General features: G+C 41.9%; 24 protein-coding genes, 3 long non-coding RNA genes and 1 pseudogene across 69 annotated transcripts; 17 read left to right on the top strand and 11 right to left on the bottom strand.

Annotated features, from left to right (window-relative positions):
* The first annotated feature begins 1,992 nt into the window (after positions 1–1,992).
* MDN1 (midasin AAA ATPase 1) lies at positions 1,993–96,188 on the top strand. The gene is made up of 102 exons (XM_081857568.1): positions 1,993–2,216; positions 5,771–5,997; positions 6,983–7,207; positions 7,844–7,951; positions 8,067–8,259; positions 8,961–9,173; positions 9,726–9,857; positions 10,820–10,923; positions 11,639–11,753; positions 12,575–12,765; positions 13,049–13,130; positions 13,624–13,719; positions 14,780–14,892; positions 15,180–15,328; positions 15,422–15,482; positions 16,046–16,251; positions 17,506–17,609; positions 18,279–18,423; positions 19,522–19,618; positions 21,003–21,116; positions 22,794–22,941; positions 23,093–23,203; positions 24,184–24,335; positions 25,605–25,783; positions 25,911–26,119; positions 26,667–26,813; positions 27,162–27,303; positions 27,425–27,559; positions 27,671–27,809; positions 27,915–28,053; positions 28,187–28,314; positions 28,539–28,674; positions 29,759–29,888; positions 31,488–31,721; positions 32,014–32,211; positions 34,214–34,422; positions 34,989–35,111; positions 36,149–36,346; positions 36,517–36,624; positions 37,274–37,462; positions 38,276–38,365; positions 38,475–38,735; positions 40,306–40,576; positions 41,356–41,515; positions 42,165–42,281; positions 43,323–43,525; positions 43,778–43,923; positions 44,183–44,385; positions 45,343–45,563; positions 46,372–46,485; positions 47,113–47,242; positions 48,781–48,890; positions 49,036–49,169; positions 50,022–50,182; positions 50,625–50,745; positions 51,667–51,877; positions 52,148–52,370; positions 52,787–52,913; positions 53,690–53,857; positions 55,236–55,450; positions 55,725–56,112; positions 56,876–56,985; positions 57,465–58,164; positions 59,019–59,180; positions 60,118–60,391; positions 61,738–61,973; positions 62,296–62,391; positions 62,652–62,746; positions 63,321–63,445; positions 64,424–64,561; positions 65,359–65,468; positions 65,657–65,730; positions 66,297–66,492; positions 67,615–67,771; positions 67,905–68,051; positions 68,723–68,849; positions 69,706–69,811; positions 71,642–71,757; positions 72,063–72,518; positions 74,558–74,787; positions 75,818–75,958; positions 76,675–76,847; positions 77,017–77,178; positions 77,520–77,657; positions 78,370–78,511; positions 79,573–79,745; positions 80,792–80,932; positions 82,178–82,316; positions 83,320–83,615; positions 83,891–84,052; positions 85,042–85,143; positions 85,580–85,781; positions 88,370–88,543; positions 89,005–89,159; positions 90,445–90,525; positions 90,969–91,084; positions 92,292–92,466; positions 93,014–93,087; positions 93,178–93,292; positions 93,703–93,766; positions 94,309–94,451; positions 95,274–96,188. Exons 1-102 carry the CDS (start codon positions 2,118–2,120, stop codon positions 95,460–95,462), a joined length of 16,614 nt encoding a protein of 5,537 aa, XP_081713694.1. The 5' UTR covers positions 1,993–2,117; the 3' UTR covers positions 95,463–96,188.
* A 2,328-nt stretch (positions 96,189–98,516) lies between these two features.
* Positions 98,517–112,292, top strand: LYRM2 (LYR motif containing 2). Of its 2 annotated transcripts, none has more exons than XM_081857564.1 (4): positions 98,517–98,804; positions 100,580–100,720; positions 102,754–102,954; positions 112,050–112,292. In XM_081857564.1, the coding sequence occupies exons 1-3, from the start codon at positions 98,760–98,762 to the stop codon at positions 102,832–102,834; spliced, it is 267 nt and encodes an 88-aa protein (XP_081713690.1). In that variant the 5' UTR covers positions 98,517–98,759; the 3' UTR covers positions 102,835–102,954; positions 112,050–112,292. The 2 variants fall into 2 exon arrangements, with proteins under 2 accessions (XP_081713690.1, XP_081713689.1); XM_081857563.1 differs by lacking the exon at positions 98,517–98,804 and adding an exon at positions 99,378–99,457.
* Positions 105,198–174,035, bottom strand: ANKRD6 (ankyrin repeat domain 6). 12 transcript variants are annotated; one of them, XM_081856956.1, is made up of 17 exons: positions 173,691–174,035; positions 138,716–138,980; positions 128,901–129,023; positions 126,699–126,950; positions 123,691–123,789; positions 120,106–120,204; positions 118,552–118,650; positions 116,842–116,940; positions 115,488–115,586; positions 115,253–115,330; positions 114,789–114,893; positions 114,344–114,481; positions 112,921–113,097; positions 111,961–112,113; positions 110,773–110,886; positions 109,329–109,656; positions 105,198–106,229 (listed from the first exon to the last, which is right to left on the bottom strand). In XM_081856956.1, exons 2-17 carry the CDS (start codon positions 138,833–138,835, stop codon positions 105,655–105,657), a joined length of 2,658 nt encoding a protein of 885 aa, XP_081713082.1. In that variant the 5' UTR covers positions 138,836–138,980; positions 173,691–174,035; the 3' UTR covers positions 105,198–105,654. The 12 variants fall into 12 exon arrangements, with proteins under 12 accessions (XP_081713082.1, XP_081713089.1, XP_081713092.1 ...); XM_081856963.1 differs by having other exon boundaries at positions 128,901–128,999; positions 173,691–174,030; XM_081856966.1 differs by having other exon boundaries at positions 126,699–126,876; positions 128,901–128,999; positions 173,691–174,017.
* Positions 174,036–176,011: 1,976 nt separating this feature from the next.
* On the top strand, positions 176,012–189,120 carry RRAGD (Ras related GTP binding D). The gene is made up of 7 exons (XM_081857280.1): positions 176,012–176,505; positions 182,605–182,900; positions 183,710–183,909; positions 185,325–185,439; positions 185,979–186,121; positions 187,132–187,280; positions 188,352–189,120. The coding sequence occupies exons 1-7, from the start codon at positions 176,310–176,312 to the stop codon at positions 188,501–188,503; spliced, it is 1,251 nt and encodes a 416-aa protein (XP_081713406.1). The 5' UTR covers positions 176,012–176,309; the 3' UTR covers positions 188,504–189,120.
* A 2,006-nt stretch (positions 189,121–191,126) lies between these two features.
* Positions 191,127–204,955, top strand: UBE2J1 (ubiquitin conjugating enzyme E2 J1). Its single transcript, XM_081857756.1, has 8 exons — positions 191,127–191,407; positions 198,360–198,433; positions 198,680–198,811; positions 200,340–200,424; positions 200,939–201,044; positions 201,604–201,733; positions 202,171–202,305; positions 203,905–204,955. The coding sequence occupies exons 1-8, from the start codon at positions 191,377–191,379 to the stop codon at positions 204,166–204,168; spliced, it is 957 nt and encodes a 318-aa protein (XP_081713882.1). The 5' UTR covers positions 191,127–191,376; the 3' UTR covers positions 204,169–204,955.
* Positions 204,956–207,284: 2,329 nt separating this feature from the next.
* Positions 207,285–232,104, top strand: LOC309338999 (gamma-aminobutyric acid receptor subunit rho-2). 3 transcript variants are annotated; one of them, XM_081856592.1, is made up of 10 exons: positions 207,285–209,071; positions 214,071–214,177; positions 220,889–220,956; positions 221,356–221,579; positions 222,210–222,292; positions 224,183–224,323; positions 225,633–225,785; positions 226,637–226,833; positions 226,940–227,077; positions 228,659–232,104. In XM_081856592.1, the coding sequence occupies exons 1-10, from the start codon at positions 208,881–208,883 to the stop codon at positions 228,965–228,967; spliced, it is 1,611 nt and encodes a 536-aa protein (XP_081712718.1). In that variant the 5' UTR covers positions 207,285–208,880; the 3' UTR covers positions 228,968–232,104. The 3 variants fall into 3 exon arrangements, with proteins under 3 accessions (XP_081712718.1, XP_081712719.1, XP_081712720.1); XM_081856593.1 differs by lacking the exon at positions 226,940–227,077; XM_081856594.1 differs by lacking the exons at positions 207,285–209,071; positions 220,889–220,956 and having other exon boundaries at positions 214,115–214,177.
* An 18,773-nt stretch (positions 232,105–250,877) lies between these two features.
* Positions 250,878–280,970, top strand: GABRR1 (gamma-aminobutyric acid type A receptor subunit rho1). 10 transcript variants are annotated; one of them, XM_081857208.1, is made up of 10 exons: positions 250,878–251,095; positions 266,428–266,481; positions 268,582–268,688; positions 272,582–272,649; positions 273,478–273,701; positions 274,898–274,980; positions 275,944–276,084; positions 276,707–276,859; positions 278,657–278,853; positions 280,143–280,970. In XM_081857208.1, exons 1-10 carry the CDS (start codon positions 250,974–250,976, stop codon positions 280,431–280,433), a joined length of 1,440 nt encoding a protein of 479 aa, XP_081713334.1. In that variant the 5' UTR covers positions 250,878–250,973; the 3' UTR covers positions 280,434–280,970. The 10 variants fall into 10 exon arrangements, with proteins under 10 accessions (XP_081713334.1, XP_081713341.1, XP_081713340.1 ...); XM_081857215.1 differs by lacking the exons at positions 250,878–251,095; positions 266,428–266,481 and adding an exon at positions 267,655–267,671; XM_081857214.1 differs by lacking the exons at positions 250,878–251,095; positions 266,428–266,481 and adding an exon at positions 267,731–267,829.
* Positions 280,971–283,855: 2,885 nt separating this feature from the next.
* PM20D2 (peptidase M20 domain containing 2) lies at positions 283,856–900,962 on the bottom strand. The gene is made up of 8 exons (XM_081857239.1): positions 900,947–900,962; positions 305,065–305,828; positions 304,595–304,743; positions 298,539–298,681; positions 294,120–294,274; positions 292,639–292,771; positions 290,885–290,992; positions 283,856–289,624 (listed from the first exon to the last, which is right to left on the bottom strand). The coding sequence occupies exons 2-8, from the start codon at positions 305,581–305,583 to the stop codon at positions 289,419–289,421; spliced, it is 1,413 nt and encodes a 470-aa protein (XP_081713365.1). The 5' UTR covers positions 305,584–305,828; positions 900,947–900,962; the 3' UTR covers positions 283,856–289,418.
* SRSF12 (serine and arginine rich splicing factor 12) lies at positions 311,276–321,665 on the top strand. Of its 2 annotated transcripts, none has more exons than XM_081857437.1 (5): positions 311,276–312,572; positions 316,141–316,245; positions 317,950–318,053; positions 318,248–318,389; positions 319,155–321,665. In XM_081857437.1, the coding sequence occupies exons 1-5, from the start codon at positions 312,508–312,510 to the stop codon at positions 319,507–319,509; spliced, it is 771 nt and encodes a 256-aa protein (XP_081713563.1). In that variant the 5' UTR covers positions 311,276–312,507; the 3' UTR covers positions 319,510–321,665. The 2 variants fall into 2 exon arrangements, with proteins under 2 accessions (XP_081713563.1, XP_081713564.1); XM_081857438.1 differs by having other exon boundaries at positions 312,035–312,572; positions 319,215–321,665.
* Positions 329,128–332,080, bottom strand: PNRC1 (proline rich nuclear receptor coactivator 1). The gene is made up of 2 exons (XM_081857604.1): positions 331,465–332,080; positions 329,128–330,167 (listed from the first exon to the last, which is right to left on the bottom strand). Exons 1-2 carry the CDS (start codon positions 331,888–331,890, stop codon positions 329,733–329,735), a joined length of 861 nt encoding a protein of 286 aa, XP_081713730.1. The 5' UTR covers positions 331,891–332,080; the 3' UTR covers positions 329,128–329,732.
* LOC309339528 (BLOC-1-related complex subunit 6 pseudogene) lies at positions 332,493–333,836 on the top strand (annotated as a pseudogene). Its single transcript has one exon. The product of its transcript is annotated as a BLOC-1-related complex subunit 6 pseudogene (transcript).
* Positions 343,733–466,536, top strand: RNGTT (RNA guanylyltransferase and 5'-phosphatase). Of its 3 annotated transcripts, none has more exons than XM_081857136.1 (16): positions 343,733–343,813; positions 347,390–347,499; positions 348,404–348,507; positions 348,587–348,675; positions 353,870–353,945; positions 358,511–358,763; positions 363,438–363,547; positions 364,267–364,368; positions 379,581–379,716; positions 382,821–382,892; positions 393,956–394,120; positions 413,662–413,730; positions 438,841–438,941; positions 449,839–449,905; positions 459,636–459,759; positions 462,307–466,536. In XM_081857136.1, exons 2-16 carry the CDS (start codon positions 347,413–347,415, stop codon positions 462,462–462,464), a joined length of 1,713 nt encoding a protein of 570 aa, XP_081713262.1. In that variant the 5' UTR covers positions 343,733–343,813; positions 347,390–347,412; the 3' UTR covers positions 462,465–466,536. The 3 variants fall into 3 exon arrangements, with proteins under 3 accessions (XP_081713262.1, XP_081713263.1, XP_081713261.1); XM_081857137.1 differs by lacking the exon at positions 343,733–343,813 and adding an exon at positions 346,411–346,625; XM_081857135.1 differs by lacking the exons at positions 343,733–343,813; positions 413,662–413,730 and adding an exon at positions 346,429–346,625.
* On the top strand, positions 660,034–687,177 carry CNR1 (cannabinoid receptor 1). 2 transcript variants are annotated; one of them, XM_081857230.1, is made up of 2 exons: positions 660,034–661,028; positions 681,562–687,177. In XM_081857230.1, the coding sequence occupies exon 2, from the start codon at positions 681,621–681,623 to the stop codon at positions 683,040–683,042; it is 1,422 nt and encodes a 473-aa protein (XP_081713356.1). In that variant the 5' UTR covers positions 660,034–661,028; positions 681,562–681,620; the 3' UTR covers positions 683,043–687,177. The 2 variants fall into 2 exon arrangements, with proteins under 2 accessions (XP_081713356.1, XP_081713357.1); XM_081857231.1 differs by lacking the exon at positions 660,034–661,028 and adding an exon at positions 676,746–676,888.
* On the bottom strand, positions 717,385–737,963 carry SPACA1 (sperm acrosome associated 1). Its single transcript, XM_081857399.1, has 7 exons — positions 737,597–737,963; positions 734,787–734,843; positions 729,815–729,916; positions 729,417–729,523; positions 726,958–727,093; positions 720,270–720,390; positions 717,385–717,894 (listed from the first exon to the last, which is right to left on the bottom strand). Exons 1-7 carry the CDS (start codon positions 737,748–737,750, stop codon positions 717,660–717,662), a joined length of 912 nt encoding a protein of 303 aa, XP_081713525.1. The 5' UTR covers positions 737,751–737,963; the 3' UTR covers positions 717,385–717,659.
* On the top strand, positions 736,339–740,480 carry LOC309339389. The gene is made up of 2 exons (XR_014155284.1): positions 736,339–737,412; positions 739,352–740,480. It is a non-coding gene; the product is annotated as an uncharacterized lncRNA (long non-coding RNA).
* On the top strand, positions 861,148–867,789 carry LOC309339456. The gene is made up of 4 exons (XR_014155371.1): positions 861,148–861,248; positions 863,261–863,423; positions 866,828–867,101; positions 867,627–867,789. It is a non-coding gene; the product is annotated as an uncharacterized lncRNA (long non-coding RNA).
* On the top strand, positions 882,089–897,085 carry AKIRIN2 (akirin 2). The gene is made up of 5 exons (XM_081857490.1): positions 882,089–882,794; positions 894,158–894,298; positions 895,023–895,172; positions 896,066–896,137; positions 896,406–897,085. The coding sequence occupies exons 1-5, from the start codon at positions 882,587–882,589 to the stop codon at positions 896,414–896,416; spliced, it is 582 nt and encodes a 193-aa protein (XP_081713616.1). The 5' UTR covers positions 882,089–882,586; the 3' UTR covers positions 896,417–897,085.
* Positions 889,702–933,609, bottom strand: ORC3 (origin recognition complex subunit 3). Of its 6 annotated transcripts, XR_014155149.1 has the most exons (22): positions 932,903–933,263; positions 932,055–932,106; positions 929,997–930,094; positions 928,351–928,495; positions 924,935–925,039; positions 922,843–922,994; positions 922,088–922,224; positions 920,104–920,263; positions 919,797–919,910; positions 918,748–918,881; positions 916,692–916,755; positions 913,522–913,638; positions 911,752–911,831; positions 910,336–910,469; positions 907,616–907,698; positions 906,252–906,349; positions 904,899–905,040; positions 902,260–902,376; positions 900,671–900,744; positions 899,089–899,608; positions 894,738–894,851; positions 889,702–889,776 (listed from the first exon to the last, which is right to left on the bottom strand). XR_014155149.1 is itself a non-coding variant. In XM_081857014.1 (20 exons), exons 1-20 carry the CDS (start codon positions 933,485–933,487, stop codon positions 899,503–899,505), a joined length of 2,136 nt encoding a protein of 711 aa, XP_081713140.1. In that variant the 5' UTR covers positions 933,488–933,609; the 3' UTR covers positions 899,256–899,502. The 6 variants fall into 6 exon arrangements, 5 of the variants coding, with proteins under 5 accessions (XP_081713140.1, XP_081713143.1, XP_081713139.1 ...); XM_081857014.1 differs by lacking the exons at positions 889,702–889,776; positions 894,738–894,851; positions 932,903–933,263 and adding an exon at positions 933,464–933,609 and having other exon boundaries at positions 899,256–899,608; XM_081857017.1 differs by lacking the exons at positions 889,702–889,776; positions 894,738–894,851; positions 932,903–933,263 and adding an exon at positions 933,464–933,609 and having other exon boundaries at positions 899,256–899,608; positions 907,616–907,695.
* Positions 933,610–933,699: 90 nt separating this feature from the next.
* Positions 933,700–957,629, top strand: RARS2 (arginyl-tRNA synthetase 2, mitochondrial). Its single transcript, XM_081857582.1, has 20 exons — positions 933,700–933,864; positions 934,152–934,225; positions 934,825–934,930; positions 937,250–937,333; positions 940,041–940,138; positions 941,186–941,241; positions 942,442–942,525; positions 943,441–943,517; positions 944,203–944,361; positions 944,583–944,689; positions 945,893–945,979; positions 946,631–946,691; positions 947,219–947,295; positions 949,269–949,393; positions 949,810–949,877; positions 949,965–950,074; positions 950,380–950,478; positions 952,483–952,557; positions 955,234–955,297; positions 957,531–957,629. The coding sequence occupies exons 1-20, from the start codon at positions 933,826–933,828 to the stop codon at positions 957,615–957,617; spliced, it is 1,737 nt and encodes a 578-aa protein (XP_081713708.1). The 5' UTR covers positions 933,700–933,825; the 3' UTR covers positions 957,618–957,629.
* A 1,719-nt stretch (positions 957,630–959,348) lies between these two features.
* SLC35A1 (solute carrier family 35 member A1) lies at positions 959,349–974,206 on the bottom strand. 2 transcript variants are annotated; one of them, XM_081857373.1, is made up of 8 exons: positions 974,063–974,206; positions 968,729–968,906; positions 965,411–965,570; positions 963,765–963,917; positions 962,915–962,981; positions 961,451–961,627; positions 960,078–960,212; positions 959,349–959,791 (listed from the first exon to the last, which is right to left on the bottom strand). In XM_081857373.1, exons 1-8 carry the CDS (start codon positions 974,076–974,078, stop codon positions 959,661–959,663), a joined length of 1,017 nt encoding a protein of 338 aa, XP_081713499.1. In that variant the 5' UTR covers positions 974,079–974,206; the 3' UTR covers positions 959,349–959,660. The 2 variants fall into 2 exon arrangements, with proteins under 2 accessions (XP_081713499.1, XP_081713500.1); XM_081857374.1 differs by lacking the exon at positions 974,063–974,206 and adding an exon at positions 973,495–973,616.
* Positions 974,207–975,031: 825 nt separating this feature from the next.
* CFAP206 (cilia and flagella associated protein 206) lies at positions 975,032–990,867 on the bottom strand. 2 transcript variants are annotated; one of them, XM_081857087.1, is made up of 13 exons: positions 990,736–990,867; positions 989,301–989,409; positions 987,132–987,215; positions 985,781–985,871; positions 985,009–985,197; positions 983,340–983,498; positions 982,241–982,449; positions 980,938–981,057; positions 979,836–980,034; positions 977,871–978,011; positions 976,903–977,096; positions 975,893–976,036; positions 975,032–975,306 (listed from the first exon to the last, which is right to left on the bottom strand). In XM_081857087.1, the coding sequence occupies exons 2-13, from the start codon at positions 989,406–989,408 to the stop codon at positions 975,076–975,078; spliced, it is 1,869 nt and encodes a 622-aa protein (XP_081713213.1). In that variant the 5' UTR covers position 989,409; positions 990,736–990,867; the 3' UTR covers positions 975,032–975,075. The 2 variants fall into 2 exon arrangements, with proteins under 2 accessions (XP_081713213.1, XP_081713214.1); XM_081857088.1 differs by lacking the exon at positions 990,736–990,867 and adding an exon at positions 990,501–990,624.
* LOC309339364 lies at positions 990,725–993,475 on the top strand. 2 transcript variants are annotated; one of them, XR_014155241.1, is made up of 3 exons: positions 990,725–990,866; positions 993,116–993,239; positions 993,337–993,475. It is a non-coding gene; the product is annotated as an uncharacterized lncRNA (long non-coding RNA). The 2 variants fall into 2 exon arrangements; XR_014155242.1 differs by lacking the exon at positions 990,725–990,866 and adding an exon at positions 990,901–990,976.
* Positions 993,076–999,510, bottom strand: LOC309339253 (uncharacterized protein C6orf163 homolog). Its single transcript, XM_081857401.1, has 4 exons — positions 998,871–999,510; positions 995,673–995,780; positions 994,473–994,675; positions 993,076–993,613 (listed from the first exon to the last, which is right to left on the bottom strand). The coding sequence occupies exons 1-4, from the start codon at positions 999,039–999,041 to the stop codon at positions 993,193–993,195; spliced, it is 903 nt and encodes a 300-aa protein (XP_081713527.1). The 5' UTR covers positions 999,042–999,510; the 3' UTR covers positions 993,076–993,192.
* Positions 998,826–1,007,285, bottom strand: SMIM8 (small integral membrane protein 8). Of its 4 annotated transcripts, XM_081857561.1 has the most exons (5): positions 1,007,270–1,007,285; positions 1,005,528–1,005,690; positions 1,003,793–1,003,934; positions 1,002,302–1,002,490; positions 998,826–998,965 (listed from the first exon to the last, which is right to left on the bottom strand). In XM_081857561.1, the coding sequence occupies exons 3-4, from the start codon at positions 1,003,925–1,003,927 to the stop codon at positions 1,002,332–1,002,334; spliced, it is 294 nt and encodes a 97-aa protein (XP_081713687.1). In that variant the 5' UTR covers positions 1,003,928–1,003,934; positions 1,005,528–1,005,690; positions 1,007,270–1,007,285; the 3' UTR covers positions 998,826–998,965; positions 1,002,302–1,002,331. The 4 variants fall into 4 exon arrangements, with proteins under 4 accessions (XP_081713687.1, XP_081713685.1, XP_081713688.1 ...); XM_081857559.1 differs by lacking the exons at positions 1,005,528–1,005,690; positions 1,007,270–1,007,285 and adding an exon at positions 1,005,093–1,005,235; XM_081857562.1 differs by lacking the exons at positions 1,005,528–1,005,690; positions 1,007,270–1,007,285 and adding an exon at positions 1,005,093–1,005,218 and having other exon boundaries at positions 1,003,793–1,003,931.
* Positions 1,007,286–1,009,869: 2,584 nt separating this feature from the next.
* Positions 1,009,870–1,019,488, top strand: GJB7 (gap junction protein beta 7). The gene is made up of 2 exons (XM_081857434.1): positions 1,009,870–1,010,014; positions 1,016,671–1,019,488. Exon 2 carries the CDS (start codon positions 1,016,699–1,016,701, stop codon positions 1,017,491–1,017,493), a length of 795 nt encoding a protein of 264 aa, XP_081713560.1. The 5' UTR covers positions 1,009,870–1,010,014; positions 1,016,671–1,016,698; the 3' UTR covers positions 1,017,494–1,019,488.
* A 4,837-nt stretch (positions 1,019,489–1,024,325) lies between these two features.
* Positions 1,024,326–1,059,840, bottom strand: ZNF292 (zinc finger protein 292). 2 transcript variants are annotated; one of them, XM_081856647.1, is made up of 9 exons: positions 1,059,543–1,059,637; positions 1,056,951–1,057,066; positions 1,054,649–1,054,803; positions 1,053,747–1,053,825; positions 1,051,633–1,051,768; positions 1,037,020–1,037,222; positions 1,035,300–1,035,436; positions 1,033,937–1,034,078; positions 1,024,326–1,032,391 (listed from the first exon to the last, which is right to left on the bottom strand). In XM_081856647.1, exons 5-9 carry the CDS (start codon positions 1,051,766–1,051,768, stop codon positions 1,025,246–1,025,248), a joined length of 7,764 nt encoding a protein of 2,587 aa, XP_081712773.1. In that variant the 5' UTR covers positions 1,053,747–1,053,825; positions 1,054,649–1,054,803; positions 1,056,951–1,057,066; positions 1,059,543–1,059,637; the 3' UTR covers positions 1,024,326–1,025,245. The 2 variants fall into 2 exon arrangements, with proteins under 2 accessions (XP_081712773.1, XP_081712772.1); XM_081856646.1 differs by lacking the exon at positions 1,056,951–1,057,066 and having other exon boundaries at positions 1,059,543–1,059,840.
* A 4,072-nt stretch (positions 1,059,841–1,063,912) lies between these two features.
* On the top strand, positions 1,063,913–1,072,501 carry CGA (glycoprotein hormones, alpha polypeptide). 2 transcript variants are annotated; one of them, XM_081856414.1, is made up of 6 exons: positions 1,063,913–1,064,132; positions 1,065,660–1,065,697; positions 1,066,206–1,066,268; positions 1,068,901–1,069,007; positions 1,070,874–1,071,064; positions 1,071,875–1,072,501. In XM_081856414.1, exons 1-6 carry the CDS (start codon positions 1,064,103–1,064,105, stop codon positions 1,071,956–1,071,958), a joined length of 513 nt encoding a protein of 170 aa, XP_081712540.1. In that variant the 5' UTR covers positions 1,063,913–1,064,102; the 3' UTR covers positions 1,071,959–1,072,501. The 2 variants fall into 2 exon arrangements, with proteins under 2 accessions (XP_081712540.1, XP_081712541.1); XM_081856415.1 differs by lacking the exon at positions 1,066,206–1,066,268 and having other exon boundaries at positions 1,063,921–1,064,132.
* A 14,607-nt stretch (positions 1,072,502–1,087,108) lies between these two features.
* On the bottom strand, positions 1,087,109–1,111,206 carry HTR1E (5-hydroxytryptamine receptor 1E). Of its 2 annotated transcripts, none has more exons than XM_081856498.1 (2): positions 1,110,493–1,111,206; positions 1,087,109–1,090,439 (listed from the first exon to the last, which is right to left on the bottom strand). In XM_081856498.1, the coding sequence occupies exon 2, from the start codon at positions 1,090,263–1,090,265 to the stop codon at positions 1,089,171–1,089,173; it is 1,095 nt and encodes a 364-aa protein (XP_081712624.1). In that variant the 5' UTR covers positions 1,090,266–1,090,439; positions 1,110,493–1,111,206; the 3' UTR covers positions 1,087,109–1,089,170. The 2 variants fall into 2 exon arrangements, with proteins under 2 accessions (XP_081712624.1, XP_081712625.1); XM_081856499.1 differs by lacking the exon at positions 1,110,493–1,111,206 and adding an exon at positions 1,109,759–1,109,864.
* Positions 1,111,207–1,111,928: the final 722 nt, after the last annotated feature.

Below are 1,111,928 nucleotides of genomic sequence, written 5' to 3'. Positions count from 1 at the left end.
CAAATAAACATGCATAGGGTTATGGAGAAGCTCATGCCCGGTGCTTTTTATGCGGGTACTCAAGGGTACGAAGTACCAACACCTTTCCTCACAAATGTTAAAAGTGTGGCACTTATTGTAACAACTTCATGGTGAGTACCAACACCTTTCCCCCTTTTTTAAAAAAACCCCAAAAGTAAGCCCTGTTGAATTCAGTGGAACTTAAATGTAAAGGAGTAAGGCCCACTGGGTACAATGGAGCTTCTGAGGAAATAATGATAATAATAATAATAATAATAATAATAATAATAATAATAATAATAATAATAATAATAATAAATTATTTATATCCTGCCCTTCCCAGCCGAAGCCGGGCTCAGAGCTGCTAACAACAATAAAAGTAACAAAGCATTCTAAAATCAAATCATTCTAAAATCAATGCAAGGTCGCACTATTAAGTCTTCAAGGTGCTGCTGTTGGTGTAAGTAATAGACCTCAAATGAGCAATGGTTCAGCATTTTTAAAAAATGTATCTAGCAATCCATCTTTCATCTCCTAGATAAAAGGCAAGGGGAGAGGATGACTAAAGTTGGCTGCTGGATAATTTTTTGTGGTTTTGGAAACACAGCAAATGAGATAAGACCTTTGCAACTGGATTTTATGTATGCTTTCTCAGCAGAAAGCCCTGGAGTTCAATGTGACATACTGTCACGTACTGTATAGCTGCTATAGCACATACAGTTAATTACATCTTATACCAACTAGTGATTAAAAAGATTGACTGTAAATTTTCAGATCTCCTTTGACCTAAAAAGTTAACTCTGTCATTTGTTGGCTTTGTTCCAGCTATCCCGTATAGTTTTTAAGGTTCATTACAACAGTACTTTTGATAACAGCAACTTTGTCTTTTGGCACACAAACGTGTTCGCATGCAACAAAGTGCTTTTGGCCACTTCCATTTAAGGTGCTCTGTGCAATCTAACCCTTTGTATATTTATTTGGGACTTAGTCTGAATAAATTCCAATCAGCTTTATCCCTGGTAAGTGTGTTTAAGATGGCAGCTGTGCAGTCCAGTCCTGTGCAGGTTTAGGTATGTCAGGGATTGTTGCCTAGAAATCAATGGACTTGTAAGCTTAATTTCCCTTAAGACTAGCTGGGCTGTTGATGTTTTGTCCCCCAAACACAGGCCCTGCTGTTCAGTACAGTATAGTGCTAGAGGGCCACAACCCTGAGTATTTTCATGCTGTTTTCAAACTATTCCCGCCACCCTTCAAAACCTATTTCTCTCCTTGCTCTAACAGAAACTGATGTAGCTCCATCAACTGGGGAAAGGTTTTGTTGCTGTTGTTGTTTATCAGCACACTTTTGCTTGTTTTAGTTACAGGTAGCTGTGTTGGTCTGCCTAGTCGAAACAAAACAAAATAAATAAAACAAAACAAAACAATTCCTTCCAGTAGCACCTTAGAGACTAACTAAGTTAGTTATTGGTATGAGGTTTCGTCTTAGTTGGTCTCTAAGGTGCTACGGTCACCACTGGACCTAATGGTCAGGGGTCCCTTTACCTTTACTTTTTAAGGTGCTACTGGAAGGATTTATTTTATTTGTATTTTATTTTTGTTTTGTTTGATTGTTTGTTCGGAAGTAAGTCCCAATGGGGTGTTCCCTATGCTTTAAAGCCCAAACGCCCTGCAGCCACGGCGTTTCTGTTTTTATCTAACACAAACCCGGCTTTTGAGGGACTTGGCGCAAAAACCCCGCGCAACTTCAGCCAACAGCGAAGGAAAGGAAGGAAATCCTATTTATCCCCGCGCGCAACGCTCGAAACTATGCAGAGAGTTGCTACGAAGGAAAGTCGCCGTGCATGCTGGGATGAGTAGTTTTTGTGCTTGTGTGTCTCTGCAAGAGGCGGGTGAAAAAGCAAAGGCCTAGACCATCCCTCCTCCGCCTTGGTTTGTCGCTGGGAGATGACGCGGCGTATACACGGGGAAAACGAAAGTCGCTCTCCTTCCCCACGTGTCGCGCAGCAGCAGCGGGTGGCGGAGGGCGCTAGCTGGTTGCCTTCGCGCGCGAGCGCACGCCCACCGCCCGTTACCTCGGTCCCGGGGCGAAGGGGAGCTGCTCCGGGAAGGCCGAGGCGATGGAGCACCTGCGTCTCAGCCTGGCGGCTCCGCTGCAGATGGTCGCGCAGAGGAACGAGAGGAGCAGCGGCGAGCTCAGCAGGTTCCTCGCCAAACAGGTGGGAGAGCAACAATAGCGGCGGCGGCGGCGGCGCCCTCTTCGCCCTCCGCAGTCGTGGGGGGAGGGCAGTGATGGACATCGAGCTGGGGGAGGGGGCAGCCAGGCAGCCTTTGCCTGGGGCTGGCCGTCTATCTTCGCTGGCTCGACCCCCCCCCTCCGCGCGCCGTTTCTTCAAAGTGCCTTGTGGGCGGAGGGGGTGGTCTGGCTGGAGAAGGAGAGGGAGCAGAGCTGGGTCTTGCCTTCTTTGTTTTCTCATGGTGGCGGGAGGTGGGGAGGAAAGGAGGCGAGAGTCCCCTCCATGAGCCTCCCAGCGCTTTAAAAGCCCCAAGCAGAGTGGAGATGGTTTAAATTTGTAAAGAGAACCTCTGGATCACCGAGGAGCTTCGTCTGTTTGTATTTCCTGTTGTTTTTTATTTTTGTTTTTAAGAATATACTTTGGCACAATCCTATCTGTTTACTTAAAGTGTTTGGTTTTTTTCCCAGCTGCAAGGAAATGCTGCCTTGTTCAAATGTATATGGAAGATTTCTCACTTCGTTGCTGTAAAGTTGATACTTCTCTGCTTACAAATTTGCAATACTATACACACACGCCTCCACCATTGAGTCTGGGTAGTTGAAAAATACTGTTAGCCCCTCCTGTAAATAAATTCTTATACCACTTAAAGGAGTGTGTGTGCAGGGCCGAAACTAGGCTTTCTGTCACCAGGGCAAAGACCCAGTTTGGCACAAACCCCCTCAATACATTTGTTCATAAAGGTCATGACAAGTAGTTTGAAAGAGGCTGGAGAAGAGTTAGTTTCTCCAAATAGTAAAATTTTCTGTGTGTGTGTATCTGGCTTTCATTCAACCTCAAAAGAGTAATAGATCATTTGAGAAAATCTGAGAAGTATTATGACTGTATGATCAAAGGGAAGAGATACTGACCCACACACCCCTTTGACTACAGCCCTGGTGTGTGTTTGTTTATGTATGTACTTCTAGTCCCTTTCAGTAAACTGCTAATCATGGAGAAATAAATTATTTTGGTAGTCTGCACAAACAAAAAGATTTAGGACTGATTCAGTCTGTTGCAAACGTTGTAAGCGGAAAGCACATTAGTATGTGGCGAAACATGAAAGTCTTGTGTAGGTCCCCATGTGCTCAGATCACATATATGGTATACAATATTTGCATATCAAAATGAATGCATGTATTGTATGGTTATGGAGCCTGAGACTGCTGGTGATTTTCACTATTTACTCCATCCTCAACAAAGTGCTTTTTGTGTATTAAAAGAGAGACTAATGTTAGAAGGCCTGTGGATTACAAAGCTCTGTAAAGATGAGGGGTCATAATTCAATTTTAGTACAGCATTTTTGTTTCTCTTCGTACTAGCATTAACTCTTTAGTAAATTTGCTGTTGCTTAATTTGGAGCTTAATTTGGCTTGCTTTAAAATTAAATTAAATGCACTATTAATATAAAAATTAAATGCATTATTAATAAAAGTTAAACGCACTATTAATATAAGGGGGAGCTAATTTAACTAATATCTTGTTTGCAAGAAGAATAGTCACTTCTATTCTCAATTTGAAACTATATCTATCCACATTCTGCAAATAATTTTTTTTCAATGCTTTGCTGTACAATACTGAAATCTTTAAAAGTTTCTTTGATAATCCTTCAATCTTCCTGCCACACCAGCGTGAGTCACCACACCCTTGAGAGAACCACTGTGCTAGAATTTAGGTGGAAATCTAAGTTTAGGTAATTTTTAATTGACAAAATAGTAATATGCTAACAGCAGTAACAAAACAGAGGTTGTGCTTGCAGCAAAAATTAGTTTAATTAGAAATATTCCCAACCGCTAAAATACTGTTCTTCCCCCCTAATCATACATTCAGATGGGGCAAGATTTCAAGCTTTGTAGCAAATTGGTTACAGCAACAACGAATTATTTTTACAGCTTGCTTAATCCATCTCTCATTGTTTTACTATAGAGCTTGAGCAAACATTTGGGCAAAGGTTATCTGCTCTCTTTGGACCACAGAGTGCTGTTCTTGTTTACAAGGGCCCCCTTGTTTTATGTAGCACTTTTTCTGAGTAGCTACATTCCCATCACTGTGATCCAAATGTAGTTTGCAGTGTTGTTTCAGGAAAATATATCTCATTGGGTACAAAACCTTCCATCAGATTTGTACCATAGTGTTTAAAGAGAACTGATTCATGTGCCCATTGAAAAGTAGTTCATTAGAAATGATTTTACAAGGTTGGAATTTGTTTTGGGGGTTTTTTTGTCAAAAGATTCAAAGATTTTCAAGGAATGAAAGCAAAAGTTATCTCCATCTTTCCTAATTCTGTTATGTTACTCTTGGTAGGGCTATAAATTTCTTCCCTAACTACTGTCCTTAGGACTCTTTACATTAAGCTGTCATCGATCTTTAGGCACTCATTTTGTACAATACTTTGACTGGGGTGGGAAACCCATAACCCTCCAGATGTTGAGTCCCATTAGCTTCCGCCAGCATGGCCAGTGCTCAGGGATGATGGGAATTGGAGTCCACCTGGATCCCCATCCATGTTCTAAGGGTCTCTGTGTTGAATTTTTAAGAGCCCAGAGAGGCCCACTATATTTATAAGCCAAATTCCTATATTTGTAATCTTGAGTTAAAAAAATGAGGAGAGGGTTGTATTCCTTATACTTGGTTTATTGGAGTCAGAAGGTTGTTAGAGACATGCGATACTCTAGTTCACTGCCCCCTCCCCAATTACAAGGCAAATGGTGTTTGTAATTGTTCATGTGTATGACACAGTCTGATACCACCCTATAGTAAAGTCACATTGTGTTTTCTTTCTTTTTTAATTCATTTAGAAATGTAGCCTGTCTTGTCATGGTAATTCAAGGTGGGTTAGAAAAATACTTTAAACAAGGAACAAGGAAGGGTGGAATTGGCAGTTTGCTTTCCTTAAATGAGCTGTAAATTAACTTTGTGTACATTTTTGTTGTTGTTTTTTTGTGTGATAGCATGCCTGGCAGTAACCATCAATTTAAAGGTCTGCAAGAAAAGTAACCTTAAGTTTTTAAGAGCTTATAAGAAGCAACTCATCAAATATGGCTGCCAGTCTCTCGTTTTAGTAAGGCTTGTATGGCAGTTCCAAGTCTCTGATAGTAGAATGAATAAAGGGGGAACAGGAGAAATGTTTATGTTACACTAAGTGTAAAGTACCTTTCCCTCCCATTCTTGCTTTCCACATTCTTCTTCAGCTCTTCCTCCTAGCTTTATCCTATTTCTATGGAGGTTTGAAAAATCTTTTTCATCCCTTTTTGTTGTACTTCTAAGGCAGTTTTCTTCAACCTTGGATTCCCAGATACTGTTGGACTTCAACACCCATCATCCACAGCCAGCTTAGGCAATAATCAGGAATGATGGGAGTTGTAGTCCAACAATATCTGGGAATCCAAGGTTGAAGAATGTTGCTCTAAAGTCTCTTCTATACACACCTTGACTTGTACTGCAGTAGAATGCTGGGGGGGGGGGAGATCACTCTTTACTGAGCATCTCTTTGTTTTCAGATCTGGAGTCAGCAGGACCGTCAGTGCATCCTCAGTGCCTTAGCACAGTTACTGTTGGATAAAGAATGCACACTCCTCATTGGCCGTCAGTTTCGTCCAATCTTGCTTGATTTGATGGAAAGAAATGCAGAAATAATTAAATCCAGTGGCCAGATCAACCATGATCTTCATGAGAGACTCTGTGTGGCAATGAGCAAACTTATTGGTGATCATCCAGATGTGATGCCGTAAGTCAGTAGATGTCTGGGATTAAGTTTTGCTTTCATGGGAAATTGATTGGTGGACAAGCTGAGGGTTGGTGCACATGTTAGCCAAGCATGGTAGCCAGTTCAGGTTGGATTTACATTCATACAGTCATGAGTAGTGAGCCCAATTTCCACAATCCATATCCCTTTTTGAGGTGTGCTGCAGGAATTTGCAATTGTGCATACCTTTTGTATCACATGTCAAGGGTATCTGCTTGGCTAATTGTTTTAAACCAAGGCCTTGTATTCTATTACATGCTCAATTCAGCAATTACTGAATTGCAACTAAAGCTGCTGTTAGGTGCACATTTACGTGGAAGCGAGCCATACCTTTGACTAAAAATGCATAGGATTGGACAATAAGGGTGATGAAACCCAAGCTTCAGTTTAGGAAAACAAAGATCGAATGGCAGTTAGACCTGCATCTTCTTTAACATAAAGGGTGTGGGTGTGGGTGTATTTGCTTCGGTGAGAGAGTTTTAAGTGAAAGTTGCTCTTGACAGATGCCCATATTAGATTAGAAGTAAAACTTTTATCCAAGGAGTTTTGAGTAACATGCATACTGTTCCTATCTTGCTACTAGTGAGATCAGAGCTCGGTCTACATCAAGTGTCTTCAGGCTATTGTTTGAGTGTCAAGTCCAGAATACTACTTCCAACCAGCTGTCCCTACACAGAGCTGGCAGCCTGACCTTAATCTCTGATAAACTAAGGAAGTGAAAAAAGTGGTGATGAATTTCAATTTCCCCATTATTTTTATTTTTATTCAAACACAATTTGCTGAAAAGAAGACCATAACTTTTCTTAGGACCTTTTGGGGGGGGGGATTTCTTTCCAAGTTCAGAAAAGGATAGCAGTCTAATTTGTGTCAGGACTTTAATAGGTAAGCATCTGCTTCATCAGATGAGCCGAATCCTCGCTGTTCTAGCTACATTTACATTTGCTTTCAACATCTTCATTTCATGTAGATTTGCTTTGAGATACTTTAAGGATACTTCACCAGTGTTCCAAAGACTGTTTCTGGAGAGCTCAGATACAAATATGGTTCGATATGGGCGACGACGAATGAAGTTAAGGGATCTCATGGAGGCAGCCTACAAATTCCTCCAAAAAGAGCAGGCTGTATTCAGAGAGTTATGGGACTGGAGTGTGTGTGTCCCTTTACTGAGGAGTCATGATACTTTAGTTCGATGGTAAGTTTAATTTTCGTTTAATTTTATATGTCACTTTCAGTGTGTTGTAGTGGGGACTATTTTATTTCTGTCTTACTAATACCTCATGGGGAAAGTAAGGTACAGCAATAAGGACAGAGAATGACTTGGCCACATTTGAGTTGGATTTGAAACCTACAGTATGGTTATTGGACTACATTAGACCTCTTATTGACAAGAAGAGCAGTTTCTGGCAAGAGGTTGAGGCTAAAATTGCCAGAGTCAAATATGAAGAAAGATTGATTTGGTCATATTGGGTGTATTTTCTTAGAACCTACTACTACTCCTTAATTTTCAGGCCCAGGGGCTGACATTAACCCCACACTAAATTGTGAGACCTACATCCAAGTTCTTTGTTTTTTGTCCTGTTCCATCACTCTTCTCTTACAAATGCAATAACCATAAAGCAGAATGAAAATGGTGGTAGTGCCATTGGTGTGGCCCACTTTAAGTTGGCACATAGACCTGTGCATCAGTGGCCAAATCATTTATTGAAGACCATTGATCAAACAGAGACCATTTGAAGGGACAGGATAGCCTTTTGTTGTTTTTCTCTGAAAGGAACCTAGTTCTATAGACTTAAGATGTAACAGTACTTGAACTACCTTTGCTTCTTAGGTATACTGCCAGTTGTCTCGCACTAGTTACGTGCATGAATGATGAGCATCGGTTATCCTTCCTGAAGAAGATATTTAATCCAGAAGAGTTAATACATTTCAGACTTAAGTAAGTTTCCCCCCAAGATGTCTTTGTGTGTGTGTGTTTTCAGTTAATATTTTACATGGTAGATTTGTCTCCCATTTGTTCAAAACATTGAAAGATGCACATTTTTGACTGATAGGCTACTGGAGGAATCACGGATGCAGAATGTTGAGTGTGCCCTTGTCCTGGCCAATCCAGACGCAACCTTTTGGAACAAAGAAGAGGAGTTGCGGTACACTCAGGGAGAACTTGTATCTGCTGACCTCTCTGCAAAGGTTGTAGCAGTATGTGGTGTTCTGCTCCCTAGACAACAGTTTGGACCAGGAGAAAATGTAAGTAAAGGATGATACGTAAGTTAAATTCTTTGGTGCTGATCCTGATCTACCTTTTGCCTACCCCAGCTCTAGGAGATTTCCCTCTGAAAAGAGAGGAATCCTGGGCCTTTGTTTCCCTCAAAATTTCTTCGTAGTGCTACTTTGATGCATTTAAGCATTGATTAAAATCCTGTCCTTCGGTTTTAAGGCAAAAACAAACATGTTTTGTGTAAAAGTTTCTGCAAAATAGTATCCTTCCCTTTATAGATGGAATACACTTTAAGAGCAAGCGCCTTTGAAATCTCCAGTCCCATTCCTGATCCATGCCACTGTGTGTGTGTTTTTCTCTCCCTTTTTGATATCCACAGGCTTGGATGTTAAGTAACATAGAAATCATGGCCTCATTTATCTGTATGAAGTATGCCAGGGGAAGGGGATAAGACAGTTTTTTCTATACGGCTCTCTTTGTTACCAAACAGTCTGCTTCAGAAGGATTCTGAGTGTTGGTAAAAATCACCTTGTACCTTTCTGACCAGTGAGAATATCTGCTAGATCCTTAGGCAGAGATATCACTGTGATCTGACAATAGTGTTTAATACTTGGAGCAAAATACCTTACTTTCTGTCACTCCAAATTTGTAACTTGTATTTCATGTTTCTCCATAATACTTGCACCCAATATTATCAAGTTGAAAGCATTGTCTTCTCTTCTCTCAGCAGGAGACCATCCTGAACCAATTTGTGTTGGTGAAATCTTCCTGCACAAATCTTCAAAATCTTGCTATGGCTGTAGCTTCACAAAATGCAGTGTTACTTGAAGGACCAGTAGGTTGTGGCAAAACGTATCTTGTTGAATATTTGGCAGCCGTTACGGGAAGGATAAAACCACCTCACATTCTGAAAGTCCAGCTAGGAGATCAGACTGATAGTAAGGTAATGGAAAATGCATTTTAGTTTTCACTTGCAGTTGTTATTACAAAGTTAATTGCCTTGCAGAAACTGGCTGCGTTCAGATGTAACGATAAGCCAAAAACCATGTCTTACTATGGAATTAGCAGTGTGCACACTTCAGAAATCCCTCCTGCTGCATTCCTCCCCTAGTAAAACATGAGCAAGACTATAGATTACTGGGATGCCTAAAGCAGCCACTATTGGGGCTTTGCTTTAGGTCATGGGTTGTTTGGTGAGGGATATCTCAGTGGCTCGAACACCACAGTAATCCAAACTCATGATTTTTGCTCCTGCTCATACTATGAGAGGGCACAGCAAGAATGATTTGGCAGTGCTTGTTCCCACTGAGCTTATCGTAGCTGCTTAAGCTATATCTGGCAATATTTATATTTGGTAGCATACCTAGTATGGAAGAAAGCAAATAGAAATAGATACAAACCTCAGAAACCTTATTGTTCGGTAAATATTTGAAGACACTTTGTAAAGTTATATGTACATTATTTAAAAATCTTGCTTGCTTTTTCTTCTTTGTAGACCTTACTGGGCATGTATCGTTGTACAGATGTACCAGGGGAGTTTGTGTGGCAACCTGGGACCCTGACCCAAGCAGTCAGCAAAGGGCACTGGATACTCTTGGAGGATATTGATTATGCTCCTCTGGATGTGGTATGTAGCTCTGCTTTCTAGAGGAAGTCCATAAATACCTTGGGTGAGGCACAGGTATCTTTTTTGGAAGTCATGTATTTTGTAACCAAAGCAAAGGAAACTTAAGGGCACTGGATAAAAGAAAGCAAAAGTTCTCCCCCAAAAGTTATCATGGTTCTCAATTCCCAGTATATTTTCTTCTTCGTGGGCAGTGATTTTGGGGACACTTGTTACAAACTACTGAATGGACCCTGCCTGTATCTGCTATTCACTGGTTCTCTTATACACCCACCTCCCACAATCTAGAACTGGAATGTATATGTAAAAGGCTGCTTATTGGGAATGAGATTTCTAACATTTCTTGTAACATATTTGGTCACCAGCAGAGGTGAAACACATTGTTTCATGCACTGTCTGCTGTTAAGTCTTTTTGGTTGTTGTCATTGATATAAGGTGGGGCATCAAGATAGCCTCATGCATGAGAACATGGCATTACAGTGGTGCCTCGCAAGACGAAATTAATCTGTTCCGCGAGTCTCTTCGTCTTGCGATTTTTTCGTCTTGCGAAGCACGGCTATTGGCGGCTTAGTGGATTAGCGCTATTAGCGGCTATTAGCGGCTTAGAAAAAGGGGGGGAAGGGAAAGAACTCGCAAGACATTTCGTCTTGCGAAGCAAGCCCATAGGGAAATTCGTCTTGCGAAGCACCTCAAAAGACGGAAAACTCTTTCGTCTAGCGAGTTTTTCGTCTTGCGAGGCATTTGTCTTGCAGGGCACCACTGTGCAATGAAGCTTCCTTAGATTTTTTATTTTTTTTTCTACTGCTATAGCACCACATTCTATGTATGCCCTGCCCCAAAGCAATTTTGGGAAGGCTTCAATGAGTTAAGGTGAGAAAGTCCTGTTCTATGAGTGGGATTCTTCTTGTGGTGCTCTACATTCTGGTCATTGAAATTGTATTCTGTGGTTTTTTTCTATTCCTTAGATTTCTGTATTGATTCCTCTTCTGGAAAACGGAGAACTGTTGATTCCTGGGCGAAGTGACTGTATAAAAGTAGCTCCTGGGTTCCATCTTTTTGCAACGAGAAGGTAGACTGTGTAGCTTTGTTAACACAAGGAAAACTCTTAGCACACGAATCCTTTTGGCAGTGACTAGACAATAGTCATAAATATAGGAATGGGGGGGGGGAATCCAGTTTTTAAATTGTGTGCATATATAAAGGTGACATGATTTTTGAATTATAAGTATGTGGGCACTCCTTTGCTATTTCTTTTGCAATTTTCCATACTAAGAAATAGAAACTTATCTCCTGGAAAATGATAGCTAGGAGTGTGAGATTATTTTGAAACATAATACAACTCTTTCCCCTGGAATATAAGTGAAAACTAAGCTTGATAAGAGGAATTACCAAGCAGCCATAGGGAAGCCATCATCACTTGGCCTTAATCTGTAATATGCAGATAATATTGTCCTGTCTTTACGCTTATTGACATTATACATGTATGAAGTGCTTTGCACGTAGAACGTGCTTGTTGTTGTTTTGCTTAGCCTGCGGGATACAGCTGCCCTATAAGCAATTACTTAGCATTTCATTATTTAAAGACTGTAAAGTGGAAGAATGACAATTAGACAATTGTAGATGGTGAATTCATGTTTCTTGTATTGATGATGTTGGGACTTTGATTCCCTTATCTGGTTGTAGATCTGCAGTGAAGGAGCCTTACAGAACTCTTGAACTTACTCTGTTCTGCAGTATAATACTTCTAATGCTTCAATTAACTTGTTCTTTGATTTTTAATCTAGACTCTTCAGTTATGGTGGTGGTTGGTACAAACAGCAAAACAGCCATGCTGCTCTTCTAGATAAATACTGGACAAAAATTAAGCTGAATAATATGCCTAAAGTTGAACTCAGAGAGGTAAATGGTATCAGAAAGAGAACTCTTACTTTGTGAACTGATGTCAAAGAGTTTTCATTTAAAAACAAGTGAAAGTAGTCCTAATTTTTGTAGAAGAGGTTGAAACTGTGTCCATTGCCTTTTCCCCACATGGCTGTGAGGAGATGTTTAGAAGCATCTGTGTTTGGTTAACCATAGTTTCTTGTGTTGTCCGAGCCAAAAAACTGTGAGGGAGTTAGTCTCATTTACATCTCACCAAACCATAGTTTAGCATGATGTCCAAACACAATCCTTGACATGAAAGAAGTTTGTATCCATTCCATAATGGAATGCTTGTTGCTTTGTGCTTCTGCAAGAGAAACAGATTGACGTTGCTGGATTGACTTAACCCGACTGTCCAGCTATAACTTCATATGAAATCATCTTAAATTGTTATTGCCATTTCCTCAGCGTAGTATAGCCTGCAGGTTTCCCATATGCATCTTGTTGGCCACAGTGAGAACGAAAAACCTGGACTAGATGGGCCATTTGCCCAGTCCACCGGGTTCATCTTACTGACTGACATTTCTATCTAGCAAATAAAGCCTAAGATAATTTAAGAGCATTACTGTATTTTACAGTGTAATTGTCATGCAAAGAAATTTTCCTTTAAGAGAATTTCAAAGTAAAATTTGATGGTAGGCACTACCCCATGGGACCAGTCCAGGCAATTGTGCAGACTGTAAATGTATCAAATCTCTGGATTTTAAGACCATTGTCTGTCTAGACAAAACTCAGTGAGTTATATAATCCTTGGAATACTGTGAAATATTTACTTTAGCTAATGTTATTTTGTTTTTCAGGTTCTTCAGAGGAGGTATCCTAAACTTGCTGTCGTAATTGATCGCTTGTTAGAGATTTATGTTGAGCTTACTGGTGATAAACATCTATTACAAAGCCATATCGCAGACGATGAGAACATAATGGAAGACGCATCACACTTAACCGAAAACAAAAAAAGCCTGAGCTTAGAAGGCAGAGAGTTATCTCTGAGGTATTTTAATATGCAATTAAGCTGATGGATATTTGAGTTTGGGGGAGGCAAATTATCTTTGGACTACTGCTCTCTAGTGTGTTGGAGGCCATTTGCTCTGGTCTTAATTGAAATTCCTAGTGAGAAGGCATTAATTGAATGAAAATGTGGTGAGTTGGCGCTTAAAAAAAATAGCCATGCAATTAATGAAGCGAGACTAGCACTTTTAGCAGTGTGCAGCTGAGGAAAATTAAATGAAGGACTACTGTTGAGCTGCTTCACATCACTTATTTTCTTGTGTTAGGGACTTGCTGAATTGGTGCAACAGGATCGCTTACAACTTTGATAGTTCTTCTTCCTCTACTGCACTGAATATTTTTCATGAGGTACGTGTCAAACTGTTCCTTGTTTTTTAGAGTGATGTTGACCTATTCCTTAAAATGTAAAAACCAGGTTGCATTTGGAATATGAACAAGGGTCTGGTTCTGGTGTTGGAAATTTTCCTTGAGGGTCGATCTAACTAGACCTGCTGCTTCACAATGGGGGATTCACAGGAATGGTTGCATAAATCACACTAGGAAGAGGCAGCTGTCGTTGGGGACATGCCAGGTCCCACAGCTGTTACACCAGGAATTCCATTATGAAGAGAGCTGAAATGTCTGAATTGGCTCGTCCTCTTGTTTTCCTCATGGAGACATAACTAGCGATACATTGCATGAAGCTCAGTTGTATATTTTGACTACAGTGAACTCAAGTATGGAAGAAAAGTAGAACCTCTGATTAAATATTAAATTAGCTTGAATTCTCTCTCTCTCTGTCTCTCTCTGTCTCTGTCTCTCCCTCTCTCCCTCTCTCCCTCCTGCCACTCTACTTTGACAGGCGTTGGATTGTTTCACAGCTATGCTGTCCAAGCAAGGAAGTAGACTGAAGATGGCAGAAATCATTGGAAGCCAACTGAACATTTCCAAGCATAAGGTAGACATAAGGAAGAGTTCGCACACATACTGCATTGTGTAATAAATACCCCTTTTGTCAAGGAGGCAAAAAATAGTTTCATGTCTCCTTCACTGCCAAGAAATAATTAAATGATCTAACTGGATAGTGTCCACTCTTGTTTTTCTTCTGAAAGAAGAGAGCCACATGTAACATGGCTGAAATTGGGTTTAGGGATCATGCACACATGCACATCGCCACTGGTGCAAGATTCCATTGCCTGATTTGAGGCACCCAACCCTTTGGAGGGGAAAAGTGGCTGCAGGGGGGAGCAGCAGCAGGAGTAGGAGGAGTGAAAGAGAAAGTTTGGTTGCATGAGCTGACTTCTGTTCATGTAACAACTGAATACAGCCCAAAGGCCTTGTTCTCACATCACCATAGTTAATAGTTCACTGTAACCATGGTGATCTTGGTCATTCGAATCCTGTCCACTCACACTTGGAGGAAGCAAGTGTTACATTCAAATGAGGGATCATAGTTTGTTTTGTTCCCGGCAAATTACTGTAGCTAAGGTTGTTCTTGATTTGCTGATCATGGTTTGAAGCAAAGCAAATCATGGCCTCTGGTTTGGACATAATGCTAAGCAGGGACTGTGGTCTGTCTGCTCCCTGCTATCATGGGGGGGGGGGGACATACAACCCAGAAAGGCACATTCACAATAAACTATTTACTATGCCTTACTGTGATGTGCAAACTGGACTTGTGTCTTAACTTTCAGTTGTACAGTGGTACTTCGGGTTACATACACTTCAGGTTACAGACTCCGCTAACCCAGAAATAGTACCTCGGGTTAAGAACTTTGCTTCAGGATGAGAACAGAAATCGTACTCAGGCGGCGCGGCAGCAGCAGGAGGCCCCATTAGCTAAAGTGGTGCTTCAGGATAAGAACAGTTTCAGGTTAAGAACACACCTCCGGAACGAATTAAGTACTTAACCCGAGGTACCACTGTATTGCACAACTGCATATGGCAAAGGACTACATCATGTGTTTCTTTTTAGTAAGCTGAGTTCAGTATGTATGCTCTTTATTTATTTACTCTAGACTGAATACTACTGTCAACTTTACAAACCAGAAATTGCAATAAGGGAGCAAGAGGTCTCTGTGGGAAGAGTCCAGCTCTTACGGAAGCAAATTCATGCGCTTCTTGTGCAAAGGTATTGATGCGTTTGTTTGTTTGTTTGTTTATATTTTAAAATTACTAAGCCACCCTTCAACCAGATGGCTTACAGGTTGATGTACAATAGTGCACTTTTAAAATGTGCTTGTAACTTTAAAATTCCGTGCCAGCATTTTTAATGTCTCATTGAGGTGTTTTTTTGAAACCTGGTAATAGAGAGAGATTATATTTGTAGAATTAGTGAATCAAATGCACTTGGAGATGCTTAGCACATAGCATTAGAGTATTGCTAACAGAAGATTTTACCCTTTCATGTATTGGCAGAAAAAAGCAGACCTTTGCTCCCACACGTCCATCATCCGTATTAATTGAGCAGCTGGCTGTGTGTGTCGACAAAGGAGAGCCTGTGTTGTTGGTGGGTGAAACGGGGACAGGCAAAACATCTACTGTTCAATACCTGGCCCACATTACAGGTAAAATGTAGTATAATGCGGGGACTTTGACCAGGATTCTAGAAAAGGTTTGAGAAATGCTTCAGTGTCTTTTCTGTGTTTTATTTCTTCAAGGGCACCGTTTGAGGGTTATCAACATGAATCAGCAGAGTGATACTGCAGATCTCCTAGGGGGGTGAGTGTCTAATAATTCTGCAAATTGCTGTTGGCAACTGCATCAACAAATCATTTTTTTCCACTCGTGACTTCAGATCTTGTATTTAGTAGAAGTGTGCATGGACCCCATTCATAAGAGTTACTGCATTCAAAAATAGAGAACCATATGGCAAAAAGAAAAGTACATAGAGCAACATGAAATGGGGTGTGGGATTCCATGGATGGGGTAATGACAAGTACAAGGAAGTAGAACAAGGAAAAGGGAATGTTCGGTCTTGGGGCAGGGAGAGATGTTGGAATGAGCAGTGCCATGTAGCTGTGGGATGAAATTTTTGACATTTTGTATACCTGGAAAAAAAGGGTAAGTTCTCTTATATGTTTCAGCCGGTCTCTAATTTTCAACATGTTCAAGTCATCTGTTTAGTAATGGTGTGCAGGGGCCACCAGATTCACCTTTTATCTGTTATCAGATCCGCTGAGGCTAGTTTGATTTTCACCTTGTCCGATTGTACTGAGCCTGATCTTGCCACATGTCGCTGCCGGAGTTTTTAGTTAACACATTACTGTTTGTCCAATTTACAGCTATAAGCCGGTGGATAACAAACTGATTTGGTTGCCCTTGCGAGAGTCTTTTGAGGAGCTTTTTGCACAGACGTTTTCCAGGAAACAAAACCAGACTTTCTTGGGGCACATCCAGACATGTTACAGACAGAAGCGCTGGCATGATCTTCTCAAGCTGATGCAGCATGTACACAAATCTGCCATTAATAAGGAAGCTAAAGAAAATGGTAAGACTTCCAAGTTCTTAAAATGGGTCTCTGTTTGAGGACGGGCAGGGTAGAAATCAAATAAATAAAACAAGAGGAACTTGCATTCTTAAAGTTGGGTGGACTGTGCTTCAGTGTGCATTTGGCAAGGGAGATACAGTGTACCTCGGGTTACAAACACTTTGGGTTACAGACTCCGCTAACCCGCAAGTAGTACTTCGGGTTGAGAACTTTACCTCAGGATGAGAACAGAAATCGCGTGGCGGCGGGAGCCCCATTAGCTAAAGTGGTACCTCAGGTTAAGAACGGTTTCAGGTTAAGAACGGATCTCTGGAACGAATTAAGTTCATAACCAGAGGTACCACTGTACTAGGTGTGATTTTTCCCTAGAATTCAAATATGGAGAGATCAACAGTGGAGGGGAAAAAGCAATTTTTCTGCAGTATAAAATAGCATTTTCTGATACATGATCCAATATCATTCCTGAAGCTTAGTGGGTGTGGATCTGATCAGTGACTTGGGTGGGAGATGCTTGGGAGTCACAGTTAAGCTTTCCTGAACTATTTAATGAACAGTCAGATAAAAGGACAGAAATAATTTAACATTCTCACACATCATCTTTGACTGAAGAGGTGAAGGTCTTGTTAAAGTTGTACAAACTTTATCCCAGCCTAATAATAATAATAATATAAGCTTGACTGCATTTTAAAGGGGAAGGTGAAAGGGGGGAAGGTTATTGTTTTGTTTGTTACTATGTTTCGTATTTTTGTGTTTTCATATTGTAAACTATCCTGTGGTCCTCAGTTGACAGGCAGTACAGAAATTTAATAAATAAATAAAGATAAAAATAAAATACTGCTCTGAAGTGGAAAGAGATACAGTTTAAGTAACTAGCCTTCTAAGGCTGAATCCAGATGTGTTCAATAAAAATAACAGATTTGTAAGCATTCCTTTGTTTAAACAGAGGAGGTGATTGCATATGCATTACAAATGACCGGAGCATTACTTGACCTCAAATATTACTCAGTCCAATGAATTCCAACTCATTCAGTTCATTCATTTTAATGTCCCTGTTCTACTAGTAGGATTTAAATTGCATAAAATCACTGGTCTAAAGGTAATTGTTGGAATAACTGGACTATTCTCTTCAGAGCGGCTTATGTTATATTCAGAGTTATTTTGCACTATGACAAATTCTATTACGTGGTTTCATGAACTTGAATGTTTTCATCTTATCCTACGTTTACTATAGCTTGCCTTTTTTGTTGTTGTTAGGCTCACCATTGAAGGAAAAGTGGGAAGAACTTGGTATCCGCTTAGATCATGCAAAACAACAGATGAAGATGACAGAAAATGCGCTAGTTTTTGCATTTGTAGAGGTAGTCCTTTTGTGCATAAGAGCATATTTGTCCATAAGATGCATATTAAAGTTACTTTATTAAAATAAAGTTCCAGCTGCAGTTTGTTAAAGGTGCTGGGAATTATAGATCTGTGAGGGGTAAATTGCAGTTCCCAGGATTCTTTGGAAGAAGCAGTGTGCATTCAAATGTGTGATGTGGATCACACACACACACACACACACACACACACACACAGTTTCTGGTTTTTTGCCTGTGGAGGCGGTCATTTGATTTCAGGCTAGCCAGGTTTCACTTAATGTCCTTGTGTTTACTCCCCTTAGTCTTGGCTGAAAATGAAGGTGAAATAGATTTCATCTGCAAGATAGGAAGAATGAGTCCTCATTGAGGAAAAAGGTTAATGCTGCAAAGGGTTTGGTGCTAGGTCAAAAAAGTAGGTACAACTAGAAACACCTTGGAGGGGTTTGCAGATATTTAACTGTTATAGGGCAGAAGCGGTTAATTAAATGAGGAGTTTCCACTCCACCAACTTGCTTAAAAACAATGTAAAAGATGGAATTCTGCTTATACCACTCTGGAATTATCTGGTCCCTCTAACTATAAATGCAGTTTTCAAAACATAGTCCAACTAGAGGGCAGCTCCAGATGCCTATCAAATGCTAATTTTGAGTCTTTTTGTCTTTTTTTAAGGGCACCTTGGCACAAGCAGTGAAAAAAGGAGAATGGATTCTGCTAGATGAGATCAATTTGGCAGCAGCAGAAACTTTAGAGTGTCTGAGTGGTTTACTTGAAGGATTATCTGGTTCACTGATACTGCTGGATAGAGGAGACACAGGTATTGTTTTTGTTTTTTGTTGCAGCAAGTTTTCCTGTTCTGCAGTGGTGTATTTTTTCAGTTCCTTTTTTTAAAAAAAAATGAGAGTTTGAAATTAATGGTTTCAAGTCATCTAAGTTCATTGACCCATAGCTGAGCATATAAAGATGTGACAGACCCAGAATCAAATTATTAGTAATGTAAATGAAATAAACTCAAGAAATTTGAGTATATAATCCACAATATAATCACCATTATGAGGAATTGACAAAAAAAGCTTATATTATTCATAAAGGAGGTGCTGAAGTCTAAATATCCAAGCCCTTTATTTCTGATGCTCATAGAGCCTAAATAATTTCTCTGCACTATATCTTGTAAACTTTTTCACACCTATGTCACCCTCTGCACAGTCACATAAACCCCGTGGGTCAACGTTGACCACTTTAGGAAGCCCTGTAAACTGATAGCTGAAAAACTCACATCTGAATACAGTGGTACCTCGGGTTACATACGCTTCAGGTTACAGACTCCACTAACCCAGAAATAGTACCTCAGGTTAAGAACTTTGCTTCAGGATGAGAACAGAAATCGTGCTCCGGCGGCACGGCAGCGGCAGGAGGCCCCATTAGCTTAAGTGGTGCTTCAGGTTAAGAGCAGCTTCAGGTTAAGTACGGACCTCTGGAATGAATTAAGTACTTAACCTGAGGTACCACTGTAATACTATCTTTTCACTCTTTTGATTCCCGATAACTTAAGAGATTAGCATGTGGGAGTTTTCTCCTGAAGAAGAAAATTGCAATTCCTTGCCCATGCTGTCCCTTAGCTTGAAGAACAGCAAGTTCCAGAGGACTATGAAAAAAGACCCTTTTGTTTGCTAAGATAGAAGATGCAGTTTTCATCTTTGCTTTTAAGGATAGCTTTCTCTGAAGTTTGAGAGTAGGTTTTCACCAGCTAGGACAACCAATTGGCTGTGTATGAGTTTTTCTGTTTGCTTCTTGAACTTCTGTGTTTAATTTTCCTTAAATGGCTGTTTCATGCTTTCTTGTTTGTATGCTTCATTTGTTTTTATGGGGCCAAACAGCGCTGTAATTTGTTGGTTGTGCATTTTCTTCCTTGTAGAGCCCCTGGTACGTCATTCAAATTTTCGTTTGTTTGCCTGCATGAACCCAGCTACTGATGTTGGCAAAAGAAACCTCCCTCCAGGAATACGGAACAGGTAGATACAGAACGTACATTTTTACAAAACCATTTTAAAGCTGAGAACAACTTGTAGCTCTTGAGGTGTTTGCAGTAGCCTAGAATGCTGTACTTCTTTTGGTCTGTGTTGCATACATCTCTGATTGGCATGCAGTAGCTTAGGGATATGAGGGACCTGTGGCCAGCCAGTTTGTATTAAGACTCTTAACTCCCCATCCTCATCCCTGCTATAGCTGAAGCATGCTGGTGAGCTGCTATGTTGCAAAATACCTTTTGCTGCCAATCTCAGGAATAATAGACGTTGCACACTCTCTTTGAGAGCTGCAGTTGTCTTCAAGTGTCCTTTATGTCATCAGGTTCAGAGTTGGATACTAGAATTATATAGTGGTCTCATGGGAAAGATAAAAGGAGAATGATCTACATTGCTCTGTTGGCCATCTTCTGATTGTCAGCATTACATGTTAGCTACAAAAACAGCTGGATAAAAGGCTGGTTGGGTATATGAGTGGATTTTATGCTCACTTTGATCTTTCATAGCCCATGCAGTCCAAATTAGCTAGGCAAGCAAGAGCTGATGGTAGCTTGTCAAGTGTTCATTAAGCACTAAATTCCACAATTGCACTTTCATTTCCCCACTGAATTGCTCAACAGGTTTTGACTTACGGACAGTGTGACATCAGTGACAAATGCATGGTGTTATCACTGCCCCTGCAGAGCTCAAAATAATTCAGCAGCAATATCATAGTAAACCCAGTATCCTAGGTTTGAGTGTATAGCAGATGAAAGGATTCCAAAATTTACCTATGATAAAAAGTCTATGTTTTTCCAGAAACAACTAATGCTCAGATAAGCCAATAGAAGTGCAATTTAAATATTTTTGCATGTTTTAATTTATTTTTAATGGTATGTTTTAACTTTTGGGGTTGTATTCAGTGTAGCGTTAAGTGGTCCTTTGTGTGAGAAGAATGACTTCTGCTTGCATGGCAGGATATCTCTCCCCCCTTCCTCTGTGTGCCCCCTAATCTGTTCTGGGGTTTCCCCAACCTTCTAGAAAGGTTTGGGGATGGCGGGGGCAGTGCTCCAAGACCAAAGGCAGATTTCCTAGGCTTGCTACCTGACTCCTTTTTAATTACAGCTCTTGGGGGTTGAACCTGGGACTTTCTGCATGCTGAATTATGTGATTTCTAAGTAATCTGCAAGCTTTCACCAAATGGCACTCTATTAAACATAAAGGGACCCCTGACCATTAGATCCAGTCGTACTCTATTGGTACTCTATTACTAGTCTTCAATTCAGTACATTTGTAATTGGTTGTGATGTCGACAGGCTGGGGTCCGTGATCAAATATCAGACTTTGGTATCTATAAGCAGACAGGTTTTTACAATGTAATGTCGTCTTGTAGGTTCACTGAACTTTACGTAGAAGAGTTACAAAATGAAGGAGACTTGCAGATTCTTATCATGGATTATCTCAAAGGGCTGAATGTGAGCAAGAGCGTAGTGCAAGGGATCGTAAAGTAAGTTTTTGATGAACAGAAAGTATTGTATAAATTGTAAGATCTGATAAGAGAGTCTTTGGGAAAGTTTTGTTGCATTTAACTTGTAGCAGTGCTTTTTCTGAGGGGGATGGGAGATGCACTGGTACGCATACCCCTAAACATTTTGTGAATCTAAGTTTGGCCTCATTAAGGCACAGTATTTCAATATGAGTAGGAAAATGAGAGTACCCCTAAACAATCTTTAAGGAAAAAAGCACTGACTTGTAGTGTGGTATTTCTAAAACAGGGGTAGTTAACCTGTGGTCCTTAGAAGTTGCTGCACTGCATCTCCTATCATCCCTGAGCTTTGGATACTCAGGCTGACGGTGATGGGAATTAAGAGTTGAGATTGCGTTTTTCTGCCTTTTGAACTTCCTCTATGAGTTGCCATTTCTTTGGGCTCATTGCAGTTCAGAACGTCAAATAATTTATTTAAATTATGCACCAGATTCCAGATGTGCATCCCAGTTGCTTTCCATGTTTTTACTAAATGAGTGTGAGCTGTACGCCCTCAGTGTCATTGTCTTAGCCAATATCACTGTCAGTCAAGATATATGGGTTTCCCCCTGCTTTTCTAAGCCCCAATATTTGAATAAATTTTAATCAGAAGCCTTGAGTATTTCAATTTTATTCTACATTAGCGTAACATGGATGCCCTCTTCTCTCTGACAGTGGTTCAAAAGTTCATTGTAACTCTTAACTCCTGAAATTTCTGAGGAATTTTCATGTTTGAAGACTTTAATTTCTTTAGAAAACTATTTATTATTGGATAATGTATTGCACCACTTTATTTTTCTATAGCTGGGGTGAGATTAATATGAAGGGGAAAGCATTTATCTTTAACCACTGTTTTCAATATTTTGGATATCTTAAATACCTAAATAAAATTATCAGTAATTTTAATGTTATATTTTATAAAATGCTTAGTTTTCTTTACGAGTTTTGTTAAATAGATACATCTGAATATTTAGGGACTATCTCATAGAGGGCCTCACTCTATATATACTGCAACACACGAGTCCAATTTATTTGAGTGGTGTGAGATTCCAGGGGTCCCATACATGATAAATGCAGGATCTGTGTTTCCTTTTGGAAAAATGGGGCACAGTGGAGCCTGTGTTGTTTTTATGATATATGGTTTATTTACGCATATATACAACATGAAGCCTAAAAGGAGGAGAATCCAAGCATTACACCCATACAGATGGTCCCTTGCTCTTTCATAGCTGTGCTCCACTTCTAGGCAAGAGAGCATTTTGGCTTAGCACAGACATTTAGAATTGAGCTTATTTTTTATGGCAGTTTCCTCTAACCTAGTGCATTCCAGGTTGTTTTTACACTGCATCTCCCATCATGTCTGTTGCCCAAGCTGATTGGGATTCATGGGAGTTGTAGTCTTTCACCAGATGTTCTGGAAGACTGATAACGTGATATATAGACTGAGCCTTACCTGGGTTGGTTAGCAACAATATGGAGTGAAATCTCTTTTGCACCCTTATTCAATCCTGAAGGAGACAATATTTATTCAGGAAAAGGAACTCCGCAGCACATTGAGGTATCAAGCCCCTAGATAAATTAACTCCTGTTAATATGGTAGAAAAATGAGTGTAATACATGAAAAATATGCTTCATATATATAACCCTTCGCTTCTGCAGCTTTTATTTGTCTGTGAGAAAGGAGTGTGAAACAAAACTGGTAGATGGGACAGGCCACAGACCTCATTACAGCCTTCGTACTCTCTGCAGAGCTTTGAGATTTGCATCATCCAACCCATACTGCAGCATACAGCGCTCTCTTTATGAGGTGACTATCTTTGTTCTCTGTTCTTAAACTTGCTTCTCTCTTCCCTTTTGTCTTTAGACAAAAAGAGAGAGAAATTCTCTGGCGTTAGCAATTAAAATCTCTTTGAAACTAGCTACTTTTAAAAACCCCAAATCTGTTTTCTTCTCAATAGGGCTTTTGCTTGGGTTTTCTCACCCAGCTTGACAGAAGTTCTTACCCTGTTGTTCAAAGGCTAATATGTCAGCATATTCTGTCTGGAAACGTGAAAAGCATCCTCAAGCAGGCAAGTAATTTCTTACTATTTGTGTGTGTGTGTGTGTGTGTGTGTGTGTGTGTGTGTGTGTGTCTGAATGGAATTGTTCTCAGATTGAGTTCTCCCCTCCTCCTCAGAATTTGTTTGGAGTATGACATAAAATACATAAAACGGAACAAAACTCAATTTGAATTCTGAGTTTAATTTTACCCACCCTGGATTAAATCAAGGGTTTCCCATTTTCACCTGGAATGTTTGCTGAATGGACTGACATCGATCAAAGCCTCCCACTTGGAGGAAGGTGAAAGACAATTGTTACTGATCTCATCTGCGCACACCCTAGCAGTACCTTTCACACTGTTTTCGAAAGCCCCCGAACCATCTGGACGGGTCTGCAGGAGAAAGTGGAAATTGACAAAATGCTCCCTCCCTACCCCCACCCCCCCAATCCCCATAGGAGCATCCTATAATGAAATTCCACTTACTGTACAGGAATGCTGAATCCATGTAAGGTTTGGAAATACATTGGCTTAGATCTAGAGTTCATTCCTGCTGATGGAAAGGTGAGAAGGTGACTTTTTCCAGTTCCCCTTCCTTCTGCATTTGGAAATATTGTTCAGTTTGTTGGGGCCATTTCTATAATAGTGTGAAAGGTGATTTGGGGGGTGCAAGATGGAGGGAAAATAATAATAATAAAAACCTTTCATCCACTTCTGCCAGTGAGATGCTGCCTGCTGGATCAGAAACCTTCCATGAATGGAAGGAGTCCTTCTGTTCTCAGAGGGAGTCTAATGCATTGTTTTAATATATCCCTCCTCCCAGGTGTAGACTCTGTGCTTGCTTGGTGTATTATATCATAACCACAGCATGATAATCTTCTGCATCTCACATATGAAGGAAATACCACGTGTATTCTGGGGTTCTAAGAATGTGTTGCTTAGCTAAACAAAGATATGCGGAGATAGCAGTTCATAACATAAGCTGGTTTTGTTTCTGTAATGTTGTTCTAGTCATTACCAGAACCTAAAGGAGGGAGAATGATTAAGGTAGAGGGATACTGGATTTCAATTGGTGACATGGAACCCACCGTGGACGAGACTTATGTGCTCACAGCTTCAGTTAAACTTAACCTCAGAGACATCGTCAGAGTTGTATCAGCTGGGTATGTTGGACCTCGGCTGTACCTTTTTCTTTCCTTTGGAAATAGTTTAATTTCGATTGGTGAGAATAAAATAATCACTTGCTATTTGTTCATGAGAGCATACTTCCTTGAATTATGGTACAGTGCATTTTTTAATTTAAGAATGTTCTTATTTTATAGGTACTGCAAAAAGCCAAATATTAACTGAAAACAGCATTGCAAATATATAAGCAATTGACAAATGTCTCTAACTGTTGTAGAAAAGCACAAAAATATTTTCTACATCAGTAATAACAGTGGGGGTGACGACTTAAAACTTTCTGTTCTTGATTGTTTGTAATTGGAATAATTTCTGGAGCATTGTTATGATTCTGGAATAAATTATGCCATACGTGTTCTTCAGTCTTTTTGAAATTATGGAATTCCGCTTTTGGAGATCCCATGATGTGAATTCTTTACGTGGCCAAATTTTGACGTATATGGGCCTAAAAATCATGACTTGAAATTCACTGAGTTGGGGCTGCTTACTTTCCACCTTGTTTTTGAATTCTTGCTAACAGGCAGCAAACAAGATGACAGCCTACATTTCTATGTATATATTAGCAATGTGAGGAATGTAAGCAGTTGTTTGTTTTGTTTTTAAGAAAACAGAATTTTGAAGTGTTTAAGACTCTTAACATGTATGTACAATACACAAAAGTGTCTCTTTGCTCCATGGGAGCGAACGACTACAATAAATATGTAGTTCAAGTTTCAGACATTTGCTGGAGGAGGTGTATAACATGACAATTAAGAAGCACAAATACTGTTGTCAGTTGTCCCTAGCTTTGACTTGTTTATTCTGAACTTCAGCGAACTTTTCTTTTTTTATCACACAACATAACAGGAAGCCCAAGTCTCATTTCTGGAAGTGCTCTTAATCAATATATGTTGTAAGAAGACCTTGAAGCCAATCAGGTACAGTGGTACCTCAGTTTACAAACTTAATCTGTTCCCAAACTCCATTCTTAAACTGAAACCGTTCTTAAACCAAGGCATGCTTTCTCTACTGAGGCCTCCCGCCGCCAGTGCCCTTCCACCATCCAGCTTCCATTCTTAGACTGAGGTAAAGTTCACAAACCGGGACACTACTTCCAGTTTTGTGGAGTTCGTAAACCAAATAGTTCGTAAGCAGGGCTGTTCTTAAACGGAGGTACCACTGTAGCTTCTTACAATGATAATAATAGTAATAGTAATAATTCACCACCATAGAACAAAACATCTAACTTGGCTGTTTTCTAATTCTTTAAGGACCTACCCAGTGTTGATTCAAGGAGACACATCCATTGGTAAAACCAGTTTAATACGCTGGGTGGCTGCTGCAACTGGGAACCATTGTGTTAGGATTAACAATCATGAACATACTGACATCCAAGAGTACATTGGTTGTTATACTTCAGATCCATCTGGGAAGCTGATATTTAAGGAAGGTAGGACTTTGATTATTACCTCAATCACTCAGTGTTTCTTTGCCAGCTGGTTCTCCCACTTGCTCAAACAGATGCTTGCCTGGCTGGGCAACTCATTTATTTCTTTTTTCCCGTAAATGCTTCATAGGTGTCCTCATTGATGCTATGCGAAAGGGCTACTGGATAATCCTGGATGAACTCAACCTGGCACCCACTGATGTTTTGGAGGCCCTGAACAGATTATTGGATGACAACAGAGAGCTGTTCATAACAGAAACCCAAGAAACAGTCAAAGCTCACCCAAGATTCATGCTCTTTGCTACACAGAATCCTCCAGGGCTCTATGGAGGCAGGAAGGTACATACATAGTTTCCTCAGATGAAGCTGGCTTTCTTTTGATATGCTATTCACACGTACACTCCACCATTTCTTCAAGGACCTTATGGTGGCATATGTGATTTCTCTCTTTCACCTTAGTCCTGTGCAGTAGGTTAGGTTGAGTAGTAGTTTGAGTGAAAGACTGGCCTAGAATCACCAAGTGAGCTTTATAACTAAGTGGTGAGTTGAACCTGAGTCTTCACCACTCCTAGTCAAACGCTCTAGTCTTTGAAGCATATCCAGAACCAATAGTGAAATCAGTCTCCAAGTTGCCAATCCAAAATGGTACCAGCCAAACACAAGAGAGAGGTGTCAACAGAGTTGGAAGAACCCCACTGTTTGCAGATGTGCACAGAAATCTTCAAGGGGGGGATTAAGAGGACAAACCCTTTGAGTATGAACATGTTCAGTGGCCATGAAATACTAGCTGACTGTTTGAGGGTGGGAAACGTGTTAAGTTTTCAGTGTGTGTGAATTTCTCAGTAGATTAACACTTGACAGGTGGTTTTTGTGTGTGTGTCTTAAGGTATTGTCCAGAGCTTTCAGGAACAGATTTGTGGAGCTGCATTTTGATGAGCTACCAAGTACAGAGCTAGAAACCATCCTGCACAAAAGATGCCACCTTCCACCTTCGTACTGCAGTAAACTTGTCAAAGTCATGCTGGAGTTGCAGGTATGGACAGTAATCTTTTTTCTCTTAATGAGAAAAGAATAGAGAAGTCACTTGAGCCCTAGTTGTAGTTTCGTGTCTTATACTCAAGGCGCACACATTTATTGGCTCTGGGGTTTTTTTTTGGGGGGGGGTTATTGTTGAGCTACATAGCAACCTACCAGAATTTGGCTCAGGGGACTGATGGTCATTACTGAAATATTGGTGAAATTTGGACAAATAAATGCTACGAAGACAACTTGGAGAGTTGGTGGTAAGGAGGGGAGGCATTGCAAGAGTAGTGGAAAATGCAGTTGTGGGTACAGAAAATTGTGTTGGATCATGAATGCTTTTATGTCATTTTAAATCTAGTCTTATCGCAGAGGTTCCTCAGTGTTTGCTGGCAAGCATGGCTTCATTACCCTTCGGGATCTCTTTCGTTGGGCTGAAAGGTACCGATTAGCAGAACAGATGGAGAAGGAGTATGACTGGCTTCAGCATTTAGCAAATGACGGTGAGTCTCCACTCATTTCTTTTCAACTTACACAGCCAGTGTGTCCAGTTCGGTAGCCGCATTTCAACCGTTTTTCAAAAGCGGTGAACATCCTGATAAATTGTTGTCTTTCTGTTACTAGGATTTATGCTTCTGGCAGGAAGGGTCAGGAAACAAGAAGAAGTTGACGTTATCCAAACAGTCATGGAAAAACACTTTAAGAGAAAGCTGCATCCCCAGCGCCTCTTCTCAGAAGAAAGCGTAAAGAAGCAAATGGGTAAATTTGAAAAACGATAACAATAATAAAAGAAGATTTAATGTTTGGCTGAAGCTAATTAATTTGTTTTTGTTTATTTCCTTCCCCAACCCTATTACCACTTTGAACCAGCTAAAGCATCTAGGTGGACATCTATAATGGGCGATGAATTCAGTCACATTGTGTGGACTCAAGGGATGACAAGGCTTGCCATTTTGGCAGGCCGAGCATTAGAGTTTGGTGAACCTATACTTCTGGTTGGAGACACAGGGTAAACCAGTCTTCAATATATTCATTATTAGTTTTATTTATTTTTTGCGTAGAGCAACAGACAAGTAGCTGGCGCTTAACTGACTGCAAGCTTTTTGTTATGCAGGTGTGGCAAAACTACTATTTGTCAGATATTTGCAGCATTGGCTGGTCGGAAATTACATTCTGTGAACTGTCACTTGCACATGGAGACCTCTGACTTCCTGGGTGGACTGCGGCCCATCAGGCAGAGATCAAAGGATGAGGTAAGTTGGCATTATGGTGCCTGATATAATTGAGAGCTTGAAAAATCCACCAAGTGCGTGTCTGTAAATGTATGTATGTATGTATGTATGTACACACACACTTGATCAGACTTTCCCTTTTTCTTTCAAACAGGAGTTTGATGGTTCTAGGCTGTTTGAATGGCATGATGGAGCCCTTGTCTTAGCAATGAGAGAGGATGGCTTTTTTCTCATGGATGAGATTTCATTGGCGGATGATTCTGTTCTAGAAAGACTAAATAGGTATGCACTTGAAAACTGGACATTTTTTAGTCTGCTGCCTTGGCGTGTCATTCACAAATGCAAATTGGATAAATCTTAACTTTTCCCTGGCTTCTTCTGATTCTTGCTGCTCTTCTAAACAACAAGAGTTGCAAAGCTTCTGTAGATTAGGCAAGTCTCTAGTGTTTTGTATGGGTGTTTGAAATTTAACGAGAACAAATATTGAGAACGTGGTTTTATTTCAGCGTCCTTGAAACTGAAAAGACGCTAGTGTTGGCTGAAAAAGCCAGTGAGGACAATGAAGTAGAACTGCTGACTGCAGGAAAGAAGTTTCGCATTTTAGCCACAATGAATCCTGGCGGCGACTTTGGGAAGAAAGAGGTAATGTAAGAAAATGCCGTTCTGTGCTGGCTGCCACTTTCAATTACCTGTAGTTTTAGGAATGAAAAAAATGCCTATGCCGACTTGGCCTTAGGGTTTTTCTAGAAGCTTGTAAGGCATTGCAACCAGTCCCACACCCTACCTTTTTCCCAGACCCCAGGCTCTTTGATAGTTACATTTCCCTTGGGAGCCCCATGCCCTTATCTGTAAGAAAGACCACACACATTCACACTCCCAGTTCTTTTATTTATGACCTAATTACCACAGGGAGGAAGAGACAGGATAGCTCTTACTACCAGGCCTTTCAAGTCAAGTAGGAGTAAAGAGTACTAAAATAATATTAAACGGTTAGGAAAAGCTGTTTCAGTATAAATTCATATCTCATTTGTTTCACCACATAGTGATCCTTTGCAGGGGTGCAAATTCATATCTCATTTGTTTCACCACATAGTGATCCTCTGCAATCTTTTTGCAGACTGAAAAAAGATTCCCTGCCCCGACCTAGCTCCACATGGAGCTCTGACAGCTAATTTGATTGTTTGATGATTGTTTGATTGTTAGAACTGAGTAAATGTGTTATTTCCTAGATAGATAGAATTAATCGGAAAAATGTGGAAATGGTTGAAATTAATAAAATTAGTGATGATGAAGAAAATGCAGCATAAAGAAGTGTGGGTTGGTTTGGGATCCTGTAGTAGATCATATTATAAGACTATTAGGAATTTCAGGGGCAGGAATTAATGTCATTTTCCTCTGAGAATGTCATAAAATATCAAGACTGTTAAGCTGCAAGTATGTTTGTATGAGTAAATCGTTTTTCTAAGGATAAATTAGGTCAAATAAAACATTCATTAAAAAAAATGAAAACTCATTTTTATGCGGTTTTGTTCTTTGACACACACTATTCTAACTTATTGTGCTTTTTGATACTCTCTTACACATTATTTATAGCAATATGTTTTCCCTCGTTTTATAATTCTTCTGTTTTCTCTTTTTATCCCAGTAACCCTCTTTGAGGATTCTTAAATTTTCCTCTGAGCAGTTCCCTTCATAATAACTGCACTTAATATTTTCTTGCCCATAGCTGTCGCCTGCCTTGCGTAATAGATTTACAGAAATATGGTGTCCGCAAAGTAACAACCGTATGGATTTAATGCAAATTGTAAACCATAATCTTCATCCAGGACTCTGCTTTGCCAAACAGAATGACAAAGGTAAATATCAGAGGTATTTGTTCACCAACTCCATCACCTACTTATTCTCTCTGGGTGTCCCTCTGCTTATATCAGTAATGGGAGACCTTTTCAGCACGAGGGTCACATTCCAGTGTTGGCCAGATTAAGAAGCACCTCTCCCCTCTTCTTTAAAGCTTTCTCTTCTTACTCTAGTGAGTTTTAGGGCTGCCATGCTCTGCTGGTTTAATCACATTCAGGCAGGATTTTCCATCCTTTGTAGGCCAGGAAGAGAATAGAAAAAAGAAAGAACAGAAAAGATGTTAACAGTCAAAAGAGACTTTTATGAAACTGCTAAAGCAGTTTCAAAACCAGTGAAGTGGTTTTGTTGCTGAAAAACGTCTGCAATCACTTCTGAGTACCTTTCTCCCTAGTAACCAGCCTGCACTCCTCCGTTTCTGTGTCCCAGTGGGGTTTCCTTCTAAAAGACCTTCTGTTCTTGCAAGTCAGCTTCTCTCAGATTCTAAAAGCTAAGAAGTTAGTTCAGGCGGTTCTGAAATAGTCTCACTCTCTTAAACGCTGCCCATAGGTTTTCCTCTAAGCTGAATAATATTCCTGTGGAGAAGTCCCATGGGACTCCTCCTACAAATGGCACAGACTGAAGGTACCACTTACCTGTTGTTCAGACGCGACTAGCAGATAACAGAAATTGCAAACATGTGTGATCTTGTGACACTGCAATTTTTCACTTGAGATTTAGTCCAATGCATGTTTATCTGGCAGTATGACAAATTGAATATAGCTTACCTTTGAGTATGTTTCAGATGCTGTATGTTCCAAATTCTATACTTGATAAACCTAGATTGTGGAATTGAAATATATTTGCATAATACTGGGGTCATTTTAAGTGCGAAATCAGTTTCCTTTTGCTTAAATTTTATCATTGCCTGGACAGTGATTTAAGGAAGAACAGTTCGAGCTCTTAGTACGTTGAAAGGGATAAAAAAAAGTTTGGAATTCAGTGACTAGATTCTGTGGTATAGGCAGAGGTTGCTATGCATATTGTCACCAGAGACCTCATTTGAACACAGCTGTAAGTTGCTGTCGGAAAAAGCTCTTGCAAATTGAACATCTAAGGATTGTTCTAGTCCAAATATATGTGCATGTTATACAGGTCTGACCTAGGTTCTTTATTATCCAAGGTTTTAAATGAAGGATGAAAAAATAAGTAGTGCTGATGAAACATACTCTCTTATTTTTTCTATCCTTGGCTATATTCTCTGCATTAAGATGAATGTTTGTCCTCTTAGGCTTAAAGTAATGGTCTGGGCCAAAGTTCAGTCACTGTGGACAAAGAGACCAATGAAGTTGCAGGATCAAAGCATGTTTTGAATTTTGCATCTGCTGATTTACTTGTGGACGGGTTTTTTTTTTTTTTTTTTTAAGCATTCAACCCTTTCTACTTTTGCAAATATTTATGTAAAAACATTTAAGCACTTCTATTCAGTTATCTTGCAAAAATTATGTACAGAGGCCTCTGCATCCCTTGTGGGTCATTGTGAATTACTGCAAAACATAATCTGTTTCAGGTCTGTGTCTTATGTATTTTTTCTCTTCTCTCCATCTAATCACCTTTCCCAGGGGCAGATATTGCAGGGCTCATGATGGATTTCATAGAGTGGCTGACCAATCAAGAATTTGGACACCACTGTATCCTCAGCATCCGGGATGTTTTGTCGTGGGTCAGCTTCATGAATGCTATGGTGCAAGACAAACTATCCAGTTCTTCAGAGGAGCACCAGCTTTTTAGCGTCTGTCCAGTGACAACATTTGTCCATGCTGCATGTCTGGTGTACATAGATGGAATAGGTTCAGGTATGTCTTCAGTTTCTTTGCTTTATCTCTGAATAGTTCAGATCGTTTATTGGGGAGGGGGTCCCTCAACCCCTGGATGAGAACTACGCAAGGGTTTAAAGCAAGTTTGTCATTTTGGAACAAAAATAGTAAACAGTCTCAAGACGCATGCAAGCGACGTATAGTGTTTGTGCTACAGAGTGTGCATTACAACCTGTCTACAGATTTTGGCCATATCTTACTGTTAACTATATGTTCATTTCCACCATTGACATATAACTATGATCTCTTCTTCCCTCTACCCCCTATGTAGGCACCATGTCCTGTTCGGCTGGCTCAGCTGCTTTGGCTCGTGAAAAATGCCTGGAATATTTGTGTGGGAAAATTTCCCAAGTAGTGCAACTCACTGAGGTTCAGAAGAATGAGCTGAAAATATATGACCTGAAGAGGGAAAGGGAAATGGTTTGGATGGAGAACCACATAGGAATCCACCCATTTTTCATACCAACAGGCAAGGAACTCTTTTGGTGGTATTGCTGCCGCTGCTGTACAATTTGAATGGTGATGTGCCGCTTACGATGACTTAAGAGCAGAATGCGTGAGAGATGACAAACATGCATGTTACAGTCCTTCCAAGACCCTTCCATTTCTATTTTTTTTTTTTTTTTAAATAATTTTTATTGGGTTTTTACATTTTATAACAACAGACACACACACAAAGACAAAGACAAACAAACACACAAATACAATTACATACCCTAAGTTTCTTTACCCACTTTCATTGACTTCCCCCCACCCCCTCCTCTTACATCCCAATTCCAAAGTTAATTCAGCAAGTTCTTACCTAACCTCTTAAAGATATTCACATTGCTTTTGAAAATTAAAATCTTTTGTTTATCTGTATTCAACTATCCAATTCTCTTATAATCATTAATTTCTTTTTTTTTTAAGGTCGATCTAACTTCCCCTTCACAAATTTTCCCTTTATTATATTAATTATAGGTCACATTGTCCAAGTAAAACAAAACATAACATTTTATAATTCTATTCTCTCCCCCCCCTGCCCCGGTTTCTGTCCCTTCCTAGACAAATGTCCAGAAAACAAACAAAAAATATTTCTAGCCCGGATTCCTCACGTCCGAGGCGTCTGATTCTCTGTCAGTCCCTCTCTGCCAGCTATATTGGTAGTCCTCTTTGATGGTCCTAAGACCCCGAAGGAGTTCAGTCAGAGTCAGATCATATTTTCTTTCATTCAGAATGTTGAAGAGTGTTTGCTGCGAAAGACCATCTAGTTTTCCATACTCAAGAGAAAAGTCCCAATCATATTGCTTTGTTCTTTCTAGTTTTAATATTCCGAGTACTCCAGGGGCTTCTCTCTTCTTCTTTCTCATCTTTCGCAGGTCTGTAATCCAAAGGTCTTCTTGCTCATACTCTGACGCTGCAGATTTCTGGTTGATATTTTCCACTTGTAGTGTCTGAACTCCTTCTTTTTTCTCTGTCAATTCCAAAGGCATCTCTTCCTGCTCAGCTGCAGAATTTTTATCGTACATCTCCTTTGTGCATTCAGCAGAGTTGTTTGTTTCAGGATTCAAGGTCATAAAAACTTTACTCAGAGCCATACTCTGCTCCTGCAGGATTCCCACGAGAAAAAACATTTTTTCTATCTCCGCCAGTAATTTTCCCTCTGCAGCCATTGTAATGTCACTAATTCCCCCTAGGGGGCTTTCAGTTATTTAGTAGTCCTTTTCCAATAATCTGTTACTTTGTTATTATCAATACTTTGTTTCCAATCGCCTCAGTCCAAATGTATCAACTTTAATTCCAAGAGTTATTAAATAGCAAAATTCTTTACTTTGTCCGCCCGTTTGACAGCTTCTTTGACAGCTGTCAAACTCCTTTCACTTCTTCCTCCGGGACCCAAATAGGACACTCCCGGGTTTTTTGGGGGGGATACACACAAAGTTCCAAATTCCCTTTCTCTCCAGCACAAAAATCTTGTTCTATCAAATTTGTGAGAAACTTTTAAATCCTCAAAACAGTATTCATTCCGCCTTAATTCTCCGTTCCTTGCTTTGAAACGCAAGACCCTTCCATTTCTAATTGAGTGCTTGAATGCTCTTTTCTCAGATGAAGGCACTTAGCTTAGACTTCGCTCTGGCATGCTAGCTTTCCATATGCATGGAGTTTTTAAGAGCTTTAATGGTGGAGCATTCAAATATTTTACTCCACAATCTGTTAAGTATCATAATTCTGTGTATTTCAGATGTTAAGACAGCAGTGCCGTTGCTTAATATAGCTAAGCCTGCACCACCCATTAAAAAGAGGGGAGATTAGGGGAGATTGCAAAAATACAAAAAACAAAACTTTGGAGGAAAATCCCTCTGCATCAAGATGAATGTTGATCTGGTACCATTATTCTCTCTGATGAGCTAAAACTTTCACTGGAGCAAAAAATGTTGATCATCTTACCCTGTAATCTAATTAATTTTTTATTTGCTTTCTCTGTGCTGCAGGCCCTGTTTACCAGAAGAACAATGTCTCAGACTACGCTCTAAATGCAGGAACCACAGCAATGAATGCACAGCGGTTGTTAAGGGCCTTGCAACTTAACAAGCCCATTCTCCTGGAAGGCTCTCCAGGTGTTGGGAAAACCAGCCTAGTAGCAGCCTTGGCAAAGGCTTCTGGAAATTGCCTTGTTAGAATCAATCTTTCTGAACAAACGGTAGGTAGGGATTACTGTGGTCTCCACTGAAATACCTGTACTTGTGAATGTGAGAGTCTATACTTGCAAGTTAACAGGTGTTAAGTTTTCACAAATCTTGAGAATACTCCTAATTGATTGGGGAGGGGGAAGATGCTTAGAAATGGGTAAGTTTAATAAGGGGTGTATTGTTGATTAATTCTAAGAGGAAGCATTATATTCCTTTTCCTGTCTAGTAAAGGGACACATTCTGCTAGAATTGTGATCCATCTATTGGTGTGAATGATCAAAACAAACTGCCTAAAATACAGATGCAAAGAACCTTGATCAAAGTTTGCTGCTTGAATATTGGTTAAAATCTTAATGGTTTAGAATTATCTTTCTTTATTTTTAAAATTACTCTTGGGTTTCATTTTTGTTCATAGAATGCACTTACTGGCTGATGCAACAGATGCATAGAACAAAATATTTATAACTCTTGGTATAAATACTACTGGATTATTACTACAAGCCTAGGAGAGCTTTTTCTAAATTGCAATTGTTTCACATGCATTTGGAAACCTTGACTTTTCTTCCTTCTGATCCAGGACGTCACAGATTTGTTTGGCACAGACTTACCTGTTGAAGGGGGCAAAGGAGGGGAATTTGCCTGGCGTGATGGACCTTTGCTTGCAGCATTGAAAGCTGGACACTGGATTGTGTTAGATGAGGTGAGTTCAGCTTAATGTAGCACAGAAAAAGGATTCTCGTTCCTTTTTTGGAAAATGAGGTCTCTAGCTGTCTCAGTTTGATGTTTGGGGACTTTAAAAGGATCTTATCCAAACATGGTAAAGTTAACAGTGCATTGTCCTTACGTGGAGAAAGTATCCTGGAACAGTCTGCTGCTCCCATTTATTCAAGAGGCTGCTCAGATTTTATCTTCAGTTTTCCAGTGGGAGAACACACACTTGCTTTTTCTGGGGTGGCAGTTACAGAAGGCGATTTTGTGGACAAACAGCTTGAGTTCTGTGTCATGGATGTGCTGCAGTTTACAGAAGATTAAAACCACTACTTACCTTTTAAGTGCCGTCTTAGGGCTGAATTAGCTTGAAATCAACACTTTCTTCATAGAATCCATAGGAAGTGGCTTTATAATATTGGTCCATCCAGCTCAGGGTTTCAAACAGTGCCACTTGAAGATGCTAGCCATTGATTCTTGGGACCTTTTTTTGCACACAAGGCATCTACTCTACCCCTGAGCAATGGCATTTATCTGGGTGGATTCCGACAGCCTCATTGACTTCACAGTTGTATTTACCTTTAGGCTATGCCAGGCGTGTCCAACAGGTAGATCATGATCTACTGGTAGATCCTGGTAGATCTCAGGCCCCTCAGTGATCTCCTCCTCCCCCTCCCCCCAAAGAAGCTCAACAGCCTTGGCCTCCTAAAAAGCTCAACAACTCTGGTCCATCCAACAACAATGGGTAGATCATTGCCAGTTTTTTTATAGTGTGAGTAGATCACAGTCTTTGGGAGTTGGACGTACCTGGGCTATGCTGTTGCTCTTTTGAGTTGTGCAAAAGGAGCTTGAAGCCAAAAGAGTAGCTAAATAACCAGGGCATTTGTGTTAATCTGAAGTTAACTTTTCCTGAGCTAACTACAGTACTTTTGCTTATTTGCTATAGATTTAAAGGTGTTTTGTGGGCAAAAGTGTGTGTTGTGAAGAAGAGGGGCAGTGTAAATTTTCCTGTTGGTTTCTCTCAAATAGCTGAACTTGGCTTCTCAGTCAGTACTAGAAGGCCTGAATGCTTGTTTTGACCATCGGGCAGAGATTTACATTCCTGAGTTGGGAATGAGCTTCCATGTGCAACACAAGAAAACAAAGATCTTTGGATGCCAGAATCCCTACAGGCAAGGAGGTGGCAGAAAGGGGTTGCCCAAATCTTTTCTGAACAGATTCACACAGGCAAGTCCATAATGTCATTTAAAACTATTTGTCTTGTCCTCCTTGCAGTTCCTTTCTAAATGGAATCATTTTTATTTCATTTGCAAGCGCACTGTGCATTTTTCTGTGTCTACATAAAAATAATACTTGAGTCTCACCTCCCACCCCATTTAATTATATTGATGATGTAGGTTTTCGTGGACCCTCTCTCATCCGCAGACATGGAGTACATTGGAAATACCCTGTTTCCTGCTATTGACAAAAAGATTATTGCAAAAATGGTTGAATTTAACAACATGGTAAGTATAATTCCTGAAACTCCTCTTGATGATGTGAATGGTGTTCTTAAGGAGAGGAACTTCAGGGTTCTGGTGACTGTCCCCACAAGTCCAAACCAATGACTGCTGCAACTATGTAAAAAGCTGGTCACAGTTTTCATCCGAACATGTATTGAGACAAACTTCATTTGTAGTCATTTTCAACTCTGGAGTTGCAGTGGCATGTAAACTAGCTGGGCTCCACAGATAACAGCCACTGCAGACTGGGTTTGTATTTCATTTTTTGTTGCCTAATATGTCAGACAGAACTTCCCTTTTTTTCTTCCTATGGCATGTTCCGTTTGTGTGGCTGAGGCTTACTAAGTCTGAGTTCACATAAAAGTTTCTTTGAGGCTTTCCCCCTAGCAAGTAGGCATAGAATCATACATGTGTGTCCAAGGTAAGACAACTGCATGTTGTATGTGTTTAGGTTTCCCCAGTTATTCTGGAACAAGAGCATTCCATAAAGATTTTGAATGGACAGTAAAGAGTGGTGGTAGCTTAGAAGAGCAGTAAATTAAGTTGAATGCTTGGCACGATGAATGCTTTCTTGTGCAATGGCGTTTTAATAATCTACCATGAGCTGAAACATGTCTGAGTTTTTAATCTTTTGAACTGGTACGTTATTCAGATTGATCAAGAAGTTATGATTGAGAAGAAGTGGGGGCATAAAGGTGGACCTTGGGAGTTTAATCTGCGTGACCTTTTCCGATGGTGTCAGCTGATGCTTGTTGACCAGTCGCCTGGCAGTTACGATCCAGGCCAACACATGTTCTTGATATACGGGGAAAGAATGAGAACAAATACAGACAAGGAGAAGGTAAGGAACATGAAAAATATGCTTAATCCTATTAGTCTTTTCTGTTTTACAAGTATGGATATGTTAAACCATTCTTGGATCTTAAACACAAATTTTACTGAATTTTTTTGGGTACCTTTTCCCACATTATTTGAAACATTGAATGACTTCTATTTAAGATTATCTACTTTCCTCCAAGGCCTTGAATTAGCATTTCAGTTAAGCAGGTGCAGGATTTGAAGGGACCTCATGTAGTTTTATCACCATTCATGTGCTAAGGATGTGTTAGAGATAGATTAAACTCCTGGTACATTGGGTAAGAGGGCTTACAGCAAGTGTGTGGAAAGGGAACCTACCTAAGTGTAATTTCATTGCGATTAGGGAGCTTGATCAGACAAAATGATCCCACAGCTTTCTTGCTGTGTCCTGTGCCAGCAACTCTCAGATACCACAATCAGCCTTTAGTGGATTTGCAGAATGCTGTTCTCGTTTTGCTTATGATTAGTGCTCAGAAAAATGGCGTGAAAAATAAATGTGGTTTTGAGGGGCAATTGAAAACTCACTGGCCCCGCATGTAAGCAGTCTAGTTTTGCATTCCAGCTTCTCTCAAGGTGAGGCTTAGTTCAGGTTGCAGCTGAGCATTACAAGGTGGGCAGATCTGTATCCTGAAGCAGGTGACTTCAGACTTCAACAAACAACCCATTTGGAGTTTCCCCGGTTTCTTTTGAAATCGTTCATTTGAGAGTTGCTGCAGAATTAGAATATAAGGATTTCAGCATTTGTTATAAATGTGATCTTTCATCTGTTTTTTGTTTGTTTGTTTGTTTGTTTTAGGTAGTGTGTCTATTCAGGGACATTTTTGGTCAGGATGCTGAACCCTATATGGGTTCCAGACAGTTCCACATCACTCCTTATGACGTCCAGGTGAGAGAGAACAAAAGTTGCTGCTACTTGGGCATCTTCTTGAATTTCTGCTCCACACTATACATGCACACTAATGCACTTGCTTCTTTTGTTTTTAATTCTACTGAAGGTTGGTTTCTCAATCCTCTCCCGCGCAAACTATGCTCCTCCTCCTGTAAGAAACTTATCCCTGCTTCACCATTCACTCCAGCCCTTGGAGTCCATCATGAAATGTGTGCATATGAGTTGGATGGTGATATTGGTAGGCCCTGCGGCTGCTGGCAAGACCAGCCTCATTCAGCTTCTAGCATATCTGACAGGTCATCAGTTGAAGATCATGGCGATGAACAGTTCTATGGATACAACCGAGCTGTTAGGTGGATTTGAGCAAGTAAGTGTGCATTTTTTTAAATTTGGGAATAAGGACAAGTCAAGTGCATACAAGATACCACTTAACTTAAATTTGAGGAGTATATGAATGGGCAAAGTTTTAATGTCTTAACTGAAAGCAAGAAAGAAACAGCATGCATACTTATGGTATGACAAGGTTAAGATCAATAAGGCCTTTAAGAACCATATTGTCAGGAAAGCAGTGTTTAATGTCTGGACAAAATACAAAGACTTATTGGAAAATAAAACTCCAAGGTGGCTTTCACCTCTGGAAGCTAAGGCCCGAAAAAGACCCAATATGGAGGCCAAATGGCCAAAATATTGGGAAATATTAGAAAAAGATGGAGACAATTGGAAATTGCAGAGTTTGGAGAAAATGAAGGACAAAGTGTGAGACTGGTTACATTATGCTCAGATTAAAGAAGTTTTTAAAAATGACAAAAAGTTAGGGTTCCAGGTGGAGAAATCGAAGTTAGAAACAGAATTGTTAGAACCAAAGACTAAGATACTATCTAGAATGTATAACTTGCTGTTAAAATGAAACACACAAGACGAAATGGTTAAATCGGCAATGATAAAGTGGGCACAGGACATTGGGCATAACATTATGTTCGAGGACTGGGAAAGGTTATGGACCACTGGGCTGAACTTCACTGCATGTAATGCTTTGAAGGAAAATGTAATGAAAATGATATATAGATGGTACATGACCCCAGTTAAACTTGCCAAAATATACCATTCGTCTGATAATAAATGTTGGAAATGTAAAGAAAATGAAGGAACATTCTTTCACCTCTGGTGGACATGCCCTAAGGTGAAGGCCTTCTGGGAAATGATATATAATGAGCTGAAAAAGGTATTTAAGTATACCTTCACTAAGAAACCAGAGGCCTTCCTTTTGGGTATTGTCGGCCAGAAGGTGCTAAAGAAGGACCGAACATTTTTTATGTATGCAACAACGGCAGCAAGGATACTCATCGCAAAAAACTGGAAAACTCAAGATCTACCCACACTGGAAGAGTGGCAGATGCAGCTGATGGACTATATGCAACTGGCCGAGATGACTGGCAGAATCCGAGACCTGGGAGAAGAGAGGATTGAGGAAGACTGGAAGAAATTTAAGATGTATTTACAAAAACATTGTAATTTGGTTGAATGTTAAGAAGGATGCTAGATTATAAAAAATTGGCCACCACTAAATTAGATTTTGAATTTGATGATAAGTGAGATTAAAGAAAACATAAATTTTATGGAGAATTGCTAGATTATACTTAAATGAGTGGATATAAGATCATAAACAAGTTGATAATTTGCTTGGAAAAACCGTTTAACGATGTAAATGGGAGCGGGAGACGCGAGGGAGTCCAAAGAAGTGATGAAACTACGTTGTGATAGAAGTAAGATTGTTTATTATTGGTGCATTTGTATTTAAAAACTCTAATAAATATTTATTAAAAAAAAAAAATGAAAGCAAGAAAGAAACACCTCTAAGTGGTTTCCAAAACCGTGCTGAAGGAACCCAGTGGGAAGTGGTGGTTCAAGCAGTGACCAATGTAATAAATGTCCTATAGGTTGACATCATTAGGCCTTGGAAGAGCTTGCTGGAGAAGGTGGAGAACGTTGTAAGCACACTTCTAAGGGACAGCCTTCTCCTCACTGCTATCTGTCCAGAAGATGCTGAAATTGTGCTGCGTGCCTGGAGCAGTTTCGTTCTAAATTTCAAGCCAAAGTCCCTTGGGGAAGGGAATCAAAACATAACCATTGAACTGGTGAACAAATTGGAGGGCGTCCTTGCACTGGTCCAGCGGCTGAACAACAAGATCAGCTCCTACTCAAAGCCAGGTATGCACAGAAGCAGTAGGAAGTGATAGCGTTTTTCCCTTTTAAAATGTCATCAACTCAGCATGTGCAAATTCCAGTTGCTGCATGCCACCAGGGAAGGCAAAAACCACAAAGCATTTTAAAGACTGCTCTGATGTTACAAGGAAGACATTTTCATGGTGAGAGATGGTGTGTCTTTATGGAGTAGTTGTCAACTGAGATAAATGTGTACAAATGTGGCCAGAGTAAAAGTATGAGTATTTGTGATGCCACATGGTCTAGACATGTGTGCAACCACCTCTCTATTCTCCTGCACCCACTGGCATTCAGCCGAAGTGTGCAGGAACTTTACATGTACAGTGATGAATGCACATAGAGCACTTGTGAGCAAGCCACCCAGGTCCATATTTATTAAAGCTACATAATCTGCAGAAGCACAAAGCATAATTATTTGCTTCCTTAAAGATTTTTCCAGCCTCCATCACAGTTATGGTTGCTCCGCTCCCCCACACCAGTTAGCAGTAGTTTATTATGTTTATCATTCTGTGAATATTAAAGACATTCTCCCTTTTTAATGAAAACCTGGTTGATCTACATGCATTAGTTTAGACATCACATCTTGTCGAAGCTAATGCAAAGATCTTATGATTACAACTGAACAAAGAAAGAGGGAGCGTTTGTCTAAGTTGGCGAAGGATACTAGACTAAATGTAGTTGTGAAAAGCACTCTGTGTGAATCTTGAGTACTGGCTTATTGGTTCATTGAATCGTATTCTAAGTATCTCTCCCCCCGATTTTAGAGTTTTCAAGACTTGTAGAAGAATTTCGGCACTTCAAGCTGCAGGTTATTCAGTATATGAGCAGCAGCAACCACGGCACATTTGAATGGGTTGATGGGATGTTGGTTCAGGCTTTACAGTCTGGAGAATGGCTCTTGATGGACAATGTTAACTTCTGCAGGTAAGCGCAACCGTGTTGTTAGAAAGAAATTATCATAAATATAGAAAACCACATTGGATAAACGTCATTGAATCTCTGTTACAAATCATGTACCAGATCAAAGAGAGAAATTCAAGGAGTAGATCATCATTTACTGTTTCAAAGGAAACTGGATTATACAGTTATCTCCCATCTACTCAAGGAGGTCCTTTGCTCCAGCAGACACTTCCGTGAACAGAAGGGGGAAGTCATAAGGCAATTTTTGCTTATTTCTCCCTTCTCTCTGTAGCCTGCTGTGACCCCCCCCCCCAAAAAAAAGAATTCCTGCTCCAGAGGGTTAGGGAACACTTTGGAAAAGGAGGAGGCAATGCAGAAGAAAGGGGGAAGTTTGCAAAAAATTGCACAAATTGCTTTCCCCTCCCTTCCAGTCACAGAAGCATCCACTGGGGCAAAGAGTCTTTGTTGAGCAGAGGGGACAGAACTAGACACCATCCCATGACATTTCTGCATTACTTCCGTATATCTGATGCTATAAAACTGATCAGATTGAGCAGGGCGGGGGGAGGGGGGAGGAATACTCCTTCCATTATGAAGCCAAATGAATGCTTGCAGTTGTTATTAAATCAGTGAGCCACCTTTAGTGCTTAATTGTTCCTTTACTTGTGTGTAGTCCTTCTGTGCTGGACCGCTTGAATGCTCTGCTTGAACCTGGAGGAGTCCTCACCATGAGTGAAAGAGGAGTGATCGATGGTGTAACCCCCACTATCACACCGCATCCAAATTTCAGGTGCGCTGACATTCTTTGTGCTTATTGGAGTGTGTTGTTGGATTATGCTTTGAGAGTTGCAGTAGGCATTGGGGTGGGAACACCGTCTCTTTAAGGTATCACTACTGCAGCCTTGAAAATAAGTGTAGGTTTGATCATCGCTCAGCTGGGTCAACAAAGTAATGTATTGCTTGATAGTTTTCTCTTAGCACCCCCCCCTTTTTTTTCAACATGGTCATTTTTCTTCCTTTGCTGGGCAGCAAAGCTGTGTGATGCACGAATGCTAGTCTCTCCACCTTCTCTGAACTGCATGTGTATATGCAGGCACGCACGCACACATACGTTTTCATTCTCTGCTTAATTATTGCCTTTAGATTGTTACTGGATTCTTGTGTTTTTTAAAAAATCATTTCCTCCTTTTCTGTATAAAGCCTAGAGAGCATTTGCTATTTGGGTGTCCAGCAAGTTTAATAAAGCAGGTTGGGGAGGTTGGTTGGTTAGAGTGCGGTGTTGATAATGCCAAGGTTGCAGGCTTTATAGGGACAGTATAGGGACAGTTGCATATTCCTTCACTGCAGGGGGCTGGAATCAATGATCCTCAGGGTCCTTTCCAACTCTACAAATTCTTTGATTCTAAGTAGGATAAGGAGAGGAGGAAGCCATGAAAGTAGCAGCCACAACATGCCTCTGTGTTCACCTAGCCAAGACAGTAGAACAGTGTGGTTAGTTCCCTTTTCTGCCAAGGCAGAGTTCCCTGGTGGTGGAGAGGAGGCAGTTCAGGGGTGCAATAAGCATTTTTTTAAAAAAACTTTGTGCATAGGGAAGAGCCAGACAAACCAAGTACCCCTCTAATAGAAACTCAGCTTAGAAATGTACTGTTGGTATTGCTCTTATCAAGGTGATAACCTTGATCGCTAAACATTGCAGGCAAGTGCCTAATTGCAATGCTGTAGTGTGACCTCTTCCTCGCTCACTCCATCCCAGGAGCAGCAGTGTAAGATTACATACTGGATGGGTAACTTAAATAACCATACTCTCTTATGTGTATTGAAACTTAAAAAGGCTTTTCCTTTCGATGGATCCATCACATGGTGAAATATCCCGAGCCATGCGGAATCGTGGAATTGAGATCTACGTTCCTGGAGAGAGTGATTCATTGGATCTTCACGATGTGAAGCTGCTGCTTCATGGAATAGGCTTGTTTGGAAGCAGCATATGTGATGAGCTCATGGCTGTGCATACAGAAGCTAAGGAAAGCATAGCAGGTGAGATCAGCATGCATAATAAACTTGGCAAGCGCTAAAGAGAATAACTTCTATTTAGTGATTGTGTTAGAGACCATCTGAGAGAGAGAATGAATTGGGAAATTTTGATTATGATTTCAGATTTATAATACGGAAGTTAGCTCAGGTAGGTGGTTTGAAAAAGGGGGAAAGCAAAAAAAAGGGGGGGGGCTAAATTCCTAGGCATTCTACAAAGGTGCTTGGTGGGTTGTAATGTTAATTTTTCCTTCTCAGGTTCCTCTTACACTCTATCTGCTTTGATTAATGCTGCAACGCTGATCGTGCAGCAGTTGCGCCGAGGATTCGGTTTAGCAAAGAGCTTCTATAAAGCGTGTTGGGACATCTACGTCAGTTCACAACAGTCAGGAGACAATCAAAAGGTAAGTCTTCCTCCGTTGGAAATGTGCTCATCAAGTGTTTGTGCTAGAGAGTCAACTTTTGCAAAATCAGTGAGAGACAGTTCAAAGTCTGAGCAATCAAGAATTAGAGACCATGTATATATCTATCTTTTCAAACTAACTGCTACATTATAATTGTTTTCCATGCCTTGAGAAAAATGTTACAGAAAGAAGACTACTGTTGTTGTTTTTCCCAGTTGAAGAACTTAATCGCAACCCTTTGTCTCTCCTGATATACTAGCATATGCTGGACTTGATAATGAAGCACGTTTCAGTCTTGGATTCAGAGGAAACGAGGGGTGCTTCCCTCCTTGCCTTAGGATTGTGGCCAGATTCTGCATCCAGTGCTTTGTTTGCAGCTGAAGACTCTCTGCTTTCAATGGTTCATCACGATGGCCAGATCCTGGCTTACTGCCTGAACAGGCTGAATCTGAGAAACAGCAGGTGAGCACAAGGTGTTGCTATCCCTCTGGAAATATAAGAGTGAACTGTTCCAGGTTAATTGGTGAGCAGCCTTTTGCCTGCCCCTCTATGTAAATAAGTGAGCAACGTTAGCAGTTACATCTGCACTGGGCTACCATAGTTAAGGCCGTTTTCCTGCCTCCACTCTCTTTGTTTACAAGGTAGCAAGCAGCTCTCATTCCCTATACCTGCGAAGCTTAAGCTGCTTTCAAATGTGGGGTTTATTGTGTTGCTATTTTGGTTATAATGCTAGCCCTGCTCTACCGGTTTCTAACATTCCTTTCACACTGCATTACCTGTTGCGTTATGGAACCGTGGCTTTTTGATGGATATACCACCATGTCATGCTAAAAGTCATTCTCACCAGTGGGCGTGACGTGACGGGTGTCATTGGGCATTTCACCCCCCTCTATATGCATACATGCTTCAGTTCCCCCATTGTTCACCCATGAAAATGTTGGGGGGAGGGGAACTGTATGATGGACTACCTACTCTCCTAGATTTCATCACATGAAAACGGCAGGGAAATTACAGCTCAAAACTACTGAGATATTCCAGGTTAATGGGGTGGTGCACAGTTGCTGTTGTTTTTCTGGAAGCAGTTAACATGGAAATGAGCATTGAACTTCCATTAGGTCCCACAGATTTCCAGATATGTCTTACATCATGTGAAAGATCACATAAAATGTGGGTGTCACCACATTTTTTAATAGTGCATGTTGGGAAAATGGAATACTGTAAAGCGTCAATTCTGGACGTGGCAATAGTTTGAAAGCATGGTTTCAGTGTCCAGCTGGGATTTTACTCAGGGTTAAGGCAGCACACCATGGTTACATCTAACATGTTTAGAGGTTAAATCTCCTCTAGGCCTTTGGAAATTGTATAGATGGTTTGTTCTTTGCATAGGTATGATCTTCTTACAATGACCTCTCGTTTCAGGATGCTGCCTCTCACTATACATGACTTTGAGAAAATCCTGCACTCTCCTAATCCAGATTGCCTCAAATTTGGTGCAGTGGAAGCTAGTGCCTCTTGGGCAGACGGCATGGAGGTCCTTTCTGCAGCCGTTAAGTTATTCATAGAGAAAGCAACGAATCAAGACTGGACGTTGAGAGTTGGGTGGCTTAATCAGTTAAAAAAGAATTTGCCACAAGTGCCTGGTAAGTGCTGACTCTTGCTGCTTAAGCAAGACTAATCTGAATTTTTGTGGTGGTGGAAGAGAATCATGCAGCACGATCCTAAGCTTGAGTTTTGTAAGTAAATGTAGAGAGATGGAGGAAGTCAAAAGCACAGCGTCACCAGAATAGTGTGTGCAGTGAGTGAGTGAAAGGAAATAGTGTCTCATGGCCAAAAAAAATTAAAAATTGATTAGACTCTCAACCCCAAAACTGGAATTTCTTGGCAGCTTCTTCTTGGCCTCTGATAATAATAACCATACCCATCTGGCTGGGTTTCCCTAGCTCACAACTGATTTCATATGTTGATACCAATTCAGCTTTATCTTGATTAATTGACTGCATTCTCCGCAGGGGTTGGCTTTCTTCTCACAGCTGCCCCATGAATACCCCACTCATTCAGGTTGCTGGACTTTCAGCGCGTCACCTGATGTGTAAGGAGCTGCAGCTAATAGGAAGTAGCCCCCCCCTCCCATATATGCACAGGAGTTCTTGGTCCTTATGCATGGGGTGGAAGGGGCTTTGGGATTGGATCGCAGCGGAATCCTTTGGCAGTCCATGTGTTTTGATTCGTGGGACCCAGCATGTTTAATTGAAATTACACTGTTCTGTTTCGCTTCACTCGTTTTATAATTGTAATGGCTCTGTCTGTTTTCATCATTGTGCAGTATACTGCTGCAACCTGCCCTGACGATGAAGGGCGAGTAAGAATGAGTAAGAATTCTTACCAGCCTAGAAATAAAAATAATAAGCTTAGAAAGGCATGAATTCACAGGTCGTCTTGTTTCTACAGATTCAGTTTATACTCAGCTGGAAGCCGGTGCAGCATCCCTGAATAATTTTTACTTCAGTCCCCTCTCAGGTGCGATCAGTAATGTAATAAAGTTGCTGCAACCAAATATGACCGGTAAGATGTCTTATTTCTCTCTTGGCTGCGAGTGTGTATTCTCTTCCTGCGTTTTTGATGCAGTGAAGATTGATTTGTGATATTGATGAGGTTATGGGGAGTGAAACGTAGCTTGCAACAGAACTGAGTGGGCTGTGTTTTGTTTTTTAAAAAAACACACCTTTCATTGGGCTTAGAAAATGCTACTCCGCATAAAATAAGGTGCAATAAATTGCATATTGGAACCTACCGCAGGTTTGTTCCCATTTAAACAATCTCATCTCCTTTACGCAGTGAACATGTGTTAGGTGTCTTGCATCCTGTTCATGCTGATGCATATTGCTCGCTTTGTTTCTTGGATTGAGGGAGTTGGAAAATGTTTATACAGTGGTACCTCAGGTTAAGTACTTAATTCATTCCAGAGGTCTGTTCTTAACCTGAAACTGTTCTTAACCTGAAGCACCACTTTAGCTAATGGGGCCTCCTGTTGCTGCCGCGCCACCAGAGCAGAATTTCTGTTCTCATCCTGAAGCAAAGTTCTTAACCTGAAGCACTAGCAGAGTCTGTAACCTGAAGCATATGTAACCTGAGGTACCACTGTAATGAAAACAAATGTGAGTTTTCCTTGTTGTTCATCTATCCAAACAGACGAGCATGTGATTCCTATGGATCCCAGATGGAACATGCAGTGTTTGGATATCATTAGCAATTCAGTGGATTTTGAAGCAGAAGAACACTCAGATCAGCTGCTTATCCTGCTGAAATCACTCTCAAATCGGTGAGTTCATCACACGTGTGCTATATCCGGGATGGGGAAACCCTGTGACCCTTCAGATGTTTTTGGTCTCCCAACTCTCCCCATATGCTTCAGCCATCATGGCCAATGGCCAGGCATGATGGGTGTCGTAGTTCCAGCAACATGTGGAGGACCAATTGGTATCCACCTTCGTTCTGTTATTTTGATTAGAAAAGTAACCGTATTTTTCACCCTATAGGACGCACCGGCCCATAGGACGCACCTAGTTTTCAGGGGGGGAAATCAAGGAAAAAAATATGATTCCCCCCTCCCCCCGCAGCTCTGGGAGCAGCGGACAGGCTGCACACAGCATGTGCACTACTCCAAGACCTTCTTCCTGCTTTTGCGGGAGGTGGCGTAATTCCCCCACCTCCTGCAAAAACCCACAGGAGCCGCACGCGACTCCTGCGGGCTTTTCGACCAGGAGGGAGAAGGGACTGAAACGGCCAGTCAGTTCCTTCTCCCTCCTTGGGGAAAAGCCCCCAAGAGCGGCACACTCTTTAAAGGCTGCGCGGCTCCTACGGGCTTTTCTACGAGGTGGGGGAATTCCCCCACCTCCTAGAAAAGCCAGCAGAAGCTACACAGCCGCTTTAAAGAGCGCCCGGCTTTTGCCTGCTTTTGCGGGAGGTGGGGGAATTCCCCCAACTCCCGCAAAAGCCCACAGGAGGGAGAAGGGACGGACTCTGCCAGTCCGTCCCTTCTCCCTCCTTGGGGAAAAGCCTGCTTTCCCCACCGCCAGCCTCCAAGCCGGGTTGGAGAGTAGCAGGAAGGCTTCGCGCGCCTTCCCACTGCCCCCCATCCTCTGGGGCTGGCCATGGGGGAAGCGCTGCTTTCCCCACCGCCAGCCTCCAAGCCGGGTTGGAGAGTAGCAGGAAGGCTTCGCGCGCCTTCCCACTGCCCCCCATCCTCTGGGGCTGGCGATGGGGGAAGCGCTGCTTTCCCCCACCACCAGCCTCAAAGAGCAGACTCTCCTGGCTTCAGCAGAAGCAACGCGAAGCCTCCGGAGCGCAGGCTTCAGAGGCTTCGCGTTGCTATCGCTGAAGCCAAGGAGCCTGCACTCGCCCCATAAGACGCACACACATTTCCCCTTCATTTTTGGAGGGGGAAAAGTGCGTCTTATAGGGCGAAAAATACGGTAGTTTGTCATTTCCACGTTCTATAATAATGTCTTTCCCTTTTTAAGTTGGTTGATAGTCTATAATTGTCACAGATTACCCCTGCTTAAACTGCTAAAAACAACAACCAACCAACCAACCAACCAACCAACCAATCAATCAATCCCTGGCTCTGTTTTCTTTTGAAAGGCAAATTGTATGTCAGGCCTGGTCGTTGTCCTCTTCAGATCACCACACAAACGCTTCTTGTTCTTTTATAACTTTTTATTGTGTATTAACAAAACAATCTTATAAATGGTTCTTAGCTATTATTCCTCAGAGTCACTTATTTCAGATACCATCTGAGCTCTGCTTCTCAGATATCTTAAATGATAACCGTGTGGGTTTGTTGTGTTGTGATTACAGGGCAATACTGTTTCTGGACCGTGAAAAAAAGAGCTACGTTGAAAGGAGCTTGATTAATACCAAAAAGCCAAGAACTAGTGCTTTGAGGATGTCACTGGAGTTCCATAAAGGTATCTATTGTGTTTCCATTTAAAAATTACTTAAATGAATCATTGATGTTGTTTTTGTAGCACAGTGCTTGGATACAGTTCTGCATTTTCTTTTGGTTTAATTTTCTGCATTATCTTTTGGTTTAATTTTATTCTTGAAATGAAGATCCCGGCAGCCACAGCTCACTGCCACATGCTATTGTGGTGAACCTCGCAGGCTTTTTTGAACTTTGGGATGCCTTCGTGCTGAACTGGGTGAAGTCTACTCAAGGGTCTGTGTCTGATGAAAAAATGTATGAAGTAAGTAGACCATACAAACATCTAGGGTCACCCATTACTTGGACTTTAGGAGCTGTCCACTTACTTTCCCTGTGTTACGGTCTCTGATTTTTTTGTCATACCATTTTGTTTGAAAGTGGAAACCTGGAAAGAGGACATGAAATCCACCTGTCTTTTCCAGTTGCTTGGAGGATCGGGCAAAGTGGTCAGTCACATTCAAGAGATTCCTCTGACTTAGGAATAAGAGCTCGTCTAAAACTGATAAAGGTTTTGCCTAGTTTGAACTGTAGGGAAATAGTGTGCCCCTGTAAAGATACGTACATGCCAGAACGAAGCCAAGGATCCATGAATGATTGCAGAAATGGAAAGCTAATCATCTTCATGCCAAAGGATAAGCTAAACTGCAAGAACTTGAGTGCTACTTCCCATGCTCCAGCTTTCTGTTTTTCTGATCTACTGTAATTTAGGATGTTAGATCAGAGAAATCTGTTTCCAGAAAGCTGTTGTTTTCTGGAGCACAGCCTGGATGGGTCATGGAAGCTGCCTTAAGAGATACTCTGAGCAATGACCACAGGGAGTCTACTTCAGGCTCATAGCTCAGTGGGTGAAGTGCAAGAGGTTACCCTCCTGAGACACCAAAGGTTGGAAGGTGCAATTTTTGCCTAGCAGCTTGTGTTATCCTAGACTTGCACCTTTTCCGTCTCAGACGTAAAGTCTCAGGAATGAAGGTGTCTTTCTGCTCAAACAAGGCCCTTTTGGATTTAAGACGTGTGTCAATTCCTAATGATAAAAGAACAGTGTTCTCCACCTGAAAAAGTATTACTGTGTGCATCATGGGATGGAAGACTCATTTTTTTTCTGGCTTGCCTCTAGATACTGCACTGCTTATTGTGGCGTGACAGGTTTTGGACGATATCGGACATGGTTGCTGTGGATTCCTCTGGCTTGGCACTCCTGTCTCTTCACTGGCACTGGGTTGTGAAACATTTAATCAGCAGGACAACTAAGTTGCTGAGCACATACGAGCAGCAGAAGTATGTTGTCTTTAGCTTGTACACCAATGCATTAAATCTGAAGGCAGCCTTCTATAGGGAAGCTTTTTAAGGTTTAAGGTTTTATTATGTTGCCTCTATATCCTGGGATTAGCAGGTATAAAGTCCCTGCACAGAGGTATTCTTAGTGTTCCCTGTAGGTAATCATATCAAGATGGCTATGTACCATCTATAATTCAGTTTTATTAGCAAACCTGAGGTTAAACTAACCCCTTTCCAGCCCTAGGAGGAGTGTGGGGTGTGTTTGCGTGACACACTGCAGCCGACACACTAATGTGTCGTGACACACTGTTTGCAAAGCTCCGGACTGGGGGAATGAGGTTCCATAGGTTGCTGTATATCCAGGCTGCATGCATGGTTTGATGACCAATCTTACCTTTTCTCAGTTTTCTGTATAAACAATTATTCCTTCTCTTATTTTAAGGCTGCCCAAGGATATTCAGTCTGCCTCACAACAAATCCAGGCTTGCCTAGCCAATCCTGCTGGTGTTTCTGCTAGTGTTAAGAAGCTGCAGAAGTTTTGGGGAAGACCTCTTCCATTCAAGGTGCAATGTATTTATATGTAACTGAGTACTGTTGACTTCTATGGAGGTTTCTCTTTGGTACTACATTTTAGAAAAACTGTTGTATTACACTGCTACCCTACCCATCTAGAGTTATTTAAGGAACTCGTGTCTCAGAGTTACAGAACTACTTATGGATATTTAAGAAGATGATCAAGTGAGTGTATGGATTTAGAAATATAAATACTCTCCTTTCAATAAAAGTTAGACCAGACTTACTAAACACCCTACAGCGAGAGCCATAGTTAAGTGCCATCATCATCCTCATCATAATTTATTATTTGTAGCCTGCCCATCTGGTTGGGTTTCCCCAGAATGCATGCCTTGTGCACAGACGTTCTCAAGATCAATCTTCAGATTCCTGCCAGAAAACCCAGAGAGCTTACTGCCATTCAGTGCACACAGTAGATGGACCAATCAGCTGACTTGTTTTCTGTGTTCCTAGATAGCAGTTCCTAGTACAGGATATCGCTTTTGAATATACTTGCACAGCTATACAAATGCTCAGGCAGCAGATTTTTTAGTAGCATGCTTGTGTAGAAGCTGTGAGACCAATGGGGCCTGGCTTAGGAAATGAAGCAAACTGTTGAGCCTGCCTGTCCTGTCCTGCAGCACTGCTTCTACTAACTGGAGGCAAAAGTACCCACTCTCTTAGACAGAGTACTGCATACATACCAAAGTGTGCACCCTTAGTGTGGGGCATTCTCATGCTTTGGACTTTGGCACAATTGGCTAAACGGTTGACTGCTGCTTGCATGCATATAAATTATATGCACCCCTTCAGTCTTTACAGAAGAGGTCAGCATAAGTGGTCTTATCATGTGTTTTAGTAAAACAAAACAAAATAGTGTTCAATCTATTGATTTGGGAGTTGCCATTTTTATTTTTATTCAACTTATTCAGGATGTAGGAGTAGTGGATGTGTCTGTTCAGTTGTGGAAAATTTCCAAAGCACTTAATGTCCAGGAGCTGAGGCCCACTATTGGAGATGGCGAATGGCAGAAGGAGGTCTGTATTCTGAAAATGGCCGCCACAGAGTGGAAAATCAAGACTGCATTGCTCCAGGCTCAAGGCCTAGTTCTCAGAGCCAATAATTTGAAGGATGTCATTTCAGGTAAATGATTTATTTGTGGTCAGGTGAAGCGAAGAACACCTCATAATTTTTGTACTACAGGTTGCTTCAAGTATATATTTTCATGTTCATATAGTAAGCTTCCGTGTTTCCTGCAAATGAACATAAAAATTCAGATAAAATTCATTTTTCCAGGTTTGTATTTTCCCCCCTGTTATATTTTGTGCTGATAAGTGAGTTTGTTTTTGCCTTAAATCTTATTTTGGTACAAGATTTTAGTTGCAGGCTATTTCTATTATTTATTTCTTTCAGATGAGTTATGGGCTCTGGTGAATCTCCAGCAGTCAAAGCTGAGGGAAGGAGGTGTCCTGCTTGAGCCTCTCAAAGAAAAGCCTGCTGAAGGCAAACAGGTGGATTCTAGTTTGATAACTCAGCTCTGCAATAAGGTGCAACTGTGGCCTGCAATGGAGTATCTAGCTGTGCTTTGGCAGTACAAGCTAACCACCGATTGTATAGCCGAGGCTTCCTTGCAAAGGTGAGGACAAGTTTTCTGTGATGGAGCAAAAGGTTACTGGGATTCATGTAAGGTCGATTTTCCAGCCTTTGCCTTCCTTAAGCTTTTGTAGTCTTTTTATCTTGTGGTTTGCCATGGCTCTGTCAGGTAGCAAATTCATGAACGCACACTCTGAGCTAGAATGTCTCAAGATGTTTTTAAACCTCAGTTCTGCTGACAGAAATGGAAGTAACTTTAAATGGGGGAGAATTTCAGAATTTATGTCTCAAAAGGATTATGAGACATTCTGAACATTTCTGATAGGACCAGGATGATTTTGAATGTGGGAATTTCCTTTAATTTCTAATTGACATGTCGCGTCTTCCCCCTTTCATTATTTTTGTACCTTGGTGTGTATACAAACTATCAATCAGTAGCCACGCCTTTTCATTTCTCAGGAATGGTAGCAGTCAACAATCAAGCCTATGTTCAGAAATAAGACAATTTATTGCTTTCTGCCTTAAGTTTACACCATCTACCTCACAACAGCTTCGAGGCCTTTATTACTTGTTAGACTCTCAAAAGGTAAGAACAAGTGTTAAGTTCAGAAAACTCCCCTTCCCTTTTCATTTTTCTTTTCTTTATTCACATGGCACTGTATTCTCCAATCCAGGACAGAGACCCGCAACATACAAAACAAGGGAAAATGTAATATGATATCAAAGGGGGCTGTATTATAGTGCTCTCCACATTCTCATTATCAGTGTCAAACACCTGGGTACTTTTTATCTCTATTATTATTATCATCAGGGACGTGGGTGGCGCTGTGGGTTAAACCACAGAGCCTAGGACTTGCCGATCAGAAGGTCGGCAGTTCGAATCCCGGCCATGGTATGAGCTCCCGTTGCTCGGTCCCTGCTCCTGGCAACCTAGCAGTTCAAAAGCACGTCAAAGTGCAAGTAGATAAATAGGTACTGCTGCAGCGGGAAGGTAAACGGTGTTTCCGTGCACTGCTCTGGTTCGCCAGAAGCGGCTTAGTCATGCTGGCCACATGACCCAGAAGCTGTACGCTGGCTCCCTTGGCCAATAAAGCGAGATGAGCACCACAACCCCAGAGTCGGCCATGACTGGACCTAATGGTTAGGGGTCCTTTTACCTTTATTATTATCACCATTATTTTCTTTTTTGTCATTCATATTTTGAGTAATTTATGTAAAGAATTAAAAAATCAAATCAACATAAATTTAACTGTTGGTCCCTGAAACGTAAAACTTGTGCACACATCATTAGAATGCTAAAAAAGAGGAGGCAAACATTGAGAGCCTCTTTAATTCTTCTGTACTTTCGTCCTGCGCTTTTAGGTCTCTGCAGAAGAAATTTCTCTCATGTGGTCAGAACTGGTGAATGCTGCTTTAGTAGCGTTTTGGAGCAGTGTCGTTACTACAAATCCAGAGCGCTGGTTGACCTGGCAGCCACTGTCTGTGGAAGAGAAGAAGATGCCCAAATCTCTCATGGACTGTTCTGCTCAGGTTTGTGTGAGGAAACTTGCATTTTTCAAAGGGTTATGGTGAGACACTATTGTCAGGGCAGGAACTTACTATATGATAAACTATTTTATGGAATAGTGTAGGACCTTCAACAAAACAATGCACTGCCAAGTGCTCTTGTTCACAATTCCAGCCAGCCATGCTTTCTTTTAGGTTGCTCCATTCCATCACCTCATTTAAATTTTTCCTCTCCTAATTGTGAGTCCTCTCTGCCCACTGAGCATGCTCAGTCTTCACTCAGTTTTCCCTGTTACAATTTTTTCTGGAGATTTTTTTTGGGGTGGGGTGGGGTGGAGTGTACTTCTGCAGGTATCGAGTTTCCTGCAAAGTTTCTAATAGTTCCTTCTTGTGAATGAATGGTGCCATTTTGATGTTATATAGAGAATGGGTTCACTATTCATTCAGAGGATTGAAAGTATTCACTCCCATTGCTTGGAGTGTGAATTAGGTACTAGAACTGATCCCAAGGAAGGCTCTGCTATTTATAGCTTATGCAGGTTTAAAATACAGCATTAATATAAAATAAAGTGTTAATGCTCCTAAAGTGCTTTTGAGCTGCCTGTTAAGCAGGAGATGTTTATGACAAGCTGCAATCTGAATAATTCTTCCATACAACTGATGCTAAATTCAGAGGAGCTTGGATTTGCTTTTTAAACAAAGCTTGAAAAGGAGCCTGAGAACTTGAACAAAAAACTAAACCCATTTTTGATGCCCTGTCCAAAAATCCAGCTGGACATTTCATATTTGAACGACTTGTGCAAAATTAGCAAAGTTCCTGTCAGTATGTTCACTTTTGTTTGCATTTTTCTGTAGTGGTCAATGAAAGTCATTGATTGGAGGCAGTGCAGGAGATAAAGGAACACAGTTGAGATGAGTCTAGATTCACCCCTCCCTATCAAATATTTTGATTATCAGAATGCCGGGGGTGGGGTGACAGGTTTTTCTCCCACTGTAGAGGAGAGGTAGACAAATAGCACAAACCCTGCATTAGAAGATGGGGAAGCGTCTTTTAAATAAACTTAATTAGGAAATATATTTAGCAAAATTACAGATTTTGGAATTATCTTTTATTGCTGAAGGTAGAGATTAGTTTAGTGCTTATGCACGATATTTTAAATACAGGTGGGATGTTGGTTTGGAAATCCTGTTTTGCATCCACCTAACCTGGTGCACTACTTAAATTTCAGCGACTTTCAGTGGGTTCCAATGTTTCAATGATGATGATGTTGTTTTTTGGTAACATGTTCCCCAAAATGTTCTGACACTTCCAAGTCTGTGACCTGCCCATTTAAAAAATAAAATAAAATGTGGAAACCTTTATCAATGCTATAAACATATGTTTTGATCTTTATTAATTTAGGGTGTGGGTATTTTGAGTCGAGCAGTTTTCTCCAAGTGCCTCTCTGAAATTCTAACTAGCAGCAGCAAGTGGAGCCAGTGGGATGTGACCGGTCTCCCTGTCCTGTCCGCCTCCAACGTCACACTGGGAGAGCGGCTGGAGAGAGCACAGCAGCTTCAGGAAGTCAGCACAGCTCTGTGGACCAACTTGCCCTTTTCTTCCATGGCTGAATTTAGGTACTATATTAAGAAACAAAGCCGGAGGGGGGGTCAGGAGAGATAGATGCTTTGTACCCTTAGTTAACAGCTGGTCTTAAAAGAGAAGCACACCTGAGGATGGGGTGGATGGTTGGCTGGACTCCCCGCCCTACTGTAGAGATAGCTCTCTTGTCTCTATGTTGGCAGCAGAGGCCTAGGGGATACCTATCCAGTAGCCTGATTAGGCTCTAGGGACTTTCCAGTTGCAGATCTCTTCTTCATCCTTATTTGGAACATCTCTTTCTTCTTTCAGGTTTACAGATTCCAAGTTCCAAGGTGTCATGTTGCATAGGCAACTCCTAGTTCTTAAAGGCCTGGTTCCGGCAGAACAGCAGGAGGAATATCTCCGGAACTGCAATAAGGTTTCCTCCAAAAGCCCAGCGGCATTTCAGTACATTTGCAAAGTGCTCAGGGATGCTGCTGCCCGGGAAATATTGCCTGAGCAGATCGTCTGCATCTGGCTGACTTGCTTGCAGCAGTTCTTTGGGCATGAAGGAGGACTGCAGAACTTGCCCGAAACGGCTCGGCGAGGCAGTCTCTGGGTCAACCTAGGTCTCCTGCAGATCCAGCTGTGGCTTCCACAGACCCAGTATGATCCAGCGGTAAAAAGAGAATACAAGCTCAAGTACGCAGAGGAAGAGGTGAGGGCTTGGGTTCCCTTGCCTTGTGGCTAATGGGATTTTTAGGCTTACATCGACATTTCAAATCTTCAGATGACTGCTAAACTATACCAAGCCACATGAACAAATGTAGTAAGATTGCATTGGAAATTTGCTGTCGTATGAGACAAAACAACCCAATAACATGGTGCATAACTACAAGTACTAGGGCGGGTGCAAGATCTTACTCATTTTTCAAAACAGAAAATGAGTCTCTGCATAGTCATGTAAAACCCTACAAGATGAATAAAGATATACACAGATATGCAAATTGAGCACAGGTGAGGAATCTGTGCCCTTCTGTGTATTGCTAGAGATCAGCTCCCTAGACAATGATGGTCACTAGTCATGGGTATTCAGAGGTAACTGGGGTGGTGGTGTATCTAACAAAATCATCCCATTTGTGCAAGGACTTCCCTTCCCTCTCCCTATACCCCTTCCCAATCTGCTCCAGAGAGTTTGGGGAATACCAAAAACAGGTTTGGGTGTGTGGGGAGGGGGCCAAATTCATTTATCCTTGCCCAAACACGACAACTTCATTGGAGACAGCCCACTGTTTCTAGACTTTGAGGTTCCATTTACCTTTCATGGCTTAAGACCCTTGCTGTAGACTTGCAACATACAGAAGGATCTGTAAATTCTCAGTACACAAGAATAGCTCCTCCTCCACTCAGTTGGAGTGGTGGCAGAGTTTTATCTTGAATAAAACTTGCGTGATTTTTTGTTTTTTGTCTGACGCCTTCAGCTGCACCATCTAGAATGTGAATGGAAGACGCACAATCTGTCAACTCAGTTACGCACAGGGAAAGATCTGGAAGATGAAGCCATCAGCCATCACAGTCACCCTCACATTAGGTAACTACAAGATTCCCTGTGGCTTTGGAATGTTGTAATGTTTGCCTCCTGTTCCCAAATTTGAAAAGGTAATTGTAAATGGTCACAGTAGTCCAGTGGGCTGTGGGTTCTCAGAGCCTTGGGTAGTTGCACTTAACTACAGGATTCTTGTTTTCGTGACTCTCAGTTTGCTGTTTGCATGATGAATGATTTGAGGCAGGGGTGGGTGGATTGCAAGAACAGGTGTGTGGCTCTTGCCATTTGGTCCCCATCCATCTGGACACAATTTAAAAAGCTTGCTTTTGTCCAGTGTACCTAGACCTATACAGAGTTGCCTGAGTTCCTCGTGGCAAAGAAAAGTGAAGCTATATAAATAGTCAGGGTGGCACTTAATTTCATCATGGCAGCAAAATAATTTGTTCTGCTCTTGAAGGTGGCTTTCATCTAACAGTTGTTGGATGACCCTGATCTTTGACCTTTTGCAACTTATCCTCTCTCAGGATGTTACGCCAAAGAATCCAGAAGCTGAAGGACCAGATTGCCAGCCTCAGCCAAAAGCAAGCCTATAGACCACAGGCTCCTTCGTATGAGTCATTGTACAAGGAAGTTCATCAGTACGTCAGCAGCATTGCCCAGACTTCAAAAGTCCAGGATCTCGTGACCCGCCTGCTGCAGTTACTCCATTTGGATAAGTCTCAGTCTCTCCAGATGGTGCAAAACGTCCTCAGTGAAGAGGCAGCCTGGCAGCAGTCGCACCATCAGTTCAGGAAACGGCTGGCAGAGGACTATGCCGCCTTCCCTGATGCAGTCGTCCCACTGCAAGCTGCCATTTTGCAGATGCAGCATGGCCTAAGGCTTGTGGCTTCTGAAGTCCATAGGACGATGTTCAGCAGTTTTGTCTGCCCAGCCAAGCTTGGCACTCTGGTTGCCTCTCTGCTGTCGTTTCCTTCCGTCAGCGCCACTTTCCCCTGTTACCTTTCCCACGCAGATGCCTTGTGCTCTGTGAACGCTCTGGACGTCCTTCATGGCCTTAAGAGGCTGTCTCTGAAATACTCCTCTGAGGATGCTGATGGGGAGCAGAGGGTATGCCTCACCCAGGAGCAGCTGCTGGTGAATGCTTTGTTGTTTCTCCATTGCCACGTGCTGTCCAAGGGAGAACTGGACCACAAATCTCTGCAGCTATTTAGGCATTTGTGCCAGGTATGGTGGTGCTATTTAAGCAGCTACGTTTTTTGAGCCTCTACCTTCATTCTCTCCTTATTGCTCCGGCCAGGGGGGGACATCTTTGGAAACTTAACTTAAAATGTTACGTAGACGCATTTGGCAAATGAAAGCAGGCCACTTTAGGAACTGTTGCTCTGTTTATTTATTTTTTATTTGCTTTGGCCCAGAAATACCTCCCACAAGTAGAAATATGCTTCTGCTTGTGCAAGGCAGCTCCAAAGTTCTCCTGGTTTCCCTGTCCTCCTGCAACCCTGGTTCCTCACAGTGCCATTCCAGAAGTTCCTTTGATCCTCACAAGCAGCTATTCTGAGAGCCATAGGGAGGGAAAGAGCCAAGAAAAAACCCCATTGTGTGGGTGGAGTTTTGCTTTGTTTATCTCTGATAAAATACAGCAGGTTGGATCTCAGTTGTTTATAGAATGCTTTTCTGGTTGCACAAAGTGTTTCAAAACTGATAAAACAAAAAAATCAAGAAAACCCGGTAATAAGACAAAATGGCTGCAGAAACTTCTGCCAAAAACCATCTGTGAAAAATAAATCTTGACACCCTTGGGAGAGAGAAAGGTGACTGGCCTAATGCTCACTGGAAAGAGGGGTCACAGCTTTAGAGCGGCCAGTATAAAAGCAAGCCTACAGGCTGCAGCTCTGGGCTTTTTTTCTTGCCACAAAAATGGAGCAGAAAACAACGCCTGCTTGACTAGGCTTCAACATATAAGCGGCCTCACGCCACCATATGTTTACTGCGTGACACATGTGGGATTTATATGCACAAGTCTCTTATGGATTTCTCAAGATGAGCGGGCTTTTGTTTTTTTGCATTCTATTTCTTAGGTAATTATAAATGAATGGGATGAACAAGAGCGCCAGGCCCAGGAAGAGGAGGAACAGAAGAACAGTCTTTACAGATACAGAACCAAGAGCCACGGGAGTGGCCTCAGTGAAGAGGAGGAGGAAGAGAGAGAGTTCAGGAGGAAATTCCCTCTGCATGAGAAGGTAAACAACTTCTGCTTTAATCAGAAATTACGTACAGAACTTTATTCTGTTTGTGTTTGTGCAGCAGTTTACATATTCAGAAAGAAATACTGAAGTATCAATAGTGTGGCAGCTGGGAGCTGGATGAAATGGGATAGGGGCAGAACCTAAAAATGTTTTTAATTTCACTGGAAGTCAGTATGTCCAATAGCCTAACTGCCAGAATCCTAAGTTCACATTTCCGCTTTGTGTTCAGTGAGCCATTGTGACATTATTTGTTCTTGTTGGGAGAATACACAGTGTGAAGACTGAAAAAGCTCTCTGCACATCTGGGGAAAGTGTTTATAGAGCTTTGAATGGTAAATGGGGGGGGGCTGTGTTACGAAACACTTTCAGTTTTGGTTGTAGTGCTGTTGCTTGTGTTTTCTTTTTTTGAAAACAGTAAAAATATTAGTGTAGGAGTCAGGATAATAGAACAAAGAGGCTTGGAAAAAGGAATAAAATATATTATGTTGCAAATAATTATAAAATAAACAATTATTGTACAAGCATTTTTTTTACTAACACCATAAAGAAGGTTCCCAATAGAATACAGAGCAGATAATAGAGCTGCAGTGCTATGGCAAAACGTACAGTATAGCTCCTCTATTGCCACAGAGAGGTGGCCACTTTTTTGCTTCCTACCTGGATGTGTGTGGAGCCCAGTTGTGCTCCTGCAACTTCTCAAATGCCCACTGAAGCAGGATCTTTAGTAAAGCCTGGCTCGCTAGACGACCTGTGGGTGCATAAAACTGGTTCCCCATGTTCTGAAGAGCTGCATAGTAAGCAGTCATGTGGTTCTTACCAGCCTGCCTTGTTCCATGCAAGCATGTCTTTTGAAATTGGTGAGCTTTGCTTCTGATCTTAAAATACAGTGCTGCAAGTTGTCACTAAAGACACCTTTCAATACGATTTGCAGGATTTTGAAGATATTACAGCAGAGGCGAGCCTTGAGGGGAAAATGGAAATGAATGACGGTTTAGAAAAGGAAGCAGTTTGTGAAAAAGCCCTTCTTTCTCATCACTCAATGAAAACAGTCATGACGATTCATCAGCAGCTGTGCCTTTACTTTGCTCGGTCCTTGTGGTATCAGCAAAGCCTGTCCTCCCATCAGGCGAAGCATCATTTGAATACATTCCTTTCCTGTTACCAGACTGGTGCTTCGCTGGTAGCTCACTTCTATCCTTTGATCGGTAAGGATTTTTCGTTTGTGCTTTCAAGTATGCTGTGCTTCAGTGGCCAGAGAAATCCCATCCTTTTGAGGGAGCCATAGAATCCCCCCTCCAATATGTTGCACAAGTGTGTGTGGCACCTTCCTATCTCTTACATAAGCTAAAGTGCTCCCTGCAGCATACCCATCTGAACATGGCAGCGCGAGGCCATTAATAATGGGCAAGCTGTTTTCTTGTTAAGGAACCCCAGATAAGCTTCCATGGAACCATCATTCAAAGACCGCAGCTGTGATTTAAAAATCCTGTGTGTCTACTGCTAATGGTTGTTGAAGTATGTACAGTTGTACCTTGGTTTTCGAAAAGCCTAGTTCTTGAACGTTTTGGCTCCTGAACAATCGAAACCCAGAAGTGAGTGTTCCGGTTTTCAAACGTTCTTTCGGAAGCTGAACTTCCAACAGGGCTTCTGGGGCTTCCGATTGGAAAAAGCCGTGCCTTAGTTTTCAAATGTTTTGGAAGTCGAACGGACTTCTGGAACAGATTCCATTTGACTTCCGAGGTACGACTGTATCTCTAAAAAATAAGTAGACAGAATAAACTGAAATGTTTAGCCTTGGTTACATCTGAGGAGCTATGTTCTCTAAAACAGTCCCATTGCAGTTGCACCTACCACTTCACGACTTCTTTGTTGTTTGTATTCAGAAAACCGTTTTCCCTCTCACGATTGATATACTTAGCTTGAGCCTTAAAAAGCCAACATGGCTTAAATGAGTGGTCTCTCATTTCCCTGCTTAAATAATGAGCATAATTCAGTTTGGGTTAGCATTAGTTGTATGTGTTGAATACTACTGAAAGCAATTGGGCAGGGTAGATTTTATTGCGATGGGTAAATGGAATCTCCAACTTTCAAATGTGTTTCCACCGAGGGAAAGTAGCGTGTTTGGTTCTGCTTGTTATTCAAGAATCTAAATGACATTAAAAACATAGTAATAAAGCAAAACAAAGCCTTGTATAATTGAACTTGGACAGCCTCTAGGGTGTGGGTGGTCATTTATTGAAACTGTCCCTGTGATCTTGTTGATTTGCTATGCAGAGGGTATTGGTAGAAAGGAATTCTAGGTTATTCTTCCTAGAATTAAACATTCTGGTCTTAAGTGCCTCAGAAGTAGATACTCACAGAGGCTTTTGGAGTGAGCTTTCACTATATATAGTGATGGGCTGTGCAAAACAATTGCTCTAAGACACAAGACATTTGTCTCTGAGCTTATCCTTTACTGTTTTAATCAATGTGCTGTTTAAAAAGATACAGAAAGCTTTATTGCCTTAATGACTTCGTCTCTCTTCTTGCCGCCTGTACGGCCAAATCATAGGTTCTGAAATGAACGATAATCTCCATGGCAGCCAACTTCTAGCGAGCACGATACTGCACAATACACTTTTTGAACAGGGGGATTCAGAACTAGTCCTGCAAAACGAAGGGCCATATGACTTTTATCACCATCCTAATATTCAGCAAGTGCAACAGTGTCAACATGTTCTTGAAAACTTCACAAAAGAGGTGAAAGCACTATTGCAGGAATGGCCAGACCACCCTGCGCTTGTCCAGGTAAGAGTCTAGACTTTCAGGAACTGAAGCAATAGCTTAAATAACCAGAGTTCAATTTATATTTGCTTTGACCTAGGATTCCTTACATGTAAAGGCTTTGTATGGATAACACCTTCCACAGAGACAAGCATACTGCTAATCCCCTAAATTTGTTAGTATGTTCAGCTATATGTGACAGATGAACGTTTTATCTGCTATTAGCAGAAGAGATGAGATCTTGCAATGCAATATGAAGTTAAAAGTTCTGTTCCTTTGTGTTGTTGATTAGTATTAAGCTTTAGAAAGCAGCTGCCAGAAGCACTGATTGTCTTTCATTTTGCAGCTTTTGGTTGTACTGGACAGAATCCGTAGTTTTCCACTCTCCAGTCCCCTTTCGAAGTTCCTGAATGGCTTGGAAATTCTGCTGGCCAAGTCCCAGGTAAGAAAATAGGGGGCAAGTGGTTGTTTGTATGTAGCCAAAAAAGGTGAGAAGAAATTAACAAACTTCTGTAATACACCTGATTTTTAGTAGTATAGGAAACACCAAATTTACTAATAAAGGAAACTTATTTGTTGAATGACGGTGATTGCATTTTTAAATTTAAAGGTGTAGATAATGGGCAAGCAAATCAACTTTTTTATCAATGTTGAAATGTATAATTTCAGTTTTTGTCTGAAAGGCATCTTTTCCTTTTCTAGGATTGGGAGGAGAATGCTAGTCGAGCTGTCTCTCTTAGGAAACATCTGGATTTGGTCACTCAGCTGATCATCCAGTGGCGTAAACTTGAACTGAAGTACGTACTGTCAGTTCCCTTTGTGCTGAGTATTTTCAAGTGTAAATGACCGGGGGGGGGGCAGATCAGGGGTTTGCTCACAGCATCTGGAGCAAGCTCAGAAAGTTGAAGGGATTTTTGTCAGGGGTTCCCAACAGAGAGAGAGAGATGTGGAGTTTCATTCCTCTACACAGCTTCCTACTCCGTTCCAGCATGTCTTCTATTTCCTACCTTCTAGATCCCTGTGGCGTTTGTGGTTTTTTTTGTGTTTTTGTATTTTTCTTCAATCCTTAGCCAAAGAAGAATCCCTGTTCTTTCAAATATAGATAACCTAGCAGCTTATGCAAAATAAATGTCCTACATACACTTCTTTAAAAATATGATTATTTGCTAATGAAGATGTTTTTAAGTATTCATATTTCAGAACTGATGTTAGTGCAAAAATGACAGCCTTACCTGTACTGTAAAAATAGTTGTCGTAAAAATTGGGCTGCTTTCTAAGAAACCATTGATCTAAAAGCAAGCATGGGTGGGTGGTGATAGGGCTCTGAGATTCAATGTTCATTAATAGGTCTTTCTTTTTCTACATTGTTAGCTGTTGGTCTGTTAGTCTGGACAACACAAGGAAACATCACACAGAAAAGTCAATGAAACACTGGTTTTCAATCTATCAGATGATTGAGAAATATAGGCAAGAACAGACACAGAAGAAAACTGAAGGTAACTATTGATAAAAGAGTGGTAAAAGAAATGCATGCTGTTAATAGAAGTGCATACACTCAAGGATACACATTTTCATAAACTGAGAAAAATACAAATGGTATATGATCTATATCAGCATTCACAATTCTCTTTTACATGCCCAATAGCCAAGTTTAAAGCTTCTTTCAATATGTAGCATACTGGAGAAATCAAGTATTCTTCCATCTTGATTCTCAAGCCACTTAACAGGCAAAACTTGTAACTGCCTATATTATTAAATGGTTGAGCAATCCAACTGTGTATTGCTGTTCACAAGAACTGTGAAAAACCACATTAGCCCACAACACTGCTGACTTCAGAAACCATGGCTCTGTAAACAGGGCACACAAATCTTGGCTTGTTTTAAACCAGATTGACATCCCAAGTGGGCAACTCTAGTTGAAAACAACCCAGTATAGACTAAGCACCTGTTATCAGTGCCAAAAACCCATCTTTTATGAAGTATGCAAGATCACATCACGTACGCCTTTATTGTCTGTCTGGTGGACTCTATACAACCTTTTCCCTCTATATGAAGTGAACTGTTAGTAAAGATATTATAGAATTAGATGAGTAATTTGATGTGTTTATGGTGTTGTCTTTTCTCCTCTTATTGAACTGGTTCCCGTTAACCACTGTTAAGGCAGGAGAGGGAAGTTTCCTGCAGAGACGGGAGGGCTTGGAGAAGGGAGCAATTCTTCCTGCATCTGGATTACAGTTCTTTAACTGTAGGTAAAAGGCAGCCTGCATTGCATTGTGCACTAAGGCTTATTTTTAGGGAGGCAGAGCCTGCCCTCTGTCTGTGTCAGTGTTAGTTCCTTCTGAAAGGGCCATAATGGATGTTGTTTGCTGCCACATCTTCATTGCATTTAATGTCAAAAATGAATTTACATGCCATCTTTCCCTTACCCTCCCACCCCTTTCTTCCTTACAATCCCAACTTCATGAAACGGATAGATGTGAATTTAAAAGCACTGCTCGGCACACTGCAGGCTTTCATAGAAGGGTCAACATTGGGGGAGTTTGACACACGGCTTCAGATGCTGCTGGAATTCCACTGCCATGTCTTGCTGATGCCACAGGTGGAAGGAAATGGTAGGTGGTTGCTGTGAAATGGGCCCAAGCCAGACACCAGACTTGTGGGGTGTACTTTAGCTCCACCAGGTAGCGCTGGGTGGTGAACGCATGCACAGACAGAATTAACGATAGCAGAGTGGCTCTGAGCATGTGCTCAGCTTTCCTTGATCTCAGCTGCCTACTTTGGGAGCAGGAGAGCTTGCTTTTGTTGCTGTTGCAGTTTGCCAAGGGTTTCTGTCTCCAGCCAGTCTACTGTGGATCAGATCTGCCTTCTGCCTACCTTTGAGCTTATGTTTCTTTTCTTTATTGCACACAGTTGATTTATCATTCCTAACATTTAATAGAACTCAGCTTTCCAGTTATTATTACTTTACATTGAAAGTTTTCTCCAAAAGATACTGGCAAAATTGCAGTATGGTGTATTCAACCCAGTTCTCCCCTGTAGTTTGCAAAGTAGACAAAGTAGATTATTCTATGCAAAGCACTGAAGGGAAGATTAAAACTTTTCCCACACCTCTTTGCTTGTCTTCCCCTTGCAAAATTGCCTGAAGGAATCTCTTGATTGGAAGGGGCGTTGAACAGATTTTCATTATTAATTTTCTACCCTGACCTTCCTCCTAAAGGAACCCAGGGAAGTAAACAACAAGGCAGCAATACAGTAGAATTAAAAAAATAAACAACCTCTTTAAACTTTTACAAATTTAATAAAAGAGAGATGCTGTTTCAGTCAGAACTACTATGTCCTTTAAGATCCCTAAATCCTGAGGTGTGGATGAAGATGCATTTTTGTATGAAACCCGTTCTCTCTTTTTCAGACATGCTGTGCAATGTATTATGGAATCTCTACAATTATTATAAGCAGTTTTCAGAATGTGTCCAAGCCAGGCTGACTGAACTTCGGCATCCGATAGAAAAAGAATTGAAGGTGAGAATAAGATTTCTTGGTGTAATAGTATTCTCTGGTTGTTGGACGTAAAGCTAGTTCAAATAAATAGCTAGGTCCTGCCTTGCTTTTTAAGTACATCTCTTCAAACTAGAAGCACATGTCCTCTCAGCAATTCTTCATTCTGTTTAAAATAAACATCATAGTTCATTGAATTGAATATTTTTCAGGAATTTGTAAAAATCTCTAAGTGGAATGATGTCAGCTTTTGGGCTATAAAACAGTCTGTGGAGAAGACACATAGGTAAGTACGAAATTTTGATGAGATTTTGGGCATCAGGATGATTATATCAGTTATCGGCCCAGAGGCAGGGGGCTTGAAACATGTCCTCTGGGGACTGCTCTCCTCTTTCCTCTCCTCTTACTTTTTTCCTTAAACCCCTCTGAGAATGGTTAAGGGGAGGGTAAATGCAAATAAGTCAATAGTGGGAGAACGAAATTATACACCTGAGTCATTGTCCCAAGATTCTGTTCACTATGAGATTGCAGAGCCGCCAGTCATTGACAGTATAAATCTTAGCTACCAGTATAGTGTTAAATTTTGCTTGGGTTAAAGTATCTGTCTTACTGTCCTGCATGTGTCTAACATGCAATATTGGTATCCGGATCCTCTTCTTTTGGCACTCCCATAGCATAGTGGTGACTGAGGATATACTGCTTTGCCATAACTGCATTGGATACCTTAATATGCATACACTCAAAGTGGATTTTTAACTTTTTAAGTCCCCTTTAACCATGTTGCCGTGGAGCTTGAGCGCTCACCCAAATTGATGGTCCTTGTTTTCATCCCTGTCTTTTCCTGGGTTTTAGGACGCTCTTCAAGTTTATGAAGAAATTTGAAGCTGCTCTCAATGAACCCTGCCGTTCTGCCTTGGTGGAAACAGCAAAAGAAGAGCAACTTGCTTCTTTGCAGGAAGCAGAGACATTGGGCAACCAAGAAACTAAAATTCAGAGCCTGAACAACATATTAAGAAAAAAACTGACTGCTAGGTCCCATTCTGCTCAGGTATCTGGAGTTCTCATTTGCGTTCAGATAGAATGGTAGGCATTCTTAACCTGAGTGCTGGATTCCCTTGCTGCATATTGGAACACTCTTAGTTGTAACCGTGATATGACAAAATGTTTGAAATGATAACAGTGAAACAGGAACATAAACTTTGTTCTCAGTGCCATCCTAGTGTTTCATTGAGAGGTGACCAAGTGTGTGTTTTTCCCTGATGGACACAGGAGCCAATCCCAGAGGGGTTACATCACACCCTAATAGGCTAGACAGGAAAACTCTTTTGCAAATCGGTAGGCTGTATCCTCCCCTAACTTTTTCAAGTTTATTTTGCTTATTGAGACTAGCGGAAGCCCTTTCTCCTCCATCCTGTGCTTTGAACTTTCCCCCTACCTTCGAACTCGCACTTCTTTTTTCTCCCTCTCTTCAGGGCAGCCCAAGATTACAAAATAGAGGCAGCCTTCTTACAGAGGGTCCTGCCAACTGCTTTCTTCTCTGGTCATTGGGTACTTTCTGAGAAGGATCTTTTTCTGATGAGTGAGAGGACTACGCCCTGCATGCATTCTTAGGCTGCTGATGGCTGCGTTTCCTCTCTCTGCCTTATTCATCTGTCTGTTATCTGGTATAACTGGAAAGGTGACAAAAGTCCTGGTTGCTATTTTTTTACTTATCAGTTAGGACTCCAAGGCTTCCAGGGACATCCTTTCAAGCTTCTCTGTGAAACTGAAACTGGAGAAGCTCCTGGAAAGGGGTGTGGTTGCATTCAAGTTTGCAATAGAATTTTCCTGTCTAGGCTAGTAGGATGCGACATAACCCTCTGTGGCTGACTTCTGTCATCTCACAGTAAGTACCCAGTGACCCAGTAATATGGTTGTTATTATAGGCCAAGACCACAGGTTTGTTATTATAGGCCAAGACCACAGGCACAGGCATTTCCTTCGTCAGTAGTGACCAGCCAGACGCCTTGGGAAGCTGACCAAAGGGCCCAATGGCTACCCTCCATTAGGTTTGAAGCCCCATTCTTCACTCTCTAGGCTAGTTGGTACTGATAGGGCCCGTAAGTCTTACCAGAAGCACAAGGATTTCAATCACCTGGACTTTTGCCTGTTGTGAACGTTTCCCCCGCAGGCTGCTCATTTAGAGGATATCCAGGGAGACATTTTTCACCCAGAGTCCCTTCAGGGCCGCTTACCCAAACTTACGAAGCGGATGGAGAAGATATGTACATCTCTAGTGAAGAACAACTCGTTCTTAGATCTGGTGGAGAGCCTTGACAATTTCACAGGTAAAACTTTTATTACAGCGTAACATTCAACAGGAAGGTAATTGGTTTTTCTTAAGAATTGCTGGGTTTGAGTGGACGTGCTGAAATTAATAGATTGTAAGATTGCTTTCTGCTGCGCTCCTCCTTTTTACAGGTGACGTAATTTCCTCTTCCCATGAGCTGCAGCATATGTCTTTAAATCCAGCTGCAGACAAGGAAAAGCAGAAGTCTGAGGCCAAACATTTACTCGTGCAGAAGCAGAGGGCCCTAACAGAGCTCTTTAAAAACCTTGCTAATACAGGTAAGAGGAGCTGGAACTACTACTCTTTGGAGACAACGAACAAAATATAAGTAGTAGTCACTCCCACTCCTCAAATTAGCAAAGTGCCATGTGTTTGGCACTGCCCATGATTTATCTCCATAGGCACATGTATAGTGTACCAAATGATAATAGCTGGGAGGTAGGTAATACAATTGGGTTAGAATGAATACTAATTGGAAATGTGGAATGAATTTTTACTGCACTCCTCTTGACACACACATTCTCTAATGCACAGCTTTGTAGCCGTGCACACAGAAAGGATAAGGTCCAGAACCTTTTCATTATTTATTTATTGCATTTATATCCTACCTTTCTATCCCAAGGAGCTCAAGGTGGCATACATAGTCCCCCACCCCCACCCTGGTGCCTGGCCCAAGGTCCCCTGGTGAGCTTTGTGGCCCAGTGGGAATTGAATCCTGGTCTCCACACTAGCTCTGAAAGCAATTCTTGCTGGTTAGTTATAGCCGCTTGTTTTCTCTGCTCCTTTCAACCACTAAAGCTAAATTCTCAGAATCATCTGTATCAGCCATCATCACTTAGGTGTTGGAGAGGAAAAGGCATGACTGAATGGACTCACTAAAAAAAAAAATCCATGTTGTTTATTTCAAAAAGAAAAATTAAAGTTAAATGTATTTTAAATATCTTCCCAGGGTTGTCATATCGCAAAGGTCTTGCTTGGTCTCGTTCAAAAACTTCCCAGGACCTGCTTTTCCTTCACCCATTGAATTTAAGCAGTGCATTAGCCTTGGTTAACTGCACACAGAAGCTGGACGCAACGTATGTATTTTCTGTTTCCGCAGCTACAGTTTTGACCTCCAAAAGTATCTAATTGGGGTTTTTCAATCCAGTATTACCGTTACCTCGTCTGTTTATTGGTATGCCACTTCCACAGAAATTGTGCCCGAAGTAGCTCACAACATAACAGATACACAATATTTGTTATGCACCTGTTAGAAACCTTTATAAATAATCAAAATTATTAAGGACGAAAAAATCAATGCACATAACATTGCACAACAACGATGCAAATAAATTAGGTTATCCTAAAAACCTAAAGAAATAGAAAAGTAACTGTTGTGTGGGAGACTTGAACCATTTAGCCCTGTTAAGAGTTGTGGCTTCCCTCCTGTTAGTAGTGGGAGAAAAGTCGCCATTTGTGCCAGTGGCTGCTTTCTTCCCCTTGCAAACAGCAGACATAGAAGGGATCCCGATTCTGATCAGGACCATGGGGTGGAGGACAAATACATCCCTCCATCTTTGAGCCCTCCCTCCCACCAGCTGCAAAGGAAAATCAGCTCTGCAAAGGTGACAAATGGTGAATCTAGTTTGGCCCTTGGTTCATTCGGTTTTCATTTTAAGGAGCGACTTGCAAATTGTGTAACGTGATATTTTCTGGAACCAGCAGAGCAAAAACATCCAGATATTGCCTTAAGTAAAAACGCATTACAGCGTCGGGAGTATCAGTTACCAAACTGATACCTTAAGCAGGCAATGTAAAGCCGGTTAAGACTGCCTAAAAGCATGGGTAAGCCGAACTGATGCACGTTTTGTGTTTGTGTGGTCATAGAAAGGCTTTGAAATTGCTTATTTATTTATTTTTGTCTCGCATGAACAAAAGTCTTACGCTTTCCAGGTTGCTCTCTGAGATCTCTTCGTCCTGGGATGGTTGCCAGAAATACTTCTATCAGTCTCTCGCACGCCACTGTGGGCTTCAGACAGCATTATTGGCACCTTCAAAGGTAAACAGTAGCTTCAGTACTAGAGATTTCTTTCAAATCTTCTCCTTTTAAAAGCTTTGAATAGGCAAAACAAAATAAAAAAATTCCTTCCAGTAGCACCTTAAAGACCAACTGAGTTAGTTCTAGGTATGAGCTTTCGTGTGCATGCACACTTCTTCAGATACACTTCTTCAGATGTCACCTCCACTTTCTCCAAGGTATACAGTGGTACCTCATTTTTTGAACGTAATCCGCTCCGGAAGACTTCTGGAACGTCTTACCGTTACCTCGTCTGTTTATTGGTATGCCACTTCCACAGAAATTGTGCCCGAAGTAGCTCACAACTACAGATACACAGATGTGTGTATCTGAAGATACACATAACAGATGTGTGTATCTGAAGAAGTGTGCATGCACACGAAAGCTCATACCTAGAACTAACTCAGTTGGTCTTTAAGGTGCTACTGGAAGGAATTTTTTTATTTTGTTTTGACCATGGCAGACCAACACGGCTACCTATCTGTATTTGAATAGGCAAGACAGGATCATTCATCATCTAAGCATTTGGCTTTTTATTCCGAATCAACATAGTTTTTTTCTCAGCCCTGTTTATACCTGCCTACATTGTAGTTGTTGAGCAGATAAATAGAGGTAAACTACCAGTAAATCTACCTAGACTTGTCACTTATGTATCATATTTCTTTTCAAATGTACCCAGTTGCAAACCTTGACATATTCAGAAATCCTTGGCAAGTCACTAAATTGTAGGATTGAGTCAGGTTCACTTTCCAATTTCATATACAGTGATACCTTGGTTTTCGAATGTCTCTGTTGATGAACATTTCGGTTTTCGAACGTCGTAAACGTGGAAGTAAATGCTTTGGTTTTCAAACACGTCTTGGAAGTCGAATATGCCACGCGGCTTCCGCTGAGTGCAAGATCCTGAGACCTCACTGTTGGCAATGAGTTTTCAGTTTTTGAACGTTCCAGAAGTCTTCCGGAGCGGATTACGTTCAAAAAATGAGGTACCACTGTATACCTTGGAGAAAGTGGAGGTGACATTGATGTAAAATAAAAATGGTAGCATATAAAATAGCTAATCAGAGGACAAGCATTTCACCTACCTAGGCATTTACTGACAGCTCTAGTCCTCATAGCATAAAAAGGACACATCCTACTAACACATGAATTGCTGCTGCTGTTATCGTTATCTATTAAATTTGTATACTGCCCTTCACAGGGTGGTTCACAACATAAAAATACGTTGCTTGAGAGTACAACATAAACACCAGTTATGAGTAAAATGCCTAGGTGCTTAGTAGCATCTTCACCTGGCTACTTCAAGTGGCACCTAAAGGTTGATAGGGATGGTGCTGGACATATCTCTCTGGGGAGACCATTCCACAGCTGGAATGTTGTGGGGATCTTGCTTTCCTCCTTGATTTAGCACATTCAGTCCTGATCATCCACAGCTCTTAAAACTGTCATTAAAGTTGCTACGATAGGAAATTGTTTTCAAAGCGAGTTTGTGCTATTTTAATCTTTTTATGCATAGGCTTTCAAATCTGGTTTTCTGGGTATGTTACTTGCCTGAAAATTGTCCAAAGGCTGTAATCCAGTGCACATTTACCTGGGCATAAGCACCTTTGAATATAGTGGAAGTTAGTTTTGAGTGAACAAGCATAACGTTAGAGTGGGCTGCACAGTAGTTTGTGCTCATTCCATGCATCTTTCATTGTCAAGGCGTAGGCAGAGTTCCATGCATTTGCCTAGTAGCAGTGGGGCGGGGGGGGCACATTATTATGGCAATCATTACACAGGAGTGAAAAGTGCTACCTTGTTACACTGCAGGAAATTGGACTGGGCACCGTTGAGCGATGCAAAGGATTCACAGCACACCTTATGAAGATGCTTGTCAAGCAGAGGAGCTCCCTCACCGCCTTGACTGAGCAGTGGATTATCCTGAGGTATTTGGACTTTGGTTTTCTGCGTACTTCTTTAGCTCATTTGAGAAAGGAAAGCATTCTGACTCAAAAAAACAGAGAGGCAGACTGTATACTTCAATAATAGTGCAAAACGTAAACCCACAGTACATTTCTACGCACATTCTCTATCCTCTGTTCATACAAGGAAGAGGCATTGCCAGATAAATAAATAAACTTTCCGTAAAAGCTGCAGCGTTTGGAAATTGCCCTGATCCACTATATACTGACTGAGGTGTACCGATAGTATTATTATAAGCAGATCTCTTAACCTTGTAAATTTCCTACAGGAATCTTCTGAGCTGCGTGCAGGAGATTGATGCCCGGTTAAACCCTGCTTGTGAATATGAAGTGGCGTTTCCTCCTCAAGACGGTGTTCAACAGTGGACCGATAGACTGCAATACCTTTCAATGCAGTGTGTGGTGGTCCTGGAGCAGCTGTCCTGGTTTATGGAGTGCTGTCCTAAAGGCCAGTCCTTGAATGCTTCCAGGGCAGAGACTGAAGCAACTGAACTGAATTCCCCTTGTGTTCTGAAGTCCATGCCTGGTTTTAACCCTCCAGAGCTACAATATTCCACTCCCATAGCTGCAGATCAGCTGCCCGCTGGATGCAAGATGCGAAAGCATGACCCGTTGTTTCAGAAGCTAATTTCAGACGTGAAAGAGATGCTGCTGGAGGTTAAGGCAGTAAAATCGGATGTGGACAGAATCAGACAACTGTCTTGTGAGACACTCTTCCATTCCTGGTAAGTAAAGTACTACGGGGAGAAAACAGTTTCACTCCTGCAGCCTTCATGCACCCTAATCTGTAAGACTGTGACTTTATTGACTGCATTGTTCAAAATGGGGCCTGCAGTCAGCCCCCATTATATCCCAAATAAATGATTGGCGCTGCTGAAGTTGGTGGCCCAGCCATGGAGGCACGAAACAGTCCTCTACACTGCCGAATATCAAGACACATGCTGTATCTAAGCTTAAGTGCCTTGGGGGAGAGTTATGCCTGCACTTTTGGAGGAAGTGCACAGAGGAAGCTTAGCACTCCTTGACTGGGTGATACGCCCCTTACATTTCAGAGGACATAATCAAAAGCATTAACTGTGCTTCAGCATTACATATGAACTAGGCCACTGTGAGTTGAGAAATTCTAGTAAATTGCAGAGACGTGTGTGTCTATAAACTGGTATTCCTAAACAAATAATAAACTTCATTGGACTAAATAATTCTTGGAAACCCAGACAACTGTTAGGCCAGTTAGGGACTCTTCTCACCTACCATCTTAATGCTTATGTCTTATTTCTGTATTTGTTCCAGTGGTTATCCTATTATTATCATCATCATCATCATCATCATCATCATCATTATTAGAATTTATATGCCCAGAGGTTTCAGGGTGGTTCACAGAATAAAATCAAAATATAAAACCACAAAATACATTATCAAAATAAAAGCAACAATCCAATAACCTCCTTTTCTTTTACATTTGTATTTTAATATAATTTGAATTAACTGAAATGCTCAATAAGTAACACTTATAATAATACAATAATAATAATTTATTATTTATACCCTGCCTATCTGGCTGGGTTTCCCCAGACACTCTGGGCAGCTTCCAACAAAAGATTAAAAATACATTAAAACATCAGTCATTAAAAACTTCCCTAAACAAGGCTGCCTTCAGATGTCTTCTAAAAGTCCGGTAGTTGTTTTTCTCTTTGACATCAGGTGGGAGGGCGTTCCACAGGGTGGGTGCCACTACCGAGAAGGCCCTCTGCCTGGTTCCCTGTAACTTCGCTTCTCGCAGTGAGGAAACTGCCAGAAGGCCCTCGGTGCTGGACCTCGGTGTCCAGTCAGAACGATGGGGGTGGAGACGTTCTCTCAGGTATACTGGACCGAGGCCGTTTAGGGCTTTAAAGATCAGCACCAACACTTTGAATTGTGCTCGGAAACATACTGGGAGCCAATGTAGGTCTTTCAAGACAAGTGTTATGTGGTCTCGGCAGCCTTTCCCAGTCACCAGTCTGGCTGCCGCATTCTGGATTAGTTGTAATTTCCAGGTCACCTTCAAAGGTAACCCCACATAGAGCACATTGCAGTAGTCCAAGCGAGAGATAACTAGAGCATGCACCACTCTGATGAGACAGTGGGCAGATAGGGTCTCAGCCTACGTACCAGACAGAGCTGGTAAACAGCTGCCCTGGACACTGAATTGACCTGTGCCTCCATGGACAGCCGTGAGTCCAAAATGACTCCCAGCTGCACACCTGGTCCTTCAGGGGCACAGTTACCCCATTCAGGACCAGGGAGTCTTCCACACCTGCCCGCCTCCTTTCCCCAAAAACAGTACTTCTGTCTTGTCAGGATTCAACCTCAATCTGTTAGCCGCCATCCATCCTCCAACTTGCGTAAGACTTGTACAGAATCAAAAAAGAACAAATCTGCAACTTCCAGTAAAGTGTGTGGTTTAAACAGTGTAGTGCCTCTTTGTATCATAGAACATGTTTTAAGGGTGGAGGTACAGGCTAAAGAAACTGAAGGAAATCTGCAGGACTACCTTATGCAAGCTGAATTTCCTTTTCCATTCATGTAAGACAATTTCCAAACCTTCTGGTAAAACCATGTTATGTTTTTAGTATCACAATTGAATCTTAGCTTGTTTTTCTGATTACCAGTAAGTCCAATAGAAGCGATGTTTTGTGTTAACCCCAAACCCACTCTTTCTCAAAAGCAAATGTGCAGGCTAAAACGTGGCTCGTTAAAGTGAGCTGTGATTGCTTTTGTCTTACAGGAAAAGCTTTGAAGTATGCTCTTCAGGAATAGAATGTTTGCTGAAGGTTTCAACCCAGCTGCAAGATATAGAGTCTTTCTTTGTCCTACCTGAGATGGAAGCCAATCAAGTTTCAACACGGATGGCATTAATCAGAAGTCTTGTGTACATCCAAGGAGAAATTAATAGAAGTGTGGATGACTTTGCAATTTGGAAGACACAGCTCTTCAGTTCAATTTCACACTGTAATGGTAAAGACATGTTCCTTTTAATCTTTCAACCAATAAAGCAGTTGATTTAAGTATTATTCTGTTATCTCCTTTGGATATTTGCATCTGTGACTAAGGGCAGTAAAATTAGATCATGATTTTATTAGGATCCTAAGCATGCTTACTGAGAACCAAGTCTTGCAGAGTTCAAAGAGGCAGTCCTATGTAACTGTACGGAGAGTATTGAAGCATTCAAAATAATGTTCAACGTTTTGTTTAATGTAGCATGTCAAAATCCTAGCAGCTGTACTTTGGTGGGAGTTGGCGTTTTGTTTATTTCTTGCAAGTTGTTGTTGGATACTTCCTGGGACCTCTGTTCCTAGTATCTGATGCTACAAAGCTTGTTTTCTCATTAAAAGTTGGACATTTGTTTTCATGCCGCTGCATGTCTTTAGCCGAGTCTTGTTAATGCATTATGAAATGAACTGGAATAAGTATAGCAGTGGCAACATTGCAAGGGGATTAAGGATTCATTGATTTGACCTGACTTGACTTGAGGAAAATCCTAGCAGCAGCACTGCCTGAAAATTCAGTCTCATTTCTGAGCCCTGATTGGGCCAAGGGCTGGTGAGAGGCTAAGAGGCAATATTATTCGCACTATCTTCCATTTGCAAGACAGATGTCAGACTTTAGTTCTGTGAGATAACTGAGGCAAAGCATATATACCTCTTGGAGTAATGGAGTATGTCAAATTTTAAATTAGGTGGCGAACTGGGAATTCTCCAGGTTTTAACATTGGGGAGACTCTAGTTTTATGAAGCCCAACCATCATGCCAAAGTCTTAATAGTTATCCTTATTTCAGGTTTTTAAGCACTATGCCTTTCTTTTTAAAGTTTAATTTGTTATTGTGGCTTAGAACTGCAAGTTGTTTGTGTCGTATAATTTATTTATTTCATAAAATTTATTATGCACCACTTGATTGCAAAAACAAAACAAAACCCTCAATCAAAGTGGTTGCTGCTTTCGAAATCAGATGTCTTCCCCACTAACATTTCTCCTGTATTTCCAAAGGGAACCAAAAGTCAGATGATGGATTTGTAGAACTCTACTCAGAACAAGTAGAGCTTGCAATCCAAGCTATCCTGGGTGCAATTCAGTGTTTGGTAGAAAGGAAAAAGGTAAAAGAAGACAACACCTCCCAGAAGGAGGATGGTGAGTCTTAACTTTTGTCCTTTTCTCTGAAGCACTCTTTATACTTTCAGAAATATTCTGTGTGTGTGTGTGTGTGTGTGTGTGTGTAACTGAACACAACATATATCCTGGCAAATTAGGTCTTTGTTTCAGGGTCAGAGGTGGATGTTCTAAATATGATTGCCACAGTGAAATTGTGAAATTTGGACTTGCTATAGCCGTCTCCTCCTGAATGCACACACACCCAAGAGACTTGTGGAATTCTAGCCGCTACACCACACTGGAGGGTAGAGAGAACTGGCAATAGTGCCAAGGCCCCTTGTCAGTGAAGGGCAATCAGTACAGTTCTCTTGGGCATCTGGTTCCTCCTGGATCTTGCAACACACCATGGTGCTCTAGGGCAGGAGTGGGGAACCTTAGGCATGGGGATCAAATGTGTACCTCCAGGCCTCTCTGTTTAGCCCACAACACAACCCCTTCCCAGCCACACACCCCCTCCCCAGGCCCTCACTAGCCCTGCTTCATACTTTCCTTGAATTTTTTTGCCTGGCTTGAATATGTCCTTGAACTCTGATACGGCCTTTTTCTTGCCTGGATGAAAGACGGAAGTGTGTGTAGAAACTAGCCTACTGTACAAAGGCAACATTTTCATTGGGTAAAAATGTTTACCCAAACCTTTTCTGATTAAGGATGAATTGAGTCTTCAGTCTTTTCCCTTTTCCCTTTTCTTACTCAAGGGGAAGAATCCTTGGTTGACAGGCTAAAGGCAGGGCATTTAACTAAACTCTTGGATGAAGACATCTGTGCAGATGTGAATTCTCTGCATGTGCAGAAAATCATTTCGGTTATTTCAGAACTCCTGGAGCGACTAAAATCCTATGGCGAGGATTACACCGAATACAAGTGCAAGGTAAAATCCAGCTGGAGGAGGCTTTGAATGTGAATTTCTAGACTTTCTGTAAAAGGCAGAATAGCAGAGAGAAATTGTAAGGTCACTTAGAAACTTCTTGTTTTGTCTTGGTGGGGGCAGGGAAGCCCCTACATTTTTAATGAACATTGGTTTTATTTTGTGTCTACAGCTTTTCAATCAATCCTGCCACTTACTGGTGCGTCTAATGCCAATACTTTACAAATATTCCAATATCATCCTCTTCTACCTCACTGTTACCTTGGCTACACATAGGAGCACTGGGAAATTGCTCTGTGTTCTAGCTAACATATTTACAGAACTGGCCCGGAAGGTAAGAAATTCTAGTTTACCCTCTCAGTGGATTGGGGAAAGGGGATAGAATTCTGAGATATCTGGAGTTGTGAATAAAGCTTGTTTAAAGAAAGCCACAGCAAAAGCAAGATGTTTGCCAGTGTGTTGAATGAACTCTTTATCTTTGGCTTCATAGTACTTTATTTGTGTGCATGTAGATAGATAGATAGATAGATAGATAGATAGATAGATAGATAGATAGATAGATAGATAGATACAAGTCTGTGTATAATCTGTCCTTTGGAAGCTTAATTGTTTTGATGAGTGCTAAAATCTGTCTAAAATGTTAAAACTTACTACTACTACTGCTATTATTATTAGGGGTTTTGTTTACCAAAAGAGCTAATGGAAGATGCTGGAGGAGAAGGAGGAACAGAATTCCATGATTACGAAGGAGGTGGCATTGGAGAAGGGGAAGGCAAAAAGGATGTGAGTGACAAGATAGAAAGCGAAGAGCAGGTACGTGCCAAGTGGGATTTGAGGCAGAGGCTCCAGAGTAGCCATGATTCAAGCCTTGATTGTAGTGTATCTGTTCATAAATAAGTTAAAGCACATTCTTAACTATAGTAAGCCAATGTAAATTTCACCAGTGCAAGTAACCCCATTCCACACCCTGTTTTGGAGTGGCTGGGAGGGGCTACTGTTGGCTGTGTTGGCAGGCAATTATGGGCTTGAGTTTTGAGGATTAGGCCCTAGGTCACATGATCTAGCTGAACAGACTTTGGAATAGCTATAAGTCTCTCCTTGTCCTTTCCCGCCACTCCCCTGGAATGCCCCTTTTCAGGACTTAGGCTGGTTTAAGATTGTCTGGCTGAGTAGGGGGTGAGGGAATTGCACTGACATCGTTACAGTTTAGTTGAAAGTCAGCCAAGAAAGCCCCAAGTTCCTCTGAATTCAGAATTTCTCATCCCAACAGACCTTGGGGGTTGGACTCTGCTGTTACTTTCATATAGTTTAATAGGTTTCATAGTAACTTTCATTCCCGCCCCCCAAGCCATCTGCTTCTTACTCCTAAAGAAGAAAAATGCCTTGTATTCTTAAAGCAGTTCTATCCTGCTGGGGTTGAGCAGTTAGATTTTATTCAGTAATAAAACTGCATTGCTGAGATAATGGTGGGGATGAAGCTAATGATTCATTAAAAGCTGGAATAATCTTTGGTTAAATATCCCAGGTAGAAGATACTTACCAGAAGGGTCAAGAAAAGGAGGATGAAGACCCAGAATCCAAACCAGGTATTGAAGGAGAGGACAATGCAATTGAAATGTCAGATGATTTCGAAGGAAAAACCTATGACGGGGAGCAAGAAAACCAAGGTATGTGCCTTGTACTGTGACAATTGTAGATTTGCCTGTCCTGTTATATGCCAGTACAGGTGGGAACGCTAAACATTTTCTTTGTGGGCTTTTTGTGCAAACATTGGCATGCAATGGAAGTACTTGCACAGAATTAACATTAAGTGTGATTCCAGCAGCTTGAGGTCCTTCTGTGGCAAAATCTGGCAGAGTTCAGTATTTGTGAAAATGGTAATGCTGCTGCTCTCTTATTAAATTAATCCTTGTGTGGTTAGGAGCTCTTCCTGATTAATGACTGTAATTGGAGCGGGAAGCATCTATAACTTATAAATTAGGAAAACCCTTAATTGTAACATTTCTAAATGCCGCAGAAGTCCAGCTATATCATGTCTGTGTGTAGCGTGTTATTCTAAGTGGGATAGAACAATTGGGTGAGCAATGGGGGAATCTTACCAAAAAGTTTTCATGACATTACTGTTAATTTCAAACTGTGACAGACCCTTGGAGAAATCTGAATAAGAATATACGAGAATATACATTCTGTTCACATGTTCATAATTCTCATTTCTGATAAACTCGCCAAATGTGTTGAAACAATTTCAAGAGAGACACTTCTTGTGATATAGTACAGTAAGCCCTCAACTTACTCAGGGGTTACATTCTGGGGAATGCATCTAAAACCAAAATCACAAATAGTCAAAACACATTGGGTTCAATGGCAGGTGGGATTGTCAGAGTCTCTTTTCCTGGATACCCACCCCCTTTCTGCCCACTTTTTACTTAAAAATAATAATAATTGCCAGGTGAACGAAGCTGAATGTGAGCAAGTTAAATGCACATAAGTTGCAGGCTTACTGTACTCATGTAGGTGTCCTCTGTTTGATGCAGAGCAGCTGAATGGTTTTAGGCTGTCACCCTAGTCTAGTCCCTGCCAGCAGAACGTGTGCATTGCTACCCTGTGATGTCACTATACTTGTGGGATTCATCTTGAAAGTTTGTGAAAGGCCGTGTGTCCTCTATGCACTGAGTTCTGGTACCTTATAAAGAGGATGATGCAAAACCAGCCGTGTTGCCTTATACAGAAGAAGACGACAAATCTGACGAAGAGTTAGACAAACAGATGGGAAATCTCGGAGAGGCTGAAGCTGACAAATTGGATGAGAGGCTTTGGGGAGATGACAACGATGATGAGGAAGATGATGAGAGTGATAATGAGGATGATAATATAACAGAAACGGGACCAGGAATGGATGAGGTAAAAACGTAAATAAAAATGTGGTCCAAGGTGGAAGTATTGTACAACTTTTTAATTGCATGGTACAGTATATGAAATACAATACAGAGATTAGTGTCTCAATTTTTTGTGAGACTCCCTTTTAAGAATTGGATTATTGAGAAGCCTGGCTTGGATTTCATAAAATCAGTAAGAGGTAAGCTAGCCTGCTGTCTACCTTTTTTTGAAGATGCCTCTCTCCATATGGAACTTGCCACCCACAAAGAGTGGCTGAGGAGGCAGTGCTTCAAAATCGTCCACTCCTCAAGGTGTAAATATCAACAGAGGCTACCAAATCCAGAGCCTTTTATGTTACATCCCTAGTTTTAGGCATCTGCTTTCCTATGAAAGGAAATAGCGACCTTAGGGGTTGCTGTTTTTTAATCGGATATCCATCCATAGAGTGACAAGGAGCAGATAAAACGCCTACTTAATCTTCATAATACACAATTCCTGTAAAACAACTGTTGTCTAATATATTTTGGGATCCAAAATGTGCAACCATGTTTCCTCAAGTAGACTGGTAGCTAGGATGTTGCCCTTTAGATGTCATTGAACTCTGAACTCCCATCAGCCTCAACCAACGTAGCCAATGGTCAGGAATGATGGAAGTTGCAGCCCAGCTATATCTGGAGGGCCCCACGTTGACTATCCTTGACTTAGAAAAAACGCACAAGGTTATACACGCATAACATTATGCAGGTAGTTTAAACAACTGCGTGCACCTGCCTGAGAACCCTGCTCTGGTTAAGCTTCTAGGCAAATGTACACAGTCATATGTCTATCATCCACCCTTTGCACATTTGCTGTGGGCAATGCCCTGGGCTTACACACACAAAAAGCTGTTAGTGTGCCGCTGCCTTTAATGTAATAAGTAGAGTGTTTTGATAAAGTAGCCATTTGTCTCAAAACGTCTTGAATGTTCCCTGTGGCTTGACTGTAACAGAGCCAACAGAACTGTATATACACCAATGTTAGCAGGATGTACAATGAAATGGTTCCATGGCTATTTTCCTTGAACAACTTAGGGCGATTCAGAACTTGTGGCAAAAGATGACAACATGGATGTTGATAACAAAAATGATAAGAAATCTCCCAAAGACGAAGAAGAAGAGAATCAACCAGATGGTGGTGAAACCAAAGAGAAAGTCCATGAGCAAATAGATGAGGTAATGAGAGCAAGTTTGCTGCAGAAAGCTACATTTATATAACTACCATTTATTTCAACTGACCTTGAGCAACATGTGTTTCCAAAGTATTTTTATAACACCTGCTCCTTCTTAAATGGTTCATGGTCCCATTGTCTTTGTGGTTTTTGTGTATTTTGGGGCCCTCTCCTTTGTGTTTGTGCATCAACATACTGATGGCACTTCATTCCAAAGCTCCTAATGACCACACTCAGCCACTTCATATGGATGTTAAAACAGAGCAGGGAACAAGGTGGTGCCATGTGGGACCAAACAGCATAGCTGCCAGGGGGCCAGCAAGCAATTATCCGATACTATTCTCTGGAACTACTAACTGCAGGTAGAAGTGGACATTGTTTTAACTACCACTCCAGTCCTCCCTGACCGTTGGCCTTTCTGGTTGATGGGAGTTTTCTTTCTAAGGTAAATATTGCTGTAGATATGGAGGACAGCTTTCATTCTTTTAAAGCCCTAAATGGCCTTAGCCCAGTATACCTGATTGAGTGTCTCCACCCCCATTGTTCAACCCAGACACTGAGGTCTGGTGCCGAGGGCCTTCTGGCGGTTCCCTCACTCCCAAGAAGCGAAGGTACAGGGAACCAGGCAGAGGGCCTTCTCAGTAGTGGCGCCCGCCCTGCAGAACACCCTCCCATCAGATGTAAAAAAACAACTACTATCTGATATTTAGAAGACATCTGAAGGCAACCCTGTTTAGGGAAGTTTTTAATGACTGATGTTTTAATGTATTTTTAATCTTTTGTTGGAAGCCGCTCAGAGTGGCTGGGGAAACCCAGCCAGATGGGCAGGGTATAAATAATAAATTATTATTAATTAATTAATTAATTAATTAATTAACTGGTGCGTATTTAAGGTCCCCAACCCTAATCTGTGGGTTGCCACCTGATTGGATTTATTTTGATCCTGATCTGATTTTAGGATGTATTTTAATTCATTGCCTGATTTGATGTTAATGTGTTATACATTTGATGTTAGCCACTCTGAGCCCTGTTTTGGTTGGGGAGGGCGGGGTATAAAGAAATAAATAAATATTATTCTAGGAAACTAGGCCTCTTTAATGAAGTTTGGCATCCTTTCTGTTGGGGGTTCATCTAAAGATAACTTCAAGAGTTACTTTACTACGGCTCTCAACAGGTTCCCCCCCTGCCCTCCCCCCCAACTTCCTGCCTCCATTCCTTGTATGATGTGTCACTTCTTTCTGTTTAACAGCGTGAATATGATGAGAACGAGGTAGACCCTTATCATGGAAATCAAGAGAAACAGCCTGAAGCTGAGGCATTGGATCTTCCTCAGGACCTGAACCTAGAGGACGGAGAGAAAGATGATGAGGACAAGGAAGAAGAAGAAGGTATGGCTCACAAGGTGTTCCTTTATCAGCAGATATAAAGAAAAGAAAATACTACGTAGTTGTGGTGCCTCTTGAGTGTCTAGCTATAATTGGGGACTGGGTGGAGGTACAGCGCCTTAATCTGATTCAGACAAGGGTCGTCCCTGTTGTTCGGGGAAAATAAGGATTGATGTCATAATTTTGATCATTTGTGCTTATAACCATTGGAAGTTTGTGAATTAATTGCTGCATCTGATTGTGTTTGCATTGAGGAAGGAATTCAGCCAGTTCCATGTGGTAGGGAGGCTGTTGCCTTTTCCACACAGGTTTGGAGTAGGCTATGATTGTCTTCGAAACTTAGGAAGAATCTTACCAGTTTTGTCCCACCTTCTGAGGTGCCTGGGCCATTTATATCAGTGTTGGTTTCCATAGCTCTCTAGTCTCAAGTATCTGTCATCTTCTGATCCTCTCCTATTCCAATCAGGGGCACACAGTTTGAAAGAGAGATTCTTATATTGTTTAGTGGCCCCTAGGTCAATCTCACGCCTGTATTTGCAGGACTAAAACACTGTACAGTGTGGTAAGATGCACATCAGGGCATAGACCAAGGAGCAGTGGGCTAATTCTGGTTTCATGGGGCATATCTGCCATTTGCCTGTGTGTTTGTATGAATTCTTCATATTTTAGGGTGTTCAGTACCACAAATGTTGATATGTGTATATAACAAATCTTTCACCTATTTCAAATAAGTAGTGTATTGTTTGCATGATTGATACCATATAGAGAGTTGGGCATTGGAAATACATAATATCAGCACTTCCATTACTGCAGTACGTTGACATATTGACAATCTATGCTTGTACCAAGGGAAAGGTTCAAGTTAAATGTACCTTACCTTTTCTTTTTTAAGGATTATCTAGGAATCTTAGTAAATCTTCATCTCTGTTCCTACCTGCCCAGTCGGTAGGAGAAAAAACTGAATTCTGCCTGCCTTCTGAAAGGTGTGTCTTTTGTGTTGCTTTAGGAGAAAATCCTTTTGAGATTGAGGAGAAGACGATGGATGTAGACGAAAAAGAAATTAAGGATTCTGAAGAGACGGGAGAGGATGGTCAGGATCCTGCGCAAGCTGAGAAAGAGTCCTCTGAAGATAAAGGTGAAGGAGAAGATAAAATGGAGGAAGAAGAAACAAAGGATGAGGAAAGCGCAGGGCATCCTGAGGCAAATATGGAGGAAGAAGCAGAGGAGCCAACAGAAGACCTGAGTGAATCTCCTGAGAAAGAGGGAGAAAAGGGCATCCCTGACCAAGGCCTTAATCCTCAGGTTTCGCTTATTCTTTTATTAATAAAAAATAGTAAATGGCCTCCTTGCGTTCCCCTGCAAGGAGGCATGTGAAAAACACATCTTAGTCTCAGCACCTTAGTGTATGTAGAGATAGTATACAGTTTTAAGGCTAAAATTCCAGTAAATGGTAGTAGTAGCGCTGTGGTTTTCTTGGACAGCAAATAGATCTCCTGTAGTACAAAACCATTTCTGGCCCTCCCTCCCATCACACCTGACGAATGCTCATACTGATGTCTTCATCTGAATTGCTTTAGGAAGAGGAGGCTATCGATAACCCTGACAAGGACGAGGAGCTGCCTGATGCTGTTGAGAGAATGGAACATGAAAATTACGGGCAGGCAGGAGAGGAGAACCTGCAGAGCGACACAGCCGTGGAGCTGGCCGGAACTGCTTCTGAAAAGGACCAGGCGAAAGAGGTGAAGCGGGGGAAATCCCACAGTACCTTTTGTATTATGTGGAACATACTTTGCGGCGGGGGGGGGGACTTCTAAAGCACTTAACTTTTAGGGTTGTCTCGCTGCTGCTGATTTTTCCTCTCTGGGTAAATACAATGCTTTGGGGCACACAACTGTCTTCCTGCTCTCTCCCCACCACCAATAAATCTCAGTAGCTGGACTGCTTAAGCCAGAAGCTAATTCTGTATGCTTAAATGGACGTAAGAGATGCTCATATATATGACTGTAACACAGAGAGCCAGCAGCCCCTGTTTTCTGCTGCTTGATTCCCTCAGTTGTTAATCGTGTGCACAAATCGCAGATCCCACTGGGGCAGTCTCATACTAAAGGAGAACAATATATGTGATGGCCGTATGCAAGGAGCAGTCTGTGACCCTAAGTGCAAGCAGAGAGGCAGCATTTGTTGATTCACCCTTCCTTTTGCATCTGCCACGCTACCTTCCCAGGCTCTGGTGTGCAAGAGGTGTCCAAGAGTGCATTGACTCTTCCTGCCACTCAGGCCAGAGTCCTTTGACTAAACTTCATATAGTACACCTATCTCCAGTGGTTCCTCACCCAGGAACAGAGCTACTACCCCCATATCAACTCCCACACTGTTCTGGAAGGTCCCCTGAATCTACAGCACTAATATTGGGGTGCTGGGAACTGCAAGGCATGTGCATTGGGGAGAAGGAAATGGGCAGAAATAGCCTCTCCTCCCTTCTGTTACCTGCTGCTGTCCCCAAGAATTTTTTCCAACCCTGTGGTCGAAGCATATTGATCGTGTTTCACTAACTAGCCTTGGGGTTTTCTGCCGTGTCAGAATTTACACCCAGGCTGCTTCTTAGAAGCTCAGTCGGGTATGCTTCTGTGTTTTGAAGACACTGCATTATTCTCAAATGAGTGTGGAACTGTGTGTTCTACGTTTTAGCAGAAGACTTAACTTTGGTGGTTTGTCTGTCTTTCTTCAGGAACATGGAACTGGAGCTGCTGATGCAGATCAGTCAGAAGGACACGAATCTGAGTTAATGGCACGACTGGCCAGTCAGAAACAGAGCAGGAAAAATACACAGGTCTTTTATTCTTTCATAGATTAAAGAAATTATAAGCTAGCTTTTTTATATGACCTTTTCTGCACCTCCTGGACTAATGCCTGGATCAGAAATTACTCAGCAGCTGTAGTACATCCCAAATGCTCTTAATACATCTTTGGAGAGAGTACATTTAGAAATTCATATTTAAATGCAAATTTTCCCACATTTTTTTAAAAGATGTTTATATTTCCCCCAGTATCAGAGGCTGCTAATGCACTCATGTTTTGCTTGTGGGTTTTAAACAGGCACCTGGCTGTCTGCTGTGAAAACAAAATGCTTACCTAGATAGGATTTTAGTTTGATACTGCAGGTTTGTTCTAGTGGGCAGTGTGATAAGTTACCGAGCTTCTGAGTCTTGACTTTGGTTTTTCCGAACCTCATTGAAATTTCATTGCTGTACTTGCCCATTTTTCAGAGTTTTAAGAGAAAGCCTGGCCAAGCCAACAATGAGCGCTCAACGGGGGATCACAGTCAACAAGTGCACAAGCGGCTGAAAACTGTTGAATCCAGCAGCGAAGCAGAACAGGAGCACGTTCAGCCAGAACGAAACATGGGAGAAGCTGATGCGTTTGAGCACATTAAGCAAGGCAGCGAAGCCTACGATGCACAGACCTATGGTATGCCAGCATTCGCACAGTGATGTCAGAGGGGCAGACAATTTTAAATCCTTTGTACCACTAAACCTCTGCTTACAGGAAAATGAGCACGCATTCTTTATTGAAATAAAAGCAATGAAACATGTTAGATTTGGTTTGCATAACTTAATGCTGGGAAAAATATTTAGATAAGGAATTTTTCAAGGAACTTGCGTTTGCTTCTCTCTTATAGTTTGCTTTGCGTGGCTTCATTTTTAAACTTAATAGGCAGCCATGTTTTATTTCTCCACATTAAATCAGTTGAAGCTTTAAAAACAAACCCCTAAGAAGGTATTTTATAGCGTTCTAGCCTAGGCTGCAGTCCATTATCTCATGGTGACAACACACTTGGGGGTGGGACTATTGCCCAAAGGTTTATTGTACAGTGGTAGGTAGCCTGGTTTAAGATAGCAGCTAAAGTGCTTTAAGTATCTCCTGCAACTGAAGTACCGTACTTTTCTCTCTATAACACGCAGATGTTTTCTCCTAAAAAGTAAGGGGAAATGTCGGTGCATGTTATTGAGCGAATGTGTGGTCCCTGGAGCCGACCCTCCCGAGCGCAGGGGCAAAAATCAGGGAAGAGGGAGCTCCTTGAGAGAGGAAGCTGTTGCTTTCCTGCATTCTGCCTCAGGGTCTTACTGCCCACCCGCTTCTGTTTCGGTTGCTGTTTGCTCAAACGGAACAAAGAGCAGGCAAATCCCCTCCCCCCCAGGCAAGCAGAGGGGAAAGGAAAGGATCGGTCAGTCCTTCCTTCTAATTCCTCTCCGTGCTTATGCAGGTGGGAGAGAGAGGGGGGGGGGGCTGGCTTGGGTGGCTGGGTGGGGGAAAACTTTTGCTTTCCTTGCCTCCCTCCCTTTAAACCCCTCTCCTGCATTCTTAGCCAGCTGCTTCTCTGCACACCCCTCTCGTGCTCCTTGTCCCTTCTGTGTTTTTCCTTCCCTCCCCACTTGAAACGTGGTTACAAAGCATGGATCCTCAGGATCTTTGCATTGGGCCACACCAAATTCACCGTCACATCACATTACATGTCCATGGCTACAGCCTGCACCCAAAAAATCACGCAACCACTGTTGCCTGGGGCTGCAGTGGTGCAAAAACATGGTTACAAAGCATGGATCCACATGGATCCTCAGGATCTTTGCATTGGGTCACCCCAAATTCATCATCAGATCACATAGCATGTCCATGGCTACAGCCTGCACCAAAGAAATCATGCACCCACTGTTGCTGGGGCTGCAGTGCTGCAAAAACGTGGTTACAAAGCATGGATCCACATGGATCCTCGGGATCTTTGCATTGGGTCACCCCAAATTCACCATCACATCACATTACATGTCCATGGCTACAGCCTGCACCCAAAAAATCACGCACCCACTGTTGCCTGGGGCTGCAGTGGTGCAAAAACATGGTTACAAAGCATGGATCCACATGGATCCTCAGGATCTTTGCATTGGGTCACCCCAAATTCACCATCAGATCACATAGCATGTCCATGGCTACAGCCTGCACCAAAAAAATCACGCACCCACTGTTGCCCAGGGATGCAGTGCTGTAAAAACGTGGTTACAAAGGATGGATCCACATGGATCCTCAGGATTTTTGCATTGGGTCACCCCAAATTCACCATCAGATCACATGTCTGTGGCCACAGCATGAGGCACAAAAATGATACATCCACTGTTTCTTCAGAATTTTTTTCCCTTGTTTTCCTCCTCTAAAAACAATGAGCGTGTTATGGTCAGGTGCGTGTTATAGAGCGAAAAATACGGTATCTCTTGCAATTAAATCCCAGCTAAATGCTACTGTGGTGAATCCTACTTGCAGTTTCTAAAACAAAGTATTTTCATGGTTTCTCTCAAATCCACCTGTTTCTTGAAGGATGTGTGCTTAGATTTTATGATTTGTAATGAAACCTCTTTCTGTCTGTCAGTGAGGTGTGTAACTTGCATTTTTCGAGACTGGAGCTAATCAGTTTGTCCTCAGTATGATGAAGTCCGAATCTATTGTACCTGTACATACCATGAGTGTTCTAGCACACATCAAGTGCAGATGTGTGGTAAAATCCACTTTTAACACTGAAAAGGGCAACCAAAGTTCAACACGTTAAGGAAGTATAACCCAGGAGATTGTGGTTCCCATAAATTATTCATTCATCTCATCTCATTCACCTAGGTCCTAGGTCATAGCAAGGTGGTAGGAGGCAGAGCTATGAATGGGGAAATCCTCAGTTTGCCTTTGCTATGACCTCACTAAGAGGCTTTAGGCACAATTCTCTCTCCCCCATCCCTCCCTTCTCCCCCTTAGCAATATGGGAATTGTGACATTGACCCTACCTGGAGGTTTTAAAGAGTGTAAGATAATGCAGGTGAAGTACTTTGAACCTTCCCAAACGCTATGTAAATTGCAATATTTATTTCACACTCTGAAATGTTGTTTCCCCCACCCCCCTTTCAAGTGCTTCAGGTGTCAAGTTAAAACTTTATAGATATTGATGACTGTTAGTTTGGTGATAGGGGAGAGCAGCACAGAGTTGCAAGATTTTGGTTTGATTTTGGCTATGTTTCCACCAGATGTAGCTAGTGAAGAACAACAGAAAACAACCATGCCTGTCACTGAAGACAATGAAGAACCAGTTTCTGAAGATGTAGCTATGGAAACAGAAGCTCAGAAAGATGAGGATCTTAGAACGGTAGAGGTGGAGAAACTGAATCCAGAATTAAAGGCACCTAGTGCTGCTAAATCTGGTAAATTGCCAGCTCATTATCTTTAAAAGAATTCTATTCTTCGGGAATAATTTCTTCGTTTCAATTGAAAACAGTCCTGTAGTGCCTTTGGGGCATACTATTTGCTCCCTGGCTCTGACTCATCCACCCTGCCCCTACTGCTCACATGTTACGGGGAGCCAGAGTCTCCTACAAGGAGCCTGCTGTGCCATACATGATTTTAATCCTGTTACCATGCATGGGGAGTTTATGCATCTGCGGCAGGCTCTCCACTTCAGATGTTACTCCCAGGAGTGGCAGAGCCAGCAAGAGCAGCCTCTGTCTTCCCCTCACACCACTGTAACCAAGTGAAGGGCCAGTACCTGAAAAGAGTTACTATTATGTATTGAATTTATATACCGCCCTATACCCGGAGATTAGTAGTATGATTGCTAATGGCCCTGAAAATGTGTGAAGCAAGCATGTCATTTATTCAACGATAGGACCCGAAGAAGTCGAATTGGACGGTCAAGCCCTCAATTCTGAAGAAGACGAAGAGCGTGGAACAGAAAAATCGCCACCAGAAGTAAAGCCGGACAGAGACAAAAACTCTACCATACATACTGCCCATCAGTTCTTGAGGGATACCTCCATCCAGGTAAACTACCAATTGTGCTATTAAATAAATAGGATGTGTTGCTTGATGTGAATCTCTCCAGGATACAGTGCTATTGTAATTTTAGTTTATCACCAAATTAGTTTCTTGCTCTGAATCAATATTTAGGTTCCACTGAGGAACTACCTCCATATACATATGGTAGAGACTGGGATAGGGAGATCACATGACTGTGAGATACTAGAGAAGGGAAGGTATACATCTGATCTACATTACTTAAGCAGATTTCCCCCTACATCAAAGTAGATGGCTTTTTTTAAATGACAAGTTGAATCTCGGATCTTGTGGCCTCAAAATGCATGTGTAAGTGAGCTGCCTGTAGGTGGGACTGTCTATAATTGAGTCAACACTCTCAGCTTTGACAACACGGATTACTTATTTGGAGGGCTGGAAATCCTTGAGTTTGGGGGCACCATTCTCTCTGCAGAGATTCAGCTCTGGTAGCTTTGCATGCGCACAATCTGATCCAACTCAGTATATTCATGCAGCAACTTGCATCTGCATGGAGATTTCCCTCAATGGATGGGGGAAATTTAGAAAATACCAGTCATGGAGATATTTGCAGCTGGATGTTTTCCTCCAGACCCCTAGCATACAAGGAGATATATCAGATTTGGGCTTGGTCATGGGGTTCAGAGATGAGATTAGTACAGCAATATGCTGTATGCACATAAATTTTCCCCAGGAGTAGAAAAGTAAATTTAGAATTTCTCCTTAATTGTTGCTATCCAGTGGTCCAGAACACTAAAAGGTCTCCTAAAAAAATAAGGGATGTGTTGTTGTTGTTTTTTTAAAAAAGTTTGCTTTTGGAGGTAGGTATGTATGTATGTCGGGACACGGGTGGTGCTGTGGGTTAAACCACAGAGCCTAGGACTTGCTGATCAGAAGGTCGGCGGTTCGAATCCCCGCAACGGGGTGAGCTCCTGTTGCTCGGTCCCTGCTCCTGCCAACCTAGCTGTTCGAAAGCACGTCAAAGGTAGATAAATAGGTACTGCTCCAACGGGAAGGTAAACGGCATTTCCATGCACTGCTCTGGTTCGCCAGAAGCGGCTTAGTCATGCTGGCCACATGACCCGGAAGTTGTACGCCAGCTCCCTCGGCCAATAAAGTGAGATGAGCGCCACAACCCCAGTCGGTCACGACTGGACCTAATGGTCAGGGGTCTCTTTACCTTACATGTATGTATGTATGTATGTATGTGGCAAGTATGTCATTCTAAAATACCTGTCCATATTGTTTGATTCAAATTTCAATTTGTTTTTTTAAGTGCATTGTTAAGGATCCTGAAGAGCTAAGACGAGAACTAGAGAAGCAACTGGAAATTTGGCAGAGTGGAAACGCTGCTGAGGTTAGTGAAATGTTCAGCCAAGCAATATACATTTGCATAATTCTTTTGGAAAGCTTTTTATTGAATATAAATGGAATATTAACACATTATTTCCAAAGCCATGTTAAATGTTGGGTTCTGGTACAGCTTAATCATTACAGAGCAAGGAGCAGAATTGTAGATACTGATAATCTGCTGCAATACATGGACGGCAATTATACACATAAAGACGCTTAGCAGTTGATCAATTTATACCACAGAATGCTAAGACAAAGCTATACTCGAAAGTTCTAGCAAGAATTATTTAAAAAAGCATTGCTATAAAAGTATTTGCAACTGATATATCCTGAATTATTTACGTTTTGTACTTGGGAAAGAGATCTATGTATAAAAAGGTTAATGCTCTGGGCTTTCAACTTTACTAATAAAAATTCTGTGGGTTTTTTTTTATCTTAATGTTGCAGGAAAAGGCAGCAGCAGAGATGTGGCAGAGATACCTTCTCCTCACTGCACCACTTTCACAGCAGCTCTGTGAGCAGCTGAGACTCATACTGGAGCCAACTCAGGCAGCCAAACTGAAGTAAGTTGGGTCACTGTAAAAATAAAAGCAGAGCCCCCTATATACATCGCGATTTGGCACCCAAGCCGTCTTTCCAGCTACAACTGCTTTAGCATATTGTTACTATAGGATGTATCATTCACTTCCCACTGGAGTCAATGGCAAGAAATCAAAGTGATTCTAGACTGTTGCATTATGTGTGCTGTATAAATGTGTTTGTTAAGTCATTCATTTTACAAAGTACTTTGAAAGTTAAAGCGCTGTAGGTTTTCATTTGACACAGGCCACTATTTCCAGAGGTGTAGCCATATTCGTCTGTTGCAAAAACAAGACCGTTGTATCACTTTAAAAACTTAACACATTTATTATAGTAAAAGCTTTTTGTGGACAAAAGTCCACTTCATCAGAGGTACATGTGTGTAGTTTGCATGTATGCATGAAGAAAAGTATGTAGTAGGTATGGGGACCCAGTGTTCAAATGTCGTTGGACTACAACTCCCATTATGTCTGACCATTGGCCATGCTGCCTGAGGCTGATGGGAGTTGTAGTCCAACCATGTCTGGCAGGCTACCATCCCTCATTGATATGGTTTGACCTGGACATTTCTCCGGATCAAACTGTATCATGAACAAAAGAGCTCCTTTCATTCACAGGGATGGCTGGTTTCCAGTGTTGGAGGAAAGAGGAAAGGAGCATATTTTTGCCAATTTCTCCTGCATCTGCCCATGCTGCTTCTCCTGCTGCTCTGGGGCGTCATTCAACCTCCTAGAGCAGCTTTGGAGAGGGTGGAGGAGGAAAATCACCTCCCTGCCTTCCAACACAAGTGGATTTCCATGCAGGTTTAGTAGCAAGTTCCAGATTAAAGATTCCGGAGAAGCTTATTTCCCCCCCTGAAAGGAAACATGTCCAGCCCTTGTAGGCATTGCCTGCTGAAATCTCAGAGGGGAAATTTGGTGCCTTTGACCCACCCATGTGAAACCGAAATAAATTATGCAAAATAAGAAGCAATATGCAAATAGGCCTGGCTCCTCTAAATATCAGGACAGTTACATAGGTGTGCAAGTAATGAATCTTGATGCCCAAAAAAGCTGTCTTATTTTTGGCTATTCATTATCTACCAGTTCATGTAAAATACTTTCTCTGAAATGAATATCCCGCCAAGTTGTTTTTTCCTCCCCCAGCAACTGTGTTACTGTTAATATTGTGCCTTTTCTTCTTAACTACCAGAGGTGATTATCGAACAGGAAAAAGGCTGAACATGCGCAAAGTAATTCCATATGTTGCAAGCCAGTTCCGAAAAGATAAAATTTGGTTACGGAGGACCAAGCCCAGCAAAAGGCAGTATCAGATCTGCTTGGCCCTTGATGACTCTGCCAGTATGGTAGACAACCATTCTAAGCAGGTAAAACAGAAATTGTGAAGAAGCCAACTTAAAAGTCTTATATGAATGAATTCAGCATTCATCTTTCACGCATCAGACTTGCAGTTAACTATACAGGAGGCATTTCCCCACCTCATTGCTGTTCTTCTTCCTTCTCTTTCGTCAGCATGGCTGCTACTGTTTGCTTCCCTCTGTCTGCCACCATGGGGTTAACACCAGATGCTCATTCAACAAGCTCAGGGATAGCGACAGGGATATAGGGGGGTAATCATATGGCTGTGATGGATGAGCATGCATTTCTTTCCCTGCAGCAGGGGGTTTAGCAATGGGGAAAGTTTCACCTAGGGGGGAAAGTTACAAGCAAGTGCAGATTGCATTGCAGGGGTATATCATTCCATTTTCTAATTCCTTTGCTTCTCTGATAGTATCACATATCACAGTGCATTTTCGGTCCATAACAAATGCATGAAGCAGTTTTAGAATTTTGCAGTTCGTTAACTTCTGTGGTGAATTCTATGCACTTCGCGTAGATATACAACAGACTCAAACTTTTATTTGTTTTCTATAGCTTGCTTATGAATCCCTGGCAGTGATTGGAAATGCTTTGTCTCTCTTAGAAGTGGGACAAATTGCTGTGTGCAGGTAAGGCTATTTTAAAGCCAGAGTTGTCGTCATAGAAATCTTTTTACTCCTGCTCACTGCACTGTTTTAAAACGTTTCATTTTATTTCAGTTTTGGAGAGACTGTTCAGCTGCTACACCCATTCCACGAACAATTCAGTGACCAGTCGGGAACGAGAATACTCCAGCTGTGCAAATTTGAACAAAAGAAAACTAAAATAGCTCAGGTATCTCTCATCTTGGATGAGTGGGGCTGCCTTTTTTTCTTTAAAAGTTCCTAATGTTGTATTTAAATAACTATTGTGCCAGGCTAAGGGTGTTCTTAGGTTAGTTCTTTTACTTTCCTGTCCAGTTTGTCCTTAGAATGTTACAAGAAGAAAATGGTCTTGTCTCTGCACTAGCCTGGTATATTGCTTGTAACAAAAAAGAATGGTGCAGTCTTGTGTTTACTGCAGCCTCTTCAAAACAGCCAAGGAAATAATGTGGCTGCTGTAATAATTTTAAGTCTATTTTGAGTTCACAACCTTAGGCTGCAGTTCTCAACTTGCATTCCCATTCATTTCTGTAGAACAATTGTCTTAGAAAAGAAATTGTTAGCTCACAGCTGATGCACATATATTCTCTCGCTTATCTACAGTTCCTAGAATCCTCAACAAATATGTTTGCTGCAGCACAGCAGTTCTCTCAAAGCATTAATCCAGGTGAGTTCCCCCCTCCTTTTTTGTATACAAACAAGTTAGGCATGGTAGTCGAAATAGTTCTTCATTGGATTTATCAGGAGCGTGGCTCCCTTGGCAGAATGCTGAATACACAAACGGCAATTGTTAGTAAATAAGGCTGAAATCCTAGCCCAACGTATGTGGGGAGTAAGCTCCATTATTGGGTAGGACTTGCTTGTGACAATACATGATTGGGCTAGCTTTGTGAGCTCTTCTCAGATTAATATTTTAATTATTGTTTCTTCTTTGTTGGTACTACTACTGGACAGTGGGGATATTTCTTCCTGCTGCTTTTAAAACATTCATAAGCATTGATTGTCTTACTTTAAATTTCGTGTCCCAATTTTGGGAAGCAAAGCTTTCACATCCCATTCAGGGATGTATTTTATATATAAAACTATGTTCTTGGGGCTGGCTTTCATGTCCGCTTGTATGTTAAAGTAATAGAAAATGTTAGTAAGACTGAATATGTACCCTTTTTCTAGTTTTGTTTGCTAAAACTGAAAACATGCCTTTCTCAATAGAAACTGCTCAGCTACTCCTAATAGTGTCAGATGGAAGAGGTCTTTTTCTCGAAGGCAAAGAACGTGTCACAGCAGCTGTTCAGTCTGTTCAGAATGCAAATATCTTCGTCATTTTTGTAGTGTTGGACAACCCTAATTCACGGGTGAGTAAATGAACCATCAGATAATTGTACCACTTTTAACTGGATGGAAAAATCACCTTGGTTGGGTTTAAAATAGGTCCAAACTTTATTAAACTTTATTAAACTGGTCAAGCTTCCTGCCAACCATAGATTTGGGAGCTGAGGTTTCATACTATTAGGAAAAATCTACTTTCATCTGCACTTATTTCTGGTTCTTGCCTTCAACATTCGTTTTGCTAATAAGAAAATTTGCCTAATGTTTACAAACTTCCAGAGTTAATTGCTGACTACCTTTCCTGCAAAATAGTTTTTTTGATACTTAAATCCAGCTTCTTCTGCCTCTCACCTTGGTGAGGAAAGCGACAAGTCCCTTTCCATTGGAGGTCCAGCTCAGGTTATTCTCAGCCTGACTTTGCAGGTTCTAGATCAAGGAACAAAGTTCTGCGAGCATCTTTGTCTTGACATTCCCTGCCACAATACTGGCATTTAGTATTCCTACTGTGCTAAGTTTATTTCCAATCACAGGCAGCAATTTGTGCATGGAGACTATGCTATAAAAAAACCACATGGAGTAGTAAAAAAAGGTATAAGTAGTGTATGGTGACAGCCCTGAAATCAGCACTAATATTCTCTCCCTTGGTGACATCCTGCTTTAGTCTTCAGTAACTATTGTTAGGATTGTCTGCAAAGACTACAATCCACTCATTTGAAAACAGAATGAATCGACTCTTTCAGGAGATTGGTGAGAGATGAGGTCTGAGGGAGGCAACTTTTTTCATTGATCCCAGCTGCATAATGCTACTTGTGTAGTCCTGTATCTGATATTGTCATTTTAATTCACAGGATTCCATCTTGGACATTAAAGTACCTGTGTTCAAAGGCCCTGGGGAATTGCCAGAAATCAGGTCATACATGGAGGAATTTCCCTTTCCTTTCTACATCATTCTGAGAGATGTGAATGCCCTCCCAGAGACCCTCAGTGACGCACTGAGGCAGTGGTTTGAACTGGTGACTGGTTCAGACAACGTGTAGAATTTGGCATGTCATGGGAACATATAGTTGGCAGTTAATGGCAAAGGTCATCAGCAAATTTGAGTTGCTGTTCAGACGGGCCAGAAATTACACACTAACATAACATGCATTTTCCCCCTTAACAGTGCAGGAGACTATGCAAACCGTGATGAACTAAAATACTGTTCACTTTCTTGCCTATATCTGAAAGCAGTGGAAAACCATCTCCTGTATTTTTTACTCTTTGTATAATTTATTCTTACTTCTGTATCACTAAGAAATAAGTGGCTCCCAAGACTATTTTCTATAGTAGTAAGAAACTAGTTTCCTTCTGAGAGGAAGTTGCAACTAGAATGATTAACCATAATTAAAGAATACTTGTCTGTTTTGGGTCACATGTGTGAGTGGGACCCTGTGTTTGGAGGAAGGGTTGAATTTTACACAACCAAAAAAAACCACAACAACCACAAATCCTACTTGAATACTTGAAACTGTCGCTGAACAGTTGCTGGTTTTATGATAATGCTGGAAGAGTAGTTTTTTTAGAGAAAGACTCCGTGTTATCATTTTACACTGTGAACTTTGCCCTCTGTTCAAGGGAAATAGTGATAAACACATTTTAGTATCCTGAAAGCATGCCCAAGGCTCTTTCTGTCGTCTCCTATTCCCTGCCCCCCCCACCTTTTTTCATTGCAAAAGCTATGCATCAGTCATGATTACTAATAAACAATGTTTTGCTGTTTGTAATTGTGGTGTCCATTATTTGTTGGAATATTAAGATTCTATATTAAGAATCTTGGGAACTTAATAGAATTGGTCTTGAGTGGGCCTGACCTTCCTGCGCTGCTGTGACCTCAGGTCTGCTTCCTCCCCACCACTTCCAGGAAAAGCACTCATCACATGATGTGTGCTTTGCTTGCACATCCCATAAAAGAAACATGTTCACCATCAGATGCAGATTTCTCCAGCTTCTTTCCAGAATGGACAAAGATGGGTCCATTGATCGATCACAAGGCCTCTTGGAATTTGCCCTTCTCTCTCTACAGAAGATAAAGAAGGAATTCAGTACCAGGGAAACAATAATAGAAGACCTAAAAAGAAAAAAGCCAACCATTGTTGATATGCATTTGTCAAAGAGCTCCATGCATTTGTCTCCAGCTCCAGGGAAACGAAGCTGGACAAGAGCTTGGGCTGATGACGTTATCCTGAAAGACGCACTTAAGGCCTTCTTGGAGAAAATAATTTTGAAAGCTACATGGATGACCCGGAGCCCTTTGTTTTGCTCTGTTCAGAGGGCAAATCCAAGCCTGATTTCTATGTTTTGACAGTTAATTTTGTCACCATAGTTTTCTCTGTAAACAACTGTCACATTGAGGGGTGACTTAAGTTATCCCCTTTGGATAACCACACAGAATATTTAATGTTTAAGGACGAGTCTTCAGGCACATTCACTTAGAATTTAAGCATTACAGGGAAAAAATACATGAGATTAATAGCATAAGAAGCTTGATAAAATGCTGGCATTGCAAGCCAAATATTGATTGTTGATGCAGAACTGAGAAACCCTAATTAGATAATAGAATCAGCAGTGCTAAAATTGGGCAGCAAGGGAAAGTTCATATGAAACGTCCAAAGTGAAAGGAGTGAAAGATGCTCAAATGATGTGATATTTATGCCCAATTTTTCCTTTGGATTAGTCCCTCCCCCTCAACCTTCCTCGATTTATCAAAGAAAAACAAAGTTGTAGGAAAGGAGTTGATAAATCATGCCCCAAATTCATACTTAGCAACTTCTGCATTAATTTTGATTAAATAATTTACTATCAGCAAATACAAATAACTGCTATTTTTTTTAAATAAAAGTTTTGAATAGAAGTTACATAGCACTATTATCAAAACCTAAATGATGCAAAAATGTGTATCAGTGTTAAAAATAGAATCTGCTTGTGAATACAGCTTGGTAAATTAATCTATAAAGGCAGATTAATTCAGGCCAATTAAAGTCTTTTTCAGCAGGATATTAAGCATATTGTTACAAGATAGGGGATGGGGAAGAGTGATGTGCCATTCTGATATGCAGGTTTGGGCTTTCTCCAAAGGATGTTACAAAAATAGGAAGATGCCTTTTATTCCTACTTTAACAAGTTCAGTTGTGTTGCAATAGGGTAAAGAAAATCTCTGTACTGTTAAAGCTGTTTAACTTCTGATGGAAGCAGTCTTTCACTGATTAAAAAGGGCCACTAGTGATGTCACCAGAGTTAGAACTTCAAGCTTGCTCTCAGGCACAGGCCTATGTCACCTTAACTGCAATACTTCGCCTTGGACCTTATGCACTTACATGTGTACCTCTGAGCCTGTAGAAAGTACTTTTTTGTTGTGTTGTAATATACTGATATACTGTACAGTTAGTTGCATGAGGGTTAACTTGAGCTCACGTTGGGGCTTAGCAGGCTCCCAGTAGCTTCTGCTCCCCCCCCCTCCTTTTTCTCTCCGGTGTTTCTGTGTTCTCTTCCTGGAGCAAGAGGAAGAGTCGTCATGTGGCTTTGGCTCCCAGCTCAGCTGATCCTGCAGGTGAACTGAATCTCTCCAAAAGGCAGATTTGAAAAGCCTGCACCTTTGCTATACATACACGATGCTTATTTGTAAGGAATCACAGTTCTTTCCTTTCTTGGGTCGTTTGTTTCACTGCCAGCTGACGGAGGGCTTGTTTCGTTGCAGCTTCTGGAAACTGTGAGTAAATATTCCACTTATATGCAAAGTGATTTGCAAATAAATCACTTATTTGAGTATTTTCGTGGGGAACGTTTGTTGAAAGGTGGATGAAGGCAGATGTAAATCTAACCAGGTTAAAAAAGGTGCTTGGAGCAATCGCCGTTGTGCTTGACGCTGCCATGAAAGAGTAAAACTCTTTCAAAGCCCTCTCTCCGGCCCTTTACGTGGGCTCCGCTTAGCTCTGGCCGGAAGGGCTGCTTCGTCGGCGAGACTGCAGGAGTCCGTTCCGGCCTTCTGTTTTCAGAGGAGGAGCCGCGCTCGGCCCCCCCTGCGCCGTCCTGTCCCAATATCTGCAAAGTGCACGCGCTTCTCCCTTGCAACCCTGCGCGAAGGGCGGCCTGCTGAGCCGCTCGCCCCGCAGAAGCGGTTTTTCTTTCCCTCCTCGAGGAGCTGCCCGGCGCCGCAGCCTCGTTCTGCCCAAGAGCCTGGAGAGGGAGACGCCGGGCGGGGAAGGGGGAGCCTCCGCTTCCCTTTCCTCTGACGCGCCTCGGCAGAGCGCAGAGAAGGAACCACCCCGAAGCGAAGCGCGCGCGCGCGCACCTCAGTCATGGCGTCGTCCCGGCTGCCCCCGACGGCGCTCACTCTGAAGCAGGTAGAGAGGGAAGGGAAGGCAGGTGCCCACCAGCGAGGCGACTCTTCGCCCTTTCCTCGGCGAGGCAGAGAGCAGGGGCTAGGCTTGGCGACCGGGCATTGGAGGAGACTGCAGGGTCGGGGGACAGCAGCAGCAGCAGCAGGCAATACTGTACTGTAATGGCTTTGTTACCTTTAGGTCAGGGGCGTAGCCATTACGGTTGATTATTTCTATTACTAATTCCATTTCTATACCGCTTAATTTAAAAATTTAAAGTTGCGAACAAGAAACGGAAGCTATAGCAGCAACTTAGGGAATAACCAGTTTTTTTAAAAAACAACAACAAGCAATTGCATATGACAATACTACAACTTTACTGCTAATACTGCACATAAACCGGGATTGGTTCCTTCTCCGCCCCACGCCTCTCACCCAGGGCCCAAATAAACTCACAGCTCTTCCACAAAAATTCCGGGACGCACATGGAGCGGTGAGGGAGGAAGGGGACACCCGCCTAGCCAGCCAGATCAGCCGAATCAACCCTGGCCATCAATGGGGTGACAGATGTCGCAGCCAGATCGCCCTCAGGGGCAGGTGGGAGCAGCTTCCTCAGGATGTCCGTTTTAGCAGTCAGGCAGCGCTCTCCACACCCTGTTCCAGGTACAGCAGGGTTGGTAAGTTGCCCAGGGGGTCCCAAAGGTGGGAAAAGGACATCTCACCACCCCACTGTTCCTTCACCAGCCTCTGTCCTCTTTTCCTCCAGCTGCTTTCACCATAGCATTTGCATGCTGAGGAAAAGCTTTGCCAGCTGATTTTCTGCAGGAAAAGGAAAGTTGGTGTAAATAGTATAGTTTGTATATGGCATGCTTATATATAGTTTGTATATGGCATGCTTAATATTTTAAATTCAGGTAGGTAGACGTGTTGGTCTGATGCAGTCGAAATAATAATAATAAAAATGTCCAGTAGCACCTTATAGACCATCTAAGTTTGTTCTGGTATAAGCTTTCGTGTGCATGCACACTTCTTCAGATACCTGCACACAAAAGCTTATTAATTTTTTTTAATTAATATTTGAAGTGAGACAATTTATAAATGAATGGGCAACAGAGGATGTATGGTAACTGGTAGTTTGGAAAACATTGCGTTTTACATGTGAACGCATTAATGTATTAACATATCTTCTGTCTTTTTTCATTTAAAGATTTATTTGTTTTGAATTACAGAAAAGAACTATTTTTCTTTCATAGTGTAGTAAGTGGTGATTTGTGTCGCACATGGGCCTCTTCATTGTATTGTTTGAATCTTATTCTTATGATCCTGTCAAATATTTTAAAACTCAAGGTTACCTTTATTCTACTTTTGGAGTGATTTTATAGATGACTGTAAATGGACCAACATGGGAGGGCAGGTAGTTAGAATAACTGATTTATAGACTGTGGTTTGCAGCAGAAAGCAGATGGACCCCGTTGTGGAGTTACTACATCCATAGGTTATATACATAGGTTCAGACTCCAGTTAAAAAGGATCTCTCTACTTGAGATCTGGAGAGCATCTGACATTCAGAACAGATGAAGGGTGGAACATGTCACCCTCCAGATGTTTTTGGACTCTGCCAACAACCCCAGCTAGCATGTCACAGGTTGACATCCCTGGAATAGACAACGAATACAAAAGTTTTATCAGTCACCTGACTTGGTTTAAGACACCTTTCCATGAGGATGTGAGCACATGATCAACACTAGATTGGGCAAACACTAAAAGGGTCATCCTTTATTTTTCTTGATACCTTGCAGTTCTTGAGAAGGCAGCAGGTCCTTCAGTTGTATAGAAAAATTCTGAAGGCTGTTCGTCAGGTGCCTAATGAAGCTGATCGCCATTACCTCAGGGACTGGGCAAGGGAAGACTTCAAAAGAAACAAAGGTGCTACAGACGAGGTGAGAAATACTTCTGGTTCTGCTGACTTGGTACACTGCAGTTGAAGGCTGAACCTGTATTCCTGGCTCATGAAGAGGTCTTCTCCGAGACTTCCAAACAGCCTGTTCAGAACACCTCATAATGACTGGGAATAATTATCACTGTGTTTCACCTGCACGAGGTGCCACGGTAGACTGGACAAATTTGGAATATTTGATTAAATGACTCAAGAATGGGCATTTCCAAGGCTGACTTACGTAAAACCCCAAACTGGTCATTGTGGTAAACCCTCTGAAGTATAATACTTAAATGAATCCATCCCATGTGCTATATCCTTCCCTTACTAAAGGATAATCGTGGCTCAGAGTAGATTGGGAGGGGAGTAGTTGAGCCACATTGGACCAGGTAGAACAGGGGTCAGCAACCTTCAGCCGTGGGCCGGTCCACCGTCCCTCAGACCATGTGGTGGGCTGGACTATATTTTTTGGGAGGGGGAATGAACAAATTCCTATGCCCCACAAATAACCCAGAGATACATTTTAAATAAAAGGACACATTCTACTCATGTAAAAACACGCTGATTCCCGGACTGTCCGAAGTCCAGATTTAGAAGGCGATTGGGCTGCATCCGGCCCCTGAGCCTTAGGTTGCCTACTCCTGAGGTAGAATGTTGATAGCACCAAAGGCATTTGTTAGGTCAGCACTTCATCTGCAGACAGATGTCACCAAGTTTAATATTCTTGTGTTTCACTCTTAAATACTGCTTCAGTATACTGCAGGCTTTCTCAACCTTGGGTCCCCATATGTTCTTGAACTACAGCTCCCATAATTCCTGTCCACTGACCATGCTGGCTAGGTATGATGGGAGTTGTAGTAACAACATCTAGGGACCCAGAGTTGAGAAAGGCTGGTACAGTGGTACCTCTGGATGCAAACGGGATCCATTCCAGAGCCCCGTTTGCATCCTGAAGTGAATGCAACCCGTGTCTGCATGTGCGCGGGTTGTGGTTCGCCACTTCTGCGCATGCGCGTGACATCATTTTGACCGTCTGCGCATGCACGAGCGGTGAAACCTGGAAGTAACGTGTTCCATTACTTCTGGGTCGCCGTGGAGCGCAACCTGAAAATGCTCAACCCGAAGCTACTTCAACCCAAGGTATGACTGTATAGTGGATAGGTGGTTTTTAACAGCTCTGATACTTTTCTGTGGCCTTGAACTTTTTTATGTATGTATGTATGTATGTATGTATGTATGTATGTATATATGTATGAATGTATGAGCTCCAGCGGCACAGTCTCATGACTGAATCCAATAATGATGTTAGGTGGTTAACAGGGTGTCCCTGCCCACCTGTCATTGTTGCCTGTTGAGGTCAGGTTCCCCATCCCTGTCATAGAGATTCATTTGCCACACACGCTGCCAGTATTCTGGCATCTTTTCAAGATGTGCCTGTTTATCCTAGGCCCTGCAGAACAGTGACTGTTTTCATTAACACAGTATGCCTCACCTGCTATAGTTGTCAGATTCTCTTAATGCTGTATTACTGTTCATTTGCAGTTAGTGTGTGTGGTACTCAGCCCTGAGCTCCTCTCAGAGGAAGGGTGGTGTAAAATATAATAAGAATTAACTGCAATCATAGAACACTTAGGAAATGACCAAGAAACTTTATCTTGCATTCCCATTTCAAAAAGTTTATGCTAGTGCAGCTGTTGGTTCTTTGCTTCCTAAACATATCTAGAAAACAATAAACACAAGTTGTTGTTTTTGAGCCCATTTTAGCATGGTAGATCTTCAGGAGAGGAGCCATAACATGCAGTATTGTTTGTTATGTGAAAGATCTTTCTGGTATGTAACATAAGCAGAGGCTTTTCTAAGTGCCCTCTAGGAGTAGCCCTAATATGTAGAGCAGCCTTTGGGGTGAGATCATTAGTTGCGAATTTTATGGATGTAAATATAGACTGATAAAACATTTGTTGAAATAGAACAGATTCAGTGTATGAATGCATATTGCCTTTGCATGTGCCTACTAAGTATATAATTTCTGCTTTGCAGGATACAATTAGGATGATGATCACTCAGGGCAACCTACAGCTTGAAGAGCTTGAGAGAACACTAAAGCTGGCAAAATCATAGTCTGATCATTCACTGATGGTGGAACACAATATGTGTTTTTTCAGTGTGTCTCCCTCAAAAGACTGCCATGGAAGGACCTCTCACACAGCCAAACTGATTTCTGTGCAGACTCCCTTATTGGTAAGTAGACTTAAACAAAGCAGCTAGCACTGCTATAGGTGAGAGTGTTGAGATTTTTTTTAAGGTTCAGGTGTGATGGGAAGCAGCTCATAAGAGGTTGAAACACAGGGAGATTTCTAGTTCTGAACTAGGTCTGTAATAATATGGGAGGTGTGCGCTATCTTAAGTAGTTGTTCTTAAGGTGCTGCTCTTGACACTTCTGAGGGCAGTTAACACTTCTGAAGTGCATAAAAACCCCCAGAGAGTGACCCATACACATCTAAACCTGCCTGAAAACAATGGGATACTCAAAATGAACAGAATGCAGGAAACCTTTAGTAAATTTTTGATGAGACATTCTGTGTGTTTCCAGAGATGGAGGATAGTCAGTTATGCTTCTTGTTTCCAGCAGGCTTAGTGCAACCTAATATGTTTTTCCCTGCTCTGGATAATTGGGCTTGAAACAATGGATTCAAGTTATAAGAATGGAGATTACAACTAAACATCAGGAGGAACTTTCTGACAGTAAGAGCAGTTCAACAGTGGAACAGACTCCCATGGGAGCTTGTAGACTCTCCTTCCTTGGAGGTTTTCAAGCAGAGGTTGGATGGCTTTAGATGAGATTCTTCCATTGTAGGGGATTGGTTGGACCAGATGACCAATGGGGAATCCCTTCTAACTCTATAATTCTGTAACGGGTAGATATTCAGTTACATTGTCTGCTACGTCCTTCCATTCCATTTTAAGACTGGTGAGATAACAGGTTCTATGTCTTCAACATCAGCCAACTTTTTTCCGCCACTGCTCAGTTCTAACCTGACAAAGAGTTTTGGAGAACTCAAAAACCTGCAGACTTACTTTGTGATAGTGCACTATTAGCTTGTTTGGCCTACCTTAAATATGGATTTTGGTGTTAAAAATTGCTTTTTTAGCTATATCACACAGCCCAACACCACCACCTCCAAATTATAACCTAGGCACATTTAATAAGCTTATAGATTTATGGATTATCGGATTTAAATTCATTGTAGGATTTAAATTATACCCCACTTTGGGCAGCATAGATTTAGACCATAGAAGCACATGAATGTAAAAAATGTAGAGTTATTTGGATTGAGATTTTGTGTATAAAGATCTTTATGTACTTTTTGTATACAACCATCTCTCTTTAAGGACTTCATTCAAAATGTTTATACTCTTACATGAGAGATAAGATCTGTGCCTGGAGAACTATTTCTAAATCACAACAGATTTGGCCTCAATTCAGCATTAGTTGTGCAATAATAGGGCTAGCAAAGCACAATCACGGGCACATCCAGAGGCATACAATGTTAATATATTGCATCTTCACTAAGATGTGCAAAACATATATGCAAGTCTGTTTACATACACTAGATTTCTTTAGCTGCACTGTGCTGTTGAACTCTAAAAAGCAATAGCTGTTTTTGCCTAAGTGTCATGCCAATGTTAATTTTAAAGTTTACCACCCACCCCCCGGGTGAAAAAAACACCTCTTGACACATATCACAGCACTCAATATATATTTAAAAATAAAGTAAGGCTGAATAACAGTATAATTTGAAGACTTGAGACTACACAATCCATCAAGGGCCAATGGTGCATATAGAAACTTTAAGGCAAGTTTTAAAACTTTTTGTTAAAGATGAAATTCATGTGGGGCAAGTGCAGTGAAGACAGATTCTAATTTAGGAAATGCGGCCCATTTCTGTACTTGCAAGGACCATTCTATTCTCCAAATAACAGTTAGTGGGCCAGAAGAACATGTTGCTACTATCTAGCAGTGTCTTTTTTCCTTTGAGTGAAACAAGGTACCATACCTTGGTTAGAAGTTGGCTGGGGCATCAGGACCCAGCTAAAAAGGCCATATTTAGCTCACAGACCACCAGCTGACCATCACTATACAAGGACAAGGCGTTAACTTTTAGGAATTTACTGTCACTCAAAGGAACTCAATATCTAGCTATATATAATGTTATTGCTGGCTGCAAGTATGCCAATTAGCTTTTTGGTTGGAAGGGCTAAAACTTCAGCACCTCCATCCCAAAAGCTGATCAGTAAAACGGTATGACAAATGTACACATAGGCAGCACAAAGTGTTAGATAGGACTTGAAAATCACTCGCATGACCTGTTAGCACACAGTTCCCCGTACAAGCTACTCTATCTGTATTGGGGTAGGGGAACCCATAGGATTCATAAAATGGCAATGCAGTTCTATGAAGGAGGAAGAGGTAGCCTTGCTAATTTGGGGCGCTTAATTCTTTTATTTTCAAAAAGATACATGAGCACATATGGTAGAGCAAGAGAATGCTTCGCTTCAAAAACATGTCTTAAATACGTATAAAATAAAACTTTACAAGATTCATAAAAATGGCACAGGCATACTGGAGAGCTGTATCATCAGCACTGAAAAGCCACGCAACTAGGTTCTGTATTATACTATCACCACTGGCACACTGTATGGGGATAAAAGAAACATTTTTAACAGGGGAAGGAAAATTCAATGCAGTTTCTGTACAAAACAAGTGCTACTTGGAGGGCAGCAATCTGCATTCCTTGTGAGCAATGCACGAGCAAAAATCCTTATAATCTGGAAAGGCCACAAATCCCCAAGAAGTGTAAAATTCCAATAAAACTAACTTAATTGCTGTTTGTAAAAGTTACCAGTTCCTTTGCAACACTTCACGAGAGCAGGCAAATGCTAATATTCCTTCTGCACTTTAGTCCTTAGCTTATAGAGTTCCTCTTCTAAACTTTTTATATGTTCTTTGAGGAGTGCTTTATCTTCCTGGGCTCTCTGGTCAGCTTGGCTCCGAGCTTCTTCAATCTTCCTTTCATACCACTTCTCCATCTGGCTGGATACAGCCTCAAAAAAGTACTGTGTGATTTCCAGAGCTTGAGAAGTGCCTGCAAGTTGAGGGCTGACCTCTTTTCCTCCAGAGACAGCAGGTGGTGGCAGTGGCGGCTGTTGCTCTGCAGAATGGGTGCCTGCATGTTGCTGAGGCCTGTGCTTCAGCTGGCCACTTCTGCCAGACCTCTTTGTTTGAGTTCCTTTATCTATAAAGCAGCCTCCTCTCTCCACCTCAGTCTTTGTAAATTCGGTAGGGCTCTTGGAAACAGTTTGTACCTTTGCGTGTCTCAATTTGGAGCCTGAGTATTCAGATGGTGGCAGTTCTTGTTTCAATCTGCTGAAACTTGCTTTGTCTTTGGGCCTTACAACTTGAGGAGAAACTGCAGCGGGAGTTGGGCCAGGACCAACTAACTGTTGCTCTATTCCTGTAACTAAGGAAATATGAACAGTTATGAGTTGTTGTTTTTTTTTAAAAAAATGTTTTTATTAAAGGTTTTCTTGGGTTACAAAAGTACATTCAGTGTTTCTGCTTTCCGTTCATAGAATTATTTCTTCAGATCAGTTATACACTTATGTTACAGACAGTATAAGGTTAGGAGGGGGTAGTAAACTTTCATTCTTTTACATAGTGTGTGTGTAAGGTTTTTGTGCCAGTGTCACGTGGGTAGGTTCTCTTACTGTTCATTTACTAGTTTTCATTGGCAGTGAGGGAGATTGGGGACTCCAGGGCATGGTTGGTTGCCTTCAGTTGACTGCAATGAGTTTTGTTTGCATGTGTGAGGTGGAGGGGTTGTTGGGTCAAGTTATACATATAAGTTCATATGCTGTCGGTGGGTTCTTGTTGGGCTGCGTGTGTAATAAAGGGGAGCCACAACCGGGTGAAACCATCCTTTTTTATTTGTGCCCATGCTAGCTTCAGTTTGTTTAGTATCAGTGGTCCATGTTCACTCCTGGCTGTTGAGAGTAGGTGGGTTATAGTGTGAGCATTATTGTCTTGGAAAATATTAAATAAGGCCAGTTCTGGGGTGGCTTCTAATGCTTAGTTATTTTGCATATTTCTTGTAGGACTGATGTCCAAAAGGGTTGGGTTTTGGGGCATTCCCACCACATGTGGAGGTGCAGACTCTCCAGCATTTTGGTGAGGTTCCTGGGTGTATCATTGCCAGCTACCATCTGTAGATAGGTTTCAAGGTGAGTTCCCTTCTTTTGGCTGAGATGGATTAAACTATGATCTAAACATTCCTTTAATCCATCAGGCGGGGTTTATTTTGTAACCTATGTTGTGCTCCCTTTTGATTGAGATGAGGGGGTTTCTGAGATTCTAGTATTTTGTATCTTGTGGAAACCATGGCATGTCCCTCTGCTGTCAGGAGGTGGTTTTCAAAGTTGGTCCAAGGCCTAGTGGCTGCTGCTTTTACTGCTAGATTGTTTAAGGTGGTGTATTTTCAGGATATTTGGGCCTCTCCTAGTTTAGTATTGTGGTGATTTTCCTTAGTTTTGAAGGAATGGGTATGCTATGGCGGGGGTGTTTTCGATTGGGTACGCACGGCAATAGTCACATTGTTTCGTCTTATCTTCTAAGACATATGGGATTATGTGGTACACTTGGTTGGTGGTGATTGATCTATGTTGGAAATTCCCCATCCCCCTGAGGAGGGGAGGTGTAGTAGTTGGAGATTTTTCTGCCTGTCTGAAGGCGGCTGGAGCACAGGCAGCTGTGCACCCCTCAGCGGTACAGTTTAAAGAAGCTGCCTGACTGCATGGTCCCTCTGTGTTATGAGGGCCAGAGCATGATGGTGGTTTTTACCCAGTGGTACCTCACAAGTGAAACCACAGCCACTCTTGAGTCCCTCTGCCGCTAGCGTACTATGAATACTATGATTGTTTCAAAGGACTACCCCCTGTACTGAAGGTGTTGAAGAATGCCCAACTGTGTGCTAAATTACTTTAACTCTCTCTGCCCAGCCTTAGCTGTAGATGATTGGCTATGTCGGTGAAACATCATGTTCTGCTGATGTCATGGGATGTTTTAACAACAAGCTGCATTGGCCATCCAATATAGCTTGCTCCTCTCTCTGCCGTATGGAGGGCAGATTGTGATGGTGGCTTCACCCAGTGGTATATTTTGGGTGAAACAGACACCACACCCGAGACCAGTGGCCCAATGTTGAAAGTGGCACTGGTAACAGAGGGTCTTGGGTGTGGTGTCTGTTTCACCCAAAATATACCACTGGGTGAAGCCACCATCACAATCTGCCCTCCATATAGTTCCTGGGTGATGTATCAATACAGCACCCAGACCTACCATATTTTTCACTCTATACGACGCACCCGACCATAGGATGCACCTTGTTTTAGAGGGGGAGAACAAGAAAAAAAATTCTGCCTAGCGCCCCTTCAGCGAAGCGGCAGGAGGCACTGCACAGAGGGGGAGAATTTTTTTTCTTGTTCTCCCCCTCTAAAACAAGGTGCCGTTCAAGGTGCGTTCAGTCACCTACCTTGGAAGCCTGGAGAGAGAGAGGGGTTCCTTTTGACCTGCTCTATCGGGCTGGCAGGGGGAAGCCCACCGCCAGCCCCAAAGAGCAAGTTGGGGAGCAGCGGAAAGGCATGCAGCCTTTCGCTGCTCCCCGAGCTTCTCGGCGCTGCCAGGGAAGCCCGGGTTCCCCCCCCCCAGCCCTCTCCAGCCAGGAGAGGCTGCGCAGGGCTAAAGAAGCCATAGCCGTGGGCAGCCTCTCCCTGCCGGAGGGGCTGCGTGCGGCTATGGCTTCTTTAGCCCCATGCAGCCTCTCCCGGCTGGAGAGGTTGTGCGCGGCTGAAGAGGAAGCCAAGACAGCAAGCTGGATCCATCCCGCTCGTTGTCTTGGCTTTTGCCAAAGTGCGTGCAGCCCCTCCCGTAGGGAAAGGGTGAGCTATGGCTTCTTTAGCGCTGGGCAACCTCTCCGGCGGGGAGAGGCTGTGCGCGGCTATGGCAATACCCCCACCTCCTGCAAAAGCCCACAGGAGCTGCGCACCCTTTAAGGAGCGTGCGGCTCCTGCGGGCTTTTCTACAAGGAGGGAGAAGCAACTGACTAGCCATGTCAGTCCCTTCTCCCTCCTGGGGAAAAGCCCGCAAGAGCCATGCGGAGCTTGTGTGCGGCTTTTGGGGGCTTCTCCTGCCTGCCTCCCCCCTGCATTCGCTCCATAAGACGCACCCACATTTCCCCTTACTTTTTAGGAAGGGAAAAGTTTGTCTTACGGAGCGAAAAATGCCATATTTACAGCAGGAGTGATGAACCTCTGACCCACTATTAAGGGGGTGCACACATGACTAATCTCTCAACCACTTTCCAGTATTCATTGTCTCAACCAGAGACAAGGAATACCAGCCATCACTAAATTGGGACAAGCACTAATCCAAAATGTGTCTGATCAGTGTGGAAGAGGATCTGATGGCATTGGAGGGGGGTGCTCCCTAATATTACAGATTCTTTGCCACAATACTCTAGCATAGCTTTCCCCTCCAGAAACTACTAACAAAAAGATACCTGGAGTGTTGGCTTCTTGAACAACAAAATACTGCTTCCCAAAGCTCTGCTCTGTTGTGGGCACTCTACATCTTCCAGTATCTTCCAGGACACTATTCTGAAGGGCAGTGTGAGAATGTTGCTGCGAACCATCCGACTGCAGTGGGGTTTGGCTAGCTTTACAGTCCTTCGTGCAAGGGAGGTTCTCTGTATCCAAAGTCTCAGCGAGTGACTCACATGTAGACAGAGTTGATTTTGGCCTTGAAGATCTGGAGTCTCCAGAAAGCTTCAGCTCCAGGTTCTGAATTTTTAGCATGCACCAAGCTTTCAGTTCCCCCACCAACGATATCTGTATGGGAAAAACCCATGTACAAATCAGAGGCCATCAAATGACAGTATTAGTTTTAGCAGCTAAATGCATGCTAGATTAAAGAGAACTTAGTGTCCTATATAGTAAGGAAGTTTACAAATCTAGCTTTGGGATAATGAATGTTTTCTTTGAAAGACCCTAGCAATAATGGATCCGATCTGCACTCTTGCACACTGAAATGGAACATTTGCATTGGTGTATTGGCCTGGAACACTGTAATTATACCATGATTTGTAGCACTGTGATAGGACCACAGTATATGCAATAGCCATTATTAATTGCTAGTGCAGTATGTCTGGAGATACAGTCTTGCTTATTCTACCAAAATGGGGGAGTAGGACATTGCTTGTAAGATTATTATTGCTGCATTAGAGCCATAAAAATGTCAGAACAAATATAAGATTCTTGAGGATAGCAAGCAGGAGCATTCTTTTTAATCATTTTATATTTCATCCTTCTGCTTGGCTAAAAAATATATTGACCTATATTGAAGTTTTTAACCTTCCAGATCAGATCTAATAATGTAACCAACCACTGGTGCGGACAAACGTCAGCTCCCTTGGCCAGTAAAGCGAGGTGAGCGTCACAGCCCCAGAGACATTTGCGACTGGACTTAACAGTCAGGTGTCCTTTACCTTTACTGCACCCCCATGTTCATCAATGCACAGGGTTGTTGACTTTTTTTCTTATTATGTAAGGAAATAGAAGTTTTAAGAGACATTTCTGAAAGCATTTTCCTGCTGGGTTTCTAAAACTGGAAGTTCAAATGTTAGCTACCTAAAAGGCAGTCAAATTATGACACCACAAAAATCAAATGAGAAGCAGATATTTCCTCAGAATATGGGTTCGTTTAAGCATCTTGCAAAAAACAAGCTGCCGTCAAGAAACATATTTAAATGGCTTATTTCCAACCACCCAAGTAAGCTATCTATGACTGCTCAAAATGAAAATGTATCTCACTATAACCAGATAATTTTCTTTTTAAAATTGCTTGTCATTCTTTAAGATAAGCACTCTTTCTGTGTATCTTAAATGGAAAGTTTCAGATTCCTCATTGTCTTATATGCTCCACGGGATACTTATTTTCTAATCTACCTGGCGTTTCTCCCCTTCATGCCTTTCCAACTCGGCATGCTCCTGAAGACGATGAAGGCACTCTGTTCTTTCTGCTGACAGCCTCTCTGCCATCAATTTGTCTAAAACACGGAGCTGTGATAAAAGAGGAAAGCACAGCAGAAATGTCAACAATGCATAGGCTGACTTATTAAACCTCATTATTTTACTACTGGTAATTTAACTTACCAAGGGCAAAAATTGCATCTAAAAAGGACAGCAGAAAAGGCATTTGTGAAACATTGTGAATAAAAGTATTCCTTTCAGTGTTTTTAAAAACACTGCAGGTTTGCAGGTATGACCTAAGGAGTGACACAATAAACAAATGATCAAGGTGATACCTTGATGATGATAATAATAAGAGATACTGCAGTGATCAAGGCAGATTTCTGGTAATTCTAAACCCTGCTTGCTTCCCAAGGCTTTTCAGACCTTCTTGCTCAATGCAGGAATGTCTGGCAAGGAAAGTAGTGCCACTATGTCCTGCATTGCAGCCCCTCCAGAAATACAATTAACTAATGTCTGGCTAGGCCAGGTCTGGCTACTCCATGGGGCAACAGCCACATAGAAAAGATTGTCACGTTATGAGTTTCAAGCAGCCTCCACCTGAAGATTGTAACAAGTAGACCAGAAGTGGAGAACTGTTTTCTGGCTGGCAGGCCAGATCCTTGTGTCTCCCCACCCCTAGGAGGGCCAAATCTGACAGATGGGCAAACCCCTGAAGACCTAGTGACAGTCAGTGCTCTTTTGTAAACAGCCCCTCGCTATTCTTTAAAACCTCATTTTCAAAGAGCAGCGTGGAGCTGTTTGCAAAAGGGCTTTCAATCAGCTCACCCTGCTTTTTGAAGTCTGCATCACCTGGTGTGGTTCTGATGTAAGGTGATTGCCAGGTGGGGAAGAGAAACATGGGACAGGGTTGCACCCTCTGCTCACCAACAGGATAAGCTGCAGGTTCTGCTACTCCAGTGTGTTCTCCCAGGGAATGGGACCCTGCCTATATCAGTTGACCCAGTGACATCAGCTGGTGAACAGGTGGGTAAGATTTGGGGGAAATGGCTTCATGGGCCAAGAGTATAGTCTATGCCTGACACAGACCAACCCACACCCTATAGGCTTTAATCAGGCTCCTGGTGTTTGAAGAAATACTTTGTCCATGGAATGTTTCCTTACCTGATGCTGAGTTTTGTTTTCCATTTGACCTAGTTTGCTGTTCATCTTATCCTGCGCTGTAACAAGCTCCGCTTTTATTTCTTCCACAGCGGCTGCCAGCTGGTTCTCTACTTTATCTATCAGTGGCTCACAACGACATCCGTTTATTGGTGCCTGCAAGAAGCAAAACAACTGTGACAACACATCCCCTGTATCTTAATAACAACTATGATTGGCTCAAAGGACAGCAAAGCAACCACAACAAACAGTACTGCTTGGAGCCTCCAGGGAGAAAACAAATATACAGGTTATACAGTAGGAAATGAAAATAAAATAAATTTGCCTGGACGTTTTTTCTCAAGAGTTCATCCTTCGCATTTAGAGTATACAGAGCGCCTTTATTCGTTTAGGGAGAAAAATGGCAAGATATTAGCTGTTTAAGAAAAGCACAACTACAGCCAATAGTTTAAACAAATAGCTCGCTTGACCTGCTGCTGTAAAAATGAGTCTACGGTAGAACCACAGCATTTCCCATTGACTGCAGCTTAGAAGTTACCAGGTATGCTCAGATCTCTGTGATGCTCTATTAAAGCTGTGCTAACACAGCTTCTGTAGCCCCTCCAGCTTCTTGTTAAACAAAAACCTAAAACCAGGAAGTATCTTTCATTGGAAATGTAAGTTTGTTCGCTTGTAATCTTTCTAAAAGAGTTGGTGAACCTTTTTCAGGTCAAGGACTGTGCTTCCTCAGGGGAAACGTAGGGGCTTATGTACCAGAGGCAAAAACAGGCAGAGCAATCGATGTGACTCTATACACACAAACCCCTCCATCCTTCATTCAGGCAGAAAGAGGCTTCCGGGCTGGGGTAGCCCACAAAGGCACAAGACAGAAAGTTAATATATTTAACTTTTAAATCCTTTTCTGTCCCCTACCCTCTGAAGAGTGTACATGCCTGTTAATCCAATTACAAAGTGCATAGTTACCTGCATGATTTTCCCATCCTTTCCACGGTAAAGTGTATACAACTGGTAGGCTCTGAATTCATGGGGAGGTGGAGGAGATGCGCAGCGGTGCTTGCTCTTGCGTTTTGGCAAATTCTGCTGTGGGTTAGGAGGCACTTGCTGATCAGCTGGTGATGTGGGTTCAGAGAGTGCCAAAACCTGATTTGTTTTTAAAAATACAGCATTTTTTTTTAAAAAAACTATTTATTCCAGCACATTCATTCTCCATGAGTGCAAATGTAGCACTCATGATAACTTATCTATTGGCATACAAAAAGCCCCATTTTCCCCATATTCCATAACAAGGTCTAATTAAACTTTGCTGAGGACACATATGAAACATTCCACATTCTTCAGGATCAGACTGTTTCACACAATATCCATTTTAAGGTGATACCCAAATTCAAAGCTAACTGTGTTCTTCAAACAACCCAATAAAATTGTCAAAATAACGTGTCAAATGTTATCTCTCCTGTTACATTTGCTACCACTGCCCAATTGAAGTGATGAAATGCATTGGCACAAATGTGGCTGCCATATGGACTTGTTTTCCTTCATTCAAATCAATATTCCTGTTTGCTGCTCATCAAGCTCTGCAAACTGTTTTGGAAAATGTGTTGAACCACAACATGCTATGAACTTGTGCTTCTATTAAATGCACTCAGCACCCACTATCTGCCTAGATTTCAACACATACTAAAGAATAATTGGCCCCAAGAATACCTTTCTGTGAATAAAAGGGCTTCTTCCATTTGCTAAAAGGCCTCTGATCCAGTGGAGGGCCCCACTACAGGAAGGCAATTTCCACCCCTTTCCCCTTCCAATGCCACTTTTAATAACTTCCAGAAGGTCCCCTGACCTTCCAGAGCAGGTCAGCAGGAGGAACACTGGAGAAGGAATCAGTAAAGGTTGCCTCCACCTCTTTCTTCTGTGGAGCATCCTTTGAGCAGCAGTCTGCTCATGTGAAGTCTGGACCCAAACCACCTCCCCATGGTCAAGAGCAGGAGCAGCTAATCCTTTTAAGGCTGTGTGCTGCAATCACCCATGGTCAACCTGGGAGGGGGGGCACATGTCAGAGTGTTTATATGGCTCTTCAGGTCTCTCACTTGGCATGAGGGATTCACAGAAGCTGGTGATGATATTAGCAGCAACTACTACTACTATTACACTTTTTTTAAGCAAATGGGGACACAGAAATTTGTGGGGCCCATTGTTCCCCTCCGGCTGAAGGTCAGCTACCCCATGGCCCTTTTCTCTTTGAAACTATAGAAAGCTTGATGATGTCTCTGCCAGAGGGCACCAAAAGTAGGCATGTTTTAGAAAGCCTGCCCATGAATGGAAGGAGATGAGAGAAACCGCCTGGATTAAGAGTGCCTTCCCTCTGTCATTCTGCATCTGCCGGTACCTTTTCTCTTGGTTTCTTCTTTTTATTCTTCCTTGCTCTGAGCTCTGATAAAGGCAACTGTGCTTCCTCTTTCATGTCACCTCTCCCCTGAAGGGCCTGGTCACTGCTGTGAGTGTCATCAGCGGCTGAGGCACTGCCCTGTTTCAAAATAAAAGCACACACAGGCAAGGGGGCTAGAGATCCTGATCTTTGCTCTCTGATAAGTTCTCACATTCAGTCCTGAACACAACAGTTCTCCAAATGCCAAACAGAGCAGCAGCAGCAACCGAAGAGGGATCAGCTAGGTTGTAACGCAGGTACTAATTATTTTCCTCCAGGTGCTTACAGCACAGCAACGCAAAAGATGAAACACTCATGGCAGATGAAAAAAATACTTTCAAAGGGTTGGGGACTCAAGCACTCAGACCACATTCCTTGCCTTCAGTACACAGAAAGCTGGCTGTACCTTGCTTTGCACCACTTCATCTCTTGGTACAGACTGAGCACGCCTTTCCTCTTTCAGTCTGTCCCTCTTCTTCCTCAGGCTCCTTCCACGATTAAAGCGCAAGATCTGCATGTAGCAACATTTCAAGTTAATACCATCGTGACCCAGTCATCCTGGTCCAATTACAGAAAGGGATGCTTTAAAATATCTGCCTGGTTCCTAGAATGTAGCAGCAGCAAAGTAAATTCTGCAATGGGCGAGAATGTAGCATTTGAACCAAATGCACCAACAACTACAGCACAGCGTACAATACATTAGACACAACACACCCCACTTGCTTATGCATGCGAGAATGAGTATCATCAAGTCTTCTCTTTGTCAACAAAACACATCCACTTCACTAGTGTGCGAGACATTTATTCCAGAGCAGTTTTGTAGAATGATGCTTCCGTGTCGATCATTAATGAACTGTATTCATAATGTACCTGTGGGGCTTTAGTGAGTAGAAGAGCAACCTCAGGGTTGTCATGTTCTCTGGCAACTTCTAGCGGGGTCTGACCAGCCTGCAAGAGAAAAGGATAACATGATTCTCTCCAAATGACATTTTAGAAATTAAAAGAACCAGACACTCCTTTCATCAATGCTGTCCTGTCATCCAACACTCAGGAAAAAATGACAAGAAACAATAAGAATAAGGACTTCAGTGACTTCAGTGCTTACATTGTTAACGGCTGTACCATCAGCTCCTGCTTCCAACAACAGTTTGACCACCTTCTTATGATTCAGAGCAGCAGCTACATGAAGTGCCGTGTCGCCAGCCTAGAGGTTAAGAAAGCAGAATGAAACTTGAACATGCCCCCACCTTGAGGTCCGGACAAACAGCACCATTTTGTGGCACCCAAAAGGAGGGTGCACATTTTGTATTACCATATTGTTGAGTCATTCTAGCAGACTGGTTGGTTGAATACCCCACCTTTCTGCCAGTGCAGGACCCAAGGCAGCTCACAGCATAAATTAGAACAGAAACAACTAAAAATGCATAATAGGATTTTTTTAAAAAAATTTAAAGAAATAGCCCTATTAAAAACAGCAGTGAAAATATGTAAAACCATTTAAAAGCACCCACACCCACAAATGTATTCCCCAGTATATTGGCTTTGAGACTTGTCACACATTAGCAATTCAGTGTAACTAGATATTGTAAAGGATCCTATGGAAGCCACAGCCAACACTTGTCATCACGCTTGTTCCACAGCATCTTAAATTCCTTTGGACAATCCAGTTAACAGTGCAACTAAGGTTGCATCTTGGACCCAAATTCCAGAGCCCTGCAGACCAGAAGGTCCCAAAGGAGAGTGGCAGATGATGAAGGCAAGTGCAAACAGAACGAGCATCAATGTACCTCCAAGGTTCATGATACGTCACCACAGCTTCCTTTCTTTCTTATTTCTAATAATATTTTTATCACGAGGCAGCTGACTAGGCATATACATGGTTACATGTGTTCATTTTATTATTTTTACTTTTGAAGTATATTTTTCTACAATGTTCTGAAGTAGATGTATTTAACAACAAGACAGTAGAAGCAAACTTCATTTTAGTCTTATAGCCATGATGGTGTTGTGACTTAAATCAGTGGTTCCCAAATACCCCACCCACCCACCCACCCACCGACCACTTGAAAATTGCTGAATGATCTTCCTGCTGGTTGCAGTATTTGCAATGAGCTATGCGAGATGCCATGGAATGAGTCTTGGCAGAAGCAGGAGCATAGACTCAATGTTTCATTTACAGATATATATATATTTAAAGAGTACAGATAAGAAATGTAAATGCAACAACATGCTCTGATGTGACAAACTAAGGACACACCATTTCTTTAAGGCAATTCTTGATGCCAAAATAATACCTATGATATAGCAGCACTTTAATTATAAGGGGAATAATTTCAAAAGCTTTCTCCATAGTTCAGAGCACAACAGCCACCTCTTTTGTTCGAAATACCGGAATCAGATTATACTTTAAAAGCCTTATAGAAAATGGAGCGTAGTGGCAATGAAGTTCATGCACTGACCTGGTTTTTTTCACGGACAGAACAGAAAGCACTGAGGAGCACCCTAATGATGGGCAAATGATTATATCGAGCTGCGACATGCAAACAGGTGTCTCCTGCCTAAAAATAAGGGAGGCAAATCACAGTAAGGAAGCTAACAGGATGCCTTAACACATTAAAGCTGTGGTTCTGTGGAGTAAGCTTGACTAGACACAGTGAGGAAATATGCATCTGGGTAAACATGCAGGGGCAAGTGCTGTACACTGGAAATCTGGTTAACCACATGGAGCAGTTGTGCTTCTTTTCCTCCAATATCCATGGTCCATTTAGTTGGTAACTAAGATATTATGGTTCAATAGCAATAGCCAGGTTATAGTTTGCAAATGTGAGGCCATCTTTTTTCGGTCAAGGGCCACATTCTCTCAGGGGCAAACTCTTGGGGGCCTCATGCAAGTTGTAGGTGCAGCCAGAATGACAGGTAGGAGCAGAGAGAAAACTGCTCTGGATCAGAGGTGTAGTGAGGTCAGGTGGTACCTGGTACAGAAAATTTCTTGTCACCCCTCCGATTGGTGTTTTTTTTGCTTGCAAAAATGGTTGTACGTTTTTCATTTTCTTTTTTTACAAAGGAATGTGGGTTCTGAGGCTCTGATAACAAGTAGGAGACTATGAACAGATACTTCAGTGTGGATTGTGTTTTGGCTTGTGCTATTTTATTTATATTTATTGTTTGTTTATTTAATAAAATTTATTTTTAAAAACCTGCAAAGTGGTTTACCCAAACAAAAAACAAAAAAAAACACAGCAGTAAAATCAAGAAAAATTAACAATCCTACTTTAAAACATACAAAAGCTAAAATATTGAGATTATAATTACTTCAACTTACTATGCATCTAGGTATGCTTGCCTAAAGAAGAATGCTTTTAGCAGGTGCTCAAAAAGAGTCTAGCAAAGCACGTGCTTTGTTTAAATTTCAGCCTTCACTGATATGCATGAAATTTCATATGTAGCTATATAATCCCTAGTGTAGTAAGGTAAAACCTTTGGAGCAGGCATTTTTTTAAAAAAAGTTTTTATGAAGCACCCTAGTAGGGCAGTAATTGTTCCTTGATAATTTGTCACACACACCCTCCATGATGGCACCTGGGGCGCCCCCCCCCCCTTCCTACGCCCCTGCTCTGGATTAACTAATCTGAAATAAAGACTACCCTGTGTCAATTTTCACCTTGGTGACCCAGCCTAATGTGGGTCTAGTCAGAAATAAGCTCCACTGGGTTTGATGGGGTTATACATATGCAGATGATGTTTTTTTAAGGTACAACACAATTGCTATCTTGAAAAACAAACAACAGTAATTCTTTCAGACTCCAGTATGCTCTATGCACTTGACTGAAAAATGGAGGAACAAAACACCGGAAGAAACTGAAGGCAGAGAGGAATGGTGCAGCTTCACGAGGCATCATTAATATGAGGTTGGGGTGCAAGCTGCCCTGCTGCCCTTATAAAATGTTTTTCTGCCTTTATTAGGTTGACTGCAAATTTGCTCCTCTCCTGTTAAAATGTACAGGTTTTTAAACCTTCAGAAAACTCATTCAAAACCATTCAACTGATAATTAATTTGGAATGGGACCGGCCACAATACTCATATCCAAGCATGGTCACATTATTTTTTTCCACTCAAAGACTGCATTTTCCACTCAAAAACTGCAAATATAGATTTTGGTAACACTCACATTATTTTTTATATCAGCCCGTGAGCCTCCAAGCAGCAGGACCCGAACGCTTTCAGAATGACTGTTTTGGCAGGCCAGGTGTAGTGGTGTGTTACCTGCCTTAGGAAAGAGATGGGGAGGAAACACAATAGTCACCTTTAGAAAAGAACAAGAAACTATCTCACACCATTTCTTATAATCCTGTTAGATTATAACTTTGTTATAAATTTTGGTAGTTTGCCCTTTGGCATTAAAAAGTGCCAAAATCAGATGTTAAAACAACATTAATTCTCTTTTTTACCTGTTTGATAATATCTTTTGCTATAAATAAACTTAAATTTCCTGAATTCAAACCAAGGGTGCTCTTGTTCATTTAAAATTTCTCTGATTTCTTTTTCTTGGCCATTATAATAGAACTCCCTAATCCTGTATAATTCCAGTTTATTGGCTACTTTTTTAAAAACAACAACAACTGGGTTCTGTTCTTGTTATAGAAAAGTGGAGCATACATGGGGGAGGGGAAGTAAATGGGAACTAGATAGGAATCACTTTGTTTCCATCTAGATTTGAAAAGTGTGATTGTAATTTTTAAGAAGGGACTTTGTGCCCATTCTAAGTCCTTAAGATGTGTCTTAAGGAAAATGGCTGCCACTACCAGGATTTTGTCTTTACACTAACCCACACTTTAACATTTTTTTTAGTAATGTCATAATTTGTCTTAAGTGATTTGCTTCATCATTAGGGAAACCCTATGACCCTTCACCTTTTGCCTTGTTTGATTTGTGATCACATACACAAAACAAACACCTTCTAGCAACTTTTTCCAAGAGTGTTCTGAAAGATTCACCAACCCAGAAGAACAGCATGAAAGCTGGCACAATTAGCAAAAGTCATCTCCCTGCTTTCTGCTGGTTGGAGTTTCCACTGAGTGGGATTATGCAAAACGAAACACTCTTGCTGATTTAGAAAAAGACAGGATCCAACCTTTGGCTGTCCCCCACCCCACCCCCCAGTCCTCTCTGCATAACGTTCCTCAAAACATAATATAGAAGAGAGGAGGAAGAACACCTGAGTCTCTCTCAAAAGTTTGCAACAAGAGCTTATCCTAGTGTCTGAAAGTCTCATGGAAGACAAGCTGTTTCCCCTCAGTTTTGCCATTCATGTGTCTGGCTTTCTTGTTTCTGATAAATGGGGGTTTTTTAATTGACATTTTCTTGTTTGTTCAATTCATTTTCACACGCTTCTGTACTGATTAGGGTGCTAAAAGGACTTTGATAGTTCTTCAGCCATAATTAATGCAACATTCACTCCCAACAGAGTGGTGTGTGTGCATTTGTGTGTGCACGTGTGTCAACTGCCAGAATACAAGTTTTCTCTCAAAGAGAATAATCAAGGCATAGTCCATCTTAAATGAAATGGAAGAGTGTTGCCAAGAAAATGCATTGCCACTTATCCAGAAATGCCTCCGCTGGAAACTACTGACGAGGAAAAACTCCCATTTAAAAATTAGTTATTCTTTTCTTTTCCTTTTTTCAAAGAGCAGCACTTGAATGCTCCTTTCTGCAAGCATCTCACCTTGTTTCTGGCAAGAACGTTTGCCCCTGCTTTAACAAGCAGTTTGGCAGACTGGCTGAATCCATGCCAAGAGGCTTCATGGAGAGCTGTGTTCCCATCCTGAAGGCAGAAGAAAAGCAGCAGTTTAGAGCAGTGTTTCCCAACTGGTGTTCCGCGGCACACTAGTGTGCCGCAAGACGTTGCCTGGTGTGCCGTGGGAGGGAGGCGGGCGAGAGCGCAAGGCTTGGGGCGGCAGCTGGCAGCGCGGAGCACGGGGCGCCCTTCGGAGGGCTCCGCATGCTTCGGGCAACAGGCTGCCGCCCCAAGCCTTGCGCGCCCGGCGGGAGCTCCTGCCGGGCGCGCAAGCCTTGCAGACACTCACCCGAAGCACGGGGAGCCCTCCGGAGGGCTCCCTGTGCTTCGGGCAACAGGCTGCCGCCCCAAGCCTTGCGCGCCTGGCGGGAGCTCCTGCCGGGCGCGCAAGGCTTGCAGACACTCGCCCGAAGCACGGGGAGCCCTCCGGAGGGCTCCCTGTGCTTCGGGCAACAGGCTGCCGCCCCAAGCCTTGCGCGCCCAGCGGGAGCTCCGCGCGGGGCAGACATCTGCAGCTTAGGGAGCCCTGCAGGACTTCCCCGCAGGGCTTTCCAAGCTGCGGATAGCAGCCTGCTGCCCCCCACGAGGGGTGCTCTTAAGCAGAGCGCCCCTTGGGCGGGGCAGACATCTGCAGCTTGGGGAGCCCTGCAGGACTTCCCCGCAGGGCTTTCCAAGCTGCGGATAGCAGCCTGCTGCCCCCCACGAGGGGTGCTCTTAAGCAGAGCGCCCCTTGGGCGGGGCAGACATCTGCAGCTTGGGGAGCCCTGCAGGACTTCCCCGCAGGGCTTTCCAAGCTGCGGATAGCAGCCTGCTGCCCCGCACGAGGGGTGCTCTTAAGCAGAGCGCTCCTTGGGCGGGGCAGACATCTGCAGCTTGGGGAGCCCTGCCGGACTTCCCCGCAGGGCTCTCCGAGCTGCAGATAGCAGCCTGCTGCCCTGCACGAGGGGCGCTCTTAAGCAGAGCGCCCCTCGCGCGGGGCAGACATTCACAGCTTGGAGAGCCCTGCAGGACTTCCCCGCAGGGCTCTCCAAGCTGCGGATAGCAGCCTGCTGCCCCGGACCTGTCCTGAAGGCTTGCAGCGGGAGGAGGGCTTTCCTCCCCACCGCCAACATTCAGAATGCTGTTCTGAATGTTGGCGGTGGGGAGGAAAAACCCTCCTCCCACCGCAAGCCCCGGGAAGAGAGGAGAAGCTGTGCGCCTTCTCTTCTGTTCCCGGACCTCCCACCGCAAGCCTTCAGGACAGGTCCCAGAACAGAGGGACTTTATATATGTCAATATAGGCACAGAGTTAATTTTTTAAACATTTTCTAATGGTGGTGTGCCTCGAGATTTTTTTCATGAAACAAGTGTGCCTTTGCCCAAAAAAGGTTGGGAAACATTGGTTTAGAGTACTTGTGTCCATATAGAGAAAATACTGCATATATCCGGAGGTGCTATTTATAATTCTATTTGGATGCCATGTTAATGACAGAAGAATTACTATACGCAGACCATGGGAATTCGCATACTCACTGCCACTCCCCCCCCCTTTTTTCAAGAAGTGAAACCCTCCTGGTCTCAGTCTTTGTTAACCCAGGACCAACATTTAACTTACATGAGGCTAACCAGGGTTGGAAGTACACTAGAAACCATAGTAAAGGTAAAGGTAAAGGTAAAGGGACCCCTGAACATTAGGTCCAGTCGTGACCGACTCTGGGGTTGTGGCACTCATCTCGCTTTATTGGCCAAGGAAGCCGGCGTACAGTCTCCGGGTCATGTGGCCAGCATGACTAAGCTGCTTCTGGTGAACCAGAGCAGTGCACAGAAACGCCGTTTACCTTCCTGCCGGAGTGGTATCTATTTATCTACTTGCACTTGACGTGCTTTCGAACTGCTAAGTTGGCAGGAGCAGGGACCAAGCAACGGGAGCTCACCCCGTCACAGGGATTCGAACCGCCGACCTTCTGATCGGCAAGTCCTAGGCTCTGTGGTTTAACCCAAAGTGCCCCTGCTAGGTGCAATCCTTGGTTAGCATTTACTATGATAAACATCCCCAATGCAGCCTTTAACCATGGTTAAGCTAAGCAGAAAAAAGATGTGTAAAGCAGGGGGCCTAGGGCTAAGGTTCATCCCTAGCAGTTACATCTAAGAACTTAAGAACAGAGGAAGAGCTTGCTGGATCAAGCCAATGGTCCATCTCGTCCAGCACCTTGTTCTCACAGCGGCAAAACAGTTGCGTGTGAGAAACCAGGAAGCAGGATTTGAGCACAAGAGCACTCTCCCCTCCTGTGGTTTCCGGCAAAGGTAGCAGCCCTGGGTGGGTTTCCTCAAAACAATGTGGTAATCAGCTCAGAGCATCCTACTACTTGAAGGGAAATAATCCAGTTGGACACTGCAGACACCCACCATACATGTAAAGCACACCCAATGCAAATTTAAAGCACTTGGCTGGTGCTTCCCCCTCACAGAGCTGTGGTTCCTAATGTGATAGGAATTTGGGGGTCTAGATATATGGTAATGTTCATAACTGCATGTACATAGATCAAGCACAGGTAGACTGACCTGAAGCCATTTTTTGATTCCTAAACTGAGCAAATGTTTCTCTGCATGGTCAAAGTGGAAAAACCTCCCCATTGTCTTTTCCTTCACAAATCCTGTCTTAATGTCTGTGTTTGAATAAGGGTTATTATCATTACAAAAGAATGGCCAGGCTACCAAGGAAATCCAATCAAGTAACCTGCCAGACAGGAGATAAACAAGGACAAGAGAAAAACAACATTTAAATTTCTGTGATGTAGGTGGGATGTATCTGAGGGGTGGTCTTAGGTTACACCCCTTCTGTGATGTATGCATAATGTTTCTGGGGGTGGTCTTGATCTACAGGATGGGAATTTCAAAAGTCTTTATAAGCCCTTGCACAGCATTTTTGTGGGTCCTCTTCCTCTCCTGCGTGTGAGGGGAGCACCCTGTTGCAACAGATCAATAAAGATCAAGCTTACTAGCTGCTTTGCTTCTCAATATTCTCTGGTTGGCCTCTGTTATTTTCTCCTACCAATAGGGAACCTATGTAAGGACTCTATATGGGCTCTTAGATACCCCATAAGGGAAAAGGGCATATTTTTATTTGCAACACTAACAAACTACAGTTCCCAGTATTCTTTAGGGGAAGACATATGCTTTGAGTTTATGTGGATCTGTAGCCCACTGCCACTTGAATACAACAAAAAAGGAAACATTAGTAACTAGTACAAAGATTAAGGAAGTTTGTGTAAGTATTGTATTTCCAGTGATGCTGCTGTGCATGTATGTTGCCATGTGCTGTGTCGTTTTGTATATAGCTATGATTGATATTTACTTATAAAAAATGAAGTTTACCAATACAGACGTGTATTTCCAAGACCTTGTAGTTGTGTTGTGTTATTCTGCATTATATTTATTTCCTCTACAGCAAATGACACAAACAAGTTGGAGAGAGCTTCCTCCAGAGACGACAACCTAACACAGAAAGAGAATAAACACAAAACTGGCAATAACCTTGTCTTGTCTGTCCAAAGCGCAGCCTTCGTGGATGAGAGCTGCTATTACATCTGTGTTCCCCACAACGGTAGCTCGATGCAAAGCTGTCTGGTCACCCTGCAAAGAGCACCCATTATTTACTAACACACATTTTATTTCAAATCTACATCAACATACATGCATATCAATTAGCCGCATCAAAACATCCCATCCCCATAAGCAGCAACATACACAGTGCTACTGAAATACTGTATGAGTTTAAGAGCAAGCCACACTCTGGTTTCCAAATTGTGCAACATTATACTGGTCTAGCTATTAGCAGATAACCTAAGCAATTAGGTCACTTCACGTGTTATACTTTTCCTACACAGAAAGAATTCCCATTTAGAAAAAGAAGAACAACATGAAACTTGAGTGTAGGCTGTTGTCACATGTGAAGTTTTGAAGCATGAAAACTAATGCGCTGGCAACTGTATGTGGTGAACCACAGAGGTTATCATGCTCCGCCCACCCCCCATCGTTTTCCTTGTAGAAGCATTACATGTCGTAACCATTAACTGCTGGTAGCTTACAATTCTGAAAGTCATACCCCACTCCAACACACACTGTTTACAAATCATGGGCCTCACCATATGTCTTCCCTAGCAAACTTCTACCTAGCACTATGTATCACCAGATCAGCAGATTAACTGACTCAGAGTCACTCAAGTAGCTCTGAGTGTTCCTCAATCATCTAGTTTTTTCAGATGGAACAAAATCAGGCAAAGTTCAGCAAACTGACAGGCAATTTGACTGACGTTTGCAATATCCATTGATATCTAGATAGCCCAATGAAGTATACAGTTACAAAGGCCGCATGTTTGACTGGTCAACCAACTATTTGGATGTGTGGTGGGGGTTTTTTTAAGCCTTATGCAGCCAGTGGGGCTGTGTTGCTCTCCTGGCTTACCAACACCATGTGCCACGGCTGGTTACTGAGAGGAGAAAGGGAGAGGCAGCAGGGAGCTTGGCACAGTGAAGGTGCAACATCACAGCTCCCCACACTGCACCCACAACATGGCAGTTTCCCCACTGCCTTGCCCTCCCTCTTGGTAACCAGCAGCATCACACACCTGCTGGCCACTACTGGGGCTTATATTTAATGAAGAGGAAGAAACAGGCCATGATCCTTGGCTGAGTGTTACATCAGAACTAGGGGTGATGGTTTGTTTCATTTGCAACAAACCATAAAATCTGTCACTAATATTTGCCCTTGGGATTCCTAACTGGTTTGCTGAAGCGAAACAAACCACATCCCATGGATCAGACATTAACACTAAACCAGGGCTGTTGGTTGTTTCACCCCACCATTAGTAGGGAGATGAGCAGGACAGGAAAAGCTTTTCATGGTACACCATTAGGGTTACTGTGACGTGCAAACTGGGTCAACGCATGTTCAAACCGCATCCACTTTTCCTAGAAGCTATGTCTGTTTTCAGTCTAAATAAAGAAGTTGGAATGTAAGTTGAGTGGCTCCACGCAATGCCTGGCCTGCAGCAAAGTGGTTATGTGACAGTTTGCAATTTGACCCATTGTGAAGCTATTGGGGAAAGTACAGAAAATATCTTCAGATAGCAGCAGGAGACCATTTTATTTGTACAAACATTTCAAGGAACACAGAGTTCTCTTAGTGGCATGTTCAGATACTATTTTCTTTCAAATACTATTTTCTTACTATTTCAAATGTTACTCAAATGTTCAAAAAAAAATAATAGAGGCCAAATTATAAAAGATCATAAAATCAAGCTACATTTTTCACTGGGATGGGACTGAAATGAGCTACTATGATTCCCGGCAGCTCAAACCCAAAGCCTTCTAAATGGCACTGCTCAAGAGCCAGCTGTTGCAGATAGAATGGATTAGGCTGATGATTGTTTTTGTTTCATAACAAAAGACCCACTTGCTCACCCGCTTGATAGATTTTTATTGTAACAATTATTTTAATTAGATCAGAGTGACAGCAACAAGAAAAACTAATGTAGTTCATTAAAGGACTTATTAAACATACTGGCATTTGAGGAAGACAACATATGCTCTGGGAACCATTTCCCTCCAATTAAAAGAAATCTGAAGTCACAAACAGAAAGATGTATTTCCAGTGCAATAACAAAGAGTAATTGAAAGACAACCAACGTCAAGGTGGAAAAATGTTTTATAAATAGTGTCCAGGCCAGTTTGCTTTGGCTATCAAAGTCATGTGTTCTGTTGCACATAAATCAGCTACATCTGTATATATCCACACAGGATAGCACATAAGAATGACTAGGAGTGAAGTGGGTATTTTCACTCAACACAAAAGAGTGCGACAGTGTTCTCAAAATATCATGGGAAATAATTAGAGCTCCTTTCCTCCCCTAGTCCCGACTACATCATGTGCTATGGAGGATGAAGGTGGACAAATGAAGAGGAAATTGTGCAGTGTTAATTGCTGTATGCACCACCAAAATATAAATGTCCAACTAGCCAAAACTAGCCAATAAGAGCCACCTTTGAGGCACAGTATACCCGTCTACCCTCCATTATTTTCATGCAGAAACTATTTCTTAAGTGCAAGGTCATTCATAGCTGGCCAGTGACTTTTATGAGTCCAGAACTGTACAACAGATCAGGAATAGGGAATGCATTGAACAAGGGGTTGCTGGACCACAACTTCCATCATCCATGATCACCGGCCAGGCTAGCTGGGGGTCGATGGAAGATGCGAGCTCAATAACACCTGAAGAGCCACAAGATCTCCACCTCTGCTTTAGATTTTGGCAATGCCAACAATTCCCAGGAAGCATTTCCTTTAAATATGGTAACCACAAAACAATTAGTGGGACTCTTGTGTGAAAAGGACACAGGTAGGTAACCTTTTGGCAAAGCATATTTTTTAAAAAGCCAGACATGCAACCATGCACTTTTAAAGTAGCTCTGACATGCCAGATGGCCAATCCAAATGGTACATGCAACTGTGTCGCAGAGAAGCTGAAGTTAACGGTTCTAACCTCCTTCTCTCTTTGCAATCTTCTAGGATCTTTTCTAGCCTTTCTCCTCTGTTTTTTCTTATCTTTTTCTTCCTTGACTTCTTTAACCAGGGCCACTTTTCCCTTGACTATTTCTGAGGTATGTGCTGTATGAACACTCATTGACCAATCAGAGATGGCATCAGGATTCCAATAAGGGCTTGCAGGATTAGCAGGGAGAAGGAAAGAGTTACTTCTTGGGGTTTCATACTCTACAGAGCTGGTCTCCACAGGCTGAAATTCATAATAATCCCATTCAAGGCCACTGGAGGTCATTCTTCAACTAATGATAAGGTCTTTTACAATATGTTAACGATCAACATCTGTAGAACATGAAGTCAGCATTTTAAATCCTCCACAACATTTTTAAGAGTTTCTTTATGTTATGCAACATTTGGCAGATGGAAAATTAATTGGGCAATTATGTATTTACTACATAGGATATAAAAACAATATAGTTATTGACTTTCACAGTTCACTGGAAAAAAACAGGATAAAGGACAGTCTTTTGAAAGTTGAGAATATTTGCAATCCAGGAGGCTGCAGAACTATGTTTCCAAGTCCACATTTGCAAGTTCTTTCTGGTGTACAACAACCACTGTTGTCTAGTAGCTGGAGTGTTGCTACCAGGACTGAGGAAACCCAGCTTCAAATCCTCAGTCAGCCATGAAGCTTAATGAGTGATCTTGGGCCAATTACTGCTTCACAGGATTGTTGTGATAATAAACTTGGGGAGGGAAAATCTTGTACACCACCTTGAACTCCTTGAAGGAAAGGTGGAATATAAATGCATTCAATCAATAAAAGAGGTACAAATATCTCAGGTGGGATGTAAATGGATAAAAAAAAATCCACAGTGACCTTGAGTGAAATCCAACAAGAGCCATACCCAGAGCAGATCCACTCAAAAACTCAATGAACTTAAGTCAAGCTCTGAATACAACCTAGTTGGATACAACAATTGGATTTCATCTATGCTATCTACTAGCTGGAGGAAAGCTACAGGAAGAGAGAATATGATTACTTCATCAAATGAATATACCCGCTCTGTATAACTTGTACATAATGTGACTTTCAATAATAAAATCACTTTCACCCCAGCTAGTAAAAGGTTTTTTGAGCACAACATTCATGCTGCACAGATTTTATGAGAGTCAAATTTTGCCAAAAATATGAAAATAAAGGCTTCTTTCAACGTTTGTTTTTTAATGTTAAGGCTGATCACAATATATTAGTTCAATGAATGGCAAAGAACCATCCACTAGGAGTACAAAAATAGAGTGATTTCCATGCCATAAAGCATTTTGGTTCTGCTCAGAAATGCCCTGAGCATTATAAATGCAAGCATTCTTCCCATGGGTTTCACACCTCTGAATGGCATGAATGATGTGATGGTGGGTGGTGGTGAGTTTCCAGCTCTAAGAAAAGTGGAACCAAAAAGAACAGCAGTGAAAAAGATTAGTGAGGTTCAGGGGTGGGAATTTAGCTCCCTCAAAGCACTAATTTCACATGGAATGTTTGCAGGTGTGAACATTCAGCACAGCTTAGCTCTGAGCTTCCTGGAGGAAGGAAAGGCCTGTGAAATCTAAAAACACTTGGTGTCTGTCCAACACCATATTGAAAAACCTTTTACTTCTCTAAAAGGCAACATCCACTCTTTATTTATGCTTAAAATTTGAAAGGTATCTGGCAAAACGATCCTTGCAGATTTTGAAAATATGCCCCAAGGCACCCATCTACAGGACCACTGTCTTTGACCACCCCAGTTACATGCTGTCCTATAAAGCTTTAAAATTAGGGTCCTTCCAGATAGGGGTTTATTGTGGAATTAATGCTTCTCCTGCATGCAGGGTTCTGTTGTTGTTTGTAGTATCCATACAACTTTGTCAGCATCAAAATGCCAACCTCCCCACAAAATAATAATAATAATAATAATAATAATAATAATAATAATTCAGATGTACACTTTCTGTGTAAAATCCAACGTAGAGGAAAAGCCTGTTTCCTATGAACCATTTGCAATATTAAGCTGCCATCTGGAAGTACCCTTAGTAAACAAAGCAAACATCTGTTTTGAAACAGAATCAGTCTCTAAAAGGAGACAACTTGTTGCAGTGTTCTTTGGACTGCTAACCCAGAGACAGAAGGGCTTTCGCTGGTGTAAGAACGGTTAGAACTACTCACATCATCCTGAAGATCCACATCACAGCCTGCTTTGAGCAAAATCTGGGCAACGCGGAGATGACCCTTATAAGCCGCAAGATGGAGAGGTGTCCTCCCATGCTGTAAAGCAGAAGGTAGCAATTGCTGAAAAAAAATCAAAGCCAGCTGCTGGTACACAGCATGTTAGCAACCTTATACCAGAGACATTCCTAGTAAATGAATATTGCAACACTACCAACTATATGTACTTACAAATGTATGGCCTCTCTTCATAGTCATGAACCTGCACTTCTCTCTAGGAGTATCAGATGCTCCTAATTTCCATTGTTTCACCCACACTTTCATTTCCCACTAGAATTCCATTTTAGGCCAGCAAACCAACTCACTCTAGAAGCAAGCAACCATAAATGCTGGCATATATGGAAGAAACCAACCAATATTAAGAAGAAGAAGAAGAAGCAGCGTTTGGATTTGATATCCCGCTTTATCACTACCCAAAGGAGTCTCAAAGCAGCTAACAACCTCCTTTCCCTTCCTCCCCCACAACAAACACTCTGTGAGGTGAGTGGGGCTGAGAGACTTCAGAGAAGTGTGACTAGCCCAAGGTCACCCAGCAGCTGCATGTGGAGGAGCGGGGACACAAACCCGGTTCACCAGATTACGAGACTACCGCTCTTAACCACTACACTACACTGGCACATTAAGCAATGTGAAGTCCATTTATTTCAATGGAAGGGATTTAAGCAGGTGCTTAACTGTACAACAGAAAGCAAAAGAACTTGAAGTGCAATCTGAAGCATGTCTACTCTGAAGTAAATTCCACAGAGTTCAATGGGACTTACACCCAGATAAACTGCAACTTTTAAAATTGATTAATTTTGCCCATATTATTTTATTGACTTTATCATTATCCTTTGGAGTGAGCACAGAAATCATTCATAGTGAACAGAAAGCTCTGTGAACATTGAAATGACATAAAATCATCAATTTCATACAGTGGAACCTCTGTTTTCAAACGAAATCTGTTCTAGAGGTCCATTTGACTTCCAAAACGCTCGAAAACTGAGAATCAAAGGGTTGTCAGCAAGTTCAATGGAAAGAAATGAAAAATGCACATTGGAAGCCATTTGACTTCCGAGGCGCATTCAAAAATGGAAGCATTCACTTCCGTGTTTTTGGCATTCGGCTTCCGAAGTCTTCGGCAGCCAAGACATTTGGAAACTGAGGTTTGACTGTAAGAATATAGGATGAGTCCTGCTGGATCAGGCCAAAGATCCATCCAGTCCAGCATTCTGTTCTCACAGTGGCCAGCCAAATATATATAGAAACCAGAAGCCCACCCCCACCCCTGTGTTATCTGTTGTTTTCAGAAAAGAATGTGTGTAGAAACAGAAAGTGCAGCTATCAAGATACACACTTTTTATTTAAATAAAACAAATAGCCCACCAAGCAATCATAAAAGCATAAACAAAAGGCAGGAAGACCTTTTAAAAAAAAAACTATCAACAGAACTAAATTAAGCCAGGAAAGGCTGGGAAAATAAAAAAGGTCTGCATTGCACCAAAAATGGAACAAAACAGGCATGAGATGGACCTCTCTGTGGAAACAATTCCATAATTGGGGCACCACATGACGAACAATTTGGGATCATGAACTAATTGCAAAGTTAGATGTTTCTTGTAATTAGGGATATACTAATCAGCAGACTAGCTAGTGGAACTAACCAAACGGAACTAAACATCCACAGAAGTGACAATCAAATAATATCGCCTGAACTCCAATTAAGTTTCACTGAATTACTGCTCAAAGTCCGAAAAATTATACTTTTTTGGGGGGATAGGGGATATGTCCCTCTATCAACAAGGAGATAGCATTACACCAGAAAAAGAGAAAAAGCTAATTAAAACCACTGGTCTGCCCATCAGTGCCTCCTTTTCTGCCTCCACCACTTTGGGTTGCCAGTTCTGCATTGCCAAAAAAGAAAACACCACACCAAAAAAGAGAGGACATATCTTTGCATAAATGGTGCATATGCTTGCATATATATGCACGTAGATGAACACTTCGAAAGAATCACTAGAAAGATAATAAATGTCACCATAGTGGGGAAGAAGCTAGCCAGGGGGGATCTGTGTATCTCCTTAATCTGCTGCCTAGTTGCAACTTTAACCCTGCTCTCTCTTCTTATAGTTCCTTAACTTGAAACCACACTTGGGTGGATTACTCTTTAAGAGAGAGTGGTCCTCTGTAGGACACATGGCCACCGTAACACAACCACCTTGGACAACAGAATTCCAACCAGCTCAACAGCATATACATCAGCCCCACAGCAAAGTTACACAGATCCCATAGGAAGATACATGGCATGGAGCTACATCATGGGCTGGGACTTTTGACAGCATCGTGATGTTGCCACCATCACCACTGATGATTGACACCTTGCATGAATATTATGGGGGCATAACATCATGTTGGCAGGTGTTGGCGGAGTTGCCAAGAATACTTGTGGGAGTGGCTGTGTACTATGTTATCTCTTGCCTCTACAAGCACTGTTTTGCTTTTTACTTTGCTGCTGGGAGTGCATAGGATTGTTACATTACATAATACCATATTGGTATAAAGATTGCCAGCATAGTGAGATCATAATTGTGGTCAGCCCACAGCAGGGTTTTGTTCTTGTTCTCTGCTTGTCTGTTTTTTACTGTCCGTGGCTGATCTAACTGCAGCTTTGAGATATATTTAAGGGGGGGGGGGAGCAAAACAAATCAGTCCTAAGGTTTGATTGCCATTCTAGAGATAATCATATGAAGACGCACCTATGAGCAAAACAGATGTCCAGAATCCTCAACTCTGTCAGAAGACGGTGAATGGAACCAATGCTTGGAATTAACAAATCACCACAATCTATTTATCCATCCACTCTTCCCCTATCAGACAGTAATGGAAGGAGTCCTGGAATTAAAGAGTAACAAGATGCTCTTGAAAAATGCAAGTGTGTCATTTAGTCAAAAGAATGCCTTGTCCAATGGGAGTCTTCTTCCTCCAGGACTCTGTTTCAGATGACTTGGTCTTGTAAGGATACCAAGGTGGGTCTTTTTAATGGCAACCTCTCTTACCTAGCTAAACATTTCTTTTGGAAGGCATTTGATCAAGTCTGTAACAGAATGCCATTTTAATCCCACTGTATCTTCTATATTTGGACTATTTCATTTAATTACATGGCCTACATGACTCCTGCCCTATAAAACAGAACATTCTTCCAATATGCTTTCAAATAGCTTTATTCCTGTGCATTTTGGTTTCTTTTTATTATAACTCACACTGATTTACTTGGTGTCTGCAGCACAACTCATCCCACCCCTCATTTCAAAAAGTCTCAGGCAATGTGAGAATCTATTAAGTTCTTAAATTCCACAAACAGAAAGCTGTAGCTTTGATAGCCACATATACAAGTCTGATCTGATTCAAACAGGACCTTTTCAAAGGCTGTCATATAAAGTCAACAGCTGGTTGAAACCTTAGGAGTACATTTCCTTTTATTCTTCCCTGGAGAATATCATCCAGAACTTGACACTACTTTCAGCTGACTACGTAGTAAGATGGTTCAAAGAATCTCTTGACAATTTCACCCCCCCCCCGAACCTGAATTGATAAATGATTCAGAGATGCAAAACATAGATGATAAATATGAATTTAAACAAGTTTAGCCCTGTAGTCAGTGTTGGCAGTGTTTCACCCTATTAGGGCAAAAAAAGAGGGACACTGTAATGGTTCTAGGGGTTGCTCGTGCGTAAGCTGGTGCCTATCTCCCCGGCTGGGTGCAAACACCTGGCTGGGTTGCCAAAGTGAACCTTTTCTGTCCGGACAGCCACTCACCCGTGGCTGACTCAATCGCTGGCAGAATCCGTCAGTGGGCGTTTCTTAAACTTCTTCCAGCAAAGAAGCTCTTTGATGCCTAGTCTCCTCCTACTCTCTCTGCGCGAAAGCCTTCTGCGCAAGGAGGGCGTAGGCAATGGAGGACCCCTACTCTCCCCGCTGGTCCCAGGCAAGGAGTCATGGGACCGCCTTGCCACTTCCCTCATCTGCCCCCCTTCTCCACTGGTGCTACGCTGATTCTCTTCCCCAGAAGACGGGCTGCTTCTCCCAATCCCTGGACGCTCTCTGGAATCCCTCTGGCTTTTGCTCTCTCCCTCCGGCACTGATGGCAGTTCCCTGACAGACACATTTGCTGACTTCTACTTTTAACTATGGATTGTTATGACGACTCTCATTTTACATACCCATGAAAAAGAGAACATGTCCTGGAAAAAGAGGACATGTGGCAACCCTTCCTTCATATGGTGTGGGTCCACAAACAGTGGATGCAGCAGGGTTTTCTATGACCATATGAACTTGACATGCCAGAGTACATCATAGTCAGTAATAGTAATTCCCCAATAGTGCTTCCACACTTGATTGTGGGAGGCATATGTTACCAGAGCTGGCACAGCGCTAACATTTGGCAACAAGTCAGCACATGGCAAGTGAACATGGTTTATACTTCGAAGCTTACTTCCAACCCAACTAACAAAACTCTGTTTTGCTGGATTCTGATGTGGCATCACAGATATGCCTGTCTGACATGGAATTTTCACAAGCACAATCTGAAAATTGAAAATGTTAGGGCTCGATCCTGCTTTCCACTTGTCCCACAGCTTTCCCCTGGGAAATCCCACTCTTTACCACTGAATCAGAGCAAATGTCAATTGCATTTTCCACTTTGCTCCAATTCAGTGGCAAAGAGAGAGTTTCCCCAGGGGAAAGCAGCAGGACAAGCAGAAAATCGCTCAGACCCATGGGTTCTAAGCACAGGACAAGCAGGAAGTGTGGATGAGCCCTTAGGATTTTTAGGGAAGAAAGACCTGTGACAGAAGGTACTTTTCAAAAAAATGTTTTTTAAAAAAACCCTTCCAAATGGATAGCGGAAATGTGAATTCTGAAGTTTGCAGGGTGGCTGGGTGTGAAGTGGCAATCTGTAATAAGGAGGTGGGGCTGTTGGAGAAAAGGAAGTAAAAAACATGGTGTTGTCTGCCTGTAGGGCCTAGAAAGAGATTTATACTCTGCCACTAGCCAAGGGACCAGATAGAGAGGTCTTATCTAGGTGACAGAAACACTTTAAGAAAAAGAAAATTGTTTATAGCAGGCAGATGGAACGAAAGTGGTGGACTTAACAGGTAGAAACAAAAGAAAGACAAAAGAATAATCTACATAACTGGAATAATTGGATTTACTTCCTTGAAAGGTCTAAGGCCAAGCAAGTTCATACATATTCTAGGAATGCTGTATGATTTTGGTTTTGCTTACTTGGTGTTGTGTCTTATGAGACTGAAGATCCTTTGCCTCCGGGTAAATTTCCACATATTGGGATGGTAATTTTTCAATAAGGTGGAAACCCCCCCCCATACATTTTTACACAGTTGATTTGATATATGCAACAACACCCCTTCTGCATGTCCTTTTTAAACTTCTTTTCCATGGCATTTACTTCTCCTCTACGCCCCTGCCAAAGCACACACTTCCAATCGCCAGCCAACACTTTGCCGAAACATGCATATCACTTAACACATTTGTGGAAAACATTTCCTCCTTGTGTCTTAAAGAACATGGTGGGGGTGCTTGGTGGCCCATTAAGGATGCATTACAGAGAGCTTCTGAGATACAGAGGTCAGTTCGGTGTTTCTCTTTCAGTTCAGTTATTTCTACCTCTGCCTCTATAAACATGTCCTATTCCTTCAAGACATGGAGCATCTCCACCCAAACAATTGCCCCTAAACATTGGCACGGAAACAACCTATGCGATGAGGTAGCAGCGTGTATCAACCAGTGCTGAAGAAATAAGGAATGTTTTCTAATACAGTACATCACAGCTTTCCAAACTTTTCATGTTGGTGACCCACTTTTTAGACATGCATCATTTCATGACACAGGAATTCAGTTTTGCTAGCAAACTGGAGGTTAAACTAACCCCTTTCCAGCCCCGGGAGGAGTGCAGGGAGCCTTTGCCCGACACACAGTTTGGAAAGCTCTGCAGCACATGCTGAGCCCATCTCTGTGTTACAGTAATACAGTGGTACCTCGGGTTAAGTACCGTATTTTTCGCTCTATAAGACGCACCAGACCACAAGACGCACCTAGTTTTTGGAGGAGGAAAACAAGAAAAAAAATATTCTGAATCTCAGAAGCCAGAGCAGCAAGGGGGATCGCTGTGCAGTGAAAGCAGCAATCCCTCTTGCTTTTCTGGCTTCTGGGATAGCTGTGCAGCCTGCATTCGCTCCATAAGACGCACACACATTTCCCCTTACTTTTTAGGAGGGAAAAAGTGAGTCTTATAGAGCAAAAAATACGGTACTTAATTCGTTCCGGAGGTCCGTACTTAACCTGAAACTGTTCTTAACCTGAAGCACCACTTTAGCTAATGCCGCGCTGCCGGAGCACGATTTCTGTTCTCATCCTGAAGCAAAGTTCTTAACCTGAAGCACTATTTCTGGGTTAGCAGAGTCTGTAACCTGAAGCGTATATAACCTGAAGCGTATGTAACCCAAGGTACCACTGTACATGGAATAGCCACCACGAGAAGGCTAGTAAGCAGACACTATATGACCACTGCAATGTGTAGACTGGCCCTAATTCAGGAATAGTTCCAACAACGACAGTGTTAAGAGCATGTTTAGGTATATGTCTGAACTTGCAGGCATTTTTTAAAAAAATTGTTACTGGACTTTGTATACTTGAGTTGTCTTTTTATTAAACAGAACTTGTCCAGATATATTGGCCTTCAGTCAAGAAAAAGGAAAACAGGAACCTCTTTCAATTCCAGCAAGCTGAGACAACTATATTATTAGACCGTGAAAGACCACGTTAATTCATGTGTTGCTGCTTCAAGTAAACAAGAATTCAAAAACACTGTTTTCTTCCTTTCTGTTTAAAGAGTTCTGTGTGTACTAGCCTGAATTCAGAATGATTTGAATACCTCCATAACTGTTCCAGTGTTTCCTCAGGCGTTTATTTTCATTATCTTTAGCCAGTGTGCTTTTTTTAAAACAAGAAGATAAGGAGTTTATTCTAAAATCTGTTCAAATATTGGAAGTCATATGCCCTCATGAACATTCACCCTCTACGGATGGTCAGAAATAATGTGTGAGGGCTCAAAGTGAAGAGGGGGACAGAGGTGCATTTGATGACTCCACCCTCAGAGTCCCTCCCATGTACCCACTCTTCCCCTCTACCTTTCTGCACTGAGCTACCAGTGGCACAAAAAATTGGCACTTTCAGGCACTGCAATACATTGTAAACCTATTCATTGCTTCAGATGGGAGACATTTCTTTTACAGGATTTATCTTACCCATTAAGATTGGACCCTGTCATTTCTGAACTCTGAGCTGTCTCCAGCCCTTAAAATTAGTGTGGGTTGAAAATGAACATTAGCAGCCTGTCAGTGAAATAATCTCAAAACATTTTTTTCACCTGCAAGCTTCCAAGATAACATGTCAGACGATGCTTCCAATGTTCTGGAAGAATAGGGTGAAAGGAGCCGCCTTGGAACTGAAGAAGGAAATACTACTGGGGAAGCAAGCTTAGGCTTACTGCAAAGGGCCTGAGCTCCTACCCAAATGAATGAATATAAAAGAGTGGTTCAGTTAGGGAAAGACATTAGAACTGAACCGAGCTACACTTGTGCCTAGCACAGATTTTTAGGGCTTGCACACAGCGCTTTATATTTATCCTAACCCGATTCCACTGAAAGAGATTCTTCCACACCGCATTGATATTCTCCCTGTTTAGAAGTGCAGAACTATTGCAGGAGTGGGACCTCACATTCCAATACTAAGGTAATGTATATTCCTGCTATAAGCAAGTGCAGCTGCATCTACAGTAGAATATGTGTCTGTAATTTTCCTTTGGGCATTCCTATAAAGATAGGTGAAACCCTGTCCCAAATGGGAATTGGGAGAATGGCTGCACTACACCTATGTAGCTACCAAATTTATAGCTCAAAGCTTTCTAAAATTATGTCACCTCTGAAGCAAGTCTAAAATTTAAGGCATAACTCACTCAAAGTTAAGAATTACAATATCCCATCTATTTCAATGGGAAAACTAAATGCATGCTTCAGTCTCACCCATGAGGTTCTTTCTGCATGCTCATGACATTTTTTCTGTTCAATTTGTCTTGTGCCCGCAAGAACCATCACAATCAACTCTCACCGGGAATTGCACAAAACTCCAACCATTCTAGGAGTGCAGAGGCCTCCTCCAAGATTTGACAAGTGCACTTGTCTTCCTTGCTATTTATGTGGAACTGGCAGGTGCACGGTCCATTCTTCTAAGGACTCACTGCCCAGCTACTTATATTTGATAGGCTAGTAGTTCCAGATGAATAGCCCTCTATTCCACCAGAATGATGCTCAGCTGTTTGGGGCACCTTCAAGTCACAGACTGGTGAACAGACTGTCAGCAACCTGGGGGGTCCATCCCCACAACCTTTTCCAGGGTTCAGGAATACACACTGTCTATAGGGTGGTAGCACAGACTGAAATCCAGTAATTCCTGGAGAAGTACATTCCTCCCTAGGAGAGCAACTGGAATCTTAGCTCCATGTTAGGACTAGAAGACATATTGAAGTTCTTGGTGCTTCCCAGGTGAAACAAATCTCCATCCTACCTATGTGTTAGGAAAGTGAGGTGAGGGGTGAGAGAGGTGAGGCCAGTTGCCAAGAAGCCTGGAATGTTGTGCAAATTGGCTGCCCCATATACATTTTTAGTATATGGGAGGCACCTGAGAAAGGCCACCTCCACCTCCTGGTCACCACCACCCCCTTCAAGTATCTCTGGTGCCATCCTTGACCCAAATGACCACTCTCTGGGGGAAGAGTCCTTGTGGCCACACCTACCATTAAAGACCTGCAACTTTCATTCCACTCATGTTGAACAGCAGCATGCGTTTAAACCGCTGGCCTCTGGAAGAATGGAATAAAAGCAACACAGGAGAAGCACCCTATTCCCAACTTCTTGGCTCCAGGCTAGGACAACATAAAATACAAAGACTCCTACCCTCCTTCCATGTGAAGAAATGTATATTTTTGTCATTTTACCATTTGTAAACATATATGGTTGGAAAACACTTTTGTTTCGAACAAGATTTTGGTGAAATTTGGAAGCTGGATTCAAAAATGCTAGATCAAAGTTTTCAAACCCTGTATATCACCCACCCCTTCCAAACCTTAATTCTGAAAAATCAGTAGGATTACACAGTATACTAGAAGCATTTACTATGTTCCCAGCCATTAGGGGATGAAAATTTTACTCATAGTCCTCTTCCCTAAAATATATTATTTACAGCTGGAGTAACATTCCCCAAGACAAACAGGATGCTCTCCTCCCTTTTAAAGCAGAGGTGGTGCTGTTTTTTCCAGGCAGCCCAAGATAACTTCATTTTGATTTCCCTCCCCCTAAAACCAATAATTTTGCAACTGCAAAATGCAATGTGCACTTTTGAGGAAAATATAGAAGTGGATTCACTGTTCAACTCTGCACATTTATGATGCTCTAGGCTTCTTTCCCTTGGAGAAGGAAGAACAGCAGAAAAAGAAGGAAAATTATTTCACATCTAAATGGTGTCTCATTTAAATGCAACTGGCCCAAGTTGGGGTGGGGGTGGGGAAATCAAATACTTTTGTCCGCACCACTTCCTCGAACAATTAGATTTTCAAAGCCAAAAGAACATTTATCAGAAAGAATGAATGGTTTGGGAGTGAGGTTAGTTCTCCATGAATTTGTAAGGAGTTTTTCTCTTGTTACCTTGGTAACGGCTACCTTGGCACCCTTGTTGATAAGCTGCACAACATTATCCAGTTGCCCTTTGTATGCAGCTATGAGAAGGCGTTCTGAAAGCACGGCGACCACATCCTGCTGGCTCATGAATTAGGAGAGAAAGGATTTCAGGACAAGCTGTGGGCAAGCTCCTCCAGCCCAAAACAAAAGCTTCACATCAGTCCAACTGCAGTGCACAGAGGGACCCCAGTTTGGTGGAAGATTGGATCCGTTGCTATGCCATCTTCTGCATCTGTGTAAAGGGGGAGGGAGAGGGGAAGAGACACAAAACATACTCTCAATCACATCATGGAAAACAAAACAGCAGCAATTACTCCTTTAAAAATTATTTGAAAAGCAGCAGGAGGAGTGGCAAACAATACCTGGAAGACTGAAAAAGCTAGAATGGTTGGATTCCTACATGCAACACAGAGGATTGGAGAAAGATATACTTTCGGAACATCCTTCTGCCGTCCATTTGTTTAACAGGAATATCAGTAGTTACAGTGCGTAAATGGCACTATATTTCTAACTCCACACCGCAGCGAATGCATGAAACCTGAGGGGAGAGGATGCGCTGCTCGGTAACCATCCTGCCTTCTCTTGTCGCTCCAGGATGTTCATTTGTAAGCCTGCTTTCCCTCCACAGCCTTTCCATTAATGGACAGCAACACGGCACCTCCTCCCTTACTGGTGTACTCACTTTCACAGAGTACAACCTCCGGCGTGTGTAGGTATCAATCCATTATCTATGTCTAAATGTCTTCCAGCAGGAGTCTCGTGATTGTTAAGAATATCGTAAAACTGACTCGCTCGTGATCTCAATCAGCACTGCACTCTCAGGATCTGTTGCCAGAGATTATTCTTTGGGAACGGCACCCAAAGAGCAAAAGTATCCCCAATAATATGCAGGTTTTATGGCTATTTTGCTGTGATAATAACAATACTTTAATTATTTACACCCCACCCATCTGGCTGGGTTTCCCCAGCCACTCTGGGCGGCTTAACAACATCTCCAAAAACATAATAAAAACATCATTCCTTAAAAACTTCCCTAAATAGGGCTGCCTTCAGATGTCTTCTAAAAGTCAGATAGTTGAATAATTCTATCACTTATACCCTGTCCATCTGGTTGGGTTTCCCCAGCCACTCTAAAAACATAACAACATATCTAAAAACATGTGAGAGGGAGGTGGTTGGTTGTTGTTTTTTGTCCTAAATTTATTTACAGATATACCGGTAACTATGTTTTAATTATCAGGGCAGATAAAATAATGAAGAGATTGGTACACTTTTCTTTTCTGTCCACACAACACTTGACAAAATGGGTTGCTCATTTTGCCATGGGAAACACAAAGAAGCTTTATGAAAGAAATGCCACAGCTCAGGGGTAGAGCATCTGCTTTTCGTGCAGAAGGTCCTGGGTTCAAATCCCTGGCATCTGTCTCCTGCCTGAACCCTGGAGAACTGCTGCCAGTAAATGCAGACAAAACTCAGCTAAAAGAAACAACGGTCTGATTCAGTTTAAGGCAGTGTCAGGGACTGATAGGGCTCTGAAGAGTGTGTGGCAGAGGCGGCGGACCAGGAGAGGGGACCATTGGTACTTAAATATCATAAATATCCCTTGGAACAAGTGAGGCGGGACATTTATATACTATAATATGTCTTGTAAACATATATAATTAAACCTTCATCGCACATTTAACACATGAAAAACTCTCTAGCAACACTCCCCAAGACTTGTAGAGAGGTAGAAGCTAATTAATTAACAGAATTATCTCAGTATTCCCACTTTACTACTGTAATGGCTAATGTCTCAAAGCCTGATTTTATACTCTTCGGCAACTCACCCCAGATTATTGTACTAATAATTTTCATTGAGGCATCACTAGAATCTTTTTCATTCCATACAGTGATTTAGAGGTCCTGTCTTCTCTTTTGCTGACTGGATCCTTTACCATCCTTTCAATCTTGCTTATTGTGGATTATACTAACTCGGCAGAACAGCATCTCTTTAAAAACTGTTTGAGGTCTCTCAGTATTTGGATGGCTGTCCACCACAGCCATTGCAACAGCAAATGATGTAATGAGGGGAGGGGGACCTTGTCTTACTTGCATCTAGCCTTTCTGTTATGACAAAACAGCAGACTTGCCTCTATCTCTCTCAAGTAAGATGAATTCTGCTACCTGCTACCCCCCCCAAAAAAAGGAAACTAAAAGGAAAAGAGGAAGAGAGAGACTATGCCAGGAAACAGCAAGGAAAAAGTTGATCCTGTATGGTCTCAGGCTCCATCCACACTACAGCACATTTAAAGCACATTTAAAGCACATCCATCCCAAGAACTGTTGATCATGAAGGGCGCTAGGAATTGCAGCTCTGTAAGGGCTAAGGGACGCGGGTGGCGCTGTGGGTAAAACCTCAGCGCCTAGGACTTGCCGATCGCATGGTCGGCGGTTCGAATCCCCGCGGCGGGGTGAGCTCCCATCGTTCGGTCCCAGCTCCTGCCCACCTAGCAGTTCGAAAGCACCCTTAAGTGCAAGTAGATAAATAGGTACCGCTTTATAGCGGGAAGGTAAACGGCATTTCCGTGTGCTGCGCTGGTGCAGGCTCGCCAGAGCAGCTTCGTCACACTGGCCACGTGACCCGGAAGTGTCTCCGGACAGCGCTGGCTCCCGGCCTCTTAAGTGAGATGGATGCACAACCCTAGAGTCAGACACGACTGGCCTGTACGGGCAGGGGTACCTTTACCTTTAAGGGCTAAACTAGTTCCCAGGATTTGGGGTGGGGTGGGAGGTGTCCTCAGCTTCTTGTCTAACCTATAGCTTGGTAAGAAACAAACTTTAATCTTTCAAATAAATACAAATAAGTGTATGGATCACAAAAGGATAAACCACTCACTCTTGAACCGGAAGTCTTTACCCTTTTCCTATGTCTGAGTTTCCAAATCATCTAGCTAGAAGTCATTGCTTTAGCAGGGAGGCCATCATAATGCCTCTCAAGAGTCATGCTGAAACCTCTGGTTAACATCCGTTGATGCTAATTTAGTCTCAAATGGGAACAGGTGCTTAGTGCTGCAGTAAAGCAATAATAAAGCTTTGCTGCCAATTGGTTTCCAGCCCCAATTCAAAGTGCTGATTTGGCCTATAAAGCCTTATGTGGCTCAGGACTACAATACCTATAGGACCGCCTCTTCCAGCATGAACCAGCCAGAACCCTGCAATCATCTTATTTGTGTGCCCCTTCCATGAGAGGTCTGGAAGGTGGCAACACAAGAACAGGTCTTTTCTGTGGTGGCTCCCTATTTGTGGAATGCTCTCCCCAGGGAGGCTCGCCTGACACCTTCCTTCCTTCTCTTCAGGCACCAGGCAAAAGCATTCCTCTTCAACCAGGCCTTCAGCTTTCAGCTGTTAATTCCATCTACAGCCTTTCATCATTACCATTATCATTGTATGTTGCCTTAAAACCAGGCTCAAGGGGGCTTACAACATGAAAATATTTACATAATTACAAAAGTAGTCTTAAACAATAAATAGAACACATCAAAAAAGATCACAATCAAATTGAAGTTTCAGCATTAATCATAAGATCCAAAAATAATGTAACACAAAATTAATATCAGTAACAGCAACAACAAAAACCCCAACAACCTCCCCCCTATAAACAATAGTATTATTATAGTACGTATTTTCTGTTTTGTGTTGTAAATCACCCTGTGGTCTCTTGCTAAAGCGTGGTATTATTATTATTATTATTATTATTATTATTATTATTATTATTTCCATACTCCCACCTTTATCAATATGAAATGACATGAGAAGATCTTAACACCATGTGTGTGTTCAAATTCCAAGTTCCTTAATGCACAAATGCTCTTGAAATAACAAGCTAAAATCTGTGGCAAAAAAAGAAAGAAAGCCCATCTTCACCCCACCCTGCAGAAAAGAGAATCTGCCAGCTAGGAGGACACAGATTTAGCAATGAAAATCACTCTTCCTAATGCTGCTTATGAGAAGATATGAGAGAAAGCAAAAGGGATAGTTTGACTGACAAAAAGAATTAGTATTTCAGACCCACAGCAATGAGGCAATGATGTAATCAGCTTCCAGATAATGGAATCCAAGAATATCCCTCAATGACTCATTCACTGCTGCATCGACAGTTAACAGGAGGGAAAAAGGCATCTCAAAGCAACAAGGATGGGTGGCTTTGAGATAAGGTTAGAAATGTCCAGGTTTTAGTCCTTTTCAACACTGAATGTATACCATGAGACAGTTCCAAGTTGAACTTTATTTAAGGAGAGATTGTATGTGCCGACTAGACTGAATACACATGGGAATTGGGGAAATCATGGATGAAGCTCTGCTGCATTGAGGAATCATAAACGCCCCTTCTAAAACAAAACAAGCTACAAAAATGTATGGAGATGGATAGTTAAACCTTGTGCACCCACACTTATGTCATGTTGTTATTCTGCATGCTGGCCAAACTGGACCAAGCTACATGTGATGCAAAGAAATCTGCAACAAGATCTCACAATGTATTTTTCTTTGTCTTCCAGAATGCACTAGGGGCAAGGCTCCGGGGAATGAAAGGTTAAACTCTTTCCCACAGTTTATATTAGCTGCCGAGAGTGGGCAGAGCAATGGTACCCAATACCCACATTGCAGCTGTCTCCCCCCCCCCCGAATAATAGCAATTCATTAAGTTTAAAGTCATGAAATTGGTGTGATGGGGAAAGTCAACTAAAACCTCCCATCCCAGAAAAAGACTGGCCCCAATCCAATTTGGAGGACCATGTAGCTGCTTTTGATTATTAAAAAAAGACTCTGGGAGATCACGCCACAGATCTCCCGGCCATGACACTTCTTTTCAGCTCTCGCTTGCCCTTGTACTGTGCTTTCTCCCTGCTGCCACTGCCCATACAAAAAAGTGACCCCATACTAGGCAATTTTCATTTTGCATGTTGCTTTTTCTTTTCAGTAAGATTCCCCCTGTGTTTCCCTGATTTTGAATTTATATTTAAAAGTAGACAGAAATGATACTTGTGAAATTGACAGCCTAAGGACAAAATCAACTCACTCTTAGTTTATTTAGCCTCTCTTGCTGCTTCCGACCTGTTTGTACGTTCTGTAGAAAGCATGAATGCCAGGCTCGTGTTCCCAGCCAATGTCTAATCTTGCCATCATATCTGGAGCCAACCATGTTCTTTACTTAAGACTCGACATAAGTTCAGCATAGGCTGACGTTGGGTAAATATCTGAACAAGGCGGGAAAACATGTTGGGGTACATAAGCTTGGCTGAGTTACAAGAGCCTTTATAGGATTGGAGGAACGAACTAGGAATGCCAAATATTGGTTGGCAATATTCACACTTCATGAACGTTAACCATGAAAATGTGCCAGTGTGGGAAAGAGGAAAGCAGTTTTGGTTAACTATGATGTGCAATATCAGTTGCAGAAATGGAAGAAATGTTGAATCTTCACTTTATGTTATGTTTAAATATGTTGAGTCCGCTCTACCATGTTAAAGATGGAGTAGATTAATCATGGGATTCTGTTCCTTCACAATTCCTGGACTGCTGCAGGGAGAACCGGGCAGGATGAACCTAATAAAGAAGGGGCTAGGTTGGAGGTCTTTCAGGACCAAGGTGATGTGTGCCTCTTATATCAAGGTCAGCCTCTGGCTTGAGGGTCAAATACAGCCATCTAGCCAGTTCCTGGGCCCCAAGCCACACCCCACAATGCCCATGTCCCATACTCTTCCTGGCTGCTTTTATCTGGCTGGAATCTGTCCTCGGACTTTTTCTTTGCCTGAACAGAGGGTGAGCAGTTGTGGGTGTGTGCAGAAACTCCCGACTTTTACATGGCTAGAATGTACAAAAGAATGAAATCCATTGCTCTGCACACTTTTGCCTCTGGTTCCACTCAGTTTTTGCCTTAGACCCTACCCACCACTTGTGTGCACCCCACCTACCTCTGAAGGTTGCCCATGAGGAAATGGAATCCTCCAGCTGAAAAAATGTCCCCCACACCTATTTTACAGTAAACAGTACTTGGTCACATCTGATAAATGCCACTTCACTCACGAAAATTATGCAAGGTCAATATATACAAAAACTGAGAACATTAAGGACATGGTCTTAGTTGTGCTTTTAATGAATTTTGCTCTTAACGTTATGCGAAAATCAATCATTAAGGTCTAAGGCAAGCAGTGCTGCCAAGAAAATCATAAATACATTTTATAACTTTCTATTTGTGGCCTAATTTTTCAATTTCCCAGCCAGCCTGGAAAGGGTTGCATTTGAAACAGGACACTCTGTTTCTAACAGAACGTCATGACGCGCTATACAAGATCAGCTGACCAGTGGAGTAATTGAATTCTGCTTCTTTAAAAATAGAAACACAACACACTCAAATAGTTCATTTAATCTCCAGCAGTTGTTAAATAATTCATTATTTTCGAAACAGATTTTTAAAAAGCACATCTTTATTATACACAAAGGAAAACTACACTTTATAGACTAGGATCCAAAGGATCACACATGTCAAAGACAGAAGCAGGAACAGAGGGTGGGGATCTCAACTTTTTTCAGACCAAGGGACGTGACACCACCTGCTACAGCATCTGCATAACTGATGGACTTTCCTTGCTAGGGTGACCCAAAGGAAAAGAGGACATGGGCTCTGTTCCTTCCAGCAGCACATAAGAGAATGAATTCCAGCAGGGTTAGAAAAAGGAACAGGAGAGCAGTGTCTCTCTAGTAATCAATTTGCATTCCTGGGCAGAACTCTTAGAAACATAATGCCATGATTCATTTATGGAAAAGGAAATTTCAAAGTATGGTTTTGCATCTGTTTGCTTTCCCAACACAAGTCAACAGTCTTTCTGCTAATGGCACTTCTTCTTTTGCATGAGAATGATTCTCCTTTTTATCCTGTAGCTGGCTCACAGTTCAGGGAGGGTTGTAGCTGCCACAAAACACAGACTACTTGTTCGCACAACAACCCAACAACCCAAATTATGACTTGCTAGGACCATACAAACGTGTGGGTTTCCCACAGAGGAGCTTCTAGGTCTTTTTACTCTCATGCCTTGTTTTATATTTGCTCCTTTGTCCAAAAGGAAAGGACTCAAATACACTGGTATCTCTGGTTGCGAACGGGATCCGTTCCAGAGGCCCATTCGCAACATGAGCAGAACACAAACCACGTCTGTGCGTGCACGGGTCACAATTCGCCACTTCTGCGCATGCGCATGATGTCATTTTGCACGCCTGCACATGTGTGAGCGGCGAAAGCCAGAAGTAACCCTTTCCCGTACTTCCGGTTCACCATGGGACGCAACCTGAAAACGCTCAACCTGAAGCAAACATAACATGAGGTATGACTGTAATGCTGAAGGAGATAGTGCTTATTCCAGTCACATTTTCAGCATGTTTTCCTTTCTGCCTCTTTTCTCTCGCTCCTCCCTTCTCCTCAACTCCTCCTCAACTTATTAAACACCAAATCATAATCAATAATTTTAAGGGGTTTTTTCTACAATCTAGCAGTAAATAGATTTTATGAAATAAATAATTAACAGACTACAATGCCATGCTAAGGTGTGGATTAGGATACCATCCAAACTGGGCTCGTGCTTTCTCTTCTCTAACCATGAGCTATAGCTATGGTTTGTTCTTCACTGTAGCTCATAAATTAGCCAAGAGAGAGCTTAGCCATGGGCCAGTGTTTTGATTACACGCTAAGCCAAACCTTGGCTTAGTTCAAGGGTGTTGCAGCAGCCCAAAGGACCAGAGAGAAAGCAAGCTCCTTTCAGGGAGCCTGCACATTTGCATGGTACCAATAATAGTTTGGCTTACCATGTTGAATGGATAAAGTCAGTGTCTTTCTTGTGGGGTTAATTCCAGGTTGGTTGTTTTTTTTCCTGGGAAGGCTGCAGTTGACCCCTTTCAGCCCAGGTAGCCCATAAAAGATGAAGTCATAAATTCCCTAAATATGACAACTTTGTCAGTCAGTAACCTGCTCTTTATTGTTTAGAACAGGCTTCCTCAGCCCTCCAGATGTTTTGAGACTACAATTCCCATCATCCCTGACCACTGGTCCTGCTAGCTAGGGATCATGGGAGTTCATGTAGGCCAAAAACAGCTGGAGGTCCAAGGTTGAGGAAGCCTGGTTTAGATGCTTGGCTTCCAACAAGCCTTATAGACACCCACTTCCTACATCAACCAGATTAAGAAATCCCTCTGCCTTTTTCCCACACCCTTACAGCACATTACCTTTCGTCTCAATATATTAGTTAACAATCAGGGCAAGGATGAAAAGTGCCTGCACAATATAACTTCTATTTTCATGGCAGCTGAAGCAAAGCCATATTCCTGAATCACCCTCAGTTTCTGGTGGATGGAGTTCTGAATTTCTAGTTTCATATTCACATTTTGAATGGATGGCTGCTCATGAATAGGATTTTAGGGCAGACACAGACAAGATAGGGCCTAACAACCCCCCTGAAAGCCCAGGGTTCCCTGACAGTTTATTTTTTGTTCTGACCCTTCCAGTCTTTCTGTGTTCTCGTTTCTTAATATATGCATCCCTGCTTATTAGGGTGATTTCCCCGCTTCTACGCAAATGAGGAAACGAACTTAAGCAGGTGCTTGACACCAGTCAGACATTGGCACTGGATCCCTGCCAACCCTACTGGCAGACTACTTAGCATAAGAGGGGGGTGCACAGATTGTTTTTTTTCCCCAGGGAAAGAAAGGGTCAATACAAGCTGAAGAAACTTGTCTTTGTCAACTCAAGCAAGTTCACCGTTTCTGCCTTTGCTGTGGAGATCTGTAATTCATGCCTTTTGCCAATAACAATGTGCACCATTGACATGGCCTGCAGGCCTACTAGGCTTTTAAAATACAATGATATCTGATATGTACCCATCCTCACACAATATTTTTTTTCCTGAAGACCTTTGCACCACACTGCGTAATCTCCACTGCAAAGTTTTAAGTGGCATTAATGTATAAACAGTACCTAGATTAGTAATTGCGCAAATACAATTAACAAATGGTAACTACAGAAAGCAAATGTGCATTCATGATGCTGTGGTCTCTCTTCCAAAAATACAACATGGAAGGGTTGTTTTTTTAAGACAGAGATAGCATTTTAATTGCAATCACACAATGGTTTGAACAAATTATGAATCAATTCCGTTGGCTTACTAAATGCACCCAGTTAGCACTGTTTCCCAGCTTTCTTAAAATATATAGAACAGCAACTTACTGGCATGTATCCTGGTCCATAGTAAAGACTGCCCACTTTTGAAATAGTTTATTTGAATATTATGCACTTCTAACAGTGGAAGTCTACATGTTAACTCAAGACTGTATAAAATCAGGCTGACTCCAAGGTATATACATATACAATTGCAGTCTAAAATTATTGAAATTGATTGTATGTTTGTGTATTTAAATCGTATTCTGTTTTCAATTTGCACATTACAGACAAAAGGTAAACCAGCTTCTGTTTACTCAGTAAATTTTAGTGCAACAAGGCTAGAATTCAACCCAACTTAGAAATAATGAAATTTGATTTGTGACCATGCATCATACATACATTTAAAAAGACATGAGTCCTGTGTTGGTTAATGCTACTTTTAAGGATGGTTGTTGTTGTTGTTTAGTCGTTTAGTCGTGTCCGACTCTTCGTGACCCCATGGACCAGAGCACGCCAGGCACTCCTGTCTTCCACTGCCTCCCGCAGTTTGGTCAGACTCATGTTTGTAGCTTCGAAGACACTATCCAACCATCTTGTCCTCTGTCGTCCCCTTCTCCTTGTGCCCTCCATCTTTCCCAACATCAGGGTCTTTTCCAGGGAGTCTTCTCTTCTCATGAGGTGGCCAAAGTATTGGAGCCTCAGCTTCACGATCTGTCCTTCCAGTGAGGAGGAGGAACCGGCAAGCCACTCCAGTATCCCTGCCCTCCAGTATCCCTGGAGGAGGAACCGGCAAGCCACTCCAGTATCCCTGCCAAGAAAACTCCATGGACAAAGACAACTTTTAAGGATAGCCCCCCAAATTATCTAAATGTCAGAGAAATACAAAAATATAATACCTGCACCTGGGTTTTGATATCATCATGCACTGTTATGTATGGCAATACTGTTTAGGTGTGTTTGTGCAGTACGTGCTATTTTGGAATATTGTTTGTTTCTTATAATAAAAGGTTTTTTGTCTGTTAAAAAAAAAACAGACAAGGTGTTGGTATATTTGTACCTTTACTGGACAACTAATAAGCAGTTGGAAGAGGCAAGCACTGTGAAACCTCCATTATTTAACCATAATTTCACAGTTGCAAAGCTAAGCAGGATCTGGTATGGTTTCAAATTGGATGTCCGACCGCATGTTGAGATTCCTGCATTGCAGTGGGGTGGGCCTGATGAACCTCGGGGTCCCTTCCAACTTTACAATTCTATGAGTCTATGAGATACACCTAAGCTTGTTAATTGATTGCATAAGGATCTTTACTTGCATGAAATATGGATTTGGGATGAACAAGTTCAAGACTACCATGTGTTTAAAGTTAAATGTTTTATCACACACTGTACAGTTATTAACTTCCTGAAGTGTTTTAAGTATGAATGAGAAAAACAGACACATGAAAAAGAAGGGGAAAAGAGAGAAGAATAAAGGCATGAAACCCATGGCATTTGGCTAGGAGGACCTTAGCTATTCAAATAAGTCCCTTTTGATATAAGCTCCTTTTGAAGATTTAAGGGAAATGTTCAAACAAACTCTGGTAGTTCAAAGATAAGGAGATATTGAGTGGTTTCTGTACTCTGCTTTATTAGGGTCAGAATTTTCTTCTCATGTGCAAAATTAAAGCTTAGGTGCTTATGAGGTTAGGACATTAAGAATCTTTAAATAAATGCATAAAGTTTCCAATAAAAGAAAAAAAGTTAATCCCACAAAGAACAATTAAGCCTCAAATCTGCCTGATATATAAACAGAGCATTCTGCTTTAGCTGTCCATGCCATAGGAGGTATTTGATCTTTTTTTTATAACAGAAGGAAATAACCATCTTTGAATGGTTATCTAGGGCATGGATTATCATCATCCTAATCACAATAATAATTTATAAAACCAAGCCTTATGAGGAGATGGGTATGTTTAGCCTGGAAAAGGGGAGACTGAGAGGAGATATGATGGCCGTCTTCAAATATCTGAAGGGCTGTCACATGGAGGGAGCATGCTTGTTTTCTCCTGCTCTGGAGGGTAGAACTTGAACCAATGGCTTCAAGTTACAAGAAAGCAGTTTCCCACTAAACATCAGGAAGATCTTTCTGACCTTAAGGGCTGTTCAGCATCGGAATGGCCTCCCTCAGGAGGTTGTGGAGTCTCCTTCATTGGTGGTTTTTAAGCAGAGGTCAGATGCATTGCAGATTCCTGCATTGCAAGGGTTTGGACAAGCCTACAATTCTTTGATTCTAACATTTACTAAGCACTGTACACAGATTAAAAACAAGGCAGTCCCTGTTCGTAGGCTTACTACCTAAAAGACACTGCAAAACCATTAAAAAAAGAGATAGGAAGGTGATAAGAAACTAGGTCTATGGGCAGCTACAAGTTCTGAAACATTTTACAGCAGTTATTATATGAAGACAAACTTGGATGTAAACCGTTTTGGGAGGAGAGGAGCAAAATGAGAGTTGGTCCCTCAGCCCTGCTGTCAAATCTCTCTTCAGTGCTCACTCACAGTGGGCAAAAACTACCACATCCTGCCAATGTGCCTCAAAGTTTTCATGGGGCGTATAAAACAAAGATTGTTAATGGTGATCCCAACACAGCCCGAAAGAAATAAGAGTCTTCCCTTTTTTCCTAACCTTTATTCAAAAACTTCTTCTTAGGGTTGCTGGATGCACCGGATGTTTTGAATAAAAAGTTTGAGAGCAGGAAGTGTCTCTCTCCTGCCACCTGCAAAAAAAGGTGGTGGGAGAAACTGAGCAGGAGGATTTGCCGGAAAAAGAATAGAGTGCATCAGCAAACCTTGCATACATTCAATAACAACAGTCCTGTATTAACATCTGCTGCAAAAATTAAAGTGGCAAAGACAACCAGATGCCAAGTACAAATGAATACATATGCTCACAGCCAAGCAAATAGGATTTATCATGCGAGAGACACTGACCAAATGTCAGTGAGCCCTTTGTGCAAAACTTAACAGGTCAGGTTGTGGAAGGAAATAAACGGCCCACTGGCAAAGCAGTTAAAGATAGTGTTAAAAATGGAAAGCACTGTCAGCGCAAGGAGAGACGGGTGGTGGCAATCCTACACACAGACTTCTTAAATCTACTGAATGGGATCAACACATAGCTGCCAACGTTTCCCTTTTTTTAAAGGGAAATTCCCTTATTCCGAATAGGATTCCTCGTAAGAAAAGGGAAAAGTTGACAGCTATGGATCAACAGCTTCAAAAGATTCAGGACTGCAGCCAAACTCTAATTATGCAGTCGCAATTGTTGTTGGCCTTGCTAAAGGTTTCCTTTGGTTTTATCAATAAATGCAGTTTCTATCTCACATTTGGTTAAACCCTCAGACAACAAATAAATCATGGCAGAAGCTGGGTAAGATACCCCTGAACTGCATCTTAATCTCTCTCAATTTCTTACAGTTCCAGTTCTGTTGGGACATATTCACACCATGTGTTTAAAGTGCTCTTGTGCCACTTTAACTGCCATGGATGAATCTGGGAACAATAGTGTGTTGAAGGGTGTTGAGAATTCGAAATCTGTGAGGTCAGCACCCTTAACACACTTTATTTCCCAGGATTCTTTGGCGGGAGCAGTGATTGTTGAAGTGGTATAAAAATATTCTGAATGTATGATGCGGATGTTAATCTCAAAATTCCAAAACAGTTTGTTTTAGGACCAATTCTAACTTTATTTCACCTGCATAGTATCCAGAGAATTCTCTAGAATGCAGGGGAGAGATTCCATACCGCTTGATTCATCACCTCCAGGAATAGCCATCACTGGCAAGAAAACTGTCCATGTGATCAGAAGCACTCAGCATTAAGGTAAGATAAGTGGGCTGATACAGGAACATTGTAGATAGGAATGTAAGAAAAGCCTTGCTAGAACAAAGCAGAGCCAAAGTCAATCTAGTGCAGAGATGGTGAAACTGTGGCCCTCCAGGTGTTACTGGATTGCAGCTCTCATAATCCCTGACTATTGGTCATGCTGGCTGGGGCTGACAGGAGTCTAATAACATCTGGAAGGCCACGGCTTCCTATTCCTGATGTAATCCAATCTTCTCCTTCTGACAATGACCAGCCAGGTGCTTCTGGGAAGCTTCCAAGTAGGGCACGAAAGCAGCAGCTCTCCTACGTGTGTGTCTCCAGCATCACTTTTTAAATGTATAGCGCCTCTTAACATAGAGCAGGGGTAGGCAACCTAAGGCCCAGGGGCCGGATGTGGCCCAATCGCCTTCTCAATCTGGCCCACAGACAGTCCGGGAATCAGCGTGTTTTTACATGAGTAGAATATGTCCTTTTATTTGTCCTTTCAGGGCTCTACCATCGCCATCGATCCCCGGCATTGAATGTGTTGGCCTAGTGTGGGGCTCCGAGGTGAGCTTGGCTGTCTGGCTGGTGTACCGGCCACCCAGCGCACCAGCAGCCACCCTGTCAGGCCTGCTGGAGGCGGTGGCCGGCTGGGCCTTGGAGTTCCCTAACCTATTGGTATTGGGGGACTTCAACATCCATGCTGATGCCACTCCCTCCTTGCAGGCTCTGGACCTGGTGTCTTCCATGGCGACACTAGGGCTCTCCCAGTTTGTTTCGGGCCCCACACATCAAGCAGGCCACACGCTGGATCTGATCTTTGGCATCGGTATAGATGTGATCATGTTTCCTTCGATGAAGGTGCCATGGTCTGATCACTATGCCCTGAAAGCCAGGATTGACGTTCCACCCCCACCCTGCTTGGGTGGCGAGCCAATTTGGGCTCGCCCGCAAAGGCTGATGGACCCTGATAGATTCCGTCAAGCCTTGCGGGACCTTTCTCCCCCTGGCGACTCATTGACTGAGCTTGTTGAGGCCTGGAATACCCAGCTCCTGGCAGCCATCAATGAGATCGCACCTAAGCGCCCTCTGCGACCCCGCAGAAACCGGGCTCCCTGGTTTACCGAGGAGCTCCGGAAAATGAAGCGGGACCTCAGACGGCTAGAGCGAGTATGGCGGGGTGCCCGTGACGGAGCCTCAAGAACATCTTATAGGGTTTTTATGAAAACCTATGAGATGGCAGTGAAGGCCGCTAAGAAGTCTTACTTCTCGGCCTCCATTGCATCCGCTAGCTCTCGCCCGGCGCAATTATTTAGTATAATTCGGCCTTTAACGTCCCTCGAAGGACAGCCAAATTTAAATAACAATTTGACACACAGCTGTGAGGCATTTGCGAGCTTTTTTGCGGAGAAGGTCTTGTTGCTCCGCCATGACCTCCCTGCCAATTTGGATACAATAAAGGAACTGGAGGCCCCTCGACTGTCCTCGGGTCCAGTATTGGACCACTTTGACCGGATATCCCCAGCCGATGTGGACAGACTCCTCCGAGCTGGAAAGCCCACCACATGTCCTCTCGACCCGTGCCCGTCCTGGCTGATTAGAGCGTGTCCAGACGAGGTGCGGGCCCCCCTGGGGGATATCATCAATCTGTCCCTTGGCACCGGGACATTCCCAGGGGAACTGAAGGAGGCAGTGGTGCGCCCGCTCTTAAAGAAAACATCATTAGATCCCTTAGATCTATCCAATTACCGCCCGGTTTCGAATCTTCCATTCCTGGGTAAGGTGATTGAGAGAGCGGTTGCTGAACAGCTTGGTAGGTTTCTGGATGAAACATCGGCTCTGGATCCATTCCAGTCCGGCTTCCGCGCTGGTCATGGGACTGAGACGGCTCTGGTCGCCCTAACAGATGACCTCCGCAGGCAGCTGGATCGAGGCGGGTCGGGGCTGCTGATTCTTCTAGACCTGTCAGCAGCCTTCGACATGGTCGATCACGAACTCCTGGACCACCGCCTTGCCGACGTGGGGATCCAGGGCACAGTCCTTCAATGGCTGCGCTCGTTTCTCTCCGGTCGGGGACAGAGGGTGGCGCTTGGGGGGGAATTGTCATCCCGCCACTCCTTGGTGTGTGGCGTGCCCCAGGGTGCAATACTCTCCCCAATGCTTTTTAACATCTTTATGCGCCCCCTCGCCCAGCTTGTCCGGAGTTTTGGGCTGGGCTGCCATCAGTATGCTGATGACACCCAACTCTATCTGTTGATGGACGGCCACCCGGACTCTGCCCCAGACACACTGATCAGATGCTTGGAGGCTGTGGCTGGATGGTTACGTGGGAGCCGGCTGAAGTTAAATCCTTCGAAGACAGAGGTCCTCTGGCTGGGACGGGACGACAGGGGGCTGAGGGGGCAACTCCCATCTCTTGCGGGGGTGCAATTAGTGCCAGCACCGTCCGTTAAGAGTTTGGGTGTAATCTTCGATACCTCCCTCTCTATGGAGGCGCAGATTGCAGCTATAACAAAGGCGGCATTCTTTCATCTCCGCCAAGCTAAGCAGTTGGCTCCTTACCTCTCACGCCCCGACCTAGCCACTGTGATCCACGCGACGGTCACCTCCAGACTGGATTATTGTAACTCGCTCTACGTGGGGCTGCCCTTGAGACTGACCCAGAAACTCCAGCGGGTGCAAAATGCTGCAGCGAGACTCCTTACGGGGTCTTCGCTTAGAGATCACATTCATCCGGTGCTATACCAGCTGCACTGGCTCCCGGTGGAGTACAGGATCAGGTTTAAGGTGCTGGTTTTAACCTTCAAAGCCCTATACGGCCTAGGGCCCTCGTACCTACGGGACCGCCTCTCCTGGTATGCCCCACAGAGGAACTTACGATCTTCAAATAAAAACATCTTGAAGGTCCCAAGCCACAGAGAGGTTAGGCTGGCCTCAACTAGAGCCAGGGCTTTTTCGGCTGCGGCTCCAACCTGGTGGAACGCTCTCTCACAAGAGACAAGGGCCCTGTAGGACTTGACATCTTTCCGCAGGGCCTGCAAGACAGAGCTGTTCCACCTGGCCTTTGGTCAGGGCGCAGCCTGACTCCCTCCTCTGGCAATCTTTACAAAACTTTAGTTTATGGTTGCCATCAATTTTGATTTTAATTCATTTTAATCCATTTTTATAATGTTTTATAATGTTGTACTGTTTTAGTGTTGTTAGCCGCCCTGAGCCCGGCTTCGGCTGGGGAGGGCGGGATATAAATAAAATTTATTATTATTATTATTATTATTTAAAATGCATCTCTGGGTTATTTGTGGGGCATAGGAATTCGTTCATTTCCCCCCAAAAAATATAGTCTGGCCCACCACATGATCTGAGGGACGGTGGACCAGCCCACGGCTGAAAAAGGTTGCTGACCCCTGACAAAGAGGTTCCATTTACTTACAGATACTATCATATATCAATATTCTATTTCTAGTCCCTATTTTTTAATTTTTTTTTTACCCCAAGCAAACTATTACCCGGGGGAAACAAAGACCATACTTAACATCTACTGGCAGACTTAAATTAATCTATGTAATAGGCAATCTGGACAGCTTAACGCTGCAGACCAGTGAAGAAAACAACATCTTGTATCAGCTTGTACATTAAGTTAACAACAGTAAACAACAACAGCATGGTATCTCCTGAGTCCTGAATCTATGGAGCTATGAAATGACATGATGGACAACAGTCACAAATTACTTGTGTAGTATAATTATTGAGCAATCCCATATATATATAAACAGAGCTGCAGTTTGCTTGAGAGAAAACAGTTGGTGGAGTCCTGTTCACGTTTCACTTTTCAAATGGTTAATGATCAGACTATAAATGAAATGTTTTTTAATCCCCAGGAGAAACAATTACCCCTCCTTCCTTCCTTAAAAAAAGTCAAAAGTATATTATAAATTAATCCTTAGCCATCTGGCTTCCTTGAACAATTATATATAGATGAAGAAAGGCCTTAACCTATTTCCAATATCCATATAAGCACTGAATATGGCAGAATGTAGTCATTTCTCTATCCACATTATTAAATCATATTTGGTGATTTTGCTTATATCCAAAGCAGTCACCAGTTAAAGATGCAGAAAGGGACATATTTCAGAAGTCCAAGAAGGGATTTTCAAAATGGCTCAAAGATGCTGATCCAGTGAGAACTCTCTTGTGAGAAAGATGTTATGACTGAGTGGAGCAGTCTTCCCCAACGTGGTACCCACCAAATGTTTAAGACTAGTGCTCCCATCATCTCAGAGCACAGACCATGCTGGCTGGGGCTGATGGGATTTGTAGTCCAAAACAACTGAAGGGCACCTGTTGGGGGAAGACTAGCTTTGATTAGCCTGGGAGGAGGCAGAAGTGACGGAGGTGATGACTGAACTGGAGCCTGTACAGGAGGGTGCAGTCTTGTTGCCTAGAATCGGGTTCCACCTTCACAGATGGAAGAAGACCCACCCACCCTGATGGAACATGTGTTTGCAATCCTGCCATTCCCACAAAATAAGCGAGTTTTGCGACTGAACAAGCCATATCTCGTCTTTAAAAGCTTGGTGGGTGGCTTGTGGAAAGTTGTGGGACATCTTTTGTCACTTCCTTCCAGTTGTGAACTTCCTTTCCCTGCTCTCGAACCATGACTCCGGAGTTCTGTGCCTGCTGCTGAGCCTGTATTGTCACTTGTCTGAATAAATATCTCTTTCTTACTTACAAGTAAGAATCACCGATTGCATGCTTTGAGGTGGCCAGAAGGAAAACCACTTGGCACACGCACACACACAGCCCTCTTTATTAGTACTTCACATGCTTACAAGGCCAAATCCTGTTGCTGAAAGCACATCCTGGGGATGAGCCACGGCACAAATTAAGCTCTGGCTGTATGAACAAAGGCATGGGGAAAGTTAGTTCAGGGTGCCATGGAACTGCTGGAAATAATTAATTTGGAGCCACACTCTTTCCTTCCCGGTTGATTAATCAGAAATGAATACTACATCCTGACTGGGTCCAAAGCATGAGCACATCCTGGAGTGCGCCATGGATATTGTAAATTGTGCTAGAGGCTCTGGAAACAATTAGGAATTCAAGTGAGAGAGCACACGGACATCCGCATCTCTAGGGAAAAGCTGCTGACCAAGCAATTAAATAATTCTAGCAGGCTAATTACCTGAACTAAATTTAGTCACTCTTTTGTACACGAAGTTGTAATCATTTAAAATGTGGCAGAAGACATGGCTCTCTGCTCTTTCCAAAGTGTATTGGAAGATTCTGATGGCCCAGTGTAGGCTGAGTCCAAATAAAGCCAACCTAATTTGTTTTACAAGCATTAATGGACATTGGGATCATCATCCCCATATATGGTATCTGTGGGAACATGAAAAAGGCCCACTTCTATAATCATGTTTAACTATCAAGAAGACTATATTGTACATACAAGTCTATTACATTAAAGGAAGGATCCTTGCCTAACAGTTCACAGCAGCTTACAGATCACAGGCTATGAATACCTACATAATATCATGGGGAGGAAGAGCTCTGAAAGATGAACTATGTGAAAGGTGTCAGAATTCAATACATACTGAGGGACAAACTACAACTGCAGCCATATTTGTTTTCCTCAGTTTTGAGAGAAGCGCCTGTGGTGACAGACGATAGAGAGGATGCTTCAGTTCCCCTTACCCACAAATCATCTTTAGTGAAAAAATTAAGACTGCCCCTACCAAGTCTTATGTTATATGTCAACAAGGGCATGCACATGAACGAGGATGGTTGCCCTCACCATTCCAGTTTGGTCCTAAATATAGAAGAATGGCAAAGCACATTTCTAAAGCATATCTATTAAATGAAGGTTCATTCTTACCATCTTCAGATGGTAAAAGGTAAAGGTAAAGGACCCCTGGACAGTTAAGTCCAGTCAAAAGTGAGTATGGGGTGCAGCACTCATCTTGCTTGTCAGGCTGAGGGAGCCGGCGTTTGTTCAGAGACAGCTTTCCGGGTCATGTGGCCAGAATGACTAAACCGCTACTGACACACTGCTAGGTTGGCAGAAGCTGGAACAGAGCTGGAACAGAGCTCACCAGACAAAAATGATCCAAGTGGTGGTGGTGGATTTCCAGAAGCAGAATACTGCCCAAGAGGTAGACGTGGCTGATATGTACACCTCCTTATCATTATCATACTGCCAAAGAGACAGGCCACTGTTCTACAGTATTGCTTATCTAGGGTTGCCAGTTCTTCACCTGCAAATAGTTGTCTCAGTCAAGTTCTAGTCAGGCACAATTTTAAACATATTAGAAATGTGGATCTTCGAATGCTTCTCAGAATGTAGATCCCATTCAAAGCAACACACTGCAAGTTGGCTTAGATGCACTTCTGAATCCATATATGTTAATTTAAAACGTGTGATCTCAACCTTCCTCCAAGGAACTCAGACTTCATAACAACCACATTGGATGGCTTAAATGGATTGACAGTGACTGGTCAAAGGTCTTTCAGTGAGCTTCACAGCTCTGCAGGTGTTTGAATCCAGGTGTCCTTAGTGAAAATCTGATCATATCAAAATCCAGTAATATAGGTACATTCGCCCATTTATGTTACTTCCTTAGCTGGGTACGGGTGATTGTCTAACTACATAAGCTCAAAGACACTGTAACCACTGCAACTCCTGTCCTCCTATTTTACTGTTCTCTTGATACCCGTCCTCTCCTACCTGCAGTATATAGCAAACTAGTTTTGCCTGATAGCAGTCAGGGAAGAAGAATGAGTGAAGAAAGCAATGGAACAATAGCTTCACCCTCAGTAAGTGCCTTTTCACTTTTAAAACCGCAAGCACCATCTCCAGGCTAAGATGGCCCTGCAATCCTACCCATGTTTCTGACATGACGTTTTATCATCCTGACAGTAAACCAGTTTGTGCAGAGACTGATCAGTTATGTCTGTCTATCACAACATAATTGGAGTGAAATTAAAATAAAAGTTGAGAAATAATGGAACTCTTGTCTTAATATTCATTTACCAGGGCTAAGGTTTTTTAAAAACAACAACTAGGCAAGTCAATGAAACAACCCATTAAAGAGATTAAATAAAACTATATGCATTTCAACTTGCATGCCCCAACCCCTGAAGCTTCCACTCCATTTATACAGTCCTCTTTCATAGGAAAATAAACTGCGTCAAATTGCAGCCAACGGTATTTAATCTCCCAGTATTAGTGTTTTCAATCAATCACAATAAACACTTAAAAGAACTCTCAAAAGAAAACCACTGGAATTAATTGTGTGGAGAAGCCCCGGGCCCCACAGTTCCCTCCGAAAAAAACACACAAACACAAGTATATTGAGTTAATGGGATGAATTAGACCACAACTTTATTGGTTACAGATGTGAGTAGTTTGGCTTAGGCAATTGGGTGAAGCAAGACTACAGTGGTACCTCGCAAGACGAATGCCTCGTAAGACGAAAAACTCGCAAGACGAAAGAGTTTTTCGTTTTTTGAGTTGCTTCGCAAGGCGAATTTCCCTATGGGCTTGCTTCACAAGACGAAAATGTCTTGCAAGTTTGTTTCCTTTGTCTTGCAAGTTTGTTTCCTTTTTCTTAAAACCGTGCATTCAGGGGGTGCAGTTGCGACTTGACTTCGAGGAGCAACTCATAGCACGCGGTGTGGTAGCCTTTTTTGAGGTTTTTGAAGACTTTGGTGATTTTTGAAGCTTTTCCAAAGTCCGTGCTTTGCAAGACGAAAAGAATCACAAGACAAAAAAAACTCGCAGAACGAATTAATTTCATCTTGCGAGGTACCACTGTATATCCTGACTCCTACCCGTCCGCAGGAAGTCTCATAAGGGTCAACCACCAGAAGGGGGAGCCCTATGATATACACCAATTAAGAGCTCCCCTAGGGTCACCGATGGGGTCCTGGCATGGCCCTAGCCCACGCCCAGGCTTCGGTCAGGAACCACACCCCCGGATCCCTTTAATGGGATACCGTTAATGAGGAGGGGCAGGCAGAGGCTACAACCTCCCCTCCCATAATAAAGCTTACCCAATGCCTAACCTTACAAAGTTGTGGCGATTGCTACTAGGTAGGTGCAAACCAAATGGCTGGTGCCAATTTGCTAAGTGGAAAAATTCCTACCCGGCCCCAACAACCAGGCGACCGACAATAGTCATAGCAAGGCCATAATCAATCAACGCAAGAAGAGAGGGTGGGTAGGCAGGGAGATCCAATGAAAGGAGGCAAAGGAGACTGTTCTCCAGCTGCGCCGCTATTTAAACGTATGTAGCCACGCCCCATGGCTAACCCAATTGGTCAGCCGGGGGGGCGTGACGCGACTGGGCATCCCAGTGATGCAGGACTGCGTCACTCCCCCACTGCCGGGTCACTGCAAGACCCGGATACCGTCTGTAAAGTAGCCCCCCCCCCAAAGAGGGGGAGCTGACATCTAGTAAAATGGGGAAGATAATCTGAATATCGAGGACATTTATTTTTTTGAAAATACAAACATGAATGTTTTCCTGTTGAAAGCACAGGAAATGCATACATATGCCACACATAATTCCTTTCTCATATGCTCAGAACACATGCAAAGATAAAGAACTGGGAGCAGAATTCAGCTTCCTGAAAAACTTGGGTTTCATGAAAAAATAAAGCATGTTTTTAGCTATTAAGGTTGCCCTGCTATAGTTATTATAAATGTTAAATTATGAATATGTATGGATTATTTAACTGGAGAAATTGCAGAAATTCAGAGGGGGGAGCAGGGCTGGCTTTGGTACCCATCATCCCAGCTGCTGAGGCTTCACAGAAGAGACCACCGTTTGCACTCCCAAACCTTCCTTGTCTGTCTTCCAGGTTTATTACAGGGAAAACCCCGACATTTAAAAGCACGTGTAACATCACTCGCAGCAGATGCTACCATGCATGTGCTTTGCCATTCAGAAACTGTACCTTTGTACCAGGTTTAAAAAGCAGAACGTGAACCGCCTCTAAGGTACTTCCAGGCAATTGGTACCTACCTGTTAACAGAAGCATAACATGTGAATAAGCCTTGAGCCATTACAAATGGGCTATAAGAATCCTGCAAGGTATCTTGCATTGTTTATTTTTTTACCCAGTTCACCTCCTCAATTAGCAGATCCCCTGGCTCAGTTTCCAGACTGAGCTCAGTATTTATCTTCTTGATTTTTAATCTTCTGCGGATTTGCTCCAGGCTGTCTCATTTAAAAAATGCCTCTTTGCTCAGATACTCCTTCCCTTTCAGTCTATCACAGACTAGCCTTCTTTCTCTCTACTGCCTTGACCATCTGGAGCACTCTGTCTGCAGTCTTCTGCCTCATTAACTTTCCACCGTGTTTCAAAGCTCAGAGGAAAGTATCTTTTCACATTTTAACTATTATTATCTCTGTTACAGTATTCAATTAAATCAAAATGATTAGCTTGAAAGTTGTCTCTTTTTGAATGCTTCCTCAAGGCAGCAAAACCGGAAAAATAAGCATTTTAGGTTTCCTTACTGCTTCTTATAATATTGGTACAAAATAAGTGACAAAGTTGGTTCACTTTGGATTCTTATTTCAATTTTGTTTGAGGGGAGCAAAGTGATTCTTAGAATCTCAGCCTTAGTTCTAAGGAACTGAAGATAGATTTTTCATTAACCAGAAAATGGTATAATAAAACATTTTTATATACACAACATATTAGTTCTTGTATCATTAAAAAATAGACTTTACTGAAGTCTGACCTTGTACTCCCATATTTTAACTAATCTGCTTTTCATAGGCATTAGTTTAAATCCACAGGTTGCATACATGTTTAAAAACCCGCTTCTCAATATATTAGTACAGTATGTGTGTTTTGCACATAATAAATCTGTTACATTTCAATTAGTCTCTTCCTTGCTTTCTCAACACCCTAAGGGTAACTGCTGGCCCTCCACATTCTGCCAATAAGGAAGCCAGAAGCATATAAGTTTTCACACATGGCTTCAAAATTTAAGATATTTTTCTTAAAACATTTTAACTGCTTATCAATATGCCTCAATAAATATCATAGGTTTTAAAAAACCATTTCAACTTGCTTGGCCCCTACAGAAATGTATCTACTTTCACATTCTCTAGTCAGCTTTGCAAACCTTGTAAAAAGCAAATATTATAAATAATTATATGCTAGGATAATAACGATAGTCAACTTTTTTAAAAGATGAGTTGGTATTATAAAACAAATTTGCAGTCACCTAATGTAATTGCTGAAACACAAAGTAACACCTTCTGCTAAACCACAATAACTTAATGGGTTTTAATTTAAACCAAAGCAGCAACAGAGACAAGACTAGGATCTTTTGTTAGTTTACCAACACTGTGTAAGTCTACACAGGCTCTCCCACTGGAAAAGATAATAGGGCCCATTGTTTAAAGAGGAAAGAACCTTCAATTACCCCTCAAGGCTTTTAACAGCTCTTCCTGGAGCTTAGATAGCAAAATATTCCAAATATTTAAATGCAAACGTTGTATTGCTTTCTGGCTGCCTGTGCCTAGAACTGTACCGAATATTTATTACAAACACATAAATAAAAAAAAGCCTCCTAACTCACGTGAGACATGTTGCCACGCTCTGGGAAACAGTGGATCCTCTCAGCCATGTGTTTGCAAAACATATTTAGGCGTTGAAGACCAAGCAACAAACAGACACCCAACACAGGGACAGCTGGGATAAACAGCAGTGTGCCTACCACTGGCAATAATAGGGCAGGCCAATTTACATGTCAATAGAGGACTCCCCAGAGGCCCATCAGGTTCTAAAGAATTAGGGTCCAGTGGGGAAAGCCTTTGGTCCTGGAATTAGTGTGCTGCTTAGACAGTTGTTCACAGCCCCCTCCTCTATTGTATTGCAGACCAGATGCTATTATTCCCCAGGATTACTCTATCTCTGGTTATGACGAGGAATATACAAAAAGATATACAACTGCTCTTTAAAGAGCCACATCATAATTATTCTTTTGATACTCTGCAACTTAAATCTGCAATATTTCCAAGAGCAGGACTTTGAATCTTTCAGTGAACCTTTTCTGTTCCCCAGCACACACTAACACATTCCCAAAAAAAGCATTTGGATTACAAACTCTTGAATTTTACATTCTAATGGTAGCAGGGCACAGTCTCAGGTGGAAAGAGAATGTGGGTGTGTAGCAAGAGGAAACAGCCCAAAGACCCTTTTGGTGGGTCTAGGGGTGAAACTGTCTATTCTGTAAAAAAACAGGTGGGGTATTTGCAACCCTTCAGGTGTTTTTGGACTACAATTCCCATTATCTTAGTCCCTTGTTCATGCCAGCTAGGATGGATGGGAGCTGGAGTCCAGCAACACCTGAAGAACCGCAGGTTCACAACCCCTGACCTAAAAGATAAGGTAAAGGTAAAGGGACCCCTGACCATTAGGTCCAGTCGTGACTGACTCTGGGGTTGCGGCGCTCATCTCGCTTTATTGGCCGAGGGAGCCAGCGTACAGCTTCTGGGTCATGTGGCCAGCATGACTAAGCTGCTTCTGGCGAACCAGAGCAGCGCACGGAAACGGCGTTTACCTTCCCGCTGGAGCAGTACCTATTTATCTACTTGCAATTTGACATGCTTTCGAACTGCTAGGTTGGCAGGAGCTGGGACCGAGCAATGGGAGCTCACCCCGTCACGGGGATTCGAACCGCTGACCTTCTGATCGGCAAGTCCTAGGCTCTGTGGTTTAACCCACAGCGCCACCCGCGTCCCTGACCTAAAAGATACCGCTGTTTAAAAAGGTGGCAGTGCTGAAAAATTGGCCTTAATGCATGAATATCTTGCAACTGCCCTATTCGAGAGTTAGAAATATGGGGTGGAAATTCAACGTACTCTTAAGTGGGGTATGCACGAGTGGAATGAGATTTGCTTGCACAACAGGACTTCCTCCCCAGCCCCCTGGGTGGGATTAGAAAGAAACGAAACATCAGGGCAAAGGATCCTATCACCAGCAGGAGCAAATATAGAGAATTAATGGACCCAGGACTGAATGTACACTTGGCAATGATGTCTAAATCAGTGTTTCCCAACCTTGTGCCTCCAGCTGTTTTTGAACTACAACTCACATCATCCCTGACTAGCAAGACCAGTGGCAAGGGATGATGGGAATTGTAGTCCAAAAACAGCTGGAGGCACAAGATTGGGAAACACTGGTCTAAATAACACTTGCATTAGAAGTTTTAGATAACAGCACTCAGAGAGGTGGGGGAGCGTGTCACAAACATTCCAAAATCCAGTGCAGAGATGGATAGGAAATGTGTGGACATAAATGGGGAAAAGCCTGCACCAATATGCAACAGACTGACCCCCAAATTGTGGCAAGCTATTCTGGAGCAGCTGAATAAGGAAGTTACCAGCTCACAACTTTGGTTGCATCATGAGAAGTGTGATTGTAAGGTGGTTGTGCCAACTACTCACTGTATATTATGGTACGAGCATTTCTATAAATGCTTTTTTTAAAATAAAGCCAATAAAGAATACTCTTATTTCACATCCAGAGAACCCTCTTCTCATGGTTAACCTACTAACTTTCATTTCACTGAAGTTAACACAGTTGTTAACACTTGGGAAGTGATTGAGTGCTTTAGATTACAAGCTACCGTATGTTGTGGAAAATTGTTTGTTTGTTATACATTGAGATTTACTGTTACAAAGAACAAATGAGGCTTGTCTTATCAGTGCAATAAGATTGGGATTAGACTAAATGGGGTTTTGGGGTCCCCTCAAATTCTATGGTTTTATAGCCCTAAAATGGGATCTGCAAAAAAGGGTGATTACTAAAACGGTCAGATCAGTTTCTTTGTTAAGCAGACCTGGCAAGATCTGCTAAGGATCCTGTTTGTAACATATGCTGGAGTAATGTTCCAGAAATGGGACAGCTAGAGATCCTTCTAGAAGGGAACGTGTTTCCCTCCCCTTTAACGGGCTGGAGGTGATGTAATAAGGTAGGTTTGTGTGGTTTTGTTTAGACAGCCATTTAAATTTTGGGGGGTGGGGGTGGGTCTAGAATTTTGAGCCATAAGGAAAACACATCTCCAAGATACACATCACAGATCTTCAATAGTGGGGGTTTCAAATAAAACTTGTTTTAAATGTGGATTCTGTAGGCGAGTTGGATTTGGTGGAAAAGCTATCTTGCAAATCTTAGAAACAAGAGCTATCACTAATGAATTCAGAATGATTAAAATACAGTGGTACCTCGGGTTAAGTACTTAATTCATTCAGGAGGTCTGTTCTTAACCTGAAACTGTTCTTAACCTGAAGCACCACTTTAGCTAATGGGGCCTCCCACTGCCGCCGCGCCACCGGAGCACTATTTCTGTTCTCATCCTGAAGCAAAGTTCTTAACCCGAGGTACTATTTCTGGGTTAGCAGAGTCTGTAACCTGAAGCATATGTAACCTGAAGCGTATGTAACCCGAGGTACCACTGTATATAGTTTGTTATGAGTAATGTTTTCCATGAGATGAAAATAATAAAAGACCCCAAAATGGATAGCAATCTCAATATGTGGCAGTAGAGGATAATATGTCAGCACAAATAGAAAGCAATGGGAAAAGTGCTGAATTGCATCACAAGGTTTGTTTAGCCAGCCAAATTTCAGCACTTTGCAGCCCACTGATTTGAGAGTTATGAGTGTACTCAAGTCGTTCTCACTGAAACCAATGGAGCCTGCATGACTTTGGCTAGAATGCCCATGCCCTTTGCATGCTGACCTCATTGCAAGATTGCTCTTAACAACTTCATAATTTATTATACTGGTCAACCCATGGGCTGCATGACCCTTTAAACTAAAGCAAGGAAAATATATTTGCAAGCTTGCTTAATTGACAGATTAAGGGCTCCCTTCCATACTACTGCAGTAGACAAACAAAACTGCTTCAAAACAAATAAATCTCTATGAAGCTTTTGGCATAAATTAGCATTTATTGTTATAAACTTTGGTTGCCCACTGTACTTCCTCTTTCCCTTGCACATGTTTTTCTACGTTAACTATGTGCTGTATGCAAAACAGGCTGTAAAGAATATAAACAATATCTTTGTTGGAATCATATAATTAATACTATCAACGCTTTTTCGCGCCAAAGATCCTTATTTGGGTCATTACTTGAAGCATAATCAGGGCTGAAAGATACAACTCCCAGACTTCAGTCCATGTTGTAAACTTGGGGGATTATTGGGTTGTTCTTGTTTTTATTTTCATTATGTACTTCACGTTTTTATTTTGTGATTTTATGTTGTGAACTACCCTGAGATGTGGATATAGGGTGATATACCGTACAAATGTAAACAACAACAGCAACAAATGGAAGGCCATAAGACCACTACAACCAAAAAGCCTAAAATGCAGCTGGGCATGCTGTGACTACTCATGCAAAGGGTGATCTGAAAACACACACCTTATCGCTTATTATACAGTACTTTATTTTATATAGCTGGTTTTAAATTTATATTGGACTTTTCAATTATAAGCAAAATTTTCTTAAACAAATATTGATAAAACAAGCATATATTATAAATGCAAATATCAAATTGAACAGCAAAATAAAATAAACACCACACAGTGACACATTAAAGCAGGAAAAGCTAAGTTCCCCTTATGCAAGTTTTCATTAGATAAAAATCAAGTGATTGTTCAGTAATGATTAGCACCTAAAAGTTCCTAACCCTGACCCTTAACACACAGCAAAGAAGGCACCATGTGGACCTCTTTGGGGAGTGTATTCCCTTTTCCCTGAGTGACTGCCTCAACTCTGATGGTGGTGAGACATTAAGATTGCAATCCTATCCCACTGTACTCAATGGGAATAACTTCTAAGTAGACATGTGCACTATAAGGCTTACAATTACCCATTGAAAACACATATTTCCACTCCACCCCCCAAATCTTAATCTCTGACAGAAATTTAGACTCGCATCCACTCAGTCTCATCTTAGCTTCTCATTTCTCATTCTTATCCCCTTCACCCCGCAAGGTTGTTTTTTTCAGGGCAGGAACATTTTTTCCTCTTCTGTAAACAACATTGTTTCGTGCCTATTTGAACTGTGCGAACAGTAATCACTAATTCAGCAACGTCTCAGTAACTAGCTTTAAACCTCTCCCACTTTGCTCTCCACCAAAAGATAGCTAGCGCTTGGGGGCAGATTCAAAGAGGTCATAAAGGGTCACAAGAATACTATTAACATCCACTTACACCCTGTGTCAGAAGAAGGCAGCAAAAGGGCTCAGGAATGAAGATTTAGTATCTTGGTGAAAAGATCTGGTTTTACAAGATCCTTCACAGATAATGTCCTTCATTCCAAGGCACTGTTGGCATTTTGTTCTTTGTTCCTCTGCCTCCCCTCTCCCCACACAAACACACTATTTGTATCAGGCTTCTGGAAGTAGGGGTTGTTGTTTTTTTGGTTTGCAAAAGCCAGAGGAATTATAAACCTGGTCTTACTTTATCAGAAATTAAGAATGCTCTTATGTAGAGAGAACCCACAAATCAGAAGCATGGGCATGGGCAAACTGCTTTCATTCAAGTTGAGAAAGAATGGCATAAACTTGTAAGGATAAGCTAGGAAAGGGGACACAAAGTTGTAGGGAATATGCAAAACTGGAGACAGGCATTAGGGCACTTGTTTCTGTATCAGACCATTGCTCAGTCCCTGCTCCTGCCAACCCAGCAGTTTGAAAGCACGTCAAGTGCAAGTAGATAAATAGGTACCACTCTGGCGGGAAGGTAAACGGCGTTTCTGTGCACTGCTCTGGTTCGCCAGAAGTGGCTTAGTCATGTGGCCACATGACCCGGAAGCTGTACGCCGGCTCCCTCGGCCAATAAAGCAAGATGAGCGGCGCAACCCCAGAGTCGTCAGCGACTGTATCAGTATGAGAAGACCTCAAAATTAGCAAGACCAAAGAGGAGGGGAAGTCCCTCATTTTTAGATCAGCATACATAGGGTGGGGTTCTGCAACAGGCTTAAATGGTTAAAATTTACAAGCAGAAGACAGCAGTATTATGCTCCAATACTACTTGTTTCACTTTCCTTGGAACATTCACAAAATTGTGCTCTACAACTCAAAGTAGGTTTCAGAAGAGGACAGTTGCCAGAAGCAAAGATTTAGAATGTAAAAGCACATTATTTTACATGAAAGAGGAAATATGTTTACTATTTACATGCTGCAAGAGTAGGTCCATTCCTTAATTTAAAATTTCTGTGTCTTTTTGATGGTGAGTAAATTTTACTCTTCTCTTAAAACAAACATAGTTTATTCCCCCAATACTAGAACTTTTTTGTGATCACAATTATTAGAATACTTTCACAGGAAATATTCTGTACACTCAAAAAGGTCAGTTTAAAGAGAGCAGGAGGGAGGTTGTGTAGTTATTTCCGGAAACAGTTCAAACGCATGAACGATGATTGGTCTTGCTGACAGAAAAGGTTTTGAAGAATTACGTCCGCTACAAGCCTTGTGTAACACAGCTAACACAGTTAATTCCTATTGTGCCCTTCAAACAAATTCACTGAAGCTTAACCTGTCTTAACAGTAGTTTCGCTCTGCACACTCACTATTCATCATTCTTAAAATCCTCTAGATGCCAGGTATTAAAGGAAGCCCTGCAATATACCTAAATAATAATGTTGTCATTACTTATAATGCATTTTTGCCACTGACAATTTTAGCAGAAAGGAAATCAACAAACTACAAGAGTTCAAGCTTCCCTGTGACGTAACTACCTTGTAATTCAGTCATTAAATGACGACACACAAAACTTCATTCTAGAAAGTTATCAAAGTACTGTACAGTACAACATAACACACTGAACTGACAGTAACTGCAAATTTATGCTTGTTTTCAGAATCCTCTAATGGAAGCATACAAAAAAAATGTTCTATAAAGTTTAAAATACAGAAAAAGCACTGCAAACAGTGTTTGAAACTCCCATCATTCTAGATGCATTTTGCAACAGGGAATTTCATTAGGGCAAGCAGTTTCTGAGCTCTGGGCGTAGTACTGCACCTAAGATTTCAGATTAAACTGCAGAGTGGAAGGAAAGGAGGACCTTGTTCTGCCTTTCCACTTCCAGCTACGCTCTGAAGACTGGAGAAGAGACCTTCTTAAGAATATTAGGGGGTTGGGTACGAGAAGGACTAGACCATGTGAAAAATGAATACAATATTTTAGCTGCAGTTCATTCATTTTCAGCTTTGTATTCATTATACAAAAGTGCGCCTAGACATTCTGTTGTTGTGCCCATAACCTATGTTTAAGGTGACAATTAGCTCCTAGCTTTCATACCTCAGTTTCTAACACTGACTGTAAAGTGGGGAAGAGAACAGTATCAACTCTCTTCACCAGGCCTGCAACACTTTAATACAGTAAAACCTTTGTTTTGTATCTTACATACCTAAGGCAAAACCTAAGGTCAGATGGCATTCTGAGCTTTAATTTTGAGGATTGAGGATCAAGCATCTATATGATATATTTTATTGCAGGAAGCATGATAACTCAGGGACAAACAGAATTTAGGAAACAAACATGGGCATTGCTTGTCATGAGCATTACATTACTACCAACCAACCTACCTACTTCAGAGAATAGCATATTCTTCCCCATACATTAAATTCAATCCTTGCATACTTAGTTTATGCAAATAACAATGAAATGTGCAGAAATGTTGAGTGTAAAAATATCTTGCATCCTTCAGTTTATTTCATCTTGTTTTAAAACTAGATCCCTTTACACCACCAGTTGCTTATCATCATCATCATCAACAACAACAACACATACAAAGAGTCTCTCCTTTACAATGAAGCAGAATGACCATGTGACAATTTTGAAAGAGAAGAATGCTTTATTTTCAATGCCCTATTAGCACAAATGAAGAAATGGGCAATGGAGTGTGGGATTATATCAACTGAAGGAAGAATAATTAGATTACAGTCTGCTATTTTGAAAAGAAACAAATGCTGACTTTCTAAGTGATTTTTCACAGGCATTTTTTTTAAAAAAAAATATTGGCCTGAGAAATATCTAAGACTACCAATCATGGAGGCTGTGTGCAGATGTATCCTTTTGCCTACGGATGCCTCTGGGCACATCAAACCTTCCAATGTGTCTTGCTATTGATGGACTTGGGATAGAAATAACTATGCAGAAACTATAATACATGCCAAAAACTCAAGAATTTAATTATGCTCTTCTGCTATCTACATGGGACAAGTTGGTGTCAGTCTCAATGCAGAGTGAGGGTGGGGGATTTGACACAAATTTGGCACTCCATAGGAACACATCTAGAGATGTATGCAAATCAGCCTACAGATGTTAGGTAAAATTCAACTGAGTATACATATACACAGAATGTATTAATTCTAAGGTGGCATGATTCCTGCTCTCATCAGGTGAGGGAGGCATGAGAAATTATTAATTACCGGTATTATGCTGTGCATAATAGCAGTTTGCTACTTCCTTTTGACTGTCACAAATTTTTTTAAAACTAAAAACAATAGATGCATTGAACAGATATTTTGATAGATCATCATTAACTCAAGCATTAAAAGAGAGTAAGAAACATTTTAAAGAATTAAACAGATAACAACTAAGAAACAGATTCTTGCACCAAGATTTGCGTTCCTTTTCAAGTCGCAACTCATCCTAGGTTTAAATTTTGCCTCAAGGGGATGCCAATAATACAAGAGACACAATACTAGTAATCTAATATGGATGTTTTTGGTACAAAAACAGAGGCCTGAAATGTAAGTTAGTGCCACACATTCTCCTCTTCTTTTTTGCAATCCACCCCTGCTATATGTTTCACTGCATATGAAAGTAACTAGAGTGTTCAGTCCCTCCCTAGTACTGAATTATGGCATGACTTCTGTGCACCTAAGTAATAAATCTACAAATGGTATATCTTGTACAAGCATATAATCACATTAGCTAGGACACCGTTTTTCTATCACTCTTTATGTACTGTTTCGAGCTGAGTGCTTCAAGAATATGCTATTGTTTTTTATAGATTTAGATTTTCTACATCTACCTGAATATTCATCAAGCTTTGTACTTTGTGTTACTTTAATACTCAACACAAAGCTTAAAAGTTCTAAAGTGCCTGAAGCAAATTGCAACATCTCTTCAATAAGAAGATGACAGGCACCGTTTTGGAATGCATAGATAACTGCATTTTAGAGATAGGAGGATCGTGCCCTCTTGACTAGGCTGCTACATGCTTTAAGGCAGGCAGTGGAGAAGATCAGGACTTTTTGAATTTGCAAGTAATGGTCACCAACCATACATAAACATGGAGAAAACTTGCATTGAAAGTTAAGTTGCACAAAGAGAGCCATCACTGCCAAAGCAGAGGCTGATTCAACACACATTTGTTAAAGTTTATGGGAATACGTTCAGTGTGGCTGTGAAAATATTCTGCCAATATTGAACAGGGGGATGGGGGGGATGATTGTTAAAACATCTGGTGTATGAAATGAATATATGCAGAGCTGTTGTGGCACAGCAGCAAGACAGGGACTGGCCATGCTAACTATTGTGCTTAGTTGTCATTTCCAATTCATAAAAGAAAGGAAGCTTTATTCTTTATACAGCTATGGAAACAGATAATATCTGGTCATATTTTAATACACTGTATTTGCAAGGTGTTATACTTTGCAAATGGAATACTGAAATGCACACAAATCAGCATTAACTATTCAAACAGTAACTTTCTGCCAAAGCTTCCACTTCCTTATAGGAACTCTCCCACCCAACAGTTAATTTTATTTTCTCGTAACTATCTTCGGCCAACACAGTCAATAACTGAAATTACACAATTACCCAAGTGTGTTATATATGTATAAAAACACCATAAAATATAGGTAACAGCTTACTATATTTAACAACCACTATAGCTTATTTTGAAGGGACGTGGGTGGCGCTGTGGGTTAAACCACAGAGCATAGGGCTTGCTGATCAGAAGGTCGGCGGTTCGAATTCCCGCGACGGGGTGAGCTCCCATTGCGCGGTCCCCATTTCTGCCAACCTAGCAGTTCGAAAGCACAAAGTGCAAGTGGATAAATAGGTACTGCTCCGGCGTTTCCATGCGCTGCTCTGGTTCGCCAGAAGCTGGTTAGTCATGCTGGCCACATGACCCGGAAGCTGTACGCCGGCTCCCTCGGCCAGTAAAGCGAGATGAGCGCCGCAACCCAGAGTCACCCGCAACTGGACCTAATGGTCAGGGGTCCCTTTACCTTTACATAGCTTGTTTTAAAATACTTTAATCCCATTTTTCTGCATATGTAAAAGCATAAAAATAGCATTTTAATTCAGTGTTTGCAATAAATTTGCAAAGTGTGTTGTAAAAGACCCAAATTATAATAATAAACTTGCTCAATGCAAGTTTTTGTTTAACAGATTCTGTCTTCATTCTTACTTGTCTCTAATGAGAACTGGTTGTGACAAGTCTACCTATAATTGGAATGAATGCAGGTTTTTTAAAAAGTATTTAAAATAAAAGAGAGAGACTGTTGGTGAATAGCATATGGTTAATTCCACAATTAAGAAACCTTCATAAACTTCCTAAAATGCAGGAGATTATTCAAAAGCAGCTTCCCAGTGCATTTATACATGGGGGCAGGAGGGAAACCACATGTGAGGCAGTCAACACCTGACAACTTACATTTGGGATACACATCATAATACCCTCCACTGAAGCACCTATCATTTAGAGAAAGTATGTAACATGAGATGTGTTTTCTTCTTAAATAAATCAAGGTGACGGGATTCTGGAAATGAGAGGTGTTGACAGCAGGGCTTACCATGAGGCAAGTAGGGGTAGCAGACTTGGAGTGCCATTAATTAGTGAGAGACAAGAGAGAGGTGACTATTGCGTGGGCAGAATCCACCAGGAAAAGTCCCTTCACAAATCGCACTGAAATGACCATGAGCTGAATATCTTGCACATGCACAGCTCCCATTTATTTCAATGAGGCTTGCAGGAGAATTACTCCTACGGTGGCCATTTAGATTTTCCACATCAAATTTGGAGCATACCTGGCTGGATTGGACTCTCAGCTCAGCCTGGAAGGCATGAAGTCTAACCTACAAGTCAAGGAATGAGGAAGCCGGGCTCAGAAGCCAAATGCAGCCTCTCTTCCTGGGCTGCGTCCCCTCAGCCACAACCCTCACTAGCCTTTGCTTTGGGTTCTCAAGTGCTTTTGTCTGGCTAGAATGAGTCCTTGGGCTGTAATTAAATTAATCTTGGTTGGATGGCGAAATGAAGAAGAGAGAGAGTAGAACCTGTAACTTTTGCATGTGTTTAACTACAGTGCAAAGGTAAGAGACACATTTATTGACCCACTCCCGTTTGCTTCTGCCTCCCCCCCCCCCCCGCTGTAAATTGAGTCTCCTAATCTCAGGTGTGACCTGGGCCAGCTGTTGCTGCTTCTCTGATTGGTAAGGAGAAGGCGGCGGCACTCTGGCTCTGCTTAGACTCCCGTCTTGCTTTTTTCTTTGTTTGTTTTTTTCTCGCCTTCCTACATAAGCCAGGGTGTGCATTGGCATATCCAGGCAGTGTTATGGTTTAACGCTGGCTCAGACCTGAGCCCTGGAAGGTTCTGAGATTAGGAGGAGGGGCGAGAGAGGAAGCGGCAACACTTGCAGCGGCCAAACAATCACAGAAACCGGAGCTGGGGGTGGGGAGAAATAGAGAAACAGAGGAGCTCCTTACAGATAGCTCTTGTATTCATAGATTTCCCCCTCCTTCTGCTTGTTTACAAAATGTAGACACGGTGCAAGAGAAGGAGACTTGGCTGCAGAACCCTCTCTTGCATGCAGGGATAACCCTCCCTTCGCCTCTCAATATATGTATATTTTAAATACCTACCTTTTCTCTTCTCTCCCAGGGCGCCCTGCTACGCACATCCCAGCTCGGCGGACGAACAAACCCTGCAAAACGATGGGCTTGTAGGAAGCGGGGAGGTGGGGGAATCTCTGCCGCTCCAGCTGCCCCTCGTAGGAGCGCTAGGCTCGGTCCTCCCTTGCTCCACCCTCGTGAAAAGGGTTTGCAAAGTTACTACGAAATCCTGCTCCAATGCACGCCGCAGGTAACTTTGCTCTCCGGCGTGGGGCGGGGGAGGCTTCTGCGTTCACCATCCGCTCCGCCATTGCCATCTAGCGGCCGCACCTGGAAACAGCCCAAAGTGAAAAAGATCTGCTGCTCAGAGAGCGGAGTCAAGAGGTCGAGATGGGCGTTGGTGAGCGACATCTAGCGGCCACGGTCAGGAACAACACGGTCCGGAATTCGTCTGACCCTCTTTGACTCGCATGTCCTAATTTTTTTCATCACAATATATGTCCCATGGAACACCGTGAGACTTGCTTCTCAGTAAAATAAAAAATAAAAAATAAAAAAATCACGCTTAGGATCTGGCGGTTGACTTTCTGTGTAGGAAAACAGATGTGGCAAAAGGAGCAGCACAAATTTAAGAAAAAAAGAAATCACTCAGTGATTGACTTGAATATGCAAAAAATGCTTCCACAGGTCAAACACCACTCTCCCCACCACCACTTCTGCTTCCATCGGAACACACAGCCAGTGTTCCACTCACCCCAAAACTGGGTGAAAGTAAAGGCATCCTGCAAGGTGTTGTGGCTCATCTTCTCCACCCCAGGAGGCATTCCAGTGAGAGGGTGCATTCTGGTGGTGGCGGAAGTGGTGGGGTGGGCAGGACACCGCCTCTTGTTCATCCGCCACCTGAGGCAAGTGCTTCACCCCACTGCATCAGTGGGCTGGTTCTGCCCTCCGGTGTATGTCTGGGTCAAAAAAGCAGGCCTTGCCTATACAGTGGTACCTCGGGTTACATACGCTTCAGGTAACTCCGCTAACCCAGAAATAGTGCTTCAGGTTAAGAACTTTGCTTCAGCATGAGAACAGAAATCGTGCAGCAGCAGGAGGCCCCATTAGCTAAAGTGGTGCTTCAGGTTAAGAACAGTTTCAGGTTAAGTACAGACCTCCGGAACGAATTAAGTACTTAACCCGAGGTACCACTGTATTTGTTTTCAAGCGCCTGAGCTCAGTAACAGAACATATAAAGCAATATTTTTAAAGTGATGAACCATCTGGTCATGAGGATAATGGATTTCTCCTATCGCTTACAAATCATGAGTCAACAAGCACGTTCAGAAGCAACAGATTGCTTACTGGCCACAGGATTGTGCAGCCATAACTGTATAATGTAAACCAGTCACTCCGAAGCATCTTACCTGACTAAACCTGTCTGCAAATTTTCAAGGGTGCACTTTTCATCTTTACTGTCCCTGTCTTGCCAGCTTATTCAATGCCACTGCTTGAACTTGTGGATTAATACTGAGAAGACAGCACTTTTCAAAAGACAATTTGCAGTGTGGTTCCCTGAAGGTTTCCTCAGGTAAAATCTTGCTGCCTTCTGTGAGACTGACAGTGCAATCCTCTGTATGTCTACTCAGAAATAAGCCTCACCGAGTTCAATGGGGCTTACTCCCAGGTAGAAGGGTGTGGGTATTCACATGTCTTTTAAAAGAGGCCCCGTGGAACATTTGTACTCTGTATCCACAGGGCCGCTTTTAAAGGACTCACCCTGTATAATTGCAGCCTGCCTCCCTGGTAAGCATGCTTAGGACTGCAGTTGTGTGTTAAAAAGGGGATTTTGGCTCTCAAATCTGACCAGAATACTTCACCTTCAGATATGCTAGTAAGCTAATGGGGACATAAGTACTCTGTACATGCTCAGATACCAAATGCAAGAGGAGACAGCGACACCCATACATTTAATAGCTGTTCAGAAAAAAAGGACTTTTGGGAGATCCTGTCATGTCACTGTGTTACAGAAAGAAAAAGGTATACCTGTCAAAACCCCCAACTCTGCACTACTCTCGAGTCTAGTCACCACCGCAGCCTTCCCACTACATACAAAGTGCACAAACACCTAATTTTGGGGCGAGGCGGGACGGCGTGTTTTGAAACATTGTTTGAAACCCCGCGGCTTTCCTTTCGCAAATTCAACGCTGGCCCCTCCCTCCGTGTGGCATGAGAATCCTTAATATATCTATCTATATCTATTTAAAAAGTGTGTGTGTGTGTGTGCGCGCGCGCGCGTTCATTGGTAGGGCCCCTCCCTCGAGCGGCTCGTTTCTCGTTTCTCGGCGTCTACTATTATGTTACTCCGTGTGTGTGAGTGAGTGAGTGAGTGTGTGTGTGAGTGTGTCAGGTGACTTGGGTCACGCAGTTTCTCTCCTCGGGGAGGGACGGCAGGGCCTCGGCTGACTTTCCTTTGACAACTGCGGCGGCGGCGGCGAGGAAGAAATACAAGGGAAGGGAGCAGCTTAGGTCAGCGTCCCAGGCGAGAGGCAGCCTCGAGGGGCGCGGGGGGTCTCGTGGCGGCGGCGGGGCGAGCGTGCAGCTCGCTGGGGGTCCGGCCGGGGTCTGCCTTCGGAGAAGGGGCAAGAAGCCCGGGGAGGGAGCAGGATGAGCCAGGTGCCGGGGAAGCCGAAGGAGCAGGAAGAGGACGAGGGAGAAGAGGAGGAGGAGGAAGATGAAGAGGAGGAGGAGGAAGAAGAAGACGACGACGACGAAGAAGACGAGATCGTGGGGCTTGCAGATTACGGGGACGGGAGTGGCTCGTTTTCGGACGGCGACCCGGAGAACGGCGGGGACGGGGCGTGTAAGTAGCTCGGCTGCCCCGAAGGGAAAGGGCGGCCTCGTGACTGCCAGGCCCATTGTTTTGGGGCGGAGTGAGCGGCGGAGAGAGAGGGGGGGGGGAGCCACCGGGCTGCGCGCAGGCTGCGTTCCGCGCACCCGGGAGAGCTGGGGAGAGTTGCGGGGCTGGGAGAGGGGAGGGAGGAAACGGGCGTGGGTCACGGGGGAGCCCACTTTGGATAAAATAATGTTGTGAGTGACACAGGTAAGCTCCGCCCCACGTAATCGATCACAAGACGCGGGTGCACAGACACACACCCTTTGAATGGCAATTCCTATGGACTTTGGGGAACCTCAGCCCCTAGGAGCGGGAGGGGGGAGCAACAAACTGCACCCATAATGTTTGCCCTGCATGCCATGGGCATAACCAAAGAGGGGGGCAGCTGCCCTCTCTATCAAGTATGCCCTCAACAATGTCCTCACCCCCCCCTACAAAAATATTGGCTATGGCCATGCTACACCCCCCTTTCTTTCTTTCTTTCTTTCTGCCTGCAGAAGCAGCAGCAGCAACCTGAGTGACCCAAGGCATTTTGTTACCCAAGGCAATGAGGGCTAAGGTGGTGTCCCAGTTCCGACTGGGCTGGCAGATATACTGAAAGGGACTCTGCCTGCCACCACACCTGAGGGCTGCAGGAGGGCTTAGGGGACACATCAGGCGGCTTGATACGCAGAGGCCTTCTAGAATTGTAGCGCTGGGCGGGACCACATGGATCATCTAGTCCAACCCCCTGCAATGCTGGAATATGTTGCCCAATGTGGGGCTCAACCCCATGACACTGAGACCCCATGACACTGAGACTCGTGCTCTACTGACAGAGCTATTCCAGCTTCCATTACCTTGACGTCTTGACTCATCCTCCTCCCCAGTATCTGCTGCCTCACTCTGCCTAATACTGGGACCGGCCCACACCTAACCTGTTGAACTGGGTTGGGGTTTTCCCTTTGCTTTGTTTTTTGGCGAGACAGAACCAAAGTCTCGTCATGCTGCCCAAGTGAATGCTGAGTGATCCTGGATTCTTGCAGATTGCAAAGGGTCTCATACAGGCTACGTCCGTACAGCAGAATGGGGGAATTGGTGCAGACGGTGATAGTGGTTGGAGGACAGAGCTTTGTGTGCCAAGAAGCTTGTATGTTAGCCTGCTGCCCCTGGATGTGGTAGAGGATGGAAGTGGAATTCAGTTGCCAAAGTCCAGTCAACATCTGTGCTTGTCCTTTGCCTTGGGTAGCAAAATGTCCTGGACTGGCCCCGCTTATAGAAGCCTTTCATTCTCTTTGGTGTACAAGTACAACAGGTTTCAAGACACTGGCAATACAGGTGGGAATAAGGTTGTGGGGATGTGGAAGACTTCTGGGGTGGGAAAGGCTGTGCTTTGAATTGGGTAGAGTATGGAGTGAGGGCCTTGAAGGAGAGATATTAGAACATGGGGCTACAAGTACAGTGGTACCTCGGGTTACAGATGCTTCAGGTTACAGATGCTTCAGGTTACAGACTCCACTAACCCAGAAATAGTACCTCAGGTTAAGAACTTTGCTTCAGGATGAGAACAGAAATCGCTTGGCAGTGGCGCGGCAGCAGCGGGAGACCCCATTAGCTAAAGTGGTACCTCAGGTTAAGAACCGTTTCAGGTTAAGAACGGACCTCCAGAACTAATTAAGTTCTTAACCCGAGGTACCACTCTAAACATAAACGTTCAGAGGTACTTGATGTCTCAGGGCTAACATTTGGAATAGGGTAAGAGTTTTGGGGCAGAGGAGGGAATTTGGGGGGTGGTATCAGGTTTGGGACGTGGGTGGCACAGTGGTCTAAACCACTGAGCCTTGGGTTTGCTGACCAAAGGGCAGTGGTTTGAATCCCTGCGACAGGGTGAGCTCCCGTTGTTTGGTCCTAGCTCCTGCTAACCTAGCAGTTCAAAAGCACACCCAAAAGTGCAAGTAGATTAGTAGTACCGCTCCGGCAGGAAGGTAAACGGCGTTTCCGTGCGCTGCTCTGGTGTCAGTGTTCCATTGCGCCAGAAGCGGCTTAGTCATGCTGGCCACATGACCCAGGAAAACTGTTTGCGGAGCAGACAAATGCCGGCTCCCTCGGCCTGTAAAGTGAGATGAGCGCCGCAACCCCAGAGTCGTTTGCAACTGGACTTAACTGTCAGGGGTCCCTTTACCTTTTATCAGGTTTGGGAGTTGGAGACATTAGTTTAGGAATGGGGTTAGAATTTGGAGCATGAATGGGTGGTGCTAGGAATGATATGGGTTGGAAGAGAAGCAAGCCTTCCTGGAGTTTGACTATAGAGATTTGGAACACACGACTAGACTGAAAGAGAGGTGTGATTATGGCATTAGTCACTGAGATGGGGTGTGCTGGAGCTTACAGTAATTTCAGTGGAGAAATGAAACGGACAGCGAGAGATGTATTTTATCTTTAGGATGGCACCTGACAATGAGAAATCTGTTGGGAGGATTAGATTTGGGAGGGGATAGATTTCTCGTGCTTTTTATAGAAATATTTTTGTATATCACTTCAGAAAGTTTGGAGCACTTTACATTCATTATCTTGGTAAGCGTTGGGTGAGACTTGCTAAAGCCATCTTGTAGTTAGAGAGATTTGAGCTACATATACACATGAATCCTGGCAGGTGTAGTTTACCCCCTCACAGAGCTACAGTTCTCGGCAACATTAACAAATTAAAGTTCCCAGGATTCTTGGGGTGGTGGTGGATGTGTTTAAATGTATGTTGTGTATGCAGCCCCAAACTAGGAGTCTCCTGGCTTACAGCACAAACACTTAAAACACTAATGGTGCTCCAGCTTTATGCATGGTTCTTTTTTGCTGCATAAATATAAAGGTGCACCATATTTAATGTGAGCCAGGGTCTAGTTTAGGGGGGGTGCGTTACTCCCCCATCCCATCTAGTTTATGTTTTCAATATTATGGTGTAGGTCCCATCCAGAAAATTGTAAGTAGCCATTGAGGGCCTCAACATATGCAGCTTTTACCTTGCTACTGAATGCCCTCCTCTAGCTTATGCATACCTGAGATCAGGATGAAAGGGGATTTCGGGTCCAAAGGTACAACCTGAAGTGCCGCATGACACCTAGCATTGTTTTTCCAAAGGAAATTAAGTATGAGATGGGATGTAAGAAAGAGGAATAAGTAGCTGATTGGCTAGAGTCAGATCTAACTTTGTATTTTATTGTTTATTACATTTATAGACTGCCCCGTTGGCCAAGTCCTCTTTACAGCTTGAAAAAACCAATCAAATAGAAAAATACGATTGTTTAAATAATACAATCTAGCATATGTAACGCAGAAGCCAGCACCAAAAATACAGAAAAGCAGACCAATATAAAAATATCATTAAAACTTTCTTTGTAGATAGTTTTATGGATCTAGACTTTGTGTCCAAATAATAAGTGAGCATTTGGGGAGAGGAGGCACTTAGAGTACTGTCTGTTGTGGCTGTCTTGTTGTGGGGAAGAACAGGAAAAGAAGAACAGGGAGAAAACAGAGGGGGGAGGGGAGGAGGTGTCCAGGCATGTGACAGACAGTGGAATATGGTAGGTAGAGAGCATTGGGAGAGCATGGAAATAAAAACATAAGTGGCTGTGCAGCTGATTGTATGAGTTGCTTCAGAAGTGAATTGTAGATGGTATAAAGCTGGGAGGAAACTTATGTAGACGAGGAATGGGATGAAACGTCAATGAGAAACTAAAGGAAAGAAAAACTAAGTTCATTGAGTTGGGGGAGGGGAAATAAGCTGGAGACGGGAGGTTGGGTTCAGCCTGTGTTTTAAGAGCAGAGGGAGAAAACTATCCTAATAAATGTGTCAAACTCTTGAAACAGTATCTGGAGAGAGGGATAAGCTTTAATAAAGTACTTCCTATTGGTATTTGTGGTACAGATATCCAGTGTCTCTTACAAATTGCACGTGTTTTACTGATGCGAACTTGGAGATCTGAGGAAATAAGGAAGGCAGACTTCAGGCCCATAAAAGGCAACAGCTGTAGAGGGCTCAGTGTTTAGAGCTCCTTTGCAGCTGTGAATGTCAGTTCCCTTATTACCAGGCTCTGCTCCAGGGTCTGCCTGCATATTTTTGATGACATTGTGTGCACTGGTGTGATTTTATAGAAAGGGTATTTTTATAGGCATGTTTAAAAGGAGAAACCCTTTTTTTCCTGCTAATGGGTTAACCATGGTTACCTACATTTTTGTGTTAAAAAGAATAGGCTGTTCTGCCACCTGTTGCTTTGTGCATAACACAAACTGTTTTCCTTTTTGGCTACATTTTCTTCTGTTTTACAGAGCTGGGAAAAGATTGCTGGGAAAATTGCTTCAGACTCTAGGATTTCTTGAGGGAAGCGTTAGATTTATGTTTCAAAGTGTCCTTTTGACATTAATCCATAGAAAGCATTGTTGGTATTTTGTGCAAAGGAGTTTATACTTCTATAGAGTCTGTATAGTTCTCTCTCTCTCTCTCTCTCTCTCTCACACACACACACACACACACACACACACACACTTGACAATCTGTGGATTTATAAGCAAAACAGCTTTTCCAGTGACACTACTTTAAGGAGCACTTGTTCTAGTAAGAGTGCTTTTTTTTCCTTCAAAGAAAAGGGAATGTGACAAATATTACTTGCAGTGTAGCGGCCTCTGAAATAGGTGTTCTTCTCCAAAATGAATATTCTTCTCCATCAGAGGTCTTCTCCCATGATTCAGTGAGCATATGTGCCATCTCATGTTTCACAGCTCCCTTTCAGAACTGATCTGGATGTACAGAAATAGCACATGGTACTGTTCTTTCTGGGTTATACTCCTACAGACTGCAGGTGGTAGAAAGGTTTGAATATTTGAATGCTGCACCATATAAGGCAGGGATAAGGGAAGCTGTGGCCAGGGCTGGCCCAGGACATTTTAGCACCTAAAATGAACCACAAAATTGTGCCCCTCCCCACCAGGGAAGAAGTAGGGAGTGAAGACCTACATCAGGAACAAGGCAGAGAATTAAGATCTACATTGCTGTGGCTCTCCTGATGTTGAATCCCAACACCAACATCTTAAACAAAAGATTACATTTACTAGAAGGCCATGGTAACTAAAGAAAAAAATTAAAAGATTTTTACTTAATTATTGAAAAAATACAGTGGTAAGGGATTTCTTACTACTGTATCTTGTCTTGCATTCCAATACATTAATACAACCTTATTAATTTTCAAAAAGATTTAAATTAAGTACTGCATATTTGAATCATAACACTCATGTTAGTTTACTTGAGAAAGCTATGCTGCTCCATTTTACATATTTGTTTGGGTATTTGGGAGCTCTTACAGTATATAGCATTAATTATTCCAGATGTCACATACAGCAATGCATATTTTTCTTTGGTCACTGTCCATTTCAATATACCTGAAATACTTTTATTTACTTATTTTGAATATTTTTGTACCAGCCGTCCTCGAAACCCCCAATACAGGTGTCTTTCTGAGTTAACTAAGAAAGTGTGAGAGGGTATAATAGAGAAAACAAAAAAGCTGCAACTTGTATTCTTGGAAGAAAAGGCTGCATTTAATATTTTTTACTTCCTTTCACTATCATACTAACCACCCACCCAGAACAAAAATAGTCAAAAACAATAAGTCTCAATGCTTTCACGTTTTCCCTCACCAGTCAGTCAACTAAAGTTTTAATAGATAGATTGATTATTAAGTAATAAAACTAGTAATCCTGTGATTGTAACAGCTTACAATATGCAATACTAATTCTGAGGGTCTTCTGCATTTTTCACCATCAGTAGCTTACGTTATTCTTTAAGGGAGGTGAGTTGTCTTTTGAACCAGCAGGTGTTGCTGGGAAAATATCTGGTGGGTAGGGTGAAGGGGAAATGCAGAGGTTAATTAGTCATTAGATCAGTCAACTAAAGCTTGATCTCTTTGGCATTGGAAAGGAAGGAATCCTAAAACGGTAGGATTGGGGAGTAAAATCAGTTGAAATTGTGTTAGAATTTGGTTGCAAATAAACACCTGTTTTTATTGTTGTTTTTGCAAATAATGTTTTCTTTTTATTCAGTTCTAGATTTCAATGAACCCTTTAGTACTGAAGTCAAGCCAAGAATTCTGCTAATGGGACTGAGAAGAAGTGGAAAGTCTTCGATTCAGAAAGTTGTGTTTCATAAAATGTCACCGAATGAAACCCTTTTCTTGGAGAGCACTAATAAGATTTGCAGGGAGGATGTTTCCAACAGCTCCTTTGTTAACTTTCAGATATGGGACTTTCCTGGGCAAATTGACTTTTTTGACCCTACCTTTGACTATGAGATGATTTTCCGAGGCACGGGAGCACTGATATTTGTTATTGATTCTCAGGTAAGGAAAGGATTTGGGTTATGATCTTAGCTTAGACCAAATACCCTAAATTTGCACACACAAACATCACCCAACAGTAGAATGGATGGTAAAAAGTAGAGATGTGAAGAGCCATAAAAATACCTTTCTCACACACCCCATTCCCAATTTTTCTGATATTTCTCTTTGGGCCTTCACATCTCCAATAAGAATAGCAACACACAGTGTGATTGACTCTCTCGTTAGTACAGGCAAGATCCAGAGAATGACAAGCAGGATTTCCCTTCTGAGGCAGAGTTTTCCTCTGTCCCCCTTCACACTATAGCCCCTTGCTCACACACTTCAAAAGCTGATTCTGAGGGACCCTGTGGAGTAGTGTGATATGTATTATAGGGGCCTACATCCAAGTGATTTGGCAAAAACCAGATCTTCCTCGCCCACACAAGCATAAGTGGAAGAGCAGCTCTATCGATCCTGCCCTGAGTTCTCATTGTTATAGTGTAAATATTGTTATTTTAGCTTTCCTTGTTATGTACATGTAGACTTCATCATGACATTAGACCTAGTATGCTTTTTGCACCTCTATGTATTATCTGAAACACTAATACATGTAGTAGAATTGAAATTTTTATAAGAGTTAACTCATACTAAAACAATGCTTGAGATTTATGAATGAAGCATGCGAAGTGCTTTCACGTTGTGATTTTTGTTTATGAAGATGTAAAAAAAACCCAACCTTTAAAAACTTGAGAAGTAAAGATTAAACACTTTAATTCCTAATTGGATTTACAAAAGCAAAGCATTTATCCAGTTTATTTTTTGGTTTGTAGGATGACTATATGGAAGCTTTGGCAAGATTGCATCTCACTGTGACAAGAGCATATAAAGTGAATCCAGACATAAACTTTGAAATATTTATCCACAAAGTAGATGGTTTGTCTGATGATCACAAGATTGAAACACAGAGAGACATTCATCAGAGGGCAAATGATGACCTTGCAGATGCTGGGCTGGAAAAAATCCACTTGAGGTGAGGAGAGCAAAACAATTGATAAAGCCTGGACAGGGGAGAATTAAAAAAAGCAATATGCCTCACATATTGAACAAGCACATGTGCCACCTTTTTGTAAAATCTTAAGGGAAAAGGGGTGACACAGCAGTGGCATGGCCAACTGAGAGTTGCAGTGGTCAAATAATTAGAAATCAAGAGCTTTTTAGGCTGGAGTTCAGCATTATGCCAAAAATTGACTAATGTTCAGTTTTAAAATGAATACTCAATAATTGACATGGGAAAATAATATATTTGGCTGTATGTACTACCTGAATCCTGAAAACTGTTATCAGCATAGTCAAACTATATTCCTTGATGCTTAGGGCCCAAATACAGCCCTCCAGAATTCCCTGTCTGGCCCTAGAGTCTCTTCTCTAGGCCACACCCCACAATGACCCTGCTCTGCATTTTTGGCTACAGTGTCCCTTCTTCCTTGCCTGGATGGAAGGCAGAGTGGGGTGTATAGAAACCAGCCTATGGCGGAAACATAATGCTTACACTTGCCTCAGGGCCCTCCCACCATTAGCATGTGGCCCCTGACAGGTTTCCAAAAAGAGAACCCAGCCCTCATGCTGAATAAGATTCCCCACCCTGGCTTAAGAGATAAACTTGTTGAGGATATAATTTACCGTTTACTCAAGTAATACACAAGATGGCATAGTCGTTAAATAGTAGGCAGATGGCACTTTAACCCTATTTCTTGTAAGAGCATCCCTTTAGAAGATTCCACAAACAGGGAGGAATGAGAGCCCTGTTATGGCTAACCTCACAAGGATACCAGCTTCAGTTATCACATTTTACAATTCGCCAAGTGGAGGCCTGTGCTTTCGCCAGGGTTGGCGGAGGGGTGGGGTGTGCAATTTGAACATGACTTCAGCATGTAGCAAATGGTAAAAATAGGCAAAACAAAACAAATTCCTTCCAGTAGCACCTTAAAGACCAACTAAGTCAGTTCTTGGTATGAGCTTTCATGTGCATGCACACTTCTTCAGGTAAAAATAGGCACACTCATCAGAACTGCTAGATTATGCTTGGGTGAGGAGCAAATGGAAATACAGGTGTGGTGATAAGAGACTGTTCACTGAAACATCATGTGTCAGATCACCCATCAAAAGAAGTTTCCTTATGAGTTTTTACACCAGGAGTGCATGCAGATGTATAATGGATTATTTTTACTTGCTGAATTTTCCACAGTAAGGGGAAATCCCAATTAAATAAAGTCTGAGCTGGCATTTTGATGATGGCAGGGGGTGGGGCAGGGGAACTTGCATGCATGGGCAGCCCTAATTCCACAAACTCCTGTCTGGAAGCGCTATAACGCCTCATTTCTGTCTACAAACTTTCCAGAGCTGCTCATTTCAGAGAGATACACTGATGTCTGTTTCCTTTTCCAGCTTTTATTTAACAAGCATATACGACCATTCAATATTTGAAGCGTTTAGCAAAGTGGTACAGAAATTGATCCCCCAGCTCCCAACACTGGAGAACTTGCTTAACATCTTTATCTCGGTAAATAGTTGTTGTTCTTTTGCATATGTATTTCCTGAGCCTTTTCTATATTTTCTTGCAAAACACTTTTTGTTCGTTTTTAATTTCATTTTTGTGTTATGTGTTGTTGTAGCATACTTGGTATATGAGAATAAATGCCAATAAAAACTGTTCAGTGAAGTGGAATTACTTTGCAAACACTCGCTTGCTTGTAAACAACAATTCATTTCAAACTTTTGCTAGAATGTAACTTAGGTCTCTATGATTATTGTTACAAGCTCATATATTTATCAGAACTGTATCCACTGTTCTGATGCACTGTTCAGCATAGCTTGGTGTTAGGATTGCAGCTCAAACACCAAGTTATACTTTCAGTGGGACACAGCAATGTGAATTCTGTTGCTCTGTGCCCAAGAATTACACTAAGACTATTTTTATAATACCATATTTCACCAGCTTTTCTTTTCTCATGCACACTTTATTGTCTCATGCACATAATCTTTATTGTCTAAAGACTTGGTTCCTTCAATGAAATCTATATTCTCCCTGTTTCCTTGTAGAATTCTGGAATTGAGAAAGCCTTTCTCTTTGATGTAGTCAGTAAAATTTATATTGCAACAGACAGTACCCCAGTGGACATGCAGACTTATGAGCTCAGCTGTGATATGATAGATGTTGTCATCGACATCTCCTGCATTTATGGGTGAGTAAAGAAACAACAACAAAAAGTACTCTTACGCCATCCTTTGTGCTTGTATGTCTTGGGCAACCTATAAGGCCTAAAGTCACATAACAATTAAAATGCAAATGGAGTAGTAATAAGATTAGAAGGTTTTTCTTTCATATGCAGTAATGATCTTCTAGCTTGCTGTTATTTCAGGATAGAAAAAACCTTTAATTGCAAAAGCACACACTGTGTGTGTGAGAGAGAAAGGTCATCAGAGTTGTGTGTGTGTAGATAAAAGTGATTTTGAAACTCTAAAGCTTTTACAACTGATAGAGCAGAATAGGCTGGGGTGCAGAAAAGATTAAGTGAATTCGCCTTAGTCTTGTTTAATCTACAGCACTTTTTAACTAGAAACCAAGGGTCTTCCAACAGGAGCCAGTTAGCTGATGTAACTGGGGGGTACTTGTGTATACAAAATATTATAGTTCAGAGATTCTAGTAACAGCTCCTAAAATGCACCACAAGTTCTACACAAAGGCCTGGTCACTAGAAGGGCAGCATTGTAATTTTCATGTAAATAAAATCAGTGATAATTCCACTGAGGCTGAGACATAAGCGACTTTATCCCTGGCAAGCCATCAAATGCATGGCAGGATATATTTTTTTTAACTGCAAATTTTTAAACAGCCTAGGATTGAAAACGGAGCTGAAATAAGATCTTTACACACTAGATCAGGGAATATCAACATAGCACCCAAAGGTGCATGTGAACCCAAAGGGTCTTCTTCCTCTGCTGAATTAAGACTTGAAAGAAGCATTTGGTGGAATGGGCTGTGGTGTGTGCTTGATTAGGGGAGAGGGTCTGCCCACAAGAGTTTCTCCAGCTTGTAAATGTTACCACGGGCCTAAAAAGGTTGGCAATATCTGCCTCAAACATATTTTGCTTTAAATTAGACTTGAAAGCAGCAATAAAAACGTATTCATTCAAGCAGATAAAATCACAGCATTTATCTTCTCCCCAACATCACCTGTGTCTTGCTGTTCAGGCTCAAAGCAGATGGAGCAGGAACTCCTTACGACAAAGAATCAACAGCAATAATAAAATTGAACAACACAACAGTCCTTTATTTAAAGGAAGTGACAAAGTTTCTGGCGCTAGTTTGCTTTGTCAGAGAAGAAAGCTTTGAAAGAAAAGGTATTGAACTTCATTTTGAAAGTTTAAAAATCCTTCAGAATCTTGTTCCCAATTAATAATTAAATATTTGTCTTGGTGAGTCCGTATGTACAAGCTGTGACAAAACTATAGTAAAGAATGCAGAGGGTATGGAGGTATTACAGCTGATCATTGGGCTTGCTACAGCCTCTGTTAAAGTTGCTGGAGCCATGTATTCATGTTGTTAGATTATATATCTGGTCATTTCAGTTCAGAGTGGCATAATGTTCTTCTTTGTCCCTCATTATTCTTACATATCTGTGAGAGGTTAAGAGTTGAGACTGTAACTAGACTAAAGTCACAAAGGGAGCTTTAAAGGTGGAGAGGGTATTTGAACCTGTGTATCCTAGTCCAACACTAGAGGGTTTCTGGAAATGGAACTTTTCTCCTCCCTAACGCTTGATCAGGAACGACACTTTCTCATTATATTCACCTCTCATTCTACTCCTATATTTTCCTACCATCCTCTAAATACACAAGTACACACAAGAGTTTCCACTTAAGCAGCAGTAACTTCCTTGCCTTTTGTTTTTGTAAACTTATTGCATCATACTTACTCTCCAAATGCTGTGGGGAATGTATGCATAGAATAACTTAGTCTTCATGACTTCAGTCTCCATAGAGAGGTATTTCAACTTAAAATATATTTCATAAAACTTGGCTGGTCTTCATTATTTTGTGGCTTCAGTATCACATGACTTCTGAATCCCTGGAAAAACAAAGGGCTAACACAGCAGATTTAAACCACTTAAAATTTGTACCCTCTTCACTTAGGGAAGTGAGAGAGCTTTATTAGCATTAATTTTGAGTGAGGTTACTGGCTTAGTGCTTAAATTCAAACATTGCAATGGTGCATTATAAAATAATGTGTAGTTCTTGGTAAATTGTACATAAATTTCTGTAGTTGCTTACAGCTTTTCTTACATTGTTGCGTTTAAGAGAGAAATCTGATTTTAGCCCTTTACTTTTAGTACATACCACAGAAAAGAGTTTACTTAATTGTGTTGTTGCCATGGCAGTTTGAGTATGGAACATTTCTGTTCTTTTCTTTAGGACTAATAGACTACAACTTCCACTGTTTCCGTAAGGCCATACATGAAGTATTTGAAGTGAGAATGAAAGCGGTGAAAGCTCGGAAGAATCAAAACCAAATTCAGAAGACCAAGAGGGCTACTCCTAATGGCACCCCTAGAATGCCAGTGTAGCTGAACTGTGTGAACCACTGTCAACTTGTAAAACCTCTTATTTCTTGTAATGGTTTCATCAGGTTCATAGCTGGAAGATGAAAGGGACTGCTGTACTGGTGGCATGGATTTTACCACACTAGCCTCCTGCCAAAACACTGTTTATCTTATCCAGTTGTTCATTTTAAGAAGTATCTGTAACAGAACTTTTCTGCACTTTTGTCATGTTTCTTGATGGAAATGAACTTTTGATAAACCCGTTTGTGTTTTATTTAAAATGACACTTTTTACGTGTGAACTTGGGTAGGATATGTACCGTTAGTTTCTCTATATGCTGCAAACAAATGAGTAAAACAATCAAGAAAAAAATGGTAAGATACCTTTTTACAAATTTGCGGGAGTTTAATATTCATGCCAGTTATATATATATAACTTGTAAATTGAAGTTTTATTTTGAAATACAGTAGCAATAAAAATATTTCCTGGGAATCCTTTATTGGTACATGAAAAGTTTTGTAAAAATAGGCTATGCGCTAAATATCTCCCAAATGTCTCCATAATCCTGGCAAACCCATTTTGTTCTTATAATGATGATTACCTCTACAACTTTCTATAAAGAGACCTATTTTGTAACAGTTGCATGTTGTGTTTGGGTTTGTTTTTTTAAATACACTTGCAGCAACAGGAGAAATTCTATGCAGTTACGGTGGAAACAAGCAGGGACCAGCAATCACAGGGTGCAGAAGAGGAAGGAGACTGTTCATCTTCTAACCACACCCATTACCAGGAGAGCAATCCCCAATCACCATGGAACTCTCCGCAGTGAAAGGACTGTATTTGCTGCTGTCATTCCTTAAGACTACAGTCATACCTCAGGTTGCGAATGCTGCAGGTTGCCCATTTTCGGGTTATGGACCACGCTGAACCCGGAAGTACCGGAACGGGTTACTTCCAGGTTTCGGCGCATGCGCAGTAGCACTAAATCGCACTTTGTGCATGCACAGAAGCGCTGAATCGTGTCACGTGCATGTGCAGACGCGGTGCTGCGGGTTGCGAACGTGCCTCCCGCATGGATCACTTCCGCAACCTGAGGTATGACTGTATTTAGGTACAGGATATTAAGGGTGGGACATAGTGGTTTGATTTGGCAATAGGGCTCTGCCTGCTAGCCCCACAGAGCTATCTAGTGGAAGGACCCAGTTGCTGAGAGAGAACCCTGGGGAGGAAGGGGTGCATGTTGGAAGTGATCAACATAGTTCTCAAGTAATGGAAATACAGCATATGGTTTCTCAAACCATTCATGCTAATCTTTTGACTAGCAAGTATATGTTGGTAACAGGAACAATGTATGAGAGTCCACATATTTCTGCTTCCATAAGATGCCAATTCTAAGAGATGACTAAAGTGGCTCACAGGTTGCATATGAATGAATACAAGTTTCAAAAAGCATCTGAAGCTATATTTACATTTCTAAAGAAGATGGTACATGAGGCAGTATAGTCACTCCCTCTTTCTACCTCTACCCAAAATACAATTATTTGGATTTGTTTAATAAAACTTACCCTGCCCAAGTTACTGTATGAAAGGCATTACATAAAACACTGCTTGTCTTTCCTTCCCTCTCACGTGTCCCCACAATGGGCATTTAAGTTCATATTGCTTAAGCACAGCTTGTTGCCTCTGTTTAGGCAGAACTGCCAACTAATTTTTTTGCCATCTGTTCTTAGGAAGCTCGAGATTAAGCTTAATGGATCCACACAATTCCTCCTTTTGGAGTGAAGGTTCTGTTCATCTGAAAGAGTACTTCTTGAGCATGAATGCCACTATGTTTTGTGCAAATATAACTAGCATCAGCTAATTATAGATTGGCTTCACAACCACTTCTTAGGCCTACAAATGTGAAAAAAGCATTACCTCTGCTCTCTCGCATCCCATTGCTCTATAGTCTACTGGTAAATAAGAAGGTGTGTTCTCACAATGAAGTATTAATGACAGTCTAGGTAGTGGGAGTAGCAGTGATTATGACCCATCTTCTGGATTAAATTACATTAATTTGGTTTTGAATTTAGCAAAACAACTTTTGCAGTGCAATCCTATGATCTCATCGAGGTAAGCGGGATTGCAGCTTTTTAAATGCCTTGTCTTAGAAACAGGAAGATGCACAAAGAGTGCTTTCCATTTCAAGTCGCAAGGGGTGGCAGGCAGGATTGGGAGAAGAAAATTTATAAGGATTTTTAATATATATATATATAGAGAGAGAGCGCATATCATCACCCTATCTGATTTCATGTCTCGGGAGCCAACATACTTTGGACCGAACTTGTTCAGAGTTGGCTTGGTTCTGTGCGTGCGGGGTGTGGGTGTGTCTGTCTTCTCCTCTCCCCAATATACTACAGTACTAATGGGTGTAGAGAAGATCCTAACCCTCTTAGCGAGTGCGGGTAGCTGGGCTTGTGGCAATTACTCCGGATTAGTTTACTCCGGATCAGTAAATGGAAGGGTGATGGTCTTTGCAGTGCGGGTCAACTAAGGGGAGGTGCCGGAGACCAGAACGAAGCGGCAGGGGCAAGCCGGGAGTGGCATCCTGAGGGCCGCCTGCTGCCGCTGCCCCCTTTGGGAAAGCGAAGGAAAGGGGAGGCGGCTCCGTCCTCCTCCGAGTCGCCGCCGCCACGTCAGGGGGAGTTTCCCGGCAGCCTGCGAAGAAACGAAGGGCGGGCGGCTGCCTCCTCCTCCGCCTCCGCCTCCGCCTCCCGCCCCTTCCACGGTCTCGCCTCGCCGCCGGCGTTGCTGTTCTCCGCCCGGCCGAAGGAACAAGCCTTACGTGGCCCCGGCGGAGAAGGAGGGCGGGAGAGGGAAGAGGCATCACGGGCGCCGCCGCCGCCGCCGCCGCCGCCATGGAGACTCGCTACAACCTCAAAAGCCCCGGTGAGTTGTGGGGAAGGAGCGGTGGGAGAATTGCCAGGGGCTGCTGCTGCTTCTTCTTCTTCTTTAAGGGAAGGGGCCCCCAGACGGTCCTTTCGTGGCCTTCCCTGGGAGATGGCACTGCGGGGATCCAGCATCACGCGAGCCCCTGGTTCGGATGCTCGGCTAGGCCAAGGCCCCCGGCTCTCTCCCCGGCCTCCTCCGTCCGCTGCCGCAAAGTGCCTGGCAGGAGGAGTGGAGGGCGGGGGGAGTCATTTTGCTTTATGGTATTATTATGGTTATGGCCCCTCAGTGGGTGCTGCTCTTGCGCTTCTTGGGCGATGCTTCAGCCCAAGGGAGACGTTTCTCTCGCCTCCTTCAGTTTCGATTCCCCAAGAGGGTGACGGCTTGGAAAACAGAGGTTATTCGTGTCACTGGGGTGGAGGGAGGGTTGTTATTGTTGTTTTGTCTTTCATTTGCTCAGGGTTGCGGGGGGGGGCATTCCTGCCCCAGTCCAGAGCTCCCCCCCCCCCACAGCTCATCTCTTGTGGCTCCATAAGAATCCTCTGCGTCTATTTTGGATCAAGCATATTTCCGGTTCTTCTGGCACACGTGTACCTAACACTCCATATAAGCTTGCAGTGTGTGTGTGTTTTCTTGCCTGAAGGATGCTTGTTCTTAAATTATTTTTTTAAAAAAATCGGGGGATGGGGCAGGAAAAAACTCCACACCATCACACTGTCAGTTCACATGACCAAATTGGTATGCAAGTTGAGTTGCTCTGTTTGTCTTATGGGACATATACAGGAAGCTGTCTTCTACTTAGTCAGAACATTGGTCCCATATAGCTCAGCAGTATCTACACTGACTGGCAGCTGCTCTGCCAGATTTCAAATAGGGGCCTCTCCCATCCCTACCTAGGGATCTTAGGGATTGAACCAGGAACCTTCTCTGTGCAAAGGAGATGCTAGTCTGTTTAGTTACAGGTGAAAGATGTTTAACTCTAGCTGCATACACAACACATTTATAGCACATTCTCTCCCTGCCCCCCCAAATCCTAGGAACTGTAGTTCATTAAGGTTGCTAAGAATGACAGCTCTCTGAGGTGTGTACACAGCCTCAGTTCACATGTAATTTTGCCAGTGCAGTATCATGAAAAGCTGTTTGAGCAGAGACATGGTAAATGAACACCTGAAGAAACAATCACAAGATCACTTAAGTATGTGGCAACCGCTATAGTCACAATTGATGTTGATAATGTGGAATTTGGTCAGACTCCAGCAGTGGTTGCCAGCCTTTTTGAGCCTGTGGACACATTTGCAGACTTGAGAAACTGTTATGAGCATCACACATGCACCACAACCATACAGAAACATGTGAACTCATACTCTCCCCACCCCACCCCACCCCCGACAGCAATTAGGCTTGAAAAAATGTTTTAACTCCCACTTCCTCTAAGTCTAATGGGGGGGGAGCAATCTTCCTGGAGAGTGCAGCTGGCAAGGCAAGAGTTAATTGTCCCTCCCCAGCTTCAAGATCATGCCCAGTCAAGTCATGACTAGACTTGAAAAAGGCATTCTGTTGACTATAATAGAATATATATTTCAAGTGAAATTGCAACAGGGATGGGGATTTAGCATGGGGGTCCATACTTGTGGAGGGTTTATTCTTCTTTCCCCAATTATAAAGGCCCCCCAATAAGAAAAATTTGGTGGGGGAACCTGGACCTTGTAGGCACTGGCAAAGGCTTCTGCAGGTGCACCCATGAGTTCAATGATGGTGACTCATGCTCTAGTGTATTACATAATGGATACATTGTGAATACTGAAGCTCCACACAATGGACACAACTAATTGCAACCTGGAAAGTAGCCATTTTGAAACTTTATTTATGTACTTCTAGTACAAGATGTAGTACATTTTGATTTGCTAAATATTACCTGGCCAACATGGAAGTGGGAAGATTTTGAGTAGAAAACCATCCAAAGGGAAAGAGAGATGAACCTCCTATATCCAGCCACTTGTTTGTCTTTCCCTTAGATTGCAGCCTTTATGACTGTATTTTGTTATAGAAAAAAACTGCAAGGCAAACACATGTGGTGACCAATCATCACATGCAGTTTGGCTAGTGGGCCTTTTGAGCTTGTGGTAGCTGAGGCTTTGGTTAGTATGAGTTGTCTTTGGCTTCCCTGCCATAGGCTCATACTCCCATACATAGGCTCATAGGAAAAGCTGCTGCTCAGCATGTGCTGAGCTCAGATCTGATTAGCTTTTGTACTCAATCCCCACTGTGATTTTTAAGACTGTTTGTGCCTGCATGGAAATAGCTGATATAGACTGAGTTTAGCAGCTGCCAGATTTCACATGAACCTTTGAGCCAAGGTGGTGGTAGGTTCTTTCTAGTCTGACTGAAAGAAAAGATTATATGCTGCTACCATAGGCCTAGAATATTGTTCAAATGAACCCTCTGTTTGGATATCCTTTATGCACTCGCTGCCTTCAGTGTATCCAGTACTTTATGAAGTGTATGTTGCAAGGAAGTCTGCAGTCACACAGTTCTCAAAAGTTCTCAGAACACCCACAATTTGTGGTAGCATGGAGGACCAAAAAGCTTACTTAAATCATGATGCTTCCTGGGTGACAAATGAATGCATTTGAGACATACCTGAAAATGTAATGGCATTTTGTATCTGAAATGGGTTTTTAATGTTTAGTATACCAGAGGTAGGGAACCCTGACTGACTTAAGGTCATTGCTTTCAGTGGGTCTACTCTGAATAAGACGTGATTGGATGCAACATTCTGGTGTCTGGAAGACAGTGGGTGTTGCTAGAAACAAGAGTGGGCAAAGCAAGGGATGTGATTCTTAACTTTGTACAGTAGGCTGCATTCCATTCCCAAAACAGTCAGAAATTTCTACTCATGCAACTCTCCTCATCCTTCATCCAGGCATGAGGCAGTATCACAGCTCACAGACACATTCCAGCCATGTGAAAGCTCTCAAGGAGAGTGCAGAGCAGTGGTGACTGTGGGCTGGGGAAAGTCCTGAGAACTGGACAGAGAGGCCTGGTGGGTCACATTCAGCCTCTTGCCAGAAATATTGGAAGTACCTAAGAACATTTTTTTTTTAAAAAACGAACTCTTCTGCAATACAGCTTTCACAGTCAGTGCTCATTCCTCTGCATGGTTCTCTGCATTTAATATACCCTACACAGTTACCAAGGAATATGGTAAGTCCTGCACTGAAGGCAGCCCTGTTTAGGAAAGCTTTTAATGTTTAACAGACTATTGTATTTTAATATTTTGTTGGAAGCTGCCCAGAGTGGCTGGGAAACCCAGCCAGATGGGCGGGGTATAAATAATTTTATTATTATTATTATTATTATTATTATTATTATTATTATTATTATTAAACACAGTTAATTCTGAGTAATTGCACAGAGGATTCCTTTGTGACTAGCTCCAGAGTAGACACTATACAGAGTAGAATGCAAAGTTGCATTCTTGTCCTTCACAGTTCAGATGTGATTAGGCACATCACTTTTCATACATATAGATTACTGTCTAAAGGATAGCTCAGTGCAAATATCTTCCTTGCCCCCGGGAATTACGGTAATTGGAATTGTTCTCTTCCCCTGTATACTCAACTCAGTCAAGGTAGGACAGAAGAATGAAAGAATGGAACATTTCAAGGGAGATGTAAGAATAGAGACAAAGAGTAGACATACTTTTTTTAAAGCTGAATATAAATTTCATGCCTGCAAGTCATAAGAGTATTAGTCAAAGTCACTATTGAAGAAATGTATTTCAGGGTTATTTTGCAGATTTATAGAAATGTGTATACTATACTTTGTTTCAGGCTTGAGATGGTGATAAAGGAAGATATTGCAGACTTAATTAGATTAGAACTATATTAGGTTACACTGAAGCCTGCTGGGACAAAGAAGCAATAAATTATGGCAGCCACTTTGGAAATACAAAACTGCACTTAAATCTTGACTCACTAATCCCTTCAGACTCAGAAATGAGAAGCAAAGAAAAACATGTGTCCTTGTGTTTAATAAATAAAATAATAAGAAATTTGTCTCTGTTTATACATATACACTGCATTAAACAGTCTGATAGGTAAATGGCCCAATGCTTGCTTAAGATTTTTTTTTCTCCACAAGAATGATAAAAGTATTATTTACTGCTGTCAGAGCTGCCTCTAGGTCCCAGCTCACAGAGGACCAACGCTCGGTTGATGTAATGTACAAAAGTCTTTATTGAAGTTTAGTTTCCATTTCAAACCCCAGAGCGTGCAGCCCTACGTCTTGGCCCTAGACCGGCGAAGTCCCCTCTGAGTCACTACCCCTTCCGCACCAGTTTAAGATCCTAGCCCGGCTCCACCTCCTGCGCTGTTCCTTCCTCCTCTGGGTCCTTCTGCCCCCTGGGGTTTCCTCCCTCCTGGACTCTTCTGACGCTGACCCCCCTGAGTCTTGCCCTTCCTTCCGGCGGGCTTTAGGACCTGGCTCCCTATCCGGGCTACCTGCTGTGCCGCTTGCCTGTACATTTGAACTTGGCGCGCGCGCCCAGCCGGTGACTTTCCTCTCGACCGTTTCCCCGCTCTCCGATGGAGGCATGGCCAGTCCTGACTCATCTCCTCCCTCTGGTGGTGGGAAAACAGGTCCCGATGCCTGGGACTCCTCCCCCCCACTACGCTCTGGTGGGGACGCTGGTCCTGATTTCCAACTGCTGCTCAGGGAGTCCCCGCTGGCCCCTTCCTTCTGGGGTTTCCCCCTTGGCACCCCCCTTGCCCTGGCCATCGGCGCTCCTCTCTGTGAATCTTCCGATTCGCTGGAGAGACTCGTGGAATCTCTCTGACCACTGTCACTGCCTACACCCCCCTCGGATTCCTCCTCCTCACTCTCCATTTGCTCCTTCTCCTGTGTCTCTGCTCCTGAACCCCTGACATCTGCGTATTTTTAAAATCACAATACTGTTTTGGCATTGCGGGCATGTCATCTGCTATAGGGGTCTAAAGGTAAAGGGACCCCTGACAGTTAAGTCCAGTTGCAAACGACACTGGGGTTGCGGCGCTCATCTTGCTTTACAGGCCAAGGGAGCCGGCGTTTGTCCGCTCCGCAGACAGCTTTTTCCGGGTCATGTGGCCAGCATTACTAAGCCGCTTCTGGCGCAACAGAACACCAGCACCAGAGCAGCGCACGGAAACACCCTTTACCTTCCCACTGGAGCCGTACCTATTAATCTACTTGCACTTTTTGGCGTGCTTTTGAACTGCTAAGTTAGCAGGAGCTGGGACCGAGCCATGGGAGCTCACCCCATTGCGGGTATTCAAACCGCCGATCTTTTGATCGGCAAGCCCAAGGCTCAGTGGTTGAGACTACAGCGCCACCAGCGTCTAGGGATCTAGGGTGGAGCTAAAACTGCAATCCATCCTGATAGGGTCTTTCTAATCAAATGCTCGCCAATGGTTGGAGATAAAAGTACTCCAGTGAAATATAATAATGACCACTATCGAAATTTGTTTTCAAAGGATTGTGCCTGAGTCTTTATATTTGTTTAATGTATAATTTTAGGTGGCCTGTTAAAATTTCATATTTTGTAATCTATAAAATGAAGGTGGGAGTGTTTTTAATCCAGTAGGTGGCAGCCTCCTCTTTGAGGTGAAGTGATGTTCTGATGTTAGCAGTCCAACTTACATAAATAGTGAAAAGCAAAACGGTTCATCAGTATTGCTCAGAAGCTCTTGTCCTTGCCTTGCTCATTTGCCCTTGCAAAGCCTGCTTCTTCCCTTGCCATTTCAAAAATTATTATATTAGAAATGTTATTATATACACTTATTTTAGTAGTAACTGAGTCTGGTGAATTGCATACTAAATCAGTGGCACATGTCTACATGAATATGTGTTTGAAACAGAGGCATTAAATTAGAATCAAGATAAATCTGATGGATAATTATGGTTAAGATCCATGCAACTTAGTTTGGTGTTCTACGCTTACATCAGATTTTTTTTCAGGCCTCTTATTGCAGCCTCTCATTCCCACCCCTCTCTGTGAAAAGCTGCTGCTGAAGGTCAGCCGTTTGGCATAACATTTGAACTCAGACTAAAGGAGATATCAACAATCCCTTTATGCATAGATCCTCTTTAAGCACATGGCTTTTTAGATCCCGGACAATTGCTTTGTTTTCTGTCACTTTGTACTGGCTATGTAACCTACTTTGATTTTACAAATGTACTTTGAAGCACCTTTCTCCTTAAAAAATAAATAAATCTTCCTTTGAGATACATACAAATATATTTACTGAAATAACAAACCTTCACATTTCTTCAGTTTTTCTCCTTTTTCAGATGGGTGACTGGGCTTCAAAGCACCTATTCTGTCTTACTGCCTTTCAATTGATATATTCTATAATTTCTTGCTAGATTAAAACTTCATGTCTTGTTTTGCTGTTCCCTTTTCCACCCCAGCCACCCCAAATCTGCTGAGGCAGTATCCTCCACACCTTGGGAGAAAGAAGCAGTCCGTTCGTGCCTCCCCCCGCCCCCTGGTCCCGAGGCAGCGGAGGCAGTTTCTGCTGCTGCCTGGAGACAGGCAAGGGGGACTGGTGAGGCTCAGCTGGGGGGCAGGAGTGCTTCTTTGAGCTATCTCACCCCCCAGCTGAGCAAGCCCCATGTCCCACCAGCGTGCTCAAGCCAGATAGACATGGGGCTTGTTGAAGCAGAGGGAAGAACAAAGTGTATTGTGTCTTGGTGATGCAGCTTGTTTCTCCCTCTGCAACAGTATGAGGGCAGACCATGATGTTGGTTTCACTAAGCGGTATATCGCTGCTGAAAGCACCACCTCTCCTGAGTTCCTCTGCCCCTAATACCGGTCCTGAGCAATATATAGATATATCGCCTAGGCCTATTGGTTATAAGTTTTTGCTACTGAAATCACTTACTGTGGTTTTTTTTTCTTTTTCTTTTCTTTCAGCTGTAAAACGTTTAATGAAAGAAGCTGCAGAACTGAAGGATCCAACAGACCATTATCATGCACAGCCTTTAGAGGTTAGCATGTGGCCATTCTGATAAATAAATTCACAACAGCAATGCTTACCTTGACCAGTCTCTCTTTCATTGTATTTGCAGTTATTGTGAAAAGCACATTGAGGTGGTTTGACTATAACACTAAGCCCAAACCATGGCTTAGCATGAATATGTGAGGGCTCCCAGATCATGGCCTCTGTTCTCCCCCATCATGTCCTCCTGTTGCTATTATATTCAATGTATTTCTGTATATTTGGTTGCTTGTAGGACAATCTTTTTGAGTGGCATTTCACTGTCAGAGGTCCTCCAGATTCAGATTTTGATGGTGGAGTTTATCATGGAAGAATAGTACTACCACCAGAGTATCCTATGAAACCACCAAGTATTATTCTCTTAACGGTAAGATTGTTTCTCAGCCATTCATAACAGCATAAGCACTTGGTTAGATCTACATCAGAAATTTGGTCTCCTTAAACAATATTTTTAAAAAGGTGTAAGCAAATATAGACCCCTGGTTTTTTGGCCTTTCTCTTTGTATCTAATTAGGCTAACTGGAACTTCACTTCTAGACTTTATGCAGGGAGTAGTAGAAAGGTTCCAAGAAAAATGAGTTGTGTTCTGTTCTGAACTCTGCGAGGCATTTTGTTCAGGGTGTTTTGAGAAATGGAATGTTTTAAGTGATTTGGAGAAGGCTTGGCAACAGTAGAATATGCTCAGAACCACTCAGGATTTTTCTCATTTGTTTTGAGACTTTTAATAGTTACATTAAAAAAAATAATTATGTCCACTAGTCTTCAAAACATCACTACTGTTTTTTGTTCAGTTTACTGTATAACTTAACAAAATTACTAGTTATGAATTTTCCACTATTCCTAATATTTGAAGCTGTTTTTCATTGCATGCACCATACATCAAAACAAGAAAAATGAAGGGGAGATGTGGGGTGGATGTGTGCCTAATTGTGTTTAGTTGCTATGATTAATAACTGTAGGCTAGGACTGGATTACCTTGATATTTTGGTCAATAAATTAATCTGGAGGAGCATTTTGATGTGATTTAGAGCAGCCTATGTGACTGCAGTCCTGTTGCTTTTGCGGATTGTTCAGACAGAGACACAACATGGACTGAAGATGGGATCTTGAGAGAATCTGCTGTATTCAAAGAACAGCAAGCTGTATCAGGGCCTGTTTTGGTTATCTATCTATCTATCTATCTCCCTATCTCCCGCCTATCTGGCTGGGTTTCCCCAGCTACTCTGGGTAGCTTACAACATATATAAAAACACAACAAAAATCAAACGTTAAAAAACAAAATTTCCTATACAAGCAACAAACAAACTAATAAATCAATAGAAAACAACAAGAACCACCAGTTTACAGTTATGCCCAAATTAAGATAACCACCAACTCCAACTAAACATTTAACATAACACCAACCTAACAAAAACAAAACAGAGGAACGAAAATTAGAACCATTAAAAACATTTTTGCCAGTTGCTGCAAACCAAGAGTTGTTCCAGCAATGTCCCAGTGGCCTCCCGGGAGCCTCTTTTAGCTGTTCAGGGTGAGTCTGGGCTCTGTCCCCTATGCCAGGTGGAAATGGGCCTTGCAGCAGGGAGCGGTCTTCCTTCCAGAACTCATGTTTGTGCCAGTTCCTTTTTTAGAGGTGGTTTAGGTAAACCTTTGACTGTAGTTTCATCAGTCTTTGAGAATACTCTGTTCTTTGAGCACGTCTAAAACAATTCTGCTATAGCTGAGACTTCAAGTTTCTTTTCAGTAACATTCAATTACAGAATGTTGACTGTACAATTGTACGGTATTCCAAAGATACTGTACTCTCTTCAAGCTAATTGACTCTTGACTTATGAAAATGGTTTGATTTACATAGTATTTTTTTTTTATCTTTCTTTCTTATGTACCCATTTAAGGCTAATGGCAGGTTTGAAGTGGGAAAGAAAATTTGCTTAAGCATCTCAGGACATCATCCTGAAACATGGCAACCATCATGGAGCAGTAAGTATCAGCTATTGTTGGCAGCAAAGGGCCTCAATACACAAGTACAGTGTTACCTCGGTTTTAGAACAGTCCTGTTCACGAACGATTTGGTTTACAAGCTCCACAAAACCAGAAGTAGTGTCCTGGTTTGTGAACTTTTACCTTGGTCTAAGAACAGAATCTGTATGGTGGAAGATAGCAGTGGGAGGCCTCATTAGGGAAAGCACGCCTCGGTTTAAGAACGGTTCCGGTTTAAGAACGGACTTCTGGAACGGATTAAGTTCGTAAACTGAGGTACCACTGTAAGATTGCTGTGCTACATTCAACAGCAGATCTTTCCTTTTAAATGTTATGTGACATTCCTGCTTCTCTTCAGGCATGTGTTAGACATTGGGGGCAGGATTTAATATATTTTGCATTACCTTGGGCTTATTTTTTTTAAATTGCCTGTTATAAATTTGTATGTTAAGTAGTTTTCTCCCCCTCCCCTATTTAGTACTTAACCTGCACCCCTCTTCTTTTTTGATCACAGTAAGAACTGCATTGCTTGCTATTATTGGATTTATGCCAACGAAAGGGGAGGGAGCCATAGGGTCTCTAGACTATACCCCTGAGGAAAGAAGAGCACTTGCTAAGAAGTAAGGGTTTGTTTTTGTTTTTTGTGACAATTTTTTTTTATGTTGAATCTTATTTCTGAATCTTATTCCTATGTTCCTCTTCAGCTGGCTAGGTAAATCATATTATTTGCTCAGTGTATAATGCTCAGTATGTTACATTGCATTCATAAGCATATTTACTCAGAAGTTTGTCCCACTTTGCTCAGGATGGTCACCTTCATTTATTTTGTGCACTCTGTTCTTAGCTTAGAGGACAATCCTATGAATGCTTACACTGAACATCTGGATTTGCCTCTGAATAAACATGCAAAGGATCAGGTGTCAGCTATTCTTATTTTTGCATGTTCTTTATTAAATAAATACTTAAGAGCAAAACATTTAGTCACTTTTGTTTACTTACCATAAATATGTTATTGTCAAGAATGCACCGTGGAGCTAATAGATGGCAAAATTTAATAGCAATTATGCTGGTAGATCTATGGTAGACGTTATAATTTCATACATGTGTAGATTCATTAAGAATGCTGGATATTTTGATCACTGTTGGTGGTTCAATTAAATTAGTGTATAAACTTTCCAGGTCTCAGGATTTCTATTGTGAAGGATGTGGATCACTTATGAAGGAAGCCCTCTTGCCATTAACATCTGGAAGTGCTTCAAGCCAAGCTGACAAAGAGGCTAAGGAACTTGCCAGGCAAATTAGTTTCAAGGTTGTTTAACTATTTGCTGTCTCCCCCCCCCCCCCAGTTAATTTGAATAGGACCATACCTAGAGTAGGTTGGTTGGTGCAGCTAGCCAGGTCACAGTTCACTTGGAAAGAATGGAGGCAGCAGTAGTTGATTGATTATGTGGTGGGTTGGCCATACTGCTATATTTATGGCTTCACGGTTTCTTCGGTGGGTTTCAGAATTATTGGTTGTACTGTGCTTTGGCAACCAAATGATGTAAGCATCGCAGCTGAGGTCCAGAATTTCAGGCATAAATTGAGAAGACACTTGCCCTGGAAATAACATTGCACACAATGTGTGTGCACTTGTTTAATAACAATTGAATAAATAATGCTAGAGAAGAGAGAAGATGCATTATATAACATGCCTGATTAGAGTTTTTAACTGATGTACCATTTGTGCTGTTTTGTCCTTTTAAGGCTGAAGTTAACTCATCTAGGAAATCTGTTGCTGAACCTGCAGACTTATCGGGATTTAACCACTTGCCCAGTTCACCTGAACACCAACAAGAAAGTACAACTCCAGCATTCCAGGACACCACCCCCAATGAAGTGGTAGGTGTTTCATAAATCTGAGAAAAACAAATGAAGGCAAAGACTTGGAAAATCCAAATAATATTGGTAGGATGTCACTTTAGAGCATTTTTAAAAGCTTATTAGCATTCCAGTAAAACTACTATTGCTGAAGTCCTGTCACCTTCTTTTACTCATCTGTTGCCTTTTGTCACTGCAGCTCTGCAGATTTACCTGAGAGTAAGTTCCTTTAAATTCAATGAAGTTTATATCTTGATAGACATAAGTAGGTTTTTACTGTGTATGGCTTTTCAGAGCTGTTGGCCCATAGAAAATCCTTTTCATCAGTTATTTTAGTTCTGACCTTGCTTACTATATTATTTTAACTTTTCTGTCAAAATCCAATTTAAACATCTTCGTAAGCTAAGGAGATATATATATATATAGAGAGAGAGAGAATATCCTGCCTTTTCGAATCTAAATGGTCCTTGTACAGAAGGTAATTTATTTGCAGCAGTGATATGGACTTGCCCCAGAGCCACACTTGTTTTATCCCTAAGCCTGAGAGACTTATATAAACCAAAGCAAATAGAGGCCCTGCTCTTTAGTGATTTGCAGCTTTTATTCTATTAAATATGCTTATCATGTTCCTTTTTGTTTATAATCTCTCAAGTAAATTTGACTACATAAAGGGCAGTATTAATTCTGACCATTTTAAATAATTGTTTGCTTAATTATGACATATTAATATAGCCAAGAAGAGTGCTTATATAACCCATCCACTTTGGAAGTAACTGAGGCCTGGTATTGTGACAGGGCAGCTGCTTCTATGACTGCTGTGGATGCAATCTAAATTCACGGACAAATTGTAGACAAATCCCAGTTAAGCTTGTGTGTGTGGTGTGTGTGTGTTTTAAAGGTTGATGGAGCTGCAGATTGGTTTTTAAAAATCCTGTCAAATCGCGTCAGACCATCTGTTGCTTGGTGATGAGTATTTTCCAGCTATTTAGAAATACAGGCATGCTAATATTATGCAGATTTCCCCATCAATTTTCCTTCTGTCAGATTCTTACAGAGTTTGTGATTTGATTCCTGCAAGTTTCATAGTTATTGAGTGTATGGTTTGTCTTCTTAAGCATATCCATTTCACTCACCAGTGATATTAATTGTATTTTGTGCTGAGAAGGGGGGAAAGTCAATAATAGTTTGATTAACCTCATTTTAGATGACTTTGTTTTCATCTAGCAGCTCACTAGTTTTATTCCATTTGTTGGGTCATCAGAATGAGTGACACACATAAAACAAACTTCCACACTTCACACTATGTCATGGTTCAGCACAGGGATGATCATGTTGGACTCCAACTCCCATCAGCCAGCATGTTCAGTGGTCAAGAGATTATGGGTACAACAGGCTAGCCACTCTTGGTTTAGCACGACATTCCAGTTCATGCACAACCCTGAACCAGTGTGATGTAGTGGGTAGAGGGTTGATCTAGGAACTGGCTGATCAGAGTTCAAATCCCCTTTCACCCATGAAGCTCACTGGGCAGCCTCAGTGAAGTTGCCAAGCTGCATTTTGTTTCCATTCCATGTTCCATTCCATTCTGTTCTATTAAAGCCAGAATCTTTATTTTTTTAGTCTGAAAATCAGACCAACTCAGCCAGCTCAAGTCAAGAACAACATAACCAGCCTGCATCAAATAATACTTCTATGAGCCCTCGCCAGCGGCGTGCACAGCAGAGAAGGGTGCCAACTTCAACCAACTTCAATCAGGTTCAGCAGCCAAGGGTCAACACAAACCACATGGGCTCAAATGCGCTGATTCTCCTCCTTGTTTTAGCACTGGCAGCTCTTATATTTAGGCGTATATATCTAGCCAATGAGTATATATTTGAATTATGAGTTTTGGTCATTTAAAAAAAACTGTGACTTGAATTCTTTATTAAAATGTTCTGTGTTGGATATGTCATGAGGATTGTTTACATGAAATTACTTTTTGTATTTACTCACTTTACGTCTGAATTTAATGTATCATGAGGTACATTAATATCTGCAAGAAAAGCACACCTTGATATTGGTGTGAACATGGACTATTAATGATTAATACAAACTGAGCATATAACCTGAGAGGTGATGTACAGGATATATATCTGCATTAGCAGGATATTTAAGGAGTGAGAGGGCTGAATGCATCACTTGTGAGCTTTGGTGGGTAATTTTAACTGATAGACACATAAAATTGTGGTTTAATGCTATGTGGCAACATAAATAATTATTTTCAAGTGTGTCTATAAAAAATTGCCTGAGAAAGAACTTCTTAAATTGAAGAGCAGGTATACTTGCATAGTAAATATTACAAAACTGAGCAGGGAGGGGAAGTTGTTGATATTTTGTAAGTACATTTATTTCCTACACAACAAATTTTTTTTGGGGGGGGAATCCCTTAAATTGTAGGGTTTTTATCCTCTGTGAAAAAGAGGGGCCAGAACGTTGTTTGCTTTTCTTTTTAGTTTTAATTTTCCAGAAATTAGGATAATCTTTTGTGAGGTTTGAATGTCATTTTCTAATATTCAATTGTGTATATTTTGCTTTTTTAAATTTGAAGATCCTGGAAATAGTTATAAATATGTAATATTTACCCAGAGCTTATTGACTGTGACTTATTCCAGAAATATATATAATGCATTGAGATGATTGTTTCATGGGCCCATCATTTAATGAAAAACTCATTAAAGCATTTTCAAAACCCATAAGCAAAAACAAGATATTTTAATCTAACATCATCTATGAAATCTACCTAGTGCCAAAAAAGACCCCTGAAATAGAGTGAAGACTCAGTATGAGTGGAAGCTCCTTTGTCCAATGGGCTTTCCCAACCACTCCAACTCACCAAAAGCCACTCCTTTTGTAAGAAATCCATTTCAGCTGATTTGAGACACCTTCACACACACACCCATACCATGCTGCTCTGGAAGATCTTTGACCTCCAGCAGTGACTGTTCAGGATGCAAAGGTGTTGCAGAAGGTAGGCAAGGGCAAGAAAATCCCCTTTCCAGGGTATTTCTCTGTATCTTGCCTAGTGTAATTTGCATTTAAAAGTATCATTCTGGGCAGACTCCTGCCTGAGAAAATAAATCTTTAAATGTTTTTCCCCTTGACACAATATGCAACAATTTGTTGCAGGTCCTCACTTGTCTAAACTAATAGTAATAATAATAATAATAATAATAATAATAATAATAATAATAATTTATTATTTATACCCCGCCCATCTGGCTGGGCCTCCCCAGCCACTCTGGGCGGCTTCCAAAAGAATATTAAAATACTATGATACATCAAACATTAAAAGCATCCCTAAACAGGGCTGCCTTCAGATGTCTTCTAAAAGTCTGGTAGTTGTTGTTCTCTTTGACATCTGGTGGGAGGGCGTTCCACAGGGAGGGCGCCACTACCGAGAAGGCCCTCTGCCTGGTTCCCTGTAACTTGACTTCTCGCAGTGAGGGAACCGCCAGAAGGCCCTCGGTGCTGGACCTCAGTGTCCGGGTAGAACGATGGGGGTGGAGACGCTCCTTCAGGTATACTGGACCGAGGCCGTTTAGGGCTTTAAAGGTCAGCACCAACACTTTGAATTGTGCTCGGAAACGTACTGGGAGCCAATGTAGGTCTTTCAAGACCGGTGTTATATGGTCTCGGCGGCCGCTCCCTGTCACCAGTCTGGCTGCTGCGTTCTGGATTAGTTGTAGTTTCCGGGTCACCTTCAAAGGTAGCCCCACGTAGAGTGCATTGCAGTAGTCCAAGCGGGAGATAACCAGAGCATGCACCACTCTGGCGAGGCAGTCCACAGGCAGATAGGGTCTCAGCCTGCGTACCAGATGGAGCTGGTACACAGCTGCCCTGAACACGGATTTAACCTGTGCCTCCATGGACAGCTGTGAGTCCAAAATGACTCCCAGGCTGCACACCTGGTCCTTCAGGGGCACAGGTACCCCATTCAGGACCAGGGAGTCCTCCACACCTGCCCGCCTCCTGTCCCCCAGAAACAGTACTTCTGTCTTGTCAGGATTCAATCTCAATCTGTTAGCCGCCATCCATCCTCCAACCGCCTCCAGACACTCACACAGGACCGTCACCGCCTTCACTGGTTCTGATTTGAAAGAGAGGTAGAGCTGGGTATCATCCGCATACTGATGAACACCCAGCCCAAACCCCCTGCTGATCTCTCCCAGCGGCTGCATGTAGATGTTGAAAAGCATGGGGGAGAGGACAGAACCCTGAGGCACCCCACAAGTGAGAGCCCAGGGGTCTGAAAACTCATCCCCCCCCACCACTTTCTGAACACGGCCCAGGAGGAAGGAGCGGAACCACTGTATGACAGTGCCCCCAGCTCCCAGCCCCTCAAGACGGTCCAGAAGGATGTTATGGTCGATGGTATCAAACGCCGCTGAGAGATCCAGCAGAACTAGGAAACAGCTCTCACCTTTGTCCCTAGCCCGCCGGAGATCATCAACCAGTGCGACCAAGGCAGTTTCAGTCCCATGATGAGGCCTGAATCCCGACTGGAAGGGATCCAAATGGTCCGCTTCTTCCAGGCGTGCCTGGAGTTGTTTAGCAACCACTCGCTCAATCACCTTGCCCAAGAATGGAAGATTTGAGACTGGGCGATAGTTGGCCATCGTGGCCGCATCTAAAGATGGTTTTTTAAGAAGTGGTTTGATAACCGCCTCTTTCAGCTGGTCTGGGAAGGCTCCCTCACGGAGGGAAGCATTCACCACCCCACGAAGCCCATCACCCAGTCCTTCCCGGCTAGCTTTTATAAGCCAGGATGGGCAAGGATCAAGGAGACAGGTGGTTGGTTTCACTCGTCCAAGCAGCCTGTCCACATCCTCGGTGGTAACAGATTGGAATTGATCCCATGCAATTTGACTAGACAGGACTCTAGCACTCTCCCGCCCCAGCCCTGCTCCCACGGTGGCGTCTACCTCTTCCCGAATCTGAGCGACTTTATCTGCAAAAAACTCAGTTCTCCGAGCGCTGCTCCTTGTGTAGCCAGAGGAACGAAGCAGCAGCCTCAGAGTTTGCAGAAGTACAATATACTTTAGTAGGGAAAGCCATAGGAGTGGAATTCTTCCAAAAACAGACCAATTAAATTTATTAAAATTAAAGATGCTCGTAAAAATGGACATAGGATGCTGGCTGACTGCTGTAGGAAAGGGGGAATGGAAAACGAGGGGAGGGGGAATAGAATGGACTGGCTTAAAACATGAACACGAGCACACTGTACTGCAATATTTGGTTGTGGAGTTCCACTTGTAGTGCTATATACATGCTATAGAATATGCGGCTTTAAAAAATTGCCCTTAGAACAATCAAGATCAAGTCTGGTCCCTGTAATATAACACATAAACTTGGCCTGAGATATGGAGATGCCACATCAAAGTAGAAGCTACACAACTATTAATATTCAAATCTCACGAAGCCAAATTATTTTCTTCCTTGAAATGCAAGTGGCACTGCCTGGCTATGCAGTGATTCAAAACAACTCTGACTAAATAACATTTTATTTTGAAAACAAGGGATTGTTAAAGTTGGCATTTAACTTCTCATTTTAATCTTTGAGGTCCTGAGAACTGTTGTAGTAGCTAGGAGTTTGACTCCAGAAATCTGCATTTCAGAAGCTATCTCACTGTACAGCCTTAGGGAAGCCACCACACTCTCCCAGCCTCAGTCACCCATGTGCAATATGTTAATAAAAACTGGTCTACCTTATGGAGTTGCCCCAAGGATGACAGAGATAGTGAGTGTATAGAAAGTGTTTGAAAATTAAAGCTCAAAATATACTGCATAAGCATTACCTGCATTCATTATGACATTTCAGGATCAGAAACCAACTGTGAGTGCTCTAAAGACAAACAATTTAAGCCATTTCACTTATTTTGTTAACAATCTGGCATTTTCCTCCTGTTAAAGAAAATGGCACTTGATTTGTTACTTATCAGTTTAAGGTATAGTGCTTTTCAAGCAGACCTCACACAGCAGTTTACAAAAGATTATTTACGAGCATTGATTAAAAATATAAAACTGAAAGACTGTGATTTTAAAAAGCAGAGTGAACAGACTCTGTTTGCATGCTGGCAGCTCTTTTAGATGGCTAACTTAACTACAAGATCACAAACTCTACAGTAGAGTAACACTAGGCTATGTTTGCTGCATCATGAACATACAAGCACCTGCCTCTCATTGAAGAATGCTCTCTGTAAGGCATACAGTCTATCCAGCCTCCCTAATAAAAAAACAGAGAGAGATGGTTTTGCACAGTCTGGCAGAGGATTGTGCAATTCCGAGATTAGTGGCTAGAACAAAACTGGCAGATGGAGTTGCATTCTTTTTATCCAATGGCTTTCTGCAGAAGCACTCGTTTAGGACCCAGTGGAAATGTTGCCAGATAGGACTAACTTCTTCATGAGTAATGGCCAATCCCTGAGCAGCAAGGAAAGGAAGAGCTCTGAGTAGGAAGCCCTGGAAAGCAGGTTTAAAATATTAAAGCAGAAAAGCAGTTTTCTTTCTAACAATGATCACACTGATAAATGTGAGATTCTGGAGATGCAGCTGATTCAATGTTTAAACCAGCGTGTACTTACACGGCAGGCGGTTACAGAACTGAAGGACAGTGGAGCAGTGATTCCCACGGAATGCCTTACAATTTTGCAAAACTAATTTTGCTGATCTTTTGTTTGTTCTTCCTTGTGGAGAGCAGAAAGCACAGGAAAAGGAGATGGACAGGACAAGTAGAGCTGCCGCAAATAAGGTAAGGAGTAGCTAAAATAACTGATCACTTCCTCAGTTTTTACTATATATTTTCACCAGGAAAATGCTCAATACGTGTAGTTCTGCTGTATATTGCATGGTGTGCCTGAAAAGTACATGCACTATAACTGCTGGTGTGTGAGAGAGGTAAAACTCTAGTTCCCCGAATAATACTAAATTGCATTACTGCTTTGAGAGCTATTATAATGATTCTTTTCCCAAGAATTTTAAAAGATAATGTGATTATGGAATAGATTCTCAGACATGAACATTAAATATTGAAATTGCATCAACTGCTCTGTTACTTCAAAACAACCTGTAGGGATGCTTTTTATCTTGACCAAAGCCTATTGTAGATCTGAAGGTATAAAATATAAGACATAAAATATACTTCTCTAAATATCTTGCCTGTATCAGTTTCAGGATGTGCTCCCTGAAATCATGCATGTCTACTCAGAGAGAAGAACTCTTAGTTCAGTGGTTCTTATTACTAAATAGATGTGCAGAGGATTACAGCTTTTCTGTTTTATTTGTTTGGTGTTGGGCTTGTTGTTTTGTTGGTTAAACATCTATTTTTCTTTATGTATAAATGCCTAATACTCATATTTATAAATTCTACCTTTTGTTGTTGCAAATTATTTGGTGAGCCTCACTTTTTTTTTAGTACTGTAAGCATGTACCAAACAGCTAAAAGGTCTTAGTAAAGTTTTATCAGATTTAATATCATAGAGCATGGTGAATGGTTTATATGAGAAAAAGATAATCTCCCTCAAACTGCTAAGCAACCCCAAGTATATATTATCCATTTTTATACTGAGTTATGTCATCCAGTGAACCGCATCTTACAGGACCATTTGCCTGGTTAAGACCTTATAAACAAAGTTGGGTTAATCCGTCTTATTAAATGGAAACACTGTGACCTTCATCTTTTTATTAGTTGTGTTTTCTTCAGCCTGACACTGTGAACTTAGAGCATGTTGCTCTCAAGCTTTGCACATGAAGTGATTACTAACTTCGTCCCACTGGGTAAGAGATTCACAATGGATGAGCTGATTTATTTTATTGGACTGCCATTGTTGGTGGAAGATTACATTCTCTCCAGCAAAACTAGTTCCCCTCATGTTACTGGCCTCATTCTCTTGCCTTCCTGTGACATTTACAGTCCAAATATTTACTGTGCAAGTAATTGGGAATGTTGTTGATTACAAAGACTGATCAATTCTTTGCTGTTTAGGAAAGAATTTAAGACAGCATTTATACCCTGTTTTTCAAAGGGGAAAAAAGCCTTCACAAAGCAGCTTGTTAATAATTCAGATTTGAAATGTTACAACATGGTGCAATCCTCCAAGCAGGGTCCATTGTTTTTAGATGGACTTACACAGAGGTCCCATCAACCTCTGCTTAACTCAATGGTGCACTGCTTGCTTGACTTTCACCCTTTATATTAAAAGCTGCAGGACCATACTTATCCATACAGGTCCCCAGGAAGGGCCTACAGATGCATAAATGGGCACGGGATTCTTGTTCATAGTTTTGCACAATTTAAGGTTCCTAAGAGCTGACTCCTCAGTACATTTTTCTTTTTATGGAGGAATACCTTTTGGTGTGAAACAACATCTACCCTTTGCAGAATTTTAAAAATGAGAATAAACAGCTTTAACATACCATTTATATGTGGGATTGTGCATATTGTTTAATATCATTCATTCAACTATCAGAAACGAAATAACATGGTCAGGGATGAGAGTTCTAGTCCCATCAGCACCTGGAGCACCACAGCTTCTCCAGCCCTGCTGCAAATAATGTATAATAATAATAATAATAATAATAATAATAATAATAATAATATATTTGTACCCTGGCTATCTGACTGGGTTGCCCCAGCCACTCTGGGTGTCTTCCAACAAAACATAATTAAAAAATCAAATGTTAAAAACTTCCATATACAGGACTGCATTCAGATGTCTTCTAAAAGTTGTATAGTCATTTATCTCCCTGACATCTGATGGGAGGGCATTCCACAAGCGGGCGCCACTACTGAGAAGGCTCTCTGCCTGGTTCCATCTCACTTCACTTCTTGCAGTGAGGGAACCACCAGAAGGCCCTTGGAGCTGGACCTCAGTGTCCAGGCTGAATGATGGGGGTGGAGGGGCTCCTTTGACTGTATAGCACTGAGGCCATTTATAACTTTAAAGATCAGCACCAACACTTTGAATTGTGCTCAAAAATGTACTGGGAGCCAGCAAAGATAGGTGGTTAACTCTCACTTCAAACACTGGCAATTGGACATCAGCATCCTCCACCACAATTTAGGACAGCAGAGACTGGCTTAGGAGGTGCAGGGCAGGTCATGTGGCACATGTAGCTCTGTCCAACATCTCAGCGTCACTGACTGTCAGCAACTGCTACCTGAGGTGGCTGCCACACACTGCCCAGCAGTAAGGCCAGCTCTTTTCTGGATTTTTGACCTACTCTCTGGGCAGAAGCATCCAAGAGAGACCAAGGTTTCCTCAAAGACCCCTTCTTCCACATGAAGGGAGATCCTGCCATAGAAGGAAGAAGCCAATTTGGAGACCTGGTTGTGGCTTTGTAAATGGCACTGGGAATGCCCCAGATGGCAGACGCTGATTAATTGGAACTCTATTTTTAATCTGCTATCAAGCTGTTAATCGATTAATGCTTTCTGCTTCAACAAAAAATGGCATTATTTCATATGGCAGTGGGCTTCATAAAATCTTCCTTTCTCTATCCTTCCAACATTTCTCAGATTAAAAGTATTGTACTTGTTTTATACTGTTTTAGCAATTAGTAGCTTTAAAAAATACATTGTTGTTTTTTAACCCATGACCACTTTTGCTTTAACATTTAGAAGGCACAATTTCATTTAACATTTAGAAAGCACTAGGAAAACATTTTTTCAGTGTACTAAACAAATACAACTCCTAATCATTATAATTGTTCACAATTTCAAACATAAGCTTGCTTACTAGTGAAGACCTACTAAATAAGTACAGTTAAGGTGCACACTGTGGAAGAAGAAACATAATGTTGGAGCATTCAGATTAATGCTAGCTGTGCCCTTTTACTGCCTCAAACAACAAGCATATGGGAGGAATTGGATGGTCATATTGAGTGGGTGGGTTGTAGCCAAGGGATTAGAGGTGGGGGCTTTTAAATGAAGACGTTGCTTCTTCCTCCAAGACCTCCATCATCTCTCTGTATTCAGTTAAGATTGTTGTCACTTTGCATGTTATATAGATGGCAGGAATCACTCCTTTCCTGCTATAGTGATTCTCTTCAACTGATCCAGAAAGCCCTCTCCAACTTCTGTGATCATAACCTCACTCTCCAATCTTGTTCATTCTTTGCACTGGCTCCCTATTAGTCTTTAACATCAGGTTCAAAAATGTCTCCTCTTCTTCAGGCCTTCTCACCCCTTGCCTATATGCAGAATACACATTATATCCAGCATTTTGACCACATCAGCAAGGCCGAGAGGGGGGGTCTTGTCATCTGGGCATCCCAGGACCTCCATACAAACTGTCCAAGCTTGCACACCCTGGGGAGGCCACTTTGGTGCTGCAAACACAGCACTTTTACTTCACCTCCGGAAGCACACTCCATTGCCTCTTGCGTCTCAAGACAGACGGGTGCCAATAACAACCTCAGATGCTCTACTCATATATAAAGACAACACTATAGTAGTCATGAGTGTGCTAAGCTCTGCACCACAGTCTCAAATCACTCTCCACAAGTTGGAGGGCAAGCATGGAATGTCCTCCATGCACAACTGAGAATTCTGGAAGAATAGGGCTCTAAATTGTTCTGGGAGCTTCCATGAATGCCTGAGGCTCCCTGCTTCAGAAGTTTGCGATCTGGTTAATGGGAGCCAACAAAGGGAGCTTAGTGTGCTAATCCATGATTTCCCCACTGGCATGTTGCTTTGCACATTGAATAGAACCCCTGACAGTGTTTGTGACAAGGACATACAGCCCAAAATGGCATCTCCCAGGGCAACCACTCCCCACTCCCCACTGTAATGTTTGGCGGTAGTACACTACTAATGAAGACTGGGGCCACCATTTTGTGAGTCTCCACACTCCTGCTTCCTGTTCTTAGATGGGCATGGGGTATGATGTGGCGGAGACCTTCACCTATTGAGTTGGAGGATGTGTTACTTAACTCACAAATATGGCTTCCCCACAAAGGCTTACAGTGTACTAGCCTCATTCCATATTATGAATACTTCAAAATGTTAGAAATCAATCACTACTCAGAGGCTATTTAGGGCTGCACAAGTTTGGACCAAACTCAATGAACTCCCATCAGTCTCAGCTAGCATTGAAATTTATCTGTTTCTGACTGTAGCAGTAGTATGTACAACTTTGCAGATCTCACTGCTAGAGCAAAGGGTTCTTGGGTCTTAATTTATTCTAATCCCCCCTCTTAAATCAGTAGTGATTAGAAAACTAGACATTTTCCTCTTACCTAACTGACCCCTGTATACCTTTAGCCGGACTATAATTAAATTTCCACATATGTATGTTATATTCACTTTTATATCAAGAGGTTGCTCTGCTATCTTTTTGCTACTATGCTAGTTAACTATAAGGTCATTTCCAATCAACCTGTTTACTGAGGATTCAACCTGAATAGTTTGCACAAAAGTTGCAGGGAGGTTATGTGGCACTGAGTCAAGCAATGATTGTTCCACACTTTCTAGAGCATTTCCCAAACACTTTCTTTGCCACAAAAAGTCTGTTGTTTTTTAAGTGGACATTTTGTGCAAGAACACCAAATTCACTTTTATTGTTCAAACTAAATTTGCTGGCATGCTCTTGAATCCCACCCGCAAAATAGTGACAGTCTGAAAGTACTTCAACTTCCATTGTAATATCCAAGTTATATAGAATTTCAGTACTATGATGATGATGATGATGATGAAGATGATGATGTTGGATGACTAGGAGTGACAGTTGGTTCTTTGCTTTCCATTTTAGTCACATATATAAGAAGAACCACGACATGACCAAAACTCGGACAGGAAAAAGTGAACAGCTCCTGAGGGTAGATGACCATGATTTCACCATGAGACCAGCCTTTGGAGGTAACTGGAGGGGTGTTGCAAATTCGTCCCCACAAAAAATGGTGGGAACGGCATTGTGGGGACTCACTGAGTTCAAGTCTCCAGGATTGACGATTGATCCTCTTTGCACAAGTAGTTATTATTATTATTATTATTAGTAGTAGTAGTAGTAGTAGTATATCCTGCCCATCTGGGTGGCTTCCAGTACATACAAAAACATAATAAAATGTCAGACCTATAAATGTGGTGAAGAAGCACATGTTCCATAGATTTTGCTGAAAATATTCACTGACCTTTTCTAAGCTGCACAATTTATACCTGTAACCCAGAAAGCATGTTAGTGGCAGATGCAATACGTAAGCACCAAGCTGAATTTAACTGTAGGCATGCACACAAATCTGGGCACAACTTTGACTGGAGCTATGGAATTACCATCTAATTTGTGTCAGCAGCTCAATGTGCTTACCTAAGTGATTGGGTCACAGCTCCTAGCATGTACTCCTTGGGTCTCATCACTACTGTTGTTTAATGTGTAGCTTCCTGTACCTCAATTAATTCTCCATTGTCCATATGATGCACTCCTCTAAATCACTGCCTTGCCATACTTTCCCCTCCCTCAATCTGGATTTTGTTATACCAGGGATACTCTGAAAAGGAGACGGTATGAGAAAATTCGGACGAAGGGGGAGGAAAGTGGTGGGAAGGCATTGATTTTGTGGAGAATATCACATGGACAATGGAAAATGAATGGATGCTGTTTTATTGCTATGGCCGATGGCTGATGCAAATAAAGATTCGTTCATGGAGGTACAGGAAGCTTAGTGTCCACATTAAACAGCAGTATAGATGGGCCTTTGTCTCAGTTTGGCATGTCCACCGCATCCCACCATACAGGATATATAGATCCCATATGAATATATATCTAAAATCTTCTCTGTTCACCTCATGCATCTGACTTCTCCTTTCCTTGCATGTGGCAGAGCCTTTTCCTGTCCTAATATGAGAGCACATTTGATTTGACCCTTTCAGAGTTATCTCAGTGCCAATGACCTTGTCAGAGCTAGCAGATGTTCAGGTATTATTTACTACAAATATTAATATCTAAAGATTATGTAAATGTTTCATTTGGGCTCCCTTCCTCAAACTCTCACTGTAAGCATTTCATCTAGGACATCTCTCTTTTTTATAGGGAGTCCATGAATAAGCAGCTTTAGCTGATACTTAAAACAGCTGTATCTTTTCCGTCGAAGAACAGCCTAATACGGTTCCTGTGATACGGTTTATTCCCCACCCAGTGTAGTACCAGCCAGTTCCTACTGGGTGACATTTAATTGGCACATATGAGCTAAAAGCAGGTTCTGCTATCTTTTGGGTGCCTGTCGGCATGTTTGCAAAATGAAGAAAATGTCGTGGGCATGACACACAGACCACAGCCATTAAGCACACTGTGGCTTGATGCATTGGCTACAACATAATGTTTATTTCAAGCATCAATTTGGCAGCAGGGAGAGGCAGGGGAGATGATCCTGTGGGCACCAGAGATGGGCTCTGTGGATAAGAATGGGGCTGTACTCCCTCTGAAGGAGTGAGTTACGTAGCTTTGGGGTACTTCTGGAGCCTTTGCTGTCGCTTGAGGCTCAGGTGGCCTCAGTGGTGCAAAGTGCCTTCCATCACCTTTGGCTGGTGGCTCAGCTGTGCCCTTATCTGGACAGAAATAGCCTAACTTGTGTATATTCGGGTAGCTTCTATGTTAGATTAATGCTGCATGTGCCTTCCTTTCCTGTTCCTGCTTTTGCAGGTTTGGGGGCACATTGTCAAAAGAAGTGCGTACACTAATTCTGCACTGTTTAGACACTGTAACTGTGCTCCCTTTTGATCTGTTTGGTCACTGATTCAGTGAAGGAGTGAGCACAACCAAATTTAGCATGTCCTTTCCTTGAAATGAAATCTATAAAACATTCCAAATCAAAGTGGACGGAAGGCACCTTGTACTTGATCACTGGTATAATTAAAACTGCTTATTTTTCATGCAAGGTCAAGTCTGGGCTTCAGCCTCCCAGATTATTAATCTCTTGCCTCTTAAAGGAGATCTAAAATCCAATCACAATTTGAAAATAAAAATATAGCAAATGTTGCTCACGGAACGACAGGATTAGCCACCACAGCCTGGAGCCTAGCGGGCAGGTGCAGCAGCATAAGCTTCTCTGCTGAGCCCTGCCAGCAGAACTTAATCCTAACCTACAGAACCTTCCAGTCATCCATGGTGAATCGCTGACGTAATGTTGTTGTGTACACAAATGTAAAAGCTGGAGTGACGTCAACCCTGCTAGGTTCATTCAGATGTAGGATTGCAGTATATGAAAGGGGGCAAGGGGGAGGGGAGAGAAGCAAGTTCTTCAAAGCACCATGACAGCCCCCACCTCCCTACAAGATCTTGGCTCCCAAGAGGCTCCTCTGCAGTGATGCAGCTAAGGCTAGACCTTGCAGCTGAAGCCCAGCCCAGCACCCGCTTCCCTAAATAACCACCCCAGGGTCGCAGATGATGTAGGTAGCAGCCAAACATCCCACATCAACACCTGGGCTGCTGTGGGTCATGCCAGGGCTCACCACAGCTGGCACTTGTTGCCAGACATGCCAGACATATATATCGTTTAATAGTTAGAGGTGGCTGGCCGGCATTGTACGTGCTCATTCTATTATTCAAAATCTGTAAACACCTAAATCTGTAAACACATCCCATTTTGCCGCTTGAGGGGAAATGAGAAGTGCAGAAGTGTATTTAGGGGGACGTCACTGGTTTGGTTGCACTGGGCACAGAGCTAGGGTTGCCACGTTGAGCTTTTTTTTAGGGAGACCCGAAAGTTATTGACTTGTCTAAGATCCAGGTCAAAGCACCGCCTTTCGGAAATTCCTCCCAGACATTCTGCCTTTGAAATACCACTAATGTCCAGGAAAATCCAGACGTATGGCAGAGCCTCGGGGGCACCAAATTTTGGCACCACACAGGGTGCCGCCGGGGAAGTTCTGCCCCTGTAATTGGAAGTTTCATATGCTTTATGAAGTCCAACTGAGAGCTGTTATATACATTTCCATATTTTACTTTGATTAAATCAGATGCTTAGAAACACAAGTATAAGGATAAACATATCCAAGATAAGCCAAAATTCCTGAGGCTGCCTCCAAACTGTTAATATTTTGTGAGAGGGATTCAAGTGCATACTGAGAAATGTAGGATTGCACAGTTAAAGCACTCTGTTACTGTAGCACAACAAATTTAGCTATATATACAAGAAATTGACTTCTTTTCCTCTAAGAAAGTAACAGAGTAATGCAATGAAAAGTGTGGAACGAACGAGTGATTAATAGAAAATCTTGTAAATGTCCCACAAGCAAATCAGGATGAATGCTCATTGCCGTATCACTTCCCTGCAATCAAATCAAAAGGAATCTACCCTCCCTGTAAGCTTTGTGCAAGCAAATCAGGAAGAGTGCTCAATAAATACAGTAGGTCACTTGAAGGAGTCCTGAACAGGCTCAAGCAAGCAACAAAATTCCACACATTAAAAAGTAGACGAAAGTCTGAACTGATGGAAGCAGGGAGCAAAGTTATCAGTGAGAAGGTCTCTCACACAACCCCTACTGAAATAGATGGAAGTTGCAGTTACCCTGTGGAGTTGTCCCCTCTAGGGAATTCAGCTTGCGAGGGAAAGATGCTCCCCATCCCTGCTTTATATTTACTATGACAGAGAAACCAAGCAAGCTAAGACTGGGGGCCATAGGCAAAATAAGCTTCCCAATCACCAGGCAGCTCCTACTGCCACCCCCAGCTGCTCATTTGATAGGGACTTGTGTAAGAGACATTCCTCATGCATTGCATCCTAGAATCTCTAACAGATACTTTCAGGGTTTTCCATTTCTGTTCCCTTCCCCACCCTTTATTTCCTGTACATCAGAGTTTTATTTTGTTTCCCCTTCTATAGTGTTAGTTGGTGACGAATTTAACTAATCATCTGGAGCAGCATTCCCCCCCCCCCGACCTCCCCCTTCTACCACTGTGTAGTTTAGTTGGAAGCAGAGACAGGATTAAAAACCTAGCAGCTCTCTAATGACCGCAAGGATTAGCGAGATCAGAAATCTCTTGACATCTTCCTGTGACTCATCACCAGATGCTTAATTCAACAGTATGGTCTGCAGCACGGACAACCTTCTAAACCCACCCAGGCAGGGCTTGAGGCTGTTGGATTTATGTTGTTTTTGATTCTATAAAAAGTGCTCACCACGGCTGTAGTTTTTTTAATGATTCCTGCTACTTTATACTACTACTCAGCAGGATACTCTTTTAAAAAAAACATTTCTACTATGCTTGAACATAAACGCTATGTGATTTGTGTGTGATGTCAGGATGTAGACCAGGGGTCAGCAACCTTTTTCAGCAGGGGGCCAGTCCACTGTCCCTCAGACCTTGTGAGGGGCCGGACTATATTTTGGAAAAAAATATGAACAAATTCCTATGCCCCATAAATAACCCAGAGATGCATTTTAAATAAAAGGACGCATTCTACTCATGTAAAAACATGCTGATTCCTGGACCATCTGTGGACCGGATTGAGAAGGCGATTGAGCCATATCGAGCCCCCGGGCCTTAGGTTGCCTACCTCTGATGTAGACTTTACAAAAGTCAAATGTGTATGGCAATTTAAAGCACTGTGCTAACAACTCTTCTTCTAGGAATATTATTAGCAGTTTCTACAATTAGCTGACACTTGGAAACAGTCAGATATGTAATTATATCCAAAACAAAAGCAGGAAAAAATAAATAAATGGGAGTCCTGCAATTCCATTGTTGTAGTATATCCAATTTTGAGCTAGACTCTATGCAGCTATAGAAAGCTTAATATATTCAGTTACATAGTATATTTTGGAAATTTTTGTGAGATCATATTAATAGGTATATTTAAGGACTCTAGTTTTTTTAAAACGTATACTCCAGGTAGTGTGGTTGCTGAACTTGAGCCAGACATCCTGGAGAGTGAAGTCAAATGGGCCTTAGAAAGCACTGCTAATAACAAGGCCAGTGGAAGTGATGATATTCCAGCTGAACTATTTAAAATTTTAAAAGATGATGCTGTTAAAGTGCTACACTCAATATGCCAGCAAATCTGGAAAACTCAGCAGTGGCCAGAGGATTGGAGAAGATCAGTCTACATCCCAATCCCAAAGAAGGGCAGTGCCAAAGAATGCTCCAACTACCACACAATTGCACTCATTTCACACGCTAGCAAGGTTATGCTTAAAATTCTACAAGGCAGGCTTAAGCAGTATGTGGACCGAGAACTCCCAGAAGTGCAAGCTGGATTTAGAAGGGGCAGAGGAACCAGAGACCAAATTGCAAACATGCGCTGGATTATGGAGAAAGCTAGAGAGTTCCAGAAAGACATCTACTTCTGCTTCATTGACTATGCAAAAGCCTTTGACTGTGTCAACCACAGCAAACTATGGCAAGTTCTTACAAGAAACGGGAGTGCCTGATCACCTCATCTGTCTCCTGAGAAATCTCTATGTGGGACAAGAAGCTACAGTTAGAACTGGATATGGAACAACTGATTGGTTCAAAATTGGGAAAGGAGTACGGCAAGGCTGTATATTGTCTCCCTGCTTATTTAACTTATATGCAGAATTCATCATGCGAAAGTCTGGGCTGGATGAATCCCAAGCCGGAATTAAGATCGCCGGAAGAAATATCAACAACCTCAGATATGCAGATGACACAACCTTGATGGCAGAAAGTGAGGAGGAATTAAAGAACCTTTTAATGAGGGTGAAAGAGGAGAGCGCAAAATATGGTCTGAAGCTCAACATCAAAAAAACGAAGATCATGGCCCCTGGGCCCATCACCTCCTGGCAAATAGAAAGGGAAGAAATGGAGGCAGTGAGAGATTTTACTTTCTTGGGCTCCACGATCACTGCAGATGGTGACAGCAGTCACGAAATTAAAAGACGTCTGCTGCTTGTGAGAAAGGCGATGGCAAACCTAGACAGCATCTTAAAAAGCAGAGACATCATCTTGCCAACAAAGGTCCGTATAGTAAAAGCCATGGCTTTCCCAGTAGTGATGTATGGAAGTGAGAGCTGGACCATAAAGAAGGCTGATCGCCGAAGAATTGATGCTTTTGAATTATGGTGCTGGAGGAGACTCTTGAGAGTCCCATGGACTGCAAGAAGATCAAACGTATCCATTCTTAAGGAAATCAGCCCTAAGTGCTCACTGGAAGGACAGATCCTGAAGCTGAGGCTCCAATCCTTTGGCCACCTCATGAGAAAAGAAGACTCCCTGGAAAAGACCCTGATGTTGGGAAAGATGGAGGGCACAAGGAGAAGGGGACGACAGAGGACAAGATGGTTGGACACTGTTCTCGAAGCTACAAACATGAGTCTGACCAAACTGTGGGAGGCAGTGGAAGACAGGAGTGCCTGGCGTGCTCTGGTCCATGGGGTCACGAAGAGTCGGACACGACTAAACGACTAAACAACAACAACAAGTTTTTTAAAGGATGTTTATGAAATGCTGAAGATAGATATTAATAGTTAAGGTATTAATAAGGTATTTATATGGTGTGGTACTGTATGGTTTCGTATGGCATATTTAATGACAATTTTATGTAAATATTTGTATAAGAATAGGTTTTTTTTATAATAGGTAGTTTCTAATAGTTCAATTTCACTCTATCACAGGCCCTGCTATTCCTGTCGGGGTGGACGTGCAGGTTGAAAGTTTGGACAGTATTTCTGAGGTCGATATGGTATGTAATTTTCAATTAAGGTTTGATTACCTGTGCCTAGTCAGGGAAAAAAAAAACATATTTTGCTTCCAGGTAAAGGTAAGGTGTCCCACTCTTTACTTATTTCTTACAACTAATATCGTTATGAGATTACCATGGATAGAGATATCATTATAGGTTTGACTTTAAACAAAGAAGCAGCTACGTGTGTTATGTGTTCATAAACAGGTAAACAAGTGAGGAGGACAAGAAAGGCATTTCAGTCTTCTGGCATGCTGCTAAAGACAAACAGTGATTCCGTACCTCAGCAGTGGATACATCATTTGGACTTTCTCCTCATCCATTCTACTCATTTTTTCACATGTGTGGAGCATAAACCACAAGACACATTATCTCCCCCTTTTCTTCCTCACGTTGCAGGACTTTACGATGACACTGTACCTGAGGCATTACTGGAAGGATGAGCGCCTCTCCTTTCCCAGTCATACTAACAAAAGCATGACTTTCGATGGGAGGCTGGTGAAGAAGATCTGGGTGCCAGATGTCTTCTTCGTTCACTCAAAGAGATCCTTCATTCATGACACAACCACTGACAACATCATGCTGCGGGTGTTCCCGGATGGCCATGTGCTCTATAGTATGAGGTGAAAAGCGCACCAATTAGCTCAATGTGAACAGCACTGTATTGTTTGCCCAGAAATATCTTGGAATAGCTCTACAATGTAATAACAATATTTGATGGTTAATATCTGACGGGCGTTTTAACTAACACACTCAGGAGCCCTTGTTCCTCTGTATAGGTAAAGGTAAAGGGGACCCCTGACCATTAGGTCCAGTCATGACTTACTCTGGGGTTGTGCACTCATCTTGCTCTATAGGCCGAGGGAGCCAGTGTTTGTCCGCGGACAGCTTCCGGGTCATGTGGCCAGCATGACTAAGCCGCTTCTGGCGAACCAGAGCAGCACAGCACACGGAAACGCTGTTTACCTTCCTCTGTATAACATGTGGCAAAACAGGAATTAATATAATACCTGAAAGAAGGAGAAAAACCTAGTGCATGTGGCCTCCACAGTGATCCTGGTTATCTCAACTCCACTAATTAATCTGCAATTACACTGTAATTTTATTAATCTACCAGTTGAATCAATTACAACTTGAAGCCTGCCCAAGTATGGAGATTGGGGAAGGTACTATCTTCCTATATTTTCCCTGCACCTGTGACTCAGTCATATTCCCTACCTAGCAAAACTGACTTTTCTTTTTGGAATTTCTAGGATCACAGTTACAGCCATGTGCAACATGGACTTCAGCCGATTTCCGCTAGATTCGCAGACTTGTACTCTGGAGCTCGAAAGCTGTATGTGGCATTCATGTTTCTATCTGCAATGTTTTCCTAGATGTCTACACAATTCCTTATGGATTTGTTTGAAGTGTGCATGTTAAAGTGAACATAGGATCCATAGGATCTGCCGATGACTGTGTACCACAAGTCAATAAATGTAGTCATATAAGAGCTGATCAAGCATAGAATCCAGCATATCAGAGACTGGATATATGTCTAGGTAAATGTCTATGTCACTGTAACCAAGGGGCAACCAATGGAACATCCTGCAGACCGTGGAGTCTAGGAGGTGGAAAAGGCATGTTTCAATTATGCAGATGTTAATGCTGAGCATCCCTGACTCTGGAAGAGGCTTAATTGCTCTGTGAACCATAAAATTTACATTTGTGTGTCCTCTGGCTGAAAAACGGTTCACCACTCATGGTATATACAGCAAGACCCTATTTAGTATTACCGTTTAGCCATACCATGTTCCAACAATTTTGTGTATATGTACACTACAAATGATACTGTTTCTATAACAGTGCAATTCTCATGGCTGCTGTGCAAAGAATCCTGGGAACTGTCATCTGGTGAGAGTGCTGAGAATTAACAATTTTTATGTATGTATGCATGCATGTGTGCATGTCTCACCCATCTGGAACAAAAGTAACACTCGGGGTAGTGTGCAATGTTTAAAATTACAGTTTCGGTTTTTTAAAAAAGGTATAAAAGATCCCAAGCACACCACACTTATAGCTTTGTTATTCTCAAAGTCCTTGAAGGAGAGGGACAGAAGCTTAAGGTTACAATCCTATGTATGGCTACTTGGAAGTAGGAATAGGGAGAAATTCGGTTTAGTTTGCATTTGAAGGAGAACCTATCTCATCATCACTGAAACACAGCCATCCTTTGAGATTCACACTTCTCTAAATTTTGCAAAGCATTCTCTAGCCGGGAAATCTGTACAAAGATGCATATATGAGTGTATATATGAGTGAAAATAACATACCAAAATGCCTTCCAAAAATGCTTATATAAGGAATATATAAAGAAATTGCATACAAAACTGTGTATATTGTGAGAAATTAATAGTAAACTCTTAATGATGTGTATAACTTAAAACTATGATAATGAGAATGACCGCTCCCCACTTAAAACGGGGGGCGCCTTTTGCGTGGACGCGTGCAGCCCTGGATCTGGAGTGGCCCCATCAGCATAGGCTTTGCCTTCCCTCAGGTGGGATACCTGGAGGTCCCCGCCTACCCCAGTGAGTTGTCCAATCCCACCTGGGGGAAGCGTTGCCAGGGAAACCAGGCCAGTCATATAATGTGTATAACTTAAAACTATGTGTATAACTTAAAACAGATGTGTATAACTTAAAACTTAATGAGAAACAGAGAGAAGCCAAAATTGACAGATTCACCCAATCCTACTTGGGAATAACCCCAACTGAAAAGAGTGAATTTACTTCTGGGTAAATGTGCATAGGATTATGCAGATTTGAGTGTGAATCCCACTGAGTTTACAGGATTTACTTCTGAATAAATGCATGTAGGATTGCTGCATAAACCTTTTTTAAGTTTGAGAGTAGAGGTATACTAATCAAGCATGTATGTGTAATAATACTTTCTCCTCCTCTGTCCAATGTTTGCCTGTTTTCTTAAGAACCCCAGTTTAGTTATGTGAGATTATTATTGTTTATATACCACGCTTCATCTGAAGATCTCAGGGTGGTTCACAAGATAAAAATACAGGAGATTAGTATCAGTACCAGCCAGCACCCAGGTCCATTATATATTTAAAAAACAACAGATTATTTTATTGCCCTCTCACATTAAGCCATTGATTCATCTGACTATTTCACTATTTTGCTGTTGACCTATAAATGTAATATTATTTTTGTCCCATAACTACCCTCCACAGATGCTTACACAGATGAAGATCTGATGCTGTACTGGAAAAATGGGAATGAATCTCTAAAAACAGATGAGAAAATCTCCTTGTCTCAGTTCTTGATACAAAAATTTCATACAACCTCCAGACTCGCTTTCTATAGTAGCACTGGTATCAGGTTTTCTTTCTAATCCTCTTCTAAATGCCTGCCACACTTATAACTCAGCCTCACAAGTTTGCCTGGTGAAATGCCAATAAAATTTCACTAGTCCCTTTTCTGTCTTTTGTTCATCACCATCACCATCACCATCACCATCATCCTGCCTTTCTTTGAAGGGCAAGATTCAAAGCTTTGCCCATCCCCATTTTATCTGCGCAATAATATTATGAGGTAGGTTAGGCTGAGAGATAGTGACTGGCCAAAGGTCATCCAGTGAGCATCATGGCTGAGTAGAGATTTCAACTTGGAACTCTCCAACCCTTGTCCAATACTCTAAAAACTATACCACAAACACTGTCTGTTCTCTGTGAGTATTTAAAAACCATTGAGCATAATACTAAGGATCAAACTCTGCATGTTGATGGATCTAGTCTGGCCTTAATAAGCACCTTTGAAACTTTCTCATGCTATTTCCATGCATACGTGGATGCAATCAAAGCATGAGCAAGCCATTTTAAAATCATCCGCACGTTCTATATAATGTAGGCTTCAATGTGGAAATGCAAAAAAGGTGTGAAAATTCTGGAGATCAGTGGATGGTACTAAATTTACCAAAAGCTGAGCGATCGTCTAAGATAATACATAATTTCCACAAGCACAAAGGCACTCTGTGTATATGTTAATGATCCCCAACCTGCTGTTAAGGAACAAAAGTGTCGTTTTATATGGTAGTTTAATACTAACAGTATTAAGTACCTCACTGTGTAAATCCTTTGGCAAAGTCACTCTCAGTCTCACTCCACATTTGTAAAATGAGAATAGAAACTTGTTCCGAAGTCAAAATGAATTCTTTAAATTTAATCACACAGAGAAAGTGTGTGATTATATACAGTGGTACCTCAGGTTACATATGCTTCAGGTTGCAGACTCCGCTAACCCAGAAATAGTGCTTCAGGTTAAGAACTTTGTTTCAGGATGAGAACAGAAATCACGCTCCGGCGGCGTGGCGGCAGCAGGAGGCCCCATTAGCTAAAGTGGTGCTTCAGGTTAAGAACAGTTTCAGGTTAAGTACAGACCTCCAGAACAAATTAAGTACTTAACCTGAGGTACCATTGTAATAGTATATAATATTAATATTTCTTCCTTGTCTCTTTTTCTGTTCTTCTATTTTTGTACTTTCAGAACCATCCTTTATCCCCGCCCTCCCTTTGCTGGACTTTTATCTCTGTATTACATACTATGTCTCACCTGATTATTGCTCATACCGCCATAAGGAGACCTACCACACATTTTTAATAGCTGCCATTTTCTCCCTAACAGGTTGGTACAATCGCTTGTACATTAACTTCACGTTACGTCGCCACATCTTTTTCTTTTTGCTGCAAACATATTTTCCAGCCACACTCATGGTCATGCTATCTTGGGTGTCATTCTGGATTGATCGCAGGGCTGTGCCGGCTAGAGTATCGTTAGGTGAGTGATTCTCAACTTTTATAAAGGACGGCAGAGCTGGATACAAGGGAAGGAAAACTACAGAGTCCCTATGAGCTATATCCAACCAAGTTACACTCAGAGTAGACTCATTGGAGTTAATGGACCTAAGTTGCGTGAGAGGCAGAGTCTAATTACTGCAGGGCCAGGGAAACTGTCACCCCCCATTTGTTGTTGGGCTTTAATTCTCAGCAGCTTCAACTATCATGACCTGTGGTCACTAAGGATTGTTTGTTTATTGCATTTACAGTATATTTCACCTTTTCCTCCAAGTAGCTCTTCAAGGTGGTGTACATGGCTCTCCCCACACCTCATTTAATCCCCACCAAGGTTAGGCAATGACTGGCCCAAAGTCACTCAGGAGATTCGAAACCTGGCTTCCCAGGCTGTAGTTCAACACACTAACCATTATACCACACTGGCTTTTGATGGGATGGGAGTTGCAGTCCAGTAACTTTTGGAGGTCAAAAGGTTTCTCATTCTTGAATTACTGTATTCTCCAAACTAAAATGGGGAGAGACTAAGACCCAATGATTAACACTGAAACTAAGCTCAGCTTCATAATAGATGCTTGTTGACAGTAATTTAATTCTAAAATAGTGCAGGGTGTCCAGTGTTCCTTCCTGCAAGTTCTTCCACTGAACACAGTGTGCCTGGTGTCTGTCTGTGATTGCTTAGTGGTGAGGATGTCAGCACACCCTCAAGCAGATTCTGTTTATTATCACTTCACATGTACCACACTGAGCAATAGTTTTTTGGAAAACAGGTTCTGTGGCTATGAGACCTGGCTGAAATTAAACCCAATTCTTAACACTTGTGTGGGGCCTTTTCAGGGATCACGACGGTGCTGACCATGTCTACCATCATCACGGGCGTCAATGCCTCCATGCCTCGAGTTTCCTACATCAAGGCTGTGGACATTTACCTCTGGGTCAGTTTTGTGTTCGTCTTCCTTTCGGTGATAGAGTACGCAGCTGTGAACTACCTGACCACTGTGCAAGAGCGAAAGCAGAGGAAGCTGCGAGAAAAGGTGAGAAGCACTTCCTGCACACCTGACTAATATATTAGGGGCTAGTGAATGCGAATGAGGAAAACTGACCCTTGTGTGTCTGTGTGTGTGAACAATTTTTGTCTAGAGCATGCAAGCTGACTCCGAATCCCTGACACCACAAAAGCAGGAGTTGGTGATAGTAGGAACAACAGAGGGAAGGAAACTAAGATCAGAACTGGGGAAGTCTGCAACCTGGGACTTTGGCAAAGACAATATAGGGAGGGTAAGAAGGGGGAAATTCAGTATGGCATTTCCCTGTGTTTGCTGCATTGTTTTTAGGTACTCCTGATGAATCATGACGAAGCCCTGACCAGTCAGGTGCGCATTTCAAAACTGGATTCAGCCAATATAATAGTAGGAGCTAAACGCTTGCAATACAAAATATAGACGGGCCTCTTGCGTTACACAGAAGTTGTGGCTTCTGTGAACTCTGTAGCTTTGCTTTTATACTTTCATTGTGTCTTCTGAATTGCACCCTGCCCTGAGACTCCTGCTACTGAAGAGAGCTCATAAATGACCTTAATTAATTATAATTTTATAATTAATTATTAATTAAGGGGCCGGAACAGATGCATGAATGACATATGCATCCCATTTGCACTTTCCATGTCAAGTGCAAAGGGGTAGCTCATGCATCTTTCCCACAATTAAACAAGCAAACCAGAATCTGATCAGGTGGATCTGCAGCTGAACCACACGATGTTCACCTAGGGCCCCAGTCAGCTGGCTTGAAATACCATTTAATGCCGATGGGGATACACATCCTCATCTGAAGCTGATCAGTTGTAGTGTTTGCCACTTGTGTTAATAGAGTTGGGTCCAGGCTGCTGTGCTTTTATGGCGCAACGGAGCTCACCCCATTGTGCTGATTCAAACCACCAATCTTCCGATCGGCAAGTCCAAGAGGCTCAGTGGTTTAGACCACAGCACCACCTGCGTCCCTCTTGATGATGAGGATGAGATGCTTCTGTCAACCTAGCAGTTTGAAAGCACACCAGTGCAAGTATATAAATAGGTACTGATGCGGTGGGAAGGTAAACAAGGTTTCGTGCACTCTGCCTTCCGTCACAGTGTTCTGTTGCGCCAGAAGTGGTTTAGTCATGCTGGCCACATGACCCAGAAAGCTGTCTGTGGACAAACACTGGCTCCCTTGGCCTCAAGTGAGATGAGCGCTGCACCCCATAGTCACCTTTGACTGGACTTAACCATCCAGGGGTCCTTTACCTTTACCTTGCTTTTATGGTGACTCATATATTGTTGTTAATTGTAGAAAAAGGAAAAGTATAATTTGTGTGATCACCATTCTGAGTTCTACAGTCATTTATGTAAGTCAGTGTTACTGTATAAAAAAAAGGTTGTCTTTATCCTCAGCTATTTTTCAATCAAATTTTGAGCTGCAGACTTCCAGAAAATAAGAAAAATATGGTAGTTAAAGTATTGGTATTGCACCTTTACTGCAATACAATTGGTATTGCACCTTTACTGCAAGGAAATGTAAGTCCAAATGGATGCAAAATTTCAGAATTAAAACTTATTGTTATCTTATGTCACACAAATAATATTTTCCACCCTGAATTCACCTTTGCTTAACCCATACAGGGTTTCATGAGCAGATGGATAGTACACCTGTATGGGTTTAGTGTGTCTTGATAATAACTTTGGGAAACTGCAGAAAAAGAGAATACGATTTTCAGTTGCAACATTAATGCATTTTCTGTATAAAATCAAGGTGTAATTTTTGTCCCCTGTTCTGTTTTTGCAATGCCTGAGTTTTCATCTGCCTTTTATTGTTCTCTTTTCTCAGTTCCCATGCACATGTGGAATACCTTCTACAAAAACTATGATGCTGGATGGTATTTACAGTGAATCGGATACCAATAGCCTAGAAGGGTACCCAAGAGGCCAGATGGTGGCTGAGGAGGATAAGCAAGACAAGATGGTGGTCCATTTGGCCCTGAATAATGAGTCTAACTCCTCAAGGAAGAAAGGGCTGAAGGGACATGTTAGCCTCCGTATCATGCAAAACACACACGCCATTGACAAATACTCCAGAGTAATATTTCCAGGCACCTATATATTTTTTAATTTAATATACTGGTCTGTCTTTTGCTGAATATGCTAAGGCAGTGATTTTCCCAGGAGATACTTTAAAGACTATTGTGATTTTTGAGGCTTTTTGGCCTCTGAGAGATAAAGCAATCCCGTCCTGTTGCACCTTTGGAATGTGTGTTGGAAAGGAGGCACTGCAACACACAATGCTATTTGGAGACCGTTCACCTGTGCCAGTTAATTTAGGCTTCCCATTCCTTTGTTACTTTTTGATAGTCTTGACTTTCATACTTGAAAACATCCACCTGTTGGCTTTGGATCTCAGTCACTGCATGTGTCTTTTACAAGTGGATGCTGGCAAAAGGATGGCCGGATCTACACTTTTAAAAGGGATCTGGAGTAGATTTGGAGTTTGCTATGAAATGTTGAAATCAAGGGAAACTGCTACACCCTTATGGGGAATGTGGTGGTTTTTATTATAAGGGGTAGCAAGCTGACACCTGTAGGGTTTGTTTTGCAACTACTATGGACAAACCACCCAAGCTAATCTGCCTGATAAGAAAAAGGGGCTTCATATGGTGACTGAAACCGTCTTGAAAACAGCAGGTTTTCTTAGGATGCTGTTTAAGAAGGCTGCTTTTACAAGTGAGGTTGCACATGATAGCTGGGTATCCCAGTGTATTTCCACAAGCACTTTTTATCTTTCTTCCCTCCTCACAAACTCCTGTATGTTGCAGGAGGAAAGTTACAACCCCCCCCCCCAATCTTTATAATGTTCCCTGTACATGGGAACAAATTCAGTCAGGGGTTATAGATCTTCTAGGCATTCAGTGGACTAAATGTTATTGTCTTTTTGGGGTGAACATAAAGGATTATTTCTTGCAACGTAAGGATCAGGTTTAGGCATGGCCCACAAAGCTCTACATTTTGGTACTCTGGTTTTTTCTTATTTATTTGAATTAGAGATAAATAACACTGGAAATATGAACCTGAAGCTCATCCTGAATGCAAAAACAGCAAAGAGTGGTGCCTTAAAGGTGAACAGGGTTGTTGTGACATGACATTTTGTGGGCTCATTTTTGTCAGATGTAGGAAATGCTATCTTCAGTTATGTAATACGCACACATAGGAACACATACAGAGAAAAAAAAAGTTCATAGACAATAATTCTGGGCTTTTCTTAAAGGAGGAAATATATAATGAAGACTCCCATGTAAATATTAAGAGGGGGATATCAAAAGCTGGGAACCATGCAGGAAATGGAGCAGAGAAGTATCAGATACATAGGCTAATTTATCTTCATTACTTTGCAATATATAGGTACCCCACTCCAGAGATCCTTGTTTGAAGTAGTAAGAAAGGACAAAAGGGAACCCTGGAATTAATCTCCACATCCCTCAACAGATATTAGAAGCTTGTCAGAACTGACAACATTAACCAACCAGTTGTGTATGTGTGCTGGTCCTGATTTCTCCCCATGCTGCAATATTTTGCACATGTGCAGGATTGTACAAAGAAGGGCAATTCACAAACAGAAGCTCATTTCTATATGTAATTCATTCAGTTAAGTGGGTATAGGGTTGTAGCTGCACCACATTGTGCCTTAGTTTCCCCATCTGTAAAATAGGGGGTGATGAACTAGCCTACCTCACAGGAGTGTCTTGAAAGCTTGACTAAGAATGATTTCTAAGACATTTCAGATTCTTTTTTAAGGCCCAGTGTAAATGTAGGGTGTTATTTTTATAATGAATATACAGGACCATAGCTGTCAATCCTATTCGGAATAAGGGAATTTCCCTTAAAAAAGGGGAAACGTTGACAGCTATGATCCAGGCTCAGTTTGCATATCACAGTAAGCCATAATTAAAGGTTTGTGGTGAACATAGCAATCTGGGCTGTCTTGCTCCATTCCCTGCTAATGCATAGAGGATGCAAACCTAAATCCCTGGCATAACATAATGTCTGAACCAGGGATGGTGGTTTATTCTTGACCAGCCAAGTACAAAACCTGGCTTATCATCATGATTTGTTTAGAGCAGCAGTGGCCTTCAAAGTGGTTTGGTGCTGCTTACCTGGCTTCCCAACGTGGAGGTTACTGCATGGAGGGTCAAGACAGCTGACAGTTTGGTGCAGTGCAAGTTCTGCATCAGGACTAATCTGATTCTCACTGACCTCCCTGCTGCTTCTCCCATCTCCTTTTCAGTTACCATCAACAATCTCTGTGTTGGTAAGCCATCCTATTCTGCCCTGCTGACTGCAGTGGTTTTGAGTGAAACAAATAATGATCCCTGGTTTTTATGTAGTGCTAAGCCAGAGATCATGGTTTGTTTCTCCCCAGCACTATGGGAGAGAAGAGCAGGTGTAATTGATTCATGCACAGTAAACCATGGTTCTGGTTTACTGTGAAGTGCAGATGTGGTCAGTGTAACTTAACTAAGCAGCCTGCTGCTAATTAGTACGTTAATGCGAAGTATAAAGAACTACCAGGAAAACTGGTTTCCTATACATCAGGTATGTACAAAGTCTGTTTTGGGGGACCTAATCAGCCCACCAGTCAGGTTAATCTGGCCCCTGTGGTCAACAACTTTGGTCAGCCCTTATGGCCCTTCACTTCATCAAATCTGGCCCTCTTTGAAAAAAGTTTGGACACCACTGCTATACATGAATCATTCGGAATTTTCAGGAATAATGGGGCTAAGCTAGCCATGGTTCACCACAAGCAACACCAGTGGATTTGCACCAGGGATAAATGTTTTCCGTGATAACTGTAATAAAATAGTGTGCATACAGGTTAATTTAACTTGCTGTGTAAATAATTATATTGGCTACAGACTGCTATTTATTTTTACAAGCTCTCTTGCTTAACCTATCTAGTGGCAGGAGAGAGTTATTCAGATGCTACATTCTGTTTTGTCTACATGATCTCTCATTTAAATGCTATGTAATGATCTTTGTTCTGAAGAGCTTAGCCTTAGGTAACTTAATATGCACATGTGCATGTATAGAATATAAAACTAAGTGTTTCTAGCAGATGGAGTTATGTGTCCTGGACATGGGTACGGGTCTGGGATTGTCAGTTACTGAAATGACAGTCTTGAGCAGAAGCATAGTATTGTTTGACAGCTCTGAGACTGTATTTGCTGTCTCTGATTCAAAATTTTAGCTCAATAGTGGATACCAATAAAGAACAAGACCTCTTAATTTCCATGCATTTGTGGTCATTCAGCCAACTTTTCATCAACCCAGGCAGCTTCTAGACAGGAGGTTCCAGTCACTGATCTTGCATTGCAAATTACAAGTGAAGTTGCAGCAGACTTTCCACATTCATGAGAGTATTGCACTTTTCCAATCTGTTCAACTCACTCTGTTCTGTTCACAACAGTGGCCATGGCATAGTTGCTCTGGGTGGGGCCATTTGCAGCTCCTCACACATTGTTGTGAGTGCCATTTTATTACCTCATCTTTAAAATTTACCTTTCATAATCACTGAAACGCTTTTCCAGATAAACGTATTAGGGTTGCCATATTTCAAAAAGTAAAAACACCCCCCAAAACATTTTGGCAATAATGAATATTGATTAATATAACAAAAACTGGACCATAAATTTAATCACGGATGTGTGCTGTGAGATGTGATAGGTTCACTTTCCAAATATGTCACTACCCATGTCAAAACACTGTCCTAAAAGAGCACAAAAGGCATCCATGCCTCTGAAATTTATCATACTTTTCTGTTCTAAAAACCAGAAGACTTTCTGTGTTCAAAGAAAAGATGCAAGAACCATAGAGAACATACAGGACTGGATGATTTTTCTTGTGGTTGCCACATATAAACCTAGAAAACGTAGCATCACAATTCAACACCCTCAGCCTCAAAGAGGCATGAGAGACTTGAGTTCAAATCTTTCCTCAGTCAAAGATTCACCTTGACTGAGAGAGTTCACTCTCTTTCTGGTCAGTAAAATAAGGGTAAAATATGAGGATGGGGAAATGTCATTTGTGTCTTCATGAACTTATCCTGCAAAAAGAAGCACACTATTGCATTGTTGATCAAATTGAGCGGTTCCATTTATTATTCTGCAGTGTCTCTGAAACAGAAGTGTCTGGTCCAGGAAAACGGCAGGCACAGCAGTCCTACTGAACAGCTTGTGACATCTCCTGCTAATCTGCTTGCACTTTGCACTCATATGCCCGTCTCATGTGACTCAGCTATAAGCTGACAATCACAAGGGCAGAGCTGCGACCCTGCTGAGGCCACATTACTATCCACGAAAGTAAGTCAAAGATGACTTTGCTCCTGCTCTGAGCACAACAGACCCCGCCATACCACTGAGAGTCATAGCAGCCTTAAGCTGCCTGTTTCCTTTGGAAGAGTCTTTCTCTTTTTTTGAGAAAGATAGATATAACCAACGATAAAGAGCCTACAGAAATACTATTAAGGCATGTGAAAAGCAGCATAAGGTTGGACATTATCACTGAATTTGTTGTTTCAAAACAGGTTTGTGGGGGAAAATGGGTATTTTTGTAAGGTTTCGGAATTTATTATAACACTGTGCAGGAGCGAAAGCAGAGGAAGCTGCGAGAAAAGGTGAGAAGCACTTCCTGCACACCTGACTAATATATTAGGAGCTAGTGAATGCGAATGAGGAAAACTGACCCTTGTGTGTCTGTGTGTGTGAACAATTTTTGTCTAGAGCATGCAAGCTGACTCCGAATCCCTGACACCACAACAGCAGGAGTTGGTGATAGTAGGAATTAAGAATGGTTTCAGGTTAAGAATGGACCTCCAGAATGAATTAAGTTTGTAGTCAGAAGTACCACTGTATAAAATGTAGCTAAAGACCCTGATCCACACTCCTCTGAAAATATCCAGCTCTTGATAGCTCTTTTCCATTCAAAACACTCAAGAAATGTCCAGCTATTTCCTGCCTGTTGGAGAAGAGGTCACCCTGACCATTCTGGGCCGTTAGCCAATAGTCTGCTTAACAAAAGGCATGACCAGGCAAGCATTCATTGCAATGCAATGAAAGACAGAATAAAACACTGTTTTGCAGCATAACCTTTAAAAGTTATGCTTGTTACTTTTTATTTTAAAGAAATCACTTTTCGATACAATAAACAGCTTGGTTTTGATCTACACATGCAAAAAAATGAGATAGTAGAATCCTGAGGTGGTAGAGTAGACTGTAATACTTCAGACTACTGGTCGGGTGCGTGACTTTTTATAAAAAAAATTACTAATCTATGTGCAAGTTAAAACTCCCTGCTGTTGCTAGTTTTCTAATTTCAGATTTATTTACTGTTTTAAAAAAAACCAACCTTACAGGGGCACTGAAAAATGTGGCACCCACATACCCTACACACAGTCAGAAATGATAAAGTGCATTCTATCATGTATGGACACTTTCTTTCCATTGCCTCCTCTTCTACTGCATGTGTAGACCAGGCCATTGTGGGCTTATGTTAATGAGACTGGGGAATGGCATAATTCTTGTGTACACAGAAACTCATCTAAACTGAAGTTGAAACATTTCTAGGATCCATCCACAAAAGCCATTTAGTGTGGAACTGTCACACTTTGTTCACTCAACTTTTTCTTATACGTGATGTCATAATCAATCAATCAATATTTATTGTGGTCCAAAGACCCACAAACAATTTCAAAACTAGATACAGTTAAAACAACCAGACAGACAGATGGAAGAAACCAAGGCAGTCATTTTTTTTAATCTAGGGCATAATGATCTTTGTTTCTTATAACCTCTGAAAGAAACTTTGCCAAGGCCAGTGTAATATCATTTGACCAGTCTTCCAAAAGATATTTAATATTGGAGGCTTCGGATTTTCCCAGCAAATTTGCCAGTAAGGGTTTGATCAGTTGATGTCATAATCTGCATGTTGCTCTCCTGTATTTTCTCTGCTGTTCTTCTGTCTTTTCCCAGAGCACTGAGCATTCTATTTTTGTCTGTATGGTAATACAGTGGTACCTCAGTTTAAGAACAGCCCTGTTTACAAACTATTCAGTTTACGAACTCTGCAAAACCAGAAGTAGTGTCCCAGTTTGCAAATTTTACCTCGGTCTAAGAACGGAAGCCAAACAGTGGACGGGCACTGGCAGCAGGAGGCCTCATTAGGGAAAGCGCACCTTGGTTTAAGAACGGTTTCGGTTTAAGAATGGACTTCCAGAATGAATTAAGTTCATAAACTGAGGCACCACTGTAGGTCATCACAGATGCAGATGCTTTTTGGTATGTAGACAGTGAGATAGGAAAAGAAAGCAGGCCTAGATAGCAACATCAACTTATTTCCAGATAGTTAGCAAAATGCACTCATAAAATGGTACATTTGTGGGCATCCATAATGGATAGCTGATTTTAAAATATGTAGGTATGTGTGTTTCTACTTTTCATATCTAGCTCAATAGATAAATTAAGTATGTCCTGTTGCCTTGTTAAGGGAAGGCAATAAACTGTCATCACCAACTGACAGTTGGTTAGTACAGATTAATTCCTAATGAAGACAAAAACTCTTTATGTAATGTAATGCTTTTGGCTGTGGATCAAGGGTTGCAATCATTCACCACTGCAAACCTTTAAATCCAGCTTTGTTCCACGGGGGTGGGGGGAGCCCCCTAAAATATCTTCCCATATCTAAAGTTAGTCTTCAACCAAGAAGAGTGGGAGATTCAAATTTGACCTGTAAATAAATAGGCTACATTTTGCCAGAGAACCGATGCTATTTTATACTCAGAAATATTTGGAGTAATCAAGTGAGGTAGACAATGGTGCAATTAGGTTACTTCAGACTCTGCACTTAATAGTCTTGTGGGGTCTTTAAATGGTGATGTGTTATCACTTCACTTCAAAATGTTGTAATGTAACCTGGCTACATTTCGGGACCCTCCTGCTTATTCTGCTAAGAATCATAGAATTGTGGACTTGGAAGGTATCCCAAGGGTCATCGAGTCCAACCCCCTGCAATGCCGGAATCTCAACTATATCATACATGACAGATGGCCATTCAAATATCAAAAGAAGGCACATCTACCCCCTCTCATGGGAGTCTGTTCCACTGTCAAACACCTCTTACTGTCAGAAAGCTTTTCCTGATATTTAGTGAGAATCTCATTTCTTGTAACTTGAATTCATTGGTTCGGGTCTTAGCCTCGGGGGGGGGGGGGAGTTCACTCTATCTTCCATGTGACAGTCCTTTAGATATTTGAAGATGGCTATCCTATCTCCTCTCAGTCTAAACATACCCAATTCCCTCAACTGTTCCTCATAAGGCTTGGTTCCCAGACCCTTTATCATGTTGGTTGCCTTCATCTGCACACCTCCCAACTCTTCACAGAGAAAAATGCCAATTCTTTTAACTAGTTCACCAATAACACCAGAGAGCAAACAAATATCCACCCCAAAAAATGCTGAAACTCGACAGGAGAGAACCAAATTACTTACTAAAAGACACTGCATTTCCCCATATACATTTGCATTAAGTGATGCCTGTGGAATGGCAGGTTTGCACTAAGTGAAAACTGATGAACAGGTTTCCTTGTAAACTAGTCTCCTTGTAAAATAATAGTCCTAGCTGGCCGGGCTAAGTTCCAACATCAGCATCTTAAAGGGTGAACAATGTTGCCAAAGTGACAACTAAGTAACAGTTCTTCCCAGGAAGGGCTAGGAATTTCCACACCAACTTACCGGACTAAGAGGACATCATCTTATAAGTTAGAAGAACAATAGCCATAGTCTGTGTGTGAGTTGGGTGATGCGGGGAGCTCAAAAGACACAGAGACGGCTGCCCTGCCCTGTGCTGAATTCAAAACCACTGCTAAGATTCCCTTAAGAACCTAATGGGGAAACAAGACCTGCTGGGGTTGTGAGGCCTTCCACTGCCTATGCTCAGGTTGTATATATGTGTAAATAAACCATATATCCTAAAGATATCACAGTCTCAACTGACCTTCTTTCCAAATAAACTGACCTCTGGGTAAACATTGGAACCTCTAGAGTTTGTAGCCACTCAGAGACTGGGATGTGTGCAACACCATTCTCTCCAGGCTTGGACACAGAGGGTTGTAATACATAGTAATACAGGGAACCAGGCAGAGGGCCTTCTCGGTAGTGGCACCCGCCCTGTGGAACGCCCTCCCACCAAATGTCAAAGAGAACAACAACTACCAGACTTTTAGAAGACATCTGAAGGCAGCCCTGTTTAGGAAAGCTTTTAATGTTTGATGCATTACTTTATTTTAATATTTTGTTAGAGGCTGCCCAGAGTGGCTGGGGAAGCTGAGCCAGATGGGCGGGGTATAAATAATAAATTATTATTATTATTATTATTATTATTATTATTATTATTATTATTATTATTAAAGTGGAGAACAGCAAAAACCAGGTGTCTTAAGTAAGAAGTAGTATTTCTGATGGCACAAAACCATTATTGGGCATGAGCATTGTTTATTGGACCATTTAATAATATGAACTGTTCTCAAATCATGAGCAGCGTGTCAGCCTGACAAATGATCAAGAGTGTGAAGATAAGCACTGGCAATCACTTCCTATGGCACAAGATGAGAACTGTTGCAAATTCTTAAGGTGTCACTGAGGAAAAGAAACTGAAATACACACACACAAAGGAAATGAAACAAAATGAATAAAAGGGCATATAGGATGTGCTGGAGGGGTTGCACCCCATTTGCATGCATTTACAATTAGAAACTATAGGAGCTTCAGATCAGCGGAAGAAAGAGGAGTAGAGCTTATCCCTTGCATTTTTAGAGCAAGGACAAAGGCCAGAAAACACATGTGGCACAGAACTGATAGTGGCTAATCACCTAACAGTTAAGAACCGGACATTAGCACAAACTCTGAACACCAAACGTGATGCATTTTAAAATGTGGGGAGTACACTGGAAAAATCAGATAAGAGCAGCCCAGTTTATATCAAAATCAAATACAAAAGCATTGTGCTTTACCACTGAGGGAAGAGGGCATGTACTTGCTTTTATTGACATTAGCAGCAAGGATACTAGTTGCAAAGCAAAATGTATTTACTTTGAAAACCTTGTATTGGAACAATAAACACTAGGGCAGTGAATGTACCCCCTGATTTGGTTTCGGGCCTTATTTGGCACCTCAGATTAGGCCCAGGATGGCAAAGCCCAGGCCTGATTTGGGCCATAAACTGAACCAGGCTCCTATATCACACAGGAAAGAATAATAAAGAACAATATTTGTAATTTTTTAAAAAGTTGCCAAGTTTGAAAGGATCTTAATTTCTGCTATGGGCAAAATAGCCTGGCCAGCAGCAACATGAAACTGTGTGGCACACTTTAAAATAGACTGTATGAAGGCAACCTATAATGTACAAGCCCGCTGGTCTTAGGAAATGTGTTTGTGTGTGGAGGGAATATAAGTCTTGGAACAGCAGTGTCTGTTTGAAGGAGCAGCAGGAACTCAATGATAAGAGCAGCCTTCAGAATATGTAAGCAAAGCAGAGCAACCTTCAGAATATGTAAACAAAGCAGCATTCCCAGGCACATCCCCACTATGCAAATGCAAGGAGTACAAGGCACGGCCACCATTTTTCTGTTAAGCCTGCGGCAATCTCTGTCCAAGGCTATCTCACTATGTCTACAAAAATGGGAAAGGAGAACTGGATCAAATCCAAAACACAATTCACATTGCAATTATAAGAAACAGAATGACCTAATTCTCTGTGTTGCAGCAAATTAATTTGTAACAAGGGAGAATGACCTAGCCCATGGAGGCAGGGCAGGGGTGCTTCCATGGTTCAGCATAAGGCCTCCACACAAGTTACAACTGTCCTGATTTATCAAGCACGACCCTAATTTTTCACGCTTGACCCTGGTAAATCGCCATTTGTATTTTTGCCTTTTGGGGAAGGCTTGCTGACATTTTTGTTAGTGTTAATTGCTAGTGATGGCATTCTTCAAGACTACGCTCCCTCACCAAAATCTCAGAATGAGACAACAAGAATCTCTGGTGTAAAAGCATGTCTGAATGTGTTTCAAATGTGCATACATGAAAATTCATGAACATAAATGATAAAGCTTGACATTTCTCTCTCTCTCTCTCTCTCTCTCTCTCTCTCTCTCTCTCACACACACACACACACACACACACTGCAGCTGCTGTGGTATGTTTGATAATATGTGGTATATTTGACAATCAAATGTGGGTCAAATATATTTAGCCTGAAGAACAAACACCCACAAGGCTTTTAAGTCAGCATCAGACAAGTTACTGCAGAGAAAATTAATAGAGCATATAGAAGGAGGCCCTGTCAATGCCCTCTATCCCATCTATCATCTATCATGCCTACTTGTTCTCCCCAGTAAACAGCCTCTATCTTTCTTATGGCCACAATCCTCTCTCTCTCTTTTTGACAAGGAAATATGAGGCATAAAGAAAGGAAAACTGTTTGTGCAAATATAATGTGTTAGATCTTCTAGACTAAGAGAGCAATCCTATGGACCAGAAGCTGGCATAAAACAAGCTGCTGCAATTTAAGCTGGCACAAAGTTATACCAGATCCAAACTCTGTTTAACTGTGGCAAACCATTAAAATAGCATTTTATGTTGGGTTGCCAGGTTACATGACCAAACTGCCAGAGTTTAGGATCCTCCTCTTTGGTTCTGCTCCAGCCATGTCCCCAGAGCACCCACTTTGGGGGATTTACATCGGCCTTGGCTCAGCAAGACCTGGTTGAATCAGGATGAGTAAGTTATGGAAGTGTATCTTTGACTGAGCAGGGGTTGGGGACTTAAAACTAGTTGAGCCTGACTGAATTAGGGATCTAGTGTATCCCATGCATCTCATCCCAGGAGACTTTGCCATAGAATTCCCCTCTGTGAAGGAATCCTATGGCACTTATAACTGCTGTATAGGGATGGAGGGATTTGGTTCAGCTCATATTTAAAGGTGAATTCACTCTTTCTAAAATAATATGTGCACCAAAACATAGCCATCCCTCAAAATCTGCAAATGTGCATAAAAAAATCCATGTGTTAGTGAAGACAGCGTGCCAAAATGCATTATATATGGGGAAACTGCTTTGCAAAGATGTGTGTATGTTAAGGGAAGTTGCACTAAAATGCTGATGCATTTTGATGAGGGTTATTTAAAAAATAATGTGGAAATGTTGAAAACCAAATTTAAGATTAGAAAAATGAGAAACAGATAAAAACTGAAATGGACAAATCCACTCATTCTAGAAATGTATAGGATTGTGTCATTAATAAAACTTAGGTCCCATTGAAATCAAAGGGACTTTGGGGATGGCTTAAATTTCAGTGTGTGCAATGGTAATTAGGAGCAGCCAGCTAAGTTTGAATCTAGCCCAAAGTCTCTAAAAATAATTATTAATCTGCTTTATGCTTTCCCTCCCCTCCCTCAAGTTTAATTCATTTTTGCATGCCACTGTCACAGCACAGGAATATTTTAAAATAATTTGGGGGATAGAATTTGCAGTTTTACATTTGCTCCACCAGGGGGGAATAAATACACACATATTTTTTCACCAGACTAAGAACAGCCCGCTTCTGTTGGATATGCATTTAATATCTTCTAGCAAGGCTCAAGAGTTCGTTTCTTCTCCCACCTTTCATAACCCTGCATAGTTGGGGGGGGGGGGGAAGTAAGCGACTCAAAAGATTTCCCCTCCCCCAGTCTGAATTTTTAAAACTAAAATCCGATATGGCCTCTGGGAGGGCATCTCCGGGGGCATAGGACAGACCAAATCTGCCTCTCCACAGCTGGAGCTATAGGTTTTAGGCGTTTAGTTCTAAACCACTGGAGACTATTGATTACTTTCAATAGTTATTGTCACAGTACAGCATCATTTTATAGGTTCATCCTTTCCATAAACAGTTGCTTGCCAACATTTTCAGCTACTGATGAAATAGAACACAGTCTAAGCAGTGTTTCCTCTTTGATCTTCTCTTTAATTCCTGCCTTGTATATGGCCTCTGCAGTTAGAATTCTGCCCTGCTCATCACTACAGAAGCAATTGCCTTGGGCTGCCCCAGGGTCATCCTAGTTCATCTCCAAGATGGAATTAACAACTTGTGTTGGGGATTCCATGGAGCATGAAATGAACAATTCCCCCTAGCAAAGGCTGCAATGCAAGGCACACCACTGGTCTGAAAGATGGCCAGCTGCTCAGGTCTGCTGCTTCTTCAGGCAGCTTTGCCTGAAGGCCATGTTTCTTCTATTCCCAGGGTTTATTGCCAGTTTATTAGAATTTCCTCAGAGAGGTCAGGTTATGTTAAAACCACTGCCTTCGTGGGCTGTTGGCTATCCCAGCAACCTACTTTTCCCCTCTTCTTATTTCCTGATTATTCTGACGCAGACACAGACACACACACAGAAACACACACAGAGCACATTTTCCATAAGAAAATTAAGCTATCATTCCGAATTATCTCTGCTAGCAAAATCTGATCATTGTACAGTGAACCCAAGCAGGTTCACAGATCCTCAGCCTGACCTTCTTTGGCAGGAGAAAATAAGAACAGATGAAATCATGCAGAATATGAATGCTGCCTTTCCTATAGCACGAATCACCTCCCATGTTACAGTTGTGCAACAGCAATCCCTTTCTTATCGACATCTGGCAGTTGCATTCGCCTTTCTGATCTTTCTATTTTTAATATCGTCTCTCTCTCCCTCCACCTCCTCTCCCTCCGAAGATTAAAAAATCTCTCAGACATTGCTGAGTTGTCCACCTTCTGCTGAATCATCAGTTCAGGAAAGCACTGCTCTGCCTCACGCATAGTAGGAGACCATGTCTACTCTGCAAGCAATATGGAGGATAATGGTGAATCTTTACAGACTAAACTTAGAAGTCAAGGATCAAGCAGAAAGATTCTTCAACCTGCTTGAAAACAAGCTTGATCAGAAGACTTTCATAGGGGTTGGAAAAGGCTCCTTTCCCAGATGCTAAAGGAGACCTCCCTCCCAGTGCTTGTGGCAGATTTTCATTGGGACCATGGCATGAAAGGGTTAAACTCTCCCTCCTCAGCTTCTCAGGTCCAGGAAGCTGCCTCCTACATCCCTCAACTGCTATTTACCCGGTACATTAAAAAAACAAAACCACATGCATGCTAATTCAATCAGTGCCATACTTAATTTTAAAAGAAGGTTACTCCAAGCAATAAGTAGTCCATGCTTTATGGGTGCATTCAGACATGGGGAATATTGCGTTAGAGCTTCTGCCTCATTTTCTAATATTCCCAGTACCTGTATAGAACGGTGGCTTTTTGACCAATATGTCAGCATGTCATGCTAAATTTCATTCACAAGGCAACCAACATCATTGAGGCAACATTACTCTCCCGAGCTTTCTGGTTCTGCTCCCCCATGAAAACAGCTGGAAAGAATTGTATGCCAGTATACCTCCCCAAATTCCGTCAATTTACTATTTACTACTTCACCTGGTTTTCCAGGTGAAGGGGGCTGCAAAAGCATTTTTCTGGAATCAAATAACATGGAAATAAGTGCTAAACATGCATTATATTCCATTAGTTCTCTGGAGGTGGTTTTTATGTTACCTTTATGTGGAAGATCAAATATAATGCGAAAATTAACAGTCAGTGAAATGTCAGGGATATGTGACCATTTGGAGGCTGCTCAGAAAGCAAATTCTCCAGTGTGCAGCCATGCCACTACAAACCTTGGACCTCACTCAGGCTGTGCACACACTTTTGTTTACTCTGTGTCCAGTGCACTCCCACTGTTGGTATGGAAAGCAGTGTACACACATTATCTGCAACAATCCATCTCTCTCCTATCATTTCTTATGAAATACTGTGTTTTGAAATTGTTTCCCCTGCAAACCAGCTTTGATCCAAAAAGAACAACCTTGCTGTGTAATGTGTACACAACCATAGTTGCTTGTCACTGAAATTCACCTTTCTTTTGCGTTCATCAGTCTCCAGTGTAGCTGTGGCTCTTACTTCTCCAACTAGACAAATTCCTTCCAGTAGCACCTTAAAGACCAACTAAGTCAGTTCTTGGTATGAACTTTCGTGTGCATGCACACTTCTTCAGATACACACTTCTCCAACTAGAGACAGACAGTGCTTTTTTTCATGAACTCCAGGTGCCATTTGTATAGGATACTGACTCAATACTGTCTTCAGTTATGGCAGAGGTTCACTTTATGCATTTTAATTAATTAATTTAAAAACAGTCCATTTTCCACCATGTATGTCTCAAAGTGGCTTACAACAGTAAAACATACAACACACAACATTCAAAGTTCAAGAATTTAAAATTGCAACAAAGAAAAGAGAATGAGAGAGGGGGGAAACACACCTGAGAAGCATATACCAAGATTGCAATTGCCACTCACTTCTTCCTTCACCTGGGACATGTGTAGGGAGAAAAAGGCTGGATAACCTAATCAAGGGGAGAGTTTTCAAATGCACATCAAGTAGCCACACCCACCTCTGTGGATGGCAGGATCTAGAACCAATCTAGATTAACAGAAACATGTTGAGGATGAGCAGGAATTATGTAGCCTACATTCTCTGTACACTTGCTTATGGTTTCAAGCCTTCTCTCAGAAACTGGCTAACCCCTGTTATATTATTTAAAGTAATCAAATATTCTAATTCAGCAGCAGAAGAGTCAGACAGGGAATGCTGAAAATAGTGAAGCGAAGCTGAAAGGTAATTTTGGCTGTGAGTGAATATTTATACAGTGTCTAAGGTGAGGTGATGCAGAAACTCCCACATCCCCTGGCAGCTTCCTAGTAGGGCTGGGAATGTTCCCTCTCTGAAACCCTAGAGGACCCTGGAATGCAGAATGATGCAACTAGACTAGTGATGGGTACAGACTACCATCAACACATGACACTGGTGTTTAAAGACCAGCACTGGTTTCCCATCTGCTCCCAGGCCAAGTTCAAGGTTCATATACTACTGTACATAGATTTGACTAACTTAGTCCCAGGACACCGTAAGTACCACCCTACCCAGTAAACTGCAAGTCGGTCAGTGAGATCGTTAGGGGGAGGCCTATTGGTGGCTCCCTATGGGCCAGAAGGACAATGCAAGCCAACAAGGAGTCATGCTTTGGGTGTTGTGGGCCAGACTCTATGGAACTCCCTTCCACAAGAAGTTAGGCAGGCACTGTCCCTGTTGAGTGTCAGGTGCCTGGTCAAAGTGTATCCTATATAAATTCCTATCACAATATAAAGAGGGTTAAGTACAGTAGCTTGTTTTACCTGAGTTTTTTTAAAATCAGTTTTTAGTAAAGATTTTGTTGTGTTACAAAACAAACAAATAAACAAGGAAAAGTACATATAGTGTCTCCACTTTCAATTCATAGAGTCTTACAGTTTGTTTACAATGTTTACAATGTCATAGACATTGTTCGACTGGGGGAAAAGTGAGGGAGGGGGAGAGAGAGAGATGGAGAGGATATAATGATATTTTGTTCTATTGCATAGTGTTTAATTACCCTGTCCACTTTCCACACAGAAACAGTACTGTCAGTATTCAGTGACTATGACTAACTCTTTAACTTTGCAGTAAAGGGCGTACCCACACTTAACTTTCCTCTGCTCTTTCCAAGCATATCCTGCGATTTAAAGTTCTGTGTCCTTCTCTTTTTGCTCTGGAGCTTTCCCTGTGAAAATTTGCACTTTAATGACAATCTGCAGAAAACTTGAATTAGTGTTTACTCCAACTCAGCTTTAGATTGGACACAGAACATTTAAGCGTGGACCTCTGCATGGAAAGAGCAGACAAAAGGCAAGTGTGGATAAGCCCAAATTTATTAAAAGTACCATATTGTATCAGTGGCCTGTTGTCATATCCCTTAATCTTAAATTTACCATTCTCCCACGTGAATGATCAGAGGAAGCACTTTCTGAGGCTGAAGCTGAGAACTTAGACTCATGAAGGAAAATTTATTCAGAGAAGACTCAAAACCGGGGTGGGGGACTTCCAAACGCTCAGATTTGACAGCACTCTTGATGCCAGCCTTGGGTGTCACATATAATACCTTGAACACATCTCCCAACACAGCAAGGACTCGTATTAGCCAGTACAGTTACCGTACATTCACTTGCCAGGCTCATTCAGAGAGTAATTCCTGGACTCTATTGCCCAAGTGGAGAGTTCCCAGCACAGTCTGATAGAAGACAGAAACTGAAGAACTGGCAGATGGCATGAAAAGGAAAGCTGCTGGTGAGAAAGAGCAGCCTGGAGCTGAGAGATTTAGAAAGGGAGTGAGAATGAGAGAGCTGGTAAGAGACAGAAGAAATGTACCATGATAGAGACAGCATCTTAAGGGGGAGATGGTGCATTCTGGAAGGGGTGGTCCTTATTGGAGGGAGAGGGGAGAAAATGAATGAAACAGGGCTGAAGAGAAAAGGGAGTTTGGGTACTGAGGTGCAGAACAGGGTCTGTGGGAGTTGAGAGACAAAAGTGAAATTGAGAGGGAAAGAAGGAAGGGAGGGGAGTGTGAGGGAGGAACATAAGGGAGAAAACAGAGGGCCTGCTGTTGTTTGTGAGGGTGCAAATAAACCCAACTAAATATTTGTGAGGGTGCAGAAGGTTACAGTGACAAAAGCAAGATAGGCAACAGCTGCAGTGCAAGGGCAATGTTGTCAGTGTTTTGTGTGGAGATGTAAATGAAGTATCTTGGTTTGAATTCTGTTGTTCTTTTAAACAGAGCAGATCTGAGCAACATCCGGCCGCATTAGCTCATGTTGGCATGTGGCCAATTTTCAGGAGCAGCATTTGAGATTTCTGCTTCTTGACTGCATTCTGCCTTGCTTATTCCCCTTTCTTTATACAGTATACAATCCATTTAGGGATTTACACAGGCTTAGATGCACATGAACTATATTCTGCCTGTGTTTTTATTTTTGCTCTGGTTTCAGGAGACCTGGGGTCATGAGTGTTGTGGCATTTTATTTTCTCCTATAATAACTGCTAGGAGAATTATAAGAGAAGATAAACTGCTCCAACCACTCATATATTGAGAGATACCCCTGGTTTCACTCTATTTTAATGTAGCCTCTGACTATCTCCATTTACCACTGGAAAGCCCCTCAGACAGCCAACAATGGTTTTGAATCTGCTTGCAGCTGTGCAGATATCATTATGGCATCCCTCACCCAATAACGGGGGTGGGGGGCGGCGTTAAATGAAGGTCAGGATACAGATGTCAGCAGTAAAAAAACAAAGAAACCAAAACCATGACCACACAAATCTGGTAAAACTGTATCAGACAGGCTGGGGATGTGGAAGGTTTTTCCATGTGGGACAACAAATGAATCAGTTCTGTTATAGCATCCCTCATTTCAAGCGCTTTGATTGTTCCTGACCTTGTAAGCTTTTGTCCCTATAATATTATTCTGTCCGGGGCTGGGAGCTAAGGTTGAGTACAGAACGAGACAATACCACAGCATTTTCAAAAAGATAGCTTGCTTCATATTCTTATCCTAGGTTAAGACTCTCAACCATTTTCTTTCTACAAAAATGCCATCTGCTGGTTGTTTTACTGAATTTATTTATTTTTAGGGCTATAAAATATGTATCGTTTTTCACCTGAGCATCCCATGGCATTTAACTCAAGATGTGGAGCCAATAATGCCGTTTTTCTCCTTCAGCAACTTAGATTAATTAGAACCAGGTAGCTGAAGTGATGCGAAATATAACAGGAAAGAGTTTTATAACTGTACTACTGTATCAAACTAACTAACTAACTAACTAACTAACTAACTAACTAACTAACTGTACTACTGTACAGTATTATTACAGGGATATATGCAAGTCCTAGCACAGTGGTGGGGAATCTGTGGCCCTCTGGAGGTTGTTGGACTCCAACTCCCATCCACCCCAGCTAGCATGGCCAGTGCATCAGGGATGATGCAAACAGGTGTCCAAAAGCAACCTGTGAAGAGTAAGAGATTCCCCATCCCTGATGCAGGTAATAAGGCACAAATAGAATGAATATAGAGACTGCTGATTCCAATTAAATTTTCCTGGAGCATAGAAATGGAAGAATAGTAATTTATGTAAAATGTGGACTATTTCAACAGTGACATGTTAAAATATATTGTCCATTTCAGGGAAAGGAGATAGAGCCTTATGAGGGGCTTTTTCCCCCAGGAGCTACCCAGCTTGGGGACTTAGTACTGTGGGGCTGAAATAGATGTTCAGGTAGTAGAAGCATTTTCATTGTGAAATTCATAATAATCTGGTTGCGATTCTTATGGTATAAGAAGTACTTGACATTGGATTTCCTTCCTCTTCTATTATGGCTTGTATGTATGGAAGTTCCTGCTTTTATGTATAAAATAAAGGCAGGAGGGAAGAGGAATATTCCTTTGCAAGCACACATCAGCCATACATGCCTTTAAGAGATTCAATGTATTGTAATTCCCTCGTAGGAGGGCTTACTACCAGGCTTCTCTCTCACTTGCAGCTTGTTCAGAAGGCTGCAGCATATTGGGTTGGTGATCTGAACCTGTGATGATTTTCCATTCCTCCATTCCAACACAACAGCAGAAAGCCAGCCTGGACATTTGACTGCTCTAAGTGAGATATTAAAAATAATACTATCACTCTCATTTCCTGGCATAAAATCCTGAAGCTGAGAATACTCCCTCCACATCCATATGACCTGGTCCTCTGGCTTCTCCACACTTTTCAGTAAATCCAGGCCCCAATGGGGTTCAACTGCACATCTGCCAATGCCCACAGAGTACTTCTCTCTCTTCCTGCCTGCATGAGGTCTGTCTCAAGACCTTAATTACTTCTTTTATAACTAAACTGCTCTTCAAATTACTAACATGTGGGGGCAGAGCAACATAGTACATGTCTAAAGAAGCTGAGGGAATTAATAATCTATGCAAGAAAGAAAACAAGGGAGTGACTCATAGAATTGTCGAGTTGGAAGGGACCATGAGGGTCATTTAGTCCAATGCCCTACAATACAGGAATCTTTTTGGCCAACGTGGGGATCGAGCCCACAACCCTGAGTCTCATGCTCTGCTGAGTGAGCCAGATTGTCATGAGAACATAAGAAGAGCCCTGCTGGATCAGACCATAGGCCCATCTAGTTCAGCATCCCATTGGTCAACAAGATGCCTATGGGAAGCCTGCAAACAGGACCTGAGCACAACAGCACTCTCTCCATCTGTAATTCACAGAGATGGGTATTCAGAGGTATACTGCCTCCAACAGTGGCGTGTTTGCACACAAGCCTGCAATTCTCACAGGCAAACCTGACACTCGGCATGAAACCTGGAAGCACTCCAGGAGTTCATGTGAGAATTGCAGGCTACACACTTTATAACATGAGATAGAACAATGTCATCATAACTAGCAGTCTTTCCCTTCGTGAATTTGTATAAATCCCTTTAAAAACCATTCAAGTCCCATTATTTCTTTTTGGAGCAAATTCGATTGTTTAACTATATACTTTGTGAAAAAGTGTTTTCTTTTATCTGTACTGAATCTCCCATTCAGCTTCACCATATGTCCATAAGTTTTAGTATTATGTCAAGAGTGGGAGAAAATCTCTCTTTCTCTTTACCCACATCATGTATAATCTTATTGATTTCGATCATGGTTTTTTATTTCATTTATGAATCACTTTCCATGAGCCATTTGAAACATCATATGCACATATATACACACACAAGGCTCCAGTTAAGGTTGAATACTTGAGCATCCCCAGGGCTGTGGACCTGCTCCTTACAGGGAAGTGCAAGCCCACCCAGGGCAGGACATTTCCCCACTTCCTGGACTTGGGACCCATTACACCTCTGTCTTTTCAGGATTCAGCTTCAATTTATTGTCCCACATCCAGTCCATCAGTGCCTCTGGGTACCAATCTATCACCTCAATTGCCTCTCCTGGTCCAGATGGAACAGAGATAGAGTTGGGTGTCATCTGCATATTGGTGCAACAATCATCAGATGCAGCAGCAGTACCTGGAAATTCACTTTCACCAATTGAGACTATGGTACCAAAGCCAAGGTGAAAGACTGGCAGTGATATCAGTAATCAGATTGTTGTGTTCATTCAGAAACCACCATGAAAATGGATGACTGATCCACTGAACTGTTGCACAAATACCTAGATTTTATTTAAAAAAATAATATCAGAAATAAATAGATGAAACATTGTCTGCCTCTTGGGTAACTGTCACCTGTTATCTGATGGTAGGGCTAAACACTCCATATCTTATTATATTGTGTCGAGGTGCAATGCAATTGTTCTTCTTAATGACCTGTGGGGAACCAGTTCGGTTTGAGTGTTGGACTAGGATCTGGAAGACCAGGGTTCAAATCCCCACTCAACTATGAAGCTCATTAGGTAACCTTGGGCCAGTCACTGCCTCTCAGCTGAACCTACCTTCCAGGTTGTTGTGGGGATTAAATGAAGAAGGAATAACCATGTATGCCACCTTGGGTTCCTTGGAGAAAAGGGTAGGATATAAATGCAAGCAACAACAACAAAAGGGGGAAAAAGGTGTGTAATGAAGTCAAATTACATTGCTGCATAGTTGTTTGTATTTGTAATACCATGCAAAATGTGGTGTTTGGGGCTCACTTTCTCTGATAACACAACGTGTCAGCCTTTGCAATACTAATATGATAATGTTGGTCCTGTCTTTCCAAAATCTGGCACCTTGAAGGCAAGCTGCTACAGACCTGGGCCCTTCAACTGTGACAGTCTGGAGTTGCTGCAAACATCCTTTCCACCATGGCAAATGCAACCAGTAAGGTTTGGGATGCTGATCTCCCCTCCACTGCGTATTCCATCTCCGGGGTTTGGAATTTTCTGTGACTTATTGGGAAAGGAACAACGGGTTCAGCTATCTTGGGGTTAGCATCAGAGGTCAGCATTATTGGGCATGGGCCACGGTTCACACCCCAGAAGGAGGCCCACTCCCAACCCCTGGATCCCACTGGCTCTGCTGATGCTCCTCCTTACTGTTATTGTCTGTTCACTTGTCCCCTTTAACAAAGTGAGCAGCAGCAGGAACAAGGAAATGCAGCAGCACCATCTTCTTTCCATGTCTGTTACCTCTGGACAGTGCATGGACTGGGCTCAAACGGAGAGGGGCAAGTGAATGGGCAGCACTGACAGCAGGGAGGGAATCCCCACCCAAATAGTGCTGAGTTTTCTAAATCCTTTGTTAGCATCCATACCCTTTTCATGAACTGCCAAATACTGGCAACAATACTACCCGAGCCTGTGAAAACTCTTTATCACTTTCTTTTCCTATTAGATTTCCTACTTTGTTGAGATGAGAATAATAAGCCACGATTAGCTTATAAATATCCAGCTCTGGAGATGATTTGAAATTCACTCTGTGCAGACCTTTTATCACCTTATAATTGGATGCTTCCTATATCCAGGCACCCTGGCACACAGTCAGCAATAAAGCATAAGCCACAAGCCCTGCACGTTCCTTGAAGCACATCAATAATGGCATCTCCATACACAACAAGGACGGAGTGCTACCAGATCAAAATAGTATATTTCACGCATACAGTAAAGCAGCAAAAATGAAGTGATGGTATATGATGCACCTCAGAATGGCTGCTAGTTAAAATCAGTGCTGGTACACAAAGACATCTCAACAGGTGCTCCTGTTACCCTCCCTTCTGTTTAAACTGCTATGCTAGACAGCCTCTGAACAGCCGGACAATCCTGGCTTTCCAAGAGGGGAATGACAAATATCATTTTCTAAAATACCTGAAATGCTTCACTTTAAACCAATTTGTACAATAGCCTGTTTCAAGTGAAAAAGAATAATTGTTCTGTGCAGATCCATGAATTCTACACTGTTTGAAAATCCCTGCCATCTGACGTAGAGGGATTTATAGGTTTAGTGGAAATTGCTTTCCCCACTGTCCAGATTAAATACTGTGGGATGATTTTTCGTATGAGTAAACATCCTTTCAATAATGAACAGACTGATAATGTCTTAAAAAGAGAAAAAGGATCTTCATTTTGGTTTTCTTCTTCTTTTGTGGACTATTTCCGGACATAAGACCAGAGGATATCATGTTGACTGTTCATAAAATGCAGTTTAGCATTTTCTTGCTGTTTTGGGCATGGGTTTTGTCCACAGAATGCAGAGCTCACTGGCAAGGGAAAGAAATTCATGAAGTGTACAAGAAAGGCAGGTGAGTTGAATTGTCAATCTGCAGGGCGAGAGATGATGCAGTATTTCAGATGAACAAAACGGCCGTAATGGGTCAAACTAGCTGCCTCACATTTGTACAAGAGATCTTCTGTTCTTTGCTTTTAATGCTTTGTGTTGCTCCCTTTTCATTTAGTGTTGTGCATTTTTACAACTCAACATACCAGATGAACAAATGAAAATTCAATTTACTATGGCTTTCTAGCTTTCGGGAAGAGAAGCAGGAGGAGTTTAACTGGCATTTATTAAACAATATTTTAATCAATGTGTTGATGTTACTGAAGGACTGTGACTAGATATAGATATAGATATTTTACAAGAAATTTACAGACAGATTCTAATGTTTTTCAGTTTCAAATTTTGAATACATACCCAACACATAAAGAGGTATGTTGTTTAAAACTGCCATGATAATCTTCTTTGAGTGTCATGCATTCAACTTTCTATGTATATGCCCATTATAATTATTAATATTTACTTATATTGTATTAGTGTTTTGAAGCGGAAATAAGTCAAATCAGATGGCAAACTGTTGTGGAAAAATAGGAGAAGTTATAAAATTCCCTCTAGATTCCTGATCTGCTTATTTCTACAATGAGGATGTGTTATTTTTCTTGGGCTGATATAATAAGGAGAAAACATACAATTGTTGGAGATCAGAAGGGATACTGATGGTCCATATATTTTTATCTGTTCAGTATTTCTAATATTAACTGCCAGTTGCCCATTTTACTGTGGGCGAGCAGGTTAAGTGCTTGTGCAGATTAGATCAGAGACTGTGACATTGTAGTTTTCATTACAAAAACTGTTATCTAAGACATATGCTAAGTAAGATAGCCATAAGTCTCTTAATTTTAAAAACCAGTTTTACATATTATTTCAGCATAAGCTGTGAAAATGATTATAATTAATAGAGTTGAGCGTGTTTTTGGTGGGGAGAATCTAACATTTTTAAAGCAATATAACTCCACTGATTTAGGAAGGCCAAGCGGTTCAGTTTCAAAACTATTACTACAGTATCAATATTTATGTTAATAATTTATATCCTAAGATAAGTTAATTTAAGGAAGTTTGTGAAAGGAAAGTCCCCTCTACACCCCATGGAAAGCCTCTCCAGAAGGCCAGGAGGGCACAACCTGAACAGTGTGGGGTGGGCTCGGGGGTTTTGGGGTAGAGGGAATTGACCTATATGAAGAACTCTGCCTGATGTCAGGGTCAATAGCCCCCTCCTGTAGCAACCTCTTGAACATGTGATCACACAAGAAGAGCCTGCTGTTTCAGGCCAATGGCCCATCTAGTCCAGCATCCTGTTGTCACAATGGCCAACCAGATGCCTGTGGGAAACTGGCAAGCAAGGTCTGAGCAGGAGAGCAGTCTCACGCCCTGCGGCTTCTAGCAACTGGTATTCAGAAGCAGTAACACCTCTGGCTTTGGGGGCAGGCCATAGCCATCATCTCGCAGTGGAAGGACCCCTGACACTCCGAAGAGGCCTACACAGGGGAATAACTATTCTTCTATTAACTCCCATAAATTATATTCGGATCCAAGCCTATGAAATGCTTTCAGGGCTGGTATCTAAATAGGTAAAGGAGATACCATTCACAGCTGAATGATTAAATTGATAAATTGCCACAGATACTAAAGAAAAGTGACCTTTGCTAATATTTACTGCCAAATAGATTAATGTAAGCGAGTGGAGCAAAACCTTCAGAAACGTGTGTGGCAAAGACACTTAGGGTGCAGTTCTAATGCTGCTTACCTGGAAGTAGCCTCATTGAATTCAACAGGACTTACTTCTGGGTAGGCAGGTTTAATATTGCACTGTCAGGCAGTGATCTATGATGTGAAAAGGGTGTGTGTTATAATTTAGTGGTTATTTGCTTAATATTTGCTTTTCAAACACATACACCACCACCATCTGGCCTAGGACAGGCCTTCAAGGACATAAATCACTGTCCTTATGTTCTCCTCTGAAATGTTGGAACATATATTGATGCTTAAATTGCCTGATCCGGTTCATGCTTTCCAATAATCATACTTTTGTGTATGCTGCAGCTGACATCGATCTCAATCACGCTAATTTCCATTTCAAATTGTTTTCCATGGCATGTGGGAGCACAGAAAAGAAATGGAAAGCTACAGAAGTCTGTGAAAGAAAGCAGTAATTGTTGGCCCAACAGCCAATTGGCAAGACATAAAGGACTCATCAGGTGCCCTGTGTTTATTCCAGGAGTTCTGAAAGATTCTATTAACTGGTTGCATATTGGAATGACATGCACCTGATATAGTCTGGGCAGAGAAACTAGACACAGGAGGGGACAGCTTGTACTTTCTCCCGTGCTCTGCAGGAGACTGGGCAAACTGGACCTAAGAGCACATCAAAAATTACAGATAGGTTGTCTAGTAACAGTCCAGAGCAAGAAAACAAATAAGAAAAACAGAGAGATGAGAATCTTATATATTCCACAGAATAAAGTACTGGTTGAAACAATTCTAGCAGACTTGTTTCACACCCACACCTACACCTCATGTATGGGACTTGCTAAATATGCCTGGCCCATCAAAAGAAAATTAGGAAGCTTAGATTTGTAAATCATCAACCAAATATGTACATCGTAATATGATGCATGAAGACTAAGGGTAGATCAGGATTTGGCTTCCAACAGGGAGGCTGTTTTTACTGATAAAAAGCATTCCTTCATGAAATGGGAATGTTCTGTTGGAGTGGGGGGGGGGCAGGATACTGGCTGATACTGTGGTGCTGATACTGATACCTGATGTACTGAAATCAGGACATTGCTTTTGGGAAGTTCTCGCAGACCCTGGAAAAGGGATTGGGAAAGGGTGGAGACAGGGTACCTACTTTCCATTTCCTAATATAATAAAGCTACTTTTATTTTCTTAGGGCAGGGATGGGAAACCTGTGGCCCTCCAAGTGTTATTGCGCGTAAGCCTGTCCCGCCCTTCCCCTTTTCTGGTGCCAAACACTGTGCGCACATGCACAATTGTAGATACATTGAACGTGCACAAAATGGGAGCTGCCTGTACAATACTTCCTAATTTTGCTTTTGGTTTCCTTTCAATATTGAGTTTGAAACAAATTATACTGACAACAATGTATCATGACTGTGGCCTTGCCTTTTTCTTTCCTGATAGTGACATTTTAAAAAACATCACCACCGAACACAGTTTTGCCCTGAAAGATTTTTATTTTGCAGCTGTTTTCAACTTTGTCTCTGGTTTCTAGAAAAACCATGAGTTCCATGGATGGCCCCACCATAAGGATGCTTTTCTTCAGTTAATTCTAATTTGATGTACTTAAATTGTCCCATTCTAGCTAGTGTTCCCATGAGAAGACGCCAAAACTATTCAACTATTATTTACAGCTTTTGCCAACCTGGTACCCTCCAGATGTTTCAGCCCATTCCAGCAAAATATATATATATATATACATGGAAAATCCAGCATAGAGATAACAACTAAAACCAATATAAAGCCATCAGTGGGATAAGGTTGGCCTTTAAGTAGGGGTAGGGAAGCACCTCAGCAACAGGCTGTCTCTGACTTATGGCTATTTGTTTCAACATCTGAAACAAGTGTATGCCTACAAGCGTAAATGAGTAGGAAGCTCACCATGCAGTAAGGAAACATGCAAAGGCAAGGTTCCTGAGTGCGCAGAGGTGCCTGCCATCATCATCTAGATGGCCAGCACCAACGTGGACACTGATTTTGAGGGGGGATGAATCAGGAGGGTCAGAAGAGGCAGTAGCACAACCCACAGGTGCTAGACCAAGTCCAGTAAGCAGAGACCTTCAGAATCAGACATGCTTGGACTGGAGACCCCTGAGCTAGGACCACCAGTCACTGCAGCTTCCAAGCTGGACCCCATCATGAAGCCAGAATCATTGCCTTTAAGGGCCTCAAATGCCACTGAGAACGTTCACCACAAAAGGTAGTGTGCTCAATTAAAAAGAATGGAGAGATGGCAGTGTATCAGACTCCAGGACAGAGGGCTGAACCTGTAGGAGTCCTGGGAAGGGTAGTCAGGGCCAATAGAACAGCTCAGTTCCTACACAGCACATGTTGGAGTTGTCTTATCTCAGGGTCCTGTCCAGGGTCCTGAAATATATATATCTCTGGTCACCATTACTTCCTGATTACTATTATTGACCTTTTGAATTACACTGCCTTTGCTTGTCAGTCTCTTGCTCTTGCTACTTGCTCAGGATTACTGCTAGATCTGCTTCTTCCAGACTCCACTGTGGGCTCAGTCTTGAAACTGATCCTTCTGCCTGTGCTCCTATGGGAATCTAATCTGCCCTGTCCCAATTTTGTTGGAGTTTGTATGTTCCCAGCACTGAGAAATAAGGCAATACATATTTCTAGGACCTTAAATATCTTATTTTCCTTGTGTGCGCACTGCCTTCTCAGAAGCACTTCCCCCAAGTTCAATGGGACTTACTCCCAGGTATAGGATTTTTTTGGCCTTGGATAACGTTGGTACGAATGGTACAGATGTGGTGAAATAACTAAACAATGTTACTACAAAGGCTAATGACCCTTGGCTTAAGTAAAATTCCCTCCTCATTTAAATAGCAGTGTTGTCTCTCAAGTAGGTTCAGTATCATAATCCATGCCTGGCTGATGGAAAAGTGACATCAGAAGACAGGTTGTGTTGGGGCACAAAGTGGTTCAGCACCCTCTGCCCAAACACCTCTTCTGCTCTGTAAATTGTGTCCCACACACCACTGTCTGTCTCAGGAGGGGGGAACCTCTACCCTTCCAGTTCTTGTTGGACTCCAATACCCACCAACCCCAGCCATCACAACCAATGAGAGATCACTTTTTTCCCTGATCCTTAGTTCCTCCAGATGACATGTTTATTGAGCTTGCATAGCCTGATCTGCTTGCACAAAGCTTACATGGAAGTTATACCATGTACAGTCTTTATCGAGCATTTGTTCTGATTTGTGGGGAGGCTATATGCCAATGAGCATTCGTTCTGATTTGCTTGCCACTATGGTTATATGGCTCCCTGTTGATCAGTCTTCTATCCCACACTTTGCATTTCCTTGTCACTTGCTTAACTGCAAAAAGTCCTTTAAATAAAGGTGGATTTGATGTGTCAGAACACGCTGATCCACTTTATTTGCTCAAATCTAACCTTGTGGTATACAGTTGAATTCCTCCTTTTTGCAATTTGAATTGCAAAAAGTACTGATGGTCCGGAGGCAACCCAGTTATTTTTCTAATAGAGCTTCCTGAATTTCCAAACAGGAGCAGAGTCTCCTTTTGACTGAGTTTTCTTCTTTTACTGCACCCACAAGTGGACATCTTATATAAATGACTGGGTGAGGCAGAACAGTTAATGGGTGACAACTAAGGTGTAACTGGAACGGAGGCTGTTTTGCAGTGATCATGAAAATTTTCCACCATTGTAACTTCCTGCGTACAATCTTGGCTCAAGCTAGGATAGGGATAAGGATGGGGATTTGCCTTAAAGAAGGGCTAGAGGGGTTCTGAAATGAATTCTTTTACATGCACAGGCTGGAAAGCCTGCCAAAGGGGAGGAAGGTGAAGTGGAGGGGGGGACTCCCACTGCCACAGAGCAGCCCCACTTAGTTCCTGTGCTGCCACTAGAATCACTGTGACCCAGATTTAATCTATTTCTACCTCTCTTGTTTTATCGTCTTCCTTTTTTCTGCTCTGCATTTTCCTACTGCATCATTTCTAACAGCAGTCACACCTACTAATCTTCCCTGTCCTTAGCTCTTTGCTCTACTGCTGATAGTTATTATTTCCCTTATGAGTTGGTTCTCATAGAATTATCCCAAAGCAATTCAACAGTAAAAATATGTAAAAAACAGTAAAAAAGAATTTCAAGTCTAACACAGATACAGACTGGGATTTTTATTTTTTATTTTAAATTATCTTCACTTAAAAGTATTGTTGGGAAAGGAAGGTCTTCAACAGGTGCCAAGAAGATAATAGAAAAATACACTACGAAAGACTGGAGAAGTGATACCCATTTCCTTTTACTTTTTGTAGGTTGAGTTTATTATTAACTCCTTCTTCCCCTTGTGATTTTTTCTCTGTGATGGCACTTGGTAAACTACTTGTTCCTCCAGCCCAGAAATGAAAACCTGCAGCCTTCAACACATTATTGTTGGACTTGAACTCCCACCAGCCCCACTCAGAATGGCAAATGGTTAGGAATGATGGAAGCTGCAGCCCATTAACAACTGAAGGGCACAGCTTTGCCATCCTTGCTCTAGCCTATGTACCACATTTTCTACTTGGTGACAATCCTGCTGAGATACAACAAGCTACCACCACCCACTTCCTGCACTTTCTGTAAACAAGTGGAGACATTTTTGTTCCAACAGGCTTTCACAGCTGGACAAGTGGGTCTTTACCATGAGTGTCCTCTTGTTAGGGTTTCAGTCTTTTTCTAAATGTACCTGTTGTTTTGTGTTTTTAACTATCATCTATGTAAACTGCCCTGAGAAATCAAAGATGCTGATGATAATTTATTCTTTCTACCACTTGCACAACCTAAGCATCTTTCCACTGTCACCATCTTCCCGCTTCTTGAATTCACCCTAATGCATCTCTCCATCTCTACTGAGAGGACCTGTCCATCTGTCTTTCCTCCCGCCCACATTCATTCTCTCTCTCTCTCTCTCTCTCTCTCTCTCTCATTGGATTTATTTATCAACTTTTATCAGAACTGGGATGGGTGGGGGAGGAAAGTTTTATGTCATTCAGAAAGATAGTTGTCAATATTGTGTTGCTTCCAGAGATTATGAAAAAATAAAATCGATAAGATTATATGATTTGGCTTACTTTTTGCCTTCCTCTGCTGTACATCTTGCATTGCTTGACTGAGCTATTTGAAGTTATTCGCTCATCAAGCACCTTTTGCAACACCCTTTCATTGTGGTGTGCAAAACTGAAAGTTAGGCTCACAGGATAGGATCCAGAAGAAAGAAGCTTGGCAGCAGTACTGGAGTCACTGTAAAGAACTTGCAAGAGATTGTGCAGTTCCTTGTGCAAAATTGAAGCACACCTCAGAATTTCAGTTCCCTTTTCATGTGCAGCTATCCTTTGCTAATTCAGAAAAGGCCTCAAGAGCAACCCTAATATTATTTCTGATTAACAGTGGGAAAATTATTCAATAACTTCTTTTAAGGTAGTGATTTAATTAAAGTAAAATAATACCTTCACGTTCTATTTGTACCATAGTTACACTTTTGGAAGACTGAAAAAATATGTTCTCCCTGATAGGGAAGTGCTGATTGCACCAGGATTTAAGAACGATTGTTTCTTAAAAGTGCTTGTAACTTCCACTTTATTAAGTAACTATCACTTGTAACACAGAATCCTGGAGTTGTGGACATTTCTTTTCCTTCTCATCACCTCTTTAGACCTTTTCAGTCCTAGTATTGCCAGTGCTTAAAACCAAAAATTCTCAAAGTCGAATGCGCCCTGAGGCCAGGGTTTATGTTACAGGGGGACAGGCCTTATGTTGGGAGGAGGGCACAACTAAGCTGTCCGCAATGCGACTGGTCAGTTATTTAAGTATTTTTATTTACTTTATTTTATTTACTTGGCTATGCCCATGCCCAGCATTGGGCAGAACGCAGATGAAATTTGGGGAGAGGGAATCCAACAGTTTTTGGTGGGTTGGGTTTTGGGGAGGATAACCTAATGTGGAAGTGTTTTTCCCCCACATGTATGAACAAAGCCCAGCAGTAAAGCTGTCTATTCACTTGTAAAAAAAACCCAACAAAAAAAAACACCTGATCCCCTTTACCTTTCCTGCAACTGGACCATGAACAAAAACCTAAGTTTTTCTCTGATTGGTTAAAATACCTACGATTGAGGGTGCTTCCAGATCATAGCTGTCAACTTACAGATAAGGGACCAGCAGCCTTGAAAATAAGGGACCAGCAGCCAAAATAAGGGACCTGCAGCCTCACCTGTTCCAGGCACTCCAGTCTTCCTGTCCTCCTGCAGTCTGGTCAAACTCATGCTGGGTAGCTTCGAGAACACTGTCCAACCAACTTTGTAACCAGAGTTTCAACTGAATAGAATCTGAATCACATGCACCACAAGGCCTATGCAGCCTCAACTTAAGATGGCTCCCCGGCCTGCCTTTGCACTGCAAAGTTTGCAGCAGCACATGCAACAAAATGGCATCCAGCATTCAAAAAAACCCTCTGCTTGCATTAACTAGCCACACAAAGGCATGCAAGCTCCACCCCCCAGTCGTTCTTAGACTTCTTATTGGGTGAGCAACACAGCCAAGCAACACAGTTGGAGCCTCCCTCCTCCCTAGCCAGCAGGGAGGGAGAGAGAGGAGCCGCTTCCTTTGAAATTTAAGGGACATCATTTAAGGGACATTTAAGGGACATCCATCAATAAGGGACAGCAGCGGGACATGGCGCTGGAATAAGGGACTGTCCCTTCAAATAAGGGACACTTGACAGCTATGTTTCAGATGGGTGTTTATTGTGGGGTAGGCACACCTTGCACATGCATTTTTCTTTTACAGCATCTACATGACGTTTCTGGCATCAAAATGGCATCCCATATCTCTCCCCCCCAACCCTTGTCAGATTTGCCCATTCCAGGAAAACCCCAAAACTGTAAAAAGAAAGAAAGAAAGAAAGAAAGAAAGAAAGAAAGAAAGAAAGAAAGAAAGAAAGGTTACCAACTAGCAGTTTCAAATAGCAGAACTATCCTTTTACAATAGTAACCTTGCCCCATCTAGAAGTCCCCTCAGGTTCCCCATGTTGGAACATGCAATATGATGCCACTTGTTTCAATATTGCAATGGTCCTGTTTCATAAGTAATGTATTGAGCAACAGCTCAACATAGTGGTGTTCTGCCAAGTGCATGGGCGCAGACTGTTGTTTCATAATGGCTCTAGAGAACAAACCAAAGGCTGGGCACAGCAACTGACCCCTCAGTCCTTGGTGGGATAGCTGGACATGCAAATACGGTACATTGTACCAATCTGGTTTGCCTTTTGCTTCTGGCATGTCAACCTTTTCCATGTCATCTGCAATAGCTCAAGATTAATGGATAGATCTGGCCTTACTTCTCCCAGACACCAGGTCTAATGCTCCCGCACATCTTACCAGATAGACCTGGCCTCGCAGCCATTGGGCACAAGTACTGCATCACTACAACTTAAGTTGATCCCTAGACTTGAGGTGCTAAACTAGTATCCTATTTACTTCTATTTACTTTCTTTGGTTGCTTCCAGGCAACTTGTTCATTAAGCATTCATCTTGATTACTTTGCACAAAGTTTGCAGGGAGGTTATACACATCAACATTCATTCTGGAATGAATTCATTCAGCATTCATTCTGATTAATTTGCAAAGACGCTATTATATGATGTCACATCAATGAATTGTTATCCTACAGTCTCCAGTGCACCCTCCTGTCACTTTCCTTACAAAAAGAGAGAGTCCAATTTCTTAATTGTGCAACCTGATTTTACTGTTATGTGAGGAGAAATCAAGAACAGTTAAGAAATGCTTCTTTCAGTACATCCCTTCTCTAGGCTCCACTAATCCTTCATGAGTTCACATAGTCAGTCTTTGTTTAAATAAGTCACAATCTACCCTCTTGTCAGATGAGCAAAATACAAGATTCAAACCCCATAATAACTAAAAAGCTAGCTCACAACATTATGTCATACTTTATGCCTGAACTGTGCATATAAACACAAGTAGCCCCTGCCCCCAATGTTCCTGTCTGCTCCCCCACCCCTGACCTTCCCATATTGAACAGGGGTCCTAACCAAACAGAGATGTCAAAGCATGTTCACGTGAACACGTATGAAAAATACCCTTCATACCTTTACACGCAACATGCATGGGGGAAGCATGTTGGGGACAGGGCTAGTATGTGCACCCCCCTGCCATGCCCCATACTTGTGTTTGCATTCCCCTTTCAGGCATAACAGAGCAAGGCTTACTATGTCTAAGAAACTCAGGAAGGGTTTTTATGCTACTGCTTTCTGCAGAGCACACGATTGTGCCTCCTGAAGAACGAGTATGAAAGCTATACTAGATAGGACATGGGAGTTTCATGGCTGGAACTCCTGACCACCTGTTTCTTTGGACAAATCAAACAAACTTTGTGGGTATTTGGATCAGGGCTAGAGCTCACAGCAAACCTCCTAACGCTTTGGTCATATCCATGCCATTCATGGCTTCCTCTCAAAGGATCCTGGGAACTGTAGTTTGTTACAGGTGCTGGGAACTGTAGCCTTGTTAGGGGTAAACTACAGTTCTCAAGATAATTGGGAGAAGCATTATGTTTTAAATGTGCTTTCAATGTGTGGTGTAGATGTGACCCCACACCCAGACTCTGATCCAGATTTCCCTTTCTGGCAATAATTTATATTAGTGGCTGAGTGGAAAACAGACAAAAATTTAATTTGCTAGTCAGGATGAGTGAGGAGTGGGAATAGACTCAGATATGAGATGGGAGCACTAACCCTCCAACACCACTCAGACATGGCAGGTGCAGAGCTATTATAATAGCAGGGATACTGGGATGTGCAGGGGAGGGGAGGGGAAGCCCGTGAAAGGTAGTTTTTAAGGCACCTGGCAGGCCAAAATCTGACTGCAGAATTGCATTCAGCTTGGTCACAGGTTCTACAGGCACCATTGGCAGGTGTTAAGATGCTGCTAAGCCCCTCTTTGACACTTTTTCTAAAGCTAATTACCTGCCCAACCTCCTGCACACTGGGGCTGGGGCAGGGGAAGGAATTTTAAACAGGATCATAGCTTCGTAGGAACTGGTTACAACTCCCCTCTCTGTGCACTGCAGCCCAAATTAAAACTAGGAACTTCTTCACATTGTAACAAATTCCCTGAGTGAACTAACAATCCAATCCTATTCCCAGGGAACTCTTGTAGCTCTGTGAAGGTCTCCTATCAACTCTCAACACCCTTAACAAACTACACACTCCAGGATTCTTTGGGGGAAGCAGTGACTACCGTATTTAATGTGGCATGATACTGCTTTAAATAGATAGGGCAGATGTGACATCGAGGCGCAGGATTTCTGTGTGCAATGACAATTTTATTTTAATTTGTTTATCTGGAGAAGTGTTAAGTATGTGAGCCTCCATCTCCAATGTGAAGTGAAACATCTTGCACACAGACTTCTAACTACTGAGGCATTGTCTTCGTGTTTTTGTTTTCTCCTTCAGTTTTGTTCCTGGGAATTGTCTGATTGCATTTTATCGTCTAAGAAATGTAGAATGGGCAAAGAATTCAGTTTCTTTCTAGTGCAGAGAATAGCAGGGAGAGCTAAATGAAGGAAAAATGTATGAGGAAGCAGTTTAGAATTCCATTTTAACATGACTGCACTGGTTCCTTCCCCTCACATTGTAAACAACCAGGTAGTAAAATTATTAATTCCTCTACAAATGTAAGAACAGAGTATTTAGATACTATGACAGCTCACTAGGTGCATAGCTTTGCTTGTCTGTTCTGAGTTGCTACATTTGCACTCAGGGTTTTGTTCCAGGGGTTCTGTTGATTGAGCATTTATCCTGATTTTCCCCCACAACTTTTCAGAGAGGTTAGATGTTGCCTGTGTATTAAGCATTCATTCCGATTTGTTTGCATGAAGCAAATGTTCTACCACATTTTCCAGCACATTTTCCTGTCACTTTCCTTATTGCAAAAAATATCTGCTGAGGGGCAGGTTGTGTTTGTTGCACAAGAGTGCAACCTGAATTTGCCGATCTGTGATTGAATCCCACCCAATAATGGTATCAATATGGACAATCCAGGATCAGTTCCAGGTTTGAGAACCCTTAGGAAAGTGCTTTCTATGAAACCCCTCCTACATTAAATTATTATTACATGGGTCCCCCACCTCTTCCAGCCACAGCTGACCTGCTGGTGGCAATAGCAGTCAACTATGAGTCATGGTTTTAAATGTCCCACAATGCCCGAGAGCAACCAATGTAGCATTTGCTCCTGGGCATTGTCGGAAATTTTAAAAAACAGCTTGTTGTTACATGCTGTAAAGGACATTTTTTGCTGCCAGTGGGCTGTCCAAGTGGGTATCCTGTCCAAGGGTATCAGAAGTCAAGAGGCAATGCTTGTTTTGGTTTATCTTACTGCTGCATTTGGAAGGTTTTCAGTTCCCCTGCAGCTTAGTTCACTTGCTTGAGTCATCTATATTTGTTCTACTGACCTCCCTTCACCTCCAAGGTATCGGTTGGCACATTACACTTTGAACCTTTTTGCTTTTTTTTATGGTACACTATTAATCTGGATTAGATGGGTTGAACAGTTACAGATGTTTGGCAATGAAGAGCCAGGTTCAGTAAAGGAATTGGCATTGCATGATGCTTGGCTTTCAGAGCCTTACAATCCTATAGGCCAGTGGTAGCCCTCCAGCTGTTTTTGGGACTACAATTCCCATCATCCTTGACCACTGGTCCTGTTAGCTAGGGATGATGGGAGTTGTAGTCCAAAAACAGCTGAAGGGCCAAGTTTGGCCACCAGTATAGGCTATAGGCTCTACAGCATAGAAAGATGTGTGCAGACTAACTATGTGTGTATCTGTGAATTTTTTATTATTAAGAGATTTCTATATTGCCCTCCACCAAAAATAGACATGGGGTGGTTTACAAAAATGAGATGATATAAAAGCATGTCACAGAACTTAAAGCAGAAATAATAAAATAATTCTCATAAGTTGCAGAAATAGCATGTTGTAAGCATGTTTCAGTATGTGTTTCTTGATGAGGGATAATAATGCTTCGTTAGTTTTGCATAACAAAGTGACTTTAACATTTTAAAAATCTTCTTTTGTGATTATTATAACATTCTGCACAGTTAATTCTAAGGGGGGGGGTATGTTAAAAGTTCATGCCCCAACACTTGTCTGCTTTCTGAGTCTATTTTGCTAGCCAAATTTCACGCATTAGCTCATCAAATTCCCTAAGAAAAGAATATAGACTAGCCTTCGCCTGCTTTTAGTTGCTTTCTGTTATTACCAAAAGCTATTTTGATAATGAATTTCCTTTGTTAGTGTGTTTTTTTAGTGTGTATGTGCGCTTACATAAGACAATGCAAAGTGCACCTGAATTGGCAGAGACAAGAGGAGAGATTAGCAAATGAGTCTGCTAACATGATGCATCATTTTTCATTCATTAAGCCTGGATTTTACATGTTTAAAAGCTTACTTTGCTTGCTTTGCCCCCCACAAGTGTGCTAATTTAGAAGATCCTCTTTTAGAAGGGGCCCAACCTGAAAGAAGTCGGCAACTGTCAGAGTACATCAAATGACCTGAAGTGTCTCTCTAGGTCATTTCCCCAGAATGCACTGTGCATCTTTGACTCCAGGAAGTCCCTTGACTTCACTAGATTTTGATGGCAGCACCTGGCTCGACAGAGTCTACTTCAGCCACTGTGTCACAAATAGGTTGGTTCAGTATTGTCAGGGTAATGTACTGGACGGGATGTTGCACCACTCTGGGTACGCCACTTTCAACAACACTGAGTGTGTATGCACACATGGCCATAAAGTGCATTTACTGTCTTCTGCAGACACATTTTTTTGGTCAGTGCACCCACACCGTCATCTTCATATTGTTGGTACATTGTTCTTTTGGTGTTTTGAAAGTGCCTTTCAGTGGAACATTTTGCATTGTCTTGCATTTTGTGACACATTCTGAAATGCATTTGGCTTGTGTGGAAACAGAGAACACCTCCTATTGGGCAGGGTCTTATGACATTATTAGTCTGCACCTGAACCATGGAGATTAACCTGAGAAAAACCTGAGCCATTTGGTGTTCTAGTCTACCTGGAAGATAATCAAATTGTTTTAAAATGTGGCTTAAAATGTCTGAAGAATTATTTTGAGCACTGCTGTTGTTGTTGCTACTAAAGTGTTAATATCAGTTCACTCACAATGTTATTGTCTCATGTTCTGCAGAGCTCAAATTATGGGGAGAAAGGCAGGGAGCTCTTAACAAGACCCTCTATTTAAGACCCTTGTTAAAACCCATCCATTTTAGCAAGAAAAAAATGCTCCTGTAGCCTTCTAAAAACAGTGACTGGGGTGGAGGGAATTAGAAAACGATAGCTTCACCTGTCTCCCATCCCTGCAGGATTCAAACACGGAGTAAAGGCTATGAGAACTTGACTCTATACAGCAGATGTTTATCCTTTGTTCCATGAGCATTAACCAGGGATTGTGTATAATTTTACAACCTCCTGCCTCTGATACTTTACTTTCCCCTCTTCTGCAGGCCAATCATCTAAGTTTCACACTGCAAGTTAAAAACTTTTTTTTGGAGTGAGATTCCCCCTCAAAAACGATTAAATAGAACATACCCCAATGTTAGTAGCTTATGCTGGAGGTGTCAATCTATCAAATTTTCCATATTCTCTGGTCATCTTCATAGAGCAGATCATATTGGCACCAAATATTAATGGAAATAAGCAAAACTGTGGAATACAAACTGCATCAAGATCCTCTAATGCAGTAATATTGTTTGGATACATCAAGGAAGTCGCATTACAGGAAGATGAATAAATTATCCTTCACCTTCTTATGTCACCCTGACTTTAAAGCACATGACTTTCCCCCCAAAAGTCCTGGGAACTGTAGTTCCCATCTCACAGGAGTACAATTCCCAGAATCGGTGTGGATCATCCCTAGATGTCAAGCATGTGGAGTGGGGCAAGAATAAGATCCTCCAGAAAAAGAAAATTGGCTAACCAAGTTCTGAGATATGGTTCAAATGCACAAACTTACAAATATAATAAGGATTAGGGAAGGCTGACAGCAAGATGATTCATTGAAATGTGAGGCATGTTTATATCATACTGTATTGGAATGTAAGGATGCAGGAGGCAACAAATGCATATAGTTTATCGAAGCAGACATAGATTTAAATATATTTGAGGTCTAGTTGCACATTAAATATGGCTGGCTAAAATAATCTCTTTTTAGAACTATGATTATTTTATAAATTAAAATAAAACCTTATATTGAAAAATGTTGAATGTCTTTGTACAGTATCCAATATTTATATAACATTTCTGTATGGACAAATTAATTTAATAATGGATTTTTGTATTTAGTGCTTATGATAATAAAATTTATATTCATAAAATGGAAAAAAGGAAAAGTTAATCTCTAGTGTCAATATAGTGTGTCAAGGATGAAATATGTGATTTGCCCTAGGAAGATATCAACGTAACTTTCTAGAAGATTGTGAACATACGCAACCTATCATTTTTTGTTTTTGTTCATAGTCGGCCTCAAAGACAGAGAAGAGAAACACATGGAGAATCACACAAGCAAGGCAGGTATGCTACTAAAAATTGAACAGGCCAACGTCCTTTCCTATGCCTTCTCTCCTTTGTAACCACCCCTACCCTCAGCAGAAGTCAGTACTGATAAAGTTTTCAGATCACACCCATGCCAGTGTAACTAGTAGAATAACACAGCAGAGCTTCAAGATCTTGGTTCTTTTCCATTGTCAGCTATTTCAGACTTGACAGTGAGGAAAACTCTTTGCCACAAAGTTCAGCGTGAAGTGTTTTAGAGCCTCAAGTCACAAGACAATTATTCACACTATATACATGAAGTTAGAAGATGCTGGTGCATCATAAACTATGCACTACTAATAACTAAGTATAATAACCTGGGCTTAGGAGGTTGTAGTAAACATGGCACAAGAGACTCAAAAAGGGGCGAGATCCACACAAAGCTGCTGGATGCTGCTAGCTATACATCAGCCAACACACATACACACAGGGGAGGCAAGGAGAGAGAGACTTCTCCTTTGGGCAAGAAGTCATGCCAGAAGCCTGTTGCTTTGAGCTGTTTTCAGGAGGCAAGACTGTTGTCTGGGACCAATAGCTGTAGCTCAGTGGTAGAGCACCTGCTTTGCACACAGGAAGTTCCTAGCATCTTCAGAAAGGGCTGGCATGGAGCTCTGTCTGAAATTGGAGAGCTGCTGCCACTTAGAAGATATTAAGTTAGGTGGACCAGTTATCTGATTCAGTACAAAGCAGCTTCCTATACAAAATTAAATCCAGGTGCATGAAAGCCAATGGAAGATGCTAGCTCTTCCTCCCATTCTGCTGGGTGATACTGGCAATGGTGAAAACAAGCAGCCGGCCAGCAGCGCTCTTGGTCTCAAGTCTATTTCCAATGGTTACAGTGGATCAAAAGTATTTAGGCTTGAGTACCACTACCAAGTCACTGTCAACGTATCAAGTAACCAGCGTGTTGCAAACTTGAAATCGAAGCAGTGGGCCTGAGCAGCAAATTACCTCAGCCCTGCTTTCGAAATAAACCAGGCACACATCCAGCTCAGACCGCCTAGACTGTGCAACCAAATTTGCTTCCCAAGCAGAACTAGCACAACTTTAAACTCACCCAGCTAAATGCAGCCTGCACATCAGCCCTGTATGAGGCCTGTCGCATGCATGGCAGTTTCCTGATTTGACAAGCCCATTCAGACAGGAAGAACTGCTTTGCCACATCGCCAGTGAGCTTCCCTACAGTGCTGATGGACTACATTTGGCTTGTGTGTGTGTGTGTGGAGGTGGGCCTAAGCTGAGGTGACTGTTCTGAAGTAATTGCTTCTGTGTTTTCGCCCTCCACTCTTTAAGGCTCTCTTTGCCTTTCCTAAGATATCTGGAGCAGGTATGGAAGCCTTTTCTCTGCAAACCTGCTTCCAGCCTGGCTGGGCTCCCAACTTGCCATATTTGCTCTTGGGCTGCAGCCAGTTGGCTTTGCAGCATTGTTTCTTTAATGCCTGTCACAAAACTATCTTAGACTTGCTTACAATTCACTTCTCAGTGCTTCCTGGCCCTGCCCCTGTTCCTGTTTACTTAGCAATTACGGTAAAGATACATTAGACAGCGTGCTATACGCTGCACAATGTTGTGTTTGTTCAGTAGGGACTGAATAATCTGAAACGTGCTTTAGCACTCCTATCACACTAGCTGTCTAAAAATACACCAGATCATATGGGGTTATTTTTCAAAGGTTTTGCATAGCTCCCCTACTAGTCCGTGATTGTTGGTGGGTCCAGTTACTTGAGCAGAGCTGGAGGAGATGAAGTCAGTGGCATGTCAAATATCATTTCATCTCCTCATGCCTTTCAGTCTGTAATCTTATATGCTCTTTTCTGAGAGGAGGTTCCATTGAACACTGTGGAACTTACTTCTGAGAAAACAGACATAGGATTGAACTGCCAATGAACTCGGCGAGGTTATCCACCACTCTAGGAAATATTGGGACTGGACTATTTTTTAGGCATTTAACCAATACAATTACTTGATTTGTGTCTCCACACACCAGATTGGTGTTCTGTGAGCCCCCTGGAGAACCCACATTAAGGAATAGTGCAGTAGTACAGTTGTGTAATTGTGCTTTTCTCTTTCTCCACATAGTCCAATATTGAAACGAAGTCCTGATATCACCAAATCACCACTTACAAAGTCAGAGCAACTTCTGAGAATAGATGACCATGACTTCAGCATGCGGCCAGGTTTTGGAGGTATGACATGTAAACTTCTGTTGATATTCTTTTTTCCTCTCTGTGTTTTCTTAAAAACACCTCTTAGTGATTTTTTTTAATTAAAAGAAGTCTATAGGAATACTCAATATCTACAGGCAAAGGTATTCCCTTGCTTTCACCCTGAAGTTTAGCTTTCATGCACTCCCCTCAGGAGTGGCACGTCCTACTTTGCCGCCTGAGGCAAAACAGGAAGGTGTCATTCCGCATCACCAGAGCCTCCCTTACCTGGGTCATGTGGCAGCGTCCATGTGGCAGCAGCAGTGATGGTGGGTTCTGGCAAGATCACACGGAGTGCACGGGATCTTGTGAGATCTCCCTGGAAGCCAGTGCCCCTGCCTCTTCTCTGCCAGCGGTGGAGAAAGCAGGATGGGCAGGCCGCCTCTTGGCATTCTGCCACCTGAGGTGCTGCCTCAGCCAACCTCATGAGTAGGCCGGCCCTGACTACCCTCACAGAGTCACTGTGCATTTAGTTAACACCAGGGCAGGCAGAAATATAATAAGTGCAGCTTCCTCTCTTGCTGCATCCTGACGCTGAGAAGAGCTGTGTATGTTGAATTCCTGCCTGCCTGCCATTAAGCTGTTAAAGCAGGGTTGGAGAACCTGTGGCTGTCCATATGTTGTCAGGTTACAGTTCCCATCACTCCCTGCTTCACTGAACATACTAGTTGGGGATGAAGGGAATTGGAGTCCAATAGCACCTGGAGTACCACAGGCTCCTCCCCCTTGTGTTAAGGATGAAACCAGATGGTCGCAGAGGCTGGGGGGGGGGGGCAGGGCGGAAATGTGACAAGCAGCTGATGTGGCTTGTGTGCTTGAGTGAAGTGGTTATATTTTGATAAAACTCAAGTAATATATTTTTTTAAGAGAGCGAATCAGTGCCCTCCTGCGCTAATCCCAGATGTGGGAGGAAAAGGGTATTTTGAGGGCAACAGGGAAGAGTATTTTCTGTGGCGCTTTTTCTTATTTCCGAATTGAAGGGCTCAGCTCTGGTTTTTAAAACGGGTTCAGACGCCTGACTGAAATTAAGCCACAAATATGTCTGTGACCTTATTTAGCTCAGTAAATGCTCCTGTTGTGCTAAAGTGACTTCAGTTTGGCTCTATCATATTCCTCATATAAGAACATAAGAACTGCCCTTTGCTTGAGGGTTATTACGAATGGTGGTTTAAATGTGACGTTTATTTGGCTTTGCTGGCTAGTTCGTGTCTCTTAACTGATGGGCAGCTGCCTTTTTGAAAAGCTTAGGAACAATGAGCTTTTGTTTGTTTCTGCAGCGTATCTCTTGCAAGCTTATTGGCCTATCTGAATTGCCAGAGAATATTTTTTTAAGTACAATGTTATGTGCAGATAAGTACAATTCCCTCATAAACTTAAATTATAAATGAGTCTTAGGACCCCTCCAGACTGGTATTTTATTGTGGATGTATTCTGTGGCACATGTTGGATTAAATCCATTTTCTTTGTGCTTTCTTTCCCCAATGCTATTATATTATTGCTGTCTGAAAGAGCACCAGTGCAGCAGAAACAGGACAACCCCCTACCCCACAATAACATTTGTTACACGAACACCAGGAAGTTGCAGGATAAGCATTTATTTGAAATGAAGACCAGAAACGTGACTGGCAAAATACACTTTGACTGGAGGAGTGTTTGATGAATAGAGCAGAGTATACTGAGTATACAAAAACAGAATCCTGAGAATACAAAAAAATAGGCATGCCTGTTCTAAAAATGGACATGCCTTCTATTAAAAATAAATTTCATGGCATTAAGCTGAACCTTACTGCCTGGTTGGGTCATATTTCTCTGCAGATGGCAGTGAAATCCCAAGGCTTTATTTCACAGCAACTGTGTGTGTACGTGCACATTCGTTTATTTTAGAGGTGAGGAACCTCAGGCCTTGGGGCCAAATGCAGCCCTGTAAGCCTTACCTATCTGGCCTTTGGGAGTTGCCTGACGCCCCACTCCCTCCTCAGGCCCCACCTCTCACCAGCCCTGCTTCATACCCTTCTCGAGTGTTTTTGCCTGGCCGGAATGTGCCTTTGAAGACTGATAATGCCTCTTTGCTGCCTGGATGGAGAACTCAGAGGGGCCTGTGGGTGTTTGCAGAAACTAGCCTACTGTAGAAGAGTAAAATTTACATTTCTTGCTCCACCCACTTTTGTCTCCAGCCCTGCCTGCTCACCACCACCATGTGGCCCCTTGAATGTTGCCCAGAAGGGAATAAAACCATCAAATTGAAAATGGTTCCCCAGCCCTAATATATATAATATGTCATCAACTAATGCACCATTTTGCTGACCTAGCATTTTCACTACAGAAAGAATATTTTAGATTGCTCCAGGTTAATGTTTTACTTCCAGCATTGTGGTTGCGTGCTATACAAAATCCAAGCTTTTAGGACAGAGGATTAGGAAAACATGCTTTCTTATGCCCCACCAGATTAAAGAATGTTGTAATTTATCTACCCTTTCCTGGCTGACAGATGGTCATTCAAATCCAAACTACCGGTACTATTTTACCCCTTGATGAGGGAAGCTTATTGTTACTACATGCGCAATATGCACAATACAAGTTCAATTAGTTGTAAAAGGTTGAGGGTTTTTTGTTGGGGTTTTTTTGTCCAGCAGTGCTCATGAGCAACCTTTATGCTTTTAGCAAATCTCATGTTCTGTAATTGCATTATTAACTCGTGTAGGAGGATTTGTGTATGCATTTTACTAAGATAATCTTTGCTGAAATAGAAATTCTAATATTTATCTCCTAAGTATAAAAAGTGGAAAGTGGTACACCTATTTAGCTGAGTTCAAACAAGTGTGTCTGCAACATCATGACTGTACGAAGTGTCAAATGTCTCAAACCATGTTTTCGTATTCTCCTTGCTTCTCCTTGAACATGGAACTTATTGATGGAGGCAGACAGGTGGTTATAGCACTTGGGGAAGGGCTGTAGCTCAATGGTAGAGCATCTGCTTAGGATGCAAAAGGTTCCATGTGCAATCTCAGCCATCTCCAGGTAGAGCTGGGAGATATTATTTTTTGTCTAACATCCTGGAGAGCCACAGCTATGTTGAAAATACTGAGCTAGATGGACCATTGGTCTGACTTGGTATAAGGCAGCTTCCTATGTTCCTAATTGAGAGCTAAGTAATGAACCTGCACGTGTGAATCGGCCATAAGTGTTTTGCGTATATATCAATATCATTATCATTTTTGATGTCCTGGCTTTTTAGATATTGGTCTGCCCATAGGGACCCCCAGTGCTTCTTACTTTGTGAGTAGGGGTGGCACATTCAATCTTCATCCTCTCTTGCTGGAGGAGTAAACGATAAGCCTCCTGTGTTTGCTTTCACTGCGAGAATCAGGCTCCCCCACCTCTGTAATTAGTTAAGGAAAAACACAATGCATAGTTTATCTGCTCCATATTAAACTAGCCTTTGCCAACCTGGTATTCTTCCGATGTTTTTGACTATGTATCCCATCAGCCCCAGCCAGCATTGCAGTGTAGTCTAAAGCATCTGAAGGCCTCCTGTCTTTGAAGGCCTCTAGTTTACATGGGAACCAGCCCAGAGGTGCAAATGGCCTGTGATCTCACCTAGCAACTGTGTGCTTCTCTTTAATGTTAATGTTTCGTTGTTAGAAGGTTCAGCTCACCCCTAAGTTACTTCTTGGCAGCTAATGACAAATAACCCAGGTATGATTTGGAGTCCTTTACTGTGTAGTAACTGCCTGTGTCCTTAGACATGGCAGCCAGCAAACTATTTTGCATGCTTGCCTTCTTTGTGAGAGCCCTACTGCAAACTACTTCTTCATATGTGCTCTTTTAAAAACATATAAACAATTCTGATGCATTGCATGCTGTGTTTCTTATAGGCCCTGCCATTCCTGTTGGAGTAGATGTACAAGTTGAAAGCTTGGACAGTATTTCAGAGGTTGACATGGTAAGTGTCATGCCCATGCTTGGATGGTTGTTCTTTCTGAACAAGAGGTTTTATGGAATGGGCTGCTCTGAAAAACAGACATCACGTCAGGAGTGGGAAAAGAGATTACTGAGTGGAAAACACTTAGGCTGCATGTGCACCACACATTTTAACCACATTGTTTTCTCCAAAGAATCCTGGTAACAGACCTACAATTCCCAGCACTCTTAACAAACTATAGTTCCCAGGATTCTTGGGGGAGGGAGCACGATGACTATTGGATTGGTTTAAGAATGCTTTAAATGTATGGTTTGGGTATGACCTAAGACATGGATTTGTACATTAGTTTCAAATCCAGTCCAATATTCCAATGGCAAAAATGTATTTATTACAGCACATCTTTAACTACAGAATGGGGCAGCCGAACACTTGTAGGATGTCTTTGCCATTCTACCTGAATCTTACAATTGCAGTGTAAAACTTATTTTCTTTATTACATTGGACTAAGAAATATTTGTGGATTAAAAAATAGTAATGTGAATTAATCCTGCCAACCTAGCAGTTTGAAAGCATGTCAAAGTGCAAGTAGATAAATAGGTACTTCTCCGGCGGGAAGGCAAATGGCATTTCCGTGCGCTGCTCTGGTTCGCCAGAAGCGGCTTAGTCATGCTGGCCACATGACCTGGAAAAACTGTCTGCGGACAAACGTCAGCTCCCTCGGTCAGTAAAGCAAGATGAGCGCTGCAACCCCAGAGTCATTTGCGACTGGACTTCCCTGTCAGGGGTCCTTTCCCTTTACCTTTTAATGTGAATTAATTTTTCCTTGTCTCAATTTCTGGCTTATGCTAGGACTTCACCATGACACTTTACCTTAGACATTACTGGAAAGATGAAAGGCTATCGTTTCCAAGTACCAACAACCAAAGCATGACCTTTGATGGCAGACTAGTGAAAAAGATCTGGGTGCCGGATATGTTCTTTGTGCATTCCAAACGATCCTTTATCCATGACACCACCACAGATAACGTCATGCTCCGGGTCCAGCCAGATGGGAAGGTGCTTTACAGCTTGAGGTAAGGTGAAATCCACAAAAATGCTTGGTTGAGCTTCTGCAAGCATGCTGACTTCATTTCTTATACAGCTGTGTGCATGAATTCTCAGTGGGTGTAACCCAGATCAAGACGTATCACAAGTTTGTGCCACTAACATTATCCAAGTTCAGAATAACAGATGACTTTGTGTATGTGGAGTCATCTGGTGGACGGAGCCATTGTCAGCTTCAGATTTAGAGGGGCCCTTGAGAACGATGCTCTCAGGGGACCCTCTCCTTTGCCACGGCCATCACTGCCCATTCCCTTGGGTCTCCTTTTGGGCCCACTCTTCACACCGCCCAGAATGAGATGCTGCTGTTCCTTCTCTTTTGCATTTGTCACTGCTTGCAGATTTAGCAATAGCAACAGCAAGGAGGAGAAGCAGGGCAAGGGTGCTCCAGAGCTCAGCAGTGGACCTTATGCTGGAATGTCAGGGGTTAGATTCACTCGAGATAAGTAAGCATAATATTTGTTATCAGTCAATTTCACAACTTTTAACAAAAGTCAAGAATGGCAAAGGTCTCCTGACAGTGTTGTCTGGGTGTTGTCCTGCTTTGGGGATTCACATGTGCCAAGTTTGTTTTGTGTAAGACAACCCTTTTTTGCTCCTAAGTCAGCAGGATACCTCCCACCACAAATCTGGTTCACTTCTTTTCAGTGCAAGCCAGACCTGTTAATTAAGGAAATAAGACCCCATGAGTCAACACAGCCTACCTTGTGCATGTTGAATGAGACGTACTTCCACTGAATCACTGGGACATCTAGGCAGAAGCGCCAGCTTCTCCAAATGATTGAAGGGGCCCGAAGCAACATCTTGATGTCACACACATCATACAATGTCCTGACGTCGTGCATAGGGCCCTCTGAATATTGAGGGGGCCCCACCCTCTCAAAAAAGAGATAGGGGTCCCCACAGTGCCTTGGTCCCCAGGAGCCGGTGCCCCTGCTCCTAGGTATGTGTGCAGAGGACTATAGCCTTAGGGAGTGAGCCTAGTTGAATGCAAAGGAATTACTTCTCCATATATAAAGAATTGTACGGACTTGAAACATGTGAAAGTGTTACGAACTAGGCATGCATCTAACGTGCATTATTCCTGCTTTGTGTTTTCTTTTTAAAATATGTGGCTTTTTAATCATGTAAAAGGAAGACATTTTAAATATGCTTATTCTGTTTCTAGGGTTACTGTAACAGCTATGTGTAACATGGATTTTAGTCGCTTTCCCCTTGACACACAAACGTGTTCACTGGAAATTGAAAGCTGTAAGTAAACGGGATCTCTGAAGAAGGCCGAATGCTGATGCCTCACATTTTGTTTCAAAATAGGGGTTGTGTGCTTTTATTCTGAAAGGGTGTTCCTGTGCTTTCCATAGCTGTGTGCTGGAAGAATTATGCAACCTCAGCATGAGTGCTGTGCGCACATAATTGGTACTGCTGCCCTAAAAAGAGTGAGCACAGCTCACAATGAATTGTCCAACAATTCTTTTTTCTTTTGCTTACAAAGATATAGGAACAAACACCCTGCTTCTTCTCTGTGACTACTTTAATTTCAGTAAAGCCCTCTTGCAAAAAGAGACCGAGTACAAACTCCCTCCTCTATTGCCCCTGCTAGTCATGGCCCTTGCAGGTCTGTGACTAGATTGGATGACGAGGGCCTAAAATAGACTAGATTGGATGATGAGGGCCTAAAATAATAATTATATTGGTTGGGTTTTTTTTTAAAAAAATGTTGCTTATACTCCAGCAAACAATCTACAGACAGTACAGTGTCCCTTGTTTTCTTATCTCTTGTTGTGGCTAATTACTGGGTTCGTACAGCATTGTGCAAAAAAAGTAGTAAGTAAAATTATTAATGTAAAAATTTGTAAATTAGCAGCTGCCCACCTTTTGCTTTCACTTGATTAAAAAAGAAGTGGATGATATTTTCAGAGGTGAAACTGGGAACTGCGGAGAAGCAGAGGCAATACATGTCCTCCACCCCCCAACATTGATGTTAAAGAGTCTGCTCTCAGGTCCTTTCCTTATTCTCATATATGTCAACAGCAGCTATTCACTTAAATGAGAGAAAAGTAAATAAGAGCTCATATTAAATAGAAAATAAAATCCTGTCACTGGACTATATGGTGTATATCTGTTGACAGTAAGATAGCATTCAGTACGCGACTTAGGCCACAGTGCCAACTGGCTTCATTACAATAAATGAGTTAATATTTCCTCCCTCTCTAGATGCTTACACTGAAGATGATCTCATGCTGTACTGGAAGAATGGCAACGACTCCCTGAAAACAGATGAGAGGATATCGCTATCCCAGTTCCTCATACAAGAGTTTCACACTACCACCAAACTTGCCTTTTATAGCAGCACAGGTGAGTGAATTTTGACAATAAGGCCTGGACAAGGCTCAATTATTGTCGATTTTTATGGAAATAGGTTTGATCGCTACTTGGAGAAACTGTCTTTGGACTTGCCAGAGAGGCTGTGGCATCATGTCACACGTTGTCTTCCCTGCAAAGGGCTCGGCAGCCAATGCCAGATTGTGCTGCTGAACCCCAAATTTGGGTTTGTGCACAATGCTGTAACCCAGTATCTTTGGTACGGGGTTAATTCAAAGAGCTTATTATTAACAGGGTGATAATCTCATCCTGTAGCAACTGCTTTTCGAAAAGGCTGTTTAGAAAGGAGTTGCTGTACAGTAAAAGCTTCAAAGTACTATTGCTACCAAGTGATGATTACCACTACCATGCAAACAACATGGTAGTCATCTTTGGGGACTGCTGTTTTGAAGTCTCTGTTATTGAGGAGTACATCTAAGGTGTACAAAACGTTTGGATAGTTGTAGTTATACGAGGTCAGCACCCTTCATAAACTACAGTTCCCAGGATTTTTGGGGGAAATGCAATGACTGTTAAAGTGGTACAAGATCACTTTAAATGTACGGTGTGGATGTGTGCTTTTGTGATTGACTTCTACCTTCTTTGTCTCCTGTAGGCTGGTACAACCGCCTCTACATCAACTTCACTTTACGCCGGCATATCTTCTTCTTCTTACTCCAGACCTATTTCCCTGCCACTCTGATGGTCATGCTGTCCTGGGTGTCCTTTTGGATAGACCGCAGAGCTGTGCCTGCAAGAGTTCCCTTAGGTAAACAAACCAAATCTCGCTGTGTCTGACCTGCTCTTTTTATAGCAATGCCAATCCAGGAGGGTCTCTCTGAACAGCAGGTGACATTGCAATGTCTGAGACTGTTTCTCACTCCCTTCTCCTATTTGTTGGGGGAGTATTAGCTGGCCATGGGGGTCTATGGCAGGTGGAGGCCTGGATGCATCCACATTCATGGATGGCACTGTAGAAGTAGGCTAAGAATTGCTTATTTATTAGTCACTTTTCTGAGCTAAATGCTCAGAAAGCAATGTAAAATAGAGAAATAATATCAGTAATATTTGCAGAGTATGAAGCATTGAGTGGAAAATTATATTTTAACATTTCAGTGGCTCCATCAGTAGGCATAGCTGTGATTATCTTCTCTGATTATTATTTATTAAATTTGCATTTGGATCTCCTAGTTCTCTCTTCCCTTCCCAATTCATTGCTTCTGATGTTACAGTTGTATTCTCTAGCCTACACAGAGTCCAATGAATTCATGCCCATTAGGAAATAGGCAGGGGTTTATGGTGTAGTATCTTGAGAGAGTTTGAGTAGTGTATATTTGCAGCACTGCATGTGACATCATAGACTCCAAAGGAGACGGTATTAGCTCCTGGACCTTTTGCTCTTTCTCTCACAAAGCAGGATTCTGTCAAAGCCCAAGCAGGGAAATCTTTTTTTGCTGATGTAAATGATGAGAGAAAAGTCTTCACTCAAAGGGATAGGATATAAAGTGGTCACTGCACTCACACTTTCAGCAGTGATTAAACTGCATATGCAAAGCTATTTGGTTCTGACCAATATTAATTGATTGGTAATGAATACAGGGTTGTGGCCCCTGGCTAAGGGGTAATTATGCACTACTGTGACTTCAGATTGTCACATTTTGTGGTCATCTGCCTATTTACCTTCTTGTTGTGCATCACCGCTATTTCAATCCATAACTTAAATATGTAGGAATGTCCTGTCCTTTAGATAATTATTTATACTTTTCAAATGGAATGCAGAAGTGGCACAGAATGTAATCATAGCTTAGATTTAAAACATGTGAAACAAACTGGAAAGTCAGATTTATCCATCCTTCCTTGTGAGACTGAATAGTTTACAGCACAATCTGCAGAGAACTGATTCTAAGTTAAATGAGGCCTCTAGGTAATTGTGCTTTGGATTCCTGGTCTGCACTGCAATCCAGAAGTAAACCTCAGCGCTTTCTGTTATGTACTGAAGTTCTCACCATGGGCCAGCAGGGGGATATTCTAGATAGTTTTCACTCAGGTCCACATATGCAAATAAGGGATTGAAAGTGACATTCAGTGATTGGATAGTTACAGAAAGTGGTTACTGTTGCCTTGTAGTGGAGCTCTATATAAGCAGACTGGCTGAACCATTCAGCTCAGTTCTGTTCTGGCTTGTGAATAAACAAGAGCTGTTTGAAGAATCGTTGTGTCATCTGATATGTTCCCCCACAACTTAACATTTTCAGTGCAGTTTACTCCCTAGTGAATATGTTTAGGACTGCAGCCTTGGTCTAAATCTGTGTCCAAGGGCTGTACCATCAGCCCACAGGTCATCCATGCATCAGCTCATGCAATCCAGCACAGAATTTGCACCAGGCCACAACCAGAGAAAGGTGACAGCATGGAAGATGATAGCACACCATTCAAAGAAGGTAGAGCAGCCCACCTCAAGCTAGCATTTCATTTCTTAATGAAACACTTGGCCCTCTGTTTAGGGTAAACAAAGCCAACTTGTCACCAAAATGACATCTCCAAACGGATTATTGTATGTCTCCAGGGATCACGACGGTGCTGACCATGTCTACCATCATCACGGGCGTCAATGCCTCCATGCCTCGGGTTTCCTACATCAAAGCTGTGGACATTTACCTCTGGGTCAGTTTTGTGTTCGTCTTCCTTTCGGTGTTAGAGTACGCAGCAGTAAACTACTTGACTACAGTGCAAGAGCGAAAGGAACGGAAGCTGCGAGACAAGGTAAATGTAACTTCATTTGGTGCTGTGCAGATAAAATGGCTGTGTACGGTGCTTTCCCCCCCCCCCTAGAAAAATAGGTGCTGGTACTCACCATGAAGTTATTACAGTAAGTGCCACACTTTTTAACAACAAAAAAAGAGGTGTCTGTACTGCGTACCCTTGAGTACCCCCTGGAAAACCAGCACTGGCTGTGTAGATTCTAAAGATGAATCAGACAGACAGACAGACACACACAATGGGGGTCTAACAGTAAAACTGTGTTCTACCCAAGGGTATGTTCAAACCATTTATTTATTTTTTTACTTGGGTTGGATCTACACATGCAACGAGATGCCCAAATATTAACTTTTTTTAAAAAGGTAAAAATGGTGCAGCTCACTATGCCACCTCTGAATGTTTCCATGTTAAGAGCAGCCTGCTAGATCAGGTTAATAGCCAGCATCCTGTTATCACAGTGGCCGAGATGCCTGTGGAAAGCCCCAAAACCGAACCTGACTGCAACAGCACTCTCCCCACTAGTGATTACCAGCAGCTGGCATTCAGAGGCATGTTGCCTCTGACAGTGGAGGTGAAACATAGCCATTGTGGCTGGTAGCTGTTTATAGAATTTGTCTAATCTTCTTTTAAACTCATTCAATTTGGTGGGCTCCCACTAGTTTTCAATTCATTTCCTAGTATGGAAATCACATTTTTCCCAGCTGTCTTGGCACAGCGATGAACACTGCACTCACTATAGGAAGGATGGTCTGGAAAAACCATTAGTTTCTTCACATGAATTTTAATGCTCATGCTATACAGCCTACACAAGCACACTATCTCATATTGGATAGAATGAGCCTCAATGTGGCTTGGTTCCATGGTGCCCTCTATTAACAGAAAAGCACTTGCAAAAGTGGGGAGGTGCCCCAATTTCCACCCTTTCCTCAGCTGCATTAGAGTATAGGGCGGTATATTAATTCTAATAAATAATAATAATAATAATAATAATAATAATAATAATAATAATAGAGGGTCCCATTCTGCAAGCATGTATCTGCTCACCATTTGGAAGACCCAACTCAAAATCTAGTATGGTGTATTTTCACAAATTTACCTTTATATCAGCTATCCTGGCTACTAATAATGCAGGAAATCATAGCCAGATAAGAGAAACTGTGGTTAGATGAGATGAGTCCTCACCTATGGATTTGTGACAGAAGCAACAGCTTAAGGCTGCATTATTGCTCCACTCCAATATGTCAACTGCCAGTTTTCCCCGAGTACAACTATCTTCCTTCTTTCCTCTACAGCTTCCTTGCACTTGTACACTACCTCAGTCAAGGCAACTGATGGGGATGGATGGCAGCTATAGTGACGGGGAGGTGAATGAACTGGGACAGTATGTGTCTGAAAATGGAGATAAACAAGACCGAATGATGGTTCAGCTGGCACTTGGCTCAGAAAGGAATTCAAGCAGGAGGAAAAACCAGAGATACAGCAGCATGAGGATTGATACACATGCCATTGACAAGTATTCCAGAATAATATTTCCAGGTGCATACATTTTATTTAACCTGATATACTGGTCCATTTTTTCATAGTTATTTCTTTAGCCAGTTTCCATGTGGGTGGGACATGTGTTAACTGTATGAAATTAATGTCCATCAAGAAAATGTGACAATAGAGACTGTTCGATACTCCTGTTACATGAAATTCACACAATGCACTCTCCGATTTATTATACTGAGACCTAAGTGGAAATCTCTGCTGAACTGTCAGTTTCATCAGGCCTCAAAATGGCCATCATGGTCAATCAAAACAATAAAAAGTGGGGAGAGGGAAGAATGAAAATTTGCAAAGTGACAAATGCTTTTATTTCAAAAGATAATACGTGATAGGCATTTTTAAAGTACAGAATATTGTAACAGTGTCGCTATGATGGGAAGAGGAATTTTAGAGCACATCTGCGTTCCAATTACAGAAACGATGGACCATGTTAATATTTTTGTTTCAGTTTGTAAATATATACAATATTGTAAAATTATCTATTTAAGTGTAAATTGCAAATCTAAACAGTGTACTGTACACTTTTACCATCAAGACTCCTCTCAAGTAAAAACATCTACTTTTTTGGCTTACAGGCATGTGTGTGTGTTATTGCTAATCAGTCACTTGTTGATGTCACCCTCTAAGGAAAGTCAGGGACCTACAAGGTTCTTACACCTTTTTCCTTATCAGGATGCCCAATGTTGGTTATATTAGGAATAACATTGATTAAACTCACTCACTTACTGAACATTTACCCAAACTGAATATCCTGGGTGAGACCCAATGTTAATCAGATTAGATGCAGTGAAATCAATGGATTAACTAAATTAAAGCTGTTGGTTTCAATGGGTCTACTCAGAGTATGACTGCCATTGGATATCATGTCCTACAAGAGGTTCCACAGGAATTTTCACAGAGCTACCAAGGATGTTGCCTGTGCCTCTCTCATATTGAGGCATATTGACATGGAAAACAGTTTCTAAAGCAGGAATGCAATTTAAACTATTGTGTTTATAAAGTAACATTTGATCATACTCTAATTATTAAGCAATCGAAATTAGTCTGCAAGAGAGATCATATGCAGCATCATAGCTTAACAAGCAGGATCACAAAGGTCTTTTTAAAATTTTCATGGCCTATGGAATTCTTCCAGTTTAAGTATACAGTCTAACAGATTTTAGTTCAGAAATGTTAGAAAACTTTATTGTGTCTCCAAGAAAGGATTATCTAGGCACCTTTATGCAATTTTTATAAAAACTATGTTAAGAGAACACAGTACAGTGTTTCTGCACATCTCAGGTGCTCAAGAGGTTCACTGTTATAAACAAACCGAGTTGTGTGTTCAAGACTGAAAATGATTTTAATACATTACAAGCTCTTGGTGGTTTTTGCTGGAATGAACATCTCACTATAAAAGCACAAGGCAAGATTGAAAATGGTTGGTGACACATCTCAAGTGGTCAATACATTGCAGAACTCAGGACTGAGCAGGTAAGATTTTCAATTTGACCTTTAAACTTCATCTGTCAAAATGGCAAAGGCAGACAAGCTTGAAGGCATCACTACACAAGAAGAAAGCTTAACTTCTTCAAGCTCACTAGGCAACTAAGAAGCACCAGAATTTCTCTGTGACATTTAAAGGTCGAAAAAGAAGCATGCATTTATTAGTTTAGCAACATACCCAGAAAGCTTCACTGAGCTAAATTAATGGAAACACATAATTGCTATCATCATCACCATCATCGCATACCTCATTGCCCTTGGAAAATGAATGCATCAGTCACAGAAGTAGCCCAAGCAGAGGGGTGGCAGTGGTGGTTGCAGCAACAGCAGTGGGACCAGGGGCATCTCTGCTGCCGCCTCAGCTCCTTCAGGCATGCCACTATCCTCTGCGGTTGGCTCACTTTGCCGAGGGTGGAACGGGGAGGGTGCATGAAGCAAACTTTGCCAGCGACCCTTTAGCCTAACTTCTAGCTCGCACACACTCAACTTTGAACCCTGTCTTTTGTCTTTCTAACTACCCATTTGTTATCTGGCACAGAGCCACTTCCTTTGTTACTTTGATGGCCCATACTTAGAAGGCCATAACATCATCAGGAAGGTTGAATCCGTGCTGGATCCAGGAATTAGAAGGGTTTCAGGCAAGCTGTCTCCCTACCTGGTTTGTGGGTCACCCGATTCTGGTGCACGTCAAATAAATGCGCTCCCACCTCCCTCGATCTTTCAGATTCAGGTGGGTGGCTAGGGCAGCTCAGAAGGGCCCTCGCACAAACGTCTGTGTGTGCAACGGTAGAGGCCTAGCTGGAAAGTTTAAAGTCTACTCCTGCAGCTACACAAAGGATGGATTGAAGAAATATGAATTGACCCTGCCCCGTAGCTTGACCAATTGCGGCTGGGCTAGGTGCATAGATCTAAAAAAAAGTGTAGACTCGCACATGCTGGCCACCTTCCATTTTAACCTGAAATGTTTGTTTTGCACTTCTCAGAAGTGGGTAAAGGCAAGAAGCAGGCAGGGACATGCCAGCACACAATGGCACCCACCTGAGAGGTGCCAGAACTGCCCTCTTGCGCATTCTGGCTACAAAAAACAACAACAACAAAACAACAACAACAACAACAACACAGAGTATGTTGAGCTGCTCAGTTGAAAAATTCGTACTGTAGGCCTTAGAGGATTTAGTGAAGGATGATCAGCCAAGTAGGGGTGTGTTGCTGCATTTCTAGAGATTTATACTCCGTTATTTGGCAGTTTCCAGCCTGTTTCAAAATGGAGCATACCGTTTATGCTTTTAGATTATTTTAAACTTTCACCCAGAGAAGTTAAATGACAAATAAATGAATGAAATAGCCTTAATGTAAGGCATAATGTGCTTCCTCAACAGAGATTTAGAAAGCTCTGGAAGTCCTCTTTTTGCAAGTTTCTGTAAACCGCTGGGAGCCTTATTACTATCTGATGTGACATCTAAATCATCACGTGGTGCTACTTCGTAGATAGACATTTACTGTTAGTTTTGTTGACAATCTCTATTCTGATGGTCTGTTTTATGAGTTCCCTTGTAAGCAGCCTCTAGCAATTATTAAGAGGGGGTAAATATTCAACATTTAAAAAAGATACAGCTGCATAAATCTTCTTGCCTTTATGGGTTATTCAGCTGACAGCAGGTAACCTTTGACAATGTGGAATGCTGCTGAGTATTTAATAAATTATTGCAAATTCGTTTCTTTGGCAAGCTGCCCTGCCTGATTAAATGATGCTCTCAAACCAACATCACAGGCATAATCCCCAAAGAGTGTTATTTTATCTTACTTTTTCCGTTTTGTCCCTTAAAGTTCCTATAGTTTTGCATTCTCTGGGACTCAATTTCTCAGCTTCAGCCAAACTATCACAATGAGCAGTCTTCGTTAACTTTAACCAGGCTCTTCCTATGTTTAAGTAGCGTATTTGTTTATTAGGATATACCTGAGAAACACAATATAATGTGCAAGTCAATTTTATTCTTACAATCCAGAATGTACTTACACACAGCATACCAAGAAAGCTGAATGTACAAAACCAAGTGATAGCATCAACAGTGGCTCACTAGAAAATCATAAAACACGTTTAGCAAAAGTACTTTTATAGCAATAGTTTATAGTGTAGCTCAAGTTTTTATTCAAACAAAACATTCTGTGTACAGATGGCACAGGAAGCTGCTTCAGCCCCTGAATGTATCTTTTCCTCAAATACCTGAATTCACTGCAAAACATGACACTTGCAAAGATAACCCTTAGAAGGTATAAAAAAAGGAAAAAAAGGAAAACCACAAACTCTTGAGATATACTTGTGCATGTTTGCTGTTACATTTGTTCAAGTAAATTCACCATCCCAGCTACATATACATTTTTACCAACCTGCTGTTGCAGGCTCTTCATTCTTCAAAACTGAATATATAGATTCAACAGCATACAAGATTTGGTGCAGCAGCAATAGCCAAGACACTAAAAAGCAAATATGCCTTTACAACAGCTTTGTAGCCTAAAAGTAATGTTGACTAAAATGTTTGTCTGGTGTCCTTGTCCTACTTAAGATCCAAGAATAACTGTTGTCTACTGTAAAGTTGCATTCTATTTAAGGAAGCAGTGAAAAAGTTGCCTTTTCTTGTTAATTCAGGTTACAGCAAAAGTGCAAAACTCTAGGATTTAGCAGTGCATTGTGTAAGAGGCCACAGATGGCACTAGTGATGAAGCGCACACTATCTAGTTTGGTGCATTAGACGAAAAGCCACCTCTTAGTAAGGGGGAGCCGTATACGTCCTGTGGAATACACAAAAATGGCACTCACGCTTCAGACTTTACTTATGGCTTACTTGGCAAAAAGTCTGTCCAACCTGGCATACAGAATCACTGCATAACTGCTGAATCAGAACTGTAAAGAAAGCCTCAGCGTTATTAACAGAAATAAACAATGGCCTACTAACAAAACTAACGTTACTGGACAAGGCGTTCTGAAATTATAAACCAATGGGACTTACTGCCTTAGCAACTCACCCGCACACAAAAGAAATCAAACACCAACCCGTCTGATCTTACAAAGAAAAGACATAAAGTTCAACCACCTCAGATACAGTCTCTAACCCACAATTTCAACATGCCACATGGTCACATGGAAATCGTATATCCCTACAGGTGCTCCATGCAGCAATGATCCGTGCCAGAGGCCTATGCAAAGCACTTCCTCTCTGATCATTGGTTGCTGGCATGGCATGGCATGCTAATGCTGCGCATGGATAGCCTCACATTCAAGAAGACCCTTTTAATATGAGAGTGCGGCTGCATAAATGGTTCCAGGTAGCCTTATGTTTATCGTATTATTTTTATCATTTTCCAAATTATTACAAATCAAACAAAATTACTATAATTTAATACAATTGCATAAATCCTCTCCTTCCCCTGCCTGAACTTCCTTGCAGCCCCCGGAGGGCTATGAAGAATAACCGTCAATGATCATGGGACTGGCCGGAAACCCAGGTAGCCTTATGCTTAGACTAGATCTTTTCCTGACACTTGAGCTTTAAAGCAACTGCTGCGCAATCCATGTGGCTTACAGCTTGATTGTTTTTTCTCACTGGATTGTGCTTTGTAAACGGAAAAAAGGTAAATTGTACTCTCCCAGGACAGTAGCAAGATTCCAGCTGTTTGATCTGTCAAATAACATTTATGCATATATTTTAAAAAAAAAACAAAATTAAAACTGTGATATTAAAAACCATGTAAGAAACACAGGAATTCACAATAAATCAATTTCCCTCTTTTCTTTCATGTTCAGATAAGGAATACAGTATGGTTGGGATGGCTTCTACCACTAAGTCTCAGCCAAAATCTCCGTGCAAAGTAGGCCTCTGCTAAGGAATCAAGTTTGGAATAGTAAGCAAAATATTGAAATAATGCCCATGACACTGTTCAGCGGTTGCCACCTAAGCAAGTTTTCATTACAGAACACTCAGAGCAACAATCCAAGACCAATGGGTCCATAACAACATTAACCATGCTGTCTTGCAACCTTTGGGTTAGTTCCAGTCTGTTCATGTCAAGTGGCACACCTGGATCCAACCCTTTTGAGTTTGCAATTTTAGCAAGTTATGAAGCTATAACAGGAGTCTTTGCCAGGTTTTTAAAAGACTATCAGAAATATGCAGCATTCTCCAAGAAAATAGAAGCCAGTCAATGTATCTTGCTCGCATCCTGCTTAGGCAGCAACTTGCAGAGCTATATGGTTGGAGCAGAAATAACCCTGAGCTCAATAAAATATCGAGTTCACCTTTGGTACTAATGTTTTCAGAAGCAAAGCTTACACAGTTGAATGAGGAGACATAACAAGACCCTTAAGAGACACTGATCCTTTCAGTGCAAGTACTGATCAGCTCCAAATCCCACTGAGGACAACTTGCCCTTGCTTACTAGAGGGAAAAACAACCTTCCAGAGCCTTTCCCCCTCTTCTGAAAAGGTGAAGAGTTATTGCAAAAACTGTGTTTAATTGGATGAAAGAAGTTGGAATACTAAATACAGCATGGTAAGATTAATATTTTCTTTTGAAGTTGACCCAACTGTTAACAGGATCAAAGTATTGAAGCATAAGTTTGATACAGTTATGCATACTGAAATTTGCTATGCCTACTAACTTAGGCATGATTCAGCTGTGTATGATTTCTGTTCCCTGGCAAGTTAGGACAGTGCAACATTTGGGGAAACAGCTGTACGTTGGTACGTTCTCTTCTTACAGCACTGGTGGTGGTGGGAAAAAATAAGTGCTGTGGTTAATTTCCTAACACGGTCTTCCAGTGCTTGCTAATGGAGGTTAATTTGCTGCAAAACATTCCAACATTCAAATGTGCAGCTCAAAATGTTGTCTTCAGAACAGTTTCTACAGGTGATGTACAAAATATACATCTCTGTTTCTCCCTAGATAGATTTGTGCATTTGAGCATGTGTGCGCTTCAGTCAGAAATGCATATACCTTAAGTTCTGCTAAACTTGCTACAATTCTTTCTGTTTATGAATAAAAATAATGTAATATATTCATTTAAACCAGTAGAGCTTTTGTAACCGACTCAGCAAAATGTGAATAGCCTTTTTTTACTGGACCAACTTACAGGTAAAAATTGAGAAGAAAGGCAAGACAAAAAAATAAATAATAACATAATAATGGAAGTATTTGACCCTCAAAGAGAATATTGTTTAGGCAAACAAGCGGGCATAAAGACAGCATTTATATTGTTCTAGAATATAAAATTCTGTGCAGAGTTTGCTCCCTACAACACTTACAAAGGAAATTTCACATTATGCTTAAGAGGACAGGAAATTAGTGTTTTCTTTCAGCATAAGATATGTTTATCTACTATTAGTTTAAGTAACAGGCAGTGGTGCGTTATGATACCACTAATGCAGCTTAGGCAGTGGTGTGTCACATAATTATGGCTACAATCCTGCAGCATTTTCCTGGGAGTAAACCCCATTGAACTGAATGGGAGTCACTTCTGCATAGACATGCAAAGGATTGTACTTCAAGTCAATTTTGGTGTGTAGATTAATATATGCCAAATACAAAGACAAGCTTGATTAGAAGACAGCTGATCTTATCATAGGCAAAGAATAATCTAGACAGCCTAGTTAGGAGTTTGGATTTGATATCCCGCTTTATCACTACCCAAAGGAGTCTCAAAGGGGCTAACATTCTCCTTTCCCTTCCTCCCCCACAACAAACACTCTGTGAGGTGAGTGGGGCTGAGAGACTTCAAAGAAGTGTGACTGGCCCAAGGTCACCCAGCAGCTGCATGTGGAGGAGCGGGGAAGCAAACCTGGTTCACCAGATTATGAGTATACCGCTCTTAACCACTACACCACACAAGTTAGTACTTGTGAGTTGTCTAAAATGGCTCCGAATGTCAGGTCCAGCTACTCCAGTAGGAATAGAACAAAGAACAAAGGAAAATCCCTTCCAAGAGTTCCTGCCACTTCTCTTTTGCTATACCTTGGGCAGCTGACTGATGATCTGCAGTGGAGTTGGCAGGAAATGGAGATAGGAGATTGTCCCTGCCCCAGGTATATTCTCTAAAAAAGTTTTCCTTCCTACCAGTAGAGAGAGGGGCAGAGACAACCCATACAGGATCACATTCCTCCCCTACAGGAGAAGTACCTTTTACCTGCCAAAGGCCCCCAGAATTCACATTCTCACCATCTTTTGCTTGTTCCGCAGAAGAAAAAAGCACATCTATTTTCTCTGCCTCAAAAGACAACATACAAGCCCCCAAACAGTCCACTACTGCTGACCCAACTCACAATGGCAACATTTAGCCTTTACAAATGCATTTGAGGCTCACCCAAAATACTTGGGTATCAACTTGAACATCCATAGGATTCATCACCCCTTTCCTCAACTCATCTCTGTCATCAATGTACACATCTTGGGTGCTGGGGATTAACTGGTGGCGAAACTGACAAAATTATAGACAATTCTATTTCAGAAAGGAAAATGAATTTGAAACATAAGTTCTACCAATCTGCTTTGTACAGCAGCTACATTAATGGACTGGAGCCATTCATTTTCAAAATGCAGCTATGCATAAATAAGACAGTAAAGCAGGGTTCATGTACCAGGTTTGCACAAGTATTTCTTTGATTCTGTACAGTACCCTTAAAAACAAACAAACCCCCTACCTACTGCTTTAACTTCTCCTTCAATGTGATTGCTTAATTTGTGTCAAATAGGAAGAATTTTCACAAGAAACTCAGTTTTGGGTTTCATTTTAAAAGCTATTCCTGGACACTCATTTATAAAGTTATTTTCTTCTGGTGTATCTGTATGCTGTATAATTCTATACTATGCACAAAACTACTAAAGGATACACAGTGTTTGGAAATTGTGCAGAACAAGAGGTCAGGAGACCACCTATAAACATCAAGTGATTACAAGGATAGTCCTTCTAGAAAAATTTAGATGGCCAAAAAAGGAAAGTGTGGTATGTTCAAGTGTTGAGCTACCAAAGACCGTGAGATACTGAGTGAAAAACCATTCTAATGTGAAAGTCTAGGCACATCTTGAACAACCATCACCTAACCTTTGGTATCTTCAGTTCAAATACATATAGATTTACGAAGCATATTAAGCCTGTCCTGGTGGATTGCATTTGGTTCTGCATACAATAAGCTAAACATGCAACACTTCTCACTATTCCTTGGCAAGAGAACAGCTGCTATGAAGACAACCCAACATTCCTTTCCAACCAGAGTAAATAGCATTTAAAAAGTTTTTCCAAAAGTATGCAAAGCTGCAATATTCAGCACATTTTCAATCACTGCAGAGAAATCACTCATTTTGTCTGCCAAATTAAGACTACTACATGATATCAGACAATAGCAATATTTTAAAAGTACTCTGAGGTCGCTTAGTTGCACCACTTAAAATATCAAGCATCTTTCCAGCTATTAAACATTTCCTAGAATTCCAAGGAAAAAAATTTGACGTTCTTTTGTGTTTAGATTTGTAATATGCTGTACTATTTCAACGTGATGCACATGCTGCTCCGATACCAAGACCAGACACCTTTCCATTTTCAGGGATATTCAAGTAACCTTCCTCTTTGAGTTTCACCAGTCTGAAGTCTTCTCTGACTTTTTCCAGCAGATCTGGCTTGAAAACAACATCCAAAGCAGTCATTGCCAAAGCTTTCGCTGTTCGCAAGGCATAGAACTGAGCTTCTTCTGACCCTAGGAAGAATTAAATCCACAAATGAGAACAGAAGGGATCAATAAAGAGGTGGTGGTAGGGGGCTGCATTGGGAGGGAGGGACTGGCAAAACCAATTCCCTCCTCATTCTGAACAGAAGCGCCTGCTGGATCAAAGAGAAACAACCCACCATTTTTAAAGTTAATTTAAGCTGGTCTGCTGCCTTCAGAAATGGCCACAGGAGCAGGTCTTACCAAGAGCTAGGCAGCACATTCAAGACTGAAGGGATTTACTGTATAGCTATACCATAACTATAAGGGATTTGTAAAGGCCATTTCCCCTTCCAAAACAATTCAATTTGAATTACCCTGGGAATAAAAAGATATTGTCTTCTCCTAAGTAGCTTTATGTTTTCTTTTCCTGTATTAAAATGCACACCTTTCAATTTCAGTGCATCTAGCATAAATATGTGTTTCATACAAGAAATTCAGGCTCATTGTAAGCCTGAAGTTATTGCTTCTTGTGAATATGCCCAAATGTGGACATTTCTAGTTTCTTCACTACCCTCTCATAATTTCTGCCACAAACATACTTCTCATAGTAGGAGTATCACTGGATCTTAAGATGCATATCTGCATAAGAGATTTCAACAAGTTATCCACACCTGACCACCAGGAGGTTAGGTTAGCTTATTAAAAAAACAAAAAACCCTATAAAGATTGATTTAAGTCAGCAGCACATCGAGAGACCTGTGCTTGCTCTTGCTAGTGTTAGTCAGCTAGCAAGGCATCAAGATTTCCAGTTGCTTCAGCTGCAATAAAAAAAGCCAAGACTTTTGGAATAGTGCAGCACAGACTTCAAGAGAAGTGTGAGCAAACACCCTCTGAAAATTTTAACCACTGAAGTGCTGGCTAGAACAGTTTTATTTGTCATTGCAATTTTATCTTATTATTGTACAGTATATTATATTATAACCCACTCAGGGACCATATGGTAAAGGACAACTTAGAATTTTTGCAAATAAACAAATAAATATTTATTACTGACTATTCCTAGGAACACAGTACACAAATGTCCAAGACCTAGTAAGAATAATCACAGAAACATAGGTAAGACACATTAATTCCAGTCCAGAACAATTTAATGTTCCATTCAGCTGCACTAAGCATAGGCCAGCTGGGGAAAACCTTTAACTCAATGTAATTTCCATCTTAGTGTTCTTGTATATTTTTTGGTGGGGGGGCCAGGAGGAATACATGTATACACACACACACACACACACACACACAAAACTCACTAACCTGCAGCTGTTGTGTATTGCTCAGTATGGTTTAGTGCATCAGACCCAATATAAAAATAAGGATGAATCCCAGGAACCACAAAGGTAACATTCCCAAAATCAGTAGAACCTAGGAAAAGGTAGTTTTAAATGTATCAGATCAGGCTACCAAAAGGAATATATGTAAGTACTGCTCAGCTATGCATGCTCTGCAGCAATATAATAATTCAGATCTCAAACTAAGAAAGCAGCTTACAATTGGAACAGTGCAACTAGGCACATTTGTTCATCTTGCATTATTATACTGTTCCAAATGTCAGGATCACAAAGTTATTTATTTATTGACTGCAAAACTGTAGAATTGGACAAAGACAGTGATATGGAGGTAACCAAAGGCACTGGAAACGAAGTGAAATGAAAAAAATCTGTGCAGCTCCTGTCCCACGGCATGAGAAAGTATGACAGAGAAAAGAGCACGTAACACAGACAAAGGCAACAGGTTGTGGGGTTTTTTTAGGTGTAAAATAAATATTTTGGGATTAGCAATGAAAGTTGATAAATGATAAGATGCAGAATCAGGCCAATTTCACAATTTTTCAAGTACATTAGGTATCTCCCAAACATAAATGTTTCACTTTGCCAAGTTGAAATAAACAGAATGCAGAAATGATTCCAACAGCAGAATGGAGGTTTTGGTTGAGAGAATTTAGTTTTCTTAAATAACAGTTCAACAATTCCTCACATAAATGGAAAAAGGCATCACTCTTAAAGGGGGGGGGGGGAGACAGTTCTGGAGAAAAAGTGATATACATAAGTAGCATGCACATAAACTGGGTTTTTCCTTTCTACAGTATCAAGATCAAGCAGTCCTGAAATAATACCGTAGATTCCGACGTATAAGGCGACTTTTGAACCCTGGAAAATCTTCTCCAAAGTCGGGGGTCGCCTTATACGCCAGGTATGGGTGGCGCGGAGCAGAGCCCGCCCCCCGCTGCGGTGGCTCCGAAACACCTGCAGTGGGCAGCGGGCTCAGCTACGCGCTGGGAGAAAGCTGTCCGGCGCGGAGCCCGCCCCCCGCTGCTGCTTTGGAAGCAGCAGCAGCGGGCGGCAGGCTCAGCTCCACAGTGGGCGGCTTTCTCCCGGCGTGGAGCTGAGCCTGCCCCCTGTTGCTGCCCAACGTATTAGGCAACTGGGCTTATAAAACAAATCCCCAAATTGCAGCTGCCAATTTGGGGGGGTCGTCTAATACGCCCAGTCGCCTAATCCGCCGGAATCTACGGTAGTTTAACTTAGAGACTACCAATCATATCCCTTGCATGTTGATGGACAGTAGGGTATCCACTGCCCTTGAACTCTACATCCTAAGTTGGTTTATGATGAAGAACAGATACCATGGAATGGCAAAACCACGGCAGCACTGTTTACTGCCCATTTAACTCAACCTGTCCTTACTTCATGGATCAAGTTGAACAAAATGCTAAGAGTATTACAAGAAAATAAGTATATGATAAAGTATGTGATTGAAGTTTCAGAACAGCCCCATTACATTTTCCCTTACCAAATTCAAATCCCCTTCAAATTTGTTTCTGCATTCACCTAGCAATACACATTCTGATACTCTAAAATATAAAAACTGATCACCCTTCCCAATTTTGGGGAAATTCTTAAAAGATGTATAAATGTATTTTCCAGGCTGACAAACAAACCAGAAATGGATAGAAAAGGAGTAAAAGCCAACCTGATAAATGTTTTATTGGATGTTTTATTATTTATTACCTGACAACCCAGTCAAGTTATCTTCTGGGATGAACTCCATGCCAAGTTTCTTCCCGTTATCAATGTAAGCTTTTTCCAGGCTCTTGTTAGGAAGCACGTTGTAGTAATCATTTGCACCACCTTTTAATTCCATCTAGAGAAGAAAAATATTCATTTGCTTTGACACAAAAATGCCAGATGAAGTCTAAACCAAAGGGCCTCCAACTCAATCCTATTTGTCTTACTCAGAGGTCAGTCCCACTGAACTCAAAGGGGCTTACTCTCAAAAATGCATAGGACTTAGTGTTTGGCTGAAATCTGAAACATACTTACCTGAGAACAAGCTGCAATTCACAGTGTGGCTGACTTCAAAGTAAACATGCAAAGGATTACACTTTTAGGAACTAATTAGCTTTCTTCGGCATTTCACATCGTATTTATACGAAGCATGAATGTGGCATTATCTCCTAGAACAAGCAAGCAATTTTCTGCTTCCTGCCCTTAGACAACTGCAAGCTTTTTGCAAAACAGGATAAATTAGAAGTGTGGAATGTCAGCTTCCAAAGATGCCAAATGGAAAAAAACACACAGCCAAGATTGTGTAAATTCTTGGAAGGGAGTTCCAACTGAATATGGAAGTGAGCTCTGGTTGGGAATCACTTTGAAGTAGAAGCTTTAGAAGCAGGGTTAATCCCCTTAGGCTCCTCACTACTTTTATGATTTAAAGAAAATACCAAAGAAGGAAAAGTACTTAGAAACTGTTCAGTGAGAAAGGAAGCTTTTTTAAAAAAAAGAAAAAGAAAAGAAAAACAGCCCAATGCTGAGTCCTTGTGTATTTAAAAGCATGTGAAAGGTCGCTCTTACTCGGGTATGTTTGCACTTTTGAGAACCAAGACTTGACAAAGTTGAGGCAATACCCTCAGTTAAGTCCAAAATATCAGCTATGCTGAGATGTTAGTTCAACGGGATCAGGGTTTTAGTTCAGAGATGGATAAACCTTTTCAGCCTGAGGGTTGAGGCCAATCCTCTGAGGGCCATATGCCAGTTGTGGTCATAGCCAAGCACACCCTGCTCTCACCACACACAGACCGCCACTTACACACACACACACACACACACACACACACACACACACACACACATATATGGAAACACATTCATTCCCATTACAGCGCTGAGCTGAAACTTTCTCTCCAAGCACTGCAATGAGAGAAAGACAGAGGTGACTGGACTATTTCAAACATCTTGACAGGCCTAATCACCCCAATCTAGCACCCCAATCCACAACTATAGGGGGAAACTGTCAGAGGGTAGGCTGACATGTAGATGTTATGCTTCTTTCAACTAAAATCACTCAATAGGTCCTAGGTGGTTTGGCCAAGAAGTCATCCAGAGAGTGGCTGGGGCAACAGTCAGACAGGTGGGGAACAAATAATAATATTATCATTATTAGTCAGCTCACATTGTCACTTAAAAGCAAAATAAATCTTTATGAACCTTACTTCACACCCTGTGGCCAGGGCTGCAGATTTAAAGCAGTTCTCTGCTTTTTCTGTCAGGATGGAGAGTTCTTTTAATGAAGGAGCACGCAAGTAAAATTCTAATTCAGCATAAGAAGGGATGATATTAGGTTTCACACCTCCATTCTTTATTATACCTAAAAGAAGGAAGAACTGTGTTACTGAAATCAGAACTTTGAATAGTATGTTTCTGAGGCTTCTGGCTAAAACAGGAAAGCCAAACTAATTTCTGCACCTGAGCCAACTCTCCAGCAGATGTGGGAACAAAAACAGATTTTCTTGCTTTCTTTTAGGAAAAAAAACCTTGTTTCTTGAAATTTTATTTGATTTCAATAAAAAACCCACAAAGATTTGCATTCACATTCTTCTCAGTTATTCATCTGTTGTCTTTCAGGATGAAATAAAATTGGATGGCATTGGAACAAGGGGGATTAAGGGAGCAGTAACACAGAGGCTGAATATATTTACTAGACCAGAAGTCAAGGCGTAAAAACATCCCTTTCATATTCTAACCTCTGGGGAAAAGACTAAAGTGTAAATTAAAGCTGAACAATTTAACATGTTTTTGTGGCATAATTCAACTTTGCTTAACCAAGTTAGGCATCAGTTTTGAACAGTACTCCTCCTAACATCTTTTTTCTGCCTCCCCCCCCCCCCGAAGTGCATGGTGGAAGAATACTAAAGTAGTGGGTTACACAACACCAGCTGCCCATGAGCTGACCAAGAGAAAGGGATAAGAAATGAAAATATTTCAAACTCTTAAACAGTATCCATTTTAAGGAGCATTTTTTGTGCGAGCATTTGAAATAGGTAAGGAGGACAAAATTCCAGAACACCATCTTTTCCACCCTAGATAATATAAACAGTGTCACCCTTTGTCTGCCCATATATGCACTTTCCTTCTTCAAATTTTGTTACAAAGAGACTAGAGTGCTATCAAGGTGCAGCGTCATCAAATGGTAGAAACAGGTTTTAGAAGGTTCTGTGTCAAAAGCAAGTGTGTCGTTTGTTTGCTTCCTGTTGGCCCAGATCTAATGCACAATAGGTAATAGCTGACATTCATCATACTCAATAGACCCATTGAAATCCATTGATTTCAATCATTCTACTCCAAGTATGATAATTATCACTTAACAGCTCAAGTAAAGTTCCAGTTGAAACCACTTTGAATAAAGCAACTCTTGATCTGTTATATATGCATGTATGAAATTTTGCCCAGGCAAATGAATCTACTGTCAATTGGGAATTTCAAACAAGAATAAAGGGGTATGATACATTTCCATCTTAAAAGTCTTGCATGAATAGAATCTTGTTTGACTGAGTTATGAATGACTCCAGCAAGAACAGGCTCTTTGTTTTAAGATAGTTTGAATTGCTACAATATTGTTATAACTCGGTGGTGCCCAGACCTAATGTGCTTGCAATCTATGGCAATTTTTAGGCAGTAAATTATTTTTAGGTTTCTTCAATATACCTGGAATAGTTGCTTACCTGAATAGTTCTTTAGTTGTCTTGGGCTATTCAAATCACTTGCTAGAATCCATCTGCTACACTACAGTAACTGAACATTGGCAGCAAAACTGAAAGCTGCATCTAATATTTATAAACCATCTAAATTTTATTAGGCCATGTACATAAAACTGGCAAGCTTCCCTGCTCCAAGAATCACTTTTACATTATGCAACAGTTGTATGAAGCAAATCAAAGTGAGTGTACAGAAATAGAAAGGTTTAACTTTAAGCAAAAACTGTCTGGCTCACAGGTGAGAGGCAATACTCAAGAGAGCTCCTGAGAATGCCATCCATGTGTAGCAAAACTAGTTGTTGTCTTTGCTTCCGCTAAGATTCAACAAAGTTCCTACAAGCACAGGTTATCCCAAAATGTATTACTCTAAGTATTATTCTAAAGAGCAAGCCCATGCTTGCACCATGCTGTGGCATCAATATGCACACTTTGACAAAGCTTCAATATGTACAAGACTTTTGAGATGCTATCTCTATATATGGTTGATAAACAGGCTATAGAAAAATGAAGTGGTAACCTGCTGGTATAATCCCATTCTCACATATTTCTGCACAAACTAGCTGGGAAGATGCAGACAGGGCAGTGCAGTGTTTTTCTGATACGGGTTGTATAATCCAATTTGGCCTCAATAAGGTACCAATGCTCACAAGAGCAAGAAGGCCCGTCATACAAAAATGTGTAAGATTTAAACCATGCACATGCTAAGAGTATTTTAATGGAAAATTATCACTTGAAAAGCAGTAAATCACTTGCAGTGCTGCCTGGGCCACAAATGCTTTCAATAATTTAATGGTTTTGTGCAAAGAAAACTAATTACTATTAGCTTTCATGACCACATAAAAAACTAAATGTTGACCAGCAAGGTAACCTTGCCTATGGGGGGGGGGGAAGAGTTTAAAAGAAGTAGAGCTACTCCAACCAGTTTAACCAGCAAGTACGTGCTATGAAGGGCACATCAGAAAAAAACAAAAACAAATCGGGAATGCAGGAAGACATACCATTCCTTTCTTATCATCACTAACAAATGAACTTTGCCTCACTCTTTTCAATTTGCTATTCTTATTTGATAGCTCTAGTACAGATAAACATTAACAAGGGCAGAAATTTGATGGGAGGAAACAAAGACGAGAAAAAGTAACAAGTCAGAAAGACCATGTTACCTTAAATTGAAAGTATTATGGATGACAAGTTGCTCAAAACCTTTTACATTTTAGTTTATATGGGGTGAGGGGGAATCTTCCACTGAGAATATTTTTTTATGCAATATTCAGAAGTACTACAACAGTGACCCATAATTCTATCTGGAAGGTATTAACACCATTGCTTTGGAAATCAAACAGCAAGATAAATCATATGGGTTCTTCTGGATGAGAGCTTATCCAATAGGGTGGAGAGGTATCCAATGGGGAACTCCTGAGAGAAGCTGATCAAAGCTGATTGTTGGGGCTATGCTTTGAAGGCCTGATAATCAGCTGACAGTCAGGGTTTCAAAGTGTCAGCCCAACACACATCAGCAGTGCCTCCAATCTCCTCTGTGACCCAGGTGCAACTTTACTTGCCTCACACCTGACCTCATGGGTAGGACCAGAGGTGTAGGATAGGTAGCTGTGGATTGGTCAAAACTGCCTGATGGGCCTATTGGGCTTTTAGAACAATAGTTACTTTACCATGCAGATGGAAACCAAACCTTTTCACTATTAACTAACTTCAGTCAAGTTAATGAATTGCAAGTGTTTATGGCTAATTTGATCCCTTTGGTTAGCTGTCTAGATTAGTTGCGACATATTTTTAAACGATGTTGTATAAACTAGAAATCCTTCTACTGTTAGACCCATTTTTTTATGGTCAGGTATAGACAAACAGTAGACTACATGCTAAAACTCAAGTGTGGACCATAGCACTTCAGCCTTGCAGCTTACAAAACTGTGCCTCATCCTCACAATAATCCCTATATATAGTTAACTAGCACTTAATAGAAAAGCTAAACTGGAACGCTATTTGAGCATTCAATTATATAACCATCACCTCTTCCAGGACTCCACTAATAAATGTATCAGTTGCATGAACTGCAGAGCTTGGGTTAGAGACACTTATGAGTATGTAACTCGTATGCTTTACACATCTGGATGACACAAGCTTAGCACAGCATGCATTCTAACCTCTGACTAAGGGTGAGGAGCAGATCCTATAAGCATCCCCAAAGCATAAAAGAGATGGAAGGAGAAATAGAGAGCTGCACCAACTGCCAGGGTATGATAACCCCCATTTGGGGGAAAACAAATGTGTGAAGACTCGCTGTTACAATACACATTATTGCAGGTGTCTGCCATCATAATACTCAACACCAATCACCATCTGATGAACGTTCATTAACCTTGGCTAATTAAACCATACATGGAGCCTGACTGCTCTCACCACCCCTGGTATGAGCAGATAAAATCAGCTTAGAACAACATCCAAACTTGGGTTCATGGTTTGTTCTCCCTAACAAGCGAGAATTTGCCAACAACAAACTAAGTAAACATATCTTGTTAGGGTGAAACAAATCACAATCCAAACTTCAGACATCTTGCTATATGGGTTCAATTACCTATGGGCTGCATACACCAGGATGCAGCTCACACAATATGGTTTCTTAAGCAAACAACCCTGACATATTGTTTTGGGAAAACATGACCAAAGTCTATTAAGTGAACATATCCATACCAAAGTTGTATAGCTCTTAAAGAACTTTCAACTTTACCAACAGATTGAACATTTATCAGAAAACTAAACACGTGAACAGCCATTTTCATTTTAATGTTAACATGCCAGATACATTATAAAACAGTGCCTGAAGTATTACTTGCTGGACATAAGATTTAATGAACATCTCACCATGAACTCTCCATGTTGGTTTCATTTGCTGTCTTAAAACTGACAGATTGTTGTATGCAAGAACAGCAGCATCTAATGCATTTACTCCTTCCCAAGGGTAAGCAGCAGCATGAGAAGCTTTTCCATAGTATTTCACAGTCACACTAGGAAATAAAAGCCATCACTGGTTTTTAAACACTTTTTGAAAGGAAAAATATCCCTTTGGATTCATTCAACGAACTTAAGTTCTAATGAGATAAAGGTCTATGCTATAATATAGGGGTTTGGTTTTTTTTTTAACCTCAATCCTCTATAAAGATAATTGCTGGAAAAACAGACCCAACATGTTTTGAGAGTAGGAGGTATTCAATACAGAGCTTTGATACTCAAAGCTGATCTTTGTCATCACAAAACCAAGTCTGACATTTATATGGACCACGTGCACTGAAATAGGTACATACAAGACAGGAACTAACTTCTGTGGAAATAAAGAATATTAGTATATTAGACAGAAATAAATTGTGTCTGGTAGAGAAATATCTTATCAACTAAGAAAACAGACATTTTCAAAAGGCGTGAAGCAAATAAAAAACTACAATCAACTGGTGTGAGATTTCCTGACAACTCAGTTCACCACCTCCCCTCAATTACAATACCCAACACAATTGTCCTCATCCAGAGATCCTTTCCAAATAGAGAACAATTCAAGCATCTCATGAGAAGGAAGTACACATAAATGTTTATTTATACATGGTTCATCCACTGAATGGGGGGAACCATTCTCAACGGAGGAGCTCCATGCATTCTGAGCTGCCTTAGCCAGAACCATTTGGTTTGTCAGGATGATAGAATTTACAGAACACAACAGATGCTTTACTATTAGCAATAATATTGAATAACTGCTGCAGTGTTTTCTACCTTTTTTAAAAAAACCCACTGCATTTTCTAAATTTAAAAAGATCAGATGATGGCCAGCTCTGCCACTGAACTGAATTATACAGATTGCAGTATCCCTGACAAATTTAAAAACCTTGCCTTGTTTATTTTCATGAAAAAGAACTGTGTTCAAACCAACATAATCCTAAATTATAATTTAATCACAACTAAGTAAGACCTGAATTTTGAAAAGCAATGTTAAAAAATTAGCATGAAAAATTTAGAGTTCAAGGAACTAGCACCGTTATAACGTTGGCCTATAAAACCTGCTGGGATCAAAAGATTAGTAAATGTCCTCTTGTAGTTATTTATTTATGTATGTATTTACTACATTTATATCCCACCTGTACTCCAATGAACTCAAAGGGATGTAGGTGTTTCTCTCTCTGCAGACGACCCTAACAACAACCCCAAGTGATCGGTTATGCTGAGTTGGTGAGCTTCACAGCCAAGTGAAGATTTGGCACTCTAACCACAATACCACACTGGTTATCTATCATATTCTGGCATATATCATATTCTTCCTAAGATCTTAAGAGATCTATAAAGATATGAAACCAGCTGCAACAAATTGCAACTACTCAAGAGTCTAAATATGTACATCTGATGACTTTATTCTGACCTTGGGAAACTTGAGTTACACTTAGGTAAGATGACTACCTGAGGCTTAGTAATAAAAATCATTAATTAGAAACAGGTATTGAGCACACTATGAACTGTGAGCAAATAATCCCAAACGTCCCGCGTTACACGGGATCCTTGCATAGGCTTTTTGCTTACATGGCTTCATTTTCAAAGCGTGATTTATCATCTAGGGTGTGTGAGTTATTCTGTTGCAAACCTATTCTTCTTTGGCTGCAGCGAAGTTTGGAGACTGTGCAGACTTTGTTAAAAAATACACTGATATGTGTTTAATAAAACTTGACAGAAATTATAACGAAAAGGTTAGGACAAACACAAAAGCCAAAGGTAAAGACAGCAGTTTGCAATGTCCTGTGTGAAGACAAACTTGACACATTTCCCAACCAAAAACTATGAAGAATTCAGCAAACAGTTTTCCAGAGTGCAGAATATTTGTTGCTGAGGTTTTCCTAGAATCAAGTGTTATAAAAACATTGTTAAATAAATGTGGATATGCTGTGTATCAGCACTATCCACTTCCAACATGACCCAAACATAACCCCAGCAATACATGCTAGGTGCAACATATAAAGCTATATCCGAAGACAGCCCAGCCTTTCAGGGTCATGCCAGGCTATGGAGTTCAGTAGCATAAGTTATATAAAGTAGGATAGAGAAGCAGCATAAATGCTATAGATAAGAGAAACAAGAGAATCATACTTCTGTCCCAACTGAATCATAGGGAATACTGCTGTTAAGCTCAGAATGCCAGTGCTCTTCCATCCTTATGCATATATAGTTAAAAGGTCTATACTATCAGTCTACTGAGAGCTACTGGAAATGTTGATTCAACACTGCTGTTGAACATAGAAATGCTAATCATGAAATCCTACAGCTCCTCTCACCGAGGTATGATGTACTGGCAAAAATTGGTAGCAGAGTTTGCTTGTTTTCCTCTTCTCTCCCTATGCCTCCTCTTTTCCCTTCTGTGATGTGAGTGATACCCAACTAAGCCATACTTAGACCAGACCCATTAAAACGGGCTAAAATCCATTGCTGTCAGTGGGTCTACAGCATATTATGACTATCACTGAATATCACTGTCTTTCAGACTGCATGCCTGTGAGCAGGTCATCTTGCTACTGATCTTATGTCATCTGCTCTGGAAGCCTTTTCAACAGAAAACTGGGTAAAAATACTTAAGGTAGCCTGGCCCAAGAACTAGGATAGAATCCATCAATTATTTGTCAAAGGCCTTTCTCTGTGTGTCCTGAAGTTAGGTGAGTGACTAGTGGGAGAAGTGCCTTTTCAGTGCTGGAACTCTCCTCTTAGATATGTTCAACTGTTCCTTCATCATTACAATTTGGGCAAATCTGTTCTGTCTGCTTGGAATGCTAATGGCATTTGGTGGCCTGTTATGATACACACCACCCTTTTAATTGGATCACTGCTTTAAGTGTTATTTTCTGACTCAATTTTAGTTGCTGCTACGTTTTAAAAATTGTGTTAGCCAGTTTGAGATGGATGCGAAAGGTGGGGTATAAATTCCTAAAATGAGTAGCATTCAAAAACTTGCTTTGTACAGTTCTCTCTTGGAAATCTCAAATGAGCTCTGAACTTCTAAGCAATAATTCAGTACTGTACTGTAAGTTCAATACTGCCCCATGTATCAAAAATAACATATCCCTATTACTACAATGGCAATTTTGAGAAGTAAATGTGTAGAACTTTCCTACTAGTTGTTTTGGTATGTGCAGGGATATGGAAGCTAAGAATACAAAAAGCATCTGAAAGTATACACTTTCAACAGAGCTCTGTTTCCAGTTGGTCTTCATATACTGATGTCCACCACCTCCCTTCCCGCTAATCCTGCTATTACTGTGCAGGAGTAGAGGATCAAGCACCAGGTGTACTGCATCCAGGGAGGGGGGAAAAGATTATGTTCTGCAAATGGAGACAATTCAAAGGGCTGTGTTTTTACTTGATGAATCACCTGCAGAAGAAGACGTGAAAACATTAGAATTAGTACTGATCTAAAGTAATCTGTTACATGAGACCACAATTAATTATAAAGCTCATAGCTTCTGGCATTAGATTTTGTGCCCATTCTGTTCAATATGAAGAACAAAGGAAGATTAAGTCAAGACAAAACTGAAAAAATTGTACTAAATTTCTATGAAGGGATAACATCCCTACCACACATATTGGGGGCCGAGGGGGGAAGGAATCTCATCTTAGTCTCTATAAAGATGTTGTGTGGTTTTCAAAAGAAGTGAGGAAGTGTTCTTCCACCTCTAGTCACAAGAAATCATCTGTGTTGGTCAGCTCGCTTCAAAAATGGAAAGCCATCTCTAACAATGATGAGGAAAGGCACTTGAAGCTTGTAATATTTACTAGTGATCCAATGAGAGCTAGGTGGTGAAATGAAGCCACACCTTTTATTTATTTAAAGCATTTTTATCCTGCTCTTCAGTCACAAAAGGTGCCCTGAGTGGCTTAAGATGAGCCTTTCTATTTAAAAAAACAAAAAAACAAATTGGGGTGAAAATCACGACTTTTGCAAAGGATTTTTTTTTTTTTACAAATATACCTTGTTTGTCATTGCAATATCTGCAGCACACCACTGCTTTCCTGATACGGAAGGCTACTGAGATGTCAACATAGCCATCATACCCTGGGTGTGAACTTCACTATGGCAGAAAGGCAGTCAAAAAACATAATACCAAGAGGAATGGGGCACTCTGCATTTCTGGGTTGGTGTGTTAACTGCCAGAAACTTTTAAAAGCACAATGCACAGTAACACCTCTGGTTACGAACCGTCCTCCTTGCGAACACTTCGGGTTACAAGTTCTGCTATCCTGGAAGTAGGTCTCCTGGTTGCAAACTTTGCCCCGGGATGTGAGCAGAAATCGCGCTCCAGAGGCGCGCAGGAGGCCCCATTAGTGAAAGCGCGCCTCAGGTTAAGAACAGTTTCGAGTTGAGAGCGGACCTCCAGAAAGAATTAAGTTCGTAAGCAGAGGCACCACTGTATTCAATTCTATATACAATCTTAATTGTATACAGCCGAACATCAGTTCTACTTGTTCTTAATATGCCTATGTGTGGTCATCTTTGCAGAAATGTGAAAGGAAATATAAAAGTTTTTAACACTCCACTGTACAGCTTTGAGTCACAAGACATTTAGGTCTACATTGCAGGCAAACACCAGATCTAATTTCTGGAGATGTTCGGTAATGAGATCAGCTGAAACAAACTCCTTTAATAATCACATGAAGAAATATTGTATAACCAGAATTGCTTCCAACTAAACAGAATGACTTCAAAAACACCCAGCACCAACTCTAGTCCCAATAATGGTTCTGTTCAAATATATTAACAAATGTGTATAAAGAGTAAAACAAATTGTGGGTAGAAGGGTGTTTGTTAAACTGCAGCATCTCCTATTCCAATAAAGTTGGCAGTTTCATAAACGCTATCACACATCAGGAAATGAAATTTATACCTTGAGCTAAATTAAAAAATCATTGTTAGGGTTACCTAGCTACTGGTCCAACTGATTTAAAAACAAAACAAAACAGAAGCTCATTAGGCAACTTGAATAAGATGATGTTGAATAAAGATATGTTTCAAATACGTAAAAGTCCCTGAAAATGAAGCCCTGCTCTAATTCACTACAAAGTGACATAAGTGACATAATTTTGCATGCAATACTTTACTCAGAATGTGCATATAATTGTAAATATATAGAATAAGGTCAATAACTGAAGATCTTAGGACCAACTCTAGATGGAGGCTCTATCTGCCCCTTCCTCTCAACAACCAGGGGAGTAAAAAACATGTAGAGAGTAGCAGTTCTGGAACTAAAACTTGCTGGCAGATCACTGGGTAGGATATCGCTTAAGGAGGATGGGAAGTAACTCAGTGGCACAGCATCTGCTTTGCATTCAGGAAATCGAAGGTTCAATCCCCTGCATCTCCAGGTAGTGCAAGGCGAGCTTGATAGACCAATGGACCTGTGTTCTGTGCATGGACTCCATCACCCATACTGAAGGACTGGTTACTGGGAGCAGGTTGGCTTTGGAGGTCCTCATATCTTCCTCACACATCACCCCAACTTTCCCCAGTGCACAGCTAAGAGGAAAACTGGGTGAGCTTCTTCTGGACAGCATAGTGAGAAAGAACAGGACCTTTGGCACAAGAGGCCTTGGCAGCTGTTTCATAATGCCACCCAGCCTTCCTTTCTTACTGGGGCCCTTTAGGATAATGAATTAACGGTTATGGTATAAAAACTCAAACCTCACGTAATACAAGTTAATTGAAGTAGAAACTTGTTTCGCTTGACAGCTCCACACAAGCACCACGTGCTCATTAGCGGTTTATTAGAAACAGCAGCAGAACGTTACATAAATTGTTCCAAGTGCCCTTTGGAAAGCCAAACGAGTAACTCAAAAGTGGATCAAAAGTGAAAGGCTTGTTACAATGGCCAAGTAAACAATGCCTCCCATTCCAGTTTACTCACTCATGTTCTGCTACGTCGGGCAAATATGCTGCATCTTCTTGGGATGGATGGGCCATGAAAACAACATCCAGACCATCGAAAGCCCCGGCTTTGATCAAGTCGATTTTGCCTCCTCCGTCTTCTTCGGCAGGGGTGCCCAACACGGTGACCTGAAGGTGACATGTGGGTCAGGAAGAGCAGCAAAATACCAAAGCATCCCGGGGGGCGCGGGTCGTGGCACTCTCTTTACGGGAGGGTCTTTCTTTATTTACCCATAGGTTTACAAGTTGCATATACACCTCCAGAGATCTTTCTAGGGCACTTTGCGAAAACAAGACGCAAAGAATGGGCATGGTGAGAACTACAGCAGCGTCCCAGCGCCCCCCCCCCAAAAAAAGGAAAGAAAAAAGAGGGGGCTCAGAAAGGTTGTGGGTTGAAGGCAGGAGATGCGGGGCGCAGCTTCTCTCCCTCTCCCCCCACCCACCCTGCACCTTGACGGCGGGGACGTGGCGGGACGGTCCGTCGGCGGCTCCGCTCGGGCGGAGGCTCTCCAGGGCGCCCTTCAGGCCCAGCGCGGCGGCGGCGCCCACTTCGGCGATGAGGTTGTGGCCGCAGGCGTGGCCGATGCCCGGCAGGGCGTCGTACTCGCACAAGAAGCCCAGACGGAGGGGCGCCTTCTGCCCGTCCTCGGCGGCGGCGGCGGCGGCGGTAGGAGCAGCCCCCGCGGCGTCTCTCTCGACGCCCCACTGCCAGTCCGCCCGCAAGGCCGTCTCCAGCTTGTAGCTGCGCTGCACCAGCCAAGCGCCGGCCGGCGAGGACCCCGCGAAGAAGCGGGCGAGGGCGTCGTGCGCCTGGCGCTCCTCGTAAGCCAGCTCCGGCCGGCTCCAGATCTCGCGGCTCAGCTCGGCCAGCCGCTCCGACGACGCCTCGATGCACTCGGCCGCCCGGCGCTTCAGCTCCTCCAGGCGCGCCGCCAAAGCGGGCGCCTCGGACGCCTCGTTCGGCCTCATCGGAAAGGAGCTCGTTCTAAGGGAGAATAAACGGGAACAACAACGGCGCGCGGCAGCGTCAGAAGGAAAAGAGCCGCCACCAGCTTCGCAACCGCGACAGCCACCGGCAAATGTCTGAAACCCGCGCCGCCCGATGGGCTTATATAGCCTCGGTTAGCAGCCCTGGCCGGGACTTTCTTCCGCAGAGCTTGCTGGGAAAAGTAGTCGCTTTTCTTTAACACTCCGCGAATAGTTCTAAAAAACAGCTCCCGCCGCTGCGTGCTGCTTAAGCTACCAAAGTGTTGTTGCTCAGGTGTATATATAGGGTTTAACCTGAGCCGAGGATCAACACCGAAACCTAATGCTACCTCTTTTCCTAGAAGTAACTCGATACAGGGCATTGTTCAACCACCAGGGACAGAGGTTAAAAAAAGGTTATTTCTGGACTAGGCTATTGGGTCAATATTATGTTTACTGTTGTGGTACCCGAATGAAGATAGATAAGAGACAAATAGAGTGGTTTGTGAAAATTTATGTATAGCTGTGTTTATACGCAATTTTCACATCTCTCGTATTCAGGTACCACAACATTAAACATAACACAAACACAGAAAAGAATCAACATTGAAAGATACTAGTGAGAATCTGTATTGTTTCAGGACTTTGAAGAAACGCTGGCAAGTGTATACTTAAGTCTGATCAGGTTTGTCTTCCAGGAGTCAAGTGTATTTTTATCAAGAGTATTGCATCAAATAAACATCTGTATGTTTATGCTGGTGGGTGTATGAAGTTCTGCAACTTTCCATTGGTCTACCAGAACCACCATCTGTTAGGGTCATAAGGGCCGGGAGATCAAGTTTAATGCAGCCCTCACAAGTCTCATTAAGTATTTAGCTGTGCATGGCTTAATCTGTTCATAGCAAAAAGCTTTTGGTGTGTCTGTTTAAAATAGAAGTGCCTGCTTCTGTCCCCAAGGATGTCTTGAGCCTGCTGAAGTCAAATGAAGAGTGGCAGAAATACAATTGATTGCTGATTGAAACCAACCAGTAGTTTAGATCACATGTAAATACCTGCAAGAGTTTTATACCAAGAATTTGACTGATTGTGTCAAATTAATATTCATATCCCCCTCACCTCCCAGTTCTTCCTAGCCTACTTTTGTCACATGTTCCCTTGTTGAGACCACCATCCTATTCATCCTATTGTCTTTACAGTCCGTATGAGCTGTGGTCCCCTAGTTTCTCACTGTTTCCATTACTTCCTGCCTACTTAACCTCACAAGTTTTGACAGTTTATGAACATTCCCTATCATCAGAGAAGTTTGGTTAATAGCCAACTACAGAAGCTATCCCAGACCAAACCACTGTTATCCCAGAAGTGTCATCTATCTTCGCCCCCCCCCAGCATGTTTTGCATCTAATTTGAAAGACTATTAACATACTGGCACATTCATGCAGAAGTTGAATTTCCTAGAAGGGTTTGATGGGTTGCAGAATTCAGGTTTTTAAGGCCTAAAATGATCCTCCAGAGCTTCTGCAATGTTAGAAAGGCAGTGGCAGCCAGAGGGGACATCGGTCCTCTGCCAGCACAGACCTACTTGGACATCAGAACAGATATACCTTCAATATAAAAAGAGATAGGGCAAGCAAGCAAAGGGGACAATGGCCGAGGAAGTATCGCTGGGGCAGCGGGAGCAGAGTGTAGGATGTTTTGACATGGCAACAAATATTTTTTAACTGCTAATGTTGTATCATATTTATAAACATCTTATTTAGCAGAGCTCTTCTGGCAGTAAATCACCTACTAAGTCTAAACTGTTTCCACCTGGAATCAGTCAAGTTCTTACAGGCTTAATATATATTGCCATTCATCATTCAAACAAATGAAATCAATCATTTCTAAATCCCCATTCTAGCAGGATACTTCTTTATTGCTCAGTTTATTGCAGCATGTGTTTATGACAGTGAATTTTAATGGGCTGATTGACTCACTTTAAGAAATATATACCGTATTTGCTAAAATGCGCCTATCCTGGCAATAATGGTAAGTAATAATTCTAAACATGCTTGGATTGCAGCTGTACATGAAGTTCAGCTTTCTTTTGGCTTAAATACCAATAATATAAAACATCCTCCAAACCACAAATTAATATACAGGCTCTAATTGACATCACAGACTATAAATAAGAGATTATGCTAAGATACATTTAGTATCTCAGCAGTTTCCTGCTGTATCTTCTGATAGCTGGCTTACTATTTTTAACAACTGCAACACGTGTATCACATTATTTTAATAAGAGAGAGTGCTGGAATATTTGTTCTGTTTGAAATGTTGATAAATTTAAGTGCATTAGAGAAATAATTATAATGGGTCTCAAATCCAAGTAAACGTGATAAAAACTGAGCTGTTTGCTTCAGAGGTTGAACAGTGACTATACATTAATCAAAATTTATGGTATAAAAGCCGTATGAAAAGGAGAGAAAGGATTAAGTTAAGCACGGCATTGTTTACCCTGAATTTTGTGCACTAACAGCTGAATAACCTGCCTAGTTAGGATTAATGGAAAGATGAAAAGAACAGCAGAATACAGGGATGCATGCAAGTTTCAGTAATGATAAAAAAAATTATATATATATTTAATTAAGGCGGAGCCAAGACATATAAAATAATTTAAAAGAAAACAAACATTTAGCATACCTAAATTGCATCTATTAATTATTAAAATTATTCCCCTCCTTTCATTCAAGGAGCTCAACATGTCATACACAGTTCTCCCCCCTAACTCCATTTTACTTCACCACAACCCTGTGAGGTTGAGAGAGCAGAATGACTGGCAAAAGGTCACCCTGTGAGGTTCTGAAGGAATAAGGCTACAGTTCATGGCTGAGCAATGATTTGAGCCTGGATCTCCCCAGTCCTCTCCTAACATTCTAACCACTATGCAAATTTATGTTATAAATACAATTTTTATGATAATTATTAAAGCAGTAAAACCTCACTCACTAAAGCTGCAATCATATCCACATTTACTTGAGAATAAGTTCTACTAAACACAGTGGGACTGACTTCTGAATAAACATACGTGGGAGTGGGCTGGGTGTCCCTATCCCATGTCTCAACAAGAAAAACCAGGTCCTCCCTATGATTATATACAACTAGAATAGACATGAAAACGTGCTTCCCCTCCATTATTCAGTGAGGTCAACACTGAAGGATATGTTGATGTGCAGTTCAGTGTCTCTCTGGCTTCTTCCTCCCATTGCCAAATTTGATGAAAATTATATTTAAATCTGGCTTCTCCTTCCTGTTTGTATTCAAAGCTAGCAGGCATTTAAGCCTTTCTTCCCTTCTCTGGGGCTACTTAATGTGCCTAAGGGAAGGCAGAAGAGAACCCCAGGCCAGGAAGTCTGTAATAATTGGCTCCTAAAGGAACCATCAGTGGGCAAAATGCTGAGGGCACTGTTGGAGCAGGCCCTCCTTTCCTTTGTTGTTGTTTAGTTATGTCCAACTCTTCATGACCCCATGGACCAGAGCATGCCAGGCACTCCTGTCTGCCACTCCTTTCCTTGTTGTTGTTGTTTAGTCGTTTAGTCGTGTCCGACTCTTCGTGACCCCATGGGCTAGAGCAGTGTTTCCCAACCGGTGTTCCGCGGCACACTAGTGTGCCGCGAGACGTTGCCTGGTGTGCCGTGGGAGGGCACACTCATTGAAATTAGAATTAGACTTTTGCCCCCCGCCCGCCTTCAGAAGAGGTCCAGGACCTCTTTGCTCCCCCCTGCCTGCCTTCCCGGGAGAGCGGAGAAACGCAGCGTGTTTCTCCGCTGTCCCAGACAGCTTTTGAAGGCAGGCAGAGGGGAGCAAAGACTTTCGCCCCCCCGCCCGCCTTCAGAAGAGGTCCAGGGCCTCTTCTGAAGGCGGGCGGGGGGCAAAGGTCTTTGCTCCCCCGTGCCTGCCTTCCCGGGAGAGCAGAAAGTCTTTGCTCCCCCCCTTCAAAAGCCGTCTGGGACAGAGGAGAAACGTGCTGCGTTTCTACGCTCTCCCGGGAAGGCAGGCAGGGGGAGCAAAGACTTTTGCCCCCCGCCAGCCTTCAGAAGAGGTCCTGGACCTCTTCTGAAGGCGGGCGGGGGGCGAAAGTCTTTGCTCCCCCCGCCTGCCTTCAAAAGCCGTCCAGGACAGCGGAGAAACACGCTGCTTTTCTCCGCTCTCCCGGGAAGGCAGGCAGGGGGGGAGCAAGGACTTTTACCCCCCGCCCGCCTTCAGAAGAGGTCCTGGACCTCTTCTGAATGCGGGCGGGGGGCGAAAGTCTTTGCTCCCCTCTGCCTGCCTTCAAAAGCTGTCCGGGACAGCGGAGAAACACGCTGCTTTTCTCCGCTCTCCCGGGAAGGCAGGCAGGGGGGAGCAAAGACTTTCACCCCCCGCCAGCCTTCAGAAGAGGTCCTGGATCTCTTCTGAAGGCGGGCGGGGGAACAAAAGTCTTTGCTCCCCCCGCCTGCCTTCAAAAGCCGTCCAGGATAGCGGGAAGCGCTTCCCTGCTATCCCGGACTGCTTTTAAAATGCTGGCGGTGGGGAGCAAAGCCTTTCGGCCCCCGCCGGCCTTCCTGGACCTCTTCTGAAGGCCGGAGGGGGGGGAAGGCTTTGCTCCCCACCGCCAGCATTTAAAAGAGGTCCCTGGAGATTTCCCTATAGGCTTTCTTCTTGCGAAGCAAGCCCATAGGGAAATTCATCTTGCGAAGTGCCTCAAAAAACGGAAAACCCTTTCGTCTTGCGGGTTTTCAGTCTTGCGAGGCATTCGTCTTGTGGGGCACTACTGTATATATAGTCAATATAGGCACAGAGTTAATTTTTTAAACATTTTCTAATGGTGGTGTGCCTCGAGATTTTTTTCATGAAACAAGTGTGCCTTTGCCCAAAAAAGGTTGGGAAACACTGGGCTAGAGCACGCCAGGCACTCCTTCCTTCCACTCCTTTCCTTGTTGTTGTTGTTGTTTGGTTGTGTCCGACTCTTCGTGACCCCATGGACCAGAGCACGCCAGGCACTCCTGTCTGCCACTCCTTTCCTTGTTGTTGTTGTTTAGTCGTTTGGTCGTGTTCGACTCTTCATGACCCCATGGACCAGAGCACGCCAGGCACTCCTGTCTGCCACTCCTTTCCTTGTTGTTGTTGTTTAGTCGTTTAGTCGTGTCCGACTCTTCGTGACCCCATGGACCAGAGCACACCAGGCACTCCTGTCTGCCACTCCTTTCCTTGTTGTTTAGTCGTTTAGTTATGTCCAACTCTTCATGACCCCATGGACCAGAGCACGGCAGGCACTCCTGTCTGCCACTCCTTTCCTTGTTGTTGTTTAGTCATTTAGTTGTGTCCGACTCTTCGTGACCCCATGGACCAGAGCACGCCAGGCACTCCTTTCCTAGAGCTACCTAAAGACTTGTATGCCCTGAGGGAAGGCAGAAACCCAGACCAGACAGCTGATGCTATCAGCTCCTGAAGGGACTAGTTGGCCTGATAGTATTCTATATTTTATACCCTTTTTTGAAGGTTAAGGTTGGAAGTCACCTTGAGTGCCTTGGCAGAATGTGGTATAAAAATGCAACGGATAAATAAATTTCCATTAAGCCTTGTGGTTTTCCTGCTGGCAATAATAATAATAAACAGGCTAAAGCAGTTGAGGCCAACAATACACAGTTGGCATGATGTTTGTATGTGCTTTAAATCAGGTCCTTCCACAATCTGGGCCATCTCTACCATGGCCCTGGGACCTTAGGGTGAAGGGGTGGGCAATAAATAAATAAGACTATGAATCAGAGTGAAGTGGCCACCTTGGGTTTATGAGGGGTGTCATTAAAGGGCAAGCAGGCTATTTCTACAACTTCTACTGCTGCCACTTCATCATTGGCTAACCCGCTCCATCCTATTTATGAGATATGAATTAATGGAAGCTATTATGGCGAATATAATGTTCTATATCTCAGATAGCCCCAAATGATGGAAAGGTATTAAAGATGGCTTGGCATTAATATTACAATGCAGTGGCATTTAAGAACGTAAGAATAGTCCTGCCTGTGGGAAGCCTTGCAAGCCGGACCTAAGCGCCACAGCACCCCCCCCCCCACAGTTTCCAGCAATTCAGAAGCATATGTCTTTCTTAACACTTGTGTTATTGACAGTTTCCCATGCCTCTGCTCTGATACATGGTTCAAAACCAGAAGCAAAGCCATAACTTATCTCCCATGCATTACTGATGCTCCTGATGCTCCCATCTTGGCACCTGAGCCGCATCTCGATTCCCCTACAAAGCCCTAGCTTGAGTGTGGACATAAATAAAGCTGAGGCAGAGACCCTTCAGCTCCTGAGCCCATTTCTCCAAACGATAGAATTATTGCACTAGCTCCTTCTGTGGGTTATTGAAATGTGAGACCTGTCACTTCTCTCAGCTCAGCTGCCTTTCCTGGAAGCGTAAGCGCGTCGATTGTGTGCAGTTCTACATTTCCAGGCAGCGGAACTGGAGCGCCTCAGCAGCCCTCGCCTTTCTCCAAAAGGAAAAAAAAAAGCGAGAAAGGAGGAGCGGTCCATGATCCCGCAACCTGACACCCCTTGAAAGCAGGGAGTGGACTTGGGGCCTGCTGAAGGCGGCAAACTTTCCCGCGGCGGCGGCGGCGGCGCCCTTCCCTCGGCGAGCCCAGCGAGCGGCCTCCGCCGTGGTCCCTGGTCGAGCAGCCCGCGGGGAGAGCGCTCGCTGCTTCTGCTGCTGCTGCTTCTTCCTCCCCTCCTCCATTGTTCCCGCCCCTTCTGGTCTCCGCCGGCTGCCGCCGTTGCAGCTCCTACCTCCGGCCCCTTCCCCTTCCGCCGCCTCCATCTCAGGCTCTCCGGCGGCTGAGCGCGGAGAGCGCCTCGCCCTGCCCAGCCCCCGTCTCGGTGGGGAGGAGAGTCCCCGGGCCCCCCGGCGCCATGTCCCGGTACACGCGGCCTCCCAACACCTCGCTCTTCGTCAGGAACGTGGCCGACGCCACCAGGTAAGCGGCGGCGGCGGCGAGGGAGGCGGCCTGCGCGCACCGAGGGGCGGGCGACGGGGACCTGCCCGGGGCGGAGGCCTCCTGCGAGGATGCTGGGCCTCTGCGGGGGCGGGGGGGGAGAGAGAACAAGGCCTTTCCGCTTCCCCTTTTGGGGGGAAACGTGGGTTTTTGTGTGTAAAATGGCTGAGGCCCAGCGGAGAAACCGGCAGATAAGGGGCTGGGTGTGGGTCCCTGGAAGATAGAAGGGGCGCTTTCTTCTCCGGGGGGCGGGGGGGGGGCTGGTGTGCGGCGAAGATGTGCACAGCGTGGCTCTATGGGCCAAGTAAAACGCCCCCTGCTACATTTTCCTATCGACTTTTTTCTTTTTTAAAATTAAAATTGTTTCCATTGTTATCCGCCGTCGGTCCCACTTGCCAGAAAGGCGGGGTATAAACGGAAGCAGGCCCCGGGTTGTTTTTTGAAACGTTAGTCACCCTCCTTGTTATGGAAGAAAATGAAAATTGATCTCGTTCCCAGAGGGCAACCTGTCCTGGGAAAACCAGTGCAATGATATTTATAGCAGTATCTCTCCCTCTCTCTCCCCCCCCCCTCCGCCCACCGCTTGGGTACAGGGTGTAGCTTTCTGGCTAATCTGTGGGCGTGGAGGAGGAGGAGGAATTGGTTCCTAGGCATTTGCTAGGAGATGACATGGACCTCCATACACACTGCCCAGGGTTGTGCCCCAGAGAGGTCACTTGGGTGCTGCTAACGCAGCACTTTGATTTCACCCCCAGAAGGGCACTCCATTGTTAGACAGAAAGGTGCCAACAAGCGATGTGGTCCTACAGGCACCCTGTGGGTTATAGTTACGTGGCTTGAAAGTTTGCCACAGACTATGTTCCACCTAGGCCAGTACAGTGGACGCTCGGATCCTGAACGTGATCCGTGCGGGATGCAGGTTCTCAACCCACAGTGGCGCGTCTGCGTAACTTGCAATTCGGTGCTTATACGCAATTTAGGGCTCCTGCGCATGCGTGACCCCTGAAACCTGGAAGTAACCCATTCCGGTACTTCTGGGTTTTGGCGGGTCCGTAACCCAAAAAAGCGCAACCTGAAGCGTCTGTAACCCGAGGTATGACTGTACTGTCTATTCTATCTGTCAGGGACCACAGTAGTATGAGACCTTTGCTACCACTGTTGCCTGAGATATGTTCAGCTAGACATTTAGCCCAGAACTTTTGCATCATAAGCGTTACCCATTTATCCAGGTCTTTGTCATCTTTTGTTATATTAGTAATTATGTAAATTTATTCATGTTGGAAGCCACCTTAAGAATGGGTTTTTTAACTATGGAAAGGTGGCATACAAATAAAATGATCATAGATCATAGAAAGATAGTTGTAAGGGAGCCTGAGGATCCTCTAGTGTCTAGTCCAAGCCCCTGCAATGTAGGAATATGCAGCTGTCCCATACAGCAGTGGTTCCCACTTAGCTAATTACTCAGGACACCCTATTTTTCAAAAGCCAAGCCACAGACCCCCTACTTTTGAAAATTTTGATAACTCTATGGTAGTTACCTCTGCAAAACAATTTTTTGAATAAAATGTGGGGTGGCCCCAAATAAGCAAAGGATTTTAGGTATACTAAAAAACAAACAGATCATAATTTTTTTGTTATTACAATGCAAAAATAACAAAATTAATTGAGGGGGAGGCAAGGGATGGGGCCACGAACCCCCTGGGTGCCTTCTCCAGACCTCTAATTGGGAACCACTGCCATACAGGGATCAAACCTGAAACCTTGGCATTAACAGCACCATGCTCTAACCAACTGAACTGTATGTATGTATCCTGTCTAGCTATTTTTATCTGAGTACTTAAAAGCATGTTTTCAGTCAATTCTTCCCTGTCACTTTGCAACCCCAGTAATGAAATTAAATGGAACGCCACATAAGGTGACAAGATGTGAATGAAGCAGGGCAGTGAATTTTGATAGTTGCAGCTAGCTATTAAAGTTATGGAGCCCTCTCCTCCATTGCATTTGCTTGCCTTCTACATTTTTTTGTTTTGTCTTGGACAGGCTTCAGTAGTTTTGTGGGTTTTAAAAAAAATATTTGCTAAAAAGTCTTCCCATTTTCAGCTATGAGATTATTCCTCTCTTCAGTAGGGAGCACTTTGTAGGGAAAGTTTATTCAGATAGCAGAATACAGCTAGGACTGCAGCATTTAAACCATTAATTAGTTAGATGAATCACTTTCATAAGTCTTTAATTGAATAAAAGTGCCCCAATTAACTGGGCAGCAATATTAAAACATGACATTATCTTTAATATATGTACTTATAAATAGAAATGGCAAGCAGCATATTAAAAAGGTATTCCTCCTTTTTTCTCACATTAGGAATGCCTCTTCTAATATCAGACCAGCATCACACAGCAATGCATTATCTAAAAACCAAAAAAGCAGCACTATTGTTTCCCTCATATGCAAAATTGATATCTGTCTGCTAGCAAAAAATCTTTACCCTGTTCTCCAAGCATAGTAGGGTTTCTTTTGTTCCTTTGTAGGGCGTGGAAGACTCTTTCCTGCATGAGAACCCAATATGCAAATAATTGCAAATAATTATCCTTTCCCCCTATGATTGAAAGACCAGCCAATGAATAAGGCATATAATTAAAAAGCTAGGTATTATATTGTACAATCTGATGTTATCCATTCTAACAAGTGCCCAATAATTACTGACTTGTGTGGAGTCTTTTGATATGTATGGAGTGACACCCCTACTTCCCAGTTATTCATTTCACAGAAAGGAGCAAATTTGTGCATGCTTTTCTCTGTGGGTTTGTGTAATCCTCACCACATCTAGTGGCAATGAATTCAGCATAATATTATTCATTGTGTAAAGTTATTTCTTTTGTTTCTCCTGATACTTCTGCCTATGTGAGGATGTTTGTCTTATGTGAGGGAAAATATATCTGAATTCATCTTCTCCATTCTGTGTGCTCTTTCATGATTTCCCCCCCCCCCCATGTCTGAATCTTTAGTATATTTGTTTTAAGCTGAAAACTCATTTTCTGGTGCCCCAGTCCCATGCTGAAAAAATAGTGGCATTATATTCAATCAAGTTGTTGACCTGTTTATCTCAGTACAGTGTGCTTCAGTACAGTGTGCTTCAACTGGTGTTTGATCTCCTGAGCGATATTGTAGTCTGACAAAAAAAGCAGGGGTTCCAGAAAGAGAATTGTGCCTTTGGAGAATTTTCAGTTGCAGGATTGTTGGCATTCATTTTTGTGTCTGCCCCATTTCTGCAAATCACTATTAGAGTAATCACAATGCGAATGATCCAATACCAGGAAAAATACATTTAGGTGAACTCTAAACATACTAATAAGTTCCTAGCTCGTTTTAGTTTCAATAATTATATATGTTCAAAATTTATGGCTATGATTCCCAATACTGATAGAATTATTGAAAGTGTGTCTTTAATAGTCTTAATACACAAGATGAGTCTGCTGCAGCTAGGTATTGCTAAAGCAGGTACAATGATAAAGAAACACTCATTCTTTTTGCCTTATTTCTAAAACACTTCAGGCCTGAGGATTTGCGTCGTGAATTTGGTCGGTATGGCCCTGTAGTAGACGTATACATTCCGCTTGACTTCTACACAAGACGCCCAAGAGGATTTGCTTATATACAATATCCTTTATGTCACTGTATTTTTTATTGAGGTGCATTGTTGTTATTGCGTCCTAACTTAATGTATTTATTTCTTTGTCTCAGAAAATGTAAAGCAGTCCACAGTGGCTGGCAAGCACCCCAAAGTTTGAATGAACCTGGTTAGATAGAGTCCAAGCAGGCAAGCCAAAAGACACCTTAAAGTTCAAGCTTCAAGGAATAAAGAGGGAGGGTGGAAAAAGATAAAAAGAAAACTGGAAGAGGGGAAGTCCTTTTTCAAGGAAAAGACAAAGCCACAACACCAAGTTAAGGCTTCGGCTTTCCGACATTTGCTCAAGTTCCAAAGTCAAAGCCAAGTCTGATTTGGTTGGTTCTCCGGCCCTTGTCAAGTCCATCTAGCAAGCCCTAAAGAGTAAAGGTCAAGATCAAGTGACGTGGAGGTAACTGCCAAAGTTTCCTTTTGTATCTTATCGCTCAAGCTCTTACGTTGCAGTCAAGAATTTGTTTGTTTATAACTGTTTTAGTTTAAAATATTGCTTCCTTAAATTGGTACAAGAGAACTGTATGCAAATATTTGTTCGCTTTTCCATGAGTCATTTTCCTAACAGAATAGATTTCATTGGAATACTGAAACATATCAGTAATTTAGATGATCTGGTGACATATTTTTGTGGCATTTACAGCTATTTGTTTTAAATATTGGGAGTAAAGGAGGAGGAAAAACAAGTCAGCTGTTTATAGATATGAACAATGTCTGCAGTAAATCAGAACAGAAGTAATGAACTGAGGCTGCTTACCTGAGAGTAAGCCACATTGACTTCAGTAGGACTTCCTCAGTAGATATGGTTAGGAGTATACATCTAGATAATACTATTTTCCACATCTAGGTAATATTTCCTATTAATGTGTCACGTTTAAGGGCCTTCAAATAAGGTGCACACCTTAAATATTCTTGCTTTAGTTTAGTTATGCATTAAAGATGTAGGGACTCCAAAATACACAGCGAGTCCCTTCCTACCATTCATTCCTTTGCCATTCAGTTCTGTAGAGAAACAACTCTGTGTGCCCACAGACATGACATTGAAATGGAGGGGAAACCACTGTGTGTGGGAATTTCATGTGCATTTCAGTGTACACATGAGTTTCTGAATAAGGGCACCTATACTTTAAAGGCATTTATTATTACCTTGTTTCTGCATGTCATTGAGCTGCCTCATACTTTTTGTGGCAATCCAGGTATACTGACTGGTACTTGCTGTGACACACATACAAAGTGTGAAAGAAAGATGCACATCTTGCAGAATTTTGTGGGCCTTGACACTTACTGGGTTCCCTTGAGAAAGATGGGGCTTGCAAAACAAAGCGGGGATGACAACATGACTAGGGCAGTGGGCCCTGACAGATGCCTGAGCTTGCCATTCTCTGGAGTCAACACTGTTTTGAAATATGCATTGTACCCTGGACGGGGAGTTGTGGCCAATCCTAGTTTCCCAGCGTGCTTGTGGTTGTGTGTCCTCCTTCCATACATATATGTATATACAACCAAACACACTGCTGGAGTTCTGCTGTATTTGAGTGGCAATATAAAGTATGAAGCAGCTCTCAGCTTAAGTGGCATATCAAAATAACTCTTGCTTTTTAAAGTATCTGGAGTAATTTGGTCTATGTTACATGATACAATTTTTTGCTTTGTGCATGTTTAAAGCGTCCTTAACAGACAGTCATGTTTGAAGATGTTCGTGATGCAGAAGATGCTCTTTATAACCTCAATAGAAAGTGGGTATGTGGCCGGCAAATTGAAATACAGTTTGCACAAGGTGATCGCAAAAGTAAGTGAACACCACCTTGTCACTTACTTATTCTGCAAAGCATTTCTTTAAGATAGTTGCCTTTCGTATCTCTTAAGATTGAAAAATAAAACAGGCACAAGCTTATAAACTCTAGTTTTTTAAATTGCATGCATGCTCAGTATGTAAGAAGCTGCAGTTTTCTTGCGATCTTCCAGTTCTGCTTTAAATTCTAGCACCAGGTCAGATGAAATCGAAGGAGCGCCGCCAGTGTTCTCCAATGGACTATAGAAGGTCAAGAAGCCGTAGCCGAAGGAGGACACGTAGCAGAAGTTCTTCATGGGGCTGGAGCAGGAGACATTCTGATAGTTTTAAAGAGTAAGTCTGAGGATCATGAGACAAAAATTCAATTGCATACTAATGATTGTGTGTATTATGTTCCAGGAGAATATTTGTGAACAACAGTGATGGTAACCAGTGAGGATAAGGTAAACTTGAGCTGGTCCTGCAAAGGTTCAGTCATCCTGGCTCCTTTGTAAATAATTTGAACACTAATACTGTACAGGTAATACTGTACTTGTTTATCTGGTAATAAATCCCATTGAATGCAGTGGGGCTTACAGCTGAGTAGAAATGCATAGAATTGTGCTGTGTGGCTGGCTATTCTCAGGCAGGCAGGCAGGCAGTAAGGTAGTATAGCTTCAAAATTCTGGCACTGCATTTGAAATGTTGGATTAAAATGTAAGTATTAAAATCATCTTGCTGACTGACTCCTAGTGAGCTCATTCTTGTTGCACCAGGTTTGAAAAAATAAAGTTTTGAGACAAAGTAGATTTTGTCTGAGATAGTAACAATGCATAGATAATTTTTAATAGCTTGTTATTCCAGTCTGAAAGAATAGAATAGAATAGAATAGAATAGAATAGAATAGAATAGAATAGAAGCATAAACCATGGGAATCCTCAAAACTACTCTTTAAATTTTCCTTTTAAAGTTTTGGGGTACTTTTGGCATACAATACCGTTACAAAAACAAACAAACAGTACCTCAAACAAATTAAGCAAACTGTTTGGGTTACAATGTTCCTTAAAAAGTAGGGGAAGATCAAATATCGCTTCTAATGGAGCTTTGGATGATTTTCAGGTCAAGGCGTAGACGACATTCTTACAGCCAATCTAAGTCTCGCTCAAAATCTCTTCCAAGGCATTCCAGCTCGCCCAGACGATCCATCACCCCGCAGAGAAATTCTAGTTCTAGGGGAAGGTCACGATCCAAGTCACCCCACAGAAGTTCCAAATACGTTGAAAAGTCACCATCCAGTTCCCATCGAAGACGTTCCGGTTCGAGAACAAAGTCACGATCACATCCAAAACGTTCCGGCTCAGCTACCAGATCCCTGTCGAAATCCCCTCGGAAACATACTAATTCCAGTTCTCGCTCACACTCTAGGAGCTTCTATCAGAGAAACAGCAACCAGTCAGTATCTGAAGAAGATTAATGCCTCTATTTCTTTAACACCGTTTTTTATGAGCACAAAATAAGGAGAACAGAAATTGTCCAAAGCTTATATGATATGTAAGGTAACTGATAAAAGAGAGGTCTTGCTATGTGCCCTTTCAGTCCCTGCTTCAGTGTGCAGAACTCCTTTTAAGAATTTATTTTTTATTTTTAAAGAAACATTTACCTAGTCTAGATTCTATTTCCCTGTACTTGGAACCCAATAGTAGGCGATCCTGTGCCCAAGTTAAGCTCCCTGCATCCATGCAAGCTGTCGTTAGTCCTGGCAGTGATGTAACTTCAGCTGCTGAAAGACCAATCAGCTTTCCTTATCAGAATTGTAATTGCCCTTTGCTCCATGTTCTTTCAGTTGGCAGAACCTAATGTCAGTTTAACATTGTGCTGGATAGAAGCTGTATGAGAGGTTTCCTCCTGTTTAATGTGGGGATAGAGGCAGAGCCATTCAGCCATGCCCTCCTTGGCTCTCGCATAGTGCTTTTGTAGATATTGTAGTGCAAGCAAGGCTTGTTCTGCATATCTACACCTGGAAAAGGGCAGAGCTGCTCAACAAGTAGCCTTTTGCTATTCGTTTTAACGTGACATGAATTAGATGCAGCTACAGGTTGTTTTACTTCATTTTGCTGTTTTCTTTGGCATTATTTTTCTGCCTGCTTTATTGTCATACCAAGAATAACCAGTTCAAATCTGAGTCTGCTGTTCTTGTATGTTCTTTGGGTAATTAGGGTCTTTTGTTGAGGGTGGGGGTGCTGAGGGAGGCATTATAATGTGTGTGTTGAGTTTGAAATGCCATTTCAAATTCAGGTGGTCTAATTGTTTCAGATTAGAGAAGTACATTAGCAGGCTAGTATGGGAAATTTTGTATAACATAGGGTAGTTGGAATCTCACATCCTTCCGAGTATATGTTTTTTCAAAAATAATTTATATTTAAAAGCCTAGCAATTTATTTCCATTTGGGGCTCCATGTTGAAAGAGAAGTGCTAACTGATCTTAATTAACTTCTATCGAAATCCCAATCTATAGATCTCCAAGCACATTCAAGCTTTTGGAACTCAATTTTCTTGCCAAATAGATGATAGGCAAGAGGGGGAAGGAGTCCCCAGATAGCCTTTCCTTTCCTTCACTAACGTACAGGCTGTGCATGCAGATTTGGCAGTGTGTTGGGATGGGATGCATTTCAGTCTGGTCTGAATACGCAGCAGAATGAGGTATAAGTAAAGGGCTGGATTAGATTGTACTGCTTCATATGGGCAATACCACTTTTGAACGCTCTCCCTGCTTTTTTAATTCCCAAAGGCAATGAAAATAGAAAGTCATATCAGGCAAATAGTTTGGCTACAATCTACTCCCTGTTGTACTTACCTTCTATTGGTAGGGAGTGTTTAACATAAGGGAACATTCAAAATGTGATTTATCTACAAACCAGAATTAGTACAGTTCACTCTATGAAAACATTCTGCTGTATGTGTAAGATACAGCCTTTGATCCTGTACAGTGGTCTCTCAGCATTTGCAAAGTGGATAATTATCACATTGTCAGTCACTGGATTGTGACCAATGTTTAGTAGAAAGCAGTCTAATAATACGTAATGGAAATTTAAAAAGTGATAATTGGTTATATAAAGTCATTTTGTAATACTGTAATATAAGTTGTTAAGCACATGCTTTTCATGTGTAGTCAAAACATTTTTGTGAAACCCTTAAAACAGTAATATTTGTAGTGTAAGAATCTTGCTACATTATATATTTTCAAACTGTCATTGTATTATGAGATTAATGTAGAAGACACCTTCTTCAAACATTTTAAAGTTCTGAGCCCCTGAAACTATTGAACTATTGAGTATAAAATAATTATTGGCTTGTCTAACCCAAGTAACAGAAGGTATTCTGAAAATATTTTGTATTTTATAATATCTTACATTTGCATTGTGTAGTAATGTTTGGGAACCTATAATTTGTGTTTAAGTGTATAGTACTAGCTGTGATGTCTGTTACATGGTACAAACATTGTATTAAGTAACTGTGGTGGCAGTAAAACCACATTTCACTTCATGAGCAATTATACAATTTTGTGTTGGAAATAGCATTATTGTTATTTCATAACTTAAGATATTATTTTCAATAAAACACATGAAGTTCCTTGTCATTCCCTTTTTCAAACAAATAAAAACATACACACACACACACTTCATAAGTACTGTGCACACCAGCATAGCAGAGTGTTTCGCATAGGGGAATAGTGACTTGCCCAAAGCAACACAGTTTATCTAGGATTGGGTTCTTAGTTTTGTTCCACACTGCAGGAACCTGCTTCCACACTGCTGTTCCTCACAGTGCCAGGTTGGATGTGAAGTTCAGAACCATACAGGAGGGCTCATCTGGCAATAATGCCCCCTGCGACATTAGCACAATGTTTGAGGGTTGAGGCTATTGTGGGAAAGAGTTGCAGCATGGACTTCTCCTCCTGTATGATCCCAGGCATGTCACACCACTGAGAAGACATGAGATCCCAGTTTTATTGTAGATCTGCACATAGGGAATAAGAGAGTAAGATGCTGGGCTACTGTTGCAGTTCAGACTGTAGAGTGGATTTATTTATTTGCTTTCCCCCATTTTTTGTAAAAATGCACACATTCATCCTTGCATGCAGTGGTCAGAACACACAGAAGAAAGATTAAGTGTAGCTTTCTCTGTTTTCAGTTTACTACATATGTAGATCTTTTATTGTTCAGAGCATTAAAAAAAAGAATTGCAAGAAACAAGAGGGAAATAGCAACATAGTCTGGGAAATGCTAAGATTTGGGTGGGAGACAAAGGGAGGACGCCTCAAAAAACCACACAGTGAGGACTGAGCACAGTTAGTGACCATAGAATGTGTGAGAGGTGTTGGATCAATCCATCAACCTCTGATGGGTGATTTAGAAGGATTGGGTCCAGCATCAGTTTTGCTGTGTGTGTATCTATACTTGGCCGTTACATCTCAACGCAGCTCCTTCCTTGGAAGCATCTTCAGGTTTGAAGGTACACACGGTAGGCAATAAGTGCTCATTGACGTCATAAAGATTCAGTCAAGTGCAGAGGTTTACTTGACAGACAAAAGCATACTGGTAGCAAATATATACAGACGTTTACCACTGTTGTGGTCAAGGCATGCTTAGAGTTCAACAAGAGTCCAAGACTCACTGCTCTCACCACAAGTCGCGAGCAAGAGACTGAACAAGTTAAAAGAAGTTTCACAGAACCATTGTTATCAGTTCCTCCTGTGCGTGTCCTTACATAGACAAAACAATCTCAGCCTTCTGCTGCTGCTTGAAACTTCTGTTTCTGGAACAAATTATTCTCTCACACACAGAATATCCAACAAGGGGAAGAATGGAAAACTAGGAGAGAAGGGATGGAAGGAAGAGTACATTGCTAACTGGCAAGAACCTGAACAGGAGTACTCTACCCAGCAACCTTCTGTTGCAGGTACAGCTTGTTCTGTAAAGCTTGTAGATAAGTTATTAATGAGCAAAAACTAGTTTTTGTAGAAAGTTTCTAGTCTTGGTAGAAAGTTAAGCTCACAAGTATACAGTAGCAAAATGGTAAGTTCAGCGTTAAGAACTTTTTGAAAGAGATTGAACAGCAAATATCTGTTCAATCGAAATTACCTCCCCAGGGTGTATATAATCATCTTAATGCCATTACAGTGGTACCTCAGAAGTCGAACGGAATCTGTTCCAGAAGTCCATTCAACTTCCAAAACGTTCGGAAACCAAGGTACAGATTCCAATTGGCTGCAGGAAGCTCCTGCAGCCAATCAGAAACTGCGGAAACCCTGTCAGTTGTTCGGGTTCCAAAGAGTGTTCGCACACTGGAACACTCACTTCCGGGTTTGCGGCATTTTTGGGAGCCAAAATGGACAAGTACCAAGGCATTCAGGATCCAAGGTACGACTATATACAGTGGTGCCCCGCAAGACGAACGCCTCGCAAGACGGAAAACCCGCTAGACGAAAGGGTTTTCCGTTTTGGAGGCGCTTCGCAAAACGAATCTCCCTATAGGCTTGCTTCGCAAGACGAAAATGTCTTGCGAGTTCCTGCGGGGTTCCCCCCCCCTTTTCCTAAGCCCTAAGCCACTTATCTGCTGATCCGCTGATAAGCCGCTTATCGGCTGATCCGCTAAAAGCCTCTAAACCGCTAATAGCGCTAATCCGCTAAGCTGTCAATGGGCTTGCTTCGCAAGATGAAAAAACCGCTATACGAAGAGCCTCACGGAACGGATTAATTTCGTCTTGCGAGGCACCACTGTACATCCATTACATGCTGACATTTGGAATATTATGAAATTCTGGCTTTCCTACCTCACTCAAAAGAATCATCCTAAACCTGGAAAAGAAATAAAGCAAGACATGTAAATGTCTATAACTTACTGAATTAGATAACAGAAGATGTATTACAAATAAACAAGTCAAGCTTCCTTAAGCTAGGGTGCCCACTGGACAATCTAGTTCAGTCCGTATGTCACCAAGTTTCCAAAGTCCTGGAGGAAGTCTTCCTAGGTCTGTTCCCCAAGATTCTTCAGCCTAGAGATGGAACCTGGAAGCTTTTGCATGCAAAATACTTTTTCTACCACTGAGCCATGAACACTATGCCCCTACTGATGGCTACTAGCTCAGAAAGCTTTAAAGAGAGAAATTAATGGAGGATTGTGCTATCGATACCTATGGCAGCTGAACAGAATCTTGCACGTATTCCTCTGAGAAGATACCTGTTGCTTTCATACCTTTTTGTGAATTTCAAGGGACAGCTGTGTGTTGCTTTTGGAAAAGGGTGGTCCCTTGTAGAAGTCTCGTGCTGCATCTCATCTCTTGATGGGAGGTGTGCCCATAAGTGCCCTCTGCCATCCCTTCCCATTACGTACCACAAGGGCTGCCCACTGAAATACCTCAGCTAGTTTTACGAGCCTATGGATGGCTTATAAACTCTCTCAAATGACTTGTGTTGTACAAGAAGAAAATGGAAATGTTCTGAATGTTCTTAATGAGATGGATGGCTAGTAATCCCAACACCTCTCAGATCTTATGTTGTATGGCAGAAAATGGAAATTTTTGATAGTTCTGAATGTTCTTCATAAGATGTTTTGCCCATTGGATCTTACATGCTACTTATTTTCATAGCTTTCAGTGCTAGCATAAATGACTTCATACCTTTCTTGTTTTTGTATCCAGTTTGAACTGTAAGTACCATTCTTTTTCTCAATTTTTTTCTCTTATGCTGGCCACCTTCAGGTGTTTTTTCTTCCCCATTTACCAATTCTGCATAGAAGATACCAGGAAAATGGTCCGGTATTTACCAACAGCTCGTAAGTGAACTTTCTGTCCAGCATTTTTATTTACATTAATCTCTGGGACTTTGAATAAGAGCAATACATTTTTTAAATAAAAAATATGGGATATATGTTTTTCAAACAAAAATAATTTACCATCATGGTTTTTCAGTTCAGATATATGTCAAAGCTGCTTATAAAATCTGTTGAGAGCTAATGTAGCTTTGCATTGAACAGTCCAACAAGGATAAGAAAAGTGCCAGGCAAAGCATCTTCCACTTCCACTTTAATTTCCTGGGAATGGCTCTGAGCCATGCGCTGGCCCAATCTATATATACAGTATATAGACACCCTCCTCCAAAGGGATTCTGGCATCAGATCCAGGGGGCACTCTGGTCTATCATTTACTTCTCTATGGACTGGATCCAGAGACACACTTGTGGAAGAAATTATTGCACTGATGCCATTCCATTAACAGTTGTGAATGAGCTAGTGGAAGACTGACTTTCTACAGGAGATTGTGCAAGACTGTGTGTAAATGAAAGAATATTCTAGATTTCAGTTCCCTTGCATAAGGATCTTCAGCTAAGTCAGAAAGAAATCCTGCTTGCAGAAGTCAGGACGCCTCTGGATCTAGTTTTCTATGCCAGTCCTAAAATCCTAATTACAATGGTTCTGGTATATGTTTGTGTTAAGGGACGCGGGTGCACTGTGGTCTAAACCACAGAGCCTAGGGCTTGCTAATCAAAAGGTCAGCAGTTCGAATCCCCGCGATGGGGTGAGCTCCCGTTGTTCTGTCCCAGCTCCTGCCAACCTAGTAGTTTGAAAGCACGTCAAAGTGCAAGTAGATAAATAGGTACTGCTCCCGTGGGAAGGTAAACGGTGTTTCCGTGCACTGCTCTGGTTCACCAGAAGCGGCTTAGTTATACTGGCCACATGACCCAGAAAAACTGTCTGTGGACAAACGCCGGCTCCCTCAGCCAGTAAAGTGAGATGAGCACCGCAACCCCAGAGTCATTCGTGACTGGCCTTAACTGTCAGGGATCCTTTACCTTTTTTTTTAGGATTAAGATACACTGAACAAAATAGAATTTACCCCTGTAAAAACATGCATAATATGCAGCAAACTTTTATCTTACCTTTTCTTTGGTGAACAAAACACACTTTTGAGTAAACATGGTATATACCCTGTTAAGACAAAGAAGAGACAATTTTTAACCTTAAAAAAATTACAACCTAAAAATTATGTACTGGAGCATATGGTACAGTGTCTGCTCTTTTAACTTGTCATGCCCTATGCGATTAATTCAAGCAAGTCAAATCACTTCGCAGAAGCATGGATTGAAATTGATTGTTACGGTATGCAGTTTAACTGGGACATAGAACAGAATGCTAATCTTATCCTTTGCAGTTGTTCTTGTTTAAAGATTGTTCTGAGACTTGGAATTTTGCCTGCATAATTGTTTTGAATAAAGCTGAATTTAAAAGAGATTGTTGCTGATCCCTATTTATTAAAGCTAAGAGATGTCTGCCGAAACAAAGTCTTTTGATCTGAAGCTTATTGTAGTACAATATAGCTGGCAAAGGCAACAAAAATCCACTAGAGGGTGCTCCAAACTTTTTGTACATCTCAGCAGGAGACTTACTGTGAACATGTCTCCCTCTTATTTACATTCCTTTTTGTTTTGAAGACACGCTAGGAACAGCAAGCAAGCAGAGAAGGGCATACAGTTAGAAATGCAATAGAATATTTGCTGTATGCCAACTGGAAAAAGAATAATGTGGAGATGGGATACAGTAGACAAGAAGCCTAGGAGGCAATAAGCTGCTCCTGAAATGGCAGCAACTACTCTTGGAGATCTTTCTTCCCGTGCAAATTCAGCTCTATAAAATGATTTGTCTCCACACTGCTGCAGGCTGCTGCCTTTGACACTGGAATGTCTGGATTCAACATCTTTTGTTGTTTTTACAAAGAATTCAAAAGTCGTCAGCCAGCAGCATTCCAGTGCGCTTTTTTTAGAACGTTTCTGGGAATGCATGTTTAGTGTGCGTGTTTTTCTTATGTATCCACAGTACTAGCCCAATGTAGATTGACAAGAACTACTGTTGTTTTGTTTTTTTAAGCACGGGGTGTGGGGGGGTTAGGCAAGAAGGAACCTACTAAATAAGGAACAATTGAAGGCTGAAGTAAAACATATTTTGTAAAGAAACATGAGCTCTCGCCTAAGGGATAGGCATTGTTAGGTTTTTAATGTGGGGAATGAAGCTATATATTTAAGTGCCTTGTGGGACTACCATTGTGGAAAAGCAGTGCCTCAGTAGTGCTAAGGGACTGTAACATGGAAGCACCCAATGTTTAGTAGAAGGGGCTGTGGTAAACTGTAATTCTTCTTTGGTACGAAGATCAGTGGGGAAAACCCCACCATTAGAGAGCTCTGGAATCTGGTTGGAGACTCTGAAGATAATCCAGCCTAAAAGCCAGGAGATTGGGGATTTGTACTTTGAGAAGACAACCATCTGACCATAAAAAGCACTGTCCCTACAACATTCCCAATTAGAACTGTATCTGAACTTGATGAAAAACATTGTCTGGAGTATGTGCAACATGCGTTCGTCATGTGTTTTTCATAAGCCCTTAGATGTCATAGAAGAGACAGGCCAAAAGAACCAGCCTCTTGGTGTGTACATTAACATTCCCCAGAACAGCAGATTTTTGCAACCTTCAAGATTTGTCTTGAGCAGACAGCTGGTTGTGTAGTATGGTATTAATGTTGAGTTCCTTTTCAGTACTGGATACTACTTTGAACAACTTAAGATACTGGAAGATGTGTGAGCTGTTTTTCTCTGAACAGGCGTTTTACTGTGATTTCACTTGTTTCCTTAGCTTAGGCATTCCTTGGAACTATAATTAACTAATATAACACAGTATCAAGGAAATGTAAATACTATCTTGGTCTCCAATACAAATGTACAGGGCTGTATCATATGGTGATATGATCTCAGCTTTATCTCAGCTGATAAAGGCTTCCATCAGCAGAGCGAGGAAAGCAATTTTTGGTGTATTCCCCTTCTGCAACCATCTTATATCCCAGAGGGCTGGGAGACTTCCAGAGATTTAAGGTAGAAAGTAGGCTTTGGCAGGGAGTGGGAATCGCTGAAAATTGCTTCTCTTCCCATTCTGCTGATGGAAGCCTTATCATTGCCTGAGTAACACAGTTGGATGCAACCTGTAATACTTATGAGAAAGTAAATATAATTGATGGGCACTGTCCAGTGTTACTCATATTCAGATTAGTCCCATTGAAATTAACGTACTTGCCAATTGATTTAAATAGGTCCACACTGAGCATGGCTAAATTGGATATTACCCAACTTTAATACAAAAACCCCCCGACTGCTGTATCCACAGGTAAAAACACAGTTCTCACCTGAAGACCTGGAAGACAGTGATTTTACAGATGAACCAAGGTACAAACTAAATAAATACAAGGTGGCACTGTTTCTAGTGTTAATATATTATAGCTCTGCTCTTACTGTGAAGGGAAACTTTGCACTGCGATACATTATTGCTGAAGGTCAGAATGCCACAGGGTAAAGTGAAGTATGCTTTGCTATGATTGAAATATGCCACAAAAGCTTTATTTGGGGCATTTAATAAATTAAATGAATCAACTTTTGAAAATATTCTAATTGTCTTTTGTACAAGGACCAAAGATGGCTTAATTTCAAATGTTTCCTTTCTGGTGATAGTATTTCATCTGGAATAGGGCTTATGTCATACCCCCCAAAATGGGCTAATCCTGAGTCACAATAAGTAATGCCCCATTCTTTGCACATATTTAACAAAAGCCACTGTTCTACCTCCATTCTTGGGTACTGCAGTCCACTTACTACTGAAATCAGTGGGCAGATTTGTTTGCTTCAGGGTTGCGAGTAGCATTTTGTGTTTTGCTTCTTTATAGTTTTTTAATGTACTTGTATACACCTAGCAATATGGAATCTCAGCAATGAATACTTCATAGTAGTCTGCAGACGACTTCTTAAAACGGTTATGAAATTTTAGAGTTGCCTGCTTATGTTTCCTATATTTTCCAAGGCAAATGCAAGTATCACTGGGAAGGATTGTGGAGAACTTTGTGTTGGTGCTTAAGTAATTGCAAGACCAGGGTGTAAGGAAGATCTTAAGCTAGAATAATAAAAAAGTATGTCCTACCACTGACAAAGCACAGCAACATTTAGTACGTGCTGCAGCATTACTGTTTAGACAGAGCAACTCAAAAGAATGACAACCAAGTAAGGGGAGGCCAAATTGTTTTATTTAAGTTCTTTTTTTAAAATAGCCAATTATTTCTGGCAGTTTGCTCTGCTATTCTCTATCAAGAGAATCAACAGAGCTAAGTTTCTGGGCTAATTAATCTAATCAAAAATTTATATTTCCAATGAGAAATTGAACTCCATATACTGTTTCAAGCTCATGATTTTATGAGCGCTTCTTATCCAATGAAGCATTGTGCCAAATTGTAAAACTTTTCAGTAGTGCATTAGCAATGTTTTCACATTTCCATCTGAACATTGAGATGAGTTCTTCTTCTTTCAGAATCTCAGCACCTTGTGCAAACCTTGTCAGGTCTTTCCATGTGTCAAGCACACATTAGAAGGTGTCCGTTATTATATACAAAAACCACTTACCACGTGGGCAGTGTAAAATTCATCCTTTCATAACAAAACTAAAATGTACTTCAAAATATGAATATACACATTACATGATATACACTATTTACACAACCATAAAAAATAGAGTAAAAGTTTGCGAATTTAAGATTTGACAGTCTTTCGCACTTCATGTTGCAACAAGGCAGGTTTCAAATTCCTGGTATGCTCTCTGTAAATACCCATAAGCTACGCTTGAACTTTTAAGAGAGTTTTTAGATGGACTGCCATCATCTTCCTGTTTTGGTCAGAATATTCAACAGGGCTTCCCACCCAATGACTGGGAGGCTTTGGAAGGACACTGGGTGAAGGAGGGTCACTAAACTTTGCCCCAGCATAGTTTTCTTTTTGGTTAGCTTCAGTCAGAAAAACAGGTTTCTTTGATTTCACATTTTCTGCATTTTTCAGAGGCTTTTTCTCCTGCTTTTTAATGAGTTCAGGTGACACGGATTGTTGCCAAAAGTTATTTTCACTTTTTTTTGAAGGTGGAATCTTGTTTAGTGGTATATTACATTTGTTCCTTGGTCTGTTAATCTTTGATTGGTCACAAAGGTGTATACTGTGAATAGGTTGAGTGTAAGGAATGGTAACCTTCTCGGACTTTCCCATCCTGTTTCTGAACAACTGCAAAGATAAAAGATAATTTCATAAATATATTTAACTACATTCAACAGTTAGTTGTCCTTCACATTCACTCTTTATTTTGTTAAATGATTCTGTGATGTCGAAATACCAGATGTAGAAACATGCAGATGTAACGAACATGCAATTCTTCCAGATGCCCCGTTTACTTAGCATTCATTCTTATCTGTTTGCTGAGAAATTATGATGAGCACTGTTCTGAAATCATATTGACTTGCTTGTGCAGTGGTTGTATATCTTCCCATTAATCATGTACACTTTTCAGTGCATTTCCCTACTGCTATATCGCAAACACAAAAATCAGCTTGTGGATGTGTTGCACCAATGTGACAGATCCAATTAACCAGTTTAATTGTGCAAACCTAAATTTCTGGTATGTGCTCGAATCCCTTCCACAAACTATGGATAATCTGGAGGCAATCTAACTAGGGAGTGATTCCAATTGAAGGCACCAGGAGTTAAGTATGCACAGGATTGTACTATTTTCTATGGGGCTGTATAATTAAAATTTCAGTAAACAACAGACAAAATACAGTAAACAACAGACAATCAGCAGCATTTTTTTTTAAAAAAAGATTTTTGAGCTCCGTTAATATGGAGCAATGCTGCTTAAATTCAAAGGGATTTGGGGGAGTTTGCTCCCAAAAAAGTAACTCTTTGATCCCATAACTATACTTCAAAGTTCTCCCACAAAATGAAAAACTATCCCGATTAGGTAAGTTCTATAAATCTAAAGAAGACGGGAAGATATTTTTTTTTAAACCCTCTCAATCTTGGTTATGCAGGAAGAACTACCAGTCAACTTGACGTCAACACTGGCTCCTCGCCCAGTACGGCTACGCACACAGCGTAAGCCTTCCACGCGAACGCGGCTCCTGCTCCTCCCCCAACCCCGTTCACTGAGAATGCAAACCCCGCCCCAGCCCCTTCCCCTTCGTCCATTGGGCACGGCGGCGGCGTCACGTCTCTCTCCCCCTCCCCCGTCAATAGCCACGGACAACGGGCTAAATCGGGCTGTTGCTGGGGCGCAGCCGCCAATCCGATTGGTGGATTCCTTCAACCTATCAGCCCCGGAGGAATCTCACTTCGCTAAAGACACTCCCACTAAAGACAACAGACGTAACGGAAACTTCCTCACTCCCCCGCCCCCAACCGTCAAGCGCAAACTGCGCAGGCGCGTCCCTCTCGAGCAGAGAGAAGCGGCTGGCTTCTTTTTTTCGCCTACCAGCAGTAGCCCCCATCGCCCCGCCCCCCACCAGCCGCGCTAAATATTATTTACCTCTTTCCTGAGGGGTTTACTTATACTGACGGGGGCTGTTCTCGGCGAAGGTGCCGGCGGTTCTGCGCTCGGAACCGTTTCTAGCCCTGGCTCTGAGGAGGGGACAGGGACTTCGTAGGGGTTACACGTCCCCTGCGCGGTGTTCCTTCGCGTCAAGCCGGCACGATGTTGCTGGTAGTGCTGGTAGCGGCTCTGCAGGAGGCCGGAGGGAGCGGACCGTATCTTGGCTCTTCGCCGCCGCACTCTCTTCAGCGCCTGCCGCGCGCTGCCTCCTGGTCCCACCGGGCAGCAGTTGGGCTGCTGGCTTTCCCCGCCGCAGTCTGCCCGCATGAGGCGCTGGAACAGGGATGCAGGGAACCGCCGGGGGTCCTCGGTGCCGGCCGAGATCCGGGCTAGAAACGGTGGAGGCGCCGTAGTAGTCACCATGGTCGAAAGGAGTAGGATTTCGCGCAGCAGCGCGGAGGTGGTTAAAAAAAAAAAAAGTTGAGTTGGTGGGCAAGGGGAAAAAAGAGAAGGGGCGCAAGGGGTGCGAGGGCGGAGCGTCCGCTCGGGATTTTAAGTAGCTGCGCTGGTTAGGCGATCAGCTCCGCTGCTAGGAGAACATGGCGGGGGAGTGAAGAGAAGTCGCCACAACGCCCCACTGTTGTTACTCGAAAAGGCCACACCCCCTTCCCGCCGCCTGCCTATCAGAACGGAAAGCTTGTCTGGGAGCCCGCCTTTCCGTCGCCGTCGCCCAATCAGCCCCGAGCATGTCCTGTGAGGGCCTCTCTACTTTCCCCAATGAAGACGGACACAAATACTGTGCAGGAGGTCACGCCCCCTTTCTAGAACGAGCCGTTGCTTCCTCGGCTTCTCGCTTAGCGATGAGCGAAATGAGGAGAGGGTGCTTCACCTCCCCACTGCCAGCCCTCTTAGGAGCGCAGACCACCTACCCTTCATTGGCGAGTAAGCCCCATTGAAGTCAGTAGGATTCACTTCTGAGTAAACAAGCGCAGGGTTGCGCTGTGAGGCGGAAGCCGCCAATCAAGCGCGACAAAGCGCGTGAGCCACGCCTCCCCCGCCTGCGCCCCGGCTAATCCGAAGCGCGTATGGAGGCCAAGGCCCGCCTCCTTTCTGAGAGAGGGGGCGGTTGATACCTCCGGCAGTTCCGAGTAGCGCGCCGGGCAATGGCTGAGGCGGCGGCGGCGGCGGCGGGAGTTTCCCCGCGGGGCGGCGGCGCGGGTAGCCTGTCGGAAGAGCCGCCGAGCGGCCTGGAGCGCGAGGGCCCGGTGCGCTGGGACGGGCGCCTCACGCACTTCGTGGCCCGCGCCTTCGAGCAGCAGATGCGGCGCCGCGCCCCGCCGGGCTCCGGCTGCCTCATCCCCGCCGTGGACCCCGCGGCGCTGCAGGACCTGGCGGCTCTGGCCGTGCAGGCGGCGGCGCAGGTGGACGAGCTGCTGCGCAGCGTGCACGGCGCCCTGCAGGCCCTGACGGCGCTCAGCGTGGGCTGCATCCAGACATACCGCGACGGCGTGGAGAGCCTGGGCGAGGCGGTGGACACCAGCATCCGCTCCATGTACACCCTGATGGCGCGCTGCGAGGAGCTGGACAAGGCCATGCAGCCGGTGCCCGCCTTGGCCCGGCGCATCCGGGACATGAAGGGGGCGCTGGAGAAACTCGAGGGGCTCTGCAAATAGGCCTCGCCGGGCTCGCTTGGTGCCCGGCGCTGAAACGAAGTAAGCTGGTTTCCGGACAGCAGCTCTCTCCTCGGCGCTGGTGGCTTCCCCGTCCAAACCCGCTCCTCTGTTGATCTCAGGACAATTGCATCGCTTTCTCTTAACCAAGCTTTTGTTCGAAACTGTGCAAAATCAGTTGTGCCACGTAATAAATACTTTCTTCTCCTCTTGCAACAAACTGACACAAATCGCCTTTCCAATACATGCTTATGTGGCTTTGTTGAACAGATTTTCTTAGTGTCCCTTATAAAAAAGCCATAGAATGGACTCTTACCGATTGATCCTCTATATAATTACTCAGAAGTAAGTCCTTCCTAAGTAAGGGATTCCTAAGCTTTCTGCCTGAGACTGCAATCCTGAAGATGCTTACTGGGTAGAAAGTCCCATTTTGAATTTTCCAAATAAAACATGCGAAACTCTTTGTCTGCTGTATCTGAAATTTTATGACTGCAATTGCTTATGCGGATACAGTTAAATTAAATGGAATGTAGTCGTAGTTCTGGAAGGACAAGGTGGCTAATACATTCACTGGCTGAGAGACATTGTTGTGCTGCATAAGACACAGACCTTTATTACAACAAATATTCACTATCTTGCACTTAACTTGAGCATAATTCACAAACTTGTGCTTCTATTTAATAAAATACTCAAAGTAGATTATTAGCAGTATTGGTTTTTATAACAAACTAGAGATTAACATTCAGCTTCTAACTTGAGGTGGCAATTCCCAGCCACTTACTCTGGCAGACATTAAGCCCACAACTTGTGTACCTTTAACTTGTGTGCATTCAGGTTTAAGCATGTGGCAAAACTTAAAAAAATTAAAAGGGTGCAGGGCTCTGGGAAAATGACATTGTCAGTCTCACCCACTATTGACTGTGTGATTTTGGTGTTGGGGACGATCCCTGGAATGTAACCCCTGTGTAAGTTGTAGGCCTGCTGTAATTTTAACTGTATCAGAGTTTTTTTGGCTCAAGTTTTAATTCTGAGCCAACCAAGCTATGTTTCTTAGATCTAAAGCTACTGAGGGAAATACGGTAATGTGAAACCAAGAGCTAGTGTGCTGCAGTGAACTTGGAATTCCCAGGCTCCAACCTGGCCTCGCCCATAAAAAATGATTTGGCAAGGCCACATTCCCAGGGCAAGGAATGAGGGCACATGATGCAGGAAATGTGCTGAAGATAAGCAAGTCTGGATCTGCTCAGAGCTTAGTTTATATATACAGTACTACTTAGAGTTCCATGGAAGAAGAGTAGGATGTAAACGTCATAAAATGTCCCTGACCATACTTGTAATTACCCTGACGCAGTGTCATTATAAGGCAACTTCAAATATTCACAAGTAATGGCACCGGTTAATGAACCCTAGCAGTGGTTTCCCCTGATTAGCATCTGCCCTCTAGTAGGGGTATTTCCCAAGCCTTCTATCTGATAGGCTTTTCAATGGGAATGTCAATGGTAGAAACTGGGACCTTACATACAAGGCGTATGCTCTTACAGAGCTTTGGCCTCTCGCCACATCAAGCACATTTGAAGCCATACACTCAGAATTTCCTATTCTGGATCATATTTTTAAAACAACATCATAATGCTCTAGTAACTGAAACCTGTAAATTCTGACTTCTGTAGCACAACCTTACCAACTGTATTGCCAACTATAGAAAGTGATATGGTTTTTATGGACATATACCTATTCACTTTTATGACACGAGCTATAATGTAAACTCATTAAAGCAAGAAACAATGACTTACTATTGCCTGCAAAACAATACCAATGGAGCAAATAACAATTCTGTGTTGCTCATCACTGACACTTGTTAAAGCTCCCTGGTGCTACTCACAAATAGGTAAGATTTGGGCTGCACTGTTGGTATCATTAATCCCACTCTGTTGGGTTTGGGTTTTCAAAAGGCTTGAAATAATACATGTTACAATGGAATGCAACTACAAGAATAAATACTATTTGGTTTTAATCACAACTGGAGTTGCTGAAATTAAAATAACTTGAATGCAACATAGACTGATGCAGTAGTTCTGCCTATAATACTAAAAAGACCTATTTAATATTAGAATGATTTTGTATAACTTTGCAATTCTGAAGAGTTAAATATCAAAGTCCTTGTCAGTTGGTATAATAAGATGCACAGTAACATTTTCTTTCAGCACCAGTACTAGGGGGGAAATGTTTGAAATTCCAGGTTGAAGTTATGCAGAGGAAAATGTTTCATATTTGAAAGTGCTAGCATTAGATTTCTAGTGCATATAAGCAAAAATGACATGAATCTTTTTTCCAGCCCTGAGAGGAGTACTGTAGTAACAATGATAATAATATAATACAATACAACACTTTGGACTGCAATCCTAGAAGCTGGAAATATGCAATCTTTATCCTCCATTGAGACCTATTCATTTCATTGTATATTCAGACCAGGTTCACAACACGAGGCAGTAGTTAATAATACTGATGTCCTCCTGTGATGAGGGATTCATTTTTATACTATAGCATATTTATAGTTTTATTTATTTAATTTGTATACCACCCTTCATCTGAAGAACACAGGGTGGATAGTGTATTTTAGGGAAAGGCTTTTAATTTTAGGACAAGTTGCTTTTTCTCAGTTAATTCTCACAGCAAATAATTAAGTGGATTTTAAAACAAATTTAAAGTGTCATATGTGTGAGAGAGTATTTACCCTTAAGGCCTTTTCAGGAGTGTTTAATTAAGTCAACAACTTGGTAGCAATTACTCTAATCCAGTAGATTAAAAAGTATGCGTTTTCTTGGTTTATTTGCATCTCTTTGCTGCCAGTCAGTGAGTTATGAACTCAAGGCCCTCTTGTACTTAGATTTATGAATATTATTCTCACTGGTTTAAGGTATATTAAAGACTGGGTTGTATCCAGTGCCCCTGTGAGAATATCCTCTCATTTCCCTGCATACCTCCAAATCTGCTCAAGATCCCCAAACCAGAGTATATTTTGGAAGTAATCGGGGAGAGTGAAGGGCAAATTCCATTATTTGAGCAGAAGGATGTAATTGGGTACAATCTATTGCCTCTAGTACATACCTTTTTAAAAATTATCCTGATAAAATTATGATAATGAAGTATGTAATACTGTAAAGGTGAGGAAACTCTCAGTGACTTTTGAGGCAACGATTTGTGTATCCATATCAGCTCTCAGCTTATTTTCATTTCAGATATAGCAGAAATATACATCCTTTTTTCCTGTACCTGCAGGGTTTTTGTTGTTGTTTTTGCTTTCTGATTTTGAAAAAAATAACTTCCTTTTGAAACTTTCTCAGTTGAAAGGAGAAGGTCATATTGTATGACTCCAAGATCACTTTGTTTTGTTTAGTAATAATGGATTGCACCCTAATCCTTTCTTTCTTTCTTTTCTTGGAGCTCTCCAAGGTGCTCCAGAAGCCCCTTCAGTATGCCCCCCCCAAGACATTTACATCCCAGTTGCATTTCTTGCCTCATTTCTCTTTGACATATTGATTTCAGAATTATACTGCTTTGGGTTAGTAGACAGAATGCTGGACTTCAACTAGACTTTGGTTCAAATTCCCCCACCTCACTCTTACTACAAAATTTGCTGGGTGATGATTCTGTAGTCACTCTTTCACATGGTGATTATAAGGAAAAAAGAAGGTAAGCCTGTGTGTACTTGGAGTTCCACAGAGGAAAAACAGAATTCAAGTGTTTATTCCTTGTTTAGATTACTTCATTGGCTTTTCATAGTGTTGTTTTTGTTTTTGTTTTTTGCTACTATAAAATATCTTAATCTCTCTGATTTTACATTACAGTATTTCCTTAAAACGGTTCCAGTAATTATCTCATTCACAGTGTCTCCCTTGTCCTTCCCCTCCTTGTTGCTGTTTGCATGGAATACCTTTGATGCTAGAATTGTCTATTTCTCTGAACCTTTAAGTTGGGGAACAGATTTTACAAGCTGAAGTCTTTGATATATACAGCTGTAATTTTGCCAAGTGCTAAATATGACCGCATCCTTTAACAGAATATATTTTTCCCTGTTACATGAAGTAATAAGAGACTCTGATGCAATTTAAATATTTGACAATTAGAAACATGTTGCAACCCTAAATTACATATGTTGAGCACTTTGAAAGTATACCGATAAGGGGGTTGTCTGCTATAAATTAAAGGCTGTTAGAAGAAAATTAAGCAGCTGCTGCCTAGGCTTGCTCTTGAGGATTATATGCAAGAACACTAAATGACAGCCTCAGGTGATATGGAGAAAGGGGTGATGTAATTGGTATGAAATACACATGACATCCTAGGGGAAACCCCACCCCCTGCCCCGCAAAGCTGCCTGGTTAAAGCTACTTCTATTATTCTGTGCTGATAATTTGGCTCTTGTTTTTTTCCAAGTAACAGCAAAGGAAGGAAGGATTAGGTTGATAGTACAAAGTTGATTCTTCTAAGTATATATGAATGCGGAAAAACAGAGTTTGTATATCAGCAAAGATGGAGATTCGTTTTAGATGGCATGGTGGGTTAAAAAAAAGAATTACCGGGTATTCAACCATAGCCTGTTTATTTTTCGCAGCATCCCCTGGTGCAATCTGAAACCGACAAGACTGCCTTATTAATAGTGCCTCATTTAAATGTCTGCTGTCTCTTTCCCTCATTTCATCTTAAGGCTGCAGGCCTCATTCATGGCTGCAGCAACAGCCAATGTTTTTTTCCTTGCTCTGTTTTGTTTACTATCCACCCAGCCTGAAGGTGGATGGAGAATGGAAAGCCTGCATGCTATTTTGTAGCATTTTGTTTGGTTTAACAAGGCTGGTTTTGGAATTGTATTTATAAGTGTTTGTTTGAAATCAGAGATTAGCAAAATGAGAGATTCTGGAGCAGAAAAACACTTTTTGCTTTGGAAGCTTTCAAACAATATTGTCAACTTGCTTGTTATTACCACTGTTGCAGGAATTCTAAGGTCTCATATATATTGTATAAATCATATGTTCATAGGAAGGAAATGGGAAAACCCTCCCCATTGTCTCTTTGTTCACATATTCTGTCTTAAGGGCGTATCTGCGTATGAATAGTGTGAGCCTGTGACCTGGATTCAGGAACTAAATGTTTACCATCACAAAAGAATGGCTAGGATGCCCAGGTAAAAGCAATCAGTGACCATTATCAGGTCAGACAGGTTTTCTGCTGTTGACTGCCCCTTCAGTGATGTATGTATGATTTTTTGGGGGGTGTGGTCTTGAGCTGCAGGGGAGGCAATTTTCAAATTTCTTTTTTTTTTTAAGAATAATTTTTTATTAACCGACCAATCACATCAAATCAAACGAAATTACATAAATTCCAAATTACACAGCCAAATTTTAAATTTTTGTTGGGGGTACCCATATTTCAAGTTCCGAAGGGGATCCAATCAACTTCTTGCTTCTTGCTGCTGTTTTAATAATTTTCAAATTTCTATATAAGAGCTTGCACACATTTCTTCTAGGTTCCTCTCCTCCCTCCCTGTGTGGGGTGAGCAGGGGACCCTGTTGCAACAGTTTAATAAAGATCATGCTTACTAGCTGCTTAGCTTCTCAATATTCTCTGGTTGGCCTCTGTTATTTTCTCCTACCAATAGAAAACCTACTTAAGGACTCTATATGGGCTCTTAGATACCTCATAAGGGAAAGGGAGCAGTATTTTTCTTCTAACACCACATTGTGATACAGATATTCCCTCCCTAGAGGAAAGTATGGACATTATTTTATTATCTTCGGGATCTGCTTCTTGAAGCTCAAAGACAGAAATAAAACAATTTAGGATTTCTTTTTTTAAATAATACCAAGCTGAAATCTTAACTGTAGCTAATTTAGATTTTTATGGGAGGTTGCCTTAGTAAATTGCATTTCATTGGAAAAGTATTTCTGTGTAGATATGTATCAGAACCTTAAACTGAGCAAGATGGGACAGAATATCCATTCAAGTATGCTCAAGGGGTGGGTTTTCCTCTTTGTGTTCAGACAGAAGTGAAACTGCAAAGCTTGTGGATTATTGCTGGCATTTACGTATTACTGGGAAAAGTCCCGATTGCAACATTCATGCGTCATTCGAAGAGAGAAGCTCTATTGGCCTCACAGAATATATGCGATAGAGCAGCAGAAAATGGATTATCCGGAAACCAGCTTTGCTGGGGGGGTACATCCTGCTGTTTTTAGGTTTTTTTTCCCATTAGAAAATATGCAGCAGGAAGCGGGGGGGGGGGGGGGGAGGGAAAAGGAAATATTTGACCCAGTTTCAGTTTTGAATGGAAGCAACATCATGCAAACACTCCAGGAGCCTTAATTTGCTTCTGCTTTGGAAATTCCTGATTTGGGAATGAGTGAGACAGTGGCACATAGTTAGGATATTTAACTATTCAGTGTACATTTATGAGATAGCTTATTTTGAGTCCTAAGATTAGACAAAATTAAGCAGTATGGAAAGGCATGTTGTAAGCTTGCTCCCTTCTCATGGGCAATTTTCCTCACATACTCCTCCAGCCAGAAACTATTTACTTCCTTATTCTTTTATGCAATATTGTAGCAGAGAGTTTTTCTTTCGTTTTCTTGTAATGTTTGTATGTTATGCTATCAAAAGCAGTGTAATCCCATTAGTACTTCTACATGGCTTGTGACAAATAGGGAAAAAGCAAGGGAAATAAACAATACAGTAAGCCAACAATTTACACAGGGATTACATCCTGGGGTTCGCACCTAAAGCCAAAATTGTGTATAACCAAAACACATCAGATGCAATGGCGGGTGGAATTGCCAAAGTCTTTTTTTCCTCGACTCCCATCCCCTTTTATATATTTTTAAACCAAGTGTGTAAAGCTGAATGTGTGCAAGTTAAACGTGCGTAAAGCTGCAGGCTTAATGTACATTGAAAGAAAATTTCATCTTAATTACAGAATACTGAAGCAGACATCTTGAATGTTTTTCTCACCTTGAGACAATTGGGACCACAATTCAGTTCCAATAGTCTGTACAGTCCTCAAACTAGTAAGGTGATACATGATAGACTGGGGAAGCTCCATTTGTCCACTTAAATTGTTCATCAGCACACTTCCCTCTCACTTTCTTGAGCTGGGCCCAGGGATTTAGAGAGGAGTTGGGGATTTTCACTTGATCCTTTCTTGCCAGAGTGTATACTCCTCCACAAATTTCTCCTTTTAGTGTGGCGCCTGTAGTCTTGTTCTCACAGCTGCCTCTTAATTTTCCTAACCTTGCCTCGAAGCGTTTATTCCTGTCTTCTGTTTGCACAGTGGAAAAACTGATGAAGACACCTGCCCCTTTATTTTGTATGTCTCAAAAGCACTTGGTATAAATGGCATCCACTCAAGATTTCTTAAAGAACTGAAATGTGAAATTGCTGATCTTCTGACAAAAATATGTAACTTATCCCTAAAATCTGCTTTTGTGCCTGAGAACTGGAAAGCGGATAATGTAACATCTGTAAGGAAAGGGATCTGGAGCAGGATCTGGGAAATTACAGGCAGGTTAGCTTCTGTTTTGAGAAAACTGAAGGAAAGAATTTTTAAAGATAACATGATCAAGCATGGTTCTTTAAGAACAAAGCCAGAAGAACCAGCATGGTTTCTGTAACAGTAAGTCTGATAACCCTTTAGAGATATTTAAGAGTATCAATAAGTACATAAATAGGGTGGTGCGGTAATCACAGTGTACTTGGACTTCCAAAAAACTTTTCATACAGTCATATTACCAAACACTTCTGAGTAAGTTTAGTGGTCATGGATAAGGGGACAGGTCATCTTACAGATCAGTTACTGATTAAAGAACAGGAAACAGAGAGTAAGGCTAAATTGACAGTTCTCACAATGGAGAGATGAAAGAAGTAGTTTTTCCCAAATATCTGTACTGGGACTTGTAGTTTTTAACATGTTCTTAAATGATGTAGAGTTAGGATGAGAAGTGAGGTGGCGAATTTGCTAATGACACTGAATTGTTCAGAGTGATTAAAACAAGGTTACAACATTTGGGTGCTTTTTAGTCTAGAAAAATTGTGAGGGACAGGGGCATTGACAAATATAGAAGATTGTGTATGGTGAGGAGAAAGTGGATTGGTCCTTTCTCATAGTATTAGAACCTGGGGCCATCTAATAAAACTGAACTTCGGAAGATGCAGAACAGATAAAAGAAGTGCTTCTTCAAGCAGCAGATTATTAAAGCCGAATGTGCATAAGTTAAATTCTCATAAGTTGTGAGTTGCCCGTGCTTTCTAAGCAATTTCTGCAAAGTAAGAGTGGTGAGGATACCTTGTGTATATCCCCTGTTATTAGACAGCAACAGCATCTGTCTGTATGTCTGCATGTGTGTGATCTCCATTATCAGGACCAGCAGGACATAGCGGACTTTCCATGGTAAGCATAAGGTTGTGGGGGTGGGATGATGGTTTCTCTAATTTTGTTGTCTGCCATGCTTCTCCACTAGTCTGAAAAGCTTGGTGACTCCTGGGTTAGATAAATTTATGGAGGACAAGGCTATTGGTAGCTACTAGTCATGGTGGTGGTGTAAGAACTATCTCCAATATTATAGACATCTGAATATAAGTTTATCTGGGATACAAGGGAGCAGAATACAGTTCTGCTCATGTCCTGCTTGTGAGCTTCCCATAGGCCTCTAGTTGGCCAGTGTGAAAACAGAATTCTGGACAAGAGGGGCCTCTGTCAGATCCAGGAGAACTGTTCTCACGGTAAAGGGAAGTGGCAGGCATTGTCCTCGATTGTTTACAGGCACGCTGAGTCCACTGCAGACCCATAATGAAGTCACAATTGGTTTAGTTCTAATTCAGTCTCTGTGGATCCCTTAAAAGTGAAGAAACCAAGCTGATTCCCTTATTATCTCTTATTGCAGGGCCGCTAATATTGGTGTTCCAACTCTTCTAATTGCCTCTCTTCTGTACAGTCTTACCTTGGGTTAAAAACGCTGCGAGTTGTGCATTTTCGGGTTGCGGACTGTGCCAAACCCAGAAGTACTCATACTCACACATGCACTCACACATGCACAGAAGCGCAAAATGACACCATGTGCATGTGCAGACGCGATGCTTCAGGCTACAAACACTGCGGGTTGTGAATATGCCTCCTGCACGGATCTTGTTCGCAACCAGAGGTATGACTATTTCCCCCAGTTCCACACTAATCAGGCTCTCCAGAGACAGGAGAACTACTACTTTGCATATAACCTTTTCGCCTTCCTGTTTCTTTTACTTTCTGCTCAGCAAATCTGGGTCTTTGAAGACTTTGTCTCATGGTTCCTTATTAGGCAATTTGCTACTTTTAGTCTCGCTTCTCTATCACCGCAATAACAATTAAGTAAATGGTCCAGGCAAGGCGTGGGTGAGCTTGCCTGTGGAATATTAAACCCATCCTTTTCTGTGTTTTTCTGCAGCTGCTATTGAATTATTTTAGATTTGCATACTGTCACCTTTAAGCATTTATTTATGAATAATTATTATAACTGCAGCTAAGTTGTGTTCATTACTGGCACTGGGACGTGGGTGGCGCTGTGGTCTAAATGACCGAGCCTCTTGGGCTTGCTGATCAGAAGGCTGGCAGTTTGAATCCCCATGACGGGGTGCACTCCTGTTGCTCTGTCCCAGCTCCTGCCAACCTAGCAGTTTGAAAGCATGCCTGTGCAAGTAGATAAATAGGTATCGCTGCGGCGGGAAGGTAAACAGTGTTTCCATGCGCTCTGGCTTCCATCACGGTGTTCCATTGCACCAGAAGCAGCTTAGTCATGCTGGACACATGACCTGGAAGGCTGTCTGTTGACAAACAACGGCTTCCTCGGCCTGTGAGATGAGTGCCGCAATCCCATAGTCGCGTTTGACTGGACTTAACCATCCAGGGGTCCTTTACCTTATTACTCTCTGGCGCAAGGAAGCTAAGATTGGTCTGCATCAAACCCCTAAATTAAGCAAAGTTATCAAAGTCATTGAAATTCTGTCTGTCTTTCTAGTTTCCATTTCCATTTCCAGTAAAGATCCCAAGAACAGTATTGCTAATTCCTCAAAATTAGACTTTTGGACCAAACACTTGTAGGACGTGCATACATGTGTGCAGTGGTTCACTAGCAAATCTGGTAATAACATACTCCATTGCTCTAAAACCAGATCTCTGCCTACCCTACCATTAGTCACAATGTATTGTCTCAGGGAATGGGATTGGGAGGCATAGTGCAATGAGCAATGAGCTCCTCCTGTCCTGCTAGAATGACTGTACCATGACAGCTGTCCGAGCCCTCAGGCTCACACTGCTGGGCTGTGAAACATGTATTTCAAACAAAACAGAAATCAAGAAGTGCAAGATGCTTGACAGGCACTCCATAACTGTCAAGAATCCAGAGAGATTGAACAGCAACTGTGGCACCATACGAAGCAGCAGCCAACCATAGATTATAAAGGCCTCTCACAATTATAACCCGGCCAAGTCTTTGCCACAGGCTTGGCAAAGCTTTGGAAGACTTGGGGTGGCTTCTTTGAGGAACCTGAGGTAAATAGCTGTTGCTAGGAGGGTGAAACATCAGCATCTGGCAGCAAAATAGCTTGGGCCAGTCCTGAATGTATTCCTAAGTAATGGAGACATGTGGATTGAAATATAGGTAGGGGTGTGTGCGTGTATATGTATATGTATGTGTCACATTGTGCTGCCCTCCCTCAGTATTCGTACGTGAGGCCTTCTTTATTCCCACATAGCAGTCACATTTACTTTGGGCTGGCAGCTAATGCAGCTGAGCACATTATGTTCAAAACAGAACCACTGGGATCATAGGCCTCAGCCGTGATTTCTAGAATAGACATGGGCATGCTTTACACTTAGTTCCTTGGACAGCTGAACTGTGTTTAGGGAAGCAATGGTTGGGCCCGTTGCCAATGCCAACTGTTTCAAGGTCAGGCAGCTATCTTCTAGTGTCAACAAGGTCTGGAAAGTAGGTCACATTCCTGAAAGCAATAGTTCCGTTGTTTACCTTCTTGAAGGCTGAGTTTTAGAGTCAACATAAATAGTACAAACACAATGTTTGCTCTTTCAATAACCTCCTCTAGAGCATTTTATTTGTATAGCTTAATATTAATAGTTAAAGTCCTTTAAAAATTATTATTAAACCCCCACAGAATGCTAATAATTATTTTAACTTTTCCTGTTGCTTTATAAGTCTGATCTTCAGGGAATTTTCCCTTAAAACCAGTTCAAATCATGTTTCTTCTTCTTACATTATGGAGATACAGTTGTCCCCCTCATTACTGTACTGACTTTTTGTTGCTATCTAAAGACATTTCTTTACAAAGGCATTTGGTGTTGGAGGCTGAAACCTGATACAGCATTTTGAAATCTGCTGATGAATCATTTGACAATTGTTTCTTTCCTTCCTGTTTTTAATATATTACGTGTTTATGGATTGTGCTTTATTCATACACCAATGAGATGAAGCTTTGCAATTAATGTTGTGTGAGTATGTGAAATCTTTGCGCCACCTACTGACTGAAGGCTGCATTTAAATCAAACATTAAGGATCAGGGTATTTTTGTTTTGTTTTGTGTGCACGTAGACTTGACTCCAAAACAATGTGAACCCTGATCCAGCTAATGAACTATATTGGCAGTAGTTAAAATTAAAGACACACTTATTGTTTTAAATTCCTATCCTGCCCTTCCTCCCAAAGGAGTCCAGGGTAGCAAACATAAAAAGTTAAAACTAAACAGTTATGAAGACACAGGAGACACCCACTTTGGCCCCCGCCCCTGAGATTATGCTTAATTTTTAGTGGTTCCATGATTTTATATAAAGCTTCCTTATGATTGGAGGATGATGGCTAATTTGAAGTTGAAGTATCAGTGTGGAATAAGGACGTTGTGTCTGAATTTCCGTGGGGTTGTATTTGTTTTTTTATGTATTCATAATGGATAATTGGTAGTTTTTTCAAAGTGGTATCAGTTTTAGCCCATGTGCCTTACAATGCCTGTTCTCTCCCACAATATAACATTGAGTTTGGGTGGCTGCCATTCAGCTGGTGGAAGCCACCCCCCCCCCGCTGCACTTAGGACTAACCCACATAGGAGTGGCATCACAGTGTCACCATCCTGACCATGGTGTGGTCACTGTTTACCTGAATGGTGCATAAGGCTGCATAAGCACATGGGTGAGAGTGCTGGATGGGCTCTACAGGTGCATCCCTGACCTCACCACCACCTTGTCTCGCCACTGCACCGCCCAGGCAAGTGGCAGTAAATGCCAGTGCTTGGAAGATGGCTTTGAGGCGCTGCCCCAGCACCTGCTCCTGAGCAGATTCCACCGACAGCACTTTGCTAAGCACATAAATGCAATTTGTCTCAAATTGTCTGAAAACGAGGATGTGTCTTAGAAAAAGGGGACACATAGTAACCCTGTTTTTATTTTTTTTTAGCCTGGCCGTTTCTTGGTCTTCAGAAGGGGGTTCCCCAATGCTTTTGATGGCTCAAAAGTAATTTGAGTCTCTTGCAAAAGCCTAGACTGTTTCTCTGCCCTCCAGGCTTGCTAAAACAGTAAAAGTGAAAGCTGCACACAGGAGACAACGGAAAAGTCTACGATTTACTTTCAAACTCAGGTCTTCTTTGTGGGATTTATTTATTATTTTTTAAAACGCAACTTACATCTTAAACGTGTCCTGTTAACACAATTGCATTGCCACAAGAAGCAGTCTAATATTGGACAGGGCGCCCATTTTTGGTGCGAGGAGCGAGACGATGTTAAGACGCATCGCCTTCCAGCAAAGCTGGACGGGATCCAGTAGTTGCGTGCAAATTTAACTTAGTCTATTAAAATAACATATGGCGCAACGGGACCTCCCTTTTTCCGCCGCCTCCCCAGTCCTCTCTGCGGGGTTAGGGTGAGCTACGTTAAATCCCACTCTATATGTATTTTACGGTACAGTACAGTACAGTATAAACTTTATTAAATTAAAACCCCTTGCTTGCAGAAACCATATTTTACTTGAAAACCCACCGCAATACAGCGAGTTAATAATGACTCCCCGCTCCTTCAAGCCCGAGGTATTCCTCTGCATGTTTCGTACTTCTATGGGAAGAAGGGCGGCGTCTCCGCTTTGACAACCGCGCTGCCACAGAGAGGACGGGACACCCCCTCCTTTCTTCCTAGAGTGGCCAGAGCAAGCCGCAAGCTCGATGGATCCCGGAAGCGGAACCGGCCGCTCTCGGCCGCGGTGCATTGTGGTCTGGCGGCTTCCGTGCGAAGTGGCTGGGGCTGCTGCTGCCGCCGCCGCCGCTGCTACTGGCGCGGGAGGGGGAGCTGTCAGGGAGTCCTGCCTCCCGGAGAAGCGAGGCGGCTGCGTGAGTCTTCCGGCCTCGGGGCCGCCATGTCTTTCAACAAGATCCCGCCGCGGTGGCTGAGCTGCCCGAGGCGCGGGCAGCCCGTGGCAGGTGAGCGGAGATCGGGGTGGCCGGTGAGGTGACGGCAGGGCGGGACAGGCGTCGCTTTCGCGCGCAGCAGCCGTGCCTCTCCCGGCCTCTGGACACTTGCGCCTGTCCTCCCGGTGCGATCGGTGGGTTGCAGGCGGGTAGAGGAGGACTTGTGCCCCGCTTGGTGCCTTGTTATCCTTGCCATGAGAGACTCGGCCTTCGCGGAGACAGGTCCTCGGGTTTATTCACGCTCCTCCAGTCCAAAGAGATAATTGTCACAGTCTCTCCTGGACAGACGCAGGTGCGCAGGTTACATGGGCTCCCCGTCCAGACACAGATCAGGTTCACGCAGCTTCCCCGTTTACCAGTGGCGTAGCGTGGTTTGTCAGCACCCGGGGCAAGGCAAGTAATTTGTGCCCCCTAACCCGTGGATTTTAGCAGGGGGCAGAGAGCTGCGAGTGCGAGCGCGCCCCCCACCCAGATGTTGCGCCCGGTGCGGCCAGCCCCCCTGCACCCCCCACGCTACGCCACTGCCATTTACGTAGGACTTGGGAGTCCCACAGGTGTATGAAAGCATTTACTCATCGTTCTGGATATGGCGGTGCTGCCAGGGTTTCAATTTGGTTTGTTTTGGTTAGTTTTAAACCGAAACGAAATCTTGCAACCTCCGCTACAGTTCTCATGAAAGCATTTTAACAAAGATTCAGGCCAACGGTCGCACATGTTTATATGACTCCATAGGTGTGCTGTAAGACGTAAGATTTTTTTATTTTGTTGCCACACAGGGAAGTTTTTGCCCCTGAAGACAATGTTGGGACCAAAATATGATGATCAAGTTGCTGAAGAGTATCGTTTCCACCCCAGTATGTTATCAAACTACTTGAAAAGTCTTAAGGTAAAGAATAAAACCAAAGAAGTGTTTCCTTCACTGCATAAACATTTGATTCCCCCTTCCCTTTGATAAGTATAATAATAGAAGATTGTACATAATGGCTGTTTGGGACAGTGGTACATAATGGCTATTTGGGGACAGTGGTAGTGGGAAATCACAATTGCGGAGGGAAGATGTACAGATAGAAATAAGCCACCTTCTCTACAGAATCACTATCCTTTTGCACTGGTGAAACATTATACATTAACTGTATAAACTCTGTAAGCATATGTGCAACAGCACATCAGAGGAAAAGTGCCCAGCGTGCTTCCATAGCATATGTTGTTGTTGTTTAGTTGTTTAGTCGTGTCCGACTTTTCGTGACCCTGTGGACCAGAGCACGCCAGGCAAATATGTAGCCTCAAATTCACATTTAGATTTGGCTATGCAATTCTTTCTTGGTACTCTCCTTTTTATTATTATTCTTGCCTGGTAGCCTGGGGCTATAAATCCACTTTACTACTGTCTACACTCAAAGTGGATGTCTACATTTTTTAACCAAAAGAATTGCTAGTTTGAGAGGAGTGAGGCAAGGTATGTTAGATGTGCAGAGGATATGCATGCTGAAGATAACAAACAGAAGGTAAATAAACTAACTTTTGAGGCAAAAGTAAAAAAAATAACAATATGCGCACAAACTTAGGAGACTGTTTTTGGGATGAGCCTCTCTATCACACAATATGCTGTGGTGGTGGAGACTGCTAAAAGCACTTTTATCAGCAGCAGCATTAAGGAGTTGGAGAAGGGTTGAGACAGTGTGGAGTGGTTGATAATGATAAGTTCTTTTTTGGCGGGGGGTGGGGCGGGGGGGGCAGTTAGTCCTGGGAAGAACTGTGTGTGCCTTAAACACTGGTTTTATTATTTCCAGGTTAAGATGGGTCTGCTGATAGACTTGACAAACACCACTAGGTTCTATGACAGGAGTGATATAGAGAAGGATGGGATCACATATATAAAACTTCAGTGTAAAGGGTAAGTTGATTGAATTCACGAGTATTTGCTTTTACACAAGAGGAGTGTTTCTATAACTTTGACTGTTTTGTTTTGCCAGGCATGGTGAATGCCCCACAGCTGATAACACAGAAACATTCATTCGTATATGTGAACATTTTAGTAATAAGAACCCAACAGAACTTATAGGTACGTGTTTAATATTTCTGTTTTTGCCATTCTTCTGCCTTGTTTATCTCTCTTTTCACACAACACTCTTCCAATCCTTTCCCCACCATATACCAGTTTTATTAGGGAGTGAGTATTTCCCATGGTAGTAGCGTGGTCAGTAGTACTTATGGGGCGGGCGAGTTATTTAGTACACCTATGTTATGTTCCAGGTAAAAGACCCACCTTCCTTTAAAGGCAGTAAATTAATTTGGCCAGCATCACACAACTGGGACAGAATAAAATAGGTGTTAGTCAACTATGTTTTACTCAGAGTAAACCTATTGAAATTAATGGGCCTAACAATCATGCTCATTAATTTCAGTGGGTCTGCTCTGAGTAAAACTTGGGTGAATCCCACACTTTGAGAAAAATATAGTTGTTATTACTGGTAATATATGTACAGGCCTGAATGTCTAGTTGGGTATATCTAGTTTTGAAGTTTACCTAATTAATTTCTACAGTGTAGTATTAGCCCTCTTGGCTACATTACTTGGTAGTCTCTATAAAGCATAGGCATTGTATAAAGCAGTGGTTCCAAACTTGTGGTTGTCTGCAGAACCCACCCAGGGGGTTCATGGCACCATTCACATAATAAAAAACGACCATAGTGATATCAACATTTTCAAAAGTAGGGGATCTATGGCTTGGTGTTGTGACCTGCATAGCCGGAAGGCTCACAGACATTCGAATTTTGCAGAAGAACCAAGGAAGAAGCCTAAAACGCCAGAGTGATCAGTTCTAGTATTTTATTAAAGAGAAAGGAATAGACCTCCAGAACAAATTAAGCTCTTAACCTGAGGTACCACTGTACTATATCCAGGCTGGCCAATTAGTGGATATCAAAGTGAGCTGTGTATGAGCTCAGTGCTACAGCTACTAACAATCAAGGATGGGGTCACCTTGACTACCAATATGGCATAAGCAGGGCTTTCGGAGCACTCCACCTTTGGTTCAACACCAAGTCCGCAGTACTTAGCTAATTGGGAACCACTAGCATAAAGCATAGGCTCATTTTTAACCCCCACCCCAATTGCCAGTTTCAGAGGCGTGAGTAAAATTAATGAAATTCATTATTTGTTACATAGTATTCCAAGTTCTTCACAGGAAAATGTAAGTGTATACAGTCTCAGTGGGTAGGGGCACAAACTGTAGGAGGGCACATTTCAACTGAGCATTAGGAGAAACATATCGACAACAAAATCAGTTCAGCAGTGGAACCGATTTCCTAGAGGTAGGAGCTTTAAGGGGAGGCTGAACAGCCATCTGTGGCAGATGCTCTAGTTCTGGCTTTCTGTACTGAGCAGGAGGTTGGATTAGACAGCTTACAAGTGCCCATCCACTTCTTTAAGTCTTTCCACTTGAGACAGGCAGCACTGAATTGATCAGAAGTCGAAAGAGAATGTCCTTATCTGCTCTCAGTTGTGGCGTCTGTGGGTGGTAGTCTCAGACAGTGGAGGTAGAACACAACACTTGTGGCTAGTAGCCTTGTCCTTAAACACCTTTTAAAAGCATCCAAATTGGTGGCTATCACTGTTCCTTGAGGGAGTAAATTCCACTATTTAACTATGCTTTGTTTGAAGAAGTACTTTCTTTTGTCTGTACTGAAACGTTAAGCATTTGGCTTCATTGAATGTTCCTGTGTTCTTAGTCTTATGCGAGAGGGAGAACAATTTTCTCTGCCCGCTTTCCCCCCACCCCATGCATGCTTTTCTACATCTCTGCCATGTCTCCTTTTACTTGCCTTTCCTTGAACTAAAAAGCCCCACCTGATGTAATCTTTCCTCACCCCCTTGATCATTTTGGCTGCCTTTGCAGCTCCGCAATATGCTTTTTGTAGGTGAGGTGATTACAACTGTACGCAGTATTCCAAGTGTGGTTGTACCATAGATTTGTATAATGTCATTATGATATTAGCACCAAGGACCTTTGTGTTAAGGCACTCTAGAACTGCTGATTGTCAGATAAATTGGTACTGAACAAGTGGACAGATAATCTGACCTGGTACAAGGCAGCCTTCTTGTGTTTAAATGATTAGTGGTTTCTTAATGATCTAAAATAGGGAGATGGCATGTGTGTAGCCTCTGTGGCATGGTTCTGTTTTAAACACAGAACTGGGGTATAGTGTGTGTACATTTTCCTCTGTTAGAAGGAGAAGTTTGCTACCCAAATGCCTGTTCATGGTAGTTGTTACTCTCCCCAGATGAGCAGACAAGTGATACATTGCATAGTTCTATTATAGAAATTAGGTTGGGGTTGATAGGAACATCATTTCTTGGAGGAAGAAAAGCAGTTTTCTTAGAAGCTTTCTGTTTGTTCAAAATGGTGTGTTTGTTTGTTTTATTGGTGTATGTGTTTCTGTTAGTTATTGGTGTAGGTTTCTGTTAGTATATAACAAAACCAAACCCACAAAAAACAAATTCAGAAATATACAAGCATGTTTTTAAAATTACCCATAGAGCAAAGTACTTTATTGGGCTCATATCTATTATGTGTTCATGTTGGAATATTGCACTGTTATTTCTGCAGCACACAGTGGCTAAAACTGCACATTCAGTTATAGTGCAGAAAGGCCTTGCTACTGGATAAGCAATTTGCAGTGAAACTGGGTATTGTTACCTGGTTCTAAAACAGTTCATAACAGCTACTTGTTTTAAATGTAATTTTCAGTGATGGGCTGTAAACTTTTGATGTTAGGATACAGGGAACATATAGTGCTTCACATTGTTTATTTTATGCTGCATAAATCAATACATATTTTTGAGATGGTTCGCAAGGCTGACATTAAGTTACATCTTGCCTTAATATTTTTACTTATTTTTCTTGAATATTAGCATATTAAAAACTTCACATCTGGTAGGTTTTCTGCAAACATTGCTAAGGGAAAATAGGTGATACTTCTGCAGGTAGAGTCAAGTATAATTGAGAAGTGTTGGAGAATTTTAAATATAATCATCACACTATTCCATTTGTTTTATGCATTAGACCTTATTTTATTATACCCCGCCTTTTCCCCTGATGGACCAAAGCACCAACGATGAAATAATTAAGTCTCTAAAAATGTTTTCAGCAGATGACCAAAAATCATTATAGGTGCCTGTCTAATTTAAAAAGGAACATTGTTAAAAAGTACTTGCTGAAACCATCTAGTTCTTTCCTTCTGAGGTGAATTAATTAAACTAGTTGAGTTTTTGCTTGCCTTTATAGAGAGACTTGGTGGAAGTGGGGGAAACGGAAGAGCTGGATTAATGTATTTACATTAAAGGAAATACAATTGGATAAGTAAATGTCAGACCATACGGGCCCTGAGTAATATGAAGCAAAAAACGGAAATAAGCCAGCAAATCTTTCACTTCTCAAATACTGAGAATTAAGTAGGAACTGTAAAGGACATAACTATTTGCTTTAATTGGTTATTGTCTTGAATAACAAAACCGATACAAACAAAGACATCTAAATCTGACACTTGTATTTTAATTTAGACTCAAGATTAAAAAAACCGAGCTGGTTATAATCAATAACTTTGTAGTTTTAATATATTTTTAAATTGGCCACTAGATGGAGATATTGCCACAGGAATAATATTCTTAAGCGGTTTTGTATTAAAAAAAACCATACTGCAGATATAATAACTTAAGTAATAAATCTAATACTTCAGGAATTTTCTTGTAGCTGATTGCTGATCGTTGACCTTTGTTTTAATAACAAAGTGCAATGTGGTCTTAAAATGCAAGCTATTGTTGAAGGTTCCCTAAAACACAGGGAGAGCCCTGTTGGATCAGACCAAGGACTCCTCTCATACAGCATCTCATACCTATGTATGAGATGTGCCTATGAGAAGCCTTCAAATGGGACATGAAGCCTTTCTCCCAGTCACTGGTATTCAGAGGCGTGTTGTCTCTGAACCACGAGGTTCTGTTTAACTTCTCATAGATAGTATCTTTTGACCCCATCTGTACTCTATGAATTTTCCTGATGCCCACTTAATGCCATCTAAGCCGGTGACTGACATTACATCTTGTGAATCCCATAAGATAATCATGTGTTGACTGAATATATTATTTCTTTGCCTGCCCTGATATTCTAGTCAGTAACACTAAGCGAAGAATCTTTGTCTATTTGTTTGATAGCAAGTAAAGAGTTGTGATCTCCCTTCCCCTCCCCACACCGCCAGGTTTTGGATTGCTTAAATTCTTTATAGTCCTTTCTTTGGTTCCTACAAATATTTGTGTCAGAGAAATGGAATACTTGCACCTGTTAATCAGTACAGTAATTGATATTAAGCTGCTTCCGTGCAGGCTACTGATATGGATGAGTATTAGTAATGAGATTTTATCAGAATTCATGTTATAAGAATGGGAATCTTTTGATGGAGGTAATTCAAAGGAAGACAAAAAAACTGACATTCTGTAATATGCAAAAGCAGTCTTCCTTTTAGCTCAGGCACATTTATTTGCCTAATATTTTGAAACAGAAGAATAATGTTGGATTCTGGAAAAACTGTGGTTAGAAATACTGCTTAAAATGTGTTCAGTTACACATCATAGCACTACTGTGGGTGCTTGTGCTCTTTGTGGAACAGGGAGGAGAATGGCAAAGGACAAAGAAAGATGTAGCTGGATATAGCTGCTGTGGCCAGGGTAATTTGAGGAAGTTTGAGTAAAACAGTTTGGAAGACCTAATGGGTTGGGATTGGACACTGTGACCTTGGCAAGTGCCTTGTACCAAATGAGAGCAGAGTTCAAAGTGTTCTCTCTCACTTTTCCTGAAAAATGAAAGATCGACATCTTTGGTGGGAAGGAAAGAAAAGCATCTTCAGAATAATGTAGGGCCTGGTGCTTGCATCAAGGAAGCTCAAAGCCATCCTTCTTGGGAGAACTGCATTCAGGAGTAATAGGTTGCACTTCTGCCTTCAGCCCCTGGCTGAAAGTAGAACGTAAAGAAATGAAATGCTTGTTTACTCATGGAAGCATTTATAGCCTACCTAATCTAGCTTCCGCTCTGATTTCTTCCAGCACAGAGTTGCTGTTCCAGATATGTGGCAGGGGGGGAGAAATGTAGCAGTCAACTGACCCCACCCTGAAGGGAGAACCTGTTTGAGGGCTGACTGTGTCAGAAAAGAAATATTGTTGCTTTAAAATAGTCTCTGTAACTGCAATTAATTTTTGTTTTTTAGGTGTTCATTGTACACATGGTTTCAATCGTACTGGTTTTCTTATCTGTGCCTTTCTGGTTGAGAAGTTGGACTGGAGGTAACTTTATACTTTTTTAAAATTTAAAAATGGATTGTCTGTAAACATTGCATTGTTTTATGGGTGGGCTGGTTGCTGTAATTTGTAGCTTAATCTATTATAGCACCCTTATCTTTTTAGTATACAAGTTTCAGGAATGTTGATGATAATATTAGATGATGTTTTCCAATATCTCTTTCATTAATGTGGCAAATGTGGAATAGTAGTTGATAGATTGTAGTATTGCCAGGGAGGAGTTAGTTGACTGCAACTTAAGAAGAAGGAAGTTTTTAATGTTTGAAGTTTTATTCTGGTTTAGTGTTCTGTTGGGAGCCGCCCAGAGTGTCTGGGGAAACCCAGCCAGATGGGCATGGTATAAATAATAAAATTATTATTATTATTACTACTACTACTACTACCACCACCCTATCCACCCTCCCCCTGCCTCTGCCTCCAGGAAAATGTATCTTGAAATTAGGAGCTGATATGATTACAAAGTCCCCGCTGATAATAACTTGGATGTTACAAGTTTTCTAAGTAAGTGTGAGATTTTGGCCCTTTTATGTCATAAAGCAATACCAGCAGATGCGAGAGTGCTGCTACTGGCATTCAGTAGGCACCTAGCAAGACTTCTGGAGAAATCCTCGTGAGCTGAGTGTGTGTAACTTTAACAACCAGTTTGATCTGGTGTGGTTACATGATAATGATACATGGCAACCTACAACTTATGTGCATTTCAATCTAGTATTATGACTTCTGAGGCCATTTTGCATCATAACAAGAAACATATTTTCCTTTTTTTATTTAATTGTTTAAGAATTATATTGATACCCCCCTTTTTCTGCAATGAAATGCTCAAATCAAGGTGGATAGTTTTCAGAGCTGCTCCACTGTGTTCCCTTCCAATAATGCAGGCAGCTGGGTTTTATGCATCTCTGGTTGCTGCTCCTTTTGTGTTCCTCCTTGGCCCTCTTTCCAGTTGGATCAAAACACATACAAACAAGTTTTTTCTCGCCCACAAAGGTGTAGTTCTAGCAGAAAGAAGAACTGTCTGGTGTCTACTGACAAACTGCCAGCCATATTAATTAAATTGGAAACAAACAATTCATTCTCTATCTCTTCCCCTTGCCTGAAGGTGGGAAACTGATACAATTGCCCCTTGAGGCAAGCTACAGGCAGTGTCAGGATTGCATCCAACACTTCTTTTTTGCTCATGCAGCAGACTGGGGGTTGGGGACCCTTTGGAGCAAATTTAGGGGGCACATGGGGAGAAGAGAGGAAGGAATAGTGCCACTGTGTGTGTGTGTGTGTGTGTGCAGAATGCTGCTCACATGGTATTGGATACAACCCTTAGTTTTTAAACGTTTTGATCCTGTAAACACCATTGCATCCTTTAGCTCCTCTTTGAATTGTGATCTTTCATATACACATCTTGTTGAATTGGGTTGTATCTTCTTTTAAGATACTCTGTTCTATGGGCTTCTATGGGCTTAAAGTTACCTAGTCTGCTGTTGATTTGCTTTGATGAAAAGTTTCAGTGGATTTTATGTATACCATGTTTCTAGTTTTAATTTTCTAGCTTTATCTTTTAGCCCTTGGGTATGTTTGTTTTGCAGCTGTGAAAAGATTCTTCTGTTTATCAGAAAATTGTTTTTCTGTGGCTGTCCTCATAAGTTGTCCTAGTATTATTTGTGCACTGACAGGTTTTTAAGGTGTCACATTAATAATAGTGCCTTTAAACCAGAAACATAAAAAAGCTTAACAATACCAGGTCTTTTGCACTTGGCAACAACATCCAGTCCTCCCCCCCCCTAAAAACATGCATACAAATAGCTTTATTTTAACACAGGAGCTTTTAGCCCAAGGTCTTGCGGAAAAGAGAGGTCTTTCACTAGAATATTAAGAGCAGGAATAATTTCATTCGTCCAAAATCACGTAAATGTTCTCATGCATTTAATTGCTAAAAAGCATGTATGTATCCTTTCCAAGCTTTTACAGGATACTTTACAGTTTACAAAGTCTCTGAATAGGGCATAAGTTTGACAAAGAATGTTGGTGTTTACAAACTTCGCCAACAAATCCAGTGACAGCAAACTTCATACACCATCTGACTGTGCAATTGTTATTCCTAAATCAATTTGGCAAGTCTACATACCACAATGTGTCACTTATTGAATGATTAGCGATAATGTATGTTACAGACTTTGCATTTTTGTATCTATCCTTGGAACTGCGTGTTGGGAAATTCATGGATAAAAGAAAATACATTTCTTTATTCAGTGCATAGTTAAAACTGTGGAACTCTCTGCCACAGGAGGCAGTGATAGCCCCAAAGTGGGATGGCTTTAAAAAAGGATTAGACAAATTCATGGAGGAGAGGGCTATTAAAGGCTACTAGCCATGATGGCTGTGGTCTCCCTCCACTGTTGGAGGCAGCAATGCTTCTGAATACCAGTTGCTGGAAACACAGGAGTGGGCACAAATCCTGCTTGCTGGTTTCCCATAGGCATCTGATCGGCCATTATGATAACAGAATGCTGGATTAGAGGGGCCATTGGCCTGATCCAGCAGGCTCCTCTTCTTCCTCTCTGTTACTTCATGAATCCTGAAGGTGGTTGTGACCCACTTCTTTTTGCCCACTGTCCTTTTTCATTATTGACTTTGTTGTCAAATGGCTTGCTCTGAAGTTGAAAAGGATGATGTTTGTCTTGACCCTTGCTGTGGGATTTTGTGTGTTGAAAGCATCTTCAAGCACATACTCTTTTTAGATGTAATAGATGCATGCAGTGGTGCTGTACCTTAAATAGCTAACAAGACAAATAAAATGGAAGCATTTAAATCAGGAGGTCTGATTATTTAAAATGGCTGTTTAAAATGAATTGGAATAAATAGATATGTTTACTCAGATATAAATATATATAGAAATGTAAGTAATATAATTATAACCAGTTAATTACTGTTTTGTGAACTGCCTAGGTATTTTTTCTTGAAATGAAATGTGGTATATACTTTTAATCACAATACTGTATTAAATGTACTTCGAGAAACAATAACCAGAAAAATAGTTTAGCTTTTCTAAATAGTAAAGGTGAGCCATATATTTCTGGAATAAGTGCTGACAAAAACCCAAACAGCATTATTCCACCAGCAAGTTGATATTATCAGCAGCACATTGAGTTGTATTCCCAACTAAGTTATACTCTTTGAAATCTCTAGACATAAGTCAATACTAACTTAAATCCATTCATTTTATTGGGTCTACTCATTGTGTCTTTGCTGAATACAACTCATTATGGACGCACATTATCCCAGGAATATACTTTTGTGTGTTGTGTGTGTTTGAGGAAAGGTCTTAGCACATCATGTTAGATAGCTTTCCTCTGGCAAATAGTTAACTAGTAATTACACTTGTTCATCTTGCCAAAGGCAAACCATTGTGGGCTAATGCAGCAGATTTAAAATACAGTTTACTAAAAACGGGGAGCAGGGAGAGACTATTAGGAGAATTTCCTTAATGTGACAATTATATAGAGTGGATTCATTACCATTAGAAAAGTCCCCTTTGCTGCATTGTTCTTTAAAGCTAGCAGACATTATTTACTGGTGGAAAAATGTGTTCCTTGTAGAATAGTCCATCCACATCATCCCTTTAGCATATGAAGTAGAAAAGCTGTAGATACATAGTGACTTCTGAAATGAGTTTTAGAGCTAGTTTATGGAAAGCTTGTCCAGATGGAGAACTCTCCAGTTAAACAGTGGGAGTCTACTCTCCTTTAGCAATCAGACTCTCCTTTAGCAATCAGCTTGATCTCCCTCAAGGCAGTTTTACTCCATGAAAGTACCAGGCTGTTTCTTAATACATGATAGGGCTGCCAAATGCCTATTATTTGTCATTTCCTGCATTTGCAGGGGGAAAGTGCAGTATTGAGGAAGACAGGGTATTTCGCCTAAGATGCAGACGTTGAAAGTAGCTAGTATCCACTGTTCCTCTTGCCAGTTTTTTGCTCTCTTGGTGTATCAGTAAGATACTAAAATATGCACTTTTGCCAGGTACTGTTCTATGGGGAATGTCCTCTGAATTGCCTTGATCTTCACTGAATATATGTCTGTGGACTCTCATAGTCTCAGTAAGGTATTGCCAGGACCCCAGGGTTTGGCCACAAGAACTCCTGTTCAGCATTACAATAACTTGTATGCCCTGTGGACCATAGAGTGTTCTGAGTTACAGTCCTGTAGGCTGAGGCTTGTCATAGGTTTGGAGACTTTATGAATCTACCCTGCAGAAATGGGTGGGCAGCACTGAGCCTTGCTATGGCATTTCAGTCAGGCTTAGTTGGGAAGATTCCTTGCATTCTTTCTTCATTTTGCAGCAGGGCTGTCATTTTGTCATCATAAGGAATGCACTCCTGTGTTTGAGGCTCTTTCTGGATACTTAATTATATGCTTACTCAACCTGAGCAGAATATTGATTAAATTTTATGTTGAACTATGGTGATACCTTGTTGGGGATCAGAATGATAGGGGTTGCAGAAATGAAGCATTTAACGTGCTGAAATAATTCCCTGACAATTTCTGCTTTGTTGCAGCATTGAAGCAGCTGTGGCTATTTTTGCCCAAGCCAGACCACCTGGTATTTATAAAGGTGATTATTTGAAAGAACTCTTCCGTCGATATGGCGATGGAGTGGAGGCGCCGACCCCTCCCCCTTTGCCAGAGTGGTGCTTTGATGAAGATGAAGAAGAGGATGAGGATGATAACTGCAAACCAAGAACCCCCGAATCAGAAGCTGGGTCATCAACTTCATTTTCAGGCAAAAGAAGAAAAGAACACTTAAAGCTGGTAATGTTGTCCCAAGAGACCTTAGCTGTATTTGAAGTTAGCTAAAACAAAGTTACTCTCTTGTGTTGATTAGTCTGATACACTCCCTTGGAATTGCAGAGATTTAGGAACCTGTTTTTGTGTTATTTGCTATACTAGGACAACAGAGTTGTTCCTGAAATGTAAAAAGTAGAAGACTCTGCATAGAGTGCAAACAGAATGGGCTGGGAAAATGGACAAACAAGATGTTTGCGTTGCAGACACCAATGTTTTTGATTTAGCCACACATTCTTCTTTTAGGCAACTTCTAAAATGCATGGGGGTGGGGGTGGGATGAGTTCTAATATTGACAGAAGGAAACTTAAGTACCTCTGGGCGCACGCAAGACTTTCAGATCCCAGCGTGTCAGGGGTTGGGAGGAGTGAAGGCAGCAAGTGTGATAAAATTCTGGAAAGCAGGCAAAAGGGCTTTGAAATTGTTCCTTTTCTGCTTTGGTTGGTAGTCCTGTGTTTCCATCCTACTGTTCAATGCTTTCTTTTCACTTCCTTTTCACCAACCACCAGAATTTCATTCAAAAGGCCCTGAATTCCATAATAAACCAATACAAACATTGATAGCTAGTTATATCTAGTATTCTATGCAATTTCCTTAGGGTAGTAGTAGTTGCTTAATTTTGAAATGCTCTGGAATCTAAAAACTTTGCTACAGAATGAGCACTCTATTTTTTGTGTTGGATAACTCTGGGGTGTAAGGGAAGAATAGTTCCAGTACAAGGAACCTGGATACAGAAGATGATGGAAACCCTTTTTGTTTTCTAAATTTGGGGTATAAAAGTTTAGAATTGTGTTTCTCTAGGGAGTTAGAGTCATGTAAATTCATAACTGGTAACTTAATGGCTTTTCTGTGAATAGTTTTTCTTTCAATGAGTAGAGCCGTGGGACTTTTAATTAGTGGATGGAAATTCACAACTGTGATGCTTTTCAGCTAGCCGCGAAATTGAAATTCTAAATGCTTAAATTAGTAAACAGATTGTACGTAACCTTATCTATTTTAGTTGACATGGCAAGCAGTTATGTGAACTTTTAAAAATAGATTTCTGTGACTAATGGTTTAGCTAAACACAAACTTTCTTTGCATGATGTGATTGCAGCAAATGGACTGTGTTTTGGTATTTGATTGGATAGGGTTTCACATTCTATATATTTTATCTGCTTGTTTTGCCATTCTTGGCATATTTGAAAATAATAGTGAGGTTTATAATCTTAAACATCTGACTTTTGGCCAGCTGGTGAAGCAGCAGGTGCAGATGATGTTGAGGACTGTGTGCCTCTTACCTCCCTTGCTGCTTTCCTTTTCCTGACTGCAGGGCCATCGGTTCTGAATGGCTACTAAGAGGTGGGGCTTAGCAGTGGTTCATACTCAGTGGAAAGGAGTTTTTTAACACCCAGAATTTTGAAAGTGATGCTATACTACAGATGTGTGCATTAATTTTTTTTTTAAATTACAAGTTTCTCTGGCATAGGGCAAACCTCCATAAGCATAAGTAGAATGGTTGTGGCAATGGTAGTTTCCCTCCGTTATCCCTTCTTCAGGAAAGTGTGATCTGCCGTCAACGCATTAGGCTGCATCCTCTTTTATTCAAACTAAGTTCTCACCTGTTAATTCAAAACCACAGTAGAGAAAGAGATGCAGCTCCATGACTGTCCCTCGTTTTATCACCTAGTCATTTGAAAAAAACCATAAAGCTAAATTGTGCGAATAAGCATATTAATAATTGAAGCAGAATTCAAAGATGAAGCGATTCGAGAGAGTAGAATAGTTTGGTTAATATGCATATTCATATAATTCAGTTTTACAGCTTTGGATGCACTCGCTTTGTCAAGGAGTATAGGGAAGAAGAATTCTATTGAAAGCTTTAGCTTTGCCAGTAGCTGAATAGAGGAGGAGGCAGCACTGTATCTGACTGAACTATAGGAAGGCAGAACTATGAGAAGAGCTTGTCAGGTATCCTTTAGCATTTTGGTTGCTGAGGTTGCTAAAAAGCTACCATTAGCCGAATGTAAGAGTGGGGAACCTTTTTCTTGCTAAGGGGCCGCATTCCCTCAGGTGTAATGTTTTTGGCACTGCATGCCAGTGGTGGGCAGAGCCACGGTTGGCAGTGGGCAAGGCCAGAGCCATTCATCACTGTTCATCAATGTTCATCACTCATACCCCTTGCACATACATGCCTCACCCCATCTGTTTGTCTGTTCACACACATATACCTCTCATTTGACACACACACACACACACACACACACACACACACACACACACAGAGTTTATCCTTCTGTCCATTCACAGACACTTATCCAATCCAAACACCCCCCCCCCCCCGCTTAATTGAAAGCAGGCAGGTGACTGGGAGAACAATAGAGCCATCTCTCGGAAAATGACAAACAGCCAAGAAGGCGGCGGCTGGCCAGTTGGAAATGTGCTATGGGCCGCATTTAAAATTTGCCAGGCACATTTTACACCTGGCTACTGGCCACTTAGGACCAAGTGAAGATGCCTGGGTGCCAGGATAGCACCTGATATCTCCGCTATCTGGAGGTGCATGCCTTGAGATCATTGGACCTTGCCTGTTTTCACGCACTAGCAACACATTCTGTAGAAATCTGTCAGTTATATTTTACCTGCACAATCAGAATGAATTTCAGGAACCAAAAAGTCGTATTGAAAAACATGACTTTCAAGCCGTCTGGCCCCCAAATGTCAACTGTTTTGGTGACTGTAACCCTGGGTTAAGGAGCCATTTGGCGCCTAACTTATGTATCTGAGTTTCTAAGACTGGCAATGGGTAAGGTTTGACCCAAAGTAAGAAGGAGGTTCAATAGTTCCTCACACATAGCCTAAAGATTAAGGGCTGTCTAAACAAATAAATAGTCTGATAAATTTTGAACTTCACAAGATGTACAGAGAAAATATTTCTTGGAAACATTCCAGGATGTAATACCTTGCATATCATTTCCTGTATCTAGCAGCCAGCTGCTGGGAAGCTTTTCCATTGCTTCCGTAGACTTTCAGCACTGTTGGGTTGGTCAGTTCTCAAGAGTTGTTAATACATGATAACAAAACCGTAGCAGCTTCGCTGGCTGATGTTTGAATACTGTAAGGGTAAAATAGTTGAATTCTGATTGTAAAACACACTTCTGTGTGCTAGTTGATAACAGACAAATGAGGCTTAGAATACTTTTTTCGCAGTTCAATCCCTATGAAAGCAAAAACTGAGAAGCATGTTTGTCTAATGTGAAATCTTGTGTGTTTTGAAGCTTAACTGTGCATAGCGTAGCTGAGCTTGCAGATGTAGAGATAAGAGAAGATAGTGTGGCTTTTGGAGTGTGCAAAATATGGGTATCTTTGGTTGAAAAGGTCTTTTCCTGTTCTGAACTTCCTTTGTACAAACAGCTTTATAAGATAGGCATGGCAGAATAAATAGTATACATTTGTTCAGAAAGGTCACATGAAGCATGATGTGGTTTCTGAGCAGCATCAGAAAGAAAATCAATTTTAGATATCGCCCGGGTCCTGTGCTTGCTTTCCTGGTATGGATTTATTGTGCTTTTTTTTTTTTTAGGAGATGCAGGGCAGGTGAAAGCCTTGCAGATAGGTGCTTGTGAGGTGCTCCAGCCCACTCACAATGGTACACTTGGTGATGCCCTGCTTGGATCAGGGACACCTGGGTTCATATGATCTGCACAGCCATGGAGCTCAGTGGGTGACCTTGAGTAAATTGCTGTTGGGCTACAGCGGTGGTGTTTCGTGAAAAAAACACCAAGGTGCACTCTATGTTACACCTTGAGCTGCCTTGAGGAAGGGCACAGTAAAAATCACACACACACACACACACACACACACAGGGCACTGCTTCAGGGGAACCTAGTCAGTTTGTTATCCTTGTTAAACAGAGCATAATATGAAGATATATTGATTTTGCTATTAATCAGTTGGCACATTTAAATCAATTATGCAATATCTACATCCAGAAGTTACCGTATTTTTCCGTGTATAACATACACCCAGGTATAAGACGCCCCCTATTTTTGGGGACAAAATTAACTCACCCGCCTGACACTTCCTATTGCACGCGACAAAGAAGCTACCAATTGTCTCACTGCTTGCAGACGGCAGCTGCAAATCACCCTCCATATCGCCGCAGCAGCGGCTAGTCGACAAAAACCCTTGCCGCAGCAATGAATCACCCGCACTACCGTCGCTGAAAGTCTCCTGCTCACGGCAGCAACCAATCCCTAGTCCCAACTCAACACTATCCATGTATAAGACAACCTCAATTTTAAAACATTATTTTAACGTAAAAAGCCCCTCGTCTTATACATGGAAAACCATGGTACTTGGGAATGTTTGGTAGAGATCAGAGGTTGAATCTAAGACAAACTTAGAGCAGAAGCAGACACATTGAAAACAATGGACGTGACTAGCTTTAGATTACATGATCCATGTAAAATTTAAAATTGCATCAGCAGAAATGTGGTGCTGGACAAAAAATGGCAATGTACGGTAATCTAATTTCTTAAATCTTACTTCAAATGTGAATTTGATACCGCTTAATGCTGAAATCTGGATAACCATATCATCAGATTTTCAGGCTGTTGTTTGTTGTATTCTAACTGTTTTGTTCGGTGTGTTTATTTTTAGGGTGCTGTGTTCTTGGAAGGAATATCAGTTAAGCATGTAACCCAAGTAACAACTCAACCAAAGTTAGGAGAGATACAACGCAAATGCCAGCAGTTTTGTGGATGGAAAGGGTATGGAAACACATATTTGGAAAAATAATAATAAATAGTTTGTATACTGTAAACTAGAAATAGGTATGTCTGCCATACCTCTAACAATACTAGGTTTCTTAAAAATATAAAAGTGAAATATTTCAGTAAATGGCATCTTTAGATAATTGTTACCTCCTTTTTGAAGTGCTTAATTAAAAGATGCTGATTGCAAGATATGGAAGTAGAAATCTTCATCTAAACTTTCACTGAATTGAAATGGTATCAGAAGTTGCATGGAAAAAACTACCACAGATACTAATTGGGAACCACTGTTTTAGGGTGATAGTCATACTCAGAGTAGAACCATTGAAATCAATGGACTGGTGGGTGTACACTGAGTTTGAGTTAGCTGGGTATCGCCTTTTGAGCATATACCAATTTTACTACCTGAATAATATTTTTGAATTTGCTTTGGAAACTCACAAGACCCTTTCATAAGCTGTTGTCCCAGATGGGGGAGCCCAGTATCCAATTGCTCTGAAAGATTTAATGGGTGGATATTAGCTGCAGCTAGTATACCAAAATCCTAAAGCAGTCATTTTGGCCACAAGACGGAAACATTTTGCAAGCACTTCCATCTTCCCAAAAAAGTGATTCCTGTTTGAAAGCCACTATTTCAGGAAAGCTGATTGCTAAGAAAGGCTGATTGTAGAGTGATGCTGCAAGATATTAATAAGGCTTCTTTCCCCAAACTTTAGAACTGGATTCCCCGGGGCACAACCTGTTTCTATGGATGAGCAAAATATTAAACTCTTAGAGCAGAAGCCATACAAAGTAAGCTGGAAAGCAGATGGAACTCGGTAAGTTGAAATTTCTTTATAAATTAGTGTTCCAAACACAAATTATGAATTGTTCTGACATGCCACCTTTTTGATATGCGTAATGCATGTCCTTGTGTGTGATTTTTTTTTTAATGGGGTGTGATTTTTTTTGCTGCACAGCCTTACATCTTTGTGAATTAGAAAGCATTGTTAATAATACTGCTTCTAAAACTTTATTACGATGACTTTGAGCTTGCTCATTCTGCAGGAGACCCAACCCAACTGATCTTCCCATAGTTTTAATTTATTGTTTTAACTGATTTTGCAATGCTTTGCAGTATATATATCCATCATACATATTATGTAATACCACTCATAGTACAAAAGAGTTTATAACTGATTGAACAAACGCCTACCAAATGAGAAGCAGAAAGAAATATTAGCAAACTTGTAATTAAAAAAGCTATTTTAATTTATATGATTTGGCTTTTGTTGGGATTCTTTAATGGTACTTATAGTTTATGCAAGGAGACAGTATACTGTTTGCTTAGACTTGCTTATACAGGGTGAGTCTTTTAAAAGAGGCTCCGTGGAACATGTGTACTCTGTATCCACAGGGCCTCTTTTAAAGGACTCACCCTGTACATTAAAAAGATTTGTGCATAGCTCCCCGCCCCCCAGCTCTCAGCTCTATTCTTGTGCTGACCTTGGGTGTTAACTACTTAAATCTTTACAATACTGTAATGAATTATGTGTTTCTTCTGCTCTCCTGCTGTGTTACGCTGAGGAAGACATGGTCTTCTTCAAAACTCTGTTGCCTTGTTTTTACCTGCTGCATTTGCCATATGTCCCTGTCATTTGTTATTGCCTACTCTGTATACCCAAAGTTTGCTCTTTCAGACAGTCAGCATTTGGCTGGGTTTCCTTTGACTTTGGGTACAATCTAATGTACAATTTTTCTATTAGAAAGGTTAAAAAATGTATGTACGTACGCTAGTTTATTTGAGAGTTTCTAGAGTATGAAAATACATAGACATGCAACAGCACAACAAGTGTGCTCTCTTTTTTTGCCACTCTCAAGCCACAAATAGACTTGCCGGACCACCTGGTAGTCATGTGAGCTTTCTCTGAATTTGTTCTTAGTAAATAATGATTTTTAACTAGATCTTGTTGGCTGGAGTTGTTGGTTATTGGGTGATAGTTAAGTCACCTTTGGTTACTGTGCGCTCCTACCAAGACTTTCATCCATGTTCCTAAAAACTAGAAGCTTTGCATATGCTGGGTGATGGGGGAAAACTGAGACTGCATTTTCTGACAAAGTGAATTGATTGCTGCCATGCAGACTTCCTGTTTAACACTGAATATGGTTATTGGCACACAATATTTTTGGTAGTCTTAAAGACCACATACATCATTGTGGTTTTTAAGACTACCAAAAACAAAGGACCAGTTTTTCTGGCCAGCTCATGTTAATGCCACTTACTGGCATAGTCAGAGAAGAACCAAGTACACCAGGACTTAAAGATTCTATACTTTTGTATTCACAACGACGCTAGAAAACAGTGCACACCATCCATCTCCCCATTATTCCTCATGGTAAAATGGAGAACTGGAAAGTGAAATGCAGTAGCACACATTGACATCCTGCATTATTTTTTGGCATGTAATATCTACTCATGGCTAGCTCCTGGAGTTACTATGTATTGTCTTCTCTGTTACTGGGAAAAACTTACCTGGCTTTGATGATCAGCTTTCATTTCTGCTAAACCTGTCTCAAAACACCATGCACAACTTTTCACCTTGAGCAAAGATGCTAAACTGTGGAATCCCTTCTTAATAATTCTATAGGCTGTGTGTCTGCTTTGTTTACACATTTCTAATAATAATGATGATGATGACAAAAAGCCCAGCACACCAAAGCACACACAGAATAGTACTTTGACTTACAGATCCCTACTGGGTTTGAAGATTTACAGTAGTAGTCACAAACGTTAATCTAGAAACATCGTCCTGAAATCCAAAGAAGATTAAGGGTGGTACACAAATGTTTTAAATTAATAAATAAATATTAGGGATGTGGGACTTGTGCTTTCACACATACTGGAAATCTTTGAGTTGGAGAAGGCAATTCCTTTATAACTATGAATATATTCATTCTTGCAGAATACATGCTGCACTAAACTAAAATATACAAACATGCTTTAATCACACTGTGCTTACATATTTATGTTTAATTCATCTGCGTATATCCTCTTGTTTTCTGGCACGGAGCTCAGGGGAAAAGAACTTACTCTGATACAATTTCAATGTCTGAACAATTTAGGTTTTAAAACTTTGCCTCTAAACGTTCCATGAAATGAATTGTATAATGAATTTACTGAAATAGATTTTTATTAAGCTGCTGCTGTCTCTGAAATGTTTTTATGCTAATATATTCATGAGAAAGAGATCTAAAAGGCAAACTAATTTTTTTCTATTACACAAATTATTCTTGTGGTCCTGATATGGGGTATAATATTATAGGTTAGGAGTAGCTAAGGGAAGTATGGTTTTACAAATGTACCCAATTTGGAAGGATGAGGTTATTGAAATTGAAATTGTATGAATAAGATAATTATCACAATATGGTGAGGCGGGTTCTATACTTGCTGCTGCGATTGGCTTTTGTAATGAAAAGTATAATTAGGCCAGGTGGTTAATGGTTCGCTTCAATCCCTAGATACGTATCTCATTAATAATGTTTGTAGCAGATGTTTGTTCTAATGAGTGGAGGTGAATGCTCAGGCTGGAATAGTGTGGGGAGGTAATGAGACACCCATCTTTGGGAGACTCAAACAACTACTGAGAATATTACAAAAGGGTTTGGGTTGTTTATGAAATAGATAGCAATAGTGAAAAAGGCAGTTCTAAATTTTATGATTAGAAAATTTGTTAGCCAACAAAAACTGTTAACTGTTGTTTTTTAGGCAAATGCGATAATTTTGTTTTTGAGATAACACATGTAATTTTTTGAAATGATTCTGAGAGATAGACAGATGAGTATTCTTTAGGTTGAGGGAATTGTTTTCAATAAAACATTCAACATAAACTGTTATGGGAAATGGCTATTATATCCTAATAACCAGTGCATGCTAGCTGCCATGTAAAAAACAGCATTATTCAAAAATTGTTCTGAATGTGACTAGGCAACCTCAGTCTGTCTTTCCTTACAGCCACACTTTGAAACCAATTGTTCAAATCAAATCTTTGCAACTTTTGTGTATTGATTTTGTATATAAGTGTTTAAATAGGAAATCACATTGCTTGCACAGTTTTGCCAAACACATAGAATTTTCATAGATTAGTAAACTCAGTGAATAAGGTAGTATTTGTTTCTTGGAATAAAATGAATACTGGAGCACGTTAGGTAAGAGAAGTCTTTTCTTATCCATGCTGTTGATGAAATTTGGTTTCTGTAGATTCATATTGTAACTGCATCCCTGCGGGTGCAGTGCTTCTGTGTGGCTTGGAAGGTAACTGCTTATAATACTTTAATGAAGGTGGTGATTGCAAGGTAGCACAAAGCAGATTGGTAATAGGGTATGGCAGATCAGGCAGAACTGTAGAAATACCAGGCAGTTCCTATTTCTGGCATCCCTGACAATACTGCCTGTGCATGTTAGACTGTGTGTGTGTGTGTGTGTGTGTGTGTGTGTGTGTGTTTAGTAATAAATCCCCTAAAAATCCCCTTTAAAATCTTAAGTCTCTTACAGAGAAGGAAAGATAAGGCAAACTCACATTCTTACGGACACAATACAAAACTTGGAAAGGCATGGGGAGGAAAGAGGAAAGCAAGGAGATTTAAGCAAGACTTCTTGAGATTATGCAATCCGAGTGGTATCATCTGATCTGAACCAGTGAGCTTCCCTGATTTTAAGTACACTTACAGGACTCTTTGACATAACTGGCACTAGATAGCTAACCAGTGGATGTGTTGGCTTAAGACCACACAAAGACAACTGGGGAGGCTTCTAATTTTTCCTTGCTTTCACATTAGAGTAAGCAGGTTCATTTTGGAACTAAAATGATCCTGACTTTCCTTGGCTTTGAAATAGTTTCTTATTCAGAATTTTTTGATGTATTCTACTGCCCCTATTTAGTTTTAATGGTTTTAATGTGCTGTTTACTCAGGCATACCTTCCAGGGACCCATGCCAAAAGTGGACAGGGTCAAGATTTTAATTTTCATCAAAATGAAATGATAATTAATAATGAGTATACTAAACTTGTGGTACGGAAGGTAATCTGCCCCCTCCCACCGCCAGTATTTAGATGTGACTAGTTTTATACGTTCGGAAGTTGTTTTTAAATTGCTTGAGTTGTGGCATTAGCAAGACTATGCAGCTCACCATGATTAAATGATACTTTTTAAATGTATGAATCATCATAAATCAAACCCCCTCACACTTTTAGATGGGACTGACAGTCATAAGAAATCCTACACAGCTCACCAAGATTTAATGATTATTATTATTTAAGTGACATTGGTGAAGTTGCTTAAATTTATCTCCAATTTATTAAGTTGCTTTCATGTTCTGACTAGGAACTTTGGAAGCAAGAGGTGGGCGGAGCACCGATTTTGATGGTGTCCAAACACTCCATAAAACAACTCTCATCTCCAGTGAAGGTTTCCAAGAGCAATGGAAGTTGTTGACCAGAAAAGGCAGGAAACCCAAGTGGCACAGAACCCTGATGAGTGGTTGTTTTGTGTTTCTCTTTGCTTCTGTCACTACTGAAAGCTCTCACCATCATCAGGCCTTGGAGTGCTTGACCAATGCTCAGGAAACATCGGAAACTTCCAAAGCTTGTGGATCTCCTCTGATGTTTCTTGTTATATCCAGTGCTTCCTGATCTCTTCCAGTTTGTTTGTTTATTTATTATTCTGTTTATGAATTGCTTCCCATAAAATATATTGAAACTGATTGAGCTTTCAGTGCCCTGCCTACTTTCAGGCCAACAAATATTGGACAAGCATTGGAGGAAATCAAGAAGCATCTCTGATGTATGTTTATTGCTGTTTGAAGACACATTCCTGGGCCTGTTTGAACACCCATCAAAAAAAGGCAGCGGAGGTCCCTGAGGAGGGCCAGAACTTGAGGACTGATGGGACAGTCCAAAAAGTTTCATAGGTTTGATCCAGATTCTTTGCCTCTGGCTTAAATGTTCATATCTGATGGGTTTTGGAGATCTTTGGGGGGTGGGGTGGGGAGGAACCAAGCTTTTAGATCACTTGAATAGATGTTTCAGTTGCAAAAGTTAGTTTTGTTAAAGTCTGTTCATAATTATGTAGTGCTTTTTACATTTAGTACTTAAAACAAACCAATACTTTCTTTTTCCCTGGGGGGTCTTTATTCCCATAACTGAAGGAGAAAGGAAGTTTGAAGTTTGGATTGCATTTATGCGTAGCCTTTATTATATGTGCTGCATTTCATGTAAGCTGCCCAGATGGTTACTGCTGATTCCAAGTTCATTTGAGTATCCTGCTGTGGAGTAAATGCTTAGTTATAAAGAACAAACATTTACTAAAAAATAATCATTCTTGATTTTGTCCCACATGAAGTGGTACATACTTTTTGGAATTGGATGGAATTGAATTATTACCTTTTTATGGATTGTTGTAAGAGTTCCTTGAGGCTTATGAGCAGCACTGTTAATCAGCCAGTCTGAAAATGGAATAACCAATACAATAATGTGCTGTACATGCTCATTCGATTATTTACAAAGATACAGTACATCAAAATGCTAATTATCTTGTTTGTGTTGTGAATAATAATCTTGTAGTCCTTTTGTCTTAGAGTACTCTAATTAGATCAAGATAAATGGGATTCTTGTTTGTACGCAATGTTCAAGTTGCATAAGTGTAGACGACTATTTAATTTCATATCGTAGAACATTGAGAAAGGGATACTAAGCTTAGTATTCAAGAACCATCCAACCCTTAAGTGGAAGAGAAGCCAAGTGAAAGCCATCCTCCTAGATCAGTGCTTCGCAAACTTGGGTCTCCAGCTGTTTTTGGACTACAGCTCCCATCATTCCTAAGCTAGCAAGACAAGTGCTCAGGGAAGATGGGAATTGTACTCTGAAAACAGCTGGTGACCCAAGTTTGGGAAACAATGTCCTCGACTAAAAAACATAAAAGCACCACAATGTTTATGGGTATGTTTATGGAGAGCCAGTGTGGTGTAGTGGTTAAGAGCAGTAGACTTGTAATCTGGTGAACTGGGTTCGCTTCCCCGCTCCTCCACATGCAGCTGCTTGGTGACCTTGGGCTAGTCACACTTCTGTGAAGTCTCTCAGCCTCCTTCACCTCACAAAGTGTTTGTTGTGGGGGAGGAAGGGAAAGGAGATTGTTAGCCGCTTTGATACTCCTTAGGGTAGTGATAAAGCGGGATATCAAATCCAAGCTCCTCCTCCTCCTCTTCTTCTTCTTCTTCTTCTTCTTCTTCTTCTTCTTCTTCTTCTATGTACCATAGCTTGTGATTTTGGGGGAATTAGCTCCCTTTACTACCTGGGGGCCATCAGGTACATCATCATCAAATTTATATATTGCCCTTCATCTGAAAATCACAGGGTGGTTCACAACATAAAAAAGCAAAATTAGAACACAAAATACATTTAAAAAAACCCAAAACCTGCTCCCACAAACATATTTAAAAGGACATAGTGCTTGTATTTGGGCCTGGAAACTAATTGTCATCCAGTGCAGTTGGACCAGAATCGGTGTAATATGCTCAAATTGTCTTGCCCTGGTGAGCAACCTGGTTGCCAAATTCTGCACCAAACGATCTTCAGAGGCTGCCCAAAGTATTACATATTGCATTAATCAAACCTAGAAGTTACCAGAGCGTAGATGACAGAAGTTAGGCTATCCCTGTGATGACAGAAGTTAGGCTAACCCTGTCCTGATAGGGGTGCAACTGGGCCATCATCTGAAGCTGATGGATCCTTACTAACTGAAACTCATCCAGCACAACAAGACTCGACAGTGCTCTGGACACCCATTGAGATTCATCTGCTATAACAGTGGAGTCAAGATCCCAGTGGAAGCAAGCAATTTTATCTTCCAAATGCTCTGCAAATAAGTCACAGTGAGCTACTGTCAGTTCGACTACCTCCTTCAGGCCATGATGTAAGAGGCCCCACACTATCCAGAAAAGCTCTGCTGGACAGCACAATGAGGATGCAATAGAGGCAGCAAAGTATGCCCTCTGCTGCCTTCACTGCCACTAGGTAGGCTTGATTATGAGCCTTCACAAGTGTTTGAAAGCATTTGACCAGAGTTTTCCTCCACTCACAATTGAGCTGTCTCCCAGCTTGTTTCTTTGCCATAAGATCCGAAGTATACTAGGGAGTCAAGCAGGCTCCACAAAGTGGGAGAAGGGTGCTCTGGGATGATTGTTTCAATGGCCCATGCCATTTGGACGTTCCAGAGGTCAGCTAGGTCTTCGACAGTCATATCAGCCGGAAAGCCCATTTGAAAGCCCATTGGATCCATCAACCTCTGAGGGTGAACCAGCCCTGGTGCTGCACTGACTACCCAGTTTGAGGGAGAACAGAGGGAATAGAATCCTCCCCAACCCAAAAAAGGACATTCTGTTGACAAATAGAACTTATAGTTGTAAGTAGTCATTTGCTATATTTCATTATCTTGTATTTAAAAAAAACCATGCAGTTGTTTTTTAAAACTTTTTTGGCAGTAGGTATACATCACCTGAATGTTGAGCTTTATTTTAATAGCATCAGTAGATGGCAGTAAATCATGACTGATTTTTATCCTTCCAAGATGACAGATTTATTTCCAGGGATCCTACCACCGAATGACAAATTCAGCTAACTTGACTGTTTATTAGAAACCAAAGAACTATTTTGGGCTTGCCAAAGGGCTTTGATATACCCAGGGGAATATTTGACTTTTCTTTTGTTGTGCCACTTCACAAACTGCTTTTGAAAGTCTTCATGGCAGGCATGGAGGGTTTGCTGTTTGAGGAACATGAGCCCAATGTTCTTTGTGATATGCAAAACAAGTAACACACTTTTTTGGATTCTGTCCTTTATTAAATAATTTCTCTCCCCAAAGATGAAAGAGATTGGGCTTGCCATTTCTGGGGATTTAAAAATAGCAATGCACTTGTTTTCTGTTTACATTCATCTGACTTGGAGGGCGGGTTGAAGAAGGTGTGTTCAGTGCCTGACCTAGGGCAAAGTGAAGCTACCATTTCCTAAATCCTTATGTTTACAGTAACCAGAAAGTCTTCTTCTTTGGTGATTACTTGTAGCCGAGTAAGATTGTCTTCCATAAACACGGTTTTAACAATGAGTCCGTATGTGACTGTGGAGGCCAATTCTGGATCCACACGTCCTTCCACAGTGGGGACATTGGTTTCTAGGTGGGAGTTGATCACAGTGTGGATTTGCCAAGCGTGCCTTCCTCTTAGCATGTTTCTCCCTTGCGTTCTGAGTTTGAATGTCTTCAAAGCCCATGAAACCATTGGTAAAAGCTGTTCTCTAATTGGAGCGCTCGCAGGCAAGTGTTTCCCAATTGTTGGTGTTTATGCTACATTTTTAAAGCTTTGCCTTGAGACAGTCTTTAAGCCTCTTTTGTTGACTACCAGCATTACGCTTTCCATTTTTAAGTTCAGAATAGAATAGTTGCTTTGGAAGATAATAATCAGGCATCTGCACAACATGACTAGTCCAACAAAGTTGATGTTGAAGAATCATTGCTTCAACACTGGTGATCTTTGTTCTTCCAGCACACTGGTATTAGTTCACCTGTCTTCCCAAGTGATGTGTAAAATTTTTCGGAGACACCGTTGATGGAATCTTTCGAGGAGTTGGAGATGGCGTTTAAAGTGGTCCATGTTTCACAAGCATACAGTAAGGTTGGTAGTACAATAGCTTTGTAAAGAAACAAGTTGGTTTCCCTGCGAATATGCTGGTCCTCAAACACTCTGCACTTCAATCGGGAGAAAGCCGCACTTGCGGAGCTCAGGCAATGCTGGATTTCGGCATTCATGTCGGCCCTTGTGGAAAGATAACTGCCCAGGTAGGAGAAGTAATAGAAATTTTCCAACGTTACAGCATTGAGTTGGATTTGTGGCGCTGCAGAGGGGTTATTTTGTACTTGTTGGTGCAGCACTTTGGTTGTTTGGATGTTGAGTGCTAGGCCAAGCTTTTCGTAAGCTTCTGCGAAGATATTTAGGATGGTTTGGCGGTCATCCTGTGCTTGACCTAGGGCAAATTGAAGTTACCATTTCCTAAATCCTCATGTTTACAGTAACCAGAAAGTAGAGATGCAGTAAATGGACCAGGCACATAGGATACCTGTAATGAACAGGGACGGGTGCTGGTGACATCTTTTAGGAAGTAAAACTTTACGGGAAGCTGGATGAATTTTATATATTTTAAAAATGGTTTCTAGAGTCATGTGCCTTTTGTAATTTTGTACTATTGGTGCCATTGGGGATGCCAAACTTGATTAGATTTGGGTTTGGAGTAGGGAGACATCCAGTGGTGCACAAGTGGAATGACCTTCTACTTGTGCAGTCTTCCTTCTCCTCTTCTTCCCCTCAGTTCCCTCCATGTGCTGGAAATCTGCTCTGGAAGGCTAGGGAACCTACAATTTTAAATATTAATATGGCAGTATTGTTAAAGTGTATTAAAGTTGTTTAAACACCTGGGACGCACTGAAATACTTGAGTCTCTAACTGTGTAATTGAATTCCTTCCCAAAAGTTGCTTCAGATCACAGCTGAAATCTAATTGCATTTGCGACTTAAGCTATGTGATCTCATAGACTAAATCATAGTTGCATTGTTCATTTGGCTTAAACTGCAGGAGAGACACAGGATCAATAAACCAGCAACATGATATTTTTTAAAATAAAGTATCCTGGGGAAAGTATTTCAGAGGTGAATGGCGTTCTGAGTATTTCAGCTGCTTAAGGGCCTTCAGATCATTGTCATAGAGCCAAGGCTATGTTGCTTTACCTACCAAGTTGTGGGCGGCATGTGTGGCTATGTGGCCATAACAATGACCAACATTTAACTTTGTTGGCAAGTCCTAATTTTGCTTTCCCTTCTAAGTTCCTGCTGTCTCCTCCACCTCCTCCATATTTTAAAGTACACAAAGTTTTCTAAGTGCTGTACAGAGGCGAAACAGTACAGTCCCTTCCTGCAGGCTTTATAAACTAATAGGTGCATAACCACCACCACCACCAATTTCAACAGTCGGAAGTGCAGTTACTTACATCTTAAGATGAAATCTGTAAGTAAAGGTCTCATTGTTAATATCGGATATATTTGGAGACAAGTGGCAGATGAAATTTTAACTCCTAAAGAAGCTTGTTACCTGACCTTTCAAAGTGTCTCTGTTACTCAGACGGAAGAACGTTCAATCTCAGGTATGTGCCTAGGAATAAGCAGGATGGATCATCACATAATTGCCTTGTGTTTGAAAGACGAGTGTAGAATGATGGAATACTGATCTAGCTGTGGGTATTTAGCAGAGGTATCACCAACTTTCTACATTCACATCTATCAGAAGGCGGTAAACAAGTGACAGTGCACCCACCAGTGCAGCAGTTTTACAACCACTTCCCCACACATTCCATTAGCAGCAATTTTACAACCACTTACGTGTGAACTTATAATTAGCTCTCCTATTTGTCCATCTAGCCTAGTATGGTCTAACATGACTGGAAGCAGCTCTCCAGGATGTCAAGCAGAGGTGTTTCCCATCACATCCTACTTGATCTTTCTGACAGCAGATACTGGGATTGAATTTAGGACCGTCTGCATATTAAAAAAATGTGCCATCGTGCTAGTACTGAGGCATGGTCTCTTCCATAAATGGAATTGGTATGTAAAAGAGAGAAACATATACAGGAAAAGGTTGGCAAGGAATTCCTCCACAGACATTACATTAAAAATCGCTGGACTCTTGACGGTGACATTACAGGCACCCCCCCTTACACACATCTTACTCACATGTGATCATGTTTACATGGGTTGCTCTTATCGGGGCTTCTGCAATTTCACTGTTGCATACAAGGCCCTGGAACATAACCAATGTGTTAGTAGGGTGACCCTCACTGAATGGGAATGTCCTTAGCAGTCAGTCAAGGCAGCAATGGGATTATACCCTATCAATGGCTTATAATTTAATATTTTTAGGGCAGAGCACAATGCAGAAAACACATTTAAAGCTGTAATTACAATAGTTTATAACTTATTTTTCATAGTACAGCTTATCTTGGGATCTCTCAGTATGTTGGGCTTTTCCCAAATGAGTAAGAAATTCCTCTTTCCTCTTTGAGGAGTTAGAAAAGCTGATAATACTTTGACTGGCATCAGATATAACTAATGTTTTCCTCTTGAACAGAGCATTACTGTAGTATTTGAAGATGTAGTGTGCAATGATAGGTTTCACTGAAGAAGCCAAAAAACAGAAAGAATTTATGTGTCCTGACTGTTGTACTTTCTGTCACTGGAGTTTTCTTTCAAGTGACATAGACAAATGTTTCTGTACTGTATAGACCTGTGCTATCATTGAAAGAACTACATGGGATATTGTATATTTACTGTAGTTACCATGTTTTTCCCCATTCTTGAATTCTGCTTATGCTCCTTAGTTCCCAAAATACTGGGAGCAGATTGTTGGGACTTATTTCGGGAAATGGTTTTGTGTGTTTCCTTCATAAATTCTGCTGCAGATGCAGAGTTCTCAGATTGCACCTGTCTGGACAATTTTTGGTTTCATTTGGATGTTATGTAGATCTGCTTTGTTAATAATCCAAACAAAATATGACATACACTGAACAGCATATGTAAAATTTTGCCTGCATTTGAGTGTTACAATGAAGAATAATGGCGTACACGGGAGCATAGCATAAAATGAAATAGGCGAGTGTTCATTTCATGCATAAAGTGGTTTGAATATATTTTACCCTCAGTAACAATAGTAGCTTATTTGACTTGGTTGCACAAATGGATTTGGGAATATGAATATATGCTCAATATTTTTTTCTAGAGTCAAATAAGCTTCCGGCTAGTACTTCATTACCCCTGGTAGAATCCTAATCATAAGTGCTGAACAGCCAGTAAGTTTCTTTCTTGACATGTTAGGAATGTAAAATTTAAATACTATGTGTAGCCATACACTCCCTGGGGAGAGACAGGGGAAAGAGACACATTAGCTTTGAAAATTTAAGTTTAAGAAGCACCAAATACTTGTAGTTTATTGAGCATAACTGTATGGACTCAAGGTATGAGCAGTGTAGATCCCATATAGGGTGGGTGCCATGTTTTATTGGACTGACCAGGAATTAAATATTTTTCTTAGGATTTTGAACTTTGCAAAGGTTGACTTCAAGCAATGTGAGGAATAGAGCAAAGGTTGGGCATACCCAGTGAGGTTTTAGACAAAGGGTGCATATGGCTGGTTCATTAGTTTTCTCCTGACTGCATTGGTGAGCTGGTCTTTATTGTTTCGATATTTTTACTTTTTGGTTATTTAGCAAAGGTGTGTCTAATAAGAAAACAAAGTACCTTCATCCTTAAATGAAGCTGTTAAATATTTGTGTTAACTTAGTGAATGCCATAACGGTAGGAGATGAATAAAACTGGGAGACGTCAATGCTTTTGGCTTAAGCTGTATTTAGGAAGCATACCAGGTAAAATTAGCAATTAGCTAAGAACTAAATACGACATCTAGGAAAGCAAATACGGCAGCATTTGCCAATCTGATCTCTCCAGATGTTTGGACTGCAACTTCACTACATTAGTGAAGGCTGAAATAGGAGGTGATCAAATATGTGATGGCAAAAATGACTTTGTTGTTGTTGCTGCTTAATTTGTAGTTCCACGAGAGAGCTGTGAAGGCTCCAAATTACAACAGTACAGTGGTACCTCTAGATACGCACACCTCTAGTTGCGTATCTTTCAGGATGCGAACGCGGCACACCTGGAAGTATTTTTCCAGGTTTCGCCACATGCACAGAAGCGCTAAACCGTGTCATGCGCATGTGCAGAAACGCTAAACCATACCGTGCGCATGCGTAGAAGCAGCACCTCTGGTTGCAAATTCCTCGGGATGTGGCCAGACCTCAAGAACAGATCCCGTTGGCAGCTGGAGGTAACACTGTATTTGGGGCAAATCTGAGGTTTTACTCCCTAAGGACAACCTTACTTCCTGGAGACAGAATTGGGGGTGTCTGTTGTACATATTGAGTAGGACCCCTAGTACAGGCAGTTACCGTATAGTCTGGAGGTTACGTTCCTGACCCTCGTGCATTGGCGGAGCATGCATAAACCCCTTCTGACCCCGTCCCCTCTTCACCCTGCTCCACTTTTGGGTTGCAGTGATGCATTTGTAGTGGCACCATACTTTCTTCTGCTGAGACTTGAAAGGGACCTCCTGTCAAGTGCTGTAGCACCATAAGTGGGCACATGACGTAGTTTTGACTGAGCCATCCAGAGTGGGCTCTGCTGAGGTAATTGGTACTGAGATATGTGCCCATCCTGGTGATTAGAATAATCTGTTCTAGATTGTTCAAGGAACAGGCCTGCAACAAAACTGTTGGGCAGGGATAAGGAGTTTCCAGGAGCACAGTTTCAGTAGCTTGCCTTCTCTGCTAGTAATCCAGAGAAAGTTTACCTGAGCTTCATTGTGTTACCCAGTGAGTAGAGGACATCTTCTATGCACGTAATGTCCCAGGTTCAATTCCTAATACTTTCTGTTAAAAAGATCTCAAGTAACAGGATTGAAAACACTTGGGTCTGAGACCTTGCATTGCTGCCGCCAGTCAAAGTGAACATTATTGGGATCAATGGACTGGCAAAATAAGTCAACTTTTTGTGTACTCAGCGTTATTGACCAACATAGCTGAATGGGATGATAAACTTTGCAACTTCTATTTAGACACTGGACACATAGGAGCGCTTTCCAAACAGCAGGGCAGAATTTGTATGCATCAAGAAGATTTGTTCAATATGAGGATGTGAAAAATCTTTTGATGTGTCTTGTATCTTGGAACTCTAAACAAGCTCTGTCTGCTAAACAAATGCATCAAGATCCCTGAATATTTTGCCTTTCCTGCATTTCAGCTTTTGCTATTCTATTTTGCCCATAAAAGAAGTAAAAGGAAGAGACAGTGGAAATTAAACTGATTGATTTTAAAATATTTTCTTTTTAGAAAGCTACAAGCTAGATATGGATTCACTGACATAGAGGGATCAATTGTACATCATCCAGATTTTTGGAGCCTGGTCACTAAAATAGCCATATTCATCTTTTATCTTTGTTTCCAGATGTCCTAGCTCTTTGAACCAAAATAAAAGTTTATCTTTAAAAGAACATTATAACAAAGGACTTCACTTTATGAAAGACTTGTTCTGTCATGGAAAAAATATATAAAAGCTGAATGCACATGTGGATGTGGGTTGTTAACTTCAGAATTTTACCACACGTGTTGGTATCACCCCTGTATTTTTCCTTCCTTCCATAAAATTTAAATGCCTCATTTCTGCTGATTTGTATTTTGCCCTATACTTATTTGCTTTTTAAGATTGCATTTTACAATAGTTACTAATTGCACGAGAATTATACTATTCATTCGACTCAAAGTAACTGAAATGTACACGAGTAATTGGACAAATCTGCTTTGAAATATATAGAAGATTTGTTTTTGTTTGCTGTGTTACACAAACATTTTCTTCCTTCCTAGAATGTTGTATATGAAATATGAAAAACAGCTGTATGGAATTCCAATTATTTATCTAATATGGACAGATGGAAGTTTACAGCACCTCATAGGCAGTTCAGTTAGTAGCATAAAGATTTATGATGTAGTTCTTAGTGCATATTGGCTTTCATAAAGAGATAGTGGCATCATACACTTTGAGGCCAGTTTTGCTACAGTGGTATGTGTTCTGTACAGTTGTGTCAAATGCAGGATGAGGACTTTGTTCCTTGCCGACCTAGAACAACTAATTTAAAGCCTTTGGGGGCTTTAACCAGCATGAGTTATTATTTGAATCCTGGCCTCTTTTTTCTGAAATAATGCTGCTTATATGACTTCAAGCAAACATGTCACAAGGTGCAGCTTGTCTGTAGTAATTGTACTCTTTTAGATTTAAAGGATGTGAAGTTAATAAAAACTGCTGCTGGCTTTGGGGTAAGTAGTGCTTTGATTGTCTTTAATTTTTCTTCACAGGTATATGATGTTGATTGATGGCAAGAATGAAGTGTATATGATTGACAGAGATAACTCAGTGTTTCAGGTATCAAATCTGGAGTTTCCATTTCGTAAAGATCCACGTGTACACTTAGAAAATACTCTGATGGATGGGGTAAGAGGCTCTGTCTTTCTGTACCATATGCATGCTGTTTTCATTACAGTAGTTTAAGAGAGTGTGGCAACAGTGAGGGAAGCCTAGTGTCCAATTATTTCTAGAATTTGCCCATTCTATGGTTTCAGAAGAAAATTACAGCTGGGTCTCTGTGAAGGTACCCACCAGATTGCCTGTAGTGACAGTCCATATTGTTCAAGTCACTTTGGGCTGACTTTGCAGAAGGCAGAAGCTCTCTGAGCAGCTCTGCACAAAGAAAATTATACTCCACTCTTCCGCTGAGTCCTTTGGCATTTGGAGAAGAATAAGGAGGGCAGGATCTTTTCTTTTCTTTCCAAAGCAAGACTTTGGGGGAAGCAGCACTGCAGTCTTCCTCACCACTTTTTCTTTCTCACTGCATGTGTAGAAGACATGTAGGAGGGGAGGGGTCAGTGATAGCCACACATAATAGCTTTCTGTGCTGCCATTTGTGATCCTGCTGCACACAACAGTTTCACCCCAAAAGAGAGATTTATCCAAAATGGTCACAGTGTAAATAAAATTAGCTGTGAGGAGCTAAAGGAAGACAGGTTCAAATTTGGTCCAAAAGACACTTCTCCCCCATAAACCATGCCCACCTGCCTCACAGGTAGAGTGGGAGCCATAGAGTGAGCTCCTGATTATGCAGTGGGCAAGAAAAGCACCCGATGGCTGGGAGCTCCAAAGACTGCTGGATTGGCTGTGAGAGAAAGTTCCCTGTAGGGAACTTGTTCATACAGACAATGCCTGCAAAAAGCAAGGCAAACTCAGCCGCAAGAGTATGCACTTTCCATCACTATTCTTCAAACTCTTCACTGAATGTAGAGCGTGACTTTTGTACTGGGAAAGTCCAGACTTTATTTGAAACTGGAATTTCCCTGAGCTTAAGAGGATAAAACCTACGGTACTTAGGTTTTTTTAATGTCACAAAAAAAAATTTGTGGAAAGCTTAAAATTTGTGGTAAGTGATTTCCAGTGTAGCTGTGCTCCTAGATGTACTTTCCCTTTGGAAATATTATACAGTCATACCTCATGTTATTTCCGCTTCATGTTACATTCTTTCAGGTTACGTCCTGCGGCGACCCGGAAGTACCAGAAAGGGTTACTTCCGGGTTTCGCTGCAAGCGCAGAAGCGCAAAATGACATCATGCGCAGACGCGGCAAATCGCAACCCGCGCGTGCACAGATGACCCGCTGTGGGTTGTGTTCTTTTCATGTTGTTAATGGGCCTCCAGAACGGATCCCGTTTGTAACCAGAGGTACCACTGTCATTGGCCCTGGTCCTTTGGTTCTGTTGATTTAAATCTGAGGCTGCTGTTGAGTTTAGTTAAATGAGTATCTATATACTGTTTTATATCCATAATAACCTCCATCACTTAGAGCAGTTACATATTTAGGGTGATGGAAAAATGATGAGGAATGCCTTTTCGGATTTTTAACCCAGTTTGTGCCCTTTGTGCTATAGCTGTCATTCCAGTAGATCCTGGATATATCTTCCTTCAGGTGAACTGCTCAGTCTTTCCAGGAATCATTTAAATACAATGTGAGGTGGATTTCTTTCAAAAGTCAAGTGTTTTCTTTCCATCTTGCAAGGCTAGGGAGCAAAGGGTTTAGAATGTGACGTAAAATAAAAACATAAAATTAATAGCCATGTGAATTGCAATTGAAATCTATAATTAATATTGTAGCAGTGATGTGAAAGACTTAACAGCACCCTTGGACTTGGTGTCCTTTCTTCTCATGGTGGTTTTTACTCTTTTAATATTGGCCTGCGCAATGATTTTTGACTGTATTAAATGTAAAACAAATGTCTTCAAAGTAAATTTGGTACAAAACACACTTTATTAGAGATGCTGTCTTCACTTTACAACGAAAGCTATTACTTGTTGTGAACATTACACCAGATAATCAAACTCCTCACAGCAACTCTAGCATCCATTGTGAGTATACTCATTTTTAGTTTCCATGGCAACACAACTGTATAACAGAAACACCCAAAGATGCATTTCTGGTCTCAAATGTTGCCCCAGAGCTCAATAATGCTCCTGGTGTTGTGCTTGCTTATTGATTTCATGTTAGTGTGAAAGCTGCAAGGAGAAAAGTACTACTCAGACTTGAATGCTGAGGGAGAAGAATATGAATTTCCAGCAACAGCTTTCCTTCAAGATGGCAATGTCCTGTTACAATCTTTGCAAGCTCTCAGCCAGAGCTATCTCTCTTTCTGCCACAAGCTCTCCTTGAAGGGCTAGCCCACACCAATATCTCAAAGAAAGGACATCAGAATTTCAGAACAAAGACCAGAAGTGATGTTGCTAATATCCCTTAAGTTGTATAGTGAAGACCCTAGCACTAGAACTCAATGCTGAAAAAAGAGAGTTTATGCACTGCTACACCCCAGTACATGCCCTACAAGAGATTTACCATTTTTCTAGGGTGGTTTTGTTGATGACCAAACAGTGTCTACCGTCAGATTTTTTTTTAAAAAAAGCAAAAGTTCCATTTCTTCATTCACAGAAAATATTTCTGCAACTTGGAACATGTCATCTACTAATTTCTGGAACAATATGGAGCAGCCCTGAAGTGTATTCAGACTTTGATTGGATGCACACATCTCCTCTTTGAACGATCAGTCTCAAACCCTAAACATCTGTTTTGTTTGCATGAGTTTGTTATCTATATGCTAATAGGAATATTCTGGATTTCATAGTAGTAAGAGCTTTATGATTACGTTGGCTCTGCAAACAAAAGCGAACCATATAAAACCAGCAGTCTGGTGTTCATATTATTGTAAGAGCCTGATCGTGTCATGCATTATCCAGGTTTTGCTGATGTACTGCCATTCATACAGCATGCATTTAATTTACCTGTCTGTCCTGCTCAGCTCCAACCATCACCACACATCAGCTGCCACATGGCTTTTGGCTTTTATGCAGTGTCAACCCCACTCCCAGCAAGAAAATTTCATGAAAAATGAATCCATGCTGGAAAACTGAGGGAGGGATCCTAATGGTAAAGCAAAACTTGTTAAAGTACTGTTTGCAAGTTTTGCAAAAATATTAAGATGTTATTTTGCTTCTTTTTTTCAGGAAATGATTATTGACAAGGTAAACGGCCAGGTTGTTCCTCGGTACTTGATATATGACATAATTAAATTCAGTGTAAGTATATCATGCTTTGAAACATTTAGTTAGGGTAAAGAAGAGCCAGTTCTAATAACCATTTGTATAAATGTATAAACTACTTCTTTAAACCAAATAAAAATCCTCTATATGGTGAAGAACAGTAGTATTTTTAGACAGCAATGAATACTTAAAGTCAATTACTATCACACCTGTCAAGCGAAACCGAAATGTGTAATGGGCAGCTGTATTGTTCAGCATGGAGACTATGCTGAATACATTTGTGGATTTTTCGTGTGTGACTTGGTAAGAGTGTGCTCCCTGGAGTCTTCTTCACTTAGTTTTTCTGAGCTTTTCTTACAGGATTCTCGGGGGGGGGGATCTTTTAGTAACATCTCCCCTTCTCAGGGAGCAGAAAGGAGAACTACAATGAAGGTTTGCAGCAGCAGTGGCAACCACTGGAATACACCCCCCCTTCCCATTTCATAGAAGTAGTCTAGGAGGATACCATGATCAATGGTGTTGAGAACCCCAGAGAGACAGAAATAGGAATAAAGTCATACTCCCTTTGATCTCTGTAAATCTCATTCGCCAGGGTGACCAAGGTCAACTCAGCCAAGACAGCTACCCCACTACAACTCTCTGCACCACCTTACTCGATAAGGATATATTTGTGACTGTTTGGAAGCTTTTCCAGTCCAAGGGTCCAAGGTTTTATTTTGCAGTGGCACTACCCCCTCATACATTGCACATTCTGGATCCAACCAGTCAAACCCCTTTTGCTAGATTTAATAAGCCAGGGAGGGACAGGAGTCAAGAGGACTTGTGGTTGGGCATTAGGCAGCAACATCTTGTCCTCATCAGCTGACTGCATCAGTTGAAACACAACACATCATTGGCTATGGCATTGGATGCTTCATCTGGAATTGCAATAACTGCAGAGTCAGGGTTACTCCGAAGCTGAGGAACCTAATCCTCAAAGCATGAATCCAGTTAATCACAGCAGATCCTCAAATACTCCAGATGTCCTTCCCCCACAGTGGGAATTAATTAACATCTAGAAATAACTCCATCGGCTTGATCCTAGAGGATGCAATGCAAGCTGTGAAATGAGCTTTCTCTGCATTCCACACTGTCACATGGTAGGGTATCTTATGTGCCCCATGGTTAATTAACCACAGTTTGTTCTTGGGAACAAGAATTACTAGGTTTGAAACCAACAGGATCTGAAACCAACTTCATATGAAACAGTTGTGTTTGTTTGCCGGTGGATTTGATATTGCTTCTGCAAAAGGATTTCCTTTCCCCCTCCTCTTCCATGTACCCCCCAAATATGCTCCAGACAGTTGGGGAACCATCAAGCAGATTTGGAGTTGGGTGGAAGGCTGCATGGGGGAAGGAGAGGAAGGAGAAGTCGCTTATCTCTGTTATTTTAAGATGTTTACAATGGTTTTTAACACTGTGTATTAAATTTTAATGGTTGTAACCTGCCCTGGGACCTTTGGGTGAAGGGTAGGTTGAAACAAACAAAAACCAACCAACCAATCAAAACAAAACAATAAATGTGGGGAGCCAAACTCCAATGACTCAGGTTTTCAGTTCCTGTTTTTACCTCCATAGCTGTAACTATGGGTTTCCAGTTTGGATGCAAAGAGAAGTGATGGTGCATTAAATTGGGAAACATTTAACTGGGGTCTGCCAAGAAGGCAGGAGGGAAGACGTGATTCAAAAATGGAGTGTGTAGGCACAAGCATTTGTGTGCATATCATAGCTTAAGAAACTGAACTGGACCCAATGTATTGCCCTGCATTCTGTTCCTCTGATTTAGTTAACATGACTGTTCTGGGTCAACAAATTAATTTTTAAATTAATGAGTTGTTTATTTCTTTACTGAAAGGCAGTTTCTTTAGCAGCACACATACATCAAACAAAGTAGACTATTCTAAAAGTTTGTGTGCTTATTTTAGGAGGAAAGGAACACCTATGCTGATAGGGTAGATTTCAGCCACCAGGAACTATATTAACCCTGGTTGAGATTAGTAATGCTTGAAAGTCAAAATACTTTAGGTTGCTTAGAATATAGTGGGAATCTGAAAAGGGAATTTACTAAGCAGCATTGTGCTTCCAGTTCAAGGACAGTTCCAGACAATGTGTTATCAGCAGGAGCAGAAGTAAGGCTTTATCTTCAAAAGGCCATTAACAGTAGCCAAGCTGTAAAGATGAAAAAAGCTAACAAACTGTCTTTATGCTAATTATAGAAGCCTAATTACAAAAATAGTTCAGCTGGAATGTTTGACTTGGCAAGAAGAAGCATAGTTTTTTCAGAGTTATTAGATACTGAACAATGAAAATCAATGGGACGCGATGACTTGTTGCAGGGGGAAAGTGCTAGTTGTTGCTTATTTATTTATTTTTTCAAATTCTGCTCCACCAAATGTTTGAAAGAGGCCCAATGGGTCATTACGAAAATGGTATAAAAACAGATTGCCACTCCCAATTTAGACCCAAATACAAAATCAGAATATAAACATTAACACTAATTTGTGCTGCATTGAATTATGTGCAGTCAATAGTAAGAGAAATGTATCGCTTCCAGATCCTTATAAAAGTAGAGTTTATAACAGTTGCTTTAAAAGTTTTGTTTTATTTATACATTATATATTCATGCCATTTTAATAAATAGTCTTTCAAACTGGCTCATACAAAAAAGCACACAATATCCTGTTTCGTGCACAAACTAAACCTTAATTTAGTACTATATGCACAAGCAGTGATGAGTCTTATGTGCATGAACCTTGTATCCAATTGTGGGCATGAGGAAGAAGTCGGAAGAATCTGCTTCTGTTTTTAATCTAATTTATATACCTTAATGTCTAAAACTTGGGAAAAATCTGGTTTGTATAATTTGTTCAAACAAGCCATAATTGTTGATTTAGAAATCGGAGAAACCCTGGAGAGAGCCGCTGCCCATCAGTGTAGAGATAAGGCAGCTTTCCTGTGTTCCTAGTTATGTGTGAAATGGACCATTGCTGCTGATGGGAACTGTACGTAAATGAAAATAAGACACCGGACAATGTTTACTAATGAAGCAATGAGACATTGTGTGGAAGGGAAAACTCACAAGGGACTTTGCAAAGCCAGAACGAAGAGGTAAAGTTTTAATAGGCAGTAGTTTCCAATTCTGGTCAGTTACTGCTGTGCTGTACTTGAGGTGTTCCATAGGTCTTTAATCTTGTAGTTGATGATGGGCTAGAATGTCTCTGAGAGGGAAGGGGGAAGTAAACTCACTAGAGATGCTCCCTTTGACGTCCCCCAATGGGGTCAAGCTAATCTTCCGCTTGCCACAAATAGTGTTCTTGGGAGGTAAGAGCTACACCTTCCCAGTGGCCCTCGGTTCCCTGGCTGTTGACAGAAGCCAGCGTGACCTTCTGTTTGCTACTGCACGGATAATGCAATTAAAAGTTTTAAATATCCTTCTGTGGGAGAGTCTTTCCTATCAGTGTGTTATTTTGTTATAGGTAAATAATGGAAGGAACATGTAAAAGCTTAGGAGAGGAAAAAAGAACAGCAACTTCTATTACTACTTTGTGTGAGTTTGTAAATGCATCAAGAGAGAAAGTAAAGTTCAGTGGTCAGATTGATCACATATATTTTTCTCAGACAACTTCTGGTCAAATGCAAATTGGATGGGCTACATATTAAATAATGGGAAGAAATGTAATTCCTTGTGCTTTACAAGAGGTCAGACAAGTTAATCTGGTATATTCTGGCTTTTAAAATCAAAGTCTGACTTGATAATGTAATCCATATGTGGGGAATTAATTTACCAAGTTCCCATCCATAATTATTTCTACAATAAGCTTTTTAAAATATTGCTTAAGTCTCAAAAAGACCTTCAGAATCTGAAATCCAAGCACCTAGATAGAAATGTGGTTTAAAAAAGGAATATTGTGTGAAATAGAATTAAGGATTGACTTCATAATTGAGTTAAACATTGATGGAATTGATAAGTAGTTTAGGCCATAATAAGAGTCCTGTTGTACCTTAGAGACATTCTGACCCACTCAAAACTTATCTTTTACTTTGAATCCTTCCTTTTAAAATATCCAGCAGTTTCGCTTCCACTATGTGGGATTTTTTTTCAGGGCGTATACAGGGTCAGGTTCTAGCATTAATGTGTCCAGAATGACACTTTTTCACTTGCTGCCTTACCGATAGTAAATGAAAACTTGCTTCAGGTGAATAGCCTGCTCAGGTGCTTCTCCTCCTCAGTGGTGTTTTTGTGGACATATCAGCTTTTCTCGTATTGTACATGGTGTGCAGGGTTGAGGGAGCAAGTGCAGGGGCTACTTATCTGCTGGGTTGAATTAGTAGATAAGAAAACACTCGATAATCAAAACATCACTGGAATCATTGTAATTTCAAATAAAATTACAGCCTTCCTTAGTAAATTGCCTCTGTAACTTGAGGCAGCTTTTTATGAGCAAATAACTTCCCGGCCTTATGATTCATCCACACATTTGGTAGAAGGTATTTGCAGCTGAGGGACAACGCAATTGAATGCACTTCCACATCAGAAACTGGTGGTAAGCTAGCACTTAAGGACAAAAAGTTCTTTTTTTAAACAACAACATTTTTTATTAAAACATTTTGATTGTTTTAACAGGGAATACTATACCGTCAAAATAAGACAGATAAACCTCAAAACAATTAAATAAAGGAAACCCAAGCAAACAGGCTTCAATGGCCAGCTGCTCCTCCTCTCTCGTTCTCAGGGGGAGCCAGCTACCGAAACTGCTCTGTGCTTGGCCTCCTCCACCTCCTCAACATTGAGGGGGCCCTGTCCCCTCCCAACAATTATTGGGGGGCAAAGACACCTGATACCTTTTTGGATGCATCAGACTAGTTGCAGGCTCCTTGTATTCCAAGTGATAGAACACTGAGTCCAAGCTAGTGGGAAGGAACATTATAACCTGCCCAGGCTTTCAGTGGAGCACCGGAGTCATGAGAACATTAAATAGTCTGCATTAATTTATACAGAGTAAAAGGATGCGATGTTGGGTAGATGCTGTCAGTTATTACCAAATCACAGTGAGCACATGGCTGTTACAGAATGAACTGCATGCATTCTGCTTTTATTCCTTTGTGAATATTGACATTGTTCTGTGGAAATCTCTGCTGCCCTGAATGGCTTAATTGGCAGAAAATGTTTTGGTTTTTTTTAAAAAAATGTTCTTGGCGTTGGTTAAATTGTCCCCAGATTCCCATTATACATATATGTCATTCATCTACTATTGTCTGTCTTCAAACTGCACTCTGCTTGTGGGAATAATAAATTAAAGATCTTTGACTGAAAGAGTTTTTCCAAGCACTTTGTGAGTAGGCAAGCTAAAATGATTGTTTTATGCCTTCCTTTGGAACGGGGCAGGAGAGGGAGCAACTGAGCCAGACACCTGCTTTCCCTATCTCCCCGAGGAGGGAAAAGCAGTATATAAAAATACCAGTTAAAAGGGTAGCTTGAGATCACCTGAGTTTTTATAGAGAGGAACAGAGCCTTTTACTTGCTCTTCCAAATTTCCTTGTGGGAGATGCTTGTGTTGCCAATATGATCCTAGCTTGCAGTGATTGGAATCAATATGGTAAATACACCAAAGCTCAGCTGATATTAGAATGCATAGACTCCTCACAAGAATCTACACACTGTGGAGGCAATTTGCATTTGTAATGGAACAGTAATAAAATTTAAGACTAGCAAACACACACTCCAGGTTGTTAGCAAGGACTCGAGCCTTTCCTATTTGTTGCTTGCATGTATTATAAAGAGAAAGCAACAATCTATAAGGCATTCTGTTCTGAAGTCCAAAGCACTTGGGAAGTGGCCTCCCTATAACTTTGTCATATGAGTACTCCATGGCAGATGACACTGTGCTATCCAGGTTCTCGATGTTTTTTAAGAGGTTGCGATATCCATTGTGCAGTACATAGAATCTTCCACTTCAAAGACGTAGGGTTATAATGCAATTTTGTTTCTCATTTCCCTGAAAGTTGCTATTTAATGTAGCAAGTTGACTAAGAGCAAATAGTTATTTTGCTGTATCATGCATTATTTATGAAGTGACTGTGGCTTTGTGTCAAGTTTAAAGATGCTCTTAATAGGATTCTAATAATTTTTAAAGTAGGTTAAATTGAGCTTAAATGGGAAATGGGTTTTAGCTTTGTAGTCATGTGCATAATTTCTATTTGGATTGAGTACTTGGTTTTGTATTTTTAAAATCTTTTAAAATTTGTGTTTAAAGAAACATTTTATTTCTTTACAATGTTTATGAATTTCACAAATTAGTCTTTATAGGAATTAATCAGATGTAGTCTATAATATTAGAGGCTTTATGTATTGATTTTAAATCGATTCATTTTATAAGGTTTGTCCTCTTACTGGTTCTCTAATTTGGTCAGCTTGCAGACTTCGTGTACATCGACTTTCCTTTTTATATTAGTTTTTGAAATATATCCTTTTAAAATGGAAAAAAACTATAATTCATGATAATTATTTGTTCTCTCCTTACATACTAAATAGATTTTCCATTGCAACTTTTTTTGTTAAACTAGCTTTTAAAAATATAAAAGCTACTCAATGGTTTTGAGCATTTTTTTTTAAAAAAAGGATACTTGAAATATTAAAAATATGTGTTTTTGAGATTTAGTAGAGAATTACCTCCTAAGGTCTTTGAATGCTTAAGGACTTTTTGGGATTCCGTAATAGTGATTTTAAGGGATGTGGGTGGCGCTGTGGGTTAAACCACAGAGCCTAGGACTTGCCGATCAGAAGGTTGGCAGTTTGAATCCCAGCGACAGGGTGAGCTCCTGTTGCCCAGTCCCTGCTCCTGCCAACCTAGCAGTTTGAAAGCACATCAAAGTTCAAGTAGATAAATAGGTACCACTCTGGCGGGAAGGTAAACGGCGTTTCCGTGTGCTGCTCTGGTTCGCCAGAAGTGGCTTAGTCATGCTGGCCACATTACCTGGAAGCTGTATGCCGGCTCCCTCAGCCAATAAAGCAAGATGAGTGCCACAACCCCAGAGTCAGCCATGACTGGACCTAATGGTCAGGGGTCCCTTTACCTTTAATAGTAATTTTACAGAAGTGTCATAAAGCCTCAAGTCCAACTTCTGGTAAGACTGAAGGGCAGCATTCAGTCTTAACAACAACCTCAGAGAAAACTGCCCTTGTTGCTAGTCTGGCAGCAGCATTCTGCAATCAGCAGCTATCTTAAGCAAGCCTTTGCTCTGGCATTGTAGAACCTTGGTCATCTGTTGGTTATGCTGGACTGTGAGCTAGACACCATTTAAGAGAAAAGATGGATAATTCCAAAGGCGTTATCATGCTACTTCCATTCCAAGACATTATATTTCATCTTCTTTAAGGATGTTTAGATTTATTATGACACTTGAAAATGCAGATGTTAGCCATGCATGCTTTGAATTATCATTAGTAATGCTGCCAAAAGCTGATATTTTAGCCTGTTGTGTTACAGTTTGGTTTCAGAATAATAAAACTTGTTAAGAAAGTTGTGGCATATGCTCTGCTTAAGCTAAGTAAATTAAGGCAAGGACATGCCTTATGTGCCTAACTTGTGTGGGTGTATACTCTGCCTAGTAAATTACTCACGTTATTCAAGGTGTAACACTTGAGGGGCAAAAAGTGACTCTGTTTAGGAAGCAGCTTGCCCATTTTAAAATTTCTCATTGCAAACACAGTAACATATTTAGCTGTGTATGAACAATCCAATGCAGTGTAATGGGTCTTCTTGCAAACATGGAAGCTTCATACTAGCTGAAAGTGCTTCCACGCAAGGTGATGCACCTGATTTTGGCATATCCCCAGGGTGGGAAACCTTCCTTAGATGGAGAGCTGGATCCACAATTGGCCCACCTTCTGCGGGCCATTTTTGATAGGTGGGTTAGGCCATTCACCTGACAAATCATATGGTTGATTGAAATGTCAAGCAAGGAGCCAGCACAGACTTATCTCTGATCGTAGATCTGTGGAACCAGGAGGCAGAGGCTTACATCTGAGCTAAGTGTTTTACAATCTTTTACCATCCAAGAGTAATCAGCCTCTCATATTGTTCCAGGGGCTCCTCAACCCTCAGAAGCTCTCTATGTGTGGGGAGAAACACGGACTGCAGTCGGTTGGAGGGATTAGTGAAAATCATGTGCAGTACCTTATATTCTATTAGTATAAAGCCACCATTAGACACAATATGTAGCTTTTGGGTTGAATGACTGATATCACGTGTTGAAAGAGTGGTGTGTTTGGTTATGTTGCAAGGAGGGATGAGGAGAATACTAAGGGTGAATTTTTGAAAAAGGTCCACTGATCTTTCTGCATTTACTCTCCTACTGCTACCAGCAAAGCTTTGACATTTTCTGCCCATGTGATTAGGTGTTGTTGCATGATACTATGTGGATTATGTAGACAGTATCAGTAGTGTGGTATGGGAGCAACAGTGGAGAAGGTAACAGCTGTGCTGTTCCAGGAAGTCTGTAAAGAAGGTATTATTACTTTACTTACAAGTTGGTTTTGTCACTTAATCCTTTGTGTGAATATACGTGTACACACTCCTTTCTCCAGCAGCTATACTATATCTCAAATATGAATGTGTTAACTCTATTCCTTCCCATTCCACACAGTGCAAAATTTTGATATGTGAAGTAGACTTTTGCAATCTGGCAAATATACAAGGGGTCAAGAGTGGTTTTTGATGCTACCATGCCTAAAGGTGCCTCTTTAGCACAAAATTGCTGGGGAAGGAAGGACTAGAAGCGAGTATGAGACATTCTAAATTTTTGTGTCAATTCAATTTCGAATAAATAAACTTTATCTTTTGAAAACCACCATACTAGCAACACATAAATATGTGTGATGGATTGAAAAATTCAGTACCTTCAAAATACATAAAGTTCTAGGGACCAAATATAGCACTTGCTTTTTCTATATAGTTATAGCACATATCCTTGTATCTTAATTCCTGTTAAATCTTATTTCAAAAAGCTAGGAAAACGTTAAACCAAACCTATTCCAGGCAAGGTAGCAATCCCAGTACTATGATTGCTGCAACAATACCTTGAATGAAAAGTGCTAGAAAGGTGATGAATGTTTTTCAGGAAGTTGCGAATGTTATTACTGTTTGAAATGTCAACACCCTTTCAATGAAAATGCTGAGTATGTAGAATTTAGATTGCTTTCACCTGAATCACAAAAATGTCTCAACATGAAAAATTGTGAAATTGCTTTTCATACTTGGATATTAACAGGACTTACAAAAGAGACAGGGATTCTAGATCTGAAATACTTAGATGGTACTTGAACATAATACGAAACACTTTGGGGTACCCTGTTCCAAGCAGATTCACTCCCATAAATGAGGCAATCAAAGAGACTGGCAATTGTCTGCCTTAAAGAGCTGATATCACTGTCTTAGGCTCAAGAAGGGGCTGAGAGAATCATGACATTTCTTTCAGTGAAGCTTCAGAAGGAGCTGTAAGCAGTGACAGTAGTCAGCAAAGAGTGGGGGGCGTCTATGGTAAGGCTGCAGGGAGCTCAGCCAGGGTGAAGACTGCATGAGAAGCTCCATAGAAACTCCTTGTGTTTCCAGGAGGCAGGTGACATCCAGGAAATCCTCAATACTCAAATCCGCTGGGAGGAATGGCTCAGGATAATTGGCAGGTCAGCTGAAGCAGTTACAGTGGAACTGTCATTTAGAGGAATAGAACCCTGGTTAATACAAACACTTAACGTATTTTAGTAACCTTTTGAAAATGCACATTTTTCTTCTTATAGTTATTTTATAATGAAGTATAACTGTTGGTTAACTGCTATTGAGTCTGACCTGCCTTGTGTCATGTCTAACTCTCACAGCTGTTTGTGTGTAAAAACAAGGTGTTGTCATTAGCAGGTCATTTAGATATATGGTGGCCGTGGGCAAAAAGGTTTAAAACATACCTGGTAGGTATAGGTAGAAGTGTGTGAGTGGGAATAAACCGGATCCCTTTTACACATTTAGAGAATCAACAGTGTGAGTAGAAACTGCTTTCTCCATGGTAGCCATTGTGCTTTTTCTACCTCTGTCTCTCGAGACTGCTGGCCAACCATAAGAACCATCTAAGGCCCACAGAAATGGAGGGAAGGAATGAACACTGCTTTTATCAGTACAACTGCACCTGTTCTGATTTAGAAGTGTGTGGTGGAGTTGGCTTAATTTCTTCAGTCTGTTGTAGCCACCCAGCCATGCTGCCCACCCACCTGTGTGTCATACTCTTGCAGTTTCTAAATTCCTGGGAGAGTGAAAGCCTTGTCAGCTATTGCTGTCACACACAGCATTGATAGGGATCAGAATCAGCCAAAAACAAAAAGACTTAAAGAAGAAAAAGGGAGGTAACTGGTGGAGTGGGTGGGTGTAAACCTGTGTAGGAGGAAAAGATATAAAGGTAGGTAATATTGTATAAAAATCTGCAGTGGCGCAAAGAGGAGAGTGCTATGGGATGGAGAGAGAGAGAGAGAGAAATGAGTAATATGGAATGCATAGGGTGGATCAAACTAACTCATTCTGTCAGCACAAGGATTTCCTCTCATGCAATGGAACCCCTTGCCCTGTACCCTCCCCAAGTCTCAGGTAGGTTGGGAGGACCCCCAGAACAGATTCAAGGGGGCATGGGAGGGGGAGAGGGGGGAAAGGTCTCTTGCGTAAGTGGAAATTCTTGCACTGATGGAACAAGTTAGTTGGATATTGCTCATAGATACCTGTGGAGGGATAGCAGAAAGATGGGAGTCTAGTGAGTCCTGTAGATGAGGAAGCAGAGAAAGAGGGGATAACCAAGAGATGGTGCTGTATGGTACAGAAATAAAATAAGATTGTAAAGTCACTCTGCTGATTTGAGTAAAAGGGTTGTGGCATGGCATACCTCCCTTTTATTTCTTTGCTTATCATTTTATTACTTAAATACTGTTTAGTTGTAGATAATTGTTGGGTGATATTTTAGTGCATGCCACTTAGATTTTTATAAACGTGCAAACATTTAACAAATTGTGTTTTTTCTTTTGGCAGGCACAACCAGTTGGAGAGTGTGATTTTAACATTCGTCTGGCATGTATTGAAAAAGAGATTATATTCCCACGACATGAAAAAATGAAGACTGGACAAATCGACAAAGCACAAGAACCTTTTAGTGTTCGTAACAAACCATTTTTTGACATCCACGTTTCAAAAAAGGTAAACATGTTTTTGATTATTTAACTCTATGCCCTTTGAGTAGTCATTCTCTTTGCATATGGTTTTTAATCTCTTTCAAGATATCCTTGCATTTTAAAATATACCTTCAAACATAAGTTCTTTTTGTTTTATATCTTTTATTTTATTTTATTTTATTTTATTTTATTTTATTTTATTTTATTTTATTTTATTTTATTTTATTTTATTTTATTGATACAGTAGAATGTGCATTTTAGGGGAGGTTTTAAAAAAATTACTTAGAGAAAGGTGATGAACAAGAAAAAGGGTTGTCTCTGTGTGGTGCAGGTACTATCGTTGCTTTATTGGGAAGTCTAGAGCCATCTATATGTGTGTTTGAAATAAGAATCATTCATAGGAGGAGAATATATTGTCTTCTTCATTCTAGTTAATTATTGGAGTGAATTTTTCATTAAAACATTTTGTGGTTTGTTTCTTCTGCTGGCCTTGGGTGTTTGAATGGAGCAGCCTGCTACGTTTTTCTGCTGTAGACAAAATACTGCCCCTCTCTGATCGGGGCCTCCTCCCTGTCCCCGATGTTGTGCCTGTGTTGCTGCCTGCCTTGCTACCGCAGCTGCACCTGCACTCCCACCATGATGCAATAACAGCGACAGGGGTACAATATTAGAAGTGAGGGCGAGGGTGCTGTGTTAAGGTCAGATCTCCAGCCTACGGCAAATTGCTTCACCTCGCCTCATTGAAGCGTCAGCCTTGGTGTTGAAACTATGTAGAATATTATTCTACTTGAAATTATTAGCTGCATGGGAATTCTGTACTGCTTTGGGGGCATGTTGGTGTCAGGATTTCCCTTAAAACAAGTGACAATCCTTAATGGCAGTGATTCTGGAGAGGCCTTAGAAGTAGACCACTCTTAACTGCATTCCCTCCCCTTCTGCTTGACTGCCAAAGTAACTGAGAGACAGAGATGGGATCTGAAGGTAATTATGTCACAGTCTGTTAAGTCTCTGAATGAAAAACCGCTTGGGAATCTAGTGTATGGTACTTTAAGTTCTCTGAAGTATTAGAGGGATATAAAAATAAATAATAAGATTTTGTGATTACCTATTCTTTTTGAAAATCAGTCTCTCATAATTGTCTATTGCTTCCCCCTCATCTTTTAATATAGGTTTAATGTCTCGATATAGCATCTATAACCACACACTGTATGAAAACAAAATTTATTTTAAAAATTAGCAGAACAATTCTGTAATCTTTCTCTGCCACTTCAAGAAAAGTCACTTCAAAAATTTTTAAATTGCTCCCCCCCGCCCCCCCGTTTGCCATGAGTTTGGGGAAGCAAAACATGACTGGTTAGGTAGGAATGTCCTTCACCCGATCGGTTCCTGGCAAACTGAAGAGAAGCATTTGGCCTACCAGCTTTTCCTTGATATTACGGAATATGCTACTAGAAAAACAGAGAAAGAGGGAAAGGGAGTTCTTCAGTAGGAACTGCATGCTTGTAATGTGAAACTGGATTTCAAACTGAAGGTTTAAGATGAATGTGGACTGGCCGCTCTCCTTGCATTTAAAGGAGAGACAACTCTCTCTTCCTATTCCTAAAAAGTCCTATTGCTGTGGATTCTATACTCCATAGATTCTCATCCACTGAAAGGGAGGAATAACTAGAAGGGTATTTATTGAATGCAGGTGCTAGTTTTAGCCCTAGTGCTGCTCTGTGTCAGGGATGTACTTTTGAGATATTGATAAATAGGAGGCCTCAAGTGTGTCAAGAATTTGTAAAATATTTTGAAATAGCATCAGTACACTGAAGGCAGGATGTAAATAGCATGTAGCATATATTGTTTGCCAAGTAGTCTTTCGTTGTAGAGGCAGATGAGACTCATGTTGGCTTTTGACAGAACAACAGATAGTGGCTGTGAGATTCCTACCCTTTCCTCTTCTATATCCAATTCATATGGTCATGATTATTTTCCCCTTTTCTAACCAGATGGTCTGCGACTCCCAGGTAGCAAAGAATGGTAGCAATATCACATTCCTGCAGAGAATGGGCTCTGGCTATATGTTTGAAGGTGATTTAGAGGACTGCTTCTCCCTCCCTCCCTCCCTCCCTCCCTCCCTCCCTCCCTTTCTCTCTGGCTTTCAGTGAATGTGAGAGATACATTCTCACTAAAATTTCCCCAATTCTAAAGCTAGAAGTAAAGAGAGGCAGTGATATTTTGGGGAATGGTTAGCTCTGGACTCTGTCCAGACATATGGAGATTTCTCCAAAGCTAAAAATGAGCATAATTTATCCTATGGGGAATGTCCTTATATATGTTTACCTGGTAGAGAATCTGGTGCTTTGGCAGAGTCTACTACATTATTTTACAGTGCAAGCATCCTGTTTTGCAGGGACTTGAGGTTTGCAGAGAAGTAGTCACGGTTCAGCTGAGTTTCTTCTGGGCAGGTGAAGTCAGTCAGTGTGAATTTCAGGGCTGGGGAACCTTTGGCCATGGGCTAAACCTGGTCTGCAACGCATCCTCATCTAGCATATGAAGCCTTATTGGGAAAGGCACATGCATGCGCCCTACCCCTGTTGTCATAGATCTGTGGGGTGGATCAGGGCAGTTCTTCAAAGGAATAATTGGGAGCTTAAAGCGGGCTTCCGATTGTTCCTTTGCTGGAGCAAGAAATGCGCAGCCTGGGAGTCATTTTGGACTCACAGCTGTCCATAGTGGTGCAGGTTAATTCTGTGTCCAGGGCGGCTGTCTACCAGCTCCATCTGGTACGCAGGCTGAGACCCTACCTGCCTGCGGACTGTCTTGCCAGAGTGGTGCATGCTCTAGTTATCTCCCGCTTGGACTACTGCAATGTGCTCTACGTGGGGCTACCTTTGAAGGTGACCCAGAAACTGCAATTAATCCAGAATGCGGCAGCTAGACTGGTGACTGGGAGTGGCTGCCAGGACCACATAACACCGGTCCTGAGAGATCTGCATTGGCTCCCAGTACGTTTCCGAGCACAATTCAAAGTGTTGGTGCTGACCTTTAAAACCCTAAACGGCCTCAGTCCAGTATACCTGTAGGAGCGTCTCCACACCCATCATTCAGCCCGGACACTGAGATCCAGCACCGAGGGCCTTCTGGCAGTTCCCTCATTGCGAGAAGTGAGATTACAGGGACCCAGACAGACGGCCTTCTCGGTAGTGGCGCCTGCCCTGTGAAACGCCCTCCCTTCAGATGTGAAGGAAATAAGCAGCTATCTTCTCTTTAAAATACTTCTGAAGGCAGCTCTGTTTAGGGAAGTTTTTAATATTTAATGCTGTATTGTTTTTAACACTTGATTGGAAGCCGCCCAGAGTGGCTGGGGAAACTCAGCCAGATGGGCGGGGTATAAATAAATTATTATTATTATTATTATTATTATTATTATTATTATTATTATTATCATCATCACCACCACCACCACCACCACCACCACCACCACCATCATCATCAACAACAACTGCTAACCAGCTGATGGGTTGTAGGAACATGCCTTGCTCAAGGAGGAGGGAATGTTTTCATTAAGTGGAAACTGCTTCTCAGTTCAGCACTACTCTTTGAAGCCACCTCATGCTACTTCTTTCAACCTCTGAAAGAGGAAGTTGAAAAGATAAGTGAGAAGCAGTTTGCAAAGCATAGGTCTGGCAATGCATTTTGAACTGTTGTTCCCAAGCTTGGGAACCTTATGCAAGGGATTTTGATAGGTGGGTGGGAGAACATACCTGTCAATCGTGTGTCATCAGAATGACATAATGTTATTGGCTGGTGGGTTGCCCATCTCACCTGTTGAAGTTGGCCTGTGGGCAGGATCAGATAGAGACCTGGCCATTGGAGCAAAAAAGGTCCCTCCACCCCTGGCTCCGCAGTAAGGGAAAGTCATGGAAGGTCCAGACCTGTTAAGTCATTCAGGTAAAATCAAGGGATAAAACAGAATTCTGGACAGCTCCAGTGAGCCCTGTTGCAAAGATAACAGGGAACTGAAACCACCATGGAAGGGAAAACCTGCTTCCCAATAGGGTATACTCTCTTGAAAGAGATGGCTGTGTTTCTTAAAGGGCCTTGCCTGATTCTGTATCCTTTGGCTCTTGAATGGATCTAAGATATGGACTTCTGGGGACCTATCCTTTGAGTTCAAAGTTGATGGAGGGAACAGATGGAGATAGTAAAGGCTGTCCAGGTATAGTAGACTGAACCACCATCTTATCTAAGTCTTCCTCAGAGCACTGTGAGACTCCAGGGTCAGGGGCCATGGCAATCAACTTTTGCATTTAGAAAGTACCATTCAAGTGGATGATTTTTGTTTTTGTTTTTAAAGGAGAAGCAAGAGTGATTTTCTCACCCTGGGAACTCTTGGAAATTGAAGGTGTGCAGTGTAAATCAAATCAATCAATTAAAGGGCAAGCCAAAGTCTTGGTAGATTGTGGCCTGCCATTTGTAATGGTTGCTTAAATTGTGCTTTCATTAGCATTTCCTCTTGGGTCCTGAGCTGCTTGTGAGAAGCAGATAATAAGAATTCACCAGTTAGGCCTGCTTGAGAACCTGTTAATCAGAAGTGACAGACACATGTGGGGCTGCTTCTGGTTTTACACTGTGTCCAAGTAGAAACCATAGAGAAAACTATGCTTTGCCAGGGGAGGGGAGTAAAGTGTATGTTTTGGCTATTTCTGGCTGGAAAATGAGTTAAGTTTAGCGGATAATTTCATTTATGAAACTTTTTCCTTCCTAGTTTTCCATTGAAAAAGCAATGCCCAAGATAATAACCAAATCATAAAACATAAGGAGCAACAAAGCTGAGAAGCAGCATGTCGGCTCTGCTTTGTAAATTAAGTTGCATATTAGGGGGACAAGGGAGGACCTAGTGCTGAAAAACAGACTTGTATGAAGAATATGTTTGATGCTATTACTGACTTTAATGAGTTCAAAGGAGATGAATAGCTTGTCTACTGTAGGCAAAACCAATAAGTGGTTAAAACAGTGTTTGCCAGTGATTGTAGTAATCTGTGTTTGATTTGCCATACATTTCAGCACATCAAGTTAAGCCAGTGATGAACATAATTTAATTAGATTTGTAGCTGACCATTTCAGATAGCATTTACTGCATGGGAGGGTACTGACTTCCTTCCTCACAGACACAACCTCCCCATTCACCACACAAATACCCACCCACCTTTCCTACTTGGCCTGTCTCCCATCACTCTGTGCTGAAATGCTGAGATCCAGTTGTATCCCTTTTCTCAGCCAAGCTGATTAGTGCATGGAACAGCTGAAGAATGCTCCAATCTGAGCTCTCTTCAACGCTAATCACCTGGGCAGTGAGAGTCTGCGGACCACACCAAAGTTGGTTGAGGGCTGTGTGATTTCTAATGTACAAATACCAACAATAATTTTCAAAAAAATAGAACAAGCTTGTCCATACAATTAGTCAACCAATTTCTCCTCCAAAATCCAATTTGTTCTTTTATATTTTTACAACTGTTTAAATGGACAGTGACATTATTATTAATCAAATTTGTATACTTCCCTTCATCTGAAGATTTCAGGGTGGTTCACAACATAAAAATACAAAAGAGAACACAAAATACATAATAAAACAAAAACAAACCAAAGGGCAGTGACATTAATTTTAGTTTCTGAAGGACATTAGTTTTGTATTTTGGGGTGATATGCTAATGCACCGAAAGTCTAGATATCCAGCAACCATTTCACTGCTGTCAACAGGCTTTCAGTTTTTAAGGTCAGAATAAATGCCTTTCTGGAATAAATATTTTTATTTATCTGTAGTTTTGAATTTAACTGAATCAAGGGTCAGCTACATGTGCCCATTTATGTGGCCTGCCATCCATTAGACTGGCATATTCCCAAGATTGTCTTTTTAATGACCTTTTTAAAATATGGAAATAGTCGGGTAAAGAAAATATGTAGGAGGCACTGTAATACAGATATGCCGTGCCACTGGGTTGGATGTGCTGGGCCTCAACAAACAGCAGAAAATTTGGAGGCTTTTCGCTATTTTTACTGATTCAGAAGGCCTCTGAATCAGATCCCCCGAACCTCAGGAGCTGCTTTTCAGGTTGTAGAGAAGGCTGCCAATTTTACATTTAACTCTGAGGTATAATAATAGTAGTAATAGTAGTAGTAGTAATAACAAAAAAATTATAATAGTAATAATAGTAATAATACATTTATTTATTCCCCGCCCAGCTGACTGGGTTTCCCCAGCCACTCTGGGCAGCTCCCAACAGAATATTAAAAACATAATACAGCATCAAACATTAAAATCTTCCCTAAACAGGGATGCATTCAGATGTTTTTTAAAAGATAGTTGTTTATTTCCTTGACATCTGATGGGAGGACATTCCCAAGAAAGCCCTCTGCCTGGTTCCCTGTAACCTCACTTCTCGTAGTGAGGGAACCACCAGAAGGCCCTTGGCGCTTGGACCTTAGTGTTGGAATAGAATATACAAATGATTCTATCTTATTCATCCTTCACATCATGTATTTCAATCTTGATACTGTCTGTTGTCTTCAACATGAAGTTCCAGATTCAATGTATCAATTTAGAACAGGTATCTTATTAACAAGCAAGCACCCATACTTGTACATCCATCAACTGAACAATCTGACTGACAGGCTTGTTCTTCAGATTCTGTTCATCTCAAAGATAAAACAACATACATCATCATGGGGCATGTGTGCAAAGTGGGCTGTAAAATAGGAAAGAGGAGGAGACATGGAAATGGCAGGTAGTCTGTGTCAAGTGAGACTTGAAAAAAGGAGTAGGGAAGGGGGTGTGTGGTAACAATGGGATGTGTGCAGGTAAATATGGATACTATGGACTGTGGAATAGAAGAGAGAGGTGGCTTCAGAAATAGAGTTGGGAAGGTGGAAAATGGAGCTTAGCCATTCATTGCAGGGGAAGGGAAAGTTCCTAGGAGGTTAAGCTGAGGGAGTGGTGGGGGCTGGCGAGTGGAGCAAGCTGGGGGTCAAGCTCTAGTTACTGTATTTTGGGGATGTGACATGTTGTTGGTAAACTGGTGAACTGATGGGGATGTAGACTATGTGGATGTACTGTAATGTCCACTGTTAACCTAAAAAGCAACACAGAAAGCTTTTGGAATGATTTGTTTCTGTCCTCATTTACGTTTTCCATTGCAGTAGTATACTTTTTAAATTTAAATGTCTTTTCTGTTGACACTTGTAAGTTCATGTATAAAACATAACATACTATTATGTCCTCAACTAAAATGTCACTCGGCAAAGCTCATCAACCCCGGCGTACGATTCTGCTCTACCATTCCAACTGGTAAATGCCTGAGTGAGCAGAAGAGCTTTGCAGCATGCCACAAAGGTCATCAGACAAGGAATAAATCTTCACATTTATGGAAGCATGAACTCTTGCTGCATTTGAATGCTGCATGTACTTTTAACTGAAATAATCAGATATTCTTCCATTCTTACTTTTTTAGTCTTTTGTTTTTCCTCCCTGCTAAGTAACAGTGGTGAATATTGTTTACATCTACCTCAAGATGTCAATATGGAAATTGCTTCTCAGTGGCCATTAGACTTTCAAATACACTTGAAGTGTAACCCTGTTCTTATAATGGACTATATTAGATCATATTATCAATCTGGGCTCTTTTTGTAGTCGGTCATATCAGTGACTATAGTAACAAATGATTTTCTTCCATTAAATACATTCAAATGAGACCCCAGAAAAAGTTAAAAGTATGGAGTGTTATTGATCATTGTTCCAACTAGTCATGCTCCCCTTTTAAATGATACTCCCATTTCTCCTCCTCCTGATTTCCTGCCCCCGCTGCAACAGTAAGTATTCCATAGACACTGAGCATACTCAGAACTTACTGGGTTGTCTTTCAGTTCCCCTCTTGGGTTCCCGCCTATGAAGGTTTATTGTACTGCTGCAAACCTTGGAGATCCCCAAGCTTGCTGATGCCTCCCTCTTGCATGTAGATGGTGCCATTTGGTATACATAAGGACCATCACTCACCTTTGAGCATTGGAAAGGACAAGGGACAAGTGAATATCTACAACAAAATGTTGCAGTGTAGAATGCTTCTTCTCAACATTCAAGTCATTCCATTCAACTTCCCCAACAGTCAGTTGGGTTTGTGCTCAGTTCTCATTGGGTTTTAGAGTGTGGAAGGACATACTTGATGCCCCATTCAGTTACTTTAAATTCATGGATTTCTCCATAGATTTCTGTGGGCTGCTCTGCAATCTTGAGGGTTTCCTCAAGGATACCTCTCCCTTGTGGCCTGGAGCCATTTGGGGAACTGCAGTCAGAGAATTGAATCCCAAGTATAGATTATGATTATAAGAACAACAGCGTAAAGGTAAAGGTAAAGGGACCCCTGACCATTAGGTTCAGTCGTGGCCGACTCTGGGGTTGCGGCGCTCATCTCGCTTTATTGGCCGAGGGAGCCGGCGTACAGCTTCCGGGTCATGTGGCCAGCATGACTAAGCCGCTTCTGGCGAACCAGAGCAGTGCATGGAAATGCCGTTTACCTTCCCGCCAGAGCGGTACTTATTTATCTACTTGCACTTTTGACGTGCTTTTGAACTTCTAAGTTGGCAGAAGAAGGGACCGAGCAATGGGAGCTCACCCCATCACGGGGATTCGAACCGCCAACCTTCTGATCGGCTCTGTGGTTTAACCCATAGCATAACTGTAATTCTAATAGGCATTTTAATCTTGCTTAATCAGGGTACATTGTACCAACAGTCTTTTGCCTTTCCACCAAAATGATACTTGATCACCAGCCATAAAGTGTAAACATCTTGAATTTCCCCCCTCGGCTTAAAGGAATGCTGCTTCATATCATGTTTTTGTTTAATGAGTATAAGTTTCTTGGGGAAAGGCCATCGCTCAGTAGTAGCAATCCACAGCATCTTTATGTAGGGTTGGGAGAGACTCCTGCCTGAAATCCTAGAGAGCCACTTCCAATCAGTGTAGACAATACTGAAATCCTAGAGAGGTACTTGCAATCAGTGTAGACAATACTGAAATCCTAGAGAGCCACTTCTAATCAGTGTAGACAATACTGAGCTAGCTGGACCAATGTTCTAGCTCAGTATGAGTCAGCTTGCTTACTATTTATTATTACAACTTCAGATTACTGTGCTGTTACTATATGCTTACTATGTACTCCCTTTAAGAGGATTTATAAAGTGTTCATCAGTGAATGGGTTCCCATGAGTGAATTTGCTTTAAAGAAACCATTTAACTCATAGGGAAGTCAGCAAAATATTTTCTTTTCTTTAAATAAAGAAAAACTACATTATGTTATGTGTCTGTCGTCAACAAGTTCTCATAGACCCAGGATGGGGAGAGCTGGAATTGATCTGAAATTCAGTTCTGCCTAGCCTGTATTTTTAAAAATTAGAAGAGGAGGGAGGGAGGTGTTTGTGACATGTTAGAACTCAAAGAGGGGAGAATGAGCTGTCCTTCCAGAATGAAAGGAAAAGAGTTGGATTGAATTCCTACTTGTGTTTTTCCTGATAACAGTGACCAGAGAGGCCAGTCAAGTGACATAGATCAAGGGAGAAGGGAGGAATGTTTTCCACTCCTGCCACCCAAAAGTTTCTTTCTTTCAAAATCAAATATTTCTTCATACAGTGGCCGAAAGATTATGCAAGTTTGGGCATGTCACAACTGGTTTTTTTATAAGAACAAAAGGGCTGTGGAAAGCACCCACTTACTCATTTTGGATCGAATAATTAGTCCATTTCATTCTGAGGATTATATTTGTCCTTAATATATGAAATAAATTCAGGGGGCACTTGAGATATGAGATCATTTTATGAACAAAGGGGGAACGTGTGCTTAACAATAATAAAGTAATTTAATAATATGTAATTATTTATTGCTTCTGATATTACTACTGGAATAATTTAAGCTACAATGTAATTAATTTCTTCAAATGAAAACTTTGCATAAAGCTCACCTATGTGATTCTCATAGAAAAGCAATTTGCCATTTGCCTTTCAGTTTATCCAAAATATTACATACCTCTCTGGTGGTCAGGAGTTGCTTTAACAATGGGTGACTGGGGTGGGGTGAGAAAGACAGGTGCTTCTTTTTGACTATGGTAACTAATTTGTGAAGCTTTCTCTAAAAGTCTAAAATATTAATACTTGAAAATTGATACATTTATGGATAAAGTAATCCTAAGAAATGCCAGCGGTAGCCACTATTGCTAAGTTGAGTTGCATGCAAACATTGGGGGTCACAAATATCATTTAAATTGCATTAAATTGCAAAAGTTTTAGACTTGTCAGGGCCAAATCTTCAAAAACCCTGCCTCATCACATCTTCTCTAACACTTCCATTTTTTGCACCCCAAGTCCCTCATTAGATGACATTCCTGTACCCTCCCATTCTTACTCCCCTAGTCGTACACTTCTCTTGTACATTTTCCAGGGTGTAATCTTATCTAGCTAGAAAACCTGGGCTTCCTGGACACGTATGCATAATATAAGCATTTTAGTAGCCCTGAAAGGGGGAGAAAACTTGTTGCTTGGCTACTTCCATTATATGAAATGAAGCTCAATCTTTATTTAATTACTTCAAGAGTTTATATTCAACTTAACAATGAAGTTTCCAAGCAGTGTACAGTAAGATTAAAAAATGCATGCTGGATAAAACAAATAAGGAAAACAAAAACAATGCCCATGGAAATAGAAAGGTCTTTGTCAAGCATCTGATCTCAGTTGGGAGGGAGTTCTTTAGATTCTGTCTTTGTAGGTAAATGCTTGCTTGAAACCTTGAAATTTTGAGAAAGCTTAAGAGTTGCCAAGCACAGATGGCGTATGGCCTTGCTCTTTCATGATCTTTCAGTGTTGTTTTGCCATGGGTCCAGATGGTTGAATCCAGAGGATAGGGTGGGGAGGTAAACCACACTTTTGCTATTGGGTGCTGCAGGGCACCATTTTGTCTCCAATGCTACTTAATATCTGTATGAGGCATTGGGAGCTGTCATTAGATGATTTGGCTCTCCTCAGTTCTGGTATTCAAAATCAGTTTACTGGGCTCAGAATTCTTTAATTATTATGATATTGCTAGGTTTAGCAAAATAATACAAAGTGAATCCTGCAAGCTTAAAACATGCCTACCCTGGATGTAGGTTACTGTTCTTATATATTGTAAGCGAGATAACTGAAAACTAGTTCACAAGTGCACCTTTATGACATGATTTGGTAACTTGCATATGTGAGTGAACTTTCACATAGCAAGGCATGGCAGATGGAACTTAATATATCCTTACTTGATATTTTCCGTAGGAATCTGTTCACATATTCAGCTGTCAAATCATGTGATGTTCATACATGTGTGAGCCATCGTTGACGTGCATGAGTAGACTTAAGGTTCACATTTCTTTGTATACATTTTTATAGCAATATTAAGCCACTATTATGGGACACGGGTGGCGCTGTGGGTTAAACCACAGAGCCTAGGACTTGCTGATCAGAAGGTCGGCGGTTCGAACCCCTGTGACAGAGTGAGCTCCCATTGCTTGGTCCCTGCTCCTGCCAACCTGGCAGTTCCAAAGCACATCAAAGTGCAAGTAGATAAATAGGTACTGCTCTGGCGGGAAGGTAAACAGTGTTTCCGTGCGCTGCTCTGGTTTGCCAGAAGTGGCTAAGAGATGCTGGCTACATGACCCGGAAGCTGTACTCTGGCTCCCTTGGCCTGTAAAGCTAGATGAGCGCCGCAACCCCAGAGTCGGTCACAACTGGACATAATGGTCAGGGGTCCCTTTACTCTTTACCATCATGACAGAGGGGAAATGTCAATAATACTCTTTCTCAAGGATAATACTGGCTTAAAGGTAAAGGGTACCAAGTACCTAATATGAAAAACTGTAAAGACTTATTAAGACTTTCTAGTATAGGCACATGATGGCTTGTCTCCTTGTGCACCCTACAGGGGTATGATCCCATGGAGGATTACTGTAGATCACAGTGAGCAAAAGAGTAGTGCAGAAAGTTAAATAATGACATTTAAGTCAACCTATGCAACTTTTTTCAAATTCCACAATACAGTATAGCAATGATGTGTTGTTTCTAAGAATATTTTGTGTTTAAAACATGACAGCTGGTCCTAGCACGAGACAAATTGAAGTGTAAACTCTGTCTCTAAGAGTAAACCATAAAACAGCATGGTACTTTCTTCAAACCCTGAGGCAAGTATACATTCTGAAACTGTACACCTCCTGTTTTTTTCCTGCTTTGTTTAATGTTTGCACAGTTGTCATTTTCTGAAGTCTTTGTTGTCTTTAGATAGTACCATATTTAATAATGTTCTGTCCTCTAGCTCTTAACAGTGTAGGGAGAGGTTTTAAATGATGAAATTCCAGTCTCATACATTTTGAATTAACTGTAATTAATATAAGTTGGAAGGCTACTTTGGGGGACTCCAATCCATCAGTGTAAAGTGAAAAATGCAGCATATAGGGAATAGAAGTAAAATTACATGAGAAGAGATGTGGAGAAATGTGTGTATTTGCTGGATGCTTCCAAGCTCCATATTTAGGTGGAGAAACAATTGACACCATCTGGTGATATATATTTTTTGCCAAAACTGTGACCCCTTTTCTTTGTTTGATTTTCAGTTTTGTTTTCATTTTCCATGCCTTCAGGAAGGACTGAATCACCTCACCTATCAGCCCTCTGTTTCCTGCCAGAATTGGCATTATTATTCTCCCTGCCCTTCTTCCAGCTCCATCTGTTCCTTCTTGTTTTTTGCCCTATTTGTCATCTTCTCCTGTTTTCTCTCTTCTCTCTGCCTTCCCTTTTTCAATATTTCTGCTTTTCTTACTCCTTTATTTTGTCCAGTTGCTCTCAAGAAAACTAGAAGATATGCACCTAGGATTAAAATCAATACTGTTCTGCTATGCTTTTAAGTCTTTCCATTGCTCTATCCTTTAATGCATTCTTTCACTACCCTTTCCTTTTGCATAGTTCCTGCTTCATCGAAAATAATGTTTTGATTTCAAGTTTCTGTTGAAAAAATGGATTGGATCATTGATTGGATCATGATTAACATCACCAACAGCAATCTTTCCAAGCCTAAATAAACTACGCTAGAGCAGGGATGTTTCCAAGTTGGCAAGCCACACATGGTTGTCTTGTATCGCAGTGAACTGCCCCCACTTCTGTTGTTTCTTCCTAGTTGTCTTCTAATGGCTGCTCTCTCCCCCCCACCCCCATTTACTCTTCTGTTTCCTGTCCTAACAGCTGTCCACACTCCTGGTCCATTCTTCCTTTGAACAGTGCACACTATGCATCTTCCATCCTCTGCTGCTTCCCCCGGCAGCCTGGCCAACTGTCCTCTGGCCTTTCTGTCTTCTGCCGCAGTGGATAGGGTTGCTGTGACCTAGATTTCTTTCTCTTTCTAAGTTCCATTGATGCTAACCTAGGCAGGAAATAGATTCTTATATTTTTATTTAAGGTTCATTAATGAGTAATATAAGCAAAACCGACACACATCGTAGTTACCTGATAAAAGGAAAGGGAAGCAGGGTTGTCTTTAGGATAATGTAGTAATAATAATAATGATTTTTATTTATACCCCGCCCTCCCCGGCCAGAGCTGGGCTCACGGCGGCTAACACCAGTAAAGTTACAGTAAAAACATAATATGGCAAAAAAAAAACCAAAAAAAAAAAAAACCCAACCAATTTAAAATAAAGGTTAAAATACAATTTAAAATGCAGCCTCATTTTAAAAGTAGCCTATAGAACAAAACCATAAGGGGAGGGAATGCTAAGCATGCCCAGGCAAGTATATGTCTTCACCAACCCAATATTGTCAAGCCAACATACTTTTTATTCTTTTATGTATTGAGTCAAATTATCAGTTATTATGCAAAGTAACTAATTATCTGCTTGGTATCAAATAAGGATTTAGTTATCTCTCTTGTGTAATAAACTTGGAACATGGACTTCCCTCTATATCCAGACTTCTGGCCTTTAATTTAAAGTGTTTTGGGTATCTGTGGCCTCTTTTAATGGGCTGGAATCTGTAAGACCTGTATTTTATCTGAATAGACTTTTTAAAGGCTTTTATTGGTCATATTTCTTTTACTTGGTTACTAAGTACCTGAGTCTGTTAGACAGGAATACCCAGAAGAAGCTCCTGGACCACTAGAGCCTGCAGGGCCAGATTCTGGACCCCATGGGTGCATGAGGAACCAGATGCCTCCCATTACAGTTCACTAGTCCAGCAGCATAGCGGAGCATACCATGAGGGAGGCTGTGGAACAAAGGAGGGCTGCTAGAGGATTGTCCCTTGAAGGTGCTGAAGTTCTCCACAAGGGCATGGAGCCTGAAGGAAGTAGTCTAGAAACAGAAACTTAAAAGGCACCAGTCTGCACGCAATCTTCATTGGAGCAAGTTGCTAACTTGGGAGCTATCTGTGGTCCTGAAATTTCTGATCAGCTTACATTGTCAGCAGCCTTGTCTCCTCCTTAGTATCCAGCAATGGACCAAAACATGACAACTACGGCAATCAGGAATATTTGGTGATTAGCACATCTAATTGCCAAACTCTGCCACTTTGCATTTTGCACATTTTCTTTGGAGAGAAAATGTATCCACTGACCATGGTACTTGTATGGCTCCACAGCATGCCAATGCCATGGGGCTGACTTAGATCAATGCTTCTCACCTCCAGCCTCTAAAAGCGTTTCCTCTGCTAAAGATATACAGTGGTACCTTGGGTTAAGTACTTAATTCGTTCCGGAGGTCCGTACTTAACCTGAAACTGTTCTTAACCTGAAGACCACTTTAGCTAATCGGGCCTCCTGCTTCTGCCGCGCCGCCGGAGCACGATTTCTGTTCTCATCCTGAAGCAAAGTTCTTAGCCTGAAGCACTATTTCTGGGTTAGCAGAGTCTGTAACCTGAAGCGTATGTAACCAGAAGCATATGTAACCCGAGGTACCACTGTATTGATGACTTCTTTATCATCTGTGCATATGGACAGGAGATATTTGAGAAGTTCCACCAGGATTTTGATAAGTTTCACCCCACCACCGCCAGCTAGACCAGAAGTCTCAGACTTCAGGGCAGAATGCAACCCTCTAGGCATCTCTGTCTGGCTTCTCCCCATACCACATCCCTCACGGTCCCTGCTTTGCACTCTCCTCGAGTGCTTTTGCCTGGCTAAAATGTGCCCTTGAACTTTGATAATGTTTCTTGTTTCCTTGGATGGAGGAAGAGAGGACTATGCAAGTAAATTAGCATTTCTTGCTCACCTTTGCTTCTGGCCTTGCCCCCCACTGGCCTGCCACCCCTGGAAGGTTGCCTAGAAGCTCAGGCTGAAAAGGTTTCCCAATCTCTGAACTATTTCATTTAGTGGACATTATTGTGCAACTACATAATGGACAGACAAGCACCACCTGAAAATGGAAACCTTGCTGAGCACTATACATGCCTACATGCTTCCAGCTGCTACCCAGCGCATATCACAAAAGCCATTGTTTGCACCCAGTCCTTACAACGGCATTTGTATTTCCTCAGAGACATTGGACAGAAACGCAAACTTGAGAATTCACATCATGTATTCCTCAGACTACAATACTCAACTAAAGAAGTGAAAAAGCAGATCAACAAAGCTGGACTTGTACCCAGGAATAGTACAGGATAGGCGATGAACAGACCTGCTATTATTATTATTATTATTATTATTATTATTATTATTATTATTATTGCATTCTTACTCCAAACCAGCATGTTTACCACCTCCAGACTGCCAAGATGCACCTTTTTCTTGTTGCTTTTAAACAGTATATGAAATTGGTGGGTTATTTTCAAAACTTGCTTTGAATTTTGGCATTACTGGTAGAGTCATAATGGCACAAAGAAACCAGGCTATACGAACCACACCGCAAGTATTTGGCAGCTTACCAGTTTTGTCCCTACTGCAGCAGAGGAGTCTCCCATGTCTCACTCCTAACTTATCCTGCCAGCTACTGATGCAAGCAACAACCAAACATGAGTAAACCCACAGGAGAATTCCTCCAGCAATACAGTAAGGTCTGTAAGGCCCAGCATAAACTGGGACATCTTTGCTGGTTCCAGCCAAGCCATAATTTAACCACAGTTTGTCTGGGTCCGGATGTCATGAAAAGGTGCATTTAATATGAAGCAGAAGTGAAGTTTCTAGCCTCTTCCTTGCAGCTGTGCTAGAGTAGGAGTGAAGAGTGCAAGAGCCTGAGGTTCACTGTTGTTTGTCCTTGTAATGTGAATGGGCAAAAGCAGCCATTATCTGATTCTGATTGATACGTTTGGAATACACAGTAATGAAATTCCGAAAAAGATTTTCTTTGAAATGGTGCTTTATGCCCTAAGTATCTCACTTCCTTTTGAAGTGTTCTCTAACATCTTACAGCAAAATCATCTCAAAACATGTTTGGTTTTCTTATTTGAGTAGCACTTGAAACCATCTTGGGGAAATTAATGGAAGAATTTTACCTTTTAAAAGAATAACACACCAAGGCACTGAATTATTGCTCTGAATTTAATAATGTGATTGCGCACTCAGTTTAAACTTTAATATATTCTTACTACATGCATGGGGGATAATTTCTTGAAGGCGTTAAATATAACAAGGTACCCATATTCTTAATCCCTTTTGCTCTCAGGTTTAATGTAACATGTGACTTCTGTTGCCTGGATTTCAACTGATGTGCCATTTAAAAAATAGGTGATAAAAAGGTGTCCATTCTCTTTAGGCTGCAATTGTTTAGGCTACAATTCTGTATATACCCAACTGAGAGGACACCCTATTGTAAAATTGGTGAGACTTCCTCATGAGTAGATAAATTTAGGATTGCTCTGTTAGATAATTATTTTGAAAGTTTCTGAAGAACAGTTGAGCAGTTGATAACTCCCCCCTTTATAAGATCAAGGACGAGAAAGAACCTTTTTTGAGATGTAAATATAGAGGCTGCAGGGTCCATCTGGGAGGGGTGCATTTGGGCAGATACCATTTTGCCTCAGGGCACTGGCTAAAGAGACCTTGGGGAATGCTCCTAGATTTGCAGTTTCATCATTCTGGAAATCCAGGTCTACAGTTTAGGATTATTTGTTGATTATGAAAACCAGATCTGTATATTGAACACTGCTCTGATACAATGTTTTATAATTGCTTGGAACATGCTGAGTGTGATTCATATATAGTTAGTAATAATAATAATAATAATAACATAGGCTTGTAAGATCAGGCATGTTTCATTTCTCATGATTGTTATATGAAATCATATACAATTTATGTGAAAGAAGATGCAGTAGTAGGAATAGCCTTTAAAGCAAGCTAACATATGTCAGACATGCTTTCTAATGCTGTCAAATGTTATTAGTTTAAGTGTCCTGGACAACTTTGAAAGCATACATTAGTGACTAGCAGTAAGTCTGAGTTACCGGTGTTCTGACTTATTTCTACATGTAACAGATGGTGCTCGCTGTGAAAGACTGACAAGCTGTGGGATAGCAAAGCATTACTAATAAACCCCGTCATATGTTAAACTTGACCTGACATTAATCAGGTTTGGAATGCTTCTAATGAATCATGGATAGTAATTAGTGAGCTGATGCTATTAGTGAGCAGCAGTTTCATACTGTTTTCCTTTTTTTCAGGAAAAAACCACACAATTATGTTGCAATTTATAGTTATTGATAATAACATTGTGCTATCTTTAGAGTTTTGTACAGTGAACTTTCCTTCTCTCCAACAGCCAGCCTGACCTAGTATGTTGAAAAAACTGGCCAGATACAGTAATTACATTGCAAATTGGGGCTGTGGACCAGCAAGTCACTAGTTGAAATTTTACCTCTCTGGGGGCAGCGTGGGGTAGGGGCTTCAGTTTTGTCATCGAAATAGGAGTACTATCTCTCTTTTCCCCCTCTCAATAAAAAAGACAAAAAGTAGCGGAGAACGCAGCAGTTTTTCACTCTTGATTTGTTACAAAGGCTGGAAATGCTGCAGTTGCTTCGTTCTATGTCTGTCTTAACTGGAGAAATACAACAGGGTTTTCTTTTTTAAAATTGCTTCTGTTCTTTGTTTATTTTGTTTGAAGTTAAGATTTTTATCCTGCTTTTAAGGTATGAAAAACTCTTACTTGTACTTGGTTGTGCTTGGTGTCTTCATCTACCTGTATTCCAGCCGTTGTATCTCTGCTGCTCAGAACTCACTGGTAAATTAAGGAACTGAATATGAGAGAGAGAGACAACACGCATAAGGAAAATGGTGTCTAATGCTCAGGCCATCTCTGAATACCAAAGAGTTACCTGTAACAAAATTGGAAACTTGGCTGGGATAGCTGAAGTTGGTCCACCTGACATCATGGTGATGTCAGGAGATGTACATTTCAGAATTCAGATAGGTGGAGACAGAGTGTATATTTAAGCCCTGCTCATTTGAGCTCAGTAGTTCAAACTGACATATTCCTTAGTGTGAATTATATTTCATTCAGCAAGTATTTGTAGTATATGTATGCTTTAAATCAGCAAGCTACTGAATCAATTATGCTTTGTGTGGCCATTTTAGTATTTTTTCAAAATCTTTGAGGAAAGTAAGTTAGTTTTTAGTGTATTTTTTAAGCATTGCCATGGGTGTTCACCTTTCATCTTTTGCAGAATAAGATCAGTAGTCTATGGTGTTTTTTTTTTAAAAAATGGAAATATTCTTCAGTTCACATGAGGGCTAGGTTTTAAGAGTTCTGTTCATCCCACAGATTGCTGCAAAGTAATTTTTGTCTCCAGGGACTTGTTTTGAGGACATCATATAAAACCGCTAATAACAAAATTTTCACCTCAACATATTTCTATCTCCAAATATTTGTGGGTTTCATAATAAAATCTTCACAAATAAAAGCTTCCAAGTTCCACAAGCTAACAGGAATAAAAAAATATGTGGTGTTGGGAAGGATATTCAAAAGCAAGATGACTTATAGAAAGGAGAACACATTGGCCACATTAGTGCGCTATGAGTGGCATGGCTGGGAGAAGTTATTAATAGTAAATCATTGTTTACTATTATGTCTGGACACATCAATCATTCACGTGAAATCAGGGGGAAATAATGCAACCCATATAGGGACAGTTAATATGTAAAATGGTTCCTATGCATTCTCCTTGGAATCATGCAGGACTATTGGCGGCTGCCTCTCATGGAGGTGAGGTCAGGGCACTTGGTTGCAAGGCTTGTTCAATGTCTAATAAGATGTACTTTATCTATGGAGGATTGTTGAGTCTGAATTGGCCGTATGTCTTCTTGCAGTGCAATCGTCAGCGTGCAAACTTTAGAAAAAAAGGAATTAGTTCATGGCTTTCATTGTTCTGCTTATCTTCTAAACTTACCTGCTTGTTTATTTAATGAGAAGCGAGTAGTAGATGCTGGAAACCAGTGTTTTCCAGTAAATGCTTTATTTCATTGATGTAGATGTCTATGTCTTAGTTTTTGGCATGGCTACTATTCTTGTTATTGTAAAACCAAATAACTCTTTGATGTTTTTTACAGCTTCTTGAGGGAAATTTTGCTAGAGAAGTCAGTCATGAAGTGGACGGACTAATTTTTCAGCCTGTAGGAGTAAGTTGCCATGATTTTGACTTTTTAAATCACTGTATAATGGTTTCGATATGGGGTGGGGTGTTTCATCAACTTGTGCTGTTGAGAATTTCATCATTCACTGCCAGAAAAATATTTAAGCAAATATTTATTTATTTGACCCTAAAATCCATTCTTTTTGGCTTTCTGAAGAATCCGTTGGCTTAGATATGCAGTATCCTGTGTTTATCTTGAAACCTTCACAAAAATTTATCAAATTATTAGTTTTCCGCAAGCACTTCTTAATACAAAGACCATGAATATTTGAGCACATTGCTTGTACTTTTCTATCTTTATCAATATTTGATTGAATGTGTTTGAGTAAATTATCTTAAAGGATAAAATAAAAGCTGGCACTGAATGAAAATGTACAAATCTTGCTTACTATTTTATTTCTGAATTGTGGAAATTCTCCTGCAAAAAGACATTCTTGTTAATGGGATAAAGAATGGCATACGTATTGACTTGGCAGTTAAATATACAGAAAAGCAACAGAAAGGATAATTATATGGAACAAATATGAAAAGGAAGCAGTAGTAATACTACTTTCCTTTCCCAACAAAATTGTTGGGTCTCTGGACTGTAATAAAGATTGTTGTTGTTGATATTACTTTCCTTTCCTCAAATTGTGGTGACTTTGAATAGGCTAAATACAGGACATGTTTATCACCCATAAACCTGTGTAGAACATGAATAAAAAAATTGACATTTATGTCATTAGCTTTGGTGTTAAACCCCAGTTTCCATACAAGTTAATAGTACGTAGTTTCTTTCTTTTATCTCATGGACTTTGCTGCAAAGAACATTTGTAAGAGAAAAATGTTGATTCTCTATTGTAGTAGACACTGTACAGTAGATAGTAGCATGGAGCTGCCCTTCTGCTTCATTTTTTAAATGTGTTAGCTATAGCTAGAATAATAATAGAGAGTATTTTAACTATATGACACCTTGAGTTAGCCTAGTCTGGATTTATGATAACTGTACAGCCTTTTGTAGTGTTGGAGCACCGTTGGCATTCAGTCTGACCTCTGTAGCCCAAAAATAGAAGCCAGATATCTCAATTATTTTCCATAAGTTTTAACACCTAGTGAACCCATATTAGGTCACTGTGTTTATATAACCAATGAAAAATTAGTCTTTTTGAAACCCCCCATCCCACATATATATTTCAAGATGCTGCATCTGTCTTTGATTTTCAGTGACAGTTTTGAAACATCTTGTCCATCTTTTTATATCAATATGTATTAGTGATTGCAAATGCTAATCATGTGATGTTTAAAACTTTAGAAGACACAAGGCTTTTAGTGTATCTTTTTCATCCTATTTCTGGATATTCTTGTGGGTATAAATGTTGTTTTTCAAGTGTACAAATCTTTAAAACTTTGGAAATCCACCATAGAAAATTGAGTAGTTTTGTGATGTTGTATTATTCTCTGGTCTATATACTTTCCCATGTACAAAGTCCATCTAAACACAAGAGCCCACATTGCCAACATGATCTTGTGAACTATAGATGACCACTGTGGCCAAAGTCTCAGACCTTTTGAGCCACAGATGCCAACCATCAAAAGTTTGAGAGCCACAAGATGTGCACCACCTTTACACAGTAGTTAAACATTAATTCATTTTTAGATTGATATACAATATTATCAGCTGATTTCAGTTTGGCCAGCTACTCTAATGAATGCAGAAAATCAGGTTTGTTGACTGCTTAATTTTAACATGGTTATATTATTTCTCCTTAACTGTGATCCAGGAAGGTATTCAGATAAAACTTTTTGTTTGTTATTTGATCATAGTAGGACTTCAAGTTGCTTCCTTTATTCTGATGATACATTTTGCAGGGCTATGCCTCCTTTAACATTGAATACAATATCTTCCATTCTGGCTTAAATTTTTATTTTCTTCCTCATACTTGCTTTTTTTCTTTTAACATCTTGATAATATTATACTTAAAGCTACTTTACGTATATAAATGGCATTTCCTAAGACTCTTGCATGAATAGAAGAGAGGATTAGATGCCACTGCAAACTCCATCATCAAATTAGAAAATGTTACTGCAGGGTGGTGAGGTGGGTCCAGCTCATTTCCTGCAAAAATAGTTACACAAGATCCTTTTTGAATGCTACAAATAAAGATTAAGGGTTTTTAAAAAAACTTGGAAGGAGGGAGACAAGCGCCTCCTTTATGCCATGGGTGGAAGGGAAAGTTCTAGGGTAGGTGCAGATTAATTCTCTCCTGTATGTTTTAATGCCCTTTGAAAAGCCCTTGTAGAGAGCAGAGTAATAATCCCCCTTTCTAAGTGTGGCATGCAGATCATGGGTGGTGGATGAATTGGGGAAGGCCCCATAAACTGGGCCTCACTCCTGCACGGTGACCATGAGCAACACTGATCTACTGCTTACCGCTTTCCAGGCCTTGATAGACTCCTCCTTTTTCCTCTTTCCTGGGCTTGTTTTCGTTTCTTCCCTTTCTATGGTGTTCATACTACCCCAGCAGTCTTTAGCAGCCAGTGATGTTCTGCTCCTTTCCACATCTTTAGACAGCTGCTTCTCTCCCCCACCCCATGCTGCTTCAGCATTCTCGTCCCTCTCCGCTGTATAGTATTCCCCCCCCCACACTGCCTGCCTCTTAAATTACCTTTTCTGTCTGCTGAATTCCTGAGACTTCCCCTGTAGCCCCAGTGGCACCTGCAGCCCAAGTGGTTGCAGAGGGCAGGGGATGCCTTGTGTGCCAGGGAGGATGCCAGGAACTCCAAAACCCACAGACAACCTTGTTGGCTCAAGAGCTACAGTTAGATTGGTCAAAGAACCACATGTGACCCCTGAACTACATCCCAGTACTGTTATACAGTGGTACCTTGGTTACAAACTCCTCTAACCCGGAAGTAGTTACCTCGGGTTGTGAACTTTGCCCCAGGATGAGAACGGGAATCGTGCGGCAGCGACTGCGGGAGGCCCCATTAGTGAAAGCATGCCTCAGGTTAAGAACGGTTTCGGGTTAAGAACGGACCTCTGGAACGAATTAAGTTTGTAACCAGAGGTACCACTGTATAGCCTTATCAGAGTACAGATATGTTTCTGATAGCATTTAAAATATGCCAAGTGCCTTGATTATAGCAGAGGGAAGTGCTTAAAGCTATCCTGCCTGCAATGTGCACATAGTTGACATTAATATGCACTGTGGGGACAGAAAATGAGATGTTACTTCCTTTCTATTTCTTCTTCTATTTTCTTTTTCAGACCCTTTCCTTTTATTCTGCTCATCTCTTTTCTCTGCTCTGCCACTTGTTTGGAGAGAGTAGACATTTAAAATGCCTATGTCTGCAATGAGAATGCAAACTTATTTATAAATCTACAATCTTTCTTATAGGGAAAATTGTACCAATTTAGTGTTAGTTTTTACTATTGGAGCATTTTTGAATCTAAGCAGTACTGCAGATTTATAAATTCACATTCACATGCCCCTTTTGCAAGTGTTATCCTTTTTTTGTTCAAACCGATACTTCAGAAATCTTTGCTTCTTTTTAAATGGTACTGGTCAGAGAAACTCAAAATGCTTACTCTTAAGGAAAATTATTTAAGCTAGCTGCTTTGGAAATTACAGCCTTCTGTGGGATGTCTTTTTGGGCTTTTGAGGCCACTTGATATTTAAGTAAGCAGTCTCTGCAAAATTGATTTACCTACTGCATAGAAGCATTATTGACTTCCTCTGAAAAGGGAAGACAGCTTATTTTCATTTATAAAGCTTTCCTAAAGTGATTTCTGACTCCATATAGAGAAAGATGAATTAGAAATGTGCATTCTGTAACAAAAGTTTTTTTCGTTGTTGTTGTTAATCGGGAACGAGTTTCAAAATACATTTTTTGACCTTTGGTTATTTTAGGATTTCAGTATCTAGGATTTCTTTTAAATACATTAAAAGCCCAAACTTTAAAATGGTGCATTTTCCTAATTTTTCTTTTTAACCAACATCTCATTAAATTAAACTAGCTGTATTATCCAGAAATAAGTGAGTAAATTTCAATATGCCTTCAAATTCTTTGTACTTTTGAGTAGAAAATCTTTCACAGCACTTTTAAATACATTTAAAGGAGTAAAAGAATAAAGTTAGCTTTAAGCCACAAATATTTTATAATACTCTTTAACAGTCTCAGCTAGCTGGAATCCATAATGACCTATTAGTTATTTACATCATACCAAATGAAGCAGGGCAAATTCATCAGTGTGCCGCATTGTAAAAGTGCACTTCAGATTGTACCGGTTAATAATCTATTATATGGCTCCAAAAGGTTATGTTTTGTGCTACACCACAGAAGCAATTTCCCCTAAACCACCTCCTAGGGTATAATTGGTGCTCTATGTTTCTTAGTTCTTTATGATTTTTAAGAAAACTATTATGTGAGCTGGCAAGAGATGTTTCAATAATGTTAATTAGAAACTGTGCATGCAAAGCTAAGATTTGGCTTTACTTACCATTATTAGAAGTAGATGTCCTTGCATTATTATTATTTAATATTGATATCACTGTAATACCCACTGCCTGCAATCAGTGTCAATTGATTAATGTCCTATGCAGATATGTATGACCCCTTTATATGAAGAGCTGTTTAAAGAAAAAATGAAGACAGGCAAACACAATATAAATGGGACAATTTTTATTATTGGTTGGGAGTAAGGCACCTTTTACATTGCACTGGGATATTATAAATGTTCCCAATACACATACAAATGTGCTACCAGTCAATCTTATACTCAGTTCCTGTGGAGCAGGGACTCCCCTAGAATCTAGGGTCTCACAGTGGTTTTTCTATCAAACCTAAATTGAAGTCCTGCCAATAACTCTTTTCTAAAAAATGTATTTTAAACATAAAGAGAAAACATTCAAGCTTATATTTCTCACCATATACTGAATATTAGCACCCATGGTGCATATTTGTACCATAACTTGAGACATTTTAGACATACAACTTTGGTAGATATTTTCTGCTTTTATAATAAGGTTCTCAGTGGTACTGTAAACTTGAACATCATTAGCATTTTTAACATTGTTCAGGAAGCAGCACGTCTACAGATGGCATTAGTTTCCCAGAAACATGCTATTTTATGTTTTATTGCTGCCACTGATAATACCTTTTGAGTTTTCTATGCTATAGTGCTTCTAGTGATAGGAACATCCCACAATAAAGGAAAGAGGTCAAGTGGAATTGGGTTGCTGGGGGGTTTATCAGAGAATTATAGAATTGTAGAATTGGAAGAGACCCAAGGGTCATCTAGTCCAACCCCCCTGCAATGCAAGAATCTCAACTAAAGCACACATGACAGATGATCATCCAGCCTCTGCTTAAAAACCTCCAAGGAAGGAGAGTCCATCACCTTTCAAGGAAGCAAGTTCCACTGTCAAACAGCTCTTACTGTTAGAAAGATCCTCCTGATGTTTAGTTGGAATCTCCTTTCTTGTAAATTCAAGCCATCGGTTTGAGTCCTACCCTCCAGAGCAGGATCTGAACAGATGTGATTATATTGTAGGACTTGGCTGTAGACAATGGTTTTGTCTTTCTGGGTGGAAGCTAGAAGAAGCAGGCAAACATGGGGTCAGTGGGTTTCCTATATAAGTTGGTTCATACTTGTCTATTCTGTAGCAGCACAGTAATTTGCAGAAAATGATCCTTGTGTGTGGACTGGTTAAGGCTTTGATTGATGGTGGGTTTCTAAAATGTGCAGGAAGCCTCTACAAGTGCAGGAAGAACCCCACTTGAGAAGATTGTCCTGCAACTTGTGGGCATTATGCATAGAATGGAAGCAGGGGGCACAGCTAGCTTGCTTATTCCCACAGCTCCCCGTCATGTGTTTACCAGACATGGTTAGAGTACACCTAAAGAGTGGCTTACATGTGTGTGCATGAGCACCTAGTTACAGACCAGAATCGATACAGTGCAGTTTCGTTGATTTGTCATGTTAAGCACAAGAGACTTGGCTTTTTAAAACCTGCCATCAGTTCAGAACTAAAATATTCATAGACATTTCAGAACATGTTTGGGCAGACTGATCAGGTTGTGAATATTCTGCAAATGAAAGGGAGCTAAACTTGTTATAAATTATTTATAGTAAATCATTAGCTGAGCTCTAATCTTCGTATTGAGCTAGTTCATCTATATGGATTTCTTGTGCAAGCTGCCTTGAGGTTTTATTAATGTTATTATTATTATTATTATCGAAGAAGGAAGGAGAATAAACATATTGAACAAATGTTCTCTGTAGTTTCAAAAGCCCTGAAAGGTAAGAGTTTATTAAGTTGTGGATGACAACATGCAAGTCTCTAGCAAGTCATCATCCCTGTGATATTTATAACTTTGGAACAATCGCTTGCTAGATCCATGTGTATAAAGAAATTGAAATGATGTCCCGCGGCAACTCCAAGTTTCAAAATGTGAATTCTGTCACATGTAGACATTATGTAAACTAAAAATAAAGATTAGGTTTTTTTTAACCTGGAAAGAAGTTGTGGTTACAAAATAATAATAATTTTGCAGAACACTGGCTTTTTTGGTCATGGTAGCAAGGACATGAATGCTGGAGATCTCTCCCCCCCCCCCCCCGCCACCTCAAGCCAACCTCTGAAAATGAAAATGCTGTTGAATCATCTCTCTGATTTTTTAGATTTTAGCAAGCTTTGTTCATATACTTTCAAGCATACATTTAAAAGCTATGGCAGCTAAAAACTGGCTTTAAAACAGTGGGGTAGGGTTTGGGGCTGAGAGTCCCAGGAGTGAATTTTGTGCCCATTGCCATATTCCATACCCCTCTATAGTATTGTACCACAGAGAGAGCCCTGAACTTCGCTTGTGTAAGAGGTGGTATACTTTATGAGTCGAGCTGAAACATGTACCGTAGCTTTGATACTTTAAGGACCAAGGATAAATAACTTTTGTCAACACCTTGTTTTCTTCACGCTTGTCTTTTATAACAGCTCATCAGCTTCCTCTTGTGTATATTCAGCTTCAGACTGAAACTTGCATATTTGAAATTTAATGGATTAAATTTGTACAGTTGTCAGGCACATTGAATATTGTGAGTAGTTTGAAGAATAAAAAAAACATGTTATGCTCTGGGACAAGGTCACAGTATGTTCGATGTTGTTGTGGCTAGGTGCTGTTCCAGGGATGATGTTACCATGGAGAGAGCTTTCGTTTCCATGACATTTGCTTGCAAATGTTGATAGGCCTTCAACCTGCAAAGGGTTTTGTCCTCTGACATGCATAGTGGGTGGTGGAATATTTCTTCTCAAACCTTTTTGTGTGTTTTGCGCTGCAAAATTAATACAGTGGAATATTACAGAATACTTCTGACACCCAGGCATTGTACTTTTGTTTTTCCTTTAAAATTAAATTGTACTTTTTGCTTCTTCAGTATTAACTTAAGAAAACAACAACAGGTAGCTAGACATGCAACTGAAATCTTTGCTTTATTGCAAAGTTGTGAGTTAGAGAAAAGAAAGCCTTTAAACTGAGTTGCCAGACAATGTTTTGTGAAGTAATCAATAAATTGATGTAAAAGACTATAAAATCTTAATTTTCTCTGCCTTTTTTTAAAACGACACCTTGAGGTGAAGTAGTTAGGTACATTTATATGGGTGCCACTTTATATGGTAACAGTTTTCCTAGAAAGGTAATCATGACAAATGTGATAGGAATCTGCCGGCAGCTCTTGTAATTCTTATATGTAGAAATTATTCTAATTGCTGTCATAAGTGCATCCTCTATATTGTAAATAATGCTTCCATATTGGTTATTGATGCTGGCACGTAAAGATTTTCTTTCCTCCTTCCTATTAACAGTTTTCTTTCCTCTCTAGAAACAAAAAAGTCACAAACTTACAATTATGTTGCTTCTTTTCAGCATTTCTGTATTGTAGAAGGAATAGAGAAGAAAAGGACAAGATAATAACATTTCAGATTAGGGATCAGCAACATTAAATTACTGGTTGTTTTTTTAAAAAATGTGAATGCAATAATATTACCCCTTTTTGCTTCACCACTACCCTTAGGATTAATTTAATTTAATTTCAGCCATCCCACAGTGTTCATTATCCTTTATTAGGTTATTTGGTCCAATTATTTGAAATGTTCAGTGAGTCCTACAGTTTGTCCCATAATGACTTTTCTGAAGGTCCTGATGGTAAGCTTTTCGCTAAAACACAGTATTGTCCTAGAGAGATCATGAAAACTCTTACATCCAAATTTTGCTTGTGAACATCCAAAATATAAGCATCACAAACCAGACATTGTCCTGACCCTGTACACTTGTAGAACTATAGTGGCGTGACTGGTAAACAGCTCTAGTAGCTGCTGCTTTCCAATCCCTTCATTTCTTCCAAACCTGTTGATGTTCATGAAGATCCACAATCAGTTTTTTGACATGAACATGTAGCAATTATTGTAGCTCTTCAGGTAGGTTTCCATAACTTCTCCTTTGCATTATATCAAAATAATTCAGTTTGAATACCTATTAGAGTTTTGTTTGGCCAGACATTTTAATAACCCAGAAAAAAATTAGATTAATTGGTGGAAATATAACCATTATGTTTTTATATATGCTGGAAGCTGTCCAGAGTGGCTGGGGTACAAATAATAAATTATTACTACTATTAACCTAGATTCAGGTGTAGCAAAAGAAAAGTAAGACTTTTTAACTAAACCAATTTCTTCTGTGTATGAAAACAGATAACAAAGGGGGGGGGTGTTCCTATCTTATACAGGCATGCAGATCATTTTCAAATATCTGTTTTGCTCACAGTTTGCTCACAGTGATTGTTAGCAGGATTTCTGTCAAGTGGTCATTTGAGCATTAACAAAAATGTAAACTTTTACTGCCATGAGTCACACTGGAGATGCCTTTTTTCTTGATTTGGAATTACTTCTCAGCCCCTTATGTTTAAAAGCTTCCAGCTGCATTTTAAGTTTTATGTAAGTGTACATTATTAGAACGTCAGTACAGAGGTTGTCCTGGGAAAAGGTAATTACATTTTACAGATCTTGTTAGCATAATTATCCCATATTGCACACTCACTGGAGTCTGACAGGGTTGCTCAGAGCAAGGGGAAGGCAAAAGGAAATTAAACTTGAAAATCATTTGGTATACATCAAAGAGAGAGGGCAGAATAATTTGGAATACAGACAATAGCCAACATTTTAATTCACAGAATAGGCCCATTTTGACCCAGCCATCCACCTTACACAGCAGTTTTAATTCAACTTCACTCACAGCAATTGATCTTTTTATAGCATGGCAGGTGCTGATTATTCTGCTACTTGGTAAAAGTTACATTTAAAGCATCCCTCAGAGGAACACACATTAAAAGGAAAGAAACAGAAGAAAAGCATCCATAGAATGTCTTAGAGAGGTTCTTAAACTGTGGTCTGTGAACTCCATTCAGGTGGTCCATGAAAAGGTTATAGAACACTTTGATCACAGAAGCAGGCACGTCTGGTGCTCTAGAAAGGCAAGACTATGGTTGTGAAATATAGTATGATCTCATCTTACATTTAACTTGCACAATTTCAACCATACAAGGTTGAAAGCAGGCTGGTTAAAATTGCACAAGTTAAATCCAAACAATGAGGAGAGCTCAAAAGCCCTTTTTGCACCAGGTATGATTGGGATACACCTTGCTTGCAGGGCAAGGCCTGCTCAGTATGCCAGCTCTGGGCATACAAATCAGCCTTAGGATTCCAGAGCTGATGTGCCGAGAGAGCCTTGCCTAGCAAGCAAAGCAGGAGCTTAAAATCTCTTTTTTGCTTCAGGTCCACTTGGGTTACCCAAGGCAAGAAAGAGCTTTTAACCCAGGCATAGGCAAACTTGGCCCTCCAGATGTTTTGGGACTACAACTCCCACGATCCCTAGCTAACAGGACCAGTGGTCAGGGATGATGGGAATTGTAGTCCCCAAACATCTGGAGGGCCACGTTTGCCTATGCCTGTTTTAACCTCTCTGTCTTGCTTGGAGTACTAGGACTTCTCTCTCCCTTTTACTCTCTAGCCGCAGGGTGGCTCCAAGGGTTAGTTTATACAGTCATACCTCAGGTTGAAGTAGCTTCGGGTTAAGCATTTTCGGGTTGCGCGTTACTTCCGGGTTTCGCCGCTCATGCATGCGCAGACACTCAAAATGACATCACGTGCATGCGCGGAAGTGACGAATCGCGACATGCGCACGCTGGTTGCGTTGGCTTCAGGATGCGGACGGGGCTCCGGAACGGATCCCATTCGCATCCAGAGGTACCACTGTACATGATTTTCATATCTGAAACCTACACATGATAAATGATTTCACTGCATTAGTAAGGCATGTGCTTTGATTCCTAAAACAAAAATCATTAAGTGATCTACGAAGACCCCCAGCCATTCTCAAATGATCCGTGGTGTGTGGGAAGAGGGAAGGTTGAGAACTGCTTTGTTAGATTTTTGTTGTCATAGAGGTAGACCTTGAGATGGAATCATGAAACAGCTGGTTTGAGCTTCAGTTCTCTTTGTCAGATGCCGCTGGACAATTTAATCTGGTATGCTGAATATAAAGCTATATTTGAGGCCTTTGCTCAGTCAGATATTCTGCCCTCAGCTGCTCCATATCTTATTTCTTAAACAATTCTACCAATTCTCGTTTTTTTGGTCCTTGCCCCCAAAGCTTCCTTCTGTGTATTACGTCCTCCATTCCCTTTTTTTTAAAAAAACAACCCTTTACTGCAAAGCCGTTGGCCGCTAACTTTGTGTCCCACATCCCCTCACTGAAATGAAACTTAATTACATTGAATTGCATTTCCTCTCATCCTTCCCTTATTACCCTTCCCCTCACACCTTTTTCTGTCTTCACTTTAAAATTTAGACTGCAAACCCATAAATAGCAGTGACCTTTTTTGTTGTTGCTTGTATTACCCTAAAAGTGTATGAATGTCACTAAATGAAGATGAGCTTTTTTTGATCTTAGGCTCCAAGCACTGAACTATAGTAGATAGATCCCCCCGGTTTATAGAGAAATCTTGCTGCCGTATCTTCCTGAATGTAATGATTTAACAGTGTAAGTGGGATGTTACATGTGTTCCCCTCTATATTAACTCTTTGCCTGTTGTAGACCAATTTATTCCTGTGGAATTAACCAAGGTTAAATTTACCCTTTGCAATTTTAATCTAGAACTCAGCATATGAATTTAATGTAATTAAAACTCATCATTGCATAATTATACACCAGAATATGCTTTTTGAAAGGATGGTTTTGTTTCCGCTGTGAGATTATCTGAATTTAAGTTGTACAGTGCTTTAAGAATATGAAGCTATCAGGGGACAAGGTCCTCTGGTGATTAAAACAGCTTGTCCCTTGTTTTCTGCAAATCTAACCGTAATTTGGGCTCTTCATAAGAGAGAAGCACACAGTGCTCAATTATTATTGTTTACGTAGGTCTTGTTTTTATTAATATTTTTATAATATATAAATAAGGTAGTCCAGTAATCAGTCTGATGCTTTTGTACTCAAATTAGGAATGGACTGCAGTGACTAAAAGACAATCTCCTTATTACTTGAGTAAAAGTAATTAAAGGTGGGGAGCCTTTTATTCTTTACCTGAAGGTGATGCCTTGCCATTTTTGTCTGTGGCATCACTCTGCCAGTACTATACAGTGTTAGACTACTGACTAACTAAAGAAGATTGGCACAAGGATGACATACATTGAGGAGGAAAGCCAGATGATTCAAATGAGTATTTTGGAGGACCTGCAACCAATCCATCACTTATTCTCCTTTCCATAAATTGTTGTTCAAAGTGGAGGTGCAGAAGGAATGGTAGATATAATAACACCTCCTGTGATTTGGGTGAGAATAGTGCAACCAAAAGGACAAAGTATACAGATTTAATAGCTTGCCCTTTTCTGAACCAGGGACACGTGCTGGAAATACAGTGGTTTCTAATTGGTGGGCTGTGGCTCTGATCTCTGCATCAAAGCCATTGTCAGTTGAGTCGTTTTTTGTATTTTGTATGCTTTCAGATCACTTGAGATGGTCCTAGAGCGGTTTTGTGTTTAATGGGGCTGGAATGACTAATTTGTATTTCACGACTGTACTCAGATGCTGCTATTGAAACACATACATGGTTAGAGTTTTAATACAGTAAAGAAGTAAAATATCAGTCAAATGATACTGGCTTGAAAAAGTCACCTTTAAGGCAAACTAACGCACAGAGCCATTTTCTTAAGGCTTTCTTAATGCTGAAGGTGGTGAACTTGAAAATACTTATTACTCATTTTTACAATGAGATAAAGTGGCAGCATTCATAGCTGTAGCTGTGCAACCGAGCACACAGGCAGCCGTGCAGGATAGTCTACAGAGCCCTGCATATGTGTGCAGGCTGATATTTCAGAAAGATGAAGACTATGTCGATGACTGAACTTGCACTCTGTGGTGGCAGTAGATCATGCAGCCATTTTCCACTAGTGGTTTTAGCTACTAGGGTTCAGCGTGTTATGTACTTTAACCAACTCTATAACCCAAACATAACTTCTTAACTTTATCTCCCCACCTCATCTTTGGGGATTAACTAATGCAATTAATGACCAAATGAGGAAGCATTGCACAGGATTGTTGGATCTTAACCTTATTCATAACTCAGGGAAAGAGTGCTTGGCAAACTGGAAAATCAAATTAGAATGGAGTTTAATTACTCCGTTTTTAATGATACTAACACATTTACCCTACCTGCTGGTTATTTCATTTGTCTCAAAGCAGCAGGACTATCATACTAGCCATTGGAATTAAGGTGGCACTCATCTTGTTTTATAGCCTTTCTCTTACTGAACAGTTTCTTCCGGTTCCTACTGCCATTTGTCTTAATGATCATATGGGATAGAGGACCACTTGCTAAACCATGAAGCTTAAGAAAATGAACACTGATAATTTTTGTAGCTGCTTTAAGTCTGAAGGTTTTCAGCTGTGAATTCTCCTTTATATATATATATAATTTTATTTGATTAATTGAAATAAACAAAAGAAACATTCTTCATCATCCATTAATACAAAAATATAAAACAAATCAACCAAAAGAAAGAATTTTTTTTATCTAACATAATAGAATAAAGAATATCTTCTTACTTTACATACAGTTTCCCATCCACTCCATATTTCACATATTCATTACTAACTTATTGCCAAAACCTGTCAGATTGTTATCAAAGCCAAAAGTATAAATAAATATTTAATTATCTGTGGTCTCGATTCTTACTACCAACTAGTACAGGTGTTATTGGAATGCTACAACAGAGTTTAGACTGCGACAATTAAACAAAAAACAAAAAAACCCCTCTCCTATCATATCAAATAAATAATGGGATTAATTATAATATTTAAATGAAGGTAGCTATGGAGAAAAATTTGTCATGTTTTTGTCATGCTCAGTGGAATATCAAGAAAAGCTATTAGTAGGCTTTTGAAATGAGATGTTTAATGAGGCCTGAGCTCTGAGTTTAAATTATGGCACGTAAGAAGCAGACATTTAACCGCTGTAATTACAAATATAATGTACAATAAAAATGTGTTGATCACATGCTTTTTGCCTGAAGACTAAGGAACAATTGAAATATCTCAAAGTATTGACAAGTCTAGTATATACGTGAATAGTGCACTCAGTTCTCTGTGTGTCACTTCTTACGTAGCCGGTCAGCGCCATCAACACAGAGGAGGCTGATATCAGCAGGTTGGGGAGGGGACCTCTAGGCTTTGCAGAAGTACAGAAGATATTTAGACACATAACCTTGAAGGTAGTGCTGGGGAGCCCAAAAAAGCATATGGAGGACTAGGTGGGCTCAAGGGGGCATGGAATGCTGACTGACCATTACAGGCACTGTAATGGAGTGGTTGGAAGTCTGAACAGAAGCACTGTAGACGACAATATTTCGTTGCAAGTCCAAGCTGTAATAGCTACTGTAATTTTCTAAATATTATTTGCCTGCCATTGTTGTTTGGAGTCCCTGCAAACCCAATAAAACCTTTTACATAAAGGTGCATAATCCTCTCTAACTGATGAAATTCAATCATGCTTTGTGCAATTACTGGAACAATAGACATTATTTTAAAATCAGATGTGTTCATTTTTCTCTGTCTGACATTCTAAACGGTACAGACTCGATCTACCATGAGGATTACAATGCATAAGTCTCTAGACCAGGCATTGCCAAACTTGGCTCTCCAGCTGTTTTTGAACTACAGTTCCAATCATCCCTGACCAGTGGTCCTGTTAGCTAGGGATGATGGAAGTTGTAGTCCAAAAACAGCTGGAGGGCCGAGTTTTGCCATGCCTGCTCTAGACCCACTAGCTTCCCTATATGCCACAAGCAGAAGCATTTTTTCACAGAGAGAAACATTAAAATATATCACTTCACTCTCTGTGACACATAGTAAACTTCCTAAAAGATCCCAGTAAATAATGCGTACCTCCTTCCTTTATATGACGAAGAGAGATGCAAAATGCACATTCATATATTTGTGATCCCTTTCATTAAGAACTACAAAACTAAATTGAAATTTTTTAGACCTTGTATCTCCGAAATGTATATATATAAAATTGTGTGCACCCTAATCTCTGAGCAGTGTAAGAGATTTCAGGGGGTGCCACTACATACATAATTTTTCATTTTCTTACACTGAAGATCACTTCAGATCCTTGTATCTTCATGCTATATGATTTTATTTATACACATATAAAGGCTTAGCATAGGATGGAAGGTCTTTGGCTTTAACATTCTAACAGATCTCACTCCCCATTAATTTTATAGGACCCCACCCCCAAGCCCATAGCTTTGGATTCAGTTCAGAAAGCATGTCAAGCCTCTACTGTCTCTTCCCTGCCCAGTTCAGAATTTCTTGCTGCTTTGTACAGCTTCAACACTCTGAATGATATAACCTCCAGCCAGGGAAAGGCCTCCCTCCCTCAACCCACTTTCTTGAAAGAGCTCCAGCTCTTTAGTTTCTATGGTCACACAAGTGCAGTTCTTTAGCTATGCAAAAAGATACTTAACAGACATGACTAGAGCCATTAACTTAACAACAGTCTTTTTTCCCTAAAAAATGTTTAGGAGTACTCTCATTTTCCTACTCATATTGAAATACTGCCCCTCAGTGAGGCCAAACTTAGATTCACAAAATGTTTAGAGGTATGCGTACCCCTGCGTACCCCCAGAAAAGAAAGCACTGCTTAACAAAGAGACTGTTTCAACAGCTTTAGCATTATCTTTTTCTACAGAATCCCATCTCACAGATATAATCACAGGCTTGCGGAGAGATCCCCCAAATGGCCTCCAGATTAACCTCCCTAACCTGTAATGTGCTGGTGTGTCTGTGAGGCCAGAGAAGTGTGCATGCACATGGAAGCTTATACCAGAACAAACTTAGTTGCTCTATAAGGTGCTACTAGACATTTATTATTATTATTATTTTATTTCGACTGCGTCAGACCAACATGGCTACCTACCAGAAGCCAGAGGGAAAGGTATGGGAGGGCAATAGAAATTATTGAATTGACCGTTTCATTTTAAGATATGCATGTTGTTCTTGCAGTTATAGTCTAAATGAATGTTTTAAAAAGGTAAAGATAAAGGACCCCTGAAAGTTAAGTCCAGTCGCAGAGGACTCTGGGGTTGCGGTACTCATCTCGCTTTACAGGCCGAGGGAACCGGTGTTTGTCTGCAGACATTTTTTCCAGGTCATGTGGCCAGTCTGACTAAGCCGCTTCTGGTGAACCAGAGCAGCACACAGAAACACCGTTTACCTTCCTGCCAGAGTGGTACCTATTAATCTACTTGCACTTTTGGGCATGCTTTTGAACTGATAGGTTGGCAGGAGCTGGGACCGAGCAACAGGAGCTCAAACCATCACGGGGATTTGAACCGCCGACCTCCAAGGTCATCAGAGCTGAAAGATAATTTACAGGGCAATCCTGTGCAATTTGGAAGCAAGTCTTACTGGGTTCAATAGGACTTATTACTACATAAGTGTGTGGAAGATGGCAGTCCCTTGCAAAGTAACATTACCCTGCACCACCATTTAACTATGTTTCTTGCAATCAAAACAATCAAGGAAGGGAAATAAACCATAGTCTCCTATGCTAAATTTGCAGGTTGTAATGATCCAAGTGCATAAGTGTAGGGACTTACTTCACCCTGTGTTTAGAAGCATGGAGTTAGGGAATGGATGGAATGCATAGCAGTAGACAGCACTATTGTTAAATTGTGAGAATTTATTTCATTTGTGGTATCTGCAGCTGAATGCCTAAGTACATTTAATGCAGATGGAGATAATACTGGGGATCTTCACCCTCCAGAAGCTGTTTGCCAAAGGGACTTGACCAAGTGAGACTAATGAATGGAAGGTTTGGCTTTTGTCTTTCTGGAAGGTTGGGCAAATTAGGTAATCATGGTAATGGCTCAGCCTTTGAGAGGAAGTAATTTATCTTGTGTGTGATTTCCCTCTCTCCTCTCATGGACAGTTAAGGGTAAGGACAATGGCAATCCAAGGCAGATTGCTACTGATTAAGACTAGCTGTCATAAGTGTAGGTGTATGGGCAAATTTTTGTTTAGATAATAAAGCAGAGAAAATGCTTGTCCAAAACATTTTTTCAGCCTAAATGATTTGATTAATCTCCTGGATTTCCAAATCCCAGGAGTGCTATTCTAGTTGTGGAATTCTTCTTCCAATCTAAAAAAATATTTCCAGAGGTATAAAGCTTTAATATGCTTTATCTTAGATGGAGATATATGGAAACGCATTGCAGAAGTCAGCAGGGTTCTAACATCATTGGAGGTAAGTGGTTACCACCAAATCAATACCTCTTTGGGCCTTTATTTGGAAGAAGAAAAGGAAAGTGTGGGGCCCATATTTGGCTGGTTTCTTTTGCCCAGACTTCTAGAACCCAAGCTAAAGCTAGTTTCAAGGCTGGCCTTGATTGCTGGTGCAATGGAGAGTTCTCAGTTGGAAAAAACACCTTTTAACATGTTGTTTTTCCGTCATAACTCTGTTTATGTAATAAAATTTTGGCTATTTTAGGATAAGTTCCAGGGAAGCTGGAGATAAGGAAAAGTAAACACGCAATTTTCTTTAGAAGCCATGGGTCAAGGGAATGATCCACAAAGGATCTAAAATTTTGGGGCAAAAAGCTTATATTAAGGTAAAACTAAAGCAGAAGATCTCTAGGGAAGGATCCCCACCAATCTCATAGTGGTTGAAGGCCCCTGGCACTGGACCTTTTGGCAGCAGACATTGTTTGTGCTCTCTTGTTAAAGCCTGTGGTCATTCAGGAGCTGTCAATGTCGCGATCTCCAGGTGTGGTTGGGTGACAGCGCCCATCACCCCCTGTCCGAATGGTTATTGGTCAGGGATTATGGGCACAGTAGTCCAAGAACCTCTGGAGGACACTATCCTGGCTGACCCTGCTATAGCATACTGTAGGGTTTCCAACACAATTTTACCTTCACCAGGGATACTTTTATATCAGTAAAATTCACATTGATGTGTAGTGTGTGAGATTTTTTTTTTTTTTTTTTTAAGCAGGACATTGATATCATAGACATGGATAAGCCATAAAAGAACCTGCAGGTAGCTATGAGACTGACATGAAGTTATGTCTGGCAGTGCAGTTGCTAGCATAGGAAAAGCATATAGGAGGATTGGGGAACTGAAATTGCATGGATGGCTTTTTAACAGTAAATTTTAGGTATGGAGGGAATGCGTGATTCTGCCCCCTAGCAAATAGCAGTCTCAGGGTCCCAGATTGGGATAAGTAGAGGGGCTTTAACCTTTGCCTTATTGTGGTCCCAATCTAAAAACCGCTACCCACCTACTAATTACCTTAGGGGAAAGTGCCCATTCCTCCATTCTGACAATTTGCATGAATGGCCATTTAAAAATAATTTAAAACAACGTGAAAATAAACTTTGATGCTTGAGATGAAGTCACTTTAATAACTTGATCGCACAGCTTGATTGTTTGAACGTGTTTTGTGATATTTTAGGGACAATAGTTACACAACCACGATTTTAACTGTTGCTAATTTGCTGCGTTTCATTAACAGAAGCTCAGCTTTTCTTTGTCTCCATTCCTCCCAGGGCATTCGGCTTTTCACACACGTTTGTCAGCCGTTTTACTCATCCACAAATACAAGACCCTCCTTGCTTTGTTAATGTCTCATTCACTCACACTCTGCCTACATCACTTTGCTGCCATTCAGCCTCTCCCCTGAGCTCCCTTCAATTCCCCCCACCAACACTCCCAATTATCTCTCTCTGCAACCCACACAGCATCCCCCACACCATCTTCTCCCAGTTTTTTGCTCCGGTTTCTCCATACCCCCCGCCCCCAGAATCCAACCTCAGGTGCAATTCTCTACCAGCCCCTCATAACTTCTCTTCGTCCCATAGATTTTGCCCCCCATCCCGGTTTTTAAAAGAGCGAGTGAGCAGTCCTCTATTCTACTCCCACAGGCACCCTTCCCCCCAACCATCCCTTTTTTCCTGTGCTCCCCCCAGTCCACTTCCCAAAGGTTGCCACCTTTTCCTTGGCGCCTACTCTGCACCCTTTTAACAGCACAAAATCCAGCAGGGTGCCATTCTCCCTATTCCTTCGATTGCTGGATTTCTGCTTACACCTCTTGCCAAGGGGAAGGGAAAGAAGGAGTGGCAACCCTGAACTTGCCTTGGATCCTTCACCCCCCAACCCCTCAGTAGACACACAGCTCTCTTCTCCAGATCACCTGCTTTAAAGTCTCTGTTCCTCTCCACGCCAACCTGCTCTGCCTCATATTTTGGTGTCAACCCACCTGCAAAAACCCCTCACGTCCAAGCTTGTAAAAAGGCAAGCAAGACCCATCACCACCATTGCCTGTGCGCTGCTCTTTAGGGTGAGCAAGTCTCTCACTTCCTGGCTCCTCCAGACGTCCCCCCCCCCTTAAAGTGATTGAAGGCTCTTTCTTTCTTTCTTTCTTTCTTTCTTTCTTTCTTTCTTTCTTTCTTTCTTTCTTTCTTTCTTCTCTCTCTCTCTCTCTCTCTCTTTCTTTCCCTCCCCTCTCTCTCGGGCACTGCGCCCTCTTCCCGACCCTGCCGCACTTCCTCAGCGAGGAGAACCACAGAATTGTAGTCAGACGGGACCCCCCAAAGGTCCTTTAGTCCAACCCCCCTGCGATGCAGCAATCTCCACTGAAGCATCCACGGTAGAAGTCCCCTCTTGGCCTCTCCCACGTCCCGCCACACGTCCATCCACCGGCCGCTCCATGGCTCCTCCCGCAGGGCCAGAAATGCTCCAAGGGCGCAGCCATCCCTCTCCTACCCTTTTCCCACCCGCCCCATAGTAAGCAAACCAGGGCTGGGTCGCGCACTGCCCCCAGGGTCGGTCCTCCTGCAACCCCTTTCCCACCCACCCGCATTTCAATTCCCTCCGAGCCGCAGCAGGACTCTGGAGCTGCTGGTCGAGGAGCTCGGCACAAGCGGATGGAAGTCCCGGGGAGCAGCTCCGTCGCTTCCACTCTCCTCTCTCCTACTGCTGGAGCGGAGCCGCGGCCCCGGAGCCCCAGGCGCTCATTGGTCCGAAGAGGCCCCCATGGGCGGAGACTGGCGAGCCGGTATTAAAAATCACATGGGCAGCACTCAAAAGAGAGGCAGTAGCGAGAAAAAAAAGTGAGAAGAAAAGGTGAAGGCTGGCGGCCGGCGGCGGCTACACGGGCCACATGACGAGGTCTGGCGGGCCAGATTCGGCCCACGGGCCTTGTGTTCGACACCTGTGTTCTATAATGTCTCTTATCACTCAGGTATCAGCTTTGGATGGTTTTGTTTGTTTTAAAAGCAAATGGGCCTGTTAAATTAGTGGTTTTCAAACTTTGCTTTGAGGAATCCTGGGGGTTCTTGGAAACTTATTAAGAGCTCCTTAGCAGAAAGCTCAAGAAAGTGGAAGACAGTTTATCCACAAAGAAGCAACAAGTGAATTTCACTGGGCAACAATTTTTTACTTTTTGAATGTTGTCTAGATTTCTACAACTGATTTAGGGTATTTTTGCACTGCCGAATCAGGAAATGGCATTCGTTTCTCTCCATCAGGTCAGGTTTTTGTGCTATGTTGATTTGAAAAAAATCAGATCTTGTGACAAAATCAATTACATTTTTGTGGCATTATCAGCTGATTTTTGTCAACATATATCATCCTAAATATGTTTTTAAGAGAAAAAAATGTTTTTCCAAGAACATATATTGATTACCTGATAGAAACATTGATTACTGTAAACTGAATGGTGGGCATTGATAAAGGTAAGTACACGTAAATTGCATGTTGCTTCACCATTTTTCAAACTTCAGGGCTTGAACTTCCGTTTCTTGGAACTCCTGGAATGCTCAGCGGCAGGGAGGTCTCTCTTCAGAGTCCAACAGTAGTCAGCCATCATGACTGCGTCCCAGCGACCCTGAAACCTGGTCTCCATCTCTTTCATGTCCTGATGGAATCTCTCCCCCTGCTCGTCACTCATTGAACCCAGGTTCTCAGAAAACCAGTCCATATGTGAAAATAGGTAGTGCATCTTGACACTCATGTTGCAGCCCAGGTTTCTGAAAGCAGTCAGCATGTTGTTGACAAGTTCTGCGTAGTTTCTGGCCTTATTGTTGCCAAGAAAGTTCTTCACTACCAGAACAAACACCTTCCACGCTTCCAGTTCCACTTAATCACCCATAATCACCCAGAACTATCGGACCTGAAAACTTCTTGTCATTAAAATAATCATTTCCAATCAAAACAATTATTCGCCATGGCATTTTACACCCACCAACTTCTTCTAAAATGCTCCACACAAGCCTACATGTGAACAAAAACGTAAAAAAAACGACATGTGGCCATAGCTCAAAAACTTGACCTGATTGAGCAAAACCAATGTGATTTTTGGATTCAGCGCATCAGATTAGTCCTAAATCATCTGAAAAAACGCAGACAACAAATTTGTTGTTGACCAATGTTTTCATTCAGGAATGGTGATAGCATATCCTGGTAGCCTTACCCAGAGTTCTGTATAAGCTCCTATAAAATGCCCCAGATTTCTTCCACTGAGATAGCATGCCTCCAATATAAGAACTTTCACTTTCTCCCAGTCAAGTTGAACACTTCTTTTTTTTATCTGAAATTCTGCATGGACTATATAAGTTGAATAATTTTTAAGGTTAGAAATCTCAGGCATACAAGTTAACTAATGTAATGTTACAGTAATAATGTTCAAGCAACAGTTTTAATTACTTGATGTCATGTTGCATGTAAAATCTCCTAACAGCTGTTTAAATAGGACTCAGAGGAATATGGTAGTTCAGGTGGCAAAAATGCAGACTTAACTACTGCATGTAAATGAGTTTGGGTAGGCTTTTGCCAGAAAATTCGGTAGTGCCTGTTAGGATACATTCTTAATAATGACTTTAAACATTGTGACTTGCAATATTTGTTGTTGTTGCTGTTTAATCGTGTCCGACTCTTCGTGACTCCATGGTTCCTCCCACAGTTTGGTCAAATTCAAGTTGGTAGCTTCGAGAATACTGTCCAACCATCTCGTCCTCTGTCGTCCTGTTCTCCTTGTGCCCTTAATCTTTACCAACATCAGGGTCTTTTCCAGGGAGTCTTCTCTTCTCATGAGGTGGCCAAAGGATTGGAGCCTCAGCTTCACGATCTGTCCTTCCAGTGAGCACTCAGGGCTGATTTCCTTAAGAATGGATCCGTTTGATCTTCTTGCAGTCCGTGGGACTCTCAAGAGTCTCCTCCAGCACCATAATTCAAAAGCATCAATTCTTCGGCGATCAGCCTTCTTTATGGTCCAGCTCTCACTTCCATACATCACTACTGGGAAAACCGTAGCTTTAAATATATGGACATTTGTTGGTGGCAATATTTAGTAGATGGAAATAAAGGACTATGCTCAAACAAGTTAAATTCAGGAAGAAGAATGTCTGTTGGAGTCCAGAGAAGAACATCACAATGTGTTGGCTGTTAGTTTGCTGGAGGAACAAATGACCACATCTGATACATATTTTGGAAAGTTGGTTGTCTCTCTGTCTCTTCTCTATGCATTTGGACACCTAGTAAGATATCACAACCAAATTTACATGGTGGTTCTGAGATCAAGGAGCAGGTTTTGTCTATGTTTGGTTATGTATAGCACCATTTTGAATCAAGATGATGAACAGAACCTTTCACAACAACACTGACTTCAAAACTGCACTATGTTTTTTGTTTCCTAGAATTCCCAAACAACACCAGGCACTTTTTTTTAGTTGGCTAGAGAGACCAGTAGGAAGGAAATGACATTCCCTCTGCTTTTCTATAAAGTCATACATTGGATCGTACTAGGTTGTAGCTAGTGGTGACCCTCCACTAACATAAGGTACTATGATTCAAGAGAGACTTATGTCAGTTAGATAGGGAGGGAAGTGACTGTTGTAGATCCAGCAGACCCCTGCACCACCTTCTATGCTGTTCCAAAGGAACCCTCAACTCTGGTGAAGACTGGGGTGCATGGAATTGCCAGCGTAGCCTCATTGTCTGTCCTGCTGATTGAAGCTTCCACTGCATTGAAGAGCCTTCCATCCATGGAAGGACATAATTGGATATAACGCATGTTAGTAAACTCTGCATAATTGTTGAACATCTTGGCTGGAGGTGGGGCATGTTGATGTACTGAGGGCTATAAAGAATTAGGGGTGTGAGCATGTTCCATGCATAGCATACTATATTAACCTGTTAATTGATATTTTTTTAATGCAAAAGTGGTGGTGAGGTTCATAGGCTTTTACCCAATGCAAGAAAAACCTGTGACTATTTCAGCCGCTCACCAAGAACATGCCCAGAATGACAGCTGCAGTCAAATCTCTATAAACGTGCTCTGCCAAATACTGCTTCAAGATTCTACCTACAGATTTCCATATTTTGTATGGAGAGGAAGTATAAGTAGCAGCTTGCATAACATTTACTTTGAGAACCATGCAGACCTTGAGATTGCAGCCAATGGGATTTGCTTATGAAAACTCTGGTTCACTTCCTTAGTTTCTTCTGTTGCGTGGGAGAAATGAGTCTGAATATGATGAGAGAGGTAGATAAGTTTCTTTATCTGTTTCCCACTTCTATAATCATGCAAGCCTATATCATGATTTCCCCTCTCCCAATCCCAGCCATCTTTTTTCTAAATAATTTTTTTGTTCTAAGGTAGACATTCATTTGAGTTCCTTGTTTTTCATACCTTTTCCAGATACTCTTTTTTAGATGGGGAATAAAACGTGATACATAAAAAGTAAAGAAACTGAGTAACTGAAACCACTTCATTAATCTTCTTCACATAACTAGCTCACAGTTAAACTAGGAAGCTCACTTCTATAAGATGACATAATGACCACCAAGTTGGATGGCTTTAAAATGGTTTTAGACAAATTTATTATTGTTATTATTATTTATTGAATATATATACCACCCTATACCCACTGGTCTCAGGGCAGTTCACAGAACAAAATCAAAATATAAAACCACAAAAGACATAATCAAAATATAAACAACCTAATAACCCCCCCTAAAACCCCCACATTTTAAAGGGGCATAGGGTGTCAATCAAATCAACCAAAGACCTAGTTACAAAGGAACATTTTTGCCTGGTGCCTAAAGGTATATAATGAAGGTGCCAGGTGAACTTCCCTGGGGAGAGCATTCCACAGACAGGGAGCCACTGCAGAGAAGGCCCATTCATGTGTTGCCACCCTCTAGACCTCTAAGAGAAGGCACACAAAGAAGGGCCTCATAAGATGGTCTGAAGGTCCAGGTAGGTTCATATGGAAAGAGGCGGTCCTAGAAGTATTGCAATCCTGAGCTATTTAAACACTTTGAATTGGTTTGAATTTATGGAGAATGGCTATCAGTGGCTGCTAGTCATGATAGCTGTGGACAACTCCAGAACTGGAGGCAATATGTCACTGAATACCAGTTGCTGGGGAGCACAAATGAGGAAGAGTATTGTTGTGCATATTTCCTGCTTTCAGGCTTCCCATATGCATATAGATTGCCACTAGGAGAACAGGATGCTGGGCTAGGTAGTCCTTTTGTCTGCTTTAGCAGGGCTCTTTTTGTGTTCACATGTGGCTCCTCCAAGAGTATTCTGTTCCATTAACCTACATTTTGGTGTGTTTGGTTATAGGTGTATTCATGATCCCATGCAGGAAGGTGGTGGTTGTTGTCAAAACTGCTGTGGGTGTTGCTGAGGAAGCTGTTGCTAGAGCCAGAGCTGTTGAAACACTGACTTGTGGCTTCCTGCAATAATTCACATTGTGTCCTATGAAATTGTAATTGAGTTTTAACTTTATGCATACACTGCTTAGTATTCCAGTCACTTTCATGACTCCTCCCTGAAACGGCAAAAATGCTTGCAAAATGATTCTCCCCACCCAATTTCAGCTTGCCTTATGACATGAATGTTTTTTTCTAGACTTGGTTGAATTTCAAACTTCCATCCCTATTTTGACACATTTATGCAAAAGTTTGAAATAATCACAATGTTATGAAAGCTGATTCTTATCTTTAGAAGATATAATTTGTGTGTTTTATTATCCTGTTACCTTTCTGAATTGCATATTGTGTTACATTTATAACAAACCAGCTTTAGGCTAAAGGTACAAACATCCATCGTTAGCCATACCAGGTTTGCTTAGTAACTTAATGGGTTTGGCAAGGCGAGGGCAACTCAGCCATTTCATTAATTCATTTAGTACATCTGACCGTTTGGACCACATGACAACTGTGTGCACTGATCCCCAAATATCCCCCTTAGCAGATTAAGAAGAATCATAGGGGCAACATATATTTTACAGAAGAGGCTTGTAAAATCCCATATAGCATGGTGCCATCTTCTAGTAGGTCTGATTACTTCCTGCTTCATGTTAAAGCACCAGTCATGAATTTTCGGATGTTACAGTACAGACACGGCCATTCTGAAATATCTGACAAGCTATCAAATGCTGGCTTAAAAACAAAACAACGTTCCTTTAATTTTTATTCTTTTTTTTTTTTTTAAAGAAATACAAGCCGGGACGATGTGATGACATTTTGAAATGGAAGCCACCCAGTCTGAATTCGGTGGATTTTCGTCTAAAAATAACAAGAGTTGGTGGAGAAGGGTATGTAAGCTCTTCCCATTCATCTTATTTTTAGCCTCATTTTTATATATAAGTGGACTGTCTATTAGGTGTGTTGCAGGCAAGTGGGCTGCGGATGAGGAAGCTGGGTGAGACAAGAGTTATTTCAAGATTCCTCTTTAGCAATTCTTCAGCAAGTTTGTAGGTTCCTAATAATTTCTAGCCTTGTGGAAGCATATGCATTCCAAGCAGCAATGCAATTTTATGTGTTGCTGTAGCAGTCCCTCACCCCATCCCCAAGTTTTCTCTTACAAAGCTTTCCCTTGTGCCAGGTTAACAGACCCAAATTTAGAAAGCCACTTTTGAGACTTCCGGGTTGGTGCCTCCAGCAATGGCTGAATTCCTCTGATCGGGAGGAATTTGCTTCATGGAAATTAGGGTCTGGCTGCCACGGCGAAGGCGGGGACCCACCAAAAATCACAGGTGGGAGAAGCCTGTGAATGTGGGATTCGGCTGGCACCTTTTGCGCCTCCCCTACTCGCGGGGAAACCCGATTTCGGGGATCCGGAGCGACATGGGATGAGTGACGCGGTGCTTCGAATTGACTGCTTCTTTCACGGAGTGAAGCCGCATAGCTGTTGTCGGAGAGCGCTGACTTTTTCCTGTGGACAATTTGATCTTAAAACAACTACCTGTGAGTAGAACGGAAAATTGGATTTTTAAACGTCTTAATTTGGCACCGAAACGGGGAGGTTTAAAACAGGAAGTCCGCCTTCCCCTTTTGTAAATAGACTGAAGCAAAGAGGCTGCAAGCTAAAGTCTTGGAAAGTCTTCTGTAAAGGATTAAACCTCCATCGGTTAAAATCATTAAACCCCCCCTTGGAAGCAGGAGAAGAGGGGGGAAATTTTGGATCGTGTAAGCCTGCAGGAGAGAGAGCGAAGAAAGATAAATTACCACTGCTTCGAACCTGGAAAAGGGCTGCTAGTAAGACTGACGTTTTGGGAAAGTTCATTGACTGTGAATAAACGTATGTGGACAGATAGCTAAATAAGAGAAATATATTGTTTCCATTGTTTCCTTCTGCGTTTAAAAAGGAGTAAAAGTAACCGAAAATTGAAACTAATTTTGTTGCTTGAACTGTGTTTAAAAGGATTGATACAAATAGAAATTGTTTCCCTCTAGAGGGAGCCTTTGAAACTGTTACAGGAGTGGAGCTGGGGGGATTACCAGCTGCAGAGATAAAAAACTGTGAGAACCAGGGATTGACCTTGGATTGGTAAGAATGTCGACAGAAGAAGCCTTGGTGATTACATTATGCAAGATAAGTGCCTCATTGGAACAGCTTCATAAGAAGACGGATGTGATGACTATCAAAATTGACAATTTGGGACAAAAAGTGACTGATTTGGGACAAAAAGTGAACATCTATACAGAAACTATTCAGGAATTGTTTCAGGAATCTACTTTGACATGGCAAATTGTTGAGAAGGCAAGGGAGAAAGTTGTTGTTGAACCTAAAGTAATACAAGTGGAGAGAGTCCCAGTCTTACAGAGGCAATTTGATGAATATAAGTTGTTGCCTTCTATGACTGAATTTAGAGAAAGTCAGATTTTGAGGATTGGAACCCTGCTTGGATTTGAGAAGGAAAGTTGGATAGAGTCCCTCATGCAGGGATGTACTGACCTTTGGGATTTGGACTTGGGCCAGGAGGAGATTGGAGTTGTGGGGACTTTCAGTCTTGGAGGGATTTTGAAACACGTCCTGAAACATCTTTTGGACTTTAGTGCTAACTACGGAGATTTGGCTGACCTGTCAAGAAAGAATAAAAATATTGCTAGGTTGGAGCCTCCCCGAGATCTACTCCTCAGCATCAAAGGAAGGAAATTAAGAACAAGATCAACAGAAGACAAAGTAAAGTGCATGTATAAATATGAAGAAGATCTGCAGAAGGGACTTGGAAAAGAGTTAAGAGCCTCGGACAGAAGATCACCAGGTTGATGGACCATATGGAATAGACGGAAAGGACTGGCAGAATCCGAGACCAGGGAGAAGAGACGGTGGAAGAAGATTGGAAAAAGTTTAAAGTTTATTTATAGAAATATTGTAAAATTAATGAGTGTTAGAAAAATGTTGGAATGAAATTATATGGCTTTAGTAGAAATGTTATAAGGAGTTAAGTATAAATAAGTATTATGGTATTAATGGAAGATAAGGTTAAAATAAGTTAAGTTAATTATATGACAGAAAATAGAGAAAGAGGGAAAGGAATTGCTGAAATAATTAATAGAAGTGGAATATAAAAAGGGAGGTGAGAGGAAGTTGATGAAACGAGGGAATAAAAGATAGGGCATTGAAACGGTATGATGTATGTTTTTTAATTTTTTTATGTTTAGTTTAATGTGTTAATGTTGTGTTGTGCATTGTATATTGTATTGTATTGTATTTCTTTTGCCTTTTCTCTCTTTTTTCTTTTCTTCTTCTTTTCTTCTTTTTTTTGTAAGATTTAAAAGTAATAAATATTATTTAAAAAAAAATAGAAAGCCACTTTTGAGTAGCTGCATCATCAATGCCAACTAATACAGCAAGGCTCACAAAGGGAAAGTTACCACAGCTCTTACACTGGAAAAAAACACTTCCTATCTGGAGGATAAAGGTAAAGGGACCCCTGACCATTAGGTCCGGTCGTGACCGACCCTGGGGTTGTGGGGCTCATCTCGCTTTATTGGCCGAGGGAGCCGGCGTACAGCTTCCGGGTCATGTGGCCAGCATGACTTAAGCCGCTTCTGGCGAACCAGAGCAGCGCACAGAAACTCCGTTTACCTTCCCGCCGGAGCGGTGCCTATTTATCTACTTGCACTTTGACGTGCTTTCAAACTGCTAGGTTGGCAGGAGCAGGAACCAAACAACAGGAGCTCACCGCCTCGCGGGGATTCGAACCACCGACCTTCTGATAGGCAAGTCCTAGGCTCTGTGGTTTAACCCACAGCGCCACCCGTGTCCCTCATCTGGAGGATGATGTTGTTTAGTCATTTAGTCGTGTCCGACTCTTTGTGACCCCATGGACCAGAGCACGCCAGGCACTCCTGTCTTCCACTGCCTCCCGCAGTTTGGTCAAACTCATGTTTGTAGCTTCGAGAACACTGTCCAACCATCTCGTCCTCTGCCGTCCCTTTCTTCTTGTGCCCTCAATCTTTCCCAACATCAGAGTCTTTTCTAGGGAGTCTTCTCTTCTCATGAGGTGGCCAAAGTCTTGGAGCCTCAGCTTCAGGATCTGTCCTTCCAGTGAGCACTCAGGGCTGATTTCCTTAAGAATGGATAAGTTTGATCTTCTTGCAGTCCATGGGACTCTCAAGAGTCTCCTCCAGCAGCATAATTCAAAAGCATCAATTCTTCGGCGATCAGCCTTCTTTATGGTCCAGCTCTCACTTCCATACATCACTACCGGGAAAACCATGGCTTTTACTATACGGACCTTTGTTGGCAAGGTGATGTCTCTGCTTTTTAAGATGCTGTCTAGGTTTGCCATCGCCTTTCTCCCAAGGAGCAGGCGTCTTTTAATTTCGTGGCTGCTGTCACCATCTGCAGTGATCATGGAGCCCAAAAAAGTAAAATCTCTCACTGCCTCCATTTCTTCCCCTTCTATTTGCCAGGAGGTGATGGGCCCAGTGGCCATGATCTTTGTTTTTTTGATGTTGAGCTTCAGACCATATTTTGCGCTCTCCCCTTTCACCCTCATTACAAGGTTCTTTAATTCCTCCTCACTTTCTGTCATCAAGGTTGTGTCATCTGCTTATCTGAGGTTGTTGATATTTCTTCCGGTGATCTTAATTCCGGCTTGGGATTCATCCAGCCCAGCCTTTCGCATGATGAATTCTGAATATAAGTTAAATAAGCAGAGAGACAATATACAGCCTTGCCGTACTCCTTTCCCAATTTTGAACCAATCAGTTGTTCCATATCCAGTTCTAACTGTAGCTTCTTGTCCCACATAGAGATTTCTCAGGAGACAGATGAGGTGATCAGGCACTCCCATTTCTTTAAGAACTTGCCATAGTTTGCTGTGGTTGACACAGTCAAAGGCTTTTGCATAGTCAATGAAGCAGAAGTAGATGTCTTTCTGGAACTCTCTAGCTTTCTCCATAGCCTTTGCTCTGCTTCGTTTTGAACTCCAAGGCCAAACTTGCCAGTTGTTCCTTTTATCTCTTGACTCCCTACTTTAGCATTCCAATCCCCTATAATGAGAAGAACATCCTTCTTTAGTGTCATTTCTATAAGGTGTTGTAAGTCTTCATAGAATTGGTCAATTTCAGTTTCCTCAGCACCAGTGGTTGGTGCATAAACTTGGATTACTGTGATGTTAAAAGGTCTGCCTTGGATTCGTATCGAGATCATTCTATCATTTTTGAGATTGCATCACAGTACAGCTATCGCCACTCTTTTGTTGACTATGAGGGCCACTCCATTTCTTTTACGAGATTCTTGCCCACGGTAGTAGATGTGATGGTCATCCGAACTGAATTCGCTCATTCCCGTCCATTTTAGTTCACTGATGCCCAGGATGTCAATATTTATTCTTGCCATCTCATTTTTGACCACATCCAACTTACCAAGGTTCATGGTTCTTACATTCCAGGTTCCTTATGCAATATTTTTCTTTATAGCATTGGACTTTCCTTTCGCTTCCAGGCATATCCGCAACTGAGTGTCATTTCGGCTATGGCCCAGCCGCTTCATCAGTTCTGAATCCACTTGTACTTGTCCTCCGCTCTTCCTCAGTAGCATGTTGGACGCTTTCTGACCTGAAGGGCTCATCTTCCAGTGTCATAACTTTTATATGCCTGTTGTCTTTGTCCATGGAGTTTTCTTGGCAGGGATACTGGAGTGGCTTGCCGGTTCCTGCTCCAGGTGGATCACATTTGGTCAAAACTCTCCACTATGACCTGTCCATCTTGGATGGCCCTGCACGGCATAGCTCATAGCTTCTCTGAGTTATTCAAGCCCCTTCGCCACGGCAAGGCAGTGATCCATGAAGGGGCATCTGGAGGATAGAGACAGTTTAAAGAGGAGGTAGAGCAAACATGGAAGCTTGCAGAGAAAAGGGGAAAGTCACAAACTTTGCCCTGCCCACTTTTGTCGTGCCACAAGGTCAGCCACAAGGGAGTGTGACCCCCAGGTTGAAAAAGAAGAAGAAGGGCTCATCCTCACTTCTTCTTCAGGATGAGGGTAGAAAGGCAATCATGGAATAGTGATTTATTTATTTAGTCCTGATATTGCATTAGGCTCTGTGGATTTCTTTTCAAGCCCTGCCAGTGGCTTTAAGTTGGACTTCCCAAGGCACAAGGAAGGATTGAGAAAGGATGGCTAGATGCACTCGGCTTCAATGGATGGGCACAAAGAAGCATTTTCTGTAGGATAATTATAAGCATAATTATAGAAAGGTGCTTTGAAAGTGTGAGTGGAGGGGCTCATCATTTTAACATTTGATATGCTAAAGAGCAGCAAAGAATCTGCTCATTCTGTTCTAGAGCTATGCAAAAAATGCTCTTGTTTAATAACCTTTTTGGGGAGGTTGTGTATAGGGATCACAGATTCTTAAGTTTACTAAAATTGCAATATCCCGAGTAGCTTTTAAAATTAGAAAAGTTATATTCTGGTCTGCCAAAATCAGGTATGTACCTTGACGTGATGAAAAGGCAGAGTTATGTGGTAGATATTTCATTCAAATTAGGGAAAGGAAGAAAGAAACTGTCAGTTTCTTTAAAATAATGGCAGTGGTAGGAATAAGCTAGCTTAATAACTGCAGGTTTGTCATAGAAGGATACAAATGATCTTGCATAGTGGTTCTAATGAGTGTGAAAAATCATATGCTTGTCTTTGTTAGAGCTAAACTACATATGTGTATGTAATATAGGAACTGGAATAAATTCACTTTTTAATGTGAATGTTTAACATTGTAACCAGCTAGTTTTAATTATTTGAAATAATTTTCTTTTACAAAACTTATCAAACAGTAATTGTTGATAAATAATCGTTTATTGCTGCAGAATTTCTGCTTCTGTTCAAGCACTGTAAACCTTTATATTTTGCAAAATATTACAGAATTCTCAGGAACCAGTTTTGCCACAACAAAGGCATATAGTTCTGTGCCTACACATAGTGTTTGGAACTCAACCCCAGGATCTGGCATCTTAGGCTCCAACTGTGGACTTCTCACTCAAAGGAGAAAAGCAACTTCTTCCTTGCAAGTGATGATCTTTGAGTGGTCATTCCATGCAGTCTAACATCCTGTAGGAACTGAGCAGAAAGGTTCATGTCGTCTATCTCTTGAGGCATGTATAAAAGGAGAACTCTCTCCTTCAAGAGAAGGGCAGAAGTACTACCTCATAGATGACTACTGAACTTGCATCAGTAAACAACCTGTTAGCATTTTTGTTCACTACTGCAGTGTATAATCAAGCAGAAGAGACAGTGAAGAATGCAACCAAATCAGTCTTGAGTACGTGAAATTTCCAGACATACGGGGCAATTGGTGGATAGTTTGGGGAGAATGATTCCCCGCCCCCCCCCCCCCAGTATGGAAGATATGCTTCACCTTCTTAGATGTAGATGCCAACCATTTAAGTATCTTTAACATTTTTAAAAGTGCATTTCCTTTTGTTCTAGCTCAGATGGGGAAAAGGTTTATTTTATACTTAGCAATTTAGGATTTTAACACCTGATGCCAAATTGGGCTTATAAAAACACATTTTTCTTTCTTATCTTATAGTTTTAAACAAGTTCCTACAAAGTATCAGATTTAGTTATAGCCTGTACATTTCTGAAAGTGCATGTTTTTAGTGACTAGCCACTCAATAACGCTTTTTTTCTTTTTCATTGTCCTTTTAAAGAAAACAGCTTTTTGTTAATGTAGGGGTGTGGGCTGTGCCATGGATTTAAATGGGTTTCTATCTGTATTGCTTATGCTATAATTTAATGATTCAGTGATAGATAGATTATAGATAAAATAGGATAAAAATGTACATTTTCACAATGGATTAGGGTATGACTTTTTACTATCTGTGTATTTAAATGCTTATTTTCTAAATGCATTATTTCGTTAATTGAGCTGAGTTTCCATTTCCCTAAGTTTTTGTTTTTGTTTTGGCATGCCAACATTATTAACACACAGGCCACAAATTACTGCTTTTATAGCATCCCAGAGCAGAGCAAATGACCTGATTGGACCAGCATTTAGCTGGAAAGGAGAATTAATGCCATCTTGGAGTCTTTCTGCAATGAGGAATGTAAATTGTTTTGCTCCAGTGGTGTGAAACAAATTGGAATGCACAATACTGTGAATACCCTAAAGGCTGATTACTTATGATACTCACTGATAATATTGAGAAGGGAATCTTAATTGGCCAAGTGAAATATGAATTATTATCTCATTGACCAGTTTTTAAGCAAACAATAAAGATGGAAAATGTTTATTATCATCCAGTGTGAGTTAGATCTTTGGGGTGATGTCTGAGGTAGACAAGGCAATTTCTTTGTAGTACAGTTTGATCATGAATAATTTAAATTAAGTAGAAATCCTCAATCAAGTGCAATGAGGTCATTATGGTACCAAACTGAAGAATCAGTTATCAGGCACCATCTGATAGGTGCATTTTATTTGTTTACATGTGTTTGGAGAAATTATTTTGCATGCATCTCACAGTGTAATTCTGTATGTATCTACTTGGAAATAGATCCATTGAGTTTGGTGGGCCTTTCTTCCTGGTTAGTGAATGTAGGATTTCAGTTTTAATTGTTCTCTTTTGTTCCTTATCTAATTGAAAGCATAATGGTTAAGCATAGTAAACTTAGAAGTATATTTGTTGTAATGCTAATATAGCAGTTTCTTCCATATTTTTCCAACTGGATTGAAAGAGATAGGTTTCCTAGATGCTTTAAGCACCCCTAAATTCAAAGTGATCATCCTTGTCATTGCATGTGGAACAATATGAGTTTTATAAAAAGCTGCTTAGTCCAAGATTTGAAAACTCAAGTAAGCCTTATTAAGACAGGAAATGGGAAGGGGGTGTCACAATCCTATACCATTCTCCCATCCCACCACCAGCATCAGTGCCTATTTCAGGCAGGATTTGCTCACTTCGCAAGTTCTTGTGCGATTTTGGCAAGATTTTGCCCAGCAAGGTTTTGCCCAGCAGCAGCCTCACACAGCCCAATGGGGTTTTCCTCATCAATTGGGAGTAGATTTGGGGAGAGGGGCCACGGGGAGATGAGAGGGAGGGGAAGTTTGTTTGCACAAGTGGAAGGCCTTGCATGAGTGGCATGACAACCCTAATATAAATACTCTATTTGCTTTAATAGGATTTTCACCTCCACTAGCTTCTCAAATTTTGTGTTTCTTTTTCTCAATCCCTGCCCTGGAATACCATCCTCTTACCTAAGAATGTGTTCCAAAATGACACATATTACATCATAACACTTTCTGTAAATTTGGAGCAGGACTAGCTAGTGGAGAAAGCGGACCAGAGTTTGGATAACAAAAATAGCACGCTTCCAATAGGGACAGCAATAGCAAGTTAAAACAAGGCCTTCAAAACAAACGATTCACATGGCAATTGTTACCTGCGCTGAGTGTGCTGCCAAGTGGATATATACAAGACTGGCGTTTGGTAAGGTAGCATTTGAAGAAGTTGTGCAGAGGATTATGTTGCAACCATACTTTACTTACACAAAAGGCAGAGCTACAGATAGCAAAACTTCTTATTTCAATACTGCAGCCAAAGCCTACAGCTTTTTTGGACTGCATATGCACAAACACATTTATCTTGATACATTTGCACTGAGGAGGGGAAAAGATCTGGATTAGAATAATATAAACTATGATGACGTATCTATTAGGATGAATAAAGTATTGAGTCATGGGAGACAGGAGAAAGGGACGATATTAGAATATACTTCTAAAATATACAAGGATACGGAAATGCTGTTTTTCAAAAGCATTTTTTATTATCTCATTCATAAACTAGAGAGGAGGCAAAGGAATTGAAATGTGTCAGTCCAAAGTCACTTTTAAATACTGTGGAAATCCCATGAATAGTTTCCATATCCCCAATCCCCAACTGGATAAAAACAACTTTACAAAGAGATGAAATGGAGAGAGAGAATTGAGAGTTCACTGGGGGGCGAGGGGAATTTAACAGCAGTGGCGATTAGACTGCGCAATCATATCCCAAAGGAATAAGAGAAGATCAATTATTTGAATAATTTATAAATAGACGGAACAAAATGCTCAACACACGATAGGAAATCTGTCAATTGCAGGTAAGGACATGCTACAGGATTATCTAGGCATCCTTTTTCACATATTTCACAAACTGTAATAAAAATGAAACAATAACTTTGACCAAAAGCTTAACCAACTGGCATATATTTATAGAAAATGTTCAAATGACTGCAAATGGCAATACTAAACCATTTTAAAAAGTGCTGCAGAAAACATCTGGGCAATGTCCACCCTAATTATGACACATACTCATTTGCTTCCTGTTAACAACCTGCGACTCCCCAGGGGCGCATCTAAATAAATAACAATGAACACCTGTCCTATGTTTATCAATAATAAACAATGATATTGCAATTTCCCTTAAACTTGAACTGTTAAAAACCTCAAGTGTTCATGCTCATCTCCTGTGAACATTGCCCTAAACTGAAGAGGCAACCATTGTAACTGAGAAGTAAACCTTGTGTTTACTTTTCATAAAAAAAACTATTTAATATTATGCTTTGCATTGCTGAATAAAGCACTCATACAAAACATGCTCAGCAAAAGTGCGCCCTTTCAGGAAAATACTGCCCTCTGCAGAAGTCCATCAAAGCTTAAGTTATCTTGAAATGTTGATCATTAGAACATTGACTGCTGACTTGTTGCACTTTACAGTACTCAATTTGTGAAGTAATTTGAAATAATAGATCTTTAAATGGCACTTAAATGATGCCTGGTGCTTGTTTTGCCCAAAAAATGCAACTTCTTACATTAGGAAAGTTTAGAATATTTTCCCAAACAGTCTTTCTTACTGTTTGGGAAAATATTCTAAACTGTCCTAATGACTGTATTACTATGAGAGTGACTAAACAAATAAAGCATCCAAAGTTTTAGAGATGACTTATTGCTAAAATGGTACTTCTGCAATCTACAGAGGCAAGCTTATTCTAACTAGACAAAAAAAAAAATGTCGATATGGACTTTTTATGGTTTTTTGCTTTGGCAAAGACATTTCTGTTTGTAGCTAGAAACTGGATAAAGAATTAATGCTTTCAGGCTGAGTAGCTAATATTGATTGGGTTGTAATAAACCTATAATTCTGTATCTATGTCAGTGTTAGCATTGTAATTGTACTGCATGTTTACAGATACGGGTGAGAAACTCAAATGTTACTAATGATGCAGATAAAGTTATACAATTTCAGACATTTGCTGCACTGGTCTATAGTATTAATTTTTAGATGACTTGTGAGACTTCATGAGGCAGGAATATTCACCAAAATAAGAGAGAACATCCTGTGTATTCTGAATCTGCATATGGGCTGATGACAGTGGACAACACCTGCCTTGTGTAACAGGACTACTCCTCCTCCCCTGTGGTCCCTCAGTTGTATTCCAGAACAGTTTGGGAGGGGAGAAGGGGGGAAATATATTCATTTTTCCAGTGTGTTGATTTTGTGTGTGTGTGTGTGTGTGTGTGTGTGTGTGCATGCGTCATTATTTTGAGGTTCTTGTTGTTAAGACATTTTATTGATTTACTGTTGCATTACTTGCTTTCAGCAACAGGAGTACTGTATTATTAAGAAATCAGCTTTTCTTACTTGTATTTAGTCATTTCTACTGCTCTTAGCAAGGCATGTAACACTGAACAGACATTTCTTAAAATGCATTTTCTTTTCTAGGCTTCTTCCGCAGAATGTTGGACTGCTTTATGTTGGAAGTTTAGACACTCCTTTTGCACAAATTAAGGTAAGAGAACCGAACTGTCTCTCTGTGTGTGTTGGTAAAACTCTTTCAGTGCAATTCTTTTTCCTTTGTTAACATATTCTGAAGCAGTGAACACTCTATTGTTGCTTTAGCTGCAATAATATTTACTACTAATTTTTTGTTTCTGTTTCACTTCCTCTTGTGATTGCTTAGTTGTATCTCTAATCAAGTTGAAAAAAAATATTTGCCAAACTTTCTCAGCCATGGAATATATTAGCAATGTAACATTTGTAAAACATTTTAGGATGTATATATTCTTCAGTACTTCAGAAGGTGGATGTTTTCAAACATTCATGAGCTTTATTGCTTTCTTGGAATGTTGCAGTTCTTGCTGATTTGTAGAGCTGCAAACTTGCATTTGGGGGCTGATACAGGTTTCTATGGGAGGCATTTTAGTTTATGCTTCAGTCTCAAAATGCTATATAAAAAGTCACCTTCAAATATAATATCATGTACTACATATCCTATATAAAATCCATTTGGTCCATTGTAGTGACCAAGTTTACAGATGACACCAAATCATTTAGGCTGGTTTTTTAAAAAGCAAAAATTTGTGTCTGCAGGGAGATATTGTGGTGTTCCAAATCAATTTCTCCAAACTGGGTGACTAGGCAACAAAATAGCAAATGCAGTTCCATGCTAGTGCAAAGTGAAGCATATTGCGACAAAAAATCCTAACTCCACATATATATTAGTCTGTGCACATAACTCTAAACCATGGTTAACATTAAACATAATTTAAGCTGAGATCTCTGGTAGATGATTGTTTAAACCTTGGTTTATTAGGTCACCAAATAGTTAAAAGCACCCAGGTGCATGTATTAGCATGTAAATTAAGGACTTAAAAATACACACCCATAATAATAATATTATTATCATCGTCAAAATCATTAAAATTTCTATACCACCCTTCATCTGAGGATCACAGGATGGTTTACAGTATAAAAATACAAAACATAATAACAAACAAAAAAATACCCCCAGTTTAAAAGGCTATAGATTATTTAGTTAGCCATTTAGCCAAGTTTAATGATGTTCAATCTTATGCCGCTTTCAGTTGTTGTAATGCCGTTAGCATTTGTAAATGGATGCCTTCATTTACATTACTGTACCTTATTTGTTAGAACCTATGATTTAAATAAAAAAAGTTTTTTTTTAAAAAAAGAATCACATATGTTGCCCCACCCACCTTGGGCTTCTGTCCCCACCCTTCAGAGGCAATCTCTATTTTCTAGCACCCATCTCCCCAAAATATATCTGCGCATATTTTGTCCATTTGTTTGCCTCTTGAGGAAAATATTGGGAAGTCTATTAGAATTAAATCTGCGCAGTAAGATGCACTCAATTGTTTTTCTTCCCGTCTCCAATAACTACCGTGTAGCTAAAGTCCATGGGTGTGCAGGGAGGGATGGAGAACAGGTGGCCCCACAGACCCTGTCGGAATCCAACTCCCATCAACCCCAGCCAGCGTGGCCAATGGTCGGGGATGATGGGAGCTGCAGTCCAGCAACACCTGGAGGGCTACAAGTTTCCCACCCTGCTGTGAAGCATTTGCTGCTTCAAGCTGCTAGTTCTCAGGTGCAGGCAGTGCATTTGTGTTTCTGGCCATGGAGCCACAGAGTCTTTTCTGCAGGAAACAGGTTAGCCGAAATTTGGAGTTTATGGTGTCCAACATCTTTGTGGCTGCTCTGGTGCAATATGTGGCAGAAGCTTTCCCTCACCACCCAAGGCAGTGTTGTTTCTTCTCTTCCTTGTTTTATCCCATTGCCCCATTGCCTGTGTGGAGCTATGTAGGTGGCTAGCTTGCTAGTAAACCCGAAGGGCTTCTTATGGTGAGTCTCCTTGTGCTGAATGAGGCTTGAGCTGCTGTGGAACAGTGCCCTGCAGTCTTTGCACCCATAGGGGAAAGCTCAGCGCCCTCCCTGTGCCTGAATGACTACTGGCACTCGAAACACTCATATAGCTCCTGCCTGTGTGGATCCTCTGATGTATGAGCAGCTTTGCTTTTCATATTCTAGTTTGAAGAGCATAATATGGGAAAACGTTCTCAGAATGATGGGGGGGGGGGGAAATGCCATGGCTTCATGAGCAAGCCAAAGGCAAAAATGGCAAAACATTTTAAAATACAAGAGTGAAATGGAAATTCAGCTCATAAAATATAATTTGCATCTTGGCTGAATGAAATATATACCTTCAGATGGTATCATTTTGAAATAATAAGCCTGCAGTTGTTCCTGATCTGTTTCCTAGTAACGTTTATGTGACTAGGTATTTAATAAAGTACATATTTCTCAGTTGCCAACATTGGCTATTGGAAATATACCATAATTAGCCTTTTGAGATCGCATTTGTTCTTTTAGTGTGCTGCAACCCAGATGAGAGAATATAAAGGAAACTGAAAATATGTGATTAAATCTTCCTCTTTTTATTGAACAATGTTCCTATATAGGGAATATTGTGCTATGGGGAAAGCAGAGCTCCTATCGCACAAATCTGGGGCTTTGTTAGGCATAGAAGTCGACCCATGCATATTATTACACGCAATTATCATAAAATTATGGACTAGAAATTGAAGAGTCATGCTGTTGCATTTTAGACAGCATATTTGTAATAAGCTGTAATAAAGTAAACATTTTGAATGGATATAAGAATAGGCCTTACTTGCAATCACAAATGTGTGCTCAATTGAAATGCTTTTGAAGCTCAATTTAACAAAGCAAACACATTTTCTGGCAGTATTAGCATAATTGTTCCCAGTGTTAAATTCTCATTTGAATTTTTAAAAACTTGGATAAAGCTAGCTGTTTAGAAGCTAGGCAGAGTGGAAAAGTACTATTTCAGATACCTAGCATTTCACTGTTTTATGGTATGTTAGTAAGTTAAGAATAAGTGCCAAACTACTCGTGTTAATTATTCCCTGCTTCAGCCTATGATTCAGATCATTTGCTGATGTGTGATGATTGACTTTTTAAAAGATATGTAGTTATTCTACAAACTTTACAAAGGGAATTCACTTATTCTACAGTGCAAACATCAAGCATACTCATAAGGAAACGGAAACCTGTCCATCTTCCTTGACAAATTCTGAATATAATGCATGAGTTGGACATGTTCATTGGTAATGTGTTCATGTGTACCCTTAAAAAATTATTAATGAAGTTGCCTTTAGGCTAAGACCTCAGTAAATCACAAAGACGGATGATAGTGAGTAGAAGCAGCAATTTAGCTGACTAAAATGATCTTTAAAAAAAGGTAAAGGTACCCCTGCCCGTACGCACCAGTCTTGACAGACTCTAGGGTTGTGCGCTCATCTCACTCTATATAGGCCGGGAGCCAGCGCTGTCTGCAGACACCTCCGGGTCACATGGCCAGCGTGACGAGGCTGCTCTGGCGAGCCAGAGCCGCACACAGAAACGCCGTTTACCTTCCCGCTAGTAAGCGGTCCCTATTTATCTACTTGCACCCGGGGGTGCTTTCGAACTGCTAGGTTGGCAGGCACTGGGACTGAGCAACGGGAGCGCACCCCGTCGCGGGGACCGCCGACCATGTGTATAAGAGTAAAGGGCAGATGTTTTGCAGGTGAAGAGATTCATTGGTGAATATTATTATTTATTGAATTTATATACCACCCTATACCCGGTAGATTGCAGACATATATAGTAGTTTACCTGTTCCTGTGTTAGTGGGAGAGATTTAATTTCTTTTTTAAATATGTCTTTGAACTATAATTTAATAGAAAGTTGTGTAGTAGAAATCCACACCAATACTTCTGCTTATTCCTTCTGTTTGTGGATGATTTTTTCTTGAAAAGGATAGAAATCCATCCTGTTTACTACTGGGTTGATACATTAAAGCTGCAATCCTAAAGCCACAATCTTGATTTCCTATTTCAAATTTTCCTAATTAAATTATATATATTTTAAAATTACAAGTGCTCATGGTTGGTTAGAAGAGAGCATAACCATGAGTACTGGTCGGGAAACCAGGCTAAGCTAAACCATGGCCTAACCATGGTAGAATTATTTCACTTTTATAATATTAATTTTTGTTCCCCTAAACTGAAATATATTGCTTAAGCTAGTTTAGATCCCTTTTTGTATAAAAGGTATGGTAAGAGATGCATTGCTCTTGTAAGAAATAGTGACGACTGTTAACTAGGTGAAGAAAACTGCTAAACTTTGGGTGAATTGCAGCCATTCTAATAATAGCACATACATATTTATTGTTACATTTACATTTCCTCTATGGAGCACAATGTGGAATACAGCATCTCCCCCTCCCTATCTTATCCTCATGAAAACATTATGAGGTAGATAAGGTTGAGAAACAGTAATTGGAGCAAGGTCACCCGGTGAGCCCTATGGTTGAGTGGAGATAGGAACCCTGGTCTCCCAGGCCATAGTCCAACACTCTAACCACTATACCACACTGGCTCTGGTTCTTCACAGAACCTGAGGTAATTTTTACTAAAATTGATGGTAGTTTTGCTTATGTACTCCTTGCTTCAAAGAAAATCCTCATCTTAATTTTTGTAGCCATGTAGTCTTATGGTCAGTATTGAACAATTGTAATTTTTAGGCCAGGGACAATTTGAAGAACAATTTTAGGATATTTTAGGACAACAATCTAATTGATTGTCATTAGCTATTACCATAAGCCTGTTAGGCAGCTAAAGAGTTGTATGTCTGTTTAGTTATTCCTGCCAAGTATGTGTTTCATTAGTTACTAGGAGTTCTGACATTATTGAGATTATTGTTGAGTGAACCTACTCCTCCTCGACATTGTGTGAGGTACTTTTCAGTGGAGAGCATGTCAATTCAGTGCTACTAAGGAGGATTTGTGAGGCGAATTCTTCCAGTTGTAGTATGGTAACACTATCCCAGAAATGCAGGTTTGCTAGCCTTACCAGTTCTGGCTCCATTAGATGTGTATCACCACTGCAGGACCAGTAGTAGCTCATACAGTGATCGTTCTGCTCTCACTGAATAGATAACTGCAGGATGAAGTACTGTATTTTTCGCCCTATAGGACACACTTTCCCCCCTCCAAAAATGAAGGGGAAATGTGTGTTCGCCCTATGGGGCGAATGCAGGCTTTCGCTGAAGCCTGGAGAGTGAGAGGGGTCGGTGCACACTGACCCCTCTAGCTCTCCAGGCTTCAGGAAGCTATCCGCAAGCCTGCGGAGCCCGGCGGGAACTCCGGTGGGCTCCGAAGGCTTGCAGATAGCTGCCTGCAACCCGAAGCCCGGAGAGCGCGGCACTGTGCACCCCGGACTTAGGGCAGCTATCCGCAAGCCTGCCGGATAGCTGCCCTAAGCCCGGGGTGTGCAGTGGGCTACAGCGCCGCGCTCCCCGGGCTTCGGATAGCAGCAAGCTCCGGGAGCGATGGCGAGGTTGAGCGCAACCTTGCCTTCGCTCCCGGACCCCCAGCACCGAGGCTAAAAACGAAGCCAAGACAGCTAGCGGGATCCATCCCACTCGCTGTCATGGCTTCTTTGCTCTTTGGGGCTCGGGGGGAAATATATTTTTTTCTTTATCCCCCCCCCCAAAAAAATAAGTGCACCCTATGGGCCAGTGCACCCTATAGGGCGAAAAATACGGTAAATGGAAATCTAATTCTTTGAAAATAAATTCACAGAATTGCTCAGATTTCTTCTGCAGCTGAAAGAGCCCTTAGCAAAATGGAAGACCGAATCTGCTTCATGTTTTTTTTGGAGGAAATATAGCAGTGTAGTAGCACACAATTTGAATGTGTCCTGCTATACAGGTAGTTTTTAATCACTAGAACTTAGACATGTGGGAATGGTCCAATTGTCCTCCCTGTGCAAAAGGGCAGGTTGAAGTTGTTCTGAACATGTACAAATGACCATGCATCACTTTGTCTTCCCACTAGGTTTATCATGCAGTAGTCGCTTCAATCCTATACCTGCTTACTAGGTACTAGGAAGCCAGTTGAATTCAACTGAGACTTTCTTTAGACTGGCATGTATAGAATTATACTGTTAACCTATTATTATCACCTTGCTTGCTTTTACTGCTTGCAAAATAAGTGAGTGATATGGTAGATAGCAGTCACTTAAAATGATACAGGGTATATATAATTAGCCCAGTGTTTATTCTTGCCCTCCCCATCCCTCCTTCCATGTTCAGAGTAATTATGGGAACTTTTTATTGTTTTAAACTGATCAGCAGTTTCTGTTGGGAAAATGGATTTAGGCCATTGCACTGGCAGATGTTAGCATTTTCTGGAAAGATTTGTCTTCCAGATTGCTAATGAATGACCAAGCGAGTTAGTACATAAGATAGTTAATACTGCTTAATTGTCACAGTCAAATAGAGCAACCACATAATTTTCTGCTATTCTCATCCTGTGAACACTGCAAGAATGATCAACAACGAAGCCTTACAGAGAGTTTTAGTTTGTGAAAGTCTTTGGCTGCTGCAGAATATCTTCCCTCACTCCCTTCTTTCTCCATCAAGCAGGTGGTTCACTAACAACCTTTTCCTGCTCCAACAGGAAAAAAATGTATATAAATACCAAATTTATTTGGCAGCCACTGCCAGTTAATATTCATTTCCAAGTCATTACACAGCCTCAAGTTTCTTCCTGTGTTTAAACATATTCACTGTGGATTAGAAAAGGATGTTGTATTTTCCTGAGTGTGACTTTTATGCTAGCTGAGTCCATGGTTGTGAAACATCTGTTTGAAAAATGCTTTCCTCACACATAGAGGAATGTGTAATGTTCTGTACAAAGGAGGATTACTGAGAAGGAAAGATAGACACACCAGGGAGTTAATCAAGCAAGCAAGATGAGAATGATTCTACAAAACTGGGTTTGTAGTAACTTCATGGCTGTGTAAAAGCCAAACGCTTCTCATGGTATCACCCCTCCTAGAAAAATAAAGTTCCACAGTTTCCTTTTTCAGAAATCAATTTAGCCATCCTAATACCTGCTGAGTAAATTACTGTTTTGGTTTTGGTTCTTTGGGGTGGAGGAAGAACTAAGGCCAGCAGAACTAAGGGAAGAAAAACATTTTATACCAGACTCTCAATTGTGCATCATGTACAATTTTGGTCAGAAATGAAGTCGATAATAAGCTATACCCTATAAAAAATGATGTGGAAGTTTGTAACACACTTTCAGAACAAAATAATGCTCACATTATTCAGCGGAAAAATCCTCTGTTTACTTGTGTGTTGATAGCTAATATAGATAAAAACGATTGCTAGTGAAATTGAAATATTCATTGTTGTTTGTTGGTGAGGAAAAATACTTCTGAAATCAGTCTAGACTCTTCCTTTTTCAAACTGCAGCACAGCAAATATTTCATCAAGCGGCGATGGACCCAATCATAACAAAGTTCTTGTTAAGAAAAATGAAATGTTCTCAACAAGTGGAGTTGCCATAGTTACTCAGAAATTTTGCAGTGGCTAATAACATGCATAGAGTATGGTGCCCAAAACAAAAAGGAAGTTAGTGAGCTTAAGCGGTTCTCTGAATCATTTAATAGTAAAATATTTTTTTGGAATATATCTGTCTCTGGTTGGCAAGTAATGAATGATTATTATTTTTTAAGCCTGTGGAGTACTCCAGACATATGATATGTAAAGACACCAGGGGAATTTTCACAGCAGAAAGAAAGTAGGGGGGGGAATGGTAGAATGGTACAAGGTAGGAAGTATAATGCATTGAGGCTTTGAAACCAGGGGCATGCTGACACTGCTAGGGTTCAGTGCCAGGTTGATCCACTTATCTCATTGCTAGTCTGCAGTATTTATAGCTTAAAACAGTTAGTGTTGTATCCAACACTGAAGTTCAGTTCACACCACAGAGTTCCATGTGTGCAACAGAACTTCCCCTTCCCCTCCCGCTCCTGCTGCCTGAAGCCCCCCATGTGCCTTCATTATAACCCCTTAGAGTTATTGTTGGCACAATTCATGACCACTGCAACTACAACTTTAAAACTTTGGAGCCAATCAAACAGTGATTAGAATGCAAAACCACAACCATCACATAGCAAGGATGGAAGCAGAAAAAGGTCCACATACATACTCAAGTAGCCACCCAGCAGAGCTCTTTTGAGTGGTTTAAAAGTTGGTACTACCTGCCCCAGTCAGTGGGGCACTGGAACCAGCCTACTGTGATAAGTTCACTAGGCATCGAGGGCAAAATTGTTCAACATCCTAGTGATATTGATGTCAGGAGCTCGTCCTACACTCGTGTAGGGCCTGGTAGAGACATATGCCCAACTGGCATGTTCTCTCCCTCTTGGTCATTTGTTTGGGAGCTTCAAAAGCTTTCTTCAGCCCGAACACCACAGCGACCGATGCCAACAGACATCGGCACACTCAGGGATCCACAGAGTTTGTGCAGTTCGCGTAATAGAACTCTATCTCAGCATTTGGCTAATCTACGTTTATTTACGTACGATACACTCGGAGCATTCTGACTTAGCTCCTTCCTCTTTCTCATCAGATAGCAAAGAGAAAGAACAAAGGACAATAGTCCCACTTCAAGGAACGCAGTAACATAAACATCCTGTCTCCGTCACTTCCCACTCTGTAGAGTCAAAACATACACTGTCATGTGATAGACAACAATCCCATGACTGCAATCACAGAGCAGGAATCTTAACAGTTGATGCCTAGTGAACTTATCACAGTATACTGAGTTTGGCATGAAATCAGCCCTGACCACCCTGGCAAATGAACTCCTTTGAGGGAGAGATGGGGGAGTGCAACCCTGCTGTTGCTGGATATCTCAGTGGCTTTTGATACCATGGACCATGGCATCCTCCTGGACTGTCTTCATGGGTTTGGAAGTTGGAGGTACTCTTTTATGGTGGCTCCACTCCTACCTGCATGACTGTTACCAGAGAATAGCATTGGGAAGGCTGCATGTCTACATCTTGGCAGTGTAAGCTGCAGGGTACCACAGGGCACAATTCTGTCCCCAGTGCTATTTAACATCCATATAAAGCTGTTGGAAGCAACCATCAGGGCACATGGCATCAGCATGCTGATGATGCTGAGCTCTACTTTTCTATTAAATCTACTCAGGAGATGATCTCTCATATGCCCTACTGTCTCATCTTCTGGCACAACAACAGAAATTTGGGGATTTGGGTGGCAAATAATGGTCAGTCTCTTCCCTGTGCTCTGAATGTTCCTGAGACTTTTGGAGGGCCTGTGGTTGATGCAGAGATACATGTGCCCACTCAGGAATCCAGGACTTTTCCATTTTCTCGGGGCAGAGCTCACTTTGCAGCAGATGAACTCTTATATGCCCCTCTCACATAATCTGGTGCAGTTCTTAACGATTTCAACAGCATTGCAGGGGGGTGGAATAGATGGTCGATGGGGGCCCTTCCAACTTTGCAATTCTATGAGATGTGGTGGGGAGTTGATGTCCAGTCTTTTCCTTGTTATCTGGATAGTACTACTGTTTCTACCCTTATGTGTATTTGTTAGCAGGAACCAAAAATATCTACTTCCTGGTCTTGTCTAAAACTCCTTCATCTTTTGCTGGCAGTGGGACAGGGCAATGTTCATAGTATGTTGTACAAGTTGGAAAAAAGTTTCATAACTATGTGAAATGTGCATTGGTAGTTTTGAGTATCCTCACTTAAGAAAGAAATGTTTGACTTCCCCCATCTTTGACAAATGTAAAACTTTTATTTATTTATTTATTTATTTATTTAATAAAACAGGTAACAAAAGACTTGAAACAATATGACAATAAGATTATAGAATGCAAGTTTGAAAACAATAGCTGGGTCTTCATGAGACAACGGATAGACAAAAGCTTTCCAAATGCCTACAACACTGCAATGGGTGAGTGCAATATTTGGTCCAATATCTCAGCATTTTATGTCTGCCCTGCTTCAGTAAGGACATCTTTTCAAGGACTTTATACTCAGCTCAGTTGCTTTAATAGCATCAATGTTTTAATGACACTGGTTAAAATTTGGGTCACAACTTGAGTCTGAATTGTGACTGCTTTAAAATAACAATTTTTGTCTAGCGTGGACTGACAAAGTATATTCACAATGTTGTGTTGTGTTCCATTGATACACAGAGAAAAGGTAGCTTGGCACATGAATGTACTATATAAGCTGAACTTCTGGAACAAAAAATCCTTGATAATTTCAGTTCTATTCAAAATGGCGCAATCATTGTTCACCAGATGGAAGAAGACTAAATTAGGAGGAGAAATTGTAATTTTCAGATCCCAAAATAGTATGCAAACAATAGGGAATAAAACAAATGAAGGCTGCAGGGGTGGGGGGAGTGTGTCCTTTATGAGACTGTGACATACTCTAATTCTCCTTCAGATAATAAAAGGACATTATGAAAAGTGCAAGGCAGCAGCTTTCATTCACAAGGCAAATATAAGAATTTTAAAATTAATGCAAGTTTGTGTGATATAGGTATTTTAACTATTATTCTTTGTGTCAGACAAACTACTAGACACAAATTTATTAACTCCTCAGTAATGGATTTCAGCTCTGCACATTTCAGATACTGTTGAAACTACTGAGAAATTCCTGTGGGGTAGCCATGTTAGTCTGTTGTAGCCAAAACAGCAAGTATCTTCTGGCATCAAAAAAGGCTATCAATTCCATTGTGCCATAAGCCTTTGCAGGCTAGAGCCCACTGATATTTACTCACATATACAGTGTCACATATACAGTGATACCTCTAGTTTTGGACTCGATCCGTTCTGGGGTGCTGTTTGCACCCCAAAAAGTCCGTAATCAGAGCGCCGTTTCTGAGCATGCGTGCAGCGCGATAGAGCGCTTCTGCACATGTGCAAAGCACATAGAACACTTCTGCACATGCACACGCAGCGAAACCCGGAAGTATACACTTCCAGATTTGCCGTGTTCGCAAGCTGAAAAGACGTAACATGAACCTAATGCAACACGAGGTATGACTGTATTGCTATGCCAATTTCACACCTGAAGAGATGCCATTTCTTTAATGAGAAGGATACTTCCAATTAATTAATTCTGACCTAAAATTTTGATTCAGGTCACTGATTTGGGAGTTCTTATGACCCCTACTCTCGAGGCAATTTCAGGAGGCACAAGGGGGAAAGCCTTGTTGCGCAAGCAGAAGCCCTTGTTTGTTAGGTGAATGTTATCCTTTGTGTTTACATTTTCATAAAGCAGATACAGAGTTCAACTGTAAGTCCTCATCTCGCCTTTTTGTGGTTTACCATAGCAAATCATACTGCAGGGCCAGGAAACTAGAATGATGGGCAGATAATACCTGACTGACGATAGGGAGGTGTGGAGCAGAGTGGAAGATCCTCTCCCACGCCTGAGGCCCTGCCACCCAGGGTAGAAGTGTGTGTGTGGGGGGTAGGCTTTTGTGCCTTTTTTGCTGTTATTGCTCCAGGCAGAGGTGGATCAGCAGATTGAAAAGCCTCCAAAGCACCAAAATGTTTTCTACTGGTGATTGATTGTGGCAGAACCACTGGTGGTAGTTTGCTGGCTGCCATGTTGGAACCAGTGGGGCTCCTCTCTACCAGTGTCACCTGACAGAACAACATGGTGGGGGAGCAAAATGAGGGCTCAGGGAGGGCATTGCCCACCGCTACTAGAATGAAGAATTTGGTCTTCCTCAGGAGACCAGCATTGCATTATTTGCCCACTTCTCAAAGTTCTGTTTTTTTTGCCAGCCTGGAATTTGAATTACAGATACTGTGATATATGTAGTAATCAGTCTTATGGATCATATCCAACAAAGTTGTCCTGTTCATGCAAGGACTTCACTTTATGCAGTGGAACGTCTGCGTCCTCCCTTCCTTTGTGCAGCCTCCAGAGCAGATTTGGGGGACTCATGGGCTGGAGTTATGTTGTGTAAGTGGGATGACTTCATTGGATACAACCCTGTGTAATTAAGGGAGTGTGATTTACTCCATAATACGACAACTTTGTGACATTTCTGTTCATCATGAAATATTTGGATCAACATTGCTTTTAGGGTACTTCCATACTGTACATGTAATCTTTATAACTTACTACAGAGGTCATCTGCAAAACAAGCCAGCTTCAAAATATGGGTTATAAAGCTGGCCTGTTTCTTTTAAACGATAGTTCCTGATTTGTGCATAATGACCAGAATCAGACAACTGGAAACCAGATTTTGGTTTGTACAATCTCTTGGCTGAGAGGGGAGCAGGAGTGCTACTCCTGGACTCCCTGAGGCTTGTTTAAATCACATGATATCCTGGCTTAGTATTATGTGTGGACCGTGCCAATGGCTTGCTGCTTAGGAGGGATGCCCTAAATTGACTAGCTATATTCAACTTAGGAAAAGTTGACTTTATCACATAGTTATTTGACTGTGTTTCTCTCCCCGCACCCCCGACAGCTGTGTGTAATAGCATACGACATCCAGTGACAAAGGAAATCCTTTTCGACTTCATTGAAAAATGTACAGCAGCAGCTCCAGGACAGAACCGCAAGCATCACCTGGATCCTGACACTGAACTCATGCCACCGCCACCTCCTAAAAGACCACGGCCGTGATTTAAAGACTGAGAGAATACCGTGTTGTTTACAGTTCTACAAAACAATGTGTGTGGGACATTTGCAAAAAGTTATTGTAAACATCCTGTAAATACTTATGTGCATTTTTTTTGGAATGCCATATCATGGACTCAGATTTGTTTTGTACTTGACAAGTTGAATATTGCTTTGTGGAAACTGAGAACAGATTTAATCCAAAGGGTTAGATGAAAAAAAAAAGTGTAGAATCAATGGAAAGCCACCTTGTTTGATAGGTACCTTTCAAATCTAACGTTTTATACTAGTAAACTGGAACTGTGAAGCCATGACAAAGCGGCCCTTTTCTTTTTCCAAGTGGTGTTGCAAAGAGTGTGATGTTACCTCTAACCAGTTAAGAATTGTTGCTTTGTTTTATTTAGCATAGTTCTCTTATGTTTCTTAGGCTCATGTTTAAAGACAAACGGCAGCAAATGTTCATGCAGTGTACTCTTTAAAATAAAAGTTTATCAGGTTTCATTAAAAAAAAAATTAGGAAAAATTTTTTTATATTAAAGAAGTAACCCAAGTTGTGTAAATCCTTTTGGATAGGTATTGGGTTTTGTTTTTTGTTTAGTCTGAAGAACCACATTCATCTGTTAATGCTCTTTTTAATATCACATTTTAGGTTTTATGCTTTGGTAGGCACAATCAATCCTCAGTATGAAAAAGCAAAGCTTAATTTCTGTACAGCAGCTGTAAATGGATTATGTCAAAAGATGTTCATCATGTTGATGTGTACTCTAACCATGTTAATGACACTGCAATAATTCTGTGGAGAAAATGTTGGGGGAAATTCCAGGAGATACTTGAGATGAATAGAAGTGAAGTGTGGTTTCCCTTCCAGGGAAATGGCCTCTTAGAAACTTTAATAGAAAAGGGTAAAGTTTTGTTGCTGAAAGTAGCATTAGGAACCCCCACACCTCCTATTTTTAAAGCAAGAGCCATGTTAGGTACCAAACTAGAGCAGCCTTCTTCCCTAGCCTAGTGGCCTTCAGTGGTTTTGACTTCAGTCCCCCCCCCAGCCCCCAGCTAGTCTCACATATATGGGGGGCACTAGGCTGGCAAATGCTGGTTATGAGCATTCTCATCCAGTGATTGTAGTTTAAAAATATGAATTAAACAGTTTTCCTGGTTTTTGCTGATGTATAGCAAATTTATTAGTTATTCCATCACTATAGAGAAGCCACATTATTTAGACCTTGAGCAATTATTACATGTTTAAGATCTAGGAACAAATGTAATAGCATTTCACAAGCTGACTGTAAAATAAGCCATTTAGCATTTTGATTGTTTATACTTATTGATATGTATAAGTCACTTAGGCATTCAGCTAGCTACTGATCTGCGAAAACTTTATTTGTTATGTATTGATAACCAAATGGTGTTTATATTAGGAAATATTTAAAAGTTTTAATATTTCCCTCCCCTGTTTTTATACATGAAAATGCATTTTATGCTTTGTTCAGTAGCCATTTTGAAACCTGTCTATTAAAATGTTACATTTATCTTTCTGGGCACTGAACAGATAAAATAAGTTTATTCTTCTTGAGAAGTTGAAATTTGACCAAAAATTATTTTACTTACATATATTCCTGTTCACCTATAGAAGATAGCTGCCACTTAAGCAGTAGTTTCCCATCAGCCTTATAAATAGATGTGAAAAGCTATGCAATCACTTTGCACTCATGGATAAAATGTAAGTTTCTAAATGGATAAAATTGTTTTGCCCTAGATTTAAAGCTCTGTCGTGCAGGTACAGCATAACATGATTTCTAGTGCCATTTGGACACTTATGGTAATAGCAACCTTTCAGCTATGTTGCAAATAATACGTGTAAATTTTAAATATCTATTACTAATATTTATCCTGTCTTTCAGTATTCTAGCATGCTGTAACAGCTGGTTATGACTTAAATGCTTCTAGATCCATAGCTTCGTGCCAGTATTTATTATTTTCATAAATTATGCCCATTGCTTGTGTCCTCATTCACATTATTAATGGTTATATTGAATTAATGAGATTTCCATTTCACTTGTACAAATGCATTTTGCCTTTTAAATTTGCTCTCACCCTTGCATTTGTGGGTTGGGGGAGCTGAATAGATGCTTTACATTTTCTTTCCAAAGGCTGAAAGCCTTGACTTAGCTATGAAAGAACAAGAGGCTTCCATGAGAAACAGATGAAAGAATAATCCTAAATACAATTTCAGTTGGACCAGCTTGCCTTAATCAGTGCAAGGCCTCCATTTGTCTGAGACTGAAGTCAGCAGCAGCAGAAAAAGTTGACTGGACCACATAAAAGGAAGCTTGAGTGGGCTGGTTTTTTAAAAATAAAGTAATGCAGAACATTTGCATTCAATGACATTCCAGGAAAATGTCATTACCTTCTGCTGCAAAATATATTTTAAATATTTGAGGGAAGTCAGTTATCTAAAATAATGGTAGTTCAGTTTAAGGGGGGAAATAGATCTTATTTACAAATGGCGGCACTTTTTTTTGTTAAGCTTCATGGCTGGGTGGGGTCAAGAAGGGGGTGTCAGAGCCCAAGGCATTTATACTATGTTCCATCTTAAGGCAGAGCTTTCTCTGAAATGAAGTTATTACTTAATTTATTCCAATCATTTTCAAGCCTGCTGATTTGTGTACATGTACAACATAATCTAGAAAAACTGAACAGCAAGCAGTAAGATGAAATAATTCAATTCTCTGCAAGAATAATGGTAGAAATAATGGCTGCTTAAATGGATAAAATGAACCAAGCAAATCTGTAGCCACAGACTATATTCCAAAAAGGAATTTGCATTGGCAGAGCTCATTTTCAGATACGATTGCAGAAAAGAGGCTGAAGAGAGCTGACAGATCCCAGCTGATAAAATTCCCTCCTGCTAGACAAAAATGAGGAATAAATTAAGTTGCCTGATTAAAGGAAAAGATAAAAAAAACCAGGCCCATTTTTAGTGATGACCAGTCATCAGTGTCATGTATAGAGGTTGGCAGGATGGCAATGAAACTTTTCAGTTAGCTTTCCTGTGACTACTGGAGAGAGAAATGGTAGTTATATTGAGAAATCCTACGAAGGATAGGAAGAGCCAGATGCATCTGTAAAGGCTCTTGGAAAGGGAAGAAAGCTGGGAAGAAACTCAAAGGCAGAGTCACTTCGTTAGGGTTTTCACCTCATTTGTGCTCCAGGAGATTTTGTAATGAGAGTAGCCACCTTGTCTATACATTTTTTATACTGGTTCAACTCCTACGCTGAAAAGCAAGCCTGGCATGTGACTCCATTGTGAGTGCTGTACCCAGTCAAATCTGCATGTTTGAATCAGCCATGAGCCAACCATACTGAAGTGGGAGCAATTTCACTCAGAACAGACAACTAAATAAGCTGAAAATAAGCTATAGTTCCCAAAGAGGCTTCTGGATTTATTTGCCTGTTTCACAACCAAGCAGTGGTGTCCGGTAAGATGTTGACTTGGTAGGGCTGCAATTTTTATCCTTTCTGTTTTCGTCACAAGAGCATTTATTTAGGAAAGTGTGCCATTACCAGGGCTTTTTTGAACCAGAAATTGCCAGAACTGAGTTCTGGCAATTCTCAGGTAGGCACCATTGCCATTATAAGAGAACAATGGAGGTGTTCATTGTGAGTTCCAGCACCTCTTTTTCTGGAAAAATAGCACAGGCCATTACACATGCACAGAGTACCACTGTCTCCTCTAAAACACCATCAACATCACTAAAAAAAACCAAATATTAAATTCTTCTCTGCATATCTAAGGACAGGAAAGAGTTTCCATGTAAGAGGGCTCAGTCATGATTTTCAGATAAGATTGACTCCATACCTCTTATTTAGAAATTATGGTAAGTCGTACCAAATGATGTGTACGTTTTGGAATTCATTTATTGTTTATATATCCGTTACTAAAAAGCTAAACACAAAAATGTTTAAAATGTGTTTCCAGTTTCATGCAGTTTTCCTCACCCCCTCCCAAATCAGTCCGGCTTTTCATTATCCAAAATATTTCCCCCCTAAATTAAAAAGATTATGCAGTCCCAAACAACAGACCAAAAACGATTGTGTCATTTGAGCCAGGGCACATCAGAGCACAGCAGAACATATTCGCAATGCATGGCTCAGTCCTGAAAATGTGAAGTGCTAATGTGTGCTTATGTGCAGACTTCATCACATCAGACTAATCACAATCAACCTCTATTATGTCTGATATTTGGGAGAATATCTTCCAGGTTTGGAAAAGGATGTGTAGTCATATCCAGACAGGCACAGAGCTGAAGCACTTTGTTTTAGAGCAAGGTAGGGTTGTCATACGCCTGGACATGTCCTCTTTTTCAAAGGTAAAATCACCCAGGTGGATTTTTTATATTTTGCAAAACGTCTGGGTTTTTATTTTTATTTTTAGTACTATTTGTACCAGGGTCGTTCTAGGATTCACTGGTGAGGCCTTGTGTGGCCTTCCGGGGCTCACTTAGACCTTGAGTTGTTTCCGGTGGCCGCCAGGCCTCACACAGTCTTCCTGGGGTTGCTCTAGGCTTTGTGTTGCATCTGGCGGCCGCCAGCCTGGTGCGACCTTCCTGGGACCATTTAGCCTTACATCTTCTGGAGATACACCGTCTTGTGAGCAGGAGGCTGAAGACAGCAAAGGTAAGAGAGGGGAGGGAAGGAGAGAGCAAGGAAGGGGTTAGCAGCAGGGAGGGGGCAACCCATGGAGATGCGAGATGGGGGGGAGGTGCTCTGAATTTTTCTCACAAAATGTTGGGAGGGTATGTCATTTTCATTTTTAGTTACCATTATTAAATATTTCAATACACCTGCACATGCACTATTACTACTATTTTTCTTCCTCCCCCCCCCTCCTGCCCCACCTACAAATGTGTGTCCTCTTTTTTGCTCTTTGGAATAAGGCAAACCTAGGTAGAAATAATTGTGTAACAGCATTTTTCTCCATTCCTATGCATTCAATATAAATTTCCTGCTACGGGAGGGGCTTGTTGGAAGCAGATCCACACACCTTTTCTGGAAATATTATGGACTCAGATCTACCTTACCTGCTCTATTCCACCCAACAGCTACAGCAGCTTTTAATAAGTGAACAGAGTGGTACCTCAGGTTACATACGCTTTAGGTTACAGACTCCGGTAACCCAGAAATATTACCTCAGGTTAAGAACTTTGCTTCAGGATGAGAACAGAAGAACAGTTTCAGGTTAAGAACAGACCTCCAGAACAAATTAAGTTCTTAACCTGAGGTACCACTGTATAGGGAAATTGCTAATACAGAGTTTTTTGCAACACATACACAGGCCATCTCTGTCTCTCAATTGCTGTTTGCTTAAAACTCAGTCACTGGGCTTTAAAAGTGTGGACTGTGCCTGGAAAGCGTGGAAGAAACTATGGATAGGACTTGGGCTACCTGATCAGTCACCTGGTTTTTCTTGCTATAGTTGTACTTTTTGGCTTAGGAGTGGTAGATAGAGCTGAATGGCCAGAGGACAATAAGATGGACAAAAATGCCTCTTTAAGTTCATGGAAGTATACAATGGGGGGGGGGGCAGGAGAGGTGGTGCGACTGTGAGATTTGAGGAGAATATTTCATTTTCAGTAGGGGGTGGCATTCCCCAGTAATTCCATTAAACCAGCCTCCACTGCATATGAGGTAGATGAAGTGCCATTTATGAAGGCAAGGCTTCAAACCCCTCCCCCCAGCCGGAACTTTCCGGAACACAGTTCTGGCACCTCTCAGGTGGGCACCATTTCCATTCTAAGAGAAACAAGGGAGGTGTTCATGGTGAGTTCCTGCACCTCTTTTTCTAGAAAAATAGCACTTCTGGAGGCAGGTATGAAAATTAACATTTCCCCAAATGGAACATGACATAAGGAGATCAACTCAGAACAATAATACACAGAAATGGGATTTAGGATGGCATCCTGGGTATCTATAACAGGAGTTCTTTTTTTTTTTTTTTTTTTTTGTCCTACTGGGCAGCGTTATTTTAACTCAACTTTAGTTGTAGGCAATGGCTGTGAAAAACTGGCTTGTGTTAAAAAGAAGCAAGGGACCCATGGACAAGAGAATAGTGAATGAAACTAATAGCTCTGATTAGATGACACCACCACCCATTTGGGTGGCAAAGTGAATCCTAGAGAGGGAGAATTATATCCACTGAAAATATGTCAAGTGCTGTAGAAAAGGGAATCTTAAAAATATGGGATACAGAATTTTTCTATATGAATGTGGGATATAGATTTCCCCCCAAATATATAAATATTATATAAACACACAGAGAAAAATAAACCTACATTAAAATTATGAGAAACACAGTTCATTTTGGGATATTGTATTTGAAGTTGGTAATATATTCTGAGTGTGTAGATGGTAAAATTAAAAAGACAGAATTGCCAGAAATGTTGAAGGCTCAAAAATAAAAACGGGCTTGTTCTAAAATGTCTATAGTTACAAAAGAAATTCATATTTATAGAAACTATTCAAGAATTAGCATATTTAGATTATTTAATTTATCCCAGACACATTTTTCAGGTGTGCCTACGTGAGGGGAGGCTAAATGCTATGAGATCTGCTTTTTAAATGTGGCAGATCTATTAAAAATGACAATTGTAGCATGGAGGGAAGTTCTGTGTTTCTAATTGCATGTTCAGTTACAGGTAATGTGAAGAGAGCATTATCCATATGTTGTCTTCAGGAAAATTCAAGATATCTCTAGATACCTATTTATTTTATCTATCCTGTATGCCTATTCAAGTGGATAACCCTATGGCAATTTCAATTATGTTAGACAGTCTTAACACAATCTCTCTCTCTCTCTCTCTCTCTCTGTGTGTGTGTGTGTGTGTGTGTGTGTGTGTAAGTAGAAAATGTTAAATTATGTTTCAGCATAGAAAGCAAAAGCATGAAATGAAGAGATGTCTAGATAACTGTTGAGGACTACTAAAAGATTGGAATATCTGTGGGCTATATGAGCGGAATTTTGAAGTATTGGGTCTCTGAAGTCAAGTATCTTTTGGAAAATGATAGCCTAGGGAAATAGCATTGCTTCAGATTCATATGCTTTCATTCCCAATGAGATTTGGAAACAACATCTTTCTTTGTCTCTACTGTGCGCTGCAAACCTAGGAACTATAGCAGTAGTTTTGTATATAGATCTTTAGATTTTCCTTAATCAAAATGGCTGCTGGGTTCTTTAGGGTATGCTAATATTAAATTCCACATAGTCCCTGGGATAGATCATATACACATGATGGATAAGCTGCATTTGCTACCTTGTTACCTCATGCTACTGGGTGCTTCCAGATGGGTACCATATTTTTCACTCCATAAGACGCACCTGATCATAAGATGCACCTAGTTATTAGAGGAGGAAAACAAGAAAAAAATATATTCTGAATCACAGTCTCCTCAGGAGGAGAGCAATCCCCGCAGAGGCTTGGGAGGGAAGCTGCGCGCCCGCCAGCCATATGAGGCTTTCCTTCTCCCCACTTTTTTCTCCTCCTCCAGCACAGGCCCCTTTTCCAGCCGCCTCCTCTCCATTCCATTCTCCCAAACTCATCAGGCGACGTCTGCATTTTCTCCCCTTCGCTGCTGCCTCTCCTTTGCCCTCTACCATGACTCTCCACTCGCGGCAACCTACCTCCCTTCGCCCCGCTTCTTGGTCCCCCTCCTCTCCGGCCTCTTCCTCCCCTCTCTCGGCAGCTGCCTCTTCTCGCCATCCTCCAGCCAACATCCCCGGAGCCATCAGGGGAAAGGGGAGGCCGTAGGCAAAGCCTCTCTCAAAGAGAGCAGCTCGGGAGCGTGAGGCAACATCACACAGCCTGCCCACCACTCCCAAACCTTCCCGGGGCTTCAGGGAAAGGTGATGCTGTCGCCAAACTGGGAGGGTGGGGCAATGGCGCGTGTCACACTCGGGTGATTCGGCTCCAGGGACCACACATTCTCTCCATAAGACACACAGACATTTCCCCTTACTTTTATTCTGGGATCGCTACTCCTCTCAAACATGGAAGTTTTTTTGCAGCAGCCACACAACACCGTTGGCCTAAAAATGCCACCCTAAATTTCCTCCTGTTTAATCTCAATTTACCTTTCTGGAGATAATCCAATACATTCTGTTTAAAAAAACTAAAGCATGTTGCCAATGACCTATTTGTAATATCCCCCATTCCTTACTTTACAGTTCCCATTTCAGATTTGTGCCCCCATAATTGCTTTTTATAAATGAGCCGTAACCATTCACAAATATGACTCAGAAATGTGCCTAAAGTTGCCTATACTTTATGTAAATAGATGGATATATCTTACTGGTAAAGCAAAAGTCTGGTTTCAAAAAATGACATTGGTAAAACTGCCCTATTCCTATGTTATGTACAGAAAGTGTGTAATCCATAGGCATTAACTAATATGCGCTGGTTGTTTTTTAAAAAGTTTTTAAGGATTTATTGGGCAGAGTATACTTAACAATTTGAGTCTTTTTCAATTTGGGGAAATGGATTAGCTTAAATGTACTCACATTTGTATATTGAATCCCAACAACATGTTTGGATTCAACTCCTTCTTACATTCCTGTAGCTCCGTCTAGATTAGTAGCACAGTAAGGTTTTGAGTAAGGTCCAAGTAAAGTAAGCCAATAACTGGACAAGCCTATACATGTTTACTCAGAAGGAAGCCAAACTTAAGTTGAATGGGGCTTACTCCAAGGAAATTGTCCATAGGATTATGGAGTTTTCCCCTCATTCTTCTTGGATGTTCTTCCTACTGTTTCAACTAGTCCCATCTTTCAGGTAACTTTGTGAATGCTCATCAGGTACTGTGATCATAGGATAATTTGAAAAGGGAGTTAATGGGAAGAATACAGAATCTGTCTTTTTCTTATGCCTTGGTTGTCACCCTAGGTTGCTAACTGACCTGTTAAATGCCTGTATGTCAAGCAGCACACAAGAAGAAACATTTCTGGCATCTGAATTCAGGGGGAGGAGGGCAAGGTGCATAGTTCCAAAGCCATTAAGCTCCACAGCCATGTAAAAAAAAAAGAATAATGACTCAGGACTCTTCATTCTGGCTTTACCTGAGCTTTGTATAGAGAGATGCCTGTCTTTTATTTAATAAACTGTTGTACTTTCATGACACAGAGGCTGCCTGCAAATATCCAAATGTAGTAATGATATTCATAGCTGACTGTTAGATAAGATCAGCCATCACATGGACTTAAAATACCTTCTCTTTAATTTCGTACAAGATGCAAAGTTCAATGTTAAGAATATCCTTTAACGATTTGCCCTTTTGACAGCTTCCTGTACCCTTGAATGTCTTGATTTTTTCTATGCTGCCTTTGATTTCTTTCTTGGAGAATTGCATTTACTGGGCAAAGCCTAGCTCATGGGTAAGGAACCAGTGTAACCCTCCAGAGTCCAGATGTTGTTGGACTCCCATCATCCCTGAACATTGACCAGGCTGGTTTATGAATATATCTTTCTGATGGGAGCTGAAGACCAAAACATAGAGAGGGCTACACTTTCCCCATCCCTGGTCTAGGTGATTGGACATTTGTTCAACAACAGTATGCACTACAAGGTTTAAACATAGTTTCTTGACAAATCTGCCTTCTGCAGTGGCAATATTTATATTTATTTTTGGCAGTGTTCTTTGTGATGTATCTACTACAGATTTATATGCCAGTAGATTGTAAAGAAGCTACCTTGGGAAAGGTGACAGGGAAAGGAATGGAGACAGCAGTGGGTGTTCCCACAGATGCGTGGAGATCCCCACCCTCCGTTGAGGTGGGATGTGACTAGTCCTAAGATCCCCAGTGAGAAAAAGATGCTCTGTACAACTACATCTATGGAACCACCTGCCACAACTACCCTGCTGTCTTCCCCAAGGTAACTTTTTTTGTCTAGGGGGTAGTAGTAGGAGGAGGCAGTAGCAGATGCTCAAGGGGCTCAAAAACCCAACATAACTATCCCATTTTGGAATAGGGAGGTAATCACTCCTCCCTATTTCCAGTCTCAACCTATGGAGTGAAATTATACTGAGTTTTCTAGTCACAGAGTCTAGTGGTTAAGTTTGACTATTGTGCATAATTAAAACCTCAACCCCTATCTTTCCTAATGATGAGTATATTCATAATAGCCCTCACTAAAATGATCTGCCACTGTGATAAAATGCAATTTACTGTGAGACAGTGGGATGCTTCTATCATTGGCAGTGATGCGCATGAAGATTCAACTGTTTAGAGCAGGTGGGAGAGCAGGTGGCACTGCCTCCCACACCGGATGTGCCTGCCTGCTGTCCACACATTAGATGTGATGGAATAGGAGCTATAGTGCAATGGAAGTTGGGTCTGCACTGACCCTAAATCACTGTTACCTCCAACATGTGACACCATCTTTCTCTCCCACCACACCTTTGCAGCCTTGCGTGAACAAGTTATAACCATCTCACAATGCCCTACTGGGCTAATTTGATCATATTCTGAAGAGTCAATATTTTTAGTTTCTGTTTAATTCCAACATGGGTGAGTTGCTTCACATCATTTGGCATTGTATTAATGTTAATGCCTTGCTCAGCATTCATTTTAAACGATTGCGCAGTAGAAATTTGCCATCTTCACAGCAAGCGGAAGCTTTCTGCTCCTTTAATTACCCGTGCATGATTCCTCATGCTACGCGTTGGACAAGTGTGTCAGCTGCTGTGAAGGATAGGTGCTTAATCAATTATGGATTACAGAACTTCACAAGAAGACTTAATCGCAAGGGACTTGGCATTGCTTTGAAATGCTCTAACCAGCTTTTGTTTTAACCAAGTAAATTTTCCAGATTTTCAATTTGCCCTCTTAGAAATATTAAGCGATTGGGGGATGGGGAAAGCTTCAGTTGTATAGATTCCATGTGTCTGTTTCAGTGTACAGACAAATCTGGCACATAGGTCCACTCTTCTGCAACTGACAGCCATCCACCTCCAATGTAGTGGTGAAGCAGCAGCATTCCATATCATGCTATCTCCATATGGTCTAAATAATGCATCTGCTAATGGTGTGGCCTTTAGCTGCAATTTCCTGACATTTTGGAGTGTCTGTGAACATCGAAAGCCCTTAACACAGCATGCAAAGCAGAAAGCTTTTTTATTATTATTAATTGAACCATCGCTGTACTACTGGGGAAAGGGCTTCAGAGGCAGCACTCAGATTATGGAATGCCCTACCAGAGAGGCAGATTTTTGTGTGTTCTTTTTGGTACCAGATGAATACCTTTTTATTTATGCAGGCTTTTAAATGGTGAACTTTTTGAATCCATCCAATTTAGGTCCACTGTATAATTTTCATTGTGCTGTTTTACCCCCTGCTGATGTTTGGTGTGTTTTTTTTTAAATGCCAAGTGTTTAAGCTATAATTTGTTTACTTCTTTTATTGTTCCATTTTTTATTTATTGTATGCTTTATTACCGGTATTTCCAGAGAACACTGTTTGGGAACAGCACATAAATGGCTGTTAATACAAAAATAAACAGTATTTGATTTATGGGCCCTAATGTGGAGATCCTAATGTACAGCATCATCGTAATTTACACATTGTTGCTTACAGGGATTTCTTGCCTGCTAATTAATTAAGTGATTGATGCTGGCAATTCAGATGGCAGCTGATGCAGAGGAGATGGGCCTACCTGGGTTAAACGTCTCCCATGCCCAACCAGATTATCAGAGCTCCTTGGTGCACCTCCGGCCCAAAGGCTATGCACATGCATTGCCTTATGCTACATCACCCGACTTTCTGCTATTCTTCAGGGAGTACGAATCCCAAAAGAGCAATCTAGCTCCTATTTCTGCATGTGGATTGTCTTTGCCTTGTTGGTCCTCTGGTCTTCAAATTTGTGAATCTAATAAATTTTCACTCACAAGAAAATAAATACATGACAATAAAATAGCCATTAAATAAGATAAATGTGGTGGGGGGGGGGAGCGGAGGGGAGGGGAGGAGGCCATTCACACAGAAGACAATTGAGGAATTGAGTCTTTTTATTTTTTTTAAGTCAACTTACACTTTGCTTTCTGCTCCACAGAAAATGTATTCCTTAAAAAAAGATTTAATGCGTTGCTGGCGCAGAGAAATCAATTCTTTCAAATCAATGGTAATTTTGTAGGCAGTTAGTACTTATTCACATGAATGAGTGTGCCTCTGCTGGTGTTCTGCAAAAATAATCAGTGGCAGAACAATATTAAACTTTGGAGCTTAATTTGCAAGTACGTAAAATAGCATCTATTGATGCTCATGCCTCTTTTATGTCTTTATTGAAATGTATGATCTCTCCCTTTTCTACAAGTGCAGGACAATGGACAGCACTCAGATGTATCTCTCTCTCTCTCTGTAGGTAATGAACCCCCTTCATTCTTTGCCTGGGGGTGCTGCCTGGGAGGTTTAGGGTGTGCAAGGTGCAGTAATAATTAGTAGGGTGTAAATTCTTTGGAAAATCATACAGTTGACCCAATAAACTAGTACCATACCATTGCTTAAAACATTGGAATAATTTTGAAATGCAACAAGCCCCATAAGTATGCAGCACAACATGTGTTAAGTCAAAGCTGGTGACTGAAAGAAGCTTAGGGCAGTGCTACCACCACCATCACAGTTTTTAAATGTTCTTGCTCCTTTTGGTATCATTGCCTTTCCTTTCAGCCAAGACTATGCAAACTTGGTACATCATGAAAAGAAAAGGAGAAATGTATTTTGATCCAGTATGATGTCCACCATCAAAGGAAGTGGTGGGCCAAGCAAGATGTAGCCCAGTAGGCCTGCGGTTGTGTAACAGAGGAAGATAAAAGAAGGCGAGGAACTTGGACAGGGACCAAAATATTGGTTCAGGACCATGTTGCCTGAGAAGCAATTGGCAGAGCTTTATAATCTAAGTCCAGATGAAAGCCCCACCTCACCCCGGAGTGCTGCATCTGCCTTGTTAAAGGGCTGGTACTTGTTCCTGCAGCTGGTGGCTTCTTTTAGGCAGTGGTCTGCACAAGAAAAGTGAGCGAGAGAGATGTGCCGATACCAAAAGAGGGAGGGCAGAGGAAGATAAAGCCCATCTGAGACTGGCCAGGGGCAGCTAATCTCAGTGTAGTTTCCCCTACACTGGGCACCAAGCCAAGGGGGTGCAAAATGTTGAACACCACCACACCTATATTTATACAAGTACCTACTGAGAGATTCATTTAAAAAGCAATTTTTGTCCTTGCTTAGGACAACACCAAAGTCCACCCCTGCCAGGGGCTGGGTCCCCACCCTCACATGTTGGGGGAAAGACTGCTGTCATAGTCAAGGGTGATTGAAGTTCTATAATTTATTTACTTAGATCCATGGAGGAAGTCATTTAGTACAATACATTATTTGGATGGGTTCTCAGAACTTTGAGACTTGGTCTCCATGGCATAGTGGCAGTTTGAAAAGACTTTAAAAAAGAAAAAGAAAAAGAAAAAATTGATTTGATTCAAGGGAGATTTCAGTGGCGATCCTGGTATGTGCTTTCATAAGTGTAATTTCCCCCCCATTGCTGCTGGTTTCTTATCTGTCAGAAGCACACACATCTTCATTCCAAATTGGGCAGAAAGTGGCTAAAATATTCATTTGCAAAGGCCTCCAACTGTAAGCAGGCTAGCATTGTAGCATGGCTGATATGAATAAATGTTTGCCAATAACATTATTAATTTTCTAAACTTGCTGAAAATGAAAGAGAATACCAGACTAAGCTCAATGTGATTAAATTTAGCTGCTTTGATGTTTCTTAAACAAATCTTTGGCAGAAGGTTATATTCCAGCCTTGCCTGTGTGTCCTGTATAATTTAATATCTTGACAGCCTCAATGGCTGCAAATTTCAGTGATATCTAGTTGGCCTTATATTTTTGCTCTCTTGGTTCTTTAGGAAAAAGAAAACCCCAAAGCAATAATCCCTCTTTCACTGTACTCTGAGCTGCTAGTTATCCATGGCTCCTAAGTCTCCTTTTCTGCCACCCATTTCTATTCATGTTCATATTCTCTTCTTTTGACACACTTGAAAAGCTCTTAATTCAGATGTTGATTCTTCCATCAGACTTTCCCTTGCAAAATATTTTCATTTGCCATTGATTTAGCCTGTATTCGTAAGTTGCTGTTTGCAGATGAGACCATCAAGCCAGTCTCTGGGTGTTGCTTGTGTTTGCATAGAGAGATAGCAACAGCATCTGAGACCATGGAGCAAACTGAGTTCTTGGTAGGGCAGATTTCTTACAGCTCTTTTGATCAGAAAGAAGGAGTCCAAAAATATTGTAGGGTGAAGATCAAAAGGGAATATTCTTTTCATGCTTTAAGCTGTACAGCATCCTGCAGGCATTTCTCCTGCACAAGCCCCATTGCAATGCATGGAAACTGCTCAAGCTGTGTTTTTGTACAGTTCCCATTCATGTCAGTGGGGCTTGGAGCAGAAAGAGATTATTTCCTTCTAAGGGAGGCACTTTAGGGTTGCCATATTTTGAAGAGCAAAAAAGAGGACACGTTTGCTGGCTTCTACTTTTAACTATGGATCACTATGACAACTCTACCCATTGAAAAGAAGGATGTGTCCTGGAAAAAGAGGACGTATGGCAATCCTAACAGTTTGGGGAATCTGTGGCCCCCCCAGATGCTGGGCTCCAACTCCTATCATATCTGACCATTGGACATGCCAGCTGGGGCTGATGGGAGTTTGAGTCCAACGACATGGGGAGGTCCCCAGAACAGCCCCATTCCTGCCCTAAAGCTTGTAGTGCTTTCTTTTATTGGACCCGATGCAGAAAATTCTGACTCAAGCCACAATGCTCCTCGAGAAGATGGGAGATGTTGCCAGGTCAACTTTATCTTAAGAGAGGGCTTAAAGAAAGAAGCTGCTTAATGAAACCCATAAACTGTGTTTTTTAAAGGGTACACAGTACCGGCACTTCTTTTTTGTTGTTAAAAAGTATGGCACTTACTGTAACAACCTCAGGGTGAGTACTGGCGCTTATTTTTCTAGGAAAAATGCACTGCCCATGAGGCTTATTTTTTGACACTCCCCAGCAGGACTGGTGAACAATGTGCTTGGGGCAGAAGGAGCTCTAGCAAAGGGTGTGTGAGCTAGCGCCGCCTCTTTCCTACCTTCATAATGATGGACAACTTGTATATTGGCAAGTGACGGCTAAAGAGCAGACCTTTTCAGGCTATGGAACAGCCTCGCCAGAAAGCCTTAGCAAGCACTGTCTCTCTGGTCTTTTCAGTGCCAGGAGAAAATGTATTTGTTCGCTCATATATTTTTAATTTTGTTTCAAATCTGGACTGTGAACTGTGTATGACTGGACTGTGAACCTTGCCTCTGCTGCAAGGGAAGATGTTAGCTGTTTCTTTCTGACTTTTAATAATTCTAAAAATAACTTACTTTCTGATTTTAATAATTCTATATTATATTTTTAGTATTATCGTAGTAAGCTGACCAGGGAATCATGATTGATGGGTGGCAATATAAAATGAATGAGTGCTGATAATTGATATGAAATGATTATTTGAATTGATAGGAGAATATTATGGGGATGGTGCTGGTCATGTATATTTTCTATTGCAGCTGTCATGGAGTACACGGCTTAGAAATTTAAGAAATATACTCAGCCCCTGTCCTGCACTTGTGCCTCTTTACCTATGAGGGACAACAGGATGGACAGAGAGGAACTCCTTATTGAATTGGCACTTGGGCTCCTGTTCTTTCATTCAAAACCATGCCTGAAAAGTGGCATCTGTGTTAGAGCTCATTCACACTTCTGACACTCATCATAACAACTTGTCCTTTTATATATATATATACAGAGATCACTGTAGTACCTGGACTGAATATATATGAGAAAGTTGAAAGAAAGGAAGACTCCTTTCTTTGTTACATTTTTGCATTTTCATGCTCCAAAGGCTGATGACATTAGCATTTCACTTGCTGTGCACCGGCAAGACCTTAACCGCCTGACTTGCATCATATTTTCTTTTTACATAGAAATGTTATACTTGGGGTAGAGGGGTGCTGCTGCTATATATGTAGAATGGCTGCCCTATAGAATACATGTTCAGGGTGGAAGGGAAGGCGGGGTATTCTGAAGGCAGCCCTGTATTGGGAAGTTTCTAAAATATCTGACATTTTATTATGTTTTTATATGTACTGTAAGCTGCCCAGAGTGGCTGGGGAAACCCAGCCAGATGGGTGGGGTATAATAATAATAATAATAATAATAATAATAATAATAATAATAATAGGAAAGTACATACAACCAACATTTCCCCTATGAAGAAAGGCTTTGGGACTTTTTAGTCTTATAGTTTAGAGAAAAGGTGACTAAGATAGGACATGATAGAGGTGTATAAAATTAGGCATGGTAAGGAGAAAGAAGGCAGAGAGAATATTTTCTCCCTCTCTCATAATACTATTACTCCAATGAAGCTGAATCTTTGGGAGATTCAGTTCAGACAAAAGAAACTACCTATTCACACAGTGCAAAGTTAAGTGGACTATATCTCCTATCTTCTTTGATCATTGATCATGCTGGCTAGGGCTAATGGAAGTTGGAGACCATCAAGCTCTGGAAGGCACCAATTGACTTCTCCTCCACTATATATTTCTTAAATCTCTCCATAGTTCATAAAAATGAAGCCTTGTGATGGTAATGTGGTGTTCCATGGGTGTTTCAGGGCATTTGCCAAATTCTGAAGCCCCTCAGATACAGGATTGGACCCTATTTTTTTATATATAAAGATATGCCTCTGAAAACCAAAGACATTCTTGCTCTGTGCCTGAGTGCCTATGTGGTTTAGTGGTTAGTATTGGACTAAGACCTGGGAGACCAGGGTTCAAATTCCCACTCAGCTGTAAAGCTCACTGGATGACCTGGGGCAGTCATTGCCTCTAAGCCTAACCTACATCATAGGGTTCATGTAGGAATTAAATGAGGAGGAGAACAGTGTATGCCACCTTCAGCTGCTTGGAGAAAAATGGTGGGATAGAAATTCAATAAATAGTAATAATAAATATCCATTGTGGATTTTAAAAAAAAGAAAGGGAAAAAATGAGTCCCAATCCTTTGTGGCATTAATAGTGGGCAAATTGTTCTACAAAACTCGTGAGTTGCTCTTGCGCCCCTTTTCTCTTAAATTATTCTTGAGTAGATAAAAATGATGTGAATAATTACCTTCCGAACGTCTAGCTATTGTGCTGTAAGAGGGAATGTTAGATATATGGCTCATAAACTGAGCAGAGCAACTTAATAAAAGAGTTTGATTTATTAATTTTTCTAAGCTGTACAACATCTGACATTGTGGTTTCCTGTGATAACAGGCGGTTTTGATGGATGTGAAATCCTTTTTTTCCTTGGCTCGGTGTGGTCTCTAATTAAATGATACACTAGGGCTCAATAGGCTCAGATGCCTTTTTAGCTCTTCCAGATTTTTTATTTTAATAGATCCAGAACCTCTGGGGGGAAAAAAGTTTGATATTGTGTCTATGTGCTGTAATGGATCTTTGGCTGATTCATGTCTGCTAATGCCAGGGTAAAGAGGTTCCATTGTTCGGCCCATTTTTACCATGATTTGGTTCTTGAAAGCATCTTTTTTTGAGAGGGAGAGAGCCATTAGCTCAAAACTGTCCTTTCTCAAATAGCACATTTTGCAAGCAATTCTCTCAGCTGTTCACTCCAAAAAGGCTTTGTTCTTCCAACCAGACTTTTTGTGTGTGTATGGGTGTGTGTGTGTGTGTGTGTGTGTGTTAGAGAGAGAGAGAGAGAGAGAGAGAGAGGCAGAGAGAGAGTGAGTGTGGGCAGGGGGAGAGAATGATTTAAAAGTAATCACCGGATCAAAACACACCTAAATGCAGATAGCCCCAGGTATGGTGCTGCCAATTGGATCAGGGCTTGTGTGAAAAGCCACTAGAGCAGCAGAGCCTTCAGAACTGGCAGCCAGCTGGAGTTAATATGGAGGCAGAACATCTGATATAAACTGCAGCGCTTTTGTATGGAAGAATGTTTTGTCCATCAGCTTCACAGAGAAACGCTTGCTTACCCCTCTTGGAGAGGGAATAAAAGCTCTAGGGTGGGGTGGGGTGGAGAGGAAGAAAGGGTGAGGGAAGGGATCGCAGGTGGATTAAGGTCCACTGAAAAATTAGCCAGGTAAGTATGTCTGTGTCCTCATCGGCACTATTCAATTAAAGCACGATTACATTCATAGCTTCCCTCAAAGTATCTGGTGTCAAGGGCTCCGAGAGTTGCTAGGAGACCCCTATTTCACACATAGAGCTGCAATTCCCAGAGTTCCCTGGAAAGAGGGCCTGAGTGTTAGTTATGCGAGGGGAATGCGGTGTGTGTGTCTCCTAACATCTACAGCTCCCAGGATTCTTTGTGGGGGCCAAGACAGTTAAAGTGCTAGGACCGTGCTTTAAATGCATGGTGCAGGTGTGCTTGGTGTGTTTCCCTGCCTGCTTTCAATAATGTGTTCACTTGCTTTGTTTATTTGGAAGGCTTTGACGCAGCCTGAAGTTGAATGGCTCCTCCATGAGCTGTTGCTGAGAGAATGCAGCCCTTATAGCACTCGGTGACAGCTGGATCACTTAGCACTTTAATCAGAATCCAAGTGGTTGCCGTAACGACTATTTGACCTTCTGTATCATAAAAACAAAACAAAAACCCACTTGGGGTTTTATTCTTTTCTTCATTGGTGCATTATTATATAAGTCCACCTTGGAAGTCAGGACAATTCAGGCCCTTCTTCATATTCTCTCTCTCGCCCCCCACCCCCGCCTGGTGTTGTTCTTCTGGCATCCACATTTTGGTGTGCGCAGCTCATCAGCGATATCTGATCTTGCAGTAGGGAACGCTCAGTCGCAAAAGTATGTGCTCAGTCTGAAATTAAAGCTCAATTTAGTTTAATTGTCCTTGATTTTATCAAGTGCATCAAACGACTCATTCCATATGCAAAAATAAATGCAGAGGAAAAACAACTAAAAATGCCTCCATCTTAAGAATAAACTGCACTATCAAGTGTCACCATCAGCCCTGTGTTATTTTCGTTGCTGCTCTCAAATCCAGTCATATGGCAGCTGTTGTTGTTGTTTTTTCTGTTGGGGGTGGGGGGGAGGACTGTCTTCAATTCACAACCATTCAACAAGGAAAAGATCAATCGTAAGAAATCCTCATACTGGCCTCAGGTGACCTGTGAATAGGGATAGACAAGTCTGTCAAATTCAGTTTCTCTCAGTGTCTGGTTTTGCCAGTCTCAGGCCCTCTGCATTTCCACATCAGTATTCATTTAAAAAATAAATACCTAAATACAGAGCTCCTCATGAAAATTCACCGGCATTTAGAGTGAATGTCTCCTACTATACACATTCTACATATGTATTTTTATGCATACTTCAAGCTAGCATCTGCGTTTTTGTAAACATTGCTTTGCTTTTGAGCTGGATGACCAATGGCCTGGCTCAGTGCAAGGAAGCTGCCTATGTTCCAGAGAGAAGCAGCTCCCCAAAATCCCAAATGTTCCCCATTTGCTCCCATTCAAGTTCTGAATGCCCTCTGAAATTTGTTAAATTGCCACCAGGGTGGAGCATATTGCCCCAGTTGAGAATCATTGGTCTAGGTAGACAATGCTGACCTAGACAAACCAATGGTCTGGCTTTGCATAAGGCAACTCCCTGTGTTACTACTAGCAATTTCCACAGTGAGACAATTGGTTACCTAGACCTGCCAGTTACACAGACATAAAAAGAACTCACTGAAATAGCAGAGGTAGTGAGAATAGCAGGTTGTAGGATTTCAGCCAAAATTCACCATACTCTTAACAAATTTGTTCCCCGACACCAAAGACCCATCTTGTATGACTTGTGAGCAGCCTTCCTTCACAGGTTTCTTGCGGTATAAACTTTATTGTCATTTTTCCTTGTTTGCTTTTTGACTGGCAGGTTGCCTTATTGCACAATGGCCCCCAACCTGCTTGTTTCCCATCGGATGGTAACTGAGGCCTTCCGGCAAAGGGTCGCCTGCTTTTGTTCGCACGAGTAGCAAATTAAATTTTCCCCTCCTGCCATGTAGCACAGAGCTGAATGCCAGTCCAACGAGTCATCAAACTTCACCTACTGTCAAGTATGCCACCAAAACTTGTTGATGGCAGAAGCTGAGCTAGAGTCTGTCAGAGCAGAAGCGCAGTTGAGAAACGACTTCCTTTCCTTTTCGTTTTCAAAACCCCTGTCCATACATAGAGATTTCCACAAAGCATGAAACCACTGCTAAACTGTTTTTGTCTCTTGGTCGAGCAGAATAATTTAGCCCACTTTTTATCACACCTGCATCCCTTGAAATGTGCCATGTGAGCCCTCCCTCCCTCTCTGCTGCTCAGTGGCTCGGGAGATTGAGAGCTTCCCCGTTCTTTGGACTATCAAATACACTTGATTTGCCCGAGAGCATCTTGGCAAGGAAGTCAAACAAAGGCGGTCATGCTGAAAATGAAGTCTCTGAAACAGTGAATATGGATTAATTTAATGTTGCGGCCACTGTTGCTCACCCTGTTGAAATCTTGGACCCTACGCCGCCCAGGAAGGCATGGGAGGGAAAACTTTGTGCAGCTACTCCCTTCATAACATTGCACTGAGAAACAAAACACTCTGCTTTTCTGCTTCATCTAGCTCTGTAACTGATTCTGAATGATGGCCGGAGCATATTTTGGGTAGGGCAGGAGCATATTCTGTATACAGTGGTACCTCGGGTTACATACGCTTCAGGTTACAGACTCCGCTAACCCAGAAATATTACCTTGGGTTAAGAACTTTGCTTCAGGATAATCATGCAGCAGCAGCGCAGCGGCAGCAGGAGGCCCCATTAGCCAAAGTGGTGCTTCAGGTTAAGAACAGTTTCAGGTTAAGAACGGACCTCCGGAACGAATTAAGTACTTAACCCAAGGTACCACTGTATAAGCAGATGCAGGGCTTTATTCACCGCACAGATCTATGCTCACGGTCTCATCTTGGGCATGGTCCACAGGCACATGACACCAGCTGGCCTGCTGAAGCTAAGCAGGTCTGGGTCTGGCCGAATGCATGGATGGGAGACCATGTGGGAACGTCCTGTATGCCATCTTCCATAAGAGAAGAAAGGGGGGGTATAAAGGTACCAAAATAAACAGATAATGTGGTTTATAAAAGTATGGCTGGCTTAACTGTTATGTTCAGTATACTCCAGACAAGGGGTTCTGATCTAGTGCAATTATACAATTGTGTTTCTGTTTCACTGGTTTCCCAACTAATAGGTTGTAAAAGACTGTGGAGTGGTGGAAGCCTCTTTTGTGTGTTGTTGAATTCTCATCCATGGCTGCTTGAAGGAAATAATGGATGGGGAATGTCGGGCCTGAGGCAGAAAGATTTGTGTATGTGTATGTGTATGTGTTGTGTTGCATTGCATTGTGTTGCATTGCATGTGTGCGTATGTGTGCAAGATCTTCCTAGTACAGAATTTTGGAACTGAACTTGCTGCTTATGATAGCTTTCTTAAATCTCTCCATAGCTCCTTTTTAACTCCGTTTCCAGCTGATTATGGAAAGGCAGTGCCTCAGCAGTGCTAAAATGCTCTGGTGTGGATGAAAACCAAGCTAGTCCTCCCTACATGACTATAGGAACCTGAGACTATAGGTAAGACAGGATGGGGTATATAGGTTTGATAAGGCAAGACCCTGAGCTGTACTTCAGCACTGAGTTCCTCCCATTACTTTAATCCAGCATTGGAGTAACTATTATTTCCTTTCCTTCTGGGAAGGATACCATAATACTGGATAGACCCATCTGTATCTCAAGTTGCTGTTAAAGCTCTAAATATTGTTTTGTGTCCCACTTGATGTGGTTTATTCATGCAACCACAGCCGTGGCAAATGTGTCCATGGTCTTGATAGGGCCAGTCCTCTTGCACTAGGTCTTTCCATCTCTCTCTTTCCCACTCTCTCAGTAGTCTTCATCATACATGTTCTGAACCCTCTAGATGGTTGCGCTGCTTTACAGAAAACAAAATGCCTTCCCAGAGCCAATGCCACTCTTTTCTGAGGCCTGTGGAAGAGCAATGAAGCTCTTGTCTGTCAGCCTCAGATATGAATTTAAATTAAATCTCATTGAGCTGGGCTCTCCCTTTTGATTTATTGGCAGATGCCTCTTGGTGTTGAAGCCTTGTTAAATTTTGAGCAAACGCTTCACTGACCAGCTGTTCCTATTAAGCCAAAAGTGGGCTGTAGCACAGGGTCAATTTCTCTTCACGTTTGACGATTCCGGCGTGTCATCTTGCGTGGCAATTTTGCAGTTAGGGCATTATATGCCGAGCACCCTGGGAGTGGGCTGGTTAATATGAATAAAGTATAAGCCTCCAGTCCCTTTCCACTTCTTGTGTTTTTGTATGCTACAAATCAACACAAGCTCTAATAAGCTTCCTGTTGAGAGATGAAGCAGCATCATTTTCTAATTTAAGCATTTCAGTGACTTATTAAATGCTGTTGACTATGAACCAGTCAGTGATTATTCCGATGAGTGCAAAAAGAAAAAGAAAAAGAAAACTTTTTTAAAAGTGCTGCTGTGTTGCATGTGTTGGTTAAGAAATCAAGATTTGTTTTTGTATCTTCAAGTCTCAGAGCACCGAGGCTGGTATTTAACATTCAGAAGAGGGTGTTTTAGCAAACAAGAGGCTGCTTCAGGCACGGAGTAATGATTCTGGGGCTCATTATACCAGAGGCAGGGCACTGGATGTTTCTCGACTCCCTTCCTCCAGTGCCTCAAGCTCAGCACAGTGACCTCGCAGGCATACAGTTCAAATGCATCTCTCTGTCAGGTGAAGCATGCAGATCAGCTGTTGTTCTTTTCACGCCAAGTCAGAGGGAGAAAGTAAACAACTGGCTATGGACACACCTCAGGGACTCCCGTGGCACCTGAAACATTAATGCATGAGGTGCTTCTATGGTGAAGAACCTATTTCAGGTGTAACCAATATGGTGCCTTCCAGATATTCATTAGGCCGCAGCTCCCATCATTCCTGACCATGAACCACGCTGCTGTAGGGTTGATGGGAGTTGGAGTTCAATGTCTTCTGCAAAGCATCACCACATTGACTATGCCTTCTCTGTTTAATTCAGTGCTGGGTGTTTTTGCTACATTGGGCTAAAGTGGCTGCTCTTAGGGACAGAAGAACCACCCTTTTGGGTCAGACCCAAGGTCCATCTAGTCCAGCATACCATATCCCACAGTGGTCAACTGGATGTCTATGAGAGGCATGCAAGTGGAGCATGAGTGCAACAGCACACCACTCTTCTGCAATTGTTCCCCTGCCGCTGGCATTCACCTGCTAAGTGGCAACTTATAGTTTCGGAACCACTTCTGCCCAATGTAAATGCAACAGGCAGCACTTTTTTAAAAAATGATGTTACACATCACAGGCAGCCAATAAGTGCCACTGCTGCCACGAAAGAGGACACACACCCCCAAGAGAGGGAGAGAGGTGGTAAGGCAGCAATGCAAACATTTGCCCACTGTGGCAAAATCTGTAGCTCCTGCATTGAGCCATTACTGTAATGTGTGTATCAAATGCCACAGGCAATGCTTTTCATGTCACCTGACAAGTATGGCATTATGAAAGATCCATTTCAAGTCACCAAGGAACTGAGCATGTGCAAAGGTCTTAGAGTGCTGACACTATATGGGATGAAGCTCATTGAAAGAAGATTGTGTGTGTGTGTGTGTGTGTGTGGAGGAAGGTGTGGGCTCAGGCATAGACCTTATCTCCAATATAGAAGCATGTCCTTAAAAAAAAACAGCAGAAAATCCAGACACCAATAAATTATTTAATATTTATAGGCAAAAGATTTAAGAGTGTGAGCTGAAAGCTTAATGCGTGGTGGTGAAGACATCACACTTTATTCCCAGCCCTGTCACTTCCACTTAGGCTTTCCCTGTTCCCAACATAGACCTTGTCGAACTGAGCTCATCAGCATCTTTTTAATTCCATAAGAGTTGCAAATTGGCTTTAAAAACCCCAAAGATCTGATCTTGCAGTTTCCTTTTCTTCCCTTTCAGCTTCAGATGATCTGAAGGCCTTCATCTAGCCAAACAGCTATGATATTAAAAAGGCTTAAGAAATTCAGGTTATTCTAATCTTCCCCTCTCTACTGCCCCCCACCCAAGAATGAGTCGTCCAATGCTCTTAGGGATTTGCCCTCAATATTTGAACTTGGAATTCTAGGTCAGATTCTCCACACAGAGTGAGAGGGAGGGAGAGAGGGAGGGAGGGAAGATATGAAAGAAATGTCAGTTTCCTGCTTCTAAGTTGTCTTGAGCCTTTTCAGACCCAGGACCCACTTTTAACCAAAACATGCAATAAGGGACCCATTTCTCAATCTCTTACCATATATCTGCATGGTGGTAGTGACCCACCTTGGATCAGGCCACAATCCACGAGTGGGTCCTGGCCCGCCGCCATTTGAAGGCCAGTGGTCTGAAGCATGCTTTTGAAATGTGGGAGATATCTTTACTCATCTGCATTCCACAGAATTCACTGCTGATGACAAGAGGCGAGTAGTTATTATCTGAAGAGGCCGATTTGCCTGCAAGCAAAGAAAAGGGATTTGTGGGTCAAGGTTGTTGAGAATTCTTGTTTGGGTTTATTTCAGTGTATAGCAAGATTGTATCCGATGAAGGGGGCTGTAGGCTTTATGTTATATCCTAGGCTTTATGCTATAATAAATCATAGAATCATAGAATCATAGAATCATAGAATCATAGAATCATAGAGTTGGAAGAGACCACAAGGGCCATCGAGTCCAACCCCCTGCCAAGCAGGAAACACCATCAGAGCACTCCTGACGTATGGTTGTCAAGCCTCTGCTTAAAGACCTCCAAAGAAGGAGACTCCACCACACTCCTTGGCAGCAAATTCCACTGTCGAACAGCTCTTACTGTCAGGAAGTTCTTCCTAATGTTTAGGTGGAATCTTTTTTCTTGTAGTTTGGAACCATTGCTCCGTGTCCGCTTCTCTGGAGCAGCAGAAAACAACCTTTCTCCCTCCTCTATGTGACATCCTTTTATATATTTGAACATGGCTATCATATCACCCCTTAACCTCCTCTTCTCCAGGCTAAACATGCCCAGCTCCCTTAGCTGTTCCTCATAAGGCATCGTTTCCAGGCCTTTGACCATTTTGATTGCCCTCCTCTGGACACGTTCCAGTTTGTCAGTGTCCTTCTTGAACTGTGGTGCCCAGAACTGGACACAGTACTCCAGGTGAGGTCTGACCAGAGCAGAATACAGTGGCACTATTACTTCCCTTGATCTAGATGCAATACTCCTATTGATGCAGCCCAGAATTGCATTGGCTTTTTTAGCTGCCGCGTCACACTGTTGGCTCATGTCAAGTTTGTGGTCAACCAAGACTCCTAGATCCTTTTCACATGTACTGCTCTCAAGCCAGGTGTCACCCATCTTGTATTTGTGCCTCTCATTTTTTTTGCCCAAGTGCAATACTTTACATTTCTCCCTATTAAAATTCATCTTGTTTGTTTTGGCCCAGTTCTCTAATCTGTCAAGGTCATTTTGAAGTGTGATCCTGTCCTCTGGGGTGTTAGCCACCCCTCCCAGTTTGGTGTCATCTGCAAATTTGATCAGGATGCCCTTGAGTCCATCATCCAAGTCGTTGATAAAGATGTTGAATAAGACGGGGCCCAAGACAGAACCCTGTGGCACCCCACTAGTCACTCTTCTCCAGGATGAAGAGGAACCATTGATGAGCACCCTTTGGGTTCGGTCAGTCAGCCAGTTACAAATCCACTGAGTGGTAGCATAGTCAAGACCGCATTTTACCAGCTTCTTTACAAGAATATCATGGGGCACCTTGTCAAATGCCTTGCTGAAATCAAGGTAGGCTACATCCACTGCGTTCCCTTCATCTACCAGGCTTGTAATTCTGTCAAAAAACGAAATCAGGTTAGTCTGACATGACTTATTTTTCAGAAATCCATGCTGACTATTGGTGATCACAGCATTCCTTTCTAGGTGCTCACAGACTGTTTGCTTAATGATCTGCTCCAGAATCTTCCCTGGTATTGATGTCAGACTGACTGGGTGGTAATTATTTGGGTCCTCTCTTTCCCCCTTTTTGAAAATAGGGACAACATTTGCCCTCCTCCAGTCTGCCGGGACTTCGCCTGTTCTCCAGGAATTCTCGAAGATGACTGCCAGTGGTTCTGAGATCACATCTGCCAGTTCTTTTAATACTCTTGGATGCAGTTCATCTGGCCCTGGAGACTTGAATACATCTAAACTAGCCAAGTATTCTTGTACTATCTCCTTAGTTATTCTGGGCTGTGTTTCCTCTGCTGAATCATTTGCTCCAAATTCTTCAGGTCGGGCATTGTTTTCTTTATCGGAGAAGATTGAGGCAAAGAAGGCATTGAGGAGTTCAGCCCTTTCTGTGTCCCCTGTTTGCATTTCACCATCTTCTCCTCTGAGTGATCCCACTGTTTCTTTGTTCTTCCTTTTGCTACGAACATACCCATAAAAGCCTTTTTGGTTGCTTTTAACCTCTCTAGCAAGCCTGAGTTCATTCTGTGCTTTAGCTTTTATGTCCATTCCTACAGATGCCGCAAGACTCTTTGTTGTTGTTTTTCCTCATGGTCGGGGCTGGACTTTTCCCATGTGATCCTGCTGGTCCCACAGGGTCTCTGCAGTCCTATGTTGTGTCAGAGGAGCATAGGATGGGACCACATGGAAGCTACAAATGTTCAATCCTGAATGTCAGAATCAACCATTAATCCAGCAGGCAAATACAAAGTAGTATGGCAAGAGGTGCGGAGCCTCAGGCCTTTCTCTCTAGCCCCTACGTTACACCATCTCCTCAGGACATACCCTCCAGGTGCCCTTCTCTATGTGCTCCTTGTGAGATATTTTGCCTGGCTGGAATGGTCCTTGACTTCTGAGAATGCTTGGTGGATGGAGAGGTCTTTTTGCTTGGCTGGAATGTAGCACATTCCACAACCATTGCTCCTCCGCCCCTGCCCACTACAGACACGTGGCCTGCAGAGTTTCTCACCCTTGTAGTGGGAACTCTTCTTCCACCATCATCGCCAGCAATCAGGTAAGGAGGGAAATACCAGCAGATCCTGGGTTCACATTAAGGCCTCTACTCCAACAAGATACCATAATGGAAACCAAGCCTTATGAGAAAAGGTTGTAGGAGCTGGGTATGTTAAGGCTAGGAAAGAGGAGACTGAGAGGAGATATGGTGGCCATCTTCAAATATCTGAAGGGCTGTCACATGGAAGATGGAGCAAACTTGTTTTCTCCTGCTCTGGAGAGTAGGACTTGAACCAATGGCTTCAAGTTATAAGAAATGAGATTCTGACTAAACACCAGGAAGAACTTTTTGACAGTAAGAGCTATTCGACAGTGGAATGGTCTCCCTTGGGAAGTTGTGGGCTCTTCTTCCTTGGAGGTTTTTAAGCAGAGGTTGGATGGCCATCTGTGGTGGATGTTTTAGTTGAGATTCCTGCATTGCAGGACTAGAAGACCCTTGGGGTCCTTTCCAACCCTACAATTCTATGATTCTGTGATTCTGTTATTCCAATGCAAATTAACTCTGGCCTCAGTGCATTTTAATTATCTTTTGCACTCAAAACAAGGTTGCTTAAAGACTGGGGGAAAGGAGGGCAAATTATTTAACCTCTTTCAACCATGCTAAATTTATCAGATCAAATTCTTAGCAGCAGATTCCAGGGGTGGCAACAGCTCCCTGCCTGCCTCCATATCTGCGCATTGCTGAAATTGCTGTAGCATATATATATAACGAGGTGTTTGAGAAGCTGCCAGTAGATGGTTTTAATCCTCTTGTAAAACCTATGCAAAAGCACTGGCAGAAAGCACAGAATCTGGAGCAGGGCTGGACCCAGACAATTTGCTCCCTGAGGTGGCAAAGCAGCAAATGATCTTGTGCCTCTATCAAAGCCAAGATGCTTCGTTCAGAAGGCTGGCCAAGTTCTTTTGGCACCTGAGGCAGAAAAAAAATCCCACAAACACCTCTCCCCTTCCCTGGCATTTAAAATACAGCAATAATGAAATGCCTAACAATTAGCTCCTGCTCACGACACCCCAAAACAGTGAAGGAGATTAAACCTACCTATGTCTAATTTCTCTGAAGGTGAATTTAATTTAATTATAACACCTGACTGCAGGTAGTCCTTCAGCTACCACACAGTTCTAAGTTTGCTGGGGTGAGCCAGCTTATTCAGCCAAGACCAGAAGACAACAGAAATAGATTATCTAAAGAGTTTATTAGAAATAGAATGCTTAAACGTTAGAGTCAACAGAGCAAAGCTGACACATATTTGCAGCCAGTAAAGTAGTAAAACAATGAGTCAGCAAGACAACCCTAGGTATGTATGAAAATAAACTCATAGCAGGTAGCTGTGAAAGTGAAGACAAGGCTTGGGTTCTGCTCCTGGTCCTCTTCTCTCCCCAGTCCTAGACTTTGACCTAGGCTGGATCTAGACATGTCAAAGAAGCGATTCAGTTAAACGTGTTGTAAACTCATACAGGGAGATCCGGTAGGGAAAGAAGGGACTCCACAGCGCCATCTGGTGTCATAGTGTTATATTGCATATACAATGCTTTTTCTTTACCAATCTACCTGAGTCCCAATGGCATTAAACTCCATTGTCTCCCCTCCTTGGGGGAGAAACCTATTGTTTAATTTTTGCAGAGGTCCTTAGAACTGTTTCGCACTGCTCCCTTCCTGATGCATTAATTCATCTCCTGTTTCCCCCCTCCAGTAGGTACAACTGACCACAATTTCTTATGCACACCCCTGTGTGCTAACATTCCTCCTTGCCTGGCACTTTGTTTCCCATTTGTGCTGGCTATCTCTGCTCTTTCTTCTGTTTTCCTGAAAGTTGCATCCAAATGTGCTAGAAGGTACTTGCAGCTAGAATTAATGCCAGCTATTAATGCCTTTATTTTAGCTTTGGGCAGGGCTTTTTTTAGCCGGAACTCACCGGAACTCAGTTCCTGCACCTCTCATTGCCATTACAGTGGTACCTCAGGTTAAGTACTTAATTCGTTCTGGAGGTCCGTAGATAACCTGAAACTGTTCTTAACCTGAAGCACCACTTTAGCTAATGGGACCTCCTGAACCTGAAGCGTATGTAACCTGAGGTACCACTGTATAAGAGAACAATGGAGGTGTTCATGGTGAGTTCTGTCTCACTCTACCTAATGCTAGGGCCAGTCCTGATCAACCTTGCTCATAAGATGAGCAATTTATACATTGCTGCCTATCAAATATTTGGAAGGCAGAGGTGAGCATGGGTGATTCAAGTGCAGAGCTGTTAGTTTGACCCCAGCCTGACCCCTGTGGGATCAAAGCTTTTTACTTACGCACATCTACCACCCACTTCTGTGGTTCACTCTTGAGGATGAATATAAATTACAGTGTTACTGCTGCTTTTCCCCATGTCTTGAACTTCCCCTGGCATCAACCTCAGGAGACCAGATATATGAAATGGATCTAATCTGTGATGGGCAGTTCGATGTGTGGGTGTGTCAGGAAAGCCCTGCTTAATATGCTGTTTGTAAGCTGAAATGGCTTGGCTGGGCAATGTATTGCACATGGAAGTCACCAGAGTTTCTTCTTTTTCATGCTTCTTAGCAGGCTATATTTCAGTAGCTCAGCCAGAAGACTACATAGGGAGGTGGTTCTAAGGTGCTAAATGCAATTATAAATTTGGGATATCAAAACACAGAAGTTTTTGATCACATGTTAATGATCTCCTTGATGAAACGCTTTTCATCATGCAATTTTCATCTCAAGGAAGTGTGTGTGTGTGGGGGGGGGTTGTTTTGCACTATTAGTTGACCTCTAGAAAGGTTTGGAAAAGCGGGGAGGGAATTAGCACTGCCAACAGAGGATGTAGCTCAGTCCACCAACAGCTACGCACATGCAGAAGCCAGAAACTATTTGTGCCAAACAGTGTGGTGTTTGTAGGTGAAGGAACCCTAGGGACCAACCTGCTGCAGCCTAGGTTTCCTACCTCCAGGGATGTAGGATCAGGATCCCATTCCACGGGGGCTGCTGGCAAGGATTTTGATAGAAAACAGAGGATGTTAGATGCAGCTACAGAGAATGACTTTGAAAATGGCTCAGAGCCTTCTATAAAAGCAGCTCTGAAGGAAGGGAGGGGAGATAAAAGTAGACAGGGAAGCAAGTCTTATGGTGATGTTAAAAGGACCTGCTTCTTTCCCATTGCCACCCTCTTCCTTATATAAATGGTCCTAGTCACAGAAAATGCTTGGCTCAATGGCTTTTATAAGGCATTAGGTGTTACAGCACACTCTAAATACACCAGTCCATTGGTAAGCTCTCCTGCAAAGAGCAAGTGCACTCCATGCTTTACTTGTTCAGTCAAGGAATTTTCTTTCCTGGCAGCTCTGACGAAACATTTTTTTTTCTGGGGCAGGAAAGCCCTCTTGCAATTCCTTCCATGACCATCCCACATTCCTAGGCAAGCAAACCAGTGTGGTATAGTGGTTAAGAGCGGTAGTCTCGTAATCTGGTAAACTGGGTTCGTGACTCCGCTCCTCCACATGCAGCTGCTGGGTAACCTTGGGCCAGTCACACTTCTCTGAAGTCTCTCAGCCTCACTCACCTCACAGAGTGTTTGTTGTGGGGGAGGAAGGGAAAGGAGAATGTTAGCCGCTTTGAGACTCCTTAGTGTAGTGATAAAGAGGGATATCAAATCCAAACTCCCCTCCTCCTCCTCCTCCTCCTCCTCCTCCTCCTCCTCCTTCGGGTCTGCTTCCCTGTGAGGTCTGCCTCCTTGTCCACACTTGCTCCATTCAGGGACTTGGGGTGACTTTCTTCATCTGATTTGTTTTGTGTCCTAGCCAAATCTAGTCCACAGCCCTACTGAGTACCTGCAGAGGGTGCCCTAATGGAAATGTTATCCAAATGTATCAAGTGCACAAGGCTTCAGTAGACCAAGGAAAGAGCTGTCAAGCAGTCAGAACTTTGCAGGCCTACTGGGATTTCCCCCCCTTCCTCGTCCGTTTTCAGAATAGGAGGAGCCAGGGAAAAAATTGTTTGCTCACTGTTTCAGTTGTTTTCCTGTTCTCAATAAAACATGACTTTCTCTCTCTGTGTTAAAAAAATGATACTCTTCTGACTGTGCTTGGGGGTATTTTCCTTGTTTTCTTTAAACACATTTTTTTCTGGTTGGTGAAAAGGCACTCTGCACATGCTCATTGGCAGCCTGTGACTCCAGAAGGATGGAAACAAGCAGGCAGAAATCCTTCAGATCAACTTGCCTGGGGCCTAATTAAAGGAGCTAAAGGTGTATCTATGTGTGTGTATCATTAACCCTGTGCCCAGGTGTAGGTGTCATAGCATATGTTTAGTGGAATGCTTGGCAAAAGGAAGAGGAAAAAAGCTTTGCAAAGCAGCAGCCCAGGAAGCCACCTCTGAGCATTGCTAAGCTGCCAGCCTGCCTTGCTCATTCGATAAAATACACTAACATCTGCCTGCTTGTTGTGAGGCAAGGACACAGCAGTGATCTTCGCCAGCATACTCACCTCCAATGGTCTTCCAATGTAATTACCCTTCAAGGCTTACTAAAACAACAGTAGCCACAGGATGTTATTTACAAATGCGTCACTGTCATAAATCTGCTGCTCTGGACTCGACACATTGGATGCTTCCCCCAGACCCTGTCAGCTACCCACCCATATGGAAAATCCAGAAGCTCATCAGGCACACATGTTTTGTTCTGTGAGTGCAGAGCTGCATGAAAGGCTGTGAATGAATATAAATGAATATACTAAATGTGAGTAACACATTTGGGGAGTGGGGGGGGGGAGTGAAGAGGGATAATAGCCGAGCCTAAGAGCTAATTTGAAAGAAGAGTCACAAATGCACACCATGTTGAAATGACTCCCCTGCCAGAGAGAAAGGGGGAGTAGGAAGCTGCAAGAGGAATTTGGTTTTAAAAATATTTCCACCCATTTAAACGTTGCTTTTTGAGCGTTCTGATGGGTGCTAAGTCGTCCCCCCCAGTGATATAGTTGAGTTTATCACAGCCTCATGGCCCATTGATCTTTGCCATTCAAGAGGCATAGCCTAAATATCTTCAAAGGAAGGTATAAAATAGGCTGAGTCTTTGGAAGGCAGAGATTTTTTTTTTAAAAGGCTTCAGGCTAAAAAATATATTAAAGGAAGCACGGACAAAGTCAAATAGAGGTTTAATTTTGTTTCTCTATCAGACCCTGCCTCCCCCACCCCACCCCACCCCATGCCATTTCACACTGTGAGTGTGAAAGAAAAAGGATTTCTCTGAACTTTGAGTCCTTACATGGAGAGGTGAGTCTAATTAAACTCTCAGGCTGTGCCTGTATTGGTGGAGAGGCAGGAATCCAGCCATAAAGGTCACCCATGGGTCTGGTTTTTTTATTCTTTTGACATTCTGTAGAATTTTTTAAAATATAGTTTATGCACTTTTGCTTAGATTTATCTATTTGATAATTTAGTTCTGTACAAACATTAGCACTGGATCCTTATACTGACCTCATTCCTGTCTCCAAAATAACCAGTAGATTAAAAAGTAGTAGCCATTGTTGTCTCACGCTGCTTTCAAAAGATGCTTGGCTCCACTTCTCATGACCCTCCCGGACCAAGGAGGAGTTTCTTGTTCTGATGGTGAGCTGCTGCTAAGGTGAATGAAATCACTTATATATGGGGCAACAGTTTGCAATGCTTTGGGACACTTGAAGGGGCATGCTAAAACCTAATGCACACCGTCACTCGTCCTGCAATGACCTTTGCTAGTGGCTGAGAACCAGTGTGGAGGAACCAGAAAGACCCAGGTTCAAATTCCCACTTAACCATAAATCTGGCTTCGGCTGGGGAGGGCGGGATATAAATAAAATTTATTATTATTATTATTATTATTATTATTATTATTATTATTATTATTTTGGCTTCTCTCAAGTTTCTCACTTTTCCAATCTTAAACTCAGAACTTCTATATCAGAAAGTGATTTTTTTAAAACCCTCATGAAGTTTCATTAGCACTTTGAAGCAAATTTCTTCCAAGGTACATGTTTGTATACCATTTTGCCTAATACGCATTTTTACAAAGCACTCTGCCCTAAAATAATGCATATGTTATTTTCATGCAAATATGCATTTTTATGCACACATTTTACCAAAGGCACTTGCATATTTGTACACATGACTTTGCCGAAGAGCTCCACCACCAAATTCAGAGAAGTGCAAATTCTGAAGGATGGCTGTGTTTTGGTTCACCTGTTGTTTCAGAAAGTGCAAATTAGGCAGGTTTGCCTTTAAATGCAAACTGAAGTGACTTTCTCTGCCATCCCTGACCATGAGGCTCACTGTATGACCTTGGGCTAGTCCCTCTTCCTGAGCCCAACAATCTAATGTCTATCTTAGGGCTGTTGTAAGGTAAATAGTAAGCAGAGGGGAAGGATCTGTGTCTGCTGCCTGGTGGAAGGTAAGGTTACAAAAACGAATAAATAGTACTGGCTTGCTCTCAGCACAAACGAGTAATTCCCATAATACCACTGGGGTGGAGCGTGGGGAAAGCGCTTCATCTCAGGCACTGAATATGGTGAAATTTCCTCTGCTCCTTGTTTGAAGGCACAGGAGCTCTTTTCCTTCATCCGAATACTCTTTAGGTGAGATGGAGAAGCATGGCTGGAGACTATCTAGGAAGAACAACCACCCCCCTTGGAGGCAGTGGATGCTGTTGCCTGAAGACAGAATTAGTTCATCAGACAGTCTGACATCAATACCAGGGAAGATTCTGGAGCAGATCATTAAGCAAACAGTCTGTGAGCACCTAGAAAGGAATGCTGTGATCACCAATAGTCAGCATGGATTTCTGAAAAATAAGTCATGTCAGACTAACCTGATTTCGTTTTTTGACAGAATTACAAGCCTGGTAGATGAAGGGAACGCAGTGGATGTAGCCTACCTTGATTTCAGCAAGGCATTTGACAAGGTGCCCCATGATATTCTTGTAAAGAAGCTGGTAAAATGCGGTCTTGACTATGCTTTTTTATTATTATTTTTTATTAAATTTTGACATAAATATATTTCACAAACGTACAAAAGACAAAATGAAAAAGAAAAAACAGAAAAAGAGAAAAAAAAGAAAAGAAAAAGAGAAAAAAAGAGAAAAACACAAAATACAGGAGGTTAAGGGGTGATATGATAGCCATGTTCAAATATATAAAAGGATGTCACATAGAGGAGGGAGAAAGGTTGTTTTCTGCTGCTCCAGAGAAGCGGACACGGAGCAATGGTTCCAAACTACAAGAAAAAAGATTCCACCTAAACATTAGGAAGAACTTCCTGACAGTAAGAGCTGTTCGACAGTGGAATTTGCTGCCAAGGAGTGTGGTGGAGTCTCCTTCTTTGGAGGTCTTTAAGCAGAGGCTTGACAACCATATGTCAGGAGTGCTCTGATGGTGTTTCCTGCTTGGCAGGGGGTTGGACTCAATGGCCCTTGTGGTCTCTTCCAACTCTATGATTCTATGATTCTATTCTATGACACACACACACACACACACACACACACACACACAAAACTCAAGGGGCTCACAGCATTAACACCACTGAAGGTCTTGTATCAAACAGAAATCAAACCTGGCTCTCACCCTTTGGCTTCTGCCAGCAGCCTACTTCTTTCTCGCTGCCAGCTGGGGTTGTCCGGTCTACTTTTGACAGTAAATGAAGTGCATAGGGGAAGGGACCAAAACAACTCTCTCTACTCCCCACCACCACCTAAAGCTCTACTGCTTTAATTTTTTTCCCTCCTCAGCCTGGCTCCTCTCTCAAAAATGAGCTAAGTAGGGACTCTTTAAGCAGTAGAGGGTGGCTAATTTCATTCCCATCCCTCTGCACTCTGTTTTAGGGATAAAAGTAGACACCCACCTCTGTTTTATAGCCAACCAGTGAGCATGTGTTTAGCAAGCAGCTACAAGTCTATTTTGGCCCTTGGAGGATCCTGCCAAAATGACCCTTCCTAAAAAGGAAGACTACTAAAAAGGTAGATATATATTGCAGACAAAGTTTGGTGCCCCTGCCAGGGTGAGCTACCTTTTCTGCATCACTCCAGAGTGGTTTTGATAGGTTCATTCGTTGTATCTGTCCTTTCTTTTCAGAAAACTGTCTTTCTTATAAGGGGGATTATTGGGTTATGAAGAAAGCAAGAAACAGCAGCAAATATACTTATAAAAAAGAAAGTGTGTGGAGATGATCTAGGGAAAGATGGCTGGTTTCCTAGAATGAAGGGATAGAGGTGGCAGAGAACTACTTTTGCCACTCAACAACACATCCAGGGACCAGTTCCCTGCTTCTGCCACCCCCACTAGATGCCTGTAGAGCCTAAACACAGATAATAGGATAATAGATAGCCAGATAATTCCCAGGCCTATGCAATTCAGTGGAAACATTATGTCCAAACTGAATGAATTATGTATTGCATTTCCCCACTCAGAACTGAGATGGCCCAAGGGCAGCATGACCTGGATTTGCTCTTCTTAGGGGGAGAAAACAATGAAGACTAGTTGCATTTTTGTGTAAAGAAAATTATTGACAACTGTATAGATGCTGCTACAAGGAGAAGGAGCAGCTCTGCTCCCCTGCAACCACCTCCCCCTGAAAGAAAGCTATCCTGCACCCAAAATGACTTCACAACTCCCAGCAATCTCTCTCTCTCTCTCTCTCTCTCTCTCTCTCTCTCTCTCTCTCACAAACACACACACACACACACACACACACACACACAACCACTCTCATACACTCTAGTCCTCTGGCTAACTCATTCACGCACAGGAATAAATTGTCCACCTATCTCCCAAACTATAATAGAAGCACCAACCTAACCTTCATGGACCATTAACAAGTAATCTCCCTAACAAAGGAAGGTTGGCCAGAGGTTATCACTCAGTTGCCTTCTTACTGGTTCCGTTCTTTACCACAGTTGGTTGCTCTTTTGGCTAGATTGCTGTGAGTACATAGTAGTTAACAGAACTCTCATCCCTAATGTCTGACCTGGGAAGAATGGTGGTCGAATGAGGGTCTTGTAGCACAGAATGAGTCTGATGCAATAATGGTCAATTAGCCTGAACAGGTGCTAGAGAGGGTGGCTGTAGTCTATATGGCCAGCAAGCAAGCGTACTTTGATTTGTGCTGACACGGCACAGCAATTACAGGAGAACCTGCTGCTCCTCCATCTGTTGTGTCCTGTCCTTTCTTGTGTCCTCAGGCAGCTTCTGGACACAGCCACACAGGTCTCCCCCTTCTGTTTGCATATGCATTTAGCTTTTGGTTCTGTGAATACATATATGCATGTCCCACTGCAGGAAAGTGTGCTTTGAAGAGGCGATTGGGCAATATTTTATTTCATGCCATTAAGAACATAGGAAATTGCCTTATACCAGATAAGACCATTGCCTTGTCTACCCTGACTGGCAGCGACTCCAGCGTTATCAGTGCGCATACTCTGGATGTAAGTACTCGGACAAAGGAGAGAAGGAAGGTATGTGGTGCAAAATATATGCAGAGAAAGACCACAATAGGAATGAAGTGAGAGCCTGGCCAACCAACAATTGTGTTGCAGCATTGACAATGGATCTGGGTGATGGTGGAGGAAAGGTCTAGGGTTCTCGCCAAGCAATTTGCTGGAAAGTCTCTTTTGATGTTGTACAGGGTGCTGCTGAAATTTGAGACCCCAAGGTCTGCCGCTTCTCCAGTGGCCAAAGTGACCCTTGCAGTAGGGAGCCAAGATGGAGGAGAACAGCATGTCCCGTGGAGAAACAATGGCTCAGTTGTAAGTGGGTGCAGTCCGTGCATCCTGCCTGAGCTGTCTGGAGTGGAATATGGTGGTCCACTTGCCAACAGAGTTGTACTCCCTGCTTTGCTAGGTCTCCTGGGCCTCCAAGGAGGGCAAGAAAGCACAAGTGGTACATAGACCAACACTGAAGGGCAGATGCCACAAAGCTTAGCTGGAGGCGTGATGCCTGAAGTCAGGTTGGAAAAAGGAAATATGCTGGGTGGAGTTAAGCACTCTCTCTCTCCATGGGGAACCTGTAGCCATCTAGGTGTTGTGAGACTACAACTCCACTCGTCTCTAACCATTTGACCTTGCTGGCTAGAGCTGATGGGAGTTGAAGTCCAGCAACATCTGGAGGGCTATGGGTTGCCCCATCTCTGCCCTGGATTCTGAAGCCAGTTCTGAAGCTCAGAAGGCTTGTTTCCTCACCAGGGGCTGTGTATCCCTCATTCCCTTTGGATACAGAGATTTGGTGTCTGAGTGCACTCAAAACAGGCATCCACACATGTAAGCTGAGTATCAGAAGAGAAGCTGGGTTGTACCCCTTGGGCCTTGTACTGATTAGCAGGTGCCTCTAAATAGCGCAGCTCCCCAGCTTTTGTAGTTTGCATGCTCTCTTCAGGATGAAGTACGAAGTCTGCTTATTCTGAACAGTTCACTAGGTGATGAATGTAACAGAAAAAATGGTTTCTCACAAAGGTACAGTGGTACCTTGGGTTAAGAACTTAATTCGTTCTGGAGGTCTGTTCTTAACCTGAAACTGTTCTTAACCTGAAGCACCACTTTAGCTAATGGGGCCTCCCACTGCCGCCATGCCGCCAGAGCACGGTTTCTGTTCTCAACCTGAAGCAAAGTTCTTAACCCGAGGTAATATTTCTGGGTTAGTGGAGTCTGTAACCTGACGCGTATGTAACCCGAGGTAACACTGTATAGAAATTTTTTGGTAGGTGTGCTGTAGATAATTAATAAAATGATGCTTTTTTTTAAAAAAAAATCAAGCTTTGAAGACATCAGCAACAGAATGAACAGGTTAATGTGGAGCTCACAGAAATAATAGAACTGTAGAATTGGAAGGGACCCTGAGGGTCATCTAGTCCAGCCCCCTTCAGTGTGGGAATGCACTGCCATCTCTGGATGGGCTCAAACCACCAACCTTCTGGTTAACAGCCAGACACACTGTGTGTGTTTTTTGCTGCGAATGATCTGTTTTGGCAAGTGAATATGAATGTGTTTTCAGTATTTTTGCTTTCATTCTTTATTATAAGGAAGAAACATATTTTCTCTTGGGGTGGACATTAGGAACAAAGCAAGGCTGTTCTTATTACAATGTCCTTTATCAATTCTGCTAAAGCAATTGTGCTGGAACTGGGAAATGCATTTGCACATCGGCAAACACTGTGCTTTGGAGGTCTTTTCATGCTAAGAAGAAAAGAGGGGCTTTTAGAGACAGTGGAAATGTAATATCCAATCTCCGTAATGGTTTCCTAATGTTTGCAAAATGAGAAGGCTGTGTCATCTGAACACTTTAATATAAATAATGAGAAATTGTTCTACATTCTCTGAAATAATCATGGCTGCTGAAGAACATTTGATGTGCATTTGCTGTGTACCGAGAGATTTACATGCAATAATAGATACCTAAAGATTGCATTTTACATTCAATAAGTCCTGAATTCTTGCTACATTTACAGTACATTTCCTTTTCTTCCTAATTTAAGCTACTGTGCATAAACAAAACATCACTTGTGTACCACCACAGACTGAGAATATTATTTTCATCAACATAGAAACATATATGGTCTAATCCAATGAAATAGATCAATACACAGAAACAGCTTTCACATGTACCACTAATGCAGTTGTACTTTGGAAAGCACATCTGCACCATCTAAGCCTCATTGAACTGTTTGGTTGTATCCTTGGATGATGATGGGTGATGCACATTTTCCTCTAGGTTGTGTTGTTTGCATGAACCTGCTTGTATGTGACTACAGCATCCACAAAGTGTTACCCAGTTGAGGATAGTTTCGTTTGTATCATCTGTACCCAGAAGTTGCCAGAGAGAGCAATTCTTCACTAATTTTTAGCAGGTGACTATGAGCTTGACTGCACTGCAAAGCAGAGTCCAGATTCTGAGCAACTATTTGAAAGTCCTTTGCATACATTCAAGAGGCACAGTGGTAGGGTGGTTAAGGAGGGCTTCTCTCCTCTTCCGTAATCTTCTTATTTTGAAAATGTAAGCTTGTATATATTCCACAAACAACACAAAAGCTTTTTTAAAATAAGCATGTTAGAGGTGGGTATGGGGCATATAGGATGTGCTATATCGTATATCTCTCTATATTGCTGAAACTTCAAAGTTGTTGCTGTCCTGCCTTGAGTGTAAGGAACAGAGTGAGTCATGAACTGGCAACATTATGATAATTACACAGATGATTGGACTTGGATGCTCTTTGCAATGTTTTTAGACAGGTAAATAAATAAATAAATAAATAAATAAATAAATAAATGGAACATGTTTAGACAAGAACTTTGTTCAGCCATATGGTCTAACACCCGTGGACATCCAGTGCATCATGCAAGTTGAAATTTAACAACGCTAGTAATTAGACATCTAAATTTAGACAATACATTTGCACGTGTCAGTAATTATTCTTTGTTATCGGCCATGCAGTTTGCTACGTTTCCCACAGAACAACTTGATTTCCTGTTCAAACACTTCTGAAATTTAAAATGCAATTTCCCTCTACCACATTATCTGCACACCATCAATTAGAATAGATGATGTAAATGCAGCCAAGTCTTCCCATGAAGAGCTTAAGATCTGTCGTGCTAGATCAAACCAAAGCCTACGAGCCCTTCTCTTGCTGTTGTTTCCCAGCAACTAGAATTCAGAGGTAGCAGATAGTCATCATCATGACTAGTAGCCATTGAGGGCTTCATCCTCCATCAATTTGTCTAATACCTAAAGCCATCTAAATTGATGCTCCTGCCACATTTTGCAATAGCAAATTCTGTGCTTTAATTATGCACTGAGTGATGAAGTACCTCCTTTTGTCTGTCCTGAATTTGCCACCATTTGGCTTCATTGGGTGATTGTGGATCCCAGTTTTAAGAGAGAGGAAGAAAAATGCCTGGTTCCATTTAGCCTGAAGTGAAGTCCATTCCTTTAGCTCAGTTTATCCCAACACATGCCTGTGTGCATAACAAATTCCTTCTGCCAACAACTTCTCATCCATGTGCCATCAACTTCCTACCCAGCCAACTAAATTTTGCTTCTAGGACTGCGTGACTACATTCCCCCCCCGCCATCATTGGTGCCTTCCCAGTGCTATCTACTCACATGTTTAGATGGTGTGTGACATCTACTAACTCTGAGCTAGACAGACATATTACCATGTGGTCTACACACCCATCAGAAGGCCGTCTCTCTGGGCTTCTAACGATTTTATAACTGATTACTTTGATCTCCTTATCCTAACAGACATATCCTTGGCATAAGATGGCGTAAGTTTATCCCCCAAGGAATAGATCCTCTTTGTGGGATAATTTCCTTCTTTTTTGGAATGACACCCCCTTATCCAAGACCCTCCTTGTTGGTAACAGCAGAAAATCTGTCATGCTGAGAATGGCACGTCAGTATTTGAAACTGGAAAGGATTCTTCCACAAACCTCTCCGCCTTCCTCAGTTTCTCCAGGTGAATTACCTTGGTCTCAAGGGAATGATCTTGTTCCCTGAGAACCGGGAGTTAATCGCACCTAGCACACACCCATGATTTCTATCCATCAGAGACCTAGCTGTACATGTGACACTCTGTACAATGCTTTGGGTAGCCCTGATGCCCCTGCAGGCTTTCTAACTTCATGACTGTTGAAAATCTTGGACAACTGGGATGAGTAAGATCAAAACCCAAGTATGATTAACTGCCCTGGCCTCCTTGCCCTATTGATACATTCACACAGATGTTTAACTCACCTGCCAGCTGTTTATCTTGATGCTTTGTCACTGAGATGGAGGTGCTTCATAAGCTAGAGATCCCCTTGTGCTCATTCCCATCATTCTTGCCTAACCTATTCATGCCACTCCAGCCGTGTCAAAAAGTGCCTTTAATGGTTAATTTAGAAGCACTGGGGATTTGCCTCCCCAAAGCACTACCCTGTACTAGCGTGAGGAGGATGGATTCTGATAATAACACTTCATGGAACCTCATTTATAATCTTTCTTGCTTGGGTGATTGAATATTCCATATTATTAATATAATATTTCCTGTTGCCATTATGAGGCAAAGGATATTGGCAGCTTACTAATGATATTTTCCAGCCTTGAGCAACTTGAATATAATTCCAGACAAGATGGAAGGTCTGTTGATGGGGGAGACTTTTTAAAATATGGGTTTAGACTGAAGTATAGCCTGTTCTAGATGGGGAATATAGGTTTGGAGTGATCCTGGATCCACTGCTCCTAATCTAGAAGCTCAGGGGGCATAGGGGACTAGGAGTGTTGTTTACCAGCTTTGGCTGGTGCACCAGTTGTGACTATTTCTGGCCAAGTTGAAACTTGTTTTAATCATTTGTACCACAGTAATCTCTAGGACAGATCACACTCTATCTGGGGCTGCCCTTAAAAAGCATCCAGATATTTCAGTTATCATGAAGTAACATTTGATACCCCTTTTAATGTGTTGTGGGAGGGGGAATTATTGATTTGGTTTTGTTCTTATTTTTCTTATGTATCATTTTTATATATATATATTGCAAATTGCCCTGAGATCTATGGATGGAGGTTAAACAAACAAACAAATTTATTTTATCCTGCCTGATTTACACTGCCCTCCTCAATGTTTCCAGATTCTGTTTAATGACTGGTCCTGTGCATTATAGGTTTCTTTGCCATGCATGGGAATGTCCAAGAATTTGAGGCAGGACCCAAAACATGGATCAAAGAAAGAAGAGAGAGCTTTTGAGCATGAGCAAACTCACAAATGTGTAAGCACAGACCAGATACCACCAGCGTCCTGAACTGGCAAGACAGCAGGGAGAGCAGGGAGGAGGAAGAAGATCCTGGCGAGGGGTGCAGCTGTGACTGGGACCCACTGGGGCAAGCCTGAGATGGGAAAGGAGAGGTTGGGGTTGTGGAAGTACACACAGGATGACAGAGGGATGGGGGTCAGTGTGCAGAAGGGCAGGACCCCTCATCAGAGCCAGAGAGGCCCCCATCTCCACAAACAAGACAAGCTCCAAGGTGCAAGGAGCAGCAGGTGGTACACTCTACAGGCAAGGGCGCACAGCCTAGGTGGGGCTCGTTAGCTCTGGCAGGAAGTGTGTGATTCCTCAGGCTCAGAACAGGTGAGGGTCACCTGCCTCGTCAAGCCCAGATGCTGCAATCAACATGCAAGGTACAAAAGGGAAGCAGAGCTGAGGTGCTGTGTCTGCTCAACTGCCCATGTTGATGGACCTCGGCTTGGATGCCCTAGAACCTTTATGGGACTGTGCTTTGGGTTTGACTCGGGACTGTGTTTACTAACCATTGGACATTGGACTTTGCTTATGTGGAGTGATCCCTGGACTGGGTTTCCTGACTGTTGAACGTTGAATCTGGCATACTGTATATGCCTGTAGGACTTGCTGCCAGATAGGCTGGAGGTGCAGGACAACCAGCCTCAAGTAAGCTTGAAGCCTCTATTGAGCAGGTAAGCCATATGTTTAATAAGTTTGTATGAGTTTCAATTCCTCTTAGTCTTTTCTGTTGTAGTTTTAACTTTCTGTATGTTTCAAATTCTGGTTGTACTCCCCAACCCCTCCCATGATAACTGGATTGTTTTATCTTTCTTGTAAATCACTGAGGTGTTTTTTTCTCTCCTGCACTCAAGCGGTTTATAAATTTTAGGAAATAAATAAACAAAACCCTGTCCTTGACCCATTTTCTCCCTTCTGTGTTAGAGACAGGCAAAATACTTCCAAGTCCTGCTGACCAAATATTGGTTTATGCCATTTTGGGTCTCTAAAGAGTCTTTGCAAGTGCTGTTGAAAGGAAAGGGCTAAAGCCAGACTGAGAAGCAGATGAGTAACCATAGGAGATGTCAAAGCTCTCTAGTGAAGCAAAGGGCAGCCGCCACGAGACAGCAGGAAGTATCCAGGTGAAAAAGCTTGTTGTCAGGGAATCAAAGTCTGTTTCCTTCCCCCTCCAACGTACCAGCTAGGAACAAAGGACTCTGGGGGAGCGACCAGATCCAGGGTACAGGAGGACAATTAAAGGTGGTGGCGACTTCCATGGCATTAGTTGAAAAAGGGAAAATGGATAAAGTGCTTGCTTTTGTTCTTTTTAATAAGTGCTCACATTAAAGGCTGAGGTTTTAAGAATATGTGCGGAGAGGGAGCAACACACTTGCTTTTTGTTATGAAAATATGTGACTATTTTAATGTGATAAGCCTTGGAAGAACTGTACCATTGTGTTGTGTAATAACAGAAAGCACAGAAATTACTAAGAACTGAGAAAACTGCTTTACAATATGTTTTCTTCGAGGATGAAGGAAAGGCAATAATGATGCAACCTTCTGCAAAGCTGGTTGTTTTTTTTTTAATGTTCTAAATGTACAGGTTGGACAATGGGTGGGCAATCTGACAAGAGTTCCCCGCCAACCAGGCAGATAATGAATTAAGTGGTTATGGTAAAAAAAAAAAAAAAAGATGCCACAACAAGAAGTACTGATCAGAAGTGTTATTATTTTGGGTACACAGTGCTGTCTGGGTAATTGCTGTTGGTGTTTACAGTGCTTGAAATCCAATCATGTGCAAAATGTCAGCAAACACCAAAATACCACTTAAAACCACGTAAAAAAAGATTAAAAGTGTACTCTGGGTAGGTTCTTGGCATTATTCTCCCCTCCAAAGATTATAATTTATCTTAACTTGTGACTGAACCTACAGAGTAGGTGAGCTATTATGTTGTTTTCAAAAAAAAATATCATTCAATATCTCCCCCCCTACAAAAAGAGTTTTGAGTTTATTTCTCTCAAAACCAATAAAGCAAACATTACTTCACAAGCACTCCTGATGTGGGTTCCTTAACTTCCAACCCATTTGAAGAAACTGGATACTGGCCAACAGATGTTGGCAACACCATAGCAGCAGGGCACCACATATGCCCATCTTTCCTTTCCACTTCCCATTTCTGAAGGGTTCCATCGCCTGTGCTGGAATTTTAGGAATCTGAGTGGGTGAAGCAGTGTGCAGTGAAGAGACGCTGTGAAGAGGGAGTGGAGGCGGGATTGTTGCAAGTAGAAAATCTGTGGGGGAGTGTTCATCCTCCAATAGTGTTTCTTTATTAAAAAATTTTTATGAAAATGTGTCCCCAACTTCATAGCCCAGGATGATTCCCAAAGTGGCTTGCCATAAAAAGGATAAAATACTTAAAAGATAGAATAAATGGTAGTAAAACCAATAAATAAATAAGATAAAGTGTTAGCTCCAGTGAAATAGGCCTTTCTGAGAAGGATTCAGCCTTCTGTGCACAAACTGAATGAGCAGCTAAGCCTCTCTTGGCAAAGCTGGTGGTCACCCACAATACTGCAGGAGGAGGAGTTATTCAGCGGCTCTTAAGCCAGTGGTGGAAATAGTTAGGAAGAGCTACTCCTTCAGGTATAGAGCTTCAGGAATTATTAAACCTTTAGGCATGTCCCCCCCCACCCCGACACTGCAGGATAGCTTTCATGGACAATTGCGACAGTCCAACATAAGGTTATGGCATGTCTAAGCCCTTTGAATTTGGCCTCTGTTGAAATGTGACTTTGGTGTGTGTGTGTGTGTGTGTGTGTGTGTGTTGGGCTAGACATTTAAATTTAAGAAGAAGAAGAAGAGAAGAGTTTGGATTTGATATCCCACCTTTCACTCCCCTTCAGGAGTCTCAAAGCGGCTAACATTCTCCTTTCCCTTCCTCCCCCACAACAAACACTCTGTGAGGTGAGTGGGGCTGAGAGACTTCAAAGAAGTGTGACTGGCCCAAGGTCACCCAGCAGCTGCATGTGGAGGAGCGGAGACACGAACCCGGTTCCCCAGATTACGAGACTACCGCTCTTAACCACTACACCACACTGGCTCTTGTATAAAGAGCCTGCAACACGTACAGTTAGTTCAGCTGAGCACTTTTCAGGAATATGGAAAATCTCTCCCCCGCTTTTCCCTCAGTAACTTGGGATGGTTCCAAATATGCTTATGAGGCTGCTGAAAGTTTTTTTTTTTTTTAAATAAACACTTCCCTAAAAATAAGGCAAAAGCGTGTATCGAGGTCACTAAGACAAAAACAGTGCCACTACTTGTAAATATTTTCAAGTCCCTCAAAACCCAGTGGATCCTTGAAAGCTGGATGCAAACAACTCCACTGCTTTGTGAGGTGTCAAAAGTGGAAGGTGCTAGTTAGGATCTGCAATGGCTTAAATAACTTCTCTATCGTCGGTGTCTGTAGGGCAATGTAAAAAAGAAACAAAGAAAAGTAGTCTCCTTTTTGGTTAGGTAAATCAAAGAGAGAGGAAATTTTGCATCTGATTATGTCTTAGCACCACAAAGATCCCATTGACCACAAAAGACATTCGGAAAGCACAATAAGAATGTTCACATTTGTTTTACTGCCAGGTATATATGGACAGGACTTTTGTTTATTTTTTAAGAAAAAGAGGTGGTGGAACTCGCTGAGCACCCCCCTTCTCTTCTTCGCTCCCACCACCATTTTCGGCAACACTGCTGCTGACCTCCACCACCTCTGACACGCAGCCACAAGTGCAGCACCAACACGATCACCATGGCAACTTGATCGTTGCGCCGCACAGCCTCAGGCCTGGTGCCCCCCCCCCCCCGCCAGTGCACAGCCCTGACTTAAAGAGCTGCCGGAACACACCAAAGAGGTGCCAGAACTCAGTTCTGGTGAGTTCCATCTGAAGAAAAGCCCTGTGTATGAAGAAGATAAATGGTGCCAGCAATGTCAGCATGTTGTAGTCCACCTTAAGACTTGGGGAAATTCAAGTACACATATCCATTTCCTCTTATTTATTTATTGGGAACAAAAGACCAAGGATTTGAAAGGAGGCAATACAATTTGCATAATTATAAAGGAGTGTCAATCGTCCTTTGAACGAGCCCTACTGAAGCTTGGCTTAGCATAACCAGTTGATTCAGGGCCGCCAATGCCCTGAATTTCAGCCAATAGTAGTTGCCAGCTATTGTGAGGTTAACTTCGTACCACTGAAGAGTGATGATTTTTGAGGCAGTCATTTCTGAAGTTGCGTGTCAATATAATGCAAGAGCTTCTATAATTTACTATGTCTCAAAGCACACAGAATAAACAGGGCACCTAAATTAAAGGTTATATCCCACCTCCTGAGGGTATATGAGGAACAACATGGGTTTTGGTAAAAATAAACTACAGTAGAAAGGAAACAGGGCTGCATGCAACAAATATAGGGCAGAATGAAAATTAATGCCTCCTTACATCCCCACCTGTTATGCATGGACTTCAAGGAAAGTGGCTATAGGATCACAGCCTTCATTTTGCATGCGCCTGCTGAAGTGGTCCAGCAGTAGATACATCAAAGTGACCCTGCTAGGAAGCAAATTTTATAGGAACTAAAATAGTAATACCAATAGTTTTCGCTTATTACGCTATGTACAACAATTTGATATAACATTTGATTTGGAAGAAAAAAGCTTTCCTTTTCATGATGGATACATCAATGTCTTTCTTCTGCCAATGACTTCTTTGTTCTTCTGTGCTTGTGTTCTTCCTGAAGAAACCCATCAAATGGGATGTGAGGGAGAAGGGTCTCCTGTCACAAATCATTTTTATCAAAAGAACTGGAGCAGTACAGAAATTGGTTTGTATTTCTTGTTCTATCTCCATCACTGTCCAGAATTATTTTACAGTGCAATATATTCTTTCTGCTTCTCAGATTGCCAACCTGAAAAATCAAACAATATTCCAGAAGAGATGCATCCTTTTTTGTGAAGTTAAGTACTCATGCTTAGGGAATAGAGGAATAAACTACAGTTGTGAACTGCTACAGTATAGTTGTTAGATTCTAAGTTCTTCACATTTCAGATCATTTTGTGGTAATTATTATTTTTTAAAGTCCTAATGAAAATCTGCCAGTATTCCTACAAATATACCAGTTTTGTATGCAATTTTGGCCAACATGCACATTTTTTGCAAACAATTTTCCTGTAATATGATGAATTTTTGTATGTTATTTTCTTGGATGTGTGCATTTTTTAATGCCCACATTGCCTTTGTATGTGCATTTTTGTGTAAGTTACTTAGCTGAAGAACCACATTGCAAAATTTGGAGAAGTGTGACTTTCAAAGGATTGTTGTGTTTCGGTTCTCGTATTGTTTCAGAAAGGACAAAATAGGGAGATTTGCCTTTTAATGTGAATGGAACAGAACCTCATCCCTGCCCTTGGGATGTGGATGGACTACAATGTCTCCCATTCCTGACCCTTGGCTGTGCAGGCTTGGGAGTTGGAGGGCACCAGGCTCCCCACTCCTGCTTCGACATTTTCTGTAATATTTGCTGCCTAAATGATTTTAAGAGGGCCACCATGATTAATACAGGACAACCTTTTTGAGCCTCGAAAGCTTTGAGGAACGCTGCTGTAGGAGTTAAAAAAACAACAACAAGGCCATATCAGGCGATAACTGAATAGTCATAAAGGCAAAAAAGAACAGGAGTAAACCCCCAAGGGGCAGAGGAAGAATCAAAGGAGAGATTATCCTAACATCTTTCAAAAGCACACAAAAGACTGAGGAGGTGGGGGGAAGAGCCAGCTTGATTCTATTAACTAAATTTTAACACCTCTGCCCAAAGTATACCCGTGAAAAAGGAAGGATTAACACTCCCAGAACTAGATATTGCTGCACTGAGAGAACAGAAAATAACCCGAATTACTATGGCTCATGTTAAAAGTGAGAGGTTCACCAGCAAGGCAGTCAGGCTAAAAGCTCCAGACAGACAGCTGACAAATCTGCCAGGTAAAGATACCAGTCAAAGAGCTTAGGAGGTAGGTGTGCAAAAATGGTAGGTGACAGCTATCGTAACTTCTATTTCCACTGAGGTAGCATCTCGATCTCACAGAGTGAGATCAAGTTTATATGTTAAAGTTTAAAAGTTTCAGTTTCAGGCACAACAATATCTTACACTACATTCCTTTTCCTCTGCAAATTTTGTCACCAGTTCCTCTAGGTCAAGTGCTCTAATGATAACCTCAGTCTCAGGCTGATGGTTTGATTACATCAACATAACATACAATCATTGTCATTTGTTCAATATTACTAACATCAGGTGTGCTGCCCACAATAATTGGGTAGTATTTGGCTGAGTTTGGATGTGCTTTTTTCTGTTTATAGCAGTATAAACTCATTTGGACTATTTTTCCCTAGCTAGTGAACCATTGTTTCTTGATCTTTAACTCTGCACAAAAGTTCATTCATGATAGGATAGAAAAGGGCTAGATATTCTACAAACTTCAAAAATATTCAGTTGCTAGCACTGTACAACTTTTTACTTGTACCATGGAATGCCAAGTTTTGCATGCCTAGAACTCTGACCAAAGCACTCAAACCTTCCAAGACTGGTCTCCAAACTTGCCTAATTTTCTGCTGCTTTATATCATCAATTGTTTTACCTTTAGATAAGTGCAATTCAAGTCTCCTCTCGTATGGTATAGGAGAAAATCTTTTGGTTTTTTAGCCTTTGGAAAAATCATGTGATACAATCTGCTGCGGTCCATATTGTCACAAATTTTCACTGCAATAGTTAGACCAGTTAGCCAGGTCGCTGTAATTCAAATCAGGCACAATACCACCTTCTTTTGCAGACTTTGCAGTACTCTCTTTTCTTGACACCCCCTTTTTCTTCTGTTTTCCAGAAATATCTCCAATCTGTGAAACTTCTGTCTTAGAGTTTATATGATTTGTAGTGGGTGCACCACATTCAACTCCCTCAGTGCTAGTTTCAACAAGAGTATAGTCTTATTCTTGTTAGTCAATTGCTTTCTGTGTACAAAGGAATTTCAGGAAGAACCCCTCTGAGTTTGTTTGCTCCTTAGCTTTTTTAGCCTTTCGTTTGCAGTACTGAGCTCCAGATGGTTGATTTATTTTATCAGCCATAGCTCACTAGAATAATGAATACATTTTCTAAATAAGATTAAGATGTGACAGTACAATTTAAAATTAAGTGCATTCTAACTTTGTGTGTGGATACCCTCTAATCAACTCTATGGTCTATCTATTTCATATATACATAAAAAACAATTCTAATGTATAAATTACCTAAAAAATGATAAAATCTTCAAAATATAAAATAAAAGTAAAATATTATCAGAAATTTCTAAGATATAACGAAAGATAATCTGTGTAAAACTGTGCCCTTGTAAGGTTCATACTGGGCCCCTCTGCGGTCTGTGCCCTGGGTAGCTGCCTAGTTAGGCTAATGATAGCACTGGTCCTGGGTGCAGGGAACCTTTGGATTGCCAGATGTTGCTGAACTACAAGTCCCATCTCCCCTGGCCATTGGTCATACTTACTAGGAATGATGGGAGTTGCAGTTCAGCATCATCTGGAGGGGGAAAGGTTCCCCACTTCAGTTGTAGATGACAGGAAAAACCCTCTGCCAGGGGAGCCACTGCAAGTCTGAGTACACAGAACTGGGCTAGGTGGATATTTGAAAGGAGAAAGGTTCATGTCGAAGGACCGTTTCACAAGATAAACATAGTTTGTAATGGACATACCTTGAAAAGGGAGCTGCATCTAATAGTTCTTTGACCAAGTGTTTCCATGAAAGTGGCTTTCACATTGGCAATGTGTACATATTTTTAGGTGTGCACCTCAGATATTTTATGAGTACACTTAAAAGTCTAACGTGAGAAACTTGCCTTTGCAAATATGTGTGTCAGTCAGGTGCATTTTGTCAGAGGGGAATCTTTGTAAGTCAGTCCCCATTGCAGGTATGTCTCTGTGAATGCACATTCAAACCCCATTAACATCAAAACACCATCTATGCAAAATCCCAAAAGTAGTAGTAGTAATAATGATAATAATTTTATTATTTATACCCCGCCCATTTGGCTGCGTTTCCCCAGCCACTCTGGGCAGCTTACAGTACATATAAAAACATAGAAAAAGGTCAAACATTAAAAACGTCTCTTCCTCCTGCCCTGATGTCAATAGATAGGGAGTTCCAAAGTGAAGGTACTGCCACACCAAAATATCAATTTCTCCCATGCAGGACAAGTATTATGTAGCACCTGTAATAGTGCCAGTTCTACAGTTCCAAGTTGTGGTGTGGACACATATGGGGTAAGATGATCCTGCAAATAAGCTGGTCAAAACCATTAGGGGACAGAAAGCAGCACCTTGAACTTGGTTCGGTACATGCACTTAAAAAGAAAAGAGATGTGTTTTATTCTAGTTCAGGGGGAAAAAATGTCCTCCTGCTTTTGAAAGGGGCTACTCTGTTAATAACTATTCATTGGAGCCGAGTCTTTTGTATCCACAACGCCTCATCCCTGAATCCAACAAAAGAGGCTAGTCTCTAAGGCTCCTATATATGTCATTGTCAGAGGCCCTTCAGTTCATAAGTACACCGTTACCAGGAGATTAAATGAATTAAAAATTGATGAACATTCTGTGCTAGATGTCTTGCAGTCAAGGATATTTAAGCAGATAAAAGAGCGCCAGGGTAGGGGGAGGAGAAGGAGAAAGGCAGAGAGAAAAGGGTTAGTTGCTAATGTTTTTATAATGGAGAGGGTTTTCATAGAAAAGGAAGGGGGGGGGAAAGATCTGCAGGGCTCTGAGCATGTGCTTATTAGAAAAGCAAAATCAAGGGGGGAATTAGCGTGCCAGGTTCTTTGGGAAGTTCTTTGTGCTGGCCACACAGAAGGACTCCGAACAGAAATAAGGATTTTTCACAAATTGCATCGGCATTACTTGTCTCGGCAGCAGCCTGTGCTAATGGGTAAGCCTAAGTATAAGGTAAAGAAGACGACCCACTGTGGAAGTTCACCGGGGCTATTGTGAGGGTGAGGTGCCAACCGTGTAAAAGGAGACACTGATTATTGACCCACTGTGGGAAGATGGCCTGCAATGTCTTGTGAGTATGGATGCTTATAAAAGAGAGGTGTGGAGAACAAAGTGATAAAAGGCTGAAAGTTCTGCTTATAGGAAAGCTACATTCCTCAGTCACTGCATCTACTTGTGCAGATGATGGCAGAAGTAAGTTTTGAGGAGGGGTTAGGCAGGACAGGAGAAACCCACCCAGCCTTATTAGTTTTTATTTATCAATAGTGCTATCCAATACATGCCTACTCCAAAATAAGTCCTGTTGTGTGCAATGCGGCTTGCTCCCAGGTCGGTGAGGTGCAAGTGTATATAGGATTGCAGCTTAAGTATGGAAAATGGTTTAGTGGAGTGGATATGGAATGACTGGCTTGGATTTTACTTGTGCTATGGGACACGGGTGGCGCTGTGGTGTAAACCACTGAGCCTAGGGCTTGCCGATTGGAAGGTCTGCGGTTCGAATCCCCCTGAGGGGTGAGCTCCCATTGTTCGGTCCCAGCTCCTGCCAACCTAGCAGTTTGAAAGCACGTCAAAGCACAAGTAGATAAATAGATACCGCTCCAGCAGGAAGGTAAACAGCATTTCCATGCACTGCTCTGGTTTTGCGAGAAGTGGCCTAGTCATGCTGGCCACATAACCCAGAAAAACTGTCTGTGGACAAACGTCAGCTCCTTCAGCCAGTAAAGCAAGATGTGTGCCGCAACCCCAGAGTCGTTTGTGACTGGACTTAACTGTCAGGGGTCCTTTACCTTTACCTTTTTATACCTGTGCTATAAATATCTGGAAAGGGATTCTTCAAATCCAGTCTACATTAATTCCTTTTTCAAGATTTGATCCAAAGCTGACAGACTTTTTTCCTGATGTTTAATCTGACAGGGGAGCAGTGCTTTTTTTCTTGTGGTACACGCAGGTACACAGTACCGGCACCTTTTTTCAAGTAACAGCACCACCTTAAAGCAGGAGAGCAGTGACTGGCAGCTGCTAAATCATCTGTGCCTTGGAAGTGTTTCCAAGATCCCCTTTCTCTGCTTCCCATTTCCTCCCGTTTCTTAGCATTGCTGGTGACAAAAAAACCCACACTCCTCACAGCTGCCAGCCCTGGCACCTTCTCAGTTTACTCAGCCAGTCCCAGAAATTAACCCCCACCCCAGTCATTCCCCAAGTCAACCATCTCCTCTGCCCACTCGTAATTTGTTATATGGAAGGTGACTGATGGCTGGTTTCTTGGTTGGTGGGTGAGCAGGTGGGGAGCAGTGACTGGCAACTCTGCAAGCCATTGGAGGCATGATTTGCAAAGGCGGAAGGTGCCAGCAGCCAATGAGCTTTGAGAATGGAGGGGAGAGAACTGAGGGAAAGAAGTCAGGTGAGGAAGGCACTTCTAGTGCCTCATCCCACCACGCAGATGCAGTTTCCCTCCCCTCTTCCCGCCTTGCTGCCAATCTCCTTGTGCGGCCATGTCACCAATGCAGATGCTGCAGGAGTGCGTGGGGGACTTCACCTCAGCCGGCTACTAGGAGTGCTTCTTTGAGGAGGGACATGAGTGTGCCTTTGAGTGGTACAGTGAGTACCGACACCTTATTTTCGGGGGGGGGGGGGAGCACTGGATGGGAGAAAAACGATACCTCAAGAACCAGGTGATAGCAACCTGTATTTATCCACAAAGTTCATTTAAGGAGATAGGCTTTGTGTTTGGTTACACCAAACGGCCCTTTATTTAATTCTAGAGCCTAAAGATGAGGGCGTGGGGGTGTGGAATGACAGGAACAATTGTCCCTTCAGGACAACAGCTATGGGAACAATACAGCAGCAATATATCAGAGTGAAAGGAAGAGAAGGCAGGTGCACCCAGGCTTCTGAGAGAGAAAAGGCTTAGAAAGTGACGAACAGCCAGCAGGCTAAGATCAGAATAAATTAAAATTACCTCTTAAAGGCAATCCTGTACATTAAAAAAGAGAAAGAGAAATGAGCTGTCATATAGAAAAGTAGGGTGCCAAAGATGTGGGTCTGGAGGAAACGCTTTCAGCTACACTGCTAGTATACTTGAGTGTTTAAAGAACGAAATTCTCCATAGAATCCTTATGTGCTCTTACCTGAAGGATGCTTTCAAAATCTCTGTGTGTAAATTAAAAGATTTTCTCATTCCAGTGCTCCCTATTTGCCAAAAGACAGCGATCTTGGAAAGTTTGTCTCAGAGGGTTGTTTATATTTTGCAGCCTGTGCAGGGGAACTATGCTCTCCGCCCTAAATCCTGTGCTGGTCACTGTTGGCTATTTGCAGTATGGTAGCGCTGCAGAGAGCTTGCTGGGGAGACCATGCATTAAAAAGAAAGGGACTCAAAAATAACTTAAACAAGGTTTTAATTACAAAAAAACAAAAACTCCTTATACACTAAATACATTAACAACAAACCAGACCCAACCACCAACCCAACCCCCAGGGTAATGGGAGAGCTAGGTGCTGCTCCTTATATACTACATGCAAATGCTGACACACCTTAATCAATGCAACTCAGCAGCACCTGCTATGTTTCACAGCTGTAAAGCTGGGTCTCGTTATCTTGCTCTGGCCCTTGCTCTGGCCCCTTAAAGACATACACATTAGGTGGAACAATGATGAACCTTTACATTTAAAGAAACCATTCAACATTTCCCCTGCGGTTCATCATTGTGGAACAAAAACATAAAGCATACTTTGTACATGTTTTTCATGTGTAACCTTTGGAAGTGCTTTTGTAAAAATGTCCGCAATTTGATTATCACCTGGGACATATTCATTTTTAGTTTTTGTAGAAATTAACACGTCATCTACATACACACATATTTTTGTCACAGAGTTTGCCCTTTCCTTTATAAACACACAATTGTCTGCCTTTCGTTGTGAAAAACCAATATCCAGCAATTCTTTTGCTAAAGTTTGGTGCCAATTCCTTCCACTTTGGTGCAGACCATAAAGGGATTTATTTAATTTGCATACCAAACCTTCAGCAGCGTCTATGCCTTCAGGAACACGCATAAAAATTTGTTCTTTTAAATCTGCAAACAAATATGCAGTTTTTATATCTAGGTGATAAACAGAATGTCCACGTTGTGATGCATCTTTTAACAAAAGTTTAACTGTTTCATATTTTACACTTGGCGAATAACACAAATCATAATCTTCGCCTGGGATTTGTTGAAAACCCTTAGCAACTAATCTTGCTTTGTACCTTACAACTTCATTTTTGTCATTCATTTTAACTCTATAAACCCATTTTGAATCAATAAGTCTCATATCTGGGGTTTGTGGTACAAGAGACCAAGTGTTATGCTCTTTTAAAGAAGCTATCTCAGAGTTCATAGCTTTATACCAATTTGCAGCTTGGTGCTTAGGTAAATTCTGAATGTCACTGTAGCTTTTTGGCTCAAAAACCACCTTATTGGCATACACAGTATTAAAATGTTCATCTGCAAATCGTTGTGGCTTCTGCCTCTTTCTATCTGAACGTCTTAGTCTAGAAGGAGAGTCAGACTCCTCAGACTTAATGGGACTAAGTAAATTACTAGTTTCAGGTTGTAAATCATCACTGTCAGATTGAAGAGGTGCCTGTAGGCTAAGCTCACGATCAGAAAACTCAAGAGAATCTAACCTCCCCTCGGGTGCCTGTGACTTTAAATCATCAAACAAATTATCAGATTCAACAGGCTTTTTGTCTTTTTCCATTAATTCAGAAGCACCATTTCCTGCTGCTGCTGCTTCTTCCTCTTCTTCCTCAGTACTATCTATACCATCAGTATCTTGGAAAACAGCAACTCCATTCCAATTTACAGTTTGTATCATGCTTCTGGTAATATGAAATTTGCCAGTTGCTGGTATGTAAATTCTGTACGCCCCCTGCTGGTAGCCCATTAATTTACCCTGGACACTACGCTCACCCAATTTCTGCTTAGCGGGATAATGCATAATTACATCTGAACCCCAAATGCGTAGGTATTTCAGATTAGGGCGTTTTTTAAACAGCTTCTCATAGGGGGTGACATCTAAACCAGAATGATAACTGCGATTTCTAACATAACAAAATGCATTAAGCGCTTCAGCCCAAAAGTCTTTGGGCAGATTAGCATCGTGCAGATACGTTTTAACCCCTGCCTGCAGGTCACGCTGCACAACTTCAACAAGCCCATTTTGCCAGGGACTTCGGGGGCAAGATAACTCATGAGTAGTCCCCTGCGCTTCCAGGAATTTCTCAAAATCCTCAGAAACAAATTCCCCGCCCCGGTCAGAGAACAGGTTCTTAATTGGTTTGTTAAAGTGCGTTTTTACCCAGTTGCAAAAAACTTTGTACTTCTCAAATGCTTGGGACTTGTCAGCTATTGCATAAGTCCAACAGTATCTACTATACTGGTCTGTCAGGGTAAGCCAGTACTTAGAACCTCCTAATGATGGTGGGAGTGGCCCAACTAAGTCACAATGTACACGCTCAAATGGCTCAGTTACTTTCCTATCTGAGCACCTACCCTTGCGTGCAACCTTAATCTTATTCTTGCAACAGGATAAACATTGCATAAAGAATTTACATGGCTTTAAGTTGAGGCCATTAACAATATTCTTCGTCCTAATTACATCAGCAAAATTCAAGTGTCCCAGAATTCTGTGCACCTCGTGGAGACACCCGGAATGAGGCCTTGCATTCCTCAACCCCTGGCTTGACTGTGCTGCTCTGCAATTTATAGGCAATTGGGAGTAGGTGCGAAAATACAGTCTATATAAACCATCAGAGTTCCGGGCATACAATAGACGTTTGTTCCCCTCAAAAAACTCACACATTGAATTTAAGAAACGCACACTTATGCCTTGACGAGCAAAACACCTTACTGATAATAAATTGTCCACTGACGGGCAGTAAATGCAGTTCGCTATTGTTATGTTTAAAGAGTCAAGTTTAACCGTACCTCTGCCAAGTGACTGCAAGACTTGTGAATTGGCTAAATGTACATTACCAATTTCCTCTTCGAAAGAAATAAACAAGCTTCGATTGTTGCAAACGTGGTGAGAAGCTCCTGAGTCCACAATAAAAGAATTCCACTTGGCACCTTTAATTCTTTTATGATCTGCAGTCCGAGCGTGAAAAGCTCGCGGCTCGTTTCTGTCTTTACGGTGCGATGTTGGCTGCTGAGATGACACCCGTGACTGACGAGCAGAAACAGGCTTGGGAGTATTTTGCTTTCTTTTGGCTCTGCAGTCCTTTGCAAAATGTCCTTGCTTATTGCAGAACCAACAACGCTTTGCAGCTTTAAATGCAGTCGCATCACCACAAGTTTGCATATGGCGTTCCTCATTACTTCTGGAAATAGGAGTGCTTATGGCACAAGCCTCCCTTCTATCCAACTCGCCCATTAATCTTGCCGTTACCCCTTCCACAGTTAATTGTGCTGGTGGGACGGCAGATATCTGGCTAGCTACACCATCAAAGTCCTCGTTAAGGGAACAAAGAATGATAAAAACATACTGAATATCAGGTATGTCCATGTCCCTTCGAATTAATTCGCCGCGTATTGCCTCCAGACGTCTCAAGTGCGCTGCCAAATCACCACCAGGCTGCAACTTCGTCTGGTACAGCTGCTTGAAAAACGTCAATGCAGACGCTGACTCTTTTCTAACATGCACTGCTGCAAGACTGTCCCACATTTCTTTGGCAGTTTTCTTATTCCTTATATAGACTACTTGCTGGTCGCTGACTGCCAAATTAATTATCGCCCTGGCTTTCGCATCTCCTTTTGACCAAGCATTAGTTACAGGGTCAGGAGGGTCTTCAGTTACATAGGTCCATACTTCCCTGGAGGTCAAAAGCGCCTCCACCCGAAAAGACCATAAACTATAGTTCTCATCTGTTAGCTGTGGGAAGACCAGAGCCTTCTCGGCTTCAGGAACCCGGTCAACCATTCTGGAAATCTTCCAGACCCACAAAAACTACACTAACAGGAGAAGGAGTTTTCAAACCTTTCTCAGAGTCCAAAAATATGCAGTCATCCACTCAGCAGCTGGGCCCAGAACCAAAGATGTTGGCTATTTGCAGTATGGTAGCGCTGCAGAGAGCTTGCTGGGGAGACCATGCATTAAAAAGAAAGGGACTCAAAAATAACTTAAACAAGGTTTTAATTACAAAAAACAAAAACTCCTTATACACTAAATACATTAACAACAAACCAGACCCAACCACCAACCCAACCCCCAGGGTAATGGGAGAGCTAGGTGCTGCTCCTTATATACTACATGCAAATGCTGACACACCTTAATCAATGCAACTCAGCAGCACCTGCTATGTTTCACAGCTGTAAAGCTGGGTCTCGTTATCTTGCTCTGGCCCTTGCTCTGGCCCCTTAAAGACATACACATTAGGTGGAACAATGATGAACCTTTACATTTAAAGAAACCATTCAACAGTCACAGCCTTGGATTCAAACAGAAATCAAGGATGACTCGCACTCTGCCTTGTGCCTGCTTCTAGCCCAATTGACACACACTCTGGCTTTTGACTTTCTCCCTACCTACCAGATGAGGAAGGGGGTCCACCTATTTGCTCTCTGGCACAAAGCAACATCCTTTGCTATACAAATGACAGTACTCAAGACCATTTATTCACCAAGAAAGTTGCCTAGCTCATTCAGCAATGGAATCCTCCATTAGATTTTAATTCAAGACCCAGTAAGTAATCAGAAGGGACTTGGGCATCATGCAAGCTAACCCCCCAAACTCACAACACTATATTAGTGAAAATAACGTTAAAATGCATTATATTGGTGAAAACCACAAAAATATGTATATTAAGAGAAATGCACACCAAAACTATGACAAATGTTAAAAGAAAATTGCAACTGATGTTGAAATGTAGTAAGCTGAATGAGAAACTGAATCAGAAATTGACCAGTTTGCCCATCCCTGTATGTGCTCTCAAAAAATAAGTCCCATTGAGTCAGTGGAGCTTAGTCTTAGGTAATGAAGTAAAGGATTGCAGACTGAGCTAAATCAGGACGTCCTCTAATTGCATTTCACTACTGTCATGAACTTACTAGGTGGCCTCTGTTTTAGCCTCGGTTCTCTCATCTGCCAAAATGGCAGATAACACCCTACCTTGCAGGGTGGTTGTCAGGATTACAACTAGATAATGCATGTGAACTGCTTTGAACAGTTGACTGTGCTATACAGCTATTAAATAATAAGGTGGCTGTCCCAAAAGGAAGTGTGTGTCCTCTGAAAATATATTAAAACCAGTGTTTATTTTGTTCAGATTGCTTTGAGCTGATTGCTTTCTTCTCTCTTCTCCATCCTTTTTTTCTAAAAAACCTTATTTTTTCTCTTCCTCCTGATCACTCTTTATGGTGTGGTTTTTTTATTATTTAAAAAATCTCCCATGTCTTCTTTACCCCTTTCTCCTTTTGTTCTGTGTCATCTGCAGGAGGGCTCCAGGTTCTTCATTCCTTCTGCTACATCTTTTGTTGAAGCTGTTAGCAATGCCACCAGGTTTCCTTTGGAATCTGTAACAATAGTTTTGGGTTTCATTTAGGTCACCTTAATAAACGACCACAGGTTTGGCCTTTTACAGGAGCAAGGTAAGGCCACAGCACATTGTTGTGCCCTTGGTCTTGTGGTGTTTCTTGTGGGAAATGAAAAGAGTTGGTAAAGCTTTCACTGTGTGAAGGCTGATCACTGCTAAAAAGCTTTTCTTCTCATCCCCCCTCTCTCTCTTCGTCCCTGAACTGTATTATCTATAATAGGACTGGCTGGAAGGTACAGTGCTCTGATCTTTTGTAGAGAAGTTATCAAGGTAATCTGTGCTGTTCCCTTTCTGAAGCCAGTTCTGTAATAAAATCAGGGGAAGGAGAAGCAGGAGAGAGTGTTCTGTGGGTGATATCACTCCTTCCTTTTTAGGGCTTTCAAGGAACCCAAAAAAGTTGAGCTCCCTTCTGAGCATAGGTGAAAGTTCACGTCTTCAGCAATTCCTTGGCTTGTAATAAATTGAGGAGGCTTCCTTCCACACCCTGAGTTCTTTTATATATATACTTTTTCTAAAATAAAGTGAATTGTTGCATCCCAAGCTGAACAAAGCTGATTGAGGCTAAGGCTCTGGGCAGGATGTCCTTGAGAAAACTGTTAACCCTCCCCCTGAACTCCAGCATAAGACTATTATTTCCAACCTGCTCTAGCTGACTTGAGACTTTCCCAGATTCTTAACTTCAGGGTGCTGCATTTGGTATCAAAATATCACTGAACAGATGTGACTTTGGGAAAACATTGTAGTGTTTTGCTTGGAAATTAGTGTAGGAGAATGGAAACTTCATGGTTACACTACCTATCCACTGTCTGTATAGAGAAAGATCAAATTATTTCAAGCATTCATAGAAAGAATTTCTGGTCAGATACTCTCTTACCATATCCTATTATTCTCTGTGTTTAAATATACCTGACAAACATATCCAATAGACGATTCTCTTGAGCATTTATTAGAGGTGTGCATCTGTATGTACCCCAAATAATGTATGCACTCCTCACATTCCTGTGTCAGATCACATTGTTAATGAGGCCTATTGAGGCAGTTCAGGGAATCCCTAATCTTAACAGTAGCTTTGTTCCTCAGGTTTCCCCCAAAATTTAAGCACATTATCTTTTCCCCTCACCTTGTGTTTTCGGGGAAACAAACCCAAGCTGACTGGGGAAATGCCCAGAGTTAAAGAGAGGAGGTGATGTAAAGAAGTGATCTTTCTTTTGATGGACAGGTCTATGCTTTAATGAGTTGCCTTTAGCATTGGTAGGGCAGAAGGCAAGGAGGCCAACAGTAGGTGGCGCCAGAGCCAATAATAGACAGAGCCAACTAATTCTGTCTCTGTCTCCATCTTCGTCTGCTGACTTCTACAATGGCAACACTGAGTCTGAGGAGGAGGAGGAAGCTTACAGGTATTGTCACCCCTTGCACTGATTGTGAGTAAGGCTTTGGCAGGTGGGGGGCTTGGTGGGACAGCGCCTCCCTTGCCCTAATGGACCAGCCTCCACTTTCCTGAGTAATTATTTTATGCATTAGGAGGACAGGGTGGAAATTCTAGTATGATAAATAAATATATCCATTGCATGCTTGCCTGGAAAAACAACAACATTTTTTTTAATCTTTATTCCTTCGTTTGTTTCTAAGCCTAGAAAGTTCTCATTATTCTTTGCTGACAGCTGTGCTAAAATATGCTCAACTTGTAGGTGATCTTAGGTGACAGCATTCATCTTCACAGAGCAATGTGTTCCTCACATTGCCGTTATAGATTTGCACTTGAGTGTTCTGTTGGAGTTGTTTTGACCACTGTATTAAATGGATACAAAATTCAGATTGGCCTTTTTCTTTCTCGTGACTGACCTGCTATTGTTATATGAAGCTATGATACTGGACAAATTTCTCAAAAGTTACTACAGCCAACCTTATTTTATTACTTATAGCTATTGATTTCTGGAGATTGGATTTCTTATATTGACATTAAGTTCACAATTTTTTACTTCTGGCAGTATTGACTAGCTCTTAATTTGCAGATGTTTGTTAACACTGCATGGTAGGCAGGCAGTTGCATAGCATTGTAGGCAGGCAGTTGCATAGCACAGCATAGTTAGTTTGTTTGTTTATCCTTGACTAGCATGCATAGGTTCTCTGTGTCAATGCATACCTTGAATCTGAAATCCAAGACCTTGGGTAGTTGTGGTGGGATGACTTTTGAATGCACCATCTTTTCTCTGTGGCTGATGAAGGTGACTTCAGGAACTGTGTGAGGCTGCAGCCACTGATAACCTTAAGCCCAGTGATTTGTATGCACAAGTATCCTCACACTATAATCTGTTTCAGCCTACTGGCTTTGTGCTTCCTCTCCCTTGATCCGTGTATGAGTAACTCACGATGAGAAGTTATCCAGCTTCCCAAATGGTGCTACTTTCCTGTTTGTCATCAGCATTTTGCTCACCACTTGCTGTTTTTTCGCTGGTTGGATTATCTGGCTGTGACCTTGAACTCACTTGCTTTTCTTGTACGTTTCCTGGTTCCTGATAACCAACTATGACTTACTGTTCTGTCCCAGGCAGCAGATGCAGGGCAGGGGTCATTCCCAAGTGATGGGTGTGTGCGCACTGGACACAGATTCAAGGGATGGAAGGTCAGGCACCTCCAGTCCCTATTCATGATTCGGAGGTCAAGTTCAAGCAGGGCAAGGCTGAATGAGCTGTGCGGGTCCAATTAGGAAGGTCACGTTCCAGTGAGGTCTGTCAAACAAAGCAGAGAGCGGATCACAGAAGTGAAGTCGACGGAGAGGCAAACAAGCAAAGCAGGTAGCACTCTGGACAGCTCCCAGTGAAGTTTAGACTAGACATCCAATAAACCAGGTTTGAATACAGTGGTGCCCTGCAAGACGAACGCCTCGCAAGACGGAAAACCCGCTAGACGAAAGGGTTTTCCGTTTTGGAGGCACTTCGCAAAACGAATTTCCCTATGGGCTTGCTTCGCAAGATGAAAATGTCTTGCGAGTTCCTGCGAGGTTTTTCCCCTCCCCCCCTTTTCCTAAATCCTAAGCCGCTTATCAGCTGATCCGCTGATAAGCCGCTTATCAGCTGATCCGCTAAAAGCCGCTAAACCGCTAATAGCGCTAATCCGCTAAGCTGTCAATGGGCTTGCTTCGCAAGACGAAAAAACCGCTATACGAAGAGCCTCACGGAACGGATTAATTTCGTCTTGCGAGGCACCACTGTACTGCCCCAACAACCAGTTGGAACCTTAAGTAGGACTGCAGCTTTCTCTGGGCAGCTAAGCACATCCCTGATGAGTGGAGTATCTTCTCTTAATGGGGCTCAGCCATTTACTCAAGTGGCATGAGGAGCAGGTTTCTGCTGAGGCCTCAGGGTCTGACGAAGGCAGTGCAACCTCTTCAGGTCAAAGAGGCGTTATAGGCTCCTCTGGTTCTAGAAATGCCAAGGACATCAAAGGCTGGTTCTGAGACCCAACTCTCCTCCTGGTCCAAGATGTCCTCTGAATCCGTGGCCTCCTCCCTTGAGGATAAGTCCTGGGTCACGATGGCACTTTCCAAGTCTGTTTCTGTCCATTCCTACCTACTGCTTCTTGCTCTATGATTCATCAGAACTTTTTGACTTGCAGACACTGCTTTCCAAGGGGACCCAAATCTAAGATCTCTGCATGACTGAGCCCCTCTCTACCCCCTGATTCAGTACAATGAAGCGCTTGAAGGCATTAGGTTAGAAGTAATATATTTTGTTGGGATGCGGGTGGCGCTGTGGGTTAAATCACTGAGCCTAGGGCTTGTTGATCAGAAGGTCAATGGTTTGAATCCCCGTGATGGGGTGAGCTCCCGTTGCTCTCTCCCAGCTCCTGCCAACCTAGCAGTTCAAAAGCACTTCCCGGCGGGAAGGTAAATGGTGTTTCCGTGCACTGCTCTAGTTTGCCAGACGTGGCTTAGTCATGCTGGCCACATGACCTGGAAGCTGTACGCCGGCTCCCTCGGCCAGTAAAGCGAGATGTGCGCAGCAACCCCAGAGTCAGTCACGACTGGACCTATCAGTCAGGGGTCCCTTTACCTTTACGTAATATATTTTGTTATTTTTAAACTGTGCTCTTACAAGTTTGTGCTCAGCAGATTTTAGCACAGTAAGTTCTCAGCCTATGTGGGGGTAATGTTCCAGGAACTGTGCCTAAAGCCAAAATTGGTGCACACAACTCTGGCTTCCAACAGAGTGGAAGAGCCAGGAGACTTAGGAAGAGCTGTGTGAAGTTGTGGTGGCTGTCACTGCTGCCTCATCACAATCTTGCATCTGCTACTTTGGACGGCTGTACAGTCTGTCAAGTGGTATGGAGAGCCTTGAAAGAGAGATAAGAGTGGTTAGGATTAGAATTAATGGATTAGATTAGAGAGTATGATGAAGATAAAGCAAAGATTTAGGGAGTTGAATCAACTACTTAGGTCAATTCTTTATTGTGTCCACATTTTATCATCTGTCTCTACATGAGCGGCCATGGAACTATAATTAAGAGGGAGGTGAAGCAAGGAATTCTATTTTAGGGCCTGCTTGGGCCATAGCCTTTAACAAATGTCTGTGAAAGCAAATGACTCAGAAAGAAGGAACTCACAACTTAATGGATTTTCCTCTGGGGACACACACACACACACACACACACACACACACACACACAGCACAGATGCCACTCTCTAGCTGGGCTTGAAAGGGAAGTCCTGGTGTTTGAAGATGTTCAGCAGATTAAGGGATTAAACAGAAAAGGCCCCATTGCAGCATTTTCCTATTCCAGCTGGTGCTCTGTTGCTGTAGAAAGTTATCTTGCTGGAGAAAGAGAGATGGTATAGAAGGTAATGATTTGAGCCCTTTAATGTTAATAAATTCTGCAAAAACATTTTTCTACTGCAGGGAAACTACATTATGGTAATATCCATTGCTACCTTTACATTAAGAGGAAGAATGTGCTATTACTAGGGAGCAGGAAGGCACCAGAAAACCACATAAAGCTGGGCAAAGAAGCCATTTGTTCATGTGAGGCAACATTCTTTCCAACTATAAATTAGCTGGATTTTTAAATATTGAAACTGAAGGTTGGACATGATACAATTATGAGTGGGGTGAAGGACAATGTAGGTATGGGTAGATTATATGGGAGGACTTTAAATGTACCTTTTATTTTAAGGCACATTTGCTTTAAACCTTCCTATTTAAGATATTTTTAACATAAATATATGCATACGGCACCACATAGAATGTGCTACTTTCATTCAAAACAAGATGCACCTAAAGCATGCATCACCGTGCCCAGATTTAACATTTCCAGGAATGAGTAGAGTTGGCGCACTTGTCTCAGCTGAGCGAAAGTTGTCTTGGCCTCATCTGCAAACTGGGCATTCAGACTCAGGCCTGAATCAAAGAGTGCATCAAAACTGCAAACTTGGGTCTTCAGAGTTGGTCAACCCTATTTAGCACAGGAGTGGAACTGAACTTCGAAAGCCAGAGGATGTAGTTTTTGTTGAGACCACGGGATCATGCCTGAAGGGTCCCCAAATGCTGCAGTGCGAATAAAATTGCCTGCCTGCCTGCTATTGTATTTTTTAAAAAAATTGGCATACTGTCTAATGATCATTTAGCATCATGCCCCGTTACCAATGCTACTCCTGCTCAGTTCAGAAATAACAGGGTAGCTGAGGTTCTGTATGGAAAATTGGATGTGTTCAGCTGACTCTCCAATAGTGGATTTGGCCTTATTTCCCTTTGGAAGCAAGGGGAATGTGTTTATTTTCTGGCCACTGAGTTGCTTTTCGTAAATGGAATTGCACTTATAAGCTTGGGAATAGTCTATTGGTTTGTGTTTCATTTTCACATTCCCTCCCTCCCTCTAACTTTCTCTTTTACAGTGGTGCCCCGCAAGACGAATGCCTTGCAAGACGAAAAACCCGCTAGACGAAAGGGTTTTCCGTTTTTTGAGGCGCTTCGCAAGACGAATTTCCCTATGGGCTTGCTTCGCAAGAAGAAAGCCCATAGGGAAATCTCTGGGGACCTCTTTTAAATGCTGGCGGTGGGGAGCAAAGCCTTCCCCCCCCTCCGGCCTTCAGAAGAGGTCCAGGAAGGCCGGCGGGGGCCGAAAGGCTTTGCTCCCCACCGCCAGCATTTTAAAAGCGGTCCGGGATAGCAGGGAAGCGCTTCCCGCTATCCCGGACAGCTTTTGAAGGCAGGCGGCGGGGGGGAGCAAAGACTTTCGCCCCCCCACCGGCCTTCAGAAGAGGTCCTGGACCTCTTCTGAAGGCCGGCGGGGGGCGAAAGTCTTTGCTCCCCCCTGCCTGCCTTCCCGGGAGAGCGGAGAAATGCAGCGCTTTCTCCGCTTTCCCGGACGGCTTTTGAAGGCAGGCGGTGGTTCAGGCGGTCCAGGACCTCTTCTGAAGGCCGGCGGGGGGCGAAAGTCTTTGCTCCCCCCCCGCCTGCCTTCCCGGGGGCTTTAAAATTGCCCCGGGACAGCGGAGAAGTCCGCTGTCCGGGGCAACCTTAAAATGCTGGTGGGCGGCAGCGCTGCCGCCCGCCAGCATTTTAAAAAACCCCGGGACAGCGGAGAAGTCCTCTGCTGTCCTGGGGTTTTTTTAAATGCTGGGGGTGGGAAGAAAAGCCCTTGGCCCCCCCAGCCTTCAGAAGAGGTCTGGGGACAGACTGTCCCTGGACCTGGACTGAAGGTGGTTTCATTAGGAACGCATTGATTGATTTTCAATGCATTCCTATGGGAAACCGTGCTTCGCAAGACGAAAAACTCGCAAGACGAAAAAACTTGCGGAACGAGTTAATTTCGTCTTGCGAGGCACCACTGTATTCCTCTTCAGTCTTTCACTAATGGTTAGAGAAAGTATTCTAAGCTATAAAGTTGATTTTGTTTTTCTGATTAGGAAGAATTAACTCATTCTTCCCTATATGTTAAAGACTCTGAGGGACATAGTAATAAAAGTAAAATTACTTTATGTGTTTGTAAGAGTTTGACAGAACAAAAAATTGGTGGGGTGGGGTGTCTGATTTTTTCTCACTTACTTAACTTACAAAATGGACTATTTCAAACTCCAGCTAAATCACTTGCCTTTCTGAATGTAAAATCAACCCAATAATGTGGTGTAATGGACAAAAGGAAATAAATGCACAATCCACACTCTCCATTCTTTATAAATGTAAACAGAAGATGTTTTGAAAGTGCCATTCAGAAGGTAGCTCTATAGAAAGCTAAAAGCCCTTTAATTGTACTAACAGATACTGTATGAGCAAAGACCATTAGTTTATCCCCTGCTAGCACAGCAGACACTCAGCCTGGTCCAGTAATCTGTTCTGATCATAAATGCTGTGATGTGTGCCTGAAACTCATCTGCATAGAAATGCTTACCCATTCATTTCCATAGAGGGAACTGACTTTTTTGGTACACCCTCCTCTGCAGCACAGCTTTGCTCTCCCCACTAAAATGAATGAGGACCTCTTTAGTCCAGGGGCTTCCTTTGCATAGCTGATGAACCATTGTTCGTTGGTGGCTTTGTATCCCACCCTTTCCCTTGAAGAAGATCAAAGGGCTGTACATAGTTCTTCCTCTCCTCATTTAACTCCCTGCAACAACCCTGTGAAGTAGGTTAGGCTGGGAGGCAGCCCAAGGTCACCCAGTGAGCTTCATGGCCAAGCGGGGATTTGAACCCTGGTCTCCCAGACCTATTCTGACACTCTAACCACTACAATGCACCGGCTCTCTCACCAGACATGCCACACTTATTTATCATGGTTTCCTACCCAGTGTTTATCTTTAGGAGCTAATATAATCTCCGTACGGTATTCCTGAATGCAACTGTAGCACAGACTATTTTATTTAACAAAATTTATAAACTGCTGGATGTAGTAAAAGCTCTAAATGGTTTTACAAGCTATGGCAGATTGTCCATTGAAAATACACATTTGTCTTGGTATTCTCCCCCCCCCCCAGCACACAACAATACATCTGTTTGTTTAGATAAGTTCTTAGTTTAGCACTGAGACTTTGAGCATGTCTGCCACGTATTGTTATTTCATTCCAGTGCAACTTCCTTTCACTCAGGCCATGTTGACTCCTTCCATGCTCCTAAATAAGCCACATGCTAAGGATCCAAATGCTGCACATTATGTGCACTTCTTGTAGAACAGGATGGTTTTTGTTAATTAATTAATTGTAAAAATATTTATATACTGCTAAATCATAAAAATATATGCAACATCATCATCATTACAGCTAATCCTCTCCCTACATTTTTTAATCAAGGTGGGTGTTTCTTTGGTTCAAGGGTGCCTGAGAACTGTCAGATTTTCTTCTGTGAAATGGGTATTTTGTTGGTCCCACAACAGTTCCTTAATTTTTCAAATGTGTACATAAGTCGAAAAAAGGTGGGGAACCCCTGATAAAGCACTTTCGAAGTGCGTCCCATTTTCCAATTGATATTTAATTATTTCATTGCTATCTCATTTCCAGCATGGAAAAGTAGTTTAATGCTATTTCCATTTTATAACAAGCATGCTTGTTCAAGGTCACTATGCAAATGCAGGGCTGAAATAAAATTATAAATTGATTGGGTGCGTCATTCAGTATATTGCTTATCCAGAGTCTGTACCAAATGGGGTGTGGCTGGATTGTGGAAAGTCTGTTTGACATATATGCAACACCATCGTTTGCCAGTCACCTTTGTTTTGGGAATACCTCAAAACTTGGCAGCATGGGCAGGGGATGATAATTTAACACTTATTCCATGCTAGACTGAGATAGACAACAGCAGGAGAACTGATGCCTTTTCAGCATTTGTATTCACAGTTGAGATAAAGTTCATTGCTTCATTAAAGGTGCTTGTTTCAAGTTGCTCTCCATCAATCTTCATCGGCGACAGCCTGCGTGGGTGCAGCCTGCTGTATATGTCAGTTTCTTGTGCAGCTACAGGTTCCTGACCTGAAAATATCAGCTGGACCTGGAACAACTGCAGTGTGCAATCTCTGACAAGCGTTTTTGGCCTGCCTGCCTGCGGTGCGACTGTCTCATCACACCCTTTGCAGACAAACATTTTGTCATCCCACAGTTTGTGGACAGCTTCACTAAAGGGGGACTCAGGAATGCGAAAGAGAAAGCAGCAACTCATTTCCCAGGAGGTCCAAAAATGTGTCTGTTTAAGGACAAAGAATGACACGTAAGAATGAGGTGTCAGTCTAGCACTGTGATGGTACCAGCAATCACACATTCCTGCAATGCGGTGTTTAATGGTTTTCAGTTCATCAAATGTTCAACTGCTGTGTCTGATGGGAGTTGTAGTCCAAAACATCTGGCTGGTGATGGCTGCTCCAATCTGGCCAACTACTCAGAGCTGACTCTGATACCCACCCACTCTGCAAAGCTTGCTGTCTTCTCCTTCTTCATGAGGAAAGTAAGGGACAGGCTAGGAGTGACTAGTAAGCTGAATTCAAGATTTAGACCTCTAGTCCATGTTTTATGGACTGCTGTATTCTGCTTCATGCAGATTGATTAAACTAGAGGCAATCTTTAGATGAAACTGGTTTTATTCAATGTACATTGCCACTCCGGTCTACTCCTAATTCAGCTGGTTAGGTCTGTCTAGAACTGGTTTCATGAGGTGACATAGTTGCCCTTAAGGCTTCCTTCGTGTGCAGTGTCATGGCATTTTTATTCATAAAATCTCTCTGAGGAGGTTGGATTGGATGTGCAGGAGAGAAACAAATACTAATATGGGAGGGGAAAGAGGGGATCTTAGATCAGACTGCTAAACTTGGATTTATATTTATTCTGATGTTTATTTTGTTTTCTCTTGGACCATCATACTCCCTAGGATTAGAATAGTTGGGGCTTCAGATAAACTGGTTTGAGCCATGGTTGCTAATGTTATAGATTGGATGCCTGGAAAGCGGGAGCACCATCTAGCACTGCCCAACTTGACTAATTCTATTTTGTTATTAAAGGGCTGCTGTAGCTTTAAAAAGCCTTTCCTGGTTTGAAAAGACAGTTCTGCTTATGCAATCTTTGTGTGTGCTAGCGCTAGCTGAAAGCCTTGCCCTTTTGTAATTTGTTCTGTTGGATATTTCCCCCCCTCCTTGCATTTATATATATATTTTGTCATTTATAAAGGTTGTCAGGGGCCCATGATGACTGTTGTGTGAAGTGTATGCTAAACATCAACACCCCTTTTCTACTGGAAAAAGAAGCACCATGAGGTTGCACTGTGGTATCACATCTTAGGCTGCTATTCTGAGAGCTTCAGGCAAATGCTATTGTGAGCTGTGCCTCTGGGAAGCTCAAAAGGGAAGTCAATTGCCCCCTCCTGTTGTGGCTCCCCAGCAACTGTCACTCCAAAGGATGGTGCCTCTAAACCTGAAGGATACCTCTCATTGCCTGAGAGCCAGAGTGGTACAGTGGTTAGAGCATCGGAGTAAAATCTGGGAGACCAGGGTTCAAATCCCCATGCAACCATGAAGCTCACTGGGTGACCTTGGGCCAGTCCCTTACCTCTCAGCCTAACCTACCTCACAGGGTTGTAGTGGGGATTAAATAAGAAGCAGAGAGAACCATGTTTGGCACCTTGAGCTCCTTGGAGAAAAAGGAGGGATATAGAGGCAATAAACAAAATAAATAATAAATAATACCATTTCATAGGACTGGGTTGTTTGAAGTAAGATAATGGAATTATCTTGCCCCCAGATCTTTGGGGCAGGTTGGAACAGAACCCTAAAAAAACAAAGACCAAATAAACATTAATAACAACAGTGCTCCAAGAAGTCAGACAGATCTGTTTGTTGAATGATAAGAGGAGATTCCTGCCAAGCATCTCCAGATCGGAAACAACACATGCCAAATGTTGCTAGCAAGGTGGCTGTGCTGGTCATGAACCAGGAAATCAGAATACGGGCTCTGCTGACAAAACAACAACAACCCCAGAACAAAACAAAACAAAACCCTGACCCTTTGCAGCCTTATATGGAACCTGTGTGTTTAACTGTAGGATCTGTTTAATATTCAGTAGTGGTAGTTAGTGGTTCCTAGAGCAAGGGAGTTAATACGAAGGCATAAGCATTTTACTTCTGCACCCAGATGCAGTTGTGCATACTAATATCTGCTCTGTGCATTCAGCTACGAAAGAAATGAGTTGGCAAGCTTAGCCGGCTTGTAAGTGTAGGGACTACACGGTAGGAAAAGTTATTAATGCTGTTCAAAACATCGCTGTGTGCACTGTAATATGTGTTTCCCGCTTTACAGAGCAACAGAGGAACAGGAAGCCTCAGAGAAATGGTTGCTCAGTGAAAGATGAGGACTTTTTTTGATGACAAACACTGATTTAATTTTGCTTGTGTACTCTGCACTGGCAAATGAGATTCCTTTGACAAGAGATGGCAAAAATATCTAGCTACCTTATTTATCATGGTTTTCTACCCAGTGTTTTTCCAGATTTTGGGGGCTTTGCCCATTTGCTTGCCCCCCCTTTGGTGCACAATATGCACTGCAGCCCAGAAGGGAGAGGTCAGGTCAATGAGAAGCTGCTGCTACCAATGGCTACTAGCCACAATGGCTGTGTCAGAGATGGTATGCTTCTGAATGCCTATTGCTGGGAATCACAAGTGCAGTCAGATCCTGCATGTGACTTCCCGTTGGCATCTGATTGGCTACCATAATGCTGGATTAGATGAGTCATTGGCTAGCAGGCTCTTCTTACGTTCTCCTTCTTCTTGCACTTGTTATGGCTCACCCCCTTGTAGAGAAGGAGACAGGGCAGCAACGAGGAGGAGGAGGGGGAGTAGCAACAGGGTCAGGAGGCTCTGAGGATCAGAAGTGGGATCTCTGTGGGCAGGGCTGCCCCTTTCATTAGGCAGTCGCCTCAGGTGGCAAATGCTAGAGGGTGGAGAGCAATGGCAGAAAGTTGGAGGACCAAGCTGTTCATGCCATGTGACCTTACCTGGCAGCCTCTAAGCTAGCCTTCTGCCCTCTTGAAAGGTGGGGGACATTGCCTCACAACCCACTTGAAGTATATTTCAACACCAGTCTGCTGTCAGTCAGCTTCAAACACACCTGTGTCTCTGTGTGCTGTCATTTTGTCTTTTGTCTCAGGCAACAAAATGTCCTGGTCTGGCCCTGCCTGTTGGAGTGGTAGGCCTTGGCAGGTGCCTGCTAAAGCTAACCTTTGATGCGACTGCCGGTTCTCATTCACAGCTACTGGGCTCTTCCAGCTATTTGTCACGTGCTTTGAAATGGTCTGAGTTGAACATCTTCATTCCACGTAATTCATGCAGTGATAGAAATAGCAGGTACCTTGTCCTGTGTAAGCATTGTTATGCCTTCACTGTGTGAAAACAACAATGAGCCTGTGACTTATTAAGAAACAAAAATTTAAGAAACAGCAAATGAAGTTGGCTGGCTGCAACATCAGGCAGGGTGAGGTGGGCTGCTTCGGGCAGCATGTTTTGGGGTATCGTTAAAGGACTGCAAATGGCCAACTCTTTAGATGAGGAGGAGGAGGAGGAGGAGGAGGAGGAGGAGGATTACTCTTCATTTCACTATATAGGAAGTCTTCCTCTTCAGCTATGTACAATTGGAGCACGGCTGACTGTGCATATAACCTGTCCTATGCATCCATAATGCTGATTATGGAGATGGGGAAGCTGTGTTTTGCCCTTCTCACTCAGCATTGTCTACACTGAGTTGCAGCAACTCTCCAAGATTTCAGAGAGGGAGTCTACCAGACCTGGAGATGCTGAGGAGTGAACCAGAGATTTTCTCCATGCAAAACATGTGCTCTGTCACTGAGCCATGGCTCTGACTAATGCTCTTGCAAAACTCAATCAGCTAGAAAATGAAATGTGGAGACTTCTTCTGTTTCCCAAATCAAGTTTTATTTTTCACTCTGTGTTATGTTCAGTACAACACAGGAAAATAAAGGGATAATTCCAAATGGAATATCTGCCAGCTGAGTGGCCGCATGTTTTACAAGAAACCCACTAAGCTGGCACAATACCAGTTGCACCACTGGTGGGGCACCCTATCAAATCATACCTTCTCATAATCACCTCTTGTACATCTAGCTTCAGGGATGGACCTTAGCATTGCTCAGCTGGTAGAGCATGAGCCTCTTAATCTCAGGGTCGTGGGTTTGAGTCCCATACTGGGCAAAAGATTCAGGCATTGCAGGGGGGTTGGATCAAATGACCCTTGTGGTCCCTCCCAACTTTGCAGTTCTATGATTCTATTATTCTACTGCTTGTTACTGTCCATTTTACGCTCCGGCTTATGCTCTGGCTTAAACCACAGATACAAGACCACACACCTCATTCTGTGGAGACCCATCCCTGTGTGGTTGTTAACTTGCTAACTCTGGGCAAGTAGGGCCAGCCCTAACATTAGGCAGACATTTCAGGTGGTAGATGCTGGGGACAGGCAGAGCGTATGCCACACATTCTGCCACGTGCCCCTTATACTAGTCTGCTGCCCTCAGATGTGATGGAGGAAGCAAGTACTGATGTAAGAATTAGCTGCCAGTCCAGTTACCTTTCATAGAATGAATTGGGGGCTGGGAGTAGGGGTAAGATGCTACCTCAGGCAGCAAAATGCCCAGTGCTGATGTGCTTTCAAGTTGTTAGCTCCCTTCTGGTGTAAGTATAGGATGGCTCTCCACAAATCTGGGTAAACAAATCAATAGTAATCAAAAAAAGTTTGATTTATTTTTTGACGTTGTAATTTACAAACATGAAATGGGCTGTTTTAATACTTACAGGCAACAGGGTATGACTAGCACAAAATCCTTACGTTTAGGAACGTGTGGTGATTACATCAACATGCGTCTAGGTTTATACGCCAGGAGTTTTCCCCTCCCCCCTCCCTTGAAGCACCAAGGTATTTCTTGCGAAGGAAAACCATTTTTTAAAAGACCTAATGAGCAGAAGGGGCTGACCTGTTTTGAGTTGAGGGCTGCATTGGCAACCCTCCAGGAGACGCATGACAAAGTAAGGGTGGTCAAAGTGTAAAAGTGGGCATGACCAATTGTTTGTTTAAAGGGTACATTTTGGGGAGGAGAATCCATAAAAATCACAGTATGACAGCAGAGGCTTGCAGGAGTGGTCAGTAAAACAATATTGTGATTTTTAAAATAAACCTTTTTTTAAATGCCACATTCGGGGAATCCTGGACCCTGTGAAAACACTGAGGGGATGGGTACGGCCCATGGGCTATGGGTTAGCAACCCGTGCTGGAGATATGGTTTGGACAATAGCTGGTGCGATAGTAAGATCTGACTAATTGGATTCTATAACAGCCTACCTATATGTTTCATTAATAGTGTTGTGTGCATGTGTGGGCAAATCCTGTTATGACTTTGGGTATCTTGATTAGCATGAATGAGCCTGTTGCTATGGTTTTATCAGACAAACTAATAGATGCACTCAGAGAATTAATAAAAGAATATTAGTATTCCTTGATGAATGAAAATCTCTCTGCTTTGCCATTGGTATGTGACATCTATCACAGAATTGGTGAGGGACAGACAGCTTGAGTACTTTGAATTGGCATGCGGCCAGAGAAAAGTAAGAGAATGTTTATTAGCTAGAGTTGGCTTAAACTGAAATAGACTTGCATACAGTTTGTCTTTGGTGGCCTGCTGCAGCCCTTAATGTTTAGCACTCATGCTGTGCACTTCAGGAGTCTGCTCCAAAGCAATCTACTTGTACATTTGTAAATAAATATTACAATGACTCCATAGCTCAATTCATTAGAGCGTGGTGCTCATCGTGCCAAGGTTGCAGGTTTGAACCCTGTATGGGACAGCTGCCTATTCCTGCATTGCAGGGGGTTGGACTAGATGCTCCTTATCATCCCTTCCAACGCTACAATTCTATGATTTCCCAGTGCTCTCTGATAAAAAACAGAGACAAGCAACTATTAAATACTGCAGCACTGTCCCTTGACAACTCACTTGGCCAATCACGTTCTCCTAGCCTAACGAAAGAGAGAAAGATAATCAGCCCTTAATTCCACTCTGTTGGTGAGAGAGAAGGTGGAAACAACCACCACTTTAGGATTGGAGCCTAAGATACAATGATACACACGCACAAAAATATACAACACAGCATTAAAAATTCCAGCAGCATGGAAAACGCCATTAAATTCTCAAGGAACACCTATAATATTTTAAAACAATGTTAAACATTTCTTCTTCTTCATTTAAAGGTTTTTCTAAAAATAAAAAATAGCTAGATCTAGCTCCTTCCTAATCTTCTGTGGGTCCTTTGTGCTGTGTGCTAGCTAGCAGTTGAAACAATTAACAGCAACAACAAAATCCTCTCAATTTTTTTTGGTCTGTCTGTTAAAGGAATGCGACATAATTGATGTTGACGTGCTTCCCTGTAGCCTGTAGCCAATATATTTACTCAGCTAATTCAGTAGAACTGTATAACATACCCTCTCTTTCACGGGCTATTAAATTCAGTTTACCTGGCAGAATGCCAGAATATATCACAAAGGTATCGAATCTGAGCCCTGCATTCACTTCTCTAGTGCCCCTAGGCACATCTATTAGTCCTACTAATAAGCAGGACTAAGCCAGTCAGTTCGTAGAAATGAACTCTAAAAGGTCTGCTGCAGATTGATCTGAAATAAGCCCTCTTGCAGAAATATCCCAACTGATTCCAATAATGGCTGGACACCACATCTTATGGATGGAACACAACCTGAAAATCCCAGACACAAGCTCTTTGATCTGTAGTGGGAAAGCTTGGGTAGATATATCAATATGCTTGCATTCATTAGGAATGTAAAACAAGCACTGAAAAGTTTAAAGATATTTAATACTTTCACACTTTTTGGAACTTTCTCGGTCAGTGGAGGGATGGAGGAGAGGAGGGATGGAGGAGATGGAGGAGAGATTTGATTTAGTATGCATTTGAATTTAAAGCTATCAAATTCACGTTTTCTGAAACAACACAGTGAGCCAACACAGCCGTCCTGCAAATTTTGCACTCAACCAAGTTTTGCAGAGCAGTTCTCCCAACAGACAATGTTTACAAAAATGGCTGTATTGGGGAGAAGTATACATAAGTGAAGATGTCAGTGAAAATGGCATGCAGATATGCATTATATTAGGAGAAATTGATTGCTAACATGCATACGTTAGTCAAAACTGCATGCAAAAATGTTTATTGGGAGAAATGCACACTGAAATGCTGATGAATTTTCATGAGGATTTTTTGTTAACTTCACAAATTGCTGCAAAAAGTTTTGATTCATAAACCCTATGTGTGATCTCAGCTTATTTTAAAAACACTCATACCTAGAGTTTTAATCATCATGCTACCTAAGGAGGCTTCAGAGACACCCCAGGGAACTTTGGAGTCTATCTGATAAGGGGCAGCAGCCTGGTAAAAATTACTGTATTTTTCACTCTATATGACGCACCAGACCACAAGATGCACCTAGTTTTTGGAGGAGGAAAACAAGAAAAAAAATATTCTGAATCTCAGAAGCCAGAACAGCAAGAGGGATCACTGTGCAGTAAAAGCAGCGATCCCTCTTACTGTTCTGGCTTCTGGGATAGCTGCACAGCCTGCATTCGCTCCATAAGACGCACAAACATTTCCCCTTACTTTTTAGGAGGGAAAAAGTGAGTCTTATAGAGCAAAAAATATGGTAATCTCTTATCTGGTGGTGAGTATTTTAAACAGGAAAAAGAAGGGTGCAAGAGAGGGTACACTCTGTTGTGGCCAGATCGCCCTTCCTTAGTAGGCCTGGGATGCCGGGTGGCTGGGATGTGGCTGTCAAAACTCTATGGCCCCTCCCCTAAACCTTTAAGTAATGACATGCATTACTGTAGTCACTCAATGTGTCGAACCAGTGAGCTGGCCAGATGTATAGATTATTTTGAGGAATAATCACATGCCTCTGAAACATTGGCATGTGTGCCCTGCTGAAGTTCCACGATCAAAACATGGCCACAGCCCAGACTTGGAAATATAATGTAAATTAAATGTGTTTGTTTTATTTTATCTCCATTCTTTTGGGATGCATACTAAATCACGCCCAAGAAAATGGATTATTTTTTTTGCACACAAGATAAACTTGTAAATATGTTCCTGTCTCCAGCACTTGTGCATTATAGATCTCGTGTCTTCAGAAAGATGGATAATCATGGCACCTTGGGAGAGAGAGTCATTCATTTTCTTCCCGTCCCTCTTGAATGCATTCACCATGAATTCTGCAAAGTGGGCGATCCTCACGGGCCAGGATGACAAAACAAAGAGTCCTCTTGTCCCCAGAATAGCTGTGGAAGTAATATTATAAGATCAGCCCTCATTAGATTAGTGATGAATCTTCCAATTACTGTGTATATTTCTGTTTCCTTTCCTTTGATTAAATAAATATTGCATGATGAGGGCTTACTAAATATAATCAAATCAAATTATGCTATATAAATCATCTGAACACACATTGATTTAAAACGTTTGCCTAGTTCCATGTTGCCTGGGAAGTATTGCTCCTTCATGGAATAACTTGGCCTGATTTCCGTTCCTTCGATTCACATATGGCAATCCGTCTTTGCCAAAATCATGGGGAATAAGACAGCAAAACCTAATGAGCTGTGCATCATAAATCTGTAACACATCTCTTGGATGAGTTCATCCCCTATGCGTACGGCATATATACTAAATTTAGAATCTCAGGCATGCTTGTTATAATCCTATTGTGCGAAGAGGAGGCTGCACACAGGTTCTTTCCCTGTGAGCCTGTCCTGACAGAATGCGCAAAGTGCATTGAAAGCTGCTGCTCCAAAGGACTCCAGGAACCTTATTTGGGGATTGAATGTTTGGAGCATATCAAATGACTTATTGACAGGAGTATTCTCATTAAATCTGTGCTGCTGCTTCCAGTGTAAGGGTTTCCAGTGGTTGTACCTCCAGGGAATCATTTCCACATCCAGTATGAAACCCTAGGATGCAAAGGATTATGGGGACATGTTCTAAGACACACCTTCAGTTCATAGAGAATGCTGGCTGAGCCTATTGGGCCTCAGTGTTTGTCCTGCTTAAACTGAGATTGAGACCTATAACACACACACACACCACCCCCAAAAAACAAAAACAAAAACTGGAGCTGAACTGAAGGTTCTCATGTGAGAACTTTTGCCTCACAATTAGGAAAGTGTGTGGGAAATTTGGGCCTCCTGAAATGGGAGGCAATTTCAGGGGGACAATTACCGTATTTTTTGCACCATAACACTCACTTTTTTCCTCCTAGAAAGTAAGGGGAAATGTCTGTGCGTGTTATGGAGCGAATGCCTACGGATGGCGGGGGGATCTGCTGCAGTCGCGAGCAGAGGATCCATGGTTCCCCTTCCTTCCCTCCTCGGTGGCTCGCTTTGAAACAGCAAAGCGGGAGAAGAGCCGCTGAGTGGGGAGGAGAGAGGGACAGAGAGCCTTTTTGCTTTAAAGGAGCAAAGTGGGAGAGGAGAGGAGCCGCTTTGACGAGTCACCCCAAATTCACCAGCAGATCACATAGCATGTCCATGGCTACAGCTTGCACCAAAAAAATCACGCACCCACTGTTGCCTGGGGCCGCAGTGGTGCAAAAATGTGGTTACAAAGCATGGATCCACATGGATCCTCAGGATTTTTGCATTGGGCTACCCCAAACTCACCATCAGATCACATGTCTGTGGCCACAGCATGAACCACAAAAATCATACATCCACTGTTTCTTTTAGAATTTTTTTTTTCTTGTTTTCCTCCTCTAAAAACTATGTGCGAGTTATGGTCGGGTGCGTGTTATAGAGCGAAAAATACGGTAAATCGGGCAAAGGCTGCTTTTCTGGCATGTTCATTTTTCTTGACAGTCTGCGAGTGACATTATATATATGTAGCTAGCTTTTCCTCCTAGGTTCTGTACATTACCCTCCCCTCCTCCTTTTACCCACCAGGTAGACTGGGTTAAGTTAATCTATGCACATCAGCAGCAGTTCTTGTCCATCGATTGCAGGTGGTTGTGCAGTGTACTAGGCCCAGAAAGTGGTGTCGACATATCTGAAAGGTAGCTTCTTATGTTTTAATTGTTGCCCAATTCTAACCACATAAATTACTTTGAGAATTTTTTGAGGCATACCAAAGTAAAAAGTTTTCCCTTTGCAAGGATGTTTTAATATCAGGAGTTCCACATTGTACCTGAGCACACAGAATGATTCTCAGCCAGGAAACTGACAGGACTGCAGTGAGACAATTTGGCGTCTATTGCAAAGTGAATGGAGCATGTCCTTAGAATCATGAAAGACATAATGTGACTTTTCACTGTTCTCATCCTGTTGGTAGAAGACACTGTGTCGGCTATTCCTATGGCTAGCAGACATTTCTGCTAAATAAGCTAAGGGTGATTCAAGGAACTCTTAGTGCTTCCATCTAACTAGTGCTCTATATAGGTCTTTGCTACAACTTTTAGGAGTTCACTTCTGCATTGTCGTCTTCTTTGTTTCCAGTTTTATGTTTGGTTTCACAGCAAAAACAAGGAAAGGATGAATAGATGATGAGCAGTGCTCTGCTGGCTCTATGATTTGTAAGTGGGTGATGGGACAGGTCCTACTATTTGCAGAGTGAGGCGGAAAACTAGAAAAACATAATGTTTTTAAATTGCCTGGAAGTGAGTGTCTGTAGGAGTTTCTGGCTCAGGTGCCAAAATTATTTGGTTGGCCTTAAATAATATACACCTTGATTGGGGTGCGTTTCATTTGCTGCTTCGCCTCAAGCAGCAAAATGTCTTGGGCAGGGCTTGGCTGGTGATATTTAACAAAGCACAGTCAAAGAAACAATAACGGAAACCAAAGGTGGTGTGGTGTGGTGTGATTAGATTTTGGGATGGAACACCCCAGGCCCAGTAACCTTTTCAGTGGGTAGCCTAGAATTGTTGTTGTGACGGTAAAATACTATCCTCAAATCCTGAGAGGAAGGGCAGAATACAAACAAAGCAAATTAATAAAAATGACTCTTATTAACTGGAGATGGAACTGTGAAGCAGCAGGTGCAAGAAAAGTTGGAATGCTAAATGTGATAGTAAGGAGGTCTTTCCCAGCATCTTACAATATGAGAAATATGACAAAAAGATGGTCAGTGTAAGCATTTGTGTGGGAGAAATTTGGTTCTCCTTCACAAATGTTAATACATTGTAAATCTGTAAGTCTTATTTGAAACCACATCTTAATATATCAATTTTGCCAAGAAGTTGGCAAACTGCTTTCACAATCTCTTAGAAAATACTTGGCCATTACTGAATAATCCCAATTTTTCTCAACCCACTCTTTGATTGCTGGTTTACTGCCAGCCATTAATTTTAAATGCATTGTTTAGCTTCTTGGTTCTTTGCCTGGAGTGGATAATCCACAGTTCTCCCCTACAGAAATATTGCTGCTTGCCACTCTCATTGTTATATAGCACATTCAGAGCCATTGTTGTGAATGTTTACCGATACCGCAGTCTTTAGAAGAGTTTCTGTAAAGGAAGAACAGAAATGGTCAAGCATCCTTTGGTCTCAAAGAAAACAGAACACACTCGACAGTAAAAAATAAAATAAAATAAATAACAGGCTCAAAGAAGACAAAATGCACTCAGCAGTAAAAATAAAATAAAAATAAAACAAATAACAGCAAAACACAATGGGGGTGCTTTTCAGATAACATAGCTAGATTTTTGGTGCTGCTGTGGCTAATGCTACTTTCGTTGCTGCTATTGCTGTTATTATCACGAAGAGAGTCACATAAGCTTTTAAGAAGTGTTCGACATACAATATCCAATCTCTTCAGAATGATAGTCATTACCTAAGATAAGATGGGGAAACAGCATTATGAGGCTAAGAGCTTTATCTCTATAGCATACTCTGTATCTTTAAGAAACATTTGAAACATATTCTTTCACTCAAAGAATTCTGGGCACTGTAGTTTACCCCTCTCAGAACTGCAATTCCCAGCAACCCTTAACAAACTACAGTGCCCAGAATTCTTTGAAGGGGGAGAGATTGTGATTCAAATGTGTTTTAAAGTTATAGTTTATAGACACAGCTTATGTTTCAGCCATTTTTATTTGAAATTGTGGCCAATATAAGGACAAAGAAAGGTACTGAATACTCACACACATATATATAAGACACTTGCTACATTCATTGCCTTGAAGACTGAAAAGTCCCAAATAGCCTGATGGCTTTTCGTCTCCTCTTGTAGCACCCTGCTTGTGGTTAACGCTTAGCTGGAATGAAATATTCAACGCAGCAATAGAGAAATTAAAATAATAATTTATTTGTCAGACAAATAAATGATAGGCACAGTGGTATATGGTTACCAAAGCTCTGCCCCTTCCAGCCCTGATGGCCAGCACTTATATTTCCTCAGCCCAGCCCCCTTGCTCCTCCTTTGGCTGCCTCTGTCCAATCAGCCTGTTTGAAATTCCTATTGGCTGTTTGCTAGAACCAATCATAAAAGATACACCCATTTCCTATTACCTTTTATGGGAGACAAAGAGCTATACAGTGGTGCCTCGCAAGACGAAAAGAATCCGTTCTGCGAGTCTCTTCGTCTAGCGGTTTTTTTGTCTTGTGAAGCAACCCTATTAGCGGCTTAGCGGCTATTAGCGGCTTAGCGGCTATTAGCGGCTTAGCGGCTATTAGCGGCTTAGCGGCTTAGAAAAAGGGGGGGAAAGCAAAAAAAAATCGCAAGACTCGCAAGACTCGCAAGACGTTTTCGTCTTGCAAAGCAAGCCCATAGAGAAATTCGTCTTGCGAAGCGCCTCGAAAACGGAAAACCCTTTCGTCTAGCGGGTTTTTCGTCTTGGAGGCATTCGTCTTGCGGGGCACCACTGTATTTCCTTCTATCCATAAATGGCAGACAAGTAGCCATATATCTTACATTTGCCTCGACAAGGCACCTTAATTACCAGATCACCTTTTGCCCCTGTTGCCCCTGCATTCCAAAACAAATGGCTAAAACAAATGGCTCATGGTATTAAATTCTATCTAAACAGAGATCTTGGGTTCACATTCTCACACACCATCAATGAAATAAGAATCTAACATTTCTTACTTTCTAAATCCTTTGCCTAATTACATTAAGCCAACAGATCTCATACATAACATAGATAGCATTTTAGAAGAAAAGGCCTTTGCAAAGTAAAAAGGAACTCAGTAAAAAACAGCTTCAAAAGAAGCCTCTTCAGTTTACACCCCCCTTTACCAGCCAGCTGCTTTTCCCATTAGCTCTTCCCAAAATTTATTGCCCTTTAACTCTCTCAGTATACCTTATACCTTAGGAAAATATGGCTAGGGTCTGATGGGAGGCACATGGTATTATTTTCTGTTAAACAATAAATCTTACTATTTACCAACTCTTAATTAGTGTTTTTGCAGCTTGATTGTATTCTGTAATATGTAGGGTCAGTGTAACCTTTGCTCCCAGCCTGTAATTTCCTTTTACAACTTTGAGAAACTTGTCTCCTGCTACTGCTATAAATCAGGGGGGCCCTTGTTCAGGAGAGCAGGAAGATAAACAACTGCCAAAGTACTTAGCCAGCTGGTTTCTGCCTGGCATGAAACATACAAACATTTGCAAATATATATTTAAGCTCATTTTAAAATACAGGCCTTGATCAGATGCCTCACTCTCTTTGCCTCAGGATCTGTCCCATTCTGAATAAAATTATGCTATAAAACAGGCATAAGCAAACTTGGCCCTCCAGATCTTTTGGGACCACAACTCCCATCATCCCTAGCTAACAGGACCAGTGGTCAGGGTTGATGGGAATTGTAGTCTCAAAACATCCGGAGGGCTGAGTTTGCCTATGCCTGCTATAAAATATTGGTAAGTAACACAGAGTTGCCTCACTAAATTAAGAACAATTGAGCAGGAAAGCTTCAATCTTTGGTCTGTGTTTAGAAAAATGAAAGTTTCTGGTTTAAATGTATGTGTTACTGTAAAGGGCAAGAGATGATGGTCTCCCTCCTGTGCTGCAGTTTAAATTCCCCGTGGACCCACCCCCTGGTAGGGCCCTGCCCAGCGCCATTGGTGTGACCAAGTGCCAGCGAGGAGGGAACCAGTCTCTGGCCCTCGGCCGGATCACCGTGGGGCCCGAGGCCTGGCCACAACATCGCCTACCGAATAAGGTAAGCAGACCTTTAAAATAAAATGAAAAGGGAACCAATTTAGGGTACTCTCTGCTGAGCAAAGTTGATTTCTGTGCATTTTCTCCTCCATCCCCCCCAGGGGTTGCCATACACAAAACCATTCCTTCCCCCATTTTTAATGTGTTGCCCTGGAAAGAGAGAGAAGACCACTGCCATGATCCTAGAACTGGAGGACTTCCATTTTTAACCCATTATTCTTTTGTGTTCTGTTCTGTAAGATAATTGCAATATTTTCCAAAGGTTGTTTTAGGGTTCCTTTGGGCAGTTCTGAGAAATGAGAGTAGGGGGACACATCATTTTTAAATTAATGTTCTTCTAGAACACAACCAATGTTTTTTCCCTACAATTATTTTTCTCTGGGAGTCTATACAAGATTGTAACAGCCCATTTGCTTCACTCGCATAGTTACCATAAAGGAATAACTGTTTATAAGAGATAACCTGGGCACTTCTGTGAAGGCATTCTGAATTATTTTTCTTATCAGCAGTGTGGGCAATTTGTCATAGTGGAGATGTGTTTGCCTGCCTTACACCTGGGTTTCTGACAGGGCTGAGTATCCCACCTACAGTGCTGCTTCATCTTACCCTGTAGGGAATCTGCTTCTGATTATTGCTTTGGCCAAGCCAAAAATGGAAGAAGGAACATTTCTGTGTCTCAACAGATTCTGCCATTCAGTGGGAGAAACTGTTTTGCACTATGACAATACAGTAAATAATCCTTGGTGTGGTAAGAAGTGAAATGGTGGATTTTCTTTTAATCCCTGTACCTGGGGATACCTTCTGAATGCAAAGCAGATGCTATACTGCAGAGCTACAACCCTTTCTTACGAATAAACTCTTTCAATAAACCTGTAGTTTGGTTCACAAAGCCTATAGAAAGACTGGCCACTTTTCCAACCGGCAACAACCACAGACCCCAGCCTGCTTCCAACTTCTCATATGTATGCAGAGCTCAGAGGGAGGGCAAGGGTAGTGGTGGCTATTTGCCCACCTCACAACATTCTAAGATGGTTTCCAGCCAAAATGCACCTCTAATGTAGCAAATGGTCAGCCTTCACTGAGGTGGCTGTACTGGGAGACTGATATGTGAAGCATGCCACACAGAAGAAGGCTTCGTCCATGTTCAGATTCAGGCCCATTAGAAAAGCCAGGGTTGCCAAAGTTCTACCTCCAATAACAAACTCCCAACATATTGAGATGAAAAACTGGGATGCACATCTTCTGGAGCTGACTCCTGCATAGGTCACGTGGCATGGGCTAGCCCGCAGCCTTGAAAAGAATGCTTTTTTCAGGGTGAGATTGTGATGCCCCAAAATGCACGTTTTGGGGTGCCTTGCTGTCACACAAAAACATGGGATGTCGCAGTCAAGATAGTTGAGGGAGATGCAATAATTACTGCAAATTTCACAACAGAAATCTGAAATCATAGCACTAATTTAAGATCGGTTTAGTACAGAGTGAAGTAGGTTTATTTGCTACAGTGCGATATGCAAAATTCGGTTTATTAACAACAACATCATGTGCCTTCCATATGCTTTACAGTGGAGTCATGACAGATCTTTCAGACTAAATCCATATGATTGATTAACCCAATTAACTTGCCATTTCATTCAAAACGTGATCCTGGTTTCTGGGCCATCTAGTGGTGGAAGACAGATTGATTTTTGGTTGCTATTCAGAACCCCATGAAAGGATGCAATAAGGAAGATAGCAAAGATGCAGCCTGCTGAGCACACAGGATTTTAAGGCAGCAGGTTATATAAATTGCACCTGAAAGATGGATAGAGTTAGGCTCTTTTTGCATCCTTCATCAGCCTGGTCTGTCTTGGTGTCTGCAGTGCAAGGGAAGAACTACATCCGTAAAAGAAAATGTGTCTACAGGTAATGAGAGCAAAATAAACATGTGCTGTATCATGTCAGTTACATGGATGTGTAGATCATACATTTTCCTTCTTAGGGATGTGTGTTGTAGTTTTCCACTATTCACTTGTTTCTCTTATAGAAAGAAGAGCTCTAATTCATACAGAAGTGTGCTCTTCTCCACAATTAATGCAACACCCTTATCATTGTATCTGAACACAGAAGTTTTCCTTCTGTTTATTAAAAACACTTTTTAATCCCCTCTTTCAATTTACAAATTCAAAATAAATAATGCACACACAATTTAGAACAGAAAACAGATTAAAAAGAATAAAATCAGCATACAGAAGCATTCTCAGGATTAAATATTTAAGAAAGGCTAAAAAAGAAAGGAAAATGTAGTCTTCTCTAATACCTAAACATAATTAAACCTGATTTCTGATAAGATGGGTATGCTGTGGCTTGTTGGTTTCTTAAATCCAGGAATGAGATGAGCAACAGGTTGAAAATCACATAGAAAAGGTCTGTAGTCCAGAGGTACTTCTGGTTTCCACCTTGTCACTGGAGACTCAAATATCTGCAGTGGCACGGAGTGTCTTTCCCAGCTGCAGTTGGTTTGCTAGCTGTGGCTGTTACTGATCAGAATTAGCATGTAACATTGGGTAGAAAAAGAGCTCAGGTTAAAGTATTCAGTGTGGGAGAGTGTGGAGCAGTTTAGAAAGAATAACTGGAACTGTGGAGAAGATGGATGACTTTGAAATGCTGCAGGACTTTGCAAGCAACTGAATTCAGGACTTGGCTTGTGAACTTTGGCACAAGGACTTTGTAAGCAAATAACCCTCTCTGGGCTCAGAGAGTGAAGACTACTAGTAATATCTGATAATAGTGTGTGTGTATAAAGTGAATGTATGTGTTAGATAACTCTGTATATAGAGTGTGTGTTTGTGTTAGATAATTCTGCTAAACAGATGTTTCCTGTGGTGAGCTTAGCTGCTTGACTGAGCTTCAGCAGAACACACCCAACATCCTGACATAGGGGAAGAGCTCTTCACTATCTGGTACCTATAGCAAACAGGAGATGAAGAGCACCGTGGAGAAGAAAAGCGACGAAGAGTATGCAATGGGGATTTTGGGGGTCTTTAAGGGGAATCTCACACTATATTTGTGATCTCATTTCTTCAGCTATGTCCAAATACTTTAAAAATTCTGCTCATGAAAGATGTTGAGCTTTTTTTTTTTTTTTTGCAGCAAAATCAATGTATCAGAAGTGAATTATGATCCACATGAACAAATAAAACAACATTGGTTTTGATGGGTTCTTTTCCCATTCAGCTGAATGCCTCTCCTTTTACTTGCACGGTGAGCCATGCTAAATGAAAGGCATCCCTTGACTTTTCCTAGGGACATTCATTACTTTGGCATGCTTTGATCGCCCCTCATTTTCTTGGTCTCCCTTTAAGTATAGCTGAGCTTGGTGTTTCCATTCTCCCTGCAGACATCAGCTTTTCTGTAACTCTAACAATTTTTGTTGCCTTCCCTTTTATGTTGTGTTCTGAGCTAAGAAGAGCAGCAGCAAGCCTGGTGTCTTCTAAGAGATTTGGATCATTAGCTGACACACCAGCTCCTCCTACTTCACCTTGGATGTTGTCATAGAAAGTTTAGAGGACAAGAAGATAATGGCAAGAGGAAACTCTTGACTCCACCCAGATACGACTAAGTCCAGTGCCACCTAGAGACAAAACAATATAATGACACTACCCCCTGCTTTATTCGAGGAGCCTCACAAGTTTATAATGTGTTGCAGAATACAGGTCCCTATGCCACATATTTTGCAAGAAATGTATTTTTTTTGAATTTCTCTTTCACAGATTTTTATTGAGATCATGTTTTATTGAAATCCTTCTGTAGTTACCATGGTTCCAACTGTGCAGGATTCAGAAAAAGAGAAAGATTAAAACTAATCAATCTACAGCAACAATAAGAGAGACAGGGACATATTTTCAGTGTTTTAAAAATATGACAGTGGTAAAATCCAACGTCCTGGTGTCTTGATACACTTCTCATTCTAATGCTGTGTTATCATCTTCCCTTCCCAGTGTCATAATTCCTTGTTTTTTTAATGCAGTTTTCTAAACCAGTCCAGAGGGACTGAATATTGAATATTCTGGACTCTGAGACAATAGGAGGGATAAGGCTTATGCATTTATGAGGAAATAAAAGGAGAAAATTGGTGGCAGGCAGATTTTTCTTCTTGAAGCAGCTGGCTTGAGCAAACATTAAAGTTCTTCCCCTAGGAGATGGTTTATTTACTGGAGGGCAGGTGAAGAGGTCAGAGTGCAGAATCCCTGCACTTTAACAGCTAGTTGTCACCATCATCTACACATTCATGAATTTCTGACATAAATGCCTGCAGCAGGGTGCAGACGTCAGGTGGTTCCCTCGCTCCCTTCCCTTTCCTGGGTAATTATTTCATAGTGTGAGCTATTAAACACCCTCATTAAAAAGATACTGTTTTACAATGAGCAATTAAAGTTAAATTTCAACCCTGTCCCACAGCCCCCCCCCGCCCCCCGTAAGAGGCTGTGGATGAGTCATTGCCGAAGTCAGCCGCTCTGACAGACGTTTGGATTATTTCTCTCTACCTATTAATACAACTTGAGATTTACTGACACTTTGGAAGGATGAGTAGGGCTGAAGGAAGCTTTAGGAAGCAACAAGAAGCAGAGGGGAGGGGAAAGTCTTTGGGACAAAAAGGGGCTGAACTTGAAAAAGGTGAGGAGGCTGGGGAGGGGATAGGTCTGAGAGTGAACAACTGAAAGGACCTTCTTTGCTCTTGGGCTGAAACTTAGAGCATGACACTGGTTCAACTCTTGCTTAATGCTGTCGCTGATTAAATCTGGAGGCCTTGCGAGCCATCAGGTCCAAGGTGGATGTGCTTAGTCAATAAGCATGCACCCTTAGGCAGTACAGTGGTACCTCGGGTTAAGTACTTAATTCGTTCCGGAGGTCTGTACTTAACCTGAAACTGTTCTTAACCTGAAGCACCACTTTAGCTAATGGGGCCTCCGGCTGCCGCCGCGCCGCCGGAGCACGATTTCTGTTCTCATCCTGAAGCAAAGTTCTTAACCCGAAGTACTATTTCTGGGTTAGTGGAGTCTGTAACCTGAAGCGTATGTAACCTGAAGTGTATGAAACCCGAGGTACCTCTGTACTATTTTTCTAGAAAAAGAGGTGCCAGAATGCTCCATGAATGCCTCCATTGTTTTTTTGTAATGGCAATGTAAATGACTGTAATAAATTAGATTATATCCTGTACTCCAGAATTTGTAAATTAGTTGCCTCCCCATGCTCTGCAGAAGGGGAGGAGTTCTTGGAGACAGGACCTGAGTCCAACCCCATTTCTGCTTCTCCATCTTTGCTTGCTCCACTGATTATACAGCTGCGTTTTCAGCTACCCTGGGAACTTCATTCTCAGATGGTGGAGACATCTGGTGGAGCCCTCTTCTCTGCCACTGCCCGAACTCTGCTCATCCTCAGTTCTGTGGTCCTCCTCCTCTAGCAGATCGTGGCATCCCTGTCCTGTCTTGTCTGGTGTTGGGTGGGGTAGGGGAGCATGAAACAAGATGTAATGATGACCACCAACTAGAATGGCTTTAAAATGGAGTTCGACAAATTCATGGAGGTTAGGGCTACCTCTAGTGTTGGAAACAGCATTGTCTCTGAATCTCAGAGCACAATTGAGGAGAGTACTGTTGGCATTCATATCCTACTTGTGGACTCAACATAGGCATCTGGCTGGCCAACAATGCATGCTGCTCTTCCACTTATATCAAGCTAACAAATCCCCAGTGGATGGTGCAGGGAGAATACTCCTTTTCAGTTCCTATAGAACTCCATTTTGTCATTTCCAATATTCAGTTTGTGGAAGAGGCCATTGAGCGAGATTATATTCTGTTTTAAGCCTGCCTGTTGGTTGATATCTTTGTATAGCACAGCTGCTCCTGCTCCTCCTCGAGACGGGACAAAACTGAGGAAGTTAATGCTAGAGGATTCATGGAAACTGATTTGCCTGTCCACCTGCTTCTCTGCTTTATGAGCCAAGGATTCTGTGGCATCCACCTTCCAGGATGTTCACGGACTTTCTCTGAATAAAAAAAATCAGTATAAACTTTGTGTTGCCATATACAAAGTCCTTTGGAGGCTAGTATCTGTGTGCTTAGCAGACGGATTTCTCCCATGTGTTCTACTGAACAGTCAAAGATGACTTGGGGCTAAGTGTCATGCTGTTATAATGGCCAGGCAAACAGGCTTGGGACACTGTGTTCTTCCTGGAAGCCCTGAGTCTCCATGGTGGAACAATTTAAGTTGATTAAATTGGCCATTAGCTGAAGAAAGTAGCTTTTACAATCTGTTAGGCCTGTTTGGCCAGAGAGGCTGAGAGAGCTAGTCTGAGTAGTAACGTAGTCTTCTGCCCAGTTTGCTCTGTGCTCAACATTTTAGGTTTTCTTGGCTGGTTTCAGAATAATTAGGAAGTGTCTTATTTTCAACTGTGGGATAGCATCGTCAATGTTGCTCCACATTGTACTTCTGTATGATCAGGGACAGGGCTGTGCTTTCTGTGCAGTAGTGATGCTTCAGGAAATCTTCATGCTGGCCAGATGTAGTGAACTTGCTCCTGCCCAAGGTATGATGTCAGTTCCCCTATATTGCTGCTGCCTGGGACTTTAATGCATCGGTGACAACATCCTACATGGCAGCTTAATTTTTTCAGTACACACTTTGACCCCTTGCATCATCTGCTAGTCCAAGCACATAGGGTGGTACCTAATACACTTTTTTTCCATTACTCCATGGATGTACACTTGTACAACAGAACTTCCCCCCTCCTCACAATGCATGCAGCCAGCACACTACCCAAAACTACTCCAGAGGGTTGGAGGAACCCCCCAAAACAGTTTGAGGGGGGCACGGGAGAGGAGAGGGGGCAGTTCCATTGCACAAACACAAATCCTTGTGCTAACTTAACAAGTTACTTAGTGCTACAGTGGATTCAACCCATAGTGTTTTAGATTATCTGGATATTTTTATTGCTTCAAAGGAAAACTCTTTCGGTCAGGACTCCAGGCTGGTGTGGGCTTGCACGTACAGTAGGTGTGGCTGTGCTGACAGCACACCATAACCGTATGTTTGCAACTTGTACATTTGTAAACAAGCGGATGAGGGGCAGAAAGAGGTTACTGGGGTTCCTTAAACCTCCTGTGTTCTGGAAACTGACTCCAAAATGGTCATCCTCTTTGACTCACTGCTTGGGGCATGAGGAGCAACTGGGCCAACCCTACAACCAAGAAAGATGATGCACCTTCCTGAAGTAGCATATGCTGTGTGATGGCAGGGAAGCACTGAAGACAGGGCTGTGTGTTCCACATGTCCTGCCCAGCAATCCCTTAAGCTCACCTGCTGCCATCGAGTGCAGTGGAAGACGCTGGTCGATCCCCAGTGTAAGACGCCTGTGCCTTTATCCTGTGCCTCAGGCAGCAAAATGTTTTTGGCCAGTCCCAAGGAGCAAAATATTCTCTACAAAGGTGGTTTGGATGGAGATATTTTCTTGATGGCCAAGGGGTGTGTGTGTGTGTGTGTGTGTGTGTGTGTGTGTGGTAATGGTCATGGTTCTGCCCACAAATGACTCCTTCTGAGTGACACCTTTGAAGCAAGGATTCTGGAAAACCACATCTTCCTTTCACTGTGTGTAACCTTTCCTTGCCTTATTATTATGAAGATTGGCAATTCTTAGGGGAGAAAATTACTCCCACTGTGCATGCAGTGAGCTTTGAAGATGCGTCTATGACTTAAGAATGTCAGGAAATCTCTCTAGGACGTGGCTGGATTGACTGCGCTGTCAGAATGACAGCCGCAGGCACAGTGGAGATGCAAGAAGACGCATATGTTTGCGCTGCCCTCATAAAGCAGGGATGCAGCTTGACAATTGGGAGGATTTTCTTTTCCAGACAAAAGAAGAATGGAAACATCAGGTGGATAATACTTTTGACAAGTATGTTAGGTCTTGAATGATGAGCTCTCTATACTTACCTGTCCTGGGTGGCACATTTTCTGACAGCTACATAGAACTTGTGTAGCTTTTAGGGAGGAATAGAATGGTATTGTGTATTGTTTATATACATTTGCCATAGATTTGTCACTTTCTATAGGATTTAAGCCATGGATAACATGTCCCCCCCCCCCCAGGAGCTCCCATGAATTTTTAAAATAACACCCAGCATCTATATGATATTTCAGAATATCGGATATGTTTCACATGCAGCATCTTTGTAATCTGTAAAGCGGCTTTGCAATGATAGCCAGTAATGTTAGCCTCACATTGGAGAAGAGGTTGGAGCTGTGACTGAGAGATAGTGGCATTTCTGATACCATCTAGTTTTTTAATAATTGAAGGGAGATTTCCTGGTTGACAGCTCTGGCTCTCAGCTGCTACACTACATTGGTGCTAGTAGGGTACAATATGTATACTCTAAGCTTAATGGGGAATGTGGGGGAAACTATAATTCTCCATTGCTTAGCTTTGCCTGTTCCTTGTACCTGCCCAACCATGTGCCCTGTGTGTGGGATACCAGCCTCATATAAACAGCATACTTAAGTCAAATTACTGCAGGAAGGGGTTAAAACCATAGAGTAAGCTGTCATGCCAGGCTTAGTATCTTGGGAGGGCCTAGGTAATCAAACCTTTGATCCCCTTCAGTCTACCCAGAAGCTCAGCATTTGAGGAGGTCTGAGAGTGTTGCTCCAAGCTCACACTGCCCTTCAGTCTACATGAGAAGCTCGTCATTTGAGGAGGTCTGAGAGTGTTGCTCCAAGCTCAGACTCTGTGGCTTTCACAAGCCACTCTTGAGTTCCTATACCAATAATTTAGGAACTTTCAGCAATGTAACTAAGCCAAGTTTTACTTTACATTTCTGAATGCTGTATGGAAAAGCACATGAACCAAACCTTTGAACAGTTTCTAAGTAAAACAAATTTGAACGTACCAAACGTGTGGTCAGGGGCAAACGAAGGCTAACCGACACCTGTGGTGGGGCAAACCGCCGGCTGTGTATGTGTTGCACCACTATGTATGATGCATGCATGGCGTCGCTATGTAGGGCACATGTGTGGCATCGCTACGTACAGTGCATACGTGTGACACCGCACATGCGTTGTATGTAGTGGTTTGTGGCTGACACTGCCCGAGCGCCATATGGACGGTGAAGGGATCCTCCACTTGCAGCTGTAGCAGTGACAGAGGGATCCAACTGCCGTCCGTATGGTGCTTGGGTGGCACCGGGGGCAAACTGCTCTGTACAGTGCATGTGCGGCATCGCTACGCACAGAGCATGCATGCGACACCATGCATTCATTATACGTAGCGGTTTGCTGCTGCTCGAACGCTGTACGGACAGTGGCGGGATCCTCTGCTCGCGGCTGCAGCCACAAACGGAGGATGCTCCACGTGCGGCTGTGGCAGCATGATGGCTGCTCGCGCCACCACGCCTGGGGGGGGGGCGGGGTGAGCACCCCACAGGTTGCCTTCTTGTCACCCCTCCAGACATGGCACCCGGGGCGCACCCCCCCCTTGCAACGCCATTGCATGTGGGAGAAGAGGGAAGTTTTGGAATTCACAAGGGTGTATTTTAAAGGTCTAACAGCCAGTATTTCCATGCTTTACTTTCCTGCATGTTTTGGTGATTCCGCTAGGGTTCTCTCACCAAAGAGTACTTGTCCTCAAATTGGATCTTGCAACAACACTCTGGACCTCTGCCCTTCCTGGCTTATTAAATCCAGCAGAGCGGGATTTGGCTTGTGGGGTCCAGAGTGTGGTTAATGCTTCAGAGACTATCTGACATCAAAAATCACAATAGAGAAGTTTGTGGATAATTTTGGAGAAATTTTGGAGAAATTTTGGAGATCGCTGGGAGTCCTGTGCAACTTTCTCAGCAGGTAGATTGGCTTTGTTCTATCTTTATGCCAGTAGAATTTCCCATTAATCCTGATCTCACAAGGCAGAAACTGCCAGCTGCAGTTGCCATTTGCTAATAACACAGAACATCCCATTATTTGCATTCGGCCTGTATATGCCCTGCTTTGCTATTTTGTACAGATCAGGAGAATGATCAATTGCATTCAAACTGCTACTGAATTATGCTAATAGTTCATTGCTCAGTAGATATGCTGAATGATAATATGCACAGCATTTTTAAGGAACATTTGAAGGCTTTTCCTTTCAATAAGCATGCTAATTTGAAGTAAGATCGTGCTGTACTTAGAACTAACTCCCATATACCCATATAGTCACAAGATTATTTAATGCATGCACTAGATAAGAAAGTGTACTATCATTTCTCATGTGAACATTGAAGATCAAGGGGCTACAAGAACATAGTGGTGCTGAGGACACTGTTCAAAGCTTAAAGAACTATTATAATTGTACATCTGTGTATCAGCCAAGGTTACATCTTATGGGGACGTATCAAGACAGCTGTTCTCTGTGCCCAAGGCAAGTCCTGTTAGCACCATCTTTGATAGCAGTGGGGTGTGGAGAACACTAACTCTGCACTGAAAAAAAGAAATATTGTAGGGGAATGTGGTCTTTCATCTGATTATTTGTAGTGGTCTGAGGCTGCAAGGCTTAATTTTAATTTAAAAAAGAATTAGCTTTTTGCCTAAATATTCAGGTGTGAGCTGCACAAGAATTGGTAGCAGATGAAAATCAAAAGTAATGGGGAAAGGCAGCTTCCTTCTCTCCCCCTCCCCCGCCTCTCCATTCTTTGAAAAGAAAAGCTTATTTCAACCACAAGCAGTTTGCTTGTAGTATAATCTATGAACCCAAGGTTCCAGATTTTACATGATACACACTCTCTCTTCCTCCTTTCTCATTCACACACACATGTATATTGCAAAACCTTGACTCTCAACCAATTTTCCCAAGCTATTTCTTTTGCATTTTGCAGGAAAATGAAATTGGCTCCTGATTCAAACCTCCTTTCCAGCATTGGGCTCAAGCTGAGCACAGCTTTAAACTGAGGATTTAGACCGAGAAGCTATATTGCATTGTGTCTGCTCAAATGGATATCCAAAATGAAAGGATTTCTACACCAGTTACGTTGTATGCCTGGGAGGACTCCATAGCTCAGAGATAATGGCTGCCAGCTCAGAGATAAGGGACTAGAAATGCAGAAAACCGAACCTGAGCTCCTCACATATAAACTGTGAGGGGAGCAAGGGTCTCCTAGTAACTCTCAGCACCAAGGTACAAGTCACAGGAATGGGGAATCCCTGAAATTGGCACCATTGCCAGAAAATGGGGCCTCACCAGTAAATTCTCATAACTGGGAAAAGGTATGTGGCAATATTAACTCTGACCTCATCTGCACCCTACATTTTAAGCAATATCATACCAATGGCTTCCCCCAAAGCATCCTGGGGACTGTCATTTGTTAAGGCTTCCCCCTCACAGAGCTACAGTTCCCAGAATTCCCTGGGAAGAGGGATTGTTTGTTAAACCACTCCGGGAATTGTAGCTCTGTGAGGGGAATAGGGGGTCTCATCTCTGCACCTTTCACAATCTAAAATTTCCAGGATTTTTGTGGGGAGCCATGATGTTTAACATGGTATAATAGTACTTTAAATGGCTTTGGTCATCTTGCAGTTGTAAGGACGGTGCCTGACCATTGTTCTAGAATCTGACAAAGAAAATATATTAGCATAATTTTGCAGTATGGAGGGCTCCTGTTTAATTTTTCATCCGGCCACCCATGCAACTCCCTTTCACTGGTAACTCCCCCCCCCCCCGTTATCCATTTCCTCCACAACAGCCAACCAGCATTCCGTGGACACTGAACACACTTAGTCCTCAGTGGGCTGTTCCCAAAATAATGTTTGTGCTTCTGCAAACTTTGAGATTCCCTTGAGCCTGCTGATAAGGCCCTCTTTTGGGTGGTGGTCCTATTTTGGGTAGATAAGCAATGACGGTCACAGCCTGAAGGTCAGAAATAGAAGGAATGATGTGGCTCTAGTATTATTTTGGGGAGTGGGGACGCACACAATTGTGCCCTAGGGTAACTAAAATTTTAGAAACCATGGTCTAAATAAGGCTAATTTGTGATTGTGCATGAAGTCATCTGTCAGTGACTGCAGCAAGCTTTAGGCAACGCTCCTGGGTGTCTCCAAATGGCTGTGACTCAGGAGCATGATTCAAGAACTGCAGCTTGGTATGCTGCCAACCACTTTTCAGCAGCAAACTGTCCACTACAAACATTAGCATGTGAGACTCTATGTGTCACTAGCAGGTATCCACAAATTCTCTTCATGCAGCATATGTTTTGATGGGGGCGGAATACAGACTATCAAACCAAAACAACACTTTGGGGTTGTTGTTTTTTAGCCTTCCCTGAATAGGAAAGAGAGGTCATGCCTGTCATTTGCAGTGTTATCCTCTGATAAAAAGTTCATGATGCCATTTCCTCACAACTCACACATTCTTACTGGCTACAGAATAAAACTGCCTTCTCCACCCACAAGCCTTATTAAACGAAGAAGCGAGGGCTTCCCATCAACTTCCAATGATACAAACGAGAGACAGCATCTTCTGAACTGTGAGAAAATGTCAGACACATCATAAGTTAACCAAATGGTGTAGCAAGTAGAAAACACACACACCACTCATTGCTGTCACAGCGTCATTAGGATATGCTAAACTGGAACAAACCTTTCTGAAAATTCCTTCCTTCCTTCCACAGCCTCCAACCTTGAGGTGAAGCCCAGTCTTGATACCACCCCTACAACTGCTCAGTAATCTGTGAAGATGGAGCAGTGGCAATGGTGGGCTTAATTCTGTGATCTGAGGCCACAGGTGACCATCTCCTCCATGATTTTCAGGCACTAGGTGGTGGCTTTAACTGGCTACCACGTAGCTTCCAGTCATTTGAATCCATCCCAGGCCTGATATCAGCACCTGGCAACTTGGTGCCCCGGGGCAGCTCTAGTGAGCGATGGTTTTCATTTCCCTGACTGCATCTGACAGCGTATGCTTCAGGGGCATTGTGGCAAATTAAGAAGGCACTTTGCCAAGAGCCAAAGGTACCTAGAATTGACCCTGTAACAAGCAGAGTAAAGGAATAGGATTAAGGAATTAGATTTGGGGGGCGTGGGGCATGGGCGTGGCTGTGTTGTTGGATGACACAATTTGTTATCTTTCTTATCTAAATGACTTTCAATACGTGTATAATCAAATTATCCAGCTTCCTGTAACACAAGTAATAACCACTCAGGAGAGGATTGTTGACTGTTTTGCCTTTATCTCATGTGACACGTGATCTTGTAGGCTACAAAACATGTTCTTTAAAACAGCTGATTAAAACACTAGGGAAATGGCTTAGTGGTCTAAACACCACATTTGTTATAATTAGGCACCCTGGAGTGTTCAATTGCTAGCAGGGGTTGATTTGGAATGTCATCCTTTCAAGGTTGACCAATTAGCAGCCTGGTCCACAATGCAGTAACACTCAAGTACGTAGTAGGATTTAATCTGAGTTTCTCTCATTGAAATCAATAGGGATAAATCACCTTAAATCCCAATATTTTCAGTTCAACAAGGCTCTGAATTCTGGGTAGTAACTTCTGAAATGCTTAATTAATGTAGGGATTTAGGGCAAGGTTTTCAAAGCAATAACAATGCTAATAAAAGTTTTTATAGATGCTATCTGTTCTACATATTTGCCCCAATTCAGTTAGGGTTATAGGTACGTAGGTGCAGACTTCTCTATGTGTGTTTTACTAGCTGGATGAGGACTCTGCATGTGGTTACTGACCCTATATAGTTCTCAGACCTCATTCAGAAAATCAGTGGGGGAGTGCAGATCAGGTGTTCAAGAGGGCAGAAAAAAGAGGATTGTGTCTTGCTGTTCCTTACGTCAAATAGCCAGTTAGTGTGATTCCCAAATGTCTGCAAAGTCATATATATAGCCCTCTCTGCTGCTTGCACGCACAGATGCATTAACACCAGAGACATCTCCATAGTACAGGAGGATAAGTGTTGGTTTCTCTGTCCTTATCCAAAATTGTCACATTTGGCTATAGTGTGAGGTTCATTTCCCTTAAAAAACCCATTCATAGAGGATATTTCAATTTAAAGAACAACTTGTGTACCGATGTCAAAGTTTGTGATATGTATATAAGGGACTATATAAAAAAAGTGTTAACAATAAAAGCAAGCCCTTCTTATTTCACCTCCCCCAACTTATTGTCAGTACTTTTGTTGATGGACTCCCAACTTCCATCATCCATGACATTAGCTGAGCTAGCAGAGACTGATGGGAGCCGAGTCCAAAAACATCTGAGGGCACCATGTTAGCCATTCCTGCTTTTGATATTACAACATATGACAGCAGAATACAGTTTACCTTGGCATAAACCCCATTGAACCCAATAGGTATCTTTTCCACAGACATGTATAGGATTGCACTTATGAATGTCCAGTCTTAGAGACAATCCTCAGGGCTTCTTCCTTCTTTGTCTGCTGTTTAGGTTTGGTACCAAGGCAAAACAGGGCTTTGGGCTTTGTGATGAATGCGCTTCTTTTATTTACCCTTCATTTTTGACCACATTCCCTCTTTACATTTACAGAATCTTTGGTGCATGCTTTAAAAATGCTTTAAAATGTAATAAGTGAAGTGGTCCTCAGAGGAATATTCTGGGGGTTTTTTGTTTCCATTCTGAAAATTGGCCCACATTAGCTTTGCAGTGTCCTGCTCATTCAAACCTCCTACCCTCTTCAGTCTCCATATTGCCTGAGGAAAATGAAAAGCATTGTTAATACCTCAGGAGGTTGCATATTGGCACTTATGTACATTCTCTTTCATATAAAGGAGGCTCTGTGCTGACCTAAGCATGGGACAAATAGGAACAGTTGCTACGCAACCAGAGACACAGTCGATGCACAATATGCTTGAGAACCCATGTTAGGTTACCTTCAGGAAAGGTCAGGGTGACTCAAGTACTTCATGCCTAAAGTTCTACCTTGCAGTGAATGCAGATTGAAACTAATCTTGGGCATCAATTTCTCATTTTCCAATCTTCAGTTCATCCAATTTCCACATATATGAGTAATTATTCTTTTTAAAAAGCAACCCTTTCTGCATAAATTCTATGACTTTTCCTGCAGTTCTCCTAATAAATGCATTTTTGTATCTTTTTTTTGAATAGACTTCATTTTTGTATGTTATTTTTACTCATATAAGCATACAGTGGTGCCCCGCAAGACGAATGCCTCGCAAGACGGAAAACCTGCTAGACGAAAGGGTTTTCCGTTTTGGAGGTGCTTTGCAAAACAAACTTCCCTATGGGCTTGCTTCGCAAGATGAAAATGTCTTGCGAGTTCCTGCGGGGTCCCCCCCCCTTTTCCTAAGCCCTAAGCCGCTTATCAGCTGATCCGCAAAAAGCCGCTAAACCGCTAATAGCGCTAATCCGCTAAACTGTCAATGGGCTTGCTTCGCAAGACAAAAAACCTGCTATACGAAGAGCCTCACGGAACGGATTAATTTTGTCTTGCGAGGCACCACTGTATTTTATGAATTCGTCAGGCTGGTGAGCTGCATTGTAGAATTCAGAGAAGTTCAAATTTAAAAGGAGAGCTATGCTTTGGTTTTCAGATAGGTTCAGCAAGTGTGACTATGGTGAACCGAACAAATCCCCCCCCCCCCGCAGCCTCTTATCATATCGCCAGAGAGAGCCGTAGCCTGAGATGCTTTCAATCTCCAGCTAACTCTCTCCATCTTTCTCTTTCAATGCCATGGACAAATGACTTTCTCAGATTCCCTTACTTCTGGCATGAGGTGGGGGGGGGGAACCTGTGGCTCTCAAGGTGTGGCTACACTATAACTCTCATCATCTCTGGCCATGAGCCATGTTAGATAGGGCTGGCGGCAATTGTAGTTCAGCGACATATGGAGGACCAATGGCTCCCTGCTTCTGCCCTACCGCATCTCACAGGGGTGGTTCATAAATTAGTGCAATTGTGTGGGAGCTGCTTTTTCATAGGTGCTATAACATTCCCGTGATATTTGGACGTTGGCATCACATGAGCAGGGTAGCTCCCATTAATTGAAACCCAGCCAGAAGTGAGAGTGACTTCCTAGTGTGAGAGGCAGCTGCATTCTGAAAACACCCTTTTTAAAAAGTGCTCTTGTTTAGAAGGGCTCTGAAAAAGAAAATTGTCAGAAAATTGTAATTTCTCAGGATACTGCAAATAAATAATATATTGTCCAAATGAAAACTAAGGCTGCAATCGTATAGGATTACAGGGCAGGGTGTGTGTGTAAATCCCATTGACTTCAGTACTATAGAGCAGATCTCTGTAGCATTAAGCCTGTAAACCTTGAAGATCATAATAATATATTTGTTTCCACATTGTTGTTGTGTTTTTATTTGATGCTTTTTTAGGATACTTGTTTGTAACTTAAACTTAGGATATGTGACTGTTTTAATAAATACACGAGAGATGATTAATAAATCCTGCCTTGATGTTTTGCTCATTGAGGACCTGTTACAGACCTTCGTAAGGCCAAGTTGGAAAATTTCTACATTTTAAAAAACTCAGTTTTGTTCACACTCCCGTGTTCCAAAGTACATCTTGCTCAGGGAGAGTTTCCAGAATCAAGGTATAAAATAAATCACAGAGAGGAAAGGAGGAACAGCCCAAAGAGCAGTTTACAAGAGAGATTAAAAGGAATAATGAAACAAGTAGGCAAAGGCAAGTTTCTTGGTTCATATTTCAGTCTGTTTTAACTGTAGTGAAAAGGGTGCCAAACACAAGGGAAGGTCTGGTTGTTGTGATGTGAGAGAAGACCATTTACCTGCAGCCACCGGCTTTAGGGGAGGGAGGACATATCCTGGCCCTTTCATGAGGCTGCACTGCATCATATCCAATCCAAGCACCCAACTCTTTGCTGCTGAAGCTAGATTTCCCTCCTCTCCCAATCAATACTCAACAAAAGGCATAGAGTGAAAGGGAATAGCAGCAGAGCAAAGATATTTAATTGCAGCTCCATGTAATCTCTTTCACAGTCGTTATCATTATTGTATATATTTCCAGCCCAATTCGTTTATCTTTTCCGGCCGCCTGTCTGTGCAGCTGCCTCCGCTTCTCTCCTTCCTGATGGCTGCAAATATCTGCTTATCGCCCTTTTTCATACTGTTTTGTCCGCCTCCGCCTTTATGTGTAACCCATTTGGTCATTTATTATATCCACCTCCTAAGTCGTGGACATTGTTGCAAGGAACTCCGCTGTGTAAGCTCCATGCTCTGGTTATTCTCTCCAGCCTCTTCTTGTCTTGCGTGATTTTATTTTTGATGAACTGACCTCACTCGGGTCCAGCTCAGCAGCCTGCTGCACTGTGGCTGGTATGGCTGCATTGTTGTACCACAAGGCAGTAAGACAGATGGGGCGGTTTCTTCCTTATGCCTTTGTGCTAATGTGTTTTTCACGCCTAGTCCTATGGTGGTGGTGAGAATCTTCCCTATTTCTTGAACAGAAGTGCATCTCTTAAGGGAATTCCACCCAAATTCCTTTTCAGGCTTTGTTTAGAATATGTATTTATTCTGAAATATTTATTCAATATTGTAAGCAGCTTTTTCAAGTGACATTTAGAGGAGTGGGAGGCAAGGCACAATAGAAAAATAGTAACATAAATGTACAGATTCCTAGGAGAGGCTGCTGTGGAAACACAAGCTGTTTGTGGTATCAATTAAAGGCAGCTGTAAAGAAGGAGGTCTTCAAGGCCTGTCTAGATGCCAGAACTGAAGGGACAAGGTCCATTCAGAGTTCCAGAATTCTGGGGCCACAACTGAGGAGGCCCTGTCTCCATAACATCAACTATCTGTCATTGTCCCTTTGCTCGTGGTTAAATCCTTTTCATTCCCCTTTCTTTGTCTGGCTATCCTCTCTGTATAGGCAGGTCCCCAAACAGCTACGCTTCACCCCATTGGACTGGGACTATAAGTAGAACCCCACTTTACAATTTGAATTTAACAAGTTTCGAACTCCGTTGAGAAATTGGCACCATATCTCTTTGTGACAGCTATTTGACAGCATTTGGAAATGGTTAAAAAATAGAAAATTTATCCTAGAGAGAAAACATGCCCTTCTCTTCATAACTCAGACATGGAATGAATGAAATAACACACTTATTATATCCTGGATGCTGAACTGAAAATGCCCTGCTTTCATGCTTCCCCTTGATTTAATATTCTAGTACAATTTAGGCCTCTGACAAATTAAATTGTTTAGAGACTTGGTTCACTGCCTAAAATATATGCACTGTTTAATGCTGTTCCTTTCTTCTGACATTTTTTTATATTAAGGGTAAGTGAGAGACAAATCAAATGCAGCAAATCCACGTGTCTAAATGCAGATCTTACCCCAACCAAGCAGAACTATTCCCAAACCTACAACTACTGCCTGCTGTCTGTTCCTGCAGGTGTTTTTCTCTTCAAATGAGCTCTGACAATAAAAGTGTGCTCAGCCTGCTGGAAAAGGTGCTTGGGGAAAGGGTCTGTTGTGAGCTAAGCCTTGGACAAGGAGACAACAGGACCCTACTCCTCACCCTCCTTTTTGGACCTGATTAGGGTAGATCCACGTTTAAACATCTGGTTGGGCTCCTCATTTATCCTCAGGATAAAAAACCCCAAAGGAAGAGACATCATTAAACAGTGCACAGATTTTAGGCAGTGAACCAAGTTTCTGAACAATTTAATTGATCCAAGGCCTAAATTGTACTAGATAATCAAATCAAGGGGAAGCGTGAACGACAGTGCATCTTCACTTCAGCACCCAGAACGTAATGACTGTGTTATTTCATTCATTCCATGTCTCGGTTTGAATTATGAAGAAAAGGGCATGTTTCCTCTCTAGGATAATTTTCCATTTTTAACCGTTTCCAAATGCTGTCAAACAGCTGTCACAAAGAGAAACGCTGCCAGTTTATTGCTGAAGCTTGAAACTTGTTAAATGCAAATGTAAAGTAGTGCTCTCCTCCTAGTCCCAATGCAATGAGGGTGTGTGGGGGAGGTATAACCGCACTGAGATCTGCCATGTTTAAATGCATGGTTCTGCCACCATCACATCTAGTTAGGCCTTAATTTAGCTCTAGAGCAGACCTTGTAAATCTGCAAGGTGTGTTGATATTATTGGTGATTCTCAGCTGGTGAGTGCCAGGGTGGTGTAGTGGTTAGCGTGTTGGACTATGACAAGCAAGGCCTGAGATTGAACCCCTAGTCAGCCAAGAAGCTCATGGAGTGACCTTAAGCCAACCACTATCTCTCAGAATAACCCAATTTACTATGCATCACCTTGAACTTCTTGGAAAACGGGTAGGATATAATGGTGTTAAATAAATGCACAGCACCCACATTTGCATGGTTTCCCCCACTGTGCTCATTTGTATTTCCTATGTTGCCATAATTTGTGGGTTTCCAGTCAGGTTTGTGGTATTGCCGGGAATATGTACATGGCTACTTGCCAGCCAAAACTCAGCTAGCTTGTTTTCTATTTTCCCCCCATGGTGAGAGTGCTGACGGAAGGCAGCTATGAGCAGCGTTGCCTGCCAATGGCATAGTATGAACCATTTGGTGGAAAAGCAAGATGGGGAACCCTGCAAAGGAGGACCAAAGACTTTAATCACTTTCTCCCTTGGGGTAGATGATTTTGAAAGGAACACTTACCAGGAGATTCTACCTAAGAGATTCTGAATGTGGGCCCTCAGACTTGTTAAAAACAAAACAAAGGTGTGCTTTGGCATAAAAGGATTGGCATTTGAGTTGCTACTCTGGCCAAAGCCAAAAACACTGCTTCAAAATCCAAAGGTGGAAGCATTCTCATTCAAGTGGCTGTTCCCTATAAAATGACCTAGTGGTGCAGCAATAAAACTGCTAGCACATTTGCAAAACTAAGCAGGCATGCTCTCAGATTGAATGAGAGACTGAGTGTTGAGATTACTGCATTGCAGGTGTTTGGACTAGATGACCCTCGGGGTCTCTTCCAACTCTACACTTCTGTGATTCTAAGATAGAATTCCCTAAAGTCAGCCTGGCTGATTTTTGTTCAGGTTTTAAAGCAACCTGGTGTTCTGAAAATCCTTGGCTATGCTTTCTGTAAAAATGAAAAGTGCTGCTTAAAAATAAATGTATTCACACAAGGGTAATTAAATACATCATTGGAATCCCACAGCATTGCTTTCGAGGCGATTTCTTTCTTCTGCACACACACATTTTGTTTGGTTTTGCTGTCCATCAGATATAGTGGGGCAGACTGACTCACCCGTGTTATAACAGCGGCACCTCTCCGCAACCTCCAGGTTTCCGGGTGTACAGACTACAAGAGGATGCTGTACCCTGCACAGATGCTAGAATGTTATGCTTGGCTGGTAGCAACATCAAACACAACACTGGGATGACTCACCCATTTTACTAATTTATAAGAGCAGCCTTCCTTGAAATCCCAGCGTAAAGTCCTGTGCTCTCTCTTTCTGAAAGCAAATACAACCTTGAAGCCAACGAAAGCTACAATGCGATATGTTGAATACAAAATAATGAACCTGCTACTTTTGTTCTTGTACAAGTTTGGGTATATTGTGTTTACAGCGGCGAGGGGATTCAGGAATCCCATAGTAAGAAGAGGGAGAGGAAAGAGAATCTCAGTTGCAAGCACAGGGAATGTCGCAAAGTGGCAAGCAGTGAGCAACAGCAGCTCAGGTAGATTTGTTTTGATCTCGCAGAAAATGATCACTAGGAATTCCTGAGATATTGAGGGAGAAGTTCTGTACCAGTTCACATACCATGTAGATTTTTTTTTTTTTTTAGGTTTGTACCTAAGTTTTCTTTTTGTAATGGGCACCTAAAGAAGCAAATGTCACAAACAGTTCTGTATCAAAGGTATTAATGTGTCAATATTTGCCACTGCCTCTTTAGTATAGCTGGGACGCGGGTGGCGCTGTGGTCTAAAACACTGAGCCTAGGGCTTGCCCATTGGAAGGTCAGTAGTTCGAATCCCCAAGACAGAGTGAGCTCCCGTTGCTCGGTCCCAGCTCCTGTCAACCTAGCAGTTCAAAAGCACATCAAAGTGCAAGTAGATAAATAGGTACTGCTCCAGCGGGAAGGTAAACAGTGTTTCCATGTGCTGCTCTGGTTTCGCCAGAAGCGGCTTAGTCATGCTGGCCACATGACCCGGAAAAACTGTCTGCGGACAAACGTTGGCTCCCTCAGCTAGTACAGTGAGATGAGCGCCACAACCCCAGAGTCGTTCGCAACTGGACTTAACTGCCAGGGGTCCTTTACCTTTACCTTTAGTATAGCAGGTGGCAAGCCTGGGTTAATGTGTGGACTACCTGCCCCCCCCCAGGTTTTAAAGACATTGAGTGACTCTCACAAATTATCATCATACAGCCATTTTCATAATGAATCTATGAACCACAGGGCCACACAGCGCTTTCACAATGTATCAGTCCACGGGAGGAGCCAATAACTCCTCAGCTGATATGATGTGCCACTCTGGGGGTTCTTGTGCTGGACGATTGAAATGACAGGTGATGGCAATGGGATCCAGACTCCTTGGTTCCTGGGTTAGCATCATGGTTGCTTCTCAGCATCTACGAGCACAAGAGCCCTGCTGGATCAGGCCAAAGACCCATCTAGTCCAGTATCCTGTACTTACAGTGGCCAACCTAGTGCCTATGGGAATCCTGTAAGCAGGCCCTGAGTGCTAGAGCACTCATCCTACCTGCGGTTCCCTGTAACTGATATGCAGAGGCATAGAGTGGAGGCAGAACATAGCCATTGTGGCTAGTAGTCATTGATACACTTACCTTCCATGAGATGGTCTAATCCCCTTTTAAAGCCATGCCTCTTGATGGTCATCTCTGCCTCTATGCACTGTTTCTTTTGCCTGCCTTGAATCTTCTGTATATGAATGCTCTGAGAAGATTTGTGCTTTGTTGCACAGTTTTTCTCCCTCTATAACATTAATCACAGCTGCGAACTCAGGGGCAGATCCTTAACTTTTATAGCCACGTAAATACATCAAACACATCAGGAAGTTAATGCAGAAGAACAGGACTAGTTAGTTTAAAGAAAAAGAGAACATAAATGCAAGGACAAACTCAGTAGATCAGAAGAAAATATATTAGGTAGAGATAAATAGTATCACGGAAAGTGTCTCTGAAACCTTTGCAGGAAATACATCTTTAGGACTTAGGACTGATTCATATACGTGGTGGTGGTAAAGCACAAGCTTTGCATGCTAGTTGCTAGAAATCATAGGACAGGAGATGGCTCTTGTGCTTGGGTGCTGCTTGTGGGTTTCCCATAGGCATCTAGTTGGCCACTGTGAGAACAGAATGCTGGAATAGATGGACCATTGGCCTGAGCCAACAAGCTCTTCTTATGATCCAGTGTAAAAGGCTCCAAGCTCAGTCTCCATCTCCAGAAAGATTCCTCCCAAAACTCTGGACAGCCACTGCCAGTCAATGTAAACAATACCAAGGTAGATGGGGGCTGATCTAAGGCACCTTTCTATTCTCCTTGTATTGCCAAGATATGCTACCTGCACAGGACCACCATACCACCAGCTCCTTCCTCTTCAGTCCCTTGGCTAAAATGCTGGCTCATGCTCTAGTCAACAACCTCATTAGCTCCTGCACCCTTCTTCTAGCTCACCTTTCCCTTATCACACCTCCATCCTTCCACTTCTATCCAAAACTCTGCTGCCTCTCACATTTCTCTGATCACAGGATGTCCTGCCTCCAAATGCTGTGCTGGCTTATGGTCTTCTACCAAGTTGAGAGCAAACTCCTTGCCTGAACCTCCTTCAAAGCTCCCCAAGGCCGTAAATGATTCCCATTATCCTTTTGTTTCCCATGAGCTTCCCTTCTCCAGCTCTGCCACACTTAGTCACGGACAAGCCTCCTGGGTCAGTCAAACTATTAATTAGTTTTAAACTAATTAGTGATTAGTTTAATCATAAAACTCTTTGGATGGTGTACGTAATTGAATTATAGATTAAAAAACCAACTATTGAAAATTGTATACATAAAGTAAGTATGTAATTAAAACAAAACACAGACAAAATCAGTAAAACTATTAAAAAACATATATAGGAAACCAAATTGTATGCGCTTAACAAGCAGGCAGATACATAAATTGCTTTTCTTTAACTTATTGCAGGGACAAGGAAGGCATCGTGCTGGAAGGGGTGCCGTTGCTCTCCTTTTGTTTTTAGGCTCCTGCTGTGGGAAAACTCCATTTTGATCTTGGTAAAGAAATAAAGAGATAAGCATCCGTTTCTCTTGTATTGCCATCACATTGAGAATTGGGCTCCCCTGCCCTTGAAATTACATTTCGGAAAAATATATTTGGCTGCCTGCTATGTATTTAAGCACACGTCTCGTTTGGCCTTCGATTGCCTATTCCGTCTTGCCTGCCCCCATACCTGGAACTCTGTTCCAGGTCATCTACAAGGTGCTTCCCCCCCCTCCCTCTCACCCCTTTTCTGACCTCTCTTTTTAACCCATTAGTCCTCATCTCCAACTGCAGCAAAGCCAATATTCACAAGTTCATTTGCTTTTATTTAAGTTACCCTTTTCTACCCTTTCCTCCTCTTCCCCCATCTCTATTTATTTATTTATTTGGACAATGTTTATGCCACTTCTTTCCAGGCAGTCTGCAAGGAATATAATACAATGGAAAGAAAAACCCACTTGAAACTATAAAATCCTAATTCAGTTAAATATGGCTGCTGGAATAATAATAACAGAAGAAGTCTCCAGTCAGCACTGGGAGCTCAATCTTATCACCTGCCATAAAACTGCCAGTATTTAATCTTCGATCCAGGGAATTCCATTTATGGGATGTTCCCACTTATGTGAGGGAGGAGACAATTTTTGCCAGTTCCCTTCCCCCTGCAGCGCCCTACATCCTCCCCCCAAATACTGCTCCAGAGGTTTGGGGAATTGCCTGGAACAATATGAGAGGTATTGTGGGGAGGAGAGTTGCAAGGAAAGGAAATTTTGGCTGATTTCCCCCTTCTTGCAGTGGCTCAAAGAGCCTTCTGTCTGTAGAAAAGCAAGTCTGGATCCAAACATTAAATGATAAGCTCTTGAAGGTAAGGACCCATGGCTTTTGGCATAAGTTATTCTAAAATGCTTTGTTCATGCACAATGCTATATAAATATTTAACATTATCATCACTGATCATAATCTATTCCCATAACCGAAGTTTTATTTGTGTGTTTGAGAATGCTTTTACCCCTGTCCTCCACTACCAAATCATGTGCGGTTCTCTTTTTTTCCACTTCTCTTGTTTTTCTCTGAACAATCCACTCAAGAAACTAATTAGTCTTGTTGTTTTGAATGCCAAGAGCCCAAGTGCTACTTCAAATCAGAGAGCGGCATTGTTTTCTGGGAATTATCAGTGCTGTTTAGTAGTTATTTTCTGCTTTTGTAAACGAACATTGGGGAAATGATCAGATAATATATTGGAAGGAAGGAAGGAAGGAAGGAAGGGTAGATGGAGAAGTCTGACAGGCAGGCAGGCAGGCAGGCAGGCAGGCAAAATAAGTAAGTAAGTAAGTAAGTAAGTAAGTAAGTGAGTGAGAGAGGAAAATCATCATCACTCAAAGAAGAAAAAGACAATGAAACAAAAAGCCTCTTATATTATCCAGAAAAGGAGTCAAAACAAAAGCTTTATCTGAATCATCCTCATTCAGAAAGTAGCTTGCAGTTCTTCCCTGCCATTTTGCACCATACTTTGATGTTCTACCTAGACCAATAGGGATAGATAGGAGATTCGGGGGGGGGGGATCCAACTAGATATCCATCTTATTTCTTTGGAAAGTGTGGCCCGTAACCTCAGGTCCATTCATACTGCTCCAGCTAGCTCCTGTCTCCCAGTTCCTTGGCCCCTGTCATGGCAGGTCAAAAGTACTGGCAAGGACTATGGGGATGCACCACTGAACAAGAAAGATTCAGTTCCATTGTCATAGCCAGGATTTTTGTTAGGGGAGACAGGCCTTTTGTTGGGTGGGAGAACCTCAGTTAGCTATGTGTTTTTATTGATTGGGGGGGGACAGCTGCCCCCCTTCCCCCCCGGCTATGCCAATGTTCAGTTTGGACCCCAGTTTGGCATTTTGGAAAATGACCTGCTTTGGTTTTAACTTGTTTTGCAGTGTTTTGGAATCAGTCCCCATTCCTCCTCAGTGCCCAGCTTCAGATGCTGCTGTCTCTGTCCCTGGCCTCCTCTGCAGCTTCTGTTAAAGGAGCTGCCAGTGGCAAAGTACTGCCAACTGCCTCCTTGTCTACAAGGAGCGAGAATGGGCTGCTCACCTCATACTAGCAGCGCTTTCAGCCTGCAGGGCAGTGGGTGGGGCAGGGGAGGCCTGCTTCTGAGGATCATTATCACTGCTCCCGCTTGCTGTGATAAAGATGTTGCATTTGAGACTGTGGGTGAATTCAAATGCCGCTGCTGCTGCCAGCACCGCTGGCATGCCACTTGCCTCGCTACAAGTGCCCCAACCTACCTCACAGGATTGTTGTAAGGGGGAAAGAGGGAAAACATCTATGAACATCTATGGAAGAACAGAAGATACCAATAAGGGTATACAGCTGATTCAGATACATTCCAAATGAACCAAAACAGGACCTCCCTCCCTCTCTCTCTTTTCTTTCTTTCTTTCTTTCTTTCTTTCTTTCTTTCTTTCTTTCTTTCTTTCTTTCTTTTTCTTTCTTTCTTTCTCTCTCTCTCTCTCTCTCTCTTGTGCCTGTGAATGCTATACAGTATTGTATTTACTGTATGTTTAGTGTAGTTGTGCTCTTCTGTTTTATCTTTTAGTCTGCCTCGAGTTATTTTTTTATGTCATAACAACAACAACAACAACAACAACATCATGTGTGACACGTGCAAAAGCGATTGTTTCTTACAGTGCTGTATGTATTGCTGTACTGTAGACAGCAACTTAACAGCAACTTACTATACCAAATCATGTATGGTCAACACACATTGGGTGCAATGGCAGGTGGGATTGCCAAAGTCTTTTTTCCTGGATGCCCACCCCCTTTCCGCTCCCTTTTATTTATTCATTTTGCCAAGCGCATAAAGCTAAACACACACAAGTTAAATGTTTGTATGTTGTGGTCCTACTGTACCGGTACTATGTCCAAGCACTCACATTTCTAAGTAGTAAAGCAAGACACTGTCTATCTTTTCATGTATTGTTATATTATACCCAACCCCCCCCCCACTTCCTTTACATTGTGTTTGATCATGAGGCATGTATGAGGGCTAGCACCTTGTCCAGGGGCACGAAAGGATTTGAGCCCAGGTTTCCTGATATTGGGGGTGTTAACATGTAACGCTCAGCAAGTATGCAGTCTGTGTATCTGTGTATTTTGTTTTTTTGCTGGTGACTGATTGTCTTCAGGTTTGTTTTCCCATGTAGCTCATCCATTCATGGAGCAGTTTTAAGGAACCTTTTGTGTGACAATTAATATGGTCTCCAGCTGGAAACGCAGCTTTGAATAGCCGATTATTTCAAAACCTCCACGCCAAAGGAGGAAGAAGAAAGTGAAGTGAAATATGTGCAGCTAGCAAAGGCATATTTATCCTTGTTTTATTTCCTTTTTATTATTATTCTGTTGCAATATCAATTCACTTTCAACTGTAGCAAGTTATCATTAGTCCTATTATAGCCTTTTCCCTCCAAATCATTCATTTCCTCTCCTTTTGCTTCAGATGTAGCCAATGCGAACAGCTGATCTCAGCTGGAACAATAAAAAGTCTACAGTTCTGTTCTCTCACAGTCAACTAGTTATTATGCTATACTTGAAAAGAAACTGGGCGTCTTTTATCGATTTTCCCCTGGTCAGAACAACATTTATTTTATTAAGAATGTTGATTTTTGGGGGGCGGGGGCGGGATGATACATTGATTGATGTTGGCTGACATTTTGACTCCATAAATCCGTATAATGATTGGCATGCGATGCTCTTCAGGGGCGTAGGCTCATCACAGACTCTACCGTCGAAATATGGCACTGGAGCTGAGAAACATCAATAAACGATGCAGTGCTGCACGCCAACATTGTAGTGAAAGCTTCTTGGCTCTATGAAGCATCTATTACCCAACTCTGCATCAATTTAGCACGTAACCATTCTGGAATATGTAGGAAAATATTCTCTGTTGTCAGTGCAAGTTTGGCGTTGTGAGCATGCCTCTTGCCAGAGCCCTGAAGAAGCTGCCAGGGCCCAAGAGGATCAACACCTGACCTAGACTCCTGGCTGTGGGTTTGCCTGGTGGTGCTAGCAGGCAATGCCCTCAGTGTACTCAGAGTGCTGGAGCTGGCGATGACTGGCCAGAAATCTAAGTCTGGAGGAGCAACAGTCCCTGGTGAGCCAGGAAGCAGGTGCCTTGGTCAAAATCCAAAGTCAGGACTCAAGGGCAAAGCAGGAGAGAGAATGGAGGAGCAAGCTGAAGGTCAGGACCAAAGGACAGCCAAAGAATACAGGAATGCAGCAGAGCTTAGGCAAAGCTCACATAGAACAGGAAAAATCTTTTATACTTCTTTCTTTCCAAGAAGATCCAATGGTCAGTCTAGGTTGACAGTCTTTCCAGGACTCTGCAGGTGATATGTTACCCCACATGGGGTAGCTGCACACACACATCACAGTAAATCCTGACAGATCCCTGAACTTGGTGGCTTTGTTGGATACACTCAGGTGCAACTTGTACCAAATGCTCCACTTAAATAGCCATCTTCAAGACAAGCAACTATCTGGTAGGGCAGAAACTGTGGATCAGAGTGGGACAGGTGAGGGTTTCAGGTAGGTGGCATGAACGAGGCTGGCACCTCCGGCCCAAGGTTTTTGCAACTTCAGGGAATCTCCTGTTAATTTCTAGATTGCATCTCGTCCTGTCTCTAGTCTCCATGTCATAAAAGGAAAATACACTGCAGAACTATACAAACTCCATTCAGTTCAGTTAGAGTCACTCCCCATGTAGGTGTGTTGAGGGTTTTAGCCTGAGTGAAGAGGCTACGGTTATTCTTTCTTCATGAAAGGAACACAAAGCTAGAGATGACAGTAATACATTAGAGTGTGTTGAATCCTGCAACTTTCAGATTCCAAAAATGAGGGATACTAAAAAGTTGTAACATGACTAGGAAATTCAAAAGGTATTTTGGCTAAATTAATATAATAATTTAGTTTTGCTTGGTAAGTAAAATGTGTGTAAAATTGCATAGAAATAATTAAAAACTGTGGCCAAGAACTTGCAGTTATATTGCATATTAATATTACTTTTATTAATTATTATTATTATTTAGCATTACCTGACATTTTCAGAAGGTAAAATTATTATTATTATTATTATTATTTTGGTTTTCCGAAAGCAGTTTATGTGCTTCTTCATCAAACACAGACTTACCAAGCGAACTGTTGTCCAACCACAAAAATAATAACAGATTTTAATTCCACACACCCAAAAACATCTTTTAAAGATCCCTCACTGAAGAAATTTTCCACCAAAATAAGTTTCACCTCCTAAAATGACCACACCCTAGTAATATAAGGTATCGTTGTGAGGAGTGTATCAGGAAGAAGGATATATATTTTTTTGCTTTGTCATAAATTAAGTAGGGCAATAATTGCTGTTGTTGATGCTTAGCTTAGTCAAGCTGTTTTTAGACTGAAGATGCATGATGTGCTGCTGAACTGCTGTGAACCAAGGAAGCAAGGACTCCACCAGCCTCTACAAATCAGCTTGCTGCTGAGATTCATGCCAGCTTGCCAGCTTTGTCTTGTTGTTTTGCCATGATCTGCTGCATTTAATGAACTGTAAATTGGCTGTGATCCATTTCCTTTTTTACTCATTCATCTTCCACTTCTGTTGTATGGTGTCCAATGCCAAATGCATCGTTTACCCTCCTTTTATAGACTATATGGTGCTAGAACTACAGTTATACTTAGTGTGTACACACCATACATCTAAAGCACATTTGAAATGCATGGCCTCCCTCAGAGAATCCTGGGGACTCAAGATTGCAGGGAATTGTAGCTCCGTGAAGGGCAAACGACAGTTGGCAGGTTTCTCTGGGGGAGACGTGTGCTTTAAATGGATGGTCTGCCCTCAGCCTACATCTGTGATGAGTTAGGGAAGGCTCTTAACTGGATTAAAACCTGAGTCCCTTTCTGATGTATCTCTTCCATCTACACAAGACCACAGTGCTGTAACAGTGCCTCAAAATCACTGGAGTTTAGACCTGTTGTCTAAATTCAATCCAGCTTAGTCACATTGAAACCAATGAGAATGTAGCCCTTTTCACTCATTATCCCCCCCAATGTGTGAGGTAAGGAGCAGGACCGTGCTTGCTAGCCCAATGCCATAGCCCATGCTGGCCCACCCACTATGGTTTGGAAGTGAAGGCCAGAAACAGGAAGTTGTTGGCATCCATCTGTCTTGAGAGACAGTGGAGTGTGCCACCAGGGGTGAAGTCAAACCACTGTGTTAGCAGCACCAAAGTTACCTCCTCGGGGCACGAGCCTGGGCAGTGCGTATGGAAGCCTTGGGCTGCCCAGATGACAAGACCGCCCCTCCCAGCCTCACTGATGTGGTCCAAAGAAAAGCAGAGCAATACATTTGGCACCAGCTTGGCTGCAGCAATTGCCGGAAGGAGGCATACAAGACACCATCCAACCATTTTAGAGACTCCACTCCAGATTTGTGTAGGGTTTACTCCTTAGCCTTTTCTTCTCCTGGAGATATCCTGCAAGGCAGCAGAGATTTAGGATCAGAGTTTTCTTCCTCCTGGATGTGCTACCGTCTCAGGTTCATGAGCCCCATCTGCCCCTCACTTCCCTCTACAGCATGTGCAGAAACCACCTTCTTGACCGTTGGTATCATATGACTTTGGTATACGTGCCTTGTAAAAACAACAAGCCATCTCCGCTTAACTATGCCATTTCCCTATTGTATTTATCTTTTTTATCACAGCTCTTTATTACATCCAGAAGACAAAGTTGTGAAAATGTTGCAGTAATGAATGTCTCTATGATGCTTAGAGGATAATGGTGTAAAGATGGTCATTCATCATAGGGAGTAACAATTTCGCTGGATGATGCATTGCCTCGATGCAGAATACTGGAAATATAAACAAGGAGTTATGTATTGTCCCAGTGCTATAATCTAATCTTATCAGGCTATAGGAGACCAAATGTACCAAGGCTCATTGGAAGAATTCAAATGAGCAAAAAGTGAACTTTAATAAAAATAATTAATTGCAAGGTTCTTGCAATAAGAAAGGTCCCTAAGCATAATTGTTGCAGTCAATCATGCTGCTTGCTTGCTCTCTTCAAGAGGTTATTGTGAGTTCAGAGATATTAAGCTGCCTATTAAATTCAGCTTTCTTGCCCACCATTTTTATATCACTGTAAAGTACTGGACTGATCATCTGACCGCCTGGAGAAATGCAGGAGGAAACCTCTGGAGATCAGTCAGATGAGGAAGGAAGAAAAAAAGAGATTGCAAATGTACAAGGGAGCAAAACAGTGGCAGGGAATATTTTCTCCATCAGGGGCCACATTTCTCTGGAGAATAATCTGTTGATTTGCATTCTAGCCCAGTCCTGTGTGTGTTTACTCAGAAATAACCCTCACTATTGCTTTATTCAGGTATGATTAAATTATATCCATGGAGGGGTTGTGGGCTTGCATAAGCCAGCTTTGCTACCTTCACACCCAATCTTCTTGCACTGCACTGGAAAGTCTGAAGGAGGGGTGTATAATTGCGGAAGGCAATTTCAACCTTCCTCGCAACTGGAGCCCGGATCATGCAGCTTTCCTGATCATGGGGAGTGATTGCAAGAACATTGCAACCCCATTTCAGACTTGGGAATGGAATAAAGTCATGAAGGGGGGAGGGCACATGGTCTCTCCCCCCCCCCAGTATAGTTTAAGAATGCTGGAATATGGCTTAGGGGAAATGGCACTAAGGGAGAAATCTTTCAGCTGCAGACATTAGTGAGAAAGCAACAAAAACTGGGCATCCGCTGAGGATGGTGGGAAGAAATGTTTACAGGTATGAGATATGTTAGCAGGTGGGCTTTTTGAACAGATGAAAACAGTGGAATCATGCAGTATCAGAGGCTGAAGAAGATGCAGCTAGTTCTTCAAACCTTCAACATATGATACCAGAGGCTTGATATGTGATTCGTGAGACTGTGGACACTGGGGTTTTAAAAAAAATCACCAACTTAACAGAGAGGAGGGAAGAGGGTGGGTGGATTGCATATTGAAAAATTAAAAAACCTTTTGCTGAGTTGGAAAAAGCTACTGCATTTTTTAAATTTTATTTATGAACTGATCTGTTAAGTGCTATAGTAATTAACAGCTGAAACATTAATGCAGAAAGAAAATATGAAATATGTGAGAAGTAAACATGTATTTCTTCCTGTATAAATTACAGCTTCCAGGATTCTTTAGGGGAAGCAATGCCTGTTTTAAGTGGCGCAATGCTGCTTTCAATGTATTCTGCAGATGGGGGCTTAGCATATAAAGCAAGGACGGGGGAGAGTTTTGTAGAACTTTTTCTTTCTTCCCTCCTAATGTCTTTTGTTACTTTTTAACACGCTGCTGCCAGTTGCAGTTAGGCAGATGGTCCTGAAATTATGCTATTCAATCACAGAAACTATCTCTGCCTGATGATGAAAATGCTGCCTATATGTTTCATGGTGTAAACACTGAAAATATTGCTTGTTTCTTTATGCAGTGGGAGGGCGCTTTAAAGGGTTAACAACGTCAGCTGAAGAGATATGAAATTGCTGTTCTGTATCGTTTACTGTTATGCAGCCTGTGTCAGGGTCTTAATCAGGGATCTCCAGTGGGGTACACACGGGTGCTCATGGGGCCCTCAGATAACAGCAGCATACTTTCACAGCCATTGAGACTGCTTTTCGGTCTCCAGTGTGATTAGGTGTGAATGTGTGCTATGGGGAAGGAGTTGCCTAAGTCTTTCCCTTTTGTTCACATTAGGTAGAAGGGAAAGGGTTAAGCACACACACATTAGGTAGAGGGGAAAGGGTGAAGCACACATACGTACACAGTTCAGTCCCACTATTTTTCTGCTGAAATTTGAAGCCACAAGGTCTACAAGAAAATGAAAATGGAGGGGGGAAATGCCAACATCTGTGTGTAGTTTGATGGGAAGAAGAAGAAGAAGAGTTTGGATTTGATATCCCGCCTTTCACTCCCCTTCAGGAGTCTCAAAGGGGCTAACATTCTCCTTTCCCTTCCTTCCCCACAACAAACACTCTGTGAGGTGAGTGGGGCTGAGAGACTTCAAAGAAGTGTGACTGGCCCAAGGTCACCCAGCAGCTGCATGTGGAGGAGCGGGGAATCAAACCCGGTTCCCCAGATTACGAGACTTCCGCTCTTAACCACTACACCACACTGGCTCTCAATGGGAGGGATGCAAAGTGCTCATAAGCAATAGGAAGTCAAAATCAGATATATGTTTGTGTATGGTCTTATGGAATGCACTTCCTGCACTATTTTTGTCTGATTGGTTGGTGCATAACAGACAGAGGAGTGTGGTGGGCGACTCACAGAGATATTTCTTTTTACCCCAGTTCTTCATGGTCCTCTTTGTTCCAGTTCTTTCCCCTCACGGCCACTCAAGGGTTTGAATGCTGCTGCTTCGGCTAGCATGACTTCATACTATATAGCAGGGGATAGCAAAATTTTTCAGCAGGGGGCCGGTCCACTCTCCCTCAGACCTTGTGGGGGGCCAGACAATATTTTGGAGGAAAACAATGAATGAATTCCTATGTCCCACAAATAACCCAGAGATGCATTTTAAACAAAAGGACACATTCTACTCATGTAAAAACACACTGATTCCTGGACCGTCTGCGGGCTGGATTTACAAGACAATTGGGCCGGATCCAGCCCCGAAGCCTTAGTTTGCCTACCCATGCTATATAGCAACTGTAAACAAAATGACTGGTTAGAGGACAACAGGGGCATTTGCACTTATTTCCAATCTAGTTAGCAGACATTTAGCCACACAGTGAGATGGTTGCCCTCTTCCCGTTACCTAATGCGTTTCAGGAAATGGAACACTAGCATTGTTACATTCTGCTGAACTTTGATTAAATTAGGAGTCTGTCTTCAAATTGAAACTAGCTTTATTTTAGATACCAGAAAACCATTTGTTGTGAATCAGTCTTGGCTTCTCTTTGACCTATTAGGTAGAAATAGTTGGAACCGTTTATATGTTGCACTCAGCCAAAACTTCCTCAGTGAACTTTGATAGAACCCTGTCAAAGAAAAGGAAAGAAATATCTAGTCTCTTGATTATTTCACTCATTCTCTGTCTTTGTTTATGCTAATTGTTCACAAACAAACAAACAAACAAACAAACAAACAAACTTGAAAGCCTTATTATGACTGTATCTACTCACTAGATCAACTTAGTTCTGTCCATTATCCTCAGGGGCAGTGCAAAGTACTTAAACGTTTATGGGTACAGAACCATGGCACACATTTGCCTTTGGGAAATTTAAGATGGTGGGTGGCTGGGGCCTTACCAGCACTGTGCTTTGCCCAGCAACCCAGTATGTATTTATTTATTTTTTTAAAGTTTTAAAAGAGAGTAATGGACAGAATATTCAAGACCAGTGCAAAGGTCCTGGGGTTCAGGCTGCCAGCCCCCCGCCCCAGTGCCCCCAATTACTCTGGTTCCAGCTCAAGGAGGTGAGGGGATCCTCTGTTCCCTCTCCACTAGATCCCTGATCCCCCACTTCCTAAATTGGTGTCATCTTTACATTTTTCATCTTCAGTACTGCAAGCCTTGCTGAAGAATGCAGAAGCTCTTGTGTTCCTGGCCCTGTCACCCGGCCACAAGGTCCCTGGATTCTTGTAAAAGGTCGGGTAAAAACACTGGGAAAGAATGAGATGAATATTTCATACTTGGGTGGCTACTGCATAAAATACTTCTTTAAAATCATATTAAGATTCCTCTGCTGCTTTTGATATCCCTGCTTCACTGTGGTTATAGAACTTGAAAGATGATAAAGTCTGCAAATAATCACTTACGGCAGAATGGAGAAAAGTCTATATAAAGTATATGGATATAAATGGGGCTTTGGATATAGACAGACACTGCAGTACAGTGATGCTGCTTAAACGACTGACCAGAATCTTGCCTGCATGGCTGAACTCTTATCTTCTTGATTTAACAAGTATTTGTCATGCATCTTACCTGCCTAGTATCTGGATGTATAGCCAGGAACTGGTGTACCTATGCATCAGTTGCCATCATAAAAACCATCAATTTCAATCATGGATAATGACATTCTAACACAAGAGTGATTATAATACTTCAATTTGCAGTACAACAAAACGTGTGCTGACAGAAACATCACGCTGGGATTTTCCTGTTGCCTTCTTACATAGACAGAGACCTTCTAGTTCAAATGCTCTCCTGCGTTACCTTTGTTTAACTTTGCTGGCGCAAAAGATCTGCATATTCATTGCCTCTGCTTCCTGTCTAAATTTGTTCATTTTATGATCAATTCTGTTATATTTGTGGTGTTTTTTTTTAAATTATTATTTTAAATAAGGCCTACTAGAAAGGTAGCAAGGAAGCAAATTACACCCATAGACTCACTATGGAATCCTATGTATGTTTACTCAGAAATATTTCCCGTTGCAATTATTATTGTGGTTGTTGTTTTTAGTTGTGGTGGTGGTGCTATTGCCAGCAGGTCCCAAAATGGTTACAACAATTTAAAATTCAATATTAAAAACAGTTAAAACAAATTAAAATAACAGAAACTGTCCTTTAAAAGCCTAAATAGCACTGTGCCTTTCCACACTGTGCAGGCTATTGTCGGAGGTGTATTTTATAGCAAACAAATCACATCAGATCTGGGGGGGGGGGGGAGGGAAATACTGAAATCCAACTATTTGACAATGCCATCATATGGGCTCCTTATCTTATTTTGTTTTTAAATGAGTGAATAAAGGATGGCAATTCTAGAGAAAAGGGATACTGTGGAAGCAACATTAAAATTCAGCACTTGAAAAAGTAATTTTAAGGAGGATTGTAAAAAGGAATGGAAAAAGACTTATAGGTGCACACAGTGCTCCACAGACCATTGGGTTCACAGGTACAAACTATTAATATTTGTAGATTCCACTTTGGAATCAGATGACATTAAAGACAGAGAATTAGCATGCTGACAAAGGTAGACTCATTTTTCTCCTTTCCCCCCTACAACCCATACATCAGAGTCAGCCAAAACTGCTTACTAATGTCTTTCTGCAAGATAAAAAAAGTTTGTTGTTATTTTTTCAGCTGATGAAACTTTGACAACCCTTTGCCATCGACTTGACTTGTGAACCATAATAGTTCTGAAAAAGTTTTTTTAAAAAAACAACTGGCAGCAACACAGGCTTCTCAGTCCCTTGGTACTTGCTTTCACATTTCAGCTGGAATATATCCCAAGCACATCAAATGAGGTTCTTTCAAGCAGTTTATTCCATGAATGCACACGGACTTTAAAACAAAAAAGTGCTCATGCTTTCATTTTAGAGTTTTAGAATACATCTAAACTGGCCCATCCTTGTGCTCCCAGAGGTCATTTGAGAGAAGACTTTTGGTGCAGCAGAGGTGGAGTGGGGTGGAACGACTGACTACTTAAGTGATGTAAATCACAAACCCTCCAACATTTCTCCGATGAAAATAGGGACATCCTAAGGAAAAGTGGGACATTCCGGGATCAAATCAGAAACTGGGACAGCTTCTCTAAATTGGGGACGCCCCTGGAAAATAGGGACACTTGGAGGGTCTGAAATCAATGTTCTGTTATTGCCAGCAGACAGGAAAGTTGAATAAATGTTAGGTGTATATCACCTGAGCCCAGTGCTTTCTTTTCTGGGGAGACACAGGGGTACCTATACCCCTAAACATTTTGTGGATCTATGTTTGGCCTCATTGAGGGGAAGCATTTCAATATGTGTAGGAAAATGAGAGAAAAAAAGCACTGCCTGAGCCCAATCCTCCAACCACAAACATTATGGGTACAGAGGAGCTAGGAGTGGAATCAGCTTTTCTCCACTGTGAATGCAATCATGCAGAGACCACTTTTTCCTTCTTTTTGTAGATAACTAAAGATAAGTAACTCACATTCTCTATAAAGAGAACTTGTTAGAATTCCAAGGCCGAAAGGGTAGAATTTGCAGAGCTACCATTCCAGGGACGGACCTCCATTCAGCTTGGTTAATTTAAAAGACAAGATCTTGGCAGTGGGTTTTTCAGACTCCTACTGCATGCTATATCTTAACGTTTCTACAGTGCTGGGTGTTTTTTTTAAGAATGCCATATAAATACTCAAACAGAATGGTCCCATCCTCTTGAGAATTACAGGCCACGTCCTCACTATTATACCACTTTAACCCATAGCTGTCAACTTACAGATTTGAAAATAAGGGACCAGCAGCCTTGAAAATAAGGACCAGCAGCCAAAATAAGGGACCTGCAGCCTCACCTGTTCCAGGCACTCCAGTCTTCCTGTCCTCCTGCAGTCTGGTCAAACTCATGCTGGTGGCTTCGAGAACACTGTCCAACCAACTTTGTAACCAGAGGTTCAACTGAATAGAATCTGAATCACATGCACCACAAGGCCTATGCAGCCTCAACTTAAGATGGCTCCCTGGCCTGGCTTTGCACTGCAAAGTTTGCAGCAGCACGTGCAACAAAATGGCGTCCAGCATTCAAAAACCTCCTCAGCTTGCATTAACTAGCCACACACAAGGCATGCAAGCTCCACCCCCCAGTCATTCTTAGACTTCTTATTGGGTAAGCAACATAGCCAAGCAACACAGTTGGAGCCTCCCTCCTCCCTAGCCAGCAGGGAGGGAGGGAGGGAGAGGAACTGCTTCCTTTGAAATTTAAGGGACATCCATCAATAAGGGACAGCAGCGGGACATGGCGCTGGAATAAGGGACTGTCCCTTCAAATAAGGGACACTTGACAGCTATGCTTTAACCATCATGGCTTCCCCCAAAGAATCCTGGGAACAGAGAACCGGCAAGACCAGAGATTTACCGAGGACTGGAATAAATTTACAGAGTATATTAAGAATATTTGTGAAGGTCAATTAACGTTTGTAGGTTTTCAAGAAGCTCTGTGATAACAATGGAAAGAAATATTGTTTTATAATAATTGTTAAGATTAATTTGGTTAAAAAAACCAAAACAATATAGATGCAAGAAATGTGAATAACTGTGAAAAAAAGGAAAATTTCCAGATAGACTGAAGGAAGTCTGAAAGTGGAAAGATTAGAATTGGATATATAATTCAAATGGAATGTTTTTTTTTTATTATTGTTAAATTTGAAGATTTTATAAATAAAAAATTTAAAAAACAAGAATCCTGGGAACTGTAGTTTATTAAAGCTGCCAAGAGTTGTTAGGGGCATCCTATTCCCTTCACAAAGGGACACAGGTGGCGCTGTGGTCTAAACCACCGAGCCTAGAGCTTGCCCATCAGAAGGTCAGCGGTTCGAATCCCCACAACAGAGTGAGCTCCTGTTGCTCGGTCCCAGCTCCTGTCAACCTAGCAGTTCAAAAGCACGTCAAAGTGCAAGTAGATAAATAGGTACCGCTCCAGCAGGAAGGTAAACAGCGTTTCTGTGCGCTGCTCTGGTTTTGCCAGAAGCGGCTTAGTCATGCTGACCACATGACCCATAAAAACTGTCTGTGGACAAATGCCGGCTCCCTCGGCCAGGAAAGTGAGATGAGCGCCGCAACCCCAGAATCATCCACGACTGGACTTAACTGTCAGGGTTCCTTTACCTTTACCTTTTTTATTCCCCTCACAAAGCTATAATGTCAAGAGTTCCCTGGGAAGGGGGGTTGACTGTTAAATGACTATGAGAATTGTAGCTCTGTGATGGGAATAGAGGTCACAGGCCCTAAATAAACTGCAGTTGCCAGGATTATTTGGGGGAAACAATGTATACTACAGATGGGGCTTAGTATATAAAGCAAAGGTGGGGGGAGAGTTTTGTAGAACTTTTTTTTAAAAAGAGCTTCTGCTTACAGGAAAATAATATTTGGACCAAGGAAGGTCAAAGTACAGATGGAATACTGCCACATTTGTGTCTTCTTCTTCTTCTTCTTCTTCTTCTTCTTCTTCTTCTTCCTCTTCCTCTTCCTCTTCCTCTTCCTCTTTCCTTATATTCATATCGACCCTTTCTTCCATTATGGAACTCAAGGTGGTGTACACATGGCTCCCAGGTGGTCAGTCACCTGGCACTGACCTGACCCAGACTTGGTTAGCTTTGGGGAAGTGGTGGCCACCTGTGTCTTCTGAGCACATCTGATAAAAATGATGTAACCCTCAGAGATTTCACATAGCAGAACATACACACATATCTACTCATCTGCCTATCTAGCTATATCTGTCAGTGGAACATAGAATACCAGGACTGTAATGTCTGTGGACCATTCCATGCAAAGTGGTGACCTGGAAATTTCTGGCACGTTCCCAGCACGGCTTTGAATTGTACAAAGTTCAAATTGCATATGAACGGGGGGGGGGGGGTTGAGGGTGGAGAGCAAGTAAGATGATAGAATTTAACAGAACTATTTATGGAATGCTAACCTCAGCTTAATTAATGTCCTCCCTCTAGGCAAGCTAGTTTTCCATCTTCTTTAAAACTATTATGGCGTTAAGCACTGGTATAAATCTTCAGGCAAAAAAAGAGAGAGAAAGATCACTTCAGTCTTCACAAGACAGCCTATTTGTCTAAATGTGCCATAGTCATGCTTTACCTTTTCATTGATCTCGTCAGTGTTGACAGAGGGCTAGTTGAAGACAGTGTTGCTTCTGAATACCAGCTGTTGAAACCACAGGTGAGTGTGGTTATTGTGCCCAGGTCCGACTTGTGGGTTTCCCACCAGCATTTAGTTGGCCACTATGAGAACAGGACATTGAACTAAATGGGCCATCAGCCTGATCCAGCAGGCTCGTCTTATGTTCATAGTCCACCCTTGGGGAAAGTGAGACATAGAATCATAGAATCATAGAATCATAGAGTTGGAAGAGACCACAAGGGCCATCGAGTCCAACCCCCTGCCAAGCGGGAAACACCATCAGAGTACTCCTGACATATGGTCGTCAAGCCTCTGCTTAAAGACCTCTAAAGAAGGAGACTCCACCACACTCCTTGGCAGCAAATTCCACTGTCGAACAGCTCTCACTGTCAGGAAGTTCTTCCTAATGTTTAGGTGGAATCTTTTTTCTTGTAGTTTGGAACCATTGCTCCGTGTCCGCTTCTCTGGAGCAGCAGAAAACAACCTTTCTGCCTCCTCTATGTGACATCCTTTTATATATTTGAACATGGCTATCATATCACCCCTTAACCTCCTCTTCTCCAGGCTAAACATGCCCAGCTCCCTTAGCTGTTCCTCATAAGGCATCGTTTCCAGGCCTTTGACCATTTTGGTTGCCCTCCTCTGGACACGTTTCAGTTTGTCAGTGTCCTTCTTGAACTGTGGTGCCCAGAACTGGACACAGTACTCCAGGTGAGGTCTGACCAGAGCAGAATACAGTGGCACTATTACTTCCCTTGATCTAGATGCTATACTCCTATTGATGCAGCCCAGAATTGCATTGGCTTTTTTAGCTGTCGCATCACACTGTTGGCTCATGTCAAGCTTGTGGTCAACCAAGACTCCTAGATCCTTTTCACATGTACTGCTCTCAAGCCAGGTGTCACCCATCTTGTATTTGTGCCTCTCATTTTTTTTTGCCCAAGTGCAATACTTTACATTTATCCCTGTTAAAATTCATCTTGTTTGTTTGGGCCCAGTTCTCACATGGTGCCTGGAAGTACCATGGCACCCCATGACACCTTTCTTGGTACCCCAACATGGTCCTCTACTTCTCCCCATTCTAAATGGGAGTGTGTTATTCATTCATTCTCATTGGGAAGCATGTTCTGGCACTTTTCCTTCCCTGTTCCCCCTGCCCCCCCCCAGGCTTGGTGAATAAGGTTGCAAACCATCTCAGGGTGATTGCTTCCCTTCTTCCTATATTCAAGAAAAAATGAGGCACTACCAGGGAAGTCAGAGGCCAACTCTATTCCAACATGATGAGCAGGGTCATGGTGAACAGAATGGAGGCAAGGAGAGGGCTGAAAAAAAGAATTTCCAGCCCTGGGTACCTGTAGTAGCTGTCAGGACCAGTATCCATTACAGATGCCCGGAGGCTTTTGTTTATGTAGTGCCTCCTTTTAGAGGCTGGTGTGTGAACCAAGCCTTGGTTGTCATTGTATATGTCAAATGATAACCAGTTTCTGACTCTGGTGCAAGTGTGCATCGTGGAAGTGGAATACATGATTTGTGGAATATTTTCTCTTCAATCACAACCTGACACGAAATTCTTTCAGTAAGGGGCATCTTGTTTGACAGGCCCATTTATAAATGGCTCTAAAGAAAACACTTTATACAAGGATGTCTTTAATGCTTCAGAGTATTTTTTTTGTTCTGAACTCATGCTTTGAAATTAATGTAAATTAAACTGTCATTATTTGATCAAACAATGTACCTGGGTCACCTGTATTTTTAAAAAGTTCTTGTAAAATACAAAAGTCCTCCCTCTTTGATAATATGCTGTCAGAGCTTTTGATGAATTACAGTGTGTAAACTAACTCCAGCTCCCAACTGTTCAAGCATTAAAATTTGCTCCCACTCCTTGTAAGCATTTAATACCACACCTTAACATTACTCAATGGAAAATTGTATCTGTGAGGCAAAAGGCAGCGTGGTTCAACTTCTCTTTGCCAGAAACAGCAATTAAATCCACATTTGCCTAGTGCAATTTCCTTCAATTTCCAGATAAACAAGGAATATTTTTTTGTTAGCAAATATGCTGTGTGCATAATGATAAAAGACATTCTTTCATATGCCATTAAATGGCATTCATAGATAGAAAGAGCCAAAAAAAGGGGAGGCATTGAAAGGAAGCAAGATGCACCCACTAGGAAAAGATTTGCCACTGTTGCATGATCACACCTGTCCTGACCTTATGGAAGCATCTTGACCAAATATGACATTTTGTGCACTTCAGTGTGTGAATCCCTTGCCAGCAAGCTACCCTGCCCAATATCACTTTTGTTCTGTGATCCAGAAAACTTCATTTTGCCACTTCACCTACCTAGGTAGGTATGCAGCTTGGTCTGGATGGGATTGCACTCCCCTCCCTCCCTGTCAGACTCACAACTTGGGAGTGTTCCTGGACCTCAGTGCTATATTACTGATGCGTGACCAGCTTAGGCTGCTGTGCCCTTTCCTGAAGAAGCAAGACATGACTGCAGCCATTCGGGCAAATGCAACTTGCAGATTAGACTACTGTAATGCTCTCCATATGAGACTGAAGTGGAAAAGTGCTTAGAAACATCAAATGGCCCTAAATGTCTAACTGGGGCTCACTGTATGGAGCATTGAAGCTCATTATTTTCTCCATGCTGGTTACAAATTTGTTTCCAGGCCCATTTCAAAGGAGCCAGTGTGGTGTCGTGGTTAGAGGGTTTGACTCAGACCTGGGAGACCAGGGTTCGGGTCCCCAGGAAGCTCAATGGGTGATCTTGGGCCAGTCCTTCAGCCTAACCTATTTCACAGGGATGTTGTGAAGATAAAATTGGCAGGAGGAGAACTATATATGCCACCTTGAGCTCCCTGGGGGAAAGGTGGAATAAAAATGTAATCAACAAAGTGGTGTTAATAACCTTTAAAGGCCTAAGTTATCTGAAGGACCACCTTGTCTCACGTGTGTCTACTTGTGTGCTCTGGACAACATCTTAGACTCTGCTTTGTGCTTTCCCCACCCTCAGAGGTGAGGCAGGTTGGCGTCCAAGGCAGGACCTTTTCAATCATGGCACCATGATTATGGAACACCCTCTTGAGGGAGGCCCATCTGGTTCAAGCCATGTTCACCTACTGGCAAGCAGTGAAAGCCTGGATATTTAAGAGGTATTTGGGGCAAATTAGCTGTTTGCATTTTTAAAAAGTTTTTGGTGATACTTTTTTTGATATGTTGTCAAAGGACTTTTTTGCAAGTTGCCTTTGGAAGCATTGGAAACTAAAAAGCTAGGTGTTAGATGTTGTATAGAAATGAACTCGGCACAAGCTCACTTGCTATAAATTGAAGAGGGGATGACATCAACCCAGCACATGTATCTGGGTAATATCCAAAGGGTCTGTGCAAGTCTGAAAAAATATATAGATCTGCTAACCTCCACCACCACCACCATGACTCTGTTCAGATATATATTCTCAAAAGAACCATCACACCCGAAGTTCTCCTTCCTTCCAAAAAAGAGACTATCCTGACTAGCACTCAAATTTTTGCTGTGCTTTTCCTTCCATAGGCAAGATAATAAAATCTTTTCTGCTGCCACATTGCATTATATACTTTTCTTTTCACTTCTGCTACTTTACAGATCTCTATAATTGGGATGCCTTGTCCAAGTTGCAGCCTCAGCATTTTTGCTCTTTGTTTAAAGCTTCTCCAGACTACCAAGTGCTAAAGGCTTTTGTTTTTCTTTCTACTTTCTCTTTGTAGACTTACTCCCCCCCTCCATTTTTTTTATTGTGAATGAAGAAAGAAAGAAAGAAGGTGGACTGGAAGGAAGGAAAATCCATAAGGAAGTTTGAGAAAGAACAGGAGGGTGGGCAGATACTTCTTGAGACGAGTGGCTCCAGAAAGGTGATAGGAACTTTAAAGAGGTGGTGGTCACTCAGTGAGAAGAAGCCAGGACACTGCCTCTTACTGGGAGAGGGAGGGGTGAGGAAGCAGGGAGATTGAAGCTGTCCAGGTATACAGCACCAGACTGAATTCACCAAGTGCACCCACACTGTCTAGGGACACAAGTCATTCTACAGAAATGCCAAATTCCCTTGCTGTGGATCAAAAACTTTCTGAATCACTGCTGTCTCATCTTTTTAAAATTCCTACTACTGCCACTTATCCTCCCCTCCAAAAAACTCCCATATTTCTTCACAATTCCTGCCACCATTTTTTCTGTTCAGTTGCTTTACACTGTAAGCCCTCTGAGCGTGAAACACATGCCACTCTGGTACTTGGTATATACACTGAGTGTGACTATATGGTGCACTGCAACAGTCTCATTCCCTGAACAGTAGTATTCTTTCCCATTTTTATGCACAATGTAGTAATAAGTAGGATCTGTATATGTCGCAAATACACATACCTAATTGGCGTTGGAATTCTGCCAAAGCTTTGCTCTCAGTAATACGTCGTGACGTGACAGAGATGTAAACATATTAAAACAAAGGAGTAGCTATCTTTCTAACCCTTGCTCTCCTGTCCAATAACTGTTAGCACTATTTCTTTTTCTTTTTCTTGCTGTGATTATCTGTCTTATGATGTCTAAACTTAACAACGCCTCCCCCTTTGTGGTGAATGCCTTTCCTTTACAGCTGTCTTTAATGTGTCAGTTACTCCTAAGGTGCCCAATGAATAATTAATCATATTTCTTTTAGCAACAAGGGTGCTTGCTGCAAATATTCCCAGAGCATCTCAAAAAGAGATGGTGTGTGTGTGTGTGTGTGTAGGGCTCTGAGCATTTAAAAGCAGAAAGTGTCAGGGTTATATCAGCTTCAGCTATGGAGAGTTTTCCTCTCCATTAGCAGGCAGGATTTCACAGACTTGCAGCCACGGTGGACCAAGTGATTTATTGAACCATCAAAATGGACATTGGGCTCAGTGGTATCCAGTTTTACTGCAGCTGTGTTCGGTAATCAAGTTTCATTACATCAAGAGCTAGGCCAGGCAGTTAACAATATGGAAATTGTTCATGAGGTAAGACGATTCACATTCCATTTTCTTCACTTGGGGACTTCAGGGCAAGAGTTAACGGAGAAGACAGGTGGGAGAACAAGCAGAAATATATTTATTGATTTTTCAGAGTAACTGTCACTCACTGAGGCAACATGTTAAGGAAACTGGATAGCTGCTGTAGTTTTTATTACAGAGACATTGATGTAAACATTTTTACAACTTAAACAAAAAAAGGAAGAATGAAAGATGGGTCTCCAATTCCATCCAGTCAAACAGCTGATAATGTGAAGAGAACAGAGAGAATAAAGGGAGGATAGCAGTGGATGCAGTGTAGGGCAATTTTGTACATGATATTTATTCATCATGTTGTTGGGGTCTTAGTTCCTCGACATTGTTTGTTTTGGTTGGGGCTGAAGAATGGCGAGGGGATTAAGCATGGGCTTAAGGTGAAGAAATGTGGGTTCTGATGAGAAATTTGGAAGAGAGACAGAAATGGCACTGAGTAGTGCTGAGTATATATTTTGACCCACATGTCTTTCTTTTTCTACTAATCAGCCTGTTTTTGTGTTACTAGGGAGCAAGCCCCACTGAAAACAGTGGGACCTACTATGAGTAAACATTGTGCTGCATGCCTTCCAGTACATCTTATGAGTCAGTTCTATAGAACAGTAGTCTCCAGCCACCATTTTTCTCTCAGGGTTCTTCCATCCTTGCTTTACTCAAACCTCTGCTGTTGTTCAAAACTGCCATTTTCTTCTAAATTTTACTCCACCCCTACTTTACTCAAACTTCTCCCATTGTTTAAAACAGCTCTCCCCCCCCCCTTTCATTGTCTTTACCTTCTTGCTGTATTCAAACTTTTCCCTCTTCCAGCTGAAAGAAATAAAGGATGTGAAGCCCTTTAGGATTCCTCAGTACAGTGGTACCTCGGGTTACAAACAGCTCAGGTTACAGACTCCACTAACCCGGAAGTAGTACCTCAGGTTAAGAACTTTACCTCAGGATGAGAACAGAAATTGCATGCCGGCGGCGCGGCAGCAGCGGGAGGCCTCATTAACTAAAGTAGTACCTCAGATTAAGAACAGTTTCAGGTTAAGAACGGACCTCCGGAATGCATTAAGTTTGTAACCAGAGGTACCACTGTACCTTCAGGCAATATATTTCGCTCATAGTGCCATGCATTGTCTTCAACACGAAGTTCCAGATTCAACGTAGTAATTTAGAGCAGGCATTTTATTAACAAGAAAACACCTACATATGTACAACATCCATCAAATGAATGTAACCTTCCCTAACGAAACAAACTGATAAGCTTTTTTTACAGTAACATATACCATCATGAAGTCTGTGCACAAAAAGAGCTGCAAAATAGGAGAAAGGAGAAGGCATGGAAATGGAGGTGATCTGTGTAGAAAGGAGAATTGAGAAAAGTAAGGAAGGGGGAGAATGAGGTGAAGGTAAAATGGGAGTGCAAAGGGGGTTGTAAAAAGGAGGGAGACATGGAAATCGGGTGATGATGAAAAGGGGGCATCAAAGGGTCTGCAGAATAGGAGGGAGTGGCTTTGTAACTGTGTGGAAGGTGAAAAGGGTGCTTAGTTGGTGCAGTCTGTGGAAGGAAGAATATGCAGGAGGTTACCATGGGGTGGTTTGTTTGCAAGGGAAGGTTGCACAGAAGGAAGGGGAGGCGAAGGTGAAAATGGGTGTGAAGTGGGACTGCAGAACAGAAGAGAGAAATGGCATTGGAACTGGGGCTGGAAAGGTGAAAAGCGAGTTGAATGGATAAAGTGGGGGGAAAGCTCTAGAGGGTTAATCTGGGGGCAGTGGTGGAGATTGGTGAGTAGAGAAAGTGGAGGTTCAGCCCCTCGCTGTTGTTGTTTTTACTTTTTAAACTACAGCCATCTCCCTCTCCTTATTTAAAGCTCGATTGTTTTTGACATTACCGGTGTCTAGCCAATCAGTTTTGCGCACAGCTTCTGTTGCTGCAAGGGGGAAACCTGGGTTTCCCCTGAGCTGTATGGGGGGAAAGATAGGTATACCTCATCAAAATATCAACGATGCCATAGCAAATTAATCATTAATATTATGCACCTTTGGACACAGCTATGATTGTTACACTATACAAAACGTCTTGCTCCATCAGTGAGAGAGAAGCTGCCAATGAAACATTTATTAAGCTGGAAAGATTGTACGGTGAGTCACCTAGGTCGAATCTATGAAAAGAAAGGCAAGGGAATTCTGCCACTGACGTGAGCAAAGGGAACAGTAGGCAGCCTCACATCATTTTCTGATACATTTTCTGATATATTTTTAATAGGTCCGGGATGTTTTTTAAATCTATCATCATTTAGACAGCTCAAGCAATTTTTATTTCAACATGTTACTCCTAGGTCAATCATGCTTCCTTGTAGGCCATTCCATTAAATAATAATAATGGCTCTTTAGATTGAACTATCATTATAAAATGTTTTATTAGTATTTGTTCTGTCACATTAAAAGCAAGCCATTTCTGATCCTCTTGGATATCTGCTTATACAAGATAAAATGATCAGCACCCAATACCTCTGCAGGAGTTATTCAGAATGACTTGTACTATTGTCCTATTTTTTTGCACAGGCAGGATCCTAAACTCTCTCACATTTGAATAAAATATTGACATGCATACCATTTGAATGGCAATGCCCATCAACTTTAGGGGGGGGTGAAGACCCCTCTGCCCCTAGGAGTTTACTCCTGTGCAGACAGATATGGGCAAAGGAGTAGGACCAAGTCCTCTCCTTTAAATTAGCTCTACCTACGTGAATAATTTTGCATGCCCAAGGGAACTTTGAGCTTGCATTTCTTGGATTGCCATCCTATACAGCATGGGTGAAGAGTCTCAGACTCTTGAGTTGAATGTAGCCCTACAGACCTCTCTGTTTCAGGTTCTTAGGACTGTCTCCAGGTCATGACTCCTCCCAGGCCAAACCCCTCATTGCCCCTGCTCCATGTCCTCAGGTAATTTTGCCTGGCTCAAATGTATTGAACTGTGATGACACATCTTCTTTCTCTGGCTGGAGAAATAGAAGTGAACATAGAAACTCTACAACATACCCTTCAACATTTCTCCAGTGAAAATGGGGCCGTCCTATTCAACAATGACAACAACAAGAAGAACTTTATTTATACCCCACCCTTCTGACTAGGTTGCCCCAGCCTCTCTGGGCAGCTTCCAACTGATATAAAAACATAACAAAACATTAAACATTAAAAAAAAACTATACAGGGCTGCCTTCAGATGTTTTCTAAAGGTTGTATCTCCTTGGCTCTGGGGTCACGTAACTCCATACCCTCCAACATTTCTCTGATGAAAATAGGAACGTCCAAAGGGAAAGCGGGATATCAAATCAGAAACTGGCATGGTTTTGTAAATCTGGGATTGTCCCTGGAAAATAGAGACACTTGGAGGGTCTGCATACAGTACAAGGGTAGGGGTGACATCCATTGCTCCACCCATTCTAAGTGGATCACCAATGTCTGAGGCTGTATGCTTTTGAAGACCAGTTGCTGGGAATTGCAGGAGAGGAGAATGCTGCTGTGCTCAGATCTTGCTTGCAGGCTTCCCCACAAGCATCTCAGGCACTTGTTATGCTCTAGTGACATGCATGGGGTTGCACTGCTGAGCAGTAACCCACTACAACTCGTTACAAAAAGCTTTTGGAATATATGCATTTGTAGTTTATAAAACTGTTTGTAACAGTGCATGGACAGCCAGAAGCGGTTGCTAGTGGAGGGTGGCATGATTCTGCCCAATCTACACACATCTCAAAGCCCCCAACAAACCAGTGTTTTGGGAAGGTTGCGTCAGGCCTCCGGAAGCCTCCATGTGATTTTGCGGGGCTCTTGCAAATTCTTGACAGAAGCCACTGCAATCACTTGTCCTCACTTCTCTGGCGGCGGGCATGGGGCAAGCCCGAGGAGGTGTCCCTTGGATTCTGCTGCCCGAGGCAGCTGCCTCATCCTGTCTCGTGTATGGGCTGGCCCTTCTAATAGCAAACAGGCTGGTAGCACTTTAATGCTTAAAATAAAGCATAAGACGGACTTAGAAATAACACAAGGCAACTGGTAATTCTTATTTAAACCATTATAGTATATTTATTTCAAAAACAATTCAAGGCAGAGCAACACAGAAAATAAAGGAATATAGATTTATGCTATCTAAATCCGTAGTCACAATTTGAGCAGTCAAAGGTCAACCTCAACATCAGAATTCAAATAGTTAAGCAAATTGGAGTTGGTTAGTAAGCTGAGGTTCATATTTTAGATTGTACTTAGCAGCTGTGTGGGAAACTTATGCGTCTTGTCCCTATTCTTTTCAATGCGTATATATAATACAGTATCTTAGGTTTCTACATAGCCCACATAAAAGTAAGTAAAGGAGGTGGTTCAGTGGGATTTCAGCATTTAGGCCCTTTGGAAATACCAGCCTTATTTCCTGTAATCTCTTCTCACAATCTATTGACTTCAGCTCTCATTTTTTCTGAAGAACTCCTCCTTTCACTTCAGCTTCTTTCATCCCTTTATCTTTCTACAGTATATACTGCAGTAAAATTGGGGCTTTAACACCTTGCATTTAAACCTCATGTTGTATCATCTTTGCAATCAGAATCGATAGAGCTATTATGGATCCTCAAGAGCGAGCCCACACATTCAGTTCAAGAAACGATACCAGAGAGGCATGATTGGCTTATCACCTCCTGGGAAATTGCCTGACAAGAAAAGAGACAGTGATCCACAATATCTGATCCATGGGAGCAGTCTCATATGCCCTCAAGGGACAACTTCAGTGATCATGTGTGAAAATACAGTCAGAAGGATTCACCATTATACTGAGGTTGTGCTCCACCTACATTGCTCCCCGCACAACCTTTTCGAAAACAAGCCCTGTCCTTTGGTGCATGTACCAGCATGTACTATTGCGACACTGAGTTGTTTTCAATCAATCTTGAAATTATAGCTTTTGACATATAAAGCCTTAAATGTCTCAGGACCACAATACCTCAAGAACCGCCTTTTCATATGAACCAGCTCAGACCATGCAATCATCATCTCAGGCCCTCCACAAGGGGTCTGGAGAGTGGCACCTCAACGTGGTGGCTCCTCTTTGGTGGAATGTTTTCCCCAGGGAGGCTCTCCTGGTGCCTTCATTACATATCTTTAGGCATCTGGCAGAAACATTCATCTGCACCCAGGCCTTAGGCTAATTAAACAATCTATGTGTGTGGCAGGGGGTATTGTTTTGTTTGTTGTTATGTTATATTTTTGTGTTTTTATACTGTAAACCACCCCGTGATCCTCAGATGAAGGTTGGCCTATAAATTTAAGGCTGTGGGAGAATCAATTTGCAGAAAGTTTCTGCCTCCTTCTATCCTCGTGAGCGATGCCTCAGAAGTGATTGTGGTTTCTCTCCATTTTCATATTATCCTCAAGGTACCTTAACCATGACTGAAAAGTATAAACATGTCATTAATGTGACAAAACACCACCCCCATCCAAGTCAAATCCCTTCCTACTCAGCAACTTTCCTCTGGTGCAGCCTGGGTAAATGGATCAGCCTTGCTGTTTATCTGAAGGTGTTCAGGCTTGCGTGGGGGCAAAGTGAGGAAGTAAATGCCAGCACTTGAGTGCCTCTGATGAAACTCCCTCCCTTCATTTCCTCTTAAGAAACACAGGGCTGACTGTTGCATAGTTTGCCTTTTCACTCCTTCATGCAGCCCCAAAGTGCATTTGCCTTTTTAATCATGCCATTTCATTAAATACTCATCTTTACTTTTATCATTCCCATGAGTGATTACCCTGAGGTATTTCTTTGCAGTCTTGCAGTCCAGCAACCATTCCCCCTATTTCTGGCTTTTACAGCCCCCTGAAACTATGTGGAACTTCTGTTTGTTACGTTTCATTTCCTTTTCGACAGTTCCTTTAATTCATCCTCATTACTGCTTGCAGCTTCTCAGTTAAATCCCCATCCCTTACAGACCCCTTGGGGGTCAGCCTAGAATTTCAACAGTTCCAAGCTTTTCAGGCTTGTTCTTCCTTCTGCTGAGACTGTTCCTTGTCCTGCCCCCTCAACCAGCCTCACTCCTCTATCACCTCTGCTTTCTTTAGCCTCGTGCAGTTCTCAGGGAGAACGAAAGACGAAATTCTGAAAAGTGGGCTTGCATAGGCTGATAGTCCATTTTCGTGACTGAATTGACCAGACACGCATATACCAGCACTTCAAATGCTATGTCAAACGATCCATCTTGCTTGTCTCCTGCAATTCCCTCCCTTGATATTGCTTTTTGCCTTGCAGGAGAAAAATCAGAGGGTACCCTGCAGGTGGGTTCCTTAAGGTGCTGCAGTCCTGAGCACTGAGCAGTATACTTGCCCTAATGGTCTGGGCTCTATGTATACAAGGAGATCATTAACTCAGATCCTCGTTGACACTTTTCTGACTCAGCATTCCACTTGGGCAGGGTGGCCACTTACAAAAAAAATAGGAAATGCATCACTCCTCAAAAAGAAGAGGATATAGATTTGCATAAAATGTACTAATTTAGTAATATAGAGAAATAGGTGAATTTAGGAATAAATGCTGTAATTTAAATAGAAGCACAAACCTCCAACCCTGGCTCTCCCTTCATATGGTTCTTAATCTTTAAACTGGATTTGGACTGTATGCCCTGCCCAAGTATGCCATATAGCCATGCCTATACTTTGGGGAGGAGAAAAGTAGTGATCAGAGAAGCATTTTCTGTATGAGAGTAAGAACACCCTCCCCAAAGAGGTCCACTTGTCACCTTCATTATTAGCATTTGGGCACTAGCCAAAGACCCATTATATTTCTTTAGGTATGATTAGTATGTACTGCTCTCATCATTGTTTATTTTGCTGTTTTGCTGTTGCTGCTGTTGTTCTGTAACTGTTATGAGTTTTAATCTATTGGTATTGGTATTCTATTGTGATTATTGTGAGCAGATACTTTGGATAAACCAAAATATGCATATTTTTTAAAAAAATAATAATAGAATCTTTTTGAGGTTTTTTTCTATTTTAACTAGCAAAAACATTAAAGCACATTTCCCTTGGAAGACAGGCTGTGATAAAGTCTTTTTTTAAATTACAGTTGATCCATCTGCTTTATTGGGGTTAAGTAAGAACCCATGGCTACCATCCTGCATACAGTTACGAGCCCATAGGTCCTACTGAAATGTTCTGAATTTATGTGCAAATTACTATGCAGAATTACAGTCCGTATGCTTAATAGGTTTCCATTGTTGCATTAGCCCAGATGATTTACTAAGAAATATGAAAATAATCTTAACTTAGATAATAGCACAATATAGCTGTAGTTTAAGTGGACATCTTGATATGGGGCTTTTGAGAGACAGACAGACAGAAAGAGCAGAATGGTTGCTTAATTACATGGTTTAATGGCTGACATCCTTCAGGAGTTCTATTGAGTCAGAGTGAAGAAAAGTATCTCTACTTATTTTTCGGCATTAAAAGAAATTCATTGAAACGTGTTTGTTATCAGCATGAATGCGTTCTGCAATAAGAGATGATTTTCTGGGTGTGCTGGGTCTGGCTTTTGCATCATATTCTAATGTCATTTAATTATTTCTTTATCTGAAAAATATGTACACTGCTCAGAACTCTATATTGTAAGATGCTAGACACTGGAAGAATAACTTTGAGAGCTATATTTTAATTATGCTACCAAATATGGATGGCAGCAGACTCTCACAGGCATGCCCCAAACCAGCCTACTAGTAGATATAGTCTGTAGCTCATGTGGCTGACAGAGTTCAGGCCCCAAGCTCAATGCCTCACATCCCCAGTTTAAAAGTTCTCATGTAGCAGTGCTCAGAAAGGACTGTGCTTTGAGAACTAGTAGAATCATAGAGTAGACTGGTTAGATGGACTGGTGGGCTGACTCACATATGGTAGTTACAACAACAACCCATTAAAAATAACTTATTGAGGTACAGATAATCATTTTTCAGAGACAACACAGGATAGTAGTTTGACTGCTGGACATAGGTATGTACTCACTCCACATCCCACACCCAGTTCTGTTTATGGTTTCTTGTTTGGGGGTTTCTTGCGGTGCTTTGAAATCCTGCAAACCTTGCTTTACCAGGGGCCAAAGCAAGATAGAAAATGTGAGTGGGTGTACCTTGGCCAATGATAACTCTACTAGACTTCTGTTCTATTTTTTAAAAACCCAAACTCAACATCAAACTTCATAGGAGCAGAATGTTTGCATTTCCCATTTCCTTGAAAATATAGTACCTTCCTTTTTTGCTCTCAACAAATAAAAAGTGAAAAGTCCATGAAAATCATAGAAATGTGTACTGAGGGTATTACACAGGAAACTGAGCCTTAACTTTACCCCTTGTTATCTGTGCACTTCTAAATAAGCATATTCTGGCAATGGACCATTGACGTGAGATTCAAGCATCCTGATACTTTAACACAGCCAATAAAAATGCCCATAGAAAGTAGAAAACAATAAGCACCTGCCCTAAATGGGTCTACTATTAGCAACACCAACAGAGAACAGAGGGCATGTTTGCATGTTTGCAGTGCAGGTTTTTCCTCATGCACATGTTTTGTATGGCATTTGGACCAATATATGCAATTTTTTTGCAAAGCAATTTCCCCTAAAATAATTCAGTTTTGCATACTATTTTCACTGTATATGCATTTTTATGGGCACTTTACTCCAGTATATGCATTTTCGTACACCTCACTTGACTGGAGAACTGCTTTGCAAAAATTCAGAAAAGTACAATTTTCAAACAATTGCTATGTTTCAGCTCCTATATTGTGCCAGAAGGTGAAAATTAGGTAGGTCCACCTTTAAATATGAATTGTGGGTTGAATTGTGGCTAAGCTAAGGGTCTGGTTTCCAGATCCAATATGCTCTGTGACTCCACCTCTAACCTCTCCTCTGGCAAGTCCATTCCTTTTTTTATGCCAGTGTTTTCTCAAATGCAGGGAGAGGGAAAAGATATTGCTTGACTTGCCTCCAAGGGGAGGCAAAAGTGCTGCCAGCAAGGGGTGCTCCATCTGGGTGTCAGCTCTATCCATTTATGGACGAACGACGGGAAGAGAGAGGCAGTCTCCGTAGAAGCAAACTCTCTTTTCATTGCTGCCATCACAAGAAAGGTAATTTGAGGGCCCTTCACGGGTGTCTGTGCCACTCTGTTGCATAACCTTGGGCATGAATGGTAAGGGGGAAGGAAATTTGCCCTCAGCTACAACTGTGCAACCTATTGATTTCACAAACAAGGAGAAAATTTGGCACAAGGACTTTGGGTATAAAACGGAGGGAGGATGAGAGTGGGAGGAAAGAAAGGAAGACATGTTCACAGAACAGCTAATAGGCAGAAGCCAAGCCTACCCTGGTTTCTGGATAATGAGTTGTCAGCAGCAGGAGTATTACTGGGTTTGAAGTGGAATTATTGAGCTGATTATGGGAAACCTCTTGTATCTACATTCTGCCAGAGTCCAAGTAACAAGCTGCAAACAAGACAAAAGTCGAGCTGAGAGAAAAGAACACTGCAAAAGACTATTATCTGCCAGGAAGAGAGACACATTGAAGAACGGGGGAGTCATTAATAGAATAATAAATCTGTGGAAAGAATGTCAAGGAATCAGGAGATTTTCACTTTTTCATAGAAGGCACTTAAAATTTTTATATGTGATGGATTCCCAAGAAAAGTATAAATGCACTCATTCGCTAGTGTAAATAACACATCTCATATGTCAGCCTTGCCAATGAGGAGGCTGTTAGGAAACTTTGAGATCTCCGCTTCTACCTTGGTGTCCACATGGAAAATTTGAAGGAGTGGAAGCTGCATCTATTGCATTGGGAGATCAGAAATAAAGAGGCATGACACTGTGTGGGGAGTAAACTAGGGTTACTGTATTAAACTATAACTTAAGAAATTATGAACTTCTACAATTGCATAGGGAAAACAAACTTTATGTGGACAATCACCCAAAATTCAATCAGGCTCCTTAGACTGCAGATTGGGCAAGCCTATCCTGCAGGGGATTTTGGAAAAGTACAAATTCTATCCCTGCTTTTAGGGCTGGGTAGTAGGAGTGCTTCTCACATTGCATCTTTTGTTAAGCACTGCTGTGCACCACTCCCATATAGAAAGGGTGTAAATAAGTACATCTTACCACCATTACCTGTATGCCACTCATGGCCTGGGTGTAGCCTGCAATTTCAGCAGTGTAGAACAGCACATTGCACATTCACATTTAAACCATAGTTTATTTTACCTAAGGTTTAAAGTTACATCTGTCTTAGTCATGCAAGTGACTGATATGGAAAATATAAAAATAGTAGGAAGCAGCCCTTGGTCTGAAGTATTCTATAGATCTTCATATCTATCCAAAGCAAAATATATACTTTGCTAGTCAAAAACTGTGATCATTGTGAGTTTGTTTTACACAGGCGTAAGCTGATGAGTTGTGTGTGCTTGTGCGTGTGCACTTCCCTTCTTTGTAGGTTTCCAATTAATTCAGATCTTCAGAAGGAGAATAATATACAGACATGATTTCTGCTGCACTTCATGCTAGGAGACAAATGGTACACATTCAGTTCATATGCTTGTCTTTGTGGCAAGAAAGTGTGATTAATCAAATCAAGCCTCAAAACACAGCTTCTAGAGGTGGCAGGGAGAGATAACTAATCTTTGCTATCACTGCTGCTGAATTGAATGAATGTCTAGTGTGGACTCTTTCACGCAAGACAGATTTCCTACATGGAAGTAGTTCCCCTTTTCCTCCTTCCTCTTTTGTTATGAAAGCGCCAGAGAAGCTGTTACAGGTCACCTCCTTCCCCCTTATCCAAGCTCTGGGCCCCATACAAGGAGCCCACGATGTAGTTCTTCCCTTATTCCATGCCGTCATTGCTCCAATCATGGGAGGGAATATCAGTAGTTGGTGGCATGGTGGGGTGGTGGGGCTCATTTGACCTGGTGCTGCCACAGCTGGGAGGTAGAGGAGGAGACAGCAGTGAGGTTGATGCAGTCCAAATGCACTAGCACAGGTATGTCCAACTTCCAAGAGACTGTGATCTACTCCCAGTATGAAAAAGCTAGCAGTAATCTACCCATTGTCATTGGAAGGAGGAGGAGCGTGTGTGGGGTGCACAGAGTTGTTGAGCTTTTTGGGGGGAGGATTGCACAGAGTTTTTTAGCTTCCCCCCATAACTTTTTGTATATGATAAGGATCTTGCGATCTACCAAATCAGCCAGGATCTACCGGTAGATCACGATCTACTGGTTGGACATCCCTGCACTAGCAAGAACCCTGGGTTGGCTCTGCTGTTGTGTCTCCAGTGTGCTGACCTCGCCACCACCTTGACCCTTGTCTGCCTCCTGGTAAGCATCAGCAATGTGACTGACCAGAGGTCAGGTGAGTGCTGCTGCTCCACCACGCCATCTGCTATTGGGAAATGTGCTCTGCCATCAACATGGTGATATCAGCAGGATCTGTACGGCAACAGCTCTCCTATGCTGCCACCATGAAATAAGGGAGCCTAGTACATTGCATTAATCCTTTGTGTACTTGTTGCATAGGATACATGCACACCTGTTTCAAAATGTGTACGTGGAACCATGAGCAGTGGTAGCTTTTCCCTGTGTGTAGATACCATGAAGTAAGTGCATGCGATGAAGTACATATAAGATTCATGCAATTTCTCCCAATTCTGATAGTAACTTACAACCGCAATTGAATATAGCAATCCCTGCCAGGCTACAACAGTGGGTAAAAATTCCAGGAATGCTTGAACTAGCCTCTTTTTTATATGTTTTCTTTGATTCCATAACCTTCCTTAATGAAGTTTTCTCTCAGTCAATACACTGATTTTTCTCTCACATCTTTTTTTTTTTTGAGGGGAGGAGTGGGTGGGGAGGACTGCAGTTCTTCTAACTCAATATCCATGTTGTGAAGCTATACAGGAATTTACTGATGGTGCATGACAGTGGGGACTTAAAGGAAATTATGCATTTCTTTGATCCACCCTCAGGCACACAAATCAAAGTCTCTCTCCCTGCACAGTGCATAGTAAAAATGAAAGTATCTACACTTTATATGGAAATGAGCTGCTTCCAGAATGTAATATAACTAAGCATATATCAAAACCAAAGACAATGAACTTGGAAACAACATTTCTTTTACTAGGACTATAAACATCTGCTTTGCTTTTATTACTTACATATTAACACGCTGGACACAATCCACCAGGATGCTTCCAAACTTGTGTGCAACTCCCATTTATTTCAGTGAGGGGTGTGTGAGCACAGGAGAACTTCCTGATGGATGGTGCCCAGTGTGTTTCCCCAAAAGGCAACATTGGACAGTATATCTTAGATGCACAAAACTGGAGTAATAGTTTGTGTTTTCTTCATCTTCATCCTCCTCCTCCTGCAACCTCTATTTCTCACTCTTTCACTTTATCCATTTTAAAGGGTAGGTTTATTTAGTTATTACATTGTTGTGCTGTCCTTTGTTCAGGGATCTCAGGATGCCAGACATTGTCATCTCACCGTCCACACACTTTATCTTCACCACAACCCATCATAATATCAAAGGTTAGACTTGGGAGACTGTGACTGACTCGAGGCCAACTAGAGTGTTTCCTTGGTCCAAGTGCAATGCTCTATCCCTCTGGTCAGTTACTGATTTTATGGGAGGACTACTTTAGCTCAATGGGACGCGGGTGGCGCTGTGGGTAAAACCTCAGTGCCTAGGACTTGCCGATTGCATGGTCGGTGGTTCGAATCCCTGCGGCGGGGTGCGCTCCTGCTGCTCGGTCCCAGCGCCTGCCAACCTAGCAGTTCAAAAGCACCCCCGGGTGCAAGTAGATAAATAGGGACCGCTTACTAGCGGGAAGGTAAACAGCGTTTCCGTGTGTGCTGCACTGGCTCGCCAGAGCAGCTTTGTCACGCTGGCCGGAAGTGTCTGCGGACAGTGCTGGCTGCCGGCCTCTAGAGTGAGATGAGCGCACAACCCTAGAGTCTGTCAAGACTGGCCCGTATGGGCAGGGGTACCTTTACCTTTTTACTTTAGCTCCCTTCAGATGTTCTCCCCTCATGAGATTATAATCATATGAAGGGGGAGTGCCACCATGTTTGCTGGTCCTCTCCCTGCCAGCCCTACATTGGTCAGGAAGAGCTGAGGTGGAGAGCCATCTAGGCTCCCTACACAGTGCAGAACGCTCCACCATCAGGGTTCTACATATGTCCATACTGTGGGATGGCTTTCAATGAGTTGGAGAGAGTATATTAATTGCAATTTATCCCACCAGGCTCCCAGGTGTGTGGGTTGAAGAAAATTTCAAAATCCCATCCTTGGCAGTAAAATTAAAATTAGGCTGCAAATTAGGTTCCTTTTGAGCAAGTCCAGCTAAGAAGTAAGCGGGCTCCCCTTTCTTACCCTGCTTCATAAAGAACTAGGCAACGACTTGTAAAGTAAGTTTAAAAATAACATTTACTTACTTTATAATCTTGCATTGGTTCACAGCAACAGTAGCAGTAAAAATTATGCAGGCAAAATAGTTATCTTTACCATATAACCAGCTTCAGGCATGAGCCTAAAGCTGGAGCAAGCAGAGGGATGTCTGCATCCAACACTGGTCAAAAGAGATGGGGAGAGAAAGGAACAGGAAATGCCATATACTCTTTCCTCTCCAGGAGAGAAGAAGAAATGACATCACACAGAGTCCTCTCTACCAATTGTATGCATATGGTCTGAGTATCTACCTATCAACAATGCAGTTCTGTGGTCTTAACCCCTTCTCATTCTTGCTTCTGAGCTGGCAGCTGAGGGGGAAACAGCTGATAATTCTCAAGGAGATGGATGGATGGATGGATGGATGGATGGATGGATGGATGGATGGATGGAGGCCCCAAGTCCCCACTGGTCTGATTTCTACTATGCTTTGTTCTAGTGGTGGGAAACCTTTTAGAACCTTTTGGGGGCTTCCTGCCAATGGTAGGTGGAACAATGGATGTAACATTTTCCCTTTGCACAGCAAGCCATATTCCAGTCACCCAAAGCCAGAGCTTTTCGCGTACACACACACACACTTTTCTCTCCCCCACTTCCCTCCAGGAAATCAAGAGGGGCTTTTACAGTTCACTCCATCTATTCTAGGTTCAAAAAGGGATTGCAAAAGGGATTGCAACAGGGTCTGTGAGAGGTATAGCCTGGAGACAGTCCTAAGAGCTAGATAGAGATGTCTGGAGGACAGCATTTGTTCCCCAGGCCTGATGTTCCTCACACCTGTTCTACACTGCACTGACTCCCTAGATTCAGGGATGAGTTGCTGTTTTTTGTAAAGAGGAGGCTCTGCTGTTCTGTGAAGTGCTGCTGATGTTTCTGTGAAACATAATTCAAGGGAAAAAACCTGGTGTTCCATCTGGCATAGCATTACATGGAAGAATACCTACTCATTTTATTTTCGTCTTGATTGGTGACAGAAAAATGGGAACTCAAAATACAGCTGTTTGACTTCTTGAATATTAAGTGTACTGGTGGTGCTAACCATATTCTGGTATTTCCTTTCTGAGCATGCTTAAGTTTGCTATTGAGAGGACAGCATTTCCAGCTTTCTTGTCTACAGACCCTTCCAGGTGACCTTTTTATTGTGCTAACAATTATATCATGGTGGCTCCTGTTTTCAACACTTTTGTAACCTGCAAAAGCTTTGATGCGGGCATACTGCTTCATTTCCAATCAGTGCATGTCCCATAACATTCTGCTGAAATCCCAGAACTTATAAAAACGCAAATGTTCCAGTTGTTGTTTTCTCCCGCTTTTGTTGCACCAGAGTGCAAGAATGCTTCTCCAGAAGACAATAATGCTATCACATTGGAGAAGCATTCCAGAACAACTAATAAAGTGGAATGAGGTGTGGACAGTCCAATTTAAAACCAGCTTTAAGGCACTGTTATTGAGTCAATGATAAGCTGCAGCATGTACCCTAAAGAAAACAGATCAGTTTGGAGGGGCACTAAATGTGTGCAAATCACAGCTCCTACATTCAGGATCTCTGCAGTGAGGAAAATTCTCCAGTTTTGATATCTTGAATTGTGCTACTTTTTCATTTGCAACTTTCATAAAGTTTGTGTGCCCCACTTTTATGATGAGATGCAAAGCTGATGCTAAGGATATGCTTAGTGTTATATCTGTAGCAGGAAGCAGGCAGAAAACAAAATGGAGAAAGTGTTTTAATTGAAAGCAAAGAATAGCAGCCTCAGGAATAATAACATTTTCCTTCCTGTACAAAATTGTGATTTGTAGAGTTTGTGGAGCCATTTCCTTGCATGCTTCTCAGCCACATGCATCTGGTCATTTCAGAAGCTGCTATATTCTGAAACGGTATCAATCACTGCATCCTTCACAAGTGCTTTAGACAAAACCATGTCTCTCTGAAAAGTCAAACCAGATCCTGGTTTCTAGGCACCCCTGGACTTAATATAGTTGCTCTGATAGGATCCTGGAGAAACTATGATAAACAAAATACTGCAATCACTGACTTCAATCTAGGAAATTGTGGAGCAGTTGTCCGAGCCCACACAAAACAATTTATCAAATGCTGTTCTAATTGTTGCTTTTTGGCTAGAGAAATGAAGATCCAGAGAAAGGATCTGCTGTAGAAGCAAAAAGATGGGTGGTCTCTGCAGCTTCACATTCCTGACACTGCTCCCTACACAGGCCTAGAGCAGGAGGTGTAAGTAGGGTGAGAATTGGAAACCAGTTCATCTCTCACCTAACAGAGGATTGAGGGGATATTGCAGCTAGTGGCAGTCTTAGGAAATGTAGAACCAGGGACAGTCTGAGCAGTAATAGTCCCCTCTTCACCACCCCCTGTCCAGTCTTATGGGACTCAAGGCTGATCAGCTTTTGGCACTTGAGGCAGAACATCCCACATGTGCCCTTCTCACTCCCTAACAGTAAAAAATGAAAATGCAACAACAATAAATTAAATAGGTAAGAATTTGCCATCACTTAATGATACCCCAAATCAGTTGCCTGGGGCAGGCGCCTCACTCTGCCTGGCCCTGCATGGGGCTTCAAAACTTCATGTTTCAAACGGACACCCTCTAATTAGAACCAAATGACATTTCTATTTTATATTATATATAAAATAAATATATATTTCTATATTATATTATATTTTTGTGAGTAGGGAAATACATGCCTTAAGTCCACTAGTCGCAGTCAGCATATTTAACTGTGTGATCCCTGGGTACCTCACCTTACAAACTAGTTAAATGGTGAGTGAGACAAATTCAGGGCAGGCCCTAGGCCACTAAAAAATGAAACAGTTTGGCAAACTACAAGGTAACTTGTCTGACTTGGACCAATCAAATGGCTATTCTATTTGTTGAGGGGCAGCATACCTGATTGCTCCCATTGTTGCAGGCAATAACTTGCTCTGTCTCGACTTCCGGGTTAGCACCATCGGCAATGGCGGAATTCCGTGAAAATCGGGTCTTGCCGCTGCGGTGAAGGCGGAGACCCTCTAAAAATCCCAGGCGGAGGAAGCCTGGGAACGTGGGATTCGGCTGACACCAGGAGCGCCCCCCTACACGCAAGGAAACCCCTTGGGGATACGAAGCAACGTGGGGTGAGTGGCGCGGTGTTTTGAATCGACCACTATTTTTACGGAGTGAAGCCGCACAGTCGTTGCCGGAGAGCGCTGACTTTTTCCTGTGGACAATTGGACTCTAAAGCAAGTACGAGTAGAACGTGAGTAGAATGGAAAATTGGGCTAAGAAACATTTTAATTTGGCACTCAAGCGGGAAGGTCCTAAACAGGAAGCCCGCCTCCCGCTTTTGTAAATAGCCTGAAGCAAAAATTGTGCAAGCTAAAGTCTGGAAAGCTGTTCATAAAGGTCTAAAATTCCTCCTGTTTTAACCATCTATACCCCTCTTGGAAGCAGGAGTAAAGAGGGGGAATTTTGATTGTTTAAGCCTGCAGGAGAGAGAGTAAAGAAAGATAAATTTCCACCGTCTCAAACTTGGGAACGGGGTGTCAGAGACAGAGATTTTTGGTGAAGTTCATTGACTGTGAAAGGAACATCTTTTGACAGATAGCTAAAGAAGAGAAACAAATTATCTCCAATGTTGCCTTTTGCATTTAAAAGAAACCAAAAACTCGAAAAATGAAAGTAACTTTCTTTTGTTGGATCTGCTTTCAAAAGATGGATACAAATAGAAATTGTCTCCTCTAGAGGGAGTTTGTTAAATTGTTGCTGGAGTCGATCTGGGGACTTTCCAGCTGTGGTGATTAGGATCCTGGGAACAGACTGTGACCTTGAACAAAATTGTGTTTGGAAGAAGTTTTGGTGCTTGCTTTCTGCAAGGCAAGCGCTTTGTTGGAGCAGATGCATGAGAAGATGGATTTGATGACTGTTGCAGTCAAAAACTTTGGACAAACAGTGAATACTTATACAGGAATCATCCAGGAGCCAACTCAAGAACCTGATTTGATAGAGCAAGTGCAAATGCAGAAGATAAGGGAGGAGGTTGCTGTTGAACCTCAAGTAATACAAATGGAGAAGCCCGAGGCCCTACAGGAGCATAAGTCGTTGTTGTTGAAGGTTGAATCTGGAGTGGGCTGGGGGGGTCTGGAATTGTGGGGGCCCTTAAGTTTGGAGGGACTCTGTAACATGCCTTTAAATATTTTCTGGACTACACTGTTGACTGTGGGGAATGGGACTGTGGGGAATGGGCCGATCTGCTGAGGAGAGATGGAGATATTTTCGAGTTGGAACATCCCCGAGACCTCCTCCTCAATGAGAAAGGAAAGAAATTAAGAAAGAGATCAACAAAAGATAAGGTAAAGTGCAAGTACAAACAAGAAGAAGATCTGCAAAAGGGACATGGAAGAGACTTAAGAGCCTCGGACACAAGATTGCCAGGTTGATGGACCAGAAGAAATGGACAATAAGGACTGACATAACCCAAGACCAGAAAAAAGAGACGCTGGATGAAGATTGGAAGAAAGTTTTTAAAGATTTACTTTGGGAATTAGTGTAAAATTAATGAGTATTAGGAAAAATGTTGGAATGAAACTATTTGGCTTTAGTAGAAATGATATAAGGAGTTATGTATAAATAAGTATTAAGTTTTAAGCTTTAAGGTATTTTATGGTAAGATAAGGTTAAAATAAATTAAGGCAAACTGAATGACAGAATATTGTGAAAGATGGAAAGGATTTGTTGAGTTAATTAATAGGTTAGATTGTTAAGACAAATTACCTAATAAAAATTGAGAAAGATGGAAAGAATTTGCTGAAACAAATAATCAAATTAGAATACAAAAAGGGAGGTGTGAGGAGGTCGATGAAACAAGTAATTGGAAGATTAAGATATGGAACATTGGATCTGTTTTTTTAAAAATCTTTTTTTATTGATATTGCTGTATTGGTTTTTTTTCTTGTTTCTCTTTTCTATGTATTGTAATGTATGTTTTGTTAAATTTTTGTTGCCTTTTCTTCTTCTTTTTTGTAATTTTTAAACCTCTAATAAATATCATTTAAAAAAATAATAATAACTTGCTCTGTCTCACAGACAGTCAAAACTCACATGAGGCAATGAGTGAAAAAGAAGTCCTGAGTATTTTATTTTCACAGCTGTGTAGAAAGGACCAGGAAGGATTTCTCCCAAATTCTCTGGCCTCGTGCCAACGCATTCCATACCATTTTATACATCAATAAAGCACATTCCACAATCCATTACATTTAAATTTCCTATCCAATTCCTATCCAATCCAAATACTGAGATTCCCTCACCCCGTTTTCCCTGATTGGTCCAAAGTTACAAACAGTGTGAGCATGTGTACTATCATCTAGAACAGAGAATGTCGTGAGCGTCATGAAGAGCGTCGTGTGATTGACCAATACCAAACAAAGGGAGCGTTGTGTGATTGGTCACCTTTACCAAATTCCTTGGGCATGCTCAGTATGCCAGGATCTCATTTTGTAATTCCACGACTAAACCATGTGTGACTTGGTTCGTTTTACAGCCCTGCCCATTTCCCATCAAAGCAAACATCACATATTCAAGCTACTTGTTGAAGTCCCTGCTCCAGGCTTATGGGGATTTTCAATTCCCAAGACTGGCAAATACATACAAACTCCACTACTCCAGTTACAAAACTTTAATAAGAGTATCTAAGGAGGAGGGCAATTGGGTCCGACAGAAATACTAAAAACAGAAAGAGCCCAGTGACTCCAAAACCAAACTACTCCTGTCCTAATTACAAAAATTAGCACAAGTAGACAGCGTGGATGGTCAGATTTCCAATGGGATTAGAAAGTCCAGCCTGGATCCCTGGGGATGAGAGAGGGCAGGGCTGCTTTTTAAAGGCTCTCTCACCTCTGTCTTTTGAGGGAGTGACTCTGACCTTTGCTGAGCAATGGGGTGGCAAAGCAAATTGTTCAGGTAGCCCTTGTCTCCCAAGAAGGCATCTTAATTTTTTGCATTTGAAGAGAACGGGGGGGGATACATTATAGCTTGACTTAGAGGAATAGTGAGACCTACAGACCAATGTCCTGTGTGACCACATTGGCATTACATCATTCTACCCCATTCTTTTTAATGCAAACAGGGGGAGCATAATCAATTATGCATCATTTGCAGACTGAAAGCAGCAACAACGGTGAGTATCAGTTCACCGCATTGATTTCCATTCTGGACACGGGGTGAATAAGTGAACATTTCCACTCCTTTTTCTCTTTTTGTTGGAATTCTCCAACATTCCTAGCTTGATCATCCACCTTGATCATCCTAGCCCTTTCTGTCATTTTTCTTACCCTGCTTTGTATGGGCTATTTGAAAGTACTTTAGGAATCTCTCTCAAGCATCTAGAAGAGAATCTATCAATATACAACACATTACTTTAGAAGACATGGGGAAACTTTGTCATTTATCACTTGTGCACAAGCCATTCAATATTGTTTTGCTGACCATGATGGGCTCTGCATTTCCACTTTGGCATGGCTGTACTGTATAACAGTCTTGCATGAAGTGATCTAATACATACGCAGTCAATCAATTCTTTCAGATCATTCTGGCAAAAAGCTACTGCGTAAACCAAACAAAAAATAATAATAATATTACTTTGGCCAGAAGTGCAAAACTATCCTTCCATAAAAAGTGACAATAATAGCAGAAAATTCTGCAGAGCAGAACTTTCAAAGTTATCGCTATGTAGCAATGTCTGTTGCTTTGTCTAAAAATGAGTGAGAATGTGTCAAACCACATCCTTCTCCTCTAAGCTCAAGTTTTACAGGCAATTAATGGACAGCAAGGCAATAGAGTTCTCTTCTTCAGCCAGCAGCTGAAGACTGCACTTCACATTTCAGTAAAGCGAATGAAAAACTCTAATTGATTTGATGGTTCCGGATAGTACCAAAAGGCTGCATTCTGCTGATATCTTTTTTAGAAAACAGAAGACAACTTTTATTTATTTATTCACTACATTTGTATCCTAAATCTGTCTATCCATTTATATAGTTTATTAAATTTATATCCTTCCTCTCAAAGGAGTCTAGGGCAGCCAGATCTGAATTCATTAAACATCTCCTTGCCTCTATATATACACATACACAAACTTCAGCACATTATCCATCTGTAGGAGATGTTTGGCCCTCAGTGACTGATTGTGCTTCAAGTGACTTCTTCTTTTTCACACAGTTTGAGTATTTTAACATCTTTTCTCTAAAAAATGATGTTTGTGTATGCAAAATAAATAGATGAACAAACAAATAAAACATGTACATAAGAATATAAACGTACTGCACATAAATGGAGCGGGCAGAATGTGGCCTTAAAAGTTACTGCATTTCATTGTAAGTTATCTGTTGTGTTGTTATAGAGATACAGAGCTATAGACAGTCTGTTCTAACTAGAAAAATCAATTCCACTCTTGCTGTTTTTAAAGACAACTTGGCAAGTGGACATATATGGTAGTAGAGAATTAAGTACTACTATGGACGAGCTTTTGAAACCCCTTTTGCACAAAATTGCTTTGTTTTACCCAATGTTTTCTGGTCGCACTACTTTGCAAAAACTAACTGTTTCATTGCAGTCAAACACACCCTTATTTATTAAACTATTATCCAGACCCATTACCAGTGTGGCTATGGCAACTTAAAACTGTTGACATGCTTAGGCTTATCTTCATCTGCTTATGCTAAGAAAAATATATGAACCCTCAGTAACCCTTCCTGTCTCTTGGGGGGACCTGCATTCAAGCTTGGGCAGAAAAAAGATTCCATGCTGGTGTTTGGTTTTGAGTGTTTTTCAACCTTGGTAGCATTTGTAAGATAGCAATGTTTTCTAGTTTGAGATGTGAACCTATTCAGCAACATAAGCATCGTGTTGTGAAATCTGATACAATCGGATGTGTGCTCTTGCTGAGGGCTTTGCTTTTCATCAAATTTCTTTCTAAAGTACCTGACATGCAACTCATTTGTTTCATAACCTCCAACAGAACTCAGTGGACATAAAATTCCAATTTTCTTACTGTGCATGGAAATTGCTGGGGCGATCTATACCATATTGATGCACCCCCTATTTTTTGGTCAACTGGTTTGCTCATTACTACAATTCCTTTCTCTGCTCTTTATAAAACAAGCACAACTGGATTCTTCTGTCAAATATTGAAAGTTTCTTATGTCCTGCATCATACCCTCACAACCTTAAGATGCAAACATAAGTCTGCAGTTCATGTTGTTACAGAGAGAAACTACTGAACATTAATTTTTAATAGCAAATTTAATGAAGAAGAAAAAAGAAGAAAGTGAAGAAGAAAAATCCAATATCAACACACTGTCAGCTTACATTAAGGAATACAGTAACCATCAGTACATGCATCTGAAGTTCATCAAATAAGTAGATATAAGTCCTCCAGATGTCCAAATAGGTTATTGCTGTTTGCATCTGTCTGTCTCAAGAGACAATGGAGTGCACCTCTGTGGGTGAAGTCAAACTGCTGGAGAATCACAGCACCTACTGTGACTGTAGAGACCAGTAATTCATATCTGCTGCCTCCCACATTGTTTTTGCTGTGTTAGCAGCACCAGAGAGACCTCTCTGGGGAGCAAGCCTGAGGTCCTGGTCTGCCCAGAAGAAAAGCCCCCCCCCCCCGCCTCACTGATGGAAAGCAGAGCATCACATCTGGCACTACCTTGGCTGCAGGAGATGCTGGAAGAAGGCGTACAAGACACCATCCAACTGTCCTGGGGACTCCAATCCAGATTTGTGTAGCCTTTTCTTTTCCTGAAGATGTTCTGCAAGGCAGTGGTTATGGCGTTTTCCTCACAATTTACTCCTGAAGCCTTTCTCACGAATGAGTATAGTCACAAGGCCGTGGAGGTTAAGGGTCAGCTTTTCTTCTCCTAGATGGACTACCTTCCCAGGTTGAGGAGTCCCATCTGCCCATCCCATCCCTCTACAGCATGTGCAGAAACCACCTTCTTGACCATTGGACCCACTATTGGTCTTGTCTGCTCAGTCCTCCAAAGCCTTTCTTCACATGCAGGGGAAGTCTCTAACTCACTGAGGCTTTGAGACCAATTGGCCAACCTCACTTGCCACATGCCGACGAACTGAACGCAGGGTGGAGACCAAAGGTGGGCAAACTATTCTAGAAACAGCATGACGTGTCCCCCTCTCCCCTAACACTCCTCACACCCCTCAGAATACGCATCCACATGAGATTGATTTTTATAGAAAATATGTTCAAATGCAGCAAGGGTGATGAGGTCCTCAAACCACTGTTAACAGATGCTGAGTGTTTATCCTTCCAGGGTCAAATAATAAGTCTTTTAGCAACCACCAGGGCTCACAAAAGCCATTTTTGTTCTTCTGGCATTAATCCCCATACTAAAGGAATGTAGTTTATTGTTACATGAACATCTGCAAATATCAAGGATTACACCAATACAAAATTGATCTAGACAACGACTTCAGACTCAAAAAATCACTAGACGTGCCTACATTGTATGCTTCAATGAGACATTTCCAGCATTACATTTCCAGCATCTATCTGTCTTAGTGTATTCCTGTAAACACATTGTGAAGTGCAGTATAGCTAAAACATAATTTTTTGCTGGATCAATTTCAATTTCAAATCTAAAGAAATGTCCCATATAGCTTCTAAAACAATTTTCATTGCATAGTACATTCTATAATTCCCTACTCCACACCTCCCTAAGTTCCCAAACATCTGCTTTACAAAGATCCAATAAGTATTTATAAACAGCAGCCATGGATCTTTCTGTAAAGATTAAATAATTCCCTCAAACAGTTTAGATGATGCCAAACCACTCAGAGCAGATGGTCGATAAATACACAGCGACAGGTGCTGTAAGTGAAGATATTGCCATTTAACACTCACTGGCAATTTATTTATTTATTACATTTGTATACCCCATTTCCTCCAAGGAGCTCAGTGTGGCATCTGTAGCTTTCCTCCTTCCCATTTTATCCTCACAACAACCCTGTGAGGTAGGTTAAACTGAGAGTGAGTAGCTGGCCCAAGGTTACCCAGTGAGCTTCAGTGCTGCTCTCCCCAGTCCTAGTCCATTATACCACACTGTTTCTCAATGATATTTAAACAGCAATGTAGGAAACAACAAATGTTTTTCACCTGAACCTCTCAGCAGATAGGTGTATAGAGCCTATAATCAATCCATTCCTTCCACAGAAAAGGCAGCCTCCTATCTTCAAATATGGATTACCCCATAAAATTAATTGTGAGCATTTGGTCAAATCGTAACTGATGAGAGACCATGTCTCTCTAAGGTGCTAAGATTATAGACCATTTATGTTCTTTCCTTTTTTTATTCACGTAGAGCCCAAAATTAACCACCCAAGGAGGGGTCCTAGCTAAATCACCTCTAAAATTACCCATGTTGGGGTATTCATAGTGGAAAATATTTGCCAGTCATTTGTGTGTGTATGTGAAAAGATATGCCTTATTATGGTATGAACTAACTGCTGAAAAATTAAATCCTCCTTCTTATACTGGCATCTGCATTCTCTTAAGTGAGAAGTGAGGTGCAGAACTATCCCAAATGAACTTTTGAAATATCTTACTAACTAAAAGGATTGAATTATACACCAGATCTTTGGACAAAGATGCCATTTATGCACTAGGACATTTGCAGCGAACACAAAAGGTTTTGTAATTCTAATCCTATTACCTTGCCAATGGAAAAACAACAACCCTGAAATTAGATTTTTGACTCCTAAGGAAACATTGCATGTTTGTTTGTTGATATTATTTCCAATATTTCTGTGCTGCGTTTCAGGGCAAACACTCCCAATGCAGCTCTGAGAAATAATACAAAAAGTAAAATACAACTAAAATAATGCATTATAATTAAACCAGAAGTCTAAAATGCCCTACAGGCCAGCATAGCTGATCAGATAGAACAAATAAAACAATTTAATACACAGTCAGCCACAGTTTCAACAATTAAAATACTAAGCTCAGTTTCTCAACTAAAAGCAGATCAAGACAGCAAGTATTCTGAGGCCCATTTAAAAGCTAACTAAAAGGGACCAAATGTATTGGTAAGGTGTTCCCATGGGCCCACCATTGAAAAGGCCCTGTTTTCTCTAGTGTCCACCAATCTAACATATATTGATGGCATCCTGTAAGCAGGGCCTCTGAAGCCTGTCGTAAGGGTCAGGCAGATATGTATGGGTGTAAGCAGCCCTTCAAATAACCTGGTTCCAAACCATTTAGATCTGCTTTGGATGTGCACCCAACATGATATTAACTTGAGCCTTCTTGAATTGGCTCCATAGGAATGGAGGGATGTGTGTGCATCTGTGTGCATGTGCGCACACCTCTGTTATCTACATATTGAGCTCAGAGTTGACATCTTATAACAACTCCTCTGTTGTAAACACATCACACTGGAAGATATATTGTGCTGCTGACTGATTGTGAGTCAGGCATTTGTGAACACTTTCTTCAGTCTGTCATCTTGCCACACTAAGACATCCAGATCTGAGTCAAACCATAAATTAAAGTGGTATAATTATCAAACCTAATTTCAGTAATCCTAGCACTCTGACATTTTGTATTCTTTGCATTAATGTGCCACCCTCCCTCCTCTTGCCAGACTCTTCCTCTCTTGCTGTTTTTATGGAGTGGTGATGATCTAATCGGCTTCTAATAGCGAGCTTTGTGCTTTCACTGATCCATTTTATTGCCTTGAAGCCAAAACAAGATCTTTAGCGTTATAACAGATTGATCTCCCACAAGAGGCTCTCAGCATCTCTGTGTAAATAATTGTACCACTCTGCAACCTGTACTTTTGATGCTTACAGCTTAGAAGAGTGAATCCAGTACTGAATTGGGCCAGACAGGTATGGAAACAGCTTTACCTTGCTGATCTTTTTATTTTTTTCTATTCCATTTCTTCTTTTATTGTTTATTCCTTTCTGGACCAAGGTAGCCTGAGCACTGCTGTCCATGACCTGGTACCCCGCAGGTTGGATTACTGCAATGTACTCCATATGGACGCAGGTGGCGCTGTGGTCTAGACCACTGAGCCTAGGGCTTGCCGATCAGAAGGTCGGCTGTTCGAATCTCCGCGACAGGGTGAGCTCCTGTTGTTCGGTCCCTGCTCCTGCCAACCTAGCAGTTCGAAAGCACGTCAAAGTGCAAGTAGATAAATAGGTACGCTCTGGCAGGAAGGTAAACGGCATGCGCACGAGCTGCTGCATCTCTGTCTCTCCCTTTTCCCCCTCAGGGGCACATTGTGAAGAGACAGGTGGCAGCAGGCAAACAGGCAGCCTCTTTCTTGCGAGACTTCTGCCGCACTGCCAGGGGAAGCCGGAGGCAGCGGCGGCAGCTGAGGAGGCGGCCTGAGGGAGGAGAAAAAGGAGGGGATGGGGAGGGACGCAGAAGGGCGGCGCTTCCGTGGCCGCGGCGCGCCGCAACCGCCTCATGCCGGGCTTGTGGATGGCATGGGAGAGTCTCTCTCCCTCCCCCCCCCTCGGGTGGGGAAGGGCCGATGGAACTCCTTGCGCCAGGACGACGGCAGCCCCGACTTGCTAATTGGCATACCCTCCAACCAGTGCAGCATCTTAATGTAGTGATTTCCCCCTCTGCATCCCTTTCATAACTCTATTTTTATAGTTCAAATTTCCATAGTTCAAATTTTTACTACAAGTTTTCTATCAATCCTACCAATGTATGTAACTCTTTACAATAGCTTTTCAACTAAATTAGAAACTTTCCCCATTCTTTATTAAAGAGGTCTTCTTCCTGGTTTCTAATTCTGCCTGTAAACTTTGCCATCTCGACGTCGTTCATCAGTTTTGTCTGCCACTCTTCTTTGGTCAGAGTTGTAGACCCTTAGGATCATCTAGTCCAACCCCCTGCAAAACACAGTCAGTGGCAGCAAAAGCAGCATGGCTCCATCAGTGCCAGATTTCTGTATAAGCAAAGCAAAATCCCTTATTTTGGCTGCTGATCCCTTATTTTCGAGGCTGCTGTTCCCTTATTTTCAAATCTGTAAGTTGACAGCTATGGAAAGGACATGAGATAAATTAAGAGGGAGGGTATCTAAAAGCATCTTTTTGGAAATGAACAGGGCATCACAGAGGGGAAAATGAAGACAAGTGACAACCTGTGATCTAAAATGTCACTCTCACAAACTGGTTTGAGCTGGAGTTACAACTCCAGTGGTCCACATTTCTACTGTGAAGTAGTTTAGGTCCTCAGTCACCGCCTTTTATATAGTGCTGGTATTACTGGGAGAAGCTGACATATGCTATGTTCATCTACAGCTTATGCTGTCCAGTTTCTAAAAAGGGTGACAACTCATATCAAAATGAACCAAGATAAGGCATTGCACGTCAGTACAGCAACAGTGTCACACTGCTGCTGCTGATTTTGTGCGGCAGTATCAGGCAGCACCTTATTCTATTCAGTTGTGCTGGTTACAGCTGTTCCCTGGTGTTTCCAAATCAGAGACAACAGGCTTGGAACTGGTTTTGCCTCTGGATCACCTGGAAAGTGCCTGGCTGTTACAGTTTTAATTTGGGATGCTTAAAAGGCCTACCAAAAAAAAAAGGCACCATAGTAAACCTCACCTTATCTGTATTTACCAGAACTTTCAGGCAAATGGCACTGAACACTAAAGCAATGATTGCATTTGCATTTGCACTGATAAATAGCTGGCAGAGTCCTAATGAGATACTAATGCTGATAGCTGTTGTTCAGATATTTTGCACTCTGCAAGCAGGATTCAATAGAAGGCAGGCAAAGAGAAACAAGTCACAGCTACAAGCAAGCTGGCTGGCAGAACAGTAATTATCTGATTAATCGATTTAAAAATACATTGACCCTGATCAAAGGTTTCATGTTATGCACAGGGAGTATCTGAGTGAGCAGCCTTTGTTAGTAGCGTTAATGGAGGGCTAACACCTCCATGCATGTTTCTATTTGCATACATTGAGCTATGCCCTCCGCTGAAGTAAATGGAGCAAGGGTCTCGGAGGTGTCAGCAAAGATTTCTGGAATGCATATTACCCATTATTATATTCTTTCTATCACACAATGAGGTTTGTCAGTTGTTTAAATGTTAACTTAAAACATTAAAGAGGCTGAGAATGAAAGTAACAAATCTAATATAAAATATATGTTGACCAGCATGTCGTGGATAGAAAATGCAATGGAAACACAAATTAATAGCACAATCACTCTATTTATCCCCAACTTTGTACAAATAACACCAGATGGGGAGCACTTATGTTTTAATTAAATTAGGTTTATTAAATATAGCTTATTAATTTTAGCTTTGATTCCCAATAGAAATAAGATATACTTTCCCCTCAGAATTATATATATATTTCTTATAGACAGGCATTTTTTTTCCAGCTGGAACTCACCAGAACTCAGTTCTGGCACCTCTCAAGTGGGCGCCATTGACATTTAAGAGAACAAGGGAGGTGTTCATGGTGAGTTCCGGCACCTCTTTCTCTGGAAAAATAATACTGCTTATAGACATACAAATATTTCAGCTATTGTTTGAGTTTGGGATCTCAAAAGTCCTGGCCAGACAGACATCATGGTGGAATTTCACCCCTTTTGCATAAAATAAAACTTGCCTTATAAGCAGGTAAGGACTATTTGGTGTATTCAGGAAATAACATAGTGCCAGTATCCTGGAAATGAACTCCTTCAACATCCAGGGCAGGTGTACCATAACTGAATTTTTATTTTTTATTTTCTTAAAAAATTGCATATTCATAAATCACTTCAGAAGAAAAAGTTAGTGAAGCTGCCTACAATAAAATAATATAAAATATAAATGAGTATGTACTCCGTAAGCTAAATGGACTGTAACCAACTAAACAGTTTTACAAGCACAGGCATTTTTGGCATGCAATGGAATTTCCTCTCCCTCTCCCCTGCCTGCGTGTGCTCCATGCACCTGCTAAATCTGTTGTGGGTTTCCGCCTAACCCTTCCAAGCAGATCTGGTTGGGGGGTGGGGCAGGGAAAGCAATTCTAGGGGAATTATAGAATTTTAGAGTTGGAAGGGAACCCCCTGCAATGCAGGTATCAAATAAATAAATACATGGTGCATCAAAGTTGTAGAATGGGCAGCAGTTGCAACAAAGAAAGCCAACAACACCGACCCACCAAGGCTGTCAAAATCTGAAGCTGTGGAAGGCCCAAAGATGGTCCTTGCTCCATTTGGTCCAGGGCTGCCCACATGGAAGGGCTGCATTCATCCCTCTTTCTCTCAACCCTGCCCAGAGATCATCCTGCCCAGCATGTATCAGAACCATGGGGGCGGGCTCTGCAGGAATTACAATGGGCAGCAAAACAATGAGCACACAAACCTGATGGAACGTGGACCCAAAGCCTTAACGCCTTTGGGAACAGCTGGCAGGTCCTGACCCAGAGGGCTGCCCTCAGCAGAAGGAGGGAGGCTGGCCAGGACACTTGCATCATGTCAGCCGAGGGTGCCTCTTGTCCCTCATGCGCATCTTGTCCTTCATTCAGTAGTTAATTTCTAAAACAAGGGGGAGAGAGCTGGGCCAGTAACGGGGTGGCTGGGGTGCATGTGTGATCCCGAGAAAGCCACAAGGGTCAGGCAAAGAGGCCTGGAGGGCTGCATTCGGACAGCAGACCAGAGGTTCCCTGACCAGGCTATAAAACCTGCAAATTTCTTTATATTTAGGTGCAAAACTCCCATGCTATAGGTGGCAAAACTCAGGTTCACCTGTAATTGAAAATAACATGATGCTTATTAGATGTCAGCCATTCTCATATGGTGTCCTATATTCAATGTCCCTGAAATTTGGCAGGCACTATGCTATGTGATGAATGGATACAAATAGGTTTATTGTTCATGACTCAGAATCATACCAATTCCTATCCATTCAATGCTTCTTTGCGGAGTGGATTAACTTTCTTAGCAGTGGCAGTAGTTTCAGAGCTGATTTCGGCATCTGCTCTTGGCTTCCACCATGTATTGTCCCAGAATGCCCCGGAGAGTGTATTATTTTCTTCTGCCCTTCCTATCTTCCCTTTTGTGTTGTGCATTCTAGATTGCAAGCCATAACTTTGAAGCACATTGAGTGCTTTGGCAGAAAGGTGATATAGAAACATAATAAGTAAGTAAGTATATAAATAATATTGACTCAGTTACCCAAGTTGCAAGGTGATCAATGCCCTCTGCTGTCTCCTTCAAATTGCTGCTACCCACTTTTATGGAAATAGTATCGTATAAGTTTAGCCAAGCCACTGATCACCCATGAGACAAATGAGCATTTCTGGATGTGACCTTTCACAGATACATTATTGATTTGCAAACTTGTCCAGAGTCCAGGAAAACAGTCGCTCTCCTAGTCTAATCATTGCCATGCCATCCCAAAAAGTTAGCAAGTAAAAATGGAAATCCCTTATATGGAGTAAGAACTGAAAGGAAAATAAATGCTGATCTCTTTGTGGACAGCTTGCTAGAAGGATTTCTTCCTGAACCAGGTACTTCTCTGCAACAGAAGTGATGGTGCAAGTCATTCCTCATGCCACCACATCTTCCGCTGCTCTGTAGCACTCCTTTCCTAGCAGGGGGGTAGGAAAGCTGTCAAAAGGTTACTCTAAATCAAAGTCAGCCAAGGGATGTACAGTGAAAGGTCAGTGTTGTGCCCGAGAGTCACAGATGTAGCAAAAGAAGCTTTGTGGGGTGGCAGAGAAATTACAATGCTGGAGGAAAGGGTGTGTGTTTGTGTGTGAAATATCCACACAGGAAGTGCCAGGAAAGGTCATATTTTCAACAGGATGTTCTTATCGGAAACCCACCATGCGCACATGAACGTAATGAGTTCATATCTACAATGAGTAAATAACAGTTTGTGTATATGAGGTGTATATGATTGCAATGATGCTTTACTCTTTGGTTTGGTTCATGCATTCATGTACTGCGTGAAACTTAATTACACTTGATTTCTGACTGCTAGAAAGCCTTGCTTCTGAATTAAGACATGATAAAAAGGTTCAGTCTGTAGTGATTAACCTGTGATAAATAATTCGCACATGTGATGGTCATCACTTGATGTTATGGTCAATGGGTTGTCAACATGCAAGCCAGCCCTTAGGGGGAACCTGTGCTATGGCCCTACAGGTTTTGCTGGACTAGAACTCCCATCATCCTTTATCATTGGCCAAACTGGCTGGTGCTGATGGGAGTTGGAATTCAACTACATCCGGAATGCACCCCTGCCTTAAGATCTCTTGTTCTCAGAAACTTAGGGAAGCAGTGTGTTTTTATCCCATCCCATGCACTCTCAGTACATTTTGAACCTGTGTCATCACATGAGTGAAGCCAACAATGTAGCTTCTTCCGTGGATGCATCACCCAGCTTGGTTGATTCTACTGTGAGAAGCAACAGATCGTTGTTTCCTCGCATGTGACCTCTCAGCTGAGAATGTTACTCAGAACAGCATTGGAAGCAACCACAGGACCATTGCTCAGTAGCAGAGCACCTGCTTTGCATGCAAAAGCTATCAGATTCAATCCCTGGCATCTCCAGGGTTGGGAAAGACTCTGTCTGAAACCTCGGAGAGCTACCGCTCTGGTCAGTGTAGACAATACTGAGCTGAATGTCTCCATGGTCAGGATAAGGCAGCTTCCTAGGTTTAATTTCTGGAGCTAGCACATAGGTTTTTGTGTGAAAATAAGTTTTTGCAAATGCATTGGGTGCGAGGGAAGGTGCATTCTTTTATTTATTTATTTTATTAAAGTGTGTAGATACCACCTTCCCTAGCTCTTCAAAGCCATTTACAATCAATAATATGAAATACAAAGAAAACAAAAATGTCAGCAGAACCTAATAATCAAATTTAGCAGCAACAGAAAGAGTTCAACCAAGAGCCATCTGGAAGAAATGTGTCTTGTAAGCCGTACAAAGTAGTTGCCCTAACCCACCAAGGCTAAATGAGAAATCAGTGCAAAGAAATGTCGAAGGTATTGCCCCCTTCCCTGACTCCTTTGGCTGACTATATTGTACGTGACCACTTTAGAAGATGCTGAAATGTCTTCAGGGACTTGTACATGAATTTTCTGCTTTTGTGGGTTCCGTTTCTGCCTTACAGAATTATTCAATGGGAGAGGTGGCACTTAGTTTAGAGGTCTCAGTTTTCAAGGAGGATATTATGCATACAAAACGTTAACTTGCATAAGACACTTACCATAACGCACAATTGATATGTATATCTATTCATCTAGTTATGCAGGGTTTTCTGCATGTGGTTACTCCTAGACATTTTTCATAGTTCAGCTTGTATGGAGAATCCAAAAGAATGCCTATGGGCTTCAAAAGCAAACCCAACCATGCCATCCTCTCCAATACAGTTCCTACTTTAAAGATGCATCAATTCCTAAGGTAACTTTCACACAAAAAGAACAAGTCTTCATTATACAGCTTTCAATTGAATGTAAAAGCTGTAATGGCCCTTGAATTTTTTGTTTTTATACATTCAAATAGTGAAAGAAAAGGAACAGTTCCTTCCTTCCTTTCTTATAATACCTTTAAGGTAAATTTGATAAATACATTTCTGAAAGAAAGTTTGTTTCGAACATGCAATTTCCACATCCTCACACTGCATCAAATTTCAGAGTTTGCCAAGCATCCTGTCCTGTTGCAGTTGGATTCAGAATGCTTCAAAGAAATCACAGCTTTTGGGGACACCAAATCATTGGCTCTGTGGGAAGGACACTCTTGATAGCTGTTGCTGGCTGGGATCCTCCTGCCTCTGTTTCCTGCTCTAGGATTGAAGACATAAATACTTAAAAATAAAATGAAGCAAACAAACAAAAAAGATAGCTAATGAAACAAAATAAATCTCCAGGCCCAGATGGATTTTATCTTTTTTTAAGGCCTGCAGGTGGGGGGAGACAGACTAGCTAGCCCCATAATTAATTTTTCTCTTTTGCTTATGAGAAAGAAAAGAGTACAGTGGTACCTCAAGTTAAGAACTTAATTCATTATGGAGGTCCGTTCTTAACCTGAAACTGTTCTTAACCTGAGGTACCACTTTAGCTAATGGGGCCTCCTGCTGCCGCCGCATGATTTCTGTTCTCATCCTGAGGTAAAGTTCTTAACCTGAGGTAGTATTTCTGGGTTAGCAGAGTCTGTAACCTGAAGCATTTGTAACCCGAAGTGTTTGTAACCTGAGGTACCACTGTATTGCAGATGTTCATTTCACAAGCACCCTGAGAAGACTGAGTCATATAGATTTGTATCATTATTAAAGATAGATTACAAATTATTAACAGCAGTTTTTGCTGTATGATTAAATTCCATCTGACTAGTTAGATTTCATAAAAGGTGACAATTAAAGAGAAAATAATTATGAAAATCATTAAACTTATCTAGGTTAATAATTCTGTTCTTATCAGTGGCTCTTCTGGTTCCACAAAACTATTCAATTGTATACAGTCCTTCATTAAGCAATTGATGTGAAATGATAAAACCCAATGGGGTACTGTTAGGAAAGAAAGGAAACGTGGCAGGTCATTAATCTGAAGACCTTTACAGTGCAGTAATATAGGGGTGTGCATATAAATAAATAAGGTCAACTAGATGCAGTGGTTCGGTGAACTTACATATGATATGCATTAGATAGTCCAAGTCATTGTTTGATATACAACTTTGTAGATGGTTGAATTCTGAACATGATTAGGTTGAAGACACAAAGCACACTATGATAGCTTGGAGGTCACTGGGATGCTGCTGAACCTGTAAGCAATCAGAAAACACAAGAAGTTGACAAAATCTACCATCTGTCATGGAAACAGGACATATAAGCAGAGAGAACATTTTTCTTTCATTTGTACAGAACCTTTTACCTTCTTGAAGAGCAACATGGACAAACAACCTCGTGTGTGTTTTTTTCCAGGATCCTTGAGATTGCAGGTAATTTATGTTAAGAATACAATAAAAAAGACAAACCATTAAGATATAATGTTTTTGTATTTGTGTAGAGTCTGTCTGATACAAAGGAGCATCAATCTCTCGGCACCCTTTGGGCCTTACTTTGATGCAGACAATAAAACAAAATACTCTGCTTTTGAGCGTAATAGCAGGAAATAAAAATTGCCTTTGGATAAAAATAGTTCCTTTTGATTGTGCATTTTGTCCTTGTGTGTTGCCTTCAGGCAACCTGTAACAATTTTGGGACCATTTAAACCCCCCTCAGGTGCTGTTATCTAGATGTTCACCTTTCTGCCAGTCAATATTTGTAATTATCTGTCTATCCATTTGCCCTGAGTCTCAGAAAAGTGAATACAGGAGCAGGCAATCACTGGCAAGACTTTTCCTTGCAAGCCCCACCTGAGTTAGGGTCTTCAGACACAGTGATGAGTTGGCATTACCAGGGCCTTTAGGAGTGATATTTTCTTCTGAACTTTTGTATTTCACTCTCATTTTTTACAAACTAAAGATACTGCTTAATAGATCTGGCTTTTTTATTCATTTAGATTTGTTTCCTGCTCTAGGCAGATTACTATAGATATCTGCAGATATAACTATAGACGATGTACATATAATCTACCTTCCCTCCCTCCCAGGAGCCACTTCATCTATCACCTGTAGGTAAAATATTAAATTGATGAACAGATGTTTGAAAGCACCCACATCATATTTTAAGTAAGCTGTGCTAGGCCTATTTATAGAACTTACATTTCACCTGTACTTTTTTAAAAAGACCATATTGTAAACTGCTTTTTGACCATCTATGGTGAAAAGCTCAATAAATATTGGAGGGGAAATATGTGTAAACTTGTTGAGCAACTGTGATGCACTAAATCTCCCTGTGGAATGTGCACTTGGTGGCAAACCTCAGTGAACTATATGCAGATCACCCCAATTTATCACCAACATAGCCATGCATAATATGGTTGGATGAGAGATGGTGACTTGCTTTCAGCCATCCAGTAGTTTTTGTGAATGAAGGACCAAAAGCATGGTTCCCTACGAGGCCAGCCCAAGACATTTTGCTGCCTGAGGTGCATCAGCAGATGCCCTTCGCCCTCCTGCCAGAGTCCGTAGTACCCAATGCCAGCCAAGTTGTTTTGTCTTCTGAGGTAGACAATCCCACACATGCCTCTTCCTCTCCATGACATTAAAAAAAACCAACAATAAATGAAACAACTTACCAAATGGCTAGCCTTTCATGACACCCAAAACCAGCTGCCCAAGTCATCTGCCTAATGGTGGGGTGGCCCTGACTCTTCTGCATCCAAAGCCAGGAGTTTCCTAAAAGCTGCTCCACAGCTCATAATGACAATTCTTTTGGGTCTCACTGTGCTGTTGGAGGCAATTACCTGGATTCAGCATCTGTTTCAGATATAGGGGCTCAGTTGTGCACTTCATGCTCTCTTACCCACCAGGGCTTTTCCATTGCTTCCCTTCCTCATGGAGGGGGCAGCCCTGCTATCATAAATAGATCTGTGGCGCTCTGTTTAGTGAAGTGAATGGGGTATATACTTGGACTTCTGTTTCAGTGTATCTGAAGAAGTGTGCATGCACACGAAAGCTCATACCTAGAACTAACTCAGTTGGTCTTTAAGGTGCTACTGGAAGGAATTTTTTTATTTTGTTTTGACCATGGCAGACCAACACGGCTACCTATCTGTAACTGGGGTATATACTTGAGATACATGGGCATTCTGTGATGCAAACCCCGGGATTCTAGATTAAGTGTTAACTGAGTCACTTGAACGTAGCTGTACTACATAAACCACTTGTAATTCTCAGTTAATTCTTCCTGACCTTAATGAAGACCCTGCTGAGTCAATAATTTTTTTAATGAGCATGGCAAAATATGGTATTATAGGTATGCTACTCAGACCAGAACTTTTGTGACTGGGTGATCCAAGAACACGTAAGGAGTACTGTCCAGTATTTTCTTTCCTTGTTAGCATCTTCTGTTCTTAGCTGGCAAATATATTTTGAGAGAGGTAGAAATCTTCTCATGCGAAATGTGTTGAAAATGGGACTCTGCCTAGCTCCTCTAATCTGCAAGCTGGTGGCTGTGGAGCTGACACAAAGAGGCAGGAGAGGGCACAGCTGCCTTGCAAAACTCTGTTATTAGCATGCCTGCATCAGCAGAATGTGCTCAGAGCGGGTCACCCAGCTGGATTTTAACACTACTGTGAGCTCTTGTTTCCGAAACTGGTATTTTTCTTCCCTTTATAAAGGAGGCGTGCAAAATAACAGAGCCAAGGAAAATGTAAATGTTTAGGGGTGGTACAGGGCGAGGAGAAATTTTAGACCAATTGGCCTTGGCACCAGCCCCGTGGGGGAAAAAAATTACTGGTGGTTTCTGTTTTCAAAAGACCTTCAGTCAGCCAAAGGCAGAACGGCCAAGACTGTTAATGGAATGGGCTAATCCAGGAAGTCCTGAGTGCTTCATATTAAGGGGCCTAATCCCTTGGTTCCCACTGAGAGCTGTTTATAGAAAGCAAGACAACGCGTTGCTATTTAAACACAGATGAATTTTATTCACATGGCCCCTTCGTTATATGTTTCCACCGACCCCCAAAGGAAACAATCAGGCCTAACTGGCATGGCCACAGTGTCGTGATATTTTGCGGCAGTACCCAGAATGCACATTGCTTCTGCTCAAGAGATTCTGCAACATGGTGTCATATTCTCAAGATCAAACGGCCACTGAAAATCATGAAGAGTGTGGGGAAAGCAGAGAGAATGACACTGATTCTTGTACTCGGGGACACCCAATAAAGCTGTCCGATGGTAGATCCAAGACAAACACAAGAGCACAGAAAGAGCCCTGCTGGGTCAGACCAAAGGCCCACCTGGTCCAGCATTCTCTTCTCCTGGTGGCCAAACCAGAGTCTTGTGAGGAGCCCACAAATAGGAAATGAGTTCTCGCTCACACTCCCCAGCAAACGCCAATGCTGACTGCAACTGGAACTCAAATATTGCAAGCATGTTATTGCAAAAGGCATGGATGAGCTCCTTGTTTTTACATATTTGTAAGGAAGACACGTCTACCTTTCATCTACTTTGATTAACTTGAAGCAGATCTTCACACAGAGCTGCTGATGGATAAGAAAGGGCCAGGATTTATCTAACCACTACATAATACTGCCTCTGTGCATGTCACAGAGGAAGGCCACCACCTACTTGTGAGTGCCCTGGGGGCATCTAGTCAGCTTTTGGGGGGGAACACTAGATATAGACTTTGGTCTGATATTGTCCTCTAAGGCAGGGCCTGTGGCTCAGCTGTGTGTTCACCTTTTTTGCATCCTCCTGCTAAGATTACTGAGTGCTTTAGGCCAGCTCTAACGCTGGGTGATGGCACATCCTTTTGAGGTATGAGCCCATGATGGAGTGCTCACATGACCCTCATGACATTGTAATATGGAGACCCAAAATATATGTTTTGCCAGAGGTAGTAATGGGAACTGACCGTCATGGTGGTACAGGGTAAGCCTTAGTGCATTTCCCTCCCTATTCACCCTCTCCATGTTCCTCATTGGTCAGATGAAAATATGTGTGTGTTTTACATTATATACTTTAAATACCTTTGCTGGAGGTATTGAAGCAGATACTGGGCAGCACTTGGACATAGAATCATAGAATCATAGAATCATAGAGTTGGAAGAGACCACAAGGGCCATCGAGTCCAACCCCCTGCCAAGCAGGAAACACCATCAGAGCACTCCTATGACATATGGTTGTCAAGCCTCTGCTTAAAGACCTCCAAAGAAGGAGACTCCACCACACTCCTTGGCAGCAAATTCCACTGTCGAACAGCTCTTACTGTCAGGAAGTTCTTCCTAATGTTTAGGTGGAATCTTCTTTCTTGTAGTTTGGATCCATTGCTCCGTGTCCGCTTCTCTGGAGCAGCAGAAAACAACCTTTCTCCCTCCTCTATGTGACATCCTTTTATATATTTGAACATGGCTATCATATCACCCCTTAACCTCCTCTTCTCCAGGCTAAACATGCCCAGCTCCCTTAGCCGTTCCTCATAAGGCATCGTTTTCAGGCCTTTGACCATTTTGGTTGCCCTCCTCTGGACACGTTTCAGTTTGTCAGTGTCCTTCTTGAACTGTGGTGCCCAGAACTGGACACAGTACTCCAGGTGAGGTCTGACCAGAGCAGAATACAGTGGAACTATTACTTCCCTTGATCTAGATGCTATACTCCTATTGATGCAGCCCAGAATTGCATTGGCTTTTTTAGCTGCCGCGTCACACTGTTGGCTCATGTCAAGTTTGTGGTCAACCAAGACTCCTAGATCCTTTTCACATGTACTGCTCTCAAGCGAGGTGTCACCCATCTTGTATTTGTGCCTCTCCTTTTTTTTGCCCAAGTGCAATACTTTACATTTCTCCCTGTTAAAATTCATCTTGTTTGTTTTGGCCCAGTTCTCTAATCTGTCAAGGTCGTTTTGAAGTGTGATCCTGTCCTCTGGGGTGTTAGCCACCCCTCCCAGTTTGGTGTCATCTGCAAATTTGATCAGGATGCCCTTGAGTCCATCATCCAAGTCGTTGATAAAGATGTTGAATAAGACGGGGCCCAAGACAGAACCCTGTGGCACCCCACTAGTCACTCTTCTCCAGGATGAAGAGGAACCATTGATGAGCACCCTTTGGGTTCGGTCAGTCAGCCAGTTACAAATCCACTGAGTGGTAGCATAGTCAAGACCGCATTTTACCAGCTTCTTTACAAGAATATCATGGGGCACCTTGTCAAATGCCTTGCTGAAATCAAGGTAGGCTACATCCACTGCGTTCCCTTCATCTACCAGGTTTGTAATTCTGTCAAAAAACGAGATCAGGTTAGTCTGACATGACTTATTTTTCAGAAATCCATGCTGACTATTGGTGATCACAGCATTCCTTTCTAGGTGCTCACAGACTGTTTGCTTAATGATCTGCTCCAGAATCTTCCCTGTCAGACTGACTCAGCGGTAATTATTTGGATCCTCTCTTTTCCCCTTTTTGAAGATAGGGACAACATTTGCTCTCCACCAGTCTGCCCTCCTCCAGTCTGCCGGGACTTCGCCTGTTCTCCAGGAATTCTCAAAGATGACTGCCAGTGGTTCTGAGATCACATCTGCCAGTTCTTTTAATACTTTTGGATGCAGTTCATCTGGCCCTGGAGACTTGAATACATCTAAACTAGCCAAGTATTCTTGTACTATCTCCTTAGTTATTCTGGGCTGTGTTTCCTCTGCTGAATCATTTGCTCCAAATTCTTCAGGTCGGGCATTGTTTTCTTTATCGGAGAAGATTGAGGCAAAGAAGGCATTGAGGAGTTCAGCCCTTTCTGTGTCCCCTGTTTGCATTTCACCATCTTCTCCTCTGAGTGACCCCACTGTTTCTTTCTTCTTCCTTTTGCTACGAACATACCCATAAAAGCCTTTTTTGTTGCTTTTAACCTCTCTAGCAAGCCTGAGTTCATTCTGTGCTTTAGCTTTTCTGACTTTGTGTCTACACGTGCTGGCTATTTGTTTGAATTCCTCTTTGGTGGTTTCCCCCCTTTTCCATTTTTTGTACACATCCTTTTTAAATCTTAACTCAGCTAAAAGTTCTTTAGATAGCCACCCTGGCTTCTTTAGGTACCTTCCATGTTTCCGTCTCATTGGTATTGCCTGAAGTTGTGCTTTCACTATCTCCCTCTTAACAAACTCCCAGCCATCATGAACTCCCTTTCCTTTTAGTATTACTGTCCATGGGATCTCACCCAGCACTTCCCTAAGTTTTATAGAGTCAGCTTTCTTAAAGTCAAGAAATTGAGTCCTAGTATGCTTGGCTGCTCCTTTCCGCTGTATAGTAAACTTCAGAAGAGCATGATCACTCGCGCCTAATGATCCTTCCACTTCTACCCCACTAACCAGGTCATCAACATTGGTTAGGACCAGATCTAAAATGCCTGTTCCTCTTGTTGCTTCTCCCACTTTCTGGACAATGAAGTTATCTGCAAGGCCAGTGAGGAATCTGTTTGACCTTATGCTCTTGGCTGAGTTTGACATCCAGCAGATATCTGGGTAATTGAAGTCCCCCATTACTACTATCTCCCTTCCTTTTGCATGCTTGGCCATCTGTTCCAGGAAGGCATCATCTATGTCCTCCGTTTGGCTTGGGGATCTATAGTAAACTCCCACAGTGAGGTCACTGTTATTCTTCTCTCCCTTAATTTTGACCCAAATGCTCTCACTTTGGCTTTGAGGTTCTAAATCTTGGATCTCTTCACAGGTATACACATCCCTGACATATAACGCCACTCCTCCTCCTTTCTTGTCTGGTCTGTTTATCTGAAATAGATTGTATCCCTCCATTATTACATTCCAATCGTGGGACTTATCCCACCAGGTTTCAGTGATGCCTATTATGTCATATTTAGTTTGCTGTACCAAGAGCTCAAGCTCATCTTGTTTATTTCCCATGCTTTGCGCATTAGTGTACAGACATTGAAGTCCATTAATCATTCCCCCGTGTCTCTTATTTAAGGATTTTTTCCTCCCACCACTAGGTCTGCGTGCTGTTTGCTCCATTTGGTCTATGACATTTGGATGATCATCTTCATCAATTGATAGACTCCTACCTTCAGGAGCACTGTCTCCCTCCCCCACATTAGTCAGTTTAAAGTCCTCCTGATGAGGTTTCTGAGATTTTTGGCAAAAACATTCCTCCCAACCGTTGTGAGGTGCAGCCCATCGCTTGCCAGAAGTCCATCTTCAAGAAACTGCAGTCCGTGATCTAAGAATCCAAACCGTTCCTGTTTACACCATTTGCGAAGCCAGCTGTTCACTTCCACTATTTTTCCCTCTCTCCCTGGGCCACGTCGTTCAACTGGGAGGACAGATGAGATGACAATTTGTGCATTTAATTGCTTCAATTTCCTGCCCAGAGTCTCGTAGTCTCTTTTGATCTTCTGGAGGCTATTGCTTGCAGTGTCATTGGTTCCCACATGAACCAAGAGGAAGGGGTATTTGTCAGTGGGTTTTATGATTCCTTGCAGTCGTTCAGTTACATCTTGGATCTTAGCTCCGGGGAGACAGCACACTTCCCGAGACATCTTGTCAGGCCCACAGATCACTGCTTCGGTTCCCCTCAGTAGGGAATCCCCTATCACCACTACTCGCCTCCTCTTAGGTCTGGTCGGGGTTCTTCCGTGAGCTGTCCGTTCCAAGGTCGCCTGCACATTCCCTGAGGACTGACTTTGCTGCTCGTCTTCATATACCTGATCGACTGTAATGAGGGAGAAATCCTCAAATGGAGTCTGCTCTTCGTCTTCCATGCTAGGGGAGAGGACCTCAAAGCGATTGTGAATTTCTAAACAATCAGAGCGAACCCTGGGCCTCCTACTTCTTTGAGTCACGTTTCTCCATATATCTGGCTCCTGTGTTGGTGAACTAGCCTCCTTCTCAGGGGAGTCCGCTGTCTCCTCCTTGGTGGAGACGGTGTGCTCTGTTGCTTCCAAGAAGAGCTCCAGCTCTCTAATTCTTTGGAGCGTAGCTACACGTTCCTCCAGTTGCTGGACTTTGTCTTCTAAGAGGGCAATCAACATGCAATTGCTGCAGGTAAAGCTGCCTGCAACCTTTGGCAAGATGGCAAACATTGCGCAGGAACCGCAGGTGACTGCAGCTGTTCCCTCACCCTCCATCTTGAGAATGTGTCGTTGGGGGTGACTACAGCGGTCCTCCATCATAAAAAGCGTGAAGACAGGACAAATAACTCCCCCCCAAAAAAACCTAGGTCTCCCCCAACAAGCGTTTGAGACTAGCTCCCCTAAAAGATGGATCAAACTGCGCGCGCTGCTGCCCTGCAAACTCTGATAAGCTCCTCCCACAGCTAATCACCTGCCTCAACAGAAACCCTGCCCCCTCTGACCTTTGCACAGGGAGAGCAGCTAATCAGCCACAAAGAAAGAAACACACACACACACACACACACACACACACGAAAACCCTTTTTGCTCCTTCTTCAGCTGCTGCCCTGCAAGCTCTGATAAGCTCCTCCCACAGCTAATCACCTGCCTCAACAGAAACCCTGCCCCCTCTGACCTTTGCACAGGGAGAGCAGCTAATCAGCCACAAAGAAACACACACACACACACACACACACACACACACGAAAACCCTTTTTGCTCCTTCTTCAGCTGCTGCCCTGCAAGCTCTGATAAGCTCCTCCCACAGCTAATCACCTGCCTCAACAGAAACCCTGCCCCCTCTGACCCTTGCACAGGGAGAGCAGCTACAGGGAGAGCAACATGGTGTGGTTGCATCCTGCACAGTAGATCCTATGTTGAGCAGAGAGTTGGACTAGATGACTTTTAAAACCCTCCCAAATTTGAAATTCTATTACTATATGAGAGAATTCTTCCTTTCCATAGTGAGGAAAATAGTGGCATGAACATCTTTTCTTGATTTTAGAAGATGGCCTTTTCCATTTAAAAATACAACCACGTAACAACTCTTCACTTAGATACAGCTCCTTCCTTGGTATGCAAGACTGATGGATGGCAGTGGGAGAATCCCCTTCAGTTCACATTAAAAAGTGAACCTACCCTTTTCAATTTGCCCTTTTCAAAACAATATGCAAATCAAAACACAACCATTACACTTCTCTAAATTTTGCAATGTGGTTCTCCAGCCGATTAATGTGTGCAAAAAGTCCATATACTAAAGTGTGCCCATAAATGCATACTTCGGGAAAACAATGTGCCAAAATTCACTTTAATAAGGGGAAATGCTTTGCAAAAATGTATCTGTTTAGGAAAATTGCATACTACATGTGCCCTAATATGCTGGTGAATTTTCATGAGGACTCTTTTTTAATATAAGAAAATCACAAACTAATGTGGAAAATTGAATTTAAGATTGAAAAAATGGGAAACTGAGAGAAACCACAGTTGACATCGTTGCTCATCCCTATGCAAGAATCATTATTTTAGTAAGCCGTAACAATTCTATCCCCCACATAGTACGATTTCCAACCTTTCAAAGTCAGGCTGCAGTCATAAGCATAGTTAATTGGAAGGAAATCCACACATACATGCCCTGTCAGCTTTTACTAGCAACATTGCTATGTTCAGTACTGAAGGTGGGGGAAGGAAAGGGTATTCAACCAGTCCAAAATGTACATTTGCTTGATAGACTTCAATTGTAGATGCAGATTTGAGACACACCAGTCACTGGTATATACATAGGGGGTGAGGACAGAACAGGTACTATAGATTAATTTTGAGTTAAGATCCTCCTGCACTCGCACTGAACTGGTCTTGCATTTAAATTCTAGCAGCTTATTTCCTCAACACATCATCCAAAGGATAGTTAATGGGTTGTTGCTTTTTTGTGACATAGAATTGATGGAACTGCATAGGCAGATGGTTTGTTTCTTTGCACTTGCTAGGACTCTGTACATGAGATAAGTATGCCAATGTTTTGCCCAGAGATCAGTCTTCTAAAGTTTTCCATGAGGGGCTGGGGAGGAAAGGAACTCAGCTGTCCCAATAATCATGAGATTAGAGTGACAATGTTCTCTTTTCAAATAGATTCTTCTTCTGGTCAATTCTTCTTCTTTTCTTTCTTGGGAATTATGGCTATTTCTCCTTTTTTAGCCCAAACTCAGTGTAAAGCAGTAGTTAAATTAACATGTGGATACATTATAGAAATCAACATCAGAAAATGAGCGCTGGTTAAGACTTTTGGCCTCTAGATAAATTAGCATGGTAGAGGCAGAGTTGAATGAAGCATAGAGCTGGTTCAGAAGGTCTAATCCAGGTGTGAACAATCTCTTCATCCTGAAAGGGCCACATGCTCTCTTTCTGGGGCCACTTGCCAGCAGCTGCACAGACAAAAGTGTTCTGGATTAACTAATCTGGAATAAAGATCGCCCTGCTTTGAGTTAGGATTAAATTCCCCATCCTATGCAGGTCTACTCAGAAGTTAGCACCGCTTGGTTTGCTGGGGCTAGTCTTAGATGCAGAGAAGGAATATGATAATGATCATTAATTTGCAACAGGCTAATACAGCTAGCTACTGTTCTGCAAAGCAAGTGACAAGTAATTCCTTTTTTTACTTTAGTGTGCGACACACGCACATGGCAGAAGCCTACCAATTTATTCTCAGACAGCTGTGGAAGGGGGGGGGGAGAGGTGATTTTCTTTTCCCTAAGCCAAAAAAGAAAGAAAGAAGTTTTTAAACCATCAATTTATTTCTGTCAAATCAAATACTGCCCCTTCCAATTGTTCTGAAACTATTGGAAGAGGGAAAATGCATTTAAAATAACTGAAAAATATGAAGCAAAGGTACTCCTGTGAAATGGGGGGGGGGGCAGACTACTTAAAATTGAGGCTGGGGGCTGCCTGTGGCCCCTGGAATGCTGATCAGCCTAATCTCTGGATTCTTTGTGGAGAATATCTATCTATCTATCATCTATCTACCTATCTAATCATCTATCTATCTATCATCTATCTATCATCATCATCTATCTATCTATCTATCTATCTATCTATCTATCTATCTATCTATCTATCATCTATCATCTATCTATCTATCTATCATCTATCTATCATCTATCATCTATCTATCTATCTATCTATCTATCTATCTATCTATCTATCTATCTATCATCTATCTACCTATCTATCTATCTACAGCTGCACTAGTTGTGTCATTTGTGCACTGAATCCATACAGCAGAAGCACACAGGCTGGAGACAAAACAGCATTTTCAAAGAGTGTTGTCTGAGAGGTACACTGCTTCCCTTGGGGTACACACATGCGCAAACACTTTTCTAATGGTCCCATTTATCCAAGGCGAATATGGAATTGAGTGTACACTTCACGAGCACCAATCTCTCCTTTAAATTGCTTCCAACTCTCTGGGGGAGGGCAGGGAACGATAATCTGCCTCATGCTCCGGAGCTTCTTCTCAGGAACTGTAAGCGACTGTCCTCTAGAAATTCCAGGAGGAAGCACTCCTGAGACTGACCAGTAACTTGCCCCTATATGGAGGTGATTACTTAAATATAAATGTAAACCAGCTTTCCATACAAAATGTACTCCCCGCAACATACACACTGTTGGAAGTTTAACCTATTCACTCTGGTTAAATGGAGCAGTTTTAGCTGACTGCCCTACAGAAATATGTCAGCTTGCCAGGCATTGTATAAACATTTGGGTTGTTAGTCCTTGGAGCAACAAGTATCTCCCCATATGTGTTAGCAGTGCACTGGCAATGAGGTCCCAAGTGAGCCACCGGAATGTTATACTCTGCAGACAATTAAGCTAATGTTTTGCTCTTTGCGGAAGTTATACACTATAGGAAATCTATGACCTAAATGCAGGGGCCAACATCCATTACATCATCTCTCTGGTTTGTTTGAGAAACTTGATTATAATGGACAATTGCTGGACCTTATTAACCTATTAATACAAGGAAGCCTCGCCCTGTTCTCTGCAGAGGATGCAGAACTTCCATTACCCTTCAGTTTTGTCTTTTTGTTCCCCCACTGGTGCTTGGTTTTAGAGGAATTGTGATTATAATGCTATAATAAGCCATGCACAACAACATAAATGCTTCCCCGAAAGAAGCTTCCCTTCAGGTTTAATTTTTATTCTCAGGGCAGTGGAGGTTCATCTGTTGGGCAAAACATGGCACAACATCTTCCTACGATTCTGAGCCCCTCAAAATCTCCAAGGCCATACATAGTCCAGTCTTCCTCCTAGCACTGACAGTCATTATTAATACATTTTTCACCGGCTGCGCAGCATCCTAGATGCTTATGCCAATCTCATTTGCTTAGCCAATCAAAATGTTTAGGTTGGCAGCCCCCCAAGTCTGCATCTGGCCCCAGTCACTGCTAGCACACAGCCCCTAGAGAAGGTTGCATGGGCTGAGGAAAGGCTCCTCACTTGTGGACTAGAGGGACAAGACTAGAAAACCAGGGAGGATGAAGTAACAGGAGAGTCTGTTGGTTGTGGAGGAGCAAACAAGACGAGGCTAAGGTGATTCAGATGAGGAACTTCAAACCCTTTGGAAGCTGTAGTCCAAGCCAGACTGGTGCTGAAGGGACACAATCCCAGCCCCTGAAAAGATTAGTGATATTAGCCAAATTATTAAGATGAGGTTCCGGGGTTTTTTTGCACTTCGCCAGCTGTCCTGAAAGAACCATTATCAACGAGTTTGTTTTTGTTTCCAGGCATAAGCACCCAGGCTATTGAAAATTAGAATATTGTGTGTTCCACAATTCCTAGTACTGTTTGTTCACTCAAGTCGCTTACGATATTCAAAGTACTGTTAGGTTTTTTGGGAAGTTAATGGGAAGGAAAATTGTTTTTCTGTCAATAGAATGAAAGCAATTGGTTTCCATCTGGGTAATACTTACTTGCAAGAGCCGTTCGCCTGTGACATTAGGAACATGGGATGCCACCTTGTGCAGAATCAGTCCATGGGACCATCTAGCTTCTCTATACTGACTGGCAACAGCTCTCCAGGGTTTCAGGCAGGACTATGAAAGGCGGCTTCCATGTTCTGCTACTGTTTTAAAATCCAAACAAATAGTTCCAATAACTCTAAGACTTTCAAATGAGCATTTGCCTGTTTCTAGGGAACACCCCTCTCCCCAGTCTTTATTGTTTTTAATAACCACTCTCATACCAAACCCTTTATCTAATTCCCATAATGTTTATTATCAAGGTGCATAAAGCTCCAGAAAACCACCAGCAATATTCTGTACTTCTCTAAATAAAATACTTGTCCTATGACTGGCTCCAAAAGCAGACTTGCAGTGCAATTCTATGCATGCCTAGCCTAAGAGGGTGGAGGTTTTGTCCTAGGCCCTGTGCTATTCGAGGTTGTTGTGGGTTTTTTTTTAATAAAAAATAAAAAATGTGGATGAGGGTATAGAGCAGGCGTGGGGAGCCTTTTCTGGTTGCAGGGCCGGATCTTTATTTCCCACCCTGCTGGGTCAAATTTGAAAGGTGGACAAGCCCATGAACTTGTCAGTCACTGGGCATCACTATGGCACCCAGCAAAGCTGTGCTTTGAAGCTCCAATTGCCAGGACTTCAAAGTGCAGCACAGGGTCTTTGAAAGCCCTTTTACAAGCAGCCTCGTGCTGCTCTTTGAAACTCTGTTTTTCAGAGGTTCAAGGAGCAGCTTTGGGAGGAAGAAGCGGTTTGTATTGAATAGAAGCTGCTTCCTCTTCATAGAATAAAGTGTGTTCCCACAACCCATCAGTCCTTGTGCAGTGGGAGCATGCAAAGGAACAATTAGGAGTTGACTTTCAATTCTCAGTTGTTCCTTTCAAGACTCGCCCTTACCTGACATCATCAAAAGCCTTCAACAAAATACCAAACTTATCTGAGTAAGTTTGACAGTCATGGAATAAGAGGAAAGGTCTTCTTGGGATCAGGAATGTGTCAAGGAACAGGAAGCAGAGAGTAGGACTAAATGGGCAGTTCTCCCAGTGGAGAGTTGTAGAATGTAGAGAGTTATTCGGATCTGTGCTTTTTAACTTGCTCCTAAATCATCTAGCGTTAGGGGTGAGCAATGAGTCAGCCAAACAAAGCAAAACAAGATTGCAAAGAGCTCTTATCTTAAAGGACCTCTCCCAACTGAGTGAACCGGTAAAAAAATAGCAAATGCAATTCAGTGTAAACAAGGGTAAAGTGATGCATGTCAGGGCATTAAAAATATTCATTTCACATATTCACTCATAGCAGCTCACCAGGAGAGAGAACTTGGGGGCATAGTGAAAAGTTTGATGATAGTGTTGACCCAGTGTGTGGCTGCTGTAAAAAAGGCAAATTCCATGCTACGGATCATTAGGAAATGAACTGAAAATAAAACTGCCAAAATAATAATGCTGCTATATGAAGCTGTGGTGTGACCACACTTGGAGTACTGTGGTTGGTTCTGGTCATCTCGCTGCAAAAAGGATATTGTAAAGTTGGAAAAAGTTCAGAAAAGTCACAATCAAGGTCTGATGAAGGGATGCAGCAACTTCCCTATAAGGAATCATTGTAGCATTTGAGGCTTTTAAGTTTGGAGAAAAAGGCAACATGATAGAAGTATATCAAATTATACACAGCATGGAGAAAGCATGGAGTAAAGGTTTTGTCCTTGTCTCATAATACTAGAATTCATGAACATGGAATGAAGCTAAATGTCGGAAGAATCAGAACAGACAAAAAACAAACACCCCCCCCCCAAAAAAACCTGACTTCTTCCCAGAGTGCATGTTAAATTCTACAGAATTCGCTCTCACAAGGAGAAGTAGAGCTTTCAAGTCATGACATCTACAGAGAAAATACAGAGCAAAACAGGCGTGTCCTCTAGAGACACTTTGTTACAATGATGGGCATGGGGGGAAATCAATGCAATTTTTACCAGATCTCTCTCCCTGCTCCCATCAGTAATCTTATTAACCATATGAATCAGAACTGTGGGTGCTTCCAGACAACCTTTCTATTGAGCATTCATCCAGATTTGAGCCCGGCCTTGGCTGGGGAGGTCGGGGTATAAATAAATTATTATTATTATTATTATTATTATTATTATTATTATTATTATTATTATTATTTGACGTTGCATCAAACCAATGTACTCCTTATCCTAAAGAACCTGGTTCTTTGGGTAGGTTGCCCAAGAGCTAGAAATCAGCTTTAACCACACAACCTGAATTTGCCATTACGTAGTTGAATCTCACCTGAAAAAAACGACAGTCCGGAAGTGTCCCATGAAGCTCTTGCGGCTGCTGCTGAATACTGATTACATTATAAAATTTATCCATCCACAAAATGGTTGGCTTATATAGCAAAATATGTTACTGAACCTACTGAACCTAGACCTCTGCTTGGAGCCTAGAGTGACTGTTCCTGCTTCATTAAACAGACTCCTTGTCTTACATACACTTTGGCATTGGTGCTTTTTGACCCCTTCTGCCTCTCTGCTTGAGGCGTTCCGGAATCTGCATGCTCATGGGGGTGCTTAACCCCCTCTCCTCCTTAAATATCCTATATTTATATGTCTCAACTGTTTTCCTGGTTGTGCAATTAATTTATCTCAAAGTCACATAATACAAAGAAGCACAAAGGTTTTTAAGCAATTTTAGGAGGCGGAGAGTGAAAAAGGCAAAACAAAGAGTTCGGTATAAAGATATGCTAATGATTTCTAAATAAAAGCTGTGAGATGATCTGAAGGGATCTGCAACAACAACAAAACTGCTTCCTCCCGGCTTCTGATAATTCCCTAGAAAACTAGGTGTGCAGAAAATAACTGGGCAGCTTCTGTTAGCTGATAGCACTACATTTTCATGGGTAAATACACAGATCTCTAAACACTATTTCATGCCTTGTACATCCTTCTGAAAACAGCCAGCTTCTCCCCTCAAATGCACAATGGCAAGCATCTTAGTATACATTAGCTGGTCAAAATTATTGGCCTGTGTGATGCTGAATGTTTGGCCCATTGTACATTTTTAAGTTCAGCATGTGGGCCTTTTATTATTGATCTGCTGAGTTATTCAGTACATCCCTTTGTTGGTGTTGCCTTTCACTAGATATTTTAAGTATTTGATTAAAATACATGGAGACCCTATGCAGAACCATATGATAAGGCCCCATTGCCTTCTGATTAATACAGAGCCGGTCGGTCTTAAACACTCAGAAACGAGCAAAGGTCCTGCCTTGCCTGCTGCCTTTAGCATGTGTGGTCATTCTGCTCTGCAGAGCACGATTGGCACATGCTCCACAGAGAGGTGCTCTCAGATAATCGCTCTCCTGCAGAGGCCATTATAACTGAAGCTCTGTTCTGCTCTATGGCATTCTTAGCATACTGATTAACCCAAATCTGTTTTCTTGTGCTCTGTCCAAGGAGTGTTAAAAGCCTTTAGTGCCATAGGCCCAGAAGATGGACACAAACCGTTGCTGTAAGAATGTGCTTGGGGTTATTTCCAGTCAAAACCTTCTGTTTCCACTGCCTTTTCTGCTTTGTAAATCATTAAGGCTGTAATTCTGTATCTGCTTACAACTCAACAGGAATTACATTTTGGTAGACATTTATAAGTTTGTGCTGTAAACATTGCAGATAGATGTTGAATTTGTTCCAATCAGTTCTCCCTCACCACCCAAATGCCTTTTCTTCTTCTTTTTAAAGTCTTATTTCTGTGAAATTAGCTAGTGTAAATAAAATATGGCCAGCATTTTTGGCATTCATGGCTAGAAAACTTCATAATTTCTTGTTATTATGTGTCCTACTCATAATAGAAACAAGAAAACTTATTCTCTTGCATCACTTTATATGTTTTTATTGCTGGCAAGTATGTTGTATTTATGCATTAGTTCCATAAAATGAGTATATTGGGCCCTTTATTCCAACCTTGACTTTGCTATACGTATCCTGGACAAAATCTTTGTTAACTTGGCCAGTTTAGATTAAGTATTTTGGCAAAAGAAACAAAACGAGAGTACATTCTGGTGCCAGCACAACCTACAAAAGTTAAAATATGTGTGGGAGGGTTTTTTTAAGGCTATCATCCTCCATGGCTGGTGGAATGTTGAAAGTGCTGGGGGTGCCGACAGTGGCAGAGCAGACCTACATTTTTTGGGGCACTGAACTGTAATGGGGGCTCCTTCACAACCAGCAACGTGATCTGAATACAGGGCTGTTCCATGACAGATCAACACACCTTTACAACATCTGTGCTACTCTCAAACTTTGATTTTTTTGTTGTATGTATTTCAGCTATCCCAATCAATCTGAGTCGGGTCAAAATGATAGGTGGGTCCATGAACTGGGTGGAATCATCTGAATTGCTGATAGTAGGGTCTATTGAGAAACTGTGATGATCTGTTTCTAAATGTACCTGTATTCAATTAACCCAAGGCTCTCTCTGAAGCCAGTGCAAGGTTACCTGCTAGTTTAATGGGGCTTTTCTCCATAAGATGTAGGTCTTTATTCCCCCTTGTTCCTGATGTACATCTTCACTCACCACCCCTTCTTCGCTGGCAGGGGAGGCCCCGCCATTTTATTGTTCGCCTCAGGTGCTGAAATGTCTTGGGCCGGCCCTGTCCATTTGGCCAGCAGAGGTATTGGCGCTACACTGAATTCCGCACTGTATGCTTATCTCCCCTCCCCGGTGTAAGAGTTTTCTAATTAACTTTTGAAAGCACTGGTCTGCTGGGCTTGAAATCAGTGTTCTACTTTCACAAGAGAGAAATACATTCCCTCAACACAATGCACACATCAGCTGAAAATGCCACTGGGTTCCCCCCTACTTGGAAATATGGAAGCTGCCTTTTTTTGCATTTAATGATATTTTTATGTTGTGAACTGCCCTGAGATCTGCAGATGAAAAGCAGCATACAAATTTAATGAACAAAATAAATTAAAAAATGCAATTCCCAGCCCTACCTGGAGCTGATGTGGATTGAATTTGGGACCTTCAGCATGCAAAGAAGATATTCTACCACTGAGCTATGGCTCTGCCCTTAACTTACCTCCACCTGCCCCCCTTCCACCTCATCCTACAATGTTTTTTATCCTTCCTTTCCTCCTGAGATCTCTACAGTGCAAGATCTGTGCGGCCATTCACCATGATACATGGTAGGGATGACAGTGTCATGTTTAGCTACACATTTGAATGCGAGGGGGCAGCTCAATCTTCCCATGTTTCTTGTAGGTTTCTTGTACGCAGCTGTGTACCGTTTCCTGCAGATGTCTACTCGTAAGCTTCAACACAGTGATGACAAGTCAAGGCAGAATGTGCAAGCAGAGACTGCAGGAGGATGTGTGTTTTGGAAATGCCAGGACACATTCAGCCCATAAAGCACAGGTGCATCCTCTTGTCTGTGTGAGTCAGTATCTTTTAAGGTAGACAGGAGGCAGAGTACATCATGCACAGAGGTTGATGTGGTAGCAGCCAGTCTTGGGTACCTCTCTTGGGGCCATGAGCCTATAAGACAGAAGGAAGACAGGCAGACTACATTTGTAGCTTCTATCAAGCTGGGCATGCCACAAAGTCTGCATCACTTGCCCTACATTTAATCAGGGCAGAGTTAAGCCAGTCTCTCCATTTCTATCTTGGGCCCATTAAGGGCTCAGTAGCTCTCCTGGCTCTAGGGAGAGGAAAAGAACAATACTGAGCTAAATTTGTGATGCAGCACTCAACCAGACACACACCCAGCACAATTTTTCACTCCGCAGCTCTGCATAGGTAGTAGCTCTTAACATGATCACAAGCCTTTTTGATGTGCGAGAGAAACATGGTATGTGGCATGGCTGTAGCACTGCAGATTTTGCCCCTTGAGCACTAGTCCAGGCAGTTTCTGCTTGTGCCAAGCAATTATAAGGATGGCTTGGCAGCATGAGCGACACCCAAGGCTGTTCAATGAACACTAAGGTCAAGCAGGGATTACCACGTTCAGTCTCAGAAGTTTCTCCACAGTTGTGCCACATTAGCTGCCCACAAACACCTAATCCAGGGATGAGGAACCTCAAGCTCTGGGGGTGAATGTGCTTTTTCCAGGAATCTTTCTGGTCTTTGTGACCACCCCCAGGCCATACCTCTTCTCTCCAGGCCACACCTAGTAAGTACCAGCCCTGCTATGTGGGCAACTGAGTGTTTCTGCCCTGCTGGAATCTGTTCTTGAACGCTGATCATGCTTCTTGGTTGCCTGGATGAGGGACAGAGAGAGTAGGGGAGGTGTAAATTAACATTTGTTGCTCCACCCACCTTTGCTTCTGTCCACCACTGGCATGTGGCCCCTGCAAGGTTGCCTAGAAGGGAATGTGGCCCTTGAGCTGTAAAAGATTCCTCACCCTTGATCTAGCCCAAGCAATGCACTTTCAGTCATGGATGAGCCAGAAGGCAAGTTGGGACCCCTGAGTGTCAATGACTTTTGAATGTGCATAACATTCCCCCCAAATTTTACCTGATAGCAGGCTTCACCAACCTGGTACTTTCCAGATGTTTTGGACCACTGCTTGGGAGAACAGACTGTGGCCCAGTGGCAAAACATCTGCTATGTATATGAAAGTTCCCAGGTTCCATTCCCAACATCTACAAGTGGGTTTGGGAGAGACCTGGAAAGCCACTGCCAGTCAGTTGATAGATCACACTATTAGACAGCTTTCTGTGTGCCTAACTCCATTCTGCTCCTTCCAGCAGAACCAGTGTACAGGGACAATGTGAGTTGTAGTCAGAAACATCTGGAAATCACCAGATTAGAGAAGACTGCCTTAGATGGTGCTATCCTAAACAAGGAGAAGGTTGAGAGCAGAAATCTTGCTTTCAAAGAGCACTGACCTACTCCTGAGAAACACAGAGAAACCTAGACTTCAAAAGTAAAAATAAAATAAAATAAAATAGTAAGTGTCTTGGTAAAGCATCTGGTCCCAGGTCCTCAGCATCTCCAGGAAGAGCTGCGAAAGACTCCTGTCTGCAACCTTGGAGAGCAGCTGCCCATCAGGAGACACAATACCGAGTTACGTAGCGCAATGGCCTGACTCACTATAAGGTAGTCCCATGTACCTACAAAAGAAAGAATGTCACCCTGTCCCTCCACATGACCAGTGACTCCAGGAGCATCGGTGCCACTGTTTTGAGAGCCTCCCCATCCAAAGTGTCACAATTTAAATTACAGTAGTGGGTTTTTATGAAAGCATTAGCGAGTGCGGTTCTTTGTATATAATCCTCACCCCCATTGTGTATTTGCATGCAGTCAAAAATGTACTGAGCCTGTAATGTAATTGTACACAGTTGAAGAGTGCTGAAGATTGACTGTGAAAGGTCATGTTTCCCCCGCCTGACATAATGGGGGTAAGAGCCTTTCCAGGGAGGAGGAGGAGGAGGAGGAGGAGGTCTATTTTCTATGCAGTTGTACAGACAAGCTGTGCTTATTAGACTAGCGCACCTTCATATAATTTGGCCTTGACAATGATTCTTCACAGAGCAACACTGGAAGACTGAACGGAATCATAACAAAAGCAGCAGCAGCAAAATATCCTGCTTTTTTCTGTACTTTCTACTCAAGGACTTCAGAGTGCTATACCATTATTGTTAATTTCATTCTTCTGTAAACCCAAAGGATTTGTTCACACATCATTTATATTTGTATTTATTTCTTTAAACAATGTTTATGCAACTTAACGATAGTAATCCAGTGGTTTACAAAGATACAAAAAAAAGTTAAAATGATAAAATTGAACTACAATTAAAATAAAAAGTCTTCTGGAGGTGCTAGAAGTTCAGTAGGGAGGGAGCCTGTCTGAATTCAACTGGAAGGAGTTCCATAAAATTGACACACACACACACACACACACACACACACACACACACACGTACTAATAGTTTATAGTATTCTGGAGGAAAACATGGCTGCCTGGCTGGCTGGCTAGGACCCTGAAGAGTAACATTTTTATTAGGAGGCAAGACTCTATTACATGTTTTGTTGCTGGTCCCACTTGTCCTACCTATATTCCTTCCTAACACACCAATAACTTTAGAGATAACTAAGAATCCTGGGGTGGAATAGCAATCACCCAGCACCTCACTCTGCAAAAGCAGACTCATGGCAGTTCCAGTAACCTTGCAGCCCACCAAGCCAAACTAAACCCACAGCCCATTAAAGAAAGGGCAAAAGAAACCTCTTTTTGCCATCTGAGGCAGGCAAAAGGAGATGGTCAAAAACCTGGCAAATCACAATAGGCAATTGGTGGCTCTACCCTTTGGTGAGCTACAGAGTAGTAAAACCGCTAGTACAAAATCAAGGGTAGGCCTCCCTTGTTCGTCATCATGCACTGCTACATCAGGGGCAAGGTGCTGTTGGACTCAGACTCCCATCTGCTCCAGTTAGCTTAGCCAGTGTGGAAGGGTGATGGCAACTGTAATCCAACAACACCTTAAAAGTCCCTCTCCCTGCACTAGGTCAATGGGATGTTACAGGGCTGCAGCAATAGCCTCCTGGCTTACTGGGAGGCAGAGAGGCAAAATGCTGGCAAGGCTGGGGCTGGGGCTGTGCGGATGCACCAGTGGAGCTTATACACTCCTGGATAGCTCAGTTGGTTAGAGGATGGTGCTGATAATTCCAAAAGTCACAAGTTCAATTCCCGTATTGGATAGCTGCATATTCCTGCATTGCAGGGGATTGGACCAGGTGGTCCACAGGATCCCTTCCAACTCTATGATTCTATGATTTGGCACTCCATCATGTGCCTTTTCAATGCTTCACTCCTCACCCTCCTTCTCCTGGTAAGTGGCAGCACAGCTGCTGCCTGGAGGCTATTGTTGTGGCTCTGCCTTACTGAGCAATACTCCCTTACTCCCTATAAGAGCCTGAGCCTGGAATGAAAGAAGCAAAGCTGGAGCCATTGTCCTCTCAATAACCTTTCCTAGGAACTAGGTTAGAGAGCAACCAGTAATTAGATTGATCCCTTGCCTCCAGCTATAGTTGTCTGATTGACTGACATACTTCTCAGTACAGTAAGCATCTCCCAACATCCTACGAAACACTGACCCAAATTTATCCCTCTGTCCTTAGTCAGCCATGACGGCCAAGAACGATTCTTGTGAGGAGCAGGTCTAAATAGAAGCAGGATTTGGTGTGAGACAGACCAAGATACACAAAGGTCTCATTTGATTTTTGAGAACTATTTTGGAGACCATTTGGCAGCAAAACTCTTCTGGGTTTTCTTTCCTCCACAAAAGAAGGCAGAAAGGAATAATCAAGCATCGAGCAATGGAATATTCTAATGGTGTTTTCAAACTATCCTCCTCAGTCAGACTTCAAATGCACTGAAATATTTTCCATGCCCATTTCTTTGCATGATTAATAGCCAAAGCCAAAATTACCTTCTCCGTTCGTCTGTATACTCTCATAAAGCAAATAAAAGATAAGCAAGGCCATCATTCTGTAAAAAGAATTCTACCAGCATCTCTTGCCTTAATGTTTCATACCTTAAAGATTGTCTGGTAACCAAGGTGACCTGTAAGGATAACCAGCAGATGTGAGATGCCTAAGAGCTGCATCATCAAAAATAGCAGAGTGCATCCAATTCAATCTTGTGGTCCTAGCAAGATGGCCACTATTGCTGTACAGTATCCATTTGTAGGAGCCAAATCATGCCCAAGATCAAAACTTGATGTTACAAGGTATATGCAGCTGCCACTGACCTGTCATCTGGTTAAAGATGATGTCTGTCATGATGTCAACATGCTCATGGTTTTTCTGCTCCTGCTGCAATCATTGGCTGGCATTTGCACACACACAAATGCACCCTAAATCTGTTTTTGGGTTCATGCATCCCTTATATTTGTTATAGCTCCTACTTGTGTCCTCTAATGTCAACATTAAAAAAAGGAACTGGAACGCTAGGTTGTAAAACAAACAGCAATAATAGTAAATAATATTGCTTATTTTGTTTTATTGATAACCTGCCTTTCCATCAAATAATTCTCTTTTTTTTAAAAAAAAAAATATTATTAGCCGTTTAGAGATTACAAAAGAAAAGAAAAAGAATTAAACAAGACAATACAATACAATACAAAAACAAAAGAAAAACACCGCACAACCCAAACCCTTAAACATTGAGTCAACCAAACAAAACAAAAACAATTAAAAACACATCCAATAATTTCAATATCATAACTTTCATTCACTTGTTTCAGTGACCTCCTCACACCTCCCTTTTTGTATTCCACTTCAATTAGCTGTTTCAGCAATTCCTTTCCATCTTCCTCTGTTTTCTGTCCTGTAATTTATCTTAACATATTCTAACCTTATTTTTTCCCTTTAATACATTTACAACCAGTCTGTACCTAATTCTTTATAACATTTCTGTTAAAGCCATATAACTTCATTCCATCATTTTTCTAACATTCATTAATTTTACAATATTTCTGTAAATAATCTTTAAACTTTTTCCAGTCTTCTTCCACCGACTCTTCTCCCTGGTCTCGGATTCTGCCAGTCATTTCCGCCAGTTCCATATAGTCCATCAACTTCATCTGCCATTCTTCCCGGGTGGGTAAATCTTGTGTCTTCCAATACTTCGCGATGAGTATTCTTGCTGCTGTTGTTGCATACATAAAGAAAGTTCTGTCCTTCTTTGGCACCAATTGGCTGACCATGCCTGGGAGAAAGGCCTCTGGTTTCTTCAGGAAGATATATTTAAATACCTTTTTCATTTCATTATAAATCATCTCCCAGAATGTCTTAATCCTTGGGCATGTCCACCAAAGATGAAAGAATGTACCTTCAATCTCATTACATTTCCAACATTTATTTTCAGGCAAATGATAGATTTTTGCAAGCTTGACTGGTGTCATGTACCACCTATAAATCATTTTCATTAAATTCTCTCTTAGGGCATTACAGGCCATAAATTTCATACCTGTGGTCCATAACTGTTCCCAGTCAGCCATCATAATATTATGTCCGACATCTTGTGCCCATTTAATCATAGCAGATTTCACCGTTTCATCCTGAGTGTTCCATTTCAACAGCAAGTTATACATTCTTGACAAATTCTTGATTTTGGGATCTAACAATTCTGTTTCCAATTTTGATTTTTCTACCTGGAAGCCAACTTTTTTATCCAAATTATATGCCTCCATTATTTGATAATAATGGAGCCAATCTCGCACTTTGTTTTTTAATTTTTCAAAGCTCTGCATCTGTCTCCATCTTGTTCCAAAATTTCCCAATATTTCGGCCATTTGGCCTCATATTGAGTTTTTTCTGTGCCTTCGCTTCCATTGGTGACAACCATCTTGGGGTTTTATTTTCTAACAAGTCCTTATATCTTATCCAAACATTAAACAGTGCTTTTCTAACAATATGATTTTATTTGCCAATTCAAATGTCTTTTGTCTCATCTGTTTAATCTTCCATTCTATTTCCTGATTCATCATTTTCATATATTGTACTTGGTATAACTTTATCTCTTTCAGGATCTCCTGTGACTTTGGTTTTGCTCTCAGTTTCTTCTCTCCTTCCTTTATTTTCTCCAGGATTTTATCTTTTTTTTCCATTTTGGGTTCTCTTCTTAATTGCATTCTGTTGTATCAAAAATCCTCTCATAACCACTTTACTTGCGTCCCAGATTACTCTTTTTTCCACTGTAGTATTCATATTTATCTCAAAATAATCGCTCAAGGTTTTTTGGGCCTTCTTGGTCACTTCTTCATTCCTAAATAAAGTATCATTCATCCTCCATCTAAAAGAACCAATTGGCGTCAATTTCAATTCCATCTTCACAGCATTATGGTCCATCAAATAATTCTCAAGGTGACTTGTAATCAGTTGTAATAATACAAAACAAAAACACCCCAAACAAGCACACAAAGTTGAATGAAATAATGTTAGAGTATTTAGATCAGAAATTGATACTACTGGGAGATTTCAATGGAGTGGTGGTACCGGATTTAGACAGATTAACAAAGAGGCGAAATACATATGAAGGTAAACTGCCGAAGGCCTTCTTTGATATGGCCAATACATTGGGAGTTATTGATATTTGGAGATTAAGGAATCCAACAGTAAGACAATTTTCATTTCACTCTGAGCCAAACCAAAGCTTCAGCAGAATAGATCAGATCTGGGTTTCTAAGATTCTAACACCGAGAGTAACTAGAATTGAAATCCTCCCAAAAACCCTGTCAGATCATAATCCACTATATATGGAATTAAAAGGAAAGGACCCCTCTACACATAGATGGAGAATGAATGAGAGTTTATTTAATGACCAGAGAGTAGTGGAAACTGCAAAAGAGGCAATAACAGATTATTTTAAATGGAATCTAAACAAAGAAACACCAATTGAAACAGTCTGGGACGCGAGCAAAGCGGTGATAAGGGGTTTCCTGATTCAAAAAAACAGCTTCCAGAAAAGAGGGAGAGAGAAGAAGAAAGAAGAGATCCTGTCCCAGCTCATGGAGAACGAAAAACAGCTTATAACAAAACCTAAAGATGAAATAATAAAACGAAATATAAAAATGTTGCAGTCTCAGTTTTCCATGGTGGTGGGACAGGAGATCGAATGGAAAATAAAAGCCATGAGGCAAAAAATTTTTGAGTCGGCCAACAAAATTGGGAGATTCCTGGCGTGGCAAATAAAAGAAAGACAAAAACAGAACACAATTTGTAAAATAAAAGATGGGGATAAAATGATTGAGGACCCGAAAGAAATTAGAAAAGTATTTCAGAGATTCTATAGAGATCTTTATAGGAAAGATAAAGAAGACAGTAAGAGAATAGAAAAGTATATCCATGACCATAAATTGCATCAAATCTCAGAAGAAGAAAAAAGAATGCTTAACCAGGAGATAACAGAACAAGAGGTCACAAAGGCAATAAAAAGAATGAAAACAGGGAAGGCCCCAGGACCGGACAGTATCTCAGCAAAGTATTATAAAACACTATCGCAATACCTGACACCGGTTCTAAGTGAAGTAATTAATAAAGTCTTAAGAGAAGGAAGGATGCCAAACACCTGGAAAGAAGCCTATATTACACTGATCCCAAAGAAAGAGGTGGATATATTAGATGTAAAAAAATTCAGACCAATTTCGTTATTGAATAACGACTATAAGCTATTTGCGGATATACTAGCGAATAGACTAAAAATGGTGTTAAATAAGGTGATACACAAGGACCAAACAGGCTTTCTGCCGGGGAGGCATCTAAGGGACAACGTAAGAAACCTGATAAATATAATTGAATACCTTGAAGTCAGAAATGAGAAACAGGCAGTATTAATGTTCATAGACGCGGAAAAAGCGTTCAATAATTTTCTTGGCATTTCATGAAAGAAAACTTAAAAGTATTAGGAATTGGTGAAATTTTTTTGAGAGGTATTGACACGATTTATTCGGACCAAAAAGCAAAGTTAATAATTAATAACAACATATCAGATAATTTTGAGATAACTAAAGGTACTAGGCAGGGATGTCCTTTGTCTTCCTTGCTATTTATTACAGTCCTAGAGGTCTTGAACAAAAGGCTAAGAGAATCATCAGAAGTTAGAGGCATTAAGGTGGGACGAAAAGAATTTAAGTTAAGAGCCTTCGCAGATGACCTAGTCTTAACGTTGGAAGAACCAAGACAAAGTGTGAAAGAGGCAATAAAAAGAATGGAAGAGTTTGGGAAGGTATCAGGGTTTAAACTCAACAAAAACAAGACGAAAATGCTAGCAAAAAATCTGAAGAAAGAAGAGATGGAAGAATTACAAGTAGACTCAGGAATCGCGATAGCTAAAAAGATAAAATATTTAGGAATTTGGATGACAACAAAAAATATAAACCTGTACAAGGACAACTATGAGGTGGTATGGAAAGAAATTAAGAAAGATATGGACACATGGAGCAGACTAAAATTGTCATTATTAGGAAGAATCTCTGTGATAAAAATGAATATATTACTTAGACTGTTTTATTTTTATTTCAAGCAATACCAGTGGTAAAAGGGATAAGACAATTTAAGGATTGGCAAAAAAAATTAGCGAAATTTGTCTGGCAGGGGAAAAGGCCAAGGATAAAAATGAAGATACTAGTAGATAAGAAAGAAAGAGGAGGTTTTGATTTACCAGACCTGACTTTATATTATGAAGCTTCGTGCTTGGTATGGTTAAAAGATTGGCTGACTTTAGAAAATACTGACCTATTAGATCTAGAGGGCCACGACAATAGATACGGCTGGCATTCGTACCTATGGTACAACAAAGTAAAGGTACATAAAGGTTTTCTAAACCATGTGATCAGGAATTCTTTATATGAAGTATGGGATTGGAATAAAAACCTCCAGGAAAGAAAGACACCGTGGTGGATATCACCAATTGAGGTGCTGACAACAACAAAAATAAACATGGAAGGGGAAAGAGTAACATATGAGGATATTACTAGGAAAACAGACCAAGGGATAAAGCTCAAACCATATGACCAAACTGAAAAGATGTTAACAGGGTGGTCGCAATACCACCAGATCAGTGACTTATTAAAGGAAGATAAAAAGAGAAATGGGTTCGAAGATAAAAAATTGAAATTCCAAATCGAGTTAATAGACTGTAAAGATAAAATTTTATCAAGAATGTATAGTTTATTACTAGAATGGTATACAAAAGACGAAGAAGTAAAGGAATCAGTGATAAAATGGGCAATTGATATTGGGCATAACATTGAATTGGATGCGTGGAAAAGATTATGGAAGGAGGGTTTGAGATTTCCAGGATGTATGGCTTTAAAGGAAAACTTGCTAAAAATGATGTATAGATGGCATTTGACGCCAGTAAAATTAGCTAAAATGTTTAGGAAAAAAGAAAGAAAATGTTGGAAATGTAAAAAGGCAGATGGTGACTATTTCCATATGTGGTGGACCTGCGATAAGGTAAAAAATTTTGGGGAATCAATTTATAATGAACTCAAAGAAACATTTAGATATACTTTCCCCAAAAGACCGGAAGCATGTCTATTAAGCTTAATAGGAACAGAAATTAAAATAGAAGATCAAAATTTGTTCATGTATGCTACAGCTGCCGCGAGGACCCTTCTGGTCCAAAGATGGAAAGTACAAGATTTACCAACTATTCAGGAGTGGCAGGCGAAGTTGACAGAATATGCAGAACTTGCCAAACTGTCAGGGAGGATCCGGGACCAGGGAGATCAAAGATCCCAAAATAATTGGAGTAAATTTATTGAATATTTAAAGAAGAATTGTAAAGAGATCAAGACACTAGCAGGATTGACATAATACCTCCAATGTATAGTAGTACTAATATGAGAATGATGTGCATGATGGAAAGAGGATAAATATACCAGTTGTGGGGGGGGAGGGGGGTCGCGACTCGGCAGAGTCAAAGGGAATGTATGGTGCTATTACAATTTGTTGGAAAAGAATATATAAGGAAAACAATAAAAATTCACTTGGAAAAAAAAAAAATAAGCACTCTCACACACAAGCCAATAGCCCTTAAGCTAATAGATGGAGCTCCCTTCTGCTTTGCAGTCTCAGGGCAATTGGTTGTTGTTTTGGTTTCAAAACAGAAAGAAAAATTTCCTGCAGCTGCTCCTTCTCTGACCAGGTCTTCCCCTTGCCAGAATATTCTTCCTGGAAGGCAGGGGGTGAACCCTTGGTCCTCTAGCAGTGTGCCCCCCCCCCCCGCCACACTTCTTAAAGGTAAGCCTTATTTCCTGTTAACTTCTGGGGCTTTTGCTTGCTAACTCCTTCACTCTGTTATTCTGTTCTCAGTCCATATTTGTTCATTGGCATACTTGATCATGTCAACAATAACATAAATAAAACTATTATAGTGAACATAATCAAGTTTATTGTTTTGCAGCCTGACAATGGATTAAGGCCATTGTGGCACATGCATTTGCCATAAACCAGGTAATTTTCATGCATGCAGCAACAATTCAAGGTGCTAGCTCAGCTAAGGTGTGCAGAAGAGAGATAGATACATATTATTTCCATCTGAGAAATTGGTATTGAGGGTTGTCTTCATGCATACAAAGAACAAGGAAAGGCAAATGTGAGGAATAACCAACAGAAACAAAACTACGGTGTGTGCATTTTTATAACAAAATAAATCTACATTAGAGTTGTTGTTTTAGTTGCAGGATACATTTTTCCCCTTTTTTGTGGTTTTGGTTGATCTATATCCATACCTTTGAATTGATAAACATGTCTTAAGTTTGCTTCAGAAAATGAAGAATTCACAGCTCCCCAAACCCATTTGGAAAATTTCTTGATACTGATGTTTATGTAGTCATGAGGCGCAGTTTAGATACATTCTGGGGGAGGGGTTTTTTTTGCTGTACAAATTTTATGAAAAGATGATCTACACGCAGCACTCTTCTCTGGTGCTCAATGATGGAGGGGAGAAACACATGTTAACAAAGGGGAAGAAAAAAACCGCTTCTCAGTCAGCTCATAATGTCCCCTGCTGTTCAATTGGGATTGTGAAGGGTATGCCTTAATGAAGGCAGGTGAGAAGGTGAAAAAAACTAATGAGGGTGTTCCCTCTGCATTGAAAGATCACTTAAGGGCTGCAGGAACTTCTTTTGTGTTAGGAGAATGCACAAATTAGGTCTAAAATCATCACACACACACCAAGGTCACAAAGGCCTGACTCTTGGTGCAGCAGAGTCCCTTTCTCTCCCTCATAACCAATTTTGCACCTTGTGTCATTTTTTTCTTGTTCCTCAAGGCTTGAATTTATGGTGATCTAGTGAAAAGGGACCTAATTGTATTGTCCATTTTTTTGGTTTGCTTAGTGCATAAGGAATGTGGGAGAGAAAGTGTTCTCTACTGCATGCTTTGTTAAAGGAGTAGCTCTGACTAGCCAGTAGCCTGTGCAATTTTTAAACTCTTGGAACAGTCCCCAGGGTGAGTCACACCAATACTCCGATTTAAGATACAACTTAAGATACCTTAAAAAGCAGTTCAATTGGCTTTGGCCACAGTGCAGAAGTTTCTGTTCTTTAAAAGGCTCGTAAAAGAACAGTGTAGGGCAGGGGTCTGCAACCTTTAAGACAAAAAGAGCCACTTGGACCCGTTTCCAAAGAAAAAAAAACTGGGAGCCGCAAAACTCGTCATTATGAAAATAACTTTTTTGTCACTTTTTTATTATTATTTCTTTGTTTGACCCCTCAGAATTACTCCTCCTCATACAAATAAACGTTAAATTAACAAGTTACCTTTTTGTGTGTGTGTGTTCTTCACTCCCCTTCAAAACAGTGACCAGCGTACATGCCCCTTACAATGTAGCGGGTGGGTGGGTGGGTGGGAAGGTGACGTCGGGAAGGTGACTAACGCACGCACCGCCCCCATGCGACGTCACAGCCAGTACAGCGCCCGCCACAGTGGGGAGTGTTGGGGCGCACAATGCGCCTCCTCCCCTTGCTAGTATCCACCCCGGAGCTGTGGCAAAGGTGTAAAAGAGCCACATGCGGCTCCGGAGCCGTGGGTTGCAGACCCCTGGTGTAGGGGCTCTCCCTACCCACCACACTCACAGATTCCAAAATAGAAAACATATAGAAAATCAGTTTTTCATGAACATTGAACACAGACTTTATACAGGCAGTGACTGCTTTGCCCTGCGGTTACGTTCCTGACCTCCATGTACGTAAGCAGGGCAGGCATAAGCCTGCCCTGCCCACTTCCCCGTCACTGCAATGTACACACACAGTTGTGCATCACTTGGACGTGCGTAAATCAGTCGCTGCCTGTACAGTGGTAGTTCAGTTTACGAACTTAATCCGTTCCGGAAGTCTGTTCTTAAACCGAAAACATTCTGAAACCAAGGCACACTTTCCCTAATGAGGCCTCCTGCCACCAGTGCCCTTCCACCATTCGGATTCCGTTCTTAGACTGAAGTAAAGTTCTCAAACCAAGACACTATTTCTGGTTTTGCGGAGTCCGTAAACTAAATCGTTCTTAAACCGGACTGTTCTTAAATCAAGGTACCACTGTACTGAATACTGTTTTCCCCTATATATATTGAAACTCATGGAACATGAAGGGAATGAAGAGCAGACAGCAGCACTGCCTCAGAGAGAAAATTTGACAACAATTTCCCCCTTAGAATCAGGCACCCTCTGAAATATTCCACACAAAAATGTTCCAAGTGGTAACCTTTTCATTGTTATAAGAACCAATACTAATTCCTCTGTCTGTCACTTGCCTTCAGATATACTTTCCCCTGTGTCAAAGAATGGGGCATTTGAGGAGAGCGGTAAAAAGAAGAGAAGAAAGGATTACCCTCGCCATCAAAACAGCAAAAGCAAAAAACAAAACAAGCCACTCGTAACTTCTAATGCCACCCATTTAAAAAGTAATAACTAAATACAATAAATACATTGACAGATGATTATTCCCAACACAATTGGATCAGCTTACCTATTAACAGTTCTGCCAAGAATAGATTAAAAAAAAAATATCAGTTAACTATACTCCATGTCTTACTCATCTTGGTTTCACTGAATGCACAACCCAAATTATCAAGAATTGCGGCTAAATTGGTGTACTGTCACTCAGGTCCAATTTAAAAGGACAAAGCAGAAAAAGAAGACAGGAGAGAGGAATATTGGGGGGACAGGATAGCTTCAGGGTATAGTTAATGATAGGAAAGAAAGGCTTTAATGCCTGCATCACTGGTTTTAATTTGTTTCAGGTCAGTAGCGGTAGGAAGTCATTAACATATGATAGCTATTCCTTTTCCTGTGAGTTTACTGTCTCAGCCTTTGTCCTAATAAACTGATATCCACATTACAAAAATCGCCAGCCTAATTGGCACCTTTGTGACAGCAACAGTACTCAAACCACTAGATATGTAGGCAATCCACCTCGGTATGTGCTGCTTTTGTACCAACCCTGCTGAAAAGAATATGAATAGCAGGTGCTTTGTGGATTTCAACCTTGAACTACATCCCTCCCCACCCACAATCTGAGGAGCATTGGGTAGTTTGGAATGGCACAAGAAATCCCTCTGAAACACTGGTTAGGTATTTATCTCAGGGTTCAGCAAATTAATGGAGCACTTTCAACAAAAATTAAACTTGTGCAAGGCAGCAAGGAGCACTTCAAAACACTTTACAAAATGCAAATGGTTCCTTATTGTCCAGCTCTTTGTGCAATTAAGTTAGGCAATTAAATTATTCATCAGGGCAACATGGGGTCACTCTTTTTTCCTTCTTCATTTTGCGGGTGTGCTTCTGGCACAATGGATGACAGTGGAGTTAGCTCTCAACAGATCTGTTTGGTAATGGCTTGTTCCAACTCTTTCTATTGCAAAACGCTGTTCAAGATAACACCCAAGAATATAGTACTGAAGCAGGAACAAGAAACAAAGAGTCCAGATTCTAAAGAGACAAAAGACTAGGAGGAAGAAAGTGTATGGTAGGATTATTTCTGATTTTCAGGCATTAAACAAAAGCAGCTCCTCCAATCCTAAGCATATTTATTCAGAAGTCCCGCTGATTCCAAGCATGCATGCTTAGGATTGTGGCAAATTCTCAGTAGACCCAACCGGTTTCTCAGAAGGGGTTCTGAGCACTGCATTGTGAGCATGGAAAACACAATGCCATCGTTCCAGTTACAGATAGGTAGCCGTGTTGGTCTGCCATAGTCAAAACAAAAAAATTCCTTCCAGTAGCACCTTAAAGACCAACTAAGTCAGTTCTTGGTATGAGCTTTCGTGTGCATGCACACTTCTTCAGATCAGATGTTCTGAAGATTCTTCAGATGTTCAGATTCTTCAGATTCTTCAGATGTTCAGATTCTTCAGATGTTCTGAAGAAGTGTGCATGCACACGAAAGCTCATACCAAGAACTGACTTAGTTGGTCTTTAAGGTGCTACTGGAAGGAATTTTTTTGTTTTGACAATGCCATCGGGCAGAGTTTGTTGAGAATATTTCTTATTGCAATCCCCAGGGAAGGTCCACAAAAGCATTACTCCGCTATGTTCATTTGAGTGGGGGCAAGTGCTGGAGAACTGCCTAATGGATTTTCTTTGGGAAGGAGCTAGAGGGGAAACCAACCTGTCATGAAAAGGTGTCTTGGAGTAAGGTGCAAGGCATTCTCGCCTACATTCCCACATGAAATCAGTACCAGGAAGAGAAGTGGTACAGGGCAAATGTACGAAGGGGAAAAGTAGACTACCTAGAACCAACACATACCTCACCGTCTCTTGCTGTCTGTTGCCATGACAGTTGCAATTGTCAGCCCAGATACTGAAGAAGCTAACTGTTCACTGTTTAATGAAGCAAAGTATTCCTAGTAATTTTCCTTCAATGGACATTAATCCTGGGGTCTAAACTCTGGCTAGATTCAGCAGAGCTTGTGTTTGCTGGCAAATGGAGCACTGAAAAACATTGTTCCATTCAGTTGACTTGGAACAATCTCTTCATGTATACGACAGCTAGTTTCTCTATATATAACTCCCCAATGGCTTCTACCACTGGATCAGTAGTAGCATGAATACTCTGGGAAGTGGAACTTTTAAGAGTATATGACATACACTTTAACTGATGGCTACAATGTGCACTCACTTGTCTTAGAAACAAAAGTTGGTAGCCTGAATAAAAATGAGTGGAATAAACCAACTGAACACTAATCCTATGGACATTTATTTGCAAACTAATCTCCTTGAGATCAAGAATGATTTGCTTCTGAGGAAGTATCCACAGGATGCTCAATACAGGTAAGGAAGGGTCTGGTGATGAGAACCACAGGGGTTGTGTCTGCACCAATGACAACTCTTACATTGCATGAGTACTGACATATAGTAACCCCCGGACTGGTGTTGAAATGAAGTGAATGAGTACTGGAATACAGTAACCCCCAGACTGGTGTTGGAACAGCACAACTATCTGCCCTCCTGCAAAAGTGCACTGTATTCAGGCATTGTGCATTTCCCCGGTTAGGTACAACCAAGCTTCCAGCCTCCTTGCTTCTTCTCTTTTCTTAGCCTAGGAAAAACACTGCTGCGGGCCTGTGTTAAGAGCCCTGCAGGGCAGCTGCAGATTCCTGAAAACAAACCAGCTACCAATGTGGAGCTTGAACTCAGTGGCCAAGTTTCAACAGTTGAGGAAGAGACAATGCAAAGCTGTCCCAGACCACAGGGTTCAATCTTTCCTACCTAAGACGGACTATTTTTTTCTCAATCAGGGGTGCCAATCGAGCAGATGATGTGGTACATGCATACCATTTGGATGGCAGTGCCTATTAACTTGATGGGTACGGTGCTCAAATGTTTTATTGGGGGAACCGAAGGGACCTTGCCTCCTAGGACTTATGCTTCCAATGTGCTAACAACAGTAATACTTTGCCTCTTTTGGAATTATCTCCTGTGACTGCGTTATGCTAAACTAATAAACAAATTCAGCTGTTAAGGGGGGAGAAACTGCTGAGATGATAGATTTCTGCATTGAAAAGCCCTTTGTTGATGTATCGTTATTTAGAAGTGTGTGTGTGGGGGGAGATAATTACCCTGCTGTTGGAATCTGTTCTACTAGTTGAGGCTAAGCCTGTTTAACAAGCAGTAAACATGGAGGAGGGTGGGCCAGCGAAGGAGAGAAGCACCCTAGAGCATTCTGTGGGCTGGTTCTGGTCTGTTGGCATTTACACAGAGCATGTTTTACCTTAGGAAGGGGGAAAGGTGGCCTTTGGTGAGGCAAGCAGAGCCTAACAGGTTTTAAATTAAATTAACAACAACAACAACAAACCCCGCAGGTGAAAACAAACTGGTCCCTTTAGGAAAAGAAACGTAAAAACCAAGGAAATCTGTTATGATTTACTGCAGTATAAAATGAAGGGTGTTTTGTTTGTTTGTTTGTCTTTTGTTTGCACATCAGCTTCACTGAATTTTCAGATATACAGCAGATACTCTTCTTGGGCACAAATGAGGTAACGCTCCTCTTTCCTCCAGGTAGCGAAGCCATTTCTAAAATAAATATGCTTCTCTCTTCATTGCACTTTTAATAATTGGATTACCGTCAGCAAGAGGCTTGGTGGGTAAGAAATACATGTAGAAAGCTAGGATCAAATAGACTTAGGAAGCATCTCAGAGTCAGTACTAGGAAGTCTCCAGCACAGTTAGTCTTCTTGATTCTGAATTGCTGTCAATCTCAAAGGTGTTAATGTATTAAAAGGGAGGGGGGAGGCAGAACAGGCAGTTTTGGTCTCTTTCTTCTTTGAGAACCTAGTTGTTTTCAGAGGGCAACTATTTCATGCAAAAGGGTACATTTCTGGCTGCTGTAGTAAGTGCCAAATTCCCCTTGACCTCAATGTTATAAATATGAATGATTAATAATAATGATTTTATAATATGAATCCTCAATTGGAATAGGAAAAACTTAGCCATCTTTCTCTTTGTTTGCCCTTCCACAAAATTTACTGCTGCTGGGGCACATTTCTTGAAATTTATCAGTGAAAAAGAAATTGCTAGATTAATGATATAGTCTAGGGTACCACTGAAAGCTGTCTATCATTATCATTATTTAATAAATTTATATACCACCCGATACCTGCAGGTCTCAGGGCGGAAGTTCCATTCAATGCAAGGTGAATCCTAACCCACATTTATATCTCTTGACACAGTGATGTGCATATTTACAGTGGTACAACAGTGGCTTCAAGCACTGCTGCCATTAAGAATGTAACAATAGTTTCACTGGATCAGGCCCATCTAGTCCAGCATCCTGTTCACAATGGGCAGGCAGATGCCTTTGGGAAGCCCACAGGCAGGACCTGAACAGAACAGCACTTTCCGCTCCTGCAGCTTCCAGCAACAGGTATTCAGAAGCATACTACAGTGGTACCTCGGGTTAAGTACTTAATTCGTTCCGGAGGTCCGTTCTTAACCTGAAACTGTTCTTAACCTGTAGCACCACTTTAGCTAATGGGGCCTCCCGCTGTCGCTGCATGATTTCTGTTCTCATCCTGAAGCAAAGTTCTTAACCCGAGGTAATATTTCTGGGTTAGCGGAGTCTGTAACCTGAAGCGTATGTAACCTGAAGCATTTGTAACCCGAGGTACCACTGTATATCCGACCATGGAAGCAGAGTAGAGCCAGTTAGTCTGAACCTCTATGAATTTGTCTAAAGCCATCCAAGTTGGTGGCTATCCCTGACTGCTGTGAGAGTGAATTCCATAGTTTAACTATGCTTTGTGTGAAGAACTGCTCTCTCTTCTTTGTCTGTCCTGGTACATTACTCATCTAGGCAGCCATGCAACTTGCCACTAGTGGTGCCTGGTAAGGTGGAAGGCAGGGAGCTGAACAGTAGGTGGTGCCAGAGCCAACGACAGGCAGTGCCAATTAATTACAGTGGTACCTCTGGTTGTGAACAGGATCTGTTCCGGAGCCCCGTTTGCAACATTAGCAGAACGCAACCCGCATCTGTGGGTCACGATTCGCCGCTTCTGCGCATGCGTGTGACGTCATTTTGAGCGTCTGCGCATGCGCGAGTGGCGAAATCCGGAAGTAACCCTTTCCAGTACTTCCGGGTCGCTGCGGGACGCAACCTGAAAAGATTTAACCTGAAGCAAACGTAACAAGAGGTATGACTGTATTGTGTTGTCCTCATCATCTCCCTACAAAGTCAAAACTGAGACTAAGGAGAAAGCTGCTCCCAGGATTGGTAGCTGTAAGAAAGAAGGCAGGTGGGGATTGGCAGAGGGCAGACTGAGGTTGTTGGGGGCAATGCCTTATTTGCCCTAATGCACTAGTCTCCACTGCTGCTACTTCCTGGTCAACCAACCCTTACTATCAGAAAAGCCTGGCACAATGTTGCACAGGATAAGCTTACCTACATCTGCCAGGAGTGGAATGCCCTTAGGAAACTGACGGAGAGGACCCGCCTCTTCCCCATCCCTGGAAGTGTTGTACACATAGAATCATATTGTAGAGTTGGAAGGGACCCTGAGGATCATCTAGTCCAACCCCCTGCAATGCAGTGATATGCAAGTGTCCCATACAGGAACTGAACCTGCAACTTTGGCATTATCAGCACCATGCTCTAACCAACTGAGCTACCCAGACTTGGAATTCCCCAATACAGCCTTGTGCCTTCATAGCAATTCCAGGCTCTCTAATGATAGGTCAGATAGATCCATGCGACCAGACCGCAAATCCAATATTTATTTAGCACTGTTTAGCATTATTACTCATTAAATCATTGTGTAATATTGCCATGATTATAGAATGGCAGGCATGAGAAAAGCACTGCAGCATTTATAATATTCCATGTATTTATTTTCTTCATTTCAAAAGCTCTGTGTTGGTTCTATTGGGTTCCCAGTGGCTACTGGTTGTCTGCGCTCGCTTCCCTTCAACAATGCAAATTACATTAAGAGCTAGTGCAGCATAATGCTAATAGTAAGAGACCTGAGCTGCAGACCTGGAAGTCTTCTTCCAAAACGTGCCTCTGACATAATATGATTTTGTTATTTCTTAAGGCCATTGGAGAAAGCAAGGTGCTGCCCAGTGTAAAACAGAATGAACCATGACAATGCCAGCGTGTTGTTTAAATAAATGGAAGGGAGGAAGGAGGAGGTAAGGAAAGACAACGGAGGAGGCTTATTTGGGAATAAGCCCTACTGAACACAGTGCGAGTTACCTCTAAGAAAACATGCATACCAATTGCATTGCATATTAAAATCTCAGCAGGCCAGGGAAAACAGAGATGTTTTAAGGCGACACTTAAAGAAGTGTGTGGACCGAATGCTGTCACTAATATGAGAAAAATGATACAGCCTTGCCAGGTTATTGGAAAGAATTATTGAAATCTGCCTGCAAATGTTTTGCACGGAGAACTCTTGAAGCACCAGATAAATACGGCCTGTCACGTGCTTCCCAGTCTATTCCCTGCATAACAGATCATACGGGACTGGAAGATGCGCCAGAGTGTGGGAGGAGGATTCAGTCTAAATGCGTTGCAGTTATAGCTGTAGTATTGATCACTGAAATGGGGGTGGAGAAGGGGCGGGGGGGGGGGGACGCTGCCGGAGACAAACATAAAACCACCACCACCTACTCTGCGCTCCTCTCGCCCCCTCGCGAAGGGCAGCCAGATCTGCGCACCTGGAGAGCGGCAAGTGCGCCCGGCGGCTTTCCTTCGCGCCTTTCCCGCGCCCCTCCTTGCTCCGGCTGCTGCAACAGCCTGCTCGTGCGCTCCCAGAAGGCGCTGGGAGAGGAAAGGAGCCGGGTCCTCTCCCGGGCAATGGTGGGGTCAAAAAACCCACCGAGCCTGATTTGTTTGTTTATGGGGTGGGTAAGAGGGCCGCGAATAACCTCGCCTCGAGGGGTGGCCGGGCAGGGCGGGAAACCGCGCTCCCTGAGGAGCCCCCCGTGCTATGCAGGGGCCGGGAGAGAAAAATAATAATCTGTAATTCCAAAGAGAAACCTGCCGAGATGATGAGGGGAGTCAAATGAGTATGAATAATGCAAAGCCCCTCACTGGATGGCTGGGGAGAGCGGCTGGCCAAAGGAGGAGAGGAGGGGGCCGGAGTCGTTGCTAGGCTGTTGCCGGTGGCTCCGAGCAGAGGTCTCGCCCTCGGCACGAGGAGCCTCAGGTCACCTTTCAAGATTGAAATAAAGCAGGTCTCTCGTGAAAGGCCTCCCTCGCAGCTTAACTTTCCTTCAACTCTCCGCCCCTCCAGCGCCCTTGGTGCCTCGAGCCGGAGGGCAGCCCGGTCCCGCGGGGCTCTCTTTCTCCCGCCTCAGCCCGCCCGCTGTGCCCCGCGCCCCACCAGCTGCGCTGGGGCGCCCCACTGCGCCGACCCCCTCCGGCGCTCACGAGCGCGGCTTCGAAGCCCCCTTGCCCCCGTCCATTCCGCCAAGCAACGCACGCAGCGGGAGCAGCAACCGGTATCTTTGCGCCGGGGCCAGCCATCGAAACGGCCTCCCGAGAGTGGGAGCGCGGGCAAAACGAGCCGCACGCTTTGCTTTCCAGGGAGAGCAGCCGAGGCACGAATGCCCTCGCCGGCCACCTCTCCCCACAGGGGACTTCTGCCCCTTAGCAGGAACAGCAGCGTGTCCCTCAGCACTCCAGAAACGGCCCCTTTCCACTGACCCCCACTCCCCCTGCGCAGTTCCCAGGAAAGAGCCCTGTTTTCTCGCCCCGCCGTCCCTCCACACGCGCGCGCACAACTCAGCGCGCCTCCCCGCCCGCCTCCTGCGTCGCACTCGCGAAGTTTGGCGCTCTTGCTTGGTCGCCCACCCCCCACGCCGTCCTTCCTTCCCTCCCTCCCTCCTTCCCTCCCTCCCTCCGCGCTAGTTACTGTTGCCGCGCTTCTGCTGCCGCTGCTGCCAGCGACAGGACAAAGGCACATTAACACGTGATGGCAACTGAGCTTCATAAATGGGACCAGGAGGGAAAGAAGGGGTGTGCGGCGAGGCAAGCTGTTGAGGAGGGGAGACGTCGGGCAACAAGCCGCAGCAGCCGAGGAGGAGGAAGAGGAGGACGGGGCTTCGGGGAGGGCGCTGGGCACAGTTCCTTTTCCTCTCAGAGCTCCAGGAGCAGCGCAGAAGAGAAGCACATGGCGAGCGGCGCGGGAGACGGAGGCCGGCGCCAGACCTGAGGGGCCGAGAGGAACGCGGAGCTGCTCCCCTCTCCTCTCCCTTTCCTCCTACCTTCGCGCCGCCTTCTCTTCCCCCACCCCACCCCTCCCCGCCCAGCCCAGCCCTCCGCTCCCCTCCCCTCAGTCAGTGCCGCCGGGCGGAAAAGCTCGCCCCGCTCGCTGCCCGCCGAGGGTCAGCCTTGGAGCAGCAGCGCGCCTCCACCGCGAAGGGAGCGCGAGGCGCGAAGACCCAGCGCGCGCTCTCCGGACCACCCCCGCCGCGCCGCCTCCCCTCAGCCGAGGGAGCTGCGAGAGACGGGGCCATGTGAACGTGGGGAAAGGTAAGGACGTGGGGGGGGGGGCAGCTGCTCTTTGGGCAAGGAGACCCGGGCGGGCAATGGCTACAGGTCAGGCCGGGGGAGCGGGGGGCGCCGCGTTGCTGCCCGCTTCGCCGCGCGCGCAGGGCTGGACGGAGAACCCCGCCTGGAACTCAGACCCGCCCGCCCAGGATAGTTGCGCGTGGAGTCGCGCGGTGCTCGGAATTTCAGGGGCGAGCTCCTGGAAAGGCGAGGACCTCGCTGGACTCGCCTCAAGGTGCCGGTTTCAAGGTGTTCCTCTGGTAAACGCAAGCCCTTGAGAGTTCAGGACTCAGAGCAAAATCTCCACTGATTCCTCTGTCCGGACTGCACCTTTGGATCCCGGTCATCAGCGGACGAATCGGTGGAAGTTGCTGCCAAGTAGCATTCTCCGAAATGCCAATTAATGCGTGATCTGTTTCCCCAGGGGATGGATTTTGGGAAAGCTTTACTTTAGGAAGATCAAGTAGTTTACCGTATGTGTCACAGATGGGTAGCTCAGTGTGTGTGTGTGTGTGTGTGTGTCAGAGAGAGAGAGAGAGAGAGAGTGAGCGCGAGAGAGCGCATATGTTTATATACCTATATCCCACTCAACCGCTTTCTAATTATTATTTGTACAGTATCTGTATTGTTGTAACTATGATTCTTTTGAGAGCCGCCTACAGCAATTCAGGTATAGTACCAGATGCATGAATGCTCTGCACTCTCAAACTGGGCAATTTTCCTACATAGGATCAGTGTAGGCATCTGTTTAAAAAATGGTCTGAAACGGAAAATCATAACAATTCATTGGGGCTTGTATGAAATCCACAGCACCTGATGAACCAGGAAAGTTTTTATTTATGTATTTGCGGCCCCAGAATATAAATGTCCACTCTAATGCCCTTTGTTAGGGAAAGAAAATAACCAGTCTGGAATTACAGTATACAGGAGCATAAAAAGGCAGAAGGTGACCTCAATTAACAGTCATTGAATGAATTAGTGCTTTAAAGGAGAGTCATTTGTGGACACTGAATCTGAGATCTCAGCCTAGACTTTGTTGCGCTTCACCCATTTGAGGTTAAAACTGCAAAGCGGTGTTCAGGTGGCTTTGCTAGATTTTGGCGTGTCTTATTTGTCGTTCCATTGTGTGATAGCACCATTGCTGGATACAAGAGCCATAATCAAAATCAATGGATTCTTAAAAGCAACCAGAAATTTGCAGATGCTGTGTTGTGTTAATAAAGGTCCTTTGCATATGGCAAATGGTGCACTGCTCTCTTATTTCCTTCGTGTTACAGGTATAATTGATCTGATCCAGAAGAGATCAGGGCAGAGTGACTATGTAATGAGGCAAGATTGAGTGAATGGAAAATATATTTTCTCCAGGTTCATTTCTTCTGTTAATGGATGTGATCTTAACGGGGATGGGGGGCACAGGGGGGTGGAGGGATGTGAGATCTGACAAGAGGCAGCTTTGTAGAAGCTAAAGACTGGTAGTTTTATGGCTAAAATGCATTCATTCTTCTCCATACAGAACCTTTCAGAGCAGTCAACCTCTAGGTTCCCATAGGACTTTGTCTGACATAGAGGGTTTCGTCTTTAATCCTAACCCTTTGGTGATTAATAATGGAAGACATTCTTATTGATTTTTCCTGTATTATCTCTTCTCTCACCTCTCCCCTTCCCTCCCGCCCCAACTCCCAACAGTTAAGGTTCTAAACAGCAGGAAAAGGCAACTATAGGGTTTTTTGTTTTGTTTTTTTTGTACACTGGTGGTTATCCTGGATGCAGAGATGCTCAGTGAGGTATAAACAAAACACTGAGCATCCAATAGCCTCTAAATATTTGATGATTCCTCCCCACCATCCAATCTAGTAGAATTATCTACAGCAAGTAAGAAATGGTTAAATCTTTGGTGTTAAGCATCAGGTATTTTGACAAACAAACTCTTCTTTGGGTGGGCTTCTATCAAAAGTACAAGCTACAGTGAAAAGCTTCCAGGGCGAGGTATGTCTCAAGCCTTGGATGAAACGGTGATTTCTGACATCACTTTACTAATATATATATTTAACTATATAACAACATTAGATGATAACTGCCATTATCTTGCTTTGAAGAATGCTATGAATTTTACTTTTAAGGAAAAAATATGCCTTCAGCATGCAATATGGCTTGGTTGCCTATTGTGTGGTTACTTTGAAAACATCTAGGAAAATAAATTCAATTAATCAGATTTTTTTTGGGGGGGGGTCTCTTTGGAGGTTTATTTGTACATGCTAAGCCATAATGATGCAAAGTTTTATTTGTATTATGATGATTATGATTTAAAAGGCTTAAATATGGTGGTGGGTCGTTCTCACTCTTCCTGTATGTTCCTCCAGTGTTATTGTTCTTCTTTGCCTTAAAGAACAAGCACCTCTCTGTCTGCTGGTATTATTGCTGTTGTTGTTTGGCCTAAAGAACCCAGCCAGAGCAGCATTTTTAAAAAATGCATTTTAAGTAATAAGATGGTTAACACTGCAGCAATTAGCAGAGCTTATTTTTACACAGACTGCACATAATAGAAATTACAGAGATGTTGCCTCTTCTACTCAGTAAGAAGAAGAAGAAGAAATAGCAGTCATTATGGTGATAGGTCATGTTATGCAGCAAGTGTAAATTTACAATGAGAGAGAAAGCAGGAGTGTCTAATTAGTTAAGCCAAATATGCACATGTAAAATTGCATTAACTCAAAATTGGCTTTGCAGCAAAAACACACACAGAGTCACTTTTTAGAATATATTGGGATGAAATATAGAACTTACCTGAATAAAATGATCTTGAGCTGAATTTATAAAACCAATAATTTAATTTCAAAACTAGTGAGCACTGCAAAAGAGAGAAGTCTTCAAGGAATGTAAGATATGTTTTCTATTAATATACATCATCAGCCTCCTGTAACACCTCAAATTGGAAAGTAATGGAAAAATAACAAACCTGGAAAAAATCCAAGATCATGAGTAATATCCAACATTAATCATACTCAGTTTATACCTATAGAATCAAGGAATTTAAGTGCATTAATTGATTTCAGTGGGTCTACTCTTGAGTATGACCAACATTGGATGTCACCTGCGCTCCTAAACATGTTTACTTGGGAATAAATTCCATTTCAAATAAAAATGCAGCGTATTGCCCTGCAAGAGTGTGATGTCTTTGACTTTATTAGCTGTTGTTCTTTAAATAATTACATTGGTTCCATTGCATAAAGGACATTCTTACAAGTTTTTTTTTATGCTTTGCTAAATGGATGATGTGTCCTGGGCAAACTTTGCCGTTGTGTTTCTGAATTCAAATTTCTAATCGAATTCTTCCTACTTTCATATATAAACATACCGTAGTTTTGATTAAGAAGGCTCAGAGACTGAGATTGAATAGAAATTTTCAGTGCTGCTTTCATAACTGTAACTTTGAGTACTAGTCTCTGTTTGTGACTGAAGCAGTTTAGTCAAGAGATTAAAAGGAAGCAAAATCCTAGACAGCATATAAAACAGCATATCATACATGGATATGGTCTAAAGGCTGTCACCCTTTCTGAAGTGACGCAGGTCTGGATCTGGTCAGTGCTTGGATGGGAAACCTAGTTCACTGATGAAGGAAAGGGGTGATACAAATGAATTCTAAAAAAAATAAAAATGAAATGGCTAAGAATTTTAGAGTTAACCCCCTCCCCCCTTTAATGTACAATTCTATTTCATCCACTCACTCCCACGCATCTCACTAATTTCTTATGGGGAAAGGTGGGGTTTTTTTTTATTATAATACCCTAAAAGATTCATGTCCTTTTCAAAGCAACTGATTCTATGAATTTTCTCCACCAAATCAATCATACTTCAAAGCATCTTCAGAACTCATTTTTGTCTCTTGTTAAGGTGTGGGCCTTTTTCCGACTCTCCTTTGTTCGTGGCTATATTATTAGTTTTCAAAAACGTTCACTTTCAGAAGGATGCCATTTGGAGCAATTCCTCCATATTTCAGAGTTGCATCCCCCCCCCCCAAAAAAGTCATCCCAATAAATTTCCTATGTATTCATTGTGAAAAGTTGAATATTTTACCTTTTTGGAATCTCAGGCATTGTACGGTCAACTGCTGCCAACAATCCTAACACTGGGACTCGTCCAGGATTAAAGCAACTGTACAAATGGACACAGAAGACAGAGAGAAATGGGCCCTTAATTGCAACAATGCTGCTCTTGTTTTCTTACTTGTAGGGGACTAAACGTCTAGTTCAGAGCAGTTTTGCCAAAGCAGGCCTAAAATGATATTATGTTAATAAATTTGAATAGAAGCCGTGATAAAATTTAAGCTGTTCTGTTCTTATACTGCTGGCACATTTGATATTAGAACTAAGAGTTTGCTAAGGCTGCAGTCCTATACTCACCTGGGAATAACCTTCATTGGACTCAATGCAACTCATAGCTGAGTAGACGTAGTTAGGCATGTACTGTAAGGCTGCAGTCCTATAATGACTTACCTGGGAGTAAGCTCAAGTGAACTCAGGGGGACTTGCTTCTAAGTAGACAAGAACAGAATTGCTCTCTCAGTGTGCATTTGGGTTATGGTTGTGTGTATATAGTTGAGTTTCAAAGAACGCTTGATCTCAATAGAATAAAATATGTGAAGTAATATTGTTACCGAAATCCAAAAGCTAAACACATCTATTTGCATGGAATTATTTGGGAATCAAGTCTATGGAATTGATTACAAGTCTAGGTTTGTAATCTGGAAGAACATTTTGTAAATTTTTTTCTTGAATTGAAAGAATACAGTTACAAATTGTAGCATAGCCTTCTGTTTCTTTCTATGTAATAAAAGTAGCCTTTATTTTGCTACATTCCCAAATGGACCAAGTCCATGTTTTTCTAGTATGTTACCCTATTGCAGGTCAACCAGATATAGTAGAGATCCAGACATCTCTATCTTTATTGATTATGTAGGAAACTCCAAATGTGCAGCACCTACCTAAATCCCCCTTCCTACGCAACAATTAAAGGTTTATGAACCCTGTTGTCTTTTGCATCGGATCTCTTGGCAGGCCCCTGCAGAGCTTGCCTGAGGCCTGGGGTGGGAGTCGTATAAGAATAAAGTTATAACCTCAAACAAAAAGCAGCTGGTCCAGCTTAGCCATCCAAGACCCTGGGCAAGAATATCTGGTTGCCCCCCCCCCCAGCACAGACCCGTCTGTTGATAATGAACAAATTAGGTACTTCTGTATATCAATTTTATTCACTGAAAATGTACGAGGAAAAGGCCCTACCAAAGCTGCAATATTTTACATGATCTAGATATGACCTTATCTGAAGCAATCATTTGTATTGAGTTAGTCATGTTTACTAGAAAGACTTGAGTAGACGATGCTGATTAAGTAACACTATAAAAATCTTATTTTAGCCCAGCTGGAGTAAATTTTCACACCTGCATTTTAGGAAAGCTTGCAAAGCTTTTCTCCCCTTGATGACTATGTTAAATTAGTACGGAATCGTTATTTTTAGTCACGTCTGCCTGTTTTTAACATAGTGTGCAGATAGGTTAGATCTACTGTATCCACCATGAGCTAGAAAAGGGGAGAAGGTGATATTTGCAGATGCAAAGATCTTCCCTCTGCATTTCCCCATGCAGAACAGCTTGGGAGTGAGGGCATGGGCCCCAGGGGTAGAGAGAACCCTCTTCCACTCAATCCAGGGGAACCTGCTTCGGGATCTCAGTCCCTCATTTGGACAGAATGAGCTTTTCCACTTGCAGAAGAGCAGCTCTGGATCCAACTTGGTGTGCGGAGAGGAGAGCAAATTAAACATATTAGTATAATCTCAGTGGAGCCCTTCCACCCCATCCCTACTTCTGTACCCCCTCTTTTCAGAAAGCCTTTTTGTATGAATTTCACATATGATAGATATTCCACATGACGTGTCTCTGGCATGTATTAAAACACATTGGATATTTCTGAGCTTCATTGTTTGCACTTCAGCATAAACAATTTTCATTTGCTGATACCAAGAACTACCTCAATATCTGTAAGCTTTTCATTGCTCAAGTGAGCTGACATAATAGTTGTTGTTTATATGTGTGCAGAGTGAGTTAATCTACTCCCTTTAGCATATGGAAATGCATTTTTACATTAAACATATTTTTTTGCAGTTGAGGCTTGCAGATGTGACATCACCCATGTTTTGTTGTTCTGAATAGTATTATCCACTATAATTCTTTCTTTTTACATAAGCAGAAGCATCTGCACATTTTCAATGTATGCTGCGTGGCCCAACAATCTGGTGTGATATCTTGAAACGCTAGGAAGTATCTGTTTCACCAGCTATTTGTTTCCCTTAGGGTATGTATCTGAATACCTACTTAACTTGAATTCAGCTTTGAAGAGAGGCATAAAACATCATCTTGAGAAGTGTTCATCACTTAAGCTGATGACAGAGAGTATGTTTTCTTTCTTTCTTAACAGCAGAGTTTTACCAAGCATGATAATGCATCAATGATTTCCTCCATCAGTTTAATGTTAAGAAAATGCGTTTGCAGTTGCGTTCATCAGTACTTGTAGTCTAAAAAAACGAGACCGAAACTGGAGGTTCTTGGGTTAAATCCAGTTACCAAAGAGGTGGCACCTGTCCCTACACTTGCCAGTCTAGAAGCAAAAGAGGTGAAGAGGTTTGGATAAGATGGCATCTGTGGCAACTGCCTCTTTGACAGACCTGCACTAGGGTATGTGGCTTGAAATATTGTCCCAAAACCCTTTTCAGAGTTGATATTGGGTCTATGAAACTTTTACATTACAGTATTGCCTCATGGCCCATTCATGTCTCACATATAAACTTGTATATTTAATCATTCTATGAATAATTTAACTTCCCATTGTGGATTGAGTTCTGGGTTGTCTCCAAAATCATAAAACACCAACAATTTCCATAATGAGTAGTTTGTGCTCTTTCAAAACCAGCTCTTTCTTTGAGAAAACTGACAATTATTTCTCAGCTTTTTCTTGGTGCTATTACATCAGATTCCATTTCACGCCTCTCATCAGACCAATCTGCATTTATCATTTGACAGTATACTGCAGTGGTTCTCAAACTTTTTTCTAGGCCACAGTTTCAGAATGAAAACTTGCTCGCACCACAACTGAATTTTTAATTGATCAGAAATGCAGTGAAAAACAACAAGAAACAACTCCCAGCAGTGCTTGATTTATATCACAGAACACAGTCACTTTATAATATGATCACGGGACATCCAGATAGTGTAAAACAATAGCTTTGTAGGAACATGACTCATTCCCAAATATAATATTGATTGCCTTTGAATCTTCCCATTATATTTGCCACCCTCTCCTGCAAAACCAGTGCGACACACCACATCCTTTGAAAAACCACTGGTACACTGCAAACCTATTACATTGAAAATACTTCTCTCCATGTCAAATCTGGCTGGGAAATCAATGATACTCATTATAGTTTTGCTGATACTTTATATCAAATATGTTAACCATTCTACAAATGGACTTCTGAAGTATACGCTTAAAATAAGGCATGTAGTCAATACTTTTTACCTCAGTTTTATTTTTGGTAGAAAATGGCTGTTGTTTCCAAAATTCATGATGTGTTTCTTGCCTCTTCTTCCGTCCATAACCCTGCCACCATCCATCATGCTGGCTCTTCCTTTCCTCCTACATAAAACAATTCACTACTTCATCTGCAACATTACCTTAGGCCTCCAGCATCTCATTTGTACTGTCTGATGAAATCCATATCCATACTCCAAACATTATTGTCCAGAAAAAGGGTCATTTCTTAAATATAATTATACATGAATGAAATACAGTGGTTTATGGTTTCCCTCAAGCTTTAACTCTAATCTTTAAGCATGTTTAGTTGGGTCAAAGGTTCAACTTTCGATCATTACCACCTTTCCATATTACTTGTCTTGTGTCTTTTTATATTACATTTTTAATATTTGCAAGATATTGTAACCCCCTTGAGCCCCTGAGATAGGATATAGCTTAGATCTAAATAAATAAACGAGAAGACATATCCTCAAAAACCTTCAAATACTCTGTATTCTTTATAAAATTCAATTAAAAAGTGCTCTTTTTAAAGTCGTCTGTCAACCTACTTTAAGCTAGCTCAAGAATCTTCCCTCTTTCTTTCCTTCAACAGCTTGATTAAATATGTAAAATATCTGGAATTTTTGAAACCATGGGGGATCTTTTTTTCTGGAAGAAAGCAAATTTTTCAGAAATTTCTTTAAAAATTGAATATTTCATTAAAGCACTACATATCAAAGGTCACTTCATTACTTGACGAACATAAAATGCATCATGTATAACTTGGTTTGCCATAGAATGATCCTGTCTGGTACATTAAAAGTACAGTTAATTCAGACAGTGATTACAAATTGAATTTATTCTTTACATTTTTTTGTTACAAAAGTAGCTACAAGTTGATGAGCACTAAGGAAGATAGAATCTCTTTGATTTTGTCAGTTTACGAGGAACAGGCAAAAACCCAAGAAAAATATACACCAACAGTGTGAAAGTAAAACAAATTATTATTTATTCTTCAAATTACTTTGTCTCTTTCCAGTCCTTCACAGTATCAAGCAGACATAAATCATTCATTTTCATAAAAGGAAGGGAGGGGAGGGAAAACAATACTAAATGACCACTGCATGAAATTCAGTCAGTGTCTTTTTTTAAGATAGCATTATCCATATCCATTTCTTCATAACTGTCATCATATTGATCATGAATTACTGAAAACTGAAGGTTTGCCCAATTTCAAAAAGTTTCCTACCTTTTCACATTTTTGTTTATTTTTTGATTTAGTGTTAGTATTTCCAAACATAGATCATTTTAACATAATGCAGAAGAAGATGGAGGAACCTAAAGTAGGTAAGAAGCAAGGAGATTTGGGAGGCTGTGTTGTGCAAAGGCCTTGCCGCCGCCATGTTGCAGGACGAATATGCTTGGCAGAATCTCAGACTACATTCCTTGGCCAAATACTTGAAGATGTTCTGCAGTCTGCAACATTTGAAAGTCCCTTTCCAGCATCAAGCCGTAAGCGTGCTGCTTGTTTTGTAATCCAGTCAAATGCAGAAATAGTGCTATGATCACTTACATTTCTGCTTTTGAATCTTGCATCCAACAGATTTACAGCAGCAGCAAGTAGATGGCAACAAAATTAATCGCTTTGTACTGTCTCCCAGTCCTTTAAGGCCTAGTCAAAAAGACAGAAACAGATCCACCAGCTATGCCAACAAGAGGAAGACCACAAGCACGGAATCTTTCCTTCTTTTGTGACGATGGCAGTGCCTTGCAAGAGGAAGAAATACATCTTGCTCCAGAATTTAGGAGTTGTACTTTTAGTGTACAACTCAGGACTTGCTTGTCCCCAATGTTCAGGAATTGTAATGACCTGATACTATACATACTTCCTGTTAAAAAGTTTTAAATATCATTTTGAGGGCATAGATAGATTTACGCTTTGCTTTAGACATATTTTTTTATTAATAAACCTTTAAAAAAAAATCAGAAAAAGCAAAAACGGGAGAAAAGCCATTACCCCGTTATTCTTTTCTGGGTTACCCCCAGGCTTTCACACCTCTAAACCTTACTACAACTGTTGGACTAAATTCTGTCTAGCCAGGTGCTATCTTTTTACTTTATCAGTTCTCATTAGATAGCCATCAACATTTTGATTTAATTGGGGGGGGGGATCCTTTCTACTTGCTTCTCCCCATCAACTGTGTTGCCCTCGATCTGAACAGACAAATCCACATTATGGAACAGACTACGTAGCACTGAGATTCATACTAACATACTGATATCACTAATCTTCAGATATTTGGTACCTGAGTTTTTAAAAAGTATTATTATTTAGTACATTTACGCCCCACTTGTCTTCCATCATGGAACTCAACAAGTACACCATCAAGACTTCCAAGATATACAGCAGGGATGTCCAACTGGTCGACCGCAATCGTCTGGTCGATCCCCGGAAGGTTTTGGTCAATCGTGGTCGATTTTTCCTTTGCATGGGAAAAAGAGGACCCGGCCCCACCCCCTTGGCCCGTCCTCCATTCACGCATGATCGCTAGAACGGAAGACGTAGTTTTTGCTGGGAAGCCATTTGTTTCCTGATCAACAACTTTGGCATGAACCCCCCAAAAAGGTCAACAACTTTGACCTTCCTCCCTAAAAAAATGCTCAACAACTTTGACCTGAACCCCCAAAAAGGGGTAGATCACTGCCAGTTTTTTCTGTGAGTAGATCGCAGTTTCTTGGGAGTTAAACGTCCCTGATATACATGTACTAAATAATAATAATAAACCTTTTATCAATTTTAAAGCCAGCAAAACCCCACCTTTTTATTTTAATATATACAGTACAGATGGGGTAGAGCTATAGCAGAAAGGTTTTTTTTAATGGTCTCAGTGCAGCTTCTATAAATGTGTGGGGCGGGGGTGTTTACATTTATTTACTTTTGCTGAAAAAACCGGGCCTGCTTCATTTTTGCCTGGAATATTTTTTTGTTTGTTTGCATCAGCACAAAATCTGTGGAACTCACTTCTACCAAATTTGGTGCTCAGTAATTTTGTACAACAAATATGTTAGCAACTTTTAAAATGTCAGTCAATCTTTTTTAGTCAGAGATAAAGCAAATAGCTGAAGCTTGACACTTCACCACTGCTTTAATTTTTTTTGAAAGAGTCCCCCCCACCCCAACAATAATAAACAGATGTTTTGTGACTAATATTAGGGCATTCTTAGGCAGTCTTACTTTGATTAACTTTGTGTGGGTGGGCATTTCTATTCCCATAATCCCGCTATTAACTTCAACCATGCTGTCTGGGAGCATCAGAGTGCACAACCTCAGGACCAGTGTTCTATCCTTACACAGAGCTGATACATAGAACTACAGAACTGTGGAGTTGTAAGGGACCACAAGGACCATCTGATCCAGGGGTCAGCAAACTTTTTCAGCAGGGGGCTGGTCCACTGTCCCTCAGACCTCATGGGGGGGGGCCAGACTATATTTTTTATGGGGGGAATGAACAAATTCCTATGCCCCACAATAACCCAGAGATGCATTTTAAATAAAAGCACACATTCAACTCATGTAAAAACACGCTGATTCCCGGGCTGTCTGCGGGCTGGATTTAGAAGGAGATTGGGCCGGATCCGGCCCCCTGGGCCTTAGTTTGCCCACCCATGATCTAGTCCAACCCCGGCCAATGCAGGAATCTCAACACACGTTCTCTCATCCAATTTGAAACCATACCGGACCCTGCTTAGCTCTGCAAATGTGCTAGCAGTTTTATTGCTACACCACTTCAACTTTTAAGTGCATGCTTGTTGCTTGTAATGGTTTTGCACCAGACTTTCTAAGGTCACATTTAACAGTGTCAAATGTGATGTGAAAGGACAGGTCTATAAGTGAAGACAAAACTACAAGACAGAACAGTTTCTAAATCAGAAAACCTCCAGTTTTTGACTAAGCCTTCATTCCCCAGTACTAATAAGCAGTTGTAAGAGATTTAAATAAGACCCTAGTATTTTGAATGAGTTTGTACACACACACACACACACACACACCCCACATAACACACACGGTGTGTGTGTGTGTGTGTGTGTGTGTGTGTCCAAATGCTCTATACTTTCCCCATGTGAAAAAGAAATGCAGAAAATAAGTAATAACAGTGTTTAATCTTATGAGTCACTGCAGGGATAATCGTGAAAAAGCCCATATCCATTCTGTGATGCTTTGTAGAGTTAGGTACCATAAGTAAAATTTCCCCAGATTATCTAGTTGATTTTATAGGTCTATAACAGCAAAGTGACTCATGGCAAATTTTATTATAGCTTATTTAGACTTTTGTTGGGTGCAATCCCCTTTAGATACATGAATTGTTATCTTCAGTTGCAGGCCTATATTCAGGAAAAGTTTTTCTGCTTGATTCTCTTTGAAAAAGAAAGACTTGACACTAGATTATGGAAGAATAACACTGGAGATCTTTGAGGGACAGGCATCCTGCCTTGAACTCTTTGGATGAAGGGCAGAACAAAAACGCACTAAATAATATATAACAGTACCATATATAAATAATACATCTGATGAATTATGCCATTGCCTGTGGGTGTTCATACCAGAAAAAGGTAAGAAAGACATGACCAAGCACTTAAGAGTGCAATCTTATGTGTGCACACTCAAAAGTAAGTCCAACTGAGTTTAATGGGGCTTACTCCCAGGTAAGTGGGTAAGCCACCAATATATACTAAATACTAAAAGGTAATGATAGGAAAACTTGGTGCAAAAAACCCAGTATTCTTAGGTAATGACACTGAGTTTTAGGTGGCAGAGAGCCCATATGGGTGATTCTTTTAAGCCACACATTCTACCACAATTTTACTCATTTAATTTATTCAGCCTTTTTGGCATAATTTAGAAAATAAGACCATAAAAGGGGGGGGAAACCCATCCATAAAACATTGCTATCGTCCACTATAGGATGATAAGAGACACCCAAGCTACTCCTGGATAAGAGAACTCACACTGAGTTATTATTATTTATGAAATGTCTATTCTGCCCTTCATCCAATGATTACCAGGTGGTTTACAAAATAATTGTCTTCTGTGTCAGCCCACACAGGAAAAAGCTGACTTCCCATGTTGGGCATAAGATTACCAGGGGTGGTTGTCTCTCTAATTTTATATTTTGCCACACCCCCTCCATGGTGGTCTCAAAATTAAAAATGTAACCACTAGACCAAAATGGTTGGCAGCCCCTAAAGAAATCCAGCAGATATGGTACACAAAGCAACACCTGCTACAGGTGTTTTCTTTTCATGAAAATGCTTTTCTGTGCCTTCAAAAGCTGCCTGTCAGTAATTCAGGCACTTTATACTTTGTCATTATTTAGAATTGTTCCCATGGGGCATTCTAGCCCCTGTTTCCAAAGGGAGCAGCGACCTTGCTGGTGTGCTGATGCTTTAAAAAACAAAAGGAGGAACAAACTCCTCACCTCCCTCATCTAAATGTAAACACAGTCCATCTGAAACTACCTCACCCAGATTAATACAGTCTTCTAATTTCCAAGTAATTAGACTAATAAATTAATAGCAGGTCAAAGATTAATTAGATAATATACATGTGCATTAAACAACCATGTAAATATAGGCATTTGATAAATATTTTCAACTCTTCACCTCCGTTTATCAAGTTAGCTGTAAATGTTGATCTCTAAACATAAATACAGCATAGTCTACAGTATTCCACACTCCGCTGGCATGTTACATTTCTAGATTTGTCCATCTGAATAGGGCTGAAGAAAGAAGGGAATCTGCACTTGAGAGATGGCAAGGAAAACTGGAGGGCTGAATCTACAGCCTGTTCCTGATCTCCAAATGAATAGGCCAGGATGACTACACCCTGCATTGGGAAGTGGCTCCAGAGATCATTAAATTTGGCCAGGGATCATTAAATTTGAATTGTTCACAAATTATTTACAGAGTACCCAAGAGAATCTTCCTGCAGCACAACCACATGACAATTAACTTGAGGGCTGATTTTGTGAAGTGCGGGAGAGATCCATTTCAACGTTTGGAAGTTTGCAGGATGTGAGGCATGCAGGAACAAGCCTTGATTGATCTACACAGGACCCTTTAGCCTCTCCAGGGGAGGACTTCAGTCTTTCACATTTCAGCAGCACTGAACTGGTCATGCTGCCTTAACCTACCTCTGAGCCTCTCCCAGCCAATGCTATTTGGGCAGCCATGCAGCTTACTATTGATAACAACTGTAGTGTTTAAGGCAATCATGAAAATTTCTGTTTTGCATACATTTTAGTTCACATTGTTCTGTCCGTCTACTGCACTCTTCCTCTCCACACATAGAAGTAAGAATGCTGACAGTGTTACATTTTTTAAAGTTGCATATCACACTCTCACTTTTCCATGCACCCCCCCCCCAAAAAATCTTTCATTTCTTCTAATCTCACATTTTAAGTTTTCTGTTTCTCTCTGCTTTAGAGTTTGGAGCACTTTTTAATGCTGTACTGGTCAAAATGCTTAAGAGTTCAGGCATCCTTTTTTTCAAAAAAGCTGTCAACATAAGCTTCCCATCTCAACAGCAAAGGCTCACCATTTTGTAAGGCTTGGGCTGGATCCAGAAATGTGCAAGCAGAAGAAATTCTGGCGCTGAAGCTGTTCTGCAAACCTTTGCCCAAGAGCTAGTGAAAGGCATTGTTGAGCGCAAATGGTGGAAGCTTGTACCGCTAAGTAGACTTGTGCAAGAGATACACAATGCCTGCTAGATTTCATTTCCCTTTTTATTGTGTAAATATCTTTTCTTTGTTGGAAAAAGGGTATTCTGCTCAGAGAGGAGAACTTCTGGATCTAACCCCCTTTGTTTATTTTATTTCTTTAATTATTTGAAGGCTATGCATGTTGTTTGTTTGTTTGAAGTGACAAATGTCAGGTTTCCTCTTGATGCCCCCTTCTTGTTGTCATCAAGTTTGAGATAGGATGAAGCGCTACTAGCACTTGAGTATGCTTGCATGAAGAAAGCACTAAGAAATTATTTATTTTTTAAAAAGTATTTTGAAGGATCCCCAAGTCCAGTAATGGGTTGGTCTTATATTCTTCACATATCATAGTTTAAAGGCATATGTACCTAATTTATATTAATAACAAACCCCCAGATTCATTGTATAATTTGTTTTGATCTGGCTTTAATAAACTTTCCCTCCTATTTTAATAGGTGCATTTATACACATTGCTAGTGATTTGCAATTATGATAGTCCCAACAGCAAACAAAACAAAATTAATGTCAGCAGCATCCTCCAAAGTCTAAACTCTGTTCTAATGAACTCCCTGGTACTTGCAAATAAATTTCTGTCTGCAAATACAATAACTTGGAAATTACTGTAAAAATCTAAATGCACGGGTGTGGGGGGGAATTGAAATGCAGGGTGGGATTTGCTTTTCATGATCCCATTAACTATGGTTCTGGCAAAGCATATGCATACAGAGTAGTACTTTGCTGAACGTTTGTTAAAACATAAGAGTGTCTTATTAGCATTTTCAATAAACATACGATCTCACACACTCTTGTGCTTCAAAGGTGGGGAAAGAGGTATTTATTCTGAGTAGACGAACAAATCATACGCACTGCAGCTTATCACTGAATACTTAGGCTTCATGAAAAATTGAAAAATGTTTAAAAAACACTTTCCTAACTGTCTGCTACTGAATGATTTAAATAGCAATCCCTTGTGTTATAGAAATAAACATATTTAAGTAAAGTCACTTCTATAAATTTTTAAATGGTTAATTGAAACATTATGTACAACACTCTGCCTGTATTATAAATGAGTGAGGTTATTTTTGCTTTTTGTTTTTAACTGTGTGGCAGTTCAAGTCACCAGAAAACTATTTGTTTTCTAGCATTTCTGCACTACATGAAATATTGATACATTTTGCTTCAAGAATGGCTATAAATTATAGCAGTCAGGGAATTAATTTTGATCACCTGTATAATCTGTCACGAACATATGTGGATAAATGCTACATTGATTCCAAATTCAGTCTCACATATTTTAAATCTGCTCTTTTAAAAGTTTACTTAGGTTTAAAAAGGGTTTATTTCTGCTTCCGTTCACATTATCAGGATTTTGTGTCATAAAAAGCAGACTTTGGGTAGAATCCAATTGACATGCCTAGTGCTGTTGCTAGGAGGCAGAATCAGCAAAAATGGCGTTGCCTCCTCCATTAGAAGATACCGTCTACTGGATCAAAAGCCCCTGGCACTTTATGCAAGGACACCAATGGTACAGAGCTTTTTTTGAAAAAAAAAATATGTTACTTTGTTCTTGTAGTGATGAATGCTCCAGCACCAAATGGCTGAGCTCCTGTGATGACATGGCATGTTTGTGAACATTCTAGCTTCTCAAGAAACAAAGCTGTAAAAAGTGCTTTCTCATCAATTGAATTAAAATACAAACAATTGGAATAATACAAAATGCAGTTAATAACAGCATAATAAAAATACAGAGTGATAACCAGCTGAAGTGTCCATCTTAGCAGAGTCTATCCATAACAGTATTTCTGAGACGCTTCCATCTCTATATTTTGGAAGACTTAATTATGAACCAAGATTTGCTGAGCCAGCACTAAGTCATATGCAGGACTTCCCTGCTCATCATTAGCAACACTTACTGTTTTCTACCCTGATTTTTCTTTATTCTCCATTGAGTCCGCTGTCATGTTATATAGATTTTAAAATAACTTTCTGCCAAAGTGACAGGTGGTACTATTCCATTTGCATCTTCCAAATGTATGTCCATATTGCTTTAGGTAACTGACCCACACAATCTTTTTCTTCCATGCCTTAGAATTATAGAACCGTAGAGTTGGGAGGGAGCCCGAGGGTCATCTAGTCCAAACCCCTGCAATGCAGGAATCTCAACTAAAGCACCCATGACAGATGGCCAACCAACCTCTGCTTAAAAACCTCCAAGGAAGGAGAGTCCACAACCTCCTTATGGGGTTAGGGAGCATTGGGCCTGGAGGCAGAATGTAGCCCTTCTGGCTCCCGGAATTCTCCACAAGCCATGCCTCCTCCATTTCCTCCTCAGGCCACACCCCTCTCTCCAGGCCACCCCCCTTCCTGGCTCTGATCTGACTCTTCCTCAAGTACTTTTGCATGGTTGCTATGTGTCCTTGAACTATGTTAATGCTCCTTGCTTGCCTGGAGGAGGTTTAAAGAGGTGTGTGTAGAAACGTCTGATTTTTGTACAGCTGGAATGTAGCCTACCATGCAAAGGGTAAGAAGCACAACCTTTTCTCCACCCACATTTTGGCTCAGGCCCCACCCACTTTTGCCTCTCCCCGCCACCACTGGCATGTGGCCCCCAGAACATTGCCCTTGAGGGAATGCTGCCCTTGGTCTGAAAATGTTTTCCCACTCCAACTGCCCTGAGATCGACAGGTGTAGGGCGGTATACAAATGTAATAAATAATCATAAATAAATAATACCTTACCCTGACAAATATCTGTCATAAAATTTGCACTGCAGCAAAGGGAAGGGAAGTTTCCAATTTTGTTGGGATTAAGATATTACACAGGATTCAGAGAAAGGAGTTAGCTGTATGAAGTGTAAGAAAGCCCAGAGACTTTGGTAGGTAGAGTAAGGACTGACAGAGAAAGAGGAATCCAAGGAAAGTGTATGTTAAGGAGAAGGAAGATTGAGGAAATGAGCAAAGGTGACCGAAGAACATAGGCAAAAACAGACTAAGGGGTATCTACTACCAGACTTCTACATATTGATTCAAATAAGCTACAGGCTATCACCCCAGCTGGTGCCTCCCACCACTCCTGTACATCCAGACCATGACATTGAATGGATTAGCTATTTTTATATATACTCTTGGCAATTAAAGGCAAATTCCCTATTTTGTTTACTGGCAGATCTATGGAGCGCATCGCAAATTACTGTATCTGGAAATGAAGCACAAGTAATTTGCTTCTGTTCTTCTCAGCTCCCCGCCCCCGCCCCAATAATATTAATCCATGTTTTGTTGCTTTGATGTTTATTTATTTAATTTTTTTTATCTTGTTTTAAACAATTTGCTGAAGGCAGCTCATAGTCCAAACATAAAACATCAATAAAACCACAGTAAAAATGAGAGTTAAAATTACAATGACATTTACAACAACCATAAAATACCAATTTAAAACAGTAGAACCACAACGCAATACAATAAAAAATGCTTGTTAGAACAAATGAGTCTTACTTGCCTCCACCCGAAAAGCAGGCGAAGAGTCACAAGTACATCAATGGGGTGACAGTTCCTAAACCTTGGGACGATAAAGTAGAATACTGTGTTCTTGCCTCTCAAATTTGACAAGACATAGGACATTTGTAATTGGATTTCCTAACATTTTCATTTTTGCCTAAATGCATCCAAGGGATAATCCCAAATGAGAGCAAGCAGAGACAGTAAAGGGAAAGGGAGGTTAACCTTACCTGATACTACTTTCCCCATTTAAATTACCCCATGAAGTGTATGTGTTCTGCCGCAGGACTAATAGCAGCATCAGATTACATGGGAACACAATATGGTGGTTAGTTCCACCCCTTTCCACACTGTTTTCATAAAACATGGAGTCTCCCATGGATGTTTTCCAGTAAAAATTAAGGTGTCATGAGATCCAATGAAGGATCATCTCCCCCATCTTGGCTGGCCTGTCTTCTTTGCCATGTTCTGTGAACAAACACCCTTTCTCACTAGATCTTTTAAGAATGGTGCCAGGACTGAACTACAGTTAGGCATTTGCACATGGGGCTGCCCTTGGAGATGGTCTGGAAGCTGCAGGTAAATCAGAATGTACCTTGTTGGTTTGATTAATAATAATAATAATAATAATAATAATAATAATAATTTATTATTTGTACCCCGCCCATCTGGCTGGGTTTCCCCAGCCATTCTGGGCGGCTTCCATAAAAACCAGAAATACACTAAAATATCACAGATTAAAAACTTCCCTGAACAGGGCTGCCTTAAGATGTCTTCTGAATGTCAGGTAGTTATTTATCGCTTTGACATCTGATGGGAGGACGTTCCACAGGGCGGGTGCCACTACCGAGAAGGCCCTCTGCCTGGTTCCCTGTAGCTTTGCTTCTTGTAATGAGGGAACCGCAAGAAGGCCCTCGGCGCTGGCTTCCTGCCCAATTCAAGGTGTTAGTACTAGCCTACTAAGCCCTAAACACCTTGGGAGCCAAGTACCTCAAAAAGTACCTCCCTCAGTATAAACAATCTCAGGCCCTATGATTGCTGGGGAGGCCCAGTTGGTATGCCACTGCTGGGCACAGACCACTTGGTTCTGACCCATAGCTGGGCCTTCTCAGTATAGTTCTCCATTTTTTTTGAATACATCTCCACCACCCCCGGCCCTAGAGGTACATATGTCATCCTCATTATTAACATCCAGGAGGAATTTTTTAAACTTTCCAGGCATTTTGATGACTGTTTCTGGAAGCTGTGAAATTATTAGCTATAACAATATGTGACTGCTAAGAATTTTTATTCATTCATTAATTTTTTTAAAAAATTGTTTTGTTGTTTGCTGTCCTGGGCTCCTTTGGGAGAGAAGGTGGGATAAAAAATGATTAAATCATTGTTCCGCTCCATTTGCTATAAAGCTGGTGCAGAAGGTCTACTGTTAATGTAAATATGGACATGTGGAAGAGGGGAGTGAAACCTAACCCCTCCCTTGTGTCATTTCACTGTTTTGGGGCACTTCTGAATACTTTTCTGCCACACAGCTCATTCCCCATATTGGAGCTGGGCTGAGTGAGAACACCTTAGAGCACCTGAGCAACAGCAACAACAATAACAGGCAGCAAAACAGGACAGGCCACCCCTGCCTGCAGGACCTCATGTGCTTAACTGGTCTTGGATGTTTGGAATAGTAGAGACCCAGCTGTAACAAGTCTATTGGTGACATGTCATTCCAAAGTTCTGGATGATCTCATTCATTGGCTATAAATTGCACAGTATACATGTCAGTGTTTACCCACCGTGGAACTATGAACAAATGTCTCCCAAGATGCCCAGCAAGCATGTGCCAAGTCTACCCTCTGGGGATTTTTGCCTGAAAGAATGAAATAGAACCATTGAAGTCCTTTGAGGGCTATAGCTATTCTAAATAAGGCATCAGAACATTGCTATCAATAGTATCAAAAGTTGTGGAGCAATCATAAGTGATTCACATTTATTCTAGGGTGTCGCTAGGGTAAGTGATTGAACACAATTAATCACTCATTAGTGAGCCTACCCAATACTTCTCTACCATCGTCATGTATGCCCAACACTGCACAGTAGAGCTCTTCCCTGTGATTTGGGCCTTTTCCAACTTGGCCAGCATTGTGATACAACAGAACTCTCCGTGATCTGCTGTGATTAATTCACTAAGTATTTTAAGGATAAAAATGCTAACATCCTCCTTGATTTGATGTTATCACTTCTGCAATCTGGCTTGCAGATAGCTAGTCCTGGTTTGTTGGATAATTTATTTGGTTGTGGCTTAAGGATTTGGACAAAATTTTTGGAGGTGTGCATGCTCGCATACCACTTCCCTGTCTAATCGATTTGGATGAAGGAATTGAGGGGGCTCTCATCAAAGTTCCATTTAGAAAATGTATCCAGCAGAACTAGCTATAATAATTTAATAAAAATTAATATATTCTCTAATACTTCTCGTGCTCTACCTTCAGTCATTGCATTGCATAATCATGCCCAGCAGTCTAGACATTCTACATCTGAATGAATGTGCACTTGATGTAAAATATGAGACAGATCCACCATTAGGTAAAATAAGCTTTGCAGTATTGTTGGATGTTACTCAGCTAAGCTGTTTACAATACTTGTTGCCCTTTTCCTATAATTTGCATAGTTTGCATATAGCTAATTAAGTTTGGTCTTCTTCCCTCTCTACTAGGATTGCTGCCTTTTCCTGTCTTTCCCCACCACAAGCCTGCATAACTGACACCTGGGGTTATGAAGTCAGTCCTAGATGGCCTCGCTGATACGACCTTCAGAACAATTACGACAGATCTTCTATACATGGGTTCCAGCAATATCCAGTACGAAGATTTCAAAAGTGACATGGCTTCCAAGTTAGGATACTACCCACAGAAATTCCCTCTGTCTTCTTTCCGAGGCGATTTCCGACCAAAAATGACTGCAGGAGAAGATGCCATCCTGGGTGGGCACCCACAGGATCAGATCAACCTTACAGATTTTTACAACAAGACCTTGACCACCTTCAAGGATAATGAGGATAATATACAATGTGGGGATAACTTCATGGATATGGAGTGCTTTATGATTCTGAACCCTAGCCAGCAGCTGGCCATTGCAGTACTGTCCCTTACTCTGGGCACCTTCACTGTTCTGGAAAACCTTCTGGTCTTGATTGTCATCCTGCAGTCCCGAAGCCTTCGCTGCAGGCCTTCCTACCATTTCATCAGCAGCCTGGCCGTAGCTGATCTCCTGGGCAGTGTAATCTTCGTCTACAGTTTTGTTGACTTCCATGTTTTCCATCGGAAAGACAGCCCTAACGTGTTCCTGTTCAAACTGGGTGGAGTTACAGCCTCGTTCACTGCCTCGGTGGGCAGCCTTTTCCTCACCGCAATAGACAGGTATATATCTATACACAGGCCCTTATCTTATAAGAGGATTGTCACCAGATCGAAGGCTGTTGTAGCATTCTGCGTGATGTGGACCATAGCTATTGTAATAGCTGTCCTTCCTCTGCTGGGCTGGAACTGCAAAATGCTCAATTCTGTTTGTTCAGATATATTTCCTCTAATAGATGAGAACTATCTGTTGTTCTGGATTGGGGTCACCACTGTACTCTTGCTTTTTATTGTGTATGCCTATATGTACATACTGTGGAAGGCTCATAGTCATGCTGTTAGGATGCTCCAGCGCGGCACTCAGAAGAGCATAATAATACATACTTCAGAGGATGGTAAAGTGCATCAGATTACTAGGCCGGAACAAACACGTATGGACATTAGGTTGGCCAAAACCTTGGTCCTCATTCTTGTGGTTTTGATCATCTGCTGGGGTCCTCTACTTGCAATTATGCTCTATGATGTCTTTGGGAAGATGAACAAGCTCGTGAAGACTATCTTTGCCTTCTGCAGCATGCTCTGCCTGCTGAACTCCACCGTGAATCCCATCATCTATGCTCTCAGGAGCAAGGACCTGAGACATGCTTTCAGGAGCATGTTTCCACCTTGCAATGGGACTGCACAGCCTCTTGATAACAGCTTGGAGTCTGACTGCCAGCACAGACATGCTAACAACCCAGGTAATGTCCACAAGGCTGCTGAAAGGTGTATTAAAAACACAGTTAAGATTGCCAAAGTGACCATGTCTGTCTCCTCAGACACAACTGCAGAGGCGCTGTAAAACAAAGACCTCTCGACACCGTAAGAGAACAGATTAAGAGAAAGCAAGAGAAATTCATGGCTTGTTTCCTCCAATGTAACCAATTTTTTTTAAGTTTATCATTTCTAAGTGACTGTTTTTATGAGTCTTGAGCAGTAGCCCCCTCTTTTGAGTTCTACAAATAAGAAGTCAACTGAAGTTTTTAAAAACAGATTTTTTTCCATTGGCAAAATGCTAATTTACTAATAATGGCTATTATAGTATACAAAAAAAATCACATTAATCAGTGAGCAAGATATACACACTTTAGGAAGCTTATTGAAAATTGAAGCATACAACAGTTTAATTAGAACAAAAAAGTAAATTTTGTAATCATAGGTTTTTGTTTTTTTCTAGTGTGAACTATGTTAATTGTCTGTAAGTAGGTTTTCATCCTCCCCCACCCCCAAAGCGGCAGTACTGGATTGTAAGAAATTTTGTACCATGTCTTGTGAGATGTATGATGTTTTACTGTATGTTACTGATATTTGTCTAACCAACGTGATTAGGTAGACTTGTGTGGATGTAATGTAAAGTATGTGGTGATGTAACCCCTCCCCACCCCCCACACCATGAAAATACTTCCTGTATTTTGAAGAATTCCTATAAGGTATTTTGAAATTTTTACATTCTTAGTGGTTTTTAGTGAACTTAAAAAGGAAAGGCTTTGCATTTCTTCTGCTCACATTTGAAATCCCTATTAAGTTTTTTAAAACAAACAAACAAACAAACAAACAAACATGTAAATATGGAAATAACAGAAACAAAGGAACATAGAATACCTTTGGGGAAAAAGGAAAAATGCACTGGCTCAGACTGAAAAAGATCTTTGTGTCTCCCCCCCCCCCCCCGCAAAAAAATGCCATCTTTTGTCTATAAGACTGTTGGCTTTTTATTGGAAATTGTGTGAATGCCAACATGACCCAAAAGAAAGTTATTAGGCAGTGATGTCTTTAATAGGCAACTGCTTTTTCATTGGTCTGTTGCTGGCATTGGATTTGCGAAGACAACATGTGTTTGGTTCCATGTACAAAGTTCAATCACTGTGACTACTTGAAAATGTGTTTTGTTCCTATGTCCCAGGTTTAAATAGATTTCAAACCTGAAATGCCAAAACATCAGTCTTCAGTAACAAGAGGATAAAGTGTTAGTATTAAATTAAAAAAATGAATGTGTATATATAATTAATTAATATCTATGTAGCTGTGTGTATCGTGTACGTATTCTAAATAACCGTGGTTACATTAATATTACTAAGATAAGAAACTGTGACCAAATGTTTTCTCTGTACTCCTTACTGCATTCTTTGCACATGAATTCTGTTTCTAAAAGTGAGTTCTTCCAACCAATCAGCAATGAGCTTGCAGGATCTATTGAGCACACTTGTAAAATCATACTGAAAACAACAACCCAATATGATAACCGAAGAGAAGTATTTTAATATATGTAGCTGGCAGCCTGATTAAGATGGCAGAGTACTGTAGCGCTTAAAAAAATTGACTGGCTTAATGTGAATTCAGCCACAATAATGACAGGAATGATTGGAGGAAGCCGAGTGTCTCTGTGAACAAATGCAAGGAAATTTAAAACAGTCATCCACTCGTGTCAGAATCAAGCCCCCACTGCAACAAAATTACGCACCCTCTCAAATTGGATGCTCCACATTTGTAGCTTCTTCTTTTTTTGCCAGAACTAAGAATGCAGGAGACAAAAATTGAAATGCCAACCATCTGAAAGGTAGCAACCTTAAATCACATTTATAGTAAGATAGTTGGCCTCCTGTTGCTAAAAGAAGGTTACTCTGATCCAGCAAAGGCAGCTCAAACAAAGAAGCAGACTGCTATATTAAGATTCCTCTTTTTGATCAGGTCCTATGAGTGTGTGGGGGGAACCAAACGTGGGTAGTTTTCTTTTTTAGATCCTTGCGTCTTGCACCGAGGATTGGGGGGTGGGTTTCCAGTTGCTGGGCTGCAACTTGTAGCTTGCGTTCCAAGCACCAGATGGACAGCATTGTGTGAATCTAGTGCTGTCACACATCTGCGTGAAGGCAGATCACGAAGAGCTGTGGGGGCCAGTCAACAGTAGATAAAATGGACACTGAAATAATTAAAAACCAGGAACATGCAAACTTAATGCCATCGTCTAGCAGAATGTAAAGTGAAACTGAAGCTGTAGCTAGAATGTAGCCTGCCGAGAACTAAAGATCCCGAGTAACATGAGTTTGGAAGCTGACTAGGGCAAATCGTTTGCTTTTAGAAACCATACAAGTTGATCCTTTGATGCTCAAGAGAGGAAAGGCAACCCTATTCAGGGTTGGGAGCTGAGCAAGTTATCAAAGAGCAGTTCTGATATGAAAAACTTCTCCATCTCCAGTCTTCTTCCTCTCTGCTCCACATCTGAAGAGTTTTACTAGAATACGGCTCCTTTCAGAAAGAGAGTATATGGGGAAAGCCTGCCTATACTAGATATCAGTATGATTTCGATGTAAGATGAGGAAGGAGGTGCCAGAACAAGTTTCAGGAGCATCTAGCAATGAAAGCAAGGAAACACCTCCTCACTCACAGCTTGGGAGTTCTTTAGTAACATTGTACAGTAGGGAATTCCTAGCCTGCGGGGGCTCAGTGATTCTTGGAAGCCCCAATCTATCAGAAAGAAGGAAGCACGGGACTATAGAACAGGGAGAGAGATACTAGTTTGTGGCATGCTGCTTTTAAGTTCTATGACTAAAGGGGATCTAGCAAAGACGAGAGCTATCATTCCTGGGTGAAGTGCTTGACATTTTACCACTGCTCACACTAGTTCTTTTCCAGAAATGAAAGTGTTACACCAGAAATGGCTCTGCCACCTCTATGGAGTGGGCAACCTTTTTCATCTGAAGTGCCACAGTCCTTTCTGGACAATCTAGGGGGCCACAGCGGTGGAGGTTTTAACACGTTCATTGGTTCAGTATTGTAAGTTAGGTGGTCACCTACAGAACGAATTCTATTTGATTTGATGTTTGTATTCTTCTCCAGCAACAGTGTTGAGTTCAAAAAAGCTCACAATAATCACAGTAGCGTTAAAAAGCAACAGGCATTGCAATCATTATAATATCAAACAGAGTAGCAAACCAGAATAACAAATTCATCAAAACAGTCAATGCAATTCAATGGAGGCATGGTAATTCAAAATATCAGAAAGAGCTTCTGGGCCCTGTGCAATAAAACAATTCCATCCAGGGGAACAGCTTGCCAAAACCACCAGGCAAGTTGCTAAAAGGCAAGATGATGATGATAAAAATGCAAACCTTATTTGTTCATAACTATGTCAAAATACTGTACAAAATGTTGGACTTGGTGTAGAACAGATCTGTTCTATTCTATGCATGTTCCTGAGAGGTGTAGCTTGGCAATCGAAAGGGACTGGATTATTTCTGGTTTGCTTCAAGACATGCACAAGAGGGATATGCCATGACTTCTGCCAAGAGGGCAGCTGTGCATTTGTTACTTATTTCATTTGCAGAACTGCCCCCTCCACTGAAGCGAATTCGCAAGTCTTTGCAAGCAAGCAAACATCCTCCATATGTGCATTGAAACTTCCCACACACACACTTGAAATAGCACACTTGATCAGGGTGTGTAACTTTCAGTAGTGGTGGAAAACCTTTATCGTCCTCTATTTAAAAAACAGGAAAGGAAAGGAAAAGATAATTCTGGTAACTACTTGGGTACCTCCAGATAATGGTTACTGAATATTCTGAGCTCTGTGCAGGCCACCATGGATGCAGCACATGATCGAAGGGATCTCTGTGGCATAAGCCTCATTTTCCCCTCCCCTGCAGCATGTACATTCAAGCAGTCCCATGTGGCAGGCCTTTCTGTGGAACTGGAGACTTGTGCTATCTTTCCATATCCCTATACAGCACCTTGTCTTTCTGATTGGTCAAAGAATGTGAGGGCCCTCCCCCATAATAGCATAGCCCATTCAATTGCTTGTGTGTACATACTGAAGGGGGAGAGAAAATAGATTCCTGTGCTGTAGGAATTCTGTGTGCAGGTGCTGGGTCTATGGTGGGTTGTAGTTTGAAACTACTTTCTTCCTTTGACAATACATCTTCAATCTGAAACAGTTTGGGAGGAAAGAAAACCCAGAGGAGAAGAAAAAAAGATAACTTTAAGAGCCATTTTTGAAACTATTCTTGTGGTTTTAATGCATACTGTATGGGTTTCTGTTTATGTACAAGATCTTAACTTCTATGTAATTAAAAAAAACAAACTACGGGACAAAGGGGCTGTCTTGGCACTAAACATGGTGCTTCTTGATATAATAAGAAACAACATTCTGTGAAATAGTATGTATTCATCAGTATATTTCATTCCCATATGTGAGTTTAAAGAAAAGTGCTTCTAGCTGTGTGTATTGTCCTAACAACATTTTTCAACCGAGCTGGTGGTGATGTCCCTACAAAATGAGCGCAAAAATGCAACTGCTGCTAGATACGCTGCATAAATTAGCTGCACTTAAGCCATGTTTTAGAATAGTAGTTCTTAAGGCTGGGAAGCTGCTTAGGGAAGGAAAGTTCATTCAGCCAAGGGAAGGTATAAACTCAACTCTGATCCCTCCCAGTGGGTGCCAGGAAACAAGCTAGTCAAATGCCACTCTCTCCCAACCAACACATTATTATTTCTATTTATTGGAACTAAAAGTATGTATAGACACTTCTGTCACTTCTGGGGACTGGTGCGACACCTTTTATTATGGCGAGTGTTTTTAAAACGATTCTGCATCACTGTTATATGGGACCCTTAAAGCATATTGTGGCCAGTACGTCCTTTTGGGGACGTACTTTAAAGTATCTTTCTAGGCTGAGAAAAGCAAGCATTGCCGATGGAATGGTCAGAGTTCTGTGCACATTCCAGGGTGTACACAGAGCTCTTATGCAAAGAGGATTCTATTCCAGTGCAGGGTGCTTCTGTACATGCATGCCTCCACGTCTATGTCTGGAAGTACTCATGTACATGAAGAATCATCGCAGGTGATGGTGGTGTTTTTCCTAATCCTACTTGGGGAGATACAATACCTGTGACCCTTGGCACAGAGGTTTCATTGAGCAACGGCTTTTCACTATAGATACCTAAGTTCAGCAACAACCAGAAAGCAGTAGATAGGTGCCACCTCTGAATGGCAACCAGGAAGGGAAGGAGCCCTGTAGCTTTTGCATGGTGTGTCTGGTGCTCACCGGCTGCAATTTTCACAGCTCACCGCTGCCTAAATCAAGGGTAGGAATTGGCCCTAGCCAGCATGGCCAACAACATCTGTTGGAGCCACAGGTTCCCACCTGGCCTAAATAGATCAGCCAATTTTGAATGTGGGTAATCTCAGCCAATCAGATGCTCAGCACAAGCAACAGGGATGACCAACACCTGTTAAGCCCTGCTTGTAACTTCTAGAGACATCTAGCTGGTCTCCTGCTGGAGACAGAACAATAGACTCCATGGGTTTTAGTCTTGAGCCACTAAAGCAATTGCCCTATTCTTAGGCAGCATGGACAGGCAGTTTTTGTCATTGAGGAAAGCTTATTTTGAAAATAAAGCTTCCTTTAGATCAGGGATGAGGAACCTACAGCCTCCCAGCTGCTGTTGGAGTCCTTTCAGTCCTGGCCATCATGCCCAGTGGTCAGAGATGATGGGATCTGTTGTACAGCAGGATTTGAAAGGGTCATAGATTCCCACCCTTGCTGCAGATAATGCCATTTTCAATTGTTCACATTCCCTTGGGAATAGCCTGGCAGCTTATCCTCACACTGTTTCACTACTCACATACCCACTCTCATGAAATGAGTAGCTCTGTGGTCTAACAGTTCTATGTATTTATTAACTTTAAATGTTGTGTATTTCTGTACCAGAGACCATTTGTATTATGTGCATATTAGATTCTCAGCAGTCTTGATGTATATTTGTATATTACCTCCTCAATGCCGTGCAATCACTTATGGATTTCTTTTACTTGCACTGATTAAAATGCCTCTTGTATGATAAATAAATCCTTTCTTGTGGTGATATAGGGTTGAATGTATGTAAATAAAATTAAAAACATTTAAAATGTCAGCTATACAAGCAGTGGCCTAAAAAAATAATAATAATCAAGTCTGTACTTGTAGAATAGAACAATTAAGTTGCTGTGACATCTCAAAATGTTCCAGGGATGCAATGTCGGAGAAAGGAAAGTCTTTCCTTGTGATAATATGAAATTGCAAAATTGGATTTCTGTAGCTTTTTATTTTTATTGTTTCCGAGTGGAGAGCCTATCTCTTTTAATGTCTGTAAATCTAACATTATTACTTTTCACTTTGAAGTATATTGTATTGTTAGATGTTTGTTTGAGCTGGTAACATCCTTGCAACTGCTGCAATGTTTCTGTTGGCAACTTGTATATTACTTTGTACACAAGTGTACTGGTAAGACTGTCATTAAAAGTAGCTTCTACCATTAAACTACCTATAGCGGAATAGTACTTCTGTAATATTACCAATGTATTACTACCATACCATATTTTATTTCTTCAGTGTAATTAAACTGTTATTTATTCAAAGTAAAATTATGTTTATTTGAATCTGAAACTATGAAATTGTCATGTGGTGTCCCTGGGAGATTCCTATTTAGATCTCATGTCTAATTTTTCTACTTCCATAACATTTTTCAAACCTCACAGATTTTTAAACGCCTGCCCAGATTTCTGAATTCTCATTCCACCAGCATTTCTTTAGGGTATCTTGTGGTATCATGGAGGCAAAATAACAATATCATTAAGAAAAACAAAGCTAGACTTTCTGCCCTTCTCCTGGTTTTAGGGATGTGTAAACCCTTTTCATTTTTTCTATAGCTATTTCAACTTCCCCTAAACTGAGACTGTGTGCTTATAGGACAAATCTACAAAGCAGGCACACAGTTTTCACATGGCTAGGATTGTCAAAATGGTAATTACTCCTCATGTTAAGTCTGGATCTGAGCATTATTGCACATTTATCTTATTTTAAAGGCACAGAGACTTGGCTTAATTGTGCATGGTTCCCAACTGAAAGACACAAAGATGAGCGATCCATTGTGTTTCCATCTGGTCTAAGTGGTACTCATCACATTCTCCATTCAAAGCAAAGGCCAGCTAGCTATTTTCTATCCAGCCAGTATAATTACAGCTCATCATAGTTCCAACTCAATTGCTAACCCGCTTGATATTGCTTCCCTGCTCTGTGCAATTGGCTTAATTACACAAAATCTTGCACAATACAACACGATCTTGGGCTGCTGCTGTTGCAGATCTGAGATAACTGGTTGGAAACCTGTTGCTACTTTAGTGCCATTCATCTTGGGAATGTTTGCAGCAACCTTACTTAGTTTGAAAAGCCCCGTGGTTTTTTTGACTGTCGACTTTCAGACTTGTATGTTAATACATAATTGTAGAGCTGTGAGGGACCGTGAGGATCATGGGGCTTGGACCCACAACCCTGAGATTTAAGAGTCTCATGCTCTACCAACTGAGTTACAAAGGTTCCTCCACCTTGGAAAATGGAAGGATATGTATGTAGACAAGTTAATTATAATGTGCATGAAAAAGCCCTCCCCCCCCCCATCCCTCAGCGAGAGCAATAGAAGAAACATGTCCCAAAGTAAGAACAAATGGCTTTTTGATACTAAAATGCAGTATCAGGCAAAGGTCTCTTTGGCCAGGAACTTCAGCTAGTCCATAAGCATCTCCTGCTTGACTCGGGGAAACTGCAACACAGTAATAAATGCATTGAATCCATAGAGACATATGCCAGCAGCAGGGGAGATGCACTGCTTAGAATACTTAAGTGGTACGTTATACTTCAGGGGTTCCCAATTAGTTAAGTACAGCAGACCCTCTATTTTTCAAAAGCCAAGCCATGGACCCCTACTTTTGAAAATTCTGGTATCTCTATGGTAGCTTTGTTATGTGAATGGCACCACAGACCCCAATTGTGTTCTATATGCTATAGTTCAATAGCATAGCCAGGTCCTTGCATGAGAGCTCTGTTCAACAATTAGTAGAGACTTAATGGCTCTGGTTAGTCATTATCAGCTTATACAAAGTTTTTGGTGGAAAAGCGTTGGTCTTCTTCAAATTACCTTTTTGTGGAGTCTCCCCAATACCCATGATATCTAGGACTAAATGCAAATGATGAAGGAAGATAGCAACATACAGTAGCAAGAAAGCTTGTTACAACATCTATCCAACCAACACCTAGTATTTGATTTGCAAATTGTGCCTCCTGAGCCACATTAACATGTTTAATCAGGACAGGTCATTCATGTAATTCGTTGGAGGACAATCCTATGAAATGGACTGGCCCACAAATCAGATTATCAGTTGACACGGCTGCCTTTGAGCAAGTAGCATAGTCTGAGCACTTCAATAGCTACCCTATAAGGCAAAATATTACCATGGAATAGGGCCTTGATGTTGGCATGAATTAAAGCAATATTCTAAAATGCCATATTAAAGCAAAGTTTTAAAATTCACTGACCAGTCATATGAGGAAATGATATTTTACAAGCTTGCTGCATTATATCTTCCAAGTGAGAGAGAATGTGCAATGGCAGATGCAGGAAATGTCAAAAATAAAATGTTAAGCAAGAAGATAGTGAGCCAGCTATTTTTTTCCTGACATATGTACTACACACATATTTCTGGGCTGAGGGTGTTTTGTACAGGAGAATATACATAATATTAAAAAAATGCAACTCTGTCCTCTTTGATTTTGTGGATTCTGCAGTAACCCTTGTGGCAATCTGCCACTTGGGCATCAGCACTGAATATTCAAGTGTATTTGTAAGTTCATTTGTTGGCAACTTATGGCACTGGTCATGCTGCACTGGGCTGGGGGGTGGGGAAATGATAAGACAACTGAGCATAGCTCAGTGTAGATCATGTGCTTTGCATCCAGAAGGTCTCAGGTTTTAACACACATCTCTTATTAAAAGGAACAAGTAGCAGATGAAAGACTTTTAGCCTGCGACCTTGGAGAGCCACTTCCAGGCAGAGTAGAAAACATTGCTGAGGAACCTTTGGCCTCCCAGATATTATGGAACTACAACTCCCATCAGCTCCAGTTTGCATGGTTGCCAGGGATGGTGGGAACTGTAATTCAGCAACATGTGGAGAACCAAAGGTTCCCCATACCTGCACTAGATGGATTATGATTTGAACATGAAGGAAGGCAGCTTTCTATGCAGCACAATTCCTACATTCTTACAAGGATATCCTAGGACAGACGAAATGAAGGAAATAATTCCGAAGAAAAACAACACCCTGTCATCTGAAAATAAATGAAAATGCCATCTGACACATGAAGAGACAAGCTGTAAAGCCATCAAAGACACTTTCTGTTTACTAGTGCCATAAAGAAAAACAGGGACTCTGGAAACACAACTTATTTTTAATCTTAGTGGCTGGGGTGGGGATGAAGAGCATTACTGAATCTGCATTAGCAATAATGGAAGCACACAGAAAATTGTCTTAATCCATAAAACAAATGTGTTTTGCAAATGAAATATGCAGAGGGAAATGAACACCCTAATCCTATCAAACATATCACCGGCAGCAGAAGCCACAGAAGCAATGCAATCAACATTTCTGCAACTCAGACCATGTAATCTAATCCACAATAATTTTCACGTCGAACTCAAAACAATTAGCTGCTGGAAATCCAAAGTGGCGAAGAGGCATCCTCTCCTAAATCAAAGGGCCAAACCACATGTGATGGTAGTGCCTTTAAGTGCAGGACTTCAACAATCAGATATAAAGTGGGCAGGGATGGAGAAACAGTGACCCTCCATGTGTGGTTGGTCTCCAACTCTCATCAGCCCCAGCAAGCATGGCCAATGGTCAGGGATGGTGGGACTGCTGGTCCAACAGGATCTGGACAGCCACAGGTTCTCCATTCCTATGTGTGGATAGGAATTAAATCACCAGAAGGGTGCATGGTTGGGTCATGTGTGTTTGGATCATCCCCCAAGTTCTTTTCTGCAAAGCTGGGCTCCTATAGCAAAAGGTAAACCCTGCTGGAAGAAAAGTAGCGGAGGGGTGTGTGGTCATGTATGCAACAAGAAATACGGTACATGAAGGTCTGCCTCAGAGAAACATGCCCATTCTCCTTCAAGGCACTAGCTTCACTGGAGAAAAATTAGTGGGGCAAATGGCTTCAGCACAAGAAGAGAGGAAGAAAAGTAAAATGGCAGCCCAATCCAAAGCATGTCCCCCTCAAAATAAGCCCCAATGAATCTACTATTTATTTCTTGACATCCCACCTCTCTCCCAGTGCAGGGCCCAAGGTGGCTCACCACATAAGCTAAAGCAGATACAGCTCAAAGCATACATATTAAAAATTATACTTAAATAAGCAACCCTATTGAAAAGAGCACTGAAAACCATTTAAAAGCACCTAAACAAAAACGAGCAGCACCCACGCTTAGAAGGCCTTGCTTCAAACCAGGCAGGTGCATACTGAATTTGAATTATCAGAGGCCACATCATCCTTGCCATCTATACACAGATCAGGGACTGCACCTGATGCCACAGAGGTAAGTTGCTGATCCAATACTTAATTCAGACAAGAATTTTCAGTCTTCAAGCTTGAGTTCCTTTAAGTGGAAGCTGAAGGTACTAAATAGCATCATTTCACAGATGGAAGGCCTTTATCCATTACCATATGTCAGAGATTTCTAGAGCTTCCTCTAACAACCAAGCAGGCGAGGATCCTTAGCCTTCTCCATATCTATATGAACACACACCCCTGATTCTACTGCAAAAGGAGGGTGGGGGAGCAGCTTTCACATTCATGCACTGTTCTTGCTCATTTACAATCTGTCCAAATCTTGCTGATTATGAGAGGTTTTTAAATAGTTGCTTGTGGTATCTAATCTTAGACTCTAAATCAGCTGGCCTCTGCTTAACACTTGCTCCTTACTGCTGAATGTGAAATGATTGGGCAAAATCCTTGGAAATATGTCGTCTATCCCTAGGGCTGACATTTTATTTTGTTTTTTTAGACAATGAACCACTGTAGAGCATGAGAAAATAGCAAAATATTTATAACTGAAATATGAAGCTGAAGTGCCCCCCTGGGGCATCTGTGTGTATGAAATACCCTCTGCAAGAAAAAACTGTTAAACTGACCACTAGCTTTTGTCTTTGGCATAATTTTGTCTGCTGCTGATGGGTCAGTCTCACAAAGCTCTTTTTCCTCCTCCATCTGCTTCCCTGTTTATGATTTTCTCTCTTGATAAAGTGCATCATTTGAAGGGAGCCCTCTCCTGATACTTGGGTTGCAGAAGCAGCCCAGAATATCTCATTCATCGGCTAAATACATTGTCCTCATTATTGTTGTTGTTATCATGCAATCCTTGATGCAAATTATAGTTGAAATTTAATGGCCTGCCTTCATATTATTGATGAGACAAACTGGTACCTTTTAGAGTAGGAGGAAATAGGAACTTAGGCTGGGAAACAAAAGGAAGTACTCCATCTGCCTAAAGCCATAATGGCTGAGCATCCAGCAAAACAGTCTCCATATAAAACCACATATTGCTAAAATTCCCCAAACAGCTGTTCAGAACCAGACAAACAATATAAAGGTTGCACAGCATCTTTACACGTTATAATGTGCCACCAAAATGTTGTAGCAACAGTGGTAATAGGAATATAAAATCTCCACTTAAAAAACAGCATAATCTCATAACTGGATCTGGCTAAACCACAAATGTTCGTACCCACTAGGGCATGCAAACACAACAAGACACAACAACCTTCCCAGGCAATGATCCCTGTATTAATTTCTAACCTGGTAGGTTTGCAAGCTCCTTGCCCAGAAATAGTGCTTATAACTTTTAAGGCTGCAAGCTTATGCACACTTACAGGTATTTATTATTTGTTTATTAGATTTCTTACCCGTCCTTCATCATAAAGCAGGTTACAAGAGCAAAGGTAATACAACTTTAAAGCAAAATTAAGCCAACTATTAATATGGAGTGTGGGGAAACAGGAGACAGACATCACATTTGTTTGCAATTTCAAGTAGGTCACAAAAACATGACCAGTGTCAAAGGCCAGGTAAGTGGGCAGAGGACCGCACCCTTAGTTATTTCACCGTTTCCTATACTAACTGGATGAGCTGATACTAAAAAGAATTGACTTACAAAATTTACATTTATCAAGCAATGATTTCAGCTTGCCCATCAACGGCTGCAACTTTTACATCCCATTTATTTCTATGCCTGAGCTAGGACTCAAGAGTTGTAGGTTCAAATCCCCCCACAGCCACCAACTCATAGGCCAGTCATGATCTTTCAGCCTAACCCACCTCACAGGGTTTGTGTGAGGATAAAATAGAGGGGGCTGGAGATGTACGTTACCTTGCGCTCCTTGAAGAAAAGTAGAGGTGCAAGAGGAGTAAATAAAAGAATAAGTCACTTGAAAATGCCTGTCAAGAAATTAGTCACTATTTGGCAATCCTTCTTATTGTACTGTACTGCCTTATCTTCCTGTCAAAAGGAAACATGCTTACTCACTGCTCTGTTTGCTTCATAGTCTTCATAGCTTTCCTATGCTGGATCTCCTTCAGGGGGAAAAAACATGATCCAATGTGGAAATGTCTGAGCTTCAGGCCCCATACACTTTGTTTGCCACATCCAAATCTATTATTATTATTATTATTATTATTATTATTATTATTATTATTATTACTATTATTATTAAATTGCCCCCTCCCAGCATGGCAGTGTTTAAAATCACACACATGAGGAATTCCAGAGCAAATTTGTTACTGATAGTGCGTGTGGGACTGATATTGTGCGGGGGGCCCTCTGAACATTGAGGAGGGATAGTACCTTGGCCCCCAGGAACCAGCGCCCTTGCTGGCCATCAGCAAAGCACAGATATCATTTTTTAACTATTATTTTCCTCACATTTATGTCTTGCCTTTTTTCCATAAAATTCAAGGCCGTGTATATATAAAAGGTTCCAAGCAGTCTCTCACCTAGGCAAGCCAATCAGATGGGTGGGGTATTATTATTATTAGACCCAAACATGCTAAGCTTCAGCAATGACGATAAAGCATTCAAGCTCCTTCAAATCAAGACAAATATTTATTTATTTAATCCATCCTTCAAGCACAAGGATCAAAGGATTTCCCATAGAGCAAGGGTGGGGGACCTGAGGCCTGGGACCCAAATGTGGCCCGCCATGCCTCTCTATGCCACCCTTGGGGGACTCCATAGGCTGCATCCCTCTAGGCCACACCCCTCACTGGCTCTGCTCCACAACTTCCTCAGGTGGGTTTGCCTGACTAGAATCTGCCCTTGAACTGTAATACTGTTTCTTGGTTGCCTGGATGGAAGTGGGGGGGGGGGGTTGGGGGTTTTTTTTTGGAGGGGGGTTGTTCTGACTTTTGCATGGCTGAAATGTAGCCTACTGCTAAAGCAGAGGGTGCCAAACTGGTGCAGACAAATGTGTTCGCTGATGCCCTAGATTCTAAAATTTCATTAAAAAAAGAAACAAAGAAAGTCTCTAGCACTTCTTGAAAGGAGGTTACAGGGCAAAATGTGCAGGTACCTGCTAAGCGAGTTCTGTGAGGTTAGAGTGAATGTGGGGTTGTTCTGTATTTTTCCTAGTGCTGAGGAATGTTTCTGGTTGCTATTAGATAGCACCAGTAAAATCAGTATTGTGTGATCCCCAAGATCAGTTCCAGCAGACGCAGCTGACTTGCCACGGCCAAGCATAAGGTTGTCGTGGGTGTCTGTCTCTCTTAATTTTGTGTTATGCCATTTACTCCATGGTAGCCATTTTAAATAATCCAATTCCCACTCCCTCCTCATAGTAGGTAATTTTTTTACTGGCCTCCTCAGCACTCTCTCAAAATTCAAAACGTGCCCATTGTTCAAAAAAGTAAAAGCCACGCCCACTGCCCTGGCAACTTTTGCCTCTAGTCTTTTGCCTAACCACCACTTCTACGAAGCCCCTGGGAGGTACTCCATGAGGGGGGAAAGGGCGGGAAAATTCCTTCATCTCTGCCGTGGAGGCTTACAACCATATAAAATATTTCAGTCCATCGATATAGGATCAAAACACATCCATTGCAGCAACAGCACCACAAAAGCTGCACCACACACATGCAGAGCACAACCCTCCACCCCCAGCATAGCAAGACACATTGTCACTCATGGTGTGGCTATGGAGACTTTTACTCCAGTATTCAGTCAGCATGGGGTGACTGGCGTAGGGGGTGGGAATCACCATATGGCAAGAGAAAATGAGTTACATGATTCCGTTCTGGGCATAGCTGTCCTACCTCAGGGAGTAGATGTCATATTTGAACTTTTAAGGTTATACCACAATGAAAGACACATCTTGTACATAAATACAGCTTGGAAAGGATACAGATTGTCTCTGAGGAAAAGCAAATGCAAATGGGCACGTGTTGATGACTCTTGGCTTGCACGAAGTACAGCAGAGTTTGTTATTATTATTATTTCCATCACAATTTGAGAAGTAGGCTGATTTTCCTCAACATGTGTTTGTGGGGGAGGCTGTAGACATTGCTTTCCATATATTTACTTCTGTCAAATCTGTTCAGTGCCCGTAGCGTGGGGGATTTTGCCGTTCTTTCGATTCTAAAGGAAAATTGTGCTGGGTGACAAATTTGAGCTGCAAATGCTTTAGGGTTCTTAAACTGAGAGATATGGTCCTTCTGCCCACACTTTTGAGATTTGGAGCATGGGGATGTGATTATGGTGTCATTTTCACTTAATAGGCAAATATTTTTCCCCCTTCCGCAGTCTCAAATCTTTAATGCAGGGGTGAGGAACCTGTGGCCCTCCAGATATGGTTGGAGTCTCCCATCAGCCCAGCCAGCATGGCCAGTGGTCAGGAATGGCAGGAGCTGTGATCCAAAAACATCAGGAAGACCACTGGTTCCCATCCCTGCTCTAATAATGCAACAGAAGCCAGAACAGAGCTCACATAACCAGCTCACCTGTTTTCTTCTTCTTCATTGAACACACTAGGAATGAGGACCATCAGACCCAGGGGCTGAATACAGCCATCTCTACCTGGACCTTGAAACTCTCCCCAGGCCACCCACCTGACTGGACTCTGTTTTACACCCTGGGTGCTTTTGCTTGACTGAAATGTGTCCTTGAACTCTGATGATGCCTCTTGATTGTCGAAATGAAAGATAGAGAGAGGCCCACAAATGTGTGTAGAAACTAGCCCACTGTGCAAAAGTAGCATTTACATTTGTTGTTTTGCCATCTCATCTGGCCCCACTCACCACTGACATATTACACCCCCAGAAGGTTACCCAAGTAAGAAATGCAGCTCCTGGGCAGAAAAGTGTTTCCCACCCTAGGCTACACCAAATGGAACTCAGCGTTCTACAAGCTTCTGGTGGAGATACAATGGATTGAATGGCAGCTGCTAGACTTACTGTGATGGCAGGCTCTGGCAGATTGAGCAGATGAGACCAACAGTGGGTCCAATGGTCAAGAAGACAGTTTCTGCGCATGCCATAGAGGGAAGTGAGGAGCAGATGGGGCTTGTCAACCTGGAAAGGTAGCCCATCTAGGAGAAGAAAGACTCTGAATCTAAACCTCTGCTACCCTGTGGGATATCTTCAGGAGAAGAAAAGGCTAAGGAATGAACCCTACACAAATCTGGAGTGCAGTCCCTAAAGCGATTGGGTGGCGCCTTGTACCGTTCCTTCTGGCAACTCCTGCAGCCAAGCTGGTGCCAAATGTATTGCTCACCTTTGCTTTGGACTACATCAGCGAGGCCGAGAGGGGGGTCTTGCCATCTGGGAAGCCCAGGACCAACCTGCACACTGCCCAAGCTTGCACCCCAGGGAAGTCACTTCAGTGCTTCTAACACACCAGTTTGATTTCATCCCTGGAGACGCACGCCATTGTTTCTCAAGACAGACGGATGCTAACAACAACTGGCAGCAATTGGCAAGTTACAATAAATGATGGCAGCTCCAGTAGTCTGCTAAATATAAAGGTCGCGATACTATTAATAATAAAAAATGCAATTAGAATTCACCAGGGGTTTATGTGTACCAACTGCCACTTCTATTGAAGCAAGTGCCATAAACCATATACAATATGCAAGTGTTCAATTCATGTTACTCTGAATACAATCACTGCTTCCCTACAGAAGCTGAATATTTTAATAAGAATAAGAAGCAGGGTTAGAAGGTGAGCTTATCACATGGCTAGGAAAGGGGCAGAAAGCCAAATGACACTCATAAAATATAGACCTCACTGCTTTGTTCGATACACTCATTGCTTTCTGAGCCTTTAATGGATACTGAACAGGGCTATAAATGAAAAGGGATATTTAATCAGAGCTAGAAATGAGATGTTCAGTGAGCAAAACAAACACCTTGTTTGCAACAACTTCTACCACAGGTGGTCGCAGGCCTGTGTATACAACATATATTTGATATCTGTTCTGGACATCTTTATACAGTAAAATGAACCCAATCGCTATTTACCACCTTCAGGAATCAGACTGGTAACTAGGAAACTATAATAAATAATAATAATTTTATTATTTATACCCCATCCATCTGACTGGGTTGCCCCAGCCACTCTATATGGTTATTATTTTCAAAGGCTTAAAGGCATCCCCCCCAAAGAATATTTGTATGTTAATTTAAGAGAGTATGTATAAAACATCAACTAATGGCAGCAGCAGCAGCAGTAGCAGCAGCAATATCACAGTGACATACGCTAAAACCACTGAAATATCACACAATTCTAAAATAAAAATGACCAACACCAAATCAAATTAACAAAACACTTAGATTAATAAATCTAATAACTTAGATTTAATAATCATGCATTCTTCCTCTGGGTTATGCCTCTGGAGAACAAGCATGTCTTTATATGTGCTGTAAGCTTTCCAGAGTGGCTGGAGAAACCCAGCCAGATGTGCAGAGTTGTTGTTGTTGTTGTTGTTGTTGTTGTTGTTGTTGTTGTTGTCGTCATCATCATCATCATCATCAGTGGTAAACTGGAAAGCTACCAGCAGGTAGCAAGAAAGACTAGGTTGAGGAAGCTGTTGAAGAATCTATAGTTGCCTGAATGTAAAAGAAAGGAGTTGTGTGGTGACAACTACCAGAGATAAGATATAGAATAAAATATTGTTAGCTTATGTCTCTCAAGAGTGCTGTGCATGTCATGTCAGGATATTTTGGAGGGTGGGAGATGAATCTGTGGGATCCCCCAGAACAGAATCTGGACATGAAAAGAATAGCTGAAATGAAGGGAAATAAAATAAATGCACCGTAAGATACTGAGATACAAAAGACAGACCAGGTAGAGTGTTTCTCTGGGCAAGGGTATATGTGAAAGTACCCTCAGAGCCCGCTCCTACCTCTTACTGCCCAGGCTGGTTGGTGAGTCATAATTCCTAGCTTTGGAAGGGTTCACCATATTGATTCAAAATGGTGTGTGACAGTGTCCACACATAGACCAAAAACCACATAGACCACACATAGACCAAGAGGGTCTTGTTTCTTCCATAGCCTTGGATTCCAACAGGAATCAAGCATCACTCCGCCTCTTTGCCCTCTCAGCCTACTGCTTCCAGCTTCCAGCTTCTAGCTCATATAAGTGACTCTCAACTCTGGCTTTTGTCTTTCTAACTACCAGCGAGTTCAGGGAGAGGCTCCCACTCTGACACAGAGCCACTTCTTTTGTTACTTTAATGGCCCATTACCCCACCAAGAAGCTAGCCTGTCTATTCCATGAATCTGAATCCTTGCTTAGATTTTGACACTTGCTGGATCCAGGAATTAGAAGGGTATATAGCCTATTCCTCTCACTCCAAATTCATGACAATATCATTATTCAATGTATACATTGTATTTCTAATGAGATGAGAACAGGGAAGTGTGAATACCATTTTACAACCCGTCTTGGTGTTCAAGAACAGTGCTTTCAATCTGAAACTAGTGCAAAGGCACGGGGAACAAGAACAGAAAGCTAAACGTATGGGCTGATTAATGTGAAAAAAAAGCCGGGAGGACCGTTCTTAACATCCCCAGTAGGGCTGCTTATGTACTTAAATTTAAGCATGTGGTCAATTATCCAGTTAAATGAAGTGTTATTATAAAACAATTAAATTGCAATGAGAACCACAACACAAATGCCTCAAGATGTTAAAGCACAACATGGGATGGGAGAAATACAGAATGAGCTATTCTGAGAGAAGGGCTTCTTTGCACATTGTTCAGAAGAACATTGGACAGTCTCTTTGACAGAAAACCTGCTGTCTCACCCACACAACATTCCGACAGTTGTTTCCCCAGGGGCAACTGCACAAAAAAGCAAAACAAAAAACAAGCTCCAACAGCCCTTACAGATCTCTCAGAAATTCACACACTTCTTTACTAAAAGACTTCTGTTGGAATAAAATCCATAGAAATGAACAGATTTCCTGTGGGGTAGCTGTGTTTAGATTTAGGATCAGGGGGGGTGGGAAATCAAAGTATCTGGCTCCCATGGCTTTATCTTTCCCTCAGAGTTGGGTATATTCAACTTGTCTGATCTCATGCTTCCCTGTCTCTGCCCACAGAATTTGCTCCAAGAGAGACTGGCCTCATTCTGCATAAATCTGAGACAGAGAACAAGAGTATAAGTGCTCAAAAGAGAATTGGTTCCAACGAGGAGCTAGGAGTCAGTCAAGAAGATGAGACACAATGCTAAAATTTACGCCCTTCAATTATTTTCCATATATTATATTGGTGCTCTGAATTCTCGCAGAAACTTGGACGATAAAGCCATAATTTAGGCTGGAGCTTTTCAAAAGAAGTGAATGTGTGTTTGGCAACTCTGTGATTGCAGTGATAAAACTGCATTAGCAATTAATAATCGCACGAAAAGAGAGAGCCATCATCGGCTGTCATGAGTCTATTAGCAAATAAATCTGGAATGAAGGAGATCCCCAGTGAGGCCTCTTGATGGATTATATTAAATTTAATGGAAGATATACCGTAATTGTAAAATGCTGGATGGTAAGAACAGGAGGAAGAAATGGGTTTTTTATGAGAGAGTGTCTGCAGGCAGGTATGACTTGCACATTTTTGTAGAAAGGCATGCAAACAAAATATCTCCCCTTCCCCAAATTACTCTTTTTTTAATCCCTGTGCCATGCCCCCCCAACCTTGTGAGGGAGTGTTGTATTGGTCCAAGATAGGGAAATACAGATTAATTCCTGCTTGTCCTAGATTTGAATCAAATTCTCTCAGCCATTTTGGCAGCTGATTCAGCTTTCCCATTGCTTTGGGAAAGACAGGAAGAAGATGCTTTGCTTCACTATTTACATTTTATTTCTTCCTTCAAATTACAACATAATGATAAGACACAGCCCTTTAGTCCCTACCCCAACACATATCCATGTATAGAGGCCCCAATATATGCAGAAGATTTGGCGGGGCAATGACACACGTGGCCTTGGGATGTCACACATGTGCTGTTGCATCATCAGGATGTTGGGAGGAGCCACAGGGTGGAGCTGAATGTGGTGGCAGCACAGCATCAATGGCCAGCGGCTCCTCCTCTCTTGTGCTATAGCCGCCGCCACCGGCCAGGGCTGCTTCCCCACCCCCTTCCTCTCCACAGCAGGAGGAGGAGTCAGCCATTGAAGCTGTGCTGTGCTTGGCTCCGTGCTCAGCCTCCTCTGCACCCTGGGCTTGCCCTCCAAAAAATTATTGGGGTGGGGCCAAAAGAGTTGGTGCCTATGTCCATCTAATATATACTAGGAGGAATTCAACACCGTTCTCTTCTGACCGTTCTGTCGGTGCAAGCATTTGAGCTGGGCAAATAGAATCAACCCCTTTTCCTCCCACCGTGTGCTGCTCTGGGGGTTCTTCAGACACCCCCCCTACTGCAAGCCAATTTCAGGGGTGCAGAGTGTTGAGAGGGGGAGAAGCCCCCTTGAACAAGCAGAAGTCCTTGCAGGGGGCTTCTGCTGATGGAACCCATTGAGTCTCGCCCACTATTCCCCCACATGCTTACATTTGAGGGCAGACACTGAAATCCCCAATGAGTCTGGATGCTGTGGAATTGTTCTGTTACAAATTTGTGGTCTATTATTTCAACTATTTCTGCAACGGCCAGTGTAGCCTTTTACCTCCTTTGTGACTGTGTGAGATCTCCCAAAGACTGGTACAGTAGTTGTCAATCATGATGAGCTATTCCTTCTGTTCTCACATAAACATATCTCTTCACACTTTCCCCAGGGCTGCCTTGTTGCTATTTCATGGGCACCATCATCATTTCATAGTTGCATCCATATCTGTTGAGGTCTCTTTGGGGCACTTAATGGTTTCAGCGGCTTGTGATCCAACAGGACATGCACCATCTGGCCAAATATGAGCTGGAAAAAATAGATCCATTCCAAATAGCACAGTCAATAGTTCTTTTTCAACATGTGCATATCACCTTTCAGTTTCTGAGTTACTCTGCTGGCAAATGAAGGAAATGGTTGTCTCTGTAACTCCCTAGGAAGAAGGGTTGACTTTTCTGGCAATTTTAGCTTTTATGAGAGAAATAGGGTTCTCCTAACAACTCTCAGTGCCCTTAACAAACTACAGTTTCCAGGAATCTTCGGAAGAAGCCGTAACTTTTTAAAGCGGTATGATACTGCTTTAAATGTATAGTGCAGATGCAGTGTATTTTTATGTCTATACGTCTAAAGCAAAAATATAAGAATTGTTTCCCTTTAAAAAGAATATATAGTGAAATGGGAATGGAGAGGTAACACGGCAGCCGTTTTCCTCCTGTATCCAATGTCTTTTTGATCCCCTCTTTTTGTTGTGTTGCATTCTCCACCCTATTCTCTGATCAAACTCTTTGCTGAGAAGGTTAGATGTAGAAAGATGCTTCTCAACCCAGCAGGCACCTTGCAATTGTACCCTTACCCGCTGCCCCCATTTTCAACAGGGAGAAAAGATAAAAGAGGACTGATGCATTGCACCCCTGCCCTGTTACTCAATGCAAGTGCTAAAATGGGATGGAGCCCTTTGACCCCAACCTTTGCCTGCCACCTGCCACCTGCTACTTACAGGGAGACAGTGATATTTAATCGCTTTCTACAGCTGCAGCCACTTAAGAATCTGTTCCCACCCAGAGGACAAAGTGGGAAGGTTCACAGCTATTCATCAGAGACATGCGCTTGGGGAGGAAACAGAAGACCTCGAGGATTAGTTTATGTAAAAAGAAAGCAGTTACAAGAGGAATGTTCTGTGACGGTGATCAGATAAACTGTAGTAAAATAATTTATGAATTCACGCAGAACATCGCAATGAGAGCATTTGTATTTACCAATCTATGACGCAGTCATAAAGTTGGATATTATCTTCTGGAGAAGATATTTTTCTTCTTCCGTTGTAGTTCCCAATGTCTTCTACATTGTATCAGTAAATTAAAGACCTTAGTAAATTAGCTCTTTACTTGTATCAATCAACTAACATTTTGAAATAAGCAGTATGTTAATACAGTGGTACCTCGGGTTAAGAACTTAATTCATTCTGGAGGTCCGTTCTTAACCTGAAACTGTTCTTAACCTGAGGTACCACTTTAGCTAATGGGGCCTCCCGCTGCTGCCTTGCCGCTGGCGCACGATTTCTGTTCTCATACTGAGGTAAATTTCTCAACCCGAGGTACTATTTCTGGGTTAGCAGAGTCTGTAACCTGAAGCGTTTGTAACCTGAAGCATCTGTAACCCAAGGTACCATTGTATTGAGGGTCTTTCTTGCAAAGGAGGGATTATAGAATCAAATAGTTGGAAAGGACTCCCTGGGGTCACCTAGTCCAACCCCCTGCAATGCAAGAATGTCAACTAAAGCATCTACGGCAGGTGGCTATCCAACCTCTGCTTAAAAACCTCCAGTGATAAAACCAGGCACTACAAGTGCAGAGGCTTGATAGAAAATTAGAGAGGCCATTTGGAGAGAGACAGTGCTGCATATAAATACTTATATGCTAATGCAAGGTTGGGCAAACTGGAGTGCTTGCTCATAGAGGAGGGTACATAACAGGCAGAACTGAAACCTAGTGAAATGAGGCACAAGAGTTGCCATTGCTCTGTAAATCAAAGAGGAAGTAAGAGTCCAACAAGCTAGAAATCCCCAAAGAGGCAGACTCTTCCACAGAACTGCTACGAGTGGTGATACCAGACCACAAGAGTAATTTAGTACTGGGTACATGTGATATAGTTAGATGTAAGAAGACAAGGCCACATGAAGCAACAAAGGACATTGATGATACTCCGTCAGAGGCCTACTTCAGAAATTGTGTGCTTTCTGTTTTGGTAGCAGCATTAACCGTCTGCTTCAATGGTGTTCAGCACTTGGCAGGGGGAAAAGGAAGGTTTCATGTGGAAATATCTCACTATATCCGAAAGTGATGTGTTATTAAATCAGGAAATAAAAAGAAGAGGAAATTTTCCCCAAATGTGCGGATTGGTTAAAAAAAAGAAGAAGCTGAAAGAGATCGTCAAGTGCCAAATCTCTTTAAAAAATATTAGAATTGTCTAAAATCACAATAATGAAGTTCAGCTAGAATATCTATCCTAGATCAGGAAAGGTACCAGCAGGACCAAGAGAATGGCAGGGGAGAGCATTACGTTATGAGCATGATCAGGTTAATGAGCAAAATTAAAGAAGCTATTAGATTAAGAAGGCTCCCTTTAAGGAAGAAAAACAAAGCTGCACAATGGTGGTGAGCTCCCGTTGCTCTGTCCCAGCTCCTGCCTACCTAGCAGTTCGAAAGCACACCAGTGCAAGTAGATAAACAGGTACCCCTGCAGTGGGAAAGTAAATGGTGTTTCCATATGCTCTGGCTTCTGTCACAGTGTGCCATTACACCAGAAGTGGTTTAGTCAGGTTGGCCACATGACCCGGAAAGCTGTCTGTGGACAAATGCCGGCTCCCTTGGCCTGAAAGTGAGATGAGCGCCACAAGTCATAGAATCATAGAACTGTAGAGTTGGAAGGGACCCTGAGGATCATCTAGTCCAACCCCCTGCAATGCAGGAACATGCAGCTGGTCCATACAGAGATCAAACCTGCAACCTTGGTGTTATCAGCACCGTGGTCTAACCAACTGAGTTATCCAGGCTCCATAGTCGCCTTTGACTGGACATAACTGTCTGGGTCCTTTACCTTTTACCTAATTGTTTCCTAGGTAGTTTCGCAGGTGCAGTTATCCTGCGAGTTCAGTTTTGAATATGCAGAAGGATACCCTGAGTGTTAGTAAGTATGATTACTTGGAAGTGTCTCCATGCACATGTCCTTGTCCTAATGTGGTGCTTGGCATTCCTGGCAGAGTACCCAGTGTTGTGTGGCAGCTGTTGCCAGGCCCTCAGAAGGAAAATGTGTCAGCTTTCTGCTCATTCTCATGCATTTTGCTCAAGGCAGATCCAATGGCTTTAATTTTAGACAGACTGTTTCTTAACCATATAAATATAAAACATGAGTGTTATATAGCTTGGGGCCGTGGCAGTTCATTTTTGCTCCTTCCTGCACCATCAACTCTCATTGCAATCCATCAGTGTTCACCACAACCCACAGCCTCCATATCTCAATATAAATGTTAGATAACTTGGGGAGGGGGCACTTTAGGAAAGCAGTAAATCCCTATGTTGGGGAAACAGGGGAGGGAGGGAGGAAAAATGCGAGATATTGAAAGAAGCCAGTGTGGCTGCACAGATTGCTCTCTGATGAGCTGAGATTCAAAGAGGATGTGTATAGGAGATGGAAGAAGAGATATATAAACAAAGATGAGTTCAACAGATTAGCCTGAATCTACAGGATGGTGTCAGGGAGTCTAAAGCCTAGAAAAACCTGAGCTGTCCTTTGCTAGAGGTATTTAAGGCTAGCAGAGGCTGGGCAGAGAGGCTGCAGTTGTTGCACTCCGCATTGCAGATCTTGCATTGAGCAAAAGGTTAGACTAAATTACTTTCAAGGTCCCTTCCGACTCTATCATAAAAGCTGCTAAGCAGTCAAGAAATGGAAAGAAGAAAAAGGATTATCAGCAAACGAAAGGGAATAAAATACTCCTCCTGTGCTGTGCTTACAGCAAGGCAGGTTTATGGGGCAAACGTCTCCCAAACCAAGAGATACAGGCAACTCAGCACTTTCAAAAATCACTTTGCTTATTTAGGTGTGTAACTAGGCACTTAGGATCCTAATTTTAGGCATCCAGCTTCTAAAATCTAGGTCTGTTTTCTCATTGGTGTATCACAAGGGAATTTCCCCAGCCCAATTTTAAACCTGTTTCATAACAGCGCTGCAGATGTTGCAGTTCTACAAAACTCAGGAACTCTGGCTTCTCTTTAAAAAAAAAAAGCAGAAACTTAGCTTGTTTCAGGCTTTGGAGCACCAAGATATAATTCAGGGTGCAGGTTTCCATTAAATGTATATAGTGTGTTCCAGTAGAGAAATTCCATTTGTTTAATGTATTCTAGGGATGTATTTCTGGCCAATCCTTGCTTCCTCACCAAAGGTACTGAAGGAAATATTTATGATGTGCTTGAGGAAAATTCCATCCTTTCAGAGCTCCATTCAGAGAAGACATTGCCCCTTCCTTGCAAGTGGGCAGGAAGCAGTTATGCTGATGCAAATGGCTTGTTTGGTAAAGCAAGACTGCCTTTTCCCTTGCAAAGTAGAATTACAGCACTATAGCATTCCTCACAGTCTGTTTAAATTCCACCGGCTTTGTGGGATTTGAAAAGCCTAACTGTGTGCAAGATTGCAGGTGGATTGTATATACCCGTCTGCACTGCAGTCTTAACAGGAGAACCTCTCATTCAACGCTCTCCTTAAGTGCTCTGAGTAGGAACAAAGAGCAGAGGATAAAATGGAAAGGGCTAATCTCTTCATCATGTCCAATGGTAAGAAAAACATAGCACATATCAGCAGTTTGAGATGAAGACCTGTCGGTTGCTACGCAATATTTTAATTTAGCAGCATGGAATTCACCATAGTGTATCAGTTTGTGCTAGGGATTGTAATCATGCAACTAAGTGTAAGAAGAAGAGGAGGACTGGTATAGCAGCTGTTGATATCACGAAGGCACTATCCTTTCTGTTTTCCCTTTTGTAGTTTTCCTGTGGGAAAGTGGCATTTGTGAAGAAATGTTAAAACTGGAAAGTTACAAGCTGACCAAACCAAGGATATTAACTTTCCTTCTCTCTGAGCTTTTAAGCAGTAACTCTCTCACCTAAGCCAGTTAAGCTAGACAGATAAATGTTTCACTGCTAATATTGTCTATTGTCTTCTTAAGCAAATACATTTGGAAACAGAATCTGATTATATTCTTTTTGCTAGCAGCAACAAATCATGCTTACAATCCCATTTCCACAGAAACAGTATTATTCCATGGTAAGATTTCAAAGGGATGCTAATTGCTCTCTTGAATTACAGTATATGCACATAAATAATAAAAATAATAAATTTGTTCATTGTTAAGAAGCAATTTCAGTCGTCTCCCTGTCTCCTTCTTGATTTAGGCTAAAGTATCAAGTGTGGTTTCCTGTATTCAGGAATCACTGAATGTAGCTAAAACCAATACAATTTCAATTTCTTACATGAAACACCTTATATAATTGAGGATTACTACTACAGCTACCAATTAACCATTTATTTAGTAGTAGTACTCTCTATGTACTAGAAATTGTACGGGGCATTAAATTAACCCATGACTGGTTTAGACATCATATTGTTGTTGTTTAGTCGTTTAGTCGTGTCCAACACTTCGTGACCCCATGGACCAGAGCATGCCAGGCACTCCTGTCTTCCACTGCCTCCCGCAGTTTGGTCAGGCTCATGTTTGTAGCTTCGAGAACAGTGTCCAACTATCTCGTCCTCTGTCGTCCCCTTCTCCTTGTGCCCTCCATCTTTCCCAACATCAGGGTCTTTTCCAGGGAGTCTTCTCTTCTCATGAGGTGGCCAAAGTATTGGAGCCTCAGCTTCACGATCTGTCCTTCCAGTGAGCACTCAGGGCTGATTTCCTTAAGAATGGATAGGTTGGATCTTCTTGCAGTCCATGGGACTCTCAAGAGTCTCCTCCAGCACCATAATTCAAAAGCATCAATTCTTCAGCGATCAGCCTTCTTTAGGGTCCAGCTCTCACTTCCATACATCACTACTGGGAAAACCATGGCTTTAACTATACGGACCTTTAGACCAGTGTTTCCCAACCTTGTGCCTCCAGCTGTTTTTGAACTACAACTCCCATCATCCCTGACTAGCAAGACCAGTGGCAAGGGATGATGGGAATTGTAGTCCAAAAACAGCTGGAGGCACAAGGTTGGGAAACACTGCTTTAGACATCACATACAAACAATAATTTGGAGCTACAAAATGGTGTCTCAGAAACTCTGGTTCATAATGTGTATTTGGAACTTCAAAACATGGGCTTCACACTCTAGTGCTGCATATGAAACCTGAAGCATGCAGAGTTCTCTGACTCATTGCAGTAGGCCTGCCACCCACAAGGCACTGGGCAAACCAGGCCTACTTGCTATTTCTTGCTCAAACTTGTTGAGACCTGGTTCTGGACCACCCCATCCCCTATCCCCCGTCCCATCAAGTTTGGTGCAGCAGCAGTAGCAGCAGCAGCAGCAATGAGTGAGGCATGTCTGTGATATGGCTGTGAGATGTGTGTGTGTGTAATTCTGAATTTACAAGTGGAAAGAGGCATCAGAGATGCTCACATCTGAAAACTCCACTTGTGTACCACATCCAGCTTGGCCCACATCTGGGGGATTATCTAATAAGACACAGCTGTTTGCTTCGTCACAGATATCAACTGAAAAATGTGGGCTTTGTCCACCTTTTACCTGGTATACTTTCATCTTACTAAATCTTGCCCTCCTAGCAACCTTTCAGATTTTGCCATTAAGTTCTTCTGCTATCAGTACAACAGGCTCAAATGTCCCTCTATATAGTCAGCAACATTAAAAGAAAAAAGAATGCCTTAGATAGCATGGGACTATTTAGTGACTTCCCTATAAGATGGGGAACAGGAAGAGGGCTGAATCACAGGCCAAAGTAAAGAATGGGTGGAGCAATGGATGTCACCCTTACCCTTGTGCTGTATACAGACCCTCCAAGTGTCCCTATTTTCCAGGGATAGTCTGTCCCAGTTTCTGATTTGATCCCAGAATGTCCTGCTTTTCCTTAGGACATCCATATTTTCATTGGAGAAATGTTGGAGGGTATGGAGTTATGCGACAGCCAAGCCAAGGAGATAAGTAACAACCTATAGTTTTATTATGTATGTTTTTATATATGTTGCAAACGTCCTGAATGGCTGGGGCAACCCAATCAGATGGGTGGGGTATAAATAAAATAATAATAGTAGTAGTAGTAGTAGTAGTAGTAGTAATAATAATAATAATAATAATAATAATAATAATAATAATGGAATAAGATGTCCCTATTTTCATCAAATAAATGTTGAAGGGTATGTTGTTTGTTGTTGTTGTTTCTTATATCTCACCCATCTGGCTGGGGTTCCCCAGACACTCTGGGCAGCATACAGCACATGTAAAAGCATAGTAAAGTGTCAAACATTAAAAACTTCCCGACACAGGGCTACCTTTAGAATCTGAGGTATCAAGACTATTGACCAGGAATAGAAAACTGGGTCTTCCCCCATCCTTGCTGGAATATTTGGACAGGTGGAGCCCACCCAACTGTCAATTATCTGACATCACTATGATGTCACATAAGCCTTCTTTCCTCTGCAGTATTTCATATAGCAGGGGTGAGGAACCTGTGCCCCCCACCACCACCCAGAAGATGATGGACTCCAATTCCTATCCCTCCTAATCACTGGCCACACTGGCTGAGGTTGATGTAAGTTGGAATCAAAGAAAGGACTTTTGGAGGGCCAAATGTTCCCCACCCCTGAAATATCAGTACAGTACATCTGCTGAGGATGTACAGAAGCTGGCATATTCCCTTCATGGAAAGGCGTGTGCTTCTTAGTTTGCCGTGCAACCTAAATTGAATTCTAATACCAAGAGTGGGGAAAACCTGCCTATGGGAGACATGCAAAAGAAGAGCAAGTGGAAATATATTTTCAGTGCCTGCTGGTACATCTTCCATTTTCTTCTGCTTGGCTTTTCGACTTTTTAAAAACAAAACAAAACTAGTCCCAAATTGATTGTATCTGAGGGAACTGAGAGGAATGTCAAATTGACAAGCGGATAGGAGGAAAACATAGACTTTAAAAAGAATGAACCCTGGGTGTGAGTAATAAGGAAACCTGGGCATTTGTGTGCGAGCAAGAGAGAGAGAGAGAGAGAGAGAGAGAGAGAGAGAGAGAGAGAGAGGGGTGAATTCCTACATTGGAGCTTGAACCAACCAGACTCTTAAAATAAGAAAAAAGGAAATGAAAATCTGAAATGATTAGATCACACCTTTTGCAAGGTCAAACAGCAGGGGAAGCGTATTTCAAAAGGAGTGTGCTTCTAATTTCCTGTCTTCATTAAGATTAAAAGCATGAAGCAATTTAGGTGTGAAAGTTGAATAACCAGCTTAACTTTACACTTTCTGATAGACAACAATTTAGCAGTATCTACTTACGATTCTGTGGTCTGGGTTGGGAAATATTCATTTTCATACCAGAGGTTTTGGCAAAACCATTTGAAATATATCACTACTGTAAACCGTGTCTCTCTCTCTCTCTCTGTGTGTGTGTGTGTATTTTCCCCCAGCATTCAAGTTTATTTGGATACTATGTTTCTCCACAGACAAGGCTATTGACCTAGTGGTTGTCTGGTATGCATATCAGCAAAAGAAAACAAAAACACCTAATACCATATTTATCAAAATACTTGCTTTCTTCTTGCATGCTGCAGAAGACTGTTTTCATTGTTTCCCAGTTGACCTGATTAAATGTCAATGCTTACCGCAGATGGAAAGTGAATGTTATCATTAACTCAAGGCATATATTTCTAGGTTGTGTGACAGAACACCCATCATGTGCTAGCAGTTCTTAGCTATCACAAACAGAATCAGATCCAGGGGAATAATCCATATTGCTTTCCAATTGCTTCCAAGACCAACTAATTCTACTAAGCACCATGGAAAAGCAGTTTGCCGAATATCTGTGGTTTGGTTGTCTAACAATCATACAACATGTTACAGTGCAATCCTATGCAAGGAGACAATCTTGGCTGCGAGTCCTGGTAGACATGTTCCCTGTCTTGCAGGACTTTTTCCACTGGGTCCGGGAGGGCAGGGAACAGGTCTGACAGGACTCACAGCCAAAATGGTCTCCTTGCATAGGATTGCACTGGAAACTTGCACAACTGGCAAAACAGCAGCAGGTAGGTTCTATGCTTAGGATGTTTTTAGTCCCTTGTTAATTATACTATTTTAAATGTGCATTTCATATTTGACTTCCTTTAGTAATGCTTTCTTTTGAAACATTAAGATTTTTTTGGTTAACTTTGCTGTGTTAAATATGCATTTTGCAGTTTCATGTTTTATTTTGAAATCTTTTTCATAACATTTTAGTTCCCTGTTTAGTATGTTGCTTTGAATGCATACTTTATATCCAACTTTCTTCAGTAATGTTTTTATTCTGGATTGTTTTAGTTGATGTTCTGATGTGTGGTAAACCGCTTGGAGATTTTATCTGAAAAATATAAAGCGGTATAGAAATTAAATGAATAATAATAGTACTTAGAAGTAAGTCCTACTGTGTTCAGTGGGGCTCACTTCCAAGTGTGTGTGGATTTTAGTCTTCATAATCTTATCCTGCACTCCTTTATATACTTACCTGGGGATAAGTAGGATTTCACTTCTGAAGAGATATATCTACAATTTCACTATTACAGAAAAGCAAATGCAACAATTGTCAGTTACTCTGGAAATACTATAAAGGCTGATCGCCGAAGAATTGATGCTTTTGAATTATGGTGCTGGAGGAGACTCTTGAGAGTCCCATGGACTGCAAGAAGATCAAACGTATCCATTCTTAAGGAAATCAGCCCTGAGTGCTCACTGGAAGGACAGATCGTGAAGGTGAGGCTCCAATACTTTGGCCACCTCATGAGAAGAGAAGACTTCCTGGAAAAGACCCTGATGTTGGGAAAGATTAAAGGGCACAAGGAGAAGGGGACAACAGAGGACGAGATGGTTGGACAGTGTTCTCGAAGCTACCAGCATGAGTTTGACCAAACTGCGGGAGGCAGTGGAAGACAGAAGTGCCTGGCGTGCTCCGGTCCATGGGATCACAAAGAGTCGGACACGACTAAACGACTAAACAACAACAAAGTAGGATTTCACTTCTGAAGAGATATGTCTACAATTTCACTATTACAGAAAAGCAAATGCAACAATTGTCAGTTACTCTGGAAATCTAGATTTTATTTTTAAGTAAGTGAGATTCTGACTTCCTATTATTCATAGCACTAATTAATTGCAGAGGCAACACAGAATACTGCAAATTTCATTAAACATTTAGCTGAAACTATTCCTTGATTTACAAAGGAAATGCTCCCTGAATCTTAATCACACTGGAGAAAATATCACCACTAATAATACAAAATGAGATCTGCTTTCAACTGTAACTTTCCTTCATTTTATGGAGCATGTGGTTTTTAAAACTGTCTTTTTGGAAAGAAATCAATGGCACAAGGCACCACAGGGGAACACCCCTCCCCTGGTTTATTCCTTAGTATTTTGTTAAATGTCTTTGACTAAATGAAGTAATAAAATATAATGAAAATCTTTCGGATTCATCATTAAGATTTCATTTTAAGCTAGGAATGCATAAAAACTGTCAAGGAAAAAAATTATTTCCATCACTTATGCCATTAGATCACACTTTTAGTGAAACTGGCTCATACATTATGAACTTAAAAATATTTTAATATTTCCTCAATTTCCTGAGAAAGAGAGATCATATACAGACAAGCTGTGAATTACAAAAAGATCGTCCCACTTCCTCCCTCCCAAGAAACAGGGAATGATCAAGAATCTACACTGATATGTGCAAGTTCGGATGGGGTCTGTAATTCACAATTGGAAAGATTATATCCTTATCTGGAAGGCAGTTATACAGACCACAAGGTCTGCACAGTTGCCCTTAAAACCTTGTCAGCCCCAGTAAGATTATGTCAATCCAAATAAGATTACACAGGTGGGTCAATGCAGGTCCAAGGGCAGGTAGGCTGCAGTTGGGCTAGCCCAAGATATTTTGTTGCCTGAGGTTACCCCCGTCTTCGGTCAAAATGAATAGCATCTTGGGTCAAGGTGAGGTAAAAATCCCACAAGCACCTGTTGTATTATAAACAAACAAACAAACAACTTAATTGGTTCCCTTATGAGCTGCTGGGATGGCAGCCTCACCCTGCCTCACGATATGTCTGGCCCTGATCCTGGTAAGTATCATTGTTTAATTGACACTGGAAATGGAGAATGGCTAAACTGGGGTTTTCCCATAGGAGCATGCTATAGACATAAGGCACTGGCTTCATTGTTCAAGTGCTTTATTCTGTCAGAATTGGATCAAAACAGTAAAGCACCCTTGGCCTAGCACGTATATGGTTTGTTAAAAAAACACACAAAAAATATGTTTTACCTGCCCTGGTATCTGTATAGGTGAAGTATATTTATAAGTATTATAATAAGAAAAAAGATAAGGTGTGTTCTATGTGTGTTTCCATCAGGTGGTGTATAATCATCCATATACACACATTTACAAACTGTGGGATTTCCCAACAAGAACCTGAGGGGTGTTTTGTGCTTTTGAATCATTAGCAGTTCTTAAAAAGCAAAACAAAACAAATGCTATTTCTATTAAAGTATTTTTTTGTGGAGGGGTGTGTGTGTTGGAATAAAACACCCTTCTACAATCTTGGGCCCTTTAGATATTTTGGGCTACAAGCCCCATCAGCCCCCCCACCCCCGTCCTTCATTTCCCTTTTCAAAAGTTACGATGACCTTCTGTACATTTGTCAGAGTTTGCAAATGCAAAGTTCAGCAGCCTATTAATATCTGGAAATTTGTACAAAATGGATTCATTATTTGTATATTTGCCATTTTAATTATTATTTTTAGTGTACAGTTCTCCTTCAGCTACAAACATTTAACAAGATAAAATATTATAGAAAATTGCATTGACATTGAACAGCAAGTGAAATAAAAAGCTTTGGCCTTGACTAATGGAGCAGCAGACAGCGCTGCCACCATTGTATTCTGGGCTGTTTTCTTATCTACATTTTCTCTTTAGATTTTAGGATGCTTTTCCTCAATAACACAATAAAGCATTGCCCATCTCAGTGATTCAAATAGTTGCCAGTTTTAAATGCAGAGTTCTGTGAGAAGTAATGGTTAGTGTTCATTTTTCTTTTCTTTTTCTCTTTAAAAAGAAACCAAAAACATACAATTATGAAAAATGTTGATAAGCTCTTTTAAAGAGATGCAGGGGGTGCAATTAGAACATCTGCACAAATATCTGAACTTTGGAAATAAAACTTATGTGTTTTTCCTTCGATGAGCTCCCTTTTTAAAAAATGAACAATTGTTTAATAATGAGCTTTCTGGTTATTGAAAACCAGTTCTGTCTATACTTTTGTGTATTTGGCATAAACTCTTTTATAAAATTTCCAGCACAGCTGTTAATGCTGGAGCTACTCTGAGTCCCCATTAAATGTCAATGGTTGCTACTTTCAACAGCCTATTCTCTCCCCCCCTCCCCCTGGAAGTTTTGCTTTCTATAAAACTGAAAATATGTGATATAGTTTTACTATTTAACAGTTCTGCAGCCATGAATTCAAAATGGGGCTCAACTTGATCTATAAAAATGTGCTGCCAGAAAAGGGAATTTATTAAAGGAAATTGGGAATACAAGGTTTATTTCCCCTACACAGTCATTTTCAAGCACAAATCTTTTTGTCTCAATTTGCAAACGTGTAACATTGCTCCCTCTTCTGCAGTAACTAAAGTTATGGTACTCAGACTTCCCTGAGGTTTTAACATTTCAGGAAAGTAAGGTTGATGACAGGATAAGTGACATGATATGAAATGTTCTTTGTGTAGGCTGATAAACGTCAGTGCTGTATTCCAACTGAAATTTAGACCCATTGTGAAGGGAAATTACATGAAAATGATATATAGATGGTACCCAACGCCGAGTGAATTAGCAAATATGTACAAATCTGAATTAGGTATGTGTTGGAAATATAAAGAAGCAGAAGGAACGTTTTATCATATGTGGTGGACATGAAGAATAGTTAAGGATTATTGGGAAATGATTTAGAATGAGATGAAAAAATTGTTTAAAAGAACATCCCCCCCCCCCAAAATGGAGGCATTTCTTCTAGGAATAGTGCAGACAGAAGTTCCCAGGGGCCAGAAAAAAGTATGTATTCAACTACAGTAGCTCGGATTTTGTTAGCCCAAAAATAGAGGGTGGGAGAGGTCCCAAAGGAGGAATGGCATCTTAAAAGGATGGGGTATGCAGTTAGCAGGTCTAAAGCAGAATAAGAGAACAAGAAGATAAGAATTCATAGAGAGGAACGGAAAATATTTGTGGAGTATCTGGAAAATAACTGTAAACAAGTGAAAAAGTTAGCAGGATTAAGGTAAATTCAACAGTATAACCTACAGCAGGCACCCCCAAACTTGGCCCTCCAGCTGTTTTGGGACTACAACTCCCATCATCCCTAGCTAACAGGACCAGTGGTCAGGGATGATGGGAACTGTAGTCCCAAAACAGCTGGAGGGCTGAGTTTGGGGATGCTTGACCTACAGTAAGTAGAGGAGGAGAAGTCAATGAATGTACTATCTTATTGGATATTTTATTGTGGAAAATGTATAACTGAAAATTGTAAATCTATATGAAATTTAGACCCATTGATTTTAATGGGCTTAAAAGGTGCCAAGACCTGTGCTTGATTACGGTCTGCATGCACCTGTGCCAGCATGAAATTTATTGGAGTATCAGTCAATAACAGAGTGATCTTAAGTCTGGCCAGGAAGCAACGGGGGCAGTAAGGAATGGTGGAGCCCTCTGAAACCCTGCTCCCCACCCCAGCCAGGATGGCATAGCACAGAGACCCCATCTCAGAGCATTGCTTGCGCCATACTTTCAAGACCAGCAGGTGGAGACGTCTTCTGGATCTTAACCCCCTCTACCAGTGTGGATCAGGGTTTGGGGCTCTAGCCTAATTCCACTATCACCATCTCACAAAGCATGAACTATGTCACAGACACATACACCAGCATAGATATTAAGAACTGGAGTGCAAATGTATTTTATTGTGCGAGTTTGGGTATGCGAAAACATCTCACTTTGGCTTTTCAACAGCACAGAAAGGCAGAGACTCCTGATGAACCAGACTAATCTTGACAGCAGAAATCAGTCCTTAAGTCTGGTTGATGCTGTTTCCCACTACTGTCTCAATGTTCACAACCAAGCTTAATCAGAGCAGCAAAAAGCACTTCTCAGACCTGGTACTCTTAATATATCGAGCATACTTTAATCTCTCCCTTTTATAAAATAATCTCTCTTTTCTAGTAATTCCCCTTGTCTGCATCTCCTCCTTCTCCTCCTCCCCCTCCTCCTTCGCTGCCTCTTGTTGGTCCAGTCCACTCCTGGTAAGTAGAAACCGGTTCTCCTGCATTGTTGTCTAGTTGCGACATCTGGTCTACTGCGGTGAACTGTCCCGATGACGTCCTCAATGAACTTGAGCTTGGCTCCTCTCTGCTTCGCCAAACTTTTGTTTGCCAGAACATTTTGACAGCAGCCCTACGAGATAAGCCGCAACCAGATCGTAAGACAAACGCCACCTGTCTCTGTGTCATTTTTAAAAAAGCAGGCTAGAGACAGAAAATACTTTTTTTAAAGTCTTGAATAAAGGTTAAGGGCATAGCTGTCAACGTTTTCCTTTTTTAAAGGAATTCTGAATAGGATTCCTCGCAAGATAAGGGAAAAATTGACAGCTATGGTTAAGGGTTGCATCACTTCCAATGGCGTACACAAGCTTTTCTTCTGCCCTGTTCTTGACTTCTGGTCAGAAAACGGTTCTACCTCTAAACCTTGTTCACCAGAGGAGTGTATGCATTATGAGCAATGGAACAGATGACGCTGCCTTATACCAAGGGCTCATCCACACTTGTCCCATGCGTGGGTCTGAGTGGTTTCCCCCTCACCCTGCTCCTTTCCCAGGAAAACCCCACTTTTTAGTGCTAAATCAGAGCAAACATCAATCTGGAGAAAACCTAAATAGCTGTTTGCTCTGACTGAGCACTAAATAGTGGTTTTTGATGAGCAGGGGTTGCAAGCAGTAGGACAAGAAGAAGTGGGGACAAGCCCTGGATCGGACAATTGGTCCACCTAAGACTGAGCCATTTTCAGTCTTCAGCCAAACAGACAGCATACTATAGCACAAACCTTATCACATTAAAATGAAAGCAATGCTTTTCAACCATTCTTCGAATGTCACTCTATGTACAGTACTGGCATTTAAACTCTTGACCTCTCCACTTCTAATGCTCTCTTCTCTCGTTTCCTCCTATTCTACTTTGTTGGGTTGAAATAAACGACAGACGAGTGGTGGGTGTCATATGGGAGGCATCTCCCGAGCATGTCTCAGGGAGTCCCTTTTATTGAATATTACAGCATTGCCACATATGTGCTTATTGCTGATTGGTTAACACAAGTACAAAGCAAAGGATTGCATATAGGCATTAATCACCAATAGACTAAAGGCTGGGAAAGGGAACACAAAACTAGACAGGCATGAAAACCTCCTAATTAAATTATAACTAGTGATTAATATAACAAGACCTAAACAATTACTAATGATTGATAATGCAAAACTTAAAAGGACATAACAATCACGTTCCGTAGATGTGATCAACTATGCATTAAGAACAGGTCAGAATACAATGTTTTCGTGAACTCATGGTGAACTGAACATTCTAGGGTGATGTGCAGAAACAAAACTTTCCTTTACTACTTCTCACCCTTTCCATGCCTCATGAGCCAATTTCCCCACCAGCAGCTTCCTTTATTCATTTCTTCCATTTTTCTGCTTGCAATCTGCCATGATGCTTCCTGTATCTGGAACAGTTCCTCTTCCCCTTTAAAGGTCTCCTCAGGGTTTTGTTTTGTTCGTAATGCCTTTGCTAGTTTTGCAGGTTCACCTATTCTTTACTGTTTGTTACCAGCTAAACCAGATTCATAACTGCATCTAGAAGGGACGTAGTTGGCACTGTGGGTTAAACTACAGAGCCTAGGACTTGCCGATTAGTAGGTCGGCAGTTCGAATCCCCACGACAGGGTGAGCTCCCGTTGCGCGGTCCCTGCTCTTGCCAACCTAGCAGTTCAAAAGCACGTCAAAGTGCAAGTAGATAAATAGGTACCACTCTGGCGGGAAGGTAAACGGCGTTTCCATGCACTGCTTTGGTTCACCAGAAGTGGCTTAGTCATGCTGGCCACATGACCTGGAAGCTGTACGCTGGCTCCCTCGGCCAATAAAGCGAAAGGAGCGCCGCAACCCCAGAGTCGGTCACGACTGGACCTAATGGTCAGGGGTCCCTTTACCCATTACCTTTACCTGCATCTAGAAGCCCCTGGCCAGCCTTATAAAAGAAGTTACATAAAACAATTGCTCTGGGAGACAGATTCTTGAGTGGGGCACCTCTTTCTACGAATGTCATTTTGCAACAAGCAACTATGTGTGGATTGTTCTTGTCTTCCCACCTAAAGTATGGAGATGCTTGTAGTTGGCACCGTTAGAAAGCCTGCTTTCACGCCTCATTGCCAGAGTGTATGTCTGCCCTGGTACCCTCCTTTTCCACAAAATATTTGTACTGTACTGCATATAACTTCTGGAGTTCTTACATCATCATATACAATCTCCTGACCAGTACTGTACTTGGCTTCTGCAACATAAATGCCATAAACTGAAAGCACAAAGAATCCCAAAGAATCCTGGGAACAGTGGTTTGCCCTGCACAGAACTACAATTCCCAGCACCCCTTAACAAACTACATCTCCCAGGATTCTTTGGGTCATGTAATTTGCTTTAAAAGGTATGTTGCTTGTTGCAGCCATAATGTAACTGTTCGTTGTTACCCAACTGCAAAGTCTGTTTCAGTTCAACACTGTTTACCTACCAGTTAAGGATGATGAAGATTATTGCAAAGACCACGCCAACACAAACAATAACTCCAGTTATGAGGACAAACACCAAAACTATATCTGTATTTGGCTTCTTCAACCTTCTTGTTTCTAATTCTAAAGAAAGGCAAAACTGTTATTATGGAAATGTTGGTAAACAGAATTTTGAAAAGGATGAAAATAAAAAAGGGTTCTTTTTAAAGATGCTTTGTTATGTTTTATAGAAATCTCCACTAAGTTTTTCTGTGACGTAAGAAAGCAATTCTAAATTGTACAAAAGGTGCATCTTTTAAAAGGCAGGCATCACAAGGCAGACCATTATGCACTATAACCTTAAGCAAAACTGTTATGTCACTACCATCCCTGTGCACAGTTTGAAAGAGTGCGACACCCCAGGAAAGATTAAGAGCACAGCAGCAGAAATTTTAAAGAACCGACATATGGAGGAACTAAACAAGTAAATAAGCACAAGAACTTAGAACATCACTTCTATTTACAAAAGAGACACAGTATATTGCAGTAGACCTTTAAAATGCTCTTATATAACATGCTAATGAGTGTAAGGTTAAGATAGCTTATGTAAATAAAATGTTGATCATCAGAAGTAATAAAATTTAGCCGCAGATTGAAACAGTAAGATTTAAAGGGGTAGGTCCAAATAATGCCTCTGAGTAAAGCAACCCTTGGAAAAAGTGGTATCTACCAGCTGATGACTTAGTTCCTGAAACCAGATAAATCAGCCAAGGAAGCTTTCAGACATCATACCTAGCAATGATTATTTTCACCTACTAGTGGAGCTGCCCTGGTTTGGTGGAAGGTGAATTAAAAACCAGCACCACAGTGTTGTCATACATATCACTCTTGGTCACCATGGGGTGGAAAGAAATGTGGCAAAGAATAAGGCATTTTTTTAAAAAATCACAGGTAAAGCTTTCCTGTGGTTGATGCTCGCCTAACTACACGCATGCAGAAAGCGTGAGCAGTTGCACTCTAGCCTTCTCAGGACAGACCTAGTTTCCTATGCACAGCTTACTTTGCTTTTATGGATTGCTGTTCTGTTTTTATTTTTAAGTGATAGCTCCAGGACGGCTGCACCATAACCATGCAAACAAGCCCACAAATATTATTACCGTGCACTCTTATTTAATTTTTTTTGTTACTAGCCTGATATAACCCTAGTATCCTGCATTTCCTTTCAGGGAGGGGGGCAGGGAATTGCCTTCTGCCAAGTGAGCTAGCGCTGGAGGGGTGGCACTGTGTTTCCATGCAAGCTGCAGAGGAAGGGGCTTCCCTTCCACCATGGCCAGCACAAAGACTAAACAGGGTGGCAGAGAAGGAATACATTGTCCCCTGCATTGGGACCAGCATGGAAATGCAGAGGAAGAGACAGGGTGACCTATCCCTCTGCCAGCCTCCTGCAAGCCCCCTCCTCAGCAGACCCCTTGCAATAAAGGAAAGCGATAGGGAAATGCGCCAGGAATTGTGGGACAACACTTGCTTGGTGCAACTGTAGTGTAACTTCCCCACCAACAGATCAGAATGAATGCTCGTTAAATAGCAGGCCCTGTCTAATCTCTCTGCAAACAAATCAGGCTTAATGCTCATTCAGCAGGTAGCATGGAGGCAACCTCACCCACTTGCAGGGAATTCCTTGCTGTCTGGCAACCAGGTGAGCAGTTAGGCAGAAGGTTGCTGCATTTAACTTCTTCTGAACATGCTGTTTGTTTGGTGGATTTTTACCCTGCCTCTCAATATTTTAAATGCATCTCACAAATAAAACTTAATTTTAAAATTCATTGTGAGAATACCTCCCTGCACCAAGGTATCAAATGAAATAGTGTTCACCTGTAGTATATATTTTCTGAGCTGCTACAAACAATCGAGTGTCCTAGCAGAACACAATCCTTTCTGTTTCTGAACTAGGATTTATAACCATACAATATTACACAGAGATTCTCCTAAATCCTTTTCTTAAGGCCTCCAAAGGCTTGAGATTCTGGCAGGAGGCAGGAAATGTCTGCTAGTACAGAATGTAGCATAATGAATTCCTGCTTCTAAACACTACTGTAAATACCGTGGAATAATCCAGCAAGCAAGATGACCTAGTTTGCAACACTACCTAGTTCACAATACTGCATTCTCACAGTTCAAAGTAAACTCCCCCCATGTGCAAATGACGTCAGGTCTGTTAAAAGGAACAGAATGCCAAGACAGACTTTTTGTTCCAAAATCATTAGAATTCTTTTATCTTTAGAGGAGAGATAGCATGGGAAAGACGGCATTACTGGAAACAAACCAATGTTTTCTATATAAGCTCAATTTTAGTGTGTTAACTCCATCCTGAATAGAAAAGGAGGCGGCTGCAGCCCCACAAGGAAAATGAGACAGAAAGGGGGAGGCGGCAACACAACAATGTGCTCAAAACAGAAAATATAGAACAATATGGCTTGCCAAACACATTTTGATGTGTCACATTATTCAGAGGCAAGATGATCTTAGGGCCAAACTACATGTTACAATAGGTCTCTCTCTCTCCCTCTCTCTCTCTCTCTCTCTCTGTATATATATATTTGTGCTTTTAAGTTTCTTAAAAACCAGAATGCTAGCATGGGGAGGAGGGGTTATATTAGCCTTTGTCCTTAACTAGGTGCTGACTTGCATAAGAATAAGGTTGCCATGGAAGTGTAGGAGACACACACACAAACTGGAAGTGTAAGGGGCTAAAGGTGAACTGGAATAATAGGAGGTGGCCAAGAGGGCCACCCCTGGCCCTCCAGACTTAAAGATGCAGGTAGGTAGCTAATTTAACATGTGCTTTGGCCCTTCTCTTCCTATCTTCTTGGAGCAGTTTACTGAGAACATGCTGTTTCTTGAGCATCATTCTGAGTAAGTTGCTTGCACTTCACAGGGCAACGTGCTGCAATGTCATAGCCCCTGCCTGCGCAGGAAATGACCTGAATGAAAGCTACTCTACAAAAATTGCCTCTGCACAGCCAACTGGATATCACGTTCATGTGGGTGACGCTGTCCTTTCTGAACACTGGCCAGCTGCTGCCTCCACCTCCTCCCCTGTTGTTGCCAACACACACTCACACGGGTGATGGCACAAGGAGCACGCTCTGGATCATGTCTGGCTGTCTCTTCCCATGGCAAGAGGAGAATAACCCCCTTCACTTACAACACACTCCCTCCCACACAGAACTATTATCAGAAAACATGAATAAACTGCCTTATGTCACTGGTTTTGTCAGAAGTAAGCTAAGGCCCAAAATAGGCTGGAATATGGAACAGAGCAACCGTAGAAAGGTTGCCTGATGCAGAATACCATTAACAATTACGGTGATTTTCTTTGCAATAGCCAGAAGAAGTTGAAAAGACATGGAGGGCGGGGTTTCCAATTTCTGCTGAGAAGAACCAGGACCTATGAGCCTAGGTCTCTGCTGAAAACCAAACAGAGAACCTCACCAATGATGAGGAATTAATAGAGCATTAATGAGAAACAAATCATCCTGTGCAAAATACTTCTTATGGATAGCTCTTGGTTTATGCCAGCTTTATCCTAACACACACACACCCCTCTTAGAAACTGGAGCAATTGTTCATGTAGATTCTTCCTGCTCTTTTGACACACCTATCCACTCATCTCCCTGTTGTCTCCAAAACTACACTAAAAATTGCTGCAACACACATTTTGAGCAAGAACACAGTTATAATCTCTTATAGGAAAATTTCCCACCAGGCACAACATTATATCATTTACACACTACCTGAGAAAAAAGTGGTATGATCCCTCCTATAGTTCTTTTTTTTTTTTAAGAAGTCCTCAATTTTTAATGCAAGATGTCATCACTTGAATTAATTCCTGCCTTCTTTCCTCCGAAAGGAGATTCTATTTGCAGAGTGTACAATTGAGCCTAGATTCAGTTTCCAAGCTAATGTCATTATAGGGGTCCTAATGGTATGAAGAACCATTAGCAACAGAACAGAGCCCAAAGCAGCTCTGTTCTGATAGCAGATTGTTCTGATAATCCAGTTTTCTTCTCCACCTCCCAACTCTTCATTTCAAGAGATGATGGCTCTCAGCAATCATTGCTGTAGGGGTGTATATGCATGCATATGTATGTTGCTTTGGCAGACACACAAATGTTTAGGATGGGGCTGTACCAATGGCAACACCACTGAAGTGTCATGAAAAATGACACACACCATCAGGGATGTGCACTAGCTTCACAAGCTGACGCATCAATGCAAATGCTCAGGACAGGAATATGTGAGCAAGGATCAGAAGAAGCCAACAGACACAGCTCACCAGTTGAGGGCTGACATTCTATCCATGAAGACACAGCAGCCCAGATTAAATGCATTTTGAAGCTGACCAAACATAATGCTTTTTACTGGTCTCTGGGATTCATGAGTTACTCAGTAACAAGAAGATAAGCAAAGACCTACTGGCTCAGACCATTGATAAAAGTAGCCCATTATACAGTCTTTCTTAACAGCAACCAGTTTATCTAATAGCACCTGATAGTAACAGGGGAAATAATTCCTTGTTTTATCCCTAATGTCCATCAACATGAATTTGAGAATTTATAGTAACCAATTTCAGCCAATGTATGTTGATATTCCATTCCGATTTCTTTTTATCAGAGTATAGGGAAAGCCTTGATCTTCATTTCAATCAAATGGAGAAGAAAATATATATTGGAACCTGTAGGCTTTAGAAGGAGAAACATCCATGAGAAATATTTCCCATCCCACTCTAGTTCCAGTAATTATTCACCTATGTTTGCCCTTTCGGTTTATGCTTTGACATGGAGGTAGCCTTAATTAAGAGGAATTACAGGATGCTTTTTCCTTCAGGTGGATACTCTTGAGAGTCAGGCCTTAGCAACTGCTTGCTCCTTACAGATTCTGTGGTTCAGAGATCCAGCATGGGTCTCGAAGGTACAGCTATGCATTGGCACAAATTCAAAGGACAGTCAACCAAGGAAAAGAAACAAAGAACACAAAGCACAAGACACAAGACAACACTGCATCAAAATAGGGAACTGCGTAATTTCTCTCATTTTTAAAAGTAAATTTAGTCCATTCTGTCAAATACTTAAATTATGCCATTTGCTACTGGATCCTTTAAACTAATGTTGTCAAGGACTGAAGAAAAAAACGTCCTACATAACTTCAAAATACCTATTAGGGCTGGGCGATATCTGGTTTGCAACATCACAATATAGCACCAGTTAAGCATTGTGATATACCAATATATCATGAAGTCTGAAATAAGGATGGAGCTATGTAGAGGCATTGGCTGGCTTCACGGTTTTTCCTGCGTCGTGATTTTTGCTGACGCCTGCTCTTGTGATTTGCTGCCTCCTCTAGGAGGCAGGGGAGAGCTGAGCCAGCAGAATTAACAGGAGCTGCAGGAATCGAGAGAAGCATTGGCTGGCTTCATGGTTTTTCCCACATTGTGATTTTTGCATAGCACACACACACACACACACACACACACACACACGGGAGAAGGTATTGTGCAGTCCGCAGGTTCCATGTCAACGTACTCTTTCAGCCCACTTGGTATGAAAAGTTGGGCCGCCCTGAATTTTAGCTATTTACTTTAAAAAACACATTTTTACAATTAGCAAACAAGGGGTAAACAAAAGACCAGCAAATGGAACAGGCCCTACAAATGTAAACAATATTTTAAAAAAATACAATCCTAAAACCAGAATAAAAACAACAATGACATCATATAGCATAGCTTCCACAGAAAAGTTATCCCTTTAGCAACAATACAATCACATATATCTAATCCCGTAGTGAGTCTTTTTAGTTTTTGTTTACCGGTCTGAAGGCCATTTTCCATTTCACAAAGTTCAGTTATGGGTGTGTTCTCGTAAGGAGATTTGTGTTCCGCATAGCCATGTCTTTCTTGCAAACAGACACACATACCAATCATTTTCATGTTGATAAGATGGTGATTTTAAGAGAACCCCTTTTCAGGAACCCCTATAACCACTGCTGCCTCAACCCAGTGACATGGGTATTTTAACTGCAATAGCACAGGGAAGAGAACTCTTGTGGGAGAAATGAGGGGAAATTATGATATTCTCATGCTGATGGGCTTCTTTGAAGCTCTGGAACTGATATCTACTCTGAGTGGTAAAATTCAAGATGACAGCTGCAAGAAGTACATCAGTTAAATCCTTACTCTGCGGCATTGAAAGATTACAACAGAGGGCCTGGTGAGAATTGAACAAGGTGTCAACAGCTGCTTCTGTTAAACTGCCTGATCTTTCTGTCTTTTGAAATCAGTGAGGGGGGAAAGCACAAAAGATATGCAGATTAATGCAGTACAGTAACAAATTAACAGATAAGGAAGTTTTAAAATAAATCAGCATATATGTTTTTCAATTAAAACACTGCATTTCCAAAACAGTCTGCTTGATATGGGTGCAGTGCATCAAGTGTTGGCAGTGAGCACATTGCCCAGTCATTTTAATGGAGTCTGCACCATAGACACTATTCCCTCCAGCCTCCGCTTCCTGCAGAGTACAAGAAACATCACGTTTACCGGATTGCTCCATTTGTAGTTTGCAAACTACAAGTGGAGAGTGAAGATCTTCTCATAAAGATTAATTTAACGCAAGCAACGTCTGACTAAATATTTATGAACTTCCATGAACTTACCAGCTGTTGTGTACACTGTATATTTTACAGATGCAATCAATTCATCGTTTTCTATTGTATCGCACTCAAACGCAACGGGGTGGGTATCTCTGTGTACCTCCAGAATAGCTGAATCATTAGGAAGAATGAGTGATTGCTATCAATTCAAAGGTGACAAAAAAGACAAAGTTGGATTATCTCATAACAAAGAATGTACTATGTGACAATTGGGGGTGGGGTGTTCTTTCTTTCTTGGTGCTTCAGTGATCCCTCATGATATATCCTAAGCCATAAACTATCAGAAATTCCCAACTTTTTATTTTCCCCTTCAGTTCTTCAGTGGATAGGCAATGTTGGGTGACCCATAAATTTTGGACAATTTTTAATTCTTCTCTGAAAAACACAAAATCTGTGTGGGACCAATTAAATGGAAAGCCTCTTTCATCAATATTGTTTTAAATTAAGGAAGGAATTGCATGATGACGTGATAAGCAGATTGTTATAGGAAATGTCAGAAAGCAATGGCTTTCTTGTAACTTGCCATGCCCTCTCCCCTTCCATGCCCTGTTCTGGGAGTAGTTAAGGCTCAGAATTTGATTAAGGAAGGACCATTTTATCCATTTCCAGCATGGAGGAAGTAGTGCAATAGAAGTGTGGGTATATGGAGAGGTGTTTGTACACTGGGAGAGTTTCATCTCCTTGGGGAATGGGACCAAGGAAGGTGGAGGGAAAGAGTGCTGCCTAGATGAGGAGTACAACAAAGTAAAAATTAAGTTTTGGTTTGTCACACACCTTTTGATACACACTTGTGTATCATGCATTATCTCCTCTAAATTAGATGACAAATTTTGAGGGTATATGGATGCATATGGTGTAACTTGCCACGTATTGCAAAAGAGCCAGTTATGCTGTCACTGTGTTTGTGTGTGTTCATGTTTGCTCTTCTGGATATCTCTTACTAAGCAGGAGTGACTGAGCTGCCAGAAGGTCAGGTGAGCACTGCTGCCACACCACATCACCCACTACTGATACCTGGGTTTGTGAATAAGACAACAATGGCCTCATTTATGGCAGACTGCTGAGAGTGCGCCCACCCACACCCCACCTTGAGAGAGGTGCTTTACTCTCATATCTTCAACTCAGTCTCTTCTCTCTTTTACTTAACTTTCCAAGAAGCTACTCATTCCACTTCAGGAAATGTGCAATTTAGATTTTGGACTGTTTTCTCATTTTGCTTGGACTCTATTCCCTCCCATTTCCTTATGTGGCAATAGCTTATACGTATAGAACTTGCCATACCTCTGACATACTTTTTTTCCTCACTCAATCTTCTCTCATCCTTGCCTACCCTACAGCTTTAAGATAATCATTTCTGCTGTCCTCTAAATGCACAACACACTTATTTGACTATCTTTGCTTTAAATCATGTATTCAAGTACTCTAGACCCTGACTTGTCATCTCATTCCCTTTTTCAGGAGCTGCTGTTCTTTCGTACTACAACTCCAGATTAAAGATACCAATGTGTCTTTTGGATGTATGTTTACATTGGTATACAAGTGTGGAAGAAAAAAAATAACACGTGGTCATGCAAGAGTCACTGGCATAAGTTGAGATCCAGTAACTCTTAATATTGTTCCACGCCACCTCAGTCTCTAATGAACAGTGCACAAGATTCCAGGGGTCTTGGCACTAAACCAGGGTTTGTTTCTCTTTTGGCAATGAGGCACAACAGAGGCTACAGTGTCTTTATGATATATGAAAACAAAACAAATTCCTTCCAGTAGCACCTTAAAGACCAACTAAGTCAGTTCTTGGTATGAGCTTTCGTGTGCATGCACACTTCTTCAGATACACTTCTTTATGATATATGGTTTATTTACACATATACACAACCTGAAGCTTCAATGAAGGGGCTCGCAGCAGAACTCTAAAACATGCCAGCTTATTCCATAGTAGAATTAGCATCCTTCCTCTGCAGCCTCTCCTGCTCTGCAGGGCACATATCAGCTTAGCTGCCCCTCTCTGCTTCCTGGTTACATCACTGCCAACCCATTCCCTAAATTAAGCTCTGTTTATCTACAGAGGAAGACTCCATAAATTCCCTTTCTAACACCTATTTCCTTTGAACACCTTATAGCTAAAGATGGTCACCTCACAAAAAAAGTTTGCCTGACTTCATTAACATTTGCTGATTGGACTAGGATTACAATGTCCAATAGGAATGTCCCAGGAACCAGCTTATCGGTGGGTCTATCACATGCCTTGCAATGCCTGAAAATACACACTAGGCTCTGGCTCTGGCTATTTCCTCCAAATAAATTAGCTTTGACACCCCCAAACCTTAATTAAATTCTAGCATCTATGAATCTACAATATTATACGCAAATAAATACACTCTAGGAAGCCTAAGTTTATGTGGAATCATTAGAAATAAAATCAGTTCAGTATACATTGCACAGGATGGAACTAGATTACTTACCTGGTCCGGAATCAACATTTTCCAAATATATTGAAATCGATTTTCTGGAGGTACAAAAATACACGGTATCTTCACACTAGCAAGACTTTCAGAAATTGGTTTACCCCCTGCAGAACATAGTTTTAAAAGTCACTTTGTACCAATACTTAAACATTATTGTACACCTCAAAATACTACAAACAACTCCACTAACAGACTGTGGTTAGAGGAATTATCATTTAATCATTATAAATTGCATGTTACTGGCTTTTATGTTTAAACCTGCTATTAACTAAGAAGCGATACAGGACAAGACACTTTTAAACCACCTCAGAATAAATGTTTGGCATTTTGGAAATGATGCATAAATATTCACAGAAGCTAACTGGGAATAACTGTATCATTACATCATTACTCACATCCACAATCTGCTGGTCCTCTGCACTCTTCAACACGAACAATACACTTAGTTTCACCTCCAGGGCATCCATTGGTTAATATAACTTCTCGAATGCCAATACCTTTGATCAAGATGAAAAAGGTAGCATTACATGTCTGTTTGTGTTTTGGTTTCTTTCTCTTTCTCTGTGGTGGATACTCCTTTAAGTTCACCTTCTAAAATCAAAACACTCTGGTCTCTGTCAAAAGCCTTCAGAAAAGCAGTTGTCTTCTTTATAACCAAAATTTAGAAGATACCACCCTTTTGTGCCTGAGACTATTGTGTACTTAGATGATGGTAACCCATCCATTCCACAAGGTAAAAACTTTCTCCTTTCAGTTGAATTTTATATGCGCTTTCATTTTAATGCATTGCTAAAAACAAACAAGTTAATTAAAATTTAAATATCAACGCTAGCTTGCAGCCTCTGTGAACCTGGCCTTTCAAAGCCTCAACCATCTGGTGCTTGGAGCATTTTTGCTCTGATGAGCTCATTCCGATCAGGTGCTGAGCATCCTTAACTCTTATGGATACCAATGGAAAATTACAGTGCTGAATACCTTGCAGGATTTGGGCTTCTCAGGAAGGAGGGTAAGTACTCTTGCAAATTAAGGAAATCTGATGTCACATTGATCTCACCTTGGTGCTAGCTTTAACTGGTGGATTCATCAACATAATCAAAGCTTTCTGAGGCGAGCTCAATTCTGATTGTTACTGTAGCCACATGTTAATGATATCTTCCATTTTAAGCAGTTTTAAATTATCCAAGTTTTTTAATGATAATAAAAGAGATTGCACTGCATAACTTCCACCTATCAGGTTTATTCAGGAAGAAATCCCACTGAATTAAAGGGCACTTACTTCCTAGTGAGTGTGTGGAGGGTTGCAGCCTACAGGGAAAAGAACTACCTATATGTAATTAAGATTAGATAAGAATTGCAGATCTCAGACATCAACATTTCACTTGGGAACTTCATGTTATTTTCAAAAACACAAACATATTCAACACAAGTGCTGTGTTTCTTTGCTTTTCTCTTTTTTCCTTCTGCCAAACACTGTGTACCCAGCTCATTCAAATGGCATGGCATGCGAGGGAGGAAAGAATAGTATGTTTAGTCCCAGTAAATACAGAATAGATTGCCAGCCGTTATAGAAATATTTTGTTTATTGAATAAGGAATGGAGGAGATGGGAAAAAAACCTTTTGTGACCTAAGCAGAATACAACCTATGCATATGAAAAACAACAACCTTGTGGTGAGGTATTTTGCATCCCTAAATGCTTAGAAAACCTGATATATTTTGTAATATTTCTTATATGACATGTAACATTACCTCAAGTGGCAGACGGAACGAACAACACTTACTGGAAATGTTGCAAAACGAGAATCATGCTAAGCTGCTGAGAATTTCTCATTTCAAAGGTTAAGAAAACAGAGGTGTATATAGCAATGAACTGACATTTTTATTAAAGACATTTTTCTTGTTCTGGAGAGAGATTTTTGAAAAACTCACATAACGGGTGTATAATGGGTGATACTGGAGATACCTATAACAAAGGAAAACAATGGACACACCTTCTCTTTTAGTCCTGAAACAGGGATGGACAAATGGACAGACTGTGTGTGTGTGTGTGTGTGTGTGTGAGAGAGAGAGAGAGAGAGAGAGAGAGAGAGAGAGAGAGAGAGAGAGAGAGAGTTGACAGTCTCCTTTTATTGGGCCACCAATCACTCTTAACCCCAACTCCAATCTCCCAGGTGTTAATGATTCCTTCTACTTCCACTATCCAAATTCCCTTGAAAACAGGAAGATACAAACTTCTGGGTAACAGTACAATCCTAGGGATTGAATTGTGATTGCAGAAAGATGGCTTCATCAGTTTTGGAGTAAAGCATGGTGGGACTAGGAGCACTAGACTTTGACTAGGGAGGACTTTCTGCCTCTTAGCTCAAATTGTGAAAAGCCTCTGTAACTGACACCACAGGGCAGTGTTGTAGTGTGTATTGCCAGGGCAGGCAGCAAGGCGGGGTGAGTAGGAGGGAAGCGCATGCACATTCAACTACCTAACAGTATTTACATCACCCAGGAGATCATATTCACAGAGATAAGAAAAGAAGAGTTGTACTGTTGTCTGGAGAGGTCATTTCCTGGTTTGCATGGAGAAGCCGTTTTCAATGGAGCCCAGCGACGGGTGCAGCTGTATTAAGGCAGCACTGGGTGTTGAAATTTTGCACCCTGAAGAATTTTGCACTTGAGGCAACCGCCCTTGTGCCCCCCCCCCCACGCTATGCCAATGCAATAGGAAAGTTGCCTTAACTGCAGCTACCTGAATAATAAATTTGGAGTTGTCATATATTTACAAAATATTTTCAGATATACTTGCACGACCGAGATGCAAATCCATAACAGAAGTGCATTCAAAGTGAGAAAATAGCCCTGGCTAAGCTTCTTTCCTGGTTTTGTCTTCGGGGGTAGAGAGCAGGGAATAAACTTAGATCAATTTTCTAGGTGGCTAGATCTTATATGAGATGCCAGATTCTGTGTTCATGCAGTGAAACCATGGATGCATGAAGCAAATATGGGCCAGGGGCAACAACCTTTGTGTAGGCTAAATTTAAATTTCAAGTCCTAAAAAGGTTGTTTCAGAAGATCTCAAGTTCCTTTGGTGTTTCACTATTTGGTTACTTTTTCTCCTTTTATTGCCTGGCAAGTTGGGTATTTTTACCTCCGTCCTGCTAATTTTCTCATTGGACGCATCTGAACATCATGACAAGCCATTAACTGTGGCTTACCATGCACAAGCTTTGCTCCTCCTCACTTGTGCTGGAGAAATATAAGACATGATCCTTGGCTTAGCACTCCATCAAAAACAAGGTATTTGGGTTTATTGACTTTAATGAACATGGCCATTGAGATATTCATTCAAATTCCCTCAAACTAGCAATGTAATTTGCAATTAAGGTTGGATGTGAAATGGTATTAACAAGTCAACCTTGGGGGGGGGGGCGGGGTTGGGGCTTTAATGAGGCATGTAGTTAAGTGGCATTAGACCACATCTAATCTGACAGCTTTATCAATAATAAGGAAGAAGTTAATGAAGAACTATGTTAATTCAATTAAGTTAAGGTGCTAAATTGAGAAGAAAGAAAGCATAGCCAAAAGGATTTAGAACAATTGATGGCTGGAAGATAATTAAAAAATGGTTCAACTTGCAGCTACATAGTAAAAAAGATGAAATAATGAATAAGAAAAAGTAAAAGTTAAGTTGAGCTGAATGGAGGGCTAGTTCATATTGTTCTTTACTGTAGATAATGTACTTCCATTAATTCTCTGTTGTCTTTAGGACATTCTCCTCCACCTTTCCTACCATAAATCTGGATTTTTTCACTCCTTCTTCTTTTTGAAGCATCCCTGGTATGGTGTGGGATTTGGTAGAGAATGTCACATGGACAATGAATAATTAATGTTGTACGGGAAGCTTATTACCCAAATTAGACATCAGTATGGATGAGCCCAGATTTTGGGATTTCATCAGGGAGACACGAGTTGTAATTCAAGCTGATCATGTTGCTTTCCTGATCAGGTAAAAATGGGAATTGCACAAATCTATCTGACAAGATTGTTATGAAGAAAAGCAAGACAACAAGTACAAAGTGCTTGAAGATACTGTATAAAATATAAACAACAGCATAGTATAAAACATTTATATTTTTTTAAAAGGAAGTGGAAAAAGCTAGGAGCACATGGGTAACACTGAATTCTAACAATTATCAAAAGGATATTGTGAATTTGCACAATTACCATAAATATATCCTGGGAAAAGCAATGAAACAGAGGCTTCTACACATTTCAGGAGAGGGAAGTATTAAAGAAACATGGATTTGCTGAGATTTGGGGCAATGGACAGCAATGTAGCCTCTCTGCTATAGACCAAATTATAGATGTGGCTACCTTAAAATAAAATAAAAAACACTCTAAATGAGTGTGACACAATCAGTGAATGCAACTCTTTCATTATAACACCAACTGTTCATATTTCTTTTTTAAATGTTACATTTATAATTAAAAGAACCCTGTGAATATATGGAGTGGGTACATTAAAGTATGGAAATATTGCCAGAATGGAGAGCATTCTGCAAATTTTTGAAATTTTGAATAGGGAAGGGATGCAAACTGTGCTAAAAAAAAGTATTAACTGGAACAAAGAACATAAGAATAATATAAAAAAATGTTTACCGGCACAAAATAACAAAAATATGCTGCACTGATGGGGGCAGTAAACATTTCCTTTCTGACAACAAAGGCATAACCATCAGGTTTATGAACATTTGTTTCTCTTGCGAACTACCTGAGAAACGGAGCCATTGTAAGAGATGCAACGACTATCCTATTTTTATTTGCTATGCATGAACACAGGCATATGCGACTAGAAAATGGTTACCCTATTGGAGATCACTCTTTCCACTCATTTTTGAGACCTCAGTTACCTTTAGCACAACTAATAAGCTGTATGATGAATACAGCATACACTATTGCAGAGAAGCCATTTGCTTTGGATTGGAAATCTTGTATGTGGGAAGACATCTGTGAAATGCATCAGGAGGTCTTTCAGCTTCTGAACGTTTCGCAGATGTTCACAAATAAAGAAAATTGTTACTCTGGTGAAGGCAGCTCCATGAGCCAATAAACAAAAGGAGCTGGTTTTTTTAAAAAAGAGCCTGCAGGCTGTGAAATTAATAAAACAACAGTTCTGACCTAAATTTATAATGACAATCAACTGGATTGTTTTTGTTAATTATAGTTATCAACAACTGAAATCAATGGAAGGTGAACGAGGGCATGCAAATTACAATGGTTCAACAGCTAATGTTAGTATACTGTTCCTAAAAAGTTTTTTAAAAAACCAAAACCCACCCAATTATACTATGTTTTATCCATCTGCTTTTCTGCTTACCACATGTAACCGTGCATTCTCCAAATTCTACTTCCTTGGGTTGTGTCAGATTTGCTTCTGAAAAAGAAGCAAAATATAGGGTGAAATTCAACATTATGCTATTGCAAACGTTCTGTCTGCACAAGCATGTCAGCTTGAGAGGTGGAAAGATCCCTTCCCCCCTGTGATATTCTAGAGGTTCTCCTAACCCCCTCAAAGCACATTTTGGCAGGTGCAGTAAGAATGACGGGGCAGGAGGGGGGAAGCCCCATTGTGCAAGCCGAAGCCCTTCTGCAAGACTTCCATTGACAGGGTTCATGAGGTGACTCTCACCCACCTGTAGTCATGAAATTCTTCCCCAGTGCTTTTCACCTGAAGCATAACATTTTCTCATTCAGTGGAGCAATGGGAAAGAAACCAGGATTTCTGGAGCAATAAATTATACTAAAACAAATCAAGCTGGACACATCTCATTATTTAAATATTAACTGATTTTGAGAAATAGGGTGTAATTTATTCTTTTAATATAGTCGAGTAGGGAAATTGAAAAGCACAACATTAGAAATTGGAAACAGAACTGTTAGAACCTAAGACTAAGGTAATTTCAAGAATGTATAACTTGCTGTTAAAATGGAATACACAAGATGAAATGGTTAAATCGGCTATGATAAAGTGGGCACAGGACATAGGGCATAATATCATGTTTGAGGACTGGGAAAGGTTGTGGACCAACGGGCTGAACTTCACTGCATGTAATGCTTTGAAGGAAAATGTAATGAAAATGATATATAGATGGTACATGACCCCAGTTAAACTTGCCAAAATATACCATTTGTCTGATAACAAATGTTGGAAATGTAAAGAAAATGATGGAACATTCTTCCACCTCTGGTGGACTTGCCCTAGAGTGAAGGCCTTCTGAGAAATGATATATAATGAGCTGAAAAAGGTATTTAAGTATACCTTCACTAAGAAACCAGAGGCCTTCCTTTTGGGTATTGTCGACCAGAAGGTGTTAAAGAAGGACCGAACATTTTTTATGTATGCAACAACGGCAGCAAGGATACTCATCGCTAAGTACTGGAAAACTCAAGATCTACCCACACTGGAAGAGTGGCAGATGCAACTGATAGACTATATGGAACTAGCCGAGATGGCCGGCAGAATCCGAGACCTGGGAGAAGAGAAGGTTGAAGAAGATTGGAAGAAATTTAAGATTTATTTAAAAAAGCATTGTAATTTGGTTGAATGTTAAGATGGAGGCTAGATCATAAATAATTGACCACCACTAAATTAGATGCAATTAGGATGATAAGTGAGATTGAGGAAAAATCATAAACCTTTGGGAGAACTATTAGATTATATTCTAAATGAACGGGACATAAGAATGTAAACAAGATGATAAATTGCGGACAAGAATTGACAATGATGCAAGTGGGAGCGGAAGACGTGAGGGAGTCCAAAGAAGTTAAGAAATTATGTTATGATATATGTTACATTGTTTATTATATTTGCATTTATGTTTAAAAAATCTTAATAAAAATGTATTTTTTTAAAAAAGAAAAGCACAACATTAAATTTATTTCAGTGACTGGTGAATCACATTGTAAATATGTAGTAGAGATCATTATTATACTGCAGGATGCCTTACCTTTCAGCTTGCTAAATCAAAGCTAGGTTATAATAATACAGTGGTACCTCGGTTTTCGAACATAATCAATTCCAGAAGTCTGTTCAAGTTCTGAAATGTTCAAAAACTGAAACTCAATAGCTGGCAACTAGGCTTCAGGATCTTGCACACAGCGGAAGCCACATTGCATGTTCAACTTCTGAGGCGTGTTTGAAAACCAAAGCATTTATTCCCAGGTTTACAGCATTCGAAAACCGAACTGTTTGTCAACGGAGATGTTCTAAAACCGAGGTTCCACTGTACAAGCCTACGCATGTTTACTCAGAAGTAAATCCTATTATGTTTAATGGCACAGACTTCCGGGTAAGTGTGTATAGAACTGCAGCCTAACATCTAGTGGGGGAAAAAGTTATGTAAAAATTTTTACACATGAACAATCATCATCGGAGAGTTAAAAAGGTAATAAGAGCCTCCTGGATCAGGCGAATGGCCCATCTAGTCCAGCATCGTGTTCTCAGAATGGACCAGGAGCAATATGTACACTGTCAGTCTTGCAGGGATGGTCCACTTTTGGGCTTCAAAGCAAGTCCTTGCACAACGCTATCGCACTGACATCGCATCCAATTCGTGACATAAAAGACGGCACGTGGCTCTCGCATCCCAGTAAGGGATGATTAAGCATTGACTTTTCAAAAGACAAAAAACCCGCGACTCTCACTCAGCCTGGCAAACAGCTGGCTCCACACGCGAAACACCTTCTCTTTGACCTGACATCGTTCTAGCTTCTCAAGGGGGGAAATGGGAAGGAACTTGCCGGGAGCTGCAAAGAGCAGCAGCCGGGCAACGCAGCGAGCGAAAAGGAAGCGCCGGGGAGCCTCTGAGGCTGGAACTTGGCCCGGGGAAAAGAGAGGAGGAGGAGGAGGAGGAGGAGGCAGCAGCTAAAAGCAGCAGCAGCAGCCTCGCCGCGGGGCTGTTGCCTTAGGGGTGCGTTTTCGCCTGGAAAATTGCCTCGCGCAGGTTAGCCAGAGGCCCATTTGCACAAGGAAGACGGCGGAGGTGCAAAGGCGGCCCTTCGCAGCCGCCGACTGGGCTTCGAACAGAGCCGAGGGAGGCTCTCGCTGGTGGGAAAGGGCGCCTCTCTGCAGGCCGCCCTCCGCGGGCTCGGCAGGCTCCCGACGTGGGTGAGCCGCTCGCCGCTCACCCGATTCCTCCAGATGCAGCAGCGGCTCCGACAAGGCCACGTCGACCGAGATGGTGTCGTTGAAGGCGCCCGCGGGCTCGCTGGCCAGCAGCGTCAGGAACAGGCCCACCCGGAGGACGAGCTTCCCCGTGCCCTCGGCCTTGCAGAACCCCATTTTCTGCAGCGCCCGCCGCGGCCTTTGCCCTCAGCCGAGCCCGCCGCGCGGAGGCGCTCGCAAAGGGGCAACCATTGAGGCGTCACAATGAGGCCTTGCTCAGCGTTCGAGCGGCACGCGGCGCTGGGAAGACGCGGGGGGCGAGGAAGGAGGAGGCCGCTCGCCCCGATCCTGCTTCTCTTCCTTCTCCCACCCCGAAACTAGAAAGTTCCCCTCCACACACACACACACATGCACACACGGGGGCAGCGCCTTCTCCCTATATGAAAGTATTTGGGGCCTGCCCCCTGCGCCCATCCGCACAAAGAGCTTCTCTCCGTGTAGGTTCCTCTCCATCTATGGAAGTCTTCAGAAAATGTGCTTTGCGTCTTTACGGATCTCAGAAACTCAAACTTCGCACCCTCACAACCACCACGGGTTGATCCCCCCACCTTTTCTAAAACAGACTCCTGAACTGTCCTCACGATTTTCAGATAACACACTAACAATGCCTGTAAGAACCTTGTGCTTTTCCATAGCACAGGAGGATTGACAGCCAAGGAAGTGGTATCTAATCTACAGTGTCTCTGGAGGTGTTGTTCAAGTGTTTTCTCCCTGAGAAGCACTTCGCAAGAATTGCACATAAACAGCCAGCAGACAAGTCAAAACAAAACCTGGGTCTCTCCACTTGCATATCCTGTATTGGTTTTTAACAGTTCTGGATTTATAGCTTAGTCCTATACATGCCCACTCAGAGTAAATTCCTTTGAGTTAAGTGGTAACTGTATAGAAATGCAACCATAGGCTTTTGTTTAGCATTTTGGAATACAGTGGTACCTCGAGTTACATACGCTTCAGGTTACAGACTCCTCTAACCCAGAAATAGTACCTCGGGTTAAGAACTTTGCTTCAGGATGAGAACAGAACTTGTGCTCCGGCGGCGCAGCAGCAGCAGGAGGCCCCATTAGCTAAAGTGGTGCTTCAGGTTAAGAACGGACCTCCAGAACGAATTAAGTACTTCACCCGAGGTACCACTGTATAACAAAAGTGCTGGTTGTCTTGATTACTGAGTTTTGCTCAGTTAGCTTCTACTCGGCATCTGAAATCTCATCAGGTCTTTGAGCTGACCCACCCATTGTGGCTGTTATGAGGCCTCTGGGTGCCCCAGAATTTCTAAACCCATTCATGTATGGATGGATCACTGCATTGTTGGCATGATTCTTTCACACCACTACGAATCCTTTTTTGACTAATTGCAATGCGGTGTTCCACATGAACAGCTAACTGACCTCTGCAGGGCATTCATAACTTGTAGTCATGTTAACTTTGTCAACACTTGCATTCTGAGTTTTCTTTCTGAAGTGTTTGTGGTCTCTCCATCTGACAGTAGAACAAATATAGATGCCTCTGGCAGGAAGTAGGAAGAGCTATTACTAAGTATAGATATTAGGTACTCTTGAGTCCTTAGGATAAAATAGTCTATATATTTTAATAAGTACTGTATATCTGGTATTCTGTGCCATTCTTGCTGGGGGAGATTTTGGCCATTTTGGTGAAATAAGGAATCCATTTAATAGTGTGGATAATGTTCAATATGACATCTTTATCCTATCTCTTCATAGATTCCCCTTTGAATTTGGGAGCTGTAATCAAAGGTTTTTGTGCTGGTACTCTTAAAGCAATGGCAACAAATAATCTTCAGCTATCAAAAAATCTGTCTCTTTTCAATTATTATCTCCTTCAGTAGCCACAACAGCTATCATCCTCTGGAATAGTTAAATGTCAACCAGTATAAAGGTTTCTGAGTACAAAGGAGTGGACATTGACAGAAAGCTGGATTGAGACAAGATGGGAAACATTACAGACCTCTCTATAGAGGGCAAAACTAATTCATTTAGCTTAATTTCCTGCCAGTAATTTCTCCCACACAAAGGCAAGCAAAACTCCCTGTCTCAAACACCTCTGAAAACTGAACACGTTTTTCCTCCAGGAAATGAGGAAAGTAATGATTATGGCATATTGGGGGGAAACTCATTGAGGTGGTCAAATAATTAGCTGGAGACTATAAATGCATCTAAGTGGGAAACTGGACTCTTCATGAAAGTCACAAATTGTGATGGTGTCTTGGATACAATTGGTCTATTGTGGTATGAGCTCTTGCAGACTACTGAAATGGGGTACTGGAACCTTTTGAGTCCAGTTCTTAGGTATGAACTTATCTGTTAAGACAAGATCTTATTCATTGGCGTTAACCTTCCGTGTTAGAAAAGGGCTCATACTACATGCCTATCCTGGTAGCTGTTGTAAGGTTTAATGTAATGATGTATTTGAAGTTAATGCACAATGGAAAAAGCTATATAAATGCACTAATTGCACAACTATCTACATGTGTATTCCGAGGTAAGTTCCACTGTGCTAAGTGGGACTGGCTTGGTTTGCTGTAAATGTGCATAAGATTGCAGCTTTAGATGTATTCAATCCTGTAATTTCATGCTCTTTTCAGTGGAAATTTTTCAAATAAATGTACTTAGAGTCACAACCTTAGATTGAAGGGTCTTGCTGAAATTTATTATTAGCATGGTAAATTGCAGGGAAGTCATAACAGAATAAAATACATTTGTGCTAATGTTTAATGCATTTTATTGTAATTTAATTTATTGTTCTATCTATAATTTTACTTGTATGCCACTTGGAAAGCCTTTTTATTGTGGTTTATAATTTTTTCAAATAAATGATTTTTTGCATATAAAATTGTATTTCATCTTTCTGCCAATGTGCATTTTTAAACCTATGTCTTCTAACAGTGTAATTGTCTGCATGTCTATTAAGAAGTAAGTTCTACTGAGTTCAATAGGACTTACTCCAAAAAAACTATAATATGATTGAGGATCTAGTAAGCAAATGCTGCAAAGTTTCAAGGGCAAAGTAGATAATAAAATGAAGACATTAATTCAAATTAATTCAATTTTATCAACAGATAAACTGTAAACCTTATCAGTTGTTCCTCTTCAGGAAAGCTACTGTGAATAAACCTGCTGCTCTCCTGAAACCACATTTTAAAAAACATCGTTAACTCTTTATGAAGGTTTTCCTGGGCTAGTGATGGATTCCTTGGGCTAAGTATACATTATACATTAAAAACACATCACTTCTTCAAAGAATCCTGGGAACACTAGCTTATCTTTCCCAGAGCTACAGTTCCCAACAACCTTAACAAAATATGGTACCCAGGATTTTTTGGGGAAGATAATGTGCTTTAAATTTATGGGGTGTACGCATCCCATATCCCACCCCTTTCCACTGCACCCGGGGTTAGACTTACTGAAAACAGCTACAGCAGGGAAAGACTTTAGAAGTATATCCCAACCGCTATTTTAGAACCACAGAATGGAATATATTTTCAAGGTAGGCACTTGGATATTTTCCTAGGTAACATTGTCATGAAGTGTCCTCATTTCCATTTTCCAGGTAAGCAGGAAACAGCAATAATTGTCATCCATAAAAAGTAGCAGAGGAAGAGATCTGTCAGTGGTTGGCTGTATTTTGCTTAAACCTGAAAATGTGTAGGAAGAAGGCTGCTTCCTAAATGCAACCCCCCCCCCCAACCTATCATCAGGATTCATCAAGAGCATAAGAAGATCCTTCCTAGATAAAGCCAAAAGTAGTCTAGTTCCTCATCCTGTTTGCCCAGTGGTTAACCAGATGGGAGAGGAAACCGCACGAGCAGGACGTGTGTGCAATAGCACACTCTATAGCAACAGAGATACGCAGACATATCACCACAGATATCGGAGAAAATGTATACATTGCCATCATGACTAGTATTTGCCGATAATTTTGTCCTCCCAAGGTGGGGGGGATTTTATTTTATTTACTGTCAAGTGGTATATAGGTTTTATGAAATAAATAAAAAATATGTTTCGAATCTCCTAGATCGGTGGCCGTCAGTGTATCTTGTGTAGCAAATTCCATGGTTCAACTGGTGTATGAAGAAGAACTCTCTGAATCTTCCCACATTCAGCTTCATTAGATAACCCTGGATTTTAGTATTTTGAGAGGGAATATTTTTCTCTATGCAAACATGCTCCCCTTATTCATTTCCAAACTAACATACAGTGGTACCTCGGGTTACAGATGCTTCAGGTTACAGACTCCGCTCACCCAGAAATAGTACCTCAGGTTAAGAACTTTGCTTCAGGATGAGAACAGAAATCGTGCAGCGGCGGCACAGCGGCAGCAGGAGGCCCCATTAGCTAAAATGGTACCTCAGGTTAAGAACAGTTTCATGTTAAGAACGGAGCTCCGGAACAAATTAAGTTCTTAACCCGAGGTACCACTGTATTTCATCCCATTACGATGTGCCGTGGAAACCCTGCTGGCAATTCTGCCATCCTGTGAATTTCAGCAGTGTGAGCGATTTTTCTCCTTGGTGGTACTCAGTCTGTGAAATGCTCCCCTGTCCAAGGTGTGCCTGGTGTCTTCATTGTATACCCTTTATGTCAGGTCAAGAGCCCCCTTTTTTCCACAGGCCTCTGGGGTAGAGAATAAGATCAGAAGATATCTCCCACTGTAGAATTGTTGCCATTTCTGACTGTTTCTGGTTTGATTTAATACAGCCTAAGTCCCAGCAAAGGAAGAATGGATGCAAAAACTTACGGAATATGCAGAAATGGTGAAACTTACCGGAAGAATAAGAAATCAAGATAACAAACATTATATGAAAGATTGGAAATGGCTTATTGAATATTTACAGATAAATTGTAAACAGATAAGAACATTGGCAGAATTATTGTAATAACCTGCAGTTTTATTTAAAGTAGATAATACATGAGCAAATTAAGTCAATTTGGATATGCAGAAGATATTAAAAATAAATTTAAGGAACTGCAGAAAGAGGGGGAAGGAAGTCAAGCTTTGAAATGTTAAAATGATTGTAAAATTAGTGAAATGTATAAACCTGAAAAGCATAATTTTTTTAAAAAAAGATTTAATACGGACTAATAATGTTTTATGTATTTAATGGTTTACTTGAAATGAGCTAGAATCACATGGTGAAAGGCAGGCTAAAAATGCATATCAAGAATTAAAGTCCCAAGCGCTGTAACCTTTACTTTTCCTTATAGGGGAATAGTTCAGCCTCATTATCATTTTGGATGCCCTTTTCTTAACCTTTTCCAGCTCAACAATATTCTTTTTGAGCTGAGGAGACCAAAGCTTGAACACAGTATTCCAAATGTTGCTCATGCCATAGATTTTTATAACTACATTATGATATCACACTTTCATCTCCAACCCCTTTCCTAACGATCCCTAAAACAATTTCCCTTTTTCACAGCCGTCGCACTCTGGGTCGACATTTCCATTTATCTGCCTGCTGTGACTCCCAAGAGCTGTTTCCCAGTTGGTCCCTGCCAGTTCAGATCAGATAAGTTAGATTGTTTTTGCCCCTGTGTGCATCATTTCACATTTGCTAAATTGAATTACACTTGCCATTTTAATGCCCATTCACACAGTTCAGAGTGAACCTTTTGAAGCTCCTCACAATCCCCTTTCTGTTCTTGCCACTTGGACCGATGAGCTTATGAAGACCAATAAACATCAATATGTTTCCTATAGCCCTTGCTAAATGTAGGACTCTGGCCTAATCTCTCATATAATGCATATTTCAAAAAACGGAATAGGTGTGCAACTTGTCAGATGCTATTTCACATAAAATCCCATTCATTTCAATGGAACTTTCACAGGAATTGGATGGTAGATTGCACCCTACATAATACAGACAATTCCAGTTAATTACACCTCACTCAGAGAGTCTTCTGCTTAATTTGATCACCGGTTAATTAGATTGTCTTATTTGATCAGGTCTCTAGTAACCAAATAATTTGCATTTACCTGCTGAGGCTGTCTTTCTTTTAATTGCTTTCTGGTATTGAAAACTTTGCTGTTGGATCAGTTTAGGGCTATATTAGAAACATAGTACATAATTTACAATTTATCAGCTTTAATGTAAGATGAACGGATTATGGATCTTACGCAGAACCATGTTTAATGGTGCCTCTTCCTCCTGCTGAGAAGAGAGCCATATATAGACAGGCAAGCAAACCTTCTCAAATCCTGCTGCAGTGTGCATTTTTATTGTGTTCTTTGTGGTGTGCAGGATACCATTATTTTACATATCTCCACAAAATGTGAATAATTAAGTAGTACATAAATGTTTTAAATAAATAAATTAACTGAAGCCAGGGGTATTTTCTCCCATTACTTGTGATTAAGACCCAGATGCCACCTGCCACCTTTTTGTGGGGTGGGGGTGGGGGTGGGGGTGGGGGGTTCGACTGTGTTGCACTGAGATACAGCTTTAATATTGGCACCCCAGCTCAGTGCCTCTGAGCTACAGTCCAGGCAGTAAATCAGCAGCCATTGTTAAGGTTTTGGAACTTGAAGGACTATATTTTCTCGTTTCCGAGGATTGACCCAGAACCAGTTGGTTCAAATGAGAAGGAAACAGATTTAGACTGAACATTAGGGGAAGCTTCCCAATGTGAGCTGCTTTGACAGTGGAACAGACTGCCTGGGAAGGTGGTGGAATCCCCTTCATTGATGGTTTCCAAGCAGGGACATTGTAGTGGTGGGGTTTTTGGTTTTTTGTTTTGCATCAGCAGGGAGTTGTACTAGACTGAGCTCCCAATCTAGCGATTCTATGTGAAGCAGCTTGAATCAGAAGGGTTTTTAAGCCCATTCCTAATGTGAATGCAAGACTTGGGATTGGCTGGGATGTGCATTTTATCATGGTTATTTTTCCCTAGAATTCTATTGCCCATTAACAGGATTCATCTAAGACTCCCACATATACAGGTTCATAAGTGCTCCTTAGGACCCTGGAACGTAAGTGCCTGTTGAATAAGGCAATGACCCATCTACCGGTAGTTCTGCATCCTGTCATCACAGTGGCCAACAAGATGCCTGTGGGAAACCCACAAGCAGGATCCAAGCGCAAGAACACACTCTCACTCTGTAGTGCTAAGCAACTGTTATTCAGAAGCACTGTTTCCTCAAACTATGGAGGCAGAGTATAGCCACCATGGCTCATAGTCATTGATAGCCTCCTGCATCAATTTGTCTAATCTAATAAAGCCATCTTTGGTAAATGAGCGCATAAAGTCAAAGGTCCTTTAGTGAAACAGGAGGTATACATTTCGGTAATACCTAGGTATGTATGTATTTTGTTTTTCTAGTTTGATCAAAATTATTATTTCATAACAGGTAGATAGTTATGAGCTTAGGCGGCTTCAGCGGCAGGCACCTGGCACCCCCCAAAATTTGGCATCCAGGTGCCCCACACCCCTTGCACCCCTGGGTAAAGACGGCCCTGGGTTTATATTTTGCTGCAGTCCTTTTTTCTCCCCTCCAACGGCATTTCCAAAGTATTGCAAACTAGCATTGGTTTCATATTGATTTAAGTGTTGCGGCTTTCCTCCAAAATCCAGAGAATGGTAGGTTGGGGAGAAAGTGAAAAATACCCCCACCCACCCACCCACAGTTCCCTTAGCCCCTTTCAGAAGGAGCAGGGATCCTTATAGAGCAGCAGGAACTCTTAAACCCATTTAAGACTATAAAGCCAATGGATACAGTTTTGCAGTTAACAGTTGTTGGGTGGACAGGAAATACCCTGACCACACACTGAAGTGCTATACATGCCAAAGCAATGTACACATGGCTGAGTTTAATAACTTCAGGAATTGTGGCGGTGTTAAGTTGTGCCATGCCTGACTGGAGCAGTTACAAAGTTTTGCATCAGTATGACAGCAGTGGAAGATGCCGAAAGAGATTGCAATGTTGCCAAAAGGGTATACTCCTCACTTTAGCACTAGATTACATGCGCAAGAGACCATATTTTGAGCACTCTATATAGCATAGGTTATCTAATAGTTAATCCAGCCCAAAGGGATTGATGTCCAAGAATATTGCAGTAAAGGTCAGGATTTAAGTGAGTTGTGCATTATATTAAAAAATCAAAAACACAGTTGAGATTTCAGGTATCTCATTTTTTATTGGATTTTGACTATGATCTTATCTGTGATGTAAAGTTCAAGGTTTTCACTTCCAAGAGGAAGAGGGAGAGAGTGGGTGTAAGAGAGAAAATAACAAATACCATAGAGTGGGATTTATACATCAAAATATATATGCATAAAGGAAAATATAAAAGAAACAATTGCTTGGGGAAATAAGCCCCCCACCGGAGGCTTGAGCAAGACTTCAGAAAAGTTATATATCTTATTAACTCCAGACTGCCTATGCTTTTGTAAAATAATAAAACAATCAAAATTTAAGGATTCTCTGAACTCTTCATAACATCTGTTCCCGACCCACACATTCAATAAATAATAGACCTTCATTGTGTAATTGTTAGTTTGATTAGGGGAGAAAAAGCCCAGGCTGAGTCAAATAATTGAAATAAGGCTTCTAAGGGTACTATTAAAGGTTGAGTTTTTAATTGAATCTTTTGTTTTCTAGCAAATCAGTTTGCTTGTTTAAATAATGAAAGTTTCCCAAAATTAATTAGATATTGGAATATCTATTTAGATGTATCAAGGCATCTCTTAATACCTACTGTCCTTAATTTGTGATGCAATTATCAAAGTGCTATTTTATAATAAAATTTAAAGCAGAGGAAAATTATAATTATAATGAACTACTTTTACACTTGTTATCTCCACTGACTTCAATTCATTTGCTTCCTGTATAATGCAAGGCTAGAAAAGGGAAGAGGGAAGCAATTAAATAGAAGAGGGAGGTAAAACAGCCCATTCTCATTCCCAGCATTTTCTGGACATTAAGGTTATAAACACTTGCGTTACTTGAAGTAGACCCAGTGAAATGAATGGATTCAAGTGTTGTTTTTTTTAAAAAAGTTAACTCCTTGGGTCAATAATGACTATCCTCCCCAAGCAAACCCTCTCAAAAGGATGCAGAAGCCATCAGGGCTGGTTTGATGGGGCCCTAAGCTACTGAAGGTAATGGGGCCCTTTATATGCCTAGCTGTCCTTTGTCAGCAACAAATTGTCACTGTTTTTTTGTGTTGAATGTATGCTATATAGTAATTTATGGACCTAATAGGTGTCTCAAGCCATTTGCACATGTTGCCATGCAACCAGTCCAAGCAGAATTTAGGCACCCTATATATAGAAATGAGCAAACCAGTGATATTTTTGGGAGCAAGCTAGCCCATTAACTTACATCATAGGAGCCTAAACAACACAAAACACTGTTGCTGTATGTATGTTTTATTTTATTTGTTTTTTATCTTATATTATGGAAATATACATCCAGTGATTTTTCCCTTTAATTTTTTTGGGGGCCCCCAAGAGAGTGGGGCCCTAAGCTATAGCTTGTTTAGCTTGTACGTAAATCTGGCACTGGAATGATATAGCACCTGTATAGGCTTCAGTGGTGAAAGCAACTCCTCATTGTACACCATTTGACTATAAGTAGCATTTACTACACTCCTTCAAGGGAGCTCCAAACAGTCCTTTCAGACCAGGCTGTATACTGGAACCATTGGAATAGATGGGGGTATTAAAAACAGGTCAGAAAATAATGACTCCCAGCAGCTGGACAGAATTCTTTCTTCTTCTTTTTAAAGCATTGGCTAAAAAGTAATTTTGAAAATACACATTTGAAATCAATTACATGCTGGAAGAGCTATATAACATCCTCTCTGGATGTCTTCAGTTTTTACTTCATTCTTTTGGAATTCCACTCAATAGAATAAAAATAATGGATCACCTTAGCAGCTGCAATTCAAGTGCCTCATATTGTTATCCTCCCCCCAAAAATGTCAGCAACTATAATGTGAAATGAAAGACATTTTCCGTTTTCTTTGAAGCAATTTATTTTCTTTTGTCCTTGGACATCCTGCAATTGTGGAAATGATGGCTCAGTTCCACAAGTAAATGGCAGTGGGATGGTGTGATTAACAAGGGCGATCGAGTTTCTGATTAGACCTCTAAGGAATAACGGACCACATTTAGAAAAAAAACATATTGAATTTTGAAATTTGGCATAGGCAATGCTCTTAAGTACCTGTAAATTTTAATTATTTTAATTAAAAATGGGTAGTTACAGTTTCATAAAACTTGGTCATGAAAAGCTGAGTCACAGAATCTCATCCCTGCTCTCTCCACTGTGTTAGCAGCCTTTCCTCTCTTGACTGTCCTTATGGTTTGTTGTTTCTAGTTCTTTTCAGTTCTGTTGAACTATATCTTTTGGGACACTTGGACTGTTGGGTGAAGCACTTGTCATTTTGATTCAGAACCATAATATAGAACGGCCTTTGTATACACACTTGGCGTTAACGGCCACTGAACTACGTAATTGGGATTCGGTTGGCATCCATCTGTTTCAGGAGACAATAGAGGACTGAACCTTTTTGGGTGTACCATGGCATTTCTTCTTTCTGCACTCCTCTCCTCATTGGGATTTATTCAGAGTAAGCAATCATGAGCCCCACAGCGCTGTTGGGCTTGGGTTGGCAGCGACTGAACAGGAGCTTGGACAAGAGGGTGCAGTGTCGTCTCCTAGAACCAGGCACCTTGCTTGCAGATGCGAACAGACCTGCCCACCCCAATGTAACGCATGCTTGAAATCATGATGCTCCTACAAGGCGAGAAAATCTTGCAACTGAGCACACCATTCTGCATCTTCTTGGTGGGAGCAGCAGGGAAATGTGTTGGGACATCTTCATCGCTTTCACCCTATTCTGAACTCTTGAATCGGGACTCCGGAGTGCTGTGTCTGCTTGCCTGAATAAAGGCGTCGTTCTTCCTTGCAAGTGAGAGCCTCTGCCTGCGTTTATTGGGTGGCAGCCCAGACAGAAACAAGCCTCCAATCGTGCCACATGTCTTCTTCGCCTCACTGCATCACGTCATTTGCGTCTTACTTTTCCCACTCAAGAGATTTCCTTTGCTGCATCCGAGAGGCTCTTGCCTGCAGAGAGGGAGCTACGCAGCATCCAGCAATTTCTGGTATCTAGGAATGGGGGAGAAAATGGATTCCGTTCGCGTTTAAAGGCAAACCTCTCTGATCTGCAGCATACAAAACAATATGCAAACTGAAACACGGTGATCCTTTGGAATGCACACTTCTCCAAATTTCGCAACCCAAGTAATGTGTGCAAAAATGCATAGACCAAAGTATGTGTTAACATGTGTAAAGGTAAAGGGACCCCTGACCATTAGGTCCAGTCGTGACCGACTCTGGGGTAGCAGCGCTCATCTCGCTTTATTGGCCAAGGGAGCTGGCGTACAGCTTCCGGGTCATGTGGCCAGCATCTCTTAGCCACTTCTGGTGAACCAGAGCAGCGCATGGAAACACCGTTTACGTTCCCGCCAGAGCAGTACCTACTTATCTACTTGCACTTTGACGTGCTTTCGAACTGCTAGGTGGGCAGGAGCTGGGACTGAGCAACGGGAGCTCACACCATCGCAGGGATTCGAACCGCCAACCTTCTGATCGGCAAGTCCTAGGCTCTGGTTTAACCCACAGCACCACCCGCATCCCTGTTAACATGTATACATTCATGCAAATAATATAGAAAAATGTGCTGTGTCAGGGGAAATTACTTTTCAGAACTGTAGATTGGGAAAACTGCATAAAATGCAGGTGAATGTTCATAATTACGTTTAAAAAGGGGGAAACTGATACATGGAAATGTGGAGAGCTGAACTTAAGACTGGGAAAATTAGAAGCCAAGGGAACCTACAATTAACAGATTCACCTATCCCTACTGAGAGTTTAGTATTGCTCCTCAAACATTGCGGCCACAGTTATTAGATCTAAGGTCTTACATGCTGTCCCACAAAACCAGTATTTAGGGGCTCGAAAGTCAAGCAAGAGGGCTCCTTGTGCCTACCTTTCACTCATAGAACCATTTGAACTCGAGGGATCTGGGAACCCAACTAGTCCACCCCCTGCTCAGACCAGGAAAACCAGACCTAGAACATTGCCAGCAGGTCCAGCCCCTTCCTTGAAGATCTCCAGCGTGACAGTGACATCCACACCATATATTTAAAGCTAACGGCTTCTCTCAAAGAATCATGGAAACTGTAGTTCGTTAAAGGTGTGGGGAAGTGAAGCTCTGTGAGGGGTAGATTACAGTTCCCAGGAATGTTTGGGTGTAAAAGTGATATAAATTTGCTTTTAATGTATGATGTTGATGTGACCACAGTCCAGCCACGACCCCCAGGTAATTCATGTTAATATGAAATGAACCATTATTTGTCTTTTTTAAAAAAAATCTTAACAAAGTAGCCCAGGAATATTTAAGAAGAAGGGGGAGCATGTACCTTCAGGGCCAGATTTAGGGGTGTGTGTCCCCAGTGGCTCCTTGGGTTCAGGGACATCTATCAGCTGCCCTCTTCACCTGAAAGAAACAATGCTGGAAAAACTGAAAGAAACAAAACTGGAAAAACTGACTTGCATTGCTGTTGCATTAACATTCCTTGTTTGTTTCTTTTTATTTGTAAGAAAAAAAGATTACAGTGTGTGTGCCTATTCAGGTAGCAGTGTGTATAAGAATGATTGTGATCAAATCCATGTACAATTCTTTTTTTTTTTCTTCCGTGACAAAAATAAATAATATATATAGCTTCATTTTGTTTTATTATCTCTTACAACAGAATAGGTTTGCACTTATTAAGCAGAATAATAACCAAACTACCAACAGTAAAACTACTAGCTTAAACTGAACTTCACAATCATATATGTCTAAACCCAAATTTAGTTTATTATAGAGAAAGAATCAACCCTGTGGTGTATATCTGCTTATTGATGTAAGCTCCCATCCCCCCAACACATCCTCTTAGTACCTGAGGTTTCATTTGGCCCTCCTAAAATTACAAAGAAAAATATAAATATTGAAGAAAATGTGCCTGGAAATTATTCAATCTAAAACATTTCTTCCTTTCGCCTCTTCCTTCTGCCACCTTGCATAATATTATCTGGATTACGAGATGCTGCAAGTGTTTAAATATCATAAAGATTGGCACCTCCAATTAACTTGATTTCTAAAATCAGCAATGGAAAAGGATATGGTGATGCACCACAGGAAATACATAAGTCCGTATTTCCTATGGAATTAGCATAACTTGTGGGATATCTGACTTTTGAGCAATCAGAATTCAAGACTGTGGCTCATCAAAATCCTCTCAAAGGCAAATGGCATTTTCTCATTTTCCAACTTTTTACCACAGTATAGTGTGCCTATAGATAGATAGATGGATTGATCGCTAGGGCATACGTTAAGAGACTTAACCCACTGGAAATATTCACCAGGAAGCTATGATCATGTTTAGGCAATCCTCCAAATCGTGGTTTGCAGGTTTGGTTCTGAATTTCCATGCTTCAGGCCTGAAGAGACGAGATAGGAACTTCAGATTGTGGTTAACAAGAAACCACAGTTTTCTGAATATGGAAATCTCTGGTTTGTGCAATGGAGCTTGGAGTGATCATCTGAACCAGGTCATTAGTGGCAGCTTAAGGCTTCCAGTCTTGAAGCATCACAGAGCAGATACATGATGTTTTTCTTCTTCTCAACTAGTGGGGATGGGGGGGAGAGCAAAATATATAAAACAAAGCTTGCAGCTTTAATAGGCTTATAAATTGAGGGTGAGGGAAGATATCAGAGAAGTGGTGCTTTCATAGAATTGTAGAGTTGGAGGGGACTTTGACGGGAGTTCACACTCTGTGGCCCTGATACCTGCCTTATGCCGTGTCTGGCCCACCCAGTATTGAGTGACAGCAGCCCTTCAGGGTTGCAGGCATAGATGTTCCCCAGCTGTGCCAAGAAATGCCAGGGGTTGAATCAGAGCCTTTTTTTTGCATGCAAAGTGTATGCTCCTCTATTGCTGAGCTAGAGCCCTTCTCACTGGGGAGCAAGCTCCATTCACTAGAATACATAATCCATGGGATTGACTTCTGAGTAAGCTTGCATAGAACTGGACTGCACCGTTTGACAGATGGCAAAGGTAACAAGGGAAGGATAGGCACGAATGTAGCTGCGCCTCTTCTCAAGCTCACAGCAGATTCAGACAGCCCTTTCATGCTCTGTTATCCACACCACTGCAGATCTTCCTCCTGTTGACACCTGAATCTGATGAAAAGCATTCCAGAAAGAGGAGGGCTTTGGATAACCAAGTTAGCATGGTTTGAAAGCCAACATAAGATGAAAAATTTGAAAGACCAGGAGGGCACTGTTTGATAACCGCACCTGCCGCTTGGAAAATATTGCTACTCTCTCTAGAAGGAGGGGAAATACATTTTTCACAATGATTGTTTTGTGCTTCTCCCTCTCCTCTTCAACAGAACGTAGCCAGGTGTCCTGGGATATGATCATATATGTGTCTGTACTTAGGCTTCTCTGGTGTTTTTCAGGAAGCGTGTTTTGCTTTTGCTTAATAGAATCACATTGGCAAAAGTAAGTACTGAGAAAGGGCCCCTATCCTGCCTCTTTCCCATCTCCCCACTGTGCCGTCGAGATCAAGCATCAGAAGGCCAGGCAAAGTCTATTAGACAGCGACTCCTCCAAGCAGAGTCAAAGGATTCCATGTTATTTGCTGTACTTGCCAGCGACTGTCAAGCGGAAAAGAGCAAGATGAGTTCTTCTTGCAGTGTTACGTGTTCAGAATGGATGATCCTGAACAGAAATATCTCAGCTTACACTCGGCAACAAGCTAGATATCATATTCTGACAACTGAACAGCATTCGCAGATGACTAAATGAAGGCTTAGTGGCAAGGATGTGACGTAGAGTTTTAAATTTGCCACGGCTCATCTGCTATGTGAGTGTTCTCTTGAACGGAGTCCAGGAACTCTGCCGTCAGCTGCATCCATATGCTAGGCATGTGTTCATCACTGCCAAGCACATCTTTTAAATTTAGTCCTGGTGGGAGCATGTTCTACACCTTCCTGGCGCTTGAGGATGAGTGTGTGGTGGTGTTTTTTTTTCTTTTTCTTTTCTTTTTGGTCTGTCTTTGAAAAATGAAGGCACACATTCATTTCAGAATACTGTCCTGCTCAGTGCCTGAAAGTTATCTGATTTTAAGCAACAATCCTTGACAGGTTATGCTGCCACTTTAATTTTGAGGGGAATGTGATGGGCCAAGTAGGGTCTTCTTTAGTTTTCAGAACTTTAATATGTGGTTTAATAATGTGTCCTTTTAAAACAATTGAGTCCTGTCATTGGTTCCTTTGATTTTGACACAATATGCTCAGCCATAGGATGCTTCCCATCCAACACTGGGTTTATGGTCCTACGTCACCCAAAGTTCAAGCTAATTTACCACCATGCTATAGGAGGGCTGCCTAACCTATGGGGCTTCAAATATTTGATTCCAACTCCCATCAGCATGACCAATAATCAGGGAAGTTGGGAGCTGAGAGTCCAACAATATGTAGAGAGCCAAATGCCACCCCTGTGTATCTGCAGTCCTGGCACAACTAAGCCTTTTCTAAGGTAAAGGGACCCTTGACCATTAGGTCCAGTCGTGACCGACTCTGGGGTTGCGGCGCTCATCTCGCTTTATTGGCTGAGGGAGCCGGCGTACAGCTTCCGGGTCATGTGGCCAGCATGACTAAGCTGTTCACTTCATGACTAAGCTGTTCACTTCTGGCGAACCAGAGCACGCATGGAAACGCCATTTACCATCCCGCCGGAGCGGTACCTATTTATCTACTTGCACTTTGACGTGCTTTCGAACTGCTAGGTTGGCAGGAGCAGGGACTGGGCAACGGGAGCTCACCCCGTTGCGGGGATTTGAACCACCGACCTTCTGATCAGCAAGTCCTAGGCTCTGTGGTTTAACCCACAGCGCCACCTGTGTCCCAAGCCTTTTCTACACCAGCATAATTTTGTGAGTGCTCCCTTATCTCTGTATCTTTCAAGTAACATCCATTACTTCTAAATATTACTTGCAGGTTAGTATGGGTTCAGCCAGGATTTACTTGCGGGGGGCAGGGGGGAGGCCTTATGTTGGTCAGCTAGTTAAGTATTTTTATTTATTTACTTGATTTTGGAGGGGGCAGCTGCCCCCTGCCCCCCTAGCTATGCCCATGGGTTAGACTGCAGCGCACACATACCAGATAAGTCACTTCCAATATAAGATGCATGTAAATAGCAGTTACAGTGGTACCTCAGGTTAAGAACTGAATTCGTTCTGAAGGTCCGTTCTTAACCTGAAACTGTTCTTAACCTGAGGTACCACTTTAGCTAATGGGGCTTCCCGCTGCCACCATGCTGCCGGAGCACAATTTCTGTTCTCATCCTGAAGCAAAGTTCTTAACCCGAGGTACTATTTCTGGGTTAGCGGAGTCTGTAACCTGAAAAGTCTGTAACCTGAAGCATCTGCAACCTGAGGTACCACTGTATATTATTATAATGTGCTCACTGAGGGAGAAAGCCGCATCTTTCGCTGCAGAGTTTAAGAGATAACTGTTCTAAAAGGCTCAGTGGGGCCTCATAAGTGAAAGCTATTTCCCCAAAGTAATGATGGATCCAACAGAAAAATAAGGTACAGAGTTACTTAATAGCATGACAGAAAAACACCCCCCTTGACTTATCATAAAACCTTCATTTCTGGCAGCCATTACCACCTCTACCTGCATCCCTGAAGCCTTTTCACTAGAACAGAACGTGCTGCCCTAGACCAGAGAAAGTACTTCAGAGTCAGTGTAACTGTGAAAATTAAATTGAAGAAAATGAGTGGTTTCTTCCCCCCGCCCCCCACCAGCAGATACTGAAGAGCACTAACTTTAAAATCTAACACACATTTGAAGATTCTTCACATAAAAAGAATCATCATCATTTGGTAAAGCATAAGACTCTTAATCTCAGGGCTGTTGGTTTGAGTTCTACGTTGGGCAAAAGATTCAGACATTGCAGGGGGTGGGACTACATGACCCTTGCGGTCCCTTCCAACACTACAATTCTGTGAGTCTATCATCATCATCATTGCTAGGAGCATGGAAAAGCATTTTTGATCCAGAGTTCAAGGCATTGATCCCGAAAGAGACCTCTGCTTGGGCAAAGCACTATCAATTCAAAATAAACATCTATCCATCACATACTATCGTAGAACCATAGAGTTGGAAGGGACCCCAGTCCAACCCTGCTGCAATGCAGGAATCACAGCTAAAATGCCTTTACAAATGCCATGTCTTTTCATTTTAAAGACATGACCATCTGGAAAAATAAAGATTTAACAGTTAAGGTAATGCTGAAGAACAAAGCCTTTCCCCCCTAGAAAACTAGGTTTTGTGACTTCATGAAGAGAATACTTTCAGAGTTCCATGCAACGGATGGAGTAAATAATTGAGGTAAATAACAGTGTTTATTTTTAATTGACTTGGGGATGTGTGTGTGTGTCTTGGCATCCCTTTGTCTTGAGAAACAGTGGAGTATGCCACTGGGGGTGAAGTCAAAAGTGACCTCCTGGGGGCACAAGCCCGGGCAGCATATATGGAGGTCTTGGGCTATCCAGATGACAAGACTCGCTCTTGGTCTCGCTGATGTGGTCCAAAAGAAAGCAGAGCAATACGTTTGGCATCAGCTTGGTTCCTGGAAGGAGGCGTACAAGGCACCATTCAACTGACGCCCCTCCTGATTTGTGTAGAGTTTACTCTGAAGATGTCCCACAAGGCAGCAGAGGTTTAGGGTCAGAGTTTTCCTTCTCCTTGATGGGCTACCTGCCTATGTTGATGAGCCCCATCTGCCCTTCACTTCCCTCTACAGCACATGCAGAAACGTCCTTCTTGACCATTGGATCCACTATTAGTCTTGTCTGCTCAATCTGCCAGAGCCAGTCAAGTCAGTCATTCATATTCATATGAATGTTATATCTATAGCTATATCTATACAGTGGAACCTCAGGCTGCGAATGTGATCCGTGTGGGAGGCACGTTCGCAACCTGCAGCACTGTGTCTGTGCATGCGCTGGTCACAATTTGGTGCTTCTGCACATGTGCAAAGCACCAAAACCCAGAAGTAACCCGTTCCGGTACTTCCGGGTTCAGTGCAGTGCGCAACTCGAAATTGCGTAACCTGAAACATCTGTAACCCGAGATACCACTCTATCATCTATCTATATCTATCTATCTGTCTATCTATCTATCTATCTATCTATCTATCTATCTATCTATCATCTATCTATCTATATCTATCTATCTATCATCTATCTATCTATATCTATCTATCTATCATCTATCTATCTATCTATCTATCTATCATCTATCTATCTATCTATCTATCTATCTATCTATCTATCTATCTATCATCTATCTATCTATCATCTATCTATTTTTCATCTATCATCTATCTATTATCTATCTATCATCTATCTATCTATCTATCTATCTATCTATCTATCATCTATCTATCTATCATCTATCTATATCATCTATCTATCTATCTATCTATCTATCTATCTATCATCTATCTATCTATCATCTATCTATTTTTCATCTATCATCTATCTATCTATCTATCTATCTATCATCTATCATCTATCTATCTATCATCTATCTATATCATCTATCTATCTATCTATCTATCTATCTATCTATCTATCTATCACCTCACAATGAATATAAACTATGATGGAAAGTCAGGGTATTCCTTTTAATGCATGGATAGTATAGTCCACAGGGATAAAGTGGATTTTCTTGCTGTGTTCAGACATGTGGGGAAATTTTGATATAAAAACTCCATAGAGTAAGAGTACACGGAGCTCTTTTCTGTGATTAGATGTTATCCTAGCAAGCCACACACAGATCACTCATGTTCTGAACCTGCTGATGCTCTGCTTATCTCCCTGCAAGATTCATGATGGGTGAGGAATCACAAACTCAGCATAGTGCAGTCTACACAGAGGGAGGGAGGGAGGGAGGGAGGGAACAGCATTGATGCAATAGATTCCATTCCAAATGCAGTCTTTCTTTCCCAAGTTGTTCCACTGGCAATTATAGTTTAAACAGTGAAACTCCAAAGCCAGGAACATGGAGAGATCCCAAGCAACTGTGCCTTTATTTGCTAACTTCCAAATTAAAGAGAACAGTTCCCAGCATCTTATACTAGTCTGACATCTTTCCTAAGCAGCCATTTCTTAATTATCTGGTGTTAGCTAAATTGATTCTAATTAAACAGAATACTGTCCTGATTAAAGAGCAGTAATTATCTCTCTGTGTCATTAGGCAAAATCAGTTTTACAAATGTTTGTAGCTCTTTAAAAAAAAAACTTTATCCCTTGGAGATCACCCAATAAGATCAGATGGATGTCCCAAGTCAAGTCTGTTCGATGTGACTCACTGTAAGAATGCTGTTAAGCTTCCTTCACTTTCCTGAGTAGCAAGAAGTGCAAGGACAATGCTGAAGCATGTACTGTAGTTCCCTTTGGAGAGGGGAGGGAGTAGTGGAGACCTATGATATCTTTGTAATAACTGTGTTTCTTTTACAAATAAGCATAGTGCATAGTGAAAGCAAACAAACACAATGCAGAATCACTTGCGCTACATCAGGCACATGCAAACTCGGCCCTCCAGATGTTTTGGGACTACAACTCCCATGATCCCTAGCTAACAGGAGCAGTGGTCAGGGATGATGGGAATTGTAGTCCCAAAACATCTGGAGGGCCGAGTTTGCCTATGCCTGCGCTACATCATACCACGCAAAACAACAAAGTACAATGAGCCTGGCAGAGATAAAGCGAGCTTTTAAAACAGAATTTGACTTGCATCGCCTGTTTTGCCAGTGTAACTTCCAGGTTACTAGGTTAGGCAGTTTGGAATTGGGTTAAACCTCCCCTTGCCCTGTCCCACCCCCACCACAACCCTAAAATACCCCCTTTTAAAGACTTATCACAGCCTTGGCTCAGCCAACTGAGCCCTCTCTGAGCCAGGATGGAGGACTAACACTATTTCTGACTGAGCCACAATGAGGGACTTCAGCCAGTATAGCCTTGACTGAGGCAGGCTCAGTCAGAGATTGACCTCTTCCAAACCCCTTTCATCACAGCAGATCTTGGAGTCATTTATTTCTTTTTTATGTCTTTGTCAGATACAGCCTTATGAGTCTGTGCATTAATTCACTGATTCATCTCCAAAATCTGTTTCCCCTTCTCTTGTAGTAGCCTCTCCCTCCCTCGGCTGCTGTTATTTCAGATTCATTTTCACTCACAAGACTGCTTAGGCTTCTTTTTGAAATTAGTATAGGAACCCCACCCCCAATCCAGTCCAGTTCTGGTCTTTCAAGAGTATTCTCATGCTGTGTGTGTATGTGTGTGTGTTTTCATTTTAAAAAGAGGCACACTGCTCCATATACCATTCCTGAGAGGAAGACGAGTCCTGTCACTACCATGTGGGAATACTGAGGAGAAATATTTTCCACTGGCATAGCATCTTACAGCAGGCAGTGCCGGTCTGCTTTATAGACACCGGCAAATTTATCCTCACTGAAGCAGGCAAGCATTTCTCATCTGGGTCTCACAGCTTATCAAGTCTGGAGTTGGCAAGTTTTGCTTGCTGTAACTAACGGAAATGTTGCCTCATGGACCAATCATTCTCATTCAGGAACTTCTGAGTAATGCAATGTTAGGGATAGAAGGGACTTGAAGATAATCTAGTCTATGATATGTAGATAGATAGGTAGACAGATAGATAAATATAGGTGGGTGGCATAAGACCTCGTCCATGGAAGCCCCATGGAAATCGATGACAGGTTGTCTTCTCCTGTAATCAGCAGAGGAGACGCTGATCTGCGTCCACCATTTTACAAATGGATCCAGCTGGGAGTTCTGTTTTCTCCTTTGTAATCCAACAGAAGGCAAAAATAAAACTCCAAAATAAGGGAATCCATCTTCTCACCTCCATATATTAGATCTGGAGGAGGGATGAGGAGCCTAGTGAGCTTTTGCCAGATGTTTTTGGGCCCTGTTCCTGCCACTCACCACCTGGTACGCAGGCTGAGACCCTATCTGTCCGTGGACTGTCTCACCAGAGTGGTGCATGCTCTAGTTATCTCTCACTTGGACTACTGCAATGCGCTCTATGTGGGGCTACCTTTGAAGGTGACCCGGAAACTACAACTAATCCAGAATGCGGCAGCTAGACTGGTGATTGGGAGTGGCCACTGAGCACATAACACCAGTCTTGAAAGACCTATATTGACTCCCAGTACATTTCCAAGCACAATTCAGAGTGTTGGTGCTGTCCTTTAAAGCCCTAAATGGCCTTGGTCCAGTATACCTGAAGGAGTGTCTCCACCCCCATCATTCTGCCTGGACACTGAGGTCCAGCGCCGAGGGCCTTCTGGTGGTTCCCTCACTGCGAGAAGCCAAGTTACAGGGAACCAGGCAGAGGGCCTTCTCGGTAGTGGCACCTGCCCTTCCACCAGATGTCAAAGAGAAAAACAACTACCAGACTTTTAGAAGACATCTGAAGGCAGCCCAGTTTAGGGAAGCTTTTAATGTTTAACAGATTATTGTATTTTAATATTTTGTTGGAAGCTGCCCTGAGTGGCTGAGGAAACCCAGCCAGATGGGTGGGGTATAAATAATAATTTTATTACTATATTACTATTACTATTACTATTACTATTACTATTACTATTACTATTACTATTACTATTACTATTACTATTATACAACTCCTATCATCCCCTCAGTGTCAGAGTCCAACAACATCTGGAGAGTCACTGGTTTCCCATCCCTGATCCAGAGTATGAAAGCAAAATTCTGTTGACTAAGATTACCAGGGAAAGAGTTTCCTTAACTCTTGAGCAAAAAACCTCCACATCTGTCATACTCTCTTCTGTTGTCAGTATCTTTGAGAGGCAAAAGTGAGATTAAAATGTGAATATAGAAAAGCTTCCTGAATCTAATAGGCCAATGATGAGGCATTATTAGACCACTCTCATCATGAAACATCTTATGTAAATATGTCTAGCTCAGGATTGCAGCGAGTGAGGTTTGTTACACACAAGACAACTATAGGGCGAGTACTTAGAAATCTTGTATGTCATCAGTGCACTTAACTTACCATGAATCATGGCGTATACATTACCAAATTGCACAAGTACTCAAATGCACCACTGCTGTCTGGCTGTATACATGCATCCCAAGAGTGTTTTTTCCTTATGCCTGGCAGAAGGCAATGCCTCCCCCAAGCACTGATCGGTTCATGCAACACTGCTGTGCCCAGCAGTTTATATATGTTCTGATTGCATTTGCAATTCCAGAATCACTTCTCTTACTCCCCGTGCTATGAGCCTCTCTGACACTCTCACCGAAAAAGAACAAAATGTGAGAGATGGCACTGAGTTCCAATATTCAGAGGAAAATTAAAGCTCTAGCATTGAGGCCCTGAAGCTGGCAATTCTACCCCCATAACAAACAGAATCCTGCCACCCCCACCCTCCTCCAGATGATTCTCTGGGATCTTTCTTTTCCTCCAAAAGTCTGCTACAGAATCCCTAACAAATGCTCTCCTAATCTGCCATTTGTAAATCATGGTAAATGTCCTGGGAATTCAATTCTTATTTGTTCACTGCAATAGCCATAAATAAAACCGCACTTGGAACCCAGAGCTGGCAAGCTGGCTTTATTTACAGCCTGTCAGACATATCTCAGTATATCTTAAGCTTTCTCAAATCTTTCTTGATGCAAGATTTGCATCTCAGTTGTTGTTATTTTCCACCTTCTTCTCTGCAGACATCTAGTTGTGACCAAACATTGTCAATCCTTTCCCTAACAAGTTAGCTGAAATCTGACCATCTGCCTCATCTCACAAACATTTTGCTTATGTGAACCTTAACCATTTCAGTTGTTCTCTCCTTTGCAAGGCCTTTTCCAACTGCTTTTCCTTTGCCTTCTCAAACTAAGTATTACACGGTCAGCAATCAGGGTTGCCAGCTTTTGATCTCAAAATTACTACTGTGGCTCTGGGTGGAAGTTAGGAGGCCGGAACAGAGCCTGTCAGCTCAGGGACTGGGTTTGATGGCTCGGGGATGGAGTCTGGCACAAGCCTTGCATCTTGAGGTCAGCATTATCAGGCACAGACTGGGGCCCATGCAATGGCTCACTACCAATCATAGGCCCAGGATGCTATTGCAGAATAACAGCTTTATCTCCTCCATGCTATTGTTATGTTCTTTGCCCAGCCAAATCTCTCCCTCTCCAAGTTTCTCTGGACTCTGTATATCCAATAGTTGCAGTTTCTCCTCCTCCTCTTCCTTTCCACCAGCCTCCATTGGCTGCAGGGAAAGGGAGAAGGCTGTGAGCAATTTGGCAGCTCCTTCACGGAGGATGAGCACCAGTGTGTGCAGATGTGCCACTATCCACAGATGTGCCCCATTTCCACCACTTGCGGGCTTAGATTCCCTTTCTCATCAGCAAGGACAGGCAGCTGTCCAAAGGCAGATGTGTAGCATGGATGCTGATATAGAAGGGGAGCTGTCCAGTGGAGACACATGAGGAACTAGGAACAGAGAAGAATGAGACACCAGCAGCAGACACCTCAACCAAGCCGTTTTATAGCTGGCCCTATTGCCAAACCCCTTTCGAGAATATCTACCAGAGTATGCATTGGCTTGTGTTTCTTTAGCGAAACAATCCTGTCCAGTGAAAATAAATCAGTGATCCAAGCCAAAGAAAATAAAACACAGAAGTGAAAGACAGTACACAGCAAAGAAACCTCTGCTATAATTGGTTCCCCAGTCAGAACAGTGTCCCAAAAACGAATTATGGGTATGGATGGGGGTAGAAGCAAAGTCATGCAGAGTGATACCCAAAGGTTGGCAAACATGCAAGCACTTAATAAATAATAATTTTGAAATATGAGCTTAATAAATGTCTATTGGGTTAGGGTTTTCCCAATTACTATGTGCTGATTAGTTTTAAAATATCGTTTGGACAACACCACGTTCCACAAGCAGAAATCGAGAAACTGCAGGAGTTCATCACTCAAGCCTGTCTCTTGCATAATTCAGTCATGATACAACCCTACTTTTTTCCATTTTTAGCTTAGATTAGGATGAGGTGACAGCTTTACAAATAAATATCACTGCTGCTGCGGCCCAGGGGGATCCGGAGGGGTGCAGAGTTCTTTTTAAAATGTTTTAAAATTTTCCTTTTCCTTTTATTTCTTTATTATTATTATTATTGTGATTATTATTATTGTATATGCAGGGGTGGGGTGGGGGTGGGATGGATGTTTAGTTGGGAATTTGTTTGATTTTGATGGATTGTAATTTTTACAGTTTTTTATTTGTATTGTTTTTGGGGGTTTCTTTTTTGTTTTGTTTTCATTGTTTTAATGCCTTATTTTGTTTTTAAGGGGAGGGGTCAGGGCTGCCGGGGAGTGGGCCCCAGCCAACAAAATGGCTGCGGCATGCTCCACAGGGGGGGATGCGTTGGGACAACCGATCTCAGTGATCTCGGGTAGGAGGAGGAGTTACGCTAAGACCAGACCATGTCATTACAGAGAAGGCAGGTTTAGTCGTTGTCTGAGGACTATCCCTGCCTCCAGGTCTGGTCCTGACCAGATGGATACTAGAATCAGCAAGGGATACCCACATGACCTGAAGGTGCTGCTGTGCAATGCCAGGTCAATGATTCATAAGACCACTGCCATCCATGACCTGATCATGGATGGAGGATTTGACCTGGCATGTGTAACAGAGACTTGGTTGAATGAAGCAGATGGGCCTGTTCTTGCCGCTGCTTGTCCACCAGGTTTCTCTTACGCACAGCAACCCAGGCCTTGTGGGCGGGGAGGGGGGGTTGCAGTGATTTTTAGGAAGTCATTAGTTTGCACCAGGCGTCCTATTGGGAAGACCCAGTTTTCTGAGTGCATGTTCTGGAAGTTGGGCAATAGGGGCAGTACAGGATTCCTTTTGGTGTACCGACCTCCCCGCTGCACCAAGGATTCCCTGCCCGAGCTGCTTCAGGTCGTGGCGGATGTTCTCCTGGAGACGCCTAGTTTGGTTGTCCTAGGGGATTTTAATATCCATGCCGACACGACCTTACAAGGGGCCGCTCGGGACTTCGTGGAAAGCATGGCCTCCATGGGGCTGTCCCTGAATAAGTTTGGCCCAACCCATAGCCGCGGACATGCCTTGGACCTGGTGTTTACCTCTACGGATGTTGGTGATCTGACACTAACTAAAAGTGAAACAAAAGAAGTGCCATGGTCAGATCACTTCCTGGTGCAACTGGACTTCTCCGCGACCCTTCCCCTCTGCAGGGAGGTGGGACCGATTCGGATGGTCCGCCCCCGCCACTTAATGGATCCAAATGGTTTCCAGAGAGTGGTAGGGGATGCTTTATCCCATGTTGATGGCCTTTCAGTTGATTCCCTGGTGGCCCGCTGGAATGTGGAGTTAACCAGGGCTATTGACTGTTTGGCTCCGAAGCGCCCTCTCCGATTGCATGGAGCCCGGAGAGCCCCGTGGTTTTCCACGGATCTGAGGGCAATGAAACAATCGTTGAGACGGCTAGAGCGCCGGTGGCGGATAACTCATTCTGAAGCTGACCGGACACAGGTTAGAGCTCAATGTCGAGCCTACCAAGTGGCGGTAGCGACGGCGAAGAAAACTTTCTTCGCCGCCTCTATTGCATCTGCAGAAAACAGCAGCAGGAGACTTTTTCAGGTGGTCCGCAATTTAGCGGAACCACCTGCTACATCGGGGCCCAGTACGGGCCACATGATCTCCTGCAATGATTTTGCAAAGTTTTTTGCAGATAAAGTCGCTCAGATTCGGGAAGAGGTAGACGCCACCGTGGGAGCAGGGCCGGGGCGGGAGAGTGCTAGAGTCCTGTCTAGTCAAATTGCATGGGATCAATTCCAATCTGTTACCACCGAGGATGTGGACAGGCTGCTTGGACGAGTGAAACCAACCACCTGTCTCCTTGATCCTTGCCCATCCTGGCTTATAAAAGCTAGCCGGGAAGGACTGGGTGATGGGCTTCGTGGGGTGGTGAATGCTTCCCTCCGTGAGGGAGCCTTCCCAGACCCACTGAAAGAGGCGGTTATCAAACCACTTCTTAAAAAACCATCTTTAGATGCGGCCACGATGGCCAACTATCGCCCAGTCTCAAATCTTCCATTCTTGGGCAAGGTGATTGAGCGAGTGGTTGCTGAACAACTCCAGGCACGCCTGGAAGAAGCGGACCATTTGGATCCCTTCCAGTCGGGATTCAGGCCTCATCATGGGACTGAAACTGCCTTGGTCGCACTGGTTGATGATCTCCGGCGGGCCAGGGACAAAGGTGAGAGCTGTTTCCTGGTTCTGCTGGATCTCTCAGCGGCGTTTGATACCATCGACCATAACATCCTTCTGGACCGTCTTGAGGGGCTGGGAGCTGGGGGCACTGTCATACAGTGGTTCCGCTCCTTCCTCCTGGGCCGTGTTCAGAAAGTGGTGGTGGGGGATGAGTGTTCAGACCCCTGGGCTCTCACTTGTGGGGTGCCTCAGGGTTCTGTCCTCTCCCCCATGCTTTTCAACATCTACATGCAGCCGCTGGGAGAGATCATCAGGGGGTTTGGGCTGGGTGTTCATCAGTATGCGGATGATACCCAGCTCTACCTCTCTTTCAAATCAGAACCAGTGAAGGCGGTGACAGTCCTGTGTGAGTGTCTGGAGGCGGTTGGAGGATGGATGGCGGCTAACAGATTGAGATTGAATCCTGACAAGACAGAAGTACTGTTTCTGGGGGACAGGAGGCGGGCAGGTGTGGAGGACTCCCTGGTCCTGAATGCGGTACCTGTGCCCCTGAAGGACCAGGTGTGCAGCCTGGGAGTCATTTTGGACTCACAGCTGTCCATGGAGGCACAAGTTAAATCCGTGTCCAGGGCAGCTGTGTACCAGCTCCATCTGGTACGCAGGCTGAGACCCTATCTGCCTGTGGACTGCCTCGCCAGAGTGGTGCATGCTCTGGTTATCTCCCGCTTGGACTACTGCAATGCACTCTACGTGGGGCTACCTTTGAAGGTGACCCGGAAACTACAACTAATCCAGAACGCAGCAGCCAGACTGGTGACAGGGAGCGGCCGCCGAGACCATATAACACCGGTCTTGAAAGACCTACATTGGCTCCCAGTACGTTTCCGAGCACAATTCAAAGTGTTGGTGCTGACCTTTAAAGCCCTAAACGGCCTCGGTCCAGTATACCTGAAGGAGCGTCTCCACCCCCATCGTTCTACCCGGACACTGAGGTCCAGCACCGAGGGCCTTCTGGCGGTTCCCTCACTGCGAGAAGTCAAGTTACAGGGAACCAGGCAGAGGGCCTTCTCGGTAGTGGCGCCCTCCCTGTGGAATGCCCTCCCACCAGATGTCAAAGAGAACAACAACTACCAGACTTTTAGAAGACATCTGAAGGCAGCCCTGTTTAGGGATGCTTTTAATGTTTGATGTATCATAGTATTTTAATATTCTTTTGGAAGCCGCCCAGAGTGGCTGGGGAGGCCCAGCCAGATGGGCGGGGTATAAATAATAAATTATTATTATTATTATTATTATTTATAAATAAATCAAGCAAGCAAGCAAGGCAAGCCTGAACGGCTGAGGTTTCTGACTACAGCCACACATTATGAAGGGTCTCCCCCCCCCCCAATATAAACCAAGTTAATATACTAGGTATTTGGTCCCTGCCAACCATATGATTCTATTAAGCAGAGGCTAGATGGTCACTTATCAAATGTGCTGAAGTAAGTGGTTTCCTGGGAGCAGGTTGGATTAGATGATCATTCGAAGTCCTTCCAACTCTCTCTTTCTCTATCAAATGAAATTTGTGGGGCAGGGAATGAAAAACCAAATGGTTCAAATTTTGAAGGACTTGAGAGTAAATGATACATGACCTTCTGGGAAGCTACCTTGCTGCAATGACGTCCATTGAAAGGTTTCATCAGCGTCAACTTTACCCAACTGGCTAACTTTTTTGCATTTTGATTTGGGGTTGTTTAGGAGTATTTGGCAACATTAAGTCATAGCACATCGATTCTGGTTCTTGACTAGCTGAATCAATCTGTCTCATGAGACTAGGAGATTTAAGAGAAGGCATTTTTATAGGAGAGTTGTATGATCTGAGCCCATGGGGGACCCATTAAACAGTATCTTCGCAATTCACTCTGCTACACAGTCATTTGTCACTCCCTCATCTATCCAAGGGCTTAAGAGGGTAGCCTATTAATTATAGCTGACTTTTTTTGGCAGAAAAAAAACAAAACAAATCCAGACTTCTGGTTCATGCAATGACAAATTTGCTATTAGTGTAGTGTCTGTGACAACCTGGGCTTGCCTGCTGAACATTTAAAAACACTGTGAGTGCTGCACTTTCGTATGATGCGTTTTTGAAATATATTTCAATAATTAAAAATAATGGATTCATTCCCAAGTGTCAGCCTTGACACAAAGAGTAGATTTAGACGTTGATGATAAATGTGTGCCTTGCTATATTTGAAACGCATCATTTTTCAAGTAAAGTTATAATTGAATTACAATTGCGTGGGCACAGAACAATAACTAATTAACATTTAGATTTCAACTCGCTAATTAGCATTTACATTTTCAACATACCAAGTCTTGATTTTCAGACATGCAGAAGGTAATGTAGCTGCTTACGTGCACACTAAGCTCCCATGAGCAAAGTTGAAGGTTTCCAGAACCTCAGTGATCCTCGGAATTAATTAGTTTCTACCACTGAGCTTCTTACAATTGTATCCAATATCCTAACTTCTCATTATTGAAATATTGCACAGAAGAAGTCAGGGATAGAAATAAGATCAGCTTCATCCTTATATCTTTTGGGAAGCCCAATCCAAAACAGCCAAACAGATATAAGGTAAAGCAATATTGATTTGAGGCACATTCCCCGTTCCCCCATGCTTAAAATTATGCATGGGGTGCAGAAAAGAAGACAGATAAAAGCTTTTCTACTTCCCTCATACGACAGGATCCCGGAGCCATCCTAGGAAGCTAACTGTTGGACGGTTCAGTACAGGCAAGAGAAAATGCTCCTTCACACACCATACTGTATAGTTGAACTATGGAATTTGCTACCACAAAGGCCATGAACTTGGACAGCTTTAAAGGAGGGAGTAGACAAATTCATGGATGATAAGAATATATGTGCTACTAGATACCTGCAAGATTGCTTTACCTCACATGTTCCCACTTGAACACTTCGATCCGCAGCATTGGCAGTACTATAGGTGCCACATAATACCTGTTTGCACTTTGGAACTCCCTGCAACTGGTAAACTGCCATGAAACTTAAGTCTTACTTATTGAAACAAAGCCTGAAGGACTTCAGATTCCAAGAGTTAAAATTCTGAACAGACAGAACTATCTAGTGTACTCAAAGGTGTTGTTGTTTAGTCGTTTAGTCGTGTTATGACCCCATGGACCAGAGCACGCCAGGCACTCCTGTCTTCCACTGCCTCCCACAGTTTGGTCAAACTCATGCTGGTAGCTTCCAGAACACTGTCCAACCATCTCGTCCTCTGTCGTCCCCTTCAACTTGTGCCCTCCATCTTTCCCAACATCAGGGTCTTTTCCAGGGAGTCTTCTCTTCTCATGACGTGGCCAAAATATTGGAGCCTCAGCTTCAGGATCTGTCCTTCCAGTGAGCACTCAGGGCTGATTTCCTTAAGAATGGATAGGTTTGATCTTCTTGCAGTCCATGGGACTCTCAAGAGTCTCCTCCAGCACCATAATTCAAAAGCATCAATTCTTCAGCGATCAGCCTTCTTTATGGTCCAGCTCTCACTTCCATACATCACTACTGGGAAAACCATAGCTTTAACTATATGGACCTTCCACTCAAAGGTAAGTGCCGCTGAATTCAGCATAGCTCCTTTCTAAGCAAGTTGGGTATAGGATTGCTGCCAATGTCACCTGGGAAATAACACCATTTTATTTTCAAGGGCATGCCCCTTTTGGAGGACGCAAAGCCTTTCATTTGGTTTCAAACCACATTCTGATCCAGCACTCCGGCAAACTCACACAGATGCTTATCGCTGATTCCTTATGATTAAAGTTCTCCATCGCTGCGACTGCCACTTCTTGCCAAGCTTTTCCAACAAATGAATGCTTCAGTTTTAAAATGTGAAACAAAGGAAAATGTGCCACTGGGGAAATGAGGCAGTGATATATAGGACTGCAGAACTGCAGTTATCTTCAATTCTATTAGGATGCAATATACAAAAAAAAACAACCCTTTAATAATTCCCCCCCACGTATATATTGCCATCACAGGAGGTAAAGTTATTTCCTGGCTTTGGTGGAGAAATAGATGACAATGCAGAACTTCACATTTTAGTGTTTATATCACAAGAAAGAATAATTACAGTATGTTTTGTGTTTTAAAAGCTGAAATTGCATCTCAAAGTCTTTCCCACTTTGTATGCTACCGAGGCTGTCTAACAACCTCCAGTGAGCAAGTGCATTTCACACTCCGGGAAGCTGAAGAGTGTCAAGGTGGTCCATTGTCCTTTCTGAACAACAACCAAAAAAAAAAGCTCAGGAAAGTGCTGCTAACCTTAATGGAAATTTGAATGCCATTGCTGTATTCAACTCTCTCTCTCTCTCTCTCTCTCTCTCTCTCTCTCTCTCTCTCTCTAAGCATACAAAGTAATAGCTCTTGTTCAGAGCACCTTGCATCACAACAGAAGACTACAAACATGCAAGCATCTCTCCACTTGGGGAGATAACACCTCTGATGCTGTTGGTGAGGAACACACCTTGCACATCACCTGATTCACCACCCCTACCACCCCACCAACTACAACCCAAAGCTAAAACTGCAGACTCACCTGTGCAGTGCATAATGCTGATTACCCAGTATTAGAAGAGCCCTGCTGGATCAGACCAAAGGTCTACCTCAGGGGTAGTAAACCTTTTTATACCTACTGCCCACTAATGCATCTTTCTTGATGGTAAATTTTCCTTACCGCCCACCAGTGCTCGATGGAAAAAAGGATTCAGCTTGTGCCATAGAACACCCTACTGCCCACCTAGATTCCTGAAACACCCACTAGTGGGCGGTAGGGACCAGGTTGACAACCCCTGGTCTACCCAGTCAAGCATCCCTGTATTCCAGATGCTTCTGCGGTTCCTATGAGGAAAAGCACTCTCCTCCACTGTCACCATCCAGCACCTAGCATTCCAAGGATGAATGCCTCTGAATCTGGATGTGCGAAATAGGCATGCTCAAAGTGGGTCTAGCCTTGAAAATGGAACGGGAATGGCAACTGGCGCAGAATGTGGTATCTAGATTCTAGAAAGCCTGTGGGAGTTAGAAGTTCAGATTGTATGGCACCAGTTCTGTACCTAGGCTGCCTATTCATTTAAAGTTGGCTTTGACCTTTAAATCCCTAAATGCTAACAGCATACGAATCACCATGGCTAACATGACCTAAAAACCTACCCCCCCACACACATACCAACAAGCCACACTCTGTCTGGACGTCTGTCTCTACATGTTATGGTGGTATTCAACTGTCATTTGGGTAAAATGTCTAGGGAAATAAAAATGCAGTCGATGTGTTGATGCTGAGCCTGCTGATTAAAATAGTGTCTGGATGCTTGCTTGGAGGAGTCATAATTTTTCCTGTTTTCATTTCCGGCTCAGATGTACAAGCTTTTAAAACCCATCAAATAGCTGATGAGGTCCAAGTTCAGAGTGCTATGTTCTGCAGCAAAAATTTTGAATTTATCATCCAATTCATCTATTTGGCCCCATTATTCTACATGCCGAAAGATTTACCACAACAGAACAAGAAGCCTCCAAGCTGTTCCGTAGCAGAGGACCTATGCTACAGGTCTGTATGACAGTGAAAAAAACCAGATTTAAGAAAATAAGTAAATTCTCAGTACGAGAAACTTTTACTTGGAGATAATACCCAGTACAGCAGCCTACACATATTTTGCACTGCAACTCCCATCAGCCCAAGTCAACATGCCCAATGGTCTGGGATGAAAGGAGTTGTATTCCAACACATCTGGAAGCCACCAGGTTGGAGAAAACTTCACTAAAGTTCTATACAAAAACTACCCACAATGCATCACCAATGATGTTGTCGATCATGTATTTAGATTACCTCTTCCCATACTCTGTCTTACAACTGAGACCAATACAAACTTCATGGCTCTAACATCAAGCTAGCTTTGCTTAGCAACAAGACTTCTGAGAAGCTGAAAGCTTGTTCACTATTTTGTGACATTTTGGGTGGCCCTGTTATGGATTTTGGGTTTCCCCTTCCCTCACGAACCAACACAGCTGCCTTTGCTTAATGCTGTTGTTATGGGTCATAATCCCCACACCTTTCTTATCCTTTGATTTATTCTGGTTTAAAGGGGGGGGGATTCTATGGTGTTCATCTAGGCTCTCTCAATACCGTATCAAGACTATGAGCAACACTATTGAGTACGAGAAGCAAGACTGATGGTGGCAAAGGCGGGAAGACATTCTTCTATGCTATTAGAGCTTTGGGAAAATCAGCTTCCGAACTTTGTATTATTATAGTATATAAGGTCACCTCCAGACTGTCAGTATTTTGTGGGAGAGTTTCAAGAGCATAATGGCAATTTCATTTTGCACAATTAAAGTGGATTAGAGGACTCTGCCACCCTAGGGCAACAAATCCACTTTTTAAAAAAGGTTCTGTGGTTTAGAAAGTGACAGGCAACCTCCCCGGACTTGGGGGGGGGGCTGTATTTTGCAATAGTTGTTATGTGATTATTCGCTCATGCTACTGAATTTTTTTGTGTGTGTGTGTTTTTATTGGGTTTTATAAACAAGAATATTGTTATACAAATAAGTTTACCAAGTTTTCTCATGTCATATGTATATCACAAAAATAGCATAATAAATGCGGAAAAATATCTACAACATATGTTTCATTATTAGTGGTCAATGTATGAGTTCTTGGTTTATGAATTGGTTTAAACAATTAGGAAGTAGAAGAAGAAAAGGGGGGAAGAGGGGGAGGGGTGTTGGATGGGGCGGGGGCGGGTGGTTATGCTTCTATTATTCTACTTAGTGTGTGTGAGGGGTTGTATCAGCATTACTTGTATAGGTTCTCTTACTATTCACTTGCTGTATTTCCTTGGTGGTGAGAGAGGTGGGGTGTGGCTTAGGATGTGGTTGGTTGTATTTGGTTGGCTGTAGTGAGAATTGTTTTTTGTGTGTGAGAGAGCGGGGTGTGAGTGTGTATTTTTGAATCAGGTTAGCCATATTGATTTGTATGCTGTCGGCGGATTCTTGTTGTTGTATTGTTGGGCTGTTGTCAGAGCTGCCTCTAGGTCCCAGCTCACAGAGGACCAACGCCCGGTTGATGTAATGTACAAAAGTCTTTATTGAAGTTTAGTTTCCATTTACCCCAGAGCGTGCAGCCCTACGTCTTGGCTCTAGATCGGCGCTCCTTTCTGTGAATCTTCCGATTCGCTGGAGAGACTCGAGGAATCTCTCTGACCACTGTCACTGCCTACACCCCCCTCGGATTCCTCCTCCTCGCTCTCCATTTGCTCCATCTCCTGTGTCTCTGCTCCTGAGCCCCTGACAGATGTGTATGTGATAAAGGGGAGCCATACCGGGGTAAAGGTGTCTTCTTCTGTTTTTCCCCATGTTAGTTTCAGTTTATTGGTTAATTTTTCTAATAAGGCTGCTTCCCATACTATTTGATAGCATTGGTCCATGCTTACTCCTGAATGCTACTGCATTGTTGTCACTTGAAGGGTCACTCTTGCACCATAGCACAACAAAACCACCACCAACAACAACTGCAAAACTAGCGTGGTTCTGATAACACCAAGGTTGCATGTTTGATCCCCGTATGGAACAGCTGCCTATTCCTGCATTGCAGGGGGTTGAACTGGATGATCCTCAGGGTGCCTTCCAACTCCACAATTCTATGATTCTATGATTTGTGGTATGAAAAGTTACATGATTTTAGAAGAGAACTATGGCGCAGGCAACTATCGCAAAGAAAGAAAGAAAGAAAGAAAGAAAGAAAGAAAGAAAGAAAAGAAAAGAAAAGAAAAGAAAAAAAGAAGAACGACAGACCCAAAACCTTTGCAGGCACAAATGCATTGTAGAAAACACAATCATATATACCCACCCAAAGCACAAATCAGGATGAGTGCTCAATAAAAAGGGGCTCAGAGAAGTGCACTGAAAAGTGTGACATGAACACATGATTAACAGGAAGGTGTGTAAACATCTCACAAGCAGAGCAGGATAAATGTTCATTGATGTATAATCTCCTCACAAACAAATCAGAACAAATGCTCAGTAAAGACTGGACATAGTCTAACCTCTGCATAAGTTTTGTGCAAACAAAACAGAATGACTTCTCAATAAATAAGTCATCTGGAGGAGTGCTAACAGTATAGAAGGCTAAAGGACATGTACATGTAGAAGAGTTTTAGGTCACTTGGTGTGATTTCATTGCTTTTATAAATAAAAGAAACCGCTGATGGTTTCCAGAAATCAATGGTTCGATCTGACATGTTCTTTGAGGTCAAGTATGTGTGACATAGAAAGCTGTATCTGTGAAAGAAAAGGCGAATATTACTGGCTCTCATGTTGGTTTGTACTTGTTAGCTACTCTCTTGTATGAAATATTTAATGTCCTGTTTTTCTCTGTAAAATGCTAGGCCCTCCCCCCAAAAAGCAATAAAAAGAAAGAACATTAGAGTACGAGCAGCACTTGTCCTGAACAGTGCAAGCATTTCTTGAGGCTTTCTTCCCAAGGACAAAATGCTATAAGACTTCTCATATCTGTAACCTTGTACGTTTTGCCTCCATCTTCTCTCAGGCAAGGTCTCCCTTTCATCTGAGGAAAGCAGCTGTAGGAAACTGAGGAGAAATCAGGGATGCTACGAGGAAAATTAGACATGGCCTGAAAGGGGTGGGGGAAATCAGTCAGAGAAGATGTATGAGGAGGTAGGCAGTCAAGGAGACGGTAGAGCCTTATTCAGTCACCACCTCCAATGAGCACACGCCCCCTGAAGCAGTTCAGCATCCAAGCTTGGGGAGTGATTGAGAGATTGGAGGCCTGCCTGCATCCCGCCAAGGACTCTGTAATAGCTACAATTTAGGCAGAGAGGGGCTGGAGATTTACCAAGGCCTAATTGCCAGCCTGCTGCCAGCCTGAGGGAAAAGACTGATACAGGAGCTGTTTCAAATAAACTCCTGATTATTGCCAGGAGAAGGGCAGCCTACTGCAATGGACTCGGTGCCCCTCTTCCTAATAGCTTTGTCTGAAATTGTGCATCTTGTTTACCTTGATTTCTTTCCCTGTTCCCCTTGAGTGAAATAAACCCTATTCCCTAAACCATTTGGGATAGCAGCTATTATTGTACCTGCATACAATTTCACTGGAAAAAGGAAATAGATGCTTGGCTTTCTTCTTCCTTCGTTCATTTTCCTCCCTTTTGTCCTCTCTGTGTGTCTGTCTTTTTCTCTTTATTTCTCTTCTCTCCAATGTACTGGGTTTTAAATGACACCCCCCCGGGGGGGGGGGAATAGCATATGCTGCTGCGTGATGCAACTCTCTTAATTCTCTTCCCTTTACAAACAATATTTTCAATATGGCAGTCAAACTGAGGGAATATTGAATAAAGTATAAAAGATGAGTTACGGGATTAAAATACTAATGGTTATCTGGGTTACAACTTTGAGCTCTTTCCATAAAGTGAGCACAAATATATTAGATCAATCAACCAGTTAAAGACTTTTAATTGATAAAGTGATAAATGTCTTGTTTATCCATTGATTACATTTACATTAAATGCACTAACATTTCTGAGGCAAAGTGGATTTGTCTGTTTTGGTGTGGAGGGTTGAAAGTGTCAGATAATTTTGGATGGCTCTGCTACCTGTGAACATGAACCAGGAGATCCGGAATGGGAAACTTCCATTTGCCTGGATGCGCTCCATGTCAGGCAGAGTGAGGGCCTCCGAGACATATGCTGGTGGGGATATTCAGTGTGTACTGCTGTGGCATGAAAGGCGATGGATAGAGTTGCAGGTCCCGAGTGAGGAGAGGTCATGTATGGCCCTGTAGAGTAGGGAGAGAGACCCATTGGTGGAATGCCAAGAACAGTCCTCCATGAGCATGTCCCATGATGCACTGTCACTGAGCGCAACAAGTGACCCATGCCTGCTAGCAGCTCTGGAAGTCCCCATCAAGCCTTGCCATCAGGTCCTGGAGTGCTGGACAATTTCTTGTCTCAGATTGGCAGGAGGTGTGCAGGTGCTTCAGTGGCGCTGCCAGCCAATGGTGCATAGGAGACAACTGCTAGGGACCTAGGTCCCTTCACCACCCACCCAATAAAATATTTGAGCCCCCAACCCCAAGCTGATGGACATTGCCATTCAAATGGTGTGTGAGAGCCACATCATGTGATGGGTTATGCAGGGTGGGACATACCTGCCCCCACCCCAATATTTTATTCAAGCTGGCACTCCTACAAGGGTGTCCATGGAGGAGAGGACTTCCCCACTTGTCGTCACACCATCCCGGTCTGAATGGCAAACAGGCTATCAGGAAGGGGTCTGGAGTGTCTCAGTGGACCCACTGTTTTCCTCTAGGCGATTAGGAAGTGCAGGACCTTCAAGCAATGGACAATGTGTGCTGTGACCTGGTCTCCCTCATGGAGGAGGTTGCTGAGCTCAGTCCCCTCCTCCATGAGCTGATGCAGGTGACTGGCAAGGAAACTGGGGGTGGGGCTCAGCAGGCTGGCCTGCTGCTACTGCTGCCCATGGCCCTGTCCATGGTACTGTGGTGGGGTGCTGCTGCTGTACCTGAGGCATGCCCAGTCTTGTTGATCTTTTGCTTCCTGCTGTGCCTTCGTTTGTTGGATGGTCTCCTCATTTGTCCACTTCTTGTCTGAGTGGAGCTCCATCGGTGAGGGCATCTCTGCTCCTGTCCTCTCCTTCTCTGCCTCCTTGTACTATGCCCTCTTTTCCATCACTGCAATAGAGAGCCGTTTGCATTGTTCTCCCTTGTTCCAAGGTGTGGTGTGTGTGTGTGTGTGTGTGTGTGTGTGTGATGGGCACTGGAGACAATCTCCATATTGTTAAATTACACCACTGCTGCATATGTTTATTTACAATGACACCAGTGGATGGGTGTGGCATCAGGTTGAATACCTGATTGGTCATGTGTGTGATTGACAACATAAACATGCATGCTAGGAGCTGTGCTCAGACTGGCTGCTCTGGGCACTTGCAACTGAAACAACCTATCCTCTGGCAGATTTCCCCACTATGAATTGCTCTGTAACTAGGGAGCAGACCCTACTGAGCACAGTGGGACTTAACTTCTGAGTAAGCATGCACAGGTTTTTTTCTGTAAGTTTATATGTATTCGCATTTGGTATTTGGTGGTTGCTGCATCTGTTCTGCCAGGCAGTGGAGGGCCATTCAGGAAGTTGAAGCTGCTTGCTTTCTTCCTGGCCAATTAATCTAGGAGCAAATTTTAATCAGCCGTTGAAACTTAAGTGACTAATCACACTGATTGATTTAAGTTTCCTTTCTTCAAGCCTAAGCTTGTAAGCAGCAAAATCCTTCTAGGATGGCGAAGAAGGAAAGCAGGAGAAAGTGACATCCTGAACTCTGGGAAACTTCATTTTTAAACTCAGTAAACAGCATGTTAATATATAAAAAAACCAACCACTTTCATATCACTTTCCCAACTATCAGAACCACTTTAATTCTAACCTCCAGGTATATCTAATCCCTCTGACAAAATGGAAAATTGAGGGAGTAAATGAAGACATGATTATCTTGTCTTCCAGAGGAGAGAAAAACATCTGTGCATTTTTTATTAGTGGCAATAAACTCCTGAGAAAGAGATTGCAACACTTCCTTTGTGCCAGAACCCACTAATGCCTACCCTGAGAACATACATCTTTTTGTGAAAAGCGTTTGTCCTGCCCAAGAAGGAAAGCCCCCCCCCTCCCTGCCCCACCCCAACTTCAGGCACCACCTCCTTTAGATGTTCCTACTATTCTGTGGGGCTTCACGAGGATATAAAATATGATTTGCCTATCCTTCCAGCTCAGTTCCACCAGCACATATCACATGCCTTCCAGCTAGGCTTAGGTGGATATGTTATTTTCATAGCTAGGATAATGGAAACAGAAATCTCCAGCACTTCATTCCAGCTGACACCAAAATCTGCTGCGGAAACTGGTGTCAGGCTCCAGAGCCTGCATCTCGCACGCCAAAAAAACCACAAAAAAACCAGCTAGCTGTTTTCTCTATAACTGCAAGCCACTTCTAACCATGTCCTTTTCCCTCATGCCTTCCATGAGGAGAACAAAGAAATGATGTCAACACACAAGGTAAATTGTACTAGATGTTACGGGGGGGGGGGAGAAGTCTTGTCATAGAGCTGCCATTTTTGGTGGCAGCCCAATGTTTCCTGCGATCTTTAATTCTACCCTAAATTGTGAGTTTTCAGCCACCTCAGACTAGGGGTGACGCTGCTGCTACTGGGGAGTGTGGCTGGCTGGGCGTTCGCATGCATGCATATAAAGGGTGTCAAGTCCACCATGAAATCTGAAAATATATCACTGGGATATTTGGGAGGAATAAGGAAGGCTCATCAGGGGTAGTCTATGTGGTTTATTCAGGGTGCTGCTGTGGCGCTGCTGCTCTCATAGCAGTGGCATTGCTGACCCTTATCAGGACAATACGAGGAAGGAGAAGGGTGGGGCCATTGAGGTTGGAGCTGTGTAGGCACACCAGCAGGAGCCCCAGATTGGATCTGCCATTGTGCTCTTGTGCAGCCATGAACTCACAGCTGCCCTGCCCTGCCCTGCCCTGCTCCACAACACTGCCTACCATGCTGTGCTTTTTGGGGAGCTGGGACTGTTGTGAAATAAGGCACATAGCTTCACCCCCTATTCATGCAATCTCTCAGCTCAAAATAGCTGGAAGTGTTGAACCCCGATGGTCTTGGTGCCATAATAACCACATGATAGAAAAAGCTGCAAGTCACTTTAGAAGAAGACACTGCAAAAGTCAGAGAGATAATGGAGAATATATATATATATATATATATATATATATATATATATATATATATAGAGGTGTCACATCAGGACTCAATCAAGGGGATGTATGCTTGGCAGGCATGAGTCCTGGCATGATAACACCAATTAAAACTCTTGGGAGCCTTTTTTGACAATCAGTTTACCAAAGGCAACAAATATTGCTCATCTGTTGGGTGGGCAGGATCCAGATATCTTCCTCAAGAAAGGGTATGTTTTTTCAGCATTTTATCTATTCTGAGTACTTGAACTGGAGCTGCTGGGAGGGTGGCATCTTTCTCCTCCCTCCTTATGAAAAGACTGACCATTGGCCATGCTGGCTGGGGCTGGTGGGAGTTGGAGCCCAACAACATACAAAAAGCATGAAGTTAGTTACTTGTGACCTAGCATTTAATGCCTGATATGTTAGGGCTCCTTCTGGTTTCCACTGCCAATTGCCTTTCTCTTCCCACCCAGCAATGCTGGAGCTTTCAGGTTTTTCTTTAAAAGAAGTCTTTCCCACATAAGTACCTGAGGCATCTGCCTTCCTCTAAAGCATAGACGCAAAGAGCCCATGTACAGATTGCCAAACCAATAAGATATTATTGAATTGAATTGTTTTTATACTGCATGCTGCTGCTGTTTTATTGATCCCTCCATCTGTCAGGATTTCTATTGCACTAATCACCACAGCATCTTTGAGCTTTATATAGACTGCAGCCTGCCGTGAGATCCATTCATCTAGCTGGGCATTCACAGTATGCTCATCAATGGGATTTTCTTTTTCTCCAGATGGAACCATCAACTCTAGAGCCTGCTCTTTGCTTTAAGGTAAGGTGGCAATTTCAGGGCATTTGGATTCTCTGCGTGTTACACCTTCTACTGAGATTGCATGAGTTACAGAGTGTTAATTTTAAAAATACTGCCTTACATGCATCTTTTTAATACTGTACATCAAAAAGAAAAATTATATAATATTTTTAAAAATTGTTCATTATTTCATTGAGGATAAAATGAATGATCTCCTTGAGAGAAGCTTAGAATCCTGAGAAATAAGAAGGTATCTTAAAAAAGAAAAAAGTCCTCTTGAAGCCTGGAAGGAGGAAATATTTAATTGCCTATTCATGAGCCAGCATCAAATTTCCAGGGAATGGAAACTTTTTAAAGAGAATAGTTATGCTTATAGTCAAAACAAAATAAAAAAAAATCCTTCCAGTAGCACCTTAAAGACCAACTGAGTTAGTTCTAGGTATGAGCTTTTGTGTGCATGCACACTTCTTCAGATACACACTGTGTGCATGCACACTTCTTCAGATACACACTGAAGAAGTGTGCATGCACACGAAAGCTCATACCTAGAACTAACTCAGTTGGTCTTTAAGGTGCTACTGGAAGGATTTTTTTTATTTTGTTTTGACCATGGCAGACCAACACGGCTACCTATCTGTAACTGGAGTTATGCTTATGAAAACAATGGCTTCATTTATTTCAGACTTTGGTATGAACAGATATATTTTTGTCTTTTTAAACAACTGAAATGCCTCCAACTTAATCTTTTGTATCCCCTCTTAGAGGAATAAGCAGTGTGCCATGCAATCCTTGTCATGTCTACTCAGAAGTAAATCCTACTGAGTTTAATGAGGCTTAGGCTGTAATTCTATACACATTTATCCAATATTAGCCGTACTCAGAGTACAGCCATTCAAATTAATGGACATGACTTACTTAGGTCTACTCTAAGTTCAACTAACTGTGGATATAACCCATTGAGTTCAATGGGTTTTACCTCTGCCTGGACATGTGTAAACATGTTACTTACTAGAGCACAAGAGCATTCAGCATTAAATCTGTCAAATATTTGCCCTTCGCTATCAAATAAATATCATAGTCATCATACAATAAAATAAGTAGGTTGTCATCACAGCCTCTTAGAGCCCTAAAGTCTTGCATGAAATGGGATTTTGTCAAGTGGGAAATACTGGTACCATATTGGCCTGAATATAAGCAGCCCCCACAAATAAGCTACACCTTTAAAATTCGGGGGGGGGGGAGAAAAAAAGACAATACAGGAATATAAGCCGCTCCCTTAAAATTGGGTTACAGACTAAAAATCACTGCGGTTGGTAGAATTGTAACTCCGAGCCAATTTAAGCCTTTGATCTTGCAAGCCTGCAAAAGTTACCATACAATCGCTAAAATTGCAAATTGCTATTCAGTTGCTACAATTCCACACACACTCACACCTGTAAATGGCAAATAAACAGTCTCAAGCTCGCAAATCGGCAATAAAACATTTTTTTTGTTCTGTTTTACCATATGTCTGTTTCAGCAACAATATCGTAAAAGCCCATTTTTGTAAGGTTGAGAATTTAAGCCACACTTTAACCTTTCATGGTCAGAATTTGGAAAAAAAAGTGAGGTTTATATTCAGGCCAATACAGTATTAATTGTGGACCAAACCTATGCAAAGGAACTAAGAGAAAGATCCGCCTCTGAAATGGTTATTTGTTTCATAATTTTGTATTCAAAAATAAAATAAAATTCTCCCCAAGGCAGTTTACACACTACATCAAAATACAATGCATACAATCAGCACCAGTTGAAACAATCAGTGTATTCTTTATCCAACATTATTAAAACTAGAAAACCCAGCATTAGTCCAACTTAGCAGAATATAATACAGTGCAATGCAATTGTCAAACTAGGACCACAGCACATTGACTACATTTGTATCACACCTTGCCTCCAAGGAGATGAGCATGGCATACATCCAGCTATTCCATTTTAACTCATAGCAACCCCCTGAGATAAGTTAGGCTGGAATGGTGACTGCTTCCTGACCACTTAACAAGCTTCATGGCTGATGGATTTGAAGTCAGGACTCCCTGGTCAAAGTTCAACACTCTGCTTGCTGCATCATACTGGCTGCTGAACACATAAGTCAACAGAATGGCAGCAGCCTACAACCCAGATGGATGTGACCCTCACTTTGTTACACCATACTTCATAAACACAAGATTGTTGCCTCATGACATTAGCCGGAGATCTCATCCATTATCAGAGGATGACTGAAAAACCATAAAGGCTTACAGAACATGATGTTGAAAATTGGTGGTGTTGACTATCAGTTGAGATGAAATGGGACCTTGGCCTGTTTTGGTGATCAGAAATATTGATCCACTGATTGCTTCTATTCCCCTCAGTTTGTTGCATTATTCCATTATTCCTCTACACAGAGAGAGAGAGAGCTATTATGGAAGCATGATTCAGAGACCGTTTACGCAATTTGCCTGTATCATGTATGTCAACCGGTGAAGCCCAGCTCAGCCTAAACATTCTGCACTGGTTCTCAAACATTCACTGGTTCTCAAAGTGCGCCTGCCGGTTTGAGAAACAATTAGAATATGATTGAAAACTCTGCATGTGGCCACTTAGGATGGTTTGCCAATTAAGTGTATAAACTGTCTTGTATTAACCCAGAGGGATATTTTGAAAGCCAGACAATGCAATCTCTTGCAGAGGTAATAAAATGGTTTATTTGTCTTTGACACCTTTCTCTCTGTCAATGGTGGAGCAGGGATTTCAGCAGCTTAATGAAAAGGAACAAATCTACCAGGTGTGGCTAGCAATGCTATTACCAAAAGCTGAAGTTTAAAGTCAACTTGAAAATGGAAAGTGAGTTGGTGTGACTTTTATACTGCCAAAGGAAGAAGGGATGTTTTTTCATTGTTTTGCTCTTAGGGCCTAAATGTATGTATGTCACATACAAATATGATAGCTGTTTTTTTAAAAGCAAAAGCAGCTTTGAGAGGGAGTAATCTAGACAGGAGAGATGGCTGGTGGAGGTGCTTAACCCTTTCCCCACCTACCACTTCTATGTTGCCAGACACCTCCCCATAGCTTCTGGACATCATGGCTGAGGTGTTCCAATACACAATTGTACATTCTTTCACACAAAGACCTCTACATGTTTAGCGCCAGCTCCTAACTGTTCAGTGCAAGGTGGTAACAAATTTCCCATGTGTTCCTTGTGAGGAGGCTAAACCCATCACAAGTTATTGCCGCGTATGTAGTAGAGGATTTCAGCTACAACCATGCCTCCCACAAAGGGAAGGCCATACATGTTTTGTGCATAAATGGTTGAAACCCTATTCTCCATTTTAAAACACCTCAGGTTGCAGGTCTGGAAACATTCTGACTCTCAGAAGGTAATGCGACTTTTGGTGTTTGTGATGTAAAAAACAGGGCCCAAACAGATCTTTAGGGAACAGGAGGGGCTGAAATCAAGCAAAGCAGACCAGACGATGGGGGAATGCGGAACTGGGACAAGTTTAATTACCCTTTGATTAGAAAAGAGGAAATGGCTGACAAAGAGAAAACTGGGCAATATTCTCAACGGGTTATTTCTCTAACTAAAACACCTACACACTAAGATTTCTCAACTAGCATGCCTGAGTGCATTTGAGGTTCCCCCACTGATTTCCGACTTGAAGCTTGTTGGATAACTCCCAAGGCCTGTAGGGATCCTGTATAAACAAATTACAAATAGTGCCAAACTGGTTTCTCTGACACCATGCAAAGAATGGAACAAAGAACTGTATCAACCTTTATTGCAAGTTCAATGGAAATCTGCTCTTAAAGCAAGCAGCTTGTAGATGCCTGGCATGTTTTGTGACTATAAATGCTCTATTTCTGTAGCATTATCACTGAGACCTTCCAAAGGTCATATATAGAAAGTAAACCAAAAAAGTCAAAACTGATATTATTTGAGCACTGGTTGTATCAAAGGCCTACAGTGCATGCATCAACAGAGGGGGACGCCTGGCTTGCCAGTAGTACATGTGAAAAGGACCTAGGGTTCTGAGTAGACCACAAGCTTAACATGAGTCACTAGTGTGATGCAGCAGCAGCAGCATCAAAAGAAGAAGAAGAAGAGGAGGAGGAGGAGGAGGAGGAGGAAGAAGAAGAAGCTAATAATATTCTAGGCTGCATCAACAGAAGTATAGCGTCCAGGTCAAGGTAAGTAATAATCCTGCTCTATGGTGCCTTGGTCAGACCACACCTGGAATACAGTGTCCAGTTCTGGGCACTACAATTTAAGGATATTGACAAGCTGGAATGTGTGCAGAGGGGAGACACCAAGATGTTTAAGGGTCTGGAAATAAAGCCTTATGAAGAACAGTTGAGGGAATTGGGTATGTTTAGCCTAGTAAAGTGGAGACTGAGAGGAGATACAATAGCCATCTTCAAATATCTAAAGGGTTGTCACATGGAGGATGGATTAAGCTTGTTTTCTCGTTCTATGGGGGGTGGGGTAGGAAGGACCCAAATGCAATGGCTTCAAATTACAAGAAAGGAGATTCTGACCAACATTAGGAAGAACTTTCTGCTGGCAAGAGCTGTTTGACGTGGAATGGACTTCCCTCGGGAGGTTGTGGGCTCTCCTTCTTTGGAGGTTTTAAAGCAGAGGTTGGGTGGTCATCTGCCATGGATGCTTGAGCTGAGATTCCTGCTTTATAGGGGGTTGGACTAGATGACCCTGGGGGATCCCTCCCAACTCTACAATTCTATGATTCTCTGAGGGAGGATTCCACCAGGCCACCTCAACAGATACTGTAAAGAAGCATACATAAAACCAGTAAAGCAAGAGGAATAAAGGAGGGTTGAACAAATCTAATTTCAACCTCTCAGCTTTTCATTTTTCTAATCTTAAATTCAGTTTGCCTCATTTCCATATCAGTTTGCTTTTTTAAAAAAAATCCCATTCAAAAATTAGTATGCATTTTTGTACATTTCTCCTAATGAATACATTGCCTAGTGCAGGGGTCTGCAACCTTTAAGACAAAAAGAGCCACTTGGACCTGTTTCCAAAGGAAAAAAAACTGGGAGCCGCAAAACTCGTCATTATAAAAATAACTTTTTTGTCACTTTTTATTATTTCTTTGTTTGACCCCTCAGAATTACTCCTCCTCATAGAAATAAACGTTAAATTAACAAGTTACCTTTTTGTGTGTGTGTGTGTTCTTCACTCCCCTTCAAAACAGTGACCAGCGTACATGCCCCCTTTCAATGCAGTGACCAGCATACATGCCCCTTACAATGTAGCGGGTGGGCGGGAAGGTGACGTCGGGACAGTGCGTGACTAACGCACGCACCGCCCCCATGCGACGTCACAGCCAGTACAGCACCCGCCACAGTGGGGAGTGTCGGGGCGCACAATGCGCCTCCTCCCCTCACTAGTATCTGCCCCAGAGCCACGGCAAAGGTGTAAAAGAGCCACATGCGGCTCCGGAGCCGCGGGTTGCAGACCCCTGGCCTAGTGTATTGTTTCTGGTCACCCCAACCTCTGCTGAGTAGTAGCAAGATTCCTGGGTTCTTGGCACTTAAGCAGGGTTTGTATTCCTTTGGAATGAAGCACAGCAGAGAATGGTTATTTTTCACATATTTACAATCTCAGTCTCGATGGAGGGAGTGCAGAACATGACACCCCAGGAGTGTCTCTTGTTGCTTCTCTCATAGCTTCAGCAAGCTTGGGTCCAAAGGCAGCAGGTAGCCATACTTCCAGGTCTCTGTGTGCAGCCTCCTCTAGCCAGCCCCACATGGAGTTCTACCTCCCCTTCCTCCAAATCTATGCAACTTCCCCCCTCCCCCCTTACCGAGCACTGAGGTGAAATCCTGAACCTGACCTTTGTGACAAGCTGAAGACAAACAAGGGGTGTCTATTGCCTCCACATGCTGCTTGTGAACTTACTGAGCTGGTTGTCACTGGACTAGATGTTTCTTAGGGTGGCGCTGTGGTCTAAACCACTGAGCCTTGGGCTTGCTGATCAGAAGGTCAGCAGTTCAAATCCCCATGATGGGGTGAGCTCCCGTTGCTCAGTCCCTGCTCCTGCCAACCTAGCAGTTCGAAAGCACGTCAAAACGTGCAAGTAGATTAATAGGTACAGCTCCGGTGGAAAGATAAATGGCATTTCCGTGCGATGCCCTAGTTTCACTAGAAGCAGCTTGGTCATGCTGGCCACATGACCTTGAAAAACTGTCTGCGGAGTGGACAAACGTTGGCTCCCTTGGCTAGTAAAGCGAGATGAGCGCCGCAACCCCAGAGTCGTTCGCACCTGCACTTAACTGTCAGGGGTCCCTTTACCCTTTACCTTTATACATTACATGCAAAGGCATATCTCAGAACTCCAATTACTGGGTTCCATTTAATGGAGAAGAAGGAGGTGATGTGTGAAGAACAAGCAGAGGTGCTTGAAAAATAGCAGTGGTTGGATTTTTGTTACTTGTATTTGCATGTATAGCGTGGCATAGCGTGGGAGGAACAGGGGCGGTTGCTCTGGGCACAAAATTGTTAGGGGCACAAAACTTCAGCACCCAGTGCTGCCTCAATACAACTACGTGCTTCTATCACTGGGCTTTGTTGGAAAAGGCTTCTCCACGCGAACCAGGAAGTGACCTCTCCAGACAACAGAACGACTCTTCTTTTCCTATGTCTGTGGCTATGATCTCCTGGGTGATACAGACGCCATTAGGCAGTTGGATGTGCATGCATACTCCATCCATTTCCCTCCCTTCCACCCCCTCCGTGGGGCCCTGGAGGCTGACAACCCACGCTATGCCACTGCATGTATTGTTTGGAGCTTAGTCTATTTCAGAAAGGCACTTCTTCCTATGTTCTTATAAAAAGAATGATTTCTATCCCCTGTGAATAGCTACTTTGGTCAGCTACTAAAGGCCTAATTTTTAATCTTATTAAATCCTCATCCGCTGTGATATCTTCTGGTAATTGCTTCTACAGGCTGGTATGTGATGTGTGAAATTATCACCTTGAATTAGTTCTTGAGTTGCTTTAGAATTTATTTGAGTTCTCCTTTTTTGTGCAAATTGGTAAATCAGAGTTTACTTTTCTTCCGCATAATAATTTTTCCCTAGGGCATTTAGAAATCAAGGATGAGAGCTTTATTTTTGCATAAGAAATGTTTCTCCTCCTCCTATTTATGTAGTGAAAAATTGATTCTGCTCAGTTGTATTGGCCTTGCTACTCTCAATGCATAAACTGCATTGACCTACTCTCAAACTTTTAAAAAAAGTGTTTTTAAAAGAAAACTCTACCTAAAGGTGTTGTTTTTGTTGTTGCTCTCACAGAGAATGAAGAACTTGTTTGCAATAAAGGGATCAGTGAAGGGTTTGGGAGCACATAATACTGTTAAAACCAAGCAGGTTTTTGCCAAATTGGAAGACCCTACATAGGAACTGCAGTTTACATGTGGATTAATTTTTAAAAGTAATGAAAATGTGCAAACTGCTAAAAATAAATAAATCTAAGATAAAGGGGCATGGTAAAGGTAAAGTAAAGGACCCCTGGATGGTTAAGTTCAGTCAAAGGCGACTATGGGGTGTGACACTCACCTCGCTTTCAGGCCAAGGAATGCGGCGTTTGTCCACAGACAGCTTTCCGGGTCATGTGGCCAGCATGACTAAACTGCTTCTGACACAACCGTGATGGAAGCCAGAGCGCATGGAAATGCTGTTTACCTTCCCACTGCAGCAGTACCTTTTTATCTACTTGCACTGGCGTGCTTTCGAACTGCTAGGTTGGCAGGAGCTGGGGCAGAGCAATGGGAGCTCACCCCATCAAGTGGATTCGAACCGCTGACCTTCCAATTGGCAAGCCCAAGAGGCTTGGTAGTTTATATAACAATAGGGTAGGGTAGGGTAGCCTGTCACTAGCCGGCTATGTTCCCATCCCATCATTTTCCAGGGAATACACTATCCAGTTACAGGTGGAAGCACTTTTTTTTTAACTTTAAGAATTAACTGAAAATACATTCCTCAGTCTCACATATGCCAGTCATCCCACCTCCAGAGACCTATAGCATATGAACTATGGGACTGATATCATCATTCTATTGTCATGCGTTAAGGCACAACGGCATTTTAGCACCACACATCTAATGACAAGAGCGTTGCTGCAACAACATGAATCCATAAAACGAAGGCTAGCTATTATCATGGCTGGCAGCCCTACCAAGAGCCCTTGCTTGGAAATCCATCTTATTTATGACTTTTAATTTCCAAAATCTATTTTGTCATGCTGCAGCAGATCCAACATACATCTTTGATCCAAAAGTTATACTGTAGGAATATTCCCAAGTGCTGTGCCGGGACAGTGAGAGCAGAAGGAAAGCACACTTCAGCTTTCACCCAGGAGATCAAGGTCTGTTGAAGAGGTCACGTCCCCTGCCTCCCAAGGGTAACATCATGGCAGACGGAAAAACAGCCTGGCCCGCTCCGTTGGGCAGAGAAGGAGCAGCTGCGAGGAACTTGCTTCCCTGCTCCCTGCCAAAAAGAACATTCAGCTCCAAATGGCAGCTGCCCTCAGACTGCAAAAGTGAAAGGAAGAGCACTAGGACCTCTGCCACCAGCCAGAGGAAGGAGGCCATTTGCAACACCTATCTAAGCACAAAGCCACCAACTAGGGAAGAACAGCCTGACCCCAACACTTGATGTTAAAGGCATATTTAAAAGGCACTGCTTTGTTCTGGAATTGCCAAACTGATCTCCCTGTTCCTCTTTAATTCATTCTCTATCTATCTGTGCTATTTTTCTAGAAAAAGAGGTGCTGGAACTCACCACGAATTCTTGTTCTCTTATAGAGTCGTACCTTGAAAGTCAAGTGGACTCCATTCCAGAAGTCTGTTCAACATCCAAAACATTCAGAAACCAAAGTGTGGCTTCCGATTGGCTGCAGGAAGCTCCTGCAGCCAATTGGAAGCCGCATTGGACGTTTGGCTTCCCAAAAAACATTCAAAAACGGGAGCACTCACTTCCGGATTTCATTCATTCGGGAGCCGATTTGTTCAACAACAAAGGCATTCAACAATCAAGGTACGACTGTACTGGTAATGGTGCCCACCTGAGAGGTGCTGGAACTGAGTTCCATTGAGTTCCGGCTTTAAAAAAGCCCTGCTATTTAGTATTATATGCCACTCTTCAGACAAACCTCACAAAGTGGTTTACATCAAAATGTTAAACACTAAGCCCCACCCCCACCCCAACCCCAAGCAAAAAGCAGCAAGCTATTTGAAAGCTAGTTCTTCCCCTCCATTCCCTCTGGGCAAGATGGTCCTTGAGTGGCTCTGTGAGGGAGAGAAGTCACCTCAGCTGGAACACACATTTGCCCTTGTGTTTCTTGTGTTTTTTTCCAGTTCAGGTGAGGCCCTGGCCTGGAAAGGAAGCTTAGTCTGTATTTTTTCCACTGGCCTGGACTCTTCCCTCCAATACTCCAAACAACATCTGTATTCTACCATTTTACTAATTTATAACATTCACCAACTCTAGATCTGTAACAATATGCAATAGGTTCTGATTGTGTGTGGTAGGGAGGGGAAACAAGTCTCAGTGTATACTGAATATATTGAATGTAGAATATCACACTTAGTCTCTGTTGACCTTTCCTCCAAAGGTAATCCCTATATCAGCCCTGTATCATTGCACCATTGTCCCCAGAACCGTCTCGCTGCTAGAGAGAAATGATGGAGCTCACGAAAACGTCTCGTTATCCACAGTCTTTAATGTTTGTTAGATTTACATAATAATGCAATTTTCTCTCTCTTCCTACTTGTATAGCAGATATTGGCTGCAAGCACAAATGGAAGAATCCACACTTCCCCCAAAACAGTAGCAAGCATTTTTTGAGGTAGCCTTTTACGAGGTAAATTCCCTTGACAAGAGTGGTATCAGGGATTTACAGTGTTGTTGTAATATCTTGTGTCATTTCCAAATATATAGGCTGAGCATGGAGGGAAAACCAGGCAGCTTCCCCTCCTCATTAAGCAGAGCAAATCTTTCAAGCAGCACCTGTCCTCAAAAACAACAGCAGCCCCAGGCCACCCTCTCTTGCAGGTGGCGGAGATGACTTACCTTCAAGGCCTCAGCAAAGTCAGTGGGCCACAAGTGCGTCTTAAACAAGCATTGTCTATTATTCCATCACACAAAATCTAGAAAGTTTGTCCCCTCACTGCATAACATAATATTATATCCTGTACAAAACTGTGGCCTACAGTATATTTTATGCTGCATGGTCCTAAGCATCAAACATGGAGAATTAAAAATTTCTGTGTGGGCCAAACAAATTCATTCTCTCTCTTCTCTCTCTCTCTCTCTCTCCCTGTCTCATTGATCGTGTATTAATCTCAGCTGTGAGCACAAATGGCAGCATATGGATTTCTCACAGACATCAGCTCCCATAAAGGAAGGTGAAAGCCCTATGATAATCTCGTCTGGGCTATGGTCCAGCCATACCTTCTCATATCCTTACTCATTGGAGGAAGGGTTGGAAAAAACAAGTCCCACAGGAACTTGCTCCAACATATCTCATCATGTATGAGGCACTGCAGTTAACAAGATAATGTAATATTGATTGTCTTTCAGTGAGGAGGAAGGGATGGCTGCCAAAAGAATTAAGCCCATGAAGTACAGATAAAGAGGAGAGAATTGCCTGCTTAAATGAAGATGTAAAAGCATGTAATACAAAGGGAATCATTTGCCAAGAAGCCCTTGGAACTCTGGTAGCATTTAGTACTGAGTTTCAGGGGCATGGTGATCATTAAGGTGGCAATTGCCATTACAGAAATGTAAGGGTTTCACTCAAGACGAGGCATGCCAGGTCAGAATTAATAAGAATTGGTTCCACATATCATTAGAGCTCCCTCGTTTTTAATCATCTCAGAGCATATTACGCTTCCAAATGAAGCCATTTCAGTCAGAGTCGGCAGCCAGTTGTCTTCATTTAGCAAATGTTATTTCCCCTCCTCCGCTACACACACAAACGTGCAATGTCTCAGTTCCTTCCCTTTTATCGCACGTAGGAGCTGTCATCAGGGCACATTTAGGCAAGTGAAAAGAGGGGTTCGGGGCTCTGGTGGCAGAGATGCATCACCGTCTCCTTGTATCTCTCCCCACACTCCTTTGGATTCACGTCTGCTAAGTCTTTGTAAAAACAGAAACAAACTGTACTGACAGCCAGACCATAGAAAAACGGCAAATCGAGAATCGTTCCAAGCTCCTCTCGTACAGTCACAGGAGATTCTCCTTCTCCTGTTTCACATCTTTAGTACTCAGGGAGAGAAGGCAGAGGTCTGATACATCTAAGGGTGCAGTTTTAAATGGATGGGAGTTTGCTTGGCTCTCGGCAAAGAAAAGGGTGTGTTCCTGTGTTCTGGAATAAAGCTACATGAGAGCTGCAGATCTCTCCTCTTCTCTGCCTCTGCTATTCAGCCAGCAGGGCTTCCAGCATCCGTTGTTATGAGGGAGAATCACAAGTGTATCCACTTTACAAAACCAAGGGCAGGCTGCTAAAGCAACTACCTATGCCAAGCTTGTATAACTTGTGATGCAACAAGCAGAGTACAATGTGGTGATGCACTTAGGAGGTTGGGCAAATTAATGTTGACTAGCAACATAACCTTCTGCACATCTGCTCTGAAGTAAGCCCCACTAAATTCAATGGGACCTATTCCCAGATAAGTGTGCAAAGGATTGTAGCTTAAGTTCCATCAATGGCTACCACTCATGGTGGCTACATGCAACCTTTGGGTTCAGCAGCAATTGCTGGGGAACCACTATTGAGAGGGTGATTGTCTTCATATCCTACCTATGGGCTTCCCAAAGGCATCTGGTTGGCCACTGTGGAAGCAAGATGTTGAAGGAGAAGAGCCTTTGGTCTGATCCAACAGGGCTCTGGTTCAGAGTCCACTGGCCAGGTTTGGCAGCCTGCCAGCAAACTCAATACCCCCCCCCCAGCCCAGACACCCAAAACAAAGGAGGCAGCCAGCTATTGACATGCCACAATGCATGACTGATGGACTGTGTTTGGCTTGGCCTGGGCACAAGTTGTGTAGATCCACCATAGGTACAAGGAGAACAGTCTTATTCAGTTAAAATCTTAAAACAGCAATACAGTGGTACCTCGGGTTATATACACTTCAGGTTACATACGCTTCAGGTTACAGACTCCGCTAACCCAGAAATAGTACCTCGGGTTAAGAACTTTGCTTCAGGATGAGAACAGAAATCGTGCTCTGGCGGCACGGCAGCAGTGGGAGGCCCCATTAGCTAAAGTGGTGCTTCAGGTTAAGAACAGTTTCAGGTTAAGGACAGACCTCCGGAATGAATTAAGTACTTAACCTGAGGTACCAATGTACTACAATATCCATCTTGGGCAGCTCAGAAAACAGAGCTCTAATGTCTCTGTTTGGCACCCCATCCATACTGCCATTACATCATTATAGATGTTGCAACAAGGCCTAAAGTGTTCCTCCACGATCCACTGCTCAACCCTCCACTGCAGGCAGTGCCAGAGCTACAGTACATGAGGATGAAGTAAAAGTTGAAGACAAGAATGAACCCAGGAGAACGTAAGAGGAGCCCTGTGGGATCAGACCAAAGAGCTATTTAATCTAGCTTTCTGTTCTCACAGTGGTGAACCAGGTGCCTATGGAAAGTCCACAAGCTATACATGAGCACAATGGCCCACTCCTGCTGTTTTTCCACAGGCATGCTGCCTCTGATCTTGGAGCCTGGGTAGAGCTATTGTGACTAATAGCCACTGACAGCCTTACCCTTCATGGAACTGTCTAAACCCCTTTCAAAGCTGTGCAAGTTGCTGTCCATCACTACACATTGAGGCAGTAAATTCCACAGTTCAACTATGCACTGTATGACAAAGTATTCAGTAAGGTAAAGGTAAAGGTACCCCTGCCCGTACGGGCCAGTCGTGTCCGACTCTAGGGTTGTGCGCCCATCTCACTTAAGAGGCCGGGGGCCAGCGCTGTCCAAAGACACTTCCGGGTCACGTGGCCAGCGTGACGAAGCTGCTCTGGCGAGCCAGCACCAGTGCAGCACACGTAAATCCATTTGCAAAAAAAAAAAGCTCAGTTCTGAATGGCTTTCCTTAAATATCAATAACTGGGGTTAAAAACTAAGAAGAGTTACAAAGCAAATTTCTGTGGACCAATAGATGGCCTCCTTGAATGAGCACGTTTGTTTGTGAATAACAATTTGGAACGGTTCTTTTTAAAAAAAAAATATTCCCAAGATATTTATAAAATGTTGCCTGCTACAGCCTTATCCTGTTCAAAGGGGCATCCGGAGGCAGCGCCATTGGCAATGGCAGATTCCCTCTAACTTAGAGGGAGAAAGCCCCGCAGAAATCGGGTCCTGCCGCTACAGCGAAGAAGGGACCCTTTCGAAAACCGCAGGCGGGTGAAGCCTGCGACCGTGGGACTCGGCGGGCACCTTTTGCGCCCCCCCCCCCGATTTGCAAAGGAACCCTGCAAAGGGCTCCGGAGCGGGATGGGGAGTTTGGCGCGGTGCTGAGAGTCAATCGCTACTTCTGTGGAGCGAAGCTGCACAGCTGATGTCGGAGAGCGCTGTCTTCTTTCCTGTGACAATTCGACTTTTAAACAACAACCCGTGAGTAGGATAATTGAAAGATTGGGAGATCAAGGGAATCGTTCCTATGATTGAAGAAATAAACTTGAATTTGGCACTGAAGCGGGAAGGTGTAAACAGGAAGTCCGCCTTCCGCTTTTTGTAAATAGACTGAAAGCAAAGACCTTTCAAACTAAGAACTGGAAAAATTGTGTTGAAAGGATCCAAATTTTGACGCCAAGTAAAAGGACTCCCTTCCTGAGCTGCAGGAGAGGGGAGGGAGGAGAAGAAAGACTTTTCTTTAGCCTGCAAAAAGAAAGGGAAAAGGAGAGGAAAGGGAATAAGACCACCACTTAATCCTTGGTATCGGACTGCCAAGGGAAACAGAATTGCCATGTTGAAAGTCGCACTGCTTATGGACAATGTAACTTTGTACAGATACTCTGCAAGTGAAGGTTTTTACTAAATTTGAGACTGTTGCTTACCATTGAAAGGGGATCTGAAAATCTGGGAAAGATACTCTTTTGAAACAAGTACTGTTGAAATAAGTTCTATTGTTACTGTGTCCTGGAAGACACAAGACCTACCCACCCTGGAAGAATGGCAGATGCAAGTAATGGACTATATGGAATTGGCTGAAATGACCGGCAGAATCCGAGACCAGGGAGAAGAGTCGGTGGAAGAAGATTGGAAGAAATTTAAAATCTATCTACAGAAACACTGTAAAATTATTGAATGTTAATGACGTTGGAATGAAACGAAGTGGTTCTAGTAATAAGGTAAAATGAGAATATGTAAGAAGGGATGGATATTAGATGAAAATTTGAAGTTAGAATATGTGAGGATAAATAATTAAGGGTAAAATAAGAGGTTATGAATTTGCTGAACAATTTTTTAAATGGAATACAAAAAAGGGAGGTGTGAGGAAGTCACGAAAATAAGTAAATGAATGTAAGATATTATAAAAGAGGGATTTTTAGTTTTTATTTTTTCTTTTATGTTGAATTTTGGTTTTTGTATTTTTGTATTTTTTCTGTGTCTTGTTGTTTTGTAATTCTTTTTTGTTAAAATTTAATAAATATTATTTAAAAAAGGGGGGGCATCCATTTTGTATTAAATACTATATATTCTGAGACGGTTCAGTAGGCTAAAGTCATCAGGCATATTCATTCTCGCAGGTAGCACCTTTCTTTGGAAACAGAAACGGAAAAGTGATTTCAAACCAAAAAGCATCCCTTTTTCTGGTTGAATCTGATCTTATGAAGTTTTATTCACAGGATTCTCACAGAAGGGGGGAAATAGTCAAAACAAGATTGTGGATTTCTAATTATTGTTTTAAAGAAGGTGAGTGCAGCAGGAAAGGGTGATTAGTCTTTTCTCAGTGCGATCCATGTTTGGTAGTGTGAGTAAATTCAAGGCCTCTGAATACCAGAGACTAATCATATTGATTTCAATTAGTCCAGGCACAAAGGTTGGGTACCAGCTTTCCTTCCACCACCCCCGGCATTGATCAGACACTTCTCTTTTTATCACAGCCTAAGGTTTCTCTTACAGCTCCATTCCTCATGCTGTTCAGCCAGCACAGAACAGAGTAAACAACATCACACAAGCAACCAGCACACGACACCCACCAGCACAAGACTTGGGCTGCCATCCTTAAGCATGGCAACTAAGTCTGAGTGAACTCAGTGTGTGGCTTAATCCAGGGTAAACATGCTTAGGATGTAATGTGATGTGCCATTTTAGTATGTATATTTGTTTTATACCGCTAGTTTTATTTATCTTTGATACATTTTATGCCAGCTTGTTTTTAACGTTTAATTTTTATATACAATTCTAAATAAATTATTTATGTTGCTTTACGTAAACCAGTTAGGAATTAAACAATATATGCATTTCTTCCTATATAAATAAAAAGTAAGGCTGTCATCATGCGGCCCATTGGAGGATTTGTAGTGCCTTGATCCAACCCTGCATTTGCATTAAGTCAGGGTGGGCAAAATAGAAGGCAGGTTTCACAAGAGTGGCCATGGCATGAGAGTGAGAAGGGAAGGCCAGTGAGAGGGAGAAAGTAGTGGTTGTAAGGCATGGTAGAGGTTTAAGTAAAGTACAGTGGTACCTCAGGTTAAGTACTTAATTCATTCTGGAGGTCCGTTCTTAACCTGAAACTGTTCTTAACCTGAAGCACCACTTTAGCTAATGGGGCCTCCAGCTGCCACTGCGCCCCTGCGGTGCAATTTCTGTTCTCATCCTGAAGCAAAGTTCTTAACCCGAGGTACTATTTCTGGGTTAGCAGAGTCTGTAACCTGAAGCATATGTAACTCGAGGTACCACTGTAATGGAATATTTGAGGGCTCCACCTCCTTCATCTGTCTCACTTGATTCTGCAGCTGCAGAATGGAAGAGAGAGAAGTTTGAGGACAGTGAAAAGGAAGGAACATCGAAAGGGGTGGAAGTGGCTCTTTTAAACAATGGCAAAGGTTTGAGTAGATCAAGTAGTTTCAGAAATGCAGTTTACAATGTGTAAAGTGAGCTTAGTAGCTGCATGGGTTGGGAAGGGAAAGCTCTAGGAGGTTAATATAGGGGAATGGCAGAGGTTTGTGAGTGAGGCAACTAGGGGGGCAGAGCCTAATTGTCAAACAAACAAACAAACAAACAAACAAACAAACAAACCCACACTGTACAGTTACACTCATAGTAAAATATGTTCCACTGAATTCATTTGGTTTTTCTCCATATACATCCATGTGAATGTTTATAACATTATTGACTGTGTACTAACCCTTATGTCGCTACCATCAGCAGTTATCGTTTCAGTGGGAAAATATGGTGGAGGGTTGTTGTTGCTGTTTTTTAAAAAATGAAGTTTCTATAGCGCACTGCACATTCAAATAGCTCCATACATAGTTATGCTGTTAATAAAATACTGGTACTCAAATTATATATTGATGTCAAAGATTTATCATTCATTTTGTGTTTAATTTAACCTTGGTCAGTCAGGCCATTCCAAATATACTGAAGACGGAATGAAAGGCTATTCATATGTTCTTATCCAGGCAGCTAGGGGCCTTGTTATGTGCCTTTGGCTAGATATGTTCTCCTGTGTCAGAATCACATAGAATAGAAGTGACTTCTGTATGAGGGAAGGGAAACCATGAAAATAAATCAAAGAGAAAAGATTCACAGCATGCTGCAGTCATTGATCTGAAACACTGAAAAAGGGATCTTGCTCAATTTTGCTGTTCCATGTAGAAGATGTACACATAAAGACCCTAAGAGGCATTCTGTTTGTCCTTTAAAGTCGCTGTGCTGGCTTTAAACAGCCCCTCCATCTCAACTTTCACTTAAAGGAGTATCAAACAGAAGTCTTGGACCACATTAACAAGTTGAGTTTCTCAGCACTCCTCTGAGGCAAATGTTCTTGCTGTTTTATTGGAAAACCAGGGAACAGCAGGGCCGTTTTTAATAACCATTTCTAAAAATTGGAACCTTCTCCCCTCCATCGGCCCTCACTTCAGCATGACTTCAAAGAGGGTGGGGAGTTAGGAGTGGATTCAGACGGCTTCCAGCGGTAACTGTGTGCAATGACAACACAGCGGGACTACTATGAAAACGGGCTGTGTGAAGGATTCCAGGCTCGCTGAGCTTTTTGACAAGTTGGTTTAGATCTGCCAAAAAGCTAGTATCAGGGCTATCCACATCGGAGGTAATTGTCCAAAGATAGTAATAGAAATGGAAGAATCATTCTATTTCCAGATTGTATCAGTTTCACACAAGTTCATTCTCTTCCATTTCAGCATTAATCAACTTTAAAAAAAACACATACAAAAAACCCCTCACAAAATATTTAATTATGTTAATCTCAGTGCGGGCATTTCTAAATATATCTTATCTTAAAATATGCATTTTGGCTGATTTTGCTGGAACAGAGGACAGCATCATAAAATTTAAAAAACTGATAAATCCAAAAGAATAATTGTGTATCAATCCACAAATTAGCTTGGAAATTGGACTCATCAAGCATCGTAGATAATAATAACTGGGTTGCAACCTTGACTAGCTTTGAGCAGAGGTAGGCAAAATTCTGTTCTCCAGATATTATTGGACTCCAACACTCTAGGCAACATGGCCAATGCTCAGGAATCATGCAGTCGAACAAAATGTTGAGGGCACCATGTTGGTTACTCCTGCTCTAGGCATACCCCAAAATGACTGGTATAGCTTCTTTCAAAGAAATCTGGGAATTGAGTATGGATGAGGGTGCTGAGAATTCTGTTAGAAATCCCAGGTGCTGCTCATAGAAGGGCAGTAGTTCCCTTGGTTCCTTTGGCAGTAGGAGAGAAGCCTACTAACCTGTTGATTTAAATAAGGAGCAAGATATACCTTAGATGAGCAGGCCGAGGTTGCAACCAATGTCACAGGATGCATAAAAGGTGGCAAAGTTGGGGGGAGGCATCTCAGTGTAGTTTCAATGGAACCCCTCCAAGGATGTCTGAAGAATCCCCCAGCGAGTTTTCTCCCACTCTACAGTTGTTTTATTTAATGGGGTACTTCAGGCCTACACTAATTGTAACCCATCAAATCCATGAAGGAAGATCTGTCTCAGGGCTCAATAAGCCTGCTGCTCCCGCCACCCCCCCTCACCAATCTGTTTGATATGGCAAAAGCCCAGAGATCATCAAGCACCTGGTGGGCCAGCAAACATAGGTGGTGGTTTGAATTGAGTTTCGTTTATCATGGGAATTTGCACAGGCCTATTGGAGGCACATAGTTCAAACTCCACTCTGCTTATTTCCACCCCAGCTCAGCCCCTCCCTCCACCTTGTAGATAGTGAGGCACTGTGATCTTCTGTTCTTTAGTTTATTTTGCCAATGGCTGAACATCACTGCAGTATGTCACTGGTTCATAATAAATGATGTTATTTTCTAAGATCGTATCCATCGTAGTCCTACTGATGCATCCAACAACCAAAAAATAAATGTTTATTTGAACACACTAAAATAACATCATTTATCTTGGTCACCCTTCCAGATTATTGTATGACGCATATGCACTCCACTGCAAATGATCTGTTAACATGGATTGTGTTCCAATATTGTTCGGAAAGAAACAGAATGAATTGCAACCGGCTGCTGGGTTGATTCAGAAACTTCATTCCCGTCCCCCTATCCCCTGCCATACCTTAATGCTGTACACCAGGAGTAACCAACACGGTGCCCTCTCATCATCCTTGAGCCTTGGCCATACTGGCTGGGCCTGATGGGAGCTGGACTCCAACTATATCAGGAGGTCTCTGTGTTAACTACCCCTTTTCACTACAGAGACAAATACCACTATGGCCTGAGTATCTCTTTAACTGTGCTAAGGCTCCTGAATTCCTTCTACACCAGACCTGTGAAAGCACTCCCAATGAACTGATGTGCTTATCAGGAACTCTACTCTTGATTCTAGGCTTGCCACTCTTTTCAAAAATGTTTTAATGGGATAATTCATTTCAAAGGAATCAAAACTTTTAAAATGAAACCACACGTTAAAACACTGCAAACATACAAAGATGATTTGCATTATCACAATCAGGACCGTTCATAGCAAGCGTCTGCTACTAAGTGCCAAAAGCAGTTTCCTCCCAGGCTTGGGTCACATCCGCACCATGCAGTCAAAGCACATGGCTTCCCCAAAGGAATGCTAGGAATTGTAGTTCACCCCTCACACAGCCATCATTCGCATCACTCTGAACAAACTAAAGTTCCCAGGAGTCACTGGAGGAAGGAAGAGCTTTAAATGTGCAGTGTAGATATAAAGCCTTGTTTGACAAAGACATGGTGAGTTTACTTCCAGAGCATAGCATCTCCCTTTAAAAAATAAAATTAAAAAAATACTGTATGCATCCTAGCTGGAGATTTTAAAAAAGCCTTTATGCTTACAGCACTTTCCTTCCCAACTGCACAACTGAACAGCCCTTTAGCACTTTGCACAGGGTGAAGGTATGGATACCTTCAGCGCTGAGTGAAAATCGATCTTCTGGATTGTGTTTGTTGAGTGTCCATAGAGAAAAATTGAAGCCTATCCTAAGGAGAAATGTATAAAAGAGGTTATTGACCAAATTGGCCAAGATCTATTATATTTTCCCTTATGTTATAAAGAAGCAAGCATCAACAAAAAAAAGTTGTACGTCTGGCATTCACCACAGTCAAGTCAGATTCTGGGTAAAAGCCTTAGGGTTTAAAGGATTTTGTTGAGAGTCCTACAATCTTGTTGTTCAGTGAACAACTGAAGCTCTAGTGCTTTGCTCTGTTGCTGCTAAGTGGACAAATAAAGCAATTTGTTACCTGTGAGTAAGCCCCAATGAATTCAATAGGACCTACTTCTGAGTTAACATGATTAGGACTCTCTGGTGGCAGGCTTGTACACACTTTCCTGGGATCAAGTCTAATTGAGCTCTGTGCGGCTAACCTCTGAATAAACATGTATAGGATTGCTCTGCAAATCTAAGAAAATAGATCAACTACAAGCCATGAGTTGGCCAGATTCCTGTGTGGTAACTGGATTGCTCATTCAGCAGCATTTGGGTTTTTTTTAAGTGGAGAAGAGCAGCACTTCCTCCAACACACCCATGTATATACCTTCAGAAGCTGTCCCATCAGCTTCTCAAGCTCCCAACTTTGAAAACTGCACTTTCCCTCTACGGGTACACATGTTTGAAAGAGGAAATGACTGAGTAGCAGAATATTCTCCCCCCCCCCATCACCACCTGCAGCAAGCCCTCACCAGCTAGTCTTGTAGTAAATCTGTTTCTGGCCTAACCTCATAATATTTGGAACCAAGTGAGGAACATCAAATATACTGGTATCCTTAGCAATGCTTTAGGAAACTTACGACTGACCTAAGAAAGAAAGAGGGGTTTAGTATGACGACCTGCTTTTTAGTTGCCATCAGAGTCACCCTGACCAAATATGTACACTAAAGCTATAATCCTCCACACACACAAGCACATGGACATATTTGAGTTCAAGTGGAAATATATTGAGTTGTATTAGTTTTTCTTTTCTTTTACAGCCTCTGAACTTTACCTCCTTAATGCTTGATCATTTGTAGAAAGAGGTTTGATGTATTAGTTGCCTCTGAATATAGGCCTTCCCAGTTTCACCTCCTGTTGATCCAACACAAAGAGGCCACATAATTACCCATATTTTACTAGTTATTTCCATAGTCCTTGTTCTCCTCTGTATTCTGTATTCTGTATTCCAGTATGGATGCACCACCTAGTGGTTCTTTGAAGAGAATCAATACTACCTCCGCCTTTAGTGACAATAGATCATGGAACAGGGGCTTTACCACAGCTGTCAACTTTCAGATTTGAAAATAAGGGATCAGCAGCCTTGAAAATAAGGGATCAGCAGCCACACCTGTCCCGGGGACAGTCTACGGGATATCTAACAATCTGGGATAGCAGCGGGATGCAGCGGGAAACTGCACTGGAATAAGGGAATTTTCACCTAAGATAAAAAAAGTGGAAATCTGCCCAAAGACCTGCTCCGACCATAGCGCTGTAAAGATGGATATGAGACTAACTCCAACCGGCTCCTTCAGATGGAGGATGAATGACAACTTGTTTAGAGATCAGGAGATTATTAAAAAGGCCCAAAAAGCTTTGAAGGACTATTTTGAGATTAACCTGAACACTACGGAGGAAAAAAGAACTGCCTGGGATGCAAGCAAGGCGGTTATGAGGGGGTTTCTGATACAACAGAACACTATAAGGAAAAAAGCACAGAATGAGAAAAAAGATAATATTTTGGAGAAAATTAAAGAAGGTGAGAAGAAATTAAGATCTAAACCGAAATCAAAGGAGATTCTAAGAGAAATTAAACTTTATCAAGCGCAATATTCCAAACTGATAAATCAGGAAGTGGAATGGAAAATCAAGCTAATGAAACAGAGATCCTTTGAATCAGCAAATAAATCTGGAAAGCTGCTAGCATGGCAGCTGAAAAAGAGACAAAAATTGAACACGGTAACAAATTTAGAAATTGAAGGAAGAAATATTCAGAACCCAGTGGAAATTAGAAAGTGCTTCCAGAGATACTTCAAGCAATTATATACACAAGGGCCGCAAGATGAATCGGAGATAGAACAATTTTTAAAGAAGAATGGTCTACCAAGGTTGTCTCTGCGAAATAGAACTATCCTGAATTACAAAATAACACAACAAGAGATTGAAGAAGTCATTCAGAACATGCAATTGGGCAAATCCCCAGGACCAGATGGTCTCACCTCCAAGTATTATAAGATATTGAAAGACTATTTGATGCACCCACTAATGGAGGTTTGCAATGAAATTATGGAAGGGAAGAAGGCACCAGAGTCGTGGAAAGAGGCCTTCATCACATTGATACCTAAACTAGAAACCGAAAAGACACAACTCAAGAATTACCGCCCCATCTCCCTCCTGAATGTGGATTACAAAATATTTGCAGACATTTTAGCAAGCAGATTTTAAAAAAGTCTTAAATGAAGTGATTCATAAGGACCAAGCAGGCTTTCTCCCAGGTAGACATTTGTTTGCAAACACAAGAAACATTATTGATATCTTGGAACTCTTGCAGACAAATATCAACACAAAAGCAGTTTTGATATTTATAGATGCGGAGAAAGCCTTTGATAATATTTCTTGGAAGTTTATGAAGAAAAACTTGGAAGGAATGGGAGTGGGGCGGGGGTTTGAGAATGGGATAGAGGCAATTTATTCGGAGCAGAAGGCAAAACTGATAGTGAACAATGTGGTGACGGAAGAGTTTAATATTGAAAAAGGAACACGACAAGGTTGTCCTATCTCCCCTTTGTTATTTATATCGGTCCTGGAAGTGCTCTTAAATATGATCAGAGGAGACCGGTTGGTGGAGGGTATTCAGGTCGGAGCGAAACAATATAAACTTAAAGCATTTGCAGATGACCTAGTATTGACCTTACAGGAGCCAGAGCCCAGCACCAAAAGGGTACTGCAATTGATTTATGAGTTTGGTCGGGTGGCGGGATTTAAACTTAACAAGCAAAAAACCAAGGTTTTGGAAAAGAATATGACCTCTTCAGAATCAGAAAGGTTTCAGAAAGAGACAGAATTAAATGTGGTTAAAAAAGTAAAATACCTAGGGGTAAACATAACAGCGAAGAACATGAATTTATTTAAAGATAACTATGAAAAATGCTGGTCTGAAATTAAAAGGGATCTAGATGTTTGGTCAAGACTGAAACTTTCCTTGTCAGGACGCATTGTTGCTATTAAGATGAATGTATTGCCAAAAATGTTGTTTTTGTTTCAAACCTTGCAGATTGTGGATAAAATGGAGTGTTTTGGGAGGTGGCAAAGAGATATCTCTAAATTTGTCTGGCAGGGCAAAAAACCCAGAATTAAGTTTAAGATACTAACTGATGCTAAAGAAAGAGGGGGCTTTGCCCTGCCAGACTTAAAGCTCTACTATGAATCAGCAGCTTTCTGCTGGTTGAAAGATTGGCTGCTTCTTGAAAATACTGATGTTTTAGATTTGGAAGGATTTAACAATGCTTTTGGTTGGCATGCATATCTGTGGTATGACAAGGTTAAAATACACAAGGCTTTTAAGAATCATGTTGTCAGAAAAGCAGTGTTCAATGTCTGGTCAAAATACAAGGACTTATTGGAAAACAAGACCCCAAGGTGGTTATCACCAATGGAGGCTAAGGCCCCGAAAAGACTCAGTATGGAGGCCAAATGGCCGAAATATTGGGAAATAATAGAAAAAGATGGAGACAATTGGAGGTTGCAGAGTATGGAGAAACTAAAGGGGAAAGTGCGAGATTGGCTACATTATGCTCAGATTAAAGAAGCCTTTAAGTCAGATAAAAAATTAGGATTCCAGGTGGAAAAATCAAAGTTAGAAACAGAATTGTTAGAACCCAGCTCTAAGACACTTTCGAGAATGTATAACTTGCTGCTAAAATGGAATACACAGGATGAAACGGTCAAATCAGCTATGATAAAATGGGCACAGGATATAGGGTACAACATTATGTTTGCTGACTGGGAAAAGTTATGGACCACCGGTATGAAGTTCACGGCATGTAATGCCTTGAAAGAAAACATTATGAAAATGATATATAGGTGGTACATGACTCCAGTCAAGCTCGCAAAGATATACCATCTGTCTGACAATAAATGTTGGAAGTGTAAAGAAGCTGAAGGAACATTCTTTCACCTCTGGTGGACTTGCCCTAGAGTGAAGGCTTTCTGGGAAATGATATACAATGAGCTGAAAAAGGTATTTAAGTATACCTTCCCTAAGAAACCAGAGGCCTTTCTTTTAGGCATTGTCGGCCAGAGTGTGCAAAAGAAGGATTGAACTTTTTTTATGTATGCCACAACAGCAGCAAGGATACTCATTGCTAAATGCTGGAAAACTCAAGATTTGCCCACGCTGGAAGAATGGCAGATGCAACTGATGGATTATATGGAACTGGCTGAGATGACTGGCAGAATCCGAGACTTGGGAGAGGAACTGGTGGAGGAGGACTGGAAGAAATTTAAGGATTATCTACAAAAACATTGTAAATTGTATGAATGCTAAGAAAGATGTAAGATTTGTAATAACACGGCTCCAACAAATTAGTAATAAGGAATATAAATTTGAATGTAATTGAAAGAAAAGACAAATTTTGGATAAACAATATTTCAAACTAAGATCTCAAAAGTGTGATTTAAATTCTAAAATTTGAGATTTAATATTGGATAATTATATGATATGAATGGAAACAAGTACATAATTTGCTAGCAAAATTTGTGAGTTCAGAATGCAGGAACAAGAGATGTGAGGAAGTCCAAAGAGGAGAATGAAATGTGGAAATTTGAAAAGACTATGTTATTATGTATGTTTTTTGTTTATTGTTTAAAAAACTTTAATAAATATTATTTTAAAAAAATGGAATTTCCCGCAAAAAAAGGGAAGGTTATGGGCTTTGCACAAATTGCACCAGTCATTACACACACTTCAGCTACATATTCAGGTCTTGCCTGCAAATACTGCTTGGATCGCAGCTCTAGACAGGGCAGCACCTTAAATGGAAAGTTCCATGCAAACCTTCCAATAAGACTAGCTCCCATGAGAACCTCAGTTTTATGTTGGCCCTAGTGTAGGGATAGTAGTTTTCAATATCAACTATAAAAATTCTTCCCACTAGGTCTAGTGACTAGGTTTTCAAGCAGTGGCTTGAGACCTCACCTGGGGAATTGCAAAATAGTTGCAGACAGGTTATGGATGTTGGTTAAATGAGAGTGATGGGCTTCACAGTTGATGGGCATGAAGCAATAGATAAAGGTTCTAATTCTCTCTGTCTGTGTATCTCTCCCTTTCCCCCTGCAAGCTGGGTAGATACCGTGAGCTGAAATCACTCTTTTTCTTACAAATTAATCTGTGCGTGGTGTGGGAATCACACAACAAGGAAATGGCTCTGGCAGAAATATAACCCATACCTGGAGGTGGCATGATGGGTCAGTGCATCCGGCTGTTAACCAGAAGGTTGGTGGTTCGAGCCCGTCCAGGGACAGTTGTGGGCAGGATCCCTGTATTGCAGGGGGTTGGACTAAATGACCCGCAGGGTCCCTTCCAACTCTGCAATTCTATGATTCTTGCAGGAAGTGCTCAGTGATAGGGCATCTGCTTTGGATGCAGAAGGTCCTGAGTTCAAGTTTCTGGTATCTCCAGGAAGGGCTGGGCGACATCCCCGTCTCAGATCCTGGAAAGCTGCTGCCAGCCCGTGTAGACAATATTGAGCTGGGTGGACCAAGGGTCTGACTCTGTATAAGGCAGCTCCCTGAGTGTCTGTGTTAGACAGGCTCAGTTCTATGCGCTGCAATTTCATTGAAGAAAGCTCTGACACGAGGCAAGGCCCTTTTACGGCCTCTATCCATCCTACGCTTTAATGAAATGCAAGATAGCATTGAGGAAGGCTGACATTTCCCCTCCCGCTGCAGACACGTATGTCATCCTTTTCGCATACTCTTGAAGATTCCAATTTGCATCACAGCTTTTTAATGAGCTAATAGTCAAAATAGCCCTCTATAATTATGTTACAGTAATCCAGCATTTAGATTATTCAGGCATAATTACAGGAGGGTGGCTTCAACTATACATCATCTGCGGTACTCAGTTGCTCTAGCGCACAGATGTCTGAAGGAATGAATTAATAATAACGTCAGCCTGTAAAATATATAGCCAGTGCCCTTTAAAGCTATTGAGAAAATGACGGCAGCATCCTTTTTCTTTTCTTTTTTGCCCTACCTCTGCCAGCGCACAATAGCCTTGCATTGACTATTTCTTGACAAATAAGAGACAATATTCAAAGCAATAGAAAGGAAAATAGATCACCACTTCAGTGTTCCGATTTCTGTGGTTAAAGATAGATAGATGATAGATAGATAGATAGATAGATAGATAGATAGATAGATAGATAGATAGATAGATAGATGATAGAGCCATTTTATTAGACTTGTTTGTTATGAGCAGGATTTGCCCTGGTTAAAAACCAAAGAGCAGATAAAAATAGTTTTTATTGGATCAATATTTTGTAAATGGAACTAATCAATACAGCATCAGCACTTTAAAGGCCACCCAGAAGGTTCAGGTTGGAAGTGGAATTGAATCGTGGACTTCTAGCTCATAGCTTATGCTATTAACAACAGTGCTTGTTACAGCCAAGGTTCACTGTTTCATTTGCAGTGAATGGTACCCAAGAAGCAGTTCCCTTAGCACAAGGACTTCTGGCTGTGCAATGGAACTTCACCTCCCTCTCTTCCTTTGTCCCCCACCCCATACAGACCCTAAATCTGTTCTGGAGTTTCTCCCAGCCCTCCAGAGCAGATCTGAGAAGAGAAAATTCCATTGTGCAATGGAATTCCTTGTGTGAACAAAACTACATCACTGGATACCAACCAATCATTCCACCAAATTCTTGACTTTGCCATTCCCACCTGAAATTAATGGCAAGCAAGCAAGCCAGAGGCTGATCTAAGTGGGGGAGGGGGGGATAATTTTAGCATTCAGTGTCTTGACCATGCATAAGGCTTTTTTACAAATGTCTTGAGAACACTTGAGTCTGGAATGAGTTGCTTCTAAGTGTCCTTAATTCAGGATGCAAAGCTGGAGAAGACTATTCTTAAATCAACTGCATGTTCAGTGCTATGTGCCATTTCATTCTAATTACAGACGCAGGAAATGCAAAGCTTGATCTGTAGCAAGCAACAGATTATGGGCAAAATCTAACCAAAGCTAAGGTCTCGTAACATTCACAGTGCAACGCTATTTCATTTGCAATTCCTGCAATCAGTTTCACCAAGCTAGCAATATTATTTGTTAATTACGTTTGCATTCTATCTCTTTCTCTAAGGAGCCCAGGGTGGCAGGCATGAGATAATCCTGTTTTATATACACAACAACCCTGTGAGGTGGGTTAAAGAGACCATAATCTGCCCAAGGCTATCAAATAAACTTCATGGCTGAGCAGGGTTTTGAAGCCACAGGCCCTCACAAGCCCAAATTGAACACCCTGACCACAATATCAACCAGCCGAGGAAGAAATCATGGTTCAAAACTGTGTCTAAGGACAAAGCATCAAATGAGATTATAAATCTATTTGTCATATTTTTTAGCATGTTGCTTGTAACAACAATTCATCCAAGGACCCAGATGGATATGATGTGGGATATTTCCATAGTCATTAAAATAATAATAATAATAATAATAATAATAATAGCAACCTTGAATGAATGCAGTCAGGTCTATTTGGGGTTAACTCTTTCTTCCACACCATTTTCTCAGTTAAAATCAGACTCCTGCACCCCCAGCAGTTATTTGCCTCCTAGGTACAAACTTTAAAAGAATCTCATGGGTACTTGAATTATCTTAGCTATTTTAGCTATGATTTTGGCCCTATAAAGCTGGTTTGATACATTTCCCTTTAGTAGTCATTCCCATTCCGCAGAGATATGGGATCGGGGCAAATGCATCCAGGACAGAAGGACGACACCTCCAGGGAGTCAGCGATAGCCCCTCTCATTTTAGTACAGCTCTTGCGTGATCAAAGGCATTACGCCACACAGCAATATCTCCACATACACCGCCCCCCCCCCCCCCAATTTCATCCTGTTATCTGAAGGCCGGGAAGTTATGCCTACACATTGTATTTACATACAGGTGACGTTCCTTCCTTTTATAATGTCGTTAACCCCTTTCATCTTGTGAATAAGAAATGGCACCTTTATTCCTAACACATTGCTGTTCAAAGGGCTTTCATAATTGTGAACTGGAAATGACTGTCTCACACATTTAAAAAGCATTTCACCTCAGGAAGGATGTTCAAAATATCTAGGTTATATCACTGTACTGAAACAACCAAATCCCACTCGTCTCTCATCTTCTCTCTGCCTGAGCTTTCTTCTCTCCCCCCCCCCCCCATTTTTTGCTTCACAATATGCCCAGCACAGATTTATGGCACTTTGCGCTTCCTTCCCCCATGCAAGGAAGCAATAGTGTTGTGCTTCCTCAAATCTATGCATAAACTAATTTGCTTTGCTAAAAGCTCCAGCTGAGAGAATGCAGGTTCTGGCCAAACCTTCACACATAACACCCAGAGATCAATAAACTCCCATGCTAGGTTAGAAAATGATGGCTGAGATTGGGATCACAAAAGAGGAGGCCACCAGGAGGAAACCAGCCATTTCTGAATCATTATCAGTCTGCATTGAATTGTATTGTTTGCTGAGTGCCCGTTTGTTTTTGCCTTATACAGTGTTTTTGATATGATAATGGATATTTAAATGCTTGCTCATTTTTAATGCTATTGTTATTGTTATGAGCCGCTCTGAGCTCAGCATTGTTGTTGAGAAAGCACAATAGAAATATTAAATCACATCAACTCAAATCCAAAAAGGAAACTGTAAAAAGAGGCACATAAAATGTAATTTTTGAAAGGCTGCAAAATGCCAGAATTGCAAAAATGCATTTGGGGGCATTATAGCCCTTTTTCATAGGAGAAAATATATCAAAACTTTGTATAAACATGGAAATCTATGTAATAATCTGCATAAAGGTAAAGGTACCTGTAATGGTTCTAGGGGTTGCTCGTGCGTAAACCGGCGCCACACCTGGCTGGGTTGCCTGAGTGAACCTTTTCTGTCCAGACAGCCACTCGCCCGTGGCTGTCTCAATCGCTGGCAGAATCCGTCAGTGGGCGTTTCTTGAACTTCTTCCAGCAAAGAAGATCTTTGACGCCTAGTCTCCACCTACTCTCCCTGCGCGGAAGCCTTCTGCGCAAGGAGGGTGTGGGCAGCAGAGGACCCTTACTCTCCCCGCTGGTCCCCGGCAAGGAGTCATGGGACCGCCTCGCCGATTCCCCCATCTGCCCCCCTTCTCCACTGGTGCTACGCTGATTCCCTTACCCAGAAGATGGGCTGCCTCTCCCCATCCCGGGATGCTCTCTGGAATCCCTATGGAGCCCGCTCTCTCCCTCTGGCCCTGATGGCAGTTCCCTGACATCCACCTCCTCCCCAGGACCCCCTCCACACCCGGCGCGATTTTCCGATACAACCTCCTCTCTCTTCTCGGCCGACGATGCGGGGAATCCCCTGAAGGAGCTGTCATCATCCTCTGAGGATTCAAAACCAGCCTCCCATCCACTCAGATCTCTTCCCACAGGTTGAACCTCCCAGTCTGATTCTTCTCCCTCTGACACCTCCCCTCCCTCCTCTTCGGAGGCAGGAAAACCCACAAAGTCCCCTTCAACCTCAACCTTTACTCAACCTCGCTGGAGAACATCGCGTCCATTGCCTGGTAGAATTTCTTAAGGTCCTTCAAGGCATCATTCTGCGTCACCATTAGGGGCCTGATCCATTTGCGCGCCCCATCCTGCAGATGTCCCACAATGTAAGCCACCCTCTCCCCGTCATCAGCAAAGTCATTTTTCTGCAGTTCCAAAGCGTACTGAACTTCCGTTCGGAAAGCATTGTAGTCTTGGGGCTTTCCCCCAAACTTGTGTACCAACCCCGGTACCTTCCTTGCGATGGGGGTGGTTCTGACCTGTGCATCCTGAGCCCGTCTCTCCTCCAGCCGCGCCGTCAGGGTAGCTACATGCACCTCCAGGTCTCCGTTCCTCTCAACCAGACCTCGCACCACGGCTTGTTGCTCCGTCTCTCCGGCTGTCACTGTTTGGCTCATCGTGCTGCCTCTCTGGGGCTGCGCACAAGCAACGTCAGAGAGTACCCCTGACCATAAGGTCCAGTTGTGGATGACTCTGGGGTTGCAGCGCTCATCTCGCTCTATAGGCCGAGGGAGCCGGCATTTGTCCACAGAAAGCTTCCGGGTCATGTGGCCAGCATAGACTAAGCCGCTTCTGGCGAACCAGAGCAGCACACAAAAACACCATTTACCTTCCCACCAGAGCGGTACCTGTTTATCTACTTGCACTAGCGTGCTTTCAAACTGCTAGGTTGGCAGGAGCTGGGACCAAACAATGGGAGCTCACTGATTCCAACTGTCGACCTTCTGATCAGCAAGGCCTAGGCTCTGTGGTTGAGACCACAGCGCAACCCGCGTCCCTACAATAATCTGCATACAAGCTAACAATAAAAAGTCATGTGGCAACAGGGTATTGTATTGTGCTTCACATAAATTGAGAAGTGTCAAATTAAATCACCCTGAAGTTAGTGAAAAACATCTCATCCTCCTTAATCTAGGTATGTATTCCATGTATGGGAATTATAATGTACTCCCTCCTATCATAGTTTCTCCATTCACATTTATTTATTTCATTTACCTATCGCTTCACATGAAACATCCCAAAGCGATTGAACAATAAAAACATCAACAGTGAAAACATATATATTAGAACCATTTCCAATCCAATATACTGAGATAAACATCTCTATTTAAAATAATGATGATGATAATGATGATTAACTGGATTACTTACCCATCCTTCTTCATAAGGTCCCAGGGCAGGATACAACAATACAAAAATGCAAGATTTGAATCAGTTTAAACAACTGCAATCAAAAGGGTGTGTGTGTGTGTGTGTGTGTGTGTGTGTGTTAGGTGCCAAAGACCAGGAGCTAAAATGATTGTTGAAAAAGAAAGGCCTTGAATAGGTGCTGAAAGGACAGTAAAGATGGTGTCTTATTTCATTACAGTAATTTGTGTGAGCTCTCTCTTGGCTGAAAAGTGAGGTGGGAATCTTTAAATTATATTTATAGGGAGGGTTGCAACGTCAAGCTAAAACAAATGTCCTATCAGTGCAAGCATTGCTGCTTGCCCAATGGCGTGGCCTCCCCCTGTCGCTGCCTCCCCCCCCCCCATGTACAGTCCATGGGGTTCTCCCCACACCCAGAGCTGATTTGAAGGTGAGGAGAAGTGGGGGCAGAGCCCTGTTGTATTAGTGAGTGCCCTTGTACTGCCTCACACGAGTGGAACTGCTGAGCTGAATCCAGCCCAAAGTAAATATGCACAGGATTTGCACAGTATCAATTTGGAGCAGCAATTTCAAAAAAGAGTCTAGCAAACTAGGAAAGCAGGGCATGCCACATAAAGCTGAAAGGTTTGACCTATGCACAAAACGAATGGGGAGGAGATTTCAATAAATTCTGGTTAGCTAAACGTTGCTGCAGCAATGTGGATTTATATTCTCCAAATATTTGAACAAACGGTTGAATGAATTCCCAAGTATGGAAGTTCTGACTGTAAAGGGTTGTGGAAGAGGTGGGGGGCGTGGAAGGATGCTGCAAGAATATGGAAAACTTTGCAAACTTTGTGTAAAGCATATTGTCTGAAAATGCATCAGCGGGAGGCATGTTTTTGAAAAGCATCTCTCAAAATTGAACTTGAAAAGCAATATGAATGTTTGAAATTTGAATAAATATTCAACTTTAATAACTTTGCCCAATTTCATTTTGGCTCATGTTTAACCAAGAGAGAAGGAAAAGACCAAGAGAAGGGCAAATGGACAATTTTCAAATGTCAGAAAGAGTTCGCTTGATTCCGTGACGACAGGACAAAAAAAATGAGTTAGTTTAAACTACTGAAAGGTAGTTTTAAGTTTTAACTTCAGGATAAATGTCTTAACTACAGGAGCAGATCAACAACAGAATACATTGTCTAGAGGCGTTGTGGAATCTCCTATCTTTGATGTTTTCCAAGCTGTGTACACACTATAGCTTTAAAGCACATTCAACACACATTGCGTGATTTGGGTATTAGTTGTTGGTAGAGGTGTATCTGTATCTGTGCAATTAGAAAAATTCCACTCTGTTTCTGACTTGCTCTGCATTTTCTCCACTTCAACCAGAAATTCAGGTCTGCTTAAAGTGAAGCTTTGTGTTTCCACCTTCGCTATAATAGGGAATCATGCATCTGATCTGCAACTAACAATTTGGATTAATCCACTTTCCTGCGTTATCCACAGCCATCTTGATTTACCACAAATAAAGCAGAGGTCAGATTGTCTTTCAGAACTTCCACAGTATTAAGAACCTAGCCTAGAGCGCATGCAATGAATAATGCCACTGCTTTCCACTAACAGGCTGGACTCGATAAGGCTGTGAGATCCAAATCCTATTACTGTGCTTAAAGGTGGGGTGTGTTTTCCCCCCTGCATTGTTTGCAAAAATATTAGACTTGGTTCTTGTTTTTTTTAAAGTAGTAAACAGTTTCTGCCAACATGGGGGTGACCTTTGTAGTCAAGCTGGCATGTACCTTCTGAACAAAGAAGATAGCAACTTTGAAATGGAAATGAAAGAAGTCTTTGGCTATTAATTTTGCCCAGCCTAGACCGAGTGACAAGAAACAGTGAAAAGTGTGTATCTGATTTCAAAGCTCAAGCAAGGCCAGATGTTTCTCTGCGTAGTTATACTTCAGCAAAGGATTGCCTATCTAAATTATAATCAGCCAGCAGAGTGAGTTAGCTGGCTCTGAGAAACAGGATGCTTTAAGCAAACACTAGCAAAGAAATTTGTGTGTTTACATAGCATAAAGCTGCTTCTTGCTTTGCGATGTAACATGAGGATGGTTATGAGGTGTTTTGGAAGGAGAGGCACCAGGTAGCCATTCCCATGCGGTACATGCAGTTGACACAGAGCTGGTATAGCTGGTGTATCATAGTGCCCAACAGGCTGAGCTAGAAAATCCATGAATCTTGCTTCTGCCATGAAGTCACTATGCTTTAGGCAAGCAAGTCCCATCTACAATATTAATAATATATCATAGAATTGTAGAGTTGGAAAGGACCATGAGGGTCATCTAGTCCAACCCCCTACAATGCAGGAATCTTTTTGTCCAATGTGGGGCTTGAACCCACAACCCTGGAATTAAGTCTCATGCTCTACAGACTAAGCTATCCCAGGGATTTATTTGATGGGTGGTACACAGGCAAGCATCACTCAGAGAAGACCCGTGGAAATGAATGAACATGACTAGGTTGGGCCCATTAATTTCAATTGGTCTGCTCTGAGTTAAGCTCCTCCCATTGCGTTTTTCTCCTGCTTTGCAGCCCATTCTTGTCTCCCAAAGTGGCTGATATCAAGAGAAAGAGGCATTCATGTTTGCCTTACAAACCAAGAAAGACAAGGCATACCCAAAAAGGGGAGTGTGCCTTTGAACTGTAATGCTTGCCTGAATGGAGAGGTGTAGACAGAGAAGCCTGTTTCGTGAGATTGCTGTCTCCTGTACAAGGATAAGAGTCACATCTGTCACCCCACTAGCAGGCGGCCCCTGGAAAGTTGCCCACAAGGAAATGCAGCCCTCAGATTGAAAAAAGTTCCTTGCCCCCAGTATGCACGACGAAGAACAAAATGAAGTACCGTACCAGTAGTCCTGAGGCTCTTCTTGCAGACTGGTATTAGCATTCATAGCATAGCAAAGAAACGCCCTAGCTTCATCTGAATTGTGTGTTGGATTCAGTCCTCTGTGCAAGTGGGCAGCTCGCCATCAGGACACTTAACCCTAAAGCTCACACCATTATGGCCGACATCTACTTGGTGCACCCAAACGCTTTGCCAAAGCTCATGTCCGTTGTGGCTGCCCTGAAAATGTCTGGGAATGAAGACAACGGCATCAGCTTTAGCAAAACGCAGCCATCCAGCATCCATGCTCCAGCTGTCAGGCAACAAAACGACAACAGATGTTGAGCAAGGGCTCCGTGCCTTCTGGCCCCCAGGCAAGATGTGCTGTGAATAAATAGGCAGCTGTTGCTTCAACAGAAGTCAGACGTGGAAGGCTATAGGTTATTCACAGGATCCTCAGTTTTGGTTCCTGGTTGAAGTCGAGTGCTGCCGCTTCAAGGACAGAAAAATAAGTAAATCAATGCATCCTGCTCTTTCTCTGCTAAGGGAATATGAAGCTTTGTTATGTTTGCTATAAAGGCTACCGTGGTGTTGGTGGACTTTGATGATGATGAAGAAGAAGAGTTTGGATTTGATATCCCGCTTTATCACTACCCGAAGGAGTCTCAAAGCGGCTAACATGCTCCTTTCCCTTCCTCCCCCACAACAAACACTCTGTGAGGTGAGTGGGACTGAGAGATTTCAGAGAAGTGTGACCGGCCCAAGGTCACCCAGCAGCTGCATGTGGAGGAGCGGGGACACAAACCCGGTTCACCAGATTACGAGTCCACCGCTCTTAACCACTACACCATAACTAATGGGACAGTGCATCTGGCTGTTAATCAGAAGGTTGATGGTTCAAGCCTACTCAGGGACAGGATTCCTGCATTGCCAGGGGGTGGATTCAGGGCCCTTTCCATCTCTATGATTCTATGATTGAAGGCTGTTCTTACTCACCCCTTTTTCTCTGGCAGTGGAGGGATTTACCTCAGGTGCCAACATGTCTTGGGCTGGCCCTGGGCCCAGATCTCTTGTACCTTTTATTTAGAAATAAAGCACTGGCACTACATCTATGTTAAAATAGAGAGTTAATTTTCTATCACTTTGTCCCTAAAATGGTTTTGGTTTCAGTTTTGTTGGCTGAACGCTCTAACGGTATTAAGAGAAAGAGAAGCAGTATATTATGAACACCCACATCTTAGCAGGATCAGCAAGAAACATTTTGCTTGAAAACTAATCTTAAAGCAAAAGCCCACGGGATTATCTGGTGACAGTGTAAGTCTTTTTTGTCATTATTGTTATTTTCCCAATACCAAATTCTCTTGTTTTGATCTGAGTAAGGATCAGCAGGAGGTGACCATGACACCAGGCTGCACTTTATTCTTTATAAGCTTGAAGGGACTTCAGCAAAGTGATTTGTGAAAAGGCTGTTTTCAGTACCAATGCAGGTACCTCAAGAATACAAGATGAAATTATTAGCTAGAACTATTCTGCTTTTACAAGAGATAATGCAGAATAAAAGGAAGCCCACTCCGTGTGCCCCCATAAAAACTCTCCCTCATCTGGAGGGAAATGAAACCTTCACAATTACCAATCTGTACCTTCATTTCTAAGATGGTGCTTAAGTGTCTAACTAGACAGCAGTGTGACCTATGTGCTAGAACACACCAGTTACACAAACCACTTTTTGGAGTGGAAAGTCAGCCAGGGCTGTACCGTAATCTTAGGACACTGATGGAGAGATCCTTAACACTGTAGTGCCAAGTCTCAACAAGCAACAAGGATATATTTATTAGATACGAAGTGGAGGACCAATTTTATCTTCCTGATTTGGCCAGAGTGCTTCACTATTTAGGAGGCACAGTCAAGACCAGCTTCATTAAATCTCTCATTTCAAGAAAATCAATGCTCCTCATCAAACTGCAAGAAATTCAATGACAGAAACAACAGGGCTGGATGAGCTAAAGTTTGACATGCTAATAATAAGCACCAATTCACTTGCTCAATGCTCATTTGTCTCTTCCATGCATAACAATTAACAAAATCAAATGTCAGATGGAACAGAATGTAACAAGGACTTCAAACCACTGCCCTGCCAAGCCTTATATTTAACTTTTTAGCCCTGAATAATAGCAGGAGCAACAATGTAAAGTAACAGCAGTAATCGACAACTGATCTTTTGCAATGGGGCATGAAATTGGCGTTGGCAACCAATGGAGAGGGTTTGAATTCCTATATTCAGGGCAAGCAGAGTAGGGTGCTGAGAATCCTTTTCTAAGAGACCAACACAGCCTCACCTCCCACCAGGGCTGCTCTAAATTCAACACACCACCATGATGCTGAATGAGCTGTGTCTCCATAGGCCTATCGCTCTAAACAGTGACCCATATCTCTTCTTAGGGCATCCAACAGCATAGGCCAGGGGTGGGTAGAAAGCAGATTGGGATCTACTTGTAGATCTCTGGGCGATTTGCAGAATATCAGCAAGGTCTGATACCCATTAGTTTTTGTTTGTTTAATAAAATTTATACATCGCTGTAATGGTTTCTAAGGGGTTGCTCGTGCGTAAGCAGGCACCTATCTCCCTGGCTGGGTGCAAACACCTGGCTGGGCTGCCAAAGTGAACTTTATCTGTCCAGACCGCCACTCACCCGTGGCTGACTCAGTCGCTGGCAGAATCCGTGAGTGGGCGTTTCTTAGACTTCTTCCAGCAAAGAAGTTCTTTGACGCCTAGTCTCCGCCTACCCTCTCTGTGCGGAAGCCTTCTGCGCAGGGAGGGCGTGGGCAACGGAGGACCCCTAGTCTCCCCGCTGGTCCCAGGCAAGGAGTCATGGGACTGCCTCGCCACTTCCCCCACCTGCCCCCCTTCTCCACTGGTGCTACGCTGATTCTCTTCCCCAGAAGACGGGCTGCTTCTCCCGATCCCTGGACGCTCTCTGGAATCCCTCTGGCTTTTGCTCTCTCCCTCCAGTACTGATGGCAGTTCCCTGACAATCGCTTTTAAAAATAACCCAACCCTAAGCAGTTTGCAAAGCAATTCAACAATAGCAATAACAAAAGTCTCCACAAACCCCTTTTAAATTAGGTTACTGAACTAAAAAAAGCTTGAGGGGATACCCAATGTCAATTTTCACATGACAACAAACTCCTGGACTGAGCTTATGCTCAGAGGCAGGGCAGGCAGGGCAGCACCACTCACCTGCCTTCCCAATGCTGCTGAGCATCGCTGCCAGTTCTTGAGAAGAGGAGGAGGGGTGAGACACAGAGCTCCATGTGATGCAGGTTCAGTGGTATAAGAGTATTGGCGTGGCTCCATCGTGTTTGCACTGCACTGAGCCATCTAGGTGCTGCTGCTGGAGAACAGAGCTGACTCTTCAAGGCTTGTAGCTGATGGTAGAAGAAGTCCAGGACTGGATCCTGGCTTATGAAAGCCCCAGATGAAGACCTCCTCTGCATCCTACAACTAGAGTATTCTGTTTTTCATGCATACCAATTTTGAATAAAGGCACACATGAATGTACACCATAAAAAAACAATAAAACATTAACAGTCAACTGTATACCATCATCTTTTGATTTAAACTAACGAGGCCCATAGTACTCGCATAAGGCAGCCTTCTAGTCACTGTAAGAACAGGTTGGAGTGCAACAGCAGATGCTACTGTTTCAGACACGTTTTGTTGTTGTTTTTTTACTGGCATTCATTTGAAGTAACCTGAGGCATCAATACTCATGAATAATGTCTATCTTATGTCTATGCCAATAAAATCTATATGTCATTCTGCTCCGTTGCACATTGTACATAGGAAGCCAGATCCTTGCATACCAAACGTTAATATGCCTTAATAGACTGAGATCTGCTTCAGAATATATAATAGAATCAATATCTATTTGACTGAGTTTTACTGAAAAGAGTAAAGAACTGGCACAATGATAAACGCAATCTCAGGCAGATGGTACCACCATTTTGTGAGGATTACGCTGAAGAAGAGCCTTTGTCAAAGCTAAGGTAGAAAGTGGAGAGATTAATATGCAAACATGAAAGAACCAATTGATAGCTAGTGGGTACATTTCTTCCAGTTAAGTGTAGGAACTGAATGAGCCACCTTACTGCTGGGTTCACATGATTTTCCCCAAAACTATTCATCCGCAGTGACCAAAACAGGAAAATGGATCCATTAAAACTTCAAGTGAGAAAACTAATAAGGGAATAAAAATGCAATTAGCAAGAGAATAAATGAAGTGTATTTTTCTCCCTGAAAACCAATTTGTTTTATTTGTTGCACCTGCCCCTTTTTTGATGTATACATGTGATACTAAAAATATAGCCTTCTTACCAATGAAAGGGATGGAAATAGAGAGAAAGAGCATGGGGTGGGGGTGCTGGGCAATCTGCAAAGGAAGTGACCTTGGGTTTCCAGCTTTTCTCTTGCACTTTGAACAGTGGCATGCTCACATAGAAAACCTGGATTGATCATTGTTTATGCAGAGGGTGACTGTGTGCTGGCTGTAATTAGGCACAGGTTGCAGGGCATCTTGACATGATCAGTCAAATCATGCCAGCCATATCCATTTTCAATAATGATAGCAGCACAGTATCCTGTCTGCTGCACATAATAAATGGTGGGGCAGAATGATGCAGAGGAAAGCAGCTTGCCGTAAGGAGCTATCCTGCAGGTGCCCCCTGCCTCTTCCTGTCAGAAACCTGCCTAGATGTGTCCTCCAGCACAGGAGGAGGAGGGTACGCAGCCCCCGAGGAAGTCTTTAAAATAAAATAAAACCAAAAGGTCAATAGTTACACAAAATGGGTGGGCATTGCTACCTGACACTGGAGAAGGGAGGAGTAGGAAAGATCATTTTGCCGGCAAATGCCACTTGAAAACGTGGCTAGATTAGAATTCATCAAAATGCTGCAAGCATGAGATGAGGCAGTCCTCTTGCTCATCAAAACTCACATCACAAATACCCAACACTTACTATTTAATACTGCAGTTTAGAGCAACCTTCCCCAACCTGATGCCCTCAAACTGATGCTATTGACTACACTTCCCATCAGCATGGCCAATGGTCTGTGATGATGGAAGTTGTAATCCAAAACATTTGGAGAGTATTGGGTGAGATCCAATGTTAGGCCCCTATTCCCTTCACAGTGCTACAATTCCTAGAGTGGTTTAACAGTCAGTCCCTCTTCTCAGGGAAATCTGGGAAATGCAGCTCTGTGAGGGGAATTGGGGTTTCCTAACAATTCTTCACACCCTTCACAATCTACAGCTCATGGTGCAGGATTTCTCAGGCAACATTGCACCTTACCAAGTGCAGGAGGCCTCACTAGTTATCGATACAGCTTGAGTTGTGTCTGTTGTGTACATTCAGGTTTTACACGGGCCTGCAAACAACCTGTAAAGGAAAAGGACCAAATATACACACTACATTTCAGAGACAGGACTTCACATTCTTGTATGTGGAGTCCTCTGAGCTCTCAAGATGGAGCAGTTTGGAATGAATGGATCCCGCTGCTCCTGCTCGGCTCCAGATATTAGTTTGTATTTAATGTTTCAGAGGCGAAGCAGAAAAGAATACCTACAAAGTTCACAAGGAATTCTTTTAGTAGAGATGTTTCATAGCATTATCAGTGCTGTTGTTAAGCCTGAATCAGTTATAAAGGAGATATGCTTAGAAATCCTCTTTGGGGATTATGGAGAGTCCGTCATACAGTATCGGAGCTTTGGATGTAATGCTAAAGATAATGTGCAACACCAATCTGGTAAGGGTCTTAATATTTCAAACAGCAGTGGGCTCCAAATGATACTCTGCTGGGAAATAAGATATATTTGATTTCAGTTCTGCAGCTATAAGGAACAAAAAAGCATGTGCGAGCCTTATAGCTTTCTTAGCTTCTTTTATCTCCCTACAACTGTCAGTTGTCAGTTGTATTCAACTTTAAATAGATACAAATAATGGCACGTTGATCACAATATATATATTTGCTAAACAACACTGCAGTTCTTTTTTTTTTTTAAAATATTTTTATTAATTTTACAGAATAGAAAAAAAACAAAAAAATAAAATACAAAAGTTTCATAAATCATATTTCTTTTACAGAATCTTTTGGACTTCCCCACATCTTCCCGAATCTGCATTATTTATAATACCAATTTCAGCATTTTGTTATCTTATTTCATCACTTATTGTATCTTTCATTTTGTCATATTACCCTTTTCAATATATTTATAACCCAATGTTCATAATACAAAATCTTCAGTTATTTATTATCTTATTTCATTACTTATTGTATCTTTCAAATCATTATTGTATCTTTCAATTTCATGTTACCAAAATCAAAGTTATTGTAACCATAATCTTATATATTGTGATTAAAACGTAATGCAATAAAGATTTTTCTTAATTTCACCTCTCTTTTCTTGTGCCTTAATTTTAATTTCACCTAATTACCATTGCTGGGGCTAATATTTCCTAAAAAGTGCATTTTCTTAACATTCATACAGCTTATAATATTTTTGTAAATAGTCCTTAAATTTTTTCCAGTCCTCTTCCATTTTTTCTTCTCCCAAGTCTCGGATTCTGCCAGTCATTTCCGCCAGTTCCATATAGTCCATCAACTGCGTCTGCCATTCCTCCAGTGTGGGTAAATCTTGTGTCTTCCAACACTTTGCGATGAGAATTCTTGCTGCTGTTGTAGCATACATAAAAAAAGTTCTATCCTTCTTTAACACATTCTGGTCTACAATGCCCAGAAGGAAGGCCTCCGGTTTCTTAGGCAAGGTATATCTAAATACCTTTTTTAACTCATTATAGATCATTTCCCAAAAGGCCTTCACTTTCGGACATGTCCACCAGAGATGAAAGAACGTCCCTTCCGCCTCTTTACACTTCCAACATTTATTATCAGACAGGTGATATATCTTAGCAAGCTTGACTGGGGTCATGTACCACCGGTATATCATTTTCATAATATTTTCTTTCAGGGCACTACATGCCGTGAATTTCAATCCGGTGGTCCATAACCTTTCCCAGTCCTCAAACATAATGTTATGTCCAATATCCTGTGCCCACTTTATCATGGCGGACTTGACTGTCTCATCCTGTGTATTCCATTTAAGCAGCAAGTTATACATTCTTGAAAGTAATTTATCTTTAGGTTCTAACAATTCTGTCTCTAATTTCGATTTTTCCACCTGGAACCCAACCTTTTTGTCTGTTTTGAAAATTTCCCGAATTTGGGCATAATGCAACCAGTCTCGCACCTTACTTTTTACGTTTTCAAAACTCTGCAGCTTCCAATTGTCACCATCTTTTTCTATTAATTCCCAATATTTTGGCCAGTAGGCCTCCATGTTAAGTCTCTTGCGTGCCTTGGCCTCTGCCGGTGAAAGCCACCTTGGTGTTTTACTCTCCAATAAGTCTTTATATTTTGTCCAGACCATAAAGATTGCTCTTCTAACAATATGGTTTTTGAACATTTTATGAACTTTAACCTTGTCATACCACAGATACGCATGCCACCCAAAAGCGTTATCAAACCCTTCCAGATCTAGGACATCAGTGTTCTCTAACAAAAACCAATCTTTCAACCAGCAGAAGGCTGCAGATTCATAATATAACCTCAAGTCTGGCAGGGCAAATCCCCCCCTTTCTTTCGCATCTGTTAGTATTTTAAACTTAATTCGGGGCTTTTTGCCCTGCCAAACAAACTTAGAAATATCCCTCTGCCACTTTTCGAAGCATACCACTTTGTCCACAATCTGCAGGGTCTGAAACAAAAATAACATTTTCGGCAAAACATTCATCTTTATAGCTGCTATTCGGCCTAACAAGGAAAGTTTTAGTCTTGTCCAAGTTTCCAAATCCCTTTTGATTTCTGACCAACATTTCTCATAGTTGTCCTTAAACAAATTCAAGTTTTTAGAAGTCAAGAACACCCCTAAATATTTTACCTTTTTAACCACATTTAATCCTGTCTCTTTCAAAAACTCATCTGTTTCTGTAGACGTTAGGTTCTTAGCTAAAACCTTAGTCTTTTGCTTGTTCAACTTAAATCCCGCCACCCGACCATAATCAGATATTAAATCCAAAACTCTTTTTGTGCTAGAAACTGGCTCCTGTAATGTTAGTACCAAGTCATCTGCAAATGCTTTCAGTTTATATTGTTTCACTCCGACCTCAATGCCCCGAACTGACCGGTCCCTTCTAATCATATTCAAAAGCACCTCCAGGACCGAGATAAACAGTAATGGGGATAGAGGGCACCCTTGCCGTGTCCCTTTTTCAATATTGAATTCCTCCGTCACCACATTGTTTACTATCAATTTAGCTTTTTGATCTGAATATATTGCTTCTATACCATTTTCAAACCCCCGTCCCACTCCCATCCCTTCCAAATTTTTCTTCATGAACATCCAAGAAATGTTGTCAAAGGCTTTCTCCGCATCAATAAAAATTAACACCGCTCTAGTGTTAATATTTGTTTGTAAGAGTTCCAAGATGTCAATAATGTTTCTCGTGTTGTCAAACAAATGCCTACCCGGGAGAAAGCCTGCTTGGTCCTTGTGAATCACTTCATTCAATACCTTTTTAAATCTATTTGCCAAAATGTCTGCAAAAATTTTGTAATCCACGTTTAGGAGTGAGATGGGACGGTAGTTCTTAAGTTGAGTCTTTTCAGTTTCTGTTTTAGGAATCAATGTGATGAAAGCTTCTTTCCACGTTTCTGGTGCCTTCTTACCCTCCATAATCTGGTTACATACCTCCATCAAGGGTTGTATCAAATAGTCCTTCAAAACCTTATAATATTTGGAGGTAAGTCCATCAGGGCCTGGAGATTTGCCTAATTGGAGGTTCTGTATGGCACTCTCGATTTCCTGCTGTGTAACTTTAACATTCAGGGTTGTTCTCATTTCCTGAGGAATTTTTTGTAATCCGTTAGTTTTAATAAATTGATCTATCTCAGATTCTTTCTGCGGCCCTTGTGCATAGAGATCTTTGAAATATCTCTGGAAACATTTCCTAATTTCTTCAGGCTTCTGAACCATTCTTCCTTCAATCTCTAGATTTGTAACTGTATTTAATTTTTGTCTTTTTTTCAACTGCCATGCTAGCAGTTTCCCACATTTATTTGCTGAATCGAAAGATCTTTGTCTCATTTGTTTAATTTTCCACTCCACTTCTTGGTTTATCAGTTTCATATATTGGGCCTGGAAAAATTTCACTTCTCTCAGCACTTCCTTAGACTTGGGCCTAGATCTTAATTTCCTTTCACCCTCACTTATTCTCTCCAATATCTTCTGCTTCTTTTCATTCCAGAGTCTTTTCTTTACAGTGTTTTGTTGTATTAGAAACCCTCTCATCACCGCTTTACTTGCGTCCCAGATTGTTCTTTTTTCCACCGTAGTGTTCAGATTTATCTCAAAGTAATCTTTCAAAGTTTTTTGGGCCTTCTTCACAATCTCCTGATCTCTGAATAAAGTGTCATTCATTTTCCATCTGAAGGATCCGGTTATATTTAGTCTCAATTCCATTTTCAAAGCATTATGGTCGGAGCAAGTTTTTGGGCAGATTTCCACTTTTCTAGTTTTAGGTGCCAGTCCTTTAGTTATCCATATTTGGTCGATTCGTGTCCATGACAAATGAGCTTCAGAAAAGAAAGTTCCTTCTTTTCCTAGGGGGTTCTTGACTCTCCATATATCAATCAAATCCATATTGTCTGTCATTTCAAAAAAAGTTTTAGGTAGTCTGCCTTCTTTTGTTATATTTACACTCTGCGACTTATCCATATTTACAGAGACAACCCCATTCATATCTCCCAACATAATAATGTTGTTATAATCCAAATAGTCCAATAAAGTCTCATGCAGCTTCTTAAAAAATTCCGATTTTCCATCATTTGGCGCATAAATTCCTAAAATCAAAAATTTTTCACCATGTGTGTAAATTTCAATAGCCAAAATTCTGCCTTGTTCATCTTTAAATAGAAATTTCGGTGACAGGCTCTCCTTTGCGTAGATCACTACTCCTCTTTTCTTAACTCTGTCCGAAGAAATAAATTCTTGGCCTAGCCTTTTATTGATTAGCACTTTCCGATGAAGCCTTGTCACATGTGTTTCTTGCAGGCAAATAATGTCCAATTGCTCTTTCTTCAATATATGGAATACTTTCCTTCTTTTTTCTGGGGAATTTCCGCCATTTATATTCCAACTAAGAAGTTGCAGAGACATCCTGAGTCAATTTATAGGCCTTACAATGGGGTGTCTAGATCTCCCGTTCCCGGCGGTGGCAGTGATGGTCCAGCTCCAGGCTGTTTAGTTCCTGGTGGTAGAGGTGGCCAAGACACAACTGCTCCTTTCTGGAGGTCTTCCCCGTTGTCGTGAAGAAACTTCTGCTGGTCCTCTGGTGTTCTGATTCTAGTTTTCCTTCCTTTATAGCTAAATGATAGTCCTTGCGGGAACTCCCACCTATAAGGGATTGTGTTGTTTCTCAACAACTTTGCCAGTTCTAAGTATGAGGCTCTAAGATCCAATAACAATTTAGGTATATCTCTGTAAATTTCAGCCTTTTTACCTTCTATCTCTAGAGATTTTTTGAAATGTAGGCCTAGTATCTTGTCTCTTTCCTCTCTTGATTTCAGAATAACCAAACAATCTCTGGACTTGTCTTTCTTCACCGATCTGCCCAGTCTAAATGCAGTCACAATTTTAAAGTCTTTATCCTCTTCTATTCCCCAAAATTTGGAGAATAAAAGTGTCAAAAATCCCTCCAAGTTACCTTCCTCCAATTCTGGGACAGCTCTCAACCTGAGGTTATTCTCCTTGTTTCTCAATTCCACCATCGACAGGTAGGCCTGTTGTTCCCCTACCTGCCTTTGCAGAGGCTTGATTTCGCCTTTAATCTCATCAACTTTTTTACTTGCTTGCTCCGCTTTTTGATAGGCTTCCACAGCTAATTTATGATTTTCAGCTGTAGCTCCTTGTAAATTCTCAATTGCCTGTGTGTTCTGAGAGACCTTTTCAGAAAGTACGCCAATAGTAGTTGTTGCTTGGTCTATTTTTAGTGATTGACTGTCCACTTTTTGATTTAAAATTGCTAGTTGTTCTAGAATTTGTTTCAAAACTGTGTCAGATCCTCCTGTTGCCATGTCCTCTTCAGCAGGCTGTTCGGCCTCCACCTCCTGTGCTATCAGAACGGTTGGAACAGATGATCTGCGATGATGAGCTAAAGTTGTTTGGACAAGTTGCACAGGCTTCCTTTCTTTTTCTTTTTCTTTTTCTCTTTCTTTAGCTTTGGCTGCTCTTGTTTTCCCTGTGCCACTCATTCCACACCTGCCTCTTGTTCAAGGTCAAGTTATCCTTTATTCCATGAGAAAGCAAGTCCAGAGTACACACAATTAAACCACAGAAATTCCAAACAAAAAATGTTTCCCAGGCCTCTATAGCTCCACAGTCCTCTAGGGGGAGTATCTTAAAATTTCAAGGAAGGAAAAGGTTTTTCCGCCATTTAAAGTTTCTGTAATCTCTTTTTTAGTTTGTAATTCCAAGACAAAAAGGAAGATTCGCAGAGTCCTTTACTTTTTAAGCTAAAGCCACTAGGAGCCAGACTGGTAATTGCAACAGTATTTCAAACGTTTAAAGTTTCAATATATGTAGCAGCTTAAAATCTTGTTACTATAGTCCGCAGTTTGACAGCTCAGTTACATACTGACAGCCCGACGACTTGCGTTCTTAAAACAAAGTCCCAAATATAAATCCCATAGGCAAAAATAAAGTCTCTCTTGGTCTTTTAAATAAGAAGACTGCAAATTCTGTAAATGCACGATAGTTCCACTTTACAAAGTTCCTATTAAGCGCCTCAGCGCTCCTCTGTACTTTTGCTTTTGATCTTGTAAGCAGTATCGGGAGACGGACTTCCTTTTACTCGTCACCCGTTTTCAAACCCGGAGAAAGAATATTTAGAGTCCAAATTGTAGTTCACTTTACTCACGGGTATGTTGCTTGCCGAATTGATGTTCACAGGAAGAAAGGTCGACGCTCATCAGCAGCAGCTGCGCGGCTTCGCCTCCCGCAGAAAGAGCGATGAACTCACAGCGCCGCTCCCCCTTTCGCGCTCCGTAGCCCCTTACGGGGTCCCTTCCGCACTTCTGGGGAAGTTCCTGGCGCCCGCCGAGTCCCACGGCCACGGGCTCCCTCTGCCCGTGGTTTTTTCAAACGGGTCGTCGCTATGCCGCAGCGAACGACCCTTTTCTGCGGAGCCCCTCTTCAGACGACGAAGAGGACCGCCATCGCTGTTTCGCGCCGCCTCCGGAAGTCCAACAACACTGCAGTTCTAAGTCAAATGAGTCAATCCAAGAAACCTAAAATATATTTGCATGCAGTAGACTTACAATTATATAAGCAATTTGAAGTTATATAAAATATATGCTGTGTTTTTCTGCGACTACTGTTTTTTTAAAAAAACAAACACACCAGCTTTGTGTACAATTCATCATTTGCACCTGTCTTTTCAGAGATGGGTTCAGAATTGCACTTCCACAGAAAGGGCTGCAATCCAGCAGAAGTTCTTGCTGGAAGAAGCAAAAGAGACAATTTCGGCTTATTTTTCCTTCTTCCTGCTGTTCCCCCACACCACCTCCCATGCAGCAATCACATACTGCGACTTAGAAATCAAATCAATAAAGTCAACCTGACTTCACTAGTTATATTTTACCTGCCGGTACAGCATCCAAGGGTTGTCTCCAGAGTAGACCCATTCGAATTACTGGACCTACCGGTAAGTTAGGCGTGTTGATTCATTGAATCTACTCCAAGTGTGATTAACATTGGATAGAAACCATTTTAAGCTGAAACCTTTAAATTGCAACCCTGAGGTTTCAGAGCTGTGCAGAGTTCCTCCCAGAAAATATGATCTAAGGAATGCAAGACCATCTTTTGTCGGTTGGAGGTTTTCAATGAAACCAAGCCTGCATGTGAAGCCTCATCAGCTGATGAATCTGAGACCACTGGAAACTAGCCTCTGAGAGGCAGATTGGATTTTGGACCAATTGTGAGAGAGGCTCCATCTCTGTGTTATAGAAGTTGGTTAGGGCATGGTGCTGATAACACCAAGGTTGCAGGTTCAGTCCCCCTATGGGATGGCTGCATATTCCTGCATTGCAGGGAGTTGGACTAGATCAGGCTTCCTCAAACTCCAGATGTTTTTGGCCCACAATTCCCATGGTTTATAGTCCCAAAACATCTGGAGGGCCGAGTTTGAGGAAGTCTAGCCTAAATGATCCTCAAGGTCGTATAATTCTATGATTCTTTGAAAACCAGTTGCTGAGAAGCAGAGGACTTTTGCCTTCATGTCTTCCTTATGGGGTTCCTGAAGGCACCTGATTTGCAACTGTGGAAAGCAAGTGGCTGAACGAGATGGAGCTTTTCTCTGATCAAGCAGGGGTCTTATTGATGTCATAATGACTAACTGGTTAGGTTGGTTCCCTAGGCATATTCTACGCAACTCTGATTACCTGCAGCTAACATAGAACTCTGTATGCTTTGGGATTCAACGGTTATGGGGGCAGTGAAACCTTTGTAGCATGCAGTTAGCAGTTTCCCAATTGCCTTAAGTTCGTGAAATATATTATGAAATACTCAAGGAGTGCAAAAGGCCGTATGCAGAATCATCATTGCCTTGAACATCACACTGCAATGAGACAGCATGACAGACAGATGAACACATGCATGAATCGACATGTGTTTCCTGCGTTGGTGGACATAAACGGTGGCTGTCATTCCCAGCCCACCAGCTCACAGCCCTTTAAAAAGAAATCATCATTGTACTCACTCATACACACAAAACATGTTACGTGTCTGCCTTTTGCATCAGGAATAGGCCGGATGAACTGCCCACACACTGCTGAGACGTGTGCAGATGTTCAATGCCAAGGACATGTTATTGACTGCAACTGGTGGTGAAGGAAGCGCACGGTTCAGTCTTGGCCCTGCCTATAAAATTCTGTCAGGCTGAGTGTAAATGCCTATTTGAAACTACACGGATGAATCAGTAATTAAATTTAAAATGACTAGCCAACGGCTTTAATTGATATGTAAAAACCATATGTGCTTGTCAGCTTACAAATGCTAACTCACACTTGTTACCATCTGCACACACACAGACACACAAAATCCCAGTAGATTTCCGTTTTTCCTAAATGCAGGAGTGTCCTTTGAAAAGAGGCGGCTTTAAAAGTAGCAGCAGGCAGGAGCATGTAATGCCTTCCTCCACAGATATCTCAAGTAGAACTAAGGATAATCTAGTCCAGGGATGGGAAACCTCTTGCCTCAGGGCCAAACATGGACTACCGGGCCTCTCCATTTGGTCTTTGAGGCCTTTTTCAGAAACTCCACCCACCTGCCCCACATCTGACATAAACTGTGACGCAAAGTGTGGGGCAGCTGGAGATGCAGCTGCAGAAAGCAAGTGTCAGCTAGAAATCCTACAAAAAATTCCCTGCACATTGGCTGATGCATGTTCAGTCCTGTTTTGTGCAGTATCTGCTGGGCCCATTTTGACGTCTGCTGGTCCACTGGATGGCAAAGAAAGATCTGGCCAGTGCCAACCATCTGACTATATTCCCACATGCTTACAAGTGCCAAAAAGCAAGTTTTTAAACAGCTACTGTATCACTCCATGGTTTTATTATTATTATTATTCTAGAACTAAAGAGGTGAGTTATCTTGGAGCCTGTGCTGTACAACTTTTCTACATTGATTGATTGATTGATTGATTGATTGACTGATTGAATTTACATGCCACCCTTCCTCCCCAAGAATCCCTGGGAAGCTAACAGATATACAATTAAAAAACAACCACCACAAAGCAAGAACATTCTAAAACAGATTAAACGATTCAATTAAAAGCATCTAAAAGCAGTTATAGTTAAATATATACTCCCACCCACAGATCTCGAGATTGCCAGCAGCAGTATTTTCCAGCCACACAATGCCTGGGCAGCCAGGAATGTTTTCACATCCCATCTAAAAGTGAGTAATGATAGAGATAGGTGTATTTCACTATGGAGGGCATTCCACAACCAGGGAGCCACCCCTGAAAAGGCCCTATTATGGAACTGTGCCAACAGGTAACTCCCAGTGGCAGCACCATCAGCCTAGCCTCACCTGCTGATTGTAGGGTCTGAGGTGGTTGGCATTGGCAAGGTGCTCTTCTAAGTATAAATGACATCTTAGAAATATACCTCATCTGGGCCATAAAACTGAAAACAATGGTTCTCCTTTGCTAAGTGCTTTGCAGAGTATGCTTCTAATAAACAATCAGTTGTAGTCAGAGAACTTTTATGTAACAAAAAGCACTTACTAATTTTACAGCTTGAGTTTCGTGCACTAAAATTTGGTCTGCAGGGGCTCAGGTTTGAACTATTGAATGTCACAATTAACCAATGATTGGTAATAATAGTAACTGAAAGTTTCACACAGGTGGGCAAACCGAACCAAAAAGGCACAGGAAATTATACAGAGTTAACAGATTACATTGTCTATGCACCTTAATTACACTGGCATTTGAAATGGGCAGAAATGGCACACTAATTGCACTCTAAATGCATTTTCATTGCATATATTTGAATACATTAGTAAATAGTCAAACTCATACCATCTTACATGAGATAAAGTCATGCATCAAGGGGGGGCATAAAAGTAATAGAATAATTTGAGAGCTTTATTGAATCAGTTACTTTTTAAAAAATATCTATTTTATATTCAGGTAGGTAGCTGTGTTGGTCTGACACAGTCAAAATAAATTTAAAAAATAAAAATTTGTCCAGTAGCACCTTATCTGAAGAAGTGTGCATGCACACGAAAGCTTATACCCAGAACAATCTTAGCTGGTCTCTAAGGTGCTACTGGACAAATTTTTAATTTTTTAATCTATTTTATATGTTACCTCAGTACCAGAGTGTGACAAAAAAGGAAACACATTTTCTCAGTTGTGTGTATAATCCAGGGAAAGTTCTCAAACATGCCTCAGCAGAGTAAGCTTGAGAACATGCCCTACATTTTGCATAAACATTGATTCCTACCTAGCTTTCTTCTTTTTATGGGAATCTCTGTCTCTGCAGCATTGTGCTTGTAGTGGTATAGACTCTGAGGTTGGCTGAGCTGATGTGGTAACGTTCAGTTGCTTCAAGATTGAAACAATTTGCAGGCCTCCTTCTGTGAGGGAAGGGGAAGAGAAATATGGTTTGGATTTAAACCTCAAAAGGGACAATTGGCAGATACTCACTCACTGATCTTCATAGTTGAGTGAGGATTTGAACATAGTGCTAATCCCAACAGTCTAACCACAACACCACACACTAAGGTACAGGAATCTCAGGAGACAAAGGAACTGGAGGAAGAGTGCGAGTCAGGAATGGACTAAAAAAAGAACTTAACAGAAGAATAAGAGCTTGAGGGAAAGAGAATAGACTACTCAAGGAAAGTATTCTGAAGAACCTTTCTACCATGGTTAAGGTCATCCTTCTGAGGCCCACATGCCATCAGTAGACAGAGCCAGAGGCAAAAGCAGACAGAGCGATGAACGTGAGTTTTGCCTTTGTACAGTTTCTTCCATGGGTGTAGCCAGGGGGGCAGGGAGGGGCAGTTGCCCCCTCCCTGTCAAGTAAATAAATAAAAATACTTAACTAAAAGTAGAAATAATCAGGATATTTAAAATTCAAATGCTCGCTGAGATACCACAATCTCCATCCTGGGCTTGAGGTTTCCCATGCCTAACATTATGGTCTACCCACATATTTGTAAATAAAGCAAATATCACAACAGTGCTCCATGCCCTCTGATCCAAAGGGAGCCAGACCCAGAGACCACTGTCTCTGAAAAATTCTGCCATTCAGAGAAGTAAGGAGTGCACAGCAATGCATTATTACGTAGTGCTCAAGAGGTTAAACAAATACAGCAATAAAATATTGGTATCTACAAGACTTTGTCAGTTCTTCCCACTGTAGTCCCTAAGTAGGGCAGAGAGTTCTCTCTGCAGGTTATGGCCACATTCTTACAATTTAGCAGGACTGACCTGAATCCTCCCTTCTCCCACTGATGACTCACTCACTCTGTATCTAAGCACCAGGCCTGCGGTAGATTGATAACACATGGATACTATCTGTCTCTTTGCAAAGATAATTGGGCGGTGGGGGGGGGGGGAGAGAGAGACTCAAGAGGGGCCATCAAACAAATTTAGGAAGTGGGATTACGATCATACTGGGAGCAGAAAAAACACAACGTTTTATGGACTACAGAAATTCTTCAGGGAAGCAATTCTTTGCAATCTAAATAATTACCGTAGTATGCTTCAGACTACTGAAGCAGGAGGCTGGTAGTTTTACGATACTCAGAATGGTTAAGACTCCCCCCCCCCCCAATTATCCTGCTTTATTCTATTTTAAGCCATAGGCAAATTACTTATAAACAGTCTGAAAACTTATTAAAAGACTGAAATAATGCAGATGTACCATTTTCATCAGGGTCCTAAATGGTCTACCTTGTCAGCTTCCATTCAGCCCCAGTACCTCCATGCCTTTGATCGTAGCAGAGGAGCATGGTAAATTCAGGTGATTTTAAGAAGCAGATAGCCAAGTTTATTTCTTATGCAAAGAAAACCTTATCTGTCTCTAACAGGAAAGAAAACTTGTTAGAGAGAAAACAAAATATTCAGCCTTTTGGGGATTTCTCTTTTTTCCTCACTCTCTCTCAGTTCCTAAAACTGTTAATCACCTCAGAAAAACGAAGCTAAGGGAGTAAATACGACTGTGAAGAGATATTATTCATGACTCCATCATCAAAACACTTTTTCCCGGACAGATCAAATGAGCTGCTCTTTGAGATGAAACATTTATCTGCACTGAAGCACCCAAATGACTCAAGAAGGTTCATTGCAAACATGTCCTTCATGGCTGAAGAAGTGCTGCCCAAATATGCACCCTGATAGCTTGTGCTTTGGGTATGGAATGAGCAAATATTTCATATTTGCAGGAGCAGCTGGTGGGGAAGGAGAAGGACATCACTGGAAGAATTAGTACATTTGTAAGCAAACATAAGGGATGCGGGTGGCGCTGTGGGTTAAACCACAGAGCCTAGGACTTGCCGATCAGAAGGTCAGCGGTTCGAATCCCCGCAACAGGGTGAGCTCCCGTTGCTCAGTCCCAGCTCCTGCCAACCTAGCAGTTCGAAAGCACGTCAAAGTGCAAGTAGATAAATAGGTACCGCTGTGGCAGGAAGGTAAACGGCATTTCCATGCGCTGCTCTGGTTCGCCAGAAGTGGCTTGGTCATGCTGGCCACATGACCCGGAAGCTGTACGCCGGCTCCCTCGGCCAGTAAAGCGAGATGAGCGCCGCAACCCCAGAGTTGGTCACGACTGGACCTAATGGTCAGGGGTCCCTTTACCTTTACCTAAGCAAACATAGCTGCATAGACACCATAAATGTCCATGTCTCTCTCAAAGGAAACTGGTCGTTTAATGGCTGGCCTTCATTTCTCCCTCCTTAAAAGAAGGGAGAACAAGAAACAGTATAATTGCTGCTACATGCCTTCCTAGATAGCATTAGCTGTATTCAGCTGGCACACCAAACCATGGTGTGGGTGTTTTAAATGTCCAAGCCTATGCTCGCTTTATAAACTATGGCTTACTGGTGGCTGCCAAAATAAGACAGCAAACCAAAGCTGGTATGCAAAGCAGACGTTGTGCTGTGGGTTGCCCTTGCGCCCAAATTCAAAAGCCATTGGCAAAAACTGCAGCTGTGGTCACTGCTATGCCTCAAGAGGTTGCTGCACCATGAAGACAGGGGGGAAGTTATGAATTTATGAAGATGAATACTAACCACATGGCAAACCAAAGTAGAAAAGTAGCTCTAAACCATGGTTTTCCTATTGTTTGTTTGGAAGCTCCTACCATGGTGCATGCTCTTAACTATGTCCTTTAGCTATTTGAAGACTGAGAGGAGAGATGATAGCCATTTTCAAAAAGCTAAAGGGCTGTCATATGGAAGATGGAGGAAGCTTGTTTTCTGCTGCTCCGGAGGGTAGATCCTAAATCAATGGATTCAAGTGACAGGAAAGGAGATTCCGACTAAACACCAAGAAGAGCTTTCTGACAGTAAGAGCTGTTTGATAGTGGAGCAGTATAACACCTCTTGTTTCTAAGCAGAGGTTGGATGGCCATCTGTCATGTATGATCTACTTGAGATTTCCACATTGCAGGGGTGTGGACTAACCATTGGGGTCCCTACCACTTCTACAATTCTATGATTCTATGGTTGGCATAAACTATAGTTTGGTGTTATATCTGAACTGAGCCAGAGATTTGAGCATGACCTTCAAGTCATTTTATGGGTGAGAAAGGTGTAAAATGACACCTTCCAAATCCAAAACCAACGCTTCATTCTGAGTGATTCCAAATGGTTGTTTATTTTGGGATTGTTACTCCTCGTGAATTTCTTTTTGCAGCATCCACACATCATTGGCATCAAAATACCAACTCACATTCCATACACATCTCATTTTATCTGAATTCACCACTCAGGTGGAATCTACATACATATTAAAAAAAGACTGTGAAAATGTTTTTTAAAAAAGTTTTGAAAAAAATACATTGAAATTTGCATAGCTCGCTGTCACCATCCGGTGTCACATTTGTATATTGCACTTTACAACACATTTAAAATGTTTTCTTTGCAGCTGTGTAGCTGAGTCCTTACATTTTCAAATTAAGCCCTCATTTGGAAGAACCCTCCCTTGATAACTGTATGTAATATGGGAATTGTGCTGTTTTAGATATACTATTTCCCATACCAGATGACAGCTTAATTAACTGCACTGCTTGATGGAAGATGTTGTCTGAGGGGCTGACATGAAAAGTTATATAACAGGTTATAACTATGAAAAAGCCTGAAGTAATTGTTACAGTTTTTGTGTTTCTACGTAACTCAATATAGTTACAGCATAATTTAAGGCTTTGAGATACAACTAAAATCCCATTAAAACTACTAACAATAATGATGATAAACAGAACCAGTAACCTACAAAGAAATATTATTGAACTTTAATAAAATTACCTTCCCATTCATTCCTTTGAAAACACCACAAGCTTGCTTTGCATGTAGAAAAAGGAATTTGTTTCACACAAACACACACAACAAAAATGAGGAGGAACGAGCATTTTAAAAGCTTCTGTACAGCGCACAAATTAGAAGAGTTTCCATATGAAGGTAGAAAAGTATTTCCCATGCTTGTGTGACAAGCCCTTCTACCACCACTGCAAGATGTGACATTGCTTCTCCTGGCAATATTTTTGACAGTTCTGTTCCAGATTCAATATTACAAAAGTATCCAGCTGCTCTGGTTCCATTTTTCCTTATATATAAGCGTCTTTCACAGAAAGGATTACAAAATGCACTAGAGAAACAAAACAAATGCGAACGGGCTAAAAGAACATCTTGTTTATTTCTACCCTCAACAGAAATGTTCCTTGGGAGATGGTAAGTAGCTGCAAACTGGGTGCAAGCTCCTCCTGATGAAATCAATGAAGTTTAATTCCAAGGAAACAAGGTGCTGATTGAACTGTTTTCACCCTCAGGTCTCTTCTGCTACAGCCCCAGACCAAGAGCCTTGGGAGGTGGAGTGATGGTGCAGTGTGAACTATGATAATGAGAAGGGCTCATTCCTCAAACTTTCTCAAATAGCCCCCCTCTCCTACCCCCACCCAAATATCCTGCCTTGTCCATTGAGCCCCAGGGAGCTGCCACTAATGATGGAGTCCTCCACCAAGCAGGAAAAGCTTGAGGAAAATATCCTACTCCAGTAGTTTCCAACCAGTGTGTCTTGAATGATGGTCAGGAGTGCCACAGGCAGCATTGGCCTCTGTCCCTCTTTCCTTCCTTCCCCCCTCTGATGCCCTCTTGCGTCTCTGCCTCTCAAAGGTTTGTGAGGCTGTTTGTTGCCGCAGCCTTGGCTACAAGCTCCCCAGGTGAATGGTGCCTCTGGAGCTGGTCAGGGGGTGCTTCCTGCTGACATACAGAGGGCCACAAGGCCAGCTGGCTAGCCCCAGCTGGGCCATCTCCTTCCAGCCGTCCCACTGCGTAGACCCATCAGCCTCTGCTCTGACGTAAATCAGCAACCCGTGCTTCAAAGCCAGGGGACACTATCAGCAGATCGAACTGCACACACAGAATAGGCGTGAGGCTTGTGAAAGCATGCTACAACTACAGATTTATTAATCATAAATCAGGACAAAGAAACATGTCGTCTCTCTCTCTCTTCGTCTTCTCAGAGAGACAGGGAAAAACAAAAGCTATACACACAATGGAAGATCCCAGCAAGCTGTTCTGGCATGTAAACAGACATGTGACATGCAACAGTTCCACACGTCTGCTCCTTGAGGTGGAATGGAAATTCTCAACACTTCCCAGGAGCCTGTGGGGCAGAGTGAGGCAGCTCAGAGAGCAGGGGCGGCAGCGGCAGCTGCCCAGAGGACTCCCAAGGAGAGGGGAGAGGAGGCTGAGGGAACACTCCACAAGGGAGGGTGTCTGAAAAGGGTGAGAGGCTACCAGCTCTGCAGGCAAGGGGTGACATAACAAGGCTCCTGAGCCCCACAGGGTGCAGCAGAAAGAATGTAGTTGGTCAATGGAGCCGTGGGCTCAAAAAGGTTGAAAACCTCTGTCCTACTCCAAACCTATCCTCTTAGAACAGGAGTGAGGAGCCTTAGGCCAAGGGGCCAAATGTGGCCCCAAGCCTCTCTATCTGGCCCTGGGATTCTCCTCAGGTTACACCTCCGCCCTAGCAGCATCTCTCATCTAGTTCTGCTTTACAACCTTCCTTGAGTGTGGAAGCTGGAATGTGTCCTTGAACTCTCACAATGCTTCTTCTGCCTTGGGTGGAGGATAGAGAGGGATAGTCAACTGGGCAAAGGTTACGTTTTCATCCATTGCTCCACCCAGTGTTGCTTTTACCCTGCCCACCACTTGACGTATGGCATGAAGGGACTGCTGCCCTCAAGCTGAAAAAGACTCTTCAATCCTCTCTTAGAAAAAGCAAAGGACTGTATAAAAAGGAACCAGCCATTTAAACTGGTCAAATGCAGCACCTGTGTGCATGGAGCTGGGAGTGCTGTGGAATTTTTAGGATGAGACTCTTGACCAGGCCAGTGCTGAGGTAAAGTTGTCCTGTCTTAGCTGCAGATTTGCTAGCTGCAGTTCTGGAGCTTAGCCGCTGATCTCTTAGCCTTCAGCCCTGTCCAGGGTCCTGACTGTGTTCCTGCTTCCTGCCAGCTGCAATGCATTGTGGGAAATTAACAGACCCTCCAAGTGTCCCTATTTTCCTGGGATGTCCCTGATTTGATCCCAGAATGTCCCACTTTTCCGTAGGACGTCCATATTCTCACTGGAGAAATGTTGGAGAGTATGGAGTTATCCAACCTCCAAGCTGTCTGAAGACAACCCTATAAAGGAAGCTTTTTAAAATGTTTAATGTTTTATTATGTTTTTATATATGTTGGAAGCTGCCCAGAGTGGCTAGGGCAACCCAGTAAGATGTGTGGGGTATAAATAGTTAAATTATCATTATGGAATGGGACATCCCTATTTTTATTGGAGAAAGGTTGGAGGGTATGAATTACAATGGACACTCGATCCAGCTGACCAATGGCAGGCCATGCTGAAGCAGCGGAATCCTGGCCACTGCTTAGAGATGCCAGGTCCTGATTCTGACCCTGAACAAAGCCAATCATCACCTGTTAGCTGAGAAGAAGGGGGGAAGCTGTTTCCAGAGTCTGCCCAGGGATACTCATTCCCCACTTGTCACTGGTTAACAGGTGAGTGGTGCTGTCTTAAATGACTGATCATATATAATTTGAGGAAGAGGAGGGAATGAAGGGGTCCCAACCATAGCTGTCAACCTCCCCTTTTTTGTGGGAAATTCCCTTATTCCAGCGCCGTTTCCCACTACTTCCTGCTGCTATCCCACATTGTTAGATATCCCGTAGACTGTCCCTGGGACAGGTGAGGCTGCTGATCCCTTATTTTTTGAGGCTGATCCCTTATTTTTGAGGCTGCTGATCCCTTATTTTCAAATCTGAAAGTTGACACCTATGGTCCCAACACTTCCAGGACCTTGGACTGAAGTTCAGGCATTTTGGTCTGCTTCTGATGTTGCAGTGTCTACAAGGCACACCTGAAGTGCTGGCATTTTTCATATCAGTGCAGCTTCTCTCCTAGGGTAGGGTGGGAGGCTGTTGCTGCAAGCAAAACAAACAAGAGTCCTCAGTTGTACTGCTGCAAAATACTGCTGCAGAGGTGGGTGGAGATGGCAGCAACCCACCCTCCTCCAACTCAGACATTGATTGCTGTCTCTGCTTTTGTTCATCCAGCTTCCTTGTTCTTATTTATTTCATTAGTACAGAAGTGTAGGGGAATCGGCCAAGTAAAAAATTGATCCACGGAAAGGCATGTCTTCGTTTACTGCCTTCATCCAGGCAATTAGAAGTGGGCTCTTAGAATGTCATGGTTTAATATCCATACTGTATGCATGATTTTAATCACTTGCCTTGTGGAAGATGCAGTAGGTAAATGGTGGAGGAAAATGTCAACCCAGTCTAAAAATATCTAAATTGCAAATGTTGGCTTTGGTATTTAAAGAAAACTTTTATCCTCGTTTGTGTATGTGTGGGGAAATAAGGTAAAGAAAACCATATCCTCAAGCAGGCGGTAAGGCAGAGCCTCCAGATGTCAGGAGTAATGCAAATTTTGGATTTATTCATTTATTAAATTTCTATTCCATCCTTCCTCCCAAAGTAGCCCAGGGCAGTAAATAACAATGTAGCAAATCAATACATTTTTTAAAAATCTGAAAACATTTAAAAACAGTCACAAGGCTTCAGAGCTAATAATTTCTACCCACGTTTCCAGGTTTACAAAGTACATTTCTAGTCTTATTTATCTTCACCATCAACCAGACTTGAGAACTGATAGCTTATCTAAGGTCAACCAGTGAGCATTGCATCTCAGCATGTATTCGAAGCTGGGCACATCAGCCCAGGTATCAAAGACCCAGTTTGGCACACACACACCCCACACAATTGCATACAGAGAGAGAGAGAAAGGCTGGGAGCCTCAATGGTTCCCCTCTGGAGGCTTCTCCCAGGGCCAAAAACCTGGCTAGCCCCCCCCCCATAGCTACGGCACTGTATCATGGCCCCCTTCCCACCATTTCACCCACCTCATAGCTCTCTTCCCTCTGCCCATGGTGGCTCTAATGGAGGAAGTAGATCCAAAGATAATAGCTGTTCTCTGGCAGCCTCCCGTCAGGAAATGGAAGCTTGTCCCAGAGGCATCTTGAAGCAACCTCCCTTGGAAGAGGAGACTGGAGGAGGAAGCGGAATATGGCATCTACTCTGTTTCTTCTCCAGCCAACAGACACTTCTCTCTTGGGAATATGGTCCTTGGAATTTGGAACCATTGCCCAGGAGATTTGTGGCCTGGGAAGAATCCCAAGGACCTGATAGAAAGGTCCAGAGGGCTGCATTTGACCCCAGATCTAAGGTTCCCCTTCCATGCTTTAATAAGTGTAGGTTTTGGAAAATAAAAAAGCAGAGCATATTCAGGCAAAACAAATGCAAGATGGTGATAAGGAGAGCAAATTGCTAAAGGCCTACAAACAAATATTTAAATACCTCAGGAGCAGGAAATCGTCTAGGGAGGTGCTAGGACTGCTAGAATCCAGAACTGCGAAAGGAATACTAAAGAAGGGCAAAGAGTTTACAGAGCAGCTAAATGAATTCTTAGCAACAGCCCTCACTGCAGAAGGTGTCAGAAAGAGATTCATATCTGAACAATCTCCCACTCCCAGCCCCTGGGAAGGTGCCTGCAGAACTATGTCAAATAGATGTGGGAAATGGTGAAATTGTAGAGCTAGTTTTCAAACTACAAATTAAAAAGTAACCAGGGCCTTCTGGCATTCGCTCTAGAATTCTTGAAGAGCTGAAATGAGAGGTTGCTGAACATTTTAAGTAAAGCATGCCGCATTAAAAGCAGCCTTCTTAAGACAGGATGGGAGGGTAACCCAATTAATATAACACTTATTTCATTTTATTTTTAAGTGGGTTGGTGGGGCAGAAACTAGGGAATTAAAAACTCATCTGCCTAAGTTTTGTCCCAGGACAAATTGGTAGAAATAATAATGAAAGTAGAAATTGTTACATGCCAAGAGGGAAATGACTTTCTGACAACAATCAACATGGGGCATTCTGCTTTGTCAATCTAGTATTTTCTGAAAAGGTCAACAAGCATTTATGTAGGAGTTATATTTCACACTTAGCCGGCCTTGCCAAAACCTTTTGGACAAAATCCCTTATCCAAAGGTTCTTAGTACTCAATAAAGAAGAAAATCTCTTATGGAACATCAACTATTTAAATAATAGGAAGATGGCAGACATAAATGGACACAATGGATGGAAGTTAGAAGTGGGACTAGTGTTACTATATTTATAAATGATCTGAGGTCAGAAGTGAGCAGTGCGGCAGCCAAGAATGCAAATGACACCAAACTGTTCAGGCAGATAAAATTCAAAGTAGACTGTGAAGAATTCAAGAAAGCTCTTTCCAAACTGGGTGATTGGACAAGAAAAGGTTAAATAAGATTCAGTGTGAAAGTAAGTGCAAAGTGGTGCAAAAAATAAATCAAAATCAAGCTTTATATATACTGATGGGGTGTGAGAACCCAGAAAAGGGATCTTGGCATAATGGTGGACAATTCAAATGTGAAAATGCTGATCTGCTAACAAAAATATGTAACGTCCCTCAGATCAGCCTCCATAACTGAGCACCAGAAAATAGCCAGTCTTTAAAAAGGATCTGGAGAGGACTTTGGAAATTATAGGCCAGTTAGCTTAATGTCTGCCCCAGGAAAACTGGTAGAAAGTATTGTTAAAGATAAAATAACCAAATATATAGAAGGACAAGCCTTACTGAAGCAGAGCTAGCATGGCTTCTGCATGGGCAAGTGCTGTCTCATGAACCTCTTCAAGCACTTTGAGAATGTAACAAGAACATAGACAGAGGCGATCCAGTTGTACTTGGACTTTCAAAAAGCTTTCAACAAAGTAACTTACCAAAGACTCCTGAGTGAGCTTAACAGTTGATGAATAAGAAGAGAAGTCCTCTTGTGGATCAGGAATAGGTTAAGTTGCAGAAAGCAAGGAGTAGTAATAAATGAACAGTTCTCCAAAGGGAGAAAAGTCTCAAGGATTGGTATCAGAACTTGTGCTTTTTAACTTGTTCATAATGATCTAGAGTTAGGAGTGAGCAATGAGTGGCCAAGTTTGCTGGTGATACTAAATTGTTCAGGGTCATTAAAACAAGAAGAGATTGTGAAGAGCATCAAATGGACCTCACCAAATTGAGTGAATGAGTTATAAAATGCCAAATAAAATTCATTGTAATAAGTGTAAAGTGAAACATGTTGGGGCATATATATATTTTAATTTTGCATATACACTCATGGGGTCTGAACTTACAGTGACTGACCACTAATGAGACCTTGGGGTTGTAGAAGATAATGATGAAGATGTCAGCCCAGTGTGTGGCTGCTGTTAAATAACCATGAAATAAACTATATAGTCGTGACTGAAATGGTTACCGTAATTTCATAGGCACTAAGCAGAGTAAATCTGCCAGGTTTTCCTTAGCCATGGATACATCAGCCTTATTGTAACTTGACACAAAGAGGGGGAAAACACAGAGCATTCCCTAGAGAGCTAAGAAGGGATTTCCAAAGGTCATCACTGTATCTAATAAAGTTCACTTCAGCAATTTCCCCCCTCCCCCTGCTCCAAGGCTTCTCATATTGTCAGGCAAAATAAGCTCAGAGAGCTGGAACTCTTAGATGAGACCTGTGCTATTGACCTATAATGTACCTTGACTTTGGCTTCTAGATCAGAATGATTTGCGAATTACCTTACCAAAGACAAAGAAGCCCTAAAATCTACTGCCCTGTAGAATATGAGTTATGAATAACATATTTAAGCTGCAATCCTATACACACCATTGAACTCAGTGGGGCTAACTATTGAGGCATGTACAGTACTGTGCTGTTAGTTCATAAAACGCTTTCCTTTTTTCATAACTGTCTTGTAACTGCTTATTATTTTCACTTTTACTGATGGAGAACTGAGGCTGTGAAGTGATGACAAGAGTCACCCTTCAACATTCTGTGCTGTGAAATGCAAAAGCGAAAGTACTAAACAGGCTAGGAAAGTTAACTACAAACACCCAAATCTAGGGTCCCCTCCAAACCTGTGCCAAAGTTTTGCAGGGTTTTTTTGCAGTGAAAACCCCACGTTTTGCAGCATCCCACAAATTTAGCAATTGATATATCAAACACGGGGTTTGTACTTAGCATTAACTATGAACCCCAAATTTAGGATCACCTCCAAACCAGTGCCAAACTGTTGCAGTCACCAGGCTCATTCTTCTCTCCTTTATTTCCCCATATGGAGTCAGCAAGGTAATTCCCTAAATTTGCCATGTGGACAGACACAAACATTCTATACAGGTTATGTGCCCATGCTGTGTGGCTTGTACATACCCCTCCCCTGTCTCCCAAAGCCTACCGACACATGCATTCAGAAAATCATACTTAGTAGAAATAGGAACATAGGAAGCTGCCTGTGTACGGCTGCATACATTTAAAGCACATTCAAAGCATGTTACAGTATTTCCGTCGCAGAATTCTGGGCACTGTAGTTCACTCCTCACTGAGGGACTTTTCCTAGCAACCTTTAGCAAACTACATTGCCCAGAATTATTTGAGGCGGGAAATGTGCTTCAAATGTGTTTTTATTGTGTGTGTGTGTGTGCGTGCGCATGCGCGCGCAGTCAGATCATTGGTCCTGTTATGTACTGAAGTTCTCACCCTGGGCCAGCAGGGGGATACTGTAGATAGTTCAGGTCCACATATGCAAATAAGGGATCGAAAGTGACGTTCAGTGATTGGATAGTTACAGAAAATGGTTACTGTTGCATTCTAGTGGAGCTCTATATAAGCAGGCTGGCTGAACCCTTCAGTTCAGTTCTGTTCTGACCTGTGAATAAACAAGAGCTGTTTGAAGAATGACTGTGTCGTCTGATATGTTCACCCACAACTTAAGAGGTCCACCTAGCTCGGTATTGCCTATACTGAGTGGCAGCAGTTTTCCAGGGTTTCAGGTAGGGAATCTTTCTGAGGTCCACCTGGAGATGTTGGGGATTGAGCCTGGAGCCTTCTGCATGCAGATTAGATTCTCTACCACTGAGTTGCAGCATGGTATGTCTGCACAGAGGCTTCTTGCACTGAGCTAGCAGCACACTTCTGTATGGAGGTTCTGCACAGCAGAACGTGCAGCATCAAAGCACATCCCAGGGTACCTTGTCTTTGCAGCGTGGGTGGGCAAAGCAGGCTGGACAGGGTGCCAAAGACAAGCACACTCAAAACTGAGGAGGGGAGAGGCAGACCTCATAAGAGAAGGATGAAGGGTTGCAAAGAAACCTCGATAGCACCTCGAAAACAAGATGAGGCAAGAGAAAAGTGGAAGCAGTGAGAAGGTTGGAAAGTGAGTGTGGGCATTAACTGCAAGAGCAGACTGGCTAAAGTTACATAGTCAGTGTGGACACAGACTAATGCTTCTGGCAATGTGGATGATGGAGCATCATCTTGACATTAACGTGTCAACTTTTGGTTGAGCACAAAGCTCGCTTGCCTATTATCAGAGCTGTTTTATTGTCACCATTTCTGTGATGTTCACTGTAAGCTCATGAGCAATTTCCATGACAGGCAGAGTGAAGAATGCTGAAGTGTGTAATGTAACATAAACAAACTTATTTCTTTTCCTATGTTTGTAGAAAGCTGGAACGAGGTTGGGGGTGAACACGAGAGAGAGAGAGCTCTCATTCCTCTTGTTTTGGAATGTGTACAGAGTAGCTTTGTGAAGGATTGAATAAGCAAAAATAATTATGTTTTCAAAGATTAAATTATAATAGCAAGAGCAAAGTGCATTCGTTCCTTTGCGGCAAATGCTGCCTGCAGCGGTTCTGCAAATTTTAGATAAAGCCAGCAGACACTGCCAAAAAAGGGGGGGAAATCATTTGCAGGTTAATCAAAATCTTTTGCACCACAATAAATTGATACTGCAGCTGGAAGCAGAGAACTATATTCATATTGACTAACAGCAATGGATATATTTTACATGAAAAAGGAAATGTAATGAGATTTTTGTAAAGAGGCAATTAAAGTATTATCATAGATGGGGGCGTGGATAATAGAATCCATCTCATAACCTACATGCTGAAATATTTGCAAGTGTGTTTTGTAAAGGAGGAGATCATATCCCTTAGCTTTTCATGCTAAAAAAACTAGCATACTCTTAACATGCAGCCTCTAAAATGTGAGGCACAAAGAATAAAAACATAACAACTATAGAATTATCTGGATGCTTTCTGTAAAATAAATCTATACTTGGAGATTAAGATGTACTTTCCTGTAGCAAACAATAGAATCACATGATTGCCATTGGTTCAAAAGAGACCACTTCATGTATCACTTACAGCAACCCATGGTTTGTAGTGAAGTCTGACTCAGGCTGCTTGTGGATTCAGTGGCAACAAAGAGGATCTGGGTTTGTTCTATGCACCAAGCATCTTCTAGTATTAAAGTACAAAACTCTGTGATACAAATAAATGGTTATGTACATCCCTTATTCCCTTATATTCCATATGTTCCAAAGCAACATATGATTTTTTTAAAAAAAAACAACCCTAAGCATTTACTCATCAGAATTTGCTCAAGTCTGGTCAGTTCACAAGTTTTTGTAGTCATAATTGACAGTTCTGCAGATGCTTGTAAAAAGGAAGCTATTGACCCCGAGTGCCCCCACCCCTTCAACAGCATTTGGAGTCAACCTTGCTCACACATTAATTTGGCTAGTCAAGATGTGTTGGATGTACTAAATCTACAAATATCAATAATACTGGTTTCTGTCACCTCCATTTTCTTTACACTCAAAAGTAGTTAAGCATCCTGAAGATTAGCACAGATGGGTTTGGCATACTGTTCAACAACAATGGGGTTAATCTTTATTGTGGGGGAAAGGCAGGGGGGAGGAAGGGGGTGCAGTGGGTGCAGGCCACCCCAGGTGTCACCACTTTGGGGGGGTGACAAAATGCCGGGCGACACTCACCAGGGGGCCTGCAGCGCACCCGAGCCATGCGTCTCTCCATGCTGCCCGAACGGTCCACCCACTGCTTCCCCCTTCAGCTGTAGGGTAGCTGAGTGGGAGGAGACAGGCAGACTCTGGAGGGCCCCGATGCTCCTGTCTTGTGGTTGGCATGACACTCCATAAATCACTTGTCCCCTCTCCTGGGTCACTCCCCTGGTCCCCTGCCTCCGCCACACCATCTTCAGAGCCACTCTTCAGAGCCCTGACACCTTATGACCATAGGTTTACTTATCTTCTTTCCCTTTACTTCAAAATGTGTCCCAGAAGACACATTTTCTGGAAAGAAACCAGAGGAAGAAAGAAAATAGATAAGGAACCGATTAGTATAATAGCATACCTTCATGGCCCTCAGCAGAGATAAGGGCTATGGAGCTAATTTCAGACAGAGAAACAGAGAGAGGAATTAAGAAAATTGCTGCATTTTGCTGCCCGATGAAAGAGAAGGATAAAAGAGCAGTGAAAAGGTTTATTTTCTTTACAAGCTGAAGCGAAGGTTGTCTCAGCCAACAAAGCAGATTTTGCATTGTTATCTATTCCCCGTGAGACTCAGAGCAAAAGAACACCATTCCCAAGACTCAGAGTATAATATCTGAAATACAGGCTGGTTACTACTCTAGCCTCAGGGCAAACATATATTTCAAAGCTCCTGGGACTTCTGCAAGCCGAAAAAATCACTTCATAGCACTAGTAAGGGAATAATGCTAAGATAAGTGTGTGTGTTTGTGTGAGTATCGTCAACAGGTTTTGTGGACTTGAACACTATTCACAGCCTTCGACAAAAGGATGTAAATGTTTCTTAATGATGGCAGGTGGTCATGTAAATGGACAACCCACTTATGGAGGTGGAATCTGAGCACTTTGGAAACAGTTTAGAGAAGGGCCAGTCCTCTGGCCCATGGATTGTATCCAGCCCCCTATATGCTTTTGTGGTCACCCCCTGCCCCCCAATTGAAAGACTCCCTGCCTGAAACTCTGCAGAGCCGCTTCCAGTTAGTGCAAACAATATTAAGCTAGAAGCTTCCTGTATTTCTGTATATAAAAAGGGATCAACACGAGACAGTGTATTTGAAGACAAAACCCAAGCTATCTGTCTATTTGTGATTCACCACAGGAGGTGCCAACTTCCAGAGACTCTAGGGGGCACTGTTGGACTACATCAGAATATAACAGTGCATGAGCATGAGAGTCTTTCCATCAGAGATGCACAAATACTTGCCAGACGTGGCTTTTTCTAATAATAATAATAATAATAATAATAATAATAATAATAATAATAATTTATTATTAAACCCCACCCATCTGGCTGAGTTTCCCCAGCCACTCTGGGCAGCTCCCAATTGAGTGTTAAAAACAATACAGCATTAAATATTAAAAACTTCCCTAAACAGGGCTGCCTTCAGATGTCTGATATTTTTCCTTCTGTCTCCTCCTAGGAAAGCATTCTAAAAACACAGCCCTGAAGCATAAGGATCTTCTAAGCAAGAGGTTCCCAAAGTTATTTGGCCTACCACCCACTTTTCGGGAGGGGAGGATACTCACCACCACCACCCCGGAAATGAACATATTCTTCCCTATACCTGAATTACGGCTTTGGCCTCTGGCTGCTGTCAGCATTTAGACCAACATCTCTTCTGAGCCAGCTGAGCAGAGAAACGAGACATTGAGAGCTCACTGTGTTGACCAGAGTGCATGCAGAGGTGTTTGCAACCTGCTTGCCAGCTGCCTGGGCTGAATTTACACAGACACCGTTTGGGCTGTGCAATTAATCACAGAACAAAGGGGCTGGCTGCACAGCTGTTACAGAAACGTGTGCTGTTCCACTTACTTTGCCTTGTGACTCTTTTTATTTTAAGCTTTGTCTGTCTGAGCACTTCCCAGCAGTCTGACCTAGCAAGCACGCATAGGCGATGCCATGTTGTGGGGAGATTTCGGGAGGGGCTGGGTTTTGCTGCTTCTTTTAATGCCAGGTAATGAGAAGATGGTGGTGTGGCACAATTACTCCAGATATGTTGATCCATCCAAATGATTTAGCGTTCAATATTGTTCAGAGCAGGGTGCGTTAGCCTGTGCCAAAGCAAACATCCCAACGTTGTGCCAAGGAAATCTTTATTGTGTTCCCAGAATAAATCACAAAAATGATCATGATTTTCATAAATTAGTCTGATTGCAGTGCTGGTGTTTGAGCAGAATATGGGTAGCACTGTTACAAAGGTAGCATGTCAAACCCAAATCTCTGCTGAGCTATACACAAGATTCCAGGGGGGTCCCAGGTGCTCATCCAGGTACTTTCATTGAGAATCAAGATGCTTTCAGATGTTTCCTCTGAGAATCAAGACACTCTGGGAAGCCAAATTGGGTACCAATGCTAATATTTTTGCTATGTTTACAGTACTGGGACAGAAGAGGATGGAAGAAAAACAACACTAAATCTCTCTTGTGCTGTTCCAGGAGAGGCTAACCTCTTTGACAAATTCAGATTATGATAAAGAAAAAATCCCTCCTGAGTGCAAAACAAGGTAAACAAGTGGTGCCTGTGGTGTGCTCCAGTATTCCAGCCAGCCAAGCATAACCTCTTCCAGGATACTCCATTCCATTTCCCCTCCCCTACCTTCCCAGTCCCACCCTGTAAGGTAAAAAGGTAAAAGGTAAAGGACCCCTGGATGGTTAAGTCCAGTCAAACGTGACTATGGGGTTGCGGTGCTCATCTCGCTTTCAGGCCGAGGGAGCCAGTGTTTGTCCACAGACAGTTTTCTGGGTCATGTGGTCAGCATGACTAAACCACTTAAGGCGCAACAGAACACCATGACGGAAACCAGAATGCATGGAAATGCCGTTTACCTTCCCGCTGCAGCGATACCTATTTATCTACTTGCACTGTCATGCTTTCAAACTACTAGGTTGAAAGAAGCTGGGACAGAGCAATGGGAGCTCACCACTGTTGAGCGGCTTCGAACCACCAACCTTCGAATCAGCAAGCCCAAGAGGCTCAATTATTTAGACCATGATGCCACTCGCATCCCTAACCCCCACCCTGTAACAGTCAGCCAGCACTCTGTACTCACTGAACATATTAGTCTTCATTGGGCTGTTTGGGGGGCGCATCCACCATTAGATATAAAAAAAAATTGTACACATGCAAACCCTTGGGGTTCCTCAAGCCTGCTGACACTTCCCTCTTGTACATGGGTGGAATAAACTGATGGATGCAGAATGCAAAGTTTTTTGAACCTGTGGGCACATTGGCCAGCCAGAGAAACTGTTGTGGGCACTACACTCCAACATGCTGAAATCACCCCCATGCCGCAGTTACATCTTCTGTTGGCAAAAAGAGACTTATTTCAAACTACTATGAAAAGGTTGAGTGCCTTGAGTGCCACATTGGCGACTCTTGGACTAATTCCATACAAATTTAAAGTACCTTGAAGCTACAATCCTAAACTCATTTACTACAGTCAGTCCTTTTGAAGTCAAGAGGACTTAATTCTGAGCAGAGATCGTGTAGCGTGTCACTTCAGGTCCTTAGCTGTCTCATCGTGAAAGCTGACGCACTTTAAATGCATGGTGCATTGATCGCCAGAAGTTAGGTAATAGACGGTTGCAATTAACGCTATTAAACTCATTGCCTTTTGCGCGCTGTAAACCCCACTGCCAGTTATTCTCAAAAAGGGTATGAACTTCTGTTCTCAGATGTGTCGTTAAAGAATACTGGCACAGGTTTGCTTTCAGGACGGGAGCTGGGAAGGAGATCAGCAAGGAAGCAGTTGAAAATGCCAAAGTCCCCATCTGTATATCTCTCCCCCCCCCCCATACAAGCTCATTTGACACATGAAAGAACTCTACCAACAGCATGACACACAGTCACAAGACAGGGACTTGAGCATCAGACAGGTGAAACTCCAGTTTGATCACTGTGGGTTTTCAAAGGCTGGCAAACATGTTAAAATCTTGCTGGTAATACTAATTGTCCACTCAGAGGTCCTTGAGGTTCTCTATGCAGTTTTACAGCCATAAATAAAGCAGGTCTGAGCCCTAATCATTATAATTATCCTTCATCACTGAATATTTTCAGATATTTTTCCATGGAGAACCACTAGTTGTGGGAGAGGACCTTGAAAAACATGACCTGTTTGGGGGGTTTAGAAGAAGGAAATGTTAGAACAGAACCTAGTGCGCCTCCATATTCTGAAAACTATACACAAAGGCACACTTCTTTACTTTGCTCTCTTTCCTTTTGAAAATTAGACCACCCAATTTAAAAACACACACAATTATTTTTTTTCTAGGTCACCCACATGTACATTTCTCTATTTTAAAGAAGTTTTCAAGCACGAAAGTATTGCACAAGTGCGTGCTCCATCTTCTCCTTTCGTGTATAAATCACAGCCTGATAGAAAGAAGAAGTTTGCTCTCTAGTGGTTGAATTAAAAACAGTCACGGAAAATAATTCATTTTCTTTTTAAAGAAATAATGGTGGGTGTTACCAAAGTTTGCAGCCTTCCTTCATAAAGGTCCTGGAATTATCAGACACCCGCCTCCCTCAGTTATTACCATTTAAAAGACAGGAACAACCGTGAGGTCCGGGAGCAAAAACAATGGCTTTATATAGAGGTCTTCTTCAAAACATAAGCTAGGTAACCTCACTGAGTGAACTTTAAGGCTACCCCTTGTGGTTACTTGTTGGGAGCAGTGACTGTGATGTCCTCCTTCCAGTGATGGTTGCATTTTGCTTGTCAGGATGAGGATGGGTTAGGGTTGTCACCTTTGGTTGGGCAGAATACGGGACAGGTTGGGGGAGAGAATTGGGGGGGATGAGAAAGAAAGCACAAGGAGGAAAAAGGGGGGAGGAGTGCTCTGAGAGTGTACAGTGGTACCTCGAGTTAAGTACTTAATTTGTTCCGGAGGTCCGTTCTTAACCTGAAACTGTTCGGAACCTGAAGCACCACTTTAGCTAATGGGGCCTCCTGCTGCTGCTGCCACGCCGCCAGAGCACAATTTCTGTTCTCATCCTGAAGCAAAGTTCTTAACCTGAAGACTATTTCTGGGTTAGTGGAGTCTGTAACCTGAAGCATATGTAACCCGAGGTACCACTGTATTTAAAAGCAGTGCCACATTAAAAATGGAACTATTATTACAGACCAAATAAGTCTCATTTTCCAAAATAGACATCATAAATACAATCAGGGAGCAAGAATTTGAGCTGTCTCACGAAAGGCACGGAGGCAGTTTTGGCTCCCCCTCCCACCCCCCATGTATTTTTTGAGAGAGCTAGGCCCCCAAATTTTTCAGAGGGTGTTCAGCTCAGCCCCCTGGCTCCTCATGACATCACGTGACCTCAGAACATCACATGACCTCATGTCGGCCCCTCCCAATATGCTGGAGCAGCTGATGCCTCTGTCACTCACCACCCCCATTGCAAGGAATGAGTTTTCAGGGCAAGTGCCCATGCGTTTTAGCTGCTCTTACACACTTAGGCTGCAATCATACACATTTATATAGCGGGTAGTTCTACAGAACATAAATAGGGTCACTTCTGCATAAGATGGCACTGCTAAGCCCGAGTCTGCTGAATGGCAACCTGCGTATTGAAATAGCTTTCTCTGTGGAAAGAGATGGTTCGTATAAATCACAAGAGATGGTGGCAGGCATGAAAATCCCTTACTAGCTAGGAGGACTGTACACTGAAAATGGACTAGCAAATGAAAGCAGGCTGCTGCCTTTATAGAGAGCTTCCACCTGGACTCTAAAATTTCCCTATTGTTAGATGGGGAGATCTGCAATGACATGATTGGTCTGGCAGAATCCCGAGTCAACTGAGGTCAGAAAGGAATTGTTTCCCAGCTCAGATTGTCTTGCAACTCTGGCACCATCTGACCTTTTCATGTAGCACAGAAGTATGATCTGCTGGTAGTATCTCCAATGCATGTTTTGCTTATTCTTACACACACGCCTCTCTTAGTCATTTGTGACCTTTGATCGCCCCATGCCAAAATCAGTGTAACGGGGACTAATCGTAACTTGCTAGCAGAATTTGGGTTTTGCCTATCCTGATGCAGTGTCTAAGGGTTCTAGGTTGAATCGAACCTCCTAGCTTATAGAACTGTGCAAGGCATGCATGGAGAAGGTGCCTAGAGAGAAGTTTTCCTCACTCTCTTGTAACACTAGAATTCCTAGATGTCCAATGAAGCTGAATGTTGGAAGATTCAGGACAGATAAAATGAAGTACCGGTACTTCTTCAGGCAGTGCATGGTTAAACTATGGACCTGGCTCCCACAGGGGGCAGTGATGGCCACCAAGCCAGAAGGCTTTAAAAGAGGATTAGACAAAGTCATGTTGGATAAGGCTAGCAGAGGCTATGGTCTACCGGCACAGTTGGAGGCAGTAATGCTTCTAAGAACCAGTTTCTGGGAGCCACAAGAAGGGAGAGTGCTCTTGCGCTTGAATCCTGCTTGCTGGTTTTCCACAGGCATCTGGTTGGCTCCTGTGAGAACAGGATGCTGGACCAGATGGGCCATTCGGGAGGTTCTTGTGTTCTCAGGTACCTTCACATCTCTCTGAACCAACCCTGCCAACGTCAACACGGAGATGAATTCCCGAGACAGCCCTGTCAACGAGAACTGACCCAGCTAGTGTTGCATCCTCTAGTTCAGCTGCCCAGAGAAGAGAGTGCAAATCCTGGAGGATGTCTGTGGCGTTTTCATTGTTGTTTCTTAGCCTACAAGATGCTATAAGTTGCCGGGTTGGGGGAGAGAGTTTTCAGAAGGAACACTCTACCCATTCAGAGACATTCTATTTTTTCATCTATTTTTAAAATCAGAAATGTCTTCCTTCCACAATGGTGAGGCACTTTGCACATGTTTTAAAACATTATTATTATTATTATTATTATTATTATTATTATTATTAAATAAATAAATAAAGTGCTTTATTTAAAGCACATCAAAGTGCAAGTAGATAAATAGGTACCGCTCTGGTGGGAAGGTAAACGGCGTTTCCGTGCGCTGCTCTGGTTTCTCCAGAAGCAGCGTAGTCATGCTGGCCACATGACCCAGAAGCTGTCTGTGGACAAACGCCGGCTCCCTTGGCCTATAGAGCGAGATGAGTGCCGCAACCCCAGAGTCATCCATGACTGGACCTAATGGTCAGAGGTCCCTTTACCTTTACCTTTACTACTACTACTACTATTACTACTATTTACTATGACAACGACTATTTGCAAGTAGCACCCATTTGACTGGGTTGTCCCAGCCACTCTGGGCAGCTTCCAACAAAATATAAAAACAATTTTTTTTGTTATAAACTTATAAAAAACAAAAGTTTTCATCTGTACTGATAAATCAAGGCACCAGGCACGAAGTATAGGACCATTGTGAAAGAGCGTGTGGGCATAAAAGCTGGGAAAGTGCTGAGGGCCACCTGTGTCAAAAAGACAAAGTCTGAATTTCTGGAACGTGGTGTTTTTAATAGGTTATCCTCGTAAGTTAGATGAGGTCAGGCACAGGCTATTCTTTTACTACTTCTGGTTTATTGCTTTTGATTACAGTGGATATGGCCAGATGAGCTGAGTTTAAAACAAGGCAGATGGGGTAATGGGGGTTAGCAGAGGTGCAGAAAAGAGGCAGACGTTTAATATTAACAATTAGAGGGTGGGCAGCAGAGTACCAAGCAAGTCTGACCACACATCACCCATTCTCCTGCTCTTTCGTTGATTTTAAATGGGAGAATTTGAAGCATTTAACAGCAAACATATAAAACAGAACAAAGCCAGTGAACAAAGACTCCTTTGTTCAGAATATTCTAAAATACAGTCACGAACCTTTTTAATTAAATGGATTTTATTTTATTTTTTGAGCTGGATGTGGGTGTAGGGGCAGTTGGTTCTCAATATATTAAAACGGGATCAGGCAGATCGGGATCTACTGATAGGTCTCTGGGTAACTTGCAACAGATCACCCAGGATTTCCAACTCTCAGCTATTTAACAAGAACAATCACTTCTTTTTCAAATTAAGCTGCTGACATGGGCTGGGGAGGAAAGTTTGTGGTAAAACCAGAAGTGGACTATGAGCTCATTTCTGGAACTGAAAGCAAATTATTTGGGAGGGGATGCACTCAAAAGCGTTCTCTTCCCCAATTCCGGGTGTGTTTCTGCCCCTCTTTCTAAGCCACTATTTCATATTTGGCTCCATCTGGTGGCCTTTGGAGTTCTCTTGAATGGAAGTGGTTTTCCTGAATGTGGCATCTGGGTGGCAGTTCTGCATTCTTGATGCTCTGGTCCTATTTCATACTTTTCACGGAAAAACTCTTCTCCCCAACCCCAGTGCTGATGCCACCCGCCTGCTCACAAGAAATGCACAACCTGCTTTAAACAATCCTTTGAAGCAGGATTTCTTCTCTGCTATCAGATGGTGAGCGAAAATTAAATCCTGCTGCCTCGGCTGTGCTGTCCTTTCTCAAGGACAGACAGCTGAGGCAGAATTAAATCATGTCATCCCACCAGAGATATCAGCTGATGAGCAGGTGGGTGTGACTTGGGGGAAACGGCCTCACGGGCCACAATTGGTCTATGGGTCAGAGCTTCCCCACAGCTCTGCTTTTCAGGGTTGCCAGGCCAAAAGCGGGGGAACGTCTGCTGTTAAGTCTCTAGAAAGAACAAGATCCCTCCTTCCTTCCCTGGCCATGTTATATCCCAGCCATGTCCAAAGTCCATTTCGGGGGCCTAATCCGGCCCGCCAGTCGGTTTAATCCGGACCCCGTGGCAGTTTATTTCCTGGGGTAAAATCCTAAAATAAACCTCAACAACTTCAATGCTAAAAAAAAGTTCAACAACTTCAATCCTAAAAGAAGGTCAACAACTTTGGTTGGCCCTCACGGCCCTTCACTTCCTCAAATCTGGCCCTCTTTGAAAAAAGTTTGGACACCACTGTTATATCCCATACTTGCTGTGTTATGTGTCCACCTGGAGCCCTGATCACTTGCTGCAGGTAAGAGAGGAGGCTGGACAGCAGAAATGGGGCAGGAGCAGTCACCATTGTTTCATCTCCTGCTGCACTAGGAGAGTTAAAATGTATTATGCATGTTCTTCTGTCTTCAGCCAGGCAAGCCTTACACTTTCCCATTCACACACATTATTACTGACTGAATGCTAATTGGATGGAACTCTTGGAGCTGAGGCATCATCCATCAAGAGCAAGACTAGTTTAGCCTATGTTTCCTGTATCCTAATGAAGTAAAGAATTAATCTCTGGCCTAATGCAATTGCCTGTCAACCTTGCTGTTGTTCTTAACAGCCTTTCTTTTGATAGCTGTACTACTTTGTTCTTATTCAGACACACACAATATTTAACACAGAACCTTTAGGTTTTTGGCTCTTTATCTTTACTGTAAATAACACAGTCTTACTGGAAAATGCAGAAGTAGATTTAGAAACTGTTTCTGGGATATTGTTTCATCACCACACTGGACATAAAGGAAGTACTATTGCTTCCCTCACCCCTCTCTGCAGCAGTCTTGTAGCATCCTCTTGTGACTCATTACAGAGCAAGTTTGAAAAGTTGCAGCCTTACTTAAATTCCATGTCAATGATTCTGTTTCTATCAGCAGACAAAGCAACATTTGCAGTGCTGTCCGGCCTGGTGTGTATGTGCTTGTTCCATCATGCTGGAGGTATCTTGTCCTAGAAGGGACATTTTAAGGTTGTATCTAATGATCAGAAGTACCTGTGCTGAAGAAACTGGGGTGGACACGGGTGGTGCTGTGGGTTAAACCACAGAGCCTAGGACTTGCTGATCAGAAGGTCGGCGGTTCGAGTCCCCGCGACGGGGTGAGCTCCTGTTGCTCAGTCCCTGCTCCTGCCAACCTAGCAGTTCGAAAGCACGTCAAAGTGCAAGTAGATAAATAGGTACCACTCCGGCAGGAAGGTAAACGGTGTTTCCGTGCGCTGCTCTGGTTCGTCAGAAGCAGCTTAGTCATGCTGGCCACATGACCTGGAAGCTGTACGCTGGCTGCCTCGGCCAATAAAGCGAGATGAGCGCCGCAACCCCAGAGTCGGTCATGACTGGACCTAATGGTCAAGGGTCCCTTTACCCTTTACCTTTACCTGTGCTGAAGAAACTGGGGTGTTCCATTCAAAAGACACAGTTACCAGGTGGGGGGGAGTTCCTTGTTAACACACAGCTATGTTAAACATACTCTTCAGAATAAATTTGCCAGGAATGATCAGAGAGAGAGACCAATATCTCCTGAAATCAAAACTGATTTCTCTAATTTTACTAAATGGGGAAAATGTTACAATGGGATGAGGGGTTAGGTAGCAGCGGGCTGGTGAGTGAACACTAGGGTGGTGAGTGTGACTGACAGATCAAGCTTGTAATTAGAGGAAATCATTTTCCTAGGAATCTTCAATCTTGGTGCATTTTGGAGAGGGCTGTTAAAATAAATAAAGAGCTTTGGTCTCTTTTTCTTCTTGCTCTTGTGCAAGTTTGCTGTCTGAGAAACAGGAGCATTATTTGAAGAGTTCTGTTTTTTTAATCTTATGCTGCTTGTTTGTTCTTACTAGAGTCATTGGCTCCCCCCCCCCCCCATGCGCACACTTTCCTCTTAGAATAGTTCTGGACCGAGGAATTTGCTTTAAGTTCCACATAGTCTATTTCATTTAGTCTGTCACAAGTAATTATATTCAGTCATAGTATGCCTTACATTGTTAAATACTTAGTCTCTCTCTCTCTCTCTCTCTCTCTCTCTCTCTTTCAGGCACACCCTCTCCCTCCCCCCCCCCCACCTCCTTAGGCTGTCCCAAGTGATATTTATTTATTGTATCATTTATCAGCCAAGCCATAGTCTGCCTTATTAAACCATCATCATCATCATCATTGTTTATATTGCTAAACTCTTAGTGCCTGTTCTGGAAAATTTCATCCACTTTTGACCAAAGTATAATAGATTGTAATACTTTTTTTAATTCCCATACTGAATGGAGAAAAATTAAGCCTCATTTTTCCCAAAGCAGACTTGGACAGACTCTGAAGTACTTAGGAACGAAGGGAACTGTTTTCCAAAGTGCCATATTGGGGTACAAACCTAATTTTAAGGTTGGTGTCTACCTCTGGCTAACAGACACACACTATTCCTGGGAGGAGCTTGTTTCTGAGAGCCAAGTTGTTCAGACAAACTGGAATAAAGGCAAGGATTTAATGGTGAAGGAAACATAAAGAATAAGAATTAGTATTTCAGAATGGATTGCAAGAGGTGTCTGAAGGAATAAAGAGAAATGACTATTCCTGGAATTTACAGGGCAACAATAGGGCAGCTGTTTTCTAGAGAAAATCTCAGTCTCCAGGGATGTCAGCTCAGCACCTGGCTTTTAATACCAAAATAACACTATGTCTGGTTTATCAGCTCTAATGATGTACTTTTCAATTAACACTCTATCATGCCATCAAAAATAAATGTGTCCACATAATTTTTTTAAAAAAAGTTTAGGCTAATATATCCAGGAGCGGGAACAGAACCTTCATCTATCTCTAATTGAAATACTTAATTAAAGAAAGCAATACACTGTCCCCTTGAAAGGTTATGGTACAGAAATGCTCCCCAAATCAAATATTTTCCAAGCCAAGTCATTCTGCTGGTGCAGACAGAGGCACGGCTAGGCTTGAGGGGGGACCCCAGACAAGGTGCCCCCCATTGCCCAATCTCCCCTCTGGCTCCCTTTTAGCTGCCATCTGCTAGGCAAGGTGATGTCATTGGCAATGTTTTTTTAATCCCCTTTCTATCCTGGTGCCATGAGCGCAATGTTTGCTTTATTAGAAGGCTGTTCATGTGACAAGAACAAGGTTAAGCAGACCAAACTCTACACTTCATGCTAAACTGTACCCTTAATACAGTTACTCTGTGCTGGCTTTTTAAATTTTTGCATGCAAAAGCTCCTGTTTTCGTCCCTGGCCTCCACAGCTAAAAGGACCAGGAAATAGGTGTTGCAAACTATCTGCCAAAGATTTTGCAGAGCTGGTGCCACCACCTAGTGGCAGAGGCTAAGGCCTATGCCACTGCTTATATTGGATTGGTTGAAAGCAGGGGCGTAGGGAGGGGGCAGGGGGCTGTCCGCCCCAGGTGTCACCCTGAGGGGGTGGTGACAAAATGGCAGTGACTGAGGGCTACACTCACTGTAGGGTGGTCAAGGGCACATGCGTGCCGTTGTTATGGGCGCCGCTTAAGTGCCATCTGTATGGACGTAAAACATGCACCGGTTGTATTGGCACCGCGCATGTGCCATCTGTATCGGCGTCGCTCAAGTGCTGTCCATATCAGCGCTGCATGCATGCCGTCAGTATCAGCACCGCTTGAGCGCTATCCGTACAGTGGTACCTCGGGTTAAGTACTTAATTCATTCTGGAGGTCTGTTCTTAACCTGAAACTGTTCTTAACCTGAAGCACCACTTTAGCTAATGGGGCCTCCTGCTGCTGCCATGCCGCCAGATCACAAATTTGATTCTCATCCTGAAGCAAAGTTCTTAACCCGAGGTAATATTTCTGGGTTAGCGGAGTCTGTAACCTGAAGCGTATGTAACCCGAGGTTCCACTGTATCGGCGCCATGCATGCATTGCCGTGCGGTTTGCCCCGCCCCTCAACACCCTGCAGCGGGTGCTGGAGAGCCTTCCTTCCCCACCGGTTAAAAGGTTTAGGGACAAGGAGGTACAGAGGAGTCTACCTACCCGGCCCCTTCAGCTCCAGGACCTGCCAAATGCTGAGAAAGCACATGTCAACATTGGGTCTCCTCCAGCGTGGATACCCCTTTGCAGGCCACTGCAGTGCTTTTAACAGTGCTTGGTGGCAAGCCACCATTTAAATTTGCCACAATCTTCCTAATGCAGGAGCAGCCTAAGTCACTTTGCTGCCTGATTGGCCAGTCTCCTCCTCTGCATCTGTGGGCAGACGTCAGCTAGTGCCCAGATCCGTTCTCCTACAGCTCCCTGCCACTTACCCACCTCACCCTCAGCCTCTGCAGCCTGTGGTGGCTGTCTCACCCTGATTAAAAGCAAAATTAAAACCATAGAACTGTAGAGTGATATGGGTCATCTAGACTAGGCTTCCAGACTAAGCAATCCAGTACATATTATTATTATTATTATTATTATTTTAAGGGTGCGTGGGAGCAGGGTAAGCATCAAGGTTGGGCTTTGCTCGGGTCCTGACAACTTCCTGCTGGTGATAAGCCTGTTTTCAGTGCAGTGTTTAGGACTTTAGGGTTGCAAATCCAGGATATAGCCCAAAGTAAACCGGGATAAAGGGGTATGGACTATTCTGGAACCAAAGCATAATTTATCATAATCCTGACTGGACAAAATGAGGGGGGAGGAGGAGGAGGAACGATGAAACTGGACAAAGGCCAAAGTAACTCCTTGGCCCTGAAGGCGCAATGTCTGAATTCTTCCATGTATCAACAGGGGAACATCACCAAATCTCCAGCTCCCCACAGGAAAGTACTTCCAACATTTTAACAGGTATAATACATATTAGCAACTCCTGTCCTCACACAACTACATTGTTTTTCTTCTTCAGGCCAGTCTGGTCATGCCAAAAAAATCTGGCAGTCTCAGGAACAAATTTGTCAAACGGGATGACATGAAAAGATAGCCCTGAACTTACTCAGGAAGAATTCGAAAAGAAAACAATCACCATGGTTACATGCACGATAAAGAAGCGAGAGCAGTGAAGTGTTTATTCTGTGTAGAGGGTTTTTTTTACTTTTGTTGGCGTGGACTTTTATTCTCCCTCTGACCGCACTGTTGCAACACAGAGCATTAAAAAAAAAAATCCTAATGAGAATACAGTACAAGCCTCAAGCAATCTTGTCAAAGATATTTACAATTATAATAGTTAGGATGTCCAAAGGAAATAGATGGGGTTATAGATTAACTGGCCATGTGAGTGAGCTGGAAGGGGAAAGGGTGATCAGATTCCAAACTCATGCTAGCCTGCATCGTGTTTTGCATTTGCACTGCTTGTTTGAACAGTGGATGTTCTGTAATAAGTAAGTAAGTAATAAGTGTGAAAGCAAAAACAAATGAATGTCATGCTTTAATTCCCACTTGACATTCCTCCAAACAGTTATTCTTACATAATTATTTACCATCAGCTGTGATGGCAGAGAAACTGCTTTGTATGCAAAAGATCCCAAGTTTGAACCCCATTGTCTCCACTTCAAGCTGGGAAATATCCCATGATTTTATTGGCGATGTAATGCAGATAATGCTTCTTTAAAACACATGTTTTACAAAGCCCTGTACTTAGTAAGTTTTGGGAGAGAATAGTGTATTATATAAATATGACTGTGTGGGAAAAGCTAAAATTTCCAGAGGATATTCTTCTTTTGAACTATATACCTACTATGTGGAGTCTGACAACTAGATAATGTAAATGGGTTTTCCATACTATGGCCGAAAGGCTGATATCACTGCACTGGAAAAATAAATGTACAGCTCCATTTATTCAGTGGATGGAAGACCTGACTCCACTTGCCACTAAAAGCTCATTGCTTATAAAGAGAGACTGACTTTGCATGGACAGGTATAATGAATTGAACTCACTTATATAAAATGCAGTAGGTTATTTTTTTTTTACTCTTAACTGTTAACAATTGGTGTATTAATATACTATATTTATTTTCTCTATCTCTCTCTTCTTTTCTTTTCTTCACTTTTTTTTTTTTGAAAAAGAAGGCTCTGAGCTCACTTGCCTTCTCACACTCCTCCCCACCCCCAGCACAGGATGCCATAAATGTATATTCAAGCAGCATAGAAGAACATGGCATATAAAACTCCGAGGGAAGAGTCCAGTTGACTTTGAACAAGATTTACAAAGCTTTCGCCATTTTACCAAGAGCCTGTGTAAAGCTGAGATTAGAACAAAGGATACTGGATAATATCATGAAGAAGTCAAAGTGATAACTCTTACAGATAAAGCAGGATCACATAGCAGTATCAGTAATGTGCTTTGTCTTCTGTAAAATCCAAATTCCAAATCCTACTGATCAGTATTAAGATATGCAAGAGCTGGTCATGGATCTTCAAGACGATCTGCAAATTAATAGCAGTCAAAGAAGAAAACTTAAATTTGTATTCCATTTTTCCTTGAAGGAGCTCATGTCTATGCCCATGGGGTTAGTTAGCCAATGGCAATTTTATTCCCACAGTAGTCCTGTGAATTGGTTAGGCTGAGAAGTAGTGAGCAACTCAAGGTTACTTACTACACAATCCCAGGCACACTTAGAAGCAAGTTCCGCTGAAGTAAAAGCTTACTTCTAGTAAATGTTCATAGTAAAAGGTAAAGGACCCCTGGACAGTTAAGTCCAGTCAAAGGCAACTACAGTAGTACCTCAGGTTACATACGCTTCAGGTTACAGACTCCACTAATCCAGAAATAGTGCTTCAGGTTAAGAACTTTGCTTCAGGATGAGAACAGAAATCGTGCTCCGGCGGCACGGCAGCAGCAGGAGGCCCCATTAGCTAAAGTGGTGCTTCAGGTTAAGAACAGTTTCAGGTTAAGTACGGACCTCCGGAACGAATTAAGTACTTAACCTGAGGTACCACTGTATGGGGTTGCAGCACTCATCTCACTTTCAGGCCAAGGGAGCTGGCGTTTGTCCACAGACAGCTTTCCAGGTCATGTGGCCAGCCTGACTAAACTGCTTATGGTGCAACGGAACACCATGACGGAAACCAGAGTGCACAGATATGCTGTTTACCTTCCTGCCACCTATTTATCCTATTTATCTACTCGCACTGGTATCCTTTCAAACTGTTAGGTTGGCAGGAGCTGCGACAGGACAATGGGAGCTCACCCCGTTCTGGGGATTCGAACTGCCAACCTTTTGATAGGCAAGCCCAAGAGGCTTAGTGGTTTAGACCACAGCGCCACCCGCGTCCCCTAGTGTTCATAGTATTGCAGCTGTGGAAGATAGGAAGCTCTCAAGTCAGACCCGTGGGTCCATCTAGCTCAGTATTGTCTATATTGAGTGGCAGCTGCTTGCCAGGAATTCAGGTAGAAGACTCTCCTAGCCCTACCTGCAGATGCTGAGATTTCATTGTGCTACGGCCCTCCCCCAAATTCAATCTTATGCATATTTACTCAGAAGCAAATCTCACCATCTTCAATGGGGCTTTACTTGCCTTGTGTCCATACTGAGAACTGCTGCTTTACTTACATTTATGGCAGAGTGGAGGATTTTCAGAGGGATTTCCACTCTTCAGACCCAAACACACTAAACATTATACCAGTCCAGCCACAGATGCTTTATGCAGATGGGGTATATGTGATAACACAGCCATTTAAAGGGCAACCTGCTGGCACACAGCTTTGGAAGCTGTTAGCACACCTGTTGATTCTCTCTTGATTTCACACTTAAAGTTCAAACTTAGTTCACCAGCTTGTTTAGTTCCCTCGAGCTTCCCCTACCCCATTGCCCAGTTGATCACAAAACATTTCAGGAACAAAGGAACACAGCATCATTAGCTTCCTCTCCTGTTTTAGTCCGCCAGTATTCATAAACAGGGCGAACAAAAGCGAAAACATCAATGTTTCCTTTTTAAATCTGATCTGGTTTGAACAGCCTGATCTACATATTCGTGGCTTAAAACACAGCAAGTTGGTTCACACACACACACACACACACACACACACACACACTTCAAATTGCATTTCCACTTGCTGTAAGCACCAAGGAGCTGAATGGGTGTCTTCACCTGGTACACATTACCTGATTTGTTTCCTAAACCAGCAGCCCCCTTCCCAAACCCCTATTCAAGAATGTTTCCATCTTTGCGCATGCTGTCAACAGTGGTGCGAGAGCACTGGAGCCAGAGTGGTAATGTGTACATAGCCAAAGATAGCAAATATACTTCAAAAGAGTTTCCAGAGAGGTAGCCAGCCATGCTAGTCTGTTGCAGCAAAAACAAAGCAATTTGTGACACTTAAAGTCTCACACATCTGATGAGGGAATGAGACCTCTACCCCTAAACCCTATAAATTAATAAATGGTAGGATTTTGATTATTTGGAAAGGGAGGATACAAGCTACAGAGGAATTCCTGAGCTAGCATAGCAAAGCGGTCTGGCCAAGCTAGGGCCATTAAGAAACAATACAGGGCTACTGAGAGCCATTGGCAATGCAATAGAACTGTCCTCCCTCCTTGCCCTGAGGTGTGAACAGAGACTGGGGTTTGGAAGGTTGCCAGGGTAACTGGGTGTGAGGTGACAGGAAAAGAGAGTTTTTAGCAGGGTGTTCTGAGAAAAAGAAGGAAGAAGAAAGACAGGGATCCATCTTGGGCAGGTTGGCTGAAGGCTGGCTGCACTGCTGTGGGGGACAAGCCCCTTTTGAAATGGCCATGCTGTAAGCTCTGGACTCCCTCCATGCAGACTGAAGGTGTAAATAGGCGGATGAACCGTGTTTCTTAAAGCAATGACAGTCTCCACCATGTCTCAATTCTCAAGGAACACACACCCTGAGTGAGTGCCTGGAACCCCTTGTGATCTTTCAATTGCTCAGCAGAGAGTGGAGGTGGCACCCAACTTTTGTAAAAATATATTGAAGCTGACCAAGAGGAAATCCAGGTTCGGTTCTAACTAGGTTTTTAATTTAAATATTGAATAAGGCTATGAGATGAAGCAATGTGTCACGGAGTGCTTCCCCCAGCCAACATTAATACCAAACAGGAAGTACCTTGTACTAAAGATACCTGCTAGCACAGAGCTTTGAAGTTGAAGCCACTGATTGCGTATCACATTTCCTGTTCCAGTTACGCTGGTCCTGCTAGCCCATTTGGCTGTTAGCAATCACAGAAGAGATTGGCACAGTTCCCACAGTATCAGATTCACTTACAACACCCAACTCTTACAGAAGCCATTTGTCCATTACCCTTGCCTATTTCTCTTGTTTTATACTAAGGAAGGGTAGATACTAGGTTGTTGTTGGGGGGGGGCAATTTTAGTTAAAATTATAGCCCCAGAGAGGGGAATTGTTATAAGAAATCTAAGGTCATAAATAAAATGAATGTTCATGAGCGCACAAGGCAAAAACACATACATAAACCACATGTTTGAAATAGTATAGGAGAGCAATACTGAAGCCATTTTGAGTCTTAACGACCCCAAATATTTCCTCTGCAGAAGGAAATATCTTGGAAACACTTTTCCCAATAGTTCTTTCCACTTACAGATTCTTCAAAACCTGTCAAAAGGGCATATTTTGTGTATGAACAGAAGGCAGCTTGTGTGGTCTCCGTGTCTTTTGCCAAGGGAGTGGAGAAACAGCTTGAGGGATAACTTTGAGCAGACTACTAGCAGTAAAGGAAAGGATTATACAGTCTCTCTTTTGGTACTCTCTATGGTAGTCCCCAAGGTATCTTTTCAATAACAAATAAATCGGGACCAAAAAAAATGCAATGTGTAACTAGCAGTCTGGCCAAAGAACATCACTTTTCTAAATAGCTCATTTTAACATACAAGTTTGTATTACCATTTTGAGCCAGGTAACTGTTTAGGCAACATGTGAGCAAGTGAGGCTGCTGCGAGATTAATTTTTATTAAGTCTTTTTCACAACATCAGGGCTGCTTAAGCTTATGTCAATTAAATTTATATCCAGATAATTAAACATTCATTTGGAACATCAACTGTGTCCTCAAAGGCTCAGGCAAGAGACACCTGGGTCATTTCATCTCTGCAGGCTGCAAAGCATTAATGGATGAAAGAAAGAAACCCTCAGCAGGCCTGTATTAATTATCTTTCCACCTCTCCTCATACTGCCCTCATGGAAGATAAGGGTCATTGCAAGTCAGAATGACCTAGCCAGAATCTTCCCACTCGCTCCATTGTCGAATTACCCAATTTTTCACACTGAAAAGCCAGATCATTGCATTCACGTAGTGCAGACTCCTAAGCCAAGCCTCCACCTCCACCTCCACTCACCAGCCAGTGCAAAGCAGTTCTTTGTACAGCTACCATCAATTCCATTTTCTGCCTAGCAGTATTTCAGTGTTAAAGAGTTTTACCATAGGAATAAATAATCATTCAATAGCTAGAATGCATAAAGGACAAGGTTACAGTCAGGAAAATTATATTAACAGTTTGCTTTCTTCCCATTTCCACCTGAATCCACACACACACACACACACACACACACACAGAGAGAGAGAGAGAGAGAGAGAGAGAGAGAGAGAGAGAGAGATATTTAATGGTTTTTTATTGAACTAAGGTACCAAATGTGAAAATCAGACTGCATTTCAGAGCATTCTCAAGGCCAAACTAGAGGGCAGGTGATCCACATTTTTAAGCACAGATTTCTCCCAGCCATAAAGTAAGAGGGTACATATTTTTAAACAAATGAGACACACAAGTGAGGAGTACAGAGCCGTCCCGCTGCAGTTTCTTAAGTCTGCCAGCTTGCCCGCCCCACAACATACACTAGCACTGGGCATTGGGCATTGGCATGGCCCGAGGGCAGGGAGGCAGCCACCCCGTAAATCAGGTAAATAAACAAAATTACTTAGCTAAGAGTAGAAGTGATCAGAATATTTGAAATTGAAACGCTTGCTGAGGTCACTTTGATGATGTTGTGGCACATTCTAGTGAAACAACTGGCAACCCAACTGAGCAATAGGCGTGGCTTCTGGGAACTGACCAATCGTGTCACAGGTAGCTCAGTTCTGGAACAGGTGCCCTGCCCCCTTCCTCATGGAGTTGCCCATGCACCAGGAGCTTCCCTCCTCCAGTGCTGGGCTGGAGAAAAGTGCTTGGAGGGAGGGGTAATAGTTGGTGAGGTAAGCAGCTTCAGAAGAAAGTCTTCCATGGGCATAGCCAGGCTTTATGTTGGGAGGGGGGAAGGCTTCATGTTGGGGGGGGGTCAGAACCTCAGTTAGTTAAGTATTTTTTATTGATTTACTTGATGTGGGGGCTGCTGCCCTCCTGCTTCTCATCCCCCTGGCTACACCCATGGCTTCTGAACCCCTCATTTTTCAGTTAAAAGTGGAAGCGTCGTCTTTCTACTGTACATGATTAGGGAAGGCACATTTTCAGTGCAAGGATCTGCCGCCATTGTGACTTGCCTCTGCCTTGTTAGGAGGGGAAATCTACTAACTCAGTGTGACAAGATCTGGTGGCTGAGCAGATATCAAATAATAATCTGGCTCAAAAAGGCAGAACGATGGGTTACGCAATACTTGCCCTGACTTGAGCTGCCCTGTATAACGTACAGCAAATGTTGCTGGTTTCAAGTGGAGCCAAAGGGACCAGCAGAAGGGGTAAGGGGATATGAAAAGGGAGGAGGTTACAATTAGAATGCATTGCATGCTTTACATGCAAAAGGTCTCGGGTTTGATCGCTAGCATCTCCAGGTAAGCCTAAAAAGGACTCCTGCGTGAAACTGTCGAAAACCACTGCCAGTCAAAGAGTACACAACTACAGAGCTGGGTGAACCAGTGGACTTGGTCTAAGGCAGCTTTGGCTGTTTCTAATAAGCCATATTACGAGTATGATCATCTCCCTTGCTCTATAGAATCTGTCCCATTTGATTACTAGTGATCTGACCATCTAAGCTGCCATGCACCATGAAAATGTATACAAATGTGCCTAGAAAAGATGTTTGACAACATCTTAGGAGAATGCAAGGTTATTGCACTAGTACTGCATCAATCACACGCTTGCCTAGACTGACTGCAGCATTTGAGGAAAATTGGCGGGGGAACCTTATGACATTTCTTCTTCCCACACGTCCCTACGAATCTGGAAAAGTAGAACTGATACCTCGTTTTCTTATGTTTTGCTCCTTTTATTGTGATATTTTGTAAGATTTTTACTGAGCTCTTTTCACAGAGATTCTCAGGACGATATGGTGCATTTTGTGCTTTTAAAAAATTCTTTTTAAATCAGAATGCATCCACATTTTCCAGTGTGGCTAAATATTGTGTTGCTGCATGTAAAGCTCACCAGGGACTGATTTTGGCAGAGTTATAATTTTGTTTTCTATGCCTGGTGTTTTATGATACAATACAGTCCCTACTAATTTCATTTTCATGGTTCTCCATTTTGTTTGGTTTGGTATTATTTTACATATTTCTGCAAAGTTTGTTTTCTCTTTAATTCTGATGATTGACCATAATAAGGAGGTTGACTGATGGATAGACTGGTTTTCACACACCTGGACTGGTCTACAACTATACCACTCACGATGACAATGAAGTATCTGTGGCGTTAACTTGGCAGCATGCTTGCAAGAAGAGAGAACAGTGACATTTATGTTGTTTTCATACAGCGTGTAAACTCTTCATTCATTACTATAGCCAGTGGACCATGGACATCTATCTTTATAGGAGGAAGGGGCTCAGGAATTGTGAATTTCTCCTGCCTGATTTCATCCTGTTCTGATGGCCTGAAAAATTAAAGGGGAGGTTGCTGATGACTATGAGGATGAGGCATGTCAATAAGGCAAGATCACTCATAGTTCTCTCCCTGCTTAAAGGCTGCAGTGAATGGAAGCTTGCCACACCCAGCTTACCTGAGATGAAGGACATTTCAGCGTCACTGTCTTAAATAAAGGGTGTAGCCCACAGAAAGGACAGGCTGCAGCGTGCCGTCCTGACTTTATCTCAAAGCCTGATGGAAGGAAAGCCTCACTTTTCCTCCCTTAGCCAGACTTATTAATAGTCCATCACTGGATTAGCTGTAGCACTCCATCTCCATGGATAAACCTTTTTGATTTTAGTTCTAGAACCACACAGAGTTCTCCTGCATTTGGGTATTGCTGATTTTGCTGTTGTCCACCCCCTCCCCGCAGTGCCTGATCGAAAGACGTGTATTAATGAGCCAAATTCCTTCTCCATCAAGTCAAACCTTGGGAGAAATTGAGATAATCAAGTCTGACAACACAGGAGAAGCTGAATCAATAGCAGGACATGTTCTGCAATCTTCCTGCCTGTCATTTCAGGGAAACAGAAAAGGTATTATTAGGTGGTTTGAAAATTCTTTCCCATTAGGTCTTTACTGTTTTGCAAGTATCCTCCTTCTGTGTGCGGGTTGTTGCCTGCAAGCCTAAGAGAGCTACCAATTACAGAATCTGCTAAATGCCTGCCATCTTTTTACAAAATCGTGTCAACATTTTTGACACCACCTTCCTTTCTCAACAAGCGCCTTCACTGAGACACTTAACCTACTCCAGTTTTATTTAGTGCTAACGAGCACACCCAGGAATTAGAATATTGGTGAAATGCCAAATCTTTGGGGGAGTTTTTCATATTGACCATAAGTGATACAAGGAGATAACATTTCCAGACATTAAGCAGGAACTCTGTAATAAAAATGAATCTTTCTTTCTTTCTTTCTTTCTTTCTTTCTTTCTTTCTTTCTTAGCTGTGCAAAATTTGACCCTGACTCCACTCCCTGTTCACTTTTGCCATTGATGATTCTTTTGGTCTAGAACAGTGTATCTCAAACAGTGTGGCCTTCCAGTGGTCCTTGGTCCACTTTCAGGTGGGCCTCAGTGCCACATCTTGCTCAAGGCCTCCTCAGCTGCCTGTCACTTGCCCCCTCGCTACTCCATAGCCCTTTAGCTAGACCAATGCCAGAGCCAGCAACTTCTCCCATGCTAAGTAACAGTGGCTGGGGGACAACAAGGTTTGACTTTGTGTGTGTCCCTCCTCTGAGGGGAAATGGCTGGATGAGGTGATGGAGGAAACTAGAAAATGAAATAAAAGGTGAGGGATAGCTCAGTCTGTAGAGCATGAGACTCTCTTAATTTCAGGGTTGTGGGTTTGAGCCCCAGGTTAGATGAAAGATCCCTGCATTGAAGGGGGTTGGACTAGATGATGGTCATTGTCCCTTCCAACTCTAAGATTCTTAAATGTATGGAATTTGGCAACAACAAACCAAACAGACAGGGAATTGAAAAAGGAATAAGGGGAAAGCTGTTGTAGGAGAAAGAAGTGAATGTAGGAGGGAGTAAGGAAAGAAACTGGCATAGTGGTTGTGAGGAGAATAAGTATGAGCTGAATGTGAAGGGAGAAGAATTTACAGGAGATGGATAAAAATACTTTGAGACACATGTGGGGGCGAGAAAAAAAAATATATAAAAGAAAAAGAGGCTGATACAATATCTACAGAAGAAATGTCTGTTGTTCGCTTAAGGAAAGCTCATTGCCACAAGGAAAGCTCTTCAGCAAAAAAAATATAGCAATTTCCAGTGTGATGTTTTAATTCCTCCCCTGGTGTCCCCATTCAGGGTTGGGAGTGTTCCCTATTTGGAACCCTGGAGATCCACTGCCAGTGCATGTGGCACTACTTTACAATATTAAACTACTGGATGGACTAGTGGACCTGACTCAGCATAAGACAGCTTCCTCTGCTTCATCATGGATAAATCTAAAGATTTCTACACCTTGCAAAATATTTTACCACCAAACCAACACTTGCCAGGAAAAACGAACGGAAAAATAAAACAAGCAACACAGGGAATAAAAATGCTGCCTTTCCTCCCCACATATAAACAACTTCAGCCCTTCATATCAAATTATTCCAACAGCTACAATTGAACACAGGCTTTCAGCCTTATGTAATCAAAATCCAAAGCACAATTTAAGAATTCTTCAAGGTTTAAGGCAGGCATAGGCAAACTCGGCCCTCCAGATGTTCTGGGACTACAATTCCCATCATCCCTGACCACTTGTCCTGTTAGCTGAGTTCATGGGAGTTGTAGTCCCAAAACATCTGGAGGGCTGAGTTTGCCTATGCCTGGTCTAAGGCCTGTCAGACATCCTGCCATTTCTCTAGATTTAGCAGCTAACTTGGCATCACTTGGCAGTCCTGTACGAGACAGGACAAAGCTTTCTACACAGAGGTACCAGTTTGCTAAATACCACTGTGCCCTTATAAGTCTCATTTCTGGGTTCTTTTTCTAGTATGTAGGGACAGAGCTTGGTCACCTATGGCTCTTTCCTTATAGTAAACCTTCACTGCCATGAAGGAACATGAAGCAGCAGGTTTGAAGTCCCTCTTTTGGGGATCATTTCCAGTTTGCAGGGGGCTGGCAATCTGTTTTGCTGCTTGCTCTTATTCTGGATCTATGATCCTTCTGAGTGACATCTGCTCTCCTCTGTCTTCCCTGTTCCTGGCACTGTTCAATACATACCCAGTCTCTCTGTGGCTGTGACTACTATCTTCCCCAGTGGCATTGCCTAAACTGCGCAGTATACAGCCATCTGAAGGAAATCTGTAGCATTGTTTGTAACGGGTGCAGCTCTGGGGGAAATGTGTATTCCTGCACTGAATGTTCAATCCTTTAGCCAATCTAAAAATGCTCCCTTTTTTTGTTTCCCATTGTGTTTTGTTTTTCTTCAAGAGACCAAAACTCACAACATTTTCGGACTTTGAGAAGGGTTTTCAGTATTGGAAAAACTTGAATCCCTCTGTACAAATTCATTAAAATGCATCTCATCACAGACATTGATAGACAACATGGAAAGACTTCGAAAGATTAAGAATTGGTAAAACTCTGGATGCTGAAAACAGCCTTTAAGAAGAGACTGAGAAATGGCAAAACATTCTAAAAGTTGCTGTCAATGTTATCATTTTTTGTGCCCAAGACAACTTGGTACTTCATTGAGGCAATTGGAGGGAAATTTCATGGGAGCCTGGTATATTCCTCAGCAATGTTCCCCCCCCCCCAAAAAAAATATGTTTAGGGGTACTCTCATTTTCCTATTCCTGTTAAAATACTGCCCCTCAATGAGGCCAAACTTAGATTCACAAAATGTTTAGGGGTATGCGTCTCCCTGCGTCCCCCCAGAAAAGAAAGAACTGTTCCTCAGTACCTTGGAATTGATAAGCCCTCAGCTAGCAGCTCGCATGACCTATATGAATGCAAATAAATAAGTTCTGTGTTATCCCCCCCCAAAAAAAAAATATGAAAATGAGTTGATTGAGTTGATAGCGGGGAAAGTAAAGGATGAGAGATATTGAGGAAAATTAAAGCAGCAAAATATTTTTCTGTCATCTTCAACTGCACCCCAAATAGTGCTTAGATGGAGCAGACAAGCCACGTTATAAGGTTATGATTTTGTAAACACATATGAAAAAACAGGAAAGGGCCTTTCAAATGATATTTTATTAAAACTGCAGGCAGACGGTTTGAAAATTAATGGCTGCCATAGTCAAGCGTATGATAATGGCAGCAGCATGGCTGGAAAATACAATGGCAAACAAGCAAGATTATCTCAGGTTTATGATTTGGTGAGATACATACCCTGTGCTGCCCACAGTTTAAATCTTGTTGGATACCAGGCTGCAAATGTTTGAGCAATGATTGTAATGTTTTTTGGAACTGTACAACAACTCTTCAATTTTTTTTCAGTGGTTCCACAGGAAAATAGCAAGTTTTAATGGACACACTTGGAGTTTCTTTAAAAGATCACAGTGATACGAGGTGGTCATCCAAACAGAGAGCAATTAGTGCTTTTTGAAAATCAGTAAATTGTGTTTTTTCAGTACTGCATGACATGGCAGATCACAGAAATTATAGCAATGGAACAGCTTTTGGAGCACAAGATTTGATCAGACAAATAGACTTCACATTTTGTTCTGCCTTCTTCAAAGATGGGGAAGAATACTGAGTTGCATCAAACAAGGTCAACCAGTCTCTTCAAACCAAGAGTATTTCTCTGTATGTAGCAAACAAGATGATAAAGGGTTTCGCAGGATTGTTGCAGAAAATGTGAGGTGAGGGAACAGAACCAGGCATAAGGTTTGCCAAAGAAAAATCCTCAGAAATGGGATGAGAGGGCGACTTTCCTGACATGAGGCTGAAGAAATCATTTCGTAAAAGTGCACCCAACAAAGGCCCCTATCTTTCTCCTGAACAGAGCTTTAGAAGATAAAAAAATACAGCTTATGACAGAATTTTTACAGAAATGAAGTGACAACACAAGGCTGAGTCAGCTATATCATCAGAATTCTCTTCTTTGTCTGGAAATAACTGTCTTGAAGAATCTTGAGTTCGAGTGAGCTAAAAAAGACCGGCTGCCAACTTCGAACTTCAATCCTCATCGGATATAGACATTGTGGTGCTTGTGCCCAAATTAGAAGTGTTCAAGGCAGAAGTGCAGGAGCTGATCAAGGAATTATAGTCAGTGACTCACCAGGATCTATTAAAGTGTATACAAGAGTACTCTCTGGATGAAATTTAGCCAAACATCAAGACTGCACTTCGAGTTTATGTAACCTTACCAATGACTGTGGCATCTTGCGAATGCAGCTTTAGCAAGCTCAAGTTGATAAAGAATGATCTCTGTTGTACTATGAACCAAGAAAGATTGACCAGCCTTGCCTTATTATCAATCAAACATGAAGTGGTTTCACAAATTATTGTAGATGCCATAGCAAATTTGCTTCAGTCAAAGCAAGAAGAGTGAAATTTTAACTGGTTCATATACATAGATTTATAAGTAATAAAATACTGTTTAAACACATTAGACCAGATGTTTCTTTTAATCCTGCATCTCCATATTATGCCAAAGTAGATCATGTAATTTTTTCAAACTAAATAGGAACAGGAAAATAAGTATTAAAAAAAAGGTTATAAAAGAATATGATGAGTTAGTAATGTAAGTTTTAGTCAGGGTTAGTAATCCAGGGTTAAGGTAAGTCAATGTATTATAGCATGTTACTGATTTATGCAGTGTACATTGACCTACTGCTTATAGTGCATAACTGATTTATGTACATTATTATTTGCACCATTAAATTACTTGGAGCATTTAATCGATGAAATCAAAGCATTCCCATCTAAACCAACAGTAATTTTTAGACAAATAATGTGGCTATTGTGGTAAAGTAATTTTTTGGTGGGCGGGGGCACTGATACAGCTCCTTGCCAAGGGTGCGAGGGTCCCTAGGTATGCCCCTGCCCAAACTCATAACAATACATTCCACAAAGTATCCTCTAAAGATACACAAGGACACACACAGTTACAGATAGGTAGCCGTGTTGGTCTGTCATGGTCAAAACAAAATAAAAAAATTCCTTCCAGTAGCACCTTAAAGACCAACTGAGTTAGTTCTAGGTATGAGCTTTCGTGTGCATGCACACTTCTTCAGATACACTGAAACAGAAGTCACCGGACCTTTCTATATAGTGAGAAGGTGGGGAGGGGTATTACTCAGAAGGGTGGTGGGAATGGGTGATTGGCAGATAGCTGCGATGAGCCTGTTGACGACTCTTAACGACTGCAATAGGTCTAACAGGAAAAAGCAAGGGGTGAGAAGGTGAAAAATGGCTTTGTCATGTATATAGAGATAAGAATCCAATGTCTTTATTCAAACCAGGTCTCTCCATAGTTTTAAGTTTGGTGATAAGTTGCAATTCAGCAGCTTCTCTTTCCAGTCTATTTCTGAAATTCCTTTGTAATAGAACAGCTACTTTGAGATCTTGTATAGAATGTCCTGGGAGATTGAAGTGTTCTCCTACTGGTTTTTCTGTCTTGTGGTTCCTGATGTCGGATTTATGTCCATTTATTCTTTGGCGTAAGGTCTGGCCTGTTTGTCCAATATAGAGAGCTGAAGGACACTGTTGGCATTTTATGGCATACACAATGTTAGACGATGAGCAATTAAATAGTCACACACATTTACCCATCAATGCAGAGCAGATCTTTAATGTGGCACAGTTTGTTATCTTGAGAATTTCTGTTTACTAGAGGCAGCTATTCCACTGTCCTGCAGGCTACCTCGGATCTCCCAGAGAGGCAGCCCCTAAAGGGTCTTTTCCAAAGCTACTGCTTCCATTCATTGCTTTTCTCTCTCCCAAACACAAAGCTCTTCCCTCAGTCAGAGGTGTTGTCCTGAGAGGCCCGAGACTCTTCAAAATAAAAACCTAGATTCAAGACTGCTTTTCAGACAGCAGGCTTACAGCTATATGCAAACTGAGGTCCTTCCTTCCATAATCCCCTACCACGCCACACCTGCCTACTGTATGTTCCAAGATGGCCTGGTCTCTGTGTTTAGCCCATAGCATTCTGGGATCATGGTCTGGTTCAAGAAATGGACCTGCCCTAAATATGACATGGGATCTTCTGAAAGCTAATAGCTTCCTGTGTTCAGAACATTCCAGAGAGGCCTCCATATCAAGAAACCATCTTGTGACAATCACCTCTCCTAAAGAGACATTCACTAGCCATCGAGGAACATCAAACAACCATTAATCTTCTTTTGCCTGACAAAGAATTTGGCCATTGGTCATGATAAGTTGTTGAGGAAGTAGTTCTGCTAATTCCCTTACAAACAGAAGAAAATGTTTCTTGAGTTGGGGAGAGGGGCATGGTATTTGTCACAAACTTCTTCTTTTTTTAATACTCCTGCAAGGCTGCAGATAAGAACATTTGTGATGTACAAAAGAGGACAGAATGTTCCACTTTCCCATTGCCTAAAAGTATACTTGTCTTGACATTACAATTAGAACATGCTGCAGTGCCTTGCATTTGAACACTCCCCTCACTGCTTGTACCCTTGATAAAATGCTGATCCGCTCCTTCTAGCTCTGCTAAATACTTTCAGCTAGCCAGGAACAAAAATGGTGCATTATATTTTATCCCAATAGCCCTATTACTAAGCACAAAGATGCTGGCGGTGTGAGTGACAATATCTGCATCGCCTGGATTCTTCTTTCTTGCTGTCTCCAGAGTCTCCTACTTGCTCAGTTACATGGAAACAATTTATGAACATCCTTTAGCAACATGAATGTCTGCTTGTAAGAAACTTGTTTCTTTAAGCACTACTGTCAGCCTCCCTCATCCCCACTCCCCTACCCCCACCCCCACCCCTGCCAAACCTACTGCAATTCACTCACTTCTTGCTTTTCTCCATGGCAGTATATATTGATGCAGCAGCAATGTTTGGAGTTTCACTTCATTGCTTTGGGCATAAAATCACACAAAAGGAACACGGATATAAGGGAAGACACAGTCATTTTCATGCCCAGAATATACTTTGAAAGACATTTATTACAATATAATTTTGCCTTCCCTTAAAATGTATTCATGGAAAAAATCATATTCGCATAGATTTCATGTTAATAGAGCCTTCTGCACCCTGATCTTAAAACATACTGGCCACTGTATGGAGGCCCACTGTAAGGTGTGTTCTGAGCCTTTGGGTGGGCCTAATGGCATGTGCAGAGCCATCCCTGCCTTTGACTTTATTCATCTCCCTTCCAACAGGCAATTCTGCATAGCATCAAAAATAATAATAGAATCATGCTGCATTAGAAACTGCTTTCAAAACTTCCCCAATGTTTGGAATAGATTTGTGTCATGGTGGGGTGGGGGCTGCAACTGAGAGATGAAGAAAGTGGAGCCCTTCAAGGATTGGCTTGGGGACATGTACTTTTTAGCATATTCATAAATGATATGGAGTTAGGAATGAGCGGTAATGTGGCCAAGTTTGCTGATTAAGCCCAGTTGTTCAGAGAGGTTGAAACACATAAGAAGTGGCAAAAGCTTAATGATGATGATGATGATGATGATGATGATAATGATAATGATAACAACAACAACAACAACAACAACAACAACATGTTGTTTTGTTTTGTTTTGTTTTGTTTTGTTTTGTTTTGTTTTGTTTTGTTTTGTTTTGTTTTGTTTTGTTTTGTTTTGTTTTGTTGTTACCCCGCCCATCTGGCTGGGTTTCTCCAGCCACTCTGGGCGGATTCCAACAAAATATTAAATCTCTCTCCAGGCTGCATAAATGGGCAGTAAAACAGCAGATGCTGTTCAGCGTCAGCAAGTGTACACCAGTAGTAGTCAGCAGTGCTTATCTGACCTTCTGCAACTGCAGTCACTGCACCTTCCTAGGAGGGGTGAAATGGCAGTGAGGATGGTGTGGTGCAAACGCACCAATGGGAGTAGTGAAATGGCTCTGCTATTGTGTTTGCACCACACCGACCGACCTCCCGTCTTGTACCTCCCCATCCCAGTAAGCCGGTGATGAGAGGTCAGGTGAGCACCCCTGCTGATCACCACCGAGGCACATTGGACAAAATATATATATATTATCACACACACACACACTAGAATGATCTGAACTGACATTGACTGACCTTGGGGTCCTAGCAGACAGCTCAAGGATGGTGTTGATCCAGTGTGCTGTGAAAGGGCAATAGGTTCTACCTCTCTGTTCAGTCTTTGTGTGTCTCTGTGTGTTCATTTTTATGTACTGTTCTGGTCACCTGTCTCAGAAAGGATATTGTAGAATTGGAAAAGGTAAAGGTCAAACAAAATGATCAAGAGGCTAGAGCAGCTCCCCTATGAAGAAAGGCAACAACTTTGGGGGTGTTTTAATTTAGAATAAAAGTGAGTTACGGTGGGGACATGTTAGAGGCGTGGAGGATATAGATAAAGATAGGGGGTTTTTTCATCCTCAAACATAATACAAGGTCATTCAATGAACTTGAACACTGGAAGATTCCAGACAGAGAAAATAAAGTTTTTCACATAGAAGAAGAGGAGTCTGCATTTGATATCCCACTTTATCACTACCTGAAGGAGTCTCAAAGCAGCTAACATTCTCCTTTCCCTTCCTCCCCCACAACAAACACTCTGTGAGGTGAGTGGGGCTGAGAGACTTCAGAGAAGTGTGACTGGCCCAAGATCACCCAGCAGCTGCATGTGGAGGAGCGGAGACGCGAACCTGGCTCCCCAGATTACGAATCTACTGCCCTTAACCACTACACCGCACTGGCCCTCACACACAGTAGTTAATCTATGGAACTTGCTCTCACAGGAGCCAATGATGGCTATCAACTTGGCTTTAAAAGAGGACGAGACAAAGGCATGAATGCTGTCAATGGCTGTTTCCCCCATTTCATCAGAGAGCCCCAGCTTTGCCTGCCCCACACCTGATGTCCTAGATGATGTCAAGCATAGGACAGATAAGCTTGGCTATAGAAAAAACAGCCTTGCATGCCAGATTACACTGTAGAGTCAGGAAAGCTTCTCAGTGATGCAACTTCCCTCCCCAAGAAAGGGACCTGAAAACATATAAGGTGTAATTGACACCTTACTGATTCATATTGTACATCTAGTCACTTAGCCACTGGGAAAACAGGAAGCTGGACTAGATGGGCCTTTGGCCTGATCCAGCAGGCTCTTATGTTCTAACATGAAGTAAATAGTACCTGTGAGGCAACTGGGTTTCCACACCCTTTTTTACCTGAATGATATCCATTCAAGTCATCAAAATGGTGAGAAACAATACAGTGGTACCTCAGGTTAAGTACTTAATTCGTTCCGTAGGTCCGTTCTTAACCTGAAACTGTTCTTAACCTGAAGCACCACTTTAGCTAATGGGGCCTCCTGCTGCTGCCGCATCGCCGGAGCATGATTTCTGTTCTCATCCTGAAGCAAAGTTATTAACCTGAAGCACTATTTCTGGGTTAGTGGAGTCTGTAACCTGAAGCATATGTAACCTGAAGCGTATGTAACCTGAAGTGTATGTAACCCGAGGTACCACTGTACTTTGTTTTCTTTTTCTTTTTTCTACTGTATCCTAGGCAGAAATATACAATTGGGGAAACAAGTGAACATCAAATATGGGAACTCTTTATATGGCAAGACCTACAACCTACGCTTATTTTTAAAACTAGCTTAAACTGTCTATGCTTTCCTCCAAAGAATCCTAGGATGTGTGGCTCAGTTTCAGTGCTGAGAATGTTCTGCTAGACACATAATTATAATTTACAGAGTTTAGATGTGTGGTGTTGCTATACCCACATGCAAATTCTTTTCTTCAACAATAGAAATACCTTTGAAAAAGCAGGTGTTCCTCAAGTAGACAGGCAAGATAATTATCTCATTCACATCCTTTCCAGCCAGATTGCCTCAGGGCTTACCACATGCTGGAGCCCTATAAACAGTGATGATTCATTGCAGATCAGCCAGGAAGTACTCTTCTGAGTCTGACAAGGTGTTTCTGAGCTCTTAAAAACTAAATTTCTTGTTGCCTGGTGAACACAAGCTCTTCTTTCATTTTCTTCAACTCATTAAAAATGGGGAGCATTGTACCTTGTGGGGATTGTATTTTCCAGATGTGCTAAATTTTCACTTGTGAATCTTGAACTCAGCTTTATCCCTTCAGCCCTTACAAACATATATCTGAAACTCTAGGATGGAGAAAGAAAGCTCATTTGGGGGCAACTGGAGTAGGAAAATGGTAGGGGGGGGGAGAGGATGAAACATACCTTCTCCCAATCACTTGTCTGCTCTCAGTTGCCACCTCCATAGATCTTTTCTTTTTTTAAAAATGACATCCACCTCTACCATACAGATTTGTGTGTAACATGTAGTTTAACCAATAGCCACCATGTTATAAATACCAAGCTCTTGGTATTTATGGGAACTCAGATGTTCCCCAGTAAACACATACGTGCATTATATAAAAACAGGTGTTCTTTCCCCCCTTCTCTTCTGCTTGCATGTAATATACTGGTAGGTGTAGGAAATGCCGCAAGAAAACTTCCTGCCTCTTTTTATACAAGAGTAATGTGGGATGGATAAAATGCATTCAAGTGTTACTCCTGCCATGACACAGGCTGCCGCTGTCTACAGTGGAACAAATGACTCATGGACAGATGCACACTAGAGCTCATCCGATGACCCCTAGATTTGCCCTGTTACGTTCCAAGTATGCTTAAGGTCATCATAGCACACGTGCCCCCTTTAAAATTTTCTTAAATTAGAACCAGCCTTTACACTCATTTCGCCAGACTTTCTGCCCTGCAAGCAACTTTAAGAGCCACCCGCTCCTTATGCATCTCCTTTGCATTCTCCACAATTAGCCAAGCACAACCTCTTCACAGGGAGGCTTATCTGCCAAGCACAGATGGTTGACCCACATGATGGAGAGGCATTCCCAGCTGTGGATCTCTCTTTCCATCACAAAGTTCAGCTGAATGAATGTCTCCTACTGCCTCCTCAGCATTCATTTGCATGCAGCTTAGAGCTGAATTTGAGATGATTTGTCTCTCTCCTTCCAACATCTTAAAATGGAAAGTAGCCAGAGGTGGAGGTGAGAAGCTATTCCTTCCTTTCCTTTGTTTGCCCAAAACTACCTCACTGAAGTGCCCACACCTGGAAAATAACTACTACTCTTTTTTCTTTCTTTTTTTAAAAGATAACATGCAGTGAACACTTTTCCTTAGGAACCTAGATCCTTTATTAAAAATGTGAAGTGTTTTGTGACTGCTTTGCTGGAGGGCAGATGAGTAGCTTGATCTCCCCAACAAATTTCCATAACCAAAACAGATAAGCAATATTTGACTGAAGAGAGGAAAACAGAGGAAAAGGAGACTGTTTTTCCCCTGTAACCTCTTGATTACTCCAAACATCTACCTGGGTGGTAGATGAGTTGTTTTGCCATCTCTGTGCCATTTAAGCCACCAGATCCTCTCAAATGTACAAAAACAGGAAACCACTTTTAACAGTCAGATCATTGGTCTAGCTAGCTCAGTATCATCTAGGATGACTGACAGTGGTTCTCCAGGGCTTCAGATGGGGACTCTTTCTCTGCCCTCCTTGACTTCAGGACCATCTGCACGTAAAGCTGATGCTATACCTGTATGCTGTCACCCTTCGCCAAAGCTTCATGAAGTAAATGGTTGGTATGTGGGAAAACTCTTGGAAGATTAATGCCTGGGGTTCCTATGAGCTTCAAGGTTCAAAAGCTAGCTATTTTTGTAAGCAATAGCCAAAATATATGTGAAAAGTGTTATCTGTCTCTTACCACCTTTTTTAAAAGAATGAAAAGTAGCACCTGAAAGAAGAGTAGTGGTGGATGAGGAAGACTTGCAGCTTCTGCTTAACTCTATCCCTTCCTACCCTTTGTCTACTCAAAATCACCACCATTTTGCTGTTGGTAAGAAAACAGCTAGAGGGTAATCGTGGGTGGACAAGTTGCCGGAGGGTTAAGTAACTTTTCCATCTGTTCTTCAACTCCTGGTTGCAGCCTTCAAAGGATGCTTTTCATTTCAAAGCAAAAGTCCGTTGCAGAAAAGAGGCATGGAATCCTGTGTCTTGTCTACTTTGGGCCTAAGATTCATCAGGATCTTGAGTTCTTTCGATGGCACACAAAACTGGGTTTAAGATGTTGGTGTCAAGGCTCTGTTGATCATGGGTGTTCAGATGCTAGGCCTTACCCCTAGCTGCAACATGCAAGTGCAATGATGGCCAATGTTATTGTAAACCAGACTCTTGAAGCCAAATTCACCTTTGGGTACCTCCAACTTGCAATGGGGAATCATGGGGAATTTCACAAGGCATATTTTGACCCTTTAGTCCTACTAGCTAGAAAAGATTTCCCAGCTGAATCCAGGATGTGCATGGTTATCTCTAGCAAACAAATGATCAAGCAAAGGTTATAAGTTACCCAAAAATAAATGACCCACAGAGGAAATTTATGCTTCGGATCTTAAATAAACATCCTTGGCATTTAGTAAGTTCCTCCTCTGCCTTTAACTTTTACATAAAATCTACCTGGTATAGGGGTGCTGTAAGGGAACATTTAATATACTGTATATACTGAATAGTCTGAGGTTTCTCACTACATACCACATACTCTAGAATAGTCCTGTTGAACATTAAAATATAATTAAATTGAAATAGTTAATTTGTAGATGGTGACTTTTTACTTACTTTTTAAAAAAAAACTTTTTAAAATCCCACCTTTCTTCCAAGGAAAAGTACACTTCTTCATGGTAGAGTACATTGTTCTCTCCCTCTCCATACTGTTCTCACAACAACCCTGTGAGGTGGGTTAGGCTGAGAGATTGTAACATGTCTAATGTTACCCAATAAGCTTCATGGCTGTGGGAATTTGAACCTTGGTTCCTGTTTGTAGCTCTTCTACTTTCTCCTACATAAATGCAACGGCTTGGTCCAGACATTAAAAGAGCCCTGCTGATCAGAACTTGTTTCACACAGTAGCCAACCAAGCGCCTATGGGAAGACCATAATCAGGCAACAGCCATTCTTGTACGCCAGCAACTGGTATTCGGAGACATGTTGCTTCTGATAATAGAGGATAGTATATAACCATCTGGTTAGTTGCCACTAAAAGCCTTATCCACCATGCAGTTGCCATTGATTATAAAGCATTGTTTAGGATTACAGTACAGGGATGAGCAAGTGCAAATCTTAGACTTGCACAGTCTCCTCTCAAGATAAGGAAGCTTAAGGCTTCTGATGACTTTTAAAAACAAACAAACCACAGTGCTATATCTGAATATGAGAAGCGAATTTGTTCTTCTTTGTTGGTTAACAAATCAGGATCTGAAACCACAGCTGAAAATGGGTTTATTTGAGCTGAGATTAGAACAAGATACAGTTTCTTGTCTTCATAACTGGAAACTGTGGTTTGTCCAAAACAGCAACAAGAAGCTTCATTTTATTACATGCAAGATAGAAGGGGGAACATGCAACCCAAACACATGCACCTGCTTGTTCTTGCAGTGTTGGCAATAGAAATCTGAGCTGCTAAAGAGCCATTTCTTATTTGCAGAGGCCCATCTTGGGTTCTGTTACTTGGTCACAGTTGAGTGGTAGAAGAATGGCTTACGGAAAATAACTAGGTTGATACTCAACTATGTTTTACACAGAGTAGACCCACTGTAATTAATAAACATGCCGGGGGGAGGGAGAGAAAAATAAATAAATAAATAAAAAATAAACATGACTAAGTTAGGTCCATTGATTTCAGTGGATGTACTCTGAGTTGAATAGATTTGATGCTAATGAATTAGTGGTATAAGTTTGTATTGATTTTAATGTTTGAATCAATGTCTATTTTGAAAATACCAACAAAGTAATCTTCACACCTCAAACTTTACCAATATTTATTTTTCCTGAAGGTAACTTGCTGATATCTCAAAACATAGCTATGAAGTAGTGATTGCTAAAGCTAGCCACATAGTCTTAGCCTCTCTTTGTTGTCTTCCCTGACATTTGTATACCAAGACTCTACTGACTCTCAACAGATCTTTCACACAGCATTTTCAGGCCGCATCATCAAACCTTTCTTAATAGTAAGATTTCCTTAGGCATCTTAAGCAGTACTAAGCCTGCTCATAAAGGAGCCTGCATTGTTTGTTCATCCCATCTCTTTGAATTATATACTGTGTGTTTATAGTACTCCCTGAAGTCTCAAGCAGGGAGGCACCATATCTCCAAGAGCAGTGACTCAACTATGGTTAGACAACAAACCAGATCAACAAAGTAATAAAGATGAGAAAACATTTTGTTCCTTTCATGAGGGATACATTTGGGAGGGGGAAATCTAGTCAAGTAAAAGGGTTGTAAGAAGGGGTAAGGAATATGGGAGCAGATGGGTCAATGAAGCTCTATGCAAGAGAGGCAGAAAGAGGAAATGACAGCACAGAAGACAAGAGTCTTCTGAATTTAGTACTTGAGAAGGAGTGTTTCATGCCTTGTGATAGTGCTCTGAAGGTGATAGTATTTTTAGGAAGCTTGTAAAATCAGTTTTCATCTGACTGAGTGGCTGATCCACTTTCTTGGCTTGCTTAGAATTGGGAGACAGATTTCCTGAGAGACTGGTATGGCTAAAAAAATAATAAGTGTCCAGACACAGACACATTTTCAAAGCACTACATAAAATTCATTAACAGTGCAGTCCTGCCCATGTCTATTCAGAAGTAAGTTCCGCTAAGTACAATGGGGGCTTGCTGCCAGGTTAAATGGCACATGATAGGAGCCTAAAGCAAAAAAGCAATCCATAGCATCTTCCATCGGGCAAGATTAACAATGGAAAAATTGCTGCAATGCTCACTGGTTTTTAATTCCCAGCTTTAAATAGCACAATGTTGTGAATTTAAAGTCATTTTTCAATGTCTCTCCCCAAAGCACCTGTGTGAACAAAGACCAAGAACTCTGTGTTCTAACTTGCCACTGTTATATTTTAAAACGATGAGTTATGGTAAAGGTTGCCTTCGGTTGTCTCATTTTAATGGTAAGTCTGTTCTAGTCTAGAGAGCAGGCAGAGCTGATTAATGTATAATAATGGAAAGGGACACAGCTTTCTTCTTACAAGGCCATAAGTGAATCTGAAAGTTTCCCCCCACTTTTACAGTGCAATGCTATGCATGTTTACTCAGAAGAATTTGGTGGGATCTGTTCTCAGAAGAATGCATAAGGCTGCAGTCCTTTTTATCCTTCCCAAAGGCCCGATTTCCATGTGAAAAAATTGTGAAGGCTGTTTATACCAGTGCATCTTGTTGAACTTTGACAAGAAATACAGATTGTCCACAACCACTATTCTACTATGCTTTCCAAGTATCACTGCTAGGTTTTTGCAAACATTATAGCTCTACATTGTAGTTGCATCTCTATTGTGCTTATTAATTAAACAGATACCAATTGTATTATTATTAATTTGAATATCAGGTAGTTCCCAGAGCCCCATCAGGTTGAAGCTTTTAGTTCTAAATACCGTACTTTGCAAACACAATTGGAAAATTATACAAATTTAAAGGCAGAAATTTCCTAATATGGTTTAACTACAGGCAACTCCCCATTTGTGCAGGGGTTGTGTTCAGCAGGATGAGCATAATACTGCTCCAGGTGTCACTTATGCCTCAACTGTGTGCAAATGGGGAGTTGGCTGCATACCTAATGGTTATTGACAACCTCTGATTTTGTATATGTGCTGCCGAAGTGAGCACGACCTCATGATTTTGTTTCAACAAAGAATATCTTAGACATAACTTTGGAGTTACTTGTGGCGCCAAAATGTAAGTTTTCCTTTGAGGTGACATGTGCATTATAAATGTGCATTACATGGCTCAGGACCTCAATACCTTAAGGACTGCCTTTTCTCATATCAACCAACCCAGACCCTGCGCTTTTCATCAAAGGCCCTTCTCTATGTCCCCACTCCCTGAGAGGTTCATAGGGTGACAACACAAGAATGAACCTTTTCTGTCATAATTCCCTGTCTGTGGAATGCTCTCCCCAGAGGGACTCTCTTGGTGCCATCATTACATGTTTTTAGGTGCCAGGCAAAAACATACCTCTATACTCGGGCCTTTGGCCATTAAATAATCCATGCCCTGTTAAAAGAAGGGGGCTGTTATTATGATGCTTGACCGCACCCCAGAGACTCACTCCTCCATTGCCTCCTGAGACAGATGGCAACCAATGCTGTCTATTGCTATGCTTTATGTTTTTATTATGCTCCTTTTTATGATGGCCTTTCATGGAAACAAATAAAGCAGTACAAAAATGCCTAAATAAAAAATGTTGTTAGCACCCCAATGAAATTACACTTTGTCAGTGCATGGCCAAATCCTGGCCTTTAGCCAGAACCTGATACCTGGACATGTGATGCTAGAACATGTCTTAACAATTCATTTGATTGAAGAACCAACCCCTGTGAACAATACTTGGAACTCATCAGTTACAGCCAGACCTTCTTTGACTAGCACAAGGTTGATTCAGACAGGGTAAAGGGTAAATGGTAGCTGTGCTTCTTTGTGCAGAATCCTAGCCAGCACACTGGCAGGAAGATGGCTCGTGTATGTCACATTTCCATCTGGACTTTTGCCTCCCCTTGGGAGTTCTGTGGTAGTGGTGTGGGAAACTCCAGTAATGTAGGAGATGGGAGATCTAATTATCACTGTCTGTGATTGTTTAACTCTGACAGTGATCTCTGTACGGATATTTAATATTTATACAGTTACAGATAGGTAGCCGTGTTGGTCTGCCATAGTCAAAACAAAACAAATTCCTTCCAGTAGCACCTTAAAGACCAACTAAGACCAACTATGTGTATCTGAAGAAGTGTGCATGCACACGAAAGCTCATACCAAGAACTGACTTAGTTGGTCTTTAAGGTGCTACTGGAAGGAATTTGTTTTGTTTTTAATATTTATACAGGAAGCTAGGAAGGGGCATCTGCTGGCATCAGGGCTCCCTCCACTGGCATTAGATGCCAAAGGCCAAGCTTCCTGATCTCTCAACATGTTGTTCATATTGCTCATCTTCTGTATTATTTCCATTAAATGATGAAATAAAATCAGCTGCTCAAGAATTGGTGCAATATTTAGTTGAGTATTAGACCTTGCGGCTCAAGACTAATCGTGGCCTACTTATTGTTTCCTCAATAATCAGTGCTTACACCATAAAATAAAAATCTGCCAGTTTGATAGCTCAGTTGGTCAGTGTGGTGCTGATAATGTGATTGCAAGTTCAATTCCCATATGGGACAGATTCCTGCATTGCAGGTGGTTGGACTAGATGATCCTCAGGATCCCTCCCAACTCTACAATTCTATGAGTTCTAGTGGCATGGGAGAGGGAGGGGGGAAAATGTTGATTCCACACTGGCTTGCCACACTGCCTTCCAGCCTGGCTGGTATGATGCAACGGATGCACCCTATGTAGTTAGTTTGATATGAGAAGATTAAGTGGCCCTTTCTATATTCCACTTCAGAAAACCATAGCTCTTTCCTTGAATAGAACGGTGGGCAAGAACCAGGAAGTCTCTGACTTAAAATGTTTTCCCCGGCTTAAATTCACTACGTGACCATGGGGAAGCTTCCCACTCTCTCTCATAAAGTGGTATAGATATTAACTCTTCAAATCAAAATATTCACTTCTGCAATATGGGGACACTAATTTTGGCCTACTTTTCAGGTTTACTGTATTACTGAGAGAGCCTTTGTAAAATGTGATCAATTGTTACATGCTATCATCTTTTTCAGAGTAAGTCTGTAGGTTCTATAATCACTCACTAGAGCCCCCAAACAGAGTGATGTTTCTCGGGATGGGGGTGGAGGATCTGCTGCTCTTGGCTGGCCTTAAAAAACACACCATTGTGTTATCATTCAAAGAAATCAATTTACAGGCACACCATAGTTTTCTGTCTGTATAATTATTAATGCTTTTGAGAATCAAATGTTTGTTTTCACGTATATTTGGATATATTTCAGTCACTATTGGCATTTAAATTCAAACATTTTTAGAGCTGTATGTGTGATTTATTTCCTTTAATACAAAGTGTTGTCTAGAATGGTGAAGCCATTAGACACGACAGTTTTTTCTCCCCACCCCACAAGCTGGAGCACAGTCAAGAAGAGTATTATAAATGCGAATTTCTTCCTTTCGGGGTTTTTTTCTTGTTCTTCCATTCATTCATCTTTCCCCACAATCTACTTCAGTGTTTCAGAGATAGCTGAACGAAACGCCCTTTCTTCTGGACCAGGTGTTATTATGGCTGATGTTATAATTAAGTACCACCAGCCATTTATAATTTCCGCAAACTAAGCTCCTTTCCCCGCTGCCCGGCTCCTTTCCTGCTACTCCCCATATTAAGAAGACCGCTTCCATTCCTTCACCCCGTTTCACTCGCATTCCTGAGGTACAGGGTTCTCTGCGGGGATTTAAATTCCACCCGGAAGTCATGTCCTTAGCGCGAAGAACGACGGGAAACGTAGTTCCCCGCTCTCCTCCTGCGCCCTTGCCTCAAACGCCGGGAGGTGACCCTGAGAGAACCACAACTCCCCTGAACCTTTGCGGCGGGCGCCACCCCCGTGCCGCGCAGGCGCGTCGGCGAGGGATGGTTTTTTGAATCAGCGGCGTTGTTATTGACGCCATATTGCTGGTGTGGAAGAGTCACAGAGGCGCACGGCAGCTCCCGCCGCGGCTATCTCTCGTCATCGGCGGCCTCAGGCCGGGTAGCCTCCCGTCGTGCCGCTCCCACCGGCCTAGACACCCTCCCGGATTCGGCCCGGGGAGGATTTTCCGCGGGCGGAGCCGACGAGTCCAGCCGAGCCGGGCCGAGAGCTCCGGGCCGCTCCCTGGAGACGCAGGCGGAGCCGGCGGCCGGCAGGCAGGCAGCAGAAAAGCCCAGGAGGCGCGTAGCAGTGGCGACCCGGAGCCTGACGCGGCGAGGCAGCGCCTGAAGCGCCTCCTCCGCCCCCCTTCTCCTCCGTTCCCTCCTTCCCCCCGGTCTCGTCAGCTCCTTCCGGCCCCACTCTCTCTCCCTCTCTCGGGGGCGAAGGCCCAGCCGGCTCCGCTCCCTCAGCCTCTTCGTCCTCGTCTTCCTCCGCCTCCGCCATGGCCTGCGGCGCCACCCTAAAAAGGACTCTGGATTTCGACCCGCTCCTGAGCCCGGCCTCGCCGAAGCGGCGGCGCTGCGCCCCTTTGTCCGCCTCGGCGGCCGCCGCCTCCTCTTCCTCCGCGGCCTCCTTCGCCTCGTCCCCGCAGAAATACCTGCGCATGGAGCCTTCGCCCTTCGGGGAAGTGTCCACTCGCCTCACCACAGGTAAGCGGGGCCCCGAGGGGGGGGGCGCCTAGGGCGGGGCACGGCGGGGGGGGGCAGAGGGAGAGAGAGAGAGAGACTCTAGGATAAGGGGCGAAGGCCGCCTCCCCCCTTTCTTGGCTTGCTTTTCATGAGTCGGCTTGGCTTCTCCCCCGTCGCCCCGCTTTCTCTTCCCAGCCACCTCCCTTCTCTGTCCCCCCCCCTTTCTTCTCTCCCCCCCCCACCTCTTTTGGCTTCGCTTTCGCCGCGGAGTCGGCACAATGGAAATGGCCGCTCTCGCCGCGGTGGGGGCGGGGAAGTGGCAGCGATACGGGAGAGGCCGCAGAAAGGGGGTTGATAATGGGGCTGAGCCGGTGTAATGGGCGAAGAGGGGCGGGGAGACTCAGCCCCGCCGGGCTGCGTCTGGGAAAGGGGAATTTCTCTATTCAGCACCGCACCTTCCTTCCCCCCCCCACCCCCCTTGGGGGGGGGGAGAGGGCTGCTTGGCTCCTTGTCGTTTGACGGGGGTAATTGTATGTGTGCGGAGAGAAAGAGGAACCGAGAAATTATATCGCGAGGGAGGCGGGATCTTGGCCGGGAGAAATGTGTGTCTGTCTCTTTCTCCGTCTCTCTGCCCTTCTTTCTCTCCTCCCCGGTGCAGGCGATCGATTTGTTGCAGCCATTAAACTCTTGGGCGTATGTTGCCTGAGCCGAGGCGGCCGTGCCTCCGCCTTCCCGTTCAAACACCGGGGGAGGGCAGGGAGAGGGACGGAGCGGGGGCTGTCATCAATCACCCCAAGGTGGACTGCTTGCGCGACGGCAGGGGCCGGTTCCACCATAAGAATTGCATTTCTCTCCCCTACCCCACCTCCTTCCAGTATTGAGCCGGGTATTGTTCAGTCTCCGCGGGGGCTCAAATCAATAAAGGCGTTCTTGTAAGAAGAAGCTGTAATAAGGCAGTGGCTGTTGAACATCTCTTAGTAAGGATGAGAATGCATTTCAGTGTCACTTCACCAGAAATGTTAAAGTGATAACCTGTCACTTCTTCCTCCTGCACCCCAAGACCTAATGAATAAATTGCAGGATCAGGTTTCATTGAATTACACCTCTGAAGGTATTTACATGGTTGGCCCAGAGTGTGGATTCCACTAACTGGATCTATTCGAAATCTTATTCCATATATAAAGTTCATCCTCCCCCCAATCATTTTGTCGTCTTCACCCCCTCCCCCAGTTCTCAAGTAATTAATGAATGTAGGGACCATTATCTTCAGTTTATTTTTCATATATGGATGTGGCATTTGGGTTTGAAGATTATCTGAGATAGGAGGCATAGTAATTTGCAAGTTTTTATTAAGCTTTCATTTCCCAAGAGCTTGTGTTTTCATATAGTAAAAAGTTGATCTGTGTAAGCCACATTAATTACAGAATGCTTGCTGTCACATGGAAATATGAATATTTAAATTAGCCCTTAAATCTTGCATCTTGGTATGTCTACAATAACTTGCTTCAAATTATGTTGGTCTTTCCATTGTATAGATAATCTCACTTGTGAGAGATGATATGCTGAAGTGTCTGGGACCATAGCCATCTGTTAAACCCTGGTAGACTACATTTGATTTGAATAGGGTTAACAAAGTGTGGTAGTTAAATTAACACCTTTCTCATTAGTAAATTATGTTAGTGGAGCATGTATTCAGGATTGCAATTTAATTTGAATCATAAAGTAGCTAAAGATTGCTAAATGTGTAAGCAGGAACCAAGGTTGTGTTAGTTAAATGCTACATTTATGATTGGTGACTTCACTGGAAGTAGAAGTAACCATGCAATGAATATTTAATGTAAATGTGGGTTTAAAATTGATTTAGTGATGTGAACAGCTGGGCATGTCAAGGAGCTGCAGTTTGAAGGCATTAGTGGTTTAGGAGCATGTATCCTCTTGAAATGTGCAGTGCCGCTGAAAACGTATAAAAAAGTATAAAACTAGGTCTTTAAACACTTAGATGATCTTCTTTAGATGCTAATTGATACTAAAGACCAATAATTCCACATAGAGGTCTGTTTCAAAATTATTTGGAGATTTATCATTCAGCGGTATTTAGTTTTAAGTAAATCTTCACAATGTGGGGCTTCTGTGTAAATTCTTCTTTGTTCAAATTGTCCAATAATAACTTGGGGATGAAATAACCTAGATTTGTAATGCCTTACTCCACAAGAAATACAATGATGTGTGGACTTTATTTATTGTATGTTTCCGGTTTCAGAAACAGGCATGTGTTTAATCCAACTAGTCTGTAAATTAAAGCATGACAACAAGGGCCTCAGATATGTGCCTATTTTTCTATGCAAGAGGATGAATTAAATTGTCTATTGATGAGTTACAGTAATCTAGCAAACATTAGGTTATACTAATTTAGCAAAAGATTTAAAAGATCAGGTTGCACATCAGATATTCCTGTATGTACAATTCAAGAACATTGAACTGTTAAGACAGTTAAGTAGACTTTCTTACATAGGTGTGATGTAAGCATTGGTTGCAATGCTGTCATAATAGGATGTGGGTTTGGTTGCTTTTATTTAATAAGCGTTGATAAGGGTACTAAATACCTTTACATTCAGGAGACACCCTGAATGACTTTTGTGTTCTGCAATGTTAGTTGTTGCTGGTTCTGTTAAGGGCAACAAAGTTTCATGGAATACAGCTATTTTATACGAAACACAGGTACCACTTGTGTGTTGCCATCAGCAGTGGCAGTACTCAGTGATGTGGGTTTTATTGGAAATTTTTTGTTGCCCTAATTGATTGAAAGCTGACTTTGTGTTTATTTGACTTAAGCTTTTAAAAATATTATTTTAGATCATTTCTACCCTGCCTTTAGGCTCCCAAGGAGGCATCTAGATCAGAAACATGACAACAAAAATACAGTATTTTAATTAAATAAGTTAAAACTGCAGCATGAAAGGGCATCTAACAACTAGGGCAGTCTAAATACACCACTCAACAGGAAGGCTTGTTGGAACAGATTGAAATCATTACTGCTTTCCTAAAACTCAAACATCAACCTCATTTAGAGTGCATTTCCATTATCTGAGTGCTGGCACCAAGAAGGCTCGCACACTTGTCCCCAGCAAATGCACTCCCAGAGTTAGTGGAACATAATGCAGGTAGATTCATAAGACAAAATATAGAAGTAGAGATGGGGTGGCAGAAAGATAATGAAGTGCTAACTGTGTATGACTAGCAGTGGCCTCCATGGTTGGATTTTCCCATGGGTCAGTGGCCCTTAATATGAAAAGGGTTTTCCACCCTTGGCTTACTTGGAAATTATTTTTACTTCAATTCTGGCATGATAGCTGAATGACATATAATTCCTTTGCATTATTTATATTTTAATAAATGAAATGAAAGCATTTGTAAAGTATTAAGTTTCAGCATGCACGAAGAATTATGCACATAAAATATTTTGTCTATGAATAGCCACATGAAAAAGTTAATTGCAACTTAGATTTCAGATTTAAACTAGTATATCCATTCTAGCTGGCAGATTTGAATTTGTATTGTATTCATTAGTTATGTTACTAACTAATTCTATGAATGCATTCTTAAAGTGGAGTTTTTTTCCATTGAAAAATGTAACAATAGGTTTTTCATGTATAAAAATGTTACGACCCCACACCATCAGCTGCATTGGACTGGGGTCGAGTTGCTGCATTAGCCCAGCAAGAAAAGTTTGGTCCTTACATCAGTTCTGTCATCTTTTGCTCATTTCTCAGAGTTGCTGTGTCAGCATATTAGCTCATGCATCAGACTGTAGACTGAGTAATCTAATTGGCTATAGGAATTGGTTTGTTAAAAGCAGTTCAATGTACAGCATTTCAAGTCTCAATTTTCCCCTGAATTTAGGAGGTTGGATCTTGAGAAGAACAGTGGAGTGGTGCAATGGGGTGTTCTGTCTCTCCCCTCCCCCCTCTTCCCATTCTTACCCCTTGCACACACCCAACCAAGCTGTTCCTGAGGGTTTACAGAGCCTCTTAGAATGGCTTGGAATGGGGCATATAGGCTTGTAATAGGATGAGGATACAGAAGAATTACTGGGGTACATTGCACAAGCAGAAATACCTTTCTGTTCACACAAGGCATGTTTGGATCTATGCCAATGTAAACATTGAATTGGGCCAATCTAGCTTAATTAAGGAAGAAAATCTAGCTTTGGAGTTGGTGGGTGTGTCACTAAAAAAAATGAGCCACCAGCTGTTTTGAATAGGTAAATAAGTGCTTTATTGGTAGGAGAGGAGAAGGGAAACATTCAGAGTAAATATTGTATCAAAGAGTTCTAAACATTGTTTGGACAGCTGCTGTGTTGCTGAATTCATGCTGAATTGGCCTTTTCTCTATGATTTTTCTACTTGTACATGTCTGAAAGAAATTGCATATCTTAAAACCTGTATGACAAAGATGTAATTTTGGTGTGCAGTGTATTTACTTGGAGCAATCATGGTGGGAAAAGTACTTTTTATCTTGGGGAGCTATAGAGCTTTTTCCCATCTGGGAATTTCTAGCTATGTTTTGGTTAAATGATCTGTTTGTACATCTAGGTTTAACACCAATGCAGACACCTGTAGCATTCCTGTTCATAGACTTTAGTATAAAATCCAAATAACTAAAAAAGTATAAGATCACTTGCCATAGTAGCATCTTGATACTAAGCTTCTGTCTGGGCTTTATCAGTAGAGATTAATGTTAAGGAATCACATGCCTGCTCCTTCAATCTTCTACATTTGAGTGGGAAACCTGTGGCCCTCCAACTGTTCCATCCTCCCCAGCCAGCATAGCCAGTGGTCGGTGTGATGGGATTTGTAGCTCAGCAACATTTGGAGGGTCATAGATTCCTCAGCTCTATATAGACACTTACCTGGGACTTGCCACACTTGGATTGAAGTCCGGTAAGTCTTGTCTGTCAAGATGTCCTAAGATTGCATCTCCATAGAAAAAAATGTCAGTCAGTCATACAGTCTAAAGAAGTTACAGCCCAGACACAAATTTGTCACCTTAATGAAAACTAAGTGAATAGATGCTTAAAACAATGCTATTGCAATTTTTTAAAAATAGTTGGGTCATCTGGTATGTAGTTTCTGACTTTGATCTGTGCTAATACTCCGCCTCTTAAGGTGGTTCACATGTAAGTGCAGGGGTCAGCAAACTTTTTCAGCAGGGGGCCGGTCCACTGTCCCTCAGACCTTGTCTATTTTTTTGGGGGGGGGGAATGAACGAATTCCTATGCCCCACAAATAACCCATAGATGCATTTTAAATAAAAGCACACATTCTGCTCATGTAAAAACACGCTGATTCCTGGACCACCCGCAGGCCGGATTTAGAAGCTGATTGGGCTAGATCCGCCCCCCCCCCAGGCCTTAGTTTGCCTACCCATGTGCCTATCCATCACTTGATGACCTGCTTGCATGACAGAGCCATCCTAGACTGAGCAACACACTTGCCCAGTCATCTTGAACACATACTTCCTTAATTTTTCCTTAATGTTTATACATTTAGATGCTACTCACGAAGCCTTTGGTGTACATATGGGCATTTGGGAGAGTACATTTGGGGCATTTATCCAATGCTAACCATAATATTTTTTTGAGCAAATTAAAATATGACTTCATATGATATGATCCATGCTTATCCTGCGGTGTCCTTTTTGAACTGTCCTACATTTCAAACCACAAATACGAAGATGGCAGAGCTGGTACAGTTGATGTGCTGGTATAATGTTATTCCTAAATTACAGGAAGAGGTAACACTAGTGAGAACTTGAGAAGCATGTGGATATATCAGTGGCAGCTTTCAGTAGCTGTAACATTCCAAACATTTTAAATATCTTTAATATCTCGGTGTACTAGCAAACCACGAAAACTATTTTTAGTACTTTTTTGGTCTTTTCTGTTTTTCCTCTTTCTCTGCTTAAAAGAAGAAAAAATATCACTAACCCAAAAAGGAAATTTTTTGGTTTATGTTGCTAGTGTGACCAACTTGAGTTTGAGCCCACCAGTTAAAGATCTGTATTATGTAAAAGGTTTTGCTACCATGTATCCAGTCCGTATTCCGTGGAATGCCCTAAGTGTAATAGAAGTAACAATTATTGTTGCATCATCTTCTGTTGTTTAACAGAGGTTATTGAGCCAGAGTGGAAGTATGACTATAATCCGCATTATTCTTTTGGGAGATTAGGGGTGGAATCCAATGTGTGAGTGGACTTCCACTTGCACAATTGGGCTTTAGCTTCATCTGCTGCCCCCTGCACTCCCCCAACCCCCCTGAGCAGATTTTGAGGGCATGCGGAGAACTGCAAGGGAAGGAGAGGAAAGTGAAGTCTTGTTGCGCAAGCAGAAGTCCATTTGGCTTGCACATGGACAGCTTTGGATTAAACCCTAGGATTTACTGCTTTTAGCAGAATCTTTGGTTGGGGATTTCCCAGTTCTGCCTGTTTTGGGGGGTTGGGGTGGTTTTTACTTCCTCCTCACCCTCTGGATTATTCTGTTCATATTACTCTATAATGGAAAATAGACTTCTGTCTGTTTTTATTGGATCAACACAATTTGAAGTGGCAAGAAATTTAAGAACTTAAAGGAAGATGGAAAACTGTAATTTGCAATATTTCTTTCAACATAAAGTTGGTCACCTGAACCTTAATCCAACAAGGGCTGATCTGGATGCTCTGGATTGCTCCACTGAATGTGTGTGTGTGGAGACTCCCCCCTACACTCAGGACTCTCATCAGCACATAGTTTTCATTCCAGCAGAGGTCTTTGAATGCACTGTTCCGTTTACCTGCTGTTCCATTTGTGGATAATTTCTTTTTTTGTTGGGGCTCAGATCAGTGGCAGGTGGAGCCTCTGGATCATGGCTGTTGATATGAATATTTTTTCCCCTTTCTTGGCAGTACCTTGTTTAAAGTGACTAGCTTTTGAACTTCAGGTTTGTCAAACCCAGCAGTGGCAGTAAATCTAAACTCAAAGATAATCATAATGGTCGTTCTCAGCATTTGAGCGTAAATGCTGGACGTTGTAATTCCTTGACACTCAAATCCAATCTAAGAGTTTGGGCAGTCCTGGTTATTTGTCTTAGATTTATTTGTGGCTAGTTTGTGGTTGGTGAAGACAACCCTTAACCACAAGCCATGGTTCGGACAACATGGTCAGGCAAACCTTGGTGTAGCTCAGCATGGTGGCAAAAACAAAACAAAACGGAAAAACAAAGTTTTTGCAAGTTGGTGGGATCCTGCAGGTTCCCACTAATCTATAGTTTGGGGTAGTAGATGTGAACTAGACTCTGAGCTTCATGGCTAGGTGGGGAGTTATAAGACCTGGTCTCCCAACAATCTTATCTACTACACTACCTTGGCTGACAGTGACAATATCTTGGGTATTTTGGGCCTTGTGTCAGGAATGCTACCATGACATTGAAACTATGCTTACAGTATGACAAGAAAGTAAGTATGGAAATAGCTAACAATTTAAAAATTAGATTTAAATATTATTTAAACAACATTAGCTTAAATACAACATTGAAAGTGAATATGCTTCTTTAGTGATGATAGTTTCCTAAAAAACTCAACAACTTCAATCCTAAAAAAGGTCTGGTCGGCCCTCACGCATGCTCATTTTGTCAAATCTGGCCTGCTTTGGGGGGAAAATTTCAGACCTCACCTGGAGTACTGTGTCCAGTTCTGGGCACCACAATTCAAGAAGGACACTTACAAACTGGAACGTGTCCAGAGGAGGGCAACCAAAATGGTCAAAGGCCTGGAAATGATGCCTTATGAGGAACGGCTAAGGGAGCTGGGCATGTTTAGCCTGGAGAAGAGGAGGTTAAGGGGTGATATGATAGCCATGTTCAAATATATAAAAGGATGTCACATAGAGGAGGGAGAAAGATTGTTTTCTGCTGCTCCAGAGAAGCGGACACGGAGCAATGGATCCAAACTACAAGAAAGAAGATTCCACCTAAACATTAGGAAGAACTTCCTGACAGTAAGAGCTGTTCAACAGTGGAATTTGCTGCCAAGGAGTGTGGTGGAGTCTCCTTCTTTGGAGGTCTTTAAGCAGAGGCTTGACAACCATATGTCAGGAGTGCTCTGATGGTGTTTCCTGCTTGGCAGGGGGTTGGACTCGATGGCCCTTGTGGTGTCTTCCAACTCTATGATTCTATGAAAAATGGGCACCCCTGGATTGGACTAATGCAGCCTCTTGATATTTTCTGTGTAGTGTCCCAAAAAGTGAAAATAGACAGTTTTAAGTTTCATTTCTTCTACATACAGGTATTAGCTGACATTTTTCAAAAGCAATATATGGATTTATTTATTTTTTTAATGGGAACAAATACTGAATGCAAAAGGGGGGATAGTTTTCACAGTGTGAGATTAGGCATGGATTCAATCTATTGAAGGTTTAGAAGGAGTTAGGGATTCAGATGCTAAATGTAAAAAAAAAAAGGACGTTTCTTAATGTGAACGAAACAAGCATTCCATTATTTTATTTTAATTTTTGTCTAACTAGTAGATACTTGATAGCTTGAACTTCTCAAATCCCGCTTTTATCAGGGTTTGGCTAACCCATGTTTCTCCAGATGTTGTTGGCTACAACTCCCATTTCTAACCACTGCCATGCTGGTGGGTTTGGGAGTCCCAACCTGTGGTGGGCCACAGGTTAGTCACTCTTGCTGTAGACTGGAATGACTATTCTAATGAATTGTTGAATATTGCTGTGATGGGATGATGAGCTGCTTGTGCGTAAAGCTTGGTCCCTCAGAGCTTGGGCCTGGTTATCAAAGCTCTGTCTATAGCGGAGCCCCTTAAACATGACTCCCTCAATCGCTGGCAGAATCCGACAGTGGGCGTTTGCGGAATCTCTTCCAACATAAAAGCTCCTTAACGGAAACGCGTCTTCGGGATTCTCGGCGCGACAGTTTCCGGCGAGGGGTGGGTGTACCTATAGGAGGTCCTGAAACTTCCCCACTGTTTTCGCTGGAAGTCTCCCTGAGCCATCCCTCCGACTCACCTTCCCTTGGAGCTCCCTCTCTCCCCCTGCTGGTTCCCTCCTCTGCTGCCGAGTCTCCTAGCCTCCGTGAGCCCTTCCACCACCTGCCTTTCCGATGGCAGTTCCCTGACAATTACTTTATTTGATATAAGTTGCTTATTTTAAAGTTATGTTTTATTATCACATTTTTGTATTGGATTAGATTGTTATAAGGTGTACATACTTTGTTTCTTCAGCTTGTAAACAGCCGTGGGTATAATAAAATAAAAAGGCGGTATACAAATTAGGAGAAATGGATCTGTATTGTACTGTATATCTTAAACTGGTTTGAATCCTGTGCAACTTCACTTATTAGCTGAGGTGTTGAAGATACTGTGCTGTCCTTTCCAAGAGAACAGATTTTGCTACTCTTTCATTGTTGCCTTAGCAAAGTGCCAGGTTTCATCTTACATGGGACTTTATAGCAGATCAGGAAGTTACTGTTACTCTATGATTTTTTAGAGTTTAAGTTGTTGTTTTTTTAAAAAAGAGAGATACAGTAATCATTTTTAAAAGTACCATAATGAGACAACCATCTGGGAATGTTTCCAAGGTTGGACATGAGCAACCGCGCCCAAGTAATGGAAGTGACTCTGTATATTTACAGTGGTACCTCGGGTTAAGTACTTAATTTGTTCCGGAAACTGTTCTTAACCTGAAGCACCACTTTAGCTAATGGGGTCTCCTGCTGCTGCCATGCCGCCAGAGCACGATTTCTGTTCTCATCCTGAAGCAAAGTTCTTAACCCAAGGTATTATTTCTGGGTTAGCGGAGTCTGTAACCTGAAGCGTATGTAACCTGAGGTACCACTGTACTCAGTTGGTATTTGCAAGCTGGCTAGATGAGGCAAAAGAGGCTATATTAATTGCCTTAAAGGAGATGGTAGTAGTATACCCCATGGTGTCTGGCATGCAGAGAATCTGGGCAATCTAGATTGGCTTTTGGTGGAAAGGAAATTATTCTACAGTCTAGTAGGATGAATTCTGGCAGATGTGGGGGAGGGGGTGAAATTAAAGGTGGCATGTGCATCTTGGCGTTCCGAGTTTACATGTGGAAGTCTTCCCTGCAAGACCTGCAAGCTGAAATTGGAAGGGTGGGGAGAGAGAATCTGCACTCAGATTACTCCTCCCCTGCCAGCAGTGTTGGGGATGCATTTCTGTAGAAGTGCTTGCATGAGACTTAAGAAAGATGCTTCTTCTGTGGATACCCCTCCACATGGGATAGAGGAGAAAGACACAATCAGTCTCATTACATTTGCCCCACAAAGCAAGTGCTGTAGATAGGGCTGATTGGTTTCCCCTTTTGTTTCTTTCTGGTGAAGTGCCGGGAAGAGTGCAGATCTGTAAGGGAGAGCATGCATTTCTGCCCACCAGGCAGCAGTCTAGAGAATATTATCATAAGATCGAGAGAAGCCATAATGGAAGGGGATGGTGCACATTTAAGCCAGTAGTGCATTCAATGTACAGCAGTATTTCAGAAAAGAATTATAACTCATACAGTGATGTACGTTTTTAATGGTAATACTTAGTTAAGTTTAATGAGATAATGTGATGCATAATTATTCAGATCTACTTTGGAAAAGCAGCACAGATTATTTTGCATATGTGGCCCAGTCACAGAGTCAGTATGCAGGAAATAAGGAGGTACTGACAACATGTTTATGGAACTTGTCCTTGATTGTCTAGTGCCTTTAAAGCCGGACTAAATCAGGGAGGTGGAATGAATGTAGCTGCCACCAAATCTATGTCATGGAACGATGGTTCGCAATTTAACGCTTGTGACCTGTCATTTTTCTCACTATTCTTTTAGGACAAAGTGGAGGTCATAGTAGGCTGGTAGTGGATCCACATTGGGTGGAGTGGAGTGCAACTACCGAGGGAGCTTTGATTCAGTGTTCCTCTCTGCTAACAAAAGGGGTGTGGAGGCAAGTTTTGCTGAATCCCTCCCTTGCATTCCACCTTGCTCGAATCTCCAATCATTTCCCTTTCTGTTAACAGAGACCTTTGCTAGAAGTAACCATTTAGGCCCCCTACCTGTTGCTGCTTAGGAATTTGTGTGGGAAAGAACATTGCTGGGGTTTATAATACAAAATTTTATCTTTCGTGGTGCATAAATTTAGCTTCTTAAAAAGTGTAATTCATTGAAAATTACTTAAATGCTCTTAATGTTTTGACAGAACTGCATAGCCACACTTCTAAGATGCATACTATAGTAAATCAGCACTTATATAGTCAATGTAACACATTTGGGTTTTGAAATCTTTGCTAGACTAATAAGCAGAAACATAATGAATATGTTTTCCTTTTTCTAGAGCAAATTCTGTACAATATAAAACAGGAGTACAAACGCATGCAGAAGAGGAGACACCTAGAAAACTTTCAGCAAACAGATCCCTGTTGTTCTACTGATGCACAGTCACAAGCATTTCTCCTTACTGGACCAGCTTTGCCAGGTAAAACTTTTAAAGTAAATTTACATAACATTTGATAATTTGGATCCTAGGTAAGTTATGCGTGTCACTATGAAAAAACTGTGGAAGGAAGAGTTTTATTTGAAGAGGAGATATACTCTGTTGATATGAACAGTGGAAACAAATAAGAGCATATTTATAAGAAACTTTATCTGCTCTCTTCCAGATAATCATTGAGATAATATACTTTTAAATGGGCTGTTGCCCACCCTTTTTGAAAAGGGTGCCAAAAGTTGAGTATAAAATAAGAGCAACATACTATATACCAGGGATGGGAATCTCATTCAGCCTGAGAGGAGATTTTAACAAAACAGGCCAACATACATGCTGGCAAGCCAGCAGAGATTCCTCTGCCTGACTTTTAAGGGTAACTAGCAAATGGGACATCAAGCCATGTTTTATATGTTTGCAGACAAATTACCTTGTGGATACTCTGAGATGTTGCCAATACATATTGTTGTAAATAATTGACAGGCACTTAACTTAGACTGCTGTCTTCAAAAGCCATCATACAGAGAAAGTTACACACTTAAATCTATGGGAACATAAAGCATAGTTGACATCGCTTTGGATTGTGACAGAGGTTGCACTCACTGGTCAAAAATCTGATCCTCAAAACAGCTACAAGTGTATTCTATGCACTCATCAGTAATTAGGAGGATCTCTAAAATATACCTTAATTACCTATGAAAATACTTTTTCATAGGTACTTCATCTGCAGCATCATCACCACTGAAAAAAGAACAGCCCCTCTTTACTCTCAGACAAGTTGGAATGATATGTGAACGCTTGCTCAAAGAACGTGAAGAGAAAATCCGTGAAGAGTATGAAGAAATTTTGACCACAAAACTTGCAGGTATGACAAAAATAAACAGTGCATGAAACTTGCAGTAATTATACATTAGTCAGTAGTGAGCTGTTACAAATAAATCTCTGTCTCCTGAGTAATAATTGTAGCCGAGTTCTTGTGAGTTGGCTCTATCTGGAGGAGGTAGGGCTGATCCTGTTCCTTTTAATTTCCTGCAAGATATTTCTACTGTAGCGTGGGAAGGGATCCTCCACATGTTGCTGGACAACAGCTCTTATCTGTGGCTATTGACCATGCTAGCCAGGACTGGTGGGAGTTTGTGTCCAGTATCTGGAGGACCACAGGTTGCCCACCCCTGCTGAAGGATGGCCGTCCCAAAATGATTACTAACCAAGTTGTATTCCTGCACCATCATGCTGAGCAGGAAAAGTAGCTTGGCTTGGCTGAGCCACTTGAGTTCTCACATGTTGCACAAAAAACATTCCCAACATAAATGCTCATCACAATTTGCTCTGGGCTTTAGTTTAACTGCCTGTGTAGAAAGCTGACTTTTGGATCTGATGATCCTTTGCCTGCTTTTAAATGACAATACTTAGACCTGATAATATGCCACTTTGCTGGCAGATGATATCAGGGCATGAGTGTGCTGGATGCTGCCTGTTTAGTCCACAATATCTGTGCCCACATGTAATGATGAAAGAGTTAAAGGGAGGATGTGAGGCCTTCTCTGACTTCCTTTTATTACATCTAGACAGTGCTATAAGGGATAATAAGTCAGCAGGTGCTTAGGCACAATGCAGAGAGCGCCAACTGACACACAAATAGAGTGTAGTGTGCTTAATGTGGAGTGCTTCCTTTTTCCTGTACTGGCTGTGTTCTGTAAAGTCTCTTCAAGCGATTGTTACATTTGATTATTCACTTGGAATATTCCTTGCTTATAGAACAGTATGACGCATTTGTGAAGTTCACGCATGACCAGATCATGCGACGATATGGAGAACAGCCTGCAAGTTGTAAGTATTTTGAGCTATTGCCCATGTTGTCACAGAGAGACCAACGCCCCATCCCTGAGCATATTGGGAGTGGGGAGCCACAGAAATTGCCCCCACTTCTTAGGTTGGGGGTAGGGGGAATCCTGTGAGCAGAGCTCTGCTCACTGGAATCTAGGATCCACACATTGGCTTTCTGTATGCTGAGGCAAGTTGCAGTTTAGTGCTAGAGTTTGATTGTAGAATTTTGTGTGCTGTTCTCCCTGATGCAATTCTTTCTTTCTCTTTTCAGATGTTTCATGAATCATGTTTTCTGCATATGTGGGCAGCCCTGAAACCCTGTTCTATTGTTGCAAGCTGTCCTTTAAAGACTTGCAACAATGCCATATTCCCCCTTCCCCCCTCTGTATACACTGGTTATTTCAAGCTTTTGTCAGTGGCAACCACTCTTATGCAGCAACTGGTTTTGGAGTGCTCCCTGATGTCAGTACCACCTGGATGTGGACCTTTGCTACCTGTTAATACCAGTGGTCTCATTTGCTGTATCATTACAATTTGGCTTATGTTAATAAGTTTGAAAAGTAAAAGGATTAAAGCTGGTGTACTAGAACTCTGCCCTTCACTGGTTGTGTAAATAAAAGTGTAGAATGACACTTCTGACTGAAGTTAGTGTGGTTTTCATAACTGTGCACTGCAAAGCTATATTCACAGTTAAATTAGAATGTAATTCCTGGACAAATTTAAAGCAAATAGCCCACAGTACTGCCTGTGAAATAGTGAAGGAGGGCATTTCTGTATTCCATGACTTTTTGGGGGGTTAAGAATGGGTTTATATAATTTCTCATTTTTGTAGGTTTTATTTATTCTATCAGTCTTTAACAAATGTTTATTGCTGCAATTTTTCAGTGTATCATTGTTTTACTGCCCTTGTAGTACTGGAATTTAGTTGAAAGAATAAACATTTACTTCTAACCTGTGTGTTTGAATATATAGGTGGCATTTTGTCACCATTTGGATAAAATAAGTGAAACTTCGAGCAGCTGTTAGCTGGTAGATCAGAAAGAAAAAGTGACCAAACCAGAGGTTAAGAAAGCTTCCTTTTTATAGTCAGTCGGCCTGCTGCCGACTGAGGCAGACTTTAGGAAGCCGTTAGCTTTGGGGATGACTCACTGAACCTCAGAAATCTGAGATGAGCCAAAGTTCCTTTACATAAGGATTTTAGAAGAACCTGCCTTCATCTTTTTGGAAGGTTTCCCTGTCTGAAAAACTCACAAGTACGTAGAAAGCACTGCCAAGAGGAACATACCCCACCTTTAGAAGGTCTGCTATTCCTGTTTGTATCAATGGACCCTGACCAATTAGGTCCAGTCGTGACCGACTCTAGGGTTGCAGCACTCATCTCGCTTTATTGGCCGAGGGAGCCTGCGTACAGCTTCTGGGTCATGTGGCCAGCATGACTAAGCCGCTTCTGGCGAACCAGAGCAGCGCACAGAAACTCCGTTTACCTTCCCGCTGGAGCGGTAGCTATTTATCTACTTGCACTTTGATGTGCTTTTGAACTGCTAGGTTCGCAGGAGCAGGGACCGAGCAACGGGAGCTCACCCTGTCACAGGGATTCGAACCGCCGACCTTCTGATCGGCAAGTCCTAGGCTCTGTGGTTTAACCCACAGCGCCACTCACATCCCTTAGTTTGTATCAATACTTGTATCTTAATTTTTAAAAAGCATATTCAGTGGGGATTGGTCAGCTCTGAACTAATATTTCAAGACAAATAGGTGTGATTTGAAGGTTTTTCATATTTTTGAGTCAAACTGCATTAATACAGTGTTTCAGTGCCATCAGGAACTCTCAAGATTCCATATGGCTCTGTAGAGTCAGAAGGGGTATCATACTTGCAAAAGGTGTCCAGTTCCGGCATAAAATGAAAGTTAGACCATACTTTAAAGGTGTGCTGCACAAAACTACTGCATGCATCTGCCTACAATTTACAAAGCTTAATTCGCTATGAATGAGCTGCTGTATCTGCAGATTTCAGGCACTTCTGTGAAAACATCTGGTGCACACTCCTAATAGCTACCACACGTAAATAGCTTTTTAACTTTTATGTATGGTCCAAGTCTTTGTATAAACTACTTTTTCTTGGAAGTAATCATTGCTTTTGCTACCACAGCTGCCGAGAATTAGCTTTTTCAAGCTGGGGGGGGGGCAGTGAACGCTGAAGATTCTTAAGATTCTGGATTAAAATCCCAGATTTTAACTTGAAAGACATGACTGCTCATTTGGCTTTCATTTCAGTCTCTTTTTCTAGTATTTTTGATGCTGCTGAAATTGTTCAAAGCAATTTTACATTCTGGGAGCCTCTGTTGTGTATTGCATTTGGATGGCCACACTGCAACATTCTGAGCCTGAATTTTGCTAGTGTCCTTTCCTCCCGTTGTAATTTCAGCCAGGCTTCTGCTATAAGAGGGTTAGAGTTTTGCAATTCCCCACTCATGTTTGCTCCATAAGAACCTAAATTTAACTTTGAGGTTTGATTGAATTTTTCCTCACTTTAAAGGTTGTTGTTTTTTAAAGGAAATTGCAACTGTTTGTGTCATGCCAAGGGAAATGGAAAGATTAAAGAGAACTGTTCAAACACCAGCTAAAAAAATGACGAACACTGTTATGCAAAGTGTCATACTGATTATTCAGTATGTCAGAGATTAAACAAGCATAAATTTTTCAATATCTTCCTGGTCTCTTAGAAACAATGCATTAGGCACAGCTTTGGTACCAAGCAGGCCAGTATTGATCAGTCTTCCTTTGATGATGAGCTTGCTTCAGACTTATAAGCAACCATTTTTTCACTTTCTTAGAAAATAACAAATACACTGCAAATACTGAAAATAAGGTAGCTTCTACAATTTTTTCTAAATAAAATTACTTAAGTACAGTGGTGTTGATCTCCATTCTCTAAATAGCTTTGTTAACTCACCACATTAGAGTATACCCTCCCACAGTAGGAAAGAAACATCAGCAGGGAGTCTCACATCCCACCTCAACAATCATGTCTAGTCTGCACTGTACAGCCATATTAATGTGCTCAGCTCAGAACAATATTAATATTTTCTTCAGCATTTCTGTAGATAGGACAGAGATCAGTGATAAGTTCGGCTTTATTTCACATGCATTGTAGAAAAGGCACAAAAATGTCAAAATGCTCAAACAAACTGGATTCTCTCTCTAAAATGGATGGATTTAGCTTGTTCTTTAATGCAAAGAAACAAAATCCATGAAGCTACTTGTTCTTGTCAATGTTACAGTGGCAAAACAGCACTTCTCATTATGAAAGTGCTACCACAGTTGTTCACAGTGTACAGAGCATTTCCTTCTCTCAGTAGAAAGTATACTAGCAGCTGCCCCATGTCAGTCTCGCCACATGATCAGTTTTCTGCTTGGAAGGCTTTATGAATCCCAAGAGTTCCAGTTCTGAGACTGCTCTAATGAAACGAGCACTTGGGGAGTGGCAGTCAAGGAAAAATACATTTCACTCTACCAAAGGGAATATTCACAGATGGGCTAAACATACAGAACTATATATTTTTTGCTAATAGGATAAGTATTCTGCATAGTTCACTGAAGCACTGCTTTCACATGCTTACAAATCACTCATATACACACACATTAGGGGCAGCTGTAAAACTTTCAGCTGTGTGTACACTCCATCTAACACACAATATGGCTCATATAACAACATGGAACAAATTTAGTCTAGTTGAGACATCTGCCTCAAAGACCAGGGTGAATGTATTCTCTATCCAAGGTATGGCTGTTTCTAAAGACTAGGATATGCTGATGTTCTTCCAAAGACTTGTTATAAATTAACTTGTCACCTAAACACATCTAAGGTCTGCCCTAAACTACACAGCTCTGTCATAAGTGTTTTACAGTACAACCCTCTGCATGCAGAAATAAATCTCTTGTTCCACGAGGGCTTATCTCAACATATGCATAGAACCACAGCTTTTCACTGCAATCTTATACATGTCATCTCAGAAGTTTCATGGGTCTTGTTCCCAGATTACTCCGTACAGGACCAACTCCAGACTAAAATTTGATGGAGCTTAAACATACTGGGTAGTATTCAATTATGTTTTACTCAGTGTAGACCCACTGAAATTAATGAACAATTACTAAGGTTAATTTAGTTCAATGGGTCTACTCTGAGTGAAACTTAGTTGCATACCACCCACTGTTACTTGTTATGTAAAATAATTGCATCCTTTATTCTCTGGAAATAACATCAACAGCCTTTACAAGGCAGGCATGTTGATAGACAATGTTTTATAGAACAACGGTGTCTGGGCACAGCACACACAACTTACACAGGGAGATTATCAGTCTAAATTAGATAGGTTCATTTTTCCTTTCTAATATCAGCCCTGTTTTAACGTGGATTGAAAAACACTCCAAAATGTTCTGCTAGACCCTTTTAGATTTGTTCAGGTTATTTGTAAGAAGATAATATTTTGGTTTGCTAGCTGGTGCTAAATCAGAAGAGAATCAGAAAAGGATACTGGATAGCATCATCTATCTGGTCCTTGACACTGGAATTTGGATTTTCTGCAGCAACTACAACTGTAGCAAAAGCCTAGGAGGAAACACCGTATTGATTTATACCATTTTTTGTAAATGTAATAAATGTCACAAATTAATATATACGCTGAAAGAGTTTGATATCGACATGCTAACAAAGCACAGAGGAGAAATAAGATCCTTGTAAACAGGGTTTAATCCAATGATAGCTTTGCACTAGCGGAGAGCACTTCCACTTACAGACAACAAATTTTCACCAAAAAACAGCTCCTGAAGACTTTGGGGGCCTCCTAAACAGTTTTGAATATAGCATGGAGAGTTGCAGTACTTAGGATCAGCACAAATGGCTTTTTGGTGGGGGGCAGGGGTGGTCTCAGCCAGTGGCCAACAAGTTTCTGTTCAGCTTGTTAGTAAAGACCATTTGTAGTGTTGCCAATGACCTCTCCTAGAATGCTGGAATTTTGCAGAAGGTACATGTGACACCTTGTTACTGCCACCTCCACATCAGTTTAATTTTTGTTTCATATCCTGTTTTGGAGAGATCATTTAAACCACACAGGAGGTAGCAGCAACAAGACCCAACAAAAGCCTGATTAGCAGAAGACACTTCCTTTTTCCGCAGTCTCGGAGGATGACATGAGATGCAATTTTGCTTCCATGATTTGGGCTTTTGAAGAAAGGGGCAGCCACACCTAACTACTGTTTCTTGCAAAACAAAACAAAACAAAAACCCCAAAGATGACAAACAAGAAACAAGAAAGAAGTGAGTTCCCCTTCTTTCTCTCCCATCTTGGGCTTTTGCAGCGAGGCATGACTTACTTTCTGAAATAAATCCAATAAGTGGGAACAAAATCAGGACTGCTTTTGTCCACAGTGAAGGGGGAAGGAAGGAAAGGAGGCTTCTATCCTGAAAGCTGGACTTTGCATAACGTGCAATTCATGCCTCATTAGTTGGGGGTTGAAGAATCAGTAGTGAGGAATGAGAGGTGCTTCCTTCAAATGTTGCTTGCATGACAGAAGCTGCTTCTTTCCATTCTCAGTGGAAGAAAAACAGGTTGGCTTTTACAATGCACCACCAGCACCCTGCTGCCATTTACTGAAAAACTGCAAGCAAGGGAATGGGATTACTTCTTTCCATTATGGGGAAGAAAAGGGGTGCTATTTCTCTCCCTGTTGGTTTGTGTAGAAAGCCATGGGAAGAAGGTGTAGGTGCTTTTGTGAGAGCCCAGCTTGCAGAAGAGAGCACGCCTTTCACACTTAGAGAATAGGAGAGAAAAGGAGAGAAACTAATAAAAGCAAGGCTTGAGGGGAACACTAGGATGCTTGTTCCTTGGGGGCCCTTGGCATTACCAAAGATGCAAGTGGTTCTACTGTATTTAACTCTGGTCCTAGTATAACCTGGGAAGGCTATGTGGACTGATTTTGGGACCATGGAAAAATAAGAAGAAAGAGGACTCTCAGTGTTATACAGCAGCAATTTAGCTGTCAAAACAAATGAAGCTTGGAAAGAAACAGCAGATTAAGTATTCAGCAAAGCACAGAAACAGTCAATCGATTCATGTTCACATACCTCTAACCAGTCAACAAGGTTAATTAATCTGCCACACTCCAAATGAAGCTTGTATGCTATACAGATATCGGGAGCAGCATTAGAAATGCATCCTGCATCAGTTTTCAAGGATTCATTCTGATAAACAAAATTCATAGTGAGAATGAGAGTTATGCATGTACATTTCATTTATATGCTAATAACGCCATCATCCCAGACCCACCAAGCAAATGTTATGCTAAGACACTTCCCAACCTCTGGACATCACAATCATAACGTATGCCACTATTTCAGAAAGCTGTTAACTTCATCCAGCCTTCTGAAATATTAATCTACTCATCTCTGCTCTTACACCAGGCACAGTAGCTGCAAGTGCAGTATGTAGCTGACACAGTTCACTTTTTTCTCAGCTTAGGCCTGGATTTTCCTTGGGGCAAGTGTGATGAAGAGTAAATAGGGTCATTTGTGCCTGGTAGCAGCAGTCAGGAAAATGGAGCTATTGGGAAGGGCAAGAGTCATGGCAACAGGTGCTAGGGAAAGGTTGCTAAGGAGGAGAAGGCAGTTAGGAAAAGGTCAGCTGGGAGAGAAGAGGGTTAGGGAGGAACCAAGCACAAAGAAAAAGCTTTTCTCTCTTAGCTGACAGAGTGGTTTTGAAAACCACCTGATCATTCAGGAGGGCTGCAAGATGGGAGTGAGGGCCCTATTACTTGAAAGTCTAGTGCAACCAACAGCTGCAGTATATTGTTCTTCTTGGCATGAGACACAGCACACACAGCAAGACCCCAAAGAAGGGACATGACATTTTATACTGTCTATGGTTTAAACCCTTTTTTCACCTTGTGACTTATACCATTGTTCTTTTTCTGTTTTGTAAGATGCCCTGAGACATTTTGGTGAAGGGTAGATAATGAACTTAAAGACCTAGAACAGCCTGACAAAAGATTAAAGGAGGAACACCCGGGATGGTCAGAGAAGGGCTAGGTATGGCAACGCTATGCACGAAGGCTAGGGAGGAGGGAGGCAGACAAACTGGACAAGACATCTAGTTTGGCCTCTAGCAGCATTCCAACCTGGGAGGAAACACAGTGGGAAATTCCACATATTGCTGTGCCTCTTACAGAATCAATGCGATGATAAAAATGTGCAGAAATCATCTCCAAGCATTCTTGTTTTTACTTAATTAGTTGTCTTTTATTTAATTCCATAAAATGTATGTACTACTTGACTGTAAAAAACAAAACCCTAAAAATAAGGCTAATCTAATACAAGCAACATTCTGCAGCCCATTAATCCTCAAGACAAGGTCCTGCTGTAGACATTACTTATGACACTGTCCTCTTGCACTCCAGGAGGAAAATTTTTGACTGTGAATTTAGACCTAGAATGAAAGGTGAGGTGAGGCGAGTCATTTTTGGTTGATAGCCCCTTAAAGGGGTAATGCAGGTTCACTGTGGTGGGTAAAGCTGGGGATTTGCCCAGTTGATGCTTTAGCCACACTTGTGGAAAGATGGAGAGATTAGCATAAACATGATCCTAACATTCTTCAAGGACTGGTACATAATATTACCAGGAGAAATAGTATCTATGTAATCAGTAATGTCTAGATTTTATACAGCCTACATCTTTTATAGTTATATTTATCAAGATAATTTTTTATCCTAGTTTTATAATTCATGAAAGAACAGAATGTACTGAATTCATACTATGAAAAGCTATTTCTTTCTGTCAGAACACAATTAAATACTAGTAGTGCACTGGAATAACAGAGATTACTACTCATAGATACCCGAAACAGTTGCCCAAAGCGCATAAGAAATTAATCAGATATGCCAGGCCAAAAACTTGGCTTTTTATCAAATATATTGGAACTTGAATTAAGCTTGTTTTTCCCATCTAAACTGTGTAACACTGCATAAAATGAGATAACTGATAAGATCAAATAAATAAAACAGGCACATACACAATTTACATTCTTTTCCCAACCTGGCTCTTGTCAATTTATATTCCATGACTTAACTCAATGCAGCAAATAAAAATAGGTTGATTTTTATAATATATCTTAAAAAAAGGAAATGCTATCTGCCTGCTAAAGTCTCCTTTTTCTTTGTCAGCATGTGGATACTTTTATTAAGGAACTGATCAAAAGTGCTTCAGTGGAAGATCTGTCGTTGAAAAATTCAATAACAACAGGCAACAGGGAACAGATATTTTAGCAGGTAGTTAAATATCTTGTATAGTTTTAACATTTTCAGTATCTCAGGAGGTTAAGAGAAAAATCTTGTGACAGGCTTGTCTATGGATCTTACAAAATCTAGGTTTTTATTAAATAAAAGCCATGGGAGTGATCATGGGACAGGATTACTCAATTCACAAAGTCAAAAAAATGATTCACAAGTATTTAAGAACAGCCACCTTGTGATCGTTTTGCATGATCCAAACACAGTGCCACGATTTTCAAATGATTACATTATGGAACACACTCCACGACCCATAACTGAGATTCTAAATAGCATTTAGCAACATTTCAAGCAATAAGATGCTGTGGGGGCTCATCATGTTGAACCCAATGAGGGAAGCCGGGGAGGACAGCATTAAACATAGTTAGGGATCGCCAAGTACAAGGAGGGTGTGGGCACATTGCTTAGCCGCCCATTTCTTACCTTCAGGTAGAAATATGGATTGTTGAGAGCAGTGTGAAGAGCAACACGTGGGGCAGCATTCAAATGTTCACGGAGGGTATTAGCTGCGCTGAAATACATCACCTCATGCAATGTCTGCATCTCTGCAGGCGCAAGGTAATTTCTGAAAAACCACCAATGAATAAAGGGCAGGAGAGAGACTAGTATTGCACATGGATTTTTTTCTTAATTCCTACTACGATCACAGTGTTCATCAACCAACAAGCATATACATTTTGCAATGAACTCTGATACTATGTAGACAAATGGCTAGATGCCATAAACAGAAATTATTGGGGGCTTTTCATTGTAATTTTGGCAATGAAAAGTTCTGACTCTTTCTCTCTCGCAAGTTGTTACAAACAATCTGCACACACCACTGGCAATCTCACTTTATGGAAATGACCAGCAATTGAAGGACTACTAAAGCCATCAATTGTTACCAACAACATTTACCACATTTTGTCCCATTTTCAGATTCCTCCAAAATGTGATCTGTGCAGATTTAACTCCTCTACATATTTGCAGCAGTTGTAAAACGCACCTCAGTAGCTTTTAAAAAACGCGACTTGGGTCCAATATCAGTTTGCTAATGTGTGCCCTATCAAATATAGGAGGATGAAAAGTCTCCTACTCTGTAGTGACACGTTACTTAACAACTTCTCTGCCTGTTTTCTTTTTCTTCTGTATTTCAATCTTTCCTTTTGAGAGAGCTACTTAACATTCTGTAGGTGATTTCCTTATTAAAGCTGTATTTCAATCTTAGTTGAATTTCCATGAACCAAAGTGAAACTGAAAAACATCCAAAGCAAATAAAAACCCGATTTATTGAATAAGCCATGTTTATAAACTATTCAGCCACAACCCCCATAGTTAATGCTACTGCACTCCACAGCTGTCTTATTATGACACCCATCAGTTATCATCATGTGCTACTCCCTCCTTTTGCCCTTGACCCTCCATCCTGCCAGACTGCTATTTAGTTGACAACATTCTTTGTTCCTGATGCAATGTTGGGCCAATTTCAAGTTCAAGTTAAGAACACAATGTATTAGCATGAAACAGAGTGGTTTTCTGCAGATACTTTTTACCCAATTTTATCATTTCCAATCTGGGCTTAGTTCAGATTTGTTGGATTGGGAATGAACTTTGTGTGTGCACCTCCCTCCCCTCCTATTGCACAGGGATGAGGGAATGAGAGGAAGGAAGGTGTGCACATTTGTCTTGGTTGAACAAACCATGGTTCATCACAGCTGAACTGCGCCTTTGTCTACTGTTGAACTAAATTTGTTACGCAAAGTTGTACAACCAAGTCAGAAAGAAAGCAAAGCTAACCTTACAAGGCCATCTACAAAGTCAACCACTTCAAAACGAAGCATTTCAAATTTTGTTAGTTTCTTAAGCTTTCTTGATTCCTTCATCTCCAGCAGGGTCTAAAGCAAAACAAAAGAGGAATTTCCAAGTAATTATATTGAGTAAATCACTTGGCAATGCTAATGAGGTTATTAGATTTTTTTAAATGAAAAAGAAAAAGCTTCTTATTGTGGATTTCAGTGATAAATAATAAAGAGGATTAGCTTGATGACAAAATAGTATTGTGTTCCTTAACTAGTACAGTTGCACTTTTACAAGTATTAACAAGTATCATGTAAGTGAAATTTTATTGGACTAGAACTAACAGTTTCCACAAATTCATGACCACCTGATACAGAAATTCCAGATAATTCTTTCCTTCTAAAATTCATCAGTTGTGATTCTATTACAGCAAAGAGCAAGAATAATATACTAATCCAAGCAAGCAAGTAAGTGAAACTCTTGGGTTTTCTTAAAATCTGCTTTACACTTCAACCCTGATTTGCAGCTAGATTGACCAATCAAGCTGAGCCAAAGGGCTAGCTCTCCATGGCAGATCCTCAATTACTCAGGATCTGAGGTTACTGCCAGTGCTTATGTGACTGCTACATCTTTGTAGCAAGATTTTTTCCATCAATTCCTTCCTTTCCAATGAATACGTAGTACCACATGCTTGAACAATGGAGATTGTTTATGTTGATGGGCCTCTCTCTGACTAGGTATTTCCTTTGAATTATACCTTTCATCCAAGGAACTCAGCACATGGTTCCATGCTACTATGTCCTTACAACTAATCTGCAAAGTTGATTGGGCTGAGAAGTAGTGACTGGCCCGAGGTCAGCTATTGCTATGATGTGAAGGAAGAGCCATAAGTTGCTGCCTCTTACTGGTATAACTTCAGATTATTCACTTTTGAAGAAAAAAACCCGAGCCCTGGAGCACCTTGAGATTAAAACTTACCAATAATGCAAAATTCAATTAGTACCTGCACCCTGTGATACTTTGCACAAGGGAGAGTAAAACATTTGTGCCAAGCAAAACCCAACTCCTGCTCTCGGGATTAATCAAATCATATTATCATCCACTTCTGCACAAGTTGTAACATCTGGGTGTTCAGAGAATTCAGTATATTTTGACAAGAATGGACATGGTAAAGAACAGACCAAGAAGGAAAACACTGGGTTGGGGAGGACCCTGTCCCTTCGCTACATTGGACTGTGTCAGAATTTCAAGATCACACTGTGTTGAAGCTGAAACTGCTCTCTTTATCTGGTTTGTATTCCAAAGGTGCTTAAAATACGACCATCAGTCTAGCTAATAATATTTTCATTCCCAGATAGTCTGACCTTTTGCAGGTGATAAAGATCTGTCTTCTTCTGAAGTTCTTGTAGTGAGGAGATGGGCTCCTCTTGACCACCACTGGCTTCTGCTATCAGAATAAGAACAGGGGTCAGTCAGTCAGAAAACTGTGTGGGTTATGTGAACTGCTACTGCCTGTCCATGGAAGGAAGAGAAAGGTGCAAACAGTTAAGTGGAAAATAGATGAGAATATGTTTTTGAGAAATTTGTAATCCCCTTCTCTCCCTGCCCCCATCAATTTCCTGCATTCAAACAGGACAGCTTAAGAACGTCCTATTCAAAGAAGAATAAGAGATAAGATGCATCAAGACTGAAATCCCTGTGCACCACTTAATCCCATATGAAATCTTATTGGGCACATTCGCGGAAACTAAACTGCTCTGTTCCACTGCCTTCCAGAGCTTTCGTTTATTGTTAAACACACACATATATACTTTTAGGAGCTGTATTCAATTAAGTCATCTGCAGAGTAGACCCACTGATATTAATGGCTGCAACTGATTTAGCTACACTAATCTCAGTGGGTCTACTCTTAGTATAACTTAGCTGGATACAACGTTTTGAATCTCACTCCGCTCCACTGCCCCTATGTAAAATATTTAGAAAGAAAAGAGGCTTATTTTCTACTGCCTCAAGCACCAAAGATTTACGGAATTAAAAGTACACAAAAATAAAGCACAGAGCTCAACTACAGCCTTCTGATTCATATTTGGATAATTTCCACCTATTCCTATTGACGGTACGCATAAGATGGTTCTCCTCAAAATCTTCACATATTCCTATATTTGCAATTCTATTCTCACATCTATTGAGCCCTTGATTATGAGGTTTCAGCATTAAGCTCTTTAACAGATTTAAAGCTCATGTTTGCCAATTGCCTAATACATGTTGTCTTCGCACAAAACTTCTATTTCTTACAAATCAAAATAATCCTCGCCTCTGTTTATGTATTTCCTTTTGATGAGCTTACAGGTGGAAGAGAGTCACTGGTTGATTTGCACACTCCCCCTCTGTTTTCTAGACTTCAAGTTGGCAGAGTGGAAAACGATGGGTGAATTTGCAGGCAAAGGAAGGGTTACTCACACATTTTCAACTGCTGATTCTCTCCCCCAAGTTAGCATAATGAGGAAAAAGTGAGTTTGGGACCCTCACGCTTGCCTTGTAATTAGTGCCTTGCACAATTCCCCTACATTTCTCTCAGAGTCAGAAAGAAATGCTCTCATTCACTTTCTGATCTAGCATTCATATTTCTGTCTCGTACGTAGTTTGAGGTTTTATAAGCAACATGTGTTGAACTGATCAGCATCAGAAAGAAATTTGTTCACAATGAAGCCAAAGGTTATTGTACTTCTTCCAAATGCAGCGTATTAAATATCTGGGGTCTTTTTTCAGAACATCGAAAACAGCAAATAATGCTTCCAAGGATAATACATTTTAATAACATCTGCAGACTGCTAATTTTAAGCACTCTTGCTAGCCCCTATTTGTATCTTGCCTTTCCTCTGAGGAACTCAGTGGCATACATAGTTCTCCCTCAAGCCTGTGAGGTAGTTTAGGCTGAGAAAGAGTGACTGGACCAAGGTCTTTGTGAGCTTCACAGCTGGGTGAAAATTTGAACCCAGGTCTCCCAAGTCCTAATCTGACACTAACCACTTCACCACACAACTCTCATTTAAAGAAGAGCTATAAACACTTTGAGGATACTGAGGTGAACCGATTCAGTCAGCAGCTGAATTGTGGTGTGCTGACTCCAACTAAGTCATATTCCAAGGAGGCCCACTGAAAACCATGAACAGAAGTAACCTAACTCCATTGATTTCAAGGTGTCCTCTTTAAGTATTAAGAGTGGGTTGGCTACAACCTACACTGGACAGTTAGAGTAAACATTACTGAAGTTAAAGTTCTCTTTATTCAAGTTGTATCATTTAAGAAATGTATAAAATCTTTTGCTAAGGAACGGGCCAGAAATCCAAAGATAAGCCTGTATTTGGCCATTTTTGTTACTCTGGTTATCAATGTGGGTAGGCAGACAAGCAAAACCTTTGTAAATGGGCATAGGTCAAAAACCACATAAATGAAACCACTGCTTCGTAAACACCGGATTCATTTTTTTATTCAGCAACAGTTATGGAGTAGGTGGCCAAATGCAGGGGCAGTGCAAGGCCTGAAAACTAACATTTCTCCTATTTAGTGTAAGCTGTGTACGATAAGGGCAGATCTAATTGGAGTAATGCTCAGCAAATGGCAGTCTGCCTTATCTTAACAAGCAGTGCTGGTCTGTGGTATTATCATAGGCTGTCTGTCTAAAAATCGTGTAGTACAGTAAAATAAATTAGGCTACCCCTATGAAGAAAAAGGACAATGACAATGACCTGTTGCTGCAGGTCTGCATGTTAGCTGTACACAAAAAAACACCCAGAGCCACTTTCTTATTTGCATTACTAATTCAGGAAATCATTTTCTAAAATTAAACAGGCCTGCTGCTGACTTATTTCAGACAAGTCGGGAAGCCTACAGACTTCATGACTATCTACTTTCCTCGTCTGCTGTAACTGTGACAAACATTTCAATAATTCTTTTGTCTGCCAATAATTTCTTCTTATAACAGTGCCCAGTATACTGAAGCTATTTTCCAAGTTTTCAGTGAGAATGGTGACTGATGCTGGGAATGGACTTTAAATTTCTAACACAAACTGGTACAAAATACCTTCAAGATTCCTAAATTGGTCCAGGTACTGCTTCAGTTTCTCTGAAGGGATTTTAAGATGTTCTGAAGGAGAGGAAGTAATAATCTCCACACATTTTTCAAGAATCACCACCAACTCATCCCTGGCCATCATCCTGAAAAAACAGCCCAACAACGTTAGTAACTTATTATAGACACAGTAAACTGCTTGAAGCATTTAGCAGAATGCCTGGTCTTTTGTCTAGCATTTTTGCAAAAGCATGGAAAACTCATAATGGTTTTCAAGCTACCAGTTTTATTGTTTAAGAATGTGGACTATTAAGAAACAAAGTTAAAACCATTTAAGTATCTGGGTTGTATTCAATGCTGCTGTTCCATTTGCACGAGAGACTTCTGTTTGTGCAATAGAATTCCTTCTTCCTCTCCTGTGGAGCCTCAAAATCTGTTCCAGAGGGTGCAGATTTTGGGGGCCCACAGGGAGAGGAGAGAAAAGGAACATCCTGTTGTGAGAGTGGAATGTCATTTGTTGAGCATTGGCTATAACCCACTATTCCCTACTTGGCTAGTTACAAAACTGTGCACTATATATGATGCAACTCTAAGAGCTCACAGATATGCTTAACTTAGCCATTACTTACTTCCTAGTGATTTCAAAGGTAACTACATTCAATTAACTTAATCTGGATTCCACTCTTTATAATCTACAAATCTCAAATAGTTTTATTCTGAATCTTCTCCATTAGTAAAAATCTCTTCATTCAAACTCAAGATATTTCAACACAGCACATTCAGGGCTACTGTAAGAACATTGTGAAGATGGGAAATTACACAGAAATGTCACCTGGGATAGCTAGGTGCAATGAAAGCCCTGATGGGTAGGCCCACAGCAAAAACTTCCAAATCAAAACCATACCCTCAAAATCCTGACATCTATAGCTGAAAGTACGTATATACATATGCACACACCAATGACAGCCAGAATGATGTAGTGAGAATAGAGTGTCAGGCTTGAAACAGGAAGTTCTAGGTTCAAAATCTCAGTATCTTAATCCAATTACTCATTTTTACTTGCTTCACTGGCTTGTTCACATAATAAAATGGGGGAGGGAGCCATGTTTGTTGTCCCAAAATCCTTGGAGAAAACGGGTGGGGATGAAATGTAATAGGATACAGTGAACAGAACTAAGAGCTCAATGGTTTTCCTCACAGCGTTACTAAGCATGAATGAAAAATTAGAGTTTGGCTCTGTATCCCTGCTGGCAACCCCACTATAAAGGATAGAAATGTAAATTAAAAACATCCACTTTATCAAAGAGAAACAATGCGGTCAGTTACAAAAAAGCTTCCTGTTTGGCAACATTCTTGAGTTCTTCTTGAATAGCAGATGGAGGCATTTAAAATATCTAAAACACAAGAAGAAAATGGAAAGAAGGCTACCTCACCAGCTGAATAGCTGACTCATATTCTTCTGTTTCCCACACTTTCTTTTCCAAACATGTGCAATATAACTCTCTGATCTGTTAAATAGAAGAGAACGTTTTACAAGCATGGAATAGACTAAATTTAGCATTTAAAAAAATCTAAAACACAAAGGGCTAAGTTGTCACTGTTTTCATGAAAAGCTGGAAGTCCTCAGGACTCACTGACCTCAAATGTGGATGACTCAACACCATTCAGATCTTTAAAACGGGGTACGGGGCACTGGCAGAGGAAGAGGAGTGCGAGGGGAGCACACCGCCCCTGGCAGCGCGCCATCGCGGCTGCCCCCTGCCTGTGCTGGCCACCCCGCCCCCTCAGGCAGAGCGCCATGCCCCCAGGATGTGCGTCACACCCCTGTGGGCTGTGTGCCACGCACCCAGGACGCATGTCAGCCCCGCCCCCGTCTGCTCTCTGCCCCCCCCGGTGCCAGAGCATGAAGCTCTGCCACTGATAGGGGGAGTGTTTGTAGCCCAAGACCCAGATTACAAAGAAAACCTATGCCAGAGGAATAGGAGAATGCAGCACCAACAAACTTGCATCTTTTGGTTCGGCACTCTTTTGGTTCCCAGGCGAGTGTGGCACTGGCTTCCAGAAGTACATTGGTGGCTGTGGCAGAAACAGTGGTGAGAACCAAAATGGGACTTCGGGACTGGCATCAGAAGCCAAGTGGCTTCTGTAAATCTAGGGTGTCCTGCCTCAAACAGGACACTTGTGTGATATGGGATATGCATAAATCTACACTACAGACTTAAGCTACTTTAACTGTTCCTTGGGAAATGTATCTTTTTCCTAGCCCTTTTAGAGTGCAGTTTCAATAATAATAATAATAATAATAATAATAATAATATTATTTATTATTTATACCCCGCCCATCTGGCTGGGTTTCCCCAGCCACTCTGGGCGGCTTCCAACAAAATATTAAAATACAGTAGTCTGTTAAACATTAAAAGCTTCCCTAAACAGGGCTGCCTCCAGATGTCTTCTAACAGTCTGGTAGTTGTTTTTCTCTTTGACATCTGGTGGGAGGGTGTTCTACAGGGCAGGTGCCACTACTGAGAAGGCAGGCCCTCTGCCTGGCTCCCTCTAACTTGGCTTCTCGCGGCGAGGGAACCACCAGAAGGCCCTCAGCACTGGATCTCAGTGTCCGGGCAGAACAATGGGGGTGGAGACGCTCCTTCAAGTACTGTACTGATTTCCAGAAGGATGCCAAAGCAATTAGATGGCTTCAAATCTTTGATCCTCCAGAGTTACGCAGAACATAACTCCATGAACTGAATGCTTTCCTGCATGGGTGATGATTTTTGCTAAATCTCCTCTCTCTGAAAATCTGCTTGAGACACTTGGGATCATCTTGAACAGTTTAGGAGGTAGCTCTGGGGGACAGGAAGTAGGAAAAAGATAAGCAGAAGTCACCTCTTCCTCCTACCACATCTGGTTCACAGAGGACTCTCTGCAGGTACAGCTGGAGCCTTTCCATTTGTGGCCAGCAGGTTAAGATGCAACCCAATATAACTAGGTCTAAAAACCTAAGTGTTTGCTTCAGAGTCAAGAAGACACGGAGATGGATGTACATGCACGGATATTGGGTGATACAAACAGTAAAAAGAAAGAAAAATGAACTCAATAGTGCTTGGGCTCTATTGCAGAGATAGTGAAGCAGCAGGACTGCAAAATGAATTCAAACTCCTCAAGATGTGAAAACATGAAGCAGAAAAGATTTGTACATACTTGTTTGCCTAATGGATACTTGGGAAGAGAAGATGTGAAAGCATGAAGACAACACAGAATTGGAAAATAATTTTCATGGTAAGTATGTAGGTCTTGCAGCAATTCTTGTGTCGTTTCCTAAATTGATAAAAGAAAATGTCTGATTAGCCTACTACTTGCTACAGCAAGGAACTGGGAGCCTATAGTTCAACTGTACAAGTCATAGCACAATTTGATACATGTCTACTCAAAGTTCAATGAAATTTACTCATAGGTAGGTGTATATAGGGTATTAGGAGTTGTGCTGGAATGCCAATAATCAGTTTTTTAAAAAAAGTTTCTTGTCCTCAAGAAAATAATCTTGAAAATGTCCACTCCACCCTGTTGGTGATTGGATCAAAGTAAGATAAAGTTTTGTTCCCTAAGGCTGAAAAGAAAAGACCACCATCTACATTTAAACACAGACTCAGTTTAGCATTTTCAATCTACTAAAAAAACCAACCCCCCCCAAAACCCCATCTTACAAACTGTTTTTACTTCTGATGTGTGCCTTTTTATTCTGAAAATGGTTTATAAAAATTAACTTGTTGCACAGAAAGGGCTGGGGGAGAAAGCTGGCTGAAACATCTTTCATACAGACCACCATCACAAATATTTTGCGTATTCAATACCAAATTAATTCAAAATAATGATTCTGTAGTAACAAATCAGGGAAAGGCTGCTTTAATACCCATGAAGAAGAGACACACAAAGTAGAAAGAACTGTTATTTATATTCCGCAAATGGAGTACAATGAACTCTATTCATATGTGCTAGCTAGCTTATAATGAACAAATAATAGTAACCATCTGTAACAGAAGTAAAGCTACTTTGCAGGCAGGAGAAAGACTGGCTTTAGGGTGAAAGTGAGAGGTGCTTCCTAGACCAATCCCTGGGCAATCTTTCTTCAAAGAATCTGCCTCCTAGTGGATGTAAAGGAGTACACCCACAATATCCAGGGCAGTGGGTGGCAACTATCAGAGAGAAAGCAATGACCTTTTCTATTCTCCCCATTTTACTACTATTATTTTACACCAATTTCCCTTAAAAGAAATCAACTACTGTGGCAGAAAATAAAAAGTCTTCAATCAAGCAACTACTTAAAAAAAATAAAAATAAAGCAACTACTTCTTAAACAGTGAATCTTCAAAATTATATGATGAGCAACTTTAATGGTTTGGATTGAGATTTAACTATACCTAGGAGCAGACCCATTGAAATCAATGTGTCTTAAATTAGTTGTGACTAAAGATCTCCTGTAGGAAGTTCATTTGTGTTTGAGATTGCCTTACAACTCCAACAAGCTGTGCCCCTGTGTGTCTGAAGCTGAAACTTCTTATCTCTTGGCTAAAATGAACCTCAATGTTTTTTCTATAAAAGTCAATACTTAATGCCTGCCTTTATATAGGGAATAGCAGTCTACATAAATTTTTGGCAAAGACTGAAAACTTAGTGCCATAACAAAGCCTGACAAATTTTCTTATAATTCACAGATGGAAGAAGTCAGTATTTTGAGAAGTTAGTCCATTTGTTCTATTCTAGCAGAATTATTTGATCTGAGATTATATCTTCCTATCACACAAAATTTACTTTAGAGATCTTCAGCCCCTTACAGATATACAGAGGAAATCCATTTGTGTGCCAGTTCTGCTAAATTTATTGGATGCATCTGACAGATAATTTTGTGCTATGGCCTTCTATTTGATGGTATTGGGTTGTTTTTGGCAGGTTTTTCTATTAAGTTCAACTGTTGTTATAACTTTGAAATGAAGTCTGACAATTCCCAAAGGAGGAAGATTTAATTTCAGTTTTATGAAAGCCTTATCTAAGCTGGAAAGATGCAGCACTGAATCACTGGTACTTTCACTGCCCTTGTTTGCCACTCTGTCTCTCATTTGATGAATGATTTCTAGCAGATAAAGACAACTTGAGGAGGGTGATCTTCCAAAGAGAATCTTGCACTTCCAAGACAACAGAGTAGCATTTTAATGCATAGCAGGTATAAATCTTTCTGGACATTCTGCATTAGCTCAGGTTAAGTACTTAATTTGTTCCGAAGGTCTGTTCTTAACCTGAAACTGTTCTTAACCTGAAGCACCACTTTAGCTAATGGGGCCTCCCGCTGCGCCACCGGAGCACAATTTCTGTTCTCATCCTGAAGCAAAGTACTTAACCCGAGGTAATATTTCTGGGTTAGCGGAGTCTGTAACCTGAAGCGTATGTAACCTGAGGTACCACTGTATATCGTATAAAAAACTGGACCTCAGTTGACTTTTCTAAGACTCATGAATTTCTGTATTTAAACATCTGAAGCTGTAATTCATTCCATACTCAACAGTAAGCCTCACTAAACTGTATGGGATTGACTTCTGAATACATAAAAGTAGCATAGTGCTGCTGGAAGGATATAATCCTATGCATGCTCAGGTCAAAGAAACAAGCCGTACTTAGTGAATGGGCTGGTTACACATAACACATGAAAATATGGGTTTGGCTCACATTATCAAATGTGTAATATGAAAGACTTCAATGGAATGTAATTCTGCAACATCTGGCTGCTTTATATCAACCAAATGCAACCCTCTAGGTTTCTCCATATCCTCACTGGCCCTGTTTTTCACCCTCCTTGAGTGTTTCTGCATAGCTGGAAGGTGTCCTCAAACTCCAATGATGCTTCTTACTTGGCCAGGTGGAGGATAAAAAGGGTGTGCGTGCGTGTGTGTCCATGCACGTGTGTGTAGAAACTTGTCTACTGTACCAAAGTAACATTCACATTCATCACTCTGCATGCTTTTGCCTCTTACCACCATGCAGCTCTCCACTGAGAGAGATTCCCCATTCCTGCTTTACACAGAAATGTATGTTATCCAAAAGATTTGTCTGTTGACCGCCTGTTCATCAAACCCTGAACGATCACCAGATTCTAGGGAAAACCTTTGCATGTCCAACTACATGTGAAGAGGCCCCTCTTCCTACAAACATACATGCTGTATGCATGGCTACTGCAGGAGGGCTTAGATGGAGCAAGCAATGCTGGGAGCAGGGCTGCTCCTTGGTCCCACTCCTCGCTCGATGCTGTTTAGCACAGTAAGAAAGAATGCTTGAACTCAGGGGTTTAAAAGCTTAAGGGGTTTTTTCAGCCTACATTTTACCTTTAAACATTCATCATCTGTCAGCAGAACTGTCTGCTTGTTTGATACTTGGTTTTCAACAAACCTGAAGAGAAAAGAAAAGTGTGCTTCAAAAAATGAAAAGCCAAACCAAACCATACAATAGAATTTCTTTCATTTTTTTTAATAAGGAAGTGACTTCATTATAGTATTTTGGAACCTTGGGAATCTACCAGTTTATCCTAGATGAGCTGTTGTTATTGTCCCATCTGGAATACGCATGTTCTAAAATATAATAATAATGATGATGGATATTACATATTATCTTCCTAAACGTAAGAGAAACTAACTAGACTTTGCACTTGCTGGCGTAAGGGGTGGAAAAACTACCTTCTGCAAATTCTCTGCGATCTCTTGTACCCTACAAAAATCTGCTTCATAGTGTTGGGGGATCCTCTGGAATAGTGTTGGAGATGGAGTGGGGGACTGCAGGTGGAGAGGAGACCATCAAAGTTGGATAGTTAAACTACAGAGTTTGCTCCCACAAGAGGCAGCAATGGTCACCAACTTGGATGGCTTTAAAAAAGGATTAAACAAACTCATGGAGGATAAGGCTCTCAGCGGCTACTAGCCATGATGGCTATGCTCTGCCTCCATAGTCAGTGGCAGTATGCTTTTGGATACCAATTGCTGGAAACCAAAGGAGGTCTTATTTGCAGGCTTCCCATAGGCATCTGGTTGGCCACTGGGACAACAGAATGTTGGACTTAAGTGGGCCACTGGCCTGATGCAGGAGGTTTTTCTTACGTTCTTATGCCTCCCGCTTTCCACTGTGGCATTTCCCAGCTACAGTAAGGGGGGAAAGTATTTGATCCTCTGCTAAATTTGCCTGTTTGCCCTCTGATGAAGAAATGACCAGTCCATAATTTTAATGGTAGGTTTATTGTAGCTGTGAGAGACAGAATAACAACAGGGAAAACCCCAGAAACCCAGAAGACAAAAGTCAGAATTATAATGAGTGAAAAAAGTATTTGATCCCTTTGCAAAAGATGACTCAGTACTTGTTGGCAAAACCCTTGTTGGCATTATAGAGGTCAGATGTTTCTTCTAGGTGGCCACCAGGTTTGCACACATCTCAGGAGGTATTTTGTCCCACTCCTCTTTGCAGATCCTCTCCAAGTCAGTAAGATTACGAGGCTGATGTGTAGCTACTCGAACCTTCAGCTCCCTCCACAGATTTTCGATGGGATTAAGGTCTGGAGATTAAGGTCTGGCTAGGCCACTCTTGGACCTTAATTGTTGTTATTCTGTCTCTGACAGCTACAATAAACCTACCATTAAAATTATGGACTGGTCATTTCTTCGTCAGAGGGCAAATGCACAAATTTAGCAGAGGATCAAATACTTTCCCCCCTCACTGTAGAGCAAAAGCCTTTGTGGACAAAAGGAGCTGTTTCATTCAAAAAAGTTGAGATCTGGATCTAACACAGTACTTTCCAGGCTATGTGTACCAGGTAGCAAATCAGACAGGCAGATAGTACTCGGGGGGGGGGGGTATATCCATGTGCAATTTTGTGTTCACTTAATTCATTTCAATCAGAATTTCCATTAGAATTCCATTCATTTAGAATCTCTTAGATAAAGGTCTGGATGGTTAATAGCAACAACAGGGAGCTCAGTCTTGGAAATGAAGTTAAAAAAATGAAGCTAAAGCAAGTTGATAGAGGGAAAGGCACAGGAAGATCAACTTTTTGACTATCAGAAATCCTGCTAAAGGTACTCCATTGCATGCTGCTATCAAGGAAAGTTGATTTTCAGTTTAAAATGGAGCCTGCACATTCAGCACAGCAAGTAGCTGCAGCAAAAATGGCAAAAGTACCCTCTAGCTGCAAACACAGTTTGTCTCCCATGCATGCATAGATCCATTGGAATATGGTCATTTTCAAGACCAGGTTCCAGAGACCTCTCTGCACAGTATGCATGCAGTCTCATATGAAATTACACACAACTATACAAGCCATATATAACCACATGTGGAAGGCTAAACTTGAAAAGAAATTCACTTAAAGGCAGGCAGTGATTTATTTTCATCTTTTACCTTCTAAAAGATGGCAGTCTTCGAATGTTTTCACACTGACTGTGTGACAACGTTTCTGTTCTCTTCCTAGCTTCTTGGAGCTCACAGCACAGCACACTGAGTGGGTGGGAATAACAATGCTCCAAAAGAGAGAGCTGCAGGCAACAAGGTAATCACAGTGCATATTGATGCTGAGATTGCAAAATTTCATTTTTCAAAATATGAGAACTATTGTTAGCAATTGGAAAAATATATCTATTTTGTTAAATAATTAGCATCAAGCTGAAACCATGTGCAATGCATTTTAAAAAATATGGCAGTAAATCAGGTTACAGAAATCACTTGCTTCCCTAAAAGGCAAATGAATAATTATCCACAGAGACCAATAATCAAGCACTTTGCTTTTTTCATTCCACCCTGCTCTGCAACCGCAACCAACACCACTGCTGCTCAGTATTATATACTCTGAACAAATAGCAATTATGCCAATTGTAGAGTACATTTTCAGTATGCAACCGGATGAATTAGTTATGAAACCAGCCCATTAATTTATACATAACTGATCTGATAGATTTATTCACTGGGACAGCAGTGTTACAGAAATATATCATGCTGACTCTATGTATTTTCTTGAAGGAATCGCTCAACAGATTTTGTTAAAGTTTACAAATTTTATCTTCCCACCCATTCATTTCCTATTTCCTTTTTCTTCTGAGTGAAATCAATCAGCCAAACCACTGTTGTTTCATTTGAATGTTGTAAGACACATGTGTGGTCCCCAGCTAAATGAGCTTTTGTAACCTATCAATCTGTTCTAGGTGAAACAGTGCCATTACATATGTGGGGATTTTGTACACAGAAAGCAGACATCAAAGAGAAGGGTTTTTCTCCTCTCCATGCCAGTTCTGTTTGTGCAGAGAAGTAAGTAGAAGTACTCAATCATATGAAACCCAGTTGCAGTCTGCAGTGTTATTATAATCTAGAAACTGCCTTAATTTTCACAGTGAAGTAGTAAACCTAAGTTTGCTAGAAGTGCAACATCTAAAGTTCATCAACTGTGTTGTTCTTACCTGAAATCCCTTGATGAAGTTCTGAACAGAGAAATCATGGTATAAAAATATATTTATTAGCACCTGCAGAACTTTCTCACTAAGTTTAAAGGGAAATTGGCTTGTCAGGAGTAGCTGAAGTAAAAAAGAAGAAAATAACATTTATTAAAACCTTGCTCCTTTCAATTTATTACATAATTTGGCGGGTTCTCCAAACATATACAAGACACATTTAAAAGGGTGCTGCCTTGCATTCAAAAATCTAGTTTTACTTTTACCATATTGTTTAATAAAAACTACTTTTTCCTTTGTAGTTAAAGGCAATTACCTTGTCAATTACTTTTGTCAAATGCTCTTTGCATGAAAGAGACTGGAAGAGCTCTATGCATAACGAAGAGGAAACTGTGTGAGGAAGTAACTTATGGATGATCATTGGAGAGGTGGCAATTCCAAAAATAAGTACCAGTGGAAATTCTTGTATACAATGACTATGGCACATAAGAGAAAAAGACAGGAAGGGAAAATTAAATTTGTATATTGTGATCAGAGGGCAATACACTCCACCACCACCCACCCCGGCATTAAACAATACAGTGGTGTCAATATTAATGAGGCAAGGAAGCAAAAACATAATTTTACAATTCACGCCCTCTATTCATGTGGAATGTGGCCTTTAAATCCTTCTGGCCATCCTAGTTTTGGCATGTACAACTACCTACATACCAAAGAGAATGGAGCTAATCAGTTGCATATTGTGGCCTGTTAGGGGCTGACATTCCCAGGAAGACATCAGAAAGAGGAGTTTTGTCAAGTCCTGTGTTGGCTAGTGTAACACAGCTATTACACTGTGCTCAATTTAATAGGTACATGTTGTGCTGTGCCATTTATCACAGAATCATGGGGTTTTGATTGGAGGCCACTTAGTCCAACTCCCTGCTCAGTGCACTATCTGTAGTTCAAGACCGCAGGCAGAATGGAGAACCTGCAGCCTTGAACTACATCATCTATGAGGATTGATCGTGCTGGCTAGGGCCGATGGGAGTTGGGAGTCCAGCAACATCTGGACAGCCAGAGCTGCAACTGAAATATAGATTTGAAAGTAGATTAAAAATAAATAAATCTGAAGCTTTCCTTTTAACTATATCTCAAGTTCAAATTATAACTGAAAGTGATATATAGAACAAAGGAAACACACAAGTTTGTGTGCAGCAAAAATTAAGTACAGTGGTACCTCGGGTTAAGTACTTAATTCATTCCGGAGGTCCGTTCTTAACCTGAAACTGTTCTTAATCTGAAGCACCACTTTAGCTAATGGGGCCTCTCGCTGCTGCTGCGCCACCGGAGCATGATTTCTGTTCTTATCCTGAAACAAAGTTCTTAACCTGAAATAACTATTTCTGGGTTAGCGGAGTCTGTAACCTGAAGCGTATGTAACCTGAGGTACCACTGTACTACATAGCAAGAAAGGCTGGATTCTTTGTACACTATGCAGACAAAGACAACTTTCACATGTTTGTTTATCTGCATGATTTATTCTACCTCTGCTGGTGCGAAGACAGGTAAAGTGTGGCCGGGGCGCAAACACAGTCCTTGCTCCTGAAGATGCTGCTCAGAGACCTCCTGGCTTTGAGATGCCATCCACTAATGCACTCATACTTTCAAGCCTACCTTCACAGAATTAGGAGGCTGACTTTTGTGCCTAATCACTATTTTATATTTAAAACAAACAAGTGCCCCTGGCTTTGTTACCGTCGTGCTTGCGTCAATAAAAAAACAAAAGAAAATGTAAAACTATGCTGAGGTTCTTATTTGATTTCTAGACCACTTCTCAGCTAGCTCCACCACTTTACGTCAGGCCAGTGTTTGTTCAGAAATCCCAGAGATGTTTCCTATTTTGTTCTCTAAATATCTTTTGGCTATTATTCTATGCACACTTCCTGAAATTCTTTTTTAAAACTAAATCCACCACACAATTTCATTTGTGACTACTCAAACAAAAGTCCCATTGAGTTAAATGAGATATATTACTCACAGGTAAGCATGCACTGCATTGCAACCTTATTGGCTTACTTTGGGGGGGGGGGGAATGCATAGGAGTGGGCTGCAACTCTGCTTCCACATTTGAATTGTACACATCACTGTGCCCCCAGCCTATAATTTAACCTTCAAATGACACTACAGAGTAACCCAAACCTGCATTTGTACTTACTATGAAAAAGAAAAATAATAATAATGCAGGCACAAGTCAAGATTATCAGTTGATTTCATGAATTAGAACAGATCCCGCCCCCTTATGTAATCTATCATATTACCTGCTAATAAATATGAAATCCTGCAGAACTTTGGTTGTGAAACTTTCCAAGTCTTTGAAAATAACTACAACTGGAGGAGATTCCAGATGTCTGGAAGAGAACATCCTTTTTCTGCATGGAGATTCGGTATCAGTTTCCTTCAAGTCATAGTGCATGTGGGGGGGGGGGAGTACAAAAAGAAAATTAAACCTCTCGTCGAACATAACGCCCCAGGGGCATGGTTTGAAGGCAACATGATGCAGCATCCTTGCTGAATGAAGCTAAATAGGGTTAAAATCGGTGCCTGGATAGGAGATTTTGTTGAGTTCATGGTGAATGAGAGATGGAATATACATGTAATTAACACACACACACGAAGTGGAGTGGAGGACAAACAAAAACTCTCACTTGTGTTATCTTAGCTTGTGTTAAGACTGACAGTGCAAATTTTTACCTTAGCAAGACCAAGGCACCATCTGCGCTATTGATTTAAAGCATCATCATAAAACTTTGAACAATCACAGCTTCCTGGGGAATGTTCTGTGAGTTGTTAGGAAACCCCTATTCCTCACACAGCTACAATTCCCAGAATTCCCTAGGAAGAGGGATTATCCATTAAAGTACTTTGCATCTATCCCAACACAGGATTTATCTTCATCTAATCTACACTTCACCAATAAAGCTGTTTAACTAGATGGGGCAAATCAGGGAAAATTCTGGTGGGAACTAAGTCTGGAAAACAGTGACACTTTACAAGAGGCAATTCTGAAGCTTACCTTGGTTATGTTCCTATACCAATCAATAAGAGATGCCACGGAGCAGCGTATCCTATTTGAGGAAGGCTTGGAATATTCTTCTTCGGACGAGTCCACATCTACATGACAGCCCATCAGCTGAATCATCAGCTTTTGCAGAAGCTGTTTTATGCCTTGACAATACAAATATACATACACAAATATTTAAAATAATAATGAAAATGCTAGATTTCTCAGCAATCTTGTTAGAAAATATAAATAACTGTATTTTTCAAGGAATTATGTGACTAAGACTTGTTCACTTCACTCATTTTCATTCATGGACTAAACCAACCAACCAACCAACCAAATCCTGTATCAAATTTACATCCAAGGTAAACCAAGTCCTTCAGCCTAGATTCTTAAAATATAGAAAACTGAATAAAGTGTGCTTATTTTGCATAGTTTAAAACAGCACCACTAAGTATAGAATTCATGCTTTGCACATAAAAAATTCCTGATTCAGTTTGTGACACCTCCAGTTAAAGGTCTCAAGCTGGCAATAGGAGAAGCACTGAATATGCATTGACCACTTGCATCTCTATAAAAGACAATCACACAGTGCAGGAGGTCAGGCAAACTTCAGTTTTTTGTTTGGAATGTTACCAAACCTGTAATGTGTTTATATAAAACACATAATACATACAAAAGTCATTTGACTCTCTTATGTGTAAGTACATGAAATAAATAACTCTTCTCCATGCTGACCCCCTTGCAAAAAAAACCCTTTGTCCTTTGTACTCAAGATACCCCCACAGCTTCTTGTGTTTTGTATTATTTGAACAGCATCTTTACCAACTTGTCTGAACAGAAAGAACTAGGAGTCAGTTTGCTGATCTGTTTGGAATAAGCCATTCACTACCATTCAACCATCAGATTGTCCTTCTGGCCCAGTTCCAACTTAAGCAAAATATTTTATTTCACTTCTAGAAAGGAATTCAAAGTAAGTCTACCAGTTATATTTTTTTGAAAGAAATGGATCTTTCCCTTTGCCTTCCATATTTAAAAATAGTAGAAGCAGATACATGAAACTGCAAAACGTGTGAAATTTCACTTGTGCAAAATGACTGAATTCTGGGCTATCATCTCTTGACACTTGGAAGGAAGGAAGAGAGACTAGATTGCATTTTAAGTCATGGTTTCAATAGGTCTACTCTGAATAATGAGACTTAGAAGGATATCACCCATGGTATTGTTATAGCTTGTGATTTTATTCACTACAACAATGCCTCAAAGTTAATAAATGCTTCTGAACTTTAAATACTAAAGACGGATCTCTGCACTTAGTGTGTACATTCCAGAGATAATAAATACCCAGTCAAAACCAATTTTGTAAGCTATATATACAAAAGCTTTGTTACAAATTGATACCCAGGATAGAATGAAAGGCTTCAAACCCACTGAACTAGTCGTGTTAGAATATTAATGCTCCCAGTGCGTTTCCAGGTACAATTCAAAGTGTTGTTGTGACCTTTAAAGCCCTAAACTGCCTCAGCCCAGTATACCTGAAGGAGCATCTCCATCACCGAGCCCAGACACTGAGTTCCTCCCCCAAGGGTTTTCTGCTGGTTCCCTCATGGCGAGAAGCGAAGTTACAGGGAACCAGGCAGAGGGCTTTCTCAGCAGCCAATTGGAAGCTGCAGAAGCCCCACTGGACGTTCAGCTTCCAAAAGAACGTTCGCAAACCGGAACACCCACTTCCGGATTTACGGTGTTCGGAAGCCAAAATGTTCGACTGCTAAGGCGTTCGTCAATCAAGGAACGACTGTACATCTTTTAGAAGATTTCTAAAGGCAGCCCTATATTGAGAAGTTTTTATGTTCGATGTTTTCTTCTGCTTTAAAAATTCTGTAAGCCACCCAGAGTGGCTGGGGAAACCCAGCCAGAGGGTGGGAATAATAATAATAATAATAATAATAATAATAATAATAATAATAAGCACTTTGATGAAAGCAAACATTGACTGCCAGGGCTAATGATGGAAAGGCCTAACTATACTGTATTTCTAGGGATACTTCCCATATTCCACATACTACTTTACTAAAAAGACTCTTCAAGTTATTACAGTATTTACCTGGGCATTCTTTGGACCTTAGGGACACTACAAAAGGAGTAACATCATCATGAAGAACTTCTGAGAGGCTTTTAAATGTCAGATCATGGTCCATAACATTGACACCTAGGAGTAAGACAAGTCAGAATTGTGCTGTTTGCATTTAAACATGACAAAATATACTTTTCTATCATGCTTACCATATAGTCATTTTACATTTGTAGAGGTAAAACAGTAGTAATGTGGATTGACTATCTTGAACTATATCTACATTGTACTAGTTAAATATATATTTTAATATATACAGTCATACCTCAGGTTGAAGTAGCTTCAGGTTAAGTATTTTCAGGTTGCGCTCCGCAGTGACCCAAGAAGTAACAGAGCGTGTTACTTTCGGGTTTCGTCAATCGCGCATGCGCAGACGCTCAAAATGAAGTCACGCGCATGCGCAGAAGCGGTGAAACGCAACCCGCGTACGTGCAAATGCATCTTACATTCTACTCAGGATGCGAATGGGGCTCCGGAACGGATCCCGTTCGCATCCAGAGGTACCACTGTACAGCAAGTCTCAACTAGAACTTGCTTCTAGGAAATTCATCTGTAGGATTGCAGCCTGAATTAGAAAAAAGTGATTAAAAAAAAAAACATTTTTAATTTAAGGGAAGGCTCCATATATAAGCTCAGGAACAACCACTTTATCTGCCTTGCATATCATAATTTATTTTAAAGGTCAATATATTCTCCTCTTCTCTAGTGAAAGAAGGGAAAGGAAAATTTACAAGTACATCAGAAGTAGGAGGAAGGATAAACAAACTGTGGGCTGACTGATCAATAAAGCAATCAACTTTTGACAGAAGATGCAATCTTAACTGCTCAGTGCCTATTTCCCTTCCAAAACTTCTGAAGAAATTAATCGTTGCCAAGTAATAAGCAGAGTCACTATTTATAATATGTGAAGGACAGAAGTCAGGGTTTTTTAAAAGAGCTGTTTAAATAGTATTTCACTACTTTTAATTAAACTAGGATATACTTTCTCTGTGGCAAAGAATTGGCTGTAGACATTAAAGCCACTAACGGTTACCTTAAAACAGGAGATGTCCAAACTGATCAGACACAACAATATAATGCTTAAACTCACAGAATATCAGGAACAATAGGCCTGCTAGCTTAAAAATCTATATCAAGGATGTTATTTGGGGTGGTGGAAAATATAAGGAAACCCTTTTTAAAAAATATAAAGATCTCATTTTTAAGCAAGAACACTACCAGTAACCAATTTGGATTATTATTTTTTTGTATTTAATTTCAACACACTCTTAAATTGCTGCAGTTCCAGCATTCTCATTTGCCCTTTTTCATGTCCTGCTCTCAAGGAGAAAACAGATGCTGACAGACTGAATGAGACAATGGGAGGGGGGAGGGTGCATTAGAATCTACAACCATTTGTGGTGTTGGAAGTAGATTGCTCAGACAGAGGGGGAGCTTCTGTACTTGTTATGCCTCATTATGAGGCTGACATGAGAACTGGCTCTTAGACAAAGGAACTGAGGACATACTGTTAAATCTACACATAAATGCAAAAATGCAAAGAGCTAAAAATCCAAAAGGACATCCTCCCCTCACACCGGCTGTGATCCAAAGGTCATGCAACTAGTAATGCATGCCCAAGGGAGGTTTGGGCCTTTGTTTTAGCTCTCCATATTAAAACTGAGACGAAGTTCAAAGGCAGTTAGCAATATAACAAAGGCATCTGCAGCTTGAGTGAAGAAGCAACAAAACAAGAAAAGGCATAGAAAAGCAAAGGCAAAAGAAATAATTTACACCCTAGAAGGAATGTGTAGACACAAAACTGAAATAACTAGGCTCTGGCAATGAAGGTGGCACATATCCAATAATTTGCCAACACATTAAATGTAATGAATTAGCAAAGGAAAAATGAGTGCTATCCTTCCACATTTCCCAGCTCAGAAGCTTGGGAGGAGAGCAAGGCCTCACAGTTGCCCTGAGCTTCAATCACAGGATGGCATCCAATGAGTCCTGGCCCCTCCACCAGCTGGTTGTGACAAACACAAATCTCTGCTAGCTACCAACATGAGCCAAAATGTTTAAACTATTTTACTCAGACAATAAACTCTGGTCTGGGATGACACCAAAATTAATTTAATAGCAGTTTCATCAGTTTGAATACATAATCTGGTCTGCATATTCTATACCTTCCCCACCATCTTCAAGAAAATATATTTTCCTCACTCATGCTTTTAGAAAATTGCTAGGACATCTCTACTGAGAAAAATCTAAGGTTTATTGGAAGTAAATCTAGAAACGCAACATTGTGGAAAAAGTGATCCTCTCAGATATAAGCAGTATCTCTTACCAGAGCAAGGGAGTTGTGTAATCCTAACCGAGTCTACTCAGAAGTAAGTCCTACTGAATTTAATTGACTTACTCCCATGTTAGCATTGCAGACTTGACGAGTACTGGATGGAGCTCAGCTGAGGAGAAAAGCTCTTTGTGGTTTGTCTCTCTGCAATGTGCATCTGCATGTGTGGCCTTTTCTTGTTAAAAGTGAATGATTCACCTTATGTGACCGGGGCAGATCCCGTTTCCGACATACTGATCTAAAAAATGTAGAAGCCCCAAACAACTCTGCTCTGTATGACATTACTGAAAGACCAAATACCCTTCAATTGCTTGGTCCAGGCATTAAGATCAACAAATGGAACCAATTAGTCTTGTTACGGCCTGATGATTAATGCCTTATGGTAACACAGACATGAGTTTTCACTGGCAACACCGGTGTTATCACTCCCTGCTGAAACCCAAGGACCCATCTGTACCGGCAATTGACCAGTTGTAGAAGATGCACCTGTTTATACAGATATTCCTTTCATCTTTTGACCCAGGCCTTCTGGATTAATTGGTGTGGGTTGTATCTAACACTGGAAATAGATACGTTAGTGCAATGGGATTTCCCCTTCCTCTCCTCCCCGTATATGCCTGCCAAATCTGCTCCACAGTCCCCCAACTCTCTGCAGCAGATGGGGTTTGGAAGGGGGCTGCAGGTGGAAGGAGAGGAAGTGGAAGTTCCGTTGCACATGCAGAAGTGTGTTGCATGCATGGAACTGTAATGCTGGATACAACATTGCATTTTAATAGGATTGCATTATTGCCTATGTTAATTATAGCTGTTTATATTTAAATGTTTGTGTAATTGGCTTTTATACTTTGCAAACTGCTGAAAAGCCTGTGTTAGCATTAAGCTGTTGCCTGTTTGGCAAATATGTTGCCAACATGTCTAATCTGCCCATTAACAATTCTTAATGTTATGATCCTTGCCTGTATTAAGTCTTCTACCCAATCTCTCTTTTTTCTTAATTTTAGGATTCATAACAAGTTATGGCAGTTATTATAAAAAAAAAAGCCAGATAAAACGTTACCTAGAACAACAGCTGCAGTGGGAATTTCACTGGACTTCATTCGACAAGCCCATTTTGTTTTCTTCTTTTGGAAGTCTGAATGAGATTGTCTCAAAAATGTTATGAGGTTATCAAACAATTTTTTATTCAAGTCCTCTTGTAGTTGCTGTTAAAAAGATAACATGCACAGAACTTTGTTAGTTGCCTGAATGAAGAGACATATTGTTATTCCATGTATTTTTAAAGAACAGTCCCCAAAGGTTAATCAAGATACAACAACACATAATTATTTAGGTTTCCTGGCAATTGTTTATAGACACTGTTTCTGTGGTTTCCATAGCTGTTTCAGTCAACTCATGATTCCGATTTAAATGTTCTATTTGAGTATGGGGTTCTTAAAGCCATTTAGACGGATATGGGGGATGGGGAATCAGTTGTAGGAAAAATTCAATTCCTTACTTGTTGCTACTTAAGACAGATATGACCCTAAAAAGTCAAAGATCTGATACCTTTAGCAGTTCAAAGACAACAGAAATTCCACAGAGTAGCTTTTATGTTCAAATGCTCCTCAGCAAAAAAAGGAACAAATTAAGTAGTAACTGAGACAGTGACATTGTTGAATTCATGCTGAGGCCATACCACAAGATGTACAAGCAGAATCCAACTTGTTTCTGTCAGCCATAAGCAGGTGCGCCAACTCTAGGGTTGGGTGTCTTTGACCCCTTCAATATTTGTTGGAAGGGGGGCTGTTCAAGCCTAAATATGTTTAGGTCAACTGCTACATATTTACAGATAGCAACAGGGCAGAAGACTGAAGTCTTAATAACAGCACTACATGAACAGTCTAAAAGGTAAAATAAAACCCTCTTTCAATTTACGAAACCTTCTCTACCAGGTTATCCACGGGGAATTTACATGCATATTGATGACCAAGAATGTGGAATTCATTCTCAACAGGAAAAAGCATATGCTTGGTTTGCTCTAGGGATGTCCAATCTGTCTCCTTGTACAAGCTCGTTCCTAACAGCTCACACATTGTAGAAAGATACCCACAATTTATACAGATAGCCTGCAAAAAGTACCGTATTTTTCGCCCTATAGGGCGCACCTAGGTTTTTTTTGGGGGGGGGATTAAAAAAATTATTCCCCCCCCCAGCCGTGAGGCTGGGGCGGGGGAAGCCCGAGCTTCCCCCGACCCCAGCCCCCAGAACAGGCTGCTGCCTGCAAGCCTTGCAAGGACTCGCAAGGCTTGCGGACATCTGCCCGAAGCACGGGGCGTGCTCCGGAGCTCACTAGGCTTGTGGATAGCTTCCTGAAGCCTGGAGAGCAAGGGTCAGTGCACACCGACGCCTCTCGCTCTCCAGGCTTCAGCGAAAGCCTGCATTCGCCCCATAGGACGCACACACATTTCCCCTTCATTTTTGGAGGGGAAAAAGTGCGTCCTATAGGGCGAAAAATACGGTACCTTAAGAGATTAAGGAGTAGTTTGGGTATAAAATATTGCTCAAAGTCTTGCTGTTTCACCCATTGTACAGGCTAAGTAAAAGAAAAGACTGCATATCACATTATTTCTTCAATGCAAGCATTTTCAAAGCTTCCTTCCCCCACCCAAGACACAACTGACTTAAGTAAATCTCACGGTTAATGTTAAAAGCAGCAACACTCACCTCTGTTTCACATTTAATCTGTTTCCATAACAACTGACAAGTATCAAATCGTAGCTCACTATCCTCTGAGTCAGTATTGCCTTTACTAAAATAGTCAGCTAGAAAAACAAGGGGGGAAATAACATTCACACTCAATATTTATAAAACAAATTTCCTCTCAAGCAAAAAACTTAAGTGCAACAGAATACTGAAGATTTCTTTTCACAGGAGAGTATAAATTAACTGAGAGTTGCAACTGGTGCCAGGACAAAGCTCAGGAAGAAAGAAGCCCCCACCAATAGCTATGAAAGATGTAAGATTTATACAGCCTCAGTATGGAATGCTGTATCCATAAATGTCAACCCAAATGAAGTCCTGCTGAGTTCATTTGGATTTATTACCAGCTAAGTAGGTATAAAATTGTAGCCAGAATCCCTAATTACATTTCACCACCATATTCCTTTAAGTCAGGGATGGGAAATCTTTGGCCCTCCAGATGCTACTGACTACAACTCCCATAATCTCTCACCCTCATTTTAGGTTTTCTGTGTCACTCCGACTTTCGTGTAGAAGAGAAAGAGGATCCAAGTATTTAGGTTTGCCCATAAAAAATCTTGAGCAATGTTGTATCATATTTACTTGAATAAGCCCTCTACAGAGGATAGATTCACACAACAATTTTTCCAAAGACAAGGTGGTTCTTGTCAGTTGCCCAATGGTGAAGAGCCAAATTGAGCCCAAGCTTCATGAACTGGTCAATAAGTCTCTGAGGTTGAGATATCTGTGGTCAGTATAATTGGGTTCTTTGCTGCTGTAGTTTAGTGATCCGTTGATAATATATCATTTTAAATGGAATGGCTTTATATTTTAAATATATTTTAGTTTGATCATTTTTGTTGTATTTTTTGTAAACTTAATGAAGAAGGGTAGCTTAAATTTTGAAGAAAAATAAATAATATATTCAGTAAACCCTATCCCTCCCTGCAAAATATGTTCATGGCAAACAGTAAAGAGAACAATATACATGGAAGACATATGCAGAACTGGTTTCCTTGCATATTATTCAATGCATGCTATAGAAAAGCACTCAACTTGAAATATGTTGCTTTTTATTTCCAGGTATTGTTCCCAATGATGGAGGGCAATTTTAAAAAATCTAATCTAGCAGAATATGGGTAAGGTAAAAATAATCAATACAAGAATGGCGATAATCCTTTGGATTATTTTAGCAACGACTCCATTTTAAAAAGATTTTCCCTAGTTAAAAATACATACAGTCCAAGTGTAGCTGCACCATAGATTTGAATATTGGCATTATGATATTGGCTATTTTATTTTCAATTCCTTTCCTAATGCTTCCTAGCACAGAATTCACCTTTTCACTGCTGCTCCACATCTATCCTTGTATGCTTGTCTTTGCTCCTGAGGCATAGCCACTGTATTATTTCCATTTACAGATGGGGAACTGAGACTCACAGAAAATGACTTGCCTAGGATGAGACCATACATATGTTGGCTAAAAATCCTTCAACACCCATCCATGAGCCCAAGGCTCATTTCAAGTTTATGAAGATGAACAATTGACTTGACCATGGTCAGACAAGAGAGGAAGGTCAAAGGCTGAGTTGCAGTTGATTGAACTGAACAAGGAAGGAGCAAAATGACATCTAAGAAGCACCCTCATATACTCAAAAGAACACTATTTCACTTTTACTTACCTTGAAAACAGATAGACATACTGTCCTACTATCCTTGCCTTTAAAAATACAAAGGACCTTCATAGCAGTCAATAAATTCACAGCGTAAAGCTAGGAGAGTGGCTGTTATTCAATATTATACCAGCACTGGAAACAATGAAAATGTCAAGTGCAGAATTTTAAATCTGGAATTTACAGTATGACCTGATCCTTTAAAAAAGAATCCCTCAAGACCTTGATTTTTTAGATACTGGAGGAAATGTTATATCTACTACAAAGGATGTCCAGAACAGATGGGAAAATAAAGATGGCATTGTTATATAAATTCCGTCTGAATTTACTGTTAGGAAGTGGAGTTTCATAACACATATTGTGTACTAACCTGCTGAAGATGCCTTCGCCTTCTTAGAATCTGGCTTGAACACAAAGCAGCCCTAAAGAGTAACAAGGAAGGAAGGAAGACTAAAACTACTGAATATTTTACCATAACTCCAGATTGGCAGGAAAAATATAACGGCTTGGTTTGCACATCATGATAAACTATGGGTTATCAGCATTGGCCAAACTTCCTGGCTATCAGATAAGAGCTCACATTGCTGTGCTCCTCCCTATCCTTTTAACTCAGCATGGCATAGCAGCAAAGTCAAGGTTTGATTTAACATGTCATCTGAACCTAGGTTCATGGTTAAGGTTTCTCCTCCTTAACCATAGCCTGTAACCATAGGACAAACCTTGGGTACAGATCATGTTTAACAACAATCCTGGCTTCAAATGATAGGTTAATTTTTGAAGTACACCAGTTTGTATGTGGAAAATCACATTTATCCTGATCTTTTTCCCCCCTCCCTTTATCCAAGCCAAACTTCTTTGCATCCATATGCAGAGTGAAGTGGTAAGTGCTAACCCTTACCAGGGTAAATTTATGAAAAACATAAAAAGGTGGGGACGATTCAGACAGGAGTCCATGCCAGCACTTGGCTATCAAGTAGTTGGTTTTGCTAGAGCAGGCATAGTCTATTCTGAGAACTGGCTTGCCATCTTTCCTCACCCCCACCATGGAGAGGATCTGCTTCTTTTAATTGGCTAATTAAACAATCTAAGCTGGGGGGTGTTTATTATTTTTGCTTGCTACTATGTTATGCATTTTTGTGCTTTTATATTGTAAACCACCAAGTGATCATCAGGGGAAGGGCAGGATATAAATTTATAATTAATAAGTATAATAAATACTTGATGTAGGCCTGTCAGGCAGTCAACAGGTGGAAATTCCCATCCCTTCACTGCATCTCCTGATGAGAAAAAGCTGCACCTTTCAAATATTCCACCTGCTGGGCGTATTCGAGCATGCGCAATGTGTGCACTTTTTACAACAGCCATATTTCTGGATAAGGCTCCAGAGGGAGAGGAATTTCTGTCCCTCCTCCTGGTTTTCTCCTTCCACATTTTGGGGGTCAAAAGAGGCTCAGAATCTCCTGCGCTTCTCTTTCTTCATTACAACTGAGCAGGAAAGGGGAAGAAGCGTCTCTGGCAACCACCCTGGCAGTCCAGCCCCTTCTGAGGCGTTACAACCGCGACGTATGGACTGGCAAAGCGCGAGGATAAGGCTTCAGGGGTCCTTTACGCGCATGCTCCGAGGAACGGGCGGCGAACCACGCGCGGCTGCCGTTGCCGTCGACGGGGCTCAGCAAACCCTCCGCGTGGCGACGCGATAGCCAGGCGCACGCGGGTGGGGGGGGTCTTCTTTGAAGCGGAAGGCGGGCGGGGCGGCGCACCCTCCCCCTCCTGACTCACCTTGGAGACTGAGCACGTGCTCATAGCTGCGGCTCCAGTCCGCTCAACACGCAGCGGCCAAACTCCACCAACGGGACTCGAGCCTCCTTTCCCGCCGCTTCCGGGGCCTGATTTGTATTCTTCCTTTCCCCCCTCTCTCTGAGAATGGTACGAGCCGGTCTATTTTGTGTCCCTCCCAGTCATGTGACTCGCTCACTCCGCCATAGCCGGGCCAGAGAGAGGAAGGAAGGGAGGGGCCGGGTACGAATCTTTCGCGCCTGCCCTCCCGGACAGAAAGTGGTACAATCCGATTGGCGGCGGGAGCCGAGTGGCTCCTCCTCCTCCCAAGAGCCGCGTCCACGGCAGGGGGTGGAGGGCGCGCCATGGCGGCGTGTCGATTTCGGAGGAGCATCGCTGCTCAGGTACCACTCCCCCTTCATTCTGCAGCCAAGGTGTCGGCTTTCGCCCTGCCCCGGCTCCTCGCCTTGGTTCTTGGTTCCTCCTTTCTACGATGTTCCTGGAAAGATTGCTGGGATGGAAGAATGCAGCGGTTGCATAAGCTTCATTGCAGAGATAGCTCGCTAACTCCCCCCCCCCCCACACACACTGGTGAAAGATGGACAAGTTGGAGGGCGGGACACTGTTGGTCTCAGAAGTCGTGCGCCTTGACTTTGTCCTAACTAATATGGATCATCTGTTTTCAATCTAGCTTTCACATATTCTGGAGACGCCGCCAGAAAACTTGATTAAGTCAATATATGCTGTTCCAGTGTCAAGAAAAGGGTAGAGTTATTTCTAATTTATATTCTAATTATTTTAATTTCTTAAAATCTCTTTGCCATGGTAAGACAAGATGATGACTGAAAGTCAGGATGCTGCTAATATTTCAGTTAGCCATTGATTATAATTTAGGAATTTTTTAATAGAATTGTTATAATTCTTTTAGTGTTCAAAAGAAATCCAGTGCAAATAAACATTAGCTATTTTGATATGAAGGGTGATAAGAGAAATGACGAAGACGGGTTTGACTCTGCATGGTCTCAATTTTATCATTTATTAACACTAGCACAGTATTCTCCCTTTCATCACAGTTGCAGCAGCCACTGTGGAGAAATTATCTTAACAATTTAGATTAATGTATACCTTGTAGATGTGAGCTGAATCTGTAATGTAAAAGGTTTTCCAAGTTTGCTTGGATACCATGTGGATGATAGCATACAATGCCTAACATCTGTACGTGTATTTGTCTTGGAAGACCACTCCCTGTGTTTGGTAATTGTATTGTAAAGTGTGCAAATAAATAAAGGTCTTTATGCCAGAATGCAGTAATAAAATAAAAGCTTCCCCCCTTAATTTCTTGCTTCTTTTTATTCATCCCCTAGGCAGGTGTGTGATTTCCAACTCTCTGTGAGTTCTGTGCTGGATGCTAGCTCCAGCAATTACTCAAAGTCAGATATTCAGCTTGAAGCCCAGAAGCTGGCAAAGAAGGTATGTAATGTGTTTATTCAATTAAAAACAGGGCAGCATAGCCCCAGGGTGGGAAGCTTGTGGTCCTTCAAATGTTGCTACATAACAACATCCATCATTCCTCACCATACAGACTGTGGCTGATGGGAGGTGGAGTCCAACCATCTGGTGGGCCAAAGGTTTTCTTTAAAAAAAAATAATAGCAATTTGTATTAATTTCCCCACAGAAGGCTATACAAAATCCTGTATGATATAGTATTATCAAAACAGGATCTAATGACAATATACATAGTCCATATACAGCTATAGATCACGGATGAATAAAAGCAGACATAAAACCAAAATAAATAAATCATAGGTATGTGAATGCATGGAAGGTAGAGACTGGGACTATTTATATAGCATAGACATAACGGTTAAACAGACCCAGAGGTTGTCCGTCCCTGATATAGCCTAAAGAAGTGGTTTTCAACCAGTGTGCCGTGGCACCCTGGGGTGCCTTGAATGATGGTCAGGAGTGCTGCAGGCAACACTGGCATTCATCCTTCTTTCCTTGACCCCCGCCCTCCTTTGATGCCCTCTCACTTCTCTGCCTCCCAAAGGCTTACACGGCTGTTTGTTGCAGCAGCTCTGGCTCTAAGCTCCCCAGGCGAATGGTACCTCTGGGGCTGGTCAGGAGGTGCTGGTTTCCAGAAGCTGAGGTGGCCTTGGAGTAAGCGGGCGAGGGAGTCCAGTCATCCAGTCCTTGCTGTTGGGAATGGAGTCTGGACAGACAAGTCCCAGGTGGCTGTGGGGCAGTGTGAGGAGGCACCTCTCTTTGGGGTAGAGGCGGTAGCAGCAGTGGCTACCTGGAGGACTCCCAAGGAGGGAAGAGAGGAGAGGAGGCTGAGGGAACACTCCACAAAGTAGGGTGTTCGAAATAGGGTGAGAGGCTGCCAGCTCTGCAGGCAAGGGGTGACATAACAGGGCTCATGAACCCCACTGGGGTGCCGCAGAAAGAATGTAGTTGGTCAAGGGAGCCATGGACTCAAAAAGGTTGGAAACCTCTGGCCTAAAGGCTGATTCCTATGTTCTCTTTTCCTCCTTGCGCCTCTACTGCGCATATGGGGAGTGGGCAGGAAAATGGTTGCTTGCCTTCACCTTTGTAGGTTGCAAATGATCAGGTGTTGGATACTGCAACCCCACAACTTATGCACCTCAGATTATGTCTGCCTGTTCCATGTTAACATCAGTGACTGTCTTCTGGACAACGCTCTACAAAGGTTTTACGATCACCAATTTTTATATAAAATTGTAATCTGGAAAGCAGTCGCTTTACTAATGCTCTACTCCTGAACACTCTTGTACTGTGTGTGTTAACTGTGGGGCCCTAAGCTGCTAACTGTGTGTGTTAGTTACATGTTTAAACGTATAGCTTAAACAACTTATACAAATTCTATGTCAGGTTGGAAGTCTAAACTTTTAATTGTAAGGCTCATTAGCAAATGACATGTAAAGGGTGCTAAAAAGCACTATCTGCTGGTAGTGTTCACATTGTTAATTGTGTAAAGGACATGCTATTCTCTTTTTTTAAATGATATTTATTAGAGTTTCCAATTAATACAGAAAATAAACATACACACACAAAAAATAAAAACACAAGAATACAAAAACAAAAAAGAACAATTAAAACAAATATAATTTCCATTACTCATTTCCATTAACTTATTTCCCAGACCTCCTCTCACCTCCCCCTTTTGTATTCCCGTTCAGATTCTTAGTTCAGCAAATCCTTACTATAACTTGTTATAACTTATCATATCTTATTGTTCAACCTCTACGTTACAGCTGGTAACCACTTAATTTTTATCCAACATCACACTAATGTCCATTAATTTTATAATACTTCTGCAGATAGTCTTTGAATTTCTTCCAATCTTCCTCCACCGTCTCTTTTCCCTGGTCTCGGATTCTGCCGGTCATTTCTGCCAGTCCCATATAGTCTATCACCTTCATCTGCCATTCTTCCAGAGTGGGTAGATCTTGCGTCTTCCAGCTGCTGTTGCATACATAAAAAAAGTTCTGTCTTTCTTTAACACCAATTGGCCGACCATGCCCAGAAGAAAGGCCTCTGGTTTCTTAAGAAAGGTATATTTAAATACCTTTTTCAGTTCATTATAGATCATTTCCCAGAAAGCCTTAATCCTTGGTCACGAAGGACATGCTATTCTCATCATTCAGCAGCAGTGAAAGATAACATAGTCAAAATATATGTATGGGATAATACTGATAATAAAACAGCGTCACTGGTGCCACTCATTGATTGTGTAATCCACTGTTGTCAATGTGTTTTCATTTTAGTTAAAATGTGATCCAGTGGTGAGTGAAATCAGCGCAGGTGAAGGAACAGTAAACTTCACAATAAATCGAGAATTATTAGCAAAGGTAAGACCCAATATATATAAGCAGTGAAAATGCTATTGGAAAATGCTATGGGGGGGGGGGAATCTAAATCAAGGCTTATGGTTCCAGTGTGGATACTACTCTAGAGCATTTAGATTGTAAACATATACATGTATTCTTAGAAGTAAGTCCCATTATGAGAGCCAGTGTGGTGTAGCAGTTAGTGTTGATCTAAGACCTGGGAGACTAGAATTCTAATCCCCACTCAGCCATGAAACTCACTAGGTAATTTTGGGTCAATCACTGTACCTTCAGCCTAGCCTACTTCACAAGGTTGTTGTGAGGATAAAATGAGGAGGAGAACTATGTATACCGCCTTGAGGAAAGTTGGGATATAAATGTAAATTTTTATTATTATTTTCAGTGGGGCTTAATACCTTGTACGTTGACGGTTACAGTCTTTATTTACACAAATGTTTGTTCCAAGGCAGGTAAAAAAAATAAAAACAACTGAAATACAATAAAATCAGGAGGGGAGGGGGAGTGAAGCATACAACTAACACAGCAAACTTAAAACCACAACAGTCCATTTGGTTTTCATTTTACTAAGCTAAAAGCTGGGGAAACAGAAATTTAGTTAACATTCATTTGAACGAGGTGTTTAATGCCTGAAGCACTGAAATGAGCTGCAAAACAAACTGCCTTTCCCAGTTCACCAAGGGAGGGCACAGGAAACTAAGCCGCAAGGCATAATCTGAAGTAAGCTCTGGCTGCTGCCAATCTTCCAAGCCCACCACAGATATTTGATAACATTGTGTGGTGTCACAGATGCTTGGAGATTCAAAGCTGCTGGAGCTCTGGCCTCTTAAAATGAGCAGGCTTGATTTCAAAGCAAAGCTTTAGTATAGATAGGGGTGTGGTAAAATTCTGAGAATCAGCAGTTCTTTGGGTAGCGGATCACACACTCGGTGAAACACTTCTCAAGTGAGAAACAACCGCTCCTTTTATTGTGCAATCCTGTATGTGTCTGCTTGAAAGGAAGGCCCATCGAGTTCCAAGGTAAGCGTGTGATCTTAACTTGGCTACTGCCCAGCAGAGCTTTACAGAACAGCAGAGTCTCAGCCACATGCACAGCCCTGTTGAGACTGCTGGCCAGGGGCAGGACGACACTTTCCCAGCCTGGGGTCGGTGCAGCAATTGGGCCTGGATCCCATTTTCAGACAAGTATTGTCTTCCAAAGCACCTCACATCAATCCTACTAAATTGACGCAAACCTCGGGCTTACAAGCCAAGAAGACGATACATGAGGGGAGACAAATGGCAGGAAAAGGACAGTTTGACAATACTAGTGTCAAGTGGTGAGTTGAAGTTCTGAAGTTAGCTGCTGTTGAGGTTAGACCTGTGAGTGGGAGATGTGCGCTTGATGGTTTATAGTTTTAACATGCTTGAAAAAATTCCTTCCAGTAGCACCTTAAAGACCAACTGAGTTAGTTCTAGGTATGAGCTTTCGTGTGCATGCACACTTCTTCAGATACACTGAAACAGAAGTCACCGGACCTTTCTATATAGTGAGAAGGTGGGGAGGGGTATTACTCAGAAGGGTGGTGGGAATGGGTGATTGGCAGATAGCTGCGATGAGCCTGTTGACGACTCTTAACGACTGCAATAGGTCTAACAGGAAAAAGCAAGGGGTGAGAAGGTGAAAAATGGCTTTGTCATGTATAATGAGATAAGAATCCAATGTCTTTATTCAAACCAGGTCTCTCCATAGTTTTAAGTTTGGTGATAAGTTGCAATTCAGCAGCTTCTCTTTCCAGTCTATTCCTGAAATTCCTTTGTAATAGAACAGCTACTTTGAGATCTTGTATAGAATGTCCTGGGAGATTGAAGTGTTCTCCTACTGGTTTTTCTGTCTTGTGGTTCCTGATGTCGGATTTATGTCCATTTATTCTTTGGCGTAAGGTCTGGCCTGTTTGTCCAATATAGAGAGCTGAAGGACACTGTTGGCATTTTAAAATGCCAACAGTGTCCTTCAGCTCTCTATATTGGACAAACAGGCCAGACCTTACGCCAAAGAATAAATGGACATAAATCCGACATCAGGAACCACAAGACAGAAAAACCAGTAGGAGAACACTTCAATCTCCCAGGACATTCTATACAAGATCTCAAAGTAGCTGTTCTATTACAAAGGAATTTCAGGAATAGACTGGAAAGAGAAGCTGCTGAATTGCAACTTATCACCAAACTTAAAACTATGGAGAGACCTGGTTTGAATAAAGACATTGGATTCTTATCTCATTATACATGACAAAGCCATTTTTCACCTTCTCACCCCTTGCTTTTTCCTGTTAGACCTATTGCAGTCGTTAAGAGTCGTCAACAGGCTCATCGCAGCTATCTGCCAATCACCCATTCCCACCACCCTTCTGAGTAATACCCCTCCCCACCTTCTCACTATATAGAAAGGTCCGGTGACTTCTGTTTCAGTGTATCTGAAGAAGTGTGCATGCACACGAAAGCTCATACTTAGAACTAACTCAGTTGGTCTTTAAGGTGCTACTGGAAGGAATTTTTTTATTTTGTTTTGACCATGGCAGACCAACACGGCTACCTATCTGTAACTGGAACATGCTTGAAGTTTACTTTCAGGTGGAACTGATTGCTTTTTTGTGAAAGGGATATCAACCTGTTTCTGAAATTCTTATTGATGAATGCCTTTCTTTGTATACATATTTTGCCTTCTAAGACAGTGTTGCAGCAAGTGTTTGAGGATGGCTCCAAGTATGGGATAAAGAGTGAACTTTTCTCAGGATTGTCAAAAAGAAAAATCCTGATTGAGTTTAGGTGAGTTCATAGGCACAATCATGTACATGTTTACTCAATGCAGATTACAGCTTCAGTTATTTTGAAGCATATTTCTAAAATGCCTTGGGAGTCTGCAGTCTGGTTACACAAATATATTTGGCTATGGATCAACATAGATTGACTGGACTGAGTCTGGTTTTGTTTGCTTCTTTCGTTTACATGCACTATGATGCTTGACTCAGTGTTTTTAGTCATCTTCTTGCTCCTTTCTCCAAAGTGACTGCTCTGGTTTGTGTCCCACTGTGGCCTGGGAAATATCTAGCTTGATCTATGTAGACTGGTAGTTTGGTGGTCTTACCGCATCAAAAATGACAGCTGATAGTTCAAATTCTATTAAGGGATTGTGTTCTTCCATGCTTACAGGTTTTCAAACATATTAAATACTCTCTTGTAGCATACCTGCTACATCCTCCCTTCCTCTCAACTCAGCTATGACACTAACATTTTCCCATTTAGTGAAATATATGAAAGAATACGCACATGAAGAGTATATGAATGAGCTATGGATTAGCATATAAATCTCTGAAGGTAATGGGTTGTAGCCATTGCTGTGCTATCAGTTTTCTACTTACACAGTGAGAATTCTTCCTCTCCTCCCTTTGTGTGCCTCTAAAATATGCTCTTGCGGGTCCCCCAACTCTCTGGAGCACATTTTGAGGCTGTGTGGGGAGCTGCAGGTGGCAGGAGAGGAAGGGGAAGTTTTGTCGCGCCATAGAAGTCTTCTTGTACAAAGGGAACTGCTAAAGTACATTTAGTTCTCGAGTAACAAAAAAGCTGCCAGTGCATTTTGGAATGGGGTTTTCTCCCAGAATCCCACTCTGTGGCTTTGCTTTTACTTTAATAGGTTGTTTTTTGGAAATTACCATTCCAGTTGTATTTTCATTTTTCATTGTGTGGGGTAAACATAGAAACTATTTTGTTTGGGAGATGGTGCTGTGAGGACTGAGCATGTGTGTCTACACGTATGCCTTTTACGGACAAGGGGGAAAATAAATTTCAAATGGTAACTGTTGTTGTTTCTTGCAGTTCACCCAACATTGCAAAGAAGTTTCACGTGGGTCATTTGCGCTCTACAATAATAGGTAAGATAGCTGATGCTCTGTCTTTTATGCTCATATGACCGGCCTGCTTGCCGTGGGTGTTTCCACCCCACCCCACCCCACCTTGTGGTGTCACAGTATGGATGGTTTGCCTTTGGCACCATAATAGGCTCCCAACACTGCTCTGGCTTATATGACTTGGGTGTTAATTTTGTTTAAACCTATCTTCGGGGTGGGTGGGTGGGTATAATTGTAAGCACTTCTTAGCTCTTTTAATGGTCTGCTTATGAATTGCCTTGAGACAGGTAATAGGCAATCAATTAATCAATAATCCTGATGTTGCACTATGTGGTTCTCTCCCTTTGTAATGTAGGCGTTCATAAGGAATTTGAGTCTCTGCAATAGCAAAATCAAAGGTCAGCCATAGGAAAAGTCAGTCAAGTCAGGATTGAGACAGGCACTTAACAAAACAAGTTAAGACAAAACAAAACAAATTCCTTCCAGTAGCACCTTAAAGACCAACTAAGTCAGTTCTTGGTATGAGCTTTCGTGTGCATGCACACTTCTTCAGATACACACAGATACACAAGTTAAGACATTTATCCTAAAAAAAACTTGTGACATAGACCAGAGAGAATTTCTGTATCATGTGGGGAATGACTTTTCCCAGCTTTGGGTCCCGTACGCAATACAGAGGGGAGGAGACAAATTCACAGAGGATGCAGTAACAGGTGGGTCACAACTTTGAGATACGGATACATGACCACCTTTTGAATGCAGCTAGGGAAGAATTGCAACTCTGGATAGAGTCTAGTGGGATCACACTGAGATTCCATGTTTAATGAGAAACCGTTGTTGCACAAGGATGGCATGCTTGGGATTCTCTTTCAGCTATTATGCTCATTGCCTTCCAAGTTTAACCTCCTTGTGCCTTTTTTACCTATATGTAACATGGGAGTAATAACATTTACACAGTTAGAGGCATCAAGTTACTGTGTTTCTGGGATAAATGGACCACAATGCAAACATAGGCTCTTTAACATTGAATTAAATGTGTAGAAGAAATAGTGTTTCTGGAAAAGCACATTCAGATTGTTTAGAGATCCAGCAGGAAACTGTCCTTATAGAGTCATTATATTTGTTGGCTGTCACGGAGAAAAGCAGAGAGTGGGTTACATATAACTGAGTGTTTGGGGATGAAGTGTGCCACTGGGATCAATAATTGTCACGTTCTGTTTTCAGGAAATTTCATAGCAAATATCAAAGAAGCAACGGGACATCATGTTACAAGAGTAAATTACCTTGGAGATTGGGGCATGCAGTTTGGTAAGTAATTCTCCCCCCTTTTCTCATTCAGGATATGAATAGTGCAGGAGTGGGGAACCCTTTTCAGTTCAAGTGTTGCATTCCTTTGTGGGCGACCTTTGCGGGAGTGGGCAGGTACATGCCAGTCTTGGTGGGAGCCAGAGGCAAAAGTCAGTGGAGCCATGAACATTGCGCTTCACTTGACACAATAGGCTGTATTCGGAGAATTTTACATTCAGAAACCTCCAACCTCTAGTCAGGCAGGAAAAAGGCCTTGGAGCAGTCCAGGGACATGTTCCATCTTAGCAAACACAAAGCAAACAAACAAAACACACCTGAAAGGAGGTTTTAGAGCAGGAGCAGTGAGGGATGTGGCCTTGGGAGAGAGCTCTAGGAGCCTGAAGGAGAGTCCTGGAAGGTTATACATTCGTACCTTAGTTTTCAAACAGCTTAATTCTTGAACATTTTGACTCCTGTACTCCGCAAACCCAGAAGTGAGTGTTCTGGTTTGCAAACTATTTTTGGAAGCCAAATGTCCGGCGGGGCTTCCACTTGGCTGCAGCCAATCAGAAGCCGCGCTTTGGTTTCCAAACATTTTGGAAGTCGAATGAACTTCTGGAAGAGATTCCGTTCGACTTCCAAGGTACGACTGTATTCGAACTCTAAGCCTGAGGATCTCTGGTATAGTACGGAGGTAGTTGGTGAGGAGGAGCGCTGTGACCTGGCCTCCCACCATCAGTGTGACATAGGGATTTATTGTGAGGTGCAACACAGGTGTTGGCTACCACTATGCTCTTGGCTATTCTGCCCTTGATATTTGCTTAACAGGTTGGTAAGATTCTATTGCAGAAAAGTAGTCAAAAAATACTGTGTCATTAATTTGCAGTTCATGCAGTTATTTTGTTAACAAATACTGTATTGGCTACAATAACACAGGTTTGTTGGGAGCTGGCTTCCAGCAGTTTGGCTCTGAAGAAAAGCTAAAATCTAATCCTTTGCAGCATCTTTTTGAGGTACGTTAATCCACAGTTAAATAGTCTGAAAGAGCTTGACTCTGAAAGAGTGAGGTTAATCAGAGTGCATGCTCCAAAATGAAGATGAAATGTGGTTTTTAAATTGTGTATGTTTGCGTGTTGCACACTGCTTATTTTTAAGTGAAATTGCAGTATATAAGTATTTTATTTATAAAAAAGTAATTGAGCCTTAAAATACTGTTTATTTTCACATTACGTTTATTTAATTTTATACCACCATTCCTCTGGAGGCATACATAACTAGGGTTTCTGGAAAGATGGAATGACTATTAACATATCTCTAGCACAGACATGCCCTCTTTTAACTGAGCACCTGTGTGGAATGAATGCTACAAGCATCTGATAGCTTTTTAATAGTGGTACTGTTTATTTGACAGTGTTTTAGATAACCTTGTTGGACAATTCAGACTCTGTTTTATCTTGAAGCTTCCTTTATACTGACTCAAACCATTCATTCCTTTAACATGGCAATTCTCCAAGGTCTCATGCCAGATATATTTCCCTGCTTCCTGAGATCATTGGCACCAAGTCATGATCATCAGGGATTGAACTTGGGACCATCTCAGTACAAAGCTGTGCTTCACCACTGCCTTATGTCCCTTTCCTAGTTGGAGAGAGTTCTCTGAGTTAATACTGACCCATATTTTTCACTCGTTTCCTTTAGGTTTATGTACAGGCCAATAAAGCATCAGAAGAGGAGGAAAACATTAAAAAGCTGGCGCAAGACTTCTTTAGAAGATTGGAGGCACGTGAAGAACAAGCCGTGTCATTGTGGCAACATTTTAGAGACATTAGCATTGACGACTATGCCCGGATGTACAAGGTGCTAACTCAGGTCCATTTTTTCAGTATTTTTCAGTATTTATATATCACTAGCAGCCTCACATCTGGCATTGCTTGGGAATTCTAAGAAGCACACAAAATCAGTATGGTTTCAAAAGTTCAGTTTGCCACCTTGATTCCGAATGATGCATGTACAGAAATTAAGGTCATCTTTGTCTCATGGTAACACTGTTTTCCTTTTGTCCTGGTGGGGCCATTCAGCGCCTGGGAGTGTGCTTTGATGAATATTCTGGAGAATCATTCTACCAGGAGAAAAGCCAAGAAGTCTTAAAGATGCTGGACGCGAAAGGACTCCTTAAGAAAACTCAGTACGAACAGGTTCTTCTGTTTACAGCTTTTGAACCATCTGCCATCCTCAGCTGTCCTGCTTATCTGAACTTTGGGTTTTTGGGGCAGAACAACTAATGTAAATTTTACCTTTGTACAGTAAGCTGATTTCTACACCCATTCACACACCCCCCTGTGTCCTCCATCCAGACAAGCAAAAGGTGTTATCATGGTTCAAGTGCACATTCTAGCCAGGCACAAGCAGTTAGCAAAACAGGGCCAGAGAGGGATGTTGCCTAGGGAGAGTTTTGAGGGCCAGATGGAGAGGTGTAGAAGGCTGCATTTGGCCCCTGGCCTCAGTTTCCCTACCCATGCTTTGTGCAGGGAAGGACCATGTATTGAATTGATACTGATATTCATAACAAAGTGAAAAGTTTGCTCTAGGTTGTTAGGGTTGGCAGTCTGCAGGCAGGTGAGAATGGGGAGGGTGAAGGTAATGTAAACGTGATGGCTTCATTATTATTTTTATTTAATTTATCCCTCACTTATCAAAAATGCAGCTTCTAAAACAATTTAAAACCAGAGATGTTTTTTTTTTTAAGCCAACAATACAAAAGGCATAAAATGCTCATCTAACAATGAATTAATGAGAACAAAGTCCTAAAGATCAGTACCACCACAGAGGGCAGTATTAATTAATTGAAGACCTGAGTAAACAGAAAAGTCTCATCCTGGCGCTTAAAAACTGACACCAAGTGCACCAAGCATATCTCCCTGGGAATAGCATTCCATAGAAAAGGCCCGTTCTCATGTGACCACCCTCCATACTTCTCTTGTGTGGGGTGTACAGGATCTGGCCTGGTTTGTAGAGAGAGAAGCATAGACATTTGCCATATAGGCGATCAGTGAGGTGTGAGAGTGAGCTGGAAGGTACAGTAAAGTTGCTGAGGAAAGGGAGTAATCGCCGCCTTTTTGTGAAAAGTCCCTCTTGCCCTAATCATCCTTGTTTGAAAAGAACCTTAATTCTGGATAGTGGGGGGAGAATTACTGAGAAGTAAGTGTGATTGTAGAATTGTGATCACAAGCTGCAGTCCTAACCCATGCACTTAGGAGGAAGCCTCGTTGAATTAAAGAGGCCTTACTTTTGAGTACACTATGGTTAGAAGTGTGCTGTGAGATTATGACTTTTCATCTGTGTATCGCATACGGTTGCTTCATTGTTTTCTGTTTCTCCATTTTTCTAGAGAAGGAACAGGAGTGGTTTACCTATCGGAAAAGGAGGACCGTTCTGCTGTGATGCGGAGTGATGGAACCTCGCTCTACTTAACGAGGCAAGTGTTACTCTTTTTGCCTGATTGTTTAGCAGTAACTTTAATACAATAAAAACAAAAGCATAAAAGAATTTGGCAAAAAACCACACCCAGAACTGTCACCCACACTAAAAACTCTGTGAAATAAAAAAATGAAGGAGTTCTATAGCCTAGGTGCTGCCATAGAAATGGCCCAGCATTCTGATGCTATTACAGAGCAGTCCTATACGTATCCACTCCAAAGTAAGATCTGTTGAGTTAAATGGGACTCCAGCCTACCTGGTGAGATGCTTCTCAGTATAGAGTTGCAGCCAGCCTCATCCTCTGTTAGACGGACATGACAAAATATTGACCAGTGGCAAATCATAATCGCAAAAGGATTAACAATGAGTAAGTTAAAGTTTGTTTAATTTTGGAAAGTTTCGTTTGGTCTTATAGTCATACCTTGGTTTTCAAACAGCTTAGTTCTCGAACATTGTGGCTCCCAAATGCCGCAAACCCAGAAGTGAGTGTTCCCGTTTGCGAACTATTTTTGGAAGCTGAACATCTGACGGGGCTTCTGCGGCTTCCAGAAGCCAATCAGAAGCCGCGCTTTGGTTTCCGAAAGTTTTGGAAGTCAAATGGATTCCGTTCGATTATCGAGGTACGACTGTATTTGTGTTTCTTTTCCAGAGATCTTGCTGCTGCTATAGACAGAGTGGAAAAATTGAATCCTGACACTATGATATATGTGGTAAGTCTGGCTGTCCTTCAGACTGGTGGGTGTACAGCAGGGCTGGCTAGCTCCCCAGCCCGTCAAACACATAATTCTGATTCGGCCCTCAAACCCCACTGACTTTGGCAACAGCAAAAGGAAAGATAAAATGAAAGTAGATATAGTGCTGGGGTGAGATTGGCTTGCGGGGCAGGGATGGAAGCTTCTGCTGGAGGGACGCCATTGGCTATAGCCCAGAATCTCTGGCACAACCTGTGGCCTGAACAAATAAAAAGGTGAAAGCTTTCAAAGTTGTGAGGGTGGAGTTTTTCTGACACTTTTTGGGAAATGGGTGGTGGTCCCAAGACTGAATCTTTCGGTCGAGTTTGATCTCACATACCTGACTGCTTTTCCAAAGTTTATGTTAGAAGATCATGTTCTCAGATACACAAGTTTCATCCTCACTTCATCTCCATTATTTGTCCCACCTTGGATATGAACATTTTCACTTGTATGTCTGTTTGAATGTACATTTAATGATTCTTTCTTTTTTCCCCTTCTCCAAGACAGATAAAAGCCAGATCCCTCATTTTCAACAGGTCTTCCAGATACTAAAATTAATGGGTTACCAATGGGCAGAAAGGTAAATGTGTACTTGCCTATCTATATCTATAGCAGGGTTGCCATACGTCCTATATTCAACCCCCTTAAGCAGCGTCCAGGCAGAAATTGCTGAAATGCCCAGGGAAAACTGGACATATGGTAGTCCATGTCGCTAGTAAAAGCTCAACAACTTATCTATCCAGATTTTCGATTTTTTAAATATATGGCAACCGTTTTATTTTTATATATATATATATATATATATATATATATATATATATATATACACACACACACACACACACACACACACACACACATATACAGTGGTGCCCCGCAAGACGAATGCCTCGCTAAATGAAAAACCCGCAAGACGAAAGGGTTTTCCGATTTTTTAGCGGCTTCGCAAGACGAATTTCCCTATGGGCTTGCTTCGCAAGACGAAAGCCCATAGGGAAATCTCCGGGGACAGCGGGGAACCCTCCTCCCACCGCAAGCCCCGGGAACAGAGGAGAAGCTGCGCGCCTTCCCCTCTGTTCCCGGACCTGTCCTGAAGGCTTGCGGCGGGAGGAGGGCTTTCCTCCCCACCGCCAACATTCAGAATGCTGTTCTGAATGTTGGGGGTGGGGAGGAAAAACCCTCCTCCCACTGCAAGCCCCGGGAAGAGAGGAGAAGCACTGCGCCTTCTCCTCTGTTCCCGGACCTCCCACCGCAAGCCTTCAGGACAGGTCCGGGAACAGAGGGGAAGGCGCGCAGCTTCTCCTCTCTTCCCGGGGCTTGCGGTGGGAGGAGGGTTTTTCCTCCCCACCCCCAACATTCAGAACAGCATTCTGAATGTTGGCGGTGGGGAGGAAAGCCCTCCTCCCGCCGCAAGCCTTCAGGACAGGTCCGGGAACAGAGGGGAAGGCACGCAGCGCTTCTCCTCTGTTCCCGGACCTGTCTTGAAGACTTGCGGTGGGAGGAAGGTCTTCCTCCCCACCGCCAACATTCAGAAGGCTTTTCTGAAGGCTGGTGGTGGGAAGAAAAGCCCTCCCGCCTCCAGCCTTCAAAAGAGTTCCCCGCAGGGCTCCCCAAGCTTTGAATGTCTGCCCCGCGCGAGGGGCGCTCTGCTTAAGAGCGCCCCTCACGCGGGGCAGCAGGCTGCTATCCGCAGCTTGGAGAGCCCTGCGGGGAAGTCCTGCAGGGCTCCCCAAGCTGCAGATGTCTGCAGAGCGCCCCTCGCACGGGGCAGCAGGCTGCTATCCGCAGCTTGGAGAGCCCTGCAGGGAAGTCCTGCAGGGCTCCCCAAGCTGCGAATGTCTGCCCTGCGCGAGGGGCGCTCTGCTTCAGAGCGTCCCTCGCACCAGGCAGCAGGCTGCTATCCGCAGCCTAGGCAGCCCTGCAGGAACTCTTCTGAAGGCTGGCGGCGGGAGAAGGGCTTTTCTTCCCACCGCCAGCCTTCAGAAGGCTGTTCTGAAGGCTGGCGGTGGGGAGAAAAGTCCTCCCCCCCCCCCGCCAGCCTTCAGAAGAGGTCCGGGGACAGACTGTCCCCGGACCTGGTCTGAAGGCGGTCTCCCTAGGAACGCATTAATTGATTTTCAATGCATTCCTATGGGAAACCGTGCTTCGCAAGACGAAAAACTCGCAAGAAGAAAAAACTTGTGGAACGAATTAATTTCGTCTTGCGAGGCACCACTGTACGCGCCTTCATGGCATACTAAGGCTTTGAAGATACGCTATTGGAGGAATTCTGTGTTGAGTTCTTCTGATTGCTCAGTCAGTGCAAGCATTTATGTTTGCCAGAAAGAATGATCTCCCTTCTCCTCCACCTCATGTTTGTACATGAGTCTAGATATTAAGAACTACAAAGTAATTTCTTTCTGGGCACAGTTGTGAATCCCAAAATGCGCTGACATTATCTCTGTTCAGAAGGAATAACATTTTTAGTTTATGCACTTTGGAAAATGCCACTTTTTCCCCTTTAAGGTGGTAAAGTAAAACAACTGAAGTTTCTGGTCCCCTGTCTTCCTGCAGGTGCCAGCATGTGCCCTTTGGAAGAGTTCAAGGAATGAGGACACGGAAAGGAGAAGTGGTTTTCCTTGACGATGTTTTGGACGAAGTTCGCTCCATGGTGATAGAACAAAGTGCTTCTGCAAAAAGTTAGCTGATCAGTCTCTCTTATTAACGCAATGCTTGTGCAAATGGAAATGCCTGCCTGGCCTTAGCATTTTTGTTGTGTCTTCCAAGTCCAACAAATGGTGCTTAATATTAGCTACAATTAGTTTCAAACAAGACAACTTCAAACCTTGGTTTCTAAGCTGACTTGTTAAAATTCCCTATAGGCATTGACCAATGTCCCAGTTCAGATGGCACAGTGACCTGCGGTTAACCAAAAACAGATGTGAAAACTTGTGAACTCCTTCTGCTACTTAAGCAGGAGGAGCATAAGGGAGTTCGCAAGGAATCTGCAAGCCCAGGAGAACGCTCATATATGCTTCGCCAATCCACAGTTTAGTGTGACATTGAAATGCAGCCATTGGCACTCTCCCCACCTCACCTTTTGTTATCTACTTAGCAACCAAAGAACTGGACAACCCTCTTGAGACAGCTGAGAGGATTGGGCTCGCAGCGTTTATCATTCAGGTCTGTTGATGCTGTCATCCTTTCATGAGAAAATGTAAAGTGATGCTGTCCAGGTTTACAAGATGCTTGAATAACTTACCATTTCAGGACTTCAGGGGCCTCCTATTATCTGATTATCAGTTCAACTGGGATCGTATTCTTCAGAGCCGAGGTGATACTGGTGTTTTTCTGCAGTACACACACGCCAGACTGCACAGGTAAGAGGTGCAGTTGAAAATGGCCAGAGTCTGGGTCAGGGTCTGTTGTTCCAAGAAAACCTCAGGGGGTCAACCCAAAGCCTTGGCCACAACTAAAACAACTCTTTAGATCCCAGCCACTGTTTCTTAATCTTGGGATTTAGGATTCCCAATCTCCTCAAGTGCTTTTTGTTCGGTTTTAGCAAAACTGTTCCATTGAATGCAATGAAAATATTCATGAAAGGCAATGTGGCTCTTTTCCATTCAGTAAAATTGTGTAGACGTTTTAGATGTTTAATATTTCTGTTGTCTTTTTCTCCACCCAGTTTAGAAGAGATGTGTGGAGCAGTCAATCAGGCATCTCGCATAAACGCTGCATGCCTACAAGATCCACAAGCTATTTCGCTAATTCAGCACCTTCTCAGGTATTCAGAATATAGCTGCTTGCTTGTTCACTTAGTTGCTTGCTTAATTGAGATCTGAAGTCCCATTAGATACAATGGCTCCATTGTTTTATTAAACCAAAGCTTATTGTTATGTGTGAACCCTGCCCAGCATCTTAACTATGATTTCTTTACTGCCATAATCGGAAGTAATTATTGTTGGCATATAAACTTTAGTTTAATTAAGGCCTTCTGTTTTGTGTAAACCCAACAGCTGGAAAACAAAACATACTTTTTTCTGTGAGAAACAAGACATGGTTTCCTTGATGACTTATGATTAACTTGTGATTTGCCGTGACTGCAAACTACCGTATTTTTCGTCCCATAGGACACTCCGTCCCATAGGACGCACCTAGTTTTTTGGGGGGGAAATAAAGGAAAAAATTTTTCCCTTTATTTCCCCCCCCAAAGCAGGTCGGGGAAACCGAACCAGGTCGAGGAACGGCGCTGCGCCTCCCTGCTGTCCCCCAAGCTTGTGGGGCTGGCCGATGTCTGCCTCAGGCGGCAGGCTGCTATCCGCAGTGTGGGGAGCCCTGTGGGGAACTCCTGCAGGGCTCCCCATGCTGCGGATGTCTGTCCGGCGCGCAGGGCGCTCTGCTTCAGGGCACCTGACGCGCCGGGCGGCAGGCTGCTATCCGCAGCGTGGGGAGCCCTGCAGAGAACTCCCACAGGGCTGCCTAGGCTGCGGATGTGTTCCCGAAGCGCCGGGCGCTCTGCTTTCAGGGCGCCCGACGCTCCGGGAAGCAGGCTGCTATCCGCAGCCTAGACAGGCCTGCGGGACCTCCTGCAGGGCTGCCTAGGCTGTGGATGTCTTCCTGAAGCCTGGAGAGCGAGAGGAGTCGGTGCGCACCGACCCCTCTCGCTCTCCAAGCTTCAGCGAAAGCCTGCATTCGCCCCATAGGACGCACCCAGATTTCCCCTTCATTTTTGGAGGGGGAAAGTGCGTCCTATGGGGCGCAAAATACGGTAAGTTTTGGAGATATTTTTAAATTTTATATAACCTCAGGCATTTTTGACTGGAGAGGCAATTCATAAATAACATCAAAAAGAGGCAAATTGGCCTCAGAGAGACACCGCTCTCCAACTCAGGGGGATATAGCTTGGTGGCCAATATAGGAAGATGATAGAAGGACCTATACTATACTAATACCATACCATACCATACCATACCATACCATACCATACCATACCATACCATACTATACTATACTATACTATACTATACTATACTATACTATACAGTGGTACCTCGGGTTAAGTACTTAATTTGTTCCGGAGGTCAGTTCTTAACCTGAAACTGTTCTTAACCTGAAGCACCACTTTAGCTAATGGGGCCTCCTGGTGCCACCGGAGCCCGATTTCTGTCCTTATCCTGAAGCAAAGTTCTTAACCTGAAGCACTATTTCTGGTTACAGATAGGTAGCCGTGTTGGTCTGCCATAGTCAAAACAAAACAAATTCCTTCCAGTAGCACCTTAAAGACCAACTAAGTCAGTTCTTGGTATGAGCTTTCGTGTGCATGCACACGAAAGCTCATACTAAGAACTGACTTAGTTGGTCTTTAAGGTGCTACTGGAAGGAATTTGTTTTGTTTTCACTATTTCTGGGTTAGTGGAATGTGTAACCTGAAGCATATGTAATCTGAAGCGTATGTAACCCAAGGTACTAATACTATACTATACTATACTATACTATACTATACTATACTATACTATACTATACTATACTATACTATACTATACTATACTATACTATACTATACTATACTATACCATACTGCTCAGGCTGCGCATCATGTCTATTAGATTGTGAGACTCCAGGCACAGGCTACCTCATCCTTTAATATACCTACATTGCTTAGAAAATCACATGTGTTCCATTAGTGTTAAATGAGAATAAGTATGGGAATATAGATGTGACCTGGGCGTACCCTAGCTATGATCAGATTCTGAAGTATGTGTCAGCTATTCTATTTATTTCTCTTCAGGTATGATGAGATTCTTTACAAGTCTTCTCAAGATCTCCAGCCCAAGCATATTGTTGCCTATCTCCTTAAACTAAGGTAGGTGAGTGGGTGAGAGAAACGTCTTACCCTTTGACAAGAATTCAGCCTACTTAAAAAAATTAAAAAATCAGGCTTGATAAGGAGTAGTTTGATATAATTAGATTCACAGACCCTCATTCCAAACTTGAGGAAGTTTAGGCTTTATTTAGAGCCAAATCTATACCTAGAACCTAAACTTGTGGTTCACTGAAGAATGAACTTCTTTAGATTGAACATTTGAGCATTGTTTCACATGTTAATACTGCATTTCCATTAATAATAATAATAATAATAATAATAATAATAAGCCTCAGAAGAGAATGCATTCTGTGAATCAGGCTTGAAAACTTTGAAATGTGCCTTCTGTCAAGTGTTATTTCATGTCCCACCCTTAATGAGCCACCCCTGTCTTTCTGGCACACTGTCCAGGAAACCCTGTGCAAATTCATAGAACTTGAATCTGCCTCAACTAGAAAAACCAGTTACTTTTAATGGTCTGTTAAGTCCATCATCTGAGTCTGATAAAGACATTTTGGCCCAAGGCACCTCATGAGCTGATTTCACTCCAGTGACTGAGGCCAACAGTGCATAATGTCAATAGAACTGAAATGTACATGACATTTCAAGCTTATTTGCTTTTATGGGGGTGAGGGGAAGACTCTGCAGAAGCATCTTCAATATATTGCACAAGTATTAGCAGGCTCTTCAAGTACAACTTCTGCAGGAGGGCTAGAGCTATGCATTAGTGACTGTTTCGTGCCATTGTATCAGTAATAACTTTAACTGTGGGATCTGCAAACAAATGTGTGGTGGTGTCCTTCCATTTCCCAGAATGCACGGTCTGGTTTTCATATTCACTCCCTGCAAAAGTATCTTATGGCCGCTGAGCATGTTCAGTCAATGGTGGCTGTGTTGAGGTCTCCCACCCCGGTTTTGTGCCCCCTAAAGTTGTGGGTTTGTTTTTGTTTTTACTTCAGCAAAGGTTTCCCTCCTTTAAAAACAAGGGCAAAGATTTTTCCAAGCCTGCTGATTATTCCTTGTGGATTCAGAGATCCACAAGTATAATTTAAAAAATAAAATAAAAATGTATTTGTGGTATTATTTGAGTGCATTCCTGTGCAAGTGTGGCAAGGCAATAGTTCTTCCAGTGAAGGATTGCAGTGCCTTGGGGATGGCGTTAAATCAGGGCTGAGGAACCTGTGGCCTTCCAGATGTTTCTGGACTCCCAACATCTCTGGCTATTAGCCACGCTGCCTGGAACTTATGTGAGTTTAGGAGTCAGGCAACTTCTGGGAAGCCACAGGTTCTTCCTTCTCCCTCCGTATTACAGTATGAAACATAGTGAGTAAATTATCAAATTCCAGTGGGCTATAAAAAGGTATTGAGGAAAACCTTGTCAAACAGAAGAAACTCTTCCGGTTTGGGAGGAGTCGCTTCTCACGTAATGCTCATCTTAATAGGTCAGAAAATGACTGTTCTATTGGCAGAAGGATCCAAACTGTGGTGGTTTCTCTGTTGGTAACCCTTGTGTTATAGAACTCAAGCTGCTCTTAAGTAAATTTCATTGGTAACAAAGCTGCATGGCAAGGTAAATAGGGGTGATTGGGCGTACTCTTTCACATCACCAAGTTGGATCACACACTTGACAAGGCCTATTGTGATGGAGCAGGGAGTGCCCAACCTTCCGAGCAACTTTGTTGCTTTCGTTTTCGCATTCATTAATGAAACGCTCATCCCTTCCCCCACCCGCAACCCCTTTTATTTTCAGAGAAACAGAAACCAACCTGACTGGGGAAATGCCCAGAGCTCGAATGGACAGGTCTAGCTTTTAAAACAGAGTAGATTATTTTCACAGTGGACTCCAACCACCGTGATTTGAGGGAGGGATGTTGAAGTAAATACCTAGGTCGTTTTCTCTTGAGTTTGGGCTACGAGAGCAGCATGCAAGTGCCAGAGTTAGGCAAATTGGGGTGGCTTGCAAAAGTCAGATCACCTAGCAGAATAGCCACTGGATCTGTTTGTTTGAACTCTGACAAGTTTCTTACCCACGGGACCTTCCTCATGCACCCAGTTTTCAAACTAATTGCTTCCTCCGCAAAAAGAAAGAAAGAAGGGATTGTGATGTCTATTTTTCCACTCCAAAATGGTTACTTCCACCTTTACAGGAGAACTGCTTTATCTCTCTCTTGGAAATTTGGCAGGCTTCATCCCTCTCAAGTAGGAGCAACTAGGTTTGAAATTTGCATCCAATTCTGGCAGAGAATGAAAAAGTTTCAAACTTTTTTTAAAAAGTAACATCAAAGGTTCCCTGCATGGAAATGCATTAATTTCCATGATGCCTGATCCATTTGGTAGGTTTAATCCACTCTGAGGGGTCATTTGCTTGCAAATGTCATTCACTTACATGTGAGGAGTAAATAAAGTTATAGCAGTTTATTGATTTCCCCATGAGAGTGAATGGGGAGGTGGATAAAACAGAGTTTCATATCCAACGGATCAGATTTGGGCCCCTAAAATGGAATTGAATCAGAACAACACACAGCTGATCCAAACAGATTGGGTTGTTTAAAAACACTAGATGCAGTGCAAATCTTGGGTTCACTGCACATCCCTAGCAAATGCCAGTAAGTTTAGATGCGTACTGAGGGTTGCCACTTTTAAAGAGTTTGTTTCATATCTCTGTTTCTGTTTCAGTCACTTAGCAGCTGTGGCTCACAAAATGCTACCTGTGAAAGGCAGTGTTCCAGAACTAGCAGAGGTAAAGTAAAAGAGATGCTATTTGAATAGAATGCGTTACTCGTGAGATGTGTTACAAAGAAATACATTCTGGCAGTCTGTTGAAGGATGGGGTATATATCAAATAAGCACTATATTTTTCGCTCTATAAGACGCACCAGACCATAAGATGCACCTAGTTTTAGGAGGAGGAAAACAAGGAAAAAAATATTCTGAATCCCAGAAGCCAGAACAGCAAGAGGGATCTGGCTTCTGGGATAGCCTCTTGCTGTCTTGGCTTATGGGATATGAAGGGAATGAAGGCTCCCCCTGCTCGGAAGGAAGAGGCTGCACGCGGCTATCCCATAAGCCAGGACAGCAAGCAAGATCGCAGCGCAGCCTCTCCTGGGCAGCAGGAGGAAGGCTCCCCCAAGAGCCGCGCTCCCTTTAAAGAGCGCACGGAGTGTGTTTGTAGCTCTTGGGGGCTTTTCCCCGAGGAGGGGGAAGGGACTGACAGGCCGTGTCACGCTCCACGTGGCTCTTTAAAGGGAGCACTGAGCAGAGCCTCCCGCCTGCATTCGCTCCATAAGACACACACACACACACACACACACTTTCCCTTTTTAGGAAGGGAAAAGTGCGTCTTATAGAGCAAAAAATACGGTACATAATTTTTTTGGTTTAGTTTAAAATGTTTCCCTGCCCCATACTAATAATTGTAGGGGTGAGGAGATACATTGCTTAAATAAGCCGTTTTCTGCAATTGCCACGTGTTTCTTTAAGCCTTCTCCTTAGCGTGGAGAATCTTTCCCATTTTGGTTAGACTTCAGCTTTCTCAGGCTTTTTGTAGCCAGAGACAATAAATCTACCCACTTCCCCCCTTATAGTGCCACTCAAAATACTACCAATACTATAGATATGTGAACTGTTCTAAACAGAGGCAGAGTGAAAAGCGGTTTGGTTTGGTGTGGTTTTGTTTTTCCTTTTGAGATGATACAAACGGGGTTAGCGAGTTAATAAACTCTACCAATCCTTGTTGGAAAAGACTATTTTCTGCTTGTTTTTATTCCCTATTTTGGCAGCACACCAAGGTAGTGCACCAAATCAAAACAGCGTTAAGACAAAAAACGTGTGGCACTAATGTTTGAGTTTACCTTTTAAAATAAGCTCCGGCTGCTTAATCAACTGAAAATACAGCTGCAGGCTTAAAGCGCAAAATTATATACCTACTGAGAAGCTTCAGTGAGCTCAGTAGGACTTACTCCCAAATAAGGTTGCAGTCTAAATAAATCCGTTTAGGCTGCAATACTACACACGACTGCTGGCAGTACGTCCCATTGTACTCAAAAGACGTGAGTGGACACATAATAGGGTTTGCACTGTTACTCGGGGCAAATTAATTAATCACAAACTTGGAGCAGATTTAACCTACCAGGTAGATTTCTTGCAACTGTGCTGAAAATAAACTGCTCCAATGTATGTGGTCAATTCTCCCCTTCATCTGTCTTCAACTTGACAGCACCCACCAGAGCCTTCTGTCCACCTTTATTTGTGAAACATAAAAGCACATTGCCTTTGGTATATTTACTGATGTAGGCGAGGCAGGATGTAGGATATCCTTGTATTTCATCAAGAGGCCATTGTCCTGAACCAAGTATTTTCACTTTTTTCTTCCTGGTGCCATAGACCGTGTATCACTGGCTAGATTAGCCTTCTGTACTGGCTGGGGTGCATAGAAGCGATAGTCAAAAACACCTGCAAGGCACCAGCTTGGGGAAGGCTGAGCTAGGTGTATTAGGACCACTTCATGTATTGTAATTTTAGATTAAGACTTCATCACTATGCATGAGCATGTCTTCCATGCAGCATTTCCATAGTCAGGGTGTGTGCACACATATGTACTTCACATCATACGGTTTGTAGTGTATTTGCTGCCCTAAAAATACATTCACTGCAGAGAGGTAGGTAACGTTCAGCTGAAATAGCATTCAACCTACTTCTCATTATGCATGGGGAACAAGGATACAAATATAGCCATATGTCTGTGAAACAGATAATAGCAGACTTTCAGCATTACTAGGATTAAACTCTGGAAGAAACAGCTGTTGGTGCAAAGTGGGCATCTTAACATTTGTTGTTATTCTTTAGTAGTTTGTAATTCTGCTATGGTTGAACATGCACCAAACATGCAAGATTTACTGAATTAATTCTGTTTAAGGGAGCTATGGATAAAAATTGATTAGTGTCCTCCTCTTCCCCACCTTTTATTTTTCCAGGCAAGGCTCTGTTTGTTCCAAGCTGTTCGCTCCGTTCTGGCTAACGGAATGAAGCTTCTAGGAATCACACCTGTCAATAAAATGTAAAGAGAAGATCTCCTGCACTGCATATTCTAAACTATACAAGTGCTGAAGACTAGCTGTTATTCTGTCCTTGCTTCTCTATATTGCCTGGACCAGAGGTGGGAAATGTGTGGACTTTTAAGATGTCTTTGGACTCCCACCAACCCCAGACAATGGATCAGAGATGAAAGGAGTTGTAGTCTAGCAGTACCTAGAGACGAGATCATTGGACACAGACAGCATTAGCCACTTGCCATTGTATTATTTTGTCTGTATTATTCTTATGAGAAGAGCTAGTCCTTTCATTCTCACCCCTTTCTTCAAAATATGTCGTGGGGAGGAGGTTGCTGTCCTTGTAAAACAAATGTCGCAGTAAAATGTAAAAAAAACAAAAACCCACAGCAAATGCAAAAAACAGCTACAGCAAGTTCAGTGTACCTTGTGCACAATAAAGCAATCTTAAAATCTAAAGACCTTTCCATCTTTTTTTAAGTGCCCAACAGAGCCAAGAAATGAAGGAAGTGCCTAGCCGCTGATAGGACATTGATTCAAGCAGAGCCGAGTTGGGCAGTCTGCCACAGGGAAGGTCTAGGAGCAGCCCTCATGTCCCTGTACAATCCATCTTGCATAACTGGACAAGAACTACTGCATTAAGACTACTGGCGTAGAACAAAAAGGATTTATAGCATAACCCAAGGAACGCTAGTTTGCTGTATGAATGTCAAGGTAAAAATTAAGATTCTAGCCCCTTAGATTGCCATGTCTAGAATTTAGGACCTCCTTTCCAGTCTTAGTTTCTCCACTTGAGAAGCTTACACACTCCTAATTGTTTAATTATCAACTTTACATCTTTACAAAGCTGCAGAAAACCTAAATCAAAACACTTGTCCTTCATGAATTTCAGTGTTGGATTAAGTTGACAAAAATGAAAAACTACATTAAGAAGCATTAAATACTGTCCCACCCCCATTAAGTTTTATTTGATGCAAGAACAAAGGGCTCAAACCCAAATGGCCTCTGCACTATCTAACTTGCACAAAAAATTATTTAGCACTCTCAGAATATTAGATGTGCAACAAAAGCATAAGTATTATACAAAATGATATTAAAAACCCAATTACAACAGAAAAAAATCCTCTTACGAGCAGCAGCTTCATTTTTTTCCTTCCTGCTTTCGCAGAGTGGATTCAGCAGATCAAAAGCTTAAAAGACATAGAATCCATTTCAGCTACTCCTATGTTCACTTCAACAATCAGATGACAGCATTCTGTTCCCACACACCCCACTTCCCCTCACAACACTCATCTTGGTTTCATTTTGGCTACAACAGCTAGCTGATTATCTGAGTAGTTCAGTATGACAATATGAAAGCCAAGGCACAAGCAGATACAGTGGTACCTCGGGTTAAGTACTTAATTCGTTCTGGAGGTCCGTTCTTAACCTGAAACTGTTCTTAACCTGAAGCACCGCTTTAGCTAATGGGGCCTCCTGCTGCTGCTGTGCCGCCAGAGCAAGATTTCTGTTCTCAGCCTGAAGCAAAGTTCTTAACCTGAAGCACTATTTCTGGGTTAGCGGAGTCTGTAACCTGAAGCATATGTAACCCGAGGTACCACTGTACTGGGATATGTTGTACTGTGTGTTTGAGAATCTGACTGAGATATTTTAAGACTGAATCAACAATTTAGTTAGTAAATGTAGCACCTTTCCTTACAAGAACACGTGAAGAGAATCCCTATTATACATGTTTCATCAAAGTGAATTCCAATGGCATTCCCCTTTATTTTATATACTATATATATATATATTTAAAAACTGCACATTCAATTTCTTCATTCTTCTTGGTGAACAGACTCTTCATAGTCCAACACGAAAAGCAGTGCTTAACAATTTAGTGAAGTTTCCATGCTCCAGTGTAATCCTTCATTTCATTAATGAGTTACTTCACGTTTAGTTCAAACAATCTTGCATTACCAGTTTAAGGCTTTTTTAAAAAAAAGAAAAAGAAGGGAACAAACACTCATGTCAAGTCTTTAGATTGTCTTTTTCTATTCTTCATGATGCAAAACATCACACACTAATAAGATTTTCTTTTGACCCTTTTGCTTCTGCTGGATGGATTTTTGTGGTGTCTTGTCGAGGCAGTCCATACAGGTATATTGAGATGCATACAAGGAGGGCACCGAGAGAGAAGGTGATGGCTAAAGGGAAAAACATAAAGCACACTGATCCAAACAGAAACTCTAGAATACTTTTTATCAGATTGCTGTGTACTTCATATTTAAATTCACCTTTAAGCTTCATCCCATCTGGCAATAATAGTAGATGCTGTCAGCTTTGAAATGTTAACCCTTGCTAATTTGTTTGTGGGCCGACAACATCAGATTATAATATTATACAATAATACAATTAGCTGACAACAGTTATTCAAGCCCGCACCAAAGGAGCGTCACCTAGGATTGTGGACAATGGCCAAAAGCAACGTACTTATCTGTAAGCCAAAGAGGAGGACCGAGGCAACGGTTGAGAGAACGATGGCAGCAGCTGCAGAAAAACCTTTCATAATGTTGTCGGTGTACTTAACAACAACTGAAGTGTAGAGACCTCCAACGCTGGAAAGGACTAGACAGCAAAAGGATATATCCCTGTTAATGAAGTGTCTGGCATCTTTTTCTTACCATATGGGTTCAAAGAAACAAATAAGAAAATACCTTTTATAGCAAAACTTTTGAAGGATGGAAGATACTGTCCATTTGGGACATGTATCACAACCTCATTAGGGGAATAAATTTGTGTTCCAGTATGGCATACCCTTGTCTCATGGGACACCTAACCTGGTATTAGTCTATACCTATTAGCTTGCACCAGCAATGCTGTTTACATCCCTACAAGACTGACCTAAATGTCATGGGACAATACCTAAGTAACAAAGTCAATGGATTTAAATGGATCTGCTCTTGAGTATGGCTATCCTTGGACATCAGCCAGCAAGATTCAACACAGCACATCTAGAGCCCATATTTGCTGGTGCTTGTCTCAAGTACGGGCCGCAAGAGAACTTTTAATTCCAGTCTGTTCAATATGGAAACATAAACAGACGATTCAGCAACATACAACAGCAGGAAGCAAGGATGGGCGAGATCAAAGTCTACACTAAGATCCAAACAAGACTTTTTTCCTATACACACTGACACTTGTACATGGCACAGCCAATCAAACCAGGAAGTGTCCAATTAATGACAGTTCCCCATGTCCAAACTGGGAAACTGTGCTTCAGAACCTTAACCATGGATTGGAGTTGGTTTAGGATCCTGGCTTGTTCCGAAGCTTGTAACTCAAGTTTTGGACTTCAGACAAAATAGGAAATGATGGTTAGCAATGTCCTGGTTTGATTTCTGCACAGGTGAGGGGTCTGCATATCAAGGAAATGTTTACATCTTGGCTTATTCTCTGAATGGAACCAGTGTGACTAACCTGCCCTACCTGACATGGCCTCCATTTATTATGCTTCCCAACGTCCCTTTGGAAAGCCAGCACAACAGTTAGTCTTAACCTTGAATACTTATTTCTCTCTAACCCAGGAAATAAGGCCTGTCTCTTCCTGTATCCCTAATCCCTTTCATGCAGTCTAGCTGATAGTCACCCCATGATTCTTAAGTTCTTGCCAATATTCAGACACCCCTGGAAAGCACATGCTTCGGAATTATTTCCTGCAGGACAGTAGACCACTGTGAATTTAATTTGCTGTGCTCAGTGATGTCTCTGCCCCATATGTTCCCCAAGCTGATCTCATATACCCCTGGCCCCAGCTTGAAGAAGAAAAAAGTAGAACTGAAGATAAAAGGCAATCGGATACTTACAGATGACAAACCAGACGTAACGGGTATAGCCATAAAAGAAGCCCTTTTCCATTACGTTAACGCCATCAGACATGTAGACACCAACCAAGGTCACTACAATCCCAGAGAGGTACAACTGAATGTTCCTGACCCATAAAGATGTATCCGAACTCTTTAGCACTTTCTCAAAATATACCCCTGGAAGGGAAGGGAAGGGAGAGATGAAACAATGTACAGCTCCTGCCATATATTAAATTTTGATTTAGGTAATTTACCGCACACCACAGAGATAAGAAACCCAGGGTCAACTTGCACCATCTTCCGACCGTACAAGTTTGTGGGAGGTGATGCTGAGGTGGGGAACAGCTACAGCAGCCCTCCCCAACCTGATGCCCTCCAACAGGTGTTGTCACCTGAGTCCCATTCGCCCTAACAGGTAGAGCTAATGTTCAGAGATGATAGGAGTTGTCTTACAAAAGAGACCTACTAGGCTGGGCAGACCTGAGCTACGACATAGGTCACATATACAATGTACAGTGGTACCTCAGGTTAAGTACTTAATTCGTTCCGGAGGTCTGTTCTTAACCTGAAAGTGTTCTTAACCTGAAGCACCACTTTAGCTAATGGGGCCACCTGCTGCTGCCACAGCACAATTTCTGTTCTCATCCTGAAGCAAAGTTCTTAACCCGAGGTACTACTTCTGGGTTAGCGGAGTCTGTAACCTGAAGCGTATGTAACCCGAGGTACCACTGTACACTTAAAGCACTCTTACACCACTCTTAACAGTTTTGGTTTCCCCCAAAGGCTCCTGGGCACTGGGTTTGTTCAGGGTGCTGGGAATTGTAGCTGCACAACAAACATCTTACAGTCCTCAGGATTCTTTTGGGAAGCAATGGCCGCTAAAGTGGTATAAAAAGGTAAAGGACCCCTGACAGTTAAGTCCAGTCACAAACGACTCTCGGGTTGCAGCGCTCATCTCGCTTTACTGGCCGAGGAAGCCAGCGTTTGTCCGCAGACAGTTTTTCTGGGTCATGTGGGCAGCATGACTAACCCGCTTCTCGTGAAACCAGAGCAACGCACGGAAACACTGTTTACCTTCCCGCCAGAGTTTGTATTTATCTACTTGCACTTTGACGTGCTTTCAAACTGCTAGGTTGGCAGGAGCTGGGACTAAACAACAGGAGCTCACCCTGTCATGGGGATTCAAACTGCTGACCTTCCGATCGTCAAGGCTCAGTGGTTTACACCACAGCGCCACCCGCATCCCAAAAGTGGTATAAGAGTGCTTTAAATGTATGGTGTGGATGTGACCCAAGACACTTCCCAGAGCTTCTCCCATGTTACCTGAGAAGGATGGGAAGGAGCTGTGCTATGGTGTTTTCTGAGCTGGCAAGGTAAAGTAAGAGGGGGCCTTCGCTGTTGGACTAGCCACAGTCACAGATAAATGCCTGCTACTTGAAGATAACTTTAACTACAAGATTTTACCTGCAAATCCTGAACATAAAACAGCAATGGCTATTGCACCGAAGCCTATCAATGGGCTCTGCTCCATCTAAAGAACAAATAAAAACAGAGGAAGTTTATTTATAGCTGCAGTCACTTCCAGAAGTCAAGCCAGATCGTTCATTTACTACAACAACAAAAGATGACTTAGGCCACCTGGCAACATCTGCCAGTGCTATGCAAGTAGCACTACAGAATTTGACTTTCAGTGTGCTCAGTTGTCTCTGGGGAAAAGAGGGTGGGAGCCAATGTAGCACAGGTGGTCATCACTCCACAGAGCTTCTCCTTCCTTTCCTCTCCTGCTAATTCAACCAGCCGCTGAGGATACCACATCTTAGCTAATTCTTGAAATGCAATGAGGACATTCGTTCATTCATTCACTTACTTACTTACTTACTTAACTTACATTTATATACTATCCTTTCTCCCAGAGGACCGTAAGGTGGTAAACAAGTGCTAAAACAGTGAAAAAACAAAATCTGAAGAACATCTTAAAAATGGTTCCAATACAGATGCGGACTGGGAAAGGTCTCAACTTGTTGAAGGCCAGAAGGCATCAAAAAGGCAACAGACAGTGCCTGTCTCATGTTCAAAGGGAGGGGCTTCCGAAAGGCAGATGCCAACACACAGAAGGCCCAATTCCTACAGTGTGGAAAGGACATCCTGATTAAGATGGAGGCTGCAGTAGAGAAACATCAGGAGGGCTGCAATTACTCCACCCCCGGAGTATACTCTTTCACAACGCCCTTAGGGTAAGATTATGCAACTTAATGCACAAGAAACTTATTTCAGAAAGCAGGTATGGAGAAAGGCTCCCAGTGATCAACTTTACCTGGACTTTTGTGGCTTGAGCTGGCTTCCACTGAACAAGCGTGACTCCACCACACAACATAAAGACTGAGAACCACTGCAGTTTGCTGAGAGAGCGGTTCAGCATCAAGACTGTACATAAAGCAGTACATGGGATCTTTAACTGATAGGTCACCTAGGAAGCCAGAAAGAAAGGGCATGTTTCATTTAGCTATGGGCAAGGTATTAGGAAAAGGGCAGAAAGACAATCTGTTTAATATCTAACCTGCTTTATTTAATAACAACAATATAACACAACCATTATAACAACAATGTAATACAATGAAACATCAGAAAGAACTTTCTGACAGTAAAAGCTGTTTGACAATGGAATGGACTCCCTTGGGAGGTTGTGGACTCTCCTTCCTTTGAGGTTTCTATTTTTTATTTTTTTTAAAAAAAATTATTGGGTTTTCACAAAATTAAAAAAGCACACTAACAAATACACAAACATAAATCATATCTTTATTAAAACTAATCTTCTTAACATTGTTAAGTGACTTCCTTGTATCCCCCTAGTTGGATTTCAATGCACATCATTTTAACGGTTTTCCAATCAAGGTTCTTGAACTCTTAATCACTTAACATCAGTCTTTCTTCCCAATTCAGTATTAAACATAATAATTCATCACATTACTTATTTAAATCCTAAGCCTAACTGGTAACTGCAAGCTTTTTCCAATTAGTTTAACTTGACGTATTTAACTAAATAATGATTAAATTTCATCCATTCTTCCTGGTACTCCTCCTCATTCTGGTCGCGGACTCTTCCGGTCAGGTCGGCTAGCTCCGAAAAGTCCATTATCTTCATCTGCCATTCTTTTCCTTTGAGGTTTCTAAGCAGAGATTGGAATCTTTAGTTGAGATTCCTGCATTGTAGAGGGTGGTGGACTAGATGACCCTTGGGGTCCCTTCCAACTCTATGATTCTATGATTTTATTATACCCATGTTCTAAGCATATTGGTTTGCATCCAACATCATTACTTGGTTCATGTAAGGAATGTTATGCTCATGGCAGGATCTTTCTTGGTGAACAATCCCCTTCCTCTCAGAAAAGAGTTACACGCACAGGATGACTTTTCCCTTCCGTGACTTGCAGCTGAAAGTGTGAACCATTTTCCACTGAAAAGATACTGCGCCTGAATTCCTATCAGACAATGTAGGAGTTCTGTTTGGGGTGTTCTGTTTGTGATAGCTGTTTCACACGCACAACCTGTTGCTTGATGTTGCAGATGCCAGTTGATGGGCACACTTGCATGAGCTCATCCATCATAGCTCAGGGATGGGGAACATTTGCCAGCCTGAGGGCCACAGCCCACTCTGGACAATGCTTCAGGGGCCACATGCCAGTGGGCATAGAAACTAATGTTAATTTCTTTCTATTGCCTGGACTATGACCGCAATAAAGATTGATTGATGGAATGCTAATTTCAGCTTTGTACTGTAGGTGTGTTTCCAGGCACATTAAAATCTCTCTCTCCCAGACAAGCACAAAGAGTGGTCAGAGTTCCAGGGCTCGTTCTAAGCAGGAAAGAACACTCACAGTGGCTACAAAGCAGGACCAATGAGGAGTGTGGCCTGGTAAGGGTTAGGGAGGCTGCATCTAGCTTCCAAACATCAACCATTACCTGGTAAACGGCTGCATCCAAATTGCTAAGAGCCAGGAAAGCCATGTTGTTCTGGATGGCATAGACAAGAGATGGAACGCTTAATTTGAGTAGCTCTTTAGGGCTGCCCAAGACATTTTCTTTTAAAGATGTCAATAGTCTACCCGGGCTTCCAGTCTCTCTGGAAAACATTTTAAAAAGAAGAAGTTCTGAGCACAAATATGACTGTAGCTGCTTGACAACAGTACAGCAGAACAAGAACAATCCTGAAAGAGCCCAACAGAGGCCTAGCCCCACAACCTCTCAGCTGCCAGGATGAGCTAGTCAACAACACCCGCTTCCTATCCTGTATCAATCTTGAGGCCCTCCAAAAAAAGAGAAAAGCAGAAGCCAACTAGAGGAAGGAGAGTTGTGCTGCGTTTCCTGGAAAGCTTAAGATCCACATTCTTCCTCCTTCCGCAAGGCAAACAAAGACTGTAACCGCCGTGACGGTGACAGAATACAAACCAGACATTCCAGTTGGCAGTGCTGAAATGAAGACAACATTTGGTTGGGTTGGTTGGTTTTAAAACTTCCTCTAAATGTTGCAGTAAGGCAGATTTTTAAAGTACTTAATTAATTAAATTTATGTATCACCCTTTACATACCATTTCAAGGCACCATAAAAACAGCAGACGCTGTGCAGCTGTCCTCTGTTGTGGACAGGTAGGGTTGCCATATTTCAAAAAGTGAGCTTTTTTTGGCAAAGTTATTGAGCTTTTTATAAAAATGAAATTTTTTATTATTGTTATAAATGAAATTTGCCAAAATCTATACTTCTGACATAGGCTGCCTTACGTCTGGATTTTCCCAGACATTTAAGTGATTTCTGCCTGGACACTGTTTATGAGGCCCAAATACTGGCTATGTCCGGGAAATTCCGGACATACAGCAACTCTACATTAGGTGAATCTCAGGATTTTTATCTTATACAGTACACCACTTTGATGGCCTAATTTTAGCCACCTGAGATGTCAGCAGTCCTGTTCCTGCTGCAAAAAGGAACAGCTTCACAAATGCATTTTATCCGCCTCCGTGATTTCGTAGTGTATGCAAAAAACAAACAAACAAACAAACAAAACAAAACAAAAACAGGGCGGGGAGGCAGAGGAACACTGTCTTTACTCCTGTGCATGTGAAATTACCCCTGTATGAGAACCAGAGATCTGGGAGAACAAAAGTAAAAGAGCCTGTACATGGCCATTGTACATACACGTATGTACAGGAAAATTGCAAAATACACAATCTCACAAAATCCAGTACAGTATGACGTGTCACCATATATTGTGAAACAGCAAGAAAGCTGTTTCTCCTTAAATCTACCTCCTGTGACGAAAATGAGGACAGCCTCTTCGTGTCAATGCTATCTCTATATTTTAAAAGTCCAAGCCATTGCTTGTGACTTGCTTGTTTAAATTATACCTGCCAGGGAAGTTGGGCTTTCCTGGGACCCAATTTCAAGAATCTATGTCATTTCTGAATTTGATAGGATAGTAATTATGTATTTGGAGTCAGCACAGCATGAAATGTCATTTTTTTTCATATGGCCCTCATAATTACAGGGTGACTAAAGTGATTATGCAGCTGAAACCAGGCCTCAGAAAAGATACTCATAACTGGTGACCTACTTTTTGCCCCTTGAGACTCAACTCTGGGATCTAGCAGTGTTAAGGAGAAGATTGCTTCACTCTGAACACAGAGAACACCCGGGATTAAACACTCCCTCATATCAGCCCCCACCGTTCTAACGTGTGCTTCTCAGCTGACTTTACAAAGGAAGCGAATGGGACACAACTGCAAGAGAAATGCTGAATTCAGAAAAAATGTTCAACCAGGGTTAGCACAAACCAGAGGTTATATCAGCCTGCAGAAATAAACTCTCTCCCAGGTTCTGTCCCATATTCTGTGGTGGACAACTTCTACCTCATTGGCCAAACTTTGCCCCCCAGGGATTCAATTTTGGCCTTAGAGGCAGTTTTCCCCAAAACCACACTCACCTGCTTGCCTCATACCTGACATGACCTGTGTTGTCAGGTGTGGGGCGGATAGAGGCACAGCTGCCAATTCATATTTGGGAGCCTTAACATGCGTTCCCAATTGTGCATTGGCAAAAGAAAAATCAGATTTTGACTCTACCACTCTTCACTTGTTGGATAAGGCTGTGCTTTACTGAGCTCCCTGCGGGGAATTCACCCACACACCCAGTGCCTGCAAAAAGCTGATGGGTGGTAAAGCCAAAGCCTCGGGCACTTTAAAGCACCATCATTGTGACATCAGGTAATTGACAGGTGGGTGGCCCCACCCACCATGACAGAACGAGACCAAGATTAGCAAACCCACTTCAGGACAGAAGTTCTACTTTGCAATTTGCAGTCTACACTTAACCATGATTTAAGTAAGCAGCGGGAAACCTGTGACCTTCCAGCTGTTGCTGGACTACAACTCCCATCAGCCTCTGCCAGAATGACCAATGGCCAGGGATTATGGGAGCTGGAGGGCCCCTTGCTGCAGAGCATGTTACTGAATAAGCTAGAGTTTCATAAACAACCTTTATAAACTCAGATTTGGGGAAATATTGAGGCTCTGAGAGACAGAGAGGCTAGAGAAATTCCTAGCCAAGGCTGCACCACTGTACCATGTTCAAAGATACAGCAAGAACAGTGACTATTACTGAAAGTGCCCAAGCATCCCACCATGAGGCTCAAGGCCAGTTCTACCATTACACAATATGAGGCAGCAGACCTGGGGTCCCATTAAAAGACAAAAAAAGAGTCAATTATTCATATGTTACCAGCATGGGGTAGAATCCATTTGAATAGTTTCTGTGTAGGCTACAAGAAGTAATAAGTGCCCTGTGATTGAGAACCCTTCAAGAACATCATAGGCATATTTGAGGGAGGACAGGTCAACATGGTTCAGAGGATTGCTTCTAATCCTTAAATGCCACCTTAGTGAGAATACAAGTTCTTCTTGAATGACTCTGAAGACTCCTGCCTACACCAACCCAGAAACCTGCCAGCCAAGCATCCATATTTAATTTACACAGACTTCTGAACTTTATCCAAAGCAATGAACTCAAGGCAGTGACACCTATTCATAAGAGAGATTAGGAAACTAAAATGTGCATGTTTTCACTTGTTTCAAAACCAATCTTTTCAAGGACTCCTCTGATACCACCTGCTCACAGAAGCCTAACACAGTCCACATGAACCATAGCAAGAAACAAAACAAGTAAAATAAAAGAATCAGAAAAAAGAGCAAATACGCCACTCCAATTTACTCATCGACATTTATACTTACTTTGCTAAAATGCCCAAACTTAGGAATAGCTTGATAACTTCTGTAATACAGACAGCTGTAGTTGAAAAGTATAAAACTGTTTCTGTTGTTCTCGTGTACCGCAAAGCTACTGTATACGTTGCAGCCACCGAGGTCATCACCGTCAAGCAGTACAACTTAAAAAGCAAGCTGACATTTTCTGAAAAACAAAAGCATCACTCTATTGGACACAAGACGTGAACCACCTTGACAACTACAGTGAAGTTATGTTTGCTGTTTGGTCCTTAGAAAACAGGTTTTAAAACAGGAGCATTCTATATTCAAAAAGCTATGGCAGGCCTGCTGCAGAAACATTACAGTTAACCATTAAAAGGATTTGCACCCTAAAACCTGCAGGTGACTTTGTTGGTGGTGCCACCACTAGGGGGTGCCTTGTTGGCACTGACTTATGATAGGGCCTTCTTGGTGGTGGTTTCCTCATTCGTGGAACACCCTCCCTGGTGAGGCACATCTGTCTCCTTCACAATTAAGTTTCAGGAGAAACTTTAAAATGTTCCTGTTTACCAAGGATGGCCAAAAGATACTGTTCGTGGCAACTCTGAAATTATTAGCTGTGAGAGTATGTTACTACTTTCAGATGTTTTTAATTGGTTTGGGATGTTTTAAACATGTTTTGTTTTATTTTTAACTGTATTGGTTTATCACTAGTGTGTTTGCCCTGGGCTCCTTTGGGACGGAGGGATATACATTTAATTAATTGTTTAATTGATAAGCATTAACCGATTGATTCATTGATTAGCATGCCAAAGTAGTCCTGCTCATCCCGTCAGAAGAGCGAATGTGGGGCCAGGGCTCAAAGGTCCTTCAAACTGGTGCAGGAGAGTGCTTTATCCTACTCCTGGCTGTCTAGATCAGAGGTTTCCAAACTTTTCATGTTGGTGGCACACTTTTTAGATATGCATCATTTTGTGACACAGTAAATTCAGTTTTATTAGCAAACTGGAGGTTAAATTAGCCCCTTTCCAGCCCTGAGAGGGGGGTGGGGAGTGTTTGCGTGACACACTGCAGCTGACACACTAACATGTCACGACACACAGTTTGGAAAGCTCTGGTCTGGATAAATGTAGGCTATTTTCAAAATGGTACCTCATCTGGTACCTATAACTCTACTTGAACCCAAAGGCCAACAGAAATAAATGAAATTATTTCCACATGCTGATTTTAGGATCAGCAAATAAGAAGCTACTAATCAAGGAACTTCAGATTCTTCATAGGAGAGATGTATAGTAGAACAGCCATCATCTAGTCTCTGGCCACCAAAAATAACATAGTTACAGTTGAATCAGACTGTTGATTAAACAATTTATCTTTATCTGTATAAACTTTTATTTCTTTATTAACTCAACAGTGAATGCCTGAATCATTACACCACATTATGATATGACTGGGAATTACTAAATCCTGTTACTCATACTATCACCTTGCCTGTGTAAACATCCCTGCAAGGGACAATTTTAGATGCACTGTTGCAATAATTTAAACTGAGTACACCCTGATAGAGATATAACTCTATTTCCTTCAGCCTAATTCGGGTGTATATCAAGCTAAATGCAAACAGCAGAATTATCTGCAAAAGATGCAGTTATCACTGTGTAGGGAAAGCAGATTCCTCTCTCATCCTAGAAACCCAGGGCCATCCAAGGAAGCTGAATGTTGGAAGCTTCGGGGCAGACAAAAGAAAGCACTTCTTCAGGCAGCACATATACAGTGGTACTTCGGGTTAAGAACTTAATTCATTCTGGAGATCCATTCTTAACCAGAAACTGTTCTTAACCTGAGGTACCTTTAGCTAATGGGGCCTCCCACTGCTGCCACACCTCCAGAGCATGATTTCTGTTCTCATCCTGAAGCAAAGTTCTTAACCCGAGGTACTATTTCTGGGTTAGCAGAGTCTGCAACTTGAAGCGTCTGTAACCCGATGGTCACCATATCAGATTGCTTTTTTAAAAAAAGAACAGGAAAATTCATGGAGGACAAACCCATCAATGGCTATTAGCTATTGTACCTCCACTGTAGAAGGCACTATTCCTCTGAATATCATACTGGGAATCGTGAGAAGAGTGCTGTCGCCCTTGGGTCCTACCTGCAGGCTTTCCATAGGCATCTGATTGGCCTCTGTGAGAACAAGATGTTGGAATAGATGGTCCATTGGCCTGATCCAACAGAGATCATCTAACATCCTTATGACAACACACACACAAAAGTGCTTGCGAAAATAAGTCTATTCGGCCCAATTTTTCAGAAACGGGAGAAAGCACGTTTCTAACACCACGATAGGCAAGCCACTTCTTGCATTACAATTTCATGTATCCCTGGATGCATTTATTTTCTAATGTGAAAACATCTGTCCTAGCATTTCAGACCGATTAATAAATACAGTGGTATCTCGGGTTAAGTACTTAATTCGTTCTGTTTTTTTTGTTTTGTTTTTTTATAAATTTTTATTAGTTTTCCAATTTTTTAAAACAGATGCAACAAAAACAAAATACATACACACACATAAAATCATATTTTCTTAACCTCATTTTCATAAACCTCCTTTCTCGGACTTCCCCATACCTTCCCCTTTTTGCATTCCTTTTTTATTTTACAATTATTCAGCAACTCTTTAAACCAATTAAATTTAAATTTGTTCTCCTTTTCAATTTCTCCCTAAATCATACAAAAATTTACCGCTGTAATTTTACATCTTCCTTTCCCTTAACATTTTAGCACTCCTCAATTTTATAATAACTCTTAAGATAAATTTTAAACTTCTTCCAATCTTCCTCCACAGTCTCTTTCTCTTGATCACGGATTCTGCCAGTCACTTCTGCCAGTCCCATAAAGTCGATCACTTTCGCTTGCCACTCCTCCAGCGTGGGTAACTCTTGTGTCTTCCAATACTTTGCTAGAAGAATCCTTGCTGCCGTGGTAGCATACAAAAAAAAAGTTTTTGTCCTTCCTCGGCACCAATTGGCCGACCATACCCAGGAGAAATGCCTCTGGTTTTTTATAAAAGGTGCATTTAAGTACTTTCTTAATCTTGTTGTAAATCATTTCCCAGAAGGCCTTAATCCTTGGGCAGGTCCACCAAAGGTTGAAGAAGGTACCTTCAGTCTCTTTACATTTCCAACATTTGTTATTGGGCAAATGATAAATCTTCGCAAGCTTGACTGGGGTCATGTACCACCTGTAAATCATTTTCATAATGTTTTCTCTTAAGGCATTACATGCCGTAAATTTAATACCTGTGGTCCATAACTGCTCCCAGTCAGCAAACATAATGTCATGACCCATATCCTGTGCCCATCTAATCATAGCTGGTTTCACTGTCTCCTCTATTGTATTCCACTTCAACAGCAAGTTATACATTCTCGATAAGTTCTTAGTATTGGGTTCTAACAGTTCTGTTTCTAGTTTTGATTTCTCCACCTGGAAACCAATTTTCCTGTCTTGTTTATAAACCTCCATTATTTGAAAATAATGGAGCCAATCTCTTACCTTGGACTTTATTTTCTCCAAACTTTGTAATTTAAGTTCACCACCTTCTTGTTCTAAGATTTCAGAATATTTTGGCCAATTAGTTCTCATATTAATTTTCTTTATCTCCTTGGCCTCCATTGGTGAAAGCCACCTGGGAGTTTTATTTTCCAATAGATCCTTATATCAAGTCCAAACATTATACAGTGCTTTCCTGACAATATGATTTTTAAAACCCTTATATACTTTAACCTTGTCATACCAAATATATGCATGCCAACCGAAGCTGTTATCGAATCCTTCCAAGTCTAAAATGTCTGCATTTTCAAGAAGTAGCCAGTCTTTTAACCAGCAGAAAGCTGCCGATTCATAGTACAGTCTTAAGTCCGGCAGGGCAAACCCCCCTCTTTCTTTAGAATCAGTAAGTATCTTAAACTTTATTCTGGGCTTTTTGCCCTGCCAGACAAATTTAGATATATCTTTCTGCCACTTCTTAAAGCAGTCCAGTTTGTCAACAATTTGTAATGTCTGAAACAAAAATAGCATTCTAGGCAATACATTCATTTTAATCACTGCAATTCGACCTAACAAGGAAAGCTTCAGGTTCGACCATATTTCTAGATCTTTCTTTATCTCTGTCCAGCACTTATCATAATTGTCTTTAAATAAGTTTACATTCTTAGATGTCATGTTAATCCCCAGGTATTTTACTCTCTTTGCCACTGTTAATCCAGTTTCCTCTTGGAATCTCTCTCTTTCAACATTTGTTAATTTTTTTCCCAGTACCTTGGTTTTTTGTTTATTCAGTTTAAATCCTGCGACCCGACCAAATATTTGGATTAATTCTAAAACTCTTTTGGTACTAGTGTCTGGCTCTTGCAAAGTCAAAACTAAGTCATCTGCAAAGGCCTTCAGTTTGTAATGTCTAGCTCCGACCTAAGTACTTAATTCGTTCTGGAAGTCAGTTCTTAACCTGAAACTGTTCTTTACCTGAAGCACCACTTTAGCTAATGGGACCGCCTCCTGCTGCTGCCGCGCCACCGGAGCACGATTTTTGTTCTCATCCTGAAGCAAAGTTCTTAACCTGAAGCACTATTTCTGGGTTAGCGGAGGCTGTAACCTGAAGCGTATGTAACCTGAAGCGTATGTAACCTGAGGTACCACTGTACACATGGATCTAGAGGAAGAGCTTGCCTTCTGGACCAGGGTCCAGAACAGCCATTACAATACGTTGCCAAGTGAATGACACAAGAGCATCATCGTACACCGTTTGCAGGAGAAGATGATGCCAGACGCGGCTGTTTAAAGGTTTCCAAGTCTTTGTTCACAGACAAAGTCAGCAATTATTTCCATGCTGGAAGGGAGGTTCAAGGGGGGCTATTCTTTCGCCTAAGCAACCTGAAGGAGAGGGAATGGGGAGCGGAAACTCGTTATAATTAACATTTGGGGTTCAGCCCCCCCTCCCCAAATCCTGGCGAGACCCCGACCTGCCATGTCTTTAAAGAGGAGCAGGAAGGGGAGGGAGCATTATCTTCCATCGAGGGACCTTCTACTATTTCGCCTGCTTGACACAAGAGCAGAGAGAGACGCTGAGCGACAGCCGCTTCCCAGCAGAGCTGCCAGGCAGCCGGGCCGGTTTTGTTACCCCCGGAGCCAGCCACCTCCGCGCTCGCCTTTTCAGGCAGAAGGTCTCCAAACTGCCCCCCGCCCCACTTCACATCCCCCCCCCCGCCTTCCAAGTAACTGGACGACGCCTGGCTATTTGCTTCAGTAGAACGGACTGTTCCATTTACGCATAACGGGGAAAGCGGCGGCAGGCTGCTTCTCACTCACCTTTCGGAGGCGCCATGGTATCCAAAAGGAATCCGTCTCGGCAAGCGCTCAAGCCCGCCCCGCCAAGCCTCCCAGCATACCAGAGAGAGCAACCGTCGGAAGGCTAGAGCGGACTAGCCGCTCTATGGTTGAAGCGCAGGATGCGTTGTTACTTCCGCCGGAAGCCAAGGGAATGTACGCGTAGCCTGCCCCGGTTTGAAACGTTACATGAGTTCATAGTGGATACTTTCACGTATATAGCACGTTACTCTGCACTACAGTATCATACGTACGCGCTATTAATTTGTGATTTGTATATAGCTATAGATCTCTCTCACACACATATATAAAGAGCTTTTATATGTAATTGCTAATTTTGTTTTCTTTTTAACCCCCCAAGCCACGCTCTGCCACTCACTGCCGCCTCCAGCTTGCTGTAGCAATATAGGGATAACGGGCTGTACTGCCGGGAATTTCTTAAAATGTTCAAATGAATACGCAAAATATTTTCAATGCAAAATGATACCCAACTTAGGAAAAGTCTGGACTTTGCCGCTGCCTTTGGTTTCCAAGCAGGAAACACCGGCATTAAAATTCTAGATTTCTTCACTACTTTACAGTCAGGCCTCAAGGAACCAGAATTTCAGTGTCTTTAGCACAATTACAGTCATGCGAAATATTTCTTAAGATGAAATCCAAGACCAAAGGAAAAGTGAATTTCCCGTTGTCCCCTCAAAAAGAAGGAAAAAAAAGGTGTTCAGAATGGGAGGGCTAATTGCTAAGATTGATACAGGATAGCTGGGAGCATTGCATGGTGAGGAATAGCAGTCCACAAATATAGCTAGTACTGCACCTTCCAATACAGGACGCTACAATGGGACAAGGCTGGGGATAGAAGACTCAACTTACCCATGATACCTTTCATCTGGCCCCATTAATGATACAAAGATTGCCTTTGAAATAATAGAACAAAGAATGAGACACAATTAATTTGTTTTTTGTTTTTAAAGTTTATTTATTGAAGGACTTGTCATTTATGTTTCATCAACTGCTCTTGTTAAGTTGATTTTGATCATGCGGGTAGTTGGAGGTGTTCCTCCACGGAGACCAGCCAGGAAAATCTGAGGCTTGGGTACATTAGTATTGCTTTCTCGCTTGGTCTGTGTGCCATTATCCTTCAGTGGGTACACCTGGCTGCAGTTGTCCCTTCTCATGTGACTTAGATTGGTCTGCACTGAGTGAGTTAGCTTTTGACGCAAGTTTGCCTGAATATAAAAAAACAAAGATAAAAGAATAATCACAGTTGCATTTAACATAATGTGAGTTTATGTTAAATGATTGCACTGCCTGAAAGACTTATAAATTATTTATACTTTCTTATCAAGGGTGGATTGAATAAACTGATCAAATTCTAGGATGTGTATAAAGCCTATGTTGACAATGAACTAGCAAGGGGAAAGCACTTTCTGTTTCTTTGGTGCAAGATCAAGTCTTCTTTTTGTTTGCCTAGGCATTTTATTTCATTTTACTGCCACTGCCTGCTTCATAGGTTTGTTACCTGTCAGTTTTATTGTTATAAAGGATATGTGATGTTTATATATTTATTTATATTATCATTATTGTACACCACCCAGACACGATGAAGGGAAGTTTAGACATTTAAAAGTAACAAAGTAAAAGCTTCAGCATGAATGTTGCACTATGCTATTCCAGACAAAGCTGAGAACAAAAGATGGAGGGGCTAAAAAATTTAAGGTCAAATGCATGGAGTTAAGTCTGAAAAGATCTAAGAGATAATGTAGTTATTTGTAGTTTGTCTGAACTAGTCTCTCAAATCATGTTGACACAAACCAGTTTGATGGCTTTTCTTCTCAGTTCCCATTCATTCCACTCATAGTTCTTCACAATATTTGGTGGCAAAATATGGACGTCCGTCTGAGTACTGGTGTCACATTTTGTGATGGGTTTCATACTCTTCTTGTCTTTGGCTCTGATCTGTAACAACAACAAAAAGGAATAGCTATTTTTTATTTCCACATTTTCACCTTCCAAGCAAGCATTAGATAAAAACTAAAAGCGAAGATATATTAGCACACTTCCAGATGGGGCTGTTTGGAGTGTTGAGTGTACTGAACCAATGCATCCAACAACCACAAGCCACTCTGGAACTGTGCTATTCCCCATGCTAACTGCAGCTAAACCCACAATGAACTAGTAAGGACAAGACACTGCCAAAACAAGAAATGTGGCACCAACCTTACGCATTAAGAAGTACCTCTTCTTTGAGTTACTTCCTGATCAACTTCCTGTATTATTAAAATGGTAGCTATATTGCTTTTGGAGCATAAGAACACAGGAGCCTGCTTCATCGGGCCAATGGCCCATCTAGTCCAGCATCCAGTTCTCACTGTGGCCAACCAGAAACCTATGGGAAGCCCATAACCAGGACCAAGCACAAGAACACTCTCCTCTCCTACGGTTCCCAGAAGCATACTGCATCCAATAGTTGAAAAAGAACATAGCCATTGTGGTTAGTAGGCACCGATAGCCTTGTCCTCTATAAATTTGTCTACTCCCGTTAAAACTATCCAAGTTGGCAGACATCACTACCTCCTGTGGGACAGAACTCCATAGTTTAACTACATGCTGTGTGAAGGACTAGTTTCTCTTATCTCTTCTGTATCTTCCAACATTCAACTTCCTTGGATATCTACACATTTTGAGAAGGAGAAGAACTTTCCTCTATCCACTTTCTCCATGCTATGCGTAAGTTCTATCATATTGCCTCTTATTTGGCTTTTCTCTAGAATGAAGCTTTCTTGGAGTGGCCTAAATAGGTAAAGGATAAATGTGTTGAATACCTGAGAATAAGGGGCAAGGGATTCAAATTGCTGATGAAGTTCAAGCAGCTGAATAAGCTCTGCCGATTCCTTTGCTTTTTCTGCAATCATCTTAACGCATTTCTCTGGATTCTTGGCAAAATTATATGCCGCTTCCTTGGAACTAAAGGCATAGTATTTCTCCCGAAACTTCAGGATTCCAACAGCAAGGTTCGCTGATAACAAAGCGCAAAAGAACACAGGATTTCTTCATGACATTCCTGATGCAGATTATAGTGTTTTCACTTCTGAAATTAAGAATGGCTCTAGTGTCTAACCTGTCTGAAAATTCAGTCAACTTTAAATCATGCTCTCCCCCAGCAAATCACTTTCTATGAACTAAGAACAAGACTAAAGTATTTCGTAGCTAAGCCTGCATGATGTGGATTACATCAGTAAAAATAGTAATACCCTTTTAAAAATTGCACTGTTAAATTCTAGTTTCTTTGCTGGACAAACAAATACAAATTTATGCTTTGAATGGAATTCTAAACAGGGTGCTGTTAAAGCAGTGGAGGCTCCGACATCCCTCTTCTCTCCAACCAAGAGAATTAGTCTCCAATAGATCTCTTTCTGGCACTGATTGGCTTTGCCCTTTTGTCTTGTTGATATGTCTTCTTTTCGATTATTTCTCTGTCCCAGCTACCATCGATCACTGTGTATACCAATTTTCTAATTCCCTTCCTCAGATTTATCTCCCGCCTACCAAATGCTTGTCACTGTTCCTTCCCTCCCCACATTCCTACTGCCTCAAATTCTTCTCCATCTCCATTTTTAAGCCAAGCCCCAGTAGTTTGGGTGGCAAGCTCCTTATATGTCAGGTATTTTTATTTTATTTATACACCAAACTTCTATAAAACTAAAGCAAGGCAGTCTACAACTTAAAACATAATATGAAGCAGTAAGAATGCTCTTAAAAAGCAAACGGGACTTATCTACAAATGGCAAACCTGGGATAAGAAGACCATCTTTCACGGCAAAAGTGTAAGCACAAAACCCATGGTACTGAATTTGCACTTGGCTGAAATTAATGGTGGTTTCTGGGAAGAGCCATTCTTCTACGGTAAAGTCAGCGGGATTTACTTTGCTATCTGAAATATATAAAAAACAGCAGCTTAGGATATATTTTCAGAATCAGAAAATGTGCTTCCAGACAGGTATTTATTGCAGGAGAAAATTGCTTATGCATGCAGATTTTTATTATTATTATTAGTTGCAATGTCCACACAATATTGTTGGTGTCAAAATGACAGAGTATATTTCCCCCACCCCCCAGCATTTAATCAAGATGTTCCCTTTCTGGGGGGGAATATGATGTTAAAAACCTGTTGCCAAGGACCCATTTGCTGTATCTCAATAACCCATTTGCAACATTGAGGTCCCACCTAGAAACACCCCAGATCATACCCATGTATACACATGGTTACTGGGGAAGGTTGAGACCACTGAATCCCATGGCACAAGTACCTAGTGAGGTACTGAATAATCTAGTATTTCATATTAGGTGGGAAGGTTCAGGGCAACTTTTATTTATTACTTATATCCACAATATTGGCCCTCAGAACAGCTCACAAAACATTTATTCTAAAACATATTCCCCCCCCCCCAAAAAAAAACCAGTAACACAATTCATCTAGAAAGATGTGGCTATAGTGTGGCCTAGGAACAGTTTGCAGCACAGGGGGTTTTGATACTGCATTTTATTTTTTCTATTTTAATTTTCTGAGAGCAACCCAGAGAACATATGTTATTGGGCAGGCATACAAATTTTTATTTATATCCCGCCCTCCCCAGCCGAAGCCGGGCTCAGAGCGGCTAACAACAGTAAAAGTAACACAATTTACATAAAATCCACAATCTATTAATTGAAATACATTCTAAAATCAATTAATTCTAAAATCAATTCAGAATCAAATTAATAGCAACCATTGGGCTAGAGTTCTATGAGGATTACCAAAGCAGGGGGTCAGACTGTACCTTGGCCAAAGGCCTGATGGAACAGCTCTGTCTTACAGGCCCTGCAGAAAGATTTCAAGTCCTGCAGGGCCCTAGTCTCTTGTGACAGAGCATTCCACCAGATCGGGGCCACAGCCAAAAAAGCTCTGGCTCTGGTTGAGACCAGCCTAACCTCCCTGTGGCCTGGGACCTCCAAGCTGTTTTTGTTGTATGGTCCTTCGTGGGACATACCAGGAGATGCGGTCCCGTAGGTACGAGGGTCCTAGGCCGTATAGGGCTTTAAAGGTTAAGACCAGCACCTTAAACCTGATCCTGTACTCCACTGAGAGCCAGTGCAGCTGGTATAGCACCGGGTGAATGCGATCCCACGGCGAGGACCCCGTAAGGTGTCTCACCGTGGCATTCTGCACCCGCTGGAGTTTCTTGGCCAGTCTCAAGGGCAGCTATATATATATAGCCGTAAGTGCATGACACATGGTAAAGGCAAAAGGTAAAGGATCCCTGGATGGTTAAGTCCAGTCAAGGCAACTATGGGGTATGGCGCTCATCTTGCTTCAGGCCAAGGGAGTTGGCGTTTGTCCGCAGCTTTCTGTGTCATGTGGCCAGCCTGACTAAACCGCTTCTGGCACAACGGGACACCATGACAGAAACCAGAGCGCATGGAAACACCGTTTACCTTCCCACCACAGCAGTACCCATTTATCTACTTGCATTGGTGTGCTTTTGAACTGCTAGGTTGGCAGGAGCTGGGACAGAGCAATGGGAGCTCACTCCATTGTGGGGATTCGAACCGCCAACCTTCCAATCAGTAAGAGGCTCAGTGGTTTTTATGGCACATGATACTTATTTAGCAATAAAACGGAAGCTCTAGCTCTCAAAGGGCTAAGAATCTGAAGGTAGCAAGAGTATTCCATGGACTTTATACATTAATTCAAAATGCATAATTATGGTTTTAGTACCAGCACTTTCTTTTAACCTTTCCTCATCAGTTTTTACAATAATATCTTCAAGAAGAGATTCCATCACATCTTCTGGAAAAATCAGTGAGTGGGCTCCTAGGAACTGCTGGAGATTGATAGTCAAATTATTGAGGAAACTCAGCACCAGGATCTCGTCTTGAAAACTGGTCCAAAGGTTAGAAAGTGCAATAAATATAGGCTGGGAGGGGAAAAAAACAAAGAAATGGAAGTTGTATTTGCAAAATTATGCTGCCTGCTTGCCAAAAATATGTAGTCTGCTGTTCTTTATATATACTCCACAGGTGAGGAGACAAAAGTAGGGGGTGCAATTCATGATCTTAAATCCTAACAATTTTAATTGTAAAGGGTTTTTGAAGGAATATTTACACTCTCTCCTCTCCTTAACATGCATCCCTGATTTCTTTGTTATTTCTAGCACAGCATAGGACCAAAGACTATCACAGTGCCAGGATATATACTCCTTGTATACAATAAAGCAATAGATTCCTCTGATGAAAGTTAAACAGAGAACAGGGAATTTTCATGCTGTTAAATTGACAGCATGTACAAACCTACAGAACTTACAGTACTTTCTTTTTTAGCAGCTCTGTACAAACCCACAAATCTGTACAAACCTACAGAACTTACAGTACTTTCTTTTTTAGCAGCTCTGTGTAAAATCCTAGAGACAAACTTGCTACGATGACAGATCTGATGTCCTGCAGGGTTTTTTGTTTTAAATAAAGCTGCATGAAGATGCTGGGTGGGTTAATTCTCCCCTGTCCCTGTAATGGATTATTTTCCCAATCTGAATGCCCCACCCCAATATGCTCTATGGTATCATATGGGCACCTGTATGCTTTGTTGTATGTAGCAAATAATAGTTCCTGGGGGCAGTTGAAATTGGGAAAACATCGGGAGGGGAGGGTCAAGACCCCTCTCTCAGCACTATCAACAAGCTCAAAACTCCCTTGGACCAGCTGAACAGAAAGGCAAGGATCCAGGCTCTCTCTGTCTCTCGGTGTAAAAGAGGTCTGTGTCACTAACTCAGCACACAAACACAAGCTAGTCCTTTTTACATTCTAGCAATTTAGGAACTTACATAAACCAGAGATGTAGGCACTGCTGTCTTTGCCTGAACAATACTTTTTAAGTGCTCCATCTGTGCTACAAACTGCTTCTGCATCATATCAACTTCTTGTGCACATGTGATCACATCAGACTGAAAAGACAGCATACAGCAGATTACCAATGGAAATTCAGGACATTTCCACAGTTCATTGAATTTACCACATCTACCTTAGCTCGTTGAGTGGCCTTGAGGCAGTCAGTATCTCCAAGCCTAACCAAAGTCCCAGGGTTGTTGTGAGGATAAATAATGGGACAAAGCAGGGGCAGGGAGAGAACCATGTATGCCATCTTGAGCTCTTTAAATGAAATATGGGATGGAATACACACACACACATATTGACAATCTCCAATTAGATTCTCAGTCATCTGGACATGTACTCCTATATTGCTATGTACTGCAGAGAATGACACTTCTTTTCCAAAGTGCACGAAAGAGAGTTCAGTCCAACTTGGAACCTTGTACAATTCTCTACCAACTAAAAGTTGGTTTCTTAAATTGAACCTGCCCCTCCCCACTTGGCTCTTCTTCATCTGGTGGCAACATAGTTGGGAGGGGGCGGCTAGCTGTGCCAGGGAGGTGAATTAATGATGATGATGATGATGATGATGATGATGATGATGATAATAATAATACAATTTCTATACTGCCCTTCATCCAAAGATCACATGGCAGTTTGCAATATAAGAATATAAGAACACAAAAATACATACCAAAGTGACAAACGAAAACAATACTCCCCACCGCCACAGTTTAAAAGGCCACAGATTGTTTAATTAGCCAAAGGCCTGGGAGAAGAGGCATGTTTTTGCCTAGTGTCTAAAGATATGTACCAAAGGAATGATAATCAACTGAAGCCTCCATGAGAGGTCCAGAGGGTGGCAACATGAAAACAGGCCTTTTCTATGGTGGCTCCCTGTTTGTGGAATGTTCTCCCCAGGAAGGCTCACCTGGCTCCTTCATTACAGATCTTTAGGCACCAAGCAATAACATTCTTCTTCAACCAGGCCATTCACTGATTAAACAGTCTGTGGCCTTTTAAATGTCTCAGGGGAGTGGGTGGATTATAGGTGGTTTTTTGTTTTGTTTTGTATTTGGGTTTTTAATTTATTTTTTATGTTGCAAACTGCGACATAAAAATCTGTGATCTTCAAATGAAGGGCAATACTGTATATAAATTTAATAAGCATAGTTATAAGTATACAAAAAGCTTACGGGCACAATCAATGTATATGCCAGCATTCTAGAAGGGATGCAAAGTATAAAACAATCTTACCAGAATGATGCAGAGGAAAGCCTCGTGTTGTCTCACGTTGTACAGGACTTCTTTTAACATTGTCGTTTTAAGTTCTATCTCAGCATTTTGACTCAGGTGCATCATTTCAATCAAGGCTGTGTACTGGTATGCCAAATCCTTGGAAGCTTGCAGTTCTATTTCTATATGGTGGTTGGCTGCTGGGATAGCTTCATTCAGAATAGCTGGTACTGTTGACACAGGGTTGGTTTGAAACATATAGAAGAGACATGGCAGTAATTACCGTACTAAGCATGCCAACCTCAAATTCAGTAACTAACCACAAGCATTTCCCCCACCTATTTCTGTCTATAATAAACAGGGCTGACATCCGAAGAGATGCATGGAGCCTTCCATATGAGCGCACCAAGGCTTTTGTGGGTTCCCTTCCTCTTGAAGCCCCTTGCATGCCCTGAAAGGTCTCTCTTGAGGACTGAGAGAACTCAGAAGAGCATCCAACATACCGTAGTTTGAATGACTGCAGAAAAGACTGGGCATCTGCAAAAGGACTCTTAAGCACACATTGCTGGCATCTTTGGATCCTGGTTTGGGTCAATAACCTTTTAAAAGTACTGGGTTTTAGTCAATAAACTATCATATGTTAACTGACTTTTCCACCTTGCTTCTCCTAGTTCCAAAAATAAGCATCTGAAGTAGTATGTTGTCACCTCTGAAAGCTCACACTATTTTTCTAATATGAAACTTATTTAAAGTTAGTCTCATGGTGAGACTAAAAAACATTTCTTTTTTCTCTCAGGGGGCTAACACGGCTTTCTATTTTATATAAATATATAAAAATCCTATGAAAGGCTTTACAACAAGCCAATTTAACAGAGTTTTTAATAGATAATACAGTACAGATTATCAATTTTGAAGATATTCAGTAAAGTTAACCTGCAGCTGAACAGCATGTTATCACATCTCATTTGGAAGATCAACTTAAATGCTGTATTTGCATGAAGCAATTCAGATGGGACTACTGGTGATCAGCCAGCACTGAGCATTTTTGCACATTTTAAAGTGGCTTAAATGGCTAATGCAGACACATCATCAAGTTTAGCACCTACTAGTATATACCTACACTCATCAATGCCTTCTCCTCCCTTCCCGCACTCCTTGTTGAATAGCCGAATTCCTGTGACAATCATGGTGAGCTCCTTCAACTGCCTCTCTTTCTCCTTCTTTGAAAGGGAGAGGAAAGCAGCAAGTTCTGTTTGAGGGAAGACACTCTGCAGGGCAGCTGTAAAATATTAAATGTGGAAAATGTCATACAAAAAAAAAAAAAAGGCAGACAACAGCTGTAACATCAAATAAAACAGAAAGGTGAGGGGACGAGACCACAATTTGTTCACATTGGGTTGCTTCCAGTCGGGGCTTCGTTTTGCAAATCAATCATTTAGGTATCACCAACAGGTAACTGGTGTGGGTGTATCTTACTGGATTTTCCATGGAAACACCCCTAGTATAGTAAGATACTTATTCACATTTGAGATCCCACTATGCTGGAGATCATGTCTTGAATCCTAAGAACTGTGAATGTTCTGTTTGTGGAATGGGAATTTCTCAATCTTTTTCTTCCTGTTGCAGCCCCCTTTGCATGCCCCCCCCCTCCTCTGGACATAGTTAAGTATAAAGTATTTTAACTTACCAAGAGCTATAAAATGCTAACTTATGACGGCTGAAGAGGATAATCAATAAACTAACACTCAACATAAACTGAAATCGTTATGGACAAAGCTACGTGTGTTAAACTGCCCCGCCCCCCTCTCTCTCTCTAAAAAAAAAAAAGTGTGTCAAGAGCCTCTACAGAATTTAGAGACTCTTAACACACTTTCCCCCTCCAGTATAAATGTCAGTAAATAAGGCCATTGGGAGACATTTGCTAATTCTGCGCTACTAATTCTCCTTCCAAGAGGTAAGAGTCTGAATAATTTGGACTTGGAGACTGAGGGGGTTAAGGACCTGAAGAGTGTAAGGAGGGATTAGAATGGAGATGAATGACATGCAAGAGTAAGTGGTCAAGGAATATCATCGGGGGGGTGGAGGCTTGGAGGGAAGTATGGAGTTGTGCAAGGCATTAAAGCAGACAACCAGACTCCAAGTTCTGCATGAACTACCTAGAATCTCAGGTATAGAATCTTGTATGCAGAATAGTATAATGCCCTTATCAGCAATTAGTTTGAATGGAAGGCCACAGTGAGTAAGGAGGTGAATGGCCAGCTTGGGCAGTTGTCAAGTGCCAAGAACCCCACCACTGCTCCCTTGACACAATACTTGTGACTTGGTTAATACACAGCACAGGGGCTGTGTCCTTCTGTCTGCATCCCTTCTTGCTGCGTTGAATGCTGCTTCAGAAGATCTCCATATCTTCAGGAAAGGGTTGGATGGTTGCTTGCATTTGGCCTGTTGGATATGTGAAGTGTCTTTTTCTGGCTCTCAGATTATGTTCTAGTCTCAGGCTGGTTTTGCTATCTGGAGCAGATATTTGTATACGTGCTTTTGAGTGTTTTCTTTGAATTTTTTTACCGGAGAGGTATACATACTCTGGATTGTTTCTAGATTTGCTGTGAACTGCCACAGGTACATACTGAGGCACAAAGGTAGCATACAAATACTTCAAAACAAAAGAAAGTAAAAAGACAGTCCCCCAACTAGCCACCGCTTGTTGCTCAGTTCCTATGCAATGACTACCACAGTAAAGTGCATATTGGCAAAACTCTTCACAGCATATATCTGAAACAGTTACCAACCAGTTGCCTCTCTAATGACCTTGATGTCTGTAGGGGATCCAAGGCCAGAGCGCAGCAGGACATAGCTGACAATTTTTCGATAAACACTTTCCAATTCCTCTCTGGTACGAGCACGGCTATCTGTAATTTCTCTGCCCACTGGAGCAAGGCGAGAATCCAAAACACGATGCTGTTCCTTGATTAACTCAACTAAGAGGAAACACAGAAGATGATACAAAAGCAAGTTATATCACTGGCACCACCTGCATGCTTCAGCAGACCACATAGTGATGCAGATTTCATTAGACTTGATAGTTTTTCAGTTACACATCAGTTGTAACCCCAAGGCACATAGGACTGCACTATGTAACATAATTGCACAAACTCAGTTGTACGTAAATTGAGACAGTGGAATGTATCGGTTCCATTTATTTGGTATAGGATATAACTTTTAAAAAACCACAAATGCACTTCCAGGATTTTAAATGCACAATAAATATTAACTGTTCTAATGTTAAGTAAATGTTGAATATTTTTTAAAGAGGCAATTTAATTTATAACCTCCTTATAGATTGCATCTCTTAGCATGTTCACATATTATTGGATTTGCTGTTTCATTGTATTACAGTACTATAAGTTTTCACATGTAGCAAGAATAGATACATTGCGGCTGCAATCCCATGTAAATTTACTAGACAACAAGTCCTCTTGAACACAGTGTGACTTCTGAATAAGCCTGCATAGGATTGTACCATCACCATATTCACATTAAATTACTCCACACATTGATTACCTCGACTGATATAGTTCATATCAAAATAAACTTGCATCTTAATAGTGTCCAGGGATGGATTGCTTGTGTCAAGCAGTCTTTCAATGGAAAGCTAAAAAGAGAAAATGTTGATGTAAGTTATTTCAAGCCCCTTAACTAATTATTAAAATAATATTACCGTTGGGCACCTGGAAACATTATGCTACAGAATTTATACATGTGAAACAGAATCCATCAGTTTAATAGTTTTAAAAAATAAGGTGCCCTTTGCTTAAACATTACTTGAGAAAACAAATTAAGGGGCTGAGAAGCACCACTGCAAGAACAAAATGTTGCGTTGCCATAATGTAGCTTCAAGACACAAAACGTTCATAGTTTTTGTAATTTACTTGTTCCTAAATAGCATAATAATTGGACTGCTGCGTGGAGTTGAATAATATGGATTAGATTTTTTGCTATTGCCTGATTCCAGGTGGCTACATGAACTTTGAAGTGCACATAGCTTCATGAAGCTACTCATTCTCAATACAGAGAGGAGGCAAGCAGCTCAACACACTCTAAAGCAGCAAATATGCAGCCCTCAGCCTTGAAACCAATAATCCCTTCTATACAAGCAGTCTCATATACCACTGCATGCAGCCTGTTGCTGCATAATACAGCAGCACTAGGCTGCGGACACACAGAGAGATTTGTTGCTTGAAATACTAGTTCACTAGTGGCAATGAACTAGTCTAACCACCTTCTTAAAATCTAACATATCTAACAACCTCAAAATCACACACGGGAGGCTTTCTTTAGAACAAAGCATTTTCATCTTTCAGGTGTCCTACACACCTCAAAAGGGCATGTATCACAGTTTGAAGCAATGATATATGTATGTAGTTGCTTCTAAAGCCATTTATGTGAGGCATATTTTAAATTCTACTTATTATGGCTGAATTCATTAAGTGTCATCTGCTCGCCAAATTTTCATTACATTTAAATCAAACGTTATATTTTGTATTCATCAACTGGGTGTACAAAATTATGATCCAATTGTGCAGGTTTGAAGAAGCAGTTGGGGGAGATTTTAACGTATAATGAGAAAATGGCCACCAGTCAAAGGTTTATCACTGATATGTGGCTTTAGATGGCTCTAAGAGAATAGGCTTTAAATGATTTTGTGGTCTGAAACGTAGGTTTTTATTAATTTGGTAAACACTATACACAAAACAATAATTTAGGTTGTAATCCTAAGTAGAGTTAGGCTGCTTAATTCCCACAGACTTCATGAGTTGCTTGAGAGACTGCTTTAATTTGTTGATAAGTCTTAGTAAGTTCATTGAAATCAGTATAAAAATAGTTAAACAAATGTTTAGATTCACAAAATTACCTTAATAAGTTTTTGCACATCAGCCTTTGTAAGGGTCCTGTCCACATTAAATCCATTCCTTGGATCCAATACAACAGCTTTCACCTATAAGTAAAACAAAACAAAAACAAAAAACACCAGGCTTCCAGTTAAATATTTATCTTGTGCTCTTAAAGAAATATTACTGCCAAATACAACCACAGAATAAAACAAATTAAATGTCCCAACTGCTCAAGGTTTCCCACTAAATGGCATTTCCCAGTTTAATTTAATAGGCATGAGGACTAACTTCCTGGTCCTAGCAAGCATACTTACTTGGAAATTTGAGCAAAATCAATGGGAACTAAAAATGATTTTTAAATATGCAATAAATGGTTCAGTGGTTAATTTATCATTCTATTAAATAAAATATAGAACAGAGCCCCAAAGGTACAGCCATTATGGTGGCCCTGGATAGAAGCAACCCAGTATGAGGTTTTATTCTGCTCTCAGTTCTAGCCTCCTTTAAAACATTGCTTGGAGAAGTGTGGTTGTGAGCTCCAGAGAACAAATATAGGGGCCTCATTCCCAGCACTTGAGGAAGTACCGTATTTTTCGCACTATAGGACGCACTTTTTCCCATCCAAAAATGAAGGGGAAATCTGTGTGCGTCCTATGGGGCAAATGCAGGATTTTGCTGAAGCTTGGAGAGCGAGAGGGGTCGGTGCGCAACGACCCCTCTCCCTCTCCAAGCTTCAGGAAGCTATCAGAAAGCCTGGGGAGCCCTGAAGCAGAGCGCCCGGCGCGCTGGGCAGACATCCGCAGCCTGGGGTGCCCTGTGGGAGTTCCCGCAGGGCTCCCAAGGCTGCGGATAGCAGCCTGCTGCATGGAGCGTGGGGCGCGCTGAAGCAGAGCGCCCCCCGCTTCGGGCAGACTTCGGCCAGCCCCACAAGCTCGGGGGACAGCGGGGAGGTGGAGCGCCGCCATACCGCTGTTCCCTGACCTGGTTTGGTTTCCCCGACCTGGTTTTGGGGGGGAAATAAAGGGGGGGAAATTTTCCTTTATTTCCCCCCCAAAAAACTAGGTGCGGCCTATGGGACGGAGCGTCCTATGGGATGAAAAATACTGTAAGTACAAATGTCATCATTACCTGCCCAGCTCAAGAAGCAAAATGCTAGAGTAGGTGTACTACTGTGGAAAGTACAAGAAGCAATGAGTCTTTCCCAGTCTGCAAGTGGAGGTGGAACACTGCTATTGCAGCTAGTAGCCTCTGAAAGTCATGAATACTCTTCTCAAACCATCCAAGTTGGTGGTCATCATTGCTTCACTTGGAAGTGAGTTCCTCAGTTTAACTATGTGCTGCGTGAAAAAGCATCTTCTTTTGTGTGTCCTGAACCTTTCAACATTCAGCTTCCTTAGTTGTCCATGGGTTCTAGAGTTCCAAGGGTTACCTGCATAACTCTTGTGTTACAGTGGTACCTCAGGTTAAGAACTTAATTCGTTCTGGAGGTCTGTTCTTAACCTGAAACTGTTCTTAACCTGAAGCACCACTTTAGCTAATGGGGCCTCCCGCTGCCGCCGCGCCACCAAAGCACGATTTCTGTTCTCATCCTTAGGTAAAGTTCTTAACCCAAGGTACTATTTCTGGGTTAGTGGAGTCTGTAACCTGAAGCGTATGTAACCTGAAGCATATGTAACCCGAGGTACCACTGTACTTGCATTTTAGCCATAAGACAACCATGTTTTGTGATGTTCTGTTCCTTTAACATTATTTTAATGCCACAGGAGTGACATGTTAACATGACTAGAAAGCAGCGTTTGAGACTCCCATTGTTCTAGGCGCATTTTGCAACAGGGAATTTCATTCACATGAGCAGTTTCTGAGCTCTGGGCACAGTACCGCATCTAAGATTTCAGATTCAAACTGCCACTGCTGGCGCTGAGGGCCTAAGAGGAGAAATTCCCCTCACCTCGATTTCCAAGAGATTGATGCAGCATCAGGCAAACCGATAGGTTTAGCTGCAGTTCATTCATTTTCAGCTTGGTATTCTTGTTGTTTAAAAAAGCGCGCCTAGACATTCTGTTGTGGCACCCATAACCTATGTTTAAGGTGCCATTTAGCTCCTAGCTTTCGGATTTCAGTTTCTAACACTGCTAGAAATAAGAGCTTTTAAATGAAGCACATTAGCAAACTGTGTATTTTGCACTTACCATGAATGCCACCAGAGTTTCTGATACGGTTTGACCTTTCATGGCACATTCTTGTCCTATTTCACGGATGATATTCTTTATGACACTTTCAGCTTGAGAGTGAGTCATTCTGCATTATCAAGATATGAAGGGCTCACATTGTTACAATACATGGTAATTTTTTTCCACATAATAACTGACAGCATTAAACTTATAATTAAGAACAAGATTGTGTGTGTGTACACACACACACACACACACACACACACCTTATTTGATGTGTATATGTATATCTTAATATTTACTATGATTTATTCATTATTATGGATATTGATGTTTATGTGATTAATAATAATAAAAATCAGATTCTGTAAACAAGATGGGTGGATGGGAGCATGCCTTGCTGGATCCAAGGAACAACCGGGAACTTTGGCTCCTGATGGTTCCTTTGGAGTCCCATCTTTACCTACACCACATCCGATGTCATTCATGGTATCAGGTGTGGGATGTGTGGGCATGACTTCCTAAAAATGGGCTGGTGGGCCATGTTTGGTACATGGGTCTGAGCTTCCCCACCCCTGTATTATGGGCCAGTCTGATATCAGTGACAAGAGTGAGAATTCCTGACTCCCAAGCTGTGTATGCCCCTTTCTATGATAAGGCGTTTAAAAAGGGCATGGGCTGTGTTTTTACACAGCTACCATTTGATTTTGATTATGCTGCTTAATGGATTAAAATATATCTAAGCAGTGTACAGAAAACTGAAGCAACAACAGGCAATTTAAGCCAAAATATTACACAGCTACAAGAAAAATGTTGGCACTCATGGCGGATTTCCCTGGCTGTGTCCCGTCCTTGGGCTCCACATTACATTATTTGGGCTTCCAGAGTTAATTACAGCCCATGCCCTTTTTAAATGTTGGGGAGGGGTGCGGGTTTATTGGGTTGTTTTTGTTACCTGTTTTGTGATTTTATGTTGTAACTGCCCTGAGACCTGCGGATATAGGGCAGTATACAAATTTACTATTTTTATTTTTATTTTTATTTGTGGTATGTCCCTCCCTTTTTATTTTTATTTTTATTTGTGCTCTGTCCCTCCCTTTCTCCTCCCGCTTGCTGGTGTTCCTTTGCCCCTCAGTTGTGTGGCAGACATGAAGAAATTCAACAGGTGCTTTATTCTCTCCCCCCCCCCCCAGAAGTGCAGCAGTGGGAAAACTTCACCTGTGTAATTTCTTTGTTCTCTATAGCAAGGAAAAGCACCAGAGTCCTGAACAGATGGGGGAAGGGGATACTGGCGACCCTCTTGAAGGAATTTAACAATATGTGATCTGCCACCCCGCTCGCCTGGCTCCAGTAAAACTCTCCCCGCCCGCCACCCTCCTTGGCTCTCCCGTCTCTGTAAATAACAGTCGTCTCCCCCGCCCCGCCCCGCCCCGCGACGAGCACGGAGATGTACCTGCTTCTCCCCTCCCGCCTCACGCGGCGCCCTCGGAGCCTCCTTTCCTCGGCCCCTGAAAGGGAAGAAGCGCCCGCGTAGTGTTTCCGTGGAGGAGCCGCGTCTCCATGGAGACCGCCGAGGCCTCTGAGGTAGGCGGAGCTAGAAGGCCGGAGGCGGCGCGGGCTTAGGTCAGGCTCAGCGGTCTTCGGAATGGGCGCACACGTGTTCGCTGGGGGACTTAACCCACCTCCCGACCTCTGTGAGCTCCTGCCGCGGAGCTTATTGTCCCCACGCTTGCCTAGCCCACTGTCCTCCCCTGTTTCTCACATACACACACCCGTTGCATCCATGGGCGCAGCCGGGGGGGGGGTGGTGTGGGGCAGGACTTGGTTAGGGGAGGCAGGGCTTTTGAGGGGGAGCAGGACCGACGCATTGGTCACAGCATCTTAAAAAGCAGAGACATCACCTTGCTGACAAAGGTCCGTATAGTAAAAGCTATGGTTTTCCCAGTAGTGATGTATGGAAGTGAGAGCTGGACCATAAAGAAGGCTGATCGCCAAAGAATTGATGCTTTTGAATTCTGGTGCTGGAGGAGACTCTTGAGAGTCCCATGGACTGCAAGAAGATCAAACGCATCCATTCTGAAGGAAATTAGCCCTGAGTGCTCACTGGAAGGACAGATTGTGAAGCTGAGGCTCCAATACTTTGGCCACCTCATGAGAAGAGAAGACTCCCTGGAAAAGACCCTGATGTTGGGAAAGATGGAGGGCACAAGGAGAAGGGGACGGCAGAGGACGAGATGGTTGGATAGTGTTCTCGAAGCTACCAGCATGAGTTTGACCAAACTGCGGGAGGCAGTGGAAGACAGGAGTGCCTGGCGTGCTCTGGTCCATGGGGTCACGAAGAGTCGGACACGAGTAAATGACTAAACAACAACAACAACAACAAATTGTTTTACTTGATGGGGGGGCAGCTGCCCCGTCCCCCCTGGCTATGCCTATGGTTGCATCCCACAGGACACGGTGTGAGTCGTAATAGCCCACTGGGGTCTTCAAGCATGATTCCCATCCTGCTGGAGGATGCATCGCCAGCCTCTCATTCTTTGTTGCTCTTGCTGGAGAAATGTTCTTCAAAGCAGCATCTCGTCCTAGCTGCTATGTGCTAGGTTTTAAAACACACAAAACTCAAGAGATTGTGACTTCCCAAATCCACCTAAGAGGCATTTGAAAGCTGTTTTCTGCACCCCTCTTTGTGGAACTACTGTGTTGGACACACTGGTTACTGTCGAGCCACACGAGATTGTGAGAACTGTTTTCGGCATGCTGCCTATGGGAGGACTTTCCTAAAGTGAATCCACTGAGCATGGGAACACTATTTGTATGCTAATTAATGAAGTCTACTTGATCCTTTGGACAATCTCACAGGACAACATTGTTGGCATCCTTCTCTCAAAAGACAATGGGGTACACCTTGGGGGGTGAAGTCAAACGGTTGGAGAACCACAGCACTGCTGTGCTGTAGAGGCTGGTAACCGTGATCTCCCATGTTTTTGCTGCATTAGCAGCACAGCAGTGAACTCTCGATGCGCAAGCCTGGGTAGTGTGTATGTAGGTCCTGGGCTGCCACATGACGAGACCTCACCCCGAGCCTCGCTGATGCAGAGACTATAGTGTCTGCTCTTTATTAAGTTTATAGAGCTTTCATTTTGTGTCCATCAATCATTATTCTGCATCTTTCACTGCATTTCCACATCACTTTCCTAACTGCAAAGTCATGGGGTGATTGATTTGTTGTGCCTCAACACTTCCATGCACTTTAATAGGGCACACCTATATCTGATTGTGCTCCAATTCCCATCAGCACCGGCCAGCAAGACCAATGAGCTTATAGGTGATGGGAGTTGTAGTCAAGCAACACCTGGAGGTCCATAGCTTTGCCACCTTTATGATAGGTACACATAGCCTTAGAATGTGTTGCAGTAAATCAGGAGCAATTTGCTAGCTCCTCCATCCCCTTTCATTTATTTTTTAAGGTGCTGGGGCTTGCAGTTGTTAGAAGCCACCCTTCTTGAGTTGGCAGTATATCATCTTCAAATAAAATTTGTATGGAGGCAGCTTATAGTTAACCCCATGGCAAGGTGGGATAGGCTCTCTGCACATGTCCAGAGGCACGCTTGCTAGTTTCAGGGCTCAAATTGAGACATCCATGCTCCCTAACTTTTTCAGAAGCAGCTCTCTTTTAGTATAAAGAAGCAAGATTCTCCATCCACCCCTCAAAGAGCACAGCTTCACAGTCTGAGTCACAGGGGAGTTCATGAGTTATCCAAGGGAAATATAGACACAGGCACACAGTTAAACCTTAGTGAGAGAAGATGGATTTATTTCTCCTCCTTCCCCAGCAGTTAAGCAACTCCTCTACAGCAAGACTGGATGGCTGCAGCAAACAGGCAGAACTCCTTCCTGGTTGTCATTCAGCTTACGTTTCTACACCAGAGTCAACAAACTGAGATACTTTTCTGAATGGTAAGATAAAGTCTGCTTGCCCTGGTGCAAGTTGTGGAAATGTGAGGTTAATGTATTTCTGAAATGCTTCTCTTGTTTCTAATATTTCTGCTTCCAGGCTATCTTTCCAGTCTGTCATGCTTTCCAGTTGCTGGCTAAGAGTCAGGATCTCCCCATTTTTCCTGCTCACCTCGTGTGACACCTCTTCCAACTGAGCCTCACGGAGATTTTCTGCATTTTTGATGAGTTTCTCAGTTTCTTCCTGAAACTCTTTCTGGGAGATTTTAAAGGCCATTTCCATTTCATATTTTTTCTCAACGGACAACTGCTGCAGGTTCTTCTGATAAATTTCGTTGGCAATCTCTCCAGCTTTCCGGAATTGTTCCAAAAACTTTCTGGAGGGTTGAGAGAAAAGATCATATGATAACTTCAACATAATTTTTCATTACTGGCAATTTGAAAGCCAGTCTTTTGTGAACTGCACATTTCTTTCAGCTGGAGACAAAGCGAAATGCCTTCCAATAAACTGGAATAAATCTGTAGGTGGAAACCAGATAGCAAAACTTCTGGAGACCTAACCCCCACCCTGCCCATCTTTACTATCAGATTCCATTAAATCTGGTACTATCCAACAGCACACATAACAGGGAGTTAACTCCACTGATCACATCAGCCTTGTTTGCAAATCACAGCAAGCCCAACAATGGCTTACCAGGGCTGTATCAACATGCAGGCTTCCAGGAGGAGCCCAACCTAAAAGAGGCTCTTTTAAAAAACTAAGAGTTGATTTAGAATGTCACCTGAACCTCGGCTTGTGCTTAAGTGCTCTCCTCACTAACCACAAGCTACATCCTCACAATGCCATTGGCATCAAAATACCCATCAATTTAATCCAGATTTACTGCTGCCCTTGTCCCATTTGCAATATCTCAGTGACCCATTAGCAAACCAATCCCACTTTTGAAAGCACCCAGTGCACATCCAGCTCCTGCAGATCAGTTGGAGGAACACTGGTGGTGGAAAGCGCTCTATTTGCAGATATCTGGATGCAAACAAGGTCAGGTGCAGCTCTCTTAAACCCATCCCCTTATATTCAACAGGGATGGGAAGCCCAAGTCCCTCCAGGTGGCATTGAACTCATTATCCCATTATCCCCAACCAGCATGGTCAACTATCAGGGATGATGGGTGATGCAGTCCAGTGGTTTTCCCATCCCTGCTTTAAAATATGAAATGGGGTTGTTAAGCCAAGTACTTGTTTTGCTTGTCAAGCATTCCAGATATTTTGTTCCTCTCTTCCTGTCTAGCTTCAGCAACGGCTTTCGACTTCTCCATTGCGAGCTCCAGCATGAGTCGCTGAAGTTTGTGTGTCATCCTCTGCTCAGCAGCTTCCGATTCTCTTTTCAGTTCCAGTTCCAGGTGATGGAGCATTTCTATCCTTGTGTTCTTCACAGCCTCCTGCAGCAGCGTTAGAAAAACAAATTAGAATAGGAAGGGAGGGATTAGGCTGCTTCATCCCTGTTTTAAACAAGACGAGCCTAGAAAGAACGCACCATGCTTTATAAAACACTTTGGATGTAGAAAATGTAAGTTCAAATGCTTCAGCCATATAGCTTGCTGAGGCTATCTTTCTGGCGACTGTCTCACCAGTGCACTGAACGCTTAAGTTTTATATATTTATGAAAAATGAAATGCCCTTTTACAGTTTAAATAAATAGATAAATGTAGTTCTAAAATAAAGTTTTACTGCCAGCTCTTATGTGTAGAAATAGAATGAGACACAGACTAGAAAGGATGTCAAAATGCCAGTAATAAATCAGTTTTAAACTCTCCCATCCAGTACTTTATTTTCTAAAAAATGTTAGGGGGTACTCTCATTTTCCTACTCATATTGAAATACTGCCCCTCAACGAGGCCAAACTTAGATTCACAAAATGTTTAAGGGTATGTGTCCCCCTGCATCCCCCTACAAAAAAAGCACTGCTCCCACCTAAAAAAAAAAAAACAAACCCTCCTTGCATGTCAGAGAGGTTTCAGCTGAATCTTTACCTTGACACCCTAGATTTTCATTCATGGTGTTGCTGTTTTTTTAATTCAGTGGAGTTTTCAAGAACAACCCCCCCCCAATCCACCTACTTGTTACAAGAGAAATTGTGCCACATGCAGCTTCTGCGTGTTTATGTAGGTTTGGACCCAAAATTCCATTCATAAATAAAGCAGATTTCAGTTCATGGAGTGGGACTTTTTCTGCCTCTTCCACCCTTCCCTCTGCAGCCCCATACTCCCTTCCCTAAGAACGCGGGGGGGGGGGGAGGGCTCTGGGAATGGTGCGGGACATACTGTAGAGGGATCTAGACATGGGGGTGTCAATTGGTGGGAATCCGTCCCCACACAACTCCAAATGCAAGGCATTGTCTCTTGAGATGTTGCAAACAAAAATAAAACGACTACTGACTTGTAATGCTTTTTCGTCTTTCTCTTTAAGGGCTTCAATATCTTGCTGGTGTAGAGCAGCTGCACGATTGAGGGCATCTTCCACAGCATCCTCTCTTTCTGTTGCAGCCTACAAAACAAGGCATAGCCATGAAGAAAACTGTGCTGAGGACATTCTGATGCTGCACATCAGCTAGATCGCTCTGGGTGATATCCAACTAAGTCACAGTCAAAGAAGACCCATTAATATCAATGACCTTAAGCAACAAGTCCCTTAATTTAAATGGGTCTGCTCTATGACATAGTTGGATATCACCCTATATTTATTATTTCCCCATTAATTTTCTTTTTTAAAGCAGCAGCACAGCAATAGTTATCATAAGCAGCAGAATAGAGGATATGCCTGTGTTTGGGCTTTACCACTCCAGACTAAAGGTGGCAGCTTACACAACTGTCTGTTCTTCCATACAGTTCCCTGTACAGTGGTACCTTGATTTAAGAACAGTCTGGTTTAAGAACAATTCGGTTTACAAACTCCGCAAAACCAGAAATAGTGTCCCGGATTGAGAACTTTATCTCAGTTTAAGAACGGAATCCGAACGGTGGAAGGGCACCAGCGGCAGGAGGCCTCATTAAGAACAGTTTTGGTTTAAGAACAGGCTTCCAGAATGGATTAATTTTGTAAACCAAGGTACCACTGTACAGTGGTACCTCGGGTTAAGTACTTAATTTGTTCTGGAGGTCCGTTCTTAACCTGAAACTGTTCTTAACCTGAAGCACCACTTTAGCTAATGGGGCCTCCAGCTGTTGCCGCGCCACCGGAGCACGATTTCTGTTCTCATCCTGAAGCAAAGTTCTTAACCTGAGGTACTATTTCTGGGTTAGCAGAGTCTGTAACCTGAAGTGTATGTAACCTGAAGCGTATGTAACCCGAGGTACCACTGTACAGAGAAGTAGCAGGGAGAAGGCTCTGGGCCTCGTCAAATGTCTAGATTTTCTATGTGAAGGGTTGTGGGTTTGTTTTTGTTTTTTTACAGCAAACCTGTGTGCAGAAATTTTATTTCTACAGCAAACCATTCAACTGTGCACATGCCCATCTGCAGTCTGAAAGTGGTACAGCCCAGAAACATGCTGGCAGAATGATCCAAACCTTTTTTTCCCAAATGGGCAGGCAGAAATGGCACCAGAAGAATTCGCATTAGCCAATGGAAAACCCCTAAACAGAGCTTTCTGGGAAAGGTGGTGAGCTGGCACAAGAGCCATTGGACAAACGGTCAGGGAAGAGAGCAATATCTGGAAGGCCACAAATTCCCAACTGCTGCCATGAAAAGACAGCTGCTGCTGTTTCTACATGGCTGGTGGCAGTAGTTTCCCCAGGAGTAGATTGTGTTACTCAGGACCCTGTTGCACCAGCAGAACCAATGTCAAACACACAGGAGAGCAGCCACAATGCACTAAAGGGATGAAAAGTTTGCTTCTGTGACACTATACCAAGGCGGCTTGGAACTTTATGCTATGTTTCTCTGCCGTCTATGGGAGACCTTGGCATCCTGGATGAGAAGATTAAAAGGAAACACCATACCATCAGTGTAATGAGATGTTAAGGAACTTAAAGACAACGAGCCACAATGCCTAAACAAATGTAGGATCAGAACACTGAACTGTTTTGGGAAGCAAGTGCTGGGATGTGTCATGGCTCACAAGCCCTACGCCAGGAATGGGGAACCTGTGGCCCCTCAGATGTTTTGGACTCCAACTCCCATCAGTCCCAGCAGTTGTAGTCCAACATCTGGAGGGCCACAGGTTCCCCATCCCTGTCCTAAGTGAAGAGCCGATGAAGAGGCAAGGGCTGCAGTTTCACTCCCTCTCCCTACTCCAAGATAGAGTAATGAAATTGCGATAAAGTGGGAAATTCCATTCTCGCAGTCCAGATGCTGAGTTAAAGAATCCCCCCCCCCTCTCTGCTTGCAGTTTATCTAACTCTGCTTTCAAAGGTCACAAGATCTTAGCTCACAGCGCTGGCTGGGTAACCATGAACTTTATTCCAAAATGCTAATACGCTGCAAAACTTAGAAATTCTAGGTTACAACTAAAAGGGCAGGAAGAAGACACTGATTCATTGTTTTGTCAATGTAATTATTATGCTATATGTCATTTGGAAAATTTATTTTCTAAAGGTACTATATTGCTGTATTACATTGCTTTAATTTGCTCTATCTTTAAGTTGCTCTAATTTCAAAATATCATTATCTTCTACATGAAGACAATAAAGGTAAAGGTACCCCTGCCCATACGGGCCAGTCTTGACAGACTCTAGGGTTGTGCGCTCATCTCACTCTATAGGCCAGGAGCCAGCGCTGTCCGGAGACACTTCCGGGTCACGTGGCCAGCGTGACAAGCTGCATCTGGTGATCCAGCGCAGCACACGGAACGCCGTTTACCTTCCCGCTGGTAAGCGGTCCCTATTTATCTACTTGCACCCGGGGGTGCTTTTGAACTGCTAGGTTGGCAGGCACTGGGACCGAACGACGGGAGTGCACCCTGCTGCGGGGATTCGATCAGCAAGTCCTAGGCGCTGAGGTTTTACCCACAGCGCCACCCGCGTCCCAAACATGAAGACAATAACGTGCCTTAAATGAAACACTGTAGTACCGATAAATCAATTGATTTGGTTCAATTATGAGTCTGTGGTCTTTGGCACTGGCTTGTGCATTATTCCCTGCCATACTGGGTTGCTAATGAGCAAATCTGAACCCTGATCTGTAACACTGGTGAGTTAGATACCCAAATTAACACATCAGAAAGATAAATACAGAACTGATCCATACAGTGGTATTTTTATTCAATTATTTTATTACGTAAATAAATATTTATATCCCACATTGAAGAATATAGTCTTGAAAGTGTGGATTACAAAATAAACATTAAAAGCAAAACATTGTAAAACCTATAAAACTCATGTAATCATATATAGCAAGGTTAGGCAAGTTATAGCCCATATTGTTGGGCTGCAATTCCCATCATCCCTGAGTCCATTGGCTATGCTGTCCAGGGCTGATGGGAGCTGGAGCCCCTCAGCCTCTGAAGAGTCACAGGTTCCCCACCCAGTATATCGCATATTTCTGTAAAATATACTGTCTGCATTATACATCAGTAAATATTCACAGAAAGGCCCCAGTGCAACAGATTGGATAATGCGATGACAGCAGAACAGTTGTACCTGAAGCAATAGTCTAGCTTGTACTTTTTCAATTCGTTGTTGTACTTCTGCTTCTCTTCTATCTGCTTCTGCTTGCTTAATGTCAGCTCCCAATTCTATGTATGCCAAAAAAACAAACAAACCACAATTGGGGAACAAAACACTACAGGTTATACATAAACTACTACGCATGCCACCTGTTCCTTTGCTTGAACATTTAAGATAGACGCTTTAAGATTTAAGGTATTTTTATTTAATATTATTCAATCATGTATAATTTCCTGAAGGCTGGTGCACCCCCATCATTTTTAATGACTTGGATTGATTTCAGTATGTAAAAAATGATTACCCAGATCAACTTGCTAGCAGATTTGACTGCTTAGAATTATAGAATTGTAGAGCTGGAAGGGACCACTAGGGTCATCCAGTTCAGCTCCTGCAGTGCAGGCATCTTTTCCCCCAATGTGGGGCTTGAACCAACAACCCTGAGATTAAGAGTCTCATGCTCTACCAAGTGAGCTACATCAGAACACAAGCAAGCACTAACATCAGGCTTACACCAAGAAGTGATGGCATGCATTGGCCCCATTCAGGAGAGCCTTTGTAGGATTCACACGTAGTAGGCATGCGGGATTCAGCTGCTCTCTGGGCCTGCACATTAAAAAAGCAAGCCACAAACTGCACCACGTAGCACAACCCAAGGAATTCCATAGGGCACACAACTGCCCCACACAGGCAAAAACAAATTCTGTGTCAGTAACTATGCGTGGGCCCAGCTGTGCTTATCTTTGTAGCTGACTGGTAGTGCACCCGCTCTGCAGGCAGAAGGCCCCATGTTCAATCTCCGACAGCTCCAGATACGGCTGGGAGAGACTTGCTTAATTTACTGGAGGGCCACAATAGACAACGCTAAGCTAGGAAAGACCAACGGTCTGACTCAGTATAAGGCAGCTTCCTACGTTCTGTGCTAATGCAGCAGCAGCAGCACTCCCTCCCAGTTGAAGCAGGCACTCTGCATTCCCAACCCACAGTGCAGATGCCCACTCTTCCTTTTCAAAAAGCAGAAGGGAAGACCGTACCAACCAGGCACCTACATGAGCAGCTGCAACATGGAGCACAGTGGCAAGGGTGCAGTTCCAGCAGTTGGCACTATAGGGCGATGAATGAACATTGCATCAAGTGGTACTGGGCTTTTGTCAGAGACTGGGTTTTGGCCACTGGGAAGCAAGATCCAGGAACCAGTAATCGGTGGTCACAAATCAAGCATCAGCCTCGTCTGTTAGCTGGGGAAAGCAGTGGCTGAATGGGCAGGATAGTTCAGGAGTCTAGGAATGCTCCAAACGCTGTAGCCCTGGTGATTTGCCACACAGGCCAGCGGGTCCTGGCTCTTGCTAACAGGCCCACGGATCTTAAGACAAGCTAATCAAATGACTGGTCAAACTTTCATATTTATCAAGAAAAAAATGTATTCATGACAAATATTTTTTGAAGGTTCTAGAGGGCCATCAGAGTCTCTCTGTTCTACAGCAGTAAATTCCATAGGCACATTAGACGTTGTATAAAGCACTGCTTTTTTTTTTTTTTTAATAAATATTTATTAGGGTTTTTAAATATAAATGCACACATAATAAACAATCTTACTTCTATCACAACAATTTCATCACTCCTTTGGACTCCCTCACGTCTCCCGCTCCCATTTACATCGTTAAAAAATTTTTTCCAAACAAATTATCAACTTGTTTACAATCTCATGTCCACTCATTCAAATATAATCTAGCACTTCTTCCAAAAAATTTTATATTTTCTTTAGTCTCACTTATCATCAAATTTAAATCTAGTTTAGTGGTGACCAGTTTTTTATAATCTAGCATCCTTCTTAACATTCAACCAAATTACAATGTTTTTGTAGATACATCTTGAATTTCTCCCAGTCTTCCTCAATCCTCTCTTCTCCCAGGTCTCGGATTCTGCCAGTCATCTCGGCCAGTATAAAGCACTGCTTTTGGTCTGTCCCAAACCAGTGTCATGTGACTACATTGGTTGTGTTGACAGGGAGGCAAGTAATTATTATACTCTTCCTAAACTTTCATAAACTCTCCATCATGTCCCTCACACACTTACATCTTTTTATAAGCTAAAAGCCCTTCCCCTAACTGATGGAAGTATTTTTACTTAACTAAGGTGCTCTTCCCTCTTGCGTTCGTGGCCTTCTTTCTGCATTTTCTCCAGATTTTACTCTTATCCTGTTTAACATGGGGATTACTGCAACTGTAATTCTGTAATATGTATGGATACACCTTAAGTGTATCTGAGAGATCAATGTCTGCATGAAAACAACTGAGCACCAGATATATTGACTTTTTGGTGGACAGTCATGAGTATCTAAAATTAAATAAAGTAACTATCTACTCACCCAATATATCTCTGTGTGTATAATACCGAGTTTTGTAAGGCTTGTATTCTCTAATCCGCTCAAAAGTCTCTGGTCTAGGAGGTGGTGGAATTAGTTTTGAACAAACAGCACAACAAACAAATGTGTCAAAATCTGGATTCCTAATCATGATTGCAGTCAAGATTTTTCCTCCTCCAATGAAAAGTGAGGACTAGATGAGGAAGCGAAATCTTAGTTCTCATAGCCTAAACTGAATTGTCTTCTTAGAATCTGTGCATGCTAGTGGGAGAGAGAGAAAGGTTTCACCATTGTTTGGTGAGATTATTTGATGGCAAGATGATACCTGCTTCAGCTGCAGCCCTGGTGTTAAGGAGCTCTGCCTACCATGTGGCTGTGAGAGGTCTCATAATATAGGCTAACTTCTCACCCAGTAACTGTTGCTAGGCTGGGTAAGCTTTGCTCACAAAAGCATTTTAGATCCTTTCAACAAATAACTTTAAAAAGTTTTGTGTGCTCTCCCAAGTAGTTTACACAGGATAGTCAAGCATTTAATAAAAGCTTAGGTTATCTTCCAGATAATAAGACAGATTATGATGCTTTTGCTGCTGTTTAATTGGCTCTATTCTATAGGTTATTTATTGTATGGCTTTTATTATCATGTATTGTTCTTTTTCTGATTTTCTGTTATCCTTTCTGCTCTTAAAATTTTGTAAGTCGGTGTAGCATTCTATACACACACAGAGAACAGGCGTGAGCGTGTGTGTGTGAGAGAGAGAGAGAGAGAGAAAGAAAGAAGAAAGAAAGAAAGAAAGAAAGAAAGAAAGAAAGAAAGAGGTGATTATTCTTAGAATATCTGCAACAGTTGTTACAAATATTACATTTCTTAATAATGCTGGCTTTTTATTCAGTACAGGCAATATCATTTTTCCTAGTTATTAAAGGGCATTATATTTCAAAAGAAACATCCATTATTGCCAAGAGAAATGCTGGCTTTCCACACAAAATCCTGTAAAGTCACAAATCAGAAAACTAAATATACCACTTTTTTGTGTCGCCTTACATGCAGATCATGTGCAAGTCTTGTGTTTCTTTAGTCCCATTTAGAAGTCTTCCGCTTCATATGTCGCTTTCCCTCACTGTCAATAGCTTCATAAAGATCTTTTTTATTCTCTTGTTGTGCATGCAAGTATCCAATGTAGGCTACACAAAGAGTAATCGTTACAAGCCCAAAAGCCATAACTGGTTTGTTCTGTGAAGATAAGAAAAAATACATACTAATATTTAAATCCAAAATATTGTACTTAATCCAATTCATATACAAACATCTGTGTGCACAGGTGGGTGGGGGCTATCAACTTTTCAGTTACTTCCTTCATTTTTGTTCAGCTTTTAGTATGGGGAATGGAAACGTACAGGATCAAACTGTTTAACCACTGTTACAATTCAACATATATAAAAAGTAAAAATATTGACTGATTTGACTTCTTTTATCCCTCAAACATTTTAATTACAGTGGTACCTCTGGTTACGTACTTAATTCGTTCTGGAGGTCTGTTCTTAACCTGAAACTGTTCTTAACCTGAAGCACCACTTTAGCTAATGGGGCCTCCTGCTGCTGCCGCGCCGCTGGAGCACAATTTCTGTTCTCATCCTGAAGCAAAGTTCTTAACCCAAGGTACTATTTCTGGGTGAACGGAAGCATATGTAACCTGAAGCGTATGTAACCTGAAGTGTCTGTAACCCGAGGTACCACTGTACTTTGATTGCATGACACTTGGGGATGAAGTTTTGTATTTGGAAAAACTGCTATAGTCAACTCTGAACCCATGAAATAGTGGGATATAAATCTAATAAATAAACTGTCACAGGAGACCATTTGCCCAATAGTCATTGCTCTTTTTAAGTATATCAACATAACTATTGCAACCAAAATCTTGGTGCACTTAACTCCACTTTACTTCATAGATTTAATGGCATTTACCCAAGTCCATAGTCAAAACATGTATTGGTATTTATAAAATGCTTAAATGTAGACAGTAGCTAGTTATTAGATCACGAACGTACATACACTATAACAATTTCCCCATTCTGTGAACATTAAAAAACACACTGGAGATAGTTTGGCTTCCCCCCCACCTCCAAATATGCCACACACTTCTGATTAGCTAGTTACCAACTTCATTTCTTTCCATCAAAGCAAGTGCTGCTTGTGAATAATAGAAAAAGACCAATCTATAATTAAATGTAATATGTAATACAGTGGTACCTCGGGTTAAGTACTTAATTCATTCTGGAGGTCTGTTCTTAACCTGAAACTGTTCTTAACCTGAAGCAGCACTTTAGCTAATGGGGCCTCCCGCTGCCGCTGTGCTGCCGCCACACAATTTCTGTTCTCATCCTGAAGCAAAGTTCTTAACCCAAGGTATTATTTCTGGGTTAGCGGAGTTTATAACCTGAAGCGTCTGTAACCTGAAGCGTATGTAACTCGAGGTACCACTGTATAATGAATGCACACACACATATCATGGCTATTTCTTAACAAGCTTCTTACAGGTTTAATAAAAAGTTCTGGGTTCACAGCACGGAACAAGGTGGTAGTTCGGACACTTCGGAATCCGGGAGTTCGATAGTCTTTCTCTTTGGGTGCTTCATGTTGTAAATCTGGAGGCTGAGGTGCTGAAGACATCTTACTGCTGCATAAAACAGTTTGGTTTAGGTAAGTGCTCGCTTAGGGGTTCTGTTCTAAAAACATGTATAAAGGTAACATGTACAATACACAGCTCTGTGCTTGATTCGTGCTGGAATCCAAGGCTGTGACTGAGGGAGAAGCAAGATCTGTTAGGCTGTGAACCCTTTCCTCTTAGGCCCAGGTAGTATATGTGTAAATAAACCATAGCAGCAGCACATGCATTTCAACTCCTACAAACCCTGCCCCAACTACAGCCAGAGTGTTTAGCCCAGGCATCCCCAAACTCGGCCCTCCAGGTGTTTTCGGACTACAACTCCCATCATCCCTAGCTAACAGGACCAGTGGGCAGGGATGATGGGAATTGTAGTCCCAAAAATCTGGAGGGCAAAGTTTGGGGATGCCTGGTTTAGCCAGTTAATGAGTTTCCCCCACCAATTTGAAAGCATATTATTTATGTGTATTTCAAGCCCATCTGGGTCCCAGCTTCAGCTTGCAGGAAGGAACATGTCGCATAGTCTGTTCATATCCATACTTTACCTGGCAGTAAATCTGTCCGAGCCCCGAGCAGTTTATTTCCAGGTAAATGTGAGCAGCAGCAGGCCTTACATCTTCCACCAAATATAATCTCACCCCTCACGCTGTGGGCGTTTCACTACCAGAAGTTTCAAAACTTATATATAACTCACCAAGTTTTCTAGACAAAATAAAAAAATTCCTTCCAGTAGCACCTTAAAGACCAACTGAGTTGGTGCACACGAAAGCTCATACCTAGAACTAACTCAGTTGGTCTTTAAGGTGCTACTGGAAGGAATTTTTTTATTTTGTTTTGACCATGGCAGACCAACACGGCTACCTATCTGTAACAAGTTTTCTAGGCAACTGAAAACAAGTGGCTCGCTACACACTATGCAGAAGAGGCATAACAAAAGAGGGGAAAAGTAGCTGTAGGTCGTCAAGTTGCACAAATATTTATTCAACCGATCTCCCCCTTCTCCCCCACCCCAACTGCGCCTCCTTGGGACCAGGAGTGCCGCGACCCCCAGACCCACAAGCTCAAAGCCAGCTAACTAGAGCACAAGCCCCACACCTCCCTCAACCTGGCACCGCATTCAATACTGCAGCCGCGACCTGAGGGAAAGAAGGGAGCGGGGCGGGGGGTCACCTTCGGGATCTGCTCCTCGCACGGGGCGGCCTAGGAGAAAGATATCTCCTGCTCGCTCTCTCGCTCGCCTCCGAAACCTAAGCCGGCGCTCTCCTCTAAGCAACGTCCTCCCAACGTCTTTGACTACAACTCCCATCAGCCCCCGGTCAGGCCGTCTATTTTGGACCGCGACTGAGGCTGATGGGAGTTGAAGTCCAAACGTCTGGAAGGCACCAGGCCGCTTCAGAGGAAGGGTTAACCCCCCCCCCCATTACCGCCCCGCTTTGTTTCCGCATTAGGGGAATGGAGGAGGGTGGAAAGAAATGCAGGAGTTGTGAAAGCTTCGGTCTTCACCACAGTGGGACCCTTGACAATAATCTAGTTTATCATGCGGCCAACCATGCAAAAGGCGGGAGGGAATTAAGGAGGCGACCCGTTGAAAGCAGCAGGACTTACTTCTGAGTAAACGTGCTGGAGATTGCTCTGTAAAGCGGATTCCAAAAATGTCTTTGGCTTCCAACGCCAGAGCGGGCCTCCTGCGCCTTTTAACAGGTGTAAGAAGAAGCGACACCTGCTGGGGTGTTTTTTTTCTTCCCCTTTTTCTTCCTCTTTTACACAACTGCTGGATTAAAAGAAAGAGAACTTTAAAGGAAGAGAATTCGCCAGCCACTATGAATGCAATTCACGTGCATCACTAGTTTGCAAATATTAGAAAGTAGGAAATGCGGAGAATCTACTTTGGTACTAGAGAACTGAATGGGCCATCTGTGTTTTCTGTCAATATTTAACTCGCACTTCAACTGCTGTACTGGGAGCTATTGTGGCAACAGCTTTTATGATGAATCTGCAGAGAAGTAAACAAAGAAATAATATTAGCTGGATTCCATTATTTTCCATATAACTAGGAAAGCTCCTGTTAAAAATGTTGCCTTCTAATGCAGCAGGGGGACTATATCCTCGTAGAGATGAAACAGGGAAGAGAAGTTTTTTATGTGGGGCCCAGTGCATATGCAGAGATGCTGAAGACCTCCTATAGCAGCTATAGAGAACTTGTGTGTCCCTCCAGATATTGTTGGACTACAACCATGGCCAGTGGTCAGGGATTAGGAAATTTGTACTCCAGCAATATCAGAAGGAGCATACAAGTTGTCCCTCTCATATTCACAATGATGATCACAGATATTGAGCTAATGAAAAGTCAACAGACAAGATTGTGTACTGTTGTGTTGCATCATATAATGTGCAATTGAGATTAGAAGCTTGCTTTTACAAGACCCTTGTGTGTGTTGCCATTGTGATTATCTGGAGTAAAATCAAAACACGGTTCAAAACTTTCCTCACTCCTGTTACAGACAATAAAAATTAAGGACATTTGCGGCTGACGGATTTAAATGAAAGAGCTAGGCATTTGGTTTTCTCTTTTATGTTGAAATCAGTGGGGCTTAGAAATGCTCAGTTTTAAACTGGGTCACACCCAATTTTATTTAAAAAAATCACTTTGTATTATAATTTGAGGTTTATATTCATATTTACAGTGTTATAAAACAGACATATTTAACATCTGCTTCCCCTCCCACTCTTTCTGTTATTGTAGATACTTTTTATTTAAAACAAAGGAATGTAGGAAGCTGCCTTATTTCAGGGCAGACCAGTGATCTATCTAGCTCAGTATTGTCTACCTCTGGTGTGGCTGGATCCATCCGAAAGACATGATCCCTTTCCCTTCCCATAGGTGAACTTTTAAAGGTGGGCAGGGGCTCACTTTAACAGTCAATCAGCTGATTGGCAGACCCCTTTGAAGTTCATTTGCAGATGTGGCTTGGATTCAAACCACACCAGCAAATGACCATTTTTCCTCTTAACTTAAAAATAAGTATAAATGTAAAAAAAAGTCTTTAAAATAAACTATAAATGTAAAAAACAATCAAGAGCCCTTTCCTACATGCAACTATGCCTTCAGTCATTCAAAGCACATTGCTTACCCCAAAGAATCCTGAGAACTGTAGTTTATTCCTCACAGAGCTACAGTTCCCAGCACCATTAAAAAATCATTGTATCTAGTCTTTATCAAAAGACTGGCTACTATCCTATTGTATCTTTCCATTAAGAAGAATTCTGATATTTAAAAGAACTAAGCTTTGCATATGTGTGAGAGTTCAAAAAGGTAATGTTAAAAAGCAATTGTAGTGAATACTTACATTTTTAAAATGAAAGATTGTATCAGAAGTAAAGCCCTGCTGTTTCCATCTTATCATCTGTTGTAAGAAGCAGGTGGATTAGATTGCTTGACCTTGCCCTTTGTCAGCAAAGATTAAAGCAATTGTTCACCTTAAAATACAGAATGAATCATCTCAGAGGAAGAGAACACGGTAGGCAAATAGTGTTTTGTTCCCTTCATTGTAATATGGTCTAGTCATACTCAACAATGCTGTAAAGTAATGTCTGCATCCCACAGCCAAAAACCTTTCCTAGAGCAGAGTCTGATTTCTACCAAACATAGGAAATTAAATTAGAGAGGTTTTAAAAATTGAAGCAAGAATCCAGGCAGCCATTCCTACATAACAGAATTTGTCCCTTGGTAGATGATGCGCTTGTGATGCTTTGAGACATCAGAAACTCCATTGGGTTGTATACACATTCTTGTTTATTCTGCACCCAGTGCACTTCCACTGCTGGTTTGGAATGACATTAGCCACAATCAGCATCCTGTATCTATCTGGCCGTTTCTGATGAAATACTGCTTTTTGGTGCAATTTCCCCAAAACCAGTTTTGATCTGATTTGTGAAAATAAACCTCCTAACTGTGCTGTAAGTAGTAATGTGTAGACAGAGTCAGATCTCGCTGAGTGCAGAGAAACTGGATAGAGCTCATTATATTAGAACTTGGGAACATCCAGTTAAACCAGATATTGGAAGATTCAGGACTGACAGATAAAACACTTCTTCATACAGCCAGAGCCGTAGCTAGGTGATCTTGCGCCCTTGTCTGAACCGTCCAGATTGTGCCCCCTAGCCACGGACGAATCAACTCTTCTTTCCAACTCTCCTCCAGCACGCCCCTCTACCCATTCACTTCACCCTCTATTTAAAACCTTTTCTTATGATGCAATATTTTTATTTATACATGTATTTATGGACATATTTTTAGCCAATTTTGCACGTCCCCTTGCCTGCGCCCCTGGCGGGGGCCCACCTCGCCACCCCCTAGCTACGGTCCTGTATACAGCACATAATCTATGGGTTTCCCTCCCACAAGCAAGGTCCACCAATTTTGAAAGGTATTGTATTAGAACTAGAGGGTGTCTGCGTTGGAATCGTTGGAATCACATGTCAACTTCAGAAGAAAATAAGTTCCCATTAAAAGAAAGCTTCAGTTGAAGCCGGATGCGTTGCTGCCATTTATAAATCGCTTTCCATAGATGCAAATTTCAAGAAACAAAATTGAAGCAAGGTGATTGTTGTAATTTTAGGGTAAAGGTAAAGGTAAAGGTACCCCTGACCGTACGGGCCAGTCGTGTCTGACTCTAGGGTTGTGCATCCATCTCACTTAAGAGGCCGGGGGTCAGCGCTGTCCGGAGACACTTCTGGGTCACGTGGCCAGTGTGACGAAGCTGCTCTGGCGAGCCAGCACCAGCGCAGCACACGGAAACACTGTTTACCTTCCCGCTAGAAAGCGGTACCTATTTATCTACTTGTACTTTGACGTGCTTTCAAACTGCTAGGTTGGCATGAGCAGGGACCGAGCAATGGGAGCTCACCCTGTCACGGGGATTCGAACCGCCAACCATACGATCGGCAAGCCCTAGGTTCTGTGGTTTTACCCACAGCGCCACCCGCGTCCCCTAATTTTAGGGTAGTGAATCACAATCACTAGACAGCTTTGGGTTTAGAAAGATTAAGCAGACTTTCCAAACATTTTTGGGGTGGGTGGGTGGTGTGGAAAGCCCACAGTGATCGGCATGACAATAACTTAAGCACAGAAAAGAAAAATTCAGATCCTAAACCTCTGCTGCCTTTTGGGGAATCTTCAGGAGAAGATAAAGCTAAGGAGTAAAACCTACACAGAACCAGAGTGCAGTCCCTAAGACAATTGGATGGCGCCCTGTGTGCCTCCTTCTGGCAACTCCTGCAGCCAAGCTGCTGCCAAACATTTGCTCTGCTTTGGTGTTGCTAACGGTTTGACTTCGGAGGCACACTCCATTCTATCTGTCAAGACACATGCATGGCAGCAACAACAGAGGTTGGGGTATATCTTAGTAGTATTGGGATCCCACCATTCCTCCGATGGACTCAGAGCAGTTTTCTCCTGTGTCACAGTGTCTTAATGGCTAGGAATGTCTGCCTAGCCCAAAGTCACCAAGTGAGCTTCTTTGCTGACACAGGGACATTGGGGACTGCCCTTCTACCAAGTCATGCCACTAGCTCAGCACTGGCCATGCTGACTCGCCGTGGTTCTCCAGGATTTCAGGCAGCATACACTCCAAGCCCTACCTAAAGATGCCAGGGTTGAACCTTGTACCTTGTGCATGCAAAGAGATGCTCTACCCCTGAGCTATTGCCCTGCCCCAGGCCTAATACACAATTCACTATACCATGCTGTCTGATGAGAATTTCCAAATTATACATCAGTCTTGGGAATCTGAATGTACTGTGTATATATGTGTGTGTGTACATACAGCACAGCAGCAATATATGGCTTAAAGCATTTGTTCTTAGTTTCTATTTACCCTGATACTCCTCTAGACACCCTCATTTGAATAGTATGCCTGAACAAATGATCAGGTTACACCTGTTTAGGTTACACTGCCTAGGAAACCATCATACTCCATTTTCAACGCTCGACGCTGTAAAACTCCGTTTCTGGGAAAGCAAATGATTAATTTTTAATGGTACCAGAAACCTGCTGCGTGCTTTTTTTTGACAGCCATCTGCTGCTCTACAAGGTAAGTCTGTTTTCCACTTATGATAAAGTGTGTGTATATGTGTGTTCTTTTTAAACAGGATGGGAGTATAACAGCTTTTTAAAATCTTAAGTGCAGCATCAGCAGCAACAGAATACGGCCAAGCAAAAGTGTTTTGCTCAGAAATGTACAAATGCTCATGGAATAGGAGTGGGGGGGGGGGAAGCTGGCTGTGGAAGTGGGTGGATGTTTTGCCATCATAAGTAGCAAGAAGAACTGTCGCTCTGTAATGGTCAGTTGCGAGGGACTTAAAGCTTGGATCCCGAAACCTTCTCCATTTTTTACTGTGCTGGTTGTTTAAAAAGTGTTAGCGTTTGTAAAGATGACCACTTGATTATCAGTTACTCTGGGGACTCTCTTTACACTCTATTAACTCTTACCAAAAGAAAAAAAATATTTCCAATATAACTAACCAGAAAATATGATGAGAAATAGGATTAAATTAGTAGTTGTAGCCAAGAATGTGAAGGAAATCTACTTTGTCATCCATGAAAATCTTTCAATAAAAACATTTTTTTAAGTATAAAGAGACAAAGTGAGAATTAAAAAGGCTAATCCTGTATTGCAGGAGCAAATTTAATAGGGGCCATGTCACTTAGAATTACAAGTGCATCACCACCAACCTTACCTAGGGTCACATCCTGCCTTAGGTCACCATGTTAGCTTTTTTTAACAAGGAGAATGAGAAGGAAGCGAAAGAGAAATGATGCAAATGTAAAACTAAGGCAATAGGAGGGCAGATCCAAGAAGGAACAGGTAAGAATTAGCCTTCACCAACCTGGTGTCTGACCATCACTGGAAGTTGTGGCACCAAATCCGCTGGAGGGCAGCAGGTTGGCAAAGGATGTCTAAGATGAAGAGTCTGATGTGAATCCCCTGTTGAAGGCTGGTGTGAAATGCCCCCCCCCCCCCGGATACGGGAAGGATGGAGGCCATTGGAATGTGGGGTAGAGCTTTTGTGCCTTTGGTAATGATTTAGGAGGGAACATGGTAGAAAGATAAGCTGTTCCTGCATTGTGGTAGGAGAACCTGCATCTGCTGCAGTTCTCTTAATGATGAACCTACTGAACTACCCAAGGGGATAGTTTCCTTAAGTAGAGGTGCCCAAACTTTTTTCAAAGAGGGCCAGATTTGATGAAGTAAACATGCGTGAGGGCCAATTTTGTAGTTGGAAAATTTAGGATTTTACCCCAGGAGATAAACTGCCACAGGGGCCAGATTAAACCAACTGGTGGGCCGGATTAGACCCCCGAAATGGACTTTGGACATGCCTGCCTTAAAGCATACGGGACTTCACTATGTACATGATCATTAAAGGCCATTATAAAATATAAAGACAATTAGTTCCTGACAAGACATTGCGCTGAACAGCTTATTAAGTGGAAATAAAAATAAAATAAAATAAATTTTCCAGTAGCACCTAATAGACCAACTAAGTTTGTTCTGGTATAAGCTTTAGTGTGCATGCACACTTCTTTCAGATGCACACAAAAGCTTATACCAGAACAAACTCAGTTGGTCTATAAGGTGCTCCTGGACAATTTTTTATTTTTAAAAAATTTAATTTTTTGACTATGTCAGACCAACACGGCTACCTAACTGAATCTACCTTATTAAGTGGTTCTTGTGGCTTCTCCTAAGTATTAGCATTAAGTACTAGCAGGATGGAATTTCACAACTGATAATTATGAAAAGATTGATGTTAAGGTAATAACATATATGAAAGCGTTCAATGTTTCAGTTCTCTCTCGTGTATACATTTAAAGCGCATCACTTCCCCCCAAGGAATCCCGAGAACTGTAGTTCACCCCTCAAATAACTACAATTCCAAGCACCCTTAAACTACATTTCCCAGGATTCTTTGGGGAAAGCTATGCCCTTTCAATGTGCTTTAGGTGTGTGGGGTGTATATAGGCATCACATACAGAGGGGACATGTGGGGGGGGAGGGCAAAGAGCTGGAGGCAGAAAAGGGTTGATTTTTCCTGGATCTCTCTCCATGTTACATGGCAGTGGTTTTAAAATTTTTAGGAGGAAGGGAAGGCTAATCTGCAGAATTCTGTCATAACACCTGATCTTACAAGCTGCTTTGCTCATACAACAACTCACAGGATTGGTCTGTTATGTCCTTAACCCTAATGAGGGTATTGTATATCCCTGTGGCACACATGCTTCACCTTTTCACCGCCAAGCTAGACAAGCACAGATGCAGCAGCCACTCCCTTGCTTGCAATGTTGCTGTGCTGAGAAAGGAAAAGACCCACTGAGTGCCCCAGTCTGATACATGCCCCTGGAATGTGACCAGTGTTCTCTGCGTTGTGTGCTGCAACCGTACCTGTGGCAAACATGATCACCTGTAAAGAGTAAAGCAGTCTCCAGAGCCTCCATCAAATGACATGTCTACTTACATTTCTTCATATGATGGGAGCGGCATATTTAATGTTTAACTCCATGTTACCTGTCAGTGTTTTCCCATTTTGGTGGACAGTGCTGTTTTTGATTCACAGTTCCATAGATCTAAGGAGTCAATGGCTACTAGCCAAGATGGCAATGTTCTCATGCCACTGTATGCTTCCGAAGGGGGTATGGGGTGTTAGGGGAGGGGTAGTACCTCTGATGGGGGACATGTCATGCTCCTCTTGGGGTCATTTGTCCACCTTTGACCCCCACTTTGCACTCGGCTCTCACCTGTGGCTCCTAGAAGCTGTCAGCATGCGACAGCGGTCACACCCTGAGAATGGCTTTGACTGGCTGGCCAAACCAGGTGAGGGTAGCCAATGTGTTCTGGAGGAAGGTCATGATAATAAAAATGTAATAAATAAACCAACGATAAAGAAATGATCTTCTACAGAAATGTATGCATGGAAGTGATGCAGTCTACAGCTGTGCACACGCTAACCTGTTTGTAGCGTTGCATTTTAAAAATGTTTTTTTCTCAATCTGCAATTGTTCACGCTCCTCCTCAACAGGCTACTAGATCCTGCTACTAGAACCACACATTTAAAAACCCTCCCCTTGATTAGGTTATCCATGCCCCAGATGCATAAAGAAGGCACATGATGACTGTAATCTCAGCATACCCACCACGACATTGGACGGGTGTGGATACACACGCACACCAATTGCAGGGACTGCCTGCATCCATTTTCAAATGGGCGCACTCTGTGGGTAATGCAGAATCAATCTGCAATGAACTTTTGGCAAAGGTAGAGCATGTAACTCTTAATCGCAGGCTTGTGGGTTCCAGCCCCACACTGGGCACAAAAGATTCCTGCATTGCAGGGGGTTGGACTTGACCCTCATGGTCTCTTCAAGTTCTACGATTCTATGAACCCACTTTTCAGGAGCAAAAAAACATGCAGTATATCTAGATTGTGTATGGACTGTGTAGAATAAAGAACTACTCAATCGCTATTGAATCTAGAATCAAATGTCACGTGTACACAGCCTATATTGCCTTCCATGAACAGGCTACTTTGGATGCAAGCTGGTAGTTTTTTAAAAAAGGTGCAAACCTTGCAGCTGATTGAAATAAGTCCTGCATTGACCTGCTCCTCTTCTTCATTGAATCCCCCCCCCATCATGTGATTTGTTTCAAAAATGGGGGGCGGGGACTTGTATTCATGGATGTATTCCATAGGGGAGGCTAATCTTTGGCCCTCCAGATGTTGCTGAACATCCTTCATCCATGACCTTTGCCCATGCTGACTGGGTCTGATGGGACTTGCAGGTCAACAACACCTGCAGGACCACAGGTTAGCCACTCCTACCCTATTGCCTTCCACCAGCAGCCTGCTCATTTCTCTTAGTGGAAGGCACACCTAGCAATTTCACTGTGCATGTGCATTGGAATTAGTATCTCCCCCAGTATCCTTATCTAAAGGTTCTTCCTCAGTCCTTATGAGTAGCTTTCACAACCCTGGGGAGCTAAAGTTGGCAGAAGTCAGGAGATGGCAGAAGTCATGTGATGTTCTGTGAATCGTTGTCAGAATCTTGGCCAATTGCTTTCATAGAACCCTCCTTTTCTTTTTTAAGTATCCACAGCCTAGAGAGTGTGTAAAATCATAAGAGTTTGTAGAGTTTGAAGGGACCCAGAGAGTCATCCAGTCCAACCCCCTTCAATGCAGGAATAGGCAGCTGTCCCACACAGGGATCAAACCTGTAACTTTGGCGTTATCAGCACCACTGAGCTATCCAGGCAGGCATGACAACAGATAATTAAAGGTCCACTTAAGGAGTAACTAGAAGAGAAATGGTTCCTTGACTTAATTAAGTTCTTTGGATCTGCCTGGCTGGCTATATACCCAGGCTCCATCTGTGCTTTACGTTTAATTGATTATAAATAAGATTTAGAAAGTTTCCACTCCACTGATGCAAAGGGCCTCCGCGTGTGATGGGCTTTATGCATTCTGCCATGATGCGCTCTCTCCTTGTATCTGCTTTCCCCTTGATTATTTGCAGCAATCTGTTCTGAATCAAGGCCTCGACTCCACAGTACATGACTTGACAGGTGTTACAGTAGAATAGATGCTGCTCTGGGGCCTTTTATTGTGATACAGCAAGAGAAAGTAACACTAATGATAAATTGAGAGAACAGTGCCACCTCTCAGCAAAACTGTGGAACTGAAAGTTGGTCTACTCTGCAGACTATACAGCAAGGATGGGAGAATCATAGAGCTGTAGAGTCGGAAGGGACCCAGAGGATCATTTGTTCCCTCACGCTAATGCTAGGAGCTGTAGGCTAGAACCTGTGAGCCATTTCACTTGCTCATATTTTGGGAAGTCTGATAATGGAAAGGAGTTCTTGCTATGAGAAAACATGGAAAATGATATGAAAGCAGATAGCAGTAGATGATTAATGAATAGTAAATAATAGGTCATCATCAAGCAATTCTGTAGACACTTAATGATGCTATCAAATTCCTATTTCATTTACTTAGTCAGATTTATATACCGTTTCATCAAAAATATCTCCAAGTGTGAACACAATAGTATAAAATATTATGTAAACTGAAGTACAAGGAGGCTTACAAGTACTATATGTTATTACCTTAACCATCCCTATCAGTCTTTTCATAATTATAATAATTATCCCCGCAAGTACTTGTAGGGCCCCTCAGACCTGGAGCTCACCTCTACACCACTGAAGCCTTTGACAAGTCCAACCGTTACACTGTGTGTTTGGCCTAAGCAAATACTGGGAATGGGGAGTTTAGTAAGACTACTGGTTTGGAAACTAGGTAACCATACTAGTCAAATCTAGAATGACCAAAGAAATCATGGACATGAGAAAATAATAAGAGGGATTTATCCAGTGCTACAGCTCTGATGGTGCCATGCACTTTCATGCATGCCACAGAGTTTCAGATTCCTCTTCTGTCTCCTCCAGCACCCCACACACCCTCCAAAGCCAGCTCTTGAGGGTTGGGGTACCATATGGAGCAGTTTTGGGGGTGGCACTGGGGAGGAATGGATACTGAAGTCATTGGAACTACTAGCATTGGCTACAACCCCCAAATCTGAACTTGGTTTTATTCATTAAAATAATGCATGACAAAAAGAACTCATACGTTACCCGAGTGTTGGTGCTGTTGCTTCCGTGTGGCTCCATCCCACCTCACCCAAGCCATGTTTAAGGCAGATCACATGGGAGGCCCTTGGGACATGGTTACCGGTACTTCCCATCTTCAGTTGTAGCTTCAGGCACTCCAAGGCTGGCAAGAGGCAGAGCAGGGATTGGGGAACCTGTGCCCCTCCAAATCCCTTCAGGCCCATCCTACATGACCATTGGTTAGGGATGAGATAATGGAGTCTGACCATGGCTGAAGGGCCACAGGTTCCACACACCTGGGACAGAGCAATGGTGGCAAAGCTCCCCACACTGTTTCTGCATTGTGATAACTGGTAGGATTACATTATATATATGTTATATATATATTAGTAAAGGTAAAGGGACCCCTGACCATTAGGTCCAGTTGTGACCGACTCTGGGGTTGCGGCACTCATCTCGCTTTATTGGCTGAGGGAGCTGAGGTACAGCTTCTGGGTCATGTAGCCAGCATGACTAAGCCGCTTCTGGTGAACCAAAGCAGTGCACGGAAATGCCGTTTACCTTCCTGCCAGAGCGGTACCTATTTATCTACTTGCACTTTGACGTGCTTTCAAACTGCTAGGTTGGCAGGAGCAGGGACCGAGCAATGGGGAGCTCACCCCGTCGCTGGGATTTGAACCGCCAACCTTCTGATCAGCAAGTCCTAGGCTCTGTGGTTTAACCCACAGTGCCACCTGCGTCCCTGTTATATATATTACATGTATGTTATATATATATTCATGTATGGGGTGATAATGAACTGTTCCCAGCACCTAAGAATACCCTTGGCATCTACATACCAATGGGAGGAGCTAATGAGAGGAGTTAAGGAAAGTTTTGTTATTTCCAGTTTACAGATGGAATTTAAACTCAAATCCAGCACTTGGTCCCCCTGAACAACCAATTATAATCGTGAGTTACTGTATAATTGGATTGATCATCACTTTTACAATCTAACGAGTAATGTAATTCAGTTTGGATGTCCTGTGTGTTGTGTAAATAAAAATAAAGTGAGGGCATTCTCATTTTGTGTATTTGTTTTGTTACAGTTCCTTGCCCCTTTCTGAAGTGGAAGCAATGAGCTGGTCATTCCTCCGTGATGTCCTAAGCGGGGTGAACAAATACTCAACTGGAATCGGCAGAATCTGGTTGGCTATTGTGTTTATCTTCCGCCTCCTTGTCTACGTTGTGGCTGCAGAACAAGTCTGGAAGGATGAACAGAAGGAGTTTGAGTGTAACATTAGGCAGCCTGGCTGTGAAAATGTCTGCTTTGACTACTTTTTCCCAGTTTCCCAGGTGAGGCTTTGGGCCTTACAATTGATCATGGTCTCCACCCCATCCCTTCTTGTCGTTCTCCATGTTGCCTATCGAGAAAGCAGGGAAAAGAGACACAGAAAGAAGTTGTATAAGGACCCAGGAAGCATGGATGGAGGGTTGCTATGCACCTATCTCATTAGTCTCCTTTCTAAAACAGGATTTGAACTCGGCTTCCTCTTTTTGTTTTACAAGCTGTACGGTGGATTCAACGTGCCCCGCCTTGTGAAATGTGACATGAGTCCATGTCCCAACACCGTCGATTGTTACATCTCCAAGCCCACAGAGAAAAAAGTCTTCTTGTACATTGTGGTGGTGACGTCCTCCTTGTGCATCATTTTAAATGTAATCGAACTCACCTATTTGGTTTTCAAGTACTCCATCAAATGTTGTTTCAGAGGCTACATCGAGAGAGTTCAAGAATCCAAACGTGAAGACAAAAAGTCGAGTTCTGTGAATCACAATGGAACCACCTTATTTCAGGGCAATGATGAAGTCACTATCTTCGGTATCCAAGGAGATGGAAGAATCTTGCCCACTAGCCAACAGCAAGAATAACAGGCACACAATGTTAATTAAAATGCATTTTAATGAGTTTAGGACAGCTTGGGATTTTAATCAGCAGGCTGTGTTTTCCAGACTTGGGAGTTATTTAGGTTCACCAAGTTTAAGATGCAAAACCTGACATTTCCTCAAGATGTATAAATATTGTTATTTATGATATAGAATGCTGAAAAGAACAGTAAATTCAATAGTCACTTTGAATGTTTTCGCACAATAATTCAGTTTAAAAAGATAATTTAATTGGGTGAAATCCAAGATTGTGTAAGTAGAGTAACCGGCTTTCCCCTTCTCCCCCAGGTGTCCTCTAGATCTGCTCTGGTCTCCCATCTATCTGAAACAGATTTTGGAGGGTCATGAGCTAATAACTGTTCCACTTATACATGGACATCATAAGATTCAAGCCCACTCTCTTATTTCAAGCTCCAAAGACCTGACCTTACCTATTAAGGCAACCCTGCCATTGGCTGGTTATAGTAACTTACTAGCCTTAACTGTGTAAGCGAGACTCCGGTTACCATTCTCAGATCCATCCCTGTACTGACACATTGCATTTGCAACTGAAGCTTCTGGCATGTCCTTGCCTCATGTACTGCCCCGTTTTACTTATGAGATAAGAGTTTAATTCTGTTTCTACTTAATTGCTCATATGAACGTTCTTGTATTATTATTTTTTACGCCATTGTTATTTCTAATTATATCTCATGTTAACCACTTCATTTTTGTAAAAATATTATTAAGCAGTACGTAATAAATACTACATTAAATACCTGTCTGGAAGCACCCTAAAACTAGGTTTCTATTTTCCTACAAAAATAAATGCAAATAAATAAGATTGTCATCACGCAGCCCCCATTGGAGGATTGGTTGTGTTTCATCACAGTCTTGGATTTGCCTGAAGTTGGAGTAGCGAAAGGGAGCAAAAAGGAACTGTTGCACCATAGCAGTAGCTATGGGAGGAACACAAAGAGGGGGGAAATGGTGGTTTTAAACACTAGAGGACACAGAGTAAAATAACCGTTTTAAAGAACAGCAGAGGTTAGAATAAAGCAGGGAAACTTAGTGGCAATTTTAAACAATGGCAAAGGTTTGAGTAGAGCAGGCAGGGGCAGTTTGAAACAATATTAGAGTACAGCGAGAAGGAAGTTGGAAAACGCTGATTTGTGTCAGCTTTTTTGCGTTAACTTTCGTGTCGTACCCATCCCTGCTCATTTCTCCATGTTAAAACTGGTTTGCTTTTTTTTAAAAAAAGAACACCCCTCAGTGTAACTCCACCCCTACTTTACTCAAACTTCTGCCACTGAGTACAGCAAGAAGGGAGCAACACTGTAAGGGGTGGGTTTTTGTTTTTGCTGTTTTAAACTTCTCCCTCTTCTATTCCTCATCTGCCTCATGTGACAGAGGTAACTGAAGCAGAGCTCTCAAATATCCCATAGTACTTTCACACAATGTATTTCACTTCTGGTATCAGTTGTCTTCAGTATGAAGTTCCAGATTCCACGTAGTAATTTAGAAAATTGGTGCTGTTAAGGAGCAAAAACCCATACATGTACAACATTCACCAGCTGAACTTTACCTTCTCTAACTGAACATGCTGACAGGTTTGCTCTTAAGATTTGCTCTTCTTACGGTAACCTATATCAGCACATGCACAGGCACACACAGGAGGCTGCAGAAGAGGAGAGTACAGTGGTACCTCGGATTACAGACGCTTCAGGTTACAGACTCCGCTAACCCAGAAATATTACCTCGGGTTAATAACTTTGCTTCAGGATGAGAACAGAAATCGTGCTCTGGTGGCACGGTGGCAGCAGGAGGCCCCGTTAGCTAAAGTGGTGCTTCAGGTTAAGAACGGACCTGCAGAACGAATTAAGTTCTTAACCCAAGGTACCACTGTAAAGGAGACAGGGAAATAGCAGTGATCTGTGTAGGAGAGTTGAAAAAAGGAGGGTGGAAAAGGGGGAATGTAACAGGGGTACAAAAGGGGTTGCCCCCCCCAAAAGAGGACGAGGCATGGGAATAGGGTTGAAGATGAAAGCAGGGGCATGAAAAGGTCTGAAGAATAGGAAGAGATGGTGGCTTCATAGCTGGGTGGAAAGGGAAAAGGATGCTTAGTACAGTGGTACCTCGGGTTAAGTACTTAATTCATTCCGGAGGTCCGTTCTTAACCTGAAACTGTTCTTAACCTGAAGCACCACTTTAGCTAATGGGGCCTCCTGCTGCTACCGCGCCACCGGAGCACGATTTCTGTTCTCATCCTGAAACAAAGTTATTAACCCGAGGTAATATTTCTGGTTTAGCGGAGTCTATAACCTGAAGCATATATAACCTGAAGCATATGTAACCTGAGGTACCACTGTAGTTGCAATGTTTGGGAGTAAGAAGATGCAGGAGTTAACCATGGGGGTGGTTAGTGTGCAAGGAAAGGTTGCACAAAATGTGGGGGGGACATGGAGGTGAAGGTGAAAACAGAAGAGCAAAGTGGCTTCAGAAATAGGATTGGGTATGTGAAAAGCAAGCTTAGTAGTTGCATGGGATGGGAAGGGGGAGCTCTGCTGTGTTAATGTGGGAGGAATGGCAGCGGGTTGGTTAGTGGAGCAGGAGCATAGCCCTTAACATGCATGGCTGACCTGCACTGGTTTCGTTAGTTTCTGAGCTCACTTCTAAGTGCTGCTTATTATCATTGAACACCTAAAATGATTTGCGTCAAAAGCATTTAAAGTTTCCTTTTTTTAAAGGGCAATTCCCTTATTCCAAATAGGATTCCTTGCAAGAAAAGGGAAAAGTTGACAGCTATGATGCTGACTCCCACAATATTAATCTTGACTGTTAAAAAAGATCTTTTCTTTGATGGGCTCTTTATGATCAATTCCCACTTCACCCGTTAGAATTTGAAAACTTGTTCTCGTTAATTTTGTAAGTTAATTTTGCTGCCGTTTGTTTTTGTTTTCTTGGATTTTAATTGCCTGTGTTTGGATTTCATTTTTGTAAGTCACTCTGGGCAGAAAAGCAGCATAAACACACTGAGGAGAATCAAATGCTAAAGTTTCCCAGTATGTTTGGCTTTGAAATCCAAAATGACGTGTCTGGAATAAAATAAGGCAGCTAAGTCTAACGTCTACCAAGATTTAGAACACAATAAGCTATTGGTGATTTGTGGTGTTACAAGTAGTTTATCCAAGGGCACAAGAACACAGAACCCTGCCTTATAACTAGCCAGACCATTGCTTCATCTAGCTCATATTATCCACCCTGACTGGCCGTAGTTCTCCAGGGGTTCAGACAAAGAGCATTCCCAGCTCCATCCAGAGGTTTTGGGGATAAAACCTGTGACCTTCTTGCATGCTCAACCACTAAGCTATGGCTCTGGTAAAGCTCATCTGAAAGCACTGCATGAGAATTTGACATGAGAAAATGTCAAAGAACAAAAAAGGTCACTGTTGAAGGCTATTAAATCAATTACCTTTTTGTTACAAAGCATACATATACAATTCTCATGACATTTTTACAGAAATAAGCTTAACACACCCCAGAATATTAAATGCTAGCTGGCAAGTTGCTTCCACTTTTTCTGAGCAACAGTGTGATGTCAGCAAATTTAGATCAAGGCAATTTTTGTTGAAATAAAATATGAAATAAGTAAACACATTAAAGTTTATTTCCATGTGAACACTGACTTCAGTTTTGTATTTTTTAAAAAAACTACCGTTTATTAAAGTGAAAAAGATTTGCATTTTCACCACTCTAATTGTATTCAAGCCTATCTTATTTGCCATGTCTGTGGGCCTTTTCCTACATGATGTTTAGGAAGGGAACACAGACATCAACATGACATATCCAAAAGCTGAGGGCAAAAGTGGGTTTTGGGGTCTACACCCATACAATTTCCTAACAAGCAAGGCCTCTGACTTACGTATCAATTTTCCCAACTCTTCTGAGGGCTAACTTCTTTCTAACTGCCTAATGAACAGATAACTGCCCCCCCCCCCGAATAGATTGCTTTCCAAAAACTGGGGGGAGCTCCTGAATGAAGATACATCAACTATGATAGAATGATTGTTATTAAGGGTGGATGCTTGGCCAGTGATAGTGAGAGCAGGGCTCAGAGGGTAACCAATAGGGATTCCTATTTGCAGAAGGATGGGGAGGGGCATTCATACCCTATTCTGGACAATTTGTTGGGTTCTACAAAAGAACTGTGATCAGAGGGGGCAGGGAGAAAGGGTTGTCAGGCAAATTGCCATTCATAAGTTGTCCACAAGTGCAATTTTGTGTCCCATCGTCTAAACACACCTGCGCTTGGCCTGGGTTGGGGGTGAGCAGTGAGGTGGCCAGATCCAAAATCATTCATGGTCATTAAAACAAAAAGGGGCTGTGAAGAGCTCCAAAAGGACCTCTCCAAATGGAATGGATGGTAAAATGCCCAATGTCATTCAACGTAAAGAAGTGTAAGGTGACAAACGGAGCAAAGTATCTTAATTGCACATATACATTTATGGGGTTTGAACTGGCAGTGACTGGGTCATAGCAGGTAGCCAGAATGCGGCAATCCAATGTGCAGTTGTAGAAAAAAAATCCCATGCTACAGATCATTAGGAAAGAAAATAAGACTAAAATTATCAATACCGTTACATTATACAAATCTGTGGTATTACATTTGGAATACTGCATACAGCTCTGGTCTCCTGAAAACAAGATAGAATCATAGAATTGTGGAGTGGGAAGGGACCCAAAGGTCATCTAGTCCAACCCCCTGCAATGCAGGAATCTCAACTAAAGCATCCATGACAGATGGCCATCCAACCTCTGCTTAGAAACCTCCAAAGAAGGAGAGTCCATAACTTCCTGAGGGTGATATTATAATTAGAAAAGGCTCAGAAAAGGGCATCCAAAATTATCAAGCGGATAAGGAAAGGTTGCATTACTTCAGACTTTTCAGTTAAGAGAAAGGCCATGTAAGAGGAGAAATGATAGAAATGCATGGAATTATGCATGACATGGAGAAAGTGGGCAGAGGAGTTTTTCTCCCTGTCTCATAAAGCTTTGTCCTTTCTTTGGGCTTCCCACAGGAATAGGGTGGACATCCAACAAAGCTGAAGGTTGGGAGAATTCAGAACAAAGTACTACTTCATAGTTAAGCTATGGAATTCATGCCCATAGGAGGAAAGTGATGGCCACCAATTTGCATGGTTTTGAAAAAGGTCTAGACAAAATCGTGGAAAATACGGCTATCAATGGCTACTAGCCATGAAAGCTATGCTCCATCTCCATAATCAGAAGCAGAATGCTTCTGAATACCAGTTGCTGGAAACTGCAGGGGAGTGCTACTGTGCTCAGGTCTACCTTGTATGCTTCCTATGGGCATCTAATTGGCCACTGAGATATTAAGATGGACTAGACGGGCTACTGACCTGATCAAGGAAGCTCTCATGTTCTTACCCGTTTCTAGATCACACAGCATAAAAAAGGCTGAGACAACATTATGTGAGCTTGTTGGGAATGAGGAACTTGAACCCCTTCAGATGTTGTTCACCTACAAATTCCATTACCTCTAATCACTGGAGCTGGCTAGGTTTCATAAATGTTGGGAGTACCAACAGTATCTGGAGGGGCATATTAACAAACTCTGTTGTGGAGGGGCAAAAGAAGAAAAAAAGAGGGCCTCTCCTTTCATGTTTGCCTCTTCCTCCTTTTAATCCCTCAAGTATTTTCATGAAGCAAGAGTGAGAGAAGTATGGTGAATGCTTCTTGAAGAGTCTGGGCACAACCAGGGGGGTGGGGGGAGAAAAGTGGTTACTGTTGCATATTTGTTCATTTAACAGACATTTTAAAATTAGAAACAGGTATGTTATCCATACTTAACATTCAAATTCAACTTATCAAGTGAAATACGCAATAGTGATAACCTGCAGAAGATAAATTAGTCAGTTCTATCTACTATAGGCTTCACTGAAGTCTAACAATCAGTAAAAGAATCCATTTGACCCAACACAATTCAATCCTTTTCCAGCTGCATCAGCCATATATTTATATATGAAAAGGAAGTTGTGCTTATTTTTTCTGGCTTGTGTGTACATGTACTCTTTCTTATGGCAGTATCACACTTCTATTTTGACCTTGGTGACATAAAACATTTAAGTAGGAAGAAGTATTTTGAGCTCAAATACAAATCTTTACTGCTACCATGATGGCAAGTACTGGGTTGCTAATAATCTGTCTCAAACTGGTGTCAAGTGAAGGAGTAAGTCTATGCTGGACCAGCTCATCATTAATTCCTCTTTCTCACCTACTGCTCCCTTGCTGTGCTGCTGGGAAAGAAGTTTTTGAGATACTAGGACAGAGCCTGAAGTCATTTGTCTGATGCCTCAGTAGCAGGGCCATCTTGAGTGAAGTTCAATATGGTGGATGAGACAGTGGTCTCTCTGCCTTAATACTACCCTGCATCAACCTGATGTGTTATTAGTATATTTGCGTGCATGTAATGTAAACTTCAAATGACAAGGAAACTTAATTCTAAAAAAGGCAGAAGGAAACTTACATTTTCTACTGTAACTGTGAATGAGAAGAGAGGCTGTCATCTATTATGAAAGCTGTGTAATTATATTCGGAAGAGCACAAACTCTCATCTTCCATTGAAAAAGCAAATATTGTGTTTCTAATGCTGTTATAGTATATATTTTACAAAAGAGATACCAAGGTGGTAATATCAAAACAAGTAGTGTAAAAATGCATTCATTAAAAAAGATTGTTTCTAAAGCTGTGTTGTAGATGCTACCCTATAAATAAATCTAAATTTCAAAAACAAAAAGGACCTTTGTAAGATAACATGTATAAAACAAGAAATGAAATGTGATTTTATTTAAGGCAATACTGGGCTACTTCACAAATCACCACCTCAAAAATATACACTGCTCCACACTACTAATTTTCTATCACATTCACGATGGGTTATTCAATACCAAAATGTTGTTTAAAATCTTCAGTGTCAGCAAACTATTTAAAATTTACATTTCCATTATATTATGGAAGTGGAAGAATTTTGATCCAATTAAAAGCAATGCAAATGCAGTTATAGGAAAAAGTTTGAGTTAAGTACATATGAATACCATCCAAAGATATTGGATGTTTCAAGTTACAAACACAACTGTGTCAGTATGTATTTTAACCAATTAAGTGTGATCTGATCAATCTCTTCTCCTGTACACACATTTTATGCAAAACGAAACTGGTAGACTTACCTAGTTGTTACTTTAAAAAGTTTAAAAGAATATTTTAAAAACTGGATCACTTAGTTACAAATTAAAATTCTGAATATAAACGTGTCATTTAATATTTCAGACTTACAGACTGCTAACAGCAGCAAATGATTTACAATAATAAATATATACAAAAATGTATCTACAAATAAAAAGTACTGTTATATATGAGCTGTGACCCAGTGAAAAATACCACAGACAATACACAAATATTTGAGTCATGGAAAAGGACAAAAATCTGATAAAAAATTGAGGTTCTGATCAATTATTTACAAAACTGAAACAATGATTCTGTTCCAAGTCCCATAGGGATAAAAACAAAGAAATTTACATGACAACTGTCATGATTTTGCTAGGTTAAATCACTTCAACAGAAAACCTTAAGAAATAGTCTCATGCTCAATGGCTTCCTACTAAAATAAAATAAAAAATGCAGTACAGGTCATGTTTAGACATTAATCATCAGAACATAGAGTCCACACATATTACCCGATTATTTTGTAACCTCTGGATTTTTCTCCAAATGTCCATCAAGTCTTATCAGACTGACAATAGGTTTCATTTCCTGAAGCTGCTTCAACACAAGCTCAGTGCAATTTTTAAAAGTCTTATCTAAAACTATTTTTACAGTACCGCTACACTGAAATTGTGATGGGTTAGCAAACTGTACAGAGATTTCACTTTCAGAACATGATCGTGTTCTTGCAAACGAGGACTTGTCATTAGATTTTCTTGAGTTTGAATGAGAACCTTTTCTGGTTCCACAGCTATTGCAGGCTCTATCTGTAGGTTTCTTTTGCTTCACTGCAGACTCTTCAAGGAACTTGAGGAAAGATACTTCAAATCCCATAGGCTTAAATGAACTCCAGTCAAAAGATGCGGATTGCTCTTCAGCAGTTTGAACAGCGACAGCAGTTTCCTCCTCTCTCCGTACACTACTTACTTCAACAGCTAAGATTTCTTCCTGTTTCTCAACTTTCCGCTTTTTAATCTCAGGATTTTTTTCTTTGTTTGCTCTTTTTAAGTTACCATTTACGTTTTGCTTTTCCGAAAGGGAAGAACTAGTTTCTTGGCAGTCATTATTTACATCAGAAGGCGGCTTTCCATGATTCTCTGAATTTGTGAGGTCCTCATTAACAAGTTTGGTAATGAACATTTCTGCAAGCTCATCCACTTCATCCTTCTCACTCTTCTCAGGTTCTTTTTGTGCCACTGGCGTAGAGGCTCCCAAGTCCTCAGGGGTTTCAGACAAATGTGGCTGCAATTCTGCATCACACGTTTTGTCCTCAATTGCCTCATTTTGTGAAGATACTTCTTTCTCCATTAAATCAGGATGTTTGTTTGAGACAATTAGGATATTTCTGTGTTTTGATGTATATGCTTTAGACAACTTGTGACATTTATAATGTCTAATTATATTATTTTCACTTGTGACAACTGACGAACAGCCTTCTATCATACATGGATATTGTGTGACCAAAGTGCTTGAACATTCTGATAAAGCATCATGCCTACTCTTTATTGAGTACACATACTTCCCACATTTCAAAGTATATGCCTTATTTTCATGGATCTGGCCCATTTTTGAGTTCTTGTTTTCTACAATTATAAGTTTCCTTCGCTTAGTCCTAATTGATATTTTGTTTCCATGCTTTCCTGCCCTATATTTTAATCCTTTATGCTTAATTTTCATGGTTTTTTCCTGATTAGCCTTACTTGAAATATTTTCCTGACCTGGTGTCAAGAATCGCCTCGGTCTTATCAGATGATCTTTATGCCTGTCATTATGCTTATTAAAAATATGTCGTAGGAGATTAGACCTTGTTGCATAAATACGATCACAGCCTTCACAATCACACTTGTACATGCCATCCTCTGTTTTTGTTTGTTTTATCTTTATTCCATGATCCACTTCTAAATGAGTAATATAATTAATATACATTGCAAAGGATGACTTACATTCAGACTGATCACAAGGGAATCTTCCAACATCCGAGGCTGACTTCATGCTTCCAATTTCCTCAGGAGTCATTTCATGAAGCTTCATGTAGTGCTGAATAAGACTAGTGACTTCCTGAAATATCCTTGAGCAATTTCTCACCTCACATCTGAATTCTTTTACAACTACATTTGTTTCAGTTTCATCACAGTCGTCTTCTTTACAAAACTCCTCATCTTTACTCGGCTCACTTTCTTCTTCTCCTTCCACAGAGAAGGAGGGCAGATCAGATTTGTGCACAGCTTGATAATGAAGAATCAAATTCTGCTGTATTGTAAAAGCAGCAAAACAACCTTGATGTACACATCTGTAAGGTCTGTAGGGACTATAACTAGTAGGAAGTTCTAAAGTTTTACATGCTGGTTTGGGGTGTTTTTTCTCCTCTTTTTCTTTCCTATGTCTTCTAATTTTGCGTACTTTGGGTTGTACCTGTATGTTTTTTAGTGTGGCAACATTATAAAGTTCAGGAGGAATGGTAACCACTTGTGGAGGTTTTTCCATTTTTTCAGAAACATCTGGTGTACTTTCTGGCACCACCTCCTCTGGGATCACCCTCTCTGGCACCACTATTTCGGGCACTTTCACAGATTCTATACATGCTTCTTTCTTTATTTCAAGATCTTTAGTCAATTGTGCTTCCTGTGCACTTTCCATTAGCACACAAGGTATACTCTTTAGTTCAACAGGCCTTGGTGTTAAGTTTGCAGTTTTGTTTTGGGATCTTCTCCCATAGGGTCTTTTTAGTTTTAGTTTTACCATTTCCTCTGTTGTAAAGTGATGTACCAGCTGACAGTGGGCCCGGAGGTTAGAATTTCTTGTAAATGTTTTTGGACAGGTAGCTACAACACATTTAAAGGGTGCATATTTCAACTGGTGTTTCTTAATTTCCAGTATCATTTCTGCAGTGTATTGATGTATTTTGCTGTAGTGTTTAAATAATGCATCCTTGGTCATAGCACTGTAACTGCAGCTTGGGGCCTGGCACATAAAAGGTTTATGGGCTTTTTCACTGAACCGATTATGCGTTTCTGAAGGTGGCTGGACAGGAGAAGTGCTCTCAGTTGTTACAAATGGAACAAGAATCTGTGGTAGTGAATCTGCTGGAAGACAATGAATTATACTGTCAAACACTTGACCTGAAGTTTCACTTTCTAAATTCAGCTTTTTCAACCCTTCTAATATTTCCATAATCTGAATATCATCTTTGTGAGAGGTGTCATACTTAGAAGGGCTAATTTTATCAAGGGTGACATTCTGTATGTCTGCTATGTGTTGCGCAAGGTTGGATGGTTGAACAGTTTGTGAAGGGTTTTCTGATGTACACTCAGGAGTACTGATTTGCTGACTCTGCAATGACTCAATTGACACTTCCTGGTTTTCCATTTTAACTTCTACCATCTGAGAGTTCATAGCTGTTTTAATTATTTCAAGGGTCTTCTCAAAGTTTTCAATTACATTCTGCTCTGAAATCTCCAAATTGGAATTTTCCTGAATGCAGGAATCTAGAGTGACCTGAGAGTTGTCATTTTCAGATTTCACTGATAAGCAAACTGTTTCTTCATGAGTGTCATGACTAGTATTAAAGTTCTCTTTGACACTGGCAATTAACTCGCTGTCCACATTGCTCAGTTTTTGTGTAAGATTTTCCATTAACACTTGAGACTCATATTTTGTCAATACATTTGACTGGAAATTCTCTGTCGATATTTGCACATTTTCTTCAGCATTTCTGGCTAAAAGCCCCAATGTTGACAAATCATTAATTACTAATTTCTGTGAAATGTCAGCAGCAGCTTTCTTCTTTTTCTTCGAACCACCAACCCCCTTTTTCTTTAAGTTACTCAATTCTGAATTTTTGATGCTGCTTATGACTGAAATACGTGAAGTATTATTTCCAAAATTATGTGCTGTGGCAGTAGAATTAGAAACCAAGTTGGAACATAAGCCATTTTCAATAGTCTTAAGTATTAAGTCATCTGGAAATACTGGTAAGCTGTTGCATTCTTCTACTGAGGAAATTTTGGTGTTAATTGTTCTGTTTTGGTCTGATAGCAAGGTAGTTGGTAACGAAGGTGACACACCTGGATTTGGCAAAACTGTTGCATTTATTTCAGTAGTACCAGTGATACAGCTAGTTGTAATTACATGTGGTAATATTTCTGTAGAATCAAAAGTACTTGGAATGCCTGCAGTTTCCAAGGCCTGTTTGATAATTTCATTTCCTTCTTCATTTTCACTTGCATTGAAGGTAGTCGTATTAGTCCGTGGAAACAAGTTCTGGAAAAAAGCAGTTGACCGATTTTCAGTAGCCAGCAGCTGAAGGAATGATGGCTCTTTAAAACACACTTCTGGATTAAAAGTTGGCTCCTGTTGCTGCTGTAAGCTCAATGCATTTGAAGAAAGAATCATACTGGCAAGAAGAGAAGATTGTCCATTAAGCTGTAGAGCTTCATGAGAAATTTCCGATTCATCTAGGGGCTTACAATAGGAGCGTTTAGACAGGTGGCCACCAAGTGATCTAGGATTAGAAAAAACCCTATAACATCGACTACAAATAAATTTGCCATCCCTGATTATTGCTGGCCATTTTGCCCGCTTGTTTTGCTTTGGCTTCTTTTCTTTTCCATCTGGATCTCGCCTACGAACCTTTTTCACTTTTTCTGAAACAAGGAGTTGCGGAGTGGTTTCACTGAAGTTACCCTCATTATTTACTTGTGAAGGGAAGAGCACATCAACACTTTCCTCTTTTGTAAAAGCAGAGTTATTGTTTCCTTCTAGGGAGGAAAAGTGACTGGTATTGTTCTCCATTTGTGAGAAAACAGAACTCGGACCATTATCAGCAAGAGAAGGAAAGAGAGAAATTGGACCATTTTCTGAAGGTAAAGGAAGGAAAGGATCTGAACCACTGTCAATGTTCAGAGGCATACCTGGTTTTTCTAGTTCGTCCAGCTGTGAAGGTAAAGTTGCACTGGACAAACTTCCCAATTGTGCGCCTAATGTATTCTCTGTTTCACTTTTAATGTGGGATGATAGACCTATATTTATAACATTTTCCATGTTGGGTAATAGGGAATTAGTCATACTTTCCAGACGTGTTGGAAAAAGAGCGTTAGACAGCTGCTGCAGTTGGCTTGTACAAGGGGGATTTGAAGTGGTCTTGGTTTGTTGAAGAAAAGCATCACTAGTGGGAGTAGATACTTGTGATGGTAAAAAATAAACAATTTTGCTATCATTTGACAGGTTTTGCAAACTGCTTGTTTTTTTACTCCTTTTATTCTTGCGCTGCATCTTAAATGCAGCATATTGATCAGGATGGGCTGTCTTCATGTGTTTGCCAATGCTTTGGCAAGAATTGTAGACTCGAGTACATCCATCAACTTGGCAAGTGAACTTCTGAACTGGAGCTGCCAGTGGTATGATTGGAACAAATGGAGTGCCGAGGTTGCTCTGGGTTGGAGCAAGTGCAATCCCTTCTAAAGTCTTTAGAGGCAAATTATAAAAATTGGGAGCAGTCTTAATGCTCTCTTCCATCTGAAGTTTGGGAGAGAGTAAATTTTGACAGCCTACTTGATTTGGCATGAAGGACATAAGACTTATCTCTTTTTCAGGGCTTTTTGATGCAAGAACTTCAGGTTCAAGTTTAACTGAATGCATGGAAACTGTTTGGGACTCACCAACACAGTCATGTTCCTTTCCTTCCTGGGACACTGCAAGATCATTACAAGTATCTTCAACTGTTGGACATAACTGTTGGACTACAGATGCACCAGTATCTATTTTATTACTCAAAGCAGGTAATTTACCTTTTCTTGCCATGTTTTCTCTAATTCTTTGGCCTAGAAGAGGCATCAAAACACTGCTGGCCACAGCTACCGGTTCTGCCCTTGCAGGAGGAGCAGGTATAGGTTGCTCCACACTTTCTACAGAGATTGAATTAATCTGTTCCAGTACACTAGCTGGCATTTTTGTTCCCTCAGTCCTGAGAGATTCATCTTTGAACTGATCCGATACATAATTTTCTGCTTTGGCACAGATATTTATACCATTTTCAGGTGGTAAAACAAATGTTTCTTTTGGATGGATTTCTTCAGCATTCTCATTGTCTTCTAAAGGTTGGGAAGAATTATTCTCACCATCAGACAGCTGTATTTTTTCAGATGATTTAGTATGGTCTTCAATATGCTTTTCTAATTCATTTTGGGAGCGGTAAACTTTTCCACAACCTGCAAATTTGCAGGTGAAGGTATTATAGTGCTGTGCTTCATGATCATAAAGTAAGTATGCTTCTGAAAACACTCTCCCACATTTTGGAAACATACATTTTGCCTTGAAGAGTGGGTGCTCTTTCCGATGACTCAAAAGTTCAGCATAACTATTAAAGCTAGATTTACATTTCATCTGGATACAGATGTAGGGCTTGCTGCCACAATGCATTTGTAAATGATCATTGAGGTGGGTAACACTTACAAAATGGCGTCTACAGTACTGGCAAATGACTTTTTTGCTCTGCATTTCAAGAAACCGTTTAGCTTCTTCATTGTCTTTATGACCTTTCACATGTGCAATCAAATTTTTAAAGTATTTAAAGCCTTTCTTACACAAGCTAACAGGACATGTAAACTCATTGACAGGCAATGGTTTCTGAACTGGTGTTATCTCTGGAATGTAAGGTTTGTCTTTTTCAAAATTTTCATCATCAGAACCATCATTATCATTAAAAACAATGAAGTCTGCTGCATAAAGGCTGTTCTTTTTTATGTGCCGTTGTTCCTGCTTAACTACAGTATTGTTCTTCTTGTTCACACCAGTGGTTGCTGTTTTAGGTGGTCTTCCTAATTTTCTCAGTGGTTTCATTGCAGCCAGTCTTTCTTTACTAGACTTCTTAACGTGTAGTGTGACATGCGGAACAAATGTTTCTTTAGAATTAAAATTCTGTGCACATATCGGGCAACTATAGATTCCATCCTTGTAGTGTTTCTGTGCATGCCTTACTATTCTATGTCCAAGGAATTCTTTGTCACACAGTACACAATATTGCATGTATGCTTGCCAGTTCCTGAATCTAGCAGATATGAACCCTCGCTCTCTCAGTTTCTTTATTTCTCGGTTTTTCTGCTTTTTATCTCTAATGCTTCTAAGTAAGTTTGTAGCTTCATCAAAACATCCAGAAAGTCCATTCACTAAAGTTTCTTTGTTTTCATCTTGGCAGTCCTCTGCTTTTTCATGCATTTCACTGTCATTCAGCTCATCTATTGATGATACAATTGATGCCTCTTCTCCCATCAATGCAAGACACTGACGTTTTAGCATTTTCCAGTCCCAAAATTCTGGATCGAAAGGCCATTGAGTTTTTAATACAAGTAAGAGCTCACAGCGTAATGAATTTGGTATTGGAAGGTTTTCTTCATCATATTTCTGGTCAGGCTGATTATATAGCATTTCAACAGCATAGTATGCATCCACATTTGGCTCGAGGAGAAATTCACTCAGTTGACAAGCACGTTTAACCTCCAAATCATCAGGCAACAAACAAGATATAGTCTTGCAAATGGAAATCTTGACCTCTGTATTCTCACTGGCTTCCAAACGCAATGCTTTCACACAAAGTTCAATGCATGTTGCAAGTCCAGCAGCATCGATCTGTAAAAGAGACAAATTAAAAAGTAATTTCAAACATTATGTAATGCTTACAATTGATTTCAGTAAATTCTATAAATGATTATTCAAACTCTTTCCCTTACATCTGAACATTAAACATACAATTAAAAAATCCATATTTTTGCATTAAATGGATAATGGTCTACATTTTATCAAAATTAATCACTTCTTCCAAGAACAGTTATAGAATTCAGTTTTTGATTAATATGGTCCTGTTGCAAACTCTTGAAAAAACCCCTTAATTATTAAGTGAAACCAGCAACTGCCTTACAATATATAGAAGCACAAAAAATAATACTGGGGAATAGAGCAACTTCTCTGTCCTTAATTCAATTGTGTCCCGTAAGGCTCAACATTTATCAGAGCTATTATCTGTAAATGCCATTCTCAAACATCTCTGGGTTGTATCCAGAGAAACGTAAGCATAAGGATGTTTGCATGAGAAGAATTTCCCAACCCAAATTGCAGTTACCTACATCCATCAAATAAAATGTTTCTGATGGCTGGAAGATGAGATGCTGGAATGGGAATGAATGAGCTGAAATCAGACAGCAGTATCATATAGCATTTCATGTGAAGGACACATGAATAAAATCTACTTGTGCAAATGTCCTCTTCTCTGGATCCAACCTAGTATCTTTAGCAACTCTTGGGCAGACATCGCTATACAATTTAAGGCAGAGTCAAGCAAACTAAGGTCCCAAACTAATCTTTTAATACAACTGACCTACTAAGACCTATTCCCTGGAAGAACTTCCAATTGCCCACATCATCCTGAAACAGGATGTGGAACTATCTCCCCTATACTAGTATTACCTCCACTATAGGCTGTTCTGTTACAACTGTTTTATTATTTCATTGTTCCTTTGGTCTTGATTTCATGCTGGCCTGGTTTCTTGCTGTATTTTGATGTTTGCTTTTTAACAGTTGGAGGTTGTTTTGGTGCTGCTCTGCATTTGACTTTTTTTTCTTTATTTTGTTTAGCTGTTGACTTCTAAATTTTGAGCTGTTTTTATTTGTAACCTGGTTTACTGGCCTTTGGGCAGGAAAATAGCCTAGAAATATAAACATAACAGGAAAATAAATACTTTACCCAGGATGCTATTGAAACAGAGTGAGCAAAATTTGGCTGTATTGTACCCAATGCAATCTTTCTATTTCTTAAAACTGATGTAGGAGTCAAGGCCATCTAGAATGGTCAAAAGCAACCACAAGCTCTCTCCCACAGATGGGCTCATCCTCCCTCCCTTTCTTTAAAAGATGTTCTAAGTAAATGTTAATGTTTTGGACATTTTTGGCAGCCAGAGATACTAAGTGCAAAGTGCACACTGTCATGCCAGCATTCTCTGAGACAAGAGGAAATTATGCTTCACAGGAACTTCTGACTGCTAGTTTACGCATGCAGATACCATAGTTGGAAGTGCAAAGAACCGTATTTTCATGAGGTAGGCGCACTATACTTTGCAAGTCACTACCAAGTGGATTTCAATTCACAGCATCACGAATAACCTTACTGCACATCCTTACCTCTGAATTGATTACTTTAATTAGGAAGAAAATGTGGTACACTGTCTTTGTTAACACAGAAAGTTGACGACATCTCTCTAGATATATTTGTACAGAAGGCTCCACCCTTTGCTGTAGTTTGCTCCAGAAGAGTGTCAGTTCCCTGAAAATCAAGATTTACAAAGTTTATACTAACATTGAAACACTGTAGTCACTAGAAGCGGGTGTGTGTCTTTCTCTCCTTTTTCCACTGCTGCTGGAAGGAAGTGGGAATTTCAAAATGGCACACTTCCTTCTGGCAGAATGGGATGAAAGACTTTCTCATCTTCTCACCCTCTCACAGTGGATTGGGGTGAGCTGTGAGAGATGTGGAAGGATGGGGATTCACAATGGGGAGGGTAGTGTGTTGGCAGGGGTAGCAAGTGGGCAGGGGTGGAGGGAGGGGGTTGGGAGTTGGCAAGCAATGCAACAGAGGTGGCAGCCCCATGCCCTATAAATGAAGGTAAACAATTGCTAGTATGGCACCTTGGGAATTCCCTGCAGCTTCTACTTACTGGGAAATTTTGGAAACAGTTGGAATACAAAGAAAAACAATAGCTTCAGAGGCAGCCTACCTGCATTATATTTTGGCCAAAAACAGGAGAAAGATTACAGTACATTTAAAATGAAGTACACTTCTATTTATATAAGAGAACTTTTTGACCTAAAGTACCCTAAACTATGCCTGGACACATGGAAAGCAAGTCATTCTTTCTGAATACTTGAAGATGGGGAAATTGGCTTGCTTAATGCATCTTGAGCAGCATAAAACTAAGAGTGATTTACAATCCATCATTCTTGAACTTGTGATTGAAATCTTATTTTAATAAAATTTACAGAAAAATCCTGAATGTTAAATGTGCTAACATTTTCATGACTAAGCATTTCATTCCAAGTATTATATTTTCCCACTTAACACTCAATATCTATCTTATACAGATATAAATGGTAAGGACACACGTTTCAGCATTAAATATGCTCTGGTTTATGTTCACAAGGAGCAGTCTACTAGTCATTTCACTGCATAGTACTTGGAAATGTGCTGGTATAATAAAATCTCACAATGATGAGGTAAGAATTTTAGATATATTAACTTAACTTCTATTACATCAGTCTGCTAAGAGCTGTAGAATTTGGTTCCTACAGAGGTAAAACTACGGTTGCTTTGTAATATTTGATCTCCTATCTGATCCTTAATTAGGATAAATTATGGACACCAATGGCACTAGCTATCACAAGTTATGACAAAATACTCAATTTTATAATATTTCTGTTCCATTACTCCATTTGTATATTTGCTGTATAATATATTCTAACTAACATAGTTCAAAGGATTCAAACCTACCATGCACAATACATCTCTCCCTGCTGCAGTTGACGAGATAAAAATGCTGCACATAAAATAAGAGCACTCTTTTCATCTCCTTCAGATTCTAGATTACAGATCATTTCTAAAGCATCTTTGCAGTCTATAGCTGCAATCTGAAGAGTGAGGGAAAAAAGATTAAGTAATTTGTTTTCAGTTAAAATATTAAATCCGATTACATCAAAACATGCATAGTACATATCAGCAGTTTAAGCAATTGCTTTAAACATTGACAGTCTATGTAAAAACCATGATTATTTTTCAAAAATAAAAAAATTCTAATTTGTACAGTTTATACATTACATAAATCATCTCAATGATCTCCTAAATTTATACACCAGCATCTTCTATTACACTTATCCAGAGATACTGAAAATACTGCTAACACAGACAAAAACACTTAAGTCTCTATGTATATCTTTTATTAGTTTATGGGAGGAATTTAACGTCACACTCTTCTGATCCTTCTGTCAGTGCAAGCATTTCCGTTTGCCAAACAGAATAACCACTCACCTCTCCACCTTCTGAGTACTGTTCTGGGGATTCGCCTTACCAACACACATGGGTGGGCAGAGGGGAAAAGCCCCACTGTGCAAGCAAAATGTTTTGTGCAGGGCTTCTGCTGATAGGTCTTGTTAGGGAAATCCTACCCTATGTTTGTAAGGACCTGGACAAATCATTCCCAAATATAAAATAATCCAAGTGAAAGGACTCCAGGAACCAAAGGACTTAATTTAGGTTAAGAGACTGGGAGCAACCTCTTGGCTTCAGCAAGTTCATGAACTGCCTTCCTTTCCTTATACAGTACTAGAACCCCTTTCTTTTAACCCTTTTCAACTTTAACAATGCTGCAGCAGAGCATCTGCGCTGAGGTCAATGCCAGCCATGGTTAAAGGATTTGAAGGTAGTCAAAAGCTTAGCATTCACCAGGTAGTGTGGTTAATGCTGAAAGAGGAAGGGCATTTTAAAAGATATTAATGCCAAATGGAGTCATTCTGTCATTTCTCTTCAAAAGCTCGAACAAGGCTGTCAGTTCCTTTCTGATTACTGCCAAAGAGGGTCTAACAGATATGAATGTTTCAAAGACTGACCACTGAGCATATTTAATTACCCCTTATCTGAAGAGCTTCCATGAAAACCTTCATCTCCCAGAATTATTGAAAACCATGAATTCCCTCCTAACCTTTCTATGCCCAATTTTTCCAATTTAAAGGCCATTATATCCAAATACTGGGTACTATACATTAACGAATAGAACCCCATATAATAAAATATGGCAAACACCTCAACAATTCTTTTTTAAAGGATAAGAGTCAATGGGTGGAATTAAATATACCACCAATGAGAATATTTCTGCTTGCCAGATGAAACAATCTTCCTTCTCCTCCCTGCCATGCTGTTCTGGGCATTCTCCCAACTCTCCAGGGAGGATCTGGGGCAGGTACAGGGGAAGAGAGGGGAAAAGCTCCATTGAGCTAGCTGGAGTCCTTGTGCTAGCTTCCATGAATGGGGTAGTTGAATCTGGCCCAAGATGTTTTATACCTTACAGTTTGCACTGACTCAAGCTTAACTGTTCTAGAACACAAGTAATTCTTTCTTCAGAGAATGTTACAACATGCACTTCTGAACCATGTTTCCCAATACTCTTATTACTGATGCTTTGAGAAAGTCACAAGGCATATTTCTAAAACATACTTACCTCCTGCATTAGCTTTTCATTTGGTGACCCAGAACAAAGGCAGACTAGATAGGTTTGCTTAAAACTGCCTTTGCTGCTGATTTCTGGATTGTCAGAGCACACTTTTGCCAGGGCAGTTGCTTGAGTTAACTGCTTTGTTTTCATCAAATGCTTAATGCGCACATCCAGTAGCATAGGGCCTTCAAAGGTTAAAAACTGATTCACTGAAAGACAATTAGACATACTGTTAGCTCACCATGCAGTAAGTGTTAACACAGCTCTACATACCAGTATTTATCATGAAAGGCAAAGACACTAACTGTTAGAAGGATTTTGAAAGGGCCCAACTTGACTACAGTAAACCTATTTCAATTTTAAAAAAGCAAGCCAGAGCTTTGATTCTTCCCTCTGATCATCAATGTGGTTAAGAGTTTGGACATGATTTCACTGCTGTACATTCCCTCCTTAATCCCTCTCACCATAAGAGTATAGAAGCTCCTGTTCTGTCACCAGTTATCATGAAAAGAGAAGTAGAAACATGGGTAAGGGTGTTCATAAACCCAAATTCTACCTTGATTCCTTCTCAGGCACAACTTCTGAACAAACCCTATGATATACCAACTTTTCTTAATTATGGTATGGGAAATAAGTGAGATTACCTTTTTGCAGTAATATTATTTGTATTTCAACATAATTTACTTCGGAGAACACAAGTTATAATGAGGGGAGAGGGGGCTGAACAACCTTCTTTCTGAACAATTTATACTGGATGGTGTTGAGGTAAGATTTCATTCGGCACACAATTGTACAAATATATGACTACAGGATTGATAGAACCAACAAATAATCCTAATAAATAAGATCACAAACTAGTCTGCAATTATGTTTTTTTTTATAACAGGAGAGGGACTGGAGGGGCTACAGAGGGAGACAAAGAAGTATTTCCTTCCTGCAACAATTCATTGTATTTTTGTGCTAAGCACCAGATTCTGGCACCCTTCTTGGTTTCTACACTGGGCGCACGGTAGGAGCAGTGTTCCATTCCTCCTCCACTAGCTCGTTCACTGCATGGAATTCCATGCACCCTCTGACATGCAGTTCCTTATCACCTATGGCTCTCAAGCTAGCACTTACAAAGAAAGCTGCAGCAATGAACATATATAAGAGCCAGTGCCAGTGGCATAGCGTGGGGGGACGGGATGACAGGACGGGGAGGGTTGCAGCTCCAGACACATTTCTTTTGAGGGTGTGCAACTAGGCACCCCCACAACAGGTTCCCTCATCGAAGGAAGCCACACCCAAGCCCAGCCTTTGGGGTTGGGGAAGTGAGAGCAGCGGCTCCTTCTCTTTAGGGCCACTCCAGGGCCAGCTGAGAGGGATCTGGCACATGAGGGATCTGCGGAAACAGCTTCTTTGTGTGGTGGCCCAACGCAGCAAGACACCCCAGGGGTCAAGCTTGACCAAAAGGTGGAGGTGTTGGAGAGGTGGTGGCAACACCCCTTTCTATCACTGGGTGGCAGCATCCTTGTGCAACAGCCCAAAGCCAGTCGCAGCACGAGTGGAGGGTAACGACTGCTATGCACACCTATGTGAACAAGTGAAGTGATGAACTGGGGTGCACGCTGCAGTGGGACCAAATTGTGACCCACCTTGAAACCCACCTGGCCAGGCTAGGTTCCATCAAGAGAGACACTCCAGATATATTTTAAGTTGCACATATAAGAACCAAATTTAAAATTGTTTAAAAGGTTTTTTAAACAAAACAAAACAAAAACAGAACCTGATTAAAACCTACTTGTTTTTCTCACATGCGCACACACTAATTTTTATATTTACAAAGAGATTTTAGACACTGGTCTTTAAAAGAAGGGTAAAATGAGAGAGAAATTGGAGAAGAATCCAGATGGCTTTATATATACAATTATGACTCATCTATAGAGTCTAAAGGTAAAAAACCAAAATAAATCAATAAAGCTAGGATGCAAAAGTTAATTAAAAAAGATCCACCAAAAAGGTTAAGGAAATAGATTAAAATCAATGTCACTGCAGCCTGTCTGGATTAAGTAGCTTTATAATATGAAAACAGATATTCTTGCAGATAAATTAATCGTTCTAATTACTTTTCAGAGCAAGCTGATGAAATGGGACGAAAGAGGCAGATTCAGTATTATTACGGCTACAAAAAGACAATTGTGATTTATGATTCAGAGGTCAATCTCATCTGAATTCAGCCATGAATTATTTACAAAGAAACTTTCCAGTATAATAATATTATATTATATATTATATAATAATAAATAATATTTTTAACTAACACACTGATTAAAAACAGGCTTTATCAGTGATATCCACTGAATGATAATACAACTCACAACAATAATTTCAAATACAAGAAACAAACACATTTTATACTATCTTCCAACATTAGGTACATTGCTAGGAATGCTCTTTACAACTTAGGAGAGAGACTTAAATGCAATTACTGAATATCCCTATAATCCAAATTTCAGAAGCCAGAGAATAAAATGTATTCATCAACAGACAAACTTGTCTTTTGTCCGTTCTTGTTACTGAATCTAAGGCACATAAAAAGGTATAAACCCAATATTAAGTGTTTAAATTACTACATCAAAACACACAATACAGTATCAGTCCAATGCAGCTAAGCACTGGCTTACATTCTAGAACATTACTACATTAATACTGCAAAGCAAGAAAGCTTCACTGATAACAATGAGGCGTACTTTCAATTAGACTTGTTTCAGACCAAACTGTAAGGTGACTGAACTTTCCACTTTTAAATGTGAAAGGCAAACAGGGCGAAACAACAATATGTGATCAGTAACTGCCCATTAAATATTTAACACCAATGTATGTGTGAATCAGTAAAGACCAATTAATATTTACAACTAGTATTTATACCTTAATTATGTACTTGTATTTTTGTTATAAAGCCTTCACAATTAAGTTTCTAAATTTCATAAATTAAAATTGTGAATTATATCATAACTTAAAATGATCTATTCAGCCAATCATTGTCTTCATGTTTTTGAAAAGTGAAACAGTATGTGCATTATTTTCCCATACCATTTAAGAAAGACAAAGTTTTAACTTAAGTGAGCATGGAAAGCAATTGTAACTTTGTAATTTTGGAAGGGTCAAACAAATATGTAACAGGCAAAAACTTATTAATAACAATCTTCAATAAGTCTCCCTATACTGACTTGAAATGTTTTGGCAATGCTTTCCAAAACCAAAAGTCAAGGTATATTTTTCATTGACTGCAGCAGCAATTCAATGAAGTGATGTGCCTGCATGGGAATGGTGAGAGAACTACATGTACATCTAGTTTTGTTTGATGTTTTGGTACAGCAGTCCCAATGGCAGAAGAGAAGCCTCTTCTTATACTGAACCGTGACTTTGGCAATGACAACAATTGTAATGAATACATGTACAGGCAACTCCCCGCTTGCGCAGGAGTTGTGTTCTGGGCCACCATAAGCCCGTTCCACCTCCATTCCAGGGCCAAAAACAATGCGTACATTGGTGGTTGTGCGTCAATTGGACACACACAAAATGGCACCATCTATAATCCTACTCAGGTTGCACATGTAGTTCTCCCCGACAATCATATACTGCTTCCTTGATTTGCAGCCTTAATTTTTAATAGACACTTATAGCTTGCTCAACTAACAGCATTCCTCAACCTGGAGCCCTCCAGATGTTTTTGGAATGTAACTCTCACCAGCCCCAACCAACACCGCCAGCGGTCAAGGATAATGGGAATTGTCATCCAAAACATTTAGAAGGCACAAGGTTGAAGAAGGCTGACATAAAATAAGGCACTGGGCTAAACAAAACATACTCAGAGAATATGTATGTTTGGAGGGTTCCCAAATTAGAGAAAAAAATGGGGAAGGTAATTGGATAAAGATAAATAAATAAAATTATTAAGACAGTTTTGGGATGATGAGGAATAAAGAAAAAGAAAATAGGCAAATAAAGAGCAATGAAACAAAGCAGTAATGAATGAATATGGCTGATAGTGACTTAGGACAACAGAACACTTTAATTACTTTCCCTTGGTATAATAGAGTCCATGTTTGTAACCCTGCCTTGTTTAGCCATTATGTTTTTTTTTTTTTATAAATATTTATTAAGGTTTTTTTTAAATATAAATGCACACATAAAACAATCTTACTTTTATAACAACAAATTCTTCACTTCTTTGGACTCCCTCACGTCCCCCTCTCCCATTTACATCATTAAAAAAAATTTTTCCAAACAAATTATCAACTTGTTTACAATCTCATGTCCACACATTCCAATATGATTTAACACTTTTTCCAATAAAATTTTTATATTTTCTTTAGTCTCACTTATCATCAAATTTAAATCTAGTTTAGTGGTGGCCAGTTTTTTATAATCTAGCATCCTTCTTAACATTCAAACAAATTACAATGTTTTTGTAGATACATCTTGAATTTCTCCCAGTCTTCCTCCATCTTTTCTTCTCCCAGATCTCGGATTCTGCCAGTCATCTCGGCCAGTTGCATATAGTCCATCAGCTGCATCTGCCACTCTTCCAGTGTGGGTAAATCTTGAGTTTTCCAATTTTTTGCGATGAGAATCCTTGCTGCCGTTGTTGCATACATGAAAAATGTTCGATCCTTCTTTAACACCTTCTGGCCGACAATACCCAGAAGGAAGGCCTCTGGTTTCTTAGTGAAGGTATACTTAAATACCTTTTTCAGCTCATTGTATATCATTTCCCAGAAGGCCTTCACCTTAGGGCATGTCCACCAGAGGTGGAAGAATGTTCCTTCATTTTCTTTACATTTCCAACATTTATTGTCAGACGAATGGTATATTTTGGCAAGTTTAACTGGGGTCATGTACCATCTATATATCATTTTCATAACATTTTCCTTCAGAGCATTACATGCAGTGAAGTTCAACCCAGTGGTCCACAACCTTTCCCAGTCCTCAAACATAATGTTATGCCCAATATCCTGTGCCCATTTTATCATAGCCGATTTAACCATTTCGTCTTGTGTGTTCCATTTTAGCAGCAAGTTATACATTCTAGATAGTACCTTGGTTTTGGGTTCTAACAATTCTGTTTCTAACTTCGATTTCTCCACCTGGAACCCTAACTTTTTGTCATTTTTAAAAACTTCTTTAATCTGAGCATAATGTAACCAGTCTCGCACCTTATCCTTCATTTTCTCCAAACTCTGCAATTTCCAATTGTCTCCATCTTTTTCTAATAATTCCCAATATTTTGGCCATTTGGCCTCCATATTGGGTCTTTTTCGGGCCTTAGCCTCCAGAGGTGAGAGCCACCTTGGAGTTTTGTTTTCCAATAAGTCTTTATATTTCGTCCAGACATTGAACAGTGCTTTCCTGACAATATGGTTCTTAAAGGCCTTATTGATCTTAACTTTGTCATACCATAAGTATGCATGCCAACCAAAAGCATTGTTAAAACCTTCCAAATCCAGCACGTCAGTGTCTTCGAGAAGTAGCCAATCTTTTAGCCAGCAGAAAGCTGCGGCTTCATAGTACAACTTTAAGTCTGGCAGGGCAAAGCCACCTCTTTCTTTCGCATCTGTTAATATCTTAAACTTAATTCTGGGCTTTTTGCCCTGCCAGACAAATTTAGATATATCTTTCTGCCACTTCCGGAAGCACTCCGTTTTGTCCACAATCTGTAATGTTTGAAACAAAAACAACATTTTTGGCAATACATTCATCTTAATAGCAGCAATTCGGCCTAACAAAGAAAGCTTCAATTTTGTCCAACTATCCAAGTCTCTCTTAATTTCAGACCAACATTTTTCATAATTATCCTTAAATAGGCTCAGGTTTTTTACTGTTATGTTTACCCCTAGGTATTTTACTTTTTTAACCATAGTTAGTTCTGTTTCTCTCTGAAACCGTTCCGACTCTATATCTGTCAAATTTTTCCCCAACACTTTAGTTTTCTGTTTGCTTAATTTAAATCCCGCCACCCGACCAAAATCCTGTATCAATTGTAATACTCTTTTCGTACTAGACTCTGGCTCCTGCAGGGTCAAAACTAGGTCATCTGCAAAAGCTTTCAATTTATATTGTTTCGCTCCGACCTGAATCCCTTCCACCAACCGGTCCCCTCTGATCAAGTTCAAGAGCACCTCCAGAACCGAAATAAATAACAAAGGGGAAATCGGGCAGCCTTGTCGTGTTCCTTTTTCAATTTTGAACTCTTCTGTAACCACATTGTTAACTATCAGTTTGGCCTTTTGTTCTGAATATATTGCGTCAATCCCATTCTCAAACCCCCGTCCCACTCCCATTTCATTCAAATTTCCCTTCATAAATTTCCAAGAAATATTGTCAAAGGCCTTCTCCGCATCTATGAAAATTAACACTGCTTTTGTATTTATGTCTGTTTGCAAAAGTTCCAAAACGTCAATAATGTTCCTAGTATTTGCAAACATATGTCTACCTGGGAGAAAGCCTGCCTGGTCTTTATGAATTACTTCATTAAGCACTCTTTTGAATCTACTTGCCAAAATGTCTGCAAATATTTTGTAATCCACATTCAAAAGGGAGATGGGACGATAGTTTTTGAGTTGTGTCTTTTCAGCTTCAGATTTTGGTATCAATGTGATAAAGGCTTCCTTCCACGATTCCGGCGCCTTCTTCCCTTCCATAATTTCATTACAGACCTCCATCATTGGTTGGGTCAGATAGTCTTTTAATGTCTTGTAATACTTGGAGGTCAAACCGTCTGGCCCTGGAGATTTGCCCAGTTGCATGTTCTGAATAGCTTGTTCAATCTCTTGTTGTGTTATTTTGTTGTTCAGGATTAATCTGTTTTTTTGTGACAACTTTGTTAATCCATTTCTTTCCAGAAATTGTTTAATCTCAACCTCATCTTGCGGCCCTTGAGTGTATAATTTTTTAAAGTATCTCTGGAAGCACTTTCTAATTTCCATGGGGTTCTGGATATTTCTTCCTTCAATTTCTAGGTTTGTAACTGTATTTAATTTCTGTCTCTTCTTCAACTGCCAAGCTAGCAGTTTTCCACATTTATTTGCCGATTCAAAAGTTTTTTGTTTCATTAATTTAATCTTCCATTCTATTTCTTGGTTTATCAATTTAGAATATTGGGCTTGATATAGTTTAATTTCTCTCAGAATCGGCTGTGACTTCGGGTTTGATCTTAATTTCTTCTCCAATTCTTTAATTTTCTGCAAAATCTTATCTTTCCTTTCATTTTGTATTCTTTTCTTTACAGTGTTCTGTTGTATCAAGAACCCCCTCATCACAGCTTTGCTTGCGTCCCAGATAGTTCTTTTTTCCACCGTAGTGTTCATATTTATTTCAAAATAATCCTTCAAAGTTTTTTGGGCCTTCTTGACAATCTCCTGATCTCTAAACAAGCTATCATTCATCTTCCATCTAAAGGAGCCGGTTGGCAATAGTGTCATATCCATCTTCAGCGCATTATGGTCGGAGCAGGTCTTTGGGCAGATTTCCACTTTTCTGACCTTGGGTGCCAGACCTCTAGATATCCATATTTGGTCGATTCTTGTCCAAGTCAGTTGGGCTTCAGAGAAGAATGTTCCCTCTCTTCCCAGGGGGTTCTTAGTTCTCCAAATATCAATCCAGTCCATATTGTCAGCCATTTCAAAAAAGGTCTTTGGTAGTCTGCCGTCTTTTGTAACGTTTTGATTTTGTGACTTATCCATGTTTGTCGATACGACCCCATTCATATCTCCCATCATAATGATGTTGTTGTAGTCCAGATAGTCCAGCATAGTCTCATGCAACTTCTTGTAAAATTCCGATTTCCCGTCATTTGGTGCGTAGATTCCTAATATCAGAATCTTTTCTCCTTGATGTTGTATCTCAATTCCTAATATTCTTCCATGTTCATCTTTGAATAAGAATTTAGGTGACAGGCTCTCTTTTGCATATATCACCACTCCTCGCTTCTTTACTCTGTCCGAAGATATAAATTCTTGGCCAAGTCTTTTGTTTATTAACACCTTTCTATGGAGCCTAGTCACGTGTGTTTCTTGTAAGCAGATAATATCCAATTGTTCTTTTTTTAGTATATGAAAAAATTTTCTCCTTTTTTCCGGGATATTGCAGCCATTAATGTTCCAACTCAAAAGTTGCAGAGACATCCTGAATAAATCTGGTTATTTTTCAAGGGGTGGTATCTTGTTCAGAGAATCTTCAGAGTCCAAGGGTGCAGATACCTCTGGTGTTTCAGGCCCTGGAAGTTGGTCAATTCCTTTGTGGAGGTCCTCTCCGTATACGTTCAGAAATTTATCTCTGTCTTCCGATGTTCTGATTTTGATCTTCTTCCCTCTAAAGGTAAAAGATAGTCCTTGAGGAAATTCCCACCTAAAGATGATTGAATTCTTCCTTAGTAGTCTTGTCAACTCCAAATAGTCAGATCTAAGATCTAGCAGTTGTTTAGGAATATCCTTGTAGATCTCAATTCTTTTGTCCAAAATGTCCAGTGACTTTCCGTAGTGTAGGCCCAAAATCTTATCCCTTTCCTCCTTTGACCTCAATATTATCAAACAGTCTCTGGGCTTCTCTTTCTTTAGAAGTCTTCCGAGCCTAAAAGCTGAAACAATTTTAAAGTCCTTTTCCTCTAAACTCCAAAATTTGGAGAATTCTTTAGTCAGAAACTCAGCTAGGTTGCCTTCTTCCACTTCTGGTATTGCTCTTATCCTTAAATTGCTCTCCCTGTTCCGCAGTTCAAGCATGGACAAATAGGTCTGATGTTCGCCTACTTGCTTGCAGAGTGGTCTTACCTCTTGTTCTAAATTTTCAAGTTTTTGGCTGGTATCTTCAGCCAATTTCCGATTTTCCCCTGCAGCCTCCTTCAATTCTCCGATTGCTTGAGTATTCTGTGCGACTTGTCCAGATAATTTATTTAAACATTCTATGTTCTGCTCAATTTTATATGTTTGCTCATCAGCTTTCTTGTCCAAAGATTCTACTTTCTTATCCAAAGATTCTAATTTTTCAAAAATTTTCTCTAAAATAGTAGTGCTTGCCCCTGAGGCCATATCTTCCAGTTGTAATTCCTCAGTTTCTCCCTCCCCTGCCCGTGGCAGAGAAACAGTTTCGACCTCAGAGGGCAAAGTAGGCACAGATGATCTACGTGCCTGTGAGGCTGCGGTTAAAGTTGTCAAAGTTGTTTGTTTAGTTCTTCCTCTCCTTCTTGTACCACTCATTCCAAAGTTATCTAAAATTCAAGGTCAAGCTGAGTTGTTCCCATGAGAAAGCCCCGGCACAGATGGTCACAGTCAATAAGGGGCCGGGAAAAAGAAAGTAAAATAAAAGTCACTGTTATAAATCCCAAATCCTCTAGGGGGAGTTTAAAATATTTCAGGGAAGAAATCAATTTCAATTAAAATAAAGTCAAATTTCTAAGTCCAAGAACCTTCAATAAAAAGATTTTTCAGCAGAGTTAAGGTTTAGTACAACAACAGTATTTCTGATGGTGTAAGCTGGTAATCCAAATGCTTCAAAATAACAAGTTCAGACTCTCTCAGATTGTTTCAAAGTTCAGATTCAAAGTATCCAAGCTGCAAACTGCAAGCTGACAGCTCAGTTTCTCAGGCAGTTCCAGCGCCTGGGGTTTTTAGTTAAAATGTAGCTCCAAAGGGAGAAAGATTAAAATATAACTAAAATTCATAAGAGTCCAGCACATGAGGTTATTTATTCCACTTAAAATAAAGTTCAATGGGTGCTCAGATCAAATAGTTTAAAAGGTCTCTCTTTGCCTCCACTCCTCCACGCTCTTTGCGTTCAAGTTCAATGGGAGCGGAAGACGGACTTCCTGTTTTTCGTCAATCCGCTTTCAGCCAAATTTAATGTTTTAAAGTCCCGAATTACATACAGTCAGTTGTTTACTCACGGGTTGTTGTTTTTAAAGCATAAATTTCAGGAAGAAAGGTCAGCGCTCACTGGCAACAGCTACGCGGCTTCACTCCGCCGATTGCGGAACGACCCACAGCGCCGCAGCCTCCTCCGCGATCCGGAGCCCCTTACGAGGCTCCCTCAACGTTTCGGTGGCCGCTTCTGGCGCCCGCCGGGTCCCGGGACCGCAGGCTTCTGCTGCCTGCGGTTTTCCGTTTTTGGGTCTCCGCTGCGCCGTAGCGGACGACCCTTTCTCGTGCGGAGCTTCCCTTCCCGTTAGGAAAGGGCAGCCATTACCCTTCGCGCCGCCTCCGGAAGCTGTTTAGCCATTATGTCTATGTTATAAATAGTTCCAGTCGCTACCTTCAACAACAATTTTTGGTACCCTCGCCCATCTGACTGGGTTGCTCCAGCCACTCTGAGTGTCTTCCAACATATATAAAAACATAATACAACATTAAACATTAAAAAACTTTCCTATACAGGGCTACCTTCAAATATTTTCTAAATTTGTGTAATTAATTATCTCCTTGACATCTGATGGGAGGATGTTTATTTATTTTGGTTTTATGTGGACTATGTATATTGTCATCAGATTCTGTTTGATAACACTGTGTTTTGCAGAATTTTGAATAAAAATAGAAAAAGAGAGTAAACTATCAGGATCACTTAAAAGAATGCAAATGAGACACAAAATTGCTTTGTTTTGCCACTATTAAACCATTACTTTATAATCACTAAACAAAAAACCAGACAATGTTTATATTGTAGCAAAACTGCTATGTTTCAGAACTTTTAACACAGCTATATTCAGACATTAAAATGTCTTGCAAATTTACTGTGTCATATCCACAGAAAAACCTTGAATTGCTTTATAGAAGCTCTTTAAACACTGTTCTTTGGAGAACAGATGTTGATGCATCACCTTGTTCTTGTATGCTCTGTGTTCTTTGCTAGTTCTGCTAGCAGTGCTCACTTGAAAATGCCGGACATTGATGCCGTTTTGCCTTTGTGCTACACATCCACTCCTATTTATCAGCTTTGCATTGTTTCTGGAGTTTTGGTGCCAAGTGAATAGAACACAAGCGTGATTTTTTCCAATCATGTCAGTCACTAGCCCCTGCCCCTATTCCTCTGAAATTTTGCACGCTCCTTTCTTAAAGGCACCTCTATGATATATGCCATTTTAAAAAGTAGTTGTTCACAAAACCACAGGGCATAAAGCAAACCACCTTTAGTTCTCTCTGTCCCCTCAATCGAGTTTACAGGTGGCTAATACACAAACCTTTGTCTGCAATTTGGCAGGTTTCTTACCTAGGCTTACCTAGCTAATCCTCATGTCTACAATTTTTAGACCAAGTGTACACAACACACTCCCATCCATTTGATCTAGGGAACCACCCAATAACAATGTCTCAGTCTTATGTAGATTGTCAGTTTATTGGCTCTTGTCCAGTCCATTACTAAGGCAAGACAACGGTCCAGTGTACCACGTCTTGGTTTCAGTATCTGGTCTAGGTACAAACTGTGGTTAGTAGTAACCATCATTTGCCTGAGTCAAGCAATGTGACATTTAACTATTTTTGACACCATGGCAGGGGTGGGGAGAAGAGCAGACTGTCTCAGTTCACAATGGCGCTCCTGATAATCAAATCATACTTTGAGAAGTTACTCCATGCTATGAGATTAGAGTAACTGCCTCACTTTGCATATTTAATTGTGCAACTTATTAAAATCAGCTTAAGTTTTTAAAAAAGATAATGACAAGCTAAGTAAGAAATTAGAATATATTTTCCTAAACTAAGCAACACAGGCGTGCTTTCTTAACAAGAAATGCACACACAGGACATTGTGAAATCTGGGAGAAAGTTATTTTAATAACTAGAGATGACAGTTTTGTATATGCAAAGGTTTAGTACTGTTCATTGTTAAACACAAAATGATGCATGTATTCAATGTTCATTTTCCATGCCCAATCCAAAACATTCATATTCTTTTCCATCTTCCACATGATTCAGTGACTAATTACATTTCTTATTTTTTAGCCTTGCTCTTCCACCCACGGTCCCTAATAATCCTTTAAACCACAGTGTTTATCATTTCAGGTAACCTGTCTTGCATTAACAGAGGAACATTCTCTGCTATCACTGAAATAAGATACGGAAGGACCTTGAGGTTTAAAAAAATGTCCATTTTTAACTCATGAATCGGAACTGTACGTCACATTAATTATTATTAACATCTGGAGTTTTAATGTCAAGGTTTTAGTTTTCCTCTTGCAAATCCACAGCAACCTTTAATTTCACGGTACAGTTAACCTGTGAGCAAGGATGATCACAAGACCAAGTTATGCTACAAAAACACAACCATAACACAAATAACACAGTCAATGCAGAAACAAGATCTATTTTAGAATACAAAAATAAATTTTAAGCCACTATAAACTTCACTCTGCTCAATCTTCAATGAACAATAGAAACCCAATATTTATCTCTCAGATGCCCACCCATACCACATCTAATACAATTCTTTATCAAAATAAATCCTCAATCATTAGTTTCCCCCTATGATGTTCTTTCCTTTCTCCTAAAGGCTATCCCTGCCATGCAGGACATTTTTAATTGTGTTTATTATGGTTTTATCATAATTTTAGTTGTATTCTTACATAAATAAACTTAAGCCCAACCCCTATTTGGCAAGAGGCCTCAATTCAAGATTTAATATTGTGCTAACTAAATTTCTAGTGTGAGCAGCACTATTCATAAACATACCATTTGTATGTACTGTAGATGGTAATTAATAACAGCCTGGAAATTAATGCAAACTTCATTCAGACCATTATAACTAAGGGACTAAACTCTTAAAGTACTTCAAAACCTTGGTAACCCTGAAAGTGTCAAGGACACCATCTCAAACATTATGTCAGTCTTCCCAGACTCTATGGGTTGTATCCGACGAAGCTGTCCAATTTGCACAAGGATTTCCACTTCTACAATGAAAATTCTCCTCCCTCTCCTTGTACCCCGCTAAAATGTTCTGGAGGGTGGGGAAACCCCTGTAACAGATTTTTGGGAAGAAGGGGAAGGAGGAGGAATCTGCCTTTGCATGAATAGCACAACTCTATGTCAGTATTTCATTTTAAATTGTGTTTTTATTACTTGAAGTGTTTGCCACCTGGTCCTTTGGGAAGAAATGTGAGATATGCACTTAATAAGTAAAATAAAAATAAAATATTCAATTAATTCCCAGATTTCCACACATTAAATAGCTTTGCAAGCAATTATTGGGGTGTGGCAAACATCACCATCCTGCTTCTCTTAAGACAAAGGAAGATTACAAATACAAAGCAAAATCAAATTCTTTACATGCCTTCCCATCATGCCAGATGAGCACTTAAACTGTTTTCCAACCACTGCTTCCCAAAGGAGGCAGTAGGAGCATCCGTCATATCTCTGCTATGCATGTCTTCATACTCCCATTAAGCCCAAGTAGTCCTTAAAGAAGAAGGGAAAGAAAATGGCCCTTGCAGCCATGTAACACGGCAGTGACAAATCTTAATATTTTGTATGCAGGTAGCTCTGTGCCATGCCAATTAAATGCACGGGTAGCATTTTTATTTATTTTTGCCTTAATTCGTGCATGCAACCAGCTGATCCAGCTGAACACATGGATCACTGATGAACTGATATGGGGAGCGCGAAACTTACTTTAAAGATGAGACGAAACACCAAGGAAGTATTGAACACATGATTACACTAGAGCTAAATAGTTTGCCCTCTGGATGCTTGCCATGGTAAGCATTAACTCACAAATCTTAAAATATGGGTGCTTCCACAAGAAAGCTGTACCATAGAATAATTGACTCAAAAGTAATGGTGCATTTCTTTTTCTACGTCATTAATGATCACGTATAAACTAACCACTATACATGGAATTACGAAGAATTTTCTTCTCTAACTTGCATTCTCTAATGCCATTCCTCATGGAGAGAAGAGATTTAAAAATGCTGTATCTTAGACACCATGAAGGTGGAATAATTGGGCAACAAACGTAAAACTATTGTCTATACAGTTGATTCACAACTTGCACAGGGGTTAGGTTCCAGGGACTGTGTGTAAAGCTGAAATTGCACATAGTCAGAACAACCCCAGAACCAGCCCCTGTATAACTATCTCTACCTTTCTGGAACCAGTACACGAAGTGGGCTTTCCCCCCGTGCAAGGCATAAAACTTTTAAGCTCTCTGCTTATTTCCAATTCTCTGTCTTCCCATTTCCACTTAATACAGGAAGATATAACAATTGGTAAATAAGGATACATTCACACTTTTATTTTATAGTAAGAACTAATTTAAATAGACATAACTGTCAACTTCTAAAGTTGGTTAGTATCTCTCAGTTCACAAGTCTTTTCATGTAGCTGTAGCCTACCTGACAGTGTGTGAGGATTTCTGCAAATTCACCTTCACCTAATGATTATACTACGTGTTGGACAGGGGGCAGAAACTGAAGTGCAGAAGTGCCTTATCCTGCAAAGAATTAATAGCAGGGTTGGAGAACCTTTCGAGCTCAAAAACCACATTCCCTTGTGATGAATCACTCAAAGACTGCATGGGGCAAAAGCAAGCAGACTAATGGATGCAACTCTTAGCTTTGTACAGTAGCCTACATTTCAGCCTACATTTCCTTTGTAAACTTACCCTCATCCTGATCCAGAGGCTCTTGGGAAAGGATACTAGAAAGAACTGGATTCTCCCAAGTCCCATTTTCTTGAGCAAGAAGAGATAAGAAATGCAATTGGCAGCTGCCACTTTCCATCAATTTTGTGTGTGCCATCTAGGAAAAAAAACACCAAAGTAGTTTTAACAAGTATATGTACATCAAATTACATAAAACTCATACTAGCTCTTGGGCTTTTAATAATCAAACGTTTAAGTAATTTTTACTAAGCACGTTGCCACAGTTGACATGAAGAACAAAGTGGAAGCCAATTTTAAATTAAATATACATTCATATCAGCATGCCTTTTTGAACAAGGATATTGCAGTACACTGAAAACATTGTGAAAAAGAGCTTCTTTTAGTTTTTATAGTTTCTCTCTGCCACTTCTATTTGCTCTTTTGAACTGTGACCATTTACAATGCCTTTATCACACTGCATGATAGGAGAAGAGGGAACATGTTTAAGTTGAAGGATGCTGTTCTAAACAGAGAGCTGTTGTTTGAAGCTGACTTGTTTAGCAACTGCAATTTTCAACTATGATTCCTGGTTCCTAAGCTAGGATTCCTGGATGTGCAGGAGAAGCAAAGGGAAACATACAAGTCCAACTCTTTGCTCTGGCTTGCTGAGTCTCATCCACCTAGCTCTAAATCACAGCTTAAAAGTATTTGGTGTGAGTCAACCCAAAATGAATGTTAGCTCTGAAAATAAGACAGTGCCCTGTCACCTTCTGTCGGAGTTTAACTGCTAATTTTCTAAGCTCTATTATCTTTTCAATTGAATAATAATACCAGAAAAAGCTACCAAGCGCTCACATACTCTTCTATTCAGGCACCAGTGTACTAGGTATGCAATCACAGCATTGAATGATAGGAAGCTGGCAATCATATGGTATTCCTCAGCCAACCACAGATGAAGAAAGGGAATGCAGCTTCATACAGCAGAAGCGTCTCTGTAGGCTAAAAAAATGGAATTCCTAGTCCATCTACCAGACACAGTACTCTCTTCTGTTTGAGAGCTTTGAAAGCATTCTGTGCAAACCAAACTAAATATGTTAAAAGATGGGAGAAAAGAGATGAAAGGAGTCATATCCTTTTAAAGCTGTGTGACAGGTAGGAATTCAATAAATGCAACAGTGGGTTACAGTCACACCTTTTAAATTTCTGCCTGATACGCCACCTTTTAAAAGGCATGGGTGGCTTCTCCAGTTGATGATCAATGCTGTACTGTACAAGGAATTTCAAAGGATATTCCAAGTCCTGTCTGGTGGACCCTGTATAAAATCTTCACTTCACATCTGTAGAGTGCAGGCTCTAATACTGAAGAGTAAAAGCGAAGCACTTCCCATTAATTTTCTGGCCACATAATCATATCTTTGTACCATTCCTCCTAATTCCAAATTACAATCTTCCCCGTTTCTCTGTTAAATTGAATAAACTGAGCAGGGATTGAAATGGGTCTCTAAACTATGTGAGCTGGATAGCATCATGAGAAAAGAACACTGAGTTTTCAAAGTGTTCACTGCTATCTGCCTTTCGCAACTCACTTCCAATCATACTTTTCTTTTTAAAAAAACAAACTAACAAGCCTACAACTTAAGGGGTTATGCTAACAGATCATGAAGCAGGATCATACACTAAGCAAAATAACTTGGTGGGATAGAAAGCATACTTTTTAAATAAGGTAACACAATCAAAGAGAGTTCTTGCACTATTTTGTTCATATTTTTATACAGATTTATGTATGTCAATACTATTCTTGTTCAGACTATGGATTATGATAAGAACTGTGGAGTGCTTCAAATTTTCAATTCTCCTCTATCACAAAGTTTATTTACCTCGCCAAAACACAAGGGGTGAGTAGCTATGTGACTTACCTGAAAAAATGGAAGGCTACTAAACTAAACCAGACTTTACATCTGAACAATTTTTCCCTGGCAGAACTATAAACCATCTTCTCACTGAGATTTGGATCACAATAAATATGAGAGACTGACACACAACAGAACTCATCATTGTAGGAGAAACAGGAGGCACCAAACATTATATATTTATGACTCCAGATGAATAGGTTGGTTAAGAAACCAAATTCTTACCTGAATAAAGGACTGAAACTCTTTCCATTGGTTTTCAGGCAGTTCAAGAGGCAGGGATAGCAGAAGTTCAGCATAGCTTCTGAAAATGTAAGAAAGTTTGCAAGTTAATTTCTCACTGCTCATAACATGAGTGGGGAACCTCCAGTACACAGGCCTAATTGGGTCTGACACAGATCCTAATTTGGCCCATGAGGTAGCGTCCCACAAACCACATTCACCTTATGTCATATGTGATGTCAGCTATGGGGCAAGTATTCCCAGTGCCAATAATAAGGTGTCTGTAATTGCCAGTGAGCTGATTGGTGGTAAATGATCACCTTTAAACTTCGACTGGTATCAATCACTTGATGCTGTTATGATGTCAGGAAATTGGCAGTGGTCCCACCTGTCAAAGCTGGCCAGCATGCAATGTTCAAAATCAACTAGTGCCAGGCGCTTTTTGTGACTAGTGCGGGCCCAACTGCAACCACGTGGAGATCTCTGGATACCAGGTTGGAAACTGACATTTCCATCTGGCTGGCCTGTCCAGCTTTCTTAAGCAGGTAAGCAGAAGAGCTTATTTACTGCATTTATATCCCACCTTTTTCTCCAAGGAGTACATGGTGTGCCCCCCCCCCACAGTTAAACCCTACAACAAGCCTGTGAGGTAGGTTAACAGGCTGTGACTGGCCCAAAGTCACCCAGCTTCATTACTGAGTTGGTATTTGAACCCTGATCTCCCAGGTCCTAGTCCAACACTAGCTGAATCTAGTCCCATTTCTTCTCACCAATGTATTAAAGATGTAAGTCAGGCCCTCATTTACTATCTAAAAGAACTATCCATCACCATATACAGCATTATGTTCCAAAGTAGCTTGAAAATATCAAACAAGTGTACATAAAACTAATTATAGTATACTCACAGTGCTAAGCGTTCAAGCACCAAGGCTACATTTTCACATTCAGAGGTAAGGTAAGATCGCACTTTAACATAACTGTGGATAGCCTCTGTGTATACCTCCAGCAAAGGCAAGGGATCCTCAGATGTCTTCCAATTTTCTGCATATTCAAGAAGTGTCTGTTGAGAAAACATGAAGATGGAATAATCAAGACTGGAGTCCATTTTTCCATTTTATTCACTGATACGAGACGACACATTCACCATTTTGTCCTCAACATTATACTGTACATTTTTAGAATCTACCAAATGAATGACTTTTCTCTTCCATGTCCCACCAAAGAGCATAAGAGAAGGAACATTTATGTGCTTTGAACCTCAATATGTTGCAAAGCACTGTGCTGACATACCAGACACAGCAAACCTGAGACACAAATGGGATTGAGAGACTGCACATCACAGCTGCTCTGCACCACTATTAATGCAACAACTCCAACACAAAGCTGCAAGCATGTGGCATCCTATTCCCTGGCTGGTAGCTGTTGCAACTGCTGCAATCAGCCACAGACATATTACCAGTTGTTGCACAGCAACTGGGATGTGATTCTCTAATCCCAATTATGGTAGCAGGTACTTAAGAACACTATATTCGGGCAACATGTCACTCACCCTCATAACAGCTCCATTGGACAAGCAGAAAAGACTGGATTTCTGATCTAGTGCTACAACTCTACAGGGAATTTTGTGAGTTGGAAAATGACCTATTAGCCTTACCTTAGGGAAGAGAGACAGAGGAGAGTAGAAACACTAAGAAATATCTCTTGCACTTGCTTTTGGAAGAGTTCATTATTTCCTGATGAGACCAGTGTATGCAACTATGCATGTAATTGTGTATTTTGTTACTCAGCTTTCGTCAGCCAATTTGTAATAGTACAGAGCTATGCAGAGCACAAAAATTCCATTTTGGAGAGAGGCTTTGAGGTACATGATGTTCAAGCTTTCAGTCAAGCATAGCTGGGCCTGGAGTGACAGAAAACTGTGCAGAAAACTCACAGCTCACTCAACATGATATGTAGAAGATAAATAAACCCTCTGTGTACTATCTAACCCCCTCTGGCTTCTGAGATTTCCAGGTACTGCCTAGCTGTAGAATGATTTTTAAAAATGTCCTTCTCTTTAACAAAGCAATAAAGCTTAAAAAAATGTATGCACTGAAATGTGATGCATGTTTACTCAAAAGCAAGTCCCACTGAATGGAACTTACTCCTATTTATGGGTGCATAGAAATGCAGATCTAGACTTGGTAATGTTAGAGCTAAACTTGGTAATGTTACTGTAGACAAGGGGTATCTTCAAATTCTGCCTAATGATTGGTACTGTGCCATGAGCAAGTGAGACTATTCTATATACAATTAAAAATGAAATATTAATCATAATGATTTTTGTCTCCTAATCCACTAGAATAGCAGGAGGATAGGAATAACTCCAGAGACACAAATATAAATCACAAAGAATTCTCCTAGCACAGATAACAATGAACGCTTTGCCAGTGAGGCACACTCAAATGAAAATCTTAATTATTATGTTTCCATGACCTTTTTGTTTTGTTGCCCAAAACTAATATGTCACAAAGAACTACATGTTGTCAACTGAACTTTGCATGAATTCTGGGGGATATTAGAATATTTTGTCAACTAGTGTGAAGAATCATTTAATTCTAAAAAACCAGAGTTACCAAATGGGAAGTAACCCTTATGAACATTATAGATTGATGTCATGAAACAGAGGCTTCAATTGGAAAAGGAACAGTAGCTTAAGGGAGAACCCAAAGGAGAATATTTCTACATAGAGAATAATATATGCACATCGTATTGGACCTTTTCTTCAAAGAATCAGAAGTGTAACAGAAAGCATGTATTATCTATTAACATGCAATAATTTATACATGATAAATTTCATTTTACATTACTAATACATCTGAGCAGGATCACTAAGGGAGGAGGTATCAAACACCTGTGAATAAGGACAAATCTGGCCCTCTATTCCCTTTCTTTATGAGAGCTGGGCCAATTGTTCCAAAGCAGTACTGCCAAGTGCAAATTCAGAGTCACTATGGACTTTTGCACCCAAAGAATTTCCCTGAGACTGTGAGAAGGACAACCTGGCTTCTGCTAATGTCAGAACTAAGGATCGCCAGGTTGCCACACCATGTCTATCTGTTCAAAAACACCAGTAAGGAAAGATCACCTAACCTCAACTGGATATAAATGCCTGATTACAACTAATCAATTTATTTTGGCATTGTTAAATTGATCTCCCTCCTTTACCTTTTCCCTCCAGTCCCCTTCCCTTGTACGTCTTGTCTTTCTAGTTTGTAAGTCTGAGGGCAGGGCCAGTATCTAACATTTGATTGATGTAAGCCATTTTGGGATACAATATTTGTCTGAAAAGCGAAATAAAAATATAATTAAATAATTACATTAATTAATACATTAAAGACACCAGGTGAGTTCAACCCTGGAAATCATTTTCACTTGTTAAAGCACCATCACATTGTGGTGGAGAGTTTTTGATGAGTTCCTTTCTAACTAGGCAGGCCTGTGTCTGCCCTGCCACTACAACGAAGATGCAAGGACTTGAGAGAATACAAAGGCAGGTAAAAGGAAAGCCCCCTTTAATTTTACACTGTATACAATTCTTTATCCAAGCTTCTATAAAGCTAAGAAGTACTCGACTCTCCCAAATTTCTTTGATTGCAACAGAGGCATAGCTAAAATATAGACTGCCTTTTAGCTAGATGTAACATCTTTCATAAACACCCATCACAAAATTTCTTTAAAAATTGAAGGATAAATTAAGTATTAGAAAAAGGGGGGAGACTATCAATTGAAATGCTATACATTTTCCTACTATTATATTCTGGCATTACTGTGAGCCAGTTTGAGCACACCTTATCACAGAAAGGGGCATGAATAAGGCCTGATACATTTTAGAAATACATAAACTGAAGCCTTCAATGGCTTGAGGCATGCTCAAAAAGAGTGTCAAGCATGCCTCCCTTTCTCTCAAAAATGCACAATTTCAAATCTCAATTAAGATATATGATCAAGAGACAATGAGCTGATGTATGGGAGCTCAACTACACTGTTGATTTATTCACTCCTGCTTTCAGGAGTTCTCAATAGGCAAAAAGGAACATCTTATTCTTTCTAGCTCAAGTATAATGCATAATGTCAAAGAAGATGGGAATTTAGTCTATGACAGTTGGTGTACGGAAATTTTTATCCTAGACAAGCAAGAGAGGACCAGCCTGTAGGAATACTGGGACCTTTTTTCATTGTTATTGTTAAATGGCACTGATGCAAACTATGGTTAACAAAAAACGAGGATGCTTCATCCTTTGGTTGACAAAGGATCTTAATTTGTTAACCACTGCTTGCACCTGTGAACTTGCAACACAAAAACATGGGAAATGATGGGATGGTTTTAAATGGTTTGACAGAGGTGAGGAGTAAATCCTAAGCCTGACTCTCTATTGACTATGTATACAGAGGGACAAAACTGAATGTGATCCATTATTATAGGCCTAAATTTTAAAAAAACCTGACCTAGAAAAAAGAAACTTAATGACAATTAATTAAATTCCACCCAACACAGCGGGATTTTCTTTTGAGCAAACATGCACAGAAATAGAAAGCTGTCTTATACCAAGTCGGCCATACACACGAGTGGTAAGCAAAACACAAACCTTGGTTTACCACTCGTAGTTTAGGAAGAAACCAATCATGAGTTCAGACATAACATTAGGACCAAACTATGGCTTAGCAGCCAGAGTAAGACATTTCAACAGCATGCCACTTAGGTGAATGATACTTTAAGTGACACGAGAACCAGGCCAATATGTTATTTTTGTGTGCTTGTATCAAAAAGTATCTGTTTCAAACATGATTGTTTAAAGCAGTCCATGTCTTCCATTCAAATATAAGTTTTAAAGTAAGTGGATTTCTGGAATGACAGTTTCCCAATGAACAAATTGGCTGAAACAGACATTTGATGGGCAGGACATTTGTGGAAAGAGCAATAGTGTGTATCCTGAGCAAACACTACAAATACCGTGTTAGTTTAGGGTAACCTGATTTAATTGACAAAATCCAAGGGCAGTTAGAAAGATCGTTCAACCACAACAACACTGGCCCAAAGATACTCCGGAAACCCTGATCACTGGACTGACTCTTCCTAGGCTCGTCTATGGGGGTAACATATGAAGGGAGCCTTACGACTAAGCCTCCCGGTGCGCTACTGTGGGGCAGATGCGCGCTAGCTCCCATGGGCAAGCTGATGGTTATATTGAAATATTTGTGGCATAGGGGGAAACCGGGGCAGGACTTCCTTCTCTGGCACCTGGAGCACAACCGAGCGGGTGAGGGAGCCCCCATAGCCAGCCCCTTCCCCCGCTTCCTCCCGCTGGAAGAAGCCACCCTTCCCCTCCCCTCCCCTCCCTCCTTCACGCTCCGGCTTATTGCTGGGCCAGGGGCACGGGCTCTCCGCCGCCGCCGCCGCCGCCGCCATCAGCAGACAAAGGCCCCTCCAGACCCGAGGCGGCGGCAGCGGCGGCGGCAGCAGCAGCAAAACAAAGGGGCCGAGTCGAAGAGGGAGCCGCGTGGGGGGTGGGGAGCTGCCGGGAAGACAGGTTGTGGGGGGAGGGGATTGCGGGCCCGCGATGAACTCCCCTCCCGGCCAGGGGGGCGGGCCACTTTGCTCGCCCGCTCGCTCCCTCCCTCAGAGCCAGTTTCGAGGAGGAGGAGAGCAGCAGCAGCAGCGCGGCCCAGCTCCTTCCTGCTCCCGCTGGAGGAGGCGGCAAGGAGAGAGAGGACCCTCCCGCCTGCCCGCCCCGGCCCCGGCCCCGGCCCCGGCCTGACCTGGCAGAGCTGCTGACAGTACTCGGCGGCCGCCTCCACGGCGGGCTCCCGGCTCTCCCGCAGCCCCGTCTCCAGCTCCAGCAGCCGCCCCTTCAAGCGCCGCATATCCAGAGGGAGGAGGCCGCTCTCGCCGCCAGGGCCGTGGCTGCCGCTGTCCTGCTCGGCCTCCTCGTCCGCCATCTTCGCACCCCGCTCCGTCGCGTACGCAGCCCCCCTCCCCCCACCCTACCACTACCAACCACAACCAACCAACCGCCACAGCACTCGCGAGCCCTCCCTCAACGGCCCACCTACCCCCCCCCACTCAACTCTCCACACACACACGCGCGCGCGCGCGCAGGCGCGAGCCCCGTAAAAGGGGGGGTCACGTGATTACACAATACCACGTTCCGGGGAGGGGGAATCACGTGCGGGATCGAAGGGGAGGAGAGTTCGAACAGGCAGTTCGCCCGCTTTTTACCCGTCGTCCCCCCCCCCCGCCCCCACTAGCATTCGTAGAGGGGCTGGGAAACGTGGGCTAGTCCTGTCGCGTGCGTCTGCCGGCGCGCGCCTAGTGGCACAAATAGCCTCGTGACGCGCCTCGCGGACTTTGTTTTTTTTTGGGGGGGGGGGGGGAGAGACGGCAAGGAGGCAGGACGTCAACCGAAGAAGTGTTTCAGTTTCGCTCGCGGTCTGCCTGGTTTGGAGCGGCTTCGCTCCCTTGCACAGGAAGAGGCGGCGCCGCCACCGCAGACTTCAACGGGCAGGCGGCGCGCTTCTCGCCCGCTTCCGTTTGCCCCTCTTTTCTCTCCCGGGACACGCGCACCTGGCTGCAAAGTTTCTCGCCCCTCCGTCTGCGAGGGAGGCCAGGTGTTACGCAGCTGGTCCGCAACTTCCGAAACTGTTCGACACGGCAGCTGTTTAAGCTTTGGGGAAATTATTTTAAATACAAACTATCCATTTAAGAAAAATAAAGGAACAAATATCCGTCGAATGAATGAATGAATTTATTTATTTATTTATTTATTTATTTATTTATTTATTTATTTATTTATTTCCCGCCCTCCACCCTAAGGCAGGAGGGCCAGTGATGCAGCCCACACACTAGTTGAATGGCAATGGTCATCAACTTCGGGGGTGGGGATCTGGCCCTTTCAAATATTGTATTGGGGTGGGGGGTGAAGGAACCTCAGCCCCTAGGAGCTGGCTGCTATGCCTAAGGTCCCAGAGCAAGATACAGTATAAAAACAGCATTGAGAACAATTTTAAACTTGCAAAGGTGGGTGCTAAAAACATTCACCTTTGCAAAAATTACCTTTGCTTTCTATAGGTACGTTGAATTTTGAAGCAGCACGTGTAGGGGTGAGGTATTTAGCTTTTTATTTTAGCATATTCAGTGCTAATTAAATTTAGAAAATGGTATGAGGGAGAGGATTTTTTAAACTTCCTTCCCCACAGCTGCTTTTAGGTGGGGAAACAGTTGGGAGTTGTAATTATGAATCCTATATTTGGGGGTGGCGCAGGACATTTTGTCGCCCCTGCAACACCATTCACCATCCTGCAGAACCAGGGCCCCTCCCTGGCCCCACTGTCACACCTGTACTGCTGCCAGTCCCGCCACTGCAACTGCCACGATGCAGTAGCAGTTTGGTGAGGGATGGCTGTGAGGACAAGGGTACTGTGACACAGACAAAGCCATAGTGGGGCTGGAAGCCCCACAATGGGGCTGATGGCGGTGCAGTGGCAGGGGTTGAATCTGCTGGCCTGTATGAGATTTATTTTGGTCATCCTGCTAATAGATCCTGCTAACAGGCCTTTGTTCCCACAAAATGGGCGTACTGGTTTCTCTAAACAAATACCAAAGAGATAGAAACAGAAATGAAAAGGCTCTGACACCCTTGCTGGCTTTGTGTAACAACTTTGCAAGGCACTTTAGGGAGAAAATCACTCAGATTTTGACAGAGCTGGATCGCATTCAAATCAAGTCTAACAAAGTTGTCTAGAGCAGTGTTTCCCAACCTTGGGCCTCCAGCTGTTTTTGGACTACAACTCCCATCATCCCTAGCTAGCAAGACCAGTGGTCAGGGATGATGGGAATTGTAGTTCAAAAACAGCTGGAGGCCCAAGGTTGGGAAACACTGGTCTAGAGCACTGTCTGCTCCATCGCCACTGGATCAGTTTACATGATTGCAGCCTGAGGATGTGACAACCTGCTTGAAGACATGTGGCCATCCACCTGCCACCTTGACCCTTGGCATTCTGGCTTCTTCAGGGGGTAGCCTGGTGGGGGGGTCCAGAAAGTGATTAATGTTTTAATGAAGAAGGTGCCACCTGCCTTGAAGGAGGCAGTGGTGTGTCTCCTTGGTAAGAAGACCTCACTGGATCCAGAATTGTTAAAATAACTATGGTCTGGTGGCAAATACCCCCTTTTGAGGCAAGGTGCTTGAGAAGGTGATGGTGGTCCAGCTTCAGGAAGGAAACTAATTACTTGGATCTGTTCTACTCTGGCTTCAGGCCTTGTCATGACACTCAAATCTCCTTGGCACCCTGGGTGATTATATTTATCAGGAGAGAGATGGGGAGAGTGCAGCGCTGCTCATTCTCAATCTGTTGGTGGCTTTTGATACTGTTGACCACAGTAGCCTTCTGGAGCAGAAGTATCTTTCTGGTTCACCAGAAACAACCCCTTTTGGACATAAATAACCTGGCCACTGTAATACATTCTCTGGTAACTTACATACTTAGGATGACTTGGAAATGTCAAGTGGTTCAAAATGCAGCAAGCAGATTAGTGGCTGGGCTTCCAATCAGATCTCACATAACCCTTGCTTTAAAACTGCTGCATTGGTTGCCAGTTCATTTCCAGGCTTAGATCCAGATGCTCACATTAGCATTTAAAGCCCTACAGACCCCCTCAGGGGGCAGAGGAGGCCCTATTAGTTGTTCCATTTCTCAGAAGCTGTAAAGTAAATAGTAGAGGTAGACTCTGCCTTGTAATATTATTTCTTTATCCACATATGTCTTTTATTTGGCCTTTATTGAGTAGATCTTCTTTCACCAGTAAAAACAAAAAACTATACAAGGTACATAAAAATGGTTTCTGCCCTTGCATTTTTGCTGCAGCATTGTTTGTTCACAGATATATTTCCTTGTATTTTCCACCTAATTAATATTGGTAGCTGGAAGCCTTGAGAGGGAATTGAACTCCCCTGCTGTTTCATCACTGATTGCAAACTACAGGTATAGTTGCTGTTATGAGAATATTGATTTGACTGGGGTATTACATACATTGAACAGGGAAAAACAAAATTACTTGGAGTGCAAATGAAAAGCTAGATGCATAATAACATTTCTGATTCACAAGTGGATTTTTAGAATAAAATGGGGAAAATAATAAGTGATTCTAAAATTAAGTTATTCTAGCAAAGGGAGTAACATAATGTTGCGAGTATAACCATTAGGTGCACTTCACGCAAAGTTTAGCACTTTGATTTGATTTTTAAAGATGGAAAATTGAGCATGCATTTAACTCTCACTGAAATAAATGGAATATAAAAGTGCTTAATGCTTCACTCAATTATTCTAATACTTACTAAAATTTATTTTAACACAAACATCTGTCTTTAATATAATGCACATTTTGTATAAGAATTCCATATGGTCTGAAATTATCTTCAAATACAGGTCTATTGTAACCTACAGAAAATATGCTTCCCTGCAATAGTGCTATCATGCTACCTGGCACTTTATTTTTTTTAAAGTTGCCTTACATTGCAACCTGTCGTGGCCTCAAGGCCCCAAGCGGGGGCTGGTTTGAAGAAGTGGCAATTACTAGAAGAGCAAATGGAATTATGGTAAGCTATGGTGGATCACAAAAGACAAGGCAGTATCTTTTGCCAGGACCCTGGACAGATCACAAAGGCAAACATTAGTTGGAACTCACCCAAAGAGAGCTATTGTTTCTGCAGCCTGCTGTGACCTTTTCAAGATGCCATGATTTTCACCTGCTGTTAACCTCACCCATTCAGAAAAAAATGTGTTTCCTAAAGGCCAATTGCCTGAACCTGCAACCACTGGAACCTATGGTGAGGTCTCCGTGTGTGGGTCTTCTGTGTCTGAGGTGTCAGGTAAAGTCAAGCCCTCAGGTTTGGAAGGTTCTGGAGTGTGGGATGAAGGATCTGTGGGCAATACCTCTTCCCCTTCTGAGATGGAGATGGGGAGATTGAGGCTAGAGACATGACACAGCCTGACACAAAAATCTGTGGGACTCGTGTGCACATGTGTAGAACTATGTACTAAATATAAATAGGTCTGAATAATTTACCGTATTTGAATAATGCTTTCAAAGAAATAGTGGCTTGAACCCTGTGTGTAGCTTTCCACTCATATAATCTCCCATCCACAGAAGTGAGGAAAGGCTGTTCCCTCCTGCAGCTCCATTTGGGTGACTCTGCAACAATGTGAGAGGTGATGGAGGATGCTGTAGGGGGAAGGAGGAATTGGTGATAATTGCTTCCCCTTCCCTTCTGTCAGAGACAACCTCTGGACCACTAGCCATTCCATGAATGAAATGAATATGAAATGAAAATGTTGCAATATGAATCAAACAGGGTGAGTGCAAAAGGGATGGTTTGAAACTGCATTATTTTTCATCATTTTAGCATCATAAAATCATACAATTGTAGAGTTGAGAGGGACCCTGAGAGTCACCTAGTCCAAACCACTGCAATGCAGAAATATGCAAGTGGCTCACATGGAGATCGAATCACAGCCTGGGCTAGGTTATCAGCACCGTGCTCTAACCCAGGCTTCCTCAACCTTGGGCCTCCAGATGTTTTTGGCCTACAACTCCCATGATCCCTAGCTAGCAGGACCAGTGGCCAGGAATGATGGGAACTATAGTCTCAAAACATCTGTAGGCCCAAGGTTGAGGAAGCCTGCTCTAACCAACTGAGCTATTCCCTCCTACAGTGATACCTCGGGTTATAGCCACTTCCGGTTGCGTTTTTTCGGGTTGCAGACCGCCAAAACCAGGAAGTACCGGAATGGGTTACTTCTGGGTTTCGGCAGTTGCGTATGCGCAGAAGTGCTAAATCACGCTTTGCGCATGTGCAGAAGTGCCAAATCGCAACCCGCGCATGCACAGACGTGGGTTGCGAACGCTGCGAGTTGCAAACGTGCATCGCGCATGAATCACGTTTGCAACCCAAGCGTCCACTGTATTTTGTTATTTTCTAGTTTTCTTTTTCTTTTTTTAATAACATTTTATTGATTTTCCAAAAATAACAAAAATAAAAAGCAACCACAACAATGCAAAAACAAAACAAAACAAATGGACTTCCCTCCAATTCCTTGGTTCTATTATTTATCAAGATACTGCAGGTCCATTGTTAAATTTTTAAATGTTATTTTCTAGTTTTCAGCTCTTAATATAATGTTGCAAAGGGGAAAGAGACTACAGTGGTACCTCGGGTTAAGTATTTAATTCGTTCTGGAGGTCCATTCTTAACCTGAAACTGTTCTTAACCTGAAGCACCACTTTAGCTAATGGGGCCTCCAGCTGCTACTGTGCCCCCGCCGTGCAATTTCTGTTCTCATCCTGAAGCAAAGTTCTTAACCCGAGGTACTATTTCTGGGTTAGCAGAGTCTGTAACCTGAAGCATCTGTAACCTGAAGCGTATGTAACCTGAGGTACCACTGTACAGGGAATGAACTTTCTCCCCCTGTGCCATTTTAGAAGCTGGTAGGAAATCTGGTGAAGTCACTGTTGTCTTTGTTGTTCTTTTTTTAATGGCTGCAATTACTGAAAATGGCAGTAAACTGTGGTTGACAATGCAAGAGAAAACTAAATGGTAAACATTGTTGATTTTTGTGCCCACCATCTGACCTTTCTTTAATATTACAATGCGGGAAGTGATCTCTTTAAGAGTCAAGGACGAGATAACATCAGTATGGCGGAATAGTAATTACATCAAGCAATAGTTGGCCAATGAGGAGACATCACAGTTGATCCATTGGCTTAGATCTAGGTGGGAGATACGACTGAATTTCCTAGTATAAAAGAAAAACACAGGGTATATTCCGTCTCAGTGTCGAAAGACAAGCTGCCGCTAAGTTTCCTAACCCTATTTTTTTCAGACCCTTAATCAACTGTCCTCAGCTGGAAAAGAAGAAGGGTAATGTTATTTGTTAAAATGGTTTAGATATGTTTATTAATATGAAATCTAATATAATCTCTTTTCTTTAAAGCAGACTCTTTGTAAAAAGACCAAGTACTGTGATTCTCTTCATAGACTGAGGCTGCAATCCTATATCCACTTACTTGGGGGTAAACTCCACAGAACTCAGTAGTGCTTACTTGTGACTAACATGGATAAGGGTTGTTTTGCGAGATGCGTTGGGATCATTTGATGAAGACACAAAAACGTGTCAGCCAAATGGTGATCAGCTCTTTGTGTGCAATGTATCTCAGTCTCTGAAATGGGAGCATGGTTTAGATAAAAACCTGAAGCTGAAAATTCTTGCTTTAAAAACAACCCCAAACACCAAATGTTGTGTTTGCTGTTGCAGGGGTATAACATGTTACTGTTTTGAGAGTGTTGTTGTTAGGGAGAACTCTCTCCAGGGATAGGCATAACGCAAGTGGAGCCACATGAAGCTTTTCATTTTGATTCTCTTGCACAGCTTATGCCACATAACCCTGAGTACATCAGTGGCCATGCAGTCTTCTCATGCTTTCTTTGTCTGGTGAGTCCCCTGGTTTTCAGGAGCAGGGTTTCTGTTCGTTTGTTTTTTGGTGAGGGGCAAAAGGCTGCAATGGGAACGGAGTGAGAAAGCTCTGTTGTACCTGAAGTTCTTTTGATACAAGCCATAGTTCTCTGGATCAGGGAAAGAGATCAGAAAAAGCAACTTTGGATGGATAGTGGCTAATAAGTAACAATCCCCTTGGGCTACTTCACACATTATATTTTACATCTAAACTTGTAAAGTGTGAATGCAACAAACTTACGCATCAAACAGGTTGGGCATTGGGTGCAACTATGTGACAGGGTAAAAACAACACCAGCCTGTGTTACTTACATATCGTGTTGGAAATGGCTCGACTAGTGAGTATTTAGCTAAGAGAGCAATACATATACTTTCTCAAAATTATCCCGTTTAGATCTCTGATACTGCATTAGCAGTGGAAGGATCTGCTAATTTCTCATTTTTCACAATCTTAAATTGGATTCTCCATATTCCTGCAGCAATTTTTCTTTTAAAAAAATCCACATTAGAATTCTTAAGCACTTTAGTGTGACTTTTTCCTGATAAACAATTTTTATGTCATTTTGACTAATGCGCACATCTTTGCAAGCAATTTCTATTGGTATATGTATTTTTGTATATTATTTCCACTAATATATTTATTTTTATGCACCCTTCTACCTAAAATATGCATTTTTGGTAAACATTGGTTTGTTGGGAAAACTGCCTTGAAAATTTTAAGTACGTACGGACTTCAAAGGATGGCTATGTTTTAGTTCTCATATTGTTTCAAAAAGTGTGAATCTGGTAAATTCAGCTTTAAATGTAAACTTAATAAAATTGTCCTCCATCCCTATACTACATTTATAAAATTAAGGGAGAAAAATGGCTATTACCTTAATACATTTTTTTCCTGGATTATTTCTGCAAAGGCTTGCAGTGCAACCCTGCACAAGTCTAGTCAGAAAACCCATTGTGTTCAGTGCGTCTTACTCCATGTTAAGTGTTCTTAGGACTGCAGCCTAAGGAAGTCCTCTCCTTTTAAATGCCAATTTACTAGAAATCGTCACATAAATATAACAGACTCATCAGCATTATTACTTTATAACAAAAATATAAAAACAACAAATTGTGTTTGATAATATAATATATTGCTAATATTTTATTAATTTAATTCCTTTGAATGATTTGCTTGTCGGTTGCCTTTATCTTCCACATTTTTTTGTGTACATGGCCTAAACAGCAGTATCTTCTTATCTGATTGCATTTTTTGTGTTGCATTGTTATTTCTGGAATGTAGTTTTTCTGTTATTTGTTTTCTGTTTAGAATAAATATGAATAAAAATACTCTCTTATAAGCTGCTTAGGGCCAGCTCCAGCATAGTGCTTTTACAGTTAGGAAGTGTGATTCTCATAAAGATGCATGGGAAATTTTATGTCTAGTTGTCTCATGTACAGTACCTAGTGATAATTGTTGACACGTTTTTCTCTGAATATCCGGCTCCCATACCTTTTTTGTGGCATGTGTGTCTGCTGAGTTTTTTCCAGTTGGGCATCGATGCCCCATTGTGCATGCAGAATGACCTTTTGTGGGTTTTTGGATCCTAGCTAAATACTTTGGTAGATTTTGCAGGGAGCATTCATGAGCAGGATGCTAGATTGTAGCTTGTTCCTGATCTACTGGAAAGTGATACCATCTTTTTATATATTTTACTCAGTCTAGAGGCTTACACCAAAGTATTCCCATGGACAGGGGGAAATGTTAAATTTAACTATTGCTTAGCATCACTTCATGTGTTTCTGAGATACTGGGCACGTGCCTATATGTCAAGTTTACGCAAGGTATTCCTCATAAGAAGTGAGAGGCATACATACTCTCTGTGCTGCATCTGTCTATGATGTGAGATAGCTGTTTGGCTCTTGGTCCACAACCATGATGTGTACAATATTTTTTTAAAAAACAACAACCACCACGTGTGAACATAGCTCTCACATGTCACTGGAAACCGCTCAGATAACTTATGCAACAACATCAGTCCTATAAAACATTTAGTCTATCTGAGCCCATAGGATGTTTGGGCTAACATGTAAGTCAAGCCATGTGGAGTGCCTTAGTAAAACACCCTCTAGTTCAGGAGTGGCTAGCTCACAAAACATTAGCCACTTCTGAACTCATAGGTGTTCTACTTAGTTTCAGACACAGTTGGCCTGTAACTCCCCGAACATTCAACAAGCTGACTGGGACTGATTTGAGCTGAGATCCAACAACATCTGAAAGGCATCTTATCCTTATTCTACAAAGACCCCAAACTTTTGACCCAAGTGACAGCATTGTTTATGCATCTGTACTCACTTAGCATGTATGTTAAAACTGCATGGTAAATTCAAGATGCTAACCACACTTTTATCCCATATTACATTCAGAGACCAGAATCCAAATAAGTCACTAGTCTCTTGAGGCTGCAGCACCACCAACAGTCCTACAGCTCTGCGCCTTCTCCATGGGTAGAATTTAAGAATACGATGAAAACTGTGTTCCTAAGCTACTTTCAACTGGAATCCACTGGATGTATTTCCAAATAAACATGCTTACAACTAGAAGGGAAATCCTTTGTTTTGCTCTCTTTTGCAGGAGGGCCATGGTGTTCTTTGGGAAGTATGCAGCTGTTGCTTTTGCCATATTGTCCGTGTCACTGAGTATTCTACATTCAGTGCCGGAGCGAGAGTTCATCGCTCCAGGTGAGATACATTAAATATTGGATTATTATTTTTTAAGCAGACTGTGATTTGGATAAATAAAACTTACCAGTTAAGCTCCCATCATCTGTGCACCATGAACAGAAATGACATTTCCTGGCATGGGAAATTGTGAAATAAGAAAGAAAAGAGAAGTGTAATGGAAGTGGTCCTCTTCGCCGCACTTTAACAGAAGTTGCAAAATCTTTTCTCTCTCTCTTGTTAAAACTATTTAGCAGCTTGCTGGATTGCATCATTGCATTTAAAGCTTTACAAAGAGGAATACTTACATATACTTACCTATACAGTGGTACTTTGGGTTACAGACGCTTCAGGTTACAGACTCCGCTAACCCAGAAATAGTACCTCAGGTTAAGAACTTTACCTCAGGATGAGAACAGAAATTGTGCAGTGGCAGCAGTGGGAGGCCCCATTAGTGAAAGTGGTACCTCAGGTTAAGAACAGTTTCAGGTTAAGAATGGACCTCCAGAACCAATTAAGTTCTTAACCCGAGGTACCACTGTACTTACTCAGTATACTTACCGGGTACCTATACTGAGTAAATGTGCAAAAGATAGGGCTGTGTGCCACTTCTAGAATCTTCTGACTGAATAGCACTTTGTACATTACACCCCTGAAAGTAAATGTTAACCATTTCATACTGCAGATTATTGGATAGGTAGCACTTTTAATCTCATTGACAAGAAAGGCATTATATTTCTCCCCATAATCATAATAAATCATTTTTTAAAAACTAATGAAAGCTTTCTGCTAGTACATGTGTATGCTTTCTTTTCTATATTTTTTCTTTCTTTTTTAAAAAATAAATTTTATTAATATTTTCCACAAAAAAATAACAATATGCATTGCAATTAATGCAAATTAAATTTTTAAAAAGATGCAAAATGAATGGATATGGCATTAACTAATTTACTTTAACACTAACAGTGCTTTTTTGATTGGGGGCTTTCCACATAATATTTTTGATTGAGTTGTTTTTTAAAGCAGTATTATCTGTCAGCATCTCCAAATGTGGGAAATGAAGAGCTGCAGCTGTTTAAGCTTCCCTAACATCAAAAGATGATTTACTATGTTACTTGTTAATAATCTGATTAACAGATGATCTCTATTTTCTGCCATATTCATAAACATGCATTTAATTACCCGCTTGACTTGTGATTTTGAATACCTTAGTGTTTTTGGTGCCCTGTATGTGACAAATTCTTTCAACTGGCATTTCTTTTTCTGAAAATGTGCTGCGTGTTCAAGGAGTGAAATTGCATGTTCTGTCTTGAAAACCCCACTTCAGAGCACCTTGTTAGTAGCTCCCAGTGAATATTTCACAGTTTTTGCCTTAGCTACATTTTGGCCCATATAGTCATTTAAGCTAATGCCACCATACTGAATTTTTTTTTTAAAGGAAAGAAGTGGGGAGGGGGGTTTCCTTTGGATCTTGAGGAGGTGACCAGTTTAAGCAAGCCTTAGCTAATTCCAAAACATTTGATAGAAAGAGGGCCAAGATCAGTTCAGAAAGTTTATCTTATTTCCTGTAGACTAGGGCCTGGAGGACTTGTTGGGATCCAGTTCCCATCAGCCCCATCCACCATGGCCGATGGTAAGAGATTATGGGAATTGCGGTCCAATCAATATCTGGAAGGCTCCCATGTCTTGCTGTAGACCATTTTGTCTTCAAAGTTAGATGTGAATTTAGCCATTCATGAATTGATGGCGCACAATGAGAAGCCCATCCTACCAGTTCAGCTCAAGATTGGAATGCAGCCCAGCCCGTCGTATGTTGCAATGTGAAGTACAAGTAGAACCAAGAACAGCACTAATATCTAAATATATTCTTTTCTGTGTATCTAAAAGGCTGCCCTGAATGTAAACTGATCTTGAACGCACGCATGACGGAGCTGTTCAATGGGCGACCTATTTATCAGTGTGCAGGATGCTGTTTCTCAAGGGCTTATCCCACTCCCATGAGATCTAAGAAGACAATGCCGGTCCCAAAGAACATCACATCAGAAGCAACATGCTGTGTGGCAAGAGCCTTCAAACAGGTAATGAGGCTACTAAACACCTACCTATGCAATATGTGTTTGTTACCCTTCCACCCTGGAATAATATTGGAATCCTCAGGCATGCTTGAAGATTGTGCCTGAAAGCTGCACCTCCATTCTTCTAAGTCCACAGTCTGCTCTCTGACTTACTTAAGGTCTCTTATAAATCCAGATGGCTCCAACCCTTATATAGCAATATCAGATCTATTGGTATTGACTTTGAACTCTTGTATAATTCAAGTGAGCAATATATGTATCACAACATTCAAACCAGATTAAGGGTGGGTGAACAGGAAAATTCCTCACACTATCTTGTAGCTGGCTTTTGAATGTACCCTCAACCTCATTTCTGCAAAGGTTAAGTTAGTGATGTGTTGCAACTACATTACAACGTATTTGCCCTGTAGATGAGCAGCTGCTGTTCAAGAAATGCTAGTGAAAAGTCTTTTTTGAGCATATGGAACTAATTGCATTTGGGGGCGGGGTGTTAGGATTCTATCTACTTATAACTGCCAATGAAAATGATAGCAGAGTAAGTCTAGATAATAATTCTCAGTGTTTCTTTATTTACATTTATTCATATATGTATAGAGAGAGGGAGAGAAAGTATCAAAATGGTGTACAATTAAAACAGTACCATAAACTTCACTACAACAAATCACAATATAGAAGAAGAAATTGCATAATAAACACATAGCTTTTATTTTAAGTGAGAAAATAAAGCTTTAAGGTGTTCTTTGCAAAAAGGGTCTGATTTTTGCAATGAATGAAAGTATAATTCTATTTTTTCTTTTCTTTTCTTTTCTCCAGGCTCCCATTCCAAATCATGAACACACAAAGATAGAGAATCACACCGATTGTCACTGCAGTACTTGCTATTATCATAAATCTTAAGACCTTCATGAATGGACCGCCGATGACAACGAATGATTTTATTTTATTTGCATTATTTGCATTATTTGCATGTATAAGATCATAACTTTTCTGATGGAAAAAAAAGGAAGCTTTGAGCTTACCTACTATGATATATTCCCTGCTGTTATGTTTCCTCTTTACTTCATCACACATTGAGTGAAACTCACAAATATGTTTCATTATTTCTCTTAGAAACCAAATATAGAATTTTGCATGACAACCAAAGTCTTGTTTATTTTGTACGTAAGGTGTGAATTAATGGATAACTGTCTTCTCCGAGAAAAAGGATGCTATACCAATTTGAAATAATTTCTCACTCCATCTGTGGAGAAATATGTTGCATTCTTTTCTTCTAAAAATAAGCCAGTTAAATATATTATGACTTGTGGATTATCTTCTTCCCCTGTTGAAGAACTGAATAACATTGTTTCAGTGCTAGACATAGAAAAGAATGATTCTCACCACATGAAAATATGTCAATTGAAAAGAAGCTTCATAATAATTTTCAAGTTTCTCTTATAACCAATTATACTTTGAATTTGGGTATGGGTATTGCCATTTCAGAAACATTTCATATTTTCAACAGATGCTTGAACCTTACACCTGACAAAGTAGGTTGTTGTATATGAAAGTTCATGCTACAATAAGACTCTAGGGAAATCTCAAATGGACCAGAGTGCCAAAACCCATCCTCAGCAAATACCTGTGTTACATTCCCATATGCCAACACATCTGACTTAGGAAAACCATTGGCCTCAGCAGTTTTCAAATTGCCATGAGTGATGTAGGGGTTCCATGGGAAATTATAGGGAACCTGAGGGTATGATAGCACCGCAGGACATTATGTTTGACACTCCTCCAGTATCCTATAACAAACTGACCCAGACCCTGTGATCATCATCTGAGGCTCTTCTTCGTGTTCCTCCTCCGTGAAAGGCCTAGAAGGAAGCAACACAAAGGGCCTTTTCTGCAGTAGCTCCCATCTTGTGGAGTGCTGTCTCCAGGGAGGCTCGCCTGGCACATTCGTTAGATATCTTCGGGCATCAGGCAAATACATTCTTCTCCTAGGCTATGGCCTTTTTAAATGGGGTGAAGGGTATGGTTTTTGTTTGTTACTACGTTATGGAGGGTGGCATGGAAATTTAATAAATAATAAAATAATAATAAATAATGGACTTTGCTACCCAAACAGTCCTGCTATATTCTGGGATCTATTTAAGAACTCCCCTGTCACATACTACATCTTGCTACACTGAAACACTGGGTCAGCAGAGGTAGCTGTAAATTCAAACCTGTTGTTCTCTTAACATAATCCTGGGGTATAAGATATAAAGCTTCCACAAAAGCACAGAGATGGGGAAAAACTAACACCACACATTACTACTTCCATTGCATTGAAATATACAGTGTGATAAAATGTGTGTGATAAAGGGATATTATATAATCCCTCTTAAAAAGGTAAAGGTAAAGGACCCCTGGATGGTTAAGTCCAGTCAAAGGCGACTATGAGCTTGCGGCGCTTATCTCGCTTTCAGGCTGAGGGAGCCGGTGTTTGTCCACAGACAGCTTTCCAGGTCATGTGGCCAGCCTGACTAAACCACTTCTGGTGCAACGGAACACCGTGACAGAAACCAGAGCGCACGGAAACCCTGCTTACCTTCCTGCCACAGCCATACCTATTTATATAATAATAATATAGTAATAATTTATTATTTATACCCCGCCTATCTGGCTGAGTTTCCCCAGCCACTATGGGTGTCACCCAATCAAGTGTTAAAAACAACACAGCATTAAATATTAAAAACTTCCCTGAACAGGGCTGCCTTCAGATGTCTTTTAAAGATAAGGTAGCTGCTTATTTCCTTCACATCTGAAGGGAGGGCATTCCACAGGGTGGGCGCCACTACCAAGAAGGCCCTCTGCCTGGTTCCCTGTAACCTCACTTCTCGCAATGAGGGAACCGCCAGAAGGCCCTCGGCGCTGGATCTCAGTGTCCAGGTTGAACGATGGGGGTGGAGACGCTCCTTCAGGTATACAGGACTGAGGCCGTTTAGGGCTTTAAAGGTCAACACCAACACTTTGAATTGTGCTCGGAAACATACTGGGAGCCAATGCAGATCTCTCAGGACCGGTGTTATATGGTTCCAGAGGCTTTTGAACTGCTAGGTTGGCAAGAGCTGGGACAGAGCAATGGGAGCTCACTCTGTTGCAGGGATTCAAACCAGCAACCTTCCGATCAGCAAGCCCAAGAGGCTCAGTGGTTTAGACCACAGCGCCACCCGCGTCCCTCTTAAAAAGCTATACCACCCCTAACTCCTGTTCCTGTGTTCTTCACTTATTTTACAACTCATTTCTCATATGAAAAATCCAAATTTTCAACCCCGAGAGGAAGGAACTCATCCGCTTGGCCCATACCTACCGTATTTTTCGCTCTATAGGACGCACCAGATGATAAGATGCACCTAGTTTTTGGGGGGGGGGGGAGGAAAACAAGAAAAAAAAATTTTGAATCCCAGAAGTCAGAACAGCAAGAGGGATCTGGCTTCTGGGATACCGTGTGGCTGTTCTGGCTTCTGGGATAACCGCACCAAGCCTCTTCAGGGCAGTGGGATGAAGGCTCCCCCTGCCCAAAGAGGCTGCGCGTGGCTAAGGCAGAAGCCAGGGCAGGCACGTTGCTGAAGGGCTGCTGCGCAGTTCTCCCTCTCTGCGCAGCGCTTCTCCTCTGAAGGAGAGATGCTGCACAGAGAGGGAGAACTGCACAGCGCCCCTTCAAGTGAAGCTGGAGAAGGAACAGAAGGAGACCCTTCTGTTCCTCCTCCGGCTTCCAGGCAGGCACGTGGCTGAAGCCTTTGGAGCACAGCGGGACCTCATGCTGCGCTCCAAAGGCTTCGGGTTCCTTTTGCTGGAGCCAGGAGAGTCTTGCTCTCCCGGCTTCAGCAAAAGGAACCCGAAGCCTCCGGAGCGCAGTGCGAGTTCCCGCTGTGCTCCGGAGGCTTCCCGTTGCTTTCGCTGAAGCCTGGAGAGCGAGAGGGGTCGGTGCGCACCGACCCCTCTCCCTCTCCAGGCTTCAGCGAAAGCAACGGGAAGCCTCCGGAGTGCGGAGGGAGCGTTCCTTCTGTGCTTCAGAGGCTTCGCGTTGTTATCGCTGAAGCCAAGGAGCCTGCATTCGCTCCATAGGACGCACACACATTTCCCCTTAATTTTTGGAGGGGGAAAAGTGTGTCCTATAGAGCAAAAAATACGGTAATAATATTGTTTTTCTAGCTTACTGGCTTTATCCTGAGGGTTTGGATCTGCTGATTGTACCCAGCTATATCTCTCTAACACAGAGCCTCTTTGCTACTGCCCAGTTCTGCATCTCCACTTACCTGTCACCTACCTGAAGGTCTCATTATTATTTCAAACTCATTATGTCCAAGGCTGAACTACTTGTCCTGCCACCCACGCCTTCCTGTTGACAGCTTCAGCAGCCACCATGATGATGAGGCACACAGCCTTGGCATTTGCTGTGCCATTGATTCTTATCTCCTCTTTCCTCTCTAATTTCAGTCAGGGCTGAATGAGTCACTTCTCCCAATACAGCACTGCAAAATATCCTTATCTTCCCAGCTAAAACAGTGGTTCACATTCTCAATATGTGATGCCCTTCTTCTGAGGCTAACCTATATACAAGAAAAGAATCGTTGTCCTTACTGTTTGAGTTCCTTATGGTCTTCATCTCCCTTATTTCTCAGTTTTAATTTCTTGACCGTCTGTTCTTTCATGCACCAAGGGATTCCCTCAGTGGCTAAGGTTCCAGTTATGGGAGACCTTAAAGGTAAAGGTAAAGGGACCCCTGACCATTAGGTCCAGTCGTGGCCGACTATGGGGTTGCAGCGCTCATCTCGCTTTATTGGCAGAGGGAGCCGGCGTTCAGCTTCCGGGTCATGTGGCCAGCATGACTAAGCCGCTTCTGGCGAACCAGAGCAGTGCACAGAAACGCCATTTACCTTCCCACCGGAGCGGTACCTATTTATCTACTTGCACTTTGGTGTGCTTTAGAACTGCTAGGTTGGCAGGAGCTGGGACCCAGCAACAGGAGCTCACCCCGTAGTGGGGATTTGAACCGCCGACCTTCTGATCGGCAAGTCCTAGGCTCTGTGGTTTAACCCACAGCACCATACGCGTCCCTACAGGAGATCTTAGCCTCCACCAAATCAGTCACCAATGAAGATACAGTTGCAGATCCAGTACTGCCCAAACAAACTAATGACAAGCTCAAAGAATCAGCCTAGGTCCAAATGTGATCCAGGAAAAAGGTCAGAAAACACTCCAAGATCAATTTAACAGGGAAGTCAGGCAAGGTGCAACACAGGAAGGCAAGGAGACTAGAATCAGGAACTAGGGCTTATGTTGTTGCCATCCAGGAAGGCAAGAAAGTACGGCTCTGCAACTGGAAGAACCATCAGGAAAGAATCCAAACCTTTCTTTGCCACCCAGAAAGGTTTTTATGTTCATCTGCTCAAACGAGTTCTATGTTTAGAGGATAAGCCTTTCTCCGCGGGATGGGGGTTATACAGAGGTTAACAAACTTAGCAACTTATCCTTACTACTATAGAAAGGCCATTCATGAGTCTTTGTAAACATAGAGAACTGATACACTGAAAGAGAAGGAAGTGAATTGATTGCCATGGGTCAGCTAAATTCTCCAGAGGATAACCCCAAGGAAGTGTTGGGGGAGATACTGCAGCTAGAACCTGTTTCTTCTCAAGGGGGTCCAGACTTTGAAGGAGGACTGCCAGGAAATTCTAATGACTCTGAAATGATACCACTGGCAAATGACACAACCTCAACAGACAGTACTGGTATAGCATGGCCCGATAACACAATCTCAGTTATCCGTGAAACATGCTTATCCTTTGAAAATGGAATTGCAGCGAGCAGACAAACATAATAAACTTTCTGGTTGGCAGATTATATACCGTACAAAAATGCAGTTATCTGCTTAATTTAGAGAGGAGGGCGGGGAGATTTGTAATGATTATATATGTAACACCACCTAGCACAGGGTGGTGCTGTTTCATATCCTTTGTGCATAACTGAGGTTCTCATCATCTTGTTCTGTTTTGTCTTATGTGCTGTCTTGGGAATGTTCCTATAAAGAGCAATTCTGTTTTGGAGGTCTGAGCGGTCAGTTTAACTGCCAGGTCTCTAATCAAGTGTTTTATTCCAAGCCAATAGTACAATATCAACAAACTTGATTGTGTTCAGAAGGTCTGCAGACCTACCTATGAGGAAAGATGAAACGAGTCAGGCATATGTGGCATGGAGAAGAGGTGATGAAAAGGCAATATGAAGGCTGTCTTCAAATATTTCAAGCGCCATCACATCCCCAGAGGGGAGGATTTAAATTAACACACTGGTACAACGCTATGAGCTGTTTGACAGGGGACCAGACAGCCAAAGATAATGGTGGGTTCTTCTTAATTAGAGATTTTAACCAAGGGGGTGGATTGCAACCTTTCAAAGATGTTGCAGCAGTGATTTCCCGCATCAACAAGAGTTTGAATTTAGATAAATTTTCAAGTTCCCTCTAATAATAATAATAATAATAATAATAATAATAATAATAATAGATACTTAGATTCTAAGCAGTGCATTTATTTAATGCATTTTCTCACCTCCCTTTCAGGTCATATTGGCATCAGAAGGCATCTTACAGAGAAAATGCTAAAACCAACGAAACTTCAGAACAACACAAAATACTATAATTTAATAAAAAGAGTTAAAAGGCTTTAATTTGGTTATTAATATTTCGTGCTATATTTTATTCTTAATCTGGATATTGTTTTGAAATGGGTTTATTTTCATCTTGCCTTTGAGTTCTGTATGCTGTATTGCTTTGAGTTATTTTGTATTGTATTTGACCTACACTTTGTATATTTGTGAGACCTTTACAATGTATTTTATTTTGATATTGTATGTTAATTTGAGTGCTTGTATAGTATTTGATCCTTATTTTGTATTTTGTTTATCTGTTCTGTTGTATTTGACCTCTACTTCAGAGCATTCGAATCTTTGTCCCATTTGTATTTGATTTCTACTTTCTATGCATTGCTTTGAGATTCTTCTGAATATAGAGCAATTAAGACACTTTCTAAATAAATAAAATAAAATACTGCCCATGGCCCAGCCCAGAAAGGAGCCCATAATCCCCACAGGCTTTACAGGTAGGACCAAGACTAAGGCATCTGATGCCAATTTCAGCTTAGGAGAAGTTCATGTGGATGCAGGTGCTCCTTCAAATAATCTGTTTAGGGTTTTAAATGGTAAAACCAGCACTTTAAATTGAGTCTGGAATAGGCAGACCATGGAACCAATACAAAAATGGTATAATAGAACAGCATCCTTGCTGCTGCATTCTGAACCACTGCAGTTTCTGGCTCATCTTCAACGCCAGTCTCATGGCAATCACAGTAATCTAGTCTGGATATAACCAAAATATGTAGAAATGAAGCTAGGACTGACATCTCTGGATAGGTTTACCAACCTAAGCTGCTTAACAGCAATCCTGGCCACCGCCTTAGCCTAATACCATTCTAAGACTCTGTACCTGATCTTAGTGCAACCCCATCCAGAACTTGTTGCAAGCTCCCATCCTACCATTTAAACACTCAGTAAGAAAAGAGAAAGAAATGAAAGAATGAAACATAAACAGCAAGAAGACCGATAATACTATTAAAAGAAAATGAACATGAATAATTTTTCATTATATGCTCTTGCCATGTGTTCAGTGAAGTTCATCTTTATGACAACAGTTCTATTCACGTTCCCAATTCCTGGAGAGCATCAAAGTATTTTATCCATCTTACAGTGGAGGGTCTTTTTCCTTGCCACCAGAAGGGCTCATTGTTAGTTTTAGACCACCATCTAGTGGTGAAATCGACAACAGATTCGGTTCTAAAATAATCTCCTTTAAAAAAGTAAATTGAATGAGAACGTGTGTGTTTTGACATTCTGTTTGCCTACCATCTGTAACAGAAGGAGCCCTGGAGAAGGAGGTGTGTTTGACTTCTCTCCGCAACAAAGCCCCCAAAAGTCCACACAGCACCCGTTTTCCTTGTGGAGATTTGAGGCTTCTTTCAAGTCAATCTGTGAATTATTTTTGCATCTCAAACCACTAAGAATTGGAGACGATGTGGTGAAGCTTTGGGCATGTATACACAGAGCCACATCAGTGCATTAGCTGCCTTCTGCAGGTGCATTTTTGGTCAGTGAATACACACTGTCACCTTCTTTTTATTGGTACTTCATTCCTTTGGTGCTTTGAAGGAGCCTTTTGCAAGGCATTCTGAAGTGCTTCTTGCCTTATGCAAAAATGGAGAACACCTCTTCTGGGAACCTCTGGAGGTATGGGGTGGAATCTTAGGTTTTCAGGCTGTACTTGTGTAGCCATGGAAATTCATAACAACTCTCAGCACAAACTTACAGCTCCCAGGTTTCTTGGAGGGAAGCCATGACTTCTAAAGAGGCACAAGAGTGCCTTCAATGTATGGTGTGGACGTGATGTCATTTTAAACATACAGTGTAGATATGACTCAAGATGGCCGTGACTCATGCAGTAAGTTGCATTTAATGAGAACTGCAGCAGGGATATCCGTCCCTGTGTCAAGTATATAAAGAATTGACCAGATCATCGAAGGATACAAGGATCAGCTGTTCTTAATTTTATCTGGGGCGAACATGGTTAACGTTGATCAATAATAGCAAATACACTCATGATTGTTTCTGGTTTTTGTAATGGGAAAGAAAATATGTAAGGCAGCAAGTGTCAGTAAATTTAAAATGTAAGCCACGCACACACAAGGTCAGGAAATTTAGTCCCTTCTGTGTTAGTGGAACCAGAACAGTTACAACCCTCTAATTCCCACATGGAAGCCGCTACAAATGTGGGGCAGGTAGGGTGGGATGTTTATACTGGGTTAGATCCAGACTAAGTTAGTTGCAATTAGGTCCAATTGAAATCCTGTTAGCCCTGACTGAAGCCCCAGTGATTTCAAAAGGAACCAAGTGCAGCTTACTTACTAGTTTGGGTCTAAACTACTGTGCTTCACATGTGAGTCAGTCCAGGGAGCCTCCATGGAAGGAATACTTGAGTCTGGGGACATGTAATGCTGGTGCAGAGAAGCTCCTGGACTGGGTGATTGTATTGTGCCAGTGCTTCAAAATTGCCTCTTTCCATATGTACCTACCTGGTTCCTCAGATCATCTTTAGAGGCCCTTCTCTGGGTGTCTCTGTAAGTAAGGTATGACAGGTGGCTACTGTTGAGAGGACCTTTTTAATGGTGGCACACTAATTGTGGAATGCTCTCCCCAGAGAGTCTCCCCTGAACATACTTTGTCATCTGCTCTAGAAGAGAAGAACCTTTTGCTTTTAATCCCAGCTTTTAAAGAGTTTTTGGCTGTTAAAATCTGATAGGGTGTTTCGCTCTCTGCTGCTCAAGTTTTTATGCTGCATTGCACTTTATTATTTTGTAGTTATACCTGAATACATTTTATGCTGTAAGACACCTGGAGAACTTGGCACCATTATGTGGGATATAAGCAATGCAATTAAAACAAATAAATATATCGGGTGGTATCTGACTCAGTCATACCTGGAGCATACCCACTGAACTGAAGACTTCCATGATCTTACTCTGAGACTGACTTAATGATAATCTCACCCATTGTTTCCTTGTGCTTGACAAGTCCTTCCTCAAAAGGATGGATCCATATATTTTACAGCCATCCTGGTTGGTTGGCTTAGTGATATTCAGCATACAACAGGTATATTCTTTGCATTTGTAACCATTCTTACCATTCTCCATTATTTCAAGGAACACATTCTGTGCTTTTTGGCATGCTGGGTTGCACAATGGCACTGAGAAGGAAGACAGTCAGGGAGAAAGAGAATGTTATTGTGGCAAAAACTGCAGCAGCCGCACAGCACAATAGAAATAAAGATTTTTTTAAAAAACAACAACACAACACCTCTCTAGGTGCAATCAGATTTCTTGTTTACACTCTGTTTCATCCTTCAGGTTCTTTTGTTTATTATTTTAAAAATCTAAGTTCCAGGGGCACATTATGAAATCTTTCAAGGCTATTTTCCTTTTAAAATGTGTGTGTGTGTGTGTGTGTGTAAAGTGATTGCAGTTACATCTTGAATTCTTTTCTTAACGTATTACATTATGATGAATGAAAAGAATGGTACAGAATGTGATTCACGGATACCATTTCTTCTTCTGGAAAAAGTGATTTTCCTTCTGCTGTATGGCTCTTTGGGAAGCTGGATGTTACTGCTGTTAGTGAACTACACAGAAATGGGTCATAAGGTCATGCATTTGATTCATGAGCCAAGTTCAAAGTGGTTTGCAGAATTGTTAGCCTGTCAGCAGAACACGTGTTCACCACCTGTTTTAAGATTTGGTTCTAAGTGGCTCTTACATAGGAAGAGAAAAGGACATATAAACTATGTTCCATGTGTTCCTGATAGGAAATAAAACCACAGAAAAAGTCCCAAGCTGTATTGTTTCATCACATTTATGTTACAACCAACCTCCAAGCATCACAAATAAGCACTGTAACCACAAAATGCTCTTGTGTGATAGGATCAGTAAACAGAGGATTACTCAATTGGACTGTAGGGGGAGCCATGGGCAAGGAATTAACGTGTTTCCCCCATCTTCTATTTTCACCTAGCTATATGTGATGTTAGGACATTTCACCCAAACTTTTCATGTTTTCCCTTATATATAGAAATGGGATAATGATCACTTTCCGGAATAATCAAAGCTTTAAAAAGAAGAATTTTGTGTGATAATTTGTGCCAGAGAACTGTGCCTAAAGTTTTGGCTGGTTGGTTGAAATCAAGAAGCTCTATTGGGCCACTTTCACAATGACCTCCCTTGCTCCACAGTTCAGGAATGTTGCTACATGCGGCAGGAAGGAAGAGACAGGTGTGCCTACTGAAATTTTATCTTCCGTGCCACTGTTGGAAGCAAGGGATGCCTGTCCTCTTTTGCATTTGGTCATCAGATGGAGAGAGCCAAAAGGCTGTGCAATAGGGATGACGGTGCAACTGGACTTCTCCGTGACCCTTCCCCTCTGCAGGGAGGTGGGACCGATTCGGATGGTCCGCCCCCGCCACTCAATGGATACAAATGGTTTCCAGAGAGTGGTAGGGGATGCTTTATCCCATGTTGATGGCTTTTCAGCTGATTCCCTGGTGGCCTGCTGGAATGCAGAGTTAATAAGAGTTATCAACTGTATGGCTCTGAAGTGCCCTCTCCGATTGCATGGAGCCTGGACAGCCCCATGGTTTCCATGGAGCTGAGGGTGATGAAACAATCACTGAGATGGCTAGAGCACAGGTGGCGGAAAACTCATTTTGAATCGAACCAGACATGGGTTAGAGCTCAACGTCGAGCCTACCAAGTGGTGATAGCGATGGTGAGGAGGACCTTCTCCATCGCCTCTATTGCATCTGCAGAAAACAGCAGCAGGAGACTCTTTCAGGTGGTTCACAGTTTAACAGAACAACCTTTGCCATCGGGGCCTGGTAAAGACCCCAAGATCTCCTGCAACAATTTTGCAAAGTTTTTTGCAGATAAAGTTGCTCAGATTCGGAAACAGGTAGACTCCACCATGGGAGCAGAGCCGGGGCAAGAGAATGCTAGAATCCTGTCTAGTCAAGTTGCATGGAATCAATCCCAATCTGTTACCTCCGAGGATGTGGACAGGCTGCTTGGACAAGTGAAACCGACCACCTGTCTCTTTGATCCTTGCCCATCCTGGCTAATAAAAGCGAGACGGGAAGGGCTGGGCGATGGGCTCTGTGGGGTGGTGAATGCTTCCCTCTGTGAAGGAGCCTTCCCAGACCCACTGAAAGAGGCGGTCATTAAACTGCTTCTTAAAAAAACATCTTTAGACCCGGCCAATATGGCCAACTATCGCCCAGTCTCAAATCTTCCATTCTTGGGCAAGGTGATTGAGTGGATGGTTGCTGAACAACTCCAAGCACACCTGGAGGATGCAGACCATTTGGATCCCTTCCAATTGGGATTTGGGCCTCATCATGGGACCGAAACTGCCTCGGTCACACTGGCCAATGATCTCCAGCAGGCTAGGGACAAAGGTGAAAGCTGTTTCCTAGTTCTGCTGGCTCTCTCAATGGCCTTTGATATCATCGGCCATAACATCCTTCTGGACCGTCTAGAGGGGCTGGGGGCACTGTTATACAGTGGTTCTGCTCCTTCCTCCTGGGGCATGTCCAGAAAGTATTGTTGGGGGATGAGTGTTCAGACCCCTTGGCTCTCACTTGTGGGGTGCGTCAGGGTTCCGTTCTCTCCCCCATGCTTTTCAACATCCAAATGAAGCCGCTGGCTTACTCTACAGCTAGTTAGGGAGTACAAATTGTGGCATACAATAACTTAAAAAGGGCCTGCTGGATCAGGCCAAGGGCCCATCTAGTCTAGCATTCTGCTCTTACAGTGCTCAACCAGATGCCTGTGGGAATCCCACAAGCAGGGCATGAGCGAATATGATGTTTCTTGCTCATCCAACATATGTATGTGCAGACGAAATGTCGCCAGTCTCATCCACCTGCTTGGATTTCAGTTTGAAATAAGGACATGGGTGAACATGGGGTTGTGAGAAATCCCTGGAGCCCGGCTTAAACATGCATTTTCCATACCTCCACCTGTGAACCAAGGAATCAGATGCTTCCAAGGATCCATGTTTCCTGCTTCTTGCAGGGATGCTAACCAGTTTGGGCAAAGGAGTTCTATTGCAGTTTCAGTACTTACGGGGTCTTCTTGTGGAGCAATTCTCCGTTTTACTGAAGGGAGCACATTTCTTCTCCTTTGTTCTCAATGCATTGCCGAATGTCTAGCTCAGGCCAGCTACCCAGCCTGGATATAATTCAGAGGATTTTGCATACATCATTTTCTTGGCAACAGCTGCTGTGAATTGTGGCCACTCATGGGAGATGGCTCAGGCAGCCCCAAGGAGAAATCCCAGCTGTTGCATTCTGGGTTTAATGGCTACAAACTGTAAGGGATGCATTGATTCTCTCTTAATTGTTATCAACACAACATTTCAATTGACCGGATTCTGAGTAGTAACTGGTGCTGCCATTGTTTGCTCTCGTTCACTGAATAGGACCGGCGCTTGTTCTCATTACCTTCAGAAGGTGTGTCATCAATAAACACTTTAGTCTGAACTAATGGAGGATGCTATTTGTATTGGGTTAATGGCTCTCTTCAAGGTGGAATAAATGGAAGCACTTCTTTCCGTGTTAGCGTCCTCTTTCATATATTCACCTTTTTAAAGGGAAAAAAAACCCTAGTTCTTAATCTTATCATTATATGCCATGGAGATGGAGGCAGGTATCAAAAGCTTGATTGTCATCTATACAATTGCTTGTAAAACCCTTTTAAGAATAATGAAAGAAGATAGCATTCCATGTTTTCCTCTGATTTAATTTCTTCTTCTGTGCTGTTGCTTTCAAATAGCTAACAGTGGTGGCTAGTACCCATTGCAACTGATAGGGAGGAAGGCAGGGAGACAAACAGTAGGTGGAGCTAGAGCTAAAGATAGAAAGAGCCAATCAATTCCAGTTTTGTCCCCATTCTCCTCCTTCCTGAGCTCTACAAGGGAGACACTGAGGGAGAAGATAGACAGGCATTACGACCCCTTGGCCTGGTTCTGAGTAAGAAGGCAGGGAGGGGCAGGGGGTAGGGGTAGTGGGCTGGATGAGGGCAGACTGAGCTTGATGAGGCAGTGACCCATCTGCCCTCCACTGTTAGCTACTGCGTTTCTCTGTGGTTGTTGGTTCTTGTACCATCACTTCTTTAGCCATTGATCTGGCGTGGTATTGTCACAGTCTGCAAACCCATTAAAGCATGTTGATGTTTCTTGTTGACATAATGTGGAGTTCCCTACCTATACTGCACACTGAATTAATAGCTGGGTTGTCAAATGAAGCCAAGCAAAGCAAAGCCTGGCCTGGCCTTCACCAGCGATTCTGCAGAACCCAACTGGTGAAGCTTTTAACAGAATGGAGATAAGCATTATCACCTGGAAATGTTTGCAAATTAAGCTACTGTGAAAAGCATGGGAGCAGAAGGCAGTAAAAAAAAGGGGGGGGGGATGACTACGTAACTAGGGGAGAGAGGGAAAAAATTGAAAGCCTCATGTATGAAGCTGCTGGTCAGATGCAGACAAGGGCAGAACTCCTTTACCTTGGGAATGATACGCATCTCTTATTGCTACAGGAACCTGGTCCCGATATGTAACTGCATACAGTGGTACCTTGGGTTACATATGCTTCAGGTTACATATGCTTCAGGTTACATACGCTTCAGGTTACAGACTCCACTAATCCAGAAATATTACCTGGGGTTAAGAACTTTGCTTCAGGATGAGAACAGAAATTGTGCTCTGGCGGCGCGGCGGCAGCAAGAGGCCCCATTAGCTAAAGTGGTGCTTCAGGTTAAGAACAGTTTCAGGTTAAGAACGGACCTCCAGAACAAATTAAGTACGTAACCCAAGGTACCACAGTATTGGCTTTCATTTTCATCCCTTGTAATAATACAAGCTAAGCCAAGAGGCATTAGCCACAGATGCTTCACACGGTGGGTGTGTTTGTCAGCCTGAGGGCCGCACAACCTTCAGGAAGGGGCTGCATGCCACTGGTGGGTGCAGGTTCAGCCAAAGATGCTTTGCCACTGTAGGCAAGGTGCCCCGATGCTGCCCAATAACCCCCACAATGCCACCTTCTGCAAACCAAGTCAGCAGTGCAATGGTGGGGTTGGGACAGGGGTCAGATCTGCTGCCTGAAGCAAATGGCTTCACATTGCCTAATGGATGGTCCTTTCCTGGGTGCCTGTGACCAGAAGCAAGAGAGTAACAGGTGTGTGTTTTACCTTTGTACTGTAGCCTACATTCCAGCTTACATTGCTCTCTCCTATGATCACAGTTCAAGGGCACATGCCAGCCAGTCAGCCAGACAAAAAAGCATGAGAGGAGAGCCAGTCAGAAGTTGCAGCCTGGATAGAGGGGTCAAGGCATGAGACCCTTAATCTCAGGCTCACGGGTTCGAGCCCCACGTTGGGTGAAATATTCCTGCATTGCAGGGGGTTGGACTAGATGACTCTCGTGGTCCCTTGCAACTCCACAATTGTGTGATTCTGTGACTCTGCCTTGAGCCTAATCTGTTTCACCTCTTCTTGTGCGAACCTCACGTGCCAAGTCAGACATTGTCCCCAGTTGTAAAGTTAGCAACGTAGCTGTGCCCCCAGCTGCAAGGCCACCCTCCAATCCATTGTGAGCAAAAGGTAAATATTCTGCTATTACCTTTGAGTCAGGACTTGCAGAAATTGACAGAGGGACACTTTTGCTGAAAACATCTGGCTAAGAACCTCTGAGATTATACTTCAATAGCACTTTTGCTTTTCATCCCTGGCTGGCATTGAAGCGGCTAGGAAGACACATGCATCTTCATTCGTCATGCTGTTTAGAAAATGTGGCTTTGTGCTTCACAAATATTTTAATCGGGTAATCTCAAGCCATCTGGCAAAGAATAAACATATTCTTTGTTTTAATTATGTACAGCCTTAGGTCTGATGCTAATTGACAATTTGAAAGAAGGTACGGATGGCAGAGAGAGAGATCGAGATCAAAGATTATGTTGTACTGAATATTACAGTCTATGTAGCAACCAGCACAGATGTGGAAGCAGCTGTAAAGAACAATTAGCACCATTTCTGAACCTGCAGTAGCATATCTCATAATGAGTAAGGATCACTCATGGCCTTTTACTACTGTGTACCAGCTCCTTAATTCTGCAGGAGACATGTAATTCTTCAGGGAAAAGGTCATTATTGGAAGACGTTGAAAACCCAAGCTGTGGTGATTACAAAACAGAAATGGGAAGTTGCTACTGCTGCTCCCAAATTTCTGCTTTATAATTCCCATGACTGGGATTTTTAAAGTATTCAGTAATGACCCCAAAATACATTTATAGAAGTATTTAAAAAATCAGCCCTATGTAGCAATAATGGGTTGTATCCAACAAAGTTGCCCTAGACTTTTGCCTTTTGTCCTCTCACTGTGTGCCCTAACACTTCCCAAATCTGTTCTAGGGGTTCCCCCAGCTACTGGGGGACATACACAAGCTGTGCACTTATTCCTGCTAAATGCTGCTGCTGCTGCTGGAAAACCAGCATGACCTGAGAGCCAGACTGTTAGCTGGAAGCTGATCTGAGCAGCCTTACACCTCTTCCCCATTAGCAACTTTTTGCTACTTTTGCCCTCCAGCATCAACCCCCATTTCCAGGTATTCCTCCTAACCCATTGGAGAGAGCTGAAGAGCGGTTGGTTCACTTGCTGGGGAGAAAACAAGCATGCATGCATTCTTGGTTAACAACTCTTTCTCCTCCCTGCCTTCACTACTTCATAGAAGACATTGTTAAGGTGAAACCTACCTATCATTACATAATCCAATGCATATTGAATTAGAAGTAACTCCCACTGTGTTGAATGAGGCTTACTGGCAGGTAATATGCTTGGTTTGGAGCCTCATGGGCCAGGGGGAACTCACCTGTTTCATTTCTTCTTGTTATGCGCCCAATTATGTGTATCTCTTCAAAGGCGTGTCTCTTTAAATTCTAGGATTAAATTATTATCCCCAGCTTGTTATGGCCTTATTGGATTTAGTGGGACCATTATTAGGCTTTTGGGACCTGCGGGGTAGAGACAGACTTATTTATTTGCTTCTTATTATACTGATGCCCCAACTTTCCTCCAAGGAACTCAAGGCTGCATTCATGCTTCTTCTCTTCCCCTATTGGATTCTCGCAACAACCCTGTGAGGTCTCAGCTGAGAGACAGTGACTAGCCCTGGGTTACCCAGTCAACTTGATTACAGAGTGGCGATTTGGACCCTGGTCTTTGAGGTCCTAAGCCACTAATATCCTTTCACCTTACTTCACATTCTTGAAAAAAAGATGTGGAAGTGAACAGCCTGGGGTGGAGGGGATACTCTAGAAGCTTTTTAGGTTTCTTGTGATCAGTCCTGCCTAGCACCTGCAAGACTAACCAATTTTGGCTGCAATCTTGTACCTGCTCATCAGGCCCTTGATATGCAGAGGGATTAATTTCTGTGTAGACAGGGCTTTTTTCTGCTGGAACTCGCCAGAACTAAGTTCCGGTACCTCTCAGGTAGGTGCCATTGGCATTCTAAGAGAACAAGCGAGGCATTCAGGGTGAGTGTTGGCACCTCTTTTTCTAGAAAAATAGCACTGCATGTGGAAATGTTAATCAATGTACAGTTATCGTGTCCTAAAACTCTCTCCTGCCAGTATAAAGTTTGGTCACATGGTTGGGGCCAAGAGGGAGGGGGGGGTCAAAGAGGAAGAGGAGGGCTAAGGGCCCCCCAAAACCTGGAGCCAGTCCTGACAGGAAGCTCCATTGCACAGGTGAAAGTTTTTGCACGAAGAAGCTGACTGCTTTGGATATGACCACATATACAGCATGCCTGTCTGTATAGTTATAATTTTTGAAAGAAATTATAAGGTATTCTCTCTCATAGGCACAGCTGTGCTTTAGAAGTGGGTTCATTCCCATCCCCTATGGCATGTCAGCCAATGTTTACAGGGAGAGGCACCAGATCACATTCAGGCTAGGCTAGTTTGAGCAAGAACGAGGAGTGGGTCTGGGTACTAGGCCCTCTGTTGTAAATAACGGCTGCTATTCTGAAGTGTCAGTGTGCCTGGGAGGGGGGGGATAGGGCTATTCATTTATTAGAAGTGGCAGCAATACAACTTTTGAACGGGGCTCTTTATTTTGCATGTGTTGTCTTAAAATAAGAGAGCGGTGGGGGGGGGGAAGAGGCCTGTGTGATTAAATGTATTTCAGACTCATAGTATAGAAACTCATATGCTCATGGTACAGAGAGGTAGAAAACAGCAGTACAGATTTACAAGCTAAGGAGCAATTAAGTTAAAAAGACAAGCAAAACAAAGCCCTTTTTTATGAGCAAAAAACCTCCAAACGAAGCTAATAAATAAATAAACTCAAACAGGTTTCCAGTTTCAGACATCCCCTCCCTCCCCCACAGCTCATATTTAAGGCCAATAAGTCACATGGTAGCTGTCCATAATCATTTTTAAGAGTGTTCCCAGCATCTAATGAGTTTTTTAAAGGCAAGTTTAAAATCTTCATTAAAACTAGTGTACAAGAGAGGATTGATAAGAGAATTCACATAACCCAGCCACGTCAGAAAGTGAGCCACTTCCGCCGATACGGTGCTAAGCTGAAGGCCCACAGCGAGCTCCTTGATAAAAAATGGCAGCCAAGACAAAATGAAGGCGCCTAAAATGAGGCCCAGGATGCGTGCAGCCTTTCGCTCCCTCACACTGGAAATCTGTTGACGGTCTCCAACCAAATCCAGGTCGTTGTCAAAGGGGGAGGTCCTCACCGAAGCATGCATCCTATCAAATTCCGTGGTTGGGTCTGATGTGGAGAAGTCTGAGACGCAGAAGGTCTGCGTGAGCTTGCAACTCGCAAATGAGTTTTGGCTGTCGGTGCTCCTGCTGCTGAGGTGCCGGCTCGACCCTCGTTTTTGGTAAAGGCTCTTTGCCGCGTGGTAGATTCTGTAATAGAGAATCAATATGAGGGTCAAAGGGATATAAAAGGCCCCAAACGTAGAGTAAATGGTGTAGATGACGTGGTTGTGTTGAATCTGACACTCGCTGGAATTGGTGTCGGCGCTGTGGTTTCTCCAAAACAAAGGAGGCATGGAGATGCACGTGGATATTGTCCACACTGTGCCAATCATAACTCCAGCTCTCTTGGCCGTCCTCTTCCTGGCGTACTCGATTGCATTTGTAATCGCCCAGTATCGATCCAGCGCGATGACGCAAAGGTGAAGGATCGAGCACGTGCAACAGGTCATGTCTATGCTCAGCCATATCTCGCACAGGAAGTATCCCAAAGTCCACCTTTCCATCACAATGTATGTGATACTCAAGGGCATGACCAAAACGGCGACAAGCAGGTCCGTAACAGCCAGCGAGCAGATCAAGTAGTTGGCAGGCTGGTGCAGCTTCTTCGTCAGGCAGATTGCCGAAATGACGGAAGAGTTCAGCAGCATTGTCAAGGTTGTAATTATGGACAGAGACACGGTAATAAGCATGTTTTCGGTGATAGTTTTGGATCGGACAGCCACGTCGGCTTCTGGTGTGAAGTTGGTGTGATTCATCTTTTCAGACCAATACAAACTGTTCGGTGCCTCCTAGGTCCTGGCAGTGCCAAGCTTTAAAGTTCCTCCATTCTGGAAGATCACTAAGGATACTTTGGAGTTGGAATACGAAATCCTAATATCACATTTCCCCTCAGATCCAGTTTGCTTTCCCCTCCAGTTTGCTGCTTGCTCCTGGAAGATAAAAGGATGTTTCTTAATAGCAGATCTTCCAAATTTATTGGTTTATTTATAAAGTATTAAAGACGGCTTTTCTTTATTTGTTTTAAAGAATACCCAAAGCAGCAAAAAAAGATTCTTTTTTTAAAAAAATGCAATATTTGAAACAAGATACAAATTGAACACCCAGACTAAATTATGAAACCAAAGACCTCCTTAGCGACCCACTGTAGAAGGCTTTGTGGAATAGAAAGGATTGCTTAGGCACCTACAATTAAGGAGTGATGTAAACAAGTGGAATTCTGTAAGTAGCACATTTCACAACTGGGGTGCCACAATAGAAAAGGCACTGCTTCATGCATCTGCAGAACAAACTTCGCATGATGACAAACCCTTAATAGGGATTCCAAAAATAATAAAATAAAATAAAATGGGAAGCTTCTCCTAAGAACTTTAGGTTGTGTTAGAGATTTCTGTAAGTAGGTTCTGTCTCACATAAATCTGATGTTTAATACATTCATAGCAGAGTCAAATCTGAACTTTATTCTTCATGGCTACACAAAATTTGTGGCAATACAAGCAAATTAATCGACTTACTTCAAGTGGTATCTTCAAGAGGTAAAATGTTTCAGAAAAGCCATACTTAAGCTAATGCATGCTAGCTTTTCATAACATATTTTCACATTTAGGTGTCAATCTTTTGAACAGTCTAAAAATACAGACTTTATAATAAGATGCTGTCAAGCAAAGGTTTAATGATTTTTCACCTCAAAAATAAAATTTTGTGTACACAGCCCATTCCTGTTTTCAGAGCTTATGCGGTGTGCTCTAATTATTGTGAACGTGCCATGTATCCCACTGAGTAAGTCTTTGCAACACACACAGCCATACGTACTTTTTTTGCCTGCGACTTTGCTGCTTTCCTTGTTGGATGCAGACCACTGCTGTGATAGTTCACTAACAAGCACTAAAGCTTTAATCGTGTTTTAGAACTATTCTTTCACTCACTATTAGTCTTTGTACATGACTTTGGATGATCATTTGTAACAAGATGTTAAGACTTTCAGCTTCTTTATAGCTTGAGATATAGGAACTTGTTGGGCTGCAAGAGAAATGAAAGACCAGCTTGTGGAGAGTCTCATTTATGTTAGAAAGGTCTTCCTGATGTTAAGTCAGGATTTCCTTTCTTGTAATTTGAAGCCGTTGGTTCGGGCCCTACTCTTCAGAGCAGGAGAAAAAAAGCCTGAGTCATCTTCCATTTGACAGCCATTTAGAGATTTGAATATGGCTATATTATTATATTAATAACAACATGCTTCCTGTGAAGGAAATAATTATATCAGGCTTTGCACAACTGTGTGCTTAGGGGGTGGAGGTACGAAGACAGGCAGCTCCTGAAGACCAAAAAGCACAATGAGGCCAGGACGCATCACCTGACTTGCTCTGGCCTATAGCTGCTAGGAGATTTCATTGATGGTCAGGCAGACCTGCAGTGCCTTCCTTTGGCCTGAGTTAGATATCGGTGGTGCATGGACTGAATTTCCACCTGACAACTCCTAGGCTCTGGGGTCAGGGCATGCCCAAGTCCTGATACATGGCAATATTTCTATAGGTTGTGGATTCAGATATTCCCCCAAAGAAAGGTTCCATGCAACAAGCATTCAAAGCAAAATGGAGGCAAACCACAAGAACTCCCCAAGGAGCATCCTGTTAAAAAAACAGAAGCCTCTGAGATTCATTGAAGTTCAGCAGATTTGGAATGGTTCTGCTTTCTCCCCAGGGAAGCACTGTCTTTAGGAAACATCACATTTTATAAATAAAAAGGATAAATTGCCTTTGACCAAGTGTGGGAATGTTTGAAATGTGCAGAGGGTCAGACCTTAAATCAGAAAGTTGCTTGTAGTCTACCCACACACAAACCAGGAAGGAGTCAAACACAAAATGGAACATGTAGTGTACTTTAATTAATAGTTCTTCCTAAAGAAAAGCAATACGCCTTTCTTCCCTGCAAATGTTCTAGAACCCTACTATTTTGTATTTTACAACAGTATATTGGAATTTACACTTCCAAGGGGTTAGTTCCCATCCTAAGGAACATATTCTGGTCACATGGTGTCATATTTCACAAGAAGAACAGCAGGCAGAACCAGCTTCACTGCTTAATTTTCTGTGACTCACCAGTGACAGGCTGCAGGAATCTTTTTAAAAAGGTGGGACCTCAGTCTTCCAAATTAGTCATTAATTGTGTTTTTTCTCTGAATCTATACACTGATAGAATGGGATCATGCCTCTGAACAGGTGCAGAGTGCTTTTCGTCTACATATGAGTTGTTAGAACAACACTTATATATCTGGGGTCATGGGAAAAGGCTTCCAGCTCAGAGGGCATAGATTCCCAGCACTGAATATTTTACACATTGAGCACTACTGAGATCTGGAAAAGGAAAACAAGGTTGCCTGATGGTCACACATCATTCCTCTGTGTGTTTTATGTAATTGATATAGGTGAACCATTCCAGCTGGTAGGCTAATATGGATCTTGTATAGACAACTGAATATATTACTTACGTGCCCACTTTTCTAAGCATTTGCTTTAAACATGTAATTCTGGATTTTTAGGAGGAAAGCAAGTATCACATGAGTTATGCAGCTGCGCTTTTAAGTTCAGGGTCTTTTTAAAACACAAAATGACAGTGCGGGGGCCTAATTCAGACAGGGAGTCTAGTGTGGGTGGCCGGATGGGGTTTAATCATTTGTACCCTGCTATGATCCCAATCTGGATTGCATTCCCACACCTGCAATCTGAATTGGGGGGGAAATCTCATTCACTTGAATGCCACCCTCTTCACCCCACATTAGGAACTCCTAGTCTGGACTGGGTCCCCACAGTGACAATGTTTTTTTTTTTTAAAAAGCATGCATTTGAAGGCACAGCTAACATAATGTTTAGTTACTCTTTGTAAACCAATTTGAGGTCTTTTTTTTTTTTTACAGTTTTGTGAAATAAATAAAAAGAGGTACGGGTCTTCTCTTGTGTTCTTCAAATTGGACTTTCCTGCATTGCTCCCCTACAGATGTTGTTGAACTACAACTCCCATCACCCTGACCATTGACCACAATGGGCTGGGGTTGATGGGAGTTGTAGTCCCAAAACCTGAAGGCCACCAGATTGTGGATGGCTGGTTCAGATATTGATTTGGGTTGCTCTCCATGGTCCTGAACTACTTGATCTTGTAACAAACTCCTTTTTAATGTGGATTTTCTCAAGTTCTTTAATTGGCTATGGGTTGTGCTAAGTAGCTCCTTGTGTGCTTCCACAATGGGACTTCTACCCTTCTTCTTACCCTGTGCAGCCGCTACATCTGTTCTGGGGGTTCCACCAAACCTCTAGAGCAGATTTGAGGATCACATGAGGCATGAATGTGGAGAGGACAGGACAGAAGTTCTGTTGTGCAAACAGTAGTCTTTTCACTTACACTTATTACTTAGGTGAATACCATCTATGTTTCTCAGATCTGACCTACATTTCCTAAACAAATTTCCCATGCTCTGTCTCCCACACTATTTAAATCTCATGATTAAAAATCTTGCTGCTGTCTGTTCTTATAAAATCTATACAGGGTGACCCATATTTTGAATAAAATCAAAGAACTGAATGAGAAGTATGCAGTAAATGAGGTAAAAAATAAAGAAATTGGAACCAACTTCTGCCTTGTCACTTGAGGCTATTGAAAACAGTAGCATTATAATTATTTAAATACTCAGATCTAGAGCTCTATGAGTTCTACTGCACACAAACACACAGAGTTTTCATTCACAGAAAACCTTCCACCCTTATTTCTGACATATTCAGCTTTGAGGGAAATAATGCTAGCTGAATTAACCCAGAGCTAATCGTACCAAATTAGTTCAAGGTCCCCAGGCACACACTGTTTTTCATTAGTCAATATTTACATCTTGGTTATGACTTTTCTGGCTTCTGGCTTCTGCTTTCTAGATGTATTGATTTTATTTACAACATGTTATTCTGTATTTCAAAAAACAACCAAGTCAAGACAGCTTGATTCGTGAACTGAATCCTTGCTTGTTGCATCAGAATGTGAAATTATGTGGCAAAAATTAGCATGAGCAGCCCAAAAGCTGAGGAGGAGGAGGAGGAGGAGGAGGAGGAGGAGGAGGTGGGAGGCAGGATACCCCAGACAGTATTAGCAGCTGTGGAATGTACATGCAGAGATTCTGCACTTTCTATTGTATGCACTACCAAATCAATGCCTGGCACTGTCATGTATGACATCACTGATCAGCTGGTTGAGGGTTAGGTGGGGGTCTTCTTCCTATCTCCCTTCCCAGCAGGAGCTCAGCTCTCACAAAGTGCTAACTATAAGATGTGTGGCAGGAAACCATTAAAAACATTCACTGTGGTTATGCTTCCTAGCAGCTTAAATGACTCTTAAAATAGACATATTGATATACAAAGACATTCATCAATAGTTATGAGCTATGATTGTTAAATGGAATGTCCACATTCAAACCTCTGTGTAGTAAGTGCTGAGGCAAATGACCGGATGGTGGCGGCAGCCATAATTTTTATGCCCTGTTTGTGAGCTCTCAGGAGGACCATATCTCAGTGATAAAGCAAATGCATTGCCTAGAGAAGGTTCTTACAGTTAAAACGATCACGAAATAGGCGATGGGAAGGACCTTTGCTTGAGACTGTGGAGAGCACTGACAATCGGTGTTGACCAGGCTTGGGAACTTTTTGAAAACCAAGGACTGCATTACTCAGGCAGAAAGCTGTCAGAGACTATGTTCCAGTAGCGGGCAGGCCCAGATCCACACTGTCACATGCCCTAAACACCCACACCCACACCCACACACCCCTGTTTCCCATGGAACTAGATACATACATTTAATTCTTAGTCATTCTACTGAAGCTTCCCCCTTCCATTTTCTGCACTGACTGTTTCCCCGCCAAAAAAGCTTATTAAAAAAGCAAAAAACCCTCTCCAACAGCCGTTATTTGTCCTGACTGTGCAAAAGGGAGACAGAACTTGGTAATCAAACCAGAAAGGGCAAATAATGGCAAAGCTCAGCTGAACTGTAAGCTCTGCCTTACACAACCTCAAATTTCAGATTGCAGTTGCACCCCCAAAATTGTATGAACATTTAAAAAACAAACAAAAACGCATGGATTACTTTTTGCATATTTGCAAGGAAAGCAAGTTTACTTCTCAGCTGAGATATTTTCAACTCTGTTTTCACAATATTGCAGCATGTCTCCCTACAGAGGCAGTTTTGAAACCTTGAGGGTGGTTGTTTTTTAAAAAAATATATTAATGCATTAATGTAACCCACCTTGGGAAGGCTATAATCCTTAGAAATTTTGGAAATGAATAAATATATACCTAAAAGCTATTTGCCTGAGAATAAGCCCTATGGAATTTGGGACTTACTTCCGAGTGAACATGCCTAGGATCATGCTATTAATCACCACCAAACTGAATGGGGCAATGGCCTTCCTTTGGATTTGATTTAGACTCTAAATGGCTCGACCTTAAGCTAGGGGATGGGATCTCTGTATGCCCAGAATCTATTTTGAATGCCTTGGAAGATGTGAACCAGTAGGAAACCCCCTCTGAAGCGTCATATTCTGGACCACCCCAGAATATCTACAGCCAACCTCTTCCACCAAACTTTGTTTCAGCACTGGCAATTCTCTCTTCAGAAATTAATGACAGAGAAATGGCACGGATGGGCAGAACAGCATAAAACTAAGACAAGCAGAAACTGTAGCCTCAAACAGAGTTCAAATAGCAGGCCTGAAGCAGTGAGATTGGGGTGGGGGGATAAAGAGTTTATACATTTCTTCTTCCACTTTCTCGTTACAGCAAATTTCAGTGCAAGAGCGCTCACAGCCAGCACAGATCAATGAGGAGGCTTGTCGGTAAGATGGCACAATCTGTACAGACACTTTTCCTAGAAGTGCTTAATTTTTTGAAAAGCACAGCAACCTTTAGCCACAACCACCTCTAGCAAGTTAAACATTATGAATCATCCTTTTAACATGGCGCAAACAAGCAAATAAATCATGGGCATGGTCTTTACAGCCGAAAGCAACTTGCTGCAATAATAAGTCCTTCTGGAAACAGTTAATTTTCCAAGCTGCAGGGTCCACTTTGTCAACCATACAGTTCCCAAATATCAGCTTACCTGAGCCTTCACTTTGGAGGCTGAGCTAAAACTTGTGTGTGTGTTAGTTAAAATGAAGGAAGTGAAAAAGAAAGATTAACTGTGTCCACAATGGCTTAAATGGCCATTAAAGGAGGAACATACGTGTGACAGCTATGAATAGGGCTGATGCAAAAATGTAGGTACGTCCAACAGGCATAACATGTTGGCGGAGGGATAAGTGTGAAATAGGTAACACTCTTCCCAACCCAACACCTCTTGGTGCAGTTTTCTTTTGGGGGGGAGGGGGGAGGAAAAGGAAACAAACAATCCAGGCCCCAGTCTGCTTCTGTTATAAAAATTTTATAACTACCCTGTTCAAAGATCAGAAGCTTGTTGTTTTCTTTCAGTAAAAAGAAAGAGAACTGGATAAGCTGGGACTATGGCTGTGTACACACCTGAGTGTTGATGCACAAATGGGTTACACAGATCCCATTTTTCCATGTGTGCTTTCATGCATGTCCACCCACACATAAACACTGAACTCTGTCTCAATCTTTTTCAATCCATGCTGATAGGAGGCACGTGAGAGGAGGTATCTGTCCTGTGTACTGTTGTCCCCATCCCTAAATTAGAACTCCTTAACCTACCTCGATTCCCAGAAACCTAAGGGCCATCGCAGGCATACATTTGTTTATCTGTGTGCGCAGCTATTTTCTTTTAAAAAAATGTTTAACACACAAGTCTTCTGCTCCAAGTTGGGGGGGGGCACAGGTTAAAAATGTGTGTGTCCTGCTCATCCTGGCCAGTAGCCCAACCTTCCTGAGTACCGGAACTTCTGAGATCTACCGTGTATGTGCGCATGTGTGCCCACAAGTACTGTCCCGAATCCAGTAATCTTCCTCGATATGCCACATCACTTCAGCCCTCTTCTGTATATTATCAGCCCCCTCTTTTTTTAGTCGAAATTTTCTTAGACATGCTAAATGTCATCTCCAAGAATGCAGAAACTGAGCAAGTCCCTTTTTGCAGTGAGTCAAAGAAGGCCAAAGAGTAGGTTGTTTGTAGGACAGTGACTCTGTGCCCCAAGGAAAAGCAAGTTGTCTTATTAGTGCTGGATACATGCTGCACATGGGGCTTGTGGGGGCTAGTGAATCACATCTCTCAAGGAACTGTGAAATGTCACAGGAACATGCGCTTTGAAACTAAACCTCACACTCTGGCCTTAAAATAAGACTCAAGTTTTCTCAATGACCAAGTTCCCAAGGACCCCCCCCCCAATTTGCCTAGCAAACCATTCTGCATTCACGGGTCAAAAATATCAGGCGGCCTTACATCAGTCTTATCGCTACACCTTGTCTCATTTGCTCTATTGAGGCAGGATCTGCTATAGTTGACGGAAGGACCTTACCTCAGCCCAGTATGTATGGGCACCCAACATGTGAAAGAAAGGCGAATTCCATGCTACGAATGAATTGGAAATAAAATTGCTAATATCTAAATGCTGTTGTACAAATCGATGATGCAACCACACTTGGAATATTTTGTACCTTTCTGGTCCCCTCACCTCAAAAATATATATAGTGTAGAGCTGGAAAATCTTCAGAAAAGGGCAATGGGATGGAGCAACTCCTCTAGGAGGAAAAGTTACATTTTCTTACATATATATAATAATGTTTGGGTCAACAAGGAATTTTGGTAAGGCGGGTGGGTTTGGAAAACTATACCTCAACTAGCTTTGGATAGTTGGAAAAAGTGATCTTAGTGTTTGTGAGGACAGAGAGTACACTTTAATGTGAAATTTAAGTTTTGTATTTTTTAAAAAGCTATTTGCAGGATTACGGACAGTAAGAATTCGAAGTAGTCCAATGTATAATGCAATCCTCTACCCATCTACCTAGATGTTAAGCCTCATTAAGTACAATGGGACATAGAAATAGATAGATCTGTCAATTCCGGTTCTCTCAGCTTCTCATTATTAAATTCAGTTTTCCATGTTACTTTGAAAATTTGCAGGCATTTTAGTGTGAATTTCCTGTAATAAGCAATTTTTTTCATGCAGTTTTGACTAACGAACATATTTTTGCAACCAATTTCCGCTAATATAATGCATTTTTGTGTTTTATACTAATGAATATATTCATTTTAATGCAGATTTCCCCTTAATACATGCATCTCTGTCAACACTGGCTGGAGGACTGCATTGAAAAATTCAGAGAAGTGTGAACTTCAAATGATGGCTTTATTTTGGTACTCAAATTGTTTAATAAAGTGTGAATTACCTGTAAGTAGGTTCACCTTTAAATGTGAACTGAATTCCTTCTCTATCTCTACTGTCACATTAGTCCTAGGTGAGTATAGTACTGCAGCCTAAAGATGTTTTATAAAATAGATTCTTGTTCGTTTCCTGGCAGTGGACAATTATTTCCTCAATGAATATAAAAATTTGAATGTGCTGCCTTCCTGCATTGCATTGTTTCCTTACCTTTATTAAACTTCTTTTTAAAATCTTTAGAAAGGGCTTTCACTAGGGATGCTATAACAAGACCATCTTTGTATTAGCTGACTGAAAAACAGAAGAAAAGGCAGGCTCTTCAGCATGGTGTGTGTTTTGCCTCTCTAGTGCCTCAGAGGCCTTCTGCAATTCAGCCAAGTGTGGAAAGCTATTCATACCAGGACTCCCCTGATTTGCAGACCAGACTTTCAGCTATTAAGCCTGTTTTCTTTCATTGTCAGCAAAATACACATTCTCAAGGATTGCACAATAAGTATGAAAAATGGAGAACCAACCTTGTATGACCCTCTGGGCAAGCTGTTGTTGAACTCCAACTCCCAACAGCCCCAGATAGCATGCCAATGGTCAAGCATGATGGGAATTGAACAACATCTGGAGGGCATCCTGAGTTAACACATGTATGCCAGATTTTTCTCCTGAGAAATCACCATCTCAAGTCACTGCTGCTTTCAACAACTGGTGAGCCCTCCTTACCCCTGACTGACTCTTTCAGACCCATACTATCTGCTCTGACCTTGATGGTATCAACTAGACCAGGCTTCCTCAACCTCGGCCCTCCAGATGTTTTGAGACTACAATTCCCATCATCCCTGACAACTGGTCCTGCTAGCTAGGGGTCATGGGAGTTGTAGGCCAAAAACATCTGGAGGGCCGAGGTTGAGGAAGCCTGAACTAGACCCCAACTAACACAAGTGACAAGAAACCAACAGATTCCAAACAGGCCTTAGAAGGCTTAGGCCCCACTCTGTAAAGTCAATAAGCTCTGGCTATGTTGAAGCCACCTCCAGGAAATGTCAGGTCACCAGGCTATTTCTCAGGGACTCCCAGGGCCTGTTTCTGATCTGTGAGCAGCCTGTTCCCATCCCAGCTGGTTATTATAAGAACCTTATAACCCTAACAATTTGGAGCCCGAGTTTGTTCTTCCCTCCTTTGGCTCCATGCTAGACATGGATTCTAGCCCTCAGCAATAGCCCCCAGTGAAATATAGAAAAATTATCAATTGCATGAGTTAAAGTAATTAGTTCTCCTGAGAATGAAAACTTCACCTTTGTGTCAGAGTATCCACAACATATTGTGTAATCAAGCTCTTAAAAAAAAAAAAAGCAATGCCAGAACAAGAGAAATGCTTAAAGGCAGCTAAGGCTAACATTGTGAGTGGTGGAATTGTTCAGTCGGTGAATGGATGAACAAATGAATATCTCTTCTTCCTTGAATGAAAAGTTCTTGCCCCTGAGACCTTCTTTTTTAACACCAGTGCTCGCCTCAGTTATATACTTCTTCAATAATATTGCTGCCTTGAAAAAGGTTACATTAATGCCATCATTTCCTCATAGTGATGTGACAAAGTAAAGAAAATTGTCTTGTTGCCTGGAGGCTTTTTGTATTTCAGGTTGTCAGACTCTGGATGATGTTTCACACAGATTTCAGCAGCTGGAGATTCCTAATAATAAGCTCAAGTTACTAAATGTCAGCCCCTTTCTCTCTGCGTGTGATTTAGCAAGGAGAAGAAGGGGAAGAAACATTCCACAGGAGGAAAGTATCGTGACAGCTGACACTTAAATCTTCTGTTTAGACAGTCAAATTGAAGCGTGCTGAGTGGCCTTCAGTGTTGAATTTTAAGCAAAATGGTAGCCAATGTGGACTATAATTTCCATCACTGTAGGCTATAATTCCCGTTATCCTTGACCATTTGCCATGCTGGATGGAGTTGGAATCCAACAACATCTGGAGATCATTGTACTGGCTACACCTGGGTAGCCAAAAGAAAATGATTTGGATGAGAATTGCCCCCAGTTATTTTGTGTGGAACCATGGTTGAGGGGGAAAATAATTTCCACACTGTAGACATTAATAACGTGAAGCTTTGAGGGACTGGATGAGAAATGGGGGAGGGAAGGAATAAAAGATGGTTCTCCATGTTCCTGTTTTTAATGCTTTAAATAAATAAATAAACTGAATCACTAAACCAAAGTACCAGGGCAGAGCAATCTGAACTCCTGATCCATCACGCTGCAGTGGGTTTGGATGGGGTGGTTCTGCCAGACTCCACCATCAGGGCACACTGCTGGTGGCATTGAAGTCCCACCAGTGACAAGCACCTCATTGCACCTGCCCAAATGGGAGGCAGGTGGTGGTTGCATCCAGTGAGGTTCCCCCTTACAGCAACCAGTGGGAAACCCAGAAATGGGATGTTGAGTGTGTGTGTGTGTGTGTGTGTGTGTGTGTGTGTGTGTGTCAGGAAGGCAGTGTAACACTGTCATCCAATGGATCTGATCTGGGCTTCTTTGCTGCACCAACCTGAGAGCCCACACAATGAATGGATATTTTCCTCTGCCTCCCTCAACGTCTGTTCTGAGTGGCACGAACACTGGGGCTGTGGAAGTGAGACCCCATCAACTCCAGCCACTGCCAGCCAGGGATTTGATTTTGGTAGACCAGAAGAAGACCCTCTGTCTCCAAGCAAAATCTAATGGTCAAAACACCTTGGGTATTCCACTGCTTTCAAACGCCAGCTTATAGCATAGGAAAGGGAAAGGAAACATAAGAGAGTAACAATAGTAAAGCAGAAAGCAGGAAAGAGAGAAAGGGTTAGTTGAAGTAAAGAGGTAAAGGGGTTAAAAAGCATATTTCAATGGTTCTGAATTCTTTGCATAGCTAGAAGGGCTTGAGCCCTGACACTTATACCAAGGGATGCATGTAACATAGCACTAAGTCAGTGAGCCTGCTCATTGATCCGAAGGCTTTTCACAAACTAGGACATTCATGAGATATGATTGCCATAATTCCTTTGACTTGGCTACCTTCCATTTTCTCTAGGATTCAAATTCCAAAGTAGGAGCTGGCCACACTGCCAACATGGTTGGATCCTAGCAGTCTGTATATATATATCTCTGTTTCGTTTCCTTTGTGGGTCGGCGTCTGTCACTAAACAGTCAAAGCTTCCTCTGCCTTCACCCCTTATATCCTGCTAGTTAATTGTGGTACCACCTCTTACACGTCAGGGAACCACTCTGAAGAAATGTCCCCATTTTCTGCCAAAGTAGCCTGCAGAGGTGGTAATTGGTATCCCTCCCGCAGCCATTACAATAATTAGCAGGCAGAGCAGAAATCTCAAATTAGCAAAGTTTATCTAAACAGCTTCTTGTAAGCCTTTCGTCTTGCACCTTTTCTGAGGACTTGCCAGTAATCCACTGGCTCATGTCTTCAGGGCAGTGGACATCACAGGAGCCAACTCCTAGGGGCTGAGGTCCCTTTGGGCCCTCCAATATAATATTTGAGGGGGCTACCCTCCCCCCAAATTGATGGGCATTGCCATTCAAATGGCGTGCATGTACCGCATCATGTGATTGGTTATGTGGTGCGGGGCTTGCCTGCATCCCCCCAATATTTTATTCAAATCTGCATTTCTGGTGGGCACTATTTGCCAAATGCAAACAATATATGTATGGAAGGTTGGGGCTATCAGGTAGCTCACTCCTCTCTGTTTCTGATGCCTAAAGGATACTTGTAGCTAGAGCTGCTCCTGGGAACATCATTGATGTTATCTTGGACTCATTAAAATTGTGGAACAAAGACTACTAAAATGGCTATGATATACAAGCCTGTTGGACCTTGCACTTAGGTAGCTACTTTATACAGTGGTACCTTGGCTTAAGTACTTAATTCGTTCCGGAGGTCCGTTCTTAACCTGAAACTGTTCTTAACCTGAAGCACCACTTTAGTTAATGGGGCCTCCTGCTGCCACTGTGCTGCCAGAGCACGATTTCTGTTCTCATCCTGAAGCAAAGTTCTTAACCCGGGGTACTATTTCTGGGTTAGCGGAGTCTATAACCTGAAGCATATGTAACCTGAAGCGTATGTAACCCGAGGTACCACTGTACCAAGTAAGACCAACAATTCAACTACTTCATTGCTGTCTAAACTGATTGGCAACAGTTCTCCAGGTATGAGACACAAAATCTCTCCCAGCCCTACCTGGAGATCTTGGCCCTTCTTATATAGTAGTGCAAGGGAATCTTCAGTCTCTGAGCCTAATTTGATCTACCTGCCTTTCCCATTTGTCCTGTGAGGCTGTTCTGGACAAGCCAGGCTCACCTGCCCCACACCTGAAGTCAGGTGTGGAGCAGGTAAAGATGTGGGCAGACCAAAAGAGGGTTTGCAGGCGCTGCAAATCAAGCAAGGAAGAAAGTCTACAACTCCCTTGCTTCAACACTTCCATGGGCCACCAGTCTGTTTCTGGACACAATTCAAAGTGCTGGTTATGACCTATAAAGCTCTACTTAGCTTATGTCTGAGCTCTCTGAAAGATCATATTCCCTCATATGAACTGCCCAGATTCTGAAATCTTCAGAGGAGGCCCTTCTCTTGGTTCCACCACCCTCACAGGCATGCTTCATAGGGATGTGGGAGAGGGCCTTTTCAGTGGCTGCCCCCAGACTTCAGAACTCCCTCCCTAGAGAAGCTAGACTGGTCCCCCCAAATCTGGGACCGTCACTGGAAAATAGGGAAACTAGGAGGATCTGTAGTGCCTAGGTTGACAACATCCTGGTGATTCCACCCCCCACCCACCAAATGAGCCATTCTCCATCCAAGAAAACAAAATTGGATTTAATTATTATAAAACCTTCACTGTCATGCTATTAAGATACAACTGTTGTCATGTTGATTTATAATCTCTTGAAAGCCTTCAGGTTGCCAAGGCAATAGTAGCTCACATTCCCACTGAAGTTCAGTGTTCTCCTACGAGTGATGATGCCTTTTGTGTCACAGGACCCCCCCAACTCTTTACACAGAATCATAGAATTGGAAGGGATCCAAGGTTCATCTAGTCCAACCCTCCTGCAATGCAGGAATCTCAGCTAAAGCATCCATGACAGACATGTGGATCTCAATTAATGTGTCCATTTCAAAGAAAAAGCAGCCGCAAACCACCCTTCATGCTGCAGAATAGTAATAGGTCCTGTAGGAAGGTGACCTTGTTCTTCTCTGGTCCTCCAGCCTTAGAATAACCTTGCATCGCTCAAGAAACCACCACCATGGTTGCTTCTGCCAGTTCTGTGAGCTCACCATGTCTTGGGCTTATTCTTGTTTTACCAAGCAGGTTTAGAGAATTAGTTTGAAACAGGGCTTATTGACACCTCGGTTTGCCCCCACTGCTTTCCCCTGGGGAAACCAGATTTTTAGCACTGAATCGGATCAAACAACAATTGGGTTTTACACAGATTGCCAATTTATCGCTAAAGAGCAGGTTTTCCAGGGGAAAGAGGTGGGACAAAGACAAAACTGCTTGGACCTGTGCATGGAGAGTGCAGAACAAGCAGGAAACTGCTCAGATCTGTACTTTCTAGGCATGGGACAAGTGTGGACATGCCCCTGGCAGTCATTTAATCTGTATTTTATGGCTTTATGATATTTTAATTACATTTTTGTACATAGCCTTTTTTAAATAAAATGACTCAGTGGTTTATAATTATTCATTTAAACAAACTAATTAATATTTGTTGTGCCACTGCTGTTAACAAAGGCTACATTTAATGACTTAAGTATTAAAACCACCAACTAATACAACAGTTACTTTTGTAAACTGCCCCAAGTCAAGATTTCACTTTTGAATACTCAAAAGTGGAACAGAAGTATTACAATGGTATTGAATAATAGTATTGAAGTATTATAAAAGTATTGAATAATCCGAGTAAAGATGCTAGAATCGTGAGCCATACCAACTTATGGTCAAATAGTATGTGTCAAATAGAAAACATGAGACGACCAACCTAAACTGGGGTCGCAGCAAGGGGGAAAGTTAAAGTCACCTGTCCTGTATAATACAGGATGTCCTTATTTCAATGTAGAATGCTATATCATTTACAGAAACAGTTTTGTCCTGTATTTAAGGTATTCTCTCTCTCCCTCTTCCTCCCTCCCTCTCCCCCGCCCTCTCTCTGCTAAATTGCCGTATTTTTTGCTCTATAAGACACACCAGACCACAAGACGCACCTAGTTTTTGGAGGAGGAAAACAAGAAAAAAAATATTCTGAATCCCAGAAGCCAGAACAGCAAGAGGGATCACTGCACATGATCCCTCTCGCTGTTCTGGCTTCTGGGATAGCTGCGCAGCCTGCATTCACTCCATAAGACGCACACACATTTCCCCTTACTTTTTAGGAGGGAAAAAGTGAGTCTTATAGAGCAAAAAATATGGTAGGCATCCTCTCCAAATGCATGTGTTTGAAAAGGTGTGTGAAAGGTTATGCATTTAAGATCTGGATAACCAAGCATGGACAGATTTACAAATTCATGTATATGCATGTGCATGCGTGACAAATTCTAGAGGGGCCATTCTGTTTGGCTGCAATAGATTGTAATTGATTGCTTTGAAGTTACTTCAGCACCAGATGAAAAAAAATCGCCTCGCAACAGTCCCCCCCACTGCCTTGTACAGAACAATGGTGGCAACGCTATCAGGGACCAAATCCAGTTTGCGTTCCTACGCTTGCAGCTTACTTAAAAAATAATAATAAAGCCACCACCAAACAGTGCTAGCTGCATGGCTAGCTTGGCAATTACTTATTTGGTTTGTGTGCAGAACTGAGACTTCTTGGACCTTATTTCCTGAACTAAAAGACCCCCCTTCATATATATAGATATCTTTTACACTGTTTCAATGTATATTGAACCACCAGACCTTCCAAGTGTCCCTATTTTCCAGGGACAATCCCAGATTTACAGAAGCCGTCCCAGTTTCTGATTTGACCCTGGAATGGAATGTCCTGCTTTTCCTTAGGACATCCCTATTTTCATCAGAGAAATGTTGGAGGGTATGGAAGATATAGAATATTAAGATGCAGCAAGACCATTTTGGATTTTCCTCAGTGCTTAGTATTCTGCTCTTTGTCTATGAAAAACTGTAGTTGTTTTCCAAGGAGCTGTTTTGTAAGTGCTTACATTATTTTTTCGAGGACAAAAGAAACCTCTACGAAGCTAATGCAACACTCAATGTGAAAGGTAGAAGACTTTGAGAAATGAATAGGCACAAAACATCTGTAACATGTGGGATGGTGAAAGTAGTACTTGGAAGTGCCTGCAAGAAGAATTTACCACTGGGGAACTTTTAAAATGGCAGGATAATTCCACATGTTCGTTGAGACGAATGCAGAATATCTTATGATGCTGAAGAAATCATATTTACTGAGACTAAACTGATGGGCTTTACTTGATGAAAATTGTTGTTGCTGTTTAGTCGTTTAGTCGTGTCCGACTCTTTGTGACCCCATGGACCAGAGCATGCCAGGCACTTCTGTCTTCCACTGCCAGTTTGGTCAAACTCATGCCGGTAGCTTCGAGAACACTATCCAACCATCTCGTCCTCTGTCGTCCCCTTCTCCTTGTGCCCTCCATCTTTCCCAACATCAGGGTCTTTTCCAGGGAGTCTTCTCTTCTCATGAGGTGGCCAAAGTATTGGAGCCTCAGCTTCAGGATCTGTCCTTCCAGTGAGCACTCAGGGCTGATTTCCTTCAGAATGGATGTGTTTGATCTTCTTGCAGTCCATGGGACTCTCAAGAGTCTCCTCCAGCACCATAATTCAAAAGCATCAATTCTTCAGCGATCAGCCTTCTTTAGGGTCCAGCTCTCACTTCCGTACATCACTACTGGGAAAACCATAGCTTTAACTATACGGACCTTACTTGACGAAAATAGGTCGTTTTAAAAGTGGGGGGAATCACACCTCAGGTTCTCCTCTAGTTTAAAAGCTATAAGTTTACTTTGCCTTGACATCTTCAGGGAGAGCTGAACGCATATTACAAAGCTCCCCCACCCCAGGAAAATGAAACGGATGGAAATGCATGCAGCTTACTCTGGGAGTTATTACATCGTGTGGATGAAAGAAGAGCGAGGTATGTAGCTGCCAGTGATAAAATGATTTTTAAAAGCGCTGCTGCTGCTGCTGCTGGTAAATAAATTAGAACCCATTGCACAGCTGATGGTTTAAAAATATCTTCATAGTCTCCAGCAGAGAGGCTTCTTATGATATTTTATGTTTAGAAGACATTTATATTTTTTTAAAAAAACTTTGTGTCTGCTCACTAATTCTGCAGCTGCCATCATTGGCATAATTTTTACCCAGAGTCTCTTATTTATATGTCATGCCTCTGCCTATACAGACTGCAGGACACTGAAGATTAACATGTGGCAGAAGGTTTTATAGACTAGAAGTCTTTGTGATCAGAAATAGGAAATGTTACCTTGAGCTGGCACTCATGCACGCACACACACATCTCTCTCTCTCTGTATTAACTCTTACAGAGTAACAGCACAGTCCTAAACATGTCTACTCATAAGTAAGTCCCACTGTGCTCAGTAGGGGCCTGCACGCAGGTAATTGAGATTAGGATTGCAGCCTTAGTTATGTAGCATCAGCAGACTAGGCAAGATTCTGGCGTCTCCACTAATTAAGGTGAAGTTTGGGCTGAAAAGAGTGGCTTCTTCCTCCACCCCATGCAGCTCTGCAGTGCAATGAATGGAACTAGCATCTGCAAAACACTAGAACCACCTTCTCAGCATCCATAACCTTAAAGCTGAATGCCTGCCTGCTGCCTCGCTTGGCTAAGGCTGGAACCCTGCCAACACCCACACTGCAGAAGTGCTCCTTGGAGAAGCTGAGGAGTGTCTGAATGTTCTTGATGACAGCTTAGTCCCTAGTGGTGACGACAGTCAGACTTTCATGTTCTGTCCATGGGAAACCAAACTACCAGCATCTGTTGGCCAGGAATGGTGGGCTAGCATGCCCTTAAGAAATACTGCACATTCACAGGGGACGGTTTCTAGGTAGTGACCTGGCAGCCTTTTTGTGGTATGATACAGGAACATTTCCAAATGCATGCTTCATACTGACAAAGTTAGAAATCAACCTAAATTCAATGATATGCTTCATTTTGCCAACCTGTAAGAAATCCTCAATGCAGAAGCAGGAGCATCTTGGCCCCAAACCAGTTGTTGCCACCTGCAATAATGAGTGGAACTATAAGGGGAGCTGTATCTTAATCTTCTTCAGAAAAGACACCTCTGGACAGGGCCTGCATGAACATCTGAATATAGATCTACATCTATCTGCACATTTCAATCTGCAGCAGTTACACATGTTGCTGGAATAAGGTGAATTCACATAAGCAAGTGTGGTTAGAGTATCACACAAGGGCTTGGGGTGCTCTTGGGGAAGTCCCCCCCCCTTCAGTCATGAAGCTCACTAACTGACCACTGGGCCAGTCATTCTTTCGAAGACCAGCCAACCTTGCAGGGTTGTTGTGAAGAAGACAGTACACACACTTATTTGGGCTTCTTGGAGCAAAGTGGGGTATCAACAGAAACATATATAAAATAAATACATTCCCAGTGATTTATCAGAGGATTGTGTAGGGATTTTCTGAACCCTCGTATCCCACGTCCTAGCTGTTAACCGCTACACCACATTGGTTCTCCCAAAGGAACATAGGACACTGCCCTACACATGGGTCTATCCTGCTCAGTACTGTTTTCACTGACTGACAGCAACTTTCCAGGATTTCAGAATGGAGCACTCCCAGTTCTACTTTGGCTTGAACCCGGGACCTTCTGCACACAATGAGATGCTTTACCACTTAACTAGGGAAAATCTGATATTCACACCTCACAATCCCGAGGCATTTCCTTAGATTCCAGTGGGACTTCCTGCAGGTACAGTTTGCCTTCCTGCACAATAGGAGGAGGGAGGTGCTATACGCAAACAGTGATGCTGATTGATTTGTACACAAAGCAAGTCATGTCCAAGGAGATATTTGAAAGAACAACAGAAGTTGGGAAGAGACCAGTGCTGGTGCTTCAATGTAATCTATAAACTGCCCCCTCCTTCATCAATAGGTGAAAGAAACTTTGAAGAAGTCCCACTGGCTCCTCCACGGTGGCCTAACTCTCTTCTGGCAATATCTAAAGGAGGTGACGGATGCTCCACTCTCGACTAGGCACTTTGTAGCATTGCTGGCTGAAATTGACAAGATATTGCTTTTGATTGCTTCCTGGCCTAGTGACTCAGCTGTGAGAACACAGAGGAGCCTATCCCCCACCCCCAGCCCCTCCCCCGATTTGTATTATGTTCAGCTTCCTTTTGGCCAGAAAGATAATAAATCCCCGTCTACATTGAATGACGTTTCCCTTTTACATACAGCGAACACAATCCCCAATCACAGAATTTAACGACAACAACAACCATGACAGTGAAGTGGTACATTTAGGTCATCTTAAACTCTGGACTTAAAGGTCTTTGAACCCTCCTGCCCAATCCTCTTTCCAAAGTAATTATGCATAACTACACTGACTTCAAAACTGTGGTACAGTAATATGCCAGCCCTGCTGGGTTTGGAGGTGCTCTTGCTCATTTCACTGCATGGGAGCCCAAGTCCTTCCTTTAATGGCCACACTAACTCAGTGAACCATGGAGCTGGAAGAGACCTTGGGAGGCCATCCAGCCCAACCCCAGGGCTACTCTGCAATGCAGGATGCAGCCGCCCGCAGCATCTCTGAGAGCTAGTTTTCTAGCCACTCTTTAAATACCTTTGAGAGGAAGGGCGGGATAGCAATTTAACATAAATAAACAAATACAATACTGAAGGGATTCCTACCACCTTCCAACGCAGCCTGGCCCATGGTCAAACCACTTAGGAAGCTTCCCCTATTGCTGAGAGCCAAAATTTGGCTGCCCTGCCTGCCTGCTTCTGCAGAACCGTTTCCTCCACTTTCACGGGCTCTTCCCCTTTCCTGCTTTAGAAAGGTCGCTTTTCTGAATTGCAGCCACCAGCTGCGGAGCCTGTGGCCCGGCAGAGGATGGTGGACCGGCCACTGGTCAGGAATGATGGAAACTGGAGCCCAGCAACATGTGGAATCCAGCAACACAGGTTCCCCCAGCCCTCATGCACACATGAGAGCCAAGGGCCAAATAAAAATAAAAATATCTGCACATGCTCCAAGTCAGGGGAAGCCACGAATCTTGGAGGACGGGAAACCTCGGCCAGAGTCAGAAATCCCTCGATTGGGTCGGGAACTTGCATGACAGGATGAGGCACACGTTCTGGACAGCCAGTGTGTACGGGGTCCAAAGCACTTCGCCCCCCCCCCATCATTGAACACTATATTGCAGAAAGAAGAGGGGCTGGGATTGGATTTGAACCGCGAGCCGGTGGGGGGTGGGGACGGCTGCTTAGCTCATAGCTCCCGCAACCCGATCCTATGCATGCTTCTCCCCCCCCCCATTTGCTTGCTTGGGACGGACTCCGGGTGAGAGCGCCTTGAGGACTAGCGCCTTTGAGGACCCCTCCCCAAATCGCCTCCTCCTCCCTCGCCCTCGGCTTATGCCACTCACCTTGGGAAGTCCGCCTTTGGCACTCTGGGCGCTCCGGGTGGCGACGGGACCCAGGATCCAGAGCGCAGCTGGAAAGTCACCTCCTCCTCGCCATCGCCCTCTCTCACATCCCCATGTGCCGCCGCCTCCCAGACCCGTCCAGGGCGCGGAGCCCGCCTCCGCCTGTTGCGGGCAGCCTTTCGAAATCCGCTTTGGATGGGGAGAAGAGAGACAGGGAGAGAGGGGCGCTGCGAGGCGAGAGTGAAAACCTGGCGCGGGATCAGCCGACGGAGAAGGAACGGGAGGCGGAGTAAGAAGTAGCCGGCGAGGCAGGTGCGGGGTGGCAGGAGGAGGACGGAGAAGACGCTCCTCGCTCCGCGGATTCCTCCGCCTTGGGCTGTTTTATATGGCCAGGGAAAACTCTGCCCTGGAAAGTCTGGGCCAGTTGCAGCCGGCGGGCGCTAGGGGGCAGCACTTTCCACCGAATGCCGCCGCAGACAGGAAGACTGGACGGTATGGCTCATTTCATCTGGGGGGTATGATTGGAGACCCCCTCCAGAAGACCTCGTCAGCGGAGTGGAGCTCACCTTGCACTGAAGTCCATGGCAGCGCTTCCTGTGGTGTCAACTGATCAGTACTGCTGCCCCGCGTTCCACCTGTGCCGTGAACTGCCTTGGATTTGAACGAAGGGGGATGCGGAGGAGGCCCCTCCTATGCCACGTGTTGATCGGGTCTGTCCTCTGCTAGAAGTTAGAACACATTCAAATTGCATAAATATTTACTACTTTACGGTTAGTTTCCTCCTCCCCCTGCAAAAGCAGGTTTGGCAACTGTGCCTTACTCTACGTCTTTAAAGGAAATTAGATGTTCGTTCTCTCTCTCTCTCTCTCTCTCTCTCTCTCTCTCTCTCTCTCTCTCTCTGCATTCCCTATGCCTATAAATTGACCGGGGGGTGGGGGGGGGGGGGAGCTGCATTGCCTATCATGTGCGCTTGATTTAAAAACTGCTCTCTTCCATTTGCTGCCTCACCTTATCAACATTCACAGGTGATGGATTCCAGACTAGACAACATTTATAGCGGCATGGAACACTCACAGTGCCGTGCTGGATGCAAATAGCCCCCTTGCAAATTTGGATCCTTATGCTTTTTCATTATTGCCTCAATGGTGAACTCCAGTTCCTAAATGCAAAATCATTTTGAACCCATAGTCTCCAAAACAATCCTTCAGAGTTATTATCCTTGGAGCAAGAATGCTAACAAAAGCAAAGGTACAGAACATGTGACATCTACCCAATAATGACCATAAATTTCTCAGTTCCATGCCAAAATGCCAGAGGTACAGAATGCAGATTCTATTATGCCCTAACAATCTGGCCCCAATCACATGGAGGTAGTGAATAATAATAATAAAAAAAATGCCCAGGCATTTCACTTCTTTTTATTAATAAACTTCAGT

The sequence above is a fragment of the Podarcis erhardii genome, assembly GCF_964252035.2.
Source record: "Podarcis erhardii genome assembly, chromosome: 3".
Taxonomy (NCBI): domain Eukaryota; kingdom Metazoa; phylum Chordata; class Lepidosauria; order Squamata; family Lacertidae; genus Podarcis; species Podarcis erhardii.
The sequence above is the reverse complement of the archived record's forward strand: the minus strand, read 5'-3'. Positions and strand labels throughout refer to the sequence as shown.

Bases quoted from the DNA above. Each gene is read 5' to 3' on its own strand.
- RRAGD (XM_081857280.1), top strand. From the start codon at position 176,310: ATGAGCCAGGTGCCGGGGAAGCCGAAGGAGCAGGAAGAGGACGAGGGA. The intron at 176,506-182,604 runs GTAAGTAGCTCG...CTTTTTATTCAG, and splicing joins GAACGGCGGGGACGGGGCGT to TTCTAGATTTCAATGAACCC. The intron at 182,901-183,709 runs GTAAGGAAAGGA...TTTGGTTTGTAG, and splicing joins TATTTGTTATTGATTCTCAG to GATGACTATATGGAAGCTTT.
- RNGTT (XM_081857137.1), top strand. From the start codon at position 346,562: ATGTCTTTCAACAAGATCCCGCCGCGGTGGCTGAGCTGCCCGAGGCGC. The intron at 346,626-347,389 runs GTGAGCGGAGAT...GTTGCCACACAG, and splicing joins GCGCGGGCAGCCCGTGGCAG to GGAAGTTTTTGCCCCTGAAG. The intron at 379,717-382,820 runs GTAAGAGGCTCT...TCTTTTTTTCAG, and splicing joins AAAATACTCTGATGGATGGG to GAAATGATTATTGACAAGGT.
- GJB7 (XM_081857434.1), top strand. From the start codon at position 1,016,699: ATGAGCTGGTCATTCCTCCGTGATGTCCTAAGCGGGGTGAACAAATAC.
- MDN1 (XM_081857568.1), top strand. From the start codon at position 2,118: ATGGAGCACCTGCGTCTCAGCCTGGCGGCTCCGCTGCAGATGGTCGCG. The intron at 15,483-16,045 runs GTGAGTGTCTAA...TCCAATTTACAG, and splicing joins ACTGCAGATCTCCTAGGGGG to CTATAAGCCGGTGGATAACA. The intron at 46,486-47,112 runs GTAAGATGTCTT...CTATCCAAACAG, and splicing joins GCTGCAACCAAATATGACCG to ACGAGCATGTGATTCCTATG.
- GABRR1 (XM_081857208.1), top strand. From the start codon at position 250,974: ATGTTGACTGTTCATAAAATGCAGTTTAGCATTTTCTTGCTGTTTTGG. The intron at 276,085-276,706 runs GTGAGTGAATTT...TGTCTCCTGTAG, and splicing joins TGCCTTTTATAGCAGCACAG to GCTGGTACAACCGCCTCTAC. The intron at 278,854-280,142 runs GTAAATGTAACT...TTTCCTCTACAG, and splicing joins AACGGAAGCTGCGAGACAAG to CTTCCTTGCACTTGTACACT.
- SPACA1 (XM_081857399.1), bottom strand. From the start codon at position 737,750: ATGGGGTTCTGCAAGGCCGAGGGCACGGGGAAGCTCGTCCTCCGGGTG. The intron at 729,917-734,786 runs GTAAGCAGAAAA...TCTTGATCAAAG, and splicing joins AGAATGCACGGTTACATGTG to GTATTGGCATTCGAGAAGTT. The intron at 717,895-720,269 runs GTAGGTAAACAG...CTTATCTCGTAG, and splicing joins ATCTTCATCATCCTTAACTG to GGCTGCTGTCAAAATGTTCT.
- AKIRIN2 (XM_081857490.1), top strand. From the start codon at position 882,587: ATGGCCTGCGGCGCCACCCTAAAAAGGACTCTGGATTTCGACCCGCTC. The intron at 894,299-895,022 runs GTAAAACTTTTA...ACTTTTTCATAG, and splicing joins TACTGGACCAGCTTTGCCAG to GTACTTCATCTGCAGCATCA. The intron at 895,173-896,065 runs GTATGACAAAAA...CCTTGCTTATAG, and splicing joins TTTGACCACAAAACTTGCAG to AACAGTATGACGCATTTGTG.
- PNRC1 (XM_081857604.1), bottom strand. From the start codon at position 331,890: ATGGTGACTACTACGGCGCCTCCACCGTTTCTAGCCCGGATCTCGGCC. The intron at 330,168-331,464 runs GTAAATAATATT...TTATCTTTGCAG, and splicing joins GTAAACCCCTCAGGAAAGAG to TTGTTCAGAAACAGGATGGG.
- UBE2J1 (XM_081857756.1), top strand. From the start codon at position 191,377: ATGGAGACTCGCTACAACCTCAAAAGCCCCG. The intron at 198,812-200,339 runs GTAAGATTGTTT...TACCCATTTAAG, and splicing joins CAAGTATTATTCTCTTAACG to GCTAATGGCAGGTTTGAAGT. The intron at 202,306-203,904 runs GTAGGTGTTTCA...TTATTTTTTTAG, and splicing joins ACACCACCCCCAATGAAGTG to TCTGAAAATCAGACCAACTC.
- SLC35A1 (XM_081857373.1), bottom strand. The intron at 963,918-965,410 runs GTAATGGTTGAT...CTGGCTTCCTAG, and splicing joins TGGATGCAGCCGTTTACCAG to GTGACCTATCAGTTAAAGAT. The intron at 961,628-962,914 runs GTAAAATCTTGT...CTTCCCTTCCAG, and splicing joins TTTATGTTCAGGATTTGCAG to GGGTATATTTTGAGAAAGTG.
- HTR1E (XM_081856498.1), bottom strand. From the start codon at position 1,090,265: ATGAATCACACCAACTTCACACCAGAAGCCGACGTGGCTGTCCGATCC.
- LOC309338999 (XM_081856592.1), top strand. From the start codon at position 208,881: ATGTTTAAACCAGCGTGTACTTACACGGCAGGCGGTTACAGAACTGAA. The intron at 214,178-220,888 runs GTAACTGGAGGG...ACTCTATCACAG, and splicing joins CATGAGACCAGCCTTTGGAG to GCCCTGCTATTCCTGTCGGG. The intron at 220,957-221,355 runs GTATGTAATTTT...CTCACGTTGCAG, and splicing joins GTATTTCTGAGGTCGATATG to GACTTTACGATGACACTGTA.
- ZNF292 (XM_081856646.1), bottom strand. From the start codon at position 1,059,722: ATGGCGGACGAGGAGGCCGAGCAGGACAGCGGCAGCCACGGCCCTGGC. The intron at 1,051,769-1,053,746 runs GTAAGAATTTGG...TTTTTTTCCTAG, and splicing joins AGTTTCAGTCCTTTATTCAG to ATGGCACACACAAAATTGAT. The intron at 1,035,437-1,037,019 runs GTAAGTATGTTT...CTCACTCTTCAG, and splicing joins ATGAAAAGCTAATGCAGGAG to ATTGCAGCTATAGACTGCAA.
- ORC3 (XM_081857013.1), bottom strand. From the start codon at position 933,115: ATGTGGAAGGAGAAAACCAGGAGGAGGGACAGAAATTCCTCTCCCTCT. The intron at 932,107-932,902 runs GTATTTATTATA...GTTACTCTTTAG, and splicing joins GCCTGACAGGCCTACATCAA to GGCTGCTTTGTGTTCAAGCC. The intron at 902,377-904,898 runs GTAAGAAATGGG...TTTGTTTATCAG, and splicing joins ATCCATATTTCTACCTGAAG to AATGAATCCTTGAAAACTGA.
- RARS2 (XM_081857582.1), top strand. From the start codon at position 933,826: ATGGCGGCGTGTCGATTTCGGAGGAGCATCGCTGCTCAG. The intron at 937,334-940,040 runs GTAAGACCCAAT...TTGCCTTCTAAG, and splicing joins ATCGAGAATTATTAGCAAAG to ACAGTGTTGCAGCAAGTGTT. The intron at 950,075-950,379 runs GTAAGAGGTGCA...TTCTCCACCCAG, and splicing joins ACACACGCCAGACTGCACAG to TTTAGAAGAGATGTGTGGAG.
- LYRM2 (XM_081857563.1), top strand. From the start codon at position 99,398: ATGTCCGTTTTAGCAGTCAGGCAGCGCTCTCCACACCCTGTTCCAGGT. The intron at 99,458-100,579 runs GTAAGTTGCCCA...GATACCTTGCAG, and splicing joins TTCCAGGTACAGCAGGGTTG to TTCTTGAGAAGGCAGCAGGT. The intron at 100,721-102,753 runs GTGAGAAATACT...TCTGCTTTGCAG, and splicing joins ACAAAGGTGCTACAGACGAG to GATACAATTAGGATGATGAT.
- SRSF12 (XM_081857437.1), top strand. From the start codon at position 312,508: ATGTCCCGGTACACGCGGCCTCCCAACACCTCGCTCTTCGTCAGGAAC. The intron at 312,573-316,140 runs GTAAGCGGCGGC...AAAACACTTCAG, and splicing joins AACGTGGCCGACGCCACCAG to GCCTGAGGATTTGCGTCGTG. The intron at 318,390-319,154 runs GTAAGTCTGAGG...GATGATTTTCAG, and splicing joins CATTCTGATAGTTTTAAAGA to GTCAAGGCGTAGACGACATT.
- SMIM8 (XM_081857561.1), bottom strand. From the start codon at position 1,003,927: ATGTCTTCAGCACCTCAGCCTCCAGATTTACAACATGAAGCACCCAAA. The intron at 1,002,491-1,003,792 runs GTAAGAAGCTTG...TTATCTTCACAG, and splicing joins CAGAACTTTTTATTAAACCT to AACAAACCAGTTATGGCTTT.
- PM20D2 (XM_081857239.1), bottom strand. From the start codon at position 305,583: ATGAGGCCGAACGAGGCGTCCGAGGCGCCCGCTTTGGCGGCGCGCCTG. The intron at 290,993-292,638 runs GTAATAAATAAT...ACCTTTTCCTAG, and splicing joins TAACTTGACTGGGTTGTCAG to GTTCTACTGATTTTGGGAAT. The intron at 289,625-290,884 runs GTTAGTGAGTTT...AATTCTTCCTAG, and splicing joins GCAATACACAACAGCTGCAG to GGTCAGAAGAAGCTCAGTTC.
- LOC309339253 (XM_081857401.1), bottom strand. From the start codon at position 999,041: ATGCGTAGTAGTTTATGTATAACCTGTAGTGTTTTGTTCCCCAATTGT. The intron at 995,781-998,870 runs GTACAACTGTTC...CTTGTTTTGTAG, and splicing joins AAGCTAGACTATTGCTTCAG to GCTGCAACAGAAAGAGAGGA. The intron at 993,614-994,472 runs GTACTTGGCTTA...TCAACCCTCCAG, and splicing joins ATGCTTGACAAGCAAAACAA to AAAGTTTTTGGAACAATTCC.
- CNR1 (XM_081857230.1), top strand. From the start codon at position 681,621: ATGAAGTCAGTCCTAGATGGCCTCGCTGATACGACCTTCAGAACAATT.
- CGA (XM_081856414.1), top strand. From the start codon at position 1,064,103: ATGAAAATGTTGCAATATGAATCAAACAGG. The intron at 1,064,133-1,065,659 runs GTGAGTGCAAAA...TATTTTTTTCAG, and splicing joins TGCAATATGAATCAAACAGG to ACCCTTAATCAACTGTCCTC. The intron at 1,066,269-1,068,900 runs GTGAGTCCCCTG...TCTCTTTTGCAG, and splicing joins TCTCATGCTTTCTTTGTCTG to GAGGGCCATGGTGTTCTTTG.
- CFAP206 (XM_081857087.1), bottom strand. From the start codon at position 989,408: ATGACTCACTCTCAAGCTGAAAGTGTCATAAAGAATATCATCCGTGAA. The intron at 983,499-985,008 runs GTTGGTAACTGT...AATATTTTACAG, and splicing joins GGTCATTAGAGAGGCAACTG to CTGCCCTGCAGAGTGTCTTC. The intron at 978,012-979,835 runs GTACTAAAACCA...TATATATTTCAG, and splicing joins AAGGTTAAAAGAAAGTGCTG to ATAGCAAAGTAAATCCCGCT.
- ANKRD6 (XM_081856956.1), bottom strand. From the start codon at position 138,835: ATGAGCCAGCAGGATGTGGTCGCCGTGCTTTCAGAACGCCTTCTCATA. The intron at 129,024-138,715 runs GTAACAAGAGAA...ATTTTTTTTCAG, and splicing joins CCAAGGTAGCCGTTACCAAG to CAATTGCTACCTTCTGCTTT. The intron at 116,941-118,551 runs GTGAGTGTTACC...CCTTATTTTTAG, and splicing joins GGGCTGATATAAAAAATAAT to GCAGGAGACACCTGTTTGCA.